General features: G+C 39.4%; 6 protein-coding genes, 2 long non-coding RNA genes, 1 other non-coding gene and 2 pseudogenes across 43 annotated transcripts; 7 read left to right on the top strand and 4 right to left on the bottom strand.

Annotated features, from left to right (window-relative positions):
- Nucleotides 1-2342: 2342 nt before the first annotated feature.
- Nucleotides 2343-5348, top strand: LOC110344404 (myocardin-like; annotated as a pseudogene). The gene is made up of 2 exons (XR_015443248.1): nt 2343-2649; nt 3982-5348. The product of XR_015443248.1 is annotated as a myocardin-like (transcript).
- A 1723-nt stretch (nt 5349-7071) lies between these two features.
- LOC147823923 (endogenous retrovirus group K member 9 Env polyprotein-like) lies at nt 7072-24127 on the top strand. Of its 2 annotated transcripts, none has more exons than XM_087191840.1 (3): nt 7072-7203; nt 16683-16789; nt 22000-24127. In XM_087191840.1, exon 3 carries the CDS (start codon nt 22122-22124, stop codon nt 23661-23663), a length of 1542 nt encoding a protein of 513 aa, XP_087047966.1. In that variant the 5' UTR covers nt 7072-7203; nt 16683-16789; nt 22000-22121; the 3' UTR covers nt 23664-24127. The 2 variants fall into 2 exon arrangements, with proteins under 2 accessions (XP_087047966.1, XP_087047967.1); XM_087191841.1 differs by having other exon boundaries at nt 21977-24127.
- A 20259-nt stretch (nt 24128-44386) lies between these two features.
- Nucleotides 44387-178699, bottom strand: Map2k4 (mitogen-activated protein kinase kinase 4). 9 transcript variants are annotated; one of them, XM_087191844.1, is made up of 14 exons: nt 178546-178694; nt 165235-165267; nt 159846-159938; nt 142748-142850; nt 110949-111123; nt 94457-94576; nt 90334-90453; nt 87776-87827; nt 84670-84797; nt 66507-66584; nt 63484-63632; nt 48298-48343; nt 46880-46980; nt 44387-46553 (listed from the first exon to the last, which is right to left on the bottom strand). In XM_087191844.1, exons 1-14 carry the CDS (start codon nt 178658-178660, stop codon nt 46541-46543), a joined length of 1326 nt encoding a protein of 441 aa, XP_087047970.1. In that variant the 5' UTR covers nt 178661-178694; the 3' UTR covers nt 44387-46540. The 9 variants fall into 9 exon arrangements, with proteins under 9 accessions (XP_087047970.1, XP_021093699.1, XP_087047969.1 ...); XM_021238040.2 differs by lacking the exon at nt 159846-159938; XM_087191843.1 differs by having other exon boundaries at nt 44387-46980; nt 178546-178693.
- On the top strand, nt 141877-141945 carry LOC147823922 (small nucleolar RNA SNORD101). The gene has a single exon (XR_015443318.1). It is a non-coding gene; the product is annotated as a small nucleolar RNA SNORD101 (small nucleolar RNA).
- Nucleotides 178700-197491: 18792 nt separating the features above from the next.
- Znf18 (zinc finger protein 18) lies at nt 197492-220093 on the top strand. Of its 9 annotated transcripts, XM_021238164.2 has the most exons (9): nt 197797-197986; nt 202030-202176; nt 203264-203375; nt 204082-204532; nt 205737-205926; nt 206320-206411; nt 213679-213763; nt 214495-214605; nt 218819-220093. In XM_021238164.2, exons 4-9 carry the CDS (start codon nt 204146-204148, stop codon nt 219601-219603), a joined length of 1650 nt encoding a protein of 549 aa, XP_021093823.1. In that variant the 5' UTR covers nt 197797-197986; nt 202030-202176; nt 203264-203375; nt 204082-204145; the 3' UTR covers nt 219604-220093. The 9 variants fall into 9 exon arrangements, with proteins under 9 accessions (XP_087048149.1, XP_004857608.1, XP_087048151.1 ...); XM_021238165.2 differs by lacking the exon at nt 203264-203375; XM_087192023.1 differs by lacking the exons at nt 197797-197986; nt 202030-202176; nt 203264-203375 and adding an exon at nt 197492-197606 and having other exon boundaries at nt 214498-214605.
- Nucleotides 220094-222182: 2089 nt separating this feature from the next.
- Dnah9 (dynein axonemal heavy chain 9) lies at nt 222183-596069 on the bottom strand. 14 transcript variants are annotated; one of them, XM_087192015.1, is made up of 69 exons: nt 595653-596069; nt 586839-587035; nt 584289-584447; nt 583128-583258; nt 577168-577379; nt 575321-575554; nt 566645-566812; nt 564428-564544; nt 560605-560755; nt 551798-551912; nt 548372-548440; nt 546701-546827; nt 544129-544384; nt 542775-543016; nt 535562-535697; nt 532018-532214; nt 531500-531924; nt 511850-512072; nt 510775-510941; nt 501123-501993; nt 498176-498306; nt 488422-488548; nt 484772-484924; nt 483431-483556; nt 482443-482682; nt 481625-481785; nt 469640-469796; nt 463808-463912; nt 453725-453882; nt 446105-446243; nt 443884-444171; nt 440471-440681; nt 433016-433143; nt 431659-431767; nt 429693-429840; nt 424739-424913; nt 419881-420054; nt 419235-419442; nt 407027-407192; nt 405118-405220; nt 404353-404592; nt 398592-398753; nt 394653-394849; nt 386247-386409; nt 384379-384502; nt 375696-375838; nt 375173-375334; nt 373934-374167; nt 353055-353315; nt 335735-336160; nt 328644-328763; nt 326010-326198; nt 322983-323218; nt 317844-317966; nt 316149-316353; nt 315077-315241; nt 309658-309798; nt 302722-302892; nt 300559-300681; nt 277862-278055; nt 275609-275757; nt 261617-261744; nt 257483-257710; nt 252253-252444; nt 250938-251129; nt 248455-248625; nt 242563-242745; nt 234645-235034; nt 222183-222637 (listed from the first exon to the last, which is right to left on the bottom strand). In XM_087192015.1, exons 1-69 carry the CDS (start codon nt 596067-596069, stop codon nt 222410-222412), a joined length of 13461 nt encoding a protein of 4486 aa, XP_087048141.1. In that variant the 3' UTR covers nt 222183-222409. The 14 variants fall into 14 exon arrangements, 9 of the variants coding, with proteins under 9 accessions (XP_087048141.1, XP_087048143.1, XP_087048142.1 ...); XM_087192017.1 differs by having other exon boundaries at nt 326010-326054; XM_087192016.1 differs by having other exon boundaries at nt 375696-375835.
- Nucleotides 596009-673826, top strand: LOC110344375 (uncharacterized). Of its 3 annotated transcripts, XR_015443308.1 has the most exons (6): nt 596009-596188; nt 628086-628158; nt 629163-629274; nt 654629-654737; nt 668396-668544; nt 669723-673826. It is a non-coding gene; the product is annotated as an uncharacterized LOC110344375 (long non-coding RNA). The 3 variants fall into 3 exon arrangements; XR_015443307.1 differs by lacking the exon at nt 668396-668544; XR_015443306.1 differs by lacking the exons at nt 654629-654737; nt 668396-668544.
- On the bottom strand, nt 620017-924699 carry Shisa6 (shisa family member 6). Of its 2 annotated transcripts, XM_004857546.4 has the most exons (6): nt 923895-924682; nt 902037-902197; nt 783157-783252; nt 632508-632564; nt 628324-628476; nt 620017-626567 (listed from the first exon to the last, which is right to left on the bottom strand). In XM_004857546.4, the coding sequence occupies exons 1-6, from the start codon at nt 924527-924529 to the stop codon at nt 626017-626019; spliced, it is 1653 nt and encodes a 550-aa protein (XP_004857603.1). In that variant the 5' UTR covers nt 924530-924682; the 3' UTR covers nt 620017-626016. The 2 variants fall into 2 exon arrangements, with proteins under 2 accessions (XP_004857603.1, XP_004857605.1); XM_004857548.4 differs by lacking the exon at nt 783157-783252 and having other exon boundaries at nt 923895-924699.
- LOC106010431 (interleukin-10 receptor subunit beta-like) lies at nt 789620-796378 on the bottom strand (annotated as a pseudogene).
- LOC106010440 (uncharacterized) lies at nt 831118-834869 on the top strand. Its single transcript, XR_001184246.3, has 3 exons — nt 831118-832283; nt 833441-833509; nt 834746-834869. It is a non-coding gene; the product is annotated as an uncharacterized LOC106010440 (long non-coding RNA).
- A 67637-nt stretch (nt 924700-992336) lies between the features above and the next one.
- LOC101702692 (ubiquitin-conjugating enzyme E2 N) lies at nt 992337-992810 on the top strand. The gene has a single exon (XM_013076763.3). It carries the CDS (start codon nt 992352-992354, stop codon nt 992808-992810), a length of 459 nt encoding a protein of 152 aa, XP_012932217.1. The 5' UTR covers nt 992337-992351.
- Nucleotides 992811-1152075: the final 159265 nt, after the last annotated feature.

Below are 1152075 nucleotides of genomic sequence, written 5' to 3'. Positions count from 1 at the left end.
GATGAAAATGTTCTGGAACTAGATAGAAATGACGACTGTACAATAACTTGTATTTTACCACAGTAAAAAAGGAGGCATTTCCTCAATATCCATTCCCCCATCAGGGCCAGTGGTCCAGGGAGGAGAATGGGGGTTGGATCTCAGGCTCCTTTATCCTTTCATCAGGGTAGACGCTGATGTGTCCTTTCCCTGTGAGTTAGAAAAGCGTTCCCAGGTGAGCTGGGACACAGCCAGCCTTGAAGGACTGGACAGCAAATGGAGGAGGTTGTTGGAGAGAGCAGACAATTGAAAGGAAAAGAGGCAGGTGGAGAGGCTTGGGCAGCTTGGTGAACTATCTTCCTTGGCGGTCTACAGAGTTTAGGCTTTGTCTTGCGTGACAGAATCAGCACATTGATTATAGGGTGCTAGGGTAGTGTGTTTTCTGGAAAGCCGTGTGTGTGTGTGTGTGTGTGTGTGTGTGTGTGTGTATGTGTGACAGGATTGACTCAGCATGGCTTAAGGAAGTCATGCACTGTCTAGCCACTAGCCACACAGCTCCCTTTTACTCTACCCTGACCTAATCCACACATCTGTGCCTAGCTCTTTAAACACTGCAGTGGATTCACCTCCTGCCCATCTTTAGAAAGATGAAGATGCTCTTCATCTATTGCCCATGCCACTACAAAGAGAAAAACAATACACACAACCTTAGCATCCCTTGAATTAAAAAGAGAATGAAACCATAAGTTCACTGATTTTTGTCACACATGATGCAAAGAAAGTGGTCTGATTTCAATACATTCTGGGATGCTCATAGCCCCCAGAGGGAAGGCAACAATGCAGAAAAAATCGATTCCTTGACCCCTGTCTTGGCTGCAAAGCTCAGGGCTGCAGCTTCCATCCTCCCCAGACAAGGCAATCCCTGAAATGAGGCAGGAAGGACTGCTGAGCTGGAGCAAGGCAGTGTAGACTGGCTGTAGGAGGGTTCCAAGTACAGAAAGCTGATTCATTAGCGGAAGGCTAATCGATTAACAAGCAGGGAAAAATAAAGCCACGGAGTACAGAGAAATACTTGTACTCGTTCTTCCTTAGTCTCTGGGAAGATGACTCACAAAACAAAACAGCCCTCGGTGATGGGATGCGCTGAGTCAGAGAAGCACCAATTGTAGGCTCTTTAGGTAAGGTCGACTTCAAAAGTGTATTTCGTGGTTGAAATGGGGAGGCTGCCAAGTCAGAACCCGCCTGCCAGCTAGCCAGGCGCACCCTCTCCTGGACATTGCTGCTACCACACTGTCCCTCCAATTTTTCTTCACATCTTTATAATCTTTGGTCATAATACCCATGTTCTCCATTACAACCTCCTACAGGACAAGTAGGATTTAAAAATAATTTTTAACCAAAAATTATATGTACCTATTGTTTCCTAATATATGGAGGCCTTTTGATTTCAGGAGCAAGTTATGGATAGAGTTATCCTGTTCATTGAGTACCTGTTATTATTTCAATATTATCTTTTATAGTCTTTATGTCAGTCACTGAGCTACAAAGTCAATAAGACTTTCCCAACATGTAGGTGATGGAAGCAAGATATAGTAAACTTAAGCAATTGTGCCACATTCAACAATTTGTCTCAATTTCCAAGCCTTTAACCCTTGACTTCCTTTACTGTGTCCAAATCATACTCTACAAAGGTTAACTTTTGAGATGAGTTCCAGTGGGCAAATAATCCTTCCTAAAATAAGTAAAGGATCATATCAACAGATGTCACTTCCTGAGCAGATACTAGTATTTGGCAGGGTCAGGGAAGTGCTAGGGGGCAGGTCTGTTTCACTATTAACATAAAACAACAAAGAACCACATTTTACATTTGAAAAGACAATGATAGGCCAGGGATTTAGCTCAGTGGTTCCTGCTCCCACAAGCGCAAGGGCCTGAGTTCAATCCTGATACCAAAAAAATAAGTCAATAAATGAATAAATAAAGACAATGATAACTTCATTGTAGGTCATTAATAAGTCAGTTAATTACATACTTAACTAAAGGTGATTACATGTATACATAGGAAAGAACTCTTTTGGAAATACCCCTAAATTGGAATGCTAGGCTATCTGCTGATTTTAGATTAGGGGAATGCACTCACTGAAAGTTGCTTACATCTCACTCCAGGAAAGAAGACCTCTAGGAGCAACTTCTAAGAGTTAAGGTTCCCAGGCTAGGGAGCGTCCTTCCAGGCTGGCGCTCTTGCAGCAGATTTGCTCATCTGATGCATTAATACAGTAACTCTTTATATATCCTACCTTTGCAATACTGTATTTCTGGGATTCCAGAATACCCGTTAGAAAAAAAACCTCCCCATAATATGATGCTGTCATTCTCATCCCCCACCTAAAGCACATGCCACTTCCTCATCCTCTTCACAGTCCAAGTCCTTGGGTGACAGTAAGAACTGCCACAAGAAACCCAAGGACCCCAAGCCAAAAGTGAAGAAGCTCAAATATCACCAGTACATTCCCCTTGACCAGAAGGCAGAGAAGTTCCCACCGCCCATGGACTCAGCCTATGCTCGGCTGCGCTGCTCCAGCAGCAGCAGCTCTTCCTGCAGCTCCAGATCCTCAGCCAGCAGCAACAGCACTGATTCAGCTACCCAGGGATGCACCAAGCACAGCTCAAGTGAGTTAGGAGGGCCTGAGGTGGTGGGTGAGGCAGAGGTGGGGGCTGGCCTTTCTCTGTCTGAAGCTTCCGGGGCCAGCACTTGGGGACCCAGCAAGTCCTGTGCATCATGTCCTCACGTGGTGTGTTTGGAATATGACTCTATTTAGAAATCATGCATCCTTTTTCAGGATCCCAAGAGTGAGAGAAATCATGTCAATCAGTGCCCTTTGGGGGACAAGAAAACTCAGCATTTCCAGATTGAACTGTAGAACATCTAAGAAATAATACAGGCTACAGGCATTGGTCGCGATTCCAATACACTTCTGCTTTGGGAAGCAGCAGAGCTGAATTGCTGAATGACAGCTCCAAAGATGGACTCCATGTCCCACATTGCTTCTTCTTTAATTTTTATTTTCATTAGTGTCAGGTAAAAGTGCCGAAGACCAAGACCAGACCAGGCCACAACAAGCCTTTATTAGGGGAATAGATCTGCTGGGCTGTCTCTGAACAAAGGAGAGACAAAAGCAATATGGCTGGGGCACGGAGAGTCTTTTATAGAGACTGGGGTGGGGCTTGTAGGGGCTGAGGCAGGGTTGAGTGAGGTAGTGATCAGGGAGTGGAGGAGCCGGTGACCGTCACTAGGTGGTAGGGGGTGAGCGAGTATTAGGTTACTCTCTAGGTGGGACCAGGGGCATGCTGGGAGGAAGGGTTTATTCTTTGGTGGGAGCAACCATCTTGGCATGACGTCACACAGGGGAGGGGGCAAGGCACCATAGGAAGAGGGCAGCTACTATACATAATAGCTGCTGAGGTAGTGGAAGACCTATCAATTAGTACATGCTTGCAGTACATAATGGTTACATTTATCATGGGGAGTTGGTATATGTACATAAAATATCTTAATTCTTTTTTCATCCCCTTCCCCTCCCCTCCCTCCACCTTTTAAATGGACAATATCCTCAACTCCAAAGTTGGAATGATGGTCCTCTAACCTGTCCTCTGGCCACCCTCTGGTCAAGCTGCTGACAATCATGATGAATCCTGATCACAATCTTGCTTCACAAGGTGTGCTCAGTGCTCCCTAGTCCAGAACAGTGCATCTGTTAAATTATAGATGGACATTCACACTCCTCAGTCAAAGTCTCCACCCTCTTTCCTATCTCCCCAAAACAAACCCTGGGTTTCTGCTAACTTGCAATTTAGCCTGTGCCATTGTTTCCCCCCACTTTGCAGTCTTCTGCTGATTTACCATGCACTTTGTCCTTGCAGGCAATCACTCTGTGATCATATCCAAATGCAAGATGCCCCCTACATATCCAATTGTATTGTAAGTGTCTTTGTGTTTTTTAGAGAACCAAATGAACAGATGGTCAGAAATCCGAATTCTTCATCAACACCACTGAGAAACAGCCCTCTGTCCCCTGTCAAAAGCAGTTTTTCTGGACAAACTGGTGTCTCTTCTCTCAAACCAGGCCCACTCCCACCTAACCTGGATGATCTCAAGGTACAAGACTTGACCTGATTTTCATTTCTTTTTAACAGATACAGCAATATAATTATCGTCAGCATCTTTGAGAGAAGAGTATGGGAGAGACTTGTAGTAGCGGCAGTGTTTAGGCTCCAGTGGCAAGCCACCAAGAGAGGACAAAGCTACAGGTCCTCAACTCAGCTTTCCTGAGCAATGATTCCTAGGGACAGATAGTCTTTACGTTTTTTGGCATCTTAGATGTCTCATTTACACAAATGAACTATTTTAATGGTCAAATGGAATAGTATGTATGATAGAACTCAGCACAGTGTTAATGTGCAGTTTATAAAACCTCCAGAATGCTCTAAACCAGTGGTCCATCCAATGAGGATATTTTTACCAATCTCTGGCAAAATGAGAAAAATAAGAACCATGTAAAGTGCTTTTCATATACCTAAGTACATTCCATGAATTTAACATGTATTGAAAGTATACATTTCTTCACAATGTTTTGAATTTTAAGTTATTCTTTCTGTTAGAAAATGATGAAGGTAGTAGAAGGCAGTTTAGTGTTTTTGGTAAGGTTATATTTGGTCCCTGGTATTAAATAATGATCCTATTCCTTACCAAAAAAAATAAAATGTTGGTAACTCAGTGTTACTAATGTAAAGTAATTTTTTGTTCTACTAAATTCTCAAATCTGGAAACTTCTGTCCTGAAGCAGCACCTCTTTAAATGTTACATGCATTCCACAGCTTATGCCAAATCACAGACCACATGGATCTCAGTTTTGCGAAATGACATTGAACTTTGAGTAGAACCTGGTGTGTTTCAAAGCAATGCTTAGGCCCAACATATTCATCCATCTATCCAGTAGTCACAGCAGAACTGAAAAACACAAATGTAACCTCTCTGGTGTGTGACTACAATTCAATTCCCACTCCATTCTCAGTAATCACACTTGTTAAACTGGTTTCCAACCCACCTATTACTCTCCACACACTGTCTTATAATTTTCCCCAAAAACTACACCCCTAAAGGTTCCCATACCTTCATTATGCCAATCGTATGGCCCTTCTTCCTTCTCAGTCCTCGGATCCATCTCATTTCCACCCACATCCACTGCCATCATATTCTTGGGATGGAGAATGGAAGTAGAATTTGGCTCATTTCAGATTAAAGGAGATTCCATGGCTGCAGAGCATCAACACTAGTAATAAAATGTATCATAGATCCTGATATCAAAAACTCTTCTATTCTTCTTGAATTAAAAATGCTTAGGTTTCATTAAGCTTGTTTCAATTTGGCATCCACACCCCCAGAAAAAGACGCTAAGTTTGTGATAATGCTCTGGAGCCATGGGTCTTCCACCCTCAACTCCCCAAATCATAAATCCATAGAGATAAAAAAAAGTATTATGCTAAGCCCACTCAAAGGGACGAATATCATCTACATTCACTTACAGGAGGCACTGGAATAGGAGAAGTCATAGAGGCAGGAAGTAGAATGGGAGTTACTGGAGGATGAGCCCAGAAAGGGCCAAGGGGAGCTGGTGTTTAATGGTTATAGTTTCAGGTGGAGATGATGACAGAGCCCTGAAGATGGATGATTGTGACATTGGAAAATCATGTGGATGTACTTAATGCCATGAGCTATGCACTCACATGCTTAAAAGGTCAACTTTATATTGTGTTTATTTGACCACAATAAAAAAATGTAAACTAGACAATCTCTGAATGGGAACCCTAAGCCAGGTAGGACTGGAGAAGTCTCAGCCCCAGAGAAAGCATAGTCCAGATATGACACTGCTATGGGTTTGAGCAAAGTTGCTGAAGCTCACTTTCATTACATGCATCTGCTCAGAACCATGAGCTGGTGGCATTATACTAATTGGGGAAGGTGGGCCGGATATAAAAATAGGTGGGATAGGTGGACTTAGCTCAGTGATTTTGCCACCTGCAGCACAAGTACAAGGACCCAAGTTTGATCCCCGAAACAACAACAAAAAAAATCCATAATAGGGGTAGGTAAAGGAGATGGAGGTGATGTGATGGTAGCTACGTATTGAGTATAAACTGCAAGCCGACAATTCTATATAAATCTATTTGTTTTGGTACTGGCAATGGAACTCAAGACCTTCTGCTTGTGAGGTAAGCAGCGGAACCACTGAGGTAGATCCCTGGCCCCCTTCAGAGCTTTGAATACGGTCAAACCAAGTAGACCTTAGAGGTGTAGCTCAGTGGTACAGTTCTTCCCTAGCAAATGTGAGGTCCTGGGTTCCTTTCCCAGTGCCACCAAAAGAAAAACAAAATAGCCTTGGCAGGTAGGAGAATGTGCAGTTCTATCAAGTTCCTACATGATGCTGAAGCTACTGGTCCCAGTACCTCACTTTGAAATAATTGTTTTTCAATATTTGGAATTTAACCCAGGGCCTCTGCACCGAGCTACATCCCCAGCCTATGTGTATATGGAGAGAGAGAGAGAGAGAGAGAGAGAGAGAGAGAGAGAGAGAGAGAGAGAGAGAGAGAGAGACACCTTGTGTCCAAATGTATATATACATGTATATATATATAGTCTCTATACATGCATATATATATGTAGATGTATCGCGAGACAGGGTGTTATGCAGTCACTGAGTTGCCCCAGCTGAGCGGAAGTTGAGATCCTCCTGCCTCAGCTTCCCAAAGCACTGAGATTACAGGAGTGACCCACCGTTTCCACACTTGAAGAACGCTGGTGGGGAATGCCAAGAAGGGGGGGGGGCGGTCCAGGTCTTTCGTGGAAACGCTCCTCCATCATCCAGGAGTGGAAGACGAGTCCTTGAGGAGACAGAGGAAGCAGCGAGAAAGGCCGGAGCACCTGCTGCGGGCCGATGGAGGTGGCGCCCAGCAAAGATGCAGACTCCTGGACCACAACTCCCAGGGCTCCTCGCGCCGACTCGCGAGCGCCCCCCTGCGCCTGCGTGCGCCCTGACCGCTCTAGGCGGGGAGCCGTCCGTCGGTGGGAGCACGGGACCTTTTGCCCAGCGTCTCGGAGCTGAGAGCTGCGGTGGCTGCGGGCGGCTGCGACGTGGGCGGAAACGGAGGGGGAGCTGAGCCTGGCGGGTGAGTAGGAGCCGCACAGGGCGCCAGCTTCTCTGCGCCTCAGCAGTGTTGTCTTCTAAATCGGGCGTGCGAGCGCGCCGCGGGACGCCCCTCGGGGAAGAGGCCTTGTGGTCGCCCCCGCTGTGGCCCAGCTGCTCCTTAGCGGTGCGGGTCCTGTCCCCAGCAGGCGGGAGAGACATTATGGTGTTTGATGGTGTTTGTTGGGGAGGGGAGGCTTTGGGAGGTGATTAGTTTGGCAATTTCAGGAAAGGGACTAGTGCTTTTATAAAAGAGAGTCCAAGAGCTCCCTTGCCGTGTGAGGACATGGAAACAGGTGCCATCTATAAACCACAAAGTGAGCCTTCACCAGACACCTGCCTTGATATTCAACTTCCTAAAACTATGAGAAATAAACTTTTATTTTACCAAGACTGTGTTTCATGGTGTGGGTACTGGGGATTAAATATAGGTCCTCTGCATTGAGGTACATCTCCAGCCCTGTTTTTTAAAATTTTGTTTGTTTGTTTTGAGTCAGGATTTTACTAAGTTGCTAAACTGCCCATGTTGGGCTCCAAATTTTAATCCTCCTGTTCAGCCTCCCAGAGTGCTGCGATTACAGGTGCGTGCCACAACACTCACCCTCAGTCCATCATACATATTTTCATTACAGCATACAGAAAGATGGCCAGACAGAGAGCAAGCATGAAGTAGAGATATTCCACCGGGTACCCTGTGTGGACTGAGCACTGTCCACACTGCTCTGGATAGATGAATGAAGTGAACTGAGAGGGCAAGGTCACACACATGGATATGGAAACCATCCATGAACATGGACTTCAATGTTCAGAAAGTAGTCTGGAAGAAGAGGCAGAGAGAGATACAGGCCAAAGATTAAACTTTAGAGAAGCAGAACTTTTGACATGAGCACAAATGGGCACAGTCTAGCCATTTCCAAAGGCTCAGGTATTTCGGGGACAAGTACACAGCAAACTCAAGTATTTTAGCAGCACTTGTGTTTCAATCAGGGCAGATGTGGGGAACTGGAACCACTAAAGAGCTTGATCTTTGAGGGAGATCTGCAAGTTATGGAGGTAATGTTGCAGGGGACTCTAGATCAGGACCTGGGAAGAGGACAGGTAGGTAGGGGAGAGAGAAGAACAAATGAGGAGCAGAAAACTCAATAAGGATCAAGAAATATGACATGAGGGGAGATCCGGTTGAGTTGTGCCATATTCTGGAAGTCAATTTGCAAAAGCAAGGATGAAAAATGAAGCTGTCATTGGATGTGGTGGCACATGCCAGGATTCTCAGCACTCTTGAGAGGCTGAGGCAGGAGAATCAAAAGTCTAAGTCCCATCTGGGCAACTTAATAAAACACTGTGTCAAAATAAAAATAAAAAGAGCTCACGCCACCTGCCTCTCAAGTGCAAGGTCCCAAGTTCAATCCCCGGTACCAAAAATAAATAAATAAATGAATTACATACATTAATAAATAAATAAATAAAATTTTTTAAAAAGAGCTCAAATGAAAATAAGATGTAGCTCAATGTGAAGGCCCTGGGTTCAATCCTCAGTACTAAAAAAGAAAAACAGAAAAAAAGGAAATGAGGGAAAAAAAGAGGGATGGAGGAAAGGAGGGATGGAGGAAAGGAGGGAAGAAGAGACGAGAGAGAGAGAGAGAGAATGATAAAGTTTTTTAAAAAATCTATCCTAAACCCAACCAACTCTCATCACCTCCCCAGGACCACTTGGTTCAAGCTCCAACTTCCTCTCTCACCAGGATCTTCCCAGCGGCCTCCTCACCAGGCCCCCTTGATTCTGCCCTCATAGTCTCCATAGTTAACCCCTCTCTTGGAAGAGAGGTGTTGGTTGCCAGTGGCACCAACAGAAGATTACAGGGTTATATTTTCAGCCCCAATTCTGAGTCTGGGGATGAAGGAAGGAACAGAGATTAATCTAATCATCAATGGCCAATAAAGCCACCATCAAAGCCTTAAGTGATGGAGAGCCTCCAGGTTGGTGAGCAAGGAGGTTCTGGAATGGCCCGCCTACAGAGGCATGAGAGTGCCACGGATCTTTCTAGAACCCTTGCCTAGGCATTATTTCCCCTTTGGCTGATCTTGAGTTGTACTCTTTAATGTGAACTGGTAAATGTAGGTAAAGTGTCTTACTTCCTGTCTACCCTTCTAGGAAATTATTCAACACTAAGAGCCATGGGAACCTCAATTTATAGCTGGTTGGTCAGAAGCATGAGTGATGATATGGACCTGTGACTGGTATCTGAAGTGGGGGAAGTTTGAGGAGGTTGAACCATGGAGGTTCAGCCTGTGAGGACTGCACTAACTCCAAGTAGTTGGTGTCATTCTTGAATTGTAAGACACCCAGTTGGTATTCAGAGCATTAGAAAATTGCTTCACATGAGGCAAAAAATCCACATAGTTGGTGTCAGAAGTGTGAATGTGTAAGACTAGAACTCTATTCTTATTCTTATTCTTCTTATTCAAAAAGCATTTAGCAAAATTCAATATCTTTTCATGATTAAAAAAAAACTCAACAAACTAGGAATAGAGAGAACTTCAATCTGAAGGGCATCTTAAAAACCCACAGCTAGAATCATAAAAGACTGAATGTTTCCCCCTTAAGAATGAGAAGAAGATAGGGCAACTATATAAGAAAATAAACAAAAAGCATCTAGATTTGAAAAGAAGTAAAATTATCTCCATTCATAGGTGGCATGAGCTTTTTTTATAGAAAATTCTTTGGGGGGGGCAAGGATTTAGCTCAGTGGTTTCGCTGCCTGCTTCACAAGTGCAAGGTCCTAAGTTTGATCCCTGGTACCAAAAAAAAAAAAAAAAAAAAAGGAAAGAAAATTCTTTTTTTTTAATCCATATTGTATGATTCCACTTAGAGATCATGGCCAAAATAGGAAAATCTATTTCAAAAAAGTTGAATTAGTGGGCTTTTTAAGAGTTGCAAATAGAGACAAGGAGAATAAGAGAGAAAGTTAATAGGTATAACATTGCTTTTTGGAGAAAACTGCCTTAGTGAAATCTCAGCAAACACACCTGGAAAGTGAGGAGGGGAGGGTGCCAGGAAGGAGGTTTCCAATCAGAAGTACCTGGACTAGGAGTACAGGTGAGTTTATGAGCTTGGCTGGCCCAGGATGCTCCAAGTTGACTTCAGTTTCCTGTAGAAAATTGCAACACCCTGGTTCTGCACCAGCTCCAGAGTGGGGAGGGCAGCTGCTTCTGACAGCCCCACCAGGCAAAAATCTCCTTAGTCACACCTGACACAGCACACAGGATGTGAGCGTGGGCCCAGACTCCTTGCTGCATATTACAAATTGTGGCATGTTGTGTTAAAATACGGATTCAGTTCAAAATACTTTTTAATTTGCCTTATAATTTCCTCTTTCAACTTGCCTTATTTTAAAGGGTATTTTCTAATTTCCAAATATTTAAAAAATTTTCAAGATACTGCTCTGGTTTGCATTGATACTTGATTCTGCTGTGGTTTGATCATCTCTTTTGTTAATCCAGACACATTTCCAGTGAGACTCAACAATATAGCATTTAAAAATAATGCAACCTTGCTCCCAATGCAAGTGGTAGGAGCAGGAGGACTCCATGAAGTTCTGCTGAAGGGGAGAGACTTTGCATCTTCCATACTTTGTGCTTTACCACTCAGCAGATGGTCTTTCCAGCTGAATGTTCCATGTTCACTTGAAGAAAAATGTGTATTCTGTCATTGCTAGGTGAAGCCTTCCCTAAATATCAGTTAGGTCCATTTTTGTGGCTTTTTCTACTTGTATTTTCATATCTGTGTTGTTTTCACAAACTTTGATGCTCTTTATTAGAGGTACAAAACGTATAACTATTTTATATCTTAGATGAATTTACCACACCTGCGATTATAAAATATTCTTGGTTAAAAATCAATGAAGGTAATATTCCTAATTTTGAAGTTTAATTTGTCAGATTTTAATGTGGCCACTGCATGTTATATCTTTTGCCGTTCTGTTGCTTTTAACACATCTGTGTTTCACATTCAAATTAGGATTCTCTTTTACAGATAGCTTATAGTTGGCACTTGCTTTTTTTTTTTTGGTACCAGGGATTGAACTGGGGTCCTTGCACTTGTGAGGCAGGTGGTGGAACCACTGAGCTAGATCCCCAGCCCCATGGCTCTTACTTCTTTAGTCTAACAATTTCTGTCTTTTAATTTGGTGTTTATTTGTATTTAATGTAATTTTTTGATATGGTTGGGTTTAAATTTAGCATCTTACTGTTTCTTTTCTACTTGTCACATCCAATTTTTTACTGCATTCTTTTGACTCTTAAGTAATTCATAGTTTTCCACTTAATCTCCATGTCTGACTCTTTAGCTATACTTTGCCTTGCTTTTCTTACTCTAAGGTTTATCATAGGCTTTTTTTTTTTTTTGGTTTTTTGAGACAGGATCTCACTATGTAATTCAGGCTGGCCTTGAACTCACTATGTAGCCCAGGCTGGTCTTGACTTACAGAGATCCTTCTGCCTCAGCCTCCCAAGTGCTGGGATTACAGGTGCACACCACTATGCTTGGTGCTATCATAGGCATTTTTGACTTACCATAGTCATCTGTCTTCAAATACTATGCCACTTTACCTATGATGTAAGAACCTCATAGTAATATATATTTATTTACTGCCCCCACCATCATCATAGGTGACACTGGTGTCAGTTTATTTCTACATATGCTACAAATCTCAAGCATATTGTCATTATTTTTACTGTAAGTAGTTTTTTTTTCTGACTTTTTTTTTTTTTGTACCGGGGATCAAACTCAGGACCTTGTGCTTGCAAGGCAGGCATGGTGCCACTGAGCTAAATCCCTGGCCTAAGTAGTTTTCTTTTAAAGAGGGAAAATATTCTCATATTTACCAACATATTTACTAGCTCTGGTGTTTTTTTTTTTACTATTTCTGGTGTTATTTACTATTTCTGGTGTTATTTTTTCCTCTGCCTCTAAAACTTCCTTTATCATTTCTTTATGTGTCCCTCTGTTAGTGGACTTCTCTTTGCTCCTACTTGAGCTAAGAGAAGAATAAAGATCTTTGTTTTACCTTCGTGTTTGTTCTCTGTGATTACAATGCTGAAAAATAACTTAGGGAAATTGTACCCATTAATTAATCAAATATATATTCTGCCTCTGCTCTCCTTTCAGAAAACTTTACTTTATCCCAATACGTCACCAAAGCCCTGTTCCTTTTCTTTTCTGTCCTCTCTGTGTGTGTGTGTGTGTGTGTGTGTGTATACATGTGTGTTTCATTTGGATAGTCTCTGTTCTCAAGTCTTTATCTTCTATCTTTTCACTCTAGTATTGAATGTTATTTATTCAGTTTAGTGAGATTTTCATTTCAGAAATTATATTTTTCATCTCTAGAAGTTCTGTCTAGATCTTTTTTTAAATCTTCCATTTGTCTGTTCATTATAGTCATGTTTTCTTTTCCATCCTTGAACTGAATGAACATATTTACAATAGTTTAATGTTGTTTTCCACTATTTTTATCATCTCTGTCATGCTCTTACCTAATTTATCTCTGGGTAATGGGTTATATGTTGTTGCTTCTTTTCATGACTTGTCATTTTTAGGAGGTACAAGTCATGGTTAATGTTATGTCATGCACTGGGTTTTGTTGTAATTCCTTTTTTTTTTTTTTTGGTGCCGAGGATCGAACTCGGGTCCTTGCGCTTGCCCAGCAGGCGGCGAAACCACTGAGCTAAATCCCAGGCCCCTGTTGTAATTCTTTAAAGAATGTTGAACTTCATTATGGAAGGATTTTATTTGAAAATCTATTTGACACTTTCAGGTTAAGTTTTATGTTATGTTAAGACAAGTCCATAGTTCCTGTAAGGCTAGTTTAGGCTCCTAAGGCATGTCTCTTGGGATTTTCTACTAATTACCCCATGTTTCAATAAGACTTCTCTTCCCTGGCTAATGGAAACTCATGGATACTCCAGCTTGTATGAGCTCTGGGATTTTTCAGTTTATTTATATCCAGGACTTGATCTTTTCCTAGAAGTTGCTCTTCATACAGCCTCAAGTAATTCAACTATGCATGGGTATGCTCATATTCACACAGACTCTGGGATGCCTCTTTATGGATTTTTGGACCTCTCTATTTCTAAGCTCTTTCCTCTCTACTGTTCTTCCCCACAAATATTAACGACTATGTCCACTTCAAATTCTTATCTCTCACTTCAATTCAGTAATATGGCTGGGCCTTATTTGTGTCCACTTTTTCTGTGCCATGGTCTAAAAATTGCTTCCAGGTAGAAAGGCAGGTGGACTATACAGTTCCTTTTGTTCTCATTTGCAACATCACAATTATATGCTTCCCATTGTCCAAAGGTAGAAAACTATTGTCTCATATATTTTGTCCAGTTTTGTAGTTGCTGTGGGTGAGACAGTCCTGGACACTGTTACTTCCTCATGATCAGAAGTGGAACTACCAGGGACTGAGAATATAGCTCAATGGTACAACACTTGCCTGGCATGGGCATCACCCTGGATTCCATCCCCAGCCTTGGGAATGGGAAGGGGAGAAGTTCTGAAATATAATTTCTTATATCATGAGTGTATATGCAGTATTTAAAGTCATCATACTGCATGAGATCACCACAAGAGTCAGTACATGTAGAAACTAGAAATGGTCCATGCACAGGGCTCTGCAGGGATTCTTGTGTTTTGAACACATGTACATGAATAAGGTTCAACACGGAAGGACATCAGAAGAAAAGACCAGTGAAGTAAGAGGAAAATCAGGAGAATATGGTGTCTCTGAAGATAAGAGAAAGAAGTCTTCAAAAAGGAGAGTGTGGTCACCTCTACTCAATGGGTATGATAAAAGGGAGATGAGGATTGGGAAGTGATTTCTAAATTCAGCAATATAGAGGTTATTGGTAATCTTTACAAAATCATTTTTGATGGAAGGGAAAGTTGAAACCAAGCATGGACATTTTTCAAGATAGGCTTATGAGAGAAATAATAGCATGCTAATAGGCACAAAGGCCTCACAGAGGAGGGTGAGGCATTCATGTTAGAGAGCTAGGGATTGTCACTCAGTGCTCTTGAGTAGGAAGAGGGGTGAAGTCCAGCCGAGCAGTGATGGTGCTGGCCCTGGCTCACAGTGGGGAGAGTCCATCCAGTTCCAGGAGAGACAGTCACGTCCACAGAGACAGAGGCAAAGAAATGTGTCGATAAGGTGCTGAGCATGCAGACTTTCTCTCCCAACTGTTCCTATTTTATCAGTGAAATAGGAGACAAAGCCATCAGCTGAAAGAGTAGATGAGGGGTGGTATGCTGGGCATTAGAATAAAAAGAAGGGGAAATAATAGAACCCTTTGAAAGATTAAGGACAGTGAACTGTCCCATTATATTTTGCCTGGAACACTGAATACCCACTTGGGAAGAATGGTCATAAATTTAAAGGGAGACCAATCGACATAGTCATGGAGTTGTCTTCTCAGACAGTTTTAATTTGCGTGTGTGCACAATGGGCAGAGGGTTTAATTATATCCAGGTTATGCTTTGGCTAAACAGTGATAATAACAATAATACAATGAGGAAGGGCAACTAAATTACTAAGATGATTGATTATGCATGGATTTTCTTAGGCAGCAAATGAAGGAAGCAAGAACGTAATAAGACAGGGACACACAAAAAAATGGTAGGGGATGCATTATGATCCACACCTATAATCCCAGCACTCTAGGATGCTGAGGCAAGAAGATTGCTACAGAAAAATAAGGAAAAAAAAAAGAGGAGATGGGAGGATTGATAGATGTGGTCTCATGGGATCAAGGTACTGTTAGCACCCAGGCTTCACTGTGTGGTTAATAACCTCAGTGCTGCCTTCATTCACATTTTAGACTCTATTTCCAGTCTGAAAAGGAAGACATGTAAATGGGTATTCAAAGAAATATCACTATTTCATTAGTGGTAAGCACATAAATAAAGCAAGGAAATGACAGTCATGGGGAGATGAGGGAATATTAAATCTTGTTGGTCATGGAAGGCAACTGAGCAATAGGCACACGGTCTGCTGCCAAGTCACTCCCATTCTCTGGCAAGTCCTGCTCCTATCCTGCCTCTCGTCTCACTCTCGCCAGACAACTTCCTCCTTCTTCACTGAGAACCATCACCTAGCAATGAGCTCATTTGTTTATCCATATCTCTACCCCAAAATGCTTTCTTTGCCCAGTCTGCCCACATCCTTTCTAGTCTCTGTGAATGGGAGATCTCTCTCCTTATAAGGGACAACCTCTCCTTACACTATGCCCAGCTGGCTCTTTCCCTCTTGCCCTCACATAGTCACAGATCTACCCATGTGGCGAGGACTATTTCCTGCAAGGAACCTGAACTGGGAATCTTCTACCTTCTAAAATACTCACCGCCTGTGAACCTCTCCTCCTTTCCCACGACTGAGCTGCTTCTCTTGCTTTTTTCAGTTACTGGTCTATATATCTAAGTGAGTTTTCTATTTTCCCTTTTCTTTACCTTATTTGTTTGTTTGTTTGTTCGTTCATTTGTTTTTTCAGTGCTGAGAATAGAACCTGGGACTTCTTGTATGTCAGGCAAGTGTGTGACCACTGAGCTACACCTGCAGCCCCTATGTCCAACTTTCTACTTCCACATCCTGTTCAAATTTTCCCTATTATCCTATTGTGAATTTGTTTTTTTCCAGTTCTAGCCCTGCTGCTACCATACTACACCAAGCCCTTACCTTCCAAGCCCTAAAATCTTTAGTAACCTTCTTGGTGTCTCCTGGCCCCAGACTCAGCTCCCTCTAATCCATCCTATATGGATTAGTCTTTCTAAGCTACTACCTAGGTCTTGTCTTACTCATGGTGGCAAGGAGCCTGGAATTTGGCCATAGACAAATCCCTCCCACGATGAGTTCATTCTATCTTTGTAGTCTTCTACATCATACCCATTACAGATCTTTTTGTTTTGTCTGACTTGCCTTCATGCTACCCTTAGACATTCCATTGATTGATTCATTCATTCATTTTGTGGTACTGAGGATTGATTCCAGGGTCTTCACACTGAACTACATCCCTAGATTTTATTTGTTTGTTTGTTTATCTATCTACTGTGGAGAGAGAAAGGTTGAAATAACCTTGAGAGACCTCTGAATCTCTTGAGAACATAATGAATCCTGGATATGCAGCTGGCACAAAAACAAGGATGGTTACTTGTAACGAGAGTGGTTAAATAGAAAGAGTTCAAATGTCTGCAGTGCAAGGGAACGTTATTCCCGGAGTTGTAAAGATACATTTGACCTTTTCCCTGGAAAATAATTAGTCACTGAATTATGTACAGAGGAGGGGTTGGGGGTTGTGGAAAAGGTATATAAAGGGCAATAAAGTGGGAAGAGGGGTCTCTCCTCCACCTCTCTCTCCTTTTTCTTTTCCTCAGAGGTTGTGTTTTTCTTTCATCCTCTCCCCTCCTCTCAGGTACTGTTCGACTAGTGACAGCTGGCACCATCACAAGTGGCCCCCGAACAGGGACCTGAGCACGGAGGACAAGGTGAAGGACACCGCCGGATTGTGAGCTCGGATAAGTAAGTAGGGGGCGGTGATATAAGATATAAGGACTACTAGTAGTCGGGTGCTATAAGATATGGGAACTACTAGTAGTCGGATGCTGTTTGCTCAGATATTAAAAAGGATGCTTCGGTCCCGTGGAGCTAAGGTAGGGCAACAGCAGTTATGTCATTTTTTAGAATTTGTGGAGAGAGTCTGCCCATGGTTTCCCGAGGAGGGATCAATTAATTTGGAACTTTGGCTAAAAGTCGGAAAACAATTACAACATTATTATGATCAGGAAGGGCCTTCCAAATTCCCTGTTGATGTGTTTAGCCTTTGGGGTCTTATCAAGGAGAGCTTAGATCCTCGTCAAGGGACTTTAGTGGGTAACTCACAAACAGACGCAGTTGTCTCTAGTCCGGAGGGCATTCCAAATATAGATAAAGAAATTGAGTGCCCTTCTTCAGCCCCCCCTCTTGTGGAAGGTTTAGATGAACCCCTCGACCCCTCTGGTGCTGCAGATTTAGAGGAGGAGGCAACTAAATATAACTATGAGGAATGGCCTCCCTTCTCTCTAATAGCTCTTACTGAAAAAATGAAAATAAAAGATAAAAAAGATAAATCTGAAAATATCCTTCCCTCAAATCCCTTAGATATGTTATGGTTTAATTGGAAATGGAAACAAAAGGAACAAGCACTGTTGAAAAAACGGTCACTTCAACCCGGCGTCCTGGCAGGGCTTGACCCTTTCCCTGAGGTTGTCCACCCCGATCCTCAGCCAGATTCCCCTCCTGTCCCACAACTCTCATCCCCAGCCCCCCACCCTCTCTCGGCTTTACAGGCTACCTTACAGGCAGCCGCCGAGAGAGGGGGAGATTTGGCTGGTTTTCAAATGGTCTGTCCTGTTTTTGAGGAGCCGGATCAACAAGGACAAATGGTCCATGTTCATAGACCTCTTCCTTTTAAACAATTTAAGGAATTAAAGGTTGCTTGTGCTCAGTACAGCCCTACGGCCCCTTTTACCCAGGCTATGCTTGAGTCTTTAAGCTCGGATGCTCTTCCTCCTGGGGATTGGAAACAAATAGCTAAAGCCTGCCTCTCAGGTGGAGATTATTTATTGTGGAAGACAGAGTTCGCGGAACAGTGCCAAAAAACGGCTGAACTCAACCGTGCCACTGGAAACAACATTACTTATGATATGTTAGCGGGGGAAGGACAGTATGCTGATATAGCGAATCAATTGTTGTTTCCTGGGGGTGCATATGCCCAAATTAATACAGCGGTAAAACGAGCTTGGCAAAAGCTGCCTATGGCAGGACAAGCTTCTGAGGACCTCTCTAAGATCAGGCAAGGTCCCGATGAGCCTTTTCAAGAATTTGTTGCCCGTCTTTTGCAGACTGCTTCACGTCTGTTAGGAGACGCTGATGCCAGACTGCTGCTGGTCAAACAGCTTGCCTGTGAAAATGCTAACTCTCCCTGCCAGGCTGCTATTCATCCTTTCAGAAAAAAAAGGGACCTAGGTGATTATATAAGGTTATGCACGGACATTGGACCTGCCTATACTCAAGGGCTGGCCGTGACTGCAGCTTTACAAGGAAAAACTATAAAAGAGGTTCTTTTTCAACAAGTACATAGAGGGTCCCAGATGCGAGTTGCTGGGCCCCCAGGAAGCTGTTATGGGTGTGGAAGAGTTGGACATAGAATTAAACAGTGCCCAGAGAAAAAGTTCCCAATAAAAACTGTTTCGTCCTCCCCAAGGGAGCCAGGTTTATGCCTGAACTGTAAAAGAGGAAATCATTGGGCAAAGGAATGCCAGTCAAAAAGGGATTATTTAGGCAATGCACTGGAGCAGGGAAACTCCAGGAGGGGCTGGCCTCAGGCCCCGATACAATATTATGGGGCACTCCAACCCTTCATTCCTCAGCAAAACAATCCATTCAAGACCTCTTTAGAGCCACCCCAGGCAGAGCAGGACTGGACCTCAGTTCCACCGCCTTCACAGTACTAACTCCTGAGATGGGGGTCCAAGCCCTCCCCACGGGAGTCTATGGGCCCCTACCTGAAGGCACCCTAGGTTTACTCCTGGGTCAAAGTAGCGTGACCCTTAAGGGAATTTTTGTTACCCCTGGAGTCATAGATCAAGATTATGAGGGAGAAATTAAAATTATGGTTCATTCCCCTACAACTTTATCTACTATACCCGTCGGACAACGCATAGCTCAGCTACTTTTGATACCTTTAGTAAAAAAGGAAGGAAAAGTTAAAAACGCTTATAGAGGCGAAAAAGGATTCGGTTCTTCAGATGCCTATTGGGTACAGCCTATAGGAGCACATCGACCTGAGATTCATTTAAAAATCAATGGAAAACTCTTTTCAGGTCTCCTTGATACTGGTGCTGATGTTTCAGTATTAACTGCTGAACAATGGCCCGCAAAATGGCCCAAGAAGGTTACTATGACACACTTACAAGGGATTGGACAAAGTAAAAGTACTGAACAGAGCAGTGATTTTTTACAGTGGCAGGATCATGAGGGCCATCAGGGACATTTCCATTCATTCATTGTCCCCGGACTGCCTATTAATTTGTGGGGAAGGGATGTAATGAAAGATATGGGAGTTTATTTACATTCATCTAACCCGCAAGTCATGCAACAATTATTTGATCAAGGCCTACTTCCTTATCAAGGACTCGGAGTGCGTAATCAGGGTCCCTCTTCCCCTTTGCAGACTAAACAAAAATTAGATAGAACAGGAATAGGGTATTTTTAATGGGGGCTATTGACCTCCCTGTGCCCCACGCAGATCCCATCACATGGAAAACTAGTGACCCTGTGTGGGTGGATCAATGGCCTTTAACCCAAGAAAAAATTCTCGCTGCAGAACAGTTAGTACAGGAACAGCTCCGCGCTGGGCATATTGAATCTTCTAATTCTCCATGGATTTCCCCTATCTTTGTAATTAAGAAAAAAATCAGGAAAGTGGCGACTTTTACAGGATTTAAGAGCAGTTAATAAAACCATGGAAATTATGGGGGCCCTACAGCCTGGACTTCCAATACCATCCGCTATTCCAGTGCAAACTTTCAAAATAATTGTGGATTTAAAAGATTGTTTCTATACAATTCCTCTTGCCCCTCAAGACTGTAGACGTTTTGCCTTTGGTGTACCCTCTGTTAATTTTAAAGGACCCGTACAACGTTTTCAGTGGAAGGTTTTGCCACAAGGTATGGCTAATAGCCCCACCTTGTGTCAAAAGTTTGTAGCTCAAGTGATCCAAGTAGTCAGGACAGATTACCCATCATTATATTTAGTTCATTATATGGATGACATTCTTTTAGCCTCTAGTAATGAAGCCCTTTTATTAAGTGCGTTTGCTGATTTACGCCAGGCATTAGTAAACAATGGATTAGTTGTGGCCCCTGAAAAAATTCAAACTCGACCTCCTTTCTCCTATCTTGGCCACGTTCTGTACCCTAAGGTCATTTATCCTCAAAAGTTTCAATTAAGAAAAGATGCCTTACGCACTTTAAATGATTATCAAAAATTGTTAGGGGATATAAATTGGCTGCGCTCATATTTAAAATTGTCCATGGGAGATTTAAAACCCCTTTTTGATGTTCTAAAAGGGGATCCTGACCCCTCTTCGCCTCGACAGCTTTCTAAACAAGTCAGAAAAGCGCTTCATAAAGTTGAGTTAGCTATTCAAGACCGGACTGTCCACTACTTTGATTATAGCTGCCCCTGGGCTGCTTATGTTCTGGCCACGCAACATATGCCTACTGCTGTTCTTTGGCAGGATGGCCCATTACTTTGGCTACATTTGCCTGTTTCCCCTGCTAAAGTTTTATTTCCTTACTATGAATCAGTAGCCCAGCTTGTACAACTCATACATGAAGAATCACGTAAATATTTTGGCATTGAGCCTTCTTTAATACAGGTCCCTTTTACACAACAACAAATTAATTGGCTTTTTCATAATGTTGATTCTTGGGCTCTCGCTTTTGCTCACTTTAAAGGTTCTATTAGTAATCATCTCCCTCCAGATAAATTACTTCAATTCATTCGTTTGTTTTCCCAAAAGTTTTTCGTCAATCTCCCATCCCTCAAGCCAAGTCAATTTTCACTGATGGCTCATCCAACGGATGTGCCGTGTATGTTGTGGGAGACGATGTTCATACTTTTTCCTTCACTCCCTCTTCTGCACAAGTGATAGAACTTAGAGCCGTTGCTATAGTTTTTGATCTTTTTCATAATGAATCTTTTAATTTGTATACAGATAGCCAATATATTGCAAGGGCCATTCCCTTATTGGAAACGGTGTCTTTTATTGCCTCTGCCGCCACCCTATCCAATCTCTTTTTGCACAGATTCAACAATTTTTACGTTCTCGCACAGAGCCATGCTATATCGGTCATGTGCATGCTCATTCTAATCTCCCTGGTGCCATCTCGGCGGGAAATTGCCTTGCGGATCAGGCCACCAAAATTGTCGCCCCTTCACAACTACAATTGGCACAACAACAACATGCTATTCATCATCAAAATAGTCATAGCCTACGCTATCAATTCGGCCTTACGCGTGAGGCTGCTAGACAAATTGTTAAACATTGTACTCATTGTCCACTCCTTTCTACCATCCCCCATTATGGAGTTAACCCCTGAGGTCTTAAACCCAATCAATTGTGGCAGATGGACGCTACTCATATTTCTGAGTTTGGAAAACAGAAATATGTTCACGTCAGTGTTGATACTTTTTCAGGCTTCATCATGGCTACTGCTCTTCAAGGTGAAGCTACAAAACATGTTATCTCCCACTGTTTACGTTGTTTTTCCATAGTCAGTCTACCTCAAATTATTAAAACAGATAATGGCTCTGGATATACCAGTAAACAATTTTCTCAATTCTGCATGCATCTACAAATTTTACATAAAACTGGTATACCCTATAATCCCCAGGGACAGGAGATTGTTGAACGAGCTCATAGTACTCTTAAACATCAGCTTCAAAAAATAAAAAAGGGGGAATTATACCCTTTGTCTCCCCAGAATCTTCTAAATCATGCCCTTTTCATTTTAAATTTTCTTATCTTGGATGCACAGAAACTAACACCTGCTGATCGATTATGGCATCCAAATACAAAAACATCCTATGCACAAGTAAAATGGAAAGACTCCCTCACGGGCCAATGGAATGGTCCTGATCCTGTACTAATCTGGGGACGAGGGCATGTCTGTGTTTTTCCACAGAATGAAGACAGTGCACGATGGTTGCCAGAACAGCTCGTGCACCAGGTGGATGTCTCTTCAACAGAATCTCTTCCTCCTCATAATGATGGCCACAATGACCAGATGTGAGATGTTCTGGGCTTATGTCCCTGACCCTCCGCTTCTCCATCCTGTTACCTGGGAAGACCCACCAATTTGTGTATGTAAATAATACTCGTATTATAGGACCACCTGCAAATGATCACATAAAGGAAGATAAAAAATTTAATTATACATTTGCAGGGAAAGGTAGAGGAGTTCCTATATGTTTTTCTTTAAATGGAACTGTCTCCAGATGTTTAAATGTCACTTGGGACTCATGGACTCAAGGTTCCTTATATGGTAATAATGGACATAATATTCGTCTGCCCTGGCCTTCTTGTGGTGGTCCCTTGGTCCTGATTGACATGCTGCCCCAAGGATATCACCCCTGTATGAATAAGACTGAAATAAGTAATAGAATAATACCTTGGCACCAGTGTGTGGTACAGCGGCCTGCAATCTACAACTTTACTAACAGACCTGAAGTCCTACAAGATTGGAGTGCTCAACTGGATAATTGTCAGGGAGGTGCTGCTATGGAACAACAGTTAACTGTGGGACTCTGGCGATCACCTCCTGGTCCTTTCCAACCAATGTTGTGGAAGTTGATGGTTGCCATGGGTGGAATAAAAAGAATAGGTGTTGGGGTCAACCAAGAAGTGGATGCATTGGAAGGAAATATTACAGCTTGTGTGCCCCCACCATATTTGCTTTTATTAGGAAACTTTAAGATTGAGTATAAAAATGAAACTCGTCAGTTTGATGTAGTGTGTGATAATTGTATATTGTCAAATTGTGTGAAATTTGGGTATCAAAATGTTTTAATAATTCATCAGCCCTCTTTTGTAATGTTGCCAGTTAACCTTTCAGAACCATGGTATGCAGAAAAAGGACTTCAAATATTGGAAAGTCTAAATGGTCTGTTAAAAAGAGAAAAAAGGGTGGCTGGCATGATTGTAGCTGGAATTGTCACTTTTATAGCATTTCTGACTAGCTTATCTACCACTGCAGTTGCTTTATCTCAGTCTGTACAAACCGCAACTTTTGTAGATAATCTTTCAATGAATGTGTCTCAAGCCTTAGAGTTACAGGAAGATATTGATGTAAAAATGGAAGAAAAGTTAAATGCTCTTTTTGACACGGTAATATATTTGGGACGCTCCCTTGAAGCTCTCAAACATAGAAACCATTTACAGTGCCATGCAGAATATCGTTGGATTTGTGTCACTTCACTAGCTTATAATGTGACAGATTATAATTGGCAAATGATCCAGGACCATCTAAAAGGGGCATGGTCGCATGGCAATGAAACCTCCTACCTAGTAAAGCTCCATCAGCAAATATTGAGTATTCAACAAACAAAAAAAACAAGTCTGTCACCTGCACAGATGGCACAGTCCCTTTATGACTACTTGAAAACCTTGGTGCCTTCCTCACTTTTTGCTAAGCAAATAGTGATGGGCCTTGGGCTGTTGGCAGGTGGATTGTTACTTATGTTTCTTCTTTTCATTATATTTGGCCAGTGTGTTCGATCCATGTTCTCAATGATGGCTGTCCAATTGCATTATCAGAAATTGATCACCCCTAAGCAAGAGGCCGGTTAGTCAATGATGGGTTTGAGACCAGGAGAATCTCTTACCAACCTAAGGCAGGGAGGTTTCTCTTCCCAATGACGGGTAAGGTAGGATTCTGTCCTAGGATCTCACCTAAGACAGGCATGGTCATCTAATAAATAAAGAAGGGGGAGTTGTGGAGAGCGAAAGGTTGAAATAACCTTGAGAGACCTCTGAGTCTCTTTAGAACATAATGAATCCTGGATATGCAGCTGGCACAAAAACAAGGATGGCTACTTGTAACGAGAGTGGTTAAATAGAGTTCGAATGTCTGCAGTGCAAGGGAACGTTATTCCTGGAGTTGTAAAGATACATTTGACCTTTTCCCTGGAAAATAATTAGTCGCCAAATTATGTACAGAGGAGGGGTTGAGGGTTGTGGAAAAGGTATATAAAGGGCAATAAAGTGGGAAGAGGGGTCTCTCCTCCACCTCTCTCTCCTTTTTCTTTTCCTCAGAGGTTGTGTTTTTCTTTCATCCTCTCCCCTCCTCTCAGATACTGTTCGACTAGTGACGGCTGGCACCGTCAATCTACCTATTCATCTGTTTATTTAATTTTGAGACAAGGTCTCACTAATTTGTCCAGACTGGGCTTAAATTTGCAATCCTCCTACCTTACCCTCCCAGCACACTGGGAGTACCAGCATCCATCACTACGCCCAGGGCCCAGGCATTTCTTACATGCTGGATTGCTGTCTGCCTAGTCACATCTTTTGCCCACTCATGGCCAGTTACTTTTCCAATGTATAAATCACCTCCTGCCTCATATGGAACTTGCAGAATCTGAGTACAATACATTCCACATCAGGGTTGGCATCAACATTTTGGAACATAAAAGACCCTTATATGTAAAAGCAGGGACTGGACTAATGGATCCCCCCATCCAGAGGAACTTAGTAACTTGCCCCAAAATTGAACAGAGAGAAGCAGCCCCAAATCACTGGACATAAGTTAGGCTTTCAAGTTGTATTTTTCATTGTCACAATGTGCTAGACTCAGTCTAGGTACTGGGAATATAACAGTGAACATAGATGCAACTCCCTGATCTCCCAGAGCTAGCATTTCAGTGGAGAGAGTACTTACTTTACAGTGAGCAAAGTAAATAAGTAATGTACAGTGGGCCCTCCACATCCATGGGGTTATTGGTCAATTCAACCAACAGCACATTTGAAAAAAAACAATTTTTAAATGGATCTTTACTGAATGTGTACAGATTTTTTACTCAATATCCCCTAAACAATACAGTAAAACAACTACTTACATAGTATTTACATTGTCTAAGGTATGATAAGTCATATAGAGAGGATTTAAGGCATACAGGAGTATGTGTGTAGGTTATATGCAACTATCATGTCATTATATGTAAGGGACTTAGCATCCTTGTATACTGGTATCTATGTAGGATCCTGGAACCAATTTCCTATGGATAGCAAGGGACAAATTTATATAGAATGTTAAGCAATAGGGAGAAAAAATGAAAGCAAGGAAAGAAAGGAAGATTCAGGGTAAGAGGAGATATTTTCAGGAGCACACAGGGGAACCTCCCTGGAAGAGTTGGCGGAATCCCCGCAGGTGTTTTGGGGTGAGAACATTATAGACAGGGAATGAATATTGAGGTAGGAGCCCCCTGGACTGTTCAACAAACAACAAGGAGGTCAGTGTGGCTAAAGATGGAAGGCCAGGAGACATGGTCAGGAAAGCCCTGGAGGCTGCTGTGAGAATCTGAGTGAGGTTGGATGTGTCATTCAGATTATAAAAGAGCACCACCATCTGGGTGGCTTCTAAACAACAGAAATCTATTTCTCCAAGTTCTCCTTATTGGAAGTCTAGGATCAAAGCACCAGAAAATTGCTATCTGGTCTTCAAACCAGGGGCTGCTTCCTCATTCCTGGATTTCCATCTTTGTGTTGTGTCCTCATGTGATACAATCTCTTTTACAGGGGCACTAATGCCACCATGAGGCTCCACTCTTATGACCTATCAAAGGTCACCTATCAAAGCCTCCACAATCACCTATTGTATTAGTTACTTTCTCATTGCTGTGACTCAATACCTGACACCCACAACTCAAAGGAGGAAAAGTTTATTTTGGTTCACAGTTAGTAGAGGGGTTAGTCGCTGGCTCCAAGCAAGGTGGCATGGCAGAGGGGCATGAAGAGGAGAAAGAACTCATGGCATGGTAGTGGGAACCAGAGAGAGATCAAGGGAGGAGGAAGAGAGACAGACCCTTCCAGGCCACTCCCTCAGTTACTCACCTCCTCCTGACATCACATTCAGCTATATACTCATTGGTGTACTAAATTACTGTTAGTATCATACTCTTATAATTGAATTACCTTCACAAAGCCTCACCTATGATGATATAAGGCTTTGAGGGGCTCTAGATATAAACCATAACAGAGAATGACTGGACCATGGGGGTGCCATTCTTATCTGTGGATTCACCCCTTGGTGAGCTCCCCAGCTGAATGTGTTGTTAGGAAGTGGAGCCTTGTTAGAGATGGGTCACTGGGGTTCAGACCTGGAAACATGTATTCTTGTTCCTGACCCCTCCCTTCTTGTTGTGCTTCTGACTGCCCTGAGGTCAGCAGCCTTCCTTTGCCATCCCTTCCACCATGTAGTGTCTGCCTTAGAACTGACCATGGATTCACCTCGCTGATTATGTGAGCCAATATAAACCTCTCTACCTTTAAATTGTTGATCTTCGGTATTGTGCCCTAGCAATGAAAAATTAACTACTACACATTTCTGTAGGACAAAATCATTGTGCTCAAGGCTTATGTAGAGATTTTCTACAGGTACAGATAAAATCATAAACAATATCCATAAAGGAACACAAAATGAGAAATGAGGTTTCATTAAAATTAAGAACTACTCCTTGAAAGACATTGTTACAAAAAATGAAAAGATGAGACATAGATTGGGATAAAATATTTGGAAGTCATATATCTTAGAAAAACTTCTTTATATATACCATATAAAGAACTCTGAAACCTAACAATTATAAAATTTTTAAAAATTGAAAACCTGGGCAATAGGATTTGAAAAGGTGTTTCACCATGGAACACATCTAGACTTCAGATAACCACATAAAAAGTTGCTTATCATACTCAGTTATCAGCTAATCATAATCAGTTATCAGTTATCATAATCAATTATCAGCTATCTCCCACAAGGAGATACCACTCTGAATCATGATAATCAGTTATCAGCTAAGAATAACTGATAATTAATAAAATCAATATTATCAGCTAATAATAATAATTGATGATTGATAAAATCATTATTATAAGCTAATTATTATTATCATTATTAATGATGATAATCAGTTATCAGATGATCAAGGGTCCTAACTGTGGGCAAGGTATGGTTTCTGGGCCAACAGGATAATTGGAGTGAGGCCACAGATACCAAGTATATAAGGGCTGGTGAAAACTGGTCCTTTTTGAACATGTCCATCCAGGTGATATGGGCTGAAGCCTGGGGTAAATCTAAAATTGACAACCATGAATGGGAGAATTATGTCCATGTCGCTGTCCTCTAGGTCTGATGTTTGCTACTCAGGGCAAGGGTGCTGATACTTGGCTGTGATGGTAGAAAAGACTGGTGTGGAGTTTGTGTATTGTTGGTGTTAACAGGACTGCTGGTGGAAGGGACAGAGGAATAGGCAAGGACAGAGAAAGAGAGGAAATTGCAGACATTGGTATTGGGTGTTCCTTTTGGTGGGAGGGAGACTTGGAGGGGAAAGGTGTGTGGACAGGAAAGTTTTGGGGAAGTGAGAATTGGGAGGTGCTGCAGCTCTACGTAACTGTGGTTCTTTGTCAGCAGCTGGAACCACCAAATTGAAGCTGGACCCAAAGTTAGGAAGAAGGTTATCAGGAAGAGACAAAGGAAGAAAACTACATCTCTGTTGGGTGTGAGAGAAGACAGAAGAGCACATAAGTTTGGGGACTCAGCAGCCTCCTGTGCCCAGTCAGAAGTAGTAGCAATGTCTCTGGGCTGGGGCAGGGTATCTGCAGGCTCTGCAGCCAGTGAGGGGAAAGATGGGGCATCTGAGGGACCGTGCCATCTGCCACAGCCTCTGTTTCCCCCTTCAGGTCCTTCATGTTCTCCTCCAAGCTCTTGCTATCCTCTTAGAGCTGCAAGCTCCTCTGCTGGGTGCACAGATGTTCCTCAGGAGCCACATGAGGGTTATTAGGGGGCAGAGGCAGCTCACTTTTGTCCCATAGTAAGCCTGGATAGTGGCACCAGCAGTGGCAGCACTGCCAGTATGCATGCTTTTCTCTTGCCCAGCCTCTAAGCAGCAGCTATGGGTGGAGGACAGCAGCCTGGTGGGCCAGCTGGAAGCATTTTCCCCTAGACCTATTTCCCTAGCTCCTGGGAGCCCAGCGAATAGGGCTGGAAGTCTACAATCCAGCACTTGCATCTGATACTTTTCTTGTAGCAGGGAGCACCCATGGCAGGGGTAGGGGGCACTGCTGTGTGTGCCTCAGGCCACCCAAGGTGGGAGATGGCTGCAGCCTGTCAGAGATAACTGAAGACCCCTGGGCCAACTCACTGGAGGTGTATTTCATGTCCTTAGGATGGACTGTTCTTCCCTTAGATCCATAACTGTGCCTCAAGGAGTTGAGGTCTCTGTTGATCATCATGGGTCTAAGTGGTGCAACTTCCCTATGGCTACGGCAACCTCCATCCTTGTGGTTCAGCCAGTTGTTCTCTGACACATCCCCTCCCCTGCCCATTCTCCTTCCCTTACCTCTCCTCCTCCTTTCCCTCTTCTATCCCCTCTTCAGGCTTCCCCTGGACCCTCTCCTTAGTGATCTTTGGGTGAGGAAGAGAGGACCAGATGTCATGGACTCCATAGGTTGATCAGATGGGAAACCCAGGAGAGTGAATCTGTGTCACAGAGGAGGGATCCTTACAGTTCTGGACAGTCAGATCATAAGAGAGTCACCATGTTTTTTGTGGGGGTTGCCCTAGGATATCAGCAGGAAGATCCCCAGGGCAGAGTTCTTATCCAGTCTGAAGGGGGCTCTGTGGAAGCTGACTCTCCAAGGCCCAGTTGGAGCCAGCTTGAAGAACCTGCAGGCAGATCCAGTGGCCAGGACTAGAACAGCAGGGTAACCCTGGCCAGGTGGGCCATGTCACAGGCCAGGGGAGTGGGCCAGTCTTCACTACACACTATTGTCACCTTATACACCTTTAGATATTCTTATGTCCAAAAGAGGAAATATCCTCTAATGTATAAAGACAAAGGAAACACATATAAAGCATGGCTTTATCTAGTTTGAATCTTGTCTTCATTAGAATATATTTTTCTCTCTTGGAACTGATGTATTTCACATATGTGACATGCAGAAGTTTTAGAACCAAGAATCATAGAGATCAATAAGCATATTTTATATATTTTTAGTTCAAAAATTTGAGTTAAAATACCACTGGGAATATATCATATATTACGAATTTTGTTTTAGCCTCCAGTTTATAAGATTCCTTTCACACTATGTCAGAACAAAGTTGGACTTCCATTCCCAAACTCTGAAATGTGTAGAACACAAAAGTATTTGCTCAGACCCAAATTGTGCTTGAAAAGAAGTCTTCTAAGTTCTTTATTTTTCCTTAAACTCTTTTATTGGTACATTTTAGATATACAGTACATTTACATTTATCATTGGTAACTTGCACCTTTACATGATGTATCTTGGTTATTTTTTCACTGTTCCCTGCCCTCCCTTCACCCCCTCCACCCTTCCCTATTTACAAAGACTTTGTTTCAATTGTTTCATTTTCCCATATTGATTCCATTCCCTTCTTTCCTTTCCCCTACCCCTCCTGCTTCCCCTTTGCCCCTTTTATTTTCCTATTTCACATTATCTATTATGCATTTTAGCCCTCATTTACACATTGTTTCTCACAATAGAGAACATGTATGGTATTTACACATGTGTGTCCTATTTATTTCACTTAAAAGTATGGCCTCAATGTTCATCCACTTAGCTATAAATATCTCTAATTTCTCATTTTTATGGCTGAGTAGTACTCTATTTTATTTAAAAAACCCCACATTTTCTTTATTCAGTCTCCAGTTGATGGGCATTTGGGCTGCTTCCAAGTTTTAGCTATTACAAATTGTTATGACCATGGGTGCACATATATCACTGTGGTATGATTCTTTTAATTCTTTGGGGAAGATCCCCAGGAGGGGAAGAGCTGGGTCAAATAGGACTTCTAGTCTTAGTTCTTTGAGGTATCTCCATACTGATTTCCACAGTGCTTGCACCAGTCTACACTCCCACCAGCAGTGGAGCAGGGTTCCTCTTTCCCCACAACCCCGCCAGCATTTGTTATTGGTTGATTTCATGATAGCAGCCATTCTTTCTAGAGGTGGAATCTCAAGCATTGTTTTCATTTGCATCTCTTGAATGACCAGTGATAGTGAACATTTTTTCATATGTTTATTTGCTATTTCTACTTCTTTGTCTGAGAAATGTCTGTTCATTTTAGATGCCCATTTTTGGATGGGGTCTTTAAATTTGGGAGGGCTGATTTTTTTAGTTCTTTATAGATTCTAGATAGTAGACCTTTATCTGAGGAAGAGCAGGTGAAGATTTTTTCCCGCATTGTGGGTTGTCTCTTCACACTGCTGGTGGTTTCTCTTGCTATGCAGAAGCTTTTTAATAAGAAGAGATCCCGCTTGTTATTTGTCCTAGTTCATGTGCAACTGAGGTTTTGTTCATAAAATCTTTTCCTACACCAATGTCTTCCAGAGTTCTACCTAACCTCAGTTCCAGAAAATTCAGCATTTATATTTTAATATTTGGATCTTTAATCCATTTTGAATTTAGTTTAGTGCGTGGTGAGAGATATAGGTTTAGTTTTAATCTTTGACAAGTTGAAACCCAATTTTCCCAACACCACTTATTAAAGAGGCTATCTTTCCTCCAGTGAGGGTGTTTGGCTCCTTTATCAAAGATGAGATGGCTGAGTGTGCCTGGGGTTGTTTCAGCATCTTCTAATCTGTTCCACTGGCCCTCAAGTCTGTTTCTTTGCCAGTACCATGCTGTTTTTATCACAGTAGCTTTGTAGTATAGTTTCAAGTTGGGGGTTGTGATACCCCCGGCATGTCTCTGTTACCCAGAATTGCTTTTGCTATTCTGGGTCTCTTCTTGTTCCAAATGAATTTTTGGATTGTTTTCTCGAGGTCTATGAAGTATGCTGCTGGGATCTCAATTGGAATTGCATTAAATCTATATAGCAGTTTTGGAAGTATGGCCATTTTCACTATATTAATCCTTCCTAACCAGGAGCAGGAGATGTCTGTCCATTTTCTGATATCATCTTCAATCTCTCTTTTCAGAGTGCCATAGTTTTCAGAGAAGAGGTCTTTGATTTCTTTTGTTAGGTTGATTCCTAGGTATTTCAGTTTTTTGGATGCTATTGTGAAAGGAATTATTTGCCCTATTTCTCTCTCAGTGAGTCTTCCATTTGCATAGAGGAAAGCTATTGACTTTTGTGTGTTGACCTTGTAACCAGCTACTTGACTGAATTTGGTTATTAAGTCTAGAAGTCTTTGGTGGCATTCTTGGGGTCTTCTATATAGAGTATCATGTCATCTGCAAATAATGACAATTTGACTTCTTCATTTCCTATCTTTATTCCTTTCTCTTGTCTAATTGCCATGGCTAATGTTTCCAAAACTATATTGAACAAGAGTGGTGATAGTGGACATCTTTGTCTTGTTCCTGATTTTAGTGTGAAGGATTTCAGTTTTTGACCACTTAGTATGATATTAACTGTTGGTTTTTCATAGATGGCTTTTATCAGATTGAGGTAGAGACCATCTATTCCAATTTTTTGTAGGGTTTTTATCATAAATGCATGTTGGATTTTGTCAAATACTTTTTCTGCACCTATGGAGATAATCTTATGGTTTTTGTCCTTGGCTCTATTGATATAGTGTATTATATTAATTGATTTGCATATCTTGAACCATCCTGCATCCCTGGGATGAATCCCAATTGGTCAGGGTGTAGGATCTTCTTGATGATCTTCTGCATTCTATTTGCCAGTATCTTATTAAGGATTTTTGTATTTATGTTCAGTAGTGAGTTTGAGGTATACTTCTCTTTTTTGGTTGGGTCTTTCTCTGCTTTGGGGATCAAGGTGATGCTTGCTTCCAGGAATGAATTTGGGAGTATTGCTTCCTTTTCAATTACATTGAACAGTTTAAACAGTAGTGGCAGGAATTCCTCCCTGAACATCTTGTAGAATTCAGCAGTGAAGCCATCAGGACCTGGGCTTTTCTTAGTTGGTAGGTTTTAATTATGTTTTCAATTTCATTTGTTGATATTGGGTTGTTTAGAATTTTTAGGTCTTCTTCCTTCAACTTTGGTAATTCATAATTATCTAGGAATCTGTCCATTTCTTCTGGGTTTTCAATCTTATTGGCATACAGATTCTCAAAGTAGGTATTGATAATCCTCTGGATTTCTGCTGAGTCCATTGTAATTTCACCCTTTTCATTCCTAATTGCATGGATTTGGGCCTTTTCTTTCCTTTTTCTGATAAGGTTGGCTAAAGGTTTGTCAATTTTGTTTATTCTTTCAAAGAACCAACTCTTGGCTTCATTAATTTTTTGTATCATTCTCTTAGTCTCCATTGCATTGATTTCTGCTCTGATCTTTATAATTTCCTCCCTTGTATGAGCTTTGGGTTTGTCCTGCTCTTCTTTTGCTAGAGCTTGAGGTTCAGCATAAGGTTGTTTAATTGGCCTCACTCTGTTTTCCTAATGTGTGTATTCACTGCTATGAATTTCTCTCATAAGATTGCTTTCATTGGGTTCCATAGATTCCAATATGTTGTACTGTCATTGTCATTTAATTGTAGGAACTGTCTGATTTCTTCTTTAATTTCCTCTGTGACCCATTGGTTATTCAGAAGTGTGTTGTTCAATTTCCATATGTTTATGAAATTTTTGCAGTTTCTTCTGCTATGGATCTCCAATTTCACCGCACTATGGAGTCTGATAATATACAGGGGATAACTTCAATTCCTTTGGACTTAAACATGTTCTATAAGTGAGTATGTGGTCTATTTTGGAAAACAACCCATGTGCAGCTGAAAAGAATGTGTATTCTGATTTTGTGGGGTGGAACACTCTGTAAACATCTGTTAAGTTCATTTGTTCAAGAATTCGATTGAGTTCTAGTATTTCCTTACTTATTTTTTGTCTAGTTGATCTATTTGTGACAGTGGGGTATTGAGGTCCCCCACTACTATTGTGTTAGTGCATATATGACTTTTCATGTCCTTTAGTGTTTGTTTTATATAGGTGGGCTCACTAGTGTTTGGTGCATAGATATTTATGATTGTCATCTCTTCCTGGTGGATTGTTCCCCTTACAAGGATGTAGTGTCCTTCTTTATCTCTCTTAATCAGTGTTGGTTTGCAATCTACTTGATCTGAAAAGAGGATAGCTACTCCTGCTTTTTTTCGGGTTCCTGTCGCATGGAGTATTGTTTTCTACCCTTTAACTTTCAGTCTGTTTCTTTTTGAATGAAGTGTGTTTCTTGTATGCAGCATATTGTTGGAATTTGCTTCTTGACCCATTCTGCCAGTCTATTTCTTTTGATTGGTGAATTGAGACCATTAACATTGATGGTCATCACTGATACGAATTGACTTATTTTTGTCATGACTTTTTCTTTTGTTGGATTCTCCCCCTTTACATTTATTTTCTTGTCGTGCCTGATGGGTTCATTCTGGTGTGCTTCCTGGGGTTGTGATCCTCATTGTCTGTTCCTAGATCTTGTCTAAAATTTTTTGGAGTGTTGGTTTGGTGTTCATGAAATTCCTAAGGTGCTCTTTGTCATGAAAGTATCTTATTTCTCCATCAATTTTGAAAGATAGTTTTGCAGGGCACATCAATCTGGGTTGGAGGCTGTTTTCCTTTAGGGCTTGAAATACATCACTCTAAGCTCTTCTTTCCTTCAGGGTTTGCACTGAGAAGTCTACTGTGATTCTGATAGACTTTCCTTTGTATGTGATTTGTTTCTTTTCTCTGCTTGTAGAACTTTGTTCTTCTGTTGAGTTTCTGGAATCTTAACAATTATATGCCTATGTGTAGATTTTTTTTGGATCAAGGCTAGTTTGAGTCCTATATGCCTCACTTATGTGTATGTCAAGTTCTTTTCCCCTGCTTGGGAGGTTTTCTGCCATCACTTCTGTGAAGAGTTTTTTGTGTTATCTGCTCTCTCTCCTCTTTCTTCATTGCCTCCAATCAGTCTTATGTTATTCTTCTTTGCATCATCTAGCTGCTGCTGGATTGATTTCTCATGGTCCCTTACAATTTTGAAGCATTTTTTTTTTGCTGGTCACTAATTGCAATCTCATCTTCTTTATCTGAAATTCTGTCCTCACATTGGCTCATTCTGCTGTGTAGACTTTCAATGGAGTTTTTCATCTCCTGGAAATCTGTTTGCATCTGTTTTACGGATTCCATTTTTTCCTATGTTGGAATTCCATCATGTTCCTCAGCTCCTCTCTAGTTTTATCATGTCTTGCACTACAAGCACAATCTCTGTTATCTGAGAAATTATTTCTGATTTCATTTTTTCCAGATCCTTTGTTGCCAGTTCAGGGAGTCCAGTTGGTTATCAGACTGTTCCATCTCATTTCCCTTTGGGGTTGTTGTAGGTGATCTGGAAGTCTGGTTTTGAGACTTGTTTATGTGTCTTCTAATTTCGACAGGGGTAGGGGGTGGGAGGTGGCAGGGGGGTGGTGCTGTTGGGGCCAGTGCAGATCACCTCCTCTGGGCTGGGAGTGGTGGAACAATGGCCTGTCTTCTAAGTTCTTTTCATCCTCTCTGGTAGCAGAAATGATGCACTGTTACAACACTGAACCATGGGCTGGGGATTTAGCTCAGTGGTTTCACTGCCTGCTGCACAAGTGCAAGGACCTGAGTTAGATCCCCAGTACCAAAAAATACCCAAAAAACAACACTGAAGCATAATTTGTCAACATCATTTGAAGAAATTTCATTAAGGAATAAGATTGTGCTTCTTCAAATAGAAATATGCTGGTACAAATTTAGGAATGTATTTCTTCCAGGAACTCCCTTTTTATGAAACAGAGAGATTCTTTAACTATTTAATGAATGCTGAGGCTTTGGAACCATAAAAGGGAACTGGAACAAGAGTATTCCAGAAAAATCCACCCCCCTGAGTTTTCTTGTCAAAGAAGAGTAGATGGAAAAATCCTTTATTCATGATATGAATATCCTCTCGTCCTTATGGGGACAAACAATGCTAACTGGTAAGTGATTTTTCTGAGATAATTTGGCTTTTGCTCAAGCAAACATGTTGAGATAAAATTTGTCAAGACAAAGTATTTTCAAAAAGACTAATTTAGTAATTAAGGAAAATATTTTATTGATGGCAATTTATACTTGCCTGATGAGATTAATTCCATAGTTTTTAAAGACCTAGTCTCCTATTATATCAGATGAACTTGAGGGTGGCCAGCTCTGGATGGAATTGTGGTGGTGATGATAAACCATATCCAACTCCCTCTGGCTGAATTCTCTTGTTCCCTGTATTCTTGTCTGGATCACCAACCATTCACTGTGAGACATGTGGTTATTATGGGGACATTCTGAGGGATCTGGGAAGCTCATTAAATGAACTATTTCTCCTAAAGAAACTTTGGCTCCTTGTTTTCTGTCTCTTTTCTTTCTCTTAATTATACATAGCTTCCATCAAACACAGGCTGGCCTTATGCTGGACCTCTGTGAAAAATCTTTTCTTGGTTATTTTTATCCATCACCTTCCACTCAATTTTTCCTTACACAAAATGTGTCAAAATATTTTGTGGCTAATGACGTCCACAGTATCTTGCTTTTATTGGCTTACTAATAATGATATTGCTACACATTCATTTAAATAAAGTTTCAGGAGGAACACTTCTGCTCTGTCATCGTCATAAAAGTTCCTGTTGATTCTAGAATCAACCTTGGCATCAATGAGCATTAACATTCAATTTCTCCTAAGCATTTAGGAGTGGTAATTTCTAATGGGGAAATTATTCTTACCCCAGGGAGTTGAAGATTATATAATAAAATGAACATGAAGATGCTTTGTAGAGTTTAAAGCTCTACAGAAATCCCTTGTGATATTGTCTCTAGCTATGTCACCTTTACCTGACTGTTGTTTTTTGTAAGAAAGCACCTTTTGGTTTACTTTCAAAAACCAGACTACATTATTTGAGTCTCAATGGGAATGCCTTCATAATGTGAAGGTTATGGATGAATCCATAGATACATTTCCTGACACCTACAACTTCACAATATTTTCAACTAATTTGCTCATGTATTCTTCCTTCCAATGTTGTTATATTACCAGTCAGATGCTTTAACTACTGAGAAAACATTTTCTAGATTCTGTTTTTAGGTTTTATAAGCCATATACAGCTCTTAGGCTCTTCTTTTTCTTCAATAACTTTCAAAGCATTCTTAACTTACAAGTCATACCAAAATGAGTTGAGAGCCAGATCTGATCTGAGGGCCACTGTTCTGCCAATTTCTGCTGTATATATCCAGGGGATAGAAGCTACATCTTTCAGTAAATCACTTGTTTGAACCAATTATTGGCCTCCCTATAGCATATCTTTGCTGTCCTACAGTCTCTAATCAATATCCAGAGAGATCTTGTAAAAACATAAACCATTTCAACCAAATCTCTTTGATGTTTTACTCAAGGCAAAAGCCTGCGTCCTCAAAAGGCCTCCAGAGTACTAGCAATCTAGGACTTCCTTTTCCTCTCTGACTTCATTTACTTCCCTTTGCTTCTCTGGTCACTCTGTTCCCTCTGATACCTTTTTGTTCTCTGAATATCTGAGCACACTCTTGACTTATTACTTTCCCTGTGAAGAAGATAAGGAGCTCAATTTTAAATAACAAGAATGTGAGCTGTCTCATAAACTTTCAAGTAGATACATTAGGTAAGAAGTTAGATAAACAAACTTCAAGATCAGGGGAAAGATCTAGGTTAGAAATAGAAATCTGATCCTTATTCACTTATAAATAGTACTTAAAAAGCTTTGAAACTGAATACAATCACAATTTGGTGTGGGTGTGTGTACGTGTGCACATGTGTGCACATGTGTGTGTTCTCATTTCCATGCAATGCCTGTTGTTTTTGTTTTACAAATGCATTGAATTTCATATGTTAAGCAACTATTTGCTATGCACACACCTCAAGAAAGTAAAAAGTACAACACAAATTCATCAGCAGAGAATTTGAAAAGGGCAGGATTGTTTTAAATTTTACATAGACACAGAGCAAAGAGGGTACCTTTAGCCATATTTGAAATCTTGTAGGCTTGACCACGCTACTGATTTTTAGCAATAATTTGTTAATGAATTGCAAAATAAAAAGACTAATCTTCAAGGAGCAAACCATTGCTTCTCTCTGAGCCTCTGCTTCTCCATATGCAAAAGTGAGAGCATGGAATTTGATTACCTCTAACTTTTCTTGTCTTTATGGTCAGCCACTAAAATCCTCCCAGAAAATAAACCTCTGGAATGCGTTTTACAGCTAGATGGCTCTCCCAAGTGGTCAATGAGATGAATGTAACAGGAATAGGAAGCAGCAATCAGAGCACTCCTGGATCCTGGATATTTGAAGGACAGTATGTATCTTTTTTTTGCCCATCTGGCTCCAGTATCACTCTTCTATTTTATGTGGCTGGAGATTTTAGTCAGTTTAATAAGATAATAAAAGTTGAATTAAGGCTTAAGGAAGAAAGAAGTAAAATATCCATTTTTTGTAGGTGATATGGCCACATATATAGAAAACTGAAAACAAACTATAGGGTGAGTTATTACAGAAAAAAGATTTGAGGGAAGTGATAGATACAACATCAATATATCAAAATTCAACTCATTTCTGTACATAAATAAAAATACAGAGATTAAATTTATAATAATACCAGATAATATCATGTACCTAGTACAAATCTTACAAAAGTATGCTAGGCCTCTATAGAAAATATTATAAGGTTTTACTGAAATATTAAAAAGTAAATAGAAGGATAGATCATGCCCAAAGTATAGTTCATGGACCAGTAACATCAAGATAACCTTGGAATTTGTTAAAAGTTCAGATTACTGGACGCCAACATTTAAGAATTACAAATCATTAAATCTAATGTCAATAAAAACTGATACAGGGCCGAGGATTTAGCTCAGTGGCATTGCACCTGCCTCACAAGTGCAAGGTCCTGAGTTCAATCCCTGGTACCAAAAAAAAAATTGATACACTTTTCAAAGTTCTGATAAGATTAAAATTTAAATGAAGAGGTCAACATCTGGCATAGCATAGTGAAGAGCTCCACTGACCCATTTCCCAGTTAAACTGGTGAAAATTACTTTTTAAAAAAAATTCCAGCCTCTGAAAATTGTCCTAATAGGAAAGACCAACAAAGAAACTGTTATCAATTTCTGACCCCCTTTTCTCTCTTGAAATCATGGAATAACAAGATGAAACACAGATTGAGCAGCAATCTTGGTCAAGAATAGGAGATAAAACCTACAAATCACCTTCTCAACTCATTATGGGTCAGGAAATTATAGGTATAGGGTAAAAAAAAAAAATGAGAGGAGGAATAGGCTAATAAAGGGGAGAAATAGCCATATCTTTCCCAGGAATTTGGGGATCACCTATTTCTGCTTTCTTAATAGGTTCTTTCTGGTAATAATTATGGCAACTAGTAACTGTCAAGATTCTGGGAAATGTGTCATTTAGTATGTAGGTGGATTATAATGAAGGTAGAGGTTTTCTGGTGGTCACTCTGGCAGCCATCTTAGATCTAGCCAATTCTGTCCAGCCTACTGGAAAACGAACAACTGGCTTATAGGTATCCTGTCCTCAAAGATAAATAAGACTAGGGCAGAAGAGAAATTCAACTAGGTCATTCAGCAGTACAAGATTAGAGGAGGATAACAAACATCTATTCGAAAGAACCTACAAAATTTCTGTAATAAAGATGAGACTCTATAACATTGAACTAAGACCCTTCTGTCACTTCCTGTCCCAATTCAGTGAGGCACACTCCACGTCACACTTGTAGCCAACAACACAGGGCTCTATCTCTTCCTCCAGGTCCCAGATGGAAGCTTTCTTCCTGAGTAGAGCAAGACATTAGCATTTCTTTCCAACTCCCAGCTACATGTTGTTGAGGCCAAGTCCCAGAGTGTGTTCACGAAGTGGAGGATCCCTTTTTCCACCCATTATCCATCCCCCTCATGGAATGGAGACTCTACCTTGAACACAGCACCTGAGAACATAGGACATTGATGGTCCTTACTCATCTCATGAGGCACTGGTTCCATGCCAGACAACTCAAGGAGGGAACTCACACTAGTGCTTCCACTTCCACTAACTGTCTAGCTCCTAAGATGATTGTATCTCTCAAAGATGTCTGCCATTTTACTCATTCCCAGGTCCACAACCCTAGCTCAGAATTTTACCTGGAAGGAAAAGCAGGCTGTAAAAACAAGCTTCTCATTTCTTCCAGAAGGACCTCACTTCATTTGCAACAAAGCATGGTGAAGGTCAAGGCTCAGGGCAATCTCAAGAATAGTGGAGATTGGAGTGAAAGGGAAATGAGATAAATCCACAGAATTAATGAAGATATAGCTGCATGCCAGGAAGCTTACAGGAACAAGTCAAGGAGTAAGAAGGCTGAGAGGATCCCTCTGGGATCAGAACAAATACCAAATATGGACTTTATAAACTCTTCCTTCAATGCTGCCACAATTTGATCAGGGCACAATTTATGCCCTGGGACACTGAATACAATAGAACAATCAGATGGCAGTTAGTAGAGTTTAACAGTTGGAGGTGGTCATGAAAAGAGAGCCCCTACAGTAAGAGGCAGTTTAACCATTTAGCTTATGAATAGGCAGCTAATAAGAAAAAGACCTAAAATGGAGTTGGGCTGGTCAGCCTTATAAGAAAACAGCAGGTACACAGGGTTAAAGGAGAACATCAAGCTCTGGAAAGTAAAAAGAAACACAAGGAAATGATCAACACAGCTGACTCCCTTTTCCCTTTTACTTTGTTCTAACTACACAGCAAGATTCCTTACTGAACAGAGAGTACTTGATCACCGCACAGCCACTCCATGCTGTTTTTCTATAGGTCACATTACAACATGGACAGTCCATACCTAAATTCTATAGGCTAAGCCCACTTTGACCTGTTATGGCCAGACACCTGACCACCTAGATATAAAAGACCCTGGACAAAGAGCCCACTTGGTGACCCTTTTTAGGAACTCTTCTATTGGGAGCTTACTCACTTCTTATACTTCCAATAAACACTCCCTCTGACGACTCTGTTCATGATTTCATTCTTCAACTTTGTGAAACACCAACCCAGTTTGGACAGTAACACTACCAATAATACTGTGACCCCTAAGATGTCTGCAAGAATGCCCAAAGCTGCAACTTTGAGGAACATCACAGATTTAATGCTGGGACAAGAGGATAAGAAGAGTAGACATCACTAAAACAATCCAGTCAGTAACAAAAAAATATGCAAGTAATAATCAGAACCCAAGTGAACCATTATCTAAGTTGCTATTTACTGCATGGCCAACTGTACAAAAGTATATCGAAAATTTCCAAATGATACATTACTCAGAATGTATCCAAGATCCAAAAACACATAGGGTGTGTGTGTGTGTGTGTGTGTGTGTGTGTGTGTGTGTGTGTGTGTGTGTGTTATCACCAACCAGGGAAAGAGATAAATCAAACTAACATTTTTTTACACATTACTGAAATTAAGGTAGTATACAGCTACAGCTGATTCAGATAAAAGTTAAAAGATATACAGCAAACCCTAGAACAACCACATACACACAAACTTAAAACTATATTCAGATATTCATTTAATGACCTGTTTAATGACTGTTTGGACTTATGACCAAGGCACACTACAGACTTATGACCCACCACTTGGACTTACAATCCTTTTTTTTTTTTGGTACAGTTCTGTACATGTTTATGGAGTCTCAATGTCTTTTTTTCTCATACAGTACACTTTGTATGGTACACTTTTGTTTATACAATACTGTAATTTTTGCTGGTTGTACTATTCGGTACAGTTCATATTTTATGTTGTTATATATATTACAGTACTGCATGTAAGAATAATGCAAACCAGTCATCAAGTGGTAGCTTCCTTTGACCATTTTTTGTTCTAAATATTACAATGTATGTATGATACATAATTCCTCATGTAGCAACCAGTTCATTTAAAGACCTAGTCAGAGGAATGGAACTCTGTTACTAAATGAGGAATGTTTCTAGTAAAAAAAAAATTTAAATGCTGCATTAGAAAATATTTGCATAATGAAAAACCGGTAGTAAAGAAGACTGGAAAAGAATAAGTAAAACTGTCTCTATTTGCAGGTAACATGATATTGTACATTAAAAATCTGAAAGAATTGACTTTAAACATATTAGAACTAATAAATGAATTAAGCAAGGTTACAGGACATAAGACCTTTGGAAAAAATAACTGTATTATTATTATTGTGCAGTTCTAGGGGCTGAATCCCTGAGCCCAGCTCCTTTGCATGAGCCACATCTCCAGCCTATTTTATTTTTTATTGAGACAGGATCTTGCTAAATCATCAAATTGCCCAGGGTGGGCTCAAATTTTGAACCTCCTGTCTTAGCCTCCCAGAGTCCTGGGATTACAGATGTGTACCACCATGCCCAGCTTTAACTATGTATTTATACACTTCAATGAACATCTGAAAACAAAACTGAAAAACGATTTTGTTCATACTAGCAACAAAAAAATGAAATAAAATGCTTACAGATCTGAGTTCTGTATACACCCTTAATATATTGCCTCAGACAAATTATCTAATGCTATGCGATGTCCCTTAAAACTCTTAAGAGATTGGTTGCCAGCTGATAGGTTTTTGGGTGATTGATCTGAGTTCCAGCATCATCAGGTAGATTAATCCACTGACTAGATCATACTTGGAGCATTATTGGTAGGTGATGGAAACAGGAGGTGGGGGGTCTAGGTGAAGGCAGTGGGTCAGTGGGCTATGACCATGGGGATATCTTGTCCCCAGCCCTTTGTTCTGGCTCTTTCCCTTTCTCTGTGCTTTCTGCCTAGGTGAGCACTTTCTTCAGCCACACTCTTCCACTGTAATGTTTCTGCCTTGCACAGGAGTAAAAGCCAGCTAACCGTAAACTTGAAGCTTCTTTTAGTATCTAGTCACAATATCAAAAAGCTAACACACCTAATTGTTTAGTGCTATTTCCTTGTGTGTTGGAATAAGACAATACTTTCTTTCCCTACTTCAGAGCCACATTCACATTAAATCTGTGCATAAGTACTATGAAAAACTAGGAGTCCTGCTACACAACTCTTCAGCAACCTACAGCGTTGGTTCAGTGGGCCCTCAAGTTAAGACCAGACTGACATACAAATGACTTGGGTTAATTGGGTTGATGGAAGATTCATCTGCCTATCTATAGTGTGTACCCAGGTAAACATCCAGATCTCAGCTGTATTGGATTACAACCAACTTGAGTTACAACCAGCCCTTGGGAACTGATCAAGTTCGTAAGTCAAGGGTCCACTGTATATGTAGATATACATTTCAAATTCAGATAGAAATTTGATTCATTATACATTATGATTACTCAATTGAGACTATGTTATACAGATTGACAATTTTAAATAGCTGAACTATTTACATTTAGGTATAAACATTTTTGGCATATCATCTACAAAAATATTATCACAGTGATTTCTAGACATAAGAATTTCTAGATACTCATTTCTGTGAAAGAATAGGTAAGTCTAAGAAATACAGCACTTCAGTCTGTAGTAAATTCCTGAAAGGCAAGCTAAATGTTTCACATACTGTACTAAAGATGTTTCCTACATGACACAGTCTAATATCAACATTCCATTACATGTGATTTTTACAGTGTATCTGAAGAAGAGTAAATACTGTTTAGATTTTCCTTTAACCACTTAACAAGGTAAACAAATTCAAGGCCAAGTTTTCAGATTCTGTGCTTTAATATCCCAAGCAACAAAGAAGAGGGGATGACTAGTACATACTGCCCAGGCCCAGAGACAGTGGAGAAGACAAAACAACCCAACCTCCAAGGCAGGGTGGGCAGCCAGCATTCCAAGAGGTTTTTTGTTGTTGTTTTTTTTGTTTTGTTTCTTTTGGTACTGGGGATCAAACTCAGGTCCTTGCACTTGTGCAGCAGGCAGCAAAACCACTGAGCTAAATCCCCGGCCCTCCAAGAGTACTTTTAAGACCTATGTTTCCTTTCTCTATCCTTCTACAGTTGAAATAGCTGGACAGTATCAGCAGATGAAATGGTACTTTAATACCAAAGGAAGAAACTGAAGTTCCTTTTCTGTGATTGCCACATAAACATTATCACACTAACAGAAGTCAGCCCAGAATTTCTCTGCTTGCTTTTAAGGTATCAACACTACTGCCTTTGTACCATTTGCCATAGAACTTCTTCCCTTCCAAGACAACAAAGGAGGCCCTAGAAAGGCTTGTAAATACAGTATCTCCAACTATATAATGCAATCTTTTACTTCTCAACACCGTAACACTTTAGTGGTAGTGTTTTAAAATTAACTCTTATGGTATGTGTTACAACCTTAGATTTGAATCTCATTTCTCTTCCCTAATGTTGCCTAAGCTAGAATTTCACTTCTTTATACCTTGTTTTGCTCTTATCTAAAAATGGATACTACCACCTGATTCTGGTGAGTTGTACTCAGGATCAAATGAGATGAATACATGGTAGTGTCCTACAAAACAGTGCAGTCTGTCTCTGACGCCATGCTGTCTTGCATGGAGGTGGTAACTAGCTGTGATACAGGCACTGCCTAGGGTATCCTTTCTCTTAGCAGCTGAAGCTTATCTACAGAGACCAAGATCTCGCCACACTCTTCCCTGGAGAATGTTTGATACTTACCACATCTGATTCTGTAATGGTACCTCAGGTCCACTTAGAAGCAGGCACAGGAAAAGGGCAAAGTGCTAAATTACATGATCAATGCGTTAGCATTTGGTCAACGACCAGTGGTAATGTAACAGTTCAGTGCTGGGGCTACAAAGCGCTTCTCTCCGTTTCCTGCATCTCACAGCTTTTTGTTCAGCTGCATTGTTCTCCCATCCTAAAACCTGTATCTGACACCTATAGTATTCTTTTGCACTCATCTTCCCCCATCCCTCTCTTTCAAGCAGTAACAAGGGAATCACAACATTTAACTAAACTTCTACTATCTAATAATCCCCTGGTGGACATAGCACCAGAAGCACAAAGCTGTCCCCCTGTTCTTACAACCTACCTACCATAACACTGGTTGAATTATACCCCTTTCCTTTAGCATTGTGAAACTGGGCAAGTCAGGGCAAAGAAAGAAATGAACTTGGAGAGACTGCATCATATCTGCTCAAACAGAAAGCAAAGCTGTGTTTCATGGGATACATCTGGTAAGTAAAGAGAACCACCACAAGGAAGGAGAAAAAAGAAGCCACTAACAGTTAATGGAAGTAATTTTTCCCAATATGAAATGCACACATAACTTAATATAATCTACCTGATTTTCCCCTCAAGTGTCTGACTTCAGAAAATCAAATTACAAAGTCATCATCATATCCTAGATTTATTACAACTGACCTGCAGGCAAAAGGATAGAACTATTACATAAACACTTCGATTCCATGTGTATATCTTAAATAGAGGAGGAATTCAAACAAGAATACAGGATAAAATATTCCAAAGCTCCATAAAGCAGTTATGTTACCGAGCTCCATTTTTACAGACAAATAAGGCAATATCCCTGCACATCAGCCTTTTGATAATTTTTATACATTTTTATATGGTACAAGAGAAATATAACCAGAGCTCACAATGTACAGTTCTTACACTATTTTCACAGTTTGTGAACACTATACACCCTTTTGTTTTAATAAAGATACATTGTAATAAACTCCTTGCCCTCAAGTTTATAGTTTATAATAATCTATGATTAATACACTAAAATTGCCTTTTTACATGGTCATCCACAAACAGAACGGTCAGATTAGCTCCTGGACAATCAGAATTGCTTATATCTCCATTTGCATAATGGCCAAGTGACCCTATGCTGAGCCAGACGGGAAGTTGACAGCAGAGAAACAAATTCCTCTTGAGTCCCCAGGAACAATGGAGGATGATGGCTTGGTTCAGTCGAAAAAAGACATATAGCAATGCCTTCTTTAAACACTGGGGAGTCTAAGGTATAGATTCCATGGAAGAGAAAATGGGGAAATTAGGCAAGTGGACCAAAGAAATAAATCATTTTTTAATTCTGTAACTTACAGGGATGTAACTTTGAACAGCACCATTCTCCCTTTACTGTTGTGTAGTATTTATGACTGTCACTCTGGCAGGAAACACAGCAATACCTGCTATGATATGGTTCTGTAATGGCATCACCTTCATCTCGGACCATGGCTGTTTTGTATTCCAGTGTGCTTGAACCATTCATGGTGCTGCTTAACTGTTCTACAAAGCCTAATGTTCAGTGCCACAGAGGCTGGAGCAAACCTACTGAGAGCCTGGGTGATGGGTAAGCAAAGGCAAATAGCAAAAGATAATGGATTTAAATGGGCTCCTGTTAACTGTTCTGGATTTTTGTTTTGCTTTTTTGTTTGCTTTTTGGTAGAACTCCAATTCCAAGAAATGGTGGTGAACTGCTAAATTCTAGCAGGGGATGAGTGTATCTAAAAGACTGCCGTTTCTGATAGTCCTCTGATCAATAGCATGTCCAGAAATGATGCCTCTTCATCACCTACCACATCAGCTGGCCCCACTTTCCTCAGCCTTTTAAACACTGAGCTTATGAAAGATTTGGGGCTAAAAATCCTTGGTAAGGAACATCCCTGGTAATTGTAAAGGTTTCTGCCATAGAAAAAAAAAGGCAAAATATTGGAGTAAGTAAAAGTCATTTAGTGGTAACAGATCACTGAGAAAGGGAAACAGAGATTCAGAAACTGAAGGCCTGGACCAGTGATGGCAAGAAGCAAACAACTGAGATTTGGTCTTCTGCTGCCTATAAGAAATCTTCATCTAATCAATCAAGGCACATTGCTACTAGCTACTTCTCCCTGTTAGTGAGTTAGGATGGCTAAAGTATCAGGCTTGGGGCCAAGGGGAAAAATATAGCTGCTACAAGTTGTTCTGGATAAGATACTAGAATTAAAAAATCTGTAAACTTGGCCTTCTATACTTTTTTCTTCTTACAGTCCTGGTGGTTTATGGCAGGTGGAACATCAAGTTGGCAGCACACCAAATTCTGAGAATGAAAAATTCTTAGGATCAGCACCTTCTTGACAAGTGGCAGACTCCTGAGTCTTCCAATGAAGAGTAGAAGGACTGGTAAAGGAGAAGAGAACACATTCTGTCCTGTCTCAATATTTTAATGTTCACCTCTTCGAATGCAACATGGTTTTTGGTAAAGATAAATTCATTCTAATTTAACATGATATTTCAAACAGGAAATTTGGCTGAGCACATCGATCCCCAAACATCGACTGTGACTATAAAGCAACAGAATATCAAATCAGTAAATCTATTGCACTTGGTGAAGAAAGTAAATTCCTCCTTTGTCTCCCAGCTCCAGAAGGCAATGTCTCACTGGCTGTGCAAGCTTTTCTCACTCAAGCCCGATTCTCTATGTTCAGACATAGTACATCCATCACTGCGTCCTTCCAGGATTTGGAAGTCTGACAAAACGCCATTCCAGTAGCTGCGTCTCTAGATTTCGAGTCTAGAAATGAATTTAAGATGTGATCTAATCAGTCAACAACTTGATCATACTGACTTCTACATGTCATGAATATGTTCATCACGAAAGAGCAGGATGTGGTCTCTGACCAGTACTAACACTGTGTGATCAATCAGGTATTACAGGGATGCACGTTTTAGGTGACAGGGGTATACAGACATGATGGAAACGAACACCAATCTTATTGCACATGGTGTCTGGGCGAGCAATAAAAACACTGTGATACAGTATGAAAATTCTTTACGTCTTGCTTCCTCTCAGCCCTTTTTTTCTAAAGTCTGATGTAGCAGCGGTATCAATCAACATACATGGGAGAGCTAGGAGTAGCTGGCATTTGATCCAGGATTTTACAAACATAGCATGCGACCTCAACAGTACGTTCTTCATACATCAAAATAAAGGGATGTTTCTGCAAGAAAATTCAAAAAACAAAAGAAAAATATCAAAAGTTTGTATCAGCCCAAACTGAACTTTTCTCAAATTTTATACATCATTGAAACTACAGGCATTGCTTCTTGGCCTTTTGGCTAAGATCAAGTGAAAACTACAGGCAGACAACCAAATACGGCTATGGGTATTACTGGACAGGCAATCACCGTCTTTACTTTATGTAGGTATGTTAGTGGCTGTAGGCATACCTAGCTATAATACACACTGCTTTGATTTGGAGGCACCACCCTGCCAGTGAGATCTGAGAACTTATCTGCATACCAGGGAATATTTGTTGAGGCAGAGAGTGCAGTGTTTGTTCCTCAGCAAAAAATATACCTATAGCTTCTAACATGCCATTTGAGAGCCAAGAATGACATTAAAACCAGTTGCTATCCTCTTAGGACACAGGCAAAAATCTTAATCTTCGATGTCCCCCATATGCAGCAGAAAGATCTTTAAAAAAGTTTTCAGTTTCAATCCTTCTGATCTTCATTCTAAAAGAGGCCCATTATCTGCTTCACTAATCAACTGTACTCCATTGTCATCAATATTTTTCTCTATAGCTTATGTTACATCCATGGGCCGGATTCTTTACAATCATTTCTGGGTTGACTTGTAAGTCTTACCCAACATCCTTGGTTAGCTAGAAACTAAATGTGACAAACAAGTTGTACCTCTTGCTAAAATATTGTCATATTATTGCATCACAGTACTTGGTTCTTTCTTTGCCCTGAGCAATACCACACCCATTAGACTGCTTAAGACATCCAAGTTCCATGCAATAAATGAAAACTTCCAAAGAATTGTGAATTGGCCCTGTGATATAGATTTGCATGTGAGCATTTAATAGAGGCAGAATAAGTGCAATGAATGAACTATTTAATAATTTTTTTCCTTAGGGATAAATTATGTATATATAGATTAGGCAATGGAAAATGGGTCCTTTCATTGAAAGCTGGAATTCTCTGGGTACAATTTTATGCTAAGATAAAAAATGTTCCATGAGAATTTAGCTTGTAAATCAGGAGAAAAACTCTAACTATAACTTTTCTCTTTCCAAATTATCTTCATTTTAAAAACATTTAATGGGTCCAGGGAATTAGCTCAGGGGTTTTGGCACCTGCTGTGCAAGTGCAAGGACCCAAGTTCAATCCCCAGTACCCTCCCCCCCCAAAAACCCACTTAATAAGGGTAAGTTGTTTGAAAAAGAGGCCGTTTGCTTGCTTAGTAAAGCAGCATGCTATGAAGATCTGAGGTGAGGATATATTTAAAATTCCCCAAATTCCATACTCACCAGAAGTTCTTTATACTTTGGCCTTTTGGATTCATCCTTTGTAAGGCTACAATAACAAAAATAACAGCATTAAAATGGAGACATATTTATCAATTTTGTTATATATCCTTTTATTGGTACATTTTAGGTGTACAACATAATGACATTCATCATTGGGGATATGCACCTTTATATACTCTCTTGGTTCTTAATTTTCCCCCTTTCCCTACCCTTCCTTCAATCCCTCCATCCCTCCCTATTTACAAAGACTTTGTTTCCATTTTTTCCTTTTCTCATATTAATTCCATTTCTCTCCTTCCTTTCCTCTACCCCTCCCACTTCCCCCTCCCCTTTGCCCCTTTTCTTCCTATTTCACATTATTTATTATACCTTTTAGTCCTTATTTACACTTTCAGTTTCTCACACTTGAGAAACTATTAGGTATTTACACGTGTGTCCTGTTTATTTCACTTAAAAGTATCATCTCAATGTGCATCCATTAAGCAATAAATGTCTCTAATTTCTCATTTTTGATGGCTGAGTAGTACTCCATTTTATTAAAAAAACCACATTTTCTTGATCCAGTCTGCAGTTGATGGGCATTTGGGCTGTTTCCAAATTTTAGCTATTACAAATTGTGCTGCTATGAACATGGGTGCACATATAACACTGTGGTTGATTCTTTTAATTCTTTGGGGAAGATCCCCAGCAGAGGAATAGCTGGATCAAATGGGACTTCCAGTCCTAGTTCTTTGAGGTATCTCCATACTGATTTCCACAGTGGTTGCACCAATCTGCACTTCCACCAGCAGTGGAGCAGTGTTCCTCTTTCCCCACAGCCCCACCAGCATTTGCTATTGATTTCATGATAGCAGCCATCTTTCTGGAGTGAGGTGGAATCTCAGCATTGTTTTCATTTGCATCTCTCAAATGACCAGTGATGTTGACCATTTTTTCATATGTTTGCCATGTCTACTTCTTTGTGTGAGAAATGTCTGTTCATTTCAGATGCCCGTTTTTGGATTGGGTCTTTTAATTTGGGAGGTCTGAATTTTTTAAGTTCTTTATAGATTCGAGATAGTAGACCTTTATATGAGGGACTGCTGGTGAAAATTTTTTCCCACATTGTGGGTTGTCTCTTCACACTGCTGGTGGTTTTTCTTGCTGTGCAGAAGCTTTTTAGTAAACAGAAATCCCACTTGTTGATTGTTTGTGCTAGTTTACGGCCAACTGAGGTTTTGTTCATAAAGTCTTTTCCTACCCCAATGTCTTGAACAGTTCTACCTAACCTCTGTTCCAGCCAGTTCAGTTTTTCTGTTTTTATATTTAGATCTTTAATCCATTTCAATTTTAGATTAGTGCATGGTGATAGATATAGATCTAGTTTTAGTCTTTGGCAAGTTGAAACCCAATTTCTCAAGCACATTAAAGAGACTATCTTTCCTCCAGCGAGGGTGTTTGGCTCCTTTGTCAAAGATGAAGTGGCTGAGTGTGTCTGGAGTTGTTTCTGCATCTTCTAATCTGTTCCATGGGTATTCAGGTCTGTTTCTTGGCCAGTACCATGCTGTTTTTAACACAGTAGCTTTGTAGTATAGTTTCAAGTTGGAGGTTGTAATACCCCCTGCCATGTCTCTGTTACCCAGAATTGCTTTTGCTATTCTGGGTCTCTTCTTGTTCCAAATGAATTTTTGGATTGTTTTCTCAAGGTCTATGAAGTATGCTGCTGGGATTTCAATTGGGATTACATTGAATCTATACAGCAGTTTTGGAAGTATGGAAATTTTTACTATGTTGATGCTTCCTGCTGAGGAGCAAGGGATGTCTTTCCATTTTCTGATGTCACCTTCAATCTCTCTTTTCAAAGTGCTATAGTTTTCAGAGTAGAGGTCTTTGATTTCTTTTGTTAGGTTGATTGCTAGGCATTTCAGTGTTCTGGATGGTATTGTGAAAGGAACTGTTTGCCCTATTTCTCTCTCAGTGACTCTGTTGTTCGCGTAGAGGAAAGCTATTGATTTTTGTGTGTTGACCTTGTATCCAGCTACTTTCCTGAATTTGGTTATTAAATCTAGAAGACTTTTGGTAGAGTTTTTGGGGTCTTCTATATAGAGTATCATGTCATCTGCAAATAATGACAATTTGACTTCTTCATTTCCTATCTTTATTCCTTTCTCTTGTCTAATTGCCATGGCTAATGTTTCCAAAACTCTATTGAACAAGAGTGGTGATAGTGGACATCCTTGTCTTGTTCCTGATTTTAGTGTGAAGGATTTCAGTTTTTGACCACTTAGTATGATACTAACTGTTGGTTTTTCATAGATGGCTTTTATCAGATTGAGGTAGAGACCATCTATTCCAATGTTTTGTAGGGTTTTTATCATAAATGCATGTTGGATTTTGTCAAATGCTTTTTCTGCATCTATTGACATGATCATATGGTTTTTGTCCCTGGCTCTACTGATATAGTGTATTACATTGATTGATTTGCATATGTTGAACCATCCCTGCATCCCTGGGATGAATCCCACTTGGTCAGGGTGTATGTTCTTCTTGATGATCTTCTGCATTGTTTGCCAGTATCTTATTAAGGATTTTTGCATCTATGTTCATTAGTGAGATTGGCCTATAGTTCTCTTTTTCAGTTGGGTCTTTCTCTGCTTTGGGGATCAAGGTGATGTTTGCTTCCAGGAATGATTTTGGGAGTATTGCTTCTCTTTCAATTTCCTTGAAGAGTTTAAACAGTAGTGGCAGTAGTTCCTCTATTAATGTCTTATAGAATTCAGCAGGGAAGCCATCAGGACGTGGGATTTTCTTGGTTGGTAAGTTTTCAACTATGTTTTCAATTTCATTGATTGATATTGGGTTGTTTAGAATTTTTAGGTCTTCTTCATTCAACTTTGGTAATTCATATGTATCTAGGAACCTGTCTATTTCTCCTGGTTTCCATCTTGTTGGCATATAGGTTCTGGACGTAGGTATTGATGATCCTCTGGATTTCTGCTAGATGTTATACTTTTATGCTTCTCATTCCTAATTGCATGGATTTGGGCTTTTTCCTTTTCCTGATAAGGTTGGCTAAGGGTTTGTCAATTTTGTTGATTCTTTTGAAGAACCAACTCTTGGCTTCATTGATTTTTTGTATTGTTTTCTTAGTCTCCATTGCATTGATTTCTCCTCTGATCTTTATAATTTCCTCCCTTGTATGAGCTTTGGGTTTGTCCTGCTCTTCTCTTTCTAGAAGCTTGAGGTTCAGCATCAGGTTGTTTAATTGGGGACGTTCTGTTTTCCTAATATGATTATTCACTGTTATGAATTTCCCTCATATGGCTGCTTTCATTGTATCCCATAGATGCCGATATGTTGTATTGTCGTTGTCATTTATTTGAAGGAACTGTCTGATTTCTTCTTTAATTTCCTGTGACTCATTGGTTATTCAGAAGTGTGTTGTTCAATTTCCATGTGTTTATGACGTTTTTGCAGTTTCTTTTGTTGTTGATCTCCAATTTCATCGCACTATGCTCTGATGATATACAGGGGATAACTTCAATTCCTTTGCACTTACCTAAATATGTTTTATGAGCAAGTATGTGGTCTATTTTGGAGAATGCCCTGTGTGTAGCTGAAAAGAATGTGTATTCTGATTTTGTGGAGTGGGACACTCTGTAAACATGTTAGGTTCATATCTTCAATAGTTTGATTGAGTTCTAGTATTTCATTGCTTGTTTTTTGTCTAGTTGATCTATCTATTTGTGACAATGGGGTATTGAGGTCTCCCACTACTACTGTATTAGTGCTTATATAGTTTTTCATGTCCATTAGTATTTGTTATATATAGCTGGGTGCACTAGTGTTTGGTGGATAGATATTTGATTGTCATCTCTTGCTCTTGGACTGTTCCCTTTACAAGGATATAGTGTTCTTCTTTGTCTCTCTTAATCAGTGTAGTTTTGAAATCCACTTGGTCTGCAAAGAGGATAGGTACTCCTGCTTTTCTTTGGGTTCTTGTCACATGGAGTATTGTTTTCCACCCTTTAACTTTCAGTCTATGAGTTTCTTTTTGAATTAAGTGTGTTTCTTGTATGCAACATATTGTTGGATCTTGTTTCTTGACCCATTCTGCCAGTCTATTTCTTTTGATTGGCGAGTTGAGACCATTAACATTGATGGTTATAACTGACATGTATTGAGTTATCATTGTCATGACATTTTCCTTTTTGTTGGATCCTCCCCCTTTGCTTTTAATTTCTTGTCGTGCCCGGCGGATTCATTCTGATGGGCTTCTTGGGGTTGTGATCCTCTTTGTCTTTTCCTAGGATTTTGTCTAAAGTTTTTTGGAGTGCTGGTTTGGTATTCATGAATTTCCTGAGGTGCTCTTTGTCATGAAAGTATCTTATTTCTCCATCAATTTTGAAAGATAGTTTTGCAGGGTACATCAATCTGGGTTGGAGGTTGTTTTCCTTTAGTGCTTGAAACACATCACTCCAAGCTCTTCTTGCCTTGGGGGTTTGCACTGAGAAGTCTGCTGTGATTCTGATGGGCTTTCCTTTGTATGTGACTTGTTTCTTATCTCTAACTACCTGTAGAATTTTGTTCTTCTGTTGTGTTTCTGGAATCTTAACAATTATATGCCTATGTGTAGATTTTTTTTGATCCAGGCTAGTTGGAGTCCTATATGCCTCACTTATCTGTATGTCAAATTCTTTTCCTCTGTTTGGGAAGTTTTCTGCCATCACTTCTGTAAACAGTTTTGTTTTGTACCAGAGATCAAACTCAGGTCCTTGCACTCGTGCAGCAGGTGGCAAAACCACTGAGCTAAATCCCCGGCCCTGTACACAGTTTTTTTATGTCATCTGCCCTCTCTCCTGTTTCTTCATTGACTCCAATCACTCTTATGTTATTTTTCCTTGCATTGTCTAGCAGCTGCTGGATTGATTTCTCGTGGTCCCTTATAATTTTAAAGAATTTTTTCTCTTCCTGGTCACTAATTGCGATCTTATCTTCTATATTTGACATTCTATCCTCACATTGGCTCATTCTGCTGCATAGACTTTCAATGGAGTTTTTAATCTCCTGTAAATCTGTTTGCATCTGTTTTATGGATTCAATTTGTTTCCTATGTTGAGATTCCATCATGCTCCTCAGATCCTCTATTTTTTTTATCTGTGTCCTCTCTAGATTTATTAATCATGTCTTGCACTATGGGCACGACTTTGCTGTTATGTGAAAAATTATTTCTGATTTCATTTATTCCAGATCCTCTTTCACTGCTAGTTCCGGGAGTCCAGGTGGTTGGGTATCAGAGTGTTCCATCTCGTTTCCCTTTGGGGTTGCTGTAGGTGATCTGGAAGTCTGGTTCTCTGGCTTGTTTACCAGTCTTCTCATTTTGACGAGTGGGGGGGTGGGGGGGTAGGGTGGGTTTGTGTTCCTGGCGCCCACGCTTCTCACCTCCTCTGGGCTCGGAGCCGTGGTACGCCTACCCGGAAGCCTTCTGCTGCCTGCGAGCCATGGTGCACCGATCTGGAGGTGTCCTCTGGGCTCAGAGCTATGGCACGCCTACCTGGAAGCTTCCTCTATGCTGGGAGCCCCAGCACGCCGACCTAGAAGCCTTCAGCTGCCTGGGAGGCATGGTACTGCGATCTGGAGGTTTCCTCTGGGCTTGGAGCCGTGGCACGCCTACCCAGAAGCTTCCTCTATGCTGGGAGCCGCAGCACGCCTACCCGGAAGCCTCCTGCTGCCTGCGAACCATGGTGCGCAGGTCTGGAGGTCTCCTCTGGGCTCGGAGCTGTGGCACGCCTAACCAGAAGCCTTCTGCTGCCTGGGAGCCATGGTAAGCCAATCTGGAGGTCTCTGGGCTCAGAGCCGTGGCACATCTACCCAGAAGCCTCCTGCTGCCTGCGAGCCCTACCAATTTTTTTTAACAAATAAAATACTACAGTGAATCTAATACTTTTATTTTCCTTTGGACCCAAAGTTAACAAAGCAGATAACCTGCTAAACACAGAAAAACACACACAAAATCAGACAGCCTAGAATCATTAGAAGAAAATGTGAAAAAACCTCAAGGCCCTACTGTAAAGAACTGACTGAATCATGGCATAGTTGCATGGCAGAACACTACACAGTTAAATATATGTATGTATATGTAAGTGTAAAATTGTCTATGTACAAATATTTTTAAATATATATATGCACACCTGTGTGTGTCTAACAATTACTGCTGCTGGTAGTAACTTTGCTGTTAGTGTAATTATCAGACAACAAACCCACGTTAAGATGGGATTACAATTTTCAAACTTACTTTGACACTCTCTTCTATAATATTTTATTTTATGTAGTTCTATGAATTCTTTGGTTTTATAACAACAGATACATTTTAAAAGGTACTTTAAAATGCTGATGTACTGCAAAGATATCTAATCCTTCAAAATAGTGTGAAATGGCCAAATAGTTCCTCTTAGAGCTATTTCTCTATTCTTCAGGTATTGTCTTATGTGGTTTTTTTACACGGATGTGTATATTTTTATGTGTATGTTTTAAATTAAAGCTTGTCAAGTCTTTATCTTTTCAACTAATATTTACATATGACTCAATGTCTTCAGTTCATTTGGTCTGGTATTTTAAGGATTCAGCTTTGCCTTCAAGTAAAACAATTTTTATTTTAATTCTTTTACTGCTTACTATCAGTAAAATAAAACCCCCTGAATTTTTCTTCTGTGTCTGTTATCATCTGCCTTACATTCACCTTTTCATTCCTTGCTTCTGGAAGATTAAAGGGTATTACCTACTTCATAAATTTTTTAACAGCAATATCCAATCTAATTTGTACCAACATACACTTTCCCCCATTCAACTCAGAAATCACGTTTACCATTCAAAGACATTTCCTGATTCAAATTGCTCCTTTCTTATAACTTTTCCCTGACTGTTCTAGTGACAATCTCACAAGAAAGTACGTGTTCAAATCTTTCATTCTGGTATAATTCTCTGAACCACTGTTTTCATTTGTCAGTGATTTTCTTTACTTCTTCATCCCCAAAAGGGCATCAAAGCTTATCAAATATCCTAAGCTGATTTCAGGTACTGATTTAGGTGACTGAGAAATAGGTGGAGAGCAATTATTACAACATCATCACTTGCAAAGGGGACTGTCTTCTAGATTTATTTTAAGAGCTTTGCACTATGCTCCCTTCCCAACCAACACAAGCATCTTTGTTAAAGGTGGTTTCAGCAAACCTGAGTTTTTCTTTAAAGGTCTTTCCTACCAGGAGTAAGGCAGGAATGAGTGCATATTGAGCATCTCTAATTAGAAAATTTGAAATGCTCCAAAATCCAAAACATTTTGAGTGCTGACATATGCTACAAGTGGAAAATTTCACATCATGAAACTTTTTTATGCATAAATTATTAAATACACTGTATAAAATTACCTTCTAGCAATGTGTACAAGGCATATATGAAACATAAATGAATTTGTTTGGGCTTGGGTTCTATCCCCCAAAAAACCTCACTGTACATATGCAAATATTCCAAGATCTGAAGAAATAGAAAACCTGAAATATTTCTGGTCCTAAGCATTGCAGATAAGAGATACTTAATCTTTACTGCCACAGAATCCCAGCTATATGTAGGATCTAACAAACATTTCCTTAAGACATATCTGAGATTGAGATTTACTTCTTCATTGTATGTCGCATAAGCTGTTTTTTCTTCCAAGTTATGTCCCATGCCAGGGAGTTGTCTATAAGTCTTATGTCATGCTTTTGACATTTTTTACCTCTGGATGTGACAAATTCTGGAACAGTCAATCCATCCCTGAATTCAATCTACATAATTTCACAAAACTTCACATATAAAACTTTGAGTTCTTTCCCAGGAAAAAGACAAAGATTCCCCACCCTCTAAAAAAACCTAGTGAGGGAATTGCAAAAAAGAAGTTAATGTGGGCAGGAGTTTAAGATGTGAGCTAAGATCTTCCTTTGAACCACATCTTCAGGACTTTTTCCTTAAGCAAATTTTTGTCTGAGGCAAAGATACAATCAAAAACATAATTCCTAGATGTAGAACTAAAAAAAATTAAAAAGGAAACAATATACTGAGTTCCATTACCATATATTCGTTTTGTCTGGTTTTAATTTTCGTGTAAATAAAACCGTATTATTTTATGTCTTACTTTTATCATTCAACATCATTTGTGAGATTTTTCCATGCTGTTGAGTGTAAGCAAAGTTCAATCTTTTCTGATATTATGTACATAGTAAAAGTAATACACAATCTGTCTTATAGAGTTCTCTAACTGTACATTATAATTTGACAACTGTGTTTTTCTGAAAATTCATATATGTGTCTTTTAGTGTATTGAAGTCCATGCTTTTATTGGGTATTGAAATGGACTTGGAAAGTGGGATTATGGAGTATATTTAATCTATACTTCTATAATTTTAAGTAAAATTTATATAATCTGGTGCTTCAGATCCTTATTAATACTTGGAACTATCAGTCTTTTAAACTATAGTCATTTTATTTCTTTATTTTTTGGTACCCGGGATTGAACCTGGAACCTTGCGCTGCCGAGGCTGGTGCCAGAACCACTGAGCTAAATCTCCGGCCAAACTATAGTCATTTTGAAAGACTGAAGTAGCATTTCATTGTAGCTTTGTTTTTCCATGATGACTAATAATGCTGAGCGAGCAATTCCTTAATATGCTTATGGGTCTGAATATTATCTTTTTAAATGTCTTTCAAGTATTTTCTCATTTCTGCTTGTCATTTTAATATTTAAAAGAGTTTTGTAGGGCCCGGGATATGGCTCAGTGGTTCCACCACCTGCCTCACAAGCGCAAGGTCCCGAGTTCAATATCTGGTACCAAAAAAAAAAATTTTTTAAATACAAGTGTTTTGAAAGTTCAGTGTAGTGGCACATTACTATAATCATAGAACTCAAGTGGCTGAGGCAGGAAAATTGCCCCAAGTTGGAGGTCAGCCTGAGCTACACAGAAAGTTCAAGGCCAGGTAGACTACATACAAGACCCCGTCTCAAAACACACATACACACATACACACACACACACACACACACACACACACACGCACGCACACAGTGTTTCATATAGTCTGTATAAGAGTCTGTGGTAGCCACGACTCCTAGGGCAGGGAAGGTGAGCCAATCCTAGCACCCAGGAGGAGGCTCCCCGCTGCCATTCCACCACTCCTAGGGCAGAGGAGGTGAGCCCTGTGGGCACCAGCAGCACCTCCCCAATTGATATGAGAAGACATGTAAACAAGCCTCAAAAATAGACTTCCAGATCACCTACAGCAACCTCAAAGAGAAACGAGATGGAACAATCTCATACTCAACCACCTGGACTCCCTGAACAGGCAACAAAGAGGATCTGGGAAAAATGAAATCAGAAATAATTACTCAGATAACAGCAAAGATTGTGCCTATAGTGCAAGACATGATTAATAAATCTAGAGAGGACACAGATTAGAAAATAGAGGATCTGAGGAACATGATGGAATCCCAACACAGGAAACAAATGGAATCCATAAAACAGATGCAAATAGATTTCCAGGAGATTAAGAACTCTATCAAAAGTCTGCACAGCAGAATAAATCAATGTGAGGATAGAATTTCAGATATAGAAGATAAGATTGCAATTAGTGACCAGGAAAAGAAAAACTGCTTCAAAATTGTAAGGGACCACAAGAAAGCAATCCAGTAGCTGCTAGACAAGAAGAATAACATAAGACTGATTGGACTCAATGAAGAAAAAGATGAGAGTGCAGGTGACATAAAAAAAACTGTTCACAGAAGTGATGGCAGAAAACTTCCTAAGGAGGGGGAAAGAACTTGACATACAGATAAGTGAGGCATATAGGACTCCAACTAGCCTTGATCAAAAAAAATCTACACATAGACATATAATAGTTAGGATTCCAGAAACCCAACAGAAGAACAAAATTCTACAAGCAGTGAGGGAAAAGAAACAAATCACGTACAAAGGAAAGCCCATCAGAATCACAGCAGACTTCTCAATGCAAACCCTCAAGGCAAGAAGAGCTTGGAGTGATGTATTTCAAGCCCTAAAGGAAAACAGACTCCAACCCAGACTGATGTATCCTGCAAAACTATCTTTCAAAATTGATGGAGAAATAAGATACTTTCATGATAAAGAGCACCTCAGGAGCTTCATGAATACCAAACCAACACTCCAAAAAATTTTAGACAATATCCTAGGAAAAGACAATGAGGATTACAACCTCAGGAAGCCCAGCAGAATGAATCCGTTTTGTGTGACAAATTAAATGCAAAGGGGGAGAATCCAACAAAAAGAAAAAGTCATGACAAGGCTTTTAAAACTTGTAACTTCATCTCCCTAATGAGTCCATAATTCAATCTTGTCATTGTACTGATTAGTATTTTTCTGATTCTAGTGTTACACACCTTTCCTTGGGCTGTACTGGCTGTTTATCATCTTGCGTCTACTTTGTAATTGGGTTGTCTATTAGTGAGCTGTAAGAGTTCTTTATATATTCTGGTCATAGGTTATATGAATTATAAATATGGTCTGTTTAAGGACTACTTTTCATTTTAATGATGTATTTTAAAGTTCTAAATTTTGATGGAATCTCATTTATCATTTTTTTCTTTAATACATCATGTTTTTTGTATCCTAGGTAGTTCTTGCCTACCCTGAATCCATAAACATTTTCCCTTATAATTTCTTCTTAAAGTTTTATACTTTTAGGCTTTCATATTTAGGTTCATAGATCCTTTCAAGTTATTTTTATGCATGAAAATAAAGGGTTGAGGTTAATTTTTTATATATGGATACCAGGTGTTCTAGTGCCGTTTGCTGAAAACACTATCTTTTCCTCGGCTCTTGAATTGAGTTTATATTCTATAAAATGTTAAATAATCTTTCAAAACTCAGTGGGCCATATATGTGTGGTTCTATTTCTAGATTCTCTGTTTTATTCAAATGATCTATATGTCTTTCCTTACACCAACACTGCCTTGATTACTGTAGCTTTAGAAGAAGTCTCTTAAAATTAGGTACTAAACATCTTCCAACACTGTTATTTTTTTTTCTTTTTCTTTTAACTTTTCTAGGTCCTTTGTACTCCTACATAACTTTTAAATTTCAATATCCAATTCTTCATTTATAGCAAGCATACATAGACCTGAATTTTTATATATACCTTGTGTTTTCTAATCCTGCTAAATTCAAATATAAGTTCTAAGGGCTCCTGGAGATGTCTTAGTATTTTCTCTGTAGATGATCATTTCATCTACATATAAAGAGTTTGCTTCTACCTTGCCAATCCTATCCTAATTATGTCATTTTATTGCCAGACTATTTTGGTTTAGGCCTATGTTTCAAAGTTTAATGGACAGATGAAGAGTAGGCATATCTATCCTTCTTCCTCACCTTAGGGAGAAAGCATTGTATCTTCTCCATTCATATAAGGCGTTTTTGCTGGAAGTATGGAGTACATGTCTTTAATCTGTTGAGAAGGTGCTGTTCTACTTCTAGTCTCCTGATAGCTTTTACCATGAACAGCTGTAGAATTTGGTCCGATACTTTTTCTCCAACTACTGACAGGATCATATGGCTTTTTCCTTTCCTCTGTGAAAATGACGACTTTGGGGGTGGATCTTCCAATGTTGAACCAACACTGCCATCCCTATAACAAAACCACTTTCCACATACTGCCAGATCTGCCTTCTAATAGTTTTGTTTTGTTAAACAAATTTTTATCTATGTTTATACTTTTTTCTTCTATTATCTTTATCCAGTTTTAGGATTAGCACAATGTTGAGTTCCTAAAATGAGGGGAGAAGTGTTCCTTTTTTTTTCTGCTTCAAATGTTTGATATAATTTATCAGTTAAAATGTATACGAGCCTGTTGTTGTCATATAGGTAGGTTTTCAAGCTAGGAATATACTTTAATAGGTGCTATTCAAATTTTATGTTTCCTCCAGAGTTAGTTTCATTAATTTGTCTTCCAAGGTATTTCTTAGAAGTTGTCAAATTTATTTCAAAACAGATTTTTGTAATATGCTTTCTGTATCCTTTTAAATTCTGTAAAATCTGTGGTAATGTCTCCTAGATGTTGATATTGTAATTTTAAAAATGTGTAATTGATATTGTGAAATAGGAAGTAAAGGAAGGTCTAAAGGAACAGGGGAAGTGGGAGGGGTAGGGGAAAGGAAAGAAGGGAAAAGGAAAAAAATGGAAACAAAGTCTTTGAAAATAGGCAAGGGTGGAGGGGGTGATGGGAGGGGCAGGGGAAGGGGAAAGAAATAAGAACCAAGATACTCATGTAATGGTACAAGATCCCAATGATGTACGTAATTGTATTTTATACCTAAAATGTATCAATAAACTTAATGGGGGGGTCTGTGGTAAATATCTATATAGGGAAGATCTCTCACTACATGGCTTGGTATTGCATTTGGTGTTTCCTGTTAAACAACAGACATTCTTAATTGTAATGAAATTCAATTTTACCTTTTCTATTACACTGAGTTGCTGTATGCTGCTTCAGAAATTTTTATCTATCCAAAGATAATGAAAATATTCTCCCATGTTATCCTCTATAAACTTTTAATTGATACAAGAAATTCAATTTGGTAGAAATATTGAGAAACAAAAATAGAGTAATGAACCGAATCTAGCTCACAGTGGGCTTTGAAATCCATGTTAACTTAAGATGATTTTAAGGACAAGAAAGTCTCTAGAACAGTGTTTCCCAAACTTGTTTTCATCACTGTCCCTTATTACTATGAAAATTAAATACCACAGATATACCACATATCTGTTTATATTCTGTAGCTCTTTGAGGGCTATAAACCAATGTATGATCTAAGATTTTTAATTTGTATAAAAGTCAACTTAAAAAAAAAAGTCAACTTTCATCTTCTCGGAGGTGATGTCACCTTGTTAAGCATTATAATTTTGTTAATGCTTCCAATACATTCAAATTAACATAATCATATATGCATCATTAACACAGTCCTAAACTAGATGTGGTTACACAGCTACTGCTTAAGAAGCTGGGATGGGGGACTCACTTGAGCCCAGGATTTTGAGGCCAACCTTGGCAACTTAGCAAGACTTTATCTCAAAAATCAAAACAAAACAAAAACCCAGCTTTACTAAAAAGGAAAAGCAGGGCCGGGTATTTAACTCAGTGGTTCCGCCACCTGCCTCACAAGTGCAAGAACCTGAGTTCAATCTCCAGTACCAAAAAAAAGGGAAAAGCGTTTGGAACAAGACAATACTGAATCATAAGGACCAGTCAGAATCTAAATGGCCCAAGTTAAGAGATGACAGACAATTTATAAGATAAGGATAGTGACAGTGATGTATAAATGTGGTAAGCTAATATAAGCACAACAGAGAAATAGATATCCTTCAACTGTAGACCTTAATATGAATTGGAATAAGGTGTATCTATAAACCTATCCAGGGAAGACAATGGCACATTGAAATTCAAAACAGTTATCTATTCTGGCACCAAGTGAAACAGAAATGAAAAACATAGTACTACACTTAAATAAAAGAAATTCAATAAAGAGACCTAAGAATTAAAAAGAAACCAGCACCAGTGGTTTCACAGGGGATAGTATTAGATATTACACTCTATGACTTACCAAGATCCTTTTAAGCAAATATTTCATAAAATGGGATTAAAAAGAATAATCATAATTATACAAACTGCAAATTTCATGTGCAAATTAGTAAAAAAAAGGATTTTTTCTTTTTTTTGGTACCGGGGATTGAACTCAGGACCTTGTGCTTGTGAGGCAGGTGCCGGAACCACTGAGCCAAATTCCCGGCCCATAAAAAGATTGTTTTTAAAAAGGAAAAAAGAGTCCATTTGAGTCATTTATATGGCCTTCTACCTAGAAAATCTTGATGTATTCCTTTCCCCTCTAAAAGACCAACACAAAAGGAAAATTTGGTTAGAGAAAATGAAAGGGACTCAAAAATTAGAAACAAGAAAATGTTTTCTAATTTTTGAAAAAGATAATGTTAGATCCTAAAAACAAATCTTGTAAGATCAAGACAGAGTACAGAGAAAGCATTCTTGGCAGAAAATAATTATGAGAAACAAGGTCTAAAGGAGTAGGGGAAGTGGGAAGGGTAGGGGCAAGGAAAGAAGGGAAAATAAAAAATACGAGAAAAGGAAAAAATGGAAACAAAGTCTTTGTAAATAGGGAAGAGTGGAGGGGGTGAAGGGAGAGCAGGGAAACGGGGAAAAAATAAGAACTAAGATACATCATGTAAAGGTACAAGATCCCAATGAGGAACATAACTGTGTTTTATACCTAAAATATACCAATAAACTTAATTAAAAAAAAAGAATGAGTAAGAAAAGTGTTCAAGTGATAATGGTTCTAAATGAAACATAAGCTTTTAAATAAAAAGGTTCTATTTAAAACAGAGACTGCAGAGCCTGGAGATGTGGCTCAGTGGAACAGCACTTGCCTAGCATGTATAAGGTCTTGGGTTTTGTCTCTGGCACTACATTAAAAAATAATAAAACAAGATCTTAAATAGAGGCATCAGTAGTACAAAGCATGACAATATTATCATTTGCATACAGTTATTCTAAGGTGCCACTTACACATTTATACACATAAGAAAGAAGAACTGTTAATAAAAACAGACAAATCAACAGGTGTGAAGTTCACACATTTGGAATGACGTTTCAAAGAGCTACCAGTTAAGCTTTGGGCCTGACCTTACTGTATACACTTGAACATGTTCTATGTCCTGCAAGAGCAGACATCCAACCCTGAAAGTCTGACAGGGTAAGTTCTTAACTTAGTAAAAACTTCCAGGTTATTCTGCTAAAATGTCCTTTTGAGAATCACATCAGAATTAGGATGATCAGTCTCACCTAGAGGTTTAACCTGGTATTTCTTATACAAGATACTGAAAGTCTGGAGGCAGCAGCTTCTCCACCACCCACGGCTGTTTTTCACCAATACCTGAGTAGTAGAATAAGAGGGTGATGCCTCTCCAGGCTAACTGAAGCCTTCTATGCAGTCACAGTTATCCAGCATGCTAGCTTGGATGGCATGGAGATGAGACAAAAGGTTTCCTTCCCCTGTATAAAGTATCAATGCTGCTAAGATTAAGTAAACTCCTAGTTTCCAACGCCGGCTGTTTGAGCATTTGCAAATCAAGTACTCACCACAAGTTAACAAAGTTGATGAAACTTGGGGAGAATTCCCTTTCCTCAGAATTACTCAGCTGTGGAGGATCTCCTTTCACGACTTGTGTTAGTTGATCAAATACACTATTCCACTTTGGATAAGGAAATCGGCCTGTGGCCAACTCGTACTAAAGAGAACAACAAAAAAAAGGCAAAATACACTAGGTGTTATTTACTACTACTCATTGGTATGGCTATGACAACAATGTAAACTCCAAGCAATACTCTGTAAAAATCTTATGATGCTGAGGTGGAATCTTCAGAATCATGAAGGCTAAGATAATGTGGAGAACTATGTATCAACCAAATTCAAGGGATTGGACTAAAGGTAAAGACCAATTTAAGCCCAAACTATGCCTCACAATGCACACCCAGGGCAACCTTTCATTCTGACTCCTTTGTACAGGAAATTCTGGAAGGTTTTGTTTAGAACATGTGTAGTACAGACATTCCACATAATTTAGTCCCCTGAATGGAAGGCTATGGTCTAAAAGAGTGGTCAAACTCCTTTGTACTGTAAAAGAATTTTCAACAAACAAAAGCCCAATCTGGGCTCAAAGGAAACAATATGCAAATCCTGTTCTATAGCTACTCTAGTTAGAACAACTTAACCACAGGCAGATTTTACTACCATGGAAGAAATCAAGTCAGGGTCAAATCCTTCCTCCTAATTAAGGGATCAGGACAGCATCTCTAAATGATATTTTTTTAAAAATCTGAAGATTTAACAAACATATGTCCTGATTCACCAAGGGTCAAAAATATTATTCTCACTTTTTTTCCCCAGTTTTGAAAACAATGAAAACATGGGAATTGTGCTCTTAAGAAATATATCTAGGGCCAGGGATTTAGCTCAGTGACACTGCGCCTGCCTCAAAAGTGCAAGGTCCTGAGTTTGATCCCTATTACTGGGGGAAAAAAAAGAAATATATCTAAATCTACCTCACTGCATAATGAGTCTCATTTTATACCTCTGACAAGCGACTAACATACAAGGATGGGGTCCCAAACCTAATACAGAAGATGACATATTGGGGGAGGGTACTATTTCAGAGAACTGATTCAGTTTCCTTCTCAAAAGACCATCCATTAGCTCACTGTTGTCTCCACTTGCACACATACAAGGATGAGGTTCCAAGCTTAGCACAAAGGAAAACGGCATATGAACAGTGGTGGGCTATCTCAGAAAAAGTGATTCAGAGTGTCCTTCCCAAAAGAACATCCATCAGCTCACTGTTATCTCCACTTACGGACGTGTGTGCAGGAAAGCAAAAAGTTGTGCACGAATACACACACAGATTCGTTTTTCTGACTACAGTTTGTTAAAATTACAGATGTTTTGAAAGACTAAAACTTATGGTTATTCATAGCATTAGAAATAACTTCATTAAATTTACTCTTAACAGAATTTAATGAGAAAGGAAAAGTAGGCTGTACATTGTAAAGTGAAGGAATTGGGATCTTAAAAATTCATTTCATAATTTTTTAAGATTATCCCTATGGAAAATAAATTATGAAACAGTTTTAAGTACTGAATACCTTGCTTTTAAACAATAAAGTTTACCTAAAGGTACTACAAGAAACTTGCTTTTAAAAATTTCTACAGTAACAGCTGGGCACGATGGCACATACCTATAATTGCAACTATTCAGAAGGCTGTGGCTGCAGGAAGCTGGGTTTGAGCCCAGCATGGGCAACACATCAAGACCCATCTCAAAAAAACCACGAAAATGATATGCTAAAACCTTTCACAAGTCTGAGGGTGTAGCTCACACAAGGCCTAGAACACACAAGATGTTGGGTTAGATCCCTAGCATGAGTGAGGGTGAGGGTTAACAAAAAACTCACAAAGCAAAATTTTATTTTTGTCAAGAAGTACACACTTGCTTTTAAAACTTAATTATTTAAGTCACAGATAAGTACTTCTGAATTATAAGATTCTGTATACACAAACAGTTGCCCTGCTAAAAGCTATAGATCTTGCCACAGTTTTGGGGACAAGTTACAGGATCCTTTTTCTTTAGTCAGTTGAACTCATATACAGTATGTGACCACAAGGAAAAAGAGTTCTCTGCAGAGGTGAACTGTTAGCCTTAAATTGAATATGGAGAATCCATTAGACTGGCAACTTTACTCATCGAGAATAAATAAGAAGGGTATGTGACTCTGATCACAGGAACAGGATTCTAAAACCACATAACATCTATGATCAGAGATTCTTTAATAAAGTTACCCAAAAAAGCTCATAGTTCTGAACCTCTATGCCTGGATTATGAGGTCTTTGGCTCAAATAAAAAATGGAGGAAAATGGAAGGAAAAGGTTTAGGCATCCTACCTCACAGCATAGTTCCACCTGAGGCAGAAAATTCACATAAAATGTAGAATAAACTAAAGAAGCTATCCAAAATCAGAAAAATCTCAGTAAAGTCTAATAGAACAGCAACCACAAGAAAATAAAATCTGGAAAAGAGAAATAACCACATAAAGATATTGCTCAAGACTGCATGTGTCTCCTTAAAATTTATATTTTGATGGTATTAGGAAGTGGGGCTTAAGAAAAGTGAGTAGGTCATGAAGACAGAGCCCTTGTGAATGGGATTAGTGCCCTTCCAACAAAGACTCCAGATAGGTCCCTTAGCCCATTTGCCATGGGGGGACACAATAATAAGACAGTCATCTTTGAAATAAGAAGTGGCTCACTGGACAGTAAACCTGTCAGTGCCTCAGACTTGGACTTCCCAGTCTCCCGAACTGTAATAAAAATTTTTGTTCTTGATAAGCTACTCAGCTTATAATACTCTGTTAAAGTAGCCCAAACTAACACAGATACTTTTTAAATAGAACCAAAATTTCACATAGTCCATAAGTAAGGAAAAGTTTACTTGTGCTTGCCTGTTGCAAATTAGTAGCTTTCTCATTATTCTTTCTCTGTATGTTTCACCTCTAAATTTCTTACTATTACACTGCACTACTATGACAAGGTTGAGTAAATATAAACATACCAATGTGATCCCCAAACTCCAGACATCAGAGCGGACATCATAGCCTTGTCGAGATGCACTAGGGTCTATTCTTTCAGGCTAGAACACAAAAACAAGTCAAGGTCATTATCCTAACTCTAAATAGGCAAATAAATGAAAGCATTAGCTGGGTAGGCAGTCAAAATGCCAGCATCTTAATAGAGGAATCTCTAGCTAAGGCCAGATTGGGAGTAACAGAAAGCCATCATTATATTAAAAACAAACCAAAAAAAACCTATTCCAACCCTAGTTCAACTCAGTGGCTACTTCTATAAAAGGTACACACAGTAACCCTTCCAGTTTAATCCCCCAAAGAATACAAAGCATTTACAAAGCTAAAGCGGAGAATGGTCAGAAAGAGAGAAAGGGATAAACAGAAAAATGGAAGAAATGAAGAATTACAAGTCAGATTAGTAGCAAAAGTAGTAAATGGGTAAAGAAAATACTAAGTCTTCTGATTTTACCAGTCTTTTTTTCATAGATAAGACCATAGCACACAAAAAACATTTGAAATACAAAAGCAAAACATAAACTAAATTCATTACAATAATTCCATCCATTCTTCATGATAAAGCTAAACTTGTCACTATGCATTATCTTTAAAGATATTTGTCTATCAATAATTTATAGCCAAATTAAAGCACTGTAATAGAGTAATATATTATCCTGTCATATAAACAAAAATTACCATTTTTAGTATTTTGTGTGAAGGAACATCTTTATATTTCCTTGAAATCAGGCACCACCATTTACGTAATATGTCAGGGATGAAGAAGAGAGGGTATCGGTCACACAGTGTTGACAATAGATCCTTTGCTAAGGCTGACAGTAACTGTTGTGTAAGAAATGTCCTAGCAGTTGACTGTATTATATTCTCTGCCTGTCAGGAACAACTTGGAGACTTACGTATTTTAATTTGAACATAATTACTGTGTTGCATAAATATTCAATGAAAGCTATTTATTTTTAGTTGTAAATATATTTATGCAATAAGCTATTATATAAAAGTCCAAGTTATTGAATCAATAGAGAAAATACACCAACATCACTAGCATAAACAGTTTTGCCAAACTCCAAAAGAACATTTACTAATACAGATGATGTTCTGAGGCATGCTCTCATCTTAAAAGAATGGAAATTGTACAAGGAGTGTTGACAGAAAACAAAATAATTAAACTAGAAATCAATAACAGAAAGATACCTCAAGTATCTGAAGATTAAGCAACATACTTCTAAATAACAACTGGATCAAAGAAGTCTCAAAAAGTAATAAAAATTTGAGGAATGCAATGAAAGTACAGTTTAGAGGAAAATTTATAGTTTTAAATGCCTATGTTAGATAAAAGACATTTCAAACCAATACTCTAACTTTGTAGCTTAAGGAATTAGAAAAAAGAACAAACTAAACCCAAAGCAAGCAAGCAGTAGGAAGGAATTTATGAAAACCTGACAAAGACACTTGCAAGACTATATCCCCTGAAGACAAAAATACAAAACCATTAATACAATATGATCAAATCTAATCAGCAACACCTGAAGAAGTAATGTATCACAATCAAGTGTAGTTTTTCTCAAGAATACAATACTAGCTTAATACATGAAATTAATGTAATATACCATATTTACAGAATAATAAAGAAAACCATATGATCATATCAATAGATATAAAATTAACGTGACAAAATGAATGATAGCACATTATTAAAATAGCAATCATAATTCTCAGCATACTAAGAACAGGCAGAAACTTCTCTATTTCATAAAAGACATCGAAAATAATTTAGAGCTAATATCATAATTATTGGTGAAACACAAAACACTTTCTAATGAAGTACTGGGAACATGGCAAAGAGGAATACTCTCACTAGTTGTGTTCAACACTATACTGGGTTCTAGCCAGTAGAAAAAAGGCAAGAAAGTTGTGCCTTTATTCACAAACGTGATCTACTACTGTACTCATCAACAGGAAATTCCACCAAAATGAATAGTGAAATTAAACTAGCAAGGCTGCAAGTGTGCAATTTCAACATATGCAAACTGGCTGCAATAGTAGCAAAATACTGAAAAAAATTTAATTCTATTCACAATAAGTTATCAAAATCCATGAATTCCTTAGGAACAACTAAAAATTTCTTAAAAGCTCCACAGAGAAAACTATAAAACACTGCTGAAACAGCAAGACCTAAATAAAGAGAGAAATAAATCAAGTACTAAAAAACTCAGTACTATTAAACTATCCACAGGTGATAATATACTTCTCAGCAATACAAAAAGATGAACTACTAATACACATAACAGCGTAGATATATCCTCAAAATATGTTGAGAAAAAAGGCAGACTGAAATTCATACTGAAATATTACATTTATGTGAAAATCAAGAAAAAGCAAAACTGATAGTGACAGAAAATAGGATCAATGTTTGTCTTAGGCAGGGGTGGGGAGCCACTGGAAGACAGAATATTTGGGTGCAAACAGAGGGAACTTTTTCCAGTGATAGGCAGGTTCTGTTCTGCATTTTGACTGATTACATAAGCACATTTGTGACATGCAAAGAGCACATTCAAAATGGGGACCTATCATTTGTCACTACATTGATAATGTCATTCTAAAACTGTTGTTTCTGTCATTGAGAGCCAGAATTTCTATCATGTATGTATTAGGAAAACTTAAACAACTGAAAAAAGGTAGGAGGATTCATTTTCTTTCAATATCACAGTTAAACAAGTCTAGCAGGCCTACCCAAGGACTATTCAGATGTACTTTTGTTTCACTTGATGATTTATTAATCATTTGAGTCAAGGACGCTTAAATTACATGGGACCCTCAAGATTTTTGTTCAGTAGGAATGCAAATGATTTCTATCAATAATCCCAAAAGTTTTTTTTTTTTTAGTTCTTTTATTGGTACATTTTAGGTATACAATTCATTTACATTTATCATTGGGTGTTTGTGCCTATACATGATATATCTTGGTTCTTATTTTTTTTTCCCCCATTACCTGTGCACCCTTCACCCCATCCGCCCTTCCCTATTTACATAGATTTCATTTCCATTATTTTTCTTTTCTCATAGTTTTTCCTTTCCCTCTTTTCCTTTCCCCTTCCCCTCCCTTCACTCCTTCGTCTTTGGACCTTTTTTCCTATTTCAAATTATCAATTATTCATTTTCATCATTTTAACCCTTGTTTACACTATCAGTTTCTCACACTAGAGAAATTATTCGGTATTTACACGTGTGTTCTATTTATTTCACTTAAGAGTATGGCCTCGATACGCATCCATCTAGCTATAAATGACTCTAGTTTTTCATTCTTTATGGCTGAATAGTACTCTATTTTATTAAAAAACCCCACATTTTCTTTATCCAGTCTCCAGTTGATGGGCACTTGGGCTGCTTCCAAGCTTTAGCTATTACAAACTATGCCGCTATGAACATGGGTGCACATACATCACTGTGGTATGATTTTTTTAATTCTTTGGGGAAGATACCCAGTAGGGGAATAGCTGGGTCAAATGGAAACTCTACTCCTAGTTCTTTAAGGTATCTCCATATTGACTTCCACAGTGGCTGCACCAGCCTGCACTCCCACCAACAATGGAGAAAGGTTCCTTTCTCCCCACACCACCGCCAACATTTGTTATTGGTTGATTTCTTGATAGCAGCCATTCTTTCTGGGGTGAGGTGGAATCTCAGTGTTGTTTTCATCTGCATTTCTCTAATGACCAGTGATGTTGAACATTTTTTCATACATTTGCTTGGTGCTTTTACTTCCTTGTCTGAGAAATGTCTGTTCATTTCAGATGCTCATTTTTGAATTGGGTCTTTGGATTTGAGGGGTCTGATTTTTTTCAATTCTTTATATATTCTAGATAGCAGTCCTTTGTCTAAGGTACAGCTGCTAAAAATTTTTCCCCATATTGTAGGTTGTCTGTTAGTGCTGTTGGTGGTTTCTTTTGCAGTGCAGAAGCTTTTTAATAAGATGAGATCCCAGTTGTTGATTATTTCTGCTAGTTCCCATGCTGCTGAGGTTCTGTTCATAAAGTCTTTTCCTATGCCAATGTCTTCAAGAGTTCTACCTAACTTATCTTCCAGCAAGTTTAGTGTTTCGGTCTTAATATTTAGAACTTTAATCCACTCCAATCTTAGTTTAGTGCATGGTGATAGGTACGGGTCTAGTTTCAATCTTTGGCAGGTTGAAATCCAGTTTTTCCAACATCATTTATTAAATAGGCTGTCTTTCCTCCAATGATGGTGGCTGGCTCCTCTGTCACAGATGAGGTGGCTGAGCATGTCTGGAGTTGTTTCTGCATCTTCTAATCTGTTCCATTGATCCTCAGGTCTGTTTCTTTGCCAGTACCATGCTGATTTTATCACAGTAGCTTTGTAGTATAGTTTCAAGTTGGGGATTGTGATACCCCCAGTCATGTCTCTGTTCCTAAAAATTGCTTTAGTTTTCTAGTTCTCATATGGTTCCAAAAGAATTTTTGTATTGTTTTCTCGAGTTCTGTGACGTATAATGTTGGAATTTCAATTGGCATTGCATTGAATCTATATAGTAGTTTTGGAAGTACGGCCATTTTCACTATATTGGTTCTTCCTACCCAGGAGCAAGGGATGCCTTTCCATTTTCTTGTATCCTCTTCAATCTCTTTTTTCAGACTGCTGTAGTTTTCAGTGTAGAGGTCTTTTGCTTCCTTTGTTGGATTGATTCCTAGACATTTCATTTTTTTGGATGCTATTGTAAAAGGAATTGTTTCCCTAATTTCTCTCTCAGTGAGAGTCTGTTATTTGTAAACAAGAATGCTATTGTTGAGAGAAGGTGAGCCAGTCCCAGAACCCAGAAGGAAGCTCCCCCGCTGCCATCCTAAGCTCCTAGGGCAGAGAAGCTAAGCCGGTCCCAGCACCCAGAAGGAAGCTCCCCCACCGCCATCCTAAGCTCCTAGGGCAGAGAAGCTGAGCCAGTCCCAGAAGCCGGAAGGAAGCTCCCCCGCCACCATCCCAAGCTCCTAGGACAGAGAAGCTGAGCTGATCCCAGCACCCGGAAGGAAGGTCCCCTGCCGCCATCCCAAGCTCCTAGGGCAGAGACAGTGAGCCAGTCCCAGCACCCACAAGGAAGCTCCCCCACCACCATCCCAAGATAATAGGGCAGAGAAGGTGAGCCGCACAAGAGCCAGCAGCACCCTCCCCACCCCTGTGGAAATGAGAAGACACATAAATAAGCCTCAAAAACAGACTTCCAGATCACTTACAGCAACCCCAAAGGGAAACAAGATGGAACAATCTGATACTCAACCACCTGGACTCGCTGAACTGGCAACAAAAGAGGATCTGGGAAAAATGAAATCAGAAATAATTACTCAGATAACAGCAAAGATTTTGCTTATGGTGCAAGACATGATTAATAAATCTAGAGAGGGCACCGACAAAAAAAAATAGAGGATCTGAGGAACATGATGGAATCCCAACATAGGAAACAAATGGAATCCATAAAACAGATGCAAATAGATTTCCAGGATATTAAGAACTCTATCAAAAGTCTGCACAGCAGAATAAATCAATGTGAGGATAGAATTTCAGATATAGAAGACAAGACTTCAATTAGTGACCAGGAAAAGAAAAATTGCTTCAAAATTAGAAAGGAACACGAGAAATCAATCCAGCAGCTGCTAGACGATGCAAAGAAGAATAACATAAGACTGATTGGAGTCAATGAAGAAACGGGAGAGAGTGCAGATGACATAAAAAACCTCTTCACAGAAGTGATGGCAGACAACTTCCTAAGGAGGGGAAAAGAACTTGACATACAGATAAGTGAGGCATATAGGACTCCAAATAGCCTTGATGAAAAAAAAATCTACAATACCATATAATAGTTAGGATTCCAGAAACCCAACAGAGAACAAAATTCTACAAGCAGTGAGAGAAAAGAAACAAATCACATACAAAGGAAAGCCCATCAGAATCACAGCAGACTTCTCAATGCAAACCCTCAAGGCAAGAAGAGCTTGGAGTGATGCATTTCAAGCCCTAAAGGAAAACAGACTCCAACCCAGATTGATGTATCCTGCAAAACTATCTTTCAAAATTGATGGAGAAATAAGATACTTTCATGATAAAGAGCACCTCAGGAACTTCATGAATACCAACCCGGCACTCCAAAATATTTTAGACAATACTCTAGGAAAAGACAAGGAGGATCACAAACCCAGGAAACCCAGCAGAATGAATCCATTGGGTGTGACAAATTAAACGCAAAGGGGGAGAATCCAACGAAAAGAAAAAGTCATGACAAGGCTTTTAAAACTTTTAACTTCATCTCCCTAATGAGTGTATAATTCAATCTTGTTATTGTACTGATTAGCATTTTTCTGATTCTAGAATTGCACACCATTCCTTGTGCTATACTGGCTATTTATCATCTTCTTATGTCTACTTTCTAATTGGGTTGTCTATTAATGAGCTCTAAGAATTCTTTATATATTCTGCTCATAGGTTATATGCATTGTAAATACGGTCTGTTTAAGGACTACTTTACATTTTAATGATGTCATTTAAAGTTCTAAATTTTGATGGAATCTCATTTATCAATTTTTTTCTTTTATACATCATGTTTTTTGTATCCTAGGTAGTTCTTGCCTACCCTGAATCCATAAACATTTTCCCTTATAATTTCTTCTTAAAGTTTTATACTTTTAGGCTTTCTTATTTAGGTTCACAGATCCCTTCAAGTTATTTTCGTGTATGGAAATAAAGGGTTGAGGTTAATTTTTTATATATGGATACCAGGTGTTCTAGTGCCGTTTGCTGAAAACACTATCTCTTCCTCAGCTCTTCAACTGAGTTTACATTCTATAAAATGCTAATGTTAAATAATCTTTCAAAACTCAGTGGACCATATATGTGTGGTTCTATTTCTAGATTCTCTGTTTTATTCAAATGATCTATATGTCTTTCCTTACACCAACACTGCCTTGATTACCGTAGCTTTAGAAGAAGTCTTAAAATTAGGTACTAAACGTCTTCCAACACTGTTTTTGTTTTTGTTTTTTAGCTTTTCTAGGTCCTTTGTACTCCTACGTGACTTTTAAATTTCAGTATCCAATTCTTCATTTATGGCAACTGTACACAGACCTGAATTTTTATATATACCTTGTGTTTTCTAATCCTGCTAAATTCAAATACAAGTTCTAGGGGCTCCTGGAGATGTCTTAGTATTTTCTCTGTAGATGATCATTTCATCTACATATATTTTGCTTCTACCTTGGCAGTCCTATCCTAATTGTGTCATTTTATTGCCAGACTATTTTGGTGGGGCCTAGCTTTCAAAGTTTAATGGATAAATAATCCGTAAGCATATCTGCCCTTGTTCCTCACCTTAAGGAGAAAGCATTGTATCTTCTCCATTTATATAAGGCATTCTCGCTGGACGTATGGAGTACAAGTTTTTAATCTGTTGAGAAGGTTCTGTTCTACTTCTAGTCTCCTGATAGCTTTTACCATAAACAGCTGTAGAATTTAGTCCAATACTTTTTCTCCAACTACTGACAGGATCATATGGCTTTTTCCTTTCCTCTGTGAAAATGATGACTTTGGGGTGGATCTTCCAATGCTGAACCAACACTGCCATCCCTATAATAAAACCACTTTCTACATACTGCCACATCTGACTTCTAAGAGTTTGTTTTGTTAAACAAATTTCTATCTATGTTCATACTTTTTCTTCTATTATCTTTATCCAGTTTTAGGATTAGCACAATGCTGAGTTCCTAAAATGAGGGGAGAAGTTTTCCTTCTTTTTTCTGCTTTAAATCTTTGATATAATTTATCAGTTAAAATGTTTATGAGCCTGTTGTTGTCATATAGGTAGGTTTTCTAGCTAGGAATATACTTTCTTTAACAGGTGCCATTCAAATTTTATATTTCCTCCAGAGTTAATTTCATTAACTTGTCTTCCAAGGTACTTCTTAGAAGTTGTCAAATTTATTTCAAAACAGATTTTTGTAATATGCTTTCTATATCCTTTTAAATTCTGTAAAATCTGTGGCAATGTCTCCTAGATCTTGATATTGTAATTTTAAAAATGTATAATTGACATTGTGTAACAGGAAGAAAAGGTCTAAAGGTGCAGGGGAAGTGGGAGGGGTAGGGGAAAGGGAAAAAGGGAAAAGAAAAAATATGAGAAAAGGAAAAAAATGGAAACAAAGTCTTTCAAATAGGGAAGGGTGGAGGGAGTAAAGGGAGGGCAAGGGAAGGGGAAAAAAAATAAGAACCAAGATACTCATGTAATGGTACAAGATCCCAATGATGAATGTAACTGTATTTTATACCGAAAATGTACCAATAAACTTAATGGGGGAAAAGAAATAAAAATTAAAAATAAATAAAAGGCGGCTATTGTTTTTTGAGTGTTGACCTTGTATCCAGCTACTCTACTGAATCTGTCAATTAAGTCTAGAAGTCTTTTGTTGGAGTTTTTTGGGTCTTCTATGTAAAGTATCATATTATCAACAAATAATGACAGTTTAACTTCTTTTTTTCCTATCTTTATTCCTTTTATTTCTTTCTCTTTTCTAATTGCTGTGGCTAATGTTTCCAGAACTATATTGAACAGGAATGGTGATAGTGGGCATCCTTGTCTTGTTCCTGATTTTAGAGTGAAAGTTTTCAGTTTTTGACCATTTAGTATGATGCTGGCTGTTGGTTTTTCATAGACAGCCTTAATCAGGTTAAGATAAAGACCTTCTATTCCAGTTTTCTGTAGGGTTTTTATCATGAATGGGTGTTGGATTTTGTCAAATGCTTTTTCTGCATCTATTGAGATATCATATGGTTTTTGTCCTTGAGTGTTAATATGGTGTATTACATTTATTGATTTATGAATGTTGAACCATCCTTGCATCCCCGGGATAAATCCGACTTGCCCAGGGTGTATGATCTTCTTGATGACCCTCTGTATTCTGTTTGCCAGTATTTTGTTGAGGATTTTTGCATCTATGTTCATTAGGGAGATTGGCCTGTAGTTCTCTTTTTGGGTTGGGTCTTTCCCTGGTTTTGGAATCAAAGTAACACTTGCTTCCAGGAATGAATCTGGAAGTATTGCTTCCCTTTCAATTTCCTTGATGAGTTTAAAGAGTAATGGCATTAGCTCTTCTTTAAATGTCTTGTAAAATTCAGCATTGAAGTCATCAGGACCTGGGCTTTTCTTTGTTGGTAAGTATTTTATTACATTTTCAATATCACTCATTGTAATTGGGATGTTTAGAATTTCTATATCTTCTTCATTGAACTTTGGCAATTCGTATGTATTTAGGAATCTGCCCATTTCTTCTGTGTTTTCCATTTTATTGGAGTAGAGATTCTCGAAGTAGTTATTGATGATCCTCTGGATTTCTGCTGGATCTGCTGTGACTTCACCTTTTTCATTCTTAATTGCATGTATCAAAAGTTATAGTTTTCTTGATCTAGAGATAATTATTAGTTTTATCTAATAGCTAGATATATAATCTAGCCATATCGTTCCAACCTTCTTTCTTCAGTGACCATAAATACTGAGTTAATTAAATTTAAGCCAGTTCTATATTATCCAGACTATTCAGAACCCTCATTAGTGATTTAAGTACATTTAGACACATTTATTATTTGTACATATGTTTTTAAAACTTTTAAAATTATTCTTTGAAGGACGTGGGATTTACCTCAGTGGTTCCACCGCCTACCTCACAAGCAGAAGGTCCCGAGTTCAATCCCCAGTAGCAAAAAAAAAAAAATTATTCTTTGAAGAGTATAGATCTGTTTGATAAAATTAAAGACCTGCCAGGCATGGCTGTGTTGCCTGTAATCCCAGCACTAAGGAGGCTAAGGCAAGAGGATCACCAACCTGGACTTCCTGAATGGCAACTCACTGAAACTATCAGATAAAGAGTATTTGTTGTTTTAAGCTACTACAATTGGCACAGAGGCCAGCCAGAACTATATGGTGAGATCCTGTCTCAAAAAGCCCAAAATTAATTAAAGATTCTTATCTAACACAGCCTTAAAAACAGAAAGTTTTAACTCTTTTGACATCGGCTATTGTGACACATCCCATTGCTGGTAATGTAGTGTACTCTCTGAAACTTTTAACTACTGTTTTGTAAGCCACCAAGGGTGGCACTGCAGAGTCCTAGGTGATGCCTGGTTTGCTTTCATGCCATTCTTTGGGAATTGCACTAGATGCCAAGAGGCACCCGCCTAAGTGCTGTGACTGGGCACCTAGCAGAGGGACTGCCATGCTTCAGAAGTGGGAGCTTAAAGAAAGCAATCAGGTCCTGCTGGGTTTATATGCAGTTTGTCTCATATGAAGTAGTGTGGAGGCCCTAGATTTCTGCTCATTCTACAGGACTGTTTGTTGTAGCGTCTGGTGTTGGTTTAGAGACTGTTTATAAGGAACAGCACAAACTGGTGGGATTCACTGGAAGCAATGTACAGTATTTGTTTTAATGGTTTTATCCAATTTCACCTTCCTATGATTTTTATTCTACATAAAGAAGTTTGTCATTTTTTAAAATAAAAATTTTTAGCAAATTTTAAAAAAACATTCTTAAAAGTATAAAAGGCAACTTCTACTTTAAAGAGAATATATACATTAATAAAACAGCAAAAAAGAATGCCCTTGTTCCCCACTTTAGAGAGAAAGCATTGTATCGTCTCCATTCACAGAAGGAGTTTTTGTTGGAAGTATGGAATACATGTCTTTGATCTGTTGAGAAGGTTCTGTTCTACTTATAGTCTCCTGATAGCTTTTACCATGAACAGCTGTAGAATTTGGTCCAATACTTTTTCTCCAACTAGTGACAGGATCATATGGCTTTCTCCTTTCCTCTGTTAAAATGATGACTTTTGGGGTGGATCTTCCAATGCTGAACCAACACTGCCATCCCTATAATAAAACCACTTTCTACATACTGCCAAATCTGATTTCTAAGAGTTGTTTTGTTAAACAAATTTCTATCTATGTTCATACTTTTTTCTTCTATTATCTTTATCCAGTTTTAGGATTAGCACAATGTTGAGTTCCTAAAATGAGGGGAGAAGTGTTCCTTTTTTCTGCTTTAAATCTTTGATATAATTTATCAGTTAAAATGTTTATGAGCCTGTTGTTGTCATATAGGTAGGTTTTCAAGCTAGGAATATACTTTCTTTAATAGGTGCTATTCAAATTTTATAGTTCCTCCAGAGTTAGTTTCATTAATTTGTCTTCTAAGTTACTTCTTAGAAGTTGTCAAATTTATTTCCAAAAAGATTTTTGTAATATGCTTTCTATATCCTTTCAAATTCTGTAAAATCTGTGGTAATGTCTCCTAGATCTTAATATTGCAATTTAAAAAATGTATAACTGATACTGTGTAACAGGAAGAAAAGTTCTAAAAGAGCAGGGGAATTGTGAGGGGTGGGGAAGGGAAAAAAGGGAAGAAAAAAATATGAGAAGAGGAAAAAAATGGAAACAAGGTCTTTGAAAATAGGGAAGGGTGGAGGGGGTGAAGGGAGGGCAAGGGAAGGGGAAATAAAATAAGAACCAAGAGACTCATGTAATGGTACAAGATCCCAATGATGAATGTAACTGTATTTTATACCTAAAATGTACCAATAAAGTTAATGGGGACAAAATAAAAAAAATAAATAAATAAAAGGTGTTTTAGCATGAATAAAATAAATAAAAACAAAATTTTCCCAATTTTTAAAGCTAGCATAACCCATTTAAAGCCTTTACAAAGTATATAATGTCACTTATATGTTTCATGCTAAAATCATAAATACTAACATACCAAATATAAAAGTATATTAAACATACAAATCTTGGGTCATACAGGAATTATTTCTGAAACACAAAATGGTTCAATCAGAGGAGATATATGTAATTATGGTTTATCAAATTAAGAACTATGTAGAAAAAAATATTTCATTATGTACTCAATGATGCCAAAAAGGCATCTAATAAATTTTAGTAGCTACTTCTGATTTATTCCTATTCCCTCCCTACCTGAAACACACATACTCTCACATACACACAAACTCTTAGTAAACCAGAAGCAGAAAAAAAGAACAGAAATAATCAGGAGGCATTGCATTCAATGCAGAAACAGGAATCTTACTATCAATACCACATACAAATTCTATCATTTAACACTGATCCAAAAGTTCTAAATAAAGCAACAAAAATTAATTTGAGGAAGGTTTAAAATATATGAAAAAGATCAATAAAAAGGCAAAAATTATTTGCAGCTTGAGCTCTTGAATACAACTAAAATCTATTTTTTTGGAAAGTAGATCAGTAACTTGACTGGTTGTAAAATAAACATTACATAGCTTTGCTTTGCATTCATTAGCAATTATTTTTCAGAAAAATACATCCCACTCAAAATAATAAATACCTGACAAGGCACCCATGAATCCAGCAGTGAACAAAAGAAAGACTTTGGTCTCAAAAGGCTCTATTATGATTTAGATCTAAAATGTCTGCCAAAAGTCTCACATTTGGAGTTGAGGCCTGCTCGGAAGTGGCAGGTCACCGAGGTTATGACTTAGAAGGGTGTATTCTTGTCCCTGGCTCCTCCCTTTTCTCTCTGCAGTCTGCCACAAGTTGAGCAGCTTTCTTCAGCCATGCCTTTTCATCATGTCATTTCAACCTTAGAGACAGCTTATTGCGGGGTAGACCTACTGAAACTGTATGCCAAAACAAACTTCTTTGAGTGTATTGTATTTTATCCCAGCAAGAGGAAAGTAATACAAGCTCACAACCTACACAAAATAGGTGGTGACAAGGAGACAGAAAGTGGGATGAAGTACTACTTTAGATGTAGTGGTCCAGGAAGGATTTTCTAGTGATGTAACATTTGAGAAACCTAACCAAAATGAGAGTAGTGCATTAAAAATAATCACAAGGGCCGGGGATTTAGCTCAGTGTTTTCACCACCTGCTGCACAAGTGCAAGGACCCAAGTTCGATCCCCAGTACCAAAAAAAAAACTAGTGAAGCCAGGCATGGTGTTTATCCAGCCCTCTCAGAGGCTAAGGCAGGATGATCACAAGATTAAGCCCAGACTGGACAACTTTCTAAGACCTGTTTCAAAAAGTAAAAATACTGGGATACAGTTCAGTGAGACAGCCTGGGTTCCAACAGTACCAAAAAAAGAACAAAAACCAAAAAATCAGACATGCCAGTGGCTAGACTTATAAGTATTAGTAGTTTTTTTTTTTTAAAGGATGGGTTTTAGATACATAAGAAAAGTAAAGCAGATCATTATGTGTTAGTGGACTAGATACAGAGTACAAAACACAGAATGGATTTATGCACAGATCCAAAGTTTTGTCTTGAGCCACCAAAATAGAAAGAGTTGTAGTTTACTGAAATACAGAAAAGATGAGGAGCAGAAGGCAACTCACAGATTTTGTAGGGAAGGAAGAGAAGACAGGTCAAGAGTTCTACACTGCACATGCTGTATTTGCCTTTTCTAGTAGAATGTAAGAGGCAGAAATAAAATAGCATACTAGATACATGGTTTTTGAGTTTATATTATAGTGCAGGCAAGAAAGAAAAATCATAGACCACGAGCACTCATCATTTTCCAGAGTTCCTACTAAGTGGTAGATACGGTATATTACTGAACAAAAGAGACAAGGAGTATTTAAATCCTTAAGACTAGTTGAACTCCTAAAGGAATTTGGGTGGTAGAGAGAGGAAAGAGGATTGACTACTATATCCTGAGGCATATCAGGAAGAGATCTGGAAGAGGAGGAGGTCCAGAGACCCAGCAGAGAGAAGCGTGTACAGCCCAGGACCAATCGGCAAAAATGGTTCATGAATATAGCACTTCAAATGTTTCAGACAGACTAAGGAAATGTGTGAGTCAGAACTGACCACTGGCTTTGGCAACATGGAAGATAATGTTTACTTTGATGACAGTAAAGTGAATTGATGAGGACAAAAGAACCCATTAAAATGGTTCTAGAAAAATGAGAAAAAAACAGAAGACAGCAGGCCTAACAGATGCTTGGAGTTGACAATAAATATGACTGAAAAAAGACAAATAGGTATAGCCCAAAGGAAAAATATTTAACAAGAAACATTAAGGCAGCTTGAATGAATGGAAATACCATATTTTTTCATTGGGAAGACTCAATATTATAAAATAGAAATAATCTATACATTCAATAAAAAGCCAATGTAATTCCAGCTGATTTTTTAAATAAAAATACAAATATTTATCTAAAAAATACAGGAAATTAACAGCAAAAAAAGGTCAAAGAATTTAGTATAAGGATATTTATTAATTCTAAGCAATAGAGTTTGAAAGAGCAGATGTTTTTAAAATTTCAACTGGTTAACTGAAGGATAAAATGTATACCCTTTCCTTTGATAATTACCAATACTGACGGAAGTGTTTTTTAAAAAATGAAATTAAAAAAAATTGGGGATAGGGTTGTAGCTCAGTGGCAGAACATTTGCTTAGCATGTATGAGGCCCTGGATTTAACTTCCAGGACTACCAAAGACAGGAGGGTTGGCTTGATGGAGCACTTGCCTAGCATGCACCAGGCCCTGGGTTTGACTCTCAGCATGGTGGGGGGAGGGGGACAGGGAGAGAAGGAGAGAAACAGAGACAGAGGGAGACAGAGGAAGACAGAGATAGACAAAGAGAGACAGGGAGGGAGGGAGGGGGAAGAGAGGGGAAGAAGGAGGAGAGGGGGACCAGGAGAACTGGGTAGGGAGAGAGGAGAAAGAGTAAGAAAGTCAGTCTACAATTTCAAGATACAACATCAGCCAGAAACCTAAAAGTTCACAACTTACAAGGTATGATTGAAAAATATTTCATTTCTTCTGACTGAGCAATCATCTATTGTATAGGTTATATACATTTTTGTTTAACAATTCATCCATTCATGGACATTTAGGTTATTCCACCCTTCAGTTATTACAAATGCTTCTATGAATATTTACATACAAGTTTTTACATAGATACATGTTTTCACATCACTTGGGTATATAAGCAGGAGTGCTAACACTGGGTCCTAACACACAGTATATGTAAAGGTCGGAAGAATGGCTAGACTCTTCCAAAGTGGCTGCATCATTTTACATTCCTAACAGAAGTATATGGGGGCTCCAAATTTTCCACATTCTCACTAATACTTGTTATTATCTGACTTGTTGATTTAAGCCATCCTGGGTATAAAGTGGTATCTCACTGTGGTAACACTTAAATTTTAATTAAAATTAATTTTTAAGCCAATAACAAACTGGCATTGACTTGATTAACAAAAGCTATAAAAACAATTATGGTAGAATCCCACTTGATTATACAAAAAGAAATTTTTCTCCAATGGAAAGGCCTAATTTAAATAATCATACCACATTATGAAAGTGTTGAATGAATTATTTCCATAGAATAGAAATTTTTCTGGTTACTAATGGGTATGCCACAAATGCAAAGAAGGTTTGACTGGCAAATATTTAGAAAAATCTGCACTTAAAAATATATTTCTCGGGCTGGGGATTTAGCTCAGTGGTTCCACCACTTGCCTCCCAAGTGCAAGGAGCCAAGTTCGATCCCTGGTACCAAAAAAAAAAAAACATTTCTTGGGCTGGGGATTTAGCTCAGCGGTTCCACCACTTGCCTCCCAAGTGCAAGGAGCCAAGTTCGATCCCTGGTACCAAAAAAAAAAAAAACATTTCTTGGGCTGGGGATTTAGCTCAGTGGTTCCGCTGCCTACCTCACAAGCGCAAGGTCCCGAGTTTAATCCCCAGTACCAAAAACAAAAAAATACATTTCTTTATTGTGGCTTTTCTCAGTACTTTAAAAATGGCCTATAATGATTCCAAATTTTTGACCAGAGAAATTTTTTTCACAAAATATGTATCTCACTCAGAAATAAGATTTTGAAAAAGCTATTGTGTACACCATTTCCAAGTTCTTTAAAAAGAATTAGAGTAAAACCACTTGTCTTCATTAAAAATGTCAGTCAGTGACATCAGAGTAGATAGTTTCATGGGATTCCTTTCAAAAAAACAATAAAAATTAAGTAATAATGGTCAGAACCAATTTTGTGAGAATATTGGGGGGGCGGAAATCAAAGGTATACTGCAACCAAGCCAATTTTGGACAAACTAAAGTTCTCATGTGTGTCTATTTTTAAGCCATTTTAATTATTTTCTACACAAGAATAAAAAGTCTGCTTATTTATTTAAAAGTTACCTGAATTCAAAATATTCTGTCTGAGCCACATCCACATTTTAAATTTAATTATTTTCATCAAATACAATTCTTAGCCAAGAGTGCAGAGTGCTACAGTTGGTCTCTCAAGGGTTCATACACAGTTTAAAGAGATTGTGGAACATTTGGATGTGGGGCCTACCATGAATTAATGACGCCACTGCGAACATCAGCCTCAGAAGTGATCAGTGTCAGTCTTCCAAACTAGGTCTTCCAAGTTAGAGCAGGTTTTTGGAATGCAAGGCCACCTGGTGCATGGAGCCCCTTTCTGAATGCAGCCAGTTCCCTTTCATTTTCTTTGCCATGTTGGATATAGCCAGAAGGCTTTCAAAAGAAGCCAAGATAGGAGGTCACTTTTGACTCTCAGTTCCAAAACTGATAGCTAAATAAACCTCTCTTCTTTATAATTACCCAGCTCCCAATATTCTGTTATAGCAACAACAAAAATGGACTAATACAGTAAAATGTTCCTTCAAAATGTAAATTAAATTTCTCATGTCTGATTATTTTTATTTCTTGCCTTTGAATCCCTAATTACCATGATAAAGACTTGATTTGCAGATTGTCCCCTGAATTTGCCTGTCCAGTCAACATCCACAAAGCTCAAACTTTAAATGAAGGTCTTTTTTCATCTTAAAATATACATATACAGGGGCCGAGGATTTAGTTCAGTGGTGCCGCATCTGCCTGGCAAGAGCAAGGTCCTGAATTTGATTCCCAGTACCAGGAAAAAAATAAATAAATACACACACACACACACACTTGCATTTTCACTTGTAGAAAAAGTGACACAAAAAGATCTAACAAAACTAAAAGCAGCACTGAAAATACAAAAATTCTAAAATAGTGTTCTAGTGAAAAATTTTTAACTATTTACATACCAACATAAGAGAATTGTTTATTTCCCACATCATTTATTTATTTGTTTTAAATAAATATGAAATCTAGGGAATCACTAAGCCCATCCATTCATAAACAAATCAAAAAACCTCTATCATCTAACCTGTGATTATTTTGATTTTTCTATTTTTTATAACAATGGATTTGGAAACAAAAATCAAGGAGGAAATAAATAAAATGACAGAAAAATGCTACTCAATTCTAAGCCAGGCCTTAGTTTACTTTTGTATCACTATTTATAGAAGTACACTGGTGTCCAAAGAACCATGGACATATTGAAGGAAGACATTAAAACTTAAGGAAAATGCTTAAAGAATAGACACTAAACTCCAATTCAAACAGGAACAGTATGTGTAAGGACTGGGGTAAGATGACCACAACATCTCTGAAAATAGAGTGTATACCCATCTACTCTATGAAACAGAGACTTTATGAAGGTTGCAAAATATCTAAGGCCTCTAGACTTGCATTTGTCTGTGTGTTCATTCACTACTGAAGAAGAAAGTGACAATATTCAAACACAGCTTCAGACTCTGTAAGGAACACACTGTGTTCTGCTAGGAACTCAAGTCTTCTTACTCTACTGTAACTGGAAATAGCATCCTTTAGTAGCCCAGGATATACTCTCAATGTCTACTGCTTATCTACTATAGCCAAGTCAGCACAAGGGTTGCTAGAAACACAAAGACACTTCTAAGAACTTATCATCTGGTTGATAGTTGATTAGATTATAATAAAAATAATAATCAGAAAATATCACAAATACTAAATGCCTAATAAGAATTAGAGTAAAAAAAATGAATACTAGAGTTCACTGAAATAATTTAGCAAAGGTTCATGGAGAAGCTAGAACTTGAATGTGGACTTAAGAGAGAAGAATATATTCTAGTAAAGTGAAGCTGCCTGACCAATGACGATTCCTTAGAAGCACAGCATCAAAGGGCACAGGCTCTCTGCAACAGCTGCTAAGTAAGGAGGCTTGGATGTCATACTTACTGCCATGTACGGCCTACACCCAGCATCTCTTGTCTTGGCAATGGAGTCCACAAGCTGTCCACTGATGCCAAAGTCACAGAGCTTAATATTTCCACTTCTATCCAGAAGAATATTGGAAGGTTTGATATCTGCAAGAGATAGACAGCATTTCGCACATAATTAATCAACCAAATGAGCTATTCTAAAAGCATTTGAAGCAAAAATATTGAAATACATTAGACAACCTAAGTAGCTAAGTCCTTAAATTCAGACATATAAGAAGGAAAACATCTTCATTTAGCACATACAATCAGGTTTTAAATACATAACTTTAATGACTAGAATTGTGTCCATGTAACATAGCCAAACTCAATTCACCAACATCTTACTGCAAAGCTTATGGATGTATGTTGACTGTTCTCTTACCATCTTCATATTTATAAAACATACATAAAACTATGGTTTTTCTCTACTATAAACAGGAAGAGTTTTTAATTGTTAATGCTTAAAAGTTAAATAACAAAACATACTTATCAATCAATTTAGCATTCTAAAATATTTCCTTTGTTTTCATCAAGAGGCTTTTACTGATTTACTTGGTCCACATTACTTACATAATAGTCAAAAGAGATGAAATAAACTTACTCTATCAGATAATACAAAGCTAATCTACAATAAATTTCAAATGCTATACAACTAAATACAAGGCATACAAATTATGAACTCATAATTTCATTAGAGCTTTATCTCTTTAGGCAACTAGTATCACATGTATGAACATTACTCACCCTCTATAATTCAGCCACTTAATTATATCTCACTAAGAGATTTTTCTCTTCTTAGATGGTTTCATCCAGTTTTTCCCATCAGTTTTTTTCTTGGCCTCATCTTGAGACATCACACTCATGTTTGTTTTTGTTTTGGTTCAGGGATCAAACTCAGGACCTTGTGCTTGTGAGGCAGGTGTGGTGCCACGCTCATTTTTACCACAAATAGACTGTTTTTCTTGAAAGTGGGGAACACCAAATCCCTTCCTCACTGACAGCGCACTACCAGTATAAGGCAATATGCTCTCTCCATTTTTCCTCTTTGCTCATTAATTCTCTAGCCCTATCACAATCCTTATATCACTTCAATGTCACTATCAGGAGCCAGTGAATAAAAAGAATTATAAATACAGGACACAAATAAAAGCTATACATAGCTCAGAAAGTGACCTATAAAAAAATCCTGAACAGGCCTCCTTCCATCACTGACAGCTATGTCTCAAACATCCATGCTTAACATTCAGTCCTTTCTAATGGAAGCTAAATCTTGTGGAGCTATTCTCTGCTACCGACCTTTCCACACCTCAAAACTAGGCCCCTGGTTGGCCTCAGCTTATTAAGTGTTATGGCTTGTATCAGGATGTCCCCCTCAAAGCCTCATGCTCTCAAAGGTGGGGCTTTTGGGACTGACTACATCATGGGTGATACTGGATCATGAGTGTGTAATATGGGATTAGGCCACTGACTGGCTTAGTGGAGTTCTAGATGTAACTCAATGATAGATTTACTGAAGGGAAGACCCACCCTTGGTATGAGTGGCACCAACCAATAAGACTTGGAACCTGTATGGAATAAAAAGAGGAAGAAGGAAGAAGCTGCACTACTTCCTGCCTGTCATGCCATGGGCTATTTCTCCTCTGCCAGACCGCCTCGCCTTGGAGCTAGCTAACTGGACTGAAACCTCTATAAACTAAAATAAACCTTTCCTCCTTTAACTTGTGGGTGTTGAGTATTTTGTCCTAGCAAAGAGAAAGTATGTAAGACAGGATGATCTCATGCTCTTTGGCAGTACCTAGTTTAATAACATGAGACAATTCTCATGAATGAGATATGAGAATACAATAGAGACATGTAGGGAATATGACCTACTCTTTAGACAGCCACACAGGAAATGAGAAACTTTTTCATGAGGTTGTCTAGATGTGACACTTGAGAACTGCTGTAGCTATTATCCTGAGGATGGAGCCATCACCCCTCCCTATTTACGAAGACTTTGTTTCCATTTTTTCATTTTCTCATATTAATTTCATTCCCCTCTTTCCATTTTTACCACAAGTAGAATGTATATTTTCCCTGAAAATGAAGAACACCAAATCCCTTCCTGACAGCTCACTACCAATATGAGCCAATATGCTCTTTAGTCCATGTTTCCCTTTGTTCATCAATTCTCTATCCCTATTGAAATCCTTATATCATTTCACTGTCATTATTGAATAAAGATTTATAAAAAGATTACTGAGTATTGTCAAATACTCTAAAGGTGATACTCTTTCTGATTATACAACATGGCTTTCATGGCTGAAAGGGGAAGAGAAAATCAACTACAAAAGGAGCAAGCAATTTTGTTTGTGGGACCCAACCACATTACTTTCAGCCACAGCGAAAATAAGTTGATTTAAGATTATTTTTAACAAGTATTAAGAAAGGCAAAATTTAATAATGTACTCTGATGTTCAAGATTAAATAATTTCAGGAGTCCAGTGTTGACCACAAACTAAAACCACTTAAATAAATAACCCAATTACTAACTTATTTAATCTCTACAAACAATGTGTGCTAGAATTTTTTTTCACTCCTATAAATCTGATCTTTTATTTTTTACCCTATTTATTGTCTGGCTGAATCACACACTGCCATACATTTTTAAGTTTTTCCATTATAAATTTACTGAGGGCAGTGACTCTGTATACTTCAAAGCTACCATATGACTACAGAGTCTGCAGTAATAGAGCAAGTATTTAACCTATTTGCTGAATTAAATTCAGGAATCTCATAGAGTTGCTGCCTTTCTGAGTTGGTTTTCAACTACATCAAATGTTTAAACTTGAAACTGTGCCTAATAAGATCAAGATCAACATTTCCACAAATAAATCATGCTTTAGAAAAATTTTAATTTATAATACTAAGTAAAACATCTCTCTCAAGTCACAAAAATATCCTTTAAAGTGAAGAAATACTTGATAGCTTTAAGATGCTTGAGGGTAGAAGTTAGGGGTATAGTTTGGTGGCAGAGTACTTGCCCAGTAGCTGATTAAGAAAAAAAGTTAATTTATATTGTATAAAATGCAATCCATACCCACCTCTGTGAATAATTTTCAAGTTTTCTTTTAAGTGGTTTAGTGCTTTCACAGTCTGAGAAAAGAAGAGATGGGATAAATAACTTCTTTTTAATAAAACAGTGCAACAGCTCATCATAAGCAGTATTGCATGTAGCCATTTGTCTGCTTACTATTTCAATAATCTGTCTACCATATTTTATGTTAACTGAAGATGCTAAATAATGACTTTAGATCTGAAAACTTAGTTCCCTTTACATGCTGTTCTCTGCCAGTTTAAAAAGAAAGCACACAATTTAATAAGTCATTAAAAGTTGTATCGTGAGTTTTTGAATCTTTTCAAGAATAAAAATAGTATAAGAAAATCCAAAGCCGGGCATGGTGGCACATCCCTGTAATCTCAGCACTTGGGAGGCTGAGGCAGGAGGACTGCTGTAAGTTCGAGACCAGCCTGGGCTATACAGTGAGTTCAACACCAGCCTGAACTACATAACGAGACTCTGCCTCAAAAAAAAAAAAAGAAAAAGAAAAGAAAAGAAAATCCAATGGGCTGATTCATTATCCGTAGTAATGTTCAACAGTTTTCCCAAATTCTCAGTGCCTCACAATCATTTACCCTCATTGGATGCTGAGACTTCAAAGTCATTTTTGCAGAGCCAGAGTATCTGCTAGCCAGTGTTGCAATTTATTCACAATTCATCATGTTGCTTGATCATTGCTCATGATCAGGGAATCAGATTTTTATTTATTAGCATATGCTTGTGATACATAATAAATAGAAAATCAGATTTCTTCAGAAAAGGAAAAATGGATATTTGAAATAAAACTGTACAATTTTAAGCTAGGGAAGAATAAAGCACGAGGCCAGCCGTTGGCTGTAAAAGCCAAGTCTCTACTGCTATCAGGCTTCTGAATATGAGGAATGTGGAACACACAAACCCGAAATGTGTAAGTAGTTGTGCTTGTATGTTCCCTGGTTTATTAATGAACAAGAGACTTAATACAAAGCAATTTTAAATGCTGTACTTAATAGATAATGGGATCGCCAAGTCTAGAAACACAGGCACACATACAATACCTTTGCAATATACAATAAAACAATTTTCTAATTTCATGGCCATTGTCTTATTCAGTGGTTAAGAGTATATTCTAGAACCAGGCTACCTGGCCTTTAACCATGTACCACTTATAGCCATATAAACATCAAAACATTACTTAGCCTTTCCACACTTCAGATTTATCATCTGTTAAAAATGTGGTTATGTATTTACCATAGAGAATTGTCATTAATATTTAATGCTGTGAAATCTAGGCTTAACACAAATAAACACTCAGTCACCGTAAATTCTACTCTAACAACAGTAGAATCTTGGAACTGGCTACTATTCATAACAACATAAACAATAACTGGATTTAGTATACTGGAAGGAGATGACTAAATTGATCAATGTAAGATTTTATGTACTGATCTGAATAAGTTTCTAGTTTAACTCTTTTTTCTATAAAATTATACAAAATGATAATACATTAAAATTTAGCTAATTCATAAAAATTTACATTTAACCATTAACTTTGGAAAATGATAGTTTTACCATAAGATTTATCAAGATAAAATTACAACAATTTACAGTAACTGAGTAACTGAGTTTTTAAATACACATATATCTCTTGACAACTAAAATACAGTTTAGAAGGCATATTTTAACCAATTTTATTAACTTTTAATGATTAACCAGGATAAACTGTCAATTGGCAGATCGTAATAGAGGGAGAAGATGCACACAAAAAAGAGACAGAAAGCTACATGTAACCTAATATATATCTTAGAGCTTCCTGTATAATTTAGTTTATATCAACTAACCCAGGACATGTCATTGGCTCAGATTCTCAGGAGTTTCTAAGAAGTTTAGTAATTTTGATTTATTAAAAATAAATTACCTTTCCTTTTGAAACAGAATTTGCAAATATCTGTCAACTAAAAGATTCAGAACTAGAAAGTGATGATGAATTTACTTTCAGAAATATAAACATATATTCAAAAGAGTACTTTTTCTTCTCTGATACTCTGGTAAAATGAACTGACCAAATTAATAGTAATGCTGGTTCCTAAAATTGTTAGTCAGCATTTTAAAGAGTTTAGACTGGATAGCCCAAATCTTAAAACCACAGGAAACATATTCTAAGACTGCAATTAATGGGTTTTAAAGGGACTTCTGCAATTCTGAATAATTTAGGAATAAGAGTGGTAATATAACCAATTAAAAATAGTTAAAGCAACAAGGAACAATGGACAGAATAACTTTTGTAGTTTTATTTATAGCATAATCCTTTATTGTTCTTCAGCATCTGAATGAAAACAAAAACTGTTAGTATTCACCTACACCAAATTTTGAAAAATGATCTTATGGCCTATTGTGTTCATTATCCCCACAGAAGTGACTCTGTAGTGTCACTACTAGAAATGATTTTCCTGGAAAGTCCTAACACTCTGTAAAGGACATTCACATATGTTCATTCAAAATACTAGTAATTTCTTTATATAATCATACATAAAATGAACAATTTGAAAAACAAGTACTTACTGCTAAAGTGATTTTGCCTAAAATTTCCTCTGGAATAACATCATCTAATACACTATATACATATTTGTAAAACTTATCAAACGAGGTAGACATGAGTTCCATACAGATCCAACAGTCACCCTATAAAATAACAAATATCTGTTATTCTTATGTCTTAATATTAAGTATCACCCCAGAAATACAATTAGAAAGGAAGCAATGCTACTCTTTCTTATATTGAACCTCAAACGAGATAATTTTTGATTTCTTATTAAAGCCCTGGGCAGAATATTACTCTTGGGTTTAAACACCAACTATGTAATAAGAGCCAATTTTACCTACTCTTAATTGTATGGATAACACACTGTTTTACATAGGAAAGGTTTATTCTTTTATAAAAATTTAAAAATTTTGCCATAACTGAACACAAAATTAGGAAATATATGGAAAAATCTTCTATTCTCGCTAACAAACTCATTAGCAAAAATATAGTAGGAAAAATAAATAAATAAATAAATAAATAAATAAATAAATAAATACAACCTGGTTGAATGCTACCTTCTCAGTGAGGACTACTCTTAACTAATATAAAAGCCTGCTTGGCATTGTCTTATCCTTCTCAATGCTATGCAAGCTTCACCATCTTCTAAAATAGGAGTCTAATTCACTTATTATGTTTATCATATCTTCCCTACTAGAATGAAACTTCCACCAGGATAGGAGTTCAATGAATCTTTCCTTAAAGGAATAAATGTAGGTTATAATTAAGCTGAATGATTCAACCACTGATGGTAACATTACAGACTGTTTTAATCCATTTTGAAAGCAATTTTACAATAAGACAAGAAAAATACTGTAGTTTCCTCTTAGCCATGGTTTCACTTTCTGCAATATTGTGCTCAACTCCAACTCAGTATTAAATAAAAAATTCCAGGGCCAGGGATTTAGCTCAGTGGTTCCGTCGCTTGCCTCACAAGCGCAAAGACCCGAGTTCAATCCCCGGTACAAAAAAAAAAAAATTCCAGAGATAAACAATTGCTTAGTTTTAAATTGAGCACTGTTCTGAGTAGCAGGATAAAAATCTCATGCCATCTTGTTCCATCCTGCCCAGAACATGAGTCATTCCTTTATCCAGCATATCCCCTTTGTATATACTACCCACCTGATAAGTGAGGACTACTCTTTTTTTTTTGCTACCAGGGATCGAACTCAGGACCTTCGCTTGTGTGGCAGGCAATGGAACCACTGAGCTAAATCCCCGGCCCCCAAGTGAGGACTACCCTTTTTTTTTTTTTTGGTACCGGAGATTGAACTTGGGACCTTGCACTTGCCAAGGCAGGCGGTGGAACCACTGAGTTAAAAATCCCCGGCCCATGAGGACTACTCTTAATCACCATTGCAAATTATCTGATCAACTGCCACAGTACTCCAGTGTCTATGTTCAAGCAACCCTTAAAGTATTATAATTATTCTATTTTATTACTAGTTATTGTTGTTAATCCCTTACTGTGCCAAGTTCATAAATTAAATGTTATCACAGGTATGCACATATAGGGGATAACAGTATACATTGGGTTTGGTAATAACAGAGATCCCAGGCATTCACTGGGTGTTCTGGAATGTTATCTTCTGCAGATGAGGAAAGATCAACTGTAAATATCTCAATATTATTTGACAGAATCATCCCATGAGTGGAAATGTAACAAATACCCCATAAATTACAAATGCAAACACCAAGAGATGGGCTCTATCATGAAGTAGAACTCTTAAACAGTTACTAAAATTACTTATTAGGACAAATTTTTTAAAATTTCAGAACTGGATTAAGGAATAACTTCTAGTAACTTTTCTAGTTATAAGACTTCATATATTTTTATTTAGTGCTATGCTTAGTTCTGTTTAAAAGAAACAGTAAATTTTAAGCCAGTAACAATAAAAACACCGATATTACACTCTGTGATCCAGTTCCCAAAAGGAAAGGAACAGGACGTTATTTTTTCTTTCCAGTTCCTAATAAACCCACCTACTCCTTTTAATATTTTCAAGGTAAGAATAGTATTTTTAAGAGCAGAAGGGGGAGGGGACCAGAAAAAGAATTAAGATGTGTTATGTACACATACAAACTCCCCATGATAAAGGTAATCATGTACTGCAAACATGTACTAATAATACATTAATAAATTTTTTGTAAAGAGAATATGAAATGTCAGTTCAGTGCTGACTAAAAGCAAAATTTTTTGATGATAGTGCAGGACATCATGAAGTATGCCATTTACTTGCTTAAAACTCTAGCTTTAACTGTGATAAAAACAGCATGGTACTAGCAAAGAAACAGAGCTAAGAGACAACCTACAACGTGGGAAGAAATTTTTAGCAGCTGTAACTCAGACAAAGGGCTACTATCTAGAATATATAAAGAATTGAAAAAATCAGACCCCCCCAAATTCAAAGACTCAATTCAAAAATGGGCATCCGAAATGAACAGACATTTCTCAGACAAAGAAGAAAAACAGCAAATAAACATATGAAAAAATGTTCAACATCACTGGTCATTGGAGAGATGCAGATGAAAACAACACTGAGATTCCACCTCATCCCAGAAAGAATGGCTACTATCAAGAAATCAACCAATAACAGGGCCGGGGATTTAGCTCAGTGGTTTCGCCGCCTGCCATGCAAGCACAAGGACCCGAGTTCGATCCCTGGTACCAAAAGAAAAAGAAATCAACCAATAACAAATGCTGGCGGAGGTGTGGAGTAAGGAACCCTTCTCCATTGCTGGTGGGAGTGCAGACTGGTGCAACCACTGTGGAAATCCGTGTGGAAATACCTCAAACAACTAGGACTAGAGGTCCCATTTGACCCAGCTATTCCCCTACTGGGTATCTTCCCCAAAGAATTAAAAGAATCATACCACAGTGATGTGTGTGCACCTATGTTTATAGCGGCACAGTTTGTAATAGCTAAAGCTTGGAAGCACCCCAAGTGCCCATCAACTGCAAACTGGATAAAGATGATGTGGTTTTTTTATAAAATGGAGTACTACTCAGCCATAAAGAACGAGAAACTAGAGTCATTTATAGCTAAATGGATGCATATTGAGGCCATACTCTTAAGTGAAATAAATAGGACACACATGTGTAAATACCAAATAGTTTCTCTAGTGTGAGAAACTGAAAGTGTAAATAAGGATGAAAACGATTAAAATGAATAACTGATAATTTGAAATAGGAAAAGGTCCAAAGGTGTAGGAGTGGCGGGAGGGGAAAGGGAAAGGGAAGAAGGGAAAGGAAAAATTATGAGAAAGAAAAAAAAAATGGAAACAAAGTTTATGTAAATAGGGAAGGGTGGAGGAGGCGAAGGGCGCACAAGTAATGGGGGAAAAAATAAGAACTAAGATACATCATGTTCAATTACAAGCACCCAATGATAAAAGTAAACGTATTGTATACCTAAAATGTACCAATAAATATATAAATAAAAAAAACCCTCTAGCTTTATTTCTGATCTTAACTCACTTCATGGTTTTAGGCAATTTGATGACCAGAAATAAGTATGTGGATTAACAGAGGCATGTTGGGACACAGAATAACCAGAAGCCAAAAGAAACATGATTATGAGAAAAAGAAACAAAGAGTGTTAAGTCTCTACACAAAAATCTAATATCAGAATTAGAAAAAACAATTTCTACTATAATTATTAATTTGCATGCCTGATCAGTATAACTGAAGATTATGGGGAAAAAAATGTTTACATTATATGATGATAAGAATCAGTAAAAGTTAAAGGGGAAGGCAAGAGAAACAGAATCTGAACTTACGATAACAGTACTGATATTTAGATTTGTCAGGTTCTTAAAAAACAAGGTATTTGTAAACTAAGAAAAAATCACAATATTCACAAATGACAGCCAGAAATACATATATTTACATATATGAGATTCGTGTGTGTGAGAGAGATTCATCCCCTATTCAAAGGAAAAATGAGTTAATGTGAGATTAATATGACTATACTGAAATAGTGAGATGTTGGCTTATTACCCACATGTGACATTTAGCTGAAGATTAGGCTAATGTTGCCATCCTCTTACTTGTCCCAATAAGATATTCATTAATTGGCTGAAATCCTCATAGTTTATTCCTACCTCTCTGAAGAGTGCACCATAAAACTGAACAATGTATGGGCAATCACTACTCCGCATTACTACATCCAAATCCATAAGAAGTTGTTTTTGTTCTTTTTCATCCACTGTTGACCGTATTCTCTGGAAAAAAAAAAATTACAATGGATGTCAGAAAAACATTTAACAGTTTCAGAAACTCACATAAAGCCTTTAGCATAAAACTGAAAACTTATCAAACTTCACAAATACTAACCAGACACAAAAATTATCATCTTTTACTTCTCTTTACAAGAATAATTTTTAACACAGAAAATTTCCAAACTAACACCTAAGAATTCTTTGAAGGGCACAGGACTTTTGAACCAGAAACATTCATTAATGATATGGGGAGTTATGCAATAAAATTCTTGGATAGTGAAAAATAACATCCGCATGCAAATATAAAGAAAATCACAAGTCACAATGGTTTTCATATGAATTATTGTAAACAGCTTCATATATATTTTAATCACCATTTCAGAATTATGGAATCTAGCATCCAAAGCAAGAAAATTCAAAGTTTATACTCCCTAGCATCCTCATACCACAACATCTTCATTCATTAGATATGGGAAATAGTCCAACGCAGGAAAAAGTGAATACTAGAGTAGGGGCAATACACAGACAAAAATCCAGGTTTCTCAAATGCTACACTGGGACTCTTTTCCTTCACTGAACTTTGTATACATTAACAACAAAAACTTCTGTCTGACTCTCCAGCTCATGAGTCAACATGTGGCTCAGCATAGCTCTATGGAAGAAAACCTAAAACTGAAGAAACAGGCTCTTTTTGTGTATTCCTACACTGATGAGGAAGTCCTCTGTATATGACAACCTGGAACATATATGCCTAACCAAGCTGTATAACAACTTCTCTGTACATTTCTAAGAGACTTGCAGAAAACATTAGTACCTCTTTACCTTTCACCTCCTATCCAGGAACAGTATAAGATGTGTTCCGAGGGACAGTTCCTACTCTATTAGATAGGCAAGATCAAATCAAGTTCAGAAAATCTAAAACATTAATAATAAATCTATAGTTTAATATTAAAGCATGCAAACAACTATTCTCATAAAAAGTTCACAAAGTCACACCGCGCCACTGTGTACAATAGGTAGCACATACTTACAAGGCAAGTTAGTATCAAAAAATACATAAGGTAGCATTTTGTCTTCCAAAGACTTCCAGGTGTCTGTCCTCAATATTCTTGAAAGGGAGGAAGGGAGTCAATTAAATTCTTGAGCCCATTTTACAGGAGAGAAGCCAGAGCACAGAGAGATACAAAAGATGTATTCCATGTGACATGAGAACAGCAGTAATTTAAAGAACAAGAAGTAGGTTCTCTCTGTTTCATTTTTTGACACTAAATGAGGAATTTTATGTACTCCAAATATAAACAAATTCAATTTAGCTACTTAAAAGTTATACCTTGCTAGCAACCGTATTTCATACCAAATAAATACATTAACTGGCTCCTGTCTTATATAAACTGATTTATTTAAAACTTTCATATAAAGTGTCACTGCCAGATACAAGGATAAAAATAAGAATAAAAAGGCCGGAGATTTAGCTCAGTGGTTTCACTGCCTGCTGCACAAGCGCGAGGACCCAAGTTCTATCTCTGGTACCAAAAAAAAAAAAAAAGAATAAAACAGTAAGAAAATAAGACTAGCTCTGCTAAAGTTAAGAAAATTTTACCTTACTTTCCATCTCATTTCTAAATTTTCATAGTTTGGGAATTAGTCATTTTGCTTTTAAATCAACACTGGCATAATGTTTCCTCAAAAAAGATGTATTTTAAAAGTTAAACTAGCCAGGAGATTTTTTGTTTATTCAAAATATGACACTGATAATTTCTATAATCATTCTAAATACCTTTATTCTTGTTTTTAAAACATAACTTTGAAAGTATGGCTGTGAAAATATTTATTCAAGAGGTGATTACTTTTTTAAGGATCTTAGTAATCCATATTATCTAAATTTAAAACAAAGAGTTGGTATGTAGAGAAAAGTGCAAATGATTTTGGGGGGAAGATTTCTACCAACTAGTTAAAAAATTTTCTTTTACATTAAAAAAGGATTTTTTTTTTTTATGTTTTCAAATATACTAACTTACACATTTATTTTAACATACCCTTTTTGCTAGTTTTGGTTTTCCTAGACTGGTAACGTGGTTTTCTAAACTTACCCTTCTATAAATGCTTATATTCCATTCCAACTCTTTGAAAGCATATGACAGTCAAAAACTCAAGAGTTATCAATGTTTGACTTTTGGAAGCCAACTTCCAAAACTCCTGCGGTAGCGACAGAAAGTATACATACTAGTGCATCTATTAGAGGCCCAACTGAAATCCCTGCATCTGCCTGATTATCTAATAGTAAGACAATGCCTGACAAAATTGTTACTAGCCAGAATGTAGAGCGTTCTAGTCTTTAAGATCATCATATGGCAGAAAAGTCTATACATATGTAAAAGGCTCTTCAATGCTATATCTAGCACAAAACAGAACGTGGAAAAGCTTGGGTGGGCTACTGGTCTAATATGAAAGCATCCAGGTGTTCCTGGATGCCTTCCAACAGATTACCACCGCCTCATACTTTCCAAATGTTCTGTCTCAGTGACTGGTGGTGCACAGAAAAGTAGCTAGCAGCTAATAGTGCATCTGAAATATTTGGGAATGAGCAAACAATATGCTAAAGTTTTAAGACTGGGTTGTAATATTTATTGTATATGAGCACTTACTAAACTAATTCTAAAGGTCTAAGGGACCTCCCCAAAGGAGATTAACTACAAAAATACACCAACAATAACAGTACCATCAAGTTAATGACTCTAACTCAGCAACTCCAATAATTCAAGTTGAAGAATATTTAATGATAATCAATGACTCAAATTAGTAAACAGTAACAAAACACTATCAGAATTTTTTTTCTAATGGAAAACCAAAGCAATATCTACAGGAAAGACTTTTAATATTTGAAACAAATGAGGTCAGGATCTTCTAATATTAGGTAGCAGAATTAAATAAAATTGAACCTATCAATGAGAATATAATCCTCTTCCCTTTATAAATGTGTCCTTGATAAAGGGGCACAGAAATATCAAAGTGCAGAGATAAAGTAATTATGTTACTTGAAATTCTCTGGTAATCACAATGCTCAGAAATGAAATATAATGAAAAATGCTTTTAATTCCTAAGAAATTTTCATTTGTTTACATCACAAATTTAAATTAAGTAAAGCTTTCATGTATTTGGGCTCAGCAAAGTGTTTTTTCTCTTTTACACAGAAGATGAAAAGTCCACAATAGATCACAAAGTATTTTTAAAAGTCATCTCAGGGCCAGGGATTTAGCTCAGTGGTTCTGCTGCCTGACTCGCAAGTGCAAGGACCCGAGTTCAGTCCCTGGTACAAAAAAAAAAAGTCATCTCAAAAATCTTACATTTTGAACAAGTTTCCTTTTCACCCAAATATCAATATTCATTCAAAACCATTATTTTCTTCATTATAAGGTTGAACTCTCACACATTATTACCTTAAGTTATTTTATCCTCTCATGGCAAGTTAAAACATCTCTTAAAAACAATTTGCATCTCTTTTGAAAAATGAAAAATATTTTTGGATTATTTCTAGTTTTACTTTATTTGAATGTAATGTAGAGGAAACATTTAACGTGAAAACAAAGCTGGAGTGGTGGCCCATGTTTGTAATCCTAGCACTCTGGTAGGCTTAAAGTAGGAGGATCACAAGTTCAAGTCTAGGCCAGGAAATTTAGTGACTTAGCAAGAATCTGTCTCAAAATTTTTTAAAAATTTTAAAAGGCTGGGGATATAGTTCAGGCTAGTTCAATAGTTCAATCTCTAGTACACCACCATCAAAATCGAATTACTACCCTACATATAAATTGCCTTCCAGTGAAGAAATTTATACACTTAAACCTGAGAACATATGGTGAGACAGAAACCTAGGGCCTTGCTCATGTTAGGCAAGTGCTCTACCACTAAGCTATTTCCCAGGCCTTTTATTCAATTTTTATATTGAAACAGGGTCTTGGCTGACTTGCCTAAACTGGCCTTGAACTTGTGCTCCTACTGCCTCAGCCTCCCAAATAGCTGAGAGTACATGTGTGCAGCACCTTGTCCAGCATAAAATATTTTTAAAGTGCCTATATTTGTATTAAATATTGTTTATAGACCTAATAAAGTTTTAAAAGTAGATAAATTCCAATAAAAACAGCATCAAAAATACCAAAGTGACGCCACTACAGTCACACAAAGAATAAATTCCCAGTTCTCTGGTTTTAGCACTGGTATTATATATGATCATATTTTTTTTAAATGAGCTTTATTTTTCCAAACTACTAATCCAACTCATGATACTAGTTAGAGTAAATACAAATTCACTTACGGGGAATTCTATTATCAACTAGGCTACAGTGATCAAAAGTTAACAAGTCCCATGGGATAAACTAAAAATGTTCAGAAAGAAATATCCTCCTGCCCTCTCCTACCTCATCTCAAAACACAGGAATGTTCACTTTGAGAATATTCCCAATTATATAGAAATGGCTCAAATTCCAAGTTGTTAAAAGGTTACTATGTTCCTTCCTGGGCCCTATGGCATCAAGAAGCCACTGTTATTTTTAAATGCTGACAACTTAATAGTTGGCCTCATGTGGAAGGCCTCAGGTTTTAACAGCTTGAATTTACAGCATAAGTACTTTTACTATTCTATTGTTACTGAACACCTATATAAATGTGTTGTTCTAGATGTCCTCTAATTTTACATTGGTATCTCTAGAGGAGCTCTTGCTTCACCATAACACGATTCTCTACACTTACATCTAAATCTGCCAACCCCAACTCCCACATGCAATTTGCGGGTTATTCAACAGGGATGACAAAACTAGTATCAGCAAGTACGAGGAACTTTCAAGTAGATTAAGGTACATTGTTATGGTGGAAAGGGATTATAGAAACTAATAAATTAAATCCCCAAAAGGACTTAGGGATGAGAGAGATAAAAGAAATAGGATAATGGTAATAAGCAGGAATACTCTCAAGGAAAACCGCACCCCTTCTTACTAAGATGTAATGACTTAAGACACAACGGTGATTTTCCCTCCTTCCTTTCCTAAAGTTACTTTCAGAAGTGGAGAGATACAAGAAGAGAAAGTAAAGGAAAAGATGAACCAATCACTATCAGGGGGTAAAGTTAGGTAAAAAGAAAAGGAAGGGAAGCTGACAATGCAATGACTAAGAATAGAACTGCAGAGGAAGCAAAATAAGAAAAACATACAGCATTGGTCCTAAGAAGCAAGTCAACAAGGAGCATTCTGCCTAGGTCCTAAACAAATAACCCACCTGATACTGATAGTAGTCCTGGCCACACACACTGATTCAGGTAAGCCTTACATCTCCAGGGTTCTCAGAAATCTTTCAATTGCCAGAGAAGTCAGGTACACACCATATAACAAAGCACCAGAAGCTGACCATTCTGACTCCCCTTTGTCCTGATATGACAACTACTTACTCTCAGCAGATCAACCCAGAGTTTTTCTTCCTATGAAGCCAAGCTATGAGAAAGGGTTAGGCACATGACACGCGCGCACGTGTGTGTGTGTGTGTGTGTGTGTGTGTGTGTGTGTGTGTCTGGGTTACCTGATCCCATTCCTGCTGTGACAAAAAGAAAATAAGTGATTATACATTCAAACACTCAAGAGTTAAGAAAACTAATGACAACCTAAATGCACTCTTGATTAAAACCAGTAGTTCCGCAGTATGTGTGACAGATGTCAGTTCCTAGAATCTGAATATCCCAAACAAAAAGGATATGTATGAATCATCAGCAAACACAGCAGGAATCAAGAACTGAGGAGCCCAAAACAGGCTTGACTAAGCAGTGGTGACGTAGACAGACTTGAAAATAGCAACATATATAAATTTAAAAATATCTGTCAATTCAAGCTGATACTATTTTTGTTTTGAAATGGAGAAAATGTGTGGGGGAGGGGGATGAGATGTAGAGGCAGAAGAAACTAAGAAACTAATGTGGAAAAGCATGCTTACAGCCCTAGCAGATAAGATCTCTAAATCCTGACACAACCAATTCTTGTCAGGTTTCTGTATAGCTCAACTGAGGGTGTAGAGGGTAGTACAATGAAGTTAAGGATAAGTAGGATACCCATATTCCATGAGGCAAAGGTACATCCTTAGCTGCTTAGACTAAGTCAGGAGTATTCCAAAGTAAGAGGCAAGTTTGCTGATCAGAAAATAAGGCATGAATATAATGAAACTCTGCACAGTGATGGATTCAATAATTATAGAGGATATCAGTGTCAGGCTTTAAAGAATACTGGAATAATCTGATTAAAAATGACAGAAACTACCAGAAATTTGTCCATTATCAAGGCAAAGTGTCATTTCTGTTTATCACCAACCAAAGTCGGAATACCAGAAGGTATTTAATTTACTCTTCAGCAAAGCTATGTGGGATCTGTTATCATTCAATTAGCTAAAGCTCCTATTTCAGGGCATGTGGCTCACTCTTTTATATAAAGGTACTGTCATCTAATGTTACCAAAATAATCCGTATTCCATATTTCAAGCATGTTAAATACCTTGCCAAATTAGCACGATGGCTAAGACAATCACTCTCATGACCACAAAACAAAACAAAACCAAAAGCTCCCTGTGATGACAGGTGCCTATCTTTTATACTAAGTGGACACTAGTAAGTGTCACCCATGCAGAAATCCTAGAACTGGTACATGGCCAAACATATCATACAGGACCTTAAGTGGAACTCTTCTCCACAGAAAACAGTAATATAGTAAAGGCTCAAATGTATAAAGGTATTACATTTAAAATTAAAAGATGAAAAGAACATTATCAATATAGTTGCAATAATGATATTTTAAAGATGAGTCCAGGAGCTGAAGTTGTAGCTAAGAGTTAAGAGTGTATGCCTAGTTTTAGCTATCACAAACTGTGCTGTTATGAACATGAGGGCACATATATCACTGTGGTATGATTCTTTTAATTCTTTGGGGAAGATCCCCAGCAGTGGAATAGTGGGGTCAAATGGGACTTCCAGTCCTAGTTCTTTGAGGTATCTCCATACTGACTTCCACAGTGCTTGCATCAGTCTACACTCCCACCAGCAGTGGTGCAGGGTTCCTCTTTCCCCACAGCCCCGCCAGCATTTGTTATTGGTTGATTTCATGATAGCAGCCATTCTTTCTGGAGTGAAGTGGAATCTCAGCGTTGTTTTCATTTGCATCTTTCGAATGACCAGTGATGTTGAACATTTTTTCATGTATTTATTTGCTATTTCTACTTCTTTGTCTGAGAAGTGTCTGCTCATTTCAGATGCCCATTTTCGGATTGGGTCTTTAAATTTGGGAGGTCTGATCTTTTTAAGTTCTTTATAGAAACGGCCCAAATACCCATCAACTGGAGACTGGATCAAGAAAATGTGGGTTTTTTTATAAAATGGAGTACTACTCAGCCATAAAAAATGAGAAATTAGAGACATTTATAGCTAAGTGGATGCACATTGAGGTGATACTCTTAAGTGAAATAAATAGGACACACATGTATAAATACCGAATAGTTTCTCTGGTGTGAGAAACTGAAAGTGTAAATAAGGACTAAATGTATAATAGGTACTGTGAAATAGGAAGAAAAGGGGTAAAGGGGAAGGAGGTGGGAGGGCTAGGGGAAAGGATAGAAGGGAATGGGATTAATATGAGAAAATGGAAAAATAGGAACAAAATCTTTGTAAATAGGGAGGACTGGAGGGGTTGAAGGGAGGGCTGGGCAAGGGTGAAAAATAAGAACCAAGAGAGATTATGTAAAAGTGCAAATTTCCAATGATGAATATCATTATATTGTATACCTAAAATGTACCAATGATTAGAATGAATAATCGATAATGTAAAATAGGAAGAAAAGGTCCAAAGGGGTAGGGGTAGTGAGAGGGGCAGGGGAAAGGAAAGAAGGGAAAGGAAAAATGATGAGAAATGGAAAAAATGGAAATAAAGTCTTTGCAAATAGGGAAGGGTGGAGGGCATGAAGGGAGAGCTAGGAATGGGGAAAAAATAAGAACCAAGATACATTCTGTAAAGGTACAATTCCCAATGAGAAATGTAATTGTGTTGTATACCTACAATGTACCAATAAAAGAATTTAATAAAGTGCAAAAAAAAAAAAAAAAACAGTGTATGCCTAGCATGTGCAAGGCTTTGGGTTCAATCCCCAACACCAAAACAAAAACAAAAACAAGTGTATAGTTTCTGTGATCTACAGGCATCAATACTGCTATGCATAAATATACTCGTGTTCATTATAAATTCCTTGCCAAAGATCCCTCCTGAGGTTAGCATTTGTTTAAAATAAAAATACAAAAAGGGACACACTCAGATCGCAAAGTGTCCCTACTATTCTGACCCTTACAAATAAATATGCTTCTTTCCCAGCATAAATGGTCCCGCATTCAGTTCTAATATAAAGCTAGAAAATCCCAGAAACAACTGCAGCATATCAATACCACTTTCCTCTGGGCCACAGGATATCTTAATCTTCTGATTTGCAAACAAAGATTCTATACCCTAGAGAAGCAAGAAGACTCATCCCACAGATCAAAAACAAAAATGCCCATCACGTATCACCCATCACTATGGTCAAAGCAGATGGTAATATTAGCCAAAACACATAGTAAAACAAAAGCAAGGTACAATATTTGGAATGCCGATCACAGATGCCAAATTTGCTTTCTTGTCTAAAAGTAACAAATAGTACCTGCTAAGTAAATTGTTTAAAATTATAAAAGCACATGGTTTTACTAAGGCCAGAAAAAGATGCTGATGGAACGGGGGTGGGGGTGGGGTGGGGAGAACAGGGATTGAACTCGGGACCTTGCGCTTTTGAGGCAGACATTGGAACCACTGAGCTAAATCCCTGGCCAAGATGCTGATTCTTAATTGTAAAGTTATCCAAATCTTTGAAATCAATTTAATGAACTCCTGGTTGTATCTGAGGCAAATTAATTAATAGGAGTACTTCCCATTCTTCTCACTGGGGAAAATGAGCCCAATTAATTCCTTTTATGCATTCTCTGCTATGCACTATTGAGAACTTGTGAGATCAGTTCAAAAACTCTACGTTGTACTACATCACAGGAAGACTTGCCCTGATACAAAGTTAATGGAACAAGCCTGATACATCTTGATAAAGACAGCATCTCCTTCTTTATACCATGTGCCATACACATTTAAAGAGCATAATATCCATCTTAGCATTGGAAATTTTAAAGCTTAAAATCGTAAGTGACAGATCACTTCAGTACCCATGACAATAGAAACAACAGTACAAATCTGATGTAAAACCAATTTCAGAGGCATGACCACAGACAACACAAAATGATAGAAAATATGCAGGAAATATGTCAAATATTAGTTCAGATGTCTCTCACAAGGAATAAGGTATGATGGGCCAGCTTTCCTCCACATAACTATATAACTATATGCCAGGGTCACAATTCAGTTAGGTCAACTAAGTGATGGTAGCCAGTTTCAAAAACTGGATATCTAGTGTTATGTTCAGAGACAAATAATGGTTAAAATTCACCTACAACAACCATTTCTAAACCTTTCTATTAGGAACCTTAATGTTTCCTCTAAGCTGCTACTGGATTCACATATGGGTAGATAGGATCTTTTTTTTTTTTGGTACCGGGGATCAAACTCAGAACCTTGTGCTTCCAAGGAAGGCAGTGGCACCACTGAGCTAAATTCCCGGACCCGGGATCTTTCTTCCTGTGTGTTTGTGCATGCTAAGGAATAAACTCAAGGCTTCACACATTCTAAGCACATGTTCTACAACTAAGCTGCACCCCAAGCTCCTGCTACCCTCTTCATCAAGCAGAATAGTACTGATTTTATCTATTTTATTTATTTGTTCCACATACAATTCTGTTACTAAAACGAACCCAGAATCTGACAACCATTAACCTGGTGCAACAGTAAAGTTAGAAACCAAGGCTAACTGGAGGGTTGCTTTGCCAGTTCCTTGGAATTTGCCCGCGCCTGGTATTGCTCCACTTATACTTTTCATATGAAACCCCACAGCTTCTAAAGTGACATTAGGAAGCATAAAAAAGGGCTCAATTGTAGATTTCTTAATTAAGCCACATGATCTGTCCAATCAGACAAAAGCATAAGAAAATGGAATCTATTCTCTATTCAAAAACAAAGCCATGACTTCTGCATTCCACAAGAAATTTGGACAATCTAAAATCACTGCCATGCTATGGTCTTTCGGTTGCCTAACAAATCACCCTATACATCAAAACAGGCCTTTTAAATTTAAGGTCAACTCTGTCAAATATTGTAGTGCTTCCAGAACAATACAATACACAAGACTAATATATACACACTAAAATGAACCTCCTCCAATCACTGTTGACCATTTCAATCCCCACCCAAATCATTCAGTATTGGAACTTCTGACAGCAGTAGCATAGTCCCTTACAGCGGTTGGAAAACGAGCCAAGCTACACTTTCCCAATCCCTGACTCCCCATACTTGCCATACCACCTACACGAAGGAGGCCTACCTAATCAGCAGAAGAGAGCCCAACACTCCTCAAGGAAGGGCTGTGCTGTGGGCTACTGATACCATCTGAGAAACAATCTACTCCCTCTCATCAACCACGGGGGTTAAACTAGGTCTCAATTCCAGGTCAAGGATGTTGAAGTTAAAATCTGTATCTCAGATCAAGTGACCAGGCAGAATCTGAAACACTTAAACCAATGAATCAGGAGAGATGACAGAGTAGAGCTGAGAGTTAAAAGGAACAAGTGAGAAAGATCACTATGAGAAAACAGCTGAAAGCCCTTACATACAAGATCACATCACTGATTCAGTGTGGCCTAAGTGCCTAAACTTAAACAACCAATATGTTTTTCCTATTAACCTAGATGACTTATAAAAGTCATCACAGTGATCCACAGTTAAAGCCTTCACATCTTCTCATCCTTACCTACTTATCAAATAGAAGTTCCATTCTCCAATGAGATGAAAACTTTACTCCAGCTTTAACCCTTCAAGTAACAATCCAGATTCCACTGCCTACCACCTTTAGCAAGTGACTTCATCCCCTTATACTCCCTCTCATTTTCATTCTTCCTTTCCACTATCACCCATTTTTGTTTCATGCCTACAAACATGAAAAGGGCATGCATACCATCAGTAAGTCAATGTGAAATTGAGATAGGAGATATGGGAGTGGCAAAGCTGGCTGGGGAAGTAGGCATGAGCTGTTAATTACAAAAATCCCAGAACATGTGCACAGAACAGTTCCTAAAGCTCTGCATGTGGACTGCTCACAAGAACTCAAGCAGGATGGCCTAGACCTAACTTTAGCCTGAGAAATGAGACCCTAGCACCACCTCTCAGGACCCATATGCAGTTCTCATGGGTCTCCTCGAGACTTGAACAGTATAAAGGATACAGACACCAAGAAGAACTTGCTATCATGACTTCCCTCATGGTAGCCTGTCCTGCTTTCTCCAGGGTGTTCTTTTATTGCTTCTTCTCCTTTTATTGGCCCAAGCTCACACTACAAAGCCAGTTTCTCCCACACTCTTCACTTTTACTTTCTCAAGCTTTTTCACTGCTTCTTGCTCATTTCATCCAATTCTTTCTTTGTGATAAGAAGAACCTGAAATCTAACTCCAGAGGGAGAAGTGAGCAATGGAGAACCTGGTAACATTTAGTTGGTGAGCCCTTTTAGAAACAGGCTACTCGATAAAAACATGACTGTTAAAAAACAAGGAAGCTGGACCTTTCAGGTTGAAGTAGGATACAATTAAAAATTGGGCAGAAAGAAGACAAGGAAAAATCATACCTTTAGAAATGAAAACTGCAGCTTTAAGACACAAGCCCAGTTTCTTTTTTCTCTTCTCCTGAAACATAATAAACAATTCCATTTCACCTGCAAAGGGCTCACAGCCATTCCTCTTTGTGCTTACAAACTGTTCTCTTTCACCTATGAATAGATGACCTTTCCACCTGAAAATTAGGCCACCACCCAAAACAAAGATGATCTTACTGTGAGCAGGCCATTCCCCCCACACCAGACCAAGACCAAGATTACAGATTATCAAATTCCACAGATTTCCACCACCAAAAACACATAAAAATTCCCAGTTCCAAACTGTAGTGTTTCATTTCTCTGAATGCCCCCTACTTCACTCTTGAGTGTGTCCTAAATCTCGCCTGATAAACTGCTCCTGTGCATCCTGAAAATTCTTTTCTGCATTGGGCTTCAGACCCAGCCTGGTGACAAGGTGGAGGGCACACAGTCAGCCATTCTTTCTGTTAGCCATCTGTGCTTTTAATTTCAACCTATAGATCTGAACTGTGACACTTCAGCTGTTCTTTCTCTCTCTTTTCACAATGTCTCAGGATTTTCTTTGAAATCCTAATTCTGATCACCTGTACCCTAAGGCTGCTGGCATTTCTCCCAGACCTGAATTTTCTTTAACTCTAGCTCAGAAAACCTAATCCCAACTGCTTCTTCAAACACTGGGTCTGAATCCTGAATTTTACAATACAATCAACCCTTCTAGACAGCTACAAAGAGATACCTACTTAAATTTTAGAGGACTGTGATTATTCATGACTCATTTTTTCATTCAGTGATTACCCCACAATCATGCAAAATAGGACATTAACCCTCATGTTCACTGCAGAACTATTTACAGTACTTATGAAATGGAAACAACCTAAGTATCCATCAATGGATAAACAAAATGTAGTACATATACACTATGGAATACTATTCAGCTATAAAAAGAATGAAATCCTGTGAGTTATGAAAACATGGATGGAAATGGAGATCATTATGTTAAGTAAAATAAGCCAGGCCAGGGATTTAGTTCAGTGGTTCCGCCACCTGCCCCAAAAGCACAAGATCCCAAGTTCAGTTCCTGATACCATAAAATAAACCAGCCACAGAATGATTAGTACCACATGATCTCACTCATATGTGGAATACAAAAAAGTTGATCTCATGGAACTCAGTTGATTGTACCAATGGATGGGAAGAAAGGGGAGAGAGGGACAGATGGGGAAAGGCTGATCAATGGATACTAAGTTGAAAGAGGTTCTGTTGTGTTACTGTACAACAGGTTGATTATAAATGATAATGTACTTTACACTAAAAGACTTTGAATGTTTTCACCATTAAGATATAATAAATGTTTGAGTAGACACGTTTAACCTGATTTGAATATTATACAATGTCTACACTTACCAAAACATTACTTCCATTAATGCAAACAATTTTAATGTTTACGTATCAGTTTTTTAAAACCAATTTAAATTTTAAATGGAGCATTAAATGTTATTTGTAGAGGATGATGATCAAAACCAAGTAACTAGCCAGAGTTGCTGGTGCCCCTCAAGCTTGAGGAGACACAGTGGTGACAATGGCTTTGTCCTAGGCAGCCCCATGGCTGTCATTCAGTCCCACATAGACAAACTACTAATGTTCTCCCACCCAACAAAGAACAAGACCTTTTTTTTTAGGTACGTGCAATTGAAACTGAGAGGATAAAAGTGTCCACATCTGAGGTCCTAAGACAGAACCTCACTCGCAGCCTGGAAGACTGTCCTCAGGCTACACATGAAGAAATTATTTTGAGGGCTGGGGATTTAGCTCAGTGGTTCCACTGCCTGCCTTGAAAGCACAAGGACCCGAGTTCAATCCCCAGTACCCCCCCCAAAATTATTTTGAATGTTTTACATATACAATGCTATGTTATTTTACTGAATCTGATTTACTATATCTTAAGTGTTTAATTCTTTGAGATAATATTTCTGGTAACTAAGAAAATCATCTTTTTAAGCATTTCTTACATGTAATAACTTTGGGGAAGAGCTTCCACAAAACCAAAAAAAAAGAGAAAATCAATCATAAAAAAATAAACTAATTCTATATTTCACTTTTGCATAACTACTGCAAGTAAATCTTAAAGATAATTTCTAAGATAGGCTTAACATCTAATAATCATCCTATATTCCCAAAAAGTGTGTTAAAATGCTAGCAGAGAGCTATTTTAAGTGTTTTCTCATCTCACCAACAGTAATGAAAAGATCTCAGCTGTGTGAACCACTGTCTCACAATTCCTTTAAATGTAACATGTCATATCTTAAATTCTCCTTAATTATACATTGATTCTGTATAATTATACTTGTCAAGCTGGTCTATATCCCTATGTGATGAGGAAATGTGATGAGTGTGGTGAAATACTATGCTTCTCTAAAGAAATCAACAATAAATACATTTTTAAATTCATAGTAAAAGGCATACATTAGTCGTCAACTGGTTTCAAACTTTAACATGTATCAATCTAAAAAGATGTATTCTTCCAGTATTAAGTCTGTATATTGAATGATATATATGGCCACTCTTCCCCAACCCAAACTGCTATACTGGCTCAAGTATTTAAGGCAATAAACAAAGATAGAACCACTATAGGGTATAGATTTAATAGTGACCAGTCTATAGATCCCATAACTGCCTTTTGTAGCACTGCATAACAGCTGAAGTATACATTAGCATTCCAATAGGGGCTCTCATGGCTCAGATTATGAATGCTGGATCATAATTCCCTATTTTCACTCTTAAATTCCTTCAAAATTTGAGTAGGCATTACAAAACTCTAAATGCAATCAAATTAATCATTGAGAAAAACTGTATCAAATGTCAAAATGAAGTGTCTTCTTTACTTTTAAAACCTTTTAACTATAGTCAAAGTCTACCCATATTATTAAAACAATTCATGGTGGTTACAAACACAAACTGAAAAATGTAGGAAATAATTTTTTAAAGTATGATCCCTTGTACCTGAGAGAAAAATTTAGAGCTTTATCTATGTAAGAAAGTTCTCCCTTAAGACACAGTCAAGTGAAACTGGATGTCATACAGATAGTACATAAGGGACAATGCCACACTCATGCAGCAGAGTCTAAATAAAATGACACTTCCCATTTGCACTGAAGTAACACAAAGTAACACAGAAATCATTTCACATTCCAAGAAAAACAAAGTTTGTTCTCAACAGATAATCCAGAGCAGAGGTACATCTTTAGAGGTCCACACACAGGTTGCATGCAAAATTTTGTGTGCATATATATCCTCCTCTAAGAAAAGTCTATAGTTCTTATCATTGCAAATATACAGTAAAAGAACCTACACAAAGAATCATAAAATTTTCCCATCACTAATTTAACATTACTTTATATACCTAGCAGCAAAGAAAAAATGCTCAACTATGAAGAAGATTAAATAGTCACATTAAAATTTTGTTCACAACAAACCACTACACAGAGAATATTTTAGATTACGATAGAAACCCACTCCCAAATATCAAGTAAAAAATTGAGGCTCCTTCTTTCATTCAAGCCACTAAGACAAACACTCACTCAAAATAGAAGATTAATAGAAACATGATTAGCTGAGACCACAAAACCATCCTCAATTGCTATAAGCTGAGGTGTTACCTGTTCACATAGGCGTTTAAAGTTCAATGAGGGTATGGCCACAATTTTTTCCCCCTTTTTCTTTATAAAATGCCCCTCACATTGCTGATTTTCCTAACATATCTTACACAGACCAAATATTTTTTAAACATCTGTACAAATATATAAATAAAAGTACAATTACAAAAACCCAGTAGGAGTCAGATGAACACCACGGGTTCATTATACGTATTAACATAAGTCTGCTCGGTACGAAGGCCCAATCTCCATTTTTGACCTTTCTTCTTTTTAAATTAAATGACCACATTAAGTGTCATGACACTTACAATAGGACAGAATGTGACAGCATCATCACAAGGTATGCATTTTAATACAACTTTAAAACCAGGGAACAGGGCAGTACTGAGTAGAGATGAAATAAACAAACAGAAGCCGAGCCGGTCAGGACGGAGTAAGGTTGAGGTTAGTGGCAACAGCATGTGTGTGGTTTCCAGGAAACCTTCAGTAAGACTGCTGTTAGCCCTAGCCCCGCACCTTGCCCAGCCCAGTGCGCTGCCTCTTCCTCTAGCTCCCGCCTGGCTTAGAGCAGCACTGCCCTGCTCCCAGGGGTGCAGCCGCCCAGCCTGAACTCACCTTGGCAGTGGAATGGCCAGAAGTTTAAAACCTGTTAGTGTATCATGCCAAAAGTGCAATGAACATGCACACTTCATACACTCATGATTCCAGAGAGAGAGAATGTACCACCAATAAGACAACCTCTACACAAACACCCTCAAAGAAGTCAGAGAAGCAATTTCTAAAACACCCATATTTATCAGAAATGTAAGAAAAGAACAACAGTGGTATTGATGCACCACAAAAAACAACAACAAAAAAATCACCTAATGGATTAAAGTACCAAAAATAATCATGGCATCACCTACTTTAACTGCCATTATTTGCCCACTTGGTTTGTGGACCATTTTGTTGACAGAACCATAAGCTCCTCGTCCAATTTCTCCAAGGTCTTTCAAGTCCTCTGCAGTGAAATCCCAGTGTTGTTCAGGGGAGATCTTCAGTTTTCCTGATGACTCAATGCTGTGTGTTCTCAGTCTTTCTCTGTTAAAATATTGGGAAGTAATTTTTCCACATTTTAAATAAGTTTTAACTTTTTTCTTTTAGCTAACACTGATCAATGTGTGGGAAAATTTGTTTTCTCATAAGTTACTTAAATAGCCTGACCTCCAGGTTTTTAAAGCTGTTTGTGTCATCTTCTATTTTTACATAATGAATTAAGAAAAAGCTAAATTTAGGTAGCCAGTAGATACAACTGCAATGACATTCATAAACTCAAAATTCTATTTACTGATGAACCTAATGCTATTGGTCAGTTTTCATTTCCAAATATCAGATCTTTCTTTGCAAAAAGGTATTATCAAATGAGAATCCCAAGAGTTGCAAATTCATTTCCAAATAAAGTCTTCCCCTATTTTACCCCACATTAACTATTCCAGTGCCTCAATCTTTAGCTAGTAAAGCTATTCCCAAAATATGCTGCAGCAAGGGGGATTTTTTTAAATTCCAAAGTCTAGGTATCATCACATAGCAATTAGATCAGAGTATTTGGGGACAGGAATCAGAAGCAGTATTCTTAAAAATGCCCAGGTGTGGCTGGGGATTTAGCCCAGTGGTTCTGGCACCTGCCTGGCAAGCACAAGGTCCCAAGTTCGATCCCTGGTACCAAAAAAAAATGCCCAGGTGATTCCAGCAACATTTGGGAATTATCCCTTAATATACTGTTCTGTTTTGGCTAATACCATGAAGTGGTATCCAGGCAGCTCTGGAAGGTGAACATCCAGCTAGCTCTGGAAGGTGAACATCCAGCTAGCTCTGCAAGGAAATCTGTCATGTGCTATTCAAAATTTAACCTTTCAGCTTTTCAATAGGTAGAGCAAAGGAACAAAAAGTGAGTTACTAGTTAAAAAAAAAAGAGCTCACTTTATTACAGATTTTCATTAAGTAAAATATCACCTCCAAAATCTCAATCTGTAGATCAAAGTATTAACTTCTAACCTTATATTTGTAAAAAAAAAAAATCCAATTAAAAATGTAAAATCAGGGCCAGGGATTTAGCTCAGTCGTTCTGGTGCCTACCATGCAAGTGCAAGGTCCCAAGTTCGATCCCCGGTACCAAAAAAAAAAAAAAAAAAAAAGTAAAATCAATCCGTTTCTCCCACACACAAACACACAACACACCCCACACTCCAATGTGTAGGAAAAATCTGTAATAATCTAGACAGTGTAACACACACACACACACACACACACACACATATATATATATATATATATATATATATTTTTTTTTTTTTTCAGTACCAGGGATCGAACTCGGACCTTGTGCTTACGAGGCAGGTGCCAGAACCACTGAGCTAAATCCCTGGCCCAATGCAACATATATTTAAAAAAAAAAAAAGTCTATTGAATATATTAAATGATCAGATTTTTTTTCTCTTCTATTTTTGTTTTGATTTTTATTGGTACATGTTTGCAGTACATTATTCATTGTAGGGGATTGGTACATGGACATAACACATTTTGAGACAGGATCTCATTGTGTTCCAAGCTTGCCTCAAACTTGGAATCCTCCTGCCTCAACCTCCCTGAGTGCTGGGATTATAGGCACGCATTACCAATTCTTTTAAACTCTGATCTTGTGATACAAACAAGGACAGTTTATGTGTTTGGTTATTTATTCTTTCCAAAATTGTGGAATTTTTTTCTAATTAGTATAATTGTTTTCTGTAGCTACTTCTAAGGTTCTCAAAATTTTTAGAATGTTAAAATCTCTCCCAACAATAGTCATATATAGTAATATTCATAATAACCAAGATTCAAGGTTACAGTCTAAAGATTAGCACACTCTGTATGAGTAACATCTTAGTGAACTGGTGACCCAAAATCTCAAACCATAGTATTCATACTCTGAGCTTCTTTTCATACAAATGCTTTGCATTTCAGTTCAAAAAACTTCCATCCACAATATTTGATACTCCATCATCCAAAGTCATAAGAAGCCTAGAAATCAGTGGCATAAGTGACTGTGTAGATAGAAGTGAAGCTAGAACCGATCTCTTAAGATGGAAATCAGATCTAGGCTAAAACAGAAATTACCTAAGTAATCTTTTTCATTAAGAAGACAGGTTAAGCCAGAGGACATTCTAACATAAAGAAGTTTCATGTACAATGACTATTGTTCTACAATCACTGGCAAGTAAATACACTCTCCACAGCTAAATTTAATCACAATACAGCCCTGGTCTATAGCTGTGGGTAGCTCAAGAGTTAATCAAAATTACTTAAAGTACTAAGTACAGTGGTCCATGCCTGTAATATCAGCAACTGGGAAGGTTGAGACAGTAGCATCACAAATTTGAGGCCTTCTGGATAATCTGGCAAGACTCTGTCTCAAAATAAAAATTAAAAAGTATGAGGAAGTAGCTCAGTGGCACAGTACCCCTGGGTTCAATCCTCGTTACCAGAAAAAAAAAATTACTTGTAAATTGGAAGCAGTATTTTATAAGTTTTCACTACTGTAAGGGCTGAGGCAGACAGGCTTTATCAGTGGTGGCAAATCTGTGGCACATGTGTCATTGTGTTTTTCTTTTAAGACAAAAGATGCTAATGTATGAGTTGTTTTCTCTAAAACCTCATTATTCAGGTTTAACTGCAGTGTTGGCACTTTGTGACAAATCAGTGAGGTTTGGGGTTGCAGTTGGGCACTCACTAGGTCTCTAAAAGGTTCACTATCACTGGTCTACATGATTCCCAATATTCTCACCTTCCTAATTTTTATTCTTAAATAAAGAAAAGGTTACCTGACTTCTCTTTGGGGTAGGACTTTTCCTGATAGAGACTATATTTTATCAGAAAATAAGTCCTAAATATTTCTCACCTTTTATCCCATAATTTTCTGTGCATACTTTTACACAGATCACCCTTAGCTGTCTTCAGTGAATACTCCATATGATTCTGCCTCCAAGCTCTCATTATCAACCTGGGAAATTCAGCCAAGAGCACCTGTGGCAGTAATCACCAGTTTTGCCCAATATCCATCTTCCATTTCAACCTTCCTAATGGATCCTCTTTTATTCAGGTCACCCAGCTGCACCCAGCTGAAAGGCTATATGGTACAGTACTTCCCAGCTGTTGGGGACTAAATGGTGTTCCGACCAAAATTCACATGTTGCAGCATTAACCACTAATATGACTATATTGAAGATAAGACCTATAAAGAATTAAGCTTAAATGAAGGTTAATAATAAAGGCAGGTCCCTAATCCAATAGGATTAATGTCCTTATAAGAAGAGCCATCAAGGGCCGGGGATTTCGCTCAGTGGTTCCACTACCTGCCTCACAAGCAGAAGGACCCGAGTTCGATCCCTGGTACCAAAAAAAAAAAAAAAGAGCCATCATTTTCTTCCCACATGCCAAAAGAAGTAGTCATATTAGCGTCCAGTAAGATGGTGACCAACTGCAAACCAAAGTAAGATGGTTCACAATAAAATCTACCTTGCCAGTACCTTGATATTGGACTTCCCAACCTCTACAACTGTGGGAAATAAATTTCCACTGTTTAAACTACTCAGTCTATAATTTTTGTTTGCTTTGTTTTCTTATGGCAGGCCAAGCTACCAACTGTTTTAGCAGTTAGGAGTGGCAAATATGAATGTAGAACTTAAAAGGAACTGACACAGGTAGAAAGAAAAGTCCTTCTTCTTTCCCCATCTCATCCTCCTCCATGTTGCCTGGAATATCAGTAACAATTAGAACTCCAGGCACTCTTCACACCCTTGAATAGAGGGATGACAAGAGAACCCCAAAACACTCTTGATTTGATGATGATGATGATGATGATGATGATGATGATGATGATGATGATGATGCCGCCACTACACCAACCCTAGCCTGCCTATCTCCAGACTTATCTATGGAAAGGGGAGATAAACTGATTTAATCCATCATTTGTTTTCGTCCTTCAAGTTCATATGTAAACAAACTTGCTTTGAATTAATATATTGCCTAATGCCATTTCCCAGTAGTTCTCAAAAAAGGAGGTAGTACCCCATGTCCCAGAAAGTGAGAGAAGAGGTGGAGGGGGGCATTAGGCAGCACTGTGACCATCACAATGACTGAGAAGTATGATTAGTATTTAGTGGATGGTGGCCAATGATGCTAAACACCTTCAAATCCACACATTAGTTCAGCCAACAGTACTTCCTATAGCCTTACTAAATCCCATATTTCATAAATAATCCTTGGTTCCCAAAGATTTAGCAGTTCCATATTTTGGAGAAAACACATATACACATACTCATACAAAGGAAAACAATTGACAAAGATGCTATGCATAACCAAAGGAAGTGAAATATGTATATTCATAAATGTAACTTTTGTAAAACAGGTAAGACTATAGGTGAAATACTTAATATAGGGGGTTTAGTATATATATACAGGCCTTACTAAGGTACAATTCAATGCAAAGATATTATATCTTGAAATCAGGGACTTACCTAAACTATTCAAAAATCTGAAAACTCTCATCTTTGAGCCTATATGTTTGTGACGTCCTTTCTGATTACTTATCTTCTGGATAGAAATGATCAATTGGCCCATTTACTATTTGATACTCCATCTATGTCATTCTTTTATTGACTAAGACAAATCTATAAATGTTTTGAAATCCTACAGATTCTCCCCAAAATTAAATTTAATCTTAAAACAAATAAAACAAAGAACTGTGGAATAATGTTCCAGAACATTAATGGGTGTGAAAAAAATTCAATGTATCTAATAAAGCTACCCGGGTGTGTGTGCCTTTTTTTTTTTTCCTATGAAATATGGTTGCACAGCCAAGAAAGTAACTAGGGACAGCTCTAACTGCACTCTGCACTTCCACCCCTACTTTATACTGTATTCAACTACGTCTCCTTTGCAAACTCAGCAGCAAGACAACTACCTGAACTTCTTTTTCCAACCATGTTACCCAATTCAAAAGCCCTCTAAAAGCTATACAACAGAAAAGATACATAAAAAGCAACGACAATGCAGAAAAAACTTAAGCTTTCTTTTGTATGGTTCTATGTGTATAGATTACAAAAATGACATACTAGTTCCTGCTTTACAGATTCCATTTAAAATATTTTAATATAGTAGTCAATGAATAACCCATATCATTACTGTAATGGCTGTACAACCTTTCTGAACTGGTTTGTAGCATCAACAGCCAAAATGCCCACTGCACCTAGTGAATGGCACCTTTTTTCCTCATTCTAGTTTGAAAAATGTTAACAGTCAGATCACTCATTTCAACTGAATTTTATTATTTGTAAAGTTGAACTTTTATGCCATTTAGTGAACAAGTATTAACTGTTGAGATGGCACCCTTCAGCCCTCCTGGTTCAAGTATTTATTTTGGTATTGCTGATTTCACTAACAAATTCTCTGTAACACCAATCCTTGCTCTACCTGCAAATATTTTTCCATGTGATTTTTTACCTTCTCAATATATTTATGAATTTATACAAGTAAAATAATTCAATAATTTGTATGCTGTCATTTTTTTCTTTTGTGATCATGCAGTATTATTTACATACAGTTCACAACTGTATGTAATAGGGATTTCACACTTCCATTGCATTTTAAGATTCGTAGCAATCTGTTTTCATTTGTCAACTTTTCAATAATACTATTGCCTAGTCATCCAAATCTGTTCTCACCTCAAGATTTTCCAATCCCTTTTTATAAATGCCATGATTTCTTCCACACTATTAAGAATGCCAATCATTATTAAAAAAATTTTTGAACTCTGAAAAATATCTTAAGAGACGCTCTTTCTCAAAGTCATCAAGATATTGTTCATACTTCCATAATTCCTGTTCCCATATTAGTGTCAGTATGACACCTCTATGTGGCCCACTGTGTATCAAGAGAATATCAGGAAACAGGTTAACTCTCACAACTAAATAACTGGGGAAAAAAAAAATATATATAAAATTTACACACACACACACACACACACACACACACACAAACACACACACACGATATCAGGCAATAAAGCCCAGTGGGCCCTGAGAGATAGTTACAATAGGTGAGCCCTTCAATTGGCTTCAGTTTAAAGCCTGGCAGTTCAGGCAGCACCTGGATGATCCTGGCAGTGCCCTTGTTTTGAGGATATGGATCTGAGAGTTTCAGGAGACCTAAGTAGCTAAAGTGAGCAAGGCAGAGTACTGAATAAGGGAGAGCAACACAGAGAACTCCACAGATACAGAGGGCCCTCTTCCAGCAGCACACGCTTTTAAGGAACACAAGCCAGAGAAAGGAGCCACCCAAAAGAATTAGAAGAAAACATCACCAGACTCACATAAGGCAGCTCCTATTCCTACGCACTAAGATTTTGCTGTAATTAGTGGAATAAAATTCATTCTAGGCTAGTCTCATCCAAGCTAAAAAGCAAGATCTGAAGGGATCAAAAATTTCCAACTAATTTAATCAAAGAACAAAATTCAAAAACCTTTGTAAGAATACAAAACATCTAGTAACCCAGTAATGGCTGGCATGTAATCCAAAGTCACCAAAGTATCCAAAGAAGCAGAAAAATATGGCCAATAATGAGAAAATCAATTGAAACTGACTCAGAAATGACACAGGTGCTTGAATGAGTAGACAATGAAACTGTGCATTCCATATGTTCAAGAAACTAAAGTACAGATAGAATACATACAGACTGGAATATATTAAATCAAATTCCTAAATATAAAAACATTAACAGTAGAAAGAAATTTTGGGAGTTATGGATATGTTATCTTGACTGGACCGACAGTTTTGTGGGTGTATACATGTCAAATTTAACAAATTGTATACTTCAAATACATGTAATTTATTATATGTCAACCAATTATATCTCAATAAAATTGCAGAGAGAGAGAGAGAGAGAGAGAGAATATCACATATCTATGGTTTTAAGGCAGATCTGAGATCTAAGGCCCAGTGTAGTAGTATCAGTTAGAGAACTCTCCACTGATTCCAATGTGCCTTATTCTCCTAATATTATACTCTGAATACATAAGAGAGAGAAAAATATAATTCTCAGTGGTTTATACTGCTATAACAATCTTTTTTTTCTTCCATCTATAATACTTCAATCACAAATGACCACATAAAATTCCAGATAAAATTCATCAATATCCATTTTTCCTTCCTGGAAAACAGGACAGTTATTTTCTATGAGAGGCACATGAAAGGGAAAAAAATGCTCTGTTTTGAGACTGCTTGGCTCAGAAGAGGTCACCTTTCATCAACTAGTCTCTGCTGGTATATGAAAAATCCTGGGTAAAAATTTTATTTCTGCCTGTGTTATTAGTAGAAATCCTATAGAAAATTTACCCCTTGTCTTGATTATTTTCATCTCTGTTTCTTAATAAATATTTCAGCAGTACACTTATATCCACACATGATTTTGTATTACAAACATGAAATTACTTATTCCAAACCAGAACTTCAGTTCCTGAGCAAGTAAGAACCAACAAGCTCAACCACTTTCCATTAATAATCTAGCTGGTTTTTAATACTCTTATTATGTGAATTCATTTTTGAACACATAAGTATAAAACAACTACAAGATATAATAGAAATATACAGTGAATGTTTAAATTTGAAAAAATTTAAGGGTTTCTTACCAGGCATGATCAAAAACATGGTGAATGCTGCTGCTGAGTACCATCTAACAGAAAGGCATGCTCATGAATACATTAAAGTGTGTTCTCATCCACCGTATTCAACAGATCTGGCACAATGTAACTTGTGGCTCTTCCCCAAAGTCAAAATGACCGTGAAAGGTAAACATCTTGAATCAACTCAGGAACTCAGGATACTGGGGTAAACCACTACAGTGTAACTAAAGAAACTCAAAAAAGGACTTCAGAACTGCTTCAGAAAGTGACAATGATGAGTAAGCATGTTCAAAGTGGGGTGGTGTATTTTAAGGAAGATTAATGGCAGTGTGCATGCGTGTGTGTGTGTGTGTGTGTGTGTGTTGCATTGCTGGGGATTAACCCAGGGATGTATGCATGGTAAGCAAGTGCTCTGCTGCTAAGCTATACCAACAACTCTTTTTATTTTTCATTCTGAGACAAGGTTTCACTGAGTTGCCCAGCCTGATCTCAAACTTAGACTCTTCCTCCCTCAGCACCCTAGAGAGCTCTGATTATAGGCATGTGCCCTCATGTCCAGATTCAAGCTTACCTTTATTACTTTGGGGACATTTATTCAAAGAAGTCAATGAGAAAAAAGTTTTATAAATTTAATTTTCACATTTAGGAATACATGTATTTCACATTAGATATTGACTTGAAATCTTCAGTATTTTTGAGTACTTTATACTGCTTAAATTTTAATCTGCACATATGAAATGTGATCAGTTTAATTTAATCCCTAACTATGCATTAAATTTGATTTCTATTTTTTATGAGATTTTTATGACATGTTCATGATTCCAAAAGAATTAAAAGTTAAAGTATAATTATAATTGAATGTAAAAGAATTTCAATCTTTCTGTGAAGCTATTTAGGCTCACACATACAATTCAACATTATGTACAGATGTTTTGTTAAAGGGGAAAAAAACTCATTGTATTCGCTTCCTACCATCTCAATTTGGTATTTAGGATACATGTAGTCATAGATGGTAAGAATTTAATTAGAAAGAAACAAAAACTTCATTTAATGTTATCTTTCTAGGAAACTCTCCCTAAATATCCTGGATTGGGCTGTGTTCCCATCCATATCCATATACCATACATATGGTGAAATCATGATACACCCAGTCCTGGGCAAGCTCCTATAATCCCAGTAACATTTTGAAAAAGGCTATTTCAGTACTGCTTATTCTCAGTGAACACTATTTTGGACCTACTTCTATTCATTTTTGCTTAATTCTCTTTATATCCATACAGTCTATATCTGAAGTTTCATTTTGAAGTGCACAGGTGAGGACATATATATATATATATATATATATATTAGGTTATCAAATCACAGAATAAAGAGGCTTTTCTCCAATGCTCCAGCATTCACATTTGAATCCCTTGTGCTTACTATTTGATTCTTTACCATATGTATGTATCACTTTTTAAACATTTCAAAATATACCCAAATATGCTAAATGAGATTTCTCAGAAATGCAAGTACAGATATGTACTGTCATTACTATGCCTTACCAGTGGGCTCATATGATAAGAGGAAACATCACAGATTCTTCTCCTGTCTAATAGTTTCTTTGCTCCCACAATGATACAAAGGCTCGTCAACAAGAGCCATGTCTCAGGCTCACTGGTCTATACACATATGTACCTTCTACATGGCCACTCTATCACTCATTGATTAAGTCTACTTCTTTTGAGTCATACTTTTTTCCGTGGTGATATAATCTAACCATGAGAATCATCCTCCAAAATTCTGAATCTTATTTTGGTGCCAACCGTTTTTCATTAAAATTTCAAATTCATTAGATGTTTATTAGGGGTAGGAGTTGAAGAAAAATAAGAAGACAGAAGAAAACAATACAAGTGTCAGACACTGGTCTCTCATTAGTTTCTCGTGGATATTTCAGTACTTTTTCTATTATGAATATTCTATTACTACCTCTACTCTCCTGCTTATGTTTGCATCATAGAGGCCATGTTCTATGATCTTAACTTTGTATCACCTTGTCCTTGAAAAGTGAGTTTAATGTCTTCAGCAGTTCGAGTCTCCTGAAGAGTATACTCTTTGCATGTTTCCAAAGGAAACTAGCAAAGAACTGGCAATCTTTAACATAGAATGTAATTTAAGAAACCAAAACCTAATTCTTCAACACCATGTATAGTGGACTGAACTGCCCCCCAAAAGATGTCTATCCAGAACCTCAGAATGTGACCCTACCTCTACAAATGTTATTAAAGGTCTCAAAGAGAGATCATTCTAGATTACCCTAAATAGTACAATTACAACTGTCCTTATAAGAGACAAAGAGGGGTGGGGGTACAGATAGAAGGCTAACGAAGAAAGTCAAGTGAAGATGAAAGCAGAACAGTTACACTACTACATGCCAAGGGATGCTTACAACTACCAAAAGGAAAAACAGGGGAAGAAGGAAGAATCCACCTCTGGATAAAGCATGGCCCTGCCAACACCTTGATTTTGGATTTCTGGCCTCTTGAACTGTGAGACAGTAAATTCTAGGGCTGGGGATTTAGCTCAGTGGCACCAAGCCTGCCTTGCAAGTGGAAGGTCCTGAGTTCAATCCCCAGTACCAAAAAAAAAAAAAAAAGAGACAGTAAATTCTGTTGTCAGATTTAGCCTTGAGATGCAGTTTGCTGACTACATAATATAAATGATACCTAAATGATACTTAGGTATCTAAATTACATCTATTATTTAAACAATACAAATCATATCTATTTATTTTCTATCTTTTTTCACTTTTAAATTTACAATCATGCGCTATAAGAAATCTCAATTATCTACTCATATCTTACAGTTTTATTTCCAGAATTTAATCTCAAAACACATTTCCAACTTTTTCTTTAAAATCCCTCCCAAATCAACAGGGAGTAGCATAAGGGGTCAGTTAACCCTTCCCAGACTGTCTCATCACTTAGGAAAGTACAACAAAAAGCCAAGAAATCTCCTTATCAACACCTTGGGCATATGTCATAGCTACTTATCTTTCAGCAGGTAATAGCTAATCACCTCAACAGATTTCTTCTTCCTAGACAAAAGAACTTGATTTCTCAAACACGTTAATGCCTAACACTTTTCCTTTGATAAATAAATATCTCCTTGTGCCTAAGATCTTTTATTATCCCTAAGAACCTTTTATTATCTAATGAATTGCAGGCTGCCTTCTTTCACTACCATATTCTTCAACCTCACTTATCTTGCTATCCTCCCAATGCTATCAAGCATATCTTTCTTCCAAAATCATTTCCTTTTTTTCCCCAAACAAGATTGAAATTTATCATGCCAGACTGTATTAAATGCCCCAAACTCTTCTACTCTCACTTTAGCATGCATATATATATATATATATATATATATATATCTTCCTTAGACAGGAGAATAAACATAACACATACCCTACATACCACTGCCACTTCTCTTCTGTGTCCACACTGTTAGGATCTTTAGATGAACACTGCTTTATGCATCCTTCTGCAATGCAGCTCTGTTAATTCCGGAAATTTCCACAGTAAACTCAGTCTGTCAGTTACCATGGAAACTGCAGGCTTCCTGGCGCTACTAACAAAATGAGAGTATATTTGCCTAGATCTAAGCTGAGGCAAAATGAAAAACTGAAAAAGATGTCAAGAAGAACTGCTCAAATACTCCAGACAGAAATTTTCATTCTAGTATTCATACTCAGAAGGTATTAGACAAATTAAATTGCAGTATTTTGAGCAATACTGATTTCAGAAGAAAAAAATGCCTTATCACCCAGGAAAACAGCAATATTACAGAGGACAAGATAAACATTCATGTTTGTACCATGCTGCTACAGACTGTATATTCCCTAAGAGAAGAGAGCAGAAGCTGTCAGCTGTACTCAAAGCTTACTACTACAATAGTTTTCCTTGGCTGTGATCCATATAGAAAAGGTCAGAAAAGCTCCCCTAAACCAAGAAGCTATATGTTTTTGAAAGATCTTTCCCTGTTTGGGCCCCAATTTCCAGTGGTGATTAAAACCCCACCCCTTTTCACCCACATATACAAGAAATCAGAGTAGTTAAAAAGAGTGTCTCAGGCGTTTCTGCCAACAGGTAACCTCACTATACTCTTACAGCACTAGACATAGCTGATCATAATCCTTTACTACCTGTTCTCTGAAATAATGCTGGATTTCTTTATCACACACTACAGTTTGCTTCCTACTACTCAAGCACCTTTCAACCTCTAAAGGGCACAGCCCTACATCCAATTTTCTCATCAAAACACTCTATCTTCCCAGGCAATTATCACCTATATGCTGACAACTCTCAACTTTTTATCTCAAATCTACACTCCTTCCTCTAGCATCAGACTCATTTTCAACACCAGAGTGTGTAAGATAGATATATATCCCTCCTTCACGTCGCTGATGGAATATTTCATAAACATCTCAAACTTTTCTAAAATTGACTTCTTAGTCTTTTATATCCCTTTATCCACAGATCCTCCACACCAGTAGTCTTCATCTAAGTAATGCCAAGTAAGCCAACACTCAAATAGTCACAATGGACACCATCCCCACTTCACCATCCACATTCAAAGTATTAGCAGTATCTGTTAATTCTACTCTCTTTGGAGTTTGTACATTTCTACCTCTACTTTCATTAATCTAATTTCACTATCACCTCTCATATTTCAGCTCTGTAAGACAGCCTTCCATTCTTGCCTCCTTTTAATACATACTCCACACAGCAGCCAAAATAATCAATTTATAATGTACATCAGATAGTGCCCTTACCTGCCTATAACCTTTCTATAGCTTCCCACTGTACTTTGGAAATCATCCCATCCATATGTACAAACCCTATGTTATGTGGCCCATCTCTCCATATCCAACTACTTCTCTTATCCTTATTTTATTTTATTTTATTTTATTTTTGGTACGGGGGATCGAACTCAGGACCTTGCACTTGCGAGGCAGGCACGGTGCCACTTAGCTAAATCCCCGGCCCCTCTCTTATCCTTATTTTAGATCTATTTTTCCTTCCTCATTCAATCATTCTCCACTAAAATGTCATCTTTTCCATTCCATTAAAAGCTGATCCTTTGAGCCTTGGCAATTTCAAATACATGCTACTCCCTCCACTTAGCACTAAAATTTCCCTCTATGAATCTAATAAAAAATATTCAGGTTTAGAAGCCTTCAATGGCTACCTCTTCACTACCCTTACTCTAAATTAAGCCTTTTTTGTCTTTCATAGAATCTGGGTTTTTGCCTTGTACACTGTTCATACCTTCATTTCTCCCTCTCTTTACTATCGAATTCTTCCTCCCACTCTCCCTGCCCTCCCCCCAAGTTTGTGTCTACTTCTAAAGCTTAAATTTCATGAAGTAGCAACTGTACCTTTTTTTCAACATGAAATACCCATGCTCATACCACCGTAATTAACAGATGGTGAACATCCAACAAACATTTGTTGAATATATGACAAAACAATACTAGGTTACTTTGGTTTCTCCCAAAGTTTTGATGTTTCTCTTGGAGTCTATGAGATATCCCTATATCCATTCCCCAAACTCTCCCTTTTATGCATCCATTCAATCTCCAAGATAAGGAGGACCACACCTCTTATCTTTCACTTCTACAGCTCCTTAGTCAGGAAAGAGGTGGTGGTGACAATCTGTGTAAACCTGCAGTGCTCTCTGTACCAGTGGTCCTCAACCAGAGACAATTCTGAACCTCAAGGATCATTTGGCAATGTTTGGAGGCTGTTTGTTATTACTTGGGGAGGCAGGTGCTACTGACATCTAATGGATAGAGTCCAGGAATATTGGAAAAAATCCACAAGAGTTTTCCAGCCTAAAATGTCTGCATGTCAAGATTAAAAAAATAAAACTATTTCCAGTCTCTCCTAAAATAGGAAAAGCGCCAAAACACTACCAATCTAGAAAAGAGTACACATTTTTAACTGAAAAAACCACACTGCACTAGCACAAAGCTGTTCTTTAAAATACTATTTTTAATTAAAAACTAAAAATAAATAGCTACTGGTAAGAAATGAGTTAAATATATAACACACCCATATAATGTTATGACTGCTACATAACTGAGAAAGAAGAGGGTATATGCTAATTTAGAAATATCTTCAAAGCTGGGTGCTGAGATGCACACTTGTAATCCCAGCTACTTGGGAGGTTAAAGCAGGTGAATTACAAGTCCAAAGCCAGCCTGGGCAACTTAGCAATACCCTTTCTCAAAATAAATAAAAAGTTCTGGGGAGAGCACTCCTAGGTTTGATCCTCTGGGTTCAATACCCAGAATTGGAAAGAGAAGGAAGAGAAAAGGGAGGGTGAACATGCATTAGTCAGGTAGCTTAGTTGTACAGCATGTGCCTATAATGAGTGAGGCCCTGGGTTCAATACCCAATACTGCAAAAGAAAAAAAAAAAAGAAAAAGAAATTTATGTGAGAAGTACTGAGGAAAAAAAAAAAATCAAGCTACAAAGTTGTATACAATAAAGCTTCTTTAAATATTTGAAGGACTTAAATAAATTGTTATATAGTCTAATACCTAGTCAGGTGTGGTGTCACGCACCTATAATCCCAGCACCGAGAAGGCTCAGGCAGAAGGATTGCTGAAGGTGTGAGGACAGCCTGAGCCACATAGTGAATTCAGGGCCAGCCTGAACTACATAAAGACTCTGATTCAAAAGAAAACAAAAATAAAAATAAAAGCAACAATATCTAATAAACTTTTCTGCAAAGACATATTATACTTAATAGGGTTATCTTTAGAAAGAAATATTGAGAGCATGAAGATTCCTTTTTATTTTATAACTTCACCAATTCAATACAGAAGCATGTATTATTCACTTTTTAAGGGTAAAATGGACTTGCAGATAGTTAAGTTTATGGGCCATTTTGGTTTTCTTCTTTATACCTTTCTGTATTTAAAAAAAAAAAAAAAGAAATACTAGTAAATGTTTTTGAGATGTAGTCTTGCTATGTTACTCAGGCTCATCTCAAAATCCTGGGCTCAAACAGTTCTCCTACCTCAGCCTCCTGAGCAGCAACAACTACAGGTGCATGCCACAATACCCAACTTGAAAATGCACTTTTAAAGTACAATGAACACAACATGTTCCCACCTGTTATCTAGGGGAATTCAACTACTTAAAGGTGCATTATATACCTGATGTTATGTAATAGATGCTCTATATCAGTGATGGTGAACCCTTCACAAACTGAGTGCTCAAACTGCAACTCAAAACCCACTTACTTATCACAAAATGTCAACACGCAATTAAAACTGAATACTGAGGTTTTAGTTCAGAAAAAACAACTCATATATTAACATCTTTTGTCTTGACAGAATAACACACATACCAGAAGTTTGCTTAGATTAATCCTCAAAATGTTATAAACGTCTTAAAAATTTCATCCTAAGTTTCTTTCAAATATCAGGACAAAGGAAATTTAACAGGGAAAAATAAAATTTGTCAATTCTATTCTACAGGCATTAAGAAAAGAATTCAATAAAAAAATACTGTGTCGGTGTATTTACCCTCAAGCATGATTGCTGAGACACAGATGCTTTGAGAACAAGGACATGAAATCACAATTATTATTCAGTGAGAAAAAAAAAATCTATAATATAACTTTTATTGTACTGTTCTGACTTATTATTTACATAGAGCAAAATGCCCAAATAAAATCATAAGCATACAGTTCAATTACTGAGTTTTGACAAATCTTGCAAGAAGTAACAAGAAAAAAACCATTTATCACCCCTAGAAAATTCTCTTGTGCTATTCTTGTCAATCTCCCCCTGAGGCAAGTATTATTCTAATTTTAACCACCACTGATCAGTTTTGCCTATTCTGGAATTTCAGACAGACAGAACTATACAGTATGCTCTCTTTTGTGTCTGGCTGGTTCTCAGTATTTTTTTGACACGCACCAATACAGTCTGGCCATCAGTACACTGTCCACTGTATTGCTGAACAGTATTTTATTGAGTATGTCAGTTTGTTTAGCCACGCTCCCATCACTGGACATTTGGGTTCTTTCTAGTTTAGGGGGCTTTTATAAATAAAGTTTCCAAAAACATTCATTTGCTAGTCTTTCTGAGGACATTTTCACCCTGAGTAAATTTTAATCAGGAGTAGAACTGCTGGGTCATGGAGCAGGCATATGTTTAACTTTATAACAAATTATCAAAGAATTTTGTAAGGTAAGTGCACCATTTTCTCCTTCCCTAACAATATATGAAAATTCTGGTTATACCATGTACTTGGCTAAGATATTGTGTAGTCTTAAATTTTACCTATTCTGGCTATGAAAACTCTTAAGAACTCAAGAATGGAAAGCATCAATGAGCATGAGTGGGGGTTAAATCCAGAGGCATTACTAAACGTCTATATAAGGGCCGAGGATTTACCTCAGTGGTTCCGCCGCCTGCCTCACAAGCACAAGGTCCCAAGTTCGATCCCCGGTACCAAAAAAAAAAAAAAAAAGCTCTATATAAGAAGTAATTACCTCTACAGATGACACCAACCCAGGGCTGGTCTTTCTCTGGCCTCAGGTAACCCAAGGTTATATATTCTGAATAAACTGTCACAGAGAGGCACCAGGCACAGAAGAGACATTCAGTAATGTACATTACCCAAAAATCTGTAAAACAAAGCTATACCTTCCCTTCTTTACCTAATTTGACTCCCAGAGCTGTAGCAGCCTGACATATGGTATTACCTTAGCTCATCAATATGGCCTAACTCCTTACCTACCCTTAAAAGGAAATAGGGTGAGGTGGGGGTCGGGGGACACTAGATACTAACACTTGAGAATCCTCCAAAGGAAAAAATCAGTGCCTCCCCTTCACTTCATTATACACCCTGCCAAATTAAAAGCTTCAAATCAATTTTTTGTGGCCTCATTGTGCATGTGTGTGTGTGTGTGTGTGTGTGTGTGTGTGTGTGTGTATGACAGAGAGACAGACATAAAGAACAAACACTAAAGCTCAACTCAAAACAAGAGAAAACATGCAGTATAAAGTCAAAGGGGAAAATACTTTAAGAGAAAGTGGAATACAAATGAATATGAGAATAGTATGTAAACCGTTTATTATAATATGAAAATAAATAGTACGAAAAACAATAGTTTCTAAACTGAAAGAATCCATTAAGGGCAAGATACAAGGAAAGAACAAAGGAAGCAAGAGGAAACAGAATAGAGAGGTAAAAAGAAAACAAAAACAAAGCAGATAAAGTGAGATTTCAGACACTGGGCAAAAGACAAATCCCCACAATCAACTACAAAGAAAAGAGTAGGTCATATTTCCAAGGTCCAGGAATCACAATCACATCTGACATTTTAAAGTAATCCTAGAAGGCAGGAAACACTAGTAACACCCTCAAAATCCTGAAGAAAAAGTTCTGCTCCAGAATCCTACACCTAATGACTCATCTATGAGGGTTAATCGGATAAAGATGCTTTCCAGCACACAAGGGCCAAAATAAGCTAAGAAAGAATTATGTCAGGAAGATTTAGAAGGGACAGGCCACCAAAACAACAGTGGAAACTGAACAAAAGACAAGAAAAATCAAAATAAAAAGAAAACATGTAATGCCAGAATCATGAATTCAAAATCAGACATTGACAAACTATGAAGCCACCCCAAAATGCACTCATTACAGATGAGAGCAATGGTCTGAAGAGTGAGCTGACTCTTAAGCAAAAAGGAAAACTGAGAGAGTCCACTGATACACTGAATCATCCTGAGAGAAGATCCATAGTAAACCATTAAGTGAGGCAATAATTAACTCTGAGGAAAACAAAGTTGCTCAGGGGCAGGAATATCATACTGTGACTCAGTTATAAACAATAAAAACACTGAAAAGATGAATTTCCCTTATATAGCAAATTTCCTTAATAAAAGATTAAAGTTTCCAAAAACATGCCTATATTACACAAAGGTAAAGACCTTCATAATATTTTGAACTAAATTAGAACTCAAAACCTTACTGCCTACTTAAAAATGGTTAAGATAACTCAGCAGCAGCAAAAAAATATATAGACACATCTTTTATTTTTTTGAGACAGGGTCTCATTATGTGCTCAAGGCTGGCCTCAAACTGAGAGTGATTCTCCTGCCTCACCCTCCCAAGTGCTGGGATTACAAGTGTGTGCCACCACATCCGCCAGATATATCCTTAAAGAGAAAGCATTTGGGGCCGGGGATTAGCTCAGTGGTTTTGCCACCTGCTGCGCAAGCGCAAGGACCCAAGTTCGATCCCCAATACCTAAAAAAAAAAAAGAGAGAGACAGAAAGCATTTGTAAGACTACAGATTAAACAACCAAAACTATTTTTTAAGGTCTTTTTTTTCTTTTTTGGGGGTACCGGGGATCGAACTTGGGTCCTTGCGCTTGCCAGGCAGGCAGCAAAACCACTGAGCTAAATCCCCGGCCCTATTTTTTAATGTCTTACCTAAGTCTCTGATTCAAAGAACAAAGACGAATTGTAACACCAAAACTAAATTCATTTTTTGTAGATATGTAACTTAACTGCACTTTTCATTAATTTCTTTAAATAACTATTCCAGAATTAGCATCTTCTACGTTAGCAATAAACAACCAGTTAGAAGAGAACTACATTTCTGAAAGTCAAGCTATAGGAGGCCAGAGAATCAATTCCAACAATCTGATTACCACAGCCACTCTGTTGAACATCATTTCCCCAATAAGCTGCTGACATATAAAAATGTTTCATAACCATGCTGAGGTAGAACATGCAGCTGAGAACAAGACTGATACCACTGAACTGTAACTTGCAGAAGTATAATGCAAACTTTCAAAGATATCCAAAGAGCAGTGTTACTCACTGCAGCCAGAAGGTAGAACTTACCCAATGTCCATCAACAAATGAATGTTAAACAAAATGCTGTATCCACACACAGTAAAGTATCATTCACCTTTCAAAAAGAAAGAAAATTCTGATTCATACTACAACATGGTGGAACCTTAAAGACCCTTTTTAGAATGAAATAACCTAGGCACAAAAGAACAAATATTGTTGATTCCATTAACATTAGATACACAGGTTAGTCAACTGCAGAGACAGAAAGGAGAATGGAAGTTAGCAAGAATTTAGGAGAATAGGGAATGAACGACTAGTTTCAATATGAGACTATAAAAAGTTGTGGAAATGAGTAATGGTGATGAATGCACAACAATATTACTTAATGACAGTGAACTGTATCCTAAAAAAAATGGCTAACATTGGGGCTGGGGATTTAGCTCAGTGGTTCTGCCACCTGCCTTGCAAGTGTAAGATCCAGAGTTTGATCCCAGGTACCAAAGGGGAAAAAAAAAAAAAAAAGGCTAACATGTAAAATTTTATGTGATGCATACTATATATAATTTTTTAAAGGGGGGGCCAGGGATTTAGCTCAGTGGTGCTGCTGCCTGTCTGGCAAGCACAAGGTCCCAAGTTCGATCCCCGGTATCAAAAAATAAAAAATTAAAAAAAGGTTGTAGCAGCAAGGCCAAATGAATTCTCCCTCCCAAAAAAGTATTCCACGTGTTCAACACATATGGGGTCTTAAAACATCAATTACTAATTTATACCTATAAATATTTCTACCATTGCTGCTACTTTGTATAAGTACTCAACTACAGAAATATAGAACTTTCACATTACCACAACTGCTTCAAGAAATTTCAGAGATGGGAAAAAAACCTTCCAGGTCATGTAGACTAATGGTTTTCACACTCAAAAATTCATCAGAGATGTCTTAGGCAATATTATGGAGAATGTGGGAAGACAATGCTACAAAGCCCTCTCCCACCTCACAAAGCAGTTCTTCCCTTATCTCTTTAGCCTATCAAATTTATTCAAGAGAAAAAAGTAGTTTAAACTGGACTGCTTAATATTCTTTCACTCTCATTCTCTCCTACTTCCTCTTTTTCTCTCTCCCTCTCTAATTCACCACACAAAACAGTGAAAGTCACTATCCTAAAGCAACACTTGAATTAAGATCGGAGTTAAGTCACAGAATCATGGTCACAGACATAGTGACAATGCTGGGACAGAAACAAGGACTTCTATATTTCTACCTGCTATTAACTCCAAGACAGAAAAGTTTACACACTTTAACTACCTTTTAAGATAATGCTTTACTGAGTAGGCATATCATGGTATTTATGATATTAGTCATTAACTGATAAATTTCTAATTATGCCTACATTTTCTACAGCACACTGAGTCTTTGTTCAAATGTAATAAATAAAGATAAATGGGATCCTAGTGATCTTCTTGTCTCAACAAAGACAGCCTCTTAAAAAAAATGTGGCTCCAAAATGCTTAAATCCAAAATATATCTGCTCTGCACTAACACTTCTAGTTTTAACTTTTAAACTAGTATTTCTTTGCTTAACAAATCTGATACATTATGAACAACAAATGTACTGGATACATTTTAAAGGAATCAATACACTGAAAGCACAGAACCACCACTAATGATGATAACAGAATATAACCACACACTACTTGTGTTTGTCCAACTTATATAGAACATGATTTGAGCACAAGTCTGCCACATTTATAAGAATACAGTCAGGGTATATCAAAAGACTCATAGTGCCATGTATAATCCAAACCTGATGAAAATGTAAATGATAGCTGTGCATTTTTCCTTTGCTCTTCATTTGTACTCTTTGGTATATAGCTTAATCTTCCATTTTAATTTTTTTTTTTTTTTTTGGTACCAGGGATCGAACTTGGGACCTTGTGCTTGCAGGGCAGGCTCTGGAACCACTAAGCTAAATCCCTGGCCCTAATCTTCCATTTTAAAAGCCAAAAGGCAAAACATTAACATCTATTAAATTGGGGCTGTGGATTTAGCTCAGTGGTTCCACCGCCTGCCCTGCAAGTGCAACCAAGTTCAATCTCTGGTATCAAAAAAAAAAAAAAAATCTATTAAATCTATGTGGTATGTACAAGAGTCTCTATTATAATACTAATCTTCTCTATGTATAAGAAATATTTGTGACTATAATCTAATTAAAAACCAGAATTTCCTGTTCAAAGATTTATTTTCACCCTCCAAAGATTCAAATAAAAAAAAAAAAACAGGAAGGAAAAGGAGGAGAAAGAGAGGAAGGGAAGGAAAATGCTAGAGTGGTAAGTGACAACAATTTGGCCTCTCCAAGATTTGGAATCCAGACACCGGAAAATAACAACTCGGGGAAGAAAAAGGAGAGAAGTGGATCCCTGGGAACGAACGAGGAAGAATCTGACAGGAAAATTAAAACCTACAGAGAAACTGAAGAGACAGAACACAACATGGAGAAGAGAAGGAAAAGTCTGTACTTTCTATCCACCTCCCAACTTGTGGCTTGCAGGAAAGGAAAACAGAATCTACAAAGTGAAAGCTGAAGACTCCAGAGGACTTTAGGGAGAAATGGAACAGACTACTGGGTGCTGTGTTTCTCAGGGAGCGCACAGGATTCTACTCCCACATGAGTCCTTCAACAAGCAACTGCTAGTGAATAACTCCAGTCCAAGCTCCCATCATAAGAGTGCTTGATCAAATGTCATTCCAGTGATGGGTTGATTGTTTGAACCCCAGACTCAGAGAAGCCATGGAACAGCTTCACTTCAGGATTCCCAGTGTTATGTTCCCACAATGACTGAAAGACAGCCACTGGAGACAGCCATGGTCAGAATGGGTTAGAAAGCGACACCCTGAGGAGTCTGAGCTAAAGAATACAAGCCCTACCCATACATCCCAGAGGCCAGGCTCAGTCTGAGTTGCTCTAGATTTGAAGTCCCATCACTGGAGCCCTCACCTTAAGGCTACTGCTTGCTAGTGCCTCCACCCAGCACAGATCTGACTGCCTTCTTTACTAGCATAAGCAGGGACACATCTTGACTTGCTCAATGTCCCAAAATTGTAGATCCCTAAAGAAAACAACACATTCAAAATACTGTATGCAGCAAATTTTGGACCTTGTTTCTTAATCCATTCTGCCAGTCTGTTTCTTTTGAGTAGTGAGTTGAGACCATTTACACTGATGGTTATAACTGAAATGTATTGGCTTATCCTTGTCATATTATCTTCCTACTGTTGGTTCCATCTTTCCCCTCTGAAGCCTAGCAGCTTCTTTCTATTGGTGTTCCTGGAGTGTGATCTTCATTATTTCTTTCTAAAATATCCTTCAGGGCATTTTGTATATCTAGTTTAGAAGTTATGAATTTCTTCAGTTGTTCTTTATCATAGAAGTTTCTTATTTCTCCATCAAATGTGAAAGATAGTTTTGCCGGGTACACCAATCTGAGTTGCAAGTTTTCTTTCAGCACCTGAAATACTTTACTACAAGTTCTCCTTGACTTAAGGGTTTGCGTTGAGAAATCTGCTGTGATTCTGATGGGCTTTCTTTTACAGATGATTTGTTTCTTTCTTCTAATAGCTTTTAATATTCTGTTCTTGTGCTGAATTTCTGAGATTTTGATAATTATATGCCTTGGTATAGATTTATTTTGGTCATGGCTAATTGGAGTTCCATATGCCTCACTTATTTCTGTGTCAAATTCCTTTTCCATGTTTAGGAAGATTTCTGCCATTACTCCTTTGAACAGGCTTTATATGGCATTTGCACTATCTCTAACTTTCTCATTGACCCCAACTAATCTTATATTGTTCTTCTTTGCATCATCTTGCAATTGTTGGACTGATTTTTCATGGTCCCTTGACATTTTTAAGATGGTTTCCATCATTTTCCCAAGCTCCTCTTTTTTTTTTTAATCTGTGTCTACTCTATTCATTAAGCATGTCTTTCATTTTGATCATCATTTTTTTTTAACCTCAGAGATTATTTTCTCTATAACCTCATGCATCTGTTTTCTTATTTCTGCTTCTATCATTTTAGAGAATTCCAGTGGGTGACTTCTGATTTCCTCTATCTCACTGTCTCCTGGACTTGTCTTAGGCGGGCTGGAGATCTGAGATAGTATTTTGCTTCTGCATCTTGTCATTTTCAATTTTTTTTTAATTTTATTTTGTTTTCCTTGCTGATGCTTGTAAATTTCTTATGGCAGTAGTTTTATCAAGGCTTCCATAGGAAATGTCTATTTCTCAGAGATGTCTTCTGGGTGTATGTCTTCTTGGTTTTTTTGTCTGTCCCAAGATCCTACCTTCCCAATTTATTTGGCTCAGCACCCAGTCCTCTGGCACTGGACTACAGTGATGGTTATGGCCCTAGACAATCGCAGTGTTACTGCATAAGGGAGAACAACTGATTACAACAGGTAGGACATTCTGGCTTAAAGTAGCACAACTAGCAACATGAATAGCATCAAACACAGCATAGAAACTAACAGTGGTAACTATTAATTTGGTATTTTTAACCACAGGAGCAGGATCTACAGTTATATAACACAATTCAACATAAAGCAGGTGTTTGTATGCAATGAGTTTCCCCTTAGTGGAGTGATTTCACTCTGGGGGTTGAGAGGGTGGGGATTTAAGAGATAGGAGGCAAAACAGGGAGATAAATGAGGGGACATGTGGTAGAGGCAAGGCTAGAGGATAATGGATGGTCACCCAAGGTTTGGGAAATGAGACAAGGGCAGGAGAGAAAGCATGAAAGATAAAGCAAATGAATATTAAAGTGAACCAGAAAGACAGCCGATTTTCACTCACATGAAAATATCATAAACTCAAGAGAGATAGTTTAGGAAAGAAAGAAAGATGAGTAGAACAAGATAAAAATAAAGGTAAAAAACTAAACAAATACCCGATAGAAAAAGGAAACAAAACCAAGAAAGAAAGAAAAATAAATAAGAAATAAAATTCCTCCAGAGTCCATAATTCTCTGGTAGTGTCCATGGTAGGTAGTGTCCCAAAACTATGCTGTGTACCCTTGCCAAGTCTGCAGTAGGATTAGTGTTGGGTATGAGTATGAGCTTGTGGGAGCTGGGGCCAGTCTTCAGCCAGATCTGGATGTCTCTCTCTGGCCTCTCCAAGCCTCCTTACAGTGGGTTGCCATAGCACCCTCAGGCAGGGACCTGTGCACAGCTGGCTCCACTCAGCTTTTGTACAGCCTTCTCTGTTTCACCCCCACTGGCACTTCTGTATCTTGTCCCGATGCTTGCTGCAGGGTGTGATGCTCGGTTCCCATTTTGATCTACTCTCCAGCGGGTTAAATGCTGTTGCTCAAATCCCACACGTGTCTACATCTTTCTCACAAGCCTTCTCACTCACTGGTCTCCACTCACGTCTTTCAGCTGTGCTGTGGTCCCTAACTTTGGAGTACATGACAGAGAAAGAAAAGGGGGCTGGTGGCCCTTCCGTGGGTTGGGAGCAGAATTCTGGTCACTCGGCTCCATGTCTGACTCCAAAATCCACAGCCAGGTTGCAGTGTCCTTTGCGCGGAGGAAGACTAAAGAGACAAGAGGCCTTCTTTCCCAAATCTATCCTGTGTGGCTTGAGTTAGCTGCACCTTTACAGTCCATCAGTTTCTGGGGCCTTCCAACACATTCAAAATCACAGAGAACTTACTTTCTTTTTCATGTGCATGAGTATATGCACTGGTTTTTTTTGTTGTTGTTTCACTTTGTTTTTATTTACTTCTTTTTACTTATTTCCTTCCCTCTTTTCTTCTTAGCCAGTTTATTAAGGTTTGAGGAATTTTCCTTTGTCCTTTTTTCTTTGCCTCTTACCTTTTTTTCTTCTTTTTCCTTTTCCTTTTCTTTTAATTTTTTCTCTTATTTTTAATCCCCATAATTTTTTCTTTTGTCCCTCTTTATCTTCTATTTCTCATCAGTATTTTCTCTTACCTTTACCTAATTCTATAAACATACTTCTCCTCAATAGGACCCTTTGTACTACTTCTCCCTTGTTCTTCTCATATCATATAGTTTAAGGTTTCAAATTTTTCCTTTTACATTCTCCAATTTCCAACCCCCTATATATCTTTAAAGCTTGATTAGTCTTTAGATAGTTAACTCTATAAAATTACTGTTCAATTCTTTTCTGTTAGGAGAAATACAGTTGTCATATTTATAACATACCAGCTATAACTCCAATACCTGCGTTTTCTTAACATTTATACAATAATTATGGATTTTTTTTTTTAAAGTTAAGGATGGTAGGTAATTGGGTCCTACAGTGTGTTAATGTAATGTAAGGTCTTGGACAATACAACTGTAGCTGATTTGCTTGATATTACAGGGTCACATAATTGTTGCTATTAATAAGCCTTTGTAAACCAACACTCAGATTAGGTAATCTGAGTAATTCAGTAATCTGAGTAATACAGTAATACTTTGGTTCACAAACAATTCTGTTTGCAAACAATTTGGTTCACAAAAGCATTCAGCAAAATTTTGCTTCCAGTTGCAAACTCTACATTGGGTGACAAACACAGCCACAGCCATCTTCTCCAAAACCATAAAACAACTTAAGTTCATAAACCAAGGTACCACTATACTAGAATACATTATTCTCAGAGAACTCAGTGTTGAGCCAATTATACTGCATCTTCCCCTCCCAAATTAACCAAGGTAGTCAAATCTTGGGGCTGAGACAAAGGTTTAATAGTTAGCCACACTCAAAGCACTTCACTGAAAAGTGACTGACTAGAGAGATTGCTATACTAACAACAAAATCTTTACATCATAAATGTCCATAAACCTCAAAACAAAGCAAAAAACAATAGAAACATGGGAAGACAAAGCATCAAAATGCCTCCCAAAACTCCTAACTCCACCAAAGCCAATCCAAGGCCCTTTGAAGAGAAGAGCATAAGGCATACACCCAAATTACACAAATGGATAACAGAGGTGGTTAAAAAACAGATTAAAGAGGTATTTATTCAGTATGACCACAGAAGATATAATTAAACAGATGATGACAGTAATAATCAAAATGATCAAGGACTTTTCAAAAACACTAACAAAAAGCTAGCTAAGCTAAACAAAACTACAAAATATGAATGACAGTTTAGCAAAAATTAGAGTCCATGAAAAGGTTTCAATAAAATCCAGATTAAAAATAACACTGAAAGTATGGGCAGCAGAAGTGGCCAGTGTAAGGACAGAATTTCAGAACTAGAAGACAATGTTGCCTTCAGAGACCAACTACTGGAAAACACCTTAAAAGCAATAAAAGAACATGAAAAATGGATTTGAACACTTCAAGGGGAGGCAAAGACTAATCTAAGAGTAACTAGAATAAGTGAAAAATCAAAAGACAACACAAATGGTATTAAAAAACCTGTTCAGAAATGGCAGAAAACTTCCCAAATGCAGAGAAAGAAATAAACAGATAAGTGGTACAGAATCCCAAATAGCCACGACCAAAAGAGAACCTTCCCACAATACATTATTTCAAAGTTTCAAAAATCCATCACAGGGACAAAATCTTAAAAGCTGTTAGAGAAAAACAAGGAATAATATATAAAAATAAACCCACTAGAATTATAGCAGTCTTGTCAACACAAACCTTAAAGGCCAGGAGGACCTGGAGTGAAGTGTTTCAAACCCTAAAAGACAACATTGGCTAAAGTGAATATCCACATGCAGAAGATTGAGTGTAGCCCCATATATCTAACCATATACAAAACTAAAATCAAAATGGATCAAATATCTAAATGTTAAAACAGAAACAATCACTGGAATATAAAACAGGTACAACTCTTGAAGACACAGGTCTAGACAAGGACTTTTTGAACACAACTCCAAGAGTCAACAAATAATACCAAGAGTCTATCAAATTAAAGAGCTTCTGCAAAGGAAACAACAAAACAAAGAGACAAACTGTAGAGTGAAGCAAAAAATTTTGCCAGCTATTCCTCAGACAAAAGAATATATCAAGAAAATATCTAGAATATATCAAGAAATCAAAAAAATTAGACCACCCAAATTTAAAGACCAAATCAAAAATTGGACATCTAAAATGAAATGACATTTCTCAGATGAAGAAGTAAGTGCAAATGGCCACTAAATACATGAAAAAATGTTCAACATCACTAGTCATTTGAGAAATGCAAATTAAAACAAAACTGAGATTCTATCTCACTCCAGAAAGAACAGCTATCATCAAGAAATCAACCAATAACAAATGCTGGTGAGGCTGTGGGGGAAAAGGAACCCTTCTCCATTGCTGATAAGAGTGTAAACTGGTAAAACCACTGTGGAGGTCTGTATAGGGATTCCTCAAAAAAACTAGAACTAGAGTTCCATTTGACCCAGGTATTCACTTTCTAGGTGTCTTCCCAAAAGAGTTAAAGGCATACATGATACATGCATACCCATGTTTATAGCAGCACAATTCATAATAGCTAAAACTTAGAAGCAGTCTATATATCCATCAACAGATGAATGGATAAAGAATATGTGGTACTTATGCACAATGAAGTATTATTTTGCCATAAGAGAAACTTGAGTCACTTACAGGAAAAATGGGTGGACTTTGAGACCATAATGTTAAGTAAAGCAAATCAGACACATAATCTTAAATGTAAAATGATTTCTCACATGAGAAAGCAAATATATAAATAAGACAACAGGGAAAAAAACGACAGAAAAAAGTTATTGTTGTCCAGCATGACCAATGCATCTAAAAGTATACCTTGATTTAGTATAATTGTTTCATGTGTTTTATGGTTTTAAGCCTGTTAGCTATTAACCTGTGTTTATGATAATTAACTTGGTAAAGACATAAATAAATCCAATGCTGGCAAAAGAAAAAAATTTTTAAATGAGGGCAGAGGGGAAGAAGAATAAAAGAATTGAGATGTGTTACATACATGTACCAATTCTCCATGATGAATGTAATTATTATACACTGCAAACATGTAATGATAAAAAAATTTTAAGATTTTTGCATATCCTAATTATCATTTTGGAAATAAATTTATAATAAATCATGAAATGATGGAATCACTTTTAAACAAACAAACAAAAAAACCCCAGATTTCCAAAACAGAATATTTCATCAAGGGATCAAAATATAAAAGACTATACAGCAAGAAAATAAAAAGCTAGAAAAATATTAAAAAGTCAGAAACAAAACAAGAAGTCAAAAACAGAGAATTTAGATAATCCATCATCCAAATAACTCAAGTTTAAGGAAGGAAAAGATAGGAAAAACATGAAGGAACACATCAAAAGTAAAGCTGCAGAAATTTTCTCAGAGGCAGACATGTATGAATTTTCAAACTAAAAGAGTTTGGTAAAAAGAAAGATGTCCCACACCTAGTCATATCTTCACATAATTCTAGAACATCAATTATAAAGAAACAATGCTAAAAACTTGCAATGACAGACAAAAATAGGTCATCTGTAACATCTCTGCTACAATTAAGATTTATAAAGGTTCCCAAAACTCACCAGAATGCCATTCTCCCTTCTCTCACCATATCCTTCCCTATCACTGAAAATCCAACTCAGATCTTGCTCCTCTGTGAAACTTCTTACGAAGTATTTTTTTCAAAAATGATCTTATGCCCTTTAAACTTTCATTTGACATTCAATCTATGTACCTTATGCCTTATTTCTTTGTGGGTTTTGTGTGTGTGCATTTTTTTGTTTTGTTTTTGTTTTTTTTGAGACAGGTTTTCACTATGTAGTCCAGGCTGGCCTTGAACTCACTGCGTAACTCAGGCTGGCCTCAAAATGGCAGTGATTCTCCTGCCTCAGCCTCCTCAGTGCTGGGATTTCAGGCATGTGCCACCATATCCAGACAAGCCTTACTTCTTAGAAATTTCATTTAAACTTTTGGTCTCACAAACTAAAGATGCTGCCTTGTAAGTTTTGTTTTTATCTTCCAAAGGCCACTGCATCCAGAAGACTCAAACACCAAGTGAATTTGAAATTAGTTCCTAAACATAACTTCACTCTTTCTTTTCTTAAATTCATGAACAAGTTTTACATTTATACTCACAACAAAAATTATTGGCAAAATAAAATAAAATAAGGGCCAGGGATTTAGCTCAGTGGTTCCGGTGCCTGCCTTGGAAGCGCAAGATCCTGAGTTCAATCCCCGGTACCAAAAAGATATATATATAAAATAAAATAAAATAAAATAATTGGAAATCTTAGGAAAAAAAACATAAACGGCAAAAGATATTTTATTTAATGTTACTTCATAGCTCCCACAAACTGCAAGTTATAAATTATAATTGCAAAGAACTTATCCAAAACAGGGACCAGAAATGCTTTTTACTAGCTGATGGTAAACAATTCAGAGAAAGAGGACAAAAGAATTACTTATGGATGGGGATGGGAAAGTAAAGATATACCCTCCTCTGTTATAGAATAATTATCTTAACTGGTATCAATGCCAGTAGTTGCCCAGTTCTCACTCAGATCAATAGCATTGTATAATAATAAAATTCCACAAAGTCTGAGTCTAAAATTTTTATGTATCATAATCAAGTTCTAAAGAGTCTATCATAAGATAAAAATACCTATTATTCTGTCCTCCCAAGCTTTTAACAATTGCTAAGACACAGAATTAAAAACATAGCTCATGATTATTATAAAGCACTATTTAAAAAACAAAAAAATCCACCCAACTCAAATTTTGTTTTTTTAATCCTGTGTCTACTTGTTAAAAAAACAAAAATAAAGAGATTTTGTCCATGACTCCCCATAAGTGATAAACTACCAAGAAAAAATATAGCTCAGTGGTTCCGGCACCTGCCTCGCAAGTGCCAGGTCCCAAGTTTGATCCCTGTACCAAAAAAAAAAAACAAACCACAAGAAAAGAATATAAATATATAAATGTCTTTCTAGTTCTAAATTTAAGTCTCCTGTTCAAAGGGGATTAAAAGTAGAGAGATCCATTAAGTTTCATAATTACTATTTGTATCTTTTCTTTCTTAGACTTCAGATATGTAGTTCAGCTAATAGCCAAGGTAATACAGATGGACTATGTTTAAGAATTAGTTTTATACTAGCTTTTACTAGAAATTCTAGAAAATGAATAGGGAGGTTCTTTTAAGAATACTTTCTTGCTGTTAGAGCTCTGGTTAATTAAGAAGCACTACGTTTTCTTGCTCAATATAGCTCGCTACTGACTTTTCAAAGAAACTAAAAAGGCTGGGACTCCATTTGAGCTCTGATAAGAAATCTAATTATGAATTATCAGTCTAATAAAATTGATACAGAGTTCGATCCCTGATACCAAAAAAAAAACAAAAAAGAAAAATTGATAGCATTCCTAATCAAACTTCTACTGAAGTTTTCATTTAATATGTCTTTCATTCTCTCTAGAGTTACACAAAAAAACCATGAGAATATTCATACACATACACACTCCTCCCTTCTAGAGATAGCTATTTTTAAAACAACAAATTATTCAAAGTATCTTTACCAAAAGACACTGTACCTTCTACCAACTTGTTTGTGGAGACAAATATAATGCATGCCTCTCTAGGAAGACTAAATATATTTGAGATCTAATGAAGTTTGAATCAAAATGTTGGGAAATTATTTTAAAACATAAAATGATGTATGCTGTACTAGCTTTTTTTTTTGGTACAGGGGATCAAGTACCAGCTTTTTAATCAAACATTTTACCATTTGCTTTATGGGTCTTAGTGCCAGGACTACTTGTAGATTATTATTATTTTTTTATCATTATTATTATTGTAGAATTATTAATAGAATTATTATTATTGCATTGAACTACTTAGATTCAATGAAAGTTTATGTAAAATATTTTTCTGAAGATACTATTTTTTTTCTTTCTTTTTTCTGGTACTGGGGATCAAACTCGGGTCCTTGCATTGCGGGGCAGGCAGCGGCACCACTGAGCTAAATCCCTGGCCCTGTTAATTGAAAATAGTATCTTCTGGGCCGGGGATTTAGCTCAGTGGTGCCACTGCCTGCCTCGCAAGTGGAAGGTCCCGAGTTTGATCCCCAGTACCAAAAGAAATTTAATTAATTAACATATTTCTAATATTTTCAGTGAGATACAATATTTCTATTTTTAATTTAAAATATTCAATGAATAAATTAAAAATAATCACTGACATCTATGTATACTAACATGTACACAATTCTTTCAACTTATTAGGACATGGAAATCTTACAGGAATTTAGCTTACTGAGAAAGAGATTGGTGACTTAAATTGTTGGATATCCTCTCACTCCTTTCATGGATGAAACTTAACAGTTTGACAAACCTGTGTACTACGAGGCCAGTCAGTTTCACATTGACAGGAGGGTAGATGGAGAGCTTCATCAGTTAGCAAATCAAGCATTGCAATAAACTAACAGAATATTAAGCTGGTATTTGTTGCAGGAGCATTTGGATTTAGAGATGTAAGCCCATCTTTGTGTGCTTACATCCAATTATGATGAGCCTAGGTACATATATCAAATTATTGAAGGCCCTTTGGGCTGAGCAAATGAACCTAATTAAGGTTGATGGCAATAAGAAATTGGAAAAATGGGAGGGCCTCTGTAAAACTGACTGAGAAGGAAAACTCCATGAAGTGGGTGGTTGCAGCTGTGTAGTGGTGAAGGCCTATGACAAAAAATATCAGGCCAAGGATGTCAAAGAGTACTTCAAATGCAAAAAATGAGCAAATAAACAATTTGGCTCACTTTCCTCACCAAAAAAAGGAAGGAAGGAAAAAAGTAAATCTATTGTGTTGATAAGCAAGTGGTAAGGATTTACACAGGTAGAAGACACTTAAATTTCCTAAATACAACTTGCAATTGAACTGAAAAGCCAGAATAAAAAGGATAAACAATAATCTCAGAGTTTAGTAAGAGGTATCAAAAATATATACATGCACTTGGATCTTTGGCTCTTTTTTCCCAAGTTAACTCTTAAAAGAGGAAACTGCATTCACCAACTGAAGACTACACAATCAGTAACTTCCTATTTAAGTTCATAAGATAATGGAAATACCAATCCCTCAGCTTGGAAAAATTCTCTGCTTGAGTTGAGTCTTTTATTTGATTAAGAAGAATACTCACATGTGTGGGTTTTGGACTCCTGTAGTATTGGGATTCAGAGTAAACCTTGCTGTAGATTTGACAGGTGGGTTTGCAAAATTCAACTTCAGTGCTTTGCGTTTACCTGAGAAATAACAAATAAGAAGTAAAAGTTCCAAGTACTATAAAACAAGTACTTTTCTGACAGCATAAGAAATTCATACTAAAAGGCAGAAAAAGTTGCTTAAACAAGTAAGTCAAAATAGGACAGTATTTTGAAAGGCAATAATGAATTTCTAAAAATTAAGAGAATAAATGACAATTATCTATTTGTTACTAACCTGAAATCACTCATTACACTACAGTCTATCAGATAATCATGTTCAGTGCTTCAAGTTTACATTGTTCGAAGGTTTTTTTTTTTGTTCGAAGGTATTAACACTTTTGCAAAGGAAAATACCAGTCACTGTAAGAATCATTTACTTCAGCAGATCTATCAAAAAATTATAAAATGTTATATCTCCAGTGTTATAATTTAATGTCTTTAGTTTAATAAAAACTATTTTGTGGAGTCAGGGATTTACCTCAGTGGTGCTGCCGCCTGCCTCACAAGCGCAAGATCCTGAGTTCAATCCCCAGTAACAAAATAAACTATTTTGCCTCAAGTTTAACTTAACATTCATTTTAGTATCTGAAGCATTCTGCAACCATAATGGGCTAAATCAGTCAACTTCAAGTTAACAACATAGATATTCCAAATAATTACATTCTTGAAGCAGTTTCTTTTGGGTGTGCAGGAGGAGGTATCAACATTTTTATTACAAAAGTAGAACATGTTTAGTATAGAAGAGCCAGAAAATGAAGATATTAAAATATGTAAATTTTATAGATACACATCTATATAATATATAACACTTTTAATTATACATACTTACTAATCCAATTACTCCAAAATCAGTTTAATTCTTACTAAAGACTTTTTTTTATAACAAATGCAGATGTGTTTTCTTTGTAATTTAAATAGGCCATGCCACTGTTTTCCTTCTTTCTTTTTTGGTTCGGTTTGTTTTTGAGACAGGGTTTGCTATGTAGCTCAGGCTGGCCTTGAACTCACTATGTAGTCCAGGCTGGTTTCAAACTCATGACGATCGTCCTACCTCAGCCTTCCCAGGCTGGGATTATAGGCCTACACCACCATGCCATGACAATGGCACTTTTTAACTCATGAACCACATTTCTTTATCAATACATCTCATAGAAATATTTCTTTAGAATTTATACAGGTACTCTAACAGAATTTGAGCTTAAAGATTTACAGCATATCTTGGCTTCATGTTCACATTAATAACACCTTTACCTGCACTCACTCTTCAAAATTTATTATTTTTATTTTCAACCTACTTTAAAAAATAACAAAACCTTTGCAATCCTTTTTTCCACCTCGGATTCAGAAGATGCTTGGAGGGGACGGTAAGGATAAGAGCACAAAGCTCTATGTCATGATTTCCAGGTCAGCTATCAGGAATGGGCCTTTCTCCAGGACAATGTAAATGCCCAAGATCACTATACACACTCATTTTCAGAAATAAGGATAGTACGGTATGAATTTTCTACAAAGTCTACCCTTTCAGATGTCAAACATGTATTTTAAATCATTTTTATCTGCCAGCAGTAAGGGACATTCAAACTACATCTGTAAATGGTACTCTGAAAAATGGCAGATTTCGCTGTATTAAAAAACAAAGTACATATTACCAGAAAAAGTTTAAAAACTTAAAACATGGGAAATCCTTACAATACAAAATCAATAACTCCTAATATACAAAGCCATCACACAAATCAAGGAACAAAAGACTTGACAAGGATATGAACATATAAACTAGAAAAAATACATGAAAAGATATTAACACCAAAAACATTTTAAAACTTTTGCTTATGTGATGTTGGCAACAGCTGGGGTTTTTATATTAGATACAGAAATGGATACAGGTACCACACTGACCAGAATGACTAGAAGAATCAATAATATAATAAATTGGTCATAGAAAAGTAAATTGACAGAATTTCTGATAACAGTTCACCAATATATCAAAAAAATAATTTTAATAATTATTCCCTCTTACTCATTGGAAATTAGTCTTTAATATTTTAAGGCAGAAGCTTATTCCCAGACCTGGAACCCTAACCAAATTTGTTTTACTGTATTCTGATACTGCTTGCGACTAACAACTCATTCCTTCAATTTTCTCCTGTTTTTAATGAGAATGTCTGTTATTTAACACTTGTTCCACCATTGTTTTGGAAGCAAGTACTGTAGCTTGTCTTCTATTTTTTAGGTCCAAAAATGGAAGGAGATTATTATTTCTGAATGGATAAAACTCTGAGTCTTTTTTCTTCTTCTTTTCTTGAGACAGGGTCTTGTTGTGTGGTTCCAGATGACCTTGAACTGGCCTCAAACTCACAAGGATCCTCCTGCCTCCGCCTCCCAAGTGCTGGGATTACAGGCATGCACCACCATGCCCAGCAATACTGAGTCATCCCTACTGAACAGAAATGATTTTGATTAAGATTGGGATCTTCTGAGCTGATGATATTTAGGTAAAATTTTGATCCGAGGTTACAGTATAATAATGTAAAACTTTTGGGAGGGTAAGATAGTGTGAATGCATTTTGTAAGTAGGATCAAATGAATACAGTATTTGGAAACCAGAGGGCAGACTGGAGTGGGCTGAATGGTACTGCCCTGATACCAGATCCCAATCCCTATGTGGCAAGAGATTAGGATATGACAAACTGAGGAAGAGTGTGTGTGACCTGTTAATAACAGATCCAGGAAGCACACAGAAAAAGTTCCCAAAACCTTGAATCTGGGACCAATCAGAGAATACTACCTTCAATTCCTCTAGCAAGAATGAAAGCAGGTTTTTGATAGGATGGCCTAGCAATGATGTCAGCCTAAGGAATGGAGGATACAGAAGACCACCACAATAGAACTCTTAGCCACTCTGCTCTCTCTCACACAGTGGTCTGCTCTCATCCTGTAGAGTATACTTCCTTTCTTACTTTTAACTGTCCCCCATTTACTCTGCAGACCGTATTTCTTTTCCTACCTTAAATAAATGTAAAACATCACCACTGTACCTTTTTCATCTGTCTTGACCAATTCGTTGTTCAGGAAATAAAGAACCTAGAAAACACCACTGAGAAGGAGACCTCAGAATCCCAGAACCAGGCAACACCTGGAACCTATGAGTGTTAATTTCTATGGCAAAGTATGTGCAGAAAATATTGTTAGGGCCATGATTTGGCTCAGAGGCACCACGTCTGCCTCGCAAGTGCAAGGTCCTGAGTTCAATCCCCAGTACCAAAAAAAAAAGAAAATATTAAGTTAAAGATCTTTGCAATCCTAAATTTGAATGAGTTCAAACCCAACAAATCCCCAAATCAAAAGCTGAGCATCAACTGTCGTAAGGTATACGTCTGAAACCATCTAGTACATCATTCATGATCTCCATGTGAAAAAGAAACCAATAAGATCATACGCAGAGAAAAGACAGAACAAATAATCACTGTTTAAATTATCCAAAGAAAAACACAACACTGGTGTTTCTTCAAAACCCAATTCTGGGGACAGCAGGTAAATTCCGTGGGCAAATAATAAAATATATTACTAAAATTTAGACTTAAACTGTTTTTCTTGAAAAGAAATATTTGTACTAAAAATACAAAGAAGTTGGGTGTGGTGGCACACACCTGCAATCACCACACTTGGCAGGCTGAGGCAGGAAGATGGCTTCACAAACTTGGACAAAAAATGACTTACATAAATTAGATTTTTAAGCATACTGTATGCTTCAAAAACAACTGTAATTGTCTCAGAAAGTCTGATCATGGGCTGGGGAGTTAGCTAAGTGGTGCCACCGCCTGCCTCGAAATCGTAAGGTCCTGAGTTCAATCCCCGATACCAAAAAAAAAAAAGTCTGATCATACACTAAAAGAAAATAATTAAAAACTCCCTAAGTCGGGGATTTAGTTCAGTGGTTTCAATGCCTGCTGCACAAGCGCGAGGACCCGAGTTCGATCCCCGGTACCAAAAAAAAAAAAAAAAAAAACTCCATAAAACTTCAAAGTGTCTCTCTAAGCAAGCATAACTCAATCCTAAAACTAGTGTCAAGGAGTTTGGAGTAAGATCAAGTTACACTGCCTACTCTCATGTGTACACCCCAACTCTCCAAATGATGATTACACTAAGATGAATTCAGAAAGTGGTCTTGAGGAAAAAAGCCCCAAAAAGTCAAGCAAAGAAAGAATCCCCCACCCCACCTCCACGCCCACCCCCGTACCAGGGATCCAACTCAGGACCTTGCACTTGTAAGTCAGGCACGGCCCCACTGAGCTAAGTCCCTGGACTGAGGTGATTTTTATAATATGCAGTAGAGGCTGTTTCTGCCTATCTGTAGGCAAGAGCTTCTCCCCTCTCCACTCCCACTCCCAGGATCTCCTCACCTCCAATTGTCTTTATCTGAACACTAAAATCTCACCCTACCAGTGCTGCCTCTTCTGTTTTACTTTCTCTTCTTTCTCAAGGGCCCAAATGATCAAACTTGATCAGATCCTGCCACCATATATTCAGGCTGTTGTTTATTTGTTTGTTTGGTGCTCAGAATTGAAGCACCAACTCTACTACTGAGTTGCCCCTCCAACCCCAACGTCAGATACTTTAAATTACAAAAATTACAAATAGGATATTAGTATAGTTTTTTTCAAAAGCCTGAAACTACTTTCACTGGGAAATAAGGAAATTATACTATAAATAGCCTGTGAAGATTTTTAGATGACAACAGAGATTGCAATATTTGTAGAACAGAATTTAAAACAACTGATCCAAAAGGATTATAAATTTGTGACAATATTCCATTGGTGGAACTGTCATGTAATCAATAACCAGTCAGTAAAAATAAACAAAGCCTCCTCTGAAATACAACAGGAGAGAAATCAGGCACAATCAAACATCTTAAATTATTTATATGAAAGGAGTTTCCTGCGAGAAGATTCTTTGTAGACTAAAACCTAAAACCTACTGCCTAATACAGAAAACATTCAAGTGTTTATTGATCTGAGAACAAATTTGATATCCACAGCACCAGACAACTCAACTCTAGCTGGTTAAATAACAGGTAGTATGAATAAATTTTGCCATCTGTTTCTGTTGTTTGCAACTCAGAATTTGATTAATAAGGAAAATAAAATCTATCCTCATCACACTTCCCAAGCACTGCTCTACCCTTTAAGGCAACACTGCCTAACTTTTTTTCAGTCATGGCCTACAGAAAAAAAAGAACATTTGTTCAATTCCTTGGAAAAATTAGAATTACACCTGGCCCAGAGGCTGGCCTGGGTTCAGCAGCCCCAGGCCCCATCCAGCCACTTCAAGGGATAAGAAGAGTGACCTCCTGGGACCACCCTCAAAATTCTGGTGTCCAAGCTCTGCCTAAAAAGAACATCCAGCACTATTCAAATAAGTTTCCTCATCATCTGTATAAAAGGTCTTCCTCAAAGTTCTCATGAAAAAGAGCACTGCCAAATATGAGATCCTCAAGGATATTAAGAACCACGATTCTGAAGATCAAGGATTGGACCGAGCAGATCCACACTTGTTGAGGAGAAGGAATGTCCTCTGAGCTAATTCTGAGCAACTCAGACTCACAAATTACTGAAGTTAAAAGAAAGACATAATTCCCAAAGCAGAAAGACTACCCAGAATAACTTTTTTAGTCACCTTTAATTGCTAATAATCAAATGAGTAATACATAATTCCATCATGTAATTTTATGCTCAACTTCAAAAATGAGAAAATAAGGACTGGGGATTTAGCTCAGTGGTTTCGCTGCCTGCTGCACAAGTGGAAGGACCCCAGTTTGATCCCCAGTATCAAAAAAAAAAAAGAGAGAAAATAAGTGACAGAAAAGAATTTTTGAGGAACCTACCTCGTTTCATAAACTCTGAAGAAAAAGAGAGAAAGCCAGGTTTAGTGGCACAATCTGTAATCCCAACACTCTGAGAAGCTGAGGCAAGAGAATCCCATGTTCAAACCCAGCCCAGAAAATTTAGTGACTTACCAAGACCCTGTCTCAAAATTAAAAACTTTAAAAAGGGCTAGAAATGTAGTTCAGTGTAAGGTCGTAGATTCAACCCCCAGTACCACCAAAAAATAAATAAAAATTTTAAAATGAGTGATCAAGAAAGTAAGAGAAAGGAAAAAAAAAAAAGGAAAGATGGTAGACTCGGAATTATGAGATACGGGCAATTTTATCATTCTGTCCTAGACATGGACTTATCAAGCATTCCATGTATCCATGCAGAAAATAAGCTATTGCCAGCTAATATTATATTGCACTATCCTCTTTGCCAGCCTTTGATATGATATACATAAGAGTGAAAAATTACCAGAAAATTCATAAAATCTAACTCAGAACTTTGAACTCAAATCAATAAGACACTGTCTTTCATCCAAGCAACTAAACATTTTGGCAAGAGAGTTTTTCTAAGTTTATCCAGTAAATATTAGAAAACAACTAACTTTTGGCACATTTTAATTTTAACACTTTTATATGTAAAATGGACTTTGGGGGAATCCCAATGTAATACTTTACAGTAACACAGGTACAGCAATATCACAATTACACACAAGCTATTGTGCCTGGTAGTGGAGACAAAAAGACAATTAAGGTAGCTGATCCATCTACAATGAATTTTGTTTAGCAACCTACCAATATTAAAAAGGCATGTGAAAGTAGAAAGCTAAAGGGTAGGAATAGGGAAGAAAAATGCTTTTGCTGGATGCTAGATGCTAAATGATTGCCATTAAAAACATAAAAATTATTTCTATAGTCTAGTGATCTATACATCTATTAAATTATGATAAAAATGGTTCCTTAATTGTTAGCAGTACTGTGGTAAGAACATACTTTAAATATGCAATAGCTGGCAAATAGTAGGTACAAAAAAGTGGTAACTACTACACATTAGTTTTATTAAAGCCTAACTGAAAAATAGTTATTGAATTCTCCAGAAAAGAAAACTGGGACTTGCTTTATAGATTTGTTTGTTCTACTACCTCATAAAAAACAAAAATCCCTATTCTATCCAAATTCAGCATCCAGTGGTACTCAGAAACCAAAAAAGCAATATAGCATAGGAGAGCTAGTTTATCTACTTCAGAAACTGAACTCTGATAGGTACTACCTACATACTCCTTACACAAATAACTTCAGCTCTGTCTTGGTCCCATACCTGCCAAGTGGGATTAATATTACCTTTCTCATAGACACACTGTGAGAAATAAAGACATTACTATACAAGTCAGCTGCTCACTCATTTTAACCAGCTTTATTATCAATTATTATATTGGTAATGCTTCATTATGAATTATGTCTAGACACACACAATGGGCAAATTCTAAACAAAGATAGTATAACATCACTAACAGTCAGGCTTCCTAAATATTAAACATTCTCCCATCTGGTAGGCTTGGGCCTTAAGAGTCTCTGCTGCCAAGGAAAGAGGTCAGCATTCCTGACCTCTAGCACATGATTCACAGCCATTCCCTTGGGAAGAAAATGTTTCTTTTAATTTGAAATACCAAGGATTCTACTACTGCTCTATTGGTTACTAAATAGGTACTACTTTGACACAAAAGGCTTAACAGCTCCTAGTAAATTCCTATGGACTCCAAACAAAGGCACAAGGAGCATTCTAATTGTAATTGACTACTATGAGGTCATTGTTTGGTTACTAAAAGTTTTCAGGGCAAATCTGAAGGCTTTAAAAGTCCTAAACGGCTCTTAAGTTGTTTATCCAAAGTGACCATTAATCTCAATATGTCAACTTGAATGGATAAAGAAATGCCTAACAGTTTCATAAAGAAGACTTTTTGGTGTGTCTGAAAGCAGCCGATATGTAAGCCAGCAAACTGAGGGAAGAGGACAACCGCAGTTGTAGGTGGTACCAAGCAATAGGCTTGTAGCCTGAACAGAATAAAAAGGGAAAGAAGGAAGTGTTCCCATTTTTCAAAGAGCTCCAGTTTTCACCATCACGTTTGGATATTGGTATCCAGTTTCTTCAGTCTTCGAACACACACACCCCAGCAACCTTCTAGTGAGCTTCCAGGCCTTTGACTCTGGACTGGTCCTAGATCCTTGATTCCTTTTGTTCCGCAGCTTCCGTCTTCTAGGGTTGAGTGAGCATCTATTGGATCTTTGAACTCTCCAGTGCACAGACCATTGTAGACTCTGCCAGCTCTGATCCTAACAAACGGCCACTGTGAACTATCCTGCCTCTGATCCTGTAAACCTAACTGATAAATCACCTTTCATAATTATGCATATACCTCCTACTGACTGTTCCTTTAGAGAACCCTAACTAATACAGATTTCGGTACTGAGCATGGGGTGGTTGCTGTGACTGTACCTGACCATCGGTTTAGAAGCCTTTATAACTGACTTATAGGAGTTCAGAAAAATGTGAAAGTGCTACCTAGAGAAGCCCTAGAATGCTGTAAGCTCTGCTTAAAGGTTAATCTTTGTTTTTTGGTTTTCGGTTTTTTGGTACTGGGGATCAAACTTGGGACCTTGCGCTTTCGAGCAGGCGCCAGAACCACTGAGCTAAATCCCTGGCCCTTAAAGGTTAATTCTGATCAGCACAGAGCAGAAAGCTGATAGAAATGCAGATAGTAAAGGTCAGGCTCAAGAGGTTTCAGAAGACAATGAGAATTATCCTGGAAAACCCCATGGAAGTTTCGTTATGACAAAGAATTTGTCTGTTTTATCCATGTCCTAAGACTTTGTATGAGACTGAATTTAAAGGAGGAGGAAATTTCAAGGCAGCCCAACATTCAGGCTATGGCACAGGTACTGCTGGCTACTTCTTAGCAAGATCTACAGTGAGAATCCAGAGGAAGAAGAACAGAATCAAATTGTTTTCCCAAATTCATTCATCTATGCACTCAGAGGTGCTGTGATCCAAAGAGGCCAGGCTACTGTTCAAGCTGGTGACAGACCTCGGTGCAACCACAGTGCTGGTTTTCCAGGCATTCAGAATGAAAGAGTTATGGGTCCCAGACACTTCCACCAGGATTTCAGAGGAAGGCATGGAAAGCCAGGCAACGTGCCCCTGAAAAGGCAAAGCTTGAAGCTGAGACACTGAAAGGGCAATGGAAACCCCACAAAGTTGGAGATACCAGAAATATGAATTGTCTGAGGAAAGCCACAGACAGTAAACAGAGCCAGCCCTAGAGAAGATATATGGGCTGCAATCAGCAATGTCATAGGAGTGAGGCTGCCCAAGCCCTTTGGAATTCACATCTCACTACAATCGGCCCAGGTGCTGGACATGAAACTACAAGATTTAAAGTTTTACCCTGCTGAGTTTTGGTCTTACTTTGGGGTCCAGTTCCTTTCTATTTCACTATTCTTCCCTTTGGAATGAGAATGTTTACCCTGCCCCACTGTATGTTGGAAGTATAACTTTGTTTTTGGTTGTTGCAGGGGCCAAAAGCTAAGAGTTTGCCTTTCATCTCAGAAGAGACTTTGGACTTGGACTTTTCAGCATTGCTAGAACTGTTAAGATTGGCTACTCTTAGAGATGGACTAAATACATTTTACATAACGAGGCTGACATAAGTCTTTTGTGTGCAAGGGCACAATGTTATGGTTTAGATGCAGAATGTCCTCCCAAAGTCACATGTGTTCAGAAGTCGGACTTTTTAAAGGTAACTGGACCATGGGGACACTATAGTCATCAGTGGATTAATTAATCCACTGGGGAGTTTGTAACTGAATGTGCTGTTAGGAGCTAGGACTTGGTTGGCGGGGTGGATCACCAGAGGCATGACCTAGAAGAGTGTATTTCAGTCCCTGGTTCTTCCTTCTCTGTTTCCTGGCTGCTATGAGGTGACTAGTTTTTCTCTATCATGTTTCTGCCCTGGAGTCAGCCGACCACAGACTAAATCCTCTGAAAACTATAAGCCAAAATAAACCTCTCCTTCTTTAAGTTGTCCCAGCATTGAGAATGTGACTATTACATCTAACAAGGAAAAAGAAAATTTAAACTCAGCTCAGCTATATTAAATAGGAAGTTTATCAAGTTTCATGGAATGAAATTTAATGAAACCTTAAAATTCTCCCAACCTATTAATAGAAACTCATTCCTCATTCTCTGATTCAGCTAATTATCAACCCTGATGTTGATTTTATTAACCCCTCCCTGATCACCTGTAATTTTACCTGAATTACACATGCCATCATTATGGCATAACTCTGAGTTATGAATGAAAGCCAATAACAACAACTCTATCAGACTCTGAATTACTTCTTTTATATACCAACAAGCAAGTATATAATTCCTCAGACTATGCTAGAAATCCCTCTGGCCAAGCCAACAGTTCAATTCCCTCAAAAATAATCAAGGCAGGGGCCGGGATTGAGCTCAGTGGTTTCGCCGCCTGCTGCACAAGCCCAAAGACCCAAGTTCGATCCCCGGTACCAAAAAAAAAAAAACCAAGGAATCCGCTAATGTAGGTAGGTTCTACTGTGGTAATCCAAGTAGCACAAATGTCAAGGACTGGAGATGTTTACCCAAAATACTCATGTAATGGCTCAAACAAATTCTGCTTAGCAGATTGTGAGAGCCTTTGGATCTCTACAACCCCATTTTCCTGTGAGACTTTCAGATTCATGAAGGGGCAAAAAAATATACTTCTGAAACAACAAAATGGGTAATTTGGGGAATTACCTGAACTTCTCCCTACTTCCTACCTACCTATCTTCTTTTTTGTTCTTTGTGTATAGTTTCTTTCAGTTCATTGTAAAGAAAGTTTTGTGGGCTGAGGATTTAGCTCAGTGGTTTTGCCTCATGCTGCGCAAGCGGCAAGGACCCGAGTTCGATCCCCGGTACCAAAAAAAGAGAAAGTTTTATGCTATTATCTATTTCTTCTTTGTAAAGGAGAATCTTTTTTGTCTGTCTGGTAACTCTTTGAAGATAATGATAAACAGTATACTATTGTTATTATTTTGCTATGATTACGTAGTCCAAAATGAAGTAGGATGAAAGTAGTACAGGGCCTCATTTATTAAAAAAAAAAGAAAAATTAACCAAAAAATAGAAATAAACCATTAACATGACAATCAAATTCTTCCAGTTACATAAAAATGAAAACACAATTGCTGCCTTTAGTACAACACATAAATGAAAAGAATCTCATATCTCAATTATCAGTGATAACAAAGGTAATGAAGGAGCAGGTAGCCTCTTCAGAGACTATCACAACTGTACTTTCACACTTGTAGTTATTTGACTAACATCTACCTTCCCTGGCATATTCTTGCTATTTGCCAGGAGGACAGAAATTCTATTTTTTTTTCTTACACGCCTCAATGCCTAAAACTATCCCAGATACATGTCCTTAACATTTACTCAGTAAACAAAGACAAATGAACAAAATACTATTGTGAATATAAAGTGATCTACTTTTTTCAAGAGGCAACATCTGTGAGACATCTTAAAATATCCTTATGGCTAAGCAATAGCTATATTCCTAAGAATCAATCCTAGATAAGATTATGCAAAAGTTATTCAAAGCAATGATATTTATGCTACATTCATAACTGGAATACTACATTATTATCAGGAAAAAAACACAATAAAAAACTCATGGCACTAGAAAACATTAATACATATTAGTAACTTTTTTAAAAACTGGGAAGTAACATGACTAATAAATTATCATTTTAGGAAAAGATATGTATGTATGTATGAGAATTTGCCCACACTCATGTTGGTCATTCTTGAAAATGTCACTTGTGATTAACTTAAGGTGCTACAACTGAAAGTGATTTTTTTTTTCCCCTTTTTAATTTTTGGGTTTTTTTTTTCTGAGGCAGGGCCTCATTATGCAGTTCAAGCTGGCCCTGAACTTGTCATCCTCCTACTGCCTCAGCTCTCAAGTGCTAGGATTATAGGTGTTCACCACCAGTTATTTATTCCAGACCTTTCTAAAAGGGAATACTCTGTTCTTTAAATTCAATCTTGCAGGGCTGGGGATTTAGTTCAGTGGTTTTGCCGCCTGCTGCACAAGTTCAAAGACCCAAGTTCGATCCCCAGTACCAAAAAAAAATTAAACAAATAAAACAAAAAAAATAATAATAAATTCAATCTTGCTGCATGTGGTGGCACATGACTTTAATTCCAGCATTCAACAAGCTAAGGAAGGAGGATCACTGTGAGTTTGAGAGCAGGCTGGGCTACATAGTGAGTTTGAGGCCAGCCTGACTACACAGTGAGACCTTGTCTCAAAAAATAAATAGGTAGGCAGGTAGGTGGGTGGGTGGGTAGGTAGACAGACTGCTTCAATTTTACAGAAAAAAAAAATGACCTTAAAAATATAAATACAGGGCCAGGGATTTAGCTCAGTGGTACGCCGTGCGTGCCTTCCAAGTTCAAGGTCCTGAGTTCGACCCCTGGGTACCCCAAAACAAAACAAAATACAAATACAGACCCTTTCATACACCTGCTAAAACAACTTGGACATTCTCATAACCCTATCATCTTATATATTTCACAGATAGTATCTTTTGAGATTTTTCAGGTTTACATCAGCTAAATTTAATAATACTATAATCCCTAATAAAATAGGGACAGTTTAACCAACTCATTCCCCGAGTTCGATCCCTGGTACCAAAAAAAAAAAAAAAAAAAAAAAAAAGATTACCTATCTTGGGCCGAGGATTTAGCTCAGTGGTTCTGGCGCCTGCCTTGCAAGCGCAAGGTCCCAAGTTCGAACCCCGGTACCAAAAAAAAAAAATTTCCTATCTTGAACAGTCAACAGTAGTATCTTCCTCTGTGACAAACCAGCCATTAAGGAGAACTCTGTCTCCTACAAAGACTCCTCAGCATTTTAATTAAGCTCTTTATAAGCACCCCAGTTTTAAGTTACTACTTCACCATGCATCAATAGATACTAGGATTTCTGGAAAATCAACCATATAACTTTTATTTTTTGATGGCCATCTTTAGTGGAATGAGAAACAATAGGCTAGGGATGTACCTCAGTCGTAAAAGTGCTTTACCACACATGAGGCTTTGGGTTCAATCCTCAGCACCACAAAAAAAAAAAGGAAAGAAACAATATTCAAACTTATGATAGCTATGTCAATAAAAATTCTAAGGCTTGTTCTGATTTCCATCAATATCTTGGAGCCCATAGGGTGGCTTCCAGCCTCCCCTCACTGTGGAGGCAGAAGACTATAGTCTCAGAAGAAAGGTTTGCTTGTATTCTAGCAAGTAACCAATATGCCCACAGGTTACAGGACACATTTAATTTTTCTGTTTGGTAAACTCCCTAATATCCTATTACTACTGTATTAACTTCCTACTGCCCATACATGAAATAAGTACCTTAGCCACATTTTCTGACTGTTTTCAGTATTTTTTCAATACTGACAAACTTTTTTCATAAAGTACCATGATGTGATGAAAATATTTGTTCAATACAATGAAGTAAAAACAATTATGTTCTTGGCTAAAGGACACTGACCTGGAACTCCAAATGAGTGGCCCAAAGTACAGGGCTAAGTTATTTTAGCTGACAGAGTTGTTTGTATTCACACCAGCAAGAAACATTTAAATCCTAATATCTATTGATGCATAGTGAAGTAGCAACTTAAAACTGGGGTGCTTATGAAAAGCTTAAAATGTTATACCCCAAACACAAATTTTCAGTTTTGGCTAGATAATAGCAACTATTACAGAGCCCATAAATGTTTAAAATTAAAGCCGGGGATTTAGCTCAGTTGTTCTGCCACCTGCCCCGCAAACGCAAAGTACTGAGTTTGATCCCCAGTACCAAAAAAAAAAAAAGTTTGAAAATAAGAGTTAACCTATCCCTAGCGAAAATAATTAAACAAAAATAACCGGCCAACACCATCAGGTAAAGAGGCTGATAGGGCACTTTATCTTTTACAGATCACACTGGTAGCACTTTAGCCCACAAGAGCTAAAGTAAAAGTTATACACCTCCTAATGTAATACAATAGGAAGCACACAGCATCATATATGAAATGTTCTTGCCAAAAATTTCAATTTCTATCTAATCAAGCTTCTGCATCTAACTACCAATTAATGGAAAATACAGGACATGTTAAAAATCACAAAAAGGGCCAGGGATTTAGCTCAGCGGTTCTGCTGCATGCCTCGCAAGTGCAAGGTCCTGAGTTTGATCCCCAGCACCAAAAAAAATAAAAATAAAAAAATCACAAAAAGAAGGCTGGGTGAGGTGTCATGCACGCCTGTAATCCCAGCACTTGGAGGCTGACCCAGGAGGATCACAGGAGTTCAAGGCCAATTTGCACTACATAGTGAGACACTGTTTCAAAAAAGCAAAAACAAAACAAAACAAAATCACCAAAAGGATATAATTCAAGAAATCCAAACTGTATGAAATGCAACAAAATGACTTAATTTTTTCAAGAAATAAAATGCAAGAAAAAAGAGAGAACTACTACATATTCAAATAAATTTAAACCAAACAATTAACCAAACAAAATGTGTGCATGATATCTATTGAGGTCTCCACTTGAGCAAATTAACTATAAACAGATATTTATAAAGCTTTTGGGGAAAGTAAAAAGCAGTATCTGATAATATTGTTATTTAACAGTAAGATAACAGTATTGAACGTTAAGTATTTCTTGCTTCTTAGTTTTTGTTTTTTGAGACAGGGTCTCACTGAGTAGCCCAGGCTAACCCTGAACTCCCAGCAATCCTCTGCCTCAGCCTCCCAAGTGCTGGGATTACAGGTATGCACCACCACAACTGGCTTGAAGATTAAGTATTTAAGGACGCTTATCACTGAGAAGACATTTGACTGACATTTATGTGAATGAAATAATGATAACCAGAACTTATTTTTAAATATTTCAGTAGTCTAAAGGGTGTAGTTCAGTGGGAGAGCATGTACTTAGCAACGAAAGGCTCTAGGTTCAGTCCCCAGCACCCAAGAAAATTAATAGATTAATTAATTAATTAAATACATATAATATTTCAGTACAGACTGGTTGGGGGAGAAGGAACAAATGAAATAAAATAACATTGGCCATATGTTGATAATTCTTGATGCTATTTAACAGGCACACTGAAGATTCATTATATTTTTTGTATATATCTGAAAAATTCTATCTTAACAAGTTTTAAAACTTAAATTATATTTTTCTTCACCTTCACCTTTCATGCCTTATGTGCATGCAGAGCATAAATCATTTGCTGAAAGCATCAACTTGTCCCTAAGACAGTGCGCACAATCTGTGCTCACACAGCTCAGGGAGACTCCACCTTCCCCACTGGCTTCCCTTCCCCTAAGCTAAGCCATCTGAGAATCCCGGAGCAATTCATCCCATACATCTGCCTAGGCCAGAGAGTTTTGTTTCTTTATTAAACATTTTTTCTCTAGTGGTAGATTCCCAATCTCCCTAGCTTCACAGGCACAAGAAGGAAATTCTCTATTTTAATATTTAATAAGGCTAACAGATAACATGGAACCCTCTGGGGACAGAAAATCAGAAATGAAATAAATGGTAGGTTCAGTTCTCATGACCATTTGCAAGTGAAGACCCCTCAAAAGCCATTTGGGGCACAAGGTTGTGAGTTCGATCCCCAGTACAAAAAAAAAGAAAGCCATTTGGTTTAGAAAAATTATGCCTTGAGTGCTACTTTTTTTTTGCGAATCAGTAAAATGCTGTGGTTTGCAACATGTAACCTGTAACCAAACGAAGGTCACTCAGTTGTATTATTAAATACCTGCAGGACTGGAAATTTTACTTAACTTCTCTGAGCGTCAATCTCCTCATGTGTAACTATTGTACCCACTTCATAAGCTTGTTAGGAAAATTTAAAAAATTACTATTAAGTGCTCAGAACCAGGTTTGGCACACAGTAAGAGTTATTTATTACTACTTCTCCCACATATCCTGTCTATACATGTCCAATGTCTCAAAGAACATATGCTTCTTCAAAGTATGCTCTAGATTTACTTCATCTTTAAAGATCCCAGTGCTTCTTAGTGTTGCTGATACCTATGTATTTACACAGATATACAGAGACAAGGTATATATAGATATAAATTTGCAGTTACATTTGTGTCTTTGCTTATTTATCCTCGTAAGAACATCTCTAAAGAGGAGTGAATAGATTTATGCTTGATCTTTTCTTTTTTTTTTTTTTGTACCAGGGATCGAGCTCAGGACCTTGTGCTTTTTTTTTTTTTTGGTACCGGGGATTGAACTCAGGTCCTTGTGCTTGCGTAGTAGGCGGCGAAACCACTGAGCCCCCGCCCCAGGACATTGTGCTTTTGAGGCAGGCAGCAGCAACATGAGCTAAATCCCCAGCCCACTGATCTTCTTTTCTAATTAATGTTCACTTAGGAATTCTACCTAATGAAATGATGAACACTAAGATTGGGAATCACCAGTTTCTTTTTTAGTATATCCCTGTTTTTCAATGGTACTGAGGACTGAATCCAGTACCTTCGCACTGAGCTACTTTCCCAGCCCTTTTGTTTTATGTCAGGGCTTTGCTGAGTCTCAAAGTTGCTCAAGCCGGGCTTAAACTTGTGATTGTCCAGCCTCAGCCTCTCAGAGTGCTGGATTACAGATATGCTCCACCATGCCTGGCTAGTACACCCTTATCTGTACATTTTTGTCTACTTCTGGAAAATACGAAACCATGTAGTGAGAATTCAAGTATTTACTACTTCTCATTTGAAAAACATCATCCTAAATGTATAAGCTAAATTGAAAAACACTTAGATTAAGTGGGGATGCCACTGTGAATAGTGTCTGGAAACTTAACACACCATTTCTATTCTGTATTTGTACAACCACAGGAGATTTGTCAAAGATCCTTTTGTTGTTAGTAGTAAAGTTCAACTAGAAATGAAGGGAAACTGCAATGTGGAAGAATCACTATTTTCCTTTTCAAAAATATTACACATTAGGCTTTTCCAAATTATTTTTAAGGTGCAACAACCTGTTAGAAACCTTTCTTCTAGCAACAAAAATCATTTACAGGAAGAATTCATGTTCCTACCAACCTCCAAAGGCTCCAGGTATGGTAGAGGACACCTGTAATCCCAGCTTTTCAGGAGGCAGGAAGATCACAAGTTGGAAGGCCATTTGCAAAGATCCTGTCTCAAGATTAGAAATTAAAATGGACTAGAGATGTAACTCAGCACCCTCTGGTTCAATCCTCAGTGCCACAAAAAAAGGAAGAAAAAAATAACTAGGCAACATTCCCTTTGGTATAGAAGTAAAGGCAATAGGTGAACCCTGACTCTACATACTACTATTATAATTCTTGGGCTTACTTACTACAAAATCTGTTTTCCAAGCAAATAAGACTTTACACTGGCAGTTTACCATGGTCCCTACAAACAGTGATGAATATACTGGATGTCACCCTTGCTTACAACTAATTTACCAAAAAATTTTTTTTCAACAAGCTTTGTCATGTCTATAAATTTAAGCAAACTGTACTAAAATACAATAGCAGCAAATGTGGTCACTTTGCTTCCAAGATTACTGAAAAGTTCAGTAAAGTTTAATAATTTAAAAATGATTAAATGTTAGTCACCAGTTGTAGTCTTTTTCTACAATAAATGGAGATTTTTAAATGTATCAGCTTAATTTTCTTAGTTATTAGTTTTAAAGCAGGAAGCCCTGACCCTTCCTCCACTCCTTATTCTCCGATTTTCTATACACCACTTTCAAGACTCAAAATATCATCTTTTACAGACACTTCTTATCAAGTTGCTACAATTATTAATATCTTTCGAAATAAGTCACAAAACACCCCTCCTCGTCTTTTACTGTTGCGATACTGAAGACTGAACCTAGGGCCTTCACAATGAGTTATAGTCCCAGCCCTTTTTTAAATTTTTATTTTGAGATAGGGTCTCACTAAGTTGCCCAGGGCTCAAACTTGCAATCTTCCTGCCTCACCCTCCCACAGTGCTTGGATTATGGGCATGCACCACCATGCCTGGCAATTGTTGTCTTTTTACTATAACCAATTTTTTTTGGTACCGGGGATTGGACTCGGGACCTTCTGCTTTCGAGGCAGGGGGCAGAACCACTAAGCTAAATCCCCAGCCCGAAAAACTAAATTATTAAAGAAGTATTTGCCAAACTCCTAACTACTCTCACTTTGACTGGCACAAAATTCTTTTAGGTGTTTTCTCAGAAAAATCTCTATGCCCAGAGATCCTTAACTGGCCAAAGTTCTAATCCAAAAAAAAAAGCAGATTGTTGGCAACACTAAGGTAAGTTTGATATTTATAAAAGTATTCCTCAGGCCAGGGATTTAGCTCAGTGGTTTCGCTGCCTGCTGCACAAGCGCAAGGACCCGAGTTCAATCCCCGGTACCAAAAAAAAAAAAGTATTCCTCAAACACTGTATTTCTAAGTAAACACTCATCCCTAGCAGCTGGTCTATAAAGCAAGAAACCTGTACTCTAAAGGACTCTAAGTTACCTCTTTAAAGCCAATAATATATGATAATTCAAAGTTCATCATAAATTACATAAATACATTTACATGTACGAACGCATTATCATCACATGATTAACCAAGGAATCTTCTGAATTATGATAAACCTTCTAAATATAGAAACTCTACATTTACAAATGGAAACATTTTTTCCTTAAAATATTTTTAATTTGAACATCAGAAAAATTCAATGATCCAACGGTATTAAAAGAAATGTAACAGTGTTGTCTTATACAGCTTATTTTATCATCTAAAATAAACATATTATCTTAAACATATATATTTAGAAAATATATATAAAAACCAAAGATCAGATAAACACACAAACTATAAAGACCATGAGGTACAGTGGATTTACTGAATTTCAATAGAAAGCTGGATCCAAATAAAATATGTAATCTCACACTATTTGTGCAGGTAAATAAATATATACACAGTCTTCAATTAAATTCCACTAAATTATAACAAGCAATTATATTAAACTGATTGGAATAGAATGGCATAGCAATATAAAAGATAAAAATTATGTGAAAGTCAAACAATGGGGAAAAATTAATCCTTCAGAGCTTCCATTAATCATCCAAATCATCTTACAATAAATATATTTTGTGATAGAGAACTGACCACTTGAAGCAGCAGTAGTCAAATGCACTGGACTTTAACATTTAATTTTGTGATTTTTGCCCCAGCCCCTCCTCCAACTACTGTATGAAACATAATTATTTTTAGTGACTTAAATGTAAGTCTGATAATTTTGAAACATCCTTAAAATAAAACTTGAGACCCTTGGAGTAAAGTACGCCTCAATGAGAGGAAAAAAATCACTTCTTCGATGATTTAAAACCCTCAATTTTTAAAGAAATAAGTGAACACTGTTAACTAAGTTAACATCTGTATAACAAAACAAATTTAAAGACTGTCTGAAAGCATTATAAAAATTGTACTTTTAAGTCATGAAATCAGAGGACTACATTTAGAAAGAAACTGTTAATATATGTAAGCAAATGAAAATTTACCCTAAGACATTTAAGTACTGACAGTATAAAAATAAACATTGTCAACTTATGGTCAGCTCTCCCTATCCCTCAGATACCCCTCTTACTGATATGTGTGTTTCTTGTCCTGAGTTGTCCACTGATGTCTCAGCCATTCTGAACTCAAAAACCAGGGCAGGCCTATGGCTATCCTTGAGCTACAGACTCTGATGAAGAAAGCAGTAATCAAGCTGGGTATGATGGTGCGCACCTATAATCCAGAACTCTGGTAGGCTGAAGCAAGGGAATCAAAAACTGGAGCCCAATCTAAGCAACTTTGTGAGACCCTGTCTCAAAATTTAAAACAAATTTGAAAAAGGGCTGGGCATGTAAGCTCAGTGCAAAGGTCTTGGGTTCAATCTTGGAGGGGGGGAGGGAAGGAGGGAGGAAGGGGAGGCAAGAGGCCTTATAGTACCCCTTATGCTCATTCTCTCTCATGAGACTAGTAGGAACAAAGATGACCAGTACACATTAGTTTCTGCGCTACTCTCACCCTTGCTTCAGCTCCTAATCAACGTGTAACATCAATAGTTGGACACTTATAATCAATGGAGCATGAACTCTAGTTCACAACACTATGAGCCTGAAGGAAGATATTCTATTCATTTCAGTACAGTACAAGAATCTCACTGGTTCTGAGGTATGTGCTTCATGAACGAATAGATGTAACTGTGTTGAATCCCAAAAGCTGGAAAATAAGAGTCACCTCCTAAAGTGAAGAGAGAGAAATAAAAAGGGAGATATGAAAAATCGGGAGAAAGCGGCCACCCAGCGTAAAGAAACTGTGAGGGTGACCACAAGTGAATGTCAAGGTGGGAATGCATGTCGCCCTTCCACATGACTAAGTTCTAGTAAGTTCTGCTGTTCCAAGTCTCTCTTGTTAGTTTCTTCCTTGTGTATCAAAGTAGGCAGCACTGCAAACCTATCATTCATATAGCAACGCAAAAGGACAGAACCATTCAGAAGGTCCAAAGTCATTTTTAATACACCTACAGAGCTACGTGCATTGTATACACATTTTAGAACTCAACATAATGTTTCTCTTGTTTTCTGTACACAATGGAACTAAGTTAGGGAAAAAAGCACACAGGGCCAGGGATGTAGCTCAGTGGTGCTGCACCTGCCTGGCAACTGCAAGGTCCTGAGTTCAACTCCCAGTACCAGAAAAAAAAGAAAAGAAAAGAAAAGAAAAGAAAAGAGAGCATATAACTGTAAACTTTTTAAAAAGTTAGGTAGAGATGTGGTTCAGTGGCAAAGTACTTGCCTGACATACAGAAGGTCCTGGGTTCGATCCCCAGCACCACACTCAAAGAAAAAACAAACAAGTCAGCTTTCTTTCTTGAATTAGATTTTATTTTAATAAAAACTAAAAACTGTCCAAAAATTAAACAAAAATATTTTATATTAAAATGTAAACAAAAGCTAAAAATTATAAGTATTAGAATTAAGACACCATAAAAAGTTGTAACTTCACTATATATACATATATAAAAATCATATGGATAGGCTCACAAGGGCAGAAAACCATGTATGATTTTTAATTTATTACCTAAGGTAAGAGAAAGGTGATAATGATGGACCAACTAAAATTTCTGTACCCCAGGATATAGCTACCGTAACTCTACCACTTATTACATATTTGCATCATGAGTGGATCATTCAGGAAAATAGTTTTTGCTCAAAGGAAGCCATAAGTCAGCTAATAAAAACTAAACATTTTAATTCTATCAAAAAAATTTAAAACACAGCAGAAATGTTTTCTCTCCAGGCTAAAATTTTTCCCTTTGAACTAATTTAATGAATTGGGCATGATGGTGCACACACCTGTAATCCCAGGACTGGAGAGGCTGAAGCAGGAGGATCATCAAATTCCAAATCAACCTGGATTACATAAGAGACCCTCTCTTAAAAAAAAAAAAAAAAAGTCCTACATACACCAAAGAGTGGTCATCATTCTTTCCTAGACTATGAATAAATAAATGGAGAAGATAAAATTACTTACATCATATTTTTAAATAGTTTAATGTTAAACTGGAAAGGAGTCTCCTTGAGATGAAATTTTTTAACTGCATTTTTTTTTCTGAGATAAAGAGTCTTGCGCTTTGTAGTACAGGCTGGCCTTGAACTCATTATGTAGCTCCAGGCTGGCCTTGAACTCTTGGGAATTCTCCTGCCTCAGCCTTCCAAATGCTGAGAAAAATACACCACTGCACCCGGCTTTAACTGCACTTTATACAAATAAGTTTGAAGTTCAAAATGCATTAGTTTCCACTTTATCAACATTGCTCTTTTTATAGAAAACCTATTCTGTATTTTACAAAGTTCAACGTCCAAATATAGAATGGTAGGGAAGAGGAAGAAGGCAGACAAAACAGGTTTTGTTTCAAAGAAAAACTAAAATGCCATTAAATGCCAGGCATGGTGGCATATGCTATAATCCCAGCATTCGGGAGCCTGAGGCAGGCTTACCCAAGTTAAATGCTGCAAGTTCAAGGCCAACCTGGGCTACAAAGCAAGTTCCAGGCCAGCTTGGACTGCCCAGTGAGACCATGTCTCAGAAAACACTAAAATAATTATAAATCATTGTATCTCTGAATGTAATTAGGTACTTTCTGTACCACAAACTTTAAAATGAACTTTCTTCAACCTGTAATTTAAATTATAGTTTATATTGAATACTTACATTTTTCTAAATTTTTCTAGGTATACATCTGAAACCTATATACATCTTTTTCCTATTTCAATTTCAAGTAAAAGTAATTTTTTGAAACAATGAAAAATGGAAGCTCTTTTAATGTAAAATTGCCATGGTTGGTTAGTTGAAACGATAGTGGACACATTCCCAATACCAAGATGGATATGAAAAAAAAATAAGTAGCATAATATCAAAATTTGTAGCTTACTTTGTGCCTTTTCACAGAAGTTTATCTGAAAGCCTAAAGTAAAAGAGATAAGTTCCAGTTCATTTACTGTAAATCAAATCAAAATTAGAACACGACATTAAATTATCATATTACATGTCGAAATGAATAAAATGAATTGGAGGACAGTTTGAATCACATAACCCTTTATCATTACAAAGAGACTAGGGCTTTCTTTAAAAACTCAGCTCTTTCAGATGTATTTATGGCACTGAAATAAAGTTCAAATTCTGTTATTCGTCTTAATCTTTATATTTCACATCTATTCAATAAAAAGAATATTACCCCTTAGAAGTTTTAAGTAGTGTCAATTTGTACAATGTTTTCAGCCTAAAATGCAAATATATATTAAGTATTCTATATATACTAAGGTAAATTACATATTTATAAGTACCCATAATTAATTACCATGATTCAAAAGTTTAAGTAGTTCTGAGGATGTTAAAAGTCCAACAGAGCTGGGCAGAATAGTTCTTTAGAAGTTATAAGAAAAAAACTTGTGAATTCCCCCTTATGAACAAGAACTCAGTTTCCAAATCCAATCTGATCTCATTGTACCATATGTATAAAATATATAGATATGTAATTGTTTTGTAAAATGGAACCAGTAGGGCCAGGGATTTAGCTCAGTAGTTCTGCCACCTGCCTCACAAGCACAAGGTCCGGAGTTCCATCCCCGTACCAATAAATAAATAAATAAATAAATAAACAAACAAATAAATAAATAAATAAATGGATGGATGGATGAATGAATGAATGAATGGAACCAGTAAAACAAACCATTTAAAACAAAAGCTTTCCCATGTATCCTTTCACTCCCTAGTTGAGTGAATATCTGGTTTTCTTAGCATTCTACCTATGCTTGTATTTATTACTGCTTCAGGGAACAAACTAGGGAAAATAAAGTAGAATGAGTAAATGCTTATACAAATAAAAATACCACATGTAGGAAAAAAAGCCCAACCAAGGAAAGATATATGTAAGTAGTCCCTCTCACCCATTTACCAAAATTCTTGGGATTCTAAACTAGAGATATCATCTACAAAGTACAAAAACTGAAGAATGCTAATGTAGCTACTTTGACACAAAGGTTCCTTGGTGCACCATATAAGTAAACCATTGCTGACACTCACATAAACAACAATACAGAAAAGGGGAATGAAGAAATCATTGGGGCAGACCTGAGGTAAACCTAGAAGGCAGCACACTACCTACCCTACCTCTCTACCAAATGTGCAGCAGAACACAACCAGGAGGAAAAAAATCCAAAATCTGTGGGTTAAGACTAAGCAACTAAAAACCAGGCAGCTTCCTACCAGACAAAATAAGTAGACTAAATCAGAAGAAAAGGACTCTCTGAGAGCACTGGGGATCCGTGGCAAAGCTCAGAAGCAAGTCTTTGGAGCCCTAGAAGCCCACTGGAAGAAGCAAAGGAAAACTCATCTCAAACCACATCTGAAAGACTAGGGAAACAATGAAATAATCTTTAGGCAAAAGTTACTCGTTTTTGTAGCTCTAAGTATGGTGAATGGTTGCTACTAGTTGGAAAAAAGGAAAGGTGAGAAGGTCATAGGTAAACAAAATACCAATATGAATTGCAACAGTATTAAGAAAAATAAACCTTGGCCTGGGGATGTAGCTCAGTGATAAGCCGGGAATGGTGGCCCATCTCAGAAGGCTGAAGCAAGACAATTACCCTAACTTTGAGGCCAGCCTGGGCTACAAAGCAAGACCTTGTCTCAAAAAGAAACCTTACATTTCTATCATCAATACAGAATCAATGCAAGTAGGTAAAGGCAGGGGGAGTAAAATTCTATAAATTTGCTCTTCCCACCTAATTATGAAGGAACCAGGAACAGAATTCTGAAGTCTCAAACAAACTTTTGCCTCTCTGTATTGCTTGGCAACCACTGGAAACCAAGAGCTAAAGTAACCAGAACATAATAATTCACCATTTCTCTGGTAATTCTATGACTTTTTAAAAAATATTATCATTAAATAAGGTAAAAAAGTATTTTAAAAAAGTAATTTTATACCTCTAAAAGACTACTCATACACATACACACACACACACACACACATACATATATATGTAAGTCTTGTACAAGTCAGAATAATACTTATAGGGCCGGGGATTTAGCTCAATGGTTCCGCCGCCTGTCTCACAAGCACAAGGTCCCAAGTTCGATCCCCGGTACAAAAAAAAAAAAAAAAAAAGATAAAAGAATAATACTTATAACATAGACTTGGGAAAGTGCCAAATAGCTCTGCTACCTCATTATACTCAAAGAGTTTCAGTAAGATGATGAGGGAACAAAAGATGAGGAAACTATCTCATTCTCAGCTTTACAAAATGCAAGTTTGTAGCTATGCTGTAATGTCCACTAATACTCATTCGCACATTCAATTCTGAGGTTTCTCTTGTTTCCTGAATTCTGCCTACCATTCATTTGCTTTGAGTCCTATATCTCTGGGAATGTGGGAGATCCACTAACCCTGCTGACAGTAACTGATTAATTTTAAAAGTCTTGTGTGCCTCACTTTTTCATGTCTTAATGAGTTATTTATGTACTCTGGGACTTCATTTCGTGTGATTTTTTACTTTAACTTCTCAAGTGCAAGTGAAAAAATCTGAATCTTGCTTATTTTTCCCGGCTCCAGGCAAATTTAAGTAATTCACAGATGGCCCCCCAGCCATTCTAAGAATAAATATGAAGACATATAGGACAGAGTGCTGGTAAGGCAACAAAAGCAAAAGAAATATACTATTTGAGGCTTTTTTTTTTTTTTCTTCCTTTTTCTCTCTAGATTTCTCTCACTCTCTCTTCTGGTGCTCTTTCTCACATTCTCACCCTCTTAAATTTTGAGATCCCTTAACTAACTGGCCATAACACGTAACTTACAATTTACTGTATTCGTCAAATAAAATGAGGTAGTCCATTGTAATTTAAAATTTAAACGACTGCTTAAAAGTAAGTGTAGTCTGGTTCCGCCACCTGCCTCGAAAGCGGAAGGACCCAAGTTCAATCCCTGGTACCAAAAAAAAAAAAAAGAGTAAGTGTAGTCAGTGCAGCGGTGCACTCCCTAGAACTCTGGGAGGCAGGAGAACCACAAATTCAAGTGCAGTATGAGCAATTCAGCAGGACCCAGTCTCAAAATTAAATTTTAAAGTAGGGCATGGTGGTGCACACTTGTAATCCCAGTAATTGAGAAGCTGAGGCAGAACACCATGAGTTCAAGGCCACCCTAGGCTACATAGTGAGTTCAAGGCCAGCCTAAACTACATAGAAAGAACTGCCTCAAAAAAAATTATTTTTAAACTTTAAATAAAGGCTGGGGTTTAGCTCTGTGTGAAGGCCCTGGGTCAAATCCCTAGAAACAACCAGTATTTGATAAGGCAGAAGACAAAATGAAGCATGTCAGACCGGCATTGTAGTTCCAAATGTGAAACTTAAGTCATTTTAAATTTTAAGTCCTACTTTTCTCATTTATACATAAAACTAAAAATAATATCAGATAATCTTAAGAGTTTGAAAATTGTGTCTAAACCTAATCTTGCTCATGTAATAGCCCTTGGTGGGCTTCGCAGTTATCTATCTCTATTCCCCTTCCTCTAGGTTGGAAGTATAACCCAGTAAAGGGCAGAGGCAAAAGTAGTTTCCTCCACAGTTCCTTCAGATTCCCTACACATTCTGGGGTTTTGTGCTGCTAAAAGTGCATTACAAACTATGCTACTAATCCACACTAATGTAAAGAAACCAGAGCTGCCTTACTGGGTCATGCCCATAGACCATGCTACAAAAATCTTCCTTTTATCACATTGTGAAGGGTCTACTTGCTTGCCACCTTCTAACTCCAGCCTCAAAATTCTGGTAAGTACCATACACTGCAGCTACCCATAGTAAATCACTGTCAAAACCTGTCCTAAATTTGTATTTTCATTGTACTTAGAGTGAGTTCTACAAGATTTATTTCCTGTTATTTCCTTTAGATTTCCTTACTTCAACTATCCCTATGACTCCCTAACTTAGTAATTCTATGCTGTTCACATCACCCAGAACTAGTCAAGGTTTTATAAAATAATATCAAATTCTTTCCATCTTTTTTTAACTCGAGAGTCTGTTATTCTTATACGCCAGTTGTTTTTCTATCTGTGGCCAACAATGGGTATGTAACTAAGCACCATACTGTCTTCTAAACCTGTTCAAGGAAGCACAATACACTTGAGAAAAGAAACTTTTAATTGTGTGACTTTGGGCAAGGATCTAACCTCTATCAGATTCAATTTCCTCATCTGTAAAATGTAATAATATCCAAGTGTGATGATTAAAATGAGAAAATGTATCTAAAATGTCCTAAAAAGAGCCCAGAATACAGGAGGTTATCATAATCATAGCCATTATTATTTTGGATTGGTCTCTCTCTCTCCCTCTCCTAAGCAATGATTACGGCACTCCCTTTACCTTTCTAGGTGTCTATCAACCCTGCCTACACAAAACCAATAATCCTCCTTTCATTCCTACCTTGAGAGAGCTAAAAGAAAAGGTGCTGCCCTCCAGACAATGCTGGGGACCCCATCCTATTCTCTGTATCTGTGATATTACGACATATCTTTTGGTTTTTACTGATGGTTCCTGGCTTGTAATTCTCCCTCGCAAGGCAGGCCACAGAATCAAGAATTTCTCTTCCCAAGGAGGGTCTTACAAACACTAATTTTCCCTCACCTTTCTATCCTGGAACTGGCAGTTAAGAAATTCTCAAGCTGGGGATATAGCTCAGTTGTAAAGTGCTTGAATAGCATGCACAAGGCCTTGGGTTCAATCCCCAATGCAGGAATGGAGTGAGGAAATTCTCTGACCTAGACTTTACCAGTAGCTCAGTCCCAGAGTGCCTTCTCAGCATGCTTGAGGCCCTGGATTCAATCCTTGATACAAAAGAAAGAGAAAAGCAAAGGAAGGAAGGAGGGAAGATGGAATAAAAAAGGGAGGAGGGGAGGAAGAGAAGGAGAGAGGAGAGGGGGAGAAAATTTTCTGGCCTTCTTATAGTAAGTCATAAGACCTTCTTCATTCCAGAGGGGCCCTGCCCCATACCCTGGAGGGAGAAAAACTGTGCAGAAGGTGAGAATAATTCTGACGCAGACAGGCCTTGCTAGGTTTCCCCACCCAGTATATTAACATTACATATCCAATGAAGTCTTCATAAAAAACAGAGTTCAGAGAACTTCTGGACAGCTAAGGACATGGTCGTTACTGAAGGATGACCTAGAAACTCCAGGCTCCTTCCCCTAAAATTCTCCCTATTCATCTTTTCATCTGTATCCTTTGTAATATCCTTTATAATATCCTGGAAAACATGTTTCCCTGAGTTTTGTGAAATGCTCAAGCAAATTAACTGAACCCAAGGAAGGAGCAGTAGAAATTCCAACTTATAGCCCTAGCAGATCAGAAGCACAGATAAAATCACCTAAGGCCTGAGAATGGCATCTAATTTGGGTTGGGGAAGAGTCCTCAACCTGTGGGATCTGACATTATCTCTAGGGTGACAGCATCAGAATTGAATTGGAGGAAACCCAACTCTTTCCTGCTGCTGTAAATCTGATTACTGCTGGTGAGGGGAAATCTCTACACCTTTTGAGGTCATATAAGTCTTCTCTGTGGCCTATTATGATGTGAGAACAAAAGAAAAAATGATACTTTGTTTTTCTGACCTAATACCTCAGCCACACTAACCCCCCAAAAGTAGATACTTCTCCCTAAGGCACCTAACCCAGATTCCAGGGAAACTACCAGAAGCAACAGAGGAGTCCCTTAGTGTCACTTAGTTTTAGACACAGACATATCAGATATACCTGTATCTATATATTCAGATATAGGTACAGACATATAGACACACCTCTCCAAGATACATCTGGGAACCCTTTTGTTTCTCCTTTTAATTGAGCTTTTCTGAGTAAGATGAAATACAGTATAGCTTGAAAAAGCCCATGCGGTGTCCACTTCAATCCTCTTACCCTGTGGTGAGGAATGACAGGATGTTCTTGAAGAATCAAGCTGTGTATGATGTAACTATTTTCTTCTTTCTAGGCCCATCAGTCCTGTTAATACTGGTCAGTGCTCTCTTTCACACTGTAGTTCAACTAGCTCAACCTTTTGAGTTTTTCCCTTGAATACTTTCTATACAGATTAAACTTCCAATCTTGCCAGGCATAGTGGTGTGTGCCTATAATTCCAGCATTTGAGAGGCTGAGGTAGGTGGATCACTGTGAGTTTGAGGGCAGCCTGGGCTACACAGTGAGTTCAAGGGCAGCCTGAACTACAAAGTGAGCCCGTCTTAAAAAAAAACAAAACAAAAAAAAACAAAAAAACACACCTCGCAATATTGTTGACAGTATGAAGAAACACCTGAGGACCTTTTGGGGTTTTTAAGGAAAGGGCTAGTTATGTTCATTAACAGAGACAGTAAATTGCCTAAATGGGAAAGTTAGTCAGAATGGCAATATATGTTGTTAATTTTATACCAAATTGAGTTCCTTTATATATTACTTAAATCTACCTTGGTATCCTGGGCCAATGCCTAATTCAAATCTTCTACTTACAGTACTTGGAAATTGCCAATCAAAATGTTTCTGGATACTTGCCTCCCACAGATATAGTACACTTGTAATACAAAGGAACACGAAGGATCAACCAAGGCTCCAAAATCAATTCAAAAGCTACATGGGGTTGGTTAGAGATTTCACGCTTTTGCTGATGCCTAAAATAATTTTTCTTATCTATTCTTGCATTTACATCATTTCTGGCAAAGACTCTTCCTTCAGACTTGAATGGCGAAAATGACTTACAAAGCTCAGAGAACCTGTGTGAACCCATGTAGTCAGAGAAGAACCCATGCACGCTAGTACGAAGTAGGAAGAATAAAGGCAACCAGTCACATAGAGAAGTTAAAATTCACCTCTACTAGGGTACAGCACTTAAAATTTCAGTTCCCTGCTCTATAAAAAGGACTATGCCCACCTACACTTAAAAGTGTGACTGTGAGCATCAAATTAGGTAAAGACAATGAAAAAGACCTGTTAGAACTGTTTTGTTTTGTTTTTTGAGTGTGAATTATAAGTTTCTCAGGTTGCATTACTCGGGCCCCCTCTATCTCCTAGAGATTGCAAAGGAACTGACCTAGATTATATAGAATGGATTTGATTAAGATATTCAGACTCCTTAAAATAAGGAAAGCTTTCTGGGCCCAAATTAATCCAGTGAAAGAAAATTACTAAAAAAGAAAATAATTCAAAACACAGGGTTAAGTAATAGCCAATCCTAGACGAGTGTCAGCCTGTATTCACATAAGGTACGAGGAAAACGCAAGAAAAAAAAAAGTTCTAAAAGTAAGATGCTTTTCTTCTCACTAAAATTAAAATGCTCTAATTTTAAAGGGAATATAAGAGAAAGACAATATGTGCTTTGAGAGGGGACTAGGAAGCTGAAATGGTTATGCTAAAAAAATAGTAAAAGAAACGGGATACAGCACACTGAAAAAAGCAAGCAATTCTAGGGTTTGGAACTCTTCACTGTCTACACAATTCCATTCTTTCAACCACAAACTAAATGGTAAAAACAAGCAGTCAAATATAATCAAAAGTAGAAGGATTTTGTTGTTTTGCTGAGTCAGGGTCTTGCTAAATTGCCCAGGCTGGACTCCAATTCCTAACCATCCTGCCTCAACTTCGCTAGTAGCTGGGATTACTGGCCTGTGCCAGGGCCATTGGTTCATATTTTATATATTCAAATATTGAGGGGAAAAAAAGTGCATTTGATATCTTCACCTTTTCTTAAAAGATATACTTCATATTTTTAAATAATTATCTCTTTTCACTTAAACTCACAGACATAAAATGTTCAGCTGAGGGTAAGTGAGGACTGAACCAGAAATGTTCTGTTACACACCTATATTTAAGACCTAGAGAAGAAATCTAGGGAGGCAGCTGAGGAATAGAGCACTTGCCCAGCATGCACCAGGCCCTGTGTTCATTGCAACACACATGCATAAGGGAAAGAAAAACTGCCTAGATAAGCACATTAATTAAGAGAACGAGAGGCACTGCAACACATATTTTATACCTATTTCTTGTAACAAGTACTTCACAAATGGCTCAGTGCTTTTCAGACTCAATTACAGATTCTAACTATTCTAAGAAAAAACATTTTTTCAAAGTTAAAATCTCTCAGTCTAGGGATTTAGCTCAGTGGCGCCATGCCTGCCTGGCAAGTGCAAGGTCCTGAGTTCGATTCCCAGTACCAGGGAAAAAAACCTGAAATCTCTCAGCCACCCGAAGAGTTTGGGGAAAGGCTTTTTTTCCTGCTATAAGTATGCGTGTTTGTGTGCATGTGTTTGTATGTTGTTTGTTTGCAATACTGGGCACTGACCTCAGGGCCTCAAGCACATGAAGCAAGTGTTCATATATCCCAAGATCTCTTTATTATTTTTTTAATCTTAAGATAGAATCTCATTAAGTTGCTCAGACTAACCTCTTAACTTGTGATTCTCCTGCCTCAGCCTCCTGAATAGCTGGGATTACAGGCATGTAAAATTAACTTCTTAAGTCTATCCCATTTTAAGACTAGCAACTAAAGCAGCTAATATCATGTCCAACAACCTTAAACACTTTCACATGCATTAATTTAATAATGTGATTCTAGTAACAATCCTGTAAATTAGGCATTATCTCTGTTTTAACAGATAAAAAAACTCCAGAGCTCAGAAAAGTTAGACAATTTTGGCAAAGGCACAGAACTTGTATAAGGCAGAACAATTATTTGAGCCTAGGTTTTCTGGGTCCAAATCCAGCATTCGCCTCATTTTAATATCTCCTATTTTTTAAATACTACTATATACACAGGTAAAGTGAGTGCTATCAGCTACTAGGGGAGAAGAAACCATCCTGCCTATGCCATTTTATTATAGAAAATGTTGAAATCTTAACTAACAAACTCTACTAACCAAAATATGCTATTCTCTAATCTACCAACTATGGCACTATTTAACATTATGGTCTATGCATAAGTCCTTCTCACCTGAGCTACCTGGTATGGTGGGATCTGCTTTTCACATGCTTCACACCTACCTAGCTAGGTTCACTGGGCTTTTGATTTGTCACAATAGAAAACTCAAGCCATGGCTAGAAATGTTCTCACTATAACAGGTTAATCCCATACTTTAACTTTACTAAAATTTAAAAAATGATACTATTACACAGTGTTCTAATATGCAAAAAACGCCCCTGTTAAATTCATCTAAGAAAAATTGATGAAATATTAAAAATCACAGAACATCTCACAGTTGCTCCTTCATATGCAAACTTGTCCTAATGACAAATGTATTTGCATAAATCCATTTACCTCATAACTTGGCAAATAGTTTGATAGTTTTAGTCACCAAAAAACTGAAGCATGAAAACTACTCAACTTGTAAAGGCTGGGTGCTTGTGAATGAATATAAGAGAAAAAAATCAGAAAAAAAAATATGAGTAATAATAAAATCAACAACTATTCCCCATTACCTGTGGGATAATGAGAAGAATGCTAAAAAAAAAAAAAATCAGAAGTCACAGAAAAGATGGAAGACCTGGAGCTTGGGGCCTCCTAGAATATTCCAGAAAAAAGAACTCTATTGACAAATGGTGACATCAAATGTTAAAGGGAAGAATAGGATGTACTACTGATGAAGCTTAGAAATTGTGAAGTAGATCATGAGGGGTTAGGGACTTTTTTACTAATAAATAAAGAGACTATACAGATATCATTGCTACTGCTACAAAAGATGACGGCTAACATTCACTATGCCCTTACTATATGCCAGACCCCATGCTTTATGTGCATTATCAGAATACCTACAAGATAAGAATTAGTCTTACTTTCCAAAGAAGGAATCAAGACTTGAACAGGTTAAGTACCTTGCCCATCTATAGTCACAAAAAGTTTAAACCCTGGCAATGGGATTCAAATCCAGGACACCAGAGCTACGGCTCTTAAACACTATAACATTAGAAAAAAGAGTTTCCGATTTGAACTACTTTGGGGATACAAATGTCAAGCCATGAAAAAGTATGCAGGACCATCCAGTGCCCAGCATAGTTCCTATCCCTTGGGGGATGTCCAAGGTTTGTTGGATTAAATATATTCCATACATCCCACAAATGAATCCTGATGGTTAGAAGGCCATGGTCTATATTAACTCCTCTCAGAAAGGCACTTTTTGGGATACAAGTAGAAGCAGATTTGGCAGAGGGAGTGGCAGAACACCGAACATCTTCTAAGAACCATTCTGTGAAGTCTGATCTAACACCAAAGAAAAAAAGAGCTGGACTTACTGGTGCACACCTGCAGTCTCAGCTACTTGGGAAGCTGAGGCAAGACAATCACTTAAGCTCAGGAATTTGACACCAGTATGGCAACATAGCAAGATGCCATCTGAAAAATAAATAAAACCAGGCATGGTGGCACATTCCAGCACTCTGGGAGGGTAAGACAGGACTGCAAGTTCCAGCTTGGCTTCGGTGTTATGGTTTCTATCTAGAAGGTGCCCTAAGAAGCTCATGTGTTCAGAAATGGGGCTTCTGGAAGGTGACTGGATCATGGGAGCCCTACTGGATCATGAGTTCAGAGCTGAATGTACTGTTAAAGTGGTAGGGCCTAATCTGAAGAGCAGGGCACGGGGGGTGTGCCTGTATCTGACTCCCTAGCTCCTCTTCTCTCTGCTTCCTGCCTGCCATGGGTTGAGCACCTTTTCCTCCACCATTTCCCCGCCTCCCCCCATGCTCTTTCTACCTCCAAGTCAGCTGACCACAGACTGAAATCATGAGCCAAAATGAGCCTCCTCTTTTTAGTTGTGGGTGTTAGATATTTTGTCCCAGCAACAAGAAAACGACTAAGACGCTAGGCAACTTAGCCACTAGTGAGACCCTGCCTCAAAATTAAAAATAAAAAAAGTGCTGGGGATGTAGCTCAGTACAAAAGCCCTGAGTTCAAATCCCAATACCAAAAATAATAAAATAGCCAAAGAAAGTCACTGGAAGGCAACAGAAAGTTGGCTCTAGCAGCAAAACAAAAAAACAGATCTTAAATTTCTGCTTAAACTCAAGCATTATATCTAGGATTGTGCTAAAAAACACCCTGAGAATTTTAAGTTCTTTTCTCCATTCTGAGTAACCAAAGAGATTCAACAAGATAATACTGGTATGTTTGTGAATCAAAGATAAACAAAATAATGATAAAATTCAGCAATAATTCAAAGAGGTTTGGGGCCCCTTCCCCTTTTAAAATGGGTTCTGCTTATTAGAAACTACAGTTCACTGGACATTAAAAAAATTTTTTTAAAAACAGAGTTAGGGGAGGAGAATGGATATCAGCAAAATAACTGCTAATCACATAACTTATTTTGAGTTCCTAGAACACTCCAAACTCTTCCCTTCTTTGGAACATTCACACTATTAACTCCACCTAAAATCTTCTATTCTTTCCAGACAGGCTTTCTCTGACCATCTTAGCGAGCAGACTGACCTACTATTATGTTCCATCACAAAGTCCAGTTTGTGACATTAACAACACTTTTCTCAATTAGTAAACTTTTCTTATTCACCGGCATCTTGTCTTCCTTTCCCTAGCCTCACAAGAGGGTAAGTTCCACCAGGGGGAGACTGTCCAATGCACTCTTCTCAATATACTCTGCACTACAGTATTATGCCCAGCTCCGGGCAGATGCTTGATAAGTATTTGACAAGAAAAAAAAAACAAAGTTTTTCAAACTGTTAGCCTCCCCACCCCAACCAAACCCAAAACTTGAAATATTTATATAAGCTTTATAAGTTGACAAATTTGGACAAGCCAAACAGCCCTAAGTTATCATTTTGCTGTTTCAGTTCCCACTACCACCAACTAGCCTGGCAAAGTTGTAAGATCAGGAAACCAATCTTGCACTTCATCTGTACAATGTGCTGTGCAACATACTGACCATCCAATTACTAACTCAATTTGAATTAATTAGTTTACGGCCTGCAGAGAAAGTGTCCTCTGACCTCTGACATCAGCCTGTCCATATATCAGTTCTTCCCTACACTGAAATTATGGAAGAGATATAAAGGTAATAAAATCCTGCCTCTGCTTCCTGAATCACGGCATGCTTCCATAAATACAACATATTCAATAAATGTCTGAGGATCCTAACTAGACACAGTGAGCCTGGTAGGTAGTTTTTAATCCAAAAGTAACCATAGTCATACCACCAAACATAACCTGACCGATTCAGCTAAAAATTCAACATACCTCATAAGAAGTTTGCCAAAGTTGTCAACAGATTTATGAGATTCCGTGCTTTAAAAATAGCATTACTATTCAAAATTTCCCAGTAGACTTAAGGAAATGGTCCCTAATGGGATTGGACCTGGTATTTTCACAACAGCCCTGTCAAGAGCCACGCGGAGCTCTAAAACCTTCCCAGTGGGAAAGCCATTAATCAGGAGAGCTGCCTCAGATGTCCAGACACTATCACTTTGACCTTTGCCTTTCTATTTCCTGTATCTCTCCATATACACCGAATTCAGTCTTCTATTTTTATTTTCTGCTTGTAACGCTAACATAGAAATCTCTAGCCTATAACAAAACGTCTCCCGCAGGCCAACGGCTGTCTACCTACCTCACAGGTGGCACAGGCCTGAGCAAACCCCCCTCCGCTCCTCCCCGCCCACAGAAACCCTGTGAAAGTTTGGAAATTGAGGTTCCAACCGCGCCGCGGAGCCCCGAGGTCGGCCCGGGGGTCCGGCCCCGGCGGCGCCCTGACAGTCAAGATGGCCCTGAGCGGGCCCCACTGCGGCTGCCGACCGAGGGGCGCCGGACAGGACACCGCCGCCGCCGCCTACCTGGGCGGCCGCAGGGACGCGGGGCGAGGCCCGCCGGCGCCTCCAGCCCGCCCAGCCCGGTCTGCGCGCCCCGGAAACGGGCCGGCGGGCGCCAGGTAAGCGGCGGCGGCTGCGATGGGGACGGCGCGGGGCGGTCCCGGGCCAGTGGGCCCCGCGCGCGACCGGGGCTCCGGGCAGGGCCGGGGGGCGGGAGGACCGCGCGCAGGCCGAGGCCACAGCCCGGGGCAGGCTCGGCCTGAGGCAGCTGGCAGCGGAGCGGGGAGTGCAAGCGAGACAGAGAAGAAGGCGCGGGCTGCTATCTCAGCCCGGGTCGGGGGCGTCCAGGCCGCGACGACGCCGATGGCTGCGCGAGGGGGTCGGGGTCTCTGCACGGCCGCGTTTCTTACCCTGCATGCTGCTGACGGCCGGATGACCCGGCGCCGGGGACCCTATGGGGCCCGGGGTCCCGCTGCCGCTGCCGCCCCCGGAGCCGCCGCCGCCGCTCGGGCTCGGAGCCGCCATTGTTGGGAGTGAGGAGCCGAGCGGCGCCGCGGCGGCTGCAATGCAGCAAGCTCGGCCTCTCGCACGGACGAGGGCGCGGCGAGCGCCGCCTTGGCCCCGCCCCCGACATGCCCCTTCCCCGCCCGCAGCCACGCCTCCGCCCGAGCCTGAGGTGAGGGCAGCGCCAGATGCTGAACTGCGGGACAGCCCGGGTAAGGATTGCACTGGCCCAGGGGATGGGCGCAGGTCCTGGACCAGGGCTGCTGGCGCGCGGGGACCGAAAATGATTTGCAAAACATCAGAACTGTGTGTGCATTTGGGGAAGGAGAAGATACCTAGCTTTCGATGTTTCTGCAGAGATCAGTGACCCCAAATGTTTGAGAACTTCCTTGGAATTACAGAACCTAAAATCAAAATAATAAAGCTAAAAAGAATCTCGGAAATCTAGCTTCTCTGATATATCACTTTCAGAAGATAGTTAGCTCTAGCTGTGGTTCCGATCTGGCCCTGTCTAATATCCCAACCAGAGAGGCCAGGGATCTAAGGGGCCCTACCCAAAGTGCTCTTCATGGACCCCTCCGAGAAATACTGAGTCTACATTTTAATAATATCCTCAAGTAGTTTATACGCACATTAAGTTTACTAAGTACTACAGTAAACAACCAACATTCCTTGACCTCCTTCTATATCACCTTCTTCCCTCAAAAACACACTGGTTTTTCTCCCCCAAATCCTCTCCACCTAATAAAACCAATCATAACCATTAATATAAATTACATAAAATGACCCCAAAAAACCCTATGAAAACAATATTAGGTTTCTTCCAATGCTTTGCACAGAGACTTTGATTTTAGGAAAGCAGCCACTAAAAGAAAAATAGTCTCCTATGAGGCCAGGGCTTGGAGGCCAGCCACAACGTAATTGAAATGGTAGGACATTTCTGGAAAGATATATGTCTTGCCTATAACGTAATGACCAGTTGTCTTACATCCTAAGAAGTCTAAACCATGAAGTTGGATGTTTCTGCCCTTTAGAAGCATTGGGCAATCTATAGTAAGACCTCCTCCAAACTCCTTCCACCCAGACTTTCTCTGACACTACAGTTACCCACTATGATGTTGGAAGTATGTCCCAGGTCAAAACAGACCTGCCTTCTTGCTCAAAACCCAACCTCGTCCATCATCTTGATTGCTCAGACCTTAGCAGTGGCTTGGCCTAGGGCTCAGGGGAAGTCAATAGGAAGAGCAGTGACAATAATGGAGAACTGGAGGTAAGAGGCAACACATGCACTTAAAGGAGAGTTTTCCAGAAGACTCCAAGGGCATGGCTGAGCAATAACACCAACTCTGAGTTTTTATGTACTGCAGCTAGGGAGCATATATTTACTGCCAGGAGGAGTAAGAATCAAAAATCAAAAGAGCAAAATGCAGTGGAACACACTTGCAGTCATAGCTGTCAGGAGGCTGAGACATTAGGATAGAGCCTCCCAGCCCAGCCTGGGCTGCATGGTGAAACTCTGTGTTATTGCTTATACCTAAATGTCGCACGGCCCCGCCCCGCTCCCCCCCCCCCCCCTGCAGCCTCATGTACTCATGGGTGGGGCTTTTCAGAGCTGGCTGGATCTAGACCATGTGATACTAGGAGTAAGGGAGTATGGCACTAGTTTAGTCCACTGATTGGAATCAGCATAGGTCTGGGTGGCACCACCCAAAAGGGCAGTAACCTGGATGGCATAAAAGGGAAAGGTAGCCTGACTGTGGCTGCTTACCTTCTTCCTACCACACCATGAACTCTTTCTCTTCTGTGATGCTCCTCTGCTGTGCCACCTTGCCTTAGAGCCAGCCAACTATGGACTGGAATCTCTACAAACTGTGAGCTAAAATAAACTTTTGCTCCTTTAACTTTGGGTGTTGGGTATTTTATATCAGCAATGAGAAAAATAACTAAGACCCACTGTTTCAAGAAACCAAAAAAATGCAAATGAAGCATGCCTTTCAAAACATCAACACAATTTACCAGTGATTAGAAAATAAAGGATGAAGAAAAATAGAGAGCCTTTTCTCCCAATATAGTAGGTGCGTATTTCCTTTGACTTGGCCATTCTGGCACACAAGAAAAAAGGATAAACAGCCCCACCATTTTCTAGCAATGTTCCAAATATCATACCCTGTCATCACCAGACTCTAGATGTAGGACAGCTTGATACCAAACAGTTTTACTGAGCAGTTTCTGAGCCTTTATTCCAATATCTGCCAGCAGGATTCCCAGCTAGTTCCCGTTATCTAAATATCATGGTAGTATGTGTTGTGTCATCTCATTTCTCATTCCTAATTCTTTGGGGACTGGAGTGGTTCTAAGAAATGGCTTGCAGGAGTTTTAGTTTCCCCATCCCCATAAGTTCCAGGAGCATCTCACCCTCACTCATTGATGTAGATAATTGATATAGTCACAGTCTTATGTAAAGTGCTTAGTAAAGCTCCTTTTTTCAATTATATATATTTAATAGAATATTAATATATACTTCTTTAGGTCCCCAAGAAACAATGCTGGAGATTGTAGAAGTTAGACAACATACATATACACGTATGTATTTAGTTTTCCAATGTTTTAATGCATGTATAGGTTGTTCAAAGGGAATTTAAACACCCAGCATGTTGGTACACACCTCCAATCCCAATGCTCGGTGGGCAGAGGCAGGATCTAGAGTTTGAGATCAGCCTGGGCTTTTAGTGAGTTCAAGACCAGTCTAAATTACAAGGCAATAAAAAAAAAAGTCAGGCATGATGGTGCGTGCCTGTAATCCCAGCACTCTGGGAGGCTGAGGCAGGAGAATCACAAATTTCAGCCCAGCCTGGGCAGTTTGGTGAAACCCTGTCTGTCTCAAAGAAATTAAAGAGGCTGAGGATATAGCTCAGTGAGAAGACCCTGGCTTCAGTCCCCAGTACTGTATAAATACATACATACATACATAAATTTAATCATATAAGAAAACATTATTAAATGACCATAAATGAGAAAAACATATATTTAACAAAGAAACCTAAGGGAAAACATTTAACCTGAAAATTCATTAAGAAAATTTGAGATAAAAGAGTAATATAAAACTAACCATGTTATTTGTCTAATACTTAGGTTCGGGCTAAAATTGACATATACTTGCATTGCTATTGGTATTATAAACTAATAGATAAGAACCACTGACTAAGTCTACATGGGGGCAAAAGGGAGAAAGGATTTTTGTTTTACTTAAGCTGATGAAGGTATGTATGTACTTTTTACTTTTTCTTATGTTCATATGTTTCTCATATATTTATGTTTTTGATGTTCCCACCAAAACTCATATGCTGAAGTCCTAACCCCCATAACCTCAGAATATAACTGTGTTTGGAGATAGGACCTTTTAAGCCATAGCTAAGGTAAAATGAGGCCATATCATTAGGCCCTAATCTAACATGACTGCTATTCTTTTTTTTTTTTTTTGGTACTGGGGATTGAACTCGGGTCCTTATGCTTGCAAGGCAGGCAGCAGAACCACTGAGCTAAATCCTCGGCCCAATGACTGGGGTATTCTTATAAGAAGATTAGCACACAGACACACACACAGAGGGAGATCTCTGTGAAGAAGCTCGGACAAGATGGTCAGTTACAAGCCAAGAAGAGGGACCTGTGTAAAAACCAACCCTGTCAACACATTGATCTGAGACTTTCAGACTCTGGAGTTCTAACCAAATAAATTTCTGTGATCTAAGCCATCCAGTGTGTGTGATATTTGTTATGACAGTCTAGCAAGCTAATACTATACATGATTTTTTAAAAAATGAATTGCCTCAAAGGAGTGACAGTAATAGTAATTGGCATAATCTTTGAGAGGTAAAGAAGGCGACTAGGCAATATGTATCAAAACCCAGCAAATTCACTATTATAAGAGATCCTTAAGGAAATCCCCAAATGGGCCTGAAAACTCTAGACTCTGCTATCTTATCCCTTCCCAGGAGAGAGGACTGGAATAGCAGATTAATATCATTGCTAAGAGTAAGGCACAGCAAGATCCAAGTGCCCTGTCCTGAAAGAGGCTGCAGAAAAAGAAAATATTTGCATTTCTCCTGCTTGGGGAGCCTTTGTTGAGAAATCTAGCTTGCTTGTTCTCTTGATTCATATCTAAATAGTTAGATTAAGAATACATTTTTCACTTTTGGGGCCAGGGATTTAGCTCAGTGGTTTCGCCGCCTGCTGTGCAAGCGCAAGGACCGGAGTTCAATCCCCAGTACCAAAAAAAAAAAAATAAAGAAAGAATACATTTTTCACTTTCCATTTCAAATAAAGCAAAAGTAATTTACAAATGAATTTCACCTTAGGACCCCAATTTCAGCCTCTAGGAAAGCAATAAGAAAGGTCAGACACCTCTATTTGGCTGCAACAGCCACTAGATATTCCCTTTATGGGTTTAGCAGTTAATGTTGAACAAAACCCATGTCTTGCTCACCCCAGATCACCAGCAGCTTAGTACCAGGCAGTCAAATGACTAATGTTGTCTCTTCAGGCAAAGAGCTCCAAACCAGGTTCTGGATATCATTTAAGCAATGTCTTAAGTCAAAATACAGGGCATGTAAGAAGCTTTGACCTATGCTTGCCTCAAAAGAGCCCAAGTTTCAACCCAATTCAAATAAAAGGAGATATTACTTAGAGGAGAACATATTTTTGTTTGTTTTGAAATTAGGTAACAATATCTGGTTTAAACTTAACCTTACTTTGTTTCATTGTGTCTTTTTGGCAACAGCTTAATTAAACTGTACTAAACATACCATACAGTTCACTCATAGTGTTCACTGGTTTTTAGTATATTCACAGAATTATGCAACCATCACAACAATTAAATTAAGAACATTTTTATCATCCCCAAAAGAAACTCTATACCCTTTACAAACACGCCCCAGGGGCCCTCATCCACCCCACTCTCAGACAACCACCTAATCTGCCTACAGAGTTTTGCCTACTCTAGAAATTTCCTATAATTTCCTATAAATGGAACCATACAATATGTGCCTTTTTGTATCTGACTTCTTTCACTTAGCATAATGTGGGGGTTTTTTGTTGTTTTGAGACATGATCTCACTATCTAGCTCGGGCTGTCCTTGAACTCACTATGTAGCCCAGACTCACAGCAATCTTACCTCACCCTACCAAGTGCGCTACCAAACCCAGCTATAATTTTTTAAAACTTTTTAAAATTAGTGCAAATTTGTCATCCATACTGATCACCTTCATCATAGGGAATTTGTACCCATTTTATATATAGCTTTTGTTGTTGTTGTTTTTTTTTGTACTAGGGATCGAGCTCAGGACCTTGCACTTGCAGGGCAGGCGTGGCGCCATTGAGCTACATCCCCGGCCCTACATAATATATCTTAATTCTTCTCCCCTTTCCATTCCCCTTGCCTCCCTTCAATTGTTCCCCTCCCCATTGTTTCCATTTTTTCCTTTTCCCTTCTTTCTCTTCCCTCTCCTCCCCCCCCCATTTGAACCTCTTCTTCCTACTTCTCAATATCTACCCTCCACTTAGCACAATGTTTTTGAGGTTCATTTATGCTGTAACATGTTATCACTACACCACTTTATTCCTTTAGTGTGGATATACCCCATTTTGTTTACCTGCTTGTCCATCTGAGACAAGAAGATAGGGTGTGGCTAAAACTAGCTGGGAAAAGAGGTGTGATAAGACCCTGGACACACGCACAGAATAATTCTCAGAACCCTGCATGTGGACTTTTCACAAAAACTACAGCAGGTTTTTGATGGGATGACCTGGACGTGATACCAGTGTAGAAAATGTAAAAAAGGGACAGTTGCTGGGCATGGTGGTCCACACCTGTACTCCCAGCACTCAGGAGGCTGAGGCAGGAGGATCACCGTGAGTTCGAGGCCAGCCTGGACTACACAGTGAGTTCACAGTGAGCCTGAACTACAAAGTGAGACCTTGTCTCAATAAAAAGAACAGTCACCATTAAACACTTACTAGCCACTATCTACTATTGTGCCTCTCCACCCTAGGCTGTAGGATGTATTTTTAATTTTTTTTCTTCTCTTTTACTAGGCCCAAACTTGCTCTGCAGAGCCTACTTTTCTCCAACCCTTCTGCTTTTTCCTATCTTCAATAAATGTGAAACTTTGTCACTATTTGTGCTTGTTTCATTCACTTTTGGCGGGGGGGAACAGAAACAATCTCAAAACCACCTCCAGAAGGAGACTCCAGCACCCCAAAACTTGGTAGTCCATCGATGGATATTTTGAGTTATTTTCACCTTTTGGTTATTATAGATGATGCTGCAATGAATATTTATGTATGTTTTCCTGTAGACACATATTTTCAATTCTTTTGCATATATACCCAGAAGTAGAATTGATGGGTCTGATGGTAACTCAATATTTAAACATTTGAAGAACTACCAAACTCTCTGTCAATGAGGCTGCATCATTTACCTTCCCATCTGCAGAATATAGGTGGTCCAATCTCCCCACAGGCACACCAATAATTACAGTGTCTCTCTTTTTGATGAGAGCCAACCTAATGGGCATTGTTGTGCTTTGAAGCATTTCAGCTATAGTATCCACTGAACTAGACAATAGCAGAAATTGTATTTTTTATAAACTGAAAATGAAGTGTATTCATTTCAAGAGGGAACTAAAAAAAACAAAAAAAATTTTTTAGCTAAAAAAAAAAAATGAAGCTGGTGGTTGTGTACAACTGTTATGTCAGCACTCTGGGAGGTGAAAGGAGGCAGATCTAAAGTTTGAGTCCAGCCTGGGCAACTTAGTGAGACTCCCTCTCAACATTAAAATAATAATAATTATTATTAATAATAATAATAGTAATATTAAAAGGACTGGGGATGTAGCTCAGTGCAAAGTCCTTGGATTCAAACCCCAATATACGAGAGAGAGAGCTAGAGAGTTGGAGGACCAAAGGACTCAGTTTTCTAGAGGCCAAAATATGACACAATTTAGAATAAGAAGATGGTGGCTGTCCTGAATGCAAGCCTGTCCTCTTGTATTCCTGGATGGAGCAGTTGGTCCTGGGAATGGTCCTGCAATGATTCAGAGAGAAACTACCAGAATATGTACTCTTGCGATGTCATCTATCATTTTTGACTCAAAGTCAACCAATAAGAGCTCAAGAAAGACTTCAGCTTTCTGAGTGGTATATGCAGGGTGTTGGTTTACTCTCACAATCAGGTATCAGTAACTAAAAATCTATTGGTAGTTAATGAAGCACTTTATCAGCTATCTATATAGCTGAAAGATTAATCTAATGCTAAACACATAGGAAATTTTCTATTTTTGGAATATGGAAAAGAATTCAATTACCCGATGTTATGGCTTGTGTGTAGATGTTCCCTCAAAGCCTCATTCGGTCATAGGTGGGGCTTTTTGAGATGTGGCTCGATCTACAATATGTGATTCTGGGATTAAGGGTGTGTAGTACTAAATTAGTTCACTGATTGGTTTGGCATAATTCTGAGTGTGGATAATGGGAAGGCTCACCTTGGATATAATATAAGGGACAGAAAGAGGGCTGCTATTGTCTCTTGCCACTTATTGCTTGCTGCTTGCTACTTCGTTGCTTCACTCCCTTCCTGCCTTCTGCCCACTATGAACTGTTTCTCCTTTAGGACACCCCTCTGCCATGTCAGCCTGCCTTGGAACGAGCCAACTATGAATTGAAACCTATACGATCTTTTAACTTTGGGTATCATGTATTTTGTCTCAGAACAAGAAAAGTAACTAAGTCACCCAACACCTGCAATTAACAACAAAAGAATGTTATTCCTAGTATAGCAATATTAAAGAGCAGGAGAGATGTTATAAGAACATCACTTAAGAACAAAAAAATCCAGGGCCTGGGCTTTAGCTCAGTGGCACTGCACCTGCCTTGCAAGCACAAGGTCCTGAGTTTGATTCCCCGGTACCAAAAAAGAACAAAATAATTCAACAGAAAGTGAGGACACTTAATAAAAATACAATTTACTTTATTCAAATGCTTCCAGCTTCATTAACTCTATTTTGTTTTTGGGGTTTTTTTTTTTTTTGGTACTGGGGATCAAATTCAGGACCTTGCGCTTTCGAGGCAGGTGGCAAAACCACTGAGCTAAATCTCCAGCCCTCATTAACTCTAAATATATCTCTGAAAACTATACCATATTATACTCCAGGTACACTTTATATTTTTGTTTGTTTGTGACACATATATGGCAGAAAAACTTGCAATTATTTTAATACTTAGAACCAGATGTGGTGGTGCTCATCTGTAATCCCAGCACTCTGGGAGACTGAGGCAAAAGGATAGAAAGTTTCAGCTCAGCTTGTGCAATTTATGGACTTAGCAAGACTTTGTCTCAAAATAAAAAATAAAAGGTCTAGGGATGTAGCTCAGTATGGAGGACCTGGGCTTAACACCCAGTAGTACAAAAAATAATAAACAAATAAAAAAATAAATAATTTAAAAGAATTGGGGATATAGTTCAGTCAGAATATCCTGGATTCAAGCCCCTAGCACTGCAAGAAATGAAAACAGCTGGACATGGTGGCACAGACTTGTAATCCCAGCACTAGGGAAACTGAGGCATAAGGATCCTGAGCTCCAGGCCAGGCTGGACTACCCAGTGAGACCCTATCTTAACAATGACGACAACAACAACAACAACCCTCTGTCATTCTGTCCTTTTTTTGGTCTCACAGTTTATCAACCACTGCACTATTAACATTTTTGTACCAGATACTTTGTTGTGGGCTGCAGTCTTGTACATCACACATGTCCAACAGGATCATTGGTTTTCACTCAGTAGAGGCCAAGATCATCAGTACTCTTTTTCCAACCTGATGAAATCCTGACAAGCGAAATGTCTTCAGGTACTGCCAAATGTCCCCCTGGGGGAAATTGCCCATGGCTATGGACCAATTCTTTTTTTTGGTACCGGGGATTGAACTTGGGTCCTTGCTTTTGCGAGGCAGGCAATGGAACCACTGAGCTAAATCCTTGACCCACAAATTTTTTTTTTTAATGTAGATCTAAAGTATATTTTCTTAATTTGCTGTACTGATTACATGAATGTTATTAATCCACTTCTTCAGTCCAAAAGAATGAAATTTATCAGGTTGTAATTACCTTCAAACCCTAAAGGAAATTACTTTTTACTTTGATATCACCCACAATTATTTCTTTCTGAGTCAGCCACATACAGAAAAAAAAAAGGTTTTCTATTTCTAGCCTTGAAAAACCAATACTGGAATATCTGATCATAAAATTCATCGGGAAAAATAAGTCAAGCTACTAAGAAAATCTGGAGAAGAAATAAGGGGACCTAGTGCTACCAGACATTTCCATATTTTAAATCTCCTATGATTGCCATTTTGTGGGACTGAAACACAAACATAGAGTGGCTTAACTAGTTAGGAAGACTAGAAATAGACTCAAAAACTTATGGAAATGTAGTACAGTTAAAGGGGGGTGTCAATTCAAAGATAGACATCTGCAAAAAATTAAACTTGAATTCATACCTCAACCTTTAAATCAGAATGAGTTCTAAATGGAACAAAAATTTTACTATAAAAATAAGAAGCCATTAAAATACAAGATGAGTCCATCATTTCTAAGCCTGACACAAAGTCAATAGGAAAAATTTTAAATTTCTTTTAGCAAAAATTACAAACAAGCAAAGTCAGAAGATCAACTAACTATAAAAATTATGTTTCAATTTGTAATAGATATAAAGAGCTAATTTCACTAATAAAATTTCTCAGTAGGACTAGGGTATAGCTCAGTGGTTAAGCACATTGCTGACATGCTAGAGTTTCTGGGTTCAATCCCTGGCACTGCAAAAAAACAATAAATAAATACAAAATCAAAGAGCTAGGTGGAATCTGATGACCAAGGACCAGAGGACCTAGTTTTCCAGAGGTCAACGTGACACAATTTGGAATAAGAAAATTGTGGCTGCCCTGAATGCAACGGTGTCCTCTCATATTCCCCGGTGGAGCCAGTGGTCTGGGAATGGCCCTACTAAGAGACAGACTCACCAAGACAGCTCTCTACACCAACCCTCATCTCTTTGACTGTACCTGTTTTCAGACGTGTGGAGGAACTCCAAGATAACTCAATGGATTCTTTACTAAGAAAAAGTCCAGATTCCTTTTTAAACTGAGTGTAATCTTGAAAACTTGTGACCCTGTCTCAGTCAGGGCTTGAGATTGGCACTTTCTTCTTTTTTCGTTTCCCCCAGTGAACACTAGCTGAGATCTGTGTAATTCTTGTGCTCATTTGTCAGGAATTTGCCAGGGCAGTCACAATTTCAAATATTATGCTCCCAATTATGGACCATGAGATCGGAATTTTGGCACTAGGAATACAGTTATAAGTTAAACAGGCTGAATTCTTGTCTGTTGACCTTGGCCAATTCTTGGTATTTCTTTCATGAAAGTTTCCTGATTATTGGCGATCTTGGGGGTATAACAGTTCCTCCTGTTCTTAGCATCAGGTGGAGGCAACAGATTCTCATCAGCAAATCAACGGAGGGATAAGGGATATGGCAAGAACAGTGCCTGCTCATTCTGCAGGAGTCAGCTTTGTCTCTTTCTCTGAACACCTCCAGGGCCCTTTGACCAGCAAAGCTCTTGGGCATCCCCAGTGCACACTGCTACCCAGAATGCAGAGGTAGGCATCAATAGCCTCTCAATAACTGTGCTTTCTGGGGGAAATTACCAAGCAATCCTGCTTAAATACTTTCAGTTGTCAGGTAGTTAAGTATATAGCTATGTAAAGAGATTTAATTGAAAAGGATAGTCAGATTTAATAGTGAACTTCAAATTGTATGCACCATGAAAAAGCATTCTAATGTAAAGAAAGAATTTTTAAAATTGTGCTTGCCAAACAAACTACATGCTTCCAGTTTCCAACTCTTAGTTTGGATGATCTTATCAGCATCAGAGAAGAGAATAGATCTTGGATAAAATTCTGTAACCTGTGATGAATGCATTCCTTGCCTAATTGTTGGTAACTGGCTCCTTCCAATACAAGCCTTATGTTTGTGCCTTTGGCTACATATTGTTTCTTCTATGTATCTTCACAGGCAACCTGAAGCTTTCTGCAGTGCCCTTCTTAAGACTTTCAAAAACAGATCACTGTTGCTGATTAACTTATTTTCTTTCTGCTCTAATGCCATGTAATAAATAGGCTACATTCTGGAAAACAAGTGAAAAACAAAAACAAAACAATACAAAAACCCCCAGTGTCTGGATAAACCCAATCTTTTTCTCTCTGTGTTCCCTAATGTTCAGATCCTTTGTGCTAATTAGCAGTGACATGTGAGTCACAGGTCTTACCATCTCTCCAGGGGAAGAAAAAGCTTCCTTCTATTGATCCAGGGGACCTTCAGGAGCCACCACATGCTCCTGAAAGCTTCTGTCAGGAGGCAAGTTCAATTGGAAAAAATGAATGCAAGACAGAATCTCAGCATGGGAAGGCATCCAGCCATCCCCAACACATGCAGCAGGGACAGATGGGGCCTCCCACTGCTTCGTGATGAAGGGATTTTTGGGAGTTCTGGCCATGAGGTAGATGTCACAAACTCAGCAAGAGCAAAGTCTGACTGCCCAAAGTTGTCAGGACTACTGGCCCAGCAAGTGGCCAGGCACCTTAACGTAAAGGAAACACATAATGGCATCAGGTGAGCACATGAAAAGCACAAGTCCGTAGGCAAGGTGTCAAGACGAGACACTTTTAGGGCTAAAGGAGAAAAATTCTATGAGGTGAAAAGTTTAATGGAGTATAAGACCACTTACTGAGTCCCTCTAACATTTTTATCTGAATAGAACACTCTAACCTTTAAAGAATCCCTGGTCAGTTAATGAGGTAAAAATCACTTATAGAATTCAGAAGTTTTCCAGATCTGCATCTGAAGCCTGGTGCTCTTTTCTGGGCAGAACAGAAACTTCATAGACATAGGACTAAACAGATAAGATCCCAGCCTATAGCAGAGGAGGTTCTGTGGCTGAAGCCCTAACCCCTCTTTTGATGGAGGAGGCCAGAATCTTGATATTTTACAACACAGATCAAGCTCAGAGGCACAGGCAAGACTCTAAAAACAAAATAAGATTAGCTTGTCTCAAAAAACCACATTAATGGTAGGCAGATATCTCTATGAAGTGATATTCATGTTTCCTTTGGGTTTTAATTTTGAGATAAAATATGGTATTTATTACAATATAATAGAATGTGTTACAATGTGTATAATTCAATTCATTTAGTTGAGACTTCTGTCCTGTTTTTGATCATCACATATTTTTTCTTTCTTTTTGAGATATCTAGATATTATGTTGAAACACTGTGGTAAACAATTTGGTATGCTGTGAGTGGGGGGATTGCAAGTTCAAGGCCAGCCTGGATATCTTAGCAAGACCTTTTCTCAAAATAAAATAAAAAGGGCTGAGGATGTAGCTCAGTGTAAAGGCCCTGTATTCGAACTCCAATACTACAAACAAACAAAAGTCAGTGTGGCAAAAACAATGTTTATGCTCAGGTGCAATAATTTTTTATTACCATTCTTTCCAAGAAATTCTTATCCTAAAATAGATGATACGTAAGGATTATATCAATGTCAGCAAAATTTTACATTTAAATGTTCAGGCACTGTTTGTTCTAGGAACTTTACATTATATTTTCTTATTAATTCTTATAATGATCCTAAGAGGTGGATAGTATTGTTATCTCAGATTTTACTTAATGAGAAAACGGAAGTACATGGCTGAGCTATTACTGTATTATACTAAAGGGGTTTCTATGTTAAAAGTTCCTAGATCAAAGTCAACACAAAAATTTTTTCTATTTTATCTACTCCCAAAGGCATGCTGATTGCCAGTTAACTGTGTTATTTCCTGTATTGTGTTATCATCATTCCTGGCCACTTCTATATTTTGAGTCTTGAAAATCTTATCCCCAAAGGCCTGTGTGATAAAGACTTGGTCATCAGTGTAGGGCTGGCTATTAGGAGGTGGTAGAACTTTTAAGAGGTAGGGCCTAGTTGGAGATCTTTTTTTGGAGATGTGCCCTCCAAAATCTTGTGGGGACCCAGCCCCTTCCTCTCCCTCTCTTTTTTGCTTCCTGACCATGAGATGAGCAGTTTTGCCTTGATAAGTACTTCTGCTGTGATGTGCTGTCTTTTCACAGGCCTGAAACAAAGGGGACCACCTGATCATGGACTAAACCCTCCTAGATTGTGAGTCAACAGAAACCTTTTCTCTTCATAAGATGATTATCTTGGATATTTGTTACAGTAACAGAAAGCTCACTAATACAGAAACTATCCATATCTGTCTCTTGAAGTTTGAGTTAATAAATTTATATCATGGATTATGGGATTGTTCCTCAGATCAGTGCACAAAATATCACTTTGGAAGTCTGTTAAAAAAATAATGTCTACAAGTTTCACCTCTCAGAGAATCTAATTTAGAAGATAGGGCTAAACAGTGAGGGTTTAACCTACACCCCTTGTGAGTTTGATGTGCAGCCTGAGGAAAGAAACACTGATTTAAAACAGATGCTCTACCTCTTGATTGAAGCACTCTTTATTACTAGAAAGATTTTGAAACTAAATAGTTACTATTTGGATATGTATTTATTCATAAATTATATATAGGTATTATTTTGCTTCTATGTTATATACAGTGCAGATGTGCTAAAAGATGATAATGAAAAAATATTGTGAATTGTCTATTTACTTAATGAATAAAGTTTTCCCTAAAAATAATGAACACTAAATTTTTTTTTTTTTTTTTTTTTTTTTTGCTACCGGTGATCAAACTAGGGTCCTTATGCTTTCAAGGCAGGCGGCAGAACCACTGAGCTAAATCCCCGGCCCCATGAACACTAAATTTTTACAGTCTTCATTATTTGAGCAAATCTTGGTTTAATATTTTATAATTCAGAGATCTAAAAAATCTGGTTCTAGGCTTAATTTATTTTTGATACTTAGTTTTAATGGTTGTCAAAAGTAAAAAGAAATAGGGCCGGGGATTTAGCTCAGTGGTTCCACTGCCTGCCTCGAAAGAGCAAGGACCTGAGTTTGATCCCCAGTACCAAAAAAAAAAAAAAAAAAAAAAAGGAAAAATAAATACATAAATAAAAGAAACCTCATAAAACTTTCAAATAGATGAAATACATTATTGACAGTACATAGAAAATAATGATACTTGTTCTTCAATACCATCTGTGAATTAAGCAAAAAATTTTTATGAAATGTGACTACTAATTCCATAGTACTTCATGTGAGTCAGTAGCTCATGCAAACCAATGAGCTTAAGCAAAAAGCCTTAAAAAATTTTTAATGAAACATTTTATGTATTGATTCTCATTCATTAGGACTTCAAAAGAAGCTGCCAAACATTTTAAATTAGATTTAATAAAATTTCATAAAGTACTTGGTAGAATATTTTATGGAACTTTTTTTTCTTTTTTTGGTACCAGGCATCGAACTCTGGATCTTGCACTTGGGAGGCAGGCAGTAGAACCACTGAGCTAAATCCCCGGCCCTTGATAGAATATTTTATGATATTAAATTTAGGGCTGGGGATTTAGCTCAGCAACACAGCCCCTGCCTGACAAGTGCGAGGTCCCGAGTTTGATCCCCAATACCAAAAAAGAAAAACTTTGCCAAAATTTTTGTCTTCATGTTCTGGAGTCACACATACATACAATATCATGTATATATAATCTAAATGTGCAATCTGCATATGTTAAAATCTGTAATATAGATACATCACACATGTACATGTATATGTATTTTTTTGTGCTGTCAGGGCATGAATTTGGGCCCTGGCACATGCTCTGCAAATACTCTACAACTAAACTACACTCCCAGGCCTGCATATGTATTTATATATAATATATAAACCTATATAAACTAATATATTTACACATAGCATATATAGTTATATATAGTAAATTCACACATAAATATACAAATATAGTAAGCAAACACTTCTCATTAATTATAGTAGATCTATCTTTTTTAATTAGTTAATTTTATTGATACATTTCAGGTATACAATATAATGACATTCATCATTGGAAATTTGCACCTTTACCTAATATCTCTTGGTTCTTATTTTTCCCCCATTCCCCTGCCCTCCCTTCAAGCCCTCCATCCCTATTTTTTTGTTTTTTGTTTTTTTGGTGCCAGAGATCGAACTCGGGACCTTGCGCTTGCAAGGCAGGCGCCAGGACCACTGAGCTAAATCCCCAGCCCCGATCCCTCTCTATTTTCAAAGACTTTGTTTCCTTTTTTCATTTTCTCATATTAATTCCATTCCCTTCTATCTTAATATTTGAAATTATTTTGCTTGAGTTTTGGTCAGCTCTGACTGGGTGGGCATTGTCATCACTTCCCAATGTAGCAGAAAAAGGTCTCCAGCCAGAAGTACAGTTCTGCCACATTCTTGTTGTTTTGTTTACTTTGTTTATCTTCTATGTGAGAGTCATTCGCAAGGAACTTTTTAAACTGCACGTCAGTTTTAAGATTCGTTTAAGTCGAGGTGACGCAATCCACAAACCCACGGAACCCAGTACATGCCAACCTGATCTTTCTGTGTGGAGAGCAAGTGAAACGTGGGGAACGTGCTCCCCAGAACTCCCCTTCCCTAAAGGCTCCTCCCACACCTATCCTCCTCTATTCAACACAGGACCAAAAGAATGGCGGGGTACACTCTGTTTGACACCGGTGAAGCTGCATTTCTTTCCCATCTATGGGAGTGTGCCTAAGCCCTGACTTTTCTTTTCAGTGCTGTAGATGGAACCTAGGGCCTCACACATGCTAGACAACCCAACAGTTTTAAAAAATTTGTTATTTGGAGACAGGGTCTTATTAAAATGCCCTGAACTTGCAATCCTCCTGCCTCAATCTCCCAAGTAGCTGGGATTCTAGGAATATGCTGCTGCATGTCTTTAACCAACTGTGTGCACTGCTCTGTCATGGGGACAAATGCGAGCAGAGAGAAAGGAGAGCCTGGGATTTGGAATCAGAAAAAGCAGAATTTAAATTTAGGGTCGGCACTGAATTTCACGCCTTCCATTAGCCACTTACTCATTGTGCGGTTCAATGTTTTTATTTCTGCAATTGGAAAGGGAGTGTTTCCTATGTCTGACTGACAGAAGGATTAAACTTGTAGACTTTTATTTGGGTCTAATTTAAAAAGTGAATGTCTTCTTGTTGTGAAAGCTTACCTGATCCTGAGTTTTATTTTGCTTCCTCCTTCTTATCCTTCCTCCTTTTTTCCTTTTCTGAAAATCTTCTTTAGATCTCTCTATCTTTTCCTCTCAAGTTTCTTTTCTTCTTTCTCGTTCTCTGAATTAAACCTCAGGCTTCACATGTGCTAGGCAAATACTTTACCACTGAGCTATATCACCAGTCCTTTTAATTTTTAGTTTTGAGACAGTCTTGTTAAGTTGCCCAGAGGGGCTCAAAGTTGCAATCCTCCTGCCTCAGCCACGTGAGTAACTGGATTTACAAATATGCCAACATGCCTAGTTTACTTGCTCCTTCTTTGAACACTTCATGTGTTTAGCTTGCAGGATACCACTTTCTCTTTATTTTCATTCTACCTTGATGGCCCATCAGTCTTATTTTCTTTTGAACGATCCTCCTCATTTCCCAGGCCTTACACGTTGGTGTGACCCAGGGCTCAGTCCTCATACCCCTTCTCTTATTTTTCCTTACTGTTTCAGAGCTCAGAAATTTGCCATATTCTCTGCCTGGAAATCTCTAAGTGTGCAAAGACTTGCTCCTTAACTTCAGGTCCGTGTTCAAGGTTAGTTTTTCTTAACCATCTTACCTGTCTCCTTAGCCTGGTTTAATTTTCTCTGCAACACTTATCATTGCTCAACACACTAAGTACTACTTGTGCATATATTCATTGTTCAGCTCCCTGCACAAGACATAACCCCTGTGAAGGCCAGGATTTTGTATCGTTCAGTTTTATACCCAGGTAAAGGAATAGTACTGGGCAAAGAAGAAGTATCTGATACAATTTTTATTGAATGAGTAAGTAAATGAAAATAGACAACATTTTCCCATTATTTCCTAAGCTAAGGTGGATAACTCTTTTGGTACTTTTGGTCTTTTGGTACTTCAGTGTGTTCAAAAAGAAAGGAGATTTTATGCCTCTTCTCAAGATGCCAGTTTATAAAGGAATGATTAAACTGCCAGCTGTCACATTCATATCAGGAACAGTCCGCTAGTTTTAGAATTTTCATAGCCTGTAGTTCATGGGTTCCAAGAATGGCCTTCAGGGTTCTATTAGTTTTCCTGAATTTCAGGATGAAATGTTATATGTGTACATGCATCTTCCTTAGGAGAAGTGTTACAGCTTTGTCAGATTTACAAGGAGGGTCTATGGTCCAATTACAAGGGTTTGAAATTTCTTATCTTCTTTGAATGTTGGTTAGCTAAAATGTAGTATGTTGAAGATAAAACTCATCATCTTCCTCCCCAAACCAGTTTATCTCTTTGCTTTCCCAGAAGAAAAGCACTATGGTATTAAAAGTCATACACTATGCAAGTGTCCATGTACAAGTAAATTGTTAGCCATCCTCTCTTCAGGAAGTAGGAATTTGTAAAGTATATACAAGTCAACAGAAATTGCTTAGGGTCAGGGATTTAGCTCAGTGGTTCCGGCCCCTGCCTCACAAACGCAAGGTCCGAGTTCGATCCCTGGTACCAAAAAAAAAAAAAAAAAAAAAAAAAAAAGAAAGAAAAGAAATTGCCTAGACTGGGCTGAACTAGTAGTTACACATGCTGGGTCTTGTTCAGCACTAGGGACTTAGAGAATATATCAAATCCCTTTGCTGCCTGTCAGTTTTTCAGTTATATGAACGTGTTATGTCCTCTTTTCTCGCTCCCCCCGGGTCCCCAGCTTTATTTTTCCAGAGAAGATGTCTGAACACGGCACAGGGAGAGGACACAGACAACTCTCCTCACACTCCAATTTTGTACCAATAACACCCTTTTTTGAGTACTGTCTTGTCTGGCGATTGTTCAAGATTGAACTCCCAGAGATAGACACGATGCTTCATGCAGCTTAGTATCGCAAGATGGCTGCCGTGGCCCAATGCAGGACGGCTTGGAAATGGATAAGGCTGAAAACCTGTCAAGTAGTTAGAAGGCTGCGGTCCTTTTCTGGATTAGAAATTGTGTAGAACTGAACGAGGCTACAGAGACGGTGAGAATGCAGAGGGTGTCTGTCATACAACTGGTAAAAGACTCAGGAATTGGCGAGCAATGGCGAGTGCAAGAAGGAAGCGGAAGGAGGAACAAGGGTGACATCCATGTTGCCGCAGAATAAGGGGGTTGACCAGAGTGGCAAGGGAGCCCGGCACTTCACTGAAGTCCAACACTGAGAAGAGGAGGAGGCAGCCTAGGAGACGCAGAGACAGAGTATGCCCTAGGCAAATCAAACGCCCCAGGGAAGCCAAGCAGGCAAAGATGGCAAGGGTGTAAGAACTGGGGATAATAGCAAAGTTTGAGCTTTGGGTGTGGGACTGGGGAGAGGAGCCTGTGATGGACAAGAAAATTATTCTTGCAGCTCCGCAGTGCTTGGCCTAGCGCGTGGCACGCGATAAATGGTGAGCTTTGGGGGAATGAATCTTGCTCGAGGCAATGGTGGAAGGAAGGGTTGGCGGCTTCGGCCCCAGGCTGGAACAGCGGCTACTGCGGGGATGGTGGGCGGTGGCACGGGACGAGGTGGGGCTCCCTGGAGGCCAATCGGAGCCCAGCACTCAGCTGGGCCACGCCCCTGCCGCGCCCCCGACCACGTCCCCGCCCCGGTCTCGCCAGGCCCCAGCGCCGCGCGTCACTCGCAGGCCGCCAGAGGCGTGCGCAGCCGCCCAGCTCCCGGAAGTGCGCCGGAGCCGGCGCCGCGGCCCGAGGTGAGCGCGTGGGCTGGGTAGGCCCGGCTGCTGGCGTCCTGGGTCAGGCCCGGCGCCGACCGCGTCCGCTCGAGCCTCGGCCGGTTCCCTGGGAGCGGCGACGGGGTCTGCTGACGCGCGCGCCCGTGCGCCTGAAAGCGCGTTCGCGGGCGGCGCGGCGAGCGCAGCGGGAGGGGCGGCCCAGGCTTGCGTGGACTCGGCGCGTGAGGACGCCAGGCCGCCGACTCTGCGTGCCTGCGCCAGTGGGCGGTGCCGGGTGCGCCTGCCGGTCCCGCACGGGGACGGAGAACCGGAGGCCCAGCGGCCCCCCCCCCCAGGACAGAGAAAATCTCAGGAGGAGGGATCCTCAGGGGATGACGTGGGGTCTCTCTCCAGCCAGGGTGCTGTCGACGTTGGAGGGCGCCGGGTGGAGACAGTTTCTCTTTAACTCTGCCCTGGTCTTGGGCACTAATGCTGGTTACTGCCCCAGCCCTTTGTGACAGCCCCTGAAGCTCCCCCACACATTACCAGACGTTGGCAGGTTTCCTTCCCGAAGCACAGGTTTCAGTGCTTGCTTGGACTTGAATCTGGCCGTCAGTTGTGAGCCTGGGAGGTTCCTAATCTGTAAATTCTGAGAATTAGATAAACATGATCAGAGCCGAATAGTGAGCTGATTCATAGCAGATGCCCAATCAATATTACTTACGTGTGCAACCATGTCTGTAACTTATGAGTATATAGCAAGTATACTTACATAGTTGTACATTTAAACACTCATTCTAATATGTGGCAGCTTTAATAAATATAACAAGTATGCATTTGTAATAACGAAGTTTTTAGGTAACTAACGGGACCACATCCTCATGAAGTCATTGAGATATAAACCCATTAACCTTCTAAAGTAATTTAATTTTGAATAGGAAAGACATTTTTCTTACTACCATCATGGTGTATAATTACATCAGATTTAAATATGTAAGATCTATAATTTTCCTTAATGTCACTCCTCCCAGATGTTTCTTAAACTGCTATGTTAATTCAGGAACTCACTAAATTTGAGTATGTTTATAGAAGAGTATCTTACTATTTGAAGTCTTGCTGTTTCTTATTTCTGCCTTTTGTTAATGTGCTACTTGTTATTTAAAAGTCAAGAGCCAAGTTTATTTTAGATAGTGAAGGCATTTTGTACATACAGTTCAAAAGAAATCTTTTAAAAAAATAAATGTAAGTCTTGGGGCTGGGGATGCTGCGCGGCTGTAAAGTGCTTGCCTAGCATGTGAGAAGAAACCCTATTTCTTCCCCAGCACCACACAAACAAAAATCTATAAGTCTCCCTCAAAAAAATGCTTCAGTTGCTTACTACAGAGTTTAATCTTCCATGTTTTCATTACCATTCAGTTTGAAAATATATTTTAATTTTTATTGTGATATCTTTTTTTTTGGTACTGGGAATTGAACTCAGGACCTTCTGCTTGAGATGCAGGCACCGTGCCCCTGAGCTAAATCTCCGGCCCTGTGATATTTTTTTTGACCATGGGTTATTGAATAATTTCTATAACTTGACATTTTCTGGATACCATACTGGTATTGATTTCTAACTTAATTGCACTGTGGATAGAAAATATGTAAGATTCTAATCTTTTGAAAATTATGCATATACTCTGGAGGAATGTTTTTTAGGCAATTGTAATGAGCATATATTTTAGTATATGTGCTGCCGAAGCAAGCACTGTAATGAGCATATATTCTGCACTTGTAGGGCTAGTGGTTTGTAAATGTCAGCAAGTTGGTTTATAGTGTTCAGATTTTCTATATCCTTATTTTTTTTGTTTTGTCTACTTATTTTTATCAGTTACTTAGAAGAGTGTTAAAATTTCCAACTATGAAGATTTGTTCTTTAAAATTATACAAGATACATACATATATTAGGTTATGTGTTGCAGACCATTTGAGCCATTTGTTCTAATGAATGTCCTTTTTTCTCTTTATATTGACATTACTTTGTCAGTACTAATATAGCTACATTAATTATGATTAATTAATTGACTTATTTCTCACAATAAAATGACCCTCTTAATTTTTTTGTCTTCAAAGAGAGTATCTCCTTGGTCAAATACTAAAATTTCCATGTCAGCATTGCTATTTGCATAGAGTATATTTTTTCATTCCTTTAATTTTCAAACTGTGACTTTATATTTCAGATGTCTTTTGTAGACAGCATGTAGTTAGTTGAATCTGCGTTTTAAAATCTGGCAAGTTCGCTTTGTAACTAGAGTGTTTAGTCTGCATACACTTAATATAGTTATTGCTATGGTTGAGTTTTAGGATGCCTTATTGTCTTGTTTTCTGTCTGACCTTTCTGGTTATTGGTTCTCTCTAACTTCTTTCCTATCATATTTTGGGCTATTAGTGTTTTTTGGGGGGGAGGGTATTTATTGACTTTTACACTCTTCTTCATTGGATAATGTTTTTAGAACATCCTTATTAAAGTTTAACTTATCAAAGTCCACTTTAATGTTGCATCACTTTACAAACTTTACAATTCATATTTGTCATTTCTCACCTGTCAATGCTTAAACTGCCCATTTCACACCTGATACTACCCAGCCACTGGCTTCCCATTTTCTGTTTCTTACATGGCAATTCACAAATATAGTAATATAAGATACTCCATTTGCTGCCCTCTTTGCTATTTAATATCTTTTATGTGACATATGCATTTTCACATACAGGGTTTTCTCACTGAGCTATATTCCCAGCCCTTTATTGTTTGAGACAAGGTCTTGCTGAGTTGCCCAGACTGAACTTGCAGTTCTCCTGCCTCAGCCTCCCAGAGTGCTGTGATTACCGACTACATTATATTTTCATTATTTTTGCTTTTAATTTCATTTTAAGGAAGTTAGAATTAAAAATGTAGTCTTTAATTTTTATTCATCAGTTTTAGTGTTGTGAATTTTTACGTAGACTGAGCTTTTCATCAAATGGAAGAATGTCCTTTAGTGTTTCTCATAGAACATATCTACTAGTGACAAATTATCCTGATTTATCTGAAAACTGTGGTGTTGGGAATCACATCATGTATTCTAGGCAAGTTCTTTACCACTGAGTTTATACCACCGGTTCCTGAAAACTGTATATAATTCTAAATTTTAAAGATGTTTTTGCTGGATATAGAATTCTGAGTTGCAATTCTTTTTATAGAATTTGCATTTGTTTCTGCTTATAGTATTGATTTCTCTGTGGAGAGTCCGTATATCTCATTAACACTGTATTTTCTTAAACTCTTTGGGCCATCTTAGTGTTGTTTTCTCTTGATTGCTGTGTTTGACTTTGGATCACATTTTCCTGTTTCTTTATGTGCTTAGTGATTTGGGGTTGTATTCTGGATATTAGAATGACACCTTGTAGATGCTAAAGATTCAGTTATCTTTTTTTTTTATGTAGTCCAGGCTGTCCCTGAACTTGAGATCCTCCTGCCCCAACCTCCTGAGTGCTGGGATTACAGATGTGCACTGCCATGCTTGGCTCAATTATCTTCCCTTGAAGAAGACCAGACCAGGCCACAACAAGCCTTTATTAGGGGAATAGATCTGCCGGGCTGTCTCTGAACAAAGAAGAGAGACAAAAGCAATATGGCCGGGGCAGGGAGAGTCTTTTATAGAGACTGGGGTGGGGTTTGTAGGGGCAGAGGTGGGGTTGAGTGAGGTAGTGACTAGGGAATGGAGGAGCCCATGATGTCACTAGCTGGTAGGAGGTGAGAGAGTATTAGGTTACTCTCTAGGCGGGAACAGGGGCATGCTGGGAAGAAGGGTTTATTCTTTGGTGGGAGCAACCGTCTTGGCATGTTGTCACACGGGAGGGGGCAAGGCACCATAGGAAGAGGGCAGCTACTATACATAATAGCTGCTGAGGTGGTGGGAGACCTATCAATGTTGATGTTTTATTTTAAAGACATTCTTTTACTGACTGATGGCCTTAAACTTTTATGGGCCAAGTTTATACTTTGATGGAGCAGATCTTTGGAAAGTCCAAGTTGTTTCCCAAGTTTTTCTAAATTGATTAGATTTCTAACCTGTGAATCTTGCTGAGGCTTGGATTTAGGTTTTGTTAAGGCAGGTGAGAGTAGGACTTCTTACTCTGGTGTGTGGTCTTTACTCCTAGCACGTAGCCTTCCTTCTAACTAGGATGCCTTGGGTATTAAGGAGATCTTTTCAGTCTGAATTATAAAAGCTCCAAACGTCTCACTGATTGGCCTTTTTATTTTTTTTTCAATCTCTGCTCTGTTCTTAACCCTCTTTTTTTCTTTTTTTCCTCCTCCTCCAGTACTGGGGATTAGACTCGGGACCTTGCACTTTCGAGGCAGGTGGTGGAACCACTGAACTAAATCCCCTGCCTTCTCAACCCTCTTTGTTAAGTCTTGTTTGCTGTTTGTTAAATCTTGCAGTTTTATCTGCTGATATGAAGTCCAGGTTGTCCAAGGGGAACACCCTACAGAAAGAACTCTGTCCTCATCCCTACAACTTCCTTCCTGGCCTGTTCATCACATTCCAGCCACTTGGGCAGCTCCAGATTTTAATTTCTCTCTCCTCAGGTTAGTGAGACCATTAGGATCCACTTGAACTTCAGATTCCTGTGCTGTGCTTAGGAAATTGTCCTTAAACAGACAGGCAGGATGGGGGTGGGGGCTGCCTCATGAATTTGTCTTCTCTCAGGGACTGCATAGTGCTTGGGCATAGTTGCCTTACATGTTTTTTCCATTTGTGGAGTTGCTTTCAGCAGGTAGGTTGGTCTGTATTGCTGATTACCCTGCTACTGTCAGAAACAGAATTTTCCAAACACATATTTGAGCACTTAATGTATGTTATTCTTGTGAACTAGATGCTGCATGATTATGAAAATGGATATGAGTGAAAAAATAAATTTGATGAGGCCTACAAGAGAAACACATGCTATTGGAATGATTCTTTTTTGGGGGGGGTACCGGGGATTGAACTCAGGACCTTGCGCTTGCAAGGCAGCCACAGTGCCACTGAGCTAAATCCCTGGCTGGAATGATTCTTTTAACTCCTTCTTTTTTGTTGTTGTTTCTTGAAAAAATTTATCTGCTTCATCATCATCCTCTCTTTGGTTTTTAAATGCCTTTATGATGTAGCATGGATTATTTGGGTAAAATAGTAGATGTGAGGAAAATGCTTCTTACACCTCAACAAAAATGTATCTAACAAAAAAGCTAAAGTGTTTAGCCAAGTGTGATGATGCATGCCTGTATTTCTAGCACTCTGGGAGGCTGAGGCAGGAGGATTGTGAGTTTGAGCCCAGCCCAGACAACTTAGTGAGACTGTGTCTCCAAAAAAAGAAAACCCTTCAGATATAGCTCAGTGCAAAGGCCCTGTGTCGTGGCCACACACAAAAGAGTAAAAATGTGATACTATTAATTAGCTTTGTGTCACTGTGACAGAATACTTGAGATAACTTATCAGGAGGAAAGATTTGTTTTGGCTCATGGTTTCATAAGTTGCATTTCATGGTTGCTTATTGCTTGGTCTTGTTTTTTTGGGCCTAAGGCAGCACAGTGCAGGGGTGATCTGTTTAACTATGATGGAAGCATCTGATCCTTTCAATATCAGCTTATATTCCTAGTGTATTAATTTCTTTGCCTTGGTATATTTTTAAATTAGCAGATACAAAGAATTTTGCAGAAGAGCTATCCTATGGTACATTTCACTCTTATACATGGACTGGACATTTGAAGAGCTATAGGGAATAGGGAAAGGGGATGTTACCTCTGCGGTAAGTCCTACCTAGTCTCCTACGAGCCATGACAGCACAAGGCGAATTAATTAATAAAGACAGAAAAGATGGAAAAATGAGACTTAGAGAAGAAGCTGAGCTTTGGGCCTGATCAGTGCTGCTCTGAGCAGTAAAGGTGAAAGACCCTGAGCTTGCCACACCTTTATTAGGTACCTCTGGAGTAACAAATGTTATGGGTGACTCAGAGGGCAGCTGGAGGTGATAATCTTAGAACAATGAGGAACTATGCAGATGAAGATTTTGTTCCTCGAAGAATGTCTTCAGCTGATATAATCCTGCCCTGGACCCTTGAGGTTTAGCTGTGACCCCAGGCGAAAATGAAATTATGTCTCAACAAGCCATAGCTGGCCTGTGGGCAGGAAAACTAGGCCTAATCATAATTTTAATTGTGAAATGATTTTCCCCCCAAATTATGTAGAATTGCTGCCCACAAAGACCAAGGGAGAACATGATAGAATGGGAAGGGTGATGGTGGCTATTTAGATATCACATCAGTGGTTTGCTTTGCAGCTTCAAGTTTCCAATCTTTCAAAATAGAATAGTGTGTACTTTGAGCAGTTTCCAAAGATCCATAGTTGACTGCAGGTCTATTTAGGTAGAGTTTGTGCGTTCTTTCTAAAAATGTATCATCCTCTTCTAATAGCACCTAATACCTCTCTCTCTCTCTCTCTCTCTCTCTCATTAGGATCTTTGTGAAGACTTGCTTGTTTCCACCCAGAAGCACCTAAAAGGACCTCTGAAGGCAGACAATGCCCACTGACCTGGGGCCAGCCCTAGGCCTGCTGCCTTCACCAGCTAAGAATGACGACTGTGCCTTCTCTGGATCAGATGCTGCCCCTCCAGGGGAGCTTTCCAGCCCTGAGACCGCTCGCCAGCTTTTCAGGCAGTTTCGTTATCAGGCGATATCCGGGCCCCATGAGACTCTGAGACAACTTCGAAAGCTCTGTTTCCAATGGCTGCGGCCAGAGGTTCACACCAAGGAGCAGATCTTAGAGATTCTCATGTTGGAACAGTTTCTGACCATCCTTCCAGGGGAGATCCAGATGTGGGTGCGGAAACAGTGTCCAGGAAGTGGAGAAGAGGCAGTGACCCTCGTGGAGAGCTTAAAGGGGGATCCTCGGAGACTGTGGCAGTGGGTAAGCAAGGGGATTGTTATCTCTGAGTAAAGTTCAGGGCACCTCTGGGCACACTCAGGTGTGGTGTGTATTTTTCTGGTACTGCTCATGACACCAAATGTATGGGGTTTCCACACCAACAATCAGCTCTGATTCCCTGATACCAGCTAAGTAAGTGTCCAGGAGTTCAGTTCAATTCTGACACAAACTGTCTGGAGTTAGCACAAGACTGCACAGGTGCAGGCACAGCCCACAGCGCTGCTCCTCCACTTTAGATGCCAGCTGCAAGGTCTAGGGACCACCTGTCTGACAAACTGGCTTATCAATTGAGGCTCGTTTTCACTCAGTGCCCCCTTCAGAATTGATAATTAGGATGACTTGCAGAACTCAGAGAAGCGCTTTACTTAACTATTACCACTTTGTTATAAAAGATACACCTCTCTAACAGCCAAGTGGAAGAGATACAAAGGCTTTTTTATGGGGGGTTCACTATTTTGGCACAGTTGATTAAATCATGTCATTGGTGATAGAAAATCTCTGGCCCCTCTTTCTGCAGAAGTTGGGGGTGAGGGCTGCAAATTCCAGCCTTTCAGTCACATTGTTGAGTCCTCTTTCAACATGGGTGCAAAGCTCCATCTTGAAGCTATCTAGAGGCTCATCAAGAGCTAGCTACCTCTTTATCATAAATTCAGGTGTGAATGGAAAGTCTTCATTACTAGTAACAAAAGACTTTCTTTTTTAAAACCTCTATCACTCAGGAAATTAAAAAGGTTCCAAGAACTCTGTGCCAAGGAACCAAGGACAAAGACCAAAGTTACATTTCTTATACCATATCTGTATTTCCCTCTACCTCACTTAATTCTAAAACTCTTTAATTCCCAACACTTTTTGACTGTTGGGGACTGAAGATAAAGTTTTTCCTCCCATTCCATCTTTAGAATGTTTGAGTTGTTCAAAACTTGCCTGAGTTTTAATTGGTGAAGGCTGTCTGGTACAAACATAATATTAGTGCATTTTTGAAGGTCTTCCAGGCCCGCTTTAGACCTCAGCTTTTGGTATCTTTCGGGATAGTGGTTCCTGCTAGGCTAAACCCAGGAGCTGGCTTGCTTTTCTGTCCCTCATGTCTATAAAGACTATCTTATGTTCTGGTACAGAAGATGAGCTCTTTATCTTCCAGGAATCCTGACTCTGCTTCCTTCAGTAATTAGTACTATCTGCTTTTTAGATCAGTATCCAAGTTCTAGGACAGGAGATCTTATCAGAGAAGAAGGAATTCCCAAGCAGCCCAGTGGGTGAAGTAGAGCCCCATGTGGAAGTGGCACCTCTGGAGGTGGGACTTCAGAATTCTCCCTCAGGATCTGGGGAGCTGCTGAGCCACATCGTTAAAGAGGAATCTGACACAGAACCAGAGTTAGGTGAGGGGGAGTTACTCCCTGGTGTGGCTTGCTCTCATGGGGAAATTTGGGGATTGTGGTTAGTAGGCATAAGTTAAATGACATGGTGTTCTTGGAAAGTTTGGAAGCAGGGTAGACCTACATGAACTACTCTGACTTAAAGATTCAGTCTTTATTTTAAACTGCTTTGTGATTGAGCCAGACCATTTGGATTCTGAGGAGTGAAGTGGGAGAAAATGTGGATGTAACTCTTTGGAAGTTTGGAGGGGGCTGGGATTTATTAGGAGGTAAGCACAAGCCTGAAAATTTGCATGGGAGAACAAATTGTTCTCATTTGTAAAGTTTCTAATCTGTATCATCTGGGGAGTGGTTAAGGAAGATGTCTAGATTCTAAAATTTCTTTTCTCACTTCAGCTCTGGCTACTTCCAAGGTTCCTGCCCAACATGAGGATAGGGGCATCAGAGAGCAGGATTTCGGAGCTGCCCTTCTCTCAGCAGCACCTCAGGTGAGCTCGGTTCCTCTGCTTCTCTTTACCTGAACCTGCCTTGAGAGTATATCCGGTCAGGGGGACTAACAGGGCTGCAGTCTCAGAAGAGGACAAAAGGGAGATCTCACCTAGGTAACTGTTACAGTACACGTACACATGGGATGAATCCTGAGTTTCAGTGCTTCTTTCAAATCAGAATGTTTCCTAAATATCATCTTGAATAATGGAGTCTGGCCTCTGGAAAAAGGTACAAGTTGTTATGAAAAGGCAAATCTGGTTTTTACTCTAATATAGTCATCTTTGTTAAAAAATATCAAAAACTTTTATTTCCTTGAATATGATACTCACATAGGATGTGACAACTGAGATGGACTGAGTGGGTAGCATATATATAGCATGGATATATTGGACAAAGGGATGATTTCATATCCTGTGAGAGATTTTATTGTGCTACTCAGAACTGTGCAGTTTAAAACGAAGGGATTGTTTAATTCTGAAAAATTTTATTTAACATGTTCAGACTACAGTTGAGTACAGGTAACCAAAACCACAGAAAAGGAAACTGTGAGGTAGAGGAGACTACTGTGTAGTGCCAAAGAATCCTTTAATCTACAGGTATTTTTTTCCCCACTGCTGAGGCAATACCCTTCTGAATATTCTGCCGAATGCCTCTTAATGTGCCCGGTTTTCTACTGTAGCAGATGGAAATACGAATGTTTCTAGCACTATGTGGGCTCAGGGCATGTTCACTGATTCTTTTGGCTGGTTCTACATTGGACTTGAGGGGGCCCCTCCGAAGGGGGGGAAGATCTCCAAAGCTCTCTTTGTGTAGCTCCTTCTTTTCTGGTTTTCTGCCCTGCTTACTCCCACCACTGTGGGCTGCCAAGATTCTGACCTTCTGCTCAATTCCAGGGGGCACCTGGCTTGGAAGGAGTTTCCCCTCTCCTGTACTGTCTGGATCTTCTCTCTAGGCAGTCCATTTGGACAACTGTAGGATGCAGCTTCCTCACTTTTAGGGATCTCTGTTCTGCACTGCACAATGTGCAATGTCTGGAAGCCATTGTTTTGTATGTTTTGTCCCCCTTTTTAGTTGTTTCTGGCAGAAAGATAACTCCCATTCCTGTTATTCTATTGTGACAGACCAAAGTCTCTGGAACAAGTTTATATTGATTATGCAGTTAAAACTCAGGAAAATTACATTTGATTAAACTTCTTTTTTTTTCTCTCAGTACCTGGAATTGAACTCAGGACGTTGTACTTGCTAGGCTTGATTAAACATTCTTTAGGAACATACATATACATCTTAATTGAAACATTATTTAAAAACTTGAGGGACCTCTTCTTGAGACTTTCCTTGGGATAGATAATAGAGTGAAGGTGAAAATAGAGAGGGTAGTGGGTAGTGCTTAAAGTTGTGTTTAGACCAGGCTCTGAGCATCAGCTTTCTGGGTTCAGAGATTAAGAAGGTAGAATGCCAGTGTCACAGTTTACCTTGGGGAAAAGAAGGACGAAGAAGTGAAATGCGAAAGATACATCTTTTTACTGAGTCACGGGTATCTTTCTTTCTTCCTTCAAGGTACCCAAAAGCCAACCTGCTAAAGAGGAAGATGTTTGGTAAATAAAATTGGGGGTCTGAGGGTGTAGCTCGTGACAGTGTGTGTTCTTAAGCATGCGTGAGACCTAGGTCCAATCTCTAGTACCAAAAAATAAAATTTAAAAAAAAAGTAGAAAAAGATTCGTGTATTCTATGAACTATTTCAGCTAGCCCTGGAAGATTAGTGTTGCTTCTGTAGTATATAGACAGGCATATGTCATTTATTAATATATTTTGATAACCAGTAGAGTACACAGACATTAGCAACTTCCTGGTTGAGATAACCTAAATGATCAAAATGCTCAGCAGCAACCATTTGTTATTGACAACAATGTATACATATACATGAGTCTGAATTTAGCTGGTGAGTGATTACTAACCACTCAAATAAAAGTCATTCCTGCTCATTCCCAATGCCCCTCTATTAAACTAACAGTAATTATTTGCCTCAGAAAGACCTTGCTATTTAATAGAAAGTAAATTTGAAAGTAAAGGGAATTTTAAAATAGAAGTAATCACTCTAATCTTTTCTGTGATTTAGGAACTTGGTGAATACTGCAAGAATAATGAAGTGGTATCATTATAACAACATAGTATTAGTTCATTACAGAAACCATGACTGATCTCTCATCTGAACTGGAAGGATGGATATATTTACTACATTTTTGTGCTTTTTTTTTTTTTTTTAAAGAAAAAATGTCCTTTATTTACATACATGTAGGGAAATAATGATAGTGTTATGGGAAATATGAAATGTTGTATCTCCCAACCTGTTAACTGTATGATACATTAAGTTCTTTCTCTCTAGAAATCGAAGAGTGAGTCCTAGGCATGACGGAGGTTAAAAATAGGAAGATATTTATTGATAGGAAAGCTCCTGAGGGACAGGAGGGGTCCAGAGTGGGTAGCCAAAGACCCCCCTTTACAGAGAAATTTTATAGGGTGAAACCCACATGGGTACAACGTGGGCCACCACCATGAACATCCAGTAAGGTCACAAGTATAGTCGCTTAGGTAATGGTGGTCCAGTTGGGAAGCAAGTCACGAAGCAAGCATACAAGGATTTTCAGTAAGGGTGGGTCAGGGATATTTCCTGGAGAGCCTGGGTTAAGACCTTGACCCCCCACCCAGGTGATTGATGCCCATTTAGAATATCAATCACTGCTATTTATCTCCTGAGGAAGCACGAGGCTGTATAGTTTCTCTCCTTTTAATTCTGGCCTTCAGTGAATATGCCTTGGGCCACAATTGTCCTCTGTGCTGAAGGCCCAGCCCTGTATAACCGGCTGTAATATCTATAACTAACTCAGGTGTCTACAATACCAAGAGCCCCCAATAACCTTCCAGCAAATCCTCTTGGTCTGTCACTTTCTGTGCATACAGCCAGGAAGTCTAATTGATGTGCTGTGGTTTTTTTCACCTTTGTCCTGGCCTTCTTGAGGACTTAGCCCTATCTGACTGCCTATGATATTTCTACCTAGTTCATCTATCTATAATATTCCCCCCTCTGAAGTGTGTTTTGAAACATAGAAGAAAGGAACATAGTATAAATAACTCCTTGTGCAAGCCAGTTGTGGTAATATCTCGTAAATCCACAAGATGGTGTTCTTTCCACACAAAATATTGTGATTTCCACCTCAAGCCCTACCCTTTTGTCCTTCCAGAATAGAAAGTCAGGCTTTTTCCTTCTCTGTAAATATGAGAAGGCAGTCAGATGGCCGCTGTCAGTGTCTTTCATCCCAAATAGGGGATTATATTTGAGTTTCTCCAGCCACTTGGCAGCTCTTTGAGTAAGTATGTGGCCTTAGATTGGAGATACACTGTTCAGACTCCTGTAGCAACTTCTGGCTTTTGGGTGGGCTGATATGACTCATGGGTATTGGTGTTGGTGCTCATACCCTCTTTTGTCTCGTACTGTTATTGGTAGTGACTGTGCTGTGCCCATGGAGTCGGCATGTCAGACATCCAGTCAGATTGCACTGTGCCTAGCATTCACAACCTTTTCTCTGCTACTCACAAAGTGAGAGAAGTGTGTTCTGATCGTGGAGACTGAGGGTGCCTTTATTCAGCAATATTTGCTCATCCTGGTTATTTTCAGGGCCATTAATATAGCCTCATTCACAGAGCGCTAACAAAATAAGCTGCTAGCAATTCATATTTTAAATATTTTAAATGTTAAATTGAAATTCATATTAAAATGTGGTTCTAGTTAATAGTTGATACATAGTTGAGTATCTCTTCTGTTTTTGACTTAGCATCTGCTAATCCAAGACTTATTTTTTGAAAAAATAAAATTTTTTAACAAAATGAAAGTAACAATAGTTAATACACTGTGTATCATAATCTTAAAAGTAGTTACTCAGAGTGCAAGACAGACAAAAAACGAGACAAGCAGATAATGGCACCAAACTTTTCAGTGAACTAAGAAATGAGTAGTAAAATCAAATTAGGATTTATATTAAAATATTTTTGAAACAACAGAATAGGTAATTTGGGAAATTATTTGAACTTCTCCCTACTTCTTATTTGTCTATCTTCTATTTTGGTTTTTATTTGTATACAAATACATGGTTTCTAATATAAGAGAAACCATGAGCTATTTAAGCGTGTGGGTCTGATATATTTCACTTATCATTGTTCTCAAGTTACATCCATTTGCCTACAAATGCCTTGAGCTTATCTTTATAGCACAGTAATACTCCACTGTGTATAAATACACATTTTCCTTACCCTGCATCTGTTGATGGACATATATGCTGTTTACAGAATCTGGCTATTATAAATTGTGCCACTATAAATATGGGTATGCATGTTTCCCTGTAATGTAATGATTTTAACTCTTTTGGAAGAGGAAGGGAGATAGCTGGGTCAAATGGAATTTATCTTTTCAGTTTTTTTGAGAAATCTGATTTCCATAGTGGTTGCACTAGTTTACATTCCCATCAACAATGTAGAAGAGTTCCTTTGTCCCACATCCTTGCCTGAATTTGTTACTATATGATTGTTTGATGATAGGCATTCCTTTTCTAGCAAGATGGTATCTCAGTGTACTTTTTTTTTTTTTTTTTTGGTGCCAGGGATTGAACTCGGGTCCTTGAGCTTGCGCAGCAGGCGGCGAAACCACTGAGCTAAATCCCTGGCCCTATCTCAGTGTACTTTTATTTTTTATTTTATTTTATTTATTTATTTTTTATTTATTTATTTTTTAGTTTGTTTGTTTTTTGGTACCGGGGATTAAACTCGGGACCTTGCGCTTGCAGGGCAGGCACTGGAACCCCTGAGCTAAATCCCCCGCCCTCAGTGTACTTTTAATTTGTGTTTCTCTGATGGCTAGAGATGATGACAGCTTTTTCACGTCTTTATTGGCCATTTGTATTTCTTCTGAGATGTATCTGTTCATTTTGGTTGCCCGCTTTTTGATTGGGTCTTTTATTTTGAGAAGTCTTTTTTGAGTTATTTATGTATTCTAGATGTTAGTCCTCTGTCTGAGGAGTAGCTGGCAAAAATTTTTTTCCCATCCTCTAGATTGTCTTTTCATTCTGTTGGTTGTTTCCTTTGCTGTGTAGAAGCTTTTTTTTTTTTCTAGTGCTCACAAGTTTATATTTTTAGGTTTGATTTTATAAGCTTTTTCTTTTTAGGTACTGGGGATTGAACTCAGGTCCTTGTGCTTGCGCAGCAGGCGGCAAAACCACTGAGCTAAATCTCCAGCCCCTGTAGAAGCTTTTTAATTTGATAGAATCCTATTTGTTGATTCGAGGTATTATTTCTTCTGCCATTTGGATTCTGTTCAGAAAAGTCCTTGCCTACACTTGTGTCAAGCTTTTTTTGTGCCCCTCTCTCCTTGATCCATTTCCACCTCTCTCTGGTGTGCTAGGGGTAGGCTTGATTTAGGACTAAGAGTGCCATTTCTGAGTAGGATATTGCAAGATGATTTCATAATTAGTCTCTTCATTTCTGTTCTCTGTAGCCTGGCTATTTATGACTTGATGTATGATACCAACTTGGGGAGGGGTCTCTGCAAGTACAGAGAACCCCTTAGTTCTCTCTGCAAGCGTTAGGATGAGTCTAGGAGGCTGCATATGATAGTGATACTAATGGTCATTCACTGAAGATTTATTTGCTAAGGGTTTTATTTTACTCATGTGATATATATCTAGTGCCTGCTCTGTCACAGGCAAAGACTTGGGGGCTGGGAAGGTATAGTACTGAGTATGACAGAGTCCTTTTCTATATAGTACTGAGTATGACAGAGTCCTTTTCTGAGTTTAATGACAGTAGAAGCAACAGTTAATCAAATACTTATGTGTATGTCAGTATACATATGTAATATACACAAATACTTAGCAAACTGATAAATGCTATGAATAAAAATATACTGTGCTTTGAAAACAGGTGACACTGCCTTGTTTCAAACCTCCCAACAGTATTTTTTAGGTCAGTACTATTATTAGGGGAGGACCAGTACTCACTCTAGAAGATTCAGATGTGTTATGTACATGTACTGACTCTTCACAAGAAATATATGCATTATGTACTTCAAACATGTACCAATAAAAATAAATATTAAAAAAAGATACTTGCTCAAGGTAACAGTTTGAAAGTGGCAAAGCTGGGACTTGAAACCCAGTATGTTTGACTCCAAAGAATGAGCTGCTAGTCACTGAATATCTTGGTAGGGAGATTGAAATTTGGATTCATGAGGATGGGTCTGAGCTGGGCAGTATTTCTAGTTTTGAATCTCTAGTCTGACATTCCATAGGAAAAGGGGTCTCCTTTGTGGATAATGGAGGGACACCTTGCTCTGGGAAACGTATCACATTCCCCCTAATTAAGAATAGAACTGATTTAATGTTAGGCCCTACATGCAGAACTGTTGATTCCAGGTGTGGGCCAGGGATTTAGCTCAGTGGTTCCGCCGCCTGCCTGGAAACTGCAAGGTCCCGAGTTCAATCCCCGGTACCAAAAAAAAAATGCCAATATTGATTCCAGGTGTGTATGGATGCAACATCTGCCTTTTCTTTTGAATCCATCATTTTTTGTTTTTGGTACTGTGGATTGAACTTAGGACCTTGCACTTGCAAGGCAAATGAGGCACCACTGAGCTAAATCCCTGGCCTGAATCCATCAATTTTTGTTTCAGAGTAAGGCTTTCAATGCAGTTGACATCATTGTTAATTTCTCCAACCTTTTTTGCTGATTTGTACTTCCCTTTCCAAAAGATTCCTCTTTTCCCTCTTGAATTTGCAGATTTAAAAAATTTTATTTATTTATTTATTTTTGCCTTAGTAGAACCGGTTTACAGTACATAATAATTACATTCACTATAGGGAATTGGTCCAGATTGTAATTAAATAGTGGGGAATGAGGCTTATTTTAACCCATACTCCAAGCACTTAAAGAGTTAAAAAAGTAACAGTGTAGAGAAGAGGTATGCTTTTTGTATGTTCTGCTCTTAAATAGATGCAGCTTAAAGATGAATGTAAACTCTAAATGTTTTCTAATCAGGCCAAGAAATACTGATGTAAAGAACTATCATTTTCTCCTTGGTCTCTTTGTTTCTTGACCTACTCTCTCATTATTAGATCTTCTATCAGAACCCTGCAGCACATTCCATTCTTCTCAGCTTTCTTGTGAGCAGGGAAAGCAGGCTTGAACACCTTCCCTGGAGTGACAGTATTTTGTTTTTTGTAGGAGCAGTGGAGACACCTGGATTCCACTCAAAAGGAGCAATACTGGGATCTCATGCTGGAGACCTATGGGAAAATGGTCTCAGGGGGTAAGGCATGGGTCACCTTGATAGAAGGAGGTGGAAAGAGTAGAAAACTATTAAACATTGCTTATGCATTTGTAGAGTTATATGCTTATCTTCAAGTTCTATGGGTGAAAGAAATCACAGAGACAGAGTTGGGAACCAGGGCGAGTTAGAGGAGTTATAGTAAGAATCCCTTGATAGTATTTTGTGTGCTATGAACTTTGTGACAGTATTTCTCTTTTAAAGATCATGAAAGTGAATGTCAGATCTAGTACTTGCACATTGTTACATAGTTTGTAGGTGCTCAGTCAAGATGGAACTTGTGACTACCTCTGAGTCCATGATCTTTCCTACCAAATCACTGCCTACTGCCTCAAGATACCCACTGGTGGACTCCCTGTTATGATCCTTGCACCAGCCTGCCAGGGATCTACAGCTTTCTGGCCACCTGTCCAGACTCTTGTTTTTGTGGTCTTCACCATAATCCTAATCATTTTGGGAGTACTCTGGACTGTTACTCGGAAGACTAAGTGTGTTCCACAGCTTTCATATTTCCCTTATACTTGGTGTGTTCTTTTGTTTTTATTTTTATTTTTTGGTACTGAGGATCGAACTCAGGTCCTTGTGCTTGCGGGGCAGGCGGCAGCACCACTGAGCTAAATCCCTGGCCCTGGTGTGTTCCTTTGAAAGACACAGCTAGAGCTCCCAGCCTTTCCTATTTATCCAGGCCCACATACCTATCTGTCCCTTTGTAGCAGGCATTTCCAACTCTAAACCCAACCTGACTAATTCAGCAGAATGCGGGGAAGATCCGGCAGGGCTACACCTTCATGTCGGTGAGAAGATCCCAAGACTCAGTTGTGTAGGTGAGTGATTTTTCACTGATCTGGAGCCATAGCTGAACTCCTGTTAAATTGGAGATGGGGAGGAGGTATTAGGATGTGGTTTTTGCTCTTTTTTTTTTTTTGTTCTCAGTACTGGGGATCGAACTCAGGACCTTGTGCTTGCAAGGCAGTCGCGGTGCCACTGAGCTAAATCCCCGGCCTAGGATGTGGTTTTTATTACATTGGCTATAATGAGCCATGATCAGGTTGGTCTGGTTTGATTTAGGTTTCCTTATCTCTGGCTGTATCAAATATATGTTGATACATGTATTTAAACATGAAGGCAAGAGAGAATTTTTTTTCTCAGAATTAAGATTCATACAAATTGATGCCAATACAGGTAAATGTAGTATTCCATCACAAATGAGATTATGGAACAACCATTATTACCATTTCTAGCAAGAAGGTTCAGAGAAGCTAGACTTTTCTTATTCTGGTTATTGTGAGCATCCACTCTCAGCAAATTGAAATAAACAGAAAAACATGTTTTATTTAATCTCTGTCCAGCTAACATTCATGAAATAGTGGCATCAGCAAATACTTTATATAAATTATATGTAAGACTAGGGAAGAAAAGATCTGAACTTAGTTATAAAATTGCAGTCACTCTTTGCTTTCTGTAATCTTTCTAAAACATGGCAATTATGTAAAACTTAACTCACACACACACACTGTCATTTATTTCATTTACCTATGAAATAAATCTCAGAGCCTTAGAGGAAGAAAAGCACTAACAAGGGGAATTTTGTGACAAATCATTCTTTCTTCCCAGTGGATTCTAGTTAATTATTTTCCTTTGCTGATTTCCCACACTAAGACATCATGATTTTAATTCTCTTCTCTTTGTGCTGGTTATTTAACCCCGGGCCTTGTGTATGCTAACCATGCACTCCTCCTCTGAGTGCTACTCCAGCCATGATTTTAAGTAGTATTTTTACTATTATGGTATTTCACAGGGATTCCTTTAGAGCAATATTTTTCAAACTATACTTTATGGCCAATCAGTAGGATTTTTTTTTTGGATAGATTTTATTTTTTAGTGCAGTTTTGGGTTCATAATAAATTTGAATAGGAGATACAGAGATTTCCTATATACCCTGTGGCAGCAAGATGGTATTTGTGATACACAGCTCAGTGTGTCCCCACCCATTCTAGTTTTGTTTTTTTTTGTTTGTTTGTTTTGTTTTTTCCTTTTCCCTTTATCCTACCTGCTGATGTGGCCTCATCAGAGCCTACCTTGAGCCATGGAGAGTCCACAAGGCCAGCCTGCCTTCATAGCAGAAGAGATACATGTTAGCTCCCTTGAGAAGGGATATGTGGAAAGAATCTTGGGAAGAGTAATTTGGTAGCAGTCTGTGGGACAGATAGGCAGGGAGCATTTGGAGGAGAGAACCTTGTGCGGAGCTGATGCAGGAGTCCAGGTGTTCAGGTGAGAAACCCTGGACTGGTGTGGAAGTCACAGGAACAAGACAGGAAAGGACTGGCCTGAAAAAGTTACAACATTTAGCTAGTCTGATAGATCTGTAGTCACACCGGGGCAAAAATCACAGGAGAGAGTAGCTATGGCATTTTGTTTGAACATGTAGAAAGAAGAACAGCTCAGAGTTAAAGAAGGCCATCAGGGGTCAAACTCAGAAAGCTATTTATTCACACTTGTTAACAAATTCTGGAGGGATTAAAAAATCATTTGGCAGCAAGGTCCTGAGTTCAATCCCCAGTACCAAAAAAAAATCATTTGGCAAAAAAAACCTCTTAAATGCCTATTTGGAAGAACACAAAAGACAAGAATAGTAAAAAAAGTTTTAGAATATTTCATACATGTTAGGTCTTTAAATGTTGAGAATCTGTTGTATATATAAGGTAGAATCATTAAAATAGCATACTGATACAAAATTGTTATATACATCAATGAAACAGAAAACAGAGACTAGGAAGAGATACTGGGCAATGTAAGACTTAACATGTGAGGAAGGAAGAAGCAACACAAATCCATGGTGATGAGCTGAGTGTGGTGGCACCCATCTGTAATACTAGTATTCTGGGAGTCTGAGGCAGGATAATTACAAGTTCAAGTCTTGCCTGAGGAATTAAGTGACTTAGTGAGATCCCGTCTCAAAGTAAAAAATAAATGAAAGCTGGGGATGTAGTTTGGTGTGATGGTCTTAGATTCAGTTCCCAGTACCCCTCCCCCCAGAACATATAGTGTACACACACACACACACACACACACACGTAAAATCCCCAACTTCTGTGCATAAAAGTAATCCCAAACAAAATAAGGGTAACTAAATTGGTGGAAACATTTTTCATGAACATGACAGATATATGATATTCTACATCATTTTTCTTAATATGGAAAAAGTTAAAACAAGTTGATAAGAAAATATGACATTCCCAGTGAAAAATGGACAGCAGTCTTGGATTATGAAAAAGTAGCTTATAAAGTGAAAGAGAAAAAATCCTTTCATAAATAACGAATTAAAATTTAAAATAAAACTCATTTTTCACCAATCTAGGTGGCATATAAAAAATTTGGTACTTAAGTATTTATTCAGCTGTCACTCTGTCCTGTTTCATATACCAGAGTATATGGCAGAGAGAGTCTGGAAGTTGAGTTGCTAGGAGGTGTCAAAACCTTAATATTCATGCACGTTGACAAAGTAATTCTGCTTTGATGAGTTCTTTTAAGGTGTAGATCAGAAATGTAGGCAAAAAATCATGAAGAAAAATGATGATGACAAAGTTATTTATAGTAACAAAACCACAATAAACAGCAGATTTCCATAGTAGAAGAATTCTCAGATACATTCTGACACCTTCATGATGGGTCATTACTCAGCTCTTTAAGAAGCTATTTATGGACTGGGGATTTAGCTCAGTGGTTCTGCCACCTGCTTCACAAGCACAAGGTCCCAAGTTCAATCCCCATACCGAAAAAAAGAAAGAAAGGAGCTATTTATAAGACTTCTTTAAAGACAAGGTACAGTGCCTTTGCCATTTAAGTGGAACATGTTTTAACATTTTGAGAATTAACAAATTCAGTTCTAATTCTTTGGCAGATGCCTACATCTTTGGTAGATAATTGGAAAGACATGAATCTATGAAAGAGAAAAGTAAATAGCCTGTTTAGATCTGTAGGAGTAATTTGTAAAAGTTCAAAATAAATCCTGCACCAAAATAAAAATCTTTACATAACTTGGTAACATTAAAAAAGCTAAATTATGGGCTGGGGATGTAGCTCAGCAGTGCAGCACCTACTTGGCAAAGCGCGAGGCCCTGAGTTCAATTCCCAGTACCGGAAAAAATAAAAAATTTTACAAAAGGAAAATTATAAGAATAATTATAACTCGTTATTGAGTTAATAAAGCACATGTAGCTGGGTACAGTGGACCCACGTCTGTAGTCCTAGGTACTTGGGAAGCTAAGGCAGGAGTTACTTGAGTGTAGGAGTTTGAGGCCAGCCTGGGCAACATAAGATACTGTCTCATTCATAAATCAGTAAATAATTGATCACATCTGAATACTGGATTCAAGTAAAGACCCAGGGATTTACTTTTACAGTACAACTCCACTGCATTGCACCCATAGTAAAATGACATATTAACAAATTTCATGAAATTTTGTATTGTGAATGGGAGAATCTATGTTAAATTGACCAGAACCACTATTTACAATTTAAATGTTACATAGTTGAATTTAGAGCTGTATACACAATATCAAAAACAGCATATCCACTCATACATATGGATTAAATAAAAAGGAAGTGTATGTTCATAGTTACCTTTGGTTAGAACAGTTGAGGTTTTATGTGTATATTTTTTCTGCAAATGTTTTTAGTGATCATATTTACCTTTTATATAATTAGATAAAAATTAACCATTTTAAAAAATACTCTTTACATATAATATACTTAATTTACCTGGCCCTTAAGAAATGCACGTTGCTTATTTATGAAAGGGTCAGAAAAACCCCTTTTGCCTCATGTGCTGTTTAGAAATTCTCACCTCTTACTATGTAGCCCCGAACCCAGCAAAGGTGAAGTGAGTCTGGATTGTTCAGGATGTTCTTCCTCATTTGCCGATACCCTCATGGTAAAAATAAAGAATATTTTCTGATGACCCTTTCTTTGACATATGAGTTAGAAAATAGGACATGATACTCATTGAACTATTTTAAACCTTCTTTCTCTTTTTAGGAGATAGACAAGAGAATGACAAAGAGAACCTAAACTTGGAAAATCACAGGGACCAGGAACCACTGGATGCTTCCTGTCAGGTCTCAGGTGAGGCACCTCCTCAGGCATCCTTGAGGGGCTTCTTCACGGAGGATGATCCAGGACGTTTTGGAGAAGGAGAGAATCTCCCTGAGTCTCTGGAAAACCTTCATGGTGAGGGGGCAGCAGAACAACTGTCTCCTCATGAAAGAAATTCTGGGAAACAGCTAGGACAGTACATGCCTAATCCCCCTCCTGAAGAACTGTCTGCCGTGTGGCTTGAGGAGAAGAGAGAGGCCTCTCAGAAGGGACAGCCAAGAGCCCCTATGGCCCAGAAATTCCCCACCTGCAGGGATTGTGGGAAAACCTTCTATAGGATTTCACAGCTTGTCTTTCACCAAAGAACTCACACTGGAGAGACATATTTTCAGTGCCCCATCTGCAAAAAAGCCTTTTTGCGGAGTTCAGACTTTGTGAAACATCAGAGAACTCATACGGGAGAGAAGCCTTGTAAATGTGATTATTGTGGCAAAGGCTTTAGTGACTTCTCAGGATTGCGCCACCATGAGAAAATCCACACAGGAGAGAAACCCTACAAATGTCCCATCTGTGAGAAAAGCTTTATTCAGAGGTCAAACTTTAATAGACATCAGAGGGTTCATACGGGAGAGAAACCTTATAAATGTTCCCACTGTGGCAAAAGTTTCAGCTGGAGCTCGAGCCTTGACAAACATCAGAGATCTCACTTGGGAAAGAAACCCTTTTAATAGCCTGCTCTCAGCTCTTTTCTGTCTCCCTGTCCATTTAAAAATGCTCAGCTCTACTTGGACGATTCATCCGTAAGAGGAAATTCTGTTCTTTCCATTTTTCATGGCTTGAAGGGGAGAGTACTTGGACATGTTTTTAAACTTGGAAGATATATCAGCCTCTGGATTGGATTTGATGATAGCTTAGTTTCTTGCTTCTGTATCAGAAGAAAGAATAGTCTTTATGTTTCAGCCTCTCCTTTTGAACTCACTGGGGGAAAAGTCACTGAGATCAGTTTTGGGAGTGCCCTCTGGGGAGTTTAACTGGAATGCCTGCAGTCAGTGCTCGAGGGAGTAGCCTCAGACCAGCCCTCTAGAATTGGGTCCTAGGTAGGTCTCCTGTTACAGAAGGGGAGGCAGAGAGGCCCTGTGAGCCCATGTATGTACCTTGTCATACAGGTGAAACATTAACTTCAGGTGTCCCTTTTTTGAAATAAAGTTAGGCAAGTCATTTCCTGTCTTATTTGTGTTTGAAATATTTACTGCATGTTTTTTTTGTTTTTGGTACCAGGGATTGAATTCGGGTCCTTGTGCTTGTGAGGCAGGCGGTGAAACCACTGAGCTAAATCCCTGGCCCAATATGGTTTACCTTGGGGTTTGTTTTTTTTTTGGTACTGGGGATCGAACTCAGGTCCTTGAGCTTGTGCAGCAGATGCTGCATGTTAACTGTAGTTCCAAAGCCAGTTTTTTTCATAGAAGACTGTAAATGGTTGTTGAGTTCCAAGATTAGCCCATGTAAACCTAACAAGTCTGTAATGTAGCAGAAGAATAATAGAAAAGTGCTAACCTGTGCTCAGGTTGTGGGAACGTGGCTGTTGCTGAACACACTCTCTCGGGTAGGTTTTGTCTTTGGTAACCCTTTCCTGAGCTTACCTGCCACTTAATGTGCCTCAAGCTTCCCCTCTTTCTCTTGGCATCTTTGTTGGGCTATCATTTTTCACAAAGTGCTCTGTGCTTTTAAATCTTTATTATCTCATATTGCTTGTAGGTGTTACAAGAAATCAGTAGTGTTGATCCACTTTTTAATACTGCCTAGAGGTTTATTAACATACATATCTAACCTCTCCAATGGTCCGTGTCTTCCAAAGTTATATGCCTTAAAGTGCCCTGCTCTCATATAGTAAGAGTTCTGTCTTCAACCACTTAGTCTTCTTGCTTGGTCTCAATACATTTTTCTGGGGAGTGTCATGAAGGATGATACTAATGAGAAAGGCAGAACTATTTCTCTGAAAACAGGAGACTACAAGATGTTCTCAGACAATGAAAAATTGATAGGAAAGGAGGGACAAAACTCAAGTTGGAGTTCATGGACTCGAGGAATTTGTTCACTCTCTTACAGTGTAAAGAGGAGTAAAGCCCCACTGGCCCGAGATTTAGCTCTGGTTCTGCCGCCTGCCTCGCAAGCGCAAGGTCCCCAGTTTAATCCCCCGTACCAAAAAAAAAGAAAAAAGCTCCACTTGAGATTCAGGACCTGTGACGAAGAAAACAGGAAAATCGTGGAAGAACTGGTATTACATTCTGTATTCTGCGTAGGAGAGATTTATAGGATGATGGGATTTGATGTTTTAAATTGGGTTCTCAGTGTGTGGCTTCAGAGCAGCAGCAATGGCATTTTGTTAAACTTACTGAATCACAAATTCTGAAGGGTGGGATTCAGCAATTTTTTGTCTTAACAAGCCCTCCAGGGGCCCCTGATACCTGATGTAGTTTAAAAGCCACTGTTCTAAATAGCAATTAATAATTTTTTTAAAAGTCTCTGCAAGGCTATAAGGGAATAATAATCCCAGAAGGAATACTGAGCCTTCCCAGACTTCTTACCAAGTCACCATGTAGCACTCTAAAACTCAGCATAACTGGAACTCTTTGTGTTTCTAGTGAACATTTGTTCTGCAGAGTAAAATATGAAAAACGTTTAGGTTAAAAAGTGTTAGAGGAAGAATTTCTCCTTGGGTACCTCTTAATGGTCTCAAGAATGACAGAGACACAGGGTACTTGCTCACAATTGTGTCCTTAGCAAATAGGGGTCGGATAAAAATGCATAGAATAGATTTGTGAATTAATGAAAGTACCACATGTGTACTTTCCTTAGCCTCTATAGCAGGGATCAGCAAGACACGACCCATTATGTGTTATAGTAAATAAAGTTTATTGGAATATAGCCATACTTATGTATTACCTGGACTGCTTTTGGGCTGCCATGGCAGAACAGAGGAGTTGAAAGAGACAATATGGCCAGCAAAACCTCAAATATTTATTATCTGGCTCTTTACAGAAAAATTTTGATGATCCCTTAATCTAGGATAATGCTTCCCAAACTGTAATGTACAGGTAATGTACAGGCCGATCACCAGGAAAGCTGGTGAAGATGGAGATTCTGATTCATGGGCAATACCAGTGTCACTTGGAGTACCTGGGAGCTAGACCACTGAGGATATGTGCTGTGTAATAAGGGCAAGGCTCAAGTGTTTGTGGCTTGTTTCTGTTAGCCTTTTCAAGGTCACTTATGACTCAGCAACTCTGAAAAGCTGGCCAGGACACAGTTGAATAATCAATCACTTTATTAGGAAAGGTTAGTACTACAAAATTTTTTTCCAGTAGTTCCTGGGCTCAGTCTCACTTTGGGCACCAGTTTCCAGGCAGAGTTCTACAGAAGTTGAGTGCTCATTTCTTACCTTCTAAGTGTTTGTGGTCACTCCTCCTCCTACCTGTCTTCAGAGAATCTCTAGCTCACCCTCCTTCCATGTTTTCTCAGTGGCTCTTCAGAAAGCTAAATCTGGAGAAGCAAGGCTACTCCTGCTAGAACCCACTTGGATGGATTTTCCTTAGTCTTCAAGTTGAAAGTCCACACGTAGGTGGGTCCCCGCTGACAAGTCTTGTACACAGGGCAAGAATAGACATTGCGGCAATCCTGTTTATCTGCAGGAATGGCCTTGATGAACATCACAGGCATGGGAGGTGTCAGATCCTTCAGCTTTGCCTCCGTAATGATCCCAGCCTGAGGACGAGAACATGAGATGAGCTATCTTAGATGTCACCCAGAGCCCAGCCTGCCAGCCTTGTTCCTGTTAGAAGAGATGTGAGACGGATATCCTGGCTGCCTCTCTGCCTGCTTCCCTTGCAGTTTCAATAACTCACAGTGGAAGCCATCTCATACTTAGAAGACATTTTTCTTTCCAGCCTAAATCACTTCTTTTTTTTTTTTTTTTGGTACCAGAGATCGAACTCAGGACCTTGTGCTTGCAAGGCAGACGCCTGAACTACTGAGGTAAATCTCTGGCCTGATCGCTTCTTGATGTTTAGTTCCAAAAGTTTTTATTTATCAAGTACCCCTTTGGAACTTGATTTTCCCCTTGTTTTATTTTTTTCATTGAATTTTCTAAGAATATTGAATGCAACTATTTGGCAGATGTCATGAAGACACAGGTTTTTTTTTTTGATACCAGTGATCGAACTCAGGACCTTGTGCTTGCGAGGCAGGCAGTGGCACCACTGAGCTAAATGCCTGCCCCTGATGACACAATTCTGATAGCAAAGGTTTTTGTTATATTCCATTTCTTTTTCTTTTCAGTTTCACATACAGTCTTATCCACCTCTACAGCATTTTAACTTTTTTGTGTGTGTGTGGTACTGAGGATTGAATCCAGGGGAGCTCTACCACTGAGCTACATCCTCATCCATTTTTTTTTTTAAGTTCTTTGATTGGTACATTTTAGGTATACAATTCATTTACTTTTATCATTGGGTGTTTATACCTGTAGATGATATATCTTGGTTTTTTTTTTTTGGTACCGGGGATCGAACTCGGGTCCTTGTGCTTGTGCAGCAGGCGGTGAAACCACTGAGCTAAATCCCTGGCCCAGGTAAGGTTTTTTTTGGTACCGGGGATCGAACTTGGGTCCTTGTGCTTGCAAGGCAGCCGGTGGCACCACTGAGCTAAATCCCTAGCCCTGGTTCTTTTTTGTTTTTCCCTCATTACCTGTGCACCCTTCACCCGCTCCATCCTTCCCTATTTACATAGATTTCATTTCCATTTTTCTTTTCTTTTCTCATAGTTTTTCCTTTCCCTCTTTTCCTTTCCCCTTCCCCTCCTTTCACTCCTTCGTCTTTGGACCTTTTTTCCTATTTCAAATTATCAATTATTCATTTTCATCATTTTAACCCTTGTTTACACTATCAGTTTCTCACTAGTGAAACTTCGGTATTTACACATGTGTGTCCTATTTATTTCACTTAAGAGTATGGCCTCGATATGCATCCATTTAGCTATAAATGACTCTAGTTTTTCGTTCTTTATGGCTGAGTAGTACTCCATTTTATAAAAAAACCACATTTTCTTTGTCCAGTTTCCAGTTGATGGGCACTTGGGCTGCTTCCAAGCTTTAGCTATTACAAACTGTGCCACTATGAACATGGGTCCATATATCACTGTGGTATGATTCTTTTAATTCTTTGGGGAAGATACCCAGTAGGGGAATAGCTGGGTCAAATGGGACCTCTAGTCCTAGTTGTTTGAGGTATCTCCATATGGATTTCCACAGTGGTTGCACCAGTCTGCACTCCCACCAACAATGGAGAAGGGTTCCTTTTTCCCCACAACCCTGCTAGCATTTGTTATTTGTTGATTTCTTGATAGCAGCCATTCTTTCTGGGCCTCACCCATTTTTTAAAATTTTGAGACAGGGTTTCACTAAGTTGCCCAGGTAGACTTCACACTTGTGATCCTCCAGTGTCAGCCCTGCTCAGTGCTGGGATACAGTCATGCACCACCACACCTAGCTTACAGTCTATCTTTAATCATGTAATAAAGACCTGATCGTTTTGTAGCTTTCCAGATAAGGCCTCCTTAAGATTTTCTGAGATGTCTCAATAAGAACTGTCGAGGGCCAGTGTCCAGTTGACTAGAGTTTCCTACTGGTTCTGAGAAATGTTCTCAGAAATAAGGGAGTCCCTTGCTCAAATTAATTTAGAAAACGGTGCTTTCCATACTCTGGACTTGAAGCTTTACAGAATATACTAGCACACTGAAGATGCAGAGAAGTCTTAGCAGTAAAGAAAATAATAAAACTGTATTTAACCTGGTATTTCCCAAGTTTAGTTGACCACATGACCTTTTCCTTTGTAACCTGTTCATTTCACGTGGTGCTAGTGTTAATATGTAACATACTTTGGGAAAAACTGATTCAGAGTGATTCACAAATTTAAATTTCTTCTGTTCATGTGACTCCAAGCCCCTTATGAACAGTTTGGTTTATTTTTATACAATTCATTTAGAGGGCCGAGGATTTAGCTCAGTGGTTCCGCCACCTGCTTTGCAAGCGCAAGGTCCCGAGTTCCATCCCCGGTACCAAAAAAAAAAATTTATTTAGAAGGAAAGATACTCCTTCTTGGTTAGCCTAGAGGCTGATATAAGGCATAGTGAGTAACAACTAAATTACTGGAGACACCCTTGTCCCCCAAAATTGTTTGCAATGAGAAGGATCAGGGGCAGAACTTTTTCACATACCATAAAGCCAATCATATTAAAGTGTGTAATTCAGTGGTTTATAGTACTTCCATGAAGTGCAGACATGTCTAATGACTGTCTAATTCTAGATTATTTTCATCACCACAAAAGAAACTGTAGCCGCTGGCCTTCACCATTAGCACAGGGTATTGATAGTGCCTGTTGTGGTTCAGTAGTACAGTGGTACCTCGGTTCATAAACTTAATTCTTTCCACGATTCTGATCATGAAACATCAGATTTCCCCATAAGGTTCAACATCATCCATTGCGGAGTTTGTGAACGAAAGCAAAATTTTGCGAACATTTATGTCCCCGAACTGAAGTGTTCACACACAGAAGTGTTTGTGAACCAAGCCATCATTATATATTTCTTCCTTCAATTCTGTTTTTGTTCGTGAATTTTGGGACTCTTATTAAGTTTATATGTTTATATAAACATCATCTTGATGGCTTGACCTTTTTTATCATTATAAAATGACCTACTTTGTTTCTATAATATCTCTCTCTTCTGTCTTTTCTCCAGAAACAGTGTTGGTCTTATAAAATCTATTGTGTGTGATAATAGTATAGTCCCTTAGCTCTTTTGGGTACTTCTTAGTTGATACATCTTTTCGCATCTGTTTACTTAGTCTGTTTTGTCTTTGAATCTAAAACATGTCTCTTGTAGACAGCATACAGGTGGATCAGGGTGGGTTTTTGTTTTTAAAATTCTATCAACTGCTTTTTAAAAAAATTTTATTTTATTGGTACATATTAGGTATACAATATAATGACATCCATTATTGGAAATTTGCACCTTTGCATAATCTCTCTTGGTTCTTATTTTTCCCCCTGCCCTCCCTTCAGCCCCTCCATCCCTCCCTATTTACAAAGACTTTGTTTCCATTTTTTCATTTTCTCGTATTAATTCCAGTCCCTTCTTTCCTTTCCCCTAGCCCTCCCACTTCCCCTTTCCCTTTGCCCCTTTTCTTCCTATTTCACATTATCTATTATACCTTTTAGTCCTTATTTACACTTTCAGTTTCTCACATTAGAGAAACTTCAGTATTTACACATGTGAGTCCTATTTGTTTCTCTTAAGAGTATTGCCTCCATATGCATCCATTTAGCTATAAATGTCTCTAATTTCTCTCTCTCTTTTTTTTTTTTTTGGTACCGGGGATTGAACTTGGGACCTTGCGCTTGCGCAGCAGGCAGTGAAACCACTGAGTAATTTCTCATTTTTTATGGTTGAGTAGTACTCCATTTTATAAAAAAAATTTTCTTTATCTAGTCTCCAGTTAATGGGCATTTGGGCTGCTTCCAAGTTTTAGCTATTCCAAATTGTGCTGCTATGAACATGAGTGCACATACATCACTGTGGTATGATTCTTTTAATTCTTTGGGGAAGATACCCAGGAGGAGAATAGCTAGGTCAAATGGGACTGCCAGTCCTAGTTCTTTGAGGTATCTCCATACTGATTTTCACAGTGGTTGCACCAGTCTACACTCCCACCAGCAGTGGAGCAGGGTTCCTCTTTCCCCACAGTCCCGCCAGCATTGGTTATTGGTTGATTTCTTGATAGCAGCCATTCTTTCTGGGGTGAGGTGGAATCTCAGCATTGTTTTCATTTGCATCTCTCGAATGACCAGTGATGTTGAACATTTTTCGTATGTTTTGTCTGCTATTTCTACTTCTTTGAGAAATGTCTGTTCATTTCAGATGCCCATTTTTGGATTGGGTCTTTAAATTTGGGAGGTCTGATTTTTTTAAAGTGCTTTATAGATTCGAGATAGTAGACCTTTGTGTGAGGAACAGTAGGTGAAGATTTTTCCCCACGTTGTGGGTTGTCTCTTCACACTGCTGGTGGTTTCTCTTGCTGTGCAGAAGCTTTTTAATAAGAAGAGATCCCACTTGTTGATTGTTTGTGCTAGTTCACGGGCAACTGAGGTTTTGTTCATAAAATCTTTTCCTACACTAAAGTCTTCAAGAGTTCTACCTAACCTCTCTTCCAGTTGATTCAGTGTTTCTATTTTAATATTTAGATCTTGAATCCACTTTGATTTTAGTTTAGTGCATGGTGAGAGATATAGATCTAGTTTTAGTTTTTGGCAAGTTGAAACCCAATTTTTCCAGCACCATTTATTAAAGAGTCTATCTTTCCTCCAGTGAGGGTGTTTGGCTTCTTCATTGAAGATGAGATAGCTGAGTGTGTCTGGAGTTGTTTCGGCATCTTCTAATCGGTTCCACTGGTCCTCAGGTCTTTTTCTTTGCCAGTACCATGCTGTTTTTATCACAGTAGTTTTGTAGTATAGTTTCCAGTTGGGGGTTGTGAAACCCCCTGGCATGTCTCTATTACCTAGAATTTGTTTTGCTATTCTGGGTCTCTTGTTGTTCCAAGTGAATTTTTGGATTGTTTTCTCAAGGTCCTTGAAGTATGCTGCTGGGATTTCAATTGGCATTGCATTGAATTTATATAGCAGTTTTGGAAGTATGGCCATTTTCACTATGTTGATTCTTCCTACCCAGGAGCAAGGGATGTCTTTCCATTTTCTGATGTCACCTTCAATCTCTCTTTTCAAAGTGCTATAGTTTTCAGAGTAGAGGTCTTTGATTTCTTTTGTTAGGTTGATTCCTAGGTATTTCAGGTTTTGGATGCTATTGTAAAAGGAAGTGTTTGCCCTATTTCTGTCTCAGTGAGTCTGTTGTTCATATAGAGGAAAGGTATTGATTTTTGTGTGTTGACCTTGTATCCAGCTACTCTACTGAATTGGTTATCAAGTCTAGAAGACTTTTGGTGGCATTCTTGGGTTCTTCTATATAGAGTATCACGTCATCTGCAAATAATGACAATTTGACTTCTTTATTTCCTATCTTTATTCCTTTTATTTCTTTCTTGTCTAATTTCTGTGGCTAATGTTTACAAAACTGTATTGAATAAGAGTGGTGATAGTGGACATCCTTGTCTTGTTCCTGATTTTAGTGTGAAGGATTTCAGCTTTTGACCATTTAGTATGATATTAGCTGTTGGTTTTTCATAGATGGCTTTTATCAGATTGAGGTAGAGACCATCTATTCCAATTTATTGTAGGGCTTTTGTCATAAATGCATGTTGGATTTTGTCAGATGCTTTTTCTGCATCTATGGAGATAATCATATGGTTTTTGTCCTTGGCTTTATTGATATAGTATATTACATCGATTGATTTGCATATGTTGAACAATCCTTGCATCCCTGGGATGAATTCCACTTCGTCAGGGTGTATGATCTTCTTGATGTTCTTCTGCATTCTATTTGCCAGTATCTTATTAAGGATTTTTGCATCTATCTTCATTAGTGAGATTGGCTTATAGTTCTCTTTTTCAGTTGGGTCTTTCTCTGCTTTGGGGATCAAAGTGATGCTTGCTTCCAGGAATGAATTCGGGAGTATTGCCTCCCTTTCAATTTCATTGAAGAGTTTAAACAGGAGTGGCAGTAGTTCCTCTCTAAATATCTTTTAGAATTCAGCAGTGAAGCCGTCAGAACCGGGGCTTGTCTTACTTGGCAAGTTTTTAATTACGTTTTTAATTTCATTGATTGATAATGGGTTGTTTAGAATTTTTAGGTCTTCTTCCTTCAGGTTTGGTAATTCATATGTATCTAGGAATCTGTCCATTTCTTCTGTGTTTTGCATCTTATTGGTGTATAGGTTTTCAAAGTAGGTATTGATGATCCTCTGGATTTCTGCTGGGTCAGTTGTTGTTGTAATTTCATCCTTTTCATTCCTAATTGCATGGATTTGGGCCTTTTCTTTCCTTTTTCTGATAAGGTTGGCTAAGGGTTTGTCAATTTTGTTTCTTCTTTCCAAGAACCAACTCTTTGCCTCATTAATTTTTTGTATCATTCTCTTAGCCTCCATTGCATTGATTTCTGCTCTGATCTTTATAATTTCCTCCCTTGTATGTGCTTTGGGGTTGTCCGGCTCTTCTTTTTCTAGAAGCTTGAGGTTCAGTATCAGGTTGTTTAATTGGGCACGCTCTGTCTTCCTAATATGAGTATTCACTGCTATGAATTTCCCTCGTAAGACTGCTTTCATTGTGTTCCATAGATTCCAATATGTTGTATTGTCATTGTCATTGAATTGAAGGAACTGTCTGATTTCTTCTTTAATTTCCTCTGTGCCCCATTGGTTATTCAGAAGTGTGTTGTTCAATTTCCATGCATTTATGAAATTCTTGTGGTTTCTTTTGCTATTGATCTCCAATTTCTTCGCACTATGGTCTGATAATATACAGGGGATAACTTCAATTCCTTTGCACTTACTTAAACATGTTCTATGAGCGAGTACATGGTCTATTTTGGAGAACAACCTGTGTGCAGCTGAAAAGAATGTGTATTCTGATTTTATGGGGTGGAACACTCTGTAAACATCTGTTAAAGGTATTTGTTCAAGAGTTTGATTAAGTTCTAGTATTTTGTTGCTTATTTTTTGTCGAGTTGATCTATCTATTTGTGACAGTGGGGTATTGAGGCCCCCCACTACTACTGTATTAGTGCATATATGACTTTTCATGTCCGTTAGTATTTATATATATATATAGTTAGCACACTAGTGTTTGTTGCATATGTATTTATGATTGTCATCTCTTCCTGTTGGATTGTTCCCTTTACAAGTATGTAGTGTCCTTTTTTGTCTCTCTTAATCAGTGTTGGTTTGCAATCCACTTGATCTGCAAAGAGGATAGCTACTCCTGCTTTTTTTTGGGTTCCTGTCGCATGGAGTATTGTTTTCCACCCTTTATCTTTCAGTCTATGAGTTTCTTTTTGAATTAAGTGTGTTTGTTGCATGTAGAATATTGTTGGATTTTGCTTGTTGACCCATTATCCCAGTCTATTTGTTTTGATTGATGAATTGAGACCATTAACATTGATGGTTATAACTGATACGTAGTGACTTTTCCTTGTCATGACTTTTTCCTTTTTTGGATTCTCCCCCTTTGCATTTAATTTATTATCGTGCCAGATGGGTTCATTCTGCTTTGCTTCCTGGGGTTGTGATCCTCATTGTCTTTTCCTAGGATGTTATCTAAAATTCTGTGGAGTGCTGGTTTGGTATTCATGAAGTTCCTAAGGTGCTCTTTGTCATGAAAGTATCTTATTTGTACATCCATTTTGAAAGATAGTTTTGCAGGGTAGATCTATCTTGTTTGGAGGCTGTTTTCCTTTAGGGCTTGGAATACGTCACCCCAAGCTCTTCTTGCCTTGAGGGTTTGTGTTGAGAAGTCTGCTTTGATTCTGATGGGCTTTCCTTTGTATGTGATTTGTTTCTTTTCTCTAACTGCTTGTAGAACTTTGTTCTTCTGTTGGGTTTCTGGAATCTTAACAATTATATGCCTATGTGTACATTTTTTTTTTTAATCTAGGCTAGTTGGAGTCCTATATGCCTCCCTTATCTGTATGTCAAGTTCTTTCCCCCTGCTTATGAATTTTTCTGCCATTAGTTCTGCGAACATTTTTTTTTTAATGTCATCTGCACTCTCTCTTGTTTCTTTGTTGACTCCAATCAGTCTTATGTTATTCTTCTTTGCATTGTCTAGCAGCTGTTGTATTGATTTCTCATGGTCCCTTACTATTTTCAATCAGTTTTTCTTTTCCTGGTCACTAATTGGAATCTTATCTTCTATATCTCAAATTCTGTCCTCACATTGGCTCATTCTGCTGTGTAGACTTTCAGTGGAGTTTTTAATCTCCTGGAAATCTGTTTGCATCTGTTTTATGGATTCCATTTGTTTCCTCTGTTGGGATTCCATCATGTTCCTCAGCTCCTCTCTAGATTTATTAATCATGTCTTGCACTACAAGCATAGTCTCTGCTGTTATCTGAGAAATTATTTCTGATTTCATTTTTCCCAGATCCTCTTTTGTTGCTAGTTCAGGGAGTCCAGGTGGTTGAGTATCAGAGTGTTCCATCTCATTTCCCTTTCAGGTTGCTCTAGGTTATCTGGAAGTCTGTTTTTGAGACTTGTTTGCATGTCTTCTCATTTCAGTGGGGGGATGATGTGGGGAGGTCCTCTGTGCTGGGAGTGGTGGAACGGCAGCCTGGAAACTCCTTCCTCTCTATCAACTGCTTTTTGTTGTGGTATTTAGTCCATTTATATTTAATGTAAGTAGGATTTATGCCTGCTACTTTGGTACTTTTTTGTTCCTTAATTCTTCCATTAATATTCTTTTGTTTTAATAGATTTAGTGTACCATTTTTAATTCCCTTGTTTATTATTATTATTATTATTATTATTTTTTTTTTTGGTACCAGATATTGAACTCAGGACCTTGCACTTGAGAGGCAGGCAGCAGAACCACTGAGCTAAATCCCCAGCCTCCTTGTTTATTATTTTTAAAAATTATTTTTTAAATGGTTGCCTCGACATTACTATTAACATTTCAATATATAACAGTCTATTTCAGATTAATTGCAACTTAATTTCAATAATATACAAAAATCTTAACTCCTGTATAGCTTCATTCCCTCTCCTCTTTGTGTTCTTTTTATCATTCAGATTGCGTCTTAATGCATTTTATGCTTATCAACACTGATTTATAATTATTGCCTGTATAAGGTGTATAAGGTGTCCTTTAAATCAGGTAGGAGAATAATGCTGGTTGCAAACAAAAGGGCATTTGTACTGTCATTAATATTTGCATATGTATACCTTTACTGATACTTTATTTTTTTGTGTGAACTTCTATTACTGTCTCCTTTCTTTTTTGCTTCACTCTGAGGTACCTCATGTATTATTTTCTGCTAGTGACAAATTCCCATTCATATACAGTGGACCCTTGACTTACAAACTAGATTGGTTCCCAAGGTCTGGTTGTAACTCAAGTTGGTTGTAAGTCAATTCAGCTGAGATCTGGATGTTTACTTGTGTACATGCTATAGATAACAAGAGGCAGATGAATCTTCCATTAGCCTAATTAACCCAAGTTGTTCATACATCAGGCCAGTCATAACTTAAGGGTCCACTGTATTCATATTTTATCTCCTCTCTCTTTCTCATATCCTCTCCACCCTCTCTCTTCTCTCCCTTTCCTTCTTCCTCTCTGTCTCCATCTTTCTCCCTCTCTCTCTTCCCCTCTCCCCTTCCTCTGGGGATGTGCCATTTCTTTGCTTTTGAAAGACTGATTTGGTGGATATAGAATATCTGAATGAAAGTTTTTTCTTTCAACTCTTGGCTGTGTCATCCCAAGCTTTCTGGGCTTCATGGTTTCTGATGAGAAGTCAGCTCTTAATTTCCTTGAGGAGGATATCTTTTAAGTGATGTGTTTCTTTTGTGCTTTCAAGATTCTTTATTTTTCAACAAATTGATTATAGTGTGTCTAGATTGGATCTCTGTATTTATTCTATTTGGGTTTCATTGGACTGCTAGGGTTTTGTAGATTTATGTTTCTCTTCAAATTTAGAAAGTTTCACAATCATTCTTTCCTTTTTGTTTTCCTTCCTTCCTCCTTTTTCAGGATATGATCTTTCTGTGTAGTCCACATGTCCCAGAACTTGCTGTGTAGCCTAGATTGGCCTCAAACTCATATTCCTCCTAATGCTGGGATTACAGGCTTGTACAAGCTTCCATTATTTTTTCAGAGGTTCTTTCTGGCTCTTTGTCTCACCTCTCCTTATGAAACTCTACATTTGTTGATATTCTTTATTGTGCCCCACAGGTCTCTGGAACTGTTTTTTCATTCTTTTTTTCCTCCTGTTTCTTAGACTGAATAACCTCAAGACCTATTTTCAAGTTTGCTGATTTTTCTGCCTACTCAAATCTGTTATTGAATCTCTATGAATTTTAATTTCAGTATTATACTTCTCAACTTTGGGTTGTATACAGCTTCTGATCTTCTGTGCTTTCTTTTTTTTTTTTTTTTGGTACCAGGGATCGAACTCGGGTCCTTGCGCTTGCACAGCAGGAGGCAAAACCACTGAGCTAAATCCCTGGCCCTGTGCTTTCTTTTTTTATACTTGAGTCATTTCGGTGTTTTGGGAGATCCTAGGCCCTCTATACAGTCCTAATACAATATATATGTGATCTTCAGTGACCGACTTTTGTGAAGGCATTCAGGTAGAGAGGAAAATCAACTTCCTTCTCGCAGTTAAGCTGTTTGAACATGGTCCTATTGCACTGGTGTAACAAACTGCCACAAACCTGTTGCCTTAATGAAAGAAACTTCTCTTACAGCTCTGGAGGCAAAAGTTCTAAGTCAAAATGTTGGGAGGATTGGTCCTCTGGAGACTCTGAAGGCAAAATCATCTCATACCTCTCTCTAGGCTTCTGGTGCTTGCTGAAAAAAATCTTGCATTCTTTGACTTGTAGAAGCATCACTCCAATCTCTGTTTCCATCTTCACGTGGACTTCTTACAAGGCACCAACCAGTGAATCTAGGGTCCTGTTAATTCACTGGGATCTCATCATAAGCAGTTACAATCTGCAAAGACCCCATTTCTAAATAAGGCCTCATTCTAAAGGTGGTCCTACCACTATGCTACATTCCCATCCTTCAGTGAGGCCTCATTCTGAGGTTCTGGGTGACCTGAATGGTGGGGCAACACTACTGAACCTGCTACATCTCTATACAGTATCTTATTCTTATGCTCTCCTGGGATCTTCTAGTTCTGTGTTGCCTGATTAGCTTAGTATCATCTGCTAGGATTAGTTTAGGGTCATCCACCAAGTGGGATATTTGATAGGCATTCTTTTCAGATCATGTGTGTATCATAGCCATAAACTTACTCTAGAGTTATCCGTCCCATTCATTTCTTTTTCTTTTTTTTTTTGTACTAGGGATTGAACTCGGGACCTCAAGCTTGCGAGGCAGGGGTTGGAACCACTGAGCTAAATCCCTGGCCCATCATCCTGCTCATTTCATTACCCCAGCCATCTGTGCTTATTTGCCAGTTTCCTACCTGTGACTAAACATCTTCTCCAATCTGACTCAAATTTTTCTTAGCTTTTAGTGAGAAATTCTTTCAGAATAGCAATTTAAATGACATCGAATAGCTTTTTATTGCTAAGGTGGAAAGACTTTAAAAGGCAGAAGAATTTCCCATCTACCTAGAACTCTTGAAAATGGATCAGGCTAGTAAAATAATATCCCTGGGTCACACAGCAGCAGGGAGAGCTGAGTCCAACACTTTTTGAGCACTGTCTGTGTGCCAGGCACCATTCAAATGTTTTACGTAGTAACTCATTTGCTTTTCCCAATGAATAGACAGACCTTGAGGGTAAAACTGAACCCAAGATCACATTAACATTTGATGGTGAGGTCCAGTCAGTCTGGTTCCAGAGCCCAGACTATTTTAACCAGTCTATTCTCCTCCCTCAAAGCCTGTGCTCTTTGCGCTATTGGTGACTGGGTAATATGGGCTTCAGGAAAAAACGTTTAGGTTAAATGATTCAGGAGCATCCCTTTTAGGAGTCACATGTTATAGAAGGCAGTTTTATTTAGTCAGCCCACCGCAGGTTACACTTTGGTTCATCCCTGGGTTTACCTGTGTATCCCAGCGGGCACCTTCCATGAAGAGGCCATGGACGTAGGCTCCTTCCCGAGGAGGGCTCCTGAGCTCCTCTTTGTTCTTCTTTGTCACATCACATTGTAGGGCCATCTGGTCCAGTGGCCATTCATTCTTGCGGGCCATAGACTGCATGATGGCAGTCAGGAAAGACTGGGGATTGAAGAAGCCTGTCAGCCACACAGTGGAGGGCATTGCAAAGTCACCCGTCCAAGCCTCCAACTCCTTGATACGGTTGAGGAGGTCCAGAAACCAGGCTGCCAGGCCTGCTGTAGAAGGATAGGCTCGCCTGGCCCAGGGCTCTGGCACTGTGTTGAGGTACAGGGCGTTCTGTAAATTTTCCATGTCGCTAGTCATGGTTAGCTCCCCCTGAAGACAGCAAAAGGGGAAAGATTAGGGGAAGTAGGAAGTTCCTAGAAACAGCTAGCTTCAGAGGCCTCTGGCTCATAGTACCCATGGGATTAGAGATGACTCCACAGCAGGTAACAATGACTGTCCAAGTCCAGTACTTGCTTTGCAAGGTTTATCTCAGAGAGGCTTATCCTTTTAAACCCTCCCTGCTCTAGTGATGTTGGTCTCATTGTCTAATGACAGTGTTTCAGAGAACACAAGTGTTTCTCACTGTGGACCTTAAACCATCTGTGGATTCCATAATCCTCCAACCCTACCTTAAAACTCAACTGTCCTGCAACCTTTGCAGTTAGCACTTCAGGGTGCTGCATAGAGCTCAGAATGACAAGGATCCAAAGCCTGCAAAGACCTGTATTTCTCCAAATTAAGGATTTCCTTCAGAAGTCAAGCTATTTCATACATAGTCAACTTTAAAGGACCCTCTCTCAATTGATAGATGGAATTTGTAAAGCAAAGTTTACATCAAAATCTGTCTTTAAATTAAATTTTGTTATGGTTTTGATTTGGAATATCTCTCAGAAGTCTCAGGTGTTCAGAGGTAGAGCTGTTGGAATATGATTGGATTATAGGGGCCCTATACTCATCAGTGGATTAATCCAGTGATGAGCTCGTAGGTAAATGTGGTATCAGGAGGTGTGACCTGGTCAGAAGAGGTGCGTCACTGGGAGTGTGCCTTTGGAGGGTGTATCTCCCTAGCTCCTCCCTTCTCTCTCCGGTTCCTGGCTGCCACAAAGTAAGCAGGTTTCCTCTACTGTGCCCTTCCATCATGCTGTTTCTGCCTTGAAGCCAGCCAACCATGGATTGAATCCCCTAAAACTGTAAGCAAAATTAAATCTTTCCTTCTTTATTTTGTGTTGGGTATATTGTCCCAGTGATGGGAAAGCCGACTAATATAATATCTTAGTATTTTAAAGAAAAGATAAACCTAATCACACCAGTATTAGATAGATCAGCCGGAATGGATGAGTGTATCCCAGATTATACTTATTTTCCCCCTCAAGTGAAAAGACCCGCTTATAATGAGAGAAAATAAGTTTCATCCTGTATATCTGCTTAGATATGTTAATGTGGCTGGCCACTTTAGTGAAGGGAGTCTGAGGTCACATAAAGAATCAACAAGAAGTAAAAGTGCATCGTATCTGACACTAAATGCTGTCACTTTTGACTGCACTCAAAGTAGGTGAACAAGTTTCTTCTAGTATACTTCTTTAATGGTCTGCTGGAATGAATACCATTATTAGGATAAAACAAAAAATTCTCATGTGGAATCTCTGAGTGTACACAGCCTTCTGAAAAAAGGATGTAATTTACTATTTGTATATTTGAGCACAAATCAAACTTCTCAGACAATATGGTCTTCCTCATTTGCAGTTAAGTGATAATTTGTTAGCTACAATATATAGCTTATGTACTAATTCACTTTCCCATAAAATATCTGATTATTTAATAAAATAGTATTAAGTATAAAGGTTAAATCTAGTGTGAAGGAAAAAATAAGCACTCAAAGATAATCATACCATTTGTTTTATGAGACCTCATCTATGGAACTTTTTCTTGCCTTGCTGCATGACTAAAGACCTTCATTAAAATGAAAAATAAAATTGAATATGATGTTTTTCCTAGATATTTTTTAACTTGAAGAAATTCTCTATTTCTTTTTTATGGTAGCAAAGTTTTATTAAAGGTAGGGAAATAAACAGGCTCTGCAAAGCGAGTTTGGGCCAAATAAAAGTAGGAAGAAAAGTACACCCTCGAGTGTGGGGGTGGCCACAGTGCACCAGAGAACACAGTGGCATATTTCTATTTTCCTGATGATTTGCAATCAAGATTTGTACAATATTGCTTAAATTTTATCAAATGTTTTTTGTGCATTTAAAAAGATGATCACATTTTAAAAATTTGTTACATTAATATGGTAAACTTCTTTGGTTTTTAAATGTTAAAACCAACCTTGCATTCCTAGGATAACCCCATTTGGCCACGATGTATTATCTTTTTCTTATGTTGTGTGGTTTGATGAATTAACGTTTTACTAAGGATTTTTGCATTTGTATTCACGAGGAATGTTGATCTGTCATTTTCTTATAATGCCTTTGATTTGGCTATCAACTTAATTCTCATAAAATTCATTAGGGAGTGTTCTCTTTCCCTTTTCTTCCTTTCCTTTGCTTTCTCTCTCTCCTTCCTTCCCTTCTTTCCTTCCTTCCTGGCAGGGTGAGAGGCTATTTTTTATGGGAAACTACCTGATACTTTAGCAAACACAGTTACAAGGCAAATCCTTACCTGTTGTTTTTGGCCTTATACTGCATTGCCTAGATACAGATACTTTAGGGCTACAGTAGTCTGATACAGCAGGCACTAGCCACATGTTTATTTTAATGCAAGTGAATTAAAATTATAAAAATAAAAATTCAGTTTCCTTAGTCACATTAGCTACATTTCATGTGTTCAGTAGGCACATGTAGCCATATTAGCACAGACATGGGATGTGTCTGTTGTCATAGAAACTCTAGGGAATAAGACTTCCTGAGGCAGAAAGGCTAAGTTTTTTTCTTGGTCATATAAAAGGTAGAATGTTTTTATCAGGGCTATGTTAAAAATCCTATATATTACAGTTTTAACTTATGTGCTATAATATTACTGCTTGCTTGCTAATCTGATTAAAAGGATATGTGTGGAAGTCATTATTTGTTACAGATAATGCTATTAAATTTGCTTTTCCACAAAACTGTTTTGGGTTGTATTAAATTTAGGTGCATCTATGGAGCTATATTTTATATGGGAAAGTTCTCTGTCATATGAGTTGATGGGGGAATGAAGGCCCCTATCTTGGAGTTATCTCAAGACATGAGCCAACAGGACTCTTAATGTGTCAGGTTGTAGACTGCTGGCAGTACTGGAAGAAGTGTGATGAAAATGCCCCTGTCATATGGCACATGCTGTGCCAGAGTGAGACAAATACAGACATCAGATGAAAATCTGGACACTGCCAGCTGATATCTCATTAACTTATGCAGAAAAGTCTTTTGTTTCTGGTTCTCTCTCTGGGCTAAGTCAACAACTTACCATGCTTCAGTGAAGTGATGTAAATTATTTCAGTGAATTTTGTTACAAGAAGAAATGGTGTGCATAAGAAAAAGTTAAAGCTGGACATGTGTAATCCTAGCACTCAGGGGAGTTCAAGACCAGCTTGAATTACATAGTGAGACTCTGTCTCAAAAAACAAAACAAAACACTGTGTATGTGACACAGAGGCAGTGAAACTACCCTTGTGATACTGTGGTGGTGGCTACACGCCATTATTTATTTATCCAAACCCATTGAAAGTAAAATGGCAGGAGTGAACCCTGACATAAACTATGGACTCCGGGTGATAAAGATGTGCCAATGTGGGTTCGTTCATTGTAATGAATGTAGCACAGTGGTGGGGGATGATGATGGTGGGAAAAGGGGTACTTTGTGTGTTAGGACAGGTGGAATATAGGACATCTCTGCACCTTCTGCATAATTTTGCTATAAACTTAAAAACTACTCTAAAAATAAGGTCTAATAAGAATATTTAAAATGCAATACTTAATTCTTAACACCCTTCAGAAATCTAAATTCATTCTGATAGCAGAGGAACATAAAATGTTTAACTTGGCTTTCTCAAATATTTCTCACATCTGCATCTAATAAGATTATAATTTATTCTGGCAATGATTTTACACTTACTAATTGAATGTGCAAGTGATGGAAACTTAAAGAATGTACACTCTCTTAAGTTTTTCCAGTTTAACAGAGAAGCAGGAGTAATTCAGGAAAAGAAAAAATCATGCATCTTGTAGTCAGGGTTCTGAATTCAGGTATTTTCATAAGCTTGGGTCGAATTTCAGAGGAGGGGCTGAGAAGACACACAGAATCCTGCCAGCAGTTTACTAATTTTCCGTGTCCTCTTCTCAGGAAGAGAGAAATGTATCTAAAAACTCCATTCCAGCACATTCTGAAAGATATTCATGCAAAAAAAAAAGTTGCCACATTTGTAGAGGCTTAGGTGAGTGGACCAGGAAGATTGTGTGGCTGCACTGTGGGTATGTGGACTCTTCTGGGAGACCACACTGTACTACAGTGGAGAAACCTGCTCGCATTGGTTCTTATACTTCCCTGGCTGGGATCTATATCCCATGTTGATATCTGTGTGTACTTGTTCACAGGTTAAGTCAACAAAAAGAAAACTTTAAACACTAAGTCCTTCTCTTAAGAAATCCTGCACTTCAGGGTCCAGTGACATGGTTCCGTGATTCCTACATGGCAGGGGTAACTTCAGGACAACCACAGGTTGCGTGGCACCTTTTTCTGGATATGATGAAGGCTGTCTGGCTCTGACCTTATCTATTTTACTCATTCCTATAAATAAATGCTTTCATAATTTTTCTTTGGTATAATACAGACTAAAGACCTTTCCTGTAGGCCTTCATTCCTTTAAGTCAGGGAGCATGTTAAAAATTCAGATTCATATGTTGTCTAAATCTAAGGACTCAAATCTCTGGGGGTGATGGGTAGGAACCTCCATCTGGAAAAGGGCCCTCTGGGCATCTGAAGCAGGGCTGCCCTGGGCTCACTGCCATGCACTGGGGAGGGAATGGCAGCAACATCCCTGCTTGAGAAGCTCTGTGCTGCACTTTCTCCTGAGGGTCAGCTTCCCTCAACTCCTTCTTTAACAGGAGATGATGTTTGCAACTAGCTTTCATTTGTGAATACAGATTTCTTTATCATAAATGCTAAGGTTAGGGTTAGGGATATAGCTTAGTGGTAGACCACTTGCCTAGCATGTATGAGGCTCTCGGTTTAATTCCCAGTATTACATTACCACCACTACCACACACACACACACACAAAAAAAAAAAAAGAAAAAGAAAAGAAAAGAAAAGAAAAGAAAGAAAGTACTAAGAGTATAGATTTTATGACTTAAAGAGTTAGACATTTTCTAACTCTGTTGACCAGTTTGGGTAGAGCATTTTGGTTACCTGTCTGATATGCTAGGGAACATGAAAAACCCCATGACTCCTACACTCAACTTGAAATAGTCTAGAGCTTTAAAGTGACTGTTAAAGAGAAAGAAAGGAAAGGTAAAGAAGGGATCTCTCTAACAGAATTTCCTCTCTCCTCCCTGCCCCTGCCAGGCAAGCCAGTCAGCAAAGCCAAGTGCACCTTCCCTCCAACATCCCAGTGGGAAGCTTGGAGTGGAAGGTCCTGCTGCTCCACTTAACAGGCACTGTCCCAGTCTGCCTTCACCTCTCACTCACATGCTAGACCATTCTGTGAGCCCCTCCTGCCTCAGTCACCCTTTCCTGCTCTTTCCTGTCCTATTCTCATTTCTTGCCAGCTCAGCTTTCTCTCTTCCACAGACCTAAAATCCTTCCCTTCTCTGAATGCTGCTGCCGTCATCTTGGACATTTGTTTTGCCATGAATCTCTTTTTCAGACTATTTCTTCTACCTGCTTGCTTTATGCTGTGCTTCACAAGATGGACTCATCATGAAAATTACCTGCTTGCTGTTTGCCAGGCCCTGCAACAGATGATGGCAGGACCAGTGGGTGGAGATGTACTACGTATTGTGATAAAACCTCCAGTAGGTTTGGTGACCATGCCAGTTTTTGGGACTGTCCTAATAAGACAGGGTTTCCTGATGGCATTTTAAAATGGGGATTGCTCTTCTTCTGTCTTCTAGTTCACAGAGGGACAAGAGAAAAGGTCCTGATTACCTCTGGGTTATTGTACTGTTGCCTTTTGGAATTTCACCATATTATCATTGCTCTCCTTAGTAGATCCTTTGCTCCAGCCAAAACAAAGACCTAGTTTTGGGCTCCTCTGCTCTGTACCTCTGAGAAGCTCCTGTCCCATGTTGTCCTAATCTACTCTTCCTCCAAAGCCCATCAATGCACTTCCTCTCTGAGGCCTTTCCTTATCTCACAGGACTGTTCCTCCTTTCCTCCCTGGCTTCTTTCTGTATGGTGCTTGATTATTCCTGCCTTGTATTATAAGCTGTTGTGTGTTTGTTTCCCCCAACCCCAAGACTGTCCTTCTGGAAGGGAAGGCTCCACTTTCTGTCTCTTTTTCATCCTGCAGCACAGAGTTCTGGGATTTGCCCAAAGAGCTCATCAATCAGCATTGCTAGGACTAGACTGAAAGGAGAGAAACTCCACCACCCCCTTCATCCTTGCCCAGGTGTGCTCTATGATTCGTAACACAAAACCATGGTGAAGATTCTCAGGAGAAAAGTGAATGAGTTGGAAGATGAATGGGTAAATAGAGGACCAAATTGCAAGGATTCAGTAAGCTAAGATTGCAGCAAAGCTACTCAAGATAATTGCTAATATATACCTGCTTACCACAGTAATGAGGATGCATAACATGACAGGCAGAGACCTTATTTACATTTGAGATTATTCTGTGGATTTTATATTTTATTTGATTATAAGCTTGTGCAGAATTTGGAAACATTACCAAACACTGTCAGTTTTCAACATTCCAATTCTGTCATCTTTTTTTCTTATTTCCCTCTACCCATATATGGGGAAAGAGGAAATTAAAAGATTTTTTAAAAAAACCTCACTAGCTGGGCATGGTGCCACATGCATGTAATCCCAGCTACTTGGGAGTCTGACGAAGGAGGACTGCAAGGGTAAGGCCAGCCTGGGCAACTTAGTGAGACCCTGTCTCAAAATAAAAAATAAAAAGAGATAGGATATATCTCAATGATAGAGTGTCTCTGGGTTCACTTCTCAGTATTGCAAATAAATAAGCAAAATAAACAAAAAAATGAAACAACAAAAAATTCCCACTAACAGATTTCTTCAGTCTGTTTCATAGTTTCTATGTGTCTACATGTGAAAAATTCACAGTTGTTTTTCCTGCACACATGACCATGGTTCCACAGCTGGACTTCTAGGGCTTGTCTGAGCTTTCACTGTCAGCTACAAAACTGGATTCTTAATTTCCTTCTGTCTGTGATTATAATTCTTTGCTTTTTTTTTTTTGTCATATTGGGTCAAACCCAGGGCTTTGTGCATTCTAGGCAAGTGCTCTACCACTGAGCTGCATCCCAAGTTCCAGATTATGATTCTTTTTAATAAACATACCAATATAAAAGGACAACATTTCGTATAGCTCCTAACAAGCAGCAGGGTGTTCCATTTACTTGTCATTCAGGGAAAAATCTTAACATGTTCTATGCTGGAAAATTTACATCCTCTCATAGTGAATATAGTAAACTTGTTTAAGTGATTGCTAGAATACTAGATTCTTTGCTCAAAAGAAATGCTAGAGCTTATGTAATATCTTGGTTCTTTTAGGCAACTTCATGCCCAGACTTTGATCTTGGGGGATTTAAGTTGCTGTAGAACAATTTTTCCCCAGCTTCCAGGTCTCATAGGTGCTCCTCTTTGTGCATGTGGGTCCAGCTGTGCCCTTGGACAATGCCCCTCCCTCCAAAGACTTCCCTTACCTTTAATCCCAGGTCCAGCTCCCACAGTGAGCGCTGAATCTCCCTGGTGAGATTGTTCATCCACTCACACTCCTGTAAGGCAACCACAACGTAGGGGGTATGCTCCTCTACTTTGCTCATCAGCTCTGGAATGTTAAACTCATCTGTCACTCGTTCCAATATTTCTTCCAGAAGGGCCTTGACCTGCCACATAGTAGAAAGTACAGAGTTAAGAAGGGAGCTCTGATTCTCTGGGAGGACTCCACTTTTGTGTATGTGGCACTAGAGATGGTCACCTGTTACCTGCTCCCTCCACCCACATCACCTGGCCATGCTTCTGCCTGGTTATATAAATGAAATAGGTCTGGGGTTGAGGGCTGACCATGGGATGGATGATCCCTCCACAGGCTAGCCGGCTCCCTGTGACTTACGTGACCAGCTTGAAGAGATGAACAGAGATGGCTTTCTAAGAACTGGGGTTGGAAGACTCAGAGGCTGACCCAGTTAGCTACTGAGATCAAACTAGAAAGCCATTAAGTAGACTGTGGCCTAAGATGGCCATTGTGAGCCACGTGAAGCTGAAGTGATGGGAAGCAGTGATCAGAAATATGTATGCATAAACTGTGTCTCTACTGAACACATACAGACTTCTTTCTTCTCATTCCCTAGACAATACAATATAACAACTATTTATATAACACTTATGTTGTATTGGGTATTATAAGTAACCTAGGGATGATTTAAAGTATACAAAAAGATGTGCAAATAATATGCTCTTTTGCATAAGGACTTAAGCATTGTGGACTCTGGCATCTCATGCATGTGTGTGCATGTGTGCGTGCACACTTACTTGTATCCTAGAACCAAACCACCATGAATACTGATAATGCATACACTATATGCACACACTCCTACACATATAGTCCTGTGTTTCCATGAGGCAATACTGCAGTTTCTCTCCTTAAATTCTGGAAGAACTTAAGGACCACCTTCTATCATGTTAACCTCCTTTTCTACCCAAGATTCTGTTTCCCACACAGACTGTCAGCTAATTAGACCAAAGGAGCTAGAACAATCAGGGTCTGTCCTGGAAAATTGGAATTGAGGTGCAGAGATTCTGGGTTATTTTGGGGCAAGCACTTTGAGGCTGAGTCTGCCATTTTTAGAGTAAAGGAGTAAGCCCTGGAGGTCTGTCTGCAGAGAAAGAAAAATGAAACAAAGTGCAAACATAATAGGCCCTATGGGTAGCAGACTGAGATGGGGAGGTGGCATGTGAGCTACTGCCAGCCCTTCATGGAGTCTTGAGAGCTAAGCTCTAGATACCTTTGTGAACAGTTGTTGTTCTTGTCTATCATCATTTTCCCCCTTTTTTAGGAATAGGTCTCTATCTCTTTTGGGAAATTACTTCTTCCCCACCATTCTGGGGGACAGCCCCTGGGCCCCACTTCTCCCGAGCCAAGTTAGGTCAATCAGATCATTTTCCTGAGGAGCATGAAAATTTGAAACATGGGATCCAAGCAGCCAGAGGGAGGTGGAGGTGTCCTGGAAGGCCTGCCCACCATTCCTTCTCCCTGGAATCCTAACACCAGTGTGGTCTTTGTCCTTCTGTACATTGATTCCTTTGACACAGTAAGCTACTTCCTGCCTAGTTCAGCTATATCAGTGTCTGTTGCTTACAACCAAAGAGCCCTGACTGGACTAATACCGTTCTGCTCTGCTCTCTCAAGTGAAGTGCTAGCTTACTCAAATGAGCAAGTCATATAGGCCTCAAGTTTTTTGTCTGTAAAAATTTCCAAGAGTGTCTTTTTAGCCAGCCCCCAGTGACCGCCCCCCCGCCCCAGGGTTGACACAAAGATCATATCAAATAAGCTGATTAATGTGGCAGTGTCTGAAAACTATAAAGAACTATATAAATGTAAAGGGTAATTAATATTCACCTTACATCACATTGTTAACATATAATACATTCTCCAGGAAAAGAGCTGATGTTAGAAAAAGAAACTGGAAACCCATCACCCCATCACAAATGGGTCTGTGGTGCTGTCATAGCAAAAACTGGAATTGAATTTTAATGGTACCTGAAAGCAGCTTCCAGGATGGAAGACAAATGGCTAAATTTATATCATATTTCTGTCTGGAGTGGGATTTGAAGAAATAGCCCTATATCCGTAAACTGCCATTTGGATGTTACAAAAAGAGGAAAAGATAGTCTGGGAGGTATTGTTCCAAAATATCCTAGATTTGGGGATGCAGAGTTTTATCCTGTCTGTGATCAGGCTAGGAAGGGTTTGGAGGCCACAGTGGGAGGGCATGAATAGGAAAGGTAGTAGGTTACAGATACATGCAGGACTGTCTTGTACTCAGGGAACCCCAGGGGCCCCTTCAGGTAGGAGGAGTAGGGTCGGAGAAATGTGATCTACTTTATTTCCACAAGCAAACACCTCTGCTTCTTTTCACTATGGATACATGATATTAAAAGCAAGACCCTCCCACAATTTTGACTCTTTTTCCCAAAGAGGGAAAAACACTGTTCAACTATTTTTTGGCTCACATTCCTGCAGACGCCTTTCAATGAACATAACTCTATCCCCTGATCACCCATCTGTACATCCACCCACAATTCACTTATCAGTTATATCCACTTATTACCCATCCATCCATTATTCATCTACTCATTTATCATATTGATCATGTTTTCTCTCTCTCATCTCTCTTACATACACCTTTTCCAGCTTGCTGTTTTCACCTTGTAATAAACAGGGAACACGTTTCCTTATTATTACATATGGACCTGCCCTATTCTTGTTTTTTTTTTTTGGTACCGGGAATGGAACTCAGGACCTTGCACTTGCGAGGCAGGCAGCAGCATCACTGAGCTAAATCTCTGGCCCTGCCTTATTCTTTTTTTTTTTTTTTTTGTACCGGGGATCGAACTTGGGCCCTTGTGCTTGTGCAGCAGGCGATGAAACCACTGAGCTAAATCCCCAGCCCTGCCTTATTCTTTTTAACAGTATTATTTCACTTTTTTTTTGAGATACTGGAGATCAAACCCTGGGGAACTCTATCACTGAGCTATACCCCTAGTTCTTTTTTATTTTTATTTATTTTTAAAATGAATTTTATTGGTACATTTTAGGTATACAATATAATGACATTCATCATTGGGAATTTGCACCTTTACATAATCTCTCTTGGTTCTTATTTTTTCCGCATTCCCCTGCCCTCCCTTCAACCCCTCCATCCCTCCCTATTTACAAAGACTTTGTTTCCATTTTTTCATTTTCTCATATTAATTCCGTTCCCTTCTTTCCTTTTCCCTACCCCTCTCACTTCCCCTTCCCCTTTGCTGGGCTTTTTTTTTTAAGTTTAAAAATATGTTCCTCTTTGTAAGATTATGAAGGCATTTACCCCAGCTGGCTTCCAGTGCTTTTAGGTTTCTATGTTTTACCTTTAAATACTTGAGCCATCTGAAATATACTTTGGTAAAGGGAGCAAGGGAACCTGCTTTTTCTCCAAGTGACTAGCTGGTTGTTCACTATGAAATAAATGCAATATTGAAAGACTTTCAATGGGAGAGGTTATCGCATGACTAAGGGACAGAGGAAAGCATAAATCCAAGGGGGGGACACTGGAGCCTCATGCTATGTACTGAACTGTGGCCCCCAATTCATATGTGGAAGTCCTAAACTCCAGTACCTCAGAGTCTGGAGATAGGGCCTTTGAAGTGATGATTAAATTAAGGAGAGGTCATTAAGGTAGATGCTAATCTAATCCTTTTGGTGTCCTGTAAGAAGAAGACATTTGAACACAAAAAAGAGGCTCAAGAGTAAAGGCCATATGTGGACCTGGTGAGAAGGTGTCCATTTACTAGTAAAGAAGAGTGGCCTCAGAAGAAACTGAAGCAAACTACATCTTTTAGCCTCCAGATCTATGAGAAAATATATTGCTGTTGTTTAAGCCACCTAGTCTTGGTATTTTGTTACAGGAGCCCAAGCAGACAAATGTAGTCAGGCACTGTTCCTGATGCGTAATAGATGCATCTGCTAAAGAGAGCCACTAAAGGCCAAGAAGCAGTTCAAGCTCAGGTCATTAAATGAGTCCAGGGCATCCTAGAAAGAAAATCCAGGCTTAGGTTGAAGATTGTGGAAGACTGTTAGTTTCCTTCTCCCTAAGTGCCCTACCCTCCTCCTTTTTCTCTCTTCTTCCTAGGCACATGGCAGCTTAGCCATATACTAAAATCCCCAGCTGCCCATCCATGGACATGTGGATTTGGGAGTAGATTTGAGTCAAAAATATGTGGAGTGTACAACCTCTCAGTCTTTTACTCCTTCAGGAAAAACATTCTCTCTGGGATTTGGCTTTTTGCCTCTCGAGGATGGGAAGGAACAAAGCTCACAAGGTTATGGGAGTGATAGGAGAGACACGTGCATGGCTAATCACTGGCACACTGTACAATACACATCCACCCAATTACCTGCACCTTTGTCCCACACAATATGCATAGCCAGGTATTCACAGTTCATATTTTTGGAAACACACACACACACACACACACACACACACACACACACACACGCTATTTCTTGACTTAGCTAGGAGAAGGAATAGGGAAATGACAAGGATTACAAAGTGTTTTGAATCTTACCTGAAGAATCCTAAGGGTATTTCTTATACAATGTCAGCCTTCTTCATTTTTAGAGCTAAGAACATTTTTATTTCTGGGTAGTTTGGATTATTTCCTTCCTTTTATTCTCAAATTATATCCTTATGAAATAGTGAAATAGGCTGAGTAGTATGATTTAAAGCAGTTTGAATAATTCCAAATGTTAGAATCAGAACTTATTTCCCTTCCTTCCTTTCCTCCCTCCCTCCCTCTTTCTTTCCTTAAATGACACTCCCAATCCTCAGAGTCAGAATTCCAAGCTCTCTGGCTCAATCTTAGACATGTTAAAAAAAATTGAGAGCTACCATTCTGATCACACCACTCCATGCTTTTAAGTGTAAGTCCAACTACTTTAGTATTTATCAACTTGCTTCTAAAAATCAGTTTCTGCATTCTAAGTTTGATAACCACCCAGGTTTCCTAACTCTTAGTCTTCTTTATAAGGATGTTTCCTTATAAACCCAATAGTACTTTATCTCTAAATGACGGAATCCAGGCAGTATGGTAGGACAGATGTGGGTTGGTGGACATACATCCTTTGGAAGTTGAATTAGCCTGTCTTAGGAAAAATTTCAGGTAGATGTTTCAATCTGGTGGCCCATTGTTTTTCTGTCCTTTACTACCCTTATATCAGGAATAGGGCTCCCATATTGCCTTGAATTATCCTCAAAGTCAAACTCACCTGAGTTTGCCTTTCTACTCCATAGTTTTCCTCACCTCCCTGAAACCTCAAGAGATCCCATGTTTTGAAGCACTTAATCATGCATTCAGAGACTGGTGAGAAGTCATTCACACATAGAGAAAGCCTTTTCATTAAGAGAAGTATTTTTCTCTAAATGCACATTGAGTGGCAGAGAGGAGGGTGGAGGTGTTTAAAAGCATCTCTGCATCCATCAATGCTTATTACAACAAAGAATCATGAAGTAAATTTTAAGGTTTTTAGACCACTGTTGTTTAACCCTGACCTTCTTTCTCCTTGGTAGACAAACTGAATAAAACTGACTTTGGGAGAACTGGCACAGTCATCCCCAGTGGTAGGGACTTCCAATATTTAACCAGGGGATCAGCATTTTGGCATGGCTGGGCAGGAAGGGACTCATGGAGGTGAAGGGCCAGTGTCTTAAGGCTGGCTGCTCAGTGTCTTGTGCAAGTTACCCATGCTGAGTACTGCCAACTCAGTCACTTGGAAGGGCAGCCATGTGCAGTCCTGGGGCTCCCCAGAGCCATCCCAGGCAATCCCCACTACACACCTTCTCTTCTTTTGTACTGCCAGCTCCATCTGCTTCTTGGCTGTCCCGAGGCTGCAGCTCCAGCACAGTGCGGAAGAGCTTTTCTGAGGTCTGAGTCAGGAAACCAATCTCTGCATTTGGGTGGAGGCCGTAGAGGTAGGGCGACTCTGGGGGCAGCTCAGAATCAATGTACTGAAACCAAGGGCAAGCTCACTTAACAAGCAGCCAAGGTGCACTTCCTACCTCCCATAGCAGCTCCTCCTCTGTGGGGTTCTCCAGGGACCCCTGCTCACAGGCCCTGGTGCATAGACTTCAGCATGTGTACTCATCCACACCCCAGCCTGTTGTTGACATTATGTTTGCCTACACCATACCAGTTTCCCAGAGCTTCTGTATTTATTGCACCTGTCTCTTTTTAAGGAAGCTTGGACAACCTTCTCCCTGCTGGATTCTTGTCACTGCAGGACTTTTCACAGACTATCAAAAATATGAATCACTCCCTGATACTTTTACTCAAACTTTTCTAGGATGCCAGCCCTCTCCTTTTAGATCATTTTCCATTTCCAAATCAGGGATGGCAAACCTAAACACGTACATAGGGCTGTGCATGCAAAATGATTATGTGATCTGGGCTGTAGGATGATGTGAGCTTGGCCAAAAACTGAAGAGTTTGCACCTCTGGTGAAAGTTATTTGGATTTAAAATTTTAAAACAGTGAATCACCCAAACAACACATTTCTTTGGTCAGTTCTAGTGGCTACAATCTGCCATGCCTGAATAATCCTACCCAGTTTGTAAGGGTCACTTTCTTCCCTTAATGTTTTGAGTGCTTCATAATTCTTTTTATGATGGCAAGAAAATATTGCCCATTAAAAAAAAGAAAATATTGCCCAAGTTAAGCTCTTAGCATGATTTTGATGATTTTGTAGTGTTTTTAACATCTAGTGTAAGTAAAGGCAAATTTATATGATTAATTTTATAACACCTCCAGGACTCAACACACTTCAGGACCCCTGGCAGGTACCCTGTAACAATATATTAATGGAAATATTAGAAATGTCTGAAGAAAGGAAACATCACCTTGGCCGTTTGGAAATGTGCAAGCCATGTTACTACTGCTAAGAGAATCAGACTTAAGGTTGATTCTTGCTTTGCTGCTCACTTTGTCAAATTATGCTGTGGACACTAGGGGGTGCTCTTGCACTATTTTCCTGAGTAATTCCTCAAAGATAATTTAAAAAAATTCCTCTTATTTTCCTTAAAGAATTTGACTTTAAATTTCTTCTCATAGATACGGATTTTCTGGATCAAATAACTTTTATGACTATCCTTTTAAGTTTTATGAATTAAAAACTTTTATTGTTAATATTTCAATGACTATTTCTCTTAAGTTTGGTAAGTTTAGATTTTTTGAAGCATGTTCAAAAGTCTATCAATAAATTTTTTAAAGAAATTATCTTTCAGTATATTTTCCATAGAAGATTAAATAGGCAAAGCTGAATGCTTTAAAAATAGCTGTAGTGGGCTGGGGATTTAGCTCAGTGGTTATGCCACCTGCCTCGCAAACACAAGGTCCCGAGTTCTATCCCCAGTACCAAAAAAAAAAAAAAAAAGTACTGTAGCAATAGTACATGAGAAAGTAAATAGTATGGAAAATCTCCATGAGATTTCTTTTTTTTTTTTTTTTTTTTTTTTTGGTATTGAAGATTGAATTCAGGGCCTCATGCATGCCAGGCAAACTGTCTACCACTGAGCTACACCCAAGACCTTTTTATTTTTTGAGACAGGATATCACTAAATTGTCCCAGCTGACCTCTAACTTGGGATCCTTCTACCTCAGCCTCCTGAATTGCTGGATTACAGATGTACACTACTGCACCCTGCTGAGACATGTGTGACTGTGTTCATAGCAACTAACAGGGAGTAGGAGGGTTGAGTGATCTGGCCACAAGATCATTCTCTCTGAAGATATCTAGAATCACTGTATCAAAAGTTATTTAAATTCTTACCCGAAATTTTGCTCTATGAATAATGACTTTGTCAATATCCTGGATAAAAATAATCAAACAACTTCCCAGGTGTTATTTGTAGAAAAGAGCAACAAATAGAATTATTCAAACATTAAGAATAAAAAGATCTCTGGGCTGGGGATTTAGCTCAGTGGTTTTGCCGCCTGCTGCGCAAGCACAAGGACCTGAATTCGATCCCTGGTACCAAAAAAAAAAAAAAAAAAAAGAATAAAACGATCTCTAAAGCCCCAATTTTATCATTAATTTGAGGACACAAATTCTCTATCTCTCAAGTAAATAGGAAAAACTTGGACAGAGAGCCAAAGCTGATAGAACCTGAGCTCTGTAGACAGTTCTTCCCTGGCCCCTGCCCGAGCCCATAGCCAAGTTGCAGCATGAGCACCCTGGGAGTGCAGGGCAGATGGAGGAACACCCAGGCCCCTTCCAAGCTGACATCATCATGTCCTTCATCTCCAGCTCAGAGCAGAGCCTCACCTGGTGGTAACCATTGTAGTCCATATTGCCTGGGAGTGGGAACCCCGGGGCCAGGTACAGTTCCCCTTCTAGCATATCTGGTTTAATGAATTCCTCCAGATAAGTTCTGCAGAGCCTCCTGTCCCAGTCATCTGTGATATGGCCTCCATACATGATCTCACCGAACAGGTAACGCAGATCATCATAGGGCACCTGAGAGAGGGGACAGAGATGACAGAAAGGTCTCCATACAGGCAGTGGGGCTGACTTGGTGTGCAGGCAGAGCATCAGCCACAGTTGGAATGATTCTTAAGGTCAGGAAGTGTCCTATCTTTATATCACCAGGGTCCAGCTGTACCAGCATGTTTTGGGAGCTTGTTAAATACTTAAAGAGGAATTATAGCACATGGTGAGGAGAGGAAAGGTGCCAAACCCCATATATATATATATATATATATGGTCACTAACTGTGACAGTGAAGTCTGGCTCTTTCTAGAAGCCCTTTAAATAGGCAAGTAATCAAATAGAGAAGAGTGAGAACCAGAGTATTTTTCTGATTTCTGCTACTAATGACAAGACTAATTAATTTCCCAGTTTGAAAGTTCAGTGTGGATGAACTACAGCTCACTAGTTCACTGGGGTGAAGTTTAGGGGAGGAAGCCTTTTGGGTCAAATCAGCAAATGAATAAATGAAAGAATGATGTGATGGAGGGTGGGCTTCCCAGAACCCAGAGGGTGGAGAAAGAAAGGATTTCTCAGGACATCTGGGTCTGAGTCTTTTCCCCACCAGGAGGAGGTGGTGCCCTGCTGAGGCTGTGTTCGATCCATGAACCAGAAGAGCCTTTTAAATGGAAGAGCACTACTGATCATTAACACTAGTTTTCTGTGAAATGGAGCTACAAAAGAGAAGAAGACGGGGTATAGCAAGAATTTTTTTTCAACTTTGGAAAATCCATACCCCAGGAAAGACACTGTGAATCCCAGGAGAAGTTCTGCATCTGTGTAAATTGGGAATTTACATCAAGTGAATATGGGGTCTCTTCCTGCCTATCCGTAGCGTACCTGCCACAATGTGAATACATATAGGTGGTCTGGGGACACTGGGACAAATTCTCACAGGACTGACTCCCACTAGGTGTGACTCCCTAATTTGGGTTCCTAGGCTTCCCTGGCTGTGACCTCACTGCAGACTTCTAAGCCTCAGGCTGGTCCTGGGCTTGGCAGATCCTATGTACTCCACTTCTGTAGGATGTAGAATTCTCTGGCACACTCTCTCCTGCTTCTGTGTGGGAATGCCTCATCATCCCACGAGGAGGCCTGCACCGCTTCCTTTTACCTTTGCATTGGCCTCCAGGAAGTTGTACAGCACATGCACAGAGATGGTGAGGTCCCCAATGTTGAAGGGATAGGATCGATTCCATCCCTGGGGCCCAAACTTTCGCCTTTCTGCCACCACCGCATGAAAGTAACAAAGAGCAAAGAGGATGCTCTTAAACTCTGTCTCTCTGGAACACATCTCCAGAGTGTCCTGGAAAACAAAAAGCATCACATGCAGCGCTGACAGTTTCCCTTGTACAGGGCCACCGAGTGGGGTTACAATTGGGGTTCATGCTGGATAAAGTCATGGTCTGTCCTGTTTAGCAACTGAACTACAGTGAGACGGAAGAGTGTACCAAGGCCAAGTGGGGGAAGGGGAGGGCATTTGAGTTTAGTTTTAAAAAATTATTTATTTTTATTAGTACATATTTGCAGCACATAATGATTATGTTCATTGCGAAGAGTTGGTACATTTACATAACATATTTTGTTTTCCTTTTCAATCTCTTTCTCTTCTCTCTCTTCCCCCTCCCTCTATCTCTTTCTTCCCTTTGTTTATTCAAAAGATTAATCTCCTTGTCTCCTATTATCTTTTACTTTGTTTGATATTTATATTTTGGGTTTCTTATAAAAGAGAAATTGTGTAATATTTAAGCTTGTGTGTTTGATTTATTTCACTGAATATTATGGTCTCAAAGTACATCCATTTTCCTACAGATGACTCATGTTTATCCTTTTTATGGCAGAGTAATACTCCATTGTGTATAAATACTACATGTTCTTTATCCATTCATTTGTGGATGGATATATAGGCTGCCTCCAAAATTTAGCTGTTATGATTTCTGCTGCTAGAAATATAGGTGTGTATGCATCATTGTCATGTGATATCTATAACATTTTAAGATTTAGATTTAGATTATAGTGGGTTTGGTTTATGATTCAAGTTTGTACATGTGGATGTACTAATTAGTTTCCCTAGCATAGCTAATGAAAATAAGGTAGTGGGCTACAGGAATGTAGGGTTGCTGTATGTTACTGTGCTCTGGGGTATGGGTGGGGACTCCCACAGTACCATCCCCAAACCTTCCCTCCCTGCCTGCTTTTCTTGCTAGTTATGGAACCTCAGCAGTGTAATTGCTTTTCATGTGACCGAGGCATCCCCAGCTCATCTGCTGGAGGAGCTGCTCTGATGGGAACCAGAGCCACAGGAAATAGAGGAGTGCGTGTCCTCTGCCCTCCCACTGCTGCCCCATACCCAAGTGGGGTGACAAGACATGGGGCCGAGGAAACAAGAGTACAGGGGGTTTCTAGTTACAGAGCACAAAGCAGGGGGAAGACACAGCTCCCCGAGAATGGATCAAAGAAGGGACAGATGGAAGAAAGAGGAGCTTAAAATCTGGTGCTTGGCAGATATTAAGGACCATGGTGGCGATGGCACAGAGGACGACAGCCTGCATTTTAAGGGAAAATAAGATGGGAGCGCCTGGACTCTTTGGAATGAAAAATCACCCTCTGGGTGCGACTTTCTGTCCAGGTAAGATGTGGCAGTTGGAGCCCAGGAGAAGCACTTTCAGAGCTCTCACTAATTGAATTGGATTCACTCCTGTCATTTGTTCTAGGAATTAGCCTCTGACTGCTTGCATGGGCAGCAACACCAGAGGAAACAGGACAGAGTGAGCTTCTGGCAAGTCTGGTTTTCCCACAGAGAAGCCAGGGCATGGCCTCTGTCTCTTTCTGACATGTAGGGCCCCTGCAATGCCTTCACTGGGTACCACACTTGCCGCAAAGCGATGGGTATGAAAGGCCAGAGGACAAGGCCATTGTCTTGTGCGGCCAAGAATTTAATAGCTGCTTCCTGGGTAGAACTTTTCTCTACAGGCAAGTAGGGTGCTTCATTTGCTACTTCCTACACAGACCAAAAAAACTGGATCTTGCTGAAAAATGCCTTTAAGCACAAAGACAAGAAATCTTATATTAAAATGCCAACACTGGCTGACAGTGACAAACTCACATAAAAGTCAGAATCAAATAATTATCCCCAGACAGCACAGCTATCATGGAAGCAGGAATTAAAAAGAGATCAGTTCTGCAATATATCCTTTAAGTGGTTAAAAACGGGGCTGAAGAAACAGAGGGAAGGCTGTGCAGGCCTCTGCTCTGGGGTGTTCATGAAAGCAAAATAGGGCAATTAAAACTCCTGTAGGAACAGGGAGGTAGACTGTGGGAAAGAGAAGGGAAGCTGAGGATGGGGAGATAGGAGGGTGAAGAGGAGAAGGGGGAAGGAGAAAGGATTAGGATGTGATACATATATGTACCAATTCCCCAAGAAGAATGTAATTATTAGGCATTGCAAACATGCTAATGAAAAGGGTTAGGGGAAGTGGGAGGGGAAGGGGAAAGGAAAGAAGAGAAAGGGAAAATTATGAGAAAAGAAAAACATGGAAACAAAGTCTTTGTAAATAGGGAAGGGTGGAGGGGGTGAAGGACGCACAGGTAATGGGGAAAAAATAAGAACCAAGATACATCATTTACAGATACAACCACCCAATGATAAATGTAAACGTATTGTATACCTAAAATGTACCGATAAAAGAATTTAAGGAAAAAATATGATAAAATTCTTAAAGCCAAAAAAACACAAAAAACTCTTGTAAACTATGAATGTCCTCATGAATTGATCTCTTTCTCAGAATGAGTTTCTGAGGGTGGCCATAAACGATGACTGAACTCATCTGTAGCAGGGATAGAATAACTCAACAGAGACTGCATCTCTTGGGGTATATTTTGCAGTTGTCCAATGATCAAGATTTGCAGGCAAAAGGGCTCAAGAACCTCAGCCCATGGGGATGCCAAGACAATGCAGGCAGGTGTGGCTATAGATGAGAATACTACGCTAAGACGCTAACAGGAAGTATAGTGTGTGAGGCATCTGCTGCCCCCTCCTGCCTTTGCTTCAGGCCCTCAATGCAAGGCAACTGAGAATGGTTGGTTTGCCATGGGAGCCTTCTACAGAACTCCCTAACCGCATCCTAATGCCTTTTATCCCCCTTTCAATTTTTTAAAAATTGTGTTGAAATACACATGATATATTTACCATTATCATCATTTTTTTTTGTTGTTTGGTAGCGGAGATTGAACTCAGGACCTTGCACTTGCGAGGCAGGCAGGTGTCGGAACTACTGAGCTGAATCCCTGGCCCTATCACCATTTTTAAATGTACTGTTTAGTGACGTTATGTGCACTCACATTGTTGTGTAGTTCAGTGCTTTATTTGTTTGGTTATGTTTATGGTGCTGGGGATCAAGCCCAGAGATGCTCTGCCATTGAGTTACATCTCCATCTTTTTATTTATTTAATTTTTTTTCAGTACTGGGGATTGAACTCAGGACCTTGCATTTGCAAGACGCAAGACAGGCGTGGTGACACTGAACTAAATCCCCGGCTCTTTCCCCATCTTTTAAAAAATTTTATTTTGAAACAGGGTCTTGCTAAGTTGCTCAGGCTACTCTAGAACTTGTGATGTTCTTGCTTCAGCCTCCTGAATACCTGGGATGACATAAATATGGAATCACTTCCCAATCCCTTTTAAGGGCAGAACTTTCTTTCTCTGCTCAAGCCTCCTGTAAGGAAGGCTGTAAATGTCAAACTTAAGCATGTGTGTTTCCCCTACATAGAATAGAAAAGCTAGAAAATTTAGAAGTTTTGGCCTCTGTACTCTAGTTCAGAGTATCTAAGAGGTTCTTGAAGGCCCATTTGGGAAAAAAGAAAAAAAGAAAGAAAAGAAGATGCCCATGGAAAGGGGAGCACCCCACCTTTGCCCTGTGATACAAAGGACAGGATGTTTCTTAACAAAATCTTCAAAAATCTCCTGGTGCTAGCCCACCATTCTCTGTTCTACTGGATGTATGGATTTTGGAGTTAGGTTGGAAAGAGTAGTAAAGAACAGGATACTGAACAGGTTTTGCTTCCCAAACATTGTGGTTGTTTCCCACTCTGAGTTGGACTGTGTAACTCCTATGGTATGAAGGTATCGTGTAGTCAGTAAAATCTTTGGAGACTTAGATAGCTACATGTTCTCCATCTCCTTTTAAGTTAAACCAGGCTCCAAAGGGCTAAAAGCCCTGAGGTTTATACTGGGTTTTCTGGGACAGTTGTCCTGTTGGATGGCTCTTAACATTTCAAGTTTTTGGATGGATGACTTGTCTGGGACTAGAGTTTTAGCTTCTGTGAAACTGGAGACTCATTGGTGCTCTTTTAAGATGATATCAGAGAGAAAACCTCACCAACAGTGCCTAGAAACTTCTCCTTAGATGCCCACAAGGTTTAGTGTGGTGGATGGACTGTTGACCACTGGGTACTCATATAAACACTTTTGTGTACTCCCCTTCCAAGGAAGGAGGAAGTTCCCAAGGGAGAAACAGCAAGAAATACTGCCTTTCTTAGAAGATGAAAGGGGCCTGAGCTGCAGACCTCACAGGTGCTACTTCATATCCTTGACAGGTTGCCCAAGGCCTGGCCTTGCCTTTAAATAAACACTGTATAGCATTAGTCTTGGAATTGTCAGTGGTGGAAATTCTAGTAATATAGCTGGCATTTGAGCCCTGTGTCTTGATATTCTGGGTCTTTCTGAAGCATAGTGTTCTCAAGATTTACTGTGCATGAAAATCACTTGGAAGATTTGCTAAAACACACATTCCTGGGTCCCACCCCTGATTCTGGCTCAGAAGGCCTGGAGTGGGGCCTGAAACTTGCATTTCCAACACATTCAGAGAGACTCTGTGCACATTCCAATTCCCCAGTACCTGACACCTGGATAATATGAACCCTCCATACTATAGATTCATGCAGATGGCAAGAAATGTCATCTGAATGAAACCATCATCTCTCTGCTTTAAAGATAGGCAGCTCAGCCAGTAAATACGTGACTAAGTATATCATATCTATTAGTTTTATAGCCACATGCTGTTCTCCATCTTGGAATATTAGTTAACAGTAGAGTTGCAGAAAGTCCCTTGACATCTCTTGCCAAAGAAAGGCCCTATACTTGATTCCTCTAGCTGCATCTGGCAACTGCAAGCTGGGGTTGTATGGAGTGGGCACTGGGTGGAGGTCAACTGCACAGGGAGCACATTTCACCTCTATCAGCATTGATGTGTACCCACCTGGCATTCTACCCCACACCCAGGTACTAATTTGAAGCAGCTCTTTGTGAGGTGTGGTGCCCTTCTTCCCTTGCACCCAGGCAGTACCTGAGTGAAATTGTCCAGGGCCTTGTGCAGGTTGGCATGCATACCCGTGGGGGGCTCATTGGTGATCTTAATGGAGTTCTCCAGGATGCCCTGAGGGATGATGTGGCCCTCAGGGAAGGGCGCAGGCTCGGCACTGATGAAGACCCTGAACTCTGGATGGCTGTTCTCACTGTGCTCCTCCAGCTTCTTCTCCAGGGTGCTGAGCCATTTGGCTACCAGGTGGATGTTCTGGTGGGAAGGAAGCAACCCCCCCATGCAGGATCTGTTTAGCTTTGTTGGCAATAAACAATTATTTGACAGGCAGCTAGAGGGGGGATTTGGTCTTAGCTTCACATAATTTTTAAAAATGTGGTAAGATAGACATAAGATAAAATTTATAATCTCAATCATTTTTTAGTGTTTAGTGTATCTATTTAAGTGTTCAAATGTATTATGTGCATTCACATTGTTGTGCAATTAAACACCTTTCAGTAGCTGAAATGTCTTAAACCACATCATAGAAAGTGTCTTGGAGTAATGGAGACCTGTTACTATGCTGCAAATTGAACCTGATCACTGCATGATCCTAAAGTTTTCTAGCATAGTGATCTCCAGCTTGACTGTGGATAAGAATTCCCCGGGAGACTTACTAAAACACAGACTGCTGGTTTCCATCTCAGAATTTCTGATTCAATAGGTCAAAAGTGGAACCTGGGCATTTGCATTTCTGAACAGTACTTAGGTGATCTTGATGCCACTTTGTGATCAGCTTGGGAAGTCTAATTCATGGTTGCTTCCTGGTCCACTTCCCCACTACTTGATGCTTAGATTAATAGAACCCTCAAGCATCAAAAAGGAGTGCATGGACCAGCTCTGTGGGCATGGTACCTGGGATTTGGTGAGAATGCAGGATCATATGCCCCACACAGACCTACTCAATCAGCACATTTTAATGAGATCCTTCAATAATTTGAATCCGTGTTGAAATTTGGAAGGGGCTGATTTAAACTCCTAGCTAGCTTTCCTGAGTTGTCTTTCCCCCCTCCAAACCATTCTGCTAATTGTTGCCAAACTTATCTTCCTAAAATACACTAGTCATTACTGCTCACAAGACTCACAATGGCTCCCTACTCCAACCCAAGCTCTTTTGTCTGTTATTTGATCATTCCTACTTCCCTAAAATATGATTCTTATTTGCCCATCTGTCTTTCCCTCAAGTCTTGAATTTATTTCTTAGCATTAAGAGTAATGCTAAGAATATACCTTTCACTTTGGTAACAATAGTCACTTGGCTTCCTTGAAATGTTTCATTGTGATGAATAGATAAAAGCTCCTCAATCGATATTTGAGGAAGTAGGTTTGTAGAGCCTAAACACACAGATTAGCATTGAGCACACTACAGGACCACAGTAATTTGGTTTCTGAATGCTGTTTTATCTTCGACAGAAAGAGGAATAACAATAATGTTGCCATTGTTATTTCACAGTTCCTGAAAATAACTAAAAGTAATGGATTTGAAAAGGATTTGTATACTGTAAAATGCTATGGAAGAGTTAGCAGTGGAAGCTGAAATAAAGATTTGTTAAATAACTCATTTATAATCGCTCTATGAGAGCAGATAGTTTAGTGGGCTTTGCAGAAAGCCAGGGTTCCTGTTACCTAGCAGCACTGAGAAGTCACAAGTAAATCAGGTGCTTCAGGTACTCCAACTTCTGCTTTTGGGGCAGGGTAGGGGAGGGCAGGGCTGTGTTGTGCTGGGAGGAAGAGCTTCTGTTGCTTGGAGATAGAATCCTGGGATGGACTCAAGGACCTGAATTTGTCCTGCTAGGTTTACAGCCCTGGATTTCCCAGGGTTAAGGCCTGGGAAACCCACCCATAGCAATTACAGCAAATTAGGAAGACAGCCTTGGGGTGACACACAGCTTATAAGAAACAGCTTTCTTGGGCCGGGGATTTAGCTCAGTGGTTTCGCTGCCTGCTGTGCAAGTGCAAGGACCCGAGTTTGATCCCAGGTACAAAAACAAAACAAAACAAAACAAAAAACAGCTTTCTCATGAGGGGCTGCCAATAGCAGTTCCCAAAAGTGCTCCATGAGATGTTGTAATAGACGTTAGATCCATTTGGGAAACACTGGATCGAACAAGATATTTATACCACAGGATTCTTAGAGCCATTCACTTATGGGTATCATTGACAGTCTTGAAAGGGACATAGTATGAAGTGTTTTCTAGATTTTGAAAGAGGAACTTGTTAACTGCTTTTCCTTTTCCCCCTCCAGACTCTCAGGTTCCTGGGCTTGGAAACACTGTCGCATAAGATTTCAGCCTAGTCTAGTTCAGTACACCAGGGAATCCTTAAAAAACAAGGTAGTCACAAGTCTTAAGATGATATCACAAACCAGCAGAGATCTTTTGCATCTGTTAGCCCTTTACAGTTTTTTACAGATCATACCTACTGCACAATCAGATATTTCATTCAAGAGGAAAGGAAGGGATCCAGATTGTATGGTGCTCACGGGAGAAAAACTTTCCGTAAAAATGCCTAGTCATTAGGAATTAAAGAGGCACCTTTGAACTCAATCTGTGAGTGCTCTCAGAAGCCACATCAGCAGAAAATGTGGAGTTCTTGGGTGGTCAGTAGGTGCTGGGGAAACTCTCCTCATTGTCTGAGTGGGGTCCTCGGAGCCAGCACCACAGTGCCAGAAATGCTCTGACCTCCAGGCTGTGTGGCTGCTTCCCCAGGGCACACGTATTCAGAGGGAGGAGGGGAGTCACACTTCCCAGCATGTAGGAAGAAGCAGGGAATCCAGCTGCTGTCATCTTTTCTCCTGGGATTCCCGCTGCTTCCTGAAAAGTAGTCCCAGGGAACCGCAGATCCTTTCTTTGCTAGCTCCCAATAAATACAGGATAATTAAGGATGAAGACTCAGTAGCAAGATGTGGTGCAGTGAGTCATCAGGAGACAGATGAAGTTTGTGGTAATGAAAGCCAGTTCAGGATGAGAATGACTGGTTTTCCACTCAATCTTTAATTTCTTCATCGATTCTCTCAGCCAATGGGCTGTTTTTGTTTTTGTTTTTTTTTTTGTACTGAAGATTAAACCCAGGGCCTCACACATGCTAGGGAAATGCTCTATCACTAAGCTGTACCTGCAGTTCCTTTTAAATGAGCCTTTATCCCTTAGTGAGTGTCTTATTAAATTGCCCAAGCTGGCCTGGAACCTGCAATCTCCCTGTCCCTCTTTGAGTAAGCTAGGATCACAGGCATGTGCCACTAGGCCGGCCAACAGGCTTTTATTTTTGGTACTCAGGGATTGAACTCAGGACCTTGCACTTGCCAGGCTGGTGCAGGTGCCCCTGAGCTACATCCCTGGCCCAACAGGGTTTTTATTGATAAACTACTAGGTTTAAGATAGTGAGCTTGATGAGCAAAGGCAAATAAGAAACATCACTTTCCTAAGGAAATTTAGTGAAGAATAAATCATATAACAAATTATGTCAACACAATAATAGAGGACACTCTGATGGAAGTGATTGTAGTACATCAGAGAAAAGAGGAGAAAGCCACTTATTCTGCCATAACCCTCTAGGAGTTGCATGAAAGATGATTAAGAAAACAGGTTTTGAAAGAAGAGTTGTGACTCTTTCTGCTCTTTTCAATGGAGAAATTACCAACAGTAGATGTTCCAGATTCTCAGACACCAATGTGACTTTTCAGGGAAGAAGTTCATGTGGCTCCCATTTTTCAGTCACACACATGATCAAAAACGTATAACACAATAGAAAAGCATACCTGGGGAAATTCTAATTTATAGGAAGGAATCTACAGCTAAAAGAGCCCACTGCCATGGCCTTCAACTAGACGCCACCTTCTTGAACATGCATCAAAGCAGCATCCGCTTTCTTTTATAAGTAGAACTATTTACACTAGAGAGAGAAGTGGAGCAGGTGAATGGGAAGAAGAGTTGGAGGTGCAGGTGGCAGGGAGAAGAGGATGCATGAGTGAGGGGCATTGGGAAGAGAGAAGATAAGGGTGTGAAGGAGGCAAGGCCATAGAAGGACAGGTGGGTGAAAGATGAGAGTGCACCAAGATCATGGGGTGAAGACTAAATAGGCATTGGGTCAAGAATGACCCAGATCAGGGCAGAGGTGACGTACCTGCAAAATAACCCAGTGGCCTTTCTTGGCAGCTAGGTCTAATGCAGCTTCAGCCACAATCTCCTGTCCTTGTCCCAAAGACACGTTGTGAAAGTTCCGATTGTTAAAAGTATATCCGAGTTTTCTTCCTAAAAGGAGTATGGAGTTGTTATGATCATTGCTTGAGTCGAATGATTGTGTTGTTTAATGTTCATAAGGAAATGCGTAGCTCCACATCACCTCCAAAGCTGGTGGGCTGGTGATCCTGTCCAGTATGGCTCCTATTTGATATCCACTAACCTACATAGTGCTGGTGTGGAAAAGGTCAGAGAATGAGCATGTAGGTTTGGTCCCCTCTGGTTTGTTTTGTACTCTGAATGTATACAGTCTCTTCCCTGGAGCATTACTAGGAGATGTGGCCAAGAGGGCAGGATTCAGTTAGTTCTAGCTTTCTGTGTTTTACACTACATTCACTTCTTCCCTTATTCTCAATACATAAAATTTTGTTTGATTAATTTGTATGAATCAGAGTTAAGAGAGGAAAGAGGCAAAATTAAGGGGCTTGGTTGCACAGGTGTGAATATTTTGTTGTATGTATCTTGATAAGTTTTTCTGATGTTCAAAACAAAGTAAAGGAATGACCATAAAAACAAAGTATCATAATCATACCTTTAAAGCAAGGTCATTTAACCCAGGTATTCCCCTGCTGGGTATCTTCCCAAAAGAATTAAAAGAATTATATCACAATGAAATATGCTCACTCATATTTATAGATGGTACAGTTTGTAATAGCTAGAACTTGGAAACAGCCAAAATGCCCATCAACTGGAGATCGTATAAAGAAAATGTGGTTTTTCTATAAAATGGAGTACTACTCAGCCATAAAGAACGAGAAACTAGAGACATTTATAGCTAACTGGATGCACATTGAGGCCATACTCTTATGTGAAATAAATAGGACACACATATGTAAATACCGAATAGTTTCTCTGGTGTGAAAAATTAAAAGTGTAAATAAGGATCAAAATACATAATTGATATTGTGAAGTAGGAAGAAAAGGTCTAAAGGAGTAGGGGACGTGGGAAGGGTAGGGGAAAGAAAAGAAGGGAAAAGAAAAAATATGAGAAAAGGAAAAAAATGGAAACAAAGTCTTTGTAAATAGGGAAGGGAGGAGGAGGTGAAGGGAGGGCAGGGAATGGGGAAAAAATAAGAATCAAGATACATCATGTAAAGGTACAAGATCCCAATGATGAATGTAACTGTATTTATACCTAAAATGTACCAATAAACTTAATGAAAAAAATAAAATAAAACACTGTATATGCAAAAAAAAAAATAATAAAGCAAGGCCAATGCTCATGAGTTATTCTCCAAGACCAAAGAACACTTAATACAAAAAAATGGCCTTAATATAGAAGACCAATTCTGATTACATATTAGCTATTAGCCCAATCCAATAAAGTTTAAAGAAATTATATATCATTCTTTAGATAAAAGGATTATAAAAATGTATACCACAAAGAAATCATCAAATAATTTTTCTAGGGAAGTGAGGTGGATAAGAAATTAAAAAAAAAGAATAAAAATATGTCCTCAGAATATTTATTCTCAGAGGAAATAAAATGGTACTTGTGCAAGAAAGGTTTTGAAAAAACCTGTTAATAGTGGATATTTCTTTTAAATACAAAAGGAAAACATATGGATTCTCTTTCAAGTGAATAGAACAACCAAGATGATGACTTTTTGTATTGAGAAATAGTTATTATAGATTCAACTGAGATGAACCCAAGAAATACTTTTATTAAACTCTATAAATCCTACCTGGCAATACATTTGATGTCAGCTTTAAAACTTGGGAGATAAACAACTAATTCCAGAGAAAATACCAGGATAAAAGATGCTGGGATTATTAGATGGCTTCCATGATGCTTTTACTCACAAAGGAGGCTATTTATTTTCTTTATTTGTGAGAGAAGGATATGTGGAAAGAGGCACTTAATAAAGATTCTTTTGAAAACCACAGATTGGAGGGGTTGTAGGTGGGGGCAAAGCCCAGCTTTGCCGAGCCCAGTTAGGATCAGTCTGCATTAATCTAGGCTTGAGGCTGAGAAGAAAAAAATGGGCCTTGGAAACATTGAAAAGGTGAAAAGCTGATCCGCCTCTCACGGCTTCACCACTTAGCCAAACATGACTGTGTCACATGGTAGTCTCACAACCTGTGAGGTCAGCTTGCAGAATCCTTCCATTGGCTACTTGAGGTTATCAAGACACCTTCTAGGTCATGATTTGTTTGTTGTTTTTGGTACCAGGGATCGAACTCGGGTCCTTGTGCTTGTGAGGCAGGTGGCAGAACCATTGAGCTAAACCCCTGGCCCACCTTCATATTGTTTTATGCTATGGCTTCATGCCCTCACCTCCACTACTCATCTCTCCCTCCCTTCCTTCCTTCCTTCCTTCCTCCCTCCCCCCCACCTCTCTCTCTCTCTCTCTCTCTCTCTCTTTCTTTCTTTCTTTCTCTTTCTTCATACTGGGGATTGAACTTGGGTCCTTGCGCTTGCGAGGCAGGCAGCAGAGCCACTGAGCTAAAACCCCTGCCCCTCATCTCTCCCTTTCTGACTTTCCGTCCAGCTCTCCAAATGGTGGTGTCACCTGGAACCACAGCAAACCCCTTTGACCTCTTCACGGTGCACTTCCTCTTCTCTCCATTTCTTCAAGGACACTGTGACTCTTACATACCTCTGTTGAGTTCCATACAGCTATGGGGCTTGGAGGAAGGGAAACATTTTCCCAATATTCTCTTGCTACTGGCAGGCTCTTTGTTTTCTGCCCTCATATCAAACCCTTCCCATCTGAAAGCACATGTTATCTGGCTATATTATCTATTAATATCTATCTATTAATGTTCTCTGGTTCCTACCAACTTTCCAGTGAAACTGACTTCTATGAGGGGCTATGAACTTGGTTCTACTTCATTGTTATCCTAGTAAACTTGAATGTTTTTTTGGAAGTCTTGGCCAACAACCAGCTTCATGCTTCCTTATCTTCCTTATCTTCAAAGAACTCCATTCCACTTCTGCTGCGCACTCGGTGTGGCTGCACCCTGGACTTTATCATCACTGAGAATTGTCCCATGGCTGAAATTCCGTTTTTTTATATCCACTGTTGACTATTTGTTTTATTTGAGATGAAGTGTTGTTATGTTCCACGGGCTGACCTCAAACTCCTAGGTTCAAATCATCTCCTTGCCTCAGACACCTGAGTAGCTGGGGTTATAGGCATGCAGCATCATACCTAGCTCCTCTACTTTTTCTAATCATTACCTTTACATTTTGTATTATTTTAGTGTGAACCCAGAAATGCTTAACTCGAACCGTAATCGTGTAAATCCTCAAATCTGTTCTCCTTTCCTTATATAACTTTTATAAACCGTCAACTCTGGATGAATCCAAACATTAGTAAAAGAGAAAAATTAATACATTCCATGAGTTGGTGCCACTGCAAGGTCATGATTCTCAACACCCCTGCTAATGGGTACTCATTTTGTGTGTCCAGGAGTTGGCTAAATGACCCATCCCTCTCTATCATTAAGCTTAATGGACCCCACCTTTTTACTCTCAGCACTTGGATTCAGTTGCTACTATTAGACAACATATAGTACCTACTAGAGACTCCTTTGGCTTACTGCCATTTTATTTGCATCTGTGCACATCCCTCTCTTAATAAGAAGGGTACACTTTGCCTGCCTGCCACTCTGTTCTCTAAATCCCATCTCTTCCTGTATCTTAAATGTTTTTCTGTTCACTCTCCTGCTCTCTGGAATATGAAAAAATAAATTTCTTTCATTACAAAAAAATAATACTTCATGAATCCTGAAGCAACTCTTTAAAGACTACATTTGCCCCAATCTAATTTTTGTTTTTGTACTTGGGATTGAATTTGCACTGAGCTACATCCCTGGTCCTTTTATAAAAAAATTTTTTTTTGAGACACTCAGTAAGTTGCCCAGACTGGTCTCAAACTTTTGATTCTCTTGCCTCAGCCTCCTAGAGTGCTGGAATCACAAGTGTGTGCCACCACACTAGGCTCTAATCCACTTCTAATTGCCTCCTGAGAAAAGAGAATGGGGCTAGGCACGCTAAAAAAGTGACTTGATGCAAAGTATCAATGATCTGGCTGCAAAGATACTAAGTTACTTCAGTGAACTCGTTATTCTGACCAGAGCATTAGAGAGAGAAAGGAGGCAGCAGAAGTCAAAGGTGGGATACACAGCTTCTTTCTGATCACAAAATAGAAGCGGCAGAATTCACTTTGTCAAATCCAGGTCCTTGAACAAAGGAGGAAGGTGACCAAGCAAGATCATGCTATTGACAAGTGAAAGAAAGACCAGGGAAGATGCCCGTGTAAGAGTGGTGAGGGAAAGGCCAAAGACGCAGCTCCTCTTTGAAAACCTGCGACAAGCAGACATGAAGAAAGGAGCCCACTGAGCTGACTCCAAGAACAGATGAGGTATCATCATTAAAGGGCTGCAAAACGCTACTGTACTTTAACTTTTCAAAGTCTTTTCACATCTGAGATTTCATTTTTATCTTGAGTAACTCGAGGGGGTAGGAAGACATCTTGAGCAATAAAAAATGAGGGAGAAGAAGGTGAAGCCGAAGTGAAAATAAATGAGCAAATAAGGCAATGTGGCTCATTTGGGAAGCAGGTGATGAGGAAAGAGAGAGAAGAAAGGTACAGTTAAAGCACTGCTAAAAGATGAATCAGAAATGCAAGCAGGAAAACAATGAGGATGGATGGTGGTAGACTCATATTAAGACAGAGGCCAGGAAAGTGGGTAGGATTTCGTCTTCCTCACCCTCCTCTTCCACAAATATTCAGGAAGGAAAATCTTGGGAGGATACTAAATGACAGAAAAGGACCAGAAAAATATAGGTCCCTGAACAAAAGTCAGTGGAGGAGGGAGCTGAGGGAAGTTGCAATTTGTCTATCTGTACTGCATTTTCTTAGGGGGGAGGAGGGTGAAATGAAGACAAAGAAACATCTTTACTCTTGGGTTTTACATGCCTGAGAACTGTCATAGAAAACAAAAGAATGGAGAAATGAAGAAGTTAAGAACACAAATCAAATGACCAAAGATAGAAAAAGATACTAAGCTTTAAAAAAGTCTAAACAGAGGGATACAATTAACTGTCTGATACACAGACACTAAACAAAGAGACAGTGAATTCATTTAATACAACAGGGACAGGGAAGGTTGGGGAAAATGTTTGGATCAGCCACGTGGATTCCAAATTTGAAGACAGGCGCTCATCAGGCAACCTGATTACATTCAAAATGTGGAAAGCATGTATGCCTCCAGAATATATGTTCTAAATGGGTGAATGGGTGAATTAGAAATAAATCAAACCATTAAGAAGGTAGAAAGTAAGAATGTAGAAAGGGAGGATGCGAGAGAGTGACAATGGCACAGGTGTCTCAGTAATCTCTAGTTGATGAACAGCAATATTGCTTCTGGAAGTATGCATTAAGATTAAGCCAAGGGCAATTCTGAGATAATGTATTCAGAGACAAATAACCAGTAAATATCAAGAAGGGTCAGTTTGCCTGAGATGACAAGAAGCTTCAAACTACATGATGGAATAGTTGGAGGTCAATTGGCTAAGACAGTTAGGCAATTGCTCATAAACAGAGTATATGAAAGCTTCTAAAAGGGAAAACACTGAATAAAAATGAAGACACTAGATTTACCCATCTGAAAGAAACAAGGTCTCCAGTGGACAGAAGGAAGGCACAGTCTTATAAAAACGTGAAAGTCAGGAATAAAGTATCTGTGACAACAATTCTTATAATATTTATTCATTTGTTGGTTAATTTATTCAACAAATATTGGCCGGGCACATTATCTGTTCTGGTTACACTGAGGCTCTGGTAAAAGATGTTTTAAATAAGATGATACAGTTTCTGACCTCAAGGATGTAAGTGACAAGCAGGTAGATGCACAGAAGTTAGAATTATAACGGAATGATTAAATTAGAATTGTATTAAGTGTTCTGATGGAAATGTATCAAGTACTATAAGAATGCATAATGGGGAACCAAATGGTCCTGCCAGGAGGAGGTCAAGAGAGACTGATCTTTGTAGGATGAGTAGGCAGTGGGCTGTTGAAATTATTTCAGATAAAAGGGACCATTTGTGAAAGTGCCCTAGTTCAGGAAGTCTCATGGTATGAATAAGGGTCTAAAAAGGCCACCTAGCTGGAGTAAAGTGAGAATGGGGGAAGGAAAAATCCAGTGCTTGAAAGAAAGGCTATACAGGACACGCTGATCATGTTAGTGATACTGGACTTAACTTTTAGAATAATGGGAACCCACTAGAAGATTTTAAGCAGGAGAGTGATATGATTAGATCTGAGATTTAGCAAGATGATTCTGGATGCATCTTGGTAAAGGATTGCAGGGCGATCAGGACTGTTTCAATAATTCAGGCAAAAGATATTGGTGCTTCAGACTAGAATCCAAATGAAAATAGAGTCAATTAGGACTAAATGTGGTGGATGGTGGAGGAGAAATTTAAAATGATTGATATCCAATTCTGCATTACCAAAAATAATGAGTCAAATTTCTAGTACTAAAGAAAGATGTGACTTTTCCTTGAAAATGACCTGCCAAGAGTTGACCAGGTGAATGGAAAGGACCTACAACAAGACACAGATCAGGAAATTTTAGGGCACAAGGTGGAGAAATATCCTAAAGTTTCTAGGGAATTAAAAATGGGTTACCAAACAAGAAATAAAAGAATAATAATGCTAAGAGAATATGAGCACTCATGTACAAGACTAGTTTTAGAAGACAACAGAGCCATTTATCCAAAGTTCTAAGTAAAAATCATTTGGAACCTAGAAAAACTAGCAAATATTGGCAAAATTAAGGCATTTTTAGACACACAAGGATTCAGAGATTTTACTTCTCATGATTCTTTTCTGATGATTTGTTCCAGCAAAATAAAGATAAAAAGTAGGAAATAAGAGATGAGTGGTACAAAGACATTAAAACTAATACTATATCAAGAAAATAAGTTCCAAGATGTCAGCTTCCTAGAAGGCTTCTGAAGGCAATTGGCTAGAAAGCAATTTGTCTGTATTAGAATAGGATGCCAACAGACTCTAGGAAAAATCTCATCAAGAAAATTAGGGTGGATTCCTTTCAACATATAGAATGAATAAGAAATTAGAGATTATGCTGAATGAGATAGTTATTTCTTCTTCCAAGAAAAAAAAGGCAATTTGCAACTCCAGGAAAAACTAGAAGCTAGAAAAGAAAATCATCATTTACATATGAAGCAAACTGAAATTTTATATGATTTTAAACCTCTGTGCTAAGAACATTATTCTCTGAAGGCCCCTACAGATTATGGCGTTGAATAAAAAAGAAGGAAATGTAATCTGACATTCTTGGCTCTGCATAGATAATGTATTATTTATATTCATTAGGATTTAAGTGCTATTTATTGGCTTTTGAATTTAAAAATTAATGTTTAGAAAAGGATTAGTGGTGGTAACAGAAGAGAATATGAATTTATTCTTATCTGAAAATAAATGCATATGTGACAAAAGTTGCAGAATGGAACCCTCAGCTTATATAGAGAAGTAAAGAAAAATCATTTAAAATTCATGGAATAAAATTTTAAGTTTTGCTACTTAAATTAAAACATATCAAAAAGAGGAGTTAAACATTTTAATATAGATACCAAAATTTGGGGGTTGCCATTGAATTATATGGCATAAAGGAAATGAACAAAGTTCTAGAAAGAAACAAGTTACTGAAACATATTCAAAGAGAAATAGAAAATCTGAACAGAACTGGGAAGGAAATTGGGCAAGTAACTTAAATACTTCCTAATCAGATAAATTTAGACCCAGAAGGTTGCATCACTGAGTTCTACCAAACATTCGTGAGACTTAATAACTATTTATCTCTCTTTTTTCTTTTTGGTACCGGGGATCAAACTTGGGTCCTTGTGCTTGTGAGGCAGGCGGCGGAACCACTGAGCTAAATCCCTGGCCCTTAGACTTAATAACTATTACTATGGTTTGAGTGTTTTCAGGCATTCATGTGATTGAGAGGTTTATTTTCATGATGATGATATTGGGGTTGCTGTAAACCTTTAAGAATTGGGGTGTAGTGGGAAGTCCTTGGGTCCTTGAAGGCCCTGGTCTAGAAAGAGATTATCTTGTGTGACCTTGGAGTTTTTTTTTTTTGGTAGTGGGGATCGAACTCAGGACCTTTCGCTTGCGAGGCAGGCAGCGGAACCACTGAGCTAAATCTCTGGCTTCCTTAGAGCTTTCTTTATTATTATTTTTTTTGGTTAAATTCTTTTATTGGTACATTGTAGGTATGCAACACAATTACATTTCTCATTGGGAATTGTACCTTTACATAACGCATCTTGGTTCTGATTTTTTCCCCATTCCTAGCCCTTCATTCATCCCCTCCACCCTTCCCTATTTACAAAGACTTTATTTCCATTTTTTCCATTTCTCATCATTTTTCCTTTCCCTTCTTTCCTTTCCCTTGCCCCTCCCACTACCTCTACCCCTTTGGACCTTTTCTTCCTATTTTGCATAATCGATTATTCATCCTCAGAGCTTTCTTGAGAGGGTTGTTATATAAGGAACAAACCTGGCTCCTGCCTCTCGGCTTCCTAGCTAGCTTTGTGATTCTCCATACACACATGCTCCTGCTATCCAGCATGGGACTTTTGCGAGAGCCTGAACTGTGCTATTTGAACTTTCGAACTCCCCAAATTTGAGATAAATAAGCCTCTTTTTGTAATGAAGTTAGCTGCCTCAAGTATTTTGTTGTAATGATGAAAAGCTAATGCACTAACCTTTTACATAAGTACACATGACAAAAAAAAAGGAACGCTTCTCAACTCTGACATATACTCATAATATTATTCTAATACAGATAAAAACATCCAAAGGAAAGAGAATAACTAGGTCAATATCCCTTATGAATATACATGCACATATTCTCAACAAAATATTAGCAAATTATAATATATAAAAAGGATTATGTGACCGATTTGGATTCTAGGAATCAAGGTTTGTTTAATTAAAAAATTCAGTTTAGGGCCGGTTTAGCTCAGTGGTTCTGCGGCCTGGCTGGAAAGTTCAAGGTCCCGTGTTCAATCCCCAGTACCCACCCCCTCAAAATCAGTTTATATAATATATTAACAGAATAAATCAAAAATGATATTATCCTTTCACTGTATGCAGAATAAGCATTTGACAAAATCTAACACTTTTTACAATAAAAGAAAAAAACCTAAATAAACTAGAAATAGTCTGCAATCTCTTCAGTCTGCTAAAGGTTACCCTCAAAAACCACACAGCTACCATCACACTTAATGATGGAGACTGAAAAATTATCCCTAAAATCAGACACAAAACAAAGTTACCAAAATTTGCCATTTCAATTTAATATTTTACTGGAAATTCCAACTATAGTTATTAGGAGAGAAAAAAGAACTAAAAAAGAAGCCAGATTGGAAAAGAATTAAAACTGTGTCTATTTGTGGATGACATAGTCTTGTATATAGAAAACCTTATGGAATTTACTAATACTACGAGAACTAATAAACAAATTTAGCAAATTTTTAGGATAGATGTTAATATATAAAATTTTACTAGCAATGAATGAAATTAAGGAAACATTTTCATTTATAATAGAATTTAAAAAAATAAGAACAAATTTAACAAAAGAAGCATAAGACTTGTACATTAAAAAGTACACAACTTTGTTAAAAGAAACTGAATTAAAGACTAAATAAATGGAAAGACATTCCATGTTCATAGATCAGAACACTTACATTGTTAAAATGGCAACACTACTTCAGTTGATCGACACAATTAGTGCAACTAACTATTGAAATCTAGGCTCTTTATTTATTTATTCTTTGCTGAAATTGACAAGCTATGCTAAAATTTATATGGAAATATGTGTCCCCTCAAGTACCACAAATAATCTTGAAACAAAAAACAAACTTGGAGAATGCATACTTTCTGATTTTGAAACTTAACACAATGCTACAGTATCAAGACTATTAATAGCATATATATATGCACACAAATCAATAGAATAGAATTAATAGTCCAAAGATAAGCTCTTCCATTTATGGTCAATTAAATTTTGACAAGACTTCTCAGATAATTCATTTGTAACAATAATCTTTTCAACAAACGGTAAAACTGGATATCCACATGCCAAAGGACAAAATTGGAGTTCTTCTTTATACCATATATAAACTTTAACTGAACATGAATTATAGACCTAAATGTAATAGCTAAAAAGACATCTCTTAGAGGAAAACACAGAATAGCAAATCTTTGTAACCTTGAGATAGGCAATGGTTTGTAAAATACAATATCAAAGCACAACTGACTAAAGGAAAAAAAATAAAGTAAATTTCAAAAATGTTAAAAACTTTTCTGCTTAAAAAAGTGAACAGAAACCCCACAGAGGGAGAAAATATTTGTGGATCATATATAAAAGGAACCTGTATCCAGAAGATATAAAGAACTCCTACAACTCAAAAAAAAAAAGAGACTAATACCCCAATTAAAATATGGGCAAAAGATATGAATACATATTTCTCCGAAGAAGATGTATAAATGTCCAATAAGCACATGGAAAAGTTGCTCAACATCATTTGGGAAGTCCAGATGCAAACTACAATGAGCTGCCACTTCATACCCTCTATGGTATGGTAGCTATAATTACAAGATAGACAATAACAAGTGTTGATGAAGCTACAGAAAAATTCATACCTATTACTGGTATGAATGTTAAATGGTGCAGCTGTTTTAGAAAACAGTTTAGCATTTTCTCAAAAAATTAAACAAAGTTATTATCTAATACAACAATTCTATTCAAGGTGTATACTCAAGAGAACTGAAAATACATATCTACACAAAAACTTGTAAGTGAATGGTCATAGCAATATTATTCATGAAAATCAAGAAATGAGATAGCTCATCAGTCTATCAACTGATGGATGGATAAATACAACATGGAATAGCCATATAATGGAATATGTCTAGCCATAAGAAAGAATGAATTTCTCATACATGTTACACCATGGATAAACTTTGGAAATGCTGAAGGAAACCAGTCACAGAAGAGTGCATATGATACGATTTCATGTATATGAAATTTTTAGAATAAGCAAATATTAGAGCTAGAAAGTAAATTGGTGGTTGACCAGGGCTGGGTGGATGGTAGGATGCTATAGTGATCTTACTAATGTATATAGGCTTTCTTTTTAGGGAAACAAAAGGTTTCTAAGAATGAGGTAATGGTTTTATGGCCTTGTGAATATAATGAAACATTTAGAGTTGCACTTGATCTAAACCAAAAGGCCAAGAAGTGATGAAAACATTTAGAATTGTAAACTTCATTTTCTTTTTGAGATAGACTCTTACTCTTTTACCAGGCTGTCACAAGCTATTGGCCCAGATGGATTGTATACTTTAAATGAGCACAAATTCTATGGTTTGTGAGTTATATCTCAGTGAGTCTGTTGAAAAATTGTTACCCCTAAGAACTAACTAGCTTTGGGAGGGATAGTATCTCCTCAGTTAGCAAGGTCACTAACATCAGTGGATTAAGAATGCAGAGAATAAGAAAGTCTAGTCAATATAATTGGCCCTATAATGCATGGATGCTAAAGAGACACATACAGAATCCAAGACAATAATGGAAACTAAATCTCTACTCCCCTTTCAGTGTTGGGATGAAACACAATCCCTCAGGCATGCTACACAATTGCTGGACCACTGAGCTATTTCTCTAGCCCTATAAATCCTTATTCTTTGTATTAGGAAATAAAAATGATCTAAAATGGATAAATTTAGAAATGGTGACAATATATTATTAATATGAAAGGGAAAAGTAAGTCAAGTGGACTAAATTCAGAAACGGACAGGGCCGAGGATTTAGCTCTGTGGTTCCTCTGCCTGCCCCACAAGCGCAAGGACCTGAGTTTGACCCCCAGTACCAAAATAAAAAAAAAGGTCAAAAGCTTAGTGTCTGGGAGGAGGAACTTGGCGTGAGAAAGGCTGCAGATGGGGACAGTTGTTTTTTATCTTAAGCTTTACTTATTGATTCTTTAAAAATACATAAGCAGGTGTTATTTGAATTTTCAAGAGTATGAATACATTCAGTCAGTGAATAATAATTTTTTTTTGGTAATGAATAATAATTCTTTCATTATATAACTCCTATTCATTCTTTAGGGACAAGCTAGCCTCATCTCACCTGCTCCAACATATAAGGCATATTTCCCTTTTGCTACAAAAAGAGTAAAAGACTGACGCTCATGGAGTTGTATTACATGGTCTGTATTCTTACCTAGAAAGAGTTATTTTATAAAACCGTATCAGTGTTTTATTTAACTTTGAAAAATATAGAATACTAGTTTTATAGTTTTGATTAGTCATTCATGTGTATTCTTTCATCAACTACCGGTCAAAAGTATTAAGAACATTTCCAGTTCATATTAAACATGGACAGATGTTTTGTTGTTGCAGATCCTGAAACAACCATTTACATTGAGTTAGGTATTATCAGTAATCTGGAGATGATTTAAAACATGCGGAAGGATGTGTATGGTTTATGTAATATTATGACATTTTATATAACCTGAAGTTTTTGATTTCTGTGAGGGATCCTGGAATCATTCCCTACAGATATTGAGGAACAACTGGATATATATTCACTGAGGGCCCATCACATGAAAGAGGCACAGTGCTAGGATCTGGGGATACTGTGGTGAAAAAGATATAAGATTCCTAAGGAATCCTCATGCACAGGAAGACATAAAAGTCAGTGGACAATGACACTGTGGAAATCATATAGGATGCTCTGGAAGTACATGGAAGGGGTGCCTTGTTCCTTTGGGAGTCAAGCAGGGTTTCCTGACATGGTAACATTGAAGTCAGTATCTGTGGGATGAGTAGAGGCAGAAAGGAAACTTTGGGAGAATGAAATGTAATTAAGTCTGATGGCAAAGTGTACAGTGGGAAAGAAGGAGTTGAAAAGTGTAGGAAGACTGACAGGCCCCTAAAGATGTCCATGACCTAATATCTGCAGCCCATGTATATATTTCTTTACATGGCAAAGAAGGCCTTACAAATGTGATTAAATTAGGAATTTTGAGATTCAGACATTATTCTGGATTATCTGGGTGGGCCTGATGTAATTGTAAGAATCCTTATTAAGAGACCCATTTGTGACTGCCGACCCTCAGAAGTGTAAGGTAATAGATGTGTAGTCTTTTTTACTTTTTATTTTTTTCAGTTTTTATTTTTTATTAGTACATGTTTGCAGTACATAATGATTACATCACTTACGGGGAGCTGATACATGTACATAATGCATCTTACATCTTTTTATCATTCCCTCCCCACACTTGCCTCCCTCCTTCTCTCCTTCCCTCCCTCCTTTCTTCCCTCTTCCTTCCCTCTATCTCTTGGTCCCCTCTCATTTGTTTTAAGCCTCCCAGCCTGTGGTCATTTGTTACAGCAGTAATAGGAAACTAATAATGGAAAGTAAGCAGGAGAAATTGGTTGGGAGACTGGAGTCCCCAATACAAAGTTCACTGTATACCATTTTAAGGGTTTCAGACTTTGAAGGCAACAGGAGTCCATGACAGGACCATACTTGTATTTCAGAAAAATTGGCAGGACTGTGATGAGGGAGATGGGTGGGGGGCGTGTTGGGGACAAGGCCCCTTCACGAATCTGCTGCTGTATATTCTGCCTCATATAGCACAGAATGGTCCTTTCTCTCTCGGGTGGCTGATTCCCTAGTTTTGCTTCAGCAATCACTCTGAATTCTGTACGGTTTACAAATATTGAGTATTGCATTAGGAACCTTTAATCTGGAAAAGAGAAATCAAAAGACCCAAAGAATGAAAGTGCAGTCTTAGCTCCAAGAGGAATCTTTTCTCACCTTGAGTTTCCACATCCTTCAGTGGGTCTACCCCTGGAGACAGGATAAAAAACATGGGAGTGGCTGGTCCTGATTCTTCAAATGAGGATGCAAAATCTAGTGGTCTCCCCACTACATATTTGCTTCCTAACTTCTCCTCAATAAAATCTCTGCCAAAAAGAAAGTACATATATGTGTATTATTCATAAAATAATACTTGAGAAATGAAGGCCTCTAGAAATGAAAGAAGGTGCTCAAGTTCATGGGTTAGACACAGAACATACAGTCACAGAGGTAGGATGGGCTCCAAGTTTACAACTTGTCAGGTCAGTACTTAGAGCCTCTGATGCTCCCCTAGACCAGCCCTCCTTCTGAACCACTGTCCACTTTGGTCATTGCTGACTCTTGTGGAGTCTGGTGCCCTCTCATATCACCCACCCATCAGGAGACCACTGGGACCGGTGCTTTTGAAATGCTCATAGGCAGCTAAATTTATCATACTCTGTGTCCCATCTGCAAGATTAAAGGCCTATAGGACTTTAGTCTCTCCAGTTCTGTGAGTCTCTGTGTTTACTTTCATCTCACTCCATTTAGCAATGATCCCTTCCAGAGTGGCCCATTTGGTGTTAAACAAATCCTCAACTGCAGCTACTTATTTATTGAATGTCTGGTCCAACTCCTGACCATCGCTGAGACTACCACTATCTACCAGGACACTATGTTCCTTGTAGTCTTCTCAGCTGTGCCTGATGTACTTTCAGAATGGGCAGTGGTCAGAACTCTGTTTCCTGTAAAATGCTGTTTTCAAGCCATTACCTCTCCAGTCTTTGGCTCTGTTGAGGCTTATTTCCCATAATTGTACCACCACTACCCTAGTACATCAATGCCATCTGTTGCTCCATTGATCACTCTTCTCATTCACTGAACACTTGGGCACTTGGCTCATGGATGTCTTCTCCTCTAGCCTTGGTGACATTAACACCTACATGGATAATCTTGTAGATTCTTAGTGCCTTCAACTCAAGTAATCATCATTTCTTCTCCCCTTCAGCCACCTGATTACATGGCCACATCTTCATGGTTATCATTACCTGGGAGCTTATTCTATCAGGAACAGTAAGTAGAAACATCCTATTCTGTAAGCAGAACCTACTATCCTTACATTTCTTTTGATGATGTATCTTTGCTTCATCTTCCCCATATTAGTATCACTACAAGTGCACTGGAATCTCAATATCTTAGCTTGTCTATTTTTCTATTATTCTCTTAATTTCTTTACCTCTTTCCTATCAAATGTAGACTCCATGGTCTATAATTTATTTTAAAAAATAACTTTTTAGGCATAGTCAATAGAGTGCATGGTTCACCCCCTCAAATGTACTATTCAGTGATTTTTAATGAGCTCACAAGTTGTACATTTTTCACTGTAATCTAGTATTAGGATATTTTCATCACAGCAGTGAGATCCCTTATAATGCAGTTAATTCCTACTCCCAACCCCTAGTTCTAAGCAACCACTGATCTGGTTTCTGCCTCTATACATTGCATGGCCTGTGACTTCTAATCATTTTCTTGACAACATCCTCATGACCCTTGCTCAGCTCTTACTCCAACACACCAATATGAAATGACTCTGGCTCAAGGTAACTGTCAATCAACATTTGGTCTTCTGATGAAGATCATCCAGTGGTGAAGACCAGAGCCACGGATGCAGGATCCTAAATAAGGGGCCCCTCAATTCTACCTGGAATCCTTTGAGCTTCCTTGGTCAGCTTTCTCTTTCACTTTTCACACTTTTTCAAACTTCCACTCTTCAAATATTAAATCCTGCCACCCTCTTTCATACAAACTCTATCGATCATCTTTCTATTTTTCAGAGCAACTAGGAGTCAGCAGACAAAAATCTTCCTCAATTTTCTGCCATTCATTTATCATTTTACTTACAGCCACTATCAACAGTTTATCCTTTTTTTGTGATGAAAGAGATGTTCTCCCTGTAAAGGATGAAAATTCCATTGGTTCTGTGGGTCCTATCATCTTCTACCATATTAGATGTGATCAGCACCCTTTTCAATGCTGATATTGATTAGCATCTCTTTCCAAATTGTCCGCTAAGATATTAAGAAAATCTATGGCATATACAGAGTAACTGGCCTCCTGGGATTTTGAATGTTGGTACAAAGGTTCTCATTACTAGCCTTGCCAATCTGGCCATCCTAAGGTTGTCCCTACTGCAGGCCTGTCCAGGGCCTCCCACCACCTCCTGCTCCCTACCGCATGGCGTAGGTCATCCGGTCAGGACGCATGGCCCTCATCATGCAGAGGCGCTGCAGGGCTGTCTTGTTCTTCCACTCCTGGGGGAACTTCTCCTTTTCAGGACACTCTGACTCCACGAACTTTTTCCAGCTTTTGGCAGATCCCTCAATGTCCCGATCCAGGTTACAGAATTCTTCCATTGATGAAAGTGCCTGGGAAATTTCAAAGAGTCTTGTACTGAAATGCAATTTCTCTAGAAAGCTAAAATTTGCACTGCATTGGGGGTCAACAGGCAAGTACAGTTATATACACAATTGTGCCTCACTTATAGTCTGGTCTGGAGGGTTTGAGCTTCCTCCAGAAAACATCACAGAAGAGGGAGGATACTGATCAATTCATTCTCAGCAAACTACCTCCAATAATGTGCAAGGTTTATCAAATAAATTGTTTGAGATGTTATAAGCAGCACATACTAAGCCACATCCACCTGCATGATATCACACAGGAAAGAGGGACAGAAGGGGACAATGCTTATTTTGGCTATGAAGTCTGAACATCTAAATCATAGGCTTCTTCCTTATGTCCTCACATTCACTCTTCCACCAAATTCAGTCCTTTTAGCTCTCAAGGTGTCTCTAGAATCACTGGCTTTGTATTAATGTCAACTCTTAAAATTTCCCCCAGTTGCCTATTTCTATAAGGATGAAGTCTAAATGCATTACTTGGTAATAATCAGATCTCTTCATTTGGTGCCTTCCTCCAGTATTTCAGGTGTCCTGCAATGTCCCCAACCGTATTATTATTATTTGATTTTTTGGTTTTTCAGACAGGGTCTCACTACATAGTTCAGACTGGCCTTGAACTGACTATGTAGGCCAGGCTGGCCTTGAACTCATGGTGATCCTTCTGCTCAGCCTCCTGAGTGCTGAGATAACAGGTGTGTGCCACCATGCCTGGCTCTTGCCCCCAACTTTAGAAACGGTCTGACTCATTTCCTTGTTCACATTATTTCCACCTTATGTAAGCCCTGGTATCTTCACTAAACTTTAGTCCTTCCTTTTTAAGCTTAAGAATTTAAACTTTCAAACTAAAAGGACTAAACTTTCTAGTCCTTGTGCTAGTCATGCTTATTATTAGTTAAGGCTCTGTAAGTTGTCAAGCCCAGTTCAAAGTCAGCAGCCTCCCTGAAAGTGTAAACAAGGACTCCAAGGTATAATGGATAGTGTGAAATGGGAAGAAAAGGGGCAAAGGGGAAGGGGAAGTGGGAGGGGTAGGGGAAAGGAAAGAAGGGAATGGAATTAGTGTGAGAAAATGAAAAAATGGAAACAAAGTCTTTGTAAATAGGGAGGGATGGAGGGGTTGAAAAGTCTTGGTAAATGGGGAAGGGTGGAGGGGGTGAAGGGAGGGCAAGGAATGGGGAAAAAATGAGAACCAGGATACGTCATATAAAGGTACAAGTTCCCAATGATAAACATAAATGTATTGCATACCTAAAATATACCAATAAAAGAATTTAAGAAAAAAAAAACAAAGGGAAAAAGATGTACCAATAATATTCCTTTTTTTAAAAAAGCAAGCAGCTATAAATCAGTTGCTCAAGAAAAAAAATAATGGAAGAACAATGAGTCATTAAGTCTATATGAGTGATGGTGATGTGGGCACTCTGGAGAAGCAGGGTAAACCCCATCCACACAAAATTTGGTCCCAATGTCAAGACTGAGGATGTTGCACATAAGAAGATATGAAAAGTATTGCTCTGAGAATGAGGCCTTCTGGGGAGAGCAAGGAAATTCCCAAGCAATCTGAAAAGATCTTGAAAGAGCCAGAAAGGAGACTGCCTTCAGGTTTTTATGGTAGTTAAAGGTGGGTGAGGGCACCTGTGCGTGGGCTTACCTGGTACAACTTCCCTCCAACATCTCAGGAAGGTGTTCTTACCAGCTTGCCCAGAGATGGGGTAGAAGAGGAAGAAGGCGAGATAAGAATTAAAAGCTATCAGAAATCAAATATCTAAAAACTGAGTGGTTGTTTGTTAAGAGATTTCAACTTGTGAGTAGCTGTAAGTGCTCCACAAAGGGTGAAAATACTGGGTTCTTGGTTGCAGATGTGACTGAGGGAGGTTGTATACCTAAAATGTACCAATAAAAGAATTTAAGGAAAACAAAAACAAAACCAAAAAACCCCACAGATGTGTGTCCTATTTATTTCACTTAAGAATATGGCCTCAATGTGCATCCACTTAGCTATAAATGTCTCTAATTTCTCATTTTTATGGCTGAGTAGTACTCCATTTTATAAAAAGCCATATTTTCTTTATTCAGTCTCCAGTTGATGGGCAATTGGGCTGCTTCCAAGTTTGAGCTATTACAAATTGTGCTGCTATGAACATGGGTGTACATATATCACTGTGGTATGATTCTTTTAATTCTTTGGGCCCAGCAGGGGAACAGCTGGGTCAAATGGGACTTTCAGTCCTAGTTCTTTTGTTTTGTTTTTTGGGATTTTTTTTTGGTACCAGGGATCAAACTAGGGTCCTTGTGCTTGCGCAGGCGGCGAAACTACTGAGCTAAATTCCCGGCCCTAGGCCTAGTTCTTTGAGGTATCGCCATACTGATTTCTACAGTGGTTGCAGCAGTCTACCCTCCCACCAGCAGTGGAGCAGGGTTCCTCTTTCCCCACAACCCCCCAGGATGTGTTATTGGTTGATTTCATGACAGCAGCCATTCTTTCTGGGGTGAGGTGGAATCTCAGCATTGTTTTCATTTGCTTCTCTCAAATGACCAGTGATGTTGAACATTTTTCATATGTTTATCTGCTATTTCTACTTCTTTGAGAAATGTCTGTTCATTTCAGATGCCCATTTTTGGATTGGGTCTTTAAATTTGGGAGGTCTGATTTTTTTAAAGTGCTTTATAGATTTGAGATAGTAGACCTTTGTCTGAGGAACAGCAGGTGAGAATTTTTTCCCACATTGTGGATTGTCTCTTCACACTGCTGGTGGTTTCTCTTGCTGTGCAGAAACTTTTTAATAAGAAGAGATCCCACTTGTTGATTGTTCGTGCTAGTTCACGGGCAACTGAGGTTTTGTTCATAAAATCTTTTCCTACACCAATGTCCTCAAGAGTTCTACCTAACCTCTCTTCCAGCTGGTTCAGTGTTTCTGTTTTAATATTTAGATCTTGAATCCATTTTGATTTTAGTTTAGTGCATGGTGAGAGATATAGGTCTAGTTTTAATCTCTGGCAAGTTGAAACCCAATTTTTCCAGCACCATTTATTAAAGAGCATATCTTTCCTCCAGTGAGGGTGTTTGGCTCCTTTGTCAAAGATGAGATGGCTGAGTGTGTCTGGCGTTGTTTCTGCATCTTCTAATCTATTCCACTGGTCCTCAGGTCTGTTTCTTTGCCAGTACCATGCTGTTTTTATCACAGTAACTTTGTAGTATAGTTTCCAGTTGGGGTTGTGATACCCCCGGCATGTCTCTGTTACCCAGAATTGCTTTTGCTATTCTGGGTCTCTTCTTGTTCCAAATGAATTTTTGGATTTTTTCCTCAAGATTCATGAAGTATGCTGCTGGGATTTCAATTGGCATTGCATTGAATCTATATAGCAGTTTTGGAAGTATGGCCATTTTCACTATGTTGATTCTTCCTACCCAGGAGCAAGGGATGTCTTTCCATTTTCTGATGTCACCTTCAATCTTTCTTTTCAGAGTGCTATAGTTTTCAGAGAAGAGGTCTTTGATTTCTTTCATTAGGTTGATTCCTAGGTATTTCAGTTTTTTGGATGCTATTGTGAAAGGAATTGTTTGCCCTATTTCTGTCTCAGTGAGTCTGTTGTTCATGTAGAGGAAAGATATTGATTTTTGTGTGTTGACCTTATATCCAGCTCCTCTACTGAATTTGGTTACTAAGTCTAGAAGACTTTTGGTGGAGTTCTTGGGGTCTTCTATATAGAGTATCATGTCATCTGCAAATAATGACAATTTGACTTCTTCATTTACTACCTTTATTACTTTTATTTCTTTCTCTTGTCTAATTGCCATGGCTAATGTTTCCAAAACTATATTGAACAAGAGTGGTGATAGTGGACATCCTTGTCTTGTTCTTGATTTTAGTGTGAAGGATTTCAGTTTTTGACCATTTAGTATGATATTGGCTGTTGGCTTTTCATAGATGGCTTTTATTAGATTGAGGTAGAGACCATCTATTCCAATGTTTTGTAGGGTTTTTATCATAAATGCATGTTGAATTTTGTCAAATGCTTTTTCTGTATCTATGGAGATAATCATATGGTTTTTGTCCTTGACTCTATTAATACAGTGCATTACAAATATTGACTTGCATATGTTGAGCCATTCCTTTATCCCTGGGATGAATTCCACTTGGTCAGGGTGTATGATCTTCTTGATGATCTTCTGCATTCTATTTGCCAGTATCATAGTAAGGATTTTTGCATCTATCTTCATTAGTGAGATTGGCCTATAGTTCTCTTTTTCAGTTGGGTCTTTCTCTGCTTTGGGGATCAAGGTGTTGCTTGCTTCCAGGAATGAATTTGGGAGTATTGCTTCCCTTTCAATTTCAATAAAGAGTTTAAACAGTAGTGGCAGTAGTTCCTCTCTAAATATCGTGTAGAATTCAGCAGTGAAGCTATCAGGATCCAGTCTTTTCTTGGTAAGTTTTTAATTTCATTGATGATATTGGGTTGTTTAGAATTTTTAGGTCTTTTTTGTTCAACTTTGGTAATTCATAAATCCATTTCTTCTGTGTTTTCCATCTTATTGATATATAGGTTCTTGAAGTAGGTGTTGATGATCCTCTGGATTTCTGCTGGGTCCATTGTAATTTCATCCTTTTCATTCCTAAAGTCAATACTGATATGTATTGACTTTTCATTCCTAATTGCATGGATTTGGGCCTTTTCTTTCCTTTTTCTGATAAGGTTGGCTAAAGGTTTGTCAATTTTGTTTATTCTTTCCAAGAACCAACTCTTGGCTTCATTGATTTTTTTGTATCTTTCTCTTAGTCAACATTGTATTGATTTCTGCTCTGATCTTTATAATTTCCTCCCTTGTATGAGCTTTGGGTTCATCCTGCTCTTCTTTTTCTGGAAGCTTGAGATTCAGCATAAGGTTGTTTAATTGGGCTCACTCTGTTTTCCTAATATGAATATTCACTGCTATGAATTTCCTTTGTAAGGCTGCTTTCATTGGGTTCCATAGATTCCAATATGTTGTATTGTCATTGTCATTTAATTGTAGGAACTGTCTGATTTCTTCTTTAATTTCCTCTGTGACCCATTGGTTATTCAGAAGTGTGTTGTTCAATTTCCATGTGTTTATGAAATTCTTGCAGTTTCTTTTGCCATTGATCTCCAATTTCATTGCACTGTGATCTGAAAATATACAGGGGATAACTTCAATTCCTTTGCACTTACTTAAACATGTTCTATGAGCGAGTATGTGGTCTATTTTGGAGAACGACCCGTGTGCAGCTGAAAAGAATGTGTATTCTGATTTTGTGGGGTGGAACACTCTGTTAAACATCTGTTAAGTTCTTTCGTTCAAGCGTTTGATTGAGTTCTAGTATTTCGTTGCTTATTTTTTGTCTAGTTGATCTATCTATTTGTGACAGTGGGGTATTAAGGTCCCCCACTGCTATTGTATTAGTGCTTATTTAATTTTTCATGTCTGTTAGTATTTGTTTTGTATAGTTGGGCGCACTAGCATTTGGTGTATTTATGTTTATGATTGTCATCTCTTCTTCTTGGATTGTTCCCTTTACAAGGATGTAGTGTCCTTCTTTGTCTTTCTTAAGCAGTGTTGGTTTGCAATCCACTTGATCTGCAAAGAGGATAGCTACTCCTGCTTTTTTTGTGTGTTCCTGTAGCATGAAGTATTGTTTTCCACTCTTTAACTTTCAGTCTATGAGTTTCTTTTTGAATTTAGTGTGTTTCTTGTATGCAGCATATTGTTGGATCCTGCTTCTTGACCCATTCTTCCAGTCTATTTCTTTTGATTGGTAAAATGAGGGTATTAACATTGATGATTATAACTGATATGTGTTGACTTATCCTTGTCATGACTTTTTCTTTTTGTTGGATTCTCCCCCTTTGCTTTAGTTTCTTGTTGTGCCTGATGGATTCATTCTGCTGAGCTTCCTGGGGTTGTGATCCTCATTGTCTTTTCCTAGGATAGTGTCTAAAATTTTTTGGAGTGCTGGTTTGGTATTCATGAAGTTCATAAGGTGCTCTTTGTCATGAAGGTATCTTATTTCTCCATCCATTTTGAAAGATAGTTTTGCAGGGTACATCAATCTGGGTTGGAGGCTGTTTCTCTTTAGGGCTTGAAATATGTCGCTCCAAGTTCTTCTTGCCTTGAGGGTTTGCATTGAGAAGTCTGCTGTGATTCTGATGGGCTTTCCTTTGTACGTGATTTGTTTCTTTTCTCTCACTGCTTGTAGAATTTTGTTCTTCTGCTGGGTTTCTGGAATCCTAACTATTGTATGGCTATGTGTAGATTTTTTTGATCGAGGCTAGTTGGAGCCCTGTATGCTTCACTTATGTGTATGTCAAGTTCTTTCCCCCTGCTTGGGAAGCTTTCTGCCATCACTTATGTGAACAGTTTTTTTTATGTCATCTACACTCTCTCCTGTGTCTTCATTGACTCCAGTCTTATGTTTTTCTTCTTTGCATTGTCTAGCAGCTGCTGGATTGATTTCTCATGGTCCCTATTTTATTTTATTTATTTATTTTTTCTTAAATTCTTTCATTGGTACATTTTTAGGTATACAATACATTTACATTTATCCTTGGGTGCTTGTACCTGTACATGATGTATCTTGGTTCTTATTTTTTCCCCATTACCTGTGCACCCTTCACCCCTAAAACTGTCCCTATTTACATACTTTGTTTCCATTTTTTTTTCTTTTCTCATAATTTTTCGTTTCCATTCTTTCCTTTCCCTTTCCCCTCCCACCACCCCTACTCCTTTGGACCTTTTCCTATTTCAAAGTGTCATTTATTAGTTATTAATCCTTTTAATCCTTATTTACACTCTCAGTTTCTCACACTACATAAACTATTTGGTATTTACACGTGTGTCTTATTTATTTCACTTAAGAATATGGGCTCAATATGCATCCATTTAGCTATAAATGACTCTAGTTTCTCCTTCTTTATGGCTGAGTAGTACTCCATTTTATAAAAAATCCACATCTTCTTTATCCAGTTTCCAGTTGATGGGCACTTGGGCTGTTTCCAAGCTTTAGCTATTACAAATTGTGCTGCAATAAACATGGGTACACATATATCTCTGTGGTATGATTCTTTTAATTCTTTTGGGAAAATACCCAGCAGGGAAATAGCTGGGTCAACTGGGACCTCCAGCCCTAGTTCTTTGAGGTATCTCCACACTGATTTCCACAGTGGTTGCACCAGTCTGCACTCCCACCAACAATGGAGAAGGGTTCCTTTCTCTCCACATCCCTGCCAGCATTTGTTCTTGGTTGATTTCTTGACAGCAGCCATTTTTTTCTGGGGTGAGGTGGAATCTCAGTGTTGTTTTCATCTGCATCTCTTGAATGACCAGTGATGTTGAATATTTTTTCATATATTTATTTGCTGCTTTTACTTCTTTGTCTGAGAAATGTCTGTTCATTTCAGATGCCCATGTTTGAATTGGGTTTTTGAATTTGGGGGGGTCTGATTTTTTCAATTCTTTATATATTCTAGATAGTAGCCCTTTGTCTGAGGTACAGCTGCTAAAACTTTTTCCCACATTGTAGGTTGTCTCTTAGCTCTGTTGGTGGTTTCTCTTGTAGTGCAGAAGCTTTTTAATAAGATGAGATCCCAGTTGTTGATTCTTTCTGCTAGTTCCCGTGCTACTGAGGTTTTGTTCATAAAGTCTTTTCCTATGCCAATATCTTCAAGAGTTCTACCTAACTTATCTTCCAGCAAGTTTAGTGTTTCTGTCTTAATATTTAGATCTTTAATCCAATTAGATCTCAGTTTAGTGCATGGTGATGGATATGGGTCTAGTTTTAATCTCTGACAGGTTGAAATCCTGTTTTTCCAACACCATTTATTAAATAGGCTATATTTCCTCCAGTGAGGCTTGTTGGCTTGTTTGTCAAAGATGAGGTGGCTCAGTATGTCTGAAGCTGTTTTTGCATCTTCTAATCTATTCCACTGATCCTCGGGTCTGTTTCTTTGCCAGTACCATGCTGTTTTTATCACAGTAGCTTTGTAGTGTAGCTTCAAGTTGAGTATTGTGATAACCCCAGCCATGTCTCTGTTGCCCAGAATTGCTTTTGCTATTCCAGGTCTCTTCTGGCTCCAAATGAATTTTTGGATTGTTTTCTCTAGTTCTGTGAAGTATATTGTTGGAATTTCAATCAGCATTGCATTAAATCTAGATAGCAGTTTTGGAAGTATGGCCATTTTCACTATATTGATCCTTCCTACCCAGGAATAAGGGATGTCTTTCCATTTTCTTATATCCTCCTCCATCTCCTTTTTCAGGGTGCTGTAGTTTACTTTTTATAGGTCTTTTGCTTCCTTTGTTAGATTGATTCCTAGATATTTCATTTTTTTGGATGCTATTGTAAAAGGAATTGTTTCCCTAATTTTTCTCTCAATGAGTCTGCTATTTTGTATAAGAAGGCTGTTGTTTTTTGAGTGTTGACCTTATATCCACGTACTCTACTGCATCTGTCAATTAAGTCCAGAAGTCTTTTGGTAGAGTTTTCCGGGTCTTCTTTGTAAAGTATCATCTCATCAGCAAATAATGACAGTTTAACTTCTTCCTTTCCTATCTTTATTCCTTTTATTTCTTTCTCTTTTCTAATTGCTGTGGCTAATGTTTCCAGAACTATATTGAACAGGAGTGGTGATAGTGGGCATCCTTGTCTTGTTCCTGATTTTAGAGTGAAAGTTTTCAGTTTTTCACCATTTAGTATGATGTTGGCTGTTGGTTTTTCATAGATACCCTTAATCAGGTTGAGATAAAGACCTTCTATTCCAGTTTTCTGTAGAGTTTTTATCAAGAATGGGTGTTGGATTTTGTCGAATGCCTTTTCTGTGTCTATTGAGATGATCATATGGTTTTTGTCCTTGACTCTGTTAATATAGTGTATTACATTTATTGATTTATGTATGTCGAACCATCCTTGCATCCCTAGGATAAATCTGACTTGGTCAGGGTGTATGATCTTCTTGATGACCCTCTGTATTCTGTTTGCCAGTATCTTGTTGAGGATTTTTGCATCTATGTTCATTAGGGAGATTGGCCTGTAGTTCTCTTTTTGGGTTGGGTCTTTCGCTGGTTTTGGAATCAAAGTAACACTTGCTTCCAGGAATGAATTTGGAAGTATTGCTTCCCTTTCAATTTCCTTGATGAGTTTAAAGAGGAATGGCATTAGTTCTTCTTTAAATGTCTTGTAGAATTCAGTAGTGAAGCCATCAGGATCTGGGCTTTTCATTGTTGGTAAATTTTTTTATTACATTTTCAATTTCACTCATTGTAATTGGGGTGTTTAGAATTTCTATATCTTCTTCATTGAACTTTGGCAATTCATATGTATCTAGGAATCTGTCCATTTCTTCTGTGTTTTCCATTTTATTAGAGTACAGGTTCTCAAAGTAGGTATTGATGATCCTCTGGATTTCTGCTGGTTCTGTTGTGACTTCCCCTTTTTCATTCTTAATTGCATGGATTTGAGTCTTTTCTTTCCTTTTTTTGATAAGGTTGGCTAAAGGTTTATTGATTTTATTTATTCTTTCAAAAAAACCAACTCTTTGATTCATTAATGTTTTGTATCATTCTCTTAGTCTCCATTGCATTGATTTCTGCTCCGATCTTTATAATTTCCTCTCTTGTGCAGGCTTTGGCTTTGTTATTCTCTTCTTTTTCTAGGAATTTGAGGTTCAGCATTAGGTTATTTATCTGAGTTCTCTCTGTTTTCCTAATATGGGCATTCACTGCTATGAATTTCCCGTGTAGAACTGCTTTCATTGTGTCCCATAGATTCCTAAATGTTGTACTGCCATCATCATTTCCTTGTAGAAACTGTCTAATTTCTTCTTTAATTTCCTCTGTGACCCATTGGTTGTTCAGGAGGGTGTTATTCAATTTCCAGGTGTTTGTGGGAGTTTTGCAGTTTCTCATGTTATTGATCTCCAATTTTATTGTACTGTGGTCTGATAATATACAGGGGGTAATTTCAGTTCTTTTACATTGACTTAGACATGTCCTATGAGCTAGCATGTGGTCTATTTTGGAGAATGACCTGTATGCAGCTGAAAAGAATGTTTATTCTGATTTTGTGGGGTGGAATACTCTCTAAATATCTATTAAGTCCATTTGTTCAGTAGCTTGGTTCAGTTCTTGAATTTCGTTGTTAATTTTTTGTCTACACGATCTGTCTATTTGTGATAGTGGTGTATTGAGGTCCCCCACTACAACTTTATTAGTACTTATTTGGTTTTTCATGTCCATTAATATTTGTTTTGTATAGTTGGTGGCATTCATATTTGGTGCATATATATTTATGATTGTCATCTCTTCCTCTTGGATTGTTCCCTTCACAAGGATATAATGACCATCTTTGTCTCTCTTAATTAGTTTTGGTTTGAAATCTACTTTGTCTGCAAATAAGATTGCTACCCCTGCTTTTTTTTGGGTTCCTGTTGTGTGGAGAGCCGTTTTCCATCTTTTTACTTTCAGCCTATGAATTTCTTTTTGAGTTACGTGTGTTTCTTATATACAGCATATTGCTGGATTTTGTTTCTTAATCCATTCTGTCAGTCTACTTCTTTTGATTGGTGAATTGAGGCCATTAACATTGATAGTTATAATTGAGAGATATTGACTCATCCTTGTCATGATATTTTACTGTTGCTGGCTCTTATTTCTTTTTCCCCCTTTCCCTTTAGTTTCTTACCTTGTCTGGTGGCTTCCCTCTGTTGAGCCTCATGGAGTTGTGACCTTCATTGCCTTTTTCTAGGATATTGCATAAAATTGTTTGGAGTGCTGGTTTGGTGTTCATGAAATTTCTCAGGTGTTCTTTGTCATGGAAGTATCGAATTTCTCCATCAATTTTGAAAGATAATTTTGCAGGATACAACAGTCTAGGTTGGAAGTTATTTTCTTTTAGGGCTTGAAATAGTTCACTCCAGGCTCTCCTTGATTTGAGGGTTCGTGTTGAGAAGTCTGCCGTGATTCTGATGGGCTTTCCTTTATAGGTTGTTTGTTTCTTTTCTCTAACTGCCTATAGGATTTTGTTCTTCTGTTGGGTTTCTGGGATCTTGACTATTATATGTCTAGGTGTAGATTTTTTTTTGATCATGGCTGGGTGGAGTTCTATATGCCTCACTTATCTGTATGTCCAATTCTCCTCCTCTGTCCAAGAAGTTTTCCACTATTCTGTGAAAAGTTTTTTTTATGTCAATTGTACTTTCTCCTATTTTTTCATGGACTCCTATCAGTCTTATGTTATTCTTCTTTGCACCATCTAGCAGATGTTGAATTGATTTCTCATGGTCCCTTATTATTTTTAAGAAATCTCTGTTTTCATGGTTCTTAACCACAATCCTGTCTTCTATATCTGACAGTCTATCTTCAGATTCTCTTAATCTGCTCTGCATGCTTTCAATGGAGTTTTTTTGTTTGTTTTATTTGGTTTGTTTGGTACCAGGGATCGGGTCCTTCTGCTTGTGACGCAGGCGGCGGAACCACTGAACTAAATCGCTGGCCCCTTCAATGGAGTTTTTAATCTCCTGAATATCTGTTTTAATCTGTTTCATGGTTTCCATTTATTTTCTTATGCTGGGCATTCCTGGCTTCCAGCCTGTTTCTGAGCTCATCTATTTTTTTTCAGTTTCTGTTCTAGAGCCTCTAATCATGTCTTTCACTCTGCTCACCATCTCTGTAGTTATCTGGGAGATTATTTCTGCTTTGAATTTTTCTAGAGCCTCATTCATCTGTTTTGTTACTTCCTGTGCTGTCAGTTCAGGGTGTCCAGGTGGTTGATTATCAGACTTTTGCACCTCATTTCCCCCAGTAATTGCCTTTTCTGGGGTGCAAGTCTGGGTTTGTGACTTGCTTAAATGCCTTCTCATTTTTGTTTTTGGTACTGTCCCTGGTTTAGTTCCTGGGTTGATATTATGAAATTGTTTATTGTAAGTATCTTTGTTGATCTATTTAAAAGCCTTATGGAATGATTGCTTTTCAGAGGTGTCTACCAGATATAGCTGGTCTTTAGGTTTTGAGTCTCTAATGCCTCGGGGGCTATCTCATTTTCATTATACCAGGAAGGAAAACTGTTTAGATCAATCATGACACCTTAGCCCAAGTCATACAATCAGCAACACCATAGCATCAAATACATCTTAAGAGAATGACAATTTGTGGTAGTTATTAATCTATCACCTTTAAAAAGTAAAGGGCCAAAAAAAACCCCAACAACAACAACAAAATAATAAAGGGCCTCCTTCAAGGTGTGTCTCTGCTGTCACAATAGACAATGTGGGCAGCAGTGTGCAGTTATAAGTCAATGAGTCTCAGTAAGCTAGTCCCAGTCCTGTGAGATTCAGGCAGATATCTGGTTGCAAGTCCCAAGTTGAGCTCCTGTCCTCCTGCAGGGTTGCACTCTGCAAATTTCTACTGTAGGTTTCAGCTGCTTTTCCCCTGAAGAAAGTCCAGTTTCTGATGGGAGCTGATAATCCGTCCAACTTACCAATCACGGTGGTCTGGTGTGCCTTTATTGCAGAGATTCCCTTCACTTTTCCAGTGGGCTTGTTTTCATCAGGAAGTCTGAGACAGGCACTCTCTCTGTTGTTCACTTCTGGAACTCAGGACAATGGCTTTTGTCCCCCTGTGCCTCTGCAGTGTGTAACCAAGTAGCTGCACAGCCAAGAGGCCAGAGGCTGGGGGGAAGGTGTATTGTTGGAGGTGCCCGCGCGGCCCAGCCGTCAGCTGGTGGGCCTGCCTGGGGGGGTTCTCCTCACCCTGTCTCCCTTACTATTTTAAAGGAATTTTTCTTTTCCTGGTCACTAATTGCAATCTTATCTTCTATATCTGAAATTCTGTCCTCACATTGGCTTATTCTGCTGCATAAACTTTCAATGGAGTTTTTAATCTCCTGGAAATCTGTTTTATGGATTCCATTTGTTTCCTGTGTTGGGATTCCATCATGTTCCTCAGCTTCTCTATTTTTTTATCTGTGTCCTCTCTAGATTTATTAATCATATCTTGCACTATGGGCACAATCTCTGCTGTTATCTGAGAAATTATGTCTGATTTCATTTTTTCCAGATTCTCTTTTGTTGCCAGTTCAGGGAATCCAGGTGGTTGAGTATCACATTGTTCCATCTTGTTTCCCTTTGGGGTTGCTTTAGGTGATCTGGAAGTCTGGTTTTGAGATTTGTTTATGTGTCTTCTCATTTCAAGGGGGTTGGGTTGTGTGGGTTGTGTGTGCTGCTTGTGCCCACATGGCTCACCTCCTTGGTGTTGGTGGTGTGCTATGGCAGCTTGGAAGGCTCTTCTTCCTCAGCACTGGGGGCCGCTCTGCTCCTCAGTGCTGGGGGCAGTGGTACAGTGGCCCAGAAGGCTCACCTCCTCCTTGGCGCTGGGGGAGCTCTTTAGCTGCGTGCTTGAATGGAAAGGTTCTCACAAAACTGGAGAGGTGGAAGGTAAGGCTCCAAACCAGGTTTTTGTGGGCTACCACCCTGTAGACCTTGCCCTGTAAGATGGCGTAACCCCTGTTCTTCCATTATTAACAACTATGCTTATATTTGGCTTCTTCAAAGTTTGCCCGTGTACCTAAAGCACCCACTGCAGAGCCATGAATTTTAAGGTGCCCAATAATTCTTATTAGAATTCATTCATTCATCTATTCTTTTGATACTTATTGAAAGTCTATTATGTGCTCAGGAGTTTGGGAATATAGTGGTAAACAAAACAAAACAAGATACAGGCCTTCAAGGAACTTATAGTCCCAAGTTAAGGAGAAAGTTGATGAGAGAAGTCCTGGGGAGCATGTAGAATTCTGTTAGGTAGAGATAGAGATAGAGAGAAAAGAAGGACATTTTATGCAAATTATCAGAAAGAGCCAGAGCCTGCAGGGTAGGGTGTGAAAAAATGTGGTGTGATTTCAGAATATGAAACCAATTGACAACAGGACAAGGAAAAGCTACAGAAGGACATATACATTCAACCTGAGCTTGACTACACTCTTCGCTCATGAGGATGATGCATGTCCTTTTGAGGTAGGAGGTAGAATAAGAACAAATAACAAGAGGTCATGGGGCAAAAATTGAGAAACCAGACAGAGCAAGGATGACTATGTGAAAACATTAGGAAATGATCAGATAAAAGTTATCCTGTCCCCCTCCCACCCCCACTCTCCAGGCATGTGCAAAACCAAAACTACATGACCCTGGCCTGCATCCAACCTAATTTTCATGGTGGCTTTGATATCCCCCACCTCACGCCTGACCTTTGGATGCCATGATACGTCCTCTAAAAACCTTGTATGGTCAAAAACTCCCCTCTCCAGACAGGTGATCCAAGTCAGGTACCCTACTAGGCCATGACTCTTGTCAATCCCCAATAATGGATATTTCTATAATCCCAAGGCCTTAATTAAGAGACCCAGTGCCTGCCACTTCAGAACTGGGGCCATGAGATTTTCCCACTGGCCATTACCCGCTCTGCAGAGTGTACTTTCTTTTGTTTTTAATAAATCTTACTCTTGTTTTCTCTTCTGCATGTCCTGAGAATAATTCTGTGTTCAGGATACCAAGAACGTGGAAACAACTCCCCAGGGAACCTCCATCTGCTAACACTTTAACATGAGCTTTGTGGGTTTTCCATTTTTATCCTAACCACTAGAGCAGGGAGCACACCTTCATTCATACTGAGAAGTGGTGTTGAGTGCTGTTTGGAAGAATGAAGGAGGCCTGGCGAGACAGGGGCTCTGGTCCCGGCACCACTACTTCTGACCCATTGGTCTGGGAGCCTGTTTCTAAACTTTACTGGGCTTTGGGTTTTTCATGTGGAAAGTGAGACTGACTCATCTTCTCTATCTCCTGTCTAGTGGAGACACAATGCTTTGAAGATGAGGGAGCCCTCCCTGACCCCTCCTTGGGGCTGGCTAGCTATTGAATTGCAATTGCTGGTTTACTTGCCTTTTACTCCCACAAGATTATGAGTTCCCTGTGGGCAAGAGCTTTCTTAAGCACTGCCTGGCACTTAGGAAGTGCTCAATTAATAAAGTTTGATGTCTGGGCAGTCAGCAGGAGGGCCCTTGATGGGCAGAGAAAAGCTGCAGCTGCTGTCATTATTTCTCTCCGGAGCGGAGGAATCCACTTTCATCTTCTTCCAGGCAGCCTGTCACCCTTTTTCCGGCTTGCACCATCATTAACCCTTCTGCAGTCTTATTACCCCCTCTGGTGTCTCCACAAAACAGAGCAAATTACACCGTGATCAGCGCTCCCACAGCTGCCAGGACTGGGTCTGAAACACACTGTCTTGAAGCTCTGGCTTGCACACAATTGCAACATTTAATCGCCCAAATGAGAGAAAGGGATTTCTAGCCTTCTAATAAGCTAAATGGAAATGACTAATTAACCTAATTACTTCGGACTGTGTAGCAAAATACAACTGAGCTAAGTTGGCAACCAGAGTGGTAGTGAGGGGCCTTTTGAATGGCTAACAAAGAAATTTTCTAATGGAGACCAGAACGTGCCATTACCTTAAAGTTCAGCATTTGATGGAACTGAAAAAAAAAATCCTTACAAAGGATAATAATAAAAGCAGGATTTTATCATAAAGACTTCATTCATTACCTGCTTATCAGTTCTTCTGGGGAAACAAGGCAATTAGCCTTCCTCATTAGACAGAATGCTTTAAAATTTTTTATCATGTCCTATTCAATTATACTTATTTTGTTTCTTTAGGCAAAAATCCAAGTGAACACTTTAGAAGGGCATTTATCAAAGACTTTGACAATATGCACTACATATTGCATTGTGCTTCACTTGTGCACATCCTGGACTACTTTGCTTGACTTTGATGGATCTGGACTTTGGCGGTCCACAAAACAAATGCGGGGGGAGAGATTGATTCACTCATTTGCAAAAAATTTTGAACAGCCAGGTGAGCTCAGCCTACAAAATAAACAAAAAGCAGAGTAAAGCAAAGCAAAGCAAGCCAACCAAGCAATCCATTTTGTGAAAAGAGGAAGGGAATGGAATTGCACAATGGCTTTTGTGTTGAGCTGTATAAAATGAAAGCCTGTGAATCACATATTCTTCTTGACTTCTGCTTCGGAGGGCTTTGTCAGGTAACAGAAAGCAACTGGACTTGGCCCAATTGGGCAATTCACAGGTCTTGAAAGTTTCTCTTTCTATGGATGAATTCTATCAGGCACAATCCATATCAAGCACAGCATGTGTACATCTTATAGTTGGGTAATAAAAAGATCACAATTGTTATTGGATGAATTGTGTTCCCCAAAAAGTTATATTGAAAAACTAACCACTCAGACCTGTGAATGTGACCTACTAGAAATAAGGTCTTTGTAGATACAATTCATTTAAGATGAAGTCACTAGGATGGCCCCTAATCCAATATGGCTAGTGCTTCATTAGTAAGGGAAAGACATAAAGAAACACAGAGAAAAGTTCCATAGGTATGTGAAGACTGAAATCAGAGCCTGGGACTGGGTTTACGGTCCTCAAATCAAGGGACAACAGAGGTTACCAGAAGTTGAAAGAGGCAAGGACACATCCTCCCCTGAGGATTTATAGGGGCCATGGCTTTGCCAACATATTAATTTCAGGCTTTTAGGCCCCACACCTGTGAGAGAATAAATTTCTGGTGTTTCAATACTCAGTTTATAACATTTTGTTATGGTACCTTAGGAAACAAATACAAGCACTATAGTCATAATCAGCTTCCGTAACTGAATATTTGCTTTGTATCTGACACAACCATGTAAGGAAGGTGGTGTGACAGCCATTTCGTAGATAAAGAAGGACTGAGGTGAATAAAATAACATACTAGAGACCAGACACCCGAAAGCTAGAACTTGAATTTCACTATGTCTGACTCTAGAGCCTATGTTAAACAGTTCTTCTCTAACACTGCTCTAGTTCTGCAACTGATTTTTAGAACACATTTTCCATGAAGGCATAAGACAATAAGTCATTATTGTCAAGCTTTGGGACCATTCTGTCCAAAAATATAGCCCCTGAGTGACTATTGAGCAGTTGAAATAGAGTTAGTTTAATAGTGTAACTGAGAGATTAACTTTTTTTTTTTTAAGAGAGCCTATCTTATCCAGGCTGGCCTTGACCTCCTGACCTCAAGTAATCTCTTACTTCATTCTCCTGGGTAGTTGAGACTATAGATGCAATCCACCTTACCTGACTCAGGGATGGAAATTTTAATTGTACTTAATGTTAATAGTTATAAAAATTTAAGTGTAGAAACTGGAAGTTGTTTTAATAATCAGAAAACTTTTAAGACTTTTAGGACAATTTGGGTATGTGAATCAATTGCTTCAACTCCAACTTTTATCAAACATAAATACAGTTACTTTGGATGAAAATTTAACATCTGAATTCTGATGAATTATATGTACAAAAAATATAGCTGGGCCTGGTGATGCATGCCTGTGATCCCAGCACTCTCAGGAGCTGAGATGGGAGGATTTCAAGTCGGAGCCCAGCCTGGGCAAATTAGTGTCAGCAGGACTCTGTTCCAAAATAAAAAGTAAAAAGGGCTGTGGCCCTTGGTTTAATTTTCAGTACTACAAAAAACAAAATTGAAAATGAAAACAAAACCAAAACAAACAAATCAACAGCAATAACCCCATCAGATTTTGAGGACTCAGTGCAAAAATATAAAATGTCTTATTAATATTTGTTAAAGTTTGAATCTTAAAACGTTCCCCAAAGACTCATGTGCTAAATCTTTGCTTGCACAACAGTAATGGTGTTGGGAGATGGTGGAACCTTGAGAAGGTGGGGCCTAGTGGAAAGAAGTTAGGTCACTGAGGATGGGGCTTTGCAGGGACTCCAGGCTCTTTTCTTTCACTCATTTTGTTTTTCTTCTTCTTCTTCTTTTTTCTTTTTTGGTACTGGGGATTGAACTTGGGACCTTGTGCTTGCGAGGCATGTGGCGGAACCACTGAGCTAAATCCCCGGTCCCTCATTTTGTTTTTCTGGAGGCCATAAGGTGAACAGCTTTCCTTCATCCCATGCTTCTGCCACAATGTCATGATGTACTACCTCAGTGTAAGCTCTAACACAGTGGGGCCAGGCAACCATGGCAACCATGAACTGAAACCTCTGTAACTGTAAACCAAAGTACCCACTTCTTCCAATTAAACTGTTTATTTCAGTTATTTGGTCACAGTGACAGAGAGCCATGTAACAAGTTTATAACAGTTGCATATTGAAATGAAAATATTTTTCTTGTATTGAGGTAAGGAAAATTCTTATTTATCTTATTAAAACTAATTTGATCCTTTTTTTTTTACACTTTACTGTGGCTACTAGAATGTTTCAAATAACGTGTGTGACATGCATTAGATTTCTTTTGGACAGGACTACACTAGAATGTATTTATTTAGTCATATTATATGAGGTCTAGGAAACTTGATGGTATTCCAGATCTCTGCACTTACTATAGTTATTACTAGATATTTTGTATATGTGTGATTTTTGGCTGCTGTTGGGAATGGAATCTTTTCTTGTTTCTTTCTTAATATATTATTTCCCTTCTAATTCACCAGATTGGGTCCAGAATGATGAATGAAATTAAATAAAAATCAAATTACACCCCTATCATTATTATTTACATCAGAGATCAGTAAACTCCAGCTTGCAGGCCCCATCTGGCCTGTTACCTATTTTAATAAATAAAATTTTAGTTTAGTGCATGGTGAGAGATATAGGTCTAGTTTTAATCTTTGCAAGTTGAAACTCAATTTTTCCAGCACCATTTATTAAAGAGGCCATCTTTCCACCAGTGAGGGTGTTTGGCTCCTTTGTCAAAGATGAGGTGGCTGAGTGTGTTTGGAGTTGTTTCAGCATCTTCTAATCTGTTCCACTGGTCCTCAGGTCTGTTTCTTTGGCACTATCATGCTATTTTTTTTTTTTTTTTGGTGCTGGAGATCAAACATGGGTCCTTTTGCTTGAGAGGCAGGTGGCGGAACCACTGAGCTAAATCCCCGGCTCACCATGCTGTTTTTAATCACAGTAGCTTTGTAGTATAGTTTCAAGTTGGGGATTGTGATACCCCCTACCTTGTCTTTTACTTGACCCAGATGTTCCCCTGCTGGGTATCTTCCCCAAAGAATTAAAAGAATCATACCACTGCGATATATGTGCACCCATGTTCATAGCAGCACAATTCATGATAGCTCAAACTTGGAAGCAACCCAATTGCCCATCAACTGGAGACTGGATAAAAAAAATGTGTGTTTTTTTAAAAAATAAAATGGAGTATTACTCAGCCATAAAGAATGAGAAACTAGAGACGTTTATAGCTAAATGGATGGACATTGAGGTTATACTCTTAAGTGAAATAAATAAGACACACATGTATAAATACCAAATAGTTTCTCTAGTGTGAGAAACTGAAAATGTAAATAAGGACTCAAAGGTATTATAGATAATGTGAAATAGGAAGAAAAGGGGCAAAGGGGAAGGGGAAGTAGGAGGGGTAGGGGGAAAGGAAAGAAGGGAATGGAATTAATATGAGAAAAAGAGAAAATGGAAACAAAGTCCTTGAAGATAGGAAGGGGTGGAGGGGTTGAAGAGAGGGTAGCAGAGTGAGGAAAAAATAAGAACCAAGATGAATTATGTAAAGATGCAAATTTCCAATGATGAATGTCATTATATTGTATACCTCAAATGTACCAATAAAATTAATTTTAAAAAATAAAATTTTATAAGAATTCAGCCATATCTATTGATGTATGTAACTTTAGGATGGTTCAATAGTTGCCTAAATACAGTATTAACTATGTGACCCCTTAGAGGAAAAAAAATTGATGACTCTGATTTAGATACAGTTCTAAAACTTATTTTAAAAATATGTACAGAAAGGAAGGAAGGGAAAGGAAAAAAATGAAAAAAAGAAGGAAAAATGTGAACAAATCTTTTGTAAATAAGGAGGGGAAGAGGGGTTGAAGGGAGAGTAGGGGGATAGGAAAAAAAAAGAATCAAGATATATCAAATACAGGTACAAATTCCCTATGATGAACGTGATCATTATATATACCTGAAATGTACCAATTAACTTAATTAATTAAAAAAAAGAATACCCACAGACCCTGAAAAAGAAATTTGAAATATTTTGAGCAATGGTAGCTTTAGTGGAATTAACCTAGAATTCCCTAAGGTGACTTCTTTTAATGGAAACAGCATTGCATGTAAATGATTAAGTTTTGGGCTTTTGTTATAAAGTAAATCAGCTTTAATGGTTCTCAAGGGAATTATATTGAGTTAAGAGGCAATATATTTATGCTATATATTTTCATTTAAATAACATCCTTGAGATGAAAAATATTACACAATGGAGAAGAGATTGGTGGTTGGTTGGTATTAGGAATTAGAGAGGACAATGTGATTATAAAAGGCCAACATTAGAAATCTGTCTAATGCTAGAACTTTCTGAATCTTTTTTTAAAAATTAATTTTATTGGTACATTTAAGGTATACAATACAATGACATTCATCATTGGAAATTTGCACCTTTACATAATGCATCTTGGTTCTTTTTTTTCCCCCATTCCCCTGCCCTCCCTTCAACCCTTCACCCCTTCACCACTCCCTATCTACAAAGACTTTGTTTCCATTTTTTCTTTTTCTCTTTTTTTTAGTACCGGGGATTGAACTCGGGACCTTGCGTTTTCGAGGGAGATGCTGGAACCTCTGAGCTAAATCCCCGGCCCCTCTTTTTGTCATATTAATTCCATTCCATTCTTTCTTTTCCCTACTCCTCCCACTTCCCCTTGCCCTTTGCCCCTTTTTTTCCTATGTCACATTATCTATTGTATCTTTTGACCCTTTTTTACCCTTATAGTTTCTCACACTAGAGAAACTATTCGGTATTTACACGTGTGTCCTATTTATTTCACTTAAGAGTATTGTCTCAATGTGCATCCATTTAGCTATAAATGTCTCTAGTTTCTTCTTTATGGCTGAGTAGTACTCCATTTTATAGAAAAACCACAAATTTTCTTTATCCAGTCTCCAGTTGATGGGCAATTGGGCTGTTTCCAAGTTCGAGCTATCACGAATTGTGCTGCTATGAACACAAGTGCACATATATCACTGTGGTATGATTCTTTTAATTCTTTGGGGAAGATATCCAGCAGGGGAATAACTGGGTCAAATGGGACTTCCAGTCCTAGTTGTTTGAGGTATCTCCATACTGATTTCCACAGTGGCTGCACCAGTCTGCACTCCCACCAGCAGTGGAATAGGTAGAACTTATTCTGTATCTTGAGTGTGGTAGTGATTACACAAATCTATACATTGTAAAGTGAAACATACATGAATACACAGGAGTGCATGTAAAACTGGTGAAGTCAGAATAAAATTGGTGGATATATCAATGTAAATTTTCTGAACATGTTAATATACTACAGTATTTAAGATGTTAACATTGTAGGAAACTGGGTACAAGTGATATCTCTATTATTTCTTACAATTGCCTATGAATACAAAATACCTCCGAATTTAAAAACAGTAAGAAATATAAAGAGAAAGCCACCAATAATATGTATATAATTTCTTTGTGCTATTAAGCATCTTTAAAATGCAACAAAAATAGAAAATCATAAATAGGACTCATAGTGTGCAGATGCTAGTGCAAGGGGCCCATTCAGCTGTATCCTGGAGAGGTGTCCACATGGAGAGTGGGCCCGGGCTCTCTAGAGCTGGCATTCACTTATTTCTTGCCAGGTATCATGTCAGGCTCTCAGAATGCAGGCATAGTCTTGACTGAGGGAACTTTCTAAGCTTGTGATCTTTTCAACATTCATAGAATTCCAAATAACTGCACCACACAACATGGAATGAAAATGGACTTTGCCATCCAACATACAGCAGATGTGTGTCCTGGATTTGCTACTCATGAGTGGTGGAGCCTTAGTTTCTGCACATGTTAAATGGGAACAAATAATACCTATTGCCCAGCTGCACATGAGAATGGAAATTAGATAGTGCACTTCTGAGGCAATCAGTACACAAGATCCCAGGCTGGAACACAGCTCCTGCTCAGAGTCTGAGTTTGCATTCACATGGAGATTCCTGAACATAGCCTGTGACCTGGTCCTTCTCTGGAAAGCTCTGGCAGAATCTCCACCCCCATCCCAAGGACTCACCAAAGAGCCCATATTTTAGCCCTAAGCCTTGGCAGGTGAAAGGCAGCTCAGATAATTACAAAAAGCTCATAAGGACCTTCTGTTCCTTCCATGCTGGAGGCAGAGCCCTCACACAGCAGAAAGCATCTGCTCCCTCTCTGCAGCTGCAGGAAGGATGAGCTTGCTGTGGAGGTGCAGGGAAAATGATGCACCTATGCACAACACAGCTCCATGCTTGAACTCCAAAAGACAGCCCCTCAGATGTTCTGGGGACAAGTGTCAGGGAAAAACTCTTAAGAGATGAGCACTTTATTTTTTTCTAGGGCCCAGTACTAACCTTGATGGCTCCCCAGGCCTGATGGGAGAGAAACTCCACTGGGCTGGGTGTGCCTGTCTGCACTGGAGATCGAAGCAAGAAATCCAACTCTGCTGCATTGACTTCCTGATTCATGAGAAGAATCTGTATGTGGAGAAACAACGTTTCTTTAGTTTGTGTAGACCACAGGGTTCTGGAGATCTTAGGCATTGTCATTCAGTGTAATTATTGCTGCCTCTAGCACTAGCACTTGTCCATTAATTTTGGTTGTTTAAAGAGAACGGAGATGAAGAAAGTGCATGTTTATGAAAAATATTTCTGTATGGATCTGTTTAATGTCAGATCCACCCAAATATCAGAGTGACTTAAATCCCCACAATGGATGACTATATATCTTGTTTAGAGAGAATTTATTATTTATCCATCATAAATGCTACTGAAAATGTGCCTGCAATTCAACTTAGCAGATGATACATACAGATGACATGATTTGAGGAAAGTGTCAAAGTAACCCAAGAATATATGCAAAATAGAAATGCATATATGAATCAGTAATGTGGAAGAGATTCCATTTCACAGTAATAATGATGATTTTATCAATAATATGACAGGAAGTGACCAGCAGGCCAGTGAAAGGAAGGGATTAATTTGATTAAACTTTTTATAAGTACTTTTGAACTGGGTCATAGAGAAGCTGGAGATGGGAATCTTCAGACAGAAAGGGAGAGATGGAAAGTGCAGAGGATTGGACGGGGAATTAAAAAACTGTACAGAAAGGGCAAAGCCTTTGGCTTGATTAGAGATATGATTCAGTGAGAGGTAGGAGCCCATCTTTTGAGAAGGCCAAGCTGTTGTCTGGGCTGGAGTTGGGAGTACAGAGGGTGAGGGGTATAGGCATGTTAAAGTTTACCTATGAACTCAGGCTTTGGAACATGCAAAAAGAGTCAGCACAAAATAACAACAGAATATCTGATTTTAGAATTGGAAGGGAACTTTGAGATAATCTAGCCTGTAATAACAACATGTTTATTGAAAAATTGTTAATGATTAGGGGGATAGTACAAGGAAGTAAATTTTTGATATTGAGATTAAACGGAAGCTCTTAAAGATGCCTGATGTTTGCTAGTTTTTGAGAACCACAGCTGTTGAAAATTTTCTAAGGCTATGGCTATTCCACCTATAGAAAGTTCTATGTGATGTCTTATCCCTGGCAAAGTTGGGTCAGTGAAGCTTGTCTAAAGATGGATAAATATCGATGGAGCTAAAGTTCTTAAGGTCTCTGAAAAGCATCTCATTGTTAGTATGACCACCTAGTATCATCTTCAGTACCAGTTTTGATTGCCTCATAGTAGCTGCTGGAGGAATATTTTCAAAAGGCTCTTACATCATTCAGGGTCAGCAAGAAAAAGTACAATGATTTGATTAAGTATGTCCTCCATGGTTGGTATGATGGTGGGCTAACATGCATGGACCATATTGGACCTTCTTGCCTGATGTCACTACCCACACATAGTCTGGACTTTAGGAAGTAATATTAAAAGAGGAATTTTTTGAATTAAATTCTTTCATTGGTACATTGTAGGTATACAACACAATTAGATTTCTCATTGGGAATTGTACCTTTACATAATGCATCTTGGTACTTATTTTTTCCCCATTCTTAGCCCTCCCTTCACGCCCTCCACCCTTCCCTATTTACAAAGACTTTATTTCCATTTTTTCCATTTCTCATCATTTTTTCCTTTCCCTTCTTTCCTTTCCCCTGCCCCTCCCACTACCCCTACCACTTATGGACCTTCTCTTCCTATTTTACATTATCAATTATTCATTCTAATCATTGGTACATTTTAGGTATACAATATAATGACATTCATCATTGGAAATTTGCACCTTTACATAGTCTCTCTTGGTTCTTATTTTTCACCCTTGCCCAGCCCTCCCTTCAACCCCTCCAGTCCTCCCTATTTACAAAGATTTTCTTCCTATTTTTCCATTTGCTCATATTAATCCCATTCCCTTCTATCCTTTCCCCTAGCCCTCGCACTTCCTTCCCCTTTGCCCCTTTTCTTCCTATTTCACATTACCTATTACACATTTAGTCCTAAAAGAGGAATTTTAAAAACATTTGCTGGTTGGACACTAAAAAAGAACAGTCTTTTGGAAACTTTTTCAATTCACTTTTACCTGAAAGGTGAGCTGAGCAAGGTAGGTCAGCTTATCACGCTCGAAGAGCCCACGGGCGGTGAACTGGTACACAGAGAAGGTTATGCTGTCTATTAGATTGGTCACCCGCTCCCTGAGGCTCTCATCAGGAGTAGCCCTCTCCACAGCCTTCTGGAAGACGATGCTGAAGGCCTGAGGACAGAAGGTGGCACATTGGCAAGAACTCTCTTTGTATATGTGAGTAGTCTTCCCTGTGAAGAATATTACAATTTTCCAGCCTACCCATAGACTGTTTGCCAGTACATTTCACTAAGAAGAGACAAAAGCAAGAAGACATTCTACTAGTGCTTGGTTTGTTCATGTGAAATATTACGTTGCTATAGGGGCTGCTTGGTTTTTATACATTTTATTTCTTCTAAAATTTATCTTAGGGCCAGGGATTTAGCTCAGTGGTTTTGCTGCCTGCTGCACAAGCGCAAGGACCCAAGTTTGATCCCTGGTACCTAAAAAAAAAAAAAAAAAAAAATTTATCTTGGACTTTTCTTCTTATTGTAAAATATTTAGAGGGCGAACTTAGTTTGACTATATAGTTCAGAATTTCAGCCTTTGGGAGCTCATTAGCATTTGATAAAGGCATCAGGGTGGGGGTTTAGAAGAGGGAGAGAGACCTGGACACATACACTTACTCCTTGTCTCTCTCCATGCGATGCCCTCTACCATCTCGGGACTCTGCCAGCGACAAGGTCATCACCAGATGCAGCCTCTTGACCTTGGACAAAAACTCTGAGCCAAAGTAAAGCTCTGTTCTTCATAAGTCATCCAGTCTTTAGGGTTGTGTTATCAGCAAAAGAAAGTGGGATGGACCGGGGATTTAGCTCAGTGGTTCCTGTGCCTGCCTTGCAAGCGAAAGGTCCCAAGTTCAATCCCCAGTGCCAAAAACAAAACAAAACAAGAAAAACCCAAAAAACCCAAAAGAAAATGGGGTAATACAGGGGGACATAAAGAAGAGCCTATAGTTTTGATAAGTGAAAAGTAAATATCCAATAGCCAAATATTTAAATTGAGTAAATTTTTGTTGAATAACTACCTGAATACAAAGTTCACACTATCAGTCCTCACCAGCTGGGATTAAGGATGCTACACAGTAGAGGATAAAATTCTTAGGGGGTAGAAACAATGTTCTGTATAAGTTGTCTAAAACTGACCCTTGCCTGAAATAGGCAGTGTGAATATTTTTCACTTAACGATTTTTCCTTTTGATAATAAGAATCTCAGGTGTTAATTTTTTCTGTCAGCTTTGCAGCCATTTGATGGGTCCTCACAAACACCCCCTTTTTTCATGGATGCTTCCTGGAGTGGTGGGAGCACAGCCTTCCTTGGATTCCTCTCCTGGACTACACATCATGGGTATGACATGAAATAACAATCATGCAAATCAGTTTTCTATTATTTTAAACTTAACTAGAGACTATTCATAAAAACAAATACTGGAATGCTATATTTTAAATGTGACATGAATAGAATGAATCATTAAAGAAAATAAAAACCAGATGTAATTGGACCTTTAAATTCTTGGCTATGCAGATTTACAGTCTTTACTTTTGTGGCTAAGGAAGAAGGAGGACAAGGAAAAGGAAAAGAAGAGGAAGGAGGAGAAGGGGAAGGAAAAGGAGGGGGAGGGGGAGGAGAAAGGAGAAGTGGAGGAGAAAGAAGAGGATGAAAGTCCTTCTAGACCCAAGTCCTTCTAGCATCAAATATTTGAATCTCAGTTGAAGTCATATCAGATTTGAATCTCAGTATTTCTTCATTTGCAAAAAAGGAGAAAATGTGAATTTCTTTCTACATTTCACAGTTCCATGGTGTTCCTTGTTAACAAAGCCTGTGCAACTTTTTTATTCACTTAGTTTTGGTGATCTCAGCAAAATCTTCTGCTCATGTTTGAGACAATCCATTATAATGTTTATCCTCACTTGCAGATTCCAGATGAAGTAATAGCTTCTTCAAGGCTGGTAATGTCCCCTAGAATGACACAGAGCAATTTGGGAATCTTCCACTTGTAAACTTGAGATAGGATGGACAGCTTTCTCCAGGTGGTTACTATGGCATTCCTCTAAAATGCTAACTTTATAAAGAAAAAACTATCAACAATGATGAGTGAAGAATCTCTAGTTATTAGACCTTTTTTTTTTTTTGAGACAGGGTCTCACTCTGTAGCCCAGGCTGGCCTTGAACTTGTGGTGATTCTCTTGCCTCAGCCTCCGGAATGCCGGGATTACAGGTGTGCACCAACAAGCCTGGCTAGTTACTAGGTTTTAAATAAAGTAGATAACCCACAGTTCAGGAAAAGAACTAGAGACAAAGAAAAAAATCTTGGGTACATTTAGCATTTTCTTTACACTAGGCTGGTTTTGGCTATGTTTTGTCTTTTCCATCCTGAGAAGAACCTCCCTGTTCCTTTCATTTCTGGTGTGTAACAGCTCTGGTGCTGGGCCTGGTCTTCGGTGACTCAGCTTTGTCCAGAAGGTGTCTTATGCCCACATGGTTTGGTGATTGACTCAGGCTACTCTATAGACACCAGTCAGCTTTTGTAACTTTTTAGAGCCCATTATCCATTGCCTACTGTCTTGAGAATTTTAAAAATCTTTTCACTTATATGAAAATGATATGAGCAGACTCAGGGCAGGGGCCAGAGCTTACCCCATTTCTTGTACTTCCCAGAGCTTAGCTCAGCTCTTTAAATATAATGAGCACTCATCAGCTGGAGACTGGATAAAGAAAATGTGGTTTTTTAATAAAATGGAGTACTGCTCAGCCATAAAAAATGAGAAATTAGAGTCATTTATAGCTAAATGGATGCACATTGAGGCAATACTCTTAAGTGAAATAAATAGGACACACATGTAAATACCGAATAGTTTCTCTAGTGTGAGAAACTGAAAGTGTAAATAAGGACTAAAAGGTATAATAGATTATGTGAAATAGGAAGAAAAGGGGCAAAGGGGAAGGAGAAATGGGAGGGGTAGGGTAAAGGAAAGAAGGGAATGGGATTAATATGAGAAAATGAATAAATGGAAATAGTCTTTGTAAATAGGGAGGGATGGAGGGGGTGAAGGGAGGGGAGGGGAAGGGGGAAAAATAAGAACCGAGAGAGTATGTAAAGGTGCAAATTTCCAATAATGGATGTCATTATGTTGTATACCTAAAATGTACCAATGATTAAAATGGATAGTTGATAATGCAAAATAGGAAGAAAAGGGGCAAAGGGGGAGGGGAAATGGGAAGGGTAGGGGGAAGGAATGAAGGGAAAGGAGAAAATATGAGAAATGGAAAAAATGGAAACAAAGTCTTTGTAAATAGGGAGGGATGGAGGGGGTGAAGGGAGGGCAGGGAATGGGGAAAAAATAAGAACCAAGATACATCATGTAAAGGTATAAGTTCCCAATGAGAAATGTAAATGTATTGTTTACCTACAATGTACCAATAAAAGAATTTAAGGAAAAAAATAAATATAATGGGCACTGAAAAATATTTGTGGAATGAATGACTGTATCCTTTTAATGCTTAAAAGAGCCTGGGAAAAGTCTGAGGGAGTCTAGGCCAAGAGCCTCAAACTCAAATACCTTCAGGAGTCAGGAGTATGAGACCAAACAGGGAGAGTACCGACTGCCACAACACAGAGGGTCTGTGCCCGCCTACAGAGAGCAGCTCCTGGCTCCTCTGAACTCACATCAGGTCAAAAGTGAGCAGTGTTGCTAATCTTCCAAATTTTTGACAGACGCCAGAAATTGAGATTTACGCAAATTCTCTTTAAATTATTATTGTTGTTGCTTTTGCAGTTCTGCGTCTTGAACCCAAGCTGGATGAATGCTAGGCAAGCACGCTACCACTGAGGTACAGCTCAATTCTCTTTATTTTTAAATGTCGGTAACCAATTAAAATGTTTGAAAAGCCCTCTGAGGAGCAAAGAGAGCAGATCAACAAGACCTTCAGTCTCTTGTTTGAGACCAGTGATCTGTGTTCTGTCAGATACTGTCTGTCTGATACTTCCCTCTCCCATCTCCTTCAGAAATGGTATTCCTCCTGCTGCACCTCTCTGTGGTGCACACACAACAGCAAAGTGGGGCCTTCTATCAGCAGGAGACTCAGTGAGGCACCTTCTTATTCAGGCTACCACGGCACCCTGCATGTGTTGCCTTAACCCTCTCCTAGCTTTTGGCTGAGTTTTGAAGAAAAGTTACTCGACAGTTACTTAAGTTCCATCTTAATCATATGGTGAATTTTAAGTTCATTTAAAACTTGGATCTTGAAGAGTTTTTGCTTGTATAAAACAAATGTATGAATATATCCTTGTTGAAAACACACTGAAAGCTGAGACATAGACCTAATCTGGGGCTTCTGTGCTATGAGAAAGCCCTTTCTTTTTCTGCCGAAATGGAACTTGTAAAATCCAACCTGAGAAAAAAGGCAATACCTGAAAACTCCAGTGACCACTTTTTCTTTTTTCTTTTTTTCCCAAATCATAGAAGAGTTTTAAATGCATCATTGCTTTGGGATGTTTGAAGGTCTTTCCCTTTGATACTTATCATTAAGTATTTAAATCTGCTTTTGAATATTGTTTGGGCTTGGATCGAGTATACCTCCCAAAGGCCTTGTGAGCTCATAGGCAGGGCTTTTGGAAGAGGACTGAGCTATGGAAGTGACATAGCTCACTTGCTGTTAGGAGGCAGGATCTGGTTGGAGGAGGTGTGTCCCTGGAGGTGTGATCTGGAAGGATCTATCTCCAGCCCTGCACCATTCTTCTCTTTCCGCTTCCTGGGTGCCATGAGGTGAGCAGCTTTCCTCCATGTCATGTTAGGCCATTTCTGCATCGGAGCCAGCCGGCCAGGACTATAACTGTGAGCCAAAATAAACCTCCTCTCCTTTAAGTTTCTGGTTCTGGGTACTGTGTCTTAGCAACAAGAATGTGACTAAGGCAATGATTAAGTTGGTCAACCAATAGATATTAATGGCAATTTCTGTTTTTCTTTTCTCATTCATACTGGGAATTGAACACAGGGCTTCACATGTGCTAGATAAGAGCTTTACCACAGAGCTTCCTCCTCAGCCATTTTATTGCATTGTATTGAATTTTTTTGTTTTGTTTTGTTTGTTTGTTTTTGGTACCGGGGATCAAACTCTGGACCTTGCGCTTGTGAGGCAGGCGGTGGCACCACTGAGCTAAATCCCTGGACCATATTGTATTGTATTTTGAGGCAGAGTCTTGCTAAGTTGCCCACACCAGCCTCAAAATTTGAATCCTCCTACTTCAGACTCCTGAGTAGGTGGTTATAGGCTTGTGTCACCAGACCTGGCCTTGGCAATTCTTAATAGTGTGGGGACCCAAAATGCACCTCCCCCCCTCATAATAAGGATTGAACCCAGGGCCTTTGCACTGAACCATGTTCCCAGCCTTTTTATTATTTTTAATTTTGAGACAGAGTCTTGCCTAGTGTGGCTTTGAATTTGCAATCCTCCTGCCTCAGACTCCTGGAGTCCTGAGATTATAGGCATGTGCCATCATGCCTGGCTCCACCTCCTCCTTTTTAAAAAGTAGTGCTTCAGTGCTTCTTATTTCAGGAAGCTATTGGTGCAAAACAGCTTACAACATGTTTTTGAACACATATTTTCATCAAAATTCTTGTTTTCAGAAAGGTGAAGTCAACTAGTGGTAGGCTTCTCATATGTACCTGTAGTCAATTCTAACCACTCTTGAAACTAGGGAGGTGATGGTAACTTTTTTTTTTAGGTTCTGGGGATTGAACTTGGGACCTTATGCTTGTGAGGCAGGAGCTGGAACCCCTGAGCTAAATCCCCAGCCCTCTAATGCTAACTTTTATACAGTGTTTTTATAAACAGTATACATTATCGTATAATTCTTTCATATGTTGTTATACTCTCAATATAAGGTCAAGTATTGCATTTTAAAAGTAAAAACATAAAATACTGTATTACAAACACAGTAAACACCCAATCCACAGAGACTCTGAGTTAGGGGAAAGGAATTGGGAAATGGTGAAATGCCATCTCCAGGAACATGAACCACAGTTACCAGCAGCCTTCTGAGTTCTCGGCTATTCATCACCATCCTTACACCTCAACCTCCACATGGTGGTTTATCTGTAAACATTGCACCAAACTGCAGTGTATGCTGTTCTCTCTTCCCACTCTCTCTGTGTGTGAAATCTCTGTGTGTCTACGTGGATTTTTTCCTCTCTCTCATCTCTTCATATATGTGCATGTCCTCTATTGGGTCAAACCAATGAAGTTGTTCCAAAATGCTTCACTATGTATTAATGCCTCTTTAATTGTGGCCTTTTGATAAATACACTGGGGGACAAAGATGTGCTTTCAAAGACTCACTTGAAATGTGTAGGTCTTTATTTTTTCATGAGTAAGGTAAGTTTAGTCAGGACTTACAATTTGCTAACAACTTTGCTTTAAGGAATATTTCAACAACTATACAGCGGTAGCTTTGGAGACTTAGGGTAATAAGGAAAGTAATTTAAAGTTGGCTTATTATGATTGCCTGAGTTGGTCTTTCATCAGTACAATTGGTATGCATATAAAGATGACTGTATTTTAAGCTCTTTGGGGACAGGGATCATTTCTTATATTTCTTTAGTATCTTCTTCTACACATTCAGGACATATAGTACCCAGCATATTGAATGTTCATACTAAATGAATGAGGCCAAGGTTTGTTGTGGCTCCCCTCTATGTTCCAGGGGTTACGTAAGACCCAATTAGAGAGATGAGGACTGGAATATTTTTCTGAAGCTACATGTAGCTGCTCTCTGGCTTTGATCTCTAAGACCTACCATAGTTAATAAAGTGCATGCATAAGTTCTCATGGACTATTGCATTGATGATATTGTACCACTGTACTATAATTATGTGAAAAATTCCAGGTGTCAGTCACCTTAAGAGAGAACTGGTACATTGGGTGAATCTTGCTGAGGTTGTTCATGATGAAGTAGAGGAGAGAGGCCCGGGCAGCTGCTGGCCGGTAGTGTTCTCGGGCCTCATTGATTTTTACTTCAGTCACCTTGGCCTCCTGGACCTTTTGGAAAGAAAAAGAGTAGTTGATTATTCCAACGAACCAGAGATCCCATAGACTCAGTTTAGCCTTTCTGTGTGAGTAGATACGTGGCTGTGTGTGTGGTGGAGTGGACTAGGATGGGGATAGTGGGTGCTGGGTTGAAAAGCCATTCTACTATTTATTCCTTAACAGAGCATGAATGAAAAAGGAGATCACAGATCCTAGTTTTTCACAAGAATGAGAAAGATCAGCTCTTCTAGTTGGGAAGTATGGATCACACAAGCCTCAAAACTTCATCTTTAATGAGATGATTTCCTGAAAATGCAAATCAGTCTCCCTGCCTGTCTGTCTGTCCGTCTAAAATAAAACAACAAGCAGTGGAAGTCCAGGGAAAGAAGCAATATAATTTTCTTTTGGAAAAAATTTTAAGAAATAGCTAATGTGTAAATTCACAAAATTTATTTCAGTGGAATATTTTATTTTCATAAAATATCTTATAAATAAAGAGGGATTTCTATAAGGACATACCACTGAATGCAAACCTCAATATGCTCTACCCTTAGACATCCAACATAGAGTATAATACTGATAACTTGTGGGAGTCCCACAAGAAAAAGCAATGAGCCCTATTAAAGATATTGTGACAGTGAATAAACTGCAGGGGGAAGTGTCACCAAAGGGGACAATTAGAAGATCTCTTCCAAAGCAAGCAAACAAACAAAGAAAGGAACAAACCACTTTCAGAACTCCAGAAAGATTTACATCCCAAGAAATGAAGATGACTGAATGATATAAAATGGAAGGACAGGGCTGTATGTTCTTTTTTCATTCTTTTCTAATTTACATTCTCTTTTTGAAAGCTGAAAGTTGGATCTTATGAAAGAAGAGAGTGGAATAGTCATCAGTAGAGTGTGGGAAGGACAGTGGTGAGGGAACAGAGCATGTTAAGAGCAGTAGATACTGGGCTGGGGATTTAGCTCAGTGGTTCTGCTGCCTGCCTTGCAAGCACAAGGTCCTGAGCTCGATCCCTGGTACAAAAAAAAAAAAAAAAAAAAAAAGCAGTAGATACCAAGAAAACATAGAACAAGGACATCATCGAGAAGAACAAGAACATCTGAAGAAACTAACTAGAACTTTTACAAATAATAACACAGTTATTTGAATTAAAAATGTACAGGTTAAATAATAAGCTCGATTTGAAAAAGAACAACAAACTGGAAGAAAGATCTGAGGAAAGTGTTACAAAACTACCTCAGAAAGATAGAAAAATATGTAAGTTTATTAGACTTGGCAGATAAAAGCATAAGATTTAAATACACTTGACAGAAGTAAGTGGAGAACAGAGGGAAGAAGAGAGACTGTATTTGAAGCTATATTAGTTAAGAGTTGTCCAAAGCTGATGAATGGCCAGAGCCCTTATCTTGAAGAAGCATATCACTCTTGAGTAAAAGAAATAAAAAAATGTCAGAACCTCAAAGATGAAGAGAAATATTATACTAGGAGAGACAAAGTATCTGAAAAGGCATAGTGGTTAGCCTGAAAACAGGTTCTCAATAAGCCATTAGATGACAAAACAATACCAAAGGTGGATAGGAATGATAAGAACTGAAGTTCTCTAAAGCTCTTACATTGCTTTAGAATTAGATATATTGCTTAATTTTAGACTTGGTTTAAAAATGTATTTAAGTCATATATATTTAAATATATAGAAACAAAATAAAGTTAATAAAATAAAATGAATACTTTTAAAATCAAGAAAGAATAAAAGAAGAAGGATAAAGGAAATCAATAAAAGAGAAAAAACGCACCCCAGTTAGAATGGTTATTATAAAAAAAGCATAAATTCTGATGAAAATGGGGAGAAAGAGCAAACCACCATGGCAAACAATTAAGGGCAGTCCTCAAAAAACTAAAAACAGAATTACTATGTGATCCAGCAATTCCAGTGCTTGGTATATAGCCAAAGAAATGAAATCAATATGTCAAAGAGATACTTGCATTCCCATGTTTATTGCAGTTGTATACACAATAGCTGAAATATGGAGTCAACCAGGGTGTCCATTGACAGATTTGTGGATAAAGAAATGTGGCATGTATACACAATGGAATATTATTCAACCAAAAGAAAAGATGAAATCCCATATTTAGTGTAAAAGTAGATGGAATTGGAGCACATCCTGTTAAGTGAAATAAACCAGGCACAGTGAAAAAAATACTCCATGTTTTTATTCATTTATGGAAGCTAAAACAAATTGATTTCATAGAACTACAGAGCAAAATAGTAGTCATTAAAAAGTGGGAGGGGGGAAGCAGAGAGGCTAGACAAGGGGGAGCAGAACACCACTAGTGAGGAGGAAATCGCTCTGTTTTACAGCTTATTAGGGTAAGTATATTTCACAACCTTCCTAAGATAGGTTTCACAATAAGTAGAAGAGTATAAAGCATTGCAACATATAGAATTGATTAATGTCTGAGGTGATGGAAATGCTAATTAATAAGAAACACAAGATAGTAGAGATTTGTGGGGAGCGGTGTCAGCCAAAAAGCTTCATTTTAATTTTACCCTTTGTTATAAACGGCCAGGAGACTATGTAATGGGGAACCGTGTCTCCACTAACTCCGATGTTTCCCTTTAGAGATTGCCCTAGCAACAAGGTGAACCTTCTGTAACCCCAGGAAACAAAGTAGCCCATGAGGGCGAGGAGTGTCTAGAAAACTAGCAAACAACGAAGCAGGTGTTTTGGATAAAGGTCATGGTTAATGACCTAACTCACTGAGTGTATAAAAGAGAGGTGAAAATAAACTTGCTTGCTCGGTCTTGGGAGCCCTCCCGACTCTGTCTCTTTGTCTTATTTTCTCAGTCCTCCTTTCCCCCATTCAGGAACCTTTCAACTGGTGATGGCTGGTCCATCACAGAGATTAAACTACTACTGTACATGAAATTATTAATAGTGAAGATTAGTTAAATTCAGTAGTTAAGAAATAAAAACTCGGGCAGGGATTTAGCTCAGTGGTTTTGCCCCCTGCTGTGGAAGCTCAAGGACCCAAGTTCGATCCCCAGCACCAAAAAAAAAAAAAAAGAAATAAAAACTCTCAGAAGAGGGTACAAATCACATAATTCCTCAGATTAATGTTACTACAGATTCATAGTCTTCAACCTCACCTGAGTCCTTAATGCTGTAATCTCTGTGCCTCTAATAGCCTTTTTTTCTTTTTTGAAATTTCGAAAAATTTTTTATTAGTGCAAGTTTGTCATACATAATAACTATATTCATCATAGGGAGTTGGTACGAGCCTACATAACACATCTTAATTCTTTTTACATCCCTTTCTCCCCCCTTCCCTTCCTCATCCCTCAATTTCTTGATTCCCGTCCCATCTGCAAAGGATCTAGCTCCTTGGCAAATCTCTTTGTTCTGTACTGGGGATCGAAACCAGAGCCTCACACATGTTAGACAAGTGCTCTACCACTGAGCTACATCATCAACCCTTTTAAAATTTTTATTTTGAGACATCTCACTAAGTTGCCCAGGATGGGCTTGAACTTGCAATTCCCCTGTCTCAGCCTCCCAAGTAGCTGAGATTACATGTGTGCACCACCATGCCTGTCCATGCCTGACTGCTAGTTCCTATTTTCCACAGCTATTGTAAGTTTTCACCCTCTCACCCCCACCTTGTCACTATTTCTTCACTCTCAGGAGATGAGCTTCACTCATGTGTTCCCAAACTACAGTCAGATGCCACATAATGACATTTTTGGTCAATCATGGACCACATATACAATGGTGATCTCATATTGCCTGGTGATGCCATAACCATCTTAGATTATGCAAGGATATTGTATGGTGTTCTCAAATGATGCGTTTCTCAAAATGTATTCCTGAAGTTAAGCTGTACATATCTGTCTTCATAGTACTTCATCTATGACCTCCATTATACCCTCCGTAACTTTCTTATTTAGTCCACTATATTAACCATTATCTGCATTAATCATTCCTGTAAGTTCAAACTTCTGTTCAAGTACTCCTTTTCTTTAACATTTCTTGAATGTTCCTCACTGTATCCCTAACTTTTGTTACGTATGAATGAGACAGAGAAAAAATAAAGAAAAAGGAACAACAAGAAATTTCTGTATGAGAGTTGGCAGCAGGTGCACAATAAGTGTTCAGTGATTTTAAAGATGGGATAAAGAAAGCAGAGATGGGAAGTAGGGAGAAGAGAACAAGATGGCTGTGTCTACCCTATGTGCACTGAGTCCTTCTAGCTCAGGGCAATAGACTTTCAAACACAGTTATTTTTCAAATTCTCTGGAGACGCAGAGGTCATAAGTAGCTGGCAGTAAAACCTGGTGGGCACACAGCAGATGCGAGCCAGTGCTACACCAGAGCTTCCTCTTGTCAGATACATCACTTCAACCTGGGCAATGAGTTGTCTGTTATCCAAGAGTGGATATGACCTGGTTTATTTGCCTTGCCCATCACTACTTTTCAGTTTTTATACTTTGTCTCTACCCAGAACCGTCCTTCATATTTGGAGACGTCCCAAAAAGTAGGGAATATTCATAATCATTTGAAGATGCCTTGTTCTCAGATACTGTTACAGACACGTGATATCTTAGTCAGAATCAGTATCATAACTGGTTTTCTGATCCAAGAGTAGGGCTGAGGATGCAAAAAGGCCTTTTAGATTTGGAAAGTTTTCCCAGTCTTCTGGGAAAAGTGAGGGAATTGCTCTTTTTCTTAAACTACCTATTAGGCACTGGGGGAATAAAAACTGTCCAACACGGTGAAATAAAGAAAGGAAGTTACATACTACTGTAATTGTTTCCCAGGTGACACAGCTTTTGAGAGTAGAGTTTCCTGGGAAGTCATTGAGGTTTTCTCATTAAAATTAGACTTGTGAGATTTTGGAAGTCCAGCAGGTTTTCTCAGGATGGAATCTTGCCTGACTTGGCCAACTTTTATAGCAATGTGATGCTTTAGCTTCAGGGCAGTTCCATAAACCATCTGAAGTATTCCGTTGGAGCTACCATCTCCTGTACAGAAAGCTAGGCTCTGCCAATTTAGGAGCTTATCAGGTATTTGTGGAGTCAAGATTTCCAAAGCACTTTGCAGAAAGTGGCAGTTCTGTAACTCAGGACAGGAGGGAGTTATCTCAGGGATCCTGACTAGCTGGACTTCCTAGAAGGCACTTGGGAAGCCAAAACACCATCCAGAAGTCAGACTCAGGCACGAAGAACAGAAAACTGCAGGAGGACCCAGCCTCAGCTGCCTTCCTAGACCAGACAGAATAATATTACCTTTTTCTCCACTTCTGCAGCTGTCTGCTTGGTGATCTCTAGGTTCTCCACCAAGGCTGTTTCTCCCAGGAAGTTCCCAGATGCCAAGGAGAGATGAGAAAGCAGATTGTCTTCTAATGTTTTGAGTGTGATTTTGAATCCATTCTGCTGCTTTGTGAGATCTGACTGCAAGTATCAAGTAAGAAGTAGTCAGGTGGAGATGCTCAGAGCATCCTACTTTTAAGAGAGGTCTGAATAAATAATTATTCATGAGCCAGAGTTCCTCCCCTTACAGACAGTAAACTGGAGGCAAAATATCAAGAATGTTTGAGACCATAAGCAGAGAGAGGAGCAGAAGAAATGAGTAGATGAATTGAATCCCAACTGCACAATATAGACTTGTCCTCTGTATTTGCTGGTTCTGCTCATGTAAGCTCAATCAACTACAGACTGAAAATATTTTTAAAAAATTGTGTCTGTATTGAACATGTACAGACTTTTCTTGCTATCATTTCCCTTTCCTTTTCTCCACACATGCGCAAGAAGAGGTTGCATGAGAACATACTGTGAAGGCTGCCATCTGCAAGCCGAGTGGCGAGGCCTCTGCTGGCACCCTTGTCTCAGACTTCTATCCTCCAGAACTATAAGAAAATAGAGGCTTGTTCTTCAAGCCACCCACTCTATGGTATTTTGTTATGACACTCTGAGGTGACCATATATAAGCCTAGCAGGGTTGAACCTAATTCTGTCACCTTTAAAGAATTTAATTCCATGACTGTCTGTAGGCCTATGACCATGTGCGTTCAGAGGCCCTCAGATTCATAGCTTGTGCCAGGCCCTGCCCTTGACCATGGGAATGTCCCTTCTTCCAGCCATCCCCAGCTTCTGGTCTTTAGTTTGCCATATCCTCCCTTGCCAAACTTGGTGTTGCTGGGTAGCTAGATTGGGGCTGGGATCTTCCAACATTTTGCAGAGCCTTCCATGCCTGGCTCCAGGAGAAACGGCTTGCTCAGTCTTGCTCCCTGAGTGGCCTGCCCAAGGTCTAGTGGAAAAATATATTTTTCCTCCCTTCTCCAATGAACACCACATGTACCTTCAGATGCTCCAGGTCTGGCCTCTCCATGCTGACCACAGCGGCCAGCAACTGGTCCTCTAGACCATCCCTGGTCACAGTGAAGTTGATCAGGGTGGCTTGAGCCTGCAGTTCAGGCTGGTAGTGAGGATTGGCCAGCTTGGTGTGGAGGATGAGCCGGAATTTGGGATTGTATTCACACTCTTTGTCTCCAATTTTGATGAATCTGGAATATAAAGGCGTATGTGAAGGTGAAGTGCCTCCCTGCAAGATTTGGTCAGGAACAGAATTCAAGACTTTTATTTTTAAGAACATAGCCAACAACGTTGCCATATTTGGATAATTTCTTCCTAGGTATGTTTAACATGCATCCTAGGACCCTTGTTGCTCTCATGTGGAGAATAGGTATAGAAGACTATAGACTGTCTCCCTTTGCCACCATGTTTGACTTAGTACTGTTCAACTCTAGGGAAAGCCATTCCCATTGTGATCAGCATAGATTAGGATACTATGAAAAGTTTCCAGCAGATGGCAGTAAAGCTTTTGGAGGAAGGGGCATTTTGTAGTTGTACAAAGGTATTTTTAGGCTATTGGAGTGCTAACTTTTCCTCTTGGCTGACAGGGGAATGACTTTGATGGCTGAAATTAAACAAACACATAAATAAGCACAACCGAAAGACACAGAAAGGCAGCTCAGGGCATAGACAGTGGGTGAGGTGCCAGCTATGGTTTGGGTTGGGTTTGTCCCTGCAAAGGTCATTTGCTAGCAGCTTGGTCTCCAGGGCGAAGATGTTGAGGTAGTGGACATCTATGAGGTGTAGCCCAGGGGGAGGTAATTTCAGGGGGTACTGTCCTGGGAAGGGACTAATCTCTCCCAGGAGAGGGGCAGGTCTGATAGAAGTGGATTAGTTGCTGAGAAGAGTGGGTTGTTATAAGAAGAGTCAGATATTCTTACCCAGTCTCTTGTTCCCTGACTTGCTACATGGCTTCTCTCTTTCTCTCATATACACTTCTGCCATAATACCATCCACTATGTTGTGATGTAGTCAGGAAGGTTTTAGCAGAGGCCTAACAGATGGGTTTCTGATCTTAGACTTTCAGTCTCCCAAACTGTGAGCTAAGTAAACCTTTTTATCTTTATAAACTACTAGACCTCCTGTATTTTATTACAGCTGTAGAAAATGCACTAAGACAGTTCTTGAGTCAAGCATGCCCTCATGATATTTATCACTTCCTATCCTATATGCAGATGACCATTCTACTTCCTTTCATTTACCCTTTACACCTTCTGCTTCTGTCCTACACTTGTTAAGCCCTGATCATGTACCAGCATCCAATGTTGCAGGCTCATTAAATTGACAAGGATCCAAGTTTGCAGAACTCAGACATCTGGCTTGGATAAAATACTCATGCTTTAAAAGTCTGCTTTTCAATCACTTTCCTTCTAAAATTTCTTCCCAGTTGTGCCCTATGGCCATTGAGAGGGAAGTCAACGAGTCCTTGACTGATGGAAGTGGAGTCTATCCTAGGAAGCCTTCTCCAGGAACAAAGGGCAACGAAGTAGCCTCTGCTGGGAAGGAGGACAATATGCCAGCTGCAGGGAGCTCCTTGACCTGAGCTGAGGAGGGGAGATTCTAAAAAGAACAAACCACTCCAGTATTCACCAGGGCTTCTAACCTGCTTCTCACACAGGGCAGCCACATGTCTCAATCTTACCGTCCTTTTTTAATAACTTCTCTCCCAAGCAGAGGTCCCAGAACAGGATCAATGGACTCTTCCAGGTTTTCGATCAGCACCACGTCTCCAGCATCCAGGGCGCGCTCTATGGTTTGAAGGTAGCTGGGGAGAGTGAGTTACACAGTATCAGCCTGTGGCAAGGTACTGATTCAACGGCAATTTAACAAGGCAACCGTGGTCTCTAAGGCCCATGAGTAAACTTGGAGGCATAGCCATTAGAAGTGTTTTCAGCAGCCCCATTCCTCTTTCATTAAAATGGCATTTATGTGATTTTTGACAGTTTTAGAAATAGGGAGAAACTACAAAATACAAAAACAAATATGAAAATTAACAATAATTGTTTGATCCATTATTAACAATTTGGTGTTTACTGTGTGTATTTGAATATTCAGTGCTCCACTGGTACCCGTGGGCGATTGGTTCCAGAACCCTACAGAGACCAAACTTCATAAATGCTCAAATCCCTTGTATAAAGTAGTCTAATATTTTCACATTACTTATGTACATCCTCTCACTACTTTTACCTGTAATATCTAAGACAATATAAATGCTATGCAAACAGTTGTTATACTATTGTTTAGGGAATAAGACAAAGAAAAAGTTTGTACATATTTAGTACAGATGCAGTTTTCACCCCAAATGTTTCTGATGTATGGTTGCTTGAATTCATGATGCAGAACCTGCAGATATGGAAGGCTAACTGTACTATATTTTCAGGTTTAGTCTTTATACAATTGAATTCATATAGCAGCACCTTTGTTTTTTAACCTAGTTTTTGAACATAAAATCTAAAATTTCCCCATGTCATTAGATATTCTTCTGAAGTAAATTTTAACTCCTGGTTATTAGATCATTAATATACCTTAATGTATTTATCAACCAATTAGTAAAGGTCTAGGTTACTTTTAACTTTTCAGTGTTATGTAGAGTTTAATAACTATTTTATAGGTTAATTTCCTCTAAATCAGTTTATAAGTTTCATACAATTCTAAATCAAACAAAAACAACAATAAACATCTTGACTAAAAGTCTTAAAATTAACCTAAGATAATATAATGCAGATAGTAAAAAAAAAAAAAAGAATGACGATGAAAAGGGACTAATTAGACCCTCAAATTCCTTCATGAAGGAAGGACTCATATTACCTAATACTAAAATATGCTTTTGTAACTTCAACAGTGCAGGTCTATAAAAGAAGTCTTAAGAAGGCAAAGGAAAAAATATGAGAAAAGGAAAAATGGAAACAAAGTCTTTGTAAAGAGGGAAGTGTAGAGGGGTTGAAGGAAGGACAGTGGAATGGCGAAAGAAATAAGAACCAAGATACATCATGTAAAGGTACAAGTTCCCAGTGATGAATGTGACTGTATTGTATACCTAAAATGTACCAATAAACTTAATGGAGAAAAAAAAAGTGTGCCAAAAAGTTAGCAGTGTTTTTGAATGATGAATTATAGAAGTTTTTATTTCTTTATTTTTTGTAACTCATTTCCTTACCCTTCTAACAATAATGACATACTATTTTTGTAATGAGAAATTCCACAATAAATGTTATGAAGTATAGAAACACATAATTAAAAGCTAGCATAATATTAGAGGGATAGAAAAGAATAAAAGTCCTGCTTAATTAAATAATTTAATATTGTAAAATGGCATTTCTAATTAATTGAGAAAAAGATGGAAAATTTGGCAGATGATATTGGAACAATAGCTAACCAATCGGAAAATTAGTTGTACTTCATTTAGGACCTTGAAATATATTTAAAATGACTGGATTTCGAAGTAAAAAAGAAAACTCATAGAAAACTAAAAAATGTAGATTTAATATTTAAGCAATTTGTGGTAAAAAAGATTTTTCTAAACATGATCTATGGAAGGCATGGGTGACAAGTTTGACTAAATAAAACATAGTATGTCAAACCCCACGCATAAAATTAAAAGGCAAATGAGACACTTGAACAAAGGATTATACCTATTTTTATATTTTCTATTTATATAGAATAACATTTGTACTCAAACAATGTATGACAAATCTAGAAAACCACCCAATAGAAAACAGTCAATGGATTCAAGCAGAGAATTAATTGAACCATTATTTATGAAGATCTACGATGTGATATGTCAGCAGTGTTTTAGGTACTAGGGATATAGCAGTGACCAAAAAAGACACAGGCTTCTGTCTAAAATGTATTTAACCAACTAGAAAGGAATATTTTAATCAAAGTTTGAGAGGAAGGCCAGAATTCGATTGTTCTGTGACTGAAGATGTGGATAAAAGTATATCATGTTGTCATATCTGGGTGTTCATTCCCCAGTAAAGTTTACTCTGTAAGAGGGATCCAATTCTAGTATTCAATTTTTTCTTTAACTGCCATTTTGTTTGTTTGTTTTTTGGTACTGGGGATCGAACTCAAGACCTTGTGCTTGTGAGGCAGGCATGGTGCCACTGAGCTAAATCCCTGGCCCTGTTTAACTGCTATTTTTCTTTTTTTTGGTACCAGGGATCGAACTTGGGTCCTTGGGCTTGCGGGGCAGGCGGTGGAACCACTGAGCTAAATCCCCAGTTTAACTGCTATTTTTAACATTACATGTTTCACTTCAACAACCCTGTGTGAGCTGGACCTCTGGGCTAGCATGTTAGGGACAGACCTATGGGCAGAAGGCGAACCTCACATTGGTAACCTTGTGCTACAATGGGTAACTCTTGAGTCTCTAAGTGAAGATGACCTGTGTTCAAATACTGCCTCCATTCCTTTTTCTAAAAGAGAGTTTAAATAGACATTTTTTTTTAAAAAAAAGAAGTACAAATAGCCAATAAGCATATGAAAAATGCTCAGCATCTTTAGCCATTAGGGAAATGGAAATCAAAGCTATTTTGAGATTCCATCTTGCCCCAGCCCAAGTGGCTAGCATCAAGAACACGATAAACAGTGAATGGTGGTGAGGATGTGGGGAAAAAAGAACCCTTCTACATTGCTGACAGGAACATAAACTAGTACAACCACTACGGAAATCAGTATGGAGATTCCTCAAAAAACTAAAAATAGAAATATTATTTGACCCAGCTCCCTCTGTCCTGGGTATATTCCCAAAAGAATTAAAGACATCATACTATAATGATGCACACATAGCTTTGGTTATAGTGGCTCAATTCACAACAGTTAAGCTCTAAAAACAGCCTAGCTGCCTGTGAACAGATGAATAGATAAAGAAAACATAGTATGTTTACACAATGGAATATTATTCAACCATAACGGAAGATTAAGCCATGTCATTTGTAGGAAAATGGGTGGAATTCATGAGACCATCATGCTAAACAAAATATGCGAGACACAGCAAGTTAAGTATTGCATGTTTCTATCACATGAGAAACCTAAACAAACAAACCTAAACAAATAGATAAACAAATGAATAAAAATTTAAAAAAATTATGTGCCACATACCAAGGTTTCTGTCAGTGATGGACAACAGTGGTCTCATAAGATTATATTGGCTAGTGGTGGCATATCTGTTTTAGTTTGCAGAAAGAAACTATTATGACCACACAATTTCAAAATTGCCAATGATGCATCTGTCAGAATGTATTCATGTCATTGAGTGATATATGACTAACTTTTTAATTGTGGTAAATACACATAAAATTTACCATCTTAACCATTTTTAAGGGAAAATTTCAGGGGTATTAAGTACATTCAGACTGTTGTTCAACAATATCACCATCCTGTTACAATCTTTTTTTGTTTTGTTGTGTTTTAGCAAAACTGAAACTGTGCCCATTAAATACTGATTCCTCACTGGGTGCGGTGGTGGATGCCTGTAATCCCAGCACTTGGGAGGCTGAGGCAGGAGGATTGCTGTGAGTTTGAGGCCAGTCTGGGCTACATAGTGAGTTCAAGGCCAGTCTGGGCTACATAGTGAGTTCAAGGCCAGCCCAGACTACATAGAGAGACTGTGTCTCAAAAAAAAAAAAACCCAAACCACAAAACAAACAAACAAGCAAACAAAATTCTGACTCCTTAATCCCTCCTTCTCCCAACCTCTAGGCCACAGCATCCTGCTTTCTGTCTCTACTATGAATGTGACCACCCTAGGTGCCTCACTTGAGAGGAACCTTACAGTATTTGTTTTTTTTAGTTACCAGTGAGAGGTGCAGAGGCCCAGGCTGGTGAAGCATGTTGGACACTGGCCAGCTGTTCTCTCTGCTACCCATGCCAAATCACACATGGACCAAATCATGAGGCAGGTACTGATGTTTTCCTAACACAGTTGCCATGCAACTGATGGAAATGTCTGGATGAGCCTCAGTAGAAAGAGAGTTTAAATTTGTTGTTTGTGGCTCCAGGGCAGAGGTAGGAACAGTGGGTAAAGGAGGGGCATGGAAGGCAGCTTTTAGTCAGATGTGAAGATTAAAACAGGCTTGCCTAACAAGGGGTGGGGGTGGGGAGGCAAGAAGAGTGTAGGGAAAGAAGGGAGGATGAATACCAGGGATGGTGTGACAATACTCTCAACGGATTGAGAAGATGCAGCACATTTTAAAATTGATATATTACAAGTGCATATATTTATGGGATAGAGAGTGATAATGACACATGTGTAACATGTAATGATCAAGGTAATTAGGGTTTCCACCTCTTTAATCATTTGTCATTTGTATGTGTTGGGAACCTTCAAACTACTCTCTTCCAGTTCTCCCTCTTCCTCTTCCTCCTCCTCTTCCTCTTCTCCTCCTCTTCCTTTTTCTTTTTCTGAGACAGGTCTCACTATGTATTCCAGTCTGGCTTTGAACTTCAGATCTACCTGTCCAAGGGCTGGGATTATAGTTATGATCCAAAGTTCTCAGCTTCTCTTCCAGTTCTTTATTAAATACACAATAATTTTTTGTGAACTATAATCACCACATGGGCAGTGCACAATTTCTAATGAGAAAGAAAAGCAAAGATTTGGTGAGGCATTTTTCACTGAGACAATTTCTGAAATGGGGAGAGAACCATAAGAAATCAGAGGGACCTCATGGAGCAATCAGGAGAGGAGAAATAAGACACGGGTCTTAATGTCTACTCCTCACATTTGTTTTCCCTGCACAAATGGTGCCAGTGGTGAGTTTGATGCTCAGCTGCTTACCCTTTCCGGCCAATTTGGGTCACCCGAAGGTCTTCTCCATATCTGTTCTTGACCCACTTGATGCCTTGCAGCTGAGGGTCCACCATGAGCGGCCAGCGCTCACAGTTGGTGAGGATGGTGGCATTCTCTACAGACATTCGGTCTGCAGGGAGGCCCTCGTTCTGCCAGGCAGCCACGTCAGCGTCATCTGTCAGCATCCTCAGTGGGTCCAGGGTTGGGGTGACTGGGATGGGAACCTGGTGAAGAAGGCTTTCTCAGTGTGCGTGTGGGAGAGAGGTGAACACACAGCATCTCACTGCATAATGTAACTCCTTTAAAAGCAAGATCAATATCCTCTTCATTGCTTGCCTGGCTGTGTAACTATTTCTGGAATCAGATTTTGTTAAAGTCCTGATAGTCTTTCTTCTCTTGATGGATGAACAACAACAGAACTTCAGCTTTTGTGTCCAACACTTTGTTCTCTGGTATATTCACCTAAATCAACTTTCTACTATAGATAATTTCAATTTCAAAAAATAATCTCCTACATGTCTTTAACCATGTTAGCACTTATTTTCCTATCACATTTCTCTGTTTCTCCGATGAACCAGCCCCAGGACCCATGTGGCATTCTGCACAAACCACTCTGTCCTCTTGTCTGTTTCACCAGCTTGCAAATGGCTGGAGAGGCTGACTTCCTCTTGTCCCAAACAGTTCACTCCCAGAGCTCTCTGTACAGGAAATCTCCCTGCAAACTCACCTGCTGGGAAGCCACTGAGCATCACTCAGCCTTGAGAACTCTGTCCCCTCTTGTGTCCCTTCAGGCCTCCTAAACCTTTTCTTGTCTTCTCCTTTGGCCTCCCTCAGTTCACTTAATTTTTCTATAAACTTTTCCGTCAATGACTCATACACTTTTTAAAAAGGAAAAATAAGAGGTAAAATTCACACAATATGATATTTACATTTTAAGGTGTGCAATTCAGTGGCATTTAGTGCACTCACAATGTTATGCAAACATCTTCTCAATCTACTTTCAAAACATTTTCATCATCCCAGAATGAAACCCTAATACTCATCAGTCACTCCCTGCTGCCCTCTACTCTAAACTTTTGGCAACTACTAATATGTTTTCTGTCTCTATGGATTTTCCTAATCTAGATATTCAATACAAATGCAATCATACAAGATGTGACCCTTTGTGTCAGGCTGCTTTCCCTTAGCATAATGTTTCAAGGTTCGGACAGAAGACCTTTCAATCCATACGTCTCTTTCCCCTCTGCAGTTTGTTTTGCCCACTTACTTGAGGGAAACATCTTCAAACCATCTCTTGTCCCTTACTTCTGTCTACTAAGGGGACAAACAACCCACACTATACAGTCAAGCAAATTAGCCTCTTGGAGGTTTTTTTTTTTTTTCTTTCTGGGGTTAGACATGTGTTTTAATATTTTTTTTGTAATCTTATACACAAAAATATTATTCTGAGAAGGAATTAAGACAGCTTATTATGTTTTGAATATATTCCACAAAATTTTTGTTTGGAATCCATGAGTTGAAAACTTAATCTCCAATGTGGCAGTGTTGGGAGGTAGGGTCTGATAGGAGATGATTAGATCACTCTCTCGTGGGAGTGGGTTGGACCTCATAAATGTAGATTTATCATCAGAGTGCATTTGGCCTTCTTTTGCTGCTCAGCTCTTGCCCTTCTTGCCTTTTTGCCTTCTGCCATGGAATGACACAGCGTGAAGACTCTTACCAAATGCCACACCCATGCTCTTGGGGTTTCCAGACTCCCAACCATGACACAAATAAGTCTTTGTTCTTTATAAATTACTCCTCTCAGGTATTCTGTTATAGTAACTGAAAGTAGATGAAGACACTGCCAAAGAAGTCAATGGCATACAAATGCTCAAGAACCCCAATCAAAGCCTGAAAAATCCGCACTGCTGCTACCAATTAGCTCATCTTGATTCAGTCAATGTTGATGGTTATTTTGACAATTTGCTTTTTCCACAAATGTTTAAAATGAACAAAATAACAGCCTAACTAGCACCTGTGTTGTTCCTAGTACTGTAAGTTTTTAAACCACTGTTCAGCAAATCAACATGTGAATAGGAATTTATGAGCTTATCTGAGAAACCAACCCTCACTATGCAACATGTGTTTTGCATTCTAAGGATGCAACTACCAGTGGATTTCAGAATATATTTCTTGTTGTATGTTGTAAACTTTTTGTGCTGGCTCTACTGGTAGCTGAATTTTAGGAACCAAGTCTCCTCCACTGGACCTCGAGCATGCCGAAGGCATCCTGGACTCCACTGTCTCTGGACCTCCCTTACGGTGGAGTGTAGGATGTGCTGAATTTCAGTGAATATTTGGAGAGTGATGATCACAAATGATGGGAAGTGAATGTTAGGAACTGTGACTACAGGGTCCAGGTGCAGCATGAAATTCCCTTTAATCAGGAGTTAACATTTCCTTGCTTCATTATGTTGGAGGGAGGGTGAGGTGTAGACAGCAGAGCTGGGAGTAAAATTTGCCTAATTACACGATGAGGACAAGCTGTACAGCCCAAGGAAAAAGCACCAGAGTTGTGGAAGAAAAAGCTGATTCCATAAGAGTCAATCATAGGTGCTGTTTTCTGATGCATGGGTAGAAACTATGTAGCTCTGGGCCCTGGTGACAAGGTGCAGTGAAAAATAAGGAAAGGGAGTTTTCCAATTGCTCCTATGTTGTTTGGCTCTGGAGCAAGGAGATCTGAGAGAAACACAAGCTTCTTTTGATGTCTCCTAGGTTTTCAGCTCTGAGAAAAGCTAAGAGACAGCAACTGGCTAGAGCACCAGAGTACCCATGGAGGACCTCATTCAGGGGTGTTTCTGACCTCTGGCGACCCACAGGGCACTGTGGAAGGCATGGGTGTGCATGTCCCAGAGCTAGTTCTCAGGAAGTGTGAGTGAAAGAGGGCACTAGGAGATTTGAGTTATCATGGCCATGTGATATTACTGGTAGCCATGGGCTGGTGTGGTCAGGAGAAATTCAGGCAGTACGTACCTCCAGCTGGCTCAGGTAAGGTCTCCAGGTTCCATCCATGAGGCTCTGGCGGTATTTTTTTGTAAAGAAGCCAAGGTATGAAACGAAAGCGGTAATGAGTAAAATGTCTCCACATAACGTCCTTTCCTGTTGTTTGAAGTTCTGCACAGCTTCTGCCCACCTCACATTTTCGGAAGTGAGTCCTCCAACCTACCATTTCAAGGGCAGGAGAGGGGCGAGAATATGTCACACTATGGGCTACAGAGCTGGGAATGTAGTCTCAGGATGCACATTGTGCTCACTAGCAGAAGGCCTTGGAACATCATTTGTGTGGCCTTTTCAATCGATGGGGATTTGCCCCCTGCTGCAGCGAGCATTTCAGCAATCAAGTTACTGTTCTGTTCTGTGCATTATGTGGGCGGGAGAAAGATGACAGGCTTTGAATGGAGACTTCCAGGCTTTGTCCTTTCTACGTGTGAAGATGGATACCACCCACCTCAGAGGGCTGTTGGGAAGATTAAATGTAACTGTGTGTGTTAATCACTTACCACAATGCCTGGTTTGTGAGACATGCAAGAAAGTGTGCACCTCTCCCTTCTCCAAATGCTCATTTCCAAATGGGGAAATAGGGAAATGAAAATAAATAAAATCAAGTCCATGAAATAATTCACAGTGGGCAGGGAGATAGATATGATAATTAAGATACAGAGTTAGAAGTACACCTAGGTTAGAAGTAGGCACCTGGGTATGTATAAAGAGCTATGAACTGCATAGCATATCTAGACTGGCCTGGCCCACATGGGGATGCCAGCCTCTCCTGGGGAGGAGAGCCAGCCTTTCTGTGGAAAACTGTGGGATGCATGATGGAGCTTGGTTTCTGCATTAGAACTTACCATGCAGGTTTTCCTTGAATGATGGTATAACATCAGAGCTGGGTGAGACCTGAGGGATTTGTCAACCCAGTCACTCCCACAGTAACAGAATCTCCCCAGAATCTCTGTTGGTCATGACAGAGGTGGCAGTGGCAGAGCCTGTACCCTGTCTATAAGAGCAGAGCACCATCCTACCTCCCAAGAGGCAGAACATGCTCAGAAGTCAGAACGAGCTCCTGCCAGGTAGAGAAGGCTGTGCTGAGTTTTGGAAATCAAGCAGGGAGCTGAATGGAAGGCAAGCCAGCTAGGAGATCTGGATAACTTCTTGCACATTTGCAGAGGTGCTGTCTCTACACCGAACTGTTGGCGTAGCTAAATGGAGAATCTTGAAACTAAGCAGTGGCTGGTCCTACAAACAAGTGCCTGGCTGTACATTTGTGGAGTAACTTCACTAAAGCACGGCTCTGGCCAATGATGGCTATGACTCATTCCTCCCGAAATTAAAAAAAATGGCTTTGTTATGTAAATATAGATAGCTGGGATAAATGTAAAAATGAATTGATTATATATTCCTTCATTAGTAAAGCTGATGCTACAAAGACTCTCATGTGAAGAGAAATCACAACCAGTGGATACTGCTCCGTGAGATTATCTCTCTCTCTCTTTCTCTCTCTCTCTGTCTTGTTTACTCTTTTTTTTTCTCTGTCTGTCTTGAACCAAGAGCCTTTCATATGCTAGACACTCCTGTGCTATTGAGCTACACGGCCAACCCCCAGGATCTTAGCCGATAGAGGTGATGATAATTACGAGCCATGGAGCATTGTAAAACACCATACATTCTTCCTCTCAAGATCTGATGTCTGTCTTGCTCCCTTTGAATTTGTGACTACTTCAACAAGACAAAATATAGTGGAAGTAATATTGTGATGCTTTTAGGTCCCGGTCCTTAAGAGACTGGGACTTTCCACTTCCTGTTTCCTGGAACATTTGCTCATGAGCCCTAAGTCATTATGTGAGATGTCTGACTACCTTGCTGATGAGACTGCATGGGGAGGCCCTGAGATCATGTGGAGAGGGAGAGAGGTCCTGCTGACCCCACCTGCCAGCCACTTCTGCCAAGGTGCCCAGCATGGGAAGGAAATCATCTGGCCTCTGTGGCTCAGCTCAGCCACTGGCTGAATCACACTGAGTGGCCTCACTCACAGAGCAGAAGCCTTAGCCAGCTGAACTCTGCTTAAATTCCTGACTCACAAACTTGTGAAATATAGTGGAATGGTTATTGTGTCAAATCACTAAGTTTTGGGGTAATTTGTTTTGAGGCAACAGGCACCCATAACATAAGCACACGTGCATGGATAAAGTCATGTTCAACAATGCTCAGAGGCAATCAATTTCACTCTTTTTTTCCTTAGTTTCTAGTCATGGTCATAGTCATTATGAAAAAAGAACATTAATAAGATCATTGGAGTTCCGAAAATTTTCTAACCTTGAGTTTTAATGCTTCCTCCGATCAATATACATCCATGTAAGCATGGTTACATCCCGCGTGGGCTGAGAGATTCAGTGTCTACTTCCTTCCCAATCATCTCTGTAAGAAAACTCTTGACCAGACCAGAGTGTGCACTCATACTTTTCTCAAGCATCATTTCCTGCATCCCTGAACATTTTAATATTTTCCCACGAGTCAAAGCAGTGCTGAGCTGTGCTCATCTATTTCGTACCTCCATGGCATTCATAGTATTGTAATATAATTAGAGCTCAGGCTGCTGAGGCAGGCACTCACCAGGCGGTTTGCAAGGGAGATGGTGCCTGCAGTCACTTCCGCTTCTTGCTGACATTTGAGTTTATCTGCTGTTGCTTTCTCAAACTTGGTGGTGAGCTTTGCCAAGTTTTCATTAAGGTGCTGTTTAGGAAGGAACACAAGATATGTCAGTAACTCCAGCCAAGTCACCTTCAGTGTTTCTGATATGGGGCTCCTGTGCAAGAAATTCTTAATGAAGTGCTCAGTGAGAGCCTAAGAGATTGGGGAAAGCAGGGCAGGGAAGGAAAGGAAGCCAAATAAGGGGTGATGTTGGATGGACTCCTAAAGAAGACTTCAGCTTTATCCTGCATGAGAAGTGGGGAGTGGGAGTCCAGAGATTTGCAATCCAGGTGAGAGCAGAGCTTTCACACTCTAGCATCTCAGTCCCTGGGTAAAGGCAATGAGGAAGGACTGGCATGGAGGAGAGGAGGGGTGCGTAGATCCTACCTCTCCCTGTGTTGGGGACAAATGAGTTCTAGAGGTCTGAGGAGGTGGTGCAAGTGCTGCTATTAGAAGCAAAAGCACATCAAAGCTGAGGGAAAGCAGCAACATGGTCAAAAGGATCCTAGGGTGGATCCGGGAGAACCAGTGACTGTATCTGCTGCAGCCGGTCTGGGGCTGAGCTGTGTGGAAACTAAATCCTCCAGCCTGGCTAGAATGTCCTAGACGCAGAAGACACCTTTTCTCTAACCTCATGTATTTTCCCCATTAGCACAAAGTATAGGAGCATTTTTAACCAGACATAAGTTTTTATTTCTCTAAGCTTATTAAAGAGTAGAACTGAAGCATGTAGCATTTGCTGCCCTCAGAATACAAATATACAAAGAACAGCAGATACCTCTACATTTGTTCTATTCCTGTACAATAACCAGGGTTGAGGCTGCTTTGTTGGTTATTACTAAGGTACAAGAGAAATGAATATAAAGTCAAGTTTATGCAGTCATGCAGTTTAAAAAGCAGGTGTTGAGCCATCCAATGATGGAAAAGTGACCACACTCGTTTTCCTCCTCTTTCTGAGAATTCTCTAAAACGATCACGATGCAATTACAAAAGTCATAAGGCCTGAACACCAAGAAAATTGCTAAGGGCTTTTTAAAGGTGAGGCATTTCCATAGATGACGGAAGTCCACACTGATGGAGGAGGAGTGGCATTGTCTGGAGCAGGGCAGGAGCAGTTGAAGCTTCTACACTTCACCAGAGAAGAGGGTGACTGGCCCGCAGAGCCCCATGTGAACTGGAGAGTTTGAAAATGAGGGGCAGCTGAAAACAGAAGAGCTCTATGGGTGCTAACTGATTTCCTACCTTATATTTCCATCCATATGCCTAATATATAGTGCCACAAGGCACCCATGACACCAGGCAAGAAAGTCAATAGTAGCAGAGAAAGATACCATGTTTGAGCATTTAGGATGAATCCAGTATGACGCATCTGATCTTGCAAACAAATTCAACCAATCAGCTCTGTCCTTAGCTGCAGAAGTATCTTCAGCTTTTGATCACTATTTTTATAACATAATAGGGAAAGAAGATGTTATGGAAAGCTAGATTAAGGTAAACAAGAAGAAAACATGACTTGGGAAAAACATAATTTCAGTAATGAAAACAACAATACTAAAAACTTTCACAACTAGTTTCTCAGAGAGATGGAAGATGTTTCATCCATAAAAAATAACAGGATGTTATTCAAAGAAGAGAACAAAACAATTCTAATGTAAATTACTATTATTGTACTGTTCATGTACAAATAATACATTCAAAGTGAAGTTTAGAAGATGAATTTGAGGAAATCTCTTAGAAAGCATTAGAAAATATACAGTGACAAAATAATGAGAGAGAAGAGAGGATCAAGTTGAGAGATCCAATATCCAGCCATCAAGCATCCAAGAAGATAAAACTGAAAAGAAAACAGAAAGGGGATTGTGAAAGAGACACTAGAAAATAATTCTCCAGGGCTGCAGAATATGCATCTGTATGTATTAAGCATGATGAATAAAAAACACATAAATGGAATGCTTCAGATACCAAGAGTAAAGGAAATGTTAAAAGCCTGCCAGAAAGGGAGAAAAAACCGGTACATCCACAAAGGAACGTGACAATGATAGTTCATTAGACTTCTCATCAGATAAGAGCATAAAGCATGGATGTTTCCAGGAGAAAAATTAGCAAATTAGAAATCAATATTTAGCAAATGTTTTTGGATGAGTTGAGGAATAAAATAAGGTCATTTCCAGACTGTAACCATTCAGAAAATTTACTTCTTAACTTTTTTTGAGAAAGCTATTTGAGGATGAGTCATAATGAAATAAAATAAGAAACCAAGAAAAGAGGAGGCATGGGGTCCAAAAGTCACTGAAACTGACCAAAAAGGCAGTAACTCTTGCTTATTCTTCAAAACAGATTGGAGCTCTGTACTGGGGACAAAGAAGAAAGGTCTGCAAGGAAAAAAACTTCATAGAGTACTAGATTAGATGGAGAGCTTAAAAATAAAGAAGGCTGGCCATACTTCCAAAACTGCTATATAGATTTAATGCAATATCGATTTAAATTTCAACAATATACTTCACAGAACTAGAGAAAACAATCCAAAAATTCATTTGGAGGCAGAAGAAACCTAGAATAGCAAAAGCAATTCTGGGCAACAGAGATATGGCTGAAATCCCCAACTTGAAACTATACTACAAAGCTACTGTGATAAAAACAGCATGGTACTGGCAAAGAAACAGACCTGAGGACCAGTGGAATAGATTAGAAGATGCAGAAACAACTCCAGACATACTCAGCCACCTCATCTTTGATAAAGGAGCCAATCGCCCTCATTGGAGAAAAGATAGCCTGTTCAATAAATAGTGTTGGAAAAACTGGATTTCAACCTGCCAAAGATTAAAACTAGACTCATTCCTATCACCGTGCACTAAACTAAGATTGAAGTGGATTAAAGAGCTAAATATCAAGACAGAAACACTAAACTTGCTGGAAGATAAATTAGGTAGAACTCTCAATGACATTGGCATAGGAAAAGACTTTATGAACAAAACTTCAGTAGCACAGGAGCTAACACAAAGAATCAACAACTGGGACCTCATCTTACTGAAAAGCTTCTGCACTGGAAGAGAAACTACCAACAGAGCTAAGAGACAATCTACAACATGGGAAGAAATTTTTAGCAGCTGTACCTCAGACAAAGGTCTACTATCTAGAATATATAAAGAATTGAAAAAAATCAGTCCCCCCAAATTCAAAGACCCAATTCAAAAATGGGTATCTGAAATGAACAGACATTTCTCAGACAAAGAAGTAAAAACAGCAAATAAACATATGAAAAAATGTTCAACATCACTGGTCATTCGAGACATGCAGATGAAAACAACACTGAGATTCCACCTCACCCCAGAAAGAATGGCTGCTATCCAGAAATCAACCAATAACAAATGCTGGCGGGACTGTGGGAAAAGAGGAACCCTTCTCCACTGTTGGTGGGAGTGTAGACTGGTGCAACCACTGTGGAAATACCTATGGAGATACCTCAAAGAACTAGGACTACAGGTCCCATTTGACCCAGCTATTCCCCTACTTGGTATCTTCCCCAAAGAATTAAAAGAATCATACCACAGTGATATATGTGCACCTATGTTTATAGTGGCACAGTTTGTAATAGCTAAGGTTTAGAAACAGCACAAGTGGCCATCAACTGGAAACTGGATAAAGAAGATGTGGTTTTTTTTATAAAATGGAGTACTACTCAGCCATAAAGAATGAGAAACTAGAGTCATTTATAGCTAAATGGATGCATATCAAGGCCATATTCTTAAGTGGAATAAATAGGACACACGTGTAAATACCGAATAGTATCTCTAGTGTGAGAAACTGAAAGTGTAAATAAGGATGAAAATGATTAAAACGAATAATTGATAATTTGAAATAGGAAAAGGTCCAAAGGGGTAGGGGTGGTGGGAGGGGAAGGGGAAAGGGAAGAAAGGAAAGGAAAAATTATGAGGAAAAAAAAAGGAAACAAAGTCTATGTAAATAGGGAAGGGTGGAGGGGTGAAGGGCACACAGGTAATGGGGGAAAAAATAAGAACTAAAATACATGCTGTACAGGTACAAGGACCCAAAGATAAATGTAAATGTATTGTATACCTAAATGTACCAATTAATATGTAAATTAAAAAAATAAAAGTTTTTTAATAATTGCAAAAAAAAAAATAAAGAAGGCTATGCAAAAGGAACTAATACAAGAAAAAACAAAAAAAAGAAGATAGAAACTCCATGGGGGAAAAAGATTGTAAAAAACGTAATTATGGAGTATCTCTTACATCTGCTTACAATATAGATATGTTCACAGAATATAAATGGAATTTATTGATTTTCCAATTTTGTCAATCAGTCTATGGACAGAGCATGAGACACTTAATTTTGGTTAAGAACACAATGTAGATGTTTTTAGTCTTTGCAATTATAAAGCCAAAGTAATAAGTCATGATAGCAAAAGTTGGGAGATAGAAGGAAGAGAAGAAAGCTAAAGGTAAGGGTAATAAATAGCTTTATTTTGAAAGCTGAAAACTCAAAAGAAACTGCCTCTATGGTAGAATGAGAAACGAAGGTGAAGGCAACTAAAACTAGCTGTCAGAACTCTACTGTGAAAACAGTCTCATCTGGTTAGCAGACAATCAGCTGTTGTAGGAACATACATCAAGAAATAGAGGGCCAGAGATTTAGCTCAGTGGCACCGTGCCTGCCTCACAAGCGCAAGGTCCTGAGTTTGATCCCCGGTTCCGGGGCGGGGTGGGGGGGGGGAGAAAAGAAAGAAATAGAGATATCAGCCCTGCACATGGACAGAAGTCAAAAATTAAAATGAGCAGGAGAAGATAATGTAAAGCAGTTAGATAAGTCTAATGTTAGTAAAAACAGGAGTTGGTGAGGTTTATGGTAAAGTGCAGCAAAACTGTCTGGTTGGGGATTGAAGCCACTAGTTAACACCAGGTTCAGTGAATGATGCTTGGGAATCTTCTGAATAGTTTTAGACTGGTCAAAAAGCAGACTTGAACATAAATGCTCCTGATGTTTTAAATATTTACAACTAATTAAGTCATCTGCAAATACTTTACTATGTGGATTAAATAAAACTGTTAAGCCAGTATGTAGCAGGCTCTTATGTGGCCTCTACAATCTGTTGAGGGAGAGAAAAGAATTAAAAAGAGATTATACTCATTAGAAGCCCTCTGATACAATTTGATGTTTTACCCTGTGCAGAGGCTCAATGAAAATTTCTGATTATTGGTCTGATTATTACGATTTTTATAAATTATAACATTCATATATGCTCATCATAGAAAAAAATATAGATGATCAAACAAATAAAAAACCCCCCAAAATCCAATCCACTACTCAGATTATCACCACTCTTAGGATTTTAATGTATTTCCATTTTATATAATCAAATTAAAATTATATTGTACAATCTGTTTTGATATATGGCCCTCAGTTTTTTTGTTATCTTGAATATAAAATTTGTTATTTGGAATTGAACCCCAAATCCTAAAAATAAGCCCTGTGTGAGCATGTGTGTGAGAGGAGAAAGCTGTGACAATCTCACTAACATGTGGGGAGGAATTTTCTTGCCCTGCAGGGTCTCTGTGTTAGGGATGGGTATTGGTCCTTCTCTGCTAATAGTAGGGATTACCCACATTTTTAGGATGTTGACAGGCATGTGTATTAGCAAAGAATGAAGAGGAGGCTGTTACAAGCAAGAGTGGTTTTTTTTCCCCCCAGAAAATATTTTGGCAGAAAAGAAGTGCTTTCCTAAGGTAGCCAAGTATTTTTAAGATATTCTTATTGCTTTCACAGGTTGAGTGGGCCCATCATGTGAATGTTGGCTACTAAAAAGGTATAAACATTTTGAAAACATTCTCTTTGCACCAAATGTTCCTTTAGTTAAAATAACTTGAGTAACGAGTCTTTGAAAATTCAGTTCTTGCTACATTTTTCAGGGAGAGACTAAAGGAAGTGAAAATTATCAGGAGGCCTTTCCTCCAAAAAGCTGGAATAGGCAGGTTATGGTGTTTCACGTGTGGTGTTCTGCGAAGGGGGCCAGTTATGAAGATTATCACGATTTAGTAAATGATCCCCGAACATCTGGACTCAGAAAGCAAGTAAGCACACTGCTAGGTTAGGTGCTTCAGCAAAGGATCTTCTTCTGTTTTTTTTCAATCAAGTTATTTGTTGCAAGGATCTTTGTGCCAGAGGCTTTAGCCACAGATTTTAGCCTAATAATCAATAATACTATGTCATGAAGCATGCTGCATGGCTATAGGCCTATTTTTTCCCCCCAATTTGTGAAGCCCTTTTTATCATCATGATGAATTTGTAGCAAGAATCTTATTTTCCTGGAATGCATGTGTTAATGTTAAAGATCCGTAGTTGTTTGGATTGAACTTGATCATGATGGTGATGAGCATGTGCACATCGTTGGGTATACACGTGATAGACAGTACACACAGCAAAATGGGGACAAAGGGTAGGGTAGTAATAACTGTGAGCACAGTCATGCCATGTTCCTGTGGTTCCTTTTATCATGGGCTGGCCAGATAGGCAGACAGTTTGCCAAAACTGAAGATAATAGGTACAAAGGGTGAATTAAGGCAGCTAAAACTTACATTTCAACGGGGGGGGGGGACCTAAAAATCTCAACCATTTGTTCCTAACTATCAAATGTCCAAAAATGTTAAATTCACTGTGATTAATAAGAAAGCAGTTGGCTCCACAGATAATACATTTTTTCTATCATATGTATCTTCCTGCCATTTTTTCTTTCTTCAGAGGCAAAGAGAAAAACTTTTCAGACCACAGCGGGATACAATTGGCCCAGGGGATTTGTCTTGCTTAGTCTATATGGTGTTAGAGACACAAACGTAAAAAACTTGTCTGTGTTGAATGGAGATTTTGCATAAAAATTTGGCGTTTCCACTAGTGTTTATATATTGTAACATTAATTCTGGATAATGACCAGAGGGTGCTGCTTATATGAGGGGCTGTGTTGTTTGCATTAGGGTCAAGGGGTCTGTCTGCTCACTCACAGCGATCTTGGCTTTGATGGCTGCCAACTTCTCCTGGGCAGCTATGAGGTCTGAGGTGGCTTTGCTTAATGCTTGGCGTTTGGGTTCCACATCACAGAACACCTCGTAGAATCTCACAATGTTTATAACCCAAGAGCAGAGGCCTGCAGCTGCATAGGACTTGCTGGCCACGAACTCAGGGTTGAACTCAGGATCCTGCAGGTATGGCCTGATGGCTCTGAGGCAACTCTCGGGAATGTTCTCCTTGTCGAAGTTGATTAGGGAATCCAGGAAGCTGTCCACTTTGGCCATAGTGACTTTGGCAGCCTTCCAGCTCCGGTCCTTGGGCACCTTGCCTCCTGGGGCCATGAGCACCATCACTGCAGCACTGACATTGCTGACGGCCAGAGGCGGGGAACCGAATGACTTCAGCTCTGTCAGGTTGGTCTGAGAAAAGAGAAAGAGGTCATTAGAGGAAAATGAATGAGCTTTCTTTGTCCTCGGCCACTAATGCAGTTAGGTTGTGGAATGATCAATCTGAAAGGCTGCTTTGAAGCCTGTAGCAGCCCTCTGAATTTTAAATATCATGACTCATCAAAAGGAAACCAAAGCTACTCCCCAGTGCTTCAGACTTCCCTGAATGGTTAGCTGAGACTCAGCTATGTTCTTTCAGCACTTTAACTGACTTGCAGCCTATTAGAAACACACAATTATTTCATATTCAGCTGAAAAATACAAGGATGCCAACATACTCTGAAATATGCAGCATGGCATGAATAAAAGATAAGGTTATTATAAATTAATTTCCATCTTGAATTGAAGAGAATAGCACTGAAACTCAACTATTTTTTTTTCTTTAATTAAACTGCTTTGTTCCATGAGCTCATTCTAACTACACTTGACTGTTCTGAGAGCAAAGTGGCATTTTCTGCCAGGAAATAGTTCAGACTGAAAGCCAGGCACAGCTCAAGGGTCAACTGCCTCCGTAGGGTCTAAGGTTGATCCTTTGCTCCAAGTCTCACTTGCTCCAGACACTTGGGGCCAAGTGCAGTCCTTGGAATATCACTTAAACTTCCCAGGCCTTGGTGCTTTCATATTTAAAGTGGGGACAGAGGAACCCACTAATATATATGTGAAATTATGTCCTCAATGCACGTGAATTTGCTTTTATGACATTTCAGTGACAAGGCCAGAACTGTGAAACTACTCACTGACAAGGCTGATTTTGTAAATGAGGGAAGATTTTGATTTCAAAGATTAGATCCTTTTCCAAATGAACCTGAGGTGCTTCTGAGCCTGGAAACCCACCAGAGGAGGATTATTTCTAGCCTTAATGGAAGTACTAAGGAAGATGCCCCATTTCCTCTTGAGATGTTTTCACATTGGGTCATGACTCCCTGTCAAGGGCAGGAACAAAGGACAGCACAGGTGTGACAGGGATGCAGGCACAACTGTGGTGGCTGCCTCCACGGAGATGAGAGATAACAAAGGGAGGACAAACAAAGAGAAACGAGAAACTCCACCACTGAGAAATAGCATAGGTCAAGCACATTCAAAGGATTCAATTAAAAAATAGAAAAATATATAAGGATGAAGATGAATTCTACAACCCAGATATATCATTGTGATAATTTCAGAGTAATTCCTTCTGGTATTTTTCATTTTCATCTGTAACCTATAAACCAATAAAGGCTCTTTTGGTCTTATTGAAAGAAACCCTTGCTGAAGTACAGGCAGCTTTTCTTGCTCATGGGTCTGAAAAGGTGGACACAGACTTGTCTGCAGGGATGAGTGGAATCACATTTTAAATGTCTGCAAGAAACCCTGGATCTTCTTTTGTTCCCATGTCTTCCAGTGTGTGGGTTGGTTTTGGCCATGTCAGTTTCTTTGTGTTACACTGTTCATGGTCTAACTCACTGACCTGGGCCACTCTCTCCCTTTCTCACTCTACTCTAACCATAGATTCTTCCTATTATGGTTCGAATAATGTCCCTGAAAGGTCCATGTGTAAAAGCTTTGTTCCAAGTGCGGCACACTTGAGAGAAGCTGAGAACCTTTAAGAGGAAGGGCTCACTGGGAGGTCCACAGGTCACTAAGGATGTGCTCCAGAAAGTCATTGTAGGACACCAATCTCTTCCGTTTTCCTCACTCCACATCCTGGCTTGAGGTGTGAACATTTGTTCCTGTACATGCTCCTATCATAATGTACCACCGTTGCCTGCGGTCCAGACCCATGGGGCCAGCTGATCTTGGACTTAAACTTCTAGAACCATAAGCCAAAATAAATATGTCTTTACTTCAGCCTGTTTCAGGTATTTTGTTATAGTGACATGAAGCTGACTAATACATTTTTCCTCAGGGTATTGATTTGCCAAATTAATTCCCATCTCAGTACCTCAGACTGAATACTTTCTAAGCCAGAGCTCAATGCAAAGGTCCCCCACTCGGAGTAACTCTACCCACAACCTTCTCCTTAGTCCTTTCTTATCCTGGTACCGTGATGATATCCTTCAGAGAGCTTATTGCCATCTAAAATGATTATCTCTTTTTCCTTGTTGACTTCTTCATGAGAACAAGGGCTCTATCTTGTTAACCATAGAATCCCCAGTGCCTAGAAAAAAAACTATTACATAGTAAGTCCTCAGGAAAACAGGCATTGAATGATTCTGCCTGAGGAATTTACTCTTTTCCAAATTTATTTTCAAATTTCTTCTCAGAAAGCTGTACATCACCTTCTTTATAAATTTTTATTAGAACATGTTTGCAGTTCCTAATGATTACATTTATTGTGGGGCGGTTGCACATGTACATAGTATGTCTTAATTCTTATTTTTTCTTCCCCTTTCCCTCTGTGGTGGTTAATTAACGGTCAGTTTGATTGGGAATGCCCAGCTGAATTGAATCAGTGTGCTTCTGGGGAACAGTACCAAGGGAGAACAGGAGGCGAGGGTTTTATGCTGATCCCTACAATCCCCCCAAGCTTCGGCTGTTCTCTTCCTCTGACTTTCGGTCTTCACCTTCCCAGAGGCTGTTGTTCTCTTGGGAGGAGGTCTCGTCCTCGCCTTAGTCTTGAGCATAGTCTTTTGGCCTTTAAGACCGACCCGTGGCTGGGAGCCCTGGTCTTCGTCTTTTCCCTGGGCATTGTCTCCTGGTTCTCAGCACGGATTCTTCGGCTTCCAGCGTGCCTTCCACCCCACTTGCCCACGCAGGGTCTCTAGCCTCCGGCACCGGCCCTTGGACGTTCCAGCACAGATCCTTCAGTTTTCCATGGAGGATTCCTCACCTCCTGGTGCAGACTTGCACGGGACATTACCCTGGGATCCAGGCCCTTGGCTGGATTCCTCAGGTCTCTAGCACATGGACAGATGTCTTGCACCCTTCTACATCTGCCTCTAGTAAGCATTGACTAATACACTCTCCCATTGACCCCTGATCCCTCCAACTCTTCTTCTCCTTCCCATTTGCAAAGGCTCTATTTCCATTTTTTTCTTTAAGTCTCTTTTAAAAATCCCCTTTCCCTTCTGCCTTCTACCACCTCCCTCACCAGGTGCTCAGCCTCAGTACTCCTCCTTGCTGCCCTACATTCTTTTTTTCTCTCCACAGTACCTGTTATAGTCTACTATTTTGTATAAATTACCTTTTTATTATGCTTGCTGTCTCTTGCCTCTGCTAGACTATAAGCTTTCTAGAGGCAGAGATCTTCACTCATCCCTGCTAGGTACACAAAGAACATCAGTAAGTCTTTGTTGAATGAATAAATGAATGAACAAATGTTATGCAGAGAGTCATTCACTGGACAGATACTTATTCAGTGTGTGGCAGGCCTTGTTTTGGGTAATAAAGATACTGTGTAAACAAGAGAGCCAGAATCCTTTCATTCCTTCAGGTGGGAGAGACATGTGACAAAGAGATAAAATCTTTGATATTTTTGATAGTGAGTAAAACACACCAGGGCAAATGGATTCTTGGAGTGGGATGATACCACATGTGCTAGCGAGGTAAGTCTGGGGAGGCCTCTTTGAGAGTGGGCATTCCAGCTAGGATCTAAAAGAGAGGAATGAGAAAGACTGTTCTAGCGATCTGTAAGGCAACTGTTCCAAGCTGAAGAGTCAGCAAATGCAAAGGCCAGAGGCAAGAGGACTTGGCCCTGAGGTAAAGTGCACAGAAGTCAGGAGAGCCCTGGTGCAGCCAGGGCCAGGCCATGAGGTGCTCCACAGGCTGTGGGGAGGATTGTGGATTTTATTTTCATTTTGTTGGGAAGTCATTGAAGGGTTTTAGGCAGGGAATGAAATGATCTGCTTTATGCTTTGAGAGTGTTAAAAGACAAAATTACAACAAATCCAGAGATGGAGATCTTAATTGGCTTTTGTTTGCTATTCTAGAATCATGCAGCAGTCAGAGCCAAAAATGGTTCAGGATGCTTCACCCCACCACATGGACAGGTTATATTTATAGTCAGAGAAAGGGAAGTGACTTACAGAAAGTGCAAGTGAGGTGCGCATATTGCCGAAGGGTTACAGCTTGGCTTTTACCTTATCTGACCTGGTTTGAATAGTTGGCTGCTTGTGGTTGACTGAAGGTCACCTGCTGAAACTTGGCTACTTGTTACAAAAGTAGGCTGCAGGGGTTTGCACATCATGTTAGGTAAACCTTTAGGCCAAACGTAAAACATGTACAGAGCCAGCTTCAGGCTAAACTTAATATAGTGTAACTGCAACCTACTGCACTGTGAGAGCTGAAGTGGACCTTGCATGGTTAGGGAGGATGCTACAGCTGCGCAACCAGGAGACTGAGGGTGACTTGGTTCAGGATACTTGAAATGTAAGCGGAAGGAAATGATTGGATTTGGAAAGTATTTTGCATACAATGTAGAAGAGCTTACCGATAGTTTTAGTAAGAAATGTGGGAGAAAGTCACTGGTTATTCTTCTCCAAGAGAATTTTTTATAGTATGTGTTATATCTGACGGCTGAAGCACAATTTTTGTAAAACATACATGATCCTCGGAAACCTAGGTCATTTTCAAAAATTTTACCTAATGGGAAAAATGCTATGCTGAAGGTTCTGTATAAATGTCCATGAAAATCTTAGTTCTTTTTGTTTGTTTGTTTGCTGTTTGTTTTTTGTTTTTTTGGTATCGGGTCCTTGTGCTTTCAAGGCAGGGAGCGGAACCACTGAGCTAAATCTCCAGCCCAAAATCTTAGTTCTTTAGGAAAATATTCCTAGAAGTGGATTTGCTGGTAAAAATATTTTCAGAAGTTTTTGTATATATCACATTATTTCCCAGAAATTTCAATTCCAATCATCAATGAGAGTTTATTTACACTCCTACCCTTTTCAGCATTGGGCAATATTATTTTTTTTAATTTGATAGAGTGAAAATGGCATCACAACATTGACTTAATTCATTAATGTATATGTGTGTATATGCATATATGTATATTTACTAGTGATGCTAAATTTTTATGTGACAAGATATTTGAATTTTCTTGTTTTGAATTTTTTGTTCTTGAACTTTGCCTCCATTTCTGTGGCTGTTTGTCTTTTTCTTTTTCTTTTGGTACCAGGGATTGAATTCTGGACCTTGTGTTTTTGAGGCAGGTGACAGAACCACGGAGGTAAATCCCCAGCCCCTGTCTTTTTGTTTTTGCTTACTTGATCACAGTCCTTGCAGACAAAAAGATGTTACAATATACTAGTTCTTTTGAGAAAAGTTAACCAAAACAACTATTTCTAAAGATGTAGATTGAAGAAACACAAGAGACAGTGTGTTTCCCTGGGCTGGTAATGCCATGGTGTCCTCAGCCAGGGTGGCTCCCTTCCCATCCTCGAGTCTGAGGAATTGATAGGGAGGAGTGACTAGCAGGACCTAGAGAAGTAAATAGATAGACCTCTCTTCATTCTCATTTTAGAGGAAAGCCTTGGGAAAGGTTAGGCAGGGAATAAAATGATTAGGCCTATGCATTGAGAGCTTATTGCAGTGGGAAGGACAAACTAGTAGGAGGGCAGGGGTGGACATGGAAATTAGGGAGGTTGCTATAGTTGTCTAGGCAGAAGAGTGAGAGTGGCTTGGTCCCGTGGTGTTATGATTTGTGTTTAGATGTCCCTCCAAAGCCTCATGAGGGTGAGGTGGGACTTTCTTTTTCAGAGGTAGCTGAATCTGGAATATGTGATGCTGGGGTGAAGGGCATGTGATTACTAAACCACTACATGTGAATGATTAGTTTGGCACCACCCTAATCCCAGTAGTCTGAATAAGATAAAACGGGCAGAAAGATGCAGTTAAACTTCTCTTGTTACCTTTGCTGCTTTGTGTGCGCCATGTTGCTTTTCCTCTGTGATGGTTGTTTGCCATCCCAGCTTCTGAGGCAGCTGATCATGTACTGAAACCTCTAAGAACTGCAAGCCAAATAAACCCCTTCCCCCTTTAACTTTGAGTATTGGGTATTTTGTCTCAGCAATGAGAGAAAAGTAATTAACACAAGAGGTTTTGCAGAGCAAATGATGAGAAGTGACAGATTCCTGTTAGGAATCTGATAGGCGCCATCACTTTCCACTGTGGGCAGGTTGGGGCCAAGGGAACAAACACTCTCATTGACCCTCCATTCACCTCCTTCCTCCTTCTCTTCCTTCCTCCCTCCACCTCTTGGTGTTCATCTTGGTCAAGGTCACAGAAAGCTGGAGAGCAAAAGCAGTTCATTTATGCAATCCTTGCCAGTCTCCCAAATAATGGGAAAAACAGAATGGGAAAACAGGTGGGGGACAATGAGAAGAAGGGAGAGAAGTAAATGGGAGATTCCCAGTACAACTTATGAGCACTTTAATAAAATATAAAAGATATTATATATAAATGAAAAAGATATTCACTTTTCTCATATATACTGCACGTTTCTTATTAAATTTTATGCTATTTTGTGATCTACAGAAGTTTAAAGTTTTCAGTGGTCAAACTTAGCAATCCTTTTCAAAATGATAGTGTCCTTTGTTTCTGTGATTTGAAATATGTTTCACAAATATTAAAGTTGATATTAAAACTCATGAAAAGTTCTAGTTCTCTTATAGTCTCATTTCTTTTAGTCTTGACTATTTTACAAAGCAATACTATTTTGTCCTTTTATTGAAAGACTACATACTTACTGTAGAATGTCCAGCAAAAATAAAAATGAAAACAAGAGCCACTCATAATATTACTACCCAGAGACAAGCACTATTTATGGCCAATGTGTTTCATTCTTTGGTTTCTTTTCTGTCAGTTGGTCTGCCACACATATGACATATATATATATATATATATATATATATATATGTACATATACACACACAGAGTCTACCTAACACATTTATATATGTGTGTATGTCTTTATATCCATAAGTATACATACATGTATTAAATAATTCATCTATGGTTTTCTCCAATTTGGGTATACCATAGTTTATGTAGCCAATTTCAATATGCAGCCAATTTCATATTGTTGAACATTTAAGTTATTAAATCTGTAATAGTTGGTTAGATGATATTAACTTTTAATGACAAACCAAAAATGAAATTGGACTTCTATTAGTTATATTTAACTTATGAATAAATTGGAGGAATAGTAACGTGTATAAAATTGAAACTTCTAATTCACAAAGCTGGCATATTTTATTTACATCTTTTTTATATCCTTCAATAAAGATGTGCAGTTTTCTTCACAGTTTCAACAAATTTCCTTACACTTATTTGTACCTTATGTTTTGGTTGTTATTTTGAAAATATATTTTCCAACTGGCTACTGTGGCTATTAGGAAAGCTATTATATTTTATAATTTATTTTATAAATAAACCCTTAACATTTCCCTTTTGTTTTATAACATCCATAAAGAATAACACACCTATCTGTCATTTTAAATATTCATATGACTAATATTTTTCATTTACTATTAGATTGGTTAGGAATCTAGGACAATTTTTTAATTAATAGTAGTGAAGGGGATTGTCATGGTCTTTTCGTATGTTTATGGCAATAAACATAATGCCCTGCCATTAGGTAGGATATTTTGTTCTTAGATTGGGATAGAGTGTCATTTGTTAGTAAAATGTACATGTCCTTTTATTCTTACTTTACTAAAAGTTTTAATAAGCAAGGGGTATTGAATTGTGGTAAATACTATTTTGAAATTTCTCAGGGTGACTAAGAGTTTTGATGTATGGTTGGGTATGATTATATGAATAGCCTTATAAACTGGACAAATCTTACTAATTTTTGGCATATTGGTATTTGAATAAATTGCTGCAATTGGCTTACTAGTATTTTACATACATGACTTATGCCATCATTCATAAATTAATCTGAGATTTTATTTTTGTATGCCCTACCACTTTTAGTATTTAGCTTAGCTCATAATGAAGCCCTGAGAAGTCTCATAGGAAAAAACGATTTGTAAAACTCTGTTACTACGGAATCCTCAGAATTATTTAATCATCAAATCAATTATTATATTACTTGTTAATAGTAAGTCACAAGTTAAAAGACAAATGGAAAACTGGGAAAACATACTCCAAAGAATTAGAAGCACAAATTTATAAAGAATAACTGCAAATCAATAACAAGAAGGCAACTATCTCAAAAGAATCTGAACAGATAATGGACAAAAAAAGGGAAATATTTGAATGGATATTCAGTCTCATTAAATGAAACCATTTAAAATGTTTAAAAGAGTAAATTTTTACTCATTTCATTGAGATAAATTAAAGTGACTGAAAATATCTAAGGTTGGCCAACATGTGGGAAAATGTAACTGTAAATAAGAGCAGCCATTTTGGATAGAAAATTGGCAGTGTTTATTTAAAAACCATACTGTATTAGCATGTCCTAGTGCTTCTGTAACAAATCTCTTAGAGCTAGTAACTCAAAATATTGTGGATTTATTATCTTACAGTCATGGAAGCCCAAAGTTCTAAAATCGAGGTATCATAAAGACCGGTTCCTTTTGGGCGCTTTAGGGGAGAGTTCATGTCTCAGGCCTCCCACGGCTGCTAGAAAGCTCCTCACTCCTTGCGTTATGTCCCCCCATTTCACTTCAACTTCTCGTTCCCCTCTGCCTCCATCTCCAGCCTAGGATAATTCAGTGACCTCCCTACCTCCAGGTCCTTAGCCTAACCACATCTGCAAAGTCACTTCTGCCATATTTAGTAACAGTCGAATTTTCTAGCAATTAGGATGTGGCTAGCTTTGGGGGAGGGGCATTATTTGGCCTGCCATCCTGTTGTACAACATAACTGTGGTTATTTGGGCCAGAGAGATACTGGCACTTATGCAACGAAGATGTATGTGCAAGGATATGTGAAATGAGAAAAAACTAAATGTGTGGCAATAGATGAATTCATAAAATGTAGTGTAGTTATAACATGGGATACTACAATGGATTAAATAGATGAAGTTTCAGTGAATGTATTGACATGAAATATCCTTGTTTTAAAAGGGAAAATAGAATTCTACCTATAAGGAAAAATACCATGCAGCATTTTTCTCTCTGTCTGGCTTATTTCACTTAGCATAATGTCCTCCAAGTTCATCCATCTTGTCACAAATAGCAGGGCTGAATAATAGTTATTATATGCACATATGTGGATGTGTAACACACTACATTTTAAAATGTATCATCTGTTGATAGATCCAGGTTTTTTCTATATCTTAGCTACTAGAAATAATTCTGCAGTGGAAATAGAAGTGGAGCTATCTCTGTGAGGTGTTGATTTCATTCTTTTTTGTGTTTTCATACTCAGAGGAGGGATTGCTGGATCATATGATTGTTTGTTTGTTTTTTGGTACTGGGGATCAAACTCGGGTCTTTGCTCTTGCAAGGCAGGCGGCGGAACCACTGAGCTAAATCTCCAGCTGCCTCATATGATTGTTATATTGTTTTTTTTTTTGCATAGCGTTTTCTACAATGGTTGTACCAATTTGCATTCCACAAAAAGTACACAACTTTTCCCTTTTCTCCATGCCTTTGACAACATTTCTTTTTAAATTTGCCAAGAAAGTGGATTTTAGATGTTCTTACCACATGAACATGCACACACACAGCCCTATCCTATGCACAAATATGTGAGGTGATAGATTTGTTAATTTTCTTGACTGTAGCCAATTATTTTACTGTGGATCAAAACATTATGTTATATATATTAAATGCATATAATAAAAAGAGGCAAAGTATGGGGCTGGGATTTAGCTCACTGGTGCTGCTGCCTGCCTAGCAAGTGCGAGGTCCTGAGTTCAATCCCCAGTACTAAAAAAAAAAAAAAACCCCAAAAAACAAAAAAAGAGGCAAAACAAATTGTTAGTATCTATTTGCATTTAAAATATATTATATTTTATATGTACATTTTTACAAATGCAAGTGCATAAAAATTGCTGGAGTAGACACACCCAGATTATTACAGAAATTACCTTTCGGGAAAGAACTAGGGCTGAGTAGAAAATGAGAGCAACTTTACATTTGATCCTACATGTTCTATATGATGAGAATTATTTTTAATAATAAAATACTATCACATTATATTATATATATAGTAAAAAACCTAAATTCACTGTAGAATAGATGGAAAATAGAAAATTATAAGCAGGTTCATGGAAGGGAAGAAAGGCCATGACGTGGGGAAATAAATCACTCCTAAACTAAGGCAGAAAATGTTATACTGGATTTATTTCAGTTTAGCTATAAAAGCAAAACAAAACTGTCAGAATGGAGTCAGAACATGCAGAGACTTACTACCAAGCTCTGATTTACAGGTATTCTTTATGTATGAGCTAAAGATTTATTGTTAACTTTGAAAATAATGAGCAAACAAGAAAATGGCCCTTAAATACCAGAGTCCTGTGAGTACAGAGGGTTTTGAGAATAATGCCTAGGAGTCCTTGGGATCACGAAGCAATGCTTATCCTAACTACATGTGGTATGCTCTGGTCCATTGTACTCCATCAAAAAAGCCATCTGAGGCCCAAGAATGGGATTAAACCTGTAGAGTACAGACACTGGTCTACAGTTAAACATCTCAGTGAGGCCACAAGGCTGTTCATGATGTTCAACTCACTTTCAGAGCCTCTGCCATATCACCCTCTGCAGCACCCACTTCTGTACCCACAGCACAGACATACCACATCCTCTATGCATTCATCTCTTTGCAAAGGTTACTCCTTCTTGGCATATTCTTTTCTACCACTTTCTCCATCTAGTAAAAAATTCATCTGAGTGCTACCTGCTTGATGGACATTGTCTTGTTTATTTCCTACCCTGTCAGAAGTTAGCTTTGCCCACCTCTGTGCTCTCAAGTCACGGTGTTTTAATTTTTATTTCTGTAATGGAATACATGCACACAGTTTACAAACACTACTAGAACTACAAGGCTGAGATAAAAACACACGCCCTAACCACCCCAAATATACCTCTTTGAAGCCACCAATACAATTTTTTCCCATCTCCAGATCTACCTTTTGTTGACCAAGACCAAGCTTGTAGTGCTATTTTTTCTTTTCACACATTATTAAGGGACTTTCTACTGTATAGTGTGAATATTTAATTATTTTTACTGATTTTTTCCCTCCTAGTAGTTACCTGAAACCAAATCTGGGAAGGCCATTACAAGAGAACTATAGGCCAATATCCATGATGAACACAGATGAAAAAATTCTCCACAAAATATTAATAAACCAAACTCAACAATATGCTAACAGGATCATTCACCACGATCAGGTAGGATTTATCACAGAGATGCAAGTATAGTTCAATGTTCACAAATCAATAAATGTGATGTACCACATTAACAGAATGAAGGACACAATTCATATGATCATTTCATTAGATATGGAGAAAATATTTGACAAAATTCAACATTCTTTCATCATAAAAGCATTCAACAAATTAGGTGTGTAAAGAATATACTTCAACATAATAAAGGCCATATACTTGTAAAATAGGCCTACCACTAATGTTGTACCCAACGATGAAAAATTAGAATCCTTTCTTCCAAGATAAGGAACAAAAAAGCATGCTTACTCTTTCGATTTCTGTTCAACATAGTATTGGAAGTCTTTTGAAGAGCAATAACACAAAAGAAAGATATAAAAGTTATATAATAGGAAAGGAGGCTACAAAAGAACAGAACACTTAGGAGTAAATTTAACTCCAAGGAGTTGAATGGCCATATACTTAAAACTATAATAACTTAATGAAAGAAACTGAAGACACAAATGAGTGGAAAAATAGCCTGTGTTCATGAATTGAAAGAATTTAATATTAGTAAAATGTCCATACTACCCAAAGTGATAGACTATTCAGTGCAATATCCTTTGACATTCCAATGCTGTTTTTCATGGATATAGAAAATCCAATTCTAAAATTCATATGGACCCACAAAATATCCCAAATAGTCAAGGCAATCAGAACAAAAAGAGCAAAGCTTGAGGCATCACACTACTTGATTTCAAACTATTCTACAAAGTTATAGTAATTAAAACAGCATAACATTGTTATATAAATAGACACATTGGCCAATGTAACATAATAGAAAGGACAAAAATTAATCTACTAATGTACAATCGATTTATTCTTGACAAAGGTGGCAAGAATATACAATGGGAAAAGAACAGTCTTTTCAATAAGTGGCAGGGCAAAATTGGGTACTTATATGCAAAAGCATCATGGACACATATCTCATCCTATATACAAAACCCAACTTAAAATGGATAAAAGACTTAAGCATAAGACCAGAACCTATAAAATTACTAGAAGAAAATATAGAGGAAAGAACTGCACAACATTGGCCCGGACAATAAGTTTTTGGATTATGTTACCAAACACAATAACAAAACAAAAATAGACAAAGAGGGTTATGTCAAAATAAAAAGTTACTGTTGAGAGTCATTCTGGTCCCATGAGTTGATGCTCAAGGGCAAGATTACATCTGCATAAGATGCTTGTGAACTCAGGATTATCACTGCCCTATGAATCATCTGATACTCCCTATGAACCAACCCAATAAATAGTGGCTAGCTCAGAGTGTCTTTGTCTTTGCCTGCTTTGAGGCACTGACCTCCTGGCCCTCCATATACTTTGAAATTATGCAAGTCTCTGTTGTCTTTTTTTCTTTAGCCCCCACTGTCCCCCTTTTTAGGCAGTCAAAGGATTGATCAGCCGTTGATAAGTTACATCAAAAACAAAAGTTTCTGCACAACAAAGGAAACAACAAAGTAGACTGTAGATTGGGAGAACATATTTGCAATCCACCACATGTGATGAAGAATTAATATTTAAAATATATAGGGAACTCAACACTATAGAAAGAAAAAAATTAATTCAAGAAATGGGCAAGGGACTTGAATAGACATTTCCCAAAAGAAGACATTTGAATGGCTAACATGCACACAAAAAAACTCAATATCACTAGCTATTAGGAAGGTAAAAAGTAAAACCACAGTCCAATATCACCCATATCTTTTAGAATGGCTACTATAAAAAAAATGAAAGTGCTTTAGAGAGGATGTGCACATGGTTGGTGGGAACGTAAACTAACACAGACATTATGAAAAGCAGTATCAAGGCTTCTCAAAAAACTCAAAATAGATTATCATAAGATCAAATGATCCTACTTTGGGGTATTTACCTGAAAGATTTGAAATCAGTTTGTCAAAGTATGGGAGTATGCACGCACATGTCCATTGTAGCACTACTCATAGTAGCCAAGATATGGAATCAACCTAAGGTCTACTGATAGATGAGTGGATAAAGAACATATATATATATCTGCACACACAAATACACACCCTCACGGACTACTATCCAGACTTAAAAAGAAAAAGATTCTGTTATTGTGACAACATGAATAAATCTGGAGAACATTAGGTTAGGTGAAATAAACCAAACATACAAACACCACATGATTTCATTTATATGTGGAATCAAATACAGTTGAACTCACAGAAGCAGAGAGCAGAGTGGTATTTTCTGGAGGATGGGGGGTCTGGGGAGATTAGAGTCAAACTTCAGTAAGGCAGGAAGAATATATTTAATTTTTTGAGAGCTATTTCACAGTATGGTGAATACAGTTAATGAGTGAGCCCCGTACATTTCAATACTGCTATTAGAGTAAATTCCAAATCCTCTCGTCCCCAAAATATTAAATATTTGGGCCGGGGATTTAGCTCAGTGGTTCTGCTGCCTGCCTCGCAAGCGCAAGGACCTGAGTTCAATCCCCGGTAACAAACAAACAAAAAATAAATATTTGAGGTTATGGGTATGTTAATTAGCTTGATTTAATCATGCCACATGGAATTAAAAGATCATAACATCATTTTATATCCCATAAATGTATACAGCTATCATTTGTCAATATAAATGAGGAAAAATTACAAAAAACGATTACTCAGGATGCTATAACAGATGAAAACAGCACTGAATCAAGGGTGGATGCATAGAGACCATGTAGAGAGATGATGTTGGCTTGGACCCGAGTGATTGCTGGGGAGGAGATGTGGAACATTTGAATTCTGGATATACTTTGAAAGTAGAATTGATGGAGTTTGTATGGGAGTATGAGATAAAGAATCTATTGATTCTTATTTCCCCCTGTCTGCATAGGGAAAAGAAACTAAGAGATCAAGAACATCAGCGACTTGTGCCAAGCTATGCAGCTAGTGAGAGGAAAACACCTCTCACATAGCTCAGGACATAGTTGGCAGTCATTAAAAAATGTGTTTCATTTCCTTTGTGGCAGAGGTGTCTACACTTCAAGTTCAGTCCATTTTCAGTATCCAATCCAATCACTTCCTTTTGTAAAAATAATTTATTAGTACAGGTTTGTAGTACACAATGATTACATTCATTGTGGGGAGTTATTGCATGTGAGTAACATATCTTAATTCTTTTTACTTTCCTTCTCCACTCTCTACCCTCCTTCGATCTCTTGGTTTCCAATCATTTCTTGAGTTATTAATCTATACTGTTTATTTCTATCACCCAATCAACAAGTGCAGGCATTAGATTTCCTAAAATGATCTGAGGCCAAATACTGTCCATACTATATATACTAATAAATACTAGTACATACTGTATGTACTAATTGTGTGGCTCTGGCAATGATTTGTATCTTCTCTAGCCTCTGATTCCTCCTCTGTAAAATATAATGTACTCCCCATTAGTTTGTTACAAGGATTCAGTGAGATAATTCATGAAATCAAGAAATGATCAGTGAACAGGTATGAAGTGTAAACATGAAATAGTCCCATCTTTTCTATTGTGAAAATCAACAAAGGGAGAGATCTAGAATGAAGCCTGGTTTTGAACTATGGGTATGATTTAGATAGAATAAAATGAGATGGAATCCTAAATGATGGAGGGGAGAGGCATCATCTAATCAAAGGGCTGCAGGTTGGCATGGATGCAGCTGTGAGGGAGCCAGGGAGAAGCCAGGTCTGGCTGTACTGGAAGTGTCATGATGGAAAGTGGTAGTACAATTGGGCCAGTCTTCTATTCCTAGCCTACGCAACAGTGAAGATGGTTCCAATGGAGAATGGTGTGTTTTCTTTTGTGGTCGAGGCCCATTGAAATTCTTTATTGATCCGGAACACTTTTACTCTTAGGGGTCCTTACATCTCCCATCATAAAAATTACTAATGTGGATTCTCATCTTAATTAAACATAATTTTATATAACCATATGCAATAAGATTTCACAATATGCTTAGTTTATGACCATCTGAATAAAGCAACAGACACTATACTCCAAAGGGAGGTATGAGGTGGCTATGAAGAACTAAAGAATGTTTTAGGTGACTAGATTTTGATCTTTAAACTCTTTACCATCATTAAGGATAAAAAACTGGAAGTAGGAGATTAGGAAGGCTGAGACAGGAGGATCTCAAAATGGAGGCCAGGCTAGGCAACTTAGTGAGATCCTGTCTCAATATAAAATAAGGTGAGCTGTGAGGTGCAGCTCCATGGTAGAGCACTGGCCTACCTAGTACGCGCCAGGCTCTGGGTTTAATGCCCAAGATGATCAAAAAAGAGAAAAAAGGGGAAATTAATAATGAGAATTGTTGGCAAGTTCCACCTACTCTGTATTTAAGGGAGGATACTGAGAAGCTATCCTTTCCATATAAAATCTAGAAAGTGAGGCTTTAAGGACATGATTCAGTGAGTTTAATATGTTTCTCCCATAGTTTGAGTGGCACAGTGAGCCCCAGAAATCTACAGTGTGTGAGAAGAGCTGGCTGGCACCTTGACAGTCAAGCCAGAGAGAGTACACAGCACTAGGTGAGGTTTTTTTTGGGGAAGGAAGGAGATGCAGGTGTCATTAAGAGACGAGGGGGAGCCATTTACAAGGCAATGCTGCCATAGGTTGCCTTAGATTTTTGTCCAAATGTTTACAAGGAGTAAGTGAATTGCTAGACTCTCAGGAGAATCACAAGAAAGCAATCAGCAGAGGAAAAGTCTCCAGCGCTAATGGAGCATTTCTGCGAACACCCTCATAGAGAAAGGTGGGCTTGTCAGCCCGTCTCGGTTGCCATCTTGCAGTGACATGAATCTGACTGCCCCCTTTTTTCTTCTTTCTCCTTTCCTGATCAACCATCCTTAACCAAATGGGAAAGAAAGTTGAATGTAAAATTTAGAAAAGAAAGAAGTAGCTAGTCGTTCACCCTCTCCCCACTCCTAGAGTTAAAGGGAACCAAAATAAAACTGTCTGATGAATATGTCTGAAAAGTAACACATGGTCTACCAATGGGTTATGTATTTGGGTTGAATTCAGTGGCAAGTTGATCGGCACTTATGTTAGTTGAATACTTATTTTGACTTTGTAGATTTATTTCATGTTTAGGAATCAATACCTTATTTTAGTCTCATATCTTAAACATTTAAGATAAAGGTTTAAAAAAGCTTGTATGTCCTGTAATATCTAAAGGGGAAGATGACCCCAGCCGCCATAGCAAGATCTGTGGGATCAGATTCTGAAGAAGATATAAGTTTAAGCCTTAGCCTGAATACTTACATCTATGACTCTGGGAAGGCCAGTCTCATTTCTAGTTGTTCACTTTCTCATCTGTGAAGTGGAGTGGCTGGGCCAGTTGATCATGTATTTTCTGGTTAGTTCTATGATGAATGCCTTTGGGTTTTATTGGTAATTCTTGGGTCATCACATGTAGTCAGTTTAAATGAATGTTTGTTTACTTACTGGGTAAACAAGTGACAGCTGGAGCCACCTTAATCCCTTGAAACTATGCCCTTGTATCTCTTGGGAACACTATAGTCTAGAGTTGTCTCCAGGTCCTCCCCCAAGAGAGAAGCAGGCTTGAAGGACCATTCTCCTACCTTGTTGAGGGTGTTGAGAGCTTCCTGAGCTGCTATGAGTGCTGGCTCTGCTTTAGCCAGGTCTTCCTCACAGTCCTTCTGCTTCTGCTTCACCTCTAGCATGATAAGGGCCACCTTCTGCTCCTCTTCATCTGCGATGGCTTTCTCTCTGCTCACCTTCTCAGTTTCCACACCAACCACCTGAATCAATTTGTCTGCGGCTTCATTCTTCTGCTTCAGCTCTACTTCCTGGGTGGCTAGCTTGGCTTTCAGATCATCCACCTGCATCAGAGAGAAGCACAGAGGTTTAGAGGAGTAGTGACCAAAGGGAATGGAAGCACCGCCCCGATGACCCAGCTTTGGAAGCCAACTCCTAATGCAAATGTGCAGAGCTACACTCTCATATAGGACAAAGCTCTCTGACTTGGGGAAGGAAAGGAGTGCTGGATGCCCTCTCCATTCCCCAGAAGTATGGTGGAATATTATAACACCATGTGCCTTGAAACTTCTCTTTGATGCCCAAATGATTTAGTCTGCTTCTTAATGACACTGGTACTATGGCATAAAAGATGTCATGTACCTAACATAATACTTTGTATATAGTAGGCCTTTAATGAAGATCAGTTATGTTTTAGTTAAAATTTGCCAATGTGGAATGGACCAAGGATCTATCAAAGTTAATGTTTACTGTGGAGGCCTGCAAGACCAAATATACAAATAGACAATGGCCATACCATACACCAAATAAGAATTATGATCCACTACCTGCAACCACCTGCCCAGGAAACCAACCCCTAACCTGTAACAACTACCATCAGGGACCTGGCCCAGGAAGTCAGATTATTCTCTCTAGTAGCAATCCAGGAAGACAAATAATAAACCTTATAGCAATTGGCTCAAAGTATTTAAGACTTGATTAATAATGGGCAATTTCCTTAATTTTTTGTCTCTTCTTCCAATTTAGGACCAAGGAAAGCCAAAAATATTCTCCTAACCAATCACACAGGAAACCCATGTTTAGTCAGCCCACCTCCAGCATCCCTGTCTAACATCCTGCAATTGTGGCAGGGCTGAACCTTCTCCTTCACTGTCAAGCTTTCCCACTTCTTTGCCTGATTTGAGTCTCTGCTAAGCACAGATGACATTGGCCAACTCCTTTGCTGTGGAAAGTTCTGACTAAATACCTGCTGATGGTTCTTATTTGAGTGGGCTTCATTTATTCCTACAATCCATACTAGAAACAGATAACCAGGTTAAAATGATCCAGCAAGAATCCCAATAGTCCAGGCTTGCTGGATTTCCCATCTACCTTGTTTGGAAACATAATGAAATGATGGAACTATCAGTGCTGGGAAACTATTTGTGTCATGAGCTGGGAAGAAAGGAATGGTTTGCTATTTACATTCAGATTGGCAGTGTGGTGGTTTGCAGAATGTGATTGCTGGACCAGCTGCATCAGCATCACCTAGGAAGATGTTAGACACGCGAATTCCCAGGTCCCCCTCCAGACCTACTGAGTCGGAAACTCTGGAGGCAGGGCCTGGCAATCTGTGTTTTAACAGACCCTCTGGTTGATTCTGATGCCTGTCTAGGTTTGATAATCACTGGTCCAGTGTAACAGCCTTTTCAGATGCAAAGTGAAGACACAGACTTATTTATTTCTGGAAAGTAAAAAAGCCATTTGTCTTTGCAGTATGGCCCATAAATTTTACATTCCAGAATGACCGCTCGCTTCTCATTTTTCTGCAGTCTGTTGCACACAACAACTAAAGATTTCTTCAGAGCTCCTGGAACATGTCAAACACATTCAAATGCTTTATGATGCAAAATGTGTAAAGGGAAAAATAAAACTGAGGCTTAGACACTGCTGATAGTTCCTCTTTCATGGCAGATCAAAAGGAAAGAAAAGGAAAGGGGGGAAAAAAAGAATGCTCTTTAATTTTGTGTATTCATGGAAACTGGAGACTTTGTGTTAACCTCAAATAGAGGCCTGCTCCCTAAAGCTCATCTTATATTCACATGTTGGAAGGTTAATCCGTTTCCATCTCCCGTTGTTCAGCTGCAGAGAGTTATTTCTACAAGGACAAAGATGCAATTGTAAATCAAAATGATTGAGTCGCATAATCACTCCAGTCAGCAAACACACCAGCAACTTTTTGTTCCTTTTTAAAGCTTGGGAGATTTGAGAAAATAGAAGTGGGTTTTTTTGTTTGTTTGGTGTTGTTTTGTTTTGTTGATGGCAGATACGACTGTGACCTCAGGCTTAAGGTAAGTAATGCCCTGCCCCGTGAATAAGAGCTTAATAGCTCCTGAGCTGTGATATGGAGTGACATGGGGGTCTTGCCAATTAGAACTAGGCCACTCCTCACCAAACTGCAAAGAAAGCAGCAATGGGTTCATTTTGATTCTTCTGCAATAGAACAGGAAATTGGAACAGGTTACTTTGAATTTTTCTTTTCCCCTTTTCCCTTATTCAACACCTCATTTGGGCCTCACTTTGGACATTCCTTATTTAGACACCCTGGTGGGGAAGACTAAGAGGAAGGGCACACATCCCCAACTACAGTCGCACTGGCACCACGAATTGGGACCACATGTAGAAAATGGGGAAATGACAACTGAGAAGGGTGACAGCACGGGGGTGCTGGGTAGCCCTCCCTTCTTCAAGGATCAAATACATGTCGGCGGGGGGGGCGGTTGGGCTTCTGATGGCCTGTTTCCAGGAGCTCCAGACACTTCATGATGCTGGAAGGATGGGAGTGATACTGCGAAGGAATCAGAGGAACCAAAAGGGTGTTTTATTTTATTTATTTCACTGTTGCTCAGAGTAGTCTCAAACTTGTGGTCCTCCTACCTCACCCCCCTGAGTAGCTGGGGTTATTGTAGTGCACCACTGCATTGAGGGAAGTTTTGGTTTGGGGGAGGGCATGTTAAATTTGTTTTTCTTGCATTGCTCATGCTGGAGAACTCTTTTTCTGTCAGTGGCTTTAGGTGTTTGGAGAAGAATATAATCACAGAAATGGTTTCTAGAGAAGGAGAGGTGGCCCAGGGTAATCAGCAGCAATAAATACTCCACTGAGGGTTAGAGATCTAGAAATATCATTCTCACTCTGATTCTATATGGTCACCCAATACTTTCTTATATGAATTTGTGTTTGAAGGAATCTTTTCTCTTAGATACAGATGTTTTCTTTCTACATCTGCTATGTTTGCATGTCTAATAAAAATTTCATGCTTATTCTGCTAATAAACTAAGATTTTTCTTTGATAAATGTCCCTTTCCTAAGTCTGATAGATTCAATGGAGCTGATCTCAGTTGTTATTTGATCCTGGCTTGGCCAATGAGGGTATCAAAGTCACAGAGGTTGATCAGCTGTGGACAATGGCCCAAAGAGGGCAATCAGGGCCAATATCATTCATCCGGAACTCGGCTGAAAACACTGGCAAATGGGATCTGCTTGCCATTCTGGGAATGCAGAGCAGGCCAAATATATGCCCGAGGTTTTCTTGCACCATGGGAGTCACCTGCCTGAATATGAGTCAAATGGAGAAGAGAGCAGGGCTGAGGAATGTAGGAAACAGATGTGCAAGATGACATTGAGTATCTGGCTCTAGCTCCATCCAAATTTAGCTGTATCTGACTTTTCAGTTATACACACCAGGAAATCTCTTTTTATTTTGTTTTCTTACTTTGTTTAAACCAATATAAGTTACGTTGTACCTCAAAAACATGTACAAATGTGTATGAATCAAAACCAAAATTAATTTCTAAAATGACAGACTTCTGGATTTAGGCCTTTGGTGAACTTTTCCTCAATTCAACAGCTCCTCTCCTCATACACAATGCAGGAGTGTGGGTGGTAGTGACCTCTGGACAGTACCAGGGAGGGATGAAACCCAAGCCATTTTGGGGGCCTTGACTGTGCCAAGAGAAAGCACAGTCTGTACCAGCCACAAGGACATCATCTGAAGCTGATGCAAAGATAGTAGATGCCACCTAGAGACCCAGTAGAACCAGCCTCCTTTCATTAGAACCAATGAATACCAGAAGATTACAGCACACTGTGAATCAGCTGCCTCCTGAAATCCCACACTATCATAGAGAAGAGAAGAAGAAAAGACCCTTTAGAGAAAACATTCCTGAGGCAGAGTTTGAACTCTGAACTGACTACCTTCCAAAAACTAAGTTTTTAACTTGCTCTATTGCTATAAGAAAATTCTTGAGGCTGGGTAACTTATAAAGTAAAGAGGTTTATTTGGCTCATGATCTGGTGGCTGATAGCATAGCACCAGTGTCCTGGCTGCATCACCACATGGTCAAAAAGTGGACAGGGAACTGGCAGTGTGTAGAAGGGACCAAATACATGCAGTGGCCTCTCTTTGTAACAACCCGCTCTTGCAAGAACTAATCTCTGAGAGAAAATTAATCCCTTTCAAGGTAGGTGCTCTCACAACTTAATTAACTCACGTATTAATCAGCTTTCTTACACTAAGGCATAATACCTAACACCCACAACTTAAAGGAGGAAGCTTTAATTTGACTCATGGCTTCAGTAGATTCAGTCCATAGTTGCCTGTCTCTAAGGTAGGGATGTCATTGCAGAAGGGCATGGCAGAGCAAAGCCGCTTAGGGAATGGTGGACAGGAAGTAGAGCAGAGGAATGGTGTCAGAAAGGAAGAAACAAAGGACTAGACAGACCCCAAGCTTACACCACCACAACTCACTCAGCCATGCCCAGACATGTGTTCCACTAATCCCTTAAGAGGATTCAAAAGCCAATCAAGTTGCCACTCCACTCTAACCACAGCACCTTGTATTAGGCCCAACTTTAAAGTTTCTACCACCGCAGCACCACCAGAATGGGGACAAGGCTTCCAGCACACAAGCCCTCAGACTACATACCCAAACATATCCAAAGTACAGTTCCTGAAATGACTAAATCATGCTGACATGCAAGATTAAGACCATTCTACCCTTAAATGAATAAGATGGATGCTGAACTAAGTTGAATTCGGTTATAGAAAAATAGAGTTAATTTCTGAGCAATTCTAACTATAAAATAGTAAGTCTAGTGTGAGAAACTTTTGATTATTATACAATTGCTAATTTTTGTCATTGTTACCATAATGATTCCTACTTCTAATAACAAATAGTATTGCTAAATAAATTTGTTTTCTGAACTAGAAATGAAAGATTCATTTAGCCTGCTCCCATTAGACTATAAGCATTGAGAACAGTTGGAGTCAGGTAACAAAATTCTGATAATAATACTATTCAAGTTATTACCCTTATACCACACTTACAATGGTACTCTTGCACTTCTGTCTTTTCTACCAAAGAAATAATTGCAGATGAAGAGTTTATACCAGAGTCAGGACCCCCAAGTACCATTTGTTACCAGGAAAATCACCATTATTTACCATCAATAGTTCAATCAGTATTTATAAAATTCATTCCATATATACACACAGCATTACCAAAAGCCATTCTCCACTCCCTACTCTGTGCTTCTGTGTGATTTTAAAATAGTTAGTTTGTTGATTTACCTATCCACCCATAATCAGCTCAAATATCCACATAGTCATCTATTTATAAAATTTATAAAATGCCTATTATGCCCTGGTCCTTGAGATAAAAGATAAACAAATCTTAGTCTTTTCCCTTGAAGGACGAAGAATAGCATAGCATGATAAATGTAGGAGAAGAGACATAATTCAAGATAGGAACCAGAACAGGGAATGCTCTTTTGCTTTAGATCTGAAATTTCCCCCCAAAGCTCACATATTGTAGGATTGGTCCCTAATGAAGCAGTATTCAGAGGTGGGACCTTTGAAAAATGACTGAATCATGATGGTTCAGTCTCATCAGTGGATCAATCCATGGATAGACTCATTACTTAATGGGCATTGAGAGGTGGTGGAAATGTTAGGAGCTACCGCCTAAAGGTCATTGGGGGCAGGCCCTTTCAAGGGTATATTTTGTCCCTGCCTTACCCCCTACTCTCTCTCCCTTTCTCCTCCTCCCCCTTTCCTCCTTGCCTCCCCAGCTGCAATGAGGTGAACAGATTTTGTCCACCACACACTCTCTATCATGATGTTCTGCTCCACTATAGGCCCAGCAAAAATAGAACTGAGTAACCTTGGACTGAAACCTCTAATGCCCTAGACCAAAATAAATCTTTCTTCCTTTAAGTCAATTTTCTCAGATGTTTTGTCATAGCAACAGAAAGCTAACAGAAATTCATCTTCATTTGGTTTTTACAAAGGGCTTCCAGGGAGGGGGTTAGGAAATTGTTTAGCTCTTTGCAGCGATGCGCTGACAAGGTGAGCACACATGCAAAGAAACAGAGATGTGCACTAGCTGTGGGATTTGAGGAGAACTACAAATAGTACCAATGAACTCCAGGGTACAGCGTTGTAGGATGGAAGAAGAAAAGGATGGAGCAATATGCAAAGACAGCATTGACCACAAGCACTGCCAGAAAATAGCCAGGGAAACTGAGCAGAATGTCATTCTTTCACTTTTCATTCAACAAACATTAAATAAGTGTCCACTGCATTCAGGCACCATTTCAGGTACTTTGGATATATCAGTGTACAAAACAGACAAGGTTCTCTGTCCTTACAGAGCTTGTAGCCAATGATTAGAGATAGAAACAACAAACATAACAAGTAAATTATAAATTATGTTACATGAAAGTATGAGAAATATTGAAGTAGGGTAGAATAAGGGGAGTAACAGTGGTGGAAAATTGTAAGTTAAAATGGATTCATCAGAGTAGGAGTCAATGAAAAGGTGATGTAGAGCAAAAAATTGAACCATGGATATAATAGAGAGGTAATGTCCAAGTGGAGGGAACCGACAAACGCAAAGGCCTGATGTATCAGAGGAGAGAACAAAGAGCCTGGAAAAAATATTTCCACAGAAATACAGAGGAAGAAAAGGAACAGCACCCAGAAGATGAAGAATAAAGCTCTGAGAATGATTCATTATCAAACCTAAAAGAAATGTGGAGGAAGTTGGCATCATTGGTAGAACAGTTTGTGAAATAGTTGCAGAAAGCAAGCTGAAATAAAAAAGCAATTGGATGTGTTGGAAAGGGAAAAGGATGGGATGAAGAAGGGATGGTTAGGAATTTAAAAATCTAATGGCAAAATTAAAGTCTTCAGTGCAGGCATAGGAAGCAGAAGCAATATTATGTTAAATTACTATTATTAATATTAAATTATTACTATTATTAATATTAAATTACTATTATTGAGAATAAACTTAAAAAGCACTCCTAGAATGTAGATAGAGGCCAAAGGGATAAAAGCAGTAAATGAGGACACAATAGATAGAGGATACAGGGAATTCATCCAGCTAACCACTGGTCCTAGATGAGACATAAGACTAGATGAACAAAACCATATAAAAGGAGAGAAACCTCCTGGATAGATTAAATACTATGTGTATAGACAGCAAGTGTGCACTTACTAAATGAACTTAAATTATTTATATATATTATATTTCAGAATCCAAACCTGAAGTGGGAAAAAGGATAAGGCAAAGAAGAAAGTTCAAAAAGAGCAATCCTAAAAGAAAAATTCTGAGGTAATAAAAGGCTTAGTTATCTATAGAAATATGTGATTTTCAAGAATTAAGTTGACCATGATTTTAGTTTAATTGTGCAAATTCATGAGATTTTATCACCCTAATGAGAGGCTGGCTCTGTTACTGCTAAGCAGGGAATAGAAAGGGCCCAGAGGGAGCTGAAATAACTGATGAGCAAGAGCAGAGCAGAGCAGGTGCCTGATTTAAGTTCATCCCCACTTCTCAAGGGCAGTGCAGCAGATTGGTTGAAAGAGACTTCTTCCATTGGTCAGAGTAAAAAGAGAAATAAAAGAAGGGCAGCAGAGCACATGGGTCATTCTCCAAAATAGACCACATACGCACACAAAGAACATGTTTAAGTAAGTGCAAAGGAATTGAAGTTATCTCTTGTATATTATCAGACCATAGTGCGATGAAATTGGAGATCCATAGCAAAAGAAACTTGAAAAATTTCATAAACACGTGGAAATTGAACAACACACTTCTGAATAACCAATGGGGCACAGAGGAAATTAAAGAAGAAATCAGACAGTTCCTTCAATTAAATGACAATGACAATACAACATATTGGAATCTATGGGACACAATGAAAGCAGTCTTATGAGGGAAATTCATAGCAGTGAATATGCATATTAGGAAAACAGAATGAGCCCAATTAAACAACCTGATGCTGCACCTCAAACTTCTAGAAAAAGAAGAACAGGACAACCCCAGAGCTCATACAAGGGAGAAAATTATAAAGATCAGAGGAGAAATCAATGCAATGGAGACTAAGAGAACGATACGAAAAATCAATGAAGCCAAGAGTTGGTTCTTTGAAAGAATCAACAAAATTGACAAACCCTTAGCCAACCTTGTCAGAAAAAGGAAAGAAAAGGCCCAAATCCATGCAATTAGGAATGAAAAGGGAGAAATCACAACAGACCCAGCAGAAATCCAGAGGATCATCAATACCTACTTCCAGAACCTATACGCCAATAAGATGGACAACACAGAAGAAATGGACAGATTCCTAGATACATATGAATTACCAAAGTTGAACGAAGAAGACCTAAAAATTCTGAACAACCCAATATCAACCAATGAAATTGAAAATGTAGTTAAAAACTTATCAACTAAGAAAAGCCCGGGCCCTGATGGCTTCATTGCTGAATTCTACAAGACATTTAGAGAGGAACTGCTGCCACTACTGTTTAAGCTCTTCAATGAAATTGAAAGGGAAGCAACACTCTCAAATTCATTCCTGGAAGCAAGCATCACCTTGATCCCCAAAGCACAGAAAGACCCAACCGAAAAGGAGAACTATAGGCCAATCTCACTAATGAAGATAGATGCAAAAATCCTTAATAAGATACTGGCAAACAGAATGCAGAAGATCATCAAGAAGATCATACACCCTGATCAAGTGGAATTCATCCCAGGGATGCAAGGATGGTTCAACATATGCAAATCAATCAATATAATAAACTACATCAATAGAGCCAAGGACAAAAACCATATGATTATCTCCATAGATGCAGAAAAAGCATTTGACAAAATCCAACATGCATTTATGATAAAAACCCTACAAAAACTTGGAATAGATGGTCTCTACCTCAAACTGATAGAAGCCATCTATGAAAAACCAACAGCCAATATCATACTAAATGGTCAAAAACTGAAATCCTTCACACTAAAATCAGGAACAAGACAAGGATGTCCACTATCACCACTCTTGTTCAATATAGTTCTGGATTAGCCATGGCAATTAGACAAGAGAAAGAAATAAAAGGAATAAAGATAGGTAATGAAGAAGTCAAATTGTCATTATTTGCAGATGACATGATACTCTATATAGAAGCCACCAAGAACTCCACCAAAAGTCTTCTAGACTTAATAACCAAATTCAGTCAATTGTAGCTGGTTACAAGGTCAACACACAAAAACCAATAGCTTTCTTCTACACGAATGACAGACTCACTGAGAGAGAAATAGGGCAAATAATTCCTTTCACAATAGCATCCAAAAAACTGAAATACCTCGGGATCATCCTAACGAAAGAAATCAAAGACCTCTTCTCTGAAAACTATGGCACTCTGAAAAGAGAGATTGAAGATGATATCAGAAAATGGACAGACATCCCCTGCTCCTGGGTAGGAAGGATTAATATAGTGAAAATGGCCATACTTCCAAAACTGCTATATAGATTTAATGCAATTCCAATTGAGATCCCAGCAGCATACTTCATGGACCTTGAGAAAACAATCCAAAATTTCATTTGGAACAAGAAGAGACCCAGAAGAGCAAAAGCAATTCTAGGTAACAGAGACATGGCAGGGGGTATCACAATCCCCAACCTGCAACTCTACTACAAAGCTACTGTGATAAAAACAGCATGGTACTGGCAAAGAAACAGACCTGAGGACCAGTGGAACAGATTAGAAGATGCAGAAACAATGCCAGACACAGTCATCTCATTTTCGATAAAGGAGCCAAACACCCTCACTGGAGGAAAGATAGCCTCTTTAATAAATGGTGCTGGGAAAACTGGGTTTCAACTTGCCAAAGATTAAAACTAGACCTATATCTCTCACCATGCACTAAACTAAAATCAAAATGGATTAAAGATCTAAATATTAAAATAGAAACTCTGAACCAGTTGGAACAGAGGTTAGGTAGAACCCTTGAAGACATCGATGTTGGAAAAGATTTTATGAACAAGACCTCAGTTGCCCGTGAACTAGCACAAACAATCAACAAGTGGGATCTCTTCTTATTAAAAGGCTTCTGCACAGCAAGAGAAATCACCAGCAGTGTGAAGAGACAACCCACAATGTGGGAAAAAATCTTCACCTGCTCTTCCTCAGACAAAGGTCTACTATCTCGAATGTATAAAGAACTTAAAAAGATCAGACCTCCCAAATTTAAAGACCCATTCCAAAAATGGGCATCTGAAATGAACAGACATTTCTCAGACAAAGAAGTAGAAATAGCAAATAAATACATGAAAAAATGTTCAACATCACTGGTCATTCGACAGATGCAAATGAAAACAATGCTGAGATTCCACTTCACTCCAGAAAGAATGGCTGCTATCATGAAATCAACCAATAACCAATGCTGGCGGGGCTGTGGGGAAAGAGGAACCCTGCTCCACTGCTGGTGGGAGTGTAGACTGGTGCAACCACTGTGGAAATCAGTATGGAGATACCTCAAAGAACTAGGACTGGAAGTCCCATTTGACCCCGCTATTCCACTGCTGGGGATCTTCCCCAAAGAATTAAAAGAATCATACCACAGTGATATATGTGCACCCATGTTCATAGCAGCACAGTTTGTGATAGCTAAAACTTGGAAACAGCCCAAATGCCCATCAACTGGAGACTGGATAAAGAAAATGTGGTTTTTTCATAAAATGGAGTACTACTCAGCCACAAAAAATGAGAAATTAGAGGCATTTATAGCTAAGTGGATGCACATTGAGGTGATACTCTTAAGTGAAATAAATAGGACACACATGTATAAATACCGAATAGTTTCTCTGGTGTGAGAAACTGAAAGTGTAAATAAGGACTAAATGTATAATAGGTAATGTGAAATAAGAAGAAAAGGGGCAAAGGGGAAGGAAGTGGGGGGCTAGGGGAAAGAATAGAAGGGAATGGGATTAATATGAGAAAATGGAAAAATAGGAAGAAAATCTTTGTAAATAGGGAGGACTGGAGGGGTTGAAGAGAGGGCTGGGCAAGGGTGAAAAATAAGAGCCAAGAGAGACTATGTAAAGGTGCAAATTTCCAATGATGAATGTCCTTATATTGTATACCTAAAATGTACCAATGATTAGAATGAATAATTGATAATGTAAAATAGGAAGAAAAGGTCCAAAGGGGTAGGGGTAGTTGGAGGGGCAGGGGAAAGGAAAGAAGGGAAAGGAAAAATGCTGAGAAATGGAAAAAATGGAAATAAATATAGCTTTGTAAATAGGGAAGGGTAGAGGGGTTGAAGGGAGGGCTAGGAATGGGGAAAAAATAAGAAACAAGATGCATTCTGTAAAGGTAAAATTCCCAATGAGAAATGTAATTGTGTTGTATACTTAAAATGTACCAATAAAAGAATTTAAAAAACAAAAAAAGAAGGGCAGCAGAGGCACCTTATGATGGCATCACATATTAGAAGAAACACACGAAATTAGACAAATATTTGCTTAAGAAATGAGATTTCAATGGCTCTTTGACAGATAATACAATGAGACAAAAGAAAATTATTATATCTACCACTTATATTCTTTCGTTTTTTTGGTACTGGGGATCGATCTCGGGACCTTGCATTTGCGAGGCAGGCGGCGAAACCACTGGGCTAAATCCCCAGTCCCCACTTATTTTCTTTAGTTTCAAGGATGAAGATGGTATGGTGTGGATATTGGATATAGTTTGACCCCCCCAAATTCATATGAAGGAAAGCTTGGTCCCCAATGTGGTGGTGTTGAGGGGGTGGAACCTTTAAGAGATCGAACCTCTTCACTCTGTTGGTGGGTTTTTTTGTTTGTTTGTTTTTTTGCTTAAATTCTTTTATTGGTACATCTTAGGTATACAATACATTTACATTTATCACTGGGTACTTGTACCTGTACATGATGTATCTTGGTTATTTTTTCCCCATTACCGGTGTGCCCTTCACCCTCTCCACCCTTCCCTATTTACAAACACTTTATTTTCATTTTTTCCTTTTCTCATAATTTTTCCTTTACCTTCTCACATTTCCCCTTCCCCTTTAAATGATCAATTATTCATTTTCGAATTATCAATTATTCATTTTAATCCTTATTTACACTTTCAGTTTCTCACACCAGAGAAACTATTCAGTATTTACCCGTGTGTCCTATTTATTTCACTTAAGAGTATGGCCTCAATATGCATCCATGTAGCTATAAATGTCTCTAGTTTGTCGTTCTTTATGGTTGAGTACTACTCCATTTTATAAAAAACCCCCACATCTTCTTTATCCAGTTTCCAGTTGATGGGCACTTGGGCTTTTCCAAGCTTTAGCTATTACAGTCTGTGCCGCTATAAACATGGGTGCACATATATCACTGTGGTATGATTCTTTTAATTCTTTTGGGAAGATACCCAGCAGAGTCAAATAGCTGGGTCAAATGGAACCTATAGTTCTAGTTATTTGAGGTATCTCCACACTGATTTCCACAGTGGTTGCACCAGTCTGCACTCCCACCAACAACGGAGAAAGGTTCCTTTCTCCCCACACCCCTGCTAGCATTTGTTATTGGTTGATTCCTTGATAGCTGCCGTTCTTTTTGGGGTGAAGTGGAATCTCAGTGTTATTTTCATCTCCATCTCCTGAATGACCAGTGATGTTAAACATTTTTTCATATGTTTGTTTGCTGCTTTTACTTCTTTGTCTGAGAAATGTCTGTTCATTTCAGATGCCTATTTTTGAATTGGGTCTTTGAATTTGGGGAGTCTGATTTTTTTCAGTTCTTTATATATTCTAAATAGTAGTCCTTTGTCTGAGGTACAGCTGCTAAAATGTTTTTCCCACATTGTACATTGTCGCTTAGCTCTGCTGGTGGTTTCTCTTGCAGTGCAGAAGCTTTTTTATAGGATGAGATCCCAGTTGTTGATTTATTGTGCTAGTTCTCATGCTACTGAGGTTTTATTCATAAAGTCTTTTCCTATGCCAATGTCTTCAAGAGTTCTACCTATCTGCCAGAAAGTCTAGTGTTTGTTTTAATATTTAGATCTTTAATTCACTTTGATCTTAGTTTAGTGCATGGCGATAGATATGGATCTAGTTTTAATCTTTGGCAGGTTGAAATCCAGTTATTCCAACACCATTTATTAAATAGGCTATCTTTCCTCCAGTGAGGGTGGATGGCACTTTTGTCAAAGATGAGGTGGCTGAGTATGTCTGGAATTGTTTCGGCATCTTGTAATCTATTCCACTGATCCTCAGGTCTGTTTCTTTGCCAGTACCATGCTGTTTTTGTCACAGTAGCTTTGTAGTATAGTTTCAGTTGGGGATTGTGATACCCCCAGCCATATCTCTGTTGCCTAGAATTGCTTTTGCTATTCTAGGTCTCTTCTGGTTCCAAATGAAGTTCTGGATTGTTTTCTCTAGTTCTGTGAAGTATATTGTTGGAATTTCAATTGGCATTGCATTAAATCTAGATAGTAGTTTTGGAAGTATGGCCATTTTCACTATATTGGTTCTTCCTACCCAGGAACAAGGGGTGACTTTCTATTTTCTTATATCCTCTTTGATCTCTTTTTCAGAGTGCTGTAGTTTTCTTTGTATCGGTCTTTTGCTTCCTTTGTTTGATTGATTCCTAGATATTTCATTTTTTTGGATGCTATTGTAAAAGAAATTATTTTCCTAATTTCTCTTTCAGTGAGTCTGTTATTTGTGTATAAGAAGGCTATTGTTTTTTGAGTGTTAACCTTGTATCCAGGTACTCTACTGAATCTGTCAATTAAGTCTAGAAGCCTTTTGTTGGAGTTTTTAGGGTCTTGTATGTAAAGTATCATATCATCAGCAAATAATGACAGTTTAACTTCTTCCTTTCCTATCTTTATTCCTTTTATTTCTTTCTCTTTTCTAATTGTTGTGGCTATTGTTTCCAGAACTATATTGAACAAGAGTGGTGATAGTGGGCATCCTTGTCTTGTTCCTGATTTTAGCATGAAGGTTTTCAGTTTTTGACCATTTAGTATGATGTTGGCTGTTGGTTTTTCATAGATAGCCTTAATCAGGTTGAGAAAAAGTCCTTCTGTTTCAATTTTCTGTAGGGTTTTTATCATGAATGGGTGTTGGATTTTGTCGAATGCTCTTTCTGCATCTATTGAGGTGATCATATGGTTTTTGTCCTTGACTCTGTTAATAGAGTGTATTACATTTATTGATTTACATATGTTGAACCATCCTTGCATCCCTGGGATAAATCGACTTGGTCAGGGTGTATGATCTTCTTGATGACCCTTTGTATTCTTTTTGCCAATATCTTGTTGAAGATTTTTGCATTTTTGTTCATTAGGGAGATTGGCTGGCCTGTAGTTCTCTTTTTTGGTTAGGTCTTTCCCTGGTTTTGGAATCAAAGTAACACTTGCTTCCAGGAATGAATTTGGAAGTATTGCATCCTTTAAATTTCATTGATGAGTTTAAAGTGTAATGGCCATAGTTCTTCTTTAAATGTCTTGTAAAATTCAGCAGTGAAGCCATCAGGACCTGGGCTTTTCTTTGTTGGTAAATTTTTAATTAGGTTTTTAATTTCACTCATTGTAATTGGGATGTTTAGAATTTCTATATCTTCTTCATTTAACTTTGGCAATTCATATGTATCTGGGAATCTGTCCATTTCTTCTGTGTTTTCCATTTTATTAGAGGACAGGTCCTTGAAGTAGGCATTGATGATCCTCTGGATTTCTGCTGGATCTGTTGTGACTTTACCTTTTTTGTGCCTTTTCTTTCCTTTTTTTGATAAGGTTGGCTAAAAGTTTATCCATTTTATTTATTTTTTCGAAAAATCAACTCTTTCATTCATTGATTTTTTTGTATATTTCTCTTAGTTTCCATTGCATTGATTTCTGCTCTGATCTTTGTAATTTCCTCTCTTGTACGAGCTTTGGGTTTGTCCTGCTCTTCTTTTTCTAGGAGCTTGAGGTTCAGCATTAGGTTGTTTATTTGAGCTCTCTCTGTTTTCCTAATATGGGCATTCACTGCTATGAATTTCCCTCATAGACCTGCTTTCATTGTGCCCCACAGATTCCTGTATGTTGTAATGGCATTATCATTTCCTTGTAGAAACTGTCTAATTTCTTCTTTAATTTCCTCTGTGACCCATTGGTTGTTCAATTTCCATGTGTTTGTGGGGGGTTTTGTGGTTTTTTTATGCTATTAGTCTCCAGTTTTATTGCACTACGGTCTGATAATATACAGGGGATAACTTCAATTCTTTTACATTTACTTAAACATGTCCTATGAGCTAGCATGTGGTCTGTGTTTGAGAATGACCCATGTACAGCAGAAAACAATGTATATTCTGATTTTGTGGGGTGGGGCACTCTGTAAACATTTATTAAATCCATTTGTTCTATACCTTGGTTCAGTTCTAGAAAATTGTTGTTGACTTTTTGTCTAGATGATCTGTCTATTTGTGATAGTGGCGTATTGAGTTCCCCCAACACAATTGTATTAGTGCTTATTAGGTTTTTCGTGTCCATTAATATTTGTTTTGTATAGTTGGGGGCATTTGTATTTGGTGCATATATATTTATGATTATTATCTCTTCCTCTTGATTTGTTCCCTTCACAAGTATGTAGTGACCATCTTTGTCTCTCTTAATTAGTTTTGCTTTGAAATCTACTTTGTCTGCAAATAAGATTGCCACCTCTGCTTTTTTCTGGGTTCCTGTCACATAGAGAACTGTTTTCCATCCTTTTACTTTCAGTCTATGAATTTCTTTTTGAGTTAGGTGTATTTCTTATATACAGCATATTGTTGGATTTTGATTCTTAATCCATTCTGCCAGCCTGTTTCTTTTGATTGGTGAATTGAGGCCATTAACAGTGATGGTTATAATTGAGAGATATTGACTCATCCTTGTTATGATGTTTTACTGTTGCTGGCTCTTATTTCTTTTTCCCCCTTTCCCTTAGTTTCTTACCTTGCCTGGTGGCTTCCCTCTGTTGGGCCTCACGGAGTTGTGACCTTCATTGTCTTTTTCTAGGATATTGTTTAGAATTGTTTGGAGTGCTGGTTTGGTGTTCATGAAATTTCTCAGGTGTTCTTTATTGTGGAAGTATCTAATTTCCCCATCAATTTTGAAAGATAATTTTGCAGGATACAACAGTCTAGGTTGGAAGTTATTTTCTTTTAGGGCTTGAAATACTTCACTCCAGGCTCTCCTTGACTTGAGAGTTTGTGTTGAGAAGTCTCCTGTGATTCTGATGGGCTTTCCTCCATAGGTGATTTGTTTCTTTTCTCTAACTGCTTGTAGGATTTTGTTCTTCTGTTGGTTTTCTGGGATCTTGACTGTTATATGTCTAGGTTTAGATTTTTTTTGATCGTGGCTAGTTGGAGTTCTATATACCTCAGTTATCTCTATGCCTATTTCTCTACCTCTGTCTCAGAAGTTTTCCACTATTACTTATGTGAACAGTTTTTTATGTCAATTGTACTTTCTCCTGTTTTTTCATGGACTCCTATCAATCTTATGTTATCCTTCTTTGCAGCATCTAGCAGCTGCTGGATTGATTTCTTGTGGTCCCTTACTATTTGTAAGAAATCTCTGTTTTCATGGTCACTCACCACAATCTTGTCTTCTATATCTGTTATTCTATCTTCACATTCCCTTAATCTGCTGTGAATACTTTCAATGGAGTTTTTAATCTCCTGAATGTCTATTTGAATCTGTTTCATGGATTCCATTTCTTTCTTATGTTGGGCAGTCATGCTTTCCTTTTCTTTCTTAAGCTGGGCATTCCTGGCTTCCAGCATGTTTCTGAGCTCATCTATTTTCTTATCTGTTTTTGTTCTAGAGCCTCTAATCATGTCTTTCACTCTGCTCACCATCTCTGTAGTTATCTGGGAAATTATTTCTGTTTTGAATTTTTCTAGAACCTCATTCATCTGTTTTGTTACTTCCTGTGCTGTCAACTCAGGGTGTCCAGGTGGTTGATTGTCATGTTTTTCTACCTCATTTCCCCCAGAATTTGCCTTTAGTAGGCTGAAAGCCTTAGTTTGTGCCTTGCTTAAATGTCTTCTCATTTTTGTTTTTGGTATTGTCTTTGGTTTAATTCCTGAGTTGATACTTCAAAATTGCTTATTGTAAGCATCTTTGTTGCTTGTATTTGGAACCCTTGCGGAATGATTGCTTTTCAGAGGTGTCTTCCAGATATAGCTGGTCTTTCAGCTTTGAGTCTCTAATGGCTCTGAGGGTGTCTCATTTTCATTATACCAGGAAGGCAATCACAACACCTTAGCCCAAAAGATACAGTCAGCAACACCATAGCATAAATCACAGCTTAGAAAATGACAATTTGTGATAGTTATTAATCTATCACCTTTAACTGTGTGAATTAAATCAAAATCGAGGACCAGCCCAACATATATTTATAGTGAATAAACTCTTCAGTATAGCAACTTTACCCTTTGGGATGCAGAGATAGAAGGAATTGGGGAGGGAGGGATAGATAGGCAGAAGGATAGGGAAAGGTTAGCAGTGAGGCCAGAGTATACAGGGAGATGATGCAAACTCTAAGAAACTGTTGAAGACAAGAGGAAAAGGCAAAATGAAAGAACAAAGACAAGAACAGAATAACCTAACAGCAATAGGGAGACTAGAAACTGTATTTACTTTCCTTTAAAATTAATGACAATCAAGAGAAGGAAAAAGAGAAGAAAAGAAAAATAAAGAAGAAATCCAAATTAGGTCTAGAACAAGAACAAAAAGGGAGATGAACAACAATGTGGGACAGCAAGAGAATAAGTGAGAGAGACAAAGAAAAAAGAGATAAAAAAGGAAGAGAAAAATAAAAATTTGAGAAGAGTAGAAAAAAATTAAAAATAAGAAAAAAATATGTTGCAAATAACAAATAACAAATAAAAATGAAGGGCCTCCTTCAGGGTATGTCTCTGCTGTCACAATAGACAATGTGGACAGCCATGTGCAGATATAAGTCAATAAGTCTCAGCAAAACAGTAGCAGTCCCGTGAGATTCAGGCAGATTTCTGGCTGCAAGTCCCAAGTTGAGCTCCCTGTCCTCCTGCAGGGTTGGACTCTGCAAGATTCTGCTGGAGGTTCCAGTTGCCCTTCCCCTGAAGATAGTCCAGGTTTTGATGGGAGGTGATGATCCCTCCAACTTACCAAGTATGGTGGTCTGGTGTGCCTTTAATGAAGAGATTCTCTTCACTTTTCCAGTGGGCTTCAGTTTGCCTTGAGGAGCCTGAAAGAGGCCCTCCTTCTGTTGTTCATTTCTGTTCTATCTTCTGGAGCTCAGGACAATGGCCTTTATGACCTTCTGTGCCTCTGTAGTGTGGAACCAGGTAGTGGCGCAGCCAGGAGGCCAGAAGTGGGGGGGGGGGGGGGCAGGGGCTGCAGGTTTGTCACTGTGGGCGGGGCATGAGGATGGAGTGGGGGCTCCATGCTGCCTGTTGATGGTTCATTTTGTTATGCAAAAGCTTTTTAATTTGATGAGATCCTGCTTGTTGATCCTTTGTAATATTTCCTGTGAGATTGAGGTTTTTTTTTCTTAAAGTCTTTGCCTACACTTATGTCTTCAAGAGTTCTACCTATTCTATCTTCCAGCAGATTTAGTGTTTCCATTTTAATTTTTCAATCTTTGATCTATTTTGATTTTAGTTTAATGCATGGATTTAGTTTAATGCAGGGATATGGGTCTAGCTTCAATCTTTGGCATGTGGAAGGCCACTTTTTCGAGCACTATTTATTAAATTCTTCCAGTGAAGGTGTTTGGACTCTTTGTCAAAGATAAGGTGGCTGAATGTGCTTGGAGTTGTTTCTGCATCTTCTACCTCTGTTCCACTGATCCTGCTTTTTTTTTTTTTTTTTTCCAAGTACCATGCTGTTTTTTATGATTGTAGCTTTGAAGAGACAACCCATAGAATTGGAAAAATTTTTTATCAGCTATTCCTCAGATATATATATATCTCTATACATCTAGAATTCTATATATCTAGAAGAACTAGATACATAAAGAACTCAAAAAACAGACCCCCCCCAAATTTAAAGATCCACTTAAAAATAGGCATCTGAAATGATGAAGTAGAAACAGCAAATAAATATACAAAAAAAAATGCTCAACATCACTGGTCATTAGAGAAATACAAATTAAAACAACATTGGGATTACATCTCACTCCAGAATGACTATCATCAAGAAATCAACTAATAACAAATGATGGTAAGGCTGTGGGGAAAAAGGAACCCTTCTCCATTGTTGGTGGGAGTATAAATTGGAACACTCATTATGGAAATCAGTATGGAGAGTCCTCAAGAAACTACAAGTAGAGGTTCCATTTGATCCAGGTATTCCCCTTCCAGGTATCTCCCTGAAAGAGTTAAAAGCATTATACCACATGATACACATGTTTATAGTGGCACAATTTATAATAGCTAAATCTTGGAAACAACTTATATCCCCATCAATGGATGAATTGATAAAGAAAATGTGGTCTTTATACACAATGGAATACTACTCTGCCACAAAGAAGCATAGACTTGAGACATTTTTTAGGTAAATGGATGGACCTTGAGATGATAATTTTAAGCGAAATAAATCAGACACACAAGTTTAAATATTGCATTGTTTCTCTTGTGTGAGAAACCCAAAGGGTAAATAAGGAGTAAAAATGGAGGATAGATATTGGGAAGTAGGAAGAACATGTTCAAATGGGAATGGGAACAAGGGAGGGGGAAGGAAGAAGGGGGGGGGAGGAAGAAGGGAAGGAAATAAAAAGGCATAAAAAAAGAGAGAATAGAAGAAAAAAATGGAAATAAAGCTTTTGTAAATGGGGAGGAGATGAAGGGTTGAAGGGAGGAGAATGGGAAAAAAGAATAAGATATATTATGTATAGATACAAATTACCTATGATGAATGTGATCATTATGTATGGAAAACATGTAGTAATAATTTTTTTAAAAATCCAGAATAATTTAATGAAAAAAAGAAACCATAATGATGCTATAAAAAAGAGGTGTGGCCTAGTGGAAGGTAATTAGGACACAGAGGCTCCACACCCTTGAATGGTTTAATGCTCTTCCTCAGGAAGGGGGCCAGGTCTCATGGGACTGGATTAGTTCCATTGAACATGGGAACCTCTCCTGAATCCCTCTTCTGCGTGGCCTGCACTCCTTTTCTGTAGTGTCCCCCACATCCATCCTGTGGCCCTTATTCGAGGTGAGCAGATAATGGCAACATGCTCTTGAACCTCCAGAATTGTGAGTGAAATAAACCTCTTGTCTTTATAGAATACTCTACCTTGCATATTTTGTTATAGCAACACAATACATTAAGACAGTTGGGAAGAGAATTGGAGAGGAGAAAGGAAAGATTGCAAAGAGGAAGAGAGAAGAAGTGTCTCTGGGGATTCCAGCATCAATGAGAGGGAGCAAACCAGGCCTGAAGCTAAGGATATGCTCCTCTGCTAAGGAGGCTCACTTAACTTTCAGTACTGTTTCTGTTGCCACGGGCGCCCAGGAAAATCAGCTCTAGATTGGGATGTCTAAAGTGCACTGGTTTAGGGCTGCTCCTATCCTCCAAATCTACTGACGGTAGGAGAGCAGGACGAGGCTCACCTGGGCAGAGGTGCTGTGGAGCTTCAGCAGCCCATTCTCAAGCCGCTCCATTTTGGACTTGAGCTCTTTTCCATTCTTGTGCAAAAGGCTCTGGTAGAGTCTGATGAACTCCAGAAAGGATTTGGGAGTTGTGTAGTTGTAGTGCTGCTCATTGCTCAGATAAGACTGGGATGTTCGGTTGACACTTGTGTGGACAAAGGCCATGAATTTGCTAATTGATTGCTTTACTGTAGGCTGGAATTAAAAAAACAGACAGGAAATATAAGACCATCTCATTGTGAAGGCTGAAAGTGATTGCCCGTCCCACTCTTTCCTTCATTGCATGGCAAATTATGTTTTGGTGGCTCTGTGCAAGCCTGTACTTTATTTTTATTTTTTATTTTTTATTTTTTATTAATTTCTTTTATTGGTACATTGTAGGTATACAACACAATTACATTTCTCATTGGGAACTGTACCTTTACATAATGCATCTTGGTTCTTATTTTTTCCCCATTCCTAGCCCTCCCTTCACGCCCTCCACCCTTCCCTATTTACAAAGACTTTGTTCCCATTTTTTCCATTTCTCATCATTTTTCCTTTCCCTTCTTTCCTTTCCCCTGCCCCTCCCCCTCCCCCTACCCCTTTGGACCTTTTCTTCCTATTTTGCATTATCAATTATTCATTCTAATCATTGGTACATTTTAGGCATACAATATAATGACATTCATCATTGGAAATTTGCACCTTTACGTAGTCTCTTTTGGTTCTTATTTTTCACCCTTGCCCAGTCCTCCCTTCAACCCCTCCAGTCCTCCCTATTTACAAAGATTTTCTTCCTATTTTTCCATTTCCTCATATTAATTCCATTCCCTTCTATCCTTTCCCTTAGCCCTCCCACTTCCTTCCCCTTTGCCCCTTTTCTTCCTATTTCACATTACCTATTATACATTTAGTCCTTATTTACACTTTCAGTTTCTCACACCAGAGAAACTATTCGGTATTTACACATGTGTGTCCTATTTATTTCACTTAAGAGTATTGCCTCAATGTGCATCCACTTAGCTATAAATGTCTCTAATTTCTCATGTTTTATGGCTGAGTAGTACTCCATTTTATAAAAAAACCACATTTTCTTTATCCAGCCTCCAGTTGATGGGCATTTGGGCAAGCCTGTACTTTAACCTCAACATTTGGACATGGGATTCCTTGTACCCTGAGGTGAAGAGGATGTTGAGGAAGGCCCCCTTTCCCCCTCACCTCAATGCTGTCTGTGTTCTGCAGGAAGCGAAGGCTGACGGACTCCAGTGCCTGCTGAGGCCACTCATGGAACCAGTTGATGGCTGTGCAGTTTACAATGGCTGGGAACTTCCTGCTGCGGAGTCTTAGCTTGTTCCCCACAGGGGAGAAACAGAGAGCCACCTGAGAAGTGAGAAGTGGGAGGAGAACCAAAAAGGTATCAGAGAAATACAAAGAGTCAACCATGGCTTGGGTTCTTGATTTTCCAGAAATTTGAGCAGGACATCTAACAGACATGAAATCTATACATGCTAGCCAGCTTTCCTAGCAAGAAATCCAGAACCCTGGGACTGCATGATGCAAGAGAAGGTACCATTAATAGAGCAGGTGAGAAAGGACTCCTTGCAATGGTGCACAGCCTGAGAAGGACACAGCACCCTCACCACCCACTCTGAAGACAGAACAGCTGGGTCCAAACTACCAGTAGAAATTCCTGTGAACATTTCTGTTCTGTGCCCACCCCAGGCAGTAAATTTTCCTTTACCTTCAGGCGTCGCTGGACACGATCTATGAAAAACTTCCAACAGTTCTCTCTGTTGTCAACCAGACCTTGGCTCTTGACTTCATTCCTCACATTGCTTATGATGTTTTCAACTTCATCATCTGAGTAGAGGTCTGGGATCTCTGCTGGGAATAAAAGGAACACAGATGGGCAGCTTTGATATCTTTTTTTTTTTTTTGGTACCGGAGATTAAACTCAGCACCTTGAACTTGCGAGGCAGGCGACGGCACTACTGAGCTAAATCCCGGCCCCTTTGATATCTTGCTAAATGATGCAATCAGACATGGAAGGTTATTTTGCCTTGCGACACAGGTCTCTTGGCTTTTACACTATATCCCAACTCACTGTTGATGAAATTGGATGGACATCATTTATACTCCAAGCCCAGGACAAGGCAATGAGTACATTAATGAATGGGATGGGGTGTAGGATACCTTTTTTTCCTGGTGTAGGCTGGTGGTAGTATTTCAATGGTCTTTTCTTCTTTTGCCTAAGCATTTATAACTACTGTGTTGTCGGCTCTGAAAATTGTACCTCTAAGAAGCTTACTATTTAGCAAGAGATATAAAACATATTTATCTACAAGACTGTAAATGAACAGGGGCATAAAGAAACATATGTAAATTTATATATTTAAGAAGAACAAGCAATCACTTTCTATAAAAGAGGAAGGGAGAAATCAGGGATGGCTTAATGGACTGTAGTACTGTATATATAATAAATGTGACCTTAAATTACTGCAGAAAAGATAGTGAACTATTCAACTATTCAATATATAATATTAAGAAAACTAGGATCTAAAAAATTATGGTTGGCTCCTTATCTTAGATTGTACCCTAGGCTAAGTTTCAAATGGATCAGTGATTTAACTATTAAACAAACATTAAAATAGCAGGAAAAAATGAGGGAAATATTCATATATCCTTTGAGAAAAAACTTTCTAACTATAACTCAATCTACTTTCCAAAAGATAAATTTAATTGACAAAACAGATAAATTTGACAGCATAAAAATAAAGAAAAATGTCACGGTGAAAACATCATTGGTAAGCATAATAACAACAATAACAAAACTCAAGGAAAACATTATGAAAATGTATGTTAATTCATATTATTGTTAAATGGCTAATCTCTTTAATATGTAAAGAAATTCTCTACAAATGAAAGATAAGTAAATAAGATATGTTGAAGGATATGAAAAGAGTTTACAGTAAATGAAATAAAAATAAAAATGAATAATAAAGGGAATAATGAAGGAAATAAAACTATTTCTTAGATATTTAATATCACTTGTAATAACAGAAATGCACATGAAGTCTATGTCATACCACCCTGAGTGTGCCTGATCTCGTCTTATCTTGGAAGCTAAGCAGGGTCAGGCCTGGTTAGTACTTGGATGGGAGAATTGCACATCAAAACTGCTTAGTTACTTTTTGTACAAATCAGATTGGCAAACATGAACCAATATAGCCTCACTCATAATAGCAGAAATGTACATTAAAATTATGTCTAATTATTATTTTTACCAGCTTGGCAAAAATCTGGAAGGTAGATAAAACATTTTTTTAATGAGGCAATGTATGTGAGTAAAATTATATGTTCATTTGACTGAAGAATAAAAATTTTAAACATCCTAATCAAATATATAAAATTGATATATGATAGCTACTTAAAGTTTATCTTGGCAATGTAAGGATAGTTAAATTCTAGAAAAATCTGTGAAAATAATTTACTATATTAATAGATTTAAAAAATAAAACAAGAAGACCATTGAAACAGATATATAAAACTTCTAAAAAACTGTCAGCAAACCAGGAATGAATCTGATAATACATATCAACCTCAAACCCAAAGCAAACATCCTACCTAAATATTCCCTTTTAGATCAAGAATAAGACAAACATCACTGTATTATGCATTTTATTCAACATTATGCAGGAGGTTGCCAGATTATGCAAAATGTTAAGAAAAAGAATAAAATGACAGGGATAGTTGAGAAACTAATAAAACTGTTACTGTTTGAAATGTACTTTTATACATAAAAAATCTAAAAAGAATTCACATAAGTAATTAGAACTCATGAGTGTTCAACAATAAGCCTACTGGATACAAAATCAATATTGGAAAATTAAATTGCATTTCTGTCCTCTAGCCAAAAAAAGAAGTGTGAGGACAACAAAAAAGGTATATAGAAGTTATTTAGAATTCTAACGAAAATATAAGCAGCTAAATAATAATATAAAAGATGTGCCAGATCTTAATGTAAAAACCACAGTATACTATTGAAGGTAATGAACAAAACCCTGAACAAGTAGAAAGAAATACTGTGTTTGTGGGAATGCTGCAGTAGAACCACAAAGATGTAAGTTCAATAAAAGATTAAATGAGTTCATTTTTTTATCTTGACAAGCATATTCTAAAATGTAGATGGAAGAGGCAAGGGTAAAGAATGGCTTTCTTGAGGAAGAGCCAAAAGAAGAGATGTATCCTTCCAGAAATGAAATGACCTTGTGAAAGCTATGCTCTCTACAGCAATGGAAAACTGGAATTGGGATAAATAGATCAAAGTGAAGCACCTAGCAATAGAACCAGTTGGAAACAGAAAATTGACATTAAAAATCAGTGTGCAAAGGGATGAACTAACAAGTGACATTAGGATAATTCAATGTTAATATAAATAATGATGTTAGGATAATTCAATATTAATACAACAAATACAATGAGATCACTATATGAAAATTAATTCTATATAAAGTAAAGACACAAATATGGAAAGTAAAATTAAAATGGAGGCAATTATTTTTATGGCATTGAGATAGAACAAAATTTCTGAAACAACACAGAAAACACACAGCAGTAAAAATGCTGTTGCTGGATGTGGTTGTGCACACCTGTAATCCCAGTGCTCATGAGGCTGAGGTGGGAGTATTGCCACTAGTTCGAGGCCAGCCTGGGCTCCACAGTGAGTTCAAGGCCAGCCTGAACTATGTAGTGAGACCCTGTCTCAAAAAAAAAAGAAAAAAAAAGAAAAGAAAAAGAAATAAACTGTCAATTTTATAACATTAAAGCTAAACTGGTATAACAAAAGGCAGACAAACTTGAAAATGATTTTTACAAGCCATGTAATAAAGAAAGGGTTGCTATTCAAAATACATGAGGAACTCCTACAAATACCTAAGAAAAAGAGACCAAGACCCACAGAGCAAATTATACAATAGATAACTTACAGAGGAGAAACAGGAATAGACAGTAACTATTTATAAAGATGCTCAATGTCAACAGCGAAAAAGGAAAGGGAAACTGAGATTTTATTTTATTTCTATAGTTAAATTTATTATGCCAGATAAACTAAGTATTGGTGAGGTTGGGAGGAAACAGGTATCATGGTAACTCATTAGTTATCATGGCTGGAGACTAAATTTGCATAACTCTGCTGGAGAGCAATTTGGCACTTTTATTTAGTAAAGTTGAAATACACATACCAGATGACCTAGTCACCTTGGTTTTGAGTACCTACTTAAAGAAACTCTTGCACATGTACAACCAGCAAAGTTGCTATTTTGTCATACAGTTCACAATTGCATGGGTGTTTGTTTCACTGTTTTCTACAAGTCCAAAATATTTTGTAAAGAAATATAGAAAAACATAGAGGAAGACTAGTCAGTGTAGATAGTGAGAATATGATAATTATAAATTTAAATCTTTTGAGAATTTAGTCTCGGAAAAGTTTCCAGGATTGTTGCCTGTCATTTCAAGTTAAAGAAAGATGATTTTATAAAACTTTAATTTTAAAAAACCTTGGAGTGATTGCTCTTGTTTGAAAGCAGAGAAGACAGCAAGTCAGAAATTTAAAGAAGACAGGATAAAGAGAAATTCTGAATTAGGAACCAGGGGATGGGAGGGTTGGTCTTGGAAAGGAGGAATAGTAATATTGGAGAAAAGGAGAAAACCGTGAAGAAATGGAGACAGACTATGATGTATAAAGATAGTCGTGAGGCTCATACTAAATGACACAAATTTTCTTTAAGAAAGGGATGAGATTGATTGAGAGAAGTAAGAAGGAATGAAGCAATACCACAGACAAAAAGTTGAAAACAATAGATATGATGCAAAGGGTGAATGTGGTTCGCGCTAGGATATATATGGGCATTGGGAAAACCCTTTCACATTTCCAGGACCAGTCCTTATGGAGATACTGAGACTATCTGGATCTAGAACTGCATACAAGCTCTGCAAGAAGCTCCTTATATCCATATGCTTCTTCTTTCTTCCATAACTCACGTAGAAATGCCAGCATCATAACAAATGTTAGCGATGGAAGACATCCTTGGGGCTACCCACCCATCCTGCTTCTTTGAGGACCCAGGCGAAGTCCTAAAGGGGATGATTTGACAAAAATGGTATCCAACTAATCAAAGTGCCTGAAATCATGATCTTATGAGTCCCTGGAGCTGCTGAACCTCTTTGCACGACTGCATCAGGAGGAAACTTGGTTCGACAGCATTAAACTGGCCAGGAGACTTTAAAAGTTTTTTTTGTACCAATTAGCTTTAATCATTTAAAAGGTCAAAATTTTATAAAATGAATTATCATGAAAATCCTCATTTACTTTCTTCCTTTAATTGGACAAACCTGATTTAACTTCCATTCTCTAGGATATTTAAATAGCATACCTATAAAACACTTTGTGCTATAACTTGTCAAAATCAAGATCTTACTAATGGAATAAATTATTTCTGCTTCTTTTAATAAAAGTAGGGATCAGAGGAAACTGCTAAGAAAATGAAATGATATTTAGCATGTGTTGGGAGTTAAGGAATTCAGGGCAGGTTTTGAAAAGTAATATTGAGGTGGCATTGGCATGAGCCAAGCTCATCATGCTGCCTGTAGTGACCCAAATTTCTTTCTCCAGGGCTGCTGTGATTACCTGCATTTCCTCTCTGTTAGTATGTTAGAGCGCCCAGGGAGAACTGGGATTCCCTTTGGTCTTACGACATTTGTAATGCTACAATCTGCATTCTTCACGTTTCTTTTAGTTGAGAGATGTAGTGTTTATGCCCTTTTGGTGTTTTATCTGTAAGATGCTGAATACTGAGGAGGCAAATTACGGCCTGCTGGCTGGCCCTGGCTCACTGTCTGTTTTTGTGTGGCCTACAAGCAAAGGATGGTTTGGAGACTTTTTAATGATTGAAAAAATTAAAATAATAATATTTAATGGCACATGAAAATGATATGAAATTCAAATTTTATTATCCATAAATAGTTTTATTGGCCATAGCCATGCTCATTCATTTAGGTATTGTTTATGGCTATTTTTCATTACAGTAAAAAGTTGAGTAGTTGTGACAGAGACTACATGGTTTGCAAGGCCTGACATATTTACTTTTTGACCCTTTTTACAAAAAGCTCCTTGACCTTGGTTTATAGGGTACTCCTAATGCCAAGATGCTGAAAGCATTTAGGTCATTTAGAGACTTTATCTAGGGTCACATGATGGTGGTGTTTGTCACAAGATTTGAGGAATCTATAAAAACAAGATCACTAGATGGAATATCTGGGGCTAAACACCTCTGAATTGCCAGCGAAGTTTGCATTTTCAGATGTGTTTCTCCAAGTTTTTCTGGCAACATTCTTTATTGTGTGATATACCAATACTGCAGCATACTGAAAGCAGGAAAATGAACAGCCAGAGAGGATTTTGCAACATGAGCAAAGTTCAATGTCATTTACACATTTGAAAAGTTCCCTGCTATAGCCTAAAGTTAGGAAACTTTATATCTGTCTATTACATCTTTTAGTGTCTTCATGTGGTCACTAAAATGTCCTAATATTTGACAAGCCAGATAATATTCATCTGTAATGAAATGAGTAATTCTCATTTCTCCCTCTAGATTATGATGGGAACTTGACTGAGTGTGGATCAAAGACTGAGAGATGAATATCTATAAGAATTCTTAAAACACCTGAGACTGATGATAAGCATACATACTCCAGGAAATATTATAACAGGTCAATAAGATAATGACAAGAATTAGATTTTTCAGGTTCAGCAAGGGCCTACATTTCATGCACAGCTTCACCTGCAGCTGCATGATCACCATTTAAGGTTTTGGCAGTCAAGGGGAGTATCTTACAGATAGCCTTCCTCTGCTCCTGACCTGAGTGATGGCCACTCTGCCTTTATGTATTTTTGCTAATTACTCAGGAATGTATTTTTTTTCACTTTGTATGTAGGATTTCTTCCTGTAAATCTCTAACTCTTCTGAGATGCAACTGTCATATTGATGTGTTCTGATGTGCTGTGATGGGTATCAGAAGTGGGATTCATAAGCCAAATATCATCATGGTTTGATTTTGACATAGGTGTCACAATAACAAGAAGTAAAATAAGGAGCTAAAGATGCAGGAGAAAACCAGATAGCTGATGTCATATTACTAGTTCTCTCAGGAAGAAATTTTGGGGGATAGTTGTATTAAGCATTCATTCACTACCTTTATAGCCAATGTGACAGTACTTGTAGATAACCACAGAGTAATGAGTTATAGGCAAGTACCCAAGGTGTGGTTTCCTGCTCTTACTGTGTTTTCCAAGAGTGGAGTAATTGCACAACCTCACAAAATTGAAAAAATTGGGAATGTAGATTTTGAAAATCCTTACAGCCTTGGTTGGACTGGCTTTGAGTTACTTTGTAGCCAGATGTTATTTATTCGACAGGGAATAGTAGGACTAACATAGACTCCAATTCTCCTTGTTAAAGTAGTTAAGTTAAAAAAAACAGAGGACAATTAGAAGAAAAAAGTGTTAATCTGAAATGTATTTCCACCTTAACATATGTGTGCAAATCTTGCTTTTTTTTTTTTTTTAATATAAAGGCCTTAAAAGGGAACTGTGAACCTGAAATTCTATGACTTTGGAACACACTGATTGCATTAAGTTTTCACTGGGCAAATCTTCAGAAATTCACTTGTGCTTGAAAAAAAAGTTGTCTTCTAAATGAAAAATTAAAGATACTTAATTGAGGAATAAAATTTCAGCTGGCAAACGTATAACAACTTCTGTGTCTCAAATATTATTTTAGGAGAAGGTGACCTGGCTGAATTGGGCCCAAGTGCAATACAGAGCAAGGCTGGCAACATGCCTGACATCTCCAAAGCTGTGAGTCTTTGGAAGTACAGACTCTTAGGCTGTTTTAGAAATTAGGCTTCAGGATACCTTCAGGGTGGGAGGCCAGTTGGATCTCTCTCATTTAAAAAAATAATAAAAGGTGGGCAATGCTGTAGGTTAAACATTATGGTGATGAGATATTAAAGAAAGTATTTAGGAAGGGGAAAATTTGTTGTATTAGAGGAGAAAAGGTTTAAGAGTTGATAGGAAAACTCCTGGATATAGAGCTAACTTAAGCAGGATAGACTGGGAAATAAATGAATGGGGGATCAGTGCAATGCCAGGATCCAACACAGGAAGGAACCTGGGATGGGGCCTCATCAGAAACAAGCCATCATGGAACCTGTGACTGCATGGTCTGGATCAGGGGCTAGTGGCTCTTTATGGGTCACAGTAGAATGGCATAGTGTACACTGCCACAAAATATGGCACACAATGATTCTGAAGCAATGAGGTTCCTAGGGATTGGCAGGAGTTATCCTGAAATAAATGTCGCATGACATGGGATAGATGATGCAGAAATGTACCTACGATTATGTTTCTTGGACTTCATAAACAAAAGCTTATTCAGTATATGGGGGGGGGCGCTGTGGAGAAATGGGCTTATTAATTATTGGGAATTGAGTGGCAAGAATTTTTTTCAGGGACATCTGTGCACTATTTCTTTACCCAGGTGAACAGGTGGCTTTGCAGGTGTTGCATTTGGTTTAAGATTCAGGAAAGCATAATCTTTCTTTAATTGATACAAATACACATTTTGGAAACATGTAATTCATGCAATATACTTCCTTATGTAATCTATTGTCTTATATAAACATGTGTGTGTATATATATAAAAATTATAATATTTTATATATATATTTGTAATCACTGACCTAAATCCTGAACTTCTAAATAAACAAAGACAAGAAAATAGCAGAAATTGAGCTTTCTATTGAAGTCTTATAGTGTCGTAAGGCACTAGACAACAACTTGTCAAGGTTGTTGAGGACCGAGGAAAACTTTGGAGAGATATTCTACATCTGTTTCTGCTTGCACAAAGTTCCGAATCTTTGAATCTTTGTTTAATTAAATTGGTAACCCAATCTTGCCCTATTGTGTAAGTGCTATGTGTAGATGTTTTTTCTGTGTGTATTTTCTTGCCAATGTCTAAGCTATGTGAAGTCCTACACACATTGTAGTCTCTCTTGGTCATAGGTATGGAGAAGAAGCAGCACCTTTTCTCTAGTGTTAGTAGGTCCCCAGGTTTAATCTGCTCTTCTCATAATCACATCTTGCCCCACTATGAGAGTCTCAAGATTTTTATCTGATTTGTAATGAGAGTAGAATCTAAGAACCAGGATGGCTGGCCCAGCACCAACCCTAGGAAGGGCTTTAATGATCCTGTGCTGCATCAATTTTCTCCTTTTCTATGCTCCAGCTTTTTTGACCTTGGACTACTTCTCCACTTTTAAATGACTCTGATTCCACTAGAGGCATACAAATGCAGAGAGTCTCTTACCGGATGCCAAAAGATCATTGATGAGCACAAGGAACCTTTCATCAGCCACCTGGGCATCAGTCATGAGGAACACTGTGCTGAGATTCTTTACCCCAGCTTTCAGACACAGGCTGGCCAGGTCCACCTGTGGGCACAATCAATATCAGGAAGCTCTGACAAGAAGGCCTTCTCCAAAGAGATCCCCAACCCACTCTTCAAATATGGAACTATTTTATCATCCACTTTAATGAGAAATAAAGTCAACAATGGGAGGTAAGAAGGAGTGCTATCTTGCACTGACAGTGAGGAAAATATACCTCGTTTCCATGCTGCAGTGTATGTGGAAGTGGGCAAACAAAGCCACACAGAGAAGACCTTTAATTCATGGTGGTTCCTGCACTAGCTTCTGGAGCTCCTGATTTGTGCAAAGAGCTGCTTCTCTCAAAAGGCGAGGTGATTTTTGTTCATCTGTTTTATTTATGTCGTTATGTAAGTGAATGACCTGCTCCACAAGGCAAGTCACTGCCCTTAGCCTTGACAGAAGAGTCACATACTGGGTTGCCTAGGGTTCATATGTCTTATGCCAGTGTTCTTACAATTGTCAGTAGCTCTAGCCAGACTTTTGTTGAAAAACATACACAGTACTTGGGAATACTCATACATATCCACAATTAGCTACAGAAGTCACACCCACTCAAAGCTGGGGGTGCAGATGGAGATGTGTAAGGTTATGGGCTAGTTCTGGTACAAAATCCTGAATTTATCCAGTTTGGTCCATCTTAGTTCCTTTGGTGTGTCACCCTTACAAAGCTCAGCCACTGCCCCTTACCTTGGTCTTTTCTCTCCAGCACCACTCTGAGCTCATTCCTAACAGCCTCAGGCATTCCTTTATTGTAGAATTTCCTTAATGTCCAAATAACTCCCCTTTAAAGATAATATACTTCCTTTTAGATCAACTAATCTCACTTTATGTTTTTACAGAATAATCTAAGACAGTGTTTCTCAATTCTCATTAGAATCATCTGGGGGATGCTCTGAAAAACCCTGATACCCAGGCTATTACCTAGAACAGCTAGAGGTAGGATGCAGGCATCAGCATTATTTGAAGAGCCCCTGTGATTCCAGTATATAGCTAAAGTTTTAGTACAGAAACACTGTCATGTCATTATGTAAATGCATAATTCCCATCACACTATCTTGGCTTGTCTTTTTTGTAAGCACTAAATAAAGGCCTCAAGTGACCTTGGACACAGCCAGTGTCCCCAGGCTAAACTGTGCTGTCAGAGCAGAAGCAAGCATCTCCCTCTTCCATCACCGGTTGAAAGATTATGAGGCAAGTTTGGCTCAGTGCTTGGCTCAGTTGTCCCAGCAACAGCAAGGGCAGCATCCTGATGGAAATTCTACCATGTCTCTCTCCTGTGACTCTGTTGTGGCTGTGGATAAAAGGGTGAGGACCAGACCAAATGACCTCTGCAGTTTGTACACAATGCCTTTCTTCACTTTCCATGCATCATGGCTCCTATGTGTTTGCTGTCTAAAACTAGGAAATGTCACCGAATGTCCTGAGGGCCCAGCAGTTATTGAAGCTGTCTTTTAAAATATGAATTTCTTATAAAGCCTGGGCAGACTGTTGGGATTCTTAAGTCTGTGAGAGCGGCTATCAAGCTGTGTGCCAAATTTGATATAGATCTTGGAAAGGCCACTGTTCCCTGGCTGTGTCTGATGGGAAAAGAGCCACTCATCTCACCAGGACTGAAACTAAGAAGAAAGTGGATGGACAATTAAGGGGAGGTACTAGGCAGGGGCGCTGGAGAACTAATGAAGAGTGATACGGAGTTGTGTGGTTAAAGAGACGCTGCCTCCTCCCCACAGCTCAGTAACCATCTTACCTTGAAGTCAGGGATCTGGTAGCCTTTGCGCAGTGTGATCTGGAATACATCCATGGAGCTGACGAAAGCTGCAAGCCTGGTCAGACTCTGCTTGCCACTCCCACCCACACCAACCAGCAGAGCATTTCCCCGAGGGGACTCCAAGATGCGACTGATACGGCAGCTAAGGGGAGGGAAGCAGAGGCTCATACTTTAGTCAGACGGGCCTTGGGGAGGAAGATACGTGATATAATACGGGGTGAGCAGGAACAGAGGCCTTGGCTGAGGCACATCACGGGCCAAACCCTGGGAATCTTTAGGGTCCCCAACCTGGCTTCGACTTCTTGCCCGAGAGGACTGAAGTTGCTGTTGCTTTGCTGGCAGCCACAACCTCTGGTGAAATGAGAAAGAGGGGAGGAAGAGCCGGCGACAGGCAGCACTGGGGGGGCAGTGATGGGGGTGGGCTGGGGACCCAGCAGCCTTTCCCTCTTCTTCCTGCCAAGCTTGGCTTTGCCCACCATCCACGGAAGGGGCAGGAAAAAGAAAAAAGTAGAAAACACACAATTGAACCCAAAATACCAGGGAAGGCTAGAGGACAAGGACCAGAACAGTTCACTCCTTTTTGGAAAAAAGAGAAACACGGTGAAAGTCAGCAGAATAAGAAACGAGAGTCCGGACCCAGGTCTTCTCTCTCTGTCCTTCCGGGGCATCGGTGCTTTTGCAACAAATATCTGTAGATTCTCATGGTCAACCTACGAGACGCCCACACCTTTGGTTCCTGGATTGTTCCCCTCGCAGCTTTACTTCTTACTTTCTGTGTCAATTTCCCCACCTCAGCTTTGGAGGAATATTCCAGGCCTCCTGCTGGGCTGGGAGCACCCCTGCCACAGGACCCCAGTCTTCCTGCCCACCAGGGCTGCCTCAAATGCTGCCCCATTAAGCCCTCCACAAACTCTCCTCCAGGGCATTCTGCCAAGCCTCCTCAGTAGGATTCCTTATGTAGTGCTACATTATCTACAAAAATAATTCCTCTTCTCTTTTCTTTTTCATCTTAAAACAATGGTTGTACAAAATGTGTAAAATACAGAAAGAATTCCCAATTCTAATAGCTAGCAATAAATGCTATTGACATTAGTTTTAGAGCCTCCCAGATTTTCTATTACCTGGGTGTTTGTAACTATATATTTTTGAATATATACATTTATTATACCTATCAATATATTTCTCTTATTAGATTAAAAAAATTGGATTCTAACATACTGAACAGGATGTTTTAAAACCATTTTGTTGGTTAGCAATATACTGTGATGTGGGAGGCAAAGGGGAAAGGAAAGAAGGGAAAGGAAAAATTATGAGAAAAGGGAAAAAGGAAACAAAGTCTTTGTAAATAGGGAAGGGTGGAGGGGGTGAAGGGAGGACAGGGAATGGGGAAAAAAATAAGACACATCATGAACAGGTACAAGTACCCAATGATAAATGTAAATGTATTGTATACCTAAAATGTACCAATAAAAGAATTTAAGGAAAAAAATACTGTGATTATTTCCCTATGCATTAAACAGTCTATTAAACAATGTTTTTGATAGAACAATATTGTATAGAATATCAATATTGTATTGATAATAGAAATAGAGTAAGTTGTTTGTCCACAGGGGTCCACTGTTGGATGTTTAGGTTGTTTCCAATCATTATAAATAATGTGATATATTTTTTTGTCTGTATCTCTAATTATTTCCTGGGGATAAGTTTCTAGAAGTAAAGCTGCTGAGTCCAATTGTAAGACAATGTTTGACAGCTTTTGCTATGCATTGAAAATGACCCACCAGAACAGTGGTGCCAATTTTTACCCTTCTTAGCTGGATTTGATCAAAGGATATACCTATTTTATTGCAGGATGAGACTCTATTGGATTGTATTCATTGAATCAGAATGTAAAAAAGTGAATTCACGTATTGATAATCATGAGACCAAAAGAGTGCAAAGATAAGAACTCAGGTAGTATTTGGCCAAATAGAGCAGTTACACATTTGACATGGTAATAAACAAATTATACTCCTATCTTCATTAATGATATTATAATTAGAAACACTACACTGAAATTAAGTAAATTACTTAATTTAAGTGGAACAACTTAAAATCTAGCTGAACTAAGTTTGGAAGAAAGGTTGGGGAATAGTTTTAGTGGATGGGGTTTGATATGTCAACAAAATATTTGTGTGAGGTTGTAAACCTTCTACTGAGCTTCTATGGTATGAATTTTCTTATTACTGCAAATTTCTTACATGCACTGATGCCTTGGTCATAATGAACATAAATAAACTGTTTTGAGTCCTCATTGCCTCATCTCTCCTGTGGGATAGGTTTGCTCTTGGGAAGGGAATCCTGGCAGACGTGTATGTATGACAACACTCCTCACCAGCAATACATAGGGAGGGCTGGCCCCCAATCTTACACACACACATACACACACACACACACACACACTATGTCTATATCTGTATCTATATGTATATCTTTTCTAATTTAATGGTTGAAAATGTGGTTTTAATATTTATTTGATTTCTGGGGAAATTAGCATTTTTCATGTTTATTAATCATTATATTTTTTTCTTTTGTGAATGCTAATTTTTCAATTTAAATGTGGTTCTAAACTTGTAAGTTCTCTCTCCTTTATGCACTTGTATGTTGTTTCAAATTATCTTCCAGTTTCTCATTTTTACTTTTTAGTATCCTTTAAGGTGTTTTAGACATACTGAAACTTTTTGGACTCAAGCATCATCTCATTTGACTAATAAATGTATCTAACATTTATTCACCTAAATACTCAGGAATTATTTCTTGACCTGCAGCTGGTTCTTTTTTGATTTCACTTTCTCATTCTAATTATTTAATTGTGAAACTTATATTCTGTCTTTGGATATACTTCTCTTTTTCTCTTAGGAAATCATTCCTTAACATCTGAAAAGTATGAGGATACATACAATGCTAACACATCAAAGGTATCCAATAAAGTTTTATTAAATTGAAACAGAACAACCCATGTCTTATACTCAGGATCAAATTTGGAAAAATGTATGTAATGACTCATTACACTATGTGCAAGAAATCATTCAGTTGTGTCTATGTTGGTGCCTAATAAAAGGAGAAACTTTGGTGCTAACAGATCCAGGTCCTGTCTTCTGTTTCAGAACAGATGAAGCAAGACCATTCTAGTGGAGGAGAGAGGCAAACCCAGAGGAAGAGGTGGAGTCCAACCAGGTTCCCTGGGTAGCCCGACACCCAGCTGTATCCCAAAAGACCTGAACTCAGCTTAGCATGGCTCCTGCTCTTCAGTATCAAAGTGGGAAATGCATCAGTAGTGATGAAGTTTCTAAGGAATGGTTAAGTCTGCAACTGTCAGCATTAGACTCCAGCTGGGGATTCATTAGCAACCTCTGACGAGGGCAAAGGACTCTGCATTTAAATTACAAAATTTAAAAAGATCAATATTCTCAAGGGCTGCTGGGCCAGAAAACCAAGGCAGTCTGTGTTAAGCTTATTACTGAATTTCTGGGAGATTAAAAACAAAAGCTGAAGATGAACCACAGCACAGCTGGAGGAAGCAGTTTATTGAAGACTAAAGACACACACACACACACACACACACACACACACACACACCCCAACCCCTGGAGGACTAAGATAGTGGGGACACAAAAGAAGTACATCTGAAGTTCTGTTTTGTTAAAGACTAAGTGCTTCTAAGAGAAAAAAAGAGAGCAGGCGGAAAACACATGTGGGAGTGACAAAAGAAAGAGGTAAAGAAGAAGATGAATGAAAATTATGCCAAAAGTGAGTGAAAAGATCTAGTTTAAGGCTGTAAGGAAAAGCAGAAGAATCTGCTGAAATGGTGAAGGGAGTCAATGGAAGAGGAAAATGGTACTATTTAAGAAAGAGAAATAGCACAAGAGAAATTCTGTGGTATTTATTTACTGCTTATTCAATGCAAAGCACTTCACAGGCAGCAACAACCCTACAATGTAGGCACTCATTATTCTCATTTTCCAGATGAAAAAACTGAGCCTTGGTGAAATTAAGTGTCCTTCCCAAAGTACCCTACCCTATTTGTGGCAGAGCCAGGATTTGAACTTTGGATCTGATTCTATCTATAGAACCCACTTCCCTAACCACTATGTGGTGCTACATTATTCAGCATTAAAGCTGGAGACAGGAAGAGAAGGGAAGCTGGGGAAGGTGGAGGGAGTCAAACAAAAGAAAATATTAAGCACTTGGGTGGTGCAAATAAAATAGCCAGATGAAGTCAGAAAGAGCATACGCCTTAGGGTACCCTAAAAATGGGATCTTACCTTTCCCCCCATTCCGTGCCCACCCACCCGCGGGCTGCTGGGAGGACACATGCAGACCTTCTCACTCTGTCCTGCTTCCCCTGGGCTCTCAGAATGGGGGGTTCCCCGAGCAGGCCCCGCACCCTCTGTGTGCTGTGCGGTGCAGTGCGGTGAGGCTATGGAATCTTCCCATACTCGAAGCCTCTCTGTCTCTCACTGTGCTACTTGGGCTTCCTTTTTGTGGTTTAAAGACATGTTTTTGCTCTACCTGGCCATGGAGGTAGCAAAGAGGGGCCAAGGAGCCTCAAGGGAGAGGAAGGAAGGGCAGGACAAAGATAAAGTCATGGGACATGGATATTTTTAAACAAACGCACAGGAAACTGTACATCCGAATACACTTTATTCTTCAGAATTGTCTGTCTCAAAGCAATTCGTTTTTTCAGTCATTTTGGCTTTCTTAAAAGCAGCTCAGGCCTTTCTTTGGAAACTATCTCCAGAGTCTATTTATGAGCCTCAGCAGAAAAGCTAGTTTTCATAGCCAGCTCTTAATTTTTTTCGTAAAGACAATATTAGTTGCTTGATCACCCATGTTGGGAACCACACTGGTGGAATCACTAGCTAGTCTCTCAAATTGAATTCACATTTAAAGAACAAAATCTTACCTCCATTCTGAGATGAATACAGAGATGCTGGTAGCTCTTGAAGAGGAGGGAATATGCTCACTAAAGCTCTTCAAGGCTATTTACTGAGCACCTACTATGTACCAGGTGCTGCCCAAGGTCCTGGAGCTTTGGGTATGAGTGTGACAGACTGTGCACTCAAAGAGTTTACAATGCATTAGTGGGGGAAAAAAAGCATATGAATCACTATATCTGATTGTCAAGGGCACAGACTCAAGCTAGACTATACAAGACGTGGCTTCCCCATTTTTGAAGTCCTTAGCAAATTTGTTCTTATTCATTTATAAAATAGGGATAATAATAGACTTTACCTCCTTTAGAGTTTCTGTGAGGACTAAATGAACTGACAAAGCATCATGCACCACATCCACAGTGAGTTCTATGTCAAGGGCAAGTCTTACCTATCACATCAAATGCTACTTTCTCATTGAGGGCTTCTTGATCATCCTATTCAAAATTGAAACCATGCCCAGCCCTGTCCCCTTTCCCTCTCTTTTCCTCTGCATTAGTTTCCCCCATATGACATGCTAAGCAGTTTTACTGAATACCCGCTAGGCTCCAAACACCATCCTAGGTATTTAGGATCTGCAGTGGATAAAACAAAGATCCCTGCACTCATACTAAGATTTTCTTCTCTATGAATGAATATGTGTTGGATGGGTGGCTGCATGGATGAGTGGAAAAATTAGACACAGTGGTGAATCATGACAAGTGCAGCAGAGGGCCAAGGGACAACTGACTTCAGCAAGAGAGAGGTCTGTGGTGACTGTGGTGAGAGCTGCTTTATTGACAGGGTGGGAAGAAGATCGAGGAGGAGATTAGAGGTGAGAAAATATGACAGGTATGAATAATATTTTTGTGGCTTTGTTGTTAACAGGAGCAGAGGAATGACAATAGTAGATGGAAGGAGAGATAAGGGCCAAGGAATAGTTTGATTTTTGGGGGGATAAGTGATGATAAGGTATACTTATATATACTGATGTATATGATCCAGAAATTAATGTTGGGGTAAGACAAAAGAGGAAAGTAAAGAGGAGAGGGAGAGGTAGAAAGATAGGAAGAAAGAGAGAGAGGGAGATGATAATTACAGAAAGGAGTAAAGTCACTGAGAAAGTGAGAGGGAATGGGATCTCAGGCACAGATAGGGGAATGGGCCTTGGGTAGGAACAAGGGTCCTTCCTTAATGGAAGAATAAGGAAGGCAGGGCTCTGTGGTGGCATGCGGATGGGGTATAGGCTATCTACGTGTCCCAGGCAGGCAAATATGAGAATTCTCTTCTTGACACTTCTATTACCTCTGTGAAATAAAAGATGTGTTCGTGAGCTGGAACTAAACAGAGGGGAGGAACGTTAGAAGTTTGGGAGGAAAAACACAGAACGCAAGTATTTCAGGAAAACAGTGAGAAAAGTGCCCAGGATAATGGAGGAGGATTTCTAGCAGTGTTGAGGGCCCGTTTGATATTTTGATCACAAATCTGAAGCAAAACTAGTCAACATGGTGGAGGACTTTCCTTCAATAATGAATGGCTGATTAGGAACAGTTGTGGAATAAGAAGTTAGTGTGATTTAACTAAAGCAGGGTTTTGTCATAAAGATACAATGGCAGGAGAATTAGGGGAGCTTATATTGGGGTGACAGAGCCTATGGTGCCTAAAGAAGAAAGTAGACATAGTAGGGAGCGGGATAAAGGAGTCTGAGAAGGTAGAGTGCCCATAAAATGAAGTCCTGATGAAGTTTAAGAACATCTAGAATAAAAAACTAGATCAAGTGAGTGGAAGGGAAAAAAAGTATAAGTCAGAAAGTGAGATGTTTGAGATTCAGATTTCAGAGGTGGGTTTATTATTGATGATAGACATTCTGGGGTAGGAACACATAAGTGAAGGGCTGAGGTGGAAGGAAGGAAAGATCACAGGAGCTAAGGAGGCCAAGGACCAAAAGAAACAGGTTCTGAATGCCAGGGATGACTAAAGTCATGGGTGAGGAGAGGGTGGTGGCCCAAACACTAAGGCCATTGGTAAGTGATTGTTATAGTTTGGGTCTAGATGTTTCCTCAACAAAGCCTTATGCAGTCATAGGTGGGGCTTTTCAGAGGTGGATGGATCTGGAGTGTATGATGCTGGGATCAAGGGTGTGCGGTTACTAAATTAGTTCACTGATTGATTTGGTGTAGTTCTGGGTAGGATTAAGTGTGCCCCACCTTGGGTGTGAGTGCTATCTGCCCTAAGGTGGGTAGTTTGGATAAGCTATAAGGAACAGAAAGAGGGTCTCTGGTCGCTTGCTGCCTTCTACCTGCATAAACTATTTCTCCTCTGCAATGCCCCTCTGCCATGCCCCTCTGCCATACCACCCTGCCTTGGAGCCAGCCAGCTCACAGTTTGTAAGCTAAATAAACCTTTCCTCCTTTAACTTCGGGTGTTGGGTATTTTATCTCAGCAATGAGAAGAGTAACCAAGACCGTGATGGAGAAAGACTGGACATTAGCAGGTGACATTAACAAGAGAGAGAATAAGCATGGACATTGGATGACCTGTGCTTCAAAACAACTAGGGTTTGTGAAAGATCAAAAGGAGAATGACTTAAATAAGCCTTTGAGGTAGGGGTGGGGGACACAGAAGATACTTACCTTTTCTAGATCCTGGGGTACATAGGATGGGGGAGGAAAAATAGCTTAATTCAGCTGTGAAGGAAAAGTTCAGGGGAATTGAAGATGAAGCAGATTTTCCTATTGAAGACCATGAAAACCGTAGGCAAGGTTAAGGATGTTGGAGGGAAAGGAGTATGGAAAATGGGATTCAAATTCAGAAACATAAAGAGCAGTATAGGTATGGCACATTGGCACTCAATCCTAGCTTCTCAGGAAGTCCAGGTAAAAGGATCCACAATTTGAGGCCAGCCTGGGCAATTTAGTGAGACTCTGTCTCTAAATAAATAAATTTTTAAAAAGAGGAGATGTTGCTCAGTGGGAGAGCACTTGCTTAGCATGCATAAGCCCCTAAGTATAACCCTCAGGACAGAAAAAAAAAAAGATTTAACTTGTAAAATATGGATGCACTTGATCAAAACCCCTGTATTTCATTAAAAAAAATTGTCTTTGGCCAGCATGTGGGTAAGGATGGGAGCCCTTTGCTGTTCTGCTGCTCCTTTTATTATCTTTTATGATCTTCCCCTTGGTGTCACTGTGATCGTGCCTAGGGATGGTAAATGGCAGACATGGAAATAATCCAGTTCCATTAGTGTTCAGCATTCTGCTGCCTTCTAGGGCCAGGGGCAAAAATTTCAGCTGCTGCTCCTTCAGCAGCCATCTAGACCTTCATGACTGAAGCAGTAACTGCTTTTCTGGCTTTATGAAATTGTCTCCAAATGAAACCTCTGACATTGGAAAGGGGAAGCAACTGAGGAAAACAGGAAGAGAAGCACACTTACACATGGCACATGGCATCCTCAAAGAGAACCAGGTCCATCACCGTGTTGACCTCGTTGTGGTTTTCCAAGGCTTCTGCCAGTGTCTGGGTCAACACTTCCCATGACTGTACTGGCATATACTTGGGCTCACCAATACCGTTTGCAAAGTGGCAATACATGTTCAGGCTTTGGGTCTGCTCCAGGGTCTCTTCAATATCCTGGTGATGAGACAGGAGCTTTCTTACTGACTCTCAATTTTGATTTCACACAGAGCAGATTTGCGCACTCCCTGAAAATTAAAAAATTTGCACACTCTCTGCACACTCCCTGAAAATTAAATATTGGTGCTCTTTCCAACACTCCCTCCTGCCTTGAAAAGCCCATGTAAAATGGATGTTTAACATTTTTAAAAAAACCAGTTCCATGAAGTCATGGAACTCTTTATCCCATGTGGGCTGAGGATGGGAAATAGAGGGTGAGACGTGGCCTCCTCATGTGGGTAGTAAGAGTGCTTCTGTGATCATAAGACTGGATAAGGACACATGGCTGGATTTCCCTAAGTTTAGACTCTCTTACCAGTGTTGGATATAAGAAATCATGGCCCAAAGACTTCACTTCTCCTACATCCATTCCAACAAGTTTTTCTCCCTGATCTATACCATAGTCATCAGATGCCCTTTCCTGTTTTCTGTTGGAGCCAACTGTACACCATAGGTTGTGAACCCTAACATCATAGGTTCTGTCCAGAGGGTTTGGTTTCTGAAGAATGGTCTATTAGCCAGCCTTAGGTGACTGGTTTATTTGTGGGGACAAAGATAATCTTAAGCACTTATAGTACAACCTCTTATTTGTAAAAAGTTTCATGAGGATTTGCTTGCCTTGTTTCAAATCTTATGCACAAGCCAAAGGTTACCATATTCAATAAATACCTAGAAATAACTCAACTAATTTTAAAGATGTGGACTCACTCTGTCTCTTTACTACAAATCTATTCTCTGTGTATTGAAGAGGATTTTTAAAATTTAACATTAGTGGAGCAAAAAAGAACTATTAACTTGTCAAAATATAATACCTGAGCCTTCAGGTAGTAAGAAATGTAGAGGAGGCAAGTCAAAGAAAGAACAGGTTTTCTAAGACACAAGTAGGGGAAGTTATGCCTGCTCAAGTTTTTGTCTTCACCTGTTGTTATTTTCTCTTGAAGTTCAGACAGAAGACCTACCTGGGAAATGGGTGACCAGTATGCTATTTACCAGTAAGGGCACTGACCCAGGGCATAAGCCAGTGCCTTCCACACTCATGGGACAAGATCACCAAATCCAATGTAGGGAGAGTAAGGGCAATAATGAATACAAAAATGCTGCCTGAGTAAGAATAAAGGACTAGAAAGAGTTAAATATCAATGAATTATTATTCAATATTCTGAAAGTGGTTTCAGAGTCATAGAAAACCCTTGAACTATCGTAGCTTTGTTAGAGAGTAATGATAAATGTGCAGAAATTTGGATAAGATGTAAATGCTCTGCAGGAGAGTCACTTTTGCTAGTTTAGAAAAACACACAAAAAGTAATGTGGAGATCCATCTATTTACCCAGTTTGGGAAAGGGCTGACGTACTGGGGATCAGTTATGATGTCAATCAATTTGTACTAGGAATCTAGCAGAAGATAAACAAAAATACAGTGTTATAAACCTTGGTCTACAAGGATTCTTTAATGTGCAAAACAAGTCTCCAGTTTTACAATCAGAACCATGCTATGTGGAAGGGAAAGAAAAGGAAAAACAACCAACATGGTGAATTGAAGATTCCTTATTAAGTGATGCCATATCACACAGGGGTATGAATCAGAGAACATTAAGCTTTTGATGGTGGAAACAGGACTGTATCACTTCTTGGATGGAAATGTGGCAACTTTCCTTTACCAGTACCAAGATTTGCTGCAGGCAAGGGCATTTTAGGCTGGCATTTGAAGTGTTGCTGGGGAAAGAAAATGGTACTCTTCATTTTAGCTGGGTCTATGATCAAAAGGATGTTCCCCTTCTTGTACAAATCCACTGAAGGAGCTCTCCTTCAAAAACTGAGTGCTGTTACTTTAAAATGCTTTCTCAGACCAACTTATGGAGACAAGCAAGTCTTATTTGTGGAGTGAGCAATGAATATATAAATTGGCTAACTCTCTAATGCTCAGAGAAGGGCATCTAAGATGTAAGAGTTCTGAACCTCAGGCCCCATAAAAATGATGAGTGAAATAGAAGAATTTAGGGTGTTCAGCCCAGTAAAATGCACACTGAAACAAGGTACTTAAAATTCTCTCTGACCATTTGAAAGACTGCTATATACAGGTTGGGATACTGTAAATATCTTCAGAGATAGATCCAGGATCTTATGAGGAAAAAATATGTAGCTGAACCAGTGAGTGCTATGGTTTGGATGTTGTTTTTCTCCCAAAGGTTCATGTGTCGGAAGCTTGGTCCCTGGTGTGGCTGTGGGAGATGTGGTAGGACGTTTCAGAGGTGGGGCTTAACAGAAGGTGATTAGGTCATTGAGGGGATGCCCTCTGAAGGGATTGATGCTGATCTTGTGGAGTGAGTAGCAGTTCTTACAAGCACGGCTTGTTACTGAGAGTGAAGCTGACCCATGAATCCCTCCCATTTCCTGACTCATCACATAGTCTCTTCCACACAAGTTCCTCCCACTGTGGTGCCATCCACCGTAAGTCCCTCACCAGGGGCTGAATTGACAGGAAACTGCCAGGAGACTGTCAGTCTCCCAAATTATAATCCAAACAAAACTTTTTTTTTTGTAAATTACCCAGACTCAGGTGTTTTGTTACAGTGACAGAAAAGAAAAAAACACTAATGAATTAGGGGCAATATGACACAATTATATACAAGCCTTGATTAACACTCAGCTCAAGCAAGGATAATAAACAGTAGACTTTGATCAATAGGGTCATTGTTAATTACAGAGGTAATTTTGATGCTAAGAAATGTACTATAACCTCCAGAGGTGTTACTTTATCAGTGTTTCCCAAGACATATTCCATAATTTTATAAATTATTAATAGGTTTTGTGAAGGGAAAAGAGTTTCAGGGTTCCATACATTTGCAAAATGGTATGTGAATCAGGGTTGCTCCAGATTTCTGGGTTTTAATGTGCTAAATGCAGGGCAAAATTCCTAAAGGGGGATAAAATACAAAGTACTAACCCCACTCATTTCATCATAGATGCCTTCTTCCCAACTGTCTAACAGAATGTATTTTGGGAGACACAGTAACAGAGCTATAGTACTTAAGAAAAGGAGAAATGATGATCTTGCTTTTGGTCAGACCACAGCTGGGTGACAAAAGTCAGGCACCACAATTTCAGAGGAAAGAATGGTTGACAGAGCAATCAAGATGATGTTATTTTTCTCTGGGTTTGAAAACAATGCATCAGAAACAGTTAAAAGAAGTTGACTCTGTGGATTGAAGGGGGGAAGACTAAATGAGGCCAAGATAAATGTTCACAAACTATTTGAAAGTTTGGATTTGGCCTAGAGTTAATGGGGTAGGAAATGAATCTTAAGTCATTATTAGACTGAATTTCCAGTCTTCAAAATGGTTCCAAATTTCAGAATTGTTCCATATTTCCAGTTGTTAGCACTTCCCAAATGGCTACGATGGGAAAGGTGAGGTGGTGCGAGGGACGCTGGGCCATCACTAGGGCGACCAACCTGGAAAATGCTGCAGAGATAACTCAGGATCGTGTGGACCCTTGGGCTAGTTGTTCTGAGATCCATGACTAATTTGTGTTTATTCTTGCTCCTATATGTGTAGCCTGGGAAAAAATGATAAAAGTTTTTTTCTTAACCTAATCTCTGACCTTTTCCCAATGAATGGACTAGATTGTGTCATTTGGTAATCATCTGCATAGTTATAAATTACTTTTTTAAATATGAAAATAATCACAAGGCAGTACTTACATCAAAGATTTTCTTGAGTACTTCTGTCTGGATTTTATCAAAGAGATCAAAGTCCTTTTCTTCCATCATCTTATCCCGATAAACCCGATTTGATTCATGAAGATAGAGCTTTACTAGATCCTGTATGGATTTTACACATTCTACTGAGGCGAAAAGAATGCCCTTCAAGGAGAACAGACCAAAAAACAAAATAAAACAACAAGCAAACAAACAAAACCCTTCACATTAGTAACATTTCAGAGGTACAACCAGCTAAAAAAAATTAAACAAACAAAAAACCTTATGGAGCATTTTGCCCAACCTTGGGTAATGCCTGGGAATTGGCTCACCAAAGAGTATTTGACAGTGAATGGACCCTTGGATGTTGAGAAAGAGCTTGTGGGGAAAGATCCAGGTGTCAGAAGCAGATGGATCTGACTTCAAATACTTTCGCAATCACAGCAACTGTGTGACTTTGAGTAAGGCCTGTGACATCTCTGAATCTTAGTTTGCTCACTCTTTAAACTGAAGGAACAATATTGATTTTCCAGAGTTGTTGAAATAATTCAAATTAATATGCCTTAAGGAAGCTAGTGTGTCTCACCCCATATAATCAATTAAAATTATTGCTTTGTGATTATAAAAATCTATAATCTATAATTAACCTATAACTAATTTGAATCCATTTATGTGACAGCCACTGAACTAGATGTTTTGCAAGACAATGTTATTCAATCCTCATGATGATTTTATGAAATAACTTTTACTGCATCCATTATTTTGCAAAAGTGGAGACTAGGATCCAGAAAAATGGCAACAGAATTAGTTGTCCCACCTCAAAGCTACAAAGTTTTGAAACTAAGTCTTTCAACCTTATTGACTATAATTTTAACTAATATTTTTCAAATCACAACAGCGAGGCTGGAGGTGATTTCTCTGCTACTTTTGTATTTTACAAGTGCTGTTTTGAAAACTGATCTAGGTAATGATTGAGAATGTAAAATCATGGGAACTACAAGACAATCTTACAAATATAGGTGTAAAAATTACACAGAAAAAACAGCAAATGGAATCCAAGAAAATATTAAGAGGACAACATGTAACAGTCACTTTGAGTTGATTCTAGGAATGCAAGGTTGATTTAACATTTAAAACTCATCAGTGAAGTTGATCACTTTGCCAGAATAAAGGAGAAAAATGATATAATTATTTCAACATTTTCAGGAAAGCCAGTTAAGTTTTCACACACATTTGTGATTAAAACTCCTAGGAAAGGGGCTGGGGATTTAGCTCAGTGGCTCTGCCACCTGCTTAGCAAGCTCAAGGTCCTGAGTTCGATCCCCAGTACCCCCCCCCAAAAAATTCTTAGGAAATTTATAGGTAGAAAGAAATTTTCTTAAGTTGGCACTACACTTCCCTTAATGACAAACTATCAAAAGGGTTTCCCTTTAAAATTAGAAATGTGACAAGATGCCATTTTCATCATTGTACTGGCAATTGTAGCCAGCACAATAGGACAAGAAAAAGAAAAGATTTAAGAATAGAAAGGAAGAAATGTAATTATGCTTTTTTTTTTGGTACCCAGGATCAAACTCAGCACCTCATGGTTGCGAGGCAGGTGCGGTGCCACTGAGCCAAATCCCCAGCGCCTATGCTTTTTAAACTAACAATCTGATTGAAAATATAAGTATAAGCATAATATCGAACAAAGATACAAACTGATATTTGCTAATATTTTTTGTATAAAGCTCAGAAATAGTTCAAAATAATGTATTGTGTTAGAAATCTATGTAGCATTTAAGGCTGGAGAAGGAAAGAGTGATTGGAAGAAAGAAAAAGAAAGGAGTTTGGGGATACTGGGAATTGTCTATTTTTTTTTTATCTGACTTGTGTGGACACTTTGTTACACTTTGTGATAGTTAACCAAGCTGGATACTCTGGAGTGTGTATTTTTCTATCTGTATGTTATATGTTTTTCTTTTTTTTTTTTTTGGTACCGGGGATCAAACTTGGGACCTTGTGCTTGCAAAGCAGGCGGTGGAACCACTCAGCTAAATCCCCGGCCCCTGTATGTTGTATGTTAATGAAAGTTTATAAAAAGAAAAATGTTCCATTAAGTTCTTTTTGTTCCACCCAATGCATATCCCAGCCTCTTTCAGCTTGTCAATATCCTAAATATCAGTCATACAGAAAATGAAGAGGTCAGGAAAAAACACTAGCCAGGAATCCCAGCTTGTGGAATTTTGTGTTTGACAGTAAGGTGAGCTATCACTTGATTTTTTTTTGTATCACTTGATTTTTATAATTTCTGTTATAAGCACAGTCAGGCTGACTGACAGTAAAGGGTGAGTGAATGAGACAATGTTAAGTGCAAACTTTGTCGTGTCTTAGATACTTATGTGTAGTCTTGGGATGGGAACATTAGTTAATGATCTCTGCTACTCATGGTACTGCCAAATTCTTTTCTGATATGGATGGATTTAAGAGAAGTGCATGGAAAGATTGAGGTTTGGATTAAGCTGGGTTCCTTGAGTGGTGTCTGTCCCCTACTGGGCAGGCGCCATCCCCTTAATCTCTTCCATCAAGCCTTCAGAGAAGCAGACAGGCAGGGGTGAAGTAAGGTGGGGAGAAGCCATGGTCCTGTTCTGAACTAGAAACTCATCTCTGTAGGAGGAGAGCCAGAAGCTGTGCCACTGAAAGGAAGCCATGCTCCTGCAAGAACCCACTCTCCAACTTGACAGCTGGTGGCTGACAGAGCCAGGGCGTTGCCACTCAGGCTGTAGGCCAGGAGGAATAAGCAACAGGCAAGGGAAAGAAAACAAGAGGCTCAGTTACCCTCTGCTGTCTGTGCTCTCTGGTTCCTCCTTGACATTGTACCAGTTACCATTAAAACAAGATTGAGACAGAGCACTCTTTCCTCAGGAAGCCTTTTGTTGCCCTTAAGTGCCTACATGGTGGGGCTGAAGGTTCCAGTTGTGGCTATCAGTGTTTCTGCTTGCCATTTATGTGGTAGAGGTGAAGGTGCTTGATTTGTCTATGTCACAGTTTTGTCCTCTCCAAATTGGAAATGCAGTTGTCTCTCTGTAACTGTTAGGAATTGCTTCTAGGATCCCCTCAGCTACCAAAATCCATGGATGCTCAAGGCCCCATATAAAATAGAATAATGTTTGCATATAACTTACACACTTCCTCCTATATATTTTGTCATCTCTATATTACCTATAACACCCAGTACAATGGAAATGCTATATAAGTAGTTGTTATACTCTACTATTTAGGGAATAATGAAAAGAAAGAAAATGTACATGTTCAGTAAAGATGCAATTTTAAAAATAATTTTGATTCACAGTTGATTAAATCTACCAATGTGGAAACCATGGATACAGAGGTCTGCAGTCAGTATTCCTGGGTTGCTGTGTGGATTAAATGAGTTAATGAAAGTAAAAGGGTTAGTGCTGAGTGCCATACGGTTTGGCTATTATTATAGACTAAGGTCAGAGTTTTAATTAGGGCTTATTCTGGTCTTAAATTATCTTCCAATTTCATCTCTCATCAAACCCCTCCAGATTTCCCCATCCCTACCAAGCTAAATTACTAGCTATTTCTCTAACATCATTCCTAGTTTTCTGCTTCCATGACCATTGTGTTGACATCTACTAGCTAGTGCTCTCTCTGAGCCTCTGATGAAATGGGACAATAACATTGATCCCAAAGGGTTCTTGAGAGTAGTGAATTTCAAGTTGCACGGGAGACAGGGTGACTGTCCCAACAGGAGCTGACTCTGGGTTGCTTCTGGTGAAAGGAACTTCACTTATTCTTCTCACTTTAGTGCTGCCAGTTGTGACCAATTTAAACTGGGTTAAACTAATTTAAATCCTTCTTTTCATTCCAAAAATGTAGACAGTAACTCCCACCCCCACTCTATAGTGTAGCAGTGATATTCAAGAGAGATATTGTGTAGTAAACACTAATCTCAGTTAATTCTCATTCTAATTGTGGGTAAGTATAAGTTTTGCCACAGTGGATTCCTGGAAGCCACAATGCTGCAGGCATTACAGGCTTAGAGCTGAATCTGTCTTGCAGTCTTCACCATCCTATGCTTATTTCCTCAACAGAAGTTCAGATGAGAAGAGCAGAATGGTGTGGTGGAAATGGTCCAGGTAAGGAACCTTGATGGCAGGACCTTTATTAATTGACTGTGTACTCAGAGACAATCTGTTTGATCTGTGTGGGTCTCCTTTTCTTTATTTTTAAAATGAATTAATGTCTGGGCATCAATCTGGTCCAAGAATACTGTTCTTAGCCAGCCTAGATGTATTCTCAGAAACTTTACCAAGCCATGGGGCTCCATAGCTTCCCCTTCCCATTAATCTTTTCATGGCTCTTGCATCACTGAACCAGCATTTAGCAATTTCTGCTTCTTACAACCAAGAGTCTTGTCTGGAATCTGCTGGCTCCATGTCTTCAGGGTCTGTGTCTGCTGATTTGAGGCTCCCCACGGTCTTAGCTGCACAGAAAATAGCCTGGACAGTTAATTCCAACTACATGTATGCATGTGGCTGGTCATATCGCTGCCTGATTACTTCATTTGGGCACTGGCCCTTTAGTCTCACCTCTGCTTGGTATAAAAGGCATGTCTCCCTCCACAATAACTCAGTGCTAGCTTGGGGAAGGAATCTCTTTGGAAAGGAGTAGTGGCAGATCCTGGTTCAGGATGGGAGATCTGTGGAATCTACCATGTGAGGATATTGTGCTTGATCTGGCGTTCTAACAGTGATGGGTCAAGTGATAGGAAGCAATGGGTGGACAGGCCATTGGCGATCAGATGAGCATCCAAAGGTTCTGAAATGGCTTTGGTTTGGAAATGAATTGCTGTTTTTTGGACTGAGGTTGTCTGTCTCAGGGGATGGCAGGTGTTACGGCATGACTTCTGTTTTGCATGGTTTGGGGAACATTCTTTTTCATTCCAAGAACAATGGGTGTATCACCAGGGGCTCTAAAATAGTTTTTATTTCTTTTGTGCCCTTTTCCTTCCCAGGCATGCTGGAGTCATTATATGACATGATTTCCAGGATGCTGAGCCTTCTTGAATCCAAAAGAACCAACTCAGAAACACATTCTCTTCATGAAGAAAAAATGTAGGCTGCAAATAAAGCTCTATTTTGTTGAGGTCTTCTCCATGGAGCAAATAGCACTATTTTCCTGTTTATGTTCATGACTTCATATAAACTGTCTTTGCCTAAGAGTTTAGCATTCACTGTTTGTTTTATTAAGAATGGAAGACTCTGATATCTAAATACACATATTCATTGCAGCACAATTCACAATAAGCAAGGTATGGACCAGCCTAGGTGCCCATCAGTGGATAAATGGATGAAGAATATGTGGTATATCTTACAGAATGGAGTATTACTCAGTCATAAAGAAGAACAAAACCATGTCTTTTGCAGGAAAAAATGAATGTAGGTTGTCATGTTAAGTGAAATAAGACTCAGGCAAGTATCACATGTTTCCGCCAGTATGTGGAATTAAAAAAATGACAGAAAATAGGAGAAAGATTAATAGAGGAAGAGAATCAGAAGGAGGCAGGGGGAGCAGGGAGTAAGCTAGGTAGTAGGGGGATGGATAGGAACAGAATATGTCCTATGCATATATGCATAATGAAAATGCCACTCAGATGAAACTCAGTATTTTGTAAACATTGTATGCAGCACTTAATAAAAGAAAGAAAGGAAGACTCTGGATCTCATCCTTCCAGGTGACTCAGAGCAGATGAACTCACCTGAAAAATGTTGGCAAAATCTCTGAGATTGAAAATGTAGTGGAATTTGATCACTGTGGGCAAGAAGGTAGTGGCAATTTTCTGGTGGAAGGTGAAAGCCAGGTTGATCAGCTGGGGGATGGATTTCTGCAGGGAGGCTGGGAAGTTTCCCAGCTTCAGATGCTGGGTCAGGATGGTGCTGTAGATGGAGGAGAGGGCATCTGCTCCCGGAAAGGAGAGGACAAACACACTGAAGTGGCGCTGCACGGGAAGCAAAAATGAGATGTCCTTATTATGGGATAAAACTACCTCTTCCAGATTCAGCTAAGATAATGAAGAATTCCTATAAAGGTTTTGAGTTCTACATTCCAGTCACATTTGTCATGTTATACCCAAAGTGGGATTGAACCTGAAATGACTATTGGCTTTGGACTTCTGGTGAAAGATGGTTACATAGAGAGCAGGAAGAGAATCTGAGACCAGACATGATCTTGATACTGAGTGCTCATATCACCTTGGGAAAGTCATTTCGTCCCTCAACAGTTCCGTCATCTGAAGAATGTAGAGCTGAATCAAATGAACCCTATGATCCATTCCAGCTCTAAAAATTTTGTGACCCTGGATCTAGGAGTTTCTCTATCTCCCCTAAAAAACCATCCTACCTGGTTATCCACACTGAGTGGCTGCACAGGGAAAAGGCCAATTATTACCTAAAACCAAGTGACATCAGCTCTGACAAGGTAGCATGAGGGCCCAGCTCCCACCCACACCCGGTTCCTCCCATACCTGAAGCCGTGGGTTGATGGTGAAGCTGCCCGCGGTGGGGTTCATACAGGAAACATACTGTACATTCCTGATCTCCTTTAGGGACAGTTTGTTCCGATCATACCTGAAACAGAAACCTCCGGTGAGAGTAGTGTGAGGGAGGGCCAGGCAGGCAGATGTTTCATCCATGTGAGGTAGGGTGTGCCTTATTATTCATGTGTTTGGGTGGTTAAAACAAGCTAACAGACAGACAAACAAACCAGATTCAATGATAGAAACCGAAGAGACAAGAGCCTAGGACATTCTTCTGAGGAACCCAGTATCTATGGAAGTAGAACAGAAAGGAGGGAGCACAGGGATGGATTAAAGGTGAGAGGAAACTCAGAGGTGTGTGTCAGCCCAGAAGGCAGGGGAGATCAGCATTTCCAAAGCAGAGAGTGGTCACCCACATGAAATGCAGCAAAGAAAGCCAGCACTCCGAGAAGGTCCCCCAGATTTTGCACTAACAGTGCAGGTGATAGTTCAGCAAGAACACTTCAGTAAAGTGGAAGGAATAGAAATCAAATAATAGGGGATTAATGAATGAGTGGGAGACAAGGAAATGAGGAGAGAACAGAGACGTTTGGTTATGTATGGGGAGAAACAAAACAGCAATTGAAAAATGATTTTTTTAAAGACAGTTGAAGACATTTATGCAAGTTACAAGACAAAGGAGAGCCAATAAGGAGCTGGAGGAACTAGCCGATGAACTGAGGGTTATAGTCAGTAGAATCAGGATGCAAGTGAGTGGTTAAGTCTGAGGCAAGAAGGTAGGAAAGCAGAACAAAGAATGCAAGCATGCTGTATGGATGTGGAAGCAAGAGATGGAGCTGGGATTGGTGTTCTCTGAATAGGCAAAGCCCTCAGCTGAGGTGATGGAGGATGTTGAGAGAGGAGAAGATATGAAATGGATGTTTCCGAAAGACAACATGTAAGTAGAGAAAACAATGCGGCAAAATTTACAGGAAGTTTCTAATTCCCATTTAAGACTTGTGACAATAAATCTAAAGTAAAACTAGTTAGTTTGACTGTTTTTTTCAGTACAGTTAAGTTGCTCAAATACTAAAGTGAAAATGGAGGCTGGTTGTGAGCGGCAGGCATCCAACGCACACTTCTGGAAGGAACTAACTCAATTAGCATCTTCCCTATAGTCCTTCCTCTCAATTCCCTCTTCCCATTCCCCATTGTTTCTCAGCATCTGATACAATGTGAGATAGGAAGGAGGACCAAAGTTGTTTCAAATCACTGGCTTCTCCTAGCCTTCAGACCTGTACTGTTGCAAGAGAGAACAACAGATCCTGTGCATCAGAGATGCAGGCTGGAAGGTCTGCAGACACAGTGGGTTGGGTGCTGTCATGGCTCACCTCCTCCATGCTGTGAGACCACAGTAGCAGGGAGTGGTTAATCTTGCTTTTGAGACTTGGGGAGGGCTTCCAGAGAACCCAGCTTTTGAGATGAGTCATTTCTTTCTGATCTTATGTTATTCCATGGCTTAAAAAATTTAATTAACATATATTAATTGTACTCATTAATGGGGTTCAGTGTGATAATTCTCTATCTGGATTTAGTGCACACTGATAAAATCCAGCTTCCCTTTTTCCATCCTCCACTCCACCGCAACACATACACCATCCCTGATCTGATCTTTAACAATCATTGAGATGAGTCTTGAAGAAAAGGGGAGGTTTCTTTCTTAAAGGAGAGTGGGGTCCCTTCTCTGGCAGGATCTTTCCTGTGAACTTCAGTGGCTCTGCTGAGAGGGCACTTCAGAAGACAGAGAATCCCACGAGGAGGTGACCGACCCTGTGGACTCTCAGCTGGGAGCCAAGCTGAGATTAGCCGTTTCAGCAGCCTGCCTGAGGTCTAGCCCCCTCAATGAATGAGCTCTTACCAGTGGCCATAGTCCAGATGCTGCCTGATGATGGTGTGGGGCTGTACTGTCCCATAGGCATCTACTTCAGGCATATTCATGTCATCAATGAAATAGATGAGCTTCTTGTTCCCTGGGGGCCCATAATTTCTTCCAGCTTTCTTTTCTAGAGGTTTCTCCAGGACAGCTGAGGAAAGATTCAGGCAGTGAGGGAGAGATTTAAACCTCATAGACCAATTCTGAGATAGTATACTTGTCCAGGACAAGCCACTGAGTGTGCAAACAAGAATAACCACCATTAGTAGGTTCAGCCATTCCACAGCACCAGGTGGAGCTGGCAGTTAGTAGACAGTATGATGACAGGACCCACTGAATGTCTTACTCCATGCACTGTGCTAGGTTTTTGCAAATGTTTATTATCCCATTTAATTCATACAACGTGACCCAGAGATTAGTATAGCTTCCTATTTCCTAGATGAAGGAATTGAGGGTTAGGAGAACTAAGTAACATTACAAAAGCCAGGATAGAAACCAGAGCAGATAAAGTTCAAAGCTCTTGCTTCTTTTGTCATTTCTGTGGTCCCCAGTCCTTTGTTTTTAGATTAGAAATTGAATATGCCCTTGTAGTCCCTAGGCCAGGTACTCTCTTCCCAAGGAAATCTACAAATAGCAATCCTGGGTCAGCTTATTCTTTCTCCCCAAGACAGCAAAGGGGCACAAAGGCTGTGGCTCTCGTGCCAGGCCTGGTGGAGCCCCCTTCTATCCCAGACCATCTGTTTGCATATTCTGCAAACAGACTTTCCAGAGAGTTCATCGTATGGGGCTTTCCCTGATGGGAACAGAAACAACAGTGTTAGGGAATTTCTCAGCTGTTTCCAGTGTCACAGAAGGCACCCTCCTCTCTCTTCCCTTCTCTGGTCCCCTATGGGAGCATCTCAGTGCCTCTAAGGACACTAAATACAGACTCTCCTTTGGACAAGTTCCTTCAACTACCAAGCCAAAGGGAAGGAATCAGACAGCACCATTTCCAGCCTGATGGGACTTGTTCAGAATAAACTTAAGTAACAGGGTGGAGATACATGATTTTTTTAAGGAAAGCAATTAAATCTGTATGGATTGCAAGAACCAACACTTTTTATTATAGCTGGAAGCTCTGAGGACCGTCTGATTTCTTCTCTTGAAAAACAAGTTTGTAAACAGGGAGAAAGTGTCAATAGAGATAGGAAGGTGACAGATAGAAAGACAAGTTCCTTCAAGAAGCTCTAATATTCTAATTTCCTGGTCCTGAGTTAAATTAAGTGTTTCAAATATGAATTAAATTTAAATTTAATTAGCATCCAATTAACATACACTATCAACCAATTAATCACCCAACACCTTCTTCCCCTCCTAAAGATATAACAACTATACACAAGATCTGTCAAAATGAAATATAATTAATGGGCTGCCAAGGACATGCTTTGGAGAACAGTCCTGCTAATAGGAAATTTTCTACTAAGAAAGGGTTGTTTTTCCTTCTCCCAAGGCAATGATATTCAAATCAACCCCTGGAATTAAGCAGACCCTGTAATTTGGGTTGATTAAGCTTTTTAGGATCTAAAGGATTGTTGAGGAGAAAAGCATGTCAGTTAGCAAGAAGTGGCCTTGGAGTGTGCTGGATTATCTTAGATGGTTGATGTGAAGTTTTCTAGAGAATGAAAGGAGAGGCACACAGAGTTTTGATTCTTTCTTGGCCAACCTGTGCTTTATGTCACCTCTAGATCTAGAAGGAATGTCTCTGAGGTAGAATTGGAGGAGTAGAAGTGGTTTAAATTTGAAGGAAACGGTTGTTGAAAATGGAAAACAAATAAGACAGGGAGAAACATGACTCTCTTCCCATGCTTCTGTGTTCTGATTGTTATGACAAAGACTGAAAACTTAAGCTCAAGCTGGACCAATAGCTCATTTCTTGCTGAATTTCTCTTTATAACCCATATGGAACAACAGAGTTCAGTCTATGGCAGTGTGGACCAGTGTCATCTGACCCACTGGGTTTATGTTTTTATTTGTGCCATTCCCTGAGCACCATTTGGCCACCATCTTATATTTGAAAAGCAACTTGTCAAAGTGGTTTCCTATTAACCTGACGTTACCATTTCTTGGCTGCTAATCTTCTGCCTTGGCTTTCACTTGATAACTGCAACAACTCTCAAAAGGTCTCCTCGCTCTCCCACTAGATTCTTTCCACTATATTTGCCAAAAAGCAGACAGTAGTAGCCTGGTGATGCGTGACCAAATTATGGCAGGCCCTTGCTTGCAGTCCTCCATGGCATCCCATCTTACTTGGAGCAAAGACCCGTCTGTTTACTTCTGCACTTTCATCTTGCACCTCTCCTACTATTCCCCTCTCCACTCTCTCCTTAAACACCTTGCTTCTGATACAATAATCACTCACTGCCTCAGGGCCTTTGCTCTGACTATTTCCTTTGCCTGGAATCCTCTTCTTTCAAATGCCAGCACAGTTTGCACTCTCATGTGTCTACTTAAATGCCATTTCCCCTCCAGTAAGGCCTTTCTGGAACTCTTGCTAAAATTAAACTCACCTCCTTTACCCTGCTCTTGCTCCATTTTTTTTCACAACTCTCAACAGCACTTCATGTCCTATATCTTAAACTTATTTATCTTATTTATTATTTCATCAAGCTGTTCCATACTAGAATCTAAACTCCACAAGGACAGGAATTTTCCTCTGTTATTCTCACAATCATAGCTACAGGACATAATCCATTGTCTAGTACAGAGTAGAGGGCTCGGGAATCACTTATTAATTTAAGGCAGGAATAAATCTATTTTGTTAGTATAGCAAGCCTTATAAGTTAGGCAAAAAAGTCTTATTATGTCCCTACAGCAGTTAAGAACATAGAGTCCAGGACAGGTTAACTACCTTGCCATCATTAGAATCCAGGTCCTTCGACAGTGCTTCCAAGGAAGGGGACAGAGCTCTCACATGCCCTCCATCCTAGCCCTTTCTAGGTTCCCCTTGACCATTCCAGTCTCCCTGGCTCCTCCAGTCTCACTCGAATTTCAGAGCAGCTCAGTCCTTCATCCATGCAGCACTGCCAGGGACTCAGCTGTAGTGAGCATTTGCCATGCTCTGTATAACTGACTCCCACAGAAATCTAGGATTTATTATCATTACCTCTACAAGTCTTTAAGCAGATGAAAAAACTGAGGATTAAAGAAATGAAAGGATTTCATTCAAGGTTAAACAACTACAGAGTGGCAAAGCCAGGACTTTAACCACAGCAAGTTGCCTGGCTCTGGAACCTCATGCAACCACTACTACAAACTGTTCCTTGGACACGGCTCCCACCCTCGAGAAATCCTCAGTTAACTTGTTGCCTGCACCATATAATTTTATAGCCATTATTAATAATTATTTGTGTCTTACTTTAAGCTAACATGATTTGTGTATGTGTTTGAACTATTTTCCTTTTGTATTATCTAATTTTTCATGTTAAAACATTTTAGTTGTATTTATGAGTTTTGATTTATTCTTTTAAAAATAACAATTTCCATGACTAGAAAAAGAATACATATTCATTTTAGAACTATGAGAAAGTAGAGAAAAATCACAGCGATGAAAGTAAAAACTGGGCATGATTCGAATCACTTAGCAATCAGCACTACTTTCAATAATTTAGTGGATTTCATTCTAGTTATTTCTGTTCCATTTTCCCTCTACAAACCACACTTTATACTGAATATACTGATGGATACATTCTAATTTTCTTTTAGCATATTGTTAATCTTTTTATTATAATAATAATAAACATCTCCCTAAAACATGATTTTAATTACTATATTGGGTTTCCTAATTTGGATATACCAAAATGATTTCTTTATTGTCTAAAAGGAATATCTTGCTCACCAGATAATAATAAATCATCGATAATTGAACTTGGGGTTTTGTCATCTCCTTTTTGGAAGGCATTAAGTGAAAGGGAGCTACCTGTCTATAATAATGTAAGCCCAATGTCCCTTCTTTATTTTTAAAAAAATTTTTATTAGTATGTGTTTGCAGTATAAGACACACAAAAAAATTAGACCATCTAAAATATAAGACCCCATCAAGAAATGGGAAAGTAAAATGAACAGACTTCACAGAGGAAGAACAAATGGCCAATAAATACATGAAAAACTGTTTGACATCTCTGCCTATTAAAGAAATGCAAATTAAAACAGCAGTGAGATTCCATCTTACACAAGAAAGAATACCAGTCATCAAGAAATGACAAAAATAACAAATGTTGGCAAGACTGTGGTGAAAAAGGAGCCCTCCTACATTGTTGGTGGGAATGTAAACTAGTAAAACTATAAATAGCAAATAAACATATGAAAAAATGTTCAACATCACTGGTCATTCGAGAGATGCAGATGAAAACAACGCTGAGACCTCACCCCAGAAAGAATGGCTGCTATCATGAAATCAACCAATAACCAATGCTGGCGGGGCTGTGGGGAAAGAGGAACCCTGCTCCACTGCTGGTGGGAGTGTAGACTGGTGCAACCACTGTGGAAATCAGTATGGAGATACCTCAAACAACTAGGACTGGAAGTCCCATTTGACCCAGCTATTTCCCTGCTGGGTATCTTCCCAAAAGAATTAAAAGAATCATACCACAGTGATATATGTGCATCCATGTTCATAGCAGCACAATTTGTAATAGCTAAAACTTGGAAGCAGCCCAATTGCCCATCAACTGGAGACTGGATAAAGAAAATGTGGTTTTAAAAAAATAAAATGAAGTACTACTTAGCCATAAAAATGGGAAATTAGAGACATTTATAGCTAAATGGATGCACATTGAGGTGATACTCTTAAGTGAAATAAATAGGACACACATGTGTAAATACTGAATAGCTTCTCTAGTGTGAGAAACTGAAAGTGTAAGGACTAAAAAGTATAAAAGATAATGTGAAATAGGAAGAAAAGGGGCAAAGGGGAAGGAGAAGTAGGAGGAGTAGGGGAAAGGAAAGAAGGGAATGGAATCAATATGAGAAAATGAAAAAATGGAAACAAAGTCTTTGTAAATAGGGAGGGATGGAGGGGTTGAAGGGAGGGCAGGGGAAGGGGGAAAAATAAGAACCAAGAGAGATTAGGTAAAGGTGCAAATTTCCAATGATGAATGTCATTATATTGTATACCTAAAATGTACCAATAAAATAAAATTTAAAAAAACCCATAATGGAAATCAGTATGGGGATTTCTCAAAGAACTAAAATTAGAAATTCCATATGGCCTAGCTGTACCCTTCTAGGTATCTTCCCAATGTCCCTTTGAGGTTGAGAGTGTCCTTAAATTTCAATGAACAGGTTACAGAGATCTATTCTACACACAGATTCAGACATCTAAGCTCCTCTCTAATTAGTGTAATTAAGCACTCAAATATTTGTTGAACTAACAATTCCAATCACAGTTGGATGGCAAGAGAATTCAGGACTGTGATGAGAATTAAGTTCAGTCTTCTCCTTTTACATGGAAACCATAAATCCTTCAGGGCCTTCAGGAATGTCTCTGCACCTCCTTTTCTGTCTCTAAATTATCCTGTTTATGGATCTTTGCAAATTCTATTACTTAAAAAATTATTTATTTTTTCAGAAAGAATAAAAAGACATTAAGTTATTTGAAGGGACATAATTTGCAAATTCTATTATTTAAAAAATTACTTATTTTTTTCAGAAAGAATAAAAAGACATTAAGTTATTTGAAGGGATATAAGACAGAATAAGTAAAATACAAATTCAAAAAAGATTCCAAAACAAAATAAACTTACTTGAACCAGTAATCTGGGATGTTATTTTAACGACATAAACATTTATCTGCTTATCTGAAAGTTCAGAACTAAATCTATTTAATTACATAACCATGACACCCAAGATCACCAGTACTAATCCACCTCTTCTTTTATAGAAAAAATTTTTCCAGGCACTAAATTCTAGGAGGCAAATATGGAAACTCACAAAAGATAGATCATGCCACAAAATGGTCTTCAACTGAGACTTTACAGAAGATATAAAAATAACCTAAAATGATCTTTAATCTTTGGTTTCATTTCAATGAAACCAAAAGGTGCACTATAAAATTGTAACTCAGTGAGGGAATGAAAGCAAGGCAGCTGGGTTTGTGGAGGTCAGAGACACTGACGACTAGAAAATGATGACAGATCTTTGCATCTGTCAGCTTGAGGCATCAGTGTTATTAACCTGTGCTTATGAACATATTGAAGAACAGTTAATTGAAGGCTATTTTTTTCAATAACTAACTGAAGGTACTATGATATTTATTATCAGAGAGAAAGACATCTACGTGCTCCAGAAATCAGATACACAGAAACGAACTTGGAAACTACCATGGAAATTAAGATGTATGCCATACAGCCTAGCAAAGTAGAAGGCCTACATAGTTAGATGAAGACAACTTTGATATTAACTCAGAGGGTGACTTTGAGGGAAGACACTTACCACCTCTAAACCTCATTTACTTATCTTGTGAAATGGGAAGTATCACCAGATCTGTGATGGATACTTTCCCAATCTCATTCTCTTTAGTCACTCTGCAGTTAGGGTGGCCACATGACAGTTTTGAACAGTAAGAAACAAGCATAAATCTATCATTTCCTGACATGATAGATTCCACCTTCTCCCAATTTGGAATGTAAATGTGAGAGCTGACGCAGCAGCCATTCTGTCATCTCAAGGGAAAAGCCAATGGAATAGCAAATATTTTGAGCATTAATATCACTGAACATTTGATCCTGAGTTTGCAACTGCCTACCTTCAGACTTCTTATTGGGTGGGGAAAATGTCTATGTCATTAGCACCAGATTTTCTGCTACTTGTAGCCAAAAGCATTACTGACACACTGTCTCATAGGATGGGGAAGATTAAATAAATTAAAAGAGTGGACACACTGTGAATATTAAAGAAAGCATGTGCTATCCATGGTGGTGAGCTATATGTGGGCTTTATGTACTGTCCTCATTCATATTCAGTAAGTTCTGAATCTGTGTTTAGCAAAGTACTCAGCGGAGACTCCAGAATGTATGCAGTGGAAGAGAAGAGAGATGCAGGTATTTTCAGCAGCTGCCTCCTCTAGAAAAGAACATCTGACGTTGAGAAAAATAGCATTTGCTGTGCTAGCAGGATGTGGGAGTTGCAAAACTTCATCCTGGAGATCTCTAGGAATTGACCCACTGGGTAGAGTTATTGTCTATTTGAAAGTTGGAACATTTCTTCCAAAACATTTTTTCTTTCAGCATAGTTTTTGTTCTGCTTCCTTTTTGTAAGGGAAAGGAATTTGCTTGTGTTCTTTTTGTTTTGGCAGTTGAGGTTTAGAAATTATTGTATAACATAGATTCTTAAATTTGAAAAGCATTTTGTTAATATTATTATAATAACAGCTTCCATTTACTAAGCACTTACTATTGTGTTAGGAAACATTTGAATGTTTTATAAATTTTATCTTACTATTCAAGAATGACAAAAACGGACTATTGATATACTAAGAAGTAGGGATAGATTGTAAATTCATGCCGAGTGAAAAAAGGCAGGCAAAAAGAATGAATATTGAATGATTTCATTATATAAAATTGCAAAAAATGCAAACTAATCTATGGTGACAAAACCATCAGTGGTTTTCTGGAACACGGCAGCATGGAAAAGTTGGGAGGAGGGATGTGAAGGGGTGTGAGGAAACTTTTAGAGGTGAACATGTTTATTATTTCAATTATGATGATAGTTCTTTCTTTGGGTGTGTAAATGTTTCAAAACTTATCAAATTGTGCCCTTTTATCACATGTAGCTTATTGTATGTCATGAAATAAAACTTTCATAGAGAGGTTAATGTGAAGAAAATCATGCTGCTTCTCAATAAGACAATGGATAAATGAGCTGTGATTTAATCACATGATGAGATTCTCTGCAGCCATGTAAACAAATTAAATAGATCTCCATGTATCAAAACACTGATTAAAAGTTAGCCAAAGGAAGGTATATTATGACGCAGATTTAAAGCTTACATACACACATTATGTATTGTATAAGTGTGTATGTGTATCAAAAGTTTAAAGGTGGAATGATGTATATAGACTTCATCCTCTGGTTCATAAGGAGCAGGAAGGAGGAAGGGGTGGGGCTGGCAATTACAATTCTAAGACCAGAGCGAAAAGACAACATCTGTTAAATCTGGGCAGTGGTACATGGGCATCTGCTGTGTTATTTTCTGTACTTCACTGCATGCTTGAAATACTTCATAATTTTAAAAAGTTTAAGTAATTATGCATCCCACTCAACCCATGATTTTCTTTGCCAGAGACAACTGCTGTTACCAGTCTCTTGCATGTTCTCCTGGGAACATTTTAAGCATACATTTAAGCAGTGTGTGTGTGTGTGTGTGTGTGTGTGTGTGTGTGTGTGTATTATGTATGTAAAGTTTTATATATTTTTAAAAAATCATGAAAATGAACAAATGTTTATATATTTCTTTTTAGACAAGACAATTTGGAGCCTACTACATACACTTCTTTTCTCACACAATAAAACTTTGGAAATAGTTCCAACTCAGTGCACACAGAATTTTCTCCTTCTTGGTAATGCTGCTTAGCATTCTACCAAATGAATATTTCGGATGTTTCTCATCTTCTACCATTACAAACAGACATTCTTGACTCCTGTCTGGGTGTATGATGTGTCCTTCAATGCAGAATAAATCCTTCCTATCACATTCAATCTTGTCCTAAATACTTAGCATTGTAAGTATAAATGGCAGTTCAAATACTGGGCTGCAAAAGAGTAGTGGACTCCTGCAGCAGGTGCAAGTGTTTCCCTCTTCACTGAACAATACCACAGCAGCTCTCTTCTGAGTTCATGCATCTTCTTTTTCAGTATTCTCATTCTCTCTTTGATACTGGGTTTCTGGCTCCCACTTTTCTAACTGGTGGCAGAACCGTTTCTCCTACCACATTGTTGTTCCTAAAATGTTTTAGAAGCCAGGATTGCTAGAAGCATTTTCCAGGTAAGGGAATTTAGCAACTCTGAGAACCAAGAGCAGGGCTCTGTGCACAGATGCCAGCTGCTCTGGGTTCTGGGTGGGTGGGTAACAGGATAGCTGCTTTATCCATCCCCTGGTGGAGAGAGGGCGGGGATGGCACCATGGAAAGGCCATTAGGGAATTTACCAGGGACAGAAAGTGCTGTTCTGGTGAATGTCCAGCTATAGTGAGAGCCAGCATTCATCTTGTCTCTATTTGACTGCATTTTATGGCTTCTCTGAACCACTCTCAGTGTTACAACAGGAGCAAAGGAAAAAATCAATTCCTTTAGGTGAGGGATCCAGAGAACTACAGGACAGTGCAGTATAAGAAGTTTATCTTCTTCTCCTTAGCTTAAAATTGCACCTTCTATTAAATTTTTTTTACATTATAAAATGAATTTAGTACGATTATAGAAAATTGCTCCTCTGGAATGCTTGAATTGTACTGCGGATGATAATATAATAATATCAAATACTTATAGCACTTTCTAATGTATTTTCTTACCAGGAAGGCAGGATAGCCTAGTGGTTCAGAATACAGGCTCTGCAGTCAAACTGTCTGAGTTCAAAGTTTGGCTACACCTCTTACTCCATGCTGCAGGGAAGCTTGTGTAACTCTCTGGGCCTTGGTTTTCTCATTCATGAACTGGAGGTAATCTAAGTAGAGTATTTATTTCACAAGGCTGTACAAGATTAAATAAGTAAAACAGGTGTGAAAGTTTAAAGTCAGATTACTTCCTGTCACACACCTGGAGAGTGTTGGTAAAAGCGAGTTGTTATTATTATTAGTGACTGATGTAGCTACAGGAATAGAATGGGAGTAAATAGGCAGAGCTGGTAATCTGATCATTTGCTGGACTCAGGGCTTATAAATATGTTTCCGTGAAGAAGAAAGAGGAACCACATTAGGCAAACTGATGAATGTTCATATTTGGATCAGTTGGGCAGGCTAAGTCTTATGACCGCTAGCACTAGGTGCTGATGTGATGGCACCAGGCCACAGTGGAAGGGTGCCACAGCACATGCTTGGCCTGGAGGAGTGAAGATGAAGCCAGTCATTTCCCAGAGCTGACCGAAACTAAAGGCATCTTGCAAGCTTGCTGTTAAATGAGAACATTTAAAAAATAAATTAATAAATTTATAATCAAGTATAAATTATTAAAACAATGTTGATATTTCAAACTCGTCACATTCTAATTAATTTAGCACATTTACCACTGTCTGTGCCCTTGAGGTTATTTCCATCTAGTCTATCTGTCACGTGGAAACACAGTTTTCTTTTTGCGGTACTGGGGTTTGAACCTGGGGCCTTTGTACTGAACTACATTCCCAGCCCTCTTTTTATTTTTCACTTTGAGAGAAGGTCTTGGAAGTCACGACGTTGTCCAGGCTGTGCTCTAACTGTGATCCTCCTGCCTTAACCTCCCAAAGTGCTGGGATTACTGGCCAACACCAGCACACCCAGCTGGAAACACTTTAAAACAGTGAGCCGTGGTACATCTCTCCCCCACTCCCTGCTCACTGACATCACAATTAGCAGCTTGCCCTTGGCCACAGTGGGACTATTTATACTACAGAAATTGGCAAATGCTAAAGCACAAACCAGGGCTTGGCTTGTTTTGTACACTTAAGATAATGATAGACAAAATGTTAATGATGCAGAGTAAAACTGAAAGAGTGAACAAGTCTGTAACTGTTACAATTGTGAAGAGTACTAAAATTATTTCAGTATGTAGGTGGAAGATGCTCACATCTTTGATAATGAATAAAGTTCCAACAGTCATTTCCTTTTTACTTGTTAAGGTTCATGTTGGAACTACAGTGAACTACTGGGCGGGGACTGGACTTGTGAGACATTTATGGATTCAGCAGTGGATAAAGTCCAGAGGCCGGTCTTAAAAAGAAGTGAATAAGTCTTTCTGCAGGATAGTGGGGGCAGTAGTTCATATGTTCTAGGCTCCTGAGTGCTTTAAGAGGTAGAGGACAGACAGTACTACTCCTGACCAGCATTCAAAGCTGGCTGAGTCCTGATCCTGGCAAAGCTGGCAAAACTGTGCAAAGAGGAGGGACAATTAGCAAGCACTCCATGAGCAGCTCCAGGAAGTAGCACCAGGCAAGAGCACCACAGTGGTTGCAGATTCACACAGGCAGAGACTGTGTGGGCCTGGGGAAAGTATCCAGGCTGGGTGAGTAATGGTCCACATAAAGCCTGTTCTGTAGGTTTGCTGGGTCAAAGCATGGATGATGCAGACAGAGAGACTACTGGGTTCACTTTTCCTGTTCTAGACCATGGCTTATAGCACATCGGCCTGCAAACAGCACATATATTCAACTTCTTACTTTTTGTGGAGTTTGTATCTTAGATGTGAGAAAGCCCAGGCTGAGTCACAGAAGGTGGGGCAGGGCCATTGCTATTTGGGAAGTAAGGAGGGGTTTCCTCCTAATTGTGCCTCTTCCCTCATTTTTTTTTGTAAAATGGCATGGACACTTTCTCAAATGAAAGCATTTTCAGTTAATGTGTTGAGTGTTTCTGCAAGAAGGGAGACCTTCTTATAAGACAGGGTTAAGGAGGACATGACTCTGGCAAGGAGAAGGTATCTGCAGTGAGCCTCTGATCAAAAGCAGTACCCAAAAGGCCCAGTTCCATTTGGAGCCCAGTGTGGAAACTCCTGGTGCAGGACAGGACCCAGGTAGACTCTGAAGACTGGATGGTGCCACTTGGTGGTGACCTTAGGCAATCACACCCTTCTACCCTAGCCTCAGTTTCCCCATCTTTGCCACATGAGAGGTGGATGAAACAATCTCTAGAGACGCTTCCTGGGCCTGAAGTCCCCATGTCCATCAGATCACTGTATTCAGGGTGCTGCCCTGCTCTGTGCTGAACATGAGCACCTGGCCCCAGAGGAATTTTACAAACCAGGGAGGAACAACAGGAGAAAGGGCACAAAACAGGTCAGAGATGCTGGGTGCCAGAGAAGCAGCGCAGAGGTGTGAGGAGGAGAAAGGAGGGGAGAGGTGAGCAGGGGATGGGGAAGGAAAGGCACCATGCTGGGATTCGAAGGAGGCCAACTGAGGTAGGCACTGAGTGCTCTGCTCAAGCTCCAGATAAGGCAACACAGCCGCCCAGACTCTGCACCCCAGGCGAATGGTCCCTTACCCTGAAGCATTGCAGATGTGGTGTAATAGTTGAAAGGCACATTTTTCACCAGGTATTCCTCAGGGTTGAGGCTGGCCAGCTTAGCTGCCACCAGCACTGACTTGCCAGTGCCTGCATTGCCCACCAGCATGACGGGCAGCCGTCGCTCCATGAGCCGTTCCAGGAAGTAGCAAACTCGGATAGTCTCACTTGTGTGCACCAAACACGCCTGGAACAGGAACATGATGAGCCTCAAGGGAGAAACAACTGCACCATGCGATGTTCCCCAGCATTGCAGAAGAGGGGATTCTATCTCAATGAGCCGGGGTGCATTTCCTAATCCGGCAGCAAGTCCAGTCTATAAACTAATTCTGGGATTCCTGGCAGTTGAATAGAAAGCTCCCTACTCTCCTTAGCTCTTGGTCTGCCTCCCCGTGGTATCTCCATTGTATCTTCTGGCCCTGCCATCTCCTTCCTCTGATCACCTTGGAGATGCTGGTTGGGTTTGATATTTGTTTACTATCTCTCAGGGGAACCTGTGGCTTCTTTACACCTGTAATTTGAAAAAGCTGGGGACCAACTTCTTCCTAACAAGGTCAAACACTCGGGTGCCATATGGGATGGCCACTGAGAGCTGCTGTAGATCCTTGGCTGCTCTGCCACTCACCTGCAAAGGCATCTCAGGGTCAAATTCAAACTGGGGGATGAGCTTGGACCAAGGCTCAAATTTCTTGGTTTCTGGGTCTATGTAGTAGTCAAAGATGGTTCCTTGGGAAGGAAACTTGACTGTCTTGAACTCAGTCAGCCACCATTTGCTGAACTCTGCCCGGTAGTCCACAAGCTGCAAAAGCAAAGCAAGTTAGGGAACCACGATCTCCAGAGCTCAAGAAGCCCAGGCAGGTGGCTCTGGCATTGACAGAAGAGCAGAACAGAACACAAGGAGCTCCTGCTTGTGCAGGCCTGCTGGGTGGACCAGCTTCCCCAGGGAGAAGCTTTCCCAAGGACCAGTTCTGAAAAGGCCTAGCCAAGCAGGCAGCTGGTGCTCTGGAGTATCCCTGTGGTCCGGTGTGTGGCCCAAAAGTCGTGTGTTGGAAACTTAATCCCTAAACTTACGTATGAAAGGTATTTGGAGGTGGGGACTTTGGGGGTAATTAGAATCAGATGAGCTCCTGAGGGGAGCTGCATGGTGGCATTAGTGGATTTATAAGAAGAGGAAAAGGACCGAGGCTGGCACACTTACTCTATCTCACCATGTGATGCATTCTACCACGTTATGATACAGTCCGAGGACACCCTCTCCAGATGCTGACAAGATGCCAGTGCCATGCTCTTGGACTTCCAGCCTCCAGAACTGAGAGCCAAATAAACCTCTATTCTTTATAAATTACTTAATCTGTGTTACTCAGAGCGATAGAAAAAACACTAAGATAAACATGTCTTATATTCCTCAAAAGGCAGAGAAGTTTGTGGGAGAAAGGATGCAAGAAGGGTAGAGAGAGGCACATGAAGGGTAAATGGGGACAAAGACCTCCTGAAGAAATACACCTGCCTCCATCCTCCTGGACACCTGAGACTGACTAATTCCCAGGATGGCAGTCAGAGGGGACTGCTAAGACCTGGGGACATGGTGCAGTTGAGTGCAAGAGCTGCAGAAGAGTCAGGCATGTAACCACTTCTTTCCATGCCTAGTTTCTTCATCTATAAAAAAAGGAAAGAAGATTTTAAAGTTTTTTTTTTCCAAGAAGTAAAATTCTAAAATCTGAGAGGAGCAGAGGAAACAAAATTATACTAGTTCGTCTGATAGGAGTAAATAGAAAATAGAGGCATATAATCCACGTGTCATCACAGTGACCATCAAGTCCTTAAAGATAGGGCTTAGCACTCAGTGTGCTCAAACTGTGCTACTGTGTGCAAGCTGAAACACAAACACACACACACACACATACACACACACACATCATGCTGTGACAGTCATCCCACCCTTTGAACATACAGACAGAAGAAAAATCCTAAACCAGGAAGAGGCTCAGATTGGATATCTAGAAGGACAGGATGAAGGCAGAGTTCTAAGGCTGCACGCATGATGGAGCTGGGTGCATGGAAACAAATGTGGACTCTGAGGGAGGGGTACTTCTCAGTGTGCTGTCTAATCAGTAAGCAGGATTTAAAATGAGAATGGAAATAAGTCTTAAGACAAGGCCAGGTTTATTTGCTGTTCTGATTCTCATTTGAATTCAGATTAAGGGGACATTGTAGCTTCCCAATATTGTTCTCTTTAATTACAAGCCCGAGGAAAACCTCATTTTTAACTAATGGATATGATTCTTGAAGACTTTTAACTTTCTATAAAGACCAGATTTGGGTTTATATGGAAACTCAAAGACAAGAGCCATCTCTAGAAAGAATAATGTGTGGATCTTCCCCCTTCCTCACCCCTCATTCCAGCTCATTCTACCTGGTCAGTTTCTTAACCAAGTTGTTGGCTAGGTCACATTAATGCTGTCTCACCCACCTCACTTTGACCTCAGCTTTTGCTAAATTGGACACTGCAGTGTCAGGTGATGTCTGCTCAGCTGATCCAGTGGTCCTTTCTCCAGTTAGCTCTATGGGCCTATTTTCAGCAATGCATCTTAATGAATAGGGCCCCTCAAAAATCCCCATCTCCTTTGGATTCACACAATTTTTTGTTCCCCCTCTGTCCTTTAACCTGGATGACACTAATATTTTACCGTCTTACTGTAGGGAAGTTTGGGGCTAAACAGAACTGAGAGTTGAACTCACGTTTTCAGCCTCCCAATCTCTCTACTATTTCACTGACCAAAAGATCATTTTCTAGGATTGCTGCAAAATACTTAGCCAGGACACTGTTTTATTTTGTTTCATTTATTTCAATCAGAACTTTCTGCAGGTGTAGAAAGGTATATTTTGTATTTCTGTATTGCTTTAATGACTGCTTTTAAAATGTAAGCACTATTGGTGTTCCTGATGCAAACATTTTGGCCAAATTCCTACTTTCTAATTATGGTACCATTTTTGGTGTTTAGCATTAACTTGGACTATGCAGGAGTCTCGGACACTCCCTGCTGCTAAAAGCTTTCTCCTATGTCCTCTCTCCATGTTCCAGCATGGCTACCTACAGTTTCAAGTGCTCCAGCTTTCAGAACACCCAGGGTGGGAGATGTTTTCTCTTGAGCTTTTAAAAAGAGTAAGTGGATTTAAAATGTTCTATATAGAGATAGAAAAATTGACCAAGTGTCTTCATTCTGATATGCCCACTGCCTGTTTGGCACCAATATGGGACAGAAGCCGAGCGGTTGCTGCCTGGCATTTCATCAGCTGAAAGGTCAGCAACTGTATTTGAGGGAAAGCAATAATCTATACATTTGGGACCTCTGTGCTTTTCAGCCAAGTCTTGTCCATCCTGCTGGACTCTTTGCCTACTTGCCTCGAAGGGGGAATGTAAAGCTGTCAAAGATGGAGTTCACAGAGAAGCTCTGAGCACTGCAGAGCAGACAGCACACATCCTCGGATATCAAATTCTTGGTCTGTGCATCCTACAGCTCTGCCCTGGGGGTTTCCTTCTCTGCCCCCAGGGCATCTGGTTCTGGGTAGGGAGAGGGGGAAAGGCATATTTTTGAAGACTCTTTGAGAGCTGCTTTCTGAATTCTAAGCACCCAGGAACACATTAGGGAATGACAAAGCCAGGATGGATGCTAGAACTGGAGCATGTGAAAACTGAAAAGAAGTTCATCAGTAACTTTCTTGATCCCAATCCACTTCCTTTTGGAGTCCTTGAACTTGGCTTTGCTTTATAAGGCTGAAACTTTTTACCCCTCCTGAAAGAGGCTCATAATCAACTCAGACCAGGAAAGGTAAATCAGAACTTCCCCCAAACTGCAGCTTGGTCTAGTCCCCTGTTGTGAGAGAGGCACCAGGTACTTGCTATAAAACCAACTTTTTATGCTAAGATAATATTAATAATAAGCACATACACATGCCAGCACAGCTATAAGTGCTTTGCACACATTCACAGTGGATGATTAGAACAGCATGCATTCATTTAATTCTCTCCACAGACTCAGCAGCTAGGTACCACTGCCATTGTCCTTTGGACACATGGGGAAAGTAAGGTAGAGAAAGGTTAAACTTTTTGTTCATTATCTCCCAGGTAATAATGGTAAAGTTGTAATTCAAATCCACAATCCATATTTTTTTTTTTTGCTTTTTCTCAGCTACTTTAAAAAAATCACAGTATTCAATATGATTAATGTACAAAAATTTGTACATATTTAGTACACAAAACTTGAGCTGTATAAGTATACACTGGTGAAACCATCACCATAATGATAAATAAACCTAACATCCCTAAATTTCCTCTCACATTCTTATTATTGTCACTATTGTTTTGCTCATGTTAAGAATACCAAATATAAGAACTATTCTCTTAACAAAAAAATATTTTTAGAAAGAAAAACTTCCTGCCATCTGTGACAACATGGATGAACTTGAAGGTCACTAAACTATGTGACATAAGCCAGATACAGAAAGATAAATATTACATGATACCCTATATCTGATGAATCTACAATACCCAAACTCATAGGGAGCAGAATGGAGTATGAGTTGGCCAATATGTCCCTTTATCCACTCCTCCCCACTCATACTCCATGTTGTATAATTTCAATTATACAAGATGAATAAGTCCAAAATGAATAAATGTACAGAATAGCACCTATAGTTAATAATATTGCACCATATACTTAAAAATGTGTCAACATAATCCATGTTCTTAACCTCTATATAACATTTCCTGATACCTACAGTCATTTGTAAGAGACTTCTTTTCATAATCTTAAATATGTTGTTTCTAGATAAAATCCTTTATTTAGAAGTAAAACAAAGGTTGTGAATACAGGAATGGGTATGGAATAGAGGATACCAGGATATTTCTAGCCTACATTCCTACCCCTAAATAGCATGAGGCTACACCATGAGGTTAAGCATGACTTTGGTTTCCCAAACTTAGATGCCTATTAATTAACATTTGGCCCAGTCTTCTCTGGACAGCCCTGCGTTTTGGGGCATGGAGACATGCTGGCTAACTCTGGCCTGGTACATAGCACTACATCCTCCTGAAAGATTTTTTTAGAAGGCTGAAAGTATTCTTTCCACTTGTGTTTCTACTGCACAACAGCCTTCCACCTCTCTTTAGACAACACATATCACCTGGGAAAGAGGGAACATACATCAGCAGTTGTTCAAACTCCAACACTGCAAAACTGAATGAAAGCAGAGATACATCTACAAACTCAAAGGACAACAGCCTCAAACACACCTTTTCTGTCTGTTATGCCCTGTCACAGGGGCTGATGGCTTTAGCAGGACAGTGGGTAGATGACTAAAGAGTTCTATATTTTCAAGTCAACACTAACAATTAGCCATCCTGTCTTCCCAATCTTTGCAGAGGGTCAGGTTTTGCTATTGTAGATTTCCGTGTGGGTCTTGAGCTCAGCACATCACCTTACCTGATCTTGGACCACTGCCCCTCCAAAAGCCCAGATGGCAGCAAACACAAAATAAAGCTCATAGATCTCCTTGGGGCAGTCTGCAGGGATGTCCTCCTTGGTCAGGAGACACTCAAGAAGATGGCACACCATCTGAACCATGGTTTGCTCTGGGACTGGAATTATCTTCTTAAATCTGCAGAGAGAAGAATATGCTCTAAAGCCCCATGGCCATTCCATTATAGAGGCTTGTCAGACAGCTACAGAGCCCTATGGCTTCAATGGACCTGATCTGTCAAGGTCCCTGAGTGTGGTTTAAACCTTTGTTCCCATCAGGCCTTTTCCAGGTGCTTTGCTTTGTGCAGACATGAGGGCTGGAGCTCTCCTGAGAAAGTTCATTCTCTCTTCTTCCTTCTGTCTTATACCTCCCTTCCCTTTTTGCACTGACAATACCCTCTCAGTCCTTGGGAAATGTAGGAGACCTCAACAAAATAAGCCAATACCTCACCTTTTGACTCTTCTCACAATTTCTCCAACTGACAAGAAGCATTGAAACAGTCAATTTGGGTGGAATTATGAGGTTTGTCCTTTCATTCCCTTTACCTTAGAGTTTTTTTTCCCCCAGATAAACAGTGACCATGCTTCTAGGATGACAGTCTTATCTAGGCAGTACAAGGAATGCGGGTAGATGATGATTTTATACAATCATGAACAGAACTAAATTGTGCATTGAAAATGTGGCATGGAAATCTGTGCTGAAAATGTACCTCTGTGATGTTCCTGGGCCTTGTGTTTGTACTTTAAATCTTGGCCTTAAATGTCTCAATTGAAAAGAAGATGTCAAGAGATGCACAAAAGACATCCTATGCCCAAGAAACTAGGAGTGGATACACATGCACACATGTACAAACACACAACCTTTTCTCTTCCTAGTTTTCCCTCCCTTCTGTGTGTATAAACAGCACACACCCACACACTCACTCACACCAACACCTGTCTCAGGATGATGTGATCACAGGTTACACAGAGGCAGAGTTTGCTGTCATAAGATGAGAAATACAATCAACTGCCACTCTAGATGCTGTTTCCAGCCTTGGATCTTGGAGTGCACAGTGTGTCACTCTCTCTAGTTTTATGTATTTGTGTCTGCTTTTAATCTGAGTGTGATACTTATAACAATGTTTGGACATGGTCCAAAATACTAGGTATTACTCCCATGAGTAATGAGAAATGCACCTTGATAGCTCTTCTTTCATTCATTTGACGCATATTTGTGACAGAACGTTACAAAGCAATTATCTCAGGCTCAGTGTTGGCTGAGGCACAAGACAATGGTGCCAGCTGCCCTCATTTCAAAACAAGATGGTAGACAACTTAGGTGGGACTTGAAAATGGTTGATCAACCTTGGTCTCTTATGCTCCCAGTGGTCTTAAAGATGGAAGTGAGGGAAGCTGGAAAGAAGCAGATAGGATTTTGAGGAAAGTCCTGGTGTGCAATAAGTACCTCTCTCCATAGGGAAGGCAGGGCTGGCTTCTGATAGACAGCTAGGGAAGGGAGCTTCATTCAGATTACTTGGAGCTGGTGAAGGACTCGCATTCGGGAAGCCTCAAGAAGCCTGGCCGTTCTCACAATGGAGTGTAGAGAGGTTTCTTTCTGGGAAAGCTTGGGCTCCAGTTTGTCAAAGCAATAGAAGGGTTAGTGTTTCCTGGCATGGGTGTGAGCTTGTTTGAGATGCTGGCTAAGGGGGTCCCTGGATAGGTGGAGAGGATTGGGTGAAGAGCAGCACGTCACTGACTGAAGAACAGGCACACACTTTCTTCAGGGAATTCAAACAGGACATCTCTAGTGACAGTGAGAGGTCCAGGAAACTCCCAAAATCCCCCAAAGAGAAAGAGTCAGATTTTAAGATCTGCTAGAGTTACAGGAATCACAATCTCACAGATCCAGACAAACGAGACTTCTCTTGCCCCCTCCCCTCTTCTCTCTTTAACTTATGTAGCCAGAAGGAATAACTTTCAAGGAGAGAAGTCAAGGATAGCCCCCTTTGCCACTGCAGGCCTGTGCTGCCAGGGCAGGGGCAGGCAGGAGCTTCCATTATGAGCTGGATTTCTTTAAAGTTTCACTGGAGACTGACACACCTCTGTGTGCACATGTGCATGTGTGCATGGGTGTGAGGAGGAGTGACTAGTTGGCTTTTTATTTCTGAGGAATGACCAGAAAAGTTGTGGACATTTACCTAGATTTTATCCAGGGGCAGGAGGAGAACCAGCCATGTAAAATAGGTTTGTTTTCTTTTTTGGTACCAGGGATCGAACTCAGGACCTTGTGCTTGTGAGGCAGGCACGGTGCCACTGAGCTAAATCCCCGGCCCAATGTAAAATAGTTTTGAAAGGACCATGGGAAACAAAACAAAGTTGCTTTACAATAACCCCCTGTTCAATAAAAAAACTACTATGTGTTGAAATTGTACAGCTTTCTAGTACTAGTGCTGCACAAAGCCAGCATTAGGTAAGCACCTCTCTTACTAGCTGGCTATGATGCATGGGAGCTTTGTGAACCTCCACCCCCCCATCTTCAGGATGGACAGCCTCTTGGAAGGGCTGGGAGAAGGAAATGGAAGACCACTTAGAGTAGGTTCTTGAAATGACAGCTACCATTATTAATTATATTCTCCCTTCTTGGTAACTGTAGAGCTCAGAGATAAGGAGGAGTTTGCTCTGGATAGACTTAATACAGTCAGAATCTTCAAAGCTTGTTTCAAAGGCTTGTCATGCACCAACACATAGATGCACAAGAGTTTGGCATCTCTTATTCTAACTGTCCAGAGTCAAAATAACCTGAGTTTTAGTCAATGGATATGTCAGACAAACATCCCAGCAAAAGATAAAGGGGAAGAAAAGACTATTTTCCTAAAACCTCACTCTGCTCTGGCTTTTTAACTTATTATCGCATTGAATCATCTGTGATTCTAATCATATTCCTACTTTTCAGACTTTGATGGCTACCAGGGTTGCATCAGACCATGAGGCCATAGAACCCATGGACCATCAGGGGCTGAAAGTTTTCAAAGGCTCATGAAGATGTTGACATTTGGAAAAATAATACTGACCCTGAATATAAAAACTATAGAATCAAGATTAATGTTTCATTAAATAACTAAAACATACCAGTATGTCAACTACTAGATTGTAACTCTGTTTTCATAACTGAGCCAGATAAATTTCACTTTTAATGTGGATGGATGTCTTAGAGTCATGGGCATGACATACAGAACAGAATGACCAGGGGTCATTTGCTGCAGTCTGAAATTCTCCTTTTCCTTCTATCTCCACACTTGTGAGCAGTCAGAACCACAATCCTATCCCATGTTTGAGGGACCGATAAAGAAGGGGCCAGGGTTCATTTTGAGTGATGGACAACGGGAGAGAGACTATAAAGCAGAAGCACGTTTCAAGTATGAGAACCTCTCTGTGCTGCCCTCTTGTGGTCCCGATAGGAAGGACATGGAATCTTTAAGAGGTGGAGCCTAGTGGGAGGTCTTCAGGCCCCTGGTGGTGTGTCCTCATGGAGAGTGTGAGACTCTAGTCTTTTCCTCTCTTTCAGGTCCAAGACATGAAGTGAGTGGTTTGACTCTGCCACGTGCTCCTGCCATGATGAGCTGCCACAGGCTGAAAGCACCAGGGCCAACTGATGGGCTGAAATCTCTACAGTTGTGAGCCAAAATAAACCCTTTCGTTTTTTAAGTTTATTATCTCAGGTATGTGCCATAGTGATCTAGGGATGATATAAGGGAAATAGATGTAACTTCCAACCTGTTAGATGTCTGATACATGGAGTTTGTGTTCTCCAAAATTAAAGAATGAATTCTGGGAACAATGGAGTTTAGGAAATATTTATTGAGGGATAGACAGCTCCTGGCTGAGAAGGACAGGAGGAGACCTGGAAAGTGGGTTTCCATGGACTCCACTTACAGGGGAAGCTTTATAGAGCAAAATCACGAGGTGGGTGTGAAGACAGGATGTGGGTACAAGGTGAGACAAAACTATGATCAACCAATTAGGTTACAAGTATAGTTGCTTAGGTAATAATGATCCAATGGGGAAGCAAGTTATGTAGCAAGTGTACATGGAAAGAACAAGGACCTTTCCTGGAAGGGGTAGGTTAGGAGGTCTTGGTCCCCCACCCAAGGTGACTGATGCCTGTTTAGAATATCAATCATTATTGCTCATCCCTTGGGGAAGTAAGTAGGTGTAGTCATTTCATCTTTATCTTGAGGCCTGGCTTTCAATGAATGTACCTCCAGCCACAGTTGTAATGTGTTCTCATCCTCTGCACTGACTTCTTCAAGGGCCTATTCCTGTTTGATTGCCTACAATATTTCTAACTAACTTACCTACCTATAATAATAGTACTAAAGGAAAGCTGTCTGACACAGGTGATCAGGACATGTTACTTTTACTTTTTCAAAACCATAAGAAGAAAAGTGAACTCATAATTTCCAGCTGCCAGGACCAGTCAAATGATGCATTATATCCAATCCCACATTATTTGGGTAATGATCACACATAGCCAGGAACAGGAAGTGAGTCCCTTGTGTCTTTGACAAGTGTCATCTTCACTTTTAGGCCTGTTGGCCTGGCCTGTGGGAGGGCCAGCTGCTTGCCCTGCAAACTGAGAGAGCTGAGCCCCAGGATTGCTATCTGATATTATAATCACCTGCCTCCTTCAGACAGACCCATGTGGCACTGACGAAAGGCATTTTAAATCTTCATCCTCTTCACTCAACTCTCCTCTTGTCTGAACTGACAATAAGCATCCCGTGGCCATCCTAATGTGTATTCTCCTCTGCCATCTGCTGTGCCTGGAGGTTTCTGACTTTGGGGACAGGACAGAACATCAGCAGGATATCAAATGGGAGCCAGTGGGCTCTTTATTGCTGCATTAGCTTGCTACCATCCTTGCTTCTTGGCCTACCTGGTTCTGAGTGTGTCTAAGCAGGTTGGAAGATACTTGTCAAACAGAATGGTTAGGTTGGCTCTCTCTGTCTGGATTTCCCTCTGGTCAATCCAGCTGATCACTGGAGGGTTCCATCCGAGGTCTGCAGGGTTGATGTATAAGATCCCTGAGAATACAGAGAACAGTGTGCGGTGAATGTTCCATATCCATCAGTATATTCTTCACCCTAGGGAATTAAATTATCTTCTCTCTTTAGGAATGTACAGAAGACTGAATTTAAAGAACAGATACCTGGCCTAGGTCAGAGGAGACCTGTGGCTTTGCTATTGCGAATCCAATACCAACTGACAGATGACAAATGAGTGTAGAACAGTGCTGAGAAGGATCCTAAGGCCAGGTCCGGGCTCAGGAGGAAAAGATGTTGTGATTGATTGGTAATACTGGTTACATGGTGTGAGAGCACACAGTGAATTGAATGGAGGTCCATGACCCAACTATTGCAACCTGTCAATGTGACTTTATTTGGAAAAAATGGGCTTTGCAGATGTTAGTTAAACTAAAGATGTGGGGATGAGATTATCCTGGATTATTTGAGTGGGTCATCCATAAAGGTCCTTATAGGAGACAGAAGGGGAAAGATTCCTGTAGATGAGAGCTGTGTGAAGAAGAGTCACAGGGCCACAGGCCAGTGAGCACTTATGCTGGAAGAGGGAAGGAAGAATTCTCCCCTACAGCCCCTGGAGGGAATGCAGCTTTGCTGATCTTGATGTTTACACCTGACTTCCACAAATGTGAGAGAATAAATTTCTGCTGTTAAAAAAGTCACCAAGTTTATGGTGATTTGTTATGCTTATTACAGCAGAACCAGGAAAGTAATACAAAGTAGGAGACAATTCTCCTGTCCCACGTACACCAGTCTCAGCAGAGGCCCACGAAGAGGAATCTGATATTTTGATAGATATCAAAATTTTATTTTAAAATTATTTTTTATTTTGTTATTTTATAAAAAATCAAAACTTTATTTTTAAATTAAGAAATTTATTAGTACATATTTGCAGTACATAATGATGGATTCATTGGGGGAACTGGTATATGTATATAACACATCTTAATTTTTTTGTTTCCCTCCCTCTGTCTCTAGATCCCTTCTCAATTGCAAAATATTTTTTATAGTTTTACTGAGGTATAATTGATATATAAATCACTGTACATATTTAATGTATACTGTTTGTTGAATTTGGATATATGCATCCCTCTGTGAAACTATCACCACAATGAAGGTAATAAAAATATCACCTTCAAAAATTTCTTCATGCTCTGTTCTCTGCTTTTATTTTTGTTGTTGTTGTTTTGGTTGTGTGTGTGTGGAAGAACACTTGATCTGAGATCTATCTTCCTAGCAAAATTTCTAAAGTACACAATACAGTATTGTTAACTATCAGCACTGTGTTGCACAGCAGATCTCTAGAGCTTCTTCATCCTGCATCACTGAAATTTTGTGCCCTCTGAACAACATCTCCTGTTTCCTCCTGCCCCAAGCCTTAGAAACCACCATTATGCACTCTATTTCTTTAAGGTTGATTATTTTGCTAACTAGGTTCTTATCTTCTACTCTCTGCTAATAAATTTAATCATGGAGATAGAAGAAAGTTATGGTAACATTGATATTTTCCACCAGGAGTTAATGAGATATGGCAATGGTTGGTCATCTCCATTGACTTGGAGGTTAGACATGACCTAAAAGTAGCTTAACTCAAGACACTTATGTGCAGTGTACAGCTGTCCAGTTCAGAGGCTATTTGGCTATTTCCCTTTGCATGCCACAACACTTATGAATTAATGAAATTAGATGACTGGTTGTATAGCACCTGTTTGCCTTTGTGGATGTGGATTAGGAATGAGAACTAGGCCAGAGCTTGGATGATCAGGTTTCTGGCCTTGGGGAACCTGTCTTCATTGAGCAGCATTACCTGTGGGGCCTTACCTGCTCTGGAGACGGTTGCTGGAGTGGCTGTGTGCAGGTGGCTGATCTCAAAGAGGAGCCGCATGGTGGGGTTGAGAGGGATCCTCTCGTTGCTCGCCAAGGTCAGCACCTGGGAAGAGCAAGGAGAACATCCACTATGGGGAGGAGCTACAGGCACTGCCCACTGGTGAGATTGGTGGATTATTGCCAGTCAGGGTGTGGATGTGCTGTGGTTTGATTATGCTTCTTATGTGCTGGAAACTTAATCCTTAATAAAACAACACTAAGAAGTGGTGCCTTTCAGAGGTGATGAGGTTAAGAGGCCTCCACTCTCAAATAGATTAATGCTGACTGTAAAAGTATTTGGGGCTGAGAGTTCCATTCTTTGCTCTCTTGCACTTCTCTTTGCTGAGTGAGATGGCACAGCAAGAGGGCCCTCGCCAAATGTGCCTCAATCTTGGATTCTCCAGCCTCCAGAACAATGAGCCAAATAAGTATCTTTTCTTTATAAATTACTCGGTCTCTAGTACTTTATATAGTAGCACAAAACAAAGTCAGGATACTATTTTCTTCTTTTTTATTATATGTTACTTTCTACTACACCAATATTATCTTCCTCTGCACCCCCCTCCAATCCCACTTTCTTGTCCTCTGCGTGTGTGTCTGTAGAATCAGGAAGAAAAAGTTATTTAAACTGTTTAAATTGATGCCGATAATTTGAATGAACTAGATCACTTTGGAATAATAAAACTATTAAAAGAAAAGTGCTTCAGTTTCATATTACTGCTCTTCCTTCTAAGTAGTCCCGCTGGGAGAGCATGCATTTATTCTTGATGATTCTGTGAATGTTGAAGCCATTTTAACACTTCCAATCTGGATGTGCTTTTTGCACAAGTTTAGGAGTAGCTATCAGCTTAACAGCCATTTTGTTGGCATTCACTTAATTTTCATTATTTATAAAAAAATACATGAACTCTCAATGGATGGATATTTACCACCATGGAGGGTATTTGACAGGCTCATAGTGTTTCTGATGCTTAATTTTCTTACTTATAGGAATTAGAATTAGAAAAAAGATTTGAATAGATGACTTAAAATTCTTTTAAGCTCTAAATATAAAATGAGTCTGTAGGCAGGACATTCTGAAGAAAATTACAACCATGCCATAAATGAGGTGAGCAATGGCAGTACCACTGAAGCAGGCCAAGGTTGCTAGTGGGAATCTATCTGTTGGGAGATGTCTTCACAGATACCTGTGGTAGTTGCTAACTCTTGTCCAGCCATCTTGTGGAATTTAGATTTCCAAATGTGCTCACCACACAGGAACCAGCTTAATAGATGATTAGAACTGATGTGGGGATATCCCCACCTTTGATACCTTGTTGTCATCCATGACAGTGTTCAGAGACTCAATCCACATTGGATCTATGTCACCATCCAGTAAAATCCATTTGGGTCCATCATGGGAAATGTTGGCAAGATCCCGCATGATGGAGGAGAACAATCCTAAATGGAAACACCGATAACTTATTTTCCATTTCATCATCAATTCTTGTTTTCTTAACACAACTTCCCCCTATTGGCTACCACACTCAGAAGGAGATGTAAATAGAAAAGGCAGAGCAGACCTGCTTTGGTAGCTTGCTGTACCAAAAATGTGACAGTGCCCAAGGTGCATTCTGTCTATGCTCCACTTGTTTCCTAACATACAAAAGAACCATAGAACAAGCAGACACAGCGACACCTGATTATACCAGACTTTTAAGTGACAAACGACCCAGTGAATCATTCCAGCCAGTCACTGTGACATAAACTCCATTACAATTTTTTAGATAAAGATTTTATCCTTTGTAATTGCACCCTTAGCAAATTTTGCCCAAGATAGGCTTTGTGAGAAGACTCAATGTGATTCTTATTGTCATTACATGATATTCATACATTAATTTGGGTAGAATTAATTTTTGATATTAAACTTTCCCAGTCATAATATGGTATGTCTTTTCATTTATTAATATATATTCTTATGTTCATAATAAAAATTTACAACACCTCTTAGCCCAAATGTATTCCTAAATATTTCATGGTTTTTATTGTTATTGTGGGTGAGAATTTATCCCTCTTTATTTCTATTTTTAGTTGGCTATTGGTTTTATGTTCAGTTTAGTAAATTTTCTTATTCATACTAGTGATTTTTAAATAATACCTCATGAGTTTTCTATGTGTGGAATTGCAAAATGAGGAAAACAATACCCTTTATTCCTCTAATTTTCACCATATATTCTCTTTTCTTGTCCTACCACGTTTTCTAGAACCCTAGTATGCAATGCTGATTAATAATATTGATAGTAGGCCTCCATAACTTGTTTCTTATTTTAGTGGAATAGGCTTTGATGTATCATTATTCAGAGAATTTTCATTTTCCTTTCAGCTTTAGGTACAGAGTATGAGATGCCCTTCTATTCCTATTCTACTTAGAACTTTCTATTAGGAATGACTAATGAGTTTTCAGTATTGATTGACTGACCAAATGATTTTCTCCTTTAATTTAACAATAATTCTTATTTATACATTAAAAAATTGATCTATATTTACATTCCTGGAAGAGATTCTACTTGGTCAAACTACTTTTTTTTTTTTAGCTACTGTTGCATTGTATTTATTGACATTTTGTTTAGAATTCCTGCATCTATATTAATAAATAAAACTGGGTTATTATTTTTGGTTCCACACAAAAGTTGCTATCAAAATTATTCTGACTCCACAAGATTATTTCAGAGCTATATTTTTATGATTCTGGAATTATTATTTTATTTTTTGTCCTTCTACTATTTTTAAATTTTTCTTTTCATTAGTTTACTCAAGTTTTCTATTTCTTATTAAGTGTTCATTAAGGTATGTTTTGCTATGGGTTCATCTATTTTTCAAATATGTGTCATTTAATTAAATAGTCTCTTAATTTAATCTTTCCTATACTCATTGTTATAATTCCTAATCATGTTTTTACCTTATTTCCAATGAATCATGATCATAATTAACTTATCATATTGGTCTTACAAAGAACCAATACTTATATTTATTTATTTTTAAAAATTCTTTTATTGGTACATTTTAGGTATAAAATACAGTTACGTTCATCATTGGGATCTTGTACTATTACACAAGTATCTTGGTTCTTATTTTTTTCCCCTTCCCCTGCCCTCCCTCCCCTCCACCCCTATTTGCAAAGACTTTGTTTCCATTTTTTTCCTTTTCTCATATTTTTTCTTTTCCCTTTTTTCCTTTCCCCTATGCCTCCCACTTCCCCTGCTCCTTTAGACCTTTTCTTCCTGTTACACAATATCAATTATACATTTTTTAAATTACAATATCAAGATCTAGGAGACATTACCACAGATTTTACAGAATTTAAAAGGATATAGAAAGCATATTTCAAAAATCTGTTTTGAAATAAATTTGACAACTTCTAAGAAGTAACTTGGAAGGCAAATTAATGAAGCTAACTCTGGAGGAAATATAAAATTTGAATAGCACCTATTAAAGAAAGTATTTTTCTAGCTTGAAAACCTACCTATATGACAACAGCAGGCTCATATACATTTTAACTGATAAATTATATCAAACAATTAAAGCAGAAAAAAGAAGGAACACTTCTCCCCTCATTTTAGGAACTCAACATTTTGCTAATCCTAAAACTGGATAAAGATAATAGAAGAAAAAAGTATGAACATAGACAGAAATTTGTTCAACAAAACAAACTCTTAGAAGTCAGATCTGGCAGGATGTAGAAAGTGGTTTTGTTTTAGGGATGACAGTGTTGGTTCAGCATTGGAAGTCCCACCCCCAAAAGTCATCATTTAAACAGAGGAAAGGAAAAAGCCTTATGATCCTGTCACTAGTTGGAGAAAAAGTATCGGACTAAATTCTACAGCTGTTCATGGTAAAAGCTATCAGGAGCCTAGAAGCAGAACAGAAACTTCTCAACAGATTAAAGACATGTACTCCATACTTCCAGCGAGAATGCCTTATATGAATGGAGAAGATAACAATGCTTTCTCCTTAAGGTGGGGAACAAGGGCAGATATGCTTACTCTTCATCTGTCCATTAAACTTTGAAACCTAGTCCCCACTAAAATAGTCTGGCAATAAAATGACACAATTAGGATAGGATTGGCAAGGTAGAAGCAAAATCTTTATATGTAGATGAAATGATCATCTACAGAGAAAATACTAAAACATCTCCAGGAGCCCCTAGAACTTGTATTTGAATTTAGCAGGATTAGAAAACAAAAGGTATATATAAAAATTCAGGTCTGTGTATACTTGCTATAAATGAAGAATTGGATATTGAAATTTGAAAGTTATGTAGGAGTAAAAAGGACCTAGAAAAGTTAAAAAAGCCCAAAAAACAAAAACAGTGTTGGAAGACGTTTAGTACCTAATTTTAAGACTTCTTCTAAAGCCACAGTAATCAAGGCAGTGTTGGTGTAAGGAAAGACATATAGATCATTTAAATAAAACAGAGAATCTAGAAATAGAACCACATATATATGGCCCACTGAGTTTTGAAAAATTATTTAGCATTAGCATTTTATAGAATATAAACTCAATTCAAGAGCCGAGGAAAAGACAGTGTTTTCAGCAAATGGCACTAGAACACCTGGTATCTGTATATAAAAAATTAACCTCAACCCTTTATTTCCATACATGAAAATAACTTGAAGGGATCTATGAACCTAAATATGAAAGCCTAAAAGTATAAAACTTTAAGAAGAAATTATAAGGGAAAATATTTATGAATTCAGGGTAGGCAAGAACTACCTAGTATACAAAAGACATGATGTATAAAAGAACAAAATTGATAAATGAGATTCCATCAAAATTCAGAACTTTAAATGACATCATTAAAATGAAAAGTAGTCCTTAAACACACCATATTTACAATGCATATAACCTATGACCAGAATATATAAAGAATTCTTAGAGCTCATTAATAGACAACCCAATTAAAAAGTAGACATAAGAAGATGATAAATAGCCAGTACAGCACAAGGAAAGGTGTGCAGTTCCAGAATCAGAAAAATACTAATCAGTACAATAACAAGATTGAATTATAAACTCATTAGGGAGATGAAGTTAAAAGTTTTAAAAGCCTTGTCATGACTTTTTCTTTTTGTTGGATTCTCCCTCTTTGCCTTTAATTTGTCATGCCCAGTGGATTCATTCTGCTGGGTTTCCTGGGGTTGTGATCCTCATTGCCTTTTCCTAGGGTATTGTCTAAAATTTTTTGGAGTGCCAGTTTGATATTCATGAAGTTCCTGAGGTGCTCTTTATCATGAAAGTATCTTATTTCTCCATCAATTTTGAAAGATAGTTTTGCAGGGTACATCAATCTGGGTTGGAGGCTGTTTTCCTTTAGGGCTTGAAATACATCACTCCAAGCTCTTCTTGCCTTGAGGGTTTGCATTGAGAAGTCTGCTGTGATTCTGATGGGCTTTCCTTTGTATGTGATTTGTTTCTTTTCTCTCACTGCTTGTAGAATTTTGTTCTTCTGTTGGATTTCTGGAATCCAACAGATTCGATGCCTATGTGTTGATTTTTTTTTTTGATCAAGGCTATTTGGAGTCCTATATGCCTCACTTATGTCAAGTTCTTTTCCCCTCCTTGGGAAGTTTTCTCCCATCACTTCTGTGAACGGTTTTTTTAATGTCATCTGCACTCTCTCCTCTTTCTTCATTGACTCCAATCAGTCTTATGTTATTCTTCTTTGCATTGTCTAGCAGCTGCTGGATTGATTTCTCATGTTCCTTTACAATTTTGAAGCAATTTTTCTTTTCCTGGTCACTAATGGCAGTCTTGTCTTCTATATCTGAAATTCTATCCTCACATTGGTTCATTCTGCTGCACAGACTTTCGATGGAGTTTTTAATCTCTTGGAAATCTGTTTGCATCTGTTTTATGGATTCCATTTGTTTCCTGTGTTGGGATTCCATCATGTACCTCAGATCCTCTATTTTTTTATCTGGGTCCTCTTCAGATTTATTAATCATGTCTTGCACCATGAGCACAATCTTTGCTATTATCTGAGCAATTATTTCTGATTTCATTTTTCCCAGATCCTCTTTTGTTGCCAGTTCAGAGAGTCCAGGTGGTTGAGTATCAGATTGTTCCATCTTGTTTCTCGTTGGGCTTCCTGTAGGTGATCCAGAAATCTGTTTTTGAGGCTTGTTTACATGTCTTCTCATTTTCCCGGGGGGGAGGGGGTGCTTCTGGTGCCTGCATGGCTCACCTTCTCTGCCCTAGGAGCCTGGGATGGCGGCGGGGGAGCTTCCTTCCAGGTTCTGGGACCAGCTCACCTTCTCTGCCCTAGGAGCGTGGGATGGCGGCGGGGGAGCTTCCTTTCGGGTGCTGGGATGGGCTCAGCTTCTCTCACTTATATTTATTTTTGATAATTTTTCTAACTAATTTCAGATTTTATCTTTATTAGTTTTTTGCCATAATTTTCTTCAAGTTTAATTTGAGCAATTGCTTATTAGAGATACTAATTTCCCCTAGTTCCAGCCTGGCTTCTGTAATAGAGTTCAAAGTTTTTCCTTATAGTCTTTAGTTGTATCTTGCAGATTTTCTATGAAGTATTTTTTCTCCTCCTCCTCCTTCTCCTCTTCCTCTTTAGTTCTTGAAATAGTTTGTATTTATATATAACATTTTCAGGGAGTTTTATCAAGAATAATATCTCTTCTTTTTATTAGTGGCAATGCAATTTTCTTTTTGATCCAGGAATAGAGAGCATTTTTTGATTTACAGGTACATAGTAAAATTATTTTGGCTTATTTTCTTGCTAGTTGTTTCTATTGTTTTATCAGAGAATGTGGTCTATAAATTGATACTTTTGACTTCAATATAGATTTCTCTATAGCAAACTGAATTTTTAATTTTTGCAAATGTTCCATGGATCAACTAAGAGAGGAATATTTTCTACTTATATGATGCAAAGTTTTATAACTATGTGTTATATCGAGTGTGATGTTTTTGCAAATTCCTCTATGCATATACTTATTTTTAATTTACTGGCAGTACCTAATTTTGTAAAAGGTATATTCTAACAGCTCACTGTTTTTTTTTTTTTTTTGGTACGGGGGATCAAACTTGGGATTCTGTGTTTGCAAGGCAGGTGCCGGAACCACTGAGCTAAATCCCCAGGGCCAGCTCACTGTATTTTTATTCTTAGTCAAGTTTTCCTAAGAGTTTTAAAAGGCTATATTTCATTTTTCTTTGAAGTTATATTGTTTAATATCTATAGATTTATGATTACTACATCATCTTTGTCAATTTTCCCAAATTTAATGTATAAACTCAATAACATTTTATTTAGAATTCTAACAGTTTAAAATGTTAACTTTATTATGAAGCTTAAATTTAAAATGGAAGAAGCAGTGCCTGAGACTATGTAAGAAAAGTATAAACACTGAGGGGCAACATCATCAGATATTAAAATATACTGTAAAATGATTATATCTTGAATGAATGACATTCAGATAGGATTAGATAAATAGGAGAGTAGAACATAACAGAAAGCCCAGAATCAGATCTCAGCATGTACAGAATTTAACAAATGACAAGCTGGTGTTTAAATTCAAAGGGAAAGGATGGTTTACTTAATAAATGATGCTGCCACAATCAACTGTCCATCTGGAGGGAAATAAAGTTGATTTTCTACTATACCTCATACTAAGCCCCAGAATAAATTCCAGATGGATAAAAATGTTAATGTAAAAATAATCCTTATTGACCAAATTTATGATACTATATCTGTAGCTGAAAATTAAAAAGAGTTACAAACTAAATAGAAATCTCAGATGCTAAAAGACTAGACAGACATAATTTCCTTTAAAAAATATGCATGGTAAAATACGCCATGAAGTGTCTATATATGACAAATAATAGGTAAGGAAAAAGCATTAGCAATGCCTATGACAAATAAAGAGTTAGTATCTTTGATATACAAAGAACTCTAACACACTGATACAGTATGACAAGGGAATATAAAACAGAAGAGCAAATTACTGAGACCAATAAGAAGGAAAAGATGCTAAGCCTCACTAATAGTCAGTGAAGTAAAAATTAGAGATGCTGCTTATTAAATTCCCTTCCTTTAGGCCTCTGACTGAAGTTTCTAAATTAAAGAAGAAATACAGTTTATCTCTGATGGAGTCAGACATTTAAACCTTAGGAGGAAGGTGAGATTTCTGCCTTGCAGAAGCACAGAGTGAATATGGGTCTGGAATCCTCTGAATCACTATGGACAGGAATGCAGCCCTTGGGACCCTCCTGGGAGTGGGAGGATACCTTTAGCATCACCAGGGACCTGGCCCAGGCACAGTGTCCCTAGGTGCAGCTTCCCCATCACCACCGGGACAATTCCCATAGAGAGAGAGAGGTGCCTCTGTGCGATGCTAGTCTGCAGCACTTCTTTAGGAATGGGCCTGGGGCTTCTCTAACTTGTGCATACCTTCAGTTCATTGCCAGACAGCGGCTTGAGCTCCACTCGGCAAAACACAATTGAATTCCTAACCTTCTTTATCCCTCTGCAAAAGGCAAGGTCCTCTCCAACAGATGATGGAAGAGGTCACTGAGGTGGGAGACCATCTGAGAAGCTGTGGTTCCCCTCCCAGCCCAAATTGGCTTCTTCCTTTCTGCTCATCTTCTCATAGCCTTCTGTGGCCCCAAACAGACCAGTTTAATCTTCTCTACTCTGCAGCTCACTCCACCGCACCCAAACTTGCCCAAGGAACTCTTAGGAGAGCAGAAACTTTTTCCTTGGGGGACCTGCTCTTACCATCCTTCCATTCTCGTGTGGCTGGATTGATGATGCCAAAGAGTTCGTCATTTGTGACTGCTTTGGGATTGAGGTCAGTCCAGACGGGGCGGCGCTTCATGATCTGATAGGTCTTGTGCAAGGATCTCAGCACTTGTGACTTGCCAGTGCCGGTGGCACCCACCACAAACACAGAGTGCCGCACAGCCAGCAACTCCTCCAGCTGGACCACCTGGGGAGACATCCAGAGGGATGGATTTGTCATCACCTACCCACCAACCGCTCTTCAGTGAGCCAAGCTGCTGTCTGAAATGAGATCAGCCCTGAGTGAGGCAGGTTGTGGTAGGAGATCCCGAGTCTGCTCTCAGAGTGACCACGGTATTTCTCCTGGGACTGGTAAGGAGGAGGGTAGTAGTGGTGGAGACGGTGACGAGGTGGGGCTCTGGTGCCAAAAGACTGTGTCTGGTGCTGACAGGAGACTGTATCTTATCTAGGAGTCTTATATTCTCAGATTTTTTTTCTCATGGCAAGCAGATTGAACAGTGCCACCAGACAGACCCTTATACTGCTAGGAATTAAAGCCACTTTGTGGTTCCATTGATTTTTAAAAATTAATTTGAACAACATTATTGAGATATATTTTATGTACTATAAAATTCACCCTTTAAAAGTGTACAATTCAAGGGCTTTTAGCATATTCACATAACTTTACAACCATCCAATTTTTGAACATTCTCATCTCCCCAGCAGGAAACCCATATCCTTTAGTAGTCAGTCTTCATCTTCAAGTCCTTACCCAGCCCTAGGCAACCCCTGATGTAAATTCTGCCTCCATTGTTTTGTCTATTCTGGACATTTCACAGAAGAAGAATCATAAAATATGTCTTTAGTGAATGGCTTCTTTCATGGAATATGTTTATACCTCCTCACTCAACCAGGATACTTTCATTCTTTTTTTTTTTTCTGTTTTGTTTTTTGAGAGAGGGTCTGACTACATAATTTAGGTTGGCCTTGAACTTACTGTATAGCCCAGGGTGGCCTCAAACTCAAAGCAATCCTCCTGCCTCAGCCTCCTAAGTGCTGGGATTATAGATCTGAGCTACTATGCCTGGCCACTTTCATTCTTTACTCTTAGCCCTTAAAATCCTATTATGACCTGTATCTGTATAAGTCTATGAACATTTACTCTGTTCAGTACTGAGTCTTTTTGGTCCAGACATACAGCTCTAGTAGGTTTTCTACAATCTCATTGGTAACATGTTGGATAACCTAGCTCAGTGTTCTATTGTCATCTGCCTCTCACACTCTGTGCCTGTTTCTTTCTGTATGTACTTATTTTACTGTACATAAACATAAATACATAAAGAGTTTCATCCCAGGAGACTCCTTTGACTTTATTTCCAGTCCTCTTGTTGAATTTTGTGTGTCACCACTGATACTGATACAATTTTACATTTCAAAGAGCTCTGTAAAATTCTCCAACAGGTCCTTTTGAAGAAGACATCCAATTCTTGTTCTGTGAGTACAATTTTCTTTATTTTCTTCAAGGATACTAATGAGAACATCTTAAACGTTCTCTTTCTTATGTTCACTGGGGTCAGTTGTGTGTGTGCAAGTGTATGTGAATGTGTCGACCTTGATCTCTCATGGTGTTGAATTACTCCAGTAGTTGGCAAGCCAAGTTTTTTCCTACATTCTTTTTTCTTTATTAGTATATGTTAGAGATACATAAGATTTACATTCATTTTGGGGAATTGCTATATCTACATATCTGCATTTAGAGATACATCTCTCACATCCTAATCATTTTTACTTCCTCTTCCCCCTCATCCCTCGCCTCCCCTTCTCCTCAGAGCCCCTTTTCATCTCCACAAAGTATAATATCTCTGTTTCACATCATCTATCTTTAATTTTTTTCTTTAAATTATTTATAGTCTAGGTTTCTCACAAAAGAGAACCCATGCAATATTTAACCTTCTGTGCCTGTTGTTTTCACTTTCACTCTTCTGCTGGCCCTTTTCTTTCTACCCACAATGCCATCCTGCTCCCCTCTAACTTTCAACAGTCTTTCCACTGGACTTGGGAAAAGGGTAGTGAGAAGTGGGGAAGGGCCAACCCACAGAAAGAGTCACAGCTGCAGAGGACCAGGAAATGTTTTGCTCTCTTCTGTAAAAAGAAATTCTGGAAATGAAAGCAGATAGCTACTTATAATGGGAAACAGATATTCTAATTCACTCTTAATTCTATTTATATATAACCAAGGCTCAAACTCTACCACCAAAAGTATTGTGTGCTAGAAACACCTCCTGGAGGGCCTAGAAGGAACCTGCCCCTTTGCTCTAAGTTCTGCTAAGGAGTGCATGCTCTCCCCCATGAACTATCCCAGTGGAATATCTTGGAGAAGTAATGGAGTTTCCATTCCCTCACCTGTGAAAAAACTCACCTGCATCATTTGCCTCAAGGGCTGTTGGGGCTTGGGGAGGGGCTCAAATGTGATATAGAATGGAAAGCCACTTGTGAACTCCAAAGTGGTTTTCACATGCTTCTTACACATATTACTGAACGGGAAAAAACATCTATCCATGCCTCTTAACTTCAGAACCCTTGGCCCTTTTCTGGTGGCAGTTGTCTCCTCTTGCTCGAAGGCATACTTGTTTGTATGAAGGGATTTCTACTTCTAACATTTTTTGCATCCTGAAGACATTAGCTTATACAAAATTGCACAGTAAAAATAACAGACTTCTGGAAAAAAGAATTGGGGTAGGCCATTCAAAATGTAGAGAACTTTGTATTCAAAGTCCTAAAAACTCAAAATGAATTCTAACCCAAATGAAATGCCAGTACAGTTAATTCCCTAGGCATTTTTTTTTTTTTTTTTAGGTACCAGGGATCGAACTCTGTTCCCTAGGCATTTTCACCCTGCCTTGTGGTCAGTCCATCCCTTGCAGCCTTAATTTCTCATTGATCAAGATGTAGATCTTGAGTACATCTGATTCTTTTAGAGACCATTTTAATCACAATTAAGGATCTGATCCAAATGGAGCCTTCTTCATTAATGCACTGTTTTAACAGAAAGGGAGATGGCTTCCTGGGGTCCTCACGAACACTTGCAGCCTCGTCAGCAGACAGTACAAAGCACAATGATTCTACAGCCAGGAGTTACATTTGCAGTAAAGTTTGAGCTTTTTTCTTACACTTTTAAATGTATCTGTTTCCTATTGATACTCATGGTAGGAGGTATTCCATTCTTTCTTATTTTTCTTACCATGCATTGCACATTGAAGATCAGCAATAAAGACTGCTGAAATGAATTGTTTCTATCTATATGTATCAGCACATTAAAAAAATTCTTTGGACCAAGGACAAAGAATAACTGATTATCCAAGAAAAGAACTAAGAGGCAGAGAAGTCTTGAGAGGGAAAGCCTCACATACCTTGAGCACAAAGTTGTCCTCAGCTTGCAGCTTCAGGTCCACAACTGCCTTCCTCACCAAAGCCTCAAAGTTCAGGTCTCTCCTCCGGGGCACCTCCAGGGTGGGAAAGAGGTCCCCAATCAGGCCCATGAACACAGGCATGTCATCAGTCACAATCTTGGGGATGTTGAAGTCTCGTAAGGAGCGCATCAGGACCTGGTCTTCAGGCCGGTCAGGGTCTCCTCGCTTTAGTGATCCTGCTACCATGAGTACAGACTTGATGGCCCGCAGGCCCCAGTCATAGTGATCCTGTAGCAATGTGGGCAATCCAGGTTAGACCAAAGCTGCTGGGATGCAGAGTACCACACGGTCAGGGGACAAATTAAAGATAGTGAACATTACAGGTTACTTCTGAAGGCCAGGTAGAGGCATGGGAGATGACTGACAACTTGGAAAACTGTGACCACAAAATTCTAGCTCCTTATCTGGCATTACCTACTTTTGTAACTGTGAGGACACCAAAGCAGACACAGACCACACGAGGCTCCCAAACCGGGAGAAGGTGGTGGAATGTGGTGCAGAGTGTGGAGTCTGAACTCAAATAGACCTAGGTTCATGTCCCAAATTCTGTCACTTGCTTTGTAGCAGATCACTATTCAAAGAATGCCACAAAGGAAAAATTTTTTGTGCAATAAAGACAAAAGGCATGGAGATTGTACCTGAGGCTGTGGATCAGATTTCTCTGAGGGAAAGGTATTAAAGAAAATTGGAAGAGGTAGAATCCAATGCTTACACTCAGCTTACAGTTAAGAAAGAAGGGGGAAGAGGATGTCTACAGGCTCAGAGTGACATGAAAATCAATTTAATTCAAGAAACTCAAGGAAGACCAATGATGATGCAGCAAGGAAGGCCAAGGACAGAGCCATGAGTGGTAAGCTGTAGAGGTAAGCGTAGGTAGACCAGGCACCATACAGCTGTTAGCAGAGATGAGTTTGTTGGTCTTTACCCTAATACCAGTGAAGAGCATTTAAAAATAATTCCTCTAGTGAGTAGCTAAAGAATGGATTACAGGACCTGAAGTACAATTGTAGAAACTAGAACAGAGGCAGTTGCAGTAGCTTAATTGAGACACAGGTGTTGGAACTAAAGAGGTACAGTGAAAATAGAAAGAAAACGAGATTCATTTGAGAAATATCAATAGTGTGGAATCGACCCTAGTTTGTTCATAAGTAGATATAGGGCTGGGGAAGAGGAAAGTGTCAGTGGGATTCTCAGGGACCCGGCACTGACAAGTGACCACATCGTGGAACATGGGAGAAATCGGCTGGGGTGGAGTTGGAAAGGGAGAACAGATTCAGATGTGCTGAGCTGAAGCTCTTTGTAAAGACCTGTGGTGTAGAGCATTGATTATACAGGTTTAGAGCTGAAAAGAGAGGTTGGGGATAGAGCTGTGAAGACTGGAACATAACTGACCTGGTAGTCAGTGGTGGTAGAGAACCAAGAGAGCATACAATAGGAAAGAAAATACGAAGACCTTGGGACTTTTTCCCTCTTGAACAGATTTCACAGGGATGAGAGAGCCTGTGTTGTGCCAGCAAAGGTTATCAGCACAAGATGACCCCAAAGGGAAGGTGAAACTGATTGGGAATAGCTCAAGAAAGCTTCTTTGCTATCCTTGCCATCATGCAATTTCCCAAGGCATAAACCTTGCAGATGCTTGGTCCCGGGGTTCCTTGTGAGAGGACCAGCCTTAGGCAGAAGCCACAGGTAAGGCCAAGCAGCACAAGGAAACCTGGGGCTTCTTAGCACTAATTCTCTTCCTGACACCCTCTCCATCTCCTATCCATTCAGGTAGAAACCATTTCCTCCAGGAATTTTTCTTGGTGAGACATTGGTGTCTGTGAAATGCTGCTAAATATTACAATAAAAATAGGTTCTGTGCCCAAAAATATGCACACAAATTTTTATTGCAGAACTACTTAGAGATTTATTTATTTATTTATTGGTTTTGGGTACTGAACCCAGGGCTTTCACAATGAGCTGCATCCTCAGTCCTTTTTTATTTTTTATTTTGAGACAGGGTCTCACTATGTCCCCAGGTTGCCCAAGCTTGGCTTGAACTTGTGATTCTCTTGCTCAGGTCCCCATAGTACTGGGAGTTTGGCATGTACTACCATGCGCTTATGGGTACAGTGACTCTGTATAAGAAATGTCTAATGCATTGGCTCCCTGAAGATCCTACCTGTTTGGAGAGAAGTTCTTTGCACAACTGGTAAAGGGTGATGAACTTTCTGGCTAATATCCGGGCTTCAATGAATCCTTCTGCCACCAGCATGATCTCGCAGATCAACTCAAAGTCTGGGACAACCATCGCGCATGGCCTGTGTACAGGGAAACAGAAACTGAGCCCATCAGTTTCCCACTCATAGGCTCAAAGGGGAGACTAGAGGATAAGAGACACTGGCTGACAACAGTGAAAGAGGCATCTGTGGGTACAAATACACATGAAAGGACCTTTGGAGTCATTTCATCTAAGACTCCCAATTTCTTTTCTTTTTTTGTTTCTTTCTTTTTTTTTTTTTGCTTAAATTCTTTTATTAGTACATTTTAGGTATACAATACATTTACATTTATCATTGGGTGCTTGTACCTGTACATGATGTATGTTGGGTCTTATATTTTTCCCCATTCATTACCTGTGCTCCCTTCCCCCCTCCCCCCTCCCCCCTTCCCTATTTACATAGACTTTGTTTCCAGTTTTTCTTTTCTCATAATTTTTCCTTTCCCTTCTTTCCTTTCCCCTTCCCCACCCACTTCACCTACCTCTTTGGACCTTTTCTTCCTATTTCAAATTATCAATTATTCATTTTAATCCTTATTTACACTTTCAATTTCCCACACTAGAGAAACTATTTGGTATTTACACATGTGTGTCCTATTTATTTCACTTAAGAGGATGGCCTCATTATCCATTCATTTAGCTATAAACAGCTCTAGTTGCTTGTTCTTTATGGCTGAGTAGTATTCCATTTTTTTAAAAAACCACATCTTCTTTATCCAGTTGCCAGTTGATGGGCACTTGGGCTGTTTCTAAGTTTTAGCTATTACAAACTGTGCCGCTATAAACATGGGTGCACATATATCATTGTGGGATGATTCTTTTAATTCTTTGGGGAAGATACCCAGCAGGGGACTAGCTGGGTCAGATGGGACCTCCAGCCCTAGTTCTTTGAGGTATCTCCACACTGATTTCCATAGTGGTTGCACCAGTCTGCACTCCCACCAACAATGGAGAAGGGTTCCTTTCTCTCCACATCCCTGCCAGCATTTGTTATTTGTTGATTTCTTGATAGCAGCCATTCTTTGTGGGGTGAGGTGGAATCTCAGTGTTGTTTTCATCTGCATCTCTTGAATGACCAGTGATGTTGAACATTTTTTCATATATCTATTTGCTGCTTTTACTTCTTTGTCTGAGAAATGTCTGTTCATTTCAGATGCCCATTTTTGAATTGGGTCTTTGAATTTGGGGGGTCTGATTTTTTCAGTTCTTTATATACTCTAGATAGTAGTCCTTTGTCTGAGTTACAGCTGCTAAAATTGTTTCCCAGCTTGTATATTGTCTCTTAGCTCTGTTGGTGGTTTCTCTTGAAGTGCAGAAGCTTTTTTATAAGACGAGATCCTAGTTGTTGATTCTTTGTGCTAGTTCCCATGTTACTGAGGTTTTGTTCATAAAGTCTTTTCCTAGGCCAATATCTTTCAGAGTTCTACCTAACTTATCTGCCAGAAGGTTTAGTGTTTCTGTTTTAATATTTACATCTTTAATCCACTTTGATTTTAGTTTAGTGCATGCTGATAGATATGGGTCTAGTTTTAATCTTTGGTAGGTTAAAATCCAGTTTTTCAAACACTGTTTATTAAACAGGCTATTTTTCCTCCAATGAGGATGGTTGGCTCCTTTGTCAAAGATGAGGTGGCTGAGTATGTCTGAAGTTGTTTCTGCATCTTCTAATCTATTCCACTGTTCCTTGGGTCTGTTTCTTTGCCAGTACCATGCTGTTTTTGTCACAGTAGCTTTGTAGTATAGTTTCAAATTGGGAATTATGATAAGTCCAGCCATGTCTCTGTTGCCTAGAATTGCTTTTGCTATTCTAGGTTTCTTCTGGTTCCAAATGAATTTTTGGAATGTTTTCTCTAGTTCTGTGAAGTATATTGTTGGAATTTCAATTGGCATTGCATTAAATCTAGATAGTAGTTTTGGAAGTATGGCCATTTTTACTATATTGGTTCTTCCTACCCAGGAACAAGGGATGTCTTTCCATTTTCTTATATCCTCTTTGATCTCTTTCTTCAGAGTGCTGTAGTTTTCTTTGTATAGATCTTTTGCTTCTTTTGTTAGATTGATTCCTAGATATTTCATTTTTTGGGTGCTATTGCAAAAGGAATTGTTTCCCTAATTTCTTTCACAGTAAGTCTGTTATTTGTGTATAAGAAGGCCATTGGTTTTTGAATGTTGACCTTGTATCCAGCTACTCTACTGAATCTGTCAATGAAGTCTAGATGTCTTTTGGTGGAGTTTTTTGGGTCTTCTATGTACTGTATCATATCATCAGCAAATAATAACAGTTTAATTTCTTCCTTTCCTATCTTTATTCCTTTTTATGTCTTTCTCTTTTCTAATTGCTGTAGGTAATGTTTCCAGAACCATATTGAACAGGAGTGGTGATAGTGGACATCCTTGTCTTGTTCCAGATTTTAGTGTGAAAGTTTTCAGTTTTTGACCATTTAGTATGCCATTGGCTGTTGGGTTTTCATAGCCTTAATCGGGTTGAGATAAAGACCTTCTATTCCAATTTTCTGTAGGGTTTTTATCATGAATGGGTGTTGGATTTTGTTGAATGCTTTTTCTGCATCTATTGAGATGATCATATGTTTTTTGTCCTTAACTCTGTTAATATAGTGTATTACATTCATTGATTTACATATGTTGAACCATCCTTGCATCCCTGGGATAAATCCGACTTGGTCAGGATGTATGATCTTCTTGATGACCCTCTGAATTCTGTTTGGCAGTATCTTGTTGAGGACTTTTTCATCTATGTTCATTAGGGAGACTGGCCTGTAGTTCTCTTTTTGGGTTGGGTCTTTCGCTGGTTTTGGAATCAAAGTAACACTTGCTTCCAGGAATGAATTTGGAAGTATTGCTTCCCTTTCAATTTCCTTGATGAGTTTAAAGAGTAATGGTGATGGTTCTTATTTAAATGTTTTGTAGAATTCAGCAGTGAAGCCATCAGGATCTGGGCTTTACTTTGCTGGTAAATTTATTATTACATTTTCAATTTCATTCATTGTTAACTGGGGTGTTTAGAATTTCTATATCTTTTTCATTTAACTTTGGCAATTCATATGTATCTAGGAATCTGTCCATTTCTTCTGTGTTTTCCATTGTATTAGACTACAGGTTCTCAAAGTAGGTATTGATGATCCTCTGGATTTCTGCTGGTTCTGTTGTGACTTCCCCTTTTTTGTTCTTAATTGCATGGATTTGAGTCTTTTCTTTCTTTTTTTGGATAAGGTTGGCTAAAGGTTTATTAATTTCATTTATTCTTTTGAGAAACCAACTCTGATTCATTGATGTTTTGTATCATTCTCTTAGTCTCCATTGCATTGGTTTCTGTCCTAATCTTTATAATTTCCTCTCTTGTGCAAGCTTTGGGTTTGTTATGCTCTTCTTTTTCTAGGAGCTTGAGGTTCTGCATTAGGTTATTTATTTGAGTTCTCCCAGTTTTCCTAATGTGGGCATTCACTATTATGATTTTCCACGTAGAACTGCTCTCATTGTGTCCCATAGATTCCTGTATGTTGTACTAGCATTATCATTTACTTGTAGAAATTGTCTAATTTCTTCTTTAATTTCCTCTGTGACCCATTGGTTGTTGAGGAGGGTATTATTCAGTTTCCATGTGTTTGTGGGGTTTTGCAGTTTCTTATGTTATTGATCTCCAATTTTATTGCACTGTGGTATACAGGGGGTAACTTCAATTCTTTTACATTTACTTAGACATGTCCTATGAGCTAGCATGTGAGGCAGGCAGTGGAACCACTCAGCTAAATCCCTGGCCCTAGAATGTGGTCTATTTTGGAGAATGACCTGTGTTCAGCCAAAAAGAATCCATATTCTGATTTTGTGGGGTGGAACACTCTGTACACATCTATTAAGTCCATTTGTTCCATAGCTTGGTTCAGTTCTAGAATTTTGTTGTTACTTTTTTGTCTAGATGATCTGTCTGTGATAGGGGTGTATTGAGGTCCCCCACTACAATTGTATTAGTGCTTATTTGGTTTTTCATGCCCATTAATATTTGTTTTGTATAGTTGGGGGGATTCTTATTTGGTGCATATGAATTTAAGATTGTCATCTCTTCCTCTTGAATTGTTCTCTTCACAAGGATGTAGTGACCATCTTTGCCTCTCTTAATTAGTTTTGATTTGAAATCTACTTTGTCTGCAAATAAAATTGCTACCCCTGCTTTTTTCTGGGTTCCTGTTGCATGGAAAACTATTTTCCATCCTTTTACTTTCATTCTATGAATTTCTTCTTGAGTTAGGTGTGTTTCTTGTATTTAGCATATTGTTGGATTTTGCTTCTTAATCCATTCTGCCAGTCTGTTTCTTTTGAATGGTGAATTGAGGCCATTAACATTGATGGATGTAATTGATAGATATTGACTCATCCTTGTCATGATGTTTTACTTTTGTTTGATCCTTTATTTCTTATTTTTCCCCCTTTCCCTTTAGTTTCTTACCTTGTCTGGTGGCTTCCCTCTGTTGGGCCTCATGGAGTTGTGACCATCATTGTCTTTTTCTAGGTTATTGTTTAGAATTGTTTGGAGGGCTGGTTTGGTGTTCATGACATTTCTCAGGTGTTCTTTGAAAGGCTCTCAATTTCAAGATGAGTCAACAAGAATAAAGGAAGTGCGCTCTCCTACCCAAGGTGATGGATGATGCTGGCAGATGGAGCAGGGTTGGGGTCCTAACTCCAAATCAGATCTTTTAATTTGAGGCTGTGCTTCACAAAAGCACAAAAGCTGTGGATTAATAAAGCAAATTGTCTAGAATAAACTAGAAGCTAATATTGAGCAACTGAGTTTCTCTGGGTGGCTGTGACAGACTGAAAGTTTCCCTAGCCTATCTGCAAGATGTGTATCTCCCCCAAATGCTACACACTCAGGTATTATTCTGTGTTTATTTACATACAAATGTAAATTTCTAAAATTGATGTCTAAGGTAGGTGGTACCTATTAATCCCATCTTGACACAAAATGGCATATATAAGAATACAGGGGGAAAAAAGAATATAGGAAGGAATTTTTTTCTATATCTAAGGATTTACTGTGATTTTCCCCTCCTTTGGCACTAGCCACATTTGATTTTGAAGTGACTTTTTAAAAATTAATTTATTAGGTATGTAACAGGAGTCTAATATTACATTTTAAATGCATTTCCCCATTCTTATATAAAAATTCAAAATCATTTCATTTATGTCCATATTTCTCCTTGAAATATTTTGCAATGTGGTCAATTGCAAAGAAGCTGCCGAATAATTTGATTCTCAAAATTACCTGGCAACCTTAACATTAGGTTACATGTATACACTCAACAGAATACAACGTGGCTGTGAAAAACATTGTTGTAGAAGGAAAACTATTAAATGGCATGAGAAAACATTAATTAATGAAATCAGGATACTAAACAATACAGAGCCAGATCCCAGTTCTGAAGAAGAAATGCTCAGTTCACACACTATTGGGAGGAAAGTGATGAGTGGTTACACTGATTATCTCCAGATGGTTGGACCAGTCTAAGAAGGAGCAGTGGCTCTGGGTTTGCACTCCAGTTCTGACATTTACTAGTTGGGCTGCTAACTAACTTCAGTAACCAGGGTCACTGCCTTGCATAATTTGCTGACTCCATCTGTTTTCTCACTGTAAAAGGGGGGAAACTAGTAGTTCCTCCGTCATAGAGTCTTTGTGAGAATTAAATGTAAAAATAGATTTTTGTATTTAATTATTTTTGGTACCAGGATCAAACTCAGGACCTTGTGCTTGTGAGGCAGGTGTGGTGCCACTGAGCTAAATCCCTGGCCCTGTGTTTATTGTTTAAAAAAACATTTTTCTCTTCCCCAAAATTATCTTATATGGCTATATGTGACTGGATTCAAAGTCTATATTCCCTAAATTTGTATATTGGAATCCTAACCCTAGTGAAGACTTTTGGAGGTGGGGTCTTTCAGTGACAATGAGGTCCTGAGGGTGGAGCCTTCATTAATGGGATTAGTGCCTTCATAAGAAAAAGCCATCAGCCTGTTCCACAGGTTCTGGCCATATGAGGATACAAGAGAAGTTGTTCATCAGCAACCTGAAAGTTGTCTTCATCAGAATCTTAAGTACCAGTACCTTGATCTTAGACTTTTGGCTTCTAAAACTGTGAGAAATAAATTCCTGCTGTTTAGGATACCTAGTTTATGGTGTTTTGTTATGTCAACCTGAATGGACTAACAATTCTTTTTAAATGTAGGGGAAAAAACTTGAAGAGATAATTCTTATCTGGGTGATAACCTACCCGTATTATTGTTTGTCACTCAAAGCTTACTTTTGTGTAAATAGCAAATAATGCAGTATTCTTTGGCAGTTTAGACAGCTTGTTAATGTTTGAACACTTCTTGTTTAAAGCAGGACCTGCCTGAACAAGGAGACACCCATGCTACTTGTGGGACCTGGGAACTTGCCACGACTGGGGTGGTTTAAAAGTGAGGGACTAAACTATGCAGGCGGCTGCCCTCTAAGGACGCTACAAGCCCACGCAAGCCTTCATGCCACCTGCATAAACAGAGACCACCAGTGTCTCAGTCAAAAATGAGACAACAGCTTTGTCACAGCTCCTCACAATCTATGTCTTTTAAGTAAAAGTTTAATAAGCAGAAAATCAGAAGGTGGCATACATCTTTCAGAGTTCTCTTTGTTAGGCCTACTTCACTTAGCAGAAAAAAGAATGTATAGTCTGGTTTCTGCTAGGAAACACATATGTGTCTTCTTATCAAAATGAAGAGGTATGTGAGGGAGATTAAAAAAGGAATTGAGAAATGTCACGTACACGTACCAACTGGATGTAAGCATAATGTACTACAAGCATGTACCAATAAAAATTTTAAAAGTAAAGAAGATTTAAAAACATAGCAATATGCATGGGAGGCAAGGGTGAAATAAAAGAGGTAGGTGTTCCTGTGCATTGCTGCTATGAGTGTAATTTGGTACTACAGTTTTTAGAAAGTAATTTGGCAGTGTGTACGAAGAGCCTTAAAAATGTTCCTAATTGTTAACTAGTAATTCCACTTCTGGGAAACTAGCCAAACAAAATAATCATGCATATGGAAAAAACCACTTATATACAAAAATGTACATTACAGCACTCTGTATGAATTAATTTTAAATGTTAGAAACAGTTTTAATATTCAACCAAGAGGGACTACTTCATTACATTGCAGACTGTGCACTTGACAGAAAAATATAGTCATTAAATGAGATTTATTAAAAAATATCTAATAGAACAAAATATTTATAGTAGACTAGGAAACCAAAAATTAAAAAAAATAGACTGCAAATATAGACTACAAGGATATAAAATTTTAAAAAAAGATATATATCAAAAAATAAACAAGAAACAATTTTATATTTGATGGCATTATAGGTGGTTTAAAAAAATCTACTTTTCTGTAAATTCCAAATTTTCACTAATGTATATATCACACATTTGTAACACAGGGATAAAAGAAACCTCTCTTTGGAGGCCATCATGTGGGGCTCACCTGAATAGAGCCTTGAGGTTTTCAGGCAGCTCTGCACGGCCAGCGTAGCCTGGGTTCATAGTGATGAAGATGCCCACAGAAAGATTCAGCTTAATCTCCTCCCCCAGGAAGTTGAACTGCTGCTTCTTATCTCTAATCGCATCTTGGATGCTTTTAACCTGTTGGACCAGTCAGCAGAAAATACCTCTTCAGCATGTGTCTTAACTACCCCTGGGCACTCAGAGTCACACTCAACACAAGCAATTTTCCTGTGGCCCCTTTCACGAAGCACAGGCATGGTGACCACCCTGCACACTTTGCTGATGGCATGGGTGCATTCTAAAGAAATCTGGATGTCTACATCCCTATTTATGACATCATGGTTTTGAGACAGGACTGAGAAGTGAACAGGTACAGACTCTGAACACAGGCTTCCGCTGCAGTACTCACTAAGGTGAGTTAGGGCTGACCATGTGCCAGGCACTGTTCTGATCATTTTCTGTGTATTAATTCATTTGAGTCTCATCACAGTCCTTGGAAGAACTCTTTAATCCCATCAGTCCTGTTTTTCTATAATGAAAAAGAATCATGAAGAGGTAATTTGTCCACAGTTACAGATCAACTAAGGGTAAGAATTCCAATCTAATCTAATCAAATCATCTAATCCACTCCAAACCAATCAAATTTAATCTTGTTCTAGGGATTAAAGTCTATAAAGAATTTGGTGCATAAAAATTCGTAGTAGCAACACACATGGAAACTGTCAGTGCAACCATCATCACTGCTTTTGTGGTCTTTGTCATGGTTGAACTCCTCACTGCCCCTGCCCAGCCTGGATCTGTAGAATGACTGCATGAGAATGGGCAGACAGTGGATAGAGTGTGTCCAGTCCATGTGAGGAATGGCAAGAAGCATGTGTGAAGATAACTTGGGGCCAATCCCAAAGAATTGTGAATCTCTTTCTAAAGCAACTCAATTTTTTTCTTAACTGCAATCTGGAGTCAGAGGAGTATTTAAACCAAAGCTTGACCTGGTCAGAACCATGTTAGAGATCACTTAGTGGGAAGAGAGGGACAAATGAAACTTAACTGCTTATATTCTCATATCTGGTCCTTTGAAGCACATGTCCAAAAATGATCAGCAGCAAAAGAGGAGGAAGACAAAAGGCACACAGCTAGTGGTAGGATAGCTTTTCAGCCAGGCCCCACAGTATTCTAGGGTTTTCTAGTCTCTTAGGGTTTTCGTCTTGAAAGCTGGGACCAGCACAAGGCTTTAAATGATCTTCGAGCATAGCTGGAAGTCTAGGCTGCTGCTAGAAAGGTCAAGGGTAACCTAGTTCCATAGAGATGGGGCCACAGGGTGTGTGTGTGTGTGTGTGTGTGTGTGTGTGTGTGTAGAGAGAGAGAGAGAGACAGACAGACAAACAGACAAACAGAGAGACAGGTGGACCATCTACACTGGGCCTGGCTATCTTCAGTGCTTGGAAGGGCAGTGTTTGCCAGCATGCATGACAGCTTTGCAATTAGGATTCAGCTCCCATCCTAAAGTAAAGCTCTAATGACTGAATGCATTTGAGCTCGTAGCAATTAGTGGGAGACTGAAACTTCATTTCTACGTGCAGAATACCAATGGAATCCTGGCAGAAGCAGCCTCCATCACCCAGTAACCTGGCCCAACAGATTAACCTCCATAGTGTGCATGGGGCTTACAGTCCAGTTCAGCTCTGTCATGGAGCCAGCCCTTTGCTGCTTTCATCACTCTGCAAGGTAGGTAGGTGGCTGGTAAGGGCTTATTCTCTCTTTTGTACTCAGTCCTTGTGTTTGTAAAATATACAAAGCACTTTTCTGGCTAGGGAGTGGGGAAAGAATTGAATTAACATTTACAAATTGCTCTGCTACCTTTGGGCAAAGGTTAAGGTGAGAGCCCAGGCCCCTTTCTGCTGCTCGTTCTGACTCAGCATTCCCTCCCCAAACACCAAAGCTCAGAAAACTCATGCTCAGCAAGAATTTACGATCCACTTTTGGATAGAAGGCATCTGTGCTTTTGTGTAAAATTCTGTAGAGGGGCCCTTGAGGGAGAGACCTGAACAGACTGGAAGATGCAGTTTCTGTTGGAGCATTGGTGCTCACAGATGTTGCCCTTAGCCTGGCTAACGCAGGAATGGGAAAGCTTTGCTGGTTCTCTTCGGACATCAATTGGAATATGATAGTGATCAGAGTCCTGGTGGCTCGGATAAAATCCAAGCCTTGGAAAAGTCCAGAGGTTTCAGGATGTAGGGGGAAAAGCAGGCAGCTTGGGAAGGTAAGGATTATTGAATCCCACCCATGTGGAGGTACACACATAGGTAGGCACTGACAGCCATAGCTACCAAGTATACTCCACACTCATGAGGGGCTGTTTCTTTACTTACTGTTTTTGGAGAATTTTAAGCCACAGGGAATGACAGAAAATCATTACTGACTTTTTTGACCACTTGATTAGTACCAGCTGGTATTCTGAATATTTTACATAATTATTCCACTCAACTCTTTAAACAGCTGCTTGAGGTGAGTGATCTTACATCTTTATTTTATAGAGATGGAAACTGAGGCAGAGGCAGATAAGCAGTCCTACATTTATGTAAGATGAAAGCATATATGGGAACTCTGCATTATTATCGAAACTGTTCCATAAATATAAAATTGGTTCTAAATAAAAAGTTAACAGAAGAAAAGATTTGCTGATATCCAACAGTTGGTAAGTGGAGCAAGCAAAGTCTAAAACCAGTCAGTCTGGTGCCAAAGCACATGATTTGGGCCATTTCCCCTGTGAGGTTTATTTTGGCTCACAGTTTCAGAGGGTTTAGTCCATGGTATGCTGGCTGAAGTAAACATCATGACAGAAGGACATGACAGAGGAAAGCTGCTCAACTCATGGCATCCAGTTTTCAGAGAATAGGGAGGAGCCAGAGAGGAAGGCACCAAACACCAGATACAATCTCTAAGGTCATACCCCAGCCCCCTCCCTAGACACACCCAAATGTGCACTTTATTAATCTCTTTGGCATCTCTCAAGCCAATCAAATTGACAATCAAGATTAACTATCACTCTAAGTGATATAATCTTAGGGGATAGTCTGTCATACTCTGAAATATCATTATGTGGAGCAAGACCATGTACACATTTTCGGACTAATTTGTTTTGATCTGAAAATAATCATGCTATAATTTAGGCATATATTTTCTCCAAAACAAGAAAAGATGTTTTCATTACCCATTAAAAAAAAAAAAAAGAAGAAAGCTATGCAGAAACTAATATTCTCAACAGGGAGTCACTTTGCACCCCATTTCCCCAGGGTACGTTTGAACATGTCTAATTATTGTCATAATTAGGAGGGCGGATGTTCCTGGCATCGAGTGTGTAGACATCCTATAATGGCCAGGATGGATCTTTGTGACAGAAAGTTGTCAGCCCAAAACATCAATTGTGCTGCGGTTGGGAAATTTGGATCTAGACCACATATTTTACCAATAAGGAAACTGAGACCAATAAGATATCCATGACTTGTCCCCCATCCCACAACATATGTCCCTAGGTCAAATTCCTGTGAAAATTCACTTTGTTTGTTTTCTGCGGTGCTGGCAATTTAACCCAGAGCCTTATACACACTAGGCAAGTGGTCTACCACTAAGCTACATCCCCAGCCACCTTGCAAATTCTTAACTTCATCCCAGATTGACCAAATCAGAAATCCTGGGTGGGGAGAGGGTGTCCAACAGATGTAACTTAAAAAGTCCTCCAGGTGATTCTGATGCAAGTTTGAGAGTCACTGAAGTCCAGTCAGTTCTTAGATTTTTACTCGTGCCTACTTCTGTCCACGTGTCTTCATCCATAACTGCACACTGACTTCCTTTTTCTCCATTTCCTTTGGCTCTATCTGGTTTGAGGTCTTGCCCCTGCAGCTAACTAGTCAGGACCAACTGAAATCTGTCTTGAGGGTCTTGATGTGAACCCAAATTTATAGTTGTGGTGGCTAGGGCAGAATTTCAACTTGATTGGCTTTGGGATCCACCCAGAGGATTGGTGGAGCATAACTCGGTGTTTCTGGGTGAGTCATGGCCTTGGGGTCTCTTGCCCCTTCCTCTCTGGTGCTGTTCCCCTGCTCTGCTTTCTGCCATCATGAATTGAGCAGCTTTGTTCCACCACACCCTTCTGGCATGAGCTTCTGCCTTGGAGCCTGTAGACCATGGACTGAATCCCCTGAATTGGGAGACAAATTAAAAGTCTCCTCCTTTAAGTTGTGTCTTGTATTTTGTCCTAGTGATGGAAAAGCTGACACAGACAATGGTCCACCAGGATGTTTTCTTACTTGACAGTATCCCTCTCAGCTCTGGTCCTCAAAGTTTGCTGAATGTTTCACGTTCAAACCATGTGGAAAGTTTGTTTTTAAGAATACCAGTACCAAGGTCCAATCCTAGACCAATTAAATCAGAATCTTTTCAGGATGGAGATTGTGCATTTCCCTTTCAGAACCATCCAGGCAATTCTGAAATGTGCCCAGGTTGTGATGGCTGGCTGTCTTCAGTTTATTTTGCATGAGAACCACAAGGAAACTTGCTAACAGTAATATTTGGCTTCAGCAGGCCAGTCCTATTTCACAGGGTCAGTTCTGTTATCCAAAGCACAAGCTCATGTACTTGTCTGACCATCAGGGCTTGATTTCTCCCTTGAGACTGAAAGCTGCAGCTTCCCCGTCCCTGTATCCTTCTACTCGGGTCAGGGCCTATCATCCGATGCATTTAATGAAGCATTTAATTTGTCTTATCTTTCTGCAAGTGATGTAATATAAAGAGGTCATGGGCTAGCCTTAGTGAATGAGCGCAGCTTTTCCTTGATGCCCCTCTAACTTTACCCTTTTCATTCGAGCAGAGTGCCCTATTCTGTGGTCATTGATTTTGGAGGTCTTTGCTCCAAATGCCACATGTCATTAAAATCCTGCTTGGCTCACTCCATGTTTCCTTCTGCAATGGCAGTTTGGAGTCTGTTGCCTTAAGGAAGTACAACCCACTCACCACTTTGTAAACTTTTCCATATTTGTGTGTTTTTTACATTAGGCCTTAAGCTCTTCAGTGCTTCTTGGGACATTCCCTTGGCTCTGATATTTGAGCATTTGTTTAGTGCCTGAAGTACTAGAAACCCTGCTACTGTGTGTTCCCTTGCTAACTGGTCTTCTGCTTCCAGCTTTTACCCATCCCACTGTTAGTGCTAGTACCATAGAGGAGAGGAGGAAGTGTCAGGAACACTTGGCCAGAGAGCATGGAGGGGCACAAGGGTTTGCAGGTACGGGGTGATGGGATGTGTTCCAGGAGCATGTGTCCTCAGGCTCAGTTAATCCAAGGTCTAGAGAGCTGATTGCCACAGTAATGAAGAGAGTCTGAAAAGAATTAAGTAGTATCATATACATTTTAAAAATAGCAGTGCAATTTCTCTTGGAATTGCCACACTGAGGCTTTTCCCAAATGGATATGCAATTCTGCTTGACCAATTTTACGGAGATGTGAAAATATCTAGCAGCAAAGACACTGAAGCATAATCAGTTTTGCAGACGTTACTGGGATGAGGAGCACAGCCGGGTGAGGAGAGGAGAGAGGGAGAGGGGAGGGTGGCAGCTGGTGCGGTTTCTGAACCAATATGCCAGCCTGGATGACTGTGTGAATAATTAAGTGCAATTTTCTCCTTGGATGGGTGTACGATTTTAAATGTTACCAGCTCGGATTTTGCCTGAGCTGTTGTCAGACCACTTTCTTCAGAATATCTTCTATGGGCATGCTCCAGACCCAAGAGACAGCATCAGGGAATCCCAGGTTGAACGTATTTCACTGAATTCCAGACACAAAAGGGCATGGATTAATCTTAGAGGACCCATTACTGATCTCTGTTGGGCAGTTTCTAAATAAGGCAAACTCATTGCCTGTCTAGTAAGGAAAAGGGACAATGGCTGTTGGGCACTGTTCCATTAGTGCACTGTGAAGTTTGGTAAGACAGCTTGAGGCTGGTCTAGCTGAGAACAAGTGAGGGTGTAGAAGAGACCTATGAGACTTGGGTGTGGACCCTTGATTCCTGCCCAAGTGTCTCAACAATCTACTTCTCTTAAACCATTTTCTGAGCGGTAAGATAATAATGATAGTAATAATCTTCATCACTTTGCCATCATCATCACCACCTTCATCGTCATGATCGCCACCATCATCACTACCATGATGGTGTTAGAGTTTGTGTTTTTATGTCCCCACAAACCTCAAACAGATGAAGTGGGACTTTCTTTTTCAGAGGGGGTTGAATACGGAATGTCTGATGCTGGGGTTAAGGGTGTGTGATTACTAAACTACTGCATGTGAGTGATTAGTTTGGCACCACCCTAATCCCAGTAGTTTGAATAAAAGGGGCAGAAAGATGCTGTTAAGCCCTCTTGTTGCTTTTGCTACCATGTGGGCATCATGTTGTTTCTCCTCTGTGATGCCTGTCTGCCATCCATCCTGCTTTGGAGCCAGCCTCTACAAACTGTAAGCCAAATAAACCTCTTCCCTTCCAACTTTGGGTGTCAGGTATTTTTGTCTTAGCAACAAAAGAAAAGTAACTAACACAGTGACCTTCATCAGCACCACCTTCATTATCATCACAACCAACACCATCATCACTAATGTCACCACTAATATCACTACCACCACTATTGTTATCATCGTCATCACAGGTATTGAGTATCTACTATCTGTAAGACCTTGTTGTGCATGATTTCGACTCTAAATTATTTAGAAATCATTTCAACTACTTTAAGTAGGTAGTATTGTTAACTTCGTTTGTCTGTGAGGAACTTAAAACACAGACTTGCCTAAGGTCACACAGCTAGTAAGTGGCAGTGCCAGAACTGAACACTGGGAGTCTGCTTTCAGAACCTACATATTGAACCACTTTCTACCTTGTTGCCAGACTAACCAAAGTACATAAAAAACCACTTGAAAAATCACATTGCTCGCCCAAGTTCTGGAGCCCAAGGTAGGCTCCATTTTGCCCTGGTCTGGCTTTCACTGCCCCCTTTTCTGCTCTTTCTCTGGGCTCCTTGTGGAAGCACACTGAGAAGAGGCTCCTTAGTGGGCAGGATACATTAAGACAGCCTTTGGCAACCTCCTATCCATGCACATCACCCTTGGACACCCACAGGTACAGTTGTGCCGAATGGACGGTCTTGGACTGATGTGAAAGCAGGCACAGCAGTGCAACCTGGCTGGGCAAACAGGAGATTGTCCATCAAAATCTGTGGCAAGCAACAAGAGGAAAGGGTGCAGAAAATCATAAATGCAAAGATGAAAGATTTAGACACAAAGGTGAGGGGAAATAACAGAGGAGAGTAGATAAAGAAATAAAAAGATAAAACAAAAATTCCAAGTATATATACAAGATCATTCTTAACCGTGTTGGTGGGGAAAGCCCTGAAAATCTCTTCCAATTTTCAGAACCATTCACATGCTAGAATTAGTATTCCTAGAAATACTAATCTTACTACTGAAGGACCCTAGTTAGCAAGACAGACTCCATATTGCTGCTGAACGACCCACCTGCCTGCCCTTTACATGAACTCAAAAGGAGGAAGCTTAGAAACCTCCTCCCCTTAGAATGTCTTTTAGAAACAACAATTAATCAACTATTGTTTTATAAATGTTCTAATGGCAGGACGTTCCGCTTCTGTACCTTTCCCTTGCTTTGCTAGTTCTAGCCCATAGGGAGGCCTAGAAACTGTTGGCCTCAAAGGTGTATAAAACATGTTAGTCGCCCCTCAGTCGGGGCTCGAGTCTGATGCTTGGCTTGGGTCCCAGCCAGTAATAAACTCCTGTGTGGATTTAATATCGGTCTCTGGTTGGTTCTTTCTCGCTGGGTACAACTACTAGTTTGTTTTACTTGCTTATTCTGCATCTTATACCTCAGAATGGATAGATACTCAAAATTCAAACAGACCTAAGAAGGCATCATTCTTGGTTCCAGGCTCCCTCAGTGGCAAAAATAGCCAGAAAACATGTTTGATTTCTGCTCTGACTTGCATATGGTTTCAGAGTGTGCCTCATGGCTTCAGTGTTCCTGCTGTGAGGTATCCAGAAGGTGGAAACTTAATCCAACCATGGTATTAGAGTGGGGCCTTTGGGAGGTGATTCGGATCAGATAAAGCCATCAGGGTGGAGTCTTTGTGACTGAATTTTGATGGTTTTATGAAGAGAGGGTGAGATCAGAACACACATGCACACTCCCCGTCTCACCTTGTGATGTCTTGTATTGCTGTGGGACTCTGCCAGCCTGAAGGCCACCACCCTTTGCAGGTCTTTAAGCCTCCGGGTCTATGAGCTAAATAAACATCCCTTCTTTATAAAGCTATCTAGCCTCAGATATTTCATTGTAATAGAAAATGTACTGATATAATTTCTTATAATATCTGAATGTTTAGCTTCTCTTTAATATTTAGAAGATCTGACAACACCAAGCTGACAGCCTTGCAAAGAAGAGGTGTGCTGGTAAATGTTTAACAACTGGGTCTCTAGGAAAATAAAAATGCCCTTGATATGTAGAACTGTTAGGTTTAATGGTGGAAATACTCCCACCCTTCCCAAGTCGAGCTATGCCTATGTGACACCACTGAGATGAACACAAACAGCTCTTCCTGGCTAAGCTAGATCAGGGTTTCAGTCCAAAGGAGTGCTTGTCCTCCTTCCACTATTAAGTCCTACTAACAGAGAAAACTCAAGGAAAGGGGAAACTTATCTCATCCCTGGAGCCTAGGGAAGAGCTCCACATTACCTGTATTATATATTACATACCAACGGCTCTTCTTAGAAACAGTTCATTCTCAGAAATCCTGCCTCCTACTGCAGAGGTCATCCAAGTCTGTCCCCTCCTTGGTTGGAGTGTATGTCTCCAGGTTATTTTCTCCTCTCACATCTCCTCTCACAGATACCACTGTGTGCAGATCTGCACTTGTGTGATGTGGGTCAGGTGCTGGGTTCAAATCCTAACCTTGCCACTGTGTATCGGTGCCCTTGGACAAGTTACTTTTTTCTCTGATTTTCAGTTGCTCCATATTGATGGTATAAGGTAGTGAGGGTGTTGTGGAAATACAAGAGGTGATGAATGAAAAATGGCTGGAAGAGTTTCTTCTGGAAGAGACTTTTAACAAAGGCTTATTTATCTTTTGCCTTCCTTTCTTCTATTGCTGCCACTGACTGTGCAGTCTTTCCCAAACTCAAATCCTCTCCATCCTTTCAAAGACTGACTTCAAGATAATGAATTTGAAAGTCTAATGAATTTGGAAGTCTTGTTTTACACTGTGAGTCAGAATTCAAATCACTTTTAAAAGCTGTTGAAAGTGCTCAGGTCCATCTCAAGAGCTCAAGTTTTTTTTTAAAGTTAGGAGTCATGTCCTATTCTGTGGGGCACCCTCACCTTGGTCATTAGGACAGTGCTTACTGTACTGTAGCTGTGCGATGCATGCTTTCTCATGACTTGGAATGCCAGTGGTATGCTTACATAAAACCCAACCTAAAAAGGGGTTTCATTCAACAATACTGATGCTGTGCACTTTTCATTTATCATCTCTCATATTTCCACAACAGCCCTGTTATTATACGCACTATCTATATACAGAAACTAAAGATCATAGAAGAAAGTGGCTGAGAGAGATGGAGCAACTTGCTCAAAGACTTAGGAAATGGGAGAGCTCAAAGCTAAGCCCTGGTTCGTTTCCAGAATGTGTGATCTCTCTAAGAAGCTGGCTCTGCCATTCTGGTCTTTATTCTCTCTGCATCTGTATGAAACAGGCAGGATAGATCTTTAATCCCCTTATTACAGGGAAGGAAAACAGCCTCATAGCCAGTAAACGAATGTCTTTTAGTGGGAAATTGCAGAGTACTTATACCAGAGAAGAGCCTCCCTCAGACCTGATTTTGGAGGAAGGAGGAAGGGTAAGGAAATGGCAAGGTGGAAAGGGAAAGGGTTCTGAGGAAAGGCTGGAAACAAGAGGCCATGAACTTTTGCAGTGCTCCACATGAACACCATGAGGCTTCCACCAACTCCTGCCCCACATACCTGCACTGCCACTACAGACAAGACCTCCACAGAGATTCGATTAAACTCATCAAAGCAGCCCCAGGCACCGGTCTGAGCAAGGCCTTTGTAGATGTTTCCACAAGACTGCAACGAAATGTACAAGGATTAAATTACCAAAAGCACTGGGCTTATCAATACATGTCCAAAGTCATTTTTCATCCTCTCTATTAAAGATTCTTCCAGTCCCCTAAAGATTCCCAGTCAGAGACTTGTATTAAAATTTCAAGAAGAATTAAATTTTTGATGGTGATGGGGGTGCCAACATGTCACAGAATCAAACACAACCTTTTCAAAACACTTGAGTGAAAATTCCTTTAAAATGTCATTAGGGTTGCATTACTGTTGATTCTGTAGCTTTCAAAATCCCAGGAAGTGAATAAAAGATGATTTTCTTTCACCATACAGACAAAAAGCCTTCCACTCAGTGTTTGGCGTGCATGATGGAAAGGTTTATGTCTGTATCTTTAAATCCATACCCAACTACCCAGGTTTCCTGGAGTGATGGGAAGCGGAGATGGGGATGGAAGGTGATAACATCTACAGAAAATAAATTACAGGTAAATCTTTTCAGATGAGAGTGAAAAATGAATTTCAAAAGGAAGAGGGTATTTCTGTTCTAAAAATAAAAGCTATTTTGGAACTTAATGTGGACTATGTGGACTAGTAAACTAAACTATGAAAGAACAGGTTTTTGGGAGATGCTTTCAAGGTCATTGGCAAGGTGACATGACTAAAATGCTGGAAAAATGTGAATAGTGGAAATCCCATTCATTTACACTATAGGCATTTTTTTCCCTCTCAGCTCTGTGCAAAGATCATGTGCTAGATATAGGGGAGGCCAGCTCCTTTAAGAACTTTTAATTATACTGTGGAGATAAGGTATAGAAATCAAAGAGGAAAGTTGTTACATGAGCACTGGTTCCAATGGATACTAGAAACTACAATTGTGGAGTTCAGGGAGGAGTGGGTCAAAGTGCTCTAGAGTGGTCAATTTTTGCCAAATAGGTAAATATCAGATGGTAGTACAACAGCACTTTGCAAAATTTATTTCACCGAATATCTATCTATCCATCCACCTATTATCTTTCTTCCCTCCTCTCTCTCTCCTCCGCCTCTCTCTTGCACACACACTCTCTCTCTCTTCTATCTATACATCTGCCTAGTCAGCTTTCAAACTGTTATATATGCTAAGCAGAAATTCAGGAATCAAAATCCATGCTTAACAGTGGCTTTGAAAGCTTTTATGGTTGTGGATCTCTTTTATATAATGAAATCCAAATATCTAAATTAAAAAATTAAAATCTCCATAGGTTGACCCTTTTCATTCCATATTTACCCTGAGGGCCTGTGGCAGAACCCCAGGACTCCACATCACCCTGTTTGATTACCCCACATGTCTCTTGGTGTTACAAGCTAGGCATGTCTCTAGGTGTTACCTTGCCATGAGTGTGAGCTTGTGGACTAGGACAGGGCAGAGGACAGGGTTGAAAGCCTGGAAGCTAGAAGTATGTCTCAGGGAGACTTGGATGTTGGTGGCAGATGAAAGCTGGAGAAGGAAGGACATGGAACATTCAGGATGACCCAGATTTCCACCTGGACCTCAGGGAAAGTGAAAAGACCCTTGCTCATGGGGTGAAGGGTCTGGCAGGGAGGAAGGAGGTGTTCATCACAAGTTGAGACAAGGGCTTCCACCTGGAGATATCCACTGTCCAGTCAGTTAAAAATGGACTTTATTAAGAAGAATCCATAGGGGTGTACCGGAGGGTAATGGGGTGGATGTGATCAAAGAATGTTATGTGCGTGCATGGAAATCCCCAGGGAAACCCAATATTCTGTAAAATTAATATACACTAATGAAAACTTTTTAAAAAGAGGATCAGCAAATGAGATCAAGAAGCTGAGAGATCAGAGAGTTAGGAGGAGAATTGTGCAAGTATGATGTTTCAGAAGCCAAGGGAGTCTAGAATCTCAAGCAATATGGGGAGACAGGAGTCTCAAGGGAGTCTGCATTTCAGAGACTCAGAATATAATTCCAAACACTCTCAGGTTCAAAACTATTTGATGTCTCTGCAATAGCCGCTCCAAATTGAGGTCAAGGGGGAAGGGATTGCTGCTATAATGCAGAGAACATCTCAGCACTAAAACTGCAATGATTTCCAGAGAGAGCAGCTGGTTTTATGGGTCTTCCAACTAGCACTAACAGAGTGCAGCAGCAATCCCGTCTCTTCTTGTCTTCACACTGTTCTGGGTCAACCCCAGCTCTCCCTGAACCTCCTGCCCTCATCCAGCTAAGTGCAATGATGTCCCTCATAGAACTCACAAGGTAGAGGTTTTGAGAATTCCCAACTACAGTTCACACTCTCCTTTTTCAGTTCCTTTGTTTGCTTCTCCACCCACTACCTTCTCATGTTCCCTAGGTTAGTTAGCATTTACCTTTTTGTTTAAAAAAGCCTTTTCTTTTCTTGTTCCCCATTTTATTGCCCCATCATCTGGATCCTCAACCCTTGTGTTCTGAATGACTGCAATGTTCTCACTGAAGACTTTTCTTCCTTCTACTCTTCCTGTCCCAATTCACCTGATCATCTAGGGCATCTTCCTTAAATGCCATTCTTATGCTTTCACTCCTGCCCTGAAGAGTGCAGGTCATTTTGCAGCCTACCACTTCGAGGTCAGATCCTTAGAGGTTTTCAGTCCACCCCCTCCTTATTCGATCTCATCTCCTATCTTCTGTTCTCTGACCTTCCCTAAAATAGCCAACCAGTTTTCCATGTCTTTCTAGCTTTTGCTCCTGGAGAGACATGAACAGAGCATATTGGTTTGAATGTCAGGAATGACACATCCAAAGGATCCCTGGAGAAACAAAGGGGAGCTCTTCCTGACCCTCACTCCCTTCCTTTCCTGGCTCAGTCAGGCTCTCTGAGGAGAGTTCAGGGGTGAAACAAGAGTGAAGGCTAAAGGCGGAGGTCCTGGCTGCACATAGAACTTTAAACTCTGTTAAAATACCATACCCCCAAACTCAAATAGCCTTTGGTGTCACATACTCTGCGATGTCTTTCCTGACCAGCACCCCCTGTGATGCCCCACTGTTCTGGAATAGTCTGGGCCCAAGAGTTTGTAGAATACACAGTAGATAAATAGATGATGGACAGATAGATGTTAAGTAGATTATAGATAGATTATTGATAAACAATAGATCAATAAGAAGTAGATAGGTAGTAGACAGATGAGTAGATAGAGGATAACTCAGTCTATCTGGGTGCCTGAGACATTCTGTCTGGGTGCTAATTAGCTTCCTTAATTATTTCATTTGTGACTTAATCTTCCAGATAGACTGAGTTATCCTCTATCTTCTCATCTGTCTACTTTTTATCTACTAGTCATCCCTTATCTGGCTATAATCCATTTATCAATCATCTACCCATCCATCTGTCTCTATTTAGTGCCCCATCTTCCCCTCGATTTCTTTTTGTGTCCTGGCTGAAGATTACAGAGTGCCTTGACTGCTCTGTGATTCAGCAACTTACAGATTTTTCCCAGCAGGCTTAAGCCTTAATCATTTCCAGGCATTGGTAAAAGTGTCCAGTTGGTTAAAACACTGGAAGAAATTGGTCCCCGATGTGGGCCCAAATTCCTTAACCTCTCATATAAACTCCATACCCTGACCCCCTTGGTGAAGACATGCCGGGATAGAACATCCCTTTTTGCTGTTCATTCACAGCACAAGCTGCAGCATTCTGTAATTTCCTCTAATAAATGCTTTGGACTAATCACCTTGGCTTTTATTCTCTCTCTCTCTCCCTTTCCCTCTCCCTCTCTCTCTCATCTTTTTTGGATGGGGAAGGAACTCAGAGCTTTGTGCCCTTGTGCCCACCGAGTAAGCACTATACCACTGAGCCACACTCCAATCCGTAGTTCTTTTTTTGGAATTTCAGCCACCGGCCCCATCTTACCCATCTTAGGATGGTTTGGGATGCTCCCTTGTGGGAACTCCCCTGTCCCAGCTTTTGGGGCAACTCTAGCTGTGAATTTAAATTTAGCAGAATGAAACATTGTCTATTTTTGGTATCCTTCCACAGTGCCCAATGCATGCTGAGCAATGGCAACACCCAATAACTTAACTTGATTTCTGGAGTATTTTATGAAGAAAAATAATTTCTGAACAGTTGGACAACCAAAGGGAAAGAAGATTTGCAAGCAGGTTCATTAGATTGTTTGGTTACTAGGGATATCTGGTGTCTGGGAAGGGACCACATTTGTTATAGAGTATGTCACTACCACTGTAACCACTGATGTCACTCTAGTCTGTGTCTGGTCCAGACTCAATGACCAAAGCTCCACTCACTGTTCAAAAGAGCTAACGATAGACCCTTGTCCCACCCCGTCCTTTCAGAGGAACTGGTAGGCATGGTGTGTAATGATTAGTTTTGAAAAAATTTCGTAAAACAGCTTTAGTGATCCCTGGCTACGGGGCTAGCTTGTCTCGCCCTGTTTACTATGCTAAGAATTACTTTGAAGAAACCCACTGGTTTTCTTCAATCAATACTTCATCTAAGTGAGTGTGTCTTTCAGAATGTTCCCCGGGAGACTAGACTTTTTGTATCAATGCACTAATGTTCAACTACAGAAGGATCTATAAGCTTAAAATAATCCTTAAGGCTGAGTTTATTTCTTTAAAAGGAAAAAGATCTAGTCTGATTTAAAAAGAGACATTATCTTAACATGTTCATCACTGAAAGCAGCTGTGCTAAAATTTAGGGGATGGTGTGGACCTTAGGGAAGGTAGTTATTTTGGGTCTGAATCCTCCTCTTGTTTGCTTACTAGGAGAAAATACGGTGCCACAGAACTCAACAACTCTTTGGACAGAAGTTATTTACTAGAGAAATTTTTCCAGTTATACAAGATGAGTGTCATTTAAAGAGTCTATAACTTTTGAACTGCAAATTATTTCTACATAAGTGTATTTTACAATTAATACGTCACAACGTGTATATATATATATATATATATATATATATATATTTACTCTACTTAGTCCAATTGTTTTTATTTTTCTTCTCTAATTCACATGTTATCCTGTTTACAAAAGTGAGGTAAAGCTGTTTACAAAAAGCTCATACAATATAAAAATAAACATAACAAGAAAACGAGGCAACCTGTTATTACACATTTTCAAAAATAATAATCTAAATTCAGTTGTGAGGAGAATGTTTCTAGATTAGAAATGATCCCACAGGCCTTTCTTTTCTCTGGCTTTTCTCTGGCCTTTTTTTTCTCTGGACTACTTTAGTTCTTAAAAAAAATTGAATGTCTGAGTGAAGCACATTAGCTTTCCACTTGTCTTCTGTGGGCATCTCTTGCAATGAGTAAGAGTTCATCTCATCTCTTTCTAGAAGTCACACTTCCCCTTGTACAATATCCTAGGGAATGCCCACTTTACAGAGGACCTCAAATGTAGCTGTTACACAAAGACAAGTATCTTTAATATAGCTACTTATGAGTCTTACTATACTTCTAGATCAAATGGTAAATTTAGGGCTTTGGGTCTGTGTTCACCTTCTTCATGTAACAGATAAGTCACAAAGTTCATCAGTGGAGTCAGACTCCATGGGCTGGTGCCTCCTTGTCGTGTAAGAGGTTTACAGGAAGGTGAACAAGTTTAGGGCTCAAAGATCCTGAGAACTACCAAGAAGGAGATAGTAGATGTCTTTGAGATCTGGAAGAGCTGGGCCAGCACAGTGTGGATAACCTTCATGCTGTGCTTGAGCCACCACCGAGTTCCTACTCTTTTGCCACCCTGGGTGGATCTGTACCTTGTAGTCCATCTGCTCCGAGCAGTTAAACACATAGACCATGATGCCCAGTGCTCGGCCCAGGTCCTTGGTTGTCTCCGTCTTGCCTGTGCCTGCAGGTCCTGCTGGAGCCCCACTCATGGTCAGGTGCAGAGACTGGGTGAGAGTGATGTAGCACCTGGCAAAGACAGGAGGACAAATGTTATCCTCAGTGCTGCAGGTGACCTTGTTGGGTCCCAGGGAGAGAGAAGTTCAAGGCCAGGTGAGCCTTATATAGCTTCTGTAAAGGAAAGCCCAGAGCTTGCCCCACTTGTCTGTTTCCCAAAGAGCTGAGAGAGCTTCTGAGAGGGTAACCTGATCATCACTCCCACCCCTAGAGGACATCGGATGATTTCTGCTACACCCATCTTGATCTTGGTCCTTTCTACTCCTCTAGCTTCATTCTTACTCCCCCAACCCTGCAGCACTCTGCTGTTCAGCCACATGGAGCTACATTCACTTGCCAGTTACACAGAAACTGTGCTTGGTCCTCTCTCTCCCCCCTCCCAGCCCCTACCCCTTCAAGTCTACCTGTTTGATGTTCCTTTTCAGTCCTTGCCTGTTAATCGCTAGTAATTCTAGAGACTCACAGGCCAGGGCTCTGTCTTCCTCACTATTCCAGCTCCAGAATGGAACACAGATCCAGGCACATCTAAGTTCTCAGTAGCTGTCATGCAAATGAATCCATGAGTTGAATGGATCAATAATTTAAGCTACACAATCTTCCTGTGACTGTTTTTGCTAATAACAATAAAATAGCATTAAGATTATTTCTGGTGCTTTCTTAAAGGATTCATAGTTTCACTTAGTCTCAGTTCAAAATGTGCCTTTAGATAATAAGTACATAAAAAAGTGCTCATGATCACTGGTCACTAGGGAAATGCAAATTAAATCTACCACAAGTTACCATTATACACCACTAGGATAGCTATAGTTTAAAAGTTGAAAATAGGAAGTATTGGTGAGGATGTGGAAGAATTGGCAACTTCATACATTGCTGGTGGGAATGTCAAATGGTGTAGCCACTTTGAAAGACAGCTGAGCAATTTCTTAAAAAGTAAAGCTTAGCATATGATTCAGAAATTCCCCTCCAAGGAATATACCCAAGAAAAATAAATTCACTTATGTGTAGCATTTGTTTATGACAGCAACATTAATAACAGTAAAAATGGAACTGACCTAAATGTCCATCAGCAGTGAATGGATAAAGAAAGTGTAGCATTTCCATGGGACAGAAATTATCTTCAGTAATATAAAGGAATAAAGTAATGGTCCTGGCACAAAATAGATGAATCTCAAAAACATTATAGTAAGTGAAAAACACCAGACACTTTATTATTCCATTTATATGAAATGTCTAGAAAAAACAAATAGGCAGGCAGCAGGTCAGTGGCTGCCTGGGGATGGGGACAGAAACAACAATTTATTGCAAACAGAGTGAAGGAAATGTTCTAAAACTGGATGAAGTGCTAGCTGCACAGCTCTATATTTACTAAAAGTCAGTGAGTTGCATGCTTGGCGTGGGTGAACTTTAAGACATGTAAATGATGCCTTAATAAAGTTGTTAAAAATTGCATGATTGGTCTAACTTTTTAATACCTAGTAAAGCAATACATAGACTCTCCTCTTACAGGATATGTAGTCTGATTGGTTTCCAGGATTAATTCTCTCTGTTTCTGAATCTCATGTCTCAGGGTGACCAGTGACCAAGTTAATGCCTTTTATGCCAGATGGTAACTAGGTCTCTACTGACTTCACTGAGCCTAGAACCAAAATGATTTTGAAAGGACTTGAACTATTCGTCTTCCTTAATTCAGTACACAATTCCCTGATCTGTTTCATCCTTAGAAAGTGAACCCCAGGAAGGCAAGCTGCCTACCTAAGCAGAGAGGAGAGTTGTACAGAATTATTATTTCATCACAAGCTTTTTTTGTATCATGGAATACACTGACTCAGCTGATCTGGGAGTTATGACCTGTGTTTAAATTTAACCCTCCATTACCCAGACTAGTGCAGCCTCCTCATTTGCCTTGTAGACCATATGACACTGACCACCAGCAGGCCGTGATGTGAGGTCAGGTGAGTTAAGGTTAAGGTAAAAAGCTGGGTCTCATCTCTTCTTTCTTGGTGACTGTTACCATTTACTCCCTCTATTCCTTTCAAATATTCCCAGCTAGATCTTCTCAGTCTCATGTGCAGCCTCCTGGGCTCTGAGTTTCTGGCTCCAGATTAGCCTCATGATTTCTACTTCTCCAAGCCTCAGGTTTCCTCTAGAACTGTTCAGAGCCACCATAGCCCTTTACCTACCATGGGTCCCAACCCCCAGATAATTCACTTTCCAGCTTCCCTCCACTCCACTCATTCTAGAGCTGCCTCCTCTACAGCCAGCAATCCTAGGCCTCCTCTCAGGAGCTTCAAGGTCTTAGAAGCCTAGAAGGGCAAGGTTTCACAAAATAGATTTCTCATAGAAAAGTTTGAGAATACTTAGAAGGAAATCTTTGGAACTGAGTGTCAATTTCATTTAGAGCAGCCACTGAGTTTCTGATTATCTCGACGCACTTGGGGGTAAATTTCAAAATATTATTATTTTCCCCCATAGTAATAGAATTCAAGAGCTAGAAGAGATTTTTCAAAGTCAACTAATCCAACATCCTTGTTTTAAGGATGGGTAGATTGAGGTTCAGGGAGAAAAACTGGGTTGTCTAATGAGTCTGAAAACTGAGGCAGGACAAGTAGGGCTTTAGCTCAGGCTGTGAGAAAAGCAGAAAGAAAAGAAAGATGCAGTATTCTCCTCTGCTACAGAAGAGGTTACCAAGATGCTTGAGCTGCTGAGCCAGCAGCACATCCTAGTACTCCTGACACATCCCTGACCCAGGAGGCCCCCAGTGGCCTTGTTAAAGTGTCATCTCTTAAAAGACTTGGCCAGCTTCTTCAGTCTGCTCTTGCTTCTTAGAGGTGGGTTGGTAGATGATACTATGGTAGCTTAAGGAGGTAAGGACTCTGGGATCAAGGAAAATGACTTCAAATCTTGCCTCCATTATTCAGTGTCTGTGTGATTTGACCAAATCACTAAAACTTTTTTGTGTCTTTAAAAAAAAAGTCACTGGGGTCTTGCTGTGGCTTAAATGCAGTTTGTTGCTCAAAATTTCATGTGTTGGAAGCTTAGTCCCCAATGTGGCAGTGGTGGAACCTGTGGATCCTAGCAGAAGATAGATTATTGTGCACATGCTCTGGAAGGGGTCAATATTGGTCTCATAGAGTTTTTGTAAGAGCAAGTTCTTAAAAAAAGAGAAAGATCAGCCCTTCCTTGATCTTCTGCTTACTGTCTCACCTTCTGATCCCTTCTGCTTTCATAATGCCATCTGCCATGAAGTCTTCACCAGAGATTGAACAGATGAGGCTGCCAATCATGGACTCTGAGTCCCTCAAACTATGAGCTAAATAAACCTCTTCCCTCGGGTATTTACCAGCCTCAAGTACTTTGTTACAACAAAAAATGAATTAATACAATTCATCACATAGTATTTTCTTAGTACAAAGGAGTTTAGATAAATTTGTGGTTTCAAAAACAATGGCAATTGGGCCGGGGATTTAGCTCAGTGGTTCCGCTGCCTGCCTTGCAAGTGCAAGGTCCTGAGTTCAATCCCTGGTACAAAAAAAAAGGCAATTGTAAAACTGGCTAGGAATCATGTAATGATGAATCTTGATTTATTCACTGAAAAATGGATTAATTTAGTTTGGCTCCAGTGGAAATGTAGAGCTTTAGTGCTGGAAGAAGCCTCAAAAGTGAGCCTTTGCCTTATCCATGCCAGGCTCCCCTCCCATTAAATCCATTAGGCAAAATTATGTAGCCCTCTTCTTCTGGCAAGGCACAGTATGTAATTCCAGAAGACAGCCTCTTCTACAGTGGGTCAGTTCCAATTGTTTGAAAGGTCTTCTCAACATTGAGTTTAAAGTGCCATAGTGTTGTTTTCTGTGGGCAAATGACTTCTACAGCTTCCTTCTTATATGTCCCACTAGGATATTAAGAGAATGAGATGAGACAAAAGATTTGAAAATAACTTGAAAAGTGAAAAGCTGATATATACCTGAAGATATTATATTTTGAGATAATAAATATACCAAATGTAGCTTTTGTCTCTTTTTTATAGTTATCTAACTTGCAGATAATGAGACTATCAAAGATGCTGTATTTTGATTCCAACTATGATTAGCCCAGAGCTGTTGCAAAAATTTATACTGGATAATCTTAGAGTAGATGAAATCATAGTTGGTTTGTATTATTTGTCTACTGCTGTATAGCAAAATACCACACATTTAGTGGCTTAAAAACCACCTATTATGTTGTATAGGTCAGAGGTCCAGGTGAGTTCACTGCAGAGGGTCTCAAAAGGCCAAAAATCAAGGTGTCAGCTGGGCTGGCCTCTTATCTGGAGATGCTGGGAAAGAATTTGTTTGCAAATTCATTCAAGTTCTTGGTAGAATACTTTTTCTATCAGTTAGGTAGGCTAAGGTCCCTGTTGGTTGCTGGGACCCAGGGAATATCTCACCTCCAAGAGTACATTACTGTTTCCTTGCAATGGGACCCTTCGCCTTCACAGCAACCAATGGCGTATCAAATTCTTCTCACACTTCAGAGCGCTCTGACATTCCCTTTTGCTTTGAGCTAGGAGGAAGCTGTACTTTAAGGAGCTAATGTCATTATATTAGGTCCACTAGAATAATTTCTCTTTTGCTATATGTTATTGTTTAAATCTTAAATGTCTCCTAAAAGCCCAGGTGCTTAAGACTTGGTCCCCAATCTATGGTGCTAGTGGGAAGTGGTAGAACCTTTGAGGGATGGGACAAATGGGAGAAAGGTCACTGAGGTTGTACATTTTTACAATTGCTGGGCCGGGGATTTAGCTCAGTGGTGCTGCTGCCTGCCCCACAAGTGCAAGGACCTGAGTTCGATCCCCGGTACCAAAATAAATAAGTAAATAAATAAATAAATACAATTGCTATTGGGACACAAGTCTCTTTTTCTTTTCGCTTCCTGACTGTCATTAAAGTGAACATGCTGTTTTCACCATGCACTCTTGTCATGATGTATTGTGCTGCCACAGGCCCAAAATAACAGGGCCAAGTGAACATAAACTAAAACCTATGAAACCATGAAACAAAATAAACCTTTCCTCCTTTAATTTTCTTAGGTATTTTATCACAGCAATGAAAAGCAGATATGCCATATAATCACAATCGTGGAAATAATATCATCATAGTAATTTTCACTCACACTAAGAGAAGAGATTTTATAAGAATGAGAATAATTAGGAATCACTCTTTGATATCTGCCTGTTACCTAGTTCAAAGACTATAACTGAAGAACGAATATGATGCAAAAATATCGGCTTTAATGGTGTCTCTAGTGGCATGCCCAGGACTCTACTACTCCCTGATGCTCAAATACCTTTATTGATAACTTGAATTAAGAATAATGAACTAGATAGAAGATAGACCAAATTTCTGAATAATTTTAACTGTTAAATGATAGGTAAGGCCCAATGCGATCAAATTTAAAAGTGATAAATGCAAAGTAATCTTGCCAGCCATGGCATACACAAAGAAGGAGGAAACGTGGTTAGGTGGAAGTTGACATGAAAAGACCCGGAGATTTTAATAGTTTCCAAGCTTGACAGGAGAAACAGAATTAATAGAAGAAAAATGTCCTTAGCATCAACCTAGACCAAATCTGTACCTTTCATACTATTTTAATATTTGACTGAATAAAGTCTTTGTCCTTAACACAAATGTCCTCAATTTTATGATCTAGTCCACATATCATTTGGTTTTAACAGCCTTCCTCATCTAATGCTCATCTTTTTCTTTGCTTACACTAGATTGTGTTTGTCTCACAGTGTGACAGGAAGAACTAAGAGGAATGATCCAAATGTTCCATGTATGAACTTTATAGTAAAAATAACAGTATGTCTAGTAAAATAACAGTATGTCTAGTAACTGACATAAAGCTGAGCTGTTATGACTACGCTTTGTTATTTCTAGATCTCAAATAAGATTAGAAATTTAAGAACTGACTTAGAAAAACCAAGAAAATAAAGAGCAAAATTTTTAGAATTTGTATTACAGAAGAGTAAATAGCCAGAATAGAAGATAAATACACAAAAACAAATTTCTTCTCACACATGAGTTCAAAAAAGATAAATATATAATGAAGTCAGGCAAATATTTCTTAGGTATATCACCAATAGCATAACCCATAAAATAAAACTTGATAAATTAGACCTCATTAAAATTCAAAATGTTTGCACTTCAAGGGCCAGGGATTTAGCTCAGGGGTGCCATGCCTGCCTGGCAAACACAAGGTCCTGAGTTCAATCCCTGGTACCAGAAAGAAAAAAGAAAAAAACCTTTTGCACTTCAAAAGTCACCATTAAGGAAATGAAAAGAGGAATAATAGACTAGGGAACAATATTTGCAATCATGTATGTAATATATCCAGAGTATGCAAAGAATTCTTAGAACTCAATAATAAGTAGACAAACCATCAAACACTGGCCAACAGATATGAGTGGACATTATACCAAAGAAGATGTATGAATGGCTAAAAAGCACATACAAAATTCCTCAACATAATTTGTCATTAGGAAAATGCCAAATGAAACCCAAATGAGATACCATTTCACCAAAATGGCTACAATAAATAAGTGTTGTCAAGGATATAATGAAATGAGAACCTTCACACATTGTAGGTGTGACTGTAATATGATGGAGCTACTTTTGGAAAACAGTTTGGCAGTTTCTCAAAAAGTTAAACATAGAAGTACACAATACCCAACAAGTCCCATCCAAGAGAAACAAAAACATATCCACACAAAAACTTGCACAAAAATGTTCATAGTAATATTGTTTGGAATGGCCCCATCTACAAACAATCCAAGTGTCCACGAGTGTGGATTGACAGATCTGTTCCTGAGAGTTCAAGCTCAGGCCATGTTTAGGCCCCAGAGCTGGTTATGGTGCAGCAAGCTAGACTCATTGTGCAGGTATGTGAGACGACTCCTTTTTTGTTTATGTGGCTTTGAGTCAAGCTTCTAACACTTCGTACAGTGTAGTTAAAAATGTTTTGAAAATGTTTTGGTTCATTTTACTTAACAGTCAAAATATTTCTGAAAGAATTCAAAAAAGTTTAATGGAAAAGTAAAATAAACTAAAACAGAATAAAATACAGATGAATATTAAGTTTATCTTGAAAGGAATAGGAACTCTCTAATCATAAAAGTAATTTTAAAAAACAGAGAAAAATGAGTAAGCATAGTAAGAATTCACAGGAGGGGAAAATCTAACATGCAATCAACACATAATTCTGAAGTCTGTGAGTAATTAAGGACGTACACATCCAAAAAAGACACAACTTTAGTAAATTTAATAAAATCTTGGTAATAATTATGCTATTTAAGGTGTTGTGAGGTCATTGTTTCATAAACTTCCAGCAAGAGTAGGAGAAATATTATGTTTCAAGAAAAACATGTAAATATATATTATCTAATGATCTTGCTTCTTAGAATCTACCCTAGGGAAATAATAATGAATTTGGTCCAAAATTTACACATGAGTTCCTGCAGCTTTATTTTTAACAATAAAAGCTTAGACATAACAAATACCCCATAATATAGTCATTACATAATTTTATGGGATACTTGTAAATAGACTGCAATTCAGCTACTAACGTGTTTTAGGAGACTATTTAGATAATCCACCCTGTATAGTGTTAAGTAAACCACTATGATTTTTAAAATATAATATATGATTTCACTTTCATTGTTCAAAACCTACATATAGAAAGAAACATACTGAATTTAACAAGGATTATCTCTGGATGACTTTTTTTCCTTCTATAGATAACTAAATGTTTCCAAATTTTCTCCAACAAAAGTACCAGAAAAAAATGTAAAAGAAAGAGTATGGTTTTTGCTACTTGTGTCCTTGTCCAGCAAATCACCTTCAAAGGTTGTATCAATTATATCTCATCTACTTGCAGTTGTTCCTGAGAAATTAAGAGGTACTCAAGATAGATAAGAAGTTGATTAGAATAGCACTTAACACCGCACAGGGAAGAAAGAGGCATTTGTGTGTGAAGGTGAGGGAAGGAGAGAGGAAGGGAGGAGATCACCCAAAGGCTAAGAAATGACTTGTAAGAATTGCTTTTGTTCAGCCTGAAAAAACATTTCCATTACTTCTTCAACTTACTGTTGTGCCAAAGTCCTGTGACAATGGCTGGGCCATTGTACTTAGTTATACATTCAAGTCCCATCCAGGCTGTGAGAAATTCCAAAGAAATAGGCATAATCAGTTGGATGTATTGTACTACGGGTGTGCTTTTTAATGAATGTGCAAAGATTGTACGGATCAATTGTTCATTTGATTAATTCTTCAGGCAGAAGAGAATTAAATGTACTTATGCTACACACCAGTAAAGGCTGAATGCTCTTTAAAATGTGATTTTCCTATATGGAGGCTAATTTTCTTTTTTTCTCCTTGGGGAAAACGTATCTTGAGATAATAATAGAAGTCTATGAGAAAATGGAATTTACCATATAAATATTCAACTACATATACTACGTTGTCAGAAATGCATCTAATGAGCAAAACAAGGTCAAGGTCTACACAGTATTCATTATTATTTGCAGCAAATCTTCCTTTCAAGTTGTTATTTGCATCATTCCACAGAAGAGGCAATAAATCCCCATTTTAGGAATAATTCATTGTCAAAACATTTTTCTCTATAAGGCATTCAGCATGACAGAGTAGAGACCTTTAAATCCAAAAGAACTAATTATCTTCTACTCTTAGGCAGGTGTGAAGACTGAAGGAAATAAAACAGTCTTGTACTCTTTATCACTTGGAATGACAATATCTGATAGGTCCGTGGGAAGAAGGAAATATTCTGAATGCAATAAGGAGGCTGGGGCCCTCTCCAGAGGTTCAGAAATATTGCATTGCATTTGTTCAGCAAGTACATCTTGCAAGCCTGTTATAGGCTAGACACAATGCTGAGAGCAGAAAGCAAATCAAAGTCAACGCCATCATGTAACATAATCTAGAGTGGGAGACACACATTATTCAAATTACTCAAATATGTCATGGCTTCATTATTTTGCTTTAAGTGATATAAATTCCCAAACTATTAGCTCATATTCCACAGCAGGCAGAAAACCTCATTGCAAAAAAGAAATATTGTACCAGATTTCCTCCCTAATAATGATAGATGCTTTGCTAAGAATCATCATGAAGACAAAGATACTTGAGAGGATCTAGTCTTAATGAAATTGAGGTGAAAAACTTTTCCTTCAGCCCACATGGGAGGAGCACCATCATTAACTGGGCCCAAGTAAATCCCAGGTAACATCTTTAAGACTCCAGAATTATTGCTATCTTTACCACACCAGCTCCAGATAGATCTGCAAGAGTCAAGACACAGAGTCCTGGGTAGATCTTCCCTTGAGTCAACCTCCCCTTCATGATTCTGTCTATATGATTGAGGTCTTCAATACTCAACCATCATTTATTCATTTGTGCTGGTAACCTTGGATTCAAGGCCAACAGAGATCCCCGAACACAATTGGGAATGCAGCTGGCTAGTAAGCAATCAAACAACCAAGTGAGGTCATTTCACAAAGTGGTGATGTTAGGAAGAAGATAAGCAGAGAGTTTTGTCAGGGTTGTTTGCTGTGTGTTTGTATGTAGGGTGGGGAGGTTGTTTGTTGGGAAAGGTCAGGGAATGCCTCTCCTAGCTAAAAAGAGTGAAGAGGCAGTGGAGGTTCAGAGCGCCTCCAGGAGGACATTTCAGGCAGAAGGCGCCATGAGTCAGAAGGCTTTAAATTCCAGAGAACTTCCAGTGATCAAAAGACAGAAAGGGGGGCTGGGGATTTAGCTCAGTGGTTCCACTGCCTGCCCCACAAGCACAAGGACCGGAGTTCAATCCTCAGTACCCCTCCCCCCCCCAAAATAGAAAGGAGGTCATGTGGTTGGATATAGGGCATGAGGCAACTTGACCATTAAGAATTACCAGGCCCCATGAGGAGTCCAGATTTCAGTCTCATTGCAGTGGAAGGCCACTGGAGACAGTGATTTGAGTGAAACTCCATGTGGACGAGGCTTTTCAGATTGGGCAAGAAAACAAGTCAAAGAAATGAAGAACACAGGAGATGAACCACATCTTTATTGAAGGAATATGTTGGAATTTTCAAGTATTCTGGATTTCTCATGTTCTATTCAGCTTTACAATTTAACTAATTTGGAAATATTTGTCATATATTCAGAAATGTATTTGAGGAATTGACTATAAGACAGGTGATATCACTTACAATAGGAGAGAGAAAATGAAGAGAAATGTGGCACAGAATCTATCTGGCCACATTAACTTTCACCACTGTTGATAATGCCTTCAGTACCTACAAGAAATTCTTTGTGGTGAGCTGGTCATTCTGATATATGACTCCTTTTGGAGAAGGAGAGACTGAGTGTTCAGTGGTATTGTGAAGAAAGGGTATAAATTCTTAGCAGAATTTACAGAAATCTCAGCAGAATTAAAATATCGTTCTTGTGACATTATCGCCCCGTCCTCTCTCTCCTTGCCTCTGCTCTGCTCTCAGATACATCATCCTAAAGTACAACTTTCACAATTTTTCTCCTCTTAAAAATTTTTCAATAATTTATCAGTATGTGCTGGATAAAGACTGTATCCTTCACACTGACTCTCTGATGAGTTACCATATCTCCCTAAGTCCATAGTCCACTTTTCTCTCCCAGGAAGATGTATGTTGTGTTCTCCCATTTCCCCAAATTTGCTCACAATATTCCATTTTCCAGGAATGCTTATCAGTAGTCTTTTAACTTTTGGCAAATCTATTTTAACAATTAACAAATGCTATATGTCCTCTTAGTAGGAAAAAGTGATGCACGAACAGATCTCTGAAGAATTTTGTGGACACTCTGGCAGGAGTTTTAACAGCCTCCTATTAGAACCAGCACATCCTTCAAAGTCCAGATCACATACTCTCTGTTCCCTGAAACATTTTCATGCTTCTTCTTCCCACTCTGAGTGAGATTCTCTGCTCAGAGGGCTCACTCCTGTGTCACACATTTGGACAATTGTAGCATATGGTTTTGAGCCCTATTCTATTCTATTCTATTCTATTCTATTCTATTCTATTCTATTCTATTCTATTCTATTCTCTTCTCTTCTATTCTCTTCTATGGCTTTGTATTTTTCTCCCCCTGCTGTTTAAATTTTATCTACATGTATTTTATTTCCTTCACTAGCATTGGAGTTTAAGAGCAGGAGCTATTTTAGTCATCTTAGTACTCCCAATGACTAGTTCAGTGTTTGGCATAATTTATTCATGCATGAATTAGTATGACCGATAAGCAGTATGTCTCTCAAAAAGTGTAAGCTCCTTAATAGTGGGAACTGTGTTGCTTGTATTTTATAATAGCATGAGAGTTACTAAATAAAAGTGCCAGTTGATTGACCAATGATAAGAAAATAATACTAGTTACAGAGCACTTATTACATGCTAAATTTTATGTTGAGTATTACTGTCTCATTCTTACATAAATCATATGAGATGTGAGCTACTTCCTCCATTTCACAGATGAGAAAACCAAGTATTAGTTCAGTCTTTTCATGGTTAAGCAGCTGGTATATATTAGAGCATGGGTTAGAAGCCAGATGTATGTAACTGCCTAGCAACTCCTCCAAAAGTCATAGCTCATTGATTTGCTCAGGGTTTGATCCAAAGACCCTGCCTCTCTCAGATTTATTTTCCATCTGATGTGCTGAATCAGGCCCTCCTCCTGCAGCTGTGTGAATTAATAGCAAGTGATGAAGACCTTGACCCTAGGTAGCCACTGGATAGCCTGGACCAGAGAGCAGTGTGGCTGTCAGCGGCTGATGGCAACACTCACCTGTCAGTCAAAGGTGTGATCACCAGGCGGGGCGTGTTTCCCAGGTACTCATAGGAATATAGAAACTGGGCATCACAGATGTTAGCAAAGCAGTGCCTGGCCTCATCATCCCAACGGTGGCGCAGCTGAGACAACCAGAGGAAAGCCTGGGCATTGTCCACCTACGGAGGGAGTGGCAGAGCAGGTGGGTGAACCATAGTGTTCAACAGGTAGAATGTGGCTCCCTGGTTACAGGACATATAAATCTCTGGATGGCTTGGATATTGCCTGCCACTAAGAGTGCAGCATGCTATGACTATCACAGTATAGAAAGCCCAAGCTTCTCAGTTTACAGATGCCTCTTGGCTTACAATGTGGTTATGTCCATAAACCCATTGTGAGTTGGAAAATATTTTGGGTTGAAAATATTTTAATTTGAAAATGAATGCAATACACCTAGAACTATAGAATATTATAGCTGAGCCTATTCTACTGTAAATTCAGAACATGAATATCTGCTGACAGTTGGCCAAAATGAATAAAGTGTTGAATATCTCATGTAATTCATTGAATACTGTGCTGAAAGTACAGTTTCTACTAAGTACATAACACTTTTGCACTGGTGTAAAGTAAAAAAAAAAAATCACAAGTCAAATCATCATAAGTAAAGGATCATTTATATAGGGCTTTGCTGAAAGTTTCAAAAGGTAGAAGCAGCCACTATAATCCACCCCCAGCTGCCATGCACATCCCAAAACCCCATGTTATGGCCATATGTGAGCTACTCCCACAGTGCAGCTGCTCACAAGAAGGAATGTCCCTAGATATTTAGGACCTACCTTTTGAGCAATCATCTTGGCCACCACATCTCGGGCGTGCACATCAATGGTGCATATAGTCATGATCTTTTGGCGGTCTCCCTTAGAGAGCTGGCCAATCAACATGGTGATGAGAGTTTTGAGCTGGGCCACTTGCTTCTTGTAGTAGTCTTTCATGGCATTCTCATAACCTTCCTCTAGCCTGGCAAATGCGATGCCCACCTCTGTTGTCCACCAGATCTGAGTGCAGGTCAGGGCAACCTATGACATCAAGAGCTGCTTAGTGAGCTCTTCCCAGGGCTGTTCCTAACCATCCCACTCATGACACAGCCGGGCTCAGGTTATAATTGTGTGAGTGGCACAAGCCCCTCCCCCCATTCTGCCAGCATTGACTAAGGGAACCATATGTTCCAAATCCTTGGAGATGTGAAATAATTACAACACAAGTGAAGAAAGCACTTTCTGATCCCGAAAAATGTATCATTTGATTGAGAACAACCAAAGACTGAGTCTGGCCTATGTCAGTGGCTTCTAGAAATGTGTACCTGGGTCACTCAGTTTTCTCTTCCCAGGAACAGCATCTTTCCTGTTCTTGGAAGGATAACATGTTGAGTGAGCACCTCAATGACATACAGCCTTTGCTTCATTCTTCTGGATCCTTGTGTGGTCCCAGTATTATAATTTAGTGGGCCACTGCTGATCATCTGTGGCCTATTTTTGTTTTTCCATAATACTTTTACTACATCTTTAATTTTCAAAAACTTCTAATCTTAAAATGGCTACTTTTGAAGGTCAGAGTGAATAGTACCAAAATTCAGTGTGGTTGATATGACTTGCATTTTACAGAGATTAAAAATAAATGGGAAAAGGGCCAGAGATTTAGCTTAGTGGGATTCAAGTCCCTCCTGAATGTGAAGCACACCATTAATCTGATGTCTAACAACCTCAGGAGGCTGAAAAAGGCCTCGGAGGAGGAAGTGGACCCATGATGATCCTGTTAGGATAGTACCTGAGCTGGATAGTCAAAGAGCCACTGTTCCCTTGGCTTTTCCTCATAGACAGTCACTCCTTCTGTCATCTCATGTCTCACAGTGGCCTTCATGTGAGTAAGCACATTGTTCAACCATAGTTCTACCTGAAAAAAAAATCCTGGGTTAGACACCATGAACCTAAGAAGCTTTGACTAGTACCACACTTTTTCCCCCCACCTATCTGAGAAAGTAAAGAAAATGGAGCTTGGGCATGGTATACAACCTGAAATGGCTGCCAAAAGACAGAGGAAGATATTTTGTTTGTGTAATCTCCGATTGTGACAAGTGGGACTGAGGCTAATGAGCACAAAGGAGAGGATAGCAGGTTATGGGGGTAGAGGCGGTTACCCAGAATTCAGTCTGGTTTGAGCCAGATTTTCTCAAGTGGATTCTTATGGATTTGTCCTTACTGCATATGGATATGTGAGTCAGGATTGTATTTTCCAACTAAATGCTTTCTGGGCTTACAAAAGTAATTCATTTTGAATTAAACTCCGAGGCTACTGGCCATTCCATCTAACTAAGAAGCTTGGATTTATTTCTGGTAAGGGACTTGCTTTCCAAGATGCATGTGGATAAAGTTGGAGCCTTGTAAGAGATCTTTTTCCTAGGTATTAACCTTCACTAGACTAGAACCCTCAGGGACAATGCTTTTATGGATCATTTAGGAGAATGAACAAGGCTGGGCTTATACTTACTAGTGCTGAAAGATAGCAAGGAGATTTGAAGAGAGAATAGTACCATGATTTCTGTGCCTTGAACTGGAGATAGGAGATTTGGTGGTAGAAGTAGTTCTTGGTGACAGTTGACTCTCTGAGAGGTACAATTGCATAGAAAAGGGATATCTCAGGGAATAGTTGCTTTCAAAGGACATTTTCTTTGGGGAAGGCATAAGTGTTCCAGATTCCCCTGCAGGGTGCTGCTAGGGTTTGCCTTGTTAATGTCTCCTGGGGCAGCTAATAATTTTTAAATCCCTTTTTCAGTTGACTCAGGAAATTATTTATGTGCATTTTATTCCTCTAAGCATAGGTCTTTGGTTAAAGAAGAGATATATGTTGACATGTGCCCTTCCCAGAGAGAGAACAGAAGGACACTGGAGGCTGCTCCAATGTCAGTTCCTGTCAAGGGAAGCTGGCATTCCTGGGGCAAAGACAACAACTTTGGTCCAGAGCCAGCTTCCCCAAAGTTGATACTGATAATATTTGAATGCAGGTGAAAGGGAGGGAGGGAGACAGGGAGGAAGGGAGGGAGAGAGAGAGAGAGAGAGAGAGAGAGAGAGAGAGAGAGAGAGAGAGAGAGAGAGAGGAGAGAGAGATTACCTGCCCACTACAGTCACAGGGCTCACTGAAGGCCACATATTCTTCTTCTTTGCTATACATTCCAAGACTTGTCTTGGTTGGATTGTCACTGGCATCTAGCTGGAATTGCATCTTGGCCATATTGTCAAATAGTTTGGAAAGGTGACGTTGTACCTATGAAGGAAATCCATGCCAAACAATTGGAGAATGTGTCCAGCAAGTTGTTTATTAGAGTTGTTTAGGTGTCTCCCCTGTGACAATCCTTGTAAGAGACAAAGTGATGAATATTAAATATTTATAAGGAAGTTTGTGTGAATGATGGTGATATAAAGATTGGATAGAAATGGCAAAGGAGTGAAAAAACACTACTGGGAATAATGCACTAGCCAGGGACTGGTAGAACCATAATTGTTTGATTAATTTCTACTTGATCTGCTATAGATAGGGCAGGATTAGAGTAAAATGATATTTAATTCATTCACTTTGCTTCTTAGAAAACACTAAGGTGGAACAGGAAATGAATAGATTATAGTATGGCAGAAGAATGCTAAATCACTGAAGTCTGGAGGGTCAAGAACAGTGGCGATGGTGGCCTATGGAAAAAGTCATCACATTTTTGGAACCTCTTTTTTTCTGCCTTTGATACTGGGGATTGAACTCAGAGCCTTAGCACTAAGCTACATCTCCAGCCCTTTTTCTACCTTTTTTTGAGATAAAGTTTTGCTAAATCACTAAGTTGTCTAGGATGCCCTTAAATTTGAGGTCCTTGAACTTCAGACTCCAACAGTGTGGGGACTACAGGTATAGGCCACTACACCTGGCTTTTGAAAGCACTTCAGTGCAACAGAAAAACATCAGGAGGGTCCAAAGGAAGGACAAGCATGGTCACACCAAACAGAAAGCCTGGCCATGCCAGGATGCTCCCAGGCATAGGATCTCATGATTCAGAAGTCCTTATAGTGAGGTCTGCACCAGTAGTGCTTGGAAGAATCCTGGAGAAAGCTACATTATAGTCCTTAGGTGAAGAAGATGGAAGATTGAAGAAAAATCAGTAAATATAAAGCTGCCCTCTAGTTGAGATTTTGAGTAGATGCAAAGGGCCCTAAGCAAAGAGATGCCACCACACTGATTGGGGAGAAATCCTTTGATAGATGGACTTTTTTACCCAAGAAAAAATATTGATTTTAAAAAAACAAACAAACATGGAACTTATGAAAATATCCTGAAACTGCAAATAAGAGGAGATAGTACTTGAGAAGTAAAATAAGACAAAATATCTTAAAAAAAACTTTATATGAGAAAACAAATAATTTTGAAGAACAGCATCTTACTTTGTTTTCACTTAAAGGAAAGAAATACAGACTCTATAAAATACAAAGTGCAAGATGAGTTGGTACAGAAATTTTAAAAACTAATGACAGTAGTTTATGTGAGTATCAACAAAACTAAAGGGTTAAAATGACATAAAAATTAAATATGGTGGACAAATATGAGAAACTATTGAAGAATGCCAAGAAAGAAGACCAAGGCATTAAAAAGCATTTTTCAAGAAAAAACAATGCATAAAGGACAAAGAAAATAGAATCTGTTTGTCAAAATACCATGAACCTGCCAGGGATTTAGCTCAGTGGTTCCGCCGCCTGTCTTGAAAGCTCACGGTCTCAAGTTTGATCCCTGGTACCAGAACAAAACAAAACAAACAAACAAAAAAACCTTGAACTTAAAACAAAAAATATCCAGATAATTGGAGTAGAAATACTAACCAAAAACATATTGGAAGAAAAATTTTTCAAGATAACAAAAGCTCTGATTTTCAGACAGGAAAAAAGTCACCATGTGTCCAGAAAATTAGCAAAATAAAGGAAATATCTAAATAAATACAAATTTTTGAAATTTTAATTTAAATGTCCATTTCTAGAGGGAACCAGATAGAAATAAATTGAGCTTCCCAGAAGATTTTTTTTAAAAGGAAGGCAGGCTAGATGACTGCTTTGTGACAATGAACATCAGAGCAATGTTTGTAGGGATTGCAAGGAAATTGCTGTGACTTGTGACTTTGAAGCCCAACATTTCAGTTACTCACACGTGAAACTACACAGAGTCACAGATATAGGAGAATTAGGAATTACTCTACTATTCTTCTTCTCTTAGGGTATGAGGAAGGGAACTATTCAAATATTTACTTAAACCCAAAGAGGAATAAATGAAAATGAATATTTAAACATAAGTACCTTGTGAATGAAAGGCTGGCAGAGACCTGACCCCTTCTACACATAGTAGAGATGAAAACAGTTACAAAACAAAACACTGATGTGATAACTATTTCAACCCCACCACGCCTGCTTTACTTTGGGAATATTTCAATCTATAGGAAAAAATAGAAAGGGTGCAATTATTATGGGATAATCTCTCCTTAGCACTTGCTTTTCAACAAACCAAGAGCATCTACATGGGAGCTGTTTGGACTCAGTTGGAGAAACTCTCATCCATTGCTGGCAGCAACACAAAAGGGTAGAATTCTTACAGATGGAATCTTGGCCATACCTAACAAGACTACATGTGCATGTAAACTTTGAGCCAGTTTTCTCACTTCTGGGGATTTACCTGGAAGATAGACCTCCAATAATACAAAGTCCAAGGTTATTCCATACTACATCATTTGAAATTGGAAAATACTAACAATGACCTGTAGCCACACTCTGATAAATCAGTCCATGGAATATAATGCAAATTTTAAGAAATGGAGAGAGACAGCTTTCATTTTTGTGGAATGATTTCTAGAGTATATAATTAAATAAAAAAACCAAAGTCCAACAGGTATATAGAGCATGCTACCTTTCACATCAAAAAGAATGGGAGAAAAGGAAATGCACATGAATAATGTAAATGTGCATCTGCTTATTTTTGTGAAGGTAGGCATAGGAAAGATAAACCCAAAGCTAATGAAATTAGTCATATATAGACACATAATAATTGTACATTTTATGGGGTACAATGTGACATTTCCATACATGTATACAATATAATTTATTCATATTGGGAACATTCAAAATTCTCTTCTAGTAGCTATTTTGAAATATTCAGTTAATTGTTAACTGTAGCTCTCCTACATGCTATAGAACATAAGAAGCTATTCTTGCTATCCAACTGCACCCTCCTACCTCCACCACCCCACAGTTCCCACACTCTGGTCACCACTGTTCTATTTTCTACTTTTTTTGAGATCACTGCTAGTTTTTGCATAAAAATGAGAACATGTGGTATTTGTCTTTCTGGGCTTGGCTTGTTTCACTCAACATAATATCCACCAATTCCATCCATGCCACTGCAAATGACAAAACATCTTTCATTTTTATATAGCTGATACTACTAACCACTATTTATGGATGCCTTTAAAGAACCAGATCAAAGGCATCTTCTATGAAGGTTTTACTTCATCCCCCTTCACTATCCTCACAGCTTCTCCAGTCCTTTATTAGGGACTAGCCCCTGATGGGCAGGCTGGATCCTAAGCAGCAATAATGATGGAAAAGAAGGAATCCCTGAGGTTGGTGATGAAGCTGGTGGCAACACAGGTCTGAAACACAGGTCCCCACCTGCTTGGGAGAAGAGGCTCCTGCTGGGAGCTCCTCAGTCCTTCTGGACTCTTCACAGGTGCTCCCCAACCTTACCTGCTGTGGAGCTGTGCCATTGGAAAGAATGTCTAGCAGATCAGATGAGGAGAGAAAGTAAAATCGAGGGAAGGCAAGTCTCTTGGTGTCTAGGTACTCTGCCAGAGCCTTCTCACACAGGCACAATCTGAGGGCACAGAGCACAGGATCCGCAGGTTAGGTGCAACTAGACCCAAACATTCACACACATTTCCCGGATGCAAACACAATTGGCCCTGGGTATCCACAAGTTCTGCATCCAATGGTTCAACCAACTGCAGATCAAAAATATTTGGAAAAATTGCATCTCTACTGAATATGTATAGACTCTTGTTGCTATTCCACAAAAAATGCAGTATAACTACTTTCAAAGTATTTACATCATATTATGTACTATAAATTATATGGTGATGATTTAAAGCATAAAAGATGATGTACACAGGTTACTATGTGTACATAGTACACATACTATGCCATTTTATTTAATTTTTTTATTAGAATGTATTTGTAGTACAAAGTGATTACATTCATTGTGAGCAGTTGGTACATATACATAACACATCTTAATTATTTGTATTTCCCCCTCCCCTCCCCTCTTCTCCACCCTTCATCCATTTCTAGGTCCTTTTCCCATTTTCAACACATCTGTCTCCCTAATTCTTATCATCCATCCTTTATTTTGATCCTTAAATTATTTATATTTTGGGTTTCTCATATAAGAGAAAAATATGATATTTAAGTTTCTGTGTCTGAGTTATTTCATTTAACATTATGGTCTCAAGGTGCATCCATTTCCCTATCAATGACTCAAATATATCCTTCTTTGTGGCAGAGTAGTGTCCCATTGTGCATAAATACCACATTTTCTTTATCCAATCATCTGTTGATGGACATGTAGGCTTCTTCCAAGATTTTTCTTTTGTGATTTGTGCTGCTATAAACAGGGGTAAAAGTCTTTATTGTGATATGACACCTTTAACACTTTGGGGAGGATACCAAGAAGAGGAATAGCTGGATTGAATGAAATTTTATTTTTAGTTTTTTTGATGAATCTCCATACTGATTTCTGTAGTGGTCGTACTAGTTTATATTCCCACCAACAATGTGGAAGGGTCCCTTTTCTTCCATACCCCTGCCAGAATTTGTTATTATTTGATTTTTTGATAATAGTCATTCTTTCTGGAGTAAGATGGGATTTCAGTGTTGTTTTAATTTGCATTTCTCTGATGCTCAGACGCTGAACATTTTTTCATGTATTTATTGGCTTTTTGTACTTCTTCTGAGACACATGTATTCATTTCATTTGCCCATGTTTTGATTGGGTATTTTATTTTGGGAGGTCTAATTTTTAAAATTCATTCTATATTCATTTAAATCATTTTAACCCTTGTTTACACTTTGAAATAGGAAAAAAGGTCCAAAGATGAAGCAGTGAAGGGAGGGGAAGGGGAAAGGAAAAGAGGGAAAGGTAAAACCAAGAGAAAAGAAAAAAAAAAAAGGAAATGAAATCTATGTAAATAGGGAAGGGTAGAGGGGGTGAAGGATGCACAGGTAATGGGGAAAAAAAACAAGAACCAAGATATATCATGTATAGGCACAAACACCCAATGATAAATGTAAATGAATTGTATACCTAAAATGTACCAATAAAAGAACTAAAAAAAAAATTCTTTCTGTAGTTTAGATTTTATTCCTCTGTTCCAGGAGTCACTGACAAACATTTCTTCCCATTCCATAGTTTGTTCACCCTATTGGTTGTTTCCTTTGCTGTGATGAAACTTTCTAATTTGATATAGCCCCATTTGTTTGTTCTTGATGCTACTTCTTGGGCAAATGGGTTTTTCTTCAAAAAGTCTTTTATCTTTGCTTATGCTGTGAGACCAAAAGTGACTCCATTTTGTGAATGTGGGACCAGAATGACTCCATTTTGTCCAAAATGGAGCAGTCTCCTTTATTCTTTCAAATTAATGATTAAATGTGCTTAATCTGGGACAAAAGACATGATCTGTAACTCAAGATTCCTAAGCTCATTACTCAGCCATCTGTTTGCTCTAGAAACATGTGTCCCGGGCCCACTATCTATAGGACAATCTGTTAACGTGCTGACTATCCACACAAGGTGGTCATGACCATGAGTCAAGATGTCTGCTGACCATCAGTACGTGACAGTAGACCACTAACCTTTGTCCCCATTTTTCTTGTAAAAACCTATACGTAATCCCCTTCAACCCCCAATGAGCCTAGCCAATCAAAATTCTACACTTCATACTTGCTAAATGTTAACCAATCATATGGCTGCTAATGAATGAAGCTTGCTGTAATCTCAATAAAAACCCTGCTAATTTGGAACTCGGGGCTCTCAATCTTGATCGTGTCGGTGACAATTGAGAGTCCCAGCTTAAGCTTGAATAAATGACCCTCGTGTGCTTACATCGGAAACGGCCTCCTGGTGGTCTTTGGGACTTCGTAATCTGGGCACAACAATGCCTTCTGGAATCTTACCTATTTTATCTTCCAGCAGATTGTTTCTGGATTAATATCCAGGTCTGTGATACATTTTGATCTTGTTTAAGTAATTGTGGCTAGATTTAAGTAATAGTGATAGATATGGCTAGATTCAATCTTCTGCATCTATGTGAGTAACCAGTTTTCCCAGCACTATTTGTGAAAGAGGCTGTCTTTCCTCCAGTGTAAGTTTTTGGTTCCTTTGTTAAAGGTCAGGTGACTGTGCCTGGTGTTGTTTCTGCATCCTCTATTCTGTTCTATTGGACCGTGTGTCTGTTTTTGTGCCAGCACCATGCAATTTTTGTCACTGTAGCTTTGTATTAGGACTTAAAATCCACGATTGTGATGCCTGATTTGATCTTATTGCCCAGGGTTTCTTTTGCTATTTTGGATCTCTTCAGGCTCCACATAAATTTTTAAATTGTTTTTCTAGTTCTGTGAGGTATGCTGTTGCTATTTTGATTAGGATTGCATTAAATCTAGATATCAGTTTGAAAGTATAGCCATTTTAACAATATTTGTTCAGCCTGTCAAGGAACAGGGTGTATCTTTCAATTTTCTGATGTTCACTTCAATCTCCTTTTTGAAAATAAAGTAGTTTTTGTTATAGAGGTCTTTAACTTCTTTGGTTAGGTTAATTCTAAGTACTTATTTTTTCTAGATGCTACTGTGAATGACATTGTTTTCCTAATTTCTTTTTTGGTCTATTCATTATTGAATAGACCTATACATTATTGTATAGAAATGCTACTGATTTTTGTGTGTTGATTTAGTATCTTGCTACATTGCTGAATTTGGTTACTAGTTCTAGGAGTCTTTTGGTGGAATTTGTTGTCATCTATGAATAATGATAATTTGACTTCTTCCTTTCCTGTACATAAATCTTTCATTTATTTCCCTTGCCTGATTGCTTTGGTTATGTTTTCAAGTACTATATTGAATGAAAGTGGTGATAGGGGGACATCTTTGTGTTGCTCCTGATTTTAGAGAGAAAGCTTTCAACCTTTCCTCATTTAATGTATTGTGGGCAGTATGTTTGTCATAAATAGCTTTTATCAGATTGAGATAAGTTCCTTGTATATCTATTTTCTTCAGGGCTTTTATACTGAATGGATGCTGGGTTTTGTCAAAGGCTTTTTCTATGTCTATTGAGATGGTGATGATTTTTGTCCTTACTTCTGTTTATATGATGTATTACATTTATTGATTTGTGTATTGAAATATTCCTGCATCTGTGGGATGAAGCCTACCTGGTCATTTTGTGTATTTAATGTTTTGTTGTATTCTGCTTGTCAGTGTCCTGTTGAAGATTTATACAAATATGTTCAAGTTCATTATAGCTTCCAGGAATGAGTTTGGAAGTGCTTCCTTTTCAGTTTTATGAGGAATTTGAGAGCTATTGCTGTTAGAGCTTCCCTGAAGTTTTTGGAGAATTCACCAGTGAATCCACTGGTGCCTAGGCTTTTCTTAGTGGGTGGGATTTTTATTACTACCTCAATTTCACTGACTGTTACTATTGATACATTTTAGGTATACAATATAATGACATTCATCATTGGAAATTTGCACCTTTACATAATCTCTCTTGGTTCTTATTTTTCCCCCTTCCCCTCACCTCCCTTCAACCCCTCCATCCCTCCCTATTTACAAAGACTTTGTTTCCATTTTTCCATTTTCTCTTATTAATTCCATTCCCTTCTTTCCTTTCTGTTATCCCTCCCACTTCCCCTTCCCCTTTGCCCCTGTTCTTCCTATTTCACATTATTTATTATACCATTTAGTCCTTATTTACATTTTCAGTTTCTCACACTAAAACTATTCAGTATTTACACATGTGTGTCCTATTTATTTCACCTAAGATTATCGCCTCAATGAGCATCCATTTAGCAATAAATGTCTCTAATTTCTCATTTTTTATGGCTGAGTAGTGCTCCATTTTATTAAAAAAACCCCACATTTTCTTTATCCACATTATCTTTATCTCCAGTTGATGGGCATTTGGGCTGTTTCCAAATTTTAGCTATCACAAACTGTGCTGCTATGAACATGGGTACACACATATCACTGTGGTATGATTCTTTTAATTCTTTGGGGGAGATAACCAGTAGGGGAATAGCTGGGTCAAATGGGACTTCCAGTCCTACTTCTTTGAGGTATCTCCATACTGATTTCCACAGTGGTTGCACCAGTCTACACTCCCACCATCAGTGAAGCAAGATTCCTCTTTCCCCACAGCTCCACCAGCATTTGTGATTGGTTGATTTCTTGATGGCAGCCATTCTTTCTGGGGTGAGGTGAAATCTCAGCATTGTTTTCATTTGCATCTCTCGAATGACCAGGGATGTTGAACATTTTTTCATATGTTTATTTGCTATTTCTACTTCTTTGTCTGAGAAATATCTGTTCATTTCAGATGCCCATTTTTGGATTGGGTCTTTAAATTTGGGAGGTCTGATTTTTTAAAATTCTTTATATATTCTAGATAGTAGACCGTTGTCTGAGGGACAGCCGGTGAAAATTTTTCCCCACATTGTGGGTTGTCTCTTCACACTGCTGGTGGTTTCTCTTGCTGTGCAGAAGCTTTTTAATAAGAAGAGATCCCACTTGTTGATTGTTTGTGCTAGTTCACGGGCAACTGATGTTTTGTTCGTAAAATCTTTTCCTACACCAATGTTTTCAAGAGTTCTTCCTAAACTCTCTTCCAGCCAATTTAGTGTGTTCGTTTTAATATTTAGATTGTTCAGGGTTTTATATCTCCTTGGTTCACTTTGGTGACTCATACATGTCTAGGAATCTATCCATTTCTTTTAGATTCTCCAATTTATTGGAGTATGAGTTTTTGAAGTAGTTACTAATAATCTTCTGGGTTTCTGGGTTATCAGTTGGATTTTGCCTTTTTCATTTCTAATTATATTGATATTAGTCTTTTCTGTCCTTCTTTTGCTAAGTTTGGCTAAGGGTTTGTCTATTTTGGTTAGACTTTTGAAGTGCCACCTCTTTGATGCATTGATTTTTTGTTTTAATTTTATTAATTTTTTACTCTGATCTTTCTAATTCCTTTTCTTATAGTAGCTTTGGAGTTGGACTGCTCTTGTTTCTCTAGGGCCTTAGTTTTATCATTAGGTTATTGATTTGGGCTTGCTCTGTTTTTTTTTAATGTGGCCTTTAATGAAAATAAATTCTCCTCTTAGAACTGCCTTCATTCTGTCTTACAGGTTCTGGTATGTTGTACTGGGATTATTATTTGATTCTGTTTTATTTCTTCCTCTATTTATTCTGTGATCCACTATCAAGAGGGTATTATTTAACCTTCAGGTGTTTACAAAACTTTAGGAATTTCTTTTGCCACTGATTTCTAGTTTCTGTGCATTATGATCTGGTAATATGAATAGGATAATTTTGATTCTTTTGTATTTATTTAAAGAAGCACTATGGGCTAATATGTCATCTATTTTGTAAAAATTTCTGTGAGCTGTTGAGTATAATATGTATTCTGCTGTAGTGGAGTGGAACATTCCAGATATCAAGTCTAGTTGTTCAAAGGTGTGGTTCAAGTACAATATTTCTTTGTTGATTTTTTTGTCTAGTTGATATATTTGTGAATTTGGGGTACTGAAGTCCCCACTATAATTGTCCAATCATGTTTGTTTTATGAGTTGATTGTTGCTGGTATTCACCACATATATATTTACAGTTGTTATCTTTTCCTGTTTAATTGCTTTCTTAACTAATATGTAGTGACCTTCTGTGTTCCTTTTGATCTGTTTTGGCTTGAAATCCAATTTATTTGACAACAGAATAGTTACTCCTGTTTGTTTTCAGCCTCCAGTTGCATAGAATATTCATTTTTAATCTATGAATTTCTTTTTGATTGAATGTGTCTCTTGTGTGCAGTATACTGTCAAGTTGTATTTCTTTCTTTCTTTTTTTTTTTTTTGGTATGGGGGATCGAACTCAGGTCCTTGCGCTTGCTCAGCAGGTGGTGAAACCACTGAGCTAAATCCCCAGCCCCTCAAGTTTTATTTCTTGATCCAGTCTGCCAATCTGTGTCTCTTGATTGGGGACTTGAGGGTTACATTGAGAATTATTACTGAAAGGTATTTAGTTACTCCATTGTTGAGTCCTAATTTTCCTCCTTTGTTTAACTGATCACTCTGCTTAATGTATTCATTTCATCAGGCTTTTTGACATTATTGGCTTCATTGTCTCTGTCCAAGATATCCTTGAGGAGGTTTGGAGTACTTGTTTGATGGTCATGAATTTGTTCAGGTGGGTTTCTTTTTGTCATGGAAAGTCATTGTTTCTCCATCCATTTTCAAAGTGAAATTTGCAAGACATATTACTCTGGGTTGAAAGCTGTTTTCTTTTAGGGCTTGAAACACTTCACTTCAAGCTTTCCTGGTCCTTGACATTTGTTTTGAGAAGTGTGCTGTAATTCTAATGGATTTGCCTTTATAACTGATTTGTTGCTTTTCTCTATCAGCTTTTAAGAGGCTGTCCTTGTATTGGATTTTTTGGATTTTGATTCTGATGTGTTGCAGAGAAGTTCTTTAGTAATGTCTGTTTTCAGTTCTAGATGTCTCAGTTATCTGTATGTTGAATTCTTTTCCCATATATGGACAGTTTTTTTGTTATGATTTCTGTAAACTTTTTTTTAATTCCATGTGTGCTATTTTCTGATTTTTCCCTAAATTCAGTTAGTGTCACATTCATTTTCACATCATCTAGCAGCTGTTTGATCAATTTTCCTTGCTTTCTTGTTTTCAAGTTATCTTAGTACATGGTACATGCATCAGACCTGTCGTGTAGTTTTGATACTCTCTCCTCACATTGGTCACTTCTGCTGCTCATGCTTTCAATAGAATTCTTTATCTCCTGAGTTTCTGTTTGGCATTTTTTTAATGGACTTTGATTCTTTCCTAAATTGGTCATTTAGGTTTTGAATCATTTGGTTAGCTCTGCTAGTTGTTGATTTGTATCTTTTTTAAGTTCATTGATCCGTTTTTAAATTAAATACACTATCTGTTTAGTCATATCATCTATGAGGTTGCTGAATTTCTTTGTTTCTTCTTTGATCATTTAGCACAATTCAGCCATTTGATATTTGGTTTCCTCTCTATTGATGCCCCTTGCATCTGCACTGGGGAAGCTGGGAGTTTTTGGAGGTATTTTGTTGCCTTATGTTTTCATGTTTCTATTTTTTTTTTTTATTGTGCTGAGGATTGAGGATCAACTAAAATGAAAATATTCTGTGGCTAGTATGGAGATCCCTTTAGCTAGTGTCTACTTTCTGGTAAGGTCATCTTGGCTTTGTTTGCTTCCTTTTTTTTTTTTTTTTCCTTAAATTCTTTTATTGGTACATTTTAGGTGTACAACACATTTACATTTCTCATTGGGAACTTGTACCTTTACATGATGTATCTTGGTTCTTATTTTTTTCCCGTTCTCTGCCCTCCCTTCCCTATTTACAAAGACTTTGTTCCCATTTTTTCCATTTCTAATAATTTTTCCTTTCCCTTCTTTCCTTTCCCCTGCCCCTCCCACTACCCCTACCCCTGTGGACCTTTTCTTCCTATTTCTCATTATCAATTATTCATTTTAATCCTTGGTACATTTTAGGTATACAATATAATGACATTCGTCATTGGAAATTTGCACCTTTACATAATCTCTCTTGGTTCTTATTTTTCACCCTTCCCCTGCCCTCCCTCAACCCCTCCATCCCTCCCTATTTGCAAAGGCTTTGTTTCCATTTTTTCACTTTCTCATATTAATTCCATTCCCTTCTTTCCTTTCCCCTAGCCCTCCCACTTCCCCTTCCCCTTTGCCCCTTTTCTTCCTATTTCACATTATCTATTATACCTTTTAGTCCTTAAAATATTTTCAGTTTCTCATATGAGAGAAACTATTTGGTATTTACACATGTGGGTCCTATTTATTTCACTTAAGAGTATCACCTCAATGTGCATCCATTTAGCAATAAATGTCTCTAATTTCTCATTTTTTATGGCTGAGTAGTACTCCATTTTATTAAAAAACCACATTTTCTTTATCCAGTCTCCAGTTTGCTTCTTGATATTATCTACCTCCTCTATTTACTTGGTTTATCAGGTTTAGACCTAGTTACTGTGTTGCAAGGGAAGAATTTCTACAGGTTATAACAATGTCAACAGATTAAACCATACATCAACTATGTATATTAAAACTTGTTTGAACAATTTTTCTCTTTTATCAATGCCCTTTACAGATTGAATTACACTGCTATCAATAGCTATATTCAGATGTGGAGGGAGGACCGGCACGAAAAATGAAGATGAAAAGAATGGGGTAAGTCAATAAGAAGAGAAGAGAATTATTAATAGGTTAAAAAGGAGGTCAGAATCTATTGCAATTATTTGTACTGCTGGAGTAAAGGGCTAGTGTTGAGGGGTTTGGAAGGAGACTCATGGGAGCAGGAAGAGAGGTGCAGAAGGATGAGAGTATAAATGGAGACTGAGGGCAGCTATGAGATTGTTGGAGCTCGTTATGTTGGTAGTTTATGTTTGGATCCTCTATGTACAATTTTGGTAAGAGTTACCCTAAGATGCCCTTGAAAGATGCTATTTCAATTAAAGCACTAGTTAATTCTTATTGCAATATACATATACGTATATAGATATAGAGAAAAATATGTATATTCAGGCAAAAAGCATAAAGGAGGAAGGGATGATAAGGGGATAAGAAAGAAAGAAAGTGAGAAGAAAAGAGAAGCATAGGGGAATAAAAGGAAAAGGACAGAGAAGAAAGGAAAAACTAATAGTAAAAATATATATTATACAAATAATTTTTTAAAAAAGCAACAACCAAACAACAAAAACAACACTCTTGCAAAACAACCGAAGTCCCATTTACACTGCAGTCTGAGTTCAACTGCAGGACTCTGAGCCAGTTCTCACACCCGACCCCACAACTCCAGCCCACATGGCTTCCTTAAATGCCTTCCTGTGAACAAGGAGTAACGCAGATCCAGTTGTCTCTCCGGGGCCACTTCCTGGCTGAGAGCAATGCTCTGGATAACTGCAGTCCTTCATCTCTGTCCCACACACATTGACACATTTACAACAGCATCAACAACCCTAATAATAATAAACATGATCCAAACATACAGGCAAAGCAGAAGCTAAGCACAGACACTCACTCACTCAGGCAGATAAATGAAGATTTCAGAGACAGAATGGGAAAGGAATTTTTGCCGCCTCCATTACAAAAGGTACGGCACATGAGTCCTCACCTGCTCTGCAGATCCTCCAGTTTTTCATAAAGACCTGATTTGTTTGTGGCTTCCACTACATTTGGGGTTTTCTGAGCATCATAAGCTAGCTCTTTAAAGTCAGTGTCAATACCTTCAAATCTTTTAGAGTCCTACGAATAAAAAATGTGGAAAAGAATTAATTACCATTTCCCTTAATTTCAAGAAGCTCCCCCCTACCCAGGTAGCAAGTGAGAGGCAAAAAGCTTTTCCTGTACTGTCCATTACACAGACAGACTCCAAGGAGGAAATGTTGTTAGCTTGAAACAACAGTTCCCAGACATTTGGTCTTAGAACCCCTTTATTGCCAACTGTGGTGGGGCATGCCTGTAATCTCAGCTATTCAGTAGGCTGAGGCAGGATGATTGCAAGTTTGAGACAAGCCTGGGCAAATTAATAAGATCCTGTCTTAATACAATGTATGCATGCATACTTACATACACAGATACATACATGTGAATAAACAAATAAATAAACAAACAGAGGTTGGGGGCTGTAGCTCAGTGGGAGGGCACTCCTTGGTTCAATTCCTAATACAGTCAAAATAAAATGAAGTAAAATAAATTAAACAACAGCAAAAGAATTTTTACTTTAAAAAAATTGAGAAGTCCAAATAGCTTTTGTCTATGTAAGACAATATCACGTCAATCAATATTTTCTGAATTAGAAGCTTATTTTAAAAGTAGCGAAAACACCGAGTTAACAAATACCGTTGTTTTATCTAAAATAGGTACATTTTTCAAAACAAATAATAAGTGAGTGAGTGAGAGAGAAAGTATGTCATCCTTTCACTTTTCTTTCTCCTTCCAGTCTCTTTACTGTCTGACTTAGTATCATCAGTGGCATTCTCCTATCTGCTTCTGAATTCAGTTCAGGTTACTATCACATGCCATGCAGCCTCTACAGAACTTCGTTGGACGGTTGCAGGAGAATGAGAATAAAAAAGCCAAATAACATTTTAGTGGGATCACTAAGGTTTATTTTGACCTTGAGAACTCGCCTGGAAAGTCACAGGGACTCCTCCTTCCCACCCAGGCACACCACACACGATACCTAAGTCAAATAGACAACAGATCCAAAGTGATTTCTAGGTGCAGGAAAATGTTGATATAGCCAGGTAAGTTTTTCCTCGGCAAATGTACTAAAATTAGTTCGATGTCATCATTCCTTCCCCAAGTACATATACCCTCACAGTGTTCTAGAAGTGATTGAGAAAGGGCTATCAGCAAAGCATTTTAGCTCCCCATCTGGCACCTGGCAAAAGCATATGTTATTATTACAAAACCATGGTCATAATTGTTAGGGCTATGTGCATTGTTTTAATGATCTTTCTGAAGTAGGTATTAGTATTTGTCACAAATTACATCTGAGGAAACCAAGGTATAGAGGTTAAGTGACTGGCCCAAGGTCCCACAGCTGCAGATAGGAGATTAGGACTGAAGCCCAGACCTTCAGCCCTTGCCCTCTGTGATCTACACCTGTATCCCAAGATGATTTCTAAAATAGAGGGCTGGGGAAAGTAAATTATAATTCCTTGATGAGGTATTTTGCTTCCATCAAAATGAAACTATATCAAGGTGGTATAAGTATGGAAAATATCTGTCATGGTTCACATTTTTTTTTTTCTTTCTTTGTGCAGGGGATCGAACTCAGGACCTTGCGCTTGCGAGGCCAGCGCTGGAACCACGGAGCTAAATCCCCAGGCCAAAAATATCTGTCATGAATGTTCAAATGAAAAAAGCTGAATGGAAAATTATAATTACACAATTACACTGAGAGCAATTATGTAAAAATATGTATATCCATGAACAAAGTTGAGAAATAGTTACAATGGATGAAAACACTGACTAGTTAGGGGTAAGGTTATGACTGATTTTATTACACTTTGAAATAATTTCTGCTGTATTGCTAATACAGAGTAAATGAATGTCTTGTAGAGAAATCCATGGCACTGTTCAGATACTAAATTCTTCAATATTCTTAATAAAAAAATTCTCAAATGTCTCCTTAATGTCTCTACTGAGGCCTCCACCTATGTCCTTGCTGGCTTCTAATTAAGCTTGCTCTTCTTCAATAGCTGCCGTTTGAGATAAATAAATGTTAGCTTATTCAATTCAGCTTAATTACTACTGCTAAAATGGAATTGTTCCTCTTATTTTTCATTTTGACTATACAACGTTTAATCTACATGATTACACTAAATACGCTGTTGTGGGATGAACTGGAAAACTGCGTTGTTGTGATGGAATGTACTTTAATTTCTAAACAAGGTCTGGAAAATCCGTGACATTTTAGAGTTAGGCTAATTTGTAAGCAAAGGACTTGTACTGAATGGATCCAGAAGTCTGAAAGAATTGAAAAGAACTAGAGTCCATTGAGAGAGGGGTTAGATAATGGCACATTTATTAGGACTAATTGGAGGGGGCATTCAAACATAGAAAGGTAATAATGAGAAGAACACATATATTAGGAATATCCATTGTTTAGTTTGTAGCTGAGAGCTGGTATTTAGTGTGTTGGCATAGGCCAGAGCTTTACAGAATGGCTCACTGCTGAGAAGCAACTTGAATTTGCCTGGAAACAGGGCTAACTTAAAGGGTTCAGTTAGTACTTACATCTTAAGGCTCTAGGAAGGAGCCCATGAAGAGCCCATCACAAGCAGCAGTAGCTAATAGTTTCTATTTCCTTCACTTTTATGCACTTAAAATAGAGACAAATGCACTTCTTCACCCTTCTGAGGACAAACTGGTTGGTGCACTTTTCCTCTGCCCGACTTTAAGTGTTGGATAAGATCAGGATTTGTGAGAGGTGCCCTTACGTGAAGCCAAAGCAGAGTGACAGAAAAGGGGAAAATCCAGACAGTATAGAAACTCGGTAAGCTTCCTTGGACCTGGATCAGAGAATAGAGCAGGATTTCCCTAGCAAGTACCTGGGGTAGCTGAGCACGGATATCTTCAGATCCAATGAATATACTTTCCAGGTGAGACCATGTGCGCTGCACCTCAAACCAGATAGAGATGACAGCATCAGCAGTGGACAGCTTCTTCTGCCAGCCTGATACTTCTTCCAGGAAGAAAGCAACATACTTGGACATCATCAGGTTCTGAAGTTGGACTTGATTATCCTCTAGAACTTCGATAAGGTTCTCATCAGACTTCAAAAGGGGGACCTGGGTCCGCAGGTGGGGCTCGTACTGGAATTCCATACCAGCCCAGGTGCTCTGCAGCTCCCTTAAGACCTTCTCCATCTCCATTTCTTTCACAGCTTTGTCCACAATGCCCCGGACTTCATCCTCAAAGAGGTGCAACTGGAGCTGCAGAAGGTGGGCCAGGGTGGTGTCTTTGTCCATGGTAAAGCTCACACCTGTGGCCTGCATCAGCTGTCTCCAGTGTCGTTCCCGGATGGCAGGATTCTGCAGCTCAGCTACTGCCCTCAGGGAGGTTAGTGTGTTTAATACAGTTCTTTCCAGGCCCACGAAGGCATCCCAGGCCCTGACCTCCTTGTCTAGGTTACGGATAAGCCAGGCAAACCGTTTGCATTCCATGTCCATGGCTTCCACACTGATGTCCCTCCACGCAGTGGTTTCCCAGCCATGGATGCTGGAGGTCACCATGCCAATGGTGTCCCATAGGTCCTTCAGCTGGCAGGCCTCCTTTCTGCACTTCTTTAGTTGCCTGTAGTCAGGGACATTGACTTCAAACAAACCAGCAGACTCAGAGATGGAGGCCATGGTGGATTCCATCTGTTGGATTTCGATGTGTCTCATATCCAGGATTTGATGAGGAGCAATGCTATCAAACCTACAAAACACAATGTGTTTCCTTGGTAAGCACAGCACACAGGGTCTCATTCCTAGAATCACCAAGGTAACTCCATTCGAAACCTTTACATGCTACTAAGTATTTCCACAAAAGAGCAGTGGCTTTCACTGAAGCCTCTCATCCTGGGAAGAAAAGACATTCAAGATACATTAAAATGGGAGACTTGGAGGAAGGTCAAGTCAACAGGGACACAATCTTTGGATTTTTTCTTTACACCTGAGAAGGTAAATAAAGTATCCCTCTTATCTTCTAATTTCCAAGTATACTCACCAGGTGTAGAGAGTAGTACCCTCTTATTCCAGCCCCTGTTAGACTCAGCCCTTCATTTAGCTCCTGGCTTCTGGGATTCGAATTGACACAAAATAGCACTGTCGCATTCATACAGAAGTGGAGAGCCAAAGCCCCTGCCAGGAAAGTAGTGGTGGACAGTCTTTTAGTGAGGAAATCACACATAGAAGTCCAAGCCTGGCCCAGTCTGGCATTGCTTCCTCTGGGGTTATGGCTCTCAGCCCTGGCTGCATGTAAAGATCTTCTGGAAGCTTTAAAGTTTTCTGTAACTAGACTTTTGTCCAGACCACGTAAATTAGAATCATTTGGATTAGGATCCAAGTTATAGCATTTTCCAAACTCCCCTGGTGATTCTGATGTGCCAAGGAGGTGTCCTTTTTCATAGAAAAGCCCCATACTGATGGTCATTTCCTGTAGCTGAACACCAGGCAACAGTGCTTTGACTTGGGGGACCATCGTTAGTGGCCATGAAGAGTGAGAACAAAATCCTCACCAGAGTCCTAAATAGTCTCAGTCATCTTCCTTCACTGTGGGCTTCAAGCCTGGCTTCTCATCATATCTCCTCTAAGCTGCCCCTCATCTCCCTATCTGCTAACGTCCATCCTTCTCTGGCCTGCTTCCTCCAACATCCCAGAGTAGCCTATAGTTCTGCACTGGAGTCTCCTAAGCATTATATCTAGCTTTACAGTTTCAGTTCATGTTTCTTCGTTCCTTTCTCTCTAATGCTTAAGGCACACATCCTCTGATCCTCATGTTGTTAACACTTTCTTCTGCTCCCCGAGAAGGCATACATTCCTGGCCCCTCCTTTCCCCCAGAATGAGAACTCTACATGCAAAAGAGCCCACATGGCCAGATAACATTTTCTCATAACCCAGATGTTCAATGGACTACGTGTCTCATAGTCCTCCCTTATCCCCCTCCTCATCCCCATGCTTGGGTTAACTTGTTTCTGTGTGTACCAAGGGCTAGATATTGGAGTTACCATGACTTAAAGGAGGATAGTATGTTCTCTCATGGTCAGAACAGGGCATCACAGGGCTCATCTTCAATGGGAATATTGAAAAGAGATGAGTGATTACAGAATTGGCTATTTCCTCCTGTCTATAGCGTGTTTGTGTGTTTGCTGGTAGAACATGGAGGGGAAGAGGAGGAAAGAAGAAAGAAAATGACATACAAATGCCTTTTCTTGAACTGGCCTTCTTTCAGTTGTCTAGTAATATTTGACTTGATGGATGGAAAGTAATCTTCTTCTTCTTCTTTCTCCTCTCCTCCTCCTCTTCCTCCTCCTCCTCCTCCTTCTCCTTCTTTCTTTCAGTATAGGGGATTGAACTCAGGACCTTGTGCTTGCAAGGCAGGCATGGTGCCACTGAGCTAAATCCCCGGCCCAGAAAGTAATCTTAATTAAAGTCATTTACGTGAACTGCTTACCTCTTACATCTAATTGCCATGTAACATAAGAACAGTTATGCATACCATTAAATTAGTATCAGATTAACTTTGATGCTTATTATGTTTAATTTCTGCTTGTTCCATCTAGATCAGTTTTTGGCTCATGGACTATTGTTGTAGCTCTACACTTCAAGAGAATGAAACTGAACATCACTTGCAGGTCAGTCCTATTCCTCACTCTGGGTTATTTCAGAATAGAACACAAGGCTGGAGTTTCTGAGTCAAAGACTTTATGTAGGCAAGGTGCTTTCCACCCTAGGGGAAGCAGTAAATAAAGGACCAGATGGAAATAAAGGGAATATCTTCATGGCAAATGACCCAGCAAGAAGGAGGATCACCAAATAAGCTGTCATTCTTTTTATTCCTCATCTTCAGAGATTGATTGTTGGTGTAGGCCCTTTTCTTCTTGACTAGAGTGAACTTAGAATGTGAAATCAGCCTCTCATTGTTAGCAAAAGATCTATAAAATTTAAACAACTTACAAAGCCCATATCTTGTTTAATTTATTAATGGGGTGTAATTCAGGAATAACTTATTAGATAAGATATGAGCTATTATAGTATTTGTGGTGTACACATAGATGATAAATGCTTGCTAACAATTCTCTCCCCATCACATCTGAATATCTTTAAGTCAATGTTGGTTCCTCAAACATTTGGAGGAGAGCATTTGTCAACCCTACTCCAAATTCTATCCATCCTGTGGCATAATTTTTGTTCATTGTTTAACTCTGGGCAGACATTTCCTGTAGCTGAACATGTATAAAAACTAATTTAGCCTAAGCTGGAAGGCACTTTTAGACATAAGGATAGGCGGTCCTATTCCATTTCACGATGGTAGGGCAAATTGTTGGGATACTCGTATACCTGATTCATGAGCTTAATAAATGTGAAGCAGCTCTTCAAACCCAGGGAGAATGATACAGTTTAAGAACAAGAAAGTTATAGGAGGCAAAGGGAAGTAATGAGTCTTTGAAATTGAAATAATAACACCAAGAGTATTTTTAATCAAAAAAAGAAATGCCTGGCGAGTCTGCATGAATAGAGCTATAATTAAGATAAATGGGAATAAGGTGGTTGTGTGTGTGGTTGTGGAAAGATGATTGATTCAAGCCTCAATCAAACATGAACCAGGGAGAGAGAGGGAAAAGTGACTTCGCTGATTCTTGGGAAGCTAGTTAACCTCATCACTATATCTTCATATGGGATGAAGGGTGGCACATGTTTGGATAATACCCCCTAGGTACATAAAGCTCAACACATCCAGCTCTGAACTTGTGGTTCCCGTCCTTCATATTCTGCACCTGCCCATCTTGGTAGGCAGTGCTTACATTACCTGCTTCTACTTGTGGGTTCATGCTTCAAGACAGGGAATCATCCTCAACTCTCTTTCTCTCTCATTTTCCATTTGCATTTAGTTCTCCTGATTCTCTTCCCTAAATATTTTTCAAGTTGAATTTCCTCTCTTGGTGGTCTCTATCACTGCTTCAGGTAAGACCTTCACACTTTGCACGTGGACTGTTGTGCTCTCTGTCCCATTAAATACCTCATCTTGAATTGATTTTGTTCCATTCCATTGTCCGTGGCCATGAAAAGGTAGGATTTATATTTCAGACATGTCCCTGACTTAACAATTGTTTGCCTTATGATTTTTTGATGTTACAATGATGCAAATGCAATACACCTTCAGTGGAACATGTGCTTTGAATTGTGAATTTTGATTCTCTCCCATGCTGGTGAGATACACATAGTCTTATACTCTCTCATGAGGCAGGGCAGCCTCAGTGAGCCATAGATTCCAGTACACTATGCATGTCATCATGAGATGAAACAACTGATACTCTACATTGCACTGTGTTGCTGAACTATGATGTTTGGTAGGTTGCATGCCTTAAACACATTTTTAGTTATATTTCAACTTACAATGGGTTTTTCAGGATGTAGCCCAGCTGTAGGTGGAGGAGCATGTAAATTTTGTGCTCCTCAGTGACTTTTCAGTGGTTGATCATGGTTACACTGGATACTTGGACCTCTCCATTCTCACCTCCTGTTCCCTGTTTCCTGGCCATAATAAACCTGCAGCAATCCAGATGTTTGTTACATTTTCAGCTTCTGTGTTATTATACATGCTATTTCCTTTGCCCAGAATATCTTCCCTCCACTCCTTTCTTTTCCCCCCAGTGGTTCTTACTTGCCATCGAGCACCATCTTCTACGGGGTGTGTGAACTGCCTCCCCAGTGTCTATGTCTTATTACTCATTTTTTGAAAATTGTTTTGTGGCTATAAATCCTTGAAGTCAGGGAATATATATTATATCAAAATCCTAGCACCTGCATCAGTTTTTGCTAACTCCGCTGTTGATACCACAGCCTCATCTACTCTAGGAAAATCTAAATCATGTGAATGAGTAAGATTAACTGGAAGAACAGGATCAAGCTGAAGCAATAATATGCCTTAGGGTACTGATATATCCCTGGGAGATTTAATGACTAGTACTGCTCTTCAGCCTTGGAGGAGACCACAGATACTGTGCAAATGGGACCAAAGCCCTCCAGTCCTCTGTTCTGCTCTGTTTCTCTCTTTCTATAGTTGTCCTGGAGGACAGCTCCCAGTGAGAGGGGCCTTCAACAAGGCTCTCCAGCCTGTTTATAGTATCTGATTGCCAGCTAAAAACACAATGGCTTCTGTTGAGCTACAGCTTTCAGGGTCAGATTGTTTTGAGTAAGAAACCCCTGGATTACTTGGCCTTGATATTAGACTGCATATCACGGCAACATTCCTTAAGGTCAGGGAAACTATGCTGAATGTCAGAAAGACTCAAGAAGAGAATACCTCCAGAAGCATTCCTTTCACTTAAGGAGGAGAATTAGTCCACAGTTTCAAGAGTGGTGGAAAGTTCTTGAACCTTGGTATGGGAGTGTAGTCAATTATTGTGAAGTGTGAGAACTCAGGTAAGAATGTGCTGATACAGCTTCAAGAACTAAATGAGGAAATAAAATCTGAATTGGATATGAAGAAGGAACCTTAACCCAAGTAACTTGAATTCCCACAGCACCTGTCAGACTGCAAGAGCCTAAGAGACATTTTCTTTTTCCTCTTCAAAGACAAGAACTTTACTAGTTAAGCTTGACCTGTGTAATCCAACCAGGAACAGAAACTTGCATTCATAGAGCAATTGTACCAAGGTCTGCAATTTAGAAATTCATAATGGCCTAAAAGGGATAGAACCAGTATACTCAGTACCTACAAATTTCAAATGCTCATGCATACCAAAGTAAGACACAAAACAAAACTCATGAGTTGACACCCACTAAGATTCCCTTTAGAAATAAATGCACAATTCTGCTCTAGTCCTGATGGTTTTCTTGACAAGAAAAGAAATACATCAAAATTGCAGTATCGTTTGGTTTTCCACACTGCTGTGAGCAGTTCTTTTCAAAGCATTATCTTCCAAAGATTCATCTGCATGTCAAATTAACAGATGTGAATCTGGAAAGCCCAGCGAAGAGTAGGAATATTCTCATAGCCAGCAGAGAGTTACAAGTGTTAAGAAAGAAAAATATGCATTCCAGAAATCAAATAAAAGTAAAGTAAAATAAATCCCAACATCCGACCTATACATATAGATATAACAATGAACGAGGGTATCAGTTTTCTAACAGACATAAGAAAGTACACCAGTGCCACTTCCTTGCAAGCCGTCTCAGTAGTCTCCAAGCATCTGTGAAATTCTTTTGAAAATTTAAAAAAAGACAGCTTATGTAAAGACATGGTTTTTATGGCTGCTGCCATTGATGTGGTTGTGGTTAATTCTAAGTAGCTTGAGAACCCACCTCTCTCGCCAGTATTGTCTCCGCAGGATCAGCTTTCAGTTTTGAAAATTCGTGACCAAAGGAGAGTTTAAAAAAATAAGCCTCACACTCCAAAAGAATAGTCCCTAAATGCATAAATTCCGCAAATGCTTTAGGCAACAGCCTTTTCTTTGGAACAGGGCAGTTATTCTAGTATACAGATTTCTTTGGAGTTCCATGCCCTGGTACTATGACTTAAAAGAAAACCACTCACTGCCCTTAAAGGTAGTGGTTTTCAAATCTGGCTGCAAGAGGGAAGCATCCATAGAGGTTTACAAAACACTGGTACACAGGCCTTACCCAGAGAGAGTCTAATTTAGTTTGTGTGCAGAGCAGGCAGACACTGAAAGTTTTAAAATCTCATGTGGTTCTAATGTGCCAGCAAGATGGCTTAGATACACTTCAGTTTAAAGTCACTTGTTTTGTTTAACTGTTACACACCCATCCTTTCCTGTCTCTTAACACACTCCTCTTGCTCTTTGTAGCTCTAAGGATAATGCATGGAAGGTGGCAGCTACTTAATTGCTTGTTCTATGAGTGAACGATGGTAAAGGCTCTTCCTGAAGGTGAGGAAGAGAGGAGTATGGGACAGACTGGTTAATGGGTACAAAGTCCCCCAGATTCGAGGAATCTGTTTGGATACTAACTTACACAGAAGGGTGAGTGCGGTCAGCAATACAGTGCATAATCTAAATCCAAACAGCGAAAGAAAGGATTTTGAATTTTCTCAACACAAAGAAATGACAAATGTTCGATATGATTCCATATCCTAAGTTGATTATTACACAAAATGTAAACAAATATCACACTGTGTCCCATAAAGATGTGTAATTATCACCTATCAATTAAAAACAAGTTTTTAAAAAATGAGATGGAAGACTAGCCACCTTAATTTGCCCAGAACAGAGAGGCTTTCCTAGGCGTGAGCATTTCAGTGCTAAAACTTGAACACTTCCAGCGTACCAGGATGGTTGGACACCAGCATGCCAGGCGCAATGTTAAACACTATCAGAAATTGTCTTTAATCCTAATAGCAACCTATGAGATGGATACTCTTTTCATCTGCATTTCACAGATGAAGAAACCAAAGCACAAAAGTATTAAGTAATAACTTGCCAGGATGTGGGCATAAGTGGTAGATCTGAAACAGAACCCTGACAGCCTGAACTAGAGTCTATTTAATCATTATGTCATGTTTCTTCACAGTACAGTTGTAATTTCTTTTAGTTTGGTTTATTGCCCTAAGATTTCTGTTGGTTAGTAACTTTTGAAAATGGAAAAGTCCCTCACTCCTTACATGGGGGATTGTCCATTTGGAGATTTCTAAGTCTGCCTCCCAAAAGCTGTAGAGGAGACTCAGCAAGAAACTCAGCCCTTGGAAGTGGAAAACAAATTACAGAGCTGGGGCAGAAGGAGGGTACCCATCCCAGCTAACCATCCAGACCCAGCTTGCCCTGTGGATTGAAGCCCTTGATGTTGAGTAGGGCACCAGGGGAGGAGCTCTGAGAAAGAGGTCCGGGTGTGTATGCCACCTGGGTGAGCGTGATAGTGTCCATCTCATGGCTGCTTTTTTATGTGGAGACCTATAATAACAAGTATGGGGGTATCTGAGCACTCACAAGCACAGAGAAAACCCCTTACATCAATCTTCACCTAAATAATCCTTCCTTTAGGCTATCAAAATGCCTTCAAATATTATTTAAAATTTTTATCTGCCATTTAAAAAAACCCCAAAAGAACAGAAGTCTGTGAGAACTTAGAATGCTAAAGGTTTAGTACAATCTTTGTTATAATTACCACATGTAAACCTCTTACAGAAAGCTTCTAGGTTTTTTTTAAAGGGAAAGTATTTGAACAATATTTGATCATCTGATACAGGTCATGATAGGACTCTGCCCACATTAGCACCACGTTGTAACCAAAGGGCCAAAGTGGAAGGGAAGACTGTGAACTAGGCTTCATGTGCTGAAAGAATATATTACAAAAGCTCAACAGAAAAACCAACAGCAACTAGCAGATCACAATGTTTGGAGGAAAAGAGGTTTAATTTGTATTTTTCTGATGGCTAAGGGTGTTGAACATTTTTTCATATACTTTTTTGCCTATTCGAACTTCTCTTGAGTCATACCTAGTTAATTTCTCCACTTTTTAATTGAGTTCATTGTTTTATGAGTATTAATTTTTTGAGTTCTTTACTCTATATGTTTTCTTCCATTCAGTGTATTGTCTCTTCAGTCTGTTGTTTCCTTTGCTAGGAGCACCGTTTAAATTTGATGTAGTCTCATTTGCTGATTCTTGATATTCTTCCCCCTGCTTTTGGAGTACTGTTCAGGAAGTCTTTGCCTGTGCCTATGGTTTCAAGTGTTTCCCCTATGTTGTCTTCCCTAACCCTAATTCTACTTTGAGATTCCACCTTACCCCAATCAGAATATCAGAATGGTAGTCATCAAGAATGCAAAAAGCAGTGCTGGTGACAGTACAGGGAGCAGGAAGAGTGACCCTCCATTTTTGGTGGAATGTAAACTAGTACAACCACTGGGGAAGTCAGTATGGAGTTCCTCAAAAGACCAAACAGAAATACCATTTTTTTTTCAGAAATACCATTTTACGCAGCTATACTACCCCTGTACATGTTCCCCTCCAAAGTAAGATGGAATATTATAGTTATACATGTATGCCTATATTTATAACAGGACAATTCACAATAGTTAAGCTTTGGCAACAGCCTAGGTAGCCATCAACAAATGAATGTAGTATAAAGAAAATGTAGCATACACTTACAATGGAATATTACTCTGCCATAAAGAAAAATGACATCACGTCATTTACAGGAAAATGGATAGAACTAGAAATAATCATGTTAAATGTAATTGGCTAGGCTCAGAAGGTTAAACATTGCATGGTTTCTATTACATAAGAAATCAAATAAATAAATAAATAACAAACAAAGGAGAAATGAGAGGAAACCAGGAGGCAGACTTTTGGAGATGGGGAAGGGGATCAATGGGGCAGGGAGGATGGGTAATAGGATTGAAATTGATTAAGACATGTTAAATGTATGTGCCAACTTCCCCAAATAAAGCCCGCCATTGCATAATATTAACCTACAGTAATAAAACATCATAAAATTCAAAAAAGGAAAGGAGGTAGCAGAGGCTATGTGGTGCTCACCTGAAGGGAGCCTCTTTGTGGAATCGCTCCCAGAACTGCTGCTGCTCCACATCAAAGGCTGTGCACCTCTGGCGAAGGATGGTCACTTCATTCGCCTGCAGTGGGGCCACCTGCTGCCTCACAGTGACAGCCAGCTTCTTTATGTGGTTCCATTTCTCAGGTAGCTCCTGCAAAGGGGACCTCAGTACGATCAGACCCACAGCACTCCTTCCCTATATCCTGGGGCTGGCATCACTGAGATTCTATTGTCTGTGGTATGTGTAATCACACTTGTGGCTGGGAGGGAGGAGTGTCAAGTTTACTAGCTTTGAGATCTACCCAGAGGACTGATGACCATAACTGAGTGTGTCTAGGGTGGGTCATGGATGTATGGCCTTGGGTCTATATCTGGTCTCTGGCCTCTTCCTCTTTGGTATTATTCCCCTGCTCTGCATCCCTGCTACCACGAATTGATCCTTTCTGCCACATTTCTGCTTTGGATTCAGCTGACCATTGCCTGAATCCCCTTTAATAATGAGCCAAATTAAATGCTTCCTTCCTATTCTTTGTGGATATCAGGTAGTGTGTCCAGGCACTGGAAAGCCACTAACACAGTATTCTAATGTGGTGTTGTCATTAGCTCATTCTCCACAATGCTCCCTCTTCCTCAGGTTACAACTTGTACCTTCCAGGTATCTGCTCTCTCCAATCACCTACCTGCCACTCCACACTAGCTCTCTCTCCTTCAACCTCTAACCCAGCAACACTCATCTCTTCTATATTTTTCAGGAGTGCTTGGTTACCTTCTTGTACGTTCCACATTCTGTCTTAGACAATCTTAGCATCACACGAACCCTCTTATTTCCTCCAAACAAAAAATTGGCTATCTTTAATTCTGGGAGAAAAACCATCCATATTCATTATCTCATGTATTTATTGAGTTTCCAGAATGTTCTAGCCATTACCCATTAAAGTTCCAAAAGGTGAAGCTGAGTCATCAACAAGGTCTGTTTTTCATTCATTTCTATCCACCTCATCCCACAATGAAACCCTAAGACTTTTCTTCTGTTTTTTAAAAATACATAAATGCACTGACCTCCAGTTGCTTAAACACAGCTTCTGGCAATTCTTGGTCGTAGGTCTTCAGTAATTCAATGGTTTGCTTGAGGGGCTCAAACATTTCATTGGTGCTGCTCTGCCGTTCTTTAAGGGCTACAAGGTGTCCAATGATCTCAACCAATCCTTGGAAATCTCCTTGCTCAACTTTCTTGAGCAAGCCACATTCACTGCTTTTTATGAATGCTTCAAGGTCATCCAGGCTAATCAACACAAACAGAACATGAGGAGCCAGTCTCTGCCCCACTCCTCAAAAGGAGCATTTACTGATTTCCCTCACAATAATAGTTATGATTACAGAAAGCTCACCACATGCCTGGTACACCTTTGTGGACTCTTCATAGGCTACTCTCTGATTTTACGTGGCTTTCTTTACCAGTGGGAAGCTTATGAAAGACAAGGACTGAGGCCCATCTCATGAAGGAGGTGACTCAGGAGATATGCTGTCTAAATGCAATGTAGGATCTGGGACCACATAAAAGATATGAGTGGAACAACTGGTAAAACTGGAAAAAGGTCTGTAGATTAGTTACTGGTATTACTTCAACATTAACTTCTTGAGTTTGGTCATTGTACCATGGCTAGCAGTTGAGAAAGCTAGATTTAGCAGTTGGGAAAACTAGGCTTAGGGCAGAAAGGAACTCTTTGTACTATTTTTAACTTTTGTTAAGTCTGAAATGATTTTACAGTGACAAGTTCAAAAATAAGATTTTTAAAAAAATGCTCTGGCCTCTAAAGTTACACATATTTGAGTTCGATTTTGACACTTATTAAATACATGACCATGCCCAAGTCATTTAATTTATTTATCTACAGGATCAGAGGAAGCACGTATCTCACTATTTTGAGAGGTAAATAAGATTTATTATTTCATTCAACAAATATTTATTGAGCATCTATTATGAGCCCTAGAATGCCTCCAGGTCTTGAGGATGGAATGATAAGAAAGATAAACAAAGTCTTTATGGATGTGAAGCTTACTTTTTTGGAAAGAAAAGTAAGCAGAAGATAAATCAATGAAATAAACTGTATGGTTTCACACAGTAATGAGTGCTAATGAAAAAAATTAGGAAAATGAATACAGACTAAAGATATGTCTATGGCCAATAAAGGTCTTTGCATGAAGGTGATATGAAGAGAAAACTAAATAAGAGAAAGGTGTGAACCACAGAAAGAGGTGGGAGAGGAGGACTTTGAGTAGAAGAAATAGCATGAGCAAAGGTACTGTAGTTGAATTAAATTTGGTTTGAGGAAAAGGATAAAAGTCAGGGAGGCAGCAGCTTAAGGGAAATGGGAAAAAACATGGAGAGAGAAGTGGTAGAGTACTAATGAGGGGCCAAATAATATAGGGCTTTATTTCAGCCTTTTTAAAGAAAATCATGAGAGTAGTTCTCACTAAGTTACTAAGTTGTCCAGGGTGGGCTCCGATTTAAAATCCTCATACCTCAGCCTTCATGGTGATGGGCTTATAGGTTTGTACTCCTGTGCCTGGCTGAGAATAGCACTTAGCAGGAAGTGTTGTTGCTGAAGATAGTGGCACTAGTGGTGGTGGACAGGAGCCTGGAGGGCAGTTGGGGTCAATTAGGATTGTCCAGGTAACATCAGTGTTGCCTTTGACCTGGATGGTGGACCTGAGAAGTGGCCAGACTCAAGGTACTTCTGCATATAGAGGCAGTAGGGCTTGCATGAGAGGTGCGAAGAAATGAAAAAAATCAATTAACTCTTGACAACAGGGTAAATTATGGTGCCATTTGAAGATATGAGGAAGAACTGGGAAAGGCCAGGGGAGGGTTTTGTTTTGTTTTGTTTGAGATGTGGAGAAAAGGAGTATCTCAAACACTTCAGGTTTGTGGTGCCTAATGGATTTCCTAAAGGAAATATTTATTAGGCAGTTACATGTAAGTCTGGAGATCCTGGGAGATGGGGCTTAAAATATTAATTTGGTTGCTATTTATGTATAGATGTTTTAGCCTTACTTGTGCAGCACTGGAGAAGGAACTCAGGGCTTCAGGCATGCTAGGCATGAGCTCTATTACTGAGCTGCATTGCCAGCTTCACAGAAGCTTCTGAAGCACTGGCTGAAATTATCTGGAAAGTGCGTGTAGATAGAGAAGAAAGTCCAGGGTTCAGGCTTCAGGAATGTTAGTATTTTGAGGGTTAGGAGAAGAGAGGAGCCCAGCAAAAGAGATCAAGAAGGCTGAGCTATGGTTCCACTACCTGCTGTGCAAGCACAAGGTCCTGAGTTTGATCCCTGGTACCAAAAAAGAAAAGAAGGCTGAGCTAATGAGATGGAAGGAAAATAAGGAAAGTGAGGAATCCTGAAGGGCACATGAAGATGCTGTTTGGAAAAGAGGGAAGGTTAGCTGTGACAGATACTGCTGAAAAGTGAAAGTAAGATGAAGCTTGAAAATTACCACTGGATTCGACCATATGAAAATCACTGGTGACTTTGACCAGAATGGTTTCAGTGGAGTAGTACAGTAAAGCCTGAATGGAAAGTAAGTTAGAGAATGATGGGATTCTATTTCTAGCTCTATGGCAAACATGATAATGCAAGTGATTTTTCTGATAAAAAACTGAAATATTTAAGCAAATATATCAAAATCAATTAAAAATGTATCAGAAAGGTAACCTAAAGTTAAGGAATGTCCAAAGGGTGAAAATGTAATGAAAACAAAAACATGTGGAGCTATGCAAGACCTGAAGCTGCATTCACATCACAGTTTCAACTGAACCTCAGAGGCCCTGCACTTCTACTTTTGTTACTTTATCAACTGCAGAGAACAGATGATAAGCACACTACCCATTCACATTGAGGGCTATGGGAGGTTGCATGTAAAGTTGGGAAACCACTGAGTAAGAAAGAAACAAACATGCTGTGCAGAAGATGGCAGTCTGGAATCTTGCCTGTTCAGATTTTGGCACTAGAGAACTAAACAGGCAGGAATCCAAGTGCACCAGGCTTGGCAGAGCCCTTTGACAACTGGCAAAAACAAACGCAAATCTTTCTCCAAAGGGATCAACCAACTAGAATCCAGTCTTCAAAGGATTCTGGACAGGTAAAATTTCAGGGAATATGATTTTACAATAAACACCATAAAATACACAAGGAAAGAAGTCACCATGAGTGGGAGTTAGCAGAATGAATTGAGTTAGAACTGAAGATTTCAGATAGTGAAATTCAAATATAGAATACAAATTTGCAAAGTGTATCGTGTTGCAAAGATACAAAGTTTCTTGTTTTTGCTTAAGTACCTTGCTTCACTGTTTTTGTCCCACATAGCAAGAAAAAGTGGCTTCTCTATAGTTTCTTGAACATAAATTCAAGACTGACTAAAAAACTTCTTTCTTGTAAGCACGATATATCCATTTATACAGAAATTTTCTTCAAGTCAGTCTTTAGAGCCCAAATACATCTATATTATCTCAATAGGTCCTTGTCCCTGTTCCTGACCTAATTTGCCCTTTATGTTTGAACATGAATTCTGCATTGCATTAGGGAATCAAGAATATGGCAATTTCTGATGTTCTCTGAACACACTCAGAATCTGTGAGAGTGTGTAGTCCTTTGAACTAAAGGAAGGATTTGGAGAAGTGATGAAATTTACTGCTGTGGATAAAAACAGAATTAAGAAGAGAGTTAGGATTATTAATTCTAAATAGATGGTACAAAATACTTTTAAATCGACAAATCTAAAGTCTTAAATTCATCATCTGAAAAAGATTTTCAACATTTAAAAAATGATTAAATAAGAGGTTCGACGTGTCAGGAAAAAGAAAGTATAAATGCAAGCAAGAAAAATCTGCAAACAACCAAGTAGACCATGTAAAAGTGAAAAATAGTTTCAATTTCAATGAATGGGTTAAACTGGAAATTTAGACAAAGCTGAAAGAGGGAATTAGACTGCTTGCTGTATGATAGAGGTGGAAACATTGTCTAAATTGCACTGCAGAAAGGAAAAGAAAAAGAACTTCAAAGACACAGGGGACAATAAAAATAATTTTACGTAGGTATCATAAGAGCCCCAGAAGGACAAAATATAAATTATGGGCAAGAAGAAATATTGAAATGAGTCTGGCTAAGAATTTTCTTGAACCACTGAAAGGCAATAAATGCAATGCCAGGAAAGCCCAACAAATTCCAGGTAGAAACCCTCACATAGATACTTCAATGTGAAACTGTGCATTACCAAAGAAAAATAAAATATTAAAGTTAGTTTCAGAGCAAAGATATATTTTAATAGTAAATAAATAAATAGAAAATGTAAAGTTAGACAAATAGCTGATCATTCACCAGCAAAAATGGAAGCTAGGACACAGCAGAATAATATTTTCAATAATCAAAGAAATTTTATGTTTTCTTAGGATTCTCTTTTTTTTTTCTTTTATTGGTACATTTTAGGTATACAATACACTTACATTTCTCATTCAGAACTTGTATCTTTACATGATGTATCTTGGTTCTTATTTTTTTCCCATTCCCTGCCCTCCCTTAGAATTGTCTTTCACAAAACCACTTTTTTTTTTTTTTTTTTTTTTTTTGTACCTGGGATTGAACTTGGGTCCTTGCACTTGCAAGGCAGGCGGCAGAACCAGTGAGCTAAATCCCTGGCCCTCAAAACCACTTTTTTGAAGAACAAAGGGAAAATAAATACATTTTAGGAAAAGAAATAGTGAGAGGGTTCGGTCAGTAGAACCTTGCAAAGGGAGTTTCTAATGGATACACCTCAGTAACAGGTCTGTCATGTACAAAGATGTAATGAGAAAATAAACTGGAGAAATGTTGGTAAATCTAAGTAAACATTAAGCAAATGGGAGAGCTGAGAATGTAGACTATCTCTAGAGTGCTTGCCTAGCAGGCATGAGTTCCTGGACTCCATCCTCAGCACTGAAAAACAATTTAGATGTATAAATTTTTAAAATAAAGTATAATTTTGAGGGTTTAAATAAGTAATGGAGAGCAATCTAAGTTACTAGGAATGAAAGGATATGATTTCATGGATGAACAATACAGATGGAACCATTCTTGTACAGGTTTTAAGGAGAGTAAAACCATTGACAGATGGTTTATTTTTTAATTTTAAGGACACCTATTGAAGCAGCTGTTATAACCATTAGAACAAAGCCACATACATAGTTCTCAGACTAGCAGTGGGACAAAATGAAATAAGGAAAAGAAAATAAGACATTAAAAAAATTCAAACCAAGAGCAGGCAGGAGATGAAAACAACCACAAATAGAAAATACATGATAAAATGGCAGATTTAAATTCAAATATAGTAAATGTTAATGAACACAGCCCTCAGGTTAAAGGATATTGTTAAAGTGGATGAAAATGTTAGTTGTACACTGATTATTTTTTAAAAATCTCTTAATATAATGACACAGCAAGGTGTAAAGCCAAGGGATAAAAAGATGTATACCAAGCAAATAATACACAAAGGAAAATTGGTTTAGCTACATCAACACAAGACAAAACAGACTTTACTACAAGATATATAGCTAGAAATAAAGAAAATCTTTAATTTTTAACTAAAAGGGTTAGTTTTCATGAAAACATGAAAAGTCAAAATCGGTATGCCCATAAAACATAAAGATATGAAACAAAAAGTGACAGAATTGCAAGGAGAAATCAATAGTATACCATTAAAGTGGAAGATTTTATACAATTATATTGGTAATTTGTAAGCAGAATAAGAAAGCCCATAAGTATAGATTTGAATAGAATTAACAAGCTTGATCAAATTTACATGCACAGAACATTACAGTACAGAGTACATACTCTTTTCAATGTGCAGAGAATATTTATGAAAACTGACTATATTATAGTGCCTATAAAACAAAAGCCAACAAGTTTCAGAATCTTGGTATTACAGGTATCACATTCTCTGAACACAGTACAATTAAATTATAAATCAGTAACAGAAATATAACTAGAAAAACCTCATGCTTGAAAATTTAAAAAGTTATCAATAATTATAATGAATATTTAAAGTATTTAGAACTAGATTATAATGAAAATGTTATATACTAAAACTTGAGAGATGTGAATAATGTTAAATGTAGAAGGGAATTTAACTATTTAAATGCTAGTGTTCAAAAAGGTATAAAGGGCTCAAAATTAATAAGCAAACCATCTATCTTAAGTTAGCCAAAGAACAGAAAATAAATCCAAAGAAAGTAGTAAAAGAAAATAATAAACATAAAATTTGTATTATTAAGCTAAAAATAAACTATAATAAATAGGATCAATGAATTGATAAGATAGTTCTTTGTAAATCTCTGGCAAGAATAATTAAGAAAGAAAGGAGTTAAAAATGAATGGAAACAGGGGAATGGGAAAAAGTAAGAACCAAAATACATCATGTAAAGGTACAAGATCCCAATGATGAATGTAACTGTATTGTATACCTAAAATGTACCAATAAACTTAATGGAAAAAATGAATAGAAACAAAAAGGGAACATATCATACACTGCAAGATTAAACTAGTAAGGGATATTATAAATTTTATGACACTAATTTGATGCTTTTCATTCGATGGATATATTTCTAGGAAATATGACTTATTAAAAGTGACTGAGTAAGGAATGAAATATTAATATCCTTACAACCATTAAAAAAATTACAGCTTAAAATCTTTCCACAAAGAAAACTACAAGTTTAAATGACTCTCTATAAGATTTAAATCAAATTTTTAAGTATCAAAGAATTCCAATATTACACCAGCTCTTCCAGAGAATAAACAATAAGGATTATTTCCTAACTTGTTTTATGAAGCTAACAAAACCATGGAACCAAAATCAGACAAAGGCAGTCATAAAAAGCCACAGTGAAAGCCACAAATGTAGGTCCAGCAATGCTAAACAAAATATTTGCAAGCAAAATGGAACAGTGGATACATTGGAGAGGATAATATATCATGTTAATTGGTTTAATATTAGAAATCAAATTATAATGTTCACTACCTTAACATTTCAAGTAATTAGAATTTTTAAAGGAATTAGGAAAAGCACTTGATAGATACTTTACACACATTTATGCTCTTAATGAATTAGGAATAAAAGAAAACTTCTTTAATCAGATAAAGAGAATTCACAAAAATATCACCAAATATACTTAGAATAATAAGAAAGAGATAAATGCATAATGACTGAGAAGGAAAAAGTAAAAGCCATAAATTAGTAGATGATGACTATGTACATAACAAACCTTAAAGAATACACAGGTAAATTATTAGGATTAATGTTAACTTACAAGAATACTTGATACAAAATCAGTGTGCAAAATCAATTGTATTTCTATAGAAAATATGATTAAAAATACTTCATACTAAATACAAAAAATACTGAATCTTAAAGAAGACATGTAAATTATTTTAAAGTTAACAATTGCAAGACCTCATTGTCAGAAATGAAAAAGGCATAAATGGAGACATGACATATTCTTGAAGAGGAACACTAAATTCAATAAGGAGGATAGTTCTTCTCAAATTGATCTATAGTCAGTGTAAATGCAATCAAAATCCCAATAGTCTTTTTCTTCTATGAACTGATGAATAAAATTTATATTAAAAAGTAATGGCCAAGAATTGGCAAGACATTTTTAATGAAAATGAAGAAGGCAGGGACTTGCCCTGCCAGATATCAAGATTTATTACAAAGTTATCATAATTAGGATTTTTTCATATTTGTGCAGCATTAGGCAAGGGACTACTTAATGTGAAAGAGAACATTCTAGAACTTTTAGAAGAGAAATTGGGCAATATCATTAGGATCCCTAGGCAAAATATAAAGATTTATTTAACATGACAAAAGAGGAACAACATGAGGGAAAATATAGATATACTTTGCTATACTGAAATTAATTATTCATCAAAATGCCATGGTTCCTCAGTATTCAGGACTCCCTGTGAATACCAAAAAATCTGTGGATGCTTCAGGGCTTAAGCACATATTATTTGCATATAGCCTTCATACATCCCTCATATACTATACATCTCTAGATTATTTATAATTACCTAATACAATGCAAATGCTATGTAAATAGCAGTTATACTGTATTGTTTAGGGAATAGTGACAAGAAAAATGTCTGCATACATTCAGTACAAATTCAATTTTTAACAGATGTATTTTAGATCCAATGATTGTTGGTTGAATCTACAGATGTGGACCCCATGGGTACAGAGTTCCATCTGTATACCATAACTGGAGTGAGAAGGCAGAACACAAAGTGGGAGGCTATGTTTATAACACATACAACTAGAAAAAGTTTAGATACAGAATAAAGTAATTCCTAATTATTAGAAAGGAAAAAAATAAAGTGCAGTTGGAAAATGAGCAACAGATATGAATAGATACAGAAAAGGAAACACTCACCAAAAACATAAAAAGATAAGCCACCTTATTCATAATCAGAGGAATGCATAATATTTGCTTCAATGACCTCCTGTCAGACTCCCACTGGGGAGGCCAGTTGTCAATCCCAAGGGGTGGTGCCATGTTGCGACACAGGGACTTTCATGCATGGCTGACTCTGCCCTGAAGAGGGTTTGCCATTATACCAGTGCTCTTTCCATCCTCAGCTCTGCTCTCAGGCAGACACCCTAAAGGAACGCTTGCCCTGCACATGATGATAAGTGCATAAGACCACTTATAAGAACTGTGTTGACATTAGAAAACCCACCAGAAGCACTCCAATGTACATCAACCATTAAATGGGCAGACAAGTTTATATTCATCTAATGGGATATTTTACAGCAGTAAAAAGGTGAATGAGCTGTTGCTACACTTTCAACATGATGAATCACAAACATAATGCTGACCGAAAGAAACAAAGTAAAAATATATAGTATACATTATTGTTTCATTTTATTAAAGTTATAATGCAAGTTTCTATCTATCTATGTGTATGTATACATGTGTACACACACACACACACACACACACACACACACAAGCCATGAAGAAAACTCTGAGGATCATGTCACATCTAGGGCACCGATAACACTGTGCAGAGGGAGAGGGATTTTATTAGGGAAGAGCAAAGAAGAGAATCTTAAAATTTAGCAAATGTTCTGATGCAACTATTTGTTTTAAGATTTTTCCTTAAATTGTATATATGCTATATTCTATTATAAAACTTTTGTGGAAAGGAAATGGGAGGTAAAGAAATCAAGTATATAAATGCCTGTTGAGTATTTTACCATAAGGAGTGTATACAAAAAACCAGCATGACCCACATTTACTTGTCAGAACTATTCAGGGTTCAGCATTGAGCCTAATTATGTTTTTAGATGAGAATTGCAAAAATATATTCTGTTGTTCAATCTCTTTAGTCTCTTTTAGACTGAAACAGTTGTGTAGTATCTCCTTGAATTTTATGATTTGGATATTATAAAAATTTTGTATCAATAACTTTGTGTACTTTTGGTTCAACCTGCAGAGGTGAAAATATAAGCCACGTTTAAAAATGATACAATTGGAAGGATTTATGGGACTTATTGATTTTTCTTTTTAAATGTGGCAGATATGACAATATGTTCACATGCTATTGAGAGTTTAAAAAGGAAGAAAAAAATGTTGGATATAGGGAAGATTTAAGGCATGTTATTTGTTCAATTTCTATTCCCATAAAAAAATACCTGGGGCTTGGCACTTTATAAAGTAAAGAGGCTTATTTAGTGCATGATATTGCTGGCATCCTGTCAAGAGCAACCTGGCTATATCACGACATGGCAAAGAAGTAGAAATGCAACCAGTCACATGTACAAGGAGTCCAGTGTGTGGTGTGGCTTGCCTTATAACAACCTGCTCTGGTGAGAACTAATTCCCTTCATGAGACCAGCATTAACCCCTTGGAAAGGCAATGCTTTCATGACCTCAGACCTTCTAGTAGGTCCCACATCTTAAAGATTCTGCCTCTTCAGCACAACCACCCTTGGGACCAAACTTGTACCATGTGAACTTTCAAGGGATATACTCAAACCATATCCAAAACATATATAAACAGGAAGGAGGTGAGTCCTTGAGTAGGTAAAGGAAATTGGATTTACAAAAGCAGGTGTACCTTATTTTCTGCCACAGGTGAGGTAGTTGGGATATAGCTTCAAATGCAGGCAGGTTGGTAGCCTTGTTAATGAAGAGGTGAATTTTTTTTCTCATGATTGCTTCTAATTTTTCAGTGAAACAAGAAAGAAAGAAGGTAATGAAGGCAGAGAAGATGCTTGGAGTTTGAGGAGAGCCAAAAATTAGGAATCTAATTAATTGCACTGGGAAGCAACTAGGAAAACATGTAGGCTTACTTGAAATATACGCTCATAAATTTAATATGGGACTGGTTGGAAGAATGGTTTATTTTGCTAACAAAAACCTGAATTGCTCAATGCAGATGTGGAGCACTGATTTTATACAAAGTCAGGGATTTGCAAGGTGGGAACAGGAGGGAATGGGGAACTAATACAACAGACACTGAGAAGGTGATGGAATCAATGGATTGGAAATCCTGATGGGTCTGAATAATTCTGCACAGTGGGGGAGCCAAGTGAGTGAGCTGGAAAAATACCAGGTGTAGTCAGAAAACGCAAAGCTTGGGGCATGCCCAACAGCCACCAGCTTAGCTGCACAGGTCCCTGCAACAACAGCCCCCCTACCCCTGCCTCTGGCCTCTTGGCTGTGCAGCTACCTGGTTCCACACTACAGAGGCACAGGGGGACATAAAGGCCATTGTCCTGAGCTGCAGAAGTGAACAACAGAGAGAGGGCCTCTCTCAGGCTCCCTGATGAAAACTGAAGCCCACTGGAAAAGTGAAGAGAATCTCTGCAATAAAGGTACACCACACCACAGTGCTTGGTAAGTTGGAGGGATCATCACCTCCCATCGGAACCTGGACTATCTTCAGGGGAGAGGCAGCTGGAACCTGCAATAGAACCTTGCAGAGTTCAACCCTGGAGGAGGACAGGGAGCTCAACTTGGGATTTGCGGCCAGAAATCTGCCTGAATCTCGCGGGTCTGCTATCGGCATGCTGAGACTCATTGATTTATAACTGCTCACTGCTGCCCACATTGTCTATTGTGACAGCAGAGACACACCCTGAAGGGGGTCCTTCATTTTTATCTTTTATTTGTTATTTTCAAAATTACCACTATTTTTTTTGCTCTTATTTTTAATTTTTTTCTTCTTTTCTACTCTTTTAAAATTTTTATTTTTCCATTTTTTCTTCATTTTCTTCTCTCTCTCTCTCTCTCTCTCTCTCTCTCTCTCTCTCTCTCTCTCTCTCTCTCTTCCTCCCTCCCTCCCTCCATCCCTCCCTTGCTGTCCCACATTGTTCTTCATCTCCCCTTTGTGTTCCTGTTCTGGCCCTAATTTGTATTTCTTCTTTATTTTTCTTTTCTTCTCTTTCCTCCTCTTGCCTGTGCCCTCTGGCCTCACTGCTAACTTTCCCCTACCCTTCTACCTACCTATTCCTCCCTGCTCAACTCTTTCGAACTCCCCATCCTGAAGGGTGGTGCTATATTGAAGAGTTTATTCACTATAAACATATGTTGGGCTGGTCCTTGATTTTGATTTAATTCACACAGTTAAAGGTGATAGATTAATAACTACCACAAATTGTCATTTTCTAAGAGGCACTTGATGCTATTGTTTTGTTGATTGTATCACTTGGGCTAAGGTATTGTGATTGATCTAATCAGTTGTCCTTCCTGGTATAATGAAAATGAGATAGCCTCAGAGCTGTTAGAGACTCAAAACCTAAAGATCAGCTATATCTGGAAGACACCTCTGAGAAGCTATCATTCCATAAGGGTTCTAAATACAAGCAACAAAGATACTTACAATAAGCAAATTCAAAGTATCAACCCAGGAACTAAACCAAGGGCAGTACCAAAAACAAAAATGAGAAGACATTTAAGCAAGGCACAGACTCAGACCCACCCCACAAAAGGTCAATTCTGGGGGAAAAGAGGTGCAAAAGTCTGATAATAAACCACCTGGACACCCTGAACTGATAGCACAGGAAGCAAAAAAACAGAAGAATGAGGCTCTAGAAAAATTCAAAGCAGGAATAATCTCCCAGATAACTACAGAGATGGTGAGCAGGGTGAAAGACATGAGTAGAGGCTCTAGAACAGAAACAGATAAAAAAACAAATGAGCCCAGAAACATGCTGGAAGCCAGGAATGCCCAGCATAACAAAGAAATGGAAGCCATGATTACCCAACATAAGAAAGAAATGGAATCCACGAAACAGATTCAAACAGATATTCAGGAGATTAAAAACTCCATTGAAAGCATGCACAGCAGATTAAGGAAATGTGAAGGTAGAATATCAGATATAGAAGACAGGATTGAGGTTAAGGACCATGAAAACAGAGATTTCTTAAAAATAGTAAGGGAGCATGGGAAATCAATCCAGCAGCTGCTAGATGATGCAAAGAAGAATAACATAAGACTGATAGGAGTCCATGAAAAAATGGGAGAAAGTACAATTGACATAAAAAAAAACTGTTCGCAGAAGTAATAGAAAACTTCCCAGACAGAGGTGGAGAATTGGACATACAGATAAGTGAGGCATATAGAACTCCACCCAACCATGATCAAAAAAAATCTATACCTAGACATATAATAGTCAAGATCCCGGAAACCAAACAGAAGAACAAAATCCTACAGGCAGTTAGAGAAAAGAAACAAATCACCTACAAAGGAAAGCCCATCAGAATCACGGCAGACTTCTCAACACAAACCCTCAAATCAAGGAGAGCCTGGAGTGAAGTATTTCAAGCTCTAAAAGAAAATAACTTCCAACCTAGACTGTTGTATCCTGCAAAATTATCTTTCAAAATCAATGGAGAAATTAGATACTTCCATGACAAGGAAAACCTGAGAAATTTCATGAAAACCAATCCAGCACTCCAAACAATTCTAAGCAATATCCTAGAAAAAGACAATGATGATCACAACTCCATGAGGCCCAACAGAGGGAAGCCACCAGGCAAGGTAAGAAACTAAAGGGAAAGGGGGAAAAATAAGAAATAAAAGAGACAACAAAAGTAAAACATCATGACAAGGATAAGTCAATATCTATCAATTATAACTATCAATGTTAATGGCCTCAATTCACTAATCAAAAGAAATAGACTGACAGAATGGATTAAGAAGCAAAATCCAGCAATATGCTGTATACAAGAAACACACCTAACTCAAAAAGAAATTCATAGACTGAAAGTAAAAAGATGGAAAACAGTTCTCTATGTGACAGGAACCCAGAAAAAAGCAGGGGTAGCAATCTTATTTGCAGACAAAGTAGATTTCAAACCAAAACTAATTAAGAGAGACAAAGATGGTCACTATATCCTTGTGAAGGGAACAATCCAAGAGGAAGAGATGACAATCCTAAACATATATGCATCAAATACAAATGCCCCCAACTATACAAAACAAATATTAATGGACATGAAAAACCAAATAAGCATTAATAAAATAGGGGACCTCAATACCCCACTATCACAAATAGATCATCTAGACAAAAAATTTACAACGAAATTCTAGAACTGAACCAAGCTACTGAACAAATGGACTTAATAGATGTTTATAGAGTGTTACATCCCATAAAATCAGAATATACATTCTTTTCTGCTGTACATGGGTCATTCTCAAAAATAGACCACATGCTAGCTCATAGAACGTCTCTAAGTAAATGTAAAAGAATTGAAGTTACCCCCTGTATATTATCAGACCATAGTGGAATAAAATTGGAGATCACTAACATAAGAAACCGCAAAACTCCCACAAACATGGAAATTGAATGACCCTCCTGAACAACCAGTGGGTCACAGAGGAAATTAAAGAAGAAATTAGACAGTTTCTACAAGTAAATGACAAAGCCAGTACAACATACAGGAATTTATGGGACACAGTGACAGCAATTCTAAGTGGGAAATTCATAGCAGTGAATGCCCATATTAGGAAAACTGAGAGAACTCAAATAAATAATCTAATGCAGAACCTCAAGGTCCTAGAAAAAGAAGAGCATAACAAACCAAAAGCTCGTAAAAGAGAGGAAATTATATAAAGATCAGAACAGAAATCAATGCAATTGAGACTAAGAGAATGATACAAAAAATTAATGATTCAAAGAGTTGGTTTTTCAAAAGAATAAATAAAATTGATAAACCTTTAGTCAACCTTATCAAAAATAGGAAAGAAAAGGCTCAAATCTATGCAATTAAAGAATGAAAAAGGTGAAGTCACAACAGTTCCAGCAGAAATCCAGAGGATCATCAATACCTACTTCAAGAATCTGTACTCCAATAAAATGGAAAACACAGAAGAAATGGACAGATTCCTAGATACATATGAATTGCCAAAGTTAAATGAAGAAGATATAGAAATTCTAAACACCACAATTACAATGAATGAAATTGAAAATATAATAAAAAATTTACCAACAAAGCCCAGATCCTGCTGGCTTCACTGATGAATTCTACAAGACATTCAAAGAAGAACTAATGCCATTACTCTTTAAACTCATTAAGGAAATTGAAAGGGAAGTAATACTTCCAAATTCATTCCTGGAAGTAAGTGTTACTTTGATTCCAAAACCAGGCTAAGACCCAACCCAAAAAGAGAACTACAGGCCAATCTCCCTAATGAATATAGATGCAAAAATCCTCAACAAGATACTGGCAAACAGAATACAGAGGGTCATCAAGAAGATCACACGCCCTGACCAAGTCAGATTTATCCCAGGGATGCAAGGATGGTTCAACATCCATAAATCAATAAATGTAATACACTATATTAACAGAGTCAAGGACAAAAACCATATGATCATCTCAATAGATGCAAAAAAAGCATTCGACAAAATCCAACACTCATTCATGATAAAAACCTTACAGCAAATTGGAATAGAAGGTCCTTATCTCAACCTGATTAAGGCTATCTATGAAAAACCAACAGCCAACATCATACTAAATGGTCAAAAACTGAAAACGTTCACACTAAAATCTGGAAAAAGACAAGAATGCCCACTATCACCACTCCTGTTCAATATAGTTCTGGAAACATTAGCCACAGCAATTAGAAAAGAGAAAGAAATGAAAGGAATAAAGATAGGAAAGGAAGAAGTTAAACTCTCATTATTTGCTGATGATATGATACCGTACATAGAAGACCCAAAAAACGCCACCAAAAGACTTCTAGACTTCATTGACAGATTCAGTAGAGTAGCTGGATATAAGGTCAACAGTCAAAAAATAGCCTTTTTATACACAAATAACAGACTCACTGAGAGAGAAATTAGAGAAACAAGTGCTTTTAAAATAGCATCCCCCCAAAAATGAAATATCTAGGAATCAATCTAATAAAGGAAGCAGAAGACTTATACAAAGAAAACTATACCACTCTGAAGAAAGAGATCAAAGAGTATATAAGAAAATGGAAAGATATCCCTTGTTCCTGGGTAGGAAGAACCAATATAGTGAAAATGGCCATACTTCCAAAACTACTATCTAGATTTAATGCAATGCCAATTGAAATTCCAACAATATACTTCACAGAACTAGAGAAAACAATCCAAAAATTCATTTGGAACCAGAAGAAACCTAGAATAGCAAAAGCAATTCTAGGCAACAGAGACATGGCTGGGGGTATCACAATCCCCAACTTGAAACTGTACTACAAAGCTAATGTGATAAAAACAGCATGGTACTGGCAAAGAAACAGACCTGAGGATCAGTGGAATAGATTAGAAGATGCAGAAACAATTCCAGACATACTCAGCCACCTCATCTTTGACAAAGGAGCCAGCCACCCTCATTGGAGGAAAGATAGCCTATTTAATAAACAGTGTTTGAAAAACTGGATTTCAACCTGCCAAAGATTAAAACTAGACCCATATCTATCACCATGAACTAAACTATGATTGAAGTGGATTAAAGATGCAAATATTAAAGCAGAAACACTAAACTTGCTGGAAGATAAGTTAGATAGAACTCTTGAAGACACTGGCATAGGAAAAGACTTTATGAACAAAACCTCAGTAGCATGGGAACTAGCACAAAGAATTAGCAACTGGGATCTCATCTTATTACAAAGCTTCTGCACTTCAAGAGAAACCACCAACAGAGCTAAGAGGCAGCCTACAATGTGGGAAAAAAATTTTAGCAGCCGTACCTTGGACAAAGGACTACTATCTAAAATATATAAAGAAATGAAAAAAAATCAGACCCCCCAAATTCAAAGACCCAATTCAAAAGTGGGAATGTGAAATGAACAGATATTTCTCAGACAAATAAGTAAAAGCAGCAAATAAATATATGAAAAAATGCTCAACATCACTGGTCATTTGAGAGATCCAGATGAAAACAGCACTGAGATTCCACCTCACCCCAAAAAGAATGGCTGCTGTCAAGAAATCAACCAATAACAAATGCTGGTGTGGGTGTGGGGAGAAAGGAACCCTTCTCCATTGTTGATGGGAGTGGAGACTGGTACAACCACTGTGGAAATCCATATGGAGATACCTCAAAGAACTAGGGCTAGAGGTCCCATTTGACCCAGCTATTCCCCTGCTGGGGATCTTCCCCAAAGAATTAAAACAATCATACCACAGTGATATATGTGCACCCATGTTTATAGCAGCGCAGTTTGTAACAGCTAAAGCTTGGAAACAGCCCAAGTGCCCATCAACTGGAGACTGGATAAAGAAGATGTGTTTTTTTGTTTTTTTTAATAAAATGGAGTACTACTCAGCCACAAAGAATGAGAAACTAGAGACATTTATAGCTAAATGGATGCATATTGAGGCCATGCTCTTAAGTGAAATAAATAGGACACACATGTGTAAATACCAAATAGTTTCTCTAGTGTGAGAAACTGAAAGTGTAAATAAGGATTAAAATGATTAAAATGAATAATTGATGCTTTGAAATAGGAAAAGGTCCAAAGGGTTAGGGGTGGTGGGTGGGGAAGGGGAAAGGAAAGAAGGGAAAGGAAAAATTATGAGAAAAGAAAAAAAAATGGAGACGAAGTCTATGTAAATAGGGAAGGGTGGAGGGGGTGAAGGGCACACAGGTAATGGGGAAAAAATAAGAACCAAGATGCATCATGTACAGGTACAAGCACCCAATGATAAATGTAAACATCTTGTATACCTAAAATGTACCAGTAAAAGAATTTAAGGAAAAGAAAATGCAATGCTTACCCCTGAGCTTTTGAAGAGAGAGCAATTACTTCCCCATCTCCCCTCCCCCTTCTGGGAGCACAGTGTATAACTAGACAGCACTCATGTGGCTAAAGGAAAGAGCACCACAGCCAGGAAATCAACAGATAAGGGGGAGCAGCAGTGAAGACTGGGGATGTGAGGCTACTGAGGGTAATTATCGGGCAGAAATGTGGGGATGGAAGGATGTGAACCAGAGGATAAGATCTTCAGTGATGAGGAAGAATGACCAAGAGCTTGGCAGGTGACTGCAGCAAGGCTGAGTGGCAGTTAGTACTATCTGATAGAAGTCACTGCACGAGGGGTGGTGATTCTGAGGGAGAAGCAGGATGAGTAATGTAGAAGCAGCCCTGCAAAACAAGGACATCTTCCCCCTCTAGGCCCCACCTCTTGCCCCGTTGTGTAGGAATAAATTGTTTTTATATTTTGTACTATTTCTATTTTTATCTAATCCTCAAGAACACAATAAAACATTCTGAAGTGTAGCAAAGTTAATGGAGTAAGTAACTTGATGTCAGACCTGGAACCCTTCTTAGATGAAACCATTTTTACTGCCTTTCTTCAGAGATGAGGAAATAGCAAGGGCAAGAACCCAGGCTTCCTGGCTACTGTACCATGTGTTTATTCTGTTAGGCCATCTGTTACATCCTCTTAAGCTTTACCTGGTAGATGTCCATGGTAGCTGCTGTAGTGAGTAATAAATGATACCTTGTTTGATCCTTTCACACTTGGGACCTTGCAGACCCTGATAGGATTTCCCCTTGGAGGGTCATCCAATCCCTTGAGATGCCAGACCTGCAACCACACTTTTCAAGTGTAAACCAACAAACTCAGAGCCCAGCCTCCTCCTCCATCCGGGACACTTCCCTCATCATCCCAGGCCAGGAACTGGACAAGAGACAGCCATTATGTCTCAGAGCCCACAGAAATCAGTCTCACACACCGAGCCTAAGCTTGCTTACCTGCCTCACCCATTCCTTTCCACAGACACCACACTCTCTTCCCCATACTTCCTCCCTTATCCCCACCCTGGCTGAAGTGGGTGGTTGCCTCTGTGGTCTTGTGTGGCCTGGCCTAGCACCTCTTTTGGGGAAATGTGAATAACAAACTACATTTTTGATAACCACCATCTCCTGGACTGCTGGCCTTCTCATTTCAAAATCATAACAAAATCTACATTTAAAAATCTGCAGGGCCGAGGATTTAGCTCAGGGGTTCTGCCACCTGCCCCACAAGCACAAGGACCCGAGTTCAATCCCCAGTACAAAAAAAAAAAAAGAAATAAAAATCTGTCACACGCTTTTGACTATTAGATCTACCAGTGGAGGCCCAAAGCAGCTGTCCACTGCAATGGTGCTTCATGTGCATGCATCAGTCACTGCCCTGCTGCCCACCAGCACTTCTTCATCTTGCCCCTGGTTTCCTCAGTGAGCAAAAGCTTTTATGCATGTGAAAAACTGGCTGCTGCTTCTTAACACCTGGGAAGACCTCTTCAAAACACCTCTACAAGGATTTCCTGGATTTCCTAAAGTGGTGGACATCACCCTTGCAAAGTCTATTGGAGTTTAAGATAGATAAATCCTGAATTTTGGTATTTCCTTTCTGCTCATGGCTCTAGATCACAGAACAGCCAGCAGCAGCGTTGAGCAAGACCAGCACCAAAGTAAGGAGGGGGTCTGTTTGTCTTCCTGGCAGCGTCATCTGACACACCAAAGGGAAATCCCTGAACCAAAGGAACTATGGGTGTTTCACCTCAGGATTCTGAGTGGGATGAGGGTCAAGATTTTAACCGTGGCAGACCTTTGGAGACAAGGATGAGGTAGAGTGACCAGGGGACTGCTGACCAACTGAATCATTCTTTCAGGGAATGACACTCTGGATTAGAAAGCACAGTGCTGAGCTGGATGGTCAGGGTTCACTGTGGGGCAGGCAATTTCAGATACAGTCTGTAGTACAACCAGGAGGGCACAGACAGGCACCCAGGAGTTGGGGCTTCTACTGATTTCAACCGGACACAGCTGGATCATCTGAGGCAAGGAGTAAGTGGCAAAAATAAAATCTAAGAGGTTCATTAGGCCCTCTCTGCTTCCCAGGCTTAAAGAAATTTCACAGTGAGAGTTGTGAAGGACGGTTGGATCTGTGATTATTGCCCTGAACATTATTTATCACTTACTGAGCGCTTTTCACCCCCTGGGCACTAAGTGTAATTTAAAACAGAGGCTTTATCTGGTGAACAAAAGAAAAGGCAGAACTGAAGTTCCCCTGGTGTCCAAAGGAGTGGAACATGCAACCAGCTGTTGTAATTTTTAATTTAGCCTATCCTCCCATTGGGAAAAATATGAAGATGATCACAAGCATGGTATTACAGGCAGCCTTGGATGCTGAAAGGAAGCTAGGACAACTGTTACCTGTTAGTGACATGGTCAACGAGATGCTGTTTAAACATGAGGCTCCACTTTTTAATTATATTCATCAGAGATGCCTTAAAGGGCCGTACATTGATTTCCATCCAGCTGTCAAACACTTTGGTGGGCTCCAGTCTGCACACCTCTTCATAGAGCTTCTCATAGGAGTCAATTTGTGCTTTGTACTGATGTAGGAGGGGTGGACTCTCTGGGATGCCATCTTCTGCATGAGCGTCAATCTCCTCGGGTGTGAGGACATGACCATACAACAGAAACTGACCCAAAATCTCCTTACGGTCCTCCACATAAAGGTAGGAATACTGGCTGAATGTGTTCAGATAGCCACTGCAGAGGGTCATCATGCTCTGGACCCTCTGCATGAGCGTGTTCCGCATGCTTGCCAGGTCGGCCATGCCCTCCAGTGCGACCTGGAGAAGTGACAAAACACCAGGGAGGTTATACAGGTGCTTGGTAGGATGTTCCTGTTGTGGCTGGAGAGCAGATGATTGCAGGTTTAGTACCTGATAGTGGGGAGAGCCATTTTTCAGGGAAAGCCGTGGCACCAGAGATGATATCCCAAAAATGCTAGTGATGAGATTCTCAACAATGTCATAGAAGCCCCCCTTCACTCCAGACTCCAGAGAGGGATGGAAAACTAATTCTGGGATGTTGAGGCTGAGTTGTGCTTCAAATATTGGGGTGAGTCCCACCTTACACTCTGGAAAACAATGAAAACACCAACAGAACCATGATGAATGGGTGAAATTGGCGAAAGAGAAGACTTTTAAAATAACCAGAGTGTTTCTTCAGAATGTAGAAAAATTGAAATAGAAACTTCGTCGGGGAAGGTGAGGGACAGAGTCTTGCAGGGTTTCTCACAGTGCAGCCATTGATATTTTGGATAAGGCAATTTTTGCACAAGGATCTTTTGGGCATTGCAGTACCTTTACTGTCCTTTTTCTCCTGACATGATTCCCCATGACCAAGCGATGAAAGCCAGTCCCCTTCCATATTCTCACATGCCTCTCGGGGACAGAGCTTCCTTTCCCTGAGAAGAGGCTGATTTTTCAAAGCCATTTCTTACAAGCAGACTGTTTCTTCCTGGGTCATGCTATTCCACTGGCAACCACTAAACAAATGAGGTAAGCTTGCCAATGGTTGCATAGGCGTGAAAATCAAAGAGGAATTATGACCATACCCTTTTTGCTCCCTTTCTTAAAACACAGAACTTATTTTAATTCTGTAGTCCTGTAGTGATCAAAATTTTAAAAACAGCATAAATAATTCACAAATTCCTGATTACTTGCTAGACTAACTTGCCTTGCTAAATTTAAATCAAAATACAACATGGAGCACAATGTTCCAAGTAGAAGATAAATGCTTAGAGTTGTACCACTAACCATTTATTTTCATATATCGTTGATTGTAAACATTTTTAGGAGCCTATTATGAAGTGGATATTGTGAGCAGAGGAGACTACTCAGTGAAATCCATTGTCCTCTTAGTCTCTAGAAGTAGGGCTTTAACTGAGCATGTGGTCAAATCTCTCAGCCCCATGTGCTGTTAGATGTGGCAAAGTGATTTCCCCACAGTGGAACATGGGAGCCAGAAATGGTGCCATTTTTGGGTTGAGACCCTTGGGGCAGAAGAAGAGCTTGAATGTGGTCATGATGGCTCAACACAGAATGAGAATAAGGTCTTCGAGACTAGAGGAGCTGCAATTTCTAGCCTACTAAAATGCTTAGGAACAAAAATATTTCAGATTTTGGATTTTTTTTTTGAGTTTGGAATATTTGCATAGACTTTATTGTTAGAGCACCCCTAATCCAAAATGCCAAAATCTAATATCCTCTGAAATCCAAAACTTTTGAAGCTTAAAAACTTAAGATTTCATAGCATTCTGAGTTTCAAATTTTCAAATTAGGAATGTTAAATGTACATATGTACTTATGATGTAATGTTTATGACTATAAATACTGTATATTTATAAATTAATAAAGAATATTTTGACTGTATGAGATATGCCTCATGTGCCGACATGAGAATCTAAACCCCACATTGGAGATAGTGCAAATGTAATCATGCAGGACAGAGTCTCTTAGTCCCACAATCTTGGTACAAGCAAATCATTTTAGGAGGAAAGAGGAGGGAGAACCTCCTCTTTTTTGGAAAGGGTAGCATTTAATCTGCTGTTTGTGCAGGATTTGGACTTTGAAAGACAACAAGGAGGCCAGCCCAAGCCATTGGAACCATATGGCCTCACCAAATCCAAGAAGTAAAAATGATAAGATGGACTTGAAATGAAAAAGCTGCTCTTTTTAGGCTCTTCCACTTCCCACTCCAACCAGGAAACCGGTGCCTTTCATATTTATAGTCCCTCAGTCCAGCAACTACTAAGCCCAGCTCCCGCCCACTGAAAGAATTTGAAAGGTCTCCATTGTGAAGAAAAGATATTCTCCTGTCTTGCTATTTCCATGGAAGGAAGATAACTGATGGTTCTGGAGAAAGACTACCATCTGTTCTCTCCACTTCCTTGTTCCCACTCTGCCCTTCCTACAAGAGGACAAGTGGTACATCAGACAGCTCAGGTCAGGAGAGGCTGAGAACCACTGGCAGGGGGCTGGGGTCCAGTCACTATATGCAGATACTATCTCTATTCATTGCCTGCACCCATCTGTAGCCCAGGCATCCTCCTAGATCCAGGAGAGGGCTGAGTGAACCTCCAACACCAGCAGCAGTTTGGCCAACTCGCTGAAGTGGGCACCACCATTGCTGGGCTCAGCTCTCCAGTGTTGGGGCCTGTGCTTCCTGCCCCTCAGCTTACTCACACTAGACCTAGAAGATGATCTTTCCCTTGTGACTATGCTGAATCCCTTCGATCCTGCTGCCAGATTTCCTTGATTTGGAGATCCTTGCATTCTTCTGGCAGAGTCCATCCTGACACCTCAGTCTCTCTCTCCCTAGGGGCCCCAGAATTCCTCACTGGGCAACACTCAGCTTGGGCCTTTCTCCTCTCTGTATTCTCAGCCTAGGTCTCTGCTGTGCTTTCTTATATGGGCTAGATATCTGGACACATCTTGACTGTCTTATATTAACTCTGCATTTGATTTCTGTCTTTGAGTTGGATTTGACAACTTGAATGCTCATCTCAATGTATTTTTTTTTTTTTTGGTATCAGGGATCGAACTCTGGTCCTTGAGCTTGTGGGGCAGGCGGCGGAACCACTGAGCTAAATCCCTGACCCCTTGAATGCTCGTCTCACTTTCATCTTTTGGCTTCAAAATTCTCACCTCTGACTTTTTATTTGACTCATCCTTCAATATGACCTTCGCTAGACAACTCAGGTTATTCCAGAATGTGAGGACTGAATTCAACATTTAGTTCTTAACTCTTCTTCCCCTTCTGCCTCATCACTTACCAGCCATGGTTAGCCCTTAGTGGATCTTTGCTTCTGCACACCTCATTCCAGTTTATCCACCATAAATTCAAAGCCCTTACTTATTTTGAATAGCTTTTAATGCTCAATAGCTTCTAAAATTCCTTTTCCTTCTTAAAATTATTTTCGGTTTCTTGTCTATCTTTCTTTCACACATAAAATCTTCTTTTATTTTCCACTTAGCCTGACCTCCCCAACTTGCCAGTGTTCCCAAAAGGCCATAGAGTAAAAGTGTGTGGAGCTTAGGGGCCCAGGGTGGCCTCCTCTTCGCTCCAGAGTCTAGTGTGGAGGAGGTCCTCATTACCAATCGTGCTTCTTACTGCTTCAGCTCAGTCACTCCTCTCCTGGACCTTGACTGCAATTTAATCAACTTTTATGTTTTGGCTTTTGCTATGGGCTTCACTATCTTGGAGCCTGGTTTGTCCACCTGGGTTCAAAGAGTCAGAAATCTTTTCTTGGGAAAATTCAGAAACTCAATACTTTTACTGGTTTACTGTGTATCATTCAGAAAATATCCACAGCATTTTGGGAAAAATCACAGTACACTCAATTGCACTTCTCTTCAGGACAGCAGATGCTATTAATATTAGCTTTCCAATAATAACCCACATCCATAAACCGCTAAGTACCAGTGTTTTCCAAGAGGAATTTGAGTGAGCACTTAATGGCAAGAAATAATCCATTCTGCAACATGTCATCAATATAGTTAACATAACTCTTCCAGACACTGGAGGCTGGGTTTGCTGAAAATAGACCCAAGTTTTCCTACAAAAAGGAGACAAGATATAAATCACATTGAATATCATGGAATAACTGGTATAAACGTTATTAATAGAAATGAAAACAATATATACAGAAAAACCCTCATGGGAAGAATTTGCTAGTATTGATCTATTGACTCGATTTTGTCTATTGGGTATAACCATGGACTGAAAGGGATGTAAAATTAGTCCCTGATGGAAATATGGTAGCCTGTCCTGTCCCTGTAAAAGGAGGATTGGGCCATGCTACCTTCTCAGAAGGAATACTGATATACGAAATGTGTGTGCACTTTGTAAATGCTGACGGATATACTGTAGAGGAATCTACATTAGAGCAGATGGCAGGGTAGGCAAAGAAAAGAAGAGTAAGAGTAAAGTGTACTATGTCTCAGGGTTCATGAGAAATTTAATAAGTGAAGCATTTCCTGGATAATCCTTAGAAATGAACTAAAGTGCTTTAGGATAGGTATTTGATAATAACTAAAAGCCTTTATCATATTGAGTGATCTAGAAAAACACATACACGTAAGCAAATATCTCTCTCCATCTTTCCTCCCCTCTCTCCTCTCTCCTTCCCAGCCCCGCCTTCTTCTTTTTCACTCTCCTCGCCCCTCTTTCTTTTTCACATCATACAGCTCCTGACCTGGAGGATTTGCAGCATTACCATAGTAACAAGATTTGGACTTCAAGGAGAAGGAGCCCAAATGTTCAGCAATAACAAGTACAAACATCTGATTTACTTTTCATCATTTTCATTATTCAGTCTTTTTACAGCACCATTCCAATTATCTGATAGCTTCAGAGAAGGCAGTAACTAATTTGCAGAAGTGACTTTCCCAGTTGACTCATGCTTATCCCTTTAGGAACCATTGTTATGAGTCCTCCTGGATTTAAACAATCTCATGATCCCTCTTTTATGTTGCACGAGTCTAAAATTTTTAAGATGCATTACTAACACCTTTCCTTTCTAAGTAGATTTAATATTTTCTTAATGACTTAAATTCCATTATCATTAAAATCATAATAGTGATGATGCAAAGTTGTTCACAAACAGAAAGATGTGAATGTCTGTTTGCTTCTGGATTAAATAACTTAGTTTTAATGACTGCTCTATCTCCTTCAAATTGCCCCAACTATCAATATAGCTATCTCTATCTTTCACCTTTGTTTACTACTTCAAATCTACAGTAGTCAAAAGAATAAATGTTTTGTGGGCCGGGGATTTAGCTCAGTGGTTTCGCCACCTGCTACGCAAGTGCAAGGACCCGAGTTTGATCCCCGGTACCAAAAAAAAAAAAAAAAAAGAATAAATGTTTTGGAATTTTCTGTGAAGTAATAAGAAATAATTCAAGTTTCTGGTCTCATCCAAGACCTAAGAATGAGACTGTACTTGCCTTTCTGCCACAAACAACTAGAGGACTGGATATAGTATAAGAAATAATTGTTTTGGGTAATTGAATAATAGGGATGTGATCCTTGAAAGAAGGGAAATATTCAAGGTCAATTTTAAATCCAGGTGGTTTAAATGCAAACCATGGAAAATGGAGCTCAGCTAAAACATCTCTCATGATAGGAAGAGAAGACAGAAATTGGAGTTGGGTCTTCTCCCACCTTTGACTGAATATTAGTTGTACATGTTTAAGGCAAGACTAGAAGAGCGGGCTCAGAACAGTCTCAGGGCTGTGAAGACTAACGTAAGTGAGGTAGGTGAAGTGCTGGGAGATGTTAAAGGTTTGTGAGGAATGATGAAAAGACCTTTCAGACAAGTGTAAATAAGGACTAAATGTATAATAGGTCATGTGAAATAGGAAGAAAAGGGGCAAAGGGGAAGGAAGTGGGAGGGCTAGGGGAAAGGATAGAAGGGAATGGGATTAATATGAGAAAATGGAAAAATAGGAACAAAATCTTTGTAAATAGGGAGGACTGGAGGGGTTGAAGGGAGGGCTAGGCAAGGGTGAAAAATAAGAACCAAGAGAGACTATGTAAAGGTGCAAATTTCCAATGATGAATGTCATTATATTGTATACCTAAAATGTACCAATGATTAGAATGAATGACTGATAATGTAAAATAGGAAGAAAAGGTCCAAAGGGGTAGGGGTAGTGGGAGGGGCAGGGGAAAGGAAAGAAGGGAAAGGAAAAAATGCTGAGAAATGGAAAAAATGGAAATAAAGTCTTTGTAAATAGGGAAGGGTGGAGGGTGTGAAGGGAGGGCTAGGAATGGGGAAAAAATAAGAACCAAGATGCATTATGTAAAGGTACAATTCCCAATGAGAAATGTAATTGTGTTGTATACCTACAATGTACCAATAAAAGAATTTAATTAAAAAAAAAAAGAAAAGACCTTTCAGATAACCAGAAACTCCAGTCAGACACCACACTTTGGATCCTTTGGTAAGTCCCCTTTAGACCCGCCCTCAGTAACCTCACAAGTGGGCCTCAGGAGGATCAAGGCGATCTATCTGGAAGTTCACTGTCTGCCAAAACAAAATCTCAGACTCTTCACAGGAAACTACACAGAGATCCTCAAATGGCATCAAGCATTCTAGCACATAATTAAAAACTGCTAGATATGCAAAGAAAGAGAAAAATGGAACTTTAATCCAAAGACAAAATGGTCAATGGGAATAAACTCAGACCACTATCTGGTTAGGTCTCTGATTTCATAGCTATCATACCAACACTACAGTGCTTACCTGTTACACTTATTTTCTGGGATAGAATAACAAATTTCTGTCTCATTAAAAAAAAACCTCAGAAAATAGCAGATTTTGGAATTAGCAGGCAAGAATACCATATTTGTGGAAATAAACAAACAAGCAAAAAAACTTCCCCAAATTTGGAAAGAAAGAAAGGCAGACCTAAAAGCTTACAAACTCCAAGTAGGATGAATATAATGAAAATTTACCTAGGCATATCATAGCTATTCTGGAAAAAAATGTCAGAGACTAAATATCTATTAAAAGCAACCTGAGAGAAGGCAATGCATCACATACAAAAAAACACACATGTAGCTCATGGCTGGCTTCTCCTGAGAAACACTGGAGAATTGACGATGATGAAATGACTTGTGAAAATAAAACAAAACTACATAGAGTTATATTTCCAATGAAACTATCTTTTAAAAACAAAAGCACAATGAGGATATTTTCAGATAAAAATGAAAAGAACGTGTCATAAGCAAGCCAAATTTCTTTAGGATGAAGAGAAATGACCCAAGATGGCAATTCAGGTCTACAGAAAGGAATGAGCAAGTCTGAAAATTGTGACTATGTGGATAAATATGAAACACTATCAATAAATACAGAGCTTACCAAAAAAATGTATACATGCTTCAGGAAAAGAAAAACTTGTATAAGGTGGACATTTCTCCTGATTTATCACCTGCAGACTTTTATCTATGGGGATCCCCATAAGATGTCATATATCACCAATAACCCACTACACTGCCGGCCTGTAGGGAAGAAATTGAAAATGCATGCGCAGCAATCTCGATGGACACTTTGACCAGGGTTAGCCAGGCAGCAGTTCACCATACTAATAAATGTCTGGAAGCTCATGGCCGCCACTTTGGGCACCTCTTGTAATTGTAGAGGCCAAAGGTAACTTGTATTATCTCATGATATCTTAATAAGTTTAGTATTAAAATATTTATATAAGGTTTTCTTTCTTTTTTTTTTTTTTTTGGTACCGGGGATCGAACTTGGGTCCTTGCACTTGCACAGCAGGTGGCGAAACCACTGAGCTAAATTCCCGGCCCTATATAAGGTTTTCTTTTCCTAAAATGTGTATACATTTTTTAGTGAACTCTTTATTTCTTCTTAAAATTTTAATGCAAAAGATATACTAATATTGTACTATGGGATTTAATATATACTAAAATAGTAATATATAATATACTAATGTATAATATAGCAATCTATATCCTATATACCACACAATAATTGGAGTAAGGGAAATAAAGATGGAGTAAGGGAATAAACTGAACTACTTTTGCAAGGTTCCTACACTTCACAAGAAAACCATCAGTAGGTTGTGATAATTTCAAAATCCATTCTTAAACTTAGAATATCCACTAGAATTGTAATGCAAAAAGGCAAAGGTGAAATCCAACTGAGAAATTTAAATAGAACACTAAAAAACCCCCACAACTATTCAACAAGAAGGTGGAAAAGAACAACTGAGAAACCAGAAAACAAAAATAAAAACAAACAAAAGCAAATAGAAAACAGGGAGCAGAATGATAGAACTATACCCTACCATACCAACAATATTTATATTTAATGTAAATAGTGTAAACATTGCAATTAGAAGACTTGTTAAACTAAGAAGTGTAAAATTTTACTGTATGCTATCTATAAAGAGAAGAAATTTGAACACAAAGGAAAAAAATGGGTCAAATGTAAAACAGAAAATATGGACAATGTAAAAATAGGAAGGAGTAATAAATCAGGAGGGAAAGGCTATATTATTAGAAAATATAGATTTTGAGACTAGGGAGTATTATTAGAAATAAAAAGGAAATTTCATGATGATATAGTTAACTCATCAAAAAGTTATGACCACTAAAAATGTGTTTGTGCCTGCTAACAGAGCTTTAAACACATGCTGAAAATTCATACAAAACTAAAGGATGAATTAAATAGACAAATCCACAACTGTAGGTAGAGATTTTAATACTTTACTTTCAGTAATTAATGGAACAAAAAAGTCTGAAAGCATCCAAAAGATCAAAACAATACTATCAATTGCTTTCAACTAATTCATTTTTATAAGACACTACACTCAACAACAGAATAATAGCACTACAGTTAAGTATCCAAGAAATATTCAATGAGATAGGCCATATTTGAGGTCATAAAACAAGTCTCAATTTCAAAAGACTAAGGTCTTATGAAATATCTTCTCTAACCAGATTGAAATCAGATATTGATTTCATTTGTATATTGAAAAGCCTTAAATTAATCAATAGCCTTCTAAGATGGCCATTAAATTAAAGAAATAATAAGAGAAAATATTTCAAATTGTTGATCAAATTTGTGGTATGAAGCTAAAGGACTAGCTAAAGAAAAATTCATATCATCATATTACCATAGTAAAGAGAAAGGTGTGTATCTTAAGAGGTTAGGAAAAAAGATACACAATTAACCCTAAACAAACTAGAATTAAATAACAAAAATAGAGCAATTAATGAATTAAAAAAGATCAAGATCAATAGAGAAAATTAACAAAGTGAAGATTTGGTTGTTTGAAAAGATTCATAAAAATTTTTAAACTCCTAGCAAAACTTGCATAAAGTATTTCAGAAAATAGTGGAGAAAATACTTCCAAACTCATTTTATAAGGCTTGTGTAATCTTGACAAAAGAACATCAAAAGAAAAAAAATCAATGTCATTCATAAACACAAAATCCTTTAAAATTAGTAAATCAAATTTTATAATATTTAAATGAATAACACAATATAACCAGGTGGGTTTATTTCATAAATCCAAGGCTGATTTCATAGATATTAAGATCAATAACAAAGAAAATAACAAAGAACCACCTCATAACAATAACAATAACAATCAGTAACAATCAACCACCTGAAGAAATGCAGAAGAATCACTGATAAAATTTGACATTAAATCATGATAAAATCTTTCAACTACGAGAACTTCCTGAATCTGATAATGAACATCAATTAAAACCTTACAGCAAATGCTATATTTAGTAGTGAATTATTAAATTTTTCTCCAGCTGATTAGAAATGAGGACTTTCCACTCTCACAGCTTCAGCACTGGTCTGAAGGTCCTAGCCAGAGCGATAAGGCAAGAAAAGGAAATAAACGACATAAAGAGTGGAAAAGAAGAAGCAAAATTGTCTGTTTTGCAAATGACATGATTATTTGTATAGACAATCAAAAGAAATCTACAAAATAGCTATTGAACCTGATAAATTTAGAAAGATTACAGAACATAGTATCAATGCAAAAAATTATACTTTATATACCAGCTGATAGGAGTTAGAAACTAAAATAAACAAAATAATTCAATTTATAGTAGCACTGCAAAGCAGTAATAAATTTAACAAAAAAAGTGCAAGGCATCTACACTAAAAACTGTAGAATGTTACAAAGAAAAATTAGAGGGATCTAACTAAGTGAAGAGACATGCCATGTTTATGGATGGCTACATTTAATATTAAGAATTTTTATTTTCTTCAAATTAATCTATAGGTTCAACATAATTACAATCAAAATCATATCTACTATTTTGTCTAGAAATTAGCAAATTGGATACATGGCCCAGAGGGATTAAAAAAATACGTCACATTGAGGATTTCAAAGGCAAAATTTATCTGTCAAAGGCAAAACTTGGGCAATTATCTCTTTCACTTAACTGTTGTCACCATTAGTGCTTTAGGCCTGGCATTTTATGTACTTCAAATCACAGATAATCCATATATAACAATTGTGATTCATTCCTGACTTCTGGGAATTGTCAACAGGTCAGACTCTGCCCTGGTTACTTTGACCAACAGGAGCTGGTGGTCATTTATATCTTTTCCCGTTGCTCACAAGGAAGTGTTAGCCTTCAATGTCGAACATGAAGTTGCCCTGACCAGAACAGGGCAGAGGCTTGTTGCATGAAGTCTTTCCTTTTCTTATCAGATGCAGTCAGGAGCATCATACTATTTCATCTCTCTAGACTCTAGACATAGATGATAAGAATGATGCTGGAGGACCACATAGCTTGTGTGGGAGATTTGGGGATGCAGTGGTTAGTGCAGTGTCTAATTTATGATTCTGCCCTTGGCATCTCCTTCTAACCCTTGTCAACCAAGTGGTGTTACCATTAAGATCGTGATAATTTTGACAAAATGATACCACAATGTGACTTTTCATTTCTTCTATCCATTAGCTTTATCCATTAGTTTATGGTGATAGCTTTTGCTATCAGCATAAACTTTTATTCCTGACTTCAAAAGACAGAGCATCTGTTGATTGTTCTAATTTCCAAACCACTTTTTGCATCCAAACATTCTTCTTGGCTCTTTTCCTTTACTCTCATTATATGTACCTGAGAGGCTGGTTATTACCTGAACAAGGGCATGAATTTTAAAGCCAGATTCTTTGATGAGATTGTAATATTTTTCAATTCGATCGTGTTGGTCATCCAGAGAGAGAAGGCATTCCCTTTTTCCATCTTTTCTCTTAAATATCGGAGTCATCCATTTTGTCATGATGTTTTGAATCTCTTCTACATTGTCTTTAGTTTTCTGAATTCTTTGTTCAAGATCATGAATACTATTGGTGATTTGAATAACATAATCCCAAATTCCTGCTCCCACAAAGAAATATTATTAATTGAAATACTTCATAATGGCATATCTAAAAGACTGCTTGCTACAAAAGCTAGAAATTTAATGTTTGCAGATTTTATGAGACTTTTCTATATAGGTTACTTCATTATCATCAAAAATTGTTTCATTCCTAGTTATATTAAAAAGCCAACCTTTACCATAATCCTGATTATGGAGGATTTAAGTGAGGATTTCAGAGAGACAAAGGAGTAATGCTTACAGACCAATTACATAAAAGCTGGTACAATTGCTAGGGAATAAAATTTTACATTCAGATACCAGGGCAATTTGATGACCTCATATTGATTAATCAATTTTTGGCACTTTCAACTTGTTAAGTGTTGAGAATGTCACTCCCTCTTGTATGTAGAATAAAGTCCTCACTTGTTTAGTATGACATTCCAGAACTTTCATGAGTTGGCTATGACTTTCTTTTCAAACTTTCACTTTTTTGAGGACTCTAACTTGACTTAATCTCCCTCCTCTGTAACTCTCCCCACTTTATTTTTACCTCCATACTGGGTTTTTATCATGGCCAATCTTTTATAACTTAGGTTACACACATGCCTGTTTTCTCCACTAAATAGGAGCACTTTGAGCATAGAGATCATGTTCCAGGTCCCATGTACCTTGAACCTCATATTCTTCCTGCGTCTCTCACATAGTACATGGCATATGTTAACCAATCAATGAAAGCTCACCAAATTGAATTGGAGGATACTAGAGAAGTAAATGCCTCATTCCCTCCTTTAAAATATTTACAAGCTAGTTAAGAAAACTAAATAATGATAATCATATAGTAAAAGCTCCCATTCACGGAGTGTCCATTAAGTGCTGGGATCTTATGCAACCTGAATCTCTCAAAATGCAGGCAGCGAAGTTTCTTAAATCTACCCATCATATTCCAAGAAAGGAAAGAAGAGGAATTCTAACCCTGCTAGCTTATCTACTGGGGTATGTGTCTGAGGAGAAGATGGACTTATGTTTCTAACCCAAATCAGATTACCAGAAAATAATTTGAGATTCTATTAACTTTATTAGACCCTTGAGTCCCAGTGTTTCTTTCAGACTGCGGGTGGTGCCCTGTTACCTTCTGTTTTCCAGTTGAGAGTCTCCTCTGCAGCTCTCAGGCAGAGATCGATATTTTGCAGCTCTCCCTCCACTAATGGAGCTTCCACCTCTAGCAGAGTTGTCACAACCTTGTTGTACCAATTTGCCATCAAGTCCAAGTTGGCCACAAGCTGCCGATAGAATTCCCTGGAGGATAACATGGCTGCTGCTGTCTCAGGGATGCGATTCATATCTCTGGGCTCAAGATAGCTCATTTCTTTCAGCACTGAAATCAGCTGGAGGAAAAAACAAAACAAGTGGCTATCGTTCAGGAATGGTGAGAAAGCAACACTATCCATCAAGGCCTGGAAAGTCCCTGGGGCCCAAAGACATTCTGGGCCTCTTCTTAACCTCTCCTCCTATCAGTTTCTTAAATCTAGTTTCCAAGAAAGAAAATCAAGTATTATGCAGAAAGAAAATGACTCCAAAAGCAGCAAGATATAGCGACTCTGAAACTCACAAAAAGGAGCAAGAGGAGGGTTTCCCAAGAAAGGAGACACCAGGGATGGCAGTGGAAACTCTGCCTCCAGCTCTCACTCCAATGGGTCTGTGCCAGTTCTCCATTGGTGGTGGGATACTCCCACTGAGAATTAAGACAAATGCTAACTTATTAATTATTAAGAATGGATGCAAAAATAACTAAGAATGTTTATTCCATTTACATCCAATAACTAGGAGGTTTTACCCACTTTAAGATGCCATGACATATAAGAGTCACTATTAGTTTATCTTCAACTAAAGAAGAAAAATACGGTCTGTTAAATTATAAACACCAAATATAGAGATGTAAATATGTAAAAAAAAGTTCATCTGGAATCAATGAAATACAGACTGATCAAGCTGGAACTGAATTTAAAAGCCCAACAATAGGGTATAAGAAATTTAAATACATAATTTACATAAATTAAAAAATCACTTAACCTATACGATTCTTAGTCTGTTCCCAGAGAGATGAATCTCTGATCAGTTTTCTCTAGACTGATCAGCATGTTACTATTCATTATTAGTGGCACTGCTATAGCCACACTGCTTGAAGTTTATGTCAAGGTCGATATAGACCTTTTTTTTAACTTGTTAGAGTTGTAGCTTCTCAACCCACACTGCTGTTTAGATATTTATTCCTTCCCCTTTCCTTTCTTTGCTCTGCCCTTGCCCTCTGATTGCCTACAAATACCTAGAATGTATCTAGAATGTATCTACGATGTGTTACTTACTGGGGAAGATGGAGCACTTGCCCTTGGAATATACAGAGGAGTCTGATGCCTCTTCACTAGTGTCTTATACCAAAGACTTAATTACTATACTATAATCTAAAACTACATTATGACATGTAATACATATATTCCTCTCCTTAAGCATTTGATATTCAATATTGCTCACACAGAATGCTGATGAAATTGCTCCAAGTAGTTAAGAGAGTTCAATAATAACTCACGTCTTGCCAAAGTGAAAAAACCAGATCTTCTATCCCTATTGACTTTGATTCTAGTGGGAGGGACTAATGTTCTACTGAAATATTCTCAGAAGATACCAATATACTGTTAGCTTGCTTTTCAACTCTGTCTATAATGCATTCCTGGAAAACTGGCCATTAGGACACAGGTAGGTGAGTGCTTGTAACTCAGTGAAGGCTGAACGGTATGGACTGATATGGACTAGCCTTTGGTTACTGCTTTCTGCAGTCCACACTGACTTCCTCCACTTCTAGCCAGTGAAAGCAGGGGTCCTCAACTTCAGTGTTAGTAGCATTTTCAGACAAATTACTTTTTATTGTGGGGTACCATCCACAGCATTGTAAGAAGTTTAGAAGCACTCTGATATTAACCCATGAGATGCCATTGACACTCCCTTCAAGTTTGACAAACCAAAATGTTTCCAAGTAGACAAGAGTACCCCTTTGCCCCAGATGAAAACCCCTAGGCTAGAGTCTTATTTCCAAAGCTACCCTGGAATTTATCATATGTTATGTAATAAAGATAGAATTTTCATGCTTAGAGTCTGGCTCCCTTGAAGATAAGAACCAGATCTTACATACACTTGGGGACATGACTTGGTGACATTTCCCACATCTAGTCAGTGACCTATGCATATAGTAAGAATTCAAAGTAGGTCTGGAGTGTTTGGCACTAAATGGTCAGAATATTTCACCACATCTTCCTAAGCCACCTAATGATGCCTCAGTTGATAATGGATGACCTGTATGACTTGGTTCCATGGGACTGTATTACCTAGTGGCATTGTAGGTATCTTAGTTCCTGTAACTCTATGAAGTTCTCACAATGGCAAACTTGCCTAGCAATGCATTTTTCAAAACTTGTACCTACTGGTAAGTGACCTATGCCTGTATTTCCTATTGTGCAAAATCAGAGCAAACATATTGATCAACTCTAAATCAAAACATGAACCCGAACAACTTAAGAAAATGTTGCACCTTAGGATTCATACCCCCAAAGAAATCCAGGGTATAAATTCTTTTGAGCAGCTTTTGGATATTCTTATGAAATGCTTTCTTCTTTAGGACCCACAAAAGAAGTAACTACCACCCAAATGACCTGTGGGTTAAAGTTGACAGTGATCTCCTTTGTCTGAGGGTCACGTTGCAGAAGTGGTTGGGAGAGGTTGTACTGTGACTTCTCTGATACTGAGTGACACCAATCCTCATAAAGTCTTGTTTCATACCTGCAATGATCAGAGACAACAGCCACTTTACAATTACCCTCACAGCTCCCCAACTCCTGGCCATGCTTCATAGTATGAACTGAACAAACCTTTAGGAACTGATCTAGCCAGCCTGGGGTAGCTCCTGCAGCTAACCACTGATTTCTAAAGATGGCATCATTTCTAACAATCAAAAGATTCTACGTGATGTTTTAGGGGATAAAAGAAGTTGAGGTTAGTCTCAGAGAACACTGAAAAGTTTCTTGGATAACATTTCTCCCACATGCATCTTCATGTAGCTCATGGACATTCATCATTTAGTCATTACATATTGACTGAACATGGCTGGGCTCGGGGAATAAATCAATGAATAAACGCCTCATGGTAAATGTAGCAAAGAGTAAGGACTACAGAAAAACATCACCATAATACAATGTGGCATGTACCATTCTGGAGACTGGACAGGGCATGAGGCATCTAAGGGCAGAGGTGGGAGCCTGGAGAATGAGAAGCAGAACATCAGAGAGGTGGTGAGGGAATGTTTGACTGAGGTGAGTGGAGGTGGGACAGTAAGGAGGCAGTAGCATTCCCCTCTAAAGCACTGGCATCATTGAAGGGTGATGCGGCAGGACTATGTGCTGGGAACACTGTGAGGGCAGCAGGTCCAGGGCTGGAGGTGGTGAGAGCGAGACAAAGGCCACATTAGGGAGAGCTTTTCCTGTCACACTAAGGAAAAAGGTTTCCGGCTGGTAGGGGATATGGTGACATTATGGATTTGGCAACAGTGTGGGCCACCAGGGGCACAAGTCAATAGCAAGGAGGACCTTCAGGGAGCTGCTGCAGCAGATCAGGCTAGAGAAGACCCAGGCTCTCATGAAGACGCTGGTGGTGAAAACGAAGAGGGGAGAATATGTGCGAAGCTATTTGGGAAGTAAAGGGAATAGAGCACAGCTTATCTGGCAGGTGAGGGTGCCACCAGTTGATTTATCTAACACAATGCCTAGCAAAATCAGAATCCCAGTCATCATATCTACTCTCTTATCTCTTGCATCAGGAGAAAGAGCAAATGGCAGAGGGAGAAGTAAGACCACAGGCTGTTTCTAGATCTTACACTTTCAAAAGGACCTACTCAGCTTTCAAGTAGGAACAATGATGAACCAGTATAAAATTTTCATTCTTATGCTTTCTTCATAAAGGGATGCAGGAGACATTTTTTAGACTTATTTCTTCTCAGTGCAGCACTGACTCTTGCTTTCTGCTTCGTGAGTAGCGGCTGTGATTTTCTGAGATGCTCATTGCTCATCTGGTCCAACACCTTTTAGCTCCGAAGGGCTTGTACCATGCTCCCAGCAAAGCTACACTGGGAAAGCATATGTGTCTAGCATAGACCCTGTATGTGGAACCTAGAAATATTACACTCACAAGTACCTAGGCTATAACATAAAACACACAGCGACATTTCAGAGCTGCTAAGGAACTTGCATGAACCTGGAACAGCAACAGGCATTGTGGGGGAGGGATCTGCAATTGGTAGGATGAGGCAATCAATCCCAGAAGCTGCTTACTTTTCCAGCAATGACAATATATCTTCATATTGTTGTATCATTCGCTTTCCTTCAGCAGATTCCATGCAACTATCCGTACACAAGAGAAAAAAAATTATATAGAATCAGAAGTCAAAATAAGGATCTGAGGAACAAACTGCAGCCTGTAGAGGCTGCATGGCTTTTTGGGGCTGGTTTCCAAATACCCTTGAAGGCGCTCACATTCTTCCTCCTGAACATCCTCCTCGAACCACTAGAGGGCGCCTGCACTTGCTAAAACTCAGGCTAAACCATAGTTGATGAGGATGTTGAAACCTTCCCCAGAGCTTTCGCCAACCTTTCACCTAGTTGAGTTAGTCATCTACAAGGGAAGGGAAGGCCCTCAAGAAATCTAAACACAAGGGGGCTGGGGATGTAGCTCAGTGGCACCGTGCCTGCCTCGCAAGCGCAAGGACCTGAGTTCGATCCCCAGTACAAATATAAGTAAGTAAATAAATAAATAAATCTAAGCACAAGGGAAATTAAAATATTTAAGAAAAATCCTAGAAAAAGAAAAAAACTATGAGCTGCATGACATTATATATGTACATATACAAGTATATATAATTCTTATATATGTGTACATATGTATTTGTATATAACAATATATAGGTAGATGATTTCCTGTCTTTAAAAATTCATCTAAGGCAAGTGATAAAGAACATTGCCACTCCTTGAGATGCTATATGAGGTCCCACCCACCTGTCACCTCCTAATTGTGCGCACATGCACTGAGACATACACACACACATGCATGTGCTCTCTCTCTCTCTCTCTCACACACACACACACACACGCAGAGGCTTCCACAAGAATGCTGAGGACCCCAGAGGAGAGTGGGCAGTCTGGACTGAGGCACTGGTACCCACAACTGTTTCCCCTGGTATTGATACATGCTGCAACATTCAACGAAAGTCCGGCTCCTGGGACAATTGGTGAAGTATCTTTATTTTTCAGAAACCTTCACATTAACTATGTGGAATCTGTATTTGTCCTGCTAGCAAAATGAGGCAGCTTATTGGGAAGAGTCTTTACAGTCTATTTGCTCTTTAAATCCACCAGATCCCTTGAGCCTTCCCTTCAATCCTCTCTCCTGTCTGCAAAGGAAGCTCTGCACCCCAAGTGGCTGAGCTCCCTTTTGTGGTGAGTTAACAAGTGCACCGTGAGGCAGCCATGGGAAGCAGAAGTCCCCCAACCAGCTGGGTCGGCTCTTGCCTAGCTCTCCCCTCACACTCTGTGGGATTTCCACAAGTCTCACAACCCACAGATCTCACTCTTTTGTATTTGGAAGAGATAAAGGTCAGAGAGTTCTCACATGGAGCATATGGCAGTCACTTAGTGGGTCTGAGAAGGCACAGGAAGCAGTACACCCAGACTCCCTGTCACTTCCATTTCACTTCATGGCAAAGAATGCACAACATTTTGAATGACTAACAAATATATATTACACATTTGGATTCATTTTGAAAACGGGAATTTTCATGAGTCTTGCGGAGGTTGCCATTATGTGCCATCCAGATTTCCTCTTGGGACCAGGCCCTCTGACCACACCCAGACTTCCCCTAAACCCAGTCCCACTCTGGTCAGCCATGCTGGCTGTAGATGCAGCATAGCTGCTTTCTTCTTTGACAACAGCCGCAATCAAAGACAAGGCTGTGTCGATTTCCAGGTGAGCCCACAAGCCAGGACTAGCTCATGTAGGGGCACAAGGCAGGGCAGCTCTCAAGGGACATTCCTCCCCTCAGTGAATTAACTGAAGCCTTGGCTATTACTATCCAGCAGCTCAACCTCTCCCCTACCCCATCTCTTTCCCCTCTGTCCCTCATGGGTACTGTTCCCGAGAACATCTTTATCAATTTCTGCATACATATTTCAGAGTTCCTGGTTCCCTGGAGCTAGATCTATGGTAGCTGTGTAGTCCACATTCCTGAAAACAGCCCAACATCCCTTCCTACCTTCACATTTCTTTTTCCTTCTTCCTTAATGGAATGTCTAAGAAGTGTGAGGGCTTGGCTCTACTCCCAGCCAAACTTTTCATGGCTGGGCAGCCCCAGGAAGAGCTCTGGGCTGGGAGACCCAAGACTCAGACATTTTTTTCCAGTCCTCTGTCTCTGAAACCTTAGGCAAATAACTTCACTTCTCTATCCTTCATTCCTTCATCAGCAGATTATGGAGTCTGCCTAGCAGGTGTTGTACATGATCACACCCTGGGTACACCTCTCCCAGAGACATGCTGTGTTCGACCTGTGCAGTCCGGGGAAAATGGAATTCTTAGGCATTTCAAAGTTGGACGTCCAACTTTCAAAGGCAGATTTAAAATCTCTCTGCAATATGAAGGAGATAACTCCCACTGGGGTCGCTTTTCTAATTGGTGACACTCCAGTGGAGAGGTGACAGCCCCCTTCAATACTCTGTCCTGCCATCTCACACCCTCTGGCTCATGTGCCTTGCTCTGGCTTTACTATTTACCAGCAGCCTCAGCAGAGAAGAAACATTTTGTCTGAGGGGCTCTGTAGAAGACTTCCCTAGAACTTGCAATCTCTGACTCAGTTTCTCCCAGAAATGAACCCCATGGAGCAAAAGGAGTGAGTCTGTGGTCAGTTAAGCCTTGTAATATGCTTGGTACTTAGTACTTGGGCCTAAGCTTCTCTACAATGCTTTCTAATTTCAAAAGCTTGTGATAATAATGGCCAGTTCTAATTATTTCCTTTCATTGTATGTCCCAAAGCCAGGTGCTTTGAACAAGATCAAGTGTTTTGAGAGAAAAGAGCAGAGAAAGAGTGCCCATCCCTAATGGTATTCCAGACATAATGTCCCAAATGACTCCTTTCACTCATACCTAGCAGCTAAGAGGTCTCTAAGTATCTTGACTTCTAGACTCACCCATGAAGCAGGCCCATGCTTTCTTGTTCTGATCACCATCAGAGTGACAGGGGGAGACTGGCAAGAAGCAGAGTCACAGAGTCACAGTAGGTGACAGGTGAGGCCCAAGCAGCTGCATCTTTAACAAGCTCCTCCAGGGCGTCCTCATAGTGCCCTTTAAGGAACTCTGGCTTCACTGCTTCCCAGCAGCCCCAGCAGCCTCAGCAGCAAAGAGATATTTCATCTGAGGGAGCACTGTGGAAGACCTCCCCAGAGCTTGCAGTCTCGGACATGGTTTCTCCCAGAAATGAGGCCCAGGACCAAAAGGGGGTCAGCCTGTAGTCAGTTAAGCCTGGCTGACTCAGAGGGACTTGGCTTGGACCTCAGTCCAAATGTACCAGTATCTTTACTGCTTGGCCATAGCTATCTAGCCTGTTGCTGGAAATGAGAAGAAATGAAGCTGGTTTTCATGCTGTAGGCAAGTGATCTTCCACATTCAAAGTACAGAATGAAAACAAACCTGACATTCAGCAGCAAGATACTCACGGATATGTGATGCGTCTGAAGTTGCTGAAAGGACCCTGGATGCGCTGCCTCAGCTCCTGTGCCCACCGGAGGCCCCCAGCCAGGGCAGGCATGTTCTTGTGTACTGATGAGAACCCTGGGGATATGGCACAACCAGACTAAAGCAAGGCCACATGGTCCCTCAGGTCCCTCCTCCCCACTGAGGTCTCCTGCCTGTTACTCCACAACTGCTGCATCTACCTCCAGACTCAAGTCACCCTGGGCCCACACTGAGGCATCCCTGGGAGGTCGCCGTGCTCTATGAAAGAAGAAGGAAGAGTGACCCAGGGACGAAGATGTGAGCCCCCTGCTGAGCCATTCTAATTTAATTGGTCTGGACTCCACAGTCATAGGTATTTTTAGAAGCTCTCAAGATTATTCTACATGTAGTTAGGGTTGAGCAACACTGCCTTAAATGAACAATTCTCTATGGGTCTCAGTTTTCTCATCTGTGTATTGGAATAATATTTTCTTTGTTTAGTGGACTTTGATGGTTTCTGTAAGAGGTCAACAAGGTTATGAATGAGACAAGCTGTGTGGATTATGAAGCACTTGAGCAGAGCTGGTGCACCTGGGACATGCTTATTTTAGTTCATATAGTAATTTCATTTACTTATAATTAGCTGTCCAGATTTAGCAAATATGAGATTTCATTTAAAAAACAACACATCACTTTTCAGTTTCTCTGGTAAAATGGGAAGAATGGCAACAGTATGTTTCCATTTCTAACAAGCAACAAGAACTGAAGAGAGGGCCCTTCCTTTACTTCTCCATAGGCTCCACTACTCCCTGATGTATCACACTCAGCCCAGATCACTAATTTCATTACCAGTTTGTCCTCCAAGATCAGGAAAGTTCTAAGATGACACCCTTGCATAAATTTCTACCCTTTCAGTGTGGTAGAAGCGGTGGCTATAGTGAGATATCATTCCTGTGATTACTTTATATTACACAGCAGAAGACAGAGGATCCTGGGTGGGCCTGATGCTACCAGACAAGCTCTTCAAATGTACAGCTCTGACTGGAAGAGGTGCCACACGCCTGTAATCCCAGCACTCGGGAGGCTGAGGAAGGAGGGTCATCATGAGTTTGAGGCCACCATGGGTTCCTTAGTAAGTTCAAGGCCAGCTTAGGCAACATAGACAGATCCTTTCTCAAAAAAAAAAAAAAAAAATGGTACTCTGGATGGGGGCAGAAGAGGAAGTCAGAGTTTGGTAGCATGAAAGGATTCACTGTGCCACTGCTGGCCTGAAGATGGAAGCAACCAAATGGCAAAGACTAGGTAGCCTCTAGTTGCTGGAAGAGGCTCCTGCCTGATTACCAGCAAGGACACGGGTATCCCAAGTCTTAAAACCACCAGGAACTGGGTTCTATCAACAAGAATGAGTTTGGAAGTAGATTTTCCCCCAGAGCTCCCAGAAGTAAATCTAGCCTGACTAGTACCTCAATTCCAGTCTCATAACCCTGAGTTGAAATCCCAGACAAAACATGGTAGACTTCTGTCTTCCAGAACTGTGTGCTGAAAGATGGGTAAGGTTTTAAGCTACTAAAGCTGTACACATTTACTATTTTGTCCCCAAAGATGTTTTTGAGTCTTCAAAACTCTGTGTTTGACTGTAAGGAGTCATGAGGATGGGCCCACATAAAGCTGGACCAACAAATTTTCTGATAATGACTTCCTCAGTGGAGCCCAGTTTTAGTGACCTCAAGATGAAATGTGTTACTAACACATTATTCATCTACTTAAAAACCTTTCAGAACACGCTAAATCACCCCGCTGCAGACAGGCAGGTCTACCCACACCCTACCGAGGTCCCCAGTCACACGGAACACACACTGAATCAGCCTGCTGCAGACAGGCAGGTCTGTGCATGCCCTACTGAGGTCCTGAGTCACGCAGAAGACACTGAATCACCCCGCTGCAGACAGGCAGCCACCTGATTCCACACTACAAAGACGCAGAGGACACCAGACCACCAGACCAAGGTACTGAGTCCCACTGTTCCCGGCCCAGAGGTAGGGGCTTCTGAGCCGTCATCCCACTGCTCCTGGTCCAGAGGAAGGGACTTCCCGGTCACCATCCCTCCCACTGCTCCCAGCCCAGAGGAAAGGGCCTTTGGGCCACCTTCTGTCCCGCTGCTCCTGGCCCAGAGGGAGGGGCTTCTGAGCCACCATCCCACTGCTCCTGGTCCAGAGGAAGGGGTTTCCCGGCCACCATCCCTCTGGCTGCTCCCAGCCCACAGGAAAGGGCTTTTGGGTCACCATCCCTACAGCTGCTCCCAGCCCCCGTCCCACCCCACCCAGCTCAAAGGAGGTAATCCGTGCAGGCACTAACAGCCCCCCGCCCCAGTTGAAATGAGAAAACATGTAAATAAGTCTCAAAACCAGACTTCCAGATCACCTACAGAAACCCCAAAGGGAAATGAGATGGAACACTCTGATACTCAACCACCTGGACCCACTGAACTGGCAACAAAAAGGGATCTGGAAAAAATGAAATCACAAATAATTTCTCAGATAACAGGAGAAATTGTGCCCCTAGTGCAAGACATGATTAATAAATCTAGAGAGGAGCTGAGGACCATGATGGAATCCCAACATAAGAAACAAATGGAATCCATAAAACAGATGCAAATAGATTTCCAGGACATGAAAAACTCCACCGAAAGTCTACACAGCAGAATGAGCCAATGTGAGGACAGAATTTCAGATATAGAAGATAAGATTGCAATTAGTGACCAGGAAAAGAAAAATTGCTTCAAAATTATAAGGGAACATGAGAAATCAATCCAGCAGCTGCTAGATGATGCAAAAAAGAATAACATAAGACTGATTGGACTCAATGAAGAAACAGGAGAGCATGCAGATGACATAAAAAAATCTCCTCACAGAAATAATGGCCGAAAACTTCCCAAGCAGGGGAAAAGAGCTTGACATACAGATAAGTGAGGCATATAGGACTCCAAATAGCCTTGATCAAAAAAAACTACACATAGGCATATAATTGTTAAGATTCCAGAAACACAACAGAAGAACAAAGTTCTCCAAGCAGTCAGAGAAAAGAAACAAATCACATACAAAGGAAAGTCCATCAGAATCACAGCAGACTTCTCGACACAAACCATCAAGGCAAGAAGAGCTTGGAGTGACATATTCCAAGCCCTAAAAGAAAACAGCCTCCAACCAAGATTGATGTACCCTGCAAAACTATCTTTCAAAATGGATGGAGAAATAAGATACTTTCATGACAAAGAGCACCTTAGGAACTTCGTGAATACCAAACAAGCACTCCAAAGAATTTGACACAATATCCTAGGAATAGACATTGAGGATCACAACCCCAGGGAGTAAAGCAGAATGAACCCATCTGGCATGACAAGAAAAATGTAAAGGGGGTGAACCCAACAAAAAGAAAAAGTCATGGCAATGACAAGTCAATACGTTTCAGTTATAACCATCAATGTTAATGGTCTCAATTCACCAATGAGAAGAAATAGACTGGCAGAATGGGTCAAGAAGCAAAATCCAACAATATGCTGCATACAAGAAACACACTTAATTCAAAAGGAAACTCATAGACTGAAAGTTAAAGGGTGGAAAACAATACTGCATGGGACAGGAACCCGAAAAAAAGCAGGAGTAGCTATCCTCTTGGCAGATCAAGTAGATTTCAAACCGACACTGATTAAGAGAGACGAAGAAGGACACTACATCCTTGTAAAGGGAAGAATCCAAGAGGAAGAGATGACAGTCATAAATATCTATGCACCAAACACTCGTGCACCCAACTATATAAAACAAATACTAACAGACATGAAAAGTCATATATGCACTAACACAATTGTAGTGGGGGAACTCAACACCCCACTGTCATAAATAGATAGATCAACTAGACTAAAAATAAGTAATGAAATACTAGAACTCAATCGAACTCTTGAACAAATGAATTTAACAGATGTTTACAGAGTCTTCCACCCCACAAAATCAGAATACACGTTCTTCTCAGCTACACATGGGTCATTCTCCAAAACAGACCACATACTCACACACGGAACATGTTTAAGTAAGTACAAAGGAATTGAAGTTATCCCCTGTATATTATCTGACCATAGTGCGATGAAGTTGGAGATCCATAGCAAAAGAAACTCAAAAAATTTCATAAACACATGGAAATTGAGCAACACACCTCTCAATAACCAATGGGTCACAGAGGAAATTAAAGAAGAAATCAGACAGTTCCTTCAATTCAATGACAATGACAATACAACATATCGGAATCTATGGGACACAATGAAAGCAGTCTTACGAGGGAAATTCATAGCAGTGAATAAACATATTATGAAAACAGAATGAGCCCAATTCAACAACCTGATGCTGAAACTCAAACTTCTAGAAAAAGAAGAGCAGGACAACCTCAAAGCTCATACAAGGGAGGAAATTATAAAGATCAGAGGAGAAATCAATGCAATGGAGACTAAGAGAACGATGCAAAAAAATCAATGAAGCCAAGAGTTGGTTCTTCAAAAGAATCAACAAAATTGACAAACCTTTAGCTAACCTTGTCAGAAAAAGGAAAGAAAAGGCCCAAATCCATGCAATTAGGAATGAAAAGGGTGAAATTACAACAGACCCAGCAGAAATCCAGAGGATCATCAAGACCTACTTCCAGAACCTATACGCCAATAAGAGGGACAACACAGAAGAAATGGACAGATTCCTAGATACATATGAATTACCAAAGTTGAATGAAGAAGACCTAAAAATTCTGAACAACCCAATATCAACCAATGAAATTGAAAATGTAATTAAAAACTTATCAACTAAGAAAAGCCCGGGCCCTGACGGCTTCACTGCTGAATTCTACAAGACATTTAGAGAGGAACTGCTGCCACTACTGTTTAAACTCTTCAATGAAATTGAAAGGGAAGCAATACCCCCAAATTCATTCTTGGAAGCAAGCATCACCTTGATCCCCAAAGCAGAGAAAGACCCAACTGAAAAGAGAACTATAGGCCAATCTCACTGATGAACATAGATGCAAAAATCCTTAATAAGATACTGGCCAACAGAATGCAGAAGATCATCAAGAAGATCAAACACCCTAATCAAGTGGATTCATCCCAGGGATGCAGGGATGGTTCAATACCTGCAAATCAATCAATGGAATACACTATATCAATAGAGCCAAGGACAAAAACCATATGATTATCTCCATAGATGCAGAAAAAGCATTTGACAAAATCCAACATGCATTTATGATAAAAACCCTATAAAAAATTGGAACAGATGGTCTCTACCACAAACTGATAGAAGCCATTTATGAAAAACCAACAGCCAATATCATACTAAATGGTCACAAACTGAAATCCTTCACACTAAAATCAGGAACAAGATAAGGATGTCCACTATCACCACTCTTGTTCAATATAGTTCTGGAAACATTAGCCATGGCAATTAGACAAGAGAAACAAATAAAAGGAATAAAGATAGGTAATGAAGAAGTCAAATTGTCATTATTTGCAGATAACATGATACTCTATATAGAAGACCCCAAGAACTCCACCAAAAGTCTTCTAGACTTAATAACCAAATTTAGTCAAGTAGCTGGTTACAAGGTCAACACACAAAAATCAATAGCTTTCCTCTACACCAATGACAGACTCACTGAGAGAGAAATAGGGCAAATAATTCCTTTCACAATAGCATCCAAAAAACTGAAATACCTAGGAATCATCCTAATGAAAGAAATTAAAGACCTCTTCTCTGAAAACTATGGCACTCTGAAAAGAGAGATTGAAGATGATATCAGAAAATGGACAGACATCCCCTGCTCCTGGGTAGGAAGGATTAATATAGTGAAAATGGTCATATTTACAAAACTGCTATATAGATTTAACGCAATTCCAATTGAGATCCCAGCAGCATACTTCATAGACCTTGAGAAAAAAATTGAAAAATTCATTTGGAGCAAGAAGAGAACCAGAATAGCAAAAGCAATTCTAGGTAACAGAGACATGGCAGGGGGTATCACAATCCCCAACCTGCAACTATACTACAAAGCTACTGTGATAAAAACAGCGTGGTACTGGCAAAGAAACAGACTTGAGGACCAGTGGAACAGATTAGAAGATGCAGAAACAACGCCAGACACACTCAGTCATCTCATCTTCGATAAAGGAGCCAAACACCCTCACTGGAGGAAAGATAGCCTCTTTAATAAATGGTGCTGGAAAAATTGGGCTTCAACTTGCCAAAGATTAAAACTAGACCTGTATCTCTCACCATGCACTAAACTAAAATCAAAATGGATTCAAGATCTAAATATTAAAATAGAAACTCTGAACCAGTTGGAACAGAGGTTAGGTAGAACCCTTGAAGACATCGGTGTAGGAAAAGATTTTATGAACAAAACCTCAGTTGCCCGTGAACTAGCACAAACAATCAACAAATGGGATCTCTTCTTATTAAAAAGCTTCTGCACAGCAAGAGAAACCACCAGCAGTGTGAAGAGACAACCCACAATGTGGGAAAAAATCTTCACCTGCTCTTCCTCAGACAAAGGTCTACTATCTCGAATCTATAAAGAACTTAAAAAGATCAGATCTCCCAAATTTAAAGACCCAATCCACAAATGGGCATCTGAAATGAACAGACATTTCTCACACAAAGAAGTAGAAATAGCAAATAAATACATGAAAAAATGTTCAACATCACTGGTCATTCGAGAGATGCAAATGAAAACAATGCTGAGATTCCACTTCACTCCAGAAAGAATGGCTGCTATCATGAAATCAACCAATAACCAATGCTGGCGGGGCTGTGGGGAAAGAGGAACCCTGCTCCACTGCTGGTGGGAGTGTAGACTGGTGCAACCACTGTGGAAATCAGTATGGAGATACCTCAGAGAACTAGGACTGGAAGTCCCATTTGACCCTGCTATTCCACTGCTGGGGATCTTCCCCAAAGAATTCAAAGAATCATACCACAGTGATATATGTGCACCCATGTTCATAGCAGCACAGTTTGTGATAGCTAAAACTTGGAAACAGCCCAAATGCCCATCAACTGGAGACTGGATAAAGAAAATGTGGTTTTTTTTATAAAATGGAGTACTACTCAGTCATAAAAAATGAGAAATTAGAGACATTTATAGCTAAGTGGATGCACATTGAGGCAATACTCTTAAGTGAAATAAATAGGACACACGTGTAAATACCGAATAGTTTCTCTGGTGTGAGAAACTGAAAGTGTAAATAAGGACTAAATGTATAATAGGTCATGTGAAATAGGAAGAAAAGGGGCAAAGGGGAAGGAAGTGGAAGGGCTAGGGGAAAGGATAGAAGGGAATGGGATTAATATGAGGAAATGGAAAAACAGGAACAAAATCTTTGTAAATAGGGAGGACTGGAGGGGCTGAAGGGAGGGCTGGGCAAGGGTGAAAAATAAGAACCAAGAGAGACTATGTAAAGGTGCAAATTTCCAATGATGAATGTCATTATATTGTATACCTAAAATGTACCAATGATTAGAATGAATGACTGATAATGTAAAATAGGAAGAAAAGGTCCAAAGGGGTAGGGGTAGTGGGAGGGGCAGGGGAAAGGAAAGAAGGGAAAGGAAAAAATGCTGAGAAATGGAAAAAATGGAAATAAAGTCTTTGTAAATAGGGAAGGGTGGAGGGTGTGAAGGGAGGGCTAGGAATGGGGAAAAAATAAGAACCAAGATGCATTATACAAAGGTACAATTCCCAGTGAGAAATGTAATTGTGTGGTATACCTACAATGTACCAATAAAAGAATTTAATTAAAAAAAAAGAAAAGACCTTTCATAAATTCCCTCGTCTGAACAATGATTTTCAGGTTCCTTAGCATGGCACATAAAGCACTTCACAAATCAATCCCAAACTCCAGGACTGTCTTGATCTCTCGCTCTACATATTTTGTTTGGGTGCAGGGAGTTCTGGCTGAGCATCTGTGTTTTCTCATGCCTTTGCTTTGGAAGCTTTTGTCTCCTTCCCTTGCTATCAACCCCTCACTTTCAGGGTTCAGCTCAATACCACCTTCTCCATAGACCCAACCTTGAATCATTCAGCCACAATTCATCTTTTTTGTTACTGTTCCTTACAACTCAAGCACTTCTCATATTCTATGAGCAATCATCTGTTAGTATTACTTTATCCCTTACCCAGACCTACCACTACATGCAATACCCACCAACATTCCTTGCATATAGTAAGGACACAAGAAATTTCTGTAAAACTGAAACAAACTTGCATTTGATTTTCAAACAAACAAGGCAGTGCATCTAATTGTAATAAAAATGGACACATCACACCTCCGCAAGGTAATTCACTGCCCTTTGCCAGGTTCCTGCAGTTCCTCCCCACAGAAATACAGTTGCTATGGCAGTGAAAGGAAGAGGAAACTTTTCTCAGGCCCTGTAAAAATCTATTATGAATTGAGATATGTTGAAGAGTAATCAGTGTGACACCAATGATCAGGGCTCAACTCATCCATTATGCCAAAGTCACAATTGACCTGGGTGGTCAAGGGTTCACCACTATGGGTGAGGTTGCCCATCTCAATCCCAGATATATGGAAATGCACAGTTCAGTGAACCCTAAAACTGCCCAAGATGGTCTGGAATTTCAAGCAAGAGGGTTATAGTTGCTTTTCTTGGAGAATGCCATAGATCCATATATGGACACTTAACAAAGACAAGAGGGGTGCATTATACCCTTCTCAGGAACAGAACCGCCCACATCAAAATCCCCTGGCCACTGAATCTACCAAACTCTGCCTCCTCCTGGACATGCTGATTGTAGATTATCCTCACGGCATCTAGGTCTTTGTTGAACATTCTGATGAGGGCAAGGTATTTATCTGATGTATCTTGTGTTACCAATGGTCTTTCAAGGAGGTTTCCTGCTATGTCTAGCAGCTGTAGAGAAAACAAAGAAAAAAGTCACAAATGAAATCTTTCCAAATCCTGTCTCCTGTTTTTTCTTTCCTATGGCCACCAATGCAGGGGGTGGGGAGGCAAAACTGTTCTTGCAGAAGTAGAGCAATAATTATTAGCATGTGGATATTTGTAATCTTTCCTGCTCTCCTTTGCTTCCAAAGAAAAAAGGACTCCTGTTTGCTGGATTACTGACCAGCCTCTCTTCTCCTGTAAGAATCTGAATAAAAGGGAAACTAAAGATGGCAGAAAGGTTAAATTCAGTTATGTAGTAAAGATCTGAAACGGAAGGATGGTGGTGATAGGAAAGAAAAGAAAGAAGCTAAGTGGGCTGAGTATTGGGTAGAATTTGGAGGGCTGAAATTTGAGAGTGGAAGCAATAAAACTGTCCCAGGGAGGGGAACAGTTGCCAGGAGAATGGCAGTGATTATGAGGATAATCCGCAAATGCACACCTGTGCATTAAAGCTGCCCTAACCTTGGGGTGCTTCCCAGGGCAGCAGAAATAAGCTGTGGAATGCTTTTAATTAACTTTTCATTCTGGCCTTGTTTCTCTGATTGTGATGCTGCCCTGGGACTAGACCATATAGGACCTCAGTTATACTTAAGATCTATCGAAACACTACTTCTAAATTTGTCTTCCTCCATAACATTCTGTGTCTACTAAATGCTTGAAGTCAGAGATTAACAAGGGACAAAGTAGCCAAACCTAACCTACAAACTCAGCCACTTCTAAAAAAGAGTTATTTTTAAAAAAGTAAACGAAGAGGAATACATGATGTAGAACTTGTGTCCACAGTTTATAATATTTACTCCCTGGCTCTGCAGAAACACTTGCTAGTCCTTGCTTTAAGTCAACAAGTACAAGAGATACAGTGTCAAGATTACTTCCACATATTCTGAAACTGGACGCTGAGTAGATTCCTTTTGTCTAACACTTCTTGCTCAATGTTATCACCTTATTTCATGTTGGGCCATTCCTATCACTACTTTTCTTAAATGTTTTTCAAAGCCTGGGGTAGGGGCAAAGGGAAAATGCCAGGAGGTGTTTGGCATGGGCTCAGAATCTGAGATGGTTTCAGAAGTCCTGTGTCTCTAAGCCATGTCATGGCGAAGGACCAAGTATAGAAAAGAGTCAATATGGGGGAAGGAGGGATCCTAGATCAGATAATTGAAGGCGCTAATATATTTTTCCTTCCACAGAAATCACCAGATTCCTAGTGGAAAGTATTTCCTCCACAATGGAAGCATAAAAGATTATGTCTCCACTGAGTCCCATGGCTCAAATCCTGTTGAGAAAGTGCAGACCAGTGGGCTAAAGATCCCTGTGTCCAGCCTGCACTCTGATTCGTAGACTTTGACATGGACATAGCCCGGCTGGATATGCCCTGCAAGACATACTTGGTGGTGGAATGATCTTACAGCAGTAATGGGGTATCTAGATTTCTGTAACCCCTCTGGCCAACCTGTAGTCCTTGAACCCGAGAAAGCACTTATTTGTATGAACTTACATTCATTGCAACTTCTGCTTTCATTGAAGGAAGAAGAAATGATTTTAGTTTTTTGTTGGTAATTTGACTAAAGGAGGAAAACAAAGCAGGTAGAAGGGACTAGATGGTTGTGATTTTTCTACCAGTTCCTGTAAGTTTTTGAGGAGTCAGGAACAGAAAAGAGAATTTGCCTTCATGAGAAATCTTTCAGACCCTGGAAACAAAGGATGCTCCTTCAGAGACCAGGCACCAAGTTGGAATGGGCCCTCTCTTCTGCCCACAGCCCTACTCCACCATAAAAATTTCAAGGGCTAAGAGTTTTAGAACCCAGGGAGACATACTCTTGGCATAAATGTGGATGTTTCATGGTGGGAGCAATCCAAAGAGCTTCAAACACCTTCCTGGACAGATGAAATGTAAATAAGAAACTGTGACTCAGAAGAGACACATGATTTCAAAGATGGAGCAACTTGTGAACAGATGGGAGGCACCTGCTGAAGACTTCTGGAAATCCAGGTGCAGAGGAATTCATAAGATGAGTGGGCTGGACATTCACAATGCAGGAGTAGAGTTGCAGCTTCTGAACCTCTCTGGTAGAGCCCCAATTAGCCATGATAGTTAATGGTTTATAGAATCATTTTACAGACTCATGTAAGCCCTTTTCTTGGAATTAGTTGAAATGCTTGAAAAGGGAATATAAGAAGTCTTATTAGGTAGGCTATGGAACAGGAGGTGTTTATTAAAGATTACACACACACACACACACACACACACACACTCAATGGCTAATGAAACCAGGCATATTTGGGTTACTTAATATTCTGAAATAGCATAGATTGAGCCATCTGGGGTTTAAGCCTTTCTATAATGCCCCACAAGTCACTCAGTATCTGTTTGGATATATTTAATGGATGGAAACTTAACTTCTTATCAAGGAAGCTCATACATCTTAAGCAGCTTTGACAGAAATCCCTTTTCTCTGTTGAACCAACATTTGCCATTTGCCTTCTTATAACTTCCTCCTGACTATAATCATTGAGGATTTTTAGAATAAACCACTTCATACTTTACAGAAGATTGCAGAAGACATGCTTCGCCAAACCTTCATGTCTTAAGACTCTGCTTTCTCAGTTATGCAGCTGTTTATGTCCTCATTTGTGTCCTACCTTCCCTGCCATGCTTTTTGTGTCACCTGATCCAAGCAAGACAGGGTAAGGGCACAAGTCTTGCTCTACTTACTGATGCCTGAATCCTGAAACCCACTACCTAGTGTGATAATTGTTATCTTGTCACTGTGACAAAGTATCTGATAAAATAAATTTAAAAGGAGGAAAGATTTATTCTGGGTCATGATTTTAGAGGCTTCCATCCGTGGTGGTTGCCTGGTTTCATTTCTTGGGCCTGTGATGATGCAGAACACTATGGCAGGAAGTACACAGTAAAGCAACACTGCTCACATCATGGCAGCCAGAAAGCAAAGAGAAAAGAAGAAAGGCAGAGGATCCAACAGCCCCCTCTAGAACATGCCCCAGTGTTCACTTCATTGCATTAGGCTCCACTTCTTAAAGGTTCCACCAGCTCCCAATAGCAACATCAGCTGGGGCTCAAACCTCCAATATATGAGGTGGGGGATGTCACTTAAGATCCAAAGCATGACTCATGGTAATTGGTTTGCTCCAGCTTGAATCAATCTAGCAGCAATGTTTAAACAGCTATGGGGGGGGGGTGTAGCTCAGTGGCACAGTGCCTTCCTGGCAAGCATAAAGTCCTGAGTTTGATTTCCAGTCCAACAAAATAAAAAACAACAACAAGAACAACAACAAAAATAAACAGCTATGGTACTGCAGAGCCATAGTTTCAGGATATAGACCATTCTCACTTTCAAAGATCAACTTATTGAGAAAGATTTAGCACCCAAAGAGAGCACTGCAGGAGAAACTCTTTAAAAGAATTTGTACATTGTCATGCTTTCAGAAAAGTGCAAGTAATCAGTCTGAGAAGCCCAGCTCTGCACACTTCCTTGCCCTTAATATTTTGTTCCCCTCCACCAAATAAAGAAGAATAATATTTGCAGGAATGAAGTATTCAGAATGTATCCCTACCATCCTCTGACAAGAGCTGGGGAAGTACTCAGCACAGGTGGCTCCTGCCCTACTTGTACAAACCTTAAAGGCATGCTCCAAGTCAGGTGTATCATCAAAAGCTTGAATAAAGATAGTCCCCAATCTTCGGTCAAGATCTTCTACTTTCTGGTTAAATCCAGAGAAGTCATTTACAAATTCCTGAGGAGACACCACATTATATCTGAGGAAAACATGACTTTCTGAAGGCCAATCCCAGGATAGTCTTTACTACCAACTTTTATACTTGAATCAGTCATACCAAAGATTTATTTTAATTCCCTAAAATTCAGCATGGTATGACTTAGTGTTCATCTATGTGGAAAGTGACCTTGTTTAGGCAGCATTTTAACCTAAATACTCCAGGCAAAATGAGTCAAATGTGAGGTTGGTTTCCTTTCACCTCCCTTTCTGTGGCCCTCTCTTCTACTTCCTGAAGCCCCTTTAGTTTCACCGCAGGGTCAGCTCATATGACCCCACAAGCAACAGCCCACCAATGGGGCTATTCCAACATTACCTACTGTGCTTCCTCCCCCAAGTCAAAACCCCATTTTTCTCAGTGAAACTGAACTCATCTAGTCATTAGAAGGAAAATTAGCTAAGTAAATGTGTGTTATTTGTTCTTGGTACACCTTAATTGGTTAATGGACAGGAACTAGCCATTGTCCCTATGGCTGCTAAATTCAGCAAATAAAAACACCTAGTTAAGTTTCAATTTCAGATAAACAATGAATTGTGTTATTACAAGTATGTCCCAAATATTGTATTTTATCTTGCCACCCTGAGTGTGTTTCTTTTCTTAGAGTACAGCAAATTTTAAGGAAATTTTAACTCAAATCTCTGATTTGTGCAATTATTGTTTATAATTACTATTTTACAATAGCAATGCATATTTTATTTTTAAAAAATGGAAAAACATTGTACAGTTCTACCTCCAAACCCAACCACATTGACTTTGTGATATGTTTTCTTACACCCCACTCATATTGTGTATGGGATTTTGTTTTATTCTATTATGTGGTTGTAAACACATGGTATATGTCCTGCTTGGTAATCCACCTTTTCTTTTCTACTTTTGACTCATGGAATTTTTGGAAAGTGGTACCTCCCGATTCTGGAGATTCTCCTGGATATTTGAAGATGTTCTGAGAAGATTCCTGCCCTAATTTCTTTCTCTGTTTTTTTTTTCCTGTTCGCTTAAAATTTCTTCTCCATGAATTCTGTCTTTTCTTTTAGAGAATTCTATTCCCTAATTCCATGCTGGCCTTTGTTTTATTTTTTTCCTGTGCTTATTTTCCCCACAGATTTTGGCTCTTGAAGGCTACATATGAGATGCGGGCTTTTTATTCCAATCCTGGAAAATGTATCTTCAGTTTGAGGAGGTATAACTTACCCTCTCTGACCACTAATACACTCCTGTCTACGTGTGCCTGGCCTTCACTTAGTAACCTCTGCTCAAAGTTTAAAACTTTCTTTTTCAATTTTATTGAAATATATTTGGCAAATAAAAATTATGTATGTCTGAGGTATAGAACTTGATGTTTTGATAAATGTGTACATTGTGAAATAATCATAATAATCATGCTGATTAACCCATCTATCCATCACCTCACTTGGGTACCATTTTCTCCTTTGAGTGTATGTGTTTGGGAGAGAGTAGTACCCTTGAGGTCTACGCTCTTAACAAATTTCAAATATCCATTACAATATTGTTAGGTGTCATCACCATGTTGCACATTAGATTTCCAGGGCTTCATCTTGCATAACTGAAATTTTATTATGCAAAGTTTGACCCACACCTCACAATTTCCCTTTCCCTCTGGCCCTTGACTACCTCCATTACCTTCTGATTTGACTATTATAGAGTCCATATATAAGTGAAACCATGTAGTATTTGTCTTTTTATGACTGGCTTATTTCACTTAGCTTAAATTTTTGAAGCCACATGGTGGTCCCAGCTTCCTTTGTCATCTCATGCCCATCTCAGCATCTCTGATCCCAGGTATTCTTATCCGGGGCAGGTAGTGGTTGGGAAAAAACATTTTCTCACTTTTTCTTAACATAAAGAATAAGTAGAATCTTTCTAATGACACAGGAATAATAAAAGATTTTCCCCGACACAAATAATAACTGATAAAAAACCCACTGGGACCATGGAGCCAAAGGAAATGCATAGGAATACACAAGTAAATCTCTAGACTTACAGGCTACAGGCATCTGAAAAAAGGACAAAGCTCCTGATTTAGCTCTTGCAGGCCCTACCCTGCTGTGGGAGTCCAAGAAGTCGTAGGAGCACTCAGAGAAGACCTTGTACATCTCTTGGAATTCCTCGTACATTTGGTGCACCAGCTGACTCAGGGTGTTCCCCCTGATGCCACTAAACTCAAGCTTTCCCAGTTTGTGGAAATCCAAGGCTGTCTTCAGAAGATCCTATGGGGATAATTCATAAGAGTTAAAATGATAATAAGCATCATCACAACAACCATGGATGGGAAGAGCTAGAAATCATATGGGGGTGGTGGTTGCTTAGGAAAATGTGACGCCTGATTAGTTTTGTAACCTTATTATTAGATTGTATTGGTAAAAATAACTCTTGTTTAAACTCAATAACAAAGCAAAGAGAAAATGCAGATAAATAAGATTCACAGATACCAAGAAAAACAAATGAATAAACAAATAATGAGAGGTATGCTTCAGCTTCTCTTAGTATTCTAACATAAAGTATAAAATGTTATAATAAAATCATGTGATTGGTGGCTTTGCTACTGACTTTTACTTAAACAGTCAATTTCTAATGGGCCATGTTATTTAGTTCTAGAGTGATAGTTGTTTTAGGAGAATTGGGTAGGAAAGCAGACCCTTGAAAGTTTGAAGGACAAATCCAGAAGGTGACACCAGCCTTCTTAGCAACTTCATCTGCCAAGGACAAAAGTCTGCTGAGAGTCTCTGCCTAGTATGCCATGTTGCATGCTGGGCAACAGAGGGCAGTTACTTACCGTCTCTGTGTCTGTGTTTCATTATTTGTAATAAACTTCATGGTATGGTTGTGGGAGCTAAGCAAACTAATGCAGGGTTTAGGCCAGTGCCAGGCATACAGTATGTGTCACTGTCACTGTTTTTGATGGGGCAGTGCCCCAGCTGTGCTCAGGTTTAAATTACAGGTGGATGACACAGCCTTGAAGCCTTGGGGAGGAGTCTCTCTCACATCTCTGGAAGCCACTTCACCTACGATGGCACAGTAGCCTCCTGAGCATGTCTAAAAGGACAGGTTGAATTTATGCCTTGTGAGTACCTCTCTAAAATCACAAAACCTCCAAGCCAAGATGTGCTTCCTATCAGGTATTTCAGTCTAGGTACAGAAAAGACAAAGGTGAAAGTTACCTTTGTGTCACTTTGGCAAACATTTTGTGTGGATCCCTAGAAGGGAGTCCTCTACCCTGAAGAGGTTGGAAGGGCTAGAAGAAGGTACAATATAACACTCAGTCTTGATATCACTTTGAGAAGCTGCCAGTGGTCACTGCCTGCTTGGCCCATCAGACTGCCACAAAGCTGTCCATTTCTTTCGTTTCCCCAGAACATAAAGTCCAATAGTGGTGACAAAGACATTAGAGTGGGGAAAAGTGGCTGACTTTTTGCTTTCCCCCCAACTTTGGACTTGAGTGCCATACAAATGTGGGCAGCCATCAAACAGCCCCCATTCTGCTCAGCTATGTTGGGGACCAGTCAGCAGTGGAGGCAAGGGGTGAGGAAAGAAGATGCCTGTCAAGAAGATAATCACCAGAACCAGGGCTCTTGTTACCCTCGGTAGGGGATGAGGCAGTTGCTGTTTAAAAATGCTAGAAGAAAACAGAGAAATTGTTCTGGATATTGTTACGGGGAACAGTTTTTTTGTAGAAGAACTTACCTCCAAACCACAGGAAACAAAAGCAAAACTAGACAAATGAGATAATATCAAAGTAAGAAGCTTCTGCTCAGCAAAGGAAACAATAGGCTGAAGAGGCAAACTATGTTAAGTCAGAAATTACTGTATTTGAACACTACTCATCTGACAAAGGGTTGCTATCAAAATATATAAGGAACTTAAAAAGTCAATAAGAAAAAGCAAATTAATCCAATTAAAAATTGGGAAAAGAACACAAATGGATACTTCTTGAAAGAAGAAATTCAAGTGGCCAATAAATTTATGAAGAAACGTCCGTCTTTATTTGCCATCAGGGAAATCCAAGTCAAAACCACAGTGAGATGTCATTTCACCCATTAGAATGATTACCATCAGACAGTCAAAAAATAACAAATGTTGGTGAAGATGTGGAGAAAAGGAACTCTCATACACTACTGGTGGAAACACAAGTACAGCTACTGTGGAGAACAGAATGGGAATCTCCCAAGAAATGAAAAACAGATCTCTTCTATGATGTAGCTATCTCATTTCTGGATATTGATCCAAAGGAAATAATATGAGTACATCAAAGAGACACCTGCATGCTCATGTTTGTTGCTGCACTATTCAGTGTAGCTAAGGTATGGAACTAACATAGATACCCATCAATGGAAGAATGGATAAAGAAAATATGACATAAATAAAGATATCCTGTCGTTTGTAACAAAATAGGTTGAACAAGAGGACATTATGTTGAGTGAAATAATTCAGATGCAGGAAAACAAATACAACATGTTGTCTTTCCTATATGAATGTTAAAAAAGTTGATCAGAATGCATAGTAGTGATACTCAGAAGCTGAGAAGTTGGGAATTTAGATAATGGGTACCCAAACACAATCAGAAAGGAGTAATATGTTCTACAGTTCCGTAGCACAGTGAGGTAAATCTAGCTCATAATAATCTATTACATAGTTTACGAACAACTAGAAAAGAAGAACACAAAGGCTCCAAATACAAGTGATGATAAGGACATGGAAACATTAATTATACTAATTAGATTGGTACACATTGTATAATGTACTGAACTGTTGCACTGTAGCCCATAAATATATACAATTATTGCCTTTTAATCAAAAAATTTAAAAATGTTTAAGAAGGAAATGTTAACTACTCTGTATTTGATTGTTACATACGGTATACATTATCAAATTATTGCACTGTTCCTCATAAATTTGTACAACTAAAATAACACTAATAAAATGCTTGCAAAAATATATGTTCAACTTTATATACTGGAAAGAAAACAGAAATGAATTTTACTTAAATGAAATTGACTTCCACAGTAATTCAAATCTCTCACGAAGTGCTTAGTTGTAATCAGTTTTACAGGAGAAAAATATTTGTGCTGTGGAAGGTATGTTGGTACTCATTCTTCACAATTGTATGGATGTCAATTTCAATTTTTAGGTGATACATTCTTACCATTTTAAAAGACTGATTCATTCTGACATAATTTCAGAAAATGGGATTATAACTTAGTTGTGCTATTTTATTTCTCGAGACTATTTAAAGCATGGTCTTGGGTGGTATCTGAAAGGTATTTCGTCTTCAATCTAACAGGAAAGTCATAGATATTAGAGATATTTAATCATTCTATTTGGGGGAAAGTCTAGTTACTGAAAACAATGGATATTTGTTTTATCTAACTTACCAAACATATGGTGGATGACACCTTCATTTGTCACTCAATGCATGGCCTTAGGGCTTTAGTTAAGTTCCTATCAAAAGCCCCATATATCTCCCCAGTATTCTTTATCTCCTTTCTTTGCTTTAGCTTTCTTTAGGGCTCTTACCACACTCTGGCATGATATTATTTAGCGCTATATTATATTATTGGTTTACTTTCTGCTTATCTTTCCCATTAGATGGTAAATGTCCCATGGATGCTCTGGTATCTTCAGTGCCTGGGAGAATGCTTGGCACTGAACAAACACCTGGTGAATAAATGTAAGTGTGCCCTTCATTCTTCCACTTAGCTGTGCCACGTCCAGAAAAAGCGAGCAAGATAACAATGGACCTAGGAAACACGGTCTCTGGAGAAGACATTTATAAAGCAAGGCTTTTTCATGCTGAAAGGATCAAAAGAGGAACCTGCCATGGTCAAACTTTGAGGGTGAAATGAAAGTAAATGAATGAATGAACTAGAAAAAGCAGATTTGGTTTCAGTATGTAAGCTGAACTTATGAAACTGCTGATATGAGATTCATTGTAACCTATAAAAAAGAAAATTTCCTCTCTATCTAATGCCTAGACACGTCAACCACAGAGCGGGATGCTGAGAGAGGGAGTGAGCTCTCCACCACTGGAGGAATTCTAGTGGAACTTGATGTTGGAATACTGTAGGAGAGACCTCTGAAGCTGGTGAGGGATTATCTCACAACTATGGGTACAGATTTATCATACTAACTATGACTTTATCTTTGATTCTTAAATTATTTAGAAGTTCTTTTCATTATTTATTTAAAAGATCTTACAAAACAGATAAAAGGTAAACTTAAGTCAATAAAAATCTTGAACAATATTTAAAAATATCCATTTTTTGGTTCATCACTGTAGTAAACACATGAAATTCATTAGGCTATGTACAGAATTAAAATACCAACCTCGGAGCAAAGACATCTGGCTTTGTGAAAGAGCCCAGGATTTAGTGCCAGAAAAAACCTGAGTTCAGATATTCCTGGTCCTGCCACTTTACTACCATGTGGCTTACAGTGAGAAGACATTTAGCTTTCCTCAGGCTCAGGTCCCTAACCTGTAAATGGGAACAATAATACTTAACCTGCCATAGGCTATCGAGTTACACAGAAAGTGGCTTTGTGGAGCTTTAATAAATTAGCCGTTTATAATTAATTGTGATCATCCTGATGCGCTTAGATAAGCTTGGTACATATTAGAAGTTTAATAGCTTACAAAGGGGACATTTTGGTGCTTCTTTGGAGACAGACATGGTCAGGGGTCCCTGGTGGCTTCCTGCATTGAATGGGTCCTATTCTTAAGAAAAAATGGTGTAACATTTAAGGGTGACGGTGGGTGGAGGGACGGGAGGAGGGTTCAATGTAAGCTCTTGCCTTAGAGGTGAAGAATTAAAATAAAGAATAATGGCCAGCTCCACCAATAGCAATCCTATACTCAGAGGAGAGGTCATGCCACCCATCTGAAAAGAAATGTCTTCAGAATTCATTAAGGAAAAGCACAAAGCAGACACTCACAGATGAAAATCTCAAAAGGTCATTTGGAAAAAGACTGTTTACCTTTCCACTGCCACCAGCTTTATACTGCTAATAGTCTCATATGTGACCACATGTTCAAGGCAGGCTGAAAGGGAAGCTGGCCCAATTAGGCTGGGAATGAAAGGAGGCTCAGGAGTGGCTGGAAACGGTAGAAAGAGCAAAAGGAAATGTGGTGTATATTAGGTCAGCTTATTACCTATCTTCCTGCTAATCACTTTGCATAAAGCCTCAGCAGGAAATCATTTTGTCTCCAAGTGAATCACAGCTTTACAGCAATTTGATAATGAAAGAAATGCTGGTTCTTTCCAAGCTGCGTACTGACTGCATTGTTTGCAGGAAAGAAGCTCCAGGCAGAAATGTAAACAGGGGATCTGCAGAATCTACAATATGATGGCACAAAACTAACTGTGTGTGTGTGTGTGTGTGTGTGTGTGTGTGTACACACTGGAGCATCTAACAGAAAGGGAGGATGAGTGAAAAAATACAGAAGCAACTAAGTGACTCCTTTTCTTCAATTTTTTGAATGTTCCTTCAAATTGCAAAAATTTTTGTGTATTTTGGAATTTCCTTAGCAAGCCCTAAAGCTGAATAAGACCCTTTCATGGAATGGGAATCATAATTTTACCTGAATAATCAATTTAGGAAAAAAGGCCTGGAAATCATAGCAAAAATAGGTATAGAAAGACAGAATAGAATGTGTAAGGGCAAAATAAAACCACAAAGCCAGTTTGAGACCCTTAAAATGGGAGAAAGGAAGGGAAATAGATCTTCAAATTCCCTAGAAGATATCAAAGTCTGGTGGAAACAGCACTTGCCCCTGTATATAAATACCAGCTAACCTTCTCTGAGCCATGTGACTATGTGGAAGCCAATTTATGGAACAGAGTTAATGGCGCTTATGTGTTATACCTATCTCTTATGATGATTGTGAGGATATAGGTTCTGGGATGAATGAGGTTCTTGGAATTCATTATTTTTAAAATTTTTCTATTCTTTTTTTCTTCACAAGGATCAGCTAAGAGAATAGTTGTGTCACAGTTGTGAGGATGAGGATGAACAGGCTGGTGGCATCCCAAGAGTGCAATTATTCCACCTACTGCAGATCTGCTGAAAACTGCTTAGCAACTTGCCTACTCCTTGGACGCAGTCCCTCCACCCCGCCCCACCTTCATCTAATATAGCAAACACCCAGAAGAGAAGAGTGGACCTGCACAACATTCCCTTGTGCAAAAAAAAAAAGCAAGAGTAAAAGTCATCGCAAATCAGGAAAGTTAGCTGGGAAAACTGTGGACATTAAAAACCAGCCCCACACAATATAACCCCTTGGTACCAGCATGCAGAGGGCTGAAGGCATTGATATTATTTTATGCACTTGGCTTCGTGTAACTATTGTCACATATTGTATTAGAACAGAAGATGAAGAAGGCTAAGTTCATGCTAATTCTTGCTGGAGAGAGGCCGATTAATCCCATTTCAAACAGGCATCGATCACAGAGATACACAGAATGTTAACTAAAGGGTACACAAAATATGCCAGGAGACAATCGATAGTCCCCTGTCCCGCTGCACTGAGCTGAGGAGGGAAGTGACAGGGGAGGAAGAAGACAGCAAAGGGCAAGAGGGATGAGTCTGAGATGAAAAATCAAAAGAACAAACGGTGGAATGGTGCCCAGGAGCACAGAAGTAAACCAGTCCACAGGACCAAAAACATCAGAGGGGAGGAAGCAGAGAGACAGAGAGCATGGCCACATTCAAGTCCTCCTCTAATTAAACTGGGGCAACTGCTTTTTATGCAGCTGTGCGTTTGGTTCAGAAAGAAAAAGCAGTCTGAGAGAGGACTATTGTGAGGGTAATGACTCCGGGGAGACTGGTGGCCATCTCTGCTTATATTTACTGAATATATCCTGAAGATTAGGTGCCCTGATGTTAGAATAGCTGTCTATATGTAAAGTCACATCATTAGCATGTGTGCACAGAGCCTGAGACCCCACCCTAGCAGTCCTTCTGAGCTAAACTCAGCCACCACCTTCAGGGACTTTCTCAAGGATGGAGGGCTGCGAATGTGACTGCTTCTGAGTGGCAGAGAAAATTATTCCTCCATGCTCAGCCCAGGCCAGGGGCAGGTTGCAGCTGGAGTGTCCATCACCTTGGCTAAACAACAGCAAAGGAGTTGATGTGGAGATGAGAGGAATAAAGAGTAGAGGGGGAGGGAAAGTGGGGTGTTGTTCATCTAGAGCCAGCTGGAAATGGCTATGAGAAAAGGAGGCATTTAGGATGAAGCTAGAGATCAATTATTTATACTCTCCACCATCCTAGTGAAGGATTTTAGGTGTGCCTTTCATAAGATCTAGCTTCTGTCTTTCTTGCATACATTTTCTGTCTTTATGCCCTTCTCTGTCTTATTTTCCCTGGAGAATTTCTACTCCAGTTTCAAAATTGGTTTCCTCGTGTTTCTGATTTCTTTTTTTCAAAGTGCTGATGGGTCACAGACCCTTCTCTCTCGCTCCCAATAATCCCCCAATGTCGCTTTTATTATGGCATTCAGGACATCTCAGTAAAATTTACTGATTCTGTGTCTTCCCACTCCTGGATCTCCTCCATTCATCTTTCTCCCTTCTCTCAGGCTCTGGACACAGGGACAGAAATAAGGTAGCATCATACTTCAGTCATCTTTGTATGCAGTCCCTAGCTCAGTGGCTGGGGCACAGTTGTGGAAGATCTATACTTTTTGAACTGAGGTCCAGTCTCAGACTCTCTTGCCCTCATCAACTCATGGTTCATTGTTGTCAACACAGCCTTTTCCCAACACAATTCTACTCACTCCAAAATCTCTGCCAATCATGGCTGAAAACATAATTCTAATTCCTTCTCTATTACTTGGCTATTGTCTTGAAGTTGACCTTGAATTTCTCAAATCAGTTTTAAGTATGTATGTTATTATATAGTGCCTATTATCCTCCCTCAAATTAAATCAACAAATCCATAACTGTAAGACGCTAACCATACTAAATGCTGAAGACCAAAAGAGAAAGTCTCATCTCTTCACATGGTAGTACATAAACTAAAATTACATTAATTTTTAAATAACCAGGCAAAAAAACAACTGTGTGCAAAAGTTGTGTTTCTTTTGCAAAGGGGTTCACTGGTTTTGTCATCGTGGATGTCACCTGGAGAACGGGGGAGTAGAGAGGTTCAAAGCTGCTTGTTTGTAGGTATTACCAGCTGCACCCAGATCCTCTCATTTTCATTTATCATTCTGGACTTTCTAGGCTAAGTTTATTTGTTCTTTAAAAATGTAATTTAATTTTTTATAGTAAAATTTTAATCTTTATTAGTACCTGCTCAGGGTACATAATTACATTCATTGTGGGGAGTTAGTACAAAGTTCAGAGATCATAGGCAATTTGAAAACCACTTGAATTACCTGACATTTCTTTTTTTTTCCCCTTTGGTACTGGGGATTGAACTTAGGACCTTCTGCTTGTGAGGCAGGCACAGTGCTACTGAGATAAATTCCCAGCCCCTGACTTATTTTTTAAGCATTCTTCTTAAATGGGTCTGTGATTAGAATTTCCTGTTCTTCTAACAGTATCACCACTGTGTGATGATCAATCCAAATGACAACTATTTATCAAGCACTTGTTATGAGTTCTACCATCTAATGGAAGGGTGACCATCAAGTTGTATTTTTCATTCTCCTATTGTTTATATGGAGGCCCTGGACTTAACTCCTGTATGGGACTGGGGACCTAAATGAACACACTCACCTCCACCATATGCAGTCTGTCCAGGAAGCCATCCAGTCGCACAAAGACCAAAGAAGACTGGAAATCCCATTCCTTGACTTCCTCCTTCTCTTTGAAGTAAGTATGGAGATTCTCCCTTCTGTCTTGAAACACCTGCTTGAAGAAACCCAAAGTATCCAAGACCACCTGCAGTTTTCTCTGACTTTCTTCTATCTCACTTCTCAGAAGATCTTCTGGGCTGAGGTAGTTAGAAGCCTTGAATGCAAAGAGACTAGTGTCACTGAGCCTGGCTGCAGATGCAGCACACTCCTTAACTTTGTTGACACCATTTTGGACTTCAGTAATTACCCAAGTAATATTTTTCAAAATTTGAGTATAGGAAAGAGCTGACCTTGCCCTCTTTTCCACAGGTGGACTGGAACCAGGGTTTAAGACAGATTGTCTTTGTCACCCTTCAGCCACAGTAATTTGAAACAATCACTGTGATCAGGCAAGTTACTGAACAGAGACAAGGAGAAACAATGGAACTTCTTCGGGGCAGTGGGGACTAAGGCAGGTCCTCATTCCCAGGTGTTTTGTGATCTATTAGCTTTTAAGGATGAAATTATTTGAGTGCAAAAATTTTTTGGAACATAATTATTTCTGTCTCTGAGAAACTCTCAAACCTAGAAGCTGAGAAGATGGAGCTGGGAAGATGGAGCTCTTGGACAGTTACCTTCATTACTATAAGGAAAGGCAACAGAATGGAGTCCTGGGTCTTGCTGCCATAATTGAAGGCCCTATTTATTACAAGTCAAGGGTAAAGCTAGAATTACTTTTAACTTTCAAGGTTCAGAAGCCAATAAGTTTTCCTTTGGTTGATGCTTCTTTTAGTTGGATTCTTTTATACTTTCAATCAAAATAGTCTGATAAACATGGAATGATGGCAATGCAGGTCTAAGAGCCAAACAACATGGGTTCAGAACTTGGTTTGGGAGTCCTTGGGTGAGGCAGGCAATCTCCTGAGACTTAGCCTATGTCATCAGGTAATAATAACAACAACAATAATAAACCCTTCTACCTCTCTCACAAGGTTCATTTGATACTTGGCAGAGATACGAATGTAACATTTTGTAGCCTCAATGAGCTTCATAGTTGTTACTAACTACGAGCTGCACTTTAAGCTTGTTTCTTGTTTTCTCAGAGTTGCAGCTCCTTAAGAAGCCAATTTGGAAAGGAAGACCAGACAAACTTCCTGAGGCATCTAGCTCTATTTACAGATATACTCCTTAAGATTTATACTGGTTGATGCTACAAGAGACCCTAAAAAAAGAAGCAAGAAGTGTGCAATCCAAGGAGTAGCTTCTCGATAGCTACTGAGGCTGTTTTCACCATGTTCAGGGCACATACATTACTACACTGAAGCCTCACAGGCACCCAGCACTCCTGTGAGATAGGTCCTCTTTTTCACATCCTGGCAGAGAAGTGGGAGGCACACAGCAGGCGAGTGACTTGCTCCTGAACACACAGCTCACAAGTGGTGAAGCCAAGATTTGCCTAACTCCAAAGGTACAGTGTTAATCATCAGGTTTTGCTGCCAGCTTAATACCAGTCATGAAAGAGGTTGCACAGATCATGAAGGAGATTGAAATTCATTGACTTACCCTTAGCACCCACTCTCCCTGGCTGAGCTAGAGTGAAAAGACACATCCTCCTGAGTTTCTAATATTACTGAAAGCCTCTTTATGAATTATTGGCTTGTGAGAGTACAATACTTCAAAGGTGAAAAGTGTTTGGAGCATAATTATTTCCAAGCCTGGGAAAAAAGTACACTTCACCCTTTCCTGTGCCAACCAGTTCCCAGGGAGAGGGATGCCCGGGAGGCCCACCTGCTCGATGAGAAGGTTGCACATCTCTTGGAGCAGCACAGTGAGCCTCCCTGGAGAGCGGTAGCACTTGCATGTAGCCCAAATCAGGCAGACCACATGGAGCAGGAGCTGCAGCCGGGGCTTCACCTCAGGAAACTCCACACTTTCCAGGGCTTCCAGGTGGCCTTGGAGCGGTGACAGGTGCAAGTGGATGTTTTGAGCCTCTGTCAGTGCTGGAAGGAAATGGACCCGGTCACCAATCTCTGCTTGAGGCAATCCCCACTTGGTGGAGCCCTAGTGCCTGGGGAGTGAAGGAACTGCAAAGGAATGACTGCAGCTCCTTCTCGAACTGAGAAAGCAGAGAGGAAGCTAGTTCCAGAAAACATTCTGGCTCTTATGCAGAAATATGGAAATCTAGAGATCCCTGAATGTGTAAAATAATGGTCTGACGCTGTCTTTCTGACAATGTTGCTCTATTTGGACTTCTTCCTGGCTTTCCCAGATCTATTCTGGTACGTATGTGTGTGGTAGACCCTCTATTTGATAAATACTTGCTGATTACTTTGGTACTGATATATCCAAAATAATAGCAAATTGAGAACCAGGAACCAGTTTTAGAATCAGAAAGACCTAGTTGCAAATGCCAGTGTAGTTACATGAACTTGGAAGTATCCAGCATCTCTAAACCTTACAACAAGCTAATCAGTAGGTAATTTTGAGGGTCCTTGTGAAGGGAGAACCTCAGTGCTGGACCACTATAGGTGTTTGAAAAGTGGTAGAATTTTTGTTAAATATTTATTAGTAAAAAATCGCATTGGAGTCTTATATAGGAGAAGTTACAGAGAATACAGAGCTAGCACAGAACGATGAGACCAAAGCTCAGGGCAATTTTCAAAGCCAGGAAAATCACCTATCATCTCCTTTGAACACGGCCAAGAAAAGAGAAGGACCTTCACAGATCACCTTAGTAATCAAGAAGGAAAAGGAGGAAATCAGCAGTACTGGGTAATAACAACTTAGAGAAAATGTGAAAGTCCATTCAGCAATCAGAATTGGATTGGAGCATTTGTAAAGTGGTTCTTTCTCAGGCAGATAATCAGTCCCTATCATGTGAGGACAGATGGTCTTAGATTATATTATGTGGATAAAACACTGCATTCATCCTAAAGGAAACTCAAGATAGCCCCTATTTACCAAACATTTCCAATATGCCAAGATTACTCTACCCACTAGACAAACACACACCATCTCATATAGACCTCTGTGAGACAGCTTTATGAGTGAAGATACTGAGACTTAACATAACTTGCTAGGCTCATCCTGTGAGTTGGCTAGTCCTGTCCAGCCAAGCAAAATGAAGATTATTCCAAGTTTACTATTTTGAACCCTGGCTTCATGATTGTTAGGCTCAGGAGACAGAGGGGAATGTTAATGTGCATGTTTGCATTTTATACCCCAAATGATTTATAGGAAGTGGTATGTGAATTGAAAGTCAAATGTCACGGTATATTGATTAGAGCAGTAATCTTAATTTAGTTGGGGTGGGGAGTTCCAAATCCAAGAGCCGTTCTAATAAGCACATGCTCTGGCTTCATATGTACAGTGACGGAGAAACACCTGGGACCATCATGCTAAAGGAGTGTTTTTTCTGTGATACCCTGTTTTGATGCATTTTTTAAAAAACAAGATTTTTTTTTTTGGTACTGGGGATTGAACTCAGGACCTTGTGCTTTCTAGACAGGCAGTGAAACCACTGAGCTAAATCCCCGGCCCCTAAAAAACAAGATTTTTTAATCATACAAATAAGCACTACCCTGACTTCTAGGAGGATGCTATTTGAGGGAACACAGGCGGCTTTAGTCCAAGCAAGGTGTAATCACCTTGCCTTACAAAGCCAATTAAGCCAGAGAGAAAGAGAGATAGGCTCACACTTTTCAAAAAATATAGTTGTCCCTGATATCTTAGAGAGATTTCTTTCTTTCTTTCTTTCTTTTTTTTTTTGGTACCATGGATCAAACTCCGACCTTGCGCTTTCGAGGCAGGTGGCAGGAACCACTGAGCTAAATCCCTGGCCCTTAAGAAAGATTTCTTCCAGGACCTCCCCCCATACCAAAATCTGCAGATGAGTCTCATATAAAATGGCACAGTATTTGCATATGACCTATGTACATCTTCCTGTATAATTTAAATCATCATCATATTACTTATAATACCTAATATATTGTAAGCGCTATGTAAATACTTGTGACACTGTATTTGTATCTGCACTCTAACAGTGAGCTACACCTAAGTCTCAGAATTATTATTATTTTTAGTATTGGAGATTAAACTGAGGGCTTTGCACATGCTAGGCAAGTATTTTACCTCTAAGTTAAATCCCCAGCCCTTTTCTATTTTGACACAGGGTCTCACTAACTTGCCCTGGTTGGTCTTGTATTGTGATTCCCCTGCCTCAGCCTCATGCGTAGCTGGGATTATGGGCATGCACCACTACACCAGGCCCCAACTGTTCCTTGATTTTTAGTGATTTGTATTGTTACACTGTTATGTTTTAAAGAATACTTTCCATTTGGTTGAATCTACAGGTGTGGAACCCTTGGACATAAAGGGCCAGCCGAATATATAAGTAGTCAGTTGCACAGTGATAAACCAGCAGTTTACTGGTAAATCTTTAACAGCAAGCTCTTCAGTGATGAATGCCTTTTTTGCTTCATTTGGCAATTTTTGTGGGGTGAACATTTCCAATATTTTTAAACTATGAATTTGACTTCACTAAGTGTTGCTTGGGAGGATTAAAAAGATTTGCACACACTTGTGTTTCAGGGGCTACTGCAGACCAGGCCAACCTGACTCCCGTGCAGCACAGGACACTGACTTCCTTCCCACCCATTTCCACCTACAGACATCCCTGTGGGTGTTATGGTTTGCACGCCCTCCAAAATTCAGGTGTGAAACTTAATAGCCAGCATGATGGTATTAAGTGCTGCAGTCTTTAAGAGGTGCTTAGGCCATGAGGATTCCTCCCTGGTGAATGGGATTCAGACCTTAAAAGACTCCCTGCAGCATTTTGCTAGCTTGCCGTTCCGTCTTCCCCCACGTGAGGACACAGTGCTTCTCCCCTCCAGACCCTTCTGGTTCCTTGATCTTGGTCTTCCCAGCCTCCAAAGTACTGATAAATGAATTTCTGTTCTTTTTAAATTACCCAGCCTGAGGTAGCCTGCAATAGTCACACAGGTGAACTAAGAAAACTGGCAACCAGGCTGTACTATGCTAAACATGAACCCCTGGTAGCAGGAATGAGAACCCCCTAGTAAGTCTTTTTTGCTCTGTTCTTTCTTCCCAAGGGCACAGTTTCTTCCTGTTTTCCAAGATGCTTCATCATGCGATCAACTATACTTCTTACAGTCTTGTTTCCATACATTTCCTCGCCCTTTTCAACTTCATTTTTCACTGTTTTCCAGCTCATGGTCACTAATTCAGAAATATTTCTTCTTTTTTCTGTCTCTTCAGTGCATCACTGAGCCAAGGAATTACCCTGATCATAACTAATAAGAATAATGTACACAGTATAGCTATTTAGGATAGAGAAAATCAGACACTCTGAAATTAAATTAGAAATGACAGTCAGTAAACAGCCTTTGAAATCTTTTTATTCTTAGTAGATAGAGCCTGACAAAATTTCTAACCAACTCTCTACCTAACACTTCTAATCAAATTTTCTTTTCTTCCATCATCAGAATTGAATTACACATTTAAAGGGTTTCTATTACTACAGTAGTGTTCATTTGGCACTATTATAATCATATTTCATTGCCAGTGTATGCTCTACTGGAAAGAACTTTTTGAAGCTAGCTTAGGGAAACAAATCTTTCACAACTATTAATCTATAGGAACAATCAGCTTCTCAGTCTACTAATGTGATAAACATGTGGGGGAATAAATAACTAAGTCCTAACATACTTTTACTACATGCTGTATCCTATTTCAGAGTTTCAAATTTCAGATGTTTACATATTTTCATTATGATATATTTCATACCTATATACAACTTGTAGTATTTCTTCTATAATATTTTTCTCTAAACTAGCTCCCTAAATAAAATTACAGTTTGCCCCTTGGTATCCATGGGCAATTGGTTTTAGGACCCTGTGAAAATGCCAAAATCTGAAGATGCTGAAGTTCTTTAGATAAAAGAGCATAGTATTTGCGTATAATCTACACGCAAATCCTCCTATGTTGTTTAAATCATCTCTAGATCACTTAAAATAACCTAATATAATATAAATGTTATCCAATCATTGTTATACTGTGTTGCTTAGGGAATAATGACAAGAAAAAAGTCTGTTCATGTTTAATACATACAAATTTAAAGATTTTTTAAAAAATAGTTTTAAAATATTTTCAACTAATCGTTGGTTGAATTCTTGGATGCAGAACCTATGGATGTGGAGGGATGATTGCATATAAAATGAAAACTTTAAATCATTACTCAAATGAGAAAACTGGTATCATTTGCTCAAAACAGAGCCACACTTTTAAGACATTTTATAAAATACCTGTCCACATGTTTCTCACAATTGACTCTCACATCAACAATGGTACACACTCCATTTGGGGGGACACCTGTCTCTTTGAGTTGAAATATAGTCTGGGAACTGATTCCACTCGGATACAGCACAGTATCTCTCAATGAAGTGGTAAACTGAAGCCTTAAGAGACATCTTGAGGCCAGGGATTTAGCTCAGTGGTTTCGGCGCCTGCCTTGCAAGCACAAGGTCCTGAGTTTGATCCCCAGTACCAAAAAAACAAACAAACAAACAAAAAAAACAGAGAGAGAGACATCTTGTTCCAAGTCAGCTTTATGTGCTGGCAGAGAAGCCTCTGCAATGAGATCTAAGGGCCCAGAAGGAACTCAAAGACTGGCTATTTATGCCAGCTTTGTTTTGTTATAAGACTTATATCAGAAACATTTTTACTGGAACTTTTATTCCTTTAGCTAAGTGTCTTCCAAACCCTATGCCTTTAGGGGAAGGTGGGATGAGAGAGGTCAACCAATGAGCTTTGGACAGAGAAGACTGCTTTCTTTAACAGAGCAAACAGACCTTGGGTATTTTTATAGTTTGAACTTACATGGGAGATTTATTAATTATTTATTTTTGTGGTACTGAGGAGGGAACCCAGAACCTCCTGAATGCTAGGCAAACATCTACGACTGAGCTACATCCCCAACCCAGGAGATTCTACTTAAAGAAAATCCTGGAGAGAAAAAATGTTTGAAAATCACTGCTTATGTTAGACTTAACTCATCTGAAATTGCAAATATCTTTAAAGCACATTTTGACTCATACTATTGAAGAGGGAAGAAGAGATTGGATGGGAAAAAGAGAAGAAACAAAGTGCACCAATGATTGGAGAGGGAGCCCTGAAAACTTTTACCTACTTCTAATCATAGACTTTGCTAGCTTTGCAGTTTTGACAAGGGCTGATCTTGTATGGTGCTCAGAGGGACAGGAAATTGCTGTTCCAACTGACTATAAGACCAAAAATTACAGAATGGAGCTAGAAATGGAACAGCATTTCCTCAAGGAGCTAAGGGTAGAGGGACATAAAGTCCAGAAGTGAGAGATAACAACATGCATTCACACAGCATGATGCAACCAATAAAGTTCTTCCATCTACATAATCTCACAAGGTTACAGGGAAGTAGAGAAGGTGCGGAGTGTGCACTGTCACCATGGTACCTGCGAAAGCTCAAAGAGGTTGGGTGAATTTTCCCAATGTCACCAAGTGAATAAACTGTAAACAGCACAGTTTTGTTCATCTGCTCTCCTTCTAGATTTGGTTTGCTAACATCATGCTAGATTGTGTCAGGTTGCAAGGTTATAAGGACTTGAAGTTGCTGAAATCAAAGAGAGGTGAATGCATCTGTAAATAAGAAATTTGAGTCAAACATATTTGGGAAAATGTTTGTTGGTCCTCACCTGCTACAACATCTTTGAACATGGCTTTGAAAGCTGGGAAGTAGCTGCTTTGAAGCTTGTCCAGGAGGCCAGCCATGGCCCTCACCTTAATAGTTCTCAGCTGATTATAAATGTATTCCAGATCCTCATACCTATAATACCACAGAGAAGGGTGAATCCAGATGAGCATCAGGAAACAGAAGTCACACTGCACTGACCACCCTCCCACAGGCAGAGAGAAAGACAGTCTCAGGTGCTGCTGCAAAAAGCTGTGCTCTAGCCTGAATAGCCAGAACATCTGTGCCAGGACAGTGAGGGCAAAAGCCTGAGTTGGGAACACAGGTTCAAAGAGGGCAGCTCCAGGAAACACTGCTGTGGCCGTCTGGTAGCTCAGCAGCTTGGCACTGGCAGCTGGAGGTCATTAGCTCTTGCAGGAAGGTTGGGGCTGGGTGAGAGAAGCATTGTTAGAGCAAAGCTGCTTGAGAAGGGCCCCACTATAGGTTAGCAAAGTGGCCAGAAACCAGGCAAGAGGATGGGAATCTCAGCATGGTGGTGCAAACAGGGCTGGAGCCCTGAGGGGAGGCCTAGCCATATGACAGGACACACTCCATCGGAGTGAGGACAGAGACATCTGCCTCCAACATCTGTCTGTCTCCTTTTGAGTAAAAAAATTTATCAGGACAATGATAAATAGAAGCAAAAAATAGGGAGCAAGCGAGGGAAGGAGCAGGAGCAATAGTCAGGTATTTCTGGTCGCCCTCTGGTTCAGGGACACAGAGTTACAGGGATTTCAAGCCCTGCTAATGATGAGCCAGGTCCCCAGGAGAGGCTCCTTCTGCAGCACCTTTCAAAAACCCTTCTTTTTTTCAGGTCTTTACAAAAGGTATGTGGATCTAAGAAGGAAGGAGTCAAAATTAGAAGAAAAAATATTAGAGTAGATTAATTTCACATGCAATGGAAAGAGCCAATGATAAAATTTCAGATGTACCAACAGTAGTACTCGAGAGGAAGAATGAATATTGAAACCTGGGGAAAGAGTGGATCTCCCAGTCCATAACAAAACTACTGACCCAATGACACTGAGCTGTCTGCCCTAGGGAGGATGAGAAACATCTATCAAGGAGGACTAGATCCAGTAAGGCATCTTTTTCCTAGAAGTCATACATGTATTTTCCTACTTACCTTTTCTTCCAGAACTCCAGTTCCACCTTGGGGGTGGGATTCTCCCCTTGTAGGAATGGTTGAGAAGACTCTCTCTTAAGCACAACCTGGACTTGGTGGGTCCACTTGATCACTGCAGACTCAATGGCATAGATGATTGACTTATCTATGGAATCCGAGCTATGAAAGAAAAAAAAATCTAGAACATGTGGAAATAATTTAAGTCTGGATGTATTAGTTAGTTTTCCACTTCTATAACAAAATTTCTGAGGCTAGGTAACTTATAAAGAAAAGGGGTTTATTAAAACTTATGATTTTAGAGGTTGGAAGACCAAGGTCAGAAATCTCCATTTGTTTGGCACCTGATGAGGGGCTCACAGCAGGTGGCATCATGGTGGGAGTGAGAATGAGAAGGATCACATGGCAAGACAGAAAGCCAAAGAGCAAAGAAGGACCAATCTTGCTTTTTTACAACAGCAAACTCCAGAGGGAACCAAGGCCCCACAAGATCCCCCTGGCAGTGTCCCCACTGACGTATTTAACTTCCACAAAGCTCAAGCCCTTAAAGGTTCTACCACCTCCCAACACTGTCACACTGAGAACCAAGCTTCCAACACACAAACCCTTGAGAAACAAGCTCAAATCAAATTCAAACCATATCACTGAGTGAGCCCCATAAAAGCACCACATGTCTTTTAAAAACAGGTAGGTAGGAGATTCCAGCTGGTCTTAGTTTTTTTGTTTTTGTTTTCTTTTTTGTCATAGAATCTCTTGATTAGTGAATGAATTGTATAGATCCAACACTATTCATACAGATCCAAGACTTCATCAATATTTTGCAGATGTTTTCACAAACTTAAAATGCCATCAAATCTTCCTGTCACTGCAAGCATACCTTGGACAGGAGATATCAGATAACCACCCATCCTTACTTGACTTTCACCAATGAGAACAATCTCTCTACTTGACAAGGCAGCACATTTCTTAGTAGGTCAGCTTTCCCAGGTTGAAAATTTGTCTCAACATGGAACCACACCTACCTCCCTGCAATTTCTTCATTTTGCTCTGAGTTCTAATTTCTGCAGCAGGAGAAAATAGGTTACTTACTCCTCTACAAGTCAACCATCAGCTTTTCCAGTCCCATCATTATGATTTCACTGTGTGTTTGCTTTTCTGGTGAAGAATGGAATTTTCAAGCTTTCTTCCCTCATACATCTTTTTAAATGTTGTTTTAAATAACTTAGCTATATTTGAAAAGGAATACAAATTTTTAAAAATTCATTATGGCTATCCTTTTGCATCATTTTAAATGAAATTAGTAAGTGCCAAGCACCAAGGGCATAGTATTTAAAAAGGGGAGTGTGTCCTTTACATTTTCAAGCCTGAAACCTACCTTCACTTAATTTAATTAAATTCATATTTGCTGAGAAATGATGTGGCCCAAGTGATTATGAAAGGTAGTAAAAAGGAGAAGAAATTCACTTCCCCCCAAATGATCCAACCTTTGTGGAAATAATCAAATTTGAACAAAGGGAGACAAACTCAACAAGGATTATACATATACACTGAATGTTATTAAGGTATAAAGGGACCAGAAAATGGGGTAGTTTAAATTTATTTGTTTTGAAAATTGGATATTTTTATTAAGTCATGATAAGTTTTTCAGCTAAAGGGGAAATTACTTCAAAGTGTATATGTAACGAATTACTTCCAATAGGAAAAAAGTATTTATTATGAAGTATATTGCTGTTTGCATGCATTACTTATTCTTCAAATGAATCATGGCTCCTGGATGAACATGACAATAATATACTAAGAAACTCCTGGCAATACCGTAGACCAAGCTCTTGCAGGAAGAAGACCAACTGTTGCCAAAATGTATTATTTGTCCACATAGCATGTTTTGAAAAAAAAAATCCTCAGGGTACAGAAGCAATGGACAACTCAAAGCTGGAATAGCATTTGGGAGCCAATGATGGATCTAACTTCTGAAAGGAGATGAGGCTGGGGTTTTAATACCCACTCAGAAACAGGAAGCATGGACTCTCCAGAGAAGCTAGATTTGTTTCTATTTGGAAAAAAAATATTCTAAGACCTGGAAAAAAGTCTGCAACTGCTAGGGGAGGGAGGACAAGTACAGGTGAGGAGCCTGGAATCCTAACAAGAGCCGCCAGAGTTAGTGCTGCGACATTAGGTACTGAATCAAGGAGGCGTGGGCGCAGCCTCTCGGCTGGACCTGAGTCTTTGCTAACAATGAGCTGCTTTTTGATAAACAAAATAGCACTGAAAATCAGTGTGCCTCCTGTCAGCCTGGAAGTGATTCTGAATGGAAAGAAGGCCACACTGCTGTGATAGCTTAAGAGACTTCAGGCTGAGGGACCAGGGCTAGGGATGTAATCAGTGCAAACATGCACTCCGAGGATGCTGGCAAACAGAGCAGACAGTGGGCTTGTGTGCAGAGTGAGGAGTTGTGCAGCATCGGGAACAGAAAAGTCATTCAAAGCAAACATTCAGATAAACCAGCTTGTCTCATATCTCAGAGCCCTCTATGGACAGGCTGGCTGTACTTACACTGTCTCACTTTCAGGATCCACAAACTCAACTTTTTCTGAGCCTACTGGAAGAGGCAGGAATGTTCTCCCCTTCAGTTGTTCCAGGATAACAAGGAGGTCACACTGGAGGGTGTGGGCATGCCTCCTGACATCTTGGCATACCATGTGGGGCCAGTCTAAATGGTTCTTCTCATTGGCCAAGATGGGTACAACCACCTGTAACAGTACACAGTGAAGAGAGACATGCATTCTATGCTGAAACTTTACAGAATGACTATTCTGAAAAAAGGTCTGTGAAGTTACACACATCTTTCCATGGGTCATTACACTATAAGGCTTAATACCAGTGTCCCACATTACATGCTGCCTTGACATCTGGTAATATATGGAGGTTTTCAAATAATCTACCCACAAGGATTCCTCCCTACTCTGCTCTTGTCAATAACGTCCCTAAGCCAAAAGACCCTCCTTATTGAGGAAGGACCCAGCATGGTTCCTCCTTATCCCTGAGCTTCAGGTTGCACTTCTCTCCCAGGTTGTAGGATTATTCAAACAAGCCAATCCCATTCTCCCAGGAGAGCCAGGGGATTCCTCTTGACGTATAAAGTGTGTCTCTCATGGTCCCTAAGGGTTCACTCTGTTCCTAAGTGCAACTCCAATATGGACCTGCATGGTACAGTGTCTTCCTCCTCTGGTTGTGAGTATATGTGACTAATAAACTAAAGTCCACCTTATTTACCCTATGTTGGTTGTTTTGTGTTCAGCCATCAGCATTACTCAGGGGCAGGAATCCCTCCCTCATCAACAGTGTGAACAGTAGCCAAGTGAAACAGTCACACACACACACACACACACACACACACACACACACACACACACTGACCAATACAGGTAAAGATAATCTGCCTACAGTTATGAGGAGGAACCCATAAGCAAAGTTGTGAATCTTTTTCTTTAGCACTATCATCATCATCATCATCATCATCATCATCATCATTATTTTATCAGTACATATTTGCATTACATAATGAGTATATTCATCATGGAAAATTGGTACATGTACATATAACATCTTAATTCTTCTTAATTTCCCCTCTTCTCTCTCTCTTCTCTTTCCCTCCATCTTTAGGGTAAACATTAGCTAATTTTGACCACTGCACATAGCTCCTCTTCTTTTGGGACCCAACCCCAAATCTTGAGGTAGATATGGAACCAAATATGAGCCAATGAGAGTAAAGCCAAAGTCTCTTATCTAAACTCTTCAAGGAAGGGATCTCTTCTCTATGCTACTAGTCTGGAGTATGGGGAGGTCATCTTGTTCTCAAATGGAGCCGTAGACTAAAGTCCATATGGAGAGGAAACAATGTACAGAGAAGAAAAACCAAGCCCTGGTGACTCTTTAAATCAAGCTGTTCATGAAGTTTCTGAGCTGGTTTAAATTGAGTTTCTATCACTAGCAACTTAAAAAGTTGTCAGCGTAATTCACTAGGAACCTCTGTCTATTAAAATTGCAATGCTATTGCAACAGGAATAGTATCAAGATAGGCAATGTGAGGGTCATGTAACATGATGAGGAACCCACCAAGGAAATAACCAAAAGGAGACATGGGTCATATGGCTGATAGGGTCTGTAGATAACCAATAAGACCTGGGAGGTGTGAGATAGAAAACCTAGACCCTATATATTAAATTACAGACATTTTCTTTGCCTGGTATTTCTGGAAACATTCACTGAGATCTTATATGATCAGAGAACTCAAAAAGGACAAAAAAACAAAGGTCAAAAACATACGGTCACATTCATATTGAGACAAACCCTTTGGAGCCAGGGCAGAGGTCCTAGCAGGGAAAAAGGATAAACTGGAATTTCCTTAAGATCTGAAAGGCAGTAGCTGCATTCAGAGATCCATATATATGTTGTTGTCCCTTAGCATCTGGCATCTAAACAGCACTCCATAGAGGTTTATGGATGTCTGCTGTCTGAAGAAAAAGTGATCAGTTGGCTTGGGTTGGACTTGGGAGGGCTTGGAGTGATAGGAAAATAGTGAATGTGAAAACTCTATGAAATGAAAGTTGATTCATTAATTTACTTCAAAAGTATTAAACATTTACTATGTGCTAGTGCTATTCTAGATGCTAGGAGGACACATCAGTGGACAAAACAGACAAAAATTCATGACTTCAAAAAGTTTATGTTTCAGAAAAGGAGCAGCCAAAGAACAGTAAATTCTGTGAATAAAAATAAAATACCAGAGGGGAATCAAGGTTATGAGGTAGAAAGGATGCAACTATCAAGGTCAGTGCAGGCGTCACTGAGAGGAAAGCATTTGAACAAAGGCAGGCGGATGGGGAGAGTGCTTTGCAGATCCTTGGGGGAACTATATTGATGGTGAAAAACAAAGCAGTGGAAAGTCCCTGAGGTTGGAGGATGCTTGGTGTGATCAAGGAGTGGTGTTGAGACCAGTGAGTATGGAACAGGATGGGCAAAAAATAGGATTAAGGGCGGGGGTGTCAAATCACTTGCAGCCTTACTTGTAGGATTCTGATTTTCACTCTCAAAGAAATGAATATCAATGAAAGGTTCTAAGCAAAGGAGTGACATGGCATGACATCTCTTAGTAAGATCATCCAGCTCCTGTGATGAGAATGGATTATTGGCGACAAAAGTGGAAAAGGAGGTCTAGCGAGAAGTTATTGCTGTAGTACAGAAGATAGTGGCTTGGCACAGGGGTAATGATGAAAATGGAAGATATGTAACTCACTTTTTCTTTTTGCCATGCTGTGGATTGAACCTGGGGCCTTCCAGATGTTAGGCCAGTACTCTACCACTGAACTAAGATACACCCTCAGCACCAGATATAATCTAATTCTACATACATTTTGAAGGCACAGCCAATGTGAGGTGTTATGAATTGGTTTTCAAGTTGTGAGAGAAAAAGAGAGATCTGCATTACTCCAAACCTTGAGCAACAGGAAGAATAGAGTTGTCATTAAGAGATGGGGAGAATAATGGTGCAGTTCTTGAGAGAGAAGCAGGAGCTTGCATTTGGACATGATAAAATTTGGTATATCAAATTTTATGGACTTTAAATTTTATGGACTTGAAGCTGGAAACATGGAGTAGGCAGTTGGATATGCTTGGGAGTGGAGCTCAGAGGAGAAGACAAGGTTGGAGATAAAGACTTTGGAGGTGTCAAATAAAAAGGGCTTATAAAATTTTGAAATTAAACGAGAGCCCTTAAGAAAGAATATATACAGAGAAGATGTCCTAGGAACCAGCACTAGGGCCCTCCAATGTGAAGAAGCTGGGAGGAAGAGGAGGCAAATCAGATTTGATCAAGTGGAGATCATTTAGAAACACTGCTGAGCTCTTTCATTTCTCTCCTCAGGAGGATAGGAATGAAAGCCTGATGACTGTGTATGAGACCAGACAGGAGGCTGGACCATGGTAAAAAAGGACACACATCCCAGAATTCTGCTTTAAGTTGGATCACAGAAATAGGGTGATACCTATGAGAATTATCTAGTAGAAAGGGAAACAAGAAGAGAAGAGAGATGGGGAAATTGTTGGGGTGGGATCAGGGCAAAAATGGCAGTTTTAGGCTTAGGGTTGGCATCAAACAAGAAAGACAGTACACTTGTAGCAATGAAAGGGATGGTAATGAGTGTGGATTTTGGCAGATGGGGTAGACATAATAATTTGGGGAGATTTTGTTCTATTATTTCCATTTCCTTTGTTTTTCAAAGAAAGAAGCAAGAGCATCACAGAGTGAGGTTAAAAGAGAAAGTTTTGAACATTTGAAGATATGAAAAAAGTGAAATATGACCTAAAATATTAAGAAAATAATTGGAAAGAAAATATAGGATGTCCTTGGGAAAAATAAAAGGCCTACTAGTGGTTCAAGGTCCAAAATTTAAATGGAGCCAATTGGCTTTTCCCTAGCTCCATTCAGTTTCATAGTGCAGCCACAGAGTGGAGAGGGGGACTTAACCAGGACTGTGGTGTTGCCAAATGTGTAGCCACAGTGAAGTAAGAGCCTGAGTTGATGATGCAAGGGAATGATGGGAATGTTGGAGTATAACGCTCATGCTGAGTAGGGGATAAAACATGGGTGTGGCTGAGGAACAGGGGGAACACAGCAGGCCCAGTGGATTGCAGGTGCCAGCAGGGTCTTGGGATTGTTGTAGTTAAGGCATGAGAAGGATGAAGCTGGAAAAGGAGGAGCAGTGGTCAAAGATGGAGGTGCATAAAATTGGATCATGGAAGTTCTCAGTGATGCAGGACTGGAAAGGTGTAGGAGAGAGATGCTTAAGATAAAAAGGACAGGATCTCTGGAGGAGAAAGTTTTGGGGAACCTAGAGGCCAAGTATTAGAAAGACCAGTTACGTCTATTGAAATAACCATATATTATTTTTTGGGTGAAGTCCCACGGAGGAGGGGTCAAAGTCATGGAGAAAGAAGGGCTCTGTCATCAGCACAGGATGCAGCAATGAGGTTAGGTGACCTTGTCTGAGGATAAGAAATTCAAATTGGAGGGTATTCGACCCAAATGAAGAAGCAGCAAGGAGAAGTAAGGAGGTTACCCATTCTACCTCCAGGCTCATGGGCACCTGTGGGGGATACAATCGAGTCCTCAGGGAAGAGCCAGGCTAGGCTACAGCAAAGTAACAAGAAGCCATCAGAGAAGAGGACTCTAAATGGGATACAGAGTGATGATGAGTCATCCACAATGTGACACACTCTGTTCCAGGTGTCTTAATATATAAAAACTAAATTTCACAACAACCGTGGGCGACAGTTGGGACCTGAGAGAGTCGGCTTACCAGCTCATGTCATGCTGTTGAATGTGACAGAACCAGGGTTTGAACAGAGGTCTGTCAGACTCCCAATTCCTCACTTCTGTTCAAAACACAAAAATCCAAAACAGCAGCCAAATCTCAGAGCACTAGTAAAAATATTCTGGCAGCAAGAATCAGGTGGTTAGGAGGAGGAGAAAAGAATGAGGAAAACCAGTTACTAAATTCCGTAAGATTTTCCTTCAAACATTTTTAGGTGCACATTCTTTCCTTGTTGTAGTGTAACAGGACAAAGATAATGTTGAAATTATAGCTTTTTCTCCTTGTCAACACCTCCCGCACACACACACACACACACACACAGGCTTGCAGCAGGAAGACTTCTCTCAGCCAGGTGAGCTATTTGCCTTTAGCAGTGCTGAGCAGAAAGGTGGAAGGAAAAGGGGAGCAGGTAGCTGGAGGCTGTGGTGAATTAACAGCACTGAGAGGGCAGAGGGGATTGAATTGGTGGGTCTGGAGGCAGGGCCTCAGCAGATGGGAGGTGAGCAAGGTTTCCCAGGGTCAGCTTCAGGTGTGCAATAGAAAATAAGAGAACAGAGAGTTGAATGGAATAAGGATTCCTGCTACAGGCTTTGAGAAATGCAAGTGAAGGATCTGAGGTATTTTTTAAAGAAATTATTTTTATTTAAATTTTAAATAGATAGTACATTTAAATGGCACAAAATTGTAAAAGCACAAGAGCTTTTGAAGCAAAATATAAAACTTCTACCTACCCCTGTATCTCAACCATTCAGTTCCCCCAGACTGGATTAGAAATGGTTAGAGTGTCCTTCCTGTTCTCCCTTTCTCCTACCTTTATCTTTCTAGTATAAATGGAGCATGCTATACATACAATTCTGTACTTGTTTAAAAATTATCTTATAGTGTAGTATTATTCACAATAGCCAAGGGATAGAAACAGCCTACATATCCAAGACAGATTATGAGACAATGAAAATATGATTATATGTGTGTATATATATTAGAATCTTATTCAGCTTTTAAAAAAAGAAAAAAACATAACTGTTATCATTTAGATCTAGAATGTCCCTTAAATGTCTTGTGTTCAGAGGTGGGGCTTTGGGAAGAAAATTGTAACATGGGAGCAATATGCTCTTCAGTGGATTGATCCACTGATGAATTCATAGCTCACTGTGTTCTTCAGAGTTCAGTCCTGGTCAGAAGAGGTGGTTCACTGGGGTCATGATCTGGAAGTATATTTGCTTGTCCTCAGCCCCTCCCTTCTCTCTCTTCTTCCTGGCTGCCATGAGGTAAGCAGCTTTCCTCTGCCATGCCTTTTCCACCATGATGTTTCTGCCTTGGAGTCAGCTGGCCATGGACTGAATCCCTCCAACCATGAGCCAAATTAAACCTCTCCTTTAAGTTGTGGATGTTGGATATTATATCCATCAACAAGAAAGCTGACCAATACACTGATGTAACCAACTCCATGTAGCTCTTGAGTTCTTGTTTTGGGGAAACAAAGATTAAAGCCAACAAAACAGTAAGCAGTGGGGAACAGTCAAAAGGAAAGGCTCTCCACTAGTCAGGAAGAGATCCATAAGGTGGACACTGTAGATGCTTAAGTCCAGATGCTTTTTATACAGTTTTTGGTATAGATCAGTGGTTGCAAACCTATGGTATATGTGCTGCAGCCAGCTGTTACCACTGAAAGCTTTAAAAGGTTCACCATCTCTGGTGTAGTTTAAAGTGACAGAATGCAGGGATGCCTCTGGTCGTAGGTAGGCCTTTGATGTCCAGAATGCAAGCTGCTTCATTTGCATTTCACTTCCTTCAAGGCTTCTCCCATTTGTTTAGGGACCTGTTCTTTGTCCCTTGCATTCCTTTTGGCTCTGATAGTTTGCTCAAGTTAATTATTCAGGTCCTCTGGTATGTTACCTTAAGCCCTGACTTTTAGTTTACTTTAGGTTAACTATTCAGGACCTGTGCCCTAACTTCTTCCCCTATCTCCTACTTCACTGACATATATGTGTCAATAGGGATGAAACTGGAGGACATTTGAATAAATGAAATAAGCCAGTAACAAAGAGTCAAATACTGTACTTACATGAGGTACCTAGAATAGCCACATTCATAGAGATAGCATAGAATGGTGTTTGCTTGGGGGTTGTAGGAAGTTGTCTGGTGATTGGAAAGTTTCTTTAATGCTGGATAGGGAAATTCTACGGATCTGTCATACAATAAGGTATATGTGTTTGACAATATTGTACTGTACTTGGAAATTGTCAAGAAGATAAATTTTTATGTTGTATTTCTTTGCTAAAATAAAAAGTTGCTTTAAGGAGTGTACCATATCAATCATTCTTTTTAATGGATCCACAGAATTTCATTGTATAGGTGGGCTATAATTTATGCACCCAGTCCCTGATTGAGGAATATTCAATTTGTTTACAATCCCTTTCAAAGCAGTAAGAAAACGATTGCATATTTGCTAAAATTACTTTTAGTTGCTATACTACTTTCTTTTTTAGACATAACACAGTTTGGAGATGGGCCCTCTGTCCCCCACATTCACTAGGGTGCATTTTATCTTTGAAGCTCTGTTCATTCTGCCTGCATACCTTGAAAGTCACCTTGCTCTCTACTTATCCTGACCATTCTCTTTGTTCAGGAGCCAGTTCAACACTGAAGTCCAAGTGTGTTTCTCAGACAACATGCACCCGGTAACATTTTCTGCCATCATTCATCTGGGGAGTTGACCTAAGCTTAGACTTCTGGGATTGTGTTCTCATGGTGCACAGTAGAAAGACCATGCTGATTTTAAACTATTAAAATACTTCCATACCCACTGATAAGCCTAGCTTATCTGGGACCCTGGGGAGAGCTCCTTTATCCATCTAGCTCCCTTCCTTAGAAGTCCTCCTCCCCATAGCTTCCTGATAAAGCAAGTAAAAGGCCAACACTCGATGTTGTAGGGAACATCCAGGGTTTGGCTCTACCACAGGGCCAACTTTGAGGTAGGCATGATCCCCACCCCATAGTAGACTTAAGTAAATTTTTTGAATATGGGATTAATTGCATGTCTTGGCTCTTTAGAAGTAAGCATTTTAGGGATGGGGACTTATCTTTTTATTATTTTGGTGTTCCCCAAAAGTCACTATCATGTGAAACATCTCATAAACAGTACTCTGTAATACTTATCTCACAATCTGCAGGACCCAGGGCACGAGCCTCCACAAGCACATGTGTTCGACTGGCAAAGAAATCTGCTCCCATCCCAGAAGGTTTAAGTGGCCCAAGAATCTTTCTGGACCACCTCCTTGGAGTCTCCCGCCCTCTCAAGGTCTCTGCTGTGGTGCCACCAAAGCGCTCCAGGATCCATAACTGGACCTTTCTCCCTGAAATCCAGACAAATGCCCTCTAGTGCCTGCTGGGCATTTCCGAAAGGATGCCCATCTTCCGTGGGCATAGGCCTGACCTTTGGCGAAGTGCAGTGCTATGAATGAAAGATGAAAATCGAAACCAAATCAATTCCGCCTACACTGTTTCACCTTCTCATTCTGAAATGCTTATTTTTAAGATCCATATATCAGTAGAGATGCTCCCTTGCGCACCACTTCCGGTCCTCAGCCCTTCTCAACTAAAAGGAGGGATTTATGAATGCTGGCTTATGAAGAGGTCAAGACTCAAGCACTCTTCAGACTCTAGCCTTGTCTTGAAGCCAGTCCTGGAATGACTCAAATCTTAGTCTCCATTCTCACTCTGGCCTGGCCTCCACCCAGATTTCCTCCACTGCCCATCTTACAGCTCAGATGGTTTTAGTTTACATCCAGCTCCAACCTTCCACTAGCATTCTGGCTCTGCCCCAACCGCATCCAATTTTCATCCTACTCCGGAACTCGGTCCCGGGTCTTCGCCCCGCCCCTTGGGCCTCCCTAAGCCTCGCCCCGCCCCGTCCGGCCCCGCCTCCGCTCCATGGCTCCTCCCCTCCCCCACCCCAGTTTCTGCAGGCAAGGGGCCACCAGCCCTCCCTCACCTTGGAGAATAGCGCTGCTAGGTGCTCCAGAGGCGCGGCAGGCAGGTCCCCGCAGAGCACTGACCCGCGGAGGGTGCTGGGGCCTGGAGGCTCGTTCCTGGTGCGCAGGAAAAAAAGGCCCTTTGCGCGAACTGGGCCGGACTTGGGACCCTCGTCCATCCCCAGTCGCATAGCCAGGCCCCCGGGTCCAGGCCGCACCACCAGCAACGGCCGCGGCCCCTCTGCAACATCGCGGCCCAGGAAGGCCTGGAGCAGATTCTCAGCCTCGGCTGTCCCGGTGCAGCGCTCCCAAGCCCCCGCCGCCGGCTGCAGGCTCTGAGCCACGTAGACCCCCAGGAGACGCAGTCTCGGGTCAGCGCCGGGTTCCTCGCCCGCATTCTCAGCTGCGAGCAGGGGCAGATCCTCCGCGCTCGTCATCGCGCGGCCTCTGGCAGCGTTGGTTTCCCTAGCGACGGGGACGCGGCCAAGACTTCCCTCCTCTCCTTCCTTCCTATTGGGCCAAGGACTCCTGCCCCCTCCCCTTCCAGGCAAATAAGGTAGGCAGGGGACAGCGGGAAGGGGCGGGGTCGCGTCAGTGTTGCTAGGAAACCAGCGGAGGCGCCAGTTTAGTGGCTAGTCTGGTGGATTGGAGTTGCTCCAGGGGCTGGGTTCAGTAATAGTTTATTTATTAGTGGGGTGCGTGGAGGACAGAGGAGGTCAAGCATATAGATCCTGTTAAGGATCCTTTTGGCCAAGATCAGATTACATTCTTCAGAGGTCTCCAGACACTGTACATTGTATAGTCCTCTCACATCTATTCTAGATGTTTAATTTACAAACTTAAACACTATGCCAAATCATGAAATAGATGTACGGAAGTACAATGAAGTTTTAAAATTTCTTTCCCACGATGACAACTTAAAATTCTTCAGAAAAGTACCGTCCAATAGAATTACTGCCCATGACGAAATTCTTCTAGATATGAGCTAGTCGCAGGTGGGCATTAAGGGCATAAATGTGCTGATGCTGCTGGGGCACATGTAGCCAGTAGTTGTACTGAACAGCTCGGCTTCATGACTTTGTCAATTATCAAAACGCTTTTTTTCCCCAGTGCTTTGCTTTTGCCCATGTCTTAGGCATGTGCTTCATGTGCCAAAATTGTAATCATGCTCTGAGATTCCTTTGATTCCCATGGCATCCTCCCCATCAGTTCTTCTAAACTTCAGCAAAGCTCTTGAAAGCATCCTCATCCTGTCCTCTATCTAGATTTGCCTTAAAAAGGGCATAATATGAATAAACCTTGCCTGACCTCAGAAATTAGCATTTGACATCAGCTAAGTCTTTCTCCATGATCAGGATAGATAATTCGACCCTTTGCACGCATAGAAGGTGAAGATGTACGGATACCAAGGAAATGGACAACTTAACATGAGGCCTAAAAGTCTGCAGGGAGTTCCCCTATACCCCTCCACTCTGACTTTAGTCACTTCCAAGGAACTGCAGTTTCTGGGCAAGATGAAAGTTTATAATAGGCTTCAAAGGAATAAATAGTAAGAGAAGTGCAACTATCAAAGGCAGCTTGGCTAACAACAGCTCCTCAGGAAAACACCAGTGGCTGAAAGGTAAAAGGATTGATTTCATCATAACTGGGGCACAAGAGGTAACGTGATGAAAAATGTTCACATTAGCAAATGGATCTCTATGTTTGTAAAGAGTTTTATTATTTCCAGATTAAACAATAAGCAGACTCATTATGAGTGAAGGGAAAAGTGGGGCACTAAAAGGACTTTTATGATCAATTTGATAATTGACATTTCAAAAAGAGCATCAGGGAAAAATAGAAATGTCAGAGGTTTCTTACGTGTATCATAATTTTATGTAGTTTCCTATTTTTATGCACATAGGACGGCATTATTATCATTTTGAGGCCTAGGGCTCCAAGGGTATCAATCTTGCTCATGTTTTGCATACAGAGTGACTCTGGGGACATTTGCTTGGAAACCTTCAAATAAAACTTGCGCCACCCTCACCATGGCCTTATTTGCTCTTTGTCTCCTTTATTCTTTTGCTCCGATGGACATGAAAATAGAAACAAAGGAGCCCATGAGGGTAAAGGCTCCTGAATACCACAATCCCAGTTATTGCTTTTGTTTTTCTCTATAAGACAGTTTCTTTCCATTTTAGAAGCTGGATTGGGGGGCATCGCTATAGCCTTTATGGAAAACAATTGACATTTTCTTTAAAATATGTAATTTTGTAAGAAAAATAGTGTATTAGTTATCTATGGCAAACTACCCCAAATTAGCAGCTTAATAAACCAATAAACACTTATTATCCCATAGTTTATCTTGGGTCATGAACTTGAGAGCAGTTTAGCTGAGTGGTTATAGTTCACAATCTCTCATGATGCTCCAGGCAAGATGTCATTGGGGGCTGTATCATTTAAGGCTCGCAGCAGCTGTTTGCAAGATGGTCCACTCACGTGACTAGAGGGTCAGTGCTGGCAGTTGGCAGAGGAGGCTTTGCTTTCTCAGCAGTGGAGCTCTCCATTAGGTGCATGAGTTGCCTCTTAACACTGCAGTTGGCTTCTTCCAGACCAAGTGGTCTAAAAAAGAAAAAGACAGAAATCATTCTCTCTTTTATGACTTAGCCCTGACACACACTACCATTTCTATAAATGTGAGAAGGAATACACAATGATGGAAATGGCAGGGGGAAAGAATCATTGGGCACCATCTTGGAGGCTGGCTACTACAAAAGGTATTGGGAAAGGTATTGAATTAGTGTTAGATGTTCAGATTTTCACTTTTAAGATGAAAAACTTGAACTTGCTTCCATAATCATGTTATAATCAGATTTTTTGCTTAAAATAGTTATGCACAATTCCTTTTCAAGACTTTCAATGATGATCTTAAATTCTTGATGGTCACCAATGGCAAGAAGTTTGCTTACACATACAAGTAAAATAAAATTTAAACCCTTTTACAATTATTGAAAAAAATTACCATTGATGTTATATATACAGAATCTAATAGCTCTTTTCTTCTTTGATAAATGATATATTGCAATTTCTTGATATGCTGCCAAAGGATATTGAGTCTAAGTCAACCTTCCACAAAAATTTTTGAAAATAAGGATGGGAATACTAATTTAAGGAACATGTGTGCACTATGAGAATAAGTCTCCTGGCAGCCATCTTGGATGCTACTAAATGAGCATATTGGATGCAAACCAGGACATGTACAGGATACAATGTGGCAGGAGAGCTCAGGCTACTTGTAAGGAGGAGTACATAAGAATGTTAAGAGCTGTATTGTTCATAATGGTAAAATAATGAGAAGCAAACCAAGTGATTCCAACAGTGGAATGGACAAATTATGTTTTATATTATTCATGTAATAAAATAGCATACAGCAGTGCAAATGCGTGGATGATAGCCATATACATCAACATGGTTGAATCATCAAACCTGAATATTAAACCAAAAATGCAAGTTGCAGAATGCATTCAGGGTTCTATTTATTGGAAATTTTAAACAAATTAAACAAAGGAAATTTTGTTAAAGGAACAAATATATGTAAAACACTTTTTAAAAGTAAAGGAATGATTATCATATTTTTTTTTGAGAAGCAGTATCACCATGCTGCCCAGGACTGGAACTTGGGATCCTCCAGGTTCAACCTACCAAGTTGCTGGGATTACAGGTGGGGAAAATGCACTTGGCATGAGACTCAGATTTTGACCACTTCTCAGGAGACCAAAGAAGTGTGAATCAATAGGGGCACATGGATCTTTTAAGTTCCTACTGATGTTTTATTTCTTAACCTGGCTTATGGGTTTTCATTTTTATCATTCTTCTTAAACTGTACACATATATTATGTACTCATTTGTGTACATATGATATCAGTCCAAATTAAAAAAATTAAAAGGAAATATGTCATTCTGTGGGCTCCAAATATTGTGGCGAAATTCATTCTGGTTATGGAAAATAAATGGATTATTATTCATTTTAATGCTCAGAATTCATTATATTTGTGAGATTACAACAAACACTTTTATAATTAAATTTTATAGTGAAGTATATTACTAGTGACTTCTTTATCATCAAATCCTGGAGGTATGTTCAGTCTTTATCTTATTTCATTCCATGGCTCTGTTCAACCCAGTTGACTCCAGATAGTGTAGAAATATTTTATTCTTTTGACTTTATGAAAAACAGTCCCTCAGTTTTTCTCCCTCTGGTGTGGTCACTTCCTCTTGTTCTCTTTGACTACTTTCTCTCTGTCCTTTCAATATTAGTGTTGTTTAGGCATCTACTTCTTATCCTCTAGTCTTCTCACTTTGAATTCTCTCCTTGAGGAATTTATTCACTCAACACCATTCTTCCTTTTCTGCTAGTGGTTCCCACATCCTTATGTTCAGTCCAGACTGGGTAGATGCAAACTTTTAAGGTTACACCTGTTTTCCCCTCAAGCCTCTATAGAGATTTTTCCACTGCTTTCTGGAACATAGTGTGGAAGAGAAGTCTGAAGCTAGCTTGATCTTTGTACCTTGTAGGTAACCATTTGAACACATAAGGATTTTTCCCTCTCCCTGTTTTATTTTTGTAATTTAAAAAAATATGTAGGAGAGAACTAAAGTCACATTGAATCCATTTCTTCCTGAAATTAAAAGAGCTCACTCTGTTCTCATAACGAAACATTTCTTCACAGCAGGAAAAATTATTTTATGGAATCTTGAATTGCTGCTTATTTTCTGTTTGGACTCTCTGGTCTGGTTTTCTGGTGATATAAATTGACAGAATGAGTTAACTGTTATTAGTGGGGAATACATTTTGAGACATTAACTGAAGTTTTTCATTCCTATATGTTTTGATGTTATCCTATGGTTCTCCACACAGTGAGTTAACAATGTTTAATGACTCAGGGGAGTGTGGATACAACCTAAAACTGTGACTCTGAATAGTTTTTAAACACACAAAGAGACGATAGCTGCATGTTATTTATTTACATATATTGTAATGACCAAGCACTTAGAGGGAGAAAGATTCTATGTTGTACTCCTTTGTTTTAATTCTAAGAACTTGGGTTTGAATATATTGAGGAGTGAGTGTCTAGAATGTATTTGCTAAACCATTGATGGATCAGAATGCATGCTGCTATGATGAGCAGGTTTCCTTACAGAGAAGAGTGGAATGGGTAGGAAGGATGGAGAAATAAAGCTGAGGAGTGAGAAAGATCTTGGGTATGGCTGCAGAATTCTTGATCCTTTGAGGTATGTCCAAGTAAGAGGGTGAAATGGCAGTGACTGCAGAAATACGTGAGTATTCCAGACAAGGGGACCCTCGAACTGTGCTTTCCAGTGGAGTCTCAGAAAACTGCAACCACATGAAGAAGCCATACACAGTTTACAGTTTGGTCCCTGATGTTGAGGTAGCAGTGGGAGAAGAACTTTCAGAAAGCAGTCTTTTGATGTTCACATACCTTCAGGGATGGAAGCTGACACACTGTTTTATGAAAGTTTCTGTTTCCAATTCTAGAAGGATGATGAAGGTATATAGGTGAGAAAGGTTAAGCTAGAGGATAGGAGGGAGTGAAATATTACTTTGGTTCCTTCACACACTTAGCAACCATGATGAATATAGGGTGTCAGGAAATTCGACTCACTGCCAGTTATTGGAAATAGAATTCTACTGGAACACAACCGTGCTTACTTCTTTATATAATGTCTATGGTTTTTTTCCCACTAGAAGTACAGAGCTGAATAGTTGTAACCGTGCAGAGAATATATGGCCCCAAACTCTAGAACATTTATTTTTCATTTATTTATTTATTTATTTTTTGGTACTGGGGATCGAACTCGGGACCTTGCACTTGCGAGTCAAGCACCGGAACCACTGAGCTAAATCCCCGGCCCCTCTAGAACATTTATTGTCTTACTCTTTACAGAAAAAGTCTACCAGCCTCTGCTTTACATTAGCAACTACCTAATCTTTTGGTTGGTAACGACTCAGGTGGGGAAGCTATAAAACAACTTCTGTTTCATGAAGTAAAACTCAGTATGTGTAAAATACAAATCCATACACTCTTCTTGTAATGGCTCACATTTTTTGTATAGGAAACTACCACCACTTCCTAGATCACATTCAACCCCACTACCAGTCCAGATACTTCTGCGAGGGTTTAGCAGCCCAGCTCAGTGCCTGAAGCATATGACTCAGCCTAAGCTCCAACCATTGTGTGCTCCTGTCTTAGTCACTAATGTGCAGATGGGTGTGTGATCCCATCAGGAGAGTAGAGTCAAACTCAAACTTTGGTTTGGATGTTGGCGTAAAGGAGGGCTTTCTATTTCCTACTGGGCTTGGACCTAGTGGGACAAAGGCCAAAGCTGATGCAGCAGCGTTGGCTGCATGATGGGAAGGGCTATATGAGAATGGAACAAAGACCCTGGAAGTGGAGCCAAGGGGTGGAGAAGAGAGAGCAGGTCCTGAGGACAGTGTTTGAGCACTAAATCCAGCCTCCACACTGGTCTTTTCATTTGCACAAGCCAGGACTTATCCTCCCCAGGAAGCCAGCTTGAATTCTGTTGTCTGTCCCTCTTAAACAAGAATCACAAATAGAGCAAGTGGCAAGTGAGAAAATTCTTCAAGACATTTGTTGAGAAGAGGGAAGGAACCCTTCAAAGGAGACAGTTGAGAGGAAAAAAACATAAAGGGGATTTTTTTCCTGGGACAATTATTTAGAAGATGTAAAGGGTAGACCTCCAAATTCTTTGCTTTTGAATGAAGGCAGTAAACCAGAAATTAATACAGCCAGATTTCTCTGTCTTTGTTCATTGTTCAGTGTTTAATTCCTGGAAGGATGAAAAATACTTATTTAATTAAACGTGCTAAACAATAACAATCCTTGCTTGCCTTTCACTATACTTGTCTTGGAGAAATATATTATGAAGAGTTGATGAAGCTATTTTTAAAACTGAGTTTCACACACTACTTAATTATAATAATCTATAGAGTATAACTGTGCATTTTCCACCCTAGGATATGGGTAGGCAGATCAAGAAATGCTGTAGAAAACACACCTGGGTTCTTTCTTCAGTTGTGAGGATTCTTTGAGCTTGGGGTGAGCTTTAGTACTTAAATATGGCCTCATTGTTTGGAAAGAAATTATGCTTCTTAGAATCCTAGGGATCCAGGCTTTCTGGTGGTGCTGGGCTTATAAGTTTGTGTAATATATATTCATTTGTGAATTCAAGAGTGAATGAATTAATATATGCATTATCAAATACCTGAAAAATTATGTTCACTTCTGGGCTTCCAGATTGATGGGTGGATCAAGTTATTTCTAGGACACAAGGGCCCATTGTCCACTGAGAGGAGCTGTCCAAGGAGTTAGGGATGAATGCACCATGAATGTGCTGCTCTCTACTCCAGTGATTCTCAACTGTAGCTTCTCCTTAACACCATCTGGGTATCCTGCATGAACAGGCGCTAAGGATGTAGCTCAGTGCCAGAGCATATGCTCAGCATAAAAGAGGTCTTGGGTTCAATCCAACATGAGAATAAAACAATGATTGCCGGACCCTATCCAAGTACAATTAAAGCAGCATCTGGGGTCGAAGGCCAAGTTAAGACTTGGCTTATGTGTTAAAAGATTTCTAGGTGGTTCCAACATGTTGTCAGAGTAGAGAGCTATTGCTCTATTTGGGAAGCCCTTCCTTCTATAGGACCAATAGGAGTAATGATGTCCCTTCCTTTAAAAAAAAAATAATTTGTATAAAATTAATGTATCATTTACTTGCATACACAATTATGAATATAAATGTATATTCATTCTTCCACTTTAAATACAATAGAAAAACTCGAAGGAATGAAAGAAATGGAGTCATATGTTAGAATAAGTTCTGTTACAAGCTCCAGGTGAACATTGAGAATTCATAACAGACTCTTGATTCCTCAGCCTGAGCTGTCTTTACATGGCAGAAAGGCCAGATCAGAGAATCAGAATTTTCTCTCTCTCTCTCTCTGTCTCTCTCTCTCTCTCTCCCTCTCTCTCTGACTTAGTATGTCTTCATCTGTTTCCCTATCTCTTCCTGTTTCCTTTTTTTTCTTCAAATATTCTTATTTACATGAATCTAGAGAGGTGACAGAGGCCTTAAGAGAAGACTAAGTACTACTTCCTCTTGCTCTTTTAAGATCCCCTTCAGATCCAGAGGCCGTGATTAAAATGACTTGCTCTGAAGCAGGAAGGCAATCCCAGCCCTAAGAAGCCCTGTGGCACAATGATTATGTTTGTTTTGATCAGTAGCTGTGCCAGTCATTCTCAAAGTATGGTCCTGGGCAGGAAGGCAGAGAAGCAGCATGTGGAACTTTAAAAAAATGCAATTTTGTGTCCCCACCTCAGCTGTTCTGAAGAGGAAACTGGGGGTGAGCCTAAGCTAATGTGTTTCTTGAAGGCTTTCGGATAATTCTGACTTATGGTGAAGTTTGTCAACCAAGATCCATAGGAGAAATTCTCACTAGCTTCTTATTCAAAGACCTCTGCCTTGGATAAAAGAAAGTCTTCAAATCTCTGAGCTTACAGTAGGTTTTATCCAAGGAAATAATGCTACATGCAGAATGAAACAACTCCAAATCCCAGACACTTGTGTAGAAATAAAGACCATCCAGGTGATAACCAACTGAGCCTATTTAGTCAGAACTTACTGTATGAAGGAAGAAGCCAGTGTTCTTTGTGTTTGGCAGATACCCACTGGCAAGCAAAAGGGTGGGAAAGCACTTGCAGTAGAATAAAGGAATGGTTTCAGATATGCCGTGATTGGAGGTTGTTGGCTTTGAGAAGTCAGAGGGGACCTCACTGGAAGTGGGGTATCCCTGTGATTAGTTAGAGGTGCATAGTTGGCTTTCTGTGGTTGATCCTGAGTTGGAAATAGGGGAAAAATAGGGAAATTCTTAGTTATTAACAGCTATGTTTAAATTTTATATGTCAACTTGCCTGGATTATAGGATACTTGTACATATAGCTGGTAAGCCATTACTGTTGAATGTGTCCATGAGAATATTTTCTAAAAGAGATGAAAATTGGAATTGGGGAACTTATATGAGGCAAATGTCCCTCCCCATTGTGGATGGGCATCATCCAGTCATTTGAGGGTCTAAACATAACACAAAGTTGGATAAGCTTGAATTACCTCTGCCACTGCATGAGCTGGAGTTATCTCCTCACCTCTGTATGGCTGTATGCCTGTTGTTCAGGCCTTCAGACCCAGGCTAGAATCTTTACTATTGGCTCTGTAGCTCTCAGGCCTTCAAAATACACTACCAGTTTTCCCAGGTCTTCAGGTGGCAGAGGGTCTGTCTTGGGAGTTTTGTTTTTACTGGAGAATTCTAATTCTGGAAAATAATACATAATATGGGATATTCTGTCTCCTTGATTCCCCTCCACAACCTGTGTGGTAAAGCAAGCCAAGGTGAAAATCTGTAGAGATTTAGAAAGAAGCTTGGGGATATCAGCAGAGAAAACTCCAGCAATATTTATTGAGTTGAGTTGTGGAGTTTACAGAGCTGTGAGTAGGAAGGCTAAAGGCCTCATGCTCTGAGATGGGGAAGCTTGGGTGTAGATGAGGCACCCTAAAGGCAGGTGGGTTGTATGTGGATGGAAATGGCCTATGGGACTTTGATTTCCCCAGGTGGGAATTATCCTACGTAGGGAAGTGAGTGGGATCAATAGGGTTCAATGAACAATCAATACTTTTGTAGACAATTCTTAAAATAACATTCAAATTTGTTCCAATAAGTGGAAAAGAATAAGCCTATTTTCATGTCCTATGTTTTGACACATGAACAGGCATATAAAATTACATAGAATTTCTCTATAGACAGAATTTATTGAGTGCTTACATGTCATTGGCATGGTTCTCAGCACTACTAAAACTATTCCACCTTCAATGACCTTGCAGAAAGGGCATTATTAGTATCTCCTGCCTATAGATGAAGAAAGGCCCCAAGGATAAGTTACTGCTCAATGTAACTTATTAATTCAGCTGGCAGGTGATGCTGCAGGCAAGTTGATTCCCAAGTCTAAACTTTTAAACACTTCACTAGAATGTCTGCATTTAGGAAAAATAGAATATGAAGAAAATCCTGCACCAAAGATGTAGGATTCATAGTCCTCAGGGTGAGACAGCAGCCTTGGGCACTGTAACATAAATACATGTGACTAAAAACAGCCTGAGAGAAAAGTTGGAAGTGTAGGAGGTGGACAGTTCACATGTGTGAGCAGGGCTTGTAGATGCGGAGGAGAGGTGCCTATTGTTAGAGCTTGTGTCTAGGTGTCTCCCCAAAGCCTCATGCGGTTATAGGTGGAACTTTTCAGAGGTGGCTGGATCTAGAGTGAGTGATGCTGGGATCAAGGGTGTATGACTACCAAATTAGTCCACTGATTGGTTTGGTGTAGTTTTGGGTAGGATTAAGAGTGCCACCCTGGGTGTGAGTGCTACACACTCTAAGGGACAGAAAGAGGGCTAATGTCACTGGTTGTCACTTGCTGCTTGCTACCTTAATGCCTTCTATCTGCCATAAACTGTTTCTTCTCTGCGATGCCCCTCTGCCATGCTGCCCTGCCTTGGGACCAGCCAACTATGAACTGAGACCTCTATAAACAGTGAGCCAAATAAACCTTTCCTCCTTTAACTTTGTGTGTTGGGTGTTTTGTCTCAGCAATGAGAAAAGTAACCAAGGCACTTGTTTTATGTGTGTGTATAAGTATTTGTATATTTACACACACACACACATACACACACATATGAATTCCTTGTCATTGGACACAATGTGTTTATGACCCTGAACTTCACCAAAGAGGAACTAGAAGCAAGTGTATTTTTAACAGCTTTATTTATTTGTAATTAACACCCAACAAATTACCTGTGTGTGAATTATATGATGTGATAGATTTTGACATGTGTATATGCCAATGAAATTATCAACATAATCAAGGCAGTGAACATGCTCATCAAAGTTTCTTGATGCTTAATACCTCACTTTTGCCTTTCTTGACTGCCATCTGACCAGAAACACTGATCTATTTTATATGTCTCTAGATTGTTTACATTCTCTGTAATTTTGTGTAAATGAGATCAAGCAGGCCTGTAATCCCAGCACTCTGGAAGGCTGAGGTAGAAAGATTGCAATTTTGAGCATATCCTGCACAATTTAGGGACTTAAGAAGACCCTATCCCAAAAAATAAAAAGTGAAAAAAAGCAAGCAAGCAGGAAGGAAGGAAGGAAGGAAGGAAGGAAAGGAAGGAAGGAAGGAAGGAAGGAAGGAAGAAAGAGAAAGAAAGAAAAAAGAAAGGAAGGAAGGAAGGAAGGAAGGAAGGAAGGAAGGAAGGAAGAAAGAAAGGCTGTGGATGTAACTTACTGTGAAAGCCCTGGGTTCAATTCCTAGTGCAGCCAAAAACAAAAATGAAAACAAGCCAATGTTATTGTGTGCATCAAAGTCTATTTTGTTTTACTGCTGAATAGTGTGCCCTTGTATGGATTTGCCACATTTGTTTTTGATTCATCTGTTGATGAACATTCAGGCTGTTTTCAGCTTTTGATTATTCTGAGTTTCTGTATACAAGTTTTTGTATGGACATATGCTTTAATTTCTCAGATAAATACTAAGGAGTGGAATGGCTGGATCACATGGTAGATGTGCTTATCTTTGAAAGAAAATCTGCCCAACGAATATGGTTGTACCATTGTGAATTCGAGCCAGCAATGAATAAGAGTTCTAGTTCCCCCACATCCTTGCCAACCATTGCTACGGCAGTCTTTTTAATTTTCACCATTTTAATAGAGCACAACAGTGTCTCACTATGCTTTTATTTTGCATTCCATATTCTTATTTGACATTGATACATATTTTGTAAAGTGTCTCTTCAATATTTTGCCCCTCTTCTGCCTGGGCTGTTTGATTTATTTACTCTGGGGAATTGTTTATATATTTTGGATACAAGTCTTCTATCAGATATATGACTTGCAAGTATTTTTTTTCCCAGGTTGTAACTTGTCCCTTCATCCTGGAAACTCTTTTCAAGAAATAAGCTGGGAGTAATCATATGGCTCACCTTGTCTATTTCTCATCTTGCCAGGGGCTCTGTCATTTGCTGCCTAATATCCAATTTTTTTGAGGCCATTGTTTCATACATATATATGCTTTATGTGAGTGTGTGTGTATATACACACAGTTTTTCACTTCCTTTAGTGGGAGTGTAAATCCAGTAGCAATTATTTTATTTTGGATAAAGGAAAAAGTCCCTGAAAGCAATAGTTTTGAAGTTTTAATTATATAAGGGACACTCTAGACAGGAGGTATAACCATTGCAAATAATGAGATGCTGCACGAATGCAGGATTGTTCAGCATGGTTACTTTCTGAGATAGTAGGAGATTTATGTAGTTAAATGGTTAATCACACATCCCCCATACGCAACCATTTATTGAACTTTTATTGAACTTACTGTGTGTTAAGTGCTTTACATGTTTTAGTTCGTTTTATGTTCACAAAACTCTATGACCGATTACAATTGTAACCTCCATTTTACAAACAAGTTGACTAAAGCAAGAATTTAAATGTGAAGTCTCTAGATAGAAAGTTGCCTAGGTCTCCAGCCAAAGTCTTTCCCATTTTCCTATAGTACCACTTGCCTTTCACAGAGAGATTTCTCCCAAGTGAGTTTTATGCTCACAAGTGGTAGATGACACAGAGAGCATACATGTATTGACTAACATCCTAAAAAATGTGAAAACAGAGAGATCTTGTATTATTCAGTGTGATCAACAAGGCTTATCAGATGAAACAGCATAGGATGGCATTTCAGATCGAAGGTGCTGCTTTATTTGGGCCAAACTGTTTTCTGATGTATGTTGCACAACCCTGTCTAATGATCTTATTTGGGGTTGGAGTTAACCTTGATTTCTGTAGTGAAACAGCAGAGAGTGGAGCTTGACCTAGTGTGGCCTGTAGGCAACCTCATTTTCACTGCCTTGGATTCATCTGTTTCATCTGTTTCTGAGAATAAACTAAAAAATACACCAGTACTGAGAGATGGGTTTTTCACTTTATTGATCTTCATGGGGGTAGCAGATTGGTACAGCTGAGGAAGTAGCCTGTGAAAGTGTTGGCAGAACTGTAGGATTTTTCTATACTCCACTGATTTCCCAGTAAAAGTACACTGATACTCATGGCTGACCATAGCTTGATTATGGCCCAGAAAGTAATGTTTGGCTTCCAAGTAATAGGGAATCATATCTCCTTTTCAGACTCTCTTCTTCTTATGCCCAATGTAGGATAAAAAAAGATGGGCCTCTGATATAAAGGCCAAATTCTAGGACACAGCCCAGTAATAGGGATTAGAACTTTCAAAGGACTTAGACATTGAGTGAACCATAGTGATACCCTTTCTTCACAGGCCTCAAGAAGAAGACAGGGGAAAGATGACTCAGTGGAGAGAGGAGCCCACCAGCTTAATCTCACTGAGGCTAACTACACAGCCCTCTCCCATCTTCCACCTACACCTCCTGCCCCAAGACATACACTTGGGCATGCTTATTCATAGGGTATGCTTATTCACTTATTCACAGTGTTAAATGATACTACACTGGAGTTGTTTTCTAAAAGAAAGCTAAACCATATTCTCTATTTCTCCCTCTTTCATTTCTCCCCCATGGCTAGCATGAACTGATCCAGAGAATGCCTTGAAATGATGTTACCTGGGTTTGCTAACCCCTGGACGTTCTGATTTGGACAACTGTATCCTGAGTTTAAGTCTCTCCCTCTCTTTTATTCTTCCTTCAACTCTTAGTCAAAAGAGTATTCCATGTGTTTTAGCTGGGTTCACTAGAATTCAACATGGCCCAAGACAATAATGAATATTTCTTTCTTTTATTCTCTTCTTGTTGCCTATATTTCTCTCTAAGATTTTGAAATGAGAGGTTGCAGTTTGAGGGAGAGATGGAGGATTTGGCACTTCATCTTTCATCTTGCTGCTGTATTTTCATTGACTGTCACCATAATGTTTTCTTAGTGACACAACTTCTCAGGAGTTTTAGAGCTACTTGGTGTGACCAAATATGGACCCAGTGCAGTCTTCAGAAGCTTTACTGATCTGTGAGGAGGGCAATGTGGAAGCGATGTCCCAAAGCCAGCTCAGTGAACCCAAGTTTTTCAGAGGTTTACATAGATTAGGCTTTGCCAGTATTGTACTAGGAACACTCTTTACTGTAAAAATCTATATCCCATGACCTACTAGGAGGAATGATCTGCCCCCAGTTTTTAATATCCCAGGGAAATTTTTATATCTAAAAGTTCTGGGGTTTTTTTTTTTTTTGAGACAAGATCTTTCTTTGTAGTGCAGAGTGGCCTTGCACTCATATAGCCCAGGCTGACCTCGAATTTGCTGTGATCCTCCTGCCTCAGCCTCCCAAGTTCTGGGATTACAGTCGTGTGTCACTATGCCTGGCTTTTCTAAGAATTCTTGTCCATATTCTTTGGGTTCATGAAATGCCCTGGCCATTCCTCTCAGCTCAAGGGATTACTCATTTATTTGTGCCAGGTCTTTCAAAATTTGAGATGCCACACTAAATATTCAGTATCAGTAGTTAAGAGCTGCTACAGATCTGGGGAAGTAAGGAATCCTGGCATTATTCAATCTGGAGGTTGTGTATTTTAAGTCAATCCGCAAAACCATGGTTCACAGAGATACTGTGTTTATCTAGAACTCACTGGCTTTAGAATGTTTTCTTTTTTAAGTGCATTATTTGACATTGTTTTAAAATTAGCATATTTTTATCATTTAAAATATAAAACATTACACATCCTGAGCTGAATGCTTTGCTGAAGCTAAAAGGTGAAATTAAAATGTAGAGCTAGATGGGGATTATCCTCTCCAGTGCAACACACACCTCACCACTTCCTGAAGTAAGTAACTGTGGTCCTATAAGGGATACAGTAGCAACTGAGCAGACTAAGGAGGCTATGTGCCTTCTAAAGGAGACAGCTGCCACTCATGCTCATTCAGCCCTTTGGCTCCTGTTGCAACACGTAAATAATCTACCCATTTCCCAGCCACGCGTAGGTCTGTACAGGAAAATGAAGAGATCATTAGCAAGTGATAACAACGCTATGTTGGGAACAAAGGAAAAGGGGGTGCAGGTATAAGTAGGATGACTTTTCCTCTTAAAGTGGATGTCCCACAGAGTCCCTCCAAGTTGTACTCCAGTCTACCTGAATTAAGATGGCATCTGTACAAATATTGTGGCTTCTTTATAGAAGATACTGTACCTGACAATGGCTTAAAACATCTGCTATGCAAATTAAGTCCTCTAGCCTAACTCCTTTCAAAATTAAAAATAATATATTTTATTTTTTCCATTAAAAAGTAATGCATGCACCGGGGATTTAGCTTGGTGGTTTCGCTGCCTGCCTAGCAAGCTCAAGGACCCAAGTTTGATCCCCGGTACCAAAAAAAAAAAAAAAAAGTAATGCATGCTCATTATAGAAAATTGGGAAGTTAATAAAAGTAAAAAAAAAATTTAAAAATTACCTAGACTTACTATCATTGTCAGTAATCTGGGGAAATTTTCTTTCAGTCATGTTGCCATACACACACACACACACACACACATAAATATATATATATATATATATATATATACACACATTAATATATGATGATCCTGTGATTTTTTTAACATTACATATACTGATCATTTTCTGAATGTGAATAATGTGTGCTCAATATAGAAGACTATTGAAGACCCCTGCAGTGGATCCTGATCTCCTGCTGGGTGCCACGATGCATGATGAGAAGGAAGACATAGAGATAGAGTTACAGAGACAGAGAGGGGGAACTAGGATGGCTAGTACTTGACAAATAAAGGCTTGACCAATGAAAGGCCCTGGCCAGCCAAAACCATCAATATTTGTTGGTGACACACGTGTAGAGGCTAAGTGTAGTTGCTAGGGATATATTGCTGACACAGGCAAGACTTGTAAAAGAAGAGACAAAGCATTTTCAGATTAGGATGGGAATGGAATTTGGGTAAGAGTCCCTCTGACCTCAGCTGTGTATTATCTCATATGCTTTGGTCAGACTCACTTCTTAAAATAAGTCAATTGCAGGGCTAATTCTTTACATCCTGCACTGCTTACAGCCTGCTTTGGGCATAATCAATGGGGTGATCTGCCCCAGAAGATTAGAAAGCATAGAAAATATAAAGCAATATAATGAAATAACTATACATACATACAATCCAGACTTTTAAGCATAGTGCATACCAGAATAATTACAGTCCTATATAGAAGATAGATGGCAAGGGGGATTTGTGACAAATATAATCTACTCCTAAGTAGTAGTTTGTCTACTTAAGAAACAAAAACAATGATGCAGATCATTTATTGTGATTTTTATATAATAAGAAAATAACTCAGTGTCCTTAAATGACTACTCTACTCCTCTCTGCAAGTAAAATTTTAAGGACAGGAAAAGCTCTGATTTGGTGGATCTCCTGGTATAATACTATCATTTCCCTCGCACTAAATCCATGCTCTATGGTAGAATTCTAATGATCCCTCTACTATACTTCCCTATACTTTCCATAGTCCCTGGGTTAGTCAGCTTTCCATTGCTATGACAAAATATCTCAAAATAACAACTTAAAGAAGGACAGTTTTATTTTGGCTCACAGTTTCAGAGGTTTCAGTCTATGGTCAGCTAGTTCCATTGCTATTAGACCTGTGTTGAGACAGAAACATCAAGGCAGAAAAGAGTGATGAATGTATGTTGCTTAACTTATGGCAGCTAGGAAGCAGAGAGAAAGAGAGCCAGAGAGAAAGGTACCAGGGATAAAATATAGTCCCCAATTCATGGTCCCATGATCCACTCCTTTCAACTAGATCCTGCCTCCTAGTAGCTCATTCACATATCTGATTTAAAAATCCCTTGAGCCCTCACAATTCAAATACTTCTCTAGCCCCACCTCTGAAGATTGCTGCATTGTGGATCATCTTCCTCAACACATGAGGTTTTTTTGTTTTGGTACCAGGGATCGAACTTGGGTCCTTGTGCTTGCAAGGCACGTGGCAGAACCACTGAGCTAAATCCCCTGCCCAACACATGAGTTTTTGAGAGACACTTCATTTTAAATCATAACAGCCCCTCAGTGGCTTATCCTTCTCCTTAAGGTGAGGTTAAATTCCTCAGCAATGGGGCATATGGTAATTTGTCTCCATAAGAGATGGTGTGAGGATTCAGTGAGTTACTGCATGCAAGGTACTGTGGAATATAGCCTAAAGCACAGTAAGCATTGAATAAATGTTGGCTGCCATGTTATGTTATGCCACTTTCATGCTTTCTTCCTCTCACGTGGGACAAGGGTAAAGGTAACTTCTGATTTATATTATTTATTAGCATATTGATGTGATTATTCATATTATTAATAATTATTATATTAATAATCATATTAATATATCAATATGATTATTGAGAAGGAAAACATTTTCTCTCTACAAGTTTCAGTTTGGAAATTAAGAAAGACTACCATTGGTCTGATCTGGTCATGTGTTTATATTGGTGTTTGGGATAGGACTGGAATCCATTGTCAGGAAATATGGGTGATGCAGGATGATGGAGGACAAAGAATCAGATGTTCCTGAATCCCTTCTCCTTTCCATCCTATTTTGTTTTCTCTTGAAGATTTTTCTGTTCTTGATTTTTAAAAGCATGTCTCTTGTCACATATTAAGTATACCATATAGTTACTCACCTGTATTTTATTCTTCTCCCTTAATTCTTTAGCAATACTTTCCATTTTCCTTAATCTGGATCATTTTGCACTGTTCCTATGGCATTGTTCCTGCATAACCATTATGCCAAGCAAGTAAACCTAGGTGCCAGCAATAAGCAACTTTGTCTCTTATTCCCATCTCTTACACTTCAAGTTTTTCTTAGAAAATAAGAAGCCATTAGGTCACTTCTCAACCTTAATAATTAATACATTCAATCTACTACAACATTAACTTCCAAAGTACTGTAAAACTAAAGCTTCTTCTTTGGGCTTGCTTTGGGCTGACCAGCAGCCATGGCGAAAGGGGGCTGCTTCTCCTTTCTCTCTGTCTGAGCTTCCTGTTCTTCTCCTTTCCCCATTTCCTCTCCAGCTTCTTCAACAGGGCATATATGGTAATTGCTACCTATAGAGATGGTGTCATGATTTGATTTCTTAATTATACTTCTCCTGTACCCCCCAACTCTTCCCCATTCCTTTTCTTTCTCTTTCCAGTGTGCACCAGGCTGCCCCTGGGGACTTTGGGAGGGGTGATATTGCAGCAGATTAACTGCAGAAGTAGATATAAGAATCTGGTTTCTTTCTAACAATGTTCTTTCAAGTTGATTAAAGAATGTTGCAAAATTATGAAACAATTTTACCTTCTCACTAATTTTTTTCCAAAACGTAATTATTTCTCATAAAATATGCTATTTATGTTAATGTAGCATGGATGTATTATAAAATGAATTAACAAAAACATTTTATTTATGTATTTATCTTTTATTGACAGCATGATTATACATCTTTACAGGGTACAGTGTGATATTTCAGTACACATATACATTGTGTATTGATCAAAAGATATTTAGATTATCATCTCAAATATTTCTCATTTCTTTACGATGAAAACATTCAGAAGCCTCTATTCTAGCTATTTTGAAGTATGTGATACAATAGCATCGACTACAATCATTTTTTGTGTAATATAAAACCAAACTAATTTCTCCTATGTATTAATAAATATCTTTTATTTTTGGCAAGGCTAGGGATGGAATCCGGGGTTGTACATGTGTTAGGCAAGTGCTGTATCACTGAGCTACACCCTCAACATTAATTTCAAATGTAGTAAATGTATATAGATATGTGCCACACAAGAAAAGTCTTGCTGGGGTCCCCAATACTTGTTAAGAGTTTGAAGAGGTCCTAGGATAAAAAGGTTTGCCTAGCACTGTACATATAGGCCACAAGATACAGGTACATCACTTTTAGATTCTATGGGTTTAACTGGAGGGTGCCATTTGGTGCCTAGCTTCATTTCCCTATAATGGCTGTCCTTTGTTGTTGTGAGGTACCAAATCTCTTCATATCTTTTTCAGATGCCCAGCCAGGGCACCTGACTTCTATGTATCACATAAGGGATGTATGCTCAGAGTTGAGGGCAGCCACTCTCTGGATAGTTCCTGTCTTCCTACCATTTCCATGCTCTCTTCACTGTCATATGTTGGCAAGGAACATGCAACAGGAATTTACTCCCCAGAGTCTGGGCAGGAAGCTAAGCATAACTCCATTTTGCCCTCAGATCCTCCAGTCCATCTGGATGATCCATTGTCTACTTCCCTGTGATCACCCTCTTTCATCCCCACCAGTCAACCCCATGGTGAGTATTAGGGGTGGGGCTGTCTATGAGATCCAGATACCTGTTTCTTATCTTTGATTTTTCCTGAGTTTTTCCGCAGTGCAGGAAGGTATTTGTCTGTCCTACATAACAGAATATGCTCCTCCCACATCTTATGTCCCAGCTACTTGATGGCTTATGGTAAAAAGTCAAGCTTTGTAAGTTTGACTCATTGATAATCAAGGGTTAACTTTCAGAGTTAAAGAAAAGACTTAATCTTTTCACTAAGTGAATTTTATAGTAAGTGTGTGACAGTTTTTGTACTCTGGATTTTAAAAAGTCTATTTTGAAAGTGAAATTCACCAAGTTATCTTTTCCCCAAGAGTAGCACAGATGGCATTTTACTCTTGTTTGACTTGGTGATGAGAAAGAAAAAACAGGAAACCATCAGAATTTCAAACCATTACCCTGTTATAGGAAATATTTTAGTGTGATTCCACAGAATTCACTGTTAGCCTACCCTGTTCACTGTCATCTCCAGAGTTCTGGGAAGGAACTAAAAAGCAGATGCCCTTTCATGGGATATTTTCTCAACACTTCAGGGATGTCGCACTACAAAAACACCCCAAGCTTAAAAACATGAAAGAGTAACAATTGTTTACTTTACAGAGAGACTATTCCATGTATGTGTTCACCCTACACTTATTTTCTGAAAATTGACTACAACTCTCAGGGTGAATGATTACAAACATTTTATAGTGTGTGATCTAAGTTTCCCTGACTATAGCTTATGAGACCAGAGGTAGACACTTGACCCAAATATGAAAGATTGCATTTTCGAGGCGAAGCATAGCAATAACTTTCATCAACATGCTTTTCTTATACAGTGAACTGGTCAGACTTCCTTCAAATAAGTTCTGTCCCCTTGAACCTGGGGAGAACTTCACAAATGTTTGAACCAGAGAGTATTTTATTATATGACATCTGAGACTACTACATCATAAAATGATGTAGTTTTTGCCTGGGTTGTTCTCTTGCTATCTCCCTCCCTCCTGCCTAGCTCTCTTCTTCTTTCCAGACACATTCTCTTGGAACATAGCTGCTATGTACTCTACGAGAAATCCTGGTGGAGAGAACACATATAAGAAGTCCAGATGATGACCCCTTTGAGGTTCATCTCAAAGTCAGCATTAATAGCCAGTTAGACATGTGAGTGAGGAAGCCTTTGTGATGACTCCAGCTTTAGCCACCATCTGACTGCAACCATGTAAGGGAGCCTGAGTAAGACCTGTCTGGCTGAATTATTTGGCTTCCAGAATCATGAGAAATTATAACAAATAATTTTTATTGTTTTATGCTATATATTTAGGGTGTTTTATTTCAAAACAATGACCTACTGATACACAAAGGGAATCATGGATATTTTTACTCATTCTCCTAACAATTTTGGAGTTAAGGTACAGAGAGCTTAAATCAACTAAGTATAAAGGTCAAACAGGGATGATTATACAGACTTAATTGGTGGTGGATTCATTTCAACCAGGTTTAAACACACATGAGAAGAGCTACACATAAAAGAAATGAAACTTTCATACCGAAGGAAATAAGGAAGGGTGAAAGAGGAGAAAGAGAGAGAGAGAGAGAGAGAGAGGCAGAGACAGAATTGTCATGATTTGAATAAATTTCTACTTAGCTTTTGTGAATTGGTTACAGTATATATTCAAGCCTTATGTCTTACGCGCTGTTTGATATACCATAAAAATAATTGAGAATAATTATATTCTCATTATTTGCCTCAAATAATTTAAGTATGTTTTTATTTCTTGCCACTAATGAATCATGAATAAGAAAACCACTCATTTGAAATGAAAGTGGGCATACCGCGTCATATGCTTCAGCTGCAAAAACGTTTTACCTGACTTAAGAAATGAGAACACTTTGATGGTTTTGTTGGTTTCTCTGTTACTACGGAGAAGGAGACTTTTGTCTCATAAACTCTCAATCTTTAAACACAACATCACTGTTAGTTGCTGGTTGACTATTTCCTGTTCTCCATCTTCCTGAAACATGAGAGAATCACATCTCCCAGCCTCTTTATGATGGAGTGGGACTTTTTCATCAGATCCAGCCTAGAACACATGAGTAGACATGATATGTGCCACTCTGGACTTCCATTGTCTTAGTCAGAACAGCTAGTATTCTCCCTTTCTTTTGCTGTGGTTACAGGTAACTTTGCCAACAGTGGCTGATCTGACTCTTTTTGGGACCTATGAGGAAGTACAACAGAAGGTCAGCTGATCTACAACATAGTAGGGGTGAAAAATAATCCTTTGCTGTTTTAGGGAGATTTAGAAGTTGTGACTACAGCATAATACAGCCTATTCTTCATTATTTAATGAGTTTTTATCAAATACTACTAAGGAGATTGAGACCACCCAGGAAAATCTCCCTTAACAGCCCTTTCTCCTTGTCTCACAATGACCCCCCTCTTGCCTTCTTAAAAAGTCTCAGGGGAGTAGTTTTACCCTGCAATACTCCTCCTGTGCCTGAGGGGATGGCTGTTCCTTGGTATCCACATCCTTATCTCTGTTCTTCTTTCCCTTCAAATTTTAACACACTTAAATTTGTGCAAATTTTAAAGACTCTCATTTAACCTTATAAGACTAAATGTCATAGTTTCTCATCTGACAAACTTAGCTATACTTTATACAGCCTGCCTTAGCTCTCTGAATGCTTACTCCTCTACACATTTATTTTTGTTTTAATTTCTTTAGAAAACCTGGTTGCCTGAAATCATCAGAGTACATAGAGCAAGGCTACTGTCATCCCCAGATTCAGTCTTTATTCCTGTCATATGGGAAAGCTTAGATGGGCAGGACAAAGGAAGATAGCAGCATGGACACTAACAAGCTCTTCCTGCTTCCTAGAATTCCAGATATAACTTGAATATTATTCTGTGATCATTAAATTATAAAACATCAGACATGGGGCCTGGGGTGGTGGTTCAGTGGTAGAGTACTTGCCTCCCATGTACAAGGCACTGGGTTCCATCCCCAGTACCATAGAAAAAAAGATCAGACATAGGAAGGTTTTTAGAGTCTATTCTATCTCCTGATTATTATAGAAACCTCAAAGCAAGACCCAAGGCCTGGAGATGACACTGGCTAACACATTCATGATATAAAACTTACCAATTCCCCTTTCAGAAACTTTCAGGACATTTTTTTTCCGAGCTCTGCTCCCAAAACTTTTAGCTTTTCTCATTCTTGACATTTGGCATCTCAAAGGGGCATTTTCTTGGTGTTCTTAGTCTTTGAAAGACAATCTTTTGCACTCCGCCCTAGAGGTTTTGAGCTTTGTCCTCAAGCTCATCCAGACAAAGAACATTAGTGTGCAAAGTGACATTTCAGGTAAGATGCTGGCCAATATTCCTTGATCTCATTGGCCCACTTTCTTTGATCTTGGATTGTTAATGATGGCATTTTAAAACTTCATTTATTCAGATCTCACCAATTTGGAATTAGAGGGAATTGTGACAGAGACTACGTTGAGGTCTACTTTTGAGAATCAAAGAGAAAAAGTTGAACAAATTGATAGAGTTAATGATATTTAAAGGGGATATTTTTACTATTTAAGAAGAGTCTTTTAAAGTATTTTAGACTTTAGATATACATGTGACTCTTAAAGGAAGATCTGAAAGTTTCTGAGCTTTGTTTTTATCATCATTATTATTATTATTTGTAGTGAGAGGGATTAAACCCAGGTCTTCATGCACGTTAGGCAAGTGCTCACCTTAATCACATCCTTACCTCATCTCCTGAAAATTTCTCTTGGGGAATATGTTTTAATCTAGTCATTTCATGTATATGTAAGCACTATAAAACTACTCTAAAACAATCCTCCAGGGTTAGAAATACTGTGACTTAAAAGCAAAGGCGCTGCAATAGTAATAGTTGTAATGAGTAAATATACATCAGAATTGAAGTGGTCATGCACTATAATGTACAAGAGCAATAAGCAGTTTTTTGTTAAGGAATGGACACCATTGATAAGAGAGAATACATGTATTTTTAAATATAAGACCAATGCATCCAATGAGGATTTTATTTACAAGGGAGTTGGAAGTTTGGGAAGAGAGTTTGACTAAGGACAGATTCTAGAAACTATGGAGGAGCTCAAGTTGGGGATTTGGCCAATTGTCCTGTTTGGCAACACTTTGGTCAACCTGTATCTAGGCTCTGGTGAACAATCTGTACCCTTAGTACTAAAAGTGAACATGAGCCAAAGAAAATAAGATTCATGTCCAGAGAAAGAAAGTCTTGAACAAAACTCCAAACTGAAATCACTTTTCAAGGTAAATTTGGATTCTATGGGTTGAATATTTAGCTACCCTTCCTCTGATCAACTATAGTAACCACAGAAATTAAAATCGAACTAGGACCTAATGTCCAAAGGTAATGGTTCTGGGGTAAAGAAGTATGGATATAACCTTAGAACTTCTGATTCTGCTGTGAATGGGGATAGCTTTTCCATTGGTATTTACCCTGGGCTTACCTTCCTACATTCATTCTGTCTCCCATTTTTAAACATACTAGTAAAGTTTAGTTTGCATACCATAATGTTAACCCATTGGAAGTATACACTTCCATGATTACAGTTGTGGAACCATCACCACAGTCCAATTTTAAAACATTCTCATCACCCCACAAAAGTTTCCTAGCTCCTGTTTGTAGTCAGTCTTTGCTTCCACTCTTAGCCACAATAATCTTCTACATCCTTTCTTCTTCTTCTTTTTTTGGGGGGGGGGGTTACTGGGGATTGAACTCGGGACCTTGCGCTTGCGAGGCAGGTGGTGGAACCACTGAGCTAAATCCCTGGTCCCCCTACATCCTTCCTTGCTTCTTAATTACCACTAGTTTAATAGACTCAGTAAAAGTATGTAGCTACTTTAAGAGACACAAGTTATGTTGAAACAGCTTTATTTTTTAATCCATAAATATCTGTTACTGACAAAAGTGGAAAAATCCTTAAGACTAAATCTTACTAAAGTGATATCTGTTTACAGTACATACAGAATGTGCTTTGACAGGTAAGGGTGACAGTGAGATTTGTACAGGAGCAGTAACAAGAGCACTGTTTATTGGGAAGCTTACATATGAGTAATGAAGAAACTGCAAAGGTACAGATAGAAAGGTAATTTTCATCAATACTACCATATATAATAAACATAGAATCCATAAATTGGGCTAATGCATAAAAATGTTCATTAATCCCCCTTAGGAAAGTGTGTCCCCAAACTAAAAATATTACAGTAAGAATTGCTTTTTATTAGAGAATTTCAAGAATTCTGTACTACAAAATATCTAGTTGAGTTATAGAACTAGAGGAATTTTTTCCACTATGAAGCAAATGAATGGGTCCTCCCATGAAGTGGCATTCAAGGGTCACTGCAGGACAGGCAGAAAAGTTGAGCAGGGTCTTCTCTTTCCTCAGCAGGAAGGGTATTAAGGAAACACACAGTGTCCTTTTTCTGATGAAAGGTTAATGTGTTTGCCAATTTACAAGATGGGTTTGATGATACTGACTTGGAATCTCCATTCTTGCTTCACAAGCCTTCACTGGGAGGACAGTAGTGTCACAATGAGGGGATAGGAAGATACTACGATGGAGTGAGTGCCCACCTCCCAGCAGCCCGGGTTGGCGGCCTCCTCTTCTCCAGTTGGAATGGAGCCTCAATGACTAGTCTTGGTGTTTAGGAGAACATTCTGGAGTGGGAAACAATAGCATCTTTTGCCACATGGAGCCTTTGCCCATTGTGAAACTCTGAGGCTTGGAATGTGTTTTCCAGCTGTTCTCAGTACAAACTTCATGCCCAAATTTCATGGGCTGACCTTTAAATCTTTCTTTTCCAGTCCATCCCCTCTCTGAAATTGGAACTGCCTCCCTCCAGCTATAGGAACCACATCAAAAATGAAAGCTCTAAACTCAGAATTTCCTAGTGACAGACACCTAGGTGGCTTCGGTGTGTCTGTATGAGAGGCTTCGTGACATGTGGTTGGCGTCTTGCTGAATAGTCAGCCGTTAATCTTCAGGTACGAGAGCATCTGTGGGTGGCCAGGACCATCAGGCCAACCCCAGGCTCTGTCGAGGAGTCTGGTGGCTGTCTAGGGGATCTGAGGATGTCTTTGTAGGGGGCAGGCATAGGTGGGATATGTGCAACTCAGTTGAGGTAGGGAGGAATGTGGAGAAAAAAAGGTGCAGAAGGGGAATGAAAGTCCTAGAATTTAGGATCTTGATGAAACTTGGAATCTCATCTAATTGAAGGAGCTCATTTTGCAGATGGGAAAACAGAGGCACTGAGCAGGAATGTGACTCCTCTTGGTCACATGGTAAGATGGAGACAAAGCCAAGGCTAGAAGCCATGTCTCCAGAGCCTCAGCCTTGTACCTTTTTCTCCTTGAGAATGTTGCCTTGCAAAATCAAATACAGAGCCCAGCAAGACTGACCTTTCATATTGAATCTACCATTAAAATGCTGCATTTTGTAAAAAATAACATTTAACTTTCACAAAAAAGAGTTCACTGAAGCACAACAGGTTTCCTTGAAAATATTCATGAACAAAGTTCCCCAGATATGGAGAGGATGATAGAAGAATGCATGTAGCAGATGGAAGGTAATTTTCTAGCTCTTCTCAGAGCAGGTACCTTCCAGGGTCCAAGTGATTGGCAGCCCTTTCAAACTATTACCTTGAGTCAAGTCCACAGCTGCCTATGGAAGGAATCAGGGTTGGAGGCTGGTGCCAGACAAGGTATCTCTGAAGGTGATGGATTGAGTTTGGTGGCAGGGATGTTGGGGTGGATACTCTTCCGTGCTTGGAGAGTCATGAGGCCTGAAAATCTTCTGAGACAAAGGGGGAATTGTGAGGCACACTCGTAGGAAGGAGGAGTAAGTGGCTGAAAATCCCCAAAGGTATGAAAATTTGGCCAGAGGAAGAGCCTCTGGGCTAGTAGCAAGTTGTGTCAGGAGCTTCATGGTTTTACAGGTGCAAGAACCAAAGCTGATCTTTTGGCTGTGATACCTCTGGCCCAGCAGCCTCTCCCTTCCCTCCCAAAGATCAGAATGGGAGAGAGAGCCCTCGGCTTCATGCCATGGAGTATCATCTCATGAGTATAACAAGTGAAAGATAAACCAGAGAGGCAAACAGAGGACCTGAAGAATGCCTGATTCTTCCATGGTTTTCCCCCAGATCTCTAATTCTTAAAACTGAAGACTATAGCAGGACCAGGGAAAATAAATTTGAGATGGAGGGTGGTAAACAAGGAAGCAGATGGGAGGAAGGGAAGAGGGAACTGGTATAGGAGACTGAGGTTAAAATGGAAGTGAAAGTGGAAAGAGAGGGGGAGGAGAGAACTTTCTAAGGGACAAAGACCCACCACCCAAGACCCTGGGTGTCCCTAAGGACAGAAGCTCACTTAGGATGTTAGGGAATTCTTGCAAAGCCTTTGTGACTCAAGAGTGCTTGGACCCAGGAGTTCACTGGAGGAAGCAAGACCACAAGGGAGGATGGGCATGAGGGGCACATAGAGACTCAGGAAGAACATTCAGGGCAGGAGAAACCTGTGCAGAACCCAGTCCATTCCGATCAGAGCAAGGACGACGCAGAAGAGAGAACAAAATGAGCAGAGGAAAGTCTTGGGCTTCAGGGTTCCTTTGCTAGGGACAGGGGCCCTTTATGCAGAAGGAATGGCCCTTCTACTTGTGGCAGAGGCCAAAAGCATGGCTGGGCTAGAAGCTGTGGTATCTGGATTCCAGACCCAGAACTCTCTCTAAAGTGAACCTACCTGGCAGTGTGGCTTTGCTTATTCCATAGAGATAGATGAGACAGCAGAGCAAATGGGGTCTCCTTTTATTGTGCCTCCCACCTTACTGTGGGTTGATAGACTCCCAGACACATACTGGATGCTAAAACCACGGGTAGCGGGTAGTGCTGAATCCCTTATGTACTATGTTGTTTTTTTCTTATACATACATACCTGTGATAAAGTTTAATTTGTACAGTAAGCACAGGAAGAGATGAACAATAATATTAACAATAAAATAGGACAATTATATCAATATACGATAATAAAAGTTATGTGAATATGCTCTCTCTTTTCAGTCAGGACAAATATTAATATTTTTGGACCGTGGATGACTGCAGGTAACTGAAACAGGGCAATACTAACTGTGAATAAGGGTGTGTACTGTACTTTTATGTCCCAATTAAGACACAGTGTTCTGGATTTTGAAATGGGAACCTGAATTGAAGCAAGTGTGTAGGCCTAAGTCTCTTTATCGCTTTCGCTCTTTCTTTCCTACTCCCCCTCTCTCTCTCCCCCTCTCCTTTTCTTCACTCTTCTTACCCGAGGATAAAGCAGAAGAAATCCTTTACAAGGAATAAGCATCCCAGGTGAATTCTGTGATTTCAACTGACAAAAGAGATTTTAAACCTGACAGTGGTTAAGACTTGGAATGAAAACTATTTTGGAATTAACCTATCAAACAAACCCTGAGACAGACAGAAACATACCTTGTCAGAGAGAAGGCTGGGGCAGGAAGCCCAGGGGGCTGGAGAACTTGGGGTCCAGAAGATGTTTGGTAGGCTGAGACAGATCTCTAGTTTAGTATGTGCAGTATAGACACCCGGGAAAGAGAGTCTCACCTACCCATGACCTGTTCCTCCTCACAAGCAAGTGGACTTCAGGGGAACTGGCCAGGGGCTAGAGAGTCAAAGGGTTCCGGGCTTGGCGCTCGAGCTGTGTGACACACTTTTACTTCTAGGAGTGTATATCTGCTCTTTGTAGATCAAGTTCCTCTTTTCCACCCTCCTTAGCCTTACCTTCTGGAACAAATGCTCATAAACCTAAGGGACCAGCCCTTCAGAAGGTTTATGTTTGTGGGGAGGAAAGCAGAGAGTCAGTCCTTGCCTCTCAGCCTTGAGGTCCCAGAGACACTTCCCCAGCGGGGATGTTGAGGGCTTCAGTCATAACCCCAACCTTTATCCCCTTGTGATTCATATGACCCAGTCTTGTTCAGGCTGGCAGGTGAGCTTTGGGGAGAGGAGAGAGGTTTGGAATTGTTGAAATCTGTAAGAGGCAGCATGCCAATGATTTGGTTAGATTAAAAATTCCCAGGGCGGATGAGTTCTCCCCATCCCGTCTTTTTAAAGGACTATCCATGTGGAACTAAAGAGAATGTAAAATGCTCCTTAAGGGCATTGTTGCTGGAATCTGACTGGTGACAGTCTGGTTTTAGTACTAAACCTTCACCAAACAGTCTGGAGCCGATTCCTCCAAGGTCTGGCCCAGGGAAATGCCCTGGCCCTGAGAATGGGGGATCCTCTTATGCCTCTACCCCTAGTATTGGAGGAGCAATTGCTGTGTTCCTTGTTAGCTCCCTAGTAGGTAGTCACACCTGCCCACCTCCAGGGCTGGAGAGAGAGAAGAGACTGTGATGGGGTAGCACTGGGGCCCCCCTCATGGAGCTGAGGGTAGGTATGGATCTGCCTGTTGCTACAGTACCCCCTGCAGGAAGGACCAATGAGCTGGGGAGATACCCAATTAGGTCCTGAACCAGTAACCTGGATCAATACCATTGTTTATTTGCATTTGCCAATGGGTCTTTGTCCCTTTGATCCACTGGTGTGCTGAAAGGGCAGCCAGGGGAGAGTAATGGAATTAGGGGCATAGGAGAAAATCCATGGTGGGGAAAGGGAAGAGAGGGAGAGAATGGGATCTGAGTACAGATCTTATTCTCTAGGGGCCCAGTGAGTGGACAGAAGTGGGGAAAGAGGAGCAGGCCGGTGCAGGACAGCCACCTCAGGAAGGTCCTCCTTGTTTGGGGCTGAGCATCCTCTCTCTACAACCTTCTGCCTCTATCCTGCCTGAGGTGCATGCTGGGGGCAAGTAGAGCCTTGGACGATGGGAATGGTGAGCCCCTGAGATCCTGGGCGTCACACTGGCCCTCCCCACCTGGCTATTTCTGACCACACAGGCATCTCCTGGGAATAGAGCAGGGGGAGAGAAGGCAGGCCTGAGTGGTGGTCAGAGTTCAGACCTAGAGGCCTGGAGGCAGTGGGGAGATGATCAGGTGGCTAGGAGGACTCCCCTAACCCCATCATTCCCCTCTGGAGGGGAAGAGCTAAAGCCTCGAAGAACCGGAGGGTGAAACAGCTGGGCTGGAGGGGAGCAAGGCCCCCCACAGGAGAGGGGCCAGGGCAGCCAGCTGGAATGGGGCTGGGTTTCCAAAGGGAGGCAGCTGCAGGAGGGGAACCCTCCCTGTCCCAGGATAGAAGGGAGGAATGAAGGGCCCAGGGTCAGCAAAGGAAGGGCCACTCACTTGGTGGGGACCAGAGAGTTCCAGCAGGCAGAAGAGAATCAGTATTGTGCTTATGACACAGAAGCTCTCTGTCTTGAGAGCAAGCAGGCAGTTTTTAGGCACTAGAAGATTTCTGTGATGTGGTTCTAGGTGAATGGATAAGACCGAGTAGCCTGTTTGGTCAGCCCACTGACTGCACCCGCTGGCCTGTTTCAATCCAGACAGTTTTAGATCAGGGTCAGGTGAAGGTCTTTTGGCTGACAGAACCTGGGCAGAGTCCCCTGGGTGGGGAAGAGGATGTGGGACCAAAGGGCGTTGTGAGGGTAGGAGGGGTGGGACTGGGGCCCCACCCTCTCCTTGCTCCCTATTGATTCTATTGGAAGAGTAAAAGCAGATGCTCTAGGTCCTGGGTCTGAGTGTGCTGGACCAGGCTGTCGGAGCTGGGTCCCCCAGGAGTATGGCTTTCTGGACAAGGCGGCCCACCCCCACCTCCAACGGAGGAGACCCGGAAAGGGAAAGGGACAAGTAGAAGGCTGGAAGTTCTGCCCCGGAGCCCTGCTCTGTTTTGCCCTGCCTAACCCCAGGCGCCCAGTCGGGCTCCGCCGGTCACACGGTCACTTCAGTCTTGCTGGCTGTGTAGCAGGTGTGGTGGCCCGGTATGTAGTGCAGCTGCTCCACCGTGTTGTGTCTTCGCGAGGCAAAGGCGTGGCGCTTGGCTGCTGTCTGGTTCTGGCCCAGGGTGGCGTAGGAGTTATTGGAGGCACTGGGATGGGAGTGCATCTTGGTCATGCGGTAGCGGTCCAGCACGGGCGTGGACACAAAGACGTCCGTGTGGGAGATGGCTCGCGACAGGGACTGCTCGGGGAAGGCCGTCCGCTCTGGGGACAGCAACGGGTCCTGGGAGTGCAGGCGCTCAGTGGAAAGCAGCTGCTCATCCGACAGGATGCGGTCATAGGGCATGCCGAACTCATCTGGCAGGCCCCGCTGGGGGGACAAGACCCTGTCCTGGGACATGGCCCGGATGGGCCGGCGGGGGCGTTCCCGCGGCAGCGGCTTCTGCTGAGACATCTGGATGACGTTGAGCGGGAGGGTGCCGCGGGCAGCCAGGTCGGGCAGATGCCTCCGCCTCATGTAGTACTCATCAGCCTCCTTGTCGGCTGCAGAGGGAGCAGACAGAGAAGGAAATGGGGTGACTTCGGACTGGGCTTGGGGAGAATCCTGCGGCCCTGCTGTTGAGTTATCCATCTAAAAATCCTCAAGGACGACACGGTTAAAGCCTTTTAGTGTATGGAATAGGACTTTGAGGCTCAGGTGAGGGTGGTGCTTCTCCACTGAAGGTGCAAACTAGTCCCTGGGAGCTAGTGAATTGCAGATTCTGATCCAGAGCCTCACGTGTCTCCAAGGGACTAAATCTCTAACACAGTCCCAGGTGCTGCTCCCGGTCCAAGGACCACTTTGAGTAGCAAGAGGTTAAGGGACCTCTTCAAAATAAACAGAGAGCTCAGGGCAGAGACAATGGCAAGCCCAACTCCTTGGGCTCCTCCTACTCCTGACATCTAAGGCCCCCTTCAGTAGGGGCAGAACGCCCAAGGAACAGTTGGAGTTTTGGTCTAGAGCCTCTCTTTACAGAAGCTGTGCCGCAGAACCAGCCTCCTGTTGGAATAAAGCAAAATGTTCTAGCTAAGAGGCATTTGTGAGAAATCTTGCCTGGTAACTTAGGAACATAGTAACACCTCTGAAGTAGCCGCCAGTGCACAGGAAGCTAATGCGTGGCACCCAGCACCCATACAGTCGCCTAATTAGCCTACACATACTGCACCTGTGCTCACAACATAGAAGGGTGGAGCAATCCTACATGTGAATCTTGCTCCGTTCTCCTCTCCATCCAGTAGGCCCCCTCAAACTCACACTGCCTTCTGAACTGACCCAGGACACACAAACCTGCACTGTCCCAAATTTCAGCAGTGAGGTTTCTTTCAGACAGTTCTCAAGATTTGTGCCAAGCCCCAAAACATTGTTTCCTTCTCAGTTATCACAGAGGGACCACTGATGGGTATATTCTGGGTACTGAGCCACATTTCCTCATCTTGGGGCATCGATCAGATTTCTTAGATCATCAGATATGCCCACTTTCTGCCATAAAAACTCAGTGTTCCACCAGGGGGATGGATGAGGTGCACTTGGGCTGATCTCCATTGGAGTACGGCTTGGGACTAGAGTTAGTGGTCATCAAAAGAGACTCACCAGGAAATTCAGGGAGAAGGCCCAAGGGTCAGAAGTCCAAGAAAGAAGAGCTATCCTCAATGTATTTTCTTAACATTTTAGTGTCTTAAACCCATCAAGGCATGCAGACTCCCCAGAATTCAAGTGCCAGAGCAGGAATCCCTGGACTTAACTGATGAAATACAGTAAATGTGGAGAGATGGGAGTCTCAGGTTCTCAAGATGGTGTTGGCTGAGTTAGAGAGGGAGCTGATTATGGGTCTCTGGAGGGGTCTCACAATAAGCTCTGGACATTGGTAACCACTATTCCAAAATGGGACAGAGAGGAATGAGAGCCCATGGTTTGCAGAAGGCTGATGGGCAAGTTGTGCAAGACTGGGGAGGGCTTTCTATAGGAATATAGGAATTATTATATTATTATATATATTATATATATTATTATATATATTATAGGAATGCAGATCTAAGAATCCATGACTTCTGTTCTGTCTATGGCAAGAATGGACTTACGCCCCAAAGGAGAAAAGTAAGATGCTTGCATATAGTACTCTTCTTCCCACATACAACTCATTCTTTGTTCTTGGGATTGAGCAGTTGTTCTCTTGGGGACAGGACAAGAGAGAGAAACAGAGAGGAAGATTTCTTGGAGACATCAGAGACAGACCTCAACCCTGGGAGGAACTTGGCTTACTTAGCCTCTTCAGAGATGAATACTTGCTCGGGTTGGTCTTTACTGCAGACTCATAGGATGGGGGCAGGTGTGCCAAGTTCTGGAAAGAGCGGGAGAAGGAGAGGTCATAGGGCTCGGTGGCCGATGTCAGGATGTTGTTCATCCGAGGCTTCTCTGCAAAAAAAAGGGAAAGGGTGTGTTGCATTAGTGAAGGCTTGGAGACGGGATTGTCCGGGTCCTCTCTCTGTACTTTCTGACTCATCCTTAACTAGAGTCCTCATCCTGCTTTGCTGGACCTCTGTGCTAGGACCCAGGAAGTGCCACTGACACAGTTTCCCTTATGCTCAAGTCCAGTTATCAATAGCCTGGAGGCAGGTGCTGTTTTAGCTGTCACTGATCCCCTTCCATGAGTCCATGAACAGCAGACTCAACTCTGAGGTTTGGAAGCATATTATTGCTCCAAGTATGTCACTGGCTTGTCTGATGAAACTGTAAACCTGATGAAACTGAGGAACATGATAAAATCATCTACTTCTGTGCAAAAGTGCTATCCATCTCCTAACAGCTGTAGACAAGCCCATCTCAGGTTCAGACAAACCTGACCTGGGAGGAGCTGTACTGCCCTGCTTTATGTGCCAACCCCAACCAACACTCTATCCATAATTTATCCCTCTTCCCAGGCAGCTCCTACCTGGGAATCTGCATGTTCCACACCTGACAATCCCCTGTGAGCCACAGAGCCATTGTATCTTACTTTAATTCCTTTCTCAGAAGTCCCCTGAGTCAACTCTAAGCTGGTAGAGGAAAGAATGTGGACAAAAATGCTTATCACATCCTTCATTTTTTCCCCTCTTCCCCAGAAATACAGCCTTGAAATTTCAAAATCAGAAGAGAGAATGGAATGTTATTCAATGCCAGACCCAGGGAAAAGGATGGAGGAAGGAATGGAAAATAAGGTGAAAGGGTAATAAAGTGAGTGATTACTGGGGGCACCATGCAGGGTGAGCTGGGCTTGGTGGGGTCATTAGGAATAACACAGGAGAGGGGATACATGGCTGGGTGAGGGTTGGTGGCCAAAATGGGGATCAGAGAGGAATTGAGACCCAGGGAAGTGGGCTTTGTTGTTTGATAGACAGGAAGAGAGGAGCCACAAGAAGAAGTCAACAGGTGGGTGCTGGGGGAAATTATGGTATCATTCCCAGAAATGAGGTAGGTGGGAGTCTACATTTGAACTGCATCATATCTCTATCGTCTTTGGTTGAGACACTTCAAGACCAAAGAAGTCTGAGAAGTGCAAGACAATGTGGGAACGGATTTGCAAACTGACTATGATTTCTTATACTGCTAAGCAAAGGGTGCTGAGTCATGGAACACAACAATTCTGTGAACCATGGGAGAGAGAGAAGCCCTCCTAGGCCTTACGCACAGGCACCCCAGGCACAGGGAACTCCTGACTTCTCTATTCCTTTCTGCCTGCATTGTTACCCCCAGCACTGGGGATTGAGCCAGGGGATCTCAGCCAATATGCTGGTGTTCACAACAGCTCGGTACATATGTGAGGGGGTGGGGGTGCTCTGCAGCCTCAAGAGATCAGAACACGCTGTACAAAACGATCCTCCCTGGCACAGATCATGACAGATGCCAGGAAGTGGAGGGGGCAGGGACCTGGAAGCATTGTTCCCTCAACTTGGTTAATAGCCACCAATATCTTAGCTCTTATTCTTTTATTTCTAGCCATGATAGAAAACAGACTTTCCTCTTCCTGTTGATATCATACTTCCAATGAAGGCATTTCTCAGTTCACCCTCTTCCAAAAGCAGTATTTCTGGTTACCGCTGTCTGATCACTCTTTTATTTTGTTTTGAAACATACCACTGAGCCAAGGACAGCTCTTTCTTGCCTTCTGCATCCACCAAGATTCTCATTCACCCCTAGCTCAAACTCTTCCTCCTACTGAAATGTCTTGACTTCCTCTTCTTCTATCAAATTCTCCTTTCACTCAAGGATCTTGGCTGTGGCCACGTGACATCTTTTCAGGCTGTGCAATATCTGCTGATCCAGCTTACATTATTCTTTGGTTAGCTCCACTCAGTTTAGTGTCTAACTGATCTCTAGTAATTTGACTTGAGTCAGTGTTGTTGAGCTCTAAAGAGTGTAATACCCTTGGCATCACAGTCTTGCTTGCTTTTCATTTCTCTCCTTCTTTCCTCCTTCTCTTCCTCCCTTTCCCTACTCTCTTTCTTTTCTCTCTCTTTCATTCCTTCCTCCCTCTCATCCCTTTCTTCCTCTTCTCTTTGCTTCCCTCCCGCATTTCGCCCCCTCCTCTCCCTTTTCCTTGGGATGAAACCCAGGGCCTCTAGAATGCCAGAGGAGCACTCGATCACTGACCTACACCAACAGCCCTCCAGTTCTTCTGATTCTTTTATATTGCATGGCCCAAATAAGGATTCAATTGATACTCCTTGTTGATCAAGTAGACGCAGGCCTCTTCTTCTCTTAATAGTTACTCTGCCAGTTCCTTGTGGGAAAAGATAATATCCAAGAAATGAATGCAGAGAAACTGCTCCTAATACACTGTGAGCTGCTCAAGTGCAGGCATTGAAGTTCATCTACCCTCAGCTCCATGTACCACAGAAGACAGGAAGAGAAAGAGGAAAACGTAGTTCTTCCTTTTGTATTCAGGAGTTTGTACTTGTGCTGGTGCCTTCTGAGGAAAGCCAGTTCAGTGGTTGCTCTTTCCAGAATGCTACTGAGCAAGTGGGAACTCTCCTTGCTCCTTTTCTGGCTCTTCTTCCTGGTGCTTCATCACCGTGGGCATCCCCCAGGCTCCCTGTCTCTGCCTTCTGCTTTTCTCTTTCAGGATTCTTGCACAGATTGTCTCCACTCCCAAGACTTCTGTTACTATCTTCAAAGCTTAACTTACGTCTTCAGTTCTAACCTCTCCCCACTCTGTATTCCTGCCTTTTCTTCTTGCATATCCTATAATCATATCAATTCTAGCTAGATGTCCATATCTAAACTCCCATCAACAACTTCATCCTCTGTGCATACTGATTGATTTCCTAATTGTTTAGATGGTGTGAAAAGCCCCACTCCCATTCTTCTAATCAGTCTTGGCTAATCTTTGTACTCATCATTGGCTCTCATCAGCCATATTCAGTTAGTGACCAAGCTTTTCCAATTCTTTCTTCAAAATGTTTCATATCTCAGTCTTCCTTTCTCTTCCCACTGTCAACTTTACCACTGGTGTCAACTTCTTTTAAGTGATCTCTCCAATTTCTCTCAGTTCTAATTTTTCTCAGGTCCTATAGCCTGAAACATCTCATTTACTGCTGCTTTCCACTAGGAACACAGCTCTGGAGGAGCACATCAAAATGTACCTCTCCTCTTGTCCTAATTAAAATGCTCCTCAAACACAGTGCTGAACTACAGCATAATCTGCCTTATGAGTGGTAGTTCTCTCTTCCAGGCGGGTTGTTGAACTTATCTTTAAGTTTCTCTCCCATGAAAAGTTCAAGAATGTTTTTACTCCTTCATAGAAAAGAGGCAAGAGTGGCTGAGAGTTCACAATTTACATGGCTGTCTTACATTTTACTGTTTGGAAAAGGCACCCCAAATAGTTTTCCTCTGTGGTTCCAAAGGTTAAGGTTTGATCTGTTGGGAGCACATGAAAGTCTAAGAGGGAAATATGGTTTTGAAACCCTTTGGCACTATGTTCACATTCCTCTGCCCCACAACTTTCACCCTTTTCTCCTGCCAAGAAGTTAAAGCCCAAATGAGTTTTGAATTTTATCCGATTGTAATTAGTTTGCATCATATTAAGGTGGCTTAACCAAGTCTCATGTCATTTGTAAATGATACCATAAGAAGCTTTTTTATTCTCCTTGCTTTAGACATACAGAATCTATGCCCGCAAGGAATGATATACATTGCAAACATTAATGGGTTAAGAAAGCGTTGAGCTTCTTCCTTTTTGTGGCAAAAATCCCTCTGCTGTCAAGGGACAAAAACGCCAATGGGGCAGTGATCTAAAAGGAAGGGGTGACGATTGGTGGCCCTGGAGAAGGGTAAACACATGGCTCTTCCATCTCCTCATTTTCAGCAAGTCAGTGACCATGTGTCTGATGCTCTGGTGGGCATCTGTGGTTAGAATGGAGCAATGTGCAATGAGAATGGAATGCAGAGTGCTCTGAATCATCTCTCACCATGTGTAGGGGTCTGGGTAGCACTGCTTAAAATCGGATGATTATACTGACGATCACCTGAAAGTCACAGAAAAGAAATTTTTAAAGAAGAGTTCAGGCATTCCACAGCAACTCTTTTTACATCTTATATGTTTCTATGACTCAAGGAAGTCCTTCTAAGAAAGGCAGGAGATAGTGTACTAGGTTCAAAGAAACTTCCTCTGCTATTTCTGTCTCTCTCCTCCTGTAGCTGGGCTTCCTCTGTCACCATAGTGACCCACACATCTCTGGGCCTGGATGACCAGCTGAAGAAAACTTTGTTGGGGCAGGGACGGGCTGAAGAGGAAAAGGATGGAGACCAGGGAACACTTGACAAGCACACTTGAATAGGGTAGAGGTCAGGGGAGGGGCAATACCAGATTCCTTTTCGGGCAGAAGGGAGAGTATTAGGACACAGCTAACCAGGAAAAGCATGCCCTGACTTAAGGTATTGGTGCATCCTGAGATGTAGCAAGTTGGCCTGTGAACCAACCACTGTCCAAGATGAGAAGTCCTGGATTCTAGACAAAATGATATAGCCCAATAGTTCAAAAACATTTCCTTTATTAATAATGCAAAAGCCCACTTAGACTGATTGATCCACAAAATTAATACCTAGTTTCCAGAGGGTAGAGTTCAGAATATCCCAAGGGCTTCTAAAAGATTTTAGAAGACTTACTATTAAAGTACATTCTAATATTGGAACATTGTATTATCGCTTCAGCTCAACACTATTTTCTTGTTTCTTCATGGTTCACATATCAAATTTCAACCCAAGTAAGGGGAAGAAGAGACATGAGGTCTTTGCTTTAATTTACTCAACTATAGATTAAGCTCTGTCATCTTTGTGGGTCTAGGATATCTATCCCCTTTTGTGCACATCTTAATATTGAAACTGTCTTTTTTATTCTTAGCATTATACTCTCCAGATACTCATTATCTATCTCCTTTATTATATCCCTTTTCTTCCAGGTATAGGGGCTCCATTAGGCTCCAGTATCTTTGTATGATTTCAGGTATATTCCATGGCTTCTGCCTACTTACCCAAATTGATAATTCTCATATCTATACCTCTAGCCTGAGGTCAATCTGATGCATAGGGTTAGGTTTTATATGGACATCTCCTTGAAATTTCTGTCCTACCCTAAACCATTAAGTTCCAAAGTGAGTTTTTCATGTTACTCTCCAATATTTATGTGCCTGTCCACAGTATTAATGTTACTTAGGCTTGGAATGTTACACTTCAGTCATCTTGACCACTTCCCTCTTCATTCTGCCTATCCAGTGAACCCCCAAATCTTCTTCCTATAGTCACCTCCTATATTCAGGTCCATAATATATCTTTTGTCCAAAATCAATATTTCTCTTAGCTCTAGACTCTGGACATTTCTAAGACAAATCATTCCTGTCTTCCTACCAGACAATATTTGCCAAATGAGTAGAATCATTGTTATCTTTTCTTTATGAATACTGCAGTCTTTAAATAGTTAATCATGCTATGCAATGGATGTGTGGGTTTAGGGAGAAGGCCAGAATTTCTCACATGAAAATAGTGATGCTCCCAAAGACAGATAAAGTTATAGCCAGGAAAGAAACTATGTGGCAAAGGTTGAATCTAATTGGTACTGGACCTTGATTTAAACAAGAAAAGAAAATTCAAGGAGGGAGATAAAGAAGTTGTTTCTTTTATTGGTTGTTATCCAGAGGCCAGTAGAAAACCAGATTTATTCTTTTCTTTATGTGTTTATTTGGTTTGTTCGTTGTTTTTTAAGCAATATGACAGAATCAAGAAATGAGAGAGTCCATGTTGAATGGTGAAGAGTGACAGTTAGTGACAAATACTTCTGCTCTTCCATTTCAGAGTCCAGGTGACACTAGAGAAGGGTTATAGATAGTTCAGATTCAGACAATAATTTCTGATAGCCAATTATGATACATGCCACTTGCTAAACTCTTTCATGTGCATTTTACCTTTAAATTATTTTTATGATTTTAATTGTACATATTTTGGGTTATAATGTGACATTTCAATACACGTATATGGTGTATACTGACCAAATTAGGTAATTAGCTTTTGCATCTCCTCATCATTACTCTGTTTGAAGACTTTGGGTTCTCTCTTTGATTATTCATAAAATATATAATAGTTTATTGTGAAGTATAGTCCCCCACTGTGCTGTAGAGCAGCAGAATTTATTCCTTGTATCTCACCATTTTGGTACTTGTTATCAACCTTCCTCAATCCCAACTGTCCCCCAACCTTCCCTGACTCTAGCACATATGCCTGGATCAATGTGTTTAGCTTCTACATATGGAGTGAACATGCAAAATATGTCTTTTGTGTCTGATGTATGTCACTCAACATAATGTCCTCCGGTTCCATCCATTTTCACATGCATTTTCTAAACTAATCTTGACAACAATCTTCATGTGAATAATGAGTGGAGTGAAATGAATATATATTATTGGCCTATTGGACATTGTATAAAACCCTACTTCCCCTAATTGCACTCTTCTTTTTTAACACATGAGGTCACAAACCAGATAAATGTCCTAAATTTAGATATTTTGTATATAAGTGTAAGACTTTTCCTTTTGTTTGAAGCTCATTGACATCTTTTTCCTAGCATTTGATTTTTCTCCTACATTGGTATTAAGAAACATTTTTAATTGAATGTAAAGATGAAAATTAAAACTGCCCTAAAATAACCACTATGACATTTTGTTCCATTTCCTTTTATTCCCTTTTCTCCATAAATGACTGTGTGTGCTTCCACAAATACATGCATGCATACACACACACACACCAATATTTTGTGTATGTGTCATTTTTCACATTGATTATAGTTCTTAAAATGGATTAAGCCACGATGATGATTTGATCCTCATACTTCTGCAAAATGACAAATATATGAGGCTATTCATTGCAACATGTTTACACTAGCAAAGGCAAGGAAACAATTCAAATGCTCATTCATATACTTATATATACATACAGAGATAAAAATATATTATTTCCCCATTGCAAGCATAACATATATATTATTTTAACCTTTTTTATAGTTAGTGAACAATATATCTTGAATATGATTTCCCATTTCAAAATATTTCTAAAACATCCATGATTTCACAATTGTTTCTCTATAGAATGTTCTTTATTTCTACATATCACTTAAAAATTTTGTATTTGTTTAAGCATAATATATTTAAGCATTTTCCTATTTTTGTTATTTAGATTAATTAAAAGTTTAATAATGTCACACCAAACAACCTTGAACATAAATCTCTGACCATGTCTCATTTCCTTAGGGTCATAATTAAAAACATTTCTAGGTCAACACGTCATCAATTGCCTAGTAATATGACAAAGTATGTGATATGTTTTCTCATAGTAATACATTCATCTATTCCTGTGGCATACCCTAATTGATTCTGGTGTCTTATTATTTCATTACAATTCTGGATTGTATTTGTTCATATTTAATTTATTACATGTATACTCATAAAGAAAATTTGTATTTTTTTGCTAACACTGCAAAGTTTTTATATTATGATCATGATTTTTTAAAGCCAAATGAATAACACTGCATCTTTTTCTAGGCTTTGAAACTTTCAATATAGCATATAAAATATATATTGTTTGAAGTTTGAAGCAATGTAGCAGTATAAAGCGCCTAGTAAGTTTAGGGGGAGGGTTCTACTGTAAGCATACTGCTAGATGCTTGGCTTATGCTCTTTAATTCACTGTCCAAGAACTTTGGGAAGTAGATGTTGTCATCACCAAGTTAGAGATAAGGAAACTGAGGCTTGACAAGATTGAATATTTTGCTCAATGTTACGCAGTTAGCAGGGAAAGCTAAGAAGCAAACTTTGGCACGCTGGTGAGAGAGCTCAAATTCTTAACCATTATGTGTACCGCCTTCTCATGCTAGGCGATGAGATCCTTGCATCTGGATTTATTCAACCTTTCTAACTGTAATTTCATTTTTTGGGAAAAATATATACCTGACATTTAAAACTTTACAACTTAAAACTAACACGCTCTACAAAACTTTCTCTCTCTATGAAGGCATACCCCTTTTTTTCTTTATTTTCTGTGTTAATATTTTCTGGATTAACTATTCACATTAATATTCTTTTCTAAAGAAATACCTCATACATACTGATTCTGTATTTTTATCTTCAAATCATTGTTTTATGCTTTTGGATTTGGTAACCCCTGCCTCTTCAGTTTCTTGTTTGTTTGTTATTGTTTTGTAATTTCTTGGCTTTAATCTTTAGTCCATTTATTTTCTCTCTTTTCTGTGAAGAAAAAGCTAAGGTCTTCAGCTATGAATTTGTCTCTAGTGCTCTCCCATGAGCATTGGTATCTGGTGTTTTGATTTTGCTGTCCTAAATGATCTGTAATTGCATCCTTGTCGATTTCCTCTTTGACTCAAGAATTTTATAGCACAATGTCGTTAAACTTCAAGTTTTTGGGCTTACTGGTTTGAACTTTTGCCATAAATTTTCAGCTTTTTCGCACAAGCCTGTCCAAATTTTCCTTTTTTTTTTTTTTTTTTTGAACTTACACAGATTTCCTTTGTGGGATAATAGAAGATCAATTTTAATAAATGTTTCATGAGTTTTTACAGAACAGGTATATTTTTGCTTTATAGAGTACAAAATTGACATCTATCTATTAAATCAGACATATGAAATACATTATTCAGTTCCTCTATACTGTAATTCATTCTTTACCTACTTAATCTGTCAAAGACTTAAGGAGGTATGCTAAGGTGTCCCACTATACTCATGTTCCTGTCATTTTCTCTTTGAATCTGATAAAGAAATGGTTATCACATCTACATTATGCAGCACAAAAAAAGGTTCATGATGCTTACATCTTCTTTGTACATTGTACATTTTATTAACATTAAATAACACTCTGTCTTGTTTTTTTTTTACTCTGTCTTATTTAAGTTCACTTGATCTGATATTTATACTGCCATCCTAGTTTCCTTTTTGCTTATATTTGCCTGATAAACTTTGCCTATGCTTTCATATTTAACATTTCTGTATCATGTTGTTTAAAGCTTGTCTCTTGATATATTCATTCTACTACATGACTTGTTACCTTCTGGTTTGTCCTGATAGATAAAAGTGATTCTTCTTCCTTCTCCTAAAATGGTTCTGCCTTTTCCTAGTCTTTTCCTTCCTACTATAACTGTGTAATATGATCCTGTACCCCATTCAGCCCAAACTCCAGGTTTTCTAGCTAATTCCACCAGGTGTGTGTTCCTTATTTGACCTGGGCTAATTAGAACTTCTACTCCAGAAATGAGGACTCATTCATTAGAGAGATCTGCAGCCTATAGTGAAATAACTTGGAGGGGGGGGGGTTGTAAAAGAGGGAACGGGGAGGGAGAGAGAGAGAGGAGAGAGAGAGAGATTAAGGAAATTGAGATTCAGTACAGAGATTTGGCAGAGAGATTTGGTAAAGAGACTTTGTCTTTCTGTACAGCTGGAACCATGACATGTAATAAAGTACTCTGGTTCTCTGGGAAGTCATGGGGCTTTGGAAGAGATAAGTCTTCAGAAATTGTGGCATATATATATTTTCCAGAAATGGCCACAGCCCTACCACTAGTTTCACATGTGCCAGAACCTCACCATTCCCTTCTTAGGTGGAGCATACTGATGCCACGGAGCCGTTTGGCCTGCCTCAGTGAAGGGCATAGAGCAGGAATGAAGGCACATGACTTCTGAGGCTAGGTTGCAAGAGGTGACAGCTTTCAGCCGCTCTCTCTCTTTTGGCACACCCAGCCTTGGATCCTAGCCATCATGTTGTATACAGAAGCCGGGCCACATAAAGGGACCACAAGGAAATGCTGGCAGCTTCAGCTAAGGCTCAGTCAATAGCCACCACCCACTCGCCAGATGTGAGTGAGCAAGATGAATCTTGCTCCAGCCTTCTGGCTGCAGAGTGGAAACAAGTGGCATAGAGACAAGTGACTCCCATGTAGTTTTCCCAAATCACAGATTGATAAAACAAAATAAATGTTGTCTTCATTGTTCTGTTTTTAAAAATGTTAAACCAAGTGTTGGAAGGAGCAGGGAGGGAGAGAAAGGGTAGGGGACAAAAGACAAATCAAGATGTACTTGTACCAGCTCCCCATGATAAAAGTAATTGATATGTACTGCAAACATGTACCAGTAAAAAAGTAAAATATAAAAACATGTTCATTTTGAGGTAGTTGTAGTTTCACGTGCAACCATAATAAATACAAAGGGGTCCTGTGCATCCATCCTACCCAGTTTCCCCAGGGTAACATTTTGAAAAACAATAGCACATATCAAAATCAGAATATTCATATTGACATAGTGAAGTTATAGATGTTCCTATGACCACAAGAAATCCTCTTGTTGCCTTTTGATAGCACATCCACTTCCTTCCTGCGCCCTGCACTTCTTAGCCCCTGCCAACCATTAAACTGGGCATAATTTCCATGATTTTGCCTTTTCAAGAATTTTGTATAGTGGAATCATACAGTATGTAACCTTTGGGATTAGATTTTCTTTCACTAAGCATAATTCTCTGGAGATTCATGTGCTGAATCTATGTATCGATAGCTCATCCCTTTTTATTGTAGTTCTCTATAAATGTTCATGGTACGGGTGTAAGAGAGTTTGCTTAACCATCTACCTGTTGAAGGACATCTGGGTTGTTTTAAATTTAGGGCTATTATAAACATAGCTGCTGTAAACATTTATGTGCTAGTTTTTGTGTCAACATAAATCTTCATTTGTCAGGTATAAAGCCTTAGGATGCAAGTACTGGCTTGTATGGTAGTTGCATGTCAAACTGTTTTCCAGAGTGGCTTTACTATTTTATATTCCCACAAGGATTAAATGAAGTTTATCTACATACTTGCCATCATTTAGTATTGTTTTCACTTTTTAAAATTTTAGCATTTGTATCTATGATAGGGTATAGAGATATATCTTATTGTAGTTTTAACGTTCATTTCTCTAATGGCTGTTGGCCTTGAGCATCTTATTTTTCATCTGTATATCATCTTTAGTGAAATGTCTCTCCATCCTTTGTCCATTTTCTGATCAGATTTCTTTTCTTTCCTGCCTTGAAGGAAAGTTTTGAAGGTTCATTAAATACCAGTCCTTTGTTGGATATATGGCTTGCAAATATATTCTCTCAGTCAATAGCCTGTCTTGTCATCTTTTTAATAAGATCTTTTGCAGAGCAAATATTTTAATTTTGATGAAGTCCAATTTATCTTTTTTCATCATATATATATATATATATACATATATATATATATGTATATATGTGCTTCTGATTTTAAGCCTAAGAACTCCCACCACAGTCCAGGATCCTGAAGATTTTTTCCTTTATATTTTATGGTTTTGTATATTATATTTAGATACATGATCCATTTTGAGTTGATTTTTGTATAAGGGGGAGACTTAGGTTGAGGGTTCTTTTTGTGTGGATTTTGTTTCTGCTTTTTGTTTTTAGCTGGTGGACATTTGGTTGACTTAAGATCATTTCTAAAAAGAACCTTTCCTTCACTAATTGCTTTTGCATCTTTATAAAAAAATCAGTTGAATATTTTTGCTTCTAGAAGTTTCTGTTTCTGGGTTTTCAACTGTGTTTCACTAATCTACATCTTTCCTTCTGCCAATGTCATACAGTTTTGATTATATGATATTTCTTAACATTGAGTAGACTGATCCTCCCACTTTATTTTTTCTTTTTCAAACTTTCTGTAGCTATTCTAGTTCCTTTACCTTTTCACATGAATTTCAGAATGATATTGACTATGTTTATAAAACATCTTGCAGGATGTTGACAGGAATTGTATCAAATCTGTTTATTATTTTGGGTAAAACTGATGTCTATACTCTGTCTAGTCTTCAAATTCATAGATATAGTATGTCTATTTAAATTGTACCACTTTAATTCCTTTGACATTTATGCTATATTTTAAAAATCATTTTCTTTTTCTTTTTTTTTTTTTTTTTGGTACTGGGGATCGAACTTGGGTCCTTGCTCTTGCGCAGCAGGCGACGAAACCACTGAGCTAAATCCCCAGCCCCTTAAAAATCATTTTCTTAATGGTTGCTCTAGGATTACAATGCGCATTATAATATTCAGAATTAACTAAATTATGATGGCAAAATTCTGAGTGCCACCGAGACAGTTTCTCCAGGACAAAGTGCTCAGTACCTGTGAATCATCAACTTGAAGTGCCCTCCAAAGGGTATGGAGGGCACGCAAGAACAGAATTAGCTGAATTACACAGAGTGTGGCTACTTTGGTCTAATATCATTCCAGTGAGGGTCCCTCCTTTGTAGTATCAGTGTCATATTTATTATCTTTATCTATTCATCTATCTATTTATACACATGCATATGTTATATCCAATAATACAGTATTAAAATAATTGCTTTATATATTTTTATATCTTTTTTAAATTAGGAGAAGACATAAGAAATTATCACAAAGTTGGTGACAGAGACTGGACTAGGTCTAGGTCTTTATTCCTATGGTTGTAATTTTTCATTATGTATCATTGTCTAAAAGCTTTTTTTCTATCTACAAGTCTCTGTTGTGTTCTCCAGCAAAGGTTCTGAGGAGCTGTGTGTGTTACAGTGCTGTACATCTCTTTGCTAGCTGCCTTTAGCTGTTAGTGTTTTTCTGAATTCCGTGAAATAGCCTGAACTTTTGGAGAATACCCAGTAGTTCTAGGTCAAATAAGCTTTGGATCCTGCATACTATATCCTTCTTGGATCTAATATGCATAGTGAAGGCTCTGGGAATCCCAGTCATAAATAATCTGTTTTCATTAGTCATTTGAAAATAAATATTTTAATTTTTAAAATTTAATACAATCAGGCTCCAAATACATATCCACTTGGTGTTTGAAGGGAACTTTAGGAAAGATACTATATGCAAAGTTGTGATCAGGATATACGAAATGGAAAATATATTGGGATTTTGCAATGACCTGGAACTAGTAAGAGAAGGGAGCTTTAAACAAGCTGGTCCCCACGGGGAGGGAGAGCTGAGTGAGTTGGGCCCTATGACCCTTGGTTGGGGCCACAGCCAGACCCTGTGAAAGTGCAAGGAAGAAGCCTGGGAACTAAGTGTCTCAACTCGACTGTCATCCATTCCTCTGCCTTCTTTTGGGGAGCCACCATCCATCAAGATCAACTAACAGCCATAGAACAAGGTCTCCAGGGAAGTAGTCCAGAAAGGTCAGTGTCTGGAAATAGTGAGGAGGGTGAAGAGTCCATCTAGGAAGTCAAAGGAAAAACTGTTCAGCATAGACAGTGCTACTTTAGTATGCCTCAAAGATGTCCCGTGGGAATCAGGAGCTGGGGTTCTAGGTAATGGATGGAAGTCTGGGGTGTGTGAGAAGCAGCTTCATGGGAAAGGAAGCAAAGTAGAATTAATGATGTACACAGAATAAGAAGACTAACAAGTCCCAGGTTTGCCCACAGCATTTCTCCCTGAGAATGTGTATTCTCTGTCAAATTTAGCATCCTATTTCTCCATGGATTTGTCAACTGATCACATCTCATTTCTTCAATTACCAATCTTCCCCTCCCTTTGACCCTTCAGTGAGTCCTGGGTCTTGGCACAGTGTCCAGCTGGGCTAACCAGCTTTCCTTATAGATCGAGCAGGATAACATAATTAATTAGTGCAAAGGACTCATTGATTGATATGGTGACAACATCATAAGATGACAAAACAATCTCCACCTGAGCTCTAAGGCTGTTTCAAGGAAATAGAGAAGCAGGATAGGGACCCTCTGTCACTGACAGCATGGGACCCCCGGCAGCAGTGAGCAGGTCTCTGAGAGCTGGAACTTCCCTCCTCACCTCTGCAGCCAAAACTGACAGAGCTGACTGTGACTTTACTGACATTGGTACCAGGCTTACCACGTAAGGAAATTGGCTAGTGTTCCTGTGGGAAAAATATTTATGTATGTGTGTGTTTGCTTCTGTGTGTGTTTAGAGTAGGGAGAAAGTGAAAAAGACAGTTGATTTGGTGTTGGGTATTCATATTCATAATTCAGCCATAGATACTGCAAATATCAATCAAGGAAACTTGGGGGAGGTATAAAAATAATACCTAAAGACATAAACAATGACTTCATAAATGGGGTTCTGAGACTACAAAGCAAAGAGGTGATATGTATATTTTTAATAGACTCTCAAGTTTGAGGCCTGGTCACCACACTAGAGTTTCTGTGAATAGCTCCTGATTCCCTCCCCAGTTCCAGTCTTGTTCCCTTTGGATGCAGCCTTCATGACTGCTTGGTTAGACTTTCTCAGATGCAAATGTTATCCCGACTGAAGCCTGCAAGTACAATTACCAGTAGATTAAAGTTTAGATGTCAAAGCACAAAGTGTTTTAAATTCCAAAGTACTAAGAATCATCTGAAAATCATTCTGACTCTCATCCCATCCTAGGTCTGGGATAGGTTGTCAGAATGGGCAGGTTTAAACACAGTAGGTGATTCTTCTGCAGCTGGAAATTGGATACACTTTCAGTAACCTTGTAGATGTAACTGCTTTTTCAAAGCTGCCCATGGCCCAGTCCCATCTCTTATTCCCCAACATGCCAAGACCTCAAATGGACTGGTGTTCCCTCTGGCTTCCCCACCACTTGACACCATCTCAGTGCTTAGCTCTGGTATGTTTTCTGTTGGATTGTTCTCCTTTACTTCACTTCATCTAATTTCTTCCAGTCCTTGAGGGTAAAACTTCAGTTTCATTTCCATCGATCCATGCTCAAGTCCTCCCATGCTCAATAATATTCCTTACCCTTCTGATAATTGGAAATGTAGTACCACTGCCCTTTGCTTTTGCCATTTAGGATATGTGCTGCCAAAGTGAGCACTGCTTTTGGCAGTTAATCACGTATTATTTTGCTTTACTATTTCTCTACCACATTCATTCACTCATTTAAAGGTGACTAAATACTTCTGCATGCAAGGCTCTTTTTCCCAACTATTAACACACTGACCATTCCTCAGCCTGAGATGAGTTATCATTCGTTCCTGTTTACCTTAGCACAATACTTCCTGGGCTTTTTGGAGGCACTTGTGGAGTTCTTTGAATGATGAATGAATGAGTAAATAAGTCAACTCTTGAGGCAGCAAAACATGGGCAAGAAGCCATGGTGATAATACTTAATTGTTTTTTCTACTTTCCCCATTCTTTCTCTCTATTCTCTTCTTAATGTCCAAGGTGGCAGGTTTCCTGGGCCTGTAGACATGTTTGTGGGTTGTAATATTTTACATATGTCTGAAAATGTGTGTGTATGGAGGAGGTAGCACCTCCCCATCCAACCCACACTTGCACTTCTTAGTTACCATTAGTTACTATTCTAGTGCATCCCAGCATCCTTTTAATTTTGGTAGCATGAAAAATCTCAAGACAGGAATGCAAGCTGTGAGTCCCCATGTCAGATGTTGGATTCTTCCCAGGATGTCAGTCAGGTTGGTTGTCAAGGACATTTTGAGGTCGTTGATTCCATGCTCCTTCTAATCTCCTACCTTCTCTATTTGTTAGTTTCTCCCCTCACCTCCAAAAGCTGTCCTTCAGGAGTTCCTGCATCCCACCCCTGAGCATCCAGCTTTGTGTGAGCACCACCCCAGTGGGCTTGCTCTGTTTTTCCACTTCTAGCAAGAATTTTCATTTTCATTTCTGCCTGAAAAAGTGATATTGCATGGGTTGTCATGCCCACATGGAGAAACAATGTGTTTTCTGCCAGATTCACTTAAAAAGACAAACTTTAGGTCTCCATGGGAGCGCTCCTGCCACCTGCTGTGATCCACTTCTTCAGGGGCAGCTTTGGCTCATCTGAGCCTGGAGATGCTGGAGCTGTGTTTGTTCTGGAATGGTTATTGTAATCACCACAAAAGGAGTATTTACCGTCCTCTGCTCAGCTCCAGGGGACTAATCCTCCTTCTGGCAGAAGGCAGACTCAAGTGCATCCCGAGAGTTATTTAAATCATGCTATAGAAAGACAACCTTGGAATGCCCCAGAATTACCTGGGAGTGGGATCAGGTGTGAGCACCAGGTGTGTGATGAGGGTGTGAGAGGGTGCCTTGGATGTGGGCCGTGTTACTGTGCCAAGCTGGCGAAGCAGGTGGCATCCCTACCAAGGCCTAAGACCTGTAATATTCTCACAGAAGTGGAACTATTGTGAAACTTTAGATTCTTTAACCCTATCCAGGCACCCCACTTATAATTTTCCAAGCTCTGATCTGGGCCCAAAACATATCTAATTAGCAACACAAAGTGGATCAATATCTCAAAATGTGACTCGGATTAAAATAACTGAAACAAAAGGATGGTTGATGTTTCAAGGGTGTGCAGCTTTTTGCAAACTCCCAATTGTTCCCAATCCAAAGTGGATCACCACAGGATCTGCATCTACCTTGTAATATTAGGAGTGTATTTGTTATATTATCACATTTCCCTTTAGGAAGTAAAATTTTCTGTGACCTTGGTCCATGGAAACCTTCATGCTAGTTCTACATATTACAATACCCATTGGAGGAAATTCTAAATCTGTTTGCTAACCCAAGAGACCACATTCATTGGTGTTCCAGAATAAATGGAGTCTTATCATAATTGGATAAATTCTAGCTTTCTATCTATATATCTATCATTTATTACCTATCTATCTCTGCATATTTTTCTTCTTCTTATTTACCATTTACTGTGTCAGACACTGCATGAAGTAATATATAAGTATCATCCTACTAAAACATTATAACAACTCTGTGAGGTCATTTACATTTTATAGATGACGCTTAGTTGCCCAGGGAGGTCACACCAAAAAGAAGTATTGGAACTTGGATTCTAGTTCACATCTAATGACTCCAAACATAGTGCTCTTGAATGCTACAATATATGCCTGTTTTGGTAGAATGTGCAAAAATATCTGTTGAACTGGACTGAGTTCCAGAAAACACAAATTTGCCAACTGGTAATAAATAGCTAATACTTGAAGGAAACTCTCATATCATTTCTAATCTATAGGACCTAGTCTTAAACCCACTCCAAACAACTCTGTGCAGGCTGCTTCTGACTCAGCCTGGAGCAAGGCAGCTGTTTCTCATCTCTTTAGCTCCCCATTGATGACAGCTCTGGGGGTTTCCATTGCTGCTCTTTGGTCACTTCACCTGAAGCCATCCTATTAGAGCATGCAGCCTGGCATGCCAAAGCTGGCCACATCGCTAGGGAAGGTGATTAGGTACCCAAGACCAGGAGTCAGGATTAAGTGCTCTTTTCCTGGGGACCACCATGCACAGTACTACTTCCAGACAAAGAATCAGTGCCATGTGGAGGCAGGTGAAAGTGCTGGGGTTCTCTGCCCTCCCATTCCTGGCTTCCTGACTTCTTAGACTAGCCTTGGACTCCAACTCCTTACTGGTTTTCCCACTAAGTTCCTTTAATATGCAGCAATCCCTTTCCCAAACTCTATTTTTCCTTGGAATATCTCTTCCTCTATTACCACCTACTCAATTCTTACCTATCCTTGAAGGTCACTTAAAACACCTCCTCTTCCACTGCAGCCTGCCCCAGTCCTCTTACCTGCAGGTCACCTCTTTGTGTTGTAATTATGTGTGTGCATGCTTTGTCTCTTCTAACCCACTAAGTTTCTTAGTGATGGTGGGTAATAGAGGTGATCTGTGTATCTCTCAGGGAGTCTAAAAAAGTGCTCTATGCATTTCTATTGGATAAATAAATGAAGCCATTATTCTGGCCTTTTGGGCACATCTGACATAACACAATGTGTGCATAATAGGTATCAAATTAAATATTTTTAAATGAAAGAATGACAATATGCATATATAATTTTAGAGAATACATAAAGTATTTTGAAGATTTTGATACATTAAGGAATGATTAAGGGCTGGGAGTATAGCCCAGCATTAGAGTGCTTGCCTCGCATTGTTAAGGCTTGGGTTCGTCTCCTGCAATGAAAACAATATCCAAAGAATAATTAAGGCAAGCTTCACAAATCTTGAATAAGTTCTTATAGGAGAGTTGGACTAGGACTGGGGAAAGAGAAGTCAGGAGACAGGACTTCTTTCATGTAAAGACAGGCCAAGAATTGAGCGAGGATGGAGCTTGATACTTGGCATGTGCACTGAAGAGAGTAACAATAAAGGAAGAAGTTACAATGCAGCAGTTTTTAATGGCAAGTTAAAGGTTGATCGTATCCTGAAAGGCATTGTAGGTGACACCATAAAGGCCTTATTTCTTAACAATTAATCTGTGAGAAGGACCAGAAGGAAGAAGAGAGACAAGCTGGGTGGCTACTGTAGAAATGCAATCAAGACATAATGGAAGCTGAATTAGCTCTGGGATTTCTCCCAGGCTGAGGTCTCTATAATTTATGGTCTTTGTGTTTGATGAGTGAATGTCCAGGTAGAAGAGGCAAAGAGGGCAGATAATATTTGATTGCATTTCTTTGTAGAGGGGCTCATATCTACTGGTTATTGGATGCTTATCTGACTCTGGCAGTTGGGTAGGCTTCACAGCTCATAAGCAGAGCTCAGCACCCAGAGTGGGTGCTCACACTCACACTGGCTATCGGAACCCGAGAAGCTCTGCCTGGGGCTCTGAGTGAGATATGGGGAAGGAGAAGGGAAGAATATTTTATGTCCTGCTCCCCACTTCTTCCAGAAAGAGCATTTCCACTTGCACTAGCACACTCATGTTTAGGTAATCAGGTTCCAGATGGTAGGGATGTGGAACTCCCCTTGATGATGCTCAGGGAGACACTGAGAGGGGAGATGCATGTGAGGAGAAGCTTTAAGGGGCTGGAATACAATAAGGGGAACAAGCCCTAACATAATGGTGAAGCATAGGAGTTCCTGGCCTGGGCTGTGCATTCAGTTCAGAATCTGAATTCCAAGATGGTGGCAAAATCCCCATCTGTGGTTAACTTGCTCTGAGAGTTGTGTGTGTGCTTAAACTGAATGCTCACTGGAGGGGAGGATATGACATCATGGGAAAATCTCTCAAAAAAGGAGTTTGAGGGAAAGGGCTCACGCACATGTACCACACACACACACACACACACACACACACAGAAAGAGAGAGGGAGAGATTGATTTTGCATTCTCCTCCTTTGTATCAGATGCTTGGAGAGACAGAAGGGCAAAACACAAGGATCTGGACACAAAGGGACCTTGGACTAGAAGTCCATAAATGCTCTCTCTCATACTGTCTTATCTTTACCGGTTCAACAGTTGGTAACCCTTCAGTATCGGCTAGGAGTGGGAGAGTTTTACATGTGACCTGATGAGCCTGCTGTTCCCTGGGGAAGATTCAATTCCCCCCCCCGCCCCCCCCCATCTTGTTCTGCTTACAGCTTAGTTCACATCCACCAATGAACTGGCCAAGTGATACCATGTGTCACTTCGAACTTCTCTTGCTCAACTTTTTTTCCATCTTAGCAAATTTTCCTTTTTACATCAATGTCTTTTATCATATGGCTATTTTTTGAGATAGGGTCTTGCAATATGGTCCAGGTTTGCCTTGAACTGACTGTGCAGCCCAGGCTAGCTTTGAACTCACTGTTCTCCTGCCTCAGCCACCCAAATGCTGGGATTGATTTCTTACTAAATTTTTTCTTACTTCTCCTAATTTTTAACACTTTAAAATATTTTTTGCTTTGATTTCATCAAGCATTTTTTAAAATTCTATTTTAATTTAGACAAATGGTAAATGTATTTATTTTTCCAGTCCAATATGATGCTTTGATATTTCTTTATACTATGGAATGATTATATCCAGCTCATTCACAAAGCCATCATTATCAATTATTTTCTGATGAGAATATTTAGAATACAATCTTTAAGAAACTTTGAAATACACAATGCATTATTATTAATTAAAGTCTCCATTCTGTTCAATAGACTCCTAGTCTTATTCTGTCTATCTAAGGTATTGTTTTTGAATTTGTGCATGCAGCCACTGATTAGTACCAATGTTATAAATGGAAAAAGCTCAACATAGAGTCTGTCTTGTGGCTTTATATACATTAAATTAATATACATTAATTTATTTAATTTTCATAGCAACTCTGAAAGGTAGTAACTAATATTACCCCCACTCTATGCATGAGAACCCTGGGCCCTGGAGGGGTTACATGCATAGGACAATGGCACAAGACAATGAGCCCAGACAGTTCACCTGCAATGCCAACCTCCTACCCACACTAACCATATCAGAGCTGCTTTTTGTTCAGCAGTACTGCACAATTGATCTTGTTTTGGGCACATTCTACTCCGATCAGTTTTGAAGACAAATGAAAAGACATTATTGCTCCCCTGGAAATCTTGTCCATTATGAATATTGCAGTAAAATACCAAACATCAGCTTGTATTGTCAGTGGGGGAGAAAGAACAATTAATAAATCCACCATTTGCTGTAGGATGCCACTTTAGCTTGTTAGATTGAGAAATGTCAAGCATCATTACTGAGTTGGGCTCCCTGGCTATGAAACATTATCCTTGCTTTGTTTGTGAAAAATTCGCATACTGCTTCTCCTTTTCTTCATGAGTACAGAGAGCCCTCTGCAAAGAACATCCTAAATAAATGACTAACCTTCACAACAGACATGTCAATGATGTTGCTAGAACACTAAAGCACAGTGTTCTGAGACATTCCTTCAAGTGTGATAAGGTAGGGGAAATCTGCAGGAGGTGTTCCATTTCTGTGCTCATTTATTTGTCAGGCTTCTGGGAGCTGCTGAGGTTCTCTGATCTCCACTCTGAAAACAACTCCAGTGGCTGCAGGCTTTAATCTTTAAAAGCTATATAATTAACACATGTAATTGTTGAAAAACTACAAAATAAAACTAAACAAACAGACACAAAGATGTGTATGTGTGTTTTGTTCACAAAAACAGGATAATGATGAATGAACTATTTTGAGATTTTTTTCAATAACAAAATACTGTGAATATTTTTCCAAGTCAGTAATGAACACTTCTATGGCTGTAAGTGGTAGCTTACCATTCAGCTCCATAATTTTTGTGGTAGCTCATTTTTTTAAAAACTCAATTTCTTATCGTTACATATTTGGGCTGTATCTATTTCACTAGGACATAAATAATGCACTGTACCTCCTTACAAGTAGACCTTAATTGTTTTCCCTGGAGAACATTCCTATAATCAGAATTTCTAGGTTATAAGGAATACAGTTTTAAAGCTTTCAGTTTAATTTCTTGTCAGAATTATTGTGCCAATTGATAACTCTCCTGCCTGATTAAAAATGAGAATGCAATGACTGTTTCTTCTCACTCCGAGGAGCTCTGGGTTTTTTTCCTTTTGGGGAGGTGGTGCTTGTGGGATCTTTGCCAGTTTCAGAGATACATGGGAAAGTCTAATTCCCTTTGTATAACACTGATTATTAGTTAATCATTTTTTCATTTATCCTATGTTTGACAGGGAAAATGTTTGATGTACATTTGAATACATGTCTGATAGTTTCTTTTGCCCATTCCCCAGTATTGGGGTGATTATCTTGATTTTATCACTTATAAATTTTAAGAGTTCTATATATAAATGATATCAATCTCTGTCACATAAAACATCTCCTCTAATATTTAAGTCATTTTTATCTTCATTTAACTATTTTGACTCATAACTATCTTATATTAAAAAACAACCGCCTTTTTTAATATTGTCCTCTGTGCTTTGTCTTTGTGGTAATTTTTTTAAGAGTAGGAAAGGTTTATTGGAGAATAGGAATAGCTCCTGAGAGATAGGAGGGGTCCTGAATGGGTTGCCCCTTTTGGTAATTTATAATTAATTAAACTATTTTTTTTTTGCAGTTCCAGAGATGGAACCTGGGGCCTTGCATGAGCTAAGCATGCATCCCACCACTGAGATGCAACCTCACCTCCCAATATGGAGCAATTTTTAAGAACAGATTCAGGCATTAGTGCTGGAATATGCTCAAATAGATCATTCACAGATAGCAAAATACTGATTTCTTAATTTTTTATATTATTAATTTTATTGGTACATTTTAGGTATATAATATGATGACATTCATCATTGGAAATTTGCACCTTTACATACTCTATCTTGGTTCTTATTTTTTCCCCCATTTCTGTGCCCTCCCTTCAACCCCTCGCCCCTCCCTATTTTTATGGCATTACTTTTCGCATTTTATTCTCCAGTATGCATGGAATTTATTTTTTTGTGTGTCATGAGATAAGAATATATCATTTTGTTCCCTCCACCTTTGTTATAATTAATTCTCCTTTGGTATCTTCCTTTATCTTTGTAATTCTCCTTTAATTCCTTTCTGAAACAAGGTGAAAGACACATGTTTTAAATGATTTGGGCTTGAGATACCCTCTCCATTACCCTGAGTCATTTTGCTAAAAATAAAGCCATACAATCTCTAACCTCTCTACTTTCAAAATGGAGACTGTTTTATTTATTTTCATAAGTTTTAGATTACAGAAGTAATTAAGGATGCAAAACATTTAGAAATTATAGGAAAAAATGAAAATCATCTATAAGCCCACTTCTCAGAGAAATACCTTGTTTCTTAAAATACATTATTCATTTGTTATCCATGAATCTAACTTGTCTCCTCTGGGACACTTTTTAAAAATAATCCTGGACCATATTAATCTGTGGAAGAAAAACATCAAATGGTCTTTCTAAAATACCTGTTTTCTGTTCCACTTTTACACATGCTATCATCTAATGATGTGTTGCCATTTCACAACCAAAGAGGAAGGGTCCAGTCCTTAGTAGTTCAGGAGCCTCATTAACAAAGGGCAGAAGTGTGACCTCATTATATGATTCAAGGTAAAACAAAATATGCATATTATACTGAAGGAGTCCAAGATTGTGGCTCTTTACCTCTCCATCCAGTAAATAAATATATGGATAATAAAGGAGATAAACACAAGCACATTTTAATTAAATATTATAGTAGGTGCACACACACACACAGACTATGTTGGACTATTGTAATTAGAATCAGGCTAAATCATAGATGGCCAAATCTCCCAACATTCCAAGGTACAAGTTTTGGGCAAATGTATATTTCTTTTTTCTGAAGCTTGTCTCTCTCTGTGGATCACAAGAGAGATATCTGCCTGCTTCTGCAATGGTATTTCAGCATTTTGATTTAACCACATTTTTGAGTATTTTGTCAGATTCCCTTTGCAGACTCTAATCCTCCCACAGACAATAGGAGGAGTAAATTGCTAGAAATGCAAACAGTGAAGCTACAGCCTCATGCAGCACCAGTGAATCCAGCTACAGCCAAAAGGGTGGTTCTCTCTATTCTGTTTCTTTTGAGTAGGAGACCTCCAGCTCAACCCTGGAATGTGCCTGTGCATGGAGCCCTTGCTTGTGAGCTAACAGGCTTAGCTGTTGGTTCCTAGAAAATGCAGTTTGATTTTTTTCACAGGCTGAGCGCTCAGATTCAGCATCCAGATGAAACAAATAGAAACATCTGCTGAGAAAGTGTGTTTGAGCATTGGTTAAAAAAGAGTTCTTCAGAAAAATTCTGTTGAAGCAAACTGTATGAATTGCTGTGGGGGGAACAAAAACTCCGAGGAGAGCAGTTTTTAGGCTGTCTACGATGTTAAGGCATCTCTCGGAACTCAAAAAGGCTAAGAAGCTTCTGGAAGCCTGCATGTAAAGTACTATTACATGCAAGTCAGTATAAAGAAATCCTTGTTGAAAATATGTTATTGGAATGGGAAATAAAAGCATTGTTCAAATAATATAAAATATACCATTTACTAATGAGACAGTCTTTGATTTTGAATTTGAGCTTTCTTTTAAAACAATGCAAAAATTACATATTCTCTAGATAGAATTTTCCTCTTCGCTCCTTTTCTGTCCCTTCAAAAGCAGAAAAGATAAGCTGAGAAAGAAGGGTTACAGTCTTGCTAGTTTCTTCTGCTAAATTTCTACCTAACTGAAAGGCAGACACTGCAAACAAACAAACAAACAAACAAAAAACCTACAAGTTTATAACCAGCAAGTCTAACATGCTCTACAAGTTAATTGGAAGTCTCTAGTACAAGAGAGTTTTTTGATTAACTATAGGATAAAAATAAATTACTTCTAGGAATTTGTGAAAAGGACACCAAACATTCATTTATATATAAAACCTTGCTTTAAATACAACATATATTTAATTGTGATCCTTAAAAACTTGTTTTAAAGATGATTATAATCTACTTGTTGATGTTGCTTGAGATCAGTTGTCTTAATAAGAAGTAAATTGCTACTAGTTAATAAACATGAATAATAAAAATTCAGGATTGTAAATTTTTGTAACATGGTCAGAAAAGTCCATCTTACTCTGAATCTATGCTTTAAATCCAAGGCACCATGTCCCATGACAGCACTGTATCCCAATCTGTTGAACAAGATTTATGTTCAAGGGAAACATCCGAGGGTCTCTCACAATACAATGGTGAACCAAACAGATGTGGCTGCAGTATTCATGGGATATGTAGGTTACCAGAAGTGATGTGTAATAGTAAGTTAACAGACATACATGAAGAATTGCTCAGCGTATTAAAGGCTAAGATGTTGACAATTAGATGTGAGAGATAGATGACAAAAGGTGGTACTTATTAAAGTGGGGAAGGGAGGTTTTTCTGAGGAAAGGACACTTATGCAGAGATTTTAGGGATGGTAAGCGGCTGTCCATGCAAATACACATGTGCGAAGGTGAACGAGAGCAGGAAGTGTTTGTGTTTGTACTGTGTGTGCAAAGGTTCCGGGGTAGGAAAAAATCTAAGCTAAGTTTAGCATAAGCATAGTGACAATACTGAAGTGATCTATGTGGCTATAGCAATATGACTGAGAGAAAAGATCAGAGAAACTAGGGTCAGGATGAAGAAGAATCATTCAGGACCCTGGACTGTTAAGAAGGCTACTGCACTAGTCCATCTGAGGAAAGATGGTGACGCAGACTAAAGAGGCCATTACTATGTGGCGAAGTGGACATACCCAAGATGTAGTATGATGGTGGACTTTATATACACATATAAGGTACACATATACACATATGTGTATAAGGTACACATGAAAGAGAGAGAGATGAATGCTACTCAGACACGAATGACTCAACCTTTGTTGAGATGAGGAAAAATGTTGGATGCACAGTTTGGGTCTGGAGTGTAAAGTCAAGAGTCCACTTTGAACACACTAAGTGTGAGATGCTTGTGAAACACCTAAATGGTGAGGTCAAGTAGCCAGTGGAGCTTGTGGAAAAAACTGGGGCTGGAGATATAGCTTTGAGAGTCATCAGTGTGGAGATTGTACCTAAAACTATGAAAGGAGGTGAGTTTCTCTAGATAAAGAAAGTGTGTACACAGAGAGGAGAGAGCAAAGGCCCCGGAGAGAACACAGGAAACATAAGCCTACGACCTAAACTGTGGGTCTAAAGAATGGGATGGGGGCAGTGAGGAGTTAAAAACATGAGTGGACGGAGTCATGGAAACCAGGAGGACAGAACATCTCAAGAAGACGGCTAAACCTTCAGCTAGTCAAGTGAGGGAGGAAGGGAAGCATTTGCTGGATTTGTTAATATTCGTGTCAAGGTGACCTTGGCTGGAGTTGTTTGATGATGTGGGGGAGGTTGTGGGCTGTGGAACAAATAGGAGCAGGGTACAATGGGAGAACAGATGTTTACAGGTGTTATTACTATTTTGTTTTAATTTTAATTATGGCAAAATACATATAACACAAAATTTGCCATTTTAACAATTCAGTTGTATTAAATACATTCACACTGTTGGCCATCCATTGCCACCATCCATCTCCAGAACTGTTTCATGATCCCAAACTGTAACTTGGTCTTCAGTAAATATCCTCTCCCATTCTCTCTTCACCCCAGTTCCTAATTGCCTCCGTTCAATTTTCTGTCTATAAGCTTGCTTATTCTAGATACCTTGTACAAGTGGAATTATGTAATATGTGTTACTTTGTGACTGACTTATTTTTCTTAATATAATGTCTCAAGATTAATTCATTTTGTGGCATATGTCAAAATTTCTTCCTTTTTAAGGTTTAATAATATAGTTGGCTATTTGTATCCATGGATTCCACATTTGCAGATTCAACCAACCAATGAAAGAAAAAAATATTTGGAAAAAAACTGCATCTGTACAGAACAGGTACAGACTTTTTTGTCATTATTTTCTAATGTAAATATAAATGTTACTTGCATAGCATTTACACTGTGTTAAGTATTGTAAGTAGTCTAGAGATGATTTAAGTACAGTATATGGGAGGACTTTGTAGTTTATATGCAAATATGATGCCATTTTATTTAAGGGACATGAGCATCCATGGATTTGGGTATCTAAGTAGGTCTTGGAATCAGTCACTTCCATGGATACCAAGGGACACTGCATTCCATTGTGTGAAAATCCTGTATTCTGTTTACTCATTCATTCATCCATAGGTAATTGGGTTGTTTACATGCCTTGGCCTTTGTGAATACTGCTTCTGTGAATATGGTACGTAGATCCTTTTGAGCTGAAAATGGGGGCTGTGGTCAGGGGGAAGGAATTTGTTTTTATTTGTTTTTTTCTCCAAGCTAAGAGAAACCTGAGCACCTTTGTATGCCACTGGCGGTGACTATGGAGAAAAAGAGACAAAGTCTGACCAGAATGAGGGACAATTGAAGGAGGAAGAGAGAAGGAGCTCTACAATGACATGCAGGGAGGCTGGACTTGGGCAGGGAACACACACTTCCTCTGCAGAAGGGAAGGGAAGAATGTTGCTCTGGATGCTGGCATTATAATAGATTTGACAATGGGTAGATAAGGATGATTTCTCCAAAAGGCTTCATTTTCTCTGTGAACTATGAGGCAAGCTTATCAGCTGAGGGCTGGAAGAAGGAGAGGAGGTAGTTAAGAGAGAAAGAAGGTATGGAATAATCTCTTAAAGGAACATTTCCCTGTCTTGGCTGCAATCTGAATGCAAAACTTTTAGAAGATACAGAGATTTGCTTCCTCCTTCACACTCTGATGGTGATTTTATTGGTCTTAGGTGGGCATTAGGCATCTATAATTTTAAAATTTCCTAGGTAATTGTAACAGCTATGTGGGTTAACAATAATTGTATTAGAGAGGGAAAACAAAATACACCAAAGACAGAAAGACGAATGTAGATGTTTTCATCTAAAACAATTGAACTCATAGATGCAGAGAGTAGAAGGTGAATACCATAACCTGAGGTGGTGGTGGTGGGGAGTGGGTAAGTAGTCGTCAAAGGGTATAAAGTTTCAGTTAGAAAAAAGGAATAAGTTTGATTTGTTTTTAAAAGATCTATTGCATAGTATGATGAATACAGATTACAATTGAGGACTGTGCACTTCAATATCACCAAGAAAGTAAATCTCAAATATTCTCATCACAAAAATGCCAAGTATTTGAGGTGATAGATACATTAAATTAGTTTTAATCATCCTACATTGTGTTAAAAAATCTTAACATCACTGTCTTCAGCATACATATATTTAACTATAATTCATCAACATATATTAAACAAACACTCCCTATGTGATCCTATTGTGTCACATGGGTTAAGGATGACCGTCTTAGAGTAAATGCCACACAAGGAATGTAAACATTATATACTACAATTGTGTACTAATACAAAAATGAAAAAGAAACACATGATGTGAGAAACTCAAAGTACAAATAATTTAAAGAATAGAATAAAAAATTGACAATAGGCAAGAGGGAGATAGATCTTTGGCAAATGGAAAGGGGATCTGGAGATGGAGGTACAGGAGAGGGAGGGAAGGGAATGGGGAAATAAAAAGAATTAAAGTGTTTTATGTACAGGTACCTCCCCCTCACAATTCATGTGGTCATTCTGTACTGCAAACATGCACTAATAAAAATTGGAAAACACACAAAAAAGGAAAACAATAAATGATAGGCTTCCTGAGAATGGCAAATCTCCAATTTGAGATTTACAATTATAAATTTCAAGTGAAATGTGCTAGTGCAGATTGGAGGGTGTGTATGTGTATTTCTTGGTCCCACATATTAAAATCCAATGTAGCTCAGTTACTGGCCTTTTTCCTTTAGCACTTATTCATGTAAGCACCCATGTATTTCCCACCATTGATTCTATCCATAACAGTAACCTATAATGTCACCATGTGCCCCACGTACTTCCACAAATATTTCAGTGCTCACAATAGCCAATGTGTCCATTCTACAGACAAGAAAATGAGGCACAAAAATAAAATCAAGCAGGTGCCAACACTTACATTGCTAATGTATAATAATGGTGGCACTTTAGGCTAGGAAATCTGGACCTCTTTTCTGTCCTATTAACCATACCTTCTCCAGGTGCATGGTCTAAAACATGGACCTCCAGTCTGGCCCTTTTTAAGACACAAAACAGAAAATTGAATTAACCAGAATTTGTTTGTGTGCATGTGTGTATGTGTGGGGGGGACAGAACCATATGGTTGAAAGAAGTACTTGAAAAACCCCTAAGGTGAGGAGAACCTACAGGGCCCACAGGTGTGACAGTGGATGGAGGGTGGGCCTGGTGAAGGATGGGCTGTGGTGGCTGAGCAGAAAGCCATGCAGGTAATGCAAGCCTGAGGTCAGAGCTGATGTTTTCCATATGCTAGAGGAGAGGGCTGCAAAGAACCAGGAGCAGTAGTCCAAGTCAGGCCAGCAGATATGTCTAAGGTGAACTCTGAAACTCCATCTTGCATCTTCTCTACTGAATGGTCTGTGCATCTTAAACTGCCCACAGATAATGAGACTGGAGTTAGTAGATTATTTGGGAAGAAGGTGTCATGTGCTGAGGTCTATGGAAAAGCTGCATGGATGGAAAGCAGTCAGAGACAGGAGTGGATGTGTCTGGTTATATCACCAGGGTGGTGCTACAGCTTTGACAATCCCATGATTACTTAAACCACCAAGAGGTGTGGCATTTGGATTGGTCTTGGCTGTAATAAGCGGTGGCTCCATGGAGGTTTTATCTACATGTCTTAAGGTTTGGATGACCATCAGACCAAGATTCTTTTAGATACCATTGCAGAGACTCTCTGTACCTGAGAACAATATTCCCACTCAGTCTATCAGAGGAGGTACCAGGAACCACCATTTTGATGGATTTAGCTCATCACTGACTTAGTGCCCTATTGTAATAAGGTGCTGTTATGAATCTAATTTTTACTCTGTCTTTGTCTATGAGCTCAGCAAAGCTGAGGAGAGAGAGTGTGTTGGCTGGTGAGCAGCAGACCTGGGATGGAAATACAGTGCTTTTTGATGAAGGCCTGCTGACTTTGTGGAATTAGACCCTGATGTATTGTCACAAGTAGATATTCTGGCAGATGCCACTCTCACTCAGGCAGGGTAGACACCTCTGTGCTCTCTGTCAGAGTCCCTTGGAGGGAGTGGAGGCTTCACTTCTGTGAGACAATGCTCAAGAAAATGCTCAGCTTACAAAAAGACTCCTAATTATCAGTATGCAACCCTGAAGGGAAGGATGGAGACTATGGAGATTTATGAGCATTTTCATGCTAATGATTGGGGTGATGTCATAACATTTAAAACTTTCTGAATCTGTGTTTGGAGAGATTCCCTGGGACTCCACTGCACTCTTTCAGTTGGACCTTTGTTTTGGAGGAAGATGAGAAAGAGGCTTCTAAAGATGAAGCAAAGAAAAACTTCCCAAGGAGGGGAAAAGAACTTGACATACAGATAGGTGAGGCATATAGGACTCAAGCTAGCCTTAATCAAAAATAATCTACACATAGGCATATAATAGTTAGGATTCCAGAAACCCAACAGAAGAAAACAATTCTACAAGCAGTGAGAGAAAAGAAACAAATCACATACAAAGGAAAGCCCATCAGAATTACAGCAGACTTCTCAGTGCAAACCCTCAAGGCAAGAAGAGCTTGGAGTGATATATTTCAAGCCCTAAAGGAAAACAGCCTCCAACCCAGATTGATGTACCCTGCAAAACTATCTTTCAAAATTGATAGAGAAATAAGATACTTTTATGATAAAGAGCACCTCAGGAACTTCATGAATACAAAACCAGCACTCCAAAAAATTTTAGACAATACCCTAGGAAAAGACAATGAGGATCACAACCCTAGGAAACCCAGCTGAATGAATCCATTGGGCGTGACAAATTAAATGCAAAGGGGGAGAATCCAACAAAAAGAAAAAGTCAGGACAAGGCTTTTAAAACTTTTAACTTCATCTCCCTAATGAGTGTATAATTCAATCTTATTATTGTACTGATTAGTATTTTTCTGATTCTAGAGTTGCACACCATTCCTTGTGCTTATACTGGCTATTTATCATCTTCTTATGTCTACATTTTAATTGGGTTGTCTATTAATGAGCTCTAAGAATTCTTTATATATTCTGGTCATAGGTTATATGCATTGTAAATATGGTCTGTTTAAGGACTACTTTTCATTTTAATGATGTCATTTAAAGTTCTAAATTTTGATGGAATCTCATTTATCAATTTTTTTCTTTTATCCATCATGTTTTTTGTATCCTAGGTAGTTCTTGCCTACCCTGAATTCATAAATATTTTCCCTTATAATTTCTTCTTAAAGTTTTATACTTTTAGGCTTTCTTATTTAGGTTCATAGATCCCTTCAAGTTATTTTCATGTATGGAAAAAAAGGGTTGAGGTTAATTTTTTATATACAGATACCAGATGTTCTAGTGCCATTTGCTGGAAACACTATCTCTTCCTCAGCTCTTGAATTGAGTTTATATTCTATAAAATGCTAATGTTAAATAATCTTTCAAAACTCAGTGGACCATATATGTGTGGTTCTATTTCTAGATTCTCTGTTTTATTCAAATGATCTATGTCTTTCCTTACACCAACGCTGCCTTGATTACTGTAGCATTAGAAGAAGTCTTAAAATTAGATACTAAATGTCTTACAACAATGTTTTTGTTTTTTGGGTTTTTTAAACTTTTCTAGGTCCTTTGTACTCCTACATAACTTTTAAATTTCAATATCCAATTCTTCATTTACAGCAAGTATACACAGACCTGAATTTTTATGTATGCCTTGTGTTTTCTAATCCTGCTAAATTCAAGTACAAGTTCTAGGGACTCCTAGAGATTTCTTAGTATTTTCTCTGTAGATGATCATTTCATCTACATATAAAGATTTTGCTTCTGCTGTGCCAATCCTATCCTAGCTATGTCATTTTATTGCCAGACTATTTTGGTGTGGACTAGGTTTCAAAGTTTAATGGACAGATAAAGAGTAAGCCTATCTGCCTTTGTTCCCCACCTTAAGAAGAAAGCATTGTATCTTCTCCATTTATATAAGGTGTTCTTGCTGGAAGTACGGAGTACATGTCTTTAATCTGTTGAGAAGTTTCTGTTCTACTTCTAGGCTCCTGATAGCTTTTACCATGAACAGCTGTAGAATTTAGTCCAATACTTTTTCTCCAACTAGTGACAGGATCATATGGCTTTTTCCTTTCCTCTGTTTAAATGATGACTTTTGGGGGTGGATCTTCCAATGCTGAACCAACACTGCCATCCCTATAACAAAACCACTTTCTACTTTCTACATCCTGCCAGATCTGACTTCCAATAGTTTGTTTTGTTAAACAAATTTCTATCTATGTTCATACTTTTTTCTTCTATTATCTTTATCCAGTTTTAGGATTAGCACAATGTTCCTTCTTTTTTCTGCTTTAATTGTTTGATATAATTTATCAGTTAAAATGTATATGACCCTGCTGTTGTCGTATAGGTAGGTTTTCAAGCTAGGAATATACTTTCTTTAATAGGCGCTATTCAAATTTTATATTTCCTCCAGAGTTAGTTTCATTAATTTGTCTTCCAAGGTACTTCTTAGAAGTTGTCAAATTTATTTCAAAACAGATTTTTGAAATATGCTTTCTATATCCTTTTAAATTCTGTAAAATCTGTAAAAGAAAAAAAAAAAAAATGAAGCAAAGAGTTCCGGGTAAGAAAAGTTTGAAAGCACACAGCCAGAGCAGAAGGCTTTGCATTATGATGAACTTGAAGTGAAAATAGTTCACTCTTCGTGGCCTCCTTACTTAGGGGTACATAGTACATGCTGTTGTCACCTTAAGCAGGTCTCATTTTGAGCTAGTACATGTATTGGCCTGTGTGTGTGTGTGTGTGTGTGTGTGTGTGTGTTTGGTGCTAAGGATGGAATATGGAATCCAGGACTCCATACATGCTAGGCAAGCATTCTACCACTGAGGTACATTCTTAGTCCCTACCTTCTAGCTCTTGGGAAGATTTCCTGGTCAGAATCTGAGCCACCTTGCTGGGGAGTGTTATGGTTTAAGAATGAAGTGTCCCTTAATGACTTACATGCTGAAGAGGTGTGGCTAGAGTGGTGATTTGGATCACGAAGGCACTAACCTCATCAATGGATTTTAACCCATTGATTAGTTCATAGCTGAATGGGCTATTAGGAAATGGGGCCCGGTAGAAGAAGTAGGGTACTGGGAGTGTGCTTTTAAAGGGTATACCTCATTCTTCCCTGGCTCTTCCTTGCTGTCTCTGCTTTCTGGCTGCCATGATGTGAGCAGTGTCCCTCCACCATGCCCTTCTGCCATGATATTTCTGCTTTGGTCGGAAGCCTCTGAAACCATGAGCCAAAATAAGCCTTTCCTTCTTAAGTTGTTTTCTTAGGTATTTTGGTCACAGCAATGAAAAGCTGACTAACACAGGGAATGCTGAGGGACAGAGGCCAGCCTTCAGCCACAGCCTTCTGGTGTGGTGTACAAATGGGACCGTTTGACTCCAGATAAAACCAACTTTGTGGTTCACTCTGCCCTCCACGTTCTCTGGGGGACCATGCAGAAGCAAGGCACCAGCTGAAATTATACTTGCCTAGCTACCTTCCCTCGCTCCATCCTTCTTCCTTGGCTCCCCATTCTCCTGAGAAAACGCCTTCAATAAATCACTTGCCCAAGAATCTTCCATCATGATCAGTTTCTAAGAAACCCAATCCCAGACAAGAAATTCTATGCTGGAGATACAAAAAATAAATGGATCTTAGTGGTTATTTGGAGCATTTTCTAAGGGTTCTCCTAGAGCTGTCACCCTCCTTCCCTACAACATACCACTGGGTAGATTTAGGGAATTCTGTGACCTTCTTTGAGACCTCAGGCTGCCTGGCAGTAACATCATCACCTTCTGTGGTCTCCAAAGGAGGGCCACAGAGTTTCATGCGCTGGCTTCACAGCTCCCTGTGTCTCTGGTAAGACCCTCCTTCCTGGCCTCCATGGCACCTCTACAAAAGCACAGTTGGAGGGACATGGCTGCTTGCTGTTTACTGGGAGAGGAACTCTGGAATGCAGAAAACAGAGGAAAACAAGCCACTTCATGTGCAATAGGACATGCACTCTGAAAGAGGACCTCCTGAGACGGGCTCAGGTTCCTCCTGGCATTGTCACCTGAAGCACTTGTCCCTTCCTCCATCCTACATAGGCTGAGGGTTCTCTTGAGGACCTTGACTCCCTGGATTTTACAGGCTTCTGCTGAGTCCACAATTGCCCTTGAGTTCAAAGCACGGTAATGTGTGTAAGAGAGGATGCTGCACACATAGGGGAAGCTGAGGTCACAGGAAGTGTCCACTGTAGCTGGGTCTGAAAGCCAAGCTTAGAATGCCAGGTAGTAGACCTGCTGCCAAACCAGTCCATCATTTTAAAGTGGCTAAAAAGGCAATACCAAAAGGAAGACATGATTAGACCTGTTTACTCAGATTCCCTTAAAAGATATTAAAAGCAACCATCATGCCTTACAACTCTACTACTTCAGCCACAACCAGAAACCCAAGTCTGAGGCACAACACCATCCCAATCACCAAAATAGTAAGTTATAAATATCCCTGCCTTGAACCCAGAGGAAAACCAGAACAAAACAAAGCATGAGACTTTAAGTCAGGACATTAGTAGGGGTAAAACCAATTTAAGAGAGAATAATTGATAGCAGAGTAAAACTAGCTGATACCCTGCCTGAAGCTGTGGTCACAGCTAAGGCATGACAGGGCTGACCACAAGAAGGTGAGGGTGCTGGCTGGTCACGAGGCACAGAGCTCTCTCTGACTATGCACATCCAGGTACTGAACAAAGAGAGGGCAGGAAGTGGGTGCGTAAGGCTGTTGGAACATTATACTAGCAAATATTAAATCCTGTAACCTACCCTCCTTGCTTTGCTACAAGCTCCTTTTCGAGATGTCTGCCTGTGTTTGTAGTCTGCCTGAGGGATAATTTGTACTGGACAGTCCAGCAATTGTCTGGTCTGCCTGACAGTTACATTTCTCATCTCAAGTAAGTGGGCGCTTTGGTTTATACACTCAGGTCTCCTGTGAATTTCGTCATTGTGAGTTAGCCTGCTTGGTATCAGTAACGGGCACTATCAAGGTCAAGTTTCTGGATGCATTAGACCCATGCTCCACTTTGGAGGGGAGTGAATTCATCAACTTAGACTCCACCCTGGAGGACTCCTGTGGTCAGGGAGCTGGCTTTCTCCCAGAGTCTTGGCCTTCAAATTTCTCTACTTATCTAGTGAAAAAGCAGAAAAGCAGGTTGAAGGATGTCAGTAATGAATTCTTGTATATGTCAACTCCTTGGAGGATGGAAGAGAATTTATGTGAGTTAGTTTAGGGGATTTGTTACACAGAGATATGATATGAGTTGAAAATGAAGGGGCTTAAGAAGCACTTGTTCATTTAAAAGTTATATCTGTCCACATTCACACAGTAATCACAGAAGAAAAAGCATTGATGAGTGCTTGGCCTGTAGTAGGTTATTAATAAGTATCTGTTGGATGAATGAGATGTGCTTGGTCAATAAACATATGAAAAAAGATTGAGTCTCAATGGTAAAAGAAATGCCTATTAAAACAACAAAGTTCCATTGCTTAACATATGTACATGTAAGAATTATGCATTATGTATATAGAAACAATTCATACTTCTTGAAAAAGGCAATGGGCACTCATATAATTGCTACAATCATATAATACTTCTAGAAATAAATTCAATAACATGCATCAAAAATCTTGAAAAGGGCCGGGGATTTGGCTCAGTGGGGCTGCTGCCTGCCTCGCAAGCATAAGGTCCTGAGTTTGATCCCCAGTACAAAAAAAAAAAACCTTGAAAATATATAGACCATTTCATCCAGCCATTTCATTAAGAGTAATGGATCTTAAGGATATAATTAAACAAATACATAGCAAAATGGTTGGTAATAGCAAAAAATTTGGGGAAAAACCCCACTGTTCAATAATAACAGATTGCTTGAATAAAATATAGAATTATGAGCCATGGAATATCACTTAGCCTTTATTACTCATAATGTAAATAATTAACAAATCTATGCAAACTAAGCAAAAAAAAGGGCATGAAACAATCGGTAAAGATAGATAATAGGTATTTTTGAGTGGTGGAATTATTGGCATTTTTTGAATTTTAGATAATTCATACTTTCTAATTTCTCAACAGTGTTGCAGTAATAAAAATTTACTTATAATTTCTAAAAATTCAACTGATGTAAAGTTGGCCAATTTGCAAGCCGACTTTAGTTGACTAAACTTATAGTTACAGTATTATACAGGTAAAGTTAACAAAGGCAGGATTTGCTACGGGAAGTGAAAGAATGAGCTGACCCTGAGTGTATGGGGTGAACTGGTCGTAACTGAGTATTGCTTTTCTATACGAGTATCCTCAATAGCAAGGCAAGAAATGAAACTACGCTAGACATAGAGTATGAGACTGTTTCCATTTCCCCAAAAGGGAGACAAGCAGATTGATTTGCAGCAAAGAAGAAATAAGCATTCATTATATATTAAGGCCAGTATGTAATGCAATTATTCTTTACTACATAAATCACCAAACCCTCATTCATGGAAGTAATTTTGAATAGAACTTTCTTCAAAAGTTTTTGCAAAAAGTTTCTTCAAAGACAAAAACAAAAACAAAGGGGATGGTATGAAACCTTGCTTAGAAATCACTGAGCATTCAAAGTGGAAGTGAAATCTTGGGAATCAAACTCATTTACAGATGAAGAAACTGAGTGTCAGAGTGGTGAAGAAATTTGCTCACTAAAATGCAAAAGTAGGATTAGATTCTAAGTCTCTTGATTTCTGGCCCAGTGCTCTTAAATCTCCATCCTTCCTAGTACTGCCTTGTCTACACAACCAGGACTAGCTGCCAGCAAGTGTGTCAGTGGGGTCTGTGTCTGACCCACCGTACCCATTACAGTCTGCTCTGAAGCAGGGACCTATCTCCCACATTAGTTGCACAGTGCTCTGCAAGCATAAGTGGAGAGATCCTGCAGAAAATGAAAATGTTATGATATTTTTGCTTAATTTTATATATCTTTGAAGGTTTAGGAAATTAGGGGCCAACAGTAACAAGCACAATACTAACCAAACATTTGCTAAATGGCTGCTAAGCACTATGTATGCTTCTAAGTCCTGTTTCTTTGTGGTGTGATCAAAATAGATGGTGATTTAAAGAAAAGTAATTTATTACAGTAAAAGATACATTTGTAGTAATCCCCCTGAAAATATTCCCTTGAACACACTTATCCCATAACTCTTGCCACTTTCTGAAGCTGTTCTGGAAGTCTTCTTTTATTAGTGTTCTTATGAGATATGATAAAAAATATGATAAATGCTGCTGCTGAGTAATATGCAACAGAAAGGCAGGTTTGTAAAAAACATGGCATGTGCTCATCTACTTTATTTATCAGATCTGGAACTGTGCAACTTCTGACTCTCTCCCAAGGTCAAAATGACCACAAAAGGTAAATGTTTTGAAGTGATTCAGGAAGCCATGACAGCAAGTACAACAAAGTCATTCACAAAAGATGACCTCCAGAACTGCCTCAGAAAGTGAAAAGAAAATGATCTGTGTTTGAAGCAAAGAGTATTTTGAAGAGGGTTGATGGAATGTGTCTTTTACTATAACAATTTTTTTTAAATTCACCGTAGTTTTTGTTCACACCTCATATATCATTTAATAGTGAGTACTGCCTTCCTAGTCCCATTTAACAGACAAGAACTTTGAAGCATGGTGCAGAAAAATGACTTGTCTGCAGTGACACATCTACAAGATGGCAGAATTTCTAGTTTTAGAACCCAGGACATCTGCCTTTGAGCCAGATCCTTGGCTCCCAGATACACAACATCTCCTGCAGTAGGGACAAGAATAACATTTCCAGAGCTAGGCCCGGCAGGCAGGTTATTCTGCTATTCTACTTATTAGTATTACCTGCTCGTGAAACTTGGATTGAGACCCAAATCTTCTAAATGTCTGTGCTGTTTCTAGCAGTTCCAAAACAGGAACAAAGATCCCCATAATAGGGCACATTCTGAGAGTTGGCCTAGGAATTAGGCAGAATAAGGCTTTACTCACCTCTCAGATGAATCCCAGGGCTTGTGGCTTAAGCACTACCTAGACAGTTGGGGTGTGGGTGAGTCCTCTCCCTGGCTGGCCCATCATTGGCTGAGGTCTGCTTCTACACTTGGCAGCTGCTGAGATTCCTGTCCAGGCTGTGAAGTCTTGCTTGGAACAGGAGAGAGCTGGAGCTCCTCTCTCTCCTTCCGGAACTCACTAGCCACTCAGGCACTTGGGATAACACACAGACAGGTGAGGACATAGTTGCTCTATGGTGTCCTTGTGATGACCATGGAGCACTGTGGGAACACAGGTCTTTGTTGGGATGGTTAAGCGTCTAGCTTGTGATATCAAGAATGAACTGGAAATATGTGCTTTGGGAAGGAGAAGGAGTGACGTGGCTAAGGGATAGGAGTGCCAATCTGGAGCCATCAAGAGGCAAAAATGCTGTCACTGCTAGTGTCCCATGGTCAACACTCGACAAAGGGTGCAGGCAGCCAAGTGTGTGATTCTGCCTCAGGTTCCTCTGTAGGTGCCTCTTCCTCCTTCCGTGTTTCCCTTTTCTTTATCATCTTCCATGTCAAATGTGCTGCTTCCTTCTTGGATCCTAGCTTTCAAAACTTCTCTTTCGCAATGTATAAGTAAGCAATGTGCACAAACGTGCTTCCTCCCCAGGCCAGATACACACAGCGCCTGCAGGACCATGGCACGTGAGGAGGCGGAGCCTCCTCTCACCTTCCGTCACCTTAGCTCCCTTTCTTCTACCCCAGAGAGGGAGACCCCTGCCCAGCTCACTCTATTCCCTCAGGGAAAGTGAGAAAGCCTACCCTGTGCTCCTTGTTGTAAGTCTTAATGTGTTTGCTCTGGTCTCTCTTAGAGGAAGTTCAGGTGAGGGAGTTTTCAAGAAGCTGGGGGGCTGAGGGTCCAGGGCTAGAGGCAGCAGCTGCTAAAGAGGAAGGTGAGGATAGCTGTGAGTACCAAGTAACCAGCTCTCCAGGGTTAGTAGTTTTTTGCTACACAACCAAGAAATGATGTGAATTCTGGTAATTCTCCCAGCTCTTTGAAGCTGTTTCTTGTTGCCTCTCAGGAAGTTGAAAGTGCATTATAAATGGTAAAGCCCTGTGCAGGTATGAAGGATTGTTTGTGATGCTGGAGTGAAATAAGGATGTGTACTCGGAGCAAATTCACTTAGCTGGTGCTTCCCAACCCTATGATTGCTAATGGGCTTGGGGATAAAAACTGAGAATTCTCTCCTAACAGTGGGTGAGCAACTTCTCCTGCCCATGGCCTGGGACTGTATAAATAACCAGTTAGAGAATTGGACCTTTAAGTCCTTCTTTGATCTGGGTTACCCATGAGACTAGGGCTGTGTAGGCATGTAAGCTGTGCAGGAGTAAGAATTCTCTCTGCCTGCCGATCTTCTGAGAGACAGACAGTGATTTATGCATCCAAACCTTCCTGGGAAGATGTTAAGATAGTGTTATTACATTACTCAGGTATAAAATGTTGCTCCCAGTGCTCATTATTTCTACAAATGAAAATGATCAAGTTGGCCTCTGAATGTAATCCTTAGATAATGAATGTTTTATCGAAGTTGGAAACCTTTCAATTTTTTTCAGTGTTGGGGATTGAACCCAGAGCCTTCTGTATCCCAGGAAAGTGCTCTGCTATTGACCTACAACCCCAGCCCATGGCGCCCTTATAAGGGGATAGCCAATGGGAGCGGAGCCTTTTTGCCCTTCTGCTACACGGGGTTGGAGTCTCCAGAAATACAAGCTGCTGTTACCTTGATCTTGAACTTCTGGCCTCCAGGATAATAAGAAATAAGTTTCTGCTTTTGTAAATTACCTAGACTGTGGTATTATGTGATAGTAACACAAATGGTGTAGGGCAGTCACATGGCTAACATATCGCAGAGCAAGAATGAGAATCAGATCTCAACTTCTAGCCCAGTGTTTTTGCTGCCATTAAAGCTGCAAAGTAGAGATGAATAAATCAGCTTTAGCATAAGGCTTAGTGAAGGTCCCTGGGGTGTCCAAAAAAATCAGTACCTGAATGGTGGAAATACAGGCAACAGGTTAATGGTTCATGTTTGGCTCCTTGGGATCACACATTCCCCTTGTCTCTGGGTGTGCAAGAGGGTGACATATGTATCGATGCTTGCAAGTCACAGACCAAGTGGAATTTGAACAGATGTTTCAAGAGGAAATACATAAAGAATGAGGACATTATGAGATTGGAGGGGGTGCTGAAGATCAGAAATTAAAGAATCATACTGTTTTAAAGGAGAGATGTACTTTGAAGTTAGTGGCAAGAGACACATTAAGACCATAATGTTAAAGTTGGGGGTGTCGAGGAAGCAGCAGGCAGATTTGTGCTGCACTCATTTTCTCCAAATGCTGTTTTCTAGTAATAAAGTTGGAGAAGTGGGAGAATATCATCACTTCTGTACTGTGTGAGAGAATCATCTCTCAAAGGTCCAGGGAGAGAGGAGATAAAAGGCTATTGCTGTTTAAGGGCAAGTGGAAAAGTCGGAGAATGGGATCCTTTTCCCAACTGGTAGGTGACACAAAATAGGCATTTCTTAATGCTAGAGGCTAGACTTACTCAGGAAGTTCAAGAGGGTTGGGGGCTACATGGAGAAGAAGCCCATGAGCAGAAGGCAAAAGTGGTAGGGAATGGCTTTGCTCTATATATCTCCAAAGCCAAGAAACTTAGGCTTGACATGAACGGCGAGTCTTATATGTTATTTGCAAGAAAAAAGACATTCTGTTCTTCAGCGTCCTGTCCAATTAATCTTTAATAATAAGAATAGATTTAAAACAATATTAATTGAGTAATGTATATAATAAGGTGCTGTGCACAGATTAGTTTATTGAACTTTTATGAGATACTGGTGAAATAGGTATAATTTTTCCTCATTTTATATATGAGAAACTGAGGCTGGAAGAGGCTGGGTGACTCACTAGATATGCACAGTGGGCAAGTGGCAAGATAGACTTGAGCCCTCCCCCCACTCTGGACCATTAGCCTCCATTGCCTCAACATGTCTAAGTTCTAAGAGCATCTCCTCCTGGCAGGAAGCCCTGACAGTGGTCTTGGTGAGATGCTTCTCTCTCTTCATGCTCACCCTTCAGTCAGCCTATCATTACCTCCTGTCAACATCTCTTCTAGGAGAAATCAGAGGTGGGGTGGTGTCACTGTCCTAGGTTCTGAGTTTATCTTGTAAAACTAGAGATTTGAATAGGCATATAAGGAAGGCTCTGTTTGCTCTACTGATTCTAGTTTTAGACTCAAATAAAAATCTCATAGCATTCCAAGTGCCAAGCTTTGTGTGGCCTAGGATCACTGTTTTTCCAGATTGTGCCCGGTTTGCAATCTCTCAGATAAGTTTTCCACTTCCACTTAGTGTTTGTCTGGGTTGACAATGATTCTGGGGGATCAGATGAGCACAACTGCCAGACCTCATCATAATAGAATTGATTTAAAAATATCATGAAACAATACATGCCTTAACTTTGAAGAGATCAATTTTAACTCAATTCTTATATGATTGGTTTTAACTCACGGGCTTTGAGAGGTTAGAGCAAATAAGAAAGAAGTCACTATTTTCCAAAGAAGAAAAGAGATCATAACCAAAGAATTTGTCTAATGCTAAATTACTTTGCGATATCAAGGGTCTTTCTCTCACCCTGTACTAAATACTCTTTCTGCTATTCCATGTTGTCTCCCCAAAGCAATTACATGCATCAATCAAGGAAAGAAGAGAGAGAGTGCAAGAGGGAATAAAGAGAGACAGAAAGAAAAGGAAGAAGAGAAGCAGAGAAGACATGAAAAGGAAAGGAGATGTCAGCATCTTGGGGTAAAGGGAAAGGATGCTCTGGCCACCTTGTGAGATGTCACTCAGACAAGTTTTCATCAGGTTCACAACTATCGATGTCTCACTCAAGAACATTATCCTATGGATCTGTTTTGTTTCCTATCTCCTATCTCGGGGGAAATCTACATAAGAAATGGCCATGGTCACATAGTAACTACAGACTGAGAACCAAATTCTCTTCCCAGTTTTACCATCCCCCAAGCCCCCTGAATAATCTCACCCTCACCGGTACCGTCACACTTATCACACGGCCTTCTTTGCTTACAGTATCTTTTAGGCAGTGGTCCCATGGCCATGAGGCCCCTGAGAAAGCCACTGTACTTCCTGAGTGCTCTCCAACCCAACCTCTTCCAGGAAGTCTTCCTAAGTTGTGTCTGAAATAAAGCTCTCTTTCCTGAAGTTTCCATGATCCTTAGATTGCACTGCCATTCTTGCACTTATCATAGATTATCTTGTGATATGAGAGAATGTATCTTCATGTTATATTATGGGATATAAATCTCCACTTGACTTTGCATCATTTGTGGCAGGCAGAGTTTTCATCCTATAGTTTTTGAGTCTTGTCTATGCACTGGTTCACAAAGAAAGTACTTAATGTTATTCAAACAAATCAGATATTTGTAGTTGAAACCAGTTGTGGAATGTATCTAAGACTTGATTTTATAGAAGCAACAGAGCTATGAAAGAACCCACTGACCCTGTCTGACTCACAGACCAATCTTCGTTCACTCTATTGCATTCCTCTCCACGCAAAGGCTCTGGGTGGGGGGGGGCACCTTGAGCTTGGGAGTCACTGACATGAATGCTTATATAGGAGAGGGGTTGTTTGTAAGGTAGCATTTGCAGAATATTGTAGATATTTGTACGGTGGCCAGAGTAAGGAGACAAAGAGTAAGAAAGGTCTTAGGAGGTACCATAGTGCTACTCTGTGGTTGTACTATACTAACTCATAGGGCTGCATCCACGAAGCTGCATCCCTCTCCTGATAGGCTAGGCTAGCAGACAGGAAGATTTTCATTTCTAGAACCATTCATGAATCTAAGAGTGTCCAAGAAGGACATTCCTGACAAGGGGACTACAAATGACTACACTGTGGGAGCCCAGCATTCTGGAAGGTAAGCCACACCTCCAACTCCTATTTAGAAGAGAGCTAACAATTGTACACTCTTTTCTGGAGGAGAAAAGAAAGAAGTAGAATTGCTTGGGCTTTCAGAATGAACTGAAACTTTTCTCTCAACAACAAAATTAAGATTTTGGCAAGATTTTTCCAGCCTGTAAACAAGGAGACTTTCCTGGAACATACCAGTGTCAGATAAATAAAATTTTGAAGTTCAGGAATCCCAGATGAACACTGCCAATGAGGATAAGGGCAGGTCAGTGGCAGTGCTGGACACATACTGACTGACCATCTTCAGGAGAACCCAGGTGCTTATTGGGACAGAGGTGCTGTATTCTCTACGTGCAGGTCTTCTAGCCTCTGGCAAGGGCCAGTCGTAGTCTATGGGACCAGTGCTCTTTTTCAATCCTGGTATCTCCAGGTCCTTAGAATTTGTCTCCTTCCTATGAACAATATCAGGAAGTATATGTTCTTGTACTTCCCCCAATGTGTTATTTCTGGCCTCCCTGCTGTATTTTACTTAGATATTCTGGGTCACCAGAAGCTACAGGGTCCCCAGATCAGGTTGCAACCATAGATTCTCCTATCTTTCTTCTTGCCATTTCTCCTTCCTTCTACCTAGACTAATCCATGTGACTTGAGAGGCAGTTTCCTTTGCCATGCCTTCAAATCTCTGGCCAGGGATAGGGAAACTGAGTATATACCTTAACAATAGAACCATGTGAAAAACTTAAGGTAAATCTCACCTCAATGGATTAATTTCCCTGGGCTTCTGGGATGAGGACAGAGAGGACAGGGTAGATGGTATGCCTTTCCCTCATGATGAGAGGGCATTTCTCAAGGTGAAAATATGCAGAGTTGTTTTAAATTTTCACTAATCATAGGTTTATGTGGAGTTTCCAGATACAAGAAACTCAGTCTGCTAACTGCTGCCTCAGTTTTGCTCTGCACTTTGAGATTTCATGCAGCACACTCTGGGTTGCAGTGATTCACCTGCAAAGCCTACAAAGTTCGCTGTCCCTCTTCTTCTACATGAAGAAGCACTTTGTCACCTGCCCACCTTCACCCTGGGGTCATAAGCCTTTCTGAGGCCATTGAGAAGTCCTTTTATCCAGCCTGCTGCCTTTTAGTAATAACTCCCGCATCCATCCCAGGCGAGTGAGAATCTCCTCTAGGTTTAAAAATCACCAGAGGTGTTGCATTCTTTTGGTTTTGTTTTTATTACATTGTGAACATTGGTACAAGGTTAAGTACACACAGAGACAGACATCAGAAGGATGCAGAGAGCATACACAGTAACATGCTTGTACAGAGAGAAGTACAGGGACACTGACAGAGCATACAGCATACAGATACACATGCAGTACAGACAACAGCCCCAGGACATTGGCCACGCTTGGGTACATTCCTATATGAAATAGAGCATAGGATACAGAGAGCAGGTGTCAGTCAACAAACATCATCAGGTGAAATCCAGCTGTTTGAGTTACATTTGACAACAACAATGTACAAGTTCTTATTACATATGCAAGGGCGGTAAAGTCCTGGCAAACTTCAAAGAGCTTACTGGGGTCTTCCCAGAGCCTAGGTGCTGAGGGTCAGGAAGAAGCAAGCAGTGACCACAAAGATAAGCAGGGCAGGAAAGCTGTCAGGCTAAGTGGAACATGGGGAGTGGGGGGACTGGGTGAACACAGGAGCCACATTTTTCAAGAACCTTGGTGATACCAAGAAGATCAAAAGCTCATCTTTGTGGCTGGGCTGGACTCTGTCTAGACCCTCAGTCCCAGCTCTAGCTCCATTTCCACCCTCCAAACTCAGCAGAAAAATCCAAGGATTGGAAATGACAAACAAGGAGGCTATTTTGTTCTCTTTAATTTCTACTTAGTGGCTGAGTTCCCAGCACAGGATAACAGGCAAAGGGCAAGACCCTGTGTGTTGAGAATCAAAGCCTCAGCACTTTCAGCCTTGGACTCTAGCCTGGCTCTGCAATCAGCTGGCTGTGCCATCTTGGGCAAGTCACTTAACCTCTCTGAGCCTCGGTTTCTTCATGTGTAACATGAGGGTTCTGGCTAGAAGATGACCTCTGGGACCCTTCTAGATCTTACAGAGGGAAATTCAGGTGAGTTTTAATAGCACCCTTTTCTGAAGAAGAAATAAAACAAAAGTGAAATGGTTGATCAAGTGTAATTCATCTTCCCAATTCCCCTCCCCTTTGCCATCTCCCTCCCTGTATTATCCCTAATGACCAGACCCTGAAATCCAGGAGTTAGACATTTTGGGATGAAGCTCTGTGCCCAAAAGGCTGCCATTGCTATGTTCGGGGCAGACTTCAGAGGACTAAGAGTAAAGTAATGCATCAGAGTTAGATACAACACTATATTTGCTTGGTAAACCCCAGGGCCCCACCCAGTGCCTGGAAAGCAAGAGCTACTTCTATTCTAAACCATCTGCAAGCTCATGTGGCAGAGTGGTTGGACTGAATTTCTGCTAAGGCTGAGCACTAAGTTTTTCAGTCTCTTTGTCCCTGAGTCCTAAGTTAGAAGGACCTCAAAAGAACCCAGTAGAAAGGGGAAGAGACAAAGTAGCTCAGCATCAAGGGGCTGTCCACTTTCTAACTAAGCGCTGGCCAGGGAACACTGATTGTCTCTATCTTTCCCTCTCCTTTCCATCATTACAAAAGGAAACAAGAGACCTTTTATTCTTGTTCTTAGTACCACTGTATCCATGGACGGTGTATAGAGTGGTACCTTGGTTCACGAATTTACTTCTTTCCCTGATTCTGGTTGAAAACTGAATTGGGCAAGAGCCAAATCAAATTCAATGGTTAAGTTAAATATTGACCTTGTGGGGAAATTTGATTCAGTTCTCATTCAATTCGGTTTGCAACCAGAATCTTGGAGAGAATTTAGTTTGTGAACCGAGGCACCATTGGAACAGGAGGTTCCTTTTCTTTTAGTATCTCTAGATACAATAGTTTTTTTCCTCTCTCTCCTCCCCACCTCAGTGCTCAGTTCTAGTCCACTTACCTGCCTTTCCTCCAAAATAAGACCTAGCTGGAAAACAATCATCCTTGAAAACTAAAGATCCTCAAACGCCAGGTCCGATTCATCTATTAGGTAAGGCAAAAAGATAGGCTGACTGGGGCTGACATCTTTGATCTCTAGTTTTTAAGACTGATTACTTTCTGGCTAGGTTTTATTTTCAGAGAAAAAGGGTACAGGCTGTGGGATTGTGGTAAGCTACTTAATTTCTCTGAGCTTTGGTTTCATCCACAAAATGAGGGTAACGAAAGCACCTTCAAACAGCACTGGTGAAGACTGAGTCAGGTCATAGATACAAAGTGTTTACCACAATAGCTGGATGTTGTGTGCCTTTAAAATGAGCAGAACTCTTCCTGCCTTGTCTCCCAGTTTCCCTGTAGACTTAAGCATAACCCATAGCTCAGCTATGTCTAATCAACTTTTGGAGAGAGCAGAAACTCCAGTAGAGCAGCCACTAGCCACATGTAGCTACCGATTACTTCAAACGTGGCCAGTGTGACTCAGAAAATGAATTTTTAATTTGATTTCATTCAGGTTAATTTAAATTTAAATAGCCACACATGCCTAGTGACTACTATACTGGAAAATGAAGACTGCTTTCTCTGTGGCTCTATCTTCACTGTGCGTGAGAGAAGGGCTGGCCTTTCAGAAAAACAGGGAAGATGTGGTATCACATGTGACCTGGACTGAGTGGCATCTTGGCACTATTATGAAACTTTGAGCTGATAAGTGTACTTTTGTGTTTCAGTTTTCTCACCTACAAAATGGGGAAATTGACCAGTGGTTTAAGATCCCTTCTGCCCAGGGCGGCTACATATAATGATACAGGCTGTGTGCATGGTTCTTGCAGGTGGGTGGTTCTATTTATAGGGACCATGGTGAGGAAGGTGTTCTCTGGAGATGTACAGCATCAGAGTTTTGCTTCCATCTCTCAATTTTCTGGGGCTTGATGAGGGCTTCTTTCCCAAGCTGCCTCTTTCTCTGCCTCCTCCAGTTGGGAGTAGCTTTCTGGCCATAGAATGCAATTTATGAAGGGAACAGGGTTGAAAAGAGGAAGTGAAGGGTGCATGCATATGGCATTAGGCCAGATTCCTTTTGCTAGTACTGCCTGGGGAATTCTGCTCAGCTGTCTGCCTTGGTCTCAGACTTTACTGGCTGATATTTGTAGGCATGATATAATGTAAGGCATTGCTGCCTATAAAGCACTGGATTGAAATATATATATATATATATATATATATATATATAATATAATTTTAGTAGCCATTAACACCTTAGCATAAATTACCTAATTCTCTAGTGCTAACTAGCTGAGAGCTGCTTTGGTAAGGCAGAAAGATACTAGAGCCTGACACCAAGTTCAGAAGGGAGATGAAGGTATAGCATGGTGAGAGAGCTGAGCAAGAGTTTCCTGTTTGGTGTGTCTATGGGGGTGCATGCAGAACTGCTTCTGAGGTAATGGAAGGACCTGAGCGAGGGGACAATGGTGCTCCATTACCCATTCCTTGGAGGCCTCCCTCTGCTCTGCGTTCACCCAAACTAGGATGGAGGAAGCTGTCTTTGAATGGCAAGCTTCTTTTGCCAGCTCTGCATCTCTCAGTGCTGAGAGCAAGACCTCTTACTCCAGTGTGGGTCCCGGGACTCATCCTCACCCCCTTTTTTTTCTGAACAAAAGCTTCAACTTGCTGGTTGTTAATTCCGCATCCTCAGTAAGCCAGGCTGTGTTGGCGAGCTGTGCGCACATTTGCTGCCACTCAAACCATGGGGCCCAGGGCATGTGATGGCAACAGCAGGACGGTAGGGCTGCAACTTCCATCCCCCCTTCCTCCATCTCTCAACAAAGTAACAGAAACAAACATTTACAGAGAACTCTGTGCTAGGTAGTGTACTAGAACATTTTATCCATCACCTCACCCAAAACTTCAAGCAAATCCTTTACATGAGGATCCAGGCTTGGGGAGGACAGATGTTTCATTACATTGCTAAGCTGAAGTTCAAAGCAGCTCTGGCCGGCTCCACTAGGAGGGCCCTTCTCATATCGCCTCCTTTTCCTTTCTTCTCTTTCCTTCACTTCCTACATTACTCTTTACCTCCCTTCCCTCTTCAAGGAGACTCATGGAAGACAGAGGTCCTGGGGTCTAACCTGCTAGCATCTGTGGCTCAGTGTCCACCACTACAGGACACAGCTAGCCAACGGAATCTCACCTACATAGGTATTTCTTTGGTCTTCATTGTTTTAAAAGTTAGGAAATTACATACAAAAATCTGAATTCCTGACTTGTCTTGAGAAATGAGAAGATGCAGTCATACAGGGTCTGGACTGACATATGGAAATAGCTAGAGGAAGCTCAATAATTAGCTGGCTTCCTTAATGGGGGCTTTGCTTTTTGGTTTGTCATAGTCTCCACCACTCCTAGGTTTCCTGCCTACCCCATTCTGTGCTTGGCTCTTTGAATTTGTAACTGATGGGCAAGACAACTTCTAAAATCTCTCTCAGCCCATCTTGTTAGCTTTACCCTGCATTGAGACAAAAATCAACACAGCAACGCTTGGAGAATTTACTTTGAGTCTCATCTGGTTTGAAGGGTGTTAAAAAGTGGCAGGTGGTAGAAGATTGGTCGGGAGGAAAAAAGTGATAAAAAAAAATAGTGGACACTTTCCTGTGGATCTGGAAATCTTACTAAGTTAGACACCTTTGGCCAATGGGGAGGCCCAGCTGGTTCCCGGGACGTTACACTGGCAAATCTTGAGCATTGTTGTGAATAGACTGTGAGCATCAGGACAGCAGGCATCAGATCATTTCTGGTACATAGCAGGCTGTCTATAAACAGCTGTGTGATGAACGGATAGGTGAGCAGGTGGATGGATGGATGAGTAGGGTACATAAGGCAGACAAGAAAGAGGTGCTCTGGGAGAGGTCTCTCTGGAAATCCTCTCTACACAGGTAGTCCCTTAATAATTGACACTTCTTTCTCTCAGCTTCTGTGAGATTTGAAAATCTGACTTGCATCCAAAACAGCACAACTGTCACACATTCCATAGATACATCAACTCCATGATATTGGACATTCAGGAGACTGAGATAATGTGATCCCCAAGCATATAAGTCAACATGTCCACTTCATTCTCAGAGGTATGATGTGGTGGCTGGCTCATGAGAGAAGCAACAGATAGACACCTCAACATCTGACATATTCCTGTCACACAGGCTAGGGCAGACCTAGGTGATGGACAGGTGCCCTTGGAGGGGCTCTGAGAGAAGATCCTGGACAAACAGCTTTTTGCAAAATTCTGCCCATTGGCAGTGGCAGGGGCTAGAAGAAGTGTTCAGGCCCTGAGCCAGCCAGGACCCCTGGCATCGGCCAACTTCTCCTCTTCTCCCCCTCCTCTGCCCCCTGCCCTTCTCTGTTAACACATGGACTGTCTTCAGTTCTCTTGATTTCTGTGGAACTTGTTTTCATCTGGCTCCTGTGCTACAGAACACAGCCCATGAATGCAGCTCAATGTAATAAACTCCAGAGATGGTGAGAAGGAAGGAGAGAGAAAACGTAGAGAAATGCTAGGTGGAAAGGGCAATCTTCCCCAAGCTGCTAAGTGATGGAGTTGAGGTTGCTTTGCCTCCAATGCACACAAAAGACTCAATGGTACGAAATGCTTTCACCGGGAGGCTTGGGTTTCTTGGAGTTAAAGCTCTGAGAAGTCTACTTCAGTAGGGTGACCAATTATTCCACCTTGCCTAGTCCTTACCTGGTTATTGCCCTGAAACTCAGAGGACCCCAGATTACTATGTAAATTCAGAAGATAGATGGTTCTCAGGCAGTGATGTTCAGTTGGACTGTACAATGATGGACACTTGGAATAATATTAACGACTGGCTCCTAGCTCCAGATATTTCTATTTAATTGGTGCAGACCAGCTTGGGGACTGAGAATTTGAAGAGCTTTCCAGGTGATTGCAATACAAAGCTGAGGCTGAGAACTCCCGGTTTCATCTGAGGAACTGAGCTGTCATTAGGTTAATCCATCCCCTGCTCAACTGTCTCCATATTCTTTCCATGACTCCCTATTTTATGCCCAAAATAAGTAAAACCTCTCCATTGGCATTGATAAGCTTCCCCTACTGGCTCCAGGCTAGTTTTCAAGCCCAATGTTTACTCAGTTCTCTTGTTTTGTTTTTACTCTATTCCAAATGAACCACTTACGATTTTAAATAGTGACACCTGGGAATCCTGATGCACGGGTCCCATGGGCTTGGAGAAGGTTTTTCCACAGTCCCTTTCTGAAGCTTCTGGATCACAGAAGTGCAGTGTCTGTGCAGAAGCAGTGCCTTGGGGAAGATACTCACTTTTAGGCAAAATCACAGCACATTTAACACAACAATACCTTAGCTGATAAGTAACTGGGAATTCAGGAAATAGACAAGGGAACTGAGGGTAGGGTCTTGGACAGCAAGTCCTGTGTGGGAATGGGACTGGGCAAAGGAAACCAAACAGCAGAAGAGGCAAAGCAGGGAGAGAATGAGTAGCATGAGCTGATGAGGGACCTGACACCAGGAAATTCTAATGAGCGATGAAGGGACATAAGGAAAGGATCTATCCCTATTTGGCTCTGCCTGGAATAAATCAGTCTCATTCAGCACAGGGACTGTGAGCTGCAGGAAGAGACAGAAGCTCCTGGCTGAGCCACAGTCTCAGATAACCACGTGAATGAGGACTGCCTTCTGCTTGTAGAGCCTGACTTAATTGGTATTTCTCCTAATTATTGAATTTAATCACCACCTCTGCAGAAATAATTTTTGACTCAAATGAGAGATTAGTATTAGAAAAGAACAAGCAGGGAAAAATAAAACCAACAGAGAATTCAGTAAAAGATATATTTTAAAATGACTACTGGAGTGTAATGAAACATTGCTTCCTTTTCCATTCCATGCATCTGACAAGTGTCAGAAGGTCAAGTTCTCTGGACAAACTCCCACCCTGTCAGCTGTCTTTGGTTAGGAAGAAGCCCAGGGCCTCTGAGATTGGTGAGGCTGGGAATCCCCAACCTGACAGAGCTTTCCTTTTTTTATTTCTTCCATGTCCTGCCACTTGAGTCAAACTGGTAAACTGCTGCTGGACACAGAGAAAAACTTAGAGCTCTCTTGATGGGAGGAGTGTGTGTGTGTGTGTGTGTGTGTGTGTGTGTGTTTCCAAAGAGGTAGAAGCGGGAGTTGCTTTACACCCTTTCAGGAATCATATTTGGATGACCGGCTAAGAGCCCACAGTAGTGCTCAGATGGTCCCACTATATAGGTGAAGGAGGTCTCCTGGACTCACAATGGTAATTGGTCAAAGCTCATGGAACATTATTTTACCCATAGAAAGTTTAATAAGTGTTGGAAAGGTCAGGGAGGGTCTCCACCTACCAAAAGTTGTCCAAATGGTAGATGAGGTGCCCTGCAAGTTCCCTTCATATTGACGCTAGAGTTCTGTGATCAGTCTTGGCAGGACTGAAGGAGACTGTGGGATCCAGAAGGGAGAGAAGAGGAGATGTCTGTGAGGAAAGTGTACTGCATGGGATTGATAAGAAGCCCAAGGCAGACAGGGAGAGGAAGAAAGCTCAGGTACTCCCCTCCCCCTCAACTAGTTGAGCTCACAGGAAGCCTGCATGAAGGTCTGATCTCAGAAAGGGGTACATGCAGGGCACTGGGGTTCAGGGAAGAGGTCACATTTGCCTTGACCTCTTGTCATGTGAAGGGATACTTGGGGGAAAGAACACCAACATTTGGTGCCCAGAGCAGAGTGTTGTGGGGTGCAGGGGGAGAGAGAAGATGCAAGTATTTCCTGACTCCTCACCATGCATCATGGTCTGTGCTGTACATTCATGTATTTACTCCCTATGACAATTTAGTGAAGCATCTATCGTCATCTGAAACTTATGAGTGACAACATTTATAACATGTGAGGGTTTAGAGGAGTTAAGTGATTTTTCCACAGCAAATACCCACTGCTGGTCATCAGAGAGCTGAGACTTAATCCAACTTTGTCTGAGTCCTAGCTTCTCTTGCATCTCCAAAGCTTTGGAAGTCTGCTGCTCAATGCAAGAATGGTCTTACTCAGTCAGTGTCAGGTCTATTCAACTTAATGCTGTTGTACTTAGTAATGCAACAGAACCAAGATTGAACAATGAGAGACTGGACATTTTGGAGACTGCATCCTGAAGCTTCTATGGCCATTTATCACCCATGTCTCATCCTTTTTTAATTGGGCCTACTTGGAAAGCCCCTCCTAAAACATGAAGATCCAGCCAGGAGGACACTCTCACTGAATGTCCTATCTCCCACCAGAGATGTGAGATGTCGATGACATCATACTCCATGTCTCAAAAACCTTCAGCAGTTTCTTTTCTAATGCACAAAAATGGACACCAATTTTCAAGCTGGCATTTAAGTCTTTGCACATGTGGCCTCACTGGCCCTTTGACCCCTTCTTCCCATTCATCCTCTAACTCAATCAAAAAGATACCTCCTGGGCTGCTTTTCTTGTAGCTCCCTTTACTCAAAACTCTATTCCTGGCCCCTAGCTTAGTCCTTAGAAGATCTTAACACTGGAGAGACACAGAAGGGACCCCAGAGGAGTCCAGGCTTATAGGGAGTGTTCCTTCCACCACTTGTGGTCAGAGACTGGCATGGGGTGTGAGACCTGAGTTCCAGTTCAAGTTCTCTGCTTTCCCTGCTTGTCCTGGGCAGCCCAGACAAGGTTGGCTGCATTTGTAACAGAGCCACTGGAAAGGCCCTTTCTCTGCCTTGAGCCATCAGCAGGAAAGATGAGGTCATCAAACTGCACCACGTGAATGCATCCACCAGTGCCCCTTCCCTCTTCACCCAGCCTGGAGCTAACATGACAGGAGTCATCATAGAAGGCCACTGGTCAGGTCTGTCAAGCCCTGGCTAGGAGCCAGATGGGATCATTCTCTGCTGTGCACATGGACCCAGAGTCACTGCTGACTGAAACTCTCCAGAGTGTGGCAGAGTTTGTGGATGCAGCACTCTCCAGAACAGCAGCAGGGTGTGAATAATGGGAACTGCTTCTGACTTAATCAGACGCACATTAACGTTGCCCTCCCCAAAGCCTGCAAAGGCAGCGGGAGCCTCATGCTTCCCTGCTCTGTAACCTGGGATGCTCTTTCCTCCACTCAGGTCCAGACACCTCTCACTTCAATGGCAGGGAGATCTTGCCCCTCCCTTGTTTCCATCATCCACCTTGCTCTTCCTTCTCCTTCAGCCGTTCTCTTCTCCCACTTCCTCTCAGTTGGACTTCACCATGCTCCCCTTGTAATGGTTACCCACCATTCCTCTTCTCTCCCCTCTTGCATTCTCTCTCTTGGGTACCAGCCCTCTGTTATGCATCTATTCCATCTCTCTGCTTGGTAACTTTGGGCACAAACCAAACAGTAGGCATTCTCAGGTTCTGTGAAGCCTGGCATGGATGGCAGGAAGAAGTGTCTGTCTCCTTGAGGTTGTGTATTCAGACTTATGTGTCTCCAACCCTCTTCTGACAAAGAGGAAATAATGTCAACAGACCATTCTACTTGCCTGTGGCTGAGACAGAGGTATGGATGAAATCCTATATTCTTTGGTTCCTCCTAAGCCAGTTTCTAAACCTGGGTCTTTGTTGTATGTATGTTGGGAAGGGGGTTTGGGAGAATATAGATGAGGTTGTCCTATGTACTGAAGTGTCCTTGATTTTTACATACTAGATGCTAGTAAATGAGCATTCTCCTCCAAGTTAGGCTAATCAAAAATATCTCCAGACATTACCAAATGCTTCCTAGGTAGCAAAATTGTCTGCAGTTGAGAACCATTGTTCAGGCTTGGCTTCTTGTGTAGGTATCTGTGTGGCTGGAATGTAAATACACAGTGCTTGGTGTCTGGGTCCTGTATCTGCTGGCCCTCCCTAGTTCCTACTCTTAGGCTCTGCTACACCTAAGTCTCTGAGTGAGTGTCTTTTTTAAATTTTGCAAATGGAATCACTGCCTCCTTCACAAGATTAATGTGAAGAACAAAAGGGATACAAACTATGCAGTAGCACATACATGCTTAAGCATTCGCCATGTTATTATTTGCAAATAGGACTAAAGCTAGATACTCAAGGCAGAGTTAATTTTAAGTGATGAATAAGGAAACTCAGAACCAGGAACTCAGTTGATTAGATTGGGAGATTCATCATATAAAGGGAGGAGGGACTCAGCAGTTGAGATGGTTAGGGAACAAGATGAAAGCAGAAGAGAAAGATTTTCATAAAAATTGAAGCTCTGAAAAGCGATACAGTTAGGGGGATAACAATGATTCTTGGATGGTTTCCCTGGTGGAGGGAATGATTTGAGAAGTGGAAGAAGTACCTTTAATCCTAGGGCTGAAAGGAAAAACCAGAAAGATTTTAGAAATGTTTCAGCTTAGCCAGAGAGAAAATACCCAGAAGGAGGATGCAAACCAGCAGTTGACACATTCCAAATTTAAAAAAAAAGACAGCTTTAGAGATGGGCTTGATGGGGAGTGGTGTGGGAACCTGCTGTTCTTGCTCCCCAGTATCTCCTGCCCTATCTGTGCGACTAGCACTCTCATTTTTCTTCGGGGAAGCACCTGTTTCTCATTCTCTGTCCATGTGGTTTCAGGATCTATCACATGTTCCCACGTTGCAGCAACAGATGCAAGGAGTGCAAAGCCCAAGTGAGGCCAGGCAGAGCCAGTGAACACCCCCCAGGGCATGATCCACCTGCCTTCAGCTGAGATCGTTAACCTGGAAGGATATAAGGGATCCTGCTGGGAAGGCAGCCAACAAAGAATAATGTGGAACAAGAGGTAGTCAGAGAGAAATTGGGGATGCTACTATTTATTCACCAAGACCTACCTATGCCTAAATCCTAGAACCCCTAGGCATTTTTTAGTAAAATGAGGCCATAAATTTCATTTTTAAAATTTTGCCTAGTCTAGTTTCAGCTGGTCTTCAGAAGTTGACATAGTCCTTAGTAATATAAGGAGTCAGTGTGGTAAAGCAGCAAAAAGGCTGGCAAAGGAGTTAGGAATTCTAGCCATCTCACTTCCCTGAGCTTTATCTTTTACTCATCTGTGATAAGAGTATGTTGAATAAAATGATGTTGAAACACTAGTAAATAAGGTGATCCTTACCACTGCACTACCTATAATTGTTATGTACAAATAATGAACACCAACGTGTCCCCAGATCCAGTTACTAGATGCTCTTTGGTTACTCTGTGTAGCTTCTAGTGATATACTTGTCCAAGGCTGGCCTTGGATAAAACTGTGAAGTCAGGAAAGCTTTTCTACACTAGAAGCGTAACACTTTCCCTCTAGGGTTACAGCACTCTAGGCTCTTCATCTCAAAGCCTCAAAACCAATCTGATGATATCAGACTTCTCCTCTGTAGTCTGAATGGGATTTAAGTGAGTCTGCTTTTCAGAACAACTTGGCCCAGTGGTGGCTCCGGCTCCCAATATTTGCTGAGCGGCACTTCGTGACCCTCAGGGAAGCTGGCCTGAAGGTGAGCTGTCACCAGTGACTTGCTAACCAGAAGGGTTAAAGCCACAAGATCAGCCAGACTCCTGATTCTCATGAGGGGACAATTTAAGTTAGTATCATTCCAGGGTGGAATTTAAAAGAGATTGGCATATCAGAGAGGATGTTTACAGAAGAGTCCTGGTATTAGCAAGTTGCAAAATTGAAATGTTTCCAATATTAGCAAGAGTCAGTAACATGAGTGCACTCTGTCTGAGGCTAATCCTATTACTTGGAACTTGATCAGTACGTTCTGGATCAAGCCTGACTGCAGGGGTGGATTACAGCAGGGCCTTGCTTTTCACTGCTGCTCTCTATGCTTTAATGGAATATCCTGAGTATGTGGTTGGGTTACGGCAAGACTGCATTCTGTCTTTCCCCTTCCTCTCCATCGAAGTCCACAACATTCCTGGGAATACTATTTACGGCGAATTGTCATGAACCTGTGAGAAAGTGCTACAGTTTGGATAAGCATTTGCACTGGCCTACAAGTAAAAGGCTACTGAGAGATGGTGGAATCCTTAAGAGATGGGGCCTTCTGAGGCCATTATTGGTGGTATGCTTTTGAAAAGAAACCTTGGAACTCTGGCCCTGTTTTCTCTTTTTGCATCCTGGCTGATAAGGAGAGTGGTTTTGCCCCACTATATGCTCCTGCCATGATGAACTGCCTTGCAAAGTCCGCAAAATCATGTAGCTGACTCATGACAGATTGAAACCTCTAAAACTATGAACTAAAAAGAAGCTTTTCTCTTTGTAAGTTAATTATCTTGGATGTTTTGTTATAGTAATGGAGAGCTAACTAACACAGGAAGTTTATTTTGTCAATAGTGAAAATCAACAATCTTCTTTTTTTTTTGGTAGCAGGGATTGAACTCAGGACCTTGCACTTGCAAGGCAGGCACTGGAACCACTGAGCTAAATCCCTGGCCCTGAAAACCAACAATGAAAATCAATCTTCCAACCCAATTTTTGAACTCTAACTGACACCATGAATGTGACACCCTATAGATCCTATTGGAGGAGAAGAGGACCCTGTACCTACTGAGATTTCTTTCAGCCTCTTGGGTGCTGTCAGGGGCAGTGGTGCTGGGTACCTCTTGATGGTAGGTAGAGTGGCGGTCCACCTGTGCTTGGACCCATAAATACACATGGCGGGGGGGATGCCTGTGTTTCCTCTAGACCAGGAGTCAGCAAACATTTCATAAAGGGCCAGAGAGTAAGCATCTTAGGCTGTGTAGGCTATAAGTTCCCCATCTAAACTGTCCAAATTTGCCACTGTGGCTCGAAAGCCATAGGCAATATGTAAATAATCCATGTGGTTGTGTGCTAATATGATGTTATTTACAAAAGCAGATGGTTTTGGATGTGGCCCACTGGCCTCACTGGCTGACTGCTGGGTGGCCCCTAGTGTGAGGAGCAGCAGTGTAGACCCAGTCTGACAGTCTGGCTATTTCTGACGTCTCCACTGTAGTGGGTGCTGCACAGCGACCTCTTGAAAGTATAAGAACAGCCACTGATTACATGGGAAAGGGGTCAGAATGGTCCCTTGAGACTCCTCCTGCAACCCAGAGGCTAGGTTCTGTGTGGATGATGGAGAACTCTTTCACAATGTCTGTCTGTGATTTCACCATGGCCAAGAGTCCTTGAAGATACTATGCAGGAGCCCCCACCCAGGACTAATGTCCTGACCTACTTAATTTTGCTGGTTGTTTCATTTTGTGCTGTATAGTTATTTCCACAACTTCAGATTCTGCATCTTCCAGTTCAACTCACTGCAGACTGAAGGTATTTGGGGGAAAAAGTGTCTGTACTGAATACATACAGATACATTTTCCTTGTTATATTCCCTAGTCAGTATAGTACAGCAACTATTTATATAAATAATCTAGAGATGATTTAAAGTACATGGGAGACCACTGTGTATATATCCAAGGCACTGAAATCAGAGTATAAAACAAGCATCTACTTCATATGTTTATTGCAGTACTTTACAAAATAGCCAAGATACAGAACCAACCAAGGTATCCATAGATAAATAAAATGTGATATATATATAATATATATATTTCATCCATTAGAACCAAGTGTGTCATTTGCAGAAACATGGATGAAACTAGAGGACACTGTGTAAAGTGAAATAAGCCAGACCCAGCAAGACAAATATAGCATGTTCTCACTTACATATGAAAGCCAAAAAGTTTATTTCATAGAAGTATAGAATAAAATAGCAATTGCCAAATCTTAAGGAAAAGGTGGGAGAGGGAGGGAGAGAGGATGCTTAGTGGGCACAACAGGGGTGTACTTGGATAAGAGAAATAACTTCTAATGTTCTGCAGCACAGTAAGCTAACTGTAGTTGACAATAAATACTTGAATATTACAAAACAGCTAGTAGAGAGGATTTTGAATGTTCCAAACACAAAGAAACTATACATGGCTGTGGCAATAGGTATGCCAATTACCATGATCTGATCATTATATATTGTATACCTGTACTGAAAGGTCACATTGCATCCTATACATATGTACAATTATTATGTGTCAATTAAACATAAAAATGTATAAAACTAAATGAGGCTTATGGGAGGAAATTGGTAGGCTATATGCAAATAAATACTATGCCATTTTATATGAGATTTGAGCATCTTCAGGTTTCGGTGATAGCAAGGGGTCCTGGAACCAGACCCTTGTGGATACCGATGATGACGGTCTATCCGTACGTTCAACCTCTGGTTCTTCTCTTGCGCAGTATGTTGCACATTTATAGTGGAGGAGTTTCATAATTATTTGTTGCTATCTGCCAGTTACATGCCAGGCCCTGGGCTAGGCATTGTGATTCAGCGGAAAGAGGTCCTTGACCCCAGGGAGCTTACAGTGCAGTTGACAGAAAGAAAAATAAACAATTACAGTACAATGTGATATGAAGTGACAGAGGCAAGCAAACAATACTATGGAATGACAAGTTCTACCACAGATTTAGGAGGGTGTGGCCTGAGACTTCATCTCTTTCTGGGACAGAATTCCAGAGCACAGGGCCACATGGAAAAGAGAACTCACCTCTCCACAGGCCCTCACGCACTGTTCACCTGCTTAGAATCACAGCAGAGCTGCAGCACAGGCCTCTGATGCACATTTGTAGAAATGAAGAGAGGTCCATTCAAGGGAAAAAACACCCCCTCTTTGCTTCTTACAGCAGTTTTTGTTTATTTCATTATCTCCCAACCTGAAGAACAGGACCATCTGGCATCCAGGCATGTTAACAAGATCATAAATTAGGAGGAGAAATGAAGCCAGATTTCCATAATGGTCGCAAGACAGAAATCAACAGCACTAGGATGGAATTTGCTTGGAAGGTAGGGAGAGAGGGAAATGGAGCAAAATGAAAATGCTTCAGCACATCCAGCCTGAATGAAAAACACAAATCCAGCTTCATTTAGAAGAAGTGGTGTGTGTGGTGTGTGTGTGTGTGTGTTTAAAGTGCTGGCAAAGCATCTCTCCTTCCTGCTTTTCTCTCCCTTCTCTCTCACTTCCTATCTTATGGGATAACCCAATATGAATGGGGCCAAACTGACTTCCACTGTTCTCAAAGGGTGTTATTATAATAATTGTTATTATAATAATAAAAACTCATTTTGCAAAGGAAAAGGTTTGCCCAGTGCACAGGCCACCTGCTTGGGCCAGAGCTCAGGCAGCACTGAACAACTGCTCCAGAGAATGTGGTGGGGCTCTAGTGTCTCCTGGGACTCTGGGCTTTGAGTATGGCAAAGGCAACAACTGTGGGTAATTCATAGGAGAGGGCACTGGCTAGTAGCCACCAGGAAGGGAAAGTCCCCAGGTCTTTTGCACATGCACCTAGCTCAGCCCAAGATAAAACCTCCTAAGTGCTTTCTGCTTCCTGGCTCCCCTAGACTATTAAACGAGCACATTAAAGGTCCCCATCTATGGTGGCACTAGCTTCTTTCCCTCCTTTGTCACCCTTTTCCACTCCTATCTCTACCTTCTTGAAAATGCACTGTATATTTATCTATATCCTGATAACAAAAAAACTATCTCTATGGGTTTTTTTGGGGGGGGAGGGTGAGGCAAGGTCTCACTATGTAACCAGACTGGACTTGAATTCACTATTCTCCTGCCTCAGACTCCTGAGTGCTAGGATAATAGATGTGTGCAACCACACCACACTTATCTCTGTTTTAGTAATGAGGAGAGTGGGAGATGCTTTTGTTTCACTCTACGTGTATGACATCAGGGGAAAAGTGCTGTCCTTTTTTAAATATCAGAAGCATATTTGATAAATTGAGCTTGAATAAACCGCATATATGTCAATTCTAAGCTATCCAATGGGCTTATTCTGTGAGGCTGAGATAAACATGCTTTTCATTGGAAAAGTCACATGATGATGGACTCACTTTGGTGATATGAGGCATCAGGTTCCACTAATGTCCGCAAAATGATCTGTGTTCAGTGCCTTTCTGGGGACAATTCATTGACTAATTTTTCATTTTCTTCCATAATTTATCATGTATGCAGACTTTTAAACTTTTTTAAAAGTTAATTTTTGCAATGTACAATTTTGATAGTTTCCTAGAAAATTGCTCTTTTTTGTGGATATTAAAAAGACTATTTTCTATGTCTGTGGTTTCTTATTTTGTCTATTCAGATTTTTCTCTTTAGTTCTTTCTCATTAATGTGGTTGCATGTTTTGTATGCTTTATTTGTACTTTGTTTAATCCACAATTCTTGGATTGACTAATCAATTCTGCTTTGTAATTTATTCATTTCTGCTTTTATCTTTATCAATTATATGCCTCTAATTTCCCAGGAATTACTTAATTGTATCCTTCCACATTCTTCAGTGAATGGGTAATTAATTTGTACTGTTATTTTGTTTTTCATTTTTTGAATTTTCTTGCTGTTTGCATTGTTTCACAGAATTAGTTTTATGGCACTATGTTTCCTTTATTTTTCCCTAGATAGTATTATATTTAATCTACAGAAGTTTTCTAGATTTTACAAATATTGCCAAACCTATGTTTTATAATTATCAAAGCCAATAGTGAAGCAGTAACTTAATGACTTAAATACACAGAGGAGGAAGAAGTTAATGTATACTGATAAATGATTATGTTTACATTGTTCTTTGTTTTTCCTTGACTTTCAAGTATTACAATATTTGTTATTGTTGATTTTGGAGGTGGAGGTGGTGGTGGTAGGAATCAAATCCAGGGCTTTGTGCTGTTCCATTGTAACTACATTGACAATAATACAGTAATGGCTTAGACCTGATGTTCATGTAATTTCCAGGTTCACCAACAGAGAGGGTCAGAGTCCTTTCTTGGGACTCTGACTCACTGTGTGTGGTTGTCACATAAACTTTTTTTTTCTGGTTGTTGGGATTGAGCCCAGGGTCTTGCACATGCTAGGCAAGTACTTTTACCAATGAGTTGTTTCGCCAGCCCCTGATACACATCTTAGTGTATGTTAAAAATTTTTGTTTTAGGTAAAAGCTGCATTTTACATTTTTGGAATTTGTAAATATCTGAGAAAGTTTATATATTACCTTCAAAAATAAATAACACCTTGGTTGGCTGATGTGTTCTTAGATCTGAGCCTCCCCCTCTCGTGGGTATTTCCATCTTTTGGAATTTACAAAATCTTATGTTATGAAGAGCTCTGTAGAGAGTATAACTGGCATTCCTTTATAGATGGCCTTTTCTTCTTTAATTCTTTGCTCGGACATTTGTCAAATTCTTTATCTTTGAAATTAAAAGAAACAGTCACCAATAGATGTCTATGTGTTTGTTACTCTTAATTAATTGTACCTGGAGATCCCATTCCACCTACCTTTCAAGTCTTTCTAAATTCAAGTAAGATTTCTTCTATCTGCTCAGTTTATCCTTTACACTGATTCAATTCCTACTTTAAAATCTTTTACTCAAGAGCTCCCTTTGCCTATATGTTGGTTTTTACTCTCTGGCTCAAATCTTCAGGTCTTCCTCCTCTTTATACCTCCCTTCAGCATCTGGAGAGGATCTCCAGGTTGACCTCCAGATTCTTGCTGGCTGTTTTCATGGAATTATTTTGCTCCTTGCCATGTCAATGTCATTTTTAATGGCAGTATTTGCTTCCTTTCATTCTTTCCTTAACTGGCCACAGTTTTAAGAAAGCATCACTGTGTTTTATCTCTTATTTACTAAGTGTATAATCTCTTCTATCTAAATTAAAACAACTGTTATCTACATTTACATGTTTTTAAGTATTTTAAAAGTTGTTTTTATCTCTAATTCTTGAATGCTATGTTTATCTTTTTATGTACTTCCTATTTATAATGTATTTCATCCTTGGTGCCTTCAACTGATTTATCTTTAAGTAATATAGCCATCTCTGTTTGGACTGGTGCCAGAAGTAGTACGTTAGATTCATCCTGAGGACACTCCCTGTTCTTTCCTGGATGGCGTCTCCATTTGGATCCTAAGTTGGGCTACATTTACACAATCACATTACACATACACAATCCCAGCATAGGAATGTGATTGTTGCATCATTTTTTCCCCTGCAAGGATTAGTTTTCTGCCTTGTAGGTAACAATGTGGGGGACTCTGGTTCTTCCTTGGTTTCCATGTGGGAGATTCAGTAGGAGCAACACCATTGTGAGTACAGCACTTCATACACTCGGGGAAGATCCAGGTATATTGGGTGAAGATGGCAATTTCTGCTTCTCCTGGTGACTGATGCAGTGGCATGTCACCGAGCTAACCCCTACCAATTCCAAGATTTCCATTCCATTCATTCAATAAACAAGTCTATTTCATTCAAGAAGTGTTTGGGAGCATGTGCCATGTTCCTCCAAATTAATATCAGACACCAAACTATATATGTGATCAAAAATACAATAAATGTTTAAATAAAATTTAAAAGATCATTACAGTAAAAGACACTGCCATTAATTTCCCTCAAAATATTCCCCCTCAATTCAAACACACTTATCCCATTACTCTTGTCACTTTCTAAAGCAGTTCTGGAAGTCCTTTTTAGTGAGTGTCTTTGGTAGCTGTTTCAATGTTCTGAATTCATTCAAAACATTTATGGCAATTTCTGTCTACAAAAAAAAAATTACACTGTATCCTCATCCACTTTATTCACTGGGTCTAGCACTGTGCAATTTCTTGCTCTTTCCCAAAGTCAAAATGACTGGGGGAGGTAAACATATTGAAGCCATTCAGGGTATCAAAGCAGCCACAACAGTGCAACTAAAGATATTCATGAAGGAGGACTTCTAGAACTGTTTCAGAAAGTGGCAAGAACAATGGGTTAAGTGTGTTCTAAGCAAGAAGGAATATTTTGATGGAAATTAATGGTAATGTGTTTTTATTGTAAACATTTACACATTCATCATGTGCTTTGATCACATCATATAGAGCCAAGAAAGCTCAGAGAATACAAAGCAGTATAAAGGAAACAAACAAAAAACCCTAAGCATATCATTTTCAAGCTACAAAAAGTCAAAGATACAGAAAAAAAATCTTGAAAGAAAAGGGAACAAGGGGCCTTATTTATAGAGGAACAATGATAAGAATTGTATCCAGCATCTCAGAAACTATACAAGTGAGAAGAGAATGGAGTGAAATATTGAAAGTATTGAGAGAAAAAAAACTACCAGAAAATTCTGCACCTTGAAAAATTGTATTTCAAAAGTGATAGAGAACTGGAGAATTTCTCAGATAGGCAAAAATGAAGAGACTCTGTTGCCAGCAGACCTGCCTTGCAAGAAATAGTAAAAGAAGCTATTTAAAGAGAAGGAAAATGACATAGATAAGAACTCAGATCTTCATAAAAAAGAAAGAACATTAGAAAAGAAATGTGTAGATAAAATAAAAACGTTTATTTTTATCATTCTCACGTGATCTATTGGATACATTTGTTTAAAATAGTAATAGTAAAAAGATATCGATTATGTATCCAAATATATAATACAGACAATTTCATGATAATGAGAAGACTAGGCATAGACTAGAAGAAAATATTTGTAAAAGACTATTTACAAAAATATACAAAAAGCTCTTAAATCTCAACAATAAGAAAACAAAATAAAAAATTGATTTAAAATGGTCAAAGATTTTAACAGACATTTCATCAAAGAATATCAACAGATGGCAAATAAACCTGTGAAAAATGTCATCAGGGAAATGCAAACCAAAATAACAATGAGATACCACTATACATCTTCAACAGAATACTCAAAATCTCAAAAAGACTAACAACACTAAATACTGATAAAGATGGGGGCAATAAGAACCCTCTCTCATTGTTGGGGAGAATATAAAATGTTACACCTGCCTTGGAAGACAGTTTAGTGGTTTCTTACCAAGGTAAGCATACAATTACCACATGATACCTGCAGAGCATAACACTAATTTTGTCACAAAGGGGCATAAACATGGGTGTTACACACCCATGTTTATTCTTTAGAATATTTCTATTGATGAATTATCAATTTTAATTTTATGAGTTTTATTAGTTTAAACAATAAGTACTTCAGGAAAAACATAAAAATAATAAAGTATTGAATTTTTAAAATTTATTGAGTATTTACAAAAAAAGCATCAAAATTTTCAACATCAACTGTCTTTTGGTATACAAAGTCTAAAAAACAATAGAAATAAATTCCTATATGAACTACAATGAAAATACCAATAGTACTCTACAAAAAAATCTTTAATTCAATTGTCACACCTAAGGTGGTCTTCGCACATGACAACAGCATCTTCCATACACATGTACTGCTTACACTGACAGCACATATGTTTTACTTTCCTGGTCTTTTTGTAGGACGTACTTGACATCTCGCTGGTCTTGCTGTTTTGTCAGGAGATTCTTATTATATTATGCACTATGTAGTTAACAGGAATATAAAATATCAATAAAACAAACTATTAAATTATTACTATGTATTGTATGTTTAGAATGAACATCAACATTTTCACATCAGCTGTGTAATTGCTTACAAAACCTAAAAGATAACATCAGAAATAAAAACTTATGTGAACTACAATGAAAATACCTATAGAATTCTACAACAAAAATAATCTTTCCTTCAATTGTCACACTCAAGGCAGTGTGCATATTCTATGCACGTCTTGCTTATGGTGACAGTACATGTTCTTAGCTTTCCTTTCCTATGTGTCAGGCCATTCTTGTCACTTCTTTTCTCTTCCTGTTTTGTCAGAAGCTTCCTACTATGTTATACAATGAGCACTTATTAGGGAAATAAGATATCAATAACATAAAATATCAGTTATGTAGTGAGTGCTTAGAAAAGGCATCAACATTTTCACATCAGCTGTTTACTAGCTTACAAAACCTAAAATGTAACATCAGAAATAAAAACTGATGTGAAGTACAATGTAAACACAAACAAAAGTCCACCACAGAAATAATCTTTGCTTCAACTGTTACATTCAAGGCAGTCTTCACACATGAAAATCACATGTCCCATACACAAATACTGCTTACTCTTATAGCACACACATTTTGTTTTCCTGTCCTTTTTTTAGTACACAGTTGACATCTTTTTGGTTTCCCTATTGTCATAGTAGATTTTTGGGATGCTGTGCCTGCCTATTCAACTGTTAGCTCACCAATGTGCTCTACAATTTTTTTGCATAGTTCTCTGGGCAGAAACATTTTGTTTTTCCTCTGCTGTAAATGATCTCTTATGAGTTCCAGTTCCAATACTCTAAGAAAATTTCCCTGTGGTACTTTGCACGTTATTTTCTTTGTAAACAATTGAACTATTTATGCCACATGCTTAGGATGGATTAAGACACAATTATTGGCCAACACTTTGTGTTTTGCATGACATCATAGATGCCACATAATTCATCAATAACATCTACTCCACCTTTGGATTTGTTGTACAAATTTTCCATCTCAGGCTTCCACTTTTTCAAGGTTTCCCTACCAATATTTCCACCATGCTGCAATATTGACATCAGCAGTACCAGTTTACTTTTCTTTGCCATATATGAGGCCAATGTAAATCTTTCTGAAATCCAAAGATTATACTGTACAATTCTCTGTTTTGAAATTGCAATATTTCATTTGGAATTTTTGATTTTTTCCTGTGTACATTTCCTGTGCTGGTCAAGTTGTGCTCTGTTAGCAAATGTAACATCAATTGGAAACTAGTAAACCAATTGTTGAATGTCACATTCTGATTAGTTTGGGAGATGGGAGCAAGTCTGTTTACAACATCATTTGGTTTGTTACTGTACGAATAAGGACCTGATGTCTGAGTTTCAGGATAAATTTCTAAATTGAAAGCATATGTCTTCACATCTACAAGGACATAATTTTTTTGCAAGGCCATATGTTGACCCAATGCTTTCCCATAAGTCTTTTATGTTCCTGCAATTACTATGAGAAACCCTTGCTAAGTACAGCAGACCTATGAATACTTTCAGCTCAGCTAGTGAGGTGTTCTAATAAATACATTTTGGAATATGGCTATTGGTGCATACAGAACATTTTACTTGTATTTCAGCCTTTGTGTATTTCACAGTATCTTGTAGCATTTCATCTTTTACATTTCCAACACTGAATGGCAGTGCTGCCATTCTGTCCTATAGGTTTCCCCTTTGCCAAGACCCTTACGATATTTTCAGACCTAGTTCTAACATTGGATCATTCCATTTGATTGTGTGACCATTTTGCAACATTTTGACTAGTCAAATATGTATTCACATTGCTGTTTTCTTTGTCATCTGAAACAAGGAGGTCTGCATTCCCTATATCAGTATCAGCCGATTATTGCTCCATTTCACTCTCACAGAAACTTTGGCTCACATTTTCAATGTCAAAATCATCATCATCATACACCCACACCATTCTTCTGTTAGGAAAACATATATTTTACCATAATGGATCATCTTCATACCTAAGTAATCTGATGGTTCACTTTTGACCTCCTCCAAAATTTGTAAATCTGGTTTTACATGTGCCATTGTACTGAACTGGGCTACTTCTACGAGAAAAATTTTCTAAAAAACCTTTTTGAAAAAAAAATTCTAAGAGTTGATTGAGTGTATTATACCCTCTTTGCTGCTGAAGTAAACACACTGGCAGGTGGAGCATAATGTGTGTGTAAATCCCAGTTTGCCACTTTTACACAGGTGCACACATTTTGCTTTTTATCATACCAAATGGGTAAACACAAAGATTTCCTCCTGTTTCTCTCAGGCAAGGGTACTGAGACACACAGTTGGCTATGATAACCCTGACGTAAAAATTTTCAGTAGAAAAGTAAGGGATGGATTTGTGGAACCCAGTGTTATGCTGTGTGGGTATTTAATACAGTATATACTGAGAGAAGCTGAAAACTTATGTCCACACACAAAAGAAAACTGGCATATGATGTTTGGAGTAGTTTATTCATAATCATCAAAATGTGAAAACAACCAAGTTGTTCTTCAGTAGATGAATGAGTAAACAAACTGTAGTGCCTTCGGCCAATGAAATATTATTTAGTGCTAAAAATAAATGAGTTATTAGCCATGAAAAGACATGGAAGAACATGAATGCTTATTCTTGAGTGAAATAGTCAATCTGAAAATGCTGTATACAACCATACAGCATTCCAAAAAATGCACAACTATAGAGACAATAAAAAGTTAAGTGGTTGCCAAAGATTGGAGGGGGCAGATGAACAAGTGGAGCTTATAATTTAAGAGAAAATATTCTATATATTACCATAATGATGGCTACATATCATTCATATTTGTCCAAGCTCATAGAATGTACACTGCCAAAACCTAACCCTAACATAAACTCTGGACTTCAGGTGATAATGATGTGTCAATGTAGTTGTGTCAATCAGAACAAATGTACCATTCTGGTAGGAGATGTCAACAATAAGAGTGGCTACACATATGACAGGCAGAGGATTTGTAGGAAATTTCTGTATTCTCCCACTAACTTTGGTGTAATCCTAAAACCTCTGTAGAAAAACACACCCACACACAAATATAAATATAAGAAGTGTGACAGGCACATTGCTAATTTCAAAGACCCCTCACTATACTTTCATTCCAGTAGTTAAAACAGGCTCAGTAGTCCCAGTCCAGAGACAAACAGCAAAGGAGTAACCAACCAACCAAGCAATCAACCCTCCAATCAAGCAAGTTGATTACAGACTGTTGTGGGTGCTATGGAAGATACCAAAGGATCAAGTCCCATTACTTTAGATCATTATTTTAGAGAGGACACCAAAATCTTCCTCTGGGTAGATGGCATTACAACTGGGACATGAAATATGAGAATGAACTTGGCATCTTGGAGAACAGAAAAGAGGCCACCATGTGGGAGCAAAGTGTGCAAGTACCTTTGATGAGTTCTCCAAACCCACTCTTACCTTCTCTACTCTCCCTGATGCTCTGATTGCCACTTAATTCAGTTAGTGGGGAACACCAATACCAGCAGGAGTCTGAAAGGTGGATGAGGAGGTGAGGCGAAGCATTTATTCCCCAGGTCCTGCCAACTAGGTCACTTCTGTATGTGGTTCTTCTCTTGGTTCTGAAACTTACCCCCTTCCCTGATCTTCCCCCTCAGTCCCAAAGATTGTAGTAACTCCCCACTGCTGACGGCCCTTAGGGACTGTAGTGTTCTTTGTTATTTCCCCAAGATTATACTCCCTTTTTCCTCAATATCATTGTTTCCTGCCAGAAGAGAGTGATGGGGATGACATCACACATTTTTCAGGGTACAGTGAGATGACTGCTTTTTTCCCTGCCCTGATGTGTACTGGACTGAGTTACCTTCTGCTTCATGTCTGGGTTGTTCATTTTAATCTTGTTTTGCCTGCTGCTGGTAGACAGCCCAAGGAAGGGGTGCTTTCTCTTTGGAAGGCTGGATCTTGGCTATTGTTAAGGAATGTGTGTCATCATCCTTATGGAAGAGAATCAAAACTGATGGGATGTGTGTGACCTTGGGGTCCCCTTGAGGAGGAATGCTCATCCTAAGGAAGAGAAGGCTGAGGAGCATCAGCAGATTTCTGTATGTGTCTCTGGGGAGAAATGCTGTAGGAATGCTCCCTGGAGATGCTCCTGACCTTCTCACTGTGTGTGCATAATCGATCATTTGAAATGGGGAAGCTTAGAGAAGAAAACAGCAGTTACCTGAATAAAACTAAGGACCTGCGGAGGCTTTAGCCAGAGGTGGAAACTTGACAGTCCCAGGATGAGTGTGTTCATCTCCTCAGGTTTTCTTAACAAACTAACACAGGTGGAATGGCTGAAACAACAGTATTTTTTGCCATTCCTGGAGGCCAGAAGTATAAGATCTGAGTGCCATCAGGGTTGACTTCTGAGGTCTTTTCCTTGGGTTGCAGACAGCAACCTTCTCACTGTCCTCAATGGCTTTTCCTCTGTATGTGCAATAACAAGATCTTCTGACTCTTCTTACAAATTCACCAGTCCTGTAGGCTTAGATTCACACCCTTAATGAACTTATTTAACCTTAGTTACCTCCTGAAAGACCCTATTTCCAAATGTAGTCACATAAGTCACATTGTAGATTAGAACTTAAATATATGAATCTAGGTGGTGGAGGGGGAGAAGCATAAGTCAAAACACAACAATGAGGAAATCCAGAGTTGAAAAACTCTGCTGCTGAGGCCAGGCAGGAGACCAGAGTCAAAAACATGGCTTCCTCCTGGAGCACTCTAATCTAAGGCTGAAGCCATGCCAGACAGTAAGCCAGAAGAAGATCCAGCACTTGAGAGACAGAACACATCAGAGGAGATTCTAAGGATGTCTCCTATGTGACCCATTTAGATCAGCTGGCTACTGCCCATAGGGTAGCAAGAAACCCTTTACTCTTACTATGATTTCCTCCTCTCTGGAAGGTACATTATTTCCTATTGCTGTTTTAGCAAATTAGCACAAAGTCTTAAAAACAAAATAAATTTATTATCCTCAGTTCTGGAGGTCAAAAACCTAAATGGATCTCACTGAGCTAATATCAAAGTGCCAGCAAGAATACTTTCCTTTGGGAGGCTCTAGGGGAGAATCCATTCCCTTGCCTTAGGGGCTGCCTGCATTTCTAGCAGTGTAGCATCTTCCAAATTCTCTTTCTCTCTCTCTGACTCATATTCTCTTCTTTATCTGTTGTAAAGACTTGTGATTGCACTGAACCTGTCCCGATAATACAGATTCTCTTCCAATTGTATATCTCCTTTGCCGAGTAAGGCACCTTAATCACAACTCAGAGGATTAGGAAGTAGCCATCTTTAAGAACATCACTTTGTTATTAGCCCAAGTCATTCTGCTTATGCTAAAGACTGTCTGCTGGAGGACCCCTTAACATGCCCACCAGCGAGCAGCCTATGCACATGGGCTGAGAGGTCCCAGGCCATCGGGAGCCCGGCTCCGTCAGGCTCGCCACGCCCACCCGCGACCAACTAGACAGTGAGGACCCCCTTCGACACGCCCACCTGCGAGCGGCTTAGCAGTGCAACCCACGCTCCCCCCCATCCCCCCCGCCCACCTCTGGCCTCCTGGTTGTGCCACTACCTGGTTCTACAATATAGAGGCACAGGGGGGCATAAAGGCCATTGTCCTGAGTTGCAGAAGTGAACAACAGATAGAGGGAAGCCCACTGGAAGAGAATCTCTGCAATAAAGGCCCACCAGAACACTGTACTTGGAAAGTTGGAGGTCATCACCTCCCATCGGAACTTGGACTATCTTCAGGGGAAGGGCACCTGGAACCTGCAGTGGAGCCTTGCAGAGTTCAACCCTGCAGGAGGACAGGGAGCTCAACTTGGGACTTGCAGCCAGAAATTTGCCTGAATCTCATGGGTCTGCTACTGGCTTACTGAGACTCACTGACTTGTATCTGCACACTGCTGCCCACGTTGTCTACTGTGACAGCAGAGACATACTCTGAAGGAGGCCATTCATTTATATTTTTTATTTGCAAAATTTTTTTCTCTTAGTTTTAATTTTTATTTTTTTCTACTCTGCAAATTTTTTTCTCTCTTCTTTTTTCTTTCTTTTCTCTTGTCTTTCTCTCTCACTTGTTCTCTCGCTGTCCCACATTGTTCTTCATCTTCCTTTTTGTTCCTGTTGTGGTCCTAATTCAGATTTCTTTATTTTTCTTTTCTTCTCTTTTTCCTTCTCTCGATTGTCATTAGTTTTAAAGGACAGTAAATACAGTTTCTAACTCCCTATTGCTGTTAGGTTATTCTGTTCTTGTCTTTGTTCTTTCATTCTATCTTTTCCTCTTGTCTTTAACAGTTTCTTAAAAGAGTTTGCATGATCTTCCTGTGTCCTCTGGCCTCACTGCTATCCTTTCCCTATCCTTCTGCCTATCTGTCCCTCCCTCCCCAACTCCTTCTAACTCCCCATCCTGAAGGGTAAAGTTGCTATATTGAAAAGTTTATTCACTATAACCGTATGTTGGGTTGGTCCTCGATTTTGATTTAATTCACACAGTTAAAGGTGGTAGATTAATAACTACCATAAATTGTCATTTTCTAAGAGGTACTTGATGTTATTGTGTTGCTGATTGTATCACTTGGGCTAAGGTGTTGTGATTGATCTAATCACTCGTCCTTCCTGGGACAGTGAAAATGAGATAGCCTCCGAGTCATTAGAGACTCAAAACCTAAAGACCAGCTATATCTGGAAGACACCTCTGAGAAGCAATCATTCCATAAGGGTTCTAAATACAAGCAACAAAGATACTTACAATAAGCAATTTTGAAGTATCAACCCAGGAATTAAACCAAGGACAGCACCAGAAACAAAAATGAGAAGACATTTAATCAAGGCACAAACTCAGAATTCCACGCCACCAAAGGCAAATTCTGGGGGAAATGAGGTGGAAAAGTCTGATAATCAACCACCTGGACGCTCTGAACTGATAGCACAGGAAGTAACAAAACAGATGAATGAGGCTCTAGAAAAATTCAAAACAGAAATAATTTCCCCAATAACTACAGAGATGGTGAGCAAAGTGAAAGACATGATTAGAGGCTCTAGAATAGAAACAGATAAAAAACAGATGAGCTCAGAACCATGTTGGAAGCCATGAATGCCCAGTATAAGAAAGAAATGGAATCCATGAAACAGATTCAAACAGATATCCAGGAGATTAAAAACTCCATTGAAAGTATTCACAGCATATTAAGGGAATGTGAAGGTAGAATATCAGATTTAGAAGACAGGATTGTGGTTAGTGACACACGTAATTCAAAAAGAAGTTCACAGACTGAAAGTAAAAGGATGGAAAACAGTTCTCCATGTGACAGGAACCCAGAAAAAAGCAGGGATAGTAATCTTAATTGCAGACAAAGTAGATTTCATACCAAAACTAATTAAGAGAGACAAAGATGGTCACTATATCCTTGTGAAGGGAACAATCCAAAAGGAAGAGATGACAATCATAAATATGTATGTGCCAAATATGAATGCCCCCAACTATACAAAACAAATATTAATGGACATGAAAAACCAAATAGGCACTAATACAATTGCAGTGAGGGACCTCAATATTGCCTCTATCACAAATAGATCATCTAGAAAAAAAAAATCAACAACAAAATTCAAGAACTGAACCAAGCTATTGAACAAATGAACTTAATAGATGTTTACAGAGTGTTCTACCCTAAAAAATCAGAATATACATTCCCTTCAGCTGCACATGGGTCATTCTCCAAAACAGACCACATGCTAGCTCATAGGACATGTTTAAGTAAATGTAAAAAAATTGAAGTTACCCCCACACCCTCCTGAACAACAAATGGGTCACAAAGGAAATTAAAGAAGAAATTAGGCAGTTTCTACAAAGAAATAATAATGCCAATACAATACACAGGAATCTATGGGACACAATGAAAGCAGTTCTATGCAGTAAATTCATAGCAGTGAATGCCCATATTATGAAAATGGAGAGAACTCAAACAAATAACCTAATGCAGCACCTCAAGCACCTAGAAAAAGAAGAGCATAACAAACCAAAAGCTCATAGAAGGCAGGCAATTATAAAGATCAGAGCAGAAATCAATGCAGTGGAGACTAAGAGAATGATACAAAAAAATCAATGAATCAAAGAGTTGGTTTTTCGAAAGAATAAGTAAAATCAATAAACCTTTAGCCATCCTTATCAAAAAAAGGAAAGAAAAGGCTCAAATCCATGCAATTAAGAACAAAAAAGATGAAGTCATAACAGATCCAGCAGAAATCCAGAGGATCATCAATACGTACTTCAAGAACCTGTACTCTAATAAAATGGAAAACACAGAAGAAATGGACAGATTCCTAGATATACATGAATTGCCAAAGTTAAATGAAGAAGATATAGAAATTCTAAACACCACAATTACAATGAGTGAAATTGAAAATGTAATAAAAAATTTACCAACAAAGAAAAGCCCAGGTCCTGATGGCTTCACTGCTAAATTCTACAAGACATTTAAAGAAGAACTAACACCATTACTCTTTAACCTCATCAAGGAAATTGAAAGGGAAGCAAGGCTTCCAAATTCATTCCTGGAAGCAAGTGTTACTTTGATTCCAAAACCAGGGAAAGACCCGACCCAAAAAGAGAACTACAGACCAAACTCCCTAATGAACATAGATGCAAAAATCCTCAACAAGATACTGGCAAACAGAATACAGAGGGTCATCAAGAAAATCATACACCCTGACTAAGTTGGATTTAACCCAGGGATGCAAGGATGGCTCAACATACATAAATCAATAAATGTAATACACTATATTAACAGAGCCAAAGACAAAAACCACATGATCATCTCAATAGATGCAGAAAAGGCATTTGACAAAATCCAACACAAATTCATGATAAAAACCCTACAGAAAATTGGAATAGAAGGTCTTCATCTCTACCTGATTAAAGCTATCTATGAAAAACCAACAGCCAACATCATACTAAATGGTCAAAAACTGAAAACTTTCACGCTAAAATCAGGAACAAGACAAGGATGCCCACTATCACCACTCCTGTTCAATACAGTTCTGGAAACATTAGCCACAGCAATTAGAAAAGAGAAAGAAATAAAAGGAATAAAAGATAGGAAAGAAAGATGTTAAACTGTCATTATTTGTTGATGATATGACACTTTACATAGACGACCCAAAAAACTCTGCCAAAAGACTTCAAGGCTTGACAGATTCAGTGGAGTAGCTGGATACAAGGTCAACACTCAAAAAACAATAGCCTTCTTATACACAAATAAGAGACTCACTGAGAGAGAAATTAGGGAAACAATTTCTTTTTGAATAGCATCCAAAAAAATGAAATATCTAGGAATCAACCTAACAAAGGGAGCAAAAGACCTCTACACTTAAAACTATAGCACTCTGAAAAAAGAGATTGAAGAGGATATAAGAAAATAGAAAGATATCCCTTGCTCCTGGGTAGGAAGAACCAATATAGTGAAAATGGCCATACTTCCAAAACTACTATCTAGATTTAATGCAATGCCAATTGAAATTCCAACAATATACTTCACAGAACTAGAGAAAACAATCCAAAAATTCATTTGGAACCAGAAGGACCTACAATAGCAAAAGGAATTCTAGGCAATAGAGACATGGCAGGGGGTATCACAATCCCCAACTTGAAACTGTACTACAAAGCTACTGTGATGAAAAAACAGCATGGTACTAGCAAAGAAACAGACCTAAGGACCAGTGGAATAGATTAGAAGATGCAGAAACAACTCCAGACATACTCAGCCACCTCATCTTTGACAAAGGAGCCAACCACCCTTATTGGAGGAAAGATAGCCTATTTAATAAATGGTGTTGGAAAAACTGGATTTCAACCTTCCAAAGATTAAAACTAGACCCATATATAGCACCATGCACTAAACTAAGATCGAAGTGGATTAAAGATCTAAATATTAAAACAGAAACACTAAATTTGCTGGAAGATAAGTTAGGTAGAACTCTTGAAGACATTGGCATAGGAAAAGACTTCATGAACAAAACCCCAGCAGCACAGGAACTAGCACAAAGAATCAACAACTGGGATCATATCTTATTAAAAAGCTCACACTGCAAGAGAAACCACCATCACAGCTAAGAGACAACCTATAATCTGAGAAAAAGTTTTTAGCAGCTGTACCTTAGACAAAGGACTACTATCTAGAGTATATAAAGAACTAAACAAAAATCAGACCCTCCAAATTCAAAGACCCAATTCAAAAATGGGCATCTGAAATGAACAGACGTTTCTCAGATAAAGAAGTAAAAGCAGCAAATAAATATATGAAAAAATGTTCAACATCACTGTCATTCGAGAGATGCAGATGAAAACAACACTGAGATTCCACCTCACCCCAGAAAGAACGGCTGCTATTAAGAAATCAACCAATAACAAATGCTGGCGGGGGTGTGGGGAGAAAGGAACCCTGCTCCACTGTTGGTGGGAGTGCAGACTGGTGCAACCACTGTGGAAATCCGTATGGAGATACCTCAAACAACTAGGACTAGAAATCCCATTTGATCCAGCTATTCCCCTGCTGGGTATCTTCCCAAAGAATTAAAAGAATCATACCACAGCAATATATGTGCACCCATGTTTATAGCGGCACAGTTTGTAATAGCTAAAGCTTGGAAACAGCCTAAGTGCCCATCAACGGGAAACTGGATAAAGAAGATGTGGGTTTTTTTGTTTTATTTTTTTTTAATAAAATGGAGTACTACTCAGCCATAAAGAACTAGAAACTAGAGACACTTATAGCTAAATGGATGCACACTGAGGCCATACTCTTAAGTGAACTATATAGGACACACATGTGTAAATACTGAATAGTTTCTCTAGTTTGAGGAACTGAAAGTGTAAATAAGGATTAAAACGAATAATTGATAATTTTAAATAGGAAGAAAAAAGTCCAAAGGGGTAGGGGAAGTGGGAGGGGAAGGGGAAAGGAAAGAAGGGAAAGGAAAAATTATGGGAAAAGAAAAAAATGGAAACAAAGTCTATGTAAATAGGGAAGGGAGGAAGGGGTGAAGGGCTCACAGGTAATGGGGAAAAAATAAGAACTAAGATACATCAGGTACAGGTACAAGCACCCAATGATAAGTGTAAATGCATTGTATACCTAAAATGAACCAATAAAAGAATTTAAGCAAGAAAAATAAAACTGTCTGTTGTCCTTGAAAAGGCACTGGCCCTCTAAGAATCATTGTCAGAAGAAACGGTACAAACCTCACTATCCAGATCAGAATGAGGCATTGTTTGCAGCCTCTCTATGAAAAGCCAGCCCTGCTCAGGTGTGACTGGAAAGGAAGAAAACACAGGTCTGGTGAATGTGAGCAGTGGGGATAGATACCACAGCAGCTGTTCTTGGCATCCCCAGACTTAGCCCTTGACACTGAGAGCATTGGCTCCCACAGTCAAATTTGCTCTTAGACCTAACCCTTAAGAGTGCTCAGAACTGGATGTCAGGGCTGCTTGGACCACACAGGTTCTGACCCCAGGGAAGCTGTATAGAAAAGTGGGGTCCTTTGTGGTGGCCACAAGTGTGAACCTCGATGCAATGACACTGGCTGTGTTGTGGACTGGAGCCTCACAGGTAGAGGGGTGGGGTAGATTTTTGGTTGTAGCTCATAGAACAGTGCTGTGTCTTCTCCTCCATAGAGGAAGGATAGGTTTTAAGATTCTGGCTTGTGAGCATCAAGCTTGAAATAACCTCTGTACTGACAAATCCAGGTGCTGTCCTGTGAGTCCTCCAGGAATAACTCTGAGTACCAGAGCTCCCTTTCTCCTAGGATTAGTGTTTTGATAAAAGGCAGCCTTCAGGTCTCCTCTGTTCTCAGTCCTAACAGAATCAGGCACAGTAACCTACTTTCACACAAGCCCTAGCACACAAGCTGTACCACAGAGGGGGCCTCTGGCTGATTCTGTCCCCACTTACAGAATCTGGGCCTTGTCTATGCACAGCCTGTCCCTTGTCACCTGGTTAAGATACCTGAAGCAAGAATAAGCTACAGCTGTAGCCTAATTTAACAGGACAGAAAATGTATGGAACCCCTGTGGACAGTGGCTCAGGACAAGGGACATCCAGGGATGGTTTCCCAGGAGAAAGCTGGACTGGAGGTTGGTGGAGGAGAGCAGGAGGAAAGAACAGTGACTGGGGGCTGGGGATTTAGCTCAGTGGTTCTGCCGCCTGCCTCACAAGTGCAAGGTCCCAAGTTCGATCCCCAGTACCAAAAAAAAAAAAAAAAAAGGATGGTGACTGGGCAGTGAATAGAAACAGACCAGAGAGCTGAGGGAAATGGAGCGAAGAAACTCATCTCCCTGAAGTTGTTGAATTAGGAAAATTAAGAGTATAAATTAAATAATGCATCTGTTCTCTGAGGTCCCTTCCAGAACTAGAATTTTTATTCTCATATTAGCTTTCAGGGAAAAGAATAAACCAACCACTAATATCAGGGAGATTTTGAAAGCTTTAAAGGCTTAAGAAGCTGTATCTAATAGGAACGTGGATGTTTGCTGCACATATGGGAAAGCTAAGGGAGAAGTACCTGGCTCTCATGCTCTGAGTGGAAGCAGATCCAAAGCAAACCTGTCTCCAGGCACTTATGCTGGATATACTCAGCTGCAGTAAGCTCTCAGAATGGGGATATTGTTTTCCTCTCACATCACAGGGCCTCCAAGAAGAGGCTCTTTAATCCAACACATATCCTCACTCCTCAAAGAGGTGAGAAGGAGCTTTGGCAGAATGAAAGCCTTTCTTGTTAGAACCCCTGATGAGACCTGGTCCTGCTACAAGGTCAGAATCTCTGAAGTGCACTAGATTTGGGTATCACAGAGAAGAAGGTTGGTTGCTCTCTTGTCCCAGGTTCTTCTCACTTTTCTTTTTTTATGCAGAAGTGTCATTCTGGCATGTCTTTCTGCCAGGTAAGAAATAACAGAAAAGAATGACAAGTCTATGATATTTCTTATGTTATATTGACATTTTATGACAATTGTCATAATATGGACAAGGTCACAGAAATTAACAGTGATCTTTACAATTTACAGATTGAAAATGGTGGTGGGGGTTTATCTTTGCAGGTAAACATGAACCACTTCCCCAGTGGGGACCACTGTTCACCATTTGTTATAGGTTGGATCTCAAGTGTTCTCCCAAAGACTTATCTATTAAAGGCTTGGTCCCTATGTTGGTGTTACTGGGAAATAGTAGAACCTTTAAAAGGTGGGCCTAGTAGGAAGACTTTAGGTTACTGGGAAGCATCCCCTTGAAAGGGATTGAGGAACCCCAGTCTCTTCCTTGTTCTCTTCTTCACTTTCCAGCTCTGAAGTGAGTGGTTTTCCTCTGCCGTGTGATCCCACCTCAGTTTTCTACCACAGGCTCCAGGTGACAGAGCCAAACAATCATGGACTGAAACTTCTAAAACTGAAAACCAAAATAAACCTTTTCTTTTTATAAGTTCCTTGTCTTCCATATTTATTATAGCATCAGAAAGCTGACTAACATGCCATTATAAGCCTGAGGCCAAGAGCAATGCCTGGATATGAGAGACGTTCATTCCATATATATTCACTGAGTGAATGAATGAATGCTTAGGAGGTAAATAAATCCTCAAACCCATAGGAACTAACTGTGGACAGATTATGACAAATCCATGTTAGTAGTGTTCTCTATTAGATCACTGACAGTGTGAGAGGAAAATTCCATATTAAAGAAAAACATATTTTGACAGCTTTGGGTGTGTTTCCCCATGGGTACTGAAAGGATGACCCTCTGGTCATCTTTCTGACCCATGGACTTTGACTTAGCAGCAATAGATGACATTTGAGACATGCAAAGTGTAAGCCTCGATGGGAGAGATGGGCATGAGTAAAGAGTGAACCTAATCTGCATAAAATTCGTAAGCAAGCAGAAGGGAGGAAGATCAAGCTGAATGGCATAAAGTGAGCTCAGAGGAAAACATGGGCTATAATAACAGTCCTCATGGGAGATGCTGGGCAGTAAATTTCTAAAGTCAATGTCAGACATCAGTTTAGAAAAGTTTTCCTGCTCTCCGCTTTTATTCTGTTGTCAAAACCCCAAATTTTCCAAAAGTGCTTACTTAGAAAGTCTTAAGCGAGTGGGTCTTTGAAAGGTAAATGAAATAGGAAGATGGTTGGTGTCTGGAGTTGGGAATTTAGAGAAAGAGGTTGTCTGACCAAAGAGCAGAGACTGATAGTGGACAAGAAAATGGAGATGTAACCTGCAGTGTGATGCAGGAATGAACAGGGACAAAAACACTGGTGGTAGATGGCTAACAGTTCCCAAAGAAGTCCCTGAGTGCATGAATATGTCACTGTCATGGCAATAAGGACCTTATGAGGATTGTAATTAAGTTAAGGATCTTAAGATGGGACTATCACCCTGGACTATCTGGGTGGTCCAAAGTAATCACAGGCCCTTATGGGAGAAGCAGGAAGATTAGAGCTAGAGAGAATGTGGAAGTAGAGGCTGGAGTCATGCGGCTATGAGCCAAGGAAAACAGGAGGACTCCAGAAATCAGAAAAAGCCAGGAAATGGATTTTCCCTTTGAGCCCTCAAAACACACGTAGCCCAGCTGATGATTTTCACCCCGTGATATATTTATCTTGGACTTAAAATTGTTAAGATAATCAAATTGTGTCTTAAACCTTTAAGTTTGTGGTAATTGGTTACAATGTCAACAGGAAACCAATATAACACCTTGCCACAGTGATCCAGGAAAAACCCATCCCATGTGAAAAAGGGAGGCCAGCAGCAAAGTTCAGAGGAGGATATGGCTGGGAAGTGACTTCTGATCACTGGGTTCAGTGACAGGCAGTAATAGTTCTATGTGACTTCATTTCCCTCACCTAAATCTGTGCACTGGAGACCCACGGAAGGGCTGGAGGATATGAGAACTGTCTTTCCTAAATACATAGTTCTGGTCCTCTCCATCAGCCACCCACCACCAAGATCTGAGGTATGAATGAACTAACAGGCAGATAGGTCTGATGGCTATGTTCCTGAGAAGTGGGAGCTCCTCATGTTTTAGAGCTGGTGGAACACTCACCCAGGCTTTTCATCTCAATAGATGAACTGAGGTTCAGACAAATCACTCATCCAAGAGGATGAATTACTATGAGGCAGATGTGGAATTATAACCTCAAACTCCTGATTTCCAACCCTCTACCCTTTGCTTTAGAAATATCCTTGCCAAGCCCTGAGCCTCAAAGCTTTCCTGAAGGGCAGGTTTCACTGAAGTGCCCAGGTAATTGAACCAGTCTGGGGTACCCGCAAGAAGAACTGTGATCACAGAAACTTCCAGATCCTTATCCTTTGTGGTGACAGACTCTTGAGGACCTCAGAGTGGATGTGTTCATGTCTGAACAGGCCACTGTGGGTCTGGGGCTATCGACACTGAGTTCCAGCCTTTCAAAACCAGTTTTCAGTCAGAGCTCCCACGAACGCAGGGAGAAAACTTGAGGTACTTTGTTTAGGGGCTTGCTTTCCTCCTTCAGGAATATCTTTCCTTCCTCAAACTCACTTATCCTGCATGGCCTGTTTGTCATCCTTGGATTCCTTCCCTGACTGACCCTCTCCCTGTTGGTGCGGTCTAAACACCTTCAGGCTTCATCAGCACCAACTTTCTTTTCTTTTTTTATTTGGTACCGGGGATCAAATTCAGGACCCTGCACTTGCGAGGCAGGTGGCAGAACCACTGAGCTAAATCCCTGGCCCCAGCACCAATATTCTTGACATGACAACGGATGTGTTCTCTTACCTCTGGATGTTTGCAGTTTTCCATTCATTGTTTAGCAGGCACCTAGAAACCACTGTGCGCAAGCATCTGCCAGGAGCTGTGTGTGCTGACTAGAGCCCCAGCTCCTAGTCCAGGCCTACAGACTATGTGAACAAGGGTGCTGGCCCACCTCAGCATCAAAGCCAGAGAATGTGGTCTATTCTATGCATTTACCTGTGATCCCTTTCCCAGGACTGCATTGTATAAGAGCCTCCTCTAGACTGAGTTTTTCAGCACTGGCTTTAGGATGATGGTGAGCAGAATGTTTCTGCTGCTGGCAGAGCTGAGCTAAGAGCAACAAAGCCAATGTGACCATTTATAAGCTCTCTCTCTTCAAAGGGTACTTCCTCTGGAGCTGGAATAAAGACATGGAGACCAGGCTGATAGCAGCTTGTAGTGCAGGTGTAGATACCCAAACAGCGCACCTTTCTGAAGGGCATGGCAAAGTGACCCAGTGAGAAGCTCAGCCTTGAAGCAGTGCTCCTCTGACCCCATTCCTCTGCCAGGCACAGGACTTCTGCAGAGAAGGGAAATGCTGGCTCTTCGGATGACTGGGCAATAAGGGCCAAAGAAGAAAAAGCTAGAGAGTAGGATATGGGAAAAGTGAGTAGCAGGGCTGGGATGTGGGTGTGGGCATGGCTCTCACATTCAAGCAAAACTTTCTAGCACAATCATTCAAGATGTTGTGGGAGCAGGTGGTCAGCACATCATTATCAAGGAAGCTGAGGCAATAGCCTTCTAGATCTAAATGTCTTGTTTCTGAGTCCTCACCAATATATCAACTTCCTGGCCATCCCAAAGCCTGTTTTTTTCCCTTTGGTGAAGGACCACACCCACTGTTTCCTCATATTTATGCTAGTGACTGATGAGAAGGCTGAGAAGACCTGACTGTTCATATCAGCCCATCAACCAGATACTGATTTGAAAAAAATAGGAAACACTCCTTGAAAAATGAGCACTGTGGTTATAAGTCATACTTGTAATGCAATATGTTAAAATATGCATTATGTGCTTATTATGTGCATGGTACATTAAATTGTAAAAAATGCTTTATGTGGCCTGGTTTCTGTCCTCTAGGACTTGATAATCTAATAAAGGACATAAGCCATATATATGCAAATAGTAACAATGCATGGCTGAATACAAGATGCACAATGAATATTAAAATAATTTAAAAGAGAGGCACAATTGTTAGGCCCAAGTTTCCTGGAGTAGTGGCCTTTCTGTTAAGTTCTGAATGCCTTGTAAAATTCAGTCAGCTGGAGATGAGAAAGTAGAGGAAGCAAAGGGGGGAAACAAAAGTGGATATAGTGCGTTGGGAAGATGTGGAGTGGATGTTGGGGCAGGTCCTGTGGGGGATGTGGTCAGTAAGGCCATGTTGTTGAAGTCTTTAAGTTGCTGGTCTTGGTAAGTCATGAAGAGTAACTGAGAATATATGTGAAAATTAGAAGCATAACTGAGGGAGTGCTTTTTGATTCTTTCAATGAACAGCAGGAGCCTGGTTCTTATAGGAGGGATTAATTTTGGCTTGTTGATTTTCTTTGCTTGAGAGCATGACAGGCAGTTCCTCCATTGTGGGGGTCTGAGCTTTCCTGGCGCCCTCCTCCAGGGAGCACAACACATGCATTACAGGGAATGGGCATGAGATGGAATGAGCATGAGATTTTCCTGCATGGAAAAGAAAGCTGTTACCAAGTGGAGGTGGCAGTTTTACTCATGCCACACCTTCCCCAAAGGGACAAGACTGGAGGATCGCTCAGGCAAGATAAAAATTAGGATTTCCTGCCCTGAGTTGCCAGAGTCTATAGGAAGAATTTCTCCTTTGTGTTATGGACCTAGGGCCCAGCTGAACATAGGGATGATTTTATGATGCTAACAATCACAGTTAATCCAAATAGGAGAAGGAAAAAAACCTCTATTAATCATATGGCTAATGGTATATTATAAATTTAAGCAAAATGTTCCATACAATCTTAAATTCAACACCTGTTTTCCAAGTACCTAAAGCTGTTTGGCATGAATGAATAAGCAAAAAAGTTTTCATATAGGATCACACTTGAGATATATAAGGATTACAGTCTACATGTCCATCAATAAAGGACTGGCTGAATAAGTGAAGCCACATTTATACTGTGAAGTACTATATAACTGTTGAATCAAGAAATTGATGGATCTGAATAAGGTAGCCAGGTAGACTCTCCAGAACATTCTGTCAATGTGAAATGAAGTCCTAGACCAATACCCATGGCATGGTTTTGCTTTTATATATGAAGATATGTATGTTTATACACATACAGATACATAATAAAGCATAGCAATATGTTGGAATAGATGCTATTAAAAGCACTTAAGTAACTAGAAGATGAGATTAGAAGAGAGGACATAATTTCTACTTCTTTCCCTTAATCATTATAAACAGGGAGATTTGAGGCAACTTTAATTTTTTTTTTGTCTTCTTCCATTTTAAAAAAAGACTTATAAAGGGTTCTCACTATTTAAAGGAATGATTAATCATTTCGTAAAGTGAAGAAGAATAATAACATCATTTATTATTTGTTGAGTGCTTGCTGCCAAAGCCTGTGTCAAAAGTTTTATAAATATTATCTCATTCATTCAGTCCCTTTTGAAGTAGATACTACTATGAGTTCCACTTTATTGAGGAGAAAACAGGCTAAATAATTTGGGAGTTCCAAATTAGCACATGGTGAGCCAGTATTTAATCTGCAATCTGGTGGCTCCATGCCCTTCTCTTTCCTGGTAGACTTCTCCTGTCTATCCTTTGAAAAGGTTAATAATTCTATTCTACATCTAGGTGTTTTTTTAATGCAGGTTTTTCAAATATGAGCCCATGGTGCTATGATTCATCATAATCACTAGTTCCATAAAAACAAAATCTGAATTTGTGCACTTCTTTAGTTTTCAGTCTACTCAGTGGATAACACTTTGATTAATAAACAGAACTTTAAAACCCTGTATACTCTCCCACTTGTGTGGCATGAGAAGCCAAAATCTTCATTGCATGAATTATGAAAGGATTTTACAAATAAGTAAAAGAAGCCCATGTTGGGTAAAGGACTCTAAGTCAAAGACCTATTAGCCCTTTCTCCCTGCCTTTCTCCATTCCATTCATTCACCTTTGCATCCATCCATTTTTCTATTCATGCATCCATCCATCTTTCCAACTTTTCATTCGTTTTTCCATCTATCCATAGATTTAGCAAACAGAATTTGTTAGCAAATATGAGGAATGCAAAACAATATCAAATGATTCTTAAACAGCTTTTAGACCAGTGCTTTTTTACTAACATGGTACCAAGGCTGGGTAGTTGAAAAAATCAGTGTTACGAAGAAAATTAAGCCAATGCCCATCACATCTGTTGGGGGGATTGGGCCCAGAAGCCTCTTCACAGAGCTCCTGAGACATAGGCCTTAAATGTTCCATTAGGCATCAGCCTGTGTGCCTCCTGGGAGGGAGTGTGTGCTCAGAATCCTTTAAGGAGAGGATAAGCAGAAAGCAGCTCAGGAAAGGGGCTTGTGTTAGTAGGTTTTCTCTCACTGTGACAATAAGCTGAGATAACTTAAAAGGAAGAAAGGTTTAATTTAGCTTTTGATTTTAGAGTTTTCAGTCCATGGTTGTGTGGCACTGTGGCTTTGGGCCTGTGGCCAGGCAGAATGTCATGGCAGGGAGAATATGGTGGAACAAAACTGTTCTCCTCATGACAGCTGGGAAGTAGAGAGAGACAGAAGGGGCTGGATTCTCAATATCCCTTTCAAGGGAATAACCCCAATGACCTCACATCCTTCCACTAGGTCCCACCTCTTAAAGGTTCTATCAACTCTCAGTAACACCACTGGCTGGAGGCTAAGCCACTAACACTTGAGCCTCTGAGTGACATTTAAGATCCAAACTATAACAGAGATTGTATCTGCATTGGCCTTTATTGGGGAAGCATTTAGTCTTTAAGAAGTCAGGGAAGGAAGCTTGCTTTATTCAGGTGGAAGACTATAGTCTTGCAAACATAATGTGAGTGTGCTTTTATGGGAGACCTAAGCAAAGAGAACTGGCCAGGCTTCCAGTGAGGGCTGCAGTGGTGGAGGTAGTTGGTGGTTGGGTTGTAACAGGCAGTAGCCCCAGGATCTCCAATAAGATATCCCAGGGATGACAGGAGGAGCCTCAACGTTTTCCTACAGGCCTGTGCCTGAGGGCCAAGCTGTAAAAACAGCTATGTGACCAGTGGGTTGAGAAGAGGTTGCATCTCTTATCTTTTATCCCCTGGGAAACTGTGGCACCCTTAGACGTGGATGTTATCTTGAGTTGTGCCACAGTCACAATTAAGGGCAACTGTGATAATAAGGGAAAAAGTAGAGGATGTGAATCAAAGACCTGAGTTCAAATCCTGCCTTCACCAGCTGGGGAGTTCATTGTGATGGACATGTATGCAACTTAAACTCTCTAAGTCCCTGCTTTCCTATGCAAAAGATGGATGATCATAGAGATCAGATGAGAAAATTATGGGGCAGAACATGGCATGGGTGCTTTGTATTTATTTTGGTGCATATTTTTATTGTTGAATGAAACCTTCTCCAGATCCCCATTTGACATCTCCCAACTGCTTTTTGTACAATGCCTCAATTTGAAATATGAGCAAATCAGAGATACTCTATGTGTCTAGCAAGAATATCTTTTCTATATGCATTTTCACAAGTACCTCCCAGATCCTGAGCTCCAGACTTCTCCTAGAGCAGTGGTCCTCAAACAGAGACAATCTTATCCTGAAGGGATATTTACAATGCAAAAGACATTTATGATTGTCACAGCAGAGGGAGATCATGCTCCTTGGTTGGCCTCTAGTGGGTAGGACCCAGGAAAGCTGCTAACCATCCTTCAATGTATAGAACAACTCCCTCACAGTGAAGAATTATTCCCCTCAAATGTCAACAGAATGCACAAGACAGCCCCCATAACAAAGAATTATTCCTCCTGAAATGTCAATCATTGATAAATGATTCTTGAGTGAAAAAGGAAAATGCTCACGCCCAGGTAGAGAGATTCTGATACAATAAACCTGGGTGTTGATATTGCTAGCAGTCTTTCTGGGGCATTATTAATGATTATGAGGCTGGTGATAAAAGCAACAAAACAATTTATCCCCAAGCCTGTTCTTTCTCTAGTCTTTATCTCAAAAATGGCACCACCAGCCAGCCAATATCCAATGCCAAAAGCCTAAAGGTTAGCTTTCATTTTGTCTCCCTCACTCTCTCCTCCATGACACTACTCAACAGGTGGCTCTGTTACTCCAAAGTACACCTTGAATCGACCTGCTGCCCAAATCACTGCTGTCTCTCATAATCACACACTGCACCAGCCTCCTAGTTGATAGTTCTCATCTCCTTGAAATGTAGTCTCTAGGAAATTTAAATCCCCCTTCCACAGCTAAAGACTACAAGGAACTGAGCAAAAGAGAAAAAAGACAATGCTGTGAGACAGCGGGAGACAGGGAAGAGGACCAGTGGGGAGAGCAAGCTAAGCAACAGAGAGACCTAAGACTCAGAACATAGTTGCTCCCACAATGACTGCCCTAGAAATAGAAAAGAGCCAACCTAATAGTCCAAGAAATTAATTTTGGTAGCTGCTTGAACACATATTAAATTTTGCAAAGCCATCTTTGCCTCTGTAAATGAATAGGATTTGAACTAAGTACAGAACCAAGTTGTTTTGCTCTGGATAAAAAGCGAGTGATGCCAGAAATTGCATTATCAGTTTAATCTGGTGTACATCTGGTAAACATTAACACACCTAAAACAAATCAAAAGTCATGAGAAAATCACTAGGATAATCCAACACCTCAAGATCAGAAGTCTTGATCACACTGGGTCGACAATAAGCTATGCTAATTTTAATTTAGAATATTATACTTTTTGAAAAATTCTTCTGAAAAAGACCAGCATTTAACGAAACAATAGTTTGATTATGACACCTACTAAGTAAACTTTTACCAAATTTAAAAAAAGAAAAAAGAAATGTAGTCTCCATACAGCTGCCAAATTAATCTTTTTTTCAAAAGCAATAATTTAATCATGTCATGCACCTCAATCAAACTCTCTCACAGTTCCTGGAATAAAATCCCAACTCTTTGATGTTCTTTAGAGTTCTGTTTCTGGAAAAAGTCATGTTCTGCCCTCTGTGGGGTCTCTGTATTTCTTGTCCCATCTGTGTTCAAGCTCTTTCTTGGCCTTGTACCAAGAAGCCTTCACCACAGCTTCCAGATCTTTCCTTCCTTCCTTCCTTTTGGAGACACCAAACCTGATCTTGCTAAATAGGCCTCCTTTATTTTCCTCCACACGTCTCTGTTTATTTCTGTCACTGCATTTCCACAATGTGTAATCAACTAAACTAATTATTGTGTTTACTTATCATCTACCTCCCTTTACTAAACAAGGGCATGGCACATGTTTCTGATGTTCATTGCAGGCCCCAGCGCCTAGTACAATCCACAGCTCTAGCAGGTGTTCCACAAACACTCGTTAAATGAATGAGGTGGCTCTTAAAATTACATAGGGTGCTGCAGTTGCCAAACACACCATGTTTACATTTATTATCTCTCAAAGTTAGGGAAGCAAAGGAAACTCTCATTGAGGGCTGCCTGACTATCCACACTGATGTGGGAGGTGCCATAGAGTAGTTTCTGCTAATAATGCCACCCACGGGCAGCAGCACAGCACTGTGTGTCCTGGGCCCAGTAAGGAGAGGGCTCAATGTTTGCCTGAGCCATTCCCCATAGACAGCTGGATTAAGATGAGAATCTGTGATCTTGGAATACTTACAAGCCTTCTGGCTCACCTTGGGGAGAAATGCTTTTAAGTGGTACCTTAGAATACATGTAAGTGGCTTACCATCCATCCTCCAAGACATGCTTTCTGGATCACATATGCATACTGACTTTGCTCTACCCACCTGCCGGCCCCAGAAGGCAGAAAGAAGAAAAGGGAAGGGAGTTCTGAGCTTCAGTCTCTATGATCTGTCACTTTGCTCCATTTCTCTAGCTTTCTCTCTTGCTCATTCTTATCCAACTGATATTTTCTTTCTTTCCATTTGTATGGCTTTGCCTGAGTTTTTCATTCATCTTTGTAAGGTACATCAATATCAAATTTTCCATCAATATCAACACAGTATAAATTGTACCAATATTTGCATCTGGACATAGAGTTATATTAACTATAATTTTTATCTTCTGTATTTTTCATGCTCTGGCATCTGGAGTCTTGCCTCAGGGAAGAACTGTCCCTCCTAGGGCTAAGAATGCCTAGAGATAGTGAAGGATTTGCAGACTAGCATGTCTTTCATATGCAAACTAACCAGTTCACAGCCCTGTGTGCTGCAGCCTCTGCTGGGGCTCTCACGCTCTGGACCATTCTTTGCAAGTCTTAACTATCTGAGAGTCAGATATCAGACAACTAGGAACAATCCTTAGGCCCAGAGTTTACTGAAATTATTCCTACTGGCCAATCCCAAACCTACTTACCTAGGCTTGCCTTGACTTCTCCATGGCAACCACAATACAGGATATTGCTGGTATTTCCCTCTCACTTCCTCTTCTTCCTGACTCAGCCTGATGCCTCCCTCTACGGTTCTGTATAGCCTAATGTCCCTCTACATTGCTAGAGTCTATGAGTATACAAATGTCCTCCTATATCACAGTCATTTCCCTGTCTGTGCATCTTACAGAACCTCTCTAAAACAAATCTAGAGTACATTTTAAAATAAGAGTGATTGCTATTTAAATGACTTTTATATTTATCATAACACTGTTATTTGTAACAGATTCAAACATTCTTGGGATATACTAATAGTTCTTGAATTAAATCATTAAGTAATCATTCACGAATTAGTCTATAAAACTCTATGCTTTTAAAAAAATCTCTCCATGTTATAAGCACACCTGAGTTGCAATCTGTTAATTATGGTATTCTAGTCATTTTATGCAGACTCAGAGACATTCAGGGATTTGTCAGCCAGGCCCTAGGGCCAGCAGCAAGATCTGTGTTGAGGCATGAGGGCTTTGCCTAGTCAAAGCTTCAAGGTCTGAGATCACCCTTGCCTTCTTTCTCATTCATCTTGTCTGGTGGATTATTCAAGAGTTCTGGATGTACTCAGAATAGGGAAATATAAAAACTCATGATTCTGGGCCGGGGATTTAGCTCAGTGGTTCCAGCGCCTGCCTCACAAGCACAAAGACCCGAGTTCAATATCCGGTACCAAACAAACAAACAAACAAAAACTCATGATTCTCTCTGTTTCTCAGCTTCCAGATACAAAAATTGTTGGGCTTCTCTCCTAGACTCAAGTCTATCATTTTTAGCAAGCTGCCCCTTGAGACGGCATGCGGGTGCTGAGCAGAGCAGCTGCCAGCAGTGGAAAAGTCCTTCCTTCCTCTGTCTGCAGAGTCCCTTGTGTGCTGGTCATGCACTTCTCTGCCTGTATCGGCCTCAATGAGCTGGACATTGCTATCCTTCTTGTAGAAAATTTCCACAGACTTGCACATTGTTATTTGTTCTCCTTCACAATAAATCAAACAGATGGTTTCATCCTTTCCTCACAGGTCCTATTTTCTAGCCTTTAATCATATTTGTTGCTTAATGTTGGCTGATCCACTCGGCAGCCATTTGTCTGAGACCTCTGTGACCATGGCTGTGGATGGTCCCTCTTGAACACATTTGGTTCTTAGGTTTGATGAGCAATCACTCCTATCAGTGGTCTGGTTATTAAACAGCTGAGGCCCTCTGCAGCCATTTCAGGGACATGCCCGGAAGGTGGAGAAGAAATTTCAGAGACAAAAAGCAATTGCTTCAAAGACTTTCCCTGCTTATGTCAACATCTTGCTATCCCTCAGGCAAGGGAGGGAGTAGGGCCTACCCTCTTCTAACTGCAGATATTGACCATCCCATAAAAGATAACACAGGCTTAGTCTTGGCACAAAGAGGTAGTCATCATTTCACTTATTAAACACTGTGCCTCTACAACGTGCCAGGCTCTGTGTTGTGTACAGTGATGAATATACATCAATGGGAACCATACCCTGCTTGACCATCCCATAGAGATGGTAGTCAGCAGCTCCTTAGGCAAGTGTGATTAACTCCTCACTACCCAGGGGAGATAAGGAGGGATATGAAATTAATTCAATGTAGGAGGATAGGGAAAGCTTCATGGAAGGATGAAACATTTCAAGTAATTTTATATTCACAATGTCTTATATATTATGACTGTCTTTAGTTCTCACAATTATGTAATAACAGGGACAGGGAAGAATTATGCTCATTTGTCAAGCAGAATATTAGGGCTTAGAGAGGTTAAGTGATGTATGGAAGGCCATACCAAGGGTAGTTGGGCAGCCCAGCAACACATGGCAGCAGGGTCTGTATCTCCAAGTGCATGCTCAGTTGCTACAAGGACACCAAAGAGGTTTATGCATGAAATCCATCTAGGGAGTGTGGTCCAGCCTGTGAGTTTGCAGGGGGCCTTTGTCCTGGCCATCACGACTGTACGTCCACAGTTTTGTGTCCTCTGGGAGAGCAGATCCTTTCTGCCACTCAGCCTCATCCATCCTCATTAGCACATGGTCTGCTACACCACACAGGGCAGCCACAGAAATAACTGCTCCTCCTTCACTGTCTGGTTTGATGGGGCTCAGTGCTCACTTTCAGGATGTTTAGCTTTCTCCGTTCTCAAACAACAAACCCAGAGGAGAAGAGAGCAAAGAACACAAACTAGCTTTGTAAACTGATTTTCTTCCATCATTTCATCCACATAGTAATGTGATGGAGGAAAGAGACCAAGTGAGAAAACTGAAGGCTAGGAAAATTCTATTATGACCCAGGAGATAGATACTCACCAGTTTGACTTGAGAAAGATAAGACATGTATTTATGACAATTCTTAATACATGCTGAATACTAGTTTAATACTAAATGCTATTTTGTTCATGGTGTTTTATTAGTTGGGTATTTGTATTTCTTCTATCTTTATGGAAGCCAATGGCACTTCTTTGTGTAGAAATTTGCCCCATGAAGTCTGTGAAAACTTCTATTGTAAAAGGGAGGTTTTAATCAGTGTTGCAGTTGTCACTGGTATGGGTGGGACTGTAATTCAGAAAACGCTCCTCAGGACTTGCTGGGATCAATAGCAAAATAGGAAGAACACAGGGTAGACATATGAGTGGCAGGGACAGCACTGAAGGGGAGGGGATATCAGCAGCTACCCCCTGAAGGGAAGAGGGGAAGACTGTAAACATTAAAAAGACTCCATGTAGGGTAGGGAGGAGACAGGGCTCTGTGGAGCTTTTTTGGAATCATAAATATGCAGTTGGTCACCATGAATATTCAACTAGGCAGAGATTTGCAAACAGGCTCTTGAGGGAGCTGCCACTGACAAGGGAGATTGACTTCTTCTAAGAATCTCCCAATATCAAGGGAACACATGCCACTGTGGAGAAGTAGATGAGATCGTGGGTGGAGGCAAAGAGCTAGAAGCTTCCATGAAGAGAAGTAAGTGACAGCTGGCAGCAGCTGAGGCCCCGCTGCAAAGATTTGAAAAGCATGCCTTAGTTGAACAGCCAGGCCACACAGTGGGACTAGGTCTTACGATTTCCATTTGAGCACAACTATCTACAATCTCTGCTCTCAGGTTCTTAGGAAGTGACAAATATATAGTGCAACAAAGGGCATTAATGACAGCCAAGGACTCCTGCTCTTTGCTATGAGTGCCGGGTGTGGGACAGCCATGTAAGGGCCAAGTATTCAGGGCCAATCCCTCAAGTACAGCCCTAAGATCATTTGCTTTATTCACTAGTTCCAGAAAACAACTGCCTCAGAGGACAGGGCTCTGTAGCTACAAAATAAAATGTATGAAAAACAATTGTCTTGTTCTTGTCCAAATTCATTATTTCATGGATGGACATGCTGGGAGCCAGGGAAGGGAAGAGCTCTGTCTAAGGCAGGGGCAGAATCCAGGCTAGAACTTGGCTCTGCTCACTCTAGCAGCTCAGTCTCTGCTTGTTTCTGTGTGAAGCGGACTGTTCTCAGAGCCAGCACTGCCAGGTCCTTCTGTGCCTTTGGGTGAATTAGGAAAAGGGGGCCTCCTGTGAGTGGTCACAGTCCTGCTCAACAAATCATCTTCCTCTACCAGGGTGCCTTGGTGCGGAGCTCAACCTGTATGACCTTATGTGGCGAGAAATTAGAAAGGGGTCTAAAAGGGTCCATTGTGCCATCTGTGTATCTCCCTCCCTCCCTCCAGTCTTCTGTCTCTCAATCGTCCACTTAAAAAATGTACATTTAATAAATGCCTCCTGCTTGCAGAATGGCACCTTCATGACTCGTCTGGTAAAGAATACCATCGGTAAAGGAAAGTGATGAGTTTAAATTTACAATGGGCTTTTCTAAACACGACAATTTAAGTCACTAGAATAAGAGACTGGAGGAGGCTGAGATACTCAGAGGATGATGAGTGACAGTAAAGGTGCTTTTAAGGTAATATGGACTTCTATGTATTTGGATCTCTGCTGTCAAGCCTCGATCGTTTATTATCATTAGAAGAAAATGAGTTAGTGTTCATGCAGGCGGGATTTGCAGAATACCTTAAAAATAATGTTTATTGCTTTGAGTGAGAAGAGATCCCTAAGAGATTTCTGATGCCTACAAAAATCTGTAAGTGCTACATTCCCTGCAGACACAAACAAAACCCAGAGCAGGGACTCTTTGTGCAGGCGACCCTTCTAAGTGCAATGCATCCCCCACCATGGTTTCTGTGTAGGTTGAGCCTGCCAGGGAGAGAAAATCTGCAGTGGGATGAGAATCATGACTCCTGTGCTCTCCTCGGAGGCTCTGTGTTCTCTTCAGCAGGAGTGACGTTGGGGAGCAGTGCTTCCATTTGTATATACATCTATCCACACACTCAGCAAGTATTTGTTAAAGGCATGAAGAGATGTGTTTCCCTAAGGTTGAGAATTGTTTCTCACAAATCTGCTTTCATTATTTTTGAGCTCACCTTATATTGTGTTTCCTGTGTACCAGTGCTGCAGGTGTTTGACATGTATCAACTGACACACCTGGTCCTACTAGTCTCCATGAAAACCCTTTTGTTTTTAAACAAAAAGCATTTCTGCATCTATTCACCTGGTCATTGAATATTTATTTGTAAGACACATTTACCCTGTGTGACAAACTGTCCTGGGTACTTGTAATGGTCAAGATGGCTCCCTATTTGAATTGTGTCCCTGTTTCAGTTGGAGAAAGGTAAATAACAGGTGAGTGAACAAATGGCTATAAAAGTAACCAGTTTGGATACGTGCCAGGATGGATCAGAAGAGCTTTTGAGAAGATAGTGTAATAGGCACTGGAAAATGGAACTTTAAAAGTTAATTTTTTTCTTTTAGAGTTAAGCATCTTCTCCAAACTTCCCCTTGCTACACATAAAGCCCACACCTCTTCCTATTGTCAGCCTCAAAGCAATGACAGAATATGCAGATTTTAGACCCAGAACCTAGAGCCCAGGTTCCTTTCCACAAAAAAAGGGGAAAATGAACGGAAGACACCTGAAAGCTATAAAGAAAGTGTGAGATCTACATTATCATTTTGTTCCTCTTCCCCTCTGTTCCTTTCTATAAAAGACCCTTGCCCACTTGTACATGGTGAGATGGTGATTTGAGGCAATTGGGCCCCTGCATATACTTGAATCAATCCTTTTTACCAAAACAAACAATCTCTTTTGATTTGGTCAATGACAAGCAAACAAATCTGAGTAGATAACCTTGAGTGGCCAGTAACAGGAGCATTGAAACTAGTCTACGAAGTAGACATGTGACTGGACCCAAGAGAAGAGACTCTCACAAAAGGGATGGGTGTGTCCACAGGCCCTGAGGTCTGGGAGGGTTTGACTGGTTGTGGGAATTCAAAGAAGGCTGCTTGAATGTAACAGAGAAAGTAGAGAGGAGAGAAGAAAGATTAAGATGCAGCCATGAGCTGGATTGCTGAACACTCCAAAGGCTATGTGGGACATGGATGGTGGGCTTGAAATAGGGATAATCTGATCAGATGAGTGCCTGAAAGTCTCACTTGGACTGCTCTGTGGATAACTGGCTATAGGGAGGTGAGGGAAAATGTGGGAGATGGGAAGGCAGATTTGCTAGAGTCCAGGCAAGGGATAATGGCTACTCACTTCAGGTGGTAGCAGAAAATTTTATCATTTGAAGCAACAGTTTAGAAATAGAATCATGAAAACTTGCAGATAGATTGACTGTGGAGAGATACGGAGAGGAGATAAAGAATGATTTCTAGGTTCAAACTTTAAAAAAGAAGTGGATGACAGCTATTCTGGAAAAGATGGCTTCTTGTTTTATATAAGCCAATATAAATTATTGGTTTAGTTTATAAAATTAAACATAAACATACCAGCAATCCCACTCCTACACATTTACACAAGAGAAATGAAATATGTCTAAACAAAATCTGAATTTAAAATGTCCTTTAGTGGGTAAATTGGTAAAACACATTATAGTACATCCTAGCCCTTCAATCTGGCAATGACTGATCTGCTCTGTGTTCTCACAGTGACCTTTTGCCCTCAATGTGTCAAACTAATGGAGTCCTAACCATGCAGCCTTTCGAGACTGGCTTCTTTCACTCATCATAAAGCCTTTGAGATGCCTCATACAGTCCTATTTTTCCAGAGTCTATTCCTTCTTATTGTTCAATAGTTTTCCATAATATTTTCACCAAAAGCCAATTTTAACATATGTAAGTTTTAAAATACATCTTAAGATACTTTTAAGTAGAGAAAAAATGAAGGGCAGAGAAGAAAAACATTGAGTGGATGGCTGTGGTATTTTCTGAGATAAGAAAGATGAAAGGAGCACAGATAGATAAAACGGCGCGGGGTGGGGTGGGGGGATGAAGAAGCTACACTAAAATTCCCTAAGTTCTAGCTTGGCTGGGTTGCATTATGCTTAAGAGCAGGTTCTGTGAGGTAGAAAGCCTGACCTTCTGCAGGTCTCTGGGGGACAAAGAGGATTAATTGCACGAGGGCTAGGGAGACCTAGGAGCCCCGGCTGCCCAAAGTGGCTGTTGTTGGGAACTCAGCTCTCTTTCTCCAAGTGTCTGCTCTGTGCTCACCGCTGTCCATGGGTCAGCCTGGCAAAAAAGACCTGTGGGACCCACTTCTGATCATCTCTGGTGTCTCCGTGTAGGTATCATCCTGTTAGGAGACCTCTGCCAGTATGTCTGAGCCCTTTCCAAAATCATGAACACAGACAAATGAGTCATTACCAGAGAGGAAAGGCTGGGAGAAAATGGATGCTGATGGCCATCTGCGCTCTGGTCCAGGGGAAACTGGGGAGGGTTTTCAAGGACCTGGATCCACAGTGAAGGTGGGGAGGAGAAGCAAATTGGAAAGGAAGAAAAGGGGGCAGGAGAGAAAGAGAAAAGGAGAGAAGGGGAGGAAGGGGAAAAAGATGAGTAGCAGCAGAGGAAGAAGAGGAGGAGGGAGAGGAGAAAAGAAGGAAAAGGAGGATGGGAGGAGAAGAAGGGGAAGGAGCAGAAAGAAAGGAGGGAAAGAGGCTGGTTTCCCACGTTCTTTAAAATAGTCATTTCCTGGTTAGAGTCTTGGGCCTCCAGTACCTTTCACCTACCTAAGTGCCAGCTAGTGTTGCAAGCAAGATTCTAGGCTGTCCGTGGTTCATTTTCCCAACAGGGAAAAGGAGACGTATTTATGGACTATGTATTTATGGGGGGGAAAGACTGGAAAGGAAGATAAAGCTGATGAACAGCGATTTCTTTGAATTTTGAGTGACTCAGGAAAAATGAATTTATCCACAAAAGGAAAGACATTAAGGACTCTACTCTGTGGAAACAGAGCTTCTTGTTTCTCATCTCCCTTCTTTGAGTTCTTCCTGCGTCACGGCATCTTACTTTTCCTCTTGGCTATTCTCCAAATCATAGGAAAATATTTTCTTATCATCTTATAGGAAGGATCTTTTATACAATCTATGAGATGAGAAACATGTGCTACATTCTGAGATATAGTAATTGTTCAATAAATATTTTTTATAGAAAGAAAACAAGTGTCCAACTCAGAGTTGCCCAACAGAAATATAGTTCAAGCCATGTATATAATTTTAAGTTTGCTAATATTCACATAAAATAGGATAAATTAGATTTAATAATATATTAATTGCATATATCTACAATACTTTGACCTGTAGCAGTATAAAACAAATAATGAGATATTTTCCAGTCTTTTTATGTTTGTATCAGTCTTAAAAAACCTCACGTGTATTTTCTGCTTATAGCACAAGTCAGTTTAGACAAGCCACATTTCAAGCACAAAAGCCACATGAGACTACATTATTGGGCAGTGTCTGTCTAGCCCCAGTCTTGACATACTGGTTCTCAATAGTTTTGGAATGATTGCCTGAGTAGGGAACAGAGGAATCAGCTCTCGATTCTTTTTTTTTTTTGTACCGGGGATCGAACTCGGGACCTTGTGCTTGCGAGGCAGGCGCCAGAACCACTGAGCTAAATCCCCGGCCCAGCTCTCGATTCTTGAAGGGCTTTGGGAAATTCACAAAGCTGTAAGATCCAACATCAGACTCTCAGGTTCTAGAACGGAGATTTGATTTGCTGATGGGATTTTGCCCCCTACCTTGTCTGGGCGTAAAGAACAAAGGTCTTGATGAACTGAGTCATTGTTATTCCTTTTACCTTGGCCTCAACTCACTAGCTGAACTCTATACAGCCACCACTACCAACATAAGAGGGAACAGGACTGGGCTTGCATGCATGACAGTGTTCACAAGGGGCATATCCTCATGCAGTCACAGCTGTCCATAGAATACCAGGAACACAGCTATGAGGACATACATGCACAGATATGCACAGAATGTATGTGATCCCACAAAGAAACACTGTGCATTTGGGAGATGCAGTGAGGTTGTGCACTGATATCCCCAAGAGCGCTCTTCTTGTGAGGTCATCTGTATTAGCTGCCTTCTCTCTTCCCAGCTGGCCTCACCTCCACCTGCAATGACTTGAGGAGACTATGACCATCATGACAGGTAGAGATTGTTCTCTACTCATTTGGTCTTTTCTCCTCTCCAATACTCTCCATTGCTAGGGTCAGGAAGTCATACAGTTGGGTGAGTAGGACTTTGATGATAAAACATAGACTTTTAGAGCTCAGCAGCTCCATGGAGTCCAACTTGCCACAACATCTAGAAATTTCTTTGACAGTTTTCCTCACTGATGGTTATCTTTCCTCACGCTTGAACAATTCTGGAAATGGAGAGCTCATGATACAATAGGCAGTGTATGCCACAAAAGGCAGCTCTAATGGTTTGCAAAGACTTTCTTGTATGTTCTCAATTCTTCTACCCCACTTGGCCTGGGTCACCTCCTAGAACAGCACAGAGCAAACCTACCCAAGGATCTATGTCCTTGTAAGAAGAGGGCCACAGGGGAAAGAATCACACAAAGACATAGATGCAGACTGTAGTGAAGCATCCACAAGCCAAGGAAAGACAAGCTTTCCCACCATCACCAGAAGCTACGAGGGAGGCGTGGAAAGGCTTCTTCAGAAGGAGCCAACTCTGGAGACTTTTAGCCTCAAGAACTATGAGAAAATATATTTCTGTTGTTTTAAACCACCCAGTTCGTGGTACTTTATTACAGAAGCCTAGCGAATTGAAGTGCTCCTTTGTTTCCTGTTGCTTTTATTTTTTTCTCCTATCTTCGCTCATGGCTTGTCCTGTTTCCCTTTACTTATTTTTTTTCTATCTTCAGTCATTGATTCTCTCATCTTTTATTAAATCCCACAAGATCCACCATTTCTTTTTTTTTCCCACCTTTCTTGAATTTCTCTCCTGTCACTCTAACAAATTTTTCCAAGCCTCAATTTCTGTTCCTACCTCTTTCTCTCCCAACTTCCTCAATCCTATCCTCAATCTCAATGCTCCCAGAAACTTTTAGACTTAACTTTTATTATAGGAACATAATTTCTCCTCAGCACAGCTCTATTTCCAAACATCCTACTTTCTACCATTTTCTACTGCCATGTTTTTTTTCCAGACTTGAAATCGTTGACCTTTTATACTCCCCAAAGAAAATCCTTATATTTTATACCTTCTTTCATACTTGTCATTTCCCTATCTTTGTGTTTGTCTGTTTCCCATTTTTGACAACTTTTACTAAAACTGCATGAACTGGGTTATTGCAATAGTCCATTAACTCATTCTTGACAGAGAGGGCTTTAGAACTTGGTCAAGTTAGCCCTCCTATTTTTAGGTATTTCTATTTAATGGGAAGAGCAGTTTCAGTCCAGCCACTCTTTAGTGTTATAAAATCTGGAACATGTACATAGTCCCTCCAAGTCTCATTCTCCCCATCAATAAAATGCGGATGCTAATGCCTATTATAAGGGACTACTGTGTGATTTGAGCAAAATAATATGGAACAGTGCTTGGCATTCAAGCAGCAGACAATACATCTTAGCTGCCTTCTTTCTTTCACATATTTTCTTTCTCTTTCCAAAGAGACTGTAAACTTCTTAAAAGAGAAAATTTTTTAAAAAATTTGCACAGTATCCTACAAAGCAATAAGCCCTCTAAGATATAAAATAGACACAGGGTTCAAGAATATAATTTGAAAGTTAAAGCACAATATGTGTTGAATAAATGTTGGTAGAGGCATATGCACATCAGTTTGGCTTGAGACAACTTCAGTTTTTGGAATCTTTATTTTCCTTATCTTTTTAATAGGACAATTAAGCCTACCTTAGAGAGCATTTGTGAGAACTAAATAAAAGAATAATAGGAAAAATTTCCAGTGCTTAGGTACTCCATAAATGTTCTTTCAATTGCTTTTCCATTTTCCCTGCTGCTCCCTGGGGTATTATAAACAAGGCAGTGATATTTCCATCTTGTGCGCTAACATATGAGCTCCTGGGCCAGTTACAACATAGTATCCCCTTAGAAAGTCCAAACTAGCATTAGAAGTTAGCAGAAGTAACTTCCACAGTTAGTAGAAGTAACTCCATCTTAGTCCAAACCAGCATTAGAAGTTAGTAGAAGTAACTCCATCACTCGGCTTCCTGTGGCCACTGTCCTCTGGCCCAGGACACGGCTCATGTTAGGTTTGTCAGGGCATCTACTGGCTTCTCAGTCCTTCATCTTGACATCATGCCCCTTCACACTCATGTGGGAGAATTTAAATTAGTAGCTGAACATGGGGGCCACCAAACTCTTGGGTTTAGAACCAAAGAAAATGGAAAAAGATTCATCAAGGAGAAGTTGTTGATGAAGCTTGTGGTAAGACTTTAACAGGGCAGCTCTCCCATAAATCCGTCATAAAGACAAAATAGGAATCTGTCAAACCAGCCAGGGAATTATATATGGAGAAATATGAAATGCCTGCCTTTTCTCTGAAAAGGTTTAGCTGGAGGAAAACAAGAAACCTGTACAGGCTGGAGTAGGGTGAGCTGTTAATGAATCTGGCATTAAGAGATTTGTGTTAACTGAATGGAGGTGGCTCCATTCCCAGATTTGATTCAATCATTTCGAGAAGCTGTGGGGTATCTGCTCTGAGGTCAGCCGCAGTTAAGTTAAAATATTTAACTGCTTATTATTCCCACAGATTACACTACTTTCCCAAGAGTATTTTGGGAATCAGATCATAGGCTGACGTCGGGTGCATCAGTCCAGCCCTAAATTTATCAGGATCTTGTCCTTCATTCTGAGGCCCTATCTTCTCCCTATTTCCTTCCCTCTTCCCTCCTCAGAAAACTCTAGCTGTGCAGAGTACTCTGGTTCTGAATGTCATTTCAACACCATTTCTTGTGTTCAAGAGTGCACTAATTGTTTAACACACAACCATGTCTTCATTTACATCCACAGATATTCACTGTTACTGAGATGCGATGGCTCTTGCTCTTTGTTTGCAAAACAGTGCCTGGTCTGAGAGAAGACAGGTTCAGAAGTGACATGGAGAGTTTGAAGGGAGCCAGACCCCAGAGGGAAGATTTTTAGATAGGCAAAAACTGAGGGATGGGATTGTGATTGCTTCTTGGATCAGTTAGACTGAAAGCTGTATACGATTCAATAAGCTCTACCTTATTGGCTTCTTCCACACTGGTGGGAGATAGGCAAGCACATAGGACTCCAGCTTTCAGAATTTAAGTGACTAGCACAAGAGCACAAAAACAAAAGCAAAATGAAAATTTTCCTGGTCCCTATACCAAGGAAGGGAGACCAGGAAAAGCTGGATTGGGTGGCTAGTCAGGGACATACAGAAAGAAGAACAATGTATCCCAGGTTGGACACAGCAAGAAATCACATCTACTCCCACATCTCTGCCCCCATGTAGATTTTATACTTACCTCCCTGTAGCATTTCTTTTCACTCAGTATTTGTTTGAGAGTGTTCCCTTGACAGCAGCCTTTCTCAGAAGGCACACTGGTGAATTGGATTAGAAATGTTGTGCTCTAAAGGTCAGAGCCACAGTAATTAATACAAACATGCTTGAATAGGTGCAGGCCCAGGCAGTAAGGACAGAGAACTGCTGGGTTGTTATGTGTTTCTTAACAATGGCAATAGTCCTAAGGAACACATCACCAGGTGACACTGCTCTGTGAGCACACCATAGATTGGATTTACACACCTACATGGTACAGGTCAATCACTCAACGTGACATCTGGATACTGTCAAGAGACATAGTAAACACACGATACATGAGGCTGCTATTGTGTAACACAGCCTATGCTTAATATTTTTCATAAGTAGCAGTGCACTCTAAAATAGTGATAGAGTACAATATAGTGAATATATAAAGCCAATAACACAGCCATCTATTATCATCATGAAGTATTACGTACTGTACATAATTGCATGTGTTATACTTTTATATGACTGGCAGTACAATAGGTTTGTTTATGCCAGCAACATCACAAGCATGTGAGTAAAGTGTTGTGCTACAATGTTAGGACATCCACAGTGTCACTAGGTAATAGAAACTTTTCAGCCCTATTATATCTTCTGGGACTACCCATGTATCTGGAATCCACTATTAACTAAATAGCATTATGTGATTATAATTCTTAAAATTCCAATTCTTTGTCTTTAATGATGGTCTTATCATACAGAAAGGACCAGCATGTATATATGTGCTGGTGTATGTGTCTCTCTGTGTGTATGTGTGGTGTGTGTTTGGTTCTCCGCATTTAGATCACATATAATTCACCTGATACCATAGTCAAAAGATGAGCAGTTCCACCCAAGTACATTGCTTTGACCCATGGTTTTCTTTCTAAGTACAACATTCCTCCTTATTTGCTTTCCCTGGGTTCAGAAAACTCCTGCTTACCTATCAAGATTCAGCCCACACACCGTCTCCGTTAGAAAGCATACTCCTATCTCTTGTCTTCCTGTACAGGCCTTCCTCTGGCCTCCCAGGGAGCAGTGCTTACCATTACAGTTCTCTTTATCTATTTATTGTCACCACCTCCTCTAGCCCTTGAGTTTCTTGTGGTCAAGGACAGTGTCTCATATATCTGTATCACCAATACTTAACATAATGCCTGACACATAGTTGGACATCAACCATTGTTTGCTGTGATTGGATTTTATGAAGAATAAATGTGTAATGACCTCAGCCAAAACTGTACACAAGAAAGCTACTGTATAATTAGCATTTAATATATCTGACTAACACAAGGATACTTACACTGCTAAACACATTAATATTTAATTAGTATTAGTTTGCAAGGATATATGTGTGAGTTTGTATAGTAATGGTTTGCATGCAATTTCACCTCTTCTTTCAAAAGTACTAGGGTTATGCTGCCATTGACTGAATTTTTTTTTCCCATTATCAAAACTTATATGATGAAATCTTTATTCCCAAGGTGATAACAGTAGGAGGCAGGACCTTTGGGGAGAGGGTAGTTGGGCCATGAACCCATATGAATGGGATTAGAATTCTTGAAAGGGGTCAGGGATTTAGCTCAGTGGCTCTGCCATCTGCCTCACAAGCACAAGGTCCTGAGTTCAATCCCTGGCACCCCCCCCAAAAAAAAAAATTCTTGAAAGGAGACCAGTGAGAACACCTTTGCATCTTTGCATCATGTAATGACACAAGGGAAAGTCTGCAGTCTACAACATGAAAGAGGGTCTTCATCAAAACTGACCATACTGGATATTGATCTTTGACTTTCAGCCTTCAGAACTGTGAGGAATAAGTTTCTGTTGTTTATAAGGCACCCAATCTATGTTAATTTGTTCTCTCAACCAGAGAAGACTCCAATAAGTTTTGTTTAAATATCACATCCAGCTTCACCAGGGGACATTTTTAAGAAGTCAGATTAAAACCACTTCCCTGTGCTTGCATTTTCTGTAAAACTGTCACTCACTGTCTTCTATATAATTAATCTGCATTGTATAATAAACTTGTTTTAGAATGTGAAGGTGAGAAAATCATGGTTTCCTCCATGGAACTAGTAATCTTCTCTCTTTCAAATAACAAGAATGAATATATATATATATATATATATATATATATATATATATATGTATGTATGTATTTATCATCCTTTTTTTCCTTTTTAACGTGGTTTTCAGGAAGCTCTAAGTCTCATCTTAATTTTGTTTACTGGTTCTCCCTCATGCTATTAACTGCTTTCTGACCATCTGGTATTTCTTAGGAGAAGTAAAAACCAGCATTAAAACATACGTAACCATTCCTCCCTTCCTTAGGATGAGTCATGTGTGGTTGGAGTTTGAAAAGTAGTTCCATCCAGATCTATACTTTCAGCTACAAGATTTTACTTTGGAACTTGTATTTTGCTGTTATTCTTATTATTTTTGTGTTGTATAGATCCACAGCACATGAATGCACGTTGCCTACCCCTCCTGACCCTTGGTGGGTAAGGTGCAGTGGAACTCATTTTGGATTATTCTTTTGGGACCATTCATGCCATTGAGGGCTCCAACAAAAAAGTGCTGTGTAATCTGCACAAAAATTCCTTATAGTTGTTTGCTTGAAGTATGGTAACAGAGAAACAGAAAAGTTTATTTATCTTCTTCATTCTTTCTAATCTTGATTTTTCTATTTCCTTGTACTCTTCTGACTTTATGCCTGCCATCTATGATAACATGTCTCAAATCCTTTACAGAAACAGAAAGTATTTCTCTGACTAACCATGAAAGAAAATATTGGTTAGCATATTTGTATGCATTCACACACTCAGCAATTATTCTGCAAATATTTGGTGAACATTAGCTATGCACTAGATGCTGTTAAATGCTAGGAATATTGGAAATAATAGCACTATTTCTCCTATTTTTGTGAAAGGCATCAGCCTGTCCATTTTTCAGATAAGGATATGGAGGCAGATGTGATAAAGGGTGAAGGTAAAGCCTGAATCCAGGTGCATGAATCGCAAGACATGCTTTATGACAACATGCACCGCTTCTATCTAAAGGGTCAGGCAGGCAATGCCACTCTGCCTTGGAGCCAGCAGACTATGAACTGAAATCTCTACGAACTCGCCAAGGAGCAAAGCCACCCCTAGCACTGAGGAGGAGCCTTCTGGGGCCCCATACCACCACCCCCAGCACCAAGGAAGTAAGCCTCGGGGGTGCAAGCAGCACCCCCGCCCCTTTGAAATGAGAAGACACGTAAACAAATCTCAAAACCAGACTTCCAGATCACCTAAGGCAAGATCTGAGATGGCTGATCTGACCATAAAACTCCTATCATCAATGGGTTAATCCTCTAATGGACTCATAACTTAATGGGTTATTGGGAGGTGGTGGAAGCTTTAGGAGGCTGTTTCTAGATGGAGGAAGTAGGTCATTGCGGGTATGCCCTTGAAGGGTATATCTTGTTTCTGGGGCCTTCCTTTCTCACTCTCTTCCTGCTTCCTAGCCACCATGAGGTGAATAGCTTTGTTCCACCACACGCTCCACACTATAGTCTTCTACCTCACCACAGGCCCCAGAAAAATGGAACCAAGTGACAACAGATTGAGACCTCTATCAGTGAGTCAAAAGAAACCTCGTCCTATTTAACTTGACTTTCTCAGGTATTTTGTCACAGCTATGAAAACCTAACTGACATACTTTTCTCCTCATTGCCCACCATAAGTGCACTCAAGACTGAGAAAACATGCGAGTTCTCAGAGAATGGCAAATGGAGAGTAATTTTAATCTTTCTTTTACTGATCACTTCAACCTAAAGTGACTCAAAATTTTGAACACAAGTTCTCATCAGATTCTCACTGAGCTTATGAAATAGGATGTCTACTGGTGAGCATTTAACCACTGCTGGACAGCAAAGGCAGTTGCACACCTTGCTTGTGCTAAAGCATCCAACTATCAGGTGTGAGAAAAATACAGTACATTTAAAATTTAAAAATATATTATAGTGAAAGACATAATGCCATCAATCCCCCTCAAAATACCCACGCTCACTTTAAACACACTTATTCTATCATTCTTGCCTTTTTCTGAAGCAGTTCAGGAAGTGTTTCATGTCTATGTCATGGCTGCCTTCATGTCCTGAATGGATTCAAAACGGTACCTTTTGTGGTAATTTTGACTTTGGAGGAGAGCAGAAAGTTGCATGGTGGCAGATAATCTGGATGAATTAAATGAATAAAGTGGATAAGGATACACCACAATGTTTTTATGAGCCTGCCTTGTTGTTAGATGACACTCAGCATTTGCTGCATTTTTCTGAATCACACCTCATAAAGACACTCTTGAAAGAGGACTTTCAGAACTGTTTCAGAAAGTGGCAATAACCATTGGATAAGTGTGTTCAAAGCAACGGGAAGCATTTTGAGGGAGATTAATGGCAATATGTCTTTTACGGTAATACATTTTTAAAAATTTAAACATTCACTACATTTTTTGATCATCATATGTATAATCATCTTCCTAATGGTTATTACTGGGCCTATTTTTTAAAAACTGTCCATTTGGGCTCGGGATTTAGCTCAGTGGTTCCAGCACCTGCCTGGCAAGTGCAAGGTCCCCAGTTTGATCCCCAGTACCAAAAAAAAAAAACCAAAAAAAACCCCCAAACTGTCCATTCACCCTTCAAATTGAAATACCTTGCTGGGCATGGTGGTGCACGACTGTAATCCCAGTACTCGCGAGGCTGAGGCAGGAGGACTGCTGCAAGTTTGAGGCCAGCCTGGAATACATAGTGAGCTCAAGGCCAACCTGAACTACATAGTAAGACCCTGTCTCAAAAAGCTAAAAGAAAAAAAAAATGCCTTCATACTTTTCAAATCTGCTCTTTCAGGGTAGTTTGAAATATTTTTTTGGTTTGCCTTCCTAAATTAACCCTAAATTGGCTATTTCAGGGAGGGCAACCTTTGGAATGACCCACTCAGTACCTTCAAACTGGCTTCCTGGTAGCAGAAGGACTGGGATTGGCCTGGAGTCTGAGTCATGGAGGGAAGAAGTTCCTTTGTTTATCAGATGAGATGGCGGTTTGTGGGAAGATGGTAGTGAAGGACTTGAGTTGTTTCCTCTCTTCTCTTTTTCCATTTCTGCCCTCTCTACTTCACTAAGTCTTTGTCTTCTTTCTCCCTTCATCTTGATAGGCAATTTCTCTTGGTCCTAGGTCATCTTACTCACCTACTCTCTCCCATCTCTCAACAAAGCTATAAGAAGAACATATCTGGAGTAGAAAGGAGTCAAATCTGCAATTATTAACTATCTCTGGATATGGGAAACAGACCAGTGAGTATAAGAGTAGAAGCACTAGTGGTAGTGGTAGTGGCAGAAGAAATAATAAAATACTCGCCAACCTTTAGGTGGCTATTACTATATTTTAGGCATTTTCCCTATGTTGTCCCCAATTCTACTCCCAATGTAGATGTGCAAATGGATACTTATAAAACCCATGGCCTATCTAAACACACAGAGGTGAGTAATATAATAATATTTAGCCCCAAGCTACTTGTATTCAAGTAAAGAATCTAAATTCTTGACATGCTAGTCTTCTTCACTTGTTCCTGGGATAAGTGCAGATTCTGCAGGAATGCATGGAGGAGTAAAGTGAAAGGTGAAAGCTTGAATCAATTGAGAATTGGTATGTTCCATTGTTATAAATCAGATTTTCCCCTATCTTCCTTCCAAACCTCATCATCTTTAAAAGAAACCTGTGAAAGTCACTGGGTGGCACTAGCTATTGACTATGGTTTATTGAAAATGATGAGGTAACTAACACTTGGTATTGGTTCCCACAAAACTTCTATTTCTGCATTTCTTTGACCTTTCCTATAGTAACTAAAGGAGGGAAAGTATCTGTAGGGCAGGTCCCTTATCTTGGCCTTTCCTGTTTTCTGGGAACCTCATGCATCAGTGCTCAGCACTAAGCAAGTTCTGGATAAATATGGAATGAAGGAATGAATTCATCATATTAGCACACTGAAGACCCTCAGCTGCCTCCTGTTTATTTGGGATGCTCTCTGCTGTATCCCAACTGGGTTATCTTTCCATTTTGTCCATGAAGGTGCAACTGGGGTCTATCACCCCTAGTATGCTATAAATGATAATAGAAGATGATTCCTCTCTCTTCTCAATAAAGGTCCAGAAAACATGAAAGATAATGATATCAAGGCTTTAAAACTCTCCCTTCTCACAGTGATACAATTTTATAATGAGAGAGAGAGAGAGAGAGAGAGAGAGAGAGAGAGGAGACAGGTTGCATGCAGATGTTTTTAGGAGCAGGCATGCAATTTCTCAGAAAGAAGGGGAAATAAGCATGGAAAGGTAAATTGTATTTCTTAAGTGCTATTAAGTGCACAGTAATTTCTTACTTGCTTTATTTAAATGTTGTCTCCAGCTTATAGATGACACTTAGGATTGGGTGGACTGAGTTTCCTGAGTGATGGTGTCACACAATTAGTAAGTTACAGACCCAGGATTCAATGTGAATATGTTGGACTTCAGTCTACCCAAGTTTTTAAAGGATTCTAAGAAGCAACCTGCTTTTGAAGTTTCCATTCATGAAGTATGTCACTGCACACTGCTAAATACAAGTGCTTCCCACCAGAGTCTTCGGGAAGAAGTGACTAGCAAATAGCGTCTTGCCTTCAATCCAAGAGGCATGGCTGATGGCTGCTCAGAATGCTGGCTCCTGTGCTGCCTGCCTCTCCACCCTAAGACACTCGGTATTTTAGCCTCCAATGTATCAACTTGCCTCTCTTCTTGTTGAAGGATTTTCATAGCTACAGAGAATATCAGGCAGTGTCTGCCAGGCAAGCCTTCTGATGATAACGGAAAGGTTCAGGGGTACTTAAGTCCAAACCTCAGGCCAGCACAACTCTCAAGTGTAATGAACACACCAGGGCACCTTGTAGGATCAGGCCTCAAGATTTTGCCTGTATTTGCATATTTTCTTTCCTTCTCCTTCCCTGCCCTCCTTCCTTGCTGTTTCCCTAATTCCCTTACCAGCCTCCTCTGACACTTGATATAGGCGAGTTGCACACGAATCCTCATCTCAGGGAAATCCAACTTTTCCATAACTCCTGCTTCATCATCTACGACTTGTGCCCTTAAAGGTGAGTTATAATCTAGTTTACTGATTTGCAGCATGATTAATAGTATCTTTAAGATACAGTGAGTTTGCTACAAATGATTACTGTTATGGACTATATTCTGTGTCCCATCCTTGAATTCATGTGTTGAAACCCTAACCCCAAGATAACTGTATTTGGGGAAAGGGCTTTTAAAGAGGGCAACTGAGGTTAAAAGAAGTCACAAGCTCCCCTCTACTCCCCTCCCCACATACAGAAGCCATATCAGGAAACACTAAGAAGATGACCATCTACCGTCCAGGAAGAGGGGTCTCACCACACCAACCCTGCTGAAGTTCAACCTTCATCTTGAACTTTTTCTGAGGTATTTTGTTTTGATACTCCTAGCAAGCTAATGCAGTTACTAATGGCACACCCTGGGTATTTAAACAGAATTTAATGTTGAGTTCATGTTGGAGAATGGGGAGGAGGAAAACAGGAAGAAAATAATTTAGTTTGTGAAAATAACGCTTAGGTCAAATTAAGTCATTCAGTAATTAGTTAGTTAATAATTAAATGGAACTCATGTACCAAACATCTGCCCTGAACCAAGCAGGCAATTGAGATAGTGATGCACAGAACTGGTCCTCAGGGGGCAGGGTTGTGTGAGAGAACCTTGTAGAACGCTAGAAAAAGAAATGTCATAAACACTCATCCACCCTAACTAAACCTTCCAAGCTTCAAAACAGCTTTGTAATGAGAAGCACTGTGGCCACAGTCATCTTAGCATTATTCCAACCTTGTTATCTCTAACCTCATCTCAATAGCAGCAACAGTAGCTGCAGCCCAGTATCAAACAGCCACTGCTACATCTCAAGGGTACCTGGGATGCACTGGTTGTTCATCAAATCAAATTCACCATTAGCTCCCAAAGTTTCTATGCATAAAAACACATTTGGCGAATCAGAAAAGGAATAAGGAAAATACATGGCACACTGGCATTAAAGACACGTGTGCCAGGAGTGGTGTTGCACACCTGTAATCTCAGCACTCAGGAGACAGAGGCAGGAGGATTACCATGAGTTCTAGGCCAGCTTTGGCTATACAGTGAGTTCAAGGCCAGCCTTAACTACATAGCAAGACCCTATATCAATCAATCAATCAATCAATCAATCAATCATACAATCCATCAATAAAATGACACCTGTAAGCACACAGAGGGGAATGTGATTTGGGATCTCTGCTTTTTCAGAACCTGGACTACTCCTAAATGATTTGCTCATTTGGGGCAATCTTTCTACTGGTTGTCAAAGACCCTCAGTCACTGTTCTGTCCTTCCATACCAAGTGCGATTCTGGAATACACAGCAAGTGTATTACTGTCTTGGGCCTCAGGTGAAGGACAGAGGAAACATATGCCTGCAAGAAAAAAAAATCCTGAGCTGATGTTCACCATGGTAGCAAGTGCCTATGGCATCTGACTGCTCTCAGGCACTGTTATGGGGGATAGTCCTCTGCAAGGGTTGACTTATGATGAGCCACGACCTAGTTCAAGAATACATTGTGCTTGTTTCTCCTTTGTGACTTATCACCTTCAGACCCCTAGTCCTCCTAGTCCTCACCCAAAAGCAGCTCAGAGATAAAGGGTCCTGGGGCAAACCTCAGCCAACAGGAGATGGGGCTGAAGCCTCCCATCCTTCAAGCACACAATTCTGTGTACTTTCCAGAGGTCATAGCTTAGTCAAGCCTGGCTGGCTGAGGATCTTTTCAGGACCCTTTATCTTCAAACCTCCAGGCTGCTTTTGGACTAAGAGGACTTCCAGAGGTGTGGAGAAGATGCTGAGTCACAAAGTGGAGATGCCGGAAAGATAAGTTTCATTCTGAGGCCTCTGTTCTTAGCTTGCATAGGCCCCATCTTACTCTATGATCATAAGACCTCTTCTTACTTTGTGTGTCTGTGTGTGTGGGGGACAAGAAAGAGCACTCTCAGGTATCTCTTCCATATCACTAAGGCATTGATTCCATTATCAGGGTCCCACCCTCATGTCCTCATCTAATTACCTTCCAATGCTGTCATCTCCATATACTACCACTTTGGGGATTAGAGCTTAAACATATGAACGAGAGGGGCACATTCAGTCCTTCAACAACTCTGAACCATTTTTCAGTCTTTAAAACTTGTGAAAGAGGATAGGGAGAGAAAACTTAGAAATGTCATAAATTCTCCCTTCCCTCTTCGCCTTTAATATTTCTTTGCATTTCAGTTTCAAAGCTTGTTTAAATATACTAGGCAAATAAAGAGTGGATAAATCTATTAAACTAAGAATTTTACAACATGGGAGAAAATGGTACTAGGTATGACTTATATAATACCTACAAGTTATACATTTTATATATGTTTTTCTTATAATAGAGAAAAACTCTAGATGTGAGACAAGGAACAATTGAAGAAACAGATGAATTTATCTGGATCTAGTTTCACACACTGCTTTACAGTCAGGAATAAGAAGGGAAGCTTTGTAAAGAGAATTGGTTAGGAGGGCCGGGGATCTAGCTTAGTGGTTCCGGCCCTTGCCTTGCAAGCACAAGGTCCTGAGTTTGATCCCTGATACCAAAAAAAAAAAAAAAAAAAAAAGAATCAGCAGGAGAATTGGTTAGGAATAGGTCAGATGGCCAGGGAGTCCAGATCAGTCAGCTTGCCTTGGTTTTAGATGTTGCTGGAAATTTGCCCTACAACACAGGCTTGTGAGAAAACTGGAGAAGAAACACATTTAGGCTTGTAAGGAGTACAGACCCCAGTGACTGGACAAAAGAATTCCGAAATCAGGACTCCCACATGACGTATACAATGAAGTCTGGACATACTGGGGATGAGTATGCACTAATTCTGACCTCTAGCATTCATTTTTCCTTCTTCAATAACAGCATCCTGTTATCCTTTTGAGCAGTTACCTCCTTCCCATTCGGTATAGGCTTATTTGGACTACAATTCCAAGTAACTGGGAGAGTCTCCTTAGGCTTTGCATCTTAAATGGAGTCAACAAACATGGGGGAAAAGACTCCCACATCCAATCCATGGAGAGCAACCTTACAGAACCTGTTAAAAGTGTCCAGGGTCCTGAATGTGGCTATGTGTCTAGGCTAGGATTTTATTTTTTGAAGATCTTCTGAATGTAACGGTTTTTGAAAATATGTAACAACTTTATTGAGATACAATTCACATGGCATACAATTCACCCATTTGAAGTATACAATTCAGTAGCTTTTCAAATAGTCACAGAACTGTGCAAACATCACCATAATCAATTTTAAAATATTTTCATTGCTCCACAATGCTGTTCCATCAGCAGTGACTCCACTTCCCACTGCTCTCCATCTCTAGGCAACCACTAGTTGGCTGTATAAATAGATTTCATATTCTGGACATTTCCTAGAAATGCAATCATAGAATGTGTAGTGGTCTGTGACTTGTTGCTTTGTCTATGTTGTAGGTATGTCTCAGTACTTCATTGTTTTCATGGCTGGATTATATTCCAGTGTACGGATCTAATACATTTTATTTGTCCATTAAGTAGAAAATGGGCATTTGGATTGTTGTTCCCATTTGTTTTCATAAGTTACTCAATACCTTCCAATAAATTTCCTTTTATTTAAGTTAGTGCAGTTTTCATTGCTTGGAGCAAAATAGCTGTAAAAGATCAAATTTTTTTCTATAACAGTCTACATAGATATATATTTCAAAGCTAATGGCTCTAGGATTCAGGGAGCAACCAGCCCTGTATTTCACTCCATTTCAGCCTTTCTTTGTAAGCTGAGTATAAACATTGGGGCAGCAATCAGAAATTAGGGACAACCAAAAGTTCTGAGTGTCTACTCAACTGTTCCACTTTTACTGACACAGAGTGAACCACTCTACCAAGTACCTCAAGGAAATGTTCTCAGCCAACAGCAGAACCCATCCTATACAGAAGTGTGAAGTCAGGGAAAACCATTTTTATTTTTCATTCTTTTAGTTTTTTCTCAATACACCATTACTCCATTGCCTCCTCAAGGCTTTTATCCCTTCTCTTCCCTAATCTTTCAACTTCTGGTTTCATGGATGGACTTAATATTGGTTGTATAGAACTTCAGTGTTTGAATTTTTTTATCCCTTTTTACAAGCAAACTTGCATTCATGATTCTATTGTATCTGAAGGGCATTTTATTAGTGGCAAGGTGTTTGATGTTTGTTTGTTACATCTGTAAAATGGGTTAGATGATTCTATTGTATCTGAAGGGCATTTTATTAGTGGCAAGGTGTTTGATGTTGGTTTGTTACATCTGTAAAATGGGGGAGTGGGATTTTGGGCAAGCCAGTGATATTTCAATTTTGTTCTTAAAATGTTATTGTAGATGGAAGCCTGAAACACAGGGGAGGTCACAGATGGGATAGGCAGTCTCTCTCTCTCTCTCTCTCATACCTCAGTCTACCTTAGAAGGTGGTGCTAAGCTTCTATGCCCTGGGTAGGTTTGCACACTGGATAATTTAGGGTTTTGGAATTATATTCTGTTTCAGCAAGTGGAACAGAGAACAGAGCTCTTGAGTAAGATCAGCCTAGACAACAGTCAGCGAGAAGCCAAGAGACTCAGTTCAAAGACTCACAGGGATCTGAATCCTGCCAACAAATACTAAGAAAACATGGAAGTGGACTTTTCCTCAGTTGGGCTGCAGATAACTGTGACTCTGGAAACACTGTGACTGCAACCTTGTGGAAAAACCTGAACCAAAGGCACATGGCTAACACATGCTTGGATTCTTGATGCAGAGAAACTATAAGATAATAATTGTCTATTATTTTAAGCCATCAAATTTTGGGCTAAATTGTTATGCAGCAATAGATAGCTAATACAAACACAACTATATTCCAGGCATTCCGCATATAGAATATGCACAAAGAAATATGCACATAGAGGGCCACCGGTGAGTAGAACATATCCCTTCTTTAAGGAGACAAGCATGCTGTCACTACCCACTTCCCAGACTTAGCCTCCCTTTGTTAAGCAAGGACAGCTCTTGCCTTTAATCCAGCATGGCCATAGTGGAGTGGGCTGTTTGAGCACTCGTATGTGGTTCCCTTGGCCTTGAATTTCCTCATGCTCAATTAACTCCACCTTAGATGTTTTAAAAGATTGAACACATGCCTCCTTCCCACCACTATAAGAGTTCTTTTATTAACAGATTATTTGGTATGGGCTTAAAATCAGTTTTTGGAATCAGGCTTGATTCTAACACTTATTTATCATGTGCCTTTGAGAAAGATTTTCCTCCCTCTCTGGGGCTTCCATTTTCTTGTGTGTTATGAGGGACAACAGTTCTTGGAGTTCCGGAAGGGTGAAATGAGCACACTTAGTGCATTGGTTTGGGGTGAAGAGCACAGCCAGGGCTGTGAAAATGGGGTGCTTGACTGATGTCAGCCATCAATAATCCAAGATACAGGCCTCATTTTATAGGTAGAGCATTTGGTGAGCTCTATACTCTCTCAATGCTACTCTGCTCTCAACAATTACACTCAACCTAAATTAGTAGAGTAGTGATAGCTGGGGTCAAAGATGATCACAGTTCAGCTCAACTGTGTTTATGTACTGTCCCACTTGTGCACACCCAAAAACACAGTGCCAGATATCCATGCCATGAGGGGATCCTGTTTTTCTTTATTCATATAGTGGAGTTTAGTTTCCTGACTTTTTCACCTCCAACTATCATATACCATTAGTCTCCAATGAAAAGAAAGTCCTTTAGCCTGATAATTCACATAAGTCATATCATGAATATAACCCATGAGAAGTAAATTGTGTAGAGAATTTTTTTTTTTTTTGTACCAGGGATCGAACTCGAGACCTGGTGCTTGCGAGGCAGGTGGCAGAAGAATATTTTTTAAACTAATTGATGAGTTAATGAATTGATGATCTTTCATCCTAAACAGCAAGGGCCAGTGGTGACACAGGGCTCGTCATGGAAGCATCTATGGGGATCAGTAATAGGAGATGGGATGGAATCAGCCAAATAAGGCTTGGGCTGCAGGGCATGTAAATAGAAAAGGGAAAAGGGAAAAAGAGGAGATATGAGAGAGGGGCCCTTCTGTGTGCCTTTGACTGAAGAGCAACCAGAGAGGATCTTTAGAAAACTTTTGCATTTTCCTTGGGACTCTTGAGCACATTCCTAATGTACAATATATCTCACTAGGATGTTTCTGGTAATATCTTTCCAGACCTCACAAAGGTTGATGAAAGACTGATACATGGTTTTTGATGTTGTTTTCTGGATGGAAAGCATGTGAGAAAGGAAGATGAGGCAGATGAGAAGTCAAAAGTGGCAGAGATCTGGAATAGCTGGGCCAACAGATAAGGATGGAAGGATATAGAAAAAATCTCCCTAAGCCTTCCCTGCTTCCCCACAGGTTATCCTCCCAGCTCCCATGTGGAAATTATATCCAACAAAAAGTTACTTCTCACCTGCTATGTAAACATCTATTTTTATTTTAAATTTATTACAATGATTTAGATTTATTATACTTTGAGAGTAGTTTAAAATTAAATACATTTTTTTCCCTGCAGTGCTCTGAAGATAAATGATTTACAGAATCTCATGTTCTATTTCTGAGAGAGGTTTTAGAGGCCAAGTTATTCTTGCACAGTGCTGCTCTCTGTTGGATTGAACAGTACCTAGTCACCTCAGGGTGAGATGTCAGGCCCTACTGTCCACAACTCCACATAACCCATTTAAGGAGCTTACTTTGCATTTGGAGTGTTAGGGAACAAAAATATAGTCCAGAACTTCCATGAATATTATGTCATTCCAATTAGAACCGTATTTCATCAATCCTAAAACTCCATCTTTCAAGCTAAGCAAGCCTTGGCTTGGTTAATGAATGCTAGAGCTGAGACTAATATGTATTTGACTGATTCTCCCCACACTTTTTTTCATTCTGTACAAAATAAGACTAAAATCCTTAGACTGTCCTAATTGGGAGGTCATTCAGGTAACTACGTTGGCGTGGTGGACATTAGCCATTCAATATTCATCCAATCCCTTTCTGGTAATCACATACTGTTTTCTCTCTGGGAAGAGCACCCTCCCACACTCTCAGTCTATATAGCTGAGGTAAAGTTGTGCACTGCTCTGGTCTAGTTTTGGAGTGTATCTCAATGGTCCATGTGTTTAAAGTTTGGCTCCCAGGGTGGCATTACTGGGAGGAAGGCCTTGTGGGAGGTCCTTAGGTCATTGGAGATTTATCCATAAAGGGGACTGTAGTACCCCATTCTATCCAGACTTCCTATTTTCTCTCTGGGTTGTAATAGAAGTGGTTTTGCTTAACCACACATTCCCTCCCATGATGTCCTGCCTCTCCACAGGCCCAATACAATGGGACCAATTGATCTTGGACTGAGAACACTAAAACTGTGAGCCAAAATAAATCTTTTCCACATGTAAGTTAATTATCTCAGGTTTTTGTTCTAGTGACAGAAAAGCTAACACATGCTCATTTCCATAGTGGGAGCATGTCAAAGCTCAAGGTGATCAGTGGTAGCACTGCCTACTATGAGTAGCTCCAATTGGGTTTAGGACTCTATCAAAGCTAATGAGACATAATGAGTGTTTCACTGGGACTTTGAAGAAAGAGATGTTGCTTTACTTGCATTGTAGAAAACTCTAGAGAATTTAAGGGCTGGGGCTGCCATCACCATCTGGCTACAACCACCATCTGGCTTATCACATGATGTCTAAGAACAAAGCCAGTATCACTGAAGACGGTATAAAATATTAAAAAAAAGAAAGAAGAAGAAAAAAACCACCTGGGCTCTTGATAGCATTTTGGGGAACCAAATCTAGTTATGCTTAAAGATACACCTAGCCTTGAAGTTTTCATTTTATATAAACCAATATATTTTCACTTTAAGCCAATTTGGGCAGAATTCTCTGTCATTTGAAGCCAAAGGAATCATTACTAATACATTAGTGAAAAGGCACTTTTATGTCTACACAAGTGGCCATCTGAAAAATCAAAGCAAAGAAATAGAAAAATGTTGAAAATTAAAAAATCTTACAGAATAACTCTGTCTAATCCCATTACTTATAAGATGAGAAAACCAAGTGAAAGGGAGGGGATGTCTATGCATGTGCTCACATAGTCGCTTGGTGGTAGAGGTGGGGACATAATCTAGATTGGAAATCCAGTCCTCTTGGTCATCTCTTCTCTGTCATTTTAGTAGGAACTTGAGAGTCCTCAAGCTTGTTTTCAGTCACCTTCAAGAGCTTTAAGTCTCACAATGCCAAGCTACTTTCTCCCTCTGTTTCCTTCCCTTCCTTCTCTTTCCTATTTGAGATAGATTTATTTTTTTACTTTGAAATATTTCAAGCCCATACAAAAAAACAAAAGTAAAAGCACAGATACCACATACCCCCATATAGATTTAACATGTGTTAATATATTACCATTCTTCCAAGATTTTTGTTTAATACAAAAAGATAGGACACTGTAGTTTCAGTTGAAATCCCACGGCCTGTCCTGCTTTCCTTCCATCCTACCCAGCTAGAAACTTCTATCTTAAATGTGGTGGTTTTTCTTACTATTGCTTTGTACTTAAAATATGTGACTAGTCTGTACCTTGGTGTTGGGCTTTATAATTTTACATCAACAGTGTTGGACATATTGTGTCACAGATTGCTTTTCTCACTGATATGGTTTGAGTTTTTTTATACTGATAGAGGCAAATTTCTTTATCTATATTTGGGGAAAAATATATTTGTTTTGCCTCCTGAATGATAGTTTAGCTGGTTGCTGAATTCTAGGTTGATGAATTTTTTATTTTGGCTCATCAAAGCACCATCTGCCACTATTGTGTATGTTGAGAAGTCAGTTGTTAGTTTAAATTTGTTCCTGGGTAAGGACCTTATTATTAATTACTATTTCTTTTAAAATATTTTATGTGATTTGGGATTTTCATTATTTTACTCTTCAAAAGTGATTGTGTTTCTTAAATCTTTAGATTCAGGTCATTCATCAATGTTGAAAAGTATCTTATCAATATTTATGCAAATACTATTTCTCCCATACTATGTCTATGTCCTTTGATTTTGAAAGGCCTATTAGGTAAGTATAGGATCTACACATTCTAAGCTATTTAGCCTAATCCATTCTTTTATATTCTCTCACTGCTTTACAGAATAATTTCTTTACATTTATTTTCCAGCCTATTAATTCTCTCTTCAGGGGTGTTTCGTCCATTATTTACTCTGTTCATGGGGTTTTAAATTTCAGTTACTACTTTTTTCAGAACCAGATGTGGAATTTGATACTTTTTCAGAGTTGCCTTTTTTGGCATAGGTTTTTAGTCTTTCTGTAGTAGCTTAAATCATTTTCTTTATGTCTTCAATAATTTTAAACCCATTTTTATATTCTTTTTCAGATTCTTCTGTTCAAATTACAGAAGTACAGTTACCATTAAGTTTGTTTGGATGTATAGTGAACTGATCTTTTTTTTTTTTCAGAAATCCTCTCGCTTGCCTTTTTATATTTCTGGTTTTGCTGCTACTGAGCACCCAAGGAGTAGTGCTGTCAGAGAATCAATTTTTATAATGTGTTTTATGATATATTTTCACTTCATACTTCTCTGTTCCCATGTTCCCTCTCTAGCAGTATAAAATCAGACTTCAAACCTTTAAGAAATATTTCTGTTTAAACTGTTATCCCGTTAATGATGGGTACTGTACCAAGCTCCGTGTATATGTCATTGGATAGGACCTATACTTTAATGCTGTTCCTAACATTTCATTTTACTATATAGAAACCTTTGATTTCATTTTATTCTTTGTAATTCTAGAAAATAGATTGTAGTTTAGCTGTTACTGACATCTTTCAAAAACAGCTATACTTTCTTGCACAGTTGTTTGAAAGAGACACGTTTCAGTTCTCACTGATGCCCTTTGCTTGATAGGTATTAGCTTTCTGCCTGCGGCAATTGAAGAAAATTTCGAGACTATTTTTGATGTATTCTTTGCCAGACTTAGGGGGAAGTCTGTTTTTCTAAGTAACAGGTAGAGCTGGGCTGAGATGGTTCTGTGTGCAGAGGTAGCCTGGACCTGACAACGTAGGCTTTCCTATTGCTAGTAAGGCTTGTGACACCATGGGTCTCCTTGGACACATGCAATGTCAGGCCTGGACAGCCTGATGAGGCTGTGGATGGACAGATGGGAAGGAACTGGCTTGCTTTCATCACAAGTTCACCCTCTGTTATGGCTAGTGTCATGGATGCTCCTTACTACCCTGAGATCAGGCTTGCCAGGTGGCTGCTGAAGGAACTAGGAAGTAAATCCTGAAGTGCAAGAGAATCGATGTTCAAAGGAGAGAGGAGCTGGCATAAAAACATTTCTTCTTCCCTCCCCTCCCGGATAGATTATCAAAACATATAATAGTTTCATGAGGCCTCTTTGAGGACATCCCAAGAAATGGAACAATCAATTGTGCCTTTTATTTATTTATTTTCACTTTTAAGGAAAAACATTACTTTTAGTGATGGGGATTGAACCCAGGGCCTTGTGCATGCCAAGCCTGAGCTTTGCCATGGAGCCACACTGCCAATCCAATGGCGCTTTTAATAATAAAAGCTGTATTGTAATTCCACAAATTTGTTCTCCTGCCTCTCCTGACACACTTCTGTTTTTTCCACAATCTGGCATCTCTGGAGTTATACTCTATGTACACAACATGTAAGAATTTGCTTCAAGCTCCATTTTCTAAGGAACTCAGGCCAGGATATTTATTTGCTGTCTTATTAAAACCTTTAGCTTCTCTCTTAATTTTGAATCATGCAACAATTGGAGAAAGCCACATGCTTTGTGACGAAAAAGCACATTCTTTCCATTGCTTTTTAATATTGGTATCAGCCTGAAAAAGGCTCTTAAAGTTTCCATGCTTTCTACCTCATGGTTCTATTGTATCTTGGTGCCAGGTGAAAGCAAAATGGAGATGGTCATGGAAATGACTTGCAGTCCAAGACCTAAGCAGTACTGAGGGGAGCCAAGTTCTACATTCATATTCTGGGCTGTACATCCTTGAACTGCATAACCTTGTCTACGGTTTGCATAATGAACTTTTAACAGCTGGGCTTGCTGGGGCCCCAGAAATCCCCCATAGTGCTGTTATTTCCCCTTTTTTGTTGAACAAATTATCTTTTCCAGCCATGCCTCTCTGCTGAATCTGCAGGATACTTCTGACAGTAATCTTCATTTTAAATTTAAGGCTCTCTAAAATTCCACTGTGAAAACAATGTTTTAACATAGTGCTCTATCACCAGGAAAATGTTGCATGGAAATATTTCCTCTTAAAATCTTAGAATATGAGAGCCAGAGAAATCCCACAATATGCTTCATATATGGGAGAGACCAATACTTTATTAAAAGACTGAAAACATTTAGATGAGGACATATACAATGTTGAAAAGGTCTAGGAGACTTGAAACAAGTAGACATGGGATTTAGCCTTGCCAGCAATAATTTGAAGGCTTTGAGTAGTTTAACAGTTATGGTTCTGAAATGGGTCTCTGAATACCCTACCTGTATGAGGAGAAATCTTAAGAAAGGCTGGAGATAGAATCTTGCCTCCTACTACAGAAGCCAAGGAGAGAAATATTTCCCTTCTGGGGATCCTGACAACCAGAATGCAGACAGATAATCTAATCTTAACTACTGACTGCTCCCCATGCAGGACTCTGAATCTAGAGTAAATAATACTATAAGGCAAATGACCACTTAGGATTCATTTGGGTGGTGGCAGTATCATCTCCTTTCGGAAGCTAATGGTCATGGCCACTGGTGGTATGGCTGTGGCAATAGAAATGTCCAACTGCAATGTTTTGGCTCTCTACCTCCCATTGACTTCTTCATATTTTTATTAGCATGTATTAATTGTACATGTTATTGGGGTTCTGAGTGATATTTTCTTACACGCATGTAGTGTGCACTGATCAAACCCAGACTTTCTTTTCCCACCCCTCCTCCACATTCTTCCTAATCTCTATTAATTACTACTCTTGAGTCAGTATTTCTTTTTTGGTTCCACATATGAAAGAACATGTAGTATTTGTCTTTGTCATATTTATTTCATTTAACATAGTGTCCTCCAGGTACATCCATTTTGCAAATAACAAGATTCCATTCTTCGTGGCTGAATAACACTCCACTATGTATGTACACTACATTTTCTTTATGCATTCTTCTGCTGATGGGCACCTAGGCTAATTCCATATCTTAGCTATTGTGAATATTGCTGCAGTAAATATGATAATGTAGATATTTCTTTGGTATGCTAACTGGTTCCTCTGGATATATACATAGATGTAGGACAGCCTTGCTATGGAGTCTCTGAATTATGGATATTGTTCCAATGTTCTCTTTTCTATTCAGCTTACAGAGTTAGTTTCTATTGCTTGCAACCAAAAACCTACTAAATTTTCTCCCATGTTCATAAAATCCCACAAATTCCTGTGTGACACTGGCCTTTGCAAAGCTTTTTGTACACATTTTTTTCATCCTAATCAAATAGTGCAAACTCCTTATTAACTATATTTCATGGATGAGAACAGATGAACCACAGTGATGGATGTCATGAGTAATGGTATACAGTCAGTCTGGGTGAGGGCAGGGGTTGGGTTCAGTTGAATTCTATGTCAACATGGTGGCATATCTGAGTTCAAACTGAGACCATACCCACAAAGGTGGATTCTAATCTAAAGACACTGTAGGAATGTTACTAGTGCTCAGGGTCACCCAGGGAGAAAATGGAAGAAATCTCTTAATGCTAACCCAGTGTCTCTCCCATTATTCTGTACTCCCTATTCCCAAATGAGTGCATTTATTTAATTCAATTTATAGATTACCTTTTAGAAGATGGTTTAGGAATAGATTTAGAATATGTCTTAGCTATATTAAAATAATTCAAGATACCTTTGTGTGGGTACAAAAACTTCTCTATTCTTACCTCTAATCCCTAATGGTTCATAAGGTTTCTAATATAACAGAGATATAACCATACCTCTTAAATAAATTAATGATACCATTGGAAAAGCCACTTTAATTGTTTCAACACCCTGAAAATTGTCTCGATATTATTCTTTTCTTAGTCTTTGTCTCTCAGGCTCCCTGACCTAGTTAAACCTTGTGATGTAATCCCATCCCTTAGCATTTCTGATAGAGAAGAAGAAAGCCAGGTAAGCAAAGGAATGGAAAAACAGACAGCACCCCAATTAGTAGTAACTGCTGAGCAGAGAGAGATGCAATACAGGTGAAGTGATCTCCACTGACCACAAAGACTCAAGTAAACAAGAGGAAATGAATAAATCCATTATAGTAGAAGAAGATAGCCCAAACCAGGACACGTTTATGTCAGCACTGGGAAGGCAGGGCCAGGACAACTGTAATCACAACAACAACAAAAAAGTTTAGATAGCTCTTCACAGTTTACAAAGTGAGGTGGACAGGACAGTTATTCTCTTTTATAAATGAGGAAATAGGCTCCAAGATGTTAAGAGATTTGCCAAGCATTGCATAGCCATTAAATAATGGCACCAGAAATCAAGTTAGGTGATGTTGGGGAGAGAAGGATAAAGGAAAAAACACCACGATAGTTGAGAAGAAAAGTGGGAGTGAGGCAGGATATTGGCACAGCCAGCTGGCTGGGCAAACGGGCAGGACCTGTCAATCACGGAGATCCAGGCCATGCAAGGAAAAACTGCTCCCAAAGCCCTGCACCTAGAACCACTCAGAAAGTGCTATCTTCAATTATTCTCCTGAGTAATCAAGCAGGTTTTTGATAGGATGGCCTGGATCTGACATCAGCCCGAGGCATGGGAGATACAAAAGAGGGCCACCACTAAGCTGATAGCCACTGTGAGCTCTCTCAGTGGCTTGCTCTCACCCTGCATATTGTACTTCTTTTCCTACTTTTAGTGGGCCCACACTCACACTGCAGAGCATGTTTCTTTTCCTACCTTTAATAAATATAAAACCTTGCTACCTTTTGTGCTTGTTTTGTCAAATTCCTTGTTCAGGATAAGAACTTAGGGAGAATCTCTGGGAGTCCCTAGCACCCCAGAACCCTGTTACAGGAGGAAATGTGGAACAGAGAGGGCTTTCATGACAACAAAAAGGAATTAATAGAATGATACTGCTAAATTATCCCCATGGTAAAGTCTTACTTCGTGTAAAGGTGAAGAACAGAATCCCAGCCAAGAGTACAAATGAAGCACCATCACCATCGTTACCCATATACACCAAGTCAGTCTATACACCAAGACAATCACAATTTTAAAATATTTTTACTGTAATCATTTAGAACACAAAACAAAAAACACAGAGCATACAGAACCATTACTTTTACTGAACATTTTTTTTTTTTGTGAGATACTTTTGACATAGCCTATCTCATTTCAAAGTTTGGAAGGAAGTTGCTAGCTGTGAAGCTCCAGGGTTTGGAATAGGCATGTGTGACCTATAGTGCACATGTGCCCCTCCTCTTCACAAGATGCACAAGTGTGTGCTTCTTGTCACCTTTCCCTTAAAACAAGTCGTTGGGGGTAATCTCCTTGTTACTTTTCCCTTTAAAGAGATGAAGCACATTCCTAGATTGCTTCCCTTATAACAAAGGAGACTGAATTTATTCAGATGGAAATATACATCCTGACTGATCTACTAAGCAATTTGCTTCACAAAAGCCTGACTCCTGCTCAAATTCCAGAAGCTTTATTCCTACACTGACCAAAATGTCAGCAGTGACTTTACTTAGAGGATAATCTGACACAGCCTTCAATATGGGGAGTGTGTGTGTGTGTGTGTGTGTGTGTGAGCACACGCATAAGCACGTGGATACATGCATGTGTGTGTTTCAAAGCAGAGCTACATTTTCAGGAAAAGAACAAGGAAAATAGAGAATCTTCTTAATCTACTGCATCTGAGGTAAATATTAATTCAAGTGAAGGTCATATTTCTAAATAAACTTCTCTCCAGTCTACAAGAGGCCAGTTTGTTCCAGAGAGTCTCACTTGTGATTGCCAACATCCTAGTGTGAGTCTAGATTCCCACTGTTCTACATAGACTGGGTAGTTGGTTATCAAGTAGTAATGAAGAGGGCATTATGGACAAGCACATTTGTTACACACGACCTTAGTCAAAAATCTGAAGCACAAATTACTGGTAATATATCCCTTTACTTCTTCAATATATTTATGTTTTTAGGATGAATCACCTGTTTGTGGTAATTTGGTTAATCATTTTATTACCTATTGTGTTCATTAATATTTTAAACATTCTAAAAATATCTCAATCAAGCCAGAATGATTATAATGTAATTTTAAAATCTGGTGAGCAGTTTCTTAATCACCATTCATGGTTTAACAGAAATGGGTTCTATTTTCTTTTATTCTTTTTTGTCATATGAAGTAGTAAAAATGTTGCTGTTGTTTACTATTGTTGATTTACCAATAATATCTGTTTTCAAATGACAGATTTTCTATCATTTTATTTTAAATCTTCTTTTGGTTTGTTTATTCAGAGTAAATAAAGTGTGAGTTTTAGAGTCAGATAATTTGGAGTTCAAATTGACTCTTTTGCTTTGGTACCTGAATAAATGTAAATATTTTTTAATTCTGTGGGATGTAGATGTATTTGTAAAGTGGGGCACAGGCACTTCCCTTAAAGGGTTGTAAAAGAGTAAAGTCAGACATAAAAGTGACTAACACATGGGAAACACTCCAGAATTATCAATTTTCTTATGTCTTTCTTGAATTTGGCAGCAGAAATCTAAAGTCATATCCAAGTGAGGATACATCATATTTTTAGACATAATCTATGTAAAAAATATAATGAATGTTCTTTGCTGTTTGAAAGCCAATACATAAATTACATTTTCATTTATTTTTAGCTAAATAAATACAAGGAGTCATAAATCTTTAAAATCCAAGTAATTTTCTTTCAAAATGGAAATAAATTTAGGATGGAAAGAAAATAACTTTTAAAATACATTAGACATTATTATATTCATAAGTGGAATGAAGATCCATACAGTTTTATTGATACTCATGAATTCTGACCAACAATGACATCACATTGGCCATCAATTAAACAATTCAGTAAATCTTACCATCAAGTAAGTGTGGCCAACAATGAAAACTAGGCTACTGCCCTAGAAATCCACCATACAGAGTATAGTGAAGGCTCTGATGAAGTCTTGCAGTAAACATGCACACACTTTAAATATTAAAGAAATGTTATATTTTATAAGTTTATTTACCTGTGGGACTCTTTTTCTTCAAGGGAAATAATTAAGTTAAAAGGCAGAGTCCTCATAAATGGGATTAATACTTTTGTATGAGATGTGAGAGAGATGAAATCTGTTGTTCCCTCTTTCTGTGCCAAAGGAGTATATAAGGAAAGACCAACTGTAAACCAGCAGTCAGACCCTCACCAGACACTGCATCTGCTGACACCTTGACCTTGAATTTCTAGCTTCCACAACTGTCTGAAAAATAAAGTTTGTTAAGTGATCCAGTTCATGGTATTTTGCTGTGGCAGTTCAAATCGATTAAGACAAGCATATAATAAAGGAGCTCTCCTAAGGAACACTGTGAGCAATACTAATCTTCTGGATAATACCTAGATCCTGTAGCACACACACTAAAATAAACAAAAACCAAAAAATAAGGAAGTATAGCAAAACCCACAAGAAAACCCCCATAAATGTAGTTTAATGTACTCTGATGACAGGACTAATGAATAATTTCATTAATAAAGATCTTGTTTACATCTTTTAAAATTATCAAATCATCTGGCCTAAATAATATATTCTACTTCATTAAATAACATCATGGTTGTTAGAGCCTGTAACTGCAAATTTATTTAATTGTTTTGGCTCTCACTCAGGGATGTAGACTCTGTCAGAATTGTCAACTGATACTTATGAAGCATTAACTATTTTCTATGTTTATTCCTAACTACTACATACATAGTACATAGTATATACATACATACATAGTAATAAAGTATGGTGAGTTTTAATGGTCAGTAGTGAGGATGTGAAATCAGATGGATTAAAATGGAATCATAATTCTCCAAGTGATGATGCATTACTTATTTGTGCCTCAGTTTCCTCAGATGTAAAATGGGGGTGTTTCCTACTTTATTGAGTTGTCTGAGGATTAAATGAGGTCACATAAAAATACTTAGCACTGAGTAGGAGGTATAGCTCCATGAGCACATACTTACTATGCTCAAAGCCCCAAAGGTTCACCCCAACAACGCTTAAAAAACCTTAATATACTACCAGGCATACAGTGTTTAATAAAAACTATTATTTTATAACTTCAGATTATGATTTTATGACTTCAGATCAGTTATTGTTTTTTTTCTTTTGTGAATAATAACCCTCTTTATCCTCAGAATATATTTAGCTGCCAAAATGCCAACGTAGCCAGCACATTTCTACATCTAGACTGGTATTTACCTAGATGCCATTTACAAATCATTTGGCTTTCAAGTAAAAATCTTCAGGGAGAATCATTATATGTGGATTTTTGAAGATCTCCTTTCATACTTTATCACACAGTGTGTTTCTGAGGAGAGCTACGAAAACTCCAGGGAAACAAAGCAGCCATTCTGTGCTCAAAGGACTTTGCTGGAGTTTGTGGTGACTGACATTTCAACTGCAGGAAGGGGCAGAGAAAGAAAAGAGGCGTATTCTCTGTATCACTCAAACTCCTGCAATGCCTCAACAGGAACCCAAATGCCATTTTGAGAGCTGCCTGGTTCAAAATGAGTACTTCTAGGGACATGCCAATGGGAGTGAGTCACGGCTGATGGTTCCTATCTGCTGTTAATAAGCAAGAGCTTCATGTAATAGTCTAAGTACTTTCTTAGCAAAGTCCAGAGTAAGAGTTAAGTATTATGGTAAACATTGCAAAGTTTTTTGTCCCAACACCTTTTGTCAGCACTTTTCACCCTTGTCTGTCTTTACTTTAGAGTCTAAAAAATTTACAAGAAAAAAAGGAGGGGAAATAAGAGGAGAAAGAGGAGAAGGAAGGAGAAGAGTAGAAAGAGAAAAGAAAGGGATATGGAGGAGGAGAAAGAGAAGAAGTGGTAAGGGGAGTGGGAAAAAGAAAGGAGGAAAAGAGGAAGAAAGGAAAGAAGGAAGGAAAGAAAGGAAAAAAGGAGGATGGGAAGAAAGGAGAGAAGGAGGAAAGAAAGGAAGGAGTGAGCAGGTGAGGAAAGAACTCCCACTCCCAGTTTGGGTTCTGGCTAATGAGTCTGCCATGGATTGATGGCCCCATACTCCAGCCCTTCCTGAATGCACATCTCTTCGCACTGTGCTTGTCCGCAACTCCCATCAAGAGTTGGGGGTCTATCTTTCCACTTCCTTAACCGAACTAATGTTATGAGTTGCTTCAACCAAGAGAATGAGGCAAAGCAACACTGTACTGCCCCTGCCCTGGCCTGGGAATGCTGCTGTGCCCATGAGGGCTTGCCCTCAGGGTCAGGAAAGACACAAGGACTGGGCACCCCATTAACAGAGGCTGACCCACCCCACTGACCTAAGCCCATCAAAGGCAGAGCCAGCCCACACTTCCTCCCCACATGGATGTTAGTTTCATGAACAGTGGTTGTGTTATGCGCAGTTTTGGGGTGGTTTGTTGAGAAGCAACATATAGAAGCAGGTGTCTGGTGGTATTTCACTGCTCCTGTCATCATTCTTCTTGCCTGCAATGCTGGATCATGGTTTCAGAGGCTGAACAATGTCATAACCAGTTTCCCAACCATAATGCCGCTGGAGAGAAGCACAGATGTTTTGTTTCGCGAGGTAAATTCCACATCACTAAGGCTGAATTTTTCTCTTACTTGCAGCTCAACACAATCCTGACTAACATGAGAGTGCTACTGAAAGTCATACTGGATTACAGTGATGGGTGATGGCAGTTTACAGTGTCATACCAGAAGGAAATAGTGGGCCAAGGAATATAGCATCCAAGTGCATATATTCTTTCACTCAGTCATTTAAATACGCACCAAGTGGTGATCTCCAGACCCGTGTGAGTTGGGAGCCAAGTAGATGGGGATCACACCCTACAGGCTCTTGGGGTTGGGAGGGATGTGAGGTGTAACCAAGTTTGACTTTTCCCAAATAACTCCATCTTGCTTTATGAAATCTCTGACAGGTTTCTTCTTACAATGCAGCCCCTTTCTCTGACTGTTAGAAAATGAGTTTTAGTCAAACCATAATCTACCTTCTGACTGTCTTCATCCACTGCCAACAGCCCTGCTTTCTAGCACTTTCCAGATCATTCCTCTAAAGCGTGCCTGAGAGAATAGAGGAAGCAAACAGGGAGCTGATGGGGCTAGAAGACTGCATAGAGTGCAAGGAAAATTTAAGGAAGTCTGAATTTTCTTCAATGTGCTTTATCTTAAGAATTCAAAAATAGGAGAAATTAAAGAGACTTGGTTTCCTTTAACATAGAAATCGTATTTATATTTCTTAACAAGAAATAACTTTGGTTCTTGAGCAGACATCGCATTTATCTTGTGGCTTCTATAGCTCTACTCCAAGATAATAAATGCTATTTTCCTCAATAATAATAGTCATTATTTATTTAACACCAATAAAATCCCAACTATTGTGCAAGGTACTTCATTCTCCTATACCATGTAACTTTCACTACAGCCTTATTTCTCCATATTAAAGATGAAAAAAACTTAAAGTTCAGAGAATTTAAATTATTTTCTCCCTAAGGCCTCAAAACTGATAACATGGAAATGATATTTAAACTCCATTCTGGTGCTCTTCAAAGTTCATCTCTTACACTACAACTTGCCCTTAATAAGCAATAGCCTCACATACGCAGAAGCAAGCTTTTTCTTATCTTCTGCAAATATCCTTCAGGGAAAAGAAAGCTAAAATAAAATCCCATTCCCTTTCCCAAAGAGAATCATAAATTGGTGGGCATTCATTAATTAGAGAAAACGGAAGAAAGAGGCAGTGTCTTGGTGTTTTTCTTTTTTAGGTCACTACATCCCAGAAAATCGAGAGACTATTTGAGCATGCCTTTTGGAATCTGGAAGCAGGGTATTGAACAAAACTCCAAATACATAGAAAAAAATCTTAAGCAACCAACCAGGTCAAAGATGTCCCTAAGACAGAGATGTTTTCCATTCCAGTCTTAGGGAGACCATGGTATCTTCTATCAACTAGAAGTGAATACGGCAAACCAACAAAGCCAGTATGGAGCTTCAAAGCCAACCTAATAAAAATTTAAATACAAGAGCCAGAAATTTAGTAAAAGAACACGTAGGACAAAGTGGACTAAATTGAATTTCTATTTCACTGTTTCCAGCTCTAGCAAGGAATATGGTAGGCTCACAGTTCTCTCTTACTCATGCACCAGAACCAATCTGGATGACTTGTGAGAACACAAACTTCTAGGCTGTATCCCTAGATTTTCTCAATCCATAGGTCTGAGAATCTGCACGTCTAACCTATTCATGGAGACACTGATACTCCAGTCCAGAGGCCACACTTTGACAACCACTGACTCCTAACTTATTCTCAGAAGAAGGGATGAATGGGACATTCTGGACCTAATGAATGGACAGGGCACTGATGAGTGTCCACTGGCAAAGTTTCCACATTATCAGTCAGCAGTTATTGAAGGGCAGTTTATCAGGGCAAGCCACTTTCATAACAAGGGCTCTGGAACAAGTTAGACTTTAGAGGAAGACTTAATCATAGTTCTAATTCTCACTGGACCTGAGTTCAAATACTCGCTCTGCCACTGAATAGCAGTGCAGATTTGGGGAAGCACTTTATCACTCCAAGCTTTCTTATTCTCAAATGCAACCAGGAGATCACAGTACCTAATTTGTGGAATTATGAGAATTAAAGAAAATACAGGTGAAGGATCTGCTGTCCCAAAGTTGATGTTTAACTGGGTGAACTGAAACCTGTTGTGTGCAAGTAAGAACACTGGAAAGGTGAGGACAGAGCCAACATGTGTATTCTTCCTTGTTTAAGGCAGACCCCATGGATGGTAGCTACAGAATGTCAAGATTGGGTTAAGGAGAGATTTAAGAATTTCAGATAGTTACTAGACACCTGAAAGACTGACAGCAATACAGCTCTTAACTCATGCCATCAGAAGGGGATAAGGGGACCAAACTCTTCCACCAAGAGAATTCTGTGAACATTACAACTTCTTATCATTTTGTTTCCAGCTCCATATAAATCTCTCATCTTTGTGCCCCTGGACTCAGAGAAAGGAAGATGGCCAAAGACACATATGAAAGGTAATATGTTAGGTCTTATTAATGGTCTACTGGAAGGTAGTAGCCAAACCAGCTAATGGCTCTCAAGTCTGATCCTCTGTGATGTTACCCATATGTAGTTGGGAAGTGGTCCCAACAACTCTTAAGCTTTTCAATCAGACACAGGACAATGTCTAATACAGACAACATGGGATAGCCCCCCGAAACTGTGGGTCCTCCTGAGTTTGATGACCTTCTATTTTATTCTTAATCTTTCATGTGAACCCATGTCCAATTTTTCTTTGGAGAGGGTAATTATAACCAGAATTCTCTGTAGAATGGTATTGGAAAGGCAAGTTAGTCACTGTCTGACCTAATTAGCTATGTAACTTTTAGAATTCATATTGGCCTCTTCAAAGAGAAAAAGTTAAGTTATTTTAAATACCACAGTTCTAATGACACAACGGTACATGGGTCTAATGAGTAATTTGATCAAATTAATTATTTCTGAAAGGATAAATTTTTATGCTCAGAAAAAAATCACTTCAGCTTTTTTATGTTTTGATCTTTGCAACCAATTTTAAAGATCACACTGTTCCAGTTCCATTTGCTCTGTGAGTCTTGCAATGTCCCAGTCAACAGCAATAACATTAGAATTTGACCAGAGCCCCACTCTCTATAGTTTCTCAGTGTGTCCTATCACCTGGGTGATTAAAGCCATTTGGATGAATTATCTTTCAGAATTTTCACAGTTTGTTTGTTTTTTAAATTCTTTTATTGGTACATTTTAGGTATACAATACATTTACATTTATCTTTGGGTGCTTGTACCTGTACATGATGTATCTTGGTTCTCATTTTTTCCCCATTACCTGTGCACCCTTCACCCCTAAACCCTTCCTTATTTACATACTTCATTTCCATTTTTTTTTCTTTTCTCATAATTTTTCCTTTCCATTCTTGCCTTTCCCCTTCCCCTCCCACCACCCCTACCCCTTTGGACCTTTTCTTATTTCAAAGTATCAGTTCTTAGTTATTAAACATTTTAGTCCTTATTTACACTCTCAATTTCTCACACTAGAGAAACTATTCTGTATTTACACATGTGTGTCTTATTTATTTCACTTAAGAGTATGGCCTCAATATGCATCCATTTAGCTATAAATGAATCTAGTTTCTCATTCTTTATGGCTGAGTAGTATTCCATTTTATAAAAAAACCACATCTTCTTTACTGAGTTTCCAATTGATGGGCACTTGGGCTGTTTCCAAGCTTTAGCTATTACAAACTGTGCTGCAATAAACATGGGTGCACATATATCTCTGTGGTATGATTCTTTTAATTCTTTTGGGAAAATACCCAGCATGGGAATAGCTAGGTCAAATGGGACCTCCAGCCCTAGTTCTTTGAGGTATCTCCACACTGATTTCCATAGTGGTTGCACCAGTCTGTACTCCCACCAACAATGGAGGAGGGTTCCTTTCTCTCCACACCCCTGACAGCATTTGCTATTGGTTGATTTCTTGACAGCAGCCATTCTTTCTGGGGTGAGGTGGAATCTCAGTGTTGTTTTCATCTGCATCTCTCAAATGACCGGTGATGTTGAACATTTTTTCATATGTTTATTTGCTGCTTTTACTTCTTTGTCTGAGAAATGTCTGTTCATTTCAGATGCCCATTTCTGAATTGGGTCTTTGAATTTGGGGGGTTAGATTTTTTTCAGTTCTTTATATATTCTAGATAGTAGCCCTCTGTCTGAGTTACAGCTGCTAAAATTTTTTTCCCACATTGTAGGTTGTCTGTTAGCTCTGTTGGTGGTTTCTCTTGCAGTGCAAAAGCTTTTCAATAAGATGAAATCCCAGTTGTTGATTCTGCTAGTTCCCGTGCTACTGAGGTTTTTTTCATAAAGTCTTTTCCTATGCCAATATCTTCAAGAGTTCTACCTAACTTATCTTCTAGCAAGTTTAGTGTTTCTGTCTTAATATTTAGATCTGTAATCCGCTTAGATCTCAGTTTAGTGCATGGTGATAGATATGGGTCTAGTTTTAATCTCTGACAGGTTGAAATCCAGTTTTTCCAACACCATTTATTAAATAGGTTATCTTTCTTCCAATGAGGGTGGTTGGCTCCTTCATCAAAGATGAGGTGGCTGAGTATGTCTGAAGTTGTTTTTGCATCTTCTAATCTATTCCACTGATCCTTGGGTTGGTTTCTTTGCCAGTACCATGCTGTTTTTATCACAGTAGCTTGGTAATATAGCTTCAAGTTGGGTATTGTGATAGCCCCCACCATGTCTCTGTTGCCCAGAATTGCTTTTGCTATTCTAGGTCTCTTCTGGTTCCACATGGAGTTTTGGATTGTTTTCTCTAGTTCTGTGAAGTATATTGTTGGAATTTTAATTGGCATTGCATTAAATCTACATAGCAGTTTTGGAAGTATGGCCATTTTCACTATATTGATTCTTCCTACCCAGGAACAAGGGATGTCTTTCCATTTTCTTATATCCTCCTCTATCTCCTTTTTCAGGGTGCTGTAGTTTTCAGTGTAGAGGTCTTTTGCTTCCTTTGTTAGACTGATTACCAGATATTTCATTTTTTTGGATGCTATTATAAAAGGAATTGTTTCCCTAATTTCTCTCTCAGTGAGTCTGCTATTTGTGTATAAGAAGGCTATTGTTTTTTGAGTGTTGACCTTGTATCCAGCTACTCTACTGAATCTGTCAATTAGGTCTAGAAGACTTTTTACCCAGTTTTTTCTCTCTTCTATGTAAAGTATCATATCATCAGCAAATAATGACAGTTTCACTTCTTCCTTTCCTATCTTTATTCCTTTCATTTCTTTCTCTTTTCTAATTGCTATGGCTAATGTTTCCACAATGATATTGAACAGAAGTGGTGATAGTGGGCATCCTTGTCTTGTTCCTGATATTAGCATCAAAGTTTTCAGTTTTTGCCCATTTAGTATGATGTTGGCTGTTGGTTTTTCATAGATAGCCTTAATCAGGTTGAGATAAAGATCTTCTATTCCAATTTTCTGTAGGGTTTTTATCATGAATCGGTGTTGGATTTTGTCAAATGCTTTTTCTGCATCTATTGAGATGATCATATGGTTTTTGTCCTTGACTCTGTTAATATAGTGTATTACATTTATTGATTTACGTGTGTTGAACCATCCTTGCATCCCTGGGATAAATCCGACTTGGTCAGGGTGTACGATCTTCTTGATGACACTCTGTATTCTGTTTGCCAGTATCTTCTTGAGGATTTTTGCATCTATGTTCATTAGGGAGATTGGCCTGTAGTTCTCTTTTTGGGTCAGGTCTTTCTCTGGTTTTGGAATCAAAGTAACACTTGCTTCCAGGAATGAATTTGGAGGCCTTGCTTCCCTTTCAATTTCCTTGATGAGTTTAAAGAGTAATGGCGATAGTTCTTCTTTAAATGTCTTGTAGAATTCAGCAGTGAAGCCATCAGGACCTGGGCTTTTCTTTGTTGGTAAATTTTTTATTACATTTTCAATTTCACTCATTGTAACTGGGGTGTTTAGAATGTCTATATCTTCTTCATTGAACTTTAGCAATTCATATGTGTCTAGGAATCTGTCCATTTCTTCTGTGTTTTCCATTCTATTAGAGTACAGGTTCTCGAAGTAGGTATTGATGATCCTCTGGATTTCTGCTGGTTCTGTTGTGACTTTGCCTTTTTCGTTCTTAATTGCATGGATTTGAGTCTTTTCTTTCTTTTTTTTTGATAAGGTTGGCTAAAGGTTTATCGATTTTATTTATTCTTTCAAAAAACCAACTCTTTGATTCATTAATTTTTTGTATCGTTCTCTTAGTCTCTATTGCATTGATTTCTGCTCTGATCTTTATAATTTCCTCTCTTGTGCAGGCTTCGGGTTTTTTATTCTCTTCTTTTTCTAGGAGTTTGAGGTTCTACATTAGATTATTTATCTGAGTTCTCTCTGTTTTCCTAATATGGGCATTCACTGCTATAAATTTCCCACGTAGAACTGCTTTCATTCTGTCCCATAGATTCCTGTATGTTGTACTGGCATCATCATTTACTTGTAGCAACTGCCTAATTTCTTCTTTAATTTCCTCTGTGACCCACTGGTTGTTCAGGAGGGTGTTATTCAATTTCCAGGTGTTTGTGGGAGTTTTGCAGTTTCTCATGTTATTGATCTCCAATTTTAATGCACTGTGGTCTGATAATATACAGGACATAATTTCAATTCTTTTACATTGACTTAGACATGTCCTGTGAGCTAGCATGTGGTCTCTTTTGGAGAATGACCCGTGTGCAGCTGATAAGAATGTTTATTCTGATTTTGTGGGGTGGAACACTCTGTAAATATCTATTAAGTCTATTTGTTCAATAGCTTGGTTCAGTTCTAGAATTTCGTTGTTAATTTTTTGTCTAGATGATCTGTCTATTTGTGATAGTGGGGTATTTAGGTCCCCCACTACAATTGAATTAGTGCTTATTTGGTTTTTCATGCCCATTAGTATTTGTTTTGTATAGTTGGGGGTATTCATATTTGGTGCATATATATTTAGGATTGTCATCTCTTCTTCTTGGATTGTTCCCTTCACAAGGATGTAATGACCATCTTTGTCTCTCTTAATTAGTTTTGGTTTGAAATCTACTTTGTCTGCAAATAAGATTGCTACCCCTGCTTTTTTCTGGGTTCCTCTCACATGGAGAGTCATTTTCCATCCTTTTACTTTCAGTCTATGAATTTCTTTTTGAGTTAGGTGTGTTTCTTGTATACAGCATATTGCTGGATTTTGCTTCTTAATCCATTCTGTCAGTCTACTTCTTTTGATTGGTGAATTGAGGCCATTAACATTGATAGTTATAATTGAGAGATATTGGCTCACCCTTGTCATGATGTTTTACTGTTGTTGGCTCTTATTTCTTTTCCCCCCTTTCCCTTTAGCTTCTTACCTTGTCTCATGGCTTCCCTCTGTTGAGCCTCATGGAGTTGTGACCTTCTTTGCCTTTTTCTAGGATATTGCTTAGAATTGTTTGGAGTGCTGGTTTGGTGTTCATGAAATTTCTCTAGTGTTCTTTGTCATGGAATTATTTAATTTCCCCATCAATTCTGAAAGATAATTTTGCAGGATACAACAGTCTAGGTTGGAAGTTATTTTCTTTTAGGGCTTGAAATACTTCACTCCAGGCTCTCCTTGATTTGAGGGTTTGTGTTGAGAAGTCTGCTGTGATTCTGATGGGCTTTCCTTTATAGGTGATTTGTTTCTTTTTTCTAACTGCCTATAGGATTTTGTTCTTATGTTGGGTTTCTGGGATCTTGACTATTATACGTCTAGGTGTAGATTTTTTTTTGATCATGGCTGGGTGGAGTTCTATATGCCTCACTTATCTGTATGTCCAATTCTCCTCCTCTGTCTGGGAAGTTTTCTACTATTACTTCTGTGAACAGTTTTTTTTATGACAATTGTACTTTCTCCTGTTTTTTCATGGACTCCTATCAGTCTCATGTTATTCTTCTTTGCATCATCTAGCAACTGTTGAATTGATTTCTCATGGTCCCTTACTATTTTTAAGAAATCTCTGTTTTCATGGTCCTTAACTGCAATCCTGTCTTCTATATCTGATATTTTATCTTCAGATTCTCTTAATCTGCTCTGCATGCTTTCAAAGGAGTTTTTAATCTCCTGAATATCTGTTTGAATCTGTTTCATGGATTCCATTTCTTTCTTATGTTGGGTGATCATGGTTTCCATTTCTTTCTTATGCTGGGCATTCCTGGCTTCCAGCCTGTTTCTGATCTCATCTATTTTTTTTATCTGTTTCTGTTCTAGAGCCTCTAATCATGTCTTTCACTCTGCTCACCATCTCTGTAGTTATCTGGGAGATTATTTCTGCTTTGAATTTTTCTAGAGCCTCATTCATCTGCTTTGTTACTTCCTGTGCTATCAGTTCAGGGTGTCCAGGTGGTTCATTATCAGACTTTTGCACCTCATTTCCCCCAGTAATTGCCTTTTGTGGGGTGCAAGTCTGGGTTTGTGACTTGCTTAAATGCCTTCTCATTTTGGTTTTTGGTACTGTCCCTGGTTTATTTCCTGGGTTAATATTATGAAGTTGTTTATTGTAAGTATCTTTGTCGGTCTATTTAAAACCCTTATGGAATGATTGCTTCTCAGAGGTGTCTACCAGATATAACTAGTGTTCAGGTTTTGAGTCTCTAATTACTCGGAGGCTATTTCATTTTCATTATACCAGAAAGGAAAATTGTTTAGATCAATCACGACATCTTAGCCCAAGTCATACAATCAGCAACACCATAGCATCAAATACCTCTTAAAGAATGACAACTTGTGGTAGTTATTAACCTATCACCTTTAAAAAATAAAGGGCCTCCTTCAAGGTGTGTCTCTGCTGTCACAATAGACAATGTGGGCAGCAGTGTGCAGTTATAAGTCAATGAGTCTCAGTAAGCTAGTCCCAGACCTGTGAGATTCAGGCAGATTTCTGGTTGGAAGTTTCAAGTTGAGCTTCCTGTCCTCCTATAGGGTTGCACTCTGCAAGTTTCTACTGCAAGTTTCAGCTCCTTTTCCCCTGAAGAAAGTCCAGTTTCTGATGAGAGCTGATAATCCCTCCAATTTACCAATCACGGTGGTCTGGTGTGCCTTTATTGCAGAGATTCCCTTCACTTTTCCAGTGGGCTTGTTTTCATCAGGGAGCCTGAGACAGGCGCACTCTCTGTTGTTCACTTCTGGAGCTCAGGACAATGGCTTTTGTCCCCCTGTGCCTCTGCAGTGTGTAACCAAGTAGCTGCCGGCGGTGTGTGTGGGGGTCCTCCTCACTCTGTCCTGGTGGCTGGTGGAAAGCCTGTCTTTCACAGTTTTAATATCATCACTTCAATAAGGCTGCTGTGGGCAAGGAGGCCAGCTGAGCTCTTCCAAGTAAGAAACACCTGAATTAGCCATCCACCTCCCACCACATCCCACCTGCCTTGATCAATGAGCAAATGACAGTTTGTAGACTATGGAGGTATTTTTCTGGGCTCAGTAATGAACATATAGGTTCAGTTTCCCAGCAGTTTGTGTCTAGCTCTTCACATTTGACAAAATCTTCATGCTTGCTATAGAACTACATTCCTGGGTAGTATCAGCTGATATAGCCTTTAAGGACATGATATGATTCTGGTGTATCCTTTGTATCCTTATACTTCATTGCTTATCTGTCTACTGACCTATAATTTAGATTATATAGTATAAGCATGTTTTGATTAAATGTCTTAATTTTATATGACAGTGGTCCTCAAATTTTAGCATTCATCAGAATCACCTGGAGGGTGAATTAAAACACATACGCTGATCTTCGACCCCAGAGTTTCTGATTCAGTAAGTCTGGATTTGGATTTTAACAAGTTTTTATGTGAATTTGATGCTGCTGGTGTGGGGGCCATACTGTAAGAACTACTGTCTTAGACATGCTGATACTACATTTATTTTTTAATATTAAGTTGTATTGGCTGCCCATATGATAATAAGGAGGAGGATATACAAACTATTGTGAAGCCCTTACTTTATTAATTTTTATTTCAAAGAAGAGTCTTCCATAGAGAATTTTGTTGAAAGCACCACTTCCCAGCTATGGCCCCTGGCCTCAGAGATGGGAAGGAAGCAGTGTATATATACCTGGTCCCAGCACATGGGTCATATTTGATTGTGGATGTCACAGAGACCATATATTGGAAGAAATGGCCATGGAAAAATATGATTCCAACTCTTGGTGTTTCAAATGGGAGCACACTTTATACAAAAGGCGGTACAAACGGAGTCGCATTACACAAAAGGTGAGACCTGCAGAGATGACAGATTTGTTTCATAGTCAGGTTTCTGAATGTGAGACAGGGACCTTCTCTGTCTAGTTTTCTTCATAGAGCCAAGGGTCAGAACACACACCAGACAGCATGGGGGGGCCTTAGAATTCCTGGTGGACCCAGGGAAAAGTTACCAATTAATGACAAAGGGAGAACTCATTAATAGGAGGAGTTTACCCTCCGAAGTCATGAACCAAATTCCTCATCCCAAAACTCCAGTGTTATCTCTAAAAGAATATACAACTCTAGCAAAGCAACAGCATTGTTCTCACTCTGAATAAGTCTATTTGCTTTTATAGGGATTTGTCCCTTGAAGTTCCAAAATGTGTATTTCCTACAACGTGTGTGTGTGTGTGTGTGTGTGTATTTGAATGTGAGAAAGAGTGAGAGGAAGGAGGAAGGAGTCGGGGGGAGGAGACTGGATACACTTAAAATTTGAGCACTGTTATTCAAATAAGACAGGGACTACTGATCATTCCTTCTATATACAAGGATCAAGTTAGGTCTGTTATTTATGAACACATGAACTACAAGGGATGCAAACAGGGTCATATTGAGAAGCTTGACTCATGTTTATCGGAAGGAACCTATTCTCTAATACAGTATAGTGGGGTGAAGAGTTTAGAGCTGGAAATCCTATTTTACCTAGTTCCAATAGAGGCTCCATTATTTACTAATTGTATAATCATTGCCAAGTTACCACACCCCCTGTGCCTTGGTTGCTGTACCTGCAGAATTTATATACTAATAGTTCTTATCTCACAGGGCTGCTATATTGAGTAAATGAGTTAATATATGTAAAGTGCTTATAAGAATGCCAGCACATAGAAAATGCTATGTAAGTGCCAGCCATTATTATTTATGTCCAAATACGTGCTGTCCTCTTTCTTTTGTTCTATGCAAATTCCTCATGCTAATGCTATTTAGATTGGCTAACATCCAAAATTGAGACTTCTGCCATAATTATCTACATATGGCAGCAGGATCGTTCCAGAACTACCCTAATGACTTTGATTAGGACCAATCACCTGTGTCTCTTTACACAGCAGGATGATTGGCAGGGTTTTGGAAGGACTGGGTATTCCAATTATATTCTCATTGGGTACGAGCTGGTTTGAGCAAATATGCCACTCAGAAATATGCTAAAATAGATAATTTTTGTACCTTTTATACAACCTAAAAGAGAAATCAGAAAAAAAAGTAGAAAGAGAAGAACAAGCCTTTATGGATTCAATAAAATGTTGTCCAAGCTTCTGCTATGTTTAGAGCAATGTGCTCAGAATATGGCATTGTGATGCAGATTGAGAAGTGAGCAAGGCACTCCCACTCATAAGGAAGTCACAGTATAGTGGGGAAAATGGAAGAGAAAATCAATGAATACTGAACAGTGCACTGAGGATTACAGTAGACATTCCCATAGAACACATAGAAGTTGCCTAAGATTATACTGTCTCTCTAACATTTCAAAGGCAAGACAGAGCTGAAAGAAAAAGTAGGAGCTAGCTCTAAGGTGCTTTAGGACATTCTGAGCAATGCCATGAATGCAAGCTCTGAGATATGGATGATATCAAAGGAGATGAAAGAGGCAGCGAATCAAGACATTAATACCCTAGGATCCTTAAACACTAGGGAGTATAATATAATAGGAAAGCTGGAGGACTTATATGAGAAGTTAATATCAAGCTCATCAACTGTCTATGTATTTCTGCCTATTTGGTGGTATATGTATCATGTATTTTTCTCCAACAGAGGGAGAGAAACAAGGCATTAACCAACAATTGAGAATTAATTTTCTGTGCAAAGGAAATAGACTGGATGTACCGACTTTGCTACCACTGCTTTTGGTTATCCATAGAAAGGGATAAGTTTCAATGAAATCTTCTGTGATGATAATATGTATTGTATAGATGTTTGGAAAGAAAACATATGTAGTGCCTAGTTACCTGGAAAATAGATTTTTGAGAGTAAGGGACAGGATTATGATTGGGCTGGGAGTTGAACAACTAAATCATACACCCACTCTTGTGGGGAAAGAAGCTCATTCAGTGATTTTTTTTTTTTTTTTTTTGGTACTGGGGATTGAACTCGGGACCTTGTGCTTTCGAGGCAGGTGGCAAAACCACTGAGCTAAATCCCTGGCCCTCATTCAGTGATTCTTAATAAAGGCTGGACAATATCATCACCTAGGATATTACAGAAATTACTTATGTCTGAGTCCCAGCTCCAGAAACTAGGATTTAGTTGGTGAGGATTGTAGCCCAGGGAAAAGGATTTTTAAAAGCTCCCTCTATGATTCTAACATGGACCCAGGGTTGAGAACCTTAATTGTAAACCTTTGCTACCTAAAGTTTGATTGTATACCAGTAGCAAATCCATGGGCTTGTTAGAAATGCCACATCTCAGACCTATTAGATCAGAATCTGCATTTTAACATCCTCAACCAATCCAAATGTACCTGACAGTTTGAGAAGTACTGATCACAGCTGTATATCAAAATCAACCTTGAAAGCTTATCAAAGTTATAGATTTCTAATTCTGTTGATTATAATTCAGAAGGTGTTGGATGAAAACTTTCAGATGTATATTTTCAAGGATTTGAAGAGTCTGATATGCAACTGCAGTTGCAAAAGACTGTCCTACTCTGCCGATGAAGCTGGGAAGAGGGCTCCTATGTCAGGATCTGGGTAAGACTGCTCTTGTGCAAAAGGTGTAGGGTGGGGAGAGGCACATGGCTGTTCTCAGGCAAAGGAAGCTCCACACAAGAGTTTTGATGAGCTGCACAGTGCCTGGTAGCAGGAGAGGGAACAGATACATAAACCTAAGTGTGTAATGTTGTGGTTTGAATGTGTCCCCCAAATTTCATGTGTTGGAAACTTAAGCCTCAAAGTCATATGTTGATGACATTTGAAAGGTGGGTCCTTTGGCAGCTGACTGGATCATGAAGGCTATCAAAGGATTAATGTGTTATAACAGGAGTGGTTTTGATATAAAAATGATTTCTCTCCAGCTTGTTTGCTCTGTCTTGCCATGTGAAACCCTCCATCATATTATGTCCCAGCCAGAAAGCCCTCACCAGATGTCAAGCCAGAGTCATGCTCTTGAACTTCCCAGCCTTCAGAACTGTAAACTAAAGTAAACCTCTTTATTTTAGAAATTACCTGGCCTCGGGTATTTTGTTAATGTGATAGAAAAAGGAGTAAGATAGACGGTCCTATTTGTGCTATAAAATAACCCACAACTTCAATATAGTCTTTGAGAAAGTAAAGCTGATGGTGTGTGTGTGTGTGTGTGTGTGTGTGTGTGTGTGTGTGTGTGTGTGTGTTGCAATGAGGCATTACTGTGTGTGCTTGGGCATCTTTCCATTCTTGTAAAAGTCTCACCAGTTCAACGGACCCTATCATTCATTTTTTACACTGACCTGCAGTTTGTAATTGGTAAAGAATTCCAGGCCTTCCTAAACAGTGAGAAGGCAAACCGAGGAGGACTGCTAAGCATAAATAGCCATACTTGATAGTTCCAGCCCATAGGCATCTTCTTCCTTCCTTCCTCTGTCAAAAGGAAGTGGGAGCAATTTGTTGTCTGTGCTAGCAGGGTGTTGGGATATACAGGCACAAATCCTTTGAACTATTTCCACCCTCATTCTGGAATTCAGAGGCCCTGAAGAGGATTCCTGTTACATGTTCTCTCGTTCTCTGCCTAGAGAGATTCTTGTCAGTAGACAGTGCTTCACACAAGGTCAAATGCATACAATGAACGGACAAATGAGTGAATGAGTAAATAAAAATATGTTATTCCTCTTGCAATTAGTATTTTCATTCAAAAGACAAAGATACGAGTCCCAGAATCCTCTATTTTAGGAGCTGTAAATGAGTCTGGCTTTGATCCCCTTACAAGATGCTTGCTATTTTCATTTTTCTTTTGACAGAAAACCACTTATTCAGTGAAAGTGTATAATTTCCTACCTAGCTCTTGAGCAGCACCTCAGGCCTCACATGCAAGAGTAAAAAAGCAAGTGTGAGAGCCTTATGTGCTGGAGTATGGCCTCTAGCCCGAGGGCACCTTCTCTGCCTTCCAGCCATGTGGCTTCCAGCAACAGTGTTCCTACTTGGCCCCAGGGGAGACCTGCCTGGGAGGCTTGACAGGAGGCCCCTGGGAATACCATTCCGTCCTCCTTTCCTTCTGCCTCCAATTACCAAGGGAGGGAGTGCATTGAGAACATATTTAGAAAATGTGTTCATTGTTGCTTTCAAAAATCCCCTCTGTAATTAGGTACTACGGAGGTAGTCAACCACGAAAAGCCACAACCAGTGCTGTCAAGTTCCATAAAACAAAAGAGAAACCAATTAATCAAAACAAAGAAGAGGCTGGCTGAGCCTCAGCACCTGTCTTAGCCATTCCACGCCCACTCCCACCCTGATGACAGCCTTGAAAATCAGGTGGAGCCCCACTCTGCTGGAGTATTTCCAGACCCTGTGTGGATATGCGGTCAATGAGTCTTTGACCTCTCTCCCACAAACCCATCTCATCAATAACAGAGCCGCAGTTTTGTTGTGCTATTAAAACTTTCAGAATGAGCCCCTGAACCTGAGAACTGGGAAAGAATGAAATCAATCAAACAAACTACATCCCCAGCACTTATTGCAGTGTACTGGCTCTTAGGTAGTTCTTGCAGTAGTGTGAGGAGATGATCAGACTCCATCCTGTTTCCTGATGGCTTCTGAACTTCCTCATAGCAAATCTTAGTCTTGGGAGCAATTACTCCGGAACAAACTGAGTGATTTCTAGCGATCTACGATCTATATTCACTGGAGAGGGTTTAACTAAAGTGAATGTGAAGTTAAAATAGGGTGCCTTATGAAGCCTTTGAGGCATCTCTCCTTGTAACAGCATAACCACCGCAAGAGTGGTCTTCAGAGGTTTTAATTTCTGGGATCCCAAATTACATGAGGATGAGGTTTTTTTTCAACCTTCCTTCTCCATCAGGGAGCTGCTTCAGGGTATCAGTGTCAAAAGATGAGAGGCCATGAGCTTCAGAAGTTTCCAGGAAGAACACTGCAGTCCTTTCCACAGTCTGCAACAACCAGCACTTCAGCTCTCTGTCTGACCTTAGCCTAAACTGAACTTCAGGGAGAACCTGCCTATACCTTCTGCATCTTCCAGCCAACATTACTGCTTGCTCCCTTGCTGGGGCCTGCCCCGCTGCTTCACTGTTAGAGCTCACAGTTTCCACCCAGCAGTGACATGCTTCAGAATGTTCACTAATTGATCTCTCTCCTTTCCACCCCTGGGCACAGATGAATACATATTTCTTTGTGCTCTTGAAGTTGGGGAGGTCCATAAACTTATTTATGTCCATGACATAGGAATGGACACTGAGCCCCGGCTACTCTGAGGTCAGTGTGTTAACTGGGCAGTGCTTAGAATACCTCTCAGGAAGTAGAGGAAGAGGTATGGCCCCAGAAAGCAAAGTAAACAGGAGTTCTGGGAGCTGTACCTCAAGAGAAACTATGTATGTTCACTGGCATATGAAACAGCCTGGAATCAAACAGGTAAGATAGCTCAACATTTAACAGTTCAATTTCCAAAGGAACAGGAAATCTGCTACTCTTCAGGTCTTCAAACAATTCCGGCTACTCGGACTCTCCAGTGGAAGTTGGTGAGCTGAGAAAGCTGTTCAGGGAGAGAAGGCAAGTGCCTCAAACCCCTTTTCCTATATCACCAAGGAAGAGCATGGAAAATGGGAAACTTCCCAGAGAGCAGAGTAGGAGGTGTGGCAAAGAGCGGACAAGGAAGCCCCTCCGGAAAGCAGAACTGCAGCTTAATGAAGAAATATTCCTCACTCAATTACACGCCCCCTACACTATCTGCTCAGAGATTTTAAAGTTGCCAAAGTCCAGTACTGGTCTGAATGGGAGTGCGATGTGGTTTCTCTGTGCCCACTCTACTATACATGTGTGCGGAGGAAGCATATCCTCCTTTTGTGTGGAGATTTATAGTTCATAGATTGCAAAGGTATTAAGAGGAGCACCTATAATAGATAATGTGAAATAGGAAGAAAGGGAACAAAGGGGAAGGGGAAGTGGGAGGAGTAGGGGAGAGGAAAGAAGGGAATGGAATTAATATGAGAAAATGAAAAAATGGAAACAAAGTCTTTGTAAATAGGGAGGGATGGAGGGGTTGAACGGAGGGCAGGGGAGTGGGGAAAAAATAAGAACCAAGAGAGATTATGTAAAGGTGCAAATTTCCAATGATGAATGTACTGTATTGCATACCTAAAATGTACCAATAAAATTAATAATAAAAAAGAGGAGCACTCTACAAACCTGATGCAGAGACTGTGTATCAGTCACTGATCATGGGCCCTAAACTCGAGCCCATCACTCTTGGACATTTGAGATTTCCTTCCTTGGAGAAGGAATGAAGGTATTCCATGTATAGGAAAGAGAGGAAATTGAATATGTGACTCTAATATTACTAGACTTTACCAATGAATCCCATTTTCCTCTCTTTCTGGAGGACTGGAAAGGTCACACTTCTTTAAAGGACTGCATTTATTCACCTCCTTTGTGGTCAACCTGGCACATAAATTTCTTTAGCCACTGTGTGTGTGTGTGTGTGTGTGTGATGTCAGGGTGGAGGCATTCAGAAACCCATGTCCACTTCTCTTCTTCTGCTGTGTTCCAGTGTGGCTATAGGATGGTGGAATCTATTCATGTTAGTCTTGATTTCCGAGGGACCAAATGGAGAACATTTGCTTTAGAGATTTTCTAAGCCAGGCACGGTGGTACATGCCAGTAATTGCAGCACTCTGGGGAGCTGAGGCCTGAGGATCACAAGTTCAAGTTCAGCCTGTGGAATTAATTTGTGACACAGTCATAGGAAGTCCCTAACACAAAAATGAAAAGAAAGCTGGTGATGGAGTTCCAAGTGAAAGCACTGGGTTCAATACCCAGTACTGAAGGAAAAACAAAACAAATCAAAACAAAAGGACTGTCTAAACCTACAGTAAAATTTATGTGGAAAAAACCTAAACTTTCATTGCTGTGTAGCCACCAAAAATTTATTGTCACCCCAGCACAGCCTCCTATTTTAGTGACTTTGTCCACCATAGAACTCTGCTACATATGCTTGGGTTTTCCCCTAAAAGTTCTCAAAACTCTTTATATACTTAAGCATTTAAGTGCCAAAGACATGGGCAAGTGTCAGGTTATGTAACAAGAGTTAGATATAGAGGTCCCCAGGTAAGACTTAGTCTCTTTGCTCTAAACAATTGCTCCAAATCTAACAGAAGTGCTTACAGTTGCACTGGAAAGAAATGATATATATGCAAATAATTAAGTAACATTATAAGCAACACATACTTTAAAAACTACTAGACCAGAAACAATCAGTATTCTGGGACTCAAATGTAGAAAAAAAGCAAGACATATACAGTAATAAAGTATGAGTAGTATTTAAAGTAAGTGAAAATGTGGGAAATCAAATATTTCAGGCTTCATACTGGTAGGACAGAAAAAAATATGCCCATTCAGTGAAAGATATGGCATACAAGCAAGGCTATCCATACAAAGTTTGAACTGAGTGGAAAGATAATCAGAATGACTGGGAAGGTGGGAGGTTACATGCCTAGGTGATAGAAGATATATAAGAATTGAGAGCCACTCTAGGGTTCTGAGCAGAAATATGATTTGATTTGCTGAAAATTATATTAAAGGAAGACTGATTTGGCAATGGTCTGTGGGAAGGGGAAGAGCAGTATGGGTGAAGGTAAAAATTCAAGATGGCTGTTAAATTGGAAATGAGATGACAAAAGTTTGTGTTGAGGAAATGGACAGATGTGAAAGAATCCTGGGGTATATTGAAGGGGAATCAATAGAACGGGATAGGGGTAAAGAATCTGTAGCAAAATAATCCACCAAAAGTACTGTTCATGTTTTCAGCCTGGGCAACTAGAGGAGAATGATGTTAATGAATTTTCATTGAAAAGAAAGTTGGTTTTGGAGAGATGATGCAGATTTAGCTGAAGAGATGTGGAATTTGAGGTGACGGTAGAAAATGCACGTAGGTCTCTGCCTTTTCCACTCCCAATGCTTCTTTTATGCTAAATGGCTTTATTAATGGGGTTCAGCAAAAAAGTCAGGGCTCGGAGAGACGGAATTTGGATATCTGTCTTAAGAATGATGCGACCCTGATGTCCTAGTAAAACTAATGCACTTTAAAGATAACAAAGGAAAAACTCTCAAGGCTTTAAGCAAAAAAGATCAAATAACTTACAAGATCAGAAGAATTAAATTGTCACCAGACATCTTAGAAAATCATGCAAAGTAAGACAACAACAGAGCAGCATTTTAAAAAAAACTCAAGAAAGTTTGAACCTATAATTTTATAACCAGGCAGACTTTCTTTCAAATGTCAAGTATACACAGCAAAGTTCAAGGTAGAAAAACCTAGGGAACTATGCATCCGCGAGCCCTTTTTGAGCAATCTATTTTTTTTTTTTGGTACCGGGGACTCGGGTCCTTGTGCTTGTGCAGCAGGTGACAAAACGACTGAGCTAAATCCCCGGCCCTTGAACAATCTATTGGAAAATGAACTTCATCCAACCAAGAAATAACTGGTCAAACTTCAGAGGAAAAAATAAAGGTAGTAAGCACAAAAATGCATATACGGAAATACGTATTTCCATTAAAAAATCCATTACTATTTTATATTACGTTAATAGAACTAAGGGAAAAATCATACCATTATTCTCCTAGATGCTAGAAAAGCTTGTGACAGAGTTCAATCCCCATTTCAGATTAATAATAATAAAAACCTCAAGAAACTAAGAACAAGGAATACCTTCTTGATATCAATAAATCTACAGGTACATATTTATATATCTATTTGCCTATCTATCTAGCTGGCTATGTATTATTTCTATCTATCTACCTTAGTCCTAAAAACAGTATCTCGGGTCAGCTCTCAAGGAATTGTTACTGACATCGGAAATAAAGGAAGTATGCCCATTATCTCTACATCTTGACACTGTACTGATGGCACTAAGTCAATATAATCAGACATGACAAGTTAATTAGAAATATAGAAATAAAACTGCTTCTATGTGCATATAATACAACAGTATACTTGGAATGCCAATGATAAAAGTAACTCCAACAATGAAAGAAATAACTAAAGTAGCAGGGCATACAACTAACACACAGAAATCAATAGCACTTACATACACAAACAGTTAAAGGGCACAATAGCAGGGAGACCCCATCTATACATAGCAACAAAGACAATCAAATACTTAGAAATAAACTTAATATGTTAGCCTGCCCAGGAATAACATTTTTCTCTTTACTTTAGTGGTACATTAATCCATAATTTCAATGTAAATTATAGATTAGGTACTGGTATTTTATCAGTGTTAACATTCTGACTTAGATAATCACACTGTGGCTATCAAAGGAATATCCTTGATTTGGGGAGCTATACACTTCAGTTTTTAGGAGTAAAGGACCATCATATTGGCAACTTACTCTCAAATATTTCAGAAAAAAAAGTCATATATATTTAGAAAAATATATGTATACATAATGGATTTATATATTTGTGTGTGTATATACATAAAGAAAAAGATAAAAAGAAAATGATAAAGCAAATGTGGTAAAATGTTAAAATCTGAATGGAATGCAGGAATTATTTGCACTGCTTTTAGAACTTTCACATGTCTGAAATTATTTCCAAATTTAAAAATTTAAAAAAATAAAACGTCAGAATAAGAAAAGTAAACTGTGGTCCTAGTAATGGCTATATAGATGATGGTATAACAGAATGGATTATCAAGCAATCATGGGGGTGGATATTGAGCCAGATCTAAATGTGCAGATACACAGGCTCTGCCCTAATAAGTGGATGAATGCCATTATTGCTACAGTGGTGTCTCTATGAAGGATGACTGCTCCCACCGTGCGTGCCCGTGCTCTCTTGTCATGCAAATGATGCCTTCTGCTATATGATGATACAGTCTATGGTCCTCATCAGTATCCCCTCTCTTTTCCCAGCTTTCAGAACCATGAAATAAATAAACTTCTATTGTTTATAAATTACCTATTTGGTGGCAGTCTGTTATTGTAGTGAAGAATGAAGACAAGGACCATGGAAGATGTGAGAAAGGGATATTCAAGCAGAGACCTGAACAATGGGTGTACTGCTTCAATAGTGATCAATGAGGAAGACCATTTCAGACAGAAAGAAGAGCCTGTGCAAAGGGGGTTAGGAGAAAAAGGAAGTCAATGTCGGTTGGTGTGTGGTCAGAATGAAAGAGACTGGTACAGTTAGCAGGGGTGGATGGTACAGGTCATTGAATGTTTTGGCTTTGAGTGATGTTGCCAATTCAGTAACAGAGGAGTGGAGGAAGAGTGTGCTCATATTGCCATCTGAGAGTTTTGAACTCAGCCAGTAATTTTATGATGGGCAAGCACTGTTCCATAGTTGGGGTTAATATTTAAGCTTCTGGCTCCCACAGAGACCCTCTAAGGTCTTATAAAATAGGGAGTTGGGACAGATCTGAGCTTAGGCAAGACAGGTAAACTAGATTAAACCAGGTTAAATCAGGGTGGGGTGAGTAGATCATTCTGGTTGTTCAGCAGAGGATGGGATGTGGGAGACAAGAATGGAATCTCACACAGGTGACCTTTGCAAGTTGTCTGGATGGAAAGCAAGTGAGGCATAGACTGGGATGCTGGCTATGAAAGGGACAATGATGCCTACATTCAGGGAAGGAAATGAATGGCAATGGACTTGGATGTAGGTGGTGAGGAAATAAAGATGTTAAGGATAATGTACAATATGTAAGGTTTCTGCTGGAACAACTGAGTGGCTGGTGAATTAGCACCACTAGGGGAAGAACAGGCTGGGGTTAAAGAGCCAGGGCACAGTTAGGACCTTCTGCCTCCGCACTATGTGGGTGCGCAATCACAAAGAAGGAGCTACCTTGATAAAGGTAGGGTTATCTTAAAGGAGGCTTCCTGAAGTCTAAAAATGTCTCAAAGGTCAAGAAAACACTAATATGACATAATTTGGGCAGAACAATAGTTTGAGGGCAAATATCTAGAAGTCTCTCAGCATTCTTCAACTTTTCGAAGGAGGATAGCGAAGACTCCTTATGCTGCTTATTTGATCCATTATCACTATTCCTGCCCAAGGTTGCAAAGACCCCGCCTGCTTTGGCTCTAGCCACACAGGGCCTTCTCTGTGGATTTTGGCTTAGAGTTCATCTCCCCATTCCTGTCCAGCTGTCCACAGTTTTTGCATTCCCTTGTCTCATTCTGGGACCCCATGTCTTCATCTCCACAAACATACACTTCTGTCGAATCTTCCCTACTTCAGTCTGATATGGCTGGTGTCTGTGCCATGCCTTGTACATTAAAGTTGAATGGATTCAGGCCTCTGTGTTCAACTGCTCTTAGTAAAAATCCAGAAAACCATTATGCCCCTCCTAGAATTACTCCCCCAGGGCAAAAGCAAAAATGATTCACTAGGAAGCAGATGAAGAGAACAAGAGTCTGACATTCATCCTATTCAAGGAATGAATACTTTATAAGCTCTGGCCCCACCGAAGCCAGACTGCACATTTATGAATTGCTGGTGGAAAGGCTTTCAGGTATGAGATATGAACAATCTGCTGTTAACCTTGGAAAAAAAATTACCTCTCTCCAGCACAGACCTCATATCAAAAGCATCTTCCCACTGACACTCTGGAGTACAGGCAAATAGGCAACTCAGAATGTACAGGGTGCTCAACTCCAAAGGCTGCTTCTGAGGGAAAAACACCTTGCTTTATTTCATGCAGTAGTTCTTTGTTGAGGAGATGCCTTATCCTGAACGTACTCTGAAATATCAAGTAACAAAGAGTCTTATTAATCCTCAGTGCTCTCAGCTGGATGAGGAAACCAGGGCCTGACACGATGGAGCTATCTGCAACAAGGGCCACAGCTGAGTCTACAGGCAGCACTGTATCCATGAGCTCACTCACCTCACTTCAGCTCTGCAATCTGAGCCAGCCCACAATTCATGCAAGGGGACCACTCTTGGTGAGAGAACAGAAGCCAAGTGAATAGATCCTCAGTTTGCTACATCCATCTCTGGAGTGAGCCACATACAGAAGTCTACTTTTTGTGTGTTTATTTTGCTTCTTAGTTTTGTTCTCAAAATCAGAATACAAAAGAAAAGAAAATGTATGAATAAAAACCATACACATTAATGGGGTACCATGAGGGGTCCTGATATGTGTTTATTTTGTATAATGCTCAAATTAGGGTAAACTTGTCTCCTAAAACATTTGTCATTTCTTGGTGAAAACAACTGAAATCTCCTCCAGCTAGCTCTTTGAAAAACACACTGCTACCGTATCTACAATAACCCTGCTATGCAGTAACACAGCAAAGCTTCTTACTTCCATCCAGCTGTACATTAGCACCCAACAATCGACCTCTCCCCACCAGCCCCTCCTCCTTCTTTTACCTAGCCTCTAGTAGAAGTTTTAACTCAATCTATATTTCATCCTTGGGAGGATCAGGGACTCTGCCTCCAACTCACCTTCCAAAATTGATCTCTTGTGGCCTTTCCACGGGTGTCTTGTGCTCTGGTCACTTTTCTGCTGTCCCTTCCCAAAATGCCAGTGTTTCCATGTCTATGCCTTTGTTCAGAATGCTCTCAGACTTGAAATGTCTGTCTCATCCCACTGTTGGTTTATCCTATTCTTGCCCTACAAGGTGCATTTCAACTCTTATCTCTTGGGGGAGTGCATTTAAGATGCCCTCATTCAACGGACAATTTTTCTTAAATTCCCTCTGCTCATCTTGGGATCTCCTTCATGGCATTTCCCACTTACTTCTCAGGATTTAACTTCCTGGCTTCTTGAAGGCAGACACTTTCTTTCTCATCTTTACTCAACTAATGTTTGAATTTCATTGAAAGGGACAAATGCCCATGGTTGTGTTGGCACTTTTGGCTCCCCATGTAGCACAAGGCACTGGGGCCCTGAGAAATCTCTTTATATCATCCCTTCCAGTTCAGGTATTCCTTGTCAAATTATTTTCTTCCTCAGTTATAAGACAACCTGGCTTCAATGTGCAATGTATAGAAAATTAATGTCTGAAGTGGAAATGCCCTTGAAGACCACTGAGAGGACCTTACTAAAAAAATTATACCAAGCCTTCTCAAATTTTAATGTGTATGTGAATTACCTGGAGTTCTTCTTAAAATACTGATTTTGATTCAGTCAGTCTGGGTGGGGCTTTAGAGCCTGTATTTCTAACTAGCTCCTGTATGACTCTTTTGCTGCTGGCCCTAGTGTTATTCTACAACATTCGGAAGGAGAGCAACAGAAATGGCTGCCTGGCTTGAGTGCTCAGTGCTTTGTTCCATGAGTTTCTCCTACAACCTCCACAGCAATCCTAATAGGTAGTGATACAATGACATTTTTTTTAGTTAATGTTATAGAGGTTAAGGTCACACAGGAAATGGTGGAGCCAGGAGCTGAGGATGTCTGACACCAAAGACTTTCTTCTTTTTGCCATTTTTTTTCTTTCTACAATCATGTAATGAGGGAAGTTTGTGTCCCTCATTGTGTCTCTTGTGTCTATTTGGAGAGGAGTAAGACTGAGTCTGAGGGCCATGACTCTAGGCAGGAATGGCTGGGGTTTCTTTATTTACCCTGTTAATCTGTACAGAAGCAACATCCCATAACAACATAGTTACATTCTCCATCATGGTGTCCTGAGAACCCTAGTCTTATACTCCATTTCTAAGCCACCATGAAATCCTGGTAGCTATTGAAGGAGAAGTCATTTGCTTCTGGCCAAAGACATCAAGCTAGCACAAAGACGCTAGTCCTACCAATTTCCTGAGATTTGACTGAGTCCCATAGCTTAGCCATCCAGATTAGGGAGCAAATGCCAAGGGCTGGCTCCTAGGAAGGAGAGATTCTCAATTTGGAAGACCAGTCACTGCCAGGACCAATTCCAGGAAAAGAGATTGTACTGGCCACCAACCTGCTCCTGGGGGGAACTTCAGCCAAGAGTCATAGCAAGAGAAAGCTCAGATATGCCACCAGTATGGGACTGGAAAACAAGAAAAGCAGCAGCCCAGAGATGTTAGACTTCTTGCTGTGCAAGACAGCTTCTGGGAAAACAGAAGAACTTGATATTCAGTCTGTTTCCAAAAGAGAATTTAAAGACAGCACCAGGATTTAGGATGTAACAGACTTCACAACAGTCTTCCCTAACCCCTCCACCTGTTAGAATGCAGTCAGATTAGTGGACACTGAGCATAAGGAATGCATCCATGAACCCAAGGCCTAAAAAAGTCTTCCCTCTTGTCCCAAGGGATATCTAGCTCTACCCAAGTAACTCCTCTTTTGAAGAGAACACATGGAGCCTAAAGAGAAGAGCTGAAACTCCTCAAAGCAAAAAGACTTCCAGTGCTTTCTGCCCATCTCTCCACTCCTCATATTAGTCCAGAATATTGATTCGGTAGAATAGTCTGGCACCTACATGGGCCAGTGGCAGCATGCCCACAGACAAACATTAAACAGGACATGTATGATCTCAGATTGAGTATAGGACCTTGTGGATGGGAGCTTCTTCCTGTGATACCATTTATCAAGGTAGTGTGATTTGGGTGACAGGTTAAGTATCATTTGAAGACACAGGTTAATGTCCCATTTCAGTCCAAGCACTCTTTCAAGATGAAGTAATCCAAAGAGAGACAATCCCAATCAGTGCCAAGACCAGGGCCATGAAAAGAGACTGCACTGACAAGTTATCTTGGTAGCTCATAACCTGGTTAGCTTGTAGCCTGACTGCAGTGCCAGGCATATTGCCTCAAGTAGGGTTCTGACAGCAAACTAGGCGATGCTACCTTTGAGGTGGACTCTGTGAGTGGCTTGAAAAGTGGATCCATGACGCTATAATCCTCTTATTAACCCACATGGTCTAATTGCTGCTGAAACTAGGTGGGGACAGAGTCCTGAGCCAAACAGAAGAAAGTCACAGCATCCATTCTCGTTTCTGGAGGGTGATGGGTGTTCTTGTTAACAGGACCCACAAGGCAAATGGAGTTTTGTAGAACAGTTGTCTTTAAGCAAAATAGCTGAGTTTGCAAACACAAGTGTCCATCTGAGAAACTCTCAAAGGTATCGCACTGGGTTTTGTTTTGCCTTATTTCTTTTTATTTCGTTTGAATGGCAGTTATGCTGAGAGATGGATTCACTGGATGAGGGCAGAATTCACCATTCTTGCAGATCCGTAATTGCTTCTGAGGCAATGTTTTTCTAATTATCCACTATGTGAGGTTGATTCAAATATAACAAAATACAGAATTATACTGATGTCACATATTTTCCTAAGGGTAAGTCTTAGAGGCAGCCTGGTGTGCTGGCCAGGAACACATAAAATACCACTAAATGAAGCTGGACACACTCAGTTAATGACGAGTGCTCAGTATTCAGCCATTAATCATCAACCAATAGGCATGGCCTACAGAAGGGAGCTGTTCCACGTACCCAGATCAAACTACTAGTAGATGGCTTAGAGCTCTGGTACCCTCAGCTATAACCCCAGAATTCCTTCCTACCCCCACTCTATTCCCACTCCTCTCTACCATCCCTCCCTCCTGGAGAGGTACAGGAAAGAATGCTCTCAGGCCATACTGGCTTCACAGAGGCCATTCTCAGGCAACCCATGCCTGGACCTCTCTCTTGCTGTCTCTCTCCACACTGTTGCCATGGAGACTGGATGCCATCTGAGCTCTGTACTTTCCCTGGAGTCCAGCCTTCAAATATCTTAGTATATTCCAACCCACTCACTCCCCTGGCTCTCCAGACTGTGAACATATCTAATCTGGATTCCTTTAGTTAAATGGTGCAGGAGTCTCTTTGCCACACTCCACTAATGGTCTCAGTGTTCTTGCTTAAATTCTTATGTGGGGGTGGCAGCCTGTGGTTCCATGGAGGCCTATGCATCCACATCTCTCCTTTCTTTTCTAGAAGAGAAGAGTTGATTTCAAGCCATGTGTGAGGTTCAAACAGTGCTCAGACAAATTGGCTCGTGGGAGAGGTGAGCCTGGCCCCAGGGGTGCAGGTAGATCAGAAAAGCAGGTGGGGTGGGAGGCACCATGTGAAGTCAATTTTGCGCCCTGACTATGAATGGAGCACTGGGTGGAACACTCACGGTGGACTGGGAAATAAGAAAAGCAGAAACACGAAGAAGCTGATGGAGGTTCCTGAACACAGCTTTTATTAACTCTTCTGCTTTAGTCAACCACTCACTTCCTCAGTTATCCCTTAGCCCTCTTCATTCCTCAAATCTAAACCATCTCAGAAATCTTGTACATCCTCTAACTATAACACTGACCAACATGCTCTCATCCCTGCCTTTTCTTGTCCTTCCATTTTGTTCCCATTAGACTACTTACCCAGAATCATTGGCTAAAATCTGTACATTTTCTGACCATTAAAATCAATTCCTGGCTTTCTTTTTTCAGGAGGTCAGAGATAAAGCAGGTGCTATCAGTCCATCCTGTAGAATTCCCTAAGCTCTACTGCTGCTTCTGCTCAGGGATGTGGGCTTGAGTTGCCATCGTGTCACCTCCCAACTCCCTTTGCTAGGATTCCTAAAATGGACTGTCACTTTCCCTGCTTTGATCTCGTCACCTTCTCTAATCATCACTTCTTTCTCAGCATTCACTCTCCTCCTTTATAGTCCTGTGTGTCAGACCCCATAGAGTGCCTGACTGGCCAGCAGGATTAGCCATATCCAGCCTACCCTTCAGAGACTGAGACTTGTCATTTAGACAGAAAGAAGGGATCCACTCAGGATCCTTCTGCAGGGTCTGGAAAGGCCCTCATGGAGCAGCAGCTTCTTACATTCTCATCTTGTCTCAATGTCCCAGGTGACCTCCCAGTACCATCTCGGGCCTTGAAGCTCTTGTGCTCTGCTTCACACACACACTGACTTCCTTCTTATTTCCTCACACAACAAGAAAGCTTCTGGCTCAACTTTTCCTATGGCTTATGCCATAGGCAGAGGCAGTCTCTGTTCAATCATCGCTCTATCTAAGATGGCTAACCTGGCACGAGTAGCTTCTGTGACAGCATGATCAGTACTCTTACTTGCTTGAATTTTCATCCTTGCATTGATTGTCAAGAATTTATTCTGTCTGGTTCCCCCAAGGAAATATGAACTCCATAAGGATGAATTCTATTTGTTTACTTTTTGATATTTCTTGGCACATAACAAGCCTCATTAAATATTTGTCAAGTATAAAAAGTTCTACAGCTTGGCGTATTTGGTGTTTTAGGCTGAATTGCCCACAAGAGGCAGGAGTAAGAGTGGGAAATTATGCAGCTGAGAAGTTTTGGTTAAGAGTTGTGTTCTGTTTGAAAAATCCAGATTTGTAGCTCCACTAGCTGGATCGCAGGTATGACAAAGCCAGTCTCTAAAAATGGCTCCCAGTGATCTTCAACTCCAGATAGTCTTGTCCCTTTATAGTTAACCTTTCTCCCTGAAAAGGACTGTCTTTTGTAAGTATAAGATTTCATGAAAATGATATTGTGTAATCGATAGACTTGGTCATGAAAGACATTGTGGCTTGTGCCTTTCTCTTTCTTGGATCACCCACCCTGAGCCCACCCAGCCACCATACAAGTAGCCCCTGGAGAGAATGTCACACAGAGGAACTGAGGCCTCCTGCCGCTAGTCAGTGCCATGTGAGTACGCCATCTTGGAAGCAGATCCTCAGCTCCAGGCCAGCCTTCAGAGGATGGAGCCCAGCCTGATTTTGTGATTGCAAACCCACAAGAGATCCCAACTCAGAAATGCCCAAATCCCCAACCCACAGAAACTATGTGACATAATGTTTATTATTGTTTTAAAATGCTAAGTTTTAGAATAGTCTGTTTCACAGCTATAGGTAATTCTCATGAAATGGATGACATGGGGGCTGGCAAGTTCAGGTTTGTCTTTATCAGTGGTTCACTGTGTAGCCCATTTCCCTTTGGTCCCAATTTGATTCTTCAACTCTTAGCAGCCACAAATGCCACCTGTATCCTCAATGAACTTTATTTAGACACAAATAGACAGAACAGAAAATACATACACAGATACAGATTATTTTTTTTCTACAGGATGAACAAACATCACATACGGAATTTAAAAAGTAGGTGCATGGAATGTAAGAAAATATTGCAGAGTTCCATGTTCACTCACACATGAAACAAACACATATTTCAGAGGAAGACAAAGATATGCTATCCCGACAACAAAATTCACATTTGGTCTATAAGAGCACACAGGTGTTGGGAAAGTAATCAAAGGAGTTAGGGATCCAGTTACTGTTGATGTGACAGAATCCTCACAACACTAGTAGGACTCTGTTTAAACAAAAGACAGAATCGAGGAGGATTCCATATCCCCTGCACAGATGCTCTGCAAGCTGTCAGCTAGATAGTAAAGCAGCTTGCAGAATGCTAGATTAGCTTTCATCTTGTGGCATGAAGGTCTACACAACTTCTACTTTTGTGTCCACATCATAGAGTTTTACAGAGACACGCTTAGGACACTAAACTCTCCACATGCACGCTGGTTTGGAAACCCGCAGTACAAAACATTGACATTAGGTTATAAAACATGGCTTTCAAATGGGAAGGGAATAGCCAAGAGGGGAACACACACTTTCTAAATGCAGCCACATCCATTGGTAGTGTTTTCACCATGCTGTGTATGGTCCCCTTCCATGGGCAGCCACCACTGTGTCCTGCTCCCTGCCATGAGTGGAGCAGGATGGATGTCTCTTGGAAGTCTATCACTCTAAAGTTAAACATGTGATGTCCTGGTCACTCCTGTCAGAAGCTATGTATGTCCCCAGGACAAGCTGCCGTCGAACCTCCCCACTTATTCCTGTCCCAGGCAAGCCTCTTGCCTCCACACCATCTTCACATTTCAGACTGGGGTTCCCTAGCAACCTTTGTATTTTAGTAAAAAATGGTTTCCACTGTACCCTTCGTGTGTCCTCTTCCTAGTGTGACAAATCCAGATGAGATGAAGTTATGGAGATCTGGTCCTCCACTTCGGTAAGCATCCTTCCCATAATGCCCTGTAAGAAGATGGGGCAGAATTATCTGACGCATCCATGACACCAACACAGAAGACAACTGCAGCTCCATCTCACCAAAAGGTGATGGTGCACTACATTCAAACCAGCGGCTAAGTCAGGAGGTATAAGTGGTCAAGGAAAAAGGGTGATATATATAGTATACATCACATATGTTACTGAGAATATATTTCTCAATATATACATATACACACATATATGTATATATTACTGTGCAACAAAGAATAATATTATGTTGAAAACGGGGAGTCGGACATATGGCTTGATTTTGGCATTTCTAACTAAGCACAAAGCACATCAGAACAGTACTTTATAGATGTTCCTCAACTTACCATGGAGTTATATCATGATAATACCATGGTAAGCTGAAACATCATAAGTCAAAATGCATTTAATGAACATGATACGTTGGCAACACAGCACACTGTACAATGTCAGTTGTTTCCCTTTCTGATTGCATGGCCAGTTGGTGGCTGTGGCTCACTGCCATTCTCCTGCATAGAGAAAGAGGATCATACTACATATTGCTACTCCAGGAAAAGACCAAAATTCAAAATTCAAATCATGGTTGCTACTGAATGTGTGCTGCTTTCAAACTATAGCAAAGTCAAAAAAAATAAATCTGAACAGTGAACCACTGTAAATCAGGACCTTCCTATTTGTCCCACCATCCTTCTTCTCTCCTAATTCTCTTCTCTCTCTTTTTTGTTTTGTTTGCTTTCTTTCTCCCTACAGCAAGCAGGAATGGATCTGATAGAGTCTTTCTATATATGTGTGTGTGTGTTTACAAATCATATAAACCCTATGGGACCGCAGACTTGTAACTGAAGAGAACTCCTACAACAGCTAACACCAACAAGTAGAATGGTGGTTAGAAAATACTGGGAAAATATTTAGGTTTTCCTTTTTTAATTTTCTGAAATAGGGCCGTATCTCTCATGAGCCAGATGTAGGCATCTACCTGTGGGGTTGAGTTAAGCAAAAGGCCAAGAGCAGGTTAAGAACTGCAGGGGAAGAAATTCAGAGAAGAAGGATAATATTCCACTTCTGACATTCAAAGTAAGATTTTACAGTGTGCTTGAATACAGGCATTGTAAGGAAGGAAAGGACTCTAAATGCCGTCCTAAAGTATGCACATGCAAAAATAAAGTCACATTCTTTTCACATTGTCACATATACACACATTAAAACTGTACTTATAATTACAATGTGTGGGAAACTACTTCAGACATAAAGTTTAAAATTAGATAGAAGATGCTGTATTAAATGATAACAGAGCTATCAAAATTCAAGCCAGTGGATTAAAAAAACCCCAAAACATTCATAAGATTGAAAGAAAATGCACAAAGATACTGACATCTGCCCTTGGATGGTTGGAACATGGGTGTTAATTTATTTCTACTTTCAACTTTTCTAAAGTTTCCAACATTTTTTCTATAATGAATACAAAAGTTTCTAATATAAATAGGTAAAATAAATGTCTAGCAGAAAGTTCCTGACAAATGCAAACACAAAGAAAATCATTCTTTCTTAACAGGGCACACTCAGGTCCATACATCTCAATCTAAGGCGCACACTGGAATCTTTTTTTTTTATATTATTTCATTGGTACATTTTAGGCATACAGTATAATGACATTCATCATTGGAAATTTGCACCTTTAAATAATCTCTCTTGGTTCTTATTTTTCCCCCTTCCCCAGCCCTTCCTTCAACCCCCCCATCCCTCTCTATTTACAAAGACTTTGTTTCCATTTTTTCATTTTCCCTTTGTTTTGTATATCTTTTTATTGGTACATTTTAGGTATATAATATAATGACATTCATCACTGGAAATGTGCACCTTTACATACTCTCTTGGTTCTTATTTTTTTCCCCCTTCCCCTACCCTCCCTTCAACCCCTCCATCCCTCCCTATTTACAAAGACTTTGTTTCCTTTTTCTCATTTTATATTAATTTCATTCTCTTCTTTCCTTTCCTCTACCCCTCCCACTTCCCCTTCCCCTTTGCCCCTTTTCTTCCTATTTCACATTATCTATTATACCTTTTAGTGCTTATTTACACTTTCAGTTTCTCACACTAGAGAAACTATTTGGTATTTACACATGTGGGTCCTATTTATTTCACTTAAGAGTATTGCCTCAATGTGCATCCATTTAGCTATAAATGTCTCTAATTTCTCATTTTTTATGGCTGAGTAGTACTCCATTTTATTTTTTTAAAAACACATTTTCTTGATCCAGTCTCCAGTTGATGGGCATTTGGGCTGCTTCCAAGTTTTAGCTATTACAAATTGTGCTACTATGAACATGGGCGCACATATATATCACTGTAGTATGGTTCTTTTAATTCTTTGGGGAAGATCCCCAGAAGGGAAATAGCTGGGTCAATTGGGAATTCCAATCCTAGTTCTCTGAGGTATCTCCATACTGATTTCCACAGTGCTTGCACTAGTCTACACTCCCACCAGCAGTGGAGCAGTGTTCCTCTTTCCCCACAGCCCCACCAGCATTTGTAATTGGTTGATTTCATGATAGCAGCCATTCTTTCTGGGTTGAGGTGGAATCTCAGTGTTGTTGTCATTTGCATCTCTCAAATGACTAGTGATGTTGAGCATTTTTTCATATGTTTATTTGCTATTTCTACTTCTTTGTCTGAGAAATGTCTGTTCATTTCAGATGCCCATTTTTGGATTGGGTCTTTAAATTTGGAAGGTCTGATTTTTTTTAAGTTCTTTATAGATTCTAGATAGTAGACCTTCATCTGAGGAACAGCAGGTGAAGATTTTTTTCCCACATTGTGGGTTGTCTCTTCACACTGTTCATCGGTTTTCTTGCTGAGCAGAAGCTTTTTAATAAGAAGAGATCCCACATGTTGATTGTTTGTGCTAGTTCACAGGCAACTGAGGTTTTGTTCATAAAATCTTTTCCTACACCAATGTCCTTAAGAGTTCTACCTAACCTCTCTTCCAGTCGGTTTAGTGTTTCTGTTTTAATATTTAGATCTTTAATTCATTTTGATTTTAGTTTAGTGCATGGTGAGAGATATAGGTCTAGTTTTAGTCTTTGGCAAACTGAAACCCAATTTTTCCGGCACCATTTATTAAAGAGGCTATCTTTCCTCCAGTGAGGGTGTTTGGCTCCTTTATCGAAGACGAGGTGGCTGAGTGTGTCTGGCGTTGTTTCTGCATCTTCTAATCTGTTCCACTGGTCCTCAAGTCTGTTTCTTTGCCAGTACCATGCTGTTTTTATCACAGTAGCTTTGTAGTATAGTTTCAAGTTGGGGATTGTGATACCCCCTGCCATGTCTCTGTTACCTAGAATTGCTTTTGCTAGTCTGGGTCTCTTCTTGTTCCAAACGAATTTTTGGATTCTTTCCTCAAGGTCCATGAAGTATGCTGCTGGGATTTCAATTGGGATTGCATTGAATCTATATAGCAGTTTTGGAAGTATGGCCATTTTCACTATATTGATCCTTCCTACCCAGGAGCAGAGGATGTCTTTCCATTTTCTGATATCATCTTCAGTCTCTTTTCAGAGTGCCATAGTTTTCAGAGAAGAGGTCTTTGATTTCTTTTGTTAGGATGATTCCTAGGTATTTCAGTTTTTTTGGATGCTATTGTGAAAGGAATTGTTTGCCCTATTTCTCTCTCAGTGAGTCTGTTGTTCATGTGGAGGAAAGCTATTGACTTTTGTGTGTTGACCTTGTATCCAGCTACTTGACTGAATTTGGTTGTTATCTCTAGAAGACTTTTGGTGGAGTTCTTGGGGTCTTCTATGTAGAGTATCATGTCCTCTGCAAATAATGACAATTTGACTTCTTCATTTCCTATCTTTATTCCTTTTATTTCTTTCTCTTGTCTAATTGCTGTGGCTAATGTTTCCAAAACTATATTGAACAAGAGTGGTGATAGTGGACATCTTTGTCTTGTTCTTGATTTTAGTGTGAAGGATTTCAGTTTTTGACCATTTAGTAGCACATTGGAATCTTATGAGACAGTGTTTTTAAAAACAGATGCTCAGAACAATTCCTGAGATTTTAATTTAGAAGGGCAGAATCCAGGCCTAGGTAGGGTTATTCTGCAAAAGCTCTGCTTTCTGGGTTTCTAATGTGTTAGGGACAATGAGAGCTATTACCCTAGCACAAGTGTAGAAACAAGTGAACTTTAGTTCATTCAAGTGGAATCCATGAATATTTGCTGGGATTTATGTTCAGAGATCCATGTTCTTCCTCTGGAGGGTGGTGTCAAGTTCCTTCATTCTTATTCCACATCTCAAACCTTAGCATGCGTCAGCATAACCTGGAGAGCTTAAAAGAAATCACAGGGCCCCATTCCTAGACTCCCAGATTCTGTAGATATGGGATAGGTCACAAGAGGTCACATATCTAGAGCCAGGTGTGGTGGTGCTTAGCTGTAATCCCAGCACTCAGGAGGATTGCTGAGAGTTCAAGGCCCACCAGGGCTACATTGTGAGTTCAAGGCCAGCCTGGACTACAGAGTGAGACCCTGTCTCAAAAAACAAAAACTGAAAATATAAAAAAGAGTTTGCGTATCTATTAAGGTGACACTTATGCTGCTGGTCCAGGGACCACACTGACAATCAAATTCTGGACCTAAAGCATCAGGATTATGTGACTATTGCCACTGCCTCTCTCGACTTTGGAATCAATGAGTTCATTTCTGTGGGCACACAGCTTTTCATGAGGAGCATTCTTGTAAAACCCTGTGGTCTCAATGCATAGTATCACAGAATTCTCAGAGCTGAAGTAAAGGCTTCTGGCTATATCCCGGGATACGTGGCAGCTGTGCACATGCCCCATTATCTGAAGAAAGGTGTCTTTTTCAGAGAACAGGAGGGTAGCAGGTGTGTTACCACTCCAGGAAGTGCTGGACCCTTTCTTCTGTAACAAACATGTCACTCTCTCCCCACCTCACCCAATTACAGGAGAGTAAGAAAAGAAAGTAACAATTCAGAACCCTCATAAATTCGGACCTCATTAATTCAGAACCTGTGATATATCCTGCAGAATTTTGGCTGGTTTATTTTTGTGCTCCTTATAAAAATAAAATTTTTGGAAAACAAATCAATACCAAGGAAGATAGAACATAAAATCATGCCTGTGCTATTTACAAATCATTCTTATCTGTCAGTTGAAACAAGGTCCCTGGGACTAAGCACTGCTCTTGTGCTTTGGGGCTCTGCTGGTGTGAAAGGAAACTGAAATTTCTGGGTCACCTACCCGTGGGTCAGGCAGAAGTATGGAGCTCAAACTAAGCACTGCTCTTGTGCTTTGGGGCTCTGCTGGTGTGAAAGGAAACTGAAATTTCTGGGTCACCTACCCGTGGGTCAGGCAGAAGTATGGAGCTCCTATAAGTATGGCTTATTTATTTACACATAATAGCTAACATTATATAATACCTTGCAGTTTACAAGGTATTTGTACACATACACCCTTCACTTAACATCTTAATCAACACTGCCTAGCAGGTTGTTTTTATTATTATCTCTCACTTTGAGGGAAAAGCAAAGGCAAAGAACTGAAGTTGGTAGAAGGCTGATCAAGTGCCTGGACCACATTCATTGCATTGTACACCTGGTTCATTTACTCATCCACAAGAACCCTGTGAAACACAGCCACTTTTCCAAGTCTGTAGAGCTTGCCTGTGGAAGAGCCTGAGTTTTCACCAGGTCTAGCCGCTTCCTGAGTCTACCATCTTTCTACAGACCTCACCTCCATGGCACGAGCAACATGCTGTGACTCTTCTCCAAGACTGTAGCCAGGACATGCAGTGGAAATGTGAGGTCCAGGAAAACAATCAACTTGATAACATTCAAGGTGATGAAAGCTGGAGCTCAGAGGTGTTGAGTTTCAAGCGCTCAGGTTTTGAACGGGGTAAAAAAGGAAAGATGCTGAGAAGTAATGAGGCAGGACCAAGAACATTACATAGTAGTAAAGACTTCTGTGGCCAAACAAGTTTGAAAAATATTAAATGAAACAAAATGAAAGCTACCTGAACTCCAAATCAGAGGCAATGAGCACTGAACCTTTTATGGAACCCTTACGTTTTTCAAAGCCATCTTACGATAGCTTACTTTTTGGGAAAGCCTCTTGTGAGGTTGAGATGAAAAACACAGGATGACAGTTGCAGCTTTTGGTTGAACTGTGGTCCTCAAACTTAAGCTCAAAACAGACTCCCTTTGAATGACCCAGAGATTGCTGGGCTCTAGCCCCAGAATTCCTGACCTACCAAGCTAGAGATGAGGCTTGATAATTCCATTTCTAACAAGTTCTTTTTTAAATTATTAATGATTTGTTATAATGTATTTATTATAGGGAGATATCTGAGCCACAAACGCTTTTCACCTAGCATGCAACTACAGCACATCTGCACATAAGTGATCAATCTCCTGGCCAATGGGCCTTTTCTTTCTCTCTTGGTGTTTTAAGAAATACCAAGTGTGGTGGCACTCTGCTAGACATCATGGTCCCCCGTGGTATCTAAGAGACCTCGGTGAGGTCCTCATTCCATATTTCACCAGGGGCCCTGATACAACCGACACTGGTGGAGGGCAGTGGTAAGGTTTCCAAAGTCTCTCTTCTCATGATCATGACTGTGCCCCAGGAAAGAAAGACTTTTGGGGTATGGGTGTGTGTGTTGTGTGTGTGTGTGTGTGTGTGTGTGTGTCAGGGCTCAAGCTCTGCTTGGTGGTCTTGGGATGATCCAGGAGCTTTCTTCTGGGAGCTTCTGAGGGCAGTTCTGGTACAGCAAAGGTGGCCCACGGAAGCAAACCTCAGCTCCCAGGTGGACAACGTTCCCATCAATACCTTGGTCTGAGGGAATGGCCACCTCAGAAGGGAGGGGCGGTCTTCTCTGCCCTGACCAATCAGGGCCAGAGACCATGCAGAGGAGGTGGTGGCCACTTCTGAACCCGGATGGTGTTTGAGCCACGTGGAGTGATGTCCAGGGCCCAGGGGCGGGGTCTACACAGCTTGCTACAGGTGCTGAGAGCAGCAGCTTACTGGCTGTGCCTCTCAGGACTCACCGTCCTCGGCTGTGCGCTCACACACAGGCTCACTCTATTCCCCAGTTTTGCTCCGATCAGGAAGAAACCCTCAAACCTGAACGCAATAAATTGTCCATGGCTCCAGGTTCCGGACGATCTCAAAGTCGTACTGAACATTGACCTCAAACTTTTCATCAGTGCCATTTTTCCAGAACTGCACATTATAAACCCACGAGTCATAAATTTTCCTCATGGTCCATGTGTAGGGTTCATTCTCAATTTGAGGGTCTAAGAGACTCATCTGTAAAGAATCAGCACGTGCTTCTACATGTACTACAGGAGGTCCAATAACGGTGTCATCCACTGGACAGAAAGTGATGTTCACCCAGTCCGAATGCTCGTCTGCAAACTGCCCTGACTCTCAAGGTGTAGTCGCCATACTTGGAAAGACTTGAGAAATCATATTCTATGGAGGCAGTGCTCTTGCACACTTCTTGGCATTTCTTATAACTATGGTACTGAGCTGTGACAGTCAGGCTCCCTTTGGGAAAAGCAGGAGAGTCCCATTGTAGAATGTTCTTGAAATTAACTGAATTCATTCTGACATTCTGAGGAGGTGGCACTAACCCCACTGCTCACGCCAGCAGGCATCTGCCCGGCCAGCACGTGAGGATCTGCGCCATGGTCTGGAGGGTGCGGGGGCGCCGTGGCACACACGTCCTCACCCGCCAGCGCCAAGCGCCCAGCTGCACCCCTCTAACAAGTTCTGAGTGATGCAGACCCAGAACCAAGGACATTACCAGTGAACCACTATGTTGGGACTAGCCACAAGTCAGTCTTCAGTTGGACGCAGGGTGAAAGTCCAGAGTGATTTTCATTGTCTGTACCCTCCAAAGTTTAGGATGATCAAAGGCATCATGAAAGGAAGAAGAGCTGGTGGAAATGAAGCCCCGTGTATGTAGACAATCAGAAGAGAGTGGAGTCAATGTCACTTCTGTTTCTCGGTGAGGCATAGACTTGTTGGGTTGATGGCATGAATGGGTATCACAGTATTCATTACCCGTAACACAAAGAACCACTCTCTGCTCTGTCTAGTAGCAACTCTCCTAAGTCTCTGCCTATCTGCCCCCTATCAGGGTCAGAGGACAAATGAGTACAAACATTAGCCAAACTGCAATTCCAGAGAAACAATTATACATCCAGGGGAGCTCTAGATAGAAGTAAGGAAGAACTTTGTGAAGCACCCTAGTACAGCAACAGGAGCACTCCACATATCACAGTACAAGTATATAGTATGTGCCAGGAACATGGGTGTTTTCAGGCTTCAAAGCACACCTGGCCCCACCTGCTGAACCCAACAGTGTGAGGCACCATGCAGATGACATGCCTCCAGTTCTGCTACTGCACCCTGACCTTCACTATTAGCAACCTTCCCCAAAGCGATGGAGGTTTTATTCTAGTTCAGTCACTTCTAAGGCTGCTTTGATGGCCTATCAGAATCCCTTGCCCTTTCCAAATCTTGACAGAAGCCAAAAGTCCGAAGGAGAGTCCTAAGGGACAAATGTCCTCAACCAGGAAGCAGATTAAAGCAAAGAGAGGACCCAGGCTGAGCTCCTGGAGTTGTGCAGTGCTGCTAGTTCTGATAAGGAAGCGACAAGGGGCAATGTTTCTCTATAAAGGAGATTTGCTGTGAGAAATGAAAGGAAAAAACAAGATACTATCCAAATGGTGATCTCTAAAGACTCAACAGAATTTTGCATCTGTGAAATTAGATCAACAGCCCTGAGAGGGAAGCAAACCAATCAGAACTGTTTGCCTGGACTTGCAGATCTGGACAACAGAATGCATACAGAAGGAAACTGGCGCAGTAGAGTCCAGTGAGAGACATACTGCACACTCAGTGAAGGACAGAGACAAAGAGACACTGAGGGAGGAAAGGCAGGGCACAGCCGACAACTCTCCAATGCACAATCTATTTACAATTAAGATTCCCAGAAAAGAGCCAGAAGGGATAATTCAGAAGCGATAATTAAAAGTTAATAGTTCCTTTATTTCTGAGCAGATGGAAGACTTCAGTCTTTAGATCCAAGTAAAGAATCAAGCATCAGACTACATATTAGAGGGGATCAATATCTAAGTATATTCTGGTGAAGTACCATTAAAAAGTAAAGGGAAAACTCAAACCAACTTCATAAAACATGAAATCTACAAAAAGTGAAGCAAGCTTCCTAAGAATTTTGAGACTTATTTCCATGGAGGTGGCAAATATACTGGCTAAGTAATACTTTTATATAGAACTTAATTGAGAAGTTTCAAATGCACAGTTGCCTCAAATGCAAAGGGGAAACAATAATGGAATCCATTTTAAATGAGTATATGTACTCAATGAGTATGCTAGTATTTTTCAGTGAAGATGTTTCGACTGAATTCCTTGACCTCAAAAGTCATTGAAAATAATGAAAAGAAGGAAGCATAGAAAAACTGCTTCCCCCAAAAAAGTGTCCAGACTCGTTACTAAATAGAGGTAGAAGAGCAGGAAAATATGCACCTGCACACACACATATACATAAAACCACACAAACAGAAATCGTCCAAGGGAGACTAAAGACTTAATAGAAAAAAATTAAATCTTAAAAAATATTAGAATAACTATAGGATAATATAATAGTGATTTGAGAAATAATTTTTAAATAAGACTAATAAAGGCACAAGTTAGAAAAGAAACAATTGAGAAATTTCAAACTATTGATAGATCAAAATCATAGAACTGTAAGTCAAAGACTAGAAAATACATATATATTCATACTCAGAACCTATAAATAACTTCAAATTAATAAAAAGAATATTATCTGGGGGGGGGTCAGGGATTTAGCTCAGTGGTTTCGCTGCCTGCTGCGCAAGTGCAAGGACCTGAGTTCGATCCCTGGTACCAAAAAAAAAAAAAAAAAAAGAATATTATCCAAATAATGAAAATAGGTAAAAGAAACAAACAGGCAAAACACAGAAGAGAAAACCCAAGGGCCAATATGCATAAAGTCATGTTCAATCTTTTAAGAAATCAGGGAAATTCACATTAAAATCATAATGAGCTAATATTTCACAACTGTAGACTGGCAAAAATTAAAGTGCCAGAGACTATGCACATGGATAAGTGGAAGGAAGAACTCATGTATGCTTCTGGTGGGAGTGTAAATTGGTACAACTGCTTTGGGAAGATCTTTGCAATGGCTAATAAAGTCAAATATGGATATACCACACAGCTGGCAACTCTGTCTCTAGGTATATACCCTAAATAAATCCTCACACATTTACATAGGGAGATATGCACAAGCAAATGCAGCTGTGTGTGCGGGGGGAATCTGTATTCCCACCAAGAGAAAAGTAATAAATAGTGGTATACTCAAATAACATAATCCTATAGAACAGTGCAAATGAAATGGAATGAAATGAACAAGAGCTCTAAATATCATGGACGATTCTCAGCTATAATGTTGAGAACACAGAGCACATCTAAGAAAAAGAGGGTGGAGTTTTAAAATATGCAACATAACACTATATTGTTTAAGAACATGCCCATATGTAGTATTATAAAATATGAAGATATTCAGCAAGATGATAAACATAGATTTCAAGATAATATTTCTGTATGTAAGAGAGTATAGCTAGAAAGGATAAGCAGTGTCTCTATGTTCTATTTCCTATTCTGGGTAGCTGAAGATATGCTTGACTTTTAAATAATTCTTTAATTTTTTCATAAGATAGATAAACACAATGAGATGATAAACTGATGATAGACAATGGATGGATAGATGGATGATAGATTAATGGACTGATTATCACTTTGGGTTAAGTAACTGCTACTTAAGGATTTTATTAATTGCCAAATCATCCTTCAAGAACACAGCAAGAAAGAATCTCCAGCTTTAAGAGCTCAGAGACTAAATTATCCATGAATCCCTGTTAAGGGGGGAATAAAAAACTACCTGATGATAAAATCTGTCAAGCAAGAAATAGAACTATGGAATTTCTAAAACCACAACTATATTCACTTATAATCTTCAACCAGTACACAAATCCAAAGACCCATTAAGAAAAGACTGGTAAATTAAACATTTTTAACAAATTATCTTTATGGACAGAAATAATGTTAAATGAGACTGATGCTCCTCTGGAAACTCCGGTGTGCAAACAGGGCAATAAAAGTACACTGTGGGTATGAAATAAAATCTAAAGCAGGTTCGGGGATAGGAGGAACAACTCTCCATCTTTACAGCCTGCTTGTGATGCAGACTGTGCCCTTGGACCAGACATGGAGCTGGGCTATGACAAGCAGAGAGGGAGCTTAAAGAGCACTCAGGACTAGCTGTGCACCCATGCACACTGACAAACCTTCCCTAAGGAAAAATGTGCTCTTGCATATATACTAAGCCCTAGGAACAATTTTCAATACATTCAATGAAGGGCTTTCAAAATTCTTTGCTTACAAACAGCTCAGTTTTAACAATTAGACTCACAAAGTTGAAAAAGTGCGCAAAAGTACTTGTAATCACTTCCACACATGCTTCAAAGAAAGAAAGATTTTTAAAAATTTAAAGGCTAATTTAAACTTAGCTTTAACACCTCATTAAGGAAATGCAAATAAAAATATGAGGTACCTTTTTAAAAATAATTCAACTTGACAAAATCTTAGAATTCAATGATACTCGATGTCAAGAGAGCAGACATTCATTACTGCTTGTGAGGAAGTACAGATTGATAGTGCCTATTTGACTTATTATCCTACCACTAGAAACTTTCCAGATATATACATGTACTCTAGAATTTCTCCTACAATATACAGCCATGACTGTAAATAGTGCTTGCCAACAGGGAACTGACTAAGTAAACTATAACGATGGAAAACAATGCAAAGGTAAAAAAGAATGAGGCAGAGCTCATTCTGTATGTGCTGATGTGAGAAGTTTTCCAAGACACAGAGTTGGAGAGGAAGAAAAAAGTATAGTGTAGAGCATGCTTTGTTATGGTTCAGCATGCTTCGTTATGGTTGTATAATAACCAAAAAAAGAAAATATCTATAGGCCCACCGTAAATAAGATATTTCATACAAACAATACCTTTTTCTGGAAATAAACCTATGCATAAACTACAGTATTAAAATTTTCCTTCCTTTGTAGAGAGGAGCTGGGAAGAAAGGAGAGGGATGTTACCTTTGATTTTTATTACTTTATATACTGTCTGGATGTTTCTAAACATTGTATATGTGCTGTGTTTATTTGTGCAATGTCTTAGAGTTTACCTGAGATTATGAAGTGGGGTCACGGACCACTGAAAAAATTTTTTCTTCCTTGTGCTTGTTGATCTGACAAAAACTCTACTAAAAGTCATGTTATAAAACGAAGCACACAGACTAGGAAGAGAGAGCGAGCTACTGTTCCCTGTGTAAATGACAAGACATTTATCAAACACAGATACCAATAGGTACCGCCAAGAGGACAGGGAGGATTAAATGCTATGAGGTGTATCAAGTGCTTCCTGTAATGGTCAGCACCAGTGAGCCCTCAATAAATGGGAACTGCTCTTGCATTGAGCAGTCTTTCCTCTCTCCCATGCAAGAAACTCTCATGGGTGCTCTCACTCTGCACGTGCCCCAAGCTGACTTCAGGCCAGAAAGTGACAGTCAGAAGGAGCTGCAGAGTGCAGGCTTTAGGATCTGGCCTGAGTGCTCCTTCCAGCTCTTCCGAGCCCTTTACTTGGCCCCACAGTGGGGACAGTACTGTAAGCCTGGAGTCCTGTGCTTCTCCATGTAGTCAATTTTCACCCAGGAGATAAAGCAGTGTCCAAGCCCGCTCTACCAAGGTAAACTGAGGCAGTCTTGGTTTAACTTCTCATTGCACTGACAAGGACCATTTACTAGTTTGAAAATCTCTAGAAAGCAGCCACTAAAAATGCATTATTTCATGTAACAATACCTATGAACTGTGCCTTCCAGTACCTGTAGAGTTAGCAGAGCTACTAGCAAAACCTCTGGAAAATCCCAAAGAATTCCCCTCTAAGGTCTTTTCTTTGCCCAGGCTGCAGCCTAGGGAGACCAAGGGGACCATCACCGGGTGCCAGTCTACCTGATGAAGGCAAGGTGTCCACAGCTGTAGGGGCTCAGGACAAAAAATCCTAGATTGCAGGAACAGCTGCGGATCCACCTTGCCCAATTCTCACTGGACAAACGAAGATGCATAAACCCAGACAGGCTTGCACTGGCACTCTCAAGACCACATAGGCAGACAGTGTTGGACTTTGACCTGCTGGCTTCATACTTTCAGCCCTCAGAAAGCAGATCTCGTCAGAGGCAGAATGAGGGGCCCAGGCAGGCTTTGCCCATGAGGGGACAATAGTAATTCATCTTTCAAATAGACATCCTTGGGATCATTAGTTTTGTTGGCATAGTTAAAAAAAACAAAAAAAACCAACCTCAGACTTTGTGTTTGAAACCAAAAAGAAACAACAATAAAAATACCAAAAACATATATTTTTTCCCCCTTACAAACCTCTCCAATTGTGGCCAAAGGCCACAAGGGTGTTGATCAAGGGCAAATTGTAGGTCAACCTTATCTAACCATAACTGGGATGCATCATCAGGGTCTCTTGTATAATATACAGTTCTAGGGAAAGGGGATTTTTTTTTCTTTAAAAAAAAGCATTATATGATCTAGAAATAAAAGTTTGAAATCCACACCTCTTATGTACCCTAATTACTTACCAAGGGGATGAGAGGGAGGATTGCTTGTTGGTGCTAATGGTATCAATCTTTTTAGCGCTTTCAGGAAGTCTGAACCCTCTGCTAATCACTGCCTTCAAGGTAGAATCAGAGGATTTTGCAACAGAAGGAGTGTTTGAGGTCACCTTCTGTAGCCTCTGTATTTATCAATGAGGAAACTGGGGTTGACAAAGTCACTGAGGTCTGACTGCTGAGCTCCCACTTCCTAGGCCAGGGCTCTTCCAATGCACTGCATAGCTCACAGCCTGCTCCGTGTTGGAAACAAGGGCACTGAGGATGATTTCTCTTCTAAAGGACCCCAGTGCCTCATTTATTTTCTCTTCAGATATGTTGGCCACAATCTCCTTGGAAAGATGCCCAGTCTAACCAAGTTCCTGTCTCTGACTGCTATCAACATCTCAGTGCTGTCTCATTGTCATGAGCAGGAGCCTGGCCAAGTGGAAATCTGAAGAAGACCTGGGCAGAAGAGGCAGAGGATGCAGGTACTGTCTACGAGAGGAGAGTCTTTCTTTGTTTCAAACATCTTATTAGATGACTATGATGTACCTCAGGGCTCCATGATGAAGTAAGTGAATTGCCCAGATCCCTCTTATCTGTGGGCCTACTGTGTGCAAGCCCTTGGGGAGACTGAGGCATGCTTTCCACTCTGTTTCTTGATCTCTTCTCACATTCTGCAAAAACTCTGAGCTTTCTATCAGTACACCCAAATTAGTAGGGTTTACTGAGACAGTTCTGAGAAACTGCTACCACCTTATATAACCTGATCTTATATCTGGGGTCTGAGATACTGGCAATGGTTACCTTTTATTATCTGGAGGAAAACATTAATGTTTTTCTCTATTTTGTGGACAAGTAAACATTCCCAGAGCTTAAATGATTTTCAGAGTCACAGAATGACTAACGTATGACTTAGGACAGACTCTCAGTCCATTGGCTGTCTATTCTGGTGGTTCCCTTCATTCTAGCTGTGCTTTCAGAAAAACCAATCCTGAGGAGCCTAATTTCCAGATATATTTTAGCAATAAAGAAGGGACAAAAACATAAGTTTGCATTAAATAAATCTGTCTCTGACACCAAGTGGACGACTCTGGACAAACTATTCATGCTTTCTAAACCTCAATTATCCTCATCTATACAATGGGAATAATGGTTCAGAAGAATGTGATGAATATTAAATTAAATTTATTAATGTATATAAAGCACAGAACACCTTATACTTATTCAATGAATGACTCCTCCTCCTCCAGCTACTACTAAAGTATGCTTTACTGCGGAAGTTAATTGAATATTTCAAAATACTTCTAAGAAAAAGACAAAGTAGAGTCTTAGATTCAAAATTATTCAAAACTCAAGAAAAGTCTCACCTTTTCCACTATTTCTGCAAGAATGTTAAGGCTCACACTAATGATATTGTTATTCCTTAACGAATATGCAATTTTCATGGATGTGCTTTGGAAAGCACACACTCATTAGCAAAGAGGCAGTAGTAAAAAACTCTCAAATCCAACTCATATCAAAAAGTAAATGCTTCGTCTCACCCCTGCCTACACCTGTTCATTCCCCTATGGTTCTGTGGCCCTCATCTTCTCCCTGACACAGAGGAGAGTCTCATATGTGTGTGGTTTGGACCATGTCCTTGGTTTTACAGGCAGAATTTGGCTTAGAAGCTCCTGGAGCCTTGTGTTAAACTGCTCAAATGTAATCACCTGTACAGGGCATCTCGTGGTATTTTGTCACTTACTGTCTCTAGTTCTTTGGAAATGAATCACACAATAGTCTTGAGTTAGATTAATTCAACTTTGAGGGAGTGAAGGTGCTATAAGCTCTCTAGTTAGGTGACTTCTTGGTCAACTTCTGCTCAAAGGAACCATTTTTTCCTGAAACAGCTAAGACAGACCCTCTGAGGGTCTTCTGAGATAGAGCAGAACACAACACTACAGAGGAAAGAGTATGAGGGGCTGTCATTTTTCCAGAGTTCAACTCTCAGGGGCAAGGAGAACTGACTTGTGAACTACTGCATCCTGAGCTTCCTTGCCTCTTCATCCAGTTGAGTGGCCATGGTCCATCCTTGTAATATCCCCAGCCTCCAGCTCATTCGACTGTGCTCCTGTAGCAGAACCACCAGCAGAAAAGCCTACCAGCTGTATTTTGTAGTTGTGGGACTTCAGGCCAATTGTATTATCTCTCTGGACCCTAATTTCCTCATCTGTAAAATGAGATGAATGGCAGAACTTAATGAAAGCTTGTGATAATTAAATTAATTAATACTTGCAAAGTATTTAAGACCTTAACTAGACATACTAAGTATTCAATAAGTGACTGTCATTGCTATTCAAGGCCTAATAAGCAAGAAAGACTGGCAGGGAAAGATGATGCAGTGTTGAGGAGCAGTCACACAAGAAATAGGGAGCGTCCTTAATGATGGTGCCATGTTGACCATCTAGATTAAAATCTCAGGTCTACTTCTTACTAGTTGTGTGACGGGACAAATTATTTAACCTTCCAATTCACTCAGCAACAGAATGAGGAAAATAGTAGAAACCATCCCATCAGATGACTAAAAGGATTCGATGACAAATATTTGGAACAGGTTCAGAACTGGGATCTGTTAAGCACTAGATGTTTCATCACCACTGTATCTGTCCAGTGTCTCTTAGACTTAAGGACCAAAAGTCTCAAAAAGGCCCCTTAACCCTTTGGTAATTCTGCTAGCCTTTCCTGGATCATTGAGTCTTCCAATGCCTAAATTTCCTGCACTATTTCCTGGTTCCTGAAACCTCCAATACCTCTGGCTCCCCGTGCCCTTCAATTAAGGACCTTCCCTAGTACATCATGGAGAAGCTAAGCAGTAAGAAAGAAACAGGGAGTTTACATTCATCCCCTCTCTTTGTCTTTTCTGCTATTTAAGTAATTGAGTTGTTCTTGTTCCTATCACGGTCTAGCATCCATCTCTTTCATCTTCTCAAGGACTTAGGACCTGAAATTACTGCCATTCTCCTCAATCATCATTTTCTCCCCCTTAACAGGGTCATTCATACTAAGTTTGCCAAACTCTCACAACCTTAAACACAAGTCTCTCTTCACCCCTTGTCCCCTCCCCAGCCACTGCTCCAGAGTGAAATTTGTCAAAAGATTTGCTAGTAATAACTTTCTTCACTCTACAGTTTGCTCTTAACTTTTCCCTGTTAGGCCTATACATACATCTGTCCATCTCTACTTGTTAGCATAAGCCACTGTCACAATGGGTTAAGATTCACCTTAATTCAGCATGACCATCTTATTTGACTATATCTACAAAAATCTTATTTTCAAATAAGGGTACATTCACAAGTATGAGAATCAGGATTTCATTTCAACATACCTTTTTCAGAGATGCTACGGTTTGAATGTGTCCTTCAAAGGTTCACATATTTGAAACTTAATCCTCAAATCCATATGTTGATGATATTTAGAGGTAGGACCTTTGGATGATAATTAGGGTGAGATGAAGTCACGAGGGCCCCCATAATGGCAGAGTAAGAGAGTCCCAATATAAAATGCTCCTGTTCTTTCATTGTACGATGCCCTCTACCATGCTATGACACAGCAAGAAGGTCCTGGCCAAATCCAGCTCCTTGATCCTAGACTTCTCAGCCTCTAGAACTGTGAGAAATAAATTCCTCTGCTTTATAAATCACCCAGTCTCAGATACTCTGTTACAGCAGCACAAAATAGACAAAGATAAGGAACTCAACTCATAACAATGGTTAAAAGAAAACTTTTTCAACCACTTCCCAGACTGTTTCTCCACCCGTCTTCCTCATCATTTCTTCCCCAATCATAAATCCCTTTCTTTCCCTTATTCTTACCATCAGCAAGGCCTAGCAGGACTACCTGCAAAATTCATCTCATATTTGGCACTAATCCTCTCCAGCTCATATGTTCTCTCCTAGCCAAAAGCACCATTATCCTCCATTGACTTACTGTAACAGTGGGGTCAAGCTTCCTACTTCAACTCTCTACCCTCCACTGTCTATTTTTTCAAAAACGTACAATATCTTCCAAAAAATGGCATCAGATCATGTTATGCCTCTCCTGAAAATCTTTCAAAGCTTCATATTACACTAAAATTCAAATATAAAAGAACCCACATGTGCTAGATGTCATGGTCTTGCTGGATGTCCCTCCCCCATCAGCTTTCTTGTGGCTAATGAAAGCCACAGTGAATTCTTTCGACTCTTCAACTGTTCATACCTATCTCACTGCTTTCGTACTTGCATTTCCTTCTACTGGGAACTCTCTGTCTGCAGATCTTTGCAAGCCCAGATTTTCTTGGATTACTTAGTTTTTATTGCAAGTGTTACCTCTTGAGAGAGACCTTCTCTAGTCACCCTATCCACTATAGGTTCTCAAAGTTTCTCTACTGCACTACTACACTACCATATTTTCATCATGGGCGCATTTCATCATATAAAGCTCTCTGTTCAACTGTGTGACTATTGTTTATTGTCCATCTCCCTTTTTATACCCTAAAATTCATGTTCCATGAGAGGGGGACCCAATACATAGAACAGACATTTACACTGTACCACCTGATGGTTGTCAATGGATCAAATGAATTTTTCTCTCATCATTCTTTTTTTTTTTTTTTTTTTTTTTGGTACTGGGGATCTAACTCGGAACCTTGCGCTTGCGAGGCAAGGCAGCAGAACCACTGAGCTAAATAATCCCCGGCCCTCTCTCATCACTCTTAAATTCCTACTATTTGCCAAAGAGAACTTTACACCATAAAACATACTGTTTTATAATTGTAATCTATAATTTCCTTATATATAGAATAACTCTGACTGAATAAGGGATTTCTTTATCTGAATTATTTCAATTGCAGTAATAATAGTAACAATAACAACAGCTCTACTGATTACTGTGCCTACTAAGAATTTTTATGAGTCATGCCTTCTGCCTTGTATATTATCTCATTTAATCTTCTTACCATCTCCGGAATATTCTCATATTATAGGTGAGAAAACTTAGTCTCACAGTTTCTCACAGACATCATTAATGGGTGTCCCAGGGCTCAAAGACAAGGCCTTTTTATGTCAAGAAATATTTATTTTTAAATTATAAAGTATAATTTTTATGGCTTCAAAAGTCCATGATTTACTGGGCATAGTGGTACACAACTGTAACGCCAACTACACAAGAAGCTGAGGCACGAGAATTGCAACTTCCAGGCCAGCCTGGGCAATTTACAAGATCCTGTCTCAAAATAAAAATTTTTACAAAGGGGATTTAGGGAGGTAGCTCGGTGGTAGTATACTTTCCTACAGGTGTGAGGCCCTGGGTTGATCCCTGGCACTTTAAAAATTAATCCATGCTTTTCTCTACAGTGAAGTACCTACACATCCATCAGAATAACTAAAATTGAAGCGACTAATAATACCAAAAGTTGGTGAGGATATGGAATAAATGGAACCTCATACACTACTGATAGTAAAGCAAAAATTATAAGCTATTTTAAACAGCTTTTTGTCAGTTTGTACTGAACACAAAATATTCCTGCTCTATAATACCCTAACAATTTCATATCTAGGTATTTACGCACAAGAAATGAATGCGTGTCCACAGTCATGTGAAAAATGTTTATTGCAGCATTATTTAAAGTAGCTTAAAAAACAAAAAAGGAAATAAGCAAAATGCTCATGAAATACAGATTAAACACACTGTGATATATCTACAAAATGAAACACTACATAAAGTGAAAATTATTGACAGATGTAATAACATGGATGACTCTCAATATGGTAGTGATTATCCAAACACAAGATATGATTCCATTCACATGAAGACCAAGATCAAGTTCTTTTGAGATCCCAAAGAAAGGCAAATCTGTTTGACAGTGATGGAGGTCAGAATAGTGGTTACCTTAAATTTAGAATGGAAAGGGACATTAAGGAATGCCTATGGGTGATGAAAATGTTGTAGGTTATTTTTTCTGGGTGCTTGCATAAGGAGAGATGGACGGATAGATGGTGGAATGGATGGATAAGCATTGAGTTCAGTACTTAAGATTAGTATGCTTCATATATTTTAGTATTTATCTTATTCCCTAATCTTAAAAATCCAATCTTTTAATTCTTACATTAAACTCTCATTTGTACCCCAATTATATCAGCAGCAAGATGGAAGCAACAATTCTTAGTATTCTAATTCCCTAAATGCACATATTTAATTAAGTTTATAAACCATAGATCATCAGAGCTGCAAGGGAAATTACAGATCACAAGTATTCACCCCTTCACTAGAAAAATGACAAAACAAGTGTGGAAAGAGAAAGTTAGTTATAAAACAGTGTTGTTAAGGTGCAGCGCTAGCAATCTATTTCCTACCTTCAAGTTTAATTAATGTTTTTTCCTTTATTAAATGCTGCTCAGAATGATAGTTTTGGTCATTTTCCTGCAAGCAATGCTACTCACAAAGATTTTGAATGCAACTCTGAGAGAGTTGATCCCATGATAATGAACAGCCCAGCCCAACAAGCTTCCTACCCTGGAGCCAGCCTGGGAAGAACGGAGAACAGATTTCCTGGGAAGAATGTCAAATAGCTAGCTTTCAGAGCAGAGGCATCAGCTCTGCCTCTAATAAAGCTGCAGTGTCTGGGGCTGTTGTGTGTGGGTGAGAAATGGGAGAAAGATATGCCAAAGAATGTGGACTGTACATGCCAGGAAGCAGGGAGTATTCATCTCAGCAGCTGGCCTGAAGACATTTATTCTCCTAATAAACTCAGTGCAAAAGTTGACAAGGAGTTAAAGGCTCAGAACCCTTTCTAACCTTGTGACTTAAGTAAAAAGAATTATTTTCACTGAAGGGTAGTCAGGCTAAATCCAGAAGATACGTGATAAATCTTCAGCTCTAGGAGACTTCTGATCCAAAGGGAAGGCCTAAAATTAATAAAATGATAATCACTTCAGATGTGGCACTTGACTATAAGCTCTACATAAAATCTCACTTAACTGAACCTTTGAAACAACCTTTGCAATGGATATATTATTTATCCCCATATGGCAATAAGAAAAGTAAAATCTTCCTCATTTCAGATCATAGGTCCAAAACCACATAGCTAGTAATGTAAGTTTTGAGCATTTGAGCAAAGCTTTTCAAAGCATTTGGCCATGACTTTTCAGCCATACCACGTTGCCAATAGGAATAACATGTACTATATGGTAAGAAAGTGAGATTAGTGAAGGTCACAGAGAGAAGGTCAGCAGTAGTCACGTTCAAAGGAAGTCCCCCAGGAATATGCACATGGCATTATGATTTAAGTTCAATGGTGTGAAGTAGACAGAACAATGAATTGATGATCCCCTAAACGTGGACTTGGGCAACAGCCCAGCAAACCCCAGGAAGCCAATCAGATATGGCTTGTAGTCAATTCCTCCTATGAAAGAAAGAGGAAAACAGTCCCTCAATTCAGAGGCTGGGAGCTAATCACTTCTCTGAATGTCCACAGAATGAGCCACATTCTGTAAGGCCCTAATGGAATTCTGCCTCTGTTATGATTCTTGGTGTGCACATCTAAAACTATCTAGTGCACTGCAAGGACCAAGCTTCTCCCCTTTCTGCCACCCTGCAATTAGCACAATTCCTGGCATGCAGTGGGTGCTCATGGATTGTCTGTTGAATTAATTAATAAACAAATACTGGTTTGTGTTCACCTTCTAATTACTTGAAGCGCTGAGTCATGGAACTTTCATGCTTTATCTACACATAACATAAGGAAGGGATGAATGGCCATTAAATAATCACAAGTCCCATTCAAATGGGTAAATAAAAATTCTAAAAATATTCTTGCCTCCAAGAAGATCTCTCTCCCTAGGTTAGCCACATAATTATTTCTGTTTTTTTAAGTCTCTTGGTGTTAAAGCCCATGGCCATTGGGTTGGGAGTGTAGCTCAGTGGTACAGAGTTTGCTTAGCAAGCACAAGGCCCTAGGTTAAATCTGTAGCAACATACACACACATGCACACACATAAACACAGAGAGAGAGAGAGAGAGAGAGAGAGAGAGAGAGAGAGAGAGAGAAAGAAAGGGAAAGGGAGGAAGGGAGGAAGGAAGGAAGGCAGGCAGGCAGGCAGGCAGGCAAGCAGGCAGCCAGGCAAGCATTCATGGACATAGGCTAAACATAAAGGTCTTATATTCATTCATTAGGTAGAGTTCTGGGTAAGAACAAGACCATACTTTTTTGGGTGACAAGGAAGATCAAGTTTTCAGGTTCTATGACACCTTAAAAATAAAAAAATTATATTAAATGAAAATGTATTTTCTTTTATTTAAAAATAGGTGGAAATATTATCAAAATTTCAGTTCTTCTCAAACTAATATACCAACAGTTTGAAAACAATTCTAATGAAAACAATGTATACATGAACCAAAAAGCTAAAAAATCTAGTCTGAAGTCAGCCAGAAAAAATCTTAGCAGAAGGAAAAGGAAGACAATTTTGAAAAGGATGTAGAAATGGATAACTTACGACAGGTATTCCATACTACACAATAAAATAGGACGGCTCAGGTATAAGATGGGTAAATGGAAAAAAGTGGGAAACCCAGGAAGAGAACATAGTCCACTTGGAGGAAGAGGACAGGATAAAGATGGCATTCAAATCAGTAGAGAAGTGACCAATATTACAGTCTGGATTAAAAAATGTCCCCCAAATTCTCATGTGGTCAGAGGTGGGGCTTTTAGAAGGTGATTGGATCTTGGGGATGCTATAGTCCTCAGTTGATTAAGCCATTGACTAATCCAGAGCTAAATGTGCTATGAGGAAGTGGGGCCTGGTGGGAACAGGCAGGTCATTCAGGCTGGGATCTGAAAGAGTATCTTTCTCTCCAGGTCCTCTCTTCTCTCTGCTTTGTGACTGCCACAACATGAGCAGCTTTCCTCTGTGCCAGGCCCACCAGCATGCTGTTTCTACCTTTGAACCTGCCAACTGTGGACTGAAACCTCTCAATTCCAAGAGCCAATACAAAACTCTCCTTTTTTTTAAAGGTGTGCATTGTCAAGTATTTTGTTCCAGCAACAAGAAAGTGACTAACACAACAGAGGAAAAGAAGCACTGGTTAACTGATGAGAAAAAGCAAGATCAATGTCCATAGTTTCTTTCAATACAGACATACTAAAGTGCCTGCACAGCACACACACCATTTGGAAGCCCTTCTACAATATCCTGACATAGGAGGGAGGCTAGAAAACCTTGTTCTATTGTATCACATGACTTCCTCCCCTTCCTGGTGAGGACTGATTGGGCAGAAAAAACAACAGACTCAAGGGAAACCATCCCATGAGCTACGTGAAACATGTTTTTGGTTTTTTTTCAAGATAATAAATTAACTTCCATTTTTTTCTTCAATTCTCTTTTTAAATCCCTTTTCCCATCCTTCCCTCTCCCCTTCCTCCATCTCTTGTTCCGCTTCCCATATGCCAAAGATCTATCTCCCTACTTCCTATTATCTACTTTTTATTTTGCTCTTTATTTATATTTTGGGTTTCTCATATAAGAGAAACCCTATGACATTTCAACTTGCATATCTGATTTATTTCACTTAATAGTAGAGCTTTTTCAAATGGGAAAGGGAACAAGAGTTGGAGGGAGCAAAGAGGGAGGGAAGGGAAAGTGACAAGAAAGAATTAAGATGTGTTATGTACATGTACAAATGCCCTATGATAAATGTAATCATTATGTACTGCAAACACGTACTAATGAAAAAAAAGTAACACCCCCAAACAAAACAAAACAAGATTATAAATTAAGTTTCAATGCTCTAGTTAGAAGAGTATTTGCACATGCAAGATCATCTACAATTGGAGCTGGCATCCTTGGAGCTTGTCAAGACATCTCAAAAATCACATATAATCCACAATTCTCTGAACTCCTAAACCATGGGACAATCAAAAGCCCTGGTCCAGGGCCCAGAAAGTCGATGCAGAGAGGCCACAAAAATGGTCCTGTGTTGCTGAAAAGCTACAGTTATTTGAGGCATTTTGACTGCATTTGAGTTTTTTATCAACAAACATGTTCTGAGTAGAACGTACACAGTTAGTCAAAACATATTCTAGTTATGACCTAGAATTTAACATGAAAAAATGAGATAGTAAGGGAAGTATAAGAAATGCTAGTGAATTATTTTTAAACTTGGATTAGAAATATGAGAATGAAAAACAGGAGAGTAAAAGAAGAAGCAATAAAATAAAGGACTAATGGGGCAGATTTTATAAAAAATGTTTTCAAAATCTGTAGGCATAAAATCATCAAAAGCATACACCCATGTCCATAGTAACATTATTCACAATAGCTGTAAACAGAAGCAATCCAAGTATCCATCCATGCATGAGTGAATAAATAAAATGTGTGTACGTACATGGAGTATTATTCTGCTTTAAAAGGAAAGGAAATTCTGTCACATTCTACAAAACAGCTGTAACTTGAGGGCATCATGATACTTAAAATAAGAAAGATACAAATTGACAAATACAGTATTATTCCACTGATACAAGGTACCTGGAGTAGTCAAACTCTTAGAGACATAAAATAGAACAGTAGTTCCAGGAGCTGTGGGGGAAGGGAATGAGGAGTTGTAGTTTAACAGGTACAAAGTTTTAGTTTTCTAAAATGAAAAAGTTCTATCGATCTGTTGCACAACTATGTGAATATACTTAAAGCCACTCAACTGTGTGCTTAATAATAGTCAACATGATAAATTTTACATTATGTGTATTTTACTACAATTAAAAATTTAAAAGTTAATATTTTTAGCATATATTTAAACATCTCCTGCAAATAGATGAATAGAAGGGATGAATTTGTGCAGAGGGGTGATCAGAGATGGGAACAAGCCATGGATATGAACAGATAATTCAGAAAGATGATATAAAATGGGACAGTCTCTCTAAAGGCAATGGAGTAATAAATAATAGCATTGTTAGAAAATGGACACCATTTGACTTACTAATCCCACTTGTAATCACCTATCCAAGGAAAATAATTACTGACATAGTAGAGACCTATGCACAATGATTGTCACCACAGTATTATAGATATTCAAGCTAAATTTGATCAACAGGAGAATGGCTGAATAAGTTATGTTACCTCTAAAAGGTGGATGTCATGCAGTCAATTAGTACTATCTTTCCTAGCATGTTTTAATGCTGTGAGAAAGTTTCATGAATTAATAGTAAGTGAGAAAAATGCTTAAGTTAATATATAATATGATAACATCTTCATGAAATGGGTAGGGGATACACGTAAGAGTGGGGGTGGGGAGTATATCATTTGTTCTCAAGGAGTTTGTTACGATGTAATTATGAGTAGTTTCTTAACTCTTCTATTTTCCCAAATTTTCCTTAATGACTACTATTCCTTTTATAATGAGAAATATTTCATATTTAGGAATAGGGTGAATTTTGATGGGAAGGAGTTATATAATAAATTGAGTCCAAAAGTTATAATTCAAAAAGATGAAGAATCACAACATGGCCTCCTCTTCTGATCATAGGTCTCCTGATGTGTGACACATCTTACCTGCTCCTTGCAGTCTTCATCTGTCACAGGACAGCCGAGTTCTCAGGAGGGAAGCTTGGGGACATCTCTGCTCAGATGGGCTGCTCTTCATCCTTGACTTCCCTCAGCCTGGGAAAGCCAGGAAGGCCCTTCTTTGGTGAGCATGCATGTCCTCATGTGGTATTTAGAGGAAAGGAACACTACTGACATCAGACCCAAACTCACCTAGGAGGGGCTTTGCCATGAAGGGAACACCATGGGTCCTTGGTTCTAGGAGTGGAGGGCTAGTGTGCTGCACTCCTGAGTCAAGAGGAGGGATGCAGTGCTGTTGAAGCTCACTGGTGTGGTCCTCCCCCGAGAAACGCAGCATAAGAGCTGGCAGAGACCAGAGAGATGGACACAGATGCCACAATTGTCAGCCAGGGGGAAGAGCCCTCCTGGTTCTCTTGCTTATTTAGGAGAAATTGGCCATTAACACCCTCATCTCCTCAGGTGTGAACTTTAAATAAGATGTTCCAGCAGAAGTGGGTAGACAAAGCTGTTCTGCTGTAATTGGGAAGAGAATAATTGTGTAGGATGTTTGCATCTGCTCCACAGCAGCTCTGGTAGCCGTTTTCATGCAAGTGTGACAGACCAACAGAGAGCCCCGAGGAGAGCAGCTGAATGTAGCTGCCTTCGCATGGGCTGATGGAGTTGAGCTGCGGCAGCCTGCACACTGCTTTTAACTCCTGTTCTATAGAATGGACTGGCACTTGAGTCTCTAAGCACCCTGAGGGGGAGTTGGCAACAACAGGGAAGATAGGGATTTGTCATTGCTCTGCTCATTAATCCAATTCTGCAGTGCATACCTTATTTGCTGGTCTTATCTTTGCACAGAAACTTCTCTGCATATGACAAACTTTACATGAGTGTAATGTACATTCAGATCATCTGAGAATCTTGCTAAGATGTAGTTTTGGAGCATTCTCTCTAGTAGCATCATTTTGGCTGTAGCTGCCACATTGTTCCTTAGGCTACACAGTGTTCTGTGTAAATGTGCGTTGGCCTCATTTGTCCTGTTGTTAAGGGCAAATGTCACGGAGTGTTAATCAACCACCAAATAGATTAGGGTGGAAATGACAAGGAACATATGTTGATTATTATCCACTTACCACCTCCTGAATGACCCATCTGACCCACTATCTACCTTCCATCTCTGCTTGAGCCCCAAGTGGCCAACCCCTATGGAGTGCAGATCCTGGTACCCTCTTCCAGCCAGGTGCCAAAGGGAGGCACTAGAAGATGAATGCAGGGTAAGAGGAAGGAGAGAGCACCCATTTCATCCATCTTTATTTTATGTTTAACTTTTTGAAGGTTGCTATATTCCTCTGTGGTGCCAGCTCTAACTGGACTTTGATAAGAGGAGGCTCCCACTATTTCTTCAGGCCTCGGGGAAGTAGTAATAGCTTCCCATCACTGCCAGTCTCCAGGTACCACAATATCCCTCATTTGTTTCCAAGGTCTTTTGAACCAACTAAATTGATTTTTTGCCTTTCTAGGGCCTAATCCTGAAAGGACTGTTCTAGATAAAGATAAAAGTAGAAGTAGTGAGAATGGAGAGCTACGCACTTCTCAGAGGGAGGATTCTGAAATGAGCAGCCAAGGATGTCTGAGAAGAAAGGCTGGATCTACATACTCCACTGGCAACGGTCAGAAAGAGAGGGGTCCAGTAAGTGGTGCCAGGGTGTGGCTGGAATAGATGCCAGTTATCCCTGTCAGGACTTTAGAGATTAAGCAGGTGAATGTGCTGACATGAAATCTTTGTCACCAGCCCAGATACACATGTTTGTATGGTGTGCAAATCTGAGTTCCTCAGGGTCTCCCCACAGCTTACAAGTCCACAGCATTGGGGGCATAACTGGCCTCATTTTCAAAATGCTGAAAAAAAATGTTGAGTTTAGAATAAAAATAGTGCAAAGAGATGCTTGCACCTGGTTTCAGAGCTTGGAAGGACTTTAGTTTGGTGAAACAACTTCCCAGGGTAACAGCCCTTCTCAGTTACTAAGGATGAAAAGACCCACAACAGGCACCAGCCCTCTCAATCAGGCTTGGGGTGCAGGGCCTGGAATGAAGCACTTTCAGCTGGCTTCCCTGGGGAGGCTTTAATAAAGGGTTTTACCCAATGTGTTAATGGTAAAGTGCTGACACATGACATCTTCCGTAATATTATGTAGATAAGGGGAGCTAATGCTCTGCCTAGGAATCCTGTCTTTGAGAGTGGGAGTAGAGGAATGTACTTGTTCATTCTGCTCCAAATCATGACCTTACTTGGCTTCCCAATTAAAGCCGGCTGCTAGGACTTTTCAAGCAAGTCCCACGATTAGACACATTCACATTTGGAAGCTCAATGGAACACAAACTGAGAAGAAAGAGAGCCTTCAGTCACACTGCATTCAAAAATGGCTATTCTGTTTCCGGAGCAAAAGAACAAATGAGGAAATCGCTGTGTGAGTGTTGGGGGTGGGGAGGCACGTGCCCACAAACAAGGCACAGACCATCTGGCCCCATTAGTGGCTGTACCCTCTGAACTGCACCCAGTGGACTGTGACACAGCTGCCTGGGCTGATGTGTGTGCTTCTCCAGGCCGCTCCAATCTCTAGATGCCCAAGGCTTGGCATGTGACCTCAGAAGTAGGACCAATAAAGTTGAAATGTGCCTCATTAATTTACTCTCATCTGCTCTGTGTCCGTCCAACTGAGAGTGTGGAAAATGGAACATGAGGTATGTAGGGGTTCCTGCCTAGTGGGAATCCTAGTTGACATCAAAAAGGGATAACCAGGTAGCATCTCTGCTGTCACCAAGGCCCTATGGTACACAGTGGATGGATGTGTAGAAGAGAGAGAAGACTACAGTGTGGAAAACTTGTTCCTCAAATGTGGTCCTTAGAGCAGCAGCCTGTGTATCTCTTTGGAATTTGGTGGAAATACAAAATCTCAGGCCCCAACCCAGATCTACTGAATCAGAATATGCATTTGAATAAGGTTCCCAGGGACTTTTGTGTACAATAAAGTTTGAGAAACATTAGTGTAGTATGATGATTCTACAGTCGAAGTGATTTTTCCCCCACAAAGGACATTTGTCAAGGTCTGGAGACATTTTTGGTTGTGGCAACGGGGGAGGTCAGAGACAATGGAACATATGACAGTGCCCAAGGACAGGCCCTACCAAACACAGATGTATTCAGTCCAAATGTCCCTAGTGCTGAGGTCTAGAAAGCCCTGGAATCAAAGGTTCCAGGGAAGAATCCACTGGGGCTTGTTCCTAGTTCAACCGAAATAATCACTTAAACATGAATTTCTACAACAGGCCTGGGACAACTCTGTAAACAGATGTCTTCTTCTAGCACAATTTAGTTCCAGAAGCCAGGAATGATGTCTTTCATTTCAGAGCAACATTAAAACCTAAATTATGAAGAGATAAATTATCTTTGTTCCATTCCTCAAAGCAGCTCTCTTTTCTTCCTCTTTACCATTTTGTCCTTTGTATACACCTGTGACGATGCCGGGACCCATGGGACTGTGGATAAACCTAGCACATGAGTTTTCCGATGGCTGGCTGAAGGGCTACTGCATTTGCTCGGTTTATGCACCGTTTTACTCCAGGCACTTGATGGTTGGAGTGATCAACAACAATTTAAGTCATGAAGAGTTTTTGTCATAGGTGCTAAGAACCCTTTTAAGGGTCAGCTTATGGAAGAACCAAGGCAAGAGCCTTACTGGATATCTCATCATCTTCTTTTTAAAAAACTACCTTTTAAAAATTCTGTTTTTTAATTTCTTTGCTGGAGACTGATCCCAGGGGCTTGGGCATTCTGGGTAAACTCTCTCCCATGAAGCTACAACCCTAGCCCTATTTTGTTTGCAATTGACACATAATAATTATACATATATAGCATGTTTTGATGCATGTATCGATGTGGAATGACCAAATTAGGTATTACGTATCTCTGTCTCCTTAAACATTTATCATTTTCTTGTGGTAGAAATAATCACAATTCTCTCTTCTAGTTACTTCAGCACAGTACTGTTAACTATAATCACCCTACTGTGCAACAGAACACCAGGATTTATTCCTCCTCTCTAATTTTCTACCCATGGATCAACTCTCTCACTCCCCCTCTCTCAGTCATATTCCCAGCCTCTGGTGACCACTATTCTACTTTGCACTTTTCTGAGATTAGTTTTTAGAGTCCACGAGTCAGAGAGCTCATGTTTTATGTGTCTTTTTGTGCTTGGATTATTTAGACTAATGTAGTATTCTCCTGGCTCATCCACAATGCTACAAATGAACTGAATAGTACTTTATTAAACAGATGGATAACATTTTCTTTATCCATTCATCTGTTGACAGAAACCTCGGTTGATCGCAAGTCTTGGTGATTCTTCCAACCTATCCTCCTTCCTTAAGTTCACTGTCAATCATATCTCGTAAGCCAATTAAAATATGCTGCCTACTATTTTTCTGCATTTGGTCTTATTATTCTCTTTATTCAGTCATCGTCAGATGACCAGAGTAAATTTTCTGGAATATAAATCTGGTCATATCATTCCATTTCTCAAAATTTCTTAGTGATTTCCTACCAACCAAAGGATAAATGCTAAACTCCTTAGGAAAACATAAAATATTATTCTAATTTTAGCTCCTGCCATGCTTGTCTTTGAAGATCTAAATACCTAATCACGTAAAGTTCTCTGAAAACAATTTTCTTGGGTTCTGCATATATTGTTAACTGCTTTTCGTTTTTCCTAGCATACCCAGTCTTCCAAGGGCCAACTTAGTAAATTTCTACTTATCTTTCAAATTTCAACTCAAACACTTACCTCTCCCATGTAACCTTTCTGGATTATTCCCATCCCACTGCTTTTGTCATTTCTTAAGCATGCCTTTATTATAGCAGTCATCAAAGTTCATCTCTATGTCTACTAGACTCTGAGATCCATGAAGACAAGAACCATCTTTATTCTACTTTGCATCTCCATCCCTTGGTTTACATTCTAATACCTATCAGTAGCTCAAGGGATACTGCTGACTCAAGAAAGCATTTTAGGAAGATGGAAATGGCAATGTCATGTGGAAGAGAGGGATAAAAAAAGTGTGTTCTATGGTTGGAGAGGAAAGCCATACTGAAGAACTATGTAGTATGAGGAATCAGTAATGACGCATAGGTTTTTGAACCTAGAATGGTGTTATTATTGGAAGTGGGAGGAGAGAGAAAAGGAAAGTCATAAAAAGACATAGGTTTAGTGAAAGGTAATTTTCAATTTTTGGTTGGCTATTTGTATAGAGATATTCAAGATGCTGGAAATGTAGAGGCTCAGTAGGGGCACAAATCATAGCTCAAGACATAGATTTTAGAAGGAGTTCCCTAGAGTTTGAAAGCGAGACCAATGAGAATGAATGTCCAATACTATAGGTAGGAGGGACAAACACTAAAGATGAACATTAGAGAACAAAACCTTTGTGGAACATGTAATTTTAGATGGCAGGAAAAAGAAAAGGAATCTTCCCCCAGAGGGATGTTTTTGAAAGGCAGGCAGGAAATAGGGATAACACTCATACTGGAAAACAAGTGGAGAACAAAACTTCAACAATAGGAAGATGGTTAATAGCCTTAAATACAAAAGAACAAACTAAAGATTAGGAAAAAAAATTGAGTTTATTAATTAGGTAGTCACTGGTATTCAAAAACCTAAGATTATTTTAGGACAGATATATTAGTGACTTCAAGAAGGCTACAGAGTGGGAAAAATGGGGGTTTTGCTCTGCTGTAAGCTTTAACAGTTTGCATTTTGCAGCTGTTGAGTGAGGGTCCTATAGCTGGGGAAAATGAATGATCCGAGCCCAGACTACTGATGTTCCAAAGATAAAGAAGAGAGGAGAGCCATCTGCCTGGGGCTGAGCTTCCTGAAAGTGTTGTTGGACTTGGAGTAGGTAGGGTCAGAGCATCAGGTGGGCTGTGGCAGGTCAGAGGAGTGGCTCCTACAACCACTTCTTTTGCAATTCTTTTTTAGTGCTGGGGATTGAATAAAGGGTCTCACAAATGTTAAACACATGTGCTACCACTGCTACCATGAGGTTACACTTCCAGCCTCTGCAACAAGCAATTCTATCATTTTTCTTCTCCAACTAGAATCAACTACTTTGGGGAAAAATTAATTCCAAGTATTTTCTTTTTTTTTTTTTTTCCATAGGTACATTATCATTTATTTCTTTTTTTTTTTAGATTTTTTTTAAATTTTATTTTTTCCCCATTAACATTTCTTTCTTTAAGTAGTATTCTTATAAAATTATATTTTCTAGTTGTTTATTGATAGTTATTTTAAAATGCTACTGATTTTAAAACACTAATCTTGTATCAACCTGATGAGTAATCTTGTTAGTAATAGTCTGTATGCAGTCACGTTCAGGAATTTTTTAATATAAACAGTCCCATCACTGGTGAATAAGGCCAGCTGCTGCCTCTTTTCCCATCCTCAAAGCTTCTATTTTTTCTTTGTACCTCCGGTTAGCTATAATGTTATCTGCAACACTGAATGAAAGTGGCTAAAACTGAAACCCCAAACTGATTCACAGGTTTAACAGAAATGCTCTCAATAAGGGCCGGAGATTTAGCTCAGTGGCACCACAGTTGCCTCGAAAGCGCCAAGTCCTAAGTTTGAGCCCTGGTACTGGGGGAGGGAGGAGTGGCACCATGTTATCAACATTGTACCATCCAGAAAGGTGTACATAAGCTCATTTCCACCTTTATCACCTTAAGAAAATCTGTTTTTATACCCAATGTGCTGGGAATTATTATATATTGAATTTTATAAATGTTTGTCTCTGAACTCCATTTCTTACAGATTTTATCCTAGTAAATTACATTAATAAGTGAGCTAATATTAAACTACCTTTCTTTTTTTTGATACTAATTGCTTTAATTGCTTTTGTTTTTTTTATACCAGGGATCAAATTCAGTATCTTGTGCTTGGAAGGCAGGCATAGTGCCATTGAGCTAAATCCCCGGCCCCTGATACCAATTGCTTTTTTTTAAAATTCTTTTATTGGTGCATTTTAGGTATACAATACGTTTACATTTATCATTTGGTGCTTGTACCTGTACATGATGTACCTTGGTTCTTATTTTTTCCCCATTACCTATGTGCCCTTAACCCCTTCCACCCTTCCCTATTTACACAGATGTCGTTTCCATTATTTTTTTTTCTTTTCTCATAATTTTTCCTTTCCCTTCTTCCCTTTCCCCTTTCCCTCCCACCACCCCTACACCTTTGGACGTTTTCCTATTTCAAATTATCAATTATTCATTTTAATACTTATTTACATTTTCAGTTTCTCACACTAAAGAAACTATTTGGTATTTACACATGTGTGTCCTATTTATTTCACTTAAGAGTATGGCCTCAATAGGCATCCATTTAGCTATAAATGTCTCTAGTTTCTCATTCTTTATGGCTGAGCAGTACTCCATGTTATAAAAAAACCCCACATTTTCTTTATCCAGTCTCCAGTTGATGGGCACTTGGGCTGCTTCCAAGCTTTAGCTATTACAAACTGTGCCGCTATGAACATGGGTGCACATATATTGCTGTGGTATGATTGTTTTAATTCTTTGGGGAAGATCCCCAGGAGGGGAATAGCTGGGTCAAATGGGACTTCTAGTCCTAGTTCTTTGAGGTATCTCCATACTGATTTCCACAGTGGCTGCACCAGTCTTCACTCCCACCAACAGTGGAGCAGGGTTCCTTTCTCCCCACACCCCCGCCAGCATTTGTTATTGGTTGATTTCTTGATAGCAGCCACCCTTTCTGGGGTGAGGTGGGATCTCAGTGCTGTTTTCATCTGCATCTCTAGAATGACCAGTGATGTTGTGAACAAAACCTCAGTAGCACGGGAACTAGCACAAAGAATCAACAACGGGAATCTCATCTTATTAAAAAGCTTCTACCCTGGTGGTCTTGGATCTTCCTGCCCACCACTCTGAACGTGTTGCCTGTGTGTTGATAGATGTGGACTCTGCTGAACCCTGTGGAGCCACCAGCTGGCACCCACTTCTTGTTGGCATCGTCGTAAACCATCAGAGCAGCTCTCGCCTGACAGATACTCTGTTCCCTCATGGCCTCAGCGGCGGCGGCTACACCATGTCCGCGTGGGGCCGCGGGCCGGGGTGGGGCCGGGGATGTGGAACCGGGCGTCCGGGGACCCCGGGAACCCCAAGACCCGCTGCCGCTCCGCACCTGCTCGCATCTTCTGGCCTCTGCCGCGTCCTCCGCTTGCCCTCCAATTCCATGTATTTTCATAAGCAGTGGCATTTGGACCTAGAGAACTTGTTTGGAGGTTCCAGCAGGGGAGCACAGCTTCTCGTATACGCTTGACCAAGGAAACAGTCCCCCTCTATCACAGGTGGTCGTGTTCTTTGACTGAGCTCTCAGTTTTGGGAGGGACGCACATGGAGCAGTGCAGGAGAAAAGGAACACCTTCCTGGCCAGCCAGATCAGCTGAATCAACCCTGGCTATCAATGGGGTGACAGATGTAGCATCCAGATCACCCTCACATCCAGCACTGGCATTTGGAGAAATGGACAGTTCTTTTTTACATGACTCCATGCTACTCGTGGTCTTCAAATTCTAATGATGCCCCACCCTAAACTTTATCCTTTCCAAATGGAAGGGCACTAACCTTCTGCTTCTGTTTCCATGTGGCAGTTCCCGGCCACAGTCCATCCATTATTTTCCTTACAAATTGTATAACTTCCTTCTTGACATGTGGTAATCGGAGCCACGTAGAGCTTTCTAGCTGTCAATGAATAATAGTCATAAAGAAATAAGGACATTATTTTCCATAGTTTGCAGTAAGCTCCCCATTGTCATGTTGGAGAGCAAAGGAAATGGCAAAGAAAATTTTTTTTATATTTGTGTTTATTCATTTATTTTTTATTAGTACATGTTTGCAGTACATAGTGTTCACATCCCTTGTGTGGAGTTGGTACATGTACATAACACAGCTTAATTCTTTTTTCATACTCTTTCCCTCTGCTTCCATCTCTTGAAACCTTTCCCATTTGAGAAAGATCTATGCCCCTACTTCCTACTATCTATCTTTTGTTTTTCCCTTTATTTATAATTTGGGTTTCTCATAGAAGAGAAACCATGTGATATTTAAGCTTGTGTGTCTGACTTATTTCACTTAACATTATGGTCTCAAGGTGCATCCATTTCCTACAAATGAATCGAATTTAGCTGGATAAGCCAAAGATGCTTTCATACTCCCCTTCTGGTCCCACTCGCACTGGGCAGTTGTTCACTAATATCTATTAACAGAAGGCCAGGTCAGGGGGCTTTAGCTGTGGGTTCATACAGCCTTCCTTTTCTGTTCATATTGACTCTTCACATGCTTCATTTTTGCCTGCTTCAGATTTACTGACTTGAAATTTAAATATGAACAGTCACTCTGTTTTTAATCTTATTTTATTCCTTGCTTTCCATCAGTTACCAAACCGAAGACAGGTGAAGCTGACTGACAGAGAGAACACGGCAGACATTTGGAAAGCACTGAAGCTTTGTAAACAAAGCAGTTGCCCTGAACATGAAGACTTAAACATACCTCCTGGCTGCTATAGGACTCACAGCCCAGGAAAGCACAGTCACCGCATTTATATTTTCTTTCCAAGTGTTGACCTGAAAAATCCATAACAGAAATAACTTCTTTTGTTACTATGTACGTGGGGGATGAAAGCCCTACTCAAAGGACTTCACGGAAACCAAGCGCCCACATAAACTCACAGTGCAAATAACCCTAAGCTGGTATATTTACTCTAAAACAAACTCTGAAATGGTGGAATCTGGGAGGTGTTAACCAAAGACAATACAAGGCTAAGTCACAAGCTGATAAATAGTTTCCTTCTGACCCAGTGAGAAAGATGCAGTAAGTCTACCGCCATACCACCCTGAACACGCCCAATCTCGTCTGATCTCGGAAGCTAAGCAGGGTCGGGCCTGGTTAGTACTTGGATGGGAGAAAGATGCAGTAATTAGTGCCAAAGGATGATCAGTCAGCACTCTTCTCTGATGATCCACAATGGGGAGACATGACGGAGAATAGAAGGGTAAACCACTACTCAAATCATACAGGCAGCCAAGGTGTTATGCTTCTTTGCAAGGTACAAAATGAATGCATCTGGCTGACAGTATGTTTCCCCCATGGCATAAAATTAAACAAAAAGTTCCCAGGCCACATATGGCCTTTAGTTCATTTTGTACTACCATGAAGAGCCCTTTTCTTTATGAATTCTCAAAGCCCCAGGAGCTATACCTATGCTTTCTTGCACTAGTGAAAGCAAAGCCAGGCTAGCAGGAAGAGGAAAAACCATGGCGAAGTTCCATGATTCCAGTTCTGATATTTGTTTCTATGTTTGTTCAACTCTTTTCATCAGTGCGAAGAATAAGTTGCTCACAAGATAATTATGTGGTTTGGAAATGAGCAATCTTGATACAAACATGAAATATATATTCTATTTTACTACTTAGGATCTCGAGTGTTAAAATACACAGATTGGGTAGACGGCTAAATATAGGCTCAAAAAGAACTTGTTTCTTTAAAAGGAAAAGAAAAAGAAGGCAGAAAAAAGATATGTCAGACATAGCTGAGGACCAACAAAATAAAGGAATAAAATGCCACTCATTATTTCAGACCAAGACTAAGGACGCTGACTGGGATCACAGAACGTTTGAAACAAAATTATATGACTATGTAATTATTTAGTTAAATTGTCACACTAAGTAATTATTTAATTATTTTAAGCACAGAAGGTGACAAAGAGCCACTAAACTAACCAAGAACTGTCAGGCAGATCTTTGAGGTCTGCCTTAATAAGAGGCAAAGCATTATTTCTAGTCAGTATTTTCATGATCTGTGGTTTGTGTGGCTACTATTCCATCCTTGAGAATCATTTATGCTCTTAACACAAATAGAACAATCTTGCCCTTGTTTATATAAACAAATAGCACACAAGTTCCATTTTGGAATTTAGAAACAGAGCAAAGATAAGACTCAGCTTAGCTGCAGACCAGACCTTCAAAATATCAAAGCAACAGGGCCCAATTAAATAGTGTTTCCCCATATGGGCTCTCAACATGTGGAGTAAAGGAGGGCTCATTAATTCAGCCAGGACACATTTCTGATGGTGCTATTATGCTTTACAGAGCCAGAATATTCTGTAAACAAAGCAGAATTTTACATCCTGTTATGGATCACCAGTTAGCTCCGCCAGTCTGGAAAAGAAAAACGGATCCTGTTTACTCTCAGAATTTCACTCTGAGTTTGGGTTTTATAGGTTAGGTGGGTTCAAGATAGAGGAAAGAAAATGATGTGGGACAAATCCCAAGAGCTTCAGGCTACATGTAGCACTGACTGTCCTCCCTGTTACCCAGCGAGGGCTCCCTTGTGATGCAGCAACCCTTGTCTGACATGCACTTCTGTGTTACCTGTTTTGTTCTAATCTCTCCTATGCCTACCCCACACTGCTTCAGTTTTCTGCATCACCTGCAAACTTCCTTCTTTCCCCTTTAGAGTTGGATTTGGTTTGAATTCCAGCTTTCGATTGACCTTCTGTTTGACCTTGGGCAAGTTATTTAACATTTCTGAGCTACTGTGAGATGGAAATAATATATTTTCCTCCACTGTGAGATGGAAATAATATATTTCATAAACTGGTTGTAAGCATTAATAAGACATGCATATGAAATATGTAGTATAGATTCTGCTACATATTAGTTTTTTATCAGAGGTATAGTTGAAAATATTCTTCTAAAGCTATCAAATTACTTACTACATACTAAACATGTAGTAAGGAACATTCTCAGCCCGGTATCCTTTTCCATGGCTTCACTCTGTTGACTATGCTGCCCTTCTTCTATTCCTCTGGTTCTTGCACTTAGCTGACTGCTCCTGCTTTACTACTTGCACTCTTTCTTTATCCTTTCCAATTGCCAATGTAGACATATTGTGGGCATCCCATTTTTTATCTCAAACAATGATATTTAATCTGTAGTTCCAAGCCCAGCCTCTATCTTCAGGTAAGTTTCTATCTCTACCTTTACTGTAAAAATCTGTACCTACAGGGTGTGTCACCACCATCTCAGACTGAGTGGGTTCACAAAAGTGAATGTTGTACTGTTAATATCAGTCCCAAAGTAAAAACACTCAAATATCCATCCACTGACAAATGTATAAAGTGTGATGTAAGCATACAATGGGCTATTATTCAGCTAAATAACAATATTAAGTTATGATACTTGCTACACATAGATGAACCTTGAAAATACCATGCTAAGCAAAATAAGCTAGTCAGGGAAGGGCGGAGTGGGTGAAGGGCACACAGGTAATGGGGAAAAAAATAAGAACCAAGATGTATCATGTATAGGCACAAACACCCAATGATAAATGTAAACGAATTGTATACCTAAAATGTACCAATAAAAGAACTAAAAAAAAAAAAAAAAGAAGCTAGTCAGAAAAGACTACAAACTGCATTAATTCATTTATATGAAATGTCCAGCACAGGCAAATCTATAAAGGCAGAAATCAATTAATAGTTGCCCATGGCTGGAGTAGAGGAAGTTTGTAGGAAATGGCGAGTGACTGCTAATGAGAATGGAGTTTCTTTCCAAGTTTATGAAAATATTCCATTATTGACTCTGGCAATTGTTGCACAACTCAAAGTATACTAAAAACCACTAAAACATATGCTCTAAATGGGTGAATTGTGTGGCATGTGAATTACATCTTGATAAAGGTATCTCTTGCAGACGGGAAGGGGTCCAGGGGACCAAGGGCAAAGGGTGAGGGGAGGGGATGGGGAAAGAGGTAGAGTGAAGATATGTCACATACCAGATCCTCATAATCTCTATGAATGTGGACATTATATGCTATAAACATGAACTAACATTAACAATATCAACAAGAATGGAAAGGGGGAAAGGAGAACTAGAGGAGGAGGGAGGAAAGGGAAGTAGATTTAAAAAGGAACACTTTGTATTATGTACATGTACCCACTCCCCAGATGATTGTAAAATGCATGTACTGCAAACATGTACTAATAAAATAAAAATTTAAAAATACGTTAGCTCAGTGTGGTGGTTCATGCCTATGATCCCACCCTTCAGGGAGGCTCAGAGAGAATTGCAAATTTAAGCCCAGACTGGGCAACTTAGTATCTTAGAGAGACCCTGTCTCAAAATAAAACGGGCTGAGGATATAGCTCAGTGCAAAGGCTCTGAGTTCAAACCACAGCATCACACACACACACACACACACACACACACACACACACACAGACAAAAGTTGGATCCCCTCTTTACCCATCACATCAAATCTGCAGAATTAAATCTAGCATCCATTGCAAAAAGGGTGCAGGGTATCTAAGGATATTAGAACCTTGACTCATCTCATCTAACTTCTCCATGAGGTTCATAATGGGCATATAGGGAGAAGGTGCTGCTGTACTAATGGAGCTTAGGCCAGAAACTCCACCAAGCTGGGCTGAGACACATGGCTGAGCCCAGTGGTTCTCTAACTGGGGTTCCCAGACCAGCAGTGCTACCAGTACTACCTATCTGGACTTGCAGAGGTCCAAATTCTCAGGTCTACTAACACTGAAGGATTCTGACACCATGGGATGGACCCAGTAATCATATTGTAATATGCCTGCCAGGTGTTCTGATGCAGGTTCAAGTTTGAGACCCACTGCTTTAGTCTAAAGCCTAGGGGACCCGGCCACACCCAGGTCTCAAGATCTGTCACCTGGCCATGTCCCTGATACAGGAAGGAAAAGGAAACAAAAGCAATATTATTTCAATGCAACAGTGTACTCTTCATCTTTGATGTGCCATTTTACATCTTCCTGCTTTTCGCTTTTGCTGTGGCTATTACTATAACTGTGATGGGCAGCTCACAGGTATCTCTGGGGGGCGGCTCCCTCAGGTAAACCTGTTGTCTCTTGATTTCTGCCCTGGAGCTTTTCACTCTGCTGTGGGAGCCTGCTACACCATTCCACCACATGTGCAAACCTGGAGTGAAGGGATTAAACCACCTGCAAGAAAAAGGGTGTGGGACTCAAGTGATAAATACTCCCAAGTTCAACATCTCAGGAAGACGATTCCAGAGCACATTCACATGTTCTCTGCTGGACTGAGCTCCTGTTGTGCTCAGCCCTTGGACTGACTCTCTTTCCTTCTTTGTGTACTTTCTCAACCCTCCACTCCTGGGATCACACCCCCAAGTAAACTACCCTACTCCAGCTCTCCCTTCAGGCTCTGCTCCCTGGGTCACCAAAGTTAAGTCATGACCCTTCCACTAAAAGCCCCATAATTGGACCAATGGCATCAGTTTCCCTCTTCTAAAAGAGAACCCAGGAAACTGATGAAGATGCTTATCCTGGGTGAAGAAGGCAAACAAAAGGGCTCTGTTTCCTCCTCCTCATCACTATGGTGGGCTGATGCATGATTTTCAGTTACTATCCTAATAAATTTATAATTTGTCTCAGAACTAAAATCACATACAAGATATAAGAAAAAGAGAGAGTCACGTGAAAAAGGATTTGGAATGTCAAGAGTTCCAGCTAATGTTCCCATGCCAATGCCTGTGATTTCTGGCTTCTGCTGCATGAAGCTCTGGGAGTAAGTGGTTTGGTCTTCTGGTCTATAAAATGAGATGCTTGGACAAGAATCTACCACAAAGTCTCCCTCAGGCCCAACTCTCCCACATTGTATCTCTGGAAAGACGGGCAACTGACACAGCATGACAAACCACAGAAAGCAGATAAAGGTATTCTCAGAACCAATATCAGACCAGGGCTTCACCTGGACAGGCTGAACTCTTTAGAGTGAGGGGCAGTGTAGTATGTGGTTAGTATTCTTCAGTCCTGCATAGAACATGTGCAACGAATGTGTCTCTTTCTACAAAGGGAAAACAAATAAAATAAAATAACAACCTTCCAACCATCAGTGCTCTTGAAAGCATCTTTCTCCTTTCTCTTTATTGCTTTATCATCAGGGACCTTCATTTCTTCTGGGAGCTCAGGAAATCTGCCTGGTTGCAACTTAAGCCTCTGTGGTCTCCTCCTTGTCCTCCACTTCCTTTGACTGCCACCTCCCCTCAGGTCATCAGTCCCTTCATGATGGATGGCTCCTCCTTCTCCCTGCACAGTGACTGTCCCTCCCACAAGACTGGGCTCTTAGGTGATTTAATATTTATGCGACCTAAGTCTGCAGCACTGTGGAACTCACTGTGTTGTTAGACATCTCTGCCTCTCAGGCTCTGGGGAGGCTGTGGGACCTCTGGGCGATGTAGGTTCTGTAAAGAAAGGGCAGAGTGAAATGGGCTTCTGTATCAAACTACCTCTGCTTCAGTGCAGATATTGGCAAGGAGGGGTCATTCAAGAGGCTGAGTGAAAATTGATCTAGAGTGACAAGGGGCTGGCTAATGTAAATTGGCCTCTGGGGAAGGGAATGGAATTAATGTGAGAAAATGAAAAAAAATGGAAACAAAGTCTTTGTAAATAGGGAGGGGTGGAGGGATTGAAGGGAGGCAGGGGAATGGGGGGAAAAAAGAATCAAGATTGATTATGTAAAGGCACAAATTTCCAATGATGAATGTCATTATATTGTATACCTAAAATGTACCAATAAAATTAATTTTTAAAAAAGGGGAGAGGTACAGAGAAAGTGGGCTGCAGAAGGCTCCCATCTCATGGTTCTCAATCCCTCTTCTACCACCACTGTCCGGGTGGGCTCTGGAGCTGAGCATCAGACTCTCCAGGTAAAGAGCAGCACAGGCCCTCTGCCTGATGCCCACTGCCTACTCATCTGTCTTTGCCATTCCTGCCCCCACAATACTGCTCATGATGGACCACAGGGTCCTGGGATGGGCTGGGGAACAAGGGGAAAGTACCTGACCTACCCTGAAAGTTTCAGGGACAGCCATATTAAAACCAGGTTAGCAGATGGAAAGCAATCCCTTTGTTTGTCTTTATCCTTGAATCCTCCATCTCCATCAGTGAATCCCATGCATGTGTGGCTAGGACCATTTCCCTATTCTAGACTCACTCAGTGAAGAAAGAAATCCCATAATAGCGACTCCCAGAGGATGCATCAAATTAATGGTAGAAGGAAACCATGACTAATTAACCCATAGCTAAATGCACAGTCGCCTTCATGATAATCTGTTATAAATGGAATTGCCAAGTGCATTCTATGGGAAAAGGTGCAGAATCATAACATGCACAAAGTCCAAGCCTGAGTGTTAGTTCAGGGTGGTGGATAAAAGCCCAGCCAGAGTCAAGTCATGGGGGAAAAGTGCAGCTCTGCCTCAGGTAGGGCGCTTGACTTCAACTTCACTGGGCCTCTGTTTCCTCAAAATGGCAGCAGTTACTTTGCAGGTTTGTTCTAAGTAGTATGAGAGTCAATGCAGCCTTTGTCACCATCATTACTATCCTGCTGTTGCAGTAACGACATGGGATGGCTGGATTATGGGCCTAAGACACATTTACATCTGGCCTCTCCAGAGGATGCCCCCATTCATGTGTTAGTATCTGGGGTGGGGATGGGTGGATCTCAGCCCAAGTATTAACCAATGAAAGTCTCCTTTGGAAGGTGGAGCAGGATTGCTGCCAATATTCACCAGTCAGTGTTCACATTAAGTGACTTTAAACAAGTCTTAGGACAGACCTTTGAAGACACCCAACTACCTCCCAACTCCCAGATCTAACCTGCATCCTTTCATTTTTTTTCATTGTTGTTCCTCTAGGGACTGGTTGGGACATAGGGTGACCAGGCCTCTCCTTCCACAAGTCACCGCATGATATCCATGATTCCAGTTCAGAGCCCCTACAACACCATCCGTGCTCTCAGCCCTGTTATGTGGTCTTCATGGAACTAGGATGCTCATTTCTTTGGAGTAGAAGTGATACTGCAGACCCCAAGTTGCCAACATAGCTGGAGCCTTCTTGTGTCAGATTGTTTGCAAAACTGAGCACCAATAATTCTTCCTATTCCTGTATGTGCACCAAGCTACTCCAGCAAGAAGTGGAGGATATTTCCTTTCCCCTTGAATGTGGGTTGGGTGTATAATTTGGTTTGGCTTGCAGAAGAAAGAGGCAGCAATGCTGTGCCAACTCTTGGACTAGGCCTCGACAGGTTTGCCCTACTGGAACACTTGAGCAGCTGTGCTACTGACTGGTCAGAGACCAAAGTAGAGGAAATCCCAGCACTCTAGGACTTAGATGACCTCAGCCCTCAACTGCCCTGCCAGCTGAATGAAGCCACAAGAGGGAGCTCATACAAGACTAACAGAATTATCTGCCCAACACTCTGAAATGCAAGAAATAATAAAGTGCTGTTTCCATACATCACCTTTTGGGATAGTCTGTTATGTAGTGATAGAGAACTAATACACTTCTCAAATCCCCAGACAACACCCAAAGTCAGTTCATTGTGCTCAGGCTTACATTGTCATGCTGGTAAGATCACTGAGAATTCATGAGCTCTGGACTGTTAAAGCTGTGGAGGGAACAAGCCACAGAAGGCAAAACACAGGTACTCAGTGTCATTACTTAATTAGCTTGACACAATTAGAATAGCAATTAGCGTTGAACAGGTTGCCCCTTTGTTTGTCTCTTGAGTCATCTAGAGCCTTCTTTTAGTATCAATTCTTGAACTTCTCAGGATTTTCCGATTGTACTTGTATCTGAGCTCTAGTTTGAGTGCCTTTCTCTACTTTCTTGACTCTCAAAAGATTTTGAGCCTTGAGGTCATGTCCACACATGCAAGTCTAGGTCAGAGCTGCTGTTTCTCTGTGGCTATTAAAACCGTAACTAGAGACTTTTCCTGAGCTCCCACTGAAGGAAATCATTTGATTTCATCTTACTTCTGTTTCAACTCTTAATACTCACAGTCATGTTCTGATGCAAAACAGGAGAGAAAGAAGAAACAGAGAGTTGTAGAGCTGCTAATTTCCAGTTATTCCTCAGTTTTTAAAATTACACATACACACATACACACACACACGGAACATGTTTCTTGCAGAAAAATTATAAGTCACAGACTAAAAAAGTGGTGGTGGGATTAAACCCTTATAATTCTACCATCTTGAGAGTAAATGTTTGGAGATCACTGTTACAGATTTAAATATTTACAGTGAAAACAATGTGATCATGGTATACATAGTAATTTTCATTTTTCGTATTTCATTTAGTGTATTACAAACAAATCGCCACATCAACACACATCAGCAACGTCATATTTCATGAGCGAGAGGCAATTTATGGCCTCACAGTTTTCTACTATATGGATGTAGGACAACACCACATTTCTTTCAGTGAATCCCTTATTGTTGAGCATATATTTTACTCACAGTTCTTCCTTATCTTAAACAATGTTGCAGATAACATATACATGGGTGTTGGTGGTTTTGTATATATTATTCAATCATTCAATAATCCTCTACCATTATACATTTAGGTCATTTCTTGTTTTTCAATAATTTAAGAAACACAATCTTTTTTCCATGCATCTGTGCAGCCTCAATAATTATTATGGGAGCAAGATAGTTGGCTAAAATTCAAAATCATCTTGAACTATGAATCACAGGATGACCAAGTATACTGACAGACCTCCTGATAAAAAAACACTTTCTGCTGTTAAAGGACTTGCTTAGCAGGAGATGACTCTAGGATATACACTCCAGGTTGCCTCCCCTCTATTCCCCCATCAATCACTTTAGGGGTAGAGGCTCAAATTGTTGTGTAGCTTTCTCCTGGGGAGATGATGGTAGTCTCACATTCTCAATAGCAGATGGATGTTAAGTCCCCATCTAGTGCATGTGCAGCTGCTGAATATGATGCTTCTGTGTGCTTCACCCCATGACACTGACCTTATCCAGTCAGTTGCTGTGTCCAGGAGATTCTCCCTCAATAGAGGTCTAGATTGTTCCTACCTATATCCTGGTAACAAGCTTCCATCACTTCTTGGGCCATCACTGCCCCTTGAGCTTCTAATCACTTGTTTTCCAAGACCTCCTAAAACCTGGGATTTGCTACTTCCCTGCTCAACTGAAAGCAATGGCAACAAGTAAATGTACTTTCTAAACTTGGCATTTCTGTCGAATGTATGAATGAATAAATAAACAATTAACCAGCAATCATTATATGTTAGGTAGCTTGCTAGATACGCAAAGGTGAAGCAGCCACAGTTCTTTGTCCTCTAGAGACTCAGATCTGGTAAGGAAGACAGCAAATAAGCAATGAGAGAGTAATGCACTATGGTTTTTAGAGCCAAATATTCCAGAGGTAACTTATTACATGTGCCCAAGAAAAGCTATGCTGGGACAGATGATTTATGAGCTGATTCTTAAAGGAAAAGGACATGTCTGTCAGAGGATCAAGGGAGTCCATATCCCTGCTTCTTCATTGTGCCTCAGTGGGGAGACTATCTTTCCCACATATTCTGGATGGCTGTTAGTGGATACTAATGATCCACCACTTCACATCCATCCTCTATGCCCTGATTTTAGCACAGCTAGGACAGCTAGTTCTCTGCAAGCTGGCAGACTCCCATATCAAGTGGTCAGGATTTCTGCCGAACCATACGCAGATGCAAGCTGGATGTGCAAGGGAACTAATACGATAGAGTTACGGGGACAGGTGGCTCAATGACCCAGTCTCCGATGCGACAATCCTGAGAGACATGTTACTTGGTACCAGAGGGTCCCCAGAGGGGCTGAATTCTTGCAGTGACAACCAACTTGTCCATTCTTTCTCTGACTGGCCTTCGCTCTTGTTCTGTCATATGCTTCATACTCCATTACTTCTGCTCCTTGGATTCTCTCCCAAATAAACTACTTGCAGCCAAGTCTTGTTTTAGTCTCTGCATTTTGGAAAACCTAAACTAATAAACATTCTATACTGTTGGCAATTCTGGGATCCTAAGGAAAATTGAAGGTTCGATATTAGATCAAGGGAGCCAAAAAGGAAAGAGAAAATGATTCCATTTGGGGTTTAAATTCAGCTCACCCTTGCCTGACTTTACTGTCTCACCTCATACAGACTCCAACTACCTTGAACTTGTGGAATCCTAATGTGAGCTCACCACCTCTGTGCTGCCTGCCCTGGAGGGGTTTGAAGACACTGGAGCAGCTCCCATACAGGTCTGCTTAATGACTTTCTGGAGGAAATCAGAGGTGACATGAGCACTGTGGAGTATCACAATGTGCCAGCTCTGAATCCCTGTGCCCTGGGCAACTCAGGAAGGACAGGACAGATGGCATCTGTCAGGCCTTTAATTGCACGATGTTCCTCAGAGATGGTTAGGGAAAGGCTGTGCTCACGGCTTGGATTCTGTCCTAACACAGGCAAAATGGGGGAAAGGAAGGGGCATCATGGCTTCTCCCTCAGCCCACTCTCCTCATTGGACTTTGCAAGGCCCAGGTATGATTCAGATAAGCTTCATCACAGGGTTAGAGCAAGGGTTGACTGCTTGGGTGGCAGGGGAATTGGAGGACATGTCTATATCTATATCTATATTTATATCTGTATCTATATCTATATCAGCCCAATAGTGAAGTCTCTGGGAAAGTGTCCCAGGCCACGTTGGTGACATTAGCATCTGAACTCTCCAGTGTGCCTGATTCTTTTCACCCTCTCCTCAGGACAGCTTTTCTTGTGCCCAATAAAGCTCCCAGAACCCTCTCTCTATCTCTCACCCACATTAAGGTTACTTAGGCAAAAGTACATCTCTAAGGGCCAAAGTTATAAATAAAGAAACATATGGAGTTAGCTAATGTTTCATAGCACTTTACGATTTTATAAGTTCCATTTGATTATCTCATTTGAACCTCCAAGCCAGGCTGTTCTGGTAAACATACTGCAACCCCCCAATCTACAAATTAAGGAAGAGGAATTTCCAAGAGATTGTATGCCATACTTAAGGTTGCCACACTGATGAATGGTGACATCAGAGAAATGTGCCCCCTTTTCCCCTGTGCTTGCCAGTGAAATTACTACTTGGTAATTTGTGGGTAAGATTCCATTTTCCTTGGGAGGGAATTATGTTTTGACTTTAGGTCCCTGCCACAAGAACCCTTCCCAGAAGTCAAAGGGAGGTTGCATGGATTCTGTAACACTGAAGCCTTGTTCCATTCTTCTTGTCTTCAAAGGCCTGGATGTTGAGGAGCTCAGCTGCAGCACTAAGGTCTCTTGCTCTGAGTGCTACATGACCTCAAATGTAAGCACGGAGAAGGCGAATTCTCATACATTGACTTACTCATCCACTAGTTCACTGACCCTATGCTGCTGGCACTTTGTGAGGCTCAGAAACAGAACTCCGAGGGAGCAGCAGGCATCTAAATAGAGATGTGCACCACGTAATGTGTTCTCTAGCAGACAGCTGGACAGAGCTGTGGGAGCCTAGAGGTAGGGCCAACTGGTGAGTTACAAAAGCATCACTGTTTCTGAGTTGCTGGGGTCCTAAGAGAAGATAGTAAAGTGCCACCTGTCACCACCTCTGAGTAAAAGTTTAACAATCCAGCAGCTAACAGCTGGGCCAAGGCCAGTATTCCATCACCACCTACTCAGAGCAGTGAGCTGAAATGATGCTTCAAGAACTAAGAGCTAGGCTTCTAAGGATCATCCTAGTCCCCCAATGGCACCATACACAATGCTGCCTTACCAAACTGGGCATTTCTGATCTATAAGGACAGTGAGACCCAGCCAGCAGTCCAGCTTTGTTCTGGCATCAAACCTAAAACCTAGACCTGCACATCTAGTGCACTCCTGGAAGGCAGAGATAGATATACTGTGCTGTAGTCACCTATACCATGGTGGAGAACCTGCTCAGAACATGGCCAAATTCAAGGAAGATGGTCACCTGAAAGTGTGATATGGGCCATGATTTTCAGATCCAAGGCTTGTGTACTCTAAATAAGCTGTTGCTTTCACTCATACTTCTGAGAACAAATGTGTGTAATTTTTTCCCACACCAACCAATTTTCAACTTTCCAAACAGCAACGGGGTGTTTAACAATTCAATTTAATCCCGATACTAACTACCTGCAGTTAGGGCAAATGCCACAGCTCAGAGCCTCAGTCCCATACAACTGACTTCTTCTTGAAACTCCAGTTGCATATCTCTGGCCTCCTATGCTTTGGGCCAACTGGCTTTAAAGGGGGAATTTCTAGGATCCCCTCTCCTGACTCAGTAACCTGCTAGGATGACTCACAGAACTCAGGAACACATTCTACTTACTGTTATCAGTTTATTGTAAAGGGCATGACTCAGGAACAGCAGAGGGGGGAAGGTGTGGGGTTTCCATGACCCCTCCCAACACTTCCATGTGTTTACCAACTTAGAAGCTCTCTGAATCCCACTATCTGGGGTTTTACAGAAGTTTCATAACATAGGCACAAGAGTTAATTGAATCTTTGACCCCTATCCTGTCTCTGAAGGTTAGAGGTTGGGGTTGAAATTTCCAGGCCTCTCATTGAGGCTTGGTGCATCTCATTTCTAGCCTCCATCTTGAGGCTATCTAGAGGCTCACTAAAAGTAACCTCCTGAGAACAAGAGATGCCCCTACCATCTAGGAAATTCCAAGGGAGTTAGGAGCTCTATGCTAGGAACCAAGGATGAAGACAAAATATATATTTCTCATTGTGCCGCACTCTCTAATCCTTTGACCCTCAGAAGACTTTTCCACATGGACCAGAGAAGCCCACCTATCCTGCCATCCTGAACATCAGACTATCAAGTATAAATATTCTTTGTAAAGCAGGTCCAGTCCTGAGTCCCCATGTGACACTACAAGAAAGCCATTCCTGCAGTGTCCCCATCACACTGGTGGCACACCAAGAAGCAAGCCATGCCTGGTCAGCTGCTGACAGGCAGGTCCTGTCCCTCACAGGACTCCTGCAATTGCCGTCTCATCTGGACATGGGCTCTTCTGAGCACAACACTAGCAGTCAGACTTCCACCTTAACCATTCAAGAGACAACAGCACCAAACATTCCTGCAAGCATCAGAGCCAGGGGCTAGAAAAGTTTCCTATGGAATATCATGTGATGGGCTACTCCATCAAAGTCTCCAATCAAATATTCATGATTTTTCTTAAGCAATTACAGTGGGTTAACACTGATGTGACAACATGAAGGCGTCACCAAGGACTGTGTGGGTGTAACATATCCATTTCAGTTTAAAACCCTCTAAACCAGGGGAAGCCAGCTCCCAAGTGAATTTCAGGGAGTCCAGTTTGTACAAACTGGGAAGGAAAACAAACTTGGGCAGGAGCAAAGAAGGCAGTCTGGAGGCTTTCTCTCTCTTCCATCAAATATGGCCCATACCCACCCTGCGTCATGGGAGGCAGGAGATGCCAGGGATATGTTTATTTTACAAGTGACAAAGAACAAAGGAGCCTTTTCAAAAGTTTTGGGAGTCCTTGGATTTGAGCCAAGTCCTGCTTACAGTGCATGTTTATTCCTGAGTGTCCAGATAAAGAATTCATCATTTTACCCAGAGGGATGGACAAAAAGGAAATTGTCCCCAGTCTACGGTACCCAGAGTGTCAGAGAGCTGGTGTGAAACCAGAAAAAGCCCACAGATGACTCATCCAGCTGGGGGAAGGTAAACATTTTATTGTCTTTCCATTTTTCTCCAGCCTGGGTGCTTCTGTCTGTTTGCGCCAATGAGATGGGTAACATTTTAATTAGGATTCTCACTTGTCTTCACTTTTCAAGAGAGGTGGGGGGAGGATAGCAGGGCTTAGATAAATGAATCCATAACTCCTGTGGTTGTAAGTGTGCACAACTCATCAACGAGAGTGTGTGTGCTTTCCTGAGGAAGGAAGGAAGGGAGGGAGGCAGAGGAAGATGGATGATTAGGGGAATGGAGAGAAGAAAGGAAGTGACTGAGGTCAGCCTGGCAGTGTGTCTGTGAATGAAAGACACACAGAGTGGAGAAGGAGCCACTGAAGGCTTGTACTTGTGTGCAGAGCTGGGAGGATCAGAGGAAGGAGGCTGAGAGATGACAACAAGAGTAGAGGTTTGTGTGTGTGAGAAACAGCTGAATAGGGAAAAAGAGGGGACTAAGGAAGCGACCTAAGGGCTGTGTGTGTGTGTGTGTGTGTGTGTGTGTGTGTGTGTTTGAGGGAGAGGAGAAGGGAGGAGAAGGGAGGGGATAGGAGGGAAGGAGACATTACAGAGAAACTAAGAGCACAGGAACTTTGTGTACAAGAGTTCTGGAACAGAAAAAGATGAGAGGAAAAGGAAGAAGGAAAGCTTGTGTGTGAGGGAGGAAGCAGAAGGGGGTGCTGAGCTGGATGTGGGCATGTGCACGTGCATGCTGTGATCCATGCACTTAGTTCCTCATGCCATCTTTTCTATTTTAGCTGTGCATTGTCTCTTTTCATTTAAAAAGTAATACAGTACGTGGTTATTAAAAATAGGAATAGATAGACGACTGAAAAGAGGAAGAAATCACCCATAGGCTTAACTCTCAAGAATAAAAGAAGTAGGCTTTGCACTTTTTTCCTTTAAATGTCATTCTAAATCCTACTAATTGGACTTCAGAATTCAATGGAAAAATTTACCTGAGATAACTTACATGAAGCATTTAGCACAGGGTCCAGCTGAGCGCAGGCAGGCAATAAATGTCATGGTTAGTTTTTGTTGTCTCTTTTGGCCTCTAGTCTTCTGAGGAAGAAGCTTTTGCAAAGGAATATATTATGTTCAATTACAGAGTCAGCCAGATAATAACAAATTATGAAATCCTTGCCTTTTCAGCTTCCTCCAGATGCCATGGGGAGAGGAAAGTCAACTCCACATGCCTGGGATGCTGCTAAGTTAGCCTAGGTAAGGATACCATGCATATAAGACTCACGGACCTGGGACTCTTCCCCTCACCTCAAGGACAGCCAGCCAGTTCTTATGCGCAAAACACACCCTCCCATTAACAGCTGGTCACCTCCGACTTCCAATCTGCCATTTTCCCAGACCACCCATATCCAAGAACAACTTCATGTTGCTTCTATTTGCAAAACGATTTACCTTGGTGTAAAAGACCTGGACTCATAAACATTCAGAACTATAGACCACATCCCCACTGTCTCTGGCCCTTGACTAGACAGAAGATCAAGCCCAGACTAAATTTCATCACTTTGGATAGACAATAATTTTCAATCATCTTAAATGATTTGACTGCTTACTAAATTTTTTCTTTTGCCCATGTATGCTGGTAATCTAGACAAGAATGTGGAACTGGAATCTTTTTCTTTCTGATTTTTTCCACAATAAGGAACATTCTTTTAACTGGACCATACATAAACTCGGGAAAGGTGACTTGTATGTATCTTTGATTATAACTTTTCAAGGAGTGCTATGGATTTTCTTTGGGAGCACCTCTAATTCCAGTCTTTCCCGTCTTTTTCTGTTTGTGATCTTCCTTCTCTCCCTCCCTCTTCTCTCTCTAGTGCTACCCTCAGAATTCCAAGAAGCACTCTCAACCTGTCATCCTTATGGTGCTTAACTGCTTAACTTATGGTGCAGTTCTTTTATTGGCTCTGGCATCATCTAGCCCAGGTGGAAGGGACATGAATTTGAATCTTAGGGGATGATGATACCCTTTCCACACCAATTCTGTGTATTGCAGGTTGTTTAGATGGAGTTGGTTCCTCCTCCCCAGTCTCCTGAATGGTGACCATAGAACCATGGTCGGCCAGACAGAGAACCCCATTCTCCTGAAGCTGGTTTAGCTCTAGTTAAATCTAAGACAGGTCAGCAACCAGAATCTTGGAACATTTTCTGGAAATAAACGGAAAGGTTTCATTTTTCTTTGGGCTATTGACGTACAGGAATGATGCTAGTTGGGAATTGCCAGAGGAAAGAGAGAGAGAGGGAGAAGCAGAAGCAGAGACAGAGAGACAGAGAGGGAGAAGGGGATGGAAAGGGAGAGAGAGAAGGAGAGGTAGAGAGAGGGGGAGAGATCACTGGAGTGCTTTGATCCAGCTGTGTCTGAATACATTAAACACAATAAGCCAATATATCTTCCTTTCCATAACCTGTTTTAAGTTGTCTTTCTCTACTCTACAGCACCCAAGAATCCAGACCAGAACAGCTGGTTTGGCGAAAGCACGATGGGATTTCCTCCCGTCCCCACTAATTGGTTCTCTCAAACTTCATTAATGAAAACAGTACAATAAAAGCCGTAATGTGAGCATATTTGTTCCAAGGTTCTTCTTAACTGCACCCCCACCCCAAATCTTTTACATGTGTGTAGACTGTACCTCCCAAGATGCTTGTGCCATCACCCATGTTTTTGTACCTGCCCTTTCCTGTTTCCTACAGTTTACAGAGAACAGTCAGGAAGTACAGGCCAAAAACTTATCAACTGGACAGAGTATAGATGTTCATTTTATCTAGAAACTATAATGTCTTAGCCATTAGACAGGTGCTGAGATAACAGTGGCTGATAATCCTACATATATTAATTCCACAAACTTGGCACCAATTTACATGTTTAAAAATCCAGCTCATACAGCGTTGGAATGAGTGCAAATCTCTCCTAGATTCTGATAGCAGGTTGACTCACAGTGTCTGTAGTGAGTAGCCCAGCTGTAACTCTCTGTGTCTTCTTAGGTCTGCTGAGGGACAGCTGGAGGAGGCTGCACCAGGGACCACTAGCTAGACAGACAGCATTTAATGCGGGGAATCCTGCCTTCCTTTCTATATACCCTCTTTGAACACAGCCCATTGCAACTTAAAACACATCCTGACTATAATAACTTAAAGACTAAGGTGAGAAAGTATGCTTGTATTATCTCCTAAAATAATCCACTGAGCACTCTTTATTAAAAAATTATTTTTATCACTGTTACCATTACTACCACCACCACCATCATCAGTATTATTATTAGCAGAAGCATATTTGAGCACAGAGGCCCTGAAATTCACTGTGGTTCTCTGTGCCAGGAACACTGGGCCCAAATGTTCTCAGGATGCTTCCCTCACTTCAGGCGGCTCTTCATGGAAAATCTCACCTCCCTGGAGGTGGCCCATCTAAAAGCTCCTCCACTCTCCACCTTCCCTTCCCCGCCTTATCTGTTTCTACTCCATCAGACATTCCTCTACTGATCTAGCTCATATCGATTATCTGTGTATCGCCTGTCTCTCCTCAAAAATATAAGTTCCACGAAAGAAAGTCTGCTTCATTAATTGTAGTTTTGTTCACATAGTTTTTAAATAAACATTTGTTGATTGCTCCATGCTTTACCAAACACATGCACACAAGTGTTTACTACATAACTGGCAAGCAATTCGTATACATGCACATATGACTTATATCTTAACAGGCTCTGCGAGATGGGTGCAAGACGGAACCTTTCCTGTTCTAGGGGTGCAGAAACCAAGCCCTGAGAAGGCTAAGAAAAGCTACCTGGGCTTCTGCAGGGGTTAAACAAGCTCAAGCTCTGCAGCACCCCCAAGCCCCGCAACACACACAAATCTAGCTGCAAAACTGCACTTTCGCTGCCTCACCTTACGGGGACAGGACTATGATTTCTCTCTTTATGGACTGTGGGACTGAAGTGCATTGAGGTTAGGGACCCGCACAGGGGCCATGGTGCTGACAAACTGCTCTCACACAGCCAAATCTACCACCCAATTTCCTAACCAACATGCTGAACATACTCTTATAACTATGGCCCACATCTGTCCCTCAACAGAGTTTTTATGATCTCTATTTGATGAAGAAACTGAGGCTTAGTGGCATTAAAAGGCCACACTGAGGTTCCAGAGCTAGTAAATGACAAAGGAATCTGACCCCAAAGCTGTAAATCTGACCCTAAAAAAGAGTGAATAATTTTTCACTTATTAAAATATATGCCTATTTATTTGTCTATGTATGTTTGTTTATTTTTTGCTACTGGGGAAATTGATCCCAAAGACTTTTCATGGAACTACATCCCCAGTCCTTTTATATTTTCTGTTTTGAGATACAGTCTCACTAAGTTGCCCAGGTGGAACCAGAACTTGTGATCCTCCTGTCTCAGCTTCCCAAGTGCTGGAATTATAGGTGTGTGCCATCATGCTTGGCTACATTTTTTCAATTTAATAAAATTATGTGTATATGTGTATGTTATGCTTCTGGAATAAATCTAAATGGAAGAATTTCAACTTTTTTTCTCACAAGTTATATAGTAGTTCTTCCCTTCAGTGTCATTGGAACTACATTAGATCTACAGCTCTCACTGCTGGCCAAGATCTCACCAACGAAGGAGACTGAGCTCGTTCTTATTCTTAGAAGAGTCCTGAGGCCTCTCTAACATAGAAACCTAGAGAGTGTGTTGGTAATACCTTCGCACTTCTCTGATGGGAAACTGGCCATCAGGGAAGTGAAGTAGCTTGCTAGTGAGCACCACAAACCCAATCATGGTGTTCTTTCCAAATCACACTAATGCAGGATACAGTCAGGCTGTTCCAGATTAGTGTGTGTTCCCTGGCATAAGACCCAGCAACAATTCCTTGTCTTGGGTGGATTTAGAAGTGAGATAATTACTTCTCTGGTTTCTGACCCTGTATCCCAGATTTTAAATACTTGGCTTTTAGATTCATATATCCTTAACACCACTTAATTGAACATTGATCCCTAACAAATGGTTTCCTTATACATTTTAGGTGCATTCCAACTCTAGGGCTCCTCTTGCTCCATTTCAAGGGGTCACAATGTCCACAGGGTGTAAGAGCAAGGACACAGTTGGGCACTGATACTAATAAGTAGGTAGTTTATGTAAGAAAAACGGCATTGAAGCTTTACTTTTATGGGAAGATATTCTTCCTACCATCTAGTTTATTCTGGAATTTCACTATCATAGATTATTTCCCTAAAAGTCCTACCCTGATGGGGATGTAAGTTGAGCCAGGGGCTACTTGCTACTTACAAGGAAGCCCTCCAGTCTGGGATGCCAGGAAAAGAAGCATGGCCTATATTCTTAGCATAAGTAGTTCAATGAACTTATGGGTGGCTAGACTGAGCCTATAGGATGGCCAAGGATGTTCCACACAGAGGTTTGGATCCAAAGACTTCTCATCATGCTCATTTTACATTGAGGAAATATCCCCTGTACATCTCCCACTCTGCATCCAACTAATAGAAACAGACAGTTCAAGATGGGGAAAGCTGGGGCACTGACCAATGGGGATCCATATCATTATGAATGATTGAGTAAATATGCTTAATCCAAGAGTACTCTATGGGTGTAGGATTCACTGACTGTTGAGGCCCCATTCTCAGAAGTCAAAACACTATACAACATACAAATGAATGTACCCAGGACTTACCTACCTCTGGAAGGGAGGAGAGAAGGCACCAGACCTAAGCTACCTTCAGTGCCCTATTTGAGGGTTACAATTATGCTTCATGAGGACTTTTAATCATTAGATCATCAAGTCTTTGGGGATGGGAAAGGGACATTTTAGATAGTGGCTCTTCCCCTTTGGATTCTTTTTTTCTTGGCATTGTTAGCTAGACATCATATATAATCATAGACTTTCAGAGCAGGGATGACTCTTAGAGACCATCTACACAACCCCTTTATTGTCCCACTGAGAAAGTTAATCCCAGAAAGGGAGTAATTTCTCCAAGTTTAGCACCACAAATCAATGTCTCTTAACATCAAGGCTTTTTAAAAAACATGCCACATTTTCTTACAATTATTTTGCTTCTTTAGACTAGAAAACATAAAAGTAGATGGGGAAGACTTATGCTATTTTGTTTCCTAATTCTGCCTTGTAGACACTCCAATGCCTTTTCCCCCTTATTGTTTGGGATAAGCTTCCTGCAACAAGAATGGGCTTGATTCTGTTTGATGTTGTCAAGCTGTTTCCACCTAGAAGTTGTTCATGCCCCGGAATTGGGGGATGGAGTCCCAGATGGAGCTGGCCAAGGAGATGACCATTTCTGGGTCACCCAGCTGCCCAAGGCCCTCGGGTAGCTGCAGCAGCAGGGAGGGTAACCTAGTTTGCTTAGGAGATATTGCGGCTGTCCCAGTTTATCAGCTGCAGTCCTAGAAAGGTATTGACACTGTCCTGTTTGTACAGCTCGCCCTGCAACTCAACCTGCCAAAACCTCACTGCCGCTTCCACCTGAGAAACTGAAGCATAGGAACCTATTCCACATTTGGCCCCTGACTTACTCCCATGTCATTCATATCTCTTTGAGGGGTTCCTAACCTGGATGAAGGGTATTCTGACATGTCAAGGTTACCACCTGAGAGGGATGGCACATTTCTACTTACAGGAACATTCAACTCTTAACGGTGAAGAGCCAGAGCTAGGGGTTAGCAATCCTGGGTTTGCCACAAGGTTGCCTGGCTATGTGCAGAAAAAACTGACAAAACGAAGATTTCTGGGCAGAACCAGTGAGGTGAAGAGAACATAGGGACTAGGTAGGCAGGTAATTGGAAACCTTGTTCTGGCTGTGCTACTGGTGAGTCACTTGACATCATGTCTGTCTCTCTGAGTTTTGGCTTGTTTTGGCTTTATATTTGTGAGTTGAGAGTATCCAAATATAATAGAGTGGTAAATTGGAATGACTGTTTGAGATTTCAAAGTAACCCTAAAGTCCATACCTCATAGATTTACAAAATGTAGCACCAGCTTCTCCAGCTTGGACTCTGAGAAGATTGCAGAAAAATGCCAGGAGATGTGTGAGGAGGTGGGATGGAGGGGCAGAATCACAGCTGGCAGAGCTTCTATGATTCACTCCCTAGGAGGAGCAAAATTGTGTCCTCAAGGCCCTACTCCCAAGGATTCTGCAGATTTCCTGGGCAGAAAAAGCTTTACTCACCAGGAAGGTGGACACCTCATTTTGTGTTAGCTCCCCAAGGGCAGAGCCCCTGTGTGGACTCTCTACACATCTGCCACACCTGGTGCAGGCTACACTACCCAGGAGAAGCTCAAGAGTTATTTGCTGGGTGAACAAAAAAATTTGAGTTTGTTCCTTTTCCTTCCATGCCAAAGACAGCTCACAGATATTTCTAAGTGCTGTGTTATGAGGAATGAAAGGGTGTCACAGACAGGAAATAAGTTTTCCCTTGTATATGGGCATCAGATCCGACAGTCTGCATGTGCCAGTCTGACACACTTACATAAATCTCAGGTAGGATAAAAAACCGGCACCAAAGCTGAGAAGAGCTGCAGATGGGTGGGAAAGGTTCCCAAAAGACTTGGGGCCAGAAACTTAGAAGTGTGGCTCTTCTTGAGTTGTCACTTCCTCAAAATAGGAGCGCTTATATATGCTACTGGGTAGGACCTTGAGATACCAAGGATCCCCTCAACCGTCTCATTTGGAATAGTTCTCTTTCTCTAGTTGACATTTTGAAATCTGTGGTTCATATCTCAAGCTACAATAAGCAGTAAATTTTAAAATGGGTGCATTCTCTGGCATGTAAGTTAGATGTCATTTAAGTTACTCTAAAAGGAAATGAAGCCCAGGTAAAGTCAGTACTGAGGATCAGGATACTAAGTCCTCTCACTGGGGCATCTGCAGCATAAGGAAAAGGTCCATAAAGAAGGGCTGACAAGAAGCTGCAGCTGGCCAGTAACAAGTATTTTGACCTTAAGCAATCTTTTCTCTCTGTCTCAAGTTCCTCACTAGTAACACAAAGGTGAATGAATATGATAGAAAGCAATTTTCTATTATTCTTTGGTTTGGGAATTATTTTAAGACAAGTTAATGAAGTTTAGATAAAATTCAAATGGTGTGAGTTTTAAAGAACTCAACCTGTTCTCAGAGACAGATCTAAGAACAGAATGGAATTCCAAGTTCTTCTGTAAATTTCATTCAGACTGGCCATATTCTCACGATGTAGCCCAGCAGTCTGGTCTCAAACTCACAAAGATCCTCCTGACTCAGCTTCCAGAGAGCTGGAACTATAGCCTGTACCAGCACACCTGGCTTCTAGATAAAAGACTTAGAACACATTTGTTCTTGTGGACATCAGATGGAAAATAGTAGTTAACCAGACCTGGAAATACTTTTTCCAAAAGTAGTATCAATGAGTCCCCTTCTTTTCCCCTGGTCCAACTTTCTGTCTATCTCCCTCAAACCTTTGAAAGTTCCCTGAAAACCTAAAGAAAAATCTCAAAATTAATGTCTAAGACAAACATCCCACTGATACTCCCTGCCCAACTTACATTTTAAAGAATGAATATAACTCTACGTCTTTACTGTGAGCCTTAGTCTATTTTGTGCTGCTACAACAGAACACAGTATCTGAGCTGGGTAATTTATAAGAAAAAGAAATTTATTCTCCCCCAGATCTAGAGACCGGGATGTCCAAGGTCAAAGAGCCAGCATCTGGTGTGGCCTCCTTCCAAGCATGGTGGAAGGGGAGGACAGAAACTCAGTGTCCTCACAGGGCAAAACAGCACACATGAACAAACCTATTGCCACCCACCTCTTACAGTGGTACCCAGCCATCTGTGAGGACAGAGCCCTCCTGACCCACACACCTTCTATTAGGTCCACTTCCCAACACGGTCTCATTGGGCATCAAGCTTACAACTCAAAAATTCTGAGAGACACATTCAGGCCATAGCACAGTCTGAAAATCTTTAGGTAAGATACTTGATGCCTGGAATCAAATAGAAAGTGGGCATTTTATATTTGGATCAAATCATTTATAAATAAAGTGAATTGACCCCAAATGATCAAATATGCTGGACTAGTGTCCCTAAGAGAATAATTTATGATAAATTAATTAATAAAATTAGGTTTTCAATTCTAGTGTAACTGAAAAGGAATCACATGTTAGGATCTTAAGTCCTGAGCTCTAGTTCTGATAATAGTTTGTACTGGACTATAATCCTCCAAGAGATACTAATTATAACCTCTGAGCAAAAATAGGAAAAAAAGTAAGCCCAATATTTGAAAGCAGTATAGAACGATCAAAAGCAGGCAGAAACTGGGGGAGATTTGACCCTTGGAAGAAGAAAATCATGTCTGGTTAGATATATATATTTATATTACTTTTATCCCAAGTCCACATGCCAGAAAATACTTAGAATTCAAACAGGAAGCTAAAGTATAATTGGCCTGAATCAGGGAATGGAGTCTGCTACTCTCAGAGGGGCTGAAAACTGAAACAAATTCTGAAAATGAGGGAAATACAAAAAGGTGAAACCCTAAAAATCTGCACATAAACTCTATTCAAATCCTTGGCATACCCCTGACTACGAGGAGTTGGGAGGAGAGGTTGTAAAGGAGCGCAGCTCAGCAGATGGGCAGAGAAATCAGCCTCCTCCTCTTCTCCCCCACCTCCTCCTCCCCCTTTCCCTTCTCTATTTCTTCTCTAACACCTATCTTCAAACACAAACACTGGAGAATCATAGACTGGAGAATTAAGATATTTGGGATATTCTTCTTTGCTATGTTCAGATCAATAATTATATTCCAGTCTCACATGAATTCACTCATTTCCTGACTGAAAATTTATGTATTAAAAATAAATTAATTGAGTATTTACTTTATTCCAGAACCCTAGAGACACATAAAGGAAAGAACCACTTCCTTTCTCTTTTGAACTTCTTTCTTATTTTTTCAGTGCTGAGGATCAAACCCACAGTCTTGCACATGCTAGACAAGCACTCTACCACTAAGCGACATCACCACCTCTCAAAACTTATCTTCTATTTACTGTTTTAGGCAATCCATTAGGATTGTTTTAGCTCTGTTCTACTGTAACTACTGTTTGTTTACATGTACTTTACTTAACTGAATCGATCCCCGGAAAGAACAGAAACCTACTGATATGTCTGTGTCCAATGACTAATAATGCAGTATATACTCAATTAATGATAGCTAAACACTTTAAGGAGAAACGGAGTAAGGTAAATAATCCTAAAAGTGCTATTCCATTTTCCGTTAATTTTTTAAAGGGAATCAGAAATGATTGATGTGTATGATTAGACTACGAATTTTTTAAAAAGCCAACCCATATTTTCCAATTCTTTATGGAAAGCATGGAAAAGAAGTACCACACCAAACAAACTGAAGAACCCCTAAAGATGGAGTTAAATCAAGAAACAGAAAACAATTTTAAAATACGTAAAATTACTTTCCTCAGAGATACTGGAGAAAATAATATAATCATCAAATAAGAATATATCCTCATTAAAAAGAAATAAAGTTTTAAAGAAATAAAACAAAAATCAGTGAAGAGTGGAATATTAGAATAGACCAGGCTGGTTAGCTGATGTACATTTCAGCAAACTCCAGGCAAAACAATAACATTAGAATTATGAGAGAAAAGTTAAAAGCTACTGTAGATAGTTTCAAAACCAGAGTGTTCTGATAATAAAGACACTGAGTACCTTATGAAGATGTTCTTCATTCCTTCAGATATTCAGGCACTTAGTAGACATGTACTGTCTTTAATATGCAGAGCACAATGCTCGGATCCCCTCAGTATCCTTGGAGGACTGGTTCTAGGGCTCCCCTGGACACCAACATTCATGGATGCTCAAATCTCTCATCCAACATGGCGTGGTATTTTCAATTAACCTATGCATATCCTCCGATACACTTCAAATCATCTCTAGATGACATATCATACCTAACATGATGATGGCTACGTAAGTACTTATACTGTGGTGTTTAGAGAATAGTGACAGGAAAAAGGTCTGCAATGTTCAGGAGAGATCCAATTTTTAAAGACTATTTTTGATTCATGGTTGGTTACACCTGTGGCTGTGGAACCCATGTAAACAGTGGCTGACTGTCCCACAAATGCACTGGGGAGAAAAGCCAGACATAGTCCTGCCTTTATGAAGCTTGTGGTATAGTAGGAAAAGTATACTAAAACACACACAGTGTACAGTTATACTCTAGAAAGAGTGATGAGGTTTAAGCAGATAATGTGTGGGTAGGCTCACAAGTAAGGGCTATGCAGTGTCCTGGAAGTAGGCTATGGCAGGACAGTGAACAGCATTCTTTTTGACATAAAGTAATTGTACAGATGTATGGGGTACAGTGTGACATGTCAATACAAGTAAACAATGTGTAAGGATTAGAAGAGGGGCATTGGAATGTCTAGTGTCTTATATATTTATCAGCCCTTTCTACCAGCTATTTTGAAATAGTCAATTAATTGTTTTCAACCATAGTATGGTATCCATTAGCTACAGAAAATTAGAAGTTATTCTTCCTATAGAAATGCACCTCTACCTATTAACCATCACTGTCCATTCCCCTTCCTCTACTTCCTTCCCAGATTCTGGTAACCACTATTCTATATGAGAACAGAATTCTAAGAAAAGACAACTTCAAAGGCCTTGTGGTACATGGCACGTTAAGAAACCAAACAAGAGAGACCCAAAATACAAATAATTTTTTATTCATTAAGTTTATTAGTACATTTTAGATATTCAATATGATGACATTCATCATTGGGAATTTGTAGCTTTACATGATATATCTTGGTTCTCATTTTATTCCCCATCCCCCTGCCCTCCCTTCAACCCCTCCACCCCTCCATATTTACAAAGACTTTGTTTCCATGTTTTCCTTTTCTCATATTTTTTGCTTTCCCTTTTTTCTTTTCTCTTACCCTTTCCCACTTCCCCTTCCCCTTCCCCTTTGGGTCTTTTCTTCCTGTTTCACAGTATCTATTATATATGTTGATCCTCAATTATACTTTCAGTTTCTCACATAAGAGAAAATATTCGGTATTTACACATGTGTCCTATTTATTTCACTTAAGAGTATGGCCTCAATGTGCAACCATTTAGCTATAAATGTCTCTATTTTCTCATTCTTTAAGGCTCAGTAGTACTCCATTTTATTGAAAGACCATATCTTTTTTTTTTTGGTAGCGGGGATCAAACTCAGGGTCTTGCGCTTGCGAGGCAGGCACTGGAACCACTGAGCTAAATCCCCGGCCCATGACCACATCTTCTTTATCCAGTCAATAGTCGATGGGCATTTGGGCTGTTTCCAAGATTTGGGTATTACAAACTGTGCTGCTATAAACATGGGTGCCCATATAACGCTGTGGCATGATGCTTTTTATTCTTTTGGGAAGATACCCAGCAGGGGTATAGCTGGGTCAAATGGGACCTCTAATCCTAGTTCTTTGAGATATCTCCATACTGATTTCCACTGTGGTTGCATGAGTCTGCACTCCCACCAAAAATGGAGAAGGGCTCCTTTTTCTTCACAACCCCGCCAGCACTTGTTATCAGTTGATGTCTTGATAGCAACCATTCTTTCTGGAATGAGGTGGAACCTCAGCCAGTGTTGTTTTTATTTGGATCTCTTGGATGACCAGTGATGTTGAACATTTTTTCATATGTTTATTTGCCATTTCTACTTCTTTGTGTGAGAAATGTCTATTCATTTCAGATGCCCTTTTTGGACTGGGTCTTTAAATTTGGGAGGTCTGAGTTTTCTAAGCTCGTTATATTCTAGATAGTAAACCTTTGTCTGAGGAATAGCTGGTAAAAATTTTTTCCCATATTGTTGGTTGGTTGTCTCTTCACTCTGTTGGTGGTTGCTCTTGCTGTGCAGAAGGTTTTTAATAAGATGAGATCCAAATTGTTGATTCTTTGTGCTAGTTCCCGTGCATCTGAGGTTTTGTTCATGAAGTCTTTTCCTAGGCCAGTGTCTTCAAGAATTCTACCTAACCACTCTTCCATCTGGTTTAGTGTTTGTTTTAATATTTAGATCTTTGATCCATTTTGATTTTAGTTTAGTGCATGGTGTGAGATATAGGTCTAGTTTTAATCTTAGGCAAGTGGAAAATCAATTTTTCCAGCACCATTTATTAAAGAGGCTATTTTTGCTCCAGTGAGAGTGTTTCGCTCCTTTGTCAAAGATGAGGCGACCACATATGTCTGGAGTTGTTTCTGCATCTTCTAATTTGTTCCACTGATCCTTTGGTCTGTATCTTTGCTACTACCATGCTGTTTATATCACAGTAGCTTTGTAGTATAGTTTCAAGTTGGGGATTGTGATACCCTCTACCTTACCTTTGTTGCTTAGAATGCTTTTGCCATTCTAGGTCTCTTCTGGTTCCAAATGAATTTATGGATTGCATTCTCAAGTTCTGTGAAATATGCTATTGAAATTCAACTGGTATTGGACTGAATCTATACAGCAGTTTTGGAAGTATGGCCATTTTCACTATATTGATCCTTCCTACCCAGGAGCAGGGATGTCTTTCCATTTTCTGATATCACCTTCAATCTCTCTTTTCAGAGTGTTATAGTTTTCAGAGAAGAGGTCTTTGATTTCTTTTGTTAGGTTGATTCCTAGGTATTTCAGTTTTTTGGATGCTATTGTGAAAGGAATTATTTGCCCTATTTCTCTCTCAGTGAGTCTGTTTTTCATGTAGAGGAAAGCTATTGATATTTGTGTGTTGACCTTGTATCCAGCTACTCTACTGAATTTGCTTATTAAGTCTAGAAGACTTTTGGAGGTGTTCTTTGGGTCTTCTATATGGAGTATCATGTCATCTGCAAATAATGACAATTTGACTTCTTCATTTCCTATCTTTATTCCTTTTATTTCTTTCTCTTGTCTAATTGCCGTGGCTAATGTTTCCAGAACTATACTGAACAGGAGTGATGAGAGTGGACAGCCTTGTCTTGTTGCTAATTTTAGTGTGAAAGATTTCAGTTTTTGATGTTGGCTGTTGTTTTTTTATAGATGGCTTTCATCAGGTTGAGATAAAGACCACATATTCCAATTTTCTGTAGGATTTTTAATCACAAATGGGTATTAGATTTTGTCAAATACTTTTTCTGCATCTATTGAGATGATCACATGGTTTTTGTCCTTGGCTCTGTTAATATAGTTAATTATATTTATTGATTTACATATGTTGAACCATCCCTGCATCCCTGGAATGAATCCCATTTGGTCAGGGTGTATGATCTTCTTGATGATCTGCATTCTGTTTGCCAGTATCTTATTGATGATTTTTGTGTCTATGTTCATTAGTGAGATTGGCCTATAGTTCTCTTTTTCAGTTGGGTTTTTCTCTGCTTTGGGGATCAAGGTGATGGTTGCTTACAGGAATGAATTCAGGAGTACTGCTTCCCTTTCAATTTTATTGAAGAATTTAAACAGTAGTGGCAGTAGCTCCTCTCTAAATGTCTTGTAGAATTCAGCAGTGAAACCATCAGGACCTGGGCTCTTCTTTGTTGGTCAGTTTTTTATTATGTTTTCACTTTTGTTGATTGATATTGGGTTGTTTAGAACCTTTAGGTCTTCTTCATTCAACTTTGATAATTCATATATATCTAGAAATCTATGTTTTCTGTTTTCCATTTTATTGGCATATAGGTTCTCAAAGTAAGCATTGATGGTCCTCTGGATTTCTGCTTGGTCTGTTGTAATTTCCCCCTTTTTATTCCTAATTGCATGAATTTGGGCCCTTTTCTTCTTTTTTTATAAGGTTGGCTAAGGGTTTGTCAATTTTGTTTGTTCTTTTGAAGAACCAACTCTTGGCTTCACTGATTTTTGTATCATTCTCTTAGTCTCCAGCCCATTGATTTCTGCTCTGATCTGTATAACTTCCTCCCTTGTATGTACTTTGGATTTGTCTTGCTCTTCTTTTTCTAGAAGCTTCAAGTTCACCATTGGGTTGTTTATTTGAGCTCACCCTGTTTTCCTAATATGAGTATTCATTGCTATGAATTTCTCTCATAAGATTGCTTTCATTGTGTCCCATAAATTCCAATATATTGTGTTGGCATTGTCGTTTAATTGTAGAAGCTATCTAATTTCTTCTTTAATTTCCTCTGGGAATAATTGGTTGTTTGAGAATGTGCTGTTTAATTTCCATGTGTTTATGAAGTTCTTGTGGTTTCTTCTGCTCTGAATCGCCAATTTCATTGCACTATGATCTGATAATATACAGAGGATAATTTTAATTCCTTTGCATTTACTTAAACATGTTGTATGAACAAAAATGTGGTCTATTTTAGAGAACCACCAGTTTGCAGCTGAAAAGAATGTGTATTCTGATTTTGTGGGGTGGAACACTCTGTACACATCTGTTAAGTTCATTTTTTCAAGAGTTTGGTTGAGTTCTAGTATTTTGATGTATATTTTTTGTCTAGTTGATCTATCTATTTGTGACAGTGGGGTATTGAGGTCCCCCACTACTAATGTATTAGTGCTTATTTGATTTTTCATATGCTAATATGTTAAAAAATATGTTACTATTTGATATAGTTGTTTGCACTGTTTGGTGCACTATTGGGTGCATTTGGTGCATATATATTTTTGTTTGTCATCTCATCCTTTTGGATTGCTCCCTTTACAAGAATGTAGTGAACTTCTTTGTTGCTCTTAGTCTTGGTTTGAAATCCACTTGATCTGCAAATAGGATAGCTACTCCTGCTTTTTTATGCAGGTTCCTGTCACAAGGAGTATTGTTTTCCACCTTTTAACTTTCAGTCTATGAGTTTCTTTTTGAATTAAATGTGTTTCTTGCATGCAGGGTATTGTTGGATTTTGCTTCTTGACCCATTCTGCCAGTCTATTTATTTTGATTGGTGAATTGAGACCATTAGCATTGATGGTTATAACTGATATGTACTGACTTATTCTTGTCATGATATTTTCCTGTTGTTGGATTCCCTTCCCCCTTGTGCATTTAATTTCTTGCTTTGCCTGATGGATTCATTCTGTTGGGCTTCATGGGGTTGTGATCCTCATGGTCTTTTCCTAGGATATTGTTTAAAGTATTTTGGAGTGCTGGTTTGGTATTCATGAAATTCCTCAGGTGTTTTTTGTCACGAAAGCTATCTTATTTCTCCATCAATTTTGAAAGACAGTTTTGCAGGGTACCTCAATCTGGATTGGAGGTTGTTTTCTTTTAGGGCTGGAAATACTTCACTCCAGGCTCTTCTTGACTTGAGGGTTTGTGTTGAGAAGTCGGCTGTGATTCTGAAGGGCTTTCTTTTGTATGTGATTTATTTTCTTTTCTCTTGTAATACGTTGTCCTTCTGTTGGGTTTCTGGAATCTTGACTATTATATTTCTAGGTGTAGATTATTTTTTTTATCATGGCTAGTTGGAGTCCTATATGCTTCACTTATCTGTACGTCAAATTCTTTTCCCCTGCTTGGGAAGTTTTCTGCCATTACTTCTGTGAACATTTTTTTTTTAATTTCATTTGCCTTATCTCCTCTTTCTACACTGACTCCGCTCAGTCTTATGTTATTCTACTTTCCATCATCTAGAAGCTGCTGGATTGATTTTTCATGGACACTTGCTATTTTTAAGAAACCTTTCTTTTCCTGGTCACTGATTGCAATCATGTCTTCTATGTCTGATATTCTGTCCTCGTATTGGCTCATTCTGCTGTATAAACTTTCAATGGAGCTTTTAATCTTCTGGATGTCTGTTTAAATCTGTTTTATGAATTCCATTTCTTTCCTATGCTAGGATTCCATTATGTTCTTCAGCTCCTCTATTTCTTTTTAATCTCTCTCTATTCTAGAGTTATTAAACATATTTTAATAACTATATTTTCACTATAGACACTATCTCTATTGTTATCTGAAATTATTTCTAATTTAATTTTTTCCAGATTTTCTTTTGTTGCCAGTTCAGGGAGTCCAGGTGGTTGAGTTTCAGATTGTTCCATTTCTTTGTCCCTTAGAGTTGCCCTTGGCGATCTGGAAGTCTGGTTTTGCATCTTGTTTACATGTCTTCTCATTTATATTTTATTGTTGTTGTTGTTGCTGTTGTTTTTGGTTTAATTCCTGCATTGGTGCTTATAAATTGCTTAATGCGAGTATCTTTATTTTTAGTATTTAGAATCCTTAGGGAATGGCTACTTCTTGGAGTGTCTTCCAGATTTAATTGGCCTCTGGGTTTTGAGTCTGTAATGGCCCTTAGGCAGTCTCAGTCTTGGTATACCAGGAAGGACAACTGACTAGAACAATCACATCACTGTGGCCAAAGTAATACAATCACCATCAATAACAGCATCAAACTCAGCCTAGAAAATGATAGATAAACTGTAGTAACTATTAATCTACCACCTTTGACTGCATGAACCAGACTTGTGGTTATACATCAAAATCTGGAAGCAACCAGAAATACATTTGCAGTAAATAAGCCCTTCAATATAGCAAATTTCCCCTGTGGGGAGATTTACAAGCAGTTGGGAGTGGGGGATAGAGAAACAAAGTGAGAGGGAAAGGTTAGAAGTAAGGCTAGAGGACACAGGAAGATTATGCAAACTTCGGTAAACTGGTGAAGACAGAAGGAAAAGTGAAAAGAAAGTAACAAAAACAAGAACAGAACAAACAGAATGTAACAAAAAACCCAGAAACTGTATTCTTGCTTCTATAAAAATAAGAACAATTGAGAAAAAACAGGACAAAAACAGAAACAAGAAAGGAGAAAAATAAAGAAGGAGAAAAGAAAAGAGGAAAAAAATGTCCCCTCCAAGGCGCATCTCTGCTGTCCCTGGTGGCAATGTGGGTAGCATACAGATCTGTGTTGACAGATCTCAGGGAATCAGCCGTAGTCTACTAAAGTTCAGGCTGGTTTCTGGCTGGGAGGCTGGAATTGAGCTCCCTGACCTCCTTTGGGTTTGAACTCTGTATAGCTCTACTGCAGGTTTGAGTCGCCATTCCCCCGTAACAAGTCTGGTTCTGGTAGGAGGTGTTGACCCCCACAACTCACTGCTGTCAACCGCTGCAGTCTATTGTGCCTTTATTGAAGTAACTCTTTGCTCTCCCAGTGGGCTTCAATTCTCAACAAGCCTCAGAGAGACCCCTCCTCTCACCACTGCTCACCACTGCGCCAATTCCTGAGCTCAGAATGATGGCCTTCTGAATCCCCAGGCTGCACTGCGGTCCTGGCAGGCCTCTGACTAGGGCCTGCATGCCTAAGCCACTGGTGTCCTGGTGGGCCTTTGACTGGAACCTATGGACCTTGCTGACGGTGTCCGGGTGGGCCTCTGGCTGGGGCCTGCAGACCCATACTCCAAAATATAAATAATTTAAATAACAAAATATAAGACCCATGTTAAGAAACAGGGAGACATGTAAGAAACAGGAAGTCTGTAGCAATGAGAAGGGGATCTAGGGAAGGACAGAGAGAGGCAGGTGGAATGAAAGTGATCAAGTTTCCATATGTATATGTATCAAGACTCCAAGCTGGATGTAATCACTGTGTATCACAAACATACACTAATAACATTTTTTAAAAAAGAAGCCAAAAAAGACAGTAAGGTCAGAGCCTAAAAAGAAAGGACAGCTATTAAATAAGTCAATCTCAAGTATAAAAATCAAATAATTTCAGTTTTCAAAGAGAAAATATAAGCTAATTTGTAAACAGAAATTTATTTTATATTTCCCACCTGTATAATGAGGTGTCAGGAAACAATAGAACAATGATTTCAAAGTGTTGACATTCAAGTAATTTGTATCTCATTTTAATATGCTAAGGAAGTAATTTTAATTTTTAGTGTAATAATTGCACTGTGGTTATGTTTCTTAAAAAGTGTCTTTGTATTTCTATCTTTCAAAAATACATACAACATATTAACTATTTATGGAGGAAATTACATGATATTTGGGATTTGCTAAAAAATAATCCCATATTTGGTGTGAGTTGGAAGAAGCGGGGAAGGTTAGATAAAATAAGAGTAACTGAGGGATAAGTATAAGGCCTCATCACACCATTCTCAATATATTTGGATATGTTTAAAGTTTTTATAATAAAAAGGCTTAAAATAAAAAAGTAACTAATAAATTTACAGAAGTGTAAGAACTCATAGACTTTGCTAACCAAATAATCTATTGTAAAAACTTAAAGGACACTCTACCAGAACAAAAACAAAAACCAAAATTGAAAAAGAAAAGAGGAAGAGAAGGGAAGAAGGGAAGAGGAGGAGGGAGGAAAAAGAGAAGGAGGGAGGGAAAAGTGACAGCAAACTAACCTCTGCAAATAAAGAAGAATCTAAATTACTATTTATACTGTTAATGTAAAATGCATTCAATTACTTTACTCAAGTAATCCTCAGAGCTAAAAAAATAATAATCAAACACACACACACACACACACACATTCTGTTTTCATTGCTTTCTCAAGGCTGGGTGTTTGCTTCGGCAGCACATATACTTTTTAAATGCTGGGACAAAATATTCAATACCAAGTTAAAGGAGGAAAGGTTTATTTTGGCTCACAGATTGTAGAGGTTTCAGTCCACAGTCAGCTGGCTGCAAGGCAGAGAGTTGCATGGTAGAGGGCCATAGCAGAGGAGAAAGAGTTCATGGTGTGGCAGATAGGAAGAAGCAATCCTTCCTTCTTCTTTCCCTTTTTATTCCATCTAGGCTACAAGCCTATAGGTTGGTCCCACTCACACCCAGGGTGGCTCTTCCCTCTTCAGTAAATCCATCATCCACACTCAGAACTATGCTCAACCAATTAGTGGGCTAATCTAGTATCACACACCCATAATCCAGCATCACATACTCACAATCCAGCCTCCTAAAAGCCCCACCTATGAACCCAGGAGGCTTTGGGAGGACATCTAGATATAAGCCATAACACACTCTTATGCATCACTCATTGATGGGGATATGTTTGACAAATGCTCCTTTGTACAATTTTGTCCTTATATGAATATCATAGAGTGTACTTACTGAAGTGTCACAGAGTGTACTTAAACTAAGACAGCTAAGATGTCACTAGGCCATATAATCTTATGAGACTGACATCATATCTCTGATATGTCATTAAGATATCATTATGCAACATATGACGGTACAGTATATGTATGTTTTATAAACAAAAGAAGAAAAAGCAGAAAAAGATTAAATGAAGAACTACATGTGTACTCTTAATAAGGAATCAGAACTAGAAATATTAATAACAGATAATATAAAGGAAAAACATGTTAAAAGTAATAAAATAGGACCGTGGTGTTTTGGTAAAACCTATACACCAAAGTTATTGTAATCATAAATTTTTTAAACAAAATTAAAAGACAATGAAGAAACATTCAGGAAAAATTCAAAGAAATGAAAGAAAGTTTGACAAAACTACATTTACGGCATAAGACATAACTAATTCAGTAGAATTTTTTAAATGAGAAGAAAAAATACACAGAATATGTAAGTTATAAACAGTGCAACTTACAAAATGAATAGTCAAATGTATAGAAAATATATTTTTTCAACTATCTATAAAGCATTTGTAAAAATCAGTCACTAAGCCACAAAGTTCAATAAATTTCTCAAGGTAGAATTAAAAAAGAGTTCAACCTCAAATCAAAATTGTAAAAAAGTGAGTAATGGTCAAAATAATAGCCATCTGAAATTTTATATAATATAGAAAATAATAATTTTTTTAAAACTTTCTGTATTTTAAAATCTAGGAGATGTGACCAAAGTCTGACTCAGAAAAGAAATTACAATTTAACTGCAGATGTAAGAAAACAAGAATAAAGACCAGAATGGAATACAAACACAAAGACAAACCAATTAAACATCATGAAAAAGACCTGATAATCAAACCCAATCCTAGTTTATTAAAAACCCAATAAATAAAATATTCAAAAAGCTGATCTTATCTAAACAAGTAAACCCACAGAAACCCATCCAATACCTGGGATGGCAAAAGAAAACTAACAAGAGCTATTGAGAAAACTTTCAATGAATTTTTTAAAAACTGTGTTCAACTATGTGCTCAAAAATTCAAAAAACTAGATAAAATAAACAAAATTAGCTCAGGAAATAATAAAAACTAATATATTGGTGACAGTGGATGATAATAAACAGATGACCAAAGATCTACCTTCCATCAAAACTCACCAGGCACAGATCATTCGATGACTGAATTTAATTAAACTTTTTGGGTTTTGTTTTTTGTTTTTGAGACAGGGTCCTGCATTTTAGCCCAAGCTGCCCTTCAACTTGTAACCTTTCTGCTTCAGTCTCCAAAGTGCTGAAATTACCAGACTGTGCCAAACTTCTAAAAAATACATAACTTCTTGGCTATTTAAACTACTTCGGAACATAAAAAGAAGAAAAAATTCAGCCATCCTTTGAATCTAAATAATAAAATGTCTGTAAATAGAAAATGTTAATAACTTTCTGCCAGCTTTTTCACATTTAAAACAAGTAAGGTGTAGGGGGAAAGGAAAATTTTGAACCAATCTCATTTAGAAATTTTTATGCAAAAAACTTAAATAAAATAACTAACACTCAGTGTAATACTACAATAAGCATCAAGGCCAAATTGGGTTTTTTTCTAGGAACACAAAGTTAAGTAATGGAAAATAATCAAAATATGTTATATAATTCACATTATAAAAATTATATAATCATTGCCTTAAATGCAAAAAAGGTCATTTTTTTAAAAAATTCATTTTTAAAAGTCATTTGTAATAACTTGAAGAGTCTCTTTTTTCATAAAAAGTCATTTTTTGGTAAATAAAAACTTAAATAATGACTCCCAAAAGACATTTCTATAAGAAGTGCCTGTTACTACTATAATTATCTTTTTAAAAGAAGTCACAATCAACATATTAAGTATAAAAATAAGAGAAATAAATATGGAAATAGAAGAGGTATAACTGTCATTATTTGTAGATATGATAGCTTACTTATAAAATCCAAGGCTCTCGGCTCAACCATTATTTAAACTAGTAAGAAAATTCAATAAAGTGACCGAATAGAAGAAAACACACAAAAATCAATAGCTTTCCTACACACTGGCAAAATCCAATGAAAAATAACTGCATTTATTTAGTAAAAAAATGATAAAACACCTTGTAATAAACTCATAAGAGGTATCAAATAAGAACTATGAAAACTTTGCTCCAGGGGACAGAAGGAAGGTCTGAATAAATAAATTGAGAATGTCAATTCTCTGCAAGTTAAGCCACGAATTCCATTCAACACTTTTAAAATCTCAGTGGGTCTATTTTTAATACAACTTGGAAAAGCTGACTTTAGAAGTCATACAGAAAAGCGAATGCACCTGAACAACCAATAATGTTTTGTAAAATACTATGGTGACAGATTTTTTGTAGTTCCACAAACCAAAATGTACTACAGAGCTCCAATTTAAAAACAACATGGAGGGCTGGGGATTTAGCTCAGTGGTACCACTGCCTGCCTGTCCCAAGTTCGATCGCCAGTACCAAAAATAAATAAATAAGTAAATAAACAAACAAATAAATAAATGGAAAGATATGAAAGTACATAGTTTTATATATATATACATATATGTATATATATCCATATTTATGTTCTCCTTCCTAATGTATAGAATAAAGTAATTTCCAGGTTCATTTTAAAATGTAAATCCCATCTCCCACCTAAATATGGGAAGAAAAAATGAAAACAGGTTTTATAAATTTATAAAAAAAGAGGGTCTTCTTGAATATGCTAAAGAACTTGCCACTGATTAAAAAAAAAGATGAATAAATTAGATTTGAAAATTTAAAATTTTGATACTGTCTTAATGACTTTTCTCTCGTTGCTGAGACAAAATACCTGACATCCAAAATTAAAGGGGGAAGAGTTCATCTGGCTTACAGTTCCTAGAGGTTTCAGTCCATAATCTGCTGGCTCAAAGAGGGGTAACAGAAAGGCAACAGCTCATGGTTGAGGCAGAAGACAGCAAAACCAACAAGGGAATGGGAGGGGCCCTCAACAGCATCTTTCTGCCTCTTTTATCTTATGCAAATTATTTAGGGCGGGTAGAACTTACACCCTCAATCCTAAGGCCCTTGAGCTTAGCACTGGACCATGAATCAGTTCCAGAAAAAGCCCCACCTATGTCTGCATGAGGTTGTGGGGGAACATCAGGACACAAACCATAACAGATACTTTGAATCATGAAATAATTTACAACCAACTACTTAAAAATATTTGCAGCATGTATAGGAGTCAAAGTGTATCTGTTACACCAAAGAGCTAAAAATCAATAAGAAAACAAACAGTTGTCCTTTTGATCCACAGAGCTGTCAGTTACAGCACCATGTAGAGTTCAGTTTGAACAGTGCCACTCAGAGTTGTTCACAGGACTCTCTCCTGGCTCCTAGATTCCTCTCTTCCTTCTCTATTGTCAAGTCTCATCATAGCAGTAAAAAAAAAGTTGCATTTTTATTTTTAATAGATTATAGCCATTCTCTATTCAGAACAATTCAGGAGCTGCTCAGATACTTAGGATAAAGCAGGATCCCTCTCACTGGGCTGCAGAGCTCCTGCATGGCCTGAGCCTTCTGTCTTTCTCACATTGTCTTACCGCCCCCTCCATCATCATATGCTCTGGCTGGTTCTCTCAAATCTCTGAATTCTCAAGAATTCTGCAGAGGTCACTGCTGCTGTCTGGAAAGCTTAACCTCCTCAGGCCCCTGTTCTCTGTCCACAATGTCTGCACACCTGGCTCCCCTCCCCCACAGCACAGTATAGGTCTCCATTTGAATGCCACCTTCCCAGAGAGGCCTTCCCCAAAAATAATACTCGAAGGAGGGGCCCCTTATTTGGTAGCTTAGCTCTCATACTGTTACCATCATTGTTCATTTGCAACTTACAATAATTTTATTCAACTGATTACTTGTTCCAGTATATCTTATCCCCTAGAATATAAACTTCACTAGGGCACAGACTTGGATGTGCCTTGTTCATTTTTGTATCTTGAGCAGCTAGAGGAATCCACAGTTTGTAGATGCTCAACTAACATGCTGACTGAAAAAAGAGAGCAAATACTATGAGTATTCCATTTATAGAAAAAATATAAGTGGTATTAAATACACGGATTGCAAAAAACAGTGGTATATGATTTTTAAATCTCCCATACTGGATAGAGAAACAGATATTTTTATAGTGCAGAGAACTGAATCCAGGGTCTTGGGTATATCAGGCAAGTGCTCTATCCCCAACCCAGAGAGATTCTTAATATTCATGATTATTGAAGATACAGAGAGAAAGGTACTGCCATATATATTGCACAAACAAATGTTAACCAATAATTCTGAGGTAATTTGGCTTTTCCTAATAGTAATCTAGAATCGGCTTGAATTTATTAGTTTACAAGAGTCCACAGTTATGCAAGGTGTAGTGCATACCTGTAATCTCAGCACTCTGAGAGGCGGAGTCAGGAGGATTTCAAGTTTGTGGCCAGCATGAGCAACTTAGCAACTCAGTGAAACCTTGCCTCAAAATTTTAAAACATTTAAAAAGGGTTGGAGATGTAGTTCAGTCTGAAGGCCCTAGGTTCAATCCTTAAGACTGGGGAGAAAAAAAAAGAGACCATAGTTAAACATTCAGTATTTTTTAAAGAACAGTTGTTAGTTTGAGATTGCCCATGGTGGGCAGCATTTATACCATGGAAATTGGCAAATGCTACAAATCAGATGGTCGTTTGTGTTTGTTGTTTGATTACCAATTTAAAATCATACCAGTGACTTTATCTATAAAAAGAAAAAACGGGCATAATTATGATCTGGTATTCCCACACAAGAAAAATATAAAATTTTAAAAATACAGACAACCTAGATACCCAGATGCTCATGAGTACTCAATGATTTAAAAACTGCATTACATTTTATAAAATAGCCATATAAAGAGAATGTGAGATTTACAGATACAGCCAGGACTTACCCTTGCATAAACAAAAGAATTAGAAAAACATCTGTAATATTTCTTCATTTTAACTATATAAAACTATATATGTTTATATTGCTTCATATGAGTTTGGACAAGGTCTGCACGCCAAACTGGAAGGTAATTATCCCTTCAGACTGATACAGGGGTAAAGGAGGAGGTTGGGATGGGTTTTGCTTCTTAATTTATCCATTAATAAATGGTGTGCATTTTCAAAACAACAGCAGATGTTATTTTTAAAGTATAATCTTAAATAACTTTTGGATTAAAGTGATAATCAAGCTGTAATTACAGTCTATTTAAAAATCATGACAGTGAAATAAATACATAGCAAAAATAATGGAATGTGGGAAACGCTGTAATAAGGAGGAAATTCATAGCTTTATATAATTTCATCATTAAACTAAAAGCACAATAATAAATAAACTAAGCTCTCAATTCTAATGTTAAAGAATTAAACCCCGGGGGAATCAAGAGAAAAGGAATAGTGGATCAAAACAGCAATTAATGAAAACCTCATATGTTTAAATGCAAAGGTTCCAAGGAAAATGCTTATTAGTTACCTAGCCACACAGCAGCCATGGGTGATCTTTTTAACGTATAAATATGATTCTGTCTTTCCCTTGTTTCTCACCCTCTAAGAGCTTCCCTTCTCACTAGAATGAAGTCCCTGTCTGTCCTCTGGTCTACAGGCCCTTCATGACACCTGAGCTCCAGTGACCTCCTTTCTTCTGTCTCCCCATGCTCCTTTTATCCCAGCCATTCAGGACTCCTTGATGTTCCCCCAAACAACCCAAGTGCAGTCCAGTGTCAGGGCTTTGATCCTCTGCTTTGTTGTTCTTGACCACCTTCTCTAGGGAGCAATTTTGATCATCCTGTATCCCCTTACCAGCACTTTTTCCTCTTATACAGTGTGCTGCTATGTAAAACTGTACTTGGTTCTGCATTTACTGCCCAACTCCTTGAGATGACAGCAATATCATCACGAATGCACAGACTGCATTTTGTTCAGACTTCTAATCTCAGACCTAAAACACTACCTGGCACACTGGCATTATGTGAAGTTATATTATGGAACTGGATACTGGTTTGTCTCTTCTAGTCAAGACAGACTGCACAAGGGCACGGATGATATGCCCATGGTAGGCACAGTGGAGACTGCTCACTGTCCAACCAATGCACCCTTTCCATCTCCTAACTCAGGAGAAGTGCATCTGAACACTTGGGAAGCCAGACACTCTCCATTCCCCAGCCTCTCTTGCTGCCCTCTTGCCCTTCTTGTAGCTATGCTTCTAGAACCTCACCTAAGTGAGGTAAGTAAGAATCCTGTGTGCCATTTCCAGACTGAGCTTGAGATATGGTGGGTCTGCTTCTTCCCTCTTCCTTTCCTTTCCTATTAGATGGAAAACTGACCCTAGACCCCAGCTTTGGCCATGTGGATGAGGATAAGGCCTCACTATGCCTAAGTAAATGAATGCATGAACAAATGAATGAATAAAGCCTTTTCACCGACACTTCTGTTTCAAGTTTGGAAAAGAGGAAAGAAAACTCAAAGCCAAGATAAACCATAGGAGTCTCTACATAGGAAGAACTTCAAGAGATAAACAAGCATCATTTTAAAAATGAATTAATGAATAGTGTCTGCCACCAGGGATTTAGCTCAGTGGCTTCGCCACCTGCTGCGCAAGTGCAAGGACCCGAATTCGATCCCCCGTACCAAAAAAAAAATTAAATTAAAATGAGCTAAGGTAGTCATCACACAAAGCCAGGACAGAGCAAATGCTTGCATGAGGGGACATCTATATGCTTGATTTAATGAAGAGCTAAAAGTTATTGACAAACCACTCTGTAAATTATTGATGATGCTTACAGTATGACCACATAACAGAATTTAGTTATAACTCGCAAAAGGGTAAAAATCTAATATCAAAAGTAAAAAAAAAAAATCAAGGCATCAGAGAGTCAGAACCAAAACAAAAACAAAATGATAAAAGCAAGGATTTGACACTACCCAGATACTCAAGTGTCATTCTGCCCCCAAAAGAAAAAATGTAGCAGTCAGGCCACTGATAATATGGGTTCAGGCAGGACAGACACAAGCTCAGCATGAGCAACAGGCAAAATAATCATATGAAGTTATAACAGAAAACAAGGTACAATTAGATCCAACTAGCATCTTATTCTCTCTAAAGCATAAAGGCCAGTACTGAAAAATCTCTGCCATCAAACACTTGCTTCAAGAATGTCCACATGGATAACTCATGCCCTGCCAGAAGCAACCATTCTTTAGAAGTTTAGCATCAGGGAAATATCTGAGACTGATACCCTACTTGTTTACGAACACCCTTGCCACAGTGCCTGCAGGTCCCGCTCCAAAGGGATGCCTGTTCTTCCCTTTACAGAACAAAGTACTCTCTGTACAGCCGTTGCCTACATCACTGCCCCAGGCCCAGTGAGAGTCCCCTGTGGATACTTACCAAACAGAACTTGGAGTATTGGCTCCAGCCTGAGCCCTGGGCAAAGATCAGCTGTGAGATGGCAGAGTTTCTTTATTAAAGAACAAATCATGCTGGACTAACTTGATTGCTTTTTGGATCAGCTTGTGAAATGAGGGGGCTTAGCAAGCACTGCCAGCACAGTATCTGGGGTATTTAGTGAGTTATTTAATGAAGCACTCTGGAAATTATGTGGAGAAGCCAGAGATGCCTTAGGTAGAAGGGGAACGAGAAGGTGAGCGTGGTCCCCTTAGATGCAGAAAGCAGAAAAGCCTGCTCCTGCCACATCCAGGAAAAATCAACTTGTCACTTTCATGTACACACATAAGGCTGGAGGAAGGGATGGGCACAAGCAGGTGTTAGTGTGTTTAGGGAGGGGTCCTACTCCTGGAATTCTAGAAGATCTCCCCCTCTTACTGCACCCTCTGCACCCTGGCATCTCTGACCTCTGCACTGCCATTCTTCTGAACAGGAACTGTGAAAAAGTAAAAACATGGGTGAGATTCTAGCCCCACTTTCCAGGATTAATTTTACTGATATGGGCATCTAGTTCCTGGAACCCATTTCCTTATCACAGACTAAGTCAGAAGATCAGGGTGATAGTCTGAAGCATCAAACTTCATTGTATTATTTGAAGAAGGCACAAGGAAAAATTATCCCTTTTCCAGATACTCTTTTCATCTGTGTGTTACTCTGCTTTTTATAATTTCTTGGTTTTTGGTACTGGGGATTGAACTCGGGACCTTGTACTTGTGAGGCAGGTGGCAGCACCACTGAGCTAAATCCCCAGACCTATAATTATTTTAATTAAAGATTCTCAACCGTAAAATGGGGAGTTTGACTAGCCTTTCTAAGGATCCCTTAACCCTATCAATTTCAATTATTCAATATCCACTAGATCCATTATTTTGTTACATAGCATGTGCCATGATGTAAAGTTATATTACAAATCTGCATATTTATTTGCCTCCTCTAGTCAGGGTAGACTGCACAAAGGCTCATGGCAAGTACCAGTAGAGACTGCTCACTGTCCAGCCATCTTCCATCACAGAACTGAAGCTGGAGACTCAGGGGGCCAGACACTCAGAGGGCCTCCATTCTCCAGTGTACCTTGTTCTGAGGTGTGACCATTTGCCTATATTCTCATCCAAGGAAGGTGAATAAGAGTCCTGTATGCCACCCCTGGACTGGGGCCTGGAAGATGGTGGACTTGTCTCCTCCCTCCTACTTTCTTCTCCCTATAAACTGGAGGACTGAAAATGGAGCACATCTTTGGCCATGCAGATGGGGGCAATGACTTATTGAAGACAGGGTAACGATATGGAAGGAACCTGGGTCCACAGCCTAGCACATGGAGCAGAGCTACTTGCCAACCTGAGACTTTGCTGTGTAAGCAACAATTATTTTGAAGAATGCTACACATACAGCACTGTTTTTTAAAGGTTATTAAGTAGATATCGAAAGGAATATAGTTTTTGCACAAGAGAGGCAGTGGGTTGCAAAAGACATGTTTTCATATCCTGACATCAAGAGATGGTCTGTATTCTTCAAATTCTTTTTTCGAATGCCTGATGAGACTTTTTAGTCCAACAAAACCATGCATCCTTTTGGACAAGATCAGCTGAAGGATGCTGCCTTCTCATCCCACAATCCATGGTTGCCATAGCCTTAAAGCAACCATCATTGAAAGGAAAGAGACAGGTATAGACCTGAAGAAACAAAGTACAGAGCAGATATAAGTTCTTTGCATAGAAAAGAATCCTAGGTATGGCTACTGGAACATGAAACTGATAATAAATAAGCAAACCAAATGGCTAAGATGCACACAAGAATTTACAGCCCAAGAAAGACTGGACATGATCCGGAAAAGCCTGTGACTATTGTATGTGGCTTCCATATCAAACCATAGTCCTGATCATGTACAAGAAGAAAACAGTGGTGAAGTCTTCAGCCCTCCATGATGGTGTGCTTGCTAATGCCACTCAGGGACAGTCCCAGAGACAATAAGAAAGTTCCAGGAGGAGAATACAGTGATCATGGACTATAATGACCATGAAGAAGGATTCTTTCCAGAAAGCAGGACCAGATTCTCAACTGGAAACCTCTGCTGTCAAGGCAATGGGTCTCAACATTCCCACCCAGCAGGGCCCCATTGTTGCACTGCAGCAGCACTGTCCCACTCCTTCACTGTTCTGGATTAGAAGCTATTTTTGTGAATTTGTACCTGTGTTCTACACTGTATACTGTGGGAATACGTGCTGGAGGGATAGATGAAGGGTAATGGAGGAATAGCGGGGACCACTGTTCTTAGTTTCTAGACCTGGGCCACAAATAGATCCAGATTTCATAAAAAGGAGAGCTGCATAAAATCCAAGGATCCTGAACGCTGACCTAGATGTGGTAACTGACTAGGTTTTGAGTTGATGTCCTTGAGGTAGGGTGCAGGACATCCCATTTATCAGAAGAGGGTATGCACAGTTGTTTGATGTCCAGAGGAGTTGGTTTTGCAGGTGGAAACTCCCAGCTACCCAAACATAAAGCCTTCTTTTTCTCTATGGTAATAAAATCTGAGCCTGGCTTATTTTCAACAATTCACATATTTCCCAGCATTCCTTGAAGCTGGACCTCCCCTATATTAGGTAAGCAGGAGGGATGGTGCCATACTGCAGTGGAATGCTGGGCGTAGAGAGCCACCTCCTCCGATCTCTTTTATTCCCTGATGGCTTGAGTACAGATGGTCAGATCTGTGGGGCTTAGCTTGGACTACATAGAAAATGTTCTTGGCTTAGGGAATGGCAAGGCCACCCACCAACCCCAAACTCAGACTGTTACTAAGGAAAGAAAGAAACTTCTGTTCCTTATATGCGCTTCAGGGTTGGTTAAAGCAGATTAAGGTGTCACCCTAAGGGGGCTTTATCAGCTGATTCAGCCCACTGTCCATCAGTCTGAGAAAGAATGTAGACATTGCAACTTGGCCTCAGGCTTTTCCTATGGTCTTTCTAGCATAAGTTGCTTCACATTTCCACTATCTCTGTTCCTCTTCTTTGTGTGTATTGCTTATTGATCTTGGAAATACATTTAAACTCACTGAATCTTGGTTTCCTTGCCTGTTGACAATGAGTATGAATTCAGTCAATCGGGTTGAACAAAGAACCATAAAACAGCTGAATTTACTGAACACTGGAAAGGTACTAAGTGCTTTCTAAAGGCTCTTGCTTATTCAGTGACAACAACATACCCTTGAATGAGGTTAATCTCATGAACTCTGCTTTTCATATGAGGAAACTGAGACACAAGTGGTATTAAATAACTTGTCTAAGGGAATATCACAGGCAAGTGCTTTGTGTAACCAGGGATGAGATGTGAGGTATATGGAATCACCTCAAAAAGCCCCACAACTGTAGATCAGTGTAACCTCTAGGGCCTGTAATGGTTGAAGGATGCTTTGAACCATGTAAAATCTGAACAAGGCTGTCCATAGAAGCACAAGGTCTGAGGAATTCTATTGTCACAGCAAGGGTTCCTGCTCCTTTGGCTTCTCTGACAAACCAGCTATCCAGCAGCTAAGTAGAAAGAAGTCTCTTGCTAGTGGACAAGGGCTATGAGACTCCTTGGCATTGTGCTGTCACCTCTGGCCCCCACCAGGAGAGTTTTAGCAGATCGCAGGGCTGGGCCCAAAGTAGCCCCAGAATGTTCCTAATGTTGCTTTAGGTTCTTTTCTCTTCCACTTTTTCCTCAGTATCATCACTGAAGCATAACCCTAATAGGTGCTGTGCCTTGGCTTTTATCCCTTATCATCTCCATTTCCTGTACTCCCTCCACCAAACTTCGCAATCAGCTTAAAATGCCACTGGAAAAGCACTTCCTGCTATGTCCCAGGACCCACTGCCCTATGCTCCTCTCTAGTGGTTTCCCCATGGCATCCCATCCTAGCACAAAGGCTCTCCCTGCCTTATTCAAGGAGAGAATTCCCTAGGTAGAGGGTCAAGTGGGGACTGACAGTCCTTTTGACAGCAATGTCAGGGTCAAATCTGCATAGAAACCCAAGACATCAGATGCTATATTCATTTTTTCTTTTTTCTTTTTTTTCCAACTCACCCTCTCTCTCCTCATAAAGCTTTTGATCTTCTTGTTTCCATGAGTTCATGTACTGCTGCCCACCACTTCCCTCGGAGCTTTGAACCAGCAACAGACACTGGTACTTCTTGGGGATCCTATTGCTGGAGCAGAGAAACACCTGAGGGGCAAATGGGGTCTCTCACACACTCAGATGTCTGTTATCCTATTGGAGCCCATCACTTACCCAGAAAAGACCAAACCCTCCACAATATGTTAGGCAGCTTTCCGTTGCTGTAACAAATACCTGAGATAATTCACTTATAAAGAAAACAGATTTATTTTGGCTCACAGTTTTGGAGGTTCTAGTCCATAAAGGATTTGTGTCATTGCTTTGGGGCCAGAATGTGGTGGAGCAAAGGAAGTAAAAGAGGGAGGAGCAAAGGAAGTAAAAGTGGGAGAAGCAAAGGAAGTAAAAGAGGGAGAAGGAGACCAGGGTCTCACAATCTCCTTCAAGAGCATGTCCTCAAATGACCTAAAACTTTTCACAAGGCTCCACCCCTTAAAGCTTCCATGACCTCCTAATAGCACCAGAGGTGAAGACCAGGGCTCAACTCATGGGTCTCAGGAAGACACTTATCTAAACCATAGCACAAATGTTCCCAGGAAACTGTTCTTACCCTCATGGGGGCTTCTGATACTACGTTTCACTATTCATTCCCCTATCCAGAAGTAGGAAAGACTGAGGAATTCACTCATTCATTCATGGTCCTCTGTATTGAGCACCCCTCAGCCCCTGCTGGAGGCCTGCCTGTGATGCAACTTCCTGACATACTGAAAACCCACTCTCCTTGGACCACCTGTCCTCCACTCTGTAGGCCCAACACACACTCCTAGAGCATGACTGGACTCCTAACACACACTCCAAACCAGTGGTGGCGAGCCTATGGCATGCATGCCGCAGAGGGCTGTTTGTATACTTGAAAGCTCTAAAAGGTTCGCCGTCACTGAAAGAGATCAATGGGACAGCTTGTTCCTTCCTATTTCTACACCTACCTTGAGGCTCAAAGCCCTCACCCGGCACGCTCCTCCTAGGAGACATTCTCCACAGCTTTGTTTCCAACCTTCAAAGCTGCAGGTATTTGAGGGGAGAGATGTGTTTTGAGGAGATGTATGGACCCCTGGGACACGGGCTGTATAGAGCCAGGCCTGACTGCCTTCCTGCCTGTCAGTGTGGCCCCTTCCTGGGTGCTTCTCAGACACATAGAGTTTTCTGACTACCAAATGGTGGGAGGAAGAGGAGATATTAACAATCTCTCTCTTTTCTTTCTCTATATCTCTATATTTATATAGATATATCCTCACTATCACACACAAATCTCACATATAACCACAAAATCACATACACACACAATCACACACAATTACATACACAATCATATACTCACAATCTACACAAAATCTCACACACACTCATAGCCAGACACAATCACATTCACAACCACACAGAATCTCATACACAGAACCACACACATAATCTCATACTCAAAATCACACACATAACCACAAACATACAATCACACAAAACACACATACATGCACTCATATATCTACACACAACCATAATCACAATCACACAGAATCTCACACACAAGACCACACACAACTACATTCAACAATCACTCTCTCACAATCATACACATTAAATTACACACTGATACACACTCACATACATTCTGCAAGCATGAAGATCACAGCACTGACCTGGGATGGAGACATACCACACTCCTCAGTCAGAAGTCTTCCTTTCTCAGGAGGCTCCCAGACCCATGAAGAGGCCACTTTTATACCCTTCCAGATGGGAACCAAGTCTTGAGTCTACCACTAAGCTCCAGCAGAGCCTGCCAGAACTTCATTTTCAACCAAGAAGTCTCCAATTTTAACTGTCTCCCCTTACTCTACTTAGATTAATCTCTACTGCTTCCCCCACCCCCATATCATTTCTATAGCAACCTGGAATCTCTGGATATGTCTGCTACTGCTGCTGAAAGCTATGGCCCTATGTGTGAAACAGCTGGATTAGTAGCTGTCTTCTTTCCAGAACCTGAGCAGGAGCATTCAGGCTCGAAGCAAAAGTGGCACAGACTAGTCTAGGTGTTCTGGAGACTGCCAAGACATTCAAGTGTGCATGCATATGTGTGTGTGTGTGTGTGTGTGTGTGTGTGTGTGTGTGTCTGTCTCTATCTCTCTCTTCCTCCTTTAAAAAGCATATTCCTGGTCAGGAAATGCTCACTTGTTTCAGGCAATTTAACGTACAGAGGCACATGTATACATGGCAGTATGGAAAAAGAGATCCAGGCAAAAACTTCAATGTTCAGGACCTGGATTCTGGCTATGAGTCAGCCAGTTCCTGGCCACTGGACCTTGGGCAAATTCCCTATCTGCAAAATAAAAGCTTTATACTGGATGAGCTTTGCAGGGTCCTTCTAGTGTAACATTCTTGGTCTTTTTCACTCTCCACAATTTGTTTTGTAAGAAACTGAATATGACAAAATTTTTATTTCTTTCAGAAAACTCCAACCACAAGTCTAAAGTTAAGCTTCAGGCCCCTAAAGTCAAGATTATGTAAAGCGAGGGAATCCTTCTGCAGCTCATAGCTTCTCTTATGGGGAATCTTTCCTTGAAGATGTTGCACCCACATCCTCACCCTTATACCTATATGATATTGACCCAGGCATCCACAAGGATACATGTACTTTTCTGGAGCCTTCCTGGGAAATGCAGCAAGTGTGGGAAGATTTCTTGAAGCTGCCTCTGGCTGGTGGAAGCAGGAAGGAGGGAAACAGCAATGAGGTCAACTGAAGGATGCTTCTAAGTGGAGAATGGATCATTCATACACAATGTGACCAGGGGGTGAAAAGCCTCCACCACAGCTCTCTGGCCAGCACCTCTGCAGAGGAGTGACTTAAGGGAGATATTGACCCAAAGTGCCACAATCATTTGCACTAGTTCATTAGGCCCTAGCAGAGCCTAGGGGCTCCCAAAGAAGTGAGAAATCAGAAAGACAAATAAAGGTCAATGTACCATCCCTTTATTGCAATAGGATTTTTACCCACCTGGGGACCTCTGATGCCCCGGAGAATGTTATGTTAATGGTCCTAGAGGTTGTGGGGCACCTAGGGAATAAACAATTCAGCTCTGACTTAAGAAACCAAAGCTTCTCACCCTAGCACCTGTTACTAGATTGGAGACTATTGGGAAGAACACAAAAGAGTGTCCTGGATGCACCACAGGGGTCCAACATGGGACTCTAAGGAAGGTAATGCAATTCTCCCAGGGAGACTCTGACACCCAGAAATTCCAAGGTCCAAGATAAAGCTGAGGACTGGCTGCCAGGCAGCTCTGCTGGGGACTTCCTTTGGCTTGGGGCCTTGCAAAAACCCTTTAAAAGTGTTTCCCGTGACTGAGAGTGAAGGCTGTTTGTTTTCACTTCTGTATGAACATGCTGTGATTTCCTCTTCCCCCACCACGTACAGGCAATCGGCAATTACAGTACGTTCTTGAAGTATGAGCAGATGGGGGGAGGGTGAACTGTGATCCCCATGTATGCTCCACCCACTTTCCTACTGCCCAAACTCTGAGATTATCAATGAGAATTTCAGAGAGAGCCATGATTCCTGACCAGCATGCCAGGGAATAAAATTAAGATGCCTGATTAAGAAGTGATGGTTACATCCACAGCCACTGAATTACAAAAACAAAACAAAACAGCACAAATCCTGAACTTCTATTCTGACCTCTAACCTTGTGACAGTGTGATTTCATGGCAAAAGAAATTTTGTAGATGGGATTCAGTGACGATGTCAAAGGGGAAGATCATTCTTAATGATATGGGCGGACCCAGTGGAATCACAGCATCTTTACAATGCAGGCAGGGTCAGAGGCAGGAGGTGATGGGATGGTGGCTGCAGACTTCAAGTGATGCACTCTGAAGACAGAGGAAGGGGCTGTAAGCCAAAGTAGCTCCCGGAAACTTGACAAGGCGAGGAAGTAAATTCTGCCCCAGACTTCCCAGAAGAAACCAGCTCTGAAAACATACTAACTTCAGCCCAGTGTACTTTGAACTTCAGTCCCCTAGAGCTGTGAGAGAATAAATTTGTGTTGTTTTAATCACAGGGAATAAACTTGTGTTGTTCAAATCTGTGATAATTTGTCACAGCAATAGGAAATGAATGCAGCATGTTACTTATTCTCTGTGTCAGTTCCTTCATCAGGAAAAATAGAAATAACGATGTCTACCTCAGATGGAGCTGTTGGGACAATTAAATATAATATAATATATGTAAATCACTTAGAATAGCATCTGGCACCCAGTAATTCTCAGTAAATATTAGCTATGATTATTCTGATCCAACTGCTTTATTTTATAGGGGAGAACATTAAAGTCCAGACAGGGAATATAATACTGGAGGTCACCATGACACAAGAGGAAATGTGGTCATTTCTAATTCGTTATGACTGAAGAGTAGCTCTTTTATGGAGGGGCTGTGGAGCTACAGAAGACTCAACTGTCTTAGGTCACAGGAGGAAAGGAGACACTGCAGCATCTGATTGCCTTCCATCTCTGAACAAGCCTACCTCTGTGATCAACCCACCCAGAGGACAGGTGAGAAAGAAGCTGGGCCCCTTCCTATTCCTGCAAACCAGCAGTGAGCTCTGTCTCCTTGCATGGACTGCCAACAGTGAACATGGCACATAGTTTGTCTACTGGGACCATCTGTTAGTATGCGTGGTTCTCATTAAGCTTTCTCCCAGACATCCACCCCTGCATTCCTGTGTTGAGTCTTGCATTACCAGAAACTGTAAACTTTAAAAATCATGACCACCTACCAAGTTCACTGGCTTTCATTTCCTCACTGTGACATTCCTCAGCTGCCTTGGGACTATCTCCACTGTTTTTCACCAGTCATTACCCAGTTCATGGATTCCATCGTCGACCATGATAGTATCTGTGTTGTTGCACACTCTCCACACTCTAGCTATGTTTCCCTTTGCCACATACACTGGAAGCACTCTGATTAAATCTACTTGCTGCCTCTCTGTTCCTGCAACTGAGTCACTGAGATGTTCCAAGGAAGACTGCATGACTGAGCTTACTGGCATCACTTTAAACGATAATCAAAAACCATGAGGAGCCCTGAATTTTGTCAAGCAACCTCTCCTACTGTGTTTCTTCCCACTCTTGGAGTAGATAGTTCCATGCCTCTAGGGACAAGACAGAGACACAAGGGTTAAGGTGAGCTGGGATTATGCCATTCAAGTTCAAGTCCCGGCTTTACTACTCACCAGCTGTGGGATCTTAATCAAGTAATTAAAGCTCTCTGGGCTTCAGCTTCCTCATCTGTTATTCAAAAGGTTACATAAATTAAATGTAAAGACTTTTAGAGTAGAGATTGGTGCAGAGTAAGCACTCCCCAAGGACAAGCAATCATTATTCTCTTTTCAAAACTCCTTGGCACTCCACCCTCCCATTTGATGACCTCACCTTAGATATCACTGAGAAAATAGAAGCTGTCAGTTGAAAACTTTCTTCTTCTCTAACCAGGAGATTCATAAACCCTCCAGTATCAACCTCCATTTTCTCTTTATTCTTGCTAACATGAGGGATTAATTGTCCCTTCTTTTGCTGAAAGCCAGTCTCTCTTAACATGAGGGAATAGTGAACAGATCCCTGCTCCTGTTCTAACCAACCTCAGCTCCTGGGATGCCTCAGTGCTCATTCCTGAGCCCTCTTTCCCTTCCATTGCTTCCTAGATGCAGATCTCTCACACACATTTATACATCAGCCCAGGTTGCTGCTGAGCTCCACAGACATTTACTGGGGGCCTCTCCCTTTGAATGCCTCCCATATAACCCATCCCATATGGAAGTCTTAGTTTTCAGCATCCAGTACTGACTACCAACTACTCTCTGTGTTTCATAAAATGGCATTAAATGATTCAATACTTGGGATTTGCTCTTGGTTCCTCCCTTTCTCCTCTTCCCATGTCCACTCCATAAACAAACAGTCTCACTGATTCTTCCTCAAAATCTATTTGGAAGCCCTTCCATTTTCTGCATGTCCTTTCCTACCACATGCTCTAAGCAACCGTCCTCTCTCTTTCTTGGCCTACTTTTGTAATTCCAACTAGTCTCCCTTATCTCATTCTTGTTTCTCCCCAACCCATTCTGGAAACAGCAGCCAAAGGACCCTTCAAAACTGTAAGGATGCCCATCTCATTCCCTACTGTCAACTCCATGGGACTCCTATTAACCTTCTCACAGCATGCACAATTCTGCCTGTCGTGATCCTCAAAGTCTCCTTTCTTATCTCATTTCTCACATTCTCTTCCACCACTACACAGTAGTTACACTGGTCAGCTGCCAGTACCTAGAGTACAATAAAGCTCTCTGCTTTCTCTAGGCCTTGGCATGGACTGTTCCCATTGCCCAGCTGTTCTTTCCTGGCTTTCTTTCAATCATTTAAGTCTCAACTTAAGTGTCACCTTCTCAAAGTGGCTTGCCCAGACCATCCCAAATCATTTATTGCATCAGGTATTTATTACATTATCTTTACTTGTATACCACCTTCCCATCATTTATTATAATACTTTCATTTTCTTTACAGAAACTTAACACTAATTTGTATTAGTTTGGATTCTGTACTAGAATATAAGCATGTTTAATGTTTACTGTCTGTCTCCTCCATTTCCACAGACTGACAGTTGCATAAGAGCCAAGATGTCAGAAACTTCTTCCCTGTGGCATCTCCAACATCCACTATGCACCTTCAAGTTATCAAGTGCTCAATACACATGAGCAGAATGGATAAATCCTCACTGGGTGCGGCCCAAGGTTGTGGCTACGGTACCTCGAAAGAAGACTGATACTTGACTGTTAGTTTTATGTGTTATCAACAGCAGAAAAATACAGCCATGAACAAACAATTGTTGCAGTTGGGAATACTCCTTAAGAGACTAATAGTGAGATTTCTGTCTCTCAATTGTTAATTTGTTTAATTAATTGTTTAATTTGTTAAACTGGCAAAAAGGAACAGCCTTGCATAGAGGGAGCACTTTGCCTCCTCTGTGTATAAGTGCACCCTCTCCTTGTCTTCCATCCAATCAAAGGTCCTGGGGGAGTGGGAAGATGTTTCATCTCCGAAGACATCCCTTTCACTGTTCAGACTCTCAGGAACATGCTGAGAGCCATTATTTTAAAAAGCAAAACAACCACACACACAAACACACACACACACACACAAATCAAGACTAAAGTGTGAGCAGTTATGAGGCTAGGTAAGTGTGTCCAAGCATCTTTGCCAAACCTCTGAAAGGCTGTGGTAGAATCAGTGAAGTTGGCCGGCTATCAATATTGTACAAATTAATAATAATACTAAGCATAGTTCATGCAATTGCCCAGTGTGTGCTAGGCTCATATCCACTGCACAAGTGTGGCCCCAATGAATGCTGGAGACAAGCCAGTGAGTTGGATGTCTTTAACCCTTCTGCACTGGAGACTTTGTGGAGATCAGATGCAGGAGGTCCCCAAAAAAGTCACAAGGCCAGTGAGGTGCAAATCTTGGCCAGCCTCATCACCAAACTCTCTTTCTTTCTGCAGCATTGGGTCACTTCCCATCTGAGAGTTTCTGTGCTCTGGGTCTGGGCCTCGAGGCTAAAAGATCCCAACAAGAGAAGCAAGTCAGACCTTCTGAGGATGCCCAAGCTCCACTAGGTTTCATGAGCCAGACACTCAGGGAAATACTGATCACTTTAATTTTCTCCCCAAATCTGTTCTTTTCCTATTCTTTCCTGTTTCGGGAAAGGGACTACCAAAACTGGAAACTATCCCAACTCAACCAAAAGCTGTAGCAGGGGTCTTTCACCACCCACTTCCCTTACATGTGATCCCTGGATCTGTGCTATAATCTTCTGCTCAAATGTATCCCAAACCTTCCTACTTCATTCCAATTTCATATCACCTGGTTTAAGCCACCAGTACTTTCTCTAGACCTCCTAAAAAAGGGCCTGTGGTTTCCACATTTGCGACCTTAGAATGTATTACACACAAAGCAATGGGAAAAAAACTTTAAAACATCAATTTGATCATTCATCCTGATTAAAATTTTCAATGACTTTTCCTCAAACTTTAGAATAAAATTATAGCCAAGCGTATAAATCCCACTGGATCTCTGCAACTTCATTTACTGCCCTCACTTCTGCTCCACCCTAGCTGGGCTTGAATCTTCAAACTCACCCTGTTCTCTCCCATTTTAGGGCTCCTGCTTCCTGGAATTTCCTTCTCTACAATCTTCGCATGTTGTTCCCTCCATTGCTACATTACTGGGATCTCAATTTAAATGTTACCTCATGAGAGATGCTATGGGTTCAACTGTTGTCTCCTCAAAACTCATATGTGGAAGCCCCAAACCCCAGTACCTCAGAATATGATTGTATTTGGAGATAAGGCCTTTAAGAGGGTTGGGGAGATACTGGTCAAAGGATATAAAATTTTAGTTAAATCGGAAGAATAAATTTAAGAGCTGTATTGTACAATTTATTGACTGTAGTTAATAATGTATTATGCACTTGAGGATTGCTAGGAGTAGACTGTAAGTTTTCTCATCACAAAAAAGCATATGAGGTAATGTACATATTAATTAGCTTGATTTAGCCATTCTACCATGCAGGCCTATCTTTAAACTGTGTTGTACATCATAAATATATTAAAGATTTTTGAAATAAGGTACATAAGATGGCCTTTATTTCAATCTGACTGATGTTCTCATAGAAAGAGATTAGGACAGAGATTAGCATCCTAAGAAGCCACTAGAACTTTCTATCCATCTTCACTCTGATCCTCTCCCTATTTGCTCATTCATCATCTTCCCTCCCTAAACAATGACTCCAAAGGAGAAGGAATGTGTTCACTCCCCCCTCACATTTCACCTACCATACAGGGCTACAGACATTCTTTAATAAATATCTTCTGCATACAGGAATAAATGATATTACCCTTTAGTTTATTCTAAATAAAATTAGCAAAAGAAGAGGCAGAGAGGAAGGAAAAGGGGAGTCACAAGCAGAATAAAAATAAGCTGGATATCTTCCAAATCAGTGGAGAATAAAAGAGGCAAAAGTAGGAAAAGAAGTGAAGGCAAAAAAAAAATGAAGTAAAAAAAAAAAAGGAACCGAGTATAACAGTTATCAAAGACACATGTACAGGCTCAACATCCCTTTGCCATAGAGGCCTCTCTTATAGGAACACAAAAGAACATTACTATAAACTATGTGAAAGAAGCTTAACTAGAATATAATAATATGAAAAGATTAACAACAACGAAAGATCAACAAAGGTGTATGATGAAAATGTACAGAAGCAGAAAGTCAGGGCTGGCAATATAAGCATATAATTCACATACACACAGGAAAAGAAAGAAAGAACATTAGAGGCTATCAGCCACAGGAGATATATAACCCCAATGAACTCTCAAACACTAATATCAAAGAAGCAAATACACTTTAAAAATAATATTAATATAAGTTAACCTATACAAAATTGTCAATATTTCATTGTGCTGACCCATAAAACCAGCAATATCTAGTATGTACGATGCAAGAAAGGGTAAAACACAGTCACATTAAAAAAGTAGCACCTCTCAGTCAACTTGGATGAAATGAATGAAAATAAATAAGGACTGAAAATATTTTAATAACATGATTAACTTATTTGCTTTTTATTGATTACATATTAATTCTATATTACAAACAGATATTCTTTTACATGCCCATATGATAGCTGTCAAAACATTATATCATATGCTATATATATGCACAAAAAATTGAAAACTTCCAAAATTAGGTTCAATATATTTCACACTGTATCTAAAATGCAATGAAATTAGATGTTAATAACATAATATGAAGAAACAAAAAGGAAAACTAATTGAAATTTAAGAAAATCTTTACTGAGTAATCTTGGGGTAAAGGTATAATTCAAAACAGCAGCCACAGATACTTAGAACACTCCAGTAACAAAAGTATTACATATAAAACTTTTAGGACCCAGTTATAGCTATTGCTAAAGAACTTACAGCTTTAAGTTCTTTTATAATTAAGGGGAAACAATAAAATTAAAATAATTAGGAAGCCAACTTAATATATTCAATGAAACAATTAATTAAATCTCTAGCAATTCCAGTCAGAAGTGAGAAAGCACAAGTACTCTTTAATACCAAAGGAAAAAAAGGTATAAAATTGCTGATCCAGAGAGCTATTTTTAAATAATAAGAGGCTGTTTGCAGATCTTTGCCAATAAACTGAACAGAATCAAAAATTTTTTAAAAAATAAATTGCCAAAATTAGTTCTAAAACAAGAAGAAAATCCAAAAGTTGAAATAACATGGAAGAAATTTAAAGTGTTGTTAAAATATATGTGTGTAAATTTATCTACATATATTTGTATTTCAAAAGATTCTTGCTATTCACAGGTATGAGCCTTCAAGGTTTCCCAGAAAAGAACATACTGAGGAGGGAGAAGGGGGGTGAACAAGACAAAAACAAAAAGCCCTTATGATTCATTTTTCAAAACTAACATAACCTTGATGTCAAACTTTATAAAGATACCACTGAAAAATAATGATAGAAAGGCTTGGGATTTAGCTCAGTGGCACCACGCTTGCCTGGCAAGCTCAAGGTCCTGAGTTTGATCCCCGGTACCAAAAAAAAAAGATAAAAGGACAATTTAACTTGTGAAAATAAATGCATATATTATGAATAAAATACTAGTAAATAGAATCCAGCTTTATTTCCAAGGAATGAAAATCTTTTGGCAAAATTCACTTTATATTCCAACCATGAAGCATTCATCAATGTTAATACATCATATTAACAAGATAGAGAAAAAATAAGTATATAAATAGCTATCCTCCCAGAAGGGAGTAGACAAAATTCAAAATCCACTTTTAATTTAAAAATAAATCTTGGATGTTTAACATGATGAAAGTATAACAATAACAAAACATCAGTTACCTGTTTACTATCTAAAAGATTCTGTGTTAAATGTTATTATATTTGTTAATCCTCAGTTAAAATCAATTACAAACCAACAGCCACTTTAAGGCAAAAATGAACCAAAAGCAGACCCATTCCCATTCAACTTTTGAGTAGAACACTGATGCCAACTGTTCTCACCACCCATTGGCCTTATTTTGGAGGACTAGCTAGTACAATTGAACATGAAAAACAAATGAAAGGTGAGAATAATTAAAAGAAAGAGACAAGATTATTATTATAACCAAATGATAAGAATAGAGACAAAGAAAATAATAGAAAGAAACACTGAAACTAATACAAATTTTCAGTAAGACTAACAGTTACAGAATTCATGTGAAAGTTAAATTTTTTGCTCTGTTGGGGACTGAATTTAGGGTCCTGTACATGCTAGGCAATCACATTATTACTGAGCTGTACCCTCAGATCTGAAAATTAACCCTTTAATCCCCAATAATTAGTTGTGAGGGAGAGGGAGAGAAAGAGACAGTGGTGATTTTTTCACAATTATGGAAAGTCATATAAAATACCTAGTCTTTGACCAAAAAATGTGAGAAATCCATATGAGCCAAGCATAGTATATTTACTGGTGGATATTAAATGCTTATTCCTAATAGGAATTCTGGTTTTAAAATGCAAAGAAATCTAAAAATAATCTATCATGTAAAAATACACTAAAAAATAAAATAAAAACTAGCTCTATTGATTTTTCTTTTGACAAAATAATTTTAAAGTTTATAAAGAATAAAAATAAAACTGTAAGAATAATTAGCCCTTCTGTACTGCTCATGAATTGCATAAATGAGTATAGCTAATGTGGAGGGAAATTTGGCAGTGTAGATTAAAAGCCTTTACAAACATACACAGCCTTCGACTCAGCCATGACACTTAGAAATTTATTCTAAGAAAATAATTACACAGGTATGCACCAATTTTGTCAAAGTTATTGACTGCAGCATTGTTTGTAAGAGTGAAAAACAGAATACTATCTTCCATCACCAACAAAAAGGTGCAAGCCAAATTAATTATTCCACAGTACTGTAGTAAAAAATCATCCTATGTAGCAATCAAAGGGACCTTGTAACCGGCTGGTGATCTGGTGAAATTAAGGAGCGCTGATAAATTCTTTAGGTGAGATAATGGCACTGTAGACGTGGTGTTTTGAGAATCTCTTTCTTTTAGAAACTCAAATAGTCACAAATGATACAACATGATACCAGGAATTTGCTTCAAAATAAAATGGCTCCCAAGATTATGTGTATAACTAGGGGGTACTGGTGGGGCTATGGATAAATAATAGGATTGGCTCTGAGTTGAGACTTTTTGAAGTTGGGTGAGGTACATGAGGTTTCATTGCACACCCTGTCCTCTCTACTTTTTATACACGTTTGAAGTTTTCCATAGTGAAAAAAGAGCTGTCAATAATAATGTTCTAAGTTTGAATAAATTAAGATGTAAGTATACTTATGATATATTATGTGGAAAGAACAAGTTTTGAAATATCATTTACAGTACAATCCTATTCTAAAAATTTAGATATCTGTGCAAATAAAGACCAAATATCAACCAGGGATTTTCAGGGAGATTATGAGATTTTTGCTTTTATAAAAAATTCACTATATTTTCCCTTTTTTAAACAACGGAAATATTTTAATGGGGTAATAAAAATAATTAAGGTAAAAAAAGTGGAGGGATTCCAAGGAAGTAATTTCCATCAGGAGCACTGAATCATCATGTCTTCTAGGTGAGCTGTCTCCTTCCTTCTCCCAGTGAACCTAAACCCAAATATTTATATCAGGTCTTCAGAATATCACCTCTTGTCTTCTATCATCCAGATATGCACGCTAATGCCTCTATCCTGAATCTTTCCTCCAGAGCTAGGTACAGTGTTCTGCAGTACATGACCAATGCATGCCATTTAAGTAAGTAAATAAAATTTGAGATTCAGAACAAACTATCCTGGGGTCCTGCAGCTCTAAATAGACCTTTCATCTCACTCGAGAGAGCTTCCCCTGTACAAAAAGCTGGTACCTTTGGAGGGAAAATGAAATCAGTCTCTGTGAGAGAAAAATCTCACCCTGCCTCTCCAGCATCATTTCTTCCCCAGTGACAATTTTCCTTGGATAAGTTCCAAGAGCATCCAGATGCCTAACTTCGGTAAAAGGCAGAATGAATGAGAGTCATCTTAGAGGTACAAGGCAAAAGCTATTGCAGAAGGGGGGGGGATTTTGATGCGGATGTAGGAAGGATATGTAACTCAAAGAAATAGTATTTTGATGCTAAGAATCACATAGGTGGTCAAAGGGGATAAGGGAATCCCTAGCACAGAGAGCAGCAAAATCAAAGGCACAAAATTGAGTAAGCACAAGATGTAAGGAGCTTAAACCTAAATCTTCAGCAGTGGAGGCAAAAATAGACCCTGGCCTTGGACAAGGTTTGGTCTGTGCAGCGTGCACAGGCAGGGCATGGGCCATGTAGGAAGGGGGTCAGCCACCAAAAGAATGGGCCTCTCTCACCTGAGGCACACTGCTTCTTGCAGGGGTGCTGAGTGGCACAGCTCAAGCTCAAGGCTACATCCCCTGTGCAGGGCCTCCCCTCCACCTTGGTGTGAAATACACACACAGCTTTTGCCACCAGCACCACCTACCCTCTCATTCCAATCATCATCACTGCAGCCACCAGCTCCTATAAAATGCCAAAGATCCATTTCCCAGTCAGCTTCAGGAAAATCTTGAGCACAGGTTTTTCCAGTGAGCACAGACCCCTGCAAATGCAACACACACACACACACTACACAAACCCAGCAAGGGACAGGGAGAGGAGTCCTGTCCCATCAGTGCCCTGTTCAAATGAAGCTCTCATTTAAATAAATATCTATCACATCAAACTCAATTAATTTCCCAGCCAAAGGTACCTGAGCTATCTGTTGGATTAATTTTTATATCATTATTTCAAACACAGAACTGACCCTTCTCTTCCTTTTAAGACACAAGCTTTCTCAGCTGCAAGGGAAGTTTCCTTCTCTTGGGATGGAGGGATGGTGGGATATGTCTCCCAGATGTGCAGTTTGCAACAAGCTGAAAAGAAGAAAAAGAATGCACCCCCCCCCCAGTCACACAACACCTCCAGGTCTCAGGATGAGGAATCTGTCCCAGTCTGTCTGACACACCAAATGGGATGTGCAAATTTCATTTCAGCTCAGACTTCTAACAACACATCTGAAGTTCCTCATACTGAACTGAAATAGGGTGCACTGACTGTGGAGCCTTATCTAGAAAGATTTATCCATGAAGTGCATTGTGTATTAGAGTGGGAGTATCAGTTAAAACTGAAATTCATCAGTCTGTACTGAGATTTTGTCCCTTGTTGATTTCCTATCAGTGAGAAGTGACATGTGTGAGCAAAATGGCACTACGCTCAGCATGCTGAGCAGACCAGCATGTCAGAGGGCCAGCTGGGAAGGGCTCAGATAAGAAACTGAAACACTGAGGTCACCCAAGGGCAACATCCCTAAAGGACCACAGCTAGTGTGGTAGGAAGACATAGACGTGGAGAGCAGATGCTTTGGTCAAGGAGGTCCTGGGTTGAACACATGGCAAGCTCCTTTGGTCTGTTTCTCCCCTTGAAAGATGGAAGTGGTGACACTCTAGGTCACGGCTTCTGCCGAGTTAAATGGAATCTTGTCAGGGAAAACTGGAAAGTGGTACAGAAATACATCTCAGCATCAATGGAATCACTACAATACAGAATGAGTTCCAAGGGACATCCAAATTATGCTGTTGTGTAGAGAGTAGTGTTAAAGTGAGCATCCAGCCAGAAGACACGTCTCAGTGAGAAGTGTGATTTGAACCCGGAAGAAAAGAGAAGAAAATATGCCCCAAAGATGGAGCAGACACTGTGAGCTGTCCAATGGATCATTTATTTTTCCTTCTCCTTCCCCGCTAACAAAACCCACATTATTCTGAACAGCAACGTGTTCATCTAAACAAAGGTCACTGGCACAGTTCTTCCTTCTTTCCCGTTACCTGAAATGTAGATATAAAGCTAGATCTAGCCATTTTGCAGTCATGAGGTTACAAGCATTTATAAGGAAGGCGAACTACTAAGCACAGTAAAGGACGAGATGGTGCTCTGTGGGCTCTGCTTAGAAACCAAACCAGCTCCAGAAAACGTCATTACTTTGCCTTCTGACTGGGTAAAAAAATCAACCTTTATTTGTTCAAGCCACAGCTGGTCAGTTTTCTGTTACTTCAAGTTGAACATGTATATTGAACACAAATAGTAAAACTTGCTTCTCCCACTCTACTAGATAAAGGAGGTTGTGCATGTGTATGTACGTACGTGTGTGTGTGTGAAAGTTTGTGTCTGTATGTACTTTTGTGTGCTTTCATTATGAAAATTTCCTGCAAAATGCAAGAATTTCTGAGTAAGTAAAACTTAGCAAAACCTCAAAAGAACTTGGGAACAACAACCCATCAATAAACCTCCCAAGCCTAAAGTACAAACCACACATAAAGTTCTAGCTGATTATCTCTAGATTATTTCCAGTATACATCCTTAATAACAACAGAAATATAAGAAAAAAGTTCCTCCATAGTACAAAACAAAATTTGGATTTATTAGCCACTGAAGTTTTGTGTTAATGAAATCTAAAACTGTACCTTATTTTCATTATATGTTCCTTCACTCTTCTAACAACCTACAACACTACATGGTCTCTATCCAATCCACAAATATGTACTGAGTTCACAAACCCTGACGCTAGGATTATGTGTTTTGTGCAGTAGCTGCTGACACTATGTTAATGTGACAGGATTATTGTTCTTAACTCAGATTCAAGAGAACAGAAAGAATCAACATATGCATACAATTATTCAGCATGAGGCTTTAAACTTACTTGATTTTAATTTGTAGCAGAGTAGCTGAGCTGTAACAGGATAGGATGAATAAGTAGAAAGAAAAACAGACCTTGAATGTGAAGCTCAAGTCAAAGGCTTGGATTTAATACCTACTGGCTGTGTGACAGTGGACAAATTACTTAAATCTTCTCAGTCTTCATAAAAGATCACCGATTAAAAGGGAATTATTATTATTATTTCTTAACAGAATGATGATAAACTAATACAACTACAAAAATATATATATTTGCACAGATTGTACACAAAAGCAATGAATTACATATATATATTAGACTATATATATATATATATAGTCTAAAAAAACAGTAACAGTTGTTATTTATGTGGAGACACTTAAGAAAGTTCAATAACCTTGACCAGCATCAGATTTTATCTTCAGTTATCAAATGAAAAAATCTGAAGTTGCAGTTGATTGCTTGAATGTAACATGTGTCATTCAGCCAGCTGAAGTCACCTTGGCTTTGTGTGAGTTACATTTTGATGATGTTCTAAGATCAGAGATTTCAGTAACATTTTTCAAATGCTTTTAAAATATAATTGGTTGTTGAAAGAAAAACAGATAATCCAAGTAGCCATATACCTATGAAAAATCTAAACTTGTAGTTTAAAAATCTTCCTATAAAAAATAAACAAAAACCTTTTTGTTGGCTTCACTGATCAGTGTTATAAAACCTCTTCTATAAAAGCAAGAGGATTTATTCTTCTTTATGGCTGAATAGAATGAAGTGTTGTGAATGATCTGTAGTCATTCATAGGAAAATGGATGCATCTATTGACCATAATGCTAAGTGAAGTTAGTATAAAATAAACATTGCATAGTTGGGCCTGGCATTTAGGTTAGTGGTGCCACACCTGCCTTGCAAGCGCAAGGTCCCGAGTTCAATCCCCCGCACCGCCAAAACAAAAACAAAAACAAAAACAAAAACAAAAATTGCATGGTTTCTCTTATATGAGAAATCCAATGTTAAATAAATTAATAAGTAAAACAAAAGCAGACTTTTTGGAGTAGGCAAAGGAGAACAGGGGAAGGAGGGAGGAGAAGGGCTGGGGAAGAGGATGAAAAAAATTTCCAGATATGTAATATATAAGTACCAACTCCCCCAAATGAATGAAAATATCATATATTGCAAACATTTCCAATGAAAAAGTGAGAAGAGGAAACAATTACCAACATATTGTATGAGGTCAGCATTATTCTGACACCAACAATGACAAGAAAATAGAACAGATCGTGTACTTTATGAACAAAGACACAAAAATCTCAACAAATTTTAACAGATCAAATCTAATAATACATAAAAGCAACAAGACATTATGTATGACCAAATAGGGTTTATTTTAAGAATTCATGGTTATGGGGCCGGGGATTTAGCTCAGTGGTTCCAGAGCCTGCCTCACAAGCACAAGGTCCCGAGTTTGATCCCTATTACCAAAAAACAAAAAACAAACAAACAAAAAAAGAATTCATGGTTAGTTCAATATTTGAAACCATTACCAATATGATAATTTACGATACTGGCAAATTAAAAGGAAAAACCATACAATATTTCCAAAGACAGAAAAAGCAATTGACCCAATCCAACATCCAGTTCTTACCAAAACTCTCAGCAAGCTAGCAATAAAAGGAAGTTTTCTCAACTTGATAAAGGGCATCTCTGAAAAATGTAGAACTAATGTCACAATGTAAAGGTTTACTTTTCCCCTGAGGATTAGAATTATGGTCAGGATCTGGAACTCCCCCTAAAGGCTCTTGTGTTGAAGCCTAGTTCCTCATGCAGTAGTATTCAAAGGTGGAGCTTTTCGGAAGTGAGTGGATCAAAAAGACTCCAACCTCACCAATGGGTTTATCCACTGATAGGTTCATAACCCAATGGGCTATTGGTGGGAGGTGATGGAAATGCAGGAGGCCGGGCCTAGCTGAAGGGAGTGGATCATGGGGGAATGCCCTTGAGGATCATATTTTGCGCCTGGCCCAAGCCTCTCTGGCTCGCTCTCTCTCTGCTTCCCAGCTCCATTGAGGTGAGCGACCGTGATTCACCACACACTCCCCACCATGGTGTTCAGCCTCTCCTCAGGCCCACAGCAATGGGGCCAAGTGACTGGACTGAATTCTCTGAAATTATGCACCAAAATAAGTATTTCCTTCTTTAAGTTGATGTTTTCAGGTATTTGTCACAGAGACAAAAAGCTGACTAACACAGCAAATCAGGAATAAAGTTTTCACCATTTTGATTCAATATTAGAGTAAGTCTTCACCAGTGAAACAAGGAAAGAGAAAGCAATAAAAAGCATCTGGATATGAAAAAAAGAAGTAAAACTAGTTTTATTTGCACATGACAACTGCATATGCAGAAAATCCTAACAAGTCAATGAAAAAGCTAATAAAATGAATAAGGGGAATTTGTGAGTTAGCACATTTCAAGATCATTATATGAAATTTAATTATATCTTTATATACTAGCAACAATCAGACATTGAAATGGCCAGTTGTTCTTAGAAGGCGAGTATAAATGTGATTCAAGCAGTACTCTCAATATGATGTTCCCTTCAGATGTTCCTTTTGAACAAATCCTGGCATTTAAAAACCTCCACATTCTCTTTTCAATCCTCTTCTCTAACTTACTCCCCTCCTATTCCTGTGGGCATGTTGCTTCAAAAGGGCAGATCTATTCCTTGTCCTACGAAGCCCAGTATTTCTATCCTAATAGTTTCCCTTACTGGTTTCTCATTCCTGTCATGGCCAATCCCTGCACAGCTTCCTGGTCATTCAATGCATATCTATCCTTCAAGGTCATCTGTCAGTATCTAACATGTCTCAGGTTGCCAACCTGGACCGTTCTAGTCTCTGGCACAGTGCTTGGTATGCAGCAGGCACTCACCAAGGTCCCAGAGAATAAATGATCTTGCATTCTACTTACATGGATGCCCACTTAACAACTCTTATCTGTACCCTTCAATTCATACTGGTTCATACATTGTTCTGTGACCTCTCCCTCCAAACATTTGTGTAGAACCTTATTCCTACGCTAATAAATGAATGTATCAGTCAATGCTTACTAGAGAAACATTTAATGAAGATATATAAATATATAAGAATTTACAAGATTGGCTTACAATGGCTGCCCACAAAGTCGGGTGTGGAATAGTGCAAAAGGGCTGTCAGCCTGGGGATCTGAAAAATTCAGTGGAAGACCTAGAGCTCACTGTAGTGTCCCATGCAGGTCTGTATCAGGAGGCCAAAGGATCTGTGATAGAAGGCTGAAGATTCTGTGCCAGAAGGCTGAAGGGTCCATGCTGGACGTGGAAGAGTTTGCGCTAGAAGCCAGGAGACAACATTCAAGGTGAAGACGAAGACTGGAGCTCCTCTGAAGAAGCAGAAGCAATCCTTCCTTCTTCATTTCCCTTTTATACCATTCTGATGACAATCCTCCCTAAGATGGGTTTTCCACCCTAGAACTATGCTGATCCAGTTTTTACTCAAGTTGATACAATCAATCAACCATCAAAATGAACATTTTATGATTTAAGTCTTCTGCAGATTTTTCATTCTTGTACTGTTTACTCTTCATGTGCATACATCTTGTTAACTCCATTAGGCTTTAAGTTCTCCATGGGCAGAGAAGCTCTTCATTGGATCCATTTACCCAGTATTTTCCACAATGGCCAGAATACAGTGTGAAGTCAATAAATGCAAAAGTTGGATGATGGATTAATGAATCACAATCACAGCCTATCTGGAGTAAATCTTAATCAAACTCATCGTATACCTAGAGGTAATTTCAAATACAAGTTGCAGGGTGCTTAAGCAAACCTTTATATTGCAAACAGAAACAGAAATGCTACTGAGACTTGTCTATTCAGTGGGTCCTATTTAAGAAAATGTACATATGTAGAAAAACATTTGTCCCTTCTTAGCGAATGACCAGACTCCAAACACCCACCAGCAATTCTGAGTCACTCAGGCCACAGGTTGAAGTTGCTGGACAGCCTAGCTAAATCCTTATTGCTCCTAAACTCGTCACAAACTTCTTTTACAGGAAAAGTTAAGGAGCCAGGTATTTGGCCAGAGCAGCCCTGAGAGCAAGAGCTTGCTAATGAAAACTGAAAATACAGGTCATTGCCCTGACCTCCCCTCTCCCTCTCTCTCTCTCTCTCTCTCTCTCTCTCTCTGCTGTTCGTGATTGTGGTAACCTTATGGCTGTGAATGAAAAATAATAGTTGGCTTGGAGACAGGGCCAAGCCAGTTGTAAGCCTTGTCCTACAAGCTCTTGAAACTACTCCAGACACTGCCATAACAAAGTGTTTGACCTTGAACAAGTCAGTTGGCTTTTCTAAACTTCATCTATGATGATAACAGAGATAATGACTTCACTGACCTCAGAGGATTTCCATCCAGTAGCCTCTTAGGGAGTGGGTCCATATGGACCAAAGGAAACTATAGAACTCCCTGTCTGGAGGGCCAGGGAAGAATGAGCCTCAGATTGTTGTATATTCCTAATCCAAAATCCATAATAATAATGTTAGAGGCTGCCATTGAGTGTCGACAAACCATGTGCCAGGACAGTGGCTTTATGGTGATTGCTTGGTAACCCCGTCAGACTCCACCAAATAGATATTAAGTCTCCTCACACAAAGAGAAAGCAAACAAAAGTCCAGAGGTGAAGCAACATCATTGCTCAAGATAATATGGATCACCCACTGTCTCCATTATGATGGTGCTCGTCATCCTGAAGCTGAAATCATGTCCTGGGAGAGTCTGGCGGTCCCTGAACTCTCACCTAGGACCTGTCCAAATGACTGTCGGTGTGTGCTTGTGGCTGCACCTCACGGGAGCATCAAGCTGAAACCCCCAACTGCTCACCAAGGGGAGGTTTTGACAGCAAACAAAAGACTTTGTCATTTTAGCTTTTTTCCATGGAAAACATGAGGCTGTTTCTTGGCCAAGGGGAAGCCCTGTCACACCTCTATAAGGTGGCCTAAAACCACACCCCTGAGTCTACCATCCCCAAGCCATTTGGCTGGTGTGTCTTCTTCCTGCTTCAGGTCTACCTGGCTTCCCTGGCAGTCTCCTCAGAGGCCCCATTTCCTTTAATCTAATTCTTACGGAGAAAGAAATGCCACAGTTATTAAAGTGCAGGCTTATCTATTTCATCCCAGACCTAAGCCGTGGTGATAAATCCCTAAGCTAAACACACACAAAGGGAAATATGAAGCTTGAATACATATCAGAATAAAGAAGGAGGGGAGGGTGAGTGTGGGTCTTCGCCCAACTGTGGGCTATCCTCCCTTACTCGGGGTCTTGTCCAGAAGAGACTCTTGCTGCCTTGCAAACAGGGGATGCAGCTGAGGCAAAGTCCACACTGACATGCTTTCCAGATAGTTCTGGAAAAAAATCCACAGATGTCCCATTTTGGAAAAACTTGCTTTTTTTCATCTTATAAAACCTCTGATGAATCCAAATTGATCGCTTCCTCTTCATTCCACACATGTGGGCTAGGACACAAGGTATGGGAGAAGACAGAGTTCCTGGCAATGAAGGTGCAAGAATCCAAAGGTAAACAGGAAGCAGCCTTCACTTTCAAAGATCTCAATCAGGGACAAAGAAGTGGGAGATCACCAGAGAGGCTTCACCGAGTGTGTTGGCTTCACCACTGGGTAACATTTTACGGCCTACACATCAGAATCAAGGGTAGAACAAGACACCTTCAGTGCTCTCATACACTTCTCCAGCAGTGTCCAGTGGCCTTATCACTAAATGTTCACGGTTCATTTCAGGTGCAGCTGCTTGTTTTTACAGTGGGAAATGCAGATGGTAGCCTCAGCGGTTCATTTCACCTGATTTTTTTATACCAATGGCTTCTGGTAGAAAATATTACATAGTCCCCTTCTGGGCCACATGATGACACAGATTGCTACTTGTCCCCAGTGAGTCATTCTTCTCTAGTTGAAGAACTCCCATGTTTTAACTATTCCCCAAAGGGCCACCCAAAATGAAAACCTCATTCAAATTGGTTAATGTGAAGTAAGTGGCAGTGGTATGCCAAATATAAGCAAGTGTCCATAAAGACATGGGGCATGATCTTAATCCTTTCTCCCTAAATGCCTGGAAGGCATAATGGCATGAATTTAGGCACTTATCTTGGCCCACAACATGGAAGCCATACCCATAGGAAGCAAGAGCTACTAGACAGAAGGAGCCTGGTCCCTTACCCTGTAGAGCAATACCATCCCTGTTCTTTTACAACAGGGCAACAGGAACTACTTTTTTGTACACCAACTGTTTCACTCTCTCTAATGTATTAAATAAGAACAATTAATTCCATCATTCTTTTATTCAAGAAATCATTATTGATTTCTTAAGTGCCAAGATGTGTGAAAAATGTACTGGGCATTGTGAATACAATAAGCAAAGCCGACACGTCACGGTACTCGAGGCACATATAGTTGAATGTGTCACTGGTGGTCTGCTGGATGAGTTGAGGTGTAAGACACACTCATGGTTGCATTTAGGCCTAGATCCCTGGGAGAAATAAGTCTGCATGTGCAGAGCGAAAGAGCAGATTCTTTGATTGCTCTGGAAACATTCACTGGAGAAAGGGAACCCCAGCTCAGCTCATCTTCCAACCCTCCCACCTTTGCTGGTTTTCTTTTGGGTAAGATTCCTCAGCTTTTGATTCCAAGTCCTTGCACTGATCTTGCCAATCTCATCAACTATGTTCTCTAATCAAAATCTCTGGAGTCATATGTGACTCCTATCTTCCCCGTATATCTTATGTAAAATCCACGTGCAAACACTCACATGTCTACCTTCAAAAATTCTGATCCTTTAATTAGATACTAGTATTAGAGCAGTGATGCATTTCATAAATCCAGACATTGTAGCATGGTTATGTAAAAGAATACCCTTGAACTGAGACGATACATGCTGAAGTAGTTTAAGAATTAAGAGTCATGATATAGACAATTTATTCTCACACAGTTCAGTAATTATGGTGATGGGAGGTCACGACGAAGATGATGGTGATGATGACAGTGATAGTGAGGACAATGAGGATGAAAAGAGGAAAAGGAAAGAGGAGGGGCATACAGAAGAATATTAACAACTGGTAAGGACATACAGGTGTTCTTTGTATCATCTTCGCAGTTTTTCTAAAGGCTGAATGTTGTTCAAAATAAGGTGTTAAATAAACTCTGAAGCTGAGTCTTGCTCATGTTCTCCATCACTAACATCCTACTTTAACTTCCCATCTCCCTCCCATCACCCAGATGATTCAAGAGTGTCTACTCCACCCCATCCTCTCTTTTCTATCATTGGCCTTCCAGGGCAATAGTAACCAGCATTAAAAATGCAAGCCAGAAACTATTTTCCTTCCTCTGCTACAAACACTACAATGGCTTCCACCACACTCAAAATGAAACCCAAGATCCTCCTGGGACCCACAAAGACCCATTTCTCAGACTTCACTCACTACCATGCCTCTATCACAGTCTCCTTTGTTCTGGCCACACTGGTCTCTTGTTCCCCAAACATGCCAGGCATGATCTCACCAGCACTCTGAACACTCCTTCTCCAGATGTTCACATGTGGCTTGGTCATTTGGGTCTCTGCTTCAGCATTTCGTTCTCAAATAAAGCTCTCTCCTACCAGTTGCTCTCAGATTCTACTTCTTTTCCCTGTTCTATTTCTCTTCAAAACCCTTATTATTACCTGACTCGAGATTGCCATGTTTATAAGTTTATTTTCTGTCCCTTCTAACTGAATGAAAATGCCAGGACAGTGGGGAGTTACACTCATTCCTGTATCCTTGGTGCCTGATACCCAGAAAATGATCAAAATCACTTGTGCACGAAGGCAGGGGTCAGTGTACCTTAATCCCAAACCTGGCTTCCCCCTTCCTGGCTCTCAAAGTTCTGTGAATGGGCTGTGGTTCTCCTCCTCTGGAACCCTCTCACCTTAAGTTGTCATAGCCTCTTCTCAAAGACCCTCAGCAAGTCTAACCTTGCCCATCCCCATAGCATTGGCCCAAGTGAGTCATAGCTGCCAATCCAACAGATAGCCCCACCCGGCCCCGCAGACCTCCCACTCCTGGGGACAAAGCCCATATGCTGAATGAAAGAAAAATGATTTCCCCTGCTCAGAGCAGCTTTCTCCAACAGTACACAGAGTCCCAGCTCCTTCCTGGCCTTTGTGCCAATTCTCTAATCACTGCTATCTATTGACAGAACAGCACAAGCAACCCTTCCAAAGGAACTGATCACTGCTCACTCTTGTGAGCCTTTGGTCCCGTAACCATCTCCAGCCTCTGGGGTCTTGTTCACTCCAGATTATAATCCTCCAGGGACACTTTCTACCATCTTCCTCACTCACTCAATCCCACTGTCCTTCCAACACTGAGATGCTCATCCTGACCACAGCAGCCACCTTCTGGACATGGTCAGCCTGTCATTCCAGTGGGGTACCTGTGTGGCCAGTGATTTTTTTTTTATAGTCTGACCTTTTTGTTCTTGAATTGAAGCTTCTGAGCCTGGTCTGTGTCTTACCACTATCTCACTCCTGTCGGGCTTAACGTGTGCCTAGCACCCAGTCAGTGCTTCCTATCTCAACTAAAACAGCTAAGTGCTGCCTCTTCCTCCACTCTCAGTCCCCAAATGTGCTTCTGTCTGTAGGCAATGGATGTTGAGTCCCTGGAGAGAAAAAACTCTAAAAGCTCTCACTGCCCCTGAGAGTTCTTCCCACCTGCTATAGTATATGTGGCTCCCAAAAGTTCGTGTGTTGGAGCCTTAATCCTCCAGTGTGGTCATGTTGGGAAGTGGGGCCGAGTGTGAGATGTTTGGGTCATGCAGGCTGAGCCCTTGTGAATGAATGTGTGCCTTCCTTCAGGGCTGGATTAGCTATTGTGGAACTCCTGCCTTCTTTTGTCGCTCCTTCACGTGCCTGCTTGTCCTTCCACTCTCTACCACGAGTCGAGGCAGCAACAAGGCCTCCACCAGATGACATGTTGATGTCAAAGCTATGATCCTGGACTTCCCACCCTCCAGAACTATGAGTGACATAAACCACTTTCCTTAATCAGTTACACAGTCTCAGATATTCTGTTGTAGCCGCAGAAAATAGACCAAGACACCCTGCACCACCCTAAGGGCCCCAGACTACAACTGCTCTTCCTTCTATCCTGCTGCTACCTGCTCCCCCCTCCCCAGCACCTCTTGTTCTTGTCTCCACAACATGCTCTGTTGCTTCCTCCATTTTGCCAACTCATGGAGGTAAATGAGAATTCTAACTCGGGCCTCAGTGATTTGGCTCTCTCCCTCTCACCCACGCATCATCTTAGGAACAGCCAGAAAGTATTCTAAATCCTCCTGCTCCTCAGGTGAGCACAGGGAGTAATTAGTGGGACACTTCAGTGACTCTCCTTTTTCCCTTGACCATACGGTGTGATGAAGTTCTGTCTGCCCCCCATTTGGGTTGCTTCTGGGTGGGAGGGGTGGGGGCAGTGCTCTCTGGCCAAGCTGGCCAGGCCTGTGAGCAAAGTAGGCAGGACAAGGCCCTGGGACTGGGAGGGCGCACTGGGCACAGCCAGCCTGGCCAGGGCAAGGGCATTTCCTCTGGCTTCTGAACTCTGCTTCTGGGCACGCTCGTTCTAAAGACAACTTGTGCTGGGAAAAGCCACTTACTCCCCAAGATCAAATCACAGGGACTTGGGGCTCATTTTCTGAATGGCACAAAAGGAAAATGCGAATTAACTCTTCCTTTCATCATAAGTCTGGCACTAAGAATGGATGGTGATTTAAGCATGGGCTTAGCTCAAGCTCTGATCCTCTGCTCACAGAATCCCACAAGAAGTGTAGCTATGAGAGAGGGTTCCGGATCAGACTGCCCAGCTCAGACTCCCATCCTGCCATCCCTGCACTGGTCACCAATATATGAGCTGCCCCATTACCCTGTGCCCCTATAGCCTCTTGTCTCCTGGATAAGTGACAACACACACATGAGGCCTAAGCAAATGTCCAGCACAGGACCTGCACACAGTCAGTACTCAGCAAACACCACCTCCTGAGGAGGAGAGGTGGGGAGGGCTTAGAAGCTGCTAGGACAGCCTTCCCCTGAAACTAAAGCTGCTCCTCCACTCTGCTCAGCCAGGAGCTCCCCCTGCAAGGTGCTCTGTTCTGCAGCAAGGGGCAATGTCATGAGATCGCTTGCCTTTTTGCTGAGCAATGACCTCTTCTAGTGTTCTCCCTTCAGCCCCAGATCCAAACACCCAGCCAGCAGCAAGGCTAGACCACCAGCCACCAGACAGACTCCAGGTAGCTGGAGGGGCAGGCTGGTGCCCTGTGTGCATCTCCGACCAGTCTGACTTCCGGACTTGAGGTCCAGAGTAGGTCTCCCTGTGTTCAGAGTCCAGACTAGCCTCGCTAGGCAGTGTGATCGTGGACAAGCTTCTGATGCCCTCTTGGCCTCAGTTTCCTCATCTATAAAATGGTAATGATAATACTGTCTGGCACATAGCACCCTTACAAGAGTCAAGGAAGTCAATCCCGAAAAAGCACTGTAAAAAGTTCTCACAGTTGTTAATATTCCTTAAAGAACAGGTTCTCAAGCTCCCCTGGAGCCTTGTCACCCTCCCTCAGAGGCAGAGGCTCAAGAGTGTCTGCAACATGTTGCAATAACTTAGCTGTCACTTGCTAGCCTGGAGAAAAGCAGGCACGTCACCTCCCCGGATCTGGACTCATAGAGTCTTCTCATGCAGTCGAATGACATGGTTGTTTCCAGAGCTACCAACACGCTCTGTTTGCTCACACTGAACGAAGTCAAGTAACCCCCTGTGCCTCTCTCACACGACTCGCTGGTCCCATCAGGACTTCAGGGTCTTCTGACCCAAATACTGGATTTTTAATGTGCAATTCACTTGCTGGATATTTGGTGGCCAGCTCATGTGTATCAGGCCCTGAGCCAGGCAGGAGAATTGCAGGGTGAACTGGGCTGACATTGGGCATGGTTACATTAGACAGCACAGAGGTCATTAACATACTTAAGTCTCACAGCACAGAGAGGGGAGGACTTCGTTATCATCCCCAGTCTACATTCAGGCCAGGAAACTGAGGCACAGAGAAGCTATGTGAAGTAAAAAGGCAGAGCTAGGATCTGAACTACGGCCAGCACTCTTTCCCTGCACATCCCACAAGTCCCTGCAATGACCAGAGAGCCCAGAAGCCACAGGGACCGGAGGTGGGAGTTGTGAGATGGGTAGTCAGAGTGCTAAGCTGACACCTGAAAATAAGGAAGACAAGATGAGGCACGCGGGGCGGGGGGGGGGGGGCGACGAGTATACAAAAAGAGAATATTCCAGACAGAGAAAATAGCAGGGTATAGGTGGAAAGGCAAAGAAGCCAGACAGAGCAGGTCCCCATGAGGAGCCAAACATGTTCAAGTGGCCAGAGCTGAGGCTTTGATGGAGGGAGAGGTGAACAAACCCTAAGGCTGTGGGATGGAGGTTGATGAGCAGAGGAGTGAAGGGGACAAGCTAAGAGGCCAGTGCAAGACAGGCTGGGGCACAGAATCTCAGCTGTCAGGGAGGAAAGAGGTGAGAGGGGCTCATCCTTTTATAGGAGGGTGCAGAGTCCGACACATGCTCACCCTGAAGGCACAGAGCAGCGCAGGAGGATGTGGGAGGGGAGGTGCTCAGTCAAGGGAGCACAAGTGCTGCAAGCCAGAAATAAATGGGATCTGAGGCGCCAGTGGAAGAATGAGACTGGAACAGCAGAGAGGACCTTGTTCAGTACAATCTTGGGGTTTGCACCCTTAGAGGCATTTTGAATCCTGAGGTTATCACATGGGGGTGGTGATAGCTATCCTTCTAATGATCTATCACTTGTTACCTTTGATAAGCATGTTTGCCATCTCAACACAAAGTGATGGATAAAACCACCAGGATGTGATAGAGTGGAGGAAAACTGAGGGCCAGTGTATTAGTCTGTTTCCTGTTACTATAACAAAATACCTGAGGCTGGGTACTTTATAAAGAAAATAAATTTATTTAGCTCACAAACCTAGAAGTCCAAGAGCATGGTACCAGCATTAACTTGGCTCTGTTGAGGGTATCATGGAGGATGACATCACAACAGCAGAAGGACACTGGACATGGAGAGGTTGCTTGGCCAGATGGGAAGTCAGAGAGGGAAAGGGCTAATCTTGCTCTGAGGTCCCATGAGACCTACCTTCACCCCTTTGAGGGCATGTGATAGTTACCCGATTGTGTCAATTTAAATAAGAAACGCCCAACTAAAATTGGATCAGCATAGTTCTGGGTGTGGCTAATGGGATTTACTGGGTGTGAGTGACAGCAATCAAGGGGCTTGCTTCCTGAATGGTATAAAAGGCAAACAAGAAGGAAGGCTCACTTCTGTTTCTTTGGAAGAGCTCCAGTCTTCACCTCTACCTTGGATGTCATCTCCTGGCTTCTAGAGCAGACCCTTCGGCCTCCTGATAAAGACTCACACAGGACACTACAGTGAGCTCCAGGCCTTTGACTGGATCCTTCGCATCTCTAGCACAGATAACCCTTTTGTACTCTTCCACGCCTGACTCTGCAGCCGGGCACTGTAAGTCAGTCTTGTAAATTCTTATATATTTGTATATCTTGCATTAAATCAGTTTCTCTAGTAAGCACTGATTGATACAGGGCACATGCCTAAATGACCTAATCACTTCCTATGAGGGCCCAACTCTTAAAGATCCCATACCTCACTGGAGACTAAGCCTTTAACACATGAACTTTTCAGTGACAAACCACATCCAAGTCAGTACATTGACACCTCCTGGAGATCCACGTCCATACTGAATGATCAGCCCTCATAAAGCTTGGCTGAACCGGGTATAAGCAACACCCTGGCCAGAGGCTCAGGAAGGGCATGAGGAGGAATGGAGCTTGACACTGATGGAGCTCCTCCTGAGGTCTCTGTTTGCCATTGGCTCCCCTATAGCATGCTGGTGAGGGGAGGGTCCCTACTGTCATTTAGAATGGAAAGAAATGTCACATGGAAAGTGCCTGTGGCTTTCTGAGTGTATTAAGAGCAGACAGTGACGAACTAGAGTTCATTGGCTAAGCTGTGCCCACTGCCTATTTCTGTAAATGAACTCTTATGGGAACAAAGCCACACCATTCGTTTCCAGACTATTTACAGTTGCCCTTGTGCTACCATAGTGAAGATGGGTAGCTGCCATGGGGTAACCTTATGACCCACGGCACGCCTAACATTTATGACCCGGTCCTTTTCCGGAAGAGTTGACCAACACCTGTTAAGAGCCCTGGTCTAATCATGTACAAGTTGTTCAACCTGAGCTGGGATGTGAACCTTGGTTTGTCTGCTTCTGGACCTACAGAACATTACTACATCACCTTTTCTCCTTTACAGAGAAGTGTCATCTGTGGAGGAAGAAGGCAGAGAAAGTTCTCTCACTGGCCCAGCTTGTTATGAGAAAGGTGAAGTGGCTGCCCTGATCCCTACTGACAGCCCATTTCCACTACTCCAATCAACACACCTTATTAAAATATGAATCAGGGGCCAGGGATTGAGCTCAATGGTTCTGACACCTGCCTTGCAAGCTCAAGGTCCCAAGTTCGATCCCCGGTACCAAAAAAAAATGAATCAGATTATCATACTAAATATAACTCACACTCCTCACTGTCATCTCCAAGACCATGTACAACTGGCCCATGCCTACCCTTCTATTCTCAACACACCACTTGCTCCTACATTCACTGTACAATCACCCTGGATTCCTGTTCCTTGAACATGTCAGCTTTGCTTCCATCCTAGGACCTTTGCATTGGGTGTTCCTGCTGCATGGAATGTCCCCTCACCACATCTCCCTATGGCTGGGTTCTCCTAGTGAATCAAATACCAGCTCAATGCCATGTCAGGGCCACATTACCAAAGGCCACTCCCTCTCCCCAGAGTTTCTCAAAAACATCACCTGCCTGAATTCTGAAGTTATTCACTTGTTCACTTTATATCTCCTCCAATACAGGGGAAGATCTATGAAAGGAGTGGCTTTGTTGTGACCATGACTAAAACTAGATGTGCCACTTAATATGGATTGCCGACTTGACTGGATTAAGAGATTCTTGGAGATGTGATTTGGTTGTGAGGGCATTAACCTCATTAATGAGTTAATGAATGCTCTGATGAGTTCATAGCTGAATGGATGACTGAGGAGTAGACCCTAGGAGGAAGTGGGTCATGGGGACATGGGGGTACTGTATCTGGACCCTGGCACCTTCCTCTCTGGCTACTTCCCTAGCTCTGATTTCCAGGTGTGTTGAATTAAGCAGTTTTCCTCTGCCATGTTCTTCCACCATGATGTTTCTGCCTTAGAGCCAGTGGATCATGGACTGCAATTTCTGAAACTGTGAGCCAACAATAATCCTCTCCTCTTTTAAATTAAGGTATCAGGTATTATGTCCCAGCAATAGAAAGCTAAACAGTACACCTGAACTGAAGTGGACACTAGATACTACTAACATTTGGGTCAGCTCTGTCCAATCAAATATAATGTGAACTGCAGACTGAGCTACGTATATATTTTCATCTTTTTTTACAGTTGCATTAAAAAACAAAAGGAAACAGGTGAAATTGATTTTAATGTATAACCAATAGAGTAAACTTAAAGCAGTATTCTTTTTTTTTTCTTTTCTTTGTTTTTGGCACTTTATTAAATTCTTTTATTGGTACATTGTAGGTACACAACACAATTACATTTCTCATTAGGAATTGTACCTTTACATAATGCATCTTGATTCTTATTTTTTCCCCATTCCTAACCCTCCCTTCAACCCCTCCACCCTTCCCTATTTACAAAGACTTTATTTTCATTTTTTCCATTTCTCATCATTTTTCCTTTCCCTTCTTTCCTTTCCCCTGCCCCTCCCACTACCCCTACCACTTATGGACCTTTTCTTCCTATTTTACATTATCGATTATTCATTCTAATCATTGGTACATTTTAGGTATACAATATAATGACATTCATCATTGAAAATTTGCACCTTTACATAGTCTCTCTTGGTTCTTATTTTTCACCCTTGCCCAGCCCTCCCTTCAACCCCTCCAGTCCTCCCTATTTACAAAGATTTTGTTCCTATTTTTCCATTTTCTCATATTAATCCCATTCCCTTCTTTCCTTTCCCCTAGCCCTCCCACTTCCTTCCCCTTTGCCCCTTTCCTTCCTATTTCACAATACCTATTATACATTTTAGTCCTTATTTACACTTTCAGTTTCTCACACCAGAGAAACTATTCGGTATTTATACGTGTGTGTCCTATTTATTTCACTTAAGAGTATCGTCTCAATGTGCATCCACTTAGCTATAAATGTCTCTAATTTCTCATTTTTGATGGCTGAGTAGTACTCCATTTTATTAAAAAACCGCATTTTCTTTATCCAGTCTCCAGTTGATGGGCATTTGGGCTGTTTCCAAGTTTTAGCTATCACAAACTGTGCTGCTATGAACATGGGTGCACATATATCACTGTGGTACGATCCTTTTAATTCTTTGGGGAAGATCCCCAGCAGTGGAATAGCAGGGTCAAATGGGACTTCCAGTCCTAGTTTTTTGAGGTATCTCCATATTGATTTCCACAGTGCTTGCACCAGTCTACACTCCCACCAGGAGTGGAGCAGGGTTCCTCTTTCCCACAGCCCTGCCAGCATTTGTAATTGGTTGATTTCATGATAGCAGCCATTCTTTCTGGAGTGAAGTGGAATCTCAGCATTGTTTTCATTTGCATCTCTCGAATGACCAGTGATGTTGAACATTTTTTCATGTATTTATTTGCTATTTCTACTTCTTTGTCTGAGAAATGTCTGCTCATTTCAGATGCCCATTTTCGGATTGGGTCTTTAAATTTGGGAGGTCTGATCTTTTTAAGTTCTTTATAGATTCGAGATAGCAGACCTTTGTCTGAGGAAGAGCAGGTGAAGATTTTTTCCCACATTGTGGGTTGTCTCTTCACACTGTAAAGCAGTATTCTCGTGGCAAATGATGCCCTGGCAGGCTTTACATCCATATTTATGTTTAATGTTTAATGTGTGTTGCCTCCCACCTAGGTGACCCATGTGTCCCAACTTGCATGGAGGCCAAGCACAGGCTGGGGCAGTGATCTCACCATACCTAATGTCTGCTGAGGACAAGCAAAGAAAGATCTCATTTCCCATGAGAAGTTGAAGTTGTCTAGCTGTGTCCTGGAGTTTAGATACATTGCCCAGATTTTCTGGCTCTATGGGCAGCTTTAAACCTATCCCTAGGAACAGGGGCTCTGGGCAACTTGGACCTCCAAATCCTGCTCTAAGTAGTCTTCTGGGAAGGCAGGTTGAGCAAAGTAGGAACAGATACCCTGGATGATGGCCTCTCTGAGGCGACATGGAAGCAAAGCTCCCAGCTGCTCGCTGTGCTGAGCCATGCAGTTCTGAATCAGTCCCAGATAGGAGGAGTGGAGCCATGGGGTTAGGTAAGAACCCTGGCACTGGAACTAGCATCTCCCAGTTTAGCTCTCACCCAGTGACCAGTCTGACTACATACCTATTTTATAGAGAGGGCTACTGAATGGACCAGAGTCTCAGCAGGCTCTTCAGCAAACAGCTACATAACCAATACCTATGCTCTGGCTCCTGCATCTCCCCAAGTGCAGGACCATCCTGTCTTCCATGCATTCCCTGCACACACACAGTTACTGCCCAGGCAGAACCTTCCAACCAATATTCTTGTTCTAGGATGCCACAGTGATGAAAAGATAAAATCCTTACCTACACAGAGCTAATATTCTCATAAGGATAGTGATGTTAAGTAAATGAGCCCCAAATATACGATGTTAGATGGGGTAAGGGCTCTAAAGAAAATAAAGCAGGAGATGCGAAGAGATGACAGTTGGAGAGGCCACTCTGAAATGATAATAGCTGAGCACTGAATTTCATAGCACAAATATCTGATTTTGGAAAACTTAAGGCTACAGGAACAGAGAGGGGAAAAGATCTTGAAGTAATATTACTAGTGGCATAGGGAAGGACTCTCAAGAAGGCCAGTGTGTAGAAGCACGAGAGAAGGGCCTGAAGGTGGTAGAGCAGGCCCGAAGGGCTGTGGCAAAGGCTCCCCTGTCCACTGCACAGCCATCATTCCTGTCTCTGAAGCTTAGAGTTCTGCCCCTGGCTCCCTGACTCTGCCACTCAAGGCTGTGGCTTTGACAGCAGGCAGAATGACTGATTACTCATTTATACAATGCACAGTGGTGTGTAGATGGAGCATAAGTATTTATTTCCTCCAGCTGATGCGTCTTGATGCTGGGAAGGTGGATATCAAGATTGTGGATATGGTCTCATTACTACTACCAGGGATGGCACCCAGATACCCCAAAACAGGCTCTTTGTGAGAAGCACAGGACAGGCAAGCAAGCTAGACCTCCCTTCTTCCCTATCTATGAGGACTAAGCCCACACCAAGCCTCTGAATCAGGAGACCTGAAACACTAGACATGGTGCAGCTCCTAAGGACTCCTCACTGATAATTTTCTAATCAGCTCTGACATTTCTACTTGTGTCTGCTTCTCCCTAGATATCTCCATTCACATCTGCATACTGACCCCTCTGTCTCTCACAGAAGCCTGAGTCCTCTACTCCCTTTGCCCCACCTCCAATGAGAGGACTTCTTGCTCCCCCACTGACTCGGACCCAGCAGTCTTCATCTTGCAGGTTTTCATGGAAACCCAATCTCCACAATCTTCGAAGGATATCTTCCCCATCTTATAGTCACCCTCGAGAGCCCAATTTTCAAAGTTGGCTGAACATAGAAACAGAATAGGAGGTTGCAAAAATATTAATATTATTGATCAGATTCTACTCCAGACCAATTAAATCAGTCTTGGTGGTAGACGCCCGGCAGGCAGTAGTATTTTCAGAATTCCCTATTCAATTGCAGTGTGCAGCCAGGATTGAGAATCACCATGATACAGGGCTTTTCTTCAGCTTCAACATGTGTACAGATCACCTTGGCTTCCTGTTTAAGTACAGATTCTAATTCAGTAAGTCTGGGAAAGGGCCCAAGATTTTGTATTTTCAACTGGCTCCCGTGAGATAGTTGCTGTGTTCCAGGGACCACAACTTGAGTAGTAGGGTCTTAAGGTAGCTAGAATTGAGGAGTGGATGAGGGACATAGGCTTCACTATGTCCTAGTAAAAGTCCACTATGGAGCTCGCTCCCTTTAAAGCTGGGAAGGGGCAGCTGGGCATGGTGGTGTATACCTGTAATCCTGGCACTCTAAGAGGCAGAGGCAAGAGAGTTGCAAATTCAAGCCCAGCTTGGGCAACTTAGTGAGGCCCTATCTCAAAGTAGAAAAAAAATAAAGGGCTGGGGATATAGCACAGTGCACAACCCTGGGTTCATTCCTCCATACTGGAAGAAAGGTTTGGAAGTTTGGCTTACTGGACAAGGTAAGGTGAAAGACTCTTTGATGAAAGGACAGAACTTTTCTGTCCATGTGAGATTAGATCTACATCTAAGATACTACATTCTCTGTTCTGGATACCTAGCTGAGTATCCAGTATATAGTTTAAGTTGCTCAAAAAGTGATACTTGTGTTACGTGGCTGTCATTGTTTATTACTGCATGACCTTCACTCCAATTCCCAGGCCAAATAAGTGTGCGCTTTCAACTTCCAAAACCCTGACCCATCTCAGACACAACTCTATGGATCCTGTTAGTCTAAGGACACTAATGCATTATTTAGATCTCTCATTCATTCAATTCATTTTCCAAAAGCTGTAGATGTGCTTTCATAGCCTGGTCATGGATAGCAGTGTTTGCTATGGATGGGGACCTGTTTAAATGTTCTGCTTGATTTAACTCATTATATTCTTAACACAACTCTAGCCATTTGGAGAGTAGTCTATGCAGCAGAGATCAGATATACAGTAGATGATAGTGCCAAGAAATTAACTGAGCCCGCAACTTTCCAGTGCTTCACAAATTCTAATTGCTAAGTGATTTCACTGAGATGCAAGTTCTCATTTACCAGGTGAGGTGAGCCTGAGATTCTGCGTATCTCACAAATCCCAGATAACAGTAATGCAGTAGGTCCAATGACAGCACTTCAAATAGCAAAACTACCCATATGTTTTAGTGGATTCTGGTATTTCTGGGCCTCTTTCTTAATATCCCCCTAAGTACTCTTACTGCTTTACTACAATTGATGGTTGGTTGATTTGATGAGTGGCAAAATCACAGTAAATTTCTACTCTGAACATTTACTCAAAGTTCTGTAAATTTCTGCTCAAATTGCAATATTTTGTGGCAAAAGGTATCAGCTATTTGGAAAAAGCACTGTGTTTGTTATAAGCTACAGAAGATGTAGCATGTTGTGAAATTGCTTTTACATTTTGGTTTCATGACAGAGACTATTTTCTGGGCCAGGGAAACCATTTCCATTTTTAAAAGCAATATGAAGAGCTACAATTTGACAAATACAGGGAGGGATTTCTTGAAACATAGAAGTGAATCATGTTAACTGTAAAAGCTCCCTTCTCAGCTCACTATAAGACAGGATATGTATGGAAACCACAAAAAATGACAAAAATTATTGCCCAGTGAAGTATGTATAAGAGCAAATCAGTCTGATTCAGTAGCTGTGAACTACCTCAGTTGTAAATGAAGACAGAGAAAAGCTGAACACAGAAGTGAAAATAAACAACCAGGGATGCTTTTGAGGTCAAAATGACTTGAAGTTACAGTGTCACGGGCCAAACTCTGGAGGAAACTGACTTCAAATGATGAATCTTTGGGAAAAACAAAAACACCCTATTCAAAATTGGCAAGTATATCAAGGTTAGACTAAGCAATGATCAATGATAACAAATATTAGTTAGAATGGTGTCTTTATGCAATTTTGGGAGCCCAGTAATTCTCAAACTTTCTCACTTAAGGAAAATTTAAACACCTTGCTCCATTCTCACATCATACCCCCACATCAATTAAATCATGATCTCTAGGTAAGGGTCCCAGGCATCTTAATTTTTAAATCTCTCCAATGATTCTAATGTGCGGTCAAGTTGGAGAATCATTGGCATTCAAAGTTGCCACTCCTACATGAAGGAATCCATCTGGACCATTGATTTTTGACCCTGGCAGCATGTTAGAATCAAATAAATTTAAAATAGTGATGATCATCTCCATTCCTAGAAATTCTAGTTAATCTCTGGAGCTTAGGCATCAGCATTTTTAAGAACTTCCCAGTGTGCAGCCAGGTAGATGACCACCGCTTCATATGTTTGTACCATGATTTCATCTGTTGCTTCCATTTAAAGGATCTAGTATGTTACAGCTGAAAATGCATCTTAGACTCTTTGCAAAGGTAGATTCCTCATTTTACCTTTAAATCAAGAATTTCTAACTTGGAGGGGTTCTGTGACTTCCCTTAAATCCTACACAAACTGTTGGATGAATACATCCATCCATCTGTGTATATACATGTGTACCTTTAAGGGAGAATGTCCTTTGCTTTTGTAAGTGTTCAAAAGATTTAAAACTACAATATTAAAGGCTAATGTGGCTTCATAAATTTAAGAAAGTTAAAGAATGAATGGAGAATAAATTTTACCTCAGCAGCACCTCTGCTAGTTTTGGATCTGGGCACCCCTATGCCATGTAGTGATCATGTATCTTTATTGCAAGTTTAGTTCGGACCCTATACCCCATCCTTTGAAAAACTGTAGAGCACTGGATATGAATTCCCCCAGAGCTAAGGACCAAAGTACAGTAGAAACGTGGGGAGTGGGGTCAGTACTGGGTTTTCTCGTAAATCTTACAATGAGATATGACTTATCAAGATGTAAAGACACTGTCCCCTCAGATATTTTGCATTCATGTCCCCAACTGGATAAGGATATTATGGTTTTCTAGTCCTGACCATTGGTAATTATTTGCCTTGATTTAAATTCTAGTTTTCTCTCTTACTAATTATGTGACCTTGGGAAAGTTATATAATCTTTTTATTCCTCTTATAAAGTATTGATAATATCAGTACTTTTAAGACTGTTGTAAAGAATAAATAAGAAAATAAGTGTAAAATGCTCAGCATGATGTTTGGCAGAGTAAGCACATTAAATATTTACATTATATTACTGCGTCTACTATTGTTTTTCTTATTATTAACACCTTTATGACCTTGTTCAAGTTACTAAACATCCTGAAGCTTTATTTATTGATCCATAAGACAAGAAAAATAAATTTAACCCATTTTCCTTCATAGTGTTATAGTGATGACCAAGTAAAAGAGTAGGAGGTATAGTCAGCCCTTCATATTCCACAGGTTCTGCATCCATCTGCAAGATTCAACCAACTGTGCGATTCAATCCAACAGATTTCAACCATGAATCAAAAATATTCAAAACATTGTAAGTGTACCAAACCAGCACAGACTTTATTCTCTAAACAATACAGCATAACTAACTATTCACAGAGCATTTGCATTGTATTAGGTACTATGAAACCTAGAGATGATTTAAAGAATACAGAAGGATGTGCACTAGTTATAGGCCAACACTATGCCACTTCATAAAAGGGACTTGAGCAGCTACACATTTTGGTATCCTCAGGGATCCTGGAACCACATATTAAGCTCAGTTGTGTATCATCATTATCATATGGTAACTTATCGTATATACAGGGAATCTATAGCCCACAGAAAAGGGAGGCCCTAAAATACAGACAACATTCCCATCCTCAGGAAGTACTCTGAGATTCCAACAGCTGAGCAGGCTTTCTACCTGGGTGCAGGATTCTTTTGCTGCATATCCAGCATTCCAGTCAGCCCAAACTTTCCCACCACACAGGCCAATGGATGCTTAAGCTCTACATGGCTGCTGCACACTACCCCTCAGAGAAGAGAATTAAACCAGTCACTCAATAAAGCACGGGTGCCCCAAAGCATCAGCAGCCCTCATTCAGCCCAGAACTGATCAGCAGTGATCCCTCTCACACAACAACCTTCCCAGGAAAAGTCCTCAGTCCTGCCTGTCCACCAGGACACTCTTCACTACACAGTACTCCACCATCTGGCCCACCAGAGCAGAAAATCACTGACACCTTTCAACAGTCTCAGCAAAGATTCGAGATGATCAGCATTCACTTACCCGGAGTCTGCTTGGTTGTACGCACGGGGGTGTAGTGATTTTTGGAGGACGATCTGACCGGTGTGTTCTCTTTGGGAGAGGTATTGATAGCCGAGATAGTTTCTCTTTCACAGTGTGCTATGGGGATTGGTCCCTGTTGTCTTAAGATGTCAGCCAGAGCCCTAAAGAAGGAAGAGATCACACAGTGAGACTCTCATGTGCTGCACAGAAGGGAGTGGTTCACTTCTGTAGGTGCTTTGAGACCTGGAGCTGGGAAGAGACAGAGACATGGCATTCAGTTCTCAACAGTCACAGCCTCATCTAGTGCTGGCTCAGTGGAGAGAATACCATGCCTTGGGGTACAGATGCTAAAAGACTGTGATTATGACTTTTTTGAAATTTATTTCACGTCAGCAAACTCTGAGCTCCTTCAAAATACTGATTCCCCAAATACCCACCTACGTCAGCCAGAATTGCCAGCAACTGGGCAGTGGAGTGCCACCTTGGGAAAAGGCTGACATCACAGGCCTCACATGCAGCAGCAGGGTACTAACTATTAGGGGACCAGCCTCCCCTGCACACACAGAGCAGCATGCACTAGGTACTGGTGACCCAAATAAGTACAACACACCCCTCCTGCTGTCAAAGAAAGGTGTGATTTAGCTGCAAAAGCAGGATGCTCAGATAAAAAGATAAACATCAGAACACATGGATGGTGCAGACAGAGAAGGCAAATGGAGTTTAGACAAGGGAGCAATTATAAACACAGAGGCAAAAAATCCACAGGAAAAAAGATGCACAGAAACTCTGCCTAAGTGGAAAGACGACCCCCTACCAAGAGATTCAGTGACCCAGAGAAAGCAGGTTTTATTTACTCAATCCCTACCTTCAACAACCAAACATATAATTCTTGAAGACGAGGCATGCAACAGTCCCTGCAGAGACAGAGGTTAATAGGCCCCCATTCCTGCCTTCTAGGAACTCTCAATTTAGGAGGGATCACTCTCCCACCTAGTTTCAAACAGGACTCCTTCAGTGGATGGCACGGGAGATAGCACTGTCATCGGTACAGAGGCAACAGGGACGCGCTAAGGAGCATAGATGAGTGTGGACTGGCCAGAAAGGCTACATTTGGATAACATCCCTGGGTCCTGCTGTACCCCTTTTGACCCAGCAGGGCAAAGACTCTTCCATGTGCTCCGGGTGTCCCTGAGGGGTGGGGTGGGTGAGGCAGCGTAACTCCAGGCCTCTTTGAGTCAGCCCTGCCCCACTGAGATCATGACCAACCCACCCCATGGCTTCCTTCGCCTCTCACCTCTAGTACTCTGCCCCCTTGGAAAGTGACAAGCACAACAGTGTCTGAGAGTGGATGATCTCCTTCCATTATGCTTCCTGTGACAGACATGCCGAACCTTCTTAGAAGTGCATCAAGCTGGCAATCTTTTCATTTAGTGGCATTTATACAGCAATTTCAGATTTTCCAAGTGCTTTCCTCTCACTGGCTTTCTTTGCTCTCAGCCTGTCAAGGAAGGAACAGACCACACACCCCCCCACACACACTTCCACGGACAGGCAGAACACAGAACCTCATGTTCAGGGGAAAGAAATAGGGAAGGTCTGGGTTCGGGGCCATACATCAGCCATTTGGGTCCTAGGAATAAGGAAAAAGTACTGCCCTAGAAAGGCAAGAGTTTTAGGTTCAAATCCCAGCTCTGCTGATTAGCCATGAACCCCTGGGCAAACATTTTAATCATTGAGGCTGAAATGTAATCACTTTTTCCCATTGGGAAAACAAAGGGTTTAAACTAACATGACTTTTTTTTTTTAGATAAGGTCTTGCTTTCTGGCCAGGGGTGGCCTTGAACTCACTGTGATCCTCCCGCCTCAACCTCCTGAGTGCTGGGATTACAGGCATGCACCACCACACCCAGCAAACTAACATGACTTCTAAAACATCTTCTGATTCTGACATGTGATAACTTTATTTTGCATACTTTTTTAACCATACATTAATGCAAGATACCATTGTTTCATCCTTCTCATGGTCAAAGACTCTTCCCTACCATCTTTCTGTGATAAGAAAATAGTGAATTACAAGTTATAATAGACACATAGGCCAATTGAGTAGAACTGAAAGTCCCAAAATGTATGTCCCAACATACATCTACAGTCAATTCATGTTTCATAAGAGTGCCAAGAATATTCATTGGAGAGAGAATACTTTTCTTTTCAAAAATGATCCTGGAACAAATAGTTTTCCATACATAAAAGAACAAAATTAGGCCCTAATCTCACACTATACACAAAAATTAATTTAAAATGGGTCATATACCTAAATATTAGTCCTGAAGCTATAAACTCTTAGAATAAAATATGGGAGTAAATCATTGTGACTTCTCCCATATAGCAATGGTTTCTTAGATCTAACATGAAAAGCACAAGAAACAAAAGAAAAATAGATAAAAACATTTGTGCATCAGAAGATATCATCAAGAAAATGAAAGACAATCCACGGAATAGGAGAAAACATTTGCAAAGCACCTATCTGATAACAGACTTGTATCCAGAATATTTATAAAAGCATCTTACAACTCAAGAATTTAAAAAAAACAAATATCTCAATTTTAAAATGGGCAAAGGATGTAAAGAGGCATCTCTCCAAAGAACATACACATGAAAAGTAGTTTAGTATGATTAAGCACTAGGGAAATACAAATCAAAATGACACTGCATGCCATACCCATTCAGACATACTAAGATGGATACAAACAAAAAGGCCGATAACAGCAATTGTTGCCAACAATTTAGAGAAACAGGAGTCTTCACACTCTGCTAATGAAAATTTAAAACAGTACAGCCCCTTTGGAAGGCAGTTTAACAATTCCTCAAAATATTAAACCTATAGTGAATAGGCCCAGCAATTCTACTCCCAAGTACTCTCAAGAAAAATGAAAACATAACTACATAAAACTTTATATGAAGGTTCATGGCACAGTATTAGTAAGAGCCAAAGGGTGGCTACAAGCCAAATGTTCATCAATTGATGAATGGATAAACAAAATGTGGATGTATCCACAAAATAGAATTCTTCAGTCATAAAAAAGGAACGAAGTAATGACACGTGCTATACTATGGAAGAATCTTGAAAACACCACATTAAGAAAAAGAAGCCAGTCACAAAAGACTACATTTATATTAAATGACCAGTTCACCAAATCTACAGAGATAGAAAATAGATTTGTGGCTACTCCAGGGTTAGGAGAGGGCTGATGAGGAAAAACTACTAATGACTGTGGACAGTTATATCTCAATCGTTATTATTCAAAAGGTTCTATCCTTTCTCTTGCCTTCCAAGTTCTTAAGCAGACTCCTACTTCTCTGATGCCTATGAAGGGGAAAGGAGTTATGTGATTAAATCCAACCCCTTAGACTAGCCAACACCAAGTCTAATCAGTGGTTCTCAAGTAGGGTGATTTTGCACCCCCCCCCCGGAATATCTGGCAGTACCTGGAGACATTTTTGGTTGACACAACTATACAGAGATGCTTCTGGCACCTGGTGGGTACAGGCTAGGGATGCTGTTGACTTCCTACAATGCACAGGATGCTCCTCATGGCAAAGAATTATCAAGCACAAAATATCAATGGCAGTAAGGTTGAAGAACCTCGACTGATGTCTACTCAGCAAGCAAGGAAGTAGGTACTTCATCCTCAAGGCAGGGCTGTCTTCCTAAAGACTAGCAGGTTCAGTGCTTGCTGCTGGACAAGTAATATCTCTGGGTTACAGCAAGGCTGCTTCCTCCTGTCTCTGGGCCATAGAATGAAAGGAAGTAACTTGGGAGAGGGGACTTTGGCTGCCCAGTAGTCTGGGGTGTGCTGGGCAGCAGAGCCAAGGAGGACTGTACCAAAAACTGTTTCTCAAGGCTGCCTGATGCCTGGGGCCCCACCATGTGTTGTCCCACTGAAGAGCATGACAGCCAAGGAAATGATCCTGGTCCTATACCTCCTCCTGAATCATTCCCCAAGATCCAACCCTTCCCAGTGCCCTCTGCCAGTGTGAAAGCGGGGTTCTCATCTCAGACCACGTGGCCTTAGGAGCAGGTTGCTTTGCTAGCTCCCCCTCCCATCTCCTCAGCTCAGTGACCTCCCTCTTTGCTCTGGTTCCTCTCCAGCTACAATCCCTTGCTCTCCAGGGTGCTCAATAAATATTATTCTAATTCTGAAATGTGCAACCCTGGACTCACCTAATTAATTTGGATCCACCAGAGGAAATGGGTTAAGGCCTGAGCTACTTTCTAACCGCAGGGAAGAAAATTGATCATTGAGGAACAGCCAAGTGGATTTTTTGGAGTGGGCAGGCAGCTTTCAGGGGCTGACAGGATGGCTAGACAGACAGACAGACAGACAGAGAAGGGGGGGAGAGAGAGGGAGAGTGGAGGAGAGGAGAGGGGAAGGGAGGGGAGGGGAGGAGTTGAGAGTGAAAAGGAGAAATAAGAGATAGAGATAGAGAGAGGGAAAAAGACAGAATGAACTCCTAGGAAGAAAGGACAGGAGAAAAGAGAAAAGAAAGAGACCACAGAGAGGGAAGGTGACAGTCAGACAGAAACAAACAAGTGGAAAGTGGAAAAGAAAAAGGAGAAACTGAGAATCAAAGGGAAATTCAGAATTAGAAAGCAGTTCAGAAGACAGAGACATTCAGAGAAGGGGGCCAGAGAGAGACATTCCAAGGCAAAGAAATTCAGAGGGAGATATACAGAGCCAGCCACATGAGGGAGTGAGAACAAGAACGCCAGCCAAGTGCCCAGGAGGTGCCCCACCCCAACCGCGACAACTACAGATGTCCTAATTCTGAATCTGAAGTGAAGAACACCCTCTACCCCAAGTCCCCGTGCCTGAAGGCCACTTTTGATCTATCCAACAAAAGAATTCTTTCACCTGAATTATCTGGATTATAGCCTGGGTTCACTGCTCCCTTTTGCACATGTCTTCCTTGGCTTTTTCTGATGTGTGGTGAGCAGGGGAGAATAAATTAATTGGGAAGCAAATCTGAGAAAGGAAAATAGTCATTCTAATCATTCAGGTTAGGAAACTTTAGTCTTCTTCATGCCTCAGTATTGTGTATCAATTGCCTGGATAATGAAAACACTATCTTACATCTGAACAGCACACAATAATTTCTAAATATGTTCACCTGCCTTGCCCCACACAATTTGTTCTAACCCTGTGACCTTTGCAGCCATTTTTACCCCAAGTTCTAATAAGGAACTGAGGTTCAGACTAACTTCTGTACTTGAACATGATGGAACAGAAACTTAAAATTCAGAGCTCTGACTTGAGCTGGGGCACCCTTCTGACGCTGTGACGGCCTCTAACATACATCTCACTTTCCTACAAATCCTCAGCTTTAATGAATCTTCCTGGTCTCTCAAGCTGGGCCTGCTAATTTAGCAAATGCCAGTCAATATTTGGGCATGGAGAAACAATACGTAAATGAGTGATTCGGGTCAAGATCAGTTATTTATTTGCTTAAAACCTTGCTTAATATTGTCAGTGGCCCTGAAGAAATGAAAGTATATTTGAATTTCCCTAAGTGCTTAGTTATCTCAATACCTGTAAGGACTAAGCACAACCAACATTCTGACATGCTGCCACCTACATTCAAGATATGAAAAGTTTCTTAAAGTGGCAAAGGACTTCTCTTTAGCAATAGAAAAATAAACAAAACCTTGTAACTTCTTCATGTCTTTCCTGCTGGAGAATTTAAGGAACATCATTTGAGTTGTTACTATGTATCAAATACTGAGTTAAAAATCTTACATGCATTATATCCTATAATTCTCAAAACAACCTTATATAGTATGGGTAGTTGCCATATTTTACTGATAAAAAAAGACTTTGAGGTTAGATAGCTTTCCAAAGATCACAGTTAGTAAATAGTAAATTTGGATTTCAAAGTATATAGGATAAACTACAGGAGCTAACTATACTTGTATACCATTAGAATACTCATCTATAAACACATCCATCTATGCATTTATCCAGTTATCCATCCATGTATCCATTCGCCCATATATTCACCATCTAACCATCTACCCATCCATCTGTACACCCATCCTTCTATCTTCCACCTATCCATCTCTCCACTGATCCTTCATCCACCCATCCATCTATGCATCTATCCACTCATCCATCCCCCCATCCATCCCTCTACCCACCCATCTTTCCACCTATCTATCCACCTACCCATTCATCTACTCACCCATATACCCATCCACCCTTCAATCCATTTAATCATATTTTCTTTTTTACCTCCCATGTCCCTGCAATGTTCTCTGAACAATGAGATTTTTGGAGAGGTTCAAACTTCAGAGGAAGAAAATCTACCTAGACCTAAGAACTCAGCTGCAGCTCAGTTGCTCAGTTTTATTCATTTCTGTAAGTCATTAACATCAACAGCTTTGAAACTTTCTACACTACTTTAGCAGCCAACCATTCTGTCAAATGAAATCCCGAGTAGAACCCCAGAATACTTCACTAGACCTCTGCTCTGCATGATGGCAGAATGAGGAGCCAGAACCCTGCTCTCCAGATCTCTGCCTCTGCACCCAGTAGTTCCTTGTCTTCATCAAGTTTCCAAGTTTTGAAAACAAATGTGACAAAGGTGTCCCAAATTGAAAACGTGGAATTTTTTGCTCTTATTTTAACTCATTGAGTAGATAGTAAAACTTAGGTTCCCTCAAATTAAGTGAGGAACTTAAGGCCTGCTCTTTTGTCTCTTAATTAATATACTCTCCATGAGAACTCTATGAGTGCCACTCCTTACTGAGGTGGACAAATGGAAACCAGACTTTTGCTCTCCCATGTACCTGGATTTCTGAGCTATATAAATGCTGCAGAAAGGAGAAGATAAGCTCAGCTGTTGTTCATTAAGTATTTCTCAGCCAAGAGCAAAACAAGCAGGATATAAATTCAAATACAAGTTCTAGGGGCTCCTAGAGATTTCTTAGTATTTTCTCTGTGGATGATCATTTCATCTACATATAAAGATTTTGCTTCTACCTTGCCAATCCTATCCTAATTGTGTCATTTTATTGCCAGACTATTTTGGTTTGGGCCTATGTTTCAAAGTTTAATGGACAGATAAAGAGTAGGCATATCTGCCCTTGTTGCCCACCTTAGGGAGAAAGCATTGTATTGTCTCCATTCATACAAAGCGTTTTTGCTGGAAGTATGGAGTACATGTCTTTGATCTGTTGAGACGGTTCTGTTCTACTTCTAGTCTCCTGATAGCTTTTACCATGAACAGCTGTGGAATTTAGTCCAATACTTTTTCACCAACTACTGACAGGATCATATGGCTTTTTCCTTCCCTCTGTTAAAATGATGACTTTTGGGGGTGGATCTTCCAACGCTGAGCCAACACTCCATCCCTATAATAAAATCACTTTCTACATACTGTCAGATCTGACTTCTAATAATTTATTTTGTTAAAAAATTTTTATCTATGTTCATACCTTTTTCTTCTATTATCTTTATCCTGTTTTAGGATTAGCACAATGTTGATTTCCTAAAATGAGGGGAGAAGTGTTCCATGTTTTTTCTGCTTTAATTGTTTTATATAATTTACACTTGATCTTAGCCAAAAGGCCGAGAAGCGATGTTTGATATAATTTATCAGTTAAAATGTATATGAGCCTGCTGTTGTCCTATAGGTAGGTTTTCAAGCTAGGAATATACTTTCTTTAATAGGTGCTATTCAAATTTTATGTTTCCTCCAAAGTTAGTTTCATTAACTTGTCTTCCAAGGTACTTCTTAGAAGTTGTCAAATTTATTTCAAAAAAGATTTTTGAAATATGCTTTCTATATCCTTTTAAATTCTGTAAAATCTGTGGTAATATCTCCTAGATATTGATATTGTAATTTTAAAAATGTATAATTGATATTGTGTAATAGGAAGAAAGGTCTAAAGGAGCAGGGGAAGTGGGAGGGGTAGGGGAAAGGAAAAAAGGGAAAAGAAAAAATATGAGAAAAGGGAAAAAATGGAAACAAAGTCTTTGCAAATAGGGAAGGGTGGAGGGGGTGAACGGAGGGCAGGGGAATGGGGAAAAAAATAAGAACCAAGAGACTCATGTAATGGTACAAGATCCCAATGATGAATGTAACTGTATTTTACACCTAAAATGTACCAATAAACTTAATGGAAAAAAAAAGCAAGATAGTTTAGAGCCTTTTCTCTTTTCAGGGGGAGCAGGAAGAAATTCATGTTGCTGGATAGGTATGATAAATGGCCAAATAGATGAACTATTCCATAAAGAAGCTTCTCTGGTTAATGTTCTTAGTTCCAAAAACTAATGAGAACACTCTTGTTTTTGAAGAATTTTCTAAGAGCATTCCTGCCTAATTAAGTAGAGTACACTAAATATAATTAATTCTTTTTTTAAGTATTCAAGGTTTTTTGTAAGAGGGCCATCAGTCTAATTTTTGGTTCTCATCACGGAGAAAGCTAAGTAAAACAAAGTCTAGGAAATGGAGCTATACATATAAAATCTATAGGACAGATGAAGGAAGTTGTTTTTAATATTTTACATAAATGTCTGATAGCTGCTTCTTTTGTATTTCTCCTAGAAATAGAGTGTAGACATTTGATTCGTGTTAAATAAAAGATTCCAGTTATTTGAATGCTAGGTAACTGATCCTTAACTTGACATTGAAATTGAGGGACAGCTGGCATCCTCTTCAACCTCATTTCACACTTTTCTACTGGACAGTTAAAAGTTCTTTCATCCTATAAAATATTCACTCAGAACAATTCAAATGAATATATTTTTAATAAACACAAAGACCAAGGAGAATGGCTTAATTTGGTTCTCCCTATTCCCAGATCTCTCACAGTCCACTTGAAAAACACAGCTGCTGGCTTTGTGTGTGCACAAGACTGCTCTCCTCATGCAGAGAGGCTCAGAATGGATGTGGAGATCTCATTTGTTGCGTTAACAATGTCTGTGCATCTGCACTGAGCTGTTCTGAAGGTCTGAGTTGTCCCTAGCACAACTGGAATTCATCAGAGCCAATAAACATTGCAGGAATCTGCAAGGGGAGGCATAGCATGCTTGTTTTGTTTTCAAGCAAGCATGGCCCACTGGCCTACCCTGATGGGTTCCTACTCTGGAGTTGTCACTACGTGACCAGCCACAAGCTAGGGAGAGAGTCAATGTGCATCTCTTGCAGCCCCCGTTCATTCTTGATAGTGTCATCTCCACATACTACATTTCTGGCCTCATGAATGAAAATGAAAATTTATCCAGGCCTGGGAAATTCAAAAGCATTAGTAACAAAACTAGACTTTTCATAAATACTTGGGATAGTTGTCTGAGAATGAAGCAAAGATCTGAATGTATCCAGTGTAGCTACCATCTGAAACGTGGAAAATGAAAGTGCTACTCAAGATTTGTTATCAGAGCCACATGGCCAGCCAGGTGATACATGAATTACTAAATGCATCTGTGTTAAAGGTACACACAGGCTACTACTGCTGTTGTACTGCTGCTTCTGTTTTGGTGTTTTCACTTTTGCTATCAGCCCAGACCTAAATCTATAAATGAGCAAATCACAGGCAGCATGGCCTGATGACTAAACACTGAATTCTGGAGCCAAGGGCCTAAGTTGGAACTTTGGTCACTTAGTACACTGGTGAGCATGAGCTAACTACTTAAGTGCTCTGCAGCACTGTTTTCTTATTGAAAAACTAAGACCAAAATAATAAGGCAAAAAATAATATCTATTTCTTAGGGTTATCATGAAAATTAAATGAATTAATATTTGTAAAGCTTGTAGAACAGAGCCTGGCACCTAGGAAGTACAACATAAATATTTAATCAATAAATAAACCGAAATACAATTTCCCAATGTCTACATAGGCTCAGCCTACCACATCCAAACCACAGATGGAAAGGGAAAATTCTGGAGGACTGACTTGATAATGCTAAGTTGGCAAAATTCTTGAGTCACATGGCACAGCTGTGACTGGCTGTCCTGGAGGGGACTGCCCACAGCTCACATTTTCTATTTGGGTTGGGATAGAAATCCACATGGTCACACACCAGTTTTTGCTGAACCCTGAACTTGGGCGTGGAGAGCCAAGTGAAAACAGAGTGTCTATGTGTTCTTCTCCACTAGGCCATCAGAGATTGTGCTGCCACTTGCATGCAAGAAGGCATCAAGATGAAGGCCAACTGAAAAGCAAACAGTTTCCAAGCTGAGCAAAACAAATGGGGATTCTAAAGGGACTGAGGAAGGCAAACACATCAAGCTGGCTATAGCAGCATTTTCTGTAAAGGATTCAGTTATTTGTTTTCTTTCTCTCCCTTTTTCTTTCTTCTTTTTCTTTCCCTCTTTCTTCCCTTCACGCGCACTCTCCGCTTTTCTTCTTTAAAATAATTATAAACATTATTGTCATTTCCATGCTTTAGTACATTTGCATTAATCCAACCACGGGAAGATGGGGTACACTAAAAAGGCCACCTCAAATCTCATCCACTTTAATTCATCCATTCAGTCAGTTGTTCAGTCCTATTTATTGCAGCAGGCAATGCTATGGGCACCAGAATACAGATGTGAATAAAAGAGGCTAAGACTCCCGAGCTCTTTCCCTTGTGGTGGGAGAGAGGGATCCCTACCATCAAGTAAATCTACTACCTTGGGCTGGAGACCAAAAAATTTCCCAGAATAAATATTCAGGTCTTTATGTTGAGTTTGAATTTCTGAACGTCCCATGTTGTTCCTGGCAGCCCCATTTCCAGGTAGGCAGTCTCCACACAGGCAGAAAGGCTGGAAACCATGTACTGTGAGGAAAGACCCATATCTAGGAATGTTGATTTGGAAGAAGAGATGATTGAGGAGCTTTCTCTGCTATCCTGAAGATGTTCTGCTGCCTTGAAGAAGAAAGACACATTACCTTTAGGTGACTCCCTTGAGTGGACCCTATACCAAAGGAGTCAATTTTGGCTCCCTGTAAAAATCAACAAGAACTGCATCACAGTGATAGATGAGACCACCTCCAGGGTGGAACACTTCAGCCGGGGTGCATGGTGGACGCTTGCTGTACACGACAAGAGAGGAGCATCTCAGAGGGAGAGGCACCAGAAGGCCTCATAAAATGCCCTCCCACCAGGAGAATATGCTTTGAGCATGTTAAAAGAAGCATCCTCATCAGGCCATTTGCAGAAATCATTCTTATCTGAACACAGTGTACAAAGGAAGTGCATTTTCTCCATGCCTACCCCTAGGGCCATTGCACCTGTAAATGCAGATCCTGAAGCTCTAGGTGTGCTGAGTTCAGAACAGGCCAAGGAAGAACATTTCAGCCCCCATCCCTCAGTGCATCTGGCAGACCAAAGGGGCTAAGGGACTCATCCAAGGTCATGGGGACAGAAAGGACAGAAGTCATTTCACCTTCCAGGAAGAGCTCTAAGGCAGAGAAATATGGACGGCAAAATCCCCAAACATGAGACAAGGGAAGGAGGTCAAAGTCCCCTACTGATAGGGCCAAGGGTGCTGGCTAAGTGCCTCCTTTCGTGTCACATAGCAGGTCTGATGTTCGCTCCTCCATTTAAACAGTGGTGCTGGGGACAGTGATTTATGCAAGAGCTCCTCAGGCCTTTGAAAAGGAGTCACAAAGAAAACAGAGGCAAACTGAGGGTGCTCTTATCACCAGGAAATGGGGTAGGTTGTCCAAAGGCTGCCTCCAGGCCCCTATCTTCTTAGACTCAGTGGGCATCCTTGTGGTAAGAGGAAGGAACCCCTGGAGGCCATGGCATAATTCACAACATTAATTCTCAATGCCAAAAGAGAAAGCTGTTGGATTCTAACAACAAAGAGAAATAAAACAAGAAAAGAAACAAGAGAGAAAATTAGAAGGAATCCCCAGAGGGAATTAGAAAGGGAATCTGAAGCAGCCTTACAGTCAAGCATCACCACTTCCGTAGAAATGGGGGTAGGCTAATACCAATCAATGAAACAGACATGGAAATTACATAATACTTAATAAAGGAAATGCATTTTTACTGCTTCCCAGGCCACTGCAAGATTTCAAATAGACTTTAAAAAGTAAAATAAAATTGATGTTTGGAGAGCTACTTTAGGAATAGATACGAATGACTGGTAATAAACATACTGACTGTGTGCTCAGCCTGCTTGGAAGTAATCTGTCCTTCCCTATGGAATATGTGCCCTGCACAATCTTTGCAGTCATGTCTGAGCTATTAATCTGTTCGTCACACTTTTTATCAAACAGAGAAAAGAAAAACAATTTTGCCCAGGTCCAGTTTGGATAAATTTTGAATTAGTGTCATCTGAATCAATGTGGTTTAATGAAGTTCCAGCCATACAAGTTCAAGAAGGAAGCCAGAGAGAGAGGGAAAAAGGAAGACAACTCAACAGAAGTGAACAGAAATCAAAAGGACAGATGGGTAGACCCAGCAGTGGATGAAACAATGAAAGTAACAAGAAGAAACATTTTAATGATGTGGCTTAAAAGAGAGATGCGACAGATCCTTTTGCTCAAAGACTAGATAGCCTTCTTTGTTAATGTGTAAGGGTGGGAAGGAGTTGCTGGGGAACGAGGTGGGTAAGAAGCTGGTTGTGGCTTATCTGAGCCCAGAAGAGCTGTATTTCCTAATGCAGTCTTCCAAGCCTACAGGATACTGTTCCTGGGAAATATCAGGCACGTTTCTCAGGATGCAAGAAAGTCAGAGAAAGCCAACTAGAATCCAGATTGTTCCCCAAGTTCTGGAACCATATCAGTGTCTAAGTCACCCTCAAGTCCAGCATTTCAGGGAGGTGGGAAAACATGCACCATCCTAGCCCTCCAACAAGGCTGCCCAAACATCAATGACGGTCAGAATTCCCCACAGATTGGCTCCGAGCCTGACCCTAGGACAGGGGGAAAAAAACTCTCCCAACAATCCCTTTCTCTGCTACTATGCACCTTGCCCCCAACCTGCTTGACCTCTGGCAAAGGTTCTTATTCCAAGGACCTCAAAAAAGAAGCCACTGATGGGCTCTGAAATGATTTCTCAAATGCCACTTAAAATTAAGTCATCCTCAGGGTTCAAATTCCTTCCCACAGTAGCAGCAAGAGTGAAGGATGAGGGAAGAACTGATTGGGTGGAAAACACACTTCCCAGAAGAACACATTTGGCTAAGGGAACATTGAATGTGTCCAGAGGACAGGTGTCCTGAGTAATGAGACTTTAATGCTGAAGCTAATGGGAACAGTACACGAGACCAAATGCCAAAAAAGCAAGGAATAATGAGTGTTTTCGAGGCCTGCAGAAAACACTGACTTTTCTCCCAATCCTTGGGACACACAGACAAGCTTCTGGCCACACAGAGCCTCGCTGGAACTCTAGCTCCCACAGGTCTGGAGATGGGGATAGAGACTTTGGGCAAGGAGGATCCAAGCACTGTTCTGCCCCTCTGGCTAGGAGTACGCATGAGGCAGGCAGGAGACAAGAGGGCTGGTAGGGTCCTCAACAGTTCTAGGCTCCACACCTCTCACACAGAGGTGAGTCCCTGCTCAGGTACCCTGGCACAGACCTGCAGACCAGAGAATGTGGCACAGCTGTGGCCACCACCCTGCATTAACTAAAGCTTGAGGTCTGCAGCAGACTTTGGCTGCTAGAAAGAAAACATGGGGCCTCTTAGGGTGTCTCAGGATTCCTTCCCTTCTCTGTGCCCTTCAGGACAGAGGAATCGAGAACAAGAGAAACGGAGATACAGAAAAAAGCAGGTAACTGGGCAGCACAGCTACGAGCACAGAATAAAATTAGAATGGACGAGGGATAAATTGGCCAGAGTTCTGTGTCTTGTATGCGCAGTGCTAGATGTTATAAATGGGGTGTGGAGGTTGATAAATTGGAGCTGTTTGTGAGCTGTACACCTCAGTAATTAAACAGGGAATGGCTCGAGGTCCAGCCTCTATCCCCAGATTGCATCTTTTCTCCTTTCCCTTAGCACCTCCCTACTCTCAGGAGCTAGGACTCCTGTAGAACTGCCCAGGGGTTCTTACAATACTGTGCACATTTTTTCCCCCCAATTAATATCAAGATTTTATTGTGTTCTTGATATTTCTCTGTGTGGACTTCACCATCCTCAGAAATATAATCCATCCTAGAGAGAACCCTCACTGCCGTGGGCACCTCCCTGCCTTGCATGCAATCTAAGTGGATACCGCTAGTCCTGTCTGCAGTACCCTGGGAGGAAGGTCATTTATCGGCTTAGTCCTTTACAATGGCAACCTGTCCCAAGGCCTGAGAGGGTGGGACATTGTTTTCTTAAGTAATCTGAATATCACTGACTCCTTTACATCCAGGAATGTAAAAGCCAGCTGTCCTGTTGAACTGTAAAGGATGAGAGAGGCACATAGTAGCTGTATGACCTTGGGCAACTCACTAAGCCTCTCTGAGTCAGTTTCCTCGACTATAAAATGGGTCTCTCTACTCAGAGGAGTGATGGAAATGCAGTGAGACTATACAGGCAAAGGGCTGAGCAGAGTGCCTGGTGCAGACTGGGCTCAAAAACAAAAACTCTTCTGAGTGTTCCCACTTCCTTGAGACCTCATCTAACAGGACCTCAGGTGCCCCCCAACTTTGTGGGACTGCACAGATGACGGGGAGAGAGAGCTCCCACCTCCCTGACGCAAGCAGAATGGCAAGGGACTCCTTAGCCCCCTGTCACCTGCCCTTATGCTCAGCCTTTCCCACTCTTCTCCATTTCTGGGATCAGTCCCATCTCATGAATGTGCATGTGGAGCTGGGGGAGGAAGCATGAGCCACACATGCACATTAGGGATCCACTGGCAATGCTCATGGAGGCCTCATCTTTCTGGGTTTGCACACGCCTCCACTTCATCTGTGGCTGTCTGGCCCAAGTGGCGACCCCATCTCCATGCAACATTGCAGAGGCAACAGCCCTGCAATGGAGAGGGGAACAAGGTGCAGTGAACAGGGGCTGTGATCCCATGCCTCCTCCCTGCATGTAACCAGAAGAAACTGGGTCCCTTTACCATCAGCATCAAAGCAGGAAGCTAAATTGAGCAATGTCTACTATTTTATGCAGAAATGTGGGACAGCCTCTTTTTTCCACCCTTTCTGGGCAGTGACTTCAAATGTTTGATGCATATTCAACTCCTTTCTTTTGTCCTATCTCCCAACTACCCCACTGCTTGACACAACTAACATGAAACTGGTTTTTCCAAAGGTCAGTAATTATCCTTCCATGTGAGAAACGGCCCCTTCGTGGATGCTGGGCCCTCTCTAAAATGCCTCTTCTGTGCTCCCGTCTTCAAAGACAGCTGAACCAGCTCCCCAGAAAGCAGCTCTCATTACTGAAGGCACTCTTGATTTCCGATCACCTTTTTCATTCATCAGCCTCAGCCTATGACTTATTACTGCTTACAAGAATCAAATATACCCTAGGAGGATAAAAATATTCTACAATGAGAGAAAGTCAAAATGACATGCCATGTACTCTTAAGAGAATTTCCAGGAGAAATACTGTGCAACCATCTCCCCGAGAAGAATCAGCATGTGGCCTCACAAGGTGACTGCTTGGAAAGATGGCATACTAGAATATGGATGCCATGGTTCTTTCCAAGGAAGGGATCAGGCATATCTTAAGCAAGTTCCCTAAGCTGCATGCCACAGAGATTCATTTCATTAGCCTGTGGTTTCTCAGCCCAGAGCTGAGAAGGAAAACAACTGTCACTAGGAACTCTGCTCCTATGACTCACAGACTTCTTACATATGTAGGGAGCCATCCTGGATGATAACCCAGGACCACACACGGGACCACAGGATAGTGGCAATCCCCAGTCACTGGCAAAGCTCATTGATCTGGCAAGTCTCAGCATTTCCACCCATCTCTGGGAGAGACTGGAAGCATCCACAGCCTGGAGTTTTAATTACAGCTTTCTACCCACGGTGCTCTTCAGTGATTCCTTGTTCTGGTCCACCTTCCTTTGGCTCCTGCTGTATTTCCCTTCTACAATGGTGTGCATTACTCAGATCTTATTAAAGGATTATGCTTAGATCAGGTTATTGCTCTTTAGTAAAGAATGTAGACAAAGTGCAAAGGGACTAGAGAAGAACAACAGAAATTATTTCAGTGGATGGAAACAGTGACTGAGGCTGGGCTCAAGAAATGTAGGGAAGGGAGAGAAAGGAGAAGGCTGTCACTCACAATGCCAGATACTGGAAAGTTATTTGGTGATGACCATGAATTGTGCATGAAGTAACGAAGAATGGGTTTTCACCGGACAAGAGGAAGCTGAGCATGCGCCTCGGACATGGGAGTCTTGGCTTTAGTACAAGCTCACTCAACCACTAGCTGGGCAATCTCGGCATTGTGACCTAACCTGTCTGGATTTCAGTTGCCTCACTTATGAAATTACAGAATTAGACTAAACACATTGCCTGCAATGATCCTGGATGACAAAATAACACAATGTACCACTGTGCCTTTTCAGAAGATTTTGGCTTTACTTCTAGAAATAATAATTTTTAAAAAAACAGAATAGAGAGAGTTAACAATCTGTCCTTCTAAAATAAGCCTGCTCAAGGCTTAAGGCCAGGTGACTGAGACCCTCTGAGCATTTGATGGTAAACCTCCCACCAGCCCTATTCTCCATATACGATATCTGCTAAGAAAAACACTATGGATGTGAGGTCATAAATGTGACTCAGGGAAAAATAATGGGCTGGAGTTAGAGAAAAGAGGAAAAAAAGCACAACACAAGGTATGTACAAAATGAATTTAGTCCCAGCCCTCATATGCCATCATGGTTCCCTCTCCACCACCAACCTGAAAAATCTTACATCTTCATAAATTCAAGCCATAATTTTGTGACTCCACAAGGTATAGATCGTTAAGGAATATGACCAAAATTATAAGACAAAGTGAATTTATGATACCAAATACAGATTGTGCACGACTCTGAATGGGTGCAGAGAGACAGACAGAGCAGGATGGTAACTTCCCATATCCAGGAGCAGGGTGCTGAGGAGTGGATGTGATACAAGTTATCCCTGGCTACAGAAAAGAATCAGAAAGTTAAGACCTAAACACAATTCTAACAGGCCTTGGAAAAATCAGGCAGCTGAACTGGAAGGATCAAGCTTCTTTTGGTGTAGTTTGCTTTTATTCTGGATTTGCAGGCATGTCTGTTTGGGGCTAGTGAATTAACCTCTTTCAGTCAGCTTACTTTTTCAGCTGTCTTAACCACTGTTTCCTGCACAATTGATTCGAATCAACTGCAGTCAATTCAATCTCTCATTAAAATGGTTGAAAACAATGAACTAGATTTCTTTCTCTACTTGTGTCTTGGCGGCCCAGAAGTGTGGGTAAGGTCTTGGTACCTTAGCAGCACAGTCTTCAAAATGAGTGCTCTGAGTCTTGGGTAGGGTTGTAGGTGGGGGGGTTAAGGGACAGATGTTCAGAGGTTGTGAGTTTGGGGGAAAGTAGAGAAGGAACATGAAGACAGTGAGCAACATTTCCAGGGAGGAGTGTTAAGTCTAGGGATTTTTGAAAAATATTTACATATTTGCACTGCTAAAATAAGAATGAATCCTGCTAGCCTCCTGTGTCAAAGGGAACATGATTTATAAGCGAACATTTTATAGTTGGAAACATATCTTGCCTACACAAGGTGAGCAGGGCTCATTTGGTGAACCAAATACAAGGAAGAATTGGGGCAAAAAAAAAAAGAGGGAGGGCCAACCAGTCCCCCTCTACCCCCTTCTCCCTGTGTTCTTTCAAGTCCTTCCACAATTTCCCAGCTTTCCCTACATGCATTTCCTTTTTAAACTCAAAGAAAAAGGAAAGCACACAAGGCTAAAACCTCAGACCAAGGTAATTTTCCTCTTTTCTTCCAACTATTATATTTGAAATAAAAAACAAGCTGACTGTTTAGATCAATTCATTATGGTGAACCCCCAGTACTTCAAAAAATGGAATCTGTGAGGGGATTTGACAATTCATTGCCCAGGAAGCTAGAAAGAGTTCCTCACTAAATCAGTCAGCAAAGTGGTCCTGTTACTGCAGATAGGTGGCCCGGAAGGAAAAACAGAGCTCTCTGGGATTGTAATTAATTTCTGGAGGGAGAAACAGTGGCACAAAGTATTCCCTTGACTTCCTCAAGAAATAAGCAGGGGAACTCAAACATGAAGGGCTCTGTTGGTGAGTTGCTTCCTAACACCTTTCCTTTTCCTGATGACATCCACTAAGGCTCTGCTTCCCACAGTGCTGGGTGTCCCTCCCCCTGCCCACCTTCCTCTGTCCCTTCCATGCCTGTGCAGGCAGTGGGAGGCCCCTGACTTCACCAACTGCGTTTATAGCATCCTAATAGCTTCCTGACCCATCTGGTAATTAGCCATTAAAAAAAAAGAAGCCACAGAATCCCTCCCTCAGAATGATTCTTATCTCTAAGACACTAATGAAGCAACTCAGGGCAAGGAGGAAGGAACAGGTTTGGATGGGAGAGAGCTCACAGGGAATATAACGTCAAAAGGGGGCTGCTTCCTAGCCCTTTCCTGGACACGGCCCACACCTCACCTCCTTCCTAGAGAACATCACAGCCCTTAGCTAAGCAGACAACCCCAGAGAAGCACTGCAAAGCCACTGAATGAACACTAAAACTGGCAGGTGCCTGCAGTGTCAGCTTGAACTTCAGCCTGGGCAGTTTGTAAAAGGGGGAAGGGTAAAGGCAGAGATCTTAATGGGAAAGGGGAGGTTGGCTGTCCACGTCCAGGGCATGGCTCTGCCTTTGGTCCCAGTGCTGTCTCCTCCTCTATGGGGTCCCACTGGCAGGGTCTGACTTTGTGCTCATCGGCTAGACTCATTGGAGAGTTGGTAGTTTCCCCTAAAGACGTTGAACTCTCATTCAGAAACATGAGGGCAAGGTCTAATCGCTTCTGGAAAAAAATGCAATCTGTTCTTCCCTGTAAGGGAGAGAGAGATGTAAGGAAGTCTTGCCCTAAGGAATGTGTGTTCATGGCGGAGGGCAGAGGGCTGCAAACACAGGCAAAGCAGATGGCCTATCCATTCTTTCACTCCTTTTAAACTCCCACAAATATCCTTTTCAGTGAGGCTGTTCTCATTGAAACTCCCTCAGACTCAGGTCTGCTTGTTCAAGTAGCATCTTCAGGGAGGATCATACACCAGAGTAGCTCTACTTCCCTTTTCAGCAAGGAAAAGTCATTGCTAAACTATTTCAGAGAATCTGTAACTAAAAGTACATCCTACATCCCCTTCTGACCTCTGACAGTGCCCCTTCTTCCTGCTCCCCTATTTCCCTAGGGAGAACTCACTATGGTGTGAATGTCTCTCTCCTCCATGCTTCAGTCACCCATTAAGGGGGATAAACACCTCCCAGGAGTGGCAAACAGCAACCTCAGAGATGTGAACAAGTAGAACACCCCCCCGCCCCGCCCGCCGGCTCCACGAGTCTTAGTGATCTGAACGAACGCTCACCCTGATGTGCTTGGAAGGAAAAGGGTGTGATGGGATGCGGCTGTGCCCAAGTTACCCAGACTGAAAATGAAGTTTCCTAGATCCACTCAAGGTCATTCTCAGAGCATCCTTGATGGCTCTCAGGCTCTGTCCTCCTTCCTCCCACCCTCCCCTGCACATGTACAGACAGCCCCAGGATGATGGTTTCCAAAACACTCACAGGCAAAACTGCAGTCTCTGGAAGAGGTGCTGTGAACTGAATAAAATCAAGAGGTAAACTTGAGGGAGAAACATCCTGTACTTATATAATGATCTGAAGGCCTGAAAAACACCTCTTTTCCCATGGTTACCTCTCTTCCCCTGCCCTAGAGAGAAACTGCCCCCAGGATATCACTAATTACACTTATTTGGGATAGGGACATCTGAGCAGTGAAGAGCAAAGAAACATCAAGAGGAACAGTGACTTATCCATGGTCACACGCCAATGCCAGAATCCAGACATGTTTGCTTGCAGCAGCTGAGACCCTGGTAGCATCAGAAGAAATTATAAACAAATTCTGTATGAGGCAGCAGGGTGAGGATAGCATGCAGCTTTCTTTAAGAGTGCAGAGAACAATGGCTCAGAGAAGAGACTGTGCCAAAGAAAGGTTCATGGGCATCAACTGTGAAGAGGAAAAGGTTTGATAAGAGAAGCACACGAGAAAGAGACTAACCTCTGGGTCCTGAGAAAGAGGTGGATGGATGAGATGGACCAGCACATCTGCAATAGGAAGACACCTGCCCAAGAGCAATCCCTGATCTGTTTTCCAAGATAGAATTCTTTTCCAGAGAAGACTCCAAGGTGGGAGTATCTTGCCTTTATTTTGCTCACTGCCCCATCTGTCCTCTGCATTTGAGAGCCAGAACTGATCGCAGGCCATTGCTCATAATTGTCCCACCGCTGCCCAAGGCCACTCCAGGCACAAGGAGGATATTGAATAAAGCTGTATTACCTGAGAGATAAGGTGGAGGAGGAAGAGAAGTGGGTGGCAATGTAGAGTGATGACAGTTATAAATGGGTAATCCATTTGGAATCACCCTAAGTCCAGCACTTGAGTTTAGAATACCTACACTTCATGGACTTGACTCAATAAAACCTTCCAGGAAGACTCATCTTTTCTCAACACCCACAGTATCAATTAGAAAAGACAAAAAAAAAAAACAAAAAAAAAAAACAAAACCAGAACACCAAAACCAGCTCTTTCAACATGCCTAGAAATTTCTATCTGTCTTCCTTTCTTTTCAGCAAGGTAGAAGTGATTAATGTCCACAGCAGTGAAGGAAGTTTTTAAGCCATGAGAATAACAAACAAGGTGTGGAAATGAGCTAGATATGGATCAGTCAGAACAGGTTCTGGTGGGCCAACTCAGAAGCAGAAATATTGGGGGGGGTGTTTCTGGATACTAGGGCAATATCCACATCATACACCAGAAAAGGAGGCATTTCCTGGGGCAGAATTTTCAGGATCCCCAAAAGGATTCTGTGGAACCACATCCAGCCATTCATCTCTATGAAGAAGACACTGTCAACAGGGCCAACTTTGCATCCTGTGGGTTCTGGGTTTCTGAAGGAAAGCCAGAGCTCTTGTTGTCCCCTCGCTTTAATGTCCCAATGGGCCCTGGTGAGAGCCAGAGCACTAGGTGGGAGGTGGTCAGAGCGGAACTACGGAACCACAGACTACCATGGCCTAAGTTTTGGCAGGAGGCAGCCCAAATTGTCTCTCCCAGATGTGCACTGAAAGATGCCCACCAAGTTGAACATGGCAAGAACTGCTAAGTCAGAGAGTTCTGAAGCCTACAGGGCTTAAAAGAACAAGTCCTCCCGTCTCAGCAGGGAAGAGAAGCATCCCACTCGAAGACACACCATCTGTGCTTGGTCAACATGAAATGGAGAAACCTTTATTTCTTCTTCCGAGCAGAGGCAGCCTTTCCCTAAGACCCCACTTCTCAGGCCTCAGACTATCTCAGTGTACCCTAAAGGACTTGATCCTCTTTTCAGTAAGATTCCAACATCATTTACGGCCCCATTGAAGATGACACTCTGGTCAAGGGCACTAGGAGCCTAGATCAAAGTGCCCACATCATGAAAACCCAACCAGAATTAGTAAAATTCTTATACTTGAACTTCATGGTCTCCACTGATTCTTTCATTGCCTTTTAAATCCCACTACCGCCAAAGCACGCATTTCTGGTTCCTAGGGAAAGGAGAGAGTACCGGATTTATTGTATGCAAAAGAAGTGACAGCGAAAGTGAATCAGAAGGACCAGGGGGTGCCAGTGGAGGGGCCCAGGGAGGCCACGGGAGACCAGGGCAGGCTCTAGCGGGGGCTCTCACCTGTGGATGTTCATCTCCCGTGGAGGACGGTGGGCCTTGTCATAGGAGACCTTGGCGAAGACGCCGGCCACGATGACGAAGGCGATCACCCCGCAGGTGATGTAGACGGTGAAGTTGGTCTTGTCCTTCTCCGGGTCGTACTTGTTCTCGGGCCCCGGCGACACCACCCTGGTGCTGGGCGTCTGTACCCACACGGGGCTCTGGTAGTTGGTGCACTGGCGCTGGTCCAGCTTCTCGTGGCGCTTCTTGCAGCAGAAGCGATAGTAGCAGGTGCCGCAGCAGTACAGGTAGCCGCTCTCGCTGTTGTTGCACTCGAACTCCTTGTCGTACTGGCCGCTCACGTCGTAGTAGCCCCAGCACGTCTCGTAGGTGACGGTCGCGCTGGCCGCAGCCGCCGCCGCCACAGCCGCCGCGGGCTGTCCCCTCCGGCCCCCTGCCTCCGCGACCCGGGCGGTGCCGTTCAGCTCGCGGCCGCCCCGGGCCAGGGCGCCCCCGGGACGCCGGCCCCCGACGGCAGCGGCGCCCGCGCTCAGGGTCCGGTTGGCGGCGCGGCCGCGGGCGGCATCAACGCCGGGCAGCTGGTCCAGGGGCTCCAGCGAGAGCAGCAGCAGGAAGAGGAGGCGCCGCAGCGCCATGGCGGGGCCGGGCAGGAGGGCGCGGGGAAGCTTCGCGGAAGGCTGCTGCCTTGGCCGGCGGGGCTCCGAGGGTGACCGCGTGGACTGGGCGGGCGGCGCGGGGCGGTCAGCGGCACTGGGGCGATGGCGCCATCGAGGCGCGGGCGGCGACGGCGCGCGGTGTGCACGGACCGGCCCGCGCGGGCTGCTCTGGCTCTCACGCCGCGCGCCGGCTCCGCGCTCCCCCTGCGGGCTCCGCGCGCCTCCCGGGCAGCCCCATCCCCCGCGCGCCGCTCGGCTCAGGCCGGACCCCGAGCGCGGCTCCGGGCGGCGGCGGCGGCGGCGGCGTGCTCCCGTCCGAGCGAGTCCTGCGGGACAAGACGGAGACTGGTCACGGGGTGGGGCGACTGGAGCTCCGGGGGCAGCAGGGAGCGGCGGGGAAGGAGCGCGCAGCCCTCGAGGAGCTGGGTCTGGACCGGGAGAGGCACGGAGCGGGAGCCGGCGCCCAGGATGAGCCCCGGGGGCCTTGCGCGCCAGGAACCGAGGGCCCCTCCAGGCGCCGCTCAGCCACCCGGCCCCCGGCGCGCTCCCGCCGCAGGCTGCTCCCGGGACGGAGCCGGCTGAGACTGGGGTCCGGCCGGGAGCGGGGGAGCGCGGCGGGCGCTCACTCACCATGCCCGGCTGCAACTGCAGAGGCGGCGGCGGCGAGAAGGGAGCGCAGCGGCCGGAGCGAGGGAGCCGAGCCGAGAGCCGCAGGCTCGCAGCCCGCACTAGTGCCTGAGCGTGTGCGAGGGAGCTAGGGAGACACACGCACTCACACACCCGCACACGCGGGAGCGCCGGGAGGGGAGGGGAGGACTCCGCTCACCGCTGCCCACGTTCACACGCCCGGGCGCCCGAGGGGGGGCGCGGTAGGACTTCTTTTCGCTCCCCCACCCCGCGCCGGCTCCCGGCACTTGAAGCACCACGTCACCAAAGCCCCGGACACTAGTTAATCAATATGGCGAATAGAGAGGGGTCCCAGGAGAAAGGCAAGGGTCCCGTTTGGAACCGGCCCGCGGCAGGGCCAGACCTCCCTGACCCTACCGCTTCCGCTTCAGTCCTCTCTGCGGGTTACACCCTAGCCAAGCCTGAGATTGTGAGCTTCCAGAAAGGGAGTTGGGGTTTCCGCAAGCCTTTGCCTCTCCCTAGTGGTGATGCTGGCAGCAGAAAAAAAAGGTCAAACCCATTACTATAGGTTCCTCAAACTGAGGCCAAGGGTCAAGGAGCTTGTCTGAAAGACTGGCTGCGCAGTGTGAAGAGCCTAGGCTCTGATCCCCTTGAGCACTTTCCTCCAGCATGCAGAGAGACACAAGACAGCCCCAGATCTGCGTGGAGTCTGGTATTCCCTCCTTCCCCTGCCCAGTTAGAAAAACTGTCCGGGTTTCTGAGACTCAGCTTTACAGTCCCTTTGCCTCTGGACTGAAATCGGTGTTGCAGCTAACTGGGACAGAGGGGACCTTTCCTGTGCTTGCCCCTGTCTGTAGAAAGGAGACATGAGTCTAACTTTCAAAGTTAGAAGGCCACCCCAAGAGGGAGTCACGAGTACAGTTTTTGGCATGTATCCTTGGAGAAAGGGGCGGGAGTGGGGATGCTGAGAACAAAAAGCAGTCACCAACACTGAAATCCCACAAGTCTGCCCAGCGTGTTTTGGTTGGAGACAATGACAGAATGTCAGAGCGATGGTGACAGAATTTTCCCTGAAACTAGCCCTTCAGTCCTACTCATATGTGACCCAAACCACACATCCCCATCCAGGACAGGCTGAGTTCCTCTTCTGGCAACCCTGGAATGGTAAAATGGAGCTGGAAGTCAGATTCTGTGACCCAAGAGGGAGGTCCTGACCCTAGGGTGGGGTGAGCATTCTCTGCCCTGGCATTCTCTGCTTGCTAATACCTCTTCATCCCTTCTCTTCCTCTGCATTTCCTCCTCTTCCCTCAACTTCATCTCTTCTTAATGATTCTGTTCAACAAAAGGTTGTTTAGTGACCACTCTCTACCAGGAACTGTGGTAAGTGCTAAGATAAAGAATAAGAAGGTGAGCCCATCCATTGGAAAGAGAAGTAATCAATGATTTTCACATAACATGCTTATGTTCCATGACAAAGGTGAGCAAAGTTTTCTGAGACTAGACAGGCACCCAGCTTAGCTCCTGGCAGGGAGAAGGATAGATGTCAAAGACAGCTTTCTCAGTGAAGTAACAAACAACATCTTGGAGAGTGATTAAGAGTTAACAAGGAACAGTAAGGGAAGAATATTTCCTGCAGAGGGAACATGAAAACAGGAAGCTATAAAGTGCTGAAGGTATGTGATCTAGGGATACAGTTTAGCAAAAACCCTGAGGAAGTCTTCCAAGTAAGAACAGCCAAAGGGTGTTGAATCCCTTGCCAAAGAACTCGAATTTATGCAGCAATTGATGGGAAACTACTGCTGGCTTTTAATTAGGGAAAGACACTGTCAGAATTACATGTTTGCTGAATTGCTAAGTGAAAAGGAGTAGGGAGCTGCTTAGAGTGGTGCACGCCTGTAATCCCAGCACTCTGGAGGCTGAGACAGGAGAATCAAAAGTTGAAGTCTAGCCTGGGCAATTTAGCAAGACCATATCTCAAAAAAATAATAATTGTTTTAGAAAAAGGCTTGGGATGTAGCTTACTGTGAAGACCCTCGGTTCAATCCCTATTGCTGTAAGAGAGACAGAGAAAGGGGGGGAGGGAACATGAGAATGAGAGAATGAAGTAGATGACTGGTAGTTGGTGCTCACAGTGGAAAGGAAAAGCAGGGTCAAAGATTTGGTTCAGGATAGAGTTAGCATAGGTCATGATGAAGCACCTGTGCTAGAGTTGCGTGGAGCTAGCTGTCCAGCATAAGAGTTGAAAACTTAGGAGAGAAGATAGGCATATATACATTTGAAAATCATAACATATTTGTAGACAACATTCCTACACTTTTTTTATTCATTAAGTTTGTTGGTCCACCTCACTCCAGAAAGAATGGCTGCTATCAGGAAACCAACCAATAACAAAGGCTGTGGGGACAGAGGAACCCTGCTCCCCTGCTGGTGGGAGTGTAGACTGGTGTGACCACTGTGAAAATCAGTATGGAGATACCTCAAAGAACTAGGAGTGGAAGTCCCATTTGACCCTGCTATTCTACTGCTGGGGATCTTCCCCAAAGAATTAAAAGAATCATACCACAGTGATATATGTGCACCCATGTTTATAGCAGCATAGTTTGTAATTTCTAAATCTTGGAGACAGCCCAAATGCCCATCTTTTAAATCTTTATATTATGTGCAGCTTCTGAGCCACTCCCAACCCATTCTCTTCCCTGAGTTTTCACCTCACTGTCATTATTCTGGAATTTGTTTTTCCATACCTGAGAATAGTAAAAGAAATAAGTCTTTCTTACATGGAACACTAATAAGATTTGATCTGTGGCTCTGAGTAACAGAAATTGATTTCTCAGCTCACCCCCCCAACGTGAAAAATGTGTTCAGAATTCCCATGCTTATAAACAGTGGCATCAGGAGACCCACAGAATATAATCATGTCTCAAAATTGGGTAGGATCTTCAGGATTATTTCTAATAACCCACATTACAGTGCATCATATTTTTTATTAATTTTTCAGCCCTCCTGCTTTGCCTTTGAAGTTAACCAAGTCATACACCCAGCACCATGCCTTCCTCTCTTTTCCCTTTCTTGTTTCAATATGTGAATTGTTGATAGTACTGAAGCATCTTTCCTTTGAGGGTTCGACTCATTAAAAAGTGCCAGGGGAGAATCATCTTCTCCAACACATACACTAATTTCAGACAGCCCTGAAATTCAGGGAACAGAGTCTCAATTCCTAGCTCTAAGAAGAAGATTCCCAGCTGGGCTGAGACAACCCCGATAAGATAATCCTGTTACTCTTACCAATGATTAGTTATGAATGGCCATGTGATCTAGTTTTTACCAATACTAAATAAGAGAAGTTCATTTGGAGATTTTTGGGAAAATTTCCTTGCTCTTATAAATAGTGATAATTCCCCTTCTTTTTTGAATATTTTTTCTCTGGATGTTATGACCTGGAAGCACGGGGAGGGGGGATGGCTGCAGATTAAAACTGATATTTAGTTTAATAGACATTTACACTGTTTATTTAATATCTCTGCCTTCCAAGCAGGTAATAGAATTGCAATTCCTGGCCCACTTTTGAATAGGAAGAAAAAGAGACTAGTACTGGTCAACAAGTAGCAAAAATTAAGAGCAGAAATTGTGTGTTTCTGAAACAGAGCTAATTGCTGCTTCCAGATACTCTGGAGTTCTCATTCCCTTCCAACATGGTGCATTCAACAATGTTCTGCATGGGAGTGGCTTTGTCCACATGGATCCTTAACTGACTACAGTGAGGAATGCTCTAGTATCCCAACACGGGCATGTAGTGTGAATAGAATGTACATATACTTTTTTTTTAACTAATAGAATCCAGGTCTGCTGTTCCAGCATACCCTAGCCCATCCTGGCTGATTCACTGAGGTTTCAGATAAAATGCTGGAGCCACTCATGGAACTATGCTCAGGGCTCTCCCAACTCTGGTCTGCTAGTAATGTGAAGTAATTAAATTTCTTTTTGTTGTACCCTATCTGAATCTCTTACATATCGCCACAGCATTCTTCATGAATGCATCATGGATTGTCTCAGTTCTGACTTTCTCTGGGGTTTCTACCTAACTATGTAACTTTGTCAGAATCATATCAGTTGTATGAGTTTCAGTGTTTTTCTCTTCAAAATGGGAACCTAGGTAATATCATCTTTTTCTTCCTCTTCCTCCTCCTCCTCCTCCTTCTCCTCCTCCTTCTTTTCTTCTTCTTCTTTTTTCTGTTTTTTTGTACAAGGGCTCAAACTTGGGATCTTGCGCTTGTGAGGCAGGCAGCGGAACCACTCAGCTACATCCCCGGCCCTGAATATCCTTCTAAGCTCACCTCCTCTCACTCGCTCTTTGCTACTTCCCTGAAGCTACACTGGTGTTCTTCTTTCTTCCTTGTATTTGCTATGTTCTCTGTCTGCATCCCCTTCCCTCAGATGCAGGCAGGAGTCTTTGTCACACCCTCTAGGTTTCTGTCTAAATATCACAAGAAAGAGTAAACCAATCATACTCAATACATCTTCTCCCATCATGTTTTATGAAGATAGAATCTCATCATCATCAGGATAAATTTTTCCATCATAGCATTTATCACTAATTTATCTGCATTCATTTAGGTATGTTTAGGCATTTTTTAAAAATTCTATTCTTATTTTCTACTAGAATGCCTGCTCTCTTGCTTGAACTTTGTTGACTACTGTATTCTCAATGCCTACAGTTGAGTTCAGCACACAGTAGGTAGGCTACAGTCAACACTTTGGGATTCATCCCCACCTTTTGGCTCCTTTAGGGTCTGCCTCAACTGCAGGAAGTCGTATCCCCTGAGAAGACTGCCTGTTGTCCCCAAGCGTTGCACATCTGGCCACTAATGAAGTTATAAGGGCCAAAGCATGGCCAGTTCAGCCCAGTACAAGAACTCATGCAGGCTATGCTTTCTCTAAAGGTCCAGAGTTCCACGAGGCCAACATGTTGGTAGGCCTGTGTTGCACATGCTCAATCCTGTTTCCTCCCCATTTTCACTAATGCTGCTCTCTTAAAAATACCCTTCATGCCAAATTTTGTTTTAGCATCTGTTTTGGAAGATCTGAGCCTGCACCATAGACCAGTAAATATGTGCTGAATGTATAGGTGAATGAATGAGTCCCAGTTTCCCTCAGTGGCATCCCTAAAAATGATTTTATGGCTTTTGTTTTATCCTATCTGGTGACAAGTTAGAAACTATTTCCTAAGGCCACCAATTCCAATGTTAAATAGTTCTAATAGTTAGAAAATGAGAGTACATTAGCTTTTGTTAATGCTGCTGATAGGCAAATCAATTTATTGGCTCATACTGAGCTTAGCATCAACTATAGTGTTTTTCACATAACAATGATGCTTTACATCTGTGTGAAATACTTCATACATATTCTAGTTCATTTGAAGCATGTAAGCCCATTATTCCAGTCCTTTAAGCATTTTAGGAACTTGCCATCCAATATGCTATTTCTCCCAGTGTAGTGGATATGTATTTATTCATTACCTCCCAACATATTCTTGCCCTTCTTCTAGCCCTAGTCACTAATCTTCATTTGGAGATTTTTCTTCCATTATTCTCCTCATTCCATGGGATCTGCATGGGATTCTATAGGCGCAAATTGGAGCAACAACCCATCAAAACTCCTTGGGCTGGTTATTCAGACAGAGTAAGCCAGTGACAGAAGCCCATCCAGTCAGATTAACAACAGGACTTGTGTAGGCAGGACTGGGAAGGACACTCGCTCTTTGCTCTGCGAAGAGAAAACCATGGCACTGTGACAGATATTTTTCCCTGTGATGGGAGAGCCTAGAGCTACTGGAATCCTCACAAGGGAGTCCAAGAACCAATCCAGCATGGTGCTAGGCTGAGACAAGAGATGGAGAGAAACACAGTGCTATTAGCACCATTTGACCCTTGTCTATAGCTTCATCTGAAATCTGCCTAAACCTGCACTTTCATATTACCTGACCTGAGAAAATACATCCTTGTTTTAATTAAGCTCCTTTTACAACCCAAAAGGTCCTAACCGACCGATTGAAGTCACAGTTGAGCAAAAAAGGGTGTCTAAACTGGAGCAAGTGGATTTACCTTTCTCTGAATGGCCTGACATGTCCCCTGTTATGTTTAATAGTAGGAGAGGCTGAGGGACTGGGAATGAAAGTAGTAGCACCAGTGAACATATGGGAGGTGTAATAATGAGTGGCCATTCCTAGTTGATGTCTTCAAGATTGCCTTTAAACATAGGATTTAGACTGCGGATTTCTAGTTCACTATAAGCAGCTGAGAGAAGAAACAGATATAAATAAGTTTTTTCTTATCATAAAAACCTACATCAGGAAGTGACAAAGTCAGGGGGATAATGTCTAGCTGTTGAAGATTGTTACAAAGGTATTCTAAAAGTAGAGTCAAGTTTAGCAGCCACAGTGTTCAAGAAGCATACCAGTCTCAACCACAGTTTTAGAAATTGTCAGACACAGAGCATCTGTTCTGGGAGAATATTATAGATAGACAAGATTTGGGGGTCCACACAATTATCAGTAAATCCAGCACAATGCATTAGTTAGGGACAGGCAGTTGACACTGCCACCAAGCATAACACAGTAGGGCCCCAATTGCGATGGTGTCATGGAATGTTGGCAGTGTGACTATGGGGACCTGAAAGCAGTGACATAGCCAAGAGCACTAGTCGAAATTTAGCCAACTTCATCAGTGTGGGGGAGGGGCGTGGCGTGCCTCAACTTGGACACTTGTTTCCTTGTGCAACTGACATCAGTGGAGACTGGAGGAGCAATGCAGGAGGGAGAAACTGCACAACTTCTGAGACTGAGAGCTGGGCAGCCCAAGCTATCGCAATGCTTTCTGTCTCAGCCAGATCCTATAGTGGCTCAAACAGATCCTGAAGATGGAATAAACCATGAGGCATGGGAAAAGCAGCTTTAAGAAGGGTTGGAGCATAAGCATGGGAGGCCGAAGGATGGGCAGTATCCCGATGGCTGCTTACTGATGGCCTCATGTTTTGTCCCAGTCCTCTCAAAAGGAAGTAGTGTCTATTTGTCCTCTCTTTGAAACTCAGCCAGCCTCATGTCTTGCTATGACTATTAGAACATGACAGCAGTGATGCTGTTCCAGCTCCAGGACTATCCTTGGAGAGGCCTGATGAAGTCCACTTCTGCCTCCTTGGAATCCAGCCACATTGTAAGAAGACTGGGTCACTTTTGACTGATGAGAGGCCATATGAAAAGAGATCCTGGAATTTGAAACACCACATCCTGGTATTTGAGCATTTCATTCCCAGCCCAGTTTCCAAATAAATGTAGCATGTGATTGGGCCCAAATGAGACCGGAAGAAGAACTGTCCAGCTTAACCTTAGCTAACCCTCAATCACAAGATGTAATAGGTCATTGTTATTTTAGGTGTTTTCAATCACTAAGTGTTGTGGTGGTTGGTTATAGGACAATAGATAACTAAAACAAACTACATATCAGAGCACATACTCAAAAATGGTGAAGCCATTTTTGTTTTTAACAACTGTATTCCTTTCCTAGGGCTATATAACAAAGTACCACAAACTGGAAGGCCTAAACAACTGAAATTTATTATCTCATGGTGTCTTCATAGAAATTAGAGGTTCAAATCAAGGTGCTGGCAGAGTTTCTTTCTTCTGAGGGCTGTGAGGGAAAGATCTGTTCCAAGCCTCTGTCCTTGATTTGTAGATGGCTGGCTTCATGTTCACATGGTGTTCTCCTTGTGTCTGTGCCTGTCCTCAAATTCCCCTCTCTTTATAAGAACACAGTCATGTTGGATTAGGGTCCACCTTACTGACTTCATTTGAATTTGATTACTTCTGTGTATACCACATCTATAAATAAGGTCATGTTTTGGGATACTAGGGTTTAGGACTTCAGTATATGATAGGGTGGGTGGTTAGAGACACAATTCAACCCACAACAGCTGCTAAGTGTAGTGGTGCTATGATTTATTCAAAATATTATGTAAATGAAGAAGAAAGGAGAAAGGGTCTCATTTATCACTGTCTCTTACTGGAGAGAAGTTAGAGAATGCCAACTTAGGTCATCCTAGAAGTGATTGTTCTTTTCCATGCCTTTTACCAAGACTCACACAATTGCTGTAGTGAGACAAGCAAGATTCTAAATAAAAGTACACGAAGAGCCTCCCCTGGCATTCCCCAACTAGCAATGGAATTATAGGAAGTTTGCATCATCCAAAATCAGAACTCTGGAACTGTTGCATTTCAGTGTTGTATGAGCATACAAAAATTCACATCCTTTGCACTCTTTTTGTGTAAGTTTAGATTTCATCAGAAGGCAAGGATGACCTCAAATTATCTCTATGACTAGGCTGGCCTGGATTAGCTCAACTCTGCATTCATTTATTCATTACTTATTATTTATCCTGTCAATCAGTCATTCAGTAAATATTTAACCAGCCCCTGCTATGTGCTAGTCATTATGTAGACCTCAAAATACAAACATAAATAAATTACGTTTTTGATTTGCAATCTGGTACTCTATTTATCCTCATGAAAGAACCATCCTTCTATTACATATCAGAGATTGGGAGGAAGAAGTATGTTTTTGAAGGCACTTCAGAACTGTCTTTTTCTTCCCAAGTCAAAGTCCCACATCTCCACAGAACACAGATTCTTTCCATTAGGGCATGGACTAGACTACCAAGAGGATGTCTTTGAAGATTTTATCACCTCAGGAGACATATTGGAAACATACTCAAAGAGTTTAGTTTGGTGGTCACATATTTTTTTCCCCCATTAAGTTTATTGGTACATTTTAGGTATAAACTACAGTTACATTCATCATTGGGATCTTGTACCATTACATGAGTCTCTTGGTTCTCTTTTTTTCCCCCTTCCCATGCCCTCCCTTCACCCCCTCCACCCTTCCCTATTTGCAAAGATTTTGTTTCCATTTTTTTCCTTTTCTCATATTTTTTCTTTTCCCTTCTTTCCTTTCCCCTACCCTTCCCGCTTCCCCTGCTCCTTTAGACCTTTCTTCCTATTACACAATATCAATTATACATTTTTAAAATTAAAATATCAAGACCTAGGAGACATTACCACAGATTTTACAGAATTTAAAAGGCTATAGAAACCATATTACAAAAATCTGTTTTGAAATAAATTTGACAACTTCTAAGAAGCACCTTGGAAGACAAATTAATGAAACTAGCTCTGGAGGAAATATAAAATTTGAATAGCACCTATTAAAGAAAGTATATTCCTAGCTTGAAAACCTACCTATATGACAACAACAGGCTTGTATACATTTTAACTGATAAATTATATCAAACATTTAAAGCAGAAAAAAAACGAACACTTCTCCCCTCATTTTAGGAAACCAACATTGTGCTAATACTAAAACTGGATAAAGATAATAGAAGAAAAAAGTATGAACATAGGTAAAAATTTGTTTAACAAAGCAAACTATTAGAAGTCAGATCTGACAGTATGTAGAAAGTGGTTTTATTATAGGGATGGCAGTGTTGGTTCAGCATTGGAAGATCCACCCCCAAAAGACTTCATTTTAACAGAGGAAAGGAAAAAGCCATATAATCCTGTCACTAGTTGGAGAAAAAGTATTGGACTACATTCCACAGCTATTCATGGTAAAAGCTATCAGGAGACTAGAAGTAGAACAGAAACTTCTCAACAGATTAAAGACATGTACTCCATACTTCCAGTGAGAATCCCTTATATGAATGGAGAAGATAACAATGCTTTCTCCTTAAGGTGGGGAACAAGAGCAGATATGCTTACTCTTCATCTGTCCATTAAACTTTGAAACATAGGCCCAAACCAGAATAGTCTGGCAATAAAATGACACAATTAGGATAGGATTGGCAAGGTAGAAGCAAAATCTTTATATGTAGATAAAATGATCATCTACAGAGAAAATACTAAGAAATCTCTAGGAGCCCCTAGAACTTGTATTTGAATTTAGCAGGATTAGAAAACACAAGGTATATATAAAAATTCAGGTCTGTGTATACTTGCTATAAATGAAGAATTGGATATTGAAATTTAAAAGTTATGTAGGAGTACAAAGGACCTAGAAAACTAAAAAAAAAGAAACAGTGTTGGAAGATGTTTAGTACCTAATTTTAAGACTTCTTCTAAAGCTACAGTAATCAAGGCAATGTTGATGTAAGGAAAGACATATAGATCATTGGAATAAAACAGAGAATCTAGAAATAGAGCCACACATATATGGTCCACTGAGTTATGAAAGATTATTTACATTGACATTTTATAGAATATAAACTCAATTCAAGAGCCGAGGAAAAGATAGTGTTTCAGCAAACTTCACTAGAACACCTGGTGTCCGTATATAAAAACTTAACCTCAACCCTTTATTTCCATACATAAAAATAACTTGAAGGGATCTATGAACCTAAATATGAAAGCCTAAAAGTATAAAACTTTAAGAAGAAATTATAAGGGAAAATGTTTATGAATTCAGGGTAGGCAAGAACTACCTGGGATATAAAAAACATGATGTATAAAAGAAAAAAATTGATAAATGAGATTCCATCAAAATTTAGAACTTTAAATGACATCATTAAAATGAAAAGTGCTTGAACAGACCATATTTACAATGGATATAACCTGTGACCAGAATATATAAAGAACTCTTGCAGCTCATTAATAGACAACCCAATTAAAAAGTAGACATAAGAAGAAAATAAATAGCCAGTACAGCACAAGAAAAGGTGTGCAACTCTATTATCAGAAAAGTGCTAATCAGTACAATAATAAGATTGAATTATACACTCATTAGGGAGATGAAGTTCAAAGTTTTAAAAGCCTTGTCATGACTTTTTCTTTTTGTTGGATTCTCCCCCTTTGTGTTTAATTTGTCACATCCAATGGATTCATTGTGCTGGGCTTCCTGGGGTTGTGATCCTCATTGTCTTTTCCTAGGATATTTTCTAAAGTTTTTGGAGTGCTGGTTTGGTATTCACGAAGTTCCTGAGGTGCTCTTTATCAGGAAAGTATCTTATTTCTCCATCCATTTTGAAAGATAGCTTTGCAGGGTACATCAATCTGGGTTGGAGGCTGTTTTCCTTTAGGGCTTGAAATACATCACTCCAAGCTCTTCTTGCCTTGAGGGTTTGCATTGAGAAGTCTGCTGGGATTCTGATGGTCTTTCCTTTGTATGTGATTTGTTTCTTTTCTTTCACTGCTTGTAGAATTTTATTCTTCTGTTGGATTTCTGGAATCCTAGCTATTATATGCCTATTTGTAGATTTTTTTTTTGATCAAGGCTAGTTGGAGTCCTGTGTGCCTCACTTATCTGCATGTCAAGTTCTTTTCCCCTCCTTGGGAAGTTTTCTGCCATCACTTCTGTGAAGAGTTTTTTTATGTCATCTGCACTCTCTCCTCTTTCTTCATTGACTCCAATCAGTCTTATGTTATTCTTCTTTGCATCGTCTAGCAGCTGCTGGATTGATTTCTCGTATTCCCTTACAATTTTAAAGCAATTTTTCTTTTCCTCCTCACTAATTGCAATCTTACCTTCTATATCTGAAATTCTATCCTCGCATTGGTTCATTCTGCTGGGTAGACTTTCGATGGAGTTTTTAATCTCCTGGAAATCTGTTTGCATCTGTTTCATGGATTCCATTTGTTTCCTATGTTGGGATTCCATCGTGTTCCTCAGATCCTCTATTTTTTTAATCTGTGTCCTCTCTAGATTTATTAATCATGTCTTGCACCATGAGCAAAATCTTTGCTGTTATCTGAGTAATTATTTCTGATTTCATTTTTCCCATATCCTCTTTTGTTGACAGTTCAGAGAGTCCAGGTGGTTGAGTATCATATTTTTCCATCTGGTTTCCCTTTGGGGTTGCTGTAGGTGATCTGGAAGTCTGTTTTTGAGGCTTGTTTATATGTCTTCTCATTTCCACGGTGGGGGAGGGGGTGTGCTTCTGGTGCCCGCTGCTCACCTTCTCTGCCCTAGGAATGTGTAATGGCGGTGGGGGATCCTCCCTCTGGGTGCCAGGACTGGCTCACCTTCTCTGCCCAAGGAACATGGAATGGCAGTGGGGGAGCCTCCTTCCAGGTGCCAGGACTTGGTAGTCACATATTAACTCAATGTCCTAGCAGCTTGTTGAGAAATATTTCTCCATAATTGCTTTACAATTGTGATCACCTAGAACTATTGAATGTGGTTTTCTTCACATCTGATACATTAATAGCAATAATAGTTTCAACTTCAAAATTTAGAATTCTACTAGCTAGAAGTAATCTAGTTATTTTGACTATCTTATGAGTAAGATCGGATAATAGAACTCAATGATTAAACATTTTGTGTTTTCTTCTAGTAATATATATTCAGAACTTCTGCTTCTGCAAACTTGTATTGGGTCATAAAACAACTAATTTCAGTTCTATTTTTCCTGGATGAGCTTGTGCTGAAATATTTTCAACAGACACATTTAGCTGGTACTATGGAATATGATTTCTCTGCATAATATTGCATTCGCTCCTGCTGCATACTATAACTCCCTCCTCCTGTGCCCATGGCAGACATCACTAATCAATTATGGAATCCTTTCCTGCTGAGACCAGTCATAGCCTCAGAAAGCCCTCCAACACACAAGGCTCCAAATAGTCAGCAGACATTAACTATGGTTGGAGTTAACACAAGGAATAAATTGTATTTGCCTAACAGCTCAATGAGAGACGACAGTCAGAATAGTTTAGGCATGGTTCTATTACTTTATGTAGACATGGTTTTTAGAATTCTACTCCAATTATGCAGTTTTATGGCCCCAAAATGAAACTTTTATGAATTCATGAGGGTGAATCTGAAGATGCACCAACATTATTGGTTATTATACACTTTTTACTGAAGACATCACTAATTTACAACTAGAGGAAATACACACTGGGATCAGCTCTTCCTCAGAAAAGTGAAGAGCGTGCCAAATGAATGCCAAAGATAATCACCAGGCAGCCACTCCCAGATATCCATGTGTACATTCTGTGTACCACTATTACATTTTTTCTTTGGTTGAAATCTGTTGCTATTTTATTCAAAACTACCACAAATTAACTTGCAAAAATATATTTCCTTACAAAAATAGGAAGCCTGTTGTGAGCACATTACACATAGATGTGATATTTTCTTGGCTTAGGGTTTATATCAACCAGTGTTCTCTATCAGTACTAATTGAAAAATCTCTCTGTGTCCTACCTCCAGAATGTAACTTTAATGTCAACTGTCATTCAGGTCATCTTGAATTCTGTTTCTGACTTCCATGAAAAACACCATAGGAGAAAAGGTACATATGATTTTTTAAAATAACGTGGCTTTTCTTTTTTGCCCTTTGAAGGAAAAAATGAGTTGACTAATTGGATCTAACCTACTGATCTAATCTAACTGACTGGGCACAAATTGGCCATTAATATAGTCAAATGAATCAACAGCAATTCCTGATTCTGTATCAGGAAGTAGACACTATCTAGCTGGACCATCTGTTGGTTGAGTGCCAAGCTAAGAGTGAATCACTGAACAGACAAATGCCATCATTAAAATAACTGAGGTAACTGGACTAAAAAAGACCTATTTTGCTATTGTTACCTATCATCAATTTTTAAAATTACTAATTAGATCTTGGAATTACTTCACTGGACAGATGTCCATTCTGACATCCTGTACCCTGATCAAGATATTGAATATCAGCAACGTGATGCTGAGGGAGGGTTTGCAGGAGCCAGGTACCAATTAAAAATAGGATAATTGGCTCAAAGATGTTTGGCAAGAGAATTTCTGGAGGACCTGAGAACAATCTTTTTACTTTTATTTGAGGGTCTACTCTTCTAATTTAGCTTGCAAATCCCAGCTCATGAGGGTGCCTGCTCGTTTTGCACTCCTATTCATTCTCCAGTTCCGTGCCTCAACTTTACTCCCTAGCACTCCAGTCTTGGGGAGAGAAGATGAACCCCTCCAAATCCTCTATGAAGAGGAATCACTTACTAGCAAATGAATAAAGGGGGCTGAAACACAAGGTTGTGGCTATATTGGCATGGTGACAAGCTCAGCTACAGGGCTGTGGGCAGTCATAGATCAGAGAGAAAAACTAGGACTATGGTAACCCTGAGATTCACAACATTGGAGTGGTGTTCAGGTCATTAGAATGGGCACAAACTCACTGAATGCTCATGTGAACAATGAAGCAGAGGACTTATTTAGAACAAGACAGCTAGCCCAGACAGTTTACACAGAAGGAGGTCAAAGCAGGGCAGTGAATTAAATTCGGCAGACAGGAAGACTCAGAGCAGGAAAAATGATGATTCAATATCTATCCAGCAGTTGGGAATAAGGACATCCATGAGAAGTGACAGGCAGGGCAAGGCATTGTTACTGGGGCAAGTTATACTGACAAGGACCCTGGATGAAAAAAAAATGGCATTGGCGTGCTCAGCATGAGCAGATACTATGGTAAAGCGTGGGTTCTCCTTGGAGGTACAACTGCCCAGTGAGACAGATCCCACAAGGCCAAGCATGAGGAGCATCTGTGCCCACTAGGCCTTTTCTTTTCTCTTTTCTTTTTTTTTTTTTTTTTTGCAGTACTGGGGATCGAACTCAGGATGTTGGGCTTGCGAGGCAGGCAGCAGAACCACTGAGCTAAATCCCCAGGCCCTAGGCCCTTTCTTGATGTTGGATTGGCCAACCTCATGAGATCCTCCACATCATGTCCATCCCAACCTCTCTTTAGGTCCCCCCCCACCCTGAATGAACTTCCTAAATATACATGCTATGCTGCATATTTGCACAGTGTTATAACTAAAAATGTCTAACTGGCTATTATTGGTGTTCCCTTTCATTATATCCTTCCTCCTATGTTTTCAGTTTGATATCTTCTCAGGTTTTTTTTCCAGCTACATGTTTCCATTCTTGCATATATCCCCCCAGGACATTTTTTAACACATTTAATTTCAGGATATGTCATTCCCTCTGAGAGATAATGTATTCCAGGAGCGGAGGAAATTTGGCAAAGGAATAAATCTCCTAAGTTTTCAATATCCCATCTCAGAATTTCCTTCTTGCTCTAAGACATTTGTAGAAATTACTCAGTGTAAGACACTGGTTCTTAACCTGGAGCTGGTAGTGACTTTCTTGAAATTATAAACAAGATTGCATGTGAGTGTGTACATGCTATGTTTAGGACACATTTTATCAATCAAATGAATTCAGCACCCTCAAAAGATAAATATTTGTACAGGATGCAAAACCCTAAGAAGTAAATTCAGTACTAAGGCTTCTGTTTAATAGTTCAACTACTAGTCCCTGGTACCCTATCGCTCAGAATCCTGTGCTGTATAATAGAGAAGGTAATAGTGACTTTTCATACAACAATGGGTTGTGAATGCAAAAGCAATTTAGGAACTTAAGAGTTCAGTGAAAGTGTTAGTTTTTCTTATTCTGCCAAAATCTTTCCATTACATCAAAACAGAAGGGCGGGATCAAAAGTTAAATCAAACCCACTCTGGCAGCAAAGGACATGCTGTTTTAGAAACAAGTACATGTCTTCTATAATATTAAAATCTTACCCAATTTCTCATTAGGTTTGTGTACAACTACAAAGGGGAAAGAAGCATCATGGCAGTTATCCAATTTATTAAATCCATTATCCAGATATTTGGACAAACACAATTATAAATTTTTGCTTCCTGGTTTCTAGCTGGATACTCTGCTCTCTTTTGGCATGTAAACATTACCAAGGGTACAGCCCTTGTAAGCCCACTATCCTGTAGAGAACAAGTGTTCTAAGAGGTTTCTGCAATTAGCTCTGTGTGGCATTGACTTTGTTACTAGCTCCAGTGACAGCCAGCTAGCTCCAAGCAAAGGAAGGAATGGTTCAATATTTTCTCTCCAACAGAATAGAGCTTTGACCTGTGTGGAACCCTGGATGATTCTGGAATCTAAGACCAGTGTGATCCCAGCTAGCAAATTAAACAATGAGCCAGAGAAATCAGGTCACACTTTATTACCAGGAGAGTAACACCTTTTAATTGGTTAACATAACAAATAAAGAGGTGGCAGCCTTCCAGAGCTGGTTTCTGATTTGCTCACTCATTAAATGAGTTTGAGAAAATAAAATCCTTTCCTCACTTAACTTAGAAGCTGTGATTTTTGGGGGTTTTTTGTTGTTGTTTTTTTTCTGTACCGGGGATTGAACTCAGCACCTTGTGCTTGCGAGGCAGGAGCCGGAAACACTGAGCTAAATCCCCAGCCCTGGGTTTTTTGTGTGTGATTTTTTTTTTGGTACCAGGGATCGAATTCAGGTCCTTCCGCTTGCGAGGCAGGCAGTGGAACCACTGAGCTAAATCCCCAGCCCTAGAAGCTGTGATTTTGATTAGGAAACAAAGGACCACACAGGAAGATGTTCCAGAAGGTGGCTTCCAACTGATAAGAACTGAATTTATTAGGCAGCCCCCTTAAAAGCATGCATAATTAAATAAAAATAACTTTATTGGTTCAAGATTAAGATGAAAATTTCAATCTTATGTAATATCAAGGAAAGAAAAACACCATTCCTTAGGAGGCACACAGCAGACATGGGTTTGTGCAAATTGTTTAATTTTGAATAATACATATGTCAATCGCATGCATTCTGCAACAAATTTGCCTCTTTGCTTCTTTGACTCAGTTAACCTACTCTGTCAACAAAGCCAGAACACATAAATCAGATAGTTGAAAATAATGCTTTCACTTCTGAAAGAGACTACCTGAAATTACAAGCATTTAGTACAACATTAAAGTTTAAAAGTACAGCTGTGCTCATTTCATTATTTTACAATGTAAGCATGTCTGTCAAGGTGGTTGTGAAGTTCTCGACTCTGATGGCAAGTGAAAGAGTCTCCCTTGCAACCCAGATTCAATTTCATATGATAGCTGACATGGTGGCAAGAAATGAAATGGATTCATTGTTCTCAACAAAGTCCATACTTTAGTCTGATTTCTCAGATTTTCCCTACTGTCTCTTTCCTGTTTTCCAATTCCACCCAGGATATCACATTAGGCTTAATTGTCTTGTTTCCTTAGATTCCTTTAGACTGTGACATTGTCTCAGATTTTTCTTGTTTTTTGATAATCTTGCAGTACTTGAGGAGTGCTAATTCAATTACACTGTCCTTCAATTTTTTTTCTTGATAATTTGCTCACGGTTATACTGATGATATGGGGTTTGAAGAGGAAGACCATCAAGGTAAAGTACCATCTATACCAAACATGCATGCTATTAACATGATTTATCAATAGTCATGTTAATCTGATCACCCCTACCCACGCAGTGTTTGTCAGCTTTCTCCACTGTCAAGTTAGCCCTTTTCTCTCCTCCTTCACACTGCATTTTTTAGAAGTCACTATACACACACAGCCTGTATATGAAGAGTGGGAGTTATATTCCACTTCCTTAAAGCGGCTATATCTACATAAATTATTTGGAATTCTTTTAAATCAAATTTGTCTCCTATCTTCCATTTATTTATATATTCAATTACTTATTTATGTCAGTATAAGCTCACAGATATTTACACTTTGGTTATAGTTCAATACTCCATTATTCATTTTCTGGCTCAAATTCTTACAGTTTTGCCCATTGGGAGCTTTGTTAGTCACCTGGATCTTGTGTCCATTTGACATACCTAATCAGGGCTTTTATTTTATTTTTTATTTTATTTTGGTGTTTTGATTTTTTTTTGGAGCATTTCCTTACTTCTGAGAACTACAAGATCTCCAAAGTTTATCCTATATATTTCTTGCCCTACCTTTGGATTCAGCCATTACTTTAAGGAGCCCCAGTTTTTTTGTTTATTGGAGAATGGTATTACTTCTCTTTATTTTTAAGTGTTCATTTTAACCACATTCTTCCAATCCCTGCATGTCACCCTTACCTTAGGAACCCAATTATTTTCTTTTGATTCTTCAATAATCTCTTTAGTGCCATCAAATCTGCCTTACAGACACCTCTAAGATTGAAATTCTTCATATGTTTGGAGTCCCTTATTTAATATATCTCACTTTTCTTATCTATTCCGACTGAAATTTACATTATCCCCTCCATGGTACCTATGGAGTTGAAAAGCAAGGAAAACAATGGATACTAAAAGTAGTGAGCTCAAACTACTTCTCAAGTGGCATATTATTTTTGATTAATGCTGGTACTATTTTCTCACTTTCCCAGACACATTAATGTAACAAGAACTATGTTGGCATCTGTGGAAGCAAATGGAGAGGAACAGCAGTTTAAAGGGAGGGGTGACTGTCCCCCACCCCCAATCTGGGCACGCTTTGGAGCAATTCATAATTCACACCAGATCATCAGAGTGTGCAAGACTAAGAGCTGGAACCCGATGCTGTGGGAACATATTTTTCCTCTGTGACTGGCAGTGACTTTTATTTTTCATCATGCTGGGAGACTTTGAAGAAGACTCTTTCCAGCGTGTTCCCTGCAACCACACACAGGGCCAGATTATAGGGAGCATGGGATAAAAAGCGAGCAGAACAATGGCCCACTCTCTGTACCTGCTGCTCATTTGCAGACACAACAGGCTTCCAAGGACAGAGCCCATTCCCTCTGTTTACACTTCGACTCACTAGGTCCTTCCTTACTCTCTACTCTTCCATTTATTCCTCTTCTGCTATCCCTCAGAGAATCAGATAGATTCCTTTAATGTGATTTAAACAGTAGTTCTTGAAGGCTAAATAACCTCCCAGCATCCCTGGTTAATACTAGACATGCAAAGGGGAACAAGATATGCTCTCAATCCAGGGCAGAAATGATACCAGACCAGATATAATCAGTAGTGTAGAGACTAATATTTATGTATTATGTTATGTACATAGACTTCCTAGCTTTCATATTTTTAAATATGTTCTTATTTCTAGTCATCTATGCTATTTTGTTACCTCTTAATTTCACAAATAATATACAAATGTATTCTTTTTATGAAAATTAAAACATTAATGATGAAATCATATGTCCCTTTACTGAGACTTTTAGTTATACACTGCTCTTTGTTCTCTATCCTAAAGCTATCTATTCCTCCACCTTCCTGAATACTGGGGAAAATGCTGTTCTGACTTTTTTGATCTATCCTCCCGGATAAAAGGTATATTAAACAATAGATGCTCAACTTCATGGCTGTCTAATTCAAGACAGTATAGCTGACAATTACCACCTCATCTCTTCCTTCTCTTTTCATTCTCATTCCCCTGTCACTTAGCCCAACTTGGTGATAAAATTCCTGGCAGTGCTTGGAATGTGGATGAGCCAAGATGGCTCATATTAAAACAGAATAATCAGGGCTGGAGAAATAGGCTAGGTCTGACAAAAGCATGTAGATGTCCTCATTAATTAATCCAGGCTGGACCAGGTCAAGGGAGCAGGGCCTGGAAAATGAACAAGGAAGCAAATATCACCAAGAGAAGCTCTGCGGAGGGCAGTGCACAACTAGAGAAAGAGATTCTAGCTGGGGTGGAGACATGGACAAGGAGGACCATGCTTCCTAGCCCAGTGGGACCCCGAAAAGCAAGGCCAGGCAGCCACAGCCAGGCATGCAAGCCCACAGTGGACCAGTCCATGATCAAGGGCAAAAGATAGCATTATTCTCAAAGAAGTGGATTGCTACAACCAAGAATTCCTACCATAGCTACTGTACTCTCAATCAGTGCCCAGATTGAGAAATGTAACACCCACCAGCAGCACAGAAGCTCCCTATTTATACTTAAAGACTATGTTTTCCTGAGCAACCCTACTCAAGGTCTCCTGTTCTGGTCTAAAAGATCCCTGAAGGGCTCAGTAGAGTGGGGAAAGGGGCAGATCTGTGTATGTGTGGCAGCCAGAGGCAGCTCTTCTTTTCCTGGAAAATGGAGATCAAATTGTAAAATTCATTTGGGAGCTTTTCTCATTTCTCCTTTATGTACATGACCTTCTTCCGTATAAAATCAGGGTGTCAATACACTCGAGGAAGAGAGGGGACTGGTTTGTTAGGAAATGAGTGAATAAAGCCTGTTTTGAAAGGGAAGCACAGAGGAACTTCTGACCTTCAAAATCGTTTGCTGTGTAAAGTAAACAATGGAGAGAGCCAAGCATCACTGGGAAAGGAGCAATGGTCTAATTCCCTGGCTCCCATTTTGCACATTCAGGGATGGCCAACCGACAGCTCAGGGAGCTTTAAGTACAGGTCTAAGAAGAAAGGAAAGAAGTAGAAGAAAATCTCTTTCTGATGTGCTTATGAAGGTAGAAAGCAAAATAGAAATGGAAGATGAGGAGACAGACTAGAGACTATTAGCCCTATTTCCCTTTTTAAATATTAGTATCTATTTATCTATTGTTTTAAAAGTTAAACCAAAGTGCAATAAAACTTCAGAAAGTTTATTTGAGTAATTAGCAACTATGAATTGGGGAGCACCATACTGACAGAGGTTTAGTGTTCCAATGGCAAACCATGAGTGCCAAACATTTATGGTGAAGTGAAAGCACAGAGAAGACATTATTTGATTGGTTGCAGTTGTATAGTTGCTGTATTTTGTCTACTCCAGTGGAAAGTCCCTCATTATATGATTTTCAATTAGTTGAATGTTTCTAATTGGTTGAGCTTAAGTTCTGTTTTGCTTTAATCTTGGCATTTATGGGGGAAAGCTCAAGTTAAGTTTTGCTTATGTTAAGTTTGCAAATCAAACAAGGTTTAGGAAACTTATGAAGTCTAACTGGTTTCATATGCTGAGGGACTCTTCAAGCCTGGTGTCTATTTTATTAATTTTAATGCTATCTATCTACATACAATGGCATACACACACACACATACACACATGCACACACTATACATATTCATGCAATCATAGGTGGAACTTTTTGGAGGTGGTTGGATTTAGGAGGTGTGATGCTGGGATCAAGGATGATGCTGGTTGCAATGCAAATATTAAGGGTGCCTCAACCTGGGTGTGAGTGATATCTGCCCCAAGGGTGGGTAGCCTGGATAGGATATTAGCTATAGAAAGAGGGTCATTGCTTGTCACTTGCTGCTTGCTGCTTTGCTTCTTCGCTACTTTGCTGCCTTCTGCCTGTCATGAACAGTTTCTCCTCTGTTTTGCCACCCTTTCTTGTAGCCAGCAAACTATGGACTTAAACCTCTATGAACTCTGAGCTCAATAAATATTTCCTCTTTTGACTTTTGGTGTTGGGTATTTTGTCTTAGCAATGAGAAAAGTAACTAAGACATATATATACATATATATATATATATACACACACATATATGTATATATATACACACACACATATATAATATAAATATATCATAACAATGTGCACCAAGAAGTATCTCTGCAAAGTTAGGATGGGAAGATTCAAGTGACCATACAGCAGTGGGAGAGAGATAGAGAGGAGAGAGACAGAGACAGCCGAGGCTGGAGGCCAGAAAGAGGAAGCAGTGAAGACATAGTGGTGCAGACGGCACCAGTTAGGGCAGAAGGAAGGCCAAACCAGTGCCAATGAACTGGGTCCTGGCTTTGCAAGAAGGAAAAGACCACAGAGTTATAGCCACAGGCATCATGGTCAAACACCCACAGGGCACCCAGTGACAGGATGACACCTGCTAAGCCATGTTGGATGCCCTCACTAATACCTGAGAGGCAGCCTGAGATGGAGGCTCCCCTCCCCCTATTCAGATGGTACCCCAAACTTCTAAGGCACCATCTAGAGTACAAGAAGACAAGGGAAGGACTTAGAAGGCTAAGGCTAAGAGAGACTCTGAAATCTATAGAAACTATAAATCAAACATACTTGAACAAAGGGATAGTTGCAAGCAAGAGTCCCTCAACTATGCTAAAGGTAGCTCAGGAGGAAAAATACCGTAGTTGTAGAAAATAAAAGTACTACATTTTCTCTGAAAAACCTGAGTTGTAATATGGAGTTATTTGTGATTTCACAATACTGGTACTGAGAATGTGTTTTATTTAGCTTAAGAATGCAAGGGGGGTGGAGAGAAAGAAGAAGAAGGAGGAGGATGAAGAGGAGGGAAGGAAAAAGGAAGGCAGGGTAGGATGGAGCACATGAGGCAGAAAAGGAAGAAAGAGAAAGAGGGAGGGAAGAAGGGAAGGAGGGAGGGAAGAAGGGAAGGAGGGAGGGAGGGAGGGATGCTGCATACAGAGAGGCTGCACTAAAGCTAAGGGGAAGTGATCTTCAAGACTCAGGAATTGCTGGCTAATTTGATCTCCTGTGGTCATCCTAAAGTGCAGCATGTGGAGGGACTCATGATACACTTTACCCTAATTTGCCATGGCCCTTTCCATCCTTGTTCCTTGGGTACCACAGGACCTCCCAGCACTCAGGACCCACACTGCGGGTTCCTTGGGGTGAAAGGGAGTGCCTCCAGTGCTAAGACCTTTCCCTTTATCCGAAGAGTGGGGAGGAGTGACTCCTGACCCTTTTTGGGTGTTTCTGTGTATTGCAGTCTTGTAAAGACTATGGGCCTCACCACCTCCCCTCATCCATCCTCCTCCTGGAACAAGGAGCACCAAACATATCTGGCTCTGTCTTCCAGTGCACTGCTTCCTGTGTGCCTTCCACATGACAGACATTTTGGTCTCTTATCACGCTAAGGGTCTTGGCCTGGGCACCCGAGCTCTGTAGGGTGGCTCTGCCAGCAGCCAGATCTTCAAAGTCTTTACTTGGTATTGTAGGACCAGGAAAGAGAGAGCACCTCCAGCCTCTTCACAAGACTCCCGCCAAGCTGCTGCTGATAATGGAGAGGAAGCAGCCTGAAATGGCTCACCAGGGGAAGCTGCTACCATCTTAGCCTGCCTTTCAGGGTCTGCCAAAGAGGCAGGATGCTTCTGCTTGAGCTAACTTGATAATCACGGAGTGGGATGATGAGGAGAACTCCACTCTGAGAGTTTGCTCCTCCACATCCCTCCCAAGCATGAGAGGGAAGGGTGCCGGAGATTCAACTTTCTTCCCAAGATGAGAGCCGGCTCAACTAGCCACAAATAAACACTCCTGGGCTTAGACCACAGGTTCTCAGTTCTTCCAGAGAACAGCAGACAATCTCTGACCTCAGCTGGGTGCTCTAAGTATCCTAAAAAGTCTAAGACCATCCTGATTTCCTAGAACATTATCTCTTCAATGACTTTCTTTTAGTGTATAACCAAATGCCTTCTGTCTCAATTTAAAAAGCTATATGTCCAGTTGTGTATCTCAGAACATGGTCCCTTTCAGTATCTGTAGCAGTTGAAGCTGGAGTAGGTCACCAGGATGCCTTCAATGTCCATGGTTGCCACATTATATCATAAAAACTTTAGTGGAAGATTTGGGGGTTCCATAAAAAATGAGGTTAAAAGTGACATATGAATTAAAAATAAGGAAAGATGTCATTGGATAAGGAACTAGGAAAGTCTTTTACATGTCTTCTTGTTATGGAAATCTCAGAAAGAAATACACAGAGACACAGAATTCAGATAAAATAATAAAATTTCTTCTCACTAGCGGGCGGGAATGCCAGAAACCGGTCTGGTCAGTATCTGGGCCCCTTTGTTCAGCATTTCCCTTTTTATATCCTTTTTAGCCATTATCTCATCCCTAGTGGTCTTTGATGTGTAAATACAATTCCAGTTCCTATTTACAAGTCACAGACACAAGATAGGCATATATACATTGTAAATTCACCCTGGCATGGTAACTTTGTTAGGTTAATGAAGTTACTGGTTACAGTCAGATAATCTTCACCTTAAACAAGGAGTTATGGGAAAAGCAAATCTTAAAAGAGCACATTACTTATTTTGCTTCTATAGCTATCTTAATATTTAATCTATTAAGTTATCTAAAACTTTTCCGTATCATTCTAATTTATAAAAATAACCAGAAGAGTTGTATTCTGCCAGATTGTAGCATGCTGCCTAAATGCACAAAGAGAAAAACATTCACTCTGGACAGTAGAAAAGTTCTTGAACTAGAAGTCAAGGGATTATCATCTGGATTCTTCACTTTAACTAAAACACTTAATATTCCTGGTACAAAATTTGGAATCCTTAATATGTAAAATAGGAAGAAAATTCTAGTCCTGGGGTTTTCTCTTCTATTAGCCACTTTTCCTGTGGAACATGTTAAGGATATATATTTTCAACTATCACACTTGAGTACCACATTTATTATAAACTATTAAAATTATTATATTGTAAATAATGATAAGCTATTATATTATAAACAATTAAGAAACTCTGATAAATTTGGCCTCATAAAAACTAACTTCTGTTCTGTGTAAGTGACTATTAAGAGAATGCAATGAAAGCCTGAAGATTGGAAGGATATATTGGCAAACTACGTGTCTGATAAATGACTGGTATCTAGAATATATAAAGAACTCAAAACTCAACAGTAAAAAACAAAGAGCCCAATTAAAAAGTGGGCAGTAGACAAACAGGAATTTCAGTAAAGGGAATATACAGGCAGCAAATAAGCATGTGAAAATATGTTCAACATCATTAGCAGTTAAGGAAATGCAAATTGAAACCACAAGGAGATAGCATTACCTTCACATCAGAATGGCTGAAATGAAGAATACTGACAACACCAAATGCAAGATGGGATGGAGAGAAATGTTACTGAGAATGTAAAATGGTATAACTACTCTGGAAAAATCAGTTTCTTATATAAGTAAACTTGCAATTACCACATGACCCAGTGATTGAACTCTTAGACCTTTAACTAGTAGAAAGGAGAACATCGGTTTACACAGTTGCACATAAATGTTCACAGCAGTTTTACTTATAAAAACCCAAAATTTGAAAAAAGAATGACAAAAATCTTTCAATGGTGAATGGTTAAGCAGTGGTATATCCATATCATAAAATACTGTTCAGCAATAAAAAGGAACAAACTACTGGTATGCAACAAAATAGATGAATCTCGAGGGAACTATGCTAAATAAAAGAGACAATTCCAAAAGGTCATATCTCGCATTAGTCAGCTTCATATTACTACAATTAACTTTTACCTTGTAAAGAGAAAGGTTTAGCTAGCTCACAGTTTGGAGATTCAGACGGAAGGCTGTGGAGCCCATTGGTTTGGTCTTTGATGAGGGTAGCAAATCTAGTGATGGAAGTGCACGTCAGAGTGAGTGATCCCATCACAAAGCAGGAAGCAGAGAGAAAGGAAGAGACCAGGATTTTACAATCCCTTTTGAGGGCATGCCCTCATGACCTAAAAATCTCCCATCAGGCCCCACTTCTTCTTTTTTTTTTTGGTACCGGGGATCGAACTCCAGTCCCTGTGCTTGCGAAGCAGGCGGTGAAACCACTGAGCTAAATCCCCAGCCCTCAGGCCCCACTTCTTAAAGGTCCAGAGCACCTCCTAATATCTCCACCTTGAGGACCAAGAGTTTGCATATGGACTTTTGGGGGACACTCATCCAAAATATAGTACTATTTATATAATGTCTTTGTAATGACAAAATTATAGAATGGAAGAGATGAATGGTTGCCACAAGTTCAGGAATGAGGTCAATTTGGTCATAAAAGGAGAATGTGAGAGAACCTTCTGTTGATGGAAAAGTTCTTTATCTTCATTGTGGTGATGCATATACAAACCTACACCTAATAAAAATTCATAGAACTAAACACATATTCTGAATACATGATGAAGGGTGATGAAATCTCATTAATGTTGATAGATTGTACCAATGTCAGTTCCTTGCTTGTAATATTATACTGTAGTTTTGCAGGATGTTATCATTTGAGGAAACTAGGTGAAGGGTATACAGATTATACTGCCATAAACTATAACAAAATACCCAAATTTCCTAAAGAAAAATGATGATAAGTTTAACTGAATAATAATAACAATAAAAAGACTATGTGAGGGAAAATACCAGTGGAAAAAAAAAAGGGAAAATGCCCTGAAAATAATTTGCAATTCAATGGTAGACAATGGGTTAATTCTCCCAATGTATGAAGAAAAATAAAAGATATGAATAGTTTGTTCATAGCCAAGTATAAAAAGACAAATATTTTAGATGAAGATATGAATATCAATTATAATAATATAAATTAAAATTAAAACCACATCACTCTAATTTTTATTCTTTTTCTCTTTTTGTTTGTTCAGTTGGCTTTTGCAGTGCTGCGGTTCAAACCCAAGGCCTGGTGCATGCTAGGCAAGCCCTCTAACACTGAGCCACACCCCCAAGATTGTGACTTTTTTCTAAGTATTCAGACTGACAATGACCAAAAGTTTGAGACATCACACACTAATGAATGTGTAGATAAAGGCAATCTATAGGCTGATGGATGAAATCTAAGCAGTATAAACTCTACAGAGGGCAATTAGCAATCTCTCAATATTACAAACATGCAATTTCCATTGACTCAACAATTAGACTTTTGGGAATTTATTTAACATATAAGGTTGTCTTTGTGCAAAGGATGTACAGAAAAGATAATTTACAGAAGCACTTGCTTGATAATGCAAGATATCAGCAAACAGCAAGATAATGCAAACAACCTATATACAAATTTGTTGGGGAGCAAAGAAACAATTGTACACCCATGTAGTGGAATACTATTAAGTCAAAAAAAATAAAGAAGCACACTAGTGACTTATATGAATAAACAGGGAGTTAGAAAAGCAAATTAATGCAATGTGCATAATAAACTACCATTTGTATAATGATGGAGCCATGTTTATCAGTGTCTCTGCTTCCAAATGCTTAAAGTACTATAGTAAGAATGTAGGAAACATGAATAACATCAGTGTGCTTCTGGAAGGGGAACTTTTTTGAGGGACAAAGGTGGAAAGGAGATTAGTTTTTCTATGTATATCATATGCTGACTTTTGGATGTTAACCCAGGTACTTGAATTGTACATTCAAGACTAAGTGACCAGATTAGGAATTTAGCTTAGCAGTATATTGCTCCTGCCTAGCATGTATGAGGCTCTGTATTTGACTCCCAGCACTGCCTAAATAAATAAATAACTTAAAATATTTTTTTTAAATGAGAGACACTAAAAAAATCCTTTCTTAAGTATAAATGCTCACCTTTACAAGGTTGTGTGTGGGGATGAGTTGGTGATGGTAGTATTAGTGAGAGCTACATGGTAATGAGTGGAGAGTTTCTTTCACCTAACATGATGCAATTCGGATGACTGGTGTCTTGTGAAGACACCTCGGTCTGAAGACCTTCCACCAGAACCATGTTGGCAAGAAAACAACAAGAAACGTTTAAGTGTCCCTGTCTTATTTTTTCCTTCCTACAATTACTCCTGTATGATCCAATTTCATTAAGTATGTTTGTGAGACATCTACTGTTAATTTCTTCTTTAATAATGGAGTGTCCAAATAACTGGAGCCTCTCCAGTAGGAATGCTTTCAAACTTCCAGGGCTGCTTTGGTGGTAGCCTTGTAATACCTCTGTGGCTGGAACAGAAGCTGTTGCAAGTCCAGAGGAAAACTCATGTCTAGCATTTGAGACTTAACCAGGCACTCTTATTACTAAGATGTGCAAAGGCAATTTCAAGCTAGTAGTTTACTGTTGCATAATCTGCACATTCCTTTCTTTGATGTCTTCCTTCTGTACAGGACTCTGAAGCTACTTGCCTAGATGTAACTCCTTCCTGGATTTCATTCTATTATATTTTCTGCTCTGATCTGCAAATGCAGTTCTTAACAATGCAGTAAATGGAAGGCCATTGTACCCCCTTTCCAATGTTGCCAGAAAATTAGCTGGGTAAATAACTTTTTGTATTTCCTTCATATGCATAAACCTGTGATTCCCTGTCTTCATCTTGTTTTATTCTTTGAGGAATTATACAGTTACTATGTCAGAAACAAGAAGTTGCAATATTCACATATGTATTCACGATGATAGAATAAAATCTGGCCCAGAGGTCCATGGAAAGTAATGTGTGCATGGGCGATAGGATTAGATACACATATCATACTGGAATTTCAGCTCATTTGCCTAATATATTTGAAAATGACTCAATTTACTGCAAACTAAGATTTAGGAAGCTCGGTTTTCAGGTTGACAAATTAGCATTTGTTGGCACATATTTTACTATTTTGCATAATGAATTCCTCCCCGTAGTACACAAGCATTTTTATCTACAACAAAACCAGTCTATCATTCCCTTCCTGTTAGCATCATGTAAATGGCATTGATTTAGGAGATTCATATTCTTTTCCAAAGTATCTCCTGGAACATGACTGAGATTTTCATTCCAGCCATTATCAATTGTTTTTACCCTGCTTCCAAAATTCTCATTCATAAAAGAAAATTAGGAAAGGAAAAGTTGAATCACAGGAAAGAAATACAGGGCTGATGAAATAAATTCTCCCCATTCTGATTAACTAGGTATATCAGCTAGTGTTATGAAATAGAGAAAAAATAATTAAAACAGGATTTAACAATGAAGAAAATACTGACTCTTTTGCCTGAAAAATCCACAGGTAGTCTTGGCTTTAGATTTTTTTTTTTTTTTTTACCATATTGTACAGTTGAATAATGTCGCTAAAAGTTTTCTTCTCCAAGTTTGGCTGTCATCTTTATTAAAAAATGGCTTACAGAAATTTCAAGGGCTAAACAGTGCCAGCAAAAAAAGAGAGGCCAGCCATATTTTCCTCAGCAACAATCCTAAGTATTACTTGAACTGGACTGGCTAAGCTCATATGTTCAACACTGAACCAATCACTGGCCAAGCAAACAGATTACAGATTGGTTTTTGTGATACCTCTAGAACCGAAGTGAAATTAGTTTTCCTAGAACAATTTGTCTCTCCAGCAAGATTTGGCACTGTTAGGAAGAAAAAATATCTGGAGGATATGGGTAGAAGGTAGACAAGAAAGCTACCAAAATATTTCCTATAGTCAAGAAAGGTGAATCTGAACTGGAGAAAAATATGGATTGTGTAAGATTTTCAAGCTACATATTTTTTTAAAAAAAAATCCTATACTGAAGCTTTATCTCTTTCACTTATGTGCAATAATTCAAATTATCCCGTAAAGTACTGACAGGCACCCACTTGAATGAAAAGATATGATTGATTGGCAATTAGTTTCTCAATTACATGTACTCATGCTGATTTTTTTTTAAACTAGGTGCTTTGAAATAGTTTATTCTCTGAAGGCAGGCACATCCAACCATTTGTGAAGTGTAGTTTATTTTGTGTGTTCCAAAGCTTGAGGTCACAGAGGTGGGAGTGGAAATACTTAGCAATTAGAACATTGAGTGGAAGAAGAAAGAGGTGCACCGTATATAATCCTTCTTTCTTGTAAAACTGAGCAAAACAAGGAGCATTTCTTGGAAAGTTGAGCAATGCAGGGCCTGGCTAAGAGTTTGTGATGGAGAGTGGGTAAGGATAATAGGGCTGGATTTCTATGAGGTAAATATCTGAGATTTTTCCCTGCATGAAAAACCATCTTCAGCAATATAAACATAATCTCATGAGGTGTTGACACTGATATTCACATGTTCAACCTTTCCTTGGAAATAGGAACAAAGAGATGATACTTGTCACAAATGATTGAATCTTCTTGCCAGAGTGGAACTTGGATGACTTTACAATCAAGGCCGAAGCAGAAATTGCAAGGGTGTATCTGATTCTCCTTCTCCTTGCCCACAGCAGACATAACTAATCAATCAATGGTTACTTTTCTGCTAATCCTGGAAATGACTTCAAAAGCTCTTTTTTTTCCTTTCCATTTTTTTATTAATACATGTTTTTAAAAATTAATTTTATTGGTACATTTTAGATATACATAATGATTACATTCATCATAGGGAATTTATACCTGTACATGATTTATCTTGTTTCCTTTTTAATTCTCATTCTCCTCTCCTTCCTTCAACCCCTCTTCCCTCCTTATTTAAAAAAGCTTTGTTTCTATTTTTCCTTCTATTCTCTGTTTTTCTTTTCTCTTCCTTCCTTTCCCCCTCTCCTCCCCCTAGTTCCCCTTCCCATATGGACATTTTCTTCCCATTTCACAATATCTATTATACATTTTCATCCTTATTTACCCTTTTGATGTCTCACAACAAAGAAATAATGTATATGTGCTGCCGAAGCGAGCACAACAACAAAGAAATAATGTGATATTTAAACATGTGTGCCTGATTTATTTCACTTAAGAGTATGGTCTCAAGGTGCATCCATTTATCTATCAATGTCTCAAGTTCATCCTTCTTTATGGGAGAGTAGTACTCCATTTTTATTTTTTAAAGCACATCTTTATCCATTCATTGGTTGATGAGCATTTGGGTTGTTTCCAACATTTAGCTATTACAAACTGTGCTGCTATAAACATGGGTGTGCATACATCACTGTAGTATGATGCTTTTAATTCTTTCGGGAAGATACCAAGAAGGGGAACAGCTGGGTCAAACAGAACCTCTACTTTTAGTTTTTTGATGAATCACCACACTGATTTCCATAGTGGTTGCACCATAATGGCTATTATCAAGAAATCAACCAATATTGGTGCATGTTTGTAACCCATGTTTAAATTCCTTGTGGAGAACTGATACATGTGCGTAATACATCTTAATTCCTTTTTATCCCTTTTCCCTTCCCTCCCTCCTCCTCTATCCATCTCTTGATCCCTTTCCTTTTTGTATGCAATGCACAATGCTTAACTCCTTATGTAGAGTTTGTACGTGTCCATAAAACAGCTAAATTCCCTTTCTTCATCCACTTTCCTTCCCCTTTTTCCATGCCTTGATTCCCTTCCTCTTTGAGAAAGATCTCCTTACTTCTTAACTATTTATCTTTCAGTTTTCTCCTTATTTATATTTTAGGTTTCTCATACAGAAGAAATAATGTGATATTTAAGCTTGTGTGTTTAACTTACTTCATTTAATATTATGGTCTCAAAGTACATCCATTTTTCTACAAATGACTCAAGCTATCTTTCTTTATGGCAGAGTAGTAATTCATTGTGTGTAAATGCCACATTTTCTTTATCCATTCATCTGTTGATGGACATACAGGCTTCTTTTAAGATTATAAACTATGCTGTTATTAAATATGGATATGCATGTATTACTATAATATTATGTCTTCATTTCTTTCAGGAAAAAGTGAAGGGGAAATAACTTGGTTGAATGCAACTCCTAGTTTCAGTTTTTTGGCAGAATCTCTATACTGATGTCCCTAGTGGTTGTACTAGTTTACGTTCCCACCAACGATGCAGAACAGTTTCTTTTCTCTTACAGCCCCACCAGAATTTGTTATTATTTGATTTCTTGATGAGGGCCATTCTTTCTGGGGTTAGAGGGAATCTTAGTGTTGTTTTAATTTGTGTTTCTGTAATGGCCAGTGATGTCAAACATTTCTTCCTGTATTTATTTATTGGACATTTGTGCTTCTGTGAAGTACACTTCACTTGCCCATTTCACTTGCCCATTTTCGACTGGGTCTTTTGTTTTGTAGGGGGTCTAATTTTCGAGTTCTTTATATATTCTAGACAGTCTCTTTTGACAAAATATTCCAAGTGATCAGACTTGGAAACAGAGATAAGATCATCTTAACATAACACATTTTAGCTGACCTTTCCCCCATTTTCCTTCTCTGCGATGTTTCTCCCAAGGACCAAATACATTTGTTCATTCATTCTCTAGGCTGGACTAAGACTCCTCATGAATTTTCTTCTTTCTTAGGTAATTCTCTTTCTGCTTATGGCTCTCAGGTGCTTCTCCAGGATCATTTTTAAAGCACACCTACACATCCCCAAATCTGTCTTTATTTTGTTATCTGGGATTGCCAGAGATGTGTTACTTTGCCCTCCTTTTTGGTATTCCTCTCTTGGAAGTCTTCATCGTAATGGGTAGGATTCAGATGCACAATCTCTCAGTTTTTTATTTTTAGCTCTTCATCTTAAATAAATATACCCAGTTTTCCAAGTTATATAAGGTCTACTTTAACATGTGCCCATTATTTCTTAGACTAGAGTTAGTGTTCTATCTGTGTAAACATTTTCTAGAGTGGGGTCCTTATTAAAAATGCTGTTTCTGAGTTTCACTCTGAAGCTAAGGAATCAGAATTCCTTTTCTGATTTTTAACTGATTTTTCAAGGTGATTCATAAACCTTGAAAAGTTTGAAAATAACTGCTATAGGAAACAGACAGAGGATTGGAAGAAAATTACGGTGAACCTACCCAGACAAAAGGAATCTTAAAAGTTTTTAACAATGCTATCTTCTGAGCTCTATTGATTTTTTGGTGGGGCTATGTCTGATCCCTTTTTAGCCATCACTGACTCGTATCTTGTGATTCTTCCCTTCAAAAGTCAGACATGAAGATGGCCAGATTAAGAAGTGGGCCCATGGAATGTTTGTGTGGGACACCAGCCCAAAAGGGCCACTCGAGCATCACTGAAAATAAAACAAGGTGGGGAATATTGTACTTATCAGAATGCTTTTGGCAAGAGACATGTTATGATTTGGAAGAAATAGTAATAATCCATGGTCTTCCAAGAAGATTGGATGTCCTAAGCTGTAAGTCTTCAGGTTTTTGGCATGTAATGTTTTAGGCTCAGGACAGAGCTGAATGTTCTAAGCAATAGATAAGGCTAGGACTCAAATACCCATGGGCTTTCCTGCGTACTTAATCACCTGTATGTACAATAGTTCTTACACATAATGGATCATACTTAAATTATATCAGTTTTCAAAAGCAGCAAAAAAATACTTTTTAGAATTGTGAATTAAGCCCAAAGAGTTCACATTAAGTTACATGCCCAGCCTTTTATATTTTTATTTTGAAACAGGGTTTCACTAAGTTGCCCAGGCAGAACTTAAACTTATGATCCTCCTGCCTCAGTCTTTCAAGCCCTGAAATTATAGGAGTGTAACAACACATTTGGCTAGGGTTCCAAATTCTTTTTAACCATTTTTTGTTTGTTTGTTTATCAGAGATTGAACTCAAGACCTTATACTTTCGAGGCTGGAAGGGAGCCACTGAGATAAATCCCTGGCCGAGGGTACCAAATTTTTAACCAAAATTTAACCTGTCAAATTTTAATTCTGAATATTCCCATCTAGGCTATCAGAACTGTCCAATTGTATGATTTTACATTTTCTGTGGAACATTTTTCTATTGGGTCTCCTTCCTTCTCCCTCAAAAGTTAGCCCTGTAGACTTTAGAGACCACGGAATTCTATGTATTAAAATTAGAAAGGGAAGCCAATTAAGCCCCTAAATTCTCAAATAGGAGCTATTTGCATTCTGAGAAAACTTCTGACAACCATGACAAGCAGCCAGAGCTAATAAAAGTCTTTTTGTTTTACACAGAAAAGTCACCCGAGGCCATTCACTGGTATTGCTCTCTTTGGTACCTTTGAACCATCACATACAACTTGGAGTGGGCACTTGTCTAATTTCTTTCCCCTCTGAAAATTTATCTAATCACTTCAACCTATTCATACAAAAAGACATCTCAAAACTGGCACTTTCTTCCTCCCACCCAATAGACTCACTGCAGTATAAAATACAAACTTCAAATTCACAGAAAGTTTGAGGACTTCCTCTAAAGTTTTCGTGCTATTTCATTATTTTTCCCATTCTCTGATGTTGGCCCTTATCCCACTCAAACCAGAATATGAGATGTGAAGCCAGCTTTTGACAACACTAGGAAATTTACCACTCTCCTTTGGCAGTATTCATTATAATGTGTATTTGCATGAATTTTCTCCAAAGAATTATTTTATAAAATATTAGTAGGTGACGCATTGTTCTCTTGCCAAGTATTGCTAAAACTACCTAAAATACAGGATGAGCCCTATTATCATTGTGTTTTATTTAGGAACTTAGTAGGTTTCTGGTTCAAGAGAGCAGTCTAAGTATTTACTGCTACTTCTATTTCCTCCCACATTTAATCTGAAATCACACACACAACCACCACCACATAACAAAGCAGAGAGAAGAAATAGACACCAAAAAAAAAAAAAAAAAAAAAAAGAAAGAAATAGACACAGTGGTAATACTTAAGTTTTGAAGATTGTATGGAGAGTATCAGATTTTACCTAATTATCAGAGAAAATGTAGCAGAAATCACAGACCAAGGCAAATATGGGTCCTAACAGAGCAAATGAGAGAAGGTTCAAGTTGGAATGTTCAAAGGCAAAAACAAGCTTAGAAGTCATCTTCAAGGTTTTTACTGAAGAACTGTATCTTAAAAACCCTATCAGCAGGTTCTTCTCCCTTAACCAGAGTTGCTCACAGCTACAGATTTATACTTGAAAAAGTAGCTAGAGAATTACTTTATAAATTAGTTGACCTGTTGCTCCACAAAAAGATAGGTAATAAAACTTTGCTTTGAAACATAGTCCTCTAAACCATAATTGGCTCAAGATAATTGTTTATTCTTTTTCGTGGGTCTGCTCGGGTTAGCTCGATGGTTTTCTGATTCATCTCTGTGCAGGTAGATGAGGTTGAGACAGGTGGAATCCCCTAAACTTTTTCTCATTCACATGCCTGGTGACTGGGTGCAAGCTATCCAAGTGGTTAAGACATTTGGGGTCTGTTCAGGCACCTGTTTCTCCATACATACTCTTCATGTAGTTGTCTAGGGCTCCTCACACTATTGTGGTCTCAGGGTAGTTGAACTTTTTACATGCCGTCTGACTCCCCTCAGATCAAATGTTGTTAAGACAAGGAGTGAGAGCTGAAGCTATTTTCTAGAGGTAAAAGCAGTCACAGAGCAACTCCCCCCCTCCATTCAAAGAAAGGGGATAAAATTCCACCTTTTAATAGGAGAAATGAACAAACAGTTTACATGGTCTTTCATGTACCCTAAGGGAGCTCCTGGTGAGAGTATTGGAGATTGCAAGAAAAACAGAAACATCCTTTCTGAAAGGGGTTTGCACTGGCAAATATGAGGAAAGCAGGCTATTTCCCTGTTCCTGGTCCCCGACTCAATTTGTTCCTTCTATTTAAAGACCAAATTGTAAAAGAGACTTTGTGAAAGAGACACAAGGACTAGGAAATGTACATCAGTTACTTGCACATATCAAAGTACGTCTTCTTTTTTTTTTTTTTAAATGTACTTATAAAGAAAGATGCAAGCCATTAGAAAAAGCAGCATGGAAATGAAACAGAAGGATCAATATAAAAACAATACAACAATCCTAGAAAGAAAGAAAAGATAATTTTCAGGAAGATGAGAACAGCTTAAAATATTTGTATTTCTGCCTATGGGTTTGAAAAGATATCGTAACCACAAATTAAGAGCAGTGTCTTTTGAAAAGATATCAAGCAGAAAATAAGAAAGAGTTTTTAATTAAGCTAATGCAAGATAAATGATTTCACTGGATAGGTTGAATGATAAACTGGACAAAGAAGATGATGAAGTTATTAATCTGGAAAATAAGGTCAAGGAAACCTCTCAGAACTTAAGGCAAAAAAAAAATAAGTGGAACATGTGAGTGAAAAGTAGAATGACACAATAACAAATCCAGGAGGCATAAGAGCTATTTAATAGACTTTCTTGGTAAGAACAGAATAAAATTTTAAATAATGAATTTTAAATAATAAAAAAGTCTTAAAGATAAAAAATAATTTAAAGATAAAAATTTTCAGTATAAAAATGCAAATAATAAATTTAAATGAATAAAATAATAAATTTTAAGGAAAAAAAATTACTTGAGCTGATGGTAGACATGACTCTTGAGTGTCTGTTGAGTATGGAGAATTAATGAGAAAACACCCCACCTATCCATCCTGCTGATATTTCCTAACTTACAGGATAAAGAAAACATCCTTAAATTCTCGAGATAAAAAGAGGAAGTAATTCAAAGGAAAGGTAAGCAGACCGGCATCTACTTCTTGTCAGCAACATTGAGCTCTAAGTAGAAGAACAATATAACCAAACTTCCAAGTGAGAACTGTTTTGAATCTAAAACTCTATAGCCAACCAAGAAAGAAAGAAAGAAAGAAAGAAAGAAAGAAGGAAGGAAGGAAGGAAGGAAGGAAGGAAAGAAAGAAAGAAAGAAAGAAAGGAAGAAAGAAAGAAAGATCTTCTTTATGGGGAAATAAGGATCCAACAGGTATGTCACCTATGTTTGCATATATGAAGCGCCAGCTTACCAAGTTCCTCCTACAAAATTTAGAACAAAAGCAGTAGTTAAGCTTGAGTGAGTACACAGAATAGAATCAGCTGAATATCAATTCAGAGCTAGGGGAAGCAAGTAAGACATTAAAAGAGAATATCTTGGACTACAGTGCTTGTGAATGATAAAGAAAAGTTTCATTTATGTGATTACCCAAACTTTTAAAAGTTTACAGGAACAAAAAGAAGATAAGTAGCAAACCAGAAATAAATGCATGTATATTACATATGACAATAAACTAATAAATCATTATATGAAATTTTTTCATAAAACAATTTAAAAACTAGAAATAGAAAATGGGTGTATCAGGAAAGGACAAGCTGCAAAAGAAAGAAAGACATGGAACCAGATTAAAAATGACATTCCTGGATGGGGGTTTCCCATAAGGCTGCTCCTCCTAGAAATCCAGCCTGAGCAGACAGACTCCACTCTTTCAGGCTCTTGGAGGTGTGTGGACAAGGAGTGTGGGGAAGTCCTGCCCATTCCTATGAAGCTATGTGGCAGTGAAGGGATTATATGGTTGCCAGGGACATTTTTCAATAGCTGCCACATATGTCAGACTTTGTGGGAAGAAAAGTTTTATGATGGAGAATTAGTAGGACATTTGCTTTTGCTAAGCATGTGTGTGTGTTTATTACCTCACATCCCAGTACATAATTATCATGACTTTTGGACACACAGTTTGCTAAGCAGTTGAAACTCTGTCTGCTTGAATTGTTCACTGGGGCCTTCAGCCATGCTCGGTTGAATCTTCTTCCTATCTTCTTAGCCATGACTTAGGAAAACTGCATACCTTTCTCTCACTTTTAATTACTAGAAATCCAGACAAGATTCAAAGTTTTAATCAAATATTACAGTTCCTCAATGTAATATTTCTACAATATTTTAATCAAATATTACAAGAGCATGTCCTCACTGTTCTGCATCATCAGGGCTGGACACTGTGTTAGTCAGTTTTCTGTTCTGTGACAACGTAATTGACATAATAAACTTATAAAGAAAAAGGTGTGTTTTGTTTCCTGGTTTCAGAGGTTTCAGTGCATGATCACTTGGCCTTGTTACTTTAGACTGGTATCAAGGCAGAACATCATGTTGGGGAGTGTGTGGTGGAGCAAAGCTGCTCACTTCATGGAGGTCAGGAAGTAGGAGGAGATCCCAATATCTTCTTCAAGGGCATGCTCCAAGTGACCTCATTTTCTTCCAGTAGGCTTCACTTCCTAAGGTTCCACCACCTCCCCATAGTGCCACGAGTTGTGGAGCAAGCATTTAGCACATGGTCTTTGGGGGACATTTCAGAACCAAACAGTAATGGATCTCCTATTTGCCTAAAGGGAAAACGTCTATTCTTTTATTCCCCCCTTGCAAGATAATTTTGGGACATGGTCTTATTCTGGCTTTCTTCTCCTTACTACATTTCCAGGTTTCACTATTCTATGTGGACAGGGAGGAGTGAGAGGGATAGTAGAGATGATGTCATCTGTCAGCCTTCATTACAACCCTTTTTATCAGACTCCAGAATGTGGTGGCACCCACAGGGATGAGCTAATGGTTCTCCTCAGATAATGTAAAGCTGCACTATAGCCTCCTTGTCTCCCTTTGGACCTTCCTATCATACATGTCCTAGCCTGCTCCCGAGAGGTATTGCCCTTCATGCCTGGCTAAGCCACGAGAACACCCCTGGCTCCTGGCCACTCTTCTTACTTTGGTAATCCTCCATGTGATATTCTGGGGATGGCCAGTCCTGGGAATTGGGGATGCAGCTCTCTTCATCCATTATCTGGCACTTTCTTCTCACCTCCTGAAGACTTCTCCTGCAAGTTCCTTGCCTTCAGAAATCTCCAGGGAAGGGGTTTTCCACTGTGCTCAGGTCATTCCAAGGATGTGGTCAGATGTTCCTGAGAATTATCACATGGTACCTTGCTCTGAAGGTAGTTTTAGGGTAGCCCGAAGACTCTTAAGTATCTAGCTCCAGAGAGGCATGCCTATATCTCCTTCTAGCAGGGGCTTGACATCTCTCCTACTTATGCTCTTGAAACTCTCCCCTACCTCTCACTTGGGCTTTTTTGGTTTTTGAAGGGTGCAAGAATCAGCTTTCGCTGCACACATGATGAAGAGGACCATGCCCCCAAAACCCCATGCAGACCTTGACGTACAATGGCTCAACCCAAGATTTTTTTTACTTTAAAATGACGCGAAAGCAATATGCCTTTAGTAGAAACTGTACTTCAGAATTTGAATTTGTTCCCAGGCTAGTAACATGTGGTATGCCTCTCTCTCAAGATGCTGGGCAGCAGCAAGCTACAGCTCCTGGTCTGGCACAGAATCACAAGGAAAATAGTCCCTCTACAATGCATTGTGTGGTCAACCTGTGAGGTTTGCTAGGTTAGGTGTATTTGATGCATTTTATATTTACCAGTGTTTTCAGCTTACAGTAGGTTTATTGGGACACAGCTGCACTGCACACCAAAGAGCATCTCTGTGCTTCCAACCTCCCTACCCAACCTCCTTGGCTCCCTCCACACACTTGCACATCAGCAGAGCAGACAGCATCCCAGCTTCTGCCTTTGCCTGCAAATTTCCAAACCAAAGAACCTCAGGCTATGCCCTGTGGGGCTGTCCTAATCCACAGCCACCCCCTGGCTTGTGGGGGATTTCTAAGACAGGTTGTGATACTGAGAAAAAGAAAAGCCACACACCCGTGTTTTGAAATGTCAGAGTTTTTTCTTGACAATGGCCATTCATATATCAAAAACAGTTCCATTCATATATATTTTTGCTTCTCTTCACGTTTGCAAAAACAAGAGCATTAATTAACATATGACTTGATGCAAAAAAACATAAATAGAATTCATAACAAAAGTTTAACCTTTAAAGAGTTTGCATTTAAAAGCTCTGAGAAAGCAAGTGATTATTTTATTGATGCACTTTCTCTACTGACTCTCAAAACCTGCAGGTGTTAAATTAGCTGTACAAGAATTTCTCTGAGCTTCTAAGTCTGCAGTAGAAACATGCTAATGAAAATTAAAGGAAATTAATGGGAGAGGGTCCAGGAGGCCAGGAAAGAAGTTCAGCACAGCTTCCTGTGTGGGGAATACTCAGAAAAGATGCTTTAATTTACCATAATGTGGATCTTATAAGTAAAGCAAAAACAAACAAAAAACATGCAAATCTATACTCTTAACCATTCCCTCCTTCTAATAAAAGTGTAAAACACGCTGAAGGTAACCCCACTGCCAAAGGAGTTTTTGCCAAAAAAAATAAAGGAGAAGCCTTCTAAAATGGGATCAACAGTGAAACACCATCATTCCTATGTCTTCAAGACTGGACAACAAGAAGACTAATACTGATGCTGATGCTGATCGGCACATGGTTATTATATAAACTCCGATTTCAGCAGGAAAGATGGATATAATGTTGACATCTTTAACAAGAAGAAGGATCGTAGTTTATCTGGTTCAAATGTCTCATTTCACACAGAAGGAATCTGAGGCACAGAAAGATTAAGATGTGTCAAAACAAGCCCTAAGGTTTGTAACAGTGTGGGGACTTGAATTTATGCCTAAATACCAATTTGCTAAGCCATATTGATGATGACAGACATTGGCAGAGATATTAATATTAACACTGATCCTGGATCCAGGAAGGTTATGGTTGTATTAAGGCCAACCAGATACTCACAACTTAATCCTTTACTTGTATTCCACTCAATTGGGTATGAAACACATTTATTGAGCGCCTATTATCATTAGTCACTAACATCAAAGAATTTATAGTTTAGCAAGAGAGACAAATGATCAGTATGCAAATAAATAAATCATAAGCCAAGGTAATGAGTTCTGGTCAGAGTGATGAGAAAAAGGACACAGGAACAATTAATCTTGCCTCAAGCACAGGAGAGTGGGGAGGCATTCAGGAACCAGTGGAGAAGAAAGGCTAGGTGCTCATCAGAAAAAAAAGTGAGAAATCCTGAACATAAATAGTGTCCTGAAAGTGCACAATGAATCTGGGGACTGTTGGGTGAGCCTGACTGACAGAAGGGCTGGAAACATGTGATGGAGTTAAGCTGGGTTTATAAACCTCATGCATCTCACAGAAGATGTTGTTCTTTATCTTGCCCGTGATGAAGGATGAAAGATTTTTATAATAAGCAAGATCAGATCAGGTTTCTGTTTAAAAATGATTCTGTTCATCTTCTAGAGGATGGATGTATAAGGGAGGGTAGAGTCTGAAGGCAGGAAGATCAACAGAATATTCACTATGACAATGAAGCAAATACTGAGCTGCCCTTCCTCTTCACCTGTCAATTCATTAACCACTGCTGTGCTCTTGGATATCAAAGTTGTTTCTCCTTTGGCCTTGTTCTCAGCCTCCATGTAACTGGATCCTTGTCCTATAGAGCTTGTCCTCTAGATCTTCTTCATGTTTGAATTGTGACCCCCCTGCCACCAAAATTCATAAGTTGAAGTCCTAACCCCCAGTACATCAGAATGTGGCTTTATTTGAACATAGGGTCTCTCCTGTCTCAATCCTGAGGATTAAAACTAGGGCCTCATGGGTGCTAGGCAACCACTCTAGCACTGAGAGACATCTCCAGCCTATTTTATATTTTATTTTGAAATAGATCATATTAAGTTACCCAGGATGAAAATAAACATCCATACACAGAAAGCGCCAGGTGGCAAGGATGGCAGAAATCAGGGTAAGGTTTCTTCAAGCTGAGAAACCTCAAAGATCACCAGCAAATACCAGAAGCTAGGAGAGAGTCATGAAGAGATTCTCCCCCAGAAGGAACCAACGCTGCTGCCATGTTGTTATTTGACTTCCTGCCTCCAGAACTGTGATATAAAACATTTCTGTTGTCTAAGTCAACCAGGTTGCCTAATCTTAAAGATAACTCAAATGTTATTGTTCACTCTAATTGGATGGAGTTTAGGAGGCCTACCCTCTCCAGCAGAATCACCTGGGCTGCGATTTCTTAAGGAGTAGGACTGTCCAGCAGAATGCCTGGGTCCTGTGCCTGTGGCATGACCTCCACACAGGTAGGGGGTCCCTGCAGAGCTGGACTTAGATGATGGCTCAGGACTCCGTGTGGGAGTGTTTCAGAGAGCAAGGTAGAAACACTGCCTCCTAGGAACAAGCTTCATAGTCACACAAAGTCACTTTCACTATTCTCTATTGGTGGAACCAGCCACAAACCTACGCAGATTCAAAGAATAGGAGACATAGACTCAACTTCTTGATGGTGCTATAGCAAACCCATATGGCAGAAGAGGGATTGGGATGGGAAATATTTTGTTACAGATGTCTTGGAAAGTAGAGTTGCTACAGATTCTTATACAAAACCTGATTCGTCCACCTCATTCCAAGAGATTCTGACTCACAGGTCTCATTCCAAGATTAGAAGGACTTTTGGGAATCCTGGGAATGCAATGTTAATTTAACAAGCATTGCCAGTGTTTTCAGTTCTGAGATGCAAACCGCACTGTCCGAGAACTCTGCTTTAAGACCTGTTTAATGTTTCCTAGAAGCTGCTACTACAAATCAGTCAAAAATTCTTTTAGATGCAAATCACAATTGACATTCTACCAGGTAACATCTGAAGTGATCTCCTAGAGGAAATGAAGACCCCCAACTTGGTCCCTCCCCAACCAAGTAGGTTCATCAACTTTATCATTTAAAAAAAGGATTTTGGGTTGGGGATTTAGCTCAATGGTTCCACCGCTTGCCCTGCAAGTGCAAGGACCCAAGTTCAATCCCTGGTACCAAAAAAAAAAAGGAAAAAAAGGATTTCAAGACAGGTCATGAAGAGTCATTGACAGGCAGATTTATTAGACAGAGTTAAAAAGTAAGAAAAAATACAGAAGGGGCTTTAGCTTGAAGAGCTACAGGAGGCACAGCTCTGATCACCAGACTGGCCCATACAGAAAAGAACAGGATGAACTTTTATGCCTTTACTGAGGTGGGTAGGGGCTGGTAGCTTCCCACTGAGTCAGGAGTACAGTCTCATGTTTAGGGGATTGGCTCTTAGTGTAAGATACGGATCCGCAACCATTTTCACCCTGGGGATATCCTGGCTTTCCCCTGCTGTTCAGCATGCCTTGTCCTTGGCATGGCAAGAGGGGATAAGAGGAGGTCTTATTTCATGCATTGTTAGTAAGGGCAGATAGAGAAAAAGGCATGTCCCAGTTGATAGTGGGTAGAGGTCACGGATTAAGGCCTCAGATTCCCCGTTTCCCGTTCTATGAGGGTATCTGTTCTATTTCACTGCCACTCTGCAATTTAAATACATTAGTCGCTTTGCTTTTGCACTCTCCCCGAGAATGGAAAATGTAGAGATACAATAAGCCAAAGATGCCAGAGCTCCTTAATCTATAAAAATGAGCTATTGTCAATGAAACAATGTAGGGAGATAAAAAATAACCACATTTACATATACTGTTTTAAAATAGTATTGGAGAAATTTCACAAAATAAAGAATCCTTAACCAAGTTCTATGATCCTACTAATGCAACTATTCTCAATTTCTGCCCAATGAAATTGCTAGTGTTCTTCTGTTCCTAAATTATTAATTTACTATGAATCCCTTCCTGGTTTACAGACTTCATTAGGATATACATGTGCTGTCTGTAATCTATGGCAAATGCTTTTGAAAGATCTCTTCAATTGGTATTTTTTGTTTTTTTGGTACTGGGGATTGAACTTGGGTCCTTGTGCTTGCACAGCAGGCGGCGAAACCACTGAGCTAAATCCCCGGCCCCCTTCAATTGGTATTTTTAAGAGGTAGCAACCTCATTGCTCACCTTAGCTTTTCAGTTGGCATCAGTTTTTCTTCCTCATTGTTCATTGATCCTTATGTGGATAAGGATTCTTGCTTTCAGGCAATTTCATTTCTTTCAGACAATATCAAAATACCACAAACAGATACAACCTTATTCATTACAGTTACTCAGGTTATCTTTTTCTGAATTTGGATTTTCTTTCAACTTTTTTACAAACCAATCCCAAATCACTTGCAGGCCTTTGTGAAAAACTACAATAGCTTTCATAGCTTTAATTTTTTTTTTGTAAATCCTGTCAATTCCCTGAAAAGGTTTGAATCTGATTTCTTTCTAGATTGTCATTAAGTGTATTATATGACCCCCCCACCACCATTCTCTCTCTTGCAAAGATAATCTAAATACAGAAGTAAGTGATGACCTAGAGACATTTCCTCAGTTTGGAGGGGCAGGGTGTTCTGGGCCATATACAACCAATTAAAGAAACTGTTTGACCAAGTATGGTAGTGAACGCTTGTAATTCCAGCATTCTGGGAGGCTGAGGCAAGAGGATTACAAAATGGAGCCCAGCCTGGGCAATTTAATAAGACTCCATTTCAATATAAAAGAGCTGTGGTTGTGGCTCAATACAAAGGTCCTAGATTCAATTCCAAGTTTCACCAAAAGAAAGAAAGAAAGAAAGAAAACAAAAAGAAAGAAGAAAAGGAGAGAGGAAGGGAGGAGGGAGGGAAGAAAGAAAGAAAGAAAGTAGGGTGGGGTTATATTTCAGTGGTAGAGTGCTTGCCTAGCATTCATGAGGCCCTGGGTTTAATCTATAGCACCAAAAAATTAGTCAACCAACCAACAAATAAATAAATAAACAAACTGTTAAAGGACTGAGAGACCCAAAGAGCTGTTGCAGATCAGTGTTAGTGTGGGACTGCATAACTCTGTAATCATAAAACCTCCTAGCCCCAACTGTGATTGAATGTGAGTTAATGGATAAAGATGCTTGTTAGTTTTGGGACACTAGATAAAATCTGTAACAGACCTAAAGTCTCAAAGTAAACTGCTCAACTCCTTGTTTGCCCGGAACTGATGTTCCGGATAGCACAATCTATAGAACAATCTGCAAATGTCTGTTGACCATCAGTACGTGACAGTCGACCACTAAGCTTTGTCCCTTTTCTCGTAAATCTATATGTTAACTTCCCCCTCAACCCCCTATAAGAACAGCCTTAGACTCTGAGCCAGTTGCCTCTCTAAGCTACTTTGCTATGGGAGTGCAGTCTGGTCAGATTAATAAAGGTCTGTTTTACTTTCCAACTTGTCCGGTGTGTTCCTTCCTGGGTGTTCTTCGCTGCAGTCAGCTCCTCGGAGCATTTGGCAAGGCCCTCGGTCTTACGTTAGGGAATAAAGGGGGCCAGGTTAGTTCCGGAGATGCAAAAGATCAGAGATGGCCACGCCCTAGGAGGTCAGGGGAGGCAGGAGCTAAGATGACTATTAGGAAAGGGAAGCAAAACCAGGTGAGAATGATGACAAAACACACTAACTGGGAGGGTAACACAATTCTTTTATGAGTGAGAAGACTTTAAGCTCCTGGCTCACCTCCCTAAGGAAGAAGCTCTGAGTTTCCTGAGATAATGCAGAGTGAAGAATGCTGATGCTAATGATGCTTACAGCCAGTGGTGCTCCCGACCTTGTCTCCGAAGGGCAACCTCAGCCTGGAGTTCCTTGGCTGCCCTGGGCTCCACAACACTATCTGGCCACATTCATATCCCAGTGCTTGCTTCCCCTTTCTTTCCTTTGGGTCCCCAGAGTATAGGTCACAGCAAAGGGAAAGTCAGGCACTCTCCAGGAGGGATCCTCTTGGATTACAGAGAGGAGAGTGGATCTTCAGGAGGCAGAGCATTCCTGAATCATCTGCAGGATGCTGCCCTTTACAGAGTTAATTAGGACTTCCCTTGTTTATGATAATGATTGTAATCATGATTGCTTTAGAGATACTTACAGCTCTGTGAGGAATACTTTTGCAAATCTGTGTTGTTTTCCTCTTTATTGTTGCAGCCTTCCTAGTCTTTCCTCCCCCTCTTCTTGAATAAAGTCTCACCCACCTGCTCTCCACCTTCTTCTTTTCTTCCATTTCCTTCTTTTCATCACATTTTGCATTTAGAAAGATTGAGTCATGGAGAGTTAGAGATGCAGAAGCCAGAGCTGACTCAAGACCACCTTGTCTACTCTTTCACACCTGCATAAACCGAATCTGGAGAGCGGAAGCGACAGCTATGGTCACATAGCAGGCTTGTGAAAGATCTGAGACAAATACTTAGTACCCATGGGGCCATCTGATGTTCTATTTGTTTCTTCACATAGCTGCATCTTCCATTTTTTTCCTTTTCATTGCCTGCCTTCCTCCCTCCTCTTTCTGAGTCTAGGAAAAATGAGTAGTCGCTTGAGAGCTCCCCAAACAACAAAAGCTATGTGTTTGTGGTGTGAAGAGCTTGCAAGTGGCAAGAACTGCAGGCCAGAAACAGCCATCTGAAGCCCCTGAGGACATCCTGCCCAAACTTGTCCCAACAGAGACCCACACCTCCCTTCCCCTCTAGCACGGAGCACCAGAGGGTCATTCTGACTTCCAAAGTGAAAATTGCTTGTTGGTGGTGGCTCAAGCCAGAAACCACTGATTCCCAGCTGTCAGTTACTGACATTATTACAAATAGCAACTTTTTTTTGCTGCAAAAAAAGCTGCAAATGAAATGCCGGTTTCCAGCAGAGCGCCCCCAACTGTGCGTGAATTGTTTGCAGGCATGCACCCTACAATGCTGGCCCTTTCCTAAGCATTTATTTTTCTTGTCTTTGTGTAGGTCTTGGCCATGCTGGGTGGACTTCCTGAAACATCCTGGGCAGACCAGAGTCACTGAAATCCCAGCTCCTGCTGCTTCTTCTCTGTGTTGTACATCTATTATGATGATGGAATCCTAAAATGCTTGAACTAAAATGAATCCCACTGATAGCCTCCTGGCCAGCTTCTTAGGTGCAGATGATAAAATTCAGATCCAAATAAATGAGGATACTGTATTTAGTGAGTGAATAAGCCAAGAACCAATCTAACTTGGGGAACAGGGGGGAGTGGGGTGGAAGAGATGATATTTGTTGGATTCCTACTGTGTGCCAGGAATAAAACTTGTGATCCTATTCAATTTTCAGGTGAGTTCTTTTAAAAGAAAGAAAATAAGAATCTACATGATTGACTGGCATGATAGTGGGGAAAAGATTGTAGGGTCTCCCTTTAAGGCCCTAGATGGTAAAATCTTGGAAGTACACTCTAGCAGAGCTGAAAGCACTCAGAAATTGAAGAGAAAGCACGACTACCTTGGTGTGACGTGAGCTTCCTCTCTTTGCCTTGCCCAGCAACTGCTTCAGTCCTCTGGCTCTGAATTGTCCTGTGTAACCTACTAAGGTCTGTTTCCTTCGAATATTACATGAAATGTTGGACAAGGCTTCTTGAGATGCCCCACATCCATAACCACTCTCTCCATGATGAAATTCAGCTCAGGTTTACCCATTTACTGAAAATGCCTGTTCCGTCACCAATAGCTGTGCTGCTAAAATAGGTGGGTGACTCACTTGGGTTTAATAAACAGAAAAGTAGTTTGGGAGCATTGTTATAGGCTGTGTCTACTCTTGAGCCCTTTCCAAGCACATAAAGTTTGCAATATTCATATTTCCATTTCTATCTCTACATTTCTAGCAAATGAGATTTCCAGGTCATAAAAAATAATTCGATATTTTAGGCTCTTTGGCTCTTTCCTTTATTAGTACATTTTAATTACACAGAATAATGGGTTTCATTGTGGCATATTCATATATGCATATATTATACTGTGATCCTGTCCATCACCCAATTACTTTCCCTCAGCCTCCAGTATTTCCTCCATCAATATCCCTTTTCTGTTTTAATAGTCTCCCTTCTAATTTCATGTCATTTTTGGTTCCTCTAGATTTCACATATGAAAGAAAACATGCAATACTTGTCTTCCCAAGTTTATCTTTTTTCTCTTAATATGATGATCTTCAGTTCCATTCATTTTCCTACCAATGACATTTTGGTATTCTTCATGGCTAAATAATACTCCATTCTGTGTATATACTACATTTACTTTTTCCATCCATCTTTTGATGGGTACCTTGGCTGCTTCCATGACATGGCTATTTAATAAATTTCGGAGTGCAGGTATTTCTATAGTATACTGACTTTGATTCTTTAGGGTATATACCAAGGAGTGGTATAACTGGATCACAGAGTTGTTTAATTTTTAGAATTTTTAGGGATCTTTATGCATATGTAATGGCTGGATTAATTTATATTCCCACAAACAGTGTATAAGGGCTCTCTTTTCTTCACATCCCTTATCCCCCATTAACTCTGCATTTAGGGTTCAGTATTAGTTCTATATATCCTAGCCATTATTACTTTTTGGCTTTCTGTGTGTCTGCATGTGTCAAGTACTTGTACAATTTGCCAGTAACAGTTATGTGATTATTTTGCTAGTGTCAGTCTCCTCCATCAAAATATGACCTAAGATAGTACTAAATTTTTTAACATTTTGCTCCAATTCCCCAATACATTGCCTCCTATATAGCAGATTCTCAGTGAATACTTTTTGAAAGATTGAATGAAATAAATACTTCACTTTTTTATCTGCTGACAGAGAAAACTATAAAACCTTAAGTTTTGCAATTGTTTTACAATAATAAAACATTTAGAATAAAGTGCTCTTATTTAGCTGTGGTCTTTGCTATGGTTTGGATATGGTTTGTTCTTTCCAAAACTCATGTTGAATTTTAATTATCATTTTGAGATAATAAAAAGTTTGACTAGATGAGATCTTTAAGAGGAGTCTAGGGCTCTGTGTTGAAGAATGGATAAATCCATTTACATAGTTAATAATTTAATGGACTAATGAGTTTTCACTAGAATGGGTCTGCTATAAAAGCCAGTTTTGCTAGGTCTCTGGCATGTCCTGCTTTTCACCCTATGTTACTCTGCACTGCCTAGGGATTCTGCCAACAAGAAAGTCATCTCCAGATGTGGCCCCTTGACCTGAACCAGAGCAGTGAGGCAAAATAAACCACTTTTCTCTAATTTACCCAATCTGTGGTATTGTGTTATTAGCAACACAAAATGGCCTAAGGTGGTCCTTAATGCCACACGTGTAGTCTTTGAAGTTATATAATAGGCCTTGTGACCTAGCATAGGGAGCATAGGGTTCTTCACTCAGTGCTGTTATTCTAGGTGTCCTATAATAAGCTGCTAGGCCTTCTGTTTCTCCCCTTGTAAATCAAATGTATTGGAGTCATTGAGCTTTTTGTTCCCTTCTGGTCTCATGTTCTTGGAACTTTATAGGAAACTAAGAGCTATATCAAATCAAGACAGTCTCTGTATGATATAACTTTCTCAGACATAATACTGAATTACTTCTAGGTTGTCTCAGCATGTGCACATAAAAATGAAGAAGGACTCAGGGCTTAACCTATGCCTGAACTTCTTGGTATTAACTATTATTGAATGTATTTCTCCCTTTAGTCTTCATTCTTTCTATAGATGACAGGAACACATGCCCTAAATTTTGTGGGTTTTTTTTTTTTTTTTTTTGGTACCAGGGATTGAACTCAGGACCTTGTGCTTGTGAGGCAGGTGCAGTGCCACTGAGCTAAATCCCTGGATCCCAACATGCCCTAAATTTTGTTTGGGATACGCAGTTCATTCTGGCTAACCCATTCTTGAGATGCTCTCAGGTTTTCCTAGGGAGCCCCATGGAGTTGATGTGATGTAATGAGCTTGCACCTTTGATCTCCTTACTTTATTTGTATAGGCAGAGAAAGGCTTAGATGAATGAGAATGACAATTGTATAAAAGTTACAACACTGTTTCTTAAAAATGGCTTCCAGAAAATGTTTGACTAGTAAGATACTTCATCAAAGGTTTATCATTATCCGTGAAATCTGGGAATGCTGTCTAATAAGGCCAGGCACTCCTAAAAATTCACAGTGAATTCAGCATATTTCAGTGATTATTGACACAATAAACAAAATTCTTCAATTTTATTTAATCCTGTTTTCTAAATATATTTGATCACAGAAGCTTATTTCCTTGTTACTCTTATCCTAACTCACAAAATTCTTCTCTACCACACATACATCGGAAACACTATGAGATCATGTAGGAAATGCAAATGCAAATGATAGCCTGGAGCAAATTTTCAAAAATGAGGCAGTGTATTTAAAATGAACTCCTATTTCACTATTTTCTGCTCCCTACTGGCTTACTACATTGAAATGAGTATTGGATTAGGACTACGCATGTTCATTTTTACTGAAAAAGGTACATACATTGCTATAGTGTTCCTAAGTCAACATCATGCTGAACAACATAGATTTAAACAGGAGTTTTTATTACTCATGCAAACAGAATATTCCACATCAAGGAAAATTCTTATTGGTGAAATATACTGCTAGTGAAGAGAAAGGCAATATCAAACTGAACACACATGAGAATTTACATCTGAAAATGATATATTTCTGAATCAAGGATCAATTTTTAGGAAGCGATTAGACATTTTTAATAAAATATAAGTCATTTTCTCTGACAAATAATGAAATGATGTACTTATTGAGAGAATGGGCTAAATAAAAGACAGCAGAGTACAATGAAAGAGGAGATGGAAGAATATAGCCATGAGGCTAATATTTTAACAATGGTTGAAGAATAGAACCTATCCTGCAGGAAAAAAAAATCATATAAGTGACATATAAAACAAATTGGAGAAATTTTCCAGGAATACAGAGGAAAATGGGAGAAATTCCTATTAAGAAAATAATAGTTGATGAGAATAGAAAATGTAAAACCAATACACAATTATTTTTTTGAAGCAGAAAATAGAACAATTTAGCTAGAAGCAATAGTCACAGATATATTAAAAGAAAATATTCTGAACTGAAGAAAGATACACATATATAATGAAATAATGGTTGTACAGTAAAAATGCATATACTTTGTTTTCAAGAACCTAAAAAAATCAAAATAACAATGCATTATCCTACCCTTTGGAATAACAATTGTTAAAATTTTGATGTATCCTTTTAGTGTCTACTCTTTTCATAGTTTGTGTGGCTATGCTTTTATATAGGAAAGAATTCTTGAAAGTGTTACTCTTTGTCAAGGGATAAAAGTAAAGGATTTCATTTATGCTTGGGCTACTTGGAAAGGATTGGCATTTTATTGGGGGCAGGATGGTGGTGGCGGTGGACATAAGAGAGGGAGATTTTTGGAAGGTAAAGATCCTCAGGGCTGGGGACCTTACTCAACTACCCCTCTTTAATCAAAATATTCCTGCCAAAGATCAATTCTGATGTTTAGGTTTTGGTTTTAGAAAGTACTGACTCACGTTGATTAGTTTTTGCTTATAAAAGACAAGAAAAATAGAAGATAGTGGTTTTCTTGACCAGTCATGGGATTGAATTAATTGTAGGTAGCTGTTGGAAGTCAGTATGTAGATGGTGAATTTCGTTGATTATTTTCAGGAAAGCGACTGATAATTCTATGTATGTAATGCTTCAAACATCTCCTCATCTTAAGGTAGGATGTAGGATAAAATGAAGTTAAAATGCTTTTCTGCTAACTTATGTCTCCCTGGTACCACTGGATCTACTTTTAGCCATTCATTCCAGGGCTTTTTCACAATAATTAATGTTGCTGCATGGAATAACAAGCATGTAAGAAGCCAGGGGTGGGAAAAGTTAGGTGAGCAGTTAATGAGCACATCACTTATAATAATGATAAAACTACTGTCATTCCAACCATTGATCTTCACATCACTCAGCTGTTAATTGCAAATGAGCAGAAGGAAGGAAAAATCTATAATCCTACCACCCATTTAATTACCATGAACTTTTAGGTGTATGTCTTTTGAGGCTGTATGCTGTGCATATTTTATACATGACTTTGACCATATGCTACAATTTAAATTGCATATAGTTATTTTAAATTTCACCTATTTTTCTGGTCTTAAAAAAGGAGAAGATACTCACGGGAGATAATTTTGGAAAACACAAAAATCAGAAAAATTTAACATCATTCAAATTCCCTACAGATGGACATAACATTACTAGGATGTGAAACATATTCTAAATTATTAAAACTCTTCATTATCTTTCCTGATTGTAGTGGTTTTAGAAGCATATTGTAAAAATTCAAACAATATAAAAATGTATAAAGGAAAATGTAACATCCCACTATATTGGTTTTCTGTATATTCATTGTGTATATTGTCAAAAATATAGACAATTGTGTGTATAATTTGTTTGCTTTTTTTTTTTTTTACAAAATTGGATTATGTTATATATTCTTTTTCTGGCCTATTTGCATTTGATAACTCAATATGGAAGTACTGTTATTTATTTTAAAGTTTCTCCATTGATTTATTATTAGGTTTCTTCTCATTTTTTTATTACAAATAAACCTACAAGGAATATTATTTTATCTGTGTCTTTTCACGATTGCATCCGTATCTCTATAGGAACCACTAGATCAAAAGGTTACAATTTTAAAATGTTGATAAAATGTACATTTAAAATATTAAAAATATTGTCTCATAAAGGAGATCTTCCTGTTCTAATTTCTTCAACAATGTATAAAATTGCCTGTTTGATCAATAGTTAATATTTTCAATATTTTTGAGGTATAAAAATCCTTATTGCAACTGACTCCAACATTCATTACTATTGATTATTCTGTTAGTCATGAAACCTTTTATCTTGGCTTTAGTGATACCATTTTCTCATATTTTTTTTCTTCTATCTTTGATCACTTCCTAGTACATTTTTTTCTGCTGCTTTATTGAGGTATAATAATTGATGTGCAAATAGCTGCATATGTTTATGGTATGAAATTGGATGAGTTTGGGCATATGCATACCACCATGGTACCATCACTGTAATCAAGGTAATGAACATTTATCACCTCCAGAAGTTTCTTTGTGCCACTTTGAGTTTTAAAAATCATTTATTTATTTATTTGCATAATGTGGTCCTGGGGGTTGAACTCAGGGCCTTTGCACTGAGTTGAATTTCCCATCCCTTTAAAATTTATTTTATTTTGAGACAGGGTCTTTCTAAATAGCTAAGTTGCCCAGGCTGGGCTAAAACTTGTGATTCTCTTGTTGCTTCAGCCTCACAATGCTGGGATTGCAGATGTGCACTACCACACCTGGCTTATTTATTTGTTTTTGTTTTTGTTGTTTTGATGATAAGAACACCTAACATGAAATATAACCTCTCAACACAATTTTAAATTCATAATACTGCATTATTAACTATAAGCACTATGTTGTACACTAGATTTCTAGAACTAATTTGCCTTATATCCCTTTTAACTTTGTACCTTTTTGAACTCCAAATCCAACTCCCCATTTTTACCTCCCCATGTCTCCTGGTGTGACTGATGTGCTTTCTAGAGAAAAGTTGTTTCAATAGAACTCCCAACCTTCCTTCTTTTTTCTCTTTCTAGTCCTTCAACCCACTTCTTTCAGTATCTAATTTCTTAAAAAGTAGCTTCTTTAAACATCCCCTAGTGTCCTCAGCTCATATGAAGTGATTTGTAAACTGTCTCAAAAGAACTGGCAGATGCTGGACCCAGGAGGTCAAGACACAGTTTTGTTTTGAAGGGGGAGGAAAGAAGCCAAAAATGACCCACTAGAAGGAAACAGCACACTCTGAAGCAGACCCTTACCCAGAGCAAGGATATTCTGCCCATTGTCTCCCATTTCCCTAACAGCCCTTTGCAACAGTGAGTGCAGGAAGACAGCAATTTGAGACAACACAATCTGCCATCTTCAGGGCTGGATTTGAATAAACCTTTCCTCCTTCCACTAATTTCTGTCTCCTGAATGAATCTTGAAGTCCAGTAATACTGGCAGCTATTTTAGTTTCTGCTTCGGTAAGTTTTATTGGTTTATGTACCTCATATAGGAGGATCAAGCAGTATTTTCCTGGTGTTATTGATGTAGTTCACTTAGCTTAATTTCTTCCAGGTTCATCCATGCTGTCACAAATGACATGATTTGCTTCTTTATTTTTTAGAGACTAAATAGTATTCTCTTATTTGCATATACCTCATTTTTTGTCCATTCATCTGTTGATAAGCCCTCAGGTTGTTTCCACATCTTGACTACTGTGAATAATGCTGCTATCAACCTGAGAGTGCAGGCATTTTTTGAGATCCTGACTTCCATTCTTTTGGATAAATATCCAGAAGTGGAATTGTTCAGTCAAAAATCTAACAACTGAAAAATTCTGTTATTGTTTTAATTTGTGCATATTTCACTAATGCTAAAACTATATTATCATTTTAACATATATTGCAATTTCACTTATTTTATAAATTGCTGTTGATACCCTGTCTCCATTTTGAGGGACCATTTGTTATTTGTTTGTTGTCACTGTTTTTATTCTTACTTTAGTAATGATGGAAATTAACTAAAGTGACAACTTGAATTTATAGGCAAAGGCTTTAATTTGAAAGTAAGAGAGAAGATAGGGAAAGGACACCAGCTTGAAAAGCAGGAGGGGACAAACTCTGATAAAGAGCATCAGACCAGCCCACGAACAAGGAGAGGGCATCTATCTGTTTTATACTAGTGGGTTAAAGTTTAGTTGATTGTTATCTCAGTCCTGATGTCAGAGGAATCTTCATGGCTTGAGGGGTAGCTCCAGTTCCATGAAATGATTGCTCCTGTTTGCAGAGATTTCAGTCATGGGAGGCTCTGTTTTCCTTGGAACCCAGGTGACTACTAGTTCAGGACAATGGTTGGAGACTTCTACTCTTTGCTCCTGGGAGGAGAGTCTGGTCCTGGACACTATAAAGGCTGGCACATTGGACCCTTGACTTACAAACTCAATTCATTCATGAGGGCTGGTTGTAGCTCAAGTTGGGCAATGGAAGGCTCTGGCTCCTTTACACAGCCTTCAAAATCTCTCTCCTGTGTATAGGCAGATCTCAGTGTCCTTAGAGAGACATTGGCCCAGGATTTTTCAACCCTACACAGGAAAGGATGTTGTACTGTTCCTTCCAGAACTCTTTAAGAGTTAAATATGTATCTGAGACCATCTGGAAGCATGAACAGCTGGCATTCGAGTTGTAACTCAAGACTTTGATTGTAAGTTAAGACTAAAATTCCAGTTGTACCCAAGTTGTGCATATGTCAGGCCAGTCATAACTCAAGGGTCCACTGTAATTGGATGTTCCTTTTAATTCTGAACATTTCTTAGTTACTCTTACCTTACTGGTCTCCATTTTCATGGGAGATGAGATAGGGTAGGTAAATTTAGGGATTTATAAACTTTGTTGTGCCAACTTTTAGACAGACACTCCCTAAGTGACTGATAAGCTTATATGCAGAGTTGAGAATAATTTGCCTTGGAGTTTTATAAAAATCAAAATCAAGCTCTGTTCTACTTTTAAGTTATCCATTGGGCATTTATAGGTCTAAGTGAAGAGTTACAGGTTTTAGGAAAAACTACTTGTGAGTCCTTGATTGTTTCAAAGGAAAACACAAATTATACTTTTAATGAAAATCATGTTAGGAGTCCAGGGGTTTAACTTTGTCCCTGTGTTGCTGTCTGTCATCTCTGTCACGATTATGTCATGTTGCACATTATAAATATCAACTATAATATAAGTTTTAAATAAACAGAAAATTTCCATTCAAGTTCTTTGACAGTGAATATATTAGCATATTGCTTTAGGGAGTGTCTTTTTTGTAGTAGAAAATAGAAATTTTGATTTAGTAGTTCTCCTGGTGCAGTGTGGCAAATGTATAAATAATTTAATCATTACTAACAAATGGCATACAAAAACAATACCAGATATCATTTTAAATGATCAACAAACTTGACAAGAATTGTAAGGTGGACAATATGGCATGAGAAAACACACTTCCTGGAAAAATACGTTTCCAAGAATGAACATACTTTCTTTTTCTTTTTCCTTAAATTCTTTTATTGGTACATTTTAGGTAAACAAAACATTTACATTTATCATTGGGTGCTTGTACCTGTACATGATGATGTATCTTGGTTCTTATTTTTTTCCTTGTTACCTGTGCACCCTTTACCCCCTCAACCCTTTCCTATTTACATAGACTTTGTTTCCATTTTTTTTCTTTTCTCATAATTTTTCCTTTCCCTCCTTTCCTTTCCTCTTCCCCTCCCACCACCCCTACCCCTTTGGACCTTTTCTATTTCAAATTATCAATTATTCATTTTAATCATTTTAATTTTTATTTACACTTTCAGTTTCTCACAATAGAGAAACTATTTGGTATTTACACATGATAAAGAAGATGTGATTTTTTTTTATAAAATGGAGTATTACTCAACCATAAAGAACGAGAAACTAGAGACATTTATAGCTAAATGGATGCATATTGAGGCCATACTCATAAGTGAAATAAATTGAACACACTTTCTTAAAGAAAGTTCTGCAGAGTAAAAGTTCCCCCATGCCTACACAAGCCACTGGAACATAGACAAAGAAGTAAATTCCTAACTCAGGGACCACACTGAGTAAGGAGGTATTTTCAAAGTCCTTTTGTGCTGTAACAAGATTAGGAATGGAAGGAACAGAAGGAGACCCCTCCCTTCCTGCCCCTGTGTTGAAACAATGTTATGAACTCATCTTGTGTTTGGGGAAGAATTCCAGTTTCTAGTTTCAAGGTATTGGAAAAGGGGGTGGTGTGTGTAGCTCGGTGGTAGAGCATGTGCCTGGTACATATTAGGTCGTGCATTTGATCCCTAGCATAGCCAAAAAGAAAAAAATAAAGATATTAGAAAAATAAGGAATGCTTTTCTATTTTTAGATGGACAAATTCACCTGTGGTATCACCCATATGTGGTCTGTCAAGAATGTTGTAATCCTATATCAATAGCTTTGAAGCCCACAGAAAACTTCCTTGAGTGCTGTCAGACTTGGCATGCTGCAAGTTTTCATCCTTTTATTTTGTTTTAATAGGCACTCCAGCAAGGAAGTGGGATTTGTCAAAAGTTGCTATATAGAGCCCATTAAATTCTCTGAGTAAAATAGACAACAAAGCATGTGTGTGTGTGTGAATATGCCTAGACTTTTAAGTACAGTCTAAAACACATTCACGAAACTACCCAAATATACAAAGCATTTAATCTTTCACAAACTGCATTTAACCAGCCATCAGCTCAAGAAATAAAACATTGCTTGCACCCCAGAAGTCTACCTTGTACCCCACATTCTGACTTTTAACACCATAAATTAATTTTTCCTGATTTTTATCTTTATATAAGTAAAATCATATATTATATGTTATTTTTTGTGGTCTAACTTCTTTCACTCAACATTAAGCTCAAGAGATTTACCTTTGCTTTCCCACGTGGTTATAATTTGTTTTTACTTCTGAAGAATATTCCATCATGTGAATATGCAACAGTTTTTTTTATCCATTTTCCAATTGTTGGTAAGTTTCAACTTATGGACCACTAGGAATAATATTACTATGAACATAATACTACATATCTGTTGATGAGCATAAACAGATATCTTGGCATGGGATTACTCTGCTGTAGGATATGTACATTCACTGTTAGTAGACAAAATTTTTAAAGTAGTTGTACTATTTTACCTTGCCACTAGTACTACCAGAGTTCTAGGGTGCTGTGGACTCTTTCCAGGGACACTTTCCAAGCTCTTGTGGTCCTGTTCAAAGAACTAGACAAGACAAATGAAAAGTCTAAAGGTTTTATATTAAAGATATTTAAAAAGGAAAAAGAAGTATGCTTTGCAGAGAGAAATGGGCCAAGTAAAGTCATAAAAGAATTTCACTCTGCAGAGTGTAGAGTGGGCTGGCAAAAAGGCTCACAATGGCCAGTAGATTAATGGCCATTGTCTTTTATACTCCCATTCCAATGTCAGATCTAGGTTGTTCTATCAAAAACATGCTTGATCTTATTCTAGAAGAATTTAAGATAGTATTCTCAGGTTGGTGTCAGGTCCAGGACTTGGAAGCTGTACTGCACAAGTCCTGAATCTCTGTGATTGACAGGTCACTCCCAATTGCCTAGCCACTTTGCCATGTCCTAATTTCCTGCCTCACTAGCAGTGTATGAGAATTCCAGTTGCTCCATATCTTGCATTTTTTTGTCTTTTTATGCTAGCAATTGTGGCAAATATGTAGGACTGTTTTCATGTGGCTTCAATTTCCATTTCCCTCATAATTAATGAAATGAAGAAATTAAATTGATTATTTTGTTGGTAGAGATCCTCTTTATGAACTATTGGTTCAAATATTTTGCCCTAAAAACTGTATTACTAAGCTGATGTTTTTCCATGTTCACTTGCCCTTCATAATTTACATTGGTTCCCTAAACCAACCTCATAACAATCAAGGCATAGAGGATAGGGATAAGGCACTTATTTTACAAACGAAAAAAGTGAAGTACAGAAAAATGCATATAGATATGACTTTTCCAGGCCTTTATTTTTAGTAGGTAAACTGAGGTCTTCTGGCTTTCATCAACTGACTTATGTATTCTACCATATTGCTAGTTGTGATTATTATCATTATGGAATACCAACTATGATTACTGAGGTCTGTGCCAGATCCAGAGGATTCAATGACAATAAGCTATGATCCTTGCCTAGTGGAAGGTCTTCACAAATACTACTTAACTATTAATATATGTTGATAAATTCATAATGACATCATGCAATAAAATAGACAGAGTACCCATGCACCAATTTGTCATATCTGGAGAGAACCAGCTCAGAAAAATTAGGAAGTGGCTTAAGACCAAAATAGGTGGCTACATCATCTTTAGTCCTGCTGATTGGATTCAAGTTACAGACATATCACAAAATACCATGTGATCTTACATTAGTTGGCTAAACTTGCTATGCTTTCCTTTCTTTCTTTTTTCTTTTTTTCTCCTCCTCCTCCTCTTCTTCCTCCTCCTCCTCTTCTTCTTCCTCTTCCTCTTCCTCCTCCTCCTTCTCTTCCTCTCTCTCTCTCTCTTTTTCTCTCTCTCTCACTGGCTTTTGTTTTCCTTTTTTTTTATAAAATAGGATAATTAGAGTTCATAATTCATGAGGTTGCATAATAATTCAATACATTAAAACATTAAATGCCCAATAGAGTGTCTGACATATGGTGAGCCTTCCATGTTCTGTACATCAATAGATTTTTAACTAGAAGCATTTTATTATTATACTCTGGGGCATTATTATACTGTGGTCAACAAAGTGACCATATGATTCTTGGACAAAACTTTCACAGTATCAGGATAACTTATTAATATTTTCTCTATTTACTTATCCTCATCTTTCTACTATTTCTTCTTATCCTCTATATATCTTTTCAACTTTTAGTTTTGTCATCTTTTAGTTTTGTCCATCATCTCCTACTAAACAAAGGAACAGGCATATTTTAACAAGACATTGCCAATAATCATCATGCAGTGAAAACATGTACTAATAAAAAGAAAAATTAAAAAACAAAAAACCCCAAAGACATTATCAGAGATGTGACACTGCCTCAGCATTTCCAAAACCTATATCACTATTAACTTAATGGAGATGATTTAAAGTGGTAAATGGACAAGGCATTGAAACATTGAATCATCTCATGAAAAACTTACAATACTTTTATTTTCATTTCAAACTCCAAGACACTTCGGTGTAGTACTAACTAGTTTTAATGCAGCTCTACTGTTTTCTAGTTCCACATTTTTAAACAAAGAGATAACAGGAGCAACTTCGGAGCTTGTGCCAGGAAATATATCAATGATCTGTTTTGTAGTCCAGTTGCTGTTGCTATAATGAAATATCACAAACCAGGTAATTTATAAAGAATAGAAATTTCTTTTAGCTCATGGTTCTGGAGTCTGGGACATCCAAGAGGACAGTGTAGGCAAGGGTCTTGGGCTGCTTCATAGTATTATGGAAATAAGAAAGGCAAGCAGGCATGGAAGGAAGACACAAAACACGAGGGGCAGCCTTGCTTTAAACAACCTGATCTTGGGGTAAATAAGCCAGACCTGAGAGAACTAATGCAGTCTCCCATGCCAGGAACTAATACTTCTTCATGACCTAATAACTCCTTGAAGGCTCTATTTCCCAACACTGGTACAACAATCACATTTCAACAAATATTTCAAGGACAAAACATATTTCAAACCACAACAATGTCTAATAACATTATCTTGTGTCATATCTGGGTTTTGTATAAATATGAGACCATTTTTAAGATGATAAAAGCTTCATTCTTTTATTTAAACCCCAAATCTGAAGTGATTAGAACATGTTATGGTATGTTCAAAAAATTATGAGCATGTGAAAGACAACTGTGTTTAACAGACTCTTGTCTTTAATGGTGACGCATCTGCCTCCATGGACCAATGGATCACTTCATTCCTCGCAGAAAGAGTAGCCTGCCTTCAAGAAACAAAGACGGGTTTAGGAATTAAATAAACTTGTTTTTGAATATTTTCTCTATTTGCATGCAATTTAAATTGGAAGAAATTATTAACCACTTCAACTTCTTTTTTTGTTTTTTGGTACCGGGGATTGAACTCAGGTCCTTGCGCTTGCACAACAGGCGGGGAAACTGCTGAGCTAAATCCCCGGCCCTCAACTTCTAATTTATTATCTACTGACAGAGTAATTCCTGTCTTCTGATTAAATTAGATAATGCAAGTGAAGAATATAATTTAACACTTCATGCACAGTAGGTATTAAGTACATGCAACCAATGTACTATTATATCATGTCATACAGCTGACTATCTTTTCTGCCTATTATTTCCTATTTTTCAAATGCTAAGTTTTGTTTCTAGAAGTCCTATCTCTGGGTTCTACCTCAGCCAAAAGCATCTTAGCATAACACCATTGAGTTTAGAGTACATTGCTATTGAACAGATAGTAGGTGAATTCTGATTATTTAATTGATTAATTGGTTAGGAAACCTCAAGTGAAGTTGTGGCTCATGTTCCCAGTGAGAACACATCTGCTAATTATTCTACTCTAGAGATTTCTTTATTTAAAATTGTGATAAAAGACACATACCATACTAATCTGTGTAATTAAACTCTTATTTTGTGTTGGTTTAAATTTTACTTGGGACAGGACATTTTGAAAAATGAGAGATCTGATCTACTTTGCAATGGTCCTTCCATTCTGCTTTCTTTGGACTTGACATTGAAATGAATCACTCTATTGTATGGAGACATAGCTGCCATTGCGCCATCACGGTAATTCTGTTGCTGACCATGCAGAAGAGTGGCACTCACTGTCCACTGTTCATGTTTCCATAAGGGAAGGAATTCTCCCTATGTTATATTGAATGAAAAGTGTAGGAGGAATATTTACAGCTCTTCTCCAACCTCTGAGTCTTCATCATAGGAGGAAGTAGAGGAGGAAATGATTGGTTGAGTGATATGTTTGGAAGAACAAAAAGAGAATGCTTAGCTTAGCTCCCTCTTTCTTCTGTATTGAGAGCCAACTTACCAACTAGAAACAGACATGCTTCTTTACACTTTAATCCTGTGAGACAGTTCCCATGGAGGGTTCCTGTGGTTGACAACAGATGGCTGTAACTGGGGGTACTTGGATCTAATTAAGGGGGGAGAATACTAGGGAGATCATTGTAGGCACACAGTCCAGACACCTACTCCTGGGGTACACTATGTTTTAAGAAAGGACTGTCAGGGCAGAAATAGAAAAATTGAGCCATATTTTTACTTATAGAATTCTAAAGCCAGGATTTAAGACCAATAGATTTGGAAGAATAGGTAAAACAGATTTGTCCACCCCTGATAAAGATACCATGGACTGGAAGAGGGACCAAACAGAGCTGGGACACTGACAGAGAACTCCATGTCCAAATGAAGCATTTATGTCTCCTGTTTCAGAGGAGCACATGAGATCTACATGACCTGAATGTCTCTACCTTCTATTCAAGTGAAAGAATTTCCATCTTATTTTCATCCAGTGAGGAACTCTCATGGATAATTGCCAAAACATTGCCTCTTCATCCTCCATTTTGCCACAAGGACAATCCTCCTAGAATGCCTCAAGATGCTAGGAAGTTTTTTGAGATGGATAGAGATTATAGTTTAGACAAATAAAGAGATCATGGAGGTTTAGAATCAAAACCATATGTTATAGTTCACATGCAGCTGACTTAAACAGAGTATATTTGAAATTCAATAATGCTTGCTACTCTGGTTAATGGACTATCTCAATATCAATGAGATTCTGACACTTAGCTCCTAAGTCAACTCAGTCCAAAGCTTAGCAACAGATGTTCTTTATTTTTGGCTTCAGACACTGAGGTTTCCATGTTAGAGAACAATTAACTTTTTAAAAGAAGAAATCAAAATTTAAGAATCCTCTATAAACACAGAAGGTATATTGATAGGTAGTACATGTACCTTCAACTTCCAGATTAGAGCACATTTGGAGAGGTTGAAAGGCAATGATATGTCAAGAGAACCCTATAATTAAGTTATTAAGGACTCTGTGTTTGGAAATTGACAAATATAGGCTATTTCAGTGGCTGTCTTTAAAACTCTGAGTAAGTTATTAACTTTCCTATCCCTCAATTCTTCATTGGCACAATAGGAAAACAAAGTTTCCATAACCTAGAGTTGTTCCGAAATTCCATGAGATGATGCCTAAGAAGGGCTTAGAAAAATCTCTGGCACAGAAGAAGTAATAAATACAGGTTAGTAATTATTTTGAAGAGTCACAGCACATTTAAAAATTTTCAGGCCAAACCTTCACCACTGATTTCATTGAAGCTGTATGGGTTTCTTTTCTAGAAAGCTAGAACTTTCAACCATCAAATCATGTGGATTCCTTTCAGAGGCTGAGAGAAAAGAGGGAGTGGCAAGCTGTTGGAAGATTGCCTTATGAACCAGAATTTCAACATACAAGTCCAGGCTCCTCCCTTGAAGAGCACAGTAGGTGTGAACCATGGCTGATAGGCTGTGGCCAGAAGCAGTCATCATTGCCCTGGAACCACTACCATTTTGGAAAACCTACCAGATGAGGCTGCATAGTCCACCAAGCATGCTGGCACTTGACTGGGAAGAGATCAGTGACTGTGGCCAAGAGGGAGCTTCTGGCAGGCAGCAGAATGCAGAAATAGCTTGAGTCATTTCAGGCTCATTAACACCATCTGCTGCATCTATGTAGGCTTGGTCAGCTGGAGAGGACTCCTAGGTTATTGAGACCATAGGGACCTTTTAGGAAGTTATTTTCCTGCTGTTCTATCATCACTGTCTGTGGAAAGGACCTCCACGAAGTGATGCTTATTATCCACCTTGATTAGGAGTAGCAGTAATTTATGTATTGTAATTTGGGGACACATCAGAACAATTCCTCACTCCCAAAGCCCATGGTTTTCCCGAATACCTTCCCACCATCTACTGTACCTGCTCTTTTATGTCCAGGATTTACCACAATTTTGTCACTACTTTGAGGGAAAGGATAAAAACAGAGGCATTTCCTCAGAGGTCACCACTGAATAAGCTTCCATACCATTTCCTCAACTTAGTATTATCTCTCAACTTCTTTTTTTCATGCACATTTTCTTCCTCCCAAATGTTTGCCCATGTATGCATTCAAATTTATTTTCTAGGCTTTGTGCTAAGTGCTAAGGACATAGTTGTGAACAAGACTAACAAGGGCCCTGCCCTCATAGATAGTATATTCAGATGCAGAGTCTGAATGTGTCAATGAGATTAGTTCTGATTATGAGATTGGTGGTACGAGACACGGAATACAAGCTAACCCAAAATTACCTGGTTCAATTCTGGGAAACTTCCCTTGCTGTTTGTGTGGCATTGGATAAATTATTGAATCATCGCAGAATGGCTCTTGGTTTGTGACAGGGGGGTTATAATTGCACCCTTTCCTATGATACATCTAAGCTAAGATTTAAATTCTGGTATTATGAATATCATGTGAATAACTCAAAGTAAAACATTTTAATCAGAAGCAACAGCCAGTGCATACAGGCTGCAAAGAAAACAAGCTAAAAAGACTTTAGAAACCAAAAGAAGTGTCGGCCTGTACCAAGTACAAGGGATGGAGTAAGTGACTGGGCAGGCAACAGATCATGGGGATCTCATAGGTCATGCTGAGAAACCTCTGGATAAGGTTTTAATTCTTCACGGAGTGATTTCTCTGCATCTGCTCCTTCCCTTTTCACTTGCTGAAATCCCACACATATTTCAAACACAGTCTATCATTTAGATAAAAAAATATCTCCCAAGAGTATCAGTGGAGGGGCTTTTGGGTGGCAATTGTGGAATTGCTAATTTCATCAATGGATCAATCCCTGGTGAGGTCATAGCTGAATGTGCTGATACGAGGTGGGGCCTGATTGGAGGAAGTAGGCCAGTAGGCCACTGTGGGGGCCTTCTGTGGGGGCTGGAAAGAGTATATTCTTGGCCTGGGCTCTTTCTCCTCTCTCTGACATTTTCTTTGCTTTCTCTTCTCAGGCTTCCTGAGATGAATAGTTTTCTTTGGCCATGTTCTTCCACCATAATGTTTCTTCCTTGGAGTCAGCTAACCATGAACTGAAATCCCTTAAATCATGAGCCAAAATAAATCTTTTCTCTTTAAGTTGTGTACATCAGGTATTTTGTCACAGCAAAAAAAAATCTGATTAATACACAATTTTAATATCACTTTCTCTGTGAAGACTTTATCCTCACACTCAACAGCAAATTTAGTTCCTGCTTCTTTGGGGCTCCAGTGATACATTAGTTGTGTACTTATTTGTCTCCTTCATTCAGTGTAAGTATGAAGTCAGGGATTAAGCTCTGTTCATTATAGAAGCATCTAGCAAAGGGTGTGGCACAAGAATATAATAAATATTCTGTAAAGGATAGACAGATGGTTAGGTGGATAATATTAGCTTGAGTTCTGTAATCAAATTTGCTTATGAAAATCTGGACCCAAAGAGAATAATGTAGAGCCCCAGTAGATTTAATGTGGAGCAAAAACCAAACAAACAAACAAACAAAAACCGACATTGAAAGTACCAGAGAAAATGGGAAGACATCAAAGGGATGATAATTGAATGGAATTCTGTGTTCTTTGATAGATGTCAAACTTTTCTTCTCATTCTAGTCCTAGCTATTATAATGTGAACTGGGGAAAATTGCTTAGTAAAAATCACAGAGTTCCACTGGTCTAGATATTCCAATGCTAGGAACTCCAATATCTTTAACTTGGACAAAACAAAAGGAGAAAAGAAACCCCTCCGAAACAGCAAGAAAAACTCAGAAACACACAAGTTAAATGAAAGCAGCTTTAGCATAAAGACGTGATTGTAAAACCTATAGAACTCAGAGCAAAATCATAGCTTATTGTTTCCCGCCTGCCTGCCACTCAACTACCTTCATTGCTTGCTTGCTTGCTTGTTTCCTTTCTTCCTTCCCTCTTTCCTCCCTCCCATCCTTCCACTCTTTCCCTTTCTCTCCTCCTCCTCCTCCTCCTCCTCCTTCTTCTTCTTCAAATATTTGTTGAATATCTACTATGCATCAAATACAGAGCTGATGTAAGGGATAAAGAGTAAAGAGGACAGATACATCCCATTTCTCAAGGAACATTGATTTCCCTTTTGTCCTGCCTTTCTCGCGATCTGTCTCCCTCCTTATTGTACCAGAAAAAGTCATTAGATTCTGAAATCAAAGTTTCAAGCTTTAAGCCCTCTCTCTCCCAATTAATACTTTCTCTTCTCAAATTGTGAAAGTTCTAAGAAAAAAATCTTCCTCGGGTATCAGAAGTCATTATGAAAGCATAGGAGAGAACAGCACAGGAAAACTGAAGATGGGATGAAGCCTTGGATCTGGAACTTGATCTCTGTTTGTCTTCTCTGACTCTTGGCCTCTTCATCTGTAAGGGATGGATACTGTCCTTTTGAACCTTATATGGCTCTGGGTGACACTTTCATAGTGATAACTCAAGGGATGTGCTATTTGATACATCAAACAGATATTGTATCTGCCAGCCTGTTACAACACTTGCAAGGAAAGAGCTTTAAAGATTTTAACTAATACACACACACACACACACACACACACACACACACACACTCATCAGGACTTTTTAATTTTTCCCATGAAGAGATTAACTTTGAAGCAAGGAAGAGAGAATGATGTGCAAGTTGATGGGGTTCGAAACATCAAAAGCAGGTGGGTTGGTGTTCAGAACAATCTCTCAGGTCAAATCTAATTCTATCTGAACTGATATTTCCAATCTCTTGTTAGTGCTCCCAGCATAACCACTAATTTCTTGTTATAAGTTTGTAAGGCAAATGTTGCAGAGGACTCCAGCAGAGGATCTAGCAGATGGCTTTTTTCTTTGTTGCTGTTGAGGGGTGGGGCTGGGCCACTGAGCCAGATTTAAATCTTGAAGGCTGTAGGCTGATGCAACAAAACCTGGAATCAGGACCTCTTTCTTCACATCTTAGCTTTTCCATAGATACCTGGGCTTTCCCAGGGGAACTTGATAATATATGTACTGGCTCCCAGAAAAATTTATTACCAAAGATGGATGGAAAGAAGTTTGGGTTGTGGACAGTGGGGTGCTAGTTCAGCTTGTGGAAATGAAAGGAAAATTACAAGGAAAGCAACACAGAAATAGCTTTTCAAAATAGAGTAGGGATGCCATGAAGGGAGGAAGACTTACGCACATTTTAGCTGCTGCCTGGAATGAGAACTTTGGTCACCTTTATTCTTTGACTGTAAGACACCTGGAACAAGAATGGCAAGTAACCACTCTTGTAACCTGGAAGTTACACTGTGCCCAGAGGCTATTGAACTCTTATTTTAGGGACATTTCCATTTCATTTGTACATTATTTTCTTCATCTTCTATTACTCCATGTACCCCATTTTTTAACATTCCACTGCCTGAACCTGTGCTCCCTGAATTGCAATCATAAGATCCCCAAAATAAAGTCCTCTTTCTTTCTTTCTTTCTTTCTTTCTTCCTTTCTTTCTTTATGCAATTACTGAGTTTGATCAACAGGCTCTAGGGAAGGCAAATGTGACAGATGGAAGCAAAATATTGCACAAGGACACAAGGACTCTGGACACAACTGTTTCCCTGGCTTGGAGAAGGGGATCAGCTTGAAAGTTAGGAGTCACAGAAAACTGCAGAAGGGCAATGTGATGAGACAGGCTGTCTTGCCTGTCTCTTATTTAACAAAGAAAGCTGAATCAAGAAGTACAAGAACACAGCCAGAGTCCAAGGAGCTCTTTCCTGAAAACCTGTTTTGTATTTGGCAGACTCGATCCCTCAACCTCTTGCCAGGCACCCCAAAGTGTAGATCTACTATTAGCTGAGCATAGCAGAAAGGCTTCTAAATCTTAGAAGATTTTTCTAATATTTTTGTATACCTTGTGCCACGTCTAGGTAGTGATGGCTTTTGTGTTCCTATCGGTATTCCCAGAGCACTTTCCCAGCACAGAAACTAACATGCCAGACACCCCTCCCTACATTTCCACTTGTGCACATTCCAGATTCCACATGAGGAATGCTGTGGCTCATTTGGTCCCTGGTTTGTCGAAGTGGAGTACCATAAGATATGCAGGGATGCCAAGGGGAAGAGTTTCTGGAACAAACCCCGAATTACTACCTCTGGACTACAAGAAGAATATGTGGGCAGAAGTAATTGTATTCTCAGTGAGTAATATATCGATGTTAATGCTGTGATTTAGTTTCATTTCCTTTGCCTTCTACCTTTCCTCTTATCATTGAAGAAAAGGCTTTTTATATGCATTGTTCATAGTGTACAGATGATACAAGGTAAATAAATGAGTCAAAAAAAATGAGTCAAATTTAGAACTTTCTGGTTTTTAATTAATCATTTCTTTTTTCTAGTGAATCTATAGCAGCTATCACAATCTTGAATATCATAGACTTTTATTCAGAGAACTGGGCACTTGAAAAGAAAAATAAATAAATAAATGTTTTGAATCTCAGAACGTTTAGTTAGAAGGTCAAGAAGTAAAGATTGAAGAAAGAGGGCAAATTTTATTCCCAAATAATACATGACATAGAGGAAATTGAAGAAGAGCTAATTTGTGCCTCAGAGGGAAAACAGCTGAGTTTGAAGAAAGAAGGCAGACGGAGACTCGACCAGAGGCCAAAGACTCTGACAAGATGGCTGGGCTGCCCCGCAGGATCATCAAGGAAACTCAGCGTTTGGTGGCAGAACCAGTTCCTGGCATTAAAGCCAAGCCAGATGAGAGCAACGCCCATTATTTTCATGCGGTCATTGCTGGCCCCCAGGATTCCCCCTTTGAGGGAGGGACTTTTAAACTTGAACTATTTCTTCCAGAAGAATACCCAATGGCAGCACCTAAAGTACGTTTCATGACCAAAATTTATCATCCTAATGTAGACAAGTTGGGAAGAATATGTTTAGATATTTTGAAAGATACATGGTCCCCAGCACTGCAGATCCGCACAGTTCTGCTCTCGGTCCAGGCTTTGTTAAGTGCTCCTAATCCAGAGAACCCATTAGCAAACGATGTAGCGGAGCCCTGGAAGACCAATGAAGCCCAAGCCATAGAAACAGCTAGAGCATGGACTAAGCTGTATGCCATGAATAATATTTAAGTCGATCTGATCATCAAGTTTGTGTCACTTCTGTTCTGCCAAGACTTCTTCCTTTTGTGTTTGCATTTAATGGACACGGTCTTAGAAACATTACAGAATAAAAACCCAGACATTTTCATTTGGTGACGAAATGCACATTAGAAAATCTATGTCTTGTCCTGATTCACTGTTGTAAAGCATGAGCAGAGGTTAAAAGTATCATCGGGCTTGTCGTGAAGCGTTTAAAAGCAGTGGCCCTCTGCTTTTCCTCATTTCCCCCATCATGGTTTAAGTGTAAAGCACTGGGAATCAAGGTAGTTGTCAAGGTTAGCTGCAGGGGCATGGGTATTCTTTATTTTATTTTTTGAGGGGGAAAGCAGTTTCAAAATTTTATGGACTCAAGCTGGGACCAGCCAGGAGAGAGAAGCACTTCGAAGCTCCGCGGCTGTCCCGGGCCACGCCCACGGCACAGTGAGGTCTGCTTAGCCTCCCAGGCGCCTCCAACGCCCAGTCCCCGCCCCCCGCCCCGCCCTGCGCCTCCTATCTGCTGGTTTTTCTCCTACCTGGTCCCACACTACAGAGGCACAGGAGATTATAAAGACCCTTGTACTGAGCACCACAAGATAGAGCAGAAGTTAGTAACAGAAAGAGGACCTCTCAGGCTCCTCCATGAAAACTGAAGCTCAGCAGAAAAGTAAAGAGAATCTCTACAATAAAGGCACATCAGACCACTGTACTTGGTCTGCTGCTGGCTTGCTGAGACTCATTGACTTGTTTATGCGCAGGGATTCCTAAATTGCCTACTGTGACAGCAGAGACATACCCCGAAGGAGGTCCATAATTTCTACTGCTATTTGCAAAAAAGAAAAAAAAATTTTTTTCTCTTATTTTTAATTCTTAATGTTTTACCTTTTTTCTACCCTTCAAAGTTTTGCTTTTCTTTCTTTTCATTCTTTTATCTTTTCTCTCTCTCTCACTCATTCTATCACTGTCTCACATTGTTCCTTATCTCCCCATTTGTTCCTTTCTGCACTGCATTCGGATTTCTCCCTTACTGTTTTTTTCTTCTCTTTTTCCTTCTCTTGATTATCATTAGGTTTAAAGGAAAGTAAATTCAGTATCTAGCCTCCCTGTTGCTGTTAGATGATTCTATTCACATCTTTGTTCTTTCATTCTGCCTTTTTCTCTTGCCTTTAATAACTTCTTAGAGCTTGTGTGATCTTTCTGTGTCTCCTGGGCTCACTGCTAATCTTACCTGATCTTTCTGCCTGTCCCTCCCTCCCCAACTCCTTTTAACTCCCCACCCCGAAGGGGAAAGATACTATATTGAAGAGTTTATTCCTTATAAACTTATGTTGGGTTGGTCCTCAGTTTTAATTTAATTCACATAGTTAAAAGTGATAGATTAATAACTACCACAAATTGTCATTTTCTAAGCTGTGCTTGATGCTATGATATTGCTGACTATGTCGTTTGGGCTAAGATGTTGTGATTGATCTAATCAGTTTTCCTTCCTGGTATAATGAAAATGAGATAGTCTCAGAGTCATTAGAGACTCAAATCCTAAATACAAGCTATATCTGGAAGACACCTCTGAAAAGCAATCATTCCACAAGGGTTTTAAACACAAGCAACAAAGATACCTACATTAAGCAATTTTGAAATATCAACCCAGGAATTAAAACAAGGACAGTACCAAAAACAAAAATGAGAAGACACTTAAGCAAGGCACAAATGCAGGCTTCCATGCCACAAAAAGGAAATTCTGGGGGAAATGAGGTGGAAAAGTCTGATAAGCAACCACTTGGACACCCTGAACTGATAGCACAGGAAGTAACAAAGCAGATGCATGAGGCTCTAGAAAATTTCAAAACAAAAATATCTCCCAGATAAATACAGACATGGTGAGCAGAGTGAAAGACATGATTAGAAGCTCTAGGGCAGAAACAGATAAGAAAATAGATGAGATGAGAAACATGCTGGAAGCCATGAATGCCCAGCATAAGAAACAAATGGAAAACATGATTGCCCAACATAAGAAAGAAATGGAACCCATGAAACAGATTCAAACAGATAACTAGGAGATTAAAAACTTTATTGAAAGCATGCAGAGCAGACTAAGAGAATCTGAAGACAGAATATCAGATATAGAAGACAGGATAGCAGTTAAGGAGCATGAAAACAGAGATTTCTTGAAGATAGTAAGGGACCATGAGAAATCAATCCAACAGCTGCTAGATGATGCAAAGAAGAATAACATAACACTCATAGGGGTCCACAAAAAAACAGGAGAAAGGGGCTGGGGATTTAGCTCAGTGGTTTCGCTGCCTGCTGTGCAAGTGCAAGGACCCAAGTTTGATCCCCAGTACCAAGAAAAAGAAAAAAACAAAACAAAACAGGAGAAAGTACAACTGACATAAAAAACTGTTCACAGAAGTAATAGTAGAAAACTTCCCAGACAGAGCTAGAGAATTGGACATACAGATAAGTGAGGCATATAGAACTCCAACTAGCCATGACCAAAAAAATCTATACCTAGGCATATAATAGTCAAGATCCCAGAAACCCAACAGAAGAACAAAATTCTACAGACAGTTAGAGGAAAGAAACAAATCACCTACAAAGGAAAGCCCATCAGAATCATGGCAGATTTCTCAACACAAACCCTCAAATCAAGGAGAGCCTGGAGTGAAGTATTTCAAGTCCTAAAAGAAAATAACTTTCCAACCTAGACTGTTGTATCCTGCAAAATTATCTTTCAAACTCAATGAGGAATTCAGATACTTCCATGACAAAGAACACCTGAGAAATTTCATGAACACCAAACCAGCACTCCAAACAATTTTAAGCAATAACCTAGAAAAAGACAATGAAGGTCACAACTCCATGAGGCCCAGCAGAGAGAAGGCAAGGTTAAACACTAAAGCAAAAGGGGGGAAAATAAGAAATAAAAGAGCCAACAAGAGGAAAACATCATGACAAGGATGGGTCAATATCTGTCAATTATAACTATAAATGTTAATGGCCTCAATTCACCAATCAAAAGAAGTAGACTGACAGAATGGATTAAGAAGCAAACCCCAGCAATATGTTGCATACAAGAAACACACCTAACTCAAAAGGAAATCCATAGACTGAAAGTAAAAGAATGGAAAACAGTTCTCCACGCCACAGGAACCTAGAAAAAAGCAGGCATAGCAATCTTATTTGCAGACAAAGTAGATTTCAAACCAAAGATAATTAAGAGAGACAAAGATGGTCACTACATCCTTGTAAAAGGAACAATCCAAGAGGAAGAGATGACAATCCTAAATATATGTGCACCAAAGACGAATGCCCCCAACTATACAAAACAAATACTAATGGACACGAAAAACCAAATAAGCACTAATACAATTGTAGTGGGGACCTCAACACCCCTCTATCACAAACAGACAGATCAACTAGAAAAAAAAGTAACAATGAAATTCTAGAACTGAACCAAGCTATTGAACAAATGGACTTAATAGATATTTACAGAGTGTTCCACCCCACAAAATCAGAATACACATTCTTTTCAGCTGTACACGGGTCATTCTCCAAAATAGACCATATGCTATCTCACAGGACATGTCTAAGTCAATGTGAAAGAACTGAAATTACCCCTTGTATATTATCAGACCATAGTGCAATAAAATTGGAGATCAATAACATGAGAAACTGCAAAACTCCCATAAACACCTGGAAATTGAATAACACCCTCCTGAACAACCAATGGGTCACAGAGGAAATTAAAGAAGAAATTAGACAGTTTCTACAAGTAAATGATAATGCCAGTACAACATACAGGAATCTATGGGACATAATGAACACTTTTCTACACGGGAAATTCATAGCAGTGAATGCCCATATTAGGAAAACAGAGAGAACTCAGATAAATAACTTAATGAAGAACCTCAAACTCCTAGAAAAAGAAGAGACTAACAAACCTAAAGCTCACACAAGAGAGGAAATTATAAAGATCAGAGCAGAAATCAATGCAATGGAGACTAAGAGAACAATACAAAAAAATTAATGAATGAAGGAGTTGATTTTTTGAAAGAATAAATAAAATTGATAAACCTTTAGCCAACCTTATCACAAAAAGGAAAGAAAAGGCTCAAATCTATGCCATTAAGAATGAAAAAGGTGAAGTCACAACAGAACCAGCAGAAATCCAAAGAGTCATCAATACCTACTACAAGAACCTGTACTCTAATAAAATGGAAAACACAGAAGAAATGGACAGATTCCTAGATACATAAGAATTGCCAAAATTAAATGAAGACGATATAGAAATTCTAAACACCCCAATTACAATGAGTGAAATTGAAAATGCAATAAAAAACTTACCAACAAAGAAAAGCCCAGGTCCTGATGGCTTCACTGCTGAATTCTACAAGACATTTAAATAAGAACTATCGCCATTACTCTTTAAACTCATCAAGGAAATTGAAAAGGAAGCAAGGCTTCCAAATTCATTCCTGGAAGCAAGTGTTACTTTGATTCCAAAACCAGGGAAAGACCCAACCCAAAAAGAGAATTACAGACCAATATCCCTAATGAACATAGACACAAAAATCCTCAACACAATAGTGGCAAACAGAATACAGAGTGTCATCAAGAAGATCATATACCCTGACCAAATCAGATTTATCCCAGGGATGCAAGGATGGTTCAACACACGTAAATCAATAAATGTAATACACTATATTAATAGAGTCAAGGACAAAAACTACATGATCATCTCAATAGATGCAGAAAAAGCATTTGACAAAATCCAACACCGATTCATGATAAAAACCCTACAGAAAATTGGAATAGAAGGCCTTTATCTCAATCTGATTAAGGCTATCTATGAAAAACCAACAGCCAACATCATACTAAAGGGGCAAAAACTGAAAACTTTGATGCTAAAATCAGGAACAAGACAAGGATGCCCACTATCACCACTTCTATTCAATATCATTGTGGAAACATTAGCCATAGCAATTAGAAAAGAGAAAGAAATAAAAGGAATAAAGATAGGAAAGGAAGAAGTGAAACTGTCATTATTTGCTGATGATATGATACTTTACATAGAAGAGAGAAAAAACTGGGTAAAAAGTCTTCTAGACCTAATTGACAGATTCAGTAGAGTAGCTGGATACAAGGTCAACACTCAAAAAACAATAGGCTTCTTATACACAAATAGCAGACCCATTAAGAGAGAAATTTTTAAAAAATTTAAAAAAATTTTTAAATTTTAAAAAAATAAATTATCTAGGAATCAATCTATCAAAGGAAGCAAAAGACCTCTACACTGAAAACTACAGCACTCTGAAGAAGGAGATCAAACAGGATACAAGAAAGTGGAAAGACATCCCTTGTTCCTGGGTAGGAAGAACCAATATAGTGAAAATGGCCATACTTCCAAAACTGCTATATAGATTCAATGCAATGTCAATTGCAATTCCAACAATATACTTCACAGAACTAGAGAAAACAATCCAAAAATTCATTTGGAACCAGAAGAAACCTAGAATAACATAAGCAGCTCTAGGCAACAGAGACATGGCTGGGGGATCACAGTCCCCAACTTGAAACTATACTACAAAGCTACTGTGATAAAAACAGCATGGTACTGGCAAAGAAACAGACCCGAAGATCAGTGGAATAGATTAGAAGATGCAGAAACAACTCCAGACATACTCAGCCATCTCATCTTTGACAAAGAAGCCAACCACCCTCATTGGAGGAAAGATAGCCTATTTAATAAATGGCTTTGGAAAAACTGGATTTCAACCTGCCAAAGATTAAAACTAGACCCATACCTATCCCCGCGCACTAAACTAAGATCGAAGTGGATTAAAGATCTAAATATTAAGTCAGAAACACTAAACTTGCTGGAAAATAGGTTAGGTAGAACTCTTGAAGATATTGGCATAGGAAAAGACTTTATGAACAAAACCTCAGTAGCATGGGAACTAGCAGAATCAACAACTGGGATTTCATCTTATTAAAAAGCTTCTGCACTGCAAGAGAAACTACCAACAGAGCTAAGAGACAACCCACAATGTGGGAAGAAATATTTAGCAGCTGTAGCTCAGACAAAGATCTACTATCGAGAATATATAAAGAATTGAAAAAAATCAGACCCCCCCCCAAATTCAAAGACCCAATTCAAAAATGGGCATCTGAAATGAACAAACATTTCTCAGACAAAGAAGTAAAGACAGAAAATAAATATATGAAAAAATGTTCAACATCACTGGTCATTTGAGAGTTGCAGATAAAAACAACACTGAAATTCCAACTCACTCCACAAAGAATGGCTGCTATCAAGAAATCAACCAATAACAAATGCTGGCGGGGGTGTGGAGAGAAAGGAACCCTTCTCCATTGTTGGTGGGAATGTAGATTGGTAAAACCACTGTGGAAATCCGTATGGAGATACCTCAAAGAACTAGGACTACAGGTCCCATTTGACCCAGCTATTCTCCTACTGGGAATCTTCCCCAAAGAATTAAAAGAATCATACCACAGAGATATATGTGCACCTATATTTATAGCGGCACAGTTTGTAATAGCTAAAGCTTGGAAACAGCCCAAGTGCCCATCGACTGGAAACTGGATAAAGAAGATGTGGGTTTTTTTTTATAAAATGGAGTACTACTTAGCCATAAAGAATGAGAAACTAGAGGCATTTATAGCTAAATGGATGCCTACTGAGGCCATGCTCTTAAGTGAAATAAATAGGACACACATGTGTAAATACTGAATAGTTTCTCTAGTGTGAGAAATTGAAAGTGTAAATAAGGATGAAAATGATTAAAATGAATAACTGATAATTTGAAATAAGGAAAGGCCCAAGGCTTTGGGGATGGTGGGAGGGGAAGGGGAAAAGGAAGAAGGGAAAGGAAAAACTATGAGAAAAAAAAATGGAATCAAACTCTGTGTAAATAGGAAAGGGTGGAGGAGGTGAAAGGTGCACAGGTAATGGGAGAAAAAATAAGGACTAAGATAACATCATGTTCTGGTACAAACACCCAATGATAACTGTAAATGTATTTTATACCTAAAATGTACCTATATATATATAAATAAAAAAAATTTATGGGCTCCTTTTCCCCCCTTTTATGGTGATTTAATTGCATTGGTTAAAAAGCAGCTAACCAATTCTCTAGAATACCCTCTCTAGCCAAGTCTAACTTTATTTAGACAATATAGATGGACAAGCTGATTGTTTGAACCAAAATGCGAACATTAACAAACATCACAGCCCTCACCAATAACATTGTGACTTTGCTGTCACGTGTAGACTCCCCCTTTCAAAAAAAGCTTGTGACCATTTTGTATGGCTTGTCTGGAAACTTCTGTAAATCTTATGTTTTAGTAAAATATTTTTTGTTAAAAAAAAAAGAAGGCAGACATTTCAAATCATCTAAGACGCAGAGAAATTCTGCCACTGGCTGAAGCCTTGGGGTGAAGGGCTGATAATTTAATGCCTGCAGCAGTAAGTTGTGGAGGAACAGTAGCTCATGAGGGAAGATGTCCAAGATTACACCCCAGCCATGACCACGCATAGCACATGCCTCAGCTCATACCAGGTAGGTACATGCCCCAAGCTCCAGTTCCTCTCACAAACTGAATTACTCTCATGTCTGGAAAGGTGAGGAGGGATGAGGGGAAAACCTAAAATTAAAGGAGAATTTACCTAAACAAATTAAAATTTAAACAGTAGCAAATGTACTGAATCAGTAAGATGACATTTCTTTTATTAGTGAGGATGTTGTTTTGAGTCATGAACCAAGTTATTTTATAGAGGTTTGTCTTCCAGTCCTTTAAAAAAATAACGTATATTCCTATTTGATATCATTGGTAGCAACAGCCAAATTCTCCTGGGCTGTATGAATTTGTTGATCACAGCTCTGTGTAGCTATGACCATACTCAGGAGGGAAGTTAATTGAAGAAATCAGATTTGAGGTTTTTCTTCAGGAGCCAGAATTGTGCATTGGGCCATAATTTTTATTATTACCCTTCTTCATGTTAACATTGTTATTAATATTTATTACTATTACATTTAATGAAAATTTACTATCTTCTAGCCATTGTGCTAATTGCTATACTTAGGTGATTTTACTTAGGCTACAGTACACCTGGTTGAAGTTGATGTCATCTGAACTGTATAAATAAACTGAGAATCACGGAGATTAAATGACTTTTTATGGTTGTTTGACTAGTGGGTGACAAATGTGGCATTTAGTTTTTTTCTGACTCTAAATGTTTTATCAAATATGAAACAGTATTCCGAATTGAAGAACATGTACAATGGACAAAGCTATAAGAGGAATTCTCAAACAAACCCCTCTAATTATTAGAAACTTAATGAACTTAATGAATATTGCCGTTTACTTTGGCTGGCCACCATCTTCATTTTCATGAGAATTTGCACATGATTTCTGCATGCCTCAAAAGAAAGGTAAGGTCCCTTTCCCGTTACATGTATAATGGGAAAGGGATCTTACCTTTTTTTTAATCTATCATTTTGTATGAGCTCTCATATATGAGAGCAATTTTGCAGGCAGGAGATAAATACTGTGAACTAGGAAACCAAATGTAGCCTTTGCTGGGCCAACTATTCAGGGAGGTTCTGGGAAATGCCAGCTAGGTTGTAACTGTCAACTTTGAGGCATGCAGAAATCATGTGCAAATTCTCCCCATGGGGACAGGGGGAGACCCCAGTCTTGGTTAGCTCACTGAGCAACCTCAGTTTTGTGAGTCATTCATTATATAATCCTTCTGTCTCTCTACAGTCCATGGGCTTGGCAAATGTTGAGTCTTTCCATTAGAGAAAATGACAGGTTCATATATAAAATACGAAGAAAAAAAGGATTATTCAGTCTCCACTTCCTGATACTGAAGAAGTTGATGTACAGCTCTAGGCAAAATCTCTAATCCAGTTCCTTTTCATTCAGGTGAGATCACTTTAGGCAATGAGACCCATTCATTTCCAGCTCCTGAAGAGCTTGGATCCCAATAAAGCCTGTTGTCCATCTGCTTCCAGTTGCCAGCTCAACACAGGCACCAGAGACACTAGCAGATGAAAGACAGGAGATTGGTGAGGATTACACCAGCCAAGAGGGAAGCCATGTTCCCTCCTTCATCCACTCTCAAAACCCAGGTATCCTCTGATGCATATGTTAGCCCCCGCAGTTCACGTTCCATTCTCTACCACATCCAAGAAAGAATACAAAAAACTGAAACCAGTAGTGATTATAAGGACCCAAGAGCATCACCGCCTGCTATTGACATCTCGTGTTCAGGCTTGTCCTATTTGCATTCTCCACTCCAACCTCCTGATTACTTAGGATCTGGGGAGAGAGACCTAGAATCGTGGTTACTCCTTCAGGCGGATTTTCTCACTGGAATGTGCCCATGAAGTCATTAAGAGCTATCTGATTGATATGTTGGGACATTTCCTGAGGCCAAAGAAATAGCAGTCATAATCCCATTGCCACTGTGTGCTCTAATACCCACCAAGCCGAGTAAGGCTTGGGGTCTTCTGCTTATCAGAGAATACGATGAAAACCTTTCTATCTCCATTGGTTAGTATTGTCCATTCTTAGATTCTTCCATGTATGGCTTTCTTTACTTCAGCATAACCTTTTGTTGAGATTCATTGAGTTGTTTTGTGTATTGGTAGCTTCCTTCTTTTTATTGTTGAATAATATTCTTTTTTCTTTATATATCCTTTTATTGCTACATTTTAGGTATACAATATAATGACATTAATCATTGGAAATTTGCACCTTTACATAATCTCTTGTTTCTTATATTTTCCCCCTTCCCCTGCCCTCCCTTCAACCCTTCCATCCCTCCCTATTTACAGAGACATTCTTTGCTTTTTTTCATTTTCTCATATTAATCCCATTCCCTTCTTTCCTTTCCCCTACCCTTGCCACTTCCCCTTCCCGTTTGAGTAATATTCTATTATATGGACACACTGAAAATCACTTGTCCATCCTTTGTTAATAGATATATGGTTTATTTTCCATTTGGAGGTTATAAGACTGATGTGAACATTCTAGTATAAGGGGTTTTGTGCTAGACATATGCATTTATTTCTCATGGGTTCATAACTAAAGTGGAATTGCTAGGGCATAAGTTAGATACATGTTTAATTTTAGTAAACTTTTTCTGCTAAACTTATTCCAAGTAATATTGTTTCTATGACTTGTATTTGAAGGAAGAACCTATCTATCCTTTGTTCTGAAAGTTTGATAATTTGTGTCTATAAAACAATTGAACAATTGACAGCAGACTGATTAACACAATAAATAGTATACAACTATATTAATATGCAAGTACTTGAGAGTCACACAGAATAAAAAACACAAAGGGCCAAACTGTTGACGCTTAAGTACTTTTTTCATGGGGGAGAAGGAAGTGGAAGCTGTAGGCAATTTTAAAGGAAGAGTAAAAACAAATAAAGGAAGAGTAAATGATTTTTAAAGAAGATGAATGGGCCCAAAGAACAGACAGTACCCTTGTCTTTGGATGTTCACCTGGGCTCTGGGTTTCTCTACTGGCAAGTTAGTCTTCTGGAGAACCTGGGCTTCAGGTGGGTAGGAAAATATCAGAGAAATCTTCCTCTGCTGTAAGAGGGAAAAAAGAGCAAAAGACAGGATGGTTGGGGGGTGTAAAAGGTGGTCAGAGAGAGCTGATTCTCTTGTCATTCAGCACACCAAAGGGCCATAGGTTGGGATATTGTTTTCTGAGCCTCAACACTTGCAGTAAGGAGCTGTCATGATATTGGCATCATTCTCATGACTGTTAATTTTTCCATTTTTATAAAATGAACACCATAAAATGTCAAGTATCCTGCTAAATGCAAGAGGTTCAGAGTTAAAAACAGTTTTGTTCTCAAGGCTATCAGTATCTAGAAAAAGAGTCAATGCATCTACATGTAGAGATGTTTTAAAAAAACACAAAAGTATAATATATTGCAGGGTCTGACAAATGGAAAATGAATGCTCTTAGGCTGAGATGAGGGAGAGGGGATTCACTGATACCTGGTGCATCCATGTGAGGCTTATCAAAATGTCACACTGGAGAGGCACCAGAAGAATGGCCCACTTTCACCCAGGGCATGCTAAGTAGGTAAATTGAACATTCACTCCATGGAATACTTTGTGTTCACTAAAATTACAATTAAGAAGAAAATCTGTGTAATGAATCTGGAAAATAGTAGCATCTATTTAAAGTAAAAGAGACAGAACAAAACTTCTCTTGCAATGATTATGACTGCATAACCTATGCTTAAGAATATAGGATAGAGAGAAATTTGAAAAGTAAAAACAAACCATGTATTATTGTAGTGCAATTCTGGGTGACTTGCTTTTTAATTTTTCATTTTCTTACAGATTTTTCCTTTTGGTTCAATGACATTTTTTAAAGCAAAAAAGTTAGAAATTATTCCTATTCAGAAAAATAACCTTGTCCCAGACTTAAGGATGTGAAAGTTGTTTGCATGATACTTTCTACACTTGAGGCTGTTGAATAACTGTGCTCAGATACTCCTGTTAAACCAGAAATCAGGATTGTTTGGACCGAATGTGCCAGACAGGTACAACTTAAGCAAGCTGCAGCCCTTGATCTAAATAAAGCAGTGCAAGTGTCTTCTCAAGCCCTTTCTACTTGAGGGAGGCAAGGGAGAGAGAGATTTTAGGACTCAGGGTGGGAGGTGTTTGGGGGTCTAAAGAGAATGCAACCAGAAGCGATGAACTTGCTCTGATGGTTTTAGAACCAACAGTCACATGTTGTGTACAGCAACACTTAACCCAGTACCATTTTCCCCGAAACACTGAAGTGTGGAAAGCTGCCTACCCAGCTGCCAGCTATACTGTTTTAATTTTTCCTTTAATTGGCCCAAACCTGGCCAACACAGACATGGAGTTCTTCTTTTTTCTTGCCTCCCTGGGTATAGTGATGGTACACAGTCAATGCAGCCCAGCCAGGGACCCCAGCATGGGAGCAGCTCAAACAGGGGCACCCAGCTGCTATCCAGATCAAAGAGATAAGCAACTTGTTTCCAAATGAATTATTGGCCTCAGCAGGCTGTGAGGCACTCTCATTCTTCTTACAGAAAGCAACTTTGGAAAGGTCTCTAGAGGGGTGGGAGGGTTTAGAAATTTAAGAGGTCTCCAGCAGTTCAGTCACTGTAGCTTTCCACGCTCACCTATGGCAGGAATAATCATCTGGGCTTTCTCAGTTGATGGCTTCTGTCCCCACCCAGGCTTCCCAGCCTGTGGTTACAAGTGAGATTCCATTAGGGTAAATCTAGTACCCTGTGTTGCTGGCTCCTGCTCTCTCCCTGCTCTCTGAAATCTTCCCCAAAGCCCAACTTTCAGTTCACAGGTCCCCAGAGTGTTATGTCCTTTCTCGGTGAGCTTCTTATTGACGTTCGTGGCAATGTGGTAGCTTAAATAAAGCCTGTCTTTGCTACTGCTGAGGTTACCGAGATTTCTTCACAGGATGCTGCTGCTGCTGCCCTACAGGGTTCTCTTGGTTCTGCCAAAGCTGGAGAGTCCCGAAAGCAAAACAGTTCCACTGCTTCTCCCTGCACTGATTCTCATCATCACAGCAGGGCTAGGTGACTTCTGACCAGAAATGGGGAGCTTGCTTCCCCCACCAACTCTCTGCTTCTCTTATCATTTGAACATCAAAACATCCAGCCTTGAGAAAACAATTCAAAAATTCATTTGGAACAAGAAGAGACCTAGAACAGCAAAAGCAATTCTAGGCAACAGAGAATTGCAGAGGGTATCACAACCCCCAACTTGAAACTATACTACAAAGCAACTGTGATAAAAAAAAACAGCATGGCCCTGGCAAAGAAACAGACCTGAGGGCCAGTGGAATAGATTAGAAGATGCAGAACAACTCCAGACACACTCAGCCACCTCATCTTTGACAAAGGAGCCAAACAGCCTCACTGGAGGAAAGATAACCTCTTTAATAAATGGTGTTGGAGGGTCAGGGATTTAGCTCAGTGGTTTCTCCGTCTGCTGCTCAAGTGCAAGGACCTGAGTTTGATCTCCAGTACCAAAAAAAAGAGAAATAAATGGTGCCAGAAAAATTTGATTTCAACTTGTCAAAGATTAAAACTAGACCTATATCTCTCACCATGTACTAAACTAAAATCAAAATGGATTCAAGATCTAAATATTAAAACAGAAATGCTGAACCAGCTGGAACAGAGGGTAGGTAGAACTCTTGAAGATATTGGTGTAGGAAAAGATTTTATGAACAAAACCTCAGTTGCCCATGAACTAGCACAAACAATCAACAAGTGGGATCTCTTCTTATTAAAAAGCTTCTTCACACCAAGAGAAACCACTAACAGTGTGAAGAGACAATCTACAATGTGGGAAAAAATTTTCACCTGCTGTTCCTCAGACAAAGGTCTACTATCTAGACTCTATAAAGAATTTAAAAACATCAGACCTCCCAAATTTAGAGACCCAATCCAAAAATGGGCATCTGAAATGAACAGACATTTCTCAGACAAAGAAGTAGAAATAGCAAATAAACACATGAAAAAATGTTCAACATCACTGTTCATTCAAGAGATGCAAATGAAAACAACACTGAGATTCCACCTCACCCCAGAAAGAATGGCTGCTATCATGAAATCAACCAGTTACAAATGCTGGTGGGGCTGTTGGGAAAGAGGAACATTGTTCCACTGCTGGTTGGAGTGTAGACTGATGCAACCACTGTGAAAATCAGTATGGAGCTACCTCAAAGAACTAGGACTGGAAGTCCCATTTGACCCAGGTATTCCCCTGCTGGGTATCTTCCCCAAAGAATTAAAAGAATCATGCCACAGTGATATATGTGCACCCATGTTCATAGCAGCACAGTTTGTAATAGCTAAAACTTGCAAACAGCCCAATTGCCCAACAATTGGAGATTGGATAAAGAAAATGTGGGTTTATTTTTAAAAAATGGAGTACTACTCAGCCATAAAAAAGAGAAATTAGAGATATTTATAGCTAAATGGATGCACATTGAGGCGATACTCTTAAGTGAAATAAATAGGGCACAGGTGTAAATACCAAATAGTTTCTCTAGTGTGAGAAACTGAAAGTGTAAATAAGGACTAAAAGGTATAATAGATAATGTGAAATAGGAAGAAAAGGAGCAAAGGGGAAGGGGAAGTGGGAGGGGTAGGGGAAAGGAAAGAAGCAAGTGGAATAAATATGAGAAAATGGAAAAATGGAAACAAAGTCTTTGTAAATAGGGAGGGATGGAGGGGTTGAAGGGAGGGCAGGGGAATGGGGAAAAAATAAGAACCAAGAGAGATTATGTAAAGGTGCAAATTTCCAATGATGAATTTCATTATATTATATACCTGAAATGTACCAATAAAATTAATTTTTAAAAAAGCATTCAGAATTGTGCCTGGTAAGAATGGCGCATAAAAGGAGTTACTTCTGTTTTTACACTCAACCCAACTGAGTGGAGGAGGGGTGGGGAGCTAACACTTACACTGCTCCACAGCCTGCCTTTTGTTCTACCCTTCCCTGCCAGGAAACTCTTTCTGACTCCCAGACCCTGTCCCAATGTTAATATGGTTTTTCATGTGGAGCATTTTGGAATTTAATCCCCATTGTGACATACTAAGTGAGTGGAAGCTTAATCTAACAATGGTGCTTACAGCTAGGACCTTGGGTAATAATTGTGATTAGATAGAATTATCAAGATGGCACTTCTAATAAACCCCACAAATACTGGTGGGCTTATTAGAAGAAGAGAGACCAGAATAGGCACTGTGTGTTCCCTGTCTCTCACCATGTGATACTTTGCACTGTCTCAATACTCTGCCACCAAGGCCATCACCGGATGTTGCCTCTCAACCTTGGACTAGAACTGTGAGCCAAAATAAACCTCTTTTCTTTATGATTTACCCAATCTATAGTATTGTGTTATTAGCAACAGAAAAAGGAATAAGACAGACTGTCTCCAGAACTAAGTGAGAACTAAGAATTAAGTGAATATCCCATCCAACACTGCTTGACTTTCTGCAGGGCTCAGCTGTAATTTCTTCCTCTACTCCTCCCAGTTTCTTAAACTCAGACCTTTTCCCAAATGTATGCGGTGAACCAAAGCATGTGAGATATTACATCAAAACCACCATCAGACTATTCACTCTTTTCTCTTCATGGAGCTCCACTGGGTACCACAAAGCCCAGCATCCCTGAGTGGGCTCTGGCCTCATTTACCATCTACTTTCACCTTATATTCCTCTAAGATCAGTGACACGCTGAATTTCCTTCCTGAGCATCCGGTATATTACAAGAAATTTATTAAAAAGTACTTAGTACCTTAGACAACCTTTGGAAAAGTTGGCGGATCAGGCCTTAGATTAAATTTTTAGGAGCAATTAAAAGGGAGAAAGAAGGATTAGAACCAAGTGATCTCTGCCAGGCTTTGAAAGCTGTTGCTGGTACCTTTCACTATTAAATGGATGATCTATTTCTGCCTCTTAACTCAATTTCAAGGCAAAGTCTCAGTTGAGGTCATCTGATTGGTGAAAATAAATAAGTTGCTTTCCTTGGTATTATTATTATTGATTTCACATTATTGTTCTTTGATCCAACACATTTTTTGGTCAAGTACTTTGAAAACATAAAAAGCCACTACAGATTCTTCTGCTTGGCCTCTGAAATTACCCTGGGCTCAAGAACCATCCTAGGCATTGTCTTACTGATTCCACCTTTTCTTTTGTTGGCTCTCACCACTGCTAATATCATACATCAGCTCTTCCTGTTATAAACACTGTTCAAATTTATGACATTACCTTGAACTGTCTAATTGAGGTTTTGGGTAATATTTACAGTGATTGGGCCTATGTTCCATGCACTAAAATCATGTTAGTCAACTTTCCATCACTGTAGCAAAATACCTGAGATAATTAACTTATAAAGAGAAAATATTTGTTTTGGCTCACAAATTTGAAGATTTCAGTCCATGATCAATTGGCTCTGTTGAATTTGGACTTTTGTTGAGCTCCACACAATGGTGGGAATATGTGAGACCACCTACTTCATGACCATTAAAGAAAAGAGGGAGGAAGAGGTTAGCGTTTTACAATCCCCTCCTAGGTACGTCCCCAATTACCGAAGACTTCCCCTGGGTCTCACCCTGAAGGTTCCATTACCTCTCAAAAACACTACTTTGAAGACTAAGCCTTTAGAGGACTTTAAGGGAACATTTGACATCTAAACTGGAGCCAAAGTCCTGTCAAACCTTCTTCCATCACCTATGGCCCACCGAGGACTTTAAAATACTCTTCCAAAAGTCCTACAATTTCTTTAGCCTCTCTGATAGAAGAAAGGGGAGACATCATACTGATTTGTTAATAAAAGGGTGTTTTGGCAAAGGAAATCTCCTAAATTAGGTGAATGATTTCCCTTGGATTTTGTGCAACATGGTGGTGCTGACAGTGTCACCTGGTGGCAGAGAGAACAAGAAGTGGAGAAGGAGCAACTGGATATAAAGGAGTGAAGGAGGATGGCATTTGAGAAAATATACCAAGACCAAATAGTAACTTTCATGATTCTGAAGCCCCTAACATGCTTTTCTTGCAGGCAGCAAAATAAAGAGCATTGTAATGTATTTCTCTGTCCTGCAAGCAATTGGTCATTCCGAAGAATAATGGTGTGGGGGAGGGAGGCTGTTAGACACCTATGTTCTCACCATTGTACCTTGAAATGACTCATTTCTTTTGATCATTTCCTATTTTATATGTTATGTTTAGCACTTCTACATTTTCACTTATGCCTATGATCTTTTGAAGATCTAAGCTCATGAAACTCGGTAAAGGTCAATGAAATCTCATTTAATGTTATCTTCAATTTGTGAGTGATTTTTTAAAAAAATTTGGTAACGAAGATTTTATTTCTTAAAAAATAAGAAAGGATATCTCCAGTTTTCTAACTTTGAAAACTCCTTTCAAATACATTTTCACCTGTGCACATATACTTATAAATGTTAGACTATGTGACTTTGAGTGATTCACAATGATGACTTCCTATGCGTGCTTCAGCCATGTTTGCCTATATGTACACACATACGTAGATTAGAAACTGTTCTTAGGAAGTTGTGACATTGTCGTTTGTGATATGAATGCTAAAACGGCAACAGCAGCAAACAGCTAAGGCAATGAGTCTCAAATATCGATGATTTTCCCACCCAGGGCATTTAGTGATGTCTGAAGGTATTATGGCTGTCACAGCTGGACTTGATGTATTACTCGGACCCTCATAAACAGAGGTCAAGGATGCTGTGAAGGATACTGCAATGAATGGGGTAGCCCCCTACAACAGAGTCCTCCTCTCCCAAGCGTCAATAGTGCCAAAGTGCTGAAAATTCCTATTCCAGAGATAGAAAAGTTGGCACGTTATTCACTGAACAAATGCTTATTAGGTGCCTATAATGTGAAAGACTCATTTTCAGCCATGATTCAGATATAAGGATAACCCTAGCATTTACTATTGTGCTCCCAGTTGATTTACAACCTAGTAAGAAAGAGCATCAGGCAATGTCCAAATAGGAGACATTTGGTATGCACAGAACAAGAAAAACTGGAGAACTATTTACAAATGAATGAATGTAGGAGAGGCATAAGAAACAGTTTGGTTACTTGATCTAGTAGCAGCTGATGTGTTATAAACTCTACACCATACAGACATAAGGTATAAAGGGGATACTAGAACTGGGAAGGAAATAGGGTCTCATGTCAGCTACTTTGAGTGGAGTGACCTTCTGTTGAGAGGTACAGCCTCTCAGGGAAGGAACTAGGGGACCAAATATCCTATCCTTTCTCCCATCTGCTACAAAAGGACCTCAGATCAAAGCCAACAGAAGCCAGAATGTGTCGGTGCTTGGCATACAGCTGAGGATCCTACTGTGGAAGGCAGGATATGGGAAAGTGAAAAGTAGACTGGGGACAGGAAGAAGTGGAGACAAACCAAAGGTATCTGAACAATGAGTTACTTTATAAAATAACTCTTCATTTGAAGCAGAAATTGTAAGTGCCATAGAGAGGCCCAAAATCAAGGGTTCTTGGCCTTCAGGGGCATGAAGAAGTCTTTCCAGCTTGGATGAGCCCAGAGAAAGCTTAGGAAAGAACATGGCATTTGAGAAGATGGCTTTGTGGAATGAGTAGCATAATCTATACATCATCCTCTCCCAATTTTGAAAGGTCAAATTCTTCATATGTGTTCAGAGTAAAGAAGGTTAGATTACAAGCCTCCCAAGACTCACCATCCTACTCTCCCACAATTCCAGCTCTGTCTCTGGCCTCTATTTCCTTCGGAAGTAGTTTCTATCTAGAATGCGTCTCCCTCTTCATGCTGATCCACAGAATGGCAAATTGCACAAGTCCTACTTCTCTTCTTACATATTCTTTTGTTCTTCACAACAACTTGTAATTATCTATCTATCTATCGATCATCTATCCATCTATCTACCTATCTCTATCATCTATTACAGCTCTATCTCAGCTTTTATGTAGGATTATAGTAACAAAGGGAAATTATAATATAGGAGTGAAGATATTTTAAACTCTACACATAGCAGTAGTCTTGCTATAGTTCAAGGAGAAAGTACAGTGTTAAATGCACACAGGGAATGTCCCTATAGGCTCCCTCAGTTCCTCCTCAGGCTCTCTTGTGTTGAGGTCTGCTCCTCATTGTAAAGCCTCTTCTTCCATGCTTTCTATGACTTTTTACTCATTTCAGCAAATCTTTCTCTCTTCCTAAAGAGACTGATCTCAACCCAGTCAATACCTCCCTCCCTGCTAGCCAAACATTTACTCAGCTCTGACTTATTCATTTAAGATAATATCTTAGGGAGAGTTGATGGTGGGTTTGGCATCCCAAGTCCCATTGAGACACTGGTTTGGTGTGGATGTGCTTTAGCCAGTCCTTTTGAGGTCTCCAGACTACAGTGAGTTGCAGACAATTCTCACACTTTACTGACTTCTCATTGAAGAGCTGTAAGATTTCTTTACAACTCTTCACCAATACATATAAACTCTCCTCTACTACACACACATACACACCTCCCAAGGACAGATACTAATTATCAAAGATATTGCAGTCTAAATCCATAAAGTAGAAGACAAACATTTTATAATATCCCCATAGTTTTCACAGCCTCCCTGCTGTGTGTAATTAACACCTCATATAATTTACCCTTGAACAGTGTAAGTGCTCCCACCCTTTCTCACGGTGAACTCTAGGGCTTATTGGAAATAAGAAATGGGCCCATTTTCCAGCTTTATGCCTCTTAAGAACTGCTCTCATAACTACACAAAGATTTAACGGAGGCTTTGTAATTACTTTTTGAGAGAGGTAGATTAAATTCTTAGCCAAGAGCCATTCTCTCCCCTCAGAGTCCCTGAAGGGAGAGAAGTAGGATAGTTTTGTTTTCCTAGTACTGTAAGGTTTTAAATTACGAGAAAGGAGTGGGAGTAGGAGGACTGATACTCATGGTGGAGAGAATGATGTGAACAGAAGCACAGATATTTAAAATAATGGATATCATTTAAATAAATGTTATCTAAGAATGGAAAGGCAAGTAATTACGTGTATATGGGGGTATCAAATTAAAGGTCAAATCCTTTGAAGATAGTTTTGCATTTAAAAATTGTATATACATGATTTAAAAGATATTAACTCACTGGAACAGAAATATGAATTCATTTTGTTTTCTAAGATTCTGCTATCACTTGTTCTGTAGTCAACTATATCCTTCCCACTTGACAGTGAATTCCCTTCATGATGCCATAGTTGAATTTCATACCTCTCTGCACACTTCCAGTTATTAGATCAATCTTACACCATGTCCCTTAGAAGCAGTGTTTTTTATTTGAATTTGTTAACTTCATCACCATTTTAAATTTCCCAGCTATTTCTCCTCACTCTAGGGGACAGGCTTGTGGATAGAGGCTAGGAATTCAGAAGTGGCACATACCCTGCTGGTGTCAGAGGCCTGAAGGAGAGAGAAGGATGGCATGTGTCCCTTACAGACTGTCAAGTGGTAAACCATTGCTTTTTTCTGTTGCTTTTGTTTCTTTTTAAACACTGAGCAGCCAGTACCATTGATTCTGTGTGTCAAGTTTCAAAGACATAACTGTCAGAATTCCATGAATGGTAGTTGTTTCATGGCGGGTGTTCACTGATGCTTTTGAGATCCCTGGGCAGGGTGGTGGTTCTTTTGCACATCACTTTGGATTTGTCTCTCAGTTTCAATGTTTTGTTTTTCTCTCAGTACTCACTAAGGCTGTCTACCCATCACATTTTGTTTCTGGGTGTCCCAGACCATGCCAGAAACCCTAGCTCCAAAATTCTCAGTGATATCTACCCTCATTCCTTCTCTGGAAATTTATACATCTTTGCAATATGAAATAGTGATCAGTTCTAGCTTCCCCACTGAGATCCAGTAGTACCTCTTTATCAGTAGTTTTGCTTTCTGTGGTTTTAGTTACTTGCCATCAAGCAAGATCTAAAAATATTAAATAAAAGAATTTAAGAAAAAAATAATTTGTACATTTTAAATTGGGCATCATTCTGAGTATTGTAACAATATTTTGCACTATTCTACACCAGCACAATTGGGATATAAATCATTCTTTTGTGCTGTGTATCTACACTGTATATGCTGCCCGCCACATTAGTCACTTAGTCACTGGACTGGTTACCGTATAAATTTTTACAGAAATTATGTTCAAGTATCTTGCATTTTACTTAATGGCTTCAAAGCACAACAGGAGTATAGCTGGCAATTTGGATATGCCCAAGTGAAGCCATAAAGTGTTCCTCTACATGAAAAGTGAAATTTCTTGACTTAAGGAAAAAGTATTAAGATTTATAGTAAGAATAAATGTATACATGAAATTATGAATAGGGAAAAGGAAATTTATGCTAACTTTGTTGTCATTCCTCATACAGCAAAAGTTACCACCAAAATGTATAATGAGTGCCTGATTAAGATATAAAAGGCTAAAGTTATAGGGCTTGGTACTATCCATAGTCTCAGCCATTTACCTGGTCAGGAAGGGGTGTCTTGGAAGATATTCCCTGCTGATAATGCTCGAGGGACCACTGTATCCCCCCTATTTCAGTCAGACTTTCTTTCTTCTACCCCCATTGCTATGCCATAGTATCAATAAATTTACAAATCTATTAGCTTGTTGACTTCCAGCCAAGGTGATCTTCTATCAGAATATCTTACTTCTTACTCTCGACTTAGATGATTTAGGCACTTCCCACTTTATGACTGATTGTCTTGGTGGCTCCTCCCTCTGCTTTGGGGAGAAAAGAGAAGATTCACTTTTCTTGAATATGACATTCCTTCAAAATGCCACCTCCTCTCCCTCTCAGCCTTTCTTTTATATTGAGTCGTGTGTGGGGAGTGTGTGGGCAGTGTTAGATTTTCTGAGTGGCATCACTTTACAAGTCCTGCAGGAAGAGAGCAGACAGAATGACCTGTGGTCCTTTCAAGTGAGAATTAGGTGTGTAGCACCTTTTATTCCTAATCCTGGACCTAAATAGCTATCATGGATTGAAATTTTATGTCCCTTTAATTTCACCTATTGAAGCCCTAACCTTGAATGTGATGGTACAAGGACATGAGGCCTTGGGGAGAAAATAAGATTAAAATGAGGTCATGAGAGTGGAGCTTCTATGATGGGGTTAGTGTCCTTATATGAAAGATATCTCTCTCTCTTTCTCTGTCCCTTTCTTTCTAATCTGTACAAAGAACAGGTCATAGGAGCACACGGTGAGACAGAGGCCATCTGCAAACCAGGAAGAAGTCTCTCATCAATTTGCCGGTGCCACCATGAGCTTTGACTTTCAATTTCCAGAAATGTGATACATAAACGTCTGTTGTTGAAGCCACTCAGTCTATGGTATTTTGTTCCAACAGCCTAAACTGACAAAGATACCAATTCCAATATTTGGCAAACAGCAACATCTGCTATTGTGCCCACCTTCCTAAGCTACATGAACCCCTTCCTGACCTTTGGGTTAGATATTGCAATTTGTGATGTCACACACTTTCTGAGACTATGAAAATTTTGTTACTCACATAATTGAAGTGTAGGGTAGGGCTCAGAGTAGGTCCAAAGCGGCTTGAGAGACTGAGGAAAGGAGTAAGGCCTGGGTTTCAGTGATAGTGGAAGAGGAGGGCAGGAGTGAGATTTCCCATTCAGAAGAAGGAGTTTGGAGGAGTTAACCCTTTTGCAGCTGCCAAGAAGAAGCACCCAGGATTCTTTATCAGTTTCCCCAAATATGGGGCACAAGGGGAAGCAGAACAAGTGAGGTTTAAAAGCTGTCAGGATTTTAACATAAGAAAATGGAACCAGACTCTTTATTACAGTTACATGGATATCACAGAAAAAAAAATTATGTCATTGTTAAAGCACTCCCTATAGAAAGCTGGACTTGGTCCTGGAGAAGCAAAAACCAAGGTGAGATTAAATGTGCATGATCTTATGGGAAAAATGCCTGTGTAAGAAGGAGAAAAAAGAGGGAGCCAGGCAAATTTGGAGGACCATCTGACCATGATACAAGTTCGACCTTAAGTGAGGGACAGAGGAAGAGAAGTTCCTTGTAGTCTAAAAGTGGTTCAGGAAAGTCTTGGTATGTCCTTGAGCCAAAGCTAGTCAGCAGAGGGGCCTCTGCAAGAACCGGTCTCTCCTGGTGTCCCTGCTGCAGTCGGCTCTGAGCCTGGAGCAGTCATGGAAGCCTGGCCTCTGGGTGAATAGATGAATGGGTTTCACAGCTCAGCTGCTGGGACTCTAGTCAATTATGCTTGTTAGAGTACTGTTAAGCACATCCTCAAAGCCACCACACAATACCTAGTCCCAGTGATTTTGTTCACTGCTAAAAATATTTTGGAGTTCTTTATCAGGGGCACTTCTTCACAAGGTAGTACAGAAGCAGTGAAAGGGGGAAAAAAGCATTTGATGGCTTTAAAAATGATTTTTTACCCTGTACCCAAACCAGTCTATCTATTTCAGTACTTAATCAGCACCAGCTCTGTGTGGGTTTGGCTTACAAAAAAAAGAACCTGCACTTAAATGATAAAAGTTGCCACTCTTAGTAGTATTTCAAGGAACGTGCCATAAGATCTGACGGTAATTCCAAGAAACCATTCATAACATCATAGGAATAAGTGCACAGATTTCCGAGGTGACTTCATTCTCATTAGCTATAGGATTTCAGGAGTAATATTAAAAAATAAAAGTAGCTCCAGTTTATACTCCATTTCCTCTGTGTGTGTGCACAAACAGATGGGTATGTGCAAAAATTCTTCACTTCGAAGCTGATTAATAGGACTCTTCCAAAGCTCTCTATGTAATATTGTATTTGTACTTTTGCATTTTTTATCAAAAGCTTTCTAATTTTATAACCTTTTGGGCTCACAAAAGCTTCATCCTCCTCAGGTATGTGTATGCACGTATGAGTGTGCACGTACTGGTGTGTTGTCTGTGTATTGCTGTGGCTTCCCAAACGCTCCCATTCTCAAACTTAGGTACATATGGTTCTCCATATGGGCAGTGCTTCCCTTCACTCGTGTTTTTAAATGTCTTTGGATTGTTGAATAGAAAGAAGTTAAAGGGCATAGCTACAGAAAAAGCCTGGTAAGGCAAGTTTCCGAAATAGAAGGATTGGAGGAAGGACAATTTCTTACCCTCCCAGGGGCTCAAGTCTGGTTTCCACTGTAGGCAAATTTGGGAAAAGGATCTCTTCCTTTACACCACTAGAGGGCATCGGTGTGCAGACAATTTCTGGATTTGGACAGGGTGCAGAGCTCCAGGGAGCAAAAGGGAGGGTGACTCTCAAGTTCCTATAGCTCCAAGTCCCTTTTTCTGTTCAAAGCACATCAGTCTCCAATAAAGATGTTTCTTCCTGGTTCCAAATCATCTTAGCATTTCTTCCCTGCGTTCCACTCCTCAGTAAGACCATCCACATCCTCCCTCAGATTTTTTCTGTTCATCTCTATGAATGAAGGTTAAAGAACTCCCATGGTCCTCAGGAAAATAGACCTGGGAGACAAACAGACTTAGAAAAGACTACTGAGGTAACCCGAGAGAGAGAGACCTAGCTTCAGGTCCTGGATCTGTCACTGGCTACGTGATCATGAGAAAATCACTTTCTCCCTTGGAACCTATCTACGCTCATCTGTATAATGAGAGGGAGAGCTCTCTACAGTCTTAAGTGTCAGTAAGAAATAAACTACATTTCACTAAACATGCTTATTTGAAAATAAAAGCGTCATTATCTTCTGTCATTCACGAAGTACGCAATAAAAATGAGTGGTTAAAAGCCTCCATTCTGAAATTCTGAAGCCTGAATACTATTTATAAATTCTTAGTGCATGAGATTCCAAATTAAAGACTTGTTTGGGTCTGTAGTTCAGCTGGGAAATTTTCTCTCATACCCATGCATTGAGAAAAAACCTGAACAAACCAAAAATCAACAACTTTTCTTAATCAATCAGAAAACTAAGGTCCAGGAAAAACTGCTGGCCCCAAAGTAGAGGAAACAGACGGACACAGAGAATCACAAATCACTGGAGCAAAGTCTAGGAGCAGAAAACTGTAAGAACTAGTACCAGATTCCTTTTACTCAATGAGTCATGTCTGGGTTACAACAAAAAATAGCAAAGCATACTAAAAAATTGTTTTAAAGAGATGGAGACAAAACTAGCCTCAGAAGCTATTTGCTGCCGAGAAGGTGGAATTAGACTTGGGATTTAAAACAACTATGATTAACGTTAAGGGCTGTAATGGAAAAAGTAGACAACATACAAATATCAATGGGTAATGGAAAGCAGGGAAATGGAAACTAAGAAAGAATCAAAAGTAAATGCTAAAAGTGGAAAACACTGTAATGGAAATGAAGAATTCCTCTCATGGGTTCATCAATAGACTGGACTTACTGGAAGAAAGAATCAGTGACCTTAAAGAAATGTTAATAGAAACTCCCAACATTGAAAGACAAAGACAAAAAAGAATGAAAAAGAGCAGACTATCTAAACTTGTAACAATGATAAGTTGTAACAAATGGGAATATGGAACCAATTGAGGATTTTCATGCCCATCGGTCACCAAACTACTCAACCATGCCACCCCAGCCTGCAAAACCCTGAGATGAACTAAGAAACCGTAGTTTGCTCATAATTAAGTATATCCATTTAAAAAATGAAAAACTTCATGAGGCACCAGTGAGACTTTGAGGTAGTGGAAAGAAGATTCTTTCCCCAGTCCCTCTGTAACCTCATAGTTCTTATTAACTTGTGTTTGATGCCTCTTCTACTCTCTCAGGTTCTCTGCCTGTATCTTGTCCTCCAAGATAACACTAACTCAAACCACTGGGTTGTGATCAATGAGACCACAGAGCTCATATTTCTTCACAGTATTAACTGGAAGGTCTTCTTCCATTTCTGATGGGGTTTTCTTTGTATTGAGCTAGAGAAAGTTTGGACAGTTTGGAGTAGCATGTGCAGAAGGAGAGTCTCCTTCTGTCCCTGCAAGGTCACAATCTTCAGGTCTCCTGACTGTACTGGAATGGACTGGTTCCATACCTTGCTCTTTATGTAATCACATTTATTATAAATGTCCTAAGTATCATGGAAGAACTGCCACATTTCATTCTCATCCCAACCCTCCCATGTTCAGTTTGCACCCTGTTTAAAAATCTTCAGTAACACTCTTCATGAGAATGACTTTCAAGGTAGCTTTTTGTCCTAGTGGAATGAATGGGCACACCTCTCTGACCCTTTCTTTTCATATTGGCTGCCAAGCTTCTGGAACCCTGAGCTATATTTGTACTTACCTGAACTCATCCCCTTACTTCCTTGTCTTTACATATTCTATTCCTTATTCCTGGAAAGACCTCTCCCCACTTTTTGGAATGAGTAATCAACACGATATTTTGTTCTATAGTGGCCTCTACCAGGAGCTCTTCCCTAAGAAACCAGTCCAGGTTACATGCTTCTCTCAGATCTTTCCAAATAACTCAGGGACAGCTCTGGGCTACAATGGCAGCTTTCAAATGCCTGGAGGGTAAGGATTGTGTCCTTTCTCTTCACCTATTATCTAGGATAATACATGGAGCAGGCCTTGTTATAGGACTCAAACACAGTCCTCCACGACTGCAGATTCAGTATTCAAAAATTCAACCAACTGTAGATTGAAAACATTTTTCAAATAGCATCTGTGAGAATGTGTACATACTTTTTCTTGTCATTATTCCCTAAATAATATAACAATTATTTCCATAGCCTCTATGTTATATTATGTATCATAATTAATCCACAGATGATTTAATGTATATGGGAGAATGTGCATAGGTAATATGCAAATATTATGCTTTTATATATAAGAGACTTGAACATCATGGAATTTAGTATCTTGGAGGGTCCAGTCCTGGAATCAATTCTCCATGAATGCCAGGGGATGACTATATATGTGAATTGATGAAATGTAAAGTCTCAAAAAGAAATTGTAGAAAGAAATTAAATATAAATCTTAAGAGAGAAGAAAAGCAAAGGTAGATGAGAACCTTGGAAAAAATGACAGGTAAGTTCTATGTATTATTTTAAACATAGAAGTAGGATTATTGTTTTAGCCCTGGTTTTCACATTGAGGAAGTACAGTTTAAGAAAGGCTTCTTAAAAATTGTTTGGAAAAAATCATTTAAAATATCAGCACAACTAAACAGAATGTCTCTCCAAATGCTAAATACATTCACTAGCCGTCAAAAGGAAAAGAAAACATAAAAAGATGGAAAGCATAGAGAAAGACAACTGAAGATCAAGCATAACAATTATATCAATAAAAGCAAATTAAAAGGCAGAATTTAAGATTGGGTCAAAACCCTAAAACTGTGTATTTTCTAGCCATAATTTGCAGATCTAAAATGAAAGGTCCAAGCAGATTAACATAAAAGCATAGGCAAAGACATACATAAAATATTTAAAGAAGAAAAACAGAGAAAGCAGAGTTTACCATATTAATAAAATATGATGTGAAAACCCAATGTCAAAACCTTTTATAAGATAAAAGGCTATTTTAATTTCTCTTAATTTTAATTTTTAATAAAAAATTAAACATTTGTAATCTAACTTTTTTTTAACTTTGAGAAGACTGCTATGCACTGAATGTATCTCTCAAAATTCATGTTAAAGGCCTAACCTCTCCATGTGATGGTAGTTGGGGATAGGGCCTTTGGTAGCTAATTAGGTTTAGATAGGGTCACAGTGGTAGGATCCCCATAATTGTATTAGTACCCTTATAATTGTAAAATGCTAGAGCCCTTTCACAGTCATAAAAGAATACAAGGAGGTGGCATTCTACAAACAAGGGAACAAAAGCCTTACCAGGCACTGAATTTGCTGGCACTTGAGTGTGGACTTCTCAGCCTCCACAACTGTGAAAATACAAATATCTATACTAGTTTAGACAACTCAGTGGCTGGGATTTTGTTATAGCACCCTGAGCAGACTAGAGAAAACCTTAACAAAACATGGTTCCTTGACCTTCACCCCATCCAACATCTTTGAAGCAATATTTTTCAACCATTTCAGGTATTAGCTCCATGTTTAAAGTAATGTACATAAACTGACATCTCTCCATCAACAATACTGGCTTCTTACAACACAAAGGAATGTTTTTTAATACTTACTTTTTGCTGCCCTCATTTTTTTTTCGCTCTATTTATATCACAGTTTGGGTTTATTCTTCAGTCAGCATTGTATCAGTTAAGAATGCATGTATTTGGTTGCAAATAATGGAAATCACTCTGAACTGTGGTTTTCAGGTGGTGAAAGGCTGATGTAGTAACTTTATATTTTCATCAGAAACAGAAGCTCTTTTTTATTTTTCTGTTCTATTTTTGGCCTGTGAGTTTTGTTCTTATAGTCACAAATTAGGTGTTGTACCACTGGTATTGTGTCCATGCTTCAGGCAAAACAAAAAGGAAGAAGAAAGGTAAGACAGAGAAAAGAAAAATTTCCCCAGAAACTTTTACCTTTTGCCTCTTTAGTAGGCAATATGTCTTAGGGTCATCTCTAGTTGCAAGGGAGTACAGCCCTGCACACATCTTTAGACACATTGCTGCCTTAACAAAGTAATGGCGCTTTGTTTTGTTGTGGTACTAGAAATCTAGGACCTGGTGTATAATAGGCAAGTACTCTAACACTGAGCTATACCCAAGCCCTTTTAATTTTATTTTGAGGTAGGGTTTTGCTAAGTTGGCTGACTGGCCTCAAACTTGTAATCCTCCTGCCTCAGCCTTCTGAGCAACTGTGATTATAGGCATGCACTATTGCACCAGCAATAGAAAGGTTTTAATGATAATGAAAAAAATGGTGTAGAAATTGGCAAAGTAACCAACAGTATTTTTATTATCCCAGGTGTTTTTATTATTACTACTACATGAATAGTGTCAACAGCTTAATAAGTAATATATTATGAGTATTCCCTTCCTTGTACATCTTCCCTTAGAGTCAATGCTTTCCTTTTTACATTTATTTGGGTTTTTTTGTGTGTGTCTTAAACTTGTAGTTGACTTTTTCCTTAAACATCAACAGCTCTGCAATGTATCTCTCAACATAAGTTCCATGTGTTTCGATGTGTCAGATAGTCTATCATTTCACCTCTTTTTTCAGGAAGCACCACTAGTAGAGCTTCCACCCTTCTGCTCCAGTGTAAATTAATTGCTTTCTAGGCTTGCTTCTAGCTTGTTGGCCTGGGGCTCAACTTTGTCATCATTCTGGGAATTCTCTTTATCCTCTCCTTTACCTTCCTGGGTTCTCCATCTTTTTTTTTTTTTCTTTTTTCTTTCCTTCTTTTCTTTCTTTCTTTCTTTCTTTCTTTCTTTCTTTCTTTCTTTCTTTCTTTCTTTCTTTCTTTCTTTCTTTCTTTCTCTCTCTCTTTCTTTCTCTCTCTCTCCCTTCCTTCCTTCTTTTTTTTTTTGTGTGAATTACTACCAAAATTAGATTGCAGCACTTCCTTCAATTTCTTTCAGACAGAAAAAAGAGAAAAAAATTGATGGTAGCTACTTTTTTCCCCCCAGACTTTTGCATTTCTTCCCCAATGCTTAATTGAATATTTTGTCAGTCTTGGATTCTAAACTGGAGGAAATTTTCCTCAAATATTTGAAATCTTTGTCCCATTGCTTTCCTTCTCCTGTTCTTTCAAAATTCAATGTTATCCTTCTCACTGCTCCTTTGTGACTTGTATCTCAACAAGTCTTGTGTATTTTTAGGATCTGTATTAGGCAGTGTTCCCCAGAAGAAAAAAGGATGGAGATTATCCCTATCTATCTATCTATCTATCTATCTATCTATCTATCTAATTCAGGAGAGAGAGAGAGAGAGAGAGAGAGAGAGAGAGAGAGAGAGAGAGAGATTTAGGATGAGAATTGACTCACTTAATTACGGAGAGTCCCATGATGTACTAACTGCAAGCTGAAGGTGAAGGACTGGAAGAGCCAGTGATGTCATTCAAAGTGTAAAGCCTGAGATGCAGAAGTCTCCATGTCTGAAGGCAAAAGAAGAGGAAATTTCAGCTCAAGGAGAGAGACCCTTTCCCCTACCTTTTTGTTCCACTGGGCCCTTAATGATGCCTGCCCACACTGCTGAAGGGAACTTCTTTAATTAATCTCTGATCCAAATTTTAGTTGTTTTAGTCAGTTTTCTATTACTGTACTTAATGGCTGACTTAATCAACTTACAAACAGAAAAGGTTTATTCTGGCTTACAGTTTTAGAGATTTCAATTTGTGGTCACTAGGCCTTGTTCCTTTGGGCCTGTGGTAAGGCAGCAGCTAGATTTTTATGGGGAATATGTGACAGAGCAAACAGGCACTCCCCTCATGGCTAGGATGTGAAAAAAGACAGAGGAAGAAATGGGGTCTCACAATCCCTGTCCTTCACTATCTAAAGACCTCCCACCAGATCCCACCTCTGAAATGTTCCAACACCTCCCAACAGCACCAAGCTGGGATCAGCTTTTAACATAAGGGCTTTGAGGAGCACTCCAGATCCATATTATAGCAGTAATCTCTTTCAGAAAAATCTTTACCAGTACACTCAAAAATTATTTTTTTCAACTTTCTGGGCATCCCTTAGGCCAGTCAAATTCACATAAAATTAACTACTATAGAATCCTTTAATTCAATGATGTGAAATTTTGCTATTGTGTGTACTGACATTAACATTTTATCACCCACTGTTTTAGGCATTGGGTAAGTACTTTTTTATTTTTTTGGTACCGGGGATCAAACTCGGGTCTTTGTGCTTAACGGGGGAGGCAGTGGAACCACTGAGCTAAATCCCCTGCCCTGGGTAAGTATTTTTAACTGAAGTCTCTTATTATTCACTTATGGAAATGTTAATTTTTATTATTTCTTTGTGAGATCTTCTACACTTTGTTTGTTTGTGCTTTCTAAAACTAGTATAAAGTTAAGAATTGGATTTCCTTTCTTATCTAGTTCTTAATCATTCTGTTATAATTTCTTAAAGATTCTTCAACTTTGTTTTCCGAACTCTGTATTGAACTTTAAATTAGTTATCACATTTTTAATTTTCAAAAGTTGTTTCTCATTCTGTGCTTGTTCATCCCTTTTGTAAACAGCATGTATAGTTGCTTCTCTGATACGCTTTTATTATCTCTGAGGATATTAATTAAAATTTCTTTAGAGTTTATCCTGCTCCCTACATTGTCTTAACTTCTGAATTTTTGTTTGTTTGCTGTCTTTCTTCTCTGTCATATCAGAAGCTTTCTTTAGGTGGATGGTTCCCAGTTCATGTGATTCCATTTATTTTTAAGAGTGGGGCACTAGGCCCGGGGATTTAGCTCAGTGGTTTCGCTGCCTGATGCACAAGCGCAAGGACCTGAGTTCAATCCCTGGTACCAAAAAAAAAAAGAGTGGGGCACTAAAAATTCTCATGGAAAGTTACATAAATAGAAATGATGGAACTTGTTGTATAGCAAACATACAGCCAGTTAGCTTCTCCTTTGGGAAAATTCAGTGTCAGTGTAGGTAGGTCTTTTCTTCAGTTGGGCATAGAGAGCCTGTTTTCTCCAGCCTAGTACCTAGAATTATAAAGTGCATATGAGATGTTATCATTCAATATGCTGACATTTGCCTAATTCCTCTGCTTTCACTCTTACATCTCACCCTGGCCCTCCTCAATGTTTAATGTTAGTTTAAAGGCTCTCTGGTTAAATGTTTTAAAATGCTTTTCTTTTGCTTTATATTGGCAGGAATTGTCTGACTGTCTAGAATAATAGCAGAGCAGAGAGCCCTGGATCTCATGAACCCTCTGGTTATCAACTCCTCCTTGTCTTAGGCTTGTGCAGTCTCCAATTCTTAAAGCTTTTCAGAACTCAGCTGAGCACAAAGTTCTTTCCTCTACTGTAAATTAGTTAGGCTTTTCTCCCATTATTAAGCCACTGAATATTCATTTATTCATCTTCCTTCTTCACTTTCAATTATTTGGGGGTTGTAGAAGCCTTCTAATTTCACTAAAGATGGAATTTAGGTTTTGGTTTCTTTTTTTGTAGTTTTGAAAAATGATTCTGAGAAGAGACAGAAACCAAAGAAAAAAAAAACATAACCTCTTTTCTGTGTTTTTCCTTAAACCAGAAGCCTCATTTTGTTGTGATAAAAGTTACAATTCATAGTGAATATTAACTGACACAAACTTTTATCTGGAGAATAATGTTGCATCAAAATATATTAGAGGAAAGATTTGATATTCATAGAGAAATTGACAGAACTAGAAAGGTAGTGGAAAACCTATTATAACTCCTTAAGTCTTTGACAGATGAGTAGGAAAAAAATAAGGAGGCTGAAGATCTGAATAGTGTAATTAATTAGTTTGATTTAAAAGATATGTTTCAAGTTCTGTACTTCACAGAGAATAAAAAGGAAAAGAGTACAAAGCCCAGTAATAGATCCAAAAACATATGAGGATGTATGTCATGAGGTAGTTGGCATTTCAAATCAGTGGTTAAATGGTAGATTATTCAACAAATGGTGTTGGGAAAACTGGTGAATGACCTGGAAATAAAGAAAAGGAAACTAATGATTTCCATCTTTTAAGTATTGCTGCCAATTGTTGGCAGAGTGTTTGACTTCTGGGGTTTTTTTTCCAAAAAATTCCTGTTCTCAGGCCTTTTAATGGTCCCGAGGCTACTTTCTAGGAATTCCAAACAATAATCAGCATTAAGACATTTGGCTTCATTTGGCAATTTAAATAGCTGCATCATTTTGAAACCCAAGATCGCTGTGCTTCAGCCTTCTTAGTTTACTGTCCTGCATGCATTTGATAGCATGAAACTGGATATTGCCTTCTTTCAGCTGAGAGGTTGTAAGGCAGTGATTTCATAAATTGAAAGGATCAGGAAAACCACCCTCGCTAAACAAGGTGACTCTATAGTCAAATCTTTATAAAGCCCTCTAATACTATCTGAGCATTCCCATAGAACTCTTCCTCCAGCTTTCCCATCACCTTTGAATGCTCCCAAATCTGCAAAGAAATTCCAAATACCCCGACTTCTTTCTCTATACCCTATTCTTTTATCTAAGTGGAATGTTCAAAATATGTAACTGTTAATGGCATTGTGTCAGGAGCAGCAACCAATCAAAATGACGCAGTATCAGTCAGTTGAGAAATGAGATGCAATTAGCCAGTGCAAACCTGAACCTAGAAAGTGACCATCAGTCACTTAGAAAAAAATAACCCCCCTATAATTCTCTTGAGAATCTTTCCCCAAAACTTCATTTTGCTTCAGGTGTTATATTTCCTCCTAATTTTTACCTCCTCTTTAAAAAATTTTATTCTATTCTTTAGGACATCATTGAGTTCTTTGGCCAAACCATGTTAGGATTTTAAAGATCACTATGAATATTCCCCCAAAGCACAAAGACAGTTTCTTTTCTTCCCGAGTATGCTGTCTTCCTGATCAATAATTTTCCTGATTTTATTTCCCATGAAAGGCTTTTGGGCAAGTACATTTTCCAAGTGAAACTGAAGTGGGGACAAAGGTAACCACTGTCAGACTAGAAAATGACATGACTAAGTGCTATAAAGTATGAATCTTTTTGTTTCTCCAGAATTTATACGTTGAAATCTAATCCCTAATGTGAAGTCTGTAGGTCATGAAGGTGGAGCTTTCATGAATGGGATCAGTACCTGTATAAAAGAAGCATTTTTGAGCCTGTTTGCCCCTTCTGCTATGAGAGGATACAAGGAAGGTAAGGTATTTGGTTTTAGCTACCCAAACAAATAAGGCACTAAGCATGCTCTGAATGGCTTACTTGTTTGGGGAGTATCTTCATTTTGGTTTTCATATGATGGAGCTCCTAGAAAATAGGCCTTTTCCTCTTCTCAGTTACTCCAAATTCTCACTCAGTTTCATCTTCCTGTATACGATACACCAGGAAGCAGAAAGATCTTCTGTGTTTTAAGGGCTGGAGAGCAAAGAGAATAAAAAAAAGAGACTCAGAAGGAAGCCCAGAAGAGGCCAAAAGCATTTCTATCCACATTTCACTGGCCAGAACTCACTAGCATGTCCTCCTGTCACTGCCAAAGGGTTGAAGATGGAATGTAGCTTGTAGCCAGAGGAAAGGAATGGGTTTGTGAGCTCTAATTGGTCTTACTTTATTATCCCCATCCAGCATGGTGCAGTACTGCTATAAACTGGTGACCAATCTGTGATATTTCTTCTTCCTTTTTTAGGTAAAGGTGATTTTCTTTGAGGTTACGTTTCCCTTTGGATAGTTGTTCTAAAGCCTTGGTGTGCATCAGAGTTACCTGGAGGAGCTTGTTAAGATGCAGACTTCTGGTACTACCTCCAGGAGTTCTGGTCCAGTTGGTCCAAGTGCACTCAGTGCATCTGTGCTTTTAATAAGCAGCCAAATTGATTCTGACACAAAGGATCTGCAACTCCTGTTGAGAAATACTCCTTTAGAAGTTCAAAGTTATTGAAACAAATGAGAAGAAATTGAGTCCTTTGGTGAGAGATTCCGTTATGGATGAGAAAAATAAGAGCAAGAGGCTAAACTTTGCTCAAAGGGCTGAAAGTCAAATGGAGAAAAGTTTTTGCCTTCTACCTTGAAGAAAACAATATGCAAACATGCCTGTGTGAGCCTAAAGCAGGGAGCACTATGGGCCACTGTTATGATGTTTATAATTTAATTTAAAATATATCCTTAATTCTAAGACACACCGTTTTGTTTCGCATTTTAACATTTCCGATGACATGATGTATCTTATAACCAATGGTGCCATAAAAGTTTATTTGGCCACATTTTCCCCTTAGAGATGCACAAAATAGTAATATATCATAAAACCTTTGCATTTTAGATTCATAAATAGGGTGTTTCAGCATAAGGAGTGATAGTCATGTGTGTGTTTGATTTTACCTTTGCTGTGCTCAATTGCTTTAATCAAGAACTCACAGTGCAGGAGTGGCAAGTTAGCCCTCTAATTAGAAAGCCCACCTGTCAGAAAGGGCTGTTAAAGCTCCTTAGTTATCTTTATCTTTGATCAATATCTTTGATCAATACCAATTAGCATCACAAATGTAAGAAATAGGTTTTCATTGGTGGAATGATGGCGTCCAAAATTGTGAACTGGCTAAAATATCTTAGTGAGCCTTCCCAAGTTTGCATAAATAGTATACCTTGAACATCTGCCAAGGACTTCAGTTCATGACTTTTCAATGCATGCATCTGAAATGGTCCATGAATGGCCATCATTTCAAAGGACTCTGGTTGCCAGATGCTAGGTACAGGGTTAAGTAGATTCTGCTTCTATATTTTTGTGTCTGGCTCAAGACAGGCTCATGTGCATGGCCACCAGACAGCAGGGCTTCACTGAGCTCAGTGACAGGTTACATGAGCTACTTTTGTGTCTTGTTAATAATTAGAAGTTTTGCCTAATAAAAATCTAATATCAGATTTTGGTTGGAAATTTTCATTCACTAGACCCTGAAAGCAAGGTTGTAGAATTTAACTGCAACTATTGGAGACCACCATAAGCTATCTAGAACAACTTAATGCTTATAGATGACCACCTTATTTTAGAATAGTTACAATATCAGGGAGCAGAACTATTTTACCAGCAATGACAGATATGAGAGGCTATGCTTGTGTGCATTTCTTTAGACTTCAAATGTTGGTGGACAGCATTGCATTCTAGCTGTCTGTAACAGCAACATAAACAGGACCTTTGAATTCAACTCTGTGTGTGTGTGTGTGTGTGTGTGTGTGTGTAAGGGGGGCCTCTATAGTTTTAGCAAGGGTGAACAGAAAGCTCTAGCATTGAAGGCACCAGCTACACATGCCCTTAATTCAAATGGCACCTGGATTATGGCCATAGAGTTTCCCAAGATCAAAAAGGTACCACCTAATGTCCTGCTTTAGACCAACCAAGACTGGATATATAGATATATGAGTTACATATCTTGGAGATTTTTCATCCAGAGGATGAAAAGAGAGAAACAGTGGGTAGAAAATTAGTTGGGTAGATGAGGAAAGACAAGATTACATATCCTCATAATTTAGCTCTGAGTTTTATTGACTTTTATTTTTGGACAGTGAAGTAGAATAATATCTAAGATGCATTCTGGTGAAGCAGAACTGTGGGTGTGGACTCTCAAAACAATTTGGTTGTTGAGGTGTGTGTGCATGTGTGTGTGTGTGTGTGTGTGTGTGTGTGTCTTCAACAAGGAGGGTGAGATGAAGATGGGGGAGGAGAGAGGGGAAAAGAGGGTGAGAGACAAAGGCAGAGAGACAGAGACAGAGACTGGAAGCCTCTAGCTGTGAAAGGCAGGAGGAATCATGCTCTCTGATTTGATCATTGCAGCCTTACTAAGAGGTGACATAGTAATAAATCAAACTTCAGATCAAATTCCACCAAATACTCAGAGATTATCACAAAGAGGATACAAACAGTCACAATCTTTCTGTGGTTGTTTGCCTCTTTACACATTTAAGTACCCCTACCGATCCTTTGCCTGAAAGCTTACCATGCAATTAAACTCTTAAGACCATCCCTTGGAGTAGGATTCAAAGCAGCAGGTTCCTCCATAAATGAAGCATCAACTTCTGGATTTGACTGTTTCATATTGTATTAATGCAGTGCAATAGGTCCTATTAACCATTCTTAAGCAGTCATAATTCATTGCTACTACTAACCAAGTCTACTTTAATCAAAACTTATTCTAAAGGCCTCACAGTGTGGGTTGGTACAGTTTGTTTTCATCCATAGCCTACTGGTCATATTGAAAGATTTTAAAATGAAGGATTTAAAAGTGAACAGAATACAGCAACAATATTGATTATACACAAAATTGATAACAGCATACTATTAAGAACAATGTTATAGAAATTTTTTTGTTGTTATTTAGTGATGTTCACAATAGATGCATAAAAATCAAGGATAGTTCCAAGCATACATGTATATTTGTATGTATGTATGTGTATATATGTGTATGTATATATGTATGTGTATCTGTTCCTATTTGGAAATGTTGTCTGCCAAAATTACACAAAAGTTACAAAATGTCTACAGTGGTTTTCTTTGAATTATGTGTATTTTTATTTTTATTTCTTTCTTTTTGAATTATCAATACTTTCTAAGCTGTCTGATGTGAACATGTGTTAATTAAGAAGAAAAGTTAATTTTTTGAAGTTAAAAGGAACACTATTAACTTTTCCTCTTCTCAGTAGCCTTCCTATTCTGTCTCTCAGTAGCATTTAATGTGCAATTTTTTCATTTTCAAAAAGATAAAAAAAAATTTCAGCAGTTTTATTCAGGTACAATTTACATACCATTAAATATATTCATTGTAACCATGCAAGTCAATGATTTTTAGTAAATTCATGAAGTTTTGCAACCATCACTAGTCACTATAATTCACATGTAAAATATTTCCATCACCTGAAAATGTTTCCTCATGACAATCTATTGTTCATCTCTACTCCTACTTCAGCCCAAGTAACCACTGATTATCACTCTATGTAAGTATTCTGAATATTTCCTGTAAATGGAGTCATGTGGTTTTCTGTACTTGATTTCTTTCACTTCATGTATTAGTCCATTTTGTGTTAGTAGGTATAACAAAACATCTAGTGCTGAGCAATGTACAAAAAGAAAGAGGTTTATTTTGACTCATAATCCTGGTGGTTGAAAAGCACAAACAGCATGCACCAGTGTTATGGTGGAGCCCCTTGGCTGTGTTCCAATATGGCAGTTGGCATCACATGATGAGAGTTCATTCAAGATTCACAAGTAGTCTGGCATAAAGAGGCCACATAGGGAAAGAAAACAAAGAGAGTGATCCAGAAAACTGAACTTGCTTCATAACAAACCACTTTTGGCATAACCTATCCAACCTTATGAAACCTAGAACCCAGTCCCACAAGAAACCATTAATTGTTCTTAAAGACCTAACCAACTTTCTTAAAAGGCCCATTACCTCAACATTGGGAAATTACCCATTAACTTGACTTTTGGCAAGGACAAACCACATTCAAACTATAGTGTTTAACACAATGATTTTGAGATTCAAACATGTAATCCATACCAATAATGTGCTCCTTCTTATTGTCCAGTATGTGAATAGATCAGATTTTGTTTCTCCATTCACCAGTTTATGGACATTTGTCTTGTTTCCAAGTTTTTGCCTATTAGGAATAAAGGTACTAGGAATATATACCTACAAGTTTTTATGTGAACACAGCTTTTAATTTCTCTTAGGTGGCTAGGTGGGAGTGTAGTTGGTGGGTCTTTCATTTAGTTTGTATTTAACTTTCAAGAATCTGCTAAACTGTTTGCAAGGGATAGAACAGTATACAGTCCAATAAGCATATGCTTTAGGGTCTCAATTTCTCTACACCTTCTCAACACTTGGCTTGATCAATCTTTTGGAGTTTGATATTTATACCACACAGACAATTATCACATCTTCCTTACTGGTGTTCTATGGCTCTTCTCCTTTCTTTTCCCACTATAAATTCTCCAGCCACAGTAGCCACAAGAATTCTTTGAAAACATCATTTACCTTGTTCTCAATCCTCATTGATTTCCTGTAATCCAGCAGCAAAAGTCCTCAAGGTCTGTAAATGCTTAGCTTTGGCTCCTTCCTGACTTGTCCTGCTCATGGCACTGTGACCACATGGGGTTCTGTTTTATTATTATTTTTTAACATATCAGGGTCTTGATACTTGCTGTTTCTTTTTCTAGTCTCTACATATCACATGACCTCCTCTCTCATTTTAATCAGATTTTCACGCTAACTTTATTTTTCAAAGTTTTTTTCTGATCATTCCTTTTTAATAGGCACTGGCACCATAATATACTATTTCACTCCTACTTTATTTTCCATCCTGTTTCCAGTGATTAACCGAAAGGGTTTCATGTAATTTCTTTCTAAACATCTGTTTATTTCCACTGGTTCTTTCCAGTGATAGCACAGCCATTGTCTCTTTTTGTCTCCTTAATCTCCAGGATGTATAACAGTGTTTGGAACAAGGAACTTTCATGTTTACCTTTTTAAAAACATTTAAATTTTTGAGTTTCCTAAATAATTTATTCTATGAACTATTGGCTCTCATTGTATATTTTGTATATTCAAAAAGATGTTCCCCTCTTTGTTTAATGAAGAATTTTTACTTTCTGACTGCATATGCAATAACAATAAAAGAAAATATAAATCCAGTGGCTTGACCTTCTGATCTCCTTTTTCTGTCACCATTTATGAAATCTCTCTTAACACATCACTTTAGCCTCCTCCATCTTGACTGAAGTCATCAACAGGCCAGCCCTGGATTCCAGGCCTCTCTCTTGGTATCTGATCTCAGGCATAGCATCTGTGCCCTGCAGTGAGAGATGGAAAACTCCCAGGAGGCCTGCTAAATTGGGAGACTAGCTTCATTATTATGCATACCCAGTAAATCTAAGGCATGACTTATGAGACTTCTTTTAGGATGATTAAAAGAAAGAAAGAAACTAATGAGAAGATCACACACTTCATTTGTAGCAAACATTTTAGGCAGTTTTCTTCTAAGATGGTTTAAAGGAAACCCCAGGAGGATGAAATATGTCTCCACAAACTAATACCCCAAGTCAGAAAATGCAACAGGCCATATATTTTAAAGAAGAGTGTGAGCTGTCTAGTAAAGTTGAAACAGAGAAAGAGATGATGAGTGATGTTTGAATGTGTGTGTGTGTGTGTGTGTATGTGTGTGCGTGTATTGCATAGACAGCTGTAGAATGATGAAATTAAGGGTAGATAGTGGCTAGATGGTGAAGCATCTTTACAAATTTAAACATTTCTAGAGGGTAATGGAGAACCATTGAGAGGTTTTAAATGAAGACCTGACTTTATGAGGCTGGCCATTTGGAAGTATCTTCCAGTTGCAGTGTGGAGAAGGATGTGCCAAAGACAACAAGATCAACCAAGCTACTCTAGTAATTCAGGGGGGTATGCAACCATGGCAATGTGGAGTGAAAGAGAGAAGCACTTTGTCTACCTTGTAGAAATGGAAAAAGTTAGAGGATTGTAACGTTAGTGATTTCCACAAACCCCAAGAATGTTCCCAGCAAGACTAAGGTTCACTCTCTGCAGATATAAATGGGCTATGCCTTCTCTAGTTCCTGGCCATATGGATAAGGTGTTGTGGCCCCTTGAGTAAATGACCTATTAGGAGAGTTTTCTAGCATGGGAAAAAAAGTCCAGTTTTATAAACCTACTGAAAGCAATTCCCACTCTCATCAGCTTTTCTCAACCAGAGTAACAAGGACAGTGAGCCAAGGACAGATGCAAGCCAAGAGAACCCTTTAGGACTCTGCCCAACAAAGCAGTAGATCAAGCTAGAAATAATGAAATGCAAGTACAGACAGGTCACGTGTGATGTCAGAAACTTGGCCACAAAGTTAGCACACACAGCACCTTCTGCAGAAGTACCAAGCCAGCCCATCTTTCCTGGGACAGGCAAAAGACTTTGCATGGACCTCCTTGAAACTATGAGACCCTGTAGATCAATATTTCCTGACATATGCCTGCTGGAATACTTTGTCCCAAATCCACACATTGGAGACTACAGAGTTTCTTTTTTCTTTTAAAAGCAGAACTCCTTACCAGACAGCAGCCCTAAGTGATGATTCTCCATCTGCCGACTCCTCTCCCCAAACCTCCAACAGATTCTTCTCCACCCTTCTTCTCTCTCTGCTCTGTCCTTTTAACCCTAGGCTTTCTTCCCACATGGATTTTGGTTGGCTTTAGCCAATGAAAATTGGCAGCAGGTGGGAAAATAGAAAAGGAAATGGTCAGGCTATGCTTTCTTTTCTCTGTCTTAGCTTTGGCACTTCATTTTTGGCTTTCCTTCATCGAGATTGCTCCCACTGAATGGCCCCTATTTCACTGTTCCAACTCCAGTGGGTCTTCATGAACACTTTTTTCTCCTTATATTGCTTCAGCCCTAGGGAATAATAGCTTGCCACTGTTGCTTGTCTCTGGGCAACTGATCGTCCCTTCTTTGTTCCCTGAGCCCAACCTACTCCCCAACAGTGGTCTCTTCATTTAAAGAAACTGTTGATTTCTGTTTTCTGCTATGACTGTGATGGACAGAACACAATTCCAGTAGCTCCTGTGTATCATCTACGTAAATCATGGTGTTTCCCACTATGAGGAACATGAGTCACAAGGAAATTATGGGGCAGCACTCTAAGTCATATTGAAATTTATATTTTCTTTTTTTTCCCCCATTAACTTTATTGGTACATTTTAGATATACAATACAGTTACATTCATCATTGGGATCTTGTACCATTACATGAGTCTCTTGGTTCTTATTTTTTTTCCCCTTCCCTTGCCCTCCCTTCACCCCCTCCACCCTTCCCTATTTGGAAAGACCTTGTTTCCATTTTTTTCCTCTTCTCATATTTTTTCCTTTCCCTTTTTTCCCTTCCCCTACCCCTCCCAATTCCCCTGCTCTTTTAGACCTTGTCTTCCTGTTACACAATATCAGTTATACATTTTAAAAATTATAATATTAAGATCTAGGAGACATTACCACAGATTTTACAGAATTTAAAAGGATATAGAAAGCATATTTCAAAAATCTGTTTTGAAATAAATTTGACAACTTCTAAGAAGTACCTTGGAAGACAAATTAATGAAACTAACTCTGGAGGAAATATAAAATTTGAATAGCACCTATTAAAGAAAGTATATTCCTAGCTTGAAAACCTACCTATAGGACAACAGCAGGCTCATAAACATTTTAACTGATAAATTATATCAAACAATTAAAGCAGAAAAAAGAAGGAACACTTCTCCCCTCATTTTAGGAACTCCACATTGTGCTAATCCTAAAACTGGATAAAGATAATAGAAGAAAAAAGTATGAAGGTAGATAGAAATTTGTTTAACAAAAAAAACTATTGGAAGTCAGATCTGGCAGGATGTAGAAAGTGGTTTTGTTATAGGGATGGCAGTGTTGGTTCAGCATTGGAAGATCCACTCCCAAAAGTCATCATTTTAACAGAGGAAAGGAAAAAGCCATATGATCCTGTTACTAGTTGGAGAAAAAGTATTGGACCAAATTCTACAGCTGTTCATGGTAAAAGCTATGAGGAGACTAGAAGTAGAACAGAACCTTCTCAACAGATTAAAGACATGTACTCCATACTTCCAGCAAGAACGCCTTATTTGAATGGAGAAGATACAACGCTTTCTCCTTAAGGTGGGGAACAAGGGCAGATATGCTTACTCTTTATCTGTCCATTAAACTTTGAAACCTAGTCCCCACCAAAATAGTCTGGCAATAAAATGACACAACTAGGATAGGATTGGCATGGCAGAAGCAAAATCTTTATATGTAGATGAAATGATCATCTACAGAGAAAATATTAAGAAATCTCTAGGAGCCCCTAGAACTTGTACTTGAATTTAGCGGAATTAGAAAACACAAGGTATATATAAAAATTCAGGTCTGTGTATACTTGCTATAAATGAAGAACTGGATATTGAAATTTTAAAAGTTATGTAGGAGTACAAAGGATCCAGAAAAGCCAAAAACAAAAACAAAAACAAAAACAAAAACTGTGTTGGAAGACATTTAGCATCCAATTTTAAGACTTCTTCTAAAGCTACAGTAATCAAGGCAGTGTTGGTGTAAGGAAAGACATATAGATTATTTGAGTAAAACAGAGAATCTAGAAACAGAACCACACATATATGGTCCACTGAGTTTTGAAAGATTATTTAACATTAGCATTTTATAGAATATAAACTCGATTCAAGAGCCGAGGAAGAGATAGTGTCTTCAGCAAACGACACTAGAACACCTGGTATCCATATATAAAAAATTAACCTCAACCCTTTTTTCCATACATGAAAATAACTTGAAGGGATCTATGAACCTAAATAAGAAAGCCTAAAAGTATAAAACTTTAAGAAGAAATTACAAGGGAAAATATTTATGAATTCAGGGTAGGCAAGAACTACCTGGGATACAAAAAACATGATGTATAAAAGAAAAAAATTGATAAATGAGATTCCATCAAAATTTAGAACTTTAAATGACATCATTAAAATGAAAAGTAGTCCTTAAACAGACCATATTTACAATGCACATAACCTATGAGCAGAATATATAAAGAATTCTTAGAGCTCATTAATAGACAACCCAATTAAAATGTAGACATAAGAAGATGATAAATAGCCAGTATAGCACAAGGAATGGTGAATCAGAAAAATACTAATCAGTACAATAATAAGATTGAATTATACACTCATTAGGGAGATGAAGTTAAAAGTTTTAAAAGCCTTGTCCTGACTTTTTCTTTTTGTCGGATTCTCCCCCTTTGCATTTAATTTGTCATGCCCAATGGATTCATTCTGCTGGGTTTCCTGGGGTTGTGATCCTCATTGTCTTTTCCTAGGGTATTGTCTAAAATTGTTTGGAGTGCTGGTTTTGTATTCATGAAGTTCCTGAGGTGCTCTTTATCATGAAAGTATCTTATTTCTCCATCCATTTTGAAAGATAGTTTTGCAGGGTGCATCAATCTGGGTTGGAGGCTGTCTTCCTTTAGGGCTTGAAATACATCACTCCAAGCTCTTCTTGCCTTGAGGGTTTGCACTGAGAAGTCTGCTGTGATTCTGATGGGCTTTCCTTTGTATGTGATTTGTTTCTTTTCTCTCACTGCTTGTAGAATTTTATTCTTCTGTTGGATTTCTGGAATCCTAACTATTATATGCCTATGTGTAGATTTTTTTTTTGATTAAGACTAGCTGGAGTCCTATATGCCTCACTTATCTGTATGTCAAATTCTTTTTTTTTTTGTATTAAATTCTTTTATTGGTACATTGTAGGTATACAACACAATTACATTTCTCATTGGGGATTGTACCTTTACATAATGCATCTTGGTTCTTATTTTTTTCCCCATTCCTAGCCCTCCCTTCATGCCCTCCACCCTTCTCTATTTACAAAGACTTTATTTCCATTTTTTCCATTTCTCATCATTTTTCCTTTCCCTTCTTTCCTTTTCCCTGCCCCTCCCACTATGTATGTCAAATTCTTTTCCCCTCCTTGGGAAGTTTTCTGCCATCACTTCTGTGAAGAGTTTTTTTATGTCATCTGCACTCTCTCCTCTTTCTTCATTGACTCCAATCAGTCTTATGTTATTCTTCTTTGCATCGTCTAGCAGCTGCTGGATTGATTTCTCGTGTTCCCTTACAATTTTAAAGCAATTTTTCTTTTCCTCCTCACTAATTGCAATCTTATCTTCTATATCTGAAATTCTATCCTCACATTGGTTCATTCTGGTGGGCACACTTTCGATGGAGTTTTTAATCTCTTGGAAATTTGTTTGTATCTGTTTTATGGATTCCATTTGTTTCCTATGTTGGGATTCCATCATATTTCTCAGATCCTCTATTTTTTTTAATCTGTGTCCTCTCTATATTTATTAATCATGTCTTGCACCATGAGCAAAATCTTTGCTGTTATCTGAGTAATTATTTCTGATTTCATTTTTCCCAGATCCTCTTTTGTTGCCAGTTCAGAGAGTACAGGTGGTTGAGTATCAGAGTGTTCCATCTCGTTTCCCTTTGGGGTTGCTGTAGGTGATCCAGAAGTCTGTTTTTGAGGCTTGTTTATGTGTCTTTTCTTTTTCACAGGGGGAGGGTGCTTCTGGCACCCATGCAGCTCACCTTCTCTGCCCTAGGAGCTTGGGATGGCAGTGGGGGAGCTTCCTTCTGGGTGCTGGGACTGGCTGAGCTTCACTGCCCTAGGAGCCTGGGATGGAGGTGGGGAGCTTCCTTTTGGGTGTTGGGACTGGCTGAGCTTCACTGCCCTAGGAGCCTGGGATGGCAGTGGGGGAGCTTCCTTCTGGGTGCTGGGACCAGCTGAGCTTCACTGAAATTTACATTTTCATAGTCACTTGTCTATAAAGGCTTGTTCTATTTCTTTAATAATACATGTATGCTCATTTTGTGATTTTATAGAAGGTTTATGCCTTTTCAAAGCTAACTGAGCCAGCCTCAGTGTCATTTTCTTAACTTTCCTTTCAAATCTCAAGTCTTCTTTAATCCCATAACAAGTCATATTTGTATTCTTTTCTACCATGTCTCCAAAAGCTTAAGAACCATGGTCAGGATGCAATTTTTGTCTATGGTAGGGTTGGGGTTAAATTTGAGATGACATGAGAAGTGGCACCATAATCTAAACTGCAGTTTCTTTCTCTCCATCCATTCATCTTCTCTCACACCTTTAGAAATTTACCCAGACTAGGTTGGTTTTTCTTTTTTTTCAAGAGTCTATTCTTAAAAAATTACACAGTCACAGACATTCTTTTATAACAACAGAAAATAGTTTAAGACACTCTAGGGTTGGATATGAGTGTTGGGATAGAAGTTTGATAAAAAGCTAAATTTCTCTTAATAAAGAGAAGGATAAAGGCTTATTCCCCCTTTGGATAATGAGTATGGAATGCAGGAGGAGGCCAAACTTTATAGAAAAAGGAGAGAAAGGAAATATAAATACTAGAGATAAAAATTCATGTTAGTATTATCTGACTGAGATCTAATAGAACTGAAATACCTAACATGGATCTTAAAGTTCTTTGTTGTGGTAGGAATAACACAAAATCTTCATCTACATAATCTTCAGGAATGTCTTCCTTGTTCAGTAGAGTCTTTGTGGGCATAAATTATTCTATAAATATTGAGAAAAGCTCTAATTCTTATTTAATATGGTGAAGAGCAAAGACAATGTTCAATATTAAAAAACACTTGGGGATAGAAAATAGTATGTCCTTAAGAATTAGTATAAATTGTGGGAGGCACACCAGAGTCCCACAGTTTATAGAATTGAAGACATAGGAATAAGTTATAAAAGAGGACCCTCTCTGACACCACAGATATTCTTAACTCAGAAATATACTCAATGGGCCTGTATCATTTACAAAGTTCTTCAGTCCAAAAATTTGAGTCATCTTTTCATGGATGTATTCATTACAGTTCCTAATATATACCAAGAAATATTTGCGAGGAACGGTTTTAGTAGGAGATTGGATAGTGTGTACCAAAATACAGTTACATAGGAGGAAAAAGTTATAATACTCTAGAGAACATGTCTGTAACTATATTTTACAACAATTTCTTATCTATTTTATAAAGAACTAGAAGACAGGAGTTTGAAGATTCACAAGACAAAGAAGTAATGTGTTTAAAGATATAGAAATCCCAATTAACCTGATTTCATTATTACACACTGAATATATATATATTGAATGAAAACACTTCCTCATAAATATGTCAAAATATGATATGTCAATATTTATTGAATGAATGAATCCTTGATTCCTCTCTTCACCTGATCTTTCTCATCCAAACAATACCTAAATTCTGTTGCTCTAGCTGCTTTATGTCTCCCAAACCTCTCCTCCTTTCTCTATGTCCACCTCTTCTACCTTAATTGTAGGCTAACAACATCTGCCCCTTGGCTCAATGGAGTAATTCCCCATCTAGTTTCCCTGACTTCAGCCACCCCACCTATTCCTCCAACCCATCCTCCTAACATGCAAATCTGGTTAAATCACTTTCTGGTTCAAAACTCTGCACTGGCTCAGCATTGTTCTTAAACTTCTTAAAATGGCTCATAATGAGGCCATTCCTGAGCTGGCACCATCTAACCTTTACAGACTTAGTGCCTGCTACCATAAACCTCACCTAGTGTTCTCCCAAAACACAGAACAAATGTGCAGCTGCACCATATGCTATCTCACCTCTGAGTCTCAACTCCTCTGTGCTTTTCTTACCCATTTGAATAAAACATGCTCTGTTCTCTCTTGCCTTGATACCAATCCTTAATGAACTCTTACCTACCTCCAGGTCTCAGGTAGATGCTACTTCATCTGTAAAGTAGTTCCTGGCTCCCTTAATGTTCTGTTTATCCCTTTCTTGGCCTGCACTGTACCCTATGTTCATTTTACTAATGCATCTTTCATCCTGTATTGGATTGTTTCTTTTACTTCTCTTTGTCATTTGCTAAATTTATACAGACAAGCTCTGTTAAGCCTTGGCTTTGTCTGCATCAGTCATGGTGTAGTCAGACAGAAAACTAACGCCAGTCATTTCAATAGAAGGAAGCAATAAAAGGAATTGAGGGACTGAAAAGGCAAAGATGGCAATACTATGGTGGTAATGGGCATAGAAATAGCTAGAATCAACTGCTATGCCTATAGCTGGAGAATGACGAATAGAGGTTGGAGGTACTGAAACATTACAGCTTTCAAGAGGAGTCCCGACAAGCTGGAACCAGCTCATGCAAGGAGAGGATGTTACCTGGCTGATGGTCATACCCCAGCAGCATATAAAAGAGTCGTGTGGAGCTTAGAGGCAGGGATCTTGAGCTATGGATGCTGGTTGAGTGGAGCTGTTATCTCTTATTTGGGGGGAGGAAGGAAAGAAAAGGGCAGCTTGATGAAGTTGGTTTGGGAATGTGTGTGAAAACTGGAATAAATTGCTGCTGTTGGGTGAAATCCATTGTTGAGGCCATGTTGACAGGTATAATAGTAAACAGAGCAATACTTGTTTCATTTCCTTATTCCAGGCTCCTCCTGTCACTGCCTATTGGCAGAGCCTCATGGGTAGCCTACTGCCAGAGCTGTGCTTTGTAGAATCTGAGACCTATGATCCCAAAGGGTGGATTTGGGGATGAGCGATAACTTTGGACAACACAATTGTTGTGGATGGAAGCTCCTAAGCATTCAGGACATATTTAAGAAATGAGTGATTGCATTGAAAATGAGCTTTAAATCTGTCCCAGAAGCTGACCAAGGAGATGTATCAATAAAGGCAAAAATTTAAAACTCTCCTTAGGACAAAAATAAGGGAATGATACCAGTGATATGTTTGGTATCAACCAAAGAGTGTGCATGGTTACCTCTGGATAAAAAATAGGCCTTGGCAAACTCAAGAAAGACAAGAGGAATCCACAGATAACTTTCCTGCCTGAGGAAACTGTGGAGTCTTATTAGAAAGAGATGAGGAACTTCTGATAAATCCAGCTGGTATCCTTGATTTAGAGTCACTGGGGGGTTTGGGGGCAACTATGATGGACCCACTGTGTTAGTAGCACCCCCATGCCCTGATGTTCCGTTGCAAAGGAAGATCATGGTAGAGCTATTTTGTAACATAGCTCTGGCTTTCAGTGGTGTATGTGGATGATGAATGACAATAAGCAGAACCACTTTCTCTACATGTTGGGCATGGTTTGAAGAAAGAGGAAAACAAGAGATCTTTGGGAATAACTCTGTTGGCAGAAATTCATTCACTTTGAACTATTAAGAAAGCCTGTAGAAGTCAGAGCTTTTAACTAAAGTAACTGGATCACTTCACATTCTATAGCTATAAATATCTCTAATTTTTCATTTTTTATGGCTCAGTGGTACTCCATTTTATGAAAAAAACACATTTTCTTTATCCAGTCTCCAGTTGATGGGCATTTGGGCTGCTTCCAACTTTTAGCTATTATCAATTGTGCTGCTATGAACATGGGTGCACATATATCACTGTGGTATGATTCTTTTAATTCTTTGGGGAAGATCCCCAGCAGGGGAATAGCGGGGTCAAATGGGACTTTCAGTTCTAGTTCTTTGAGGTATCTCCATACTGATTTTCACAGTGGTTGCACCAGTCTACACTCCCACCAGCAGTGGAGCAGGGTTCCTCTTTCCCCACAGCCCTGCCAGCATTTGTTGTTGGTTGATTTCATGATAGCAGCCATTCTTCCTTGGGTGAGGTAGACTCTCAGCCTTGTTTTCATTTGCATCTCTCGAATGACCAGTGATGTTGAACATTTTTTCATATGTTTATTTGGTATTTCTATTTCTTTTTCTGAGAAACGTCTGTTCATTTCAGATGCCCATTTTTGTACTGGATCTTTAAATTTAGAAGGTCTGATTTTTTTAAGTTCTTTATAGATTCTAGACAGTAGACCTTTGTGTGAGGATCAGCAGGTGAAGATTTTTTGCCACATTATGGGTTGTCTCTTCACACTGTTGGTTGTTTCTCTTGGTGTGCCAAAGCTTTTTAGAAAGAAGAGATCCCTCTTGTTGATTGTTTGTGCTAGTTCACAGGCAACTGAGGTTTTGTTCATAAATTCTTTTCCTATACCAATATTTTCAAGAGTTCTTCCTAAACTCTTTTCCAGCTGGTTCAGCATTTCTCTTTTAATATTTAGATCTTTAATCCATTTTGATTTTAGTTTAGTGCATGGTGAGAGATATAGGTCCAGCTTTAATTAATCTTTGGCAAGTTGAAACCCAATTTTTCCAGCACCGTTTATTAAAGAGGCTATCTTTCCTCCAGTGAGGGTATTTGGCTCCTTTGTGGAAGATGAGGTGGTTGAATGTGTGGAGTTGTTTCTGCATCTTCTAATCTGTTCCACTGGTCCCCAGGTCTGTTTCTTTGCCAGTATCATGCTGTTTTTATCACAGTAGCTTTGTAGTATAGTTTCAAGTTGGGGGCTGTAATACCCCCTACCATTCTCTGCTGCCTAGAATTGCTTTTGCTATTCTAGGTACCTTCTTGTTCCAAATGAATTTTTGAATTGTTTTTTCAAGGTCCATGAAGTATACTGCTGGAAAATTTCAATTGGGATTGCATTGAATCCATATAGCAGTTTTGGAAGTATGGCCATTTTCACTATGTTGATTCTTCCTATCCAGGAGCAAGGGATGTCTGTCCATTTTCTAACATCATCTTCAATCTCTTTTTTCAGAGTGCTATAGTTTTCAGAGAAGAAGTCTTTGATTTCTTTTTTTAGGTTGATTTCTAGGTATTTCAGTTTTTTGGATGCTATTGTGAAAGGAATTGTTTGCCCTATTTCTCTCTCAGTGAGTCTGTTCATGTAAAGGAAAGCTATTGATTTCTGTGTATTGACCTTGTATCCAGCTACTTGACTGAATTTTGTTATTAAATATATAAGACTTTTGGTGGAGTTCTTGGGGTCTTCTCTATAGAGTATCATGTCATCTGCAAGTAATGACAATTTGACTTCTTCATTTCCTATCTTTATTCCTTTTATTTCTTTCTCTTGTCTAATTGCTGTGGCTAATGTTTCCAAAATTATATTGAACAGGAGTGGTGACAGTGGACATCCTTGTCTTGTTCCTGATTTTAGCATGAAGGATTTCAGTTTTTGACCATTTAGTATGATATTGGCTGTTGGTTTTTCATACATGGCTTTTATCAGATTGAGGTAGAGACCATCTATTCCAGTTTTTTTTAGGGTTTTTATCATAAATGTGTGTTGGATTTTTTGATTGCTTTTTCTGCATCTACTGAGATGATCATATGGTTTTTGTCCTTGGTTCTATTGATATAGTGTATTACATTTATTGATTTGCATATATTGAACCATCCCTGCATCCCTGGGATGAATCTCGTTTGGTCAGGGTGTATGATCTTCTTGATGATCTTCTGCATTCTATTTGCCAGTATCTTATTAAGGATTTTTGCATCTATGCCTATTAGTGAGATTGGCCTATAGTTCTGTTTTTCGGTTGGGTCTTTGTTTTGGGGATCAAGGTGATGCTTACTTCTAGGAATGAATTCAGGAGTATTGCTTCCCTTTCAATTTTGTTGAAGAATTTAAATGGTAGTGGCAGTAGTTCCCCTCTAAATGTCTTGTAGAATTCAGCGGTGAAGCCATCAGAATTCAGGCTTTTCTTAGTTGGTAAGTTTTTATTTACATTTTCAAATTTTATTGATTGATATTGGGTTGTTTAGAATTTTTAGGTCTTCCTCATTCAACTTTGGTAATTCACACATATCTAGGAATCCATCCATTTCTTCTGTATAGTTTCTTGAAGTAGGTATTGATGATCCTCTGGATTTCTGCTGGGTCCATTGTAATTTCATCCTTTTCATTTCTCATTGCACGGATTTGGGCCTTTTCTTTCCTTTTTCTGATAAGGTTGGCTAAGGGTTTGTCAATTTTGTTTATTCTTTCCAGGAACCAAGTCTTGGTTTCATTGATTTTTTTGTATCATTCTCTTCATCTCCATTGCACTGATTTTTCCTCTGATCTTTATAATTTCCTCCCTTGTATGAGCATTGGCTTTGTCCTGCTCTTCTTTTTCTAGAAGCTTGAGGTTCAGCCAAAGTTTGTTTAATTGGGCTCACTCTGTTTTCCTAATATGAGTATTCACAGCTATGAATTTCCCTCATAAGGCTGCTTTCATTGTGTCCCATAGATTCCGATATGGTGTATTGTCCTTGTCATTTAATTGTAGGAACTGTCTGATTTCTTCTTTAATTTCCTGTGTGACCCATTGGTTATTCAGAAGTGTGTTGTTCAATTTCCATGTGTTTATGAAATTCTTGTGGTTTCTTTTGCTATGGATCTCCAATTTCATCACACTATGGTCTGATAATATACAGGGGATAACTTCAATTCCTTTGCACTTACTTAAACATGTTCTATGAGTGAGTATGTGGTCTCTTTTGGAGAACGACCTGTGTGCAGCTGAAAAGAATGTGTATTCTGATTTTGTGGGGTGAAACATTCTGTAAACATCTGTTAAGTTCATTTGTTCAAGAGTTTGATTGAGTTCTAGTATTTCGTTCCTTATATTTAGTCTAGTTGATCTATCTATTTGTGACAGTGGGGTATTGAGTTCCCCCACTACTATTGTATTAGTGCTTATTTTAATTTTCATGTGCATTAGTATTTCCTTTATATAGCTGGGTGCACGAGTGTTTGGTGCATAGATATTTATGATTTTCATGCCTTCCTCTTGGATTGTTTCCTTTACAATGATGTTGTGTCCTTCTTTGTCTCTCTTAGTCAGTGTTGGTTTGAAATCCACTTGATCTGTAAAGAGGGTAGCTACTCCTGCTCTTTTTTAGGTTCCTGTTGCATGGAGTATGGTTTTCCACCCTTTGACTTTCAATCTATGAAGTTTTTTTTGAATTAAGTGTGTTTCTTCTACGCAGCATATTGTTGCATCTTGCTTCTTGACCCATTCTGCCAGTCTATTTCTTTTTATTGGTGAATAGAGACCATTAACATTGATGGTTATAACTGATAAATATTGACCTATCATTGTCATGTCTTCTTCTTTTTGTTGGATTCTCCCCCTTTGCTTTAATTTCTCATCATGCTTGATGGATTCATTCTGCTGGATTTCCTGGAGTTTTGATCCTCCTTGTCTGTTCCTAGGATATTGTATAAAATTTTTTGGAGTGCTGGTTTGATATTCATGAGGTTCTTAAGATACTCTTTGTCATGAAAGTATATTATCTCTCCATCAATTTTGAAAGATAGTTTTGCATGGTACATCAATCTGGGTTGGAGGCTGTTTTCCTTTAGGGCTTGAAATATGTTGCTAAAAGCTCTTCTTGCCTTGAGGGTTTTTGTTGAGAAGTCTGGTGTGAATCTGACGGGCTTTCCTTTGTGTGTGATTTGTTTCTTTTCTCTAACTGCTTGTAGAATTTTGTTCTTTTGTTGGATTTCTGAAATCTTAATTATTATATGCCTATGTGTAGATTTTTTCTTTGATTAAGTCTATTTGGAGTCCTATATGCCTCACTTATCTGTATGTCAAGTTCTTTTCCCCTGCTTGGGAAGTTTTCTGCCATCACTTCCGTGAGTAGTTTTTTTTAATGTAATCTGCACTCTCTCCTGTTTCTTCATTGACTCTCACCAGACTTATGTTATTCTTCTTTGCATTGTCTAGCAGCTGCTGGATTGATTTCTCATGGTCCCTTACTATTTTAAAGAAATTTTTCTTTTCCTGGTCACTAATTGAAATCTTATCTTCTATATCTGAAATTCTATCCTCACATTGGTTCATTCTGCTGTGTAAACTTTCAATGGAATTTTTAATATCCTGGAAATCTGTTTGCATGTGTTTTATGGATTCCATTTTTTCCTGTGTTGTGATTCCATCATGTTCTTCAGCTCTTGTATTTTTTTAATCTGTATCCACTCTTGATTTATTAATCATGTCTTGCACAATGGGCACAATCTCTGCTGTTATGTGAGAAATTATTTCTGATTTCATTTTTTCCAGATCCTCTTTTGTTGCCAGTTCCAGGCATCCAGGCGGCTGACTATCAGATTGTTCCTTCTCATTTCCCATTGGGGTTGCTTTAGGTGATCTGGGAGTCTTGTTTTGAGATTTGTTTATGTGTCTTCTCATTTCAATGGGAGCAGGAGTGGGCTTGTGCTGCTGGTTCTGGTATGGCTCACTTCCTCGGTGCTGCAGATGGCTCTGCTCCTTGGTGCTCAGGGCAGAGGTAAGGTGGCCCAAAAGGCCCAGCTCTTTGGTGCTGGGGTCAGCTCTGTACCCCACTATTTTTATGACACTTAACCACCAAGCTGGTGACCTGGACCAACAGGACCACGGTAATAGAAAGTGGTCCACTGAAGCATCAGCCATTCAGTTTGATGGAAATTATTATCTACACTGATTTTGATAAACTGAAGAGACAGAAAATGCAGGAAACAAAAATGACATGTAATTTATTTTAATATGCAAAATACTAAAGAAGGAAATGAACTCGTCATGCAAACAATAAATGAGGAATCCTAAATCCTTACCATAAAACTCCCCCAATGTACTTACACTTTCCCTACCTAGAATTATTGTAAAGAAGACTCAGAGAAAATAAGTTGACATGTTAATATGTTAAGAAAAAACTATTTTAGAATATTTAAAGCAATAGGTATTAGAAAAACAATTTAACTTCAGTGTTTATAGAAGGAATTAGAAGAAAGTAATCAGAGCTCCAAATATTAAATCATATAACATGAATAGTTTTGATAAAAATCATCCAAAAAACTGAGAAAAAGAACAAAGAGACAGACATAATATGAAATTGATTGATAGAAGTGTGGAGAGTATAAGTTTAATAATATAGAGCATCAACATTCCTAAATAAAGGGACAAAATGAATGCAACAAAAATATTTTCAAAGATACATAAAAACAAAATTTTAGAATTTTGGGAAGATTGGTGTTATGCATCTAAAGAATTCACCCATTCTAACACAAAATTAACAAAAAATACACTAATCATATGTTATATTCTCTCTATATTGATGTATATTCTGGTCATGCGGTATATTTATATGCTACCATCTTAATCATTTAATCATATTCTCCTGATGAATTACTGAAAAAGTAAAGAATCATGCCATCATCTAGACAGAATGAACAAGTCACTTACAAAGAAACAGCATTTAGGCCAGCCTCAGATTTTTCTTCAATGTTAAATGCCAGAAAATAATAATAAATGTTTGGAACATTTTCAGAGGAAAAGGTTAAGAGGCAGAATGCCCTTCCCTGTAAAACTGCTATTTCCAAGTGAAGGAAGCAGTTGCATACCAATTTAGGAAGTATATGACTACTGTATTTATCTTTAAAAATCTACTCAGGAAGGAAATAAGTTCAGGAGAGAGGAATCAAGTTGCAAAACTGATAGAGTAGTGATGAGATAAAGAATTTGTGAATGAAAACTTGCCTTAGTTCTTTCAACCCATTATGACAAGAGATCTTAGACTGGTGGCTTTTAAAAATTAGAATTTTAAAAACCAAATGCATATGAATTATATAGAATAATAAGTTTTGTGGTGGCATATTTATGCATGCACATATCATATTTTTATCTTATCACCATTACCCTCTATTACAAATTTGTTTCCGCAGTTTTAAAGTTGAGAAGTTCAAGATCAGAAGATTCAGTGACTAGTGAAGGCCACTTTCCTGGATCATACCTGGTGCCTTGTAGCATTGTCCCTTACAAGGTGAAAGGGGGAGAATTCTGGTCTCTTCAGCACCTTACAAGGACATTGATCCCATCATAGGGACTCCATCTTCGTGGCCTATTCTTCTCCCCAATTCCTGGGTCCTAATATCATAACAATGAGGATTCAAAAATTGAATTTGGAGACACAAACTTTAGCTCATGGAAAGACTGAATTCATCTGTATATAGAATCACATCTAAGCAATCATGGTAAATATGGTTATAAAAACTGCAAATAGAAACCTCTAGTGACAACAAGGTTAGGGACTGCAGCAGTGATGAGGGTAGTGAGCAGAATAGCATAACCCTCCTGTCCAGTGACCAGCAGGTATGAGAGAGAGAGTCTCAGAGTGACCAGCGTAATGAGAGACTCTAGCAGAGTGCTAGAGAAGGCTGTGCAATGTCCAGAAGGGACAAACTGTACACGGGACCGGGAGCAGCCTCTGCCTGCCTCTGCCTAGTGGCACCACAGCAACTGGGAGGGCGATGCAGAGAGAAATAGGGTAAAGAGATGCAGGCAGGCCACCAAGGGATATCCAGAAAGCTACAGGCTGAAGACTGGCCCTCAACTCTGACCATCCAGAGGCCAAGATCAGCACTAATGCTACTGCAGATTCGGTGGGGTTACCCAGCATAGATTTGGGCTCTGACTTGGACACTACCACAGAATTGTGGGCATCAGAGGAATTGTTTTTTCTTTTATCTTTCTCTCTGTTTGTTTCATTTTTTTTCTGTTTTTTTTCTTGGTTACTTAGATTTTTACTGTTACTGTTTGTTTAGTTTTGTCTATCCTGTTTCTCTCTTCAACTGTCTTTCTTGATTTTTTTTTTTTTTTTTTTTTTTTGGTAACGGGGATCAAACTTGGTACCTTGCACTTGCAAGGCAGGCGCCAGAACCACTGAGCTAAATCCCTGGCCCCTCTTTCTTGATTTTTTGATGTTTCATATGAGTGAACATTGTGTCTAGTTATTCTGGCTTGTTTTGATATTCTTTTGCTTTCTCTTTTATTTTTTCTTTTCTGTCCTCTTTTTTAGTTTTCCAAAGCTTGGGTGATCATTTTTTGTCCTTCAGCCTTGCTTCTACTACATTTCGCTTCAGTTACCGCTGTTTTGTCCCCTATCCTTCTTAAATTTCCCCCTTACAGGATAAAATCACTCTACCAAGGGGAAACTTACTGCATACAATTTCCTGGTTTATGTTGGATTTTGTTATAAAACTATAGATCTTGCTCCTATAGTTAAAGGTATCAAATTAATGACTATTACATTTTGTCAGTATCTAGGCTGTGTTTGACGCTATTGTAATTGCTAATCGTACTACTTTATCCGGGATGTCATACTTGTTATAATCAGTTGTTCTCCCTTGTATGACAACATTGCAATTATCTGGGGTCATAGTCATCACTATAGTTCAGTATCAAAGGACTGGGTGCCGAATTGAGGTAGCAACTTCCCATCCTTAATAAATTGGGAAGGTTGAATCTTGGGACAGACACAAAGAACAAGAGCTAGCTACACCTAGAAGATATCTCTGAGAAGTAGACATTTCCTAAAGAAACCTTGATACTAGTGACAAAGCTACCTACCATAAGAAACTTACAAGCATAAACACAGAAAAAAATTAAAATTAAAAAGTAGAAAATGACAAGACATGGAAGCAAAATGCAACCCCAGACCTCCAGTCCACCTAAGACAAATCGAGGGGATGAGATAGAGGAAATCAGAAGCCAACCACCTGAATTTTCTGAAATGATAGCAACATAAGTAAATACACAGATGAAAGAGGCTATAGATAAGACCAAAAAAAAAAAAATCAAACCACACAAATATAAAGACACAGTTCAAAAATGGGCATCTGAAATGAATAGACATTTCTCAGACAAAGAAGTAAAAGCAGCAAATAAACATATGAAGAAATATTCAACAACACTGGTCATTCAAGGGATGCAGATGAAAACAATGCTGAGATCCCACCTCACCCCAGAGGGAATGGCTGCTATCAAGAAATCAACCAATAACAAATGCTGGTGGGGTTGTGGGGAGAAAGGAACCCTTCTTCATTGTTGGTGGGAGTGCAGACTGGTGCAACTACTGTGGAAATCAATACGGAGATACCTCAAAAAACTAGGATTAGAAGTCCCATTTGACCCAGCTATTCCTCTGCTGGGTACCCAAAAGAATTAGAATCATACCACAGTGATATATGCTTACCCTTGTTTATAGCGGCACTGCTTGTAATAGTTAAAATTTGGAAACAGCCCAATTGCCCATCAACTGGAGACTGGTTAAAAAAGATGTGGATTTTAAAAATAAAATAGAGTACTACTTAGCCATAAAGAATCAGAAACTAGAGAAATTTATAGCTATGTGGATGCACATTGAGGCCATACTCTTAAGTGAAATAAATAGGACACGTGTAAATACTGAATAGTTTCTCTGGTTTGAAAATCTAAAAGTGTAAATAAGGATAAAAATGTATAATTGATATTGTGAAATAGGAAAAAAAGGTCTAAAGGAGCAGGGGAAGTGGGAAGGATAGGGGAAAGGAAAGAAGAGAGAATAAAAAATATGAGAAAAGGAAAAAAATGGAAACAAAGTCTTCATAAGTAGGGAAGGGTGGAGGGGGTGAAGGAGGGCAGGGGAATGTGGAAAAAATAAGAAGCAAGATACATCATGTAAAGGTACAAGATCCCAATGATGAATGTAACTGTATTATATACCTAAAGTGTACCAATAAACTTAATGGAAAAAAAAAGAAAGAGGCTATAGAGAAAATCAAATCAGAAATAATATCTTAGGTTAAAAAAGAGATGATGATCGTAAAGAAAGACTTGTTCAGTGACTCTAGGGTAGACATAAATAAAAATATAGAGGAGCTTAGAAAAATCATAGAAACCATGAATGTCCAACATAAGAAATAAATGGAATCCACAAAACGATTCAAACAGGTATCAAGGAGATTAAAAATTCCATTGAGACAGGTCCTGATGGCTTCACTGCTGAATTCTACAAGACATTTAGAGAGGAACTGCTGCCACTACTGTTGAAACTCTTCAGTGAAATTGAAAGGGAGGCAACACTCCCAAATTCATTTCTGAAAGCAAGCATCACCTTGATCCCCAAAGCAGAGAAAGACCCAACCGAAAAAGAGAACTATAGGCCAATCTCACTAATGCACATAGATGCAAAAATCATTAATAAGATACTGGCCAACAGAATGCAGAAGATCATCAAGCAGATCATACACCCTGATCAAGTGGGATTCATCCCAGGAATGCAGGGATGGTTCAATATATGCAAATCAATCAATGTAATACACTATATCAATAGAGCCAAGGACGAAAACCATATGATTATCTCCATAGATGCAGAAAAAGCATTTGACAAAATCCAACATGCATTTATGATAAAAACCCTACAAAAAATTAGAATAGATGGTCTCTACCTCAAACTGATAGAAGCCATCTATGAAAACCAACAGCCAATATCATACTACATGGTCAAAAACTGAAAACCTTCACACTAAAATCAGGAACAAGACAAGAGTGTCCACTATCGCCATTCTTGTTCAATATAGTTCTGGAAACATTAGCCACAGCAATTAGACAAGAGAAAGAAATCAAAGGAATAAAGATAGGAAATGAAGAAGTCAAACTGTCATTATTTGCAGATGACATGATACTCTATAGAGAAGACCCCAAGAACTCCACCAAAGATCTTCTAGACTTAATAACCAAATTCAGTCAAGTAGCTGGTTACAAGGTCAACACACAAAAATCAATAGCTTTCCTCTACACAAATGACAGACTCACTGAGAGAGAAATAGGGCAAATAATTCCTTTCACAATAGCATCCAAAAAACTGAAATACCTAGGAATCAACCTAACAAAAGAAATCAAAGACCTCTTCTCTGAAAACTATGGCACTCTGCAAAGAGAGATTGAAGATGATATCAGAAAATGGACAGACATCCCCTGCTCCTGGGTAGGAAGGATTAATATAGTGAAAATGGCCATACTTCCAAAACTACTATATAGAGTCAATGCAATTCCAATTGAGATCCCAGTAGCATACTTCATGGACCTTGAGAAAACAACCCAAAAATTCATTTGGAACAAGAAGAGACCCAAAATACCAAAACCAATTCTAGGTAACAGAGACATGGCAGGGGGCATCACAATCCCCAACCTGCAACTATAGTACAAAGCTACTGTGATAAAAACAGCATGGTACTGGCAAAGAAACAGACCTGAGGACCAGTGGAACAGATTAGAACATGCAGAAACAACTCCAGACAGTCTCAGCTATCTCATCTTCGATAAAGGAGCCAAACACCCTCACTGGAGGAAAGATAGCCTCTTTAATAAATGGTGCTGGAAAAATTGGGCTTCAGTTTGCCAAAGATTAAAACTAGACCTATATCTCTCACCATGCACTAAATTAAAATCAAAATGGATTAAAGATCTAAATATTAAAATAGAAACTCTGAACCAGTTGGAACAGAGGTTAGGTAGAACCCTTGAAGCCCCTACCTCTGGGCCGGGAGCAGCGGGACTCAGTAGGGTGGTCTGGTGGCCTGGTGTCCTCTGTGTCTTTGTAGTGTGGAACCAGGTGGCTGCCTGTCTGCAGCGGGGTGATTCGGCATCTTCTGCACGACTTGGAACCTTGGTAGGGCATGCGCAGACCTGCCTGTCTGCAGCGGAGTGATCAATAAGAAACTTTCAGGACAAAGAACAACTGAAGAAATTCATGACCACCAATCAAGCTCTACAATATTCTCTGAAGGATATTTTAGAAAGAGATAATGAAAACCACAACTCCAAGAACAGCAATAGAAGCCACCAGGCAGGGCAAGCAATTAAACAGAGGGGAAGGACAGGGAACAAACAGCAGGAAAATAATATGACAAGGAGAAGCATATATATGATATATATATATATATATCATCTATATATAATCAGTTATAATCATCAATGTTAATAGTCAATAATTAATCAAAAGAAACAGACTTGCGGAATGGATCAAGAAATAAGATCCAAAAATTTGCTACATACAGGAAACACATTTAACTCAGAAAGAAATTCAAAGGCTAGGAAACAATACTTCATGCTACAGGGACCTGGAACAAAAACAGGGGTAGATATTCTATTTGCAGACAAAATGAACTTTGAGCCAAGACTGATCAAAAGAGACAAAGAAGTCACTACATACTTGTTAAAGGAAAACTCCAAGAAGAAGAGATAGAAATCATAAATATATATGCACCAGATACCAGTGCACCTAACTATATAAAACAAATATTCACAGACATGAAAAATCAAATAAACATTAACACATTTTTAATGGGAGGTCTCAATATCCCACTGTTAAAATAGGTAGATCAGCTAGACAAAAAAATTAACAAAAAATATTACGACTGAACAAAACCTGTGAACAAATGAACTTAATAGATGTCTACAGAGTGTTCTACCCCACAACATCAGAATACACATTCTTGTCCGCTATGCATGGAGCTTTCTCCAAAACAGACCACATACTAGCTCATAGAACATACTTAAGTAAATGCAAAAGAATTGAAATTATCCCATAAATATTATCAGATCATAGTGGAATGAAACTGGAAGTCAAAGGAAAAAGATATTACAAAAACTACATAAACACATGGAAATTAAATAACACCCTCCTGAATAACCAATCAGATGAAATTAAAGAAGAAATTAAACAGTTTTTATAATTAAATGATAATGCCAATACAACACACCAGAACTTATGGTACTCAATGAGAGCAGTCCAACAAGGGACATTTTTAGTGATGAACTTTCACATTAGGAAAACAGAGCAAGCTCAAATAAACAACCTTATATTGAACCTCAAACTTCTAGAAAAAGACCAAGTCAAACCCAAAGCTCCTATAGAGGAGGAAATTATAAAGGTCAGAGAAGAAATTAATGCAATTGAGACTAAGAAAACTATACAAAAAAATCAATGAATTGAAGAGTCAGTTCTTTGAAAGATTAAATGAAATTGGTAAACTCTTAGCCAATCTTATCCAAAAAAGAAAGAAAAGACTCAAATCCATGCAATTAGGAATGAAAAGGGTGAAATCACAATGGATCCTACAGAAATCCAGATCATCAATACCTACTTTGAGAATTTTTATTCTAATAAAATGGAAAACACAGAAGAAATGGACATATCAATTACCAAATCTGAATCAGAAGATATAAAAATTCTAAATAATCCAATGTCAGTCAATGAAACTGAAGATGTAATTAAAAAACTATCAACAAGGAAAAGTTCAGGTCCTAATGGATTCACAGTGGAATTCTACAAGAAATTTAGAGAAGTTCTAATGCCACTACTCCTCACATTCTTTAATGAAATTGAAAAGGAAGCAATACTCCTAAAATAAAACCAGAGAAGGATCAAACCAAAAAAGAGAACTATAGGCCAATCTCCCTAATGAACATAGATGCAAAAATCCTCAATAAGTTACTGGCAAACAGAATGCAGCAAATCATCAAGAAGGTTATATACCATGACCAAGTAGAGTTCATCCCAGGGAGGCAGGGATGGTTCAACACATGTAAATCAATAAATATAATACACCATATCAACAGAGCCAAGGATGAAAATCACACGATCATCTCAATATATGCAGAAAAAGCATTTGAAAAAGCCCAACACCCATTCATGATAAAAACCCTACAGAAAATTGAAATAGATGGTCTTTATCTGAATCTAATAGAAGTCATCTATGACAAACCAACAGCCAATATCATACTAAATGATCAAAAATTGAAAGCTTTCACCCTAGAATCAGGAACTAGACAAATATGTCCACTATCACCACTCCTATTCAATATACTTTACAATATACATATACATATACATCAATATACATTCAATATACATTAGCCAGAACAATTAGACAAGAGAAAAAAATAAAATAAAGACAGGAAAGGAAGAAGTTAAACTATTGTTATTTGCAGAAGACATGACACTCTACATAGAAGACTCCAAAACTCCACCAAAAGAGTTCTAGATTTAATAAGCAAATTTAGTCACATAGCTGGATACAAGGTCAACACTCAAAAATCAGTATTATTCCTGAACACAAATAACTTACCGAGAGAGAAATTAGGGAAACCATGTCTTTCACAATAGTATTTTAAAAAATGGAAATACTTAGGAATCAATCTAACAAAGTAAAAGATCTTTAACTTGAAAACTGCAGTACTCAGAAAAAGGAGATCAAGGAGGATATCAGAAAATGGAAAGATGTCCCTTCCTCATGTGTAGAAAGAACCAACGTAGTAAAAATAGCCATACTCCCAAAATTGTTCTATAGATATAACGCAATCCCAATGAAAACAACAATAACATACCTCACAGAACTAGAGAAAACATTAGTAAAATTCATTTGGAAGCAGAAGAGACCTAAAATACCAAAAACAATTCTGAGCAACAAAGGCAAGGCAGGGGGCATCACAATCCTTAACTTTAAATTATACTATGGACCTAGTATGATAAAAACAGCATATTACTGGCAATAAACAAACAAAAACAAAAAGACAAACAAAGAACCAAAAAAACAGACCCAAAGAACGGATTAGAATGTGCAAAAACAACTCCAAACACATTCAACCACCTTATCTTTGACAAGGGAGCCAAACACCTTCACTGGAACAAAGATGGCCTCTTTAATAAATGGTGCTTGAAAAACTGGCTGCTCATATGCCGAAGGCTAAAACTAGACCCACGTCTCTTACCATTCACTAAACTAAAATCAAAATGAATCAAAGATTTAACTATTAAAACAGAAACACTTAAATCTGCTGGAAGAGAAAATAGGTAGAACTCTAGAAGACATAGGTGTAGGCAAAGACTTTATGAGTAAAACCTGGACCACAGGGCAAATATTAGAAAGAATCAATAACTGGGATCTCATCTTAGTAAAAGTTTTTTTGCACAGCAGAAGAAATCACCAATAGAGTGAAGAGACAACCCACAGAGTGGGAAAAAATTTTTGCTAGCTGTTCCTCAGGCAAAAGACCGATATCTAGCATATACAAAGAACTGAAAAAAAAGTTAATCCCCAATATTTAAAGATCCAATCCAAAAATGGGCATCTGAAATGACATACACTTCTCAGGTGAAGAAGTACAAATAGCAATAAATATATGAAAAATCTTCAACATCACTGGTTATTCTAGAGATGCAAACTAAAACAAAGCTGAGATTCCACCTCACTCCAGGAAGAATGGCTGTTATCAAGAAATCAACCAATAACAAATATTGGCAGGGCTGTGAGGAAAAAGAAACACTTCTCCACTGTTGGTGGGAGTGTAGACTGTGGAAATCAGTGTGGAAATTCCTCAAAAAACTAAAAGTACGCAAGGACCTGAGTTTGATCATTGGTATCAAAAAACAAACAAACAAACAAACAAACAAAAACAAAACAAAACAAAAAAACTAAAAGTAAAAGCTGCATTTGACCCAGCTATCCCCTTTCCTGGTATCTTCCTGAAAGAATTAAAAGGATCATGCCACAGTGATATATGTACACCCATGTTTATAGCAGCACAGTTTGTAACAGTTAAATCTTGGAAACAGCCCAAATGTCCATCAACCAATGATTGGATAAAGACGTGCTTTTTTTATACAATGGAATACTCCTCTCCCATAAAGAAGGATAAACGAGATATTTTTAGGTAAATTGATGCACCTTGAAACCATATTATTAAGTGAAATAAATCAGACACACATGTATAAATATTGCATTGTTTCTTTGGTGTGAGAAACTGAAAATGTAAATAGGGACCAAAATGTAGAATAGACACTGTAAAATAGGAAGAAAATGTTCAAATGGGAAGAGGGACAAAGGAGGCAGGGGGAGAAAGAAGGGAAAAGAAAAAATGAGAAAAGAAAGGTAAAATGGAAACAAAGATTTTGTAAATAAGGAGGGGAAGAGGGTTTGAAAGGAGGGGAGGGGAATGGGAAAAAGTAAGAATCAATATATATCATGTACAGGTACAAATTCCGTGTGATGAAAGTGATCATTATGTATATCTAAATCATACCAATAAACTCAATTAATAAAATAACTATTCAGATAATGAAATTAATGAAAGAAAAACTAGAGATTGTAAAAAGTAATGATAATAGAACAAGACAGTTTTCTAAAAATGATGGGAGGCAATCAGGACAGAGAAAGGAGGCTGGGGATGTAGAGAGAAAGGAGAGATGCTGAATTCCTCTTCTGGCAAGAAGGACTCAAGAGTAACTATTACATTATTGAAGAGGAAACTTCTGGAAATTTTGATTTTAAGTGTATTATTTAAGGATTTAGAAGTGACTACTGATAGAACTAAAATAGATAGCATATTTTCTATATGATCAAAGGATAATATCTTAAACATAACACAGAAGATAACTAAGGAAGTGCTTCGCCAGCTAGAATGTGTATGCAAATCATCTAGGAATTTCTGCAAATGCAAAGTCAAATTCACGTTTATAGGGCAAGGCCTGAGACTGCATTGCTAGCCAGCTACGAGGTGATGCTGTTGCTAGCCTATGACCACACTTGTAGAAGAACATAATGACAGAACTGGACCCATACATCCCTAGGTTCAGCAAACCCTGCTCTTAGAAGGTTCCAATACACTGGCAATCATGTACTCAAGTTCACTATGTGGTTTCCCACTTTTACACCAATACCCACACTGGGTGTCCTAACAAGGACGGCCTCCCCTATCCTTCACTGTCAACATCCTACCAAACACATAAGTCAAGATCTCCTCAAGTTGTACTTCCTCCATAAGACTGCCCTGATTACCTAGGAGAATGAATTACTCCTTTTACTCTACCCTTGTTTTACGGAACTATCTACATTCTATCATACACCAAGCTGTCTGTATACATGTCATAGTTCCCTTACAGGAATATAAAGATCTCCAGGTAGGGCTCCTGTTCTACTCAACATCATTTATTCATAACACAAAACCCAAATCCTTGTTTATATTCAGTGTCCAACATCTCTAGTTGAACTAAGTTAATTGAGAAATAAAAACACGGTTATCAGGCAGAGGAGAACCACATGGAAGCAAGAAAACATGAAAGTCAAGAAAGATCTTTCCCAGCAGTTTGATCTATTGTTTTCTCTGGGGTTTCTGAGCAGCAGTGGGAGAGCTGACTAATGGAGGTGATAAATCTATAGCGAACTGATAAGCCCAAGCTGTTTGTCCTGTGTGCCAACTCAAATCATTCAACCAGTCAGTATGCAGAATGGGGTGGGGGGGCTCCATTGATGAACTGGAGTCTTCATTTTTAAACCATTTTTTGACTTCATATATGTACTCAATAAATTTCAGTCCACAAAGAATTAATTTTCTTAAAATTCATGAGTGATTTCTTTTTTTACCTTAACAACATATTTTCATTTTTCTTTGTCTGGGGTCTGGGACAAATCTGAGACTATATTTTAAAAAGAGTTGAAAATAAAAACATATGTAAAAGTCACTCAAATGAATTCAAAGTTTATTTTAATTACATTCAATCAGACTTCATGGGGAAGAATGCTGTTATATTACAGATGACAGGAAAACACTCTCCAACTTTCATTTTGTGCCTTTCTTCTTGACTAGGAAAACTATCTTTGCCAGGTGTGGTGGCACACTCCGCTAATTCCAGCACTTGAGAGATTGAGGCTGGAGGACTGTTGTGAGATCAAGGCCAGCCTGGGCTACACAGTGAATTCAAGGCTAGCCTAGCATACATAGCAAGACTATCTCAATAAAACAAAAAATTTAAAAAAGGCAAAGTATGTTCAAGGAAGGAAGACTAGACAAAGTATGGAGTCTCACATAGAAATAAATCTCATTAGAAATCTTTTTTCCTTTATTTAAAAAAATTATTAGTATATGCTTGTGAATATATAACAAATACATTCATTGTAGGGTATTGGTAGTTATGAATACTAGATCTTGACTATTTTTTATTTCCCCTTTCCCTCACTTCCTTCCATCTACACTCTCCCATCTCCACAAAGTTTAACTCCCTCTTATCATCCTTCTTTGACTTTTCTCAATAATTATTTGTATTTTTAATTTCCTATAGTAGAGAAATGATGTGATATTTAACTTTCTGTGTCTGATTTATTTCACTTAGAATTATTGACTCAAGGTACGTCAGTTTTCCTACAAATTACTCAAATTTATTTTTCTTTGTGGCAGAGTAGTACTCTTTGTATATGTACATAACCTATTTTCTTTATCCATTTATCTGTTGTTGGGAAGATAGGCTGCTTCCATAATTTAGCTGTTATGAACTGTGGTGTTATATACATGTGTATATATGCATCGCTGCAATGTGATGTCTTTAATTTTTTCAGGAAGATACCCAGAAGAGGTATAGCTCAGTCAAATGGAATTTCTATTTTTAGTTTTTTGAGAAATCATACTGTTGTCCATAATGATTGTACGAGTTTACATCTCCCAGCAACAGTGTATCAGGGTTCTTTGTTTCCTACAATCTGTTGTTTCTTGAGTTCTTGATGATGGTCATTCTTTCCGGAGTAAGATGGAATTTCAGTGTTACTCTGATTTGCATTTCTCTAATGGTCAAAGATGCCAATCACCTTTTCATGTATCTGTTGTCTAGTTGTATTTCTTGTTTTGCAAAGTGTCTGTTCTTAGGGAATCCAAGAGACTTGGGCCTCACAAACTGTAGCCTCCAAACCACAGAGTACAATGTGACTGAAAGCTCAACGCTTTCCCAGAAAAAAGGTGGAAAAAGTTCAGCAGAAAGCTCAGAAGGGTCAAATACTTGCCTGACTTTTTAAATGGAAGAAATAGACATATGCTCCATATTTCATACATTAAGTTTATATTTATTACATTAAAAGTGTGAGATTTAGTAAAGGAACTGGAGATCACTAGGAATCATAATAGGATCAATTGGAGTCATTCAGAACAAATTTCAGTTTCCTGTGAACAGGGTCACTAATCTGGGGAATCAATAAATTGAAAGATCAAATGTCTATTGTCTTAACAAGACATGTAGCTTAGATTTTATTATATAGTTTTTTTCCTGATAATCAAATGAATTGTTAGTTAACAGAGCAACATCAAAATAGAAATCTCTAGGAACTTGACATAGTGCTGTTTTTTAAAAAATCTTTTGTTAAATATATATCAAATGGTGAATTTGGGGAGATATTATATGGGTGCTTCTCTTCTTTATTCCTGGGCTTTGCCTTCATATCACCAAGTCATTCTTTAGTTCTCACATGACTCTCTGGTTGTGTCCTACCCCATGATTCCTAAGACCCTGCCCATATGTTTTCATTGGGGTATGCAGTGTCTAGAGAACTTGGATTTTGCAAAACTTCTGTAATTTTTAAATCTTCTTTTCTTCATGAGATATCTTTAATTGGATCTCAAAAATCTTTTCTTCACATGGAGGAGGATGAGTGATGGTTCTGATTTTCTCAGGACTGGTTGTGTTCCCCAGGATATGAGACATTCAGTGAAAACATGGGGAGATATGGTACAAATTAACATGAGTTAATCACCCTAATATGAATAATTCTTTTCTCTTTATTCACTGCTTCCTCCAAAAGCTCTGTTTATTCTCTTCCTCCTTAGATTGCTGAAGGGTCAGTACTAAGAAAGCTGGATGGGGACACCTTTTTCTAATCATGGGCTGTAGGATGAATTTGATTCAAGTGTGAGGTGTTCTGAAATAAGATATCACCTCCTCTTTAGAGTATGAGCCACTGAGTTGAGTTGGAGTGAAAAGTACCAATATATGATACTAAAAATTGGTGACAGATGGTTGTGGTAGATCTTCCTTTTTTCATGGTGGTCTAAGGTAATGACAATTTAAGAAGTCTAGTTGGATTAGTAGATTCAGAAAGTTAAAAGCTTTATTTCCTGATTTCCAAGTGGACATTAGTTTTCCCAAATCAGGACTCATTAGAATAGTATCTCATAAAGAGAAGAGAAGAACACTCTTCATTCATGGCTTATATCCTGAAAAAGCTTAAGTCTCTATCTATAGATAAGTTTTTAAAAGTTCAAGTTCTCCTTCTGAGAAAAATTTATGCTGGGACTATGGCCAGGACAGGAGTTTGGAGAAGTGATATTGGGAGCAGGAGACAGAGCTGAAATGGTAAAACTGGCTGAGAATCAGTTATAGTAAAATGTGAGTCCTCTGTAGACACAATAGAGAAGGAGGCAAAGGACAGCTCTGGAGAAACCATTGAAGAGGACTCAGGCCAGAGGCAGGGTGTGAAAAGAGCTTCAGGGCGTTACGTGAGTGGGCATGTGGGCAAGGTGCCCATGCCTGCACCTTCAAAGCAAGAGCAGGTCCTAATATCATAGCCCACCCAGGTCCCCTTCCCTGAGTAAAACACCATAAAGAAGGCTGGTAGAAGGCTCTAGCACTCTGAGCAGCAACCTGAGGATGGGGATCAGGCTGTAATTTTAAAGCACATAATTCCCCAAAATTGTCTTTGAAGTCTGTCTCAAACACTGATTTAAAAATTAGTTAATCTGAAAATGGGACAGAGGGAGAAATGTTTTGAGTGGCTATGCAAAATACGGGTTACTGAACATTAAGAAGGGAGGCACGAGGATCGCATACAGTAAGTATCAGTACTGCTTAAATCAAATAATCCAAGAATGTTTTGAAGAAGACCCCTACTTGACAACTTCCTAAATATGGACAAAGTTTTAGATGCTCAGGAGGTCTAATTTTGCAAAGACATACCCCACAAAATGCAAAATAAAACAATAAGAAGACAGAATGATACAAGGCTTGAGAGTATCTATGAAGTTTTCTTTTTGTAACATCTGAAGCCCATAGCAAAATGGTAACATCTGTTAAATATCAGCAATGAGAACATGGATATGATATATTATTTTCTGCAATCTTGGCTGTGTTTGAAATATCTTATACTAAACTATTTTTGAAAGTTGGAAACAAAACCTACATGCCCCGTGGAGTTATTCTTGACAGTTGAAGTCTGAGGGATCAGGTAATGGTCACAGATGGTAACCACCTCCTTCTTCCTATTCAGAGTTTTAAATCTTTGTTGTGCCAGCTGTCAGAAAATGAACTGTGTAACTCTTGCAAAGATTGGGATAAATTGGCAAGTTTTATCTTTGTCAACCTCAGGGTTTGCTTGGTTGACATGATACATATTTTTTTCTTGTTTTGACTTCTTTTCTGAAATGCTTGATGTAACTTATCTTTACATGTACAGTAGCTTGCCAATGAGAATTTGGCAAGGCTGGATATATGGTGTTATGACTGTACAAACTTTGTGTATACTACAGGAGAACTTTTTATTTGTTGGAAATTGATTGTTAGATTAAGTAGCAAGCCTGATGGTATTTTTACAGAGATCATGGCAAAACAAAGGGATTGCTCCTTTGTATGACAAATATAATTTCCATGCATGGCATATATATTGTGTAATAAGTATAAGAGGGATGAGAAAATATGTGGTGAATGTTTAAATTTTTAAAAATGTGTTACAGTAAAGGACACATTGCCATTATTTCCCTTCAAAATACTCCTCCTCACTTTGAACACACTTGAGAATTTTTATGAGTTGTCATCAAAAATATATTAAATACTGCTTCCAAATGCCACCCAACAGAAAGACAGACTCATAAAAACATTACAATGTGTCCTCATTCACCTTTTTCATTGGATCTCACACCATGGAACTTCTATACCTTCCTTGAAGTCAAACTGACCATGAAAGGTAAACACATTGAATCAATTTAGAACATAGAAGCAGTCACAATGGCACAAGTAGACACTCATGAAAGAAGACTACCAGAGCTGCTTCAGAAAGTGGCAAGAACACTGGATGAGTGTGTTTAAAGTAAGGGGGAGTATTTTGAGGGGCATTAATGGCAATGTGTCTTTTGCTGTGATAAATTTTTAAAACTATACATTCATCATATTTTTCAATCACACTTTGTAGAATTTGACATAGCTTTATAAATGAAACAACAAGACAAGAACTAAGAACTAAGATAGCACAAAAATATAGATCTGGTGAGGTCAAATTCTCAAGGTGTGAATCTCGAAAATAAGACAAAGGGGATGTATTATTTAGGAGTGGCTTTGGCTGCAAGTAACAGAATACCTGGTTTGCACAGGTTTAAACACAAAGATATTTAAATATCTCACAGAGCACAGAGTTTGTAGGAGGGCAGCCCAGCACTGATGCAACTCTTGAGCCCTCTCCACAAAGCCCAGGTTCTTTCCTTGCTACTGCTCTGTCAACCTCAACAAGGAAATTTGCCCTTTTGTAGTTGTAAGATATTGATGCAACTTTGAGCATCATGGCTGCTTTTAAATGCAGGAGGCAGGGCTTGGAAGAGATTACAAGAAATAGAGTGAGAGAACAAAATAAAAACGTCTCTTTTCACCAGTAGCTCTCTTAGTAGCCAAGAAATATCTTGGGGAGAACCTACCAGATATATTTGATTCAAGATTCCTTGCTTGGACTTGGTACATTACAACTCCAATAATCTTGGGGCTGTTTTAGAAAAAAAATAAGTGTGCAGGCTGGGGATTTAGCTCAGTGGCTGCCTCACAAGTGCATGAGCCTGAGTTTGAGCCCTGATACTGAAAAAAAAGTGTGGAAAAAGAACTATTAAATAGACAATGGAGACAGTCTTTACAGTGGTATCTAAGATCCTCACTTTCAGATTTATAAACTAAATAAACTGCCTTTCACATTGTATAGCCCAGGCTGCTTTCTGACAGGGAAATGATAATAGCCCTCTACAGATGACTTTTTAAAACCTATGGTGACCAAAAGAACTAAAAATAATTTTGCCAATAAAGCTATTTAAGAACCTCATGAAATAATAAACTTCACTGTTTGCAGGTTGTTCACCTTTATTTGGTTTTCCAAATATGGCCCCATTTGACTGGAATCACAATACAGTTTATTCTATTTTCAAAATAAGCAAACCTCTATGCTCCCTACATCATAAACCTAAATTACAATTAATCTTCTGTGCAATCCATCAATATTGTGATCTAGTGAACTTCAACAAATTGAAAACATGGGTTTCTCAGGTCAAGGTTTTGCAAGAGCTGCAGACAGACTTAAGGTACAGCTGATTGCTTATGGGCAATTACTGTAATGTACCACATTCTAGAATGAGCAACCAAGAAAATACTGGATGGCCTGGGATGTAGCTCAGTGGTGCCAAGCCTACCTGGCCAGCACAAGGTCCTTAGTTTGATCCCTGGTACCAAAAATACTGGATGATTAATAGTTTTGATTGATCTTTCTTAACCTTTGACTCTATGGACAGGATAGCATCCTCTCTTCTATGCGCTTTTGGCCACAGGAAACAGCCTTCCATAGAGCCCTGTTGAAGTTCACAGAAATCTGAGTTGTAATCTGCCCACAGAATTAGAGCTGAATTGTATATTCTTTTTTGTTTACTTGACAAATGAAAAATTGTGTACATATTTATGGTATACAGTGTGATGTTTTGATATATGTATACACTGCGAAATGATTCGATCAAGCTAATTAACTTATCCATCATTTCCAATACTTATCATTTTTGTGATGAGAACATTTAAAATCTATTCTCTTAGCAGTTTTCAAGAATACATTTATTATCAACTATAGTAACCATGTTGTACAATAGATTTTCAGAATTTATTATTGTAACTTCAAAGCCCTTGATCAGTATCTTTCTAGTCCCAAAACTTTTCCTTCCCTTTCCCCTACTGCTGGAAATCACCAGTCTAGTCTCCATTTCATTTTTTTAAGATTCTGTGTATAAGTGAGATGATGTAGTATTTGTCTTTATCTGCCTGGTTTATCTCACTTTGCATAGTATTCTCAAACTTCATCCATGCTGTGGAAAATAATAAGATTTTCTTCTTTTTAAAGACTTAATACTATTCCATTGTTTATCTGTACCACATTTTTTAATCCAGACCTTAGTCATACTTTCAAGAATATTATGGGATACCTAACATGTGCCTGGAAGTGTGCTGGTGGTGAAGTCTTCTGAAGTACATGTGGAGATTTTTGGTGTAAATCAGTGAAATATTTAGTCTATTTCTCTTGAATTTATTTATGCTTGGTGGATATCTTTGTGTCTTAAGGAACAACTGGGGAAGCAGAACTATATATATATGGATAGATAGATACGTAGATGCATAGATAGATACATAGTGTACAATCATACGTACATTTGGGATTTGACCTTGTACAAGGTAAACAGTCTCTGCAAGATTATTGGTTTTACATTTAATGCTAAAGCTTGAAGTTCAAGGGCATGCGGTTGTAAAGAAAGGTTGGATACAAAGTGGAGGAAAGTAAGAAGGCACTGGAACCCACAATGTGACCTGGGTGCATAAGGATGTGCTGAAACCTTTGCCAATTATTACCATCTCTGACCTTGCTTAGGGGTACCTTCAGAAGCTGGGACTCCTTACACATACTTGGCCTAGGCTGAAATAGGAGAAGCTAAAGGGGAACCAGGAGAGGGTGGAGCAGCTGCCTTACACCAGTGAGTTTGGTTGGCACAGCAGTGACAGTGTGTGTTTGGGATGGATATATTTTTCTCTAAAATTGACACATAATAACTGTACATATTTATGGGGTACAGAGTAATGTTTTCATACATATGTTCAACATCTAATGATAAAACTCATAAACCTCTCCTTCACTTCAAATGTTTATTATTTCTTTGTGATGTGAACATTCCAAATCCTCTCTTCTAGCTACTTTAAAATATATGAAATATACAGTGTGGCTATATTCTTAACTATAGTCATCCTACAGTGCAATAGAACACCAGAACTTATTTGTACTTGTATCTGTAACTTTGTATCCTTCATCTAACTTTTCCCCAACTTCTCCTTCCCATCTTTCCCACCTTCTGGAGGTCACCATTCTACTTTCAGCTTTGATGAAATCAACTATGTTTAAGAGTCCACAAATGAATGAGATCATGCAGTATTCATCATTGTGTGTCTGGCTTACTTCACTAGAAAATGTATCCTTAAAATACACCCACCCCCACACACGCTACTTATGTTAGTCCCATAACATGCATTTTCCTTGATAGAACTTAACACTACCTGAAATACTTGTTTCCTTAGTCCTGTCTCCACTAGAAGATGAACATCATAGGTCCAGACTCAGTTGTCACACCTTGATGCATACCTGGAGCAGGCTCTGCTCCCTATACCTACTATGTCTCAATAGATATTCGCTGAATACATAATCTGTGATAAATCTTCACAACAATACAGTAAGGTAGATCTGTGTGTTGCCCTTGATTTTATATGAAATGAAATGGAAAGGAGAGGTCATTTTCTCATAATAAAGGGCTGGAGGGAGCAGAGTGGTAGGTGAGCCTACTTCTTTATCTTGCCTCTTAGCTATTCTAAGATTAAAATCTTGCAAACTTTATCTGAAGTTATTCAGTGATTTAAAATGAAACATAAATTTTATAGATATCCCAGAACGTTTTACTGCTTCCAAAATGATTATTTCTTCTAAAAAGCTAATTTTTGGTCACCCTGTTTTCTACCCTCTGGCCGACATTTGAGATTAGGGCACACACTAAATATCATTGCCCAAAAATTATATGTTCACTAAGTGTGTGTTTTATTAAGCTTTATCTTGGAAAGGAAAGGTGTCTGATTTTTCCTGCCTTAAATAGCCTTGATTCAACTCTGTCTTTAACCTGGTTTCTGTTTCTTTTTTATATTTTGTTTTGAATATATTCTATCTTGTGTTTTTTGTGTCTTTTCAGGCCATCTTAAATCCTCTTGGGGACATAAATAACATAAATAATTAAATGAGAATACATGAGGGATTTACTTCAGTTGTATTACTCTGAGTAGCAGGAACATTTCATGTAGGTAAAATAATGAGGTAAAATTTGAGTTTCAGCAATCAAAAGCCAGAGGGGTAACTATTAAAGGTAGCGATCAGAAGGACTGTAAAACTGCAAAGTTGCTTACAGTAGCATGACAGTAGGAAAGCTGGGTGCAAAATAGCACATTAGTACTGGTTATTAAAATCTGAAAAATAAGGCTAGAAGAAAATGCAAATGTATTCCATTTTGTGCAAATTGGAGCTATTCAAATTGGAAATAATGTGTTACACAAATACAAATCTCACTTTATAAATCAAACTTCATGACTATTCCACTTTTTAAGTCTTATGGAGAATTTAAAGCACACACCACACAAACACAATATGTTAACCTCCTCCATACCTATCACCTGATTTCAACAACTGCAAACATTATGCCACTCTTGTTCCATCTCTGCTTCCACCTACTTTCCATCTTTCTTGAACGTTTGTTAAATTTACATATGTGAAAATTTAAGATCTTATGTGGAACATTAATACCCATGTACCCAACTCATAGTATCCTTGTAAATTCCTTACTATTTAGAATCCTTTGCCAGTCAGTCGTGCATCTCAGCCAAGGAAACCACTGTTTTGAAATTCCCCACAATACATTAGTTTTACTTATCCTAAAACTTCATTTAAATGGAACAATAAAATATATATCTTTTCCTTTTTCCTGTCTGGAATCTTTTGCTCAGCAGAAAGTTTATGAGATTCATCCAGGATATTACTTCTATTAGTAACTAGTTCCTCTACTTTCAGAAATAGATTATGTTGGTTTTGTATATTTTTTTCTTCCTTGAAATCCACTCATGAAATTCTTTGGAGCCTGAGGTTTTCTTTGTGTTGGCTGTTTAATAGTAAATTTATTTTTTTGTAGATATAAGGTGATTTTCACATCAGTTTTGGTAATTTGAATTTTTACAGAAACTTGTCTATTTCATTTATATTGCAAAATTTGTTGACCTAAAGTTAATTGCAGTAGTCCCTTTGAGTTGCTTTGGTAATTTTTCAGTCTAAAATGGTAATGATAATTCCTCTTTTAGTTCTAATATTGATAATTTGCATCTTCTCCTATTCAATTTATGAAGGACTTATTCATTTCGTTGATCTTTTCAAAGAATTTAACTTTTGGTGTTTTGAATTTCATTCATTTTTTCTTGTCTTGATCAGTTTTTTCTTTTCTTTCTTCCTTTTTTTTCAGAAATGTATTATAAAGCAGATATAGAGAAAATTACACCTTTAAGAAGGTGGGCAGAACCCTGTGGGCATCTGCATCAAGTGAGAGTTTGGATACCTTTTTATGTACACAAGAGTTACTTTCGGGGTTCTAGGAACTATGGTGATTATCATTGGTTTATCTACCTGATGTACATGCTTAACAACATTTTCCTTAGAGATTATCTTGCAATGTCATCATTGCAAAATACTGTATCTTCTTTGCCCCTTTCAGATGGTCACTTTTCCCTTGGGGCTTTTAAACATATGAGAAACTTATTAAAGAGAAAGAAAAAGTTGTACTCTAGATCAGGCCTCAGCCCAAAGTGGGAAGTGTTTCAAGAATGCTCCCTTTTCTGATATCGTTAGATTGCAGGCCATGGAAACCAGGAATGCTGTATGCCTTGTTTTGGAAAGAGAAGGCCTGGTATCATAGTGAAAATGCACAGTGTATAATCTTAAAATATCATTCTGCTCTGTGGTTTGCTATTTGGGTCTGAGACCTAATAAATGGTTTCTATAAAGGTATTATAGACTGAGATCTTCATTTAGCTGTAACTGGCAAAGCATGTTGTTTGGACCCCATTGTCCCTCAGGCCCAAGTTGGGACTTTAAAATCATTCGGAGTATTAGGATGCAGATTATTCTGGCTACTTCCCAATGAAAGGGAGTTCTGAGGGGAGGGTGTTACAGTCTTCACTCTTGCTGACTTTTGGGCCTGGAGGGTTGTTTAAGGAGTCCAATACAGATAGTTGGATCTGAAGGGTGCAGCATCACTGAAAATGGATTGACTGTGAGAAGAAATTACCTTCTCTTCATTTTTATTTTCCTGTGGTGTTTTGGGGATGGAACCCAGAGCCTCACATCTGTTGGGCATGCATTATGCCACTATGCTATTCCCCTAGCCCTCTCTTAGTCTTTATTGAAATTCTTAAGGTAGAAATTTAGATCTTTGATTGTAGATTTTTCTTCATTTCATAATACAAGCATTTAAAGCTATAGATTTCCATCCAGAAACACCTATGATAGGGAGAAAGGAAAAAAAGCAAAGCAACAAAGCCCTTGGGTGGGCAAGGAGGAATTTCACACTAGACAGCAATAGAATGTCTAAGTTGGGTTAGTGGTAAAAACTTTCTTTAGTACAAAGAAATGAGGGGGAAGATGGATAAAAATGAATGAAGACATACATTTGCTGATGGGAAGTTGGGAGCATTAGCATCTAATGATTTGCATTTTCTTAGGTAGCATGAGGAGAGATCACCAACTGAGTGTGTGGGAGAGGAGAGAGTGGGAAGAATGAGCAAAAGAGAAACTCTATGAGCTAGTCATGTCAGGGTGTGGAGAAAAGGATTTACTGATGAAAGATGACAGATGTGTCAAGCAATATGTCATGCTCATATGAGGATAATGAGATTTTTCAAGTGAAGCAGTTAACCTGGATTTTTCTATCAAAAGCCATAAAGCTTAGCTGCTCATATGCAGGCAGTGGAGAGGGCAGGTAGGTGTGTCGAGCCAGGACTGTGGCCGACCAGCTGCCCAGGCTGTGAAATGGAGGGAGGGTGTAAAGAAACTAAATGTATTTTCAAAATGTGGAATTGCAAAATTTATATTTGTCTTCATTCTATCTCCTGAAATGCAACTTGTAAAATTCTTAAAATCTCCAAAGTAATATTGTTTTGTACACTAGTGAATTGAATGATGGATGGCTACCCCTAAGTAGCATCAGGATAGGGGTGGTCCCTGGAATTACTAAGAAGTGATTAAAACGTTGGGACTTCTCAGTCCCAACCCTCAACTCTATCCTCCATAGGGGAGAAGGGGTGAAAAATAAGTCGGACATTAAATGGCCAATGATTTCATTGACTAAGCCTACATAATGAAGTTTCCATAGAAACTAAAAAGGACAGAGTTTGGAGAACTTCTAGAGAGCTGGACAGCTTCTTGGAGAATGTCTCCCCTAAGAAGACATGGAAGCTCTGTGCTCCTTTTTATGTGCATTTGTCCTCTTTTTAAGATCTTTTATAATAAACCCAGTAAACATAAGTAGAATGTGTCTGGGTTCTGAGAGCTACTCTAGCAAATAATCAAACCTGATGTGATGGTCATAGGAGCCTCTGATTTACAGCTGGTTGGTCAGAGGCACAGGGGACCACGTGGACTTAGAATTGGTATTGAAAGCAACAGTCAGTCTTCTGAGGCTGAGCTCTCAAGCTGTGGGATCTGACACTGTTTCCAGGTAGGTGGTATCAGAATTGAATTGAATAGAATCAAATTGAATTGGAAGACACCCAATTCAATTCAAGATGTCTTCTGGAAAACTAATTGCTTCTTTGCTGGTAGAAAGAAACCCCAACACCTTTTCGGACCATAGAAGTCATGTTATCTTGTGAGGGTACAGAAAGAAAAATGTTCATTTTTTTTCTTCTCACAGAAGTGACTCAACAAAGGAGCCATAGACTTATAGCTGGGCAATTAGAAAAGTGAGGTTAAAGTTCAGAAGACTTTGTGAAATCAAAGGATTTTAGTACTGGAAATTCTGGAACAAGAAACGTAAAAGTGGTGGAGATCAAATGGAACCTTTCAAATTGGGGTTTTAAGGGAAATGTGGTTACTGAGAATGATAAAGTACAGGTGTGGTCATAGACAGTGAAGAATTGGAAACTATCTTTTGAGAAGATGCATCCTATGTATCCAGACAGGCCAGGGTACTATCTGAGTCATCAACAGAAGAGCAGTGATAGACAAGAAGAGTGTCAGACTTAACATCTTCAATGAGTAATGCGGAGCAACTGGTAGGCTGAGAGATGGCAGCAAGGAGAAGAAAGAGTGAAAAGCTGAGTGGCATGAGCATTCAGTAAGAAGGAACTTTATAGGAGAGACAGGGATCAATGGCCTGGAGGTAGCAAGATAAATTAGAAGGACATGGCAAGTTCCATTTACCCTCCACCTTAATGGCATCCAAAGACAGGAAGACCTTCAAGAGGTGTCCCAGAACAGATGAAGAATGTTACAAGAAAAGACTAACGTAAGGGAGGTAGCAGACTGGACGTTCCAGAGGACACAGTGACAAGACTTAAGAAAAGAGAGAGGAAGGGTGAAAAATCACTTCAGATCTGGAGGGTTAAAAAGTAGAATATGATTGGGAGAGGAAGGATATAAGAAAAGAGTTGAAAAGGTGATTAGGTGTATAGCTCTGAGCATCAAATATATCCTGGAGTATCTCTGATGTGGTATATATTAGTTCTATACTGCTGCTGTAAAAATTTATCACAAGCCCAATGACTTAAAACAATACAAAGTTGTTATCTTATAGTTTGTGAGATCAGAAGTCCAAAGTCAGTCTCACTGGACTAAAGTCAAAGGATCAGAAGTACTGTGTCGCTTCCAGAGGCCTGTCCTGGTTTGTATCTTGATGTCCTCAAAAACCTCATACATTCATCAGAGAGTCTTTTGAAAGGTGATCGGTTACGGGAATTATAGCTGGCTTGCTTTTAGGAGGTGGGGTCTGGTGGAAGAGGCAGCTCACTGACAGCATGGCCTAGACGGGTTTATCTTCCACTCCAGGTCCTTCTTTCACTTTCTCCTTCCCCACGACAAGAGCACCTTTCCTCTACGAGACTCCCCTCCCATGCTACTTCTGCCTGGAGGCTGCCAACCACACAAAGACTGAAGTTTCTAAAATGTGAGCCAAAATAAACCTTTCCTCCTTTGAGCTATGAGTGTTGGATATTGTGTCCTAGTGAGGAGAAAAGTGACTGAGATAAAGCCTTAAGGGAGAATCTGTTTCCTCTCCTTTTCAAACTTTGAGAGACTGCCTACATTCATCAGTTTATTATCCCCTTCTTCCATCTTAAAATCAAATCATCTCTCTAGTTCTGATTCCCTTCCCCTCCCCTCCTACCTCTTCATAAGAACTCTTGTATTTACTCTTGTAATTATACTGGGATTACCCCCAAAATCCTGATAATCTGTCTGCTTTAAGGTCAACTCATTAGCAAACCTAATTGCTCCTTGCCATATAACAACATATTAAGAGGTGCTAAAGATTACTGTGTGGAATTCTTGGGAAGCCAATATTATTCTCATCAAGGAGTGTCTTGGTGGATGAAAGTTTGCACAGCCACCTAAACGAGCTGGTCAGGTATAACAGAAGGTGGTGTGAAGAGAGCAGTAGAGGATGGTATCCAAAGGGAGAACCACAGTGGCCTTAAATTGTTCCAGGATCCCAAACCCACTGGTGGGATGATGCTCTGAGACAGTGGTCCCCAAACTTCACTAAGCAAATGAATCATCTGGAAGTTGCCTTAAAACGTTAAATGAACTTTCTCTGTCCCTCCTCATTTAGATTCAGTGGACCAGGGATGGAGGCTAAGATTTGTATTTCTAACTTGTTCTCAAGGGATCCTAACACTGTTTGTCCAAGAGCCATACTCCGAGAAAGCATTTTTCTAATGTGCTTTTGCTTGAAAAATTCTGTGAATCAGGGTATGTTTGTTTGTGTGCTATGGTTTAGATCTAAAATGTTTCCCCTTGTTTGAAAGGTGATTGGATCATGACAATGCTGTACTCAACAGTGGCAGTGTGCTGTTATTAAGAGGTGGAACTTGTTCAGATGTAGGTTACTGGGGGTATGACCTAGAAGGGGACATTCTTGTCCTTGGCTCCTTCCTTCTCACTCTGCTTCCTGACTGCCATAGCTTGAGTACCTTTTCTCCCCCTGCCCTTCTGCCATGCTATTTTGACCTTGGACCCAGCTAACCATGGACTGAAACCATGAGCCAAAATAAACTCCTCTTTTTAGTTGCAAGGATCGAGTATTTTGCTCCAGTGATGGGAAAGTGACTAATAAAATCTATTTTGTCTTTGTTATTTTGTGATACTATGGATTGATCCCAGGGGTTCCCTACTACTGAGTTACATCCCTAGCTATTTTCATTCGTGTATTTATTTTTATTTTGAGACATGATCTTGCTGAATTGCCCAACCTGGCCTTAAACTTGTGATCCTCCTGCCTCAGCCTCCTGTGGTAATGTATAGGTACATGTCCAGCTTGTTGAGCATTTTTTTCTTTCCTTTTTTAATTTAATGCATGGTCTTTGGAGCCCATCTTGAATCTCAGTTGTATCACCAATTGTGTGATTTTTTTATTGCTTAGTCTCCATATCTGTAAGACAGCATAATAATAGTATCTACTTCATGAAAAAGTTATGAGGATTAAATAAATCAATAATATGAAGTTTACTAAAGTTACAAAAACCGTTAGATTTTATTTAAGAACTTTATCAGCCAAGAAAGTGGAAGAAACAAAGGTTTTTAAGACAAAGAGTGTTTTATACAAGAAGGTTTCTGAGGAGATGGAAGGGCTGAGAAGTCATGATTCATACCAGTTTGAAATCACTGCCACCTGAAAAGGCAAGACCATAGGAGCTGATGCTTCAAGGTCTCAGCCACAGTAGGATCACCTAGGGGAAGCAGAGTAGTAGAAAAGCAGGAAAAGAGACTGCCAGAGAATAATAGCTGACTGTCCTCATAACTAACTCAAAGATCTTAGGGATTAAAAGAGCAAAAGAGGAATTTTTCCTGCGGAGTCTCATGAACTAGTTCATTGATTTGTCTCAGCTCAAGGGTGGTTGAGGCAATCCCCATTCATTTCCCTCTCTTGGAACAACAAACTTGGGAACAACATCTTGAACAGACAGAACATCTCCTCCCACAGACAGTCTGCATCTGTGCTCAGTTCTGCACAAGGAGCTGTTAGCGCCTGAGTTCTCACTGGGATCCTCCTGTGGCTCTGAGCCTGTGCGGTGGGGCTTTCTGAAAGGGCGCTTTTAGCACATGGAGGTACTCAGTGAGATGTATCCAATGAAATAAACCTGAAGAAAATGAAAAGAGGTGACTCCTGGATGTGTCTAGAGCTTGGGGAATTGCAACATCTGTCTCTCTCTGATTTTCTAGATTATGCTTCAGGAAGATCATTTCTTCCCAAACGGCTTTACAGTACTGCTTGGGATAAACGCCTCCTTGTGTCCTTATGGTGGGTAAAAAGCACCAGCTCAGTGGCATCTTTCCTGCAGAGTGTAAATTCCCTCATGCTAGAAGTTCAGGTTAGGAAACAGAGTTACTTGAACAGGGTTTGAGAAAACAAGATGATAGGACAGGTGTGATGTCGCATACCTACAGTCCCAGCTCTCTGTGAGACTGAAGCAGGAGGATTGAGCAAGCTCAAGCACATACAGGACAACTTAATGACTTAGCAAGACCCTGTCTCAAAAAGTAAAAAGGGTGGGGGTTGTAGCTCAGCATGAAGGTCCTGGGTTCAATTCCCAATAACCACCCCCCGCAAAGAAAAAGGAAGGAAGGGAGAGAGAGAGAGAGAGAGAGAGAGAGAGAGAGAGAGAGAGAGAGAGAGAGAGAGAGAGAGAGAGAGAGGAGATGTTGACATTTGCATTTAGAATGCTGCCCTCACCTGGTCCAGCCTCGTGGTAGGTGGACCTGAACAAGCTGGAGCTGGAACCAAATTACAATCATGGGGATGAGCCAGGCCAGACACCATGTAAGGGAGGTATAGGAAGTGTCTAGGCACATATACACATGGATGAGCACACATGGGCTATGTGCAGGCTGGGAATGCCTTTCCCATGGGTGGCCTCCCATGGTCAAACAAGGACATCCAGTGAGCCACCTTTTGAAACAACACCTGGAGAATAATGGCAAACAGTGGAGTATCTCTGTGGCCTGCTTCTGTGTGGATCTCTAAATATCCAAATGGAGGGGACGGGGATTTAACTCAGTGGTTTTGCCGCCTGTTGCACAAGCGCAAGGACCCGAGTTCAATCCCCGGTCCAAAAAAAAAAAAAAAAAGATAAATATCCAAATGGAATCACCTCTGTCTTGGGACATTTAGTGAAAGTTCTTTTCTCTACCCCATCAAATATGGCATCACCATTAGCCCTAAAGGCAAGAAATTGAAGATTCTTGTTGACCTTCTCATTTCTTTAAATGCTATCCACTTTACTTCTGCATCATCACCTGGGACCTCACCTCTGTTTCTGTGATGGAGCTTCTGATTGCTATTCCAGTCCTCCTGGGAGGGCCTGGATTTCCTACACTTGGACCCTGTCTCTCATTCCTGGGTCTTTGCTCACTGCATCCAGGAAGTCCCACTGCATCCTGGACTTCAGATGGGCATCTTCTCTGTCCATACATAGGGACTTTGGCTCTGAAGTTGAGCCCAGATTTTTGGGCAATGGTACTTGTGTTCTCCACTAAACCTACTTTGACATCATCCTCCAAGGTTGAGACTTCCCTCATGCCAGTACACTTTCCTGCTTGGCCTCTGGACTCATATCTTTCCATATTCTAACTCTAAACCATCTCCTGTCTCACCAGGACAGTCTCATTTTTAATATTGATCAAATAGATTTATGATTGTTGATCCAAGGCCTGAAGACAACAAGAAAGTTTGTGCCTCAGTCATGTAAATTGTTTTTCAGGACAGAAAAAATATGTGACAGGCACATGCTGAAAAGCAATGGTCATACCCAGATACAGGAATTGACAGATGGAGAGGTTAAGCCCTGTATCAATCTTGGCTGATCTTGTTCACTCAAGAGATTAAAGCAATGCTAGTGCTTTGTTCTCATTCTGGGAGAATTGTGTCAGAATCTTTTGATGTAGCTGTAGCTAAGGATCACTGGGTCAGGCTTTCCTTTTTTTTTTTTTTAAAGATTCTGACTTGTTAAACCTAGAGTAAGAACTAGAGTCAAGGTTTTCAACTAACACCCCAAATTATTTTAACTAACAAGACAAAGAATCTTCAGTAAACATTAGCTATGTGGACTGATCTAATGTTTCTTATAAGCCATGGGACTGTCACAAGAAATCCAGAGAACTCTAGTTGTCTCAGAGCATCCTGTCTTCTAAACGGGATTCAACTAATCTAACTGAGTCAGGGTAGAAAACCTAAGAAAGGATTAGCAAAGAAAATTATTCCTCAGTCTCAAGTTCGATCCCCGGTACCAAAAAAAAAAAATTATTCCTCAAAATTAGTAAAGAAGGTATTAAAAGTCTTAATATTTCCAAACAAGTATTTCCAAACAAGCTATGCTGCTATAAACATTAGTGTAAATGAGGACCAAAATGTGTATAGATATTGTGAAATAGGAAGAAAATGTTTAAAGGGAAAGGGGAACTAGAGAGGAAGAAGGTAGGAGAAAGGAAAGAAAGGAAGGAAAAACTTCAGGATATATTCACTGAACAAGTAAAACCAGCAAATAAATATATGAAAAAATGTTCAACATCACTGGTCTTTGAATTTGGGGGGTCTGATTTTTTTCATTGAAAAAACAAAGGACCCAGAAACTCTAGTCAGGAGAGGCAACTTTTTGCTGGGTCCTTGGTATTGTATTTCTCAAGAAATATAAGTGATTTAGCAGCTTTAGCTCAGACAAAGGTCTACTATCGAGAATATATAAAGAACTGATAAAAATCAGACCCCCCAAATTCAAAGACCCAATTCAAAAATGGGCATTGGAAATGAACAGACATTTCTCAGACAAAGAAGTAAAAACAGCAAATAAATATAGGAAAAAATGTTCAACATCACTGGTCATTCGAGAGATGCAGATGAAAACAACACTGTAATTCCAACTCACTCCCCAAAATATGGCTGCTGTCAGGAAATCAACCAATAACAAATGCTGGCGGGGATGTGGAGAGAAAGGAACCCTTCTCCATTGTTGGTGGGAGTGCAGACTGGTGCAACCACTGTGGAAATCTGTATGGAGATACCTCAAAGGACTAGGGCTGGAGGTCCCATTTGACCCAGCTATTTCCCTACTAGGAATCTTCCCCAAAGAATTAAAAGAATCATACCACAGAGATATATGTGCACCTATATTTATAGCGGCACAGTTTGTAATAGCTAAAGCTTGGAAACAGCCCAAGTGCCCATCGACTGGAAACTGGATAAAGAAGATGTGTTCTTTTTTATAACATGGAGTACTACTCAGCCATAGAGAATGAGAAGCTAGAGACATTTATAGCTAAATGGATGCATATTGAGGCCATACTCTTAAGTGAAATAAATAGGACACACATGTGTAAATACCAAATAGTTTCTCTAGTGTGAGAAATTGAAAGTATAAATAAGGGTGAAAATGATTAAAATGAATAATTGATAATTTGAGATAAGAAAACATCCAAGGGTTTGGGGATGGTGGGAGGGGAAGGGGAAAGAGAAAAAGGGAAAGGTAAAATTATGAGAAAGAAAAAAAATGGAATCAAACTCTGTAAATAGGGAAGGGTAGAGGGAGTGAAGGGTGCACAGGTAATGGGAGAAAAAATAAGAACTAAGATACATCATGTTCTGGTACAAACACCCAATGACAAATGTAAATGTATTTTATACCTAAAATGTACCAATAAATATATAAATAAAAAAAGGGAAATATAAGTGAGGAGATAAATTCATAGAATGTACATGGAAACTGAGGAGGAGAAGGGATTTCTAGCAGTTACACAACTAGTGTGGCAGCCTGAGAGCTGTATGACTTGGCACTGCCCCTACATGATTGTGTAGAAGATCCTGGTAAGAAAACATAGTAAGTTTCTGGCACAGAGTGAATTGTCTCTAGGTTTCTATTTTCCGTCTTCATTTCTTTCTGAGGATGAATGTGGGAATTGTAGGAATAATAGTAGTACTAAGTTGAATATCCCTTATCTGAAAAGTTTAGGGACAAGGTGTTTCAATTTTCAAAGTTTTCTGTACTTTGAAATATTTGCATAAATTTTATTAGTTGAACATCTCTAATCTGAAAATCCCAGCTCCAATAGGCTCCAAAATCCAAAACTTTTTGAAAGTCATGTCAGTGTTCAAAAAGTTGCTGATCTGGGAGCAGTTAAGATTTTGGAATTTTGGAATAAGGATGCTCAGTCTGAAATAAGAATGTGCCCAAATGTGTAAAAAATAATATGTAAATCAAAAAATGATGAATTTAAAAAAAAATATCTCTAGAAGAACTTTCTGCTCCTTCCAGATGGGGCCAATTTTTCCCAGGTCTAGGAAACTGAGTCAAATATATTAAATTTCAGGTCATCTCCTGGCCCTTCTCTAGGAGCAATATTCAGATGCTGCATCTCTCATGTGATTCCTCTTGTTGAAAAAGTTCAAGAGGTAGAAATTATGGAGTAGGGGGGAAAACACTGGACTCCTCACAGCCTGAGGACCTGGCTTAGAAAGTTTAGAGGGTCTGAGGGTTAAGGACAGAGTGAGAAGAAAGTTATGTTCATGAGAGACATAACATACAACAAGCTCTATTGGTAGTGCTTGAACAGGGCTGCAAGAGAGGGGAGATCTAACACAGCTTGAGACAAGCCAGAAGGTCAGTGAGATGGAACAGAAGCACCACTTCAGAAGGTGCTTAGCCTGAGTAATGTCACAGGAGCAAGGTGGGCATTTTCTCTGTCAGAGGACTCTAAAAAGCCAGGATCATAGTGGCTATGAGTCTTTAGGTCTGGGACATACCTATTGCCAGCAGATGTGGAATGAGGATATGCAAAGGAGGAAGGCTCTCTATGGCTGCAACTCTGCTTGGTTGAGCTGTTGAGCTATTTTATTAAACAATTGGATATATGAACATATGAGTTAAGCATGCACCTCTTAGAAATAAGCAATCTAGGGGGCCAATATAAAGAGGCTACCTTCAGCTCATTTATACAACAAGATATTAAAACAATAATTTCCTGGCTGTGTAACCTTAGAAGATTTCTTTGATGTCTTTGAATCACGGCTTTTTTGGTCCATTAAATATTGGAAACAACTTCAAATATTATTGAAACTTAAACCAAAAAAACAAACTCAAGAATTTAAGGAATTTCATGGCTAGTCTTTTTTTCTTTTTACAGTTTCTGTCCAGTTGAAAAAGTGAAATAGAAGTTGATCCTTGGCTGGAATGTCTTAAAATAAGAATTGACATTGAGGCCCTCCCCATTTCACAGCTTGTCCCCTGACCTTAAACACACTGTCCTTATCCACATGATGCTTACACTTTAGAAAATCAGAGGGTAGTAAAAAATAACCCAAGAAAGGGAGATGAAGATGAGTGGAAAGGTGTAGGTGTAGGGAGAGTCTTGGAGTTCCTGGCCCATGAACATAGGGAAGAAAGTAAAATAAACATCCCCAACATAAAACCAGGATATGATTCTTCTCCAGCTCCACAAGCACCTCCTTCCTACTTCAGCTACATGGATACATAGCTTAGCCATAATCACTCCACCTCACCTGCTTCAGGCCTGACCAGCCCTCACCTACCCTGTAGGGCCAGCATTTAGTTTAAGATTCTGCTCTGTCCTGCCACTCTCTGGTCTCTGGAGGCATGCTACTATCACTCTATTGTTTCATGTGCCAGTGTTTCTCATCACTAGTGATATTTTGGGCCAGATAAGTCTTTGTGCATTGTGAGATGCTTAACAGTATCCCTAGCCAATACCCACTGGATGCCAGTTATACATTCCCTAGTTGTGACAACCAAAAATGTCTCCAGACATTGTCAGATGTTTTCTGAAAGCAAGCAGCTGGCTGACGCTGTCCAAAGTTGAGAATCAATACCTTATTATACCTTCTTTCTTGTTGTTTCTTTTTTCCTGACCATTTTCTTTTGTAATGAAATTACATTAAAATACAAGAAGACAAAGCCTCCTTCCAGTAAAAGCAGTTTGCAGAATTTCTGGCTGATGCCAATGCTTCCGTGATACCATCTTGAGGATTCTTGCTAGAAGTCAGCCCTCCTTTCTGAAAGTGTTTCTGGCTCTTTGTTCCTCTCATCAACTTACCTGTTTATTAAAATGAAAGGTATTATGGAATAAACATCGATATCATTGATCTTTAAATCCCTGGAGAGCCTATTAGAGAACCTGAAAGAGTCACACAATGGTTGATGGTTTAGCCAGCACAAATTCTACCTCCAACCTCCACTCCTGATAGGTTTCATTAGAAGCAGGCTACTGAGGAGAAACAATTCAGTTGAGCTTGTTTAGATTGTGAACTCCTACACTCAGGTTGTACTTGTCTCGTTATCTTCAGATCTCCAGTAGGTCTGGCCCAGACACAGTGCTTTGTAACCATTTCCTGAATCAATATATCTCTCTGAGGTCCCATCTCCCTTTAATATCTTTTTCCCCCTCCATGACTCCCCAAGACCTGCCCTGAAATCTCCACCTGCCAGAGGAAAGCAGCTGCACCCCACAGAGCCAGAATCCAACCTTTTCTCAGAAGTCTGCCTTGCTTTGTAGGCCAGCCAGTATCAATTATTAAAAATAAATTTTCAGCAAAATCTAGAGCAATGATGTTCCCAGACCACTGGCAGGGATTCCTCAAAACAGAGCATTCCTATTGGCAGGGGAGATAAGATGAGAAACATGGAAATTTAATATCTTCACATCATGCAGCTATGATTTAATCAGGGATGAGGGTGAAGTGCAATAAAAGCTATAGTTTCATTAAGCTTATGACTTTCAGATTGTATGTCAATTATTCAGTTACCATAGCCACTAGCAGTAACAGCCTCTCCACATTGTTTCCTCACAGCAACAAGAACAGGAGGAGAGGGATATGAGACAGGACTGAATTTCCCATCTTATATCCTTTTTATGTGTTGGAGGTTTTTGGAAAGGATAAATCAAATTACAAAAGTTGTTGATTCTTTCTTAGAGAAGAAGCCTGGCAGAGCACAGGATACAAAGGGGAGAAACCTTGTCTGTCCTCTGGTTTTACTTGTTCCACTACAACTGCTACAGAATCTTGCCTTTCAGGGCATTTCAGCCCAGGAGCATTGCCACATGTCAAGCAGTCTAGATCCAAAAGAGAAGAGCAGGAGCTTGGCTGTTGCCAAATCCTCTTTTCCCATTTATCAACATGAAGGCTGATCTTTTACCTTGTGCACTTATTAAGGATTGGCATAGAAAGCTAAATTTGTGGAAGAGAGCCATGGCAGCTGCTTCAATGGTGGATGTTATGGATGCCACCTCTTCTGCACACTCCATGGGGCATGAGAGCTATTATAAGAGTCATCAAAATGCAATGTTGACAGGTTCATGTTAGGAAGGCTTGACTAGCAGCTCTAATATAACTCTGTCCTTGTATTATATGATTTGTGGATATTTGGGGGAGATGGTGGCTACTGTTGACATTGAACAGACCATGGCAGTTTCCTGTCCATTTCCAATCTTTCTTATAGACTGTATTCTAGCTTGGTTCGGCATGTCCCTTAAAAACTGTTCTCGTTCTTACAAGCTAACTGCCTACTTCCTAGGTCCCCTTTCAGGTAGAAGCTATTTCTGGGTAGTGACGGTTGTCAGTAGAGGAGGAGGTTGATTATGCTTTTCTGATTTTGTGTATTTTTTGTGCCTTCTACTATATCCCTCCACTGGCCTCGAGTTAAGCTCTATCTGTGCTGAACAGTCTTAGGCTCACAGGTAGTATCCTCATCTCAAGGACAAGCTACATCATTTCTTTATTTTTCTGCCTCAGGACTTTCTTCCAAACCACAGAAGTCCAGTCAGGTCACATCCTGGCACAGGCAGGAAGTCTGCTAGTCAGTAGACTAACGGCTCAGCCTCCTATTTTTCAGAAAGAAAAATATCTAGAAAGCATTCTGTATACTTTTCCAAGATCCCAGAAGAGCTGAGCTCCGTATAGCAGTGCTCAGAGTAATGCAACCTATATTGGCTCCTCCTTCTCTGTCTCATTCTTATGCTAGTCTTTCTTATACTATTGTGTCCTGAGCCTATGTCCCAAATAAAGTGCCTGCATCCAAGTGTTTGTCTCAAAATTTGCTTTTACAGAAGTACAAATAAATACACAAAGAAACAAATCCCAACCTTACCATTATCAAAGCAGGGCTCCAATTCTTCTCTTCTGCTCATTCCTTTTTTTCCCTACTCCCTGTCTTCATAGATAACATCATTCTTTCCTCCTTCTAAGCTTCCTGTCTATGAACAACTGGACTCTCAAATATTCAGTATGTAGAGTTGCCTGTAGTGAGTTCTCTCTGTAAGTCTTTTCTCTACAAATAAATCCATCCTTCTTTAGGACACAGACAATGCCCTTTTATCGTATTTGTAAATAATTTCTATCATTTATCACATCTCTAAGCAGATGCTCTCTGACACTCTATAATTAATTCATGTTTTGATTTGTAAAGTTGTATATTAGTTAAACTATGAAAAGTATTGAGAAGCAGAAATGAGTGTCATTTAAACATGCATTTGGTTTAAAGGAATCTCCTACTTGCTCAAATGGATATATCTCAGCTAGAGAGATGTTGAGAAACCAAGTTTTCTCCTTTTTATCTTCTCTGAAAAAGTAAAATCCATTCAGCTGAATAGAACTAGATTCTAAGGTTGACGTGATATCTGACCAACTGCAGCGTGTAACTTATACCCTGAGAATTCTTTCATCTTATCTGGTCCTTAGGTTTCCCCTTGTGTTTAGTTCAATGACATTCAAATTGAGCAGAGATATCTTTGTCTGCAGCAGTTTGATATACAATTTCAACTCTGATCTCTTCTGTCCGTCTTTTTCAATCACAGACTCATTCTCCCTTACCTTTGCTGTCCCCTTCACATAAGTATCTTCCATTCACTCTTATTTACTAATTTTGCATGAGCGTCATATTCAGAAACATCATTTTGATTTCACTTCTGAGACTCTGGGCAAATCATTTAATTTCTCTGAGCCTTATTATTAGGTAGATGGGAAAAGGAGGCCAATAATTTGATGTAATGGTTGGGATACGGCAAGCACTCATTACATTGTTGTTTTACTTGCTTTATCATTGTTTACTATTTTGTGACTATCCAAATACCTTGAACCCCTCAGGGAGAACTTGTATTAGGAAGGCAATATCACAGAGCATTCAGGAGTATAGCCTAACAGACATTAGACCCAAACTCAAATCCAAAGTTTGCTGGCCTCTGAGATGTCCCCTGATGATTGCCTAACCCTGGTAGTCATGGCCTTATGTAGTGCATCCCTCATTGGTTGATGGCAGACTTGTGACCCATAGAATATAGTAGTAGTTCCTGAAGAGGATCTCTGGGGATAGGTCATAATGACATTGAAGTTTATGCCTTGTTTTCTCTTTCTCTGGATTATTTAGAGGGATTGCTGAATTACACTGGAGAAAAACAACAACAATGTTGTAAAAATATCACAGCATCCCCTAGATACCCCCATGAGTGAGAAACTGAGCCCTTCCAAAAGTCAGCACCAGCTTGCCAGCTTCCCAGCATGCCATTTTGGTGGCCAGCCGTATGAGTGTGCCATCTTGGTGGTGGGATCCTCAAGCCCCAGTGAAGTTTGACTGTAACCTCAGGATGGATCCTGACCCAGAAGTAGCAATGGAGCAATTCCAGACTTCTGAAACAGAAATTGTGTGAGATTATAAATGCTTATTACTGCTTTAAGCCTCTGAGTGGTGGGGTAATTTGTTATGGAATAATAGGTAGTTAAGATACACCTATGTTGGTAGGATGGAGGACCTGCTTATCAGTCTTAATTTCTTTGTATGCAAAGTGGAAAGAATAATGACAGTTACTCCAGGTTTTGTTAAGAGGTTGGAATAAGCCAATACATATATAGCAACTTCCTTGTACATAGTAAATTCTCAGTAAGAAGTAGCATTTCTGTTTAGGATAAATATTTCTTGATCCTACTGCACAGATAGCGTTGCTCTCCTGAAATACATTAAGAGGCTGCAGTCTTATTTACATCAAAAGTACATGCAACTGCCTGATTCAAAAATATTCTGGACTCTAAGAATCAGAGACATCCTGGACCAAGGGGTACTTGGAGGGTATACTTTTAATTTAAGAGGCAAAATGCTCAACTTTTCTTGGGCATAAGATACCTGTAGACTTGGTATCTTACTCATTGCTTTGTATAAAAAGCTAGGGTTAAATTTTAGCTGTGCTCATTATTAAACAAAACTATTGTCCTTTTTATTTTAAAAAAGTGAGTGCAGACTATAGAGCATTTCTGCCTTCCACAGTTTTTTAAGTCAGAAACCTATGGTGGTGGATTAATCCCCAAAGCACACTACTGGTTGAAGCCCTGGGGCATCCCAGCCCAGAAGCTACATTCGCTACAGGCTTACAGAATGGTAGTGAGCAGAAGAACTCCATAGTCTTCATTCAGTTTTAAATGAAAAGAACCATTTTTTTTGTTTAATAATGGGCACAGCTAAAATTTAACCTAAGCTTTTTATACAGAGCAATAGCAAAACACCACGTGTAAGTAGCATTCATTTAGAACTCCTCTCTGCAGGGTAATCTGTAATTGAGATGATTAGCAAGAAGTGCCTAAAGAGCCCCGTTTGTCAACTTAGCTTGCACAGATACCCAGCTGGCTCCTAGGTGCAGTTTGTCTGCAGCTGCCCTTCAGAAAACCAGCAGATAATTATTTCATTAGCTTCCACCCTTAGAATTCTTGAGAATTTAGGAGTATGTTAGATATCTATGGCTGTTGAACCCCCCAGCTCTCCTTTTTGGTGTGACAAGAACTACAAAATGGAGGAATGGACTTTTGTCTTTCATCAGTATCACAAACTAAGCATCTAGGACCCCCTTCTTATTTCTCAAATGCATCCCCTCATAAAATTTTAACTCCTTAATAAACAACATTTGACCCACACACAGTGTTATGAACATGCTGCAGTGATGATGATACACATTCATAAATAGGTCCTCCGCAATGGTTCAGATGCCTCAGCTGATTGATGAGGAGAATGGTACAGGGTGGAAGAGATAGGCAAGACTCTTGGGTACTAGGATCATGATAGTGGACAGTTCCCTGCAGATTTGGAGATTTGCATTTCTTCAAGAAGAATAACAGAACCCGTACTTTGAGGCTCAGTGACCCACCTGCCCTCCTTATCAATTCTTACTGCCAGTGTCACAGCACATAGGAAATTGCACATGATTAAGCATTACTACCTTTGTGAGTATCATGCAGGGAGCATCCTCCAGGAAATCAGACCTATGCTTTCTTCTTGGTTCTGCCTGTCATGAGGCAGTCATGCTGGACAAGTCATTTACCACTGGGGGTTTTAGTTGTTTTTTAATCTGGAAAAAAATGGAACCACCTACCTGGTGTAATTTCCAGGCTTGGGGTATGAATCAGAGGAAGGAAAAAGCACTCAAATTTGAATGCCACTGTGAGCCAGGCTTTATATAGATACAATTTTATTTCATCTGTACACAGCTTGTGAGGTAAGCGGTTAGTCACTTTTTTTATAAATGAGAAAGTAAAATTCAGAGTCCAGTCACTTGACACTTTTCTCCTTCTCCAGGGCACAGGCTGCTATCCTTCATCTGACCACCTGCAGCTGAAACATTTCCCAGTTTTGGAGTACAGAATTGAGGCTTTTCACAGGCTGGTACTTTTGTGTGCCCCTATCATCCTGTGCTTGTTTCTATTACTGCAGCACAATATCCTGTAATGATCTGTATGAATCCATATGTCTTCCACCTGAGTATGAACTCTACAGAGCAGAAGCTGTGTAGCCCTTTGCACGATCAAGTGGAATTCTACCTAGTATGTAGTAAGTGGTCAATAAATACTTTAAAATAACATTTGTATGGTTCATGTTGTGTTTTATTTTGCATTTTAACACAAAATATGAAGAAAATTCAAATAATTCTTTTTTCATCACCCAGATAACCTCTTAACCTTAATATAATTGGAAATGTATTATATGTACATTGTAAAAAAAAATCCAAGTGGTACCAAAATGAATAAGAAAAAAGTCTCTCTTCCTCTATTCTCAGTTCCTTTCTATAAAAGTGTCAAAATAAAAGTAAGGTTCTTTTCCAGGATATTTTTCTTAAAAATTTACAAACATGCATACATGCAAATATTCTTATTTGTATGAGATGTGATTGAAACGTACAGCAAATGGTTAAATTTAAAATTTTTGTTGCATTATTTTTATTAATGACACATTGTCATTAATCTCCCTCAAAATACTCCTTACTTCAAACATACTTATCCCATTGTTCTTGCCATCTCCTGAAGCAGTTGGAAGTCCTCTTTCCTTAGTGTCTAACTCTGATATATGCATTTCTCAATGGGATCTGTGGGGGTCTCTCAGGCATATTATCAGGACACTAGATACTGGGATATAATTGCTTAAATTCACTGTTTTACCAGTTTGCTTTAAAAAGTTGCTATACTTTCATCAGCAGAGTGTGAAAATTTCTATGTATCTACATTCTCACTGACTGCAATATCTGAGTGTATGATGGGAAGAAACAAATTTCTTTGCCTTCTGTTCTCACCCCAATACAGGTACTTCAGTATATAATTTCTGGTTGCTTTCTCCCCCACCAAGCATTCTTCTGGCACCAGAAAGATGTCCTATAATTCAATTTAGTCCTGACATTAGAGTTAGCAGAGATATCACAGGTTGAGGGCTCAGTTTCTCAAGGCCTCCCCGTCTCCCCACCTCAGATGTCAATCACAAGTCACAACACTGTGTTTCCAACCACCGAGTTCCCATGATCCTCTGCTCAGCCTTGACTGTGAGGGTGGTTCACAGGACTTGGGAAAACACATTACTTATTGGATTCCCTGAGGTACAATCAGGTGGAAGAGCTGCACAGGCAAGGTTTGGGGAAGGGGCGGGAGGCTCCATGCCCTCTCTGGGCTCATCACCCTCTCAGCACCTCCTGTGGTCACCAACATGTGTGATCTCTCAACACCATCCTTTTGGGTTTATGTGAAGGCTTCATGACATAGACATGATTTATTAAATCATTGGCTATGATTAATCAGTCATCAGCCCCCACCTCTCCTGGTCAGGGTTGAGGATGAAGGTTTCCACCATGAAATCACATGGTCGGTCCTTCTGGCAACCAAGTCACATCCTCAGGGGCTTTCCAAGAGTTATAAACCCGGGGGGGGGGCTGAGAGGGATGTATTATGAATATCAAAAGACACTGCTACAATCTCCATAGTTCTCTTCACTTAGGAAATTACATTTAGGAGTTCTTGCTAAGAACTAGGAATTAAGAAATTACACAGAGAGATACATACATAGATATAATATAGATTGTATCTGTATTGTATATTTATAAATATAGATTACAATTTATAGTAATAGCATTTATTACTATAAATTATACTATCACATGAGGATTTCATGTTTGATCAATTTGATGAACACAAAATAGTGTCAGTTATCCAATTTTCCATCAACAATTACTGGCTCTTTCTAGCATGAACCCAACTCAAAAATCCTTTCCTCACTGAGACTGTCAATCAATCCATCTCATTTATTTTCTCTATCCCTTACACTCTTGTGTTCCTGCTGTGATCTTTACTCTGCTTATGCTCGTGGTTTGTCATAATAATCACTCCAGCTCCTGATTCTTCTCTTATTTACCATACTCTCTTGGTTATCCCATACACCCTAGTTAAATTCTGCTCCCACCCATATCTTGCCTGAGTCTATAAAGTTGAATGTGATTGGAATAAATTACACAGCCCTAATGATTAGTCTCATTTTAAATCATTGGTAGCCCTTCCTGGGTCTTTATTGCTCACCAGCCACCATACTGGGTTTTTTTGTTTTGTTTTTTTTTTTTGTAGTTCATCTATTCTCCCTGGTTTATTACATGGCTACTTCATTTCCCTCTCTTCTCTAACATCTAATGTTTCTTTCTTCGACTTACCATTCCCTGGTGATCCAGTTTCCTATTTCATTGAAGAAAAACCAGCACTCTGAACAGAACCTCCAAACACTTCCACAACGTTATATTTACTATTGGGCCCCCATTCCCATGACTTATTTCTTTTCGCCATTTATGATGGATGAGTTCTATTTGTCAGCTAAGAGAAACTTGTGAAAACACTATGGGCTCTAACTTTACTATACATTTAAAACTGCTTCTCACCTCTCCTATTCCCAATATCCTGGTCCAAGACTCTGCAATAGCTTATCATGATTTCTCTCTTATCACCCAGAACCTACTCTCATACAGCAGCAAAAGTGATGCTATTAAAATTGAGTTATAATTGTGTAGATTTATGGGTACAGTTTGATCTCTGTATACATTATGGAGTCAGTCCAGTTAATTATCATATCCATTACTAACCAATTGATCATTGTGTGAGTGTGTGTTGGGAATAAACTTAACTTTTTAAAAACTTGAGTTATAACATGGCAGCCTAAAAGCCTCCAGGGGCTTGCTATATCATAGAATAAAGAAAAAAACCAGGCTAATTCACTGTAAAGATCTGACTTTCTTTCACCTCACTGAGCCTCACTGCTTTACCCTTCATCTGCTCCACTCCAGGGGTTCTGGCCACCAGGCTATTCCCAGAACACACCCTGCATCTTGCACCCACAGGATCGCTACACCTGCACCTTTTGCTCATGCACAAATCTCTCACTTCCTTGATTCTATTAGATCTTTATTCCAAGTTCTCTTTCATTTAGATGAATTTTGTTATAGTTTAGGTCTAGGCCTCCCTCTAAATCCTCATGTGGTCATAGGTGGCTTTCTCAGAGGTGGCTGAATCTAGAGTGTGTGATGCTGGAATTCAGCACATGTGATTACTAGACCAGCACACTGATTGGTTTGGCACTGGCCTAATCCCAGTACTCTGAATAAGATAAAAGGGGCAGAAAGATGCCATTAATCTTCTATTGTTGCTTTTGCTGTCTTTCACTGCCGTGAACTGCTGCTCCTCTGCCATGCCACCCTGCCTTGGAGCCAGCCAATTATGGACTGAAACCTCTACAGACTGTAAGCTAAATAAACCTTTTCCCCTTAATTTTGGGTGTCTTGTATTTTGTTTCAGCAAAGAGAGAAAACTAACACAAATTTCTTGTGTAATGTTGGAGGTCTTGGATGCCCCAATCCAAATATACTTTCCTTCTAATAAATATATTATATACTATTGGCTTTTATATTATATAAAAGATTTAATTGATTTTAACTCTATCTTATCTTGTTACATAGTCTTCCTTTAATGGTTACCCCCTTTTCTGTTTTCCTGTGTAATCTCTGTTTTCTTTGTTTGGAGTGTTTCTGTACACATGTGCATCTATGTGCATGTGTGTTCACTTGGTGTCTTGGTGGTTCAGAGGGTCACAGACTATTGGTAGTCCCTCAAAAGTTTCAGCTTATACCTTTCTTCCTTTTCATCCTACAGTTTTCTTGAAGGACTTTGTATTGTGTATTTTCTGTCTTCTGTTTATTTGAATCCTTGTTTCTTCTTGAGGATAATTGCCTCCCACTGATTATAATCACCCTACTTTTCCTGTCTGTGATTTCCTGTCTCTGGCAGGAGGAGCTTATCCCCCTGGTTTTGGACACCCACATCCTAGATGGCTGTGTCCTTCTCAGTCAACTTCTCCCCAAGTTGGAGGCCATTAATGATATTTGGCAATACTATTTCCTTAATGTTCTCTTTATCCTTCCCAACCTCAGGAAATATTTCTGGGGAAGTGAAGCGAGTAGAAGACTCTCCAGTACAATCACAGTGCAACAAGTGGTGCACATGCTAGGGATCTTCTGTCTCTTTCAGTGATTACCACTTCTCAGAGGTTGTGTCTTGAGATTGTCCTGTTTCCTTTTATGATTAGTGGGAATATTGCTTTTAATTTTAATTTTTCATCCATTACAATAAGTTTGATTGGGGTGCAATTTATGATTATTCCCCCATAACTTTGCTCTTTTACCCTAGAATAAAATGATTTTCTTCCGAAGGAAATAATGAGGTGAATTTGATGGATGTTCCCTAGGTCCATCTAATTCTCTTTGGCTCTAGAGCTAGGGTGATGGAGCTGCTACCCAAGGTTCATGTACCTATTTAATTCATTTATCAGGCAATTGTATTCTCCTGTGCAAGAAAAACATTATTTTTCCTATAAAGATAATACTACATTCAATTAATTTGTTAAAACATCAACATAACAACAAAAGTAAAAAATATTGAGATCAAAGAAAAATTAATAGAAACAGAATATCAGTTGCATGGAGGTAACAACTATATTAGGACACTTAATATTTAAAAATCTGTTGCTTCACTGAGGCTTTGCTATTGGTTCCAGTGAGCCATCTACATGGTCCTTGAGTTGTCACCAGGTTTCAGGCTTGGCCTGCTGATGATATCCAAAATCCAAGGTCAACCATCACAGTTGTATATAGAAAGCCCCCAGTTTAATTTCTCTCAGAGCCTAGGCTGACAGACACTGAGTGTGGCAGAGATTCCAGAGTAAAACTATAACTTACCTGAAATGGTTGATTTAGTAGTAAATAAACTGCTATTTTGGGATAAAACTTCAACTCTCATTTGGTATACATTTTTATTAGTACATGTTTGTAGTACATAATGATGACATTCATCTTGAGGAGTAACTACCTGTACATGACATACCTTAATTATTATTTAATCTCTTTCCTTTCCCCTCCTCTTCCCCTCCCTCCATTTCTTCGACCCGTCCTCCTCCTCTTCTTCTTTTCTTCTCCTTCTCCTTCTTCTCCTTCTCCTCCTCCTCCTTCTTCTTCTTCTTCTTTCCTCTTTCTTCTTTCTTCATCTTCTCTTCCTCCTCCTGCTCCTCCTCCTCCTTCTTCTCCTCCTCCTCCTCCTTCTCCCTCTTCTCCTCTTCCTTCTTCTTCTTAGTCTTCTTTTTTGGTACATGTTTGTAGTATATAATGATCATGTTCTTGGTAGGGACTTGGTACATGTATGCAACACATCACAATTTCTTTTATTTTTTTAATCTCATTCCCCTCCCTTCCATCTTTTGATTCCCTTCCCATACACTAAAGATCTTTCTTGCTCTTTCACATCATCTATCTTTTATTTTGCTCTTTGTTTATATTTTGGGTTTCTCATACAAGAGAAATCATGGGCAACTGAAATGAATAGACACTTCTCAGAAGAAGTACAAATGGCCAATAAATACATGAAAAAATGTTTAGTATTACTGGCTATCCGAGAAATAAAAAGTAAAACAACACTGAGATTCCATTTTACTCCAGAAAGAGTCACCCTCATCAAGAAATCAAATAATAACAAATGCTGGCAAGCCAGCAGGGGAAAAGGAAACCTTCTTCATTGTTGGTGGGAATGTAAACTAGTACAACTGTGGAAATCAGTGTGAAGATCCCTCAAAAAACTAAAACTAGTATACATGTTTCTAATTCACAGTTTTTCTCATTCAGGAAAATGATTTTTCCCTAAAACTTTACAACCATGGTTGACTAAATTTTGGGGATCTACCCTCCTCCAAATGTTATTTCAGTAAAGAGCCATTACTCCAAATACAAGCTGACCCATGATGATGAGCCTAGTACATCGTTTTTCTCCTAGTCCATATTTTCTTCGTTTAACAAAAATTTATACTTGATCTTTTAAATTTTCATTATTTGCAGTGCTATTAAAAAACAGAAAAGTGTATCACCCCAAAATTTATATGTTAAAGCCTTAACCTGTAACATGATGGTATTTGGAAGAAGGACCTATCAAGGTCTGGAGGGTAGAACTCTTATTATGGGTTAGTGTCCTTACAAGTAGAGAAAGAGAAAAATTTCCATGTACACCACTGACAAGGGACCATGTTAGGACACAGCATGAAGGTGACTACCAGCAAGCCAGGAAGAGAGCCCTTAGCATAATTCAGCCATGCTGACACTCCACTCTCTCATATCTAGATCCAGAATTGTGAGAAATAAACTTGTGCTGTGTAAGCCACACAGTCCAGGGTATTCTGTTACAGCAGCCTCAGTAAACTAAGATTCTGACTCACATAGAGTTTATTACCAAAAATCCCAATATTCAGCTATGTAGCTTCTCTTCATATATGTACATTGATTTTATTAAACTAAAACATGAGGATTTATAGTCATCTCTACTACATTTCATATGTACATGAAATCTTTTATAAAAATTGTAAATCTTATCGTAACTAGCTTTCCAGTTGATCCTTATGTTACTGTTTCTATTGAGATGTCCCCCCAAAGACTCATGAGCTCACAAACAGGGCTTTTGGAAGGTGATTGAGTTATTGGTGTACCATGGCTAAACGTAATGTTAGAAGGCGGGACCAGGTCAGAAGAGGTGAGTCACTGGGGCTGTCACCGGGACGGGTGTATCGCCCTCCCTGGCTCGTGGCTTCTCGTTCTGCTTCCGGACTGCTCTAACGTGAGCAGCTGTCCTCTGCCCAGGCCCTTCCACCATGTCATTTCTGTATTTGAACCTGCTGAGCATGGACTAAAACTTCTGAACTATGAACAAAATAAGGCTCTCCTTTTAAGTTGCTGGTGTTGGGTATTGTATCTCAGTGATGAGAGAAATGATTAACATACCTTATAAGTTAGAATTGATGGGGAGGTCCAGTTTCCTGACTATGCAATGCCCAAAACCCAAAAAAAGTGCAGTCCCAGATAGCTCATGAAAAATAAAACTCACCTGCCTGCTTCAACACTGGGCATGAAATGCAAATTGGATAAGACAGCCATAGTTGAAACCAAGTTAGGTTCACTGAGTCATGTCTGCAACTCCAAGTTATGGTTCCGCATATTCTTTACCCCTTAATTCCATCCAAAGTGTTCAAGACATTTGCAGAGTGAATAAGGCTGGCACACACTTAACTGTGCATTCTCTACTGTAGTAAAGAAGAGTAAAAAATTGCAGTGTAGGCTGCAAGAAAGATGTAGACAAGAGCATAACGACTCAACCCAGATTTTCATCCCATTCCAATTGTGTAAGCTTATGTAAATCAAATGGCATCTCTGAGCATAGATTATTTTGATTTATAAAATTAAGGGTTTTGCTCTGAAGTTCCCTTTGGCTCTCACATTCTAGATTTGTGGCTACTGGTATACGAGGGATGAGGCTAGAAAGTGGTAGCATATCCCTAAAGAGGAGATGGCCACAGGTACACAGAGGAGCCTGCTCCCCACACCATCTTCACAGGTAATAAATGCTAAGAGGAAGGGCTACGTGACTGACAGTGGGCAGCCCTGCCTGCTCTCTACCCTGAGCCACCTGCGTCAGTTCCTGTTGCTGCCAACACATCCCAGCGGATACCCCCGAATTTCTGTGGGATGTAGAAGAGACATGCACACATCCCAGCCCCTTTCTGCTGACTCTGGGATTGCACAGCAAGCTGCAGCCATTATTTTTATTGCTGATGCCACTTCCCATCGAAACAATTTGGTGCTAATAAGCCCCTATAATAGTAAGCAATGGTTTGGCTGAATAATTGTCACTAAATACCATTCAAGGCTTTGTTGCTTCTTGGGCATATTGCTAATTATTCTGCATCTGAAATAACACCCAGAAGCCCAATGAATGCTAGTAAATAGGGTTTCTTCATGCTCCTGAAACCCAAGGCTGGGTGTGATTAGGGATGCCAAGGCTCTAGTCCAGTGAACAATGGCTGCCTCACAATCTCAACTCCTACAAAATCACAGCCTTTTGCGAATTGTATCTGAGCTCAGACAAATCAAGGCATCCATCTCGTGCCAGAGTAGGTTGGGTGAGGCTCTCTCAGGGCTTCCTAAGAGGGTTTCTGGGGTGAACAGAGGGATGGTGCAAGGTTGAAGCTCCAGGGTCTGGTGGTTCAATGCTGAACTCCAGCTCTACAATATCATTGCCAGGAAAATAAAGGCTGATAATGTGAAGAGGACATGCAGGGAGTGGGTTGGTGGGAAGTTTAAAAATTCCCATATCAAGCTTTGTCTTACAGAGCTGTTGGTATAGACTGAATTTTCACCTGACTGAGGCAGCGATTTTTATCTTCCATCTCCTAGTACAGACCCTCAGCCTCCTCATAAGTGTTGGGAGTATGGCACGCATTTCTCACTCTTAGAATGTTTCAGCTCCCCAAAGGCCATGCTTGAGGTCACTGAATATGAGGCAGGATCCAGGAAAGGAAGCGAAAGATTATGGAATTAACATATTTTGATATATGCTTAGAACTGCTCAAGAAAAATCTGTAAGAAAGGAATAAATGATGGCTCCAACACTGGAGGAAAAATAGGGGACTTGCAGGTAAGGATGTAAGGGAGACATACAATTCATTGTAGCTCCTTTTGTACAATTTAAAATTATAAAGCTACATTGACATGGTAAAAATGTTTAAAATATTATAAAATGTGCATTATGCTGACTTGGCTCCATGACTGAGATAGTCAGTAGGCATGGATAGGTGGAAGTATTCCCAGGATACTAAGCCTTTCTTTTCTCAGGAAAATTTCTACTCCATTCATTCTTCCATCCATCCAACCATCCAGCCATCCACCCACCTATCTATTCAATGTATCCAAATATCTATGGAGGCACTTTCAGTCTCTCACACTAGAGAAACTATTCAGTATTTACACATGTGTGTCCTATATTTCACTTAAGAGTATCGCCTCAGTGTGCATTCATTTAGCTACAAATGTCTCTAGTTTCTCGATCTTTATAGCTGAGTAGTACTCTATTTTATTAAAAAACCACATTTTCTTTATCCAGTCTCCAGTTGATGGGCAATGGGGTTGTTTCCAAGTTTTAGCTATCACGAATTGTGCTGCTATGAACATGGGTGTACACTTATTGCTGTGGTATGATTCTTTAAATTCTTTGGGGAAGACTGAAGATGTAAATAAGGACTAAAAGGTATAATAGATAATGTGAAAGAGGAAGAAAAGGTACAAAGGGGAAGGGGAAATGGGAGGGGTAGGGGAAAAGAAGGAAGGGAATGGAATTATTGTGAGAAGAAGAAAAAATGGAAACAAAGTCTTTGTAGATAGGGAAAGATAGAGGGGTTGAAAGGAGGGCAGGGGAATGGGGAAAACATAAGAACCAAGATGGATTATGTAAAAGTGCAAATTTCCAATGATGAATGTTATTATATTGTATACCTTAAATATACCAATGTAATTAATTAAAAAAAAATCTACGGAGGCGAATGCTAAGCCTCAATATTATAAATTATTATAATGAGAAAGGTTTCTAATTATTAAGGAATCAACAATTCAGTAAAGATAAAATTTTCATGAATAAGTGTAATACAATTTAATAAATCCACCCATACAGTTGTGTATGAAAGATTCTAGAAGCCAGAGGAGGGAAGGTACTGAGACAGGCTTCCTCAATGACAGGAGGAATTTTGGAGGAGGTTAAGACAGGCTTTGGAGTCACTGCAGCTTAGTACTTTGCTTCTTTTTCATTTAAAAACCTCCTGTGAGAGACAAGCACCTTGAAGCTCCTCAGCCTTCCTGGGAAACACCCACGGCAGGGTGAGGTCCGCTTAGCTACGCGGGCACCTCCAACTCCCAGTCCCGTGCCTCCCCCCATGCACCGCCTACCTTCTGGCTTTTCTGCTACCTGGTCCCACACTACAGAGGCACAGGAGATTATAAAGACCCTTGTACTGAGCACCACAAGATAGAGCAGAAGTTAGTAACAGAAAGAGGACCTCTCAGGCTCCTCAATGAAAACTGAAGCTCAGCAGAAAAGTAAAGAGAATCTCTACAATAAAGGCACATCAGAGCACTGCACTTGGTCTGCTGCTGGCTTGCTAGGACTCATTGACTTGTATATGCACAGGGATTCCTAAGCTGCCTACTGTGACAGCAGAAACATATCCTGAAGGAGGGCCATAATTTCTATTGCTATTTGCGAAAAAGAAAAAAAATTTTTTTCTCTTATTTTTAATTCTTAATTTTTACTTTTTTTCTACCCTTCAAAGTTTTGCTTTTCTTTCTTTTATCTTTTCTTTCTCTCTCTCTCACTCATTCTCTCACTGTCCCACATTGCTCCTCAGCTCCCCATTTGTTCTTTTCTGCACTGAATTCAGATTTCTCCCCTAGGGTTTATTTCTTCTCTTTTTCCTTCTCTTGATTATCATTAGGTTTAAAGGAAAGTAAATTCAGTATCTAGCCTCCCTGTTGCTGTTAGATGATTCTATTCACATCTTTGTTCTTTCATTCTGCCTTTTTCTCTTGCCTTTAACAACTTCTTAGAGTTTTTGTGATCTTTCTGTGTCTCCTGGCCTCACCGCTAATCTTACCTCATCTTTCTACCTGTCCCTCCCTCCCCAACTCCTTTTAACTCCCCACTGCAAAGGGGAAAGATGCTATATTGAAGAGTTTATTCATTATAAACTTATGTTGGGTTTGTCTTCCGTTTTAATTTAACTCAAATAGTTAAAAGTGATAGATTAATAACTACCACAAATTGTCATTTTCCAAGCTGTGCTTGATGTTATGGTATTGCTGACTATGTCATTTGGGGTAACATGTTGTGATTGATCTAATTAGTTTCCCTTCCTTGTATAAGAAAAATAAAATAGCTTCAGAGTCATTAGAGTCTCAAAACCCAAACGCAACCTATATCTGGAAGACACCTCTGAAAAGCAATCATTCCACAAGGGTTTCAAACACAAGCAACAAAGATACCTAAATTAAGCAATTTTGAAATATCAACCCAGGAATTAAAACAAGGACAGTACCAAAAACAAAAATGAGAAGACACTTAAGCAAGGCACAAATGCAGGCTTCCATGCCACAAAAAGGAAATTCTGGGGGAAATGAGGTGGAAAAGTCTGATAAGCAACCACAAAGACACCCTGAACTGATAGCACAGGAAGTAACAAAGCAAATGCATGAGGCTCTAGAAAATTTCAAAACAGAAATAATCTCCCAGATAAACACAGACATGGTGAGCAGAGTGAAAGACATGATTAGAAGCTCTAGGGCAGAAACAGATAAGAAAATAGATGAGATGAGAAACATGCTGGAAGCCATGAATGCCCAGAATAAGAAAGAAATGGAAACCATGATGGCTCAACATAAGAAAGAAATGGAATCCATGAAACAGATCCAAACAGATATCCAGGAGATTAAAAACTCCATTGAAAGCATGCAGAGCAGGGCCGGGGATTTAGCTCAGTGGTTCAGGTGCCTACCTTGCAAGTGCAAGGTCCTGAGTTTGATCCCCTGTACCAAAAGAAAAAAAAAACAACCAAAAAAAAAAAAAAAAAAAAGAAAGCATGCAGAGCAGACTAAGAGAATCTGAAGACAGAATATCAGATATAGAAGACAGGATAGCAGTTAAGGACCATAAAACAGAGATTTCTTAAAGATAGTAAGGGACTATGAGAAATCAATCCAACAGCTGCTAGATGATGCAAAGAAGAATAATATAAGACCGATACGAGTCCACAAAAAAGCAGGAGAAAGTAAATTGACATAAAAAAACCTGTTCACAGAATAGTAGAAAACTTCCCAGACAGAGCTAGAGAATTGGATGTACAGATAAGTGAGGCATATAGAACTCCAACTAGCCATGAATAAAAAAATCTACACCTAGACATATAATAGTCAAGATCCCAGAAACCCAACAGAAGAACAAAATTCTACATGCAGTTAGAGAAATGAAACAAATCACCTACAAAGGAAAGCCCATCAGAATCATGGCAGATTTCTCAATACAAACCCTCAAATCAAGAAGAGCCTGGAGTGAAGTATTTCAAGCCCTAAAAGAAAATAACCTCCAACCTAGAATGTTGTATCCTGCAAAATTATCTTTCAAAATCGATGGGGAAATTAGATACTTCCATAACAAAGAACACCTGAGAAATTTCGTGAACACTAAACCAGCACTCCAAATTTTAAGCAATATCCTAGAAAAACACAATGAAGGTCACAACTCCATGAGGCCCAGCAGAGAGAAGGCAACACGCAAGGTAAGACACTAAAGTGAAAGGGGGGAAAATTAGAAATAAAAGAGCCAACAAGAGCAAAACCTCATGACAAGGATGAGTCAATATCTGTCAATTATAACTATCAATGTTAATGGCCTCAATTCACCAATCAAAAGAAACAGACTGACAGAATGGTTTAAGAAGCAAAACCCAGGGCCAGGGAATTAGCTCAGTGGTTCTGGTGTCTGCTTCTCAAGCCCAAGGTCCTGAGTTCGATCCTCAGTACCAAAAAAAAAAAAAAAAAGGAAGAAGAAGCAAAACCCAGCAATATGCTGTACATAAGAAACACACCTAACTCAAAAGGAATTCCATAGACTGAAAGTAAAAGGATGGAAAACAGTTCTCCACACCACAGGAACCTAGAAAAAAGCAGGCATAGCAATCTTATTTGCAGACAAAGTAGATTTCAAACCAAAACTAATTAAGAGAGACAAAGATGGTCATTACATCCTTGTGAAAGGAACAATCCAAGAAGAAGAGATGACAATCCTAAATATATATGCCCCAACTATACAAAACAAATATTAATGGACATGAAAAACCAAATAAGCACTAACACAATTGTAGCGGGGGAACTCAACACCCCTCTATCACAAATAGACAGATCAACTAGAAAAAAAATTAACAATGAAATTCTAGAACTGAACCAAGCTATTGAACAAATGGACATAATAGATGTTTACAGAGTGTTCCACCCCACAAAATCAGAATATACATTCTTTTCAGCTGCACACGGGTCATTCTCCAAAATAGACCACATGCTAGCTCATAGGACATATCTAAGTAAATTAAAAGAATTGAAGTTATCCCCTGCATATTATCAGACCATAGTGCAATAAAATTGGAGATCAATAACATAAGAAACTGCAAAACTCCCACAAACACATGGAAATTGAACAACACCCTCCTAAACAACCAATGGGTGACAGAGGAAATTAAAGAAGAAATTAGACAGTTTCTACAAGTAAATGATAATGCCAGTACAACATACAGGAACCTGTGGGACACAATGAAAGTAGTTCTACATGGGAAATTCATAGCAGTGAATGCCCATATTAGGACAACAGAGAGAACCCAGTTAAATAACCTAATGCAGAACCTCAAGCTCCTAGAAAAAGAAGAGCATAACAAACCCAAAGGTTGTACAAGAAAGGAAATTATAAAGTTCCGAGCAGAAATCAATGCAATGAAGACTAAGAGAATGATACAAAAAAACAATGAATAAAAGAGTTGGTTTTTTGAAAGAATAAATAAAATAGATAAACCTTTAGCCAACCTTATCAAAAAAAGGAAAGAAAAGGCTCAAATCCATGCAATTAAGAATAAAAAGGGGACGCCACAACAAATCCAGCAGAAATCCAGAGAATCATCAATACCTACGTTGAGAACCTGTACTCTAATAAAATGGAAAACACAGAAGAAATGGACTGATTCCTAGATACATACAAATTGCCAAAATTAAATGAAGAAGATATAGAAATTCTAAACACCCCAATTACAATGAGTGAAATTAAAAATGTAATAAAAAACTTACCAACAAAGAAAATCCCAGGTCCTGATGGCCTCACTGCTGAATTCTACAAGACATTTAAACAAGAGCAATCACCATTACTCTTTAAACTCATCAAGGAAATTGAAAGGGAAGCAAGGCTTCCAAATGCATTCCTGGAAGCAAGTGTTACTTTGATTCCAAAATCAGGGAAAGACCCAACCCAAAAAGAGAGCTACAGGCCAATCTCCCTAATGAACATAGATGCAAAAATCCTCAACAAGATACTGGCAAACAGAATACAAAGTGTCATCAAGAAAATCACACATCCTGACCAAGTTGGATTTATCCCAGGGATGCAAGGATGGTTCAACATATGTAAATCAATGAATGTAATACACTATATTAACAGAGTCAAGGACAAAAACCATATGATCATCTCAATAGATGCAGAAAAAGCATTTGACAAAATCCAACACCCATTCATGATAAAAACCCTACAGAAAATTGGAATAGAAGGCCTTTATCTCAACCTCCTTAAGGCTATCTATGAAAAACTAACAGCCAACATCATACTAAATGGTCAAAAACTGAAAACTTTCATGCTAAAATCAGGAATAAGACAAGGATGCCTACTATCACCACTTCTGTTCAATATCATTGTGGAAACATTAGCCATAGCAATTAGGAAAGAGAAAGAAACAGAAGGAATAAAGATAGGAAAGGAAGAAGTGAAACTGCCATTATTTGCTGATGATATGATACTTTACATAGAAGACCCAAAAAACTCAGTCAAAAGTATTCTAGACCTAATTGACAGATTCACTATAGTAGCTGGATATGTCAACACTCAAACAACAATAGCCTTCTTATACACAAATAGCAGACCCATTGAGAGAGAAATTCGGGAAATAACTCCATTTACAGTAGCATCTAAGAAAATGAAATATCTAGGAATGAACCTAACAAAGGAAACAAAAGACCTCTACACTGAAAACTACAGCACTCTGAAGAAGGAGATTGAAGAGGATATAAGAAAGTGGAAAGATATCCCTTGTTCCTGTGTAGGAAGAACCAATAAAGTGAAAATGGCCATACTTCTAAAACTATTATATAGATTTAATGCATTGCTGATTAAAATTCTAACAATATACTTCACAGAACTAGAGAAAACAATCCAAAAATTCATTTGGAATCAGAAGAGACCTAGAATAGCAAAAGCAATTCTAGACAACAGGGACATGGCTGGAGGTATCAAAATTCCCAACTTGAAACTATACTGCAAAGCTACTGTGATAAAACAGCATGGTACTGGCAAAGAAACAGACCTGAGGATCAGTGGAATTGATTAGAAGATACAGAAACTACTCCAGACATACTCAGCCATCTCATCTTTGACAATGGAGCCAACCACCATTATTGGAGGAAAGATAGCCTATTTAATAAATGGCTTTGGAAAAACTGGATTTCACCTGTCAGAGATTAAAACTAGACCCATACCTATCATTGTGCACTAAACTAAGATTGAAGTGGATTAAAGATCTAAATATTAAGTCAGAAACACTAAACTTGCTGGAAGATAAGTTAGGTAGAACTCTTGATGACATTGGCATAGGAAAAGACTTTATGAACAAATCTTCAGTAGCACAGGAGCTAGCACAAAGAATCAACAACTGGGATCTCATTGTATTAAAAAGCTTCTGTACTGCAAGAGAAACTACCAACAGAGCTAAGAGAGAACCTACAATGTGGGAAGAAATATTTAGCAGCTGTAGCTCAGACAAAGGTCTACTATCGAGAATATATAAAGAACTGAAAAAAATCAGACCCCCCCAAATTCAAAGACCCAATTCAAAAATGGGCATTGGAAATGAACAGACATTTCTCAGACAAAGAAGTAAAAACAGCAAATAAATATAGGAAAAAATGTTCAACATCACTGGTCATTCGAGAGATGCAGATGAAAACAACACTGTAATTCCAACTCACTCCCCAAAATATGGCTGCTGTCAGGAATCAACCAATAACAAATGCTGGCGGGGATGTGGAGAGAAAGGAACCCTTCTCAATTGTTGGTGGGAGTGCAGACTGGTGCAACCACTGTGGAAATCAGTATGGAGATACCTCAAAGAACTAGGACTACAGGTCCCATTTGACCCAGCTATTCCCCTACTGGGAATCTTCCCCAAAGAATTAAAAGAATCATACCACAGAGATATATGTGCACCTATATTTATAGTGGCACAGTTTGTAATAGCTAAAGCTTGGAAACAGCCCAAGTGTCCATCGACTGGAAACTGAATAAAGAAGATGTGTTTTTTTTTATAACATGGAGTTCTACTCAGCCATAGAGAATGAGAAGCTAGAGACATTTATAGCTAAATGGATGCATATTGAGGCCATACTCTTAAGTGAAATAAATAGGACACACATGTGTAAATACTGAATAGTTTCTCTAGTGTGAGAAATTGAAAGTGTAAATAAGGATGAAAATGATTAAAAAGAATAATTGATAATTTGAGATAAGAAAACATCCAAGGGTTTGGGGATGGTGGGAGGGGAAGGGGAAAGGGAAGAAGGGAAAGGAAAAATTATGAGAAAGAAAAAAAAATGGAATCAAACTCTGCAAATAGGGAAGGGTGGAGGGAGTGAAGGATGCACAGGTAATGGGAGAAAAAATAAGAACTGAGATACATCATGTTCTGTTACAAACACCCAACGATAAATGTAAATGTATTTTATACCTGAAATGTATCAATAAATATATATATAAATAAAATAAAATAACATAAAAGAAAATAAAATCTCCTGTGAGATCCGTCCCAACACTCCTGGCCCAGAGGCAAGGGCTTTTGGGCCGCTGACTGTTCCACTGCTCCCAGCCCAGAGGAAAGGGCTTCAGGGCCGCCATAAGTCCTCCTGCTCCCAGCCCAGAGGTAGGGGCTTCTGAGGTGCCATACCACTGCTCCTGGTCCAGAGGAAGGGGCTTCTGGGCAGTCATCCTTCCCCCCACTCCCAACCCAGAGGTAGGGGCTTCTGAGGTGCCATACCACTGCTCCCGGCCCAGAGGAAGGGGCTTCCCGGCCACCATCGCTGTAGCCGCTACTGGCCCCTGTCCCACCTCTCCAAGCTCAGAAGAGGTGAGCCGTGCAGGTGCCAATAGCACCCACCCTGCCCATCCCCGAGTCAAAATGAGAAAACACATAAATAAGTCTCAAAACCAGACTTCCAGATCACCTACAGCAACCCCAAAGGGAAATGAGATGGAACACTCTGATACTCAGCCTCTGGACCCACTGAACTGGCAACAAAAGGGGATCTGGAAAAAATGAAATCAGAAATAATTTCTCAGATAACAGGAGAAACTGTGTTCCTAGTGCAAGACATGATTAATAAATCTAGAGAGGAGTTGAGGAACATGATGGAATCCCAATTTAGGAAACAAATGGAATCCGTAAAACAGATACAAATAGATTTCCAGGAGATGAAAAACTCCAATGAAACTCTACACAGCAGAATGAGCCAATGTGAGGACAGAATTTCAGATATAGAGGATAAGATTGCAATTAATGACCAAGAAAAGAAGAATTGCTTCAAAATTATAAGGGAAAATGAGAAATCAATCCAGCAGCTGCTAGATTATGCAAAGAATAATAACATAAGACTGGGCCAGGGATTTAGCTCAGTGGTTCTAGTGCCTGCCACACAAGCGCAAGGTCCCAAGTTCGATCCTTGGTACCCCCCTCCCCCAAATTAGAAGAATAACATAAGGCTGATTGGAGTCAAAAAAGAAACAGGAGAGAGTGCAGATGACATAAAAAAAAAACTCTTCACAGAAGTAATGGCAGAAAACTTCCCAAGCAGGGGAAAAGAACTTGACATACAGATAAGTGAGGCATATAGGACTCCAAATAGCCTTGATTAAAAAAAAATCTACACATAGGCATATAATTGTTAAGATTCCAGAAACTCAACAGAAGAACAAAGTTCTACAAGCAGTTAGAGAAAAGAAACAAATCACATACAAAGGAAAGTCCATCAGAATCACAGCAGACTTCTCAATGCTGCAAACTATCAAGGCAAGAAGAGCTTGGAGTGACATATTTCAAGCCCTAAAAGAAAACAGCCTCCAACCCAGATTGATGTACCCTGCAAAACTATCTTTCAAAATTGATGGAGAAATAAGATACTTTCATGACAAAGAGCACCTTAGGAACTTCGTGAATACCAAACCAGCACTCCAAAGAATTTTACACAATATCCCAGGAACAGACATTGAAGATCACAACCCCAGGAAGCAAAGCAAAATGAACCCATCTGGCATGACAAGAAATTAAATGGAAAGGGGGAGAACCCAACAAAAAGAAAAAGACATGGCAATGACAAGTCAATACGTTTCAGTTATAACCATCAACATTAATGGTCTCAGTCCACCATTCAAAAGAAATAGACTGGCAGAATGGGTTAAGAAGCAAAATCCAACAATATGCTACATACAAGAAACACACTGAATCCAAAAAGAAACTCATAGACTTAAAGTTAAAGGGTGGAAAACAATACTCCATGTGACGGGAACCCCCCAAAAAGTAGGAATAGCTATCCTCTTTGCAGATCAAGCAGATTTCAAACCAACACCAATTAAAAGAGATGAAGAAGGACACTACATCCTTGTAAAGGGAAGAATCCAAGAGGAAGAGATGACAATCATAAATATCTATGCACCAAACACTCGTGCACCCAACTATATAAAACAAATACTAACGGACATGAAAAGTCATATATGCACTAATACAATGGTAGTGGGGGACCTCAACACCCCACTGTCACAAATAGATAGATCAACTAGACTAAAAATAAGTAATGAAATACTAGAACTCAATCGAACTCTTGAACAAATGAACTTAACAGATGGTTACAGAGTCTTCCACCACACAAAATCAGAATACACATGCTTCTCAGCTGCACATGGGTCATTCTCCAAAATAGACCACATACTCACACATACAACATGTTTAAATAAGTGCAAAGGAATTGAAGTTTTCCCCTGTATAATATCAGACCATAGTGCAATGAAATTGGAGATCCATAGCAAAAGAAACTCAAAAAATTTCATAAACATGTGGAAATTGAGTAACACACTTCTGAATAACAAAAGAGTCACAGAGGAAATTAAAGAAGAAATCAGACAGTTCCTTTAATTAAATGAAAATGACAATACAACATATCAGAATCTATGGGACACAATGAAAGCAGTCTTATGAGGGAAATTCATAGCAGTGAATACGCATATTAGGAAAACAGAATGAGCCCAATTCAACAACCTGATGCTGAACCTCAAGCTTCCAGAAAAAGAAGAGTAGGACAACCCCAAAACTCATGCCAGGGAGGAAATTATAAAGGTCAGAGGAGAAATCGATGCAATGGAGACTAAGAGAACGATACAAAAAATCAATGAAGCCAAGAGTTGGTTCTTCGAAAGAATCAACAAAATTGACAGACCCTTAGCCAACCTTATCAGAAAAAGGGAAGAAAAGGCCCAAATCCAGGCAATTGGGAATGAAAAGGGTGAAATGACAACAGACCCAGCAGAAATCCAGAGGATCATCAATACCTACTTCCAGAACCTATACGCTAATAAGATGGACAACACAGAAGAAATGGACAGATTCCTAGATACATATGAATTACCAAAGTTGAACGAAGAAGACCTAAAAATTCTAAACAGCCCAATATCAACCAATGAAATTGAAAATGTAATTAAAAACTTATCAACTAAGAAAATCCCGGGCCCTGATGGCTTCACTGCTGAATTCTACAAGACGTTTAGAGAGGAACTGCTGCCACTACTGTTTAAACTCTTCAATGAAATTGAAAGGGAAGCAATACTCCCAAATTCATTCCTGGAAGTAAGCATCACCTTGATCCCCAAAGCAGAGAAAGACCCAACTGAAAAGGAGAACTATAGGCCAATCTCACTAATGCACATAGATGCAAAAATCCTTAATAAGATACTGGCAAACAGAATGCAGAAGATCATCAAGAAGATCATACACCCTGATCAAGTGGGATTCATCCCAGGGATGCAGGGATGGTTCAGTATATGAAAATCAATCAAAGTAATACACTATATCAATAGAGCCAAGGACGAAAACCATATGATTATCTCCATAGATGCAGAAAAAGCATTTGACAAAATCCAACATGCATTTATGATAAAAACCCTCCCCAAAATTGAAATAGGTGGTCTCTACCTCAAACTGATAGAAGCCATCTATGAAAAACCAACAGCCAATATCATACTAAATGGTCAAAAACTGAAATCCTTCACACTAAAATCAGGAACAAGACAAGGATGTCCACTATCACCACTCTTGTTCAATATAGGTCTAGAAACATTAGCCACGGCAATTAGACAAGAGAAAGAAATCAAAGGAATTAAGATAGGAAATGAAGAAGTCAAACTGTCATTATTTGCAGATGACATGATACTCTATATAGAAGACCCCAAGGACTCCACCAAAAGTCTTCTAGACTCAATAACCAAATTCAGTCAAGTAGCTGGTTACAAGGTCAACACACAAAAATCAATAGCTTTCTTCTACACCAATGACAGACTCACTGAGAGAGAAATAGGGCAAATAATTACTTTCACATTAGCATCAAAAAATCTGAAATACCTAGGAATCAACCTAATGAAAGAAATCAAAGACCTCTTCTCTGAAAACTATGGCACTCTGAAAAGAGAGATTGAAGATGATATCAGAAAATGGACAGACATCCCCTGCTCCTGGGTAGGAAGGATTAATAGTGAAAATGGCCATACTTCCAAAACTGCTATATAGATTTAATGCAATTCCAATGGAGATCCCAGCAGCATACTTCATGGACCTTGAGAAAACAATCCAAAAATTCATTTGGAACAAGAAGAGACCCAGAATAGCAAAAGCAATTCTAGGTAACAGAGACATGGCAGGGGGTATCACAATCCCCAACCTGCAATTCTACTACAAAGCTACTGTGATAAAAACAGCATGGTACTGGCAAAGAAACAGACTTGAGGACCAGTGGAACAGATTAGAAGATGCAGAAACAACTCCAGACAGTCTCAGCTATCTCATCTTCGATAAAGGAGCCAAACACCCTCACTGGAGGAAAGATAGCCTCCTTAATAAATGGTGCTGGAAAAATTGGGTTTCAACTTTCCAAATATTAAAACTAGACCTATATCTCTCACCATGCACTAAACTAAAATCAAAATGGATTAAAGATCTAAATATTATATAGAAATGCTGAACCAGCTAGAAGAGAGGTTAGGTAGAATTCTTGAAGACATTGGTGTAGGAAAAGATTTTATGAACAAAACCTCAGTTGCCTGTGAACTATCACAAACAATCAACAAGTGGGATCTCTCCTTATTAAAAAGCTCCTGCACAGCAAGAGAAACCACCAGCAGTGTAAAGAGACAACCCACAATATGGGAAAAAATCTTCACCTGCTTTTCCTCAGACAAAGGTCTACTGTCTAGTATCTATAAAGAATTTGAAAAGATCAGACCTCCCAAATTTAAAGACCCATTCCAAAAATGAGCATCTGAAATGAACAGACATTTCTCAAAGAAGTAGAAATAGCAAATAAACATGAAAAAATGTTCCACATCTGGTCATTAGAGAGATGCAAATGAAAACAACGCTGCTATCATGAAATCAACCAATAACAAATACTGGCGGGGCTGTGGAGAAAGAGGAACCCTGCCCCACTGCTGGTGGGAGTGTAGACTGGTGCAACCACTGTGAAAATCAGTATGGAGCTACCTCAAAGAACTAGGACTGGAAGTTCCATTTGACTCAGGTATTCCCCTGCTGGGTATCTTCCCCAAAGAATTAAAAGAATCATGCCACAGTGATATATGTGCACCCATGTTCATAGCAGCACAGTTTGTAATAGCTAAAACTTGGAAACAGCCCAATTGCCCATCAATTGGAGACTGGATAAAGAAAATGTGGGTTTTTTTTAAATAAAATGGAGTACTACTCAGCCATAAAAAAGAGAAATTAGAGATATTTATAGCTAAATGGATGCACATTGAGGCGATACTCTTAAGTGAAATAAATAGGGCACAGGTGTAAATACCAAATAGTTTCTCTAGTGTGAGAAACTGAAAGTGTAAATTAGGACTAAAAGGTATAATAGATAATGTGAAATAGGAAGAAAAGGGGCAAAGGGGAAGGGGAAGTGGGAGGGGTAGGGGAAAGGAAAGAAGCAAATGGAATTAATATGAGAAAATGGAAAAATGGAAACAAAGTCTTTGTTAATAGGGAGGGATGGAGGGATTGAAGGGAGGGCAGGGGAAGGGGGAAAATTAAGAACCAAGAGAGCTGATGTAAAGGTGCAAATTTCCAAAGACGAATGTCATTTTATTGTATACCTAAAATGTACCAATGATTAAAATGAATAATTGATAATGTGAAATAGGAAGAAAAGGTCCAAAGAGGTAGGGGAAGTGGGAGGGGTAGGGGAAAGGAAAGAAGGGAAAGGAAAAATTATGAGACATGGAAAAATGGAAACAAATTCTTTGTAAATAGGGAAGGGTGGAGGGGGTGAAGGGAGGGCTGGGAATGGGGAAAACATAAGATCCAAGACACATCATGTAATGGTACAAGTTCCCAATGATGAAATGTAAATGTATTGTATACCTAAAACATACCAATAAAAGAATTTAAGGACAAAAAAAAAAAGAGCTTAAATCTAGCTTTAGGTTTGGTTCAACTCGCTCTTTAAACAGTCTTATCTGGAATAGAAGTGATGATGCCTCAAATCCAAAAGCTTCTCTTTGAGGTTCAAGCCATTCAAATATGTCAGAAGTCTCAGACAGAAATGATTACTCTATTTTGCCCTGGTAGTGCAAAAGCAACCACAGGACAGCACAAGCCCCTGAGTGCATAACCATGAAATAGTGAAGACTGGGCTGATGACCTAGATTGCACATTAGGGCTAGTTTTGAGAACCTGAGTGACTGAATACAAGTGACCTCATGCTAGAACTTCTCCTGACCTATTGACCTTGACAGTGTAGGCAAGCTTGAGGAAACAGTCATGCACACAGTAGGCACCTAATATTTACTTGTTGAATAAATGAACAGAATGATCAGACCATAAGCAGTTCCATTTTGGGAGTCTAACTTTGGCCTGGAGCAGTGATCAGAGGCATATACAGCAAAAGGTTGTCTTTTTGTGAGGCTGGACCTTCCAAACCTCATACACTACTGCTAGATGACAACTTGTACAAATGAAATCTTTAATCTGCTATCCTGGTACCAATGAAAGCACTGACCACTGGAGATGCATGAGAATTTCTCTAGGGAGAAATAGATAATTCCTGCAGTAAACTCTGGCTGTCTATAGGTAGGTCAGGGGCAGTGTTACGGTGCAAATGCTTCTTTCATCCTCCAAATTTATAACTTCCTAAGGTGATGGTAGTAGAAGGGGCCTTAGGAAGTGATGGGATCATGGCAGTGTGTGATTAATGCCCTCACTAAAGGACCAAGTATTTATTTCCCTATTTACTATTGTCTATATTTCATTTTGCTCTTTGATTTATTTATACTTTGGATTTCCCACATAAGAGAAACTGTATGTTTTTTCCAGCTTGTGCAATCTTTGGCAAATGGAAGGAGACTAAGAGTTGAAGGAAGGGGGTAAAGGGAAAGGAGAAGGGGACTTAAAAAGCAATAATATGTAAAAAGAAATAAGATGTGTCATTGTGCATGTACTATCCACAATGAGTGTATTCACGATGCACTGCAAACATGTGCTAATAATCTAAAAAGAGAAGACCAAGACCAAGAACATCCCTGTCCTCTCCACCATGTAGGGTACTGATAGAGGCTCCACCTGTGAATCAGGAAGGGGACCTTCACTAGATACCAGATCTGACAGCATCTTGATCTTGGGCTTTCCAGCCTCTGGAATTGTGAGAAATAAATTTCTGTTGTTCGTAAGTCACCTGGTCTATGATACTTTGTCGTAGCAAACTGAAAGGACTAATACACAAGGAGAGCTCTAGGAAGAGGATTGGATTTCCTGATACTCTGAGCAGTACTAACGGTTAGGATGGGGTGAGGCAAAAGCCATTCAAATTTAAAGATTAAGTGAAATGTGTCCTTATTTTATATATGAAGAATGACATGAAGATTATATTGTTTTTGGAAACTCCTCTCCATCTACCTCTCCACAAAAAGACATTCATTAACATGACACCTTCCTAACTTTCCCCTTCCTTATCTGTTCACAAATATCTCAGAGAGGCTGTAACCACCACCTGTCCTCTTCTTTGTATTAATTCTACCATTCTATCACCTCCTTTTCTACCCCTATACAAACTGTTTTCAAGAAGGTCACCGTGGCTCACCTTGTGGCTAAATCCTCTGGGAACTCCAGGGTCTTTGTCTCTTGCCAGCATTTTGTAACATTTTCCTTCTTGAAACAATTTCTTTTCTTAGATACCTGAACCTGATACAGTGCCTGAACATAGTTAACCTCCTTGGCATTCCTTACTTTCTTTGTTCTTTTTCTTTATCCAGATATTAAATGTCCATATCCCTAATGTCTTTCCTTAGGTTCTTTGCACATTTCATATATATATATATATATATATATATATATATATATATATAATTTCTGAGCACTCTCAGATACTCTTATGGCATTAATTTTTATTTGTATGCTGATAGCTTCCAAAACTCTGCCTACAGCTCAGTTTTCTCTCCTGAACCACACACTCATATACACCTAAATTTCCACTCTATGAGCAAAGCATCATGCCCAGTACTGGTGATGACACAAGAATCATCAGACACAAGAGGTGGAAACATGTATAATTTTGAAGGCTAATAAAGAATGAGAAATTAGAGACATTTATAGCTAAATGGATACACATTGAGGCGGTACTCTTAAGTGAAATAAATAGGACACACATGTATAAATACCGAATAGTTTCTCTAGTGTGAGAAACTGAAAGTGTAAGTAGGCACTAAGAGGTATAATGGGTAATGTGAAATAGGAAAAAAGGGGCAAAGGGCAAGGGGGAGTAGGAGAGGTAGGGGAAAGGAAAGAAGGGAATGGAATTAATATGAGAAAATGAAAAAAGGAAACAAAGTCTTTGTAAATAAGGAGGAGTGGAGGGGTTGAAGGGAGGGCAGAGGAATGGGCAAAAAAATAAGAACCAAGATAGATTATGTAAAAGTACAAATTTCCAATGATGAATGTCATTATATTGAATACTTAAAATGTACCAATAAAATTAATTGATGTTCTGACTTTCATTTCCTAATTCTAAACATGCTATTGTTTTCTATTCCCATTAAAAAATTTTTGAAGCCTAATTGGTCATACCACTAAGAATAAGATTGTGCATACTTGAACCAAAATTTCACTTTTAAGAATATATTCTATAAAATATTCTATTTATAAAAGACATCTAAAATAATCAAGCTTATGGAGACAAAAGATAGAATGGTGGACACTGGAGAATGGGGAATGAGGAATTATAATTCTGTGGGTCTAAATTTTCAGTTATACAAGATGAATAGGTTTAAAAGACCTGCTGTACAACATAGTGCCTATAGTTGACAGTATGGAATTGTACACTTCAAAATTTGTTAAAAGGGGGGAACTCATGCTAAGAGTTCTTATCATAAAAATCAAAACAAAGAAATACTATGAAATTTTCAAAGTGATGGTATGCTTATTTTCATTATTGTGGTGATGACATTATAGGTGTATGCATATGTTCACATTCATCATGCTGTATTAATTAGTTTTTAAACAGAAATTACACCTCAATAAAAGTATAAAAAAACACCAAGAAACCTGCACAAAATGGGCAAAAATATGCACATAAGCTTTTTCTACAAAAAATGGGAATAGCCTACATAATGACCAATAATGGATAGTTAATTGCAGTACATCTATACTATTGTCTAACCATTTCACTTTAGCACTCACTATTTGGGTATACATGCAAATATTTGCTAACTTAAAATTAAGCCAATATTTTTCTGTAAAGGACCAACTATTTTAGGTTTTTCTGGACAGTGTCTCTTGAGCACTACTCAATTTTGTCCTCCATTGTGAAAGCAATCATAGATAAAATGGAATGAAATGGCATAGCCACGTTCCAGTAAAACTGTATTTACAAAAACAGCTAGTAGATTAGATTTAAGCTGTAGGCTGAAGTTTACCAAACTTTGCTCCAAGGGCTTTCCTTCAGCCTACATACAAAGCAGACTAAAAGTCCCAGGCAGTTAATGTCACCATGGATAACCATCATCCCGTGACAAAGCAGAGTTGGAAAAATAAATTCTACAGGTTACTTGACACTTGCAGAAGAAAAAGTTTGAGACTCTTATTAGGACTGAGCCAGACTTGCCCACAATAGTAACTTGCTCATTAATAGAAACCATATTTATGGGCTTTTGTCCTTTCCCTGTTTCCTTCCCCAGTCTTCCAGCAGGCGTTCTTGGGTCAGAACCCGAATGAAATATTTAAACTCAATCTTTCTCAAGATCTGGGGAAAATTCATCCCACAAAAGCTAGTAAAAGAAGTGATACTGAAATAACACTATGAAGGAAACTCTCAGGTGGGTTTCTGAAATTGGAGCCCTCCCTACGCAGGTAGCAGCAATGTCCTGTTATCACACTATAAAGTCACATCTGTGAAGATTCCCCCCTCTGATTTATTGGATGGAAAGAGACACACATGTCTGTGCACTAGACCTAATGCTTGAAAGCCAGTACCACCCATGGTAATTTTAAGGATTACAGGTATGGATCTTATTTACTGCCATAGAATCTCTACAGAAAGAAAATTACAGATTTAGGCCAATCAGTTATTAACTCAGGGTATGGTAAGAATGCCAGAAAGTATCCATGGTCCTGTTGAAGGAGACTCTCATCTTCTATGAATAGACTGTGCTAAAGATCCAAGATTTTGTTGTAAGAATGACAGAATTATAAATTAATTGAGTGCAAACCTGGTGAGTGTCCTATGGTGTTTATTGAGAACTCTTAGCTTAAATATTCCTGTGTGCTCTGTGAGCCAACAGAGGTGACCATTCTTCCTTGCTAGAGGAGAGCAGCTTTAATGCCTGAATATTATGCAAAGATGACTAAATGGTAAGCTTGTACTTTTCATGATCTGTCTCCGATTTCTCTCAATGCTTCAAGACCAATAATAATGCTCAAAATTCAGCATGGCTCAACTAGGGATGTTTTATCTATGCTACATGAGGAAAGTAATTATTTTCCAAAAGAACAGCAAGGCACAGTTAATATTTGCTAGAAAGATTTAAAAAAATGTCACTGGGCTCTAGAGTGTATCAGACTAAAGAATCTGAAATAGTGAGTGAGTAGTGGAAAGTTTATTGATGTAAGCATATTCTCCAGTGACTATTGACTTAACATCCTGGCAAGGTTACCATGAGCTTGGAAAAATATGCTGCTGAAATGGTTTCTTCTTGAAGTACAGAAACATGATATGATGTTTGTAGAAAATAAAATAGGTGTTGCGGTTGCCTTGGCAGAGTTATGAGGAAGGTATCAAAAGATTCAGAGGTTTACACATTAGAATGGTTATTTATGTAAGACTATACAACTCACCAGCTATGTTCCCTGGAATGCTCAAAGCCAATTACTTTCATTAAAAAATATAGAATATGCTAATTAAAGGGACCTCATTGAAAAGTTGTAGCTTTCTCTGTAGTCCAGGATTAGTAGAGATATTGCCACGAAAGTAGGATCCATAGCATCAGTGAGAATAATAGCATTCCAGAATAGTAGATGCAAGGTGGACTTAATCATCATCATGAACTGCAGTGTTGGAGTAATAAGCAGGATACCTATAACTACAGGACTTTTTGGCAAAGACTAAGAAACCATAACATTGCTCCAGGTGGCTAGTTGGGGAGCTAACATAGATTTTTCTTGGCTTATATAACCAAAATAAGACCAAGAGCAAGTGACCAGAACACAAGTGTCGCTTGCTCAAGGGAATATAATAATCCTTCATCTAATTTCCAGACCTGAGCCAATTGTCAGCTTCAGAATCCTGTAATTGAAGGAGATTCTCAATCTTCTTACGGAAAACCATACAAAGCCTCAGAAAGAACATATAATATTAATTCCTGCAAATCTTTCTCCAAAGAGAGATGTACTAAAGAAAGGAAAATACCACTGTATGTATTATTTCAGTGTATGTGCTACATGGACAGAAGTGCCAGATATTTGAAAGGCTGTTGGGTTCAGAATTTGAGTTAACAGTAACATTAGAAAGCCCAAAACACTATCCTGGTGCCCTTGTTAGACAGAGCATGTGAAAGCCAAGTGATAAATGGAATCTTGGCCCAAGTCCATTTCATAAACATCCAATGACTCTGCCAGTGCACACTGTGATAATTTTCATGGTTTCTGAGTGCTTAATTGAGTTGGATGTACTTAGCAGCTTGAAGACCCCTTACATTGGTTCCTGACTTGGCTTATAGTATAAAAAGGCCAAATGTAAACCCCTGAAACTGACTATTCCAGCCAAGAAAGTAAATTAGAAGCAATAATTCATCCCAGCTGAGATAGCAGAATCTAGAGAACTTTCAAAACCTAAAGATTGCAGAGGTAATTGTTCCCATATATCTCATTTACTTTTCTAATATGGTATTTGCAAAAACCAAGTGGATCATGGGGATAGTTACTGGTAAGCCACTGTAAATCTAAACAAACAATAATTCCAACTGCAAATATGTTATTAAGCATCCCAGTATCTTGACTGGACTAGATCAACACAGCTTCAAGCTCTTAATATGTAGCTATTGATCTGACAAATGTCTTCTTTCAATACCCATTGAAAAGAAGAATAAGAAGCAGTTTTCATTTACTTAGGATGTATAGCAATGTATATCCATAGTTTCGCCCCAGGACTATGTTGACTCTACCCAGGTGATCCAGGATAATCTTATTTTAAAATTAACTTATTGGAAATGATAACACCATCTGCTACCTTAATTCTTTTTCATGTATCCTACAATAGAGGCTCCAGGAATTAGAACATTACACCTTTGTGGGCCTATCATTCTGCCTAAAACAAGTGAACGTGGAAAAAAGTAATTTGCATAGAAATATGATATTTTGAATTGTTCTTAAGAAAGTCCAAGAGGTACAAGTTAAATAGGTGCAGATTCCCAAGTCATCACTGATTTCACGTTGATATGCGTCTCACTGACTTAGTCAATTTGAGCTGCTATCATAGAACATCATAAACTGGTGGAATATAAAGAACAAAAATGTATTCCTCACAGTTCTGGCAGTATGAAAGTCCAGGATCAAGACATTAATAAATTCAGTGTCTGTGAAGGCCCACTTCCTGGTTTACAGATAGCACCTTCTTGCTTTATCCTCACATTATAGACGGCAGAAGGAAGGCCTCGTTTATAAAGGCACTAATCACATTTATGAGGGCTTTGCCATCACAATCTCATCACTTCCCAAAGGACCCACTTCTAAATATCATCAATATTAATATGAATTGAGGTACCCAGTATCTTCAAAATGACTACACTGGACATAAAGAAGGATATTTTGGGCCCATATCATGAGCTCTTGTTCATGAAGACTGAAATAGCTACTGCTGTTGCTAAATGCCCTGGTCTGAGAGCAGCAAAGCCCAACACTGAGCATGGAATTTTAAGAGATCAACTATCACTAGCCATCAAGCTGATTACATTGGGCCCATTCTTCCCTTGAAGGGCAATAATTCATCTTTATTAGCATTAGTACCTGTTCTGGATATGGATTTGCTTTCCCAACCACAGTGCCTCAGCCAGAACCACTATTCAAGGGCTTGTTGTATGTTTGATTTTCTAATAAAGAATTCTGAATAACAAAATCCAGGATGAAGGGACCCAATTCAGGGCAAAGTTGTGGCAATGGACTCCACTACTCTTATATACTGCTTCATCCACAAGTGACTAATATAAGAAAATATTAGAATGATCTCTTAAAGTTAAAGCTAAAAGCCAGGCGTGGTGGTGCACATCTGTAATCTTAGCACTATGGGAGTTTAAGGCAGGAGGATCATAAATTTGAGTGTAGCATGGACAACTTAGCAATATGCTGTCTCAAAATAAAAAGGGGCTAAGAATGTAGCTTTGTGTAGAAGCTGCGGGTGATGCTCTGAAGTATTTGACTCCTTTCTTTCAAGAGTAAACATATGTCTGGGTCCAGAAATCCGGAGGTAGAAGTAGAACTGGTAGTCTCTGCACCATAGACAGGAACCTGGGTGGAGAAACTGTGCTTCCTGTCTGCACAACTTTGGGCTCTGCTAGACTAGAAAAAATGGTTACAAGTGTTGAGGGGATACTTATTCTGAGGGCACAGTAAATATTCTACTGAAGGGAAAGTTGACTGATATCTAGCTATTTGGGGTGCCCCGTGCCAATTAGATTCTCAGGCAAAGAAAGCATTTATTACACTGGTGTGGGTAATTGGTCATGATTACCACAAAGAGATAGAGTACAGAAAGAATTGGTCCAGCAAATCAGGAGCTTAGACTCCTGCCATATGAGGTCCAGGCTAAGGCAGAGACTGCTACATTTCCTCATGAATAAAAGGTAGAGGAAGGAGATGCTGAATCAGGACCACCCACAGTAGCAGAGATTGTAAGTTTTCCAGCAATTCCCTTCATGTAAGTCCTTTTTGAGACTTATGAGGACAACTTCCTTTAAAAAGCAGTGCCAAGACAGAATGAACATTGGACCCGAGTGGTATCAAGGTGAACTGTAGCAGAGGCCCTTGGCCCATGTCTCCTTGGCACTCTGTTCCAACAGCACAATACAGTGAGCACTGGCAATTCTCTACCTGTGAACTTTGTCTTAACCCACTCAGGGCTGATGGAGTGTGTGGGGTGCCTACTTTCAGGAGCAGCCCCAGGCAATTACAAATGGGAGTTGGAGGACAAATACCCTTGCTTTCTTGCTCATGAACAGGAGAATTCCAATACCTGCTCCAAGTCACCTCTCAGATGTTCCCACTAAGACACAGCCTTGGTTGCCCACATTGGTAATCTGCTCATTATGCACCCGATATCACTTCCTCCTCTTCCACATCACATCCTCCCTTACTAGTGGTTCCTGGCCGAGATCACTTGCAAATACACCAATGAGCTCTGGCTCATGATTTGATTCTGAGAGAACCCAGCCCAAGATTCACACCCATTATACAGTGTACCAATGGAACATTGATTCATAGCAGTTATGCTCATCTCAGAATTACTTCATATTTGAAACATAGATATGCATCCATCCAATGTTCTGAATAATGCAGAATTATCTTTTTCATGACACATTAGCCAGAAAAATAGATTGAGTACTATCAGCCTATAAACGCTGAGCTGAGATCTTGGTTTTCCTCACATTAAATGTTACTCATCAGTCTATGGCCCTTGATCTCACTTTCTGCCACTGTTTCATGTTATGGTAAATAGCTTTAACCCATGGTAGTTGACAAAAGACATGTAAGAAAGCATACTGCAAAGGTACTAGGAAGAGCAGCACAGCACAAGTTTTATGCAAATATCAAGATGTTGCTACTCTAAGTGCCTTAGAGGAAATTGAAGAAGAATTAGGGTGGTATAAGTTCTAGAAGGAAATTAGTATGTGTCGGGTATACTTTGACATGAAGAGGGTACTACTAATAAACTACTTATAGACTATAAGAATCTGGAGCCAAAGTCATGTCTTCACTTTAGGAAATGTAAAGGGGAAAAAGGCTTTGCAATGGACTGAATATTGGAATTGCATTCCCTAAGAACCTATGCTATAGTGATCCCAAGTAATGATGACAAAATCAGAGCTGCCATTCCCAGAAACATGCCCACTGCACTAAATGCTGTGTGTGTGTGTGTGTGTGTATTCATGGAGAGTGTTCTATAGCTATACATGTTGACATAGAATGAGGGACAGCATAAGATTTAATAAGTTTATTAAAACCAATTTTTATTTAAACATTATTTCTGTGCACAAAGAAATAGTATACTGTGAACACAGGTTAATTGTGCATTTTAACTTTCCTTTTTCTATTTTTGAATAGTTTACATTTTTATAATAAATATGCACTCTTTACATAGTTAGAAAAAAATCTCTGATCTCTTTTCTTCTTGAAGCTACCTGGAAACAATAAAGAGAATGATAAACAGAAAATTCCCTATTTGCTGACACTAAAATATTTTAAAAATTTTAAACCATGGTTGATGAGGAAGAACTAATGTGCATAATAAACGTTGGACCAGGCTGAGGGAAGATGCTGTGTGAGAGAGGACTCTCACTCTTCTCTGAGGTTTGGCACAGAGTGGGAGGGCACAGGATTCTCAGGAAGAAGCACTTAGGGCTCTTAGATTAGAAAGGTAAGTTTGAGGTTCATGGACAGCTGATGGGGGTTCCTGGAAGTTGACAACATGGAATAATAGGAGAATCAGGCTGATGTGAAATTCTGTGACCTGCCACCTTCCCAAAAAGGAAGGCATTTGGGAGGGAAAAGCAAGAGGTTGACATTGCAGTTTAGCTCTAACTGTCTCCTCAAGTTCTCACCCTCAGAGGTGATCTCTGGTGCAAACGGGCAGGCTGTTGAGGGTGTGACATGGAAGAGTATATCTCTTTCCGTGACGCCTCTCCTCTCTGCCTCCTGGTTGCTGCGGTTGAACAGCTTTCCTGGCCTTTGCACTATGCTCTTTCTGCCTTGGAACTAGGTGACCATGTACTGAATCCTCTAAAAATCATGAACTAATTTAAACCTTGCCTCCTCTGAGTTATGGGTGTTGGGTATTTTGTTCCAGTGACAGGGAAGTGACTAATACAGCAGACAGCATACCTAAAGCAGCCACACTGATCTGCTGGACAAAACTGAAGACTAAATCACCACAAAAGAACAGCTGTGACTTACAGAGCTTCCCTGTGACCAGGGAGATTTTTGTGAGACTCTGCCAGGTTAACTGACAATGAAAATGTGTTTGGAGACAGCAGACCACATTCCAGTCTGCTCGCTCCTCCAGGCCAATCCCTCGACCCCTTCCTCTCACTATCTGTAGTAATGAGCTCATCAAGGAAGCTTGAACCCCATGCTAACTGGAGCAATAATCATAATGAGAACAGAACAAAACAAAACACAATGTGAAGGGGCAGGAGGAAAAGGAAGGCCACCCTGAGAGAAGTCATAACTCAAAAATATTATAGAACAAAGCAAGTAAAAATTATGACAAGAGTTGTGCATGAAATAAAACGTACAATGTTCTACACAAAATAAAGGCTCAAAGAAGAGATATAGGGACACAAGAAACAACACTACAGTACAAGGGGAGAAAAATGTACTGGCGAAACTTATAAATGGGAAAGAAAAACTAAAGCATTTCAGAAATGAAGGTAACAACAGAAACAAAAAATTTCAGCAATTTTAGAAAGTTTGATAATGCAGAAATGCAGTTAAGAATATGGAAAATGAGGGCTGGGGATTTAACTCAGTGGTTCCACCACCTGCCTCACAAGTGCAAGGTCCTGAGTTTGATCCCCAGTGCCAAAAAAAAAAAGAGTATGGAAGATGATATGGAGAAAGTGGAGCAAAATAAATTTGAGAAGAATAAAGAGTTTGAAAGAAATAGAAAATGATAAAACAGATCAGGAGAGTTGTTGAAAGCCAAGATACAAAAACTTTGAAATATATGGATTTCTCCAATGGAAACAAAAAGATGTTAATGGATAATTACTAACAGCAAAAGTATTCTTTTTATTTTCTTTTAAAAAGATCTTTTTAAAATTAATTATCATTTTAATTGTACAAATTTATGATATATGATGTGATAATTTGGTGTGTACATAATGATCAAATCCACTTCCTTAAATAATTCCATCTTTTCAAAATATTTTAAATTTTTTTATTAACAAGTAATCATCATATATATTTATGAGGGACAGTGTGATATTCCAATTTATGTGTACAATATGCACTGATGAAATCAGGGAATTAACACTCCCATCTCTTTATAAAGTAAGAGAAGCGAAGAGTTCTGGTTTAGACATATATCAGATACCCTGTATTAGTTGTCTACCAAGTGTGATCAGTTCCCCAAAACTAACAGGCTTTAAAAACCAGACCTGAGGACCAGTGGAACAGATTAGAAGATCCAGAAACAACTCCAAACACACTCAGCCACGTCATTTTCGACAAAGGAGCCTAACACCCTCATTGGAGGAAAGATAGTCTCTTTAATAAATAGTGCCAGAGAAATTGGGTTTCAATTTGCCAAAGACTAAAACTAGACCTATATCTCTCACCATGCACTAAACTAAAATTGAAATGGATTAAAGATCTAAATATTAAAACAGAAACACTAAACCGACTGGAAAAGAGTTTAGGAAGAACTCCTGAAGACATTGGTGTAGGAAAAAATTTTATGAACAAAACCTCAGTTGCCCATGAACTAGCCCAAACATTCAACAAGTGGGATTTCTTCTTACTAAAAAGCTTCTGCACAGCAGAACTAAAAGTATCATACCACAGTGATACATGTAGACCCATGTTTATAGCAGCACAGTTTGTAATAGCTAAATCTTGGAAACAATGCAAATGCCCATCAACTAGTGACTGGATATAAAAGATGTGTTTTCTTGGGTTTTTTTTTTATAAAATGGAGAACTACTCAGCCATAAAGAATGAGAAACTAGAAACATTCACAGCTAAATGGATGCATATCTAGGCCATACTCTTAAGTGAATTAAATAGGACATACGTGTAAATACCAAGAATGAGAAACTGAAAGTGTAAATGAGGACCAAAATATATAATAGATAATGTGAAATGGGAAGCCAACTTTCAAAGGGGAAGGGGAAATATGGGGGTGGGGGAAAGAAAGAAGGGAAAGAAAAATATGAGAAAAGAAAAAAAACATGGAAACAAAACTTTTGTAAAAAAGGAGGGGTGGAGGGATGGAAGGGAGGGAAGGGGAAAGGGAATAAACAAGAGCTAAGATATATCATGTACAGGTACAAATTCCCAATGATGAATGTGATCATAATGTATACCTAAAATGTACCAATAAAGTTAATTTAAAAAAAGAAAAAGAAACCATGAAATATTTCAAATAACATAGAACATATTTAAGAAAGCAAAGTAATGAAAATATAAAATAATAGTGAAGTAGAACACTATAAAAGGAGTAAAAAAGTGTAGTATCTGGAAACTTGAATACTTTCTCTTAATTATTTTTCCAAAATAAAAACAAAATGCAATGTATCTAGAAAAGAAGAAAAAATTTAAAATATTACATTGATTTTGATCAATAAAATTGAACTTTGTGTATTTGAAAAAGAATGGATGATAAATAGATAGATGATAAAAATCATGCCATCCCCTTAAAGTTAGTTAATGGCTTTCTATCAATTTTTGGTGAAGTAAAAGCAGTGTAAAGTTGTTTGTGCTCCTTTAGTATGACAGGTGATTTTTGGAGGGTGTCTCAAGACACATAGAGTGCAATGTTTATTTGTTGATAGGCTGGAGAGAGAGAGAGTGGGAGAGACAGAGACAGAACTAGAGATAGAGACAGACAGACAGACAGACAGACAGACAGAACAGAACAGAACAGAATTCTATAGAGTCCTATGCTTGGCCAAACTACCATTGCAGAATATAGACAGCTGAAAAGCTGAAAACAAATTCTGTACTTTTTTTTAAGATAACACCTAGGGAATTCAAATATTTGAGTTGGAAACTATAATCAATAAGATGGCTGAAAATGTAATTGGACAATTGAATCAAGGATACATATTTTTGAGAAAGAATAGCTTTACATGGTACTGACAAAGAAATAGACCTGAGGAACAGTGGAATAGATTAGGAGATGCAGAAACAATTCCAGACACACTCAGCCACCTCATTTTCAACAAAGAAGCCAAACACCCTCATTGGAGGAAAGATAGCCTCTTTAATAAATGATGCTGGAAAAATTGGGTTTCAACTTGCCAAAGACTAAAACTAGACCTATATCTCTCACCATGCACTAAACTAAAATAAAAATGGATTAAAGATGTAAATATTAAAACAGAAACACTAAACTGGCTGGAAGAGAGTTTAGGAAGAACTCTTGAAGACATTGGAGTAGGAAAAAATTTTATGAACAAAACCTCAGTTGCTTATGAATTAGCACAAGCAATCAACAAGTGGGATCTCTTCTTACTAAAAAGCTTCTGCACAGCAAGAGAAACCACCAACAGTGTGAAGAGACCACCCACAATGTGGGAAATAATTTTCATCAGCTGTCCCTCAGACAAAGGTCTACTATCTAGAATCTATAAAGAACATAAAAAAATCAGACCTCCCAAATTTAAAGACCCAGTCCAAAAATGGGTAACTGAAATGAACAGACATTTGTCAAACAAAGAAGTAGAAATAGCAAACAAACATATGAAGAAATGCTCAGCATCACTGGTCATTGGAGAGATGCAAATGAAAACAATGCTGAGATCCACCTCACCCCAGAAAGAATGGCTGCTATCATGAAACGAACCAATAACAAAGGCTAGCGGGGCTGTGGGGAAAGAGGAACACTGCTGCACTGATGGTGGGAGTGCAGACTGATGCAACCACTGTGGAAATCAGTATGGAGCAACATCAAAGAACTAGGAATGGAAGTCCCATTTGACCCCGCTATTCCCCTGCTGGGTATCTTCCCCAAAGAATTAAAAGAATCATACCACAGCGATATATGTGCACCCTTGTTCATAGCAGCACAGTTTGTAATAGCTAAAACTTGGAAACACCCCAAATGCCTGTCAACTGGAGACTGGATCAAGAAAATGTGAGGTTTTTTTTATAAAATGGAGTACTACTAAGCCATCAAAAACGAGAAATTAGAGATATTTATTGCTAAATGGATGCACATTGAGGCGTTACCCTTAAGTGAAATAAATAGGACACACATGTGTAAATACCGAATAATTTCTTTAGTATGAGAAACTGAAAGTGTAAATAAGGACTAAAAGGTATAATAGATAATGTGAAATAGGAAGAAAAGGGACAAAGGGGAAGGGGAAGTGGGAGGGGTAGGGGGAGAGGAAAGAAGGTAATGGAATTAATATGAGAAAGTGAAAAAAGCAAACAAAGTCTTTGTAAATAGGGGGTTGAAGAGAGGGCAGGGAAAGGGGGAAAAAATAAGAACCAAGAGAGACTATGTAAAGGTGCAAATTTCCAATGATGAATGTCATTATATTGTATACCAAAAATGTACCAATAAAATAAAAAAAAATTTAAAGAATAGCTTTAAAAAAATTATAAAATTTTCAAAATGGCAGGGTGGTGAGTGGCAACAATTCAGTATCTCTGAGATTTGGAATCCAAGTCCTGGGAAATAACAACTTGGGATAGAAAAATAAAGACAGAAGTAGATTCCTGGGAATCAGGAAGGAGCTGAAAGGAAAATTAAATTGTACAGAGAAGCTGAAGAGTCAGACAACAATGTAGAGAAGGGAATAAAACAGTGTAGACTTTCTCCCTGCCCTTACTCTGTCAAAGCAAGGTGAACCCTGGGGACTCTAGAGAGCTCCAGGATATCCTAAAAAGGATCAATGATTCCAACACTGCCAATAAGTCAAATAGAGGGAATGCACCTGGCAGGCTGAGCAGTTAAACATAAGGAAGAATAAGAAAATAAGCAACAGGAAAGTAATTCAATGACAGGAATGTCAGTAATAACTCTCAATCTGAATGGTCTTAATTTCTCAACCAAGAGACATGAACTGGCAGAATAGATCAAGAAACAAAACCCAATGAAATGCAGTATACAAAAAACACAGTTAACTCAAAAAGAAATTCAAGGATAGAAAACAATATTCTGTGGAACAGGATCCCTAAAAAAAAGGAATAGCTATTTTAATTTCAGACAAAGTAAATTTCAAACCAAAACTGATTCGAAGAGAGAAAGAATGTCACTACATATAGAATAAAGAAACAATTCAACAGAAAGAGACAGTAGTTATAATCATATACACACCAAACACTGGCACACCCAAGCTCATAGAACAAATAGTAATGGACATAAAAAATCAGATAAACACCAACACAATTATAATGGGGGACCTCAGTACCTCACTATCACAAATAGATCAACTAGGCAAAATATCAACAAAGAAATATCAGAAATGAACCAAACATTCATACAAATGGACTTAATAAGTATGCACAGAATGTTCCAGGAAACAACAGAATACACATTCTTCTCAGCATGACATGACACCTTCTCAAAAATAGACCACATGCTAGCCAATAAAGCATGCTTCAGTAAATGAAAAAGAATCAAAATTATTCCATGTACATTATTAGATTATAGTGCAATGAAACAAGAAATTAATGACAAAAGAAACAACAGACATTATGAAATCACATGGATATTAAACAATACACTCTTGAATAGCCAGTGTACCAGTTATTCAATCAAGGAGGAAATTAGACAGCTCCTATAATCAACTGATAATGCCAGTACATCATGTTGGAACCTGTGGAACACAATGAAAGCAGTGCTAAGATGGAAGTTTGTAGCTATGAATGGCCACATCAGAACAACAGAGTGATGTTAAATAAATAATTCAACAATGGATTCAAGTCCTAGAACAAGAACAATCCAAATCCAAATCTAGTATAAGGAAGGAACTTATAAAGATCAGAGCAGACATTTATGAAACTTGAGACTAAAAAGCAAAGAATCAATGAATCAAAGAGTTGATTCTTTAAAATAATAAACCAAATTGACAAACCCCTATCCAATCTTACCAAAAAAGGAAAGAAAACCCAAATCAATACAATTAAAAATGAAAAAGGTAAAATCACAATGAATTTTGCTGAAATCAAGGTCATTTACTCTTTAGAGAACTGTACTCTAATACAATAAAGAATTCAGAAGAAATGGATAGATTCCTAGATACATATGAACTATCAAAACTGAACCAAAAAGCTCTAAAAATCCTGAATAATCCAATACCAAGCAACTAAATTGAAGTAATAAAAAGGTTACCAAGGAAAAATGAGGTTCTAATGGATTCACTGTTGAATTCTACAAGAACTCTAAAGAAGATCTAACACCAATACTCCTCAAACTCTTAATGACATCAAAAGCAGAGGAGTACTCTCAAAGTCTTTCCTGTAATTTACCATTACCCTGATTCCTAAACCAGAAAGGGACCCTACCAAAAAAGAGTAGTTGCAGGCCAATGTCTTTAATGAACATAGATGCAAAAATCTTCAATAAGATACTGAGAAACAGAATGCAAGAAATCATCAAGATGAGCATACATCATGACCAAGTAGGATACATTCCAGGAATGCAGAGATGGTTCAACATATACAAATCAGTGAATGTAATATACCACACAAAGAAAAACAAGGATAAAATACATGATCTTCTCAAAAGATTCTGAAAAGTTTTGAAAACCTTCAACATTCATTCATGATAAAAACCCTGAAGATAAGTATAGAATGATCTTATCTCAACCTAATAAAAGTCATTTATGACAAACTGGCAGTCAAAATCATATGGGAAAAAGCTGAAAGCTTTCCCTCTAAAATCAGGAACAAGACAAAGATGTCTGCTATCACCATTTCTGTTCAATGCAGTTCTTGAAATATCAGCCACGGCAATCAGGAAAGAGAAAACCATAAAAGAGATATGTACAGCAAAGGAAGAAATTAATACCATTATTAATTAATATCATTATTATATTAATATTATCAATATCATCAACAATAATTATTAATATTATTAATATCATTATTTAATAACATTTAATAAATTTGATTTAATATTTAATAAATTTAATAATATTTAATAAATTAATATCATTATTTGCAGATGACATAATCCTCTACTAGAAGACCCAAAAACTTCCACCAAAAGACTCCTAGAATTAATAATTCAGCAGCATAGTAGGATACAAAGCCAATGCAAAAATCAATAGTATTTCTGTACCCCAATAATAAATCCACCAAGAAAGAAATTTAGAAAACCATACCCTTCACAGTAGCATGAAGAAAAATTAAATACTTAATTTCACTTCCTAACCAAGGAAGTGAAAGACCTCTACAATGAAAACTCCAGTACTCTGAAAAAGGAGATTGGAGAAGACATCAGAAAATGGAAAGATGTTCTCTGTTCCTAGATAGACAGAACCAATATAGTCAAAATGGCTACACTTCCAACACTGACATTCAGATTTAATGCAGTCCCAATCAAAATATCAATAGCATTCCTCACAGAACTAGAAAAAGTCATTGTAAATTCATGTGAAACCAGAAGGGATTTAAAATAGCAAAAGCAATTCTGGGTAATAAGAGTAAGGCAGGAAACATCATAATCCCAGACTTAAAAGATATGATAATAAAAATGGCATGGCATTGGCAAAACAAAAAACAAAACAAAAACAAAACCTTGTAAAAAATGGAACAGAATAGAGGATACAGAAACAACTCCAGGCACACTCATCTATCTGATCCTTGAAAAGGGGGAACAATATGCTGGAGAAAAAAAATAGCCTCTTTAACAAATGGTGCTGTGAAAACTGGCTATCCACATGCAGAAGAGTAACCCAGAACCATTTTCCCTCAATATGTAGTAAACTTAAATCAATGGATTAAAAATATTTAAATAAAAAAACAGAAACACTTAATGTACTGGAAAACAAAATAGGCAAAACTCTTGAAAACATAGGTGTAGCTGAGGACTTTCTGAACAGAACCCTAATTGCACAAGAAATAATACCAAGAAGACACAAGAAATGTGATCATATCAAATTAAAAAGCTTCTGTACAGCAGAAAAAAAAAACAAAAAACAACTAACAGAGTGAAGAGACTGGGAAAAAAATGTGTGTTTATTCCTCAGACAAAGCACTAGTATCTAGAATATATAAAGAACTTAAGGAGGAATGGAGGGGTTGAAGGGAGGGCTGGGCAAGGGTGAAAAATAAGAACCAAGAGAGATTATGTAAAGGTGCAAATTTCCAATGATGAATGTCATTATATTGTATACCTAAAATGTACCAATGATTAGAATGAGTAATCAATAATACAGAATAGGAAGAAAAGGTCCAAAGGGGTAGGGGTAGTGGGAGGGGCAGGGGAAAGGAAAGAAGGGAAAGGAAAAATGCTGAAAAATGGAAAAAATGGAAATTAAGTCTTTGTAAATAGGAAAGGGTGGAGGGGCGAAGAGAGGGCTGGGAATGGGGAAAAAATAAGAACTAAGATACATCATGTAAAGGTACAAATTCCCAATGAGAAATGTAAATGTGTTGTATGCCTAAAATGTACCAATAAAAGAATTTAAGAAAAAAAAAGAACTTCAAAAATTAGACCCCCCCAAATTAAAAGACCCTATCAAAAATAGAAAACTGAAATGAATAGACAGTTCTCCAAAGAAGAACAACAAATGGCTAATAAATACATGAAAAATATTGAACATGACTGACCATTTGAGAAATTCAAATTAAAAACACATTAAGGTACCTCTTACACCAGAAAGAATGGCTTCATCAAGAAATCAAATAATAACAAATGCTCATGAGTCTATGGGGGAAAAGAAACCCTTCTTCATTGTTGGTGGGAATATAAATTAATACAATCACTATGGAAATTGGTATGGAAATTCTTCAAAAAACTAAAACCAGAAATTCCATTTGACCCATGTATTCCCCTTCTAGGTATCTTCCTGAAAGAATTAAAGACATACTATAGTGATACATCCATATCTATGTTTATAGCAGCACGATTCACAATAGTTAAATCTTTGAAGTAGTCTAACAGATGAATGGATAAAGAAAATGTGGTATTTAGGTACAATGAGGTACGTCTCTGCCATTAAGAAGCCTAAGCTTGAGTCATTTGTAAGAAAATGGATACACCTCGAGACAGTAATGTTAAGTAAAATAAATCAGATACAAACTTAAATATTACCTTGTTTCTCTTATATGAGAAACCCAAGTATAAAGAGCATATATATATATATATATATATATATATATATATATATATATGGAGAGAGGGAGCAAAATAAAAGATAGACAACAGGAAATAGCAAGATATAGCTTTAGCATATGGGAAGGGAAACCAAGAGATAGGGAGGGAAATGAGATTTTTAAAAAAGAGAATTGTGATGTGTTGTGCACATGTACCAAATCCCTATAGGGAATGTGGTCATTAGGAACTACAAACATATACAAAAGAAAAACATAGGACAAGGGGTCTAAGAGATGGGGAGAAGGGGAGGTGGGAGGGGAAGGAGATTTTAAAAAGGATTAAGATATGTTATGTATAAGTACCAAAGCCACACAATGAATGTAATGCTTATGTAATATAAACATGTGCTAACATAAAAGCATTATCAATAAGCACTTAGAAATAATAGTTTTTTAAAAGGTCCCTTCACTATGTAGTACTTAAGAATAAATTTAAGAAGATAAGTATGGAACTTACATCTTAAAATTTATAAAATTTTACAAAAACCCCCCAAGATCTGACTATATGAAATTGATGATAATGATAACTACTAACACTAATACAGTATTTAAGACAGAAGAAATTGCTGTAAATTCTTTATTGACCATATTTTTGGATGGGGACACTTAATGCCACCAAATGTCCATTTTTCCTAAATTAATATATAAATTTACTGCAATCCTCCTAATGTCTCTATAGGCATTTAAAAATTTTATGAACTACCGTAAATTTTCCTTTGGCAGAAAAAAAAATGCATTTGGCAGATAACAGCTAATAAAATAAGCAAAAGCAAGCTAGTGAGGAAAGCTATCTTACTTATCAGCCATTAGAACATTATGAAGTCAATGTAATCAAATCACATAATGTTTTGTAGAAATAGACAAGCAGATGAGTGAAACAGAAATGAGAATTTGAATTAGGTCCTAGTACTTATGTAGCTTTGATATAATAAATGCAGTATTTTCACTCACTGGAAAAAATTGTTCCACCTATGACCCATGGAAGTCTCTGGAAGAGGTCAGAAAATACTTTAATCAGATTTATTCCAAAGCCATGGGGTGCAGCATACAAAGTATCTACCTTCTAGTCTCATTTATGATGTTGTGAATTAATCGTAAGATGCATATAAAATATCATATATATGTGTATATCTTTATGTATATGTATGATATCATCAAAAACCTTTCATCAGTAAGGAGATTCCAAAAGCTTCTGTGTATCTAAATACACTATACTCATGTATGGGTGTGTGCTTGTGTGTGTGTGTAGACAACTTCCCTTCCTAAAACCCTGGGCATCTCCATAGTGATGAGTGTCTTTTGAATGCTAATGAGATAATTGGAAGCTGGGGGTTTTGAAGAGGAGTTCAGGGTGGGGGCTGATCACCAGAAAGTCCAAGTAGTTTGGACCTTTTAACTTTGCCCTCAGCCTTCAGGGAGGGGAGAGGGGCTGAAGATTGAGTTGATCACCATTGGTCCCTGGTTTATCCAATCATGCCTACAAGATGAAGCTGCATAATTATGACCCCCAAAGGACAGGTTTCAGAGGGCTTCTGGGTAGTTGAACACAGGCAAGTGCCTGGAGTGTGGGGCAAGCAGAGAGGGCAGGAAAGCTCAGCATCACTTCTCCCATGTCTTGACCTATGCCTGTCTTCATGCATGTCTTTTGTAATATCCTTATAATAAACCAGTAAATATATTTTCCTGAATTCTGTGAGCTGCCCTAGCAAATCAATCAAAAATGATGACTGGCATCTGAAGTGGGGACAGTTTTTTGAGATTGATGCTATCTCCAGGTAGATAGTAGCAGAATTGTGTGGAATGAGAGGATACCCAGCTAGTCTGCTGGAGAACTGCTTGGTATGTAGGGGGAAAAAAACACCTCCACACATCTGGTGTCAGAGTGTTGTGTTGAGTGGGAGACTGTAGAAAAACATTTTGGCTTTTGTTTTCTTATCTCTGATAACTTTTCATTTCAAAATATGTATAATCTTTTTGACTAATACAATTCCTTCAAGATTATACAATAAGCCCAAATAACAAAATTTTAGGAAAACTAAACCAAAAGAGAATGAAGCTCTAAAAGCGAAAATCTCTTTTGGAGAAATAAAATTGTCCCATACCTACAATGCACAATTATCCTTTCCCTAGTTTCTTGTTATGCTTTAACTAGGAAAAGGGGCCTCCCTCTAATTTCTTGGTCACACATTGGATTTCTTAGTTTCTTTGGTACATTTAAAGTGGAATTAATCCAATCCTAAAGTACATACATCTTACTTTGCAAATACACAGAAAGTCAGCACATAAGACATGTGTTCCTTTTTGTATGCTTTGCATCCTTTTTTTGGTAACTGGGCCCTCCTCAGTGTGGTTCTAATGAGGCTATCATCCAGGTGCTCTTCCTTCTCTACTATAGGGTAGGCACACCAGCAAGATGTACCACTGGTGACCTCATTCTTACAACATGGACACTTCAGTTTCAAATTGGGCACAAGACCAAGAAAGACTGATCTTGGCCCTTTGGCAATATTTACATGGAATTTAGCAGTAAAAAAATTATTTTTTCTCCAGAAAGCAAGAGTTGCAATGACAATGTAAGCATAAAGCTGCAGTGATGGGGTATGCAAGCCTAATAGGAGAAGAAAATTCTGTTTCTGTGTGAACAAAGGGTAACTAAAACTAAAGACAAGTAAAGACCAGCAACTGAGGATGGGGCATGACAGCATTAAAAAGAAAATTCTGAAGACAGTATATAAGTCTCTGCAAGAAGTATTACATCCTGAGTTTGATGTGCCCTAAGACCTTTGCTTCTTTGAATTAATCATTCTTTGTTTATTAAAGTTACTGAGTAGATTTCTACTCTTTTAACATAAGGAGTCTTGAATAGATGAATTGATATCCATATTTTCCTTCTCTCCTTCTCCCCCCCCCTTTTGCTCTCTCTCTCTCTGAGAGCCTTCATACTGAGATATATCCCCAGTTTTTATTTTTAAAACAGTGTCTTGCTGTCACTAAGTTGCCTAAGCTTGGCTCAAACTTGTGACTCTCCTACCTCAGAAGAGAAATGAGAATTTGAATTAGGTCCTCGTACTTACATAGCTGGGATTACTGGGAGTACTGGGATTATAGGTGTGTGCCACCATGCCTTGCTGTAATGTGCATATTTTCTATAGTATAAGACTCCCTGCCCCAATTTCATGTACACACAAAATATGCACCAGGTATGGCTCCTGCAGAAATAGCTTTTCCTAAGAAAAACTACTGGCACCACATTCCTAGCCAGAAGCCACTACAGAGACAGTGATATTTGAGGTTAGTGTGTAGACAAAGAAAGCAGAAAGGAAAGGAAAGAGGGAAGTTGGCTTCAACTTTGCCAAGAGACAACCTGTGGACTTAAAACTGGTTGGCAGAAATCTCTCAAGAAGAAGTTAACTATGCTATCACAGGCTTGTTCTGAGATGTCCAGACACCTAAAACTCTTTTCTTTATGTGCTGCTTTTAGAACTGCCCACACCTGTGTTTTTTTTTTAATTTTTTTCCCCATTAAGTTTATTGGCACATTTTAGGTATAAAACACATTTACATACATCATTGGGATCTTGTACCATTACATGAGTATCTTGGTTCTTATTTTTTTTTCTCCTTCCCCTGCCCTCCCTTCACCCTCTCAACCCTTCCCTATTTGCAAAGACTTTGTTTCCATTTTTTCCTCTTCTCATATTTTTTCTTTTCCCTTCTTTCCTTTCCCCTACCCCTCCCACTTCCCCTGCTCCTTTAGACCTTTACTTCCTGTTACACAATATCAATTATACATTTTTAAAATTAAAATATCAAGACCTAGGAGACATTACCACAGATTTTACAGAATTTAAAAGGATATAGAAAGCATATTTCAAAAATGTTTTGAAATAAATTTTACAACTTCTAAGAAGTACCTTTGAAGACAAATTTATGAAACTAACTCTGGAGGAAATATAAAATTTGAATAGCACCTATTAAAGAAAGTATATTCCTAGCTTGAAAACCTACCTATAGGACAACAACAGGCTCTTATACATTTTAACCGATAAATTATATCAAACATTTGAAGCAGAGAAAAAAAGGAACACTTTTCCTCTCATTTTAGGAAATCAACATTGTGCTAATACTAAAACTGGATAAAGAAGAAAAATGTATGAACATAGATAAAAATTTGTTTAACAAAACAAACTCTTAGAAGTCAGATCTGGCAGTATGTAGAAAGTGGTTTTACTATAGGGATGGCAGTGTTGGTTCAGCATTGGAAGATCGACCCCCAAAAGACTTCATTTTAACAGAGGAAAGGAAAAAGCCATATGATCCTGTCACTAGTTGGAGAAAAAAGTGTTGGACTAAATTCTACAGCTGTTCATGGTAAAAGCTATCAGGAGACTAGAAGTAGAACAGAACCTTCTCAACAGATTAAAAACATGTACTCCATATTTCCAGCAAAAACACCTTATATGAATGGAGAAGATACAATGCTTTGTTCCTAAGGTGGGGAACAAGGGCAGATATGCCTACTCTTCATCTGTCCATTAAACTTTGAAACATAGGCCTAAATCAAAATAGTCTGGCAATAAAATGACACAATTAGGATAGGATTGGCAAGGTAGAAGCAAAATCTTTATATGTAGATGAAATGATCATCTACAGAGAAATTACTAAGAAATCTCTAGGAGGCCCTAGAACTTGTATTTGAATTTAGTAGGATTGGAACACACAAGGTATATATAAAAATCCAGGCCTCTGTATACTTACTAAAAATGAAGAATTGGATACTGAAATTTAAAAGTTATGTAGGAGTACAAAGGACCTAGAAAAGTAGAAAGAAAAAACAAACAGTGTTGGAAGACGTTTAGTATCTAATTTTAAGACTTCCTCTAAAGCTACAGTAATCAAGCAATGTTGGTGTAAGGAAAGATATATAGATCATTGGAATAAAACAGAGAATTTAGAAATAGAACCACACATATATGGTCCATTGAGTTATGAAAGATTATTTAACATTAACATTTTATATAATATAAACTCAATTCAAGAGCTGAGGAAAAGATAGTGTTTTCAGCAAATGGCACTAAAACACTTGGTATCTGTATATAAAAAATTAACCTCAGACCTTTATTTCCATTCATAAAAATAACTTGAAGGGATCTATGAACCTAAATATGAAAGCCTAAAAGTATAAAAATTTAAGAAGAAATTATAAGGGAAAATGATTATGAATTTAAGGTAGGCAAGAACTACCTAGGATACAAAAAACATGATGTATAAAAGAAAAAAATTTGATAAACGAGATTCCACCGAAATTTAGAACTTTAAATGACATTGATAAAATGAAAAGTAGTCCTTAAACAGACCATATTTACAATACATATAACCTATGACCAGAATATATAAAGAACTCTTACAGCTCATTAATAGACAACCAAATTAAAAAGTAGACACAAGAAGATGATAAATAGCCAGTACAGCACAAGGAAAGGTGTTCAACACTAGAATCAGAAAAATACTAATCAGTACAATAACAAGATTGAATAATATACTCATTAGAGAGATGAAGTTAAAAGTTTTAAAAGCCTTGTCATGACTTTTTCTTTTTGTTGGAATCTCCCCCTTTGGTTTTAATTTGTCACACCCAATGTATTCATTGTGCTGGGCTTCCTGAGGTTGTGGTCCTCATTGTCTTTTCCTAGAATATTGTCTAAAATTTTTTGGAGTGCTGGTTTGGTATTCATGAAGTTCCTGAGGTGCTCTTTATCATGAAAGTATCTTATTTCTCCATCAATTTTGAAAGATAGTTTTGCAGGGTTGGAGGCTGTTTTCCTTTAGGGCTTGAAATACCTCACTCTAAGCTCTTCTTGCCTTGAGGGTTTGCATTGAGAAGTCTGCTGTGATTCTGATGGGCTTTCCTTTGTATGTGATTTGTTTCTTTTCTTTCACTGCTTGTAGAATTTTGTTCTTCTGTTGGGTTTCTGGAATCCTAACTGTTATATGTCTATGTGTAGATTTTTTTTGATCAAGGCTGTTTGAAGTCCTATATGCCTCACTTATCTGTATGTCAAGTTCTTTTCCCCTGCTTGGGAAGTCTTCTTCCATCACTTCTGTGAACAGATTTTTTATGTCATCTGCACTCTCTCCTCTTTCTTCATTGACTCCAATCGGTCTTATGTTATTCTTCTTTGCATCATCTAGCACCTGCTGGATTGCTTTCTCATGGTCCTTTACAATTTTAAAGCAATTTTTCTTTTCCTGATCACTAATTGCAATCTTATCTTCTATATCTGAAATTCTATCCTCACATTGGTTCATTCTGCTGCACAGATTTTCAATGGAGTTTCTAAGCTTCTGGAAATCTGTTTGCATTTGTTTTATGGATTCCATTTGTTTCCTATGTTGGGATTCCATCATGTTCTTCAGATCCTCTATTTTTTATCTGTGTCCTCTCTATATTTATTAATCATGTCTTGCACTATGAGCACAATCTTTGCTGTTATCTAAGAAATTATTTCTGATTTCATTTTTCCCAGATCCTCTTTTGTTGACAGTTCAGAGAGTCCAGGTGGTTCAGTATCAGATTGTTCCATCTTGGTTCCTTTTGGGGTTGCTGTAGGTGATCTAGAAGTCTGTTTTTGAGGCTTGTTTAAGTGTCTTCTCATTTCCACGGTGGGGGTGTGTGCTTCTGGTGCCCGCATGGCTCACCTTCTCTGCCCTAGGAGCATGGAGTGGCTGTGGGGGATCCTCTTTCTGGGTGCTGGGACTGGCTCACCTTCTCTCCCCTAGCCACACCTGTGCTTTTAGAGACAAGAGACATTTGTAAACTCCTGCCTGACTCTTTACTTTTCTTAAAATTGCTAATTAACCCTCCTTAGTTAATTCACTCATCCAAGGTTAGAACATATATTCCCTTCCCTCATCTCTTGCTGTTTTGGCTTCTCCTTAGGAACACAAAAGTCCCTCAGCTCTGATGGAGGGAATTAATTCTAGAAGTGAGTTCCGAGCACAAAGTGCATTCCTAAAATCTGTACTGTGAAGTGAGCCCTCTGTGACTTCCTCCTCTGGTGAGAATCGTATTGCCCCCACATGCATTGTATGTTGAGGAGAAATGACACCACTTCCTTGCACTCTGTGAAAAGTCTCTCCATCGTGGGCCAACACCATGAGTCTGATGTTTTGGAGTGAAGTCCAATACATCCCTCATATAGGCCAAGTTACTCCTCTCTTACAAAGATTTTTCACCAGTGCCATGGAAATCATCTAAGCCTAGCTCTAAAACTAGGTCCAGAGCTTTGTTCTCTTACGTACTTTGTACCAACTACTCAGTACTTGTGCTTATGTATTTGTCAGTACATCAGACATTAATATTTTAATGGTTCATTGTAGGATTTTGTTCTGATATTATTACATGCAGAGCCCATAAATGCTGAGTGACCTACAGTAGAATAGTCACAGGATTACATTCAAAGTACTTACTACTAAATAGATGTCAAGTATCTGGAATACCCATAGTAGGACTTTCTGGAAAAAATGAATAGTAAATATGACATATATTTCTTGGTTCTTTTCTCCCTGAATCTTATATGATTGAGTTTTGAGGGTGGGCCTCAAACTACTTGCCCAGTTGTAGATGCAGAGGAAATGGATAGGAAAGATTTATCAGCCTTCCATGCCATGTCTGTTTGCCACACACACACTAGAAGAGTCAGCTCACAGACACTTATCCTTTAATCCATAATGACTCTACCTACTGTAACTATGCCCTAAATTAAAAAAAAAATTATGTCAGGCAGGGTTCTAGGCCCTGGGGGCATAACAGGACAGGCAAATTCTCCATGAATTCCTGAATTTACTTTGTTATGGGAGAAATGGGCTATACTCAGGTAAGCACATGAAAAATAATTAAAATATAGGGAGTGGTTTAAAAGCAATTCATATGTCATCTGGTGAGTAGATAACAAGGGTACTGGAGTGATTTGGGTGGTTCATGAAGACTTTTCTTAAAAGATTCTTGAACCAGCTTTGATAATGAGAATGTGCTTGTTGTGCAAGTATGCAGGAGAAGTATATTGGAGCAGAGACATCATGTGCTAGGTCCTGAGGTAAGGAACACTTTAGCACAATCTCAGAAGATGCTGAAGGGACTGGAACACAGGAAGTGAGAAGGACAGTCCTCTGAGTTGGGTGGGAGGGAGTAATAAACAGAGATTGTGTAGAATTGACATACCATGATGAATATGGTCAGGATGTTGGAGTTTCTTCTTCTAAGAGCAGAGGAAGCCAATAGAAAATATTAAGTGCAGGTAAGAGTGGGGAAGGAAGTATGGAAGGAGGGAGAGAGCAGGAGAGAATAATTATAATTTCTCTTTTAGGAGAATCACTGTGGCTTCTCTATGGATATTAGACTTTAGGGAGATGAAAAAATGACACACACTAGAAAGGAAAATTAAAATTTCTGTTGAAGTCCAGGCTCTTAACCATCAAAAATTATCAATTCCTGTCTCTTATGAGTGGTTCCACAGAGGAATAAATTGCATCATCACTGTTATATGATCACTTTAACTCTTTTGGGACAATACCTAGCAGCAAAATAACTGGGTCAAATAGAATTTCTATTTTTTTTTGTTTTTCCAGGAATCTCCATAGTGATTTCCATGGAGGTTGTACTAGTTCACACTCTCACCAACAATGTAGAAAAGTTCATTTTTTTCCTCATCCTCACCACCATTTGTTATTATTTGATTTCTTGATGATAGTCATTTTTTGTAGAATGGATTTCAGTGGTTTAATTTGCATTTCTCTAATAGCCAGTGGTGTTGGGGCAATTTTTCATGTATTTGATGGCCATTTTTACCTCTTCTGAGAAGGATCCATTTCAGTTGCTCATTTTATGATTAGGTCTTTTATTTTGGGGAGTCTACTTTTTTGAATTGTTGTATAGTTTAGATATTTGTCCTTTGTCCAAGGAATAGGTGGAAAAATAATTTTCCCCATTTTTTAGTTTGTCTCTTCATTCTGTTGACTGTTTCCTTTGCTGTGCAAAATCTTTTAAATGTAATATGGTCCTATTTGTTGATTCTCGGTTCTATCTGTTATGTAATTAGTGTTCAGGTAAAAAAAAAAAAGTCTTTACCTATGCCTATGTCTTCAAGAGTTTCGTCTATTAAATCTTGCAAATTCAGTGTTTCTGTTTAAATGTCCAGGTTCTCGATCTATTTTGATTTGATTTGAGTACAGTGTGAGAGATATGGGTTTATATTCATTCTTCTGCATGTGGATAAACACTTTTCCAAGTGCTATTTATAAAAGAGGATACATTTCCACCAGCATATGTTTTTGGACACTTTGTCAAAGATCAGATGGCTACATGTGCTTGGGGTGGTTTCTGCATCCTCAATTATTTTCCATTTATCTACTTGTCTGTTTTTGTGCCAGTGCCATGCTGTTTTTCTCACTGTAACTTTGCAATATCACTTGAAATCTTGGATTGCAATGCCTTCTGCTTTACTCTTGTCACCCAAGATTGCTTTTATTTTTCTGGATCTCTTCTGGTTCCATATAAATTTTAGGCTTGCTTTTACTAGTTCTATGGAAAATGCTGTTGGTGTTTTGATTGAGATTGCATTATATGTGTATATAATTTTTGGTAATATTACCACTTTGACAATATTGGATCTGACTATCCACAGGAAATGTCTTTCCATTTTTGGATGTCCTTTTTGATCTCTTTTTTCAGAGTACTGCATTTTTTTGTTAGAGATCGTTCACTTCCTTGCTTTGATTAATTCCTAAGTATTTAATTTTTTTGAAGTTATTTTGAATGGGATTGCTTTTATGACTTATTTCTCAGTGGGTGAATTATTGGTATAAAAAGGGTACTGAATTTTGTACATACTCCTACTTTGCTAAATTTATTAGTTCTAAGAGTCTTCGAGTGGAATTATTTTTGGATCTGCTATGTAATGGATCATATCATCTGCAGGGATTGTTTGACTGCTTCCTTCCCTATTCAAGTGCCCTTTTTTCCTTTCTCTTGCCAGATTGCTCTGGCTAAGGTTTTGAGTTCTATGTTGAACAGGAGTGGTAAGAGTGGATACCATTGCCTTGTTCCTGATTTTAGAGGAAATGGTTACAGTTTTCCCCCATTTGGTATGACACTGGCAGTAGATTTGTCATCAATAGCTTTTATCAGTGTGAAATATGGTCCTTCTCTAACTACTTGGATCAGAGTTTTTATCATGAACAAATGTTGAATTTTGTTAAAAGCTTTTTCTGCATCTGTTGAAATGATCATAAGATTATTGCCTTCCTTCTAGTCTCACTCAGTTTCCTCATCCCTGAGACACAATACATGAAACCCACAATGTAAAGGAAGAAAGGCATATTTTGGCTCACAGGTTTTATAGGTTTTACTCCATAGTCAATTGGCTCTAATGCAGGAAGTGCATGGTGGAAGGGCCTGCCGTAGAGGAAAGGTGTTTGTTTCATGGAATCCAGGAAGCACAGCAAGAAGACAGGAGAAGGGGAGGAAGATACACTCTTCCAAGTCAAGTCCCAGTGATCCACCTCTTCTGACCAGGCCCTACCTCTTAATATCATGTTCAGCTATAGCTCCCCCATGATCTAGCCACCTTCCAAAAACCACATCTCTGAGTGGATGAGAATTTTATGGACCATTGTTGATCTAAACTGTAATATCCCGCCTCAGCTACCAACCAACTCATACACATCTCTGTACACACAAAAAATTTAATTCATCTCTAGAAATTAACAAAGTTTTCACAGTTGTAGCTCTGCTGAAAAGTCCAACTCCAAAGAAGTCTCCTCTGACATTCAAGGCAACAGGGTAAACATTTCCATTCCAAAAGAAAGAAATAGGGGAATAGAAAGTAATGGGACCAAAGTAAGACAGAAATGCAGTTCCCACCCAGTTAGTACAGTAGGTTGAACTCAGAAACCCTGAAGTACAGTTGTTTTGAGACTTTGAATTCCAAGAGTGGCTCAATCTTAAACAATAAACACCTTCTCCAAAATGGCTCCTGATTATATCCCTCCAAATACAATGGGCACTGCAGTAGATTTCACCTTTAACTCTAGACTGCCACACTAGAGGATTCATTTTCAGAGTAAAACCCCGCATTGTATGCAGCTTACAATAACCATGGGCTAGCACTGCTGGTTTGTTGTTCATTACTGAGGATTCTGGCCCACTCCAGGCTTACTTCGCTTTTGTTGAGACAAGTTTCCCTCCCTGGGAGCCAGAGTTAGCATTCCAAACTGCTTCATTCTTATCTCTGGATTTTTCTTCAGTTTCTCTGAGATTTCCAGTATTCCTGTCAGCTCTTCCTTGATTCTTGAAACTCTTCTTTTTCTCTTTGCTAAGTGATTATTTTCTTTTTCTTTCATTTTTTTTTTTTTTTTGAGGGAGGAGTAACTGGGGATTGATCGAACTTGGGACCTTTGGCTTGTGAGGAAGGCGGCAGAACCATTGAGCTAAACCCCCAGCCCAATGTGGTTATTTTCTATGTTTCTTGATTTTAGATCCCAGAGGTACTGTGATTTGCTGCCAGCCTTTACAACACCAACACCATCTTTCTAACCTGAAGAGGAGTTTTGAAGCAGGGTTGGCTAATACCAAAGTCCCTTGTCCTGCTCCTTCTCACCCTCTCATCATCCTTGAGCTCCCATTTAGCCACTCAACCCTCTTTCCTAAACACACATTGACCTGTAGTAGTAGAATCTTCTGGTTCTCACCTGTAGCCTTAGTTCTCACTTCCTTTCTGGGCACCAAGAGGACTGCACTTCTTAGACCCATGGCCACTGGGACAAGGCTAATGGTCAGCTCTGGCCAAGAACTGTGAGTGGAAGTGTCACATGTCATCTGCCTACCAACAGAGGGCACTTCCACCTTGCAGACTGTATGCCTCTAGTGCGGTGAACCTGCAAGCCATTGATTGAGGCAACTGTGTTGGGAAGATGCAGCTTCCCTCAGCTTAGGTTTCTGGGAGACCTTGTGGACAAGAAGCCCCTCTCAACCCATGTCAGGAGTTAGCCTGAGTGAGAAATAAACCATGCTGTGTTAGAAATAAGATTGTCTGATTACTGCAGCATAATCTAGCCTGAACTGACAGATATGCCAGGTGGGTGAATAACATCGTGGCACAGAGTATGATGTCATAAACTTTGTGAATCAGCTTTAGTTTTGCTTCTGACATAATCCATGCTGATTTCCCCACATAAATGTCTTTCTGCTTTCTCTCATTTTCCCTCATTCTTTCTTGGGCTATATGGTTCTCACTTATCCTTCAATCTTCCTCTGCTTTTTCTTTTTCATTCTGGCTTATAATCCTTATTTATTTAAGGTTGTTATGAGTAACATTCTTTAATTATTCCAGAGAAAGGAGAGGAAAATAGTCTTATGATGAAAAGAGAAAGGGTAGAAAGAATAAGAGAGGGCAAGGAAGAAGAAGGAAAAAATACTTGGTGCGCTATCCAGACACCTGTGTGTGCCCCTATGACTATGACTTGAATTCTGTGGACCTCTTGCACTTCCTGAGATGTGCAAATAGGTAAGATAGTTACTATTGTCTATAAGTTGTGAGTGAAGTCCCCCAGCTGGAAACAATAAATTCTCACATTCTACTGGCAGCCTCCCTGTAGGGTAGATGTCCCTCCTGAAGCTTGTTAAGAGTTAGAATTGACTCCATTTTCACCACCCAGCAGGAGGCCAGAGGGAATATGGGAAGGAAGAGGAGGCTGCTAGTGACTTGGTGGGGAAGACACAATGGTTCTTCTCCCTTCTTGGCATGCTTCTGCTCATCCCAAGTCAGTCAGGAAACTGTTGACAAAGATTGAGTTGTCTGGAAATTTGAAGTCTGAGATATTATTATGATTGGACATCTATCTGCTCATGTTCTTTAAGATATATGGTTGAATTTGCATCTCACAAATGACCAGTGATGTTGAACACTTTTTATATATTTATTTGCTGCTTCTACTGCTTCATCTGAGAAGTATCTATTCATTTCAGATGCCCAGTCTTGGATTCGGTCTTTAAATTTATAGCTAAATGGATGCACCTTGAGACCATACTCAAGTGAAATAAATTTGATACACATATAAATACGTTATTGTTTCTCTGGTGTGAGAAACTGAGAGTGTAAATAAAGACCAAAATGTATAATAGACATTGTGAAATAGGAAGAAAAGTTTCAAAGAGGAAGGGGGGTAGGAGAAAGGAAAGAAGGGAAAGAAAAAATCTAGAAAAGAAGGAAAAATGAAAACAAAGCAGGAGGTCCCAGGCGCGGCTTGGAGTCCTGGCCCCATCTGGCACTCTGCTTAGCTGCGCAGATGCCTCCAAGGCCCATTTCCACTCCCCCCATCCCGCCTCTGGCCTTCTGGCTCTTCTGCTACCTGGTTCCACAGTACAGAGGCACAGGGGATTATAAAGGCCCTTGTCCTGAGTGCCACAAGATAGAGCAGAAGTTAGTAACAGAAAGAGGGCTTCTCAGGGTCCTTGATGAAAACTGAAGCTCAGCAGAAAAGTAAAGAGAATCTCTACAGTAAAGACACATCAGACCACTGTACTTAGTAAGTTGGAGGCATCATAACCTGGGATCATCACCTCCCATCAAAATCTGCACTATCTTCAGGGGAAAGGCAACTGGAACCTGCAGTAGAACTTTGCACAGTTCAACCCTGCAGGAAGACAGAGAGCTCAACTTGGGACTACCAGCCAGGAATCGGCCTGAATCTCACAGGTCTGCTGCTGGCTTGCTGAGACTTATTGACTTGTATATGCACACAGATGCCTACATTGCCTACTGTGACAGCAGAAACATACTCTGAAGGAGGCCCATCATTTTTATTTTTTGCTATTTGCAAAAAAGAAAAAAAAGTTTTTTCTCTTATTTTTAATTCTTAATTTTACTTTTTTCTACTCTTTTCAAATTTTTACTTTTCTTTCTTTTATCTTCTTTCTCTCTCTCTCTTATTCTCTCACTGTCCCACATTGCTCTTCATCTCCCTATTTGTACCTTTCTGCACTGAATTCAGATTTCTCCTTTATTTTTCTTTTCTTCTCTTTTTCCCTCTCTTGATTATCATTAGTTTTAAAGGAAAGTAAATATAGTATCTAGCCTCTGTATTGCTATTAGATGATTCTGTTCACATCTTTGTTCTTTCATTCTGCCTTTTCCTCTTGTCTTTAACAATTTCTTAGTGTTTGTGTGATTTTCCTGTGTCTTCTGGCCTCACTGCTAATCTTTCCTGATCTTTCTACCGGTCCCTCCCTCCCTAACTCCTTTTAACTCCCCACCCTGAAGGGGAAAGATGCTATAATGAAGAGTTAATTCACTATAAACATATGTTGAGTTGGTCCTTGGTTTTGGTTTAATTCACATAGTTAAATGTGATAGATTAATAACTACCACAAATTGTCATTTTCTAAGCTGTGCTTGATGCTATGGTGTTGCTGATTGTATCATTTGGGCTAAGATGTTGTGATTGATCTAATCAGTTTTCCTTCCTGGTATAATGAAAATGAGATAGTCTCAGAGTCATTAGAGACTCAAATCCTAAATACAAGCTATATCTGGAAGACACCTCTGAAAAGCAATCATTCCACAAGGGTTTTAAACACAAGCAACTAAGATACCTACATTAAGCAATTTTGAAATATCAACCCAGGAATTAAAACAAGGACAGTACCAAAATCAAAAATGAGAAGACACTTAAGCAAGGCACAAATGCAGGCTTCCATGCCACAAAAAGGAAATTCTGGGGGAAATGAGGTGGAAAAGTCTGATAAGCAACCACTTGGACACCCTGAACTGATAGCACAGGAAGTGACAAAGCAGATGCATGAGGCTCTAGAAAATTTCAAAACAAAAATATCTCCCAGATAAATACAGACATGGTGAGCAGAGTGAAAGACATGATTAGAAGCTCTAGAGCAGAAACAGATAAGAAAATAGATGAGATCAGAAACATGCTGGAAGCCATGAATGCCCAGCATAAGAAACAAATGGAAAACATGATTGCCCAACATAAGAAAGAAATGGAACCCATGAAACAGATTCAAACAGATAACTAGGAGATTAAAAACTCTATTGAAAGCATGCAGAGCAAACTAAGAGAATCTGAAGACAGAATATCAGATATAGAAGACAGGATAGCGGTTAAGGATCATGAAAACAGAAATTTCTTGAAGATAGTAAGGGACCATGAGAAATCAATCCAACAGCTGCTAGATGATGCAAAGAAGAATAACATAAGACTGATAGGAGCCCATGAAAAAAGAGGAGAAAGTATAACTGACATAAAAGAACTGTTCACAGAAGTAATAGAAAACTTCCCAGACAGAGGTAGAGAATTGGATATACAGATAAGTGAGACATATAGAACTCCAACCAGCCATGACCAAAAAAAATCTACACCTAGACATATAATAGTCAAGATCCCAGAAACCCAACAGAAGAACAAAATTCTACAGGCAGTTAGAGAGAAGAAACAAATCATCTACAGAGGAAAGCCCATCAGAATCATGGCAGATTTCTCAATACAAACCCTCAAATCAAGGAGAGCCTGGAGTGAAGTATTTCAAGTCCTAAAAGAAAATAACTTCTAACCTAGACTGTTGTATCCTGCCAAATTATCTTTCAAATTCGATGGGGAAATTAGATATTTTCACGACAAAGAACACTTGAGAAATTTCAAGAACGCAAAGCCAGCACTCCAAGCAATTTTAAGCAATATCCTAGAAAAAGACAATGAAGGTCACAACTCCATAAGGCCCAAGAGAGAAGCCACCACCCAAGGTAAGATACTAAAGGGAAAGGGGGGAAAATAATAAAAATAAAAGAGCCAATAAAAATAAAACATCATGACAAGGATAAGTCAATATCTGTCAATTATAATTATAAATGTTAATGACCTCAGTTCACCAATCAGAAGAAACAGACTGACAGAATGGATTAAGAAGCAAAACCTAGCAATATGCTGTATACAAGAAACACACCTAACTCAAAAGGAAATTCATAGACTGAAAGTAAAAGGATGGAAAACAGTTCTCCAAGCCACAGGAACCTAGAAAAAAGCAGGCATAGCAATCTTATTTGCAGACAAACTAGATTTCAAATCAAAACTAATTAAGAGAGACAAAGATGGTCACTACATCCTTGTGAAAGGAACAGTCCAAGAGGAAGAGATGACAATCCTAAATATATATGCACCAAATACAAATGCCCCCAACTATACAAAACAAATATCAATGGACATGAAAAACCAAATAAGCACTAAAACAATTGTAGTGGGGGACCTCAACACCCCTCTATTACAAATAGACAGATCATCTAGACAAAAAATTAACAATGAAATTCTAGAACTGAACCAAGCTATGGAACAAATGGATTTATAGATGTTTACAGAGTGTTCCAACCCACAAAATCAGAATACACATTCTTTTCAGCTGCACACGGGCCATACTCCAAAATAGATCACATGTTAGCTCATAGGGCATATCTAAGTAAATGTAAAAGAATCGAAGTTATCCCCTGTATATTATCAGACCATAATGCAATACAATTGGAGATCAATAACATAAGAACCCACAAAACTCCCACAAATACATGGAAATTGAATATCACCCTCCTGAACAACCAATAGGTGACAGAGGATATTAAAGAAGAAATTAGACAGTTTCTACAAGGAAATGATAATGCCAGTACAACACACAGGAATCTGTGGGACACAATGAAAGCAGTTCTGTGTGAGGAATTCATAGCAGTGAATGCCCATATTAGGACAACAGAGAGAACTCAGTTAAACAACCTAATGCACAACCTCAAGCTCCTAGAAAAAGAAGAGCATAACAAACCCAAAGGTTGTACAAGAAAGGAAATTATAAAGATCTGAGCAGAAATCAATGTAATGGAGACTAAGAGAATTATACAAAAAAATTAATGAATGAAAGAGTTGTTTTTTTGAAATGATAAATAAAATCGATAAACCTTCAGCCAACCTTATCAAAAAAAGGAAAGAAAAGGCTCAAATCCATGCAATTAAGAATGAAAAAGGGGAAGCCACAACAGATCCAGCAGAAATCCAGAGGATCATCAATACCTACTTTGAGAACTTGTACTCTAATAAAATGGAAAACACAGAAGAAATGGACAGATTCCTAAATACATACAAATTGCCAAAGTTAAATGAAGAATATATAAAAATTCTAAACACCCCAGTAACAATGAGTGAAATTAAAAATGTAATAAAAAATTTACCAATAAAGAAAAGCCCAGGTCCTGATAGCTTCACTGATGAATTCTATAAGACTTTTAAAGAAGAACTATCTCCATTGCTCTTTAAACTCATGAAGGAAATTGAAAGGGAAGCAAGGCTTCCAAATACATTCCTGGAAGCAAGTGTTACTTTGATTCCAAAATCAGGGAAAGACCCAACCCAAAAAAAGAACTACAGACCAATCTCCCTAATGAACACAGATGCAAAAATCCTGAACAAGATACTGGCAAACAGAATACAGAGTGTTATCAAGAAGATCATACACCCTGACCAAGTTGGATTTATCCCAGGGATGCAAAGATGGTTCAACATCAGTAAATCAATAAATGTAACACACTATATTAACAGAGTCAAGGACAAAAACCACATGATCACCTCAATAGATGCAGAAAAGGCATTTGACAAAATCCAACACCCAGTCATGCTAAAAACGCTGCAGAAAATTGGACTAGAAGGTCTTTATCTCAACCTGATTAAGGCTATCTATGAAAAAACCAACAGCCAACATCATACTAAATGGGCAAAAACTGAAAACTTTCTTGCTAAAATCAGGAACAAGACAAGGATGCCCACTATCACCACTTCTGTTCAATATCATTCTGGAAACATTAGCCATAACAATTAGAAAAGAGAAAGAAATAAAAGGAATAAAGATAGGAAAGGAAGAAGTGAAACTGCCATTATTTGCTGATGATATGATACTTTACATAGAAGAGAGAAAAAACTGGGTCAAAAGTCTTCTAGACCTAATTAACAGATTTTGTAGAGTAGCTGGAATCAAGATCAACACTCAAAAAACAATAGTTTTCATATACTCAAATAGCAGACTCATTGAGAGAGAATTCAGAAAATCCTTTTACAATAGCATCTAAAAAATGAAATATCTAGGAATCAACCAAACAAAGGAAGCAAAAGACCTCTACACTGAAAACTACAGCACTCTGAAGAAGGAGATTGAAGAGGATATAAGAAAGTGGAAAGATATCCCTTGTTCCTGTGTAGGAAGAACCAATAAAGTGAAAATGGTCATACTTCTAAAACTACTATATAGATTTAATGCATTGCCGATTGAAATTCCAACAATATACTTCACAGAACTAGAGAAAACAATCCAAAAATTCATTTGGAATCAGAAGAGACCTAGAATAGCAAAAGCAATTCTAGGCAACAGGGACATGGCTGGAGGTATCACAATTCCCAACTTGAAATTATACTGCAAAGCTACTGTGATAAAAACAGCATGGTACTGGCAAAGAAACAGACCAGAGGATCAGTGGAATTGATTAGAAGATGCAGAAACAACTCTAGACATGTTCAGCCACCTCATCTTTGACAAAGGAGTCAACCACCCTCATTGGAAGAAAGATAGCCTATTTAATAAAAGGTGTTGGAAAAACTGGATTTCAACCTGCCAAAGATTAAAACTAGACCCATGCCTATCACCATGCACTAAAATAAGATCGAAGTGGATTAAAGATGTAAATATTTAGACAGAAACACTAAACTTGCTGGAAGATAAGTTAGGTAGAATTCTTGATGACATTGGCATATGAAAAGACTTTATGAACAAATCCTCAGTAGCACATGAGCTAGCACAAAGAATCAACAACTGGTATCTCATTTTATTGAAAAGCTTCTGCACTCCAACAGAAACTACTAACAGAGCTAAGAGACAACCTACAATGTGGGAAGAAATTTTTAGCATCTGTGCCTCAGACAAAGGTCTACTATCGAGAATATATAAAGAATTGAAAAAAATCAGACCCCCCCAAATTCAAAGACTCAATTCAAAAATGGGCATCTGAAATGAACAGAAATTTCCCAGACAAAGAAGTAAAAACAGCAAATAAATATAGGAAAAAATGTTCAACATCATTGGTCATTTGAGAGATGCAGATGAAAACAACACTGAGATTCCACCTCACCCCACAAAGAGTGGCTGCTATCAAGAAATCAACCAATAACAAATTCTGGTGGGGGTGTGGAGAGAAAGGAACCCTTCTCCATTGTTGGTGGGAGTGCAGACTGGTGCAACCACTGTGGAGATCAGTATGGAGAAACCTCAAAGAACTAAGACTACAGGTCCCATTCGACCCAGCTATTCCCCTACTGGGTATCTTCCTCAAAGAATTAAAAGAATCATACCACAGAGATATATGTGCACCTATGTTTATAGTGGCACAGTTTGTAATAGCTAAAGCTTGGAAACAGCCCAAGTGCCCATCAACTGGCAACTGGATAAAGAAGATGTGGTTTTTTAATAAAATGGAGTACTACTCAGCCATAAAGAATGAGAAACTAGAGACATTTTTAGCTAAATGGATGCATATTGAGGCCATACTCTTAAGTGAAATAAATAGGACACATGTGTAAATACTGAATAGTTTCTCTAGTGTGAGAAACTGAAAGTGTAAATAAGGATGAAAATGATTAAAATGAATAATTGATAATTTGAAATAGGAAAAGGTCCAAAGGTGTAGGGGTGGCGGGAGGGGAAGGGGAAAGGGAAGATGGGAAAGGAAATTTATGAGAAGGAAAAAAAATGGAAACAAATCTATGTAAAGAGGGAAAGGTGGAAGGGGTGAGGGGCGCATAGGTAATGGGGCAAAAATAAGAACTAAGATACGTCATGTGCAGGTACAAGCATCCAATGATAAATGTAAACGTATTGTGTACCTAAAATGTACCAGTAAATATATATTAAAAAAGAAAACAAAGCTTTTGTAAATAAAGAGGGTGGAGTGGTTGAAGGGAGGGGAAGGAGAATGGGAAAAATAAGAACCAAGATATATCATGCACAGATAAAAATTCCCTATGATGAATGTGATCATATACCTAAAATGTACCAATAAACTTAATAATAATAATAATATATGGTTGCAAGTATACAAAGTTTCAATGAATGAGAGGAGAAAATTGGAGGGAGGTGTCAGGGAGGACGGAGAAAGAAATTAACAGTAGAGCTCCTTGTCTGAAATGGTAAGAGTATGATGACAGTATCCCAGGGTCAAGGTAGCCCGGCTTGAGCTGTCTTCTTATCCTACACACTATGATGATTTTCCAAAAGATACCCACAAGTAGCAAGAATTTTAGCTATCCAGAAGGACTAGAAACTAAGGGAAGCTAAAAAAAAAAGTCATATCTTCAGCTTAGGCCCCACCTGCCTTCTATTAATGCATTCCTCACCCCTCCTAGCCCTGCCAGGAGAGAACCAACAAGGGCCACCAAGACACCTAAAAGACTGCTGCTGGAGGAGTCATTATCTTTAAAAAATCTGCTTCCTTCTCCTCTCACCCCACATGCAAATCCAAATACACCAGAGGAGAAGAGAAGGAATGAAAAGGGAAAGCCTATTTTTGCTCCTTATAGTGAAGCTCTGGCCTCAGTCTGATCAGTTCTGGGGGGAAAGAGGAGAGGAGGTAACCATGAACCAAAATGAGATTGAAACCCCCACTATACTTTTAAATAGAAGAAAGTAGGCAAAAAACTAAGAGATTTGACAGAGACATTAATAAGGGACAGAAAAAAGTTAGAACATTGTAGAGCAAATGATTGGACAGAAAAACAAATTTGTGTTCATCCCACCCCCAGTTCAAACTTGCTTAAAATGAGAGTAGCCATAACAATGATGATAGTATTTATGAAAGGCTATGAGTCTGCAACTAAGCCAAGCACTAAAATTTCACACCTAGCTTTGAAATGGACTCTGTAGTGAGAACATAGAGGGATTCTTTCTGATTTGACAAAGTCACAATGCTATAATTCTTTATTCAAATTAAAGTAGCCTTCCACAGAGAACACCTTCACCAGGATTTAGATGTACATTTTCCACCCCCACTGCTTCCTGCCAGGTGTGTTGCAGTGTGGGAGGGCCTCAGATGGTTGCAGGTATAGTCATCCCTTTGTTTCCATGGGAGATTTGCTCCAGGACTCCTGGACACCACCACAGATAACAAAAGTCACGATGCTGGTCATTTATGTATAAAGTATAACATTTGCACAACCTCCCCTATACTTTAAATCATCTCTAAACTGCTTATCAAACACAAAGTCAATGCTATGTAAATAATTGTTATACCACACTGTTTAGAAAATAATGACAAGAAAAAGAAGTCTGTGCATGTGCAGTATAGATGCATTGTTCTCAAATATTTTATAGTTAGAAAAAAAGTGATGGGAAAGCAGAACAGTGATTACAGAAGTTGGGAAATAGGAAAGAGAGGTCAATAAAGAAAGACTGGATTTGATCAGTGGAGACTATGTGCATATAATGAACTGACTCACTGAACCCCATTAATATGTACAATTCATACATGTTAATCAAAACTTTAAAAACATTTAAACCTCAGATTGGTTGACTCCTTTGATGAGGAACCCTAGACATGGGGGGAAGCTGATGTCTGGGGCAGAAGGATCCCTGACTTGAACCACCTCATCTATTCATCCCAGCATGCTGTAATTTTATTATTCCTCTGGGGTCCATTGTGTGAAAAGAACATGGCATTAAGACACGGGGATTAATCAAGGAGTATGAGTAATTATCCACTCTAGAGCAGTTTTTCACATTTCAGGCACAGTGTTAAGGAAGTCACAAGAGTCATCTCTTTTGATCCTCCTAATAACCCTGCGAGAAAGACACCAGTGACTTCATCTTGCAGTAAGAACATCAGTCTCAGAAAAGTGAAGTAACTTGCTCAGGGCCACAAAGGCAGAGAGAGTTAGATCTGGGAATTAAACACAGGTCTTTTTACTCTACTTTGTTCATGCCATGGGGATGTCTTGTGCTGAAAGTTAGTGATCATCAGACAGGACTGAAGAGCAGGAAGTCAGAGTCAGCAAGGAATCGAGACCATTGTAGGCACCTCATCAACAAGTCAGAGCAAAGAGTGACATGAATTTGTGGAAATCCAAAAAACTCTACAGAGCGGGTGGCGGAGCATAATCCAATCCAAAAATGGACATCTGATATGAACAGACATTTCTCAGACAAAGAAGTAGAAATAGCAAATAAACATATGAAAAAGTGTTCAACATCACTGGTCATTTGAGAGATGCAAATGAAAACAACGCTGAGATTCCACCTCACTCCAGAAAGAATGGCTGCTATCATGAAATCAACAAATAACAAATGCTTACAGGGCTGTGGGCAAAGAGTAACCCTGCTCCACTCCTGGTGGGAGTGCAGACTGGTGCAACCATTGTGAAAATCAGTATGGAGCTACCTCAAAGAACTAGGACTGTAAGTTCCATTTGACCCAGCTATTCCCCTGTTGGGTATCTTCCCCAAAGAATTAAGAGTCATACCACAGTGATATATGTGCACCCATGTTCATAGCAGCACAATTTGTAATAGCTAAAACTTGGAAGTAGCCCAAATGCCCATCAACTGGAGACAGGATAAAGAAAATGTGAGGTTTTTTATAAAATGGAGTACTACTAAGCCATCAAAAATGAGAAATTAGAGACATTTATTGCTAAATGGATGCACATTGAGGTATTACTCTTAAGTGAATTAAATAGGACACACATGTGTAAATACTGAATAGTTTCTCTAGTGTGAGAAACTGAAAGTGTAAATAAGGACTAAATGGTATAATAGATAATGTGAAATAGGAAGAAAAGTGGCAAAGGGGAAGGGGAAGTGGGAGGGGTAGGGGAAAGGAAAGAAGGGGATAGAATTAATATGAGAAAATGAAAAAATGGAAACAAAGTCTTTGTAAATAGGGAGGGATAGAAGGGTTGAAGGGAGGGCAGGGGAAGGGGGAAAAATAAGAACCAAGAGAGATTATGTAAAGGTGCAAATTTCCAATGATCAGTGTCATTATATTCTATACCTAAATTGTACCAATAAAATAAAATTTAAAAAAAAAGAACTGGAGAAACCTGATAGTAAGAAATATCCAGGATGCACAATTATGAGAGAGCTCATTTTCTCTTGTGTCTAGCAGAAGCTGATGAACATCTCAGGGAGCAACCAGGTGATGGTGATTCCTATGAGACATTTGCAGCAATTTCTGATGAGCAACACGCGACATCCTACATGGAGGGAAGATGGGGGAGGCAAATTAAACCAGCTTGTGAAGGCCTCCAGAGGTTAAGTTCCTGGGATCTTTCTCCTTTATGCTCTGACTCTAAGGATGAGAAGAAACAGGTAGTCAAATGGAAGAGGAAAGTTAGAAACTGCTGCCCTCCCTCTCAATATAAGAGCTTAAAGGACCATAGAACAATTCTAGTTTGAGAAAGATTGAATTGGGTTCCAAGAGAGAAATTAGCAGATTCTATTTCATATGAGTGACAGATAAATGAAAAGCCTTTAACTTTGCTTTTGTGATTTTGGACTCAAGTAGAATTAGGGAGAACCTGGCTAAATTGATGTAAAAGTGCGCACATTCACTCATATGCATGCATACACATACACAGTATTTACATACCTTTGTACCACCATTCTTACCACCCTAGATCAGACAGTGAACCAGGGAGAGTCAATCAAGATGATACTCACATTGGTGGCCCACTTTGCTGCTTGAAAATAATATGGATCTCTACCGGTCTTCTCTCTTTTCATTTTCTTCTTTTATATAATATATACATTTATATAATAATAATTATTTTGGTAATTATTCTCACCTTCTGCTAGTAACACATATTTGTTCCTCCCTTGGTTCATTCACTCATTTGTTCCTTGGGCATCATTTGGGCCCCCTTTATGTTCTATAATTCATGCTAGACCTAAAAAGACAATTAAACTGTAATACTTCTTTGTGGTTGGGACACTGGTGTTTGGCTTTATGAATGTTCCACATTCTGTCATGCGAACATGACCTCGGTTTGTAGATGCTTTGTTGTTTGCCATGGAAATGTGATTTCACTTTGAATAGGATTTAAAATTGATGACTGAACTCATTTTTTATCCTGAAAGCATTATATGCACATACATGCTCGCACGTGCGCACACGCATCATATTTTCTTCATCGTCACACATAGGCATTCTGCCAAACACTGATGGGGATGCCCATTCTCCTTTGAAATTAATTAAAACACTTAGAATTAAATACATTGGATTTATAGCAATACTTTCATAGTGCCAGTATTAACTTTCATTTTATTTTAACATCGTTTTATGCTTGGAGGCCTTGGAGTGACTGAAAAGCCAGGATACCCTCAGCCAGCAGTTAAGAAGCACTCACTCATCTTTTGGCAGACACTATTCTTTTTTTTTTTTTTTTGGTATAGGGGATCGAACTTGGGTCCTTGAGCTTGTGCAGCAGGCGGCGAAACCACTGAGCTAAATCCCCAGTGGCAGACACTATTCTTAACCCTTTGCATGTACTGCTCCATCTAGTCTTCACAAAAAGCCTGGCAGGGATACCCTTGTATTATCTCTGTGGAATAGATGAGGAAACTGAGGCAGAGAGAGTTAACCTGCTCAAAGTCATACAACAAGTAATTTTGTAGAAGTGGGATTCAAAGCTTCACTGGCCCAAGAGCCCATTCCTTGGCTCTTCAATCACACTGCACCACAAAGCAAAACTCACTCTGTCAATGGAAAGACTGAAGGATAAAGTAGCCCCCAGACAGGAAGAATTGAATGATTTCTCCTTAACATGAGCAGAAAAGTGAAAATAAAATAACTCAACAGGGCCGAAACTTAGTGGGAAATTATTTTTGCTGGTCAAAACAAAATACTTCCATGTGCACAAGCATACTGACTGCTATTACACACACTACGTAAACCTATGTGTAATTTCATGCTATAGGTCTTTGAAAGTGATAAAATTTAGGAATCAAATAGCAATAAAATGTAAAATTAATAAGCTCAAAGTAATGACATAAGCTTCATAGGCTACGTACATCTTGCTGGAATTAAATTGTTGTACCCAGTGTGAAAAAGATTCCAACTGTTACATGAAGGTCCTTTTCAGCGCACACATCTCTGTTGCTTTGTGGTATATGGTCAACCTGTGTAGTCCCACTAGGTTTCTCCACTAGAGCTACCAGGAAACCTTTGTTTATACAGACAGCCCAGGCATGGTTTCACTTGCTGGGAATGCCTCCGTTTTATGGAGCAGTGT

Source organism: Heterocephalus glaber, unplaced genomic scaffold, assembly GCF_053883595.1.
Source record: "Heterocephalus glaber isolate CG9 unplaced genomic scaffold, H.glaber_assembly_v1.0 deba00001564, whole genome shotgun sequence".
In the NCBI taxonomy this organism is placed as follows: domain Eukaryota; kingdom Metazoa; phylum Chordata; class Mammalia; order Rodentia; family Bathyergidae; genus Heterocephalus; species Heterocephalus glaber.
This window is presented reverse-complemented; position numbering and strand designations above follow the sequence as displayed.

Excerpts from the sequence above, each read along its gene's own strand:
- LOC147823923 (XM_087191840.1), top strand. The coding sequence starts at position 22,122 with ATGTCCCTGACCCTCCGCTTCTCCATCCTGTTACCTGGGAAGACCCAC.
- Map2k4 (XM_087191844.1), bottom strand. The coding sequence starts at position 178,660 with ATGGCGGCTCCGAGCCCGAGCGGCGGCGGCGGCTCCGGGGGCGGCAGC. Across the intron at positions 90,454-94,456 it reads ATGGTGCACTCTTCAGAGAG|GGTGACTGTTGGATCTGTAT; the intron begins GTAGGAATAAAC and ends GTTATTTTATAG. Across the intron at positions 63,633-66,506 it reads GGAGTTTGGGGATCACATTG|TACGAGTTGGCCACAGGCCG; the intron begins GTATGTTTATAT and ends TGTTCTCTTTAG.
- Znf18 (XM_004857551.4), top strand. The coding sequence starts at position 204,146 with ATGCCCACTGACCTGGGGCCAGCCCTAGGCCTGCTGCCTTCACCAGCT. Across the intron at positions 213,764-214,494 it reads TGGGAAAATGGTCTCAGGGG|CAGGCATTTCCAACTCTAAA; the intron begins GTAAGGCATGGG and ends GTCCCTTTGTAG. Across the intron at positions 214,606-218,818 it reads CCCAAGACTCAGTTGTGTAG|GAGATAGACAAGAGAATGAC; the intron begins GTGAGTGATTTT and ends TTCTCTTTTTAG.
- Dnah9 (XM_087192015.1), bottom strand. The coding sequence starts at position 596,069 with ATGACGAGCGCGGAGGATCTGCCCCTGCTCGCAGCTGAGAATGCGGGC. Across the intron at positions 394,850-398,591 it reads TACTCAAGAAAATCTTTGAT|GATATTGAAGAGACCCTGGA; the intron begins GTAAGTACTGCC and ends TCTCATCACCAG. Across the intron at positions 222,638-234,644 it reads GTGCCCGCTGGGATACACAG|GCTGGGATCATTACGGAGGC; the intron begins GTAAACCCAGGG and ends TCTCGTCCTCAG.
- Shisa6 (XM_004857546.4), bottom strand. The coding sequence starts at position 924,529 with ATGGCGCTGCGGCGCCTCCTCTTCCTGCTGCTGCTCTCGCTGGAGCCC. Across the intron at positions 783,253-902,036 it reads TACAACCAAGCAGACTCCGG|GGCATTATGGGAAGGATGCT; the intron begins GTAAGTGAATGC and ends ATCTTCTTACAG. Across the intron at positions 632,565-783,156 it reads AGGAAGAGGACACACGAAGG|GTGATCGTCAGTATAATCAT; the intron begins GTACAGTGGAAA and ends TGTGACTTTCAG.
- LOC101702692 (XM_013076763.3), top strand. The coding sequence starts at position 992,352 with ATGGCTGGGCTGCCCCGCAGGATCATCAAGGAAACTCAGCGTTTGGTG.